At 35.6% G+C, this 1,153,433-nt stretch overlaps 4 protein-coding genes, 8 long non-coding RNA genes, 1 other non-coding gene and 3 pseudogenes across 27 annotated transcripts; 8 read left to right on the forward strand and 8 right to left on the reverse strand.

Moving 5' to 3' along the window:
* Nucleotides 1–7,631: 7,631 nt before the first annotated feature.
* LOC116278771 (uncharacterized) lies at nt 7,632–15,590 on the reverse strand. The gene is made up of 4 exons (XR_012074428.1): nt 15,439–15,590; nt 14,892–14,974; nt 12,705–13,756; nt 7,632–10,171 (listed from the first exon to the last, which is right to left on the reverse strand). It is a non-coding gene; the product is annotated as an uncharacterized lncRNA (long non-coding RNA).
* Nucleotides 15,591–19,203: 3,613 nt separating this feature from the next.
* TWIST1 (twist family bHLH transcription factor 1) lies at nt 19,204–21,402 on the forward strand. The gene is made up of 2 exons (XM_031674109.2): nt 19,204–20,212; nt 20,743–21,402. Exon 1 carries the CDS (start codon nt 19,568–19,570, stop codon nt 20,168–20,170), a length of 603 nt encoding a protein of 200 aa, XP_031529969.2. The 5' UTR covers nt 19,204–19,567; the 3' UTR covers nt 20,171–20,212; nt 20,743–21,402.
* A 2,018-nt stretch (nt 21,403–23,420) lies between these two features.
* LOC140697565 (uncharacterized) lies at nt 23,421–28,371 on the reverse strand. The gene is made up of 4 exons (XR_012074716.1): nt 28,210–28,371; nt 27,711–28,027; nt 25,887–25,976; nt 23,421–25,277 (listed from the first exon to the last, which is right to left on the reverse strand). It is a non-coding gene; the product is annotated as an uncharacterized lncRNA (long non-coding RNA).
* Nucleotides 28,372–55,246: 26,875 nt separating this feature from the next.
* Nucleotides 55,247–128,495, forward strand: LOC116278775 (uncharacterized). The gene is made up of 5 exons (XR_004188105.2): nt 55,247–55,325; nt 106,227–106,281; nt 108,308–108,383; nt 115,233–115,355; nt 127,940–128,495. It is a non-coding gene; the product is annotated as an uncharacterized lncRNA (long non-coding RNA).
* HDAC9 (histone deacetylase 9) lies at nt 106,955–745,586 on the reverse strand. 9 transcript variants are annotated; one of them, XM_072964900.1, is made up of 26 exons: nt 745,499–745,562; nt 566,346–566,408; nt 476,277–476,518; nt 472,376–472,526; nt 471,251–471,377; nt 468,906–469,027; nt 435,346–435,477; nt 430,071–430,186; nt 420,529–420,654; nt 417,553–417,763; nt 416,865–417,082; nt 400,366–400,629; nt 340,555–340,732; nt 330,556–330,689; nt 317,835–317,955; nt 313,300–313,349; nt 281,510–281,617; nt 260,573–260,628; nt 260,241–260,328; nt 254,556–254,675; nt 254,147–254,244; nt 214,592–214,710; nt 162,639–162,772; nt 144,703–144,787; nt 124,861–125,008; nt 106,955–107,259 (listed from the first exon to the last, which is right to left on the reverse strand). In XM_072964900.1, the coding sequence occupies exons 1-26, from the start codon at nt 745,512–745,514 to the stop codon at nt 107,220–107,222; spliced, it is 3,267 nt and encodes a 1,088-aa protein (XP_072821001.1). In that variant the 5' UTR covers nt 745,515–745,562; the 3' UTR covers nt 106,955–107,219. The 9 variants fall into 9 exon arrangements, with proteins under 9 accessions (XP_072821001.1, XP_015101116.3, XP_072821003.1 ...); XM_015245630.3 differs by lacking the exon at nt 745,499–745,562 and adding an exon at nt 566,814–566,918 and having other exon boundaries at nt 420,529–420,651; nt 472,376–472,517; XM_072964902.1 differs by lacking the exon at nt 435,346–435,477 and having other exon boundaries at nt 420,529–420,651; nt 745,499–745,586.
* On the reverse strand, nt 352,996–360,134 carry LOC140697492 (BTB/POZ domain-containing protein KCTD5-like; annotated as a pseudogene).
* LOC140697493 (casein kinase I pseudogene) lies at nt 481,693–522,647 on the reverse strand (annotated as a pseudogene).
* On the forward strand, nt 553,964–560,253 carry LOC140697416 (uncharacterized). 2 transcript variants are annotated; one of them, XR_012074435.1, is made up of 4 exons: nt 553,964–554,011; nt 554,474–554,543; nt 554,626–554,754; nt 560,097–560,253. It is a non-coding gene; the product is annotated as an uncharacterized lncRNA (long non-coding RNA). The 2 variants fall into 2 exon arrangements; XR_012074436.1 differs by having other exon boundaries at nt 553,989–554,278.
* A 30,968-nt stretch (nt 745,587–776,554) lies between the features above and the next one.
* On the reverse strand, nt 776,555–907,834 carry LOC140697417 (uncharacterized). Of its 3 annotated transcripts, none has more exons than XR_012074438.1 (4): nt 907,709–907,834; nt 848,363–848,482; nt 778,334–778,400; nt 776,555–776,674 (listed from the first exon to the last, which is right to left on the reverse strand). It is a non-coding gene; the product is annotated as an uncharacterized lncRNA (long non-coding RNA). The 3 variants fall into 3 exon arrangements; XR_012074437.1 differs by lacking the exon at nt 907,709–907,834 and adding an exon at nt 907,531–907,689; XR_012074439.1 differs by lacking the exon at nt 907,709–907,834 and adding an exon at nt 898,226–898,314.
* Nucleotides 824,064–824,189, forward strand: LOC116278841 (U6atac minor spliceosomal RNA). Its single transcript, XR_004188197.2, has one exon. It is a non-coding gene; the product is annotated as a U6atac minor spliceosomal RNA (small nuclear RNA).
* Nucleotides 907,835–907,994: 160 nt separating the features above from the next.
* Nucleotides 907,995–952,099, forward strand: LOC107034310 (uncharacterized). The gene is made up of 4 exons (XR_001459842.3): nt 907,995–908,362; nt 911,317–911,407; nt 944,011–944,087; nt 951,909–952,099. It is a non-coding gene; the product is annotated as an uncharacterized lncRNA (long non-coding RNA).
* A 2,743-nt stretch (nt 952,100–954,842) lies between these two features.
* Nucleotides 954,843–955,967, forward strand: PRPS1L1 (phosphoribosyl pyrophosphate synthetase 1 like 1). Its single transcript, XM_015245624.3, has one exon. The coding sequence runs from the start codon at nt 954,963–954,965 to the stop codon at nt 955,917–955,919; it is 957 nt and encodes a 318-aa protein (XP_015101110.1). The 5' UTR covers nt 954,843–954,962; the 3' UTR covers nt 955,920–955,967.
* A 26,505-nt stretch (nt 955,968–982,472) lies between these two features.
* Nucleotides 982,473–1,007,050, forward strand: LOC116278777 (uncharacterized). Its single transcript, XR_012074430.1, has 4 exons — nt 982,473–982,592; nt 996,630–996,885; nt 1,003,319–1,003,374; nt 1,006,844–1,007,050. It is a non-coding gene; the product is annotated as an uncharacterized lncRNA (long non-coding RNA).
* Nucleotides 1,007,051–1,007,913: 863 nt separating this feature from the next.
* Nucleotides 1,007,914–1,008,649, reverse strand: LOC116278776 (uncharacterized). Its single transcript, XR_012074429.1, has 2 exons — nt 1,008,209–1,008,649; nt 1,007,914–1,008,105 (listed from the first exon to the last, which is right to left on the reverse strand). It is a non-coding gene; the product is annotated as an uncharacterized lncRNA (long non-coding RNA).
* On the forward strand, nt 1,008,637–1,118,941 carry SNX13 (sorting nexin 13). 4 transcript variants are annotated; one of them, XM_072964895.1, is made up of 27 exons: nt 1,008,726–1,008,847; nt 1,028,806–1,028,934; nt 1,046,640–1,046,752; nt 1,050,596–1,050,698; nt 1,051,965–1,052,054; nt 1,053,077–1,053,198; nt 1,067,703–1,067,824; nt 1,067,916–1,068,017; nt 1,069,529–1,069,617; nt 1,073,995–1,074,078; nt 1,077,557–1,077,695; nt 1,078,096–1,078,184; nt 1,082,487–1,082,586; nt 1,083,432–1,083,625; nt 1,088,105–1,088,209; nt 1,088,699–1,088,831; nt 1,092,772–1,092,809; nt 1,096,693–1,096,762; nt 1,099,474–1,099,646; nt 1,101,118–1,101,225; nt 1,102,858–1,102,968; nt 1,106,738–1,106,899; nt 1,108,357–1,108,428; nt 1,110,823–1,110,968; nt 1,111,236–1,111,304; nt 1,112,822–1,112,934; nt 1,115,414–1,118,941. In XM_072964895.1, the coding sequence occupies exons 2-27, from the start codon at nt 1,028,911–1,028,913 to the stop codon at nt 1,115,659–1,115,661; spliced, it is 2,919 nt and encodes a 972-aa protein (XP_072820996.1). In that variant the 5' UTR covers nt 1,008,726–1,008,847; nt 1,028,806–1,028,910; the 3' UTR covers nt 1,115,662–1,118,941. The 4 variants fall into 4 exon arrangements, with proteins under 4 accessions (XP_015101119.1, XP_006211786.1, XP_072820996.1 ...); XM_072964896.1 differs by having other exon boundaries at nt 1,099,507–1,099,646; XM_015245633.3 differs by lacking the exon at nt 1,028,806–1,028,934 and having other exon boundaries at nt 1,008,637–1,008,847.
* On the reverse strand, nt 1,054,541–1,055,843 carry LOC102542812 (phosphoglycerate mutase 1 pseudogene; annotated as a pseudogene).
* Nucleotides 1,118,942–1,153,433: the final 34,492 nt, after the last annotated feature.

A 1,153,433-nucleotide genomic window follows, 5' to 3' on the forward strand; every position in this document is an offset into this window, starting at 1 on the left:
ATTTTAAAACAAGTGGGAATACTTAAAACTAAAAAGCTTCTGTACAGTGAAAGAAACAACAAAATGAAAAGGCAGTCATGGAAAGGGAGAAAATATTTGCAAATTGTCTGATAAAGGGTTAATCGAAGATATGTAAGGAACACATATGACTCAATAGCAGAAACACAAATAATCCAATTTAAAAATGGGCAAAAGATCTGAATAGACATTTTTCCAAAGAAGACACATACAGATGGCCAACATGTACATGAAAAGGCGCTTAATGTCACTAACCATCAGGGAAAGGCAAATCAAAACCACAATGAGATATCACCAGAATGGCAAGTGTTGGCAAGAATGGAAGAAAAGTTGATCCGTAAGGCACTGATGGTAGGAATGTAAATTGGTACAGCCACTATGGAAAACAGAATGAAAGTTCCTCCAAAAAATAAAAATAAAACTACATTATGATCCAGCAATCCCACTTCTGGGTATAGATCTGAAGGATGAAATCATTATCTGGAAGAGATATCTTCATCTCCTATGTTTGCTGAATCATTATTCATAATAGCCAAAACATGGAAACAAACTAATGTCCATTAATGGATGAATGGATGAAGAAAATGTGAAATATACATGCAATGGAATGTAATTGAACCAATAAAAAAAGAAGGAAATCCTCCCTTTTCAAACAAGATGGATGAACCTTGAGGGCATTATGCTAAGTGAAGTAAGTCAGACAGAGAAAGACAAAATGTGTGTTCTCACCTATATGTGGAATCTAAAAAAGCCAAACTCATAGAAATAGAATGGAATGGTGGTTGCAGGGGTTGTGGGCTGGAGGAAATGGGAAGATGTTGGTTGAAGGGTACCAACTTCCATTTATAAGAAGAGTGAGAAGTTCTGAGGGTTAAATATACAGCATGGTGACTATAGTTAATAATACTGTATTATATACTAGAAAGTTGCTGAGAGTAACTTTTAAATGCTATCACCACAAAAAAAAGTGAAAAAAGAGAAAAATTATTATTTTGAATTAAAAATAGCCACAACCATACAATTAGTGAGTTCTACTCTTCGTTGAAAGGCAGGATGCTGTTAACTCTTGCCTTCTTAACTTAAACCATTTAAACTAGGTATTTAACATGCTTAGAAATTATATTCTGTAATATTTTTCTTTGGCTACTAGCGAGCAAAACATTACCAGCATATTAGAGGTCCCTCTCATGATTCCTTCCAGTTTTTGCCCTCTCTTCCTGCAAGGATATCCAGTATCCTGATTTCAAATAGCCTCAGTTTGCTTCCCCATTTTTGTATTCTTTTATACAAATGAAATTATTGGGTTTTTATAAAAGACTGATTTTCATTTATAAATCTTTCTTCAATGAAACAAGTATTCTCACAGTCCCTCCAAAAAGAGAAGTTGAAATTAATTAGAAAGGTAAGGATGAGGGAGTATGTAGCTCAGTGATAGAGTGCTTGCTTAGCATGCACGAGGTCCTGGGTTCCATCCCCAGTACCTCCATTAAAAATAAATAAATACACTTAATCCTCCCCCAACACACACACAAAAAGGTAAGGATTAAGTTTACCATTAAACACAGAGTTACAGATTCAAAGGAAAAGTACTTAGCAAATATGCACTTTAATTTCATCGACTGAAGTGGAAAATTCAGTTAAAATGTTGAGGTGTTCCTTCTTAAACACAGCTAAGTTTACTTGTAGATTCACCCACACATAGAAACACACCCAATAAAAATAGCTACAGTAAATAATACTAATGCTAAGATGTTGATTGGTTAGGAATACCCTTCCAATATCTGAAGAAATTTCCGGCTATTAAACAGTTAGTACCACAGCTTTGCTCCCGTTTAGCCCATGGGACCATAATGTGTATGTGTTTGTGTGCATACATGTGCATGTGCCCCTGTGTGTGTGTGTGTATAAAGGTATGTGGAGACTGTATAACATTTAATATTTAATTTTTCAAAGGGTACATTAGAACCTGATAAACGTGATCCGCAAAAGTTTTACATTATCATATCCACATATTCGGGTGCATATTAATTTTCACTTACTTTTTATACTCATGGTTTGAAAACTCTGCCATACAGCAAAAGAAAAAATTACATTTATACCATAAATAATTGTAAAATATTTAAAACCTGCACTGCTTTTAATAACTTTTATTGTTTTTAACATGTGACATTTTTATCCCCATTAGCAATAACAGATGTCTAATGCATTAAAAAGGAAAATCCTGCACACGTGTTGAAATAGAGGACTTTACTGAAAGGAAAGCATGTGCTTTGATTTATATTAGTCAAAATTTAGATACTGTACTTGGTGCTATTTCAGGAAATGAAAAGGTGAGGAAACAGCTATATACCAGTAAACCAAAGAAAAAGTCTCCATGGAAACCAGAACAGTTTCAGTGGGAGCCACTTAAGCTAAATTAATACCTAGAATATGATCATATTAGCCCCTAGAGAGCTAATTCGAACAAAACCAAACCCTGTCTGTTGATTCATGCATGTTACATTGTATTTACAGTTCTTCTTTGTTCACATTTAATTGTCAAAAAATAATCAATCATCAAGACTATGAAAATCTGGGTGAACTCTAAAGAAAAAAGATCACTTAAAACAACAGTGTTTACTTACTCTTCCCCAACTCTATTGTCTTCACTACTAGTTAAAAGGAACACAGCAAATTGAAAAATAATGAGTGATAAATCCAATTTGATTTGTTTGTTTGGCTGGGTTTTTTGCCTCAGCTTTCATAGGCACCTTTCTGGGAGACCGTTCACCTGAATTATTGACCCCACCCTCCCACCCCACTGCAGCCAGTGCTAAGTGAGGAGCCCCAAGCCAGCTGGAACAAGAGTTAATTAATTGAACAACTACTGTGCACTAGCTGTTTATATAAGCTATGTCATCCAATCTTTACAGAATACTTTCTGTGTTGAATATTAATAGATCCACTTTACAAGTAAGGAAACAAGTCAAATTAGTTAAAATATCTTGTCCAACCTTAGGCAGTGGTGGAGCCAGATATTGACCAGGTTGCCTCCTTCTCTAGCGCTAACAGTGACAAATGTTGCAATAATGTAGCCCCATTCCCATATCAATTAGCTCCTTGCAAAGGTGGCCCAGCACTGTTCAGGTGTCTAGCTCGGTAAGGCACTTTTTATAAGCATAACCTGAAGGACTCGTTTAAGAGCTACTGTTACTTACTGTGGTTTCAATTTATACCATCCTTAAAAAAGTACATCTGTTGCTCCTGGGACGATTTCTATTTCATGGAATTTGTATTATGTTCCTATTCTCATTTTGTGTATTATTATTTATTATTGCTTTATATTCACAGACTGTGAAAGAAATAGTTCCTTGCATCTAAATTGGACTGTTTTCTTAAATTCTTCAGAAATACATGTCTATGTATGCCTGTGTGTATATCCAAAAGAGAGAGACACACATATATAGCATTCTACTGCCTGATGCTGTAATGAAAAGGCTGCAACCTCAAGACCACATAATCCTTGGTATTTCCTTCAGGTGATGCATTTCATTAGTCTCTGTTTCATAATTAATCATAATATATGCTGTTAGCTAAAGTAACCTATATGTGATGTTTATCATATTTATGATGCTTGGAACAGCAGAAAAAAAAAACTAGGAGGTGAGAAAAATATATGACCTTTAGATAAAGCTATCCTTTGTTTTAGCCAGGTCCATCCCATGAGTCAAATTGGGTATAACAACCCTTGTGCTACTGGTCAGTTACTTTCAGAGTTTTTTCTCTTTTTGTCCACTTTATTTTCCTGCTTTTTAACAAAATTAAAATTGAGATGAACTTCTAAATGTGAAACTTTAACATTAAAGCAGAGAAAATTTGTTTGTAAAGATGTTTATTTAATCATCTCAACAAAAGTAAAACACAACTTCTGGGTTGAAATCTAAGGTTGGTTCTTGTCTACATGCAATGCTAGTAAAATAAATAATTTGCTAAGTTATAACATCACAGCTAAGGCACCAAAACAGTGTCAGAAGCAGCACCGAGGTCACAAATACTGAGAGTCTTAGCTTCAAGGGGCAGGATAGACAAACTCCAAGGAAACATCTTTTTTAAGAGGAAAGGATACTACTCAAACTAGCTTTGACTATGAATCTGAGGGTGGCTGGCAACTTTTCATGGAGGCTTACCATAAATTTATTACTGAATGGATCAAGTGACAAAAGTGAATACAATTCTCAGATTTATGGCATTTAATTCAGAAATAGAGGCTCTCTTGAAATAAAATTCCAACCATTGGGAGAATTTCCAAGTCAGAAGATATGATTTATAACATTTTCTTCATCAGCCTAAAGTATAATGCCATTATTATGTCTCTGATTTTGTGGGTGTTCTTTAGAGGACTTCACACTTTCATAAATCTAATGTTTTTCCTTCATTCTCTGACTGATTTGCTACAATTTAGTTGTAGTTGCTTTTTAATGTTCCTATGTCATTAGTAATTGGCTTTCAATCTATTGTACTATATTCCAGTTGTACTAGTTTCGTTCATTTATCGTTCATGTCACAAGGATAAGTGGCTATGTATAACAAATAATAATAATAATACAATCACTATAGATCTCTCCTGCTTCCCTTCTTCCTTCTCTCTCTCCCCACAGACAGTCTTCCTTTCCTTTCATGCTGGTCACTGTCTGTTGGATTCACTGACTATATTTTATATGCTAGCACATAAGATTAAAAGTTTCTTTTCAAGATTCTTTCTTTCTGTAAAAATGCATGCAAATTATGTTTTCTACAGAAATTATAGAGACATAAAACATGAAGATATATTTTATTACAGTTTAGTGAAGTTATTGGGCCACATAAAAGCCTCCTTTGGGAAAGAGGGGTTGACAAAATGATCAAGAAGGTGAACAATTTCCTGACTCCCCTTTCCCAAGTCAAATATTCATGGTCATTCTTATGTGTCACCCTAAACTAAACAAGCACATAAATGTCACAGTGAGGAGAGAGTGAAAAGTAGCAATAATGTAGGCTCAGTTTACATTCAGATTGGGCTGGATCAGATTGAATTTTCTTTCTCTGATCAGCATCCATTTCTTGTGCTCACTTTCGTTACCAATTAGACCAAAATCTGTCAAGTATTTATTGGATGCTTACTATGGACTTGGCTCTCTTCTCAACACAATTTTCTAGTTTGGTTAAGATGTCTTTCCTACAAGGTGCTCACAGTAGAATGAGAGACATATACTTAACCAACTCATGCAGATATTGGATGGGTTATGTGGGAACATTAGAAATAGCTGCTATGGGGATGGAATAGAAATGTGGTTAATACATTGTAAGTTCTGTGCTATTTTATACTTATATGCTCTTAAGTTGATGCTGCTGGGGAAAAGCATTGGCAGGCTGGGTAAAATGGCCATATAGAATGCAGCCTATGAGTAGGTCTCAAGTAGGAAATTCTAAGCTCAGAGCCAAGTTGAAGCCAAGGATCATGACCGTTTGGTGCACTACTTGATAAAGAGCCTACCAGTTATCTAACAATATTCATTCTCCCCTTCTTCCTTTAACAGTAGAACCCATGTAAGGATAAACTACACAATCAGGAAGAAATTAGCCTTTGCAAAAATTACTTTTAGTAAATTGCTTTTGCCACCATAATGTCATAATCTTATATTAAATGACATTATTCAAAGAAAACAAAAAAGCTCTGTGAAATTTGTTGGGTATTTAAAATACAGATGTTGTCAAGGACACTGTCCTTTATAATACCCAATGCTTCCTTCTCCAGTGAACTTAAGTGAAAAAAAACTTCTTTCAGGTCACAGTACCAGGAATAGTGGACTTCTCCTGGACTGTGCATGTGTGTTTCCTCATGGACTCTGTGGATCTACAATTGTTTGTGATACCTGTTCACGTTGTATACTAGACTTCTTAGAGCCAAGTGTCTGATCCCCCATTAAAAAATACATAGGACAGAAAGATAACTAGCTTCCTAGAATCCCAGGCCTCTTAAATATAAGCTATAGATCACTCCCTCCACCAAAAAAAAAAAAAAACACATAGGACATAGGATATTCATTCTGGTGCTAACTTAGCTAAGTTTAACTTTATATACTGTTTTCTTCTGCTTTCTTTTTGACTCATTTACTTATTTTTAATATACATCTTCTTGCTGACTTTTTTCCATTTATGTCATCTACCTCAAATACTTTCCTGGAATTAATTTTTCTGAAAGTAATGTATAAATACATAACATTTTTATAATATGTTCCCTATTAAGAATTTTCTTAGTTTAGTTTTGCACTTATTCTTGGCACTTTCATAACAATCAATTAGGCTTAAGTTGCCGTGTTTCCTTTTATCATTGTTCACCACAGTTCTTGTGTCATTCTCAGTAAGCTGAGAATATGCTTGACCTTTTGTTCTTGTTAAGAGGACAGAACGGTATTTTCTGAGTGTTTCCATACTTGTTTTTATGTGTAAATGTGACTTTGGCTGGGTATATGAACTTTTTGGACTACAGCATTCTTCTGGCATGTGTTCTTTTGGAGAAGACCTAAGTAGCCCAATTTTCATTCCTTTATAAGTAATCCATGTTCGTATCTGGATGCTTTGTGGGATGGTTTCTTGGTCTATGATATTCAACTTTTTTCTGAGAATATTTATGAGTTTGGATCTGTTTTCATCCACTTTGCCTGGAATAGTTGGCCATTCCATTCTATGAACTCTGTTTATTTGTTTTCCTACTCTGGAGAACTATTTTCTTTTATTACAGATTATTGCTTCTTCTCAGTTTGTCCTAGTCTTCTTAGGAAAGTGAATTAGCTGTAATATCACAAATATTATATCCTCCCCATTAATCCCTATACCCCTTCTCTGATCTATTTTTTTTTCTCCACTGCAGTGATCACCATCTTTTTTTTTTTTTTTTGGTTTTAGCCCTCATGTCTTCCTCATGCACACTTACTCCTACAGTGATCTTCTCCAGTTACATACCTTAAAAGGCTATCCATATGCTGATATATTCCAAATTTTATCTCCAGCCCAGACCTCTCTCACAAACTCCAGACTCATGTCCCACTGCTTGCCCAACAGTTACGCTTGGATTTCTAACAGACATCTCAAACTCAACATGTCTGAAACTGAACTATCTCCACTGAAATGTGCTCCACCAAAGCCTTCTCCATTTTAGTGGGTACCAACTCCCCCTTTCTTTTACTCAAATAAGAAGCCTTAGAGTCATTTTTTACTTCTCTCCCACTTACCTCATATCTTTAGTGAATCCGGTTGGCTCTACCTTCAAAATATATCTAGAATCTAACCACCTTTTTCAAATTCTAACTCCACTGTCACCACCCCAGTTTAGGTTACAATCACCTTTCACTTTGGTTACTGTAATAGCCTCTTTTCTACTCTCTCTTCCCTCAAAGAAAAGCCCATAGATCTTGGCGCATTTACTGGGTCAGCATTATTCCTGCCCTAGAGATGGTATTAAGTGAACACTCTGAGTTCTGACACTTGTGGTAGAGTGATGTCTTTGTATCATAACCAGAAGGGGCTGTTCCTTAAGTGGTTGTGCCATCCTAAGGAATCAAGAAAAGCACAGGATTGACATTTCAGCAGTCAAAGAATTAACTACCTTCCTACTCTTTTTTTTAACATTTTTTATTGATTTATAATCATTTTACAATGTTGTGTCAAATTCCAGTGTTCAGCACAATTTTTCAGTCATTCATGGATATATACACACTCATTGTCACATTTTTTTCTCTGTGATTTATCATAACATTTTGTGTATATTTCCCTGTGCTATACAGTGTAATCTTGTTTATCTCCTTCCTACTCTTAATTGCCACAGCCTCAGGTTGGATACTTCCCTTAGCACACTCCTCCAACCATTATATTACACAAACCTCTGGCTCTTTGAAATGACACAGCTGAAAGGCCTTCCTTCTCTTTCAGCGCAGGGTCAATTGCTTCAGCATCTTCTTTGCAAAGAAGATAAAATGGAGAATTTATAGATAATTTTTGCTATATTATATATTTTTTTCCTTCTCACCAATATTTGTGCCATGTCCTTCTGGTGCTCCTATGCAAAATAAAAACATTGTTCTAATTATTAGCTATAGCATTTGGGTGAGCAACCAGATTTGACTATCAAATAATTTCAGAAAACAGCTAGTGGTAATATTTGATTGAATATTTGCAGGAGGAAATAGTCTCCAAATTAATATTTTTAAAGCAAGTATTTTTAACGTTTGATTTTTGAGTAATAGATAGTACTCCATTTCACTTTCCTTCGAGTATATTGGCTAAATGTAGGTTTAAGGTAACACTAAAGTAAACTGAGGAATATCTGACCCATGATAGTACCAGTGCTTTTTATACATTTCTTAAAAGAGTAGTCATCAATAAACAATTATTTATGGAGTACCCATTTTGTATATTATGGAGCCTATGAAGAATATGAAAAGAGTGGTTTCTTATGGCATTTAGGCTACTTGGGAAGAAAATACTAACACAAGTGAAACAGACTCCAATATGAACCACTCAACACCAAATTGTCCTACAGAGAGTCTCAATGGTATGGACTCTGGAGATGCCATCTCTGTTGAAGTTCTGAATGCACCACCACATCCAAACCTACTTCCTGCTATTGCCTGAATACCCACTCTGTCAGTGTTGCTGGGAGACTGTGCTCCTTGTGATCACTTGGATGGAGGAGAGGGTAGGCTGAGGAAAACAGAGGGATGAATGATGATTCCTAGGTTTTCAAACTAAACAATTAGATAAATAATTTACTGATTTGCACAGGTGGAAGGAACAAGTTATTTGAGAGTGACAGTAAGTCCAAAATGTCTGTGAGAAACCCACATTGTAGTACCAAGTGGATAGCTGAATATGAGAGTCTTTAGCTCAGACAAGACACCACCCAGTACAGAAACTGAAGAGGCCATATGTCTCCTCTTACCATTTCTTGGCAGCTAGGATATAAATAATACTTGAACCTCCTCCAATTAGTGTCCTCACCCTGAACTTTGGGTCTTCAGGGAGTAAGACAAAGGTATAAGAACAGGTGCTCTTCAGACAGATCTGGATCATGAGTTCATTTCTTCATTTACCCTTTAAACCATTCCTTTTGCACTTAGAATTGAGTTTAAATGCCTCATCTCAATCTACAGGGTACTGCATAACTTAGTCCTAATTTTAAATAATAATATCAAACATGTATCAAGTGCCAAGCACCATTTTAAAAGGTTAGCACTTATGACTTTATTTCACCATCACGACAAGGTAATGATGTGCATCTCCCTTTCACAGGAACCATGGAAGGGTAAATAACACATCTAGGGTATACAGGTAGTGAGAAGTTGAGCCATATTTGAGCCTAGGCTGACTGGCTCCAGAATCTGGGCTGTCATCCACTACACTGTTCTGTGTGGCCACTTGGCCTTGCCAACAAAGGAGGAAGGGCTCTGGACTTCTAAACCTTCTTCTAGCCCTAGTAGTCTATGATTTCATTGAAGTGATTTTTTTTATAAGCCATTCATCCAGTTCTGCAAGTGTAATGTTTTAAGAATTTTATAGTAAATCAAAGTAAAATGGTCAATGAATTTAATCTAGGGAAATTACCTAGATTCCTATTTTTATTCTGCTTTCATTCTATGGAATTACTCCATTAAGATGATCCTCTGCCATACCTATTATCTCTTGGAAATGACAAAAGCTAAAGCATCCTTGTGATTGCAGCTTCTGTTGTTGACGTATTCACATATAAAATCCACTAGTCATTCTGTCTTACCAAAGTTTCCCATGAAATTCTCTCTATCCCATTTTAAATGTGTTAAACAAGGTATGATAAAATATTTTAATGAATTTCTGTAAAATACCTGGGTGCACAATTTTCAAATAAGAACCAATATAATAAAAACAATAGTGAATAAATGTTACATAAATCTAGAAGTACAGTTTATTTTTTCTAATAACTATATCAGACTATAGTCTGTTTTGGAGAATGACCCAGTTAAAAAAGAAATGAAATACAATTCTTTGGCAGTGTCTGCTCTTCAGGTATTCTAAGTCTGTTGATGTGCTCCAGAATTAACGTGTTTCGCTTTCTCTTTAGCATATTTTCAAACAATTGTTTCTCCTCAGTCCAAATACCGGTCTGTGAAATTAAAATTGCCATTAATGTTGCTTATGAGCCTCGGTGGCTGTTTTTGTTTTCTCAGTCATTATATACACTTCGTTTTCCCTGGAAATAGTTGTGCCCTTGAACATAACTACAGCTAAACAGGCCCATTATATATAGTTAACAAAGAGATCATGGTCTATTGTTTGTTCTTAACACATATCTGATAGTGAAATAGAAGAGTTTAAGGCTCTAAGACCTTTGATAGACACATTTCAAGGTTCTACGACCTTGGCAAAAGAGATGATGAGTCAAGGCCTTTGGGGTCTGGTTTCCTTGCTCTCTCATTGTACTCTATCTAGAATTAAATCCAAACTACAGAACTGGATAGCTTCAGCCACACTGAATAGCAGGCATGGAAAGCTCAGACAAGCCCATGATATCAGACCAAAGCCCACACCTGGAAAATTCACAAAAGCCCTAGTACCACAGCTTTCCTTTCTTCACAATTTTCCTTGCCTTTCAGTCTGTCCTCTCCAGTATGTCCCAGTGTCCTTCTGCTAGCCTGAGCCCCTCCTTTCTTGAGAAAACATCATATAATCTAATTGACTCGAAGGTGTTAGTGACTTAATGTGTTACCTCACTTTGGAGACCTTGCCATCTAAAAGAAGAGCCTGGAGAGGACAATGCCAGGCCTCAAATTAATGAGTGACCAGTGACAGATTTAAAGCATGACTATGGGAAGCAGAAGGTGGTTTTTGGAGGGAGCTCCTTCTGCCCCCACTACAAACCATTTCACTGCCTATTTTACTCATTTTTGGCACAAAAGTTTAGACCCACAGTTGGCCGCAAGTGGTTTCCAGAAAGAGAAGGAAACTCATTCTCATCACTTAGGAAAATGCTTTCAGGCTCCAGATATTGCCAAATCTTAGAGTTGTAAGCAGTCATAGCAAAAACATTTTCATCCATAAAACTGACTAATCAGACTAGATAATTTCTAACATCTTTTACATACTTTTCAACTTTTTCAAATTACCTATCCAATTACTTCATTTTACAGATGAGGAAACTGATGCCTCCAAATCTCCCTAAATCCAGTCATTTTTTCCTCAACATTATATTATCCTGTGCACATCCCAAAGCTACTACAATGGTGTTAAGTTCTCTTAAGTAAAATAATATACCTACCTTAGGTACCTTGTAGGTTGATGCAAGAACTTCCTAAATTTAATCACATGACTGTCTAATCCATCCCATGCACTGTGTGTCTACAGGCAGATATTTCTAAAATATACATCTGATCATGTTCTTTCCCTGCTTGCCATTCTTCAGTTTTCCCAATTGCATTTAGAATAAAACCCTAATTTCTTAGCATGGCACATAAAGTTGCTGTGATCTCAATTTTGTATCATTTCTTGCTGCTTCCACACCCATTCCACCTCCAACCATACAAAACCCCTTACAGGTCCCTGAAAAGGCCCTGCATGCTCATGCCTCCGTGCTTTGCCCATGCCACTCCCAGTGTCTTTCTTTCCTCCCACCCTTTCTACTTCTCATCTGGTTCATCCCTCTTCATCCTTCAAGACTAAAGCTGAGATAAAGTGTTACAGGAAAACAGTGATATATGTTTGCTGTTTTACTTACAAATACCCAATTCTGCTAAAAAGTTGAAAAGTATGTAAAAGATGTTAGAAATTATCTAGTCTGATTAGTCAAGTTTTATGGGTGAAAATGTTTTCACTATGACTGCTTATAACTCTAAGATTTGGATGTATGGAACCTGAAAGCATTTTCCTAAGTGATGAGAATGAGTTTCCTTCTAGTTCTGGAAACCACTTGCGGCCAACTGTGGGTCTAAACTTTTGTGCCAAAAATGAGTAAAAGAAACAAGGAGAATTGATGATATTAAGTTTGGAAATAAGTAACCAGAGAGATTTCTTCTTCTTAAGGGACAGAAAGACTATGTAAGCATCAAAGTATCATGCAGCTCTCAGGGAACCCCATATTCATGAGGCACCCATATCTATGAGGTTTTAAATATGCTGCCTTTGGTCACATCCAATCTGGCGTGCCTGTTCTCTGGCCAAGACAGAGAAAATCCATAGCTGCTCAGCAGGTAAGTATCAAGCCTCAGCTATGAAAGAAAGTATCTGTCCTGTGCCTCTCTAATAGAGCAAATGTATTTAGCTCCAGTGACCTAGTCCCCTCCATCATTGCTCACCCTTAACTTTGGACCTTTAACCACACCATCAGCAAAGAAGGGTGCTGGGGAGGGAGAGAGATAGAGAAACAAAACATGTTAACACTGTATACCTGTGTACCTCAGGATCTGGGTAGCATGGTCCTTCCTGCCTGTTTGCAACCTATCATAGTATATTAACCTACTCCATCTATTTCTCTTTCTTACTTTATGTTTCAAATTGACTCAATAAGCCATGTGACATGTGCATCTTAATTTGGTCTGTGGACCTTTCTGTATGTTTCTCTCTGGGACAGGCTTCCTGGGAGTGTATTTGGAGGCTACCATTGCAGTGAGGCAATTTCCCAATGCACAAAGGCATTCTGTTACCTCAGATCAGGTCCAGTGTCCTTCTTTGGCACTCCTTGAAAATATCTATTACAGCATTTGCCTCTGTTAGCATTTTGTTACAAAATTGTTTTCCTGTTTTATTTCTCTTTAGTCTGTGATATCCTTGATGTCAGAGACAAAATCTTCTTATTCAGAGCACCTAAAATTGAGACTTTGATGCATTTTGGTTAAATTACAAAAGAATCAATAAATGTGTTGCAATTAATTAGGGCCAGGTGAAACCAAAATTCAGGTCTCCTGAATGGACCATAATTAGAGCAATAACCTTACAATTTCTCAAGGTCTTCAGTGAGAATGACTCATCACTTACAGCTATGTCTTTCCCTGAGGTATCTGAGGTGGGAGGCCAAAGGCATTGATACTGGCTAACCACAGGGAAAAACACCCAGTTTGATATTCATGGTAGAGGAAATGGAAGATAACTAATGAGCCTGGAGCCTTAGCAACCACAGATTTCTGAACACCCATCATGGTTCGCAATAACAGCATCTGTATTCCCCCAAACATCCTCCTGCCACCATCTGGAGATCCAGTGACCACAATATGTTACCATCTTCACTGTAATTCTAAATAGAGCATATCTATTAGATGAATGTCAACCTTAATTAAAAGTTTCATGGCTCTCCACCCTGTTCTTTATTTTTTGTTATACTTGGCTGAGAATGACAAGGATTTTTAAAACTGAATGCCTACACCAAGGGACAGACAACTACTTGAAACAATCTCTGAGCAGAAAATATGAGGCAAATAATCCTGGTGCTTTTCTATTTCCCACTAGGTGCATTAATATTTTTCTTTCTCTTGTCATTTAATCCTTTTATTCTCCCTACATACATACATTCTCTCTTTTTCTTGTTCACTTGTTCCAGCTACCTCTTTCACCCTCCCTCTTCACACTCTGCTCTCTCTTGATGTCCTTATTTTTACTCTGTTCCTTGTCTCTTACCTTTTTCTCTTCTTCATTTCCAGGTCTTTTGGTCCATTGCTCAGTCCCTCCAGCAGGGTCTCAGAGAATGTGATTAGGAATGTTTCTGCAAAAAGACACAAATGCAAAGCAAAAGCATTGAGTTTCCACTGAAATGGGGATTTCCCAGCCTGGTTGTTATGGCACTCCACCAGAACTATAAAATTCTTTCAGAAAAATATCAAAACATAGTTTGTTCTAATTTACCTTAATTTATAAAGTACTCAGATGCTCTGAAATCCTTTTTAGAGAAAAAGTAGTAGGAAAGAGTAAGGTGACCTTAAATTAAGTCAAAGATGTGTATAATAATTCTGGGGAAGTGTTGGGAGTCAACACTTTTAAAATATCCTATTTTTCCATATATTTTAAAAATAATTTTAGTTCTTAACCTACTATGAGCATTACAATATAATTGACAAACCATAAAACATAATTTCCATGTAATTTTTCATGTAAAGACATGCCAAGTGCCTAGACTGAAAATTCAAATGTTCAAAGGCATTTTGGAATAGTAATATATATATATTTTTAAATTGTTTTTCATTGCCAAACTTGGCTCTAAAATTTAAAAGGTAAAATTCTAGGTCACTGAGAGTTCTGTACAAAATTCTGCTAATGTAAAATGAATTTTTTCTGTTGAATTATTTGTTGAAAATGCTATTTTTTTAAAAAATGCTAATAGAAAGTAATTATTTTCCCTTAAAATGGTAGGATTTTAGTATATTTTCTTAAATGTACGCTTTTCTTTTACATTCTACAATAAAGAAAAAGACTAAATCTTCCCCCCAAAATCAAAAGCTTGAAAGCCAGTTCATTTTTAGGTTTTCAAAAAGTGATGTAAATCAGAAATTCCCTCAAATGACATTCATTGATTGTGTGGTGTTTTTGCTATTTTGTTAGCTTTCCTCTTCTATAAGCTTCTTTTTCAACAAAGTTCTCTGGGAAATTGTGTCCTCTTGTGGTCACTGGCAAAAACAACATGTTTTTCAAGGAAGAATCAATCCAAACAATGGAAATAGGAATTAAGGCTTCAGGAAGAGCCATTTGTGAAAAAAGGAAATCCCTTGAAGTGAAGAGAGATGAAAATTGTGAGTAATTGGAAAGGAAACTTTAGCTGGAAAAACACAGAACGTAAATCATTCCATTTATATTTAAATTACTTGATCATCAGATGATTAAAAAGAAGAGATAAAAATGCTTACTGTGTAAGAAGATTGTGGCCACAAGAACAGCCTTTATGAATAACTGTATTTCTTACATTATTTCTTCAGTTATTCCAGCAACTCTGAAATGAGTAAAGTGAGAGCATATTTCAACAAGGTTAAGAAGCTGGAACACAGACTTTCTTGCATGCATACCCAATAAGGTAATACAGGGTAGGGGGAAGACACTTCAAGACTATATACTCTTCCACACTCTGATTCTTCTTTCCGTACAAGTTTGATATATTATTTCTCCGTATCTCATCCTCATTTTGAGTGCAGAATATTAGCTATTTTAAAGGTTTTATTTATTTGAAAATATGGCTCATTTGAAGTGCCCTTGGCAACTCAGTGTCTTGGGCTTTATACTTTTTCATTTTATTTCTGGATTGGAAGCTTCAATTTTCATAATTTTAGTTCCTTATTCTTGGAGAAATTCAGACAGGGAAAAGTAGAATCAGTTAAATTCATGAATTAAACTATCATTAAAAGAGAAAGAGAATGACCTCTTATTTAGGGCAAGGTGTTCAAACATTCTTAAAGCTACCTGTTTCACTGAAGAAGAAACACTGAGTTATCCAAGTCACCTGTACTGACACAAACTTTATATTCCACTTGAACAAAACTTTCTTTTAAATATCAAACTAAGCAATCCCTGTGGAGTGTTCAAAATAAGATGAAATCGAACATGTAGTCTCATCTAAGATGCACTCAACTGCAGCGTTTTCCAATCTGCGCCCTCTTCTGTGTGAATGGTCCTGTGCTTCATTCATGCAATCCAGAGAAATTATTTCGCAGAACTCTAAGCCAGAAGACAGGTGGTATGTCATCCAAAAACTGAGGAGAAAGAATCAGAACAGATTTAAGTACTCACTTTCTGTGCAAGCCCCAACTCCAGTATGTACCAGCTTGCTAACAATTCTATAGTGTGTATGTGTTTCTTTTCCCGCTCTAAAAGTATTTATAAATGTTGCTAAGAGAATGCCAGTGCATATTCAAGCTCTAAAAAGAACCAGATACATACATACTTATTGCATATGCTGATTATGAGATTCCTAACTCTGTTACTTTTAACAGTATTCTTTTTTCAATTTTTAATACAGCACACATTCCTCAGGAAGGATACCAAGTTTGCAGTTTGAAAACAAAGCTCGTTTTGAATTATCTGAGTGTTTTCAGTTAATTTTTTAGGGGATTTATTTTAGAAGTAGATGAAATGATCTAATTCCAATTAATGCAGTATTCCCAAGGAAGGTAGTCTTCTAACATCCTTCAAGTCAGGCTAAGTCCAGTCCCAAAGGGAAATTTCTAAGACCCCTTTTAAGAACCTGAAATTAAGATTTTAAAACTAAGTAAGCTTTCAAATGTTAAACCAAGTATTGTGGAAGTTATCATTATTGTTGCATATATAAAATATTTAGTATTATTTGGCTCTTCAGCACGTAAGAAGACAGCTTACCTTATTCTTGCCCCAGCAAGTATGGATAAGAAATCTGGTAGATAAAATATTAAGCAGAATATAGATGGGACAATCAGGCCAGGAAATGATGCAGTTTGCAAAGTAAGGAGTGTCAAGCCTTAGATGTTTTGAAAGGCAATTCATTTGGCAAGCTACAACCTTCTGCTTAAAACGTAACATATAAATACTCAAAACCCCTCATTCTCATCCTCTACTTCTTCGAAAAGTTCAAGAGAAAATTATTCTCAGAACTGAAGGCATTCATCGTGGCTCTGTCAAGAAGACTCTGCACCCGGGACTTGTTCTTGTTAGCTCATTCATTTTAAACCTTCTTCTAAGCATTCCAGCATCCATAGCATCACCTCAGTCCTGGGGATCCCTGTACCCAGTGGCTGAATGCTCTTGATCACCTAGAAGTTGAGTGTCCGGAGAAGGGCTGGGCTCGCTTGTTTAAGAACTAGTCTTACAAGATTGATGACTTTGCAAGTCGGGCTAACTAATGATCCCTGGCTGCTGCGCTGTTGCGGACTCGATTTCTCCTCCAGCTTCCCCTGCCCCCATTCCCATCCCCGTCCCCTTCACCCCAATTCCCCTTGGTCAGGTAAGGTTTCCTTTACACTTTGCCCACACTTTCCTGCCTTGCTTACCCATAGCCACAAAGGAAAGAGTCCAATTATTTGATCTCTTTATTTTTGAGTATTCAGCTAAAGGGGAAACCAAAACAAAACAAAATTAAGATTTGACATTTTTGGTCTTTAGAAAAAAAGCAGAGATAGGTAAAGGTGGAAATTTTTCGAGATATCTGCAGCCACGTTCAAATAAGAATTGCGAGATATTCTGCAATTCAGATTTACAAAAGATAGCACAGCAGAGAGTAGGGCAGGATTTCTGCCTGTTCTCTAACTGCTTCCGAAAGATCAAATCCTCTAGGCAGAAGATACAATCACAGCAGCGACTTATCTTTTTGTTTTAAGAAGACCTGCCTGTGTACTATTAAGTGGAGGTCAAGTAGACTAATTTTCAGACAGGCTTTCATTTTAAAGTGTGGAACCGACTCGCGAAGCAGACATGTTGGCACGCTGTAGTTACTGTCTGAAAGTTTGTAAAAATAGTGACGGACAAACCCTGCAAGTTGCCCCTCCCAGGAAAGCTTCGACTTGTTCGCCCCCCGCGGAAGGGATTCTTCTTGCCCTCACTTCCCCCATAAGGCTGCGCCCTTCGGCCTGCCCCAGGCACTCCAGAACCCGGAGTTTCCGGGACCGAAGCTGCGAGCCTCAGCGGGGCACAGCCACGTGGCCTGCCCGCGCGTCGCCTGGGCTCCCGCCTCCTCCTCCAGACACCGTGGGCCGCGACCCTCGGTCCGGCCTAGAAAGGGCTGTTTCGCTGACTTAATTCGCGCCTGCGAGTCCAAACCGTGTAGAGTGTGAGCGGACCTCGGCCTGCGCAGGGTACCGGAGCGCAAGGTACACAACTTCCACACCCCAAAATCCGCCTGAAAACCCAACTACTGCTTTTGACCTCTAGTTTGCTTTGCAACGTAAGGAATGAACATGAAATGGTTATTCTAGCCTAACTGGTTCCAAAATAGGAAAAAAAAAAAAGTCTAACAGTGCAAAGATGGGCATCTCTTCTACAGCGGCTTCCCTTCCCTTCCCTTCCAGCTCACCAACTTTTGTTGCTTCCGACTTGCCAGAATCTGCATTAACACCCTCTTAGGGGCTTTTCGTTGTTACTTATTAGATAGAAACGCTTAAAATGGTAAAGTATCCAAATAACTGGGGTGCGTCTGGGGAACTCGAAACATAATTGCCCACAGGATTTCCTAGAAGTAGGGGGGAAGGGGGAAGGGGGAAGGGGCTCTCGCAGCCGTCGGCCCCGCGTGTCCAGGCAATGTTGAGCACCCATCTCACTCTCTTATAGCCGACCTTAAAAGTCACAATGCAGGGCCTTAACTGAAAGGGGGTGGGGATGAGATGGCCACAGGGTCCTCCAGCTTGGGCTAGCAGTTCAGGCAATCAGGGCCGCGGCGAAGACGCTGCGCTGCCCACCTTCGACCCTGCTGCCTTCTCCATGCACAGGACCGCCTTCCGCGGGAGAACGAACTTCTGCCTTTTTTTTTAGCACCTTCGGAAGTCTAGTCCTTTGGGTGTTGGGAAGTGATAGATTGGTTCATTGTGGAGGCAAAAGAAAGGCCCTGATGCTTTTTGGGAAGGGTGAGAGAACAGGCCGGACGCAGATCTGCAGTTCTCGACGTGGCCACGTCTTCATAAACGCCCACGAGCTTAGGGCCAGCCACGGTGGTTTGGCCCTTGGGACTCCAGGGGCCCGTCTACCTGACCATCGAGTGGGCTTCGCCGTTGTCAGTTTTCTGGCCATTCCCTCCGCCCCAGCAATCCCAAACCCGCCCCACGGACCCAGAGAGTACTGGGGCGAGATGAGACTTCACCCACTGCGTAGAAGCTGTTGCCTCCGCTGCTGTCACAGCCACTCCGGGAGGCACCCACACGGCGGTGGAGACGGTCCCCTCCGGCCGCTTCCCCCGGCTGCGCTCGGGTGCGGGGGCGCGGCCCGCGCGCTCCAGCGCGGAAGGAAATCACCCCGCGCCCGCGGGCGGAGGGCGGCGGGGAGGGAAGGGGGAGGGCAGCAAAGAGGCGGGCAGAGGGGCCGGCCGCCTGGTCCAGGTCGTTTTTGAATGGTTTGGGAAGACGAATTGTTAGACCCCGAGTAAGGGGGGTGGGGACGGAGAAGGGGGGCTGGAAAGCGGAAACTTTCCTATAAAACTTCGAAAAGTCCCTCCTCCCCACGTCAGGCCAATGACACTGCTGCCCCCAAACTTTCCGCCTGCACGGAGGTATAAGAGCCTCCAAGTCAGCAGCTTTCGCCCAACTCCCAGACACCTCGCAGGCTCGCCGGCACCGGCAGCGTTTCCAGGAGGCTGAGCGGGGTGTGCGTGCGGCCGTTGGGCGCCTTCTTTTTGGACCTCGGGGCCATCCACACCGTCCCCTCCCCCTCCCGCCTCCCTCCCCGCCTCCCCCGCGCGCCCTCCCCGCGGAGATCCTCCCTGTCCCTCCTCCCGCTCCCTCCTCCGCGGGCCGCACCGCCCGGGCCGGCGCCGCGCGCGGGGGAAGCTGGCGGGCTGAGGCGCCCCGCTCTCCTCCTCTTCCCCGGGCCGCCCCTCTGCCCCGGGCCTGCGAGGCCGCGCGTCGCCGCCCGAGAGATGATGCAGGACGTGTCCAGCTCGCCAGTCTCGCCGGCCGACGACAGCCTGAGCAACAGCGAGGAGGAGCCGGACCGGCAGCAGCCACCGAGCGGCAAGCGCGGGGGGCGCAAGCGGCGCAGCAGCCGGCGCAGCGCGGGGGGCGGCGCGGGGCCCGGCGGGGCCGCGGGCGGGGGCGTCGGAGGCGGCGAGGAGCCTGGCAGCCCGGCTCAAGGCAAGCGCGGCAAGAAGTCTGCGGGCTGCGGCGGCGGCGGCGCGGGCGGCGGCGGCAGCAGCAGCGGCGGCGGGAGTCCGCAGTCCTACGAGGAGCTGCAGACGCAGCGGGTCATGGCCAACGTGCGGGAGCGCCAACGCACGCAGTCGCTGAACGAGGCGTTCGCCGCGCTGCGGAAGATCATCCCCACGCTGCCCTCGGACAAGCTGAGCAAGATCCAGACCCTCAAGTTGGCGGCCAGGTACATCGACTTCCTCTACCAGGTCCTCCAGAGCGACGAGCTGGACTCCAAGATGGCAAGCTGCAGCTATGTGGCCCACGAGCGGCTCAGCTACGCCTTCTCGGTCTGGAGGATGGAGGGGGCCTGGTCCATGTCAGCGTCCCACTAGCAGGCGGAGCTCCCCACCCCCTCGGCAGGGCCGGAGACCTAGGTAAGGACCGGCGCCTCTGCGCCCCTTCGCCGCTCAGGTAGCGGAGCGACTGACGCCCAGGCCGCGGCTCCCAGTTCATCTTGCCTTCCTCCCTGTCTCCCACTCCCCTCTCAGCCTCCCCCCACCCCAACCTGGCACCGCCAGCTCATCCCCGAGCGTCCCTGGAAGGCAGCTCATTCCCCGCTAGGGAGAGAGGGATGCGCCCTTGTGAAAGGTGTGCGTGTGCGTGAGTATGCGTGACAGACAGGAGGGAAGACTGAGAAAGATTCGAGGGTTATGGGTAAGGACAGTCTTGCCAGCGCCTCCCTTTCTTTTGGCTTTAAGTTTTCGTTCTCCTTAAAACAAATGTTTCCAAATTCCACCTCCTCCTTCTTTCCGCCCACCCACTTCCTCTTGCCCTTGGGCTGAAATCCTTCCAGGTTGTTCAGCGTAATTTCTCCGTGGTGGTGATAAGAACAGTGCTCACTAGTCTTAGAAAACAGCCAGAGACCTAAACAATAACCGATTTTCCCCCCTCTGGGTTTTTGCAGATGTCATTGTTTCCAGAGAAGGAGAAAATGGACAGTCTAGAGACTCTGGAGCTGGATAACTAAAAATATATATATATGCCAAAGATTTTCTTGGAAATTAGAAGAGCAGAACCCAAATTCAAAGAAACAGGGCGTGGGGCGCACTTTTAAAAGAGAAAGCGAGACAGGCCCGTGGACAGTGATTCCCAGACGGGCAGCGGCACCATCCTCACACCTCTACATTCTGATAGAAGTCTGAACAGTTGTTTGTGTTCCTTTTTTTTTTTCTTGACGAAGAATGTTTTTATTTTAATTTTTATTTTTTCATGCATGCATTCTCAAGAGGTCGTGCCAATCAGCCACTGAAAGGAAAGGCATCATTATGGACTTTCTCCATTTTTAAATGGTAACAGTCAGAGGAATTTTAAGAACACCTTTAGAAATAAAGATACTGGGATTAAACTGACTTGCAAAATCATAGTCAGTTAATTCCTTTTTTCATTCTTCCTCTGAGGGAAAAAAAACTTAAAATACAAAAAAACAACATTCTATTTATTTATTGATGACCCATGGTAAAATGCAAATAGATCCGGTGTCTAAATGCATTCATATTTTTATGATTGTTTTGTAAATATCTTTGTATATTATTTTTCTGCAATAAATAAATATGATTGAAAATTTTAAGAACCTTAGAGTTTGGTCTATATTTTTAAAGCTCAGGATTAAGTTGGAGGTAAATACCTGCTTGTTTAACTCTGGAGACATGCAGGAGGGTGAGGAAGCACTTAATATAAATAAAGCAGTGAAAAACTCAAACTAGCTACTGATAGGTACAGGCATGTTATTTAGAAAGACAGCTTTATCATCATTATTCCTGTTTGGTGTTCAGTGGACTTAGCATCTCCCCTTCCTTCATCTCTTATCAAGTCCCCAGACAGCAAAAACTTTAATAGTTAATTCACCTCACTTGCTTATATTTTGAGAAGGCAGCTATAAAACAGTTAAATGCAAATAAACACTTAAGAACTCAGCACTGTTTTCTCTTGTTACTGTAGTTTTGTCATGACCTCTACTCTTTATAAGGATTTTTAAATAATAGGTTCATTTCAGTGAAAGGATGCATAAAGTATTATCAGAATTACCTATCTGTACACACATATAAATGAATACAAATGCATAGAAAATAAAGCTTAATTCAGCATGAAAGAGAATTCCATTTGTAAAGTAATTTGCTTTACTGTTCTTTCATGAATGAGGATGACATTTAATTGCTAAAAAGGAAAGCTGAAGTTAAGAATATTTCCCTATGTTGATGTTACCCATTTGGGAAGTATGCTCCCAAAATGTATGTAAAGAACATACAGCTATAAAGTGAAAAACAAACAAAGAACCTGAACTTACAGTGTCTTCAGTAATTACTGTAAGAGTTACAATTTTAAATGCTATAGCTGCTCATTTTCTAGTCAGTTCATTAGCAAATAGATTTTATACAAAATTACACAGAATTTTTCCCTGGTTACTTACATGTATACAAAATCTGATGAAGTTAAGTAAAACAATAACAAGGACAAATAGTGCTTGATTTTTACTTCATTCTCGTTATTTCTAGGCCAGAAAAATATTGGCTATTGTAATTAATACCATTAGAAATGGTGATTTAGTATCAGTTCTTAACTTTTATATCCAGTTTACTGCATTTAAGTATAACTAGGGATGCTTTCACACTGGAAAATAATTTTGCTGCCTAATTCAAGCAATGACTATGGCAAAAAAAAGTGTATGAATCCAAACAGATCGTATTTGTTTAGCACAGGTTGAGGTTATGTTATTGCCTGAAGGTTTTTCTCCCCCTCTCTACACATCATTATAGAATGCTGACAGAACAATATTGTACATTTATTATTGTGTGTATTTTAAGACTATGTTTAACAATAAGGAGCCTGTAGAATTTACTTAAATTAAAAGATTAGTGAAACTTTGGGGAAATAATTTTTTAGATTTTGATAGTCCTTTTCAAAATAATAAGATGGGAAACCGATTATGTGTGGATATATGTGTGGAGTGTGTGTGTGAGTGTGTAGAGCAGAAATGTAAAGAGGGTGCCCTAGAAGGATGAGAGAGTATCAAGATGGTAATTCTCTTTTGTGTGTGTCATCGAACCACCTCCATTTTCTAAATTGTTCATGGAGGAATCTCCTTGTTCATTAGCTTGGTCTGACTATTTGATATTTCAGATTTCTTGACATACATCAGAATGGAGCTGACCATCCTTGCTGATAAGGTAATTTCCATCTTATCTCTGATGATATAGAAACTAGAAGTTTCAAAAAAGGTAGCCTTCCATTTGCCTTTTCTTCTTTTTCTATTCTGTTTCTTTGGGGGGGTTCTCTACTTTTCTCATAAAAGACTTGAGAGAAAAGCAAATGCCACATTTATGTTGAGTAATACTAAATACTAAACTGAAAGTAATATTTTCCATGAGATTTTCATAGATAAACAAATGAATGAAAGAAAAGTGGTGAATAATTTTACTTTGAATGAGAAGAATCCACAGTGGAAAATATTAACTATTAGAATACAATTTTCAGCTTGCTGACTATTTCTGTGTTCCCAACCTCCCTCACCCCATACACACCACAGTGCTAATCCTGCCTTAAAGTAGAAATGAAGCCACCTGTGTTTCTTTTTCTATCGTTTCCTGTTTTCATTTTATTTCATTTTATTTTGCTACTTATTCTTATTTAAAGGACATTTAGAAAGAATTGCCTGTTTCAGAAGTGAGATTTTAATGGTGTCTGGACCCGGGAGCTTTAACTCTTTAGCCAGAATGTATTCCCTGGAAGGAATGTATTGTATTACATTATCTTGGGTGAATTCTAAACAATTGAATAAGAATGTTTGCTTTACTGTGCACAGAATTTTTTTAATCTTGCTTTTAATTTCGTTGGACTGATAGCCTTCAGTCATAAGAAAGCAGTGAATTTTTGTTCCCATCATACACATTTTCCCTCTTTATGCACACACTTGGTAACAAGCACATGCACAGATGATAATTCATGCACAGTTGCAGGTACCCTCCCCAAAGTGGAACATATTAATAAAACAACGTTAAATAGCGGAAACTCACACAACATGTGTACTTTTTTCCCACACTCAGCAACAACACAAGCTTCTTGCTCCTTCGGTCCTCAGGATCATATTCATAAGGGAACTTTTTAAGGGACACTTGGCCTCTTGCAAAAAAGTCGAGCATTTTGCACATTCCACGGTTTGGCAAACTCAGAACTGGTTATTTTCTCTAGACCGGTATCAAGTTCTTCTCAGGCATATGATTTCACTTGAAGTTCTGCCCAGGAATCCTTCAAAGTGAGCGTTTGTCCCGCTCTCATGATGTCAGGCGGTTTTCCCTGCATCTGTAATTTGAAGAAAAACAAACAAACCTGCGGGGAACAAACGCCACGGAAACCCAAACAGAACTCCGTGGGGAGCGGGAGTCTCACCTGCGGCGCGCGCGGGAGGGGGTGCGGGCCCCTACTCCCCTGCGTGGGTGGCAGGCGGCCCGCACGGTGGGTAGAGTGACAATGTCCGTGGCCTCCCGGGACGGCGTGGACGGCCCCGGCCCGCGTCGGGCTGCTGCGCGGAGGCGGCGGCTCCCAGTGTCAGCGGTAGCGAGGGGAGCAGCAGCAAGAGCTTCAGGCAGAGGCCCAACCTCAAATTTCCAGAGACAGGCCTGCATTAGCGACAAACTTGGGTCGGTAGGGGGTTCCCCGGGGGGCCACTTTTCCAGAATTTTCCACTGGAGTGTCATAAAGCGTGCTGCACACCCAGCACCGGCGAAAGTGGGAAGAAAGTGCACCGGCAAAGTGGAAGGAGAACTAGGTTTCCTCATAATTTCGAAAAGCCGGCCACCCCACCATTTCCCAGCCACCTGGAAACCAAGCCCTCGAAAAATACAAACAGGATTATTAATTGTCCTTATTTACTGAACAGCAAATGAGAGACCCGTTAAACAGGGCCTGAGATATATTTTCCGCTCGCTTTTGTCCCAAGGCTCCAGGACGTGTGAGCCCACTTTATGTTCTTAGCAAATCAAAGCACGTGTCCTTTGAAGAAGGTGTGTAATTGGAGTTTAAGGCATGTATGGAATTCCCAGATGTCTATAAAGTAAGAAGGAGCATGTGGCAGGTCACTGGAAGGTGGGGCAGGTTAAAATCACTGGCACAAAATTCCGCCCTTTATATTCTCCTGTATAAGGGCCACGGAGATAAGCCTTGGGCAAGGGATAGGACGGGATCTTCGTGAATATCCAGCTTTTCCTATCAGAGTCACAGTAACCATGGTAAAAAGCACATGGTCAAGAAACCTCAAAGAAAACACTCAATTATAGCCGGGATTTCGTGGGCTCCCTGCAAGGAGATCGTTTGGGGTTTGTTTCAGCCAGGGCCTCGAAGGGCTGCCATCCTTCTTGTTTACGTGGACAATTTTCTTTTCCTTCTATTTTTTCTGCCCTCTTCGAGATTGTAGATGTGTCTTCGTAATTATGCGTGAGATTTAGGCTGGGGACAGAGGAACAAAATTCCAGATTAGGAAAAGAAAAAAAATTCTAAAAACATTCATACCGAAAGGCAGCTTTCTTGGGGAGAGGAGATTGCGAGCGAGTGGAATTAGATTTCTGCAAAACATGCAGTTTAAACATCTACTAGAGAGAGTGAAGTCTCAATGTAAAGCAGTCATCAAAATCAGCTGCTCACTTTTTCTCAATTCACTTAAGTGTACATGGCTGTGTATGAGACTGTCTAATCTAAGCGCGAGTTTGATTTGCTTACTAGGCAGGTTTGTTTGTTTGTTTGTTTTGTTTGCTTTTGATCTGAAGCCAGAATCGAAGGAAATATGACTTTTCTCCTTGGGTTCAAGACGGTGTCCTCACTTACCTGCACAGTGGAGCCAGAGGCGGGAGACATAAGGATGGGGGTCTTCCAAAGAAATTGGCCCTGGCAAGGATGGCGCTGGGAGAGGGGTGATGTGGGGTCATCTGGGGCTGGGGGCCCCAGCGAAGAGGGCTGGAACAAAACCTGCCACAGACCCCATCACTGAGGCAGGCGGGAGGGGGAAAGGGACGCGCCCGGGGTGACGCGAGTGTGACAAGTGAAAAGTTGAGCAGGTACCTGAAGGAAGTTTATCTTGCCCAGATGTTAGGGCTTTTTTGAAATGTCACGTGAAGAGAACAGATGTACAACTTGCAAATGGGACCACGCCTGTAAATACAAGAAAGGCAAATGCTTGGAGGGGAAATCCAGGCATAAATCATCAACCTCCTTTTCTAGATATATATTTTCTCCTTTAAATAGTTGCTTCCGGAAAGGGAAGGTGCATCTTCCAGGAGAAGTCACAATCCAATCCCCTGGCCAGCACCCCCACCCCGACCCCATCCTCTGGTGCCTTGGGTGTGGATGGTTTGGATAGAAGGCAAATTTCTTCCCCGCTGGAGTTTTCTTTCTTCACATCCTCCCTCCCCCACGTTTCTCTCTTGGTTTCTCAAAGACGTTTGATCCTCAGAAACATATCGGATCTCGGTTTGGAAAAGCTGAAACTAATCAATTGCCTTTTTGAAGGGGTAGAGAGTGATAAGAAGGGCGAAGGAATGCCAGGCCTGACAGACCCTAAACTTCCAAGATGCTTGGATGGGCTGAAAGATGAGCGGGTGATTCCTCCCTCCTGGGGCGGGATCCAGGGCTCTGGGGAATCCCTGCTACCCATGGGGTAGGGATTTTACCAAGTTAAATCATCAGTTTGGTTGAAAAGGATTTTTTAATGACTTGTACAGATAGGACTTTTTTTCCCCTACATGCAAGAAGGAAGTTGGGTTTATAAATACATTAAAATGAATTAGCAGTTGCCCAGTTGTGGAACAGTATAATTCCTTTCTCTGTATTTCAGAGGGATGTTCATAGATGTTATTGTGAATATTATCACGTGGCACAGGCCTGGGTCTCTGAGCATATTAAGGTTTTAAATATTTGAAGAGAATAACTTTAAGGTTGTACAATAAATGAACTGTGCTGTGGCTCTTCGTTTAAATGCATTAGACTATTCCTAAGTCTGTTAAATTGACATTGCACCTGGCTTATAAGTTATATAGCTACCCATACACACAGCTTTCTTCTTCAAACAAAATTTAAAAGTTTGCATATTTTTTCCACAATATCAAATCTAACTTTACTGACCAAATTTATATTATTCCTTTTTGGACTTCCAAAGGTGTGGTCAGAACTAAATATATTCAAAGTGCTTATATTAGCTTTAAGGGTTGACATTTTAAAAAATGCATAAGACCAGATAAACAGACATATCTTTTCTCTCTATAGCATTTAATCTAAATAGCCATCTAGCCATCCCAGGAGGAACTTAACCTTGATTTATTACCTTTGGGTGCATAACATATCTGGTGATAGCCCCCAGAGTGCCCTGGACAAAAACATCAGATCCTGCCCCTCTGGATCTGCCCAGCCTAGATGAATTTTGGGTTGGACCCCAACTCCCTGACTCTGCTATGTAAAGCTTTCCTCTGAGGCTTCCAGACCTCCATTTCTGAACACAGTTATGGACAAAACAGTCCACAGTTCTTTTCCTCTTTTGTTCTTGAAACTTACACCAATCAAAAAATTGTTACTATTGTTGAAAGCCAACAAGCAACAAACTCCAACCATCTTGGCACTGCAAGTTTAGCAATGACAGTGAATCCTTCAGAGAGGTCGGCTGATAGCACTCCTAAATCAATGTTCCATTCCTGGGGCAGAATCCTGCCTTCCAGAGCAGCATTCTTTTAAAATGTTCTTATAAAACCCTTTTACATTATGAAAGAAGGAAATTTCTGCTAGCCTCTTGCTATGGTTGCCTCTCGCTGCCTCATTCCACCCTTGACTCCTCTTGCTACCCCCTATCAACACACACCTTTTAAAACTTCTAACTTTGTAACATATAAAAGAGACCTGGAGCAGAGAATCCTTCTTCTTCTTCCTTTTCTCCAGGCCCCGACTGAGTGAAACTTAAAACACATCTCATAGATCAGTTTTCCTTCTCTGAAGTTAGGCACAGTCCACGACCCGGATTTTCAAATGGCCCAGGCTGGAGTCTGCAATATTTAATCCAGTCAGCTATTAAGTGTCCTCCGGCTAAATCAAGAGTATAAGAATTCTTCGTGTCGGGATAATGATACCAAGAGCAGTTTGGTGAAGGGAAGGGGGGCTGGGAGGAGGCAGCCGACTCCAGGGATCCTTTGATTTGGAAAATCCTGTTTTTAGAACTCCTGTCAGAATAATAACAGAGCAAAGACACATGAAAGAACAACTCTTTGTTCCAGGATATGGTTTTAATGAAATACTACTAACACACACACACACACACACACACACACACACACACACACCCCACCCCACCCCCACAAATCTACTATTAATAACCGCTTCTGAGAGTCCGCTTTTCCTTTACCTATTAGGAACCAGGAGTCCCGTAACGTGATCCCCTCTCCCAGTCTCCTGCCGCCTCCTTCCCTCCCCAGTTAAGCCAAAGTGGTGGTTCTGATGAGGCTCCGCCGGCAGATAACCGCGGACTAACGCTGCCCTCTGCATGGCGGCTCCTGTCCCTTCTCTTAGCAAAGACAGGCCCCCGGGGACTTGACTGCAAGAGCTTTGCCTTCTCGCTTCCGAAGGCGGGCCCCCGCACTTTGGGAGCGTGTTCTTCTGCTCCGTGGCTGGAGGCCTTCTTAGGACCCCAACACTTGTGGCACCGAGGGCATAGCGCGCCCCAAATTTGCCTGCCTTGGCTCCCTACTGACCCTGCTCGGAGCTTTTTTTGTTGACTTAGAAATACCCGGAGTGACTGCAACTAATAGAGCAAACGGGGCTGGTGGGAGGGGACCGGAGCCAAGAGGCAGGGGGTGGGGATCACCAGAGAAAAAGCAACAGCATTTGGGAAGGGGGTGGGGGGCAACCTTTCAGGCAGCGGGGACCAGGCGTTTTAGCAGCCGCGTCTGTAATCTGTACTAGTGGATAGATAAAACCGAGCCTGATCAAAGAGGTTCGTTCATAAATTACCCGTAAGAAATGGATTGTGAGGAGTAAAAGACACGTGTCGAGTAATAACCCTGGAGTCCGCTCGCCGCCAGCAGGGTTCATAACGCCCCCTCTCGCGGTACCCGCGCGCCCAGCGCTTCTCCCAGCAGGAAATGTATGTGGGGGAGGTCTCTCCTGCCCGGTCCTCCCCACTCCCACCCCACGCCACCCGACCTGCCGCCTCTAGCTTCCGCGGTAGACGCCGGGCCGGGCCATCCGTGCTCCAACCTTGAGATTTCAATACAATCGGTTGACTCTGGATTGACCAAGGGAGTCGTGGGGAAAAAGTTGGGGTCTTTTCATTTCCAAGGCGAGAAAATTGCTCTCTCAGAATAGGTGACATCTCCCCTCCAGGTCCTCTTTTAGTGTTCTCGTCCCTTCTACGATCCCTCTTGAGAGATCTCGGAAATTAGGAGTCTTATAGTTCAAATGTAATGCCGCCCGGGGAGTTCAGCGAGAGCAGAAATTGCCCGGGCAGATGTCTTCTGCTCGGAGTTTAAGTTTCGGACAATGGTGCTTTGCACTGAGGTTTGCAGCGCTAGTGTAATATGTAAGGAGCGGTTGCTGCCCTCTAAACTAGCACCAAGTGAATTTTCTTTCTCCGCCTCCCACTTCCCAAGCCTCGGACTCCCTCGCACCTGCTTCTGCTGGTTGAAAAAAACAAACGAAATCTAATGTCCAGTCCCGCGTGCTAAACGCTCCCGCCAGTTGTTCGGAGGACTCCAGAAACGCGTATTGGGCGAGTTTAGAAGCACTGTGGTTGGCTGTCTCCAAGAAAACAGTTGACAATGTTAAGAAGATAGTTTGTGAATTTGTGCGGGGGATTTACAAGGACAAAAGCCCATTACTCCTTCTTTCCCCCTTAGTTTTAGCATCCTCCAGATAAGCAGGATTTTGCTTATAATAGGTGTTTATGGTTCCAGGAATTGCACTTTGATCTAGGGTTTTGAGGGTGGAGTGTCTAAGGGGTCTCTAGACGCTTGTCTGATTTGAATGCTTTTCAGGATGATTTATGGCAAAAGGCTCCTTTCTGACACTTCCAGATGCCAAAGCTCTTACCTTCCAGGCAGGAGTGAGGGAAAACTGCTTCCAATAGCCGGGCGGATGGGAGCCCGCACGCCTACCGCGCCCGCTTGCAGGTTACCCTAAGCTGACAGTGTGCACCAGCCTTCTTCTGAAGCAGCTGATAACTCTTCCCCCGCCTTCCAAACTAAGGAGGAGGGACGGACCTTCTTTTTATGAGGACGAAGCTGCGGAGGGAAACCAAGTCACCCGCCTGTAAAGTTAGTCTATTGCAGTTAACTCTATTTTATGCAATTAACCACCTGCTCCCGCCCTGTTGGTGGTTTGGTGTTAATGCGATTTGACCCCAAATGTGAAGCGGGCGGGAATAAGCCCTCCGTTGGGACCCCTGGTGGTTTCACCCTCCGGCCTCAGCCTCTCTCTGCGGCCGCGAGAATCGCAATTCTGGTTCCCGCGGGGCGGCGGCCCGGGCGGCGCTCAGAAGCTGCCAGGGCGTCGGAGGGTAGGAGGCGATGTCTTTTCGAAAGCTCCCCGCAGTCTCGGGACCGCGAGGCGAGGCCAGGAAAAATAACCCTCCCGACTCAATTACTGTGAGCTCCACCCGGAAGCCGAAAAGCTGAAATGTGCGCCGCTGCAGGGGGGCAGGTCAGACAGGGCGGACGCTAGTGCGATTTTAGGGGACCCCTAAGGCCCGCAGAACTGAGAACGCACTGAAGACATTTGTCAACCTAAAGCTAAAGGTGGGTCCGACCCACGGTAGCCTCCGGCGGACGCTTTTCCCAGAGGAAACGAGGGAGGTTTTCCAGCTATTTCTTCTCCTTCGAAATGTAATCGACTGGGGACTAGGGAGGAGGAACTTTGTTTTCCTTCTTCTTTCCCAAGGTGAGGGCGAATTAAGGAAGAAATTAGCCAAGCATGCTTGAAGACCCGCGGTGAGGAGGGTCGAGGCCAGGGCACTGCTAGCAAATGTCTGCTTACAGAGGAAGGTTTAGCCTTCAGTGATATTCTGGTTATTTGCTTAGAATCCCACAAGGCTGGGAATCTGTGTATTTGGGGAACAGCGTCTGACTATTTAAGTCTTTTGTGATGAGCCTTCACCCTCCCTCCTCCCAGGTTTCTTCTATGTTAGTAACTTGAAGGTTAGCAGTTTGTTTTCCCAATGGAAAATAAGACTGATTTCTTGGGTGAAAGAGAGTGGATTAACTTGAGAGCCTTAAAAAAAACTTTATTTTCCAATGTATAAACTTTTTTCATTTTTCATAACGTTACAAAACAAGGAACCAGATCAGTTTATTGGCTTATTTAGAAGTGATCCTGATTTGATGAGCTTAATCATGTGACGAAGACATACTGATAGTCCCTCCTCTCTCAAAGGGCAGCCTGAGAGGTGTTTTTGAAAGTCACTGCCTTTTTCCGAGAGTTTCCATCACTACATCAAAAGACTCGGGTCACCACTTGTCTTTTCTGTATGTATATATTCAAGAGCATAAAAATATTAAATAAAAAACTTGCCCAACTTCAAACCTATCAAATGTTTAACAGCTGAAGGATATTCATCTTAAGGAGGCAGGCCAAAATGTCAATAAAAATTTAATTATTTCTGAAACATATGGGAGCACTTACAAGACCCAAAATGTGATACTAAGTATTGATATTGAGAGGAAACCAAACAATATGCTTTCATATTTGCTGGTCAAGACCTTATACCCCCCCTAAAAGTTCCACAACTCACAGAAATTTTTATTCTTCCTGACAGGGTTTCTAAAACTAGCATGAAAGATAGGTCGGTGGTCAAAGGGGTCATCTGCATTCTGTGTAAGGAGAAATTAGTGTTGAACTCCTATGTGCTTGGCATTTATTTTCTGTAGAAGATTGTCTGTGATGTCTACAATAGCAAATGTTATTTTGGTGGGGGATGGGAGAAAGGTGTACATTGGTGTGGCCATTTTAATTTTCTAATAGTGAACATAAATTGCCTTCTGAAATGTTCCATCCACATTTTCTTTTTAACCTGTAATTCTGCCGTGTTGAGAGATGACCCTTTACACTGGAAGGTGACACAGGTGGTGCTATTTCTGTAGTTGGTAGTGATGAGCAAGACTGATGTGGATGTGGAGTAATCTCTTTTTCCACTTATGAGCGCAGCTTCCGTAGGACTTTGAGTTCTGAAAAATGACAAACTTTAACTGCTAAGTTGTGGGTAAGTCTAGTGATAGGCTGCTGCTTTTGACCAGTCCTCTGATAAATCCTGATACGTAATTGGTGTGACTTCATTGTCATTGTTCCCAATTTTCCCTGTGGTTCACCTCATGATGCCTTGAAGAGCTGCTTTGGGTACCTGGTTATTTGCTTCCCTAGACTAGAGGTTCCCAGCATCAATTTTAGCTTGATGGTGATTTACATGCCCTCCTTGATTGGTTATTGATAGGCTCTCTCCCATTGCAGTGAAGTCTCCATTTCTCTGAATGTTTAGATTCATTTACTTCAACCATTTAATTTATGTGGAGGACTCTGAGAGTCCAAAGCGTTTAGGATATTTGCCCCAGACAAATCGGGCCTAGACCAGTGCTTTTTTTTCTCTACTTAGGGGCATGGTTTTAAGATTTTGAGCAAACTCCAGAATTGGCTTGAGGACCAGAACTACCCAGTATCTTCCAGCTGAGCACCTTTTCCCCAAGACTCATTATCTTTCTCTTTTACTATAGAGTTTTGCATAAACAAAGTAGATAAGACCATGACTGTCTCTTAATGAGTGAGGCTGGACACTGCTCTGCATAGACATAACACCTGGTAATTATAAAGGCCAGGATCCTATTTAGCTGTTTTATCTTTTTACTTCCTAAGAATGAAAATGAGTATGTCTCTGTTTACACTAAAAATTCCGATAGTAATATTGTGAATATGTGTACCTTTCGGAGTACTTTTTATTTTATTTTGATTTTACAATTACTGATACAAAACATTGTGGAAAAAAATGCCTGAGACCATTATTTTTGCCTTTTCTTTTATAAGGATAATTACCACTAAGAATATTCTTATGAATTCAAGGCTGATGGAAAAAGAAAGATAATTTAACTAGCATGTTCAGAAACTGTTTGTTGGGTAGAAAAACCAGGAGTATAGTTTGCCCCATGGAGTGATTATAGAATGAGGCAGAACCAAAGGAGAGTGATCATAAGTGGTTTTCCTACTCTGTACAAATGATCCCAGAGGCCTTTTTCAATTTGTGATCTGTGATGCTATTCTTATGTCTGACATGCTTTCTTAGTGGGTTTTGTTTTCATGAGTGACTGATGCAGAGAACAGCTTGAAATCAGATTGTAGGTAGCAGAATTCAGAAAAATAACAACCTAGGTAAAGAGTGAGTGAACTTATTCAAATGTATGGCCCCAAGTGACTGCTGTTTACTTCTATAGAAGATCTACTCAGTTGTCTCATTGCACAGCTAGAGTTAAATATCCTGTAGATCTGCAGAAGCAATTTTGAAATGTTCACTCTTCCCCAAGCACTTTTCTCCAAGTGACAGGCTGTGTGAGTGGCTACTATGACACTGCCTTCAGTTAAACAGATGCATGATTATTCAGTCAACAGATATTTCTTGAGGGCATCTCTAAGATCTGAAGGTTATATGGAAGTCACTATGTCATGCCCATCACAACAAAGGAGTCTCTAATCACAGATGGCTGCTCTTACCTGTGGATATTTGCTGTGTGTACAGGGAGGCCCCTACAGTAGTTACTCCACTGAAGTTTTCTTTGCTATTCTGGGGTGGTATAGCAGAATTAGGACTGACTCCCCTGAGTGTTGGAAGGATAGGAGTGGAGAGGCAAAAGTGACTCCTCTGCATTGAGCATTCTAAGTGTGGAAACTTGAGGACAGAGAGTAAAGTGAGTCCAAGAACTTTTTTTTTTGCCGTTGCTACTTTTATTTCTTTTCAATGCACATTTGTCAATCTGTAGCAAAATCCTACAGATTAATAGTTGCCTATTAGACTTTAAGCTTTTTTGTAGACAGGTGCCTGTCCAGCTCACTACTCTAATCCCAGCACCTTGCTGAGCACCTGTCACAGGGCATGTCTGTTGATTTGAACTAACATCCTCATTATACTAATAGGGAAACTGAGGTAGAGAGGCAGAATCCACATCTAAAAGAACCAAAAAATGACAACATGATAGTCCCATACTGTTATAGTGAGGGAATTCATATACTTGTCTCTCAGTTTTATGTTTGGAATGAAAACCCAAGTAAGCACAAAATAAGACATTCATTAAAACATTGAGAGTCAAGCATTTATTTTAACTTGTTTTAGAGTGCCTTTCTGTATGGAGCCCATCACTGCCATTTATTTGCCTATATGATTTCTTTATATGAATAAGTAAGGGATCCTTTCTTTTTTTTTTTTTTTTTTCCTGGGCTCATGGCATGCCTGAAAAAAATAGAGCAGGGCTGATTTCAGGTCCCACTTCCCCATGGACCAAGTGCCTTTGTTCAGTGAACATCCCTTACAACCATATGTAGCAGTCTTGGCACCCCCAAAACAATAATTGCCAAATTTAATAAGAAATCTGGCTAGCTTATTATCAGTATATTTTTATGTTTGTGACATTGATTCCACTTGATTTCTCTGAAAGATCCAAAGTCAGACTCTCCACATGTACTTCTTAACCAAACCGGGACAGTCTACCCAGAAGGGTATCTTCTTCTGCTCCAGCCAGTTGAGGTTCCATTTCCTTATATTCCTGTGCTGTAAACAGCTCTACATTTGCCCTGTCACCTCCTAAAGCAGCATATCATTGATAACTAAACAGAACATGTCAATCAGTATCAATTGAAAAGCTGAAACTCCAAGTTACTTACTTATTGCATATATACACACATTGTTCCAAACCCAACAGTTGTGGTTTAGAGATTGAAATATAGTTGATTGTGAATTGAAAGATTGAAATATAATGGATTGTGAATTGAAAAGAGGCACTCTAGAAATATTTTAAATTTGGTATGATTAGTATGAATGGAGAAAGCTGCTTCTCCACCCCCTATTTTCCCCCCTGCCTTCCCTCCTTCCCTCCAGGGATGCGGTGAATTTGTGTAATTTAAGGCAGGTGGTCCACATAGTAGGCTGACCACAGAGGATGAGAGAGTGTGCATTTGATACCCTGACTGCTGCTCTTTAATAGACTTTAAATATACTATGACTATTATTTGGCTTTTGGCTATTACATTTCTTTTCACTTTCTTTCAAAGGCTTCTCTCTTTCATTTCGTCATTTTCCACATACTGAAATGTAACCCAGGTCCAATGGCACCAAATAGAGGATTTATCTATATTGTCATCAAACGAAATGCGAAGGAAATATCAAAGGGAGCAAAGGGCATCACTATATTTTGTCTCTTGAATGCTGACAGAAAAATGCGTGCATTTTTCTTTGCCTAGGTAATAACAATACTTTATTTTTTATATAAAGCCTTTCATATGGGAATCTCAAAGGCCTTTGAGATGCCGTTTGGGTCTGGCATTCTTCATTTGGCTGCTCTTTGTCTCTTTCAGTAAAGAAACATTCCTGTTGGCTGTAGTTTTGTAACTGAACTTGAACTTGGGTATGCACATTCAGAGGTCCAAGGGCATTGAGTGTTTCTTGAATAGATCAAACAAATGACCATTTATGACATTATCAAAACAATCCTGAGAGGAAGATGGGTGGCAAAGGTGATTATCCAATTTGCAGGTGGAGCAGTTGTGACACAGCAGTTTAAGCAGCTCACCTGAGGGCACACAGTAAGTCTTTGTTACTGCCAGAAACAGTAGTAACATTTACCAGACCATTAGCATGGTTGTGTTTCTTGGCGTCCCACCTATCTTCTCCTCCTCCTTTCAGAATGAACATCTCTAAGATATGGCATCCTGGTGCATGTGAGAAAAAGATTCCAGTGCAAGAGAGGAGAATAGAGTAGCAACTTCAGAAATGTTGTAGATAAAGAAAAGTGTGGGCTTTCTCCAGAAAAATCACACAGCTTCTAGTCAAATTAATGAGTCAAATAAACAAAACAAAACAAAAGGAATATCCTTTGCACATAGAAAGTAGAAATGTGATCTTTAAGTTCCATTCCTTTTAGGTAAGAAAGTATGTGTTGATCTCAGCCAGGAAGCAAAGGTATAATGTTTTATATATTATATATAAATATAAATATATATGAATGAATATATTTACATATATATTCTTTAACCCCTCTGTACATTTTAAAACTTAAAAGCATTTTTCATTTATGTCTTATTTATAACTGTCTTTTTTCTTTCCTGGAATTCTGTTTTGCCCTTTATCTCCAAACATAGTCATTTGTTTCAACCCTATGGTTATTATTCTGAAGACCCCTGAAGTCTGAATTATTCCTCTGTGGCATCACTATATGATTTACTACTAACTCAATGTTTGACAAGTCTGACTGTGATATTCTACTTAACATTAATGTTTTAATATTTTCTTGAGACATTATATCATAATTTACTTTTAGTTCAAAAACTCATCAAGTTCAGGGCAGGGACCCCAAGTCTGCTTTTGCAAGTAAAGTAACTTCTGTATTTTATTCTAGTAAGAAGAGCTAATAGAAGGAATTTGTATGTATTTTAATAAAGAGGACTTGATAATAAATGAGACTTTTCATCTGAGAATAATTATACATTTGAAAAGGAACAAGTTCTTCAACACAAACTATTTTTTTCTTTTCTTTATTTAATATTCATTTTGAGTTTCTAAAGTGGAACCTATATTTCATAGTAAAGGATTATTAAAAAAAGCCAGAAGAAGTTTCTAGAACAATTCTAATATCATATATCCTAAAGCTATCATTAGTTCATCCTACTGGTAGTTATATACAAAAAGAAAAAACACTTAGGTCTGTGTCTTCCTATTTTTGAAAGCTTAGAAATTCTCAGATCCAAGATATGTAATTTAGAAAGTTTAGAAAAAGCTGTCCCACATAAAACATTGGTTTTAACATATCAGGGGTAAAAATCTCTAAGAGATATGCCCATTTTCATTATCTGTGCATATCATCTAGGTTCTCAGCTTAGTTTTGAACTGCTCCAGAAGAAATATGCATAAACAAGCAGGAGCAATGTTGGGAAAAAGTGGAAAACTTGATTGTCTTACTTTGCCTGAGTTTGACAGTCTACAGTCTGAACTGCATTCTGTCATTAATGGTCTCTCTCTTCCACAAAACCTCTATTGCTTAGTGCTGTCTCTATGAATGAGGATAAAACTGACAAAGGAGATGAAGGTTTGACAACATGATACAATGGAAGATGCTTAAAGTTTTTGCTACTTTATCAGATAATAGAAGCATGGTTTTTGCTCTTCTCTTTATTGTATAGATTATTGAAACCCTTTAATGCTGTCCTTTTCATTGGCATATGTATCTTTGTTTTGAGATCTTAATGCATTATTAATTTTGCTCCAAATAAAAGTTTCACTTGTGATGTATATTTCAGTTCGTTTAGAATGTAATTGAAAAAAAGAACAAGCCTAGTCTAAGTTCCCCCACTTACTAGCTGTGCTACGTGCCAATTAACTGAATTTGATTTAACTGAGCATGTGGTTCTCTAATATTGGGGGCATGGTAAATTATATCACAAGTGTTATCATTCTGTCATTCTATGATCTAATATCTCTAGTGATGCTACAATAAAATACAATTTTAAATTGCCATTGTCAACTAGCTTTTCAAGAAATTTTCTCTGTCAGATGCCAAATTTTAAAGCTATAAAATCAATTAAAATATATTTTCTAAATTTATAACTTAAAAATTGTGAAATGAAGCATTATTTAAAAATCCCAAAACTCTTTCTGAACTTCAATTATTATAATTAAAAATAAAAACTTGAGATCTTGGAGCAAATACAAAAGCGGTGATAAATCAGTAACATCTCATTGCTTTAAAAAGTCATTTGCTACCAGTTTTACTTTGCTACTTTCTTATTAAAAAAAGCAGAATTTGTTATAAATCCTTTAAATTGGAAATTGAGTCTATCTTAAGTCCTTCATAAGATTTCTTTACTAGTCAGCATTAATCTTGTTCAGCAGCTCATAGCTATGCTCTATGCCTATGAGAGACAGTGAGTGTGTGTGTTTACCTAACAATTAGCATGCTTATTACTGATAATGAAAATGACAGATATAGGAATGTATATTGTCTTCAAGACTTCTTTAACACAATAGTTCACAATTCTTCATCAAAATTTCCTTTTTCATGTATGACATCAAAGTCAGAGTTTAAAACTTGAAACTTTTCTTAGGATTCATGTTCTGAAGTATTTCTGTTTCTTGTTGTGTTTTGTGGTCACTAGCCACAGAGAAATTTGTCTTTTTTACATACACTGGAAATAATTTACTGCTTTTAGAAATATTAAACCACACACACACAAAAAAACCCAATGTTAAAGAAACATTATGAGTCGGCTGAAGCCCTCAAAACGCCAGGAAATTGAGAGTTAATGTGGAAGCTCTGATCTAGCTCTACGTTCTGGGGACTCTAGGACCCCTGAAGAAGGACAGGTAGTGCCCACTTTACATACATGTAAGATCTTTTTTTAAAAAAGCACTGGCAGGATGATGTCATAGAGGGCACACATGTTTAGTACAATTCTGAGACACTAATATTCACATTTCCTTAATATAAAATAATACTCTTCATAAACATCAGTTCTTGTCTAAGTTTAATACACAGACAAAAGTCACAAATTCTAAAATTACAATGTATATTTTGACTGTGATATAGATGCATTCAATCATATGAACTTGGCAAAAATGATATTCTCAAATGAGTTTTTAGATAGAATATTCACTTGCACAATCTTTGCTTATGATGTATGAGAGAAGCAATACTTTCAAACCCATCTACCTTACTTATCTCCCTTCAGAGACCAAAGATTCAGGCTATTCACACAGGCTGGGTCATAGGAAAAAAGTCTCCTTTATGTACATAGCATAGAAGGCAAAAGTTCAGTTGTTGTAGTAGATATGTTTTTTAAGTTTTTTTCCAAACATTATCTTACATGTAGTCATCTAGAAACTGAAATTTATAAGTCAGTCAAGAGAACAAATTTTTTATTGATGAAAACATTTCTTCTGGTTTTTTATTATTATATTGTATTAAATTTATTTAAATTGTGTAACACTTTTCCTCAAGGAACCGTACTTGCTTGTTTCCATTTTAAAATTTAATTATTATTTAGTGCAGAAAACATATTTTGAATTTTTAATAAGAATATCAATATTGAAAATGGTTTCATTTTTAAAGAAATCTTTAAATACATAATTTATTATCACAATTAAGCTTAACATATAGAAAAATCTCTCACTGAATTAAGTAAAATGCTTTAAACTTTTAAAATCCACAAATATAGAAAGACTGCCAGTTCTTTAATTATAAATATACCCTTGATGGCATAATTTAAAGTTCATTATCAAATAATGGTAATAGTATACTTTTTAAAGTATTTCTGTTGGCTGGGGTTTTGTCAAAAGAATTAAACAATTATAATTAATTAGTGTATTGCTTCATATTCAGTCATATTATCTGCTTTCTTTGTAAATAAAAAAGGAAGATGGTTAAAACCAAATGTTATCAGTTATTTAAAGTAAGCATATTTGGAATCAGAAAAATAAAGTTGAATTTACATAAATTAGAAAGCATAGACTACCTACAATTTTAATTAAGAAAAATAATTTTTGGTTTTTGATATAAACATCACCTCCCCAAATACAGTTTTTTATTTTAGACCTATATCTGTTTTAAAAGCAGACTGACTGTAAGAAATTATGTTATGTGAGACATAACAAATGATATGTTTAAGAAATACTGATTTCTTTTTTTTTTTTTTACGAAATACTGATTTCTTAATATATAGTTCAATTTATTGCAGACTGGTAATTTGCCTTCCTATACTAGTGATTTCAGAAAATACTGGTAAAATAACAAACATTTATTGAGAAATATTTAACAACATGTTAATCTAGGAATTAAATTATTTTTATACTTTGGAAAGAATTAATTGTTGCATCCTAAAAATATTTTCCACATTGATTGAATCTTTATGTATTAGTTTAGATCTAAAATCTTATTTTCTACATTTGAATATAGAAATATTTAAATTACATTGTTGAATTAAGATTACACAATCACATACCTCCAGTTTTAGGAGCCTAATTGTAATTTTTCATATTACATAATCCAAATCATAGATTCTATTAGGTTGCAGTTCATGTGTAAATAAATGAAATTATTCAGTCTACTTTTTAACATAATTTCCCCCATAAACTCAGGAAGCACATTATCAGGGAGAAAAAGGAGTATATGAACAGAAGATGTCTTAATGCACTTCTCAAAATTAAACTTTGTCGGCTTAAAAATCACAGCTTTACAAATAAAAAAGCATTTTGCCTTTCTATTCTAGGATTAAAGGAGGACATTGGACACATTCAGATGGCAAATTTAGTCAATGTTTGGAAATGCTTTGTAGTGGCCAAAAGCTGTGCGTTTCCTTCTGTTGACCTGATTTTTTTTCTTCCAATAAAGTTAATTAATAGAAGATGCATCAAACAGGATTATTGCAGATGTGCACATACTGCCGTGCTAATTGCTCTTATTTTTTTTACAATCTGGTCCTGCACATGCTTTAATTTATATTTGCCTGACTTTGCTTTTTAGTGAATTAGCGGCACTCTGCCACACACTGAATAGTAATGTGCTTGCATCACTCGATTATCTCAGATGCATTATTGTCTAGAATCCATGCTCCTAATTTCCTTACCACCCACACCCATCTCTTTCCTCTGTTTGGAAGGCTGATTTGTGTTAAGAAGGGACCACCAAGCTATTAACTCTAGGACATAACTAGCATTGTTCATAGGAAGCGGGGCTTATGATCATATCACATTTTAACTCTTCCACCAGCATTATCCTTGTTTCCCCAATGCTTTCAAGAGGCAATAACTCGAAATGCCTCGCATGGAAATGATAAACTGCCTGTTGTGCCTTTTCTTTGAAGGAGTTCTCCTGCAGAGTATCATATTTAAATAAATTGCCATTGAGTTTAGCAAGCAGCACAATCATGCCCATTGAGGTGGAATCTTTTGATCATATTTTGTAATGCAATCAAGGATCACATGAGGATTCTGGAACAGGCCAGCCTTGCTGTGTGCTGAATAGGCGACAGGAGAAAAAAACATTAATTGCCCTGAATCCCACTGACATAACAAAGCACACCTGTGTCCCAGATACTACAGACCCCCTCCCAAGGCAATGGCTACATCTATGACCACAGTAACTCTTTTCACTTGATTGATCAGTAATTTTAATCAAACCACCAGATTTTTTTAAAAAAATTACTGGTATGTTCACATTGTCTAAAAAGGTCAAATGTGTGCATATCAGCATGGCTTTTACGTACTTTTATGTCATGAAATGTACTAGCCAGGGAGCAGGATACCTGGGTTCTAGGTACACTGATTTGTTCATTGAGTCAGCTGACATCTCTGCCACTGGTCTCCCCCTCTCTCATACCCTCTTAAAAATCAGTAAGACCCAGATAATAATTGTCTACTTAACCAAAACAGGTGTCTGAAGGATTACATGAGTGAATGGTTAAGAAGAACTTCAGATATATAAAGCACTTTACAAATGTACTAATCTGATAACTGTATGGATTTGTGTGGCACAGATTGTATACGAATAGTGTTCCAGTCTCATTACCCCTTTGCAAGAGTTTTTACAGTATTAATCTTTCTGGCAAAAAGGACTAGCGGTTCTTTCATCTACCAAAGATACAGGGTCACTAGCAGGGAATTGCTAACTGACAGATTAATTGAGGAAACTTGGGGATACTGTTGAACTTCAGTCAGTGTATTTCAAAAGAGGCAGCAGATGTGGAAGTGGGGGTTTGTAGGGGATTTCCTGCTCTGCTGGTCCAGCCTTTTCAACTTTTTGTTAAAACTCTGAGATATCAATGAGAAAAAAAATAGCTGATACCATCCTAAACCATTTCCTGCTGACAGGTATTGTTTAAGAACCTGTTACCCTCGCTGCCTGTTTCTGTTGGTTTTGGTGGATGGTACGGGAGAGGCAAATGAGAGATAGAAATGAAAAATCAAGGAATAACTATTAAGCATAGTTTTCTTTTTGATCTCCACTAGGATAGTTCTGCAGTTCAGATTTATCTCTTTCCCCTCAAAAATAGGATATAATTTTTATATTGCATTCCAGTAAGATCTCAATAATCAAAATAAAAATGTCATTTTTTTCTGTATGATTTTCCTCTTTTATAAAGAAGAAATATGGAGGTCTAGTCCTAGTCTATTACCAAAGCTTTCTGTCAAATGGGGACGAAAACCCCAAAGGAATTGGAGTAGGAAAGCGTGTTGTTGGTCCTAGAGGGTGAAGACTGAACATTCATAAATGTTAAACAATGCTTATAATTTTATATCTTTTTTGGGAGCTGAAGTCAAACAACCTGAAAAATAAATGACTGAGAAGGCAAGTGGGCTAAGTGGCTTTTATATTACTTCGAAGTTTGTATTAGTTAGCTAGGGCTTCCATAACAAGTATCACAGACTGGGATTAAACAACAAAAATGTATTTACTCACAACTCTGAAGGCTAGAAGTACAAGATCCAGATGTGGGAAGGTTGATTTCTTCTGAGGACCCTCTTCTTGCCCTGTGGATGTCCATCGTCTCCTTGTGCCATCACATGGTCTCTCTTCTGTGTGTTACTATGTCCTGATCGCCTCTTCCTATCTATCTATCTATCTATCTATCTATCTATCTATCTATCTATCTATCTATGTATCTATCTGTCATCTATTTATGTATTTATTTATAATTGAGGTATAATTGATATATAACATTATATTAGTTCCAAGGGTACAGCATAATGCTTTGATACTTGTATACATTGCAAAATGTTCACTACACCATGTCCAGTTAACATCTTTCAACTTACATAGTTATAAAACTTTTTTCTTTTGATGAGAACTTTTAAGATCTACTTGCAACAGTTTTCAAATATGTGATACAGCTTTATTAACAACAGTCACCGTACTGTACATTATATCCCAATGACACTCATTTTGTAACTGGAAGTTTATACCTTTTGACCCCCTTTACCCAATTCTCCCACCCTCCAGGCCCCACCTTTGGCAACCACCAATCTGTTTGTATCTAGGAGCTTGGTTTTTTGAGTTTGGTTTTTGTTTTGTTTTGTTTTTAGGATTCCACATATAAATAGAATACGTATTTGTCTTTCCATATTTGCCTTTCTCTGTCTAACTTATTTCACTTAGCATAATGGCTTTGAGGTTCATCCATGTTTTTGTAAATGGCAAGATTTCATTCTTTTTTATGACCAAATAATTTTCCATTATCTATCTATTTGCCTACCTACCTATCTACTCATCAATCTATACCTGCATGTATACCACATTTTCTTTATTCATTTATCCATCAAGGGACACTTAGGTTGTTTCTAATCTCCCCTGCTTATAAGGACACTAGTTATATTGGAATAAGTTCCATCCTAATGACCTTATTTAGTCTTACATCTTTAAAAACTCTGTCTCCAAATAGAGTCATATTCTGAGGTACTGGGGATTAGGACTTCAACATATGAATTTTGGAATCACAGCTCAGCCCATCACAAATCCCTTTTTTTTGCTGAAGGGTATTGAAAAATTCTGCTTCAAATACTCTTCCCTCGATTCTAGCTGACATTGCAGAAAACTTAAAATGTATTCCGTTTACAATCCTGACAATTACATTTGGGATTCCCAGGAGGTATGCTGACAAGACTTTTGGATTTAAAAAAACTAAGCAAAAACTGAAGTAAAATCAGAAATGGCCACCAAAGATATGATAAAATTTAATTAATCTAAGAACAATTTTTTTTCATTGTATAAGGGGGAGTGCTACTTCAAACCTCTGTTCTTTCCTAGATCAATCCACACAAATAATCCACAGCCTCATCTATAGTTTTGTGTTATATTTCCCCAAAGCCTCTGTTTTTGGCCCCTCCAACCTGGTAGCTCTGACCCTCTCCTCCCCACCAGTTCCTCAAATGAAAGTTTTATGTGGGTAGAGCACTGTCTGTTGGTTGCCCTTGTAATCCTAGTGTTAGCCATAGAATGAGAGCTAAGTAAATATTTCATGAATAAGTAGCAAGGTTGTTGCCAGACATTACGGGCTAGGAGTTTAGAGCTTTGAGTTATTCTCTGTTGCATCTTGTATTTTGTATATTGCAGGAGCAACAAAAAAGTCTCTGGGATCTCACATAAGTACAGTGTTTAGCTAAAGCAGTTCTTTATGAAAGACTTCGAAAACTCTGGTAGCAGTCTTAGTTCAAGGATCATCTTGATTAGCAGACATACCTGTGAGTGAGTCAGTTCATCAGATAAATGATCAGTTGTTTACAATATAAATTAACATATATACTAGGCATATATACACTAATTCTTAAAGTAACTCATAGTGTGATGTATATAATCCCCATTTTACAAATAAGGTAGTAAAGATCAGAGAGGTCAAGTAAATTACCCAGGATTTCACAGCCATTAACTGACAGAGCCAGGATTTCAATTTAGGTTTGATAGGTTCAAAGCCTCATGACCTCACCCCCACCCAATTTATCTCTAGTTAAAATGGCCATTCTAATGAGGGGTGGGGAACGCATAACTAATTACAATCCAATAATATTTTTAAATATCTTGCTTTTTTGAGAAGGATAAAAAAATTGTCAGAATTCTACTTTCCTTCTCAGTAAACTCAAATGAAATACTGGCTTGTTGTTATAAATACAGCATATGTAATTAAAAGCTGGGTGGTATTTTCTGAAGAGAAAGAAAAATCATTCATCTTTTCTCAACTGATTTTCCCATAATTTGACTTCAGCTAACATTATTAATCAGAACAATGAAAGAAAAATTCACAAGGCCCATGAGTCAGCCTATTTCAGATTCTCAGTGTCAGCATATGGCCTCAAAGCCCAAACGCAGTATTTTCACATGATGCATCTTTGTTTATTGCAGGGGAGGTACGAGAAGAGGGAAACAGTCTGTTTTGTTATCCATCCAGGATTTCAGTTAAGTGTCTTTATCCCCGAGGGCAACTTGGCAGTTTTGGGCTTGGTGCCCACATTGTTAAAGCTGCGTTTGTTCTCAAGTCTCTAGAAGGGTTTTTCTTTCTTTTTTTTTTTTTTAATATTCTGAATATTCCTGTTTCTTCATGTCCCCTTCCCATTCTCTAGAGGAATTGTTTAAATCGTATGATTGATCTAATTTGGGGCAGCAGCTCTGCTATGATGATTCTCCAGCAGAGACTTGTTTTCCTTTAACCCTATATAGGACCTAGAAGTCATTTTAATATAATTTCTATCAATCTGCAATTTCAGAGTCTCATCTGTTTTTTAAAATGCTTTATAAACTAAATATTATGAATATGGCTGAAAGCCTTTCTTTCCAGCCATAAGCATCATACGACCTAAAAATAAGTAAATTTTCTTTGCTCTCCGTATTTAATTCTAGTAATTGGATTTTAATATGGGAGTAGAAAAAAATATATTCAAGGTCCATGGATATAATTATTGTCTACAGGAGGCTTTCAGTAAATGATTGGTGAATTGAACTAATATGCAGCCATATGTCTTGTTCACTTGCCCCCGGTCCCTCTTTCACTGTCACATATTGGTGAGACCCTTGGCTCCAAAGTCTGTTCCGTCAATTCAGATCTCTCTTGTGGCTGCTCAGCAAGATGATGTTTTCACTCAATCTCTACAGTCAGCTTTCACGTTTATTTTGTGGGCAATAGTGGTACGTGTCTCCAGGGATGTGCAAGTTAAATAGGAATATCCATGTAAAGGATTTGGGCCAGTGTCTGTCACATTCTACTGCCGAATCATTATTCCAGCTTATTACTGTGGTTTTTATTATCATCACAGAAGAGACAAAAAAATACTCTTAGCTTTTAAGGAAAGGAAGAAAAGCCATGTCTCTGAACTTTGAGAATCTCTCAGCTTTCTAATGACACCAGGGCTGCAGCACAGTTACCAGTACAAACTTGCTGTCGTAAATCTGAGTTTGTTACTAGCCTTGCCACACTTTCAATCCTTTCCCAGTTACACTCACAAATACAAAAGTGTGTGCAAGTGTCTATATGTGTAGTGAGGGTGGGAGGATGGACCTCCACTTCCAAATAACGTTAATTCACTGGGATGAATGGCCCTCCCCTTTACCTGCTCCTCTTCCCTCAGTAAATCTGATTTATTTGCACTTACTCAGGAGCAGGTGACTTACGAATGGCTGATCCTCAGCAATGGGATGTGTTGTAAAACGGTTTCTGGGTTAATAATAGTGAGTTAGAGGAGGAGCTATGCTGGGTCATGTCGCTGACATCTAGGACCAAGCATTATCCTACAGGTATTTTATGTGATTGATTATTTTCAAATATTTAAAACAAAACAACCCCTCGCCCCCAAACCACCTTACTGAGTACTCAGGGTTTTAAAGCTAACAAAATAAAACACCCTATTTTCTTGGTTACTAACCACACTGTCACTAACAGGTTAGTTTCTGGTTTGATTTAAAAATGAAACACCTTGGCAAATTTTTTCAGAGTTTGGAAATTGTTACCATCGGGTGTAGACATAGGGGGAATAGAAAAATAGAAGGATATGACATATATCTTGCATACCACTCTTTGCAAGCCATACTACTTCTTTTGATATTACTCCTGCCTCTTCTAAGCATTCAAACAAGATCAACAACAAGAAAAACCTAGTTAGCCAGTGAACATTTTAGGTTGAGGGCAATTAGTGCATCAGTTTATGTCTTGAGGGTAATACCATCCTTGCTGCTCTAAGAAATGTCTGGAGGAGCATGCAACACATGCTCCATGAAGCAGCGGAGAGAAGTTATTCCATCGTACATGTTCAGTGCTGTTAGGGATCTGAGGCCCCTATAACTCCTGAATATACCCACTTCACTTTGTTTCTACAATTAAACGTCAGATTTATAACTTATCGCATTTTTTTCTGTTTCCCTCTGAGCACCAAAATCACTGTCTTTCCTCTGTAGTATATTTTGTTTTTATAATTCACCCACCGACATAACTCATATATGGGGGCTAGCAGAGAGTCACTGGGTGAAACTAAGCCAGCAAGAACACTCACTGTGACTGTCCCTCCTGCCTCTTCTAGGAAGTACCTGTGTGGCCGCCCTTCTCACCCCACAGCACTGCCCCAGCCACAGGAAAGAGAGCTAGTGCAAAGCATGTTTGGGTGCTATGTATTACTTCACATATGGCTAAAAACTCCAGGCATTTGAACTTGCTATCTTATTCATCAGTGTCACAGGCTATCTTGCTTCATCATTCAAATCAGAGGAAATAACATGTTCCGCATTTTTACAAAATGTAGGACTCCCTTACAATTCCTAAGATCTGAGTCTGGAACTGGAAGTGAACCTTTCCAGAACTAAGTTAAAACTAATGTTGTCAAGCACAACATCATGGTTCAGAGGGAAAAAAGAAAAGCATCCAACCAAGGTTCACCGAATAAAAGGTTTATTAGTCCCCTTAGTCATCAAATGCCTCCTGAAAAACCACGTTGATGAATTACATGTAAATGAATTAGAAAGAGAAGTATTAATTAACACAAGGCTTCAAAGGGGAAAATATTTGGCCATAGGTTCTTTCAAATTTTCTAAATATTGTTCAATTCTATAACCAATATGTTAAAAAGTAGATTTTCTTTACAGCTTTATTGAGCTATTGTTCACATACCATACAGTTCACCGGTTTCAAGTGTACACATCTGTAATTTTTAGTATATTCATAAATGTATGTAAGGACCATGACACTCACTTTTAAAATATTTTTATCATTTCGAAAAGAAGCCATTTATTGTTTAACTACTATCTCCCTAGGCTTCTCTACTTAGTTGCCCTAAGCAGCTAACAACTTATTTTATGCTTATTGATTTGTCTATTTTGGACACTTCCTATAAATGGAATCATGTAATATGTAGTCTTTTGTGACTGGCTTCTTTCATTTAACATAACGTTTTTGGGGTTTATCAGTGTTATAGCACATAATAATATTTCATTCATTTTATAGCCAAATAATATCCCATTGTATGGATATGCCACATTGTATGGATATCGCTGGTGGAAATTTGGATTCTTTCCACATTTTAGCTATAGTAAGTAATGCTGCTATACACATTTATGGACAAATCTTAGTTTGGATATATGTATTCATTTCTTTTGGGGGTATAATCAGGAGTAGGATTGCTGAGTCATATAATAACTCTATGTTTAATCATTTGAAGAACTGCCAGTGTTTTCCAAAGTGGTCTCACCATTTTACATTCCCATAGCAGTGCACGAAGGATCCAATTTTTCCACATTCTTGCCAAAACTTGTTATCTGACTTTTTGATTCTAGCCATTCTAGTGGGTATGAAGTGGAATCTTACTGTGACTTTGATTTGCATTTCCCAGATGGCTAACTATGTCAAGCATTTTTTTCATGTGCTTACTGGATATTTGTAGTATATCTTCTTTGGAAAGTTGTGTATTCAGATGCTTTGCCCATTTTTAAATTAGGTTATTTGTCCTTCTGTTATTGAGTTGTGTGGTTCTTTGTATGTTGTAGATACAAGTCCCTTACCTCACATATAATTTGCAGATATTTTCTCCCATTCTTCCTTTCTTGATAGTGTCCCTGAAGCACAAGAGTTTTGAATTTTGATGAAATCTAATTTATTTCTTTTTTCTTTTCTTGCTAAAGTTTTTTAGCATCACATAGAAGAATTCATGCCCAAATCCCAGGTCATGAAGATTTATCCCTGTGTTTTCTTCTAAGAGTTTTATAGTTTTAGCTCTTACATGTAGGTCTTTGATCTATTTTGAGTTACACTTTGTATATGTTGTGAGTTAAGGGTCCAACTTTATTCTTTTACATGTGGCTATCAAGTTGTCCTAGTGCCATTTGTCAAAACAACTATTTCCCCTCCAAATGGTCTTAGAACCCTTGCTGAAAATCATTTGACCATGGACACATGGGTTTATTTCTGGAATCTCAGTTCTATTTATTGGATCTGTATATCTGTCCTTGTGACAGCACCACACTGCCTTGATTAACATTACTTTGTAGTTTAGAAATTGATAAATGTGAATCTTCCTACTTTGATCTTTTTTTCAAGATTGTTTTATCTATTCTAAATCCCTTGAATTTCCATATTAATTTCAGAATCAGATTTTTTTAATTGAGGTATAGTTGGTATACATTAATATTATATAAGTTACAGGTATACAATATAGTGATGCATAATTTTTAAAGGTCATACTTCAGTTATAGTTATTATAAAATATTGGCTATATTCCCTTGTTGTACAGTATATCCTTGAAGCTTATTTTATACCTAATAGTTTGAACCTCTTAATCTCCTACCCCTATATTGTCCCTCCCCCTTCCCTCTCTCCACTGCTAAACACCAGTTTGTTCTCTATATCTGAGTCTACTTATTTTTTGTCTTATTCAGTTTTTAGGTTCCACATATAAGTAATTTCATACAGTATTTTTCCTTCTCACTGACTTATTTCACCTAGCATAATGCTCTCCAAGTCCATCCATGTTGCTGCAAATGGCAACGGTTTATCCTTTTTCATGACTGAGTAGTATTTCTCTCTCTCTCTCTCTCTCTCTCTCTCTCTCTCTCTCTCTCTCTGTGTGTGTGTGTAATGTCTTCTTTATTCATTCATCTGTTGATGGACACTTAGTTTGCTTACATATCTTGGTGACTGTAAATAATGCTGCTATAAACATTGGGGTGGATGTATCTTTTTGAATTAGTGTTTTTGGTTTTTTCGGATATATACCTTAACAGTTCTCCCTCAGTATCCACTAGGCACTGGTTCTAGAACCCCATGAGGATGTCAAAATCTGAGGATGCTCAAGTCCCTTCTATAAAATGGCATTGTATTTCCATATAACCTATGCATATCCTCCCATATACTTTAAGTCATCCCTAAATAATTTATAATACCTAATACAATGTGAGTGTTATGTAAATAGTTGCAAATACAATGTAAATATTATGCAAAGTTGTCAGTGCATGGCAAATTCAAGTTTTGCTTTCTGGAACTTTCTGATTATATCAAATTGAGGTCTCAAAATTTTCTTAGACAATACAGCTAAAGTTTCATCAATCTTGTTGATCTTTTCAGAGAATTTTTAAAAAATATTTTTGATCCACAGTTGGTTGAATCCACAATGCAGAGCCTGAGGATATGTAGGTCTGATGGTAATTGGCTTTGTTCAAGTCTTCTATTCTTTTTTCCTAGTTCGATCTGTTATTGAAAATGGGGTATTGAAGTCTCTAATTTCCTTGAGTTTTCTCTCTTCATTTCTGTCAAGTCTTATTTCATGTATTTTAGTACACTCTTATTAGGTGCATATATGTTTATAACTGTTTCATCTTCCTGGTGATTTCACCCTCTTGTACTTATAAATTTTCTCTCTTTATCTCTAGTAACATTTTTGTTTTAAAGTTTATTTTGCCTGATATTATAACCACTCCAGCTTTTTTTGTCATTGCTGTTTGCATGATATATCCTTTTCCATCCTTTTTCTTTCAGTTCACTTGCATCTTTGAACCCAATGTGTGTATCCTATAGATAGCGTATATTTGGATTGGGAATTAAAAAAAATCCATTCTGACAATTTCTGCCCTTTAGTTGGGTTGCTTAATCCATTCACATGTAATGTTATTAGTACAGTTGGATTTACATCTGCCAATTTACTTTTTGTTTCTATATGTTTTCTCTGCTATTACTAATAGTAGTTCTACTATTCTTCCATCACTGCTTTCTTTTGGATTGAATATTTTCTAATGTAAGATTTTAATTACTTTAATAATTTTTCTCATATATTTAAAAATTATTTTCTGAGTAGCTGCTTTTAAGGCTTACTTTATACATCTTAACTCCTCAAAAATCAGACTTACACAAACTTAATTTTGGTGAGATATAGAAACATTACTACTATAGAGCTCTATTCTCTTTTCCCCCTTTTTGTGATATTATTGTTATAGATATTACATCTCTAAGTGTTACATACTGAACAATTTACTGTTAAAGTGTTACTTTATATAATTTTATGACTTTAAAGAAGCTGAGAAAAGATAATTTGATGCTGTGGTAATAGGTGTTTTAAAGGCTCTTCAGAGTTGAGTCTTACTTTGATGATGAACTGATTTGTAGGGTATTATTTTATTCTTTGAGTAGCACTACTGTGGTTGCCTCAATGTTGTTACCATTTAATTGTTTCATATCTCATATTGTGTGGCCTCCAGTAGCAAAGACTTAGATGCCAAGAATGACTTAAACTATTTGAAAGCATCCTAATAATAAAGCATCCTAAGCATTTCAAATAATAATATTTGAAATATAAAGTGTACCTAATCATCAAGATATAAATCAATTCCTTGACCAGTTATCTTTTTGTGGATAAAAAAATACAATAGAAATTGAGATGTTAGTGGGAGCCTTGGATTTTTATTTATTTTTTACTTTGGAAGGAATGGGAACATTGTACAAATTATGAAATCTATCTTATACCTTTATGGAGTAGTGCAAGAAGGTTACAGTACATGTACATGTTCTGTTTTCTGATTTTATATTTTTCCCTCTTAACTACTTACACAATTAATGACACTTTCCAAATACTATTGTTTTAGTCCTTCCTCATCTTGAGGGATTACATCTTGTTTATTTCAGTTCCTCTAGGACCTAGAATAATCACTAGCACATAGTAGGTGCTCAGAAATTGGTGTTGAATATTATAATCACTTCAGATACTGATTCTTAAAGATGTGGACCTGTTTCTCCTTAAGAGGTTTTGTGCACTTCCTAATTTAATGCCAAGGATGACCTTATTTGGGAAAGTGCAAATATGATGCTTTTAGTAATCTCACTCATGTGATGATTATAATCATAAAGAAGCCAAGTGTGCCTCCACAAAATTGATTCTGTTTATATTTGGTGTCCACATATGATAAGAAGCATAAGTGTATAGAACTGTCTGCTCAGGCTTCACTTTAGGTGGAAACAAGATAATAAGTGAATTACTAGGTAGGTTGAATGGTCAAATTAGGAAAGTGTCCTGGGGCTCTGTAGTCAGGGCAGAGCATCAGACAGAGTGGCTAATAACTAAAGGTATGAAGAGTGAGGTGATAAGGGTGATGATGGGTGCAGAAAGCAAGTGGTAAAGTTCACAGCTGGGAGAACTGAGCACTTGTCTCGGTCTGTTCATAAAGCTTCCACCTCTTCAGAGAACAGAAAGAGATATGAGTTTAGGATACAGGTTTTAATCAGTACATAGCATGTGTTTTGAAGACATCAGTGGGAACATAAAGGAACATTTTATATTATGGATATCACAAAGTTTTGCTTTTTATATTTCAGATGTTTAATGAAATAGTCTTGTTTCATAGTTTTCTTGGAAGGAGAATGAAAAGCAACATTTAGATCTTTCTTCTACATATGTTTATTAACATATTTAACTCAAAAAGAAGAATGGACTAGTGGTTTAGATATTTTTATGTCCATTTTACAGATGAGGAAAAGGAAGTTCAACAAGTTTAAATAAAGTTGCCAAAGTCACCTAGGTAGGCAGTAGTGGAGTTGGTATTTACACCACTCTGTTACATTGCAGATGACAAAAAATAGGAAATCCAGGGACTTTAGCTTTTACCATGAAAAGGTAATCAGTCCCAGTTGTGCCTTACTGCTATAAACAATTAGAAAGCTGGACAAAATATATGAAATCATAATATTCAGGTGTTGGACAGCAGACAGTACAGGACTGTGACCTTTAAGAGAAGGGAAATAAGATGAACCTTAACTGTACCAGATTTCTGCCTGAAGAAATTTTCTGGACCATGGGGCAGAGAGGAGGAACCCAGGGAAAGACCAATAGTCTTGCTGAGTAGAGGAAAAAGAGATCAGAGTTCTGGGACACTGATGCAACGGAAAGTACAAAATACCAGAGAGGAGGGAGCTAAATAGAAAAGGAGTACAAATCTGCACCGAGGTGTCTGGCGTCTGTGACTGATTGCTAAGCCATGCATGTGTAGGATGCGACTTCACGAGGTCAGACTCAGAACTACTGGGGAGCTCTAGTCTGAACAGTTCCTAGAACTCACGTGGGAATAGGGGATATCTGCATTCCAACTAACCAGACACCTTGTTGAATACCTGGGGTGTTACTAAATATTCAAAGGCACTGCCTTAATAGTAAAGCTAAACTAGATGCAGAGTAAAGAATACTCTAGACCTGCCCCAATATAACTCAAAACTAAGCTTTGAAATAATCAAGCTGATCTGCTAGTAATTTAACTCCTAAACAAAACAAAGTTCAACACTTTTCGAAGGAAGACAACAAAATTCAATCAACAACATAATATTTACAATGGGAGGGGATTATAGAAGCATAAAGCTGCAAAGCTTTTACTTTTTTATGTCATGTGGTATAACATTACCTGATGATAGACCAAAATTTATTAAAGATGCGTACTGTAAACTCTTGAGCAACCATTAAATAAAATCAAAACAAAATAAAAACCTTGGCATCAAATTTACGAAAAAACAAACCAAAACAAAAAACAAAGGAAGTATAGCTATTGAGCCAAATGTATAGATTATTTTGAAAACTATACGATATCACTTAATTTAAAACTAGGTAAGAAAAGAGGAAAAAATGAAATGAAAGACAGGAAAAGTAGAAAAGATGATAGACTTTAACAAAATCATATTGGAAAATACATTAATTGAAAATAGTCTAACCATTCCAATTAGCTTTGCTTGTCTGTAAAGCTTTTGATCTTTCCATCAGATCTGAACGAGAGCCTTGCTAGGTAATCTTGGTTGTAGGCTTTGCCCTTTCATCAATTTAAATATATTGTGCCACTCCCTTCTGGCCTGCAGAGTTTCTGCTGAAAAATCAGCTGATAGCCTTATGGGAGTTCCCTTGTATGTTATTTGTTGCTTTTCCCTTGCTGCTTTTAATATTCTTTTTTTTTTGTTAATCTTTCATTTGTGTCTTGGTGTGTTCCTCTTTGGGTTCATCCTATATGGGACTCTTCTTTCTAACTCTGTTAAAAATTTCTAACTTCTTGCCCTGTGTATTCATTCTTCCCCTGAGTTTTTTTTAATCATCTTTACGATCATTATTCTGAGCTCTTTCTCTGGTAGATTGTCTATCTCCACTTCACTTAGATCTTCTTTTGGGGGTTTATCTTTTTCTTTTGTCTGCCTCCTCATTTTATCTAAATTGCTATTGGCATTTTTATGTATGTAGTAGGCCGGTTACATTTCTCAACCTTGGAGAAGCGGCCCTCTGTGGGAGGTGTCCTGTGTGTCCCTGCCGTACACGCCCCTCTTGTCACCTAAGCTATACGCTCCAGGGATTCCCCCTAAGTGGGCTGTGTAGGTCCTTCTGTTGTGGAGGGTTAGCTATGTGGGTGGTCCTGTGGGCTTGTTTGGCCCCTGGCTCAGTTGGTTGCCAGTCCCTGCCTTGTGCCCATGCAGCTGGTTGCTAGTTAGCAGGTCCTGGTCACAAGGTAGCCAACTACAAAACCCCCGGGGACCCCCCGGGCTGGTGCTGGCTGACTAGTAAGTGGAGTCAGGGTCCAGAAGACTCTGGGGCTGTTGACCCCCCACTGGTGGGTGAAGTTAGGTCCTGGGATTAATGCCTGACTCCTGGCAGGCAGAGCCGGGTCCTGGAGTCTGGCTGCAGGGCTTAGGGAATCCAGAGCTGGTGTTAAATCACTGGTTGCAGGGAAGCTGATTCCTGACACAATTGGGTATGGGGTCTGGGACGTCCTGAAGCTTGTGTTAGCCTGTTAGTAAGTAGTGTTGGAGCCCAGCTGGTCCCAGGGTAGGGTCTGGCCTGTTACAGGTTTTGGGATTGTGGTTTTCTTGCATCTGGTCTCTGCCCCCTGGTAGGTGAGGCTGGCCTAGAGGCTAGTGCAGGTTTCCTGGAAGGCAGGGCCAGTGCCTGCCCATTGGTGGATGGAGCTGGGTCTTGGGCCTCTGGTGGGCAGGGCACTGTTTAGGGGCATGTCTAGAGGAGGCTGGGAAGACTTTAGGCAGCCTGCCTGCTGGTGGGAGGGGCTTCGTCCTCACCTAGTTAGTTGCTTGGCCTGAGGCATCCCAGCCCTTGCGCCTACGGGCTGTTGAGTGGGGCCAGGTGTTGGCCCTAATGAGCTAGAGGGCGGGTCCCACGTGGCGCTGCCGGCACAGCTTCCGGCCTCCGGCTTCCGGCCACCATAGTAGAGCGAGCTCCCAAGTTTGCCGGCAGTCAGTGTAGTGTCTACGTCCCCCCGGTGAGCTGCGGCCCTGCCTCTCTGGGAGACTCTCCAAGACCAGCAGGTAGGACTGCCCCGGTCTCTTATCAAATTACTGCTTTTGCCCTCGGTCCAGGTTCGTATGAGCTTTTGCGTGCGACTTTTAAAAGTGAAGCTTCTGTTTCCTCCGGTCCTGTGGGCCTCCAGCAATTAAGCCCCACCGGCTTTCGAAGCCAAATGCTCTGGGGGCTCATCTTCCTGGTGCAGGACTCCCCAGGCTAGGGAGCCCGACATAGGGCTCAGACCTCTTACTCCTGTGGGAGACCCTCTGCACGATAATTATTCTCCAGTTTGTGGGTCGCCCACCTGGGAGTACGGGCTTGATTATATTGCGAGTTCGCTCCCTCTAGCCGTCTCATGGTTGCTGCTGTATGTCTGTAGTGGTCAACGAGCTTTTCTGGTAGGTTTTGGTCTTTTTCTTAGATGGTGGTTCTGCAGATGGTTGTGCAGGCCCCCCCCCCCCACGCTGGGGAGCCCGACGTGGGGCTTAGACCTATTAATCCTGTGGGAGACCCTCTGCGCGATAATTATTCTCCAGGCTGTGGATCGCCCGCCTGAGAGTACGGGCTTGATTATATTGCAAGTTTGCTCCTCCTAGCGGTCTCGTGGTTCCTCCTGTATGTCTTTAGTGGTCAGAGAGCTTTTCTGGTAGGTTTCGGTCTTTTCCGTAGATGGTTGTTCTGCAGATAGTTGTGATTCTTGTGTTCTTGTGAGAGGAGGTGATCTCAGGTTCTTGTTACTCCACAATCTGGGCCAATCTCCTAGCCATTCCAATTAGAAGGCGGAGATTGTAAAAATCACTAAATACATAAACCCAACTATAATGCAGTCTATAAGGTATCTTATAATACATGAAAATAAAATACGTTTTATTGTATGTACTGTATATGGATGTTAGTAAAAGGATGGGGAGAGAGACAATGCAAACACTTAAGAACTGTAGTGATTATATATATCAAGCAAAGTGCACTTAATAACAAGCAGCGTTATCAAGGATAAAGAGGGGCTACTTCTTAATCATAAAAGGGTTAATCCAAGAAGATAGAAAAATGCAAAATGTGTTTGCACCCAATATCATAGCTTCAAGTACTGACAGAATATAAAAGGGAAGTACACAAATCCACAATTAAAAATGCAAGTGTCTGTAATTAATAGAAAAGTCCACAGGAAATCAAGGCTATAGAAAACTTGAAAAATATTATTAACTAATTGATTATAAAACATAGTAACAACAGGAGAATACACATTCTTTTCAAGAGTGCAAGGAACATTCACCTAGATAGACTTTATTCCCATAAAACAAGTCTCAAAAATGTAAAAGAACTGAAATCATACTGAGTGTGTACTTATTTTCCTACCACACTGGAACTGGAAATGAATAACAGTGTTTCTTAGCTGTTCCCCTCTCCCTTAGGTAAGACAAGAAGTCTCGAGAGGGCTGGAGTGGAAGAAATGCCCTTTTGTCAAGTGAAATCAGAGTAGGGACAGTCGATCTTTCCTAAGGAGAACTCTGAGAGTGTATTTCACAATGATTATTCTTCACCTTCCCTGCCAGAGTCTCAAAGGGATCCTTCTCTGCTCTTCACCATGAGAACTTGGTGGGGTTCCTGGAAGTAAGCCCATAAAAGTGTGAGAGATCCTCTCAGGACTGCAGCTCCAAGGGTTTCTCACTCTTGCACTAGTCCACACTCAGCTTCTAACAATCCATCATAATTGTCAATCAAGAGTTACTACCAGTTTATGGCTGCACCTGCTTCTGCTTCAGTGAAGTGGATCTTAGGTGTAATGTTCTGGATTCACCTGTTTCTAACGAGATTGAAGGCGGTGATTTGCCCGTAGTACTCATTTCTCTAATGGGTCCAAGAAAAGTCATTGAGTTTCATTTGTTTAGTTTGTTTTTTTCTTGTTTTAAGGATGGGCGTGACAACTTCCAAACTCCTTACATTTTGGACATGAAACCAAATCCATCTATCGAGTTTTTTACTTTGGCTATTGTAATTTTTATTTCTAAAATTTCCATTTGGTAGTGCTTTATGTATTCTGTTTCTTTGGTGGTACTTCCTGTATTTCATTTGTTTAAAGTGTATTTGTAATTGCTCATGAAACATTTTAATGATGGCTGCTTGAAAATTCTTGTCAGATAACTCCAACATTTGTGTCATCTGCTTTTGGCATATGTTGATTGTCTTTGCTCATTCAGTTTGAGATGTTCCTGATTCTTTGCATGACATGAGGGTTTTGATTGAAATCTGGACATTAGGGGTACTATGTTATAAGACACTGGATCTTGTTTAAATCTTGTGTTTTGGCAAGGCTTCTCTGACACCCCTCCATTGAATGAAAAAGGGTGCCACATCATTACTGTTACATGGCAGTGGAAGTCCAGATTCTCCACTTGGCTTCCATTGACCCCAATGGATAGGGCAGGGGTAGGGATTACCCAGTAGGCTTCCACTTATACCACTCTGGCCATTTCTTGGGTCCTGATACCATGGTCTGACTTCTCTCCATCTTATTTTTGTTTGATATACAACATCCAGGCTTTTTAATTATATTTAGTGTGAGCAATTACATAGCTAAGGCTACAATTATTAAAGCAGTGTGATTTCAGTGCAAAAATAGATAAGCGAAATAGAAAATTATAAATTTTTTTAAATCTACTCATATTGGTCTAGATATGGATATAAGAATTTAATATAAAAAGGCAAAATTAAAAACTGATAATGGATATATTACTCATGTAATGTAATATTAAAATTAGATTAACATTAGTATCAGAAAACTGGATATTTGAAAAGATTATTTTTTCACTTCATACCATAGCCAAAAGAATTCCAAAGATTAAGAAAATGATAAAAATTAGAAAAGGAATATGAATATCTGATCTCTAAAGACTTTCTTAACTTACATGAATGGATGTAATTACAAAAGAAAATATTAATACCTATGTCTAAAATACAGAAACCAGAAGTGAGATTAGGAAAAAAATTTGGGAAATATCTTTAGCAAATATGACATATGCTTGAGGGTCTTACTATGTGTAATTTTTTGCCTTAAAAGTGATTCTTTTATAACTTTTCAGGCTGTCTTTATAACACTTTCTTCTTTATTAAACATTAGTAGATTTTGTAATTTTATAAGAACAAATAATTTAATGAACAATTACTAACAAGATTTAGCCTTAGAAACAAGGTGATTTGGGAGAGGTGAAGAAAATCTAAATATATACTTGACTTGAAAAGCAGAATTTTTAAGCAGAGCATCACACAAATGGATTGTTCTAAGTTTCTTACTCTGTGTATAGAAGTATTTTTAAATTGACATAACTCGAAAAGAAAAAGGAATCAAGGTCATAAGCAATGAATTGTTGATAAAATAAATATAACTGATATTGAAAAAATTGAACCCTACTTGTAATAAAACGAATGTAAATTTTAAGAAGTTCTAACTCTTATGTCTCAGATTAGCAAAGCTGTTTGTTAAATAGTATTGAAGGACGTGTCGATGTTCATTCATTTGCTCTTGGGCCAATAATGGTAGTGACTAGGCTTTTTTCAAAAAAAAAATGTGATAAGAATTTACACATAATAATATTTGGAATAGAATTAACTATAATATCAAGAATAGAATTATCTTTAATATTCTATATGAGGAAATGTTGAAATGTTATATAACAATTTTTAGAAATAATTTTAATGGTATTGAAAGTAGTTATAAGTAAAAAAGCAAGATGCAAAATGTTTATTATATAAACATAATATATGTAATCTTTGAGAAAATTATAAATATTCATAGAAAAAAGGCTAAATATATGGTTATGGTTATGGGTATTTTTTTTATAATTTTTTTGTTATTCCAACTATATTACCTGCATTGAAATAAAAGTTATTTTTATAGCAGTGCAGAATATGCTCTATATAAAATTATTTTGCTATGACCACCAAATCTTGAGTTGGTATATTATAAAAATATGTTAGGTGATTTGTATAAATTGCTCTGTTTGGTGCTTATAAAAGGATGGATTTCATGAATATATTAAACACCTTGTTAGTTGAAGAATTCCAATAATTTTTCATGCTACTTTTTAAGAACTTGGTTTGTATTTAGATTGCTAACCATTAAAAAACAAATTTCTGTTTGGATCTTTCCTCCTACACTGAAGAACACAAAGTCCTACAATGTGGAGGAGACAGGAAACTCTGGCATTATCTTCTCAAGATGACAGAATTTATTGTTTAAAAATGTTGTTCTTAAATAAAACATTTCATTGGGTGGATACTGCTTAAATGCTAACACCTTGCCAACTGTCAATTTTTGACACTGCTTTGTTTCTTGTCTTTTTTATTTGTTTGTTTTATCATTGTATAGCCAGTTTGGACAGCAGTTTCTGTTTAGTTTTCATGTCACAACATAGATTTGCAGCATATTGGGAGTGTTCTCTAAAATGTCCTTGGTATTATATTTTCTAACTGCTGAAAACATTCGGAATAACTGATAAAAAGAACTTGAAACATCAGCCTTGTAATATCATCTTTAGATTTTATTATAAAAGAAAGGCAAATAAAAATAAATTTTTAAAAAGTAGAGTTTGAAAGATATTATGCTAGAATTTCAGATCCTGTTTCCTTTGAGCCACTTCGGTGCCAAAGGCTCATAAATATTCTCATTCATATATAAAACACTTTTAAAACTAATTATTAATTTGCATATATTTAAATATTCGTTAGGTATAGTAGCTGTTTAAGATATGCATATCAGTTCACATACCTCTTAAATTATACTATAGGATCCCTATCACATTCCTCACTATTTTCTTCTATGTAGGTTTCTTCCCCATTTTATGATTAATTGGATTTTAGTTCCATGTATTTATCCAAATAGGAACTGCCCCTGATGAAAAACATTACCATAATCCTCTTCCTACGGAACAGGGCAGTTTCCAGTGAAAAAGTCAAAGATGCAAAACTAGAAATTGGTAAATAGAAAATCTAGAGCAGTAATAACTGAAAGAAAGCTGAAACCCTAGGAACTACCCAGTGCTTTGCTTTTCTTTCTGTCAGAGGTTGGGCCCATCACAAGCAGAATACTGGTTCAGTCCATAAGTATATTAGTATCATATCCTGACTGTAAACAGGATCCCAATAATGAGGTCTTAGAACACACCCACTTCCCATGTGGAAGAGGAAGTGTTCATCTTGTAGAAAACTGAAGTTAGTCTGTCTCACTGGCTGTTGAATAGTGGAATTAAATGTATTGATCACAAATAACAGCATTCAGCAAAATCACATTAAGGACCTGTAGATGCATACGGGTTGTATCAGTCAGTGTACTTGGTAGTATGAGATGGTAGAAAAATGAATGGCCTGTGAGGTATAAATCACGGTTGTTCTTTAAAACTCACATTGTGAATTTGGACAAGTTACTCTTAGCAACCCTTAATTTTTCATTGTAACATGGTGTCATAATGCCTGTTCGAAGAGTTATTATCAGGAATAGTGACACTAGTTTGAAACCACCCATCTAACACACAATACATTTTGGCTATTATTTTGTATTCTATGAGTAAAGGGAGTGATTTACAGAATGAAGAGGGCCTTCGTCTGCTCTGTGTGGAGTTCTAATATCAAGAAATGATGTTATGCGTTACATGAGGCAGAGGCACAAATGCAGATCTAAGGATAAAAAGTGAAGATATGTATCTTAAAATTAAAAGACAGTTTTCTCAGTATGGAAGGGTGCACTGATAATGTGTATATGAAAAATGACAGCATTCATTTTATCATTAATTCAACAGATAGTTACCCAGAACCTAATCTATTTTAGGTAGTAGATACAGATTCAGTCTCTTTATACATAGGACTTACATGTCAGAATGTCTGAGGAAAAGTAATGTGAGCATATACCCAAATCAGACTATTTGTCGTTGGCTTGTTCTGATTACAAATTGATAGCTGAGACCTGCTTGAGAAAAAATGAAAAGCTTACTTTAGAGTTTAAAAACAGTAAAGTAAAATGTGATATTCATGAATCAGAAAATGTTTAAAATTTAAACTTAATTTGTTAAACCCTGACTTAATTTTTTTGCAAATGAAATAATCATTAACAAAATAAAGCCCATTGATTTGTAAATTAGATTATTTCTGACTGAAAATCTTGACATTTAAACATACTATATTATGCAACCCAATAGTTAATGCTATACTAGTTGTTGTAATAGATAATCTACTCAATTTCAGTGATTTAACATAGTAGAAATTTATATTTTGCACACATGAAGTTCAGTATAAATGTTTTCGTGGGTTGTTTAAGGGATCTAGGCTTTTTGCCTAACTACATCATCTTCAACCACATGACTTCCAAGTCACTGCATAATGGAGAAGAGCATGACAAATTTATGTCTGCAGCTCTGGAAATGATGGACCTTTTTTCCAACCACATTCTGGTGGTTAGAACTTACTACAGGGGGAGACTATGGTATTCAATGGTATTCAATTTGTGGTCCATATACGGGCTGTCCATCTATAAACTATTTGTTACTAATCTTTGATAAGATAAGAAACTTGTTCTGGATGTAAATTAACTATGTATGTCACTGAAGACGCTGTTGAGTACAGTAACAACTTTCTTGATGAAGGAAGCAGTTTGTTGATTTACATTCTGGTACAGGCTTCTAGTAATGGACTAGCACTGGATTAGCTGTGTGCTCAGGAGAGAGAGGAAATAGACTGGACGACCAATTAGCCAGTCCTTGCTACATTCAACTGTATAGTTCAGAAAGCTATATATGTGGGAGTGGTAATTGAGCCTGGATTTTAAATATCTTTAAGGTCTTTTAATATAAAAATATATTACTTAAGTGAAAAATTATTTGAAAGAGATTAAACTCTATAATGCTATTTGAAAATGAGAAAGCATAGGTAAATTAAGAATGATTTAAGATAAATAATAATCTAGATTAACTGTAATAGTCATTACTGTAAATTTTTAGAATCAAATCTTGTTATTTTAACATGTAGCAGTTATGTTACACACACTCATATAACTCACGTTAACTGAGGTAACTCAGTTAACTCATATTAACTCTAAAGAAGTGACACTTTTTATGCTAAAAGATGCTACAAAATGCATTACAGATTTGGAACGAGGAGTTTTGCATTCTGGACTCAGTTGTGTAGCTAACCAGCTGTGTGTTATCAGATAAGGATTGAAAGTCATTGGGAAAAACACCATTGAGTAGATCTAGTAAAATAGATTTTAATTCTTCTGTTAGTCCAGCGCAGCTGTCTGGAAGTTGTGTGTTGAGAAGGATTCTGAAGCAGAATTTCGGGCCATTGGTCAAGAATACTATGATCAATAAGAAATATCTACTAAGGGTAAAGGATAAGAAAATAACTACATTTGAAGTAAATATTTACTTCATATGAGTTACATAGTTGTATCTCAACTATAATTTATCAAGTTCTTTGCATTTCTAAAATAAGGATTCTTTTGAAGATTTAGACATAACTATTATGAAGGATACCAAAGGGGAGGATATGAGATAGAGTATGGATAATTAACAGCAAAAATGAGGTAAATGGAGACATTTAGAGAGTGACTTCATTTGTTTGAAGAGAATTTTCAAAACATAATTATGTCCATGTTTAATGTTAGCACAAAGCACATTACAAATTTAAATGTCTTTTGGATTAGTCACCATTTTGAATTGTCCACACCCTGTTTCTTTCTTTTAATCTGGAGAATCAAGTGTTTTCTGGATTGCGTATTGCACCATTACTGTGACTTATTAACTGGGGCACGGAAATGGACTAGCACAGTAATACTTGAGAGATAGTACTGCCATATCATAAACACGGGTATATGCAATACATTTAAAGGGGGAAAAAAGTGATGTTCACTATATAGGAAAAAACAAAAGTGGCTGCAGATGAAATTAATGAAATAAGATTTAGGCTGCACATGTACATGATGTTTGACATTCCTCTTTAAAACATCTCATATGGAAAACCCAGTCTATTCTGGCTAATATAGCTCTGACATACTCAGTGAATTCAAATCTAGATTGCAGAACATTTACATTGGTCAAAGCTATTTCGACGATTTAGGATGAAATGAATCCCTTGGTCTCTTTAGGATAAAAATTTTAAGGTGTAATTTTCTTTATATTCATAAAAACTGCAGATTCAAGAGTAAGAAAACCCGGATTCTACTGCTAGCTCTGCTGTGATGTGGACAGATCATTTCACCACTCAAGATTTGGTTTCTTCCTCTGTTAAAAAAAAAAATTTACTCAAACAAATGCTTTTCAGTGTTTTAATCACAGAACACCAAAGACTTCTTAGTTTGTGATTTATAGGTAGAAATCTTGAGAATCACATAAAGGCAGAAGAAGCTAGAGCTGAGCTGTAATATTATAGAGTTTGGGGGGAGTCAATAATTCTTACATAATACATTTAGATATTTTTGTTAACATTTTTTATTGATTTATAATCATTTTACAATGTTGTGTCAAATTCTAGTATTCAGCACAATTTTTCAGTCATTCATGGACATATACACACTCATTGTCACATTTTTTTCTCTGTGATTTATCATAACATTTTGTGTATATTTCCCTGTGCTATACAGTGTAATCTTGTTTATCTATTCTACAATTTTGAAATCCCAGTCTATCCCTTCCCACCCTCTACCCCCCTGGTAACCACAAGTCTGTATTCTCTGTCCATGAGTCTATTTCTGTCCTGTATTTATGCTTTGTTTTTGTTTGTTTGTTTTTGTTTATGTTTTTTAGATTCCACATATGAGCGATGTCATATGGTATTTTTCTTTCTCTTTCTGGCTTACTTCACTTAGAATGACATTCTCTAGGAGCATCCATGTTGCTGCAAATGGCATTATGTTGTCGGTTTTTATGGCTGAGTAGTATTCCACTGTATAAATATACCACCTCTTCTTTATCCAGTCACCTGTTGATGGACATTTAGGCTGTTTCCATGTTTTGGCTATTGTAAATAGTGCTGCTATGAACATTGGAGTGCAGGTGTCATCCTGAAGTAGATTTCCTTCTGGATACAAGCCCAGGAGTGGGATTCCTGGGTCATATGGTAAGTCTATTCCTAGTTTCATAGCATTGTGGTCAGTAAAGATGCTTGAGATAATTTCTATCTTCTTAAAATTGTTGAGGTTTCTTTTGTGCCCAAGTACATGATCGATCCTGGAAAATGTTCCATGTGCACTTGAAAAGAATGTATATCCTATTTTTTGGGGTATAATGCTCTGAAAATATCCACCAAATCTAGTTTTTCTATTGTAGTGTTTAATTTCTCTGTTTATTTTCTGTCTGGAAGATCTGTCTAGTGATGTTAATGCAGTGTTAAAATCTCCAACTATGATTGTATTCCCATCAATATCCCCCTTTATCTCTGTTAGTAATTCTTGTATGTACTTAGGTGCTCCTATATTGGGTGCATATATATTAACGAGTGTAATATCTTCATCTTGTATCACTCCTTTAATCATTATAAAATGTCCTTTATGGCCTTTGTTTTAAAGTCTATTTTGTCTGAAATCAGTACTGCAACACCTGCTTTTTTGGCTTTTCCATTTGCATGGAATATCCTTTTCCATCCTTTCACTCTCAATCTATATATGTCCTTCTCCCTGAAGTGGGTCTCTTGTATGCATCATATTGAAGGTTCTTGCTTTATTATCCCGTCTGCCAGTCTGTGTCTTTTGACTGGAGCATTTAGTCCATTAACATTTACAGTAATTAATGATAGATGTGTGTTTATTGCCATTTTGAACTTATCTTTGCAGTTGAATTGGTGTATCCTCTTTGTTCCTTTCTTCTTCCTTTTGTGGTTTGGTAATTTTCCTTTGTATTATCATGGATTTTATTTAATTTTTGTGACTCCCTTGTAAATTTTTGACTTGTGGTTACCCTTTTTTGTAAATCTATTAACCCATTACTATAACTGTTTTTATTAAACTGATAGTAACATGATCTCAAACCCATCCTACTGTTAAAAAAAATTTAAAAAAGAAAAAAAGAAAAAAAATATTCTGTATTTCCCTGCCTCCTTCTCCCACTCTCAGTGATTTGTATGTTTTCTTTATTTGTAATTCATGAGTTTTCACCTTTCCAGTTGTGAGTTTCTCATTTCTGTAGCATCCTGCTGCTTTTCTATTTAGAATAGCCCTTTCAATATTTCTTTTAGCATGGGTTTAGTGTTGCTAAACTCCTGCAGCTTTTTTTTTTTTGTCTGTGAAACTCTATTTCTCCTTCTATCCTAAAGGATAGCCTTGCTGGATAAAGTATCCTAGGTTGCATCTTTTTCTCATTCAGGGCTTTGAATATATCTTTCCACTCCCTTCTGGCCTGTAGTGTTTGTGTAGAGAAATCAACTGAGAGCCTTATGGGGGTTCCCTTGTAATTTACTCTTTGCTTTTCTCTTGCTGCCTTTAGAATCATTTCTTTATCCTTGACTCTGGCCATCTTGATTATGATATGTCTTGGTGTGGGTCTATTTGGATTCTTCCTGTTTGGGACCCTCTGAGCTTCCTGTACTTGGATATCTGATTCCTTCTTTAAGTTTGGGAAGTTTTCAGTCGTGATTTCTTCAAAAACCTTTTCAATCCCCTTTGATCCTTCTTCCCCTTCTGGGACCCCTATTATGTGAAGATTGGGACGCTTTATATTATCCCATAAGTCCCTTATGCTATTTTCATTATTTTTTATTTGCTGATCTTGTAGTTCTTCTGAATGGGTGCTTTCTATTGCCCTGTCTTCTAGATCACTAATTCTTTCCTCTGCGTTATCTAGTGGGCTTTGCACAGCTATTAGATCATTCCTCATCTCTGTCAATGAGTTTTCCCATTTTGCTTGGCTCTTCTTTATAGCTTCAATTTCATTTTTGACATATTTCATTTCTCTAAGCACTATCTCTTTTAATTCCTTCAGCAATTTGATCACTTCTTTTTTGAAATCTTGATCTAGTAGGCTATCGTTGTCTATTTCATTGATCTTCCTTTCAGGGGATTCCTCTTGTTCTTTTAATTGGGAAAGGTTTCTCTGCTTCTTCATCTTGCTCATAACTCTCTGGCACTGTGGTTTATGGAGTATCAGTTGTCTATTTTGGATCTTAAGGATTTTATCTATCTAATGCCTATTTAGGAATAGAACTTAGGGGAAAAAAAATAAGAGAGAGAGAGACAGATTTTTAAAAGAAGGGAGAAAAGAGTTTGAAAACAGTGTATAATGAATAATAGAAGAGCGAGTTGAAGCAGAGTATTAATCGGGTTCAGACGTCCTTTTAAAACCTTTAAAAAAAAAGGGGGTGGGGAGATGAATAGATGTATTTGAAACCTGTGTCTAATCAACAACAGGACATCAAAACCCAAGAAAAATAGAAATGCATTAAGAAGTAAAAATTAAGAAGAGTAATAGAAAATAGAACAGGTAAAAACAGATTTAAAAAAAAAAGGGAGGGTTGTCGGTGTTCTCCTGGAGTCTGTGTGCTTTTAATGTGAAGTCTTTCTGTCTTCGTCCTGTTTTGGAAGCTCAGCTTGTTTTCAGAGGCCCTCCGTTGGCGCCCTCTTCTGTGCTGCTCCCAGCACCTGTTGGCAAGCTGATCGCGCCTCCTCCTAACACGGGGTCAGGTGCAGCTCTCCTCTGCTGTGAGCGGGCGGGTCACTGCCCCTCCCGATGCTGCAGTCAGATGTTGCAGACTGGCCAGGTAGGAGGGCGGGTCGTGCCCCCTCCCAGCACCTCGGTCAGGGGCTGTGTTCCTGCCAGACCGGCGGGGGGCCGCTCTCCCTCTGCCTGCGCTGCGGGTAGCTCCGCTGCTCTGTGCGGCTGCGCGCTCCGCCCTGGTCGGCGCTCCGCGGGTGGGCTCGGGGAAGACCGAGGGACAGCCTTGTCCCTGCTCTGAGCCAAGACTCAGCTCCTTGTTTGTCCCTGTGGAGCAAGTTCTCCGAGGGACCAGGATGGAAGGATCCTATCTGCCCTGGGCTGTAGGCCCGTCTCAGTCTGGCCTTTGAGGCTGCTAAGCCCTTCTGTGCGGATGCAGGTTTCGCCCCCACCCCGCCTGGGTGCTCAGCGCCGGAGGATATGGCGGCTGTGCCTGGGCCCCGCCTCTCTTCCCCTGAAAAGTTTCCGTGGGTTTTCAGAGATGGGGGTATGCACCCTTCCCCTGAGAGCACATCAACCTTGCTGTCTTATGGAGGGCCCAGGCTGTTCTGTCCCGTATCCCACAGCCACGGCGCCCAGCCCCTTGCAGTCCCCCGGGGCTGCCTCCGTGCAGCCGCCCCCGTCCTCTGTCCGGCTTGTGCAGCCTGGCCCTGCCCGCCGCTGCCGGCCTGCGTCTCAGGCTGGGTGTTGGGGGAACGCTCTGTGCCCGTTTAACTTAGTTCTGTCAGACAAGGGCTGCTCTGTACAGATCCGAGCCTTGGAGGCTCCCCCTCCGTCCCGCTGGCCTCTCAATTGGAGAGGGGAGACCCAGCGAGCAGGCGCCAGCCCTCCTTTGCCGCTCCCTCCCCGCGGGACCCGTCCCGCGCTGCTTTGCCTTTTGTTCTTTCTTTTTTCCTTTTCTCCTACCAGATTTTTGGCGTCTTTATCTTTTGAAGAGGGCGATGATCTGTTGGAGTTCCGCAGGTGCTCTGGTTGGCTGAGTGGGTCTGTAGATGTGGGTCTTGGTGTATTTGTGGGAGAGGGTGACTTATGAGCGTCCTTCTACTCTGCCATCTTCCGGAAGTCCCCTCCACTTACTGTTCAAACACACCTTATCTTCTTGAAAAGCTTCTTTCAAGCACCAGGCCTGAAGTTTGTCAGCATCTTGATCTGGGCTGGGCTGAGCCGAGCTGTGCACCGCAGCAGAAAAGGGAAGGAGAGGGAGAGTGTACATTTAGATATTGAGCCAGAAATCTCAGCCATCCTTTCTACTCCTTCAGGTGAAGTCTATTTCCTCCTTTTGAGTACACTCCACTCCTACCTTCAGCTTTATCATCAGTGTTTATCAAGGCTTCACCTGGAGCAATGGAAGACCTCTTAACTCCTATCCTTCCGGTCTCCCTCCTCTTTTCTACCTTCCACTGTTAGTGCTTCCTTTTACTCTGCTTTATCTCACCAACGCATAATGTAACTGCTTTTCTCCCTGAAACAACACAAAGGTAAAAGGTTCATCCTCAGCCATCTCTTTCCCTGAAACACTGGGCTTGAAAATAACTATGACAGAATTTTAACAGTTCTATAGGGGACTCTATTATGAATGGTCCTCATTGACTTCCATCCTTTCTTTTCTAGAATTCCTCAGTGGAAAGTTAAATTCCCTTTATGATCCTTCTTGAATAGTCAGGCTGTCTTGAAAACTAGGAGTTCTCAAACTCTTAGTCTCAGGCACCCTTCAGAGTCCTAAAAATTGTTGAGCTCCCCAAGGGGTTTTTGTTTATCTAGGTTATATATATTAATATTTACTTTATTAGAGATGGAAACTTAGAACACTTTCCTCAAGGCTAACTATATTTTCTAAGCATAAGAAATGTAGTGAAAAAAGTGACAGGGTGTTACAAGTTTTGCAAATCTCTTGATGTCTGATTTAAGAAAAGACAGCTAGAATCTGCTTCTACATTCAATCTGTTGCAGTGTGTTGTTTTGATTGGCATCTATGGTAAAAATCTGGCTTCACAGAAATGTGTAGTTGGGCAAAGGAGGAGTATTTTACTACTTTTTAGATAACTGGCAACCTTCTTTGGTACTACACCAAGGTAAACAATATTTGTATCTTAAAGATTAGTTTCAGTGTGGAATTTGAAGCCACATCATTGTGCTTTTCCTTCTCTGTTAAATTAAAATCCATTAGTCTATTCTATACTTGGAATAGATCTTTTACCAGTGTATGATCTTGTAACATTATGCATTGATCATTCGAAAAATATTGATTTCACCCAGTTTTGCAGGGGGGAGGGTATAGCTCAGTGGTAGAGTGCATGCCTAGCATGCATGAGGTTCGATCCCCAGTACCTCCAATAAATAAATAAATAAACCTAATTACCCCCCCCCGCAAAAAATCCCCAAACCCCAAAAAACAAGTTATGTTGAATTTCCAAATGTTGACATATTTTATTATACAAAATAAAAAACTCATATTCATTTATATTACCAATCTTATCCAGGAATCCCTATGTATCGGGACCTGTCAAACTCAGTGGTTAACGCAAGTTTTCTAAAATTCGAAGTTTTTATTTGAAAGATTCCATTTTATCATGAGCAACATACATTTTTCCGTTGTTTTGGACTGACAAGCCCATTTTGGTAATTTTGGAGAAAATGTCCGCTGAATATCCATGACTGAAGAACCAGTTTGTCTGGCAGCCATTATTTTAACTAAAAAAATGACTCCAACTTGCCTTTCCTATCTCTTCTCTTGCCCAAAACACTCATCAGCAAGAAAGAGTTTTCTTACACCTATTATCTTACACAGAGTTTGGCACAAAACACATGTTCAGTATATGTTTTTTAATAAATACTGCATAGTGTTGATAGTATTGATGTACCAGATCAAGTTAGTCATTTGTGCTTTTGCCTAGTGCTAAAGTATCCAATTCAGAAAGTCACCTACCCTCTATTTTAATTTACCTAAGTGGTTATATAGGTGCCTTTTGTTTTGTATATATATTATTGTTTTTAGGCAACACTCGAAATTAAAGGAGTTAAATTGTTCAGAAAAGTGCTTTGCCTATAAGAACTTGTATTTGCTTTAGTTCTAAATATATATCAAGTTTGCAAAGAGACTAAAACTTAATTATCACAACCACTAAAAAGAAAGATAATTACACAATAAGACAGAGTTGCAAAATATCATGACAGCAGCAATCATATTACAATATACAAATGTATCAAATTAACACATTGTACACCTAAATTTACACAATGTCAAATATAGTCAAAAAATAAAGGTAGGAAAGAACTAGGGGAAACTAATTAAAAATTCTAGTGCCTTCTATTTAAATGTTTCTAATTTTGGGTAAAGAGATTTAAAATTGTAATATCACTTTAATGATAATTTGTACTATATTAAAAGCTTTCCATTATAAAAAGAAATAGATAAATAAATAAACCTAAAGTATGACCCTGACGTAAATATTTATGTTCAGCATTACAGAAGTTTGCTTCCTATTAAGTCTCATAACTCCAGCAAAATTTTGGGGTTTATCTCATTTTTTAATCAGAAAAAAAAAATCAGAAGAAATGACCACTTGAATAATGAGAAACTAAAGTAGTCCATTACTTATAAATTGGGATAATTGATAAGTATAATAATTTGGAGCCAATTTGTACCATTTCTTTGATTTAAATTTATGGAAAACTATACTGATTTAGTTTAAAAAATCTTGTAGACATTATACTGAGTATTACTATTGGCTTTATTCTAGATATGTCTGTATAGGTAAAATGAAATACAGAAATAAGCACTTAGGGAGTTTTATCAATGCAGACAGGCAAACTGATTTTTGTTTTTCCTAAACAGAAGATTTGGAGGCCCAATTTGGAAAATTGCCTCCACTCTTTTGACTTAATTCTGATAGATAGACAAATCATGAATGTCTCATAACAGCTATTGCCTTGGGATAATGAAGTGGTACAGTGGTGTGTCTGTGTGTGTGTGCACGTGTGTGTGATTTCTCTGGAAGCCAACATAAAGGCCTCCATTACCCTGGAAGATTTGTAGATACAACTTAGGATATCATTTCTTATGTCCAGAAAGCTAGGGTGGGAGAAAGTTTGCTGGCCTCAGTAAAACCTAAAAATACCTTCTGGGTTGGAACTATGCCTTCATATCTTATTATCCTATCTTTCTTAGAAAATATACTTTCAATGGTGACAGCAGTGTAATTCTCCACCTAATTGTCATATTCATCTAATTCCACTTTTACCTACCAGAATTGAGTTGTGAGAAAATGTGAACTATTTATACAATAAATGGAGCATTAAATAGACTTTGAACTGATAAGTGAAGGAGTGTAGGAATAGCATACAAATTTGTTGTTCTTTATTCATCATGGGTGTTTAAAAATGTGAATCAATGCTGACACTGTACTAATACTTGTTAAAACCCAAAGAAATTATAGTTACAAAGAAAAATCAAAGCGATTAAGGCTTGTAATTCACTTTGACTCTTTTTTTTTTTTGGCTATGTGATCTCAAGCAAGTTACTTAACTTCTTTGAGCTTCAGGTTCTTCATTTTAAAATCATGAGTAATAATATCTTGTGTATATCAAAGGAGGTATCATATGTTTAAATACATAATATGGCCCCTGACACAGCATAGGCATTTGGTAATTTTCATCTTTTTCTCCTATATTTTCTGATAGTATTCCAAGTAAAAATTGTCTTAATTAAATAGATTGACCCTTATTAACTGGAATTTCAGAATAGCAATGGGGCTAAAATACTAGTAAGTACCCTCAATATCACGGGAATTGAGAGTTTAGAAAAGTAAAAATATAAATTCCTGAGCCTACAGGAAATTTATCTTTTTAATAGGAAAGCAACACCCTTCAATAGTTTAGTTACTTTCAGGTGGAGTGGAATTACTCTCCTAATTAAGTGGAAGTTACTGCCATTATACATCATTATGTTTAAATGGAGTATCTGGAAGATGTCTCAGTTAGACAGTTCTTCCAATTAAGTGTCCTGTAGGTTAATAGGAATCACATCCTTTTCCTTGGTTAGTGTGGTTGAGAAAAATTTACCTAAGGCTCAGTCTTTAAAAGATCAAATTATGTTTCTCAGTTAACACTGTAAAGTGGAACCGGGAAAATCTGCTGTGACTGTTCATGGTTTTTGTCAGTCTGGCTGCAAATCACTCAAGGTGGCTACATTCTGAGTTACAGTATGCTGTACACTTTGAGGCAAAATAATGCATAGAAGATCAACAATACTCTTTAAAAGAGCCCAAATCTGGCAGTTGTTAGAATACTTACCATGTTGTTGTTATTACTCAGGGTTTGATTCAGTTTATAAAATTTGTGATTTTTAGACGAGATGGAACACAAAGAGCAAATGCTGAGGTTATGAATTCTAGAGGCGAGAAAGAACACTTTGTAGAAGAATGGTGAGTTCACAAATAATCTCTCCATGTATAATAGAAAGTGTTTTGCATTGTGGCATTAAATATTGAGACACTTGAAGATGTATTTTGGCTGTGGTGTAGAAGATAGTGAACATTCTTTGACTGCTACCGTGCCACTAACTTATCGACATACTGGTGACTCTTAAGTCACTGGAATACTGGGATTTGGTTTACAAAATTTATAGATTACAAATGTTTAAGCTAAACATTTTGGATGAATCTAAGACCTGGTATTTCATTCTACTTATAGTACCTTGAGCTATTTATAGTCTAGGGAGAAGCCACAGAAGGCAAACATGTTTTGCTCTCCTGGGTGTGTGTGCGCGCGCACACACGAAAATATAAGGGGAGAGAGAACATTTCCCAAGAACATTATTAATGTAATCTTGCCAAATATAAATCATAGGATATTTATATCTTTTAAATATCAGCACATATCCAGGTTGGAAACTAGTGCAAAAGTTTTAGAAAATAGTCATTCATTATGTATTCATAAAACTAGGTTTTACATTATTAAAAGGAATGTATTCACATTTATGTGACAATGGCATTCTTAACAATCCTCCTTACGTACACCTCTCAAGATCTCAGTCTACCCCTTGGCCTTATTTATATGCATCCTTAAAATGCTGTGATAAAGCTTCAGATGTTCTATGTAATTTTCTTCTCTCAAAAAGCAGATGCCATTTTTCAGAGTTAAGGAATGTGAGAAAATCTTTGTTTCCTCGTTTGGCAAATTTAGCCTTTCATAATTGATTAAGTGATGGTGATTATTGGTATTTACCTTCTTTGGCAGAATATACATATACACACACTTGATAAGGAGAACCTAAATCATGAGTAACACTGCAAGACTTGTTAATAAGACAGGATCAATTTCACCCATTTCCCAGGGAATTGGGGATTTCAGTCTCTAGATCAGGCTGAATCTGGATAATCAATGTAAAGCACTGTGGTGGATGACTTAACAGGAAGTTTCAGGAATATTAAAAATTAAACCAAAACTTGTGTGCTCATTTTCTTTAAATGCCATTCTAAAAAGCATGCCCAGTAGTACCATCCACAGAGCCTAACATGGGGTCAGGAATAAAGATAGAGTGCTGTGGTGGACAAGGACATGTGCTGCCCAGACCTCATTTCATGGGGGATGTATAACCCTGTCTGTCAGCAGGCAACCTTCAGCTGTCAGTCCTTTGAGGGTTTTCCTCGGCTACAGAGGACGGTCTGGGCCATAGGCACTCTTCTAGAAGCAGCCCACATCCATGACTGCTCAAAGTGTGACATAAAAGCTTCACCATTTTGGCTCAATGCTGGATAACTCTAAAAGGCTATTCTAATTCCAGACCTCCTTGGGGGGTTGGCTGAGGTTTTGTGGGGCCTGCATCCACAGTCTGACTTCCCGTCTGGCCCTTTCTGTTTCTTCCCTCTTTCTTCTGCTGACATTAATTCCCCAAAACTTCATCTCAGCCTCTGCTCTCAGAGGCTAACTTGCAGTAAGCACAATACAGACTCCTTGCATTTCTGGGTTCCCATGTCTCTGCTCCTTTTCTTTGATTGTTTTATGTTTAATGGCTTCTGTTAGATAATACCTTAATTCTCAAGGACTGTTTTGCCTGAAGATATCTCTCTTTGTCTTTGAATCTTGTGGCAAATCCTGTGTTCTAAGACCAGGCATTCTTTGATTCTACAGTGCTGTTATCAAAACTGCACGCAGTAGGATCTGCACCTATTTGTACTGATGAAAAGATTATCCACAAAGTTATTTAACTCATTTCTTAAAGAGAGGGACTTAACTGCACTTGAAGGGGTAAATTTTTATGTACCAAAGCTTGTAGAATTCCAGTAAAGCACTACATTTTAAATAATATTTTGTTATTTCTAGAAAACAGAAAAAGAGAGCCCAAAATTGAATTAACCATCCAGCTAGATAACCTAGGGAAATAACAGAAAACTCCCATTTAGGTATAAATAATTAAAATAAATAAGAACAGAAATTAATGAAATGAAAGAGAGGTCAGCAAATTTATAGACCGTGGGCCAGTTGGCTGTTTTTGTAAATAAAGTTTTATTGGAACACAGCCACACCAATTCATTTAGAAATGACCACACTCTTTCACGCCACAATGTCAGGGTTGAGTAGCTGTTTTAGAGGCCATGTGGTCTTTATAAAACACAGTTGAAAATATTTACTATGCAGCCTTTACAGAAATGGAAAACAACTATGATTCAGAGAAATAAAAAACATAAAATTTTAACCTCTGAAAGACTTATAAATTGACAAACTTTTGGTGAGACTAAGAAAATGAAAGAAGGCATAAGTAAGCATTATTAGAAATAATAAAAGGGATATAGACAACATATAGATAGAGAAAATTATGAAGAAATGTGTTTTGTTAAATTTGAAAACTTTGCCTCAGTGGTCAAGTTTCTAGGAAGATGTAACTACTAGAACTGCTAAAATATAAGTCATATAAATGGTCTTGATTACCATTAAAAGAAACTGAATTAATAAACATTTTCCCAAATAGAAAACATTAGGTCCAAATGGTTTTCACAGGTAAGTTCTTACAACACTCAAGAAACAAAAAAGCTGATATACAAATTACTCCAGAGAAGAGAGAAATAGAAAACACTGCCTATTCATCTTAAGTGGCTTAAATAACTACTAAATGTAAATAATACATGTTTTCAAATGTGGACAAGGGTACAAGAAAGGAAATTATAGGTAATTCTCACTTAGATAAATGTAAAAATTCAATAAAATACTAGCAAAAAATCCCTCAAGTCATGTATATAAAAATAATTTATGAAGTAGAATTTATCATTAGGAAATCAGTTATTAGTCCTCATATTGACACATGACAAGAGAAAGTCATGAGATCATCTCAGTAGATGAATGTGACGGTTAATTTTACATGTTAATGTGACTGGACCATAGGATATCCAGATTTTTGGTCAAACATTATCCTGGGTGTTTCTGTAAAGGTGTTCTTTGATGAGATTAACATTTAAAGCAGTAGACTGAGTAAAGCAGATTGCCCTTCATGAGTTCAGTGGGCCTCATCCAATCTGTTGAAAACCTGAATAAAACAAAAGGCTGAGTAAGAGAAATTTTCTACCTATTTGCCTTCAAACTGAGGCATAGACTTGTCCTGGTTCTACAGCAGTCTGTCTGTCTTCAGACTCATACTTGAACTAGATTTTAGACTTGCCAGCACCCATAAGTGAGTGAGCCAGCCCTTATTCCTAACTATTTTAGTTTCCATTCAATTATAATCAAAAGTTCAACAAATCTTTTGTATATCGTGATAAGTTGATACTAAAATTTATACGAAAAGGCAGATGACCAAGAAATGCTAAGATACATCTGAAGGACAAATTGGTACAATTTGATTGAAAGTTATTATAAAGCTATAGTAATTAAGATAGTGTCATATTTGTGCAGGGCTATAAAGACCAATGGAGCAGACAAATACAGGAGAAATGTACAAAAATGTTCATAACAGTATTTTTCACACTAGCTGGAAACAATGCAAATGTCCATCAATTCAATAATGGATGAATGGAATAAACTGACAAAATGGAGTATTTTACAGCAGTCAAAATAAATAAATTACTCAAACATAAAACAATATGTATGAATCTCAGCAATATGCTGTGTCTCAAAATAGTACACACTTTATCCTTTTTATAAATTAAAAAGAACTAAAATAAGATATACTTTTAAAGGAAAACATGCACTAAACCTATAGAAAAGAAAAGCATGGGAAGGATGTTAAACACGAAATTCAAGAGGATGATTATCTTGGGGAGAAGAAGCCAAAAGAATGGAATGGTAGGCAAGCAATATTGTTAGACTAGGTAATTTTCAAGATCCTAACTTTTGGATGCTGGATTTTAGGGAGGGGCTTATGGTGATAAATATATAAACAGCAATAGAAATAAAAGCAGACCAGGCAATGCTAAAAGTATGTTACAAACTGATTATGATTAATTCAATTTTGCAGGCACCAAACATACGAAAAATAAAAGCAAAATTCTGGTTTAATAGAATCCCTAATAAAAGATCTCAGATTTATTTTGGAACAAAATGCAAATCAAATTAAAATTGCTAAAATAGATGCTATTTTTGATCATTGTTATGGTAAGTGGGTATTACCTCCAACTAAACATCATTTAATTAGAATATTCTATAGTTTTAAATCCTGGATGCCACATATTTAGGGGGGGAAACAGTCATTCTGGAAAAAAATGCACTTCAATAGGAAGAGATATTGAATCCATATTTGATACGTTTTCTTCAAATGGCTTTTAGGACACTACAATCCCTTAATTATTGTCCACTTTGTTACTCCTTTTCATTTTCCCTTTATGATCCCTTCCATTCTTTCCAACCTGAGAGAACTGGTTGAAATGCTCCAGGACTCATTCCTTGGTTCTCATCTGTCTATACTCCCTTGGTGTTTTCCACTAAATATATGGCTTTAAATAGCTTCCGTGTTTTGGTGACTTCAAATTGTATATATATCTAACCCAGACCCCTCTTGCAAAATCCAGATTTATGTTTTAAGATGTCTACCTGATATCTCTGCTTGCTTGTCCAACAGACCTCACAAAGGCAAGCTTAAAAAACTGAACTTCTGATCATTCTCCTGGAATCTCATCCACCTTTGGCCTTGTCCGTCTAATTCAGGGGCAACTCCATCTATCTAGTTCTCAGATACTGAACTTTGAAGTCATCCAGACTCTTCTCTTTCTCCAGCATCATACAGTAATCCATTAGTAAAGGTGGTTGGTTCTATCTTCAAAAGACAACATCACCATCTGGATTAATGGGTTAGCTGCCAAGCTAGTTGCCCTGCTTCCAAATTGTTCTCCTCAAATCTATTCTCAATAAAGCAGCCAAACTGATCCTTTGAAAAATGTGATCATGTCACTCTTCTACTCAACACTCTGCAATGAATTCCCATTTCACACAGGGTGAAAAATCAAAGTCCTTGGAAAGCTTTCAAGGTCCTGCAGAATCTGGTCCTTTCCCCTTGTCACTTCTTTCCTGTGCTCCATCACCCAGGCCTACTTGATGTTCCTCAAACCCTTTAGGTACTACCTTGCTCTAGCTGCTCCAAAGGCTCTTTCTCCAGACGGAACCTTGGCTAGCACCTTCATTTCTTCCAGTCTTTGCTCAAATTTTCTTCTAGAGCTAGCTTTGACCAGTTCATGACAGCCAATTATTAAATATCCAGGAATTTTACAAGCCAGTTTCCAAACTTTGGTAGCTTGAAATTGATGATAGTGGGAGTTTTTATACCACAGAAATAAGGCCTACCACAATCACCCTATTTATTATTATTATTATTAATTTATTATTAAGTAAAATGATTTCCCTAGCTACAAATGATAAAATAAATGACAGAGTAAATATATTAAATTCATGGACTATGTGTTGACACAATGCTGTCTTTTTCAAGGTCAGAAAAACAAATGACACTTGGAAAATATTAAGCATAATATTTATATATTTTGGGAAATAATTAGTTTATATAAATAAGAAGTTGTACACAAAAATGTAACATCAAACCAAGTGGGAAGAAACTTTTAAAAAGACAAATCTCTATAAATATACCTTACCCTTATTTCCAGGCACTTTGAAATTCAACTAAAAACTTAACATGCCTTTTAAGAAATTTTTCTGTATATAGAGAAGCACCCCAAATTGTTATTTCTTTGGCTTATTACAATGTTTGTGGGGAAGTATTACAGATTAATAAAGTAAAACCTGCTGTGAGAAGGGATTCATGCAAATCAGATTGCATAATCAGAAATAAAATTGAGAATGATTTTTGATGAAGACATTAAAGCTGTGAGCTCTCCCATAAATCAAACATTAACAATTTATAATCAGTGAGGGACTTCACTTTAGTAAGTCTCATGCTTACAGAATTCTACCACTAAGTTCTTTTTCAGATTATTCACAACCATTTCTGCCAACATTACTATGGACTCTTTTCAAAATTCTAGGTATTTATTGTTCTAAAGTGTATCATAAAATCTTAAATCAACCTGCTAGTGTAAAGTCTATGATATTTCATGACTGAAACAAATACCCCGGGGTTGTGGCAGGTCATTACCGTGGTCCTTCTTTCCTCTGAAGCCAAAAGCACTGAGTCTAGTTCAGGACTAAAACTGGATGAGAGAGGGCTTGCTGGTACCCAGGGGTAGGGTCAGCAGACGTTTGGGGGTTTGTGATTTTTAGTTTGATAAATATATCAACCAAAATTGTCTACCAGTTACCTATTGTGGGGGTCAGGTTTTGAGAGTGTTTTTTTATCAGTTTGGAATATATTCTCCTGATGCAGATACTCAACCATAAATGTCAGGGAGCTAGGCTCTTTCTGAGTCCTTTGTGCATTGCTGTGCTTAGCATGCTGTCTTCATTCTCTTGCTTGTCATCTCTTGGTCACAACATGACTAACATCCCAACAAGCATTATGTCCACAATCCAGGCAAGAAGAAAGGAAAAGGAGCAAGAATCTTTGCCAGCTGTGTGTGTGTGCCTCTTTTATTGAGGAAAAAAAAAAAGCCTTTCTAGAAGCTGAATCCAGCAGATCTCCTCTTATATCTTGTTGGCTGGAAGTTAAGTCACACGACTACTTCCAGACCAATAACTGACCAAAGAGAATCAGATAACTACAAGGATTTAGAACAGTGGAGATTTACTACTTCCTATAGTGAGAATCAAAAGTCTCTGAGATCAAGGTGCTGCAGGCACCATCTGAACAATCTGAGGGCTGTGTCAGAGGGGAAGCGTTACTGGATATTGTGGAGACAGTGGACAGATGCTTTCATATCCACAGTCTGCCTCATTCCTCTTCAAATTAAATCATTGGTATTAATAAATAGCATATAAAGCCAAAGTATAAAGTACAGCCGTGGTTGCCTGAGAACATGTTTTGGCCTCCACCTTGACTTGCTACCTAAGTTTTAGGTATGAAGGCTTCTAAATGACATTCGGACTTATTAATAACTTGATTCATAAGTATGCTTCAGTTCCATGGTATAAATGAAGCGTAATACTCAAGACTTTGGCTTAGATTCTAGATTCTGGTATTTTGCTAGCTATGGGACTCTCCTGAATCATGTTAACTAAACCTCAGTGTTCTCATTTGTAGAACAGGAATATTATCATTTACTTTGGGGACCTATGCCATAGTGTGGTTGTAAGGGCTAAATTCTTTCATTGCCCAGGACAGAGCATGGCATTTTGTAAGTGCCCTATAAAATATAAATATTTGCAATTGAGATTGCTCAGTTAATACTGTTCCTATGCCCAGGACTTAATGATTAAAGTGACCTCAATTTACTATTCACTGAGTAGTATGAAAGGTGAGAGGTGGGGGAGGAAGCCATACTATGTCCAGTTTAGAAATCCTGGCCTCATTTTAGTTAGTAACTAAACTTATTTTTTTAAACATTAACCTATTGCTTACAACCATTTAATTATAAAACTTAGAATTAAATAAACAACTTCTTCCCAATAAATTGGGGACCTCATAGGAATCAGGGCTGTTCCAGTTTTTGGAAGACTACAGAGAAGTGGGATTTTCTTGGATGCTCCATCAAGACAATTGCAGTGTAATTGCATTTTAAAATTTAATATAAAAACAAACTCGTATAACATACAAACATACATACATACAAACAAATTCTGAGCTATTGTCTATGAAGACAGATACTATTTTCTTAACTGAAGTATAATTGACTTACAATATTGTGTTAGTTTCAGGTGTACAGCAAAGTGGTTTAATTACACAGATACATACATACATATATATATATTTTTTCTTTTCCAGTTCTTTTCCACTATAGTTTATTACAAGATATTGTAATCGAATACAGTTTCCTGTGCTATTCAGTAAATCCTTGTTGTTTATTTTATGTAGTGGCTGTATCTGTTAATCCCATATTCCTTGTTTATCCCTCCCACTGCCATTCCCCCAACCCCTATAACCATAGGATTTCTATGTCTGTGAGTCTGTTTCTGTTTTGTAAGTTCATTTGTATTATTATTTAGATTCTACATATAAGTGATATCATATAATATTTGTCTTTCTCTGACTGACTTCACTCAGTATTATAATCTCTAGGTCCATCTATGTTGCTGCAAGTGGCATTATTTCATTCTTTTTAATGACTGAGTAATATTCTATTGTGTGTGTGTGTATGTATAGCACATTTTCTTTATCCATTCGTTTGTTGATGTGGGCATTTAGATTGCTTCCATGTCTTTGCTGTTGTACATAGTGCTGCTGTGAACACTGGGGTTCAAGTATCTTTTCAAATTAGAGTTTTCATCTTTTCCAGATATATGCCCAGGAGTGGGATTGCTGGATCACATGATTACTCTGTTTTAGACTTTTAAGGAACCTCTGTATTATTTTCCATAGTGGCTGCACCAAAGACGGATTCTATTTTTAGTGATATTTCAAAAGGCAGCCCTTTAAAACATAGCGCAGACCTCACCCTCACCCCATTAAAACAAGTCATCTGATAGCTTCATTTCTAGGTTTAGTACTGCAGAAATTGGGACTGTTCATCCTTCATCAAAGAAAATCACATGAACTGACCACAGGTATAAGATAAAAAGAAAAGTAAAATTCTTCAAAGAGTGAAAGGGCATAGGAAGCACAGAAATTCAGGGGGACTTGTAGTGACTTAAAGTGAGTGACCTGGGGTGGTACAAGCATCACCCACGGCTTTGTCAGTTTCTCTTTGCCAGGTTTTATGTTAAAATAACCCTCCCAGCTAAACATGTCATGCCTCAGGGATTTCATTCCATACCACTAAAAGGTCATTAAGAGAAGATCTTAAGACAACCAAGAGACCATTCATCCAACAATTTTTTTGAACACCCATTTTGTATAAGACACTATGCAAAGGTTGTGGAGGATAAGTTTTATTTTTAGTCATTTTTTAAAAAAATCAGTGCTGTAAACTGCTAAATAGTTACCTTCTCTTTTTCATGCGAAAATGTAAAATCTGTTATAGATTTTATAAAAATTTTCCAAGGGATTGAAATAGGAAAACATTTGAAGCCAAAGAAAATTCCAAAATGTGGAAGACAGCTTGCTGGGATTTTCTCTAGAACTTGAAATATCTTATTATTACATGTGGGAAAAGACATGTAGGAATAGGATCGCAAAGCTTCCATATGTTCATTACTATGACAAAGTTTCATAAAAAATTAGTTCTTTCATTGTTCTCTGTAAATGTTTATATACTTTCTACGTCCCTAGTCTAAAAATCTTTCACCTTGTCTCCATCATTCTGGATGAGAGTTCCCCAGTTCAGAATCCAGTTCTTTGTATAGTTTTACTAGTGTTTATTATGTCAAGGAAATGTATTACCACTTTAGTTTCTGTGATATCATCCATCTTCCAACTTGGCCTCTCTAAACACAGTTTGCGAATCTTTTTGGGGTCAAGAGTGCCAACGATTTGGGCTTACTCTAGTCAAAAATTGGTCTTCTAAACCATTCCATATCCAACAGTAATTGTCTTACCCACACAGCATGAGGAGTAACCAACCAATTCTGGCCACAGATTCCTGTTCACCATTGTGCTTTCTTACCTCCTCTTTCTACCATCATAGCACAGCATCAACTTTTTTTTCTGATCAATGTTAACAACCAATACTTCAAAAATCTTTTATGCTAATACCCAGGAGATCTGAGAACCTGGAGGTCTAATGGGAGTATGTTGGAGAAGGTTTCTCATAGCAGCGTGGGCTCTTTTCTCTAAGGTAACATAGAGGATATTTATAATGGTTTTAGAGAGACGGTGTCTCTGCCCTTGTCACCCAATCTGGGGAATAATCCCCTGTTAAGAAGTAGTTAAATCCCTATTAAGTAGTACATAATTTGCTGAATTCTTAGTGACCTATTCATAAACTGTATCTTATTTTCTTTCTTGTTTTCCGTATATGAGGTTTTATGTACTTTGTTTCATTTTCCTCTTATTGATTGGCCTTAACTTAAACATGAATCATCCATGTGCTGAATGCTTAGGAAAACATTCAGTTTTGAAATAGCAGTAGGATAAATGATCCCCTGGTGGCCCAAAGTTATAATCCCTCCTCCAAAACCTCTAGCAGAATAGTAATTCAATATTCAAGAAAGATGTGAATGATTTACCTGTTTTGTACTCGTAATTCTAATTATTTTCAGGTACTATTTTTACATTGACATGCACTTAATAATGATGTTGTATAACATTGATTTTCACACCTAGGGGTAGATATTGTGTCCTAGAATAATTATTGAGTGTCACTTCAAAATGACTTAAAATATTTCAATGCTTTACTCAGTTTAATATTTTATTTCATTCTGTGTTTTTATGTATATTTTAAAACATTAAGAGAGTTAGAGGTAAATCAATTTTCTGTTAATACATTTTATCTTCATATTAGGAATGTGTTACTTGGAGAGAATACAGCATACCATTTCAAATTGTTTGGGATTGATTTCATTTCACAAATTTTCCATTACTCATTATCATATAGCATCTGTCACTCATACTCACTAAAGATAAAGATATGTTTAAATTTTCTTTCCTACCATCTGCCCTACCTCCAGCCTCTGCATAGATAAGGTATTTCTGATTTTTCTTCTTTGGTTTTCTTTTATGATTTTCTGAAGTAAATATATTCTTTAGAGACAAATGAAACGGTTTCCATTTTTAAATGAAAATATAAATCACCTGTTTCTAGTAACCTGCCCTGAGGCTGCCAACTGCTGGGAACTTGACTTTGTTGGTCCTGGGAATTAAGACCTACAGTGGCACTGCATAACCTACACATATCTGTGGCAAAAATTTTCAGTAGAGACAGCCCAGTGAGGGTGATGAGTGTATGTTATTTCCACTCTGGGAGGCTATCTGTTTCAGGGAAATCAGGGCCAATTGACCTTTTGCCAGTTCTGTAAGAAGTCCCATGTGGAAATCTGCATTAGCTGGCATCATATTACTATTTTTTCCAGTGATAATTTAGTACATTTTCTAGTTGGCTTCCAAGGCCGCTGCCCAGTTAGACTACCCCTTGATATGATTTGACTCAACAACAATCATAGTTATTGAATTAACATTCTGGACAGTACTTCCTTCTAATGGCAGGAAAACCCCACTGTGTCAGCTGCCAAGGAGAGAAGCCCTTTGTAGAGAAATCCCCAGCTTATAGACAGTCGTGTTGTGTCTATCATATATTAATTCTTCATGAATTCTTACAGCCTTGGAAAGCAAGATTGCCTCTCTTTAGTGTGGTTGGCTTCAAATAAAATCAGTCAATAGACCATAGGTTTTTTGTTTTTGTTTTTTCTCTATATGAATAAATGGAAATAAGGAAATTTTTTTTCTACTGAAAATTCTTGATTCAGTGCATATGAACAGAAAGGAAAGAGATTCCATTTTTTAATAGAAGAAAGATTATTAATTATAGCAAAGGGTACTACGTAGCTCCTTCTTTTGAAGATTTTTTTACAGTGATGGTATAAAGCAGAAGTTCTTGGTTCTTTTAGCTTTCTTTTCTAAAGCATTTGCTGTTCTCCTTATGCTTTTCCTTCATATGTTTATAGATACTTCTACCATCTAAGATCTGCTTGCACATACTACCCTCTAGATAAATACGCTTAAGTTTATTGCATCCTAAAGATATTTGTATTGAACTTAATAACTTTTCTCATGTTAAATGCATGTCTACTGTATGATAGGCGAGCGGCTGATCATTTAGGGCAGAGAGCTGAATGGCTCTGATGATATAGTCTAGGAATTGCTTTGGCACGAAGTCCTATATACTAGTTGATCAGACTTGCTCAGTAGATTCTCACAGTAGCCTCTAAAGTGGAAATTGAGTCCAGGGAAATACTGACGCAAAGCAAAAAGTTTTAAAATGTGGTGATATATTTGAGAATAGAAAACAAATCTTAGTCTTTCCTAGCAGATATGCAAATGACTTTGATAAGGATCTTTGTGTAGGTCCCGGACTATTGATAGAGGTGCTTTCAGCTAAGAATTCCTGGGCCACTGCCTCTGGCCACTGTCACTTGTAGGGGGCCCCCATAGACATTTCCTCTAAAATGTGGCTGGACTGGCCTTTGTGGCTCTTAAATGACTACAGGATGCCCTTTAGCAAAAACTATCAGGTAGCTTGAGGTACGTACAAGATTTATTAATCACAAGTCCTGTAGGGTACACGATATGTCTGAGAGCACACAGCCAAGTCCTGGGTAGAGTATGCAGAGCTGGGGCTCTCCCTTTACTGGGGTCTGAGGTTGGGGTGTCTAGGGTTTTGTGAGTTCATTCTTTATTGGCTAATTTAAAGCACAGGAGGAGGAATTAGGGTGACGGAAGGGAGAAGTAGGGTCACACAGGTGATCTAGGTGATGCAGGGCTTTCTGAAAGGGGGAACTTTGTGGGTGGGGTGGTCAAAGTCCTTACGTGTTTGTTTTGTTAGTAGCTGTGTCATACAGCTGGCAGTATGTATGTTTAAGATGAATGTCTTTTGAAATGAATGCCTCAGCAATAAAAACTCAATGTCAGGCACTTGTTGCAATAAAAAATCTTAATATCACATACTTACACTATAAGGATATTTGTTGTATTATTACACATTATTTATAAAGGTCTTTGTAATGTTTATATATGTATTATGCAAAATAGTCCAATAAACAGTAATATTAAAAATATCTTGTGAATCCTATAATAAAATATTTGTAGTATCACCTTCAGAACCCATAGTCCAACATCTTTTATTTGGACATTATATTCACTTGGGGGAGTGAAATCGGAAGTTAAATGAGTATTATATTAATGAGCTCTTTGCTGTCAATGTTCTTTCTAATCTGCCCACCCACAATTTCTCATTCATCTTAATTAAGAGTTCACTAATTCCCAACATTTTCCAAAAGTTTTAGGAAAAATTCAGAATTTTCTTATTGTGGTAAAATATACACAGTATAAAATGAATCACTTTAACAATTTTTAAGTGTACAGTCTGTGGCATTAAGTATACTCACCTTGTTATGTAACAGTCACTACTGTCCATCTCCAGAACTTTTTTAATCTTCACCAACTGAAACTCTGTACCTGAAAACCAGTAACTTCCACCTCCTTCCAGCCCCTGGCAACTAACATTCTACTTTCTGTCTCTGTGAATTTGACTGCTCTAGTAACCTCACATGCATGGGATCGTACATTTGCCTTTTTGTGACTGCCTTATTTCACTTGGCATAATGTCTTCAAGTTTCATCCATATGGTAGCATGTGTCAAAATTTCACTTCAAAGGCTGCATTGTAGTTTATTGTAGATCTGGTCAACATTTTGTTTATCCATTCATCTGTCAATGAGTTTGTTAACCTTCTGGCTATTGTGAATAATGCTGCTGTGAACACGGGTGTACCAATATCTCTTTGAGACCCTTCTTTCAATCCTTTGGGTATATACCCAAAAGTGGAATTACTGGGTAATACGGTAATTCTATGTTTAATTTTTTGAGGAATCACTATAGTCTTTTCTACAGTGTCTTTATCGTTCTATATTCCCACCAGCAATGCACAAAATTCCAATTTCTCCTCATCCTTGCCAACACTTGTTATTTTCTGGTTTGTGTGTGTGTGTGTGTGTGTTTAATAATAGCCATCCTAATGGGTGTGAAGTGATACCTCATTTTAGTTTTGATTTGCATTTCTCTGATGACTAGTGATGTTAAATATCTTTCCGTGTGCTTATTGGCCATTTGTATATCTTTGAAGATATAGCTATTCAGGTCCTTTGGCCATTTTTAAATCAGGTTCTCTGTTTTTTGCAGGACTTCATGCATACTAAGCATGCACTCTACCACTTAGCTATACCCATCCACCTCTAGATATATTATTTACAGATATTTTCTCCCATTCCATTGTTTGCTTTTTCACTCTGTTGATAGAGTCCTTTGATGCACAAAAGGTTTTAATTTTGATGAAATCCAGCTTACCTATTTCTTTTGTTTCCTATGCTTAAAGTACCATATCTAAGAAATCATTGCCAAATTCAGTGTCATGCAGTTTTTCCCCTACTATTTTCTTTTTTTTAAATTTTATTTTGTTGAGTTTTAGTCTGTTTACAATGTTGTGTCAACTTCCAGTGCAGAGCACAATTTTTCAGTTACAAATGAACATACATATATTCATTGTCATATTCTTTTTCACTGTGAGCTACCACAAGATCTTGTATATATTTCCCTGTGCTATACAGTATAATCTTGTTTATCTATTCTGTATATACCTGTCAGTACCTACAAATTTCGAACTCCCAGTCTGTCCCTTCCAACCCCTCTCACCCCTGGCAACCACAAGTTTGTATTCTGTGTCTATGAGTCTGTTTCTGTTTTGTATTTATGTTCGTCTTTTTCTTTTCTTTTTCTTTTTCTTTTTTAGATTATACATATGAGCGATCTCATATGGTATTTTTCTTTCTCTTTCTGGCTTACTTCACTTAGAATGACATTCTCCAGGGACATCCATGTTGCTGCAAATGGTGTTATATTGTCATTTTTATGGCTGAATAGTATTCCTTGTATAAATATACCACATCATCCTTATCCAGTCATCTGTCGATGGACATCTACGCTGTTTTCATGTCTTGGCTATTGTAAATAGTGCTGCTATGAATATTGGGGTGCACGTGTCTTTTTGAATTGGGGTTCCTTCTGGATATATGCTCAGCCATGGGATTACTGGGTCATATGGTAAGTCTATTACTAGTCTTTTGAGGAATCTCCTTACTGTTTTCTATAATGGCTACACCAAACTGCATTCCCACCAGCAGTGTAGGAGGGTTCCCTTTTCTCCACAGCCTCTCCAGCATTTATCATTTACGGACTTTTGAATGATGGCCATTCTGACTGGTGTGAGGTGATACCTCATTGTCATTTTGATTTGTATTCCTCTGATAATTAGTGATATTGAGCAGTTTTTCATGTGCCTGTGGACAATTGCTTGTTTAGATCTTGTGCCCATTTTTGGATTGGGTTGTTTGTTTTTTTCTTATTAAGTCATATGAGCTGCTTCTATATTCTGGAGGTCAAGCCTTTGTCAGTTTCATTGTTTGCAAAAATTTTCTCCCATTCCGGGGGTTGTTTTGTTTTGCTTATGGTTTCCTTTACTGTGCAAAAGCTTGTAAGTTTAATTAGGTCCCATTTGTTTATTCTTGCTTTTATTTCTACTGTCTGGGTAGACTGCCCTAGAACATTTTTGAGATGTATGTAAGATAATGTTTTCTTCTAGAAGGTTTATTGTATCTTTGATCCATTTAGAGTTTTTTTTGTGTGTGGTGTAAGGGAGTGTTCTAGCTTTGTTGATTTACGTGCTGCTGTCATTTTCCCAACACCATTTGCTGAAGAGACTGTCTTTATTCTATTGTATGTTCTTGGCTCCTTTGTCGAAGATTAATTGACCAAAAGTTTGTGGGTTCATTTCTGGGCTCTCTATTTTGTTCCATTCGTCCATATGTCTGTTTTTATACCAATACCATGCTATTTTGATTACTGTAGCTCTGTAGTATTGTTTGAAGTCCGGGAGAGTTATTCGTCCAGCCTCTTTCTTTTTCTTCAGTAATGCTTTGGCAATTCTGGGTCTTTTGTGATTCCATATAAATTTTATTATGTTTTGTTCTAGTTCTGTGAAATATGTCCTGGGTAACTTGATAGGGATTGCATTAAATCTGTAGATTGCCTTGGGCAGTGTGACCATTTTAACAATATTGATTCTTCCAATCCAGGAGCATGGGGTATCTTTCCATTTTTTTAAAGTCTTCTATAATTTCCTTAATCAATGTTTTATAGTTCTCCTTGTATAAGTCTTTCATCTCCTTGGTTAGATTTATTCCTAGGTATTTTATTACTTTGAGTGCTATTTTAAAAGGGATTGTTTCTTTTCCTGTTTATTCATTGTTAGTGCAAAGAAATGCAACTGATTTTTGAACATTAATCTTATAACCAGCTACCTTGCTGAATTATTTGATTACTTCTAGTAGTTACTGTGTGGAACTTTTAGGGTTTTCTATATATATAGTGTCATGTCATCTGCATATAGTGACACTTTTACCTCTTCTTTTCCAATTTGGATCCCTTTTATTTCTCTCTCTTGCCTGATTGTTGTGGCTTCCAAGACTATGTTGAATAGGAGTGGTGAGAGTGGGCAGCCTCGTCTTGTCCCAGATTTTAGTGGGAAATTTTCGAGTTTTTCACCATTGAGTACTATGCTGGCTGTAAGTTTGTCATATATAGCTTTTATTATGTTGAGATATGTTCCCTCTATGCCCACTTTGGTGAGAGTTTTTATCACAAATGGGTGTTGAATTTTATCAAATGCTTTTTTTGCGTATGTTGAGATGATCATGTGTTTTTTGTCCTTTCTCTTGTTGATGTGATGTATTACATTGATTGATTTGCATATGTTGAACTATCCTTGTGTCCGTGGGATTAACCCAACTTGATCATGGTGTATTATCTTTTTTATGTGCTGTTGGATTCTATTTGCTAATATTTTGGTAAGGATTTTTGCATCTATGTTCATCAGTGATATTGGTCTGTAATTCTCTTTTTTAGTAGTGTCTTTGCCTGGTTTTGGTATCAGGGTGGTGGTGGCTTCATAGAATGAGTTTGGGAGTATTCCCTCCTTTTCAGTCTTCTGGAAGAGTTTGAGAAGGACCAGTATGAATTCTTCTTTGTATGTTGGGTAGAATTCCCCAGTGAAGCCATCTGGTCCTGAACTTCTATTTGTAGGGAGGTTTTTTTATTGCTAATATGATCAGTTAGTTCAAGTGGTCAATATCTTCTTGATTCAGTCTTGGTGGACTGTATGTTTCCAGACACTTGTCCATCTCTTCTAGGTTATCCATTTTGTTTCCATATAATTGTTCTCCCCTGTATTTTCTTGTTAAAACTTTGTTTTAGCTCTTATGTTTAGGTCTTTGTCCATTTTTAGTTCACTTTAATATATGGTGTAAGTTAAGGGTTCAATTTTTAATTTTTACTTTCTGCATGTAGATATCCAATTTTCCTAACACCATTTGTTGGAAATGTTGTCTGTTCCCCACTGCATGGCTTTATACCCTTGTAGAAAATCAACTGTCCAAATTTGTGAAGATTTATTTCTGGGCTGTCTGTTCTTTCCCATTGGTCTATAAGTCTGTTGTTATGCTATACCACACTATTTTTACTATCATAGTTTTGTAGTAAGTTTTAAAACCAGGAAGTGAGAGAAACCTCCAACTTTTCTTTTTCACAATTGTTTTTGGCAATTCAAGATAACTTGAAATTACATAAAATTTTAGGATAAATTTTCCTTCTCTGCAAAACAAAAAAAAATCACTAGAATTTTGATAGAAATTGCATTCAATCTGTAGATTGCTTTGGGTATTATTGAGTACTTAACAATATTAAGTCTTCTAGTCCAGAACACTGGATGTTTTTCCTTTTTTGTGTGTGTTCATTAATTTCTTTCAGAAATTGTAGTTTTCAGTGTACCAGTCTTTCATTTGGTTAAGTTTATTTCTAAATTTTTTTTCATAATTTCCTTTTGCATTGTTCATTGTTAGCATATAAAACACAACTAATTTTTGTATGTTAATTTTGTATCCTGCAGCTGTGAGGAATTTCATTCATTAGGTCTAACAGATTTTGTAGAATCTTTAGAGTTTTCTACATATAAGATTGTATAATCAGTGACCAGAGATACTTTTATGTCCTCCTTTCCAAGTTGGATGTCTTTTATTTCTTTTTCTTGCCTAATTTCTTTGGTGATACTTACAGTATTATGTTGAATAGAAGTGGTGAAAGTGGGCAACCTTTTTTCTGATTTTAGAGTGGAAGCTTTCAGTCTTTAACTATTGAGTATTGTGATGATTTAAGTGTCAACTTGACTGAGCTATGGGGTGCCATTTGGTTAATCATTCTGGGTGCACTTGTGGGTTGTTTCTGGAGAGATTAACACATGAACCAGCAGACTGAGAAAAGCAGGTTGCCCTCTCTAATGTGGGTGGATCTCATCAAATCAGTTGAAGGCCTGAATAGAACAAAAAGGCTGACCCACCCATGAGTAATGGGCGTTTCTTCTGCCTGACTGCCTTTGAGTGGAGATACCAATTTTTTTCCTGCCTTCAGACTCGAGCTGAAACACTGGCTTTTTCTGGGTCTAGAGCCTTGTCACACTTCAGGCTGGAACAATACAATCATCTCTCCTAGAACTCTACCTTGCCAACTACAGATCTTGGAACTTGTCACCATCCATAATGATGCCGGTTACCTAAGAAGAATAACATATATATATATATATATATATATATATATATATATAATCTTCTATTGGGTCTGTTTCTTGGAAGAACTCTGAATAAAACATATGATATTGGCTGTGGGTTTTCATATATGGCCTTTATTATGTTGAGGTAGTTTCCATCCGTTCCTAGTTTGTTAAAATTTTATCGTGAATGGTGTTGGATTTTGTAAACTGCTGTTTCTGTATTAATGGAGATGATTAAGTAAGTTTTTTCTTTTCATTCTGTTAATGTAGTATATTACATTGATTCAGTTTTGTATGTTGAGCCATCATTCTAGGAATAAATCTTATTTGGTCATGATGTATAATCTTTTTAATGTCCTTTTGAATTCTGTCTGCTAATAATTTGTTGAAGATTTTTATATCAATGTTCAGAGAGTATATTTGTAATTTTCTTTCCTTTAAGTGTCTTTGTCTGGCTTTGATTTCAAGGTATTGCTGGCCTTATAGAATGAATTAGGAAGTGCTCCCTCCTCTTCGGTTTTTCAGAAAAGATGAAGAAGGATAAGTGTTCTTTAAGTATTTGATAGAATTAATCAGTGTAACCATTTGTTCTTGGGTAAAAAAGCCTTTTTGTTAGAAGGGCTTTGATTATTAATTCATTCTCCTTACAAATGATAGGCCTCTTCAGATTTTCTATTTATTCATGATTCAATCTTGGTATATTATGTGTTTCTAAAGCCTCGAGCATTACATCTAGGTTATCCAATTTGCTGGAGTTCCATTGTGAACAATATTATAATCCTTTTTCTTTCTACAAAATCTGTGGTAATCTCCCCTCTTTCATTTCAGATTTTAGTTATTTGGGTCTTCTTTTTTTTTTCCCCTTAGCCAATCTCTTTAAAGATTTATCAATTTTGTTGAACTTTTCAAAGAACCAACTCTTAGTGATGTTGACTTTCTTTATTGTTTTTCTATTCTGTTTTATTTATCTCTGCTCTTATTTTTATTATTTCTTTCTTTCTGGTAGCCTTGGATTTAGTATGTTTTGTTTTGTTTCTCAAGATGTAGTTAGGTTGTTGATTTGAGATCTTCCTTTATAATGTATTTAAGTTGGGCATTTCCTTATTGGCACTGCTCTCACTGTATCACATAGTTTTCATATGTTATGTTGATTTATATATTTAGATGCTCTGATATCCCATGCATATATATTTATAATTGCTGTGTCTTCCAGGTGAATTAGCAATTTATAATTATATAATGTCCTTCTTAGTCCTGTGACAGTTTTTGACTTAAAATCTATTTCGTCTGATGTAAGTATAGCCATCTCTGCTTCCTTTAGGTTGCTATTTGCATGAAATACTTTTTCTATCATTGTACTCCCAACTTATGTGTGTCCTCAGATCTAAAATGTATTTCATAGACAGCTCATATTTGGACCCTGTTTTTTTGTTTTTTTTTTCTTTAGTCCATTTTGCCAACCTATATCTTTTGATTGGGGAGTATAATCCATTTACATTTAAAGTAATTACTAACATGGAAGTGCTTGCTTTTGCCATTTTGTTTCTTTTCTGAATGTCTTATAGCTTTTTTGTCACTTAATCCATTATTGCCTTTATATGTGCTTAGTTGATTTTTTTTTCAAATGACACCTTTTGATTCCTTTCTTATCTCCTTTCAGTATATTCAGTAGATATTTCCCTTGTTACCATGGGGATTATATATAATATCCTAACATCATGACAATCTATCATAAATTGATACCAACTTAACTTCAGATGCACACAAAATTCTACTCCTTATGTCATCCCCATTATGTTATGAAGGTTGAAAGTTTTGTGTGTGTGTGTGTGTGTGTGTGTGTGTGTGTGTTTAAATTTCAGCAATTAACATATATCATTCAACTGCCTTCTGCCCCACAAAGTTTCTGCTGAGAAATCCTCTAGGTCTTATTGGGAATCCCTTGTAGATAGTGGGTTGCTTATCACTTACTCCTTTCAAGAGTTTCTCTTTGTTTTATGCTTTTAGCAGCCTCATTATAATGTATTTTGCTATGAATTTATTCTACTTGGAGTTCATTGAGCTTCTTGGATTTGTGTATCTATGTGTTTCCTCAGATTTGGGACTTTTTAGCCATTATTTCTTCACATAATTTGCCTCCCCTTTTCTCTCTCTCTTTCCCTCTGGTATTCCCAAAATGCAACTATGGGTCCATATGATAATATTCTGTAAGTCCTTTAGGCTCTGTTCACTTTTCTTCATTCTTTTCACTTTTTATTCCTCAGACTTCAAGTTTGCTAATTCTTTTTCTGCCTGAGTCTGCTGTTGAATCCCTCTAATAAAATTTTCTATTCAATTTTTGTATTTTCCTGTTCCAGAATTTCTTTTTGAATCTTTGTTTAGTTTATATCTCTTTGTTTGTATTCTCATTTTCTTCTAATGTCATTTTCCTAGTTTCTTTTAGTTCTTTTTCCATTTTCCTTTAGCTCTTGGGGCATATTTAAGGCAATTGTTTTAAAGTTTTTGTCTGTTAACCCTGATGCACATGTTTCTTCAGAGACTGTTTCTGGAGACTTAATTTGTTCCTTTACATTAGCCGTATTTCCCTGTTTCTCTATATACCTTGTAATCAGTTTTAAAATTTGGGCATTTGGGAAAATAGCCATCGTTCTCAGTCTTTACATATTGATGTGAAATATATTTAATAATTAGCAAATTCCTGAATCTTGAGACCAGCATAGGGTGAAGGCTTAAGATTTTCTTAAATCTTTTCTGGACGTATTCTGTCTGTTCTTCTGTGTATACTTCCCTCACACCCCCTTTTTCCCTGGTTGCTCTTAAGTGGCTTTATTTGCCCAAGAGTCACACATCAGCTTCTTCTTGGGGCCTTAGGTATTCTGTATTTCTCTACCCATGATCAATCTCTTGTCCTCAGGAATCCACAAGTCTGCAGTCATCTGCAGTTTGCACACATCATAGTACCTATCTGCCTTCTACAGCTTCCAGTCTGAGATCCAAACTGTGCCACCATTTCCTGACTCAGGTCCAAGTCAGGCAAGGTAGATTCCAGTCCTTTGTGTAGCCCACAGATAGGCCAGAACTTTGCAAACAATTTCCACTCTTTTCTTGCCAGCCCAAGGGAAGGAACTGGGAAGCAGACCATGTCATGAGCTGAATGCTTGTGTGTGTCCCCCACCAACTCATGTTACTTCACGTGTTGAAACCCTAACCCTCTACTGTGATGCGTTAGGAGATAGAACCTTTGGGAGGTAATTAGGTGTAGATGACGTTGTAGGAGTGGAGCCCATAATAGGATTAGTACCGTTATAAGAAGGGAAAGAGATACCAGTGCTTCCTCTGTCCACCTGTGTGTTTGTGAGGATCCAGCAGCCATCTTCAAGTCAGAAAGAGGGCCCTCACCAAAACCCAAGCATGTTGGCAACCTGATATCAGACTTCCTGGCCTCCAGAACTTGGAGGAGTAAAGGTCTGTTTTTGAAGCCAACCAGTTCATGGTACTTTGTTATAGAAGCCTGAGCAGACTAAGACAGGCCACTCCTTCTGTTCTTGGTGCACGGATATGGAGGGGCAGGAGCAAAGGTGAATAAAAGAACAATGAAATTTCCTACCATTTTGAATATGGCTTTTTCTTGATTGGGCATTTTCTTGGTTGCTATAGATTTTTTGCCTAGTTTCCAAAGCTCCTGTGAAGTTATTTTGGTCAGTGTGTGGCTTACTTGATAGTTCTGAAGGGGAATGACGGTCTGGTGCTTCCTAGTCTACCATCTTGCTGATACCAGTCACCCTTCTCATCATTTAGAATGTTTATTTTGAAAAATAAGGGATAAGGAACAATGAATCCAAGGTTAACACATCAAAGTAGGTATATATTGCTTTACCTGGTTGTTTTGAAAGTTGATCATATTTAATATATTTAACTAATGTTTTAATATCATAATTTTATAAAAATGCTTTATTACTAGCAATTCATGAATGTGATTCCATAGTTGCCTATGTTCACTGTCAAATATCCTGAAGCATACCTGATAAATAGCCAAGTCTCATGGCTAAGTATATACACTGTATATATATTCAGAGACATTCCTGAGCAGTTACAAAATATGATTTTGTAACAAGGGCTGTGTTTTTTCATATATAACAAATGCATTATTTCCTTGTGCCCAAAAATGCAAATTTGCAAATTGTATCCAGAAACTCATCAAATCTGCTAGATGAATTATGTAATTCAATTTGGCAAAATTTTTGCTCACAGTACAAATAGTTTTCTTTGGTTTCCTTGGATTCTGTTCTAAGAAGGAGGTAGCTGGAAAAAAGTGAAAAATTACAGGATATGATTCATAAAAATCCCACATCTTTTTTGTGTGCTTGTACATTCTTTTTTGAGGGAAAATGTTTTTGTCTCACAGCAATGATTCCTCTTCCTTCTCAGTAAGGACTTTTTAGTTGGAAAGATACCCATGAATAGTATATCCAAGGTATTCAAAAAATAGTAGCCAAAAATGAGAGAAAGATGCATGTCATTTAGCATCTAAAAAAACATGTAGCATATTCATTAAATCCCTTTTTCACCAGAAAGGAATGTGAAGCCTGAACTTTAACATGGCCGCAGTGTGTACTAGAGAGCAAAGAAAGGAAACCTCAGCTGTGTATGTCCCTGCCAAGCGTTAGCCCAGATCTTTCACTCTCTGACATGTGATGGGTATCTATTTCCCTGTCATGTTTTGAGAGAGAAGAAAATACTGCCCATGTAACCCTATCCTCATTTCCAAGGTCCAGACAAGGGGAACTCACCACTATTTCTTCCTCTTTTCGTTTGCTGCCAACAGTGAGATTAAGTTTACACACCCAAAGAAAGCACACCAGCACTACATTGTCAGAGGTAGTTCTCAGAGGGTACAAGAAACACCAAATAACTGAGAGTAGTCAAATCTCTGCAGGTGGCCTGTGTGCTTCTAACTTTCTCTTGAAGCAGCCACAAACTCTTTCATCCTTTTGGGTTTGTGAAAAACTGTTATGGCAGTAGCCACCTATTACCCAGAGTGAAGAGTTCTTTTAAGCAATGGAATGACCAGCAGTTTCAGAAACTAAAGTGTCAATTTCATGCATATGAATAATGCACAGAATATCTGAGCTAATGGGAACCATACAGATTAGATATCCAATGTTCTTATTTCATAGAAAGAGCCAGAGACCACTTCTAGTGCTGTCAGTGTGAAGGACCAGTTAAGCTGCAACACTTCTGTCATAAAGATAAAGAAATGCTGGATGAAATTTTCTTTTAAATGTATAGATTTGTTCACCAAAGCTAAAAAAAAAAAAAGCCTCCAAGTACCAGGAGTGAAGGCAGAAATAAGAAATAAAGAAATAAGAGTGGCAGGTGGGAGAGCTGACGCTGCCATTGGCTTGGGGTGGGGTTGTGAGGAGTTGCCAGTACAAGTAATCCACGGGCTTGTGTTTTAATACTTACGTAGAGACGGGAATGGAATACTTGGGGCTTCCTGAGATAGAGAATTGAATTGAAACTGTGAAATCTGTCCTGTACACATATGTTCGCAATGAATCTAGCGTCCCTGAAAGGCTGCCCTCTAAGTGGTAGGGTAGACTTGAAAAAAAAAATCTGCTCACCAACAATAGAAAGACACGGAAACTGGTAGTTTCTTGTGGACACTGGGTGGGAAAAGAGTTTCTCCTGAGACCTGGTAAGCCTGCACATATATTTGTGATTTAAATTCGTGTTAGTCATATGGTCAAAGAACTTATAAGCAGCAAAATAAGCAGCAAAATGGTCCTCAGTGGTAAAATCCCTGGGATCCCTCCCAGAAGAAAATACAAAACTGCCCAAGAAGGATATGTCCTCAATCCAGATAACATGCAATTCCCACAGGTAAAAGCCTACTGAAAATGAATCCCCACTAAAAACTTTTAGAAGAGTAAAGAAACCAATATAAGCAATGCTTGAGTACTTGAGACCATAGAAAACTCTGATAGGCATTTTAAACTAAATGTGTAGAGTAAGATTAATATGTAAAATGAGAAGTATAAGCAAGAAGAAAAGGAGACACCAGAATAGTGGAATATTGAAAAAGAAGTGAATACATCTTTTAAAAATGAATAATGTGATCTTTGAAAGTTAAAATTCATAGAATAAAAATGCATAAAATTAGATCTTTTAGATTTGAGGAAATTATGCAGAGGGAAGCATAAAAAAGCAATGCAATGAAAAATATAAAAGGCAAGCTTATGGATAAAAAGTATAGAGTGAAGCTTATCAATATATGTCTAATAAGAGTTATATCAAATAAGAGAGAAGAAGGAACTAGGAGATAGGGGGAGCTATTATCAATCATAAATAACTTAGAATACCTGAAATAGAGGAAATAATTAAATTTTCAAATTTAGGAAACATATTGAGTCCCTTGCATGGATAAGCACAAAGATCATACTTGGTTACAGAAAGATCTTAAAAAATCTAGAGAAAAAAGAAAAGCAGATTACTTTCAAAGGAACAATAATTAGGCCATTGCAGATATCTTGATAGTGAAAGTAGAGTAGTAATACAATAAAATGATGCTATCACAGTGCTGAGAAAAAATAATTGGCAACCTAGAGTTCTGTATACCCAGTCAACATATCATTTAACAGTGAGACTCCCCCCCCCCCCCACTCCTTATTTTAGATAGGGAAAGAGAGAGTTAATCACTCCAAGCCTGAAAGAAGAATGAAAAGGGGTACAAGCAAAATTACTGTGCAAAGCAGTTGACAAACATGATGAAACAGTAATTACTGACTTACTATTATTGTTGTTGTTATAAATGGGAAAATGATCAGTGATAAATAGAAATAATTGTTTTAAATAGATTTAACATTTAAAACAAGGTAAAACTAAATACTAGACAATAATGAGACATTATATAAAATAGTGTATAGAGGAATCATTCTAATTTAAGACATACTCTGTAAGGGGAAAGTAGAGATGTGTGACTAAGATAACTGACTTTAAGTCTAGTAAATGATATGAGTAATCATGAAGATAGAAATATCATGTATAATTTTCCTAAAAGAACAGAAGTAGAATTGTTGAACTTTCAAAGCATTAAAGGGTGAAAAAAGTGAAGACATTAAGACCATGAGAAGACCATGAATTTACCCAGTGTCACAAGCTAGTTCTTCGGGGAAATGGTTCTGAAAACTCTTAAGTCTGAATTTCCAGTTCTGCATTATCTTCTCTGGGAAAACTCTGGAAATACATCAACCAGAATTGAATTTTCATAGAGGAAACAAGATTTATATATTTGCCTGCTTTTAAAGTTGTTTCTTAAAGCTCTAAACACTTGACTCAGCTCTAACTCAACAAAGAGGGCGATGATTTTTTTAACACGGATTATAGCGCAGGGCTCCATATACTTTTCCATTCGCTTTCCATTGAGCTTAAAAGGAGTAATGACAAGAAGGGGCTATTTCATTGCATCTTTTCACAGCAGTCCTTTTATAAATACTAACCAATTGCAAGGCAGTGCTTATGGCTGTGTGGGATTGTTGGATTGGATCCAGTCGTCTCTTGGAAGAGATGGACATATATGTAACGATGAAATAAAAGAAATTAGAATGCCTTTAGTTAAGTATGGGCCGAATTTTGAACTGGAGAAATTAAAACTTAAAAAGGGCAGGATAGGTTTAGTGGCACAGAGACCCATTATAAATACATTTAGTTTGATAAAGTAGGATGTTATAGTCTTATCAGGGTTTGGGGTCTGAGGAAGGAACTGAAAGTACTCCTTATCAAGACCACTGCTTTGAAAAATAAAAGAGGTTGGAATTTATGTTTCATTAGATGAGCAAATCAAATAAAGCAGAAATGGTTACTGAAAAACTTGATTATCTGGGACTTGCTGTACCACTAATTGTAACTGACTTGAAAAAAAAAAAAGAAATAATGAGATAAATGCAAATGACTGCAATTTAGAAAGCAGTTTCCAAGGGAATTTTTAGGATGCCTGCACATCGAATCTATCTTTCTAGTTCTCAACATTAAATACTTTTAATTGAATGTTGACATTAAGGATGGTAGACATTCAGGTTGAAAGGGACACTAACAAACACCCTAAACCACATCTACTCTCTTCATAGATCTTTGCCCGCATCTTCCTGTGAATATAGTTGTATGAAATTTAGACAGTGAGTATTTCTTGAATGTATTCTATGTCTGTCTCTATGTCATAACTCTATGGAGAAAAAGGACAGGTCACACTTTTTTTTTTTAAACTCACATCTGTGGTAAATTTTTTTCTAGAACTATGTAAGGGGGAACTTTGATGAATTTTTGTATTTCTTGTAAAGCTATATTGCCAATTTGCTTGCTATTCTCCATACTATTTTAAGAATAATGCTGAATACACATGACACATAGTGGGCATTCAGTGAATGTTGACTACATTGAATAAAATAGTTTGGATCAAAATGAAGTAAATGGGCTTTTTTTCTGGCATTTAAGTCTCAATTTCCTCCCCTGACAAGAGTTTTGAGATTTAAATGAGAACACAGGGTGTTTAATAACTATTAATATTTTTTATTTTTATAGTAAAACAACTAAAACAAATGTTTAGCAAAGGAGAAAAATTAAAAGTAATGCCCTAAAATACACATTCTTGAAACAACCACATTTAACATGGATATAAAGTCTTCACATCCAACTAAGAAATCTTCATAAATATATAATTTATTATTAAACATTTTATTACATCATTAAGTTGATTTACTTTATCACATTTTAAGTTTTTAAATCTTTTTTTGGGAAAAATTATTTTGTGGAGAAAGCAAAATATATATGTGGGACTATATCAAAATTTAAGTGAACTGCATAAGCGTTCAATACAGAATTACTAGTGGCTTTTCTAAATACATTAAGATGTTTAAATTTGACTTGACCTAAAGGTAAGTGCAATCTTTTATTTTACCTCCAGTTTTTTAAATATTTAAAAAGGGAATTCATTCATCTCTTGCCCTGAATCTTGTTTCCTTTTCTAAATGATATTTTAAAGAACAGCTATCAGTCTTTCCCAGAGTACTTATTAGGATATGTGGGGAATAATCCATTTATGGTCAACTGGGAGGACCACAGAAATTGACATTGATATTAATCTTGCAAATCTGAGGAGTAATTATAATACTTAGAAGTATTTGACTTTAAACGTGTTAGGTGGTGAAAGAAATTCTTCAGACTTGCTATTTTTATTTACAAATCACTTTAAAAATAACAGTACAATATTCATTCTTACTTTTTACTTATACTCCACTTTTTCAATTGCTATCATTTCACCACAAAAACTTAAAAGAAACAAAGAATCATGAAGTAACGTTTACAATTTGACAAATCTGATTAAACCAAAGGTGTTTACCATTGAAACTGATTCTACCCACCCATTGCATCTCAGGTTTACTTTCTGTTAGACAAAATATTACTGTCTTTTCCCAGAAGGAACCCAAACCATTGTCCACTGGAAACAGTCATGTTTTAGACTGTTAAACATTGCAGGGGGTTATAAGATAACAAAAACAAGTATCGGTCCTGGGATAGATTTCAAGAGTTTTTGGAATATGTATTCCAAATACATCTTAGGGTTCTCGGCTAGATTAAAGAAAGATGTTGAAACGGGGAAAAAAATGTCTTTTGTAACTTGTACTTACTGTACAGGCCTAGTCACAATTACCAGATCCATTTAAATGATAATTTAATAAAATCGTAAGGTTACCAGGGGATGAGCACATGGTCTGTTCTGAAGGTTAGTCATAGTTTTACAGTTAAGAAATGCTTTTCGTATGCCATCTTTGACACACCATTTGGAGAGAGGACAGACTTTAGAGCTAGACAGACAGAGATAAGGATTTAATCTTAACCTCTTACTATCTGTAACAATGGGTAAGTGAGTGAGTTGGCCTTTACCACGCTCCCTGCTCTCATCTGTAAATGCAAGTGGTAATACATGATGTAGGGGTCATGTGATGAATAAGATAATTTAGCTACAGTGCTCTGTAGAGTAACAGGCACATGGTTGGTGCTTAATCAGTGTTAGCTATTATTATTTATCTTCACCAGAAACACATTCAGTGAACAACTCTTTTTACTTTTTCTTTCGTGAATTCTCACATCACTATAAAGGGGATTTACCTGCAAGCAACCTTACCATTTTTTGAAAGTGGAACAGTATATAGCACAGCAATTTATAATTAGTAATATTTACTCAACAAATATTGACTAAATATCTGGTATTCAGAGTCTTTTGGTAGGCACAAAGGAGGTAGAAAAATAAGAACACTTTTATTTCAAATAGCTTTTATTCACACTAGGACTAGAGGAAAATCTTATTCAGTAGAAAACACAAGACAAGAGGAGATCTTTCATACTTTTTGAAGGAGAATCATGACATTAACAACATCAACAATAATTCGGAGCACACCATTGAATTTTCCATTCAGTATTTTCAAATACAATAAAAAAGGACTCAGAAAGAAGGCAAACAGTCCATCAACATGTTCAACAATGGTATTGTTATTAGGAATTGATCCTTTATTAGATAATATTTTTCACATCTGGGGAAACATCACTGGCAGCACAATTTCAAGAAAAAAAAGTTTGGCAACATGTATTTTTCTCAGCAGCTCTGGATGACAGATTTTGGTGAATGCTAGCCAAAAAAATTAAGGGCAAAACCACTGGTGCACAGAGGACAACAAACTGATCTTATTACAGAAACAGATTATCAGACCATAATAGAAAAGACATTTTGATTTTACACTAAACTAGAAACTCCAGATTATTGGCATACACATCAACAAACCCAGTCTAGAATGTTTAATCACTAGAGTGATAAATACTGGTTTCCTGCCTGCTCTGCCCACCTTATTTAAAAATATCAGGATATTTGCTTTCAAATGACACAAACTGCTGAGGCTATAATCGACAAAACGATCACTCACTTTTAACAGCATGCTTGTTATGCCGGCCACCACTGAAAGGATGATTTCATATAACCCGGACACTGTGGCGACAGACACTGACCATTGCTTATCCAGAAAGAGTGTGAGACTCTTACAATTCAGGAAGAGCATATAGAGATTTCTTTTAAATCTAAAAACAATCTCTGCATACCCAAGGAAGTGCCATTCCTCCTCAGATTTTAGAATTCTTGTTTCCTTAAATTATTCCACTTCTACTCAATTTTAAGTTAATAAAAGAAATAGTCAGGAATTGTTGCAAGATCTGTCAAATGTCATAAAATGCCAACTCCAAGAAAGGGCACCACAATGAAGCCTAGAGGACATGACCACAATGTCCCCAAAAACATTTGACCCTCCTTATTTTGATGTTGCAACCTTCGCCTCTAATGTGCCTAAGGCCCAAACAGAAAAATAAAAGGACTCCAGTTTTCTTTGACGAATCTGGAAATATCTTACTTCCAAATTATATTGATTTAAAATTTCTCTTTTGCAGTTTTGTTCTTCAGGTTGGAGTTTATGCTTGTGGGTTTGACTCATAAAACATATTCTAAGGGCAAGAAAAGAATGTGTACAATCTTCTTGCGTGATAACTAGCACAGCACAATTAGGTAGTAGCAAGAACAGAGGAAAACTGTATTTGAGACGAAAGGAAATATTCTGTACTAATAAAACAAATGCCAGGTCCAAAGTAGTAGACCCAAACACACAAACTTGATTTATATTTTAAGATAAGAATAGTAAAAAAAAAAAAAAAGTCAAGTGGTCTTGAAAAGGAAGTGATAACAAGGAAGATACAGAGTAGTGCTTACCAGAGTTTTTATATAAAATGGCAAGAAAGAAAGTGAACCCAATGGTGTCTCAGAAAATAAGTTGCCAACCTTGTTTCTAGTTAGGAAACATAGCGATTTAAGAAATTATTGTCATAGTTTAGATGTGGCAATTTGGTTTTGGCAGTTCGACAAGGGAAGTAGAGAAGGGTAGAGAAGAGATTGTTGGTTAGAAGGATTGGCACTACATGGTGAATTCACCACGTGATTGCTAAATGTTCCAATTTGAGAATTAAGATGGCTTGAGAAACTGTTACAATGCTATTACTTGGTCATTGAGGTCAAGTCAGAGCAGCCCCAGATCAATAGTCTAAAGTTCACTTATTTTTAGTATATTAATAACTGACTCAGTTGTTACATAAAAGCAGCCAGGTATGTCATAGAAAAAATGAACTGTAGTTGATTTGGAGAAGTCCAGTTCCATAGTCCTGTGTGAGTATACCATGTTCATCTAAAAAAATTATCCTCTGGTCCCATGACAATCATTCTGTGCTGCATGAAGCATTTGGTGGGGGGAGGGTATAGCTCAGTGGTAGAGTGTGCGCTTAGCATGCACAAGGTCCTGAGTTCAATCGGTTGAAATGAATAAACCTAATTACCTGCCCCCAAAAACTAAAAAAAGAAGCATTTGATGGGGTAAAGCAAGCTGTTAGGAGGCAAGGGCTATGATTTTCAATGTAAACATGACTAGGAAAAGAAGGCACACATAGGCACTTCCACATTTTAGTGAAGGTGTTGATGAAGATGATGTAATACTCACATAATACCTCATTCAAAAGGCAGTAAATACAAATTGCTGCTGGAGACCGAAATATACTGGTGTCCTTGGGGAACATAGGACATATTTGATGATGACTATGACCATGCTGAGATCAGTTTTGAAGACAGTACTAAAATGCCTTCATTTCTTAGCATAGATTATCTGATTTTCATTTCTTTTGAAGGTGAAAATGCCCTCTTTAAGGAATGGTTGAACAGGTGTGTGGTGGCCTTTTTTTTTAATTTAATTTTCTCAGTAAGTCAAGTGATTTCATTTCTCAAGCAGGAAAAGAATGTTTAGATGCTGCTAGAAATGACGATGCAAACTCTTGACAGAGTGATTATTTCAAGCTCAGAATGAATCACTTTTAAGACAGAAACCTTTGGTTTGTTTGTTTTGTCTATTAGGCATTTAATACTTTCATTGAGACAAATTGAGTAAACTTTCAAAAGATAAATAGTAAAAAATATTTAAATACATTGTCGTAAACAATGCTAAGTTTAAAAAATAAGTATAAAAGTGCTGACTGAAGAGAAATTTTCTCCCAAGAGAACTTCCACATGGTCATTCTATTTTACTTCCATATGGAGCCTGTAAAGAAACCCAGTAAATTAAAAAATCTTTAGGAATGACCTTTGGGAATAAAACAGTCCTGAATTGTTGAACCCTGCAGTTTCTGAGATCTTCCTGTGAGGAGATGTCCTGCTTTCAAATCCACCATGTTGTCAGTGAGAGGTGGGTGAGAGTTTGAAAAAGGTCACCGTCAAAACTGAAGGCATGATTTCAGTTCGTAGGATTTGTGATGAAAATGTGATTTATAGTAGTTTTTCATAAGTATCTCTGTTTTCTTCAAAAGCTGACTCTGTCTCCACTACTGATGTTGTAAGTTTGTTAAAATATTTAAAAATATTTCATCTCAAAATATTCTCATTTACTAAGCAGTGACTAAATAGCTTCTATTAACATTTGAGGTCCATTTTACTTATTTAATAAAACTGTCTGCTTTTCAATTTAATATACAATGCTAGATTATACTATATAAATAAGAAAATTTTCTTTTTGCACCTATTATCAAATCTTATTAAATTGAACTCCTAGCATTGTTTACTGATAGATTTCTTAAAAACCTTTATTTTTTATTCATAATTAATAAGTTATTAAGAGATTGTGAGAAAGCCAGTGTGATTATCCTTCAAAGCATGTATCAGGAAGAGATAAATTGTTGATAATGCTTACAGAGGAGTGTTTCTAATAGTCTCTTACTGCAAACTATTGTGAGCAATAAAAACTAAATGTATAAGTGAAGAAAACTATACCAAGTGAAACTACCCTTTCAAAAAGCACCGCTGTATCTCAGAAGTGCTGATATTCTCCAAAAGCCTCCATTCTGTCCCTGAGGGCTACCATACATCTTGTAACAGTATAATCAAAAAGCACTGGCATTCTGTTCTTAAAACTACATTCAGCTGTGATTAATCCTTTTCCATAGTTTATCTCCTTCTCTGTGTATCCTGAAAACTCTGTGACCAACTGGGTACTGTATCACATGGAAGGATGTGTGATTAACTCATTAATGCATCATGTTTTAAATCTAAATAACCATGGAGATGTCCTGGTGACTTGGCTTTATCAAACTGATAGCTGTGCATAAGTATGCAGCAAAATTACTGTAGGAAACCAGTAAATTAGTATCTTTGCATTATATTGTTTCATTTTCTTATTCAAAATCTAAAAAATATCTGGGAGGACTAAGAGTAATAATAGAGATTTGTAATTATGAAGTTGATTTTCAAAAGTCACAATTCTGTTTCCAATTACAATATGGTATAACTTTCCTTTTTAAGGGGGGTGTCTTTTTTTTTAAGCCTTTGGTTTTAAGTAAGTCTCAAGCAATTACAGTAAAAACAGCAAGAGTTAGCAAATATGATTGGCATGAATTTCTCTAAAAGTATCATGAAAAAAATTCATTACTATTGTGAATCTAGATTGACCTTACTCTTATGCAATGAAAGTAATTTTTAACTAATACTGAGTTACATTCCATTTTAGATTTGCTATTTCAAAGGGTGTCTCAGATTTCTAAGATGTTAAACCAAGTATTGAGCCATTTTTGTGTATGTAATAAAAGTCTTTAAAATTAAAATGGTAATCCTAAAAAAACCAAATGCATGAAAAATATGGTCTGACTGTATAACAAAAGGGAGTTATATAATTCTACTTGAGTGAAATCTTTCATCTTTGATTTACAGGTTAGAGTCCTCTTTAACTAAAACCATATTGTTCCGTATCTTTCATATCATGGCCTTCCCTAAAACCTTGTTTTAATTAAGGTTTCTTTCAGATTTCTGAATAAAAGCATGACAATCTTCTCTTATGGCTTTAATATATCCTTTGAGTTAGGAAAATATATGAAAAGAAACATCGACTCTTTGAAAGCATTGTCAGATATTAAATACTGCGAGGTATTCTGCACCAGTGTCTTTAGGTGTTTGAGTTATGCACTGAAATAGAATTTTGGGAGGTGGGGGGATAACCTACTTATATTTAGTAAGTTGCTTTTAATCTCAGAAATGTCCTTTATTTTTAGCCTTTGACCCTAAGGCAACATGTGTAGAGGTTAAATTCTTGTTGCTTTTTTCACATGAAGGCACAACTTCAAGGTTAACTCAATTCAGGATGACTTCAAATAGGCAATGCCTTCATTAACACATTTCAAAGATCTAAACATTCAGTGACATTGTGTAAGTCATATTCACCTCAATGGTTTCACAACTAAAAGAGCACATCAGACCAAGCAACTGTGTTAACCTGGAAAGTAAAGAAATACTCAAAGCTCCTGAGTAATTGGGGAGATTATGGATAATCCTTTTTTTTTTTTTCAAGTAGGAAGGAAGGATGAAAAGCAAGAAGAAAGGAAGTGATGGAAGGCAGAAAAATAGAAGTAAGAGAATAAGTTCTTGATAGATTTGGAGCAAATTAAGATCGCCTTTGAAAAGTTATGCACTTTTCAAAGACACTGAAAATCCTCTGTGGAACATACGCTCAGAGCTACTGTCATCAGAGCGAGGGCTGTGTGAGGGGGGGTGAATCCAGTGCACATCTTCTGGGTGTGAGAACACGGAGGGGTGCTAGGGAAACAGGGTAGCTTTCCTCAAAAAAATGTGACATAAAATACTGCACCATGGTATACAGTGTGTGAGGCTCCTCTGGCATTGGACTTTGAGATAGATACAGCATAGTTTATTACAAAGCCTCAGCCCGGTTCCTCCATTTTGAACTTTTACTAGCAGGAGTTGAACCCTGTGTTAAAACAAAGGCCAAAAAACGAAACAAAACAAAACAAAAAACCCCCTGTGATCTGTCGGGAATTGCTATCTGTTCATCGCTGAAAGCAAATCCTGTAAACAATTTAAGACTGTTTGACTAAAAATTATCCAATAAAAAAAACTGATCAGAATGTCAGGAATGAGTATTTCTCAGGTTTTGCCCCCAATTTTGCTGGCTGTCATAGCATCTGTAATTAACAATATCTAATGGCTGTATTGGGTGTTTTTAGTTCATACGTTGGGGCTGGGAGTGGGTCACCCAGCATATTAAAAGCACGCTGGAAGCAGTTTCTTCCAATCGTGGTTTACTGTAACTTTAGAATCACAGCGGTTACTTTTAAGGAATCTTTAATGCCCTTTCAAGTCCATCCAAAGAACAAGTGAAGCTGCTGTTCAGAATTTTGTGCCCAGTGTTTATGTTCCATTGAATCTGTGCCACCCAGGCAGCAGACAAGACATGTCTGAGGGTGCTGGGGGGGTAGGGTGGGGGATACACAATGATGTCACATACAGGAAATATCGGGGTTGGGGCGGCTGGAGGGGACTTGGCACTTCACAAGGCTGGCTCCTCTTCCATAGGCTCACCAGCAGTTCTGTAAAAATAAACAGGCAATCAGAATACGGCATAAGAGTACACAATGACATTGTAGATTTTCATGCATAATCAAAGCTGATTTTTCAGCCCTCTCTGATGTTTATTTGTGTTATTCAGTTATCCATAAATAGAGTTTCTTTCCTAGGAACTATAAACAAATGTCAAGTGGAAAAACATTTTCGATCCAAGCAATCATTGGAAATGTTCCTGTTTATATTAAAACATGTCAGAATATTTTATAACTCTAGATTCCAAAATGTACATGTTTTGTATCTAGTACAGTCCAATAATTTATTGAAAAAATTAACTATGATATTTTATTTTAGAAGCAATTGCAGTGATTTCCTATGGAACCAGTTTTCTAACGAGAGCAAAGGACCCAGCTAGCTTCTGGAGGAGATGTACCAGGGCTCTGGTTTTTGCTTCTGTTCTTTCATAACTGGATTGGCTGCCTGCCGGAGGCATTTCAAATCAAATTCTGAATTTGATTAGCAAATCACTGCTGCAGACCCAAGATTTTTACAAGAAATGCACTATATGGTAGTATGTAAATAGTTTTTATTCGGCATTATCTGTGGGGTGTTCTGCTTGGGCAAAACCAAAACTAATTGCTTGAAAAATTATACTGGAGATTAAGCCTTAATTTAGTAACACTCTGAGGTGTTTTAAGGCAAACTTTTAGAATGATTTTTAATTTAGTCAAAAGGACAAATTGTAGTAGGAATCCAAACACATGAGGTAGCTGGATTGTTGAGGGAAGAAGACTGGGATTTGAAATGCGGGGAGACTGGAGTATGAGTCTGAGCTCTGCAATTTGCTAATGTCGCAACTGCTAATGTCGCAACTATACTTTTGTGAAGCTGGGGTTTCAGGTTAAAAACCGTGAGAAAAAGGATGTTCCTTACAGAACTAGTGAAGGTTTAAAAAAAAAGAAAAGAAAGAAGGTAAAATTGACTTCCAAACAACACACACTGTAAGACATTAGTTATTTAATACTTTGGATTCGTCATCTAACGTACGCACAAATTGTGTCGAATGCTACACAGATACAGAGTTGTGCCTGTGCTACCATAAGGAATCACAATATTTGGATGATCGTTCTCTCTGGGTGTGGAATAATAGGTAGGTGGTTTTAATTTTCTTTTTCATATTGTTTATTTACTTGCCAGTATTCTATAATGAATTACTTTTATATTAGAACAAATTGCTATGTTTAGAACATTGTTGTTTATGAAGACAAATGAACAATTTAGCCATGTTATTTCATAGTTCTATAAGGAAAAAACCCTGATATTTCTATATATCTATAAATAAAGTAGTTGCCATTTTAATTTAGCATTTTATAATAAATTTAAAACACTGGAGGAAAGATTTTTAACCATGGAATAGTAATTAAAAAGATTTTTATGCATCTCTAAGGAATGGGAAATAGTAGATATTCACTATTTAATGTTAATAAAAAGTGAGAGTTCCAAATGAACCCATATGGAAATACTACAAAAATAAAAAATTCTTAGGAACTTATGCCTGTCCAAGAGTATACTGGATAAGGAGGTGGTGAGAAAGTGGTTAGAGTTGCTATTATAAGATAAAAGCTATTTAAATGAGTCGTATTCTATTAAAATCTTTCCAAACTAAAATTATCAGCATTTCCAAAAGATTTTAAATTAAGGAAAATATTTAAGTAACTAAACTAATTTATAAATAAATATGCAAACTTATTTACATTTTAGAATACATGGATTACACGGGTATAGAATCCTCAAACTAGATAACTCCAAAGAGAATGAATTTTCCTATTTTTTCCCAGCTTTATCAAGATATAATTGACAGAATATTGTGTAAGTAAGTTTGACATACAGTGTGATGATTTGATACATTATATATAGTGAAATGATTATCATAGTAAATTCTTCACCTCCCATAATTACCATTTTGTTATGATAACATTTAATACTTACTCTCATAGCAAATTTCTAGTATACAATAAAAATTATTAACTACAGTCACCATGCTGCATATTAGATCACAGAACTTATTCATCTTATAACTGGAAGCTTGTATCCTTTGACCAACATTGTTCCTTCTCCTCTGCCTCCGAGCCCCTGGTACCTACTGTTTCTATGAGTTCAACATTATTTTTTTCCAGTTTTATTGATAAGTAATTGATATACCTCACTGTATAAGTTTAAGATGTACAGCATGATAGCCTGATTTACATATATTGTGAAATGGTTACCACAGTAGGCTTACATCCATCATCTCATATAGATACAGGGTTCAGTGTTTTTAGATTTCACGTGTAAGTGAGATCATACAGTATTTGTCTTTCTCTGTCAGTCTTATAGCATAATGCCTTAAAGGTTCACCCATGTTGAACCTTCTTTTTTGTGACTAAATAATATTCTATTGTATGTGTATACCACATTTTCTTTATCTATTCATCCATCACTGGACACTTGGGTTGTTTCCTTGTCTTTACTGTTGTAAATAATGCTGCAGTGACCATGAGAGTGGAGATGATCTCTTCAAGATAGTGATCCTGTTTCCTTTGGATATATACCCAGAAGTGGGATTACTGGACCACATGGTATTCTACTTTTAATTTCTTAAGGAACCTCCATAGTATTTTCCATAGCAGCTGCACCAATTTACATTCCCATCAACAGTGCACAAGAGTTCTCTTTCTCCACATCCTCACTAATTTATTATCTTTCATCTTTTTTATGCTAGCCATTTTAACAGATGTAAAGTGATACCTCAATGTGGTTTTGCTTTGCATTTCCCTGATGATTAGTGACGTTAAGCATCTTCCTATGCACCTGCTGGCAATTTGTATATCTTCTTTAGAAATATCTATTCTGGTCCTTTTCCTATTTTTTAACCCAGTTATTTAATTTATTTACTTATGTATTGCTATTGAATTGTATGAGCTCCCTATACATTTTAGAGATTAACCCCTTATCAGAAATATGCTTTCAAATAGTTTCTCCTATTTCATAGGCTTGCTTTTCATTTCGTTGATTCTTTGGCTTTGCAAAAGTTTTTAGTTTGATGTCATTTTACCTGTTTATTTTTGCTTTTGTTGCTTTTTCTTTTGTTTTCGTATCCAAAAAACTCATTTTAGAGACCAAAGTCTAGATTTTTTTCCTGATGTTTTCTTCTAAGAGTTTTATAGTTTCAGGTCTTATATTTAAGTTCTTAATCCATTTCCAGTTAATTTTTGTGAATATAAGATAGGTCCAATTTCTTTCTTCTGCATGTGAATGAAAAGTCTAGTGTTCCCAACACAATTTATCAAAGAGATTACTGTTTTCCCATTGAGTATTATTGACTCCCTTGTCAAAAAATAGTTGACAATACATATAAAGGTATATTTCTGGGTTCTCAATTCTGTTCCATTGGTCTAGGTGTCTGATTTTCTGCCAGTGCCATATTCTTTTGATTGCTATATTTTTGTAATATAGTTTGAACTCGGGACGTGGGAAGCTCCAGCTTTGTTCTTTCTCAAGATTGCTATGGCTATTCAGGGTCTTTTGTAGTCCGATTGAATTTTAGGATTTTTTTCCTATTTCTCTGAAAAAATAACATTGGAATTTTGACGAGAATTGCAATGAATCTATTAATGACTTCATATAGTTTGGATGTTTTAGCAATATTAACTCTTCTGATGCATGAACATGGAATATCTTTGCATTTATTTGTGTCTTCAATTCCCTTCATCAGATCTTAATGTTTTTGGTGTATAGATCTTATTTTGTATCCTGAAACTTTATTGAATTGATTTATTAGTATTAACTTTATTTTTGTTCTGAGGGGAGTATTTTTAGTGGAGGTACCAGGGATTGAACTCATGAACTTGTACATGCTAGGCATGCACTTTACCACTGAGCTATACCCTCCCCACTCAGTATTAACTTTTTTTTTTTTTAGTGGAGTCTTTAGGATTTTTTAATATCCAAGATCATTTCATCAGCAGATAAGCCTTTGTCTTATTTCTTTTCTTAGAGGGCAGACTTTCAACTTTTTACTATTAAGCGTAATGTTAGCTGTGGGTTTGTTTTGTCATATATGGCCTCTATTTTATTGAAGTATTTTCCTTCTATACATAATTTGGTTAAGAGTTTTAATTATGAAAGAATGCTGAATTTTGTCAACTGCTTCTTATGTATCTTTTCAGAGGATAATATGATTTTTACCTTTCATTCCATTAATGTGGTATATCACATTCAGTTACTTGCATACATTGAACCATCTCTGTATCCCAGGGATAAACCCCCCGTGATCATGGTGTATGATCTTTTTAATGTGCTGTTGAAATTAGTTTGCAAGAATTTTGCTGAGGATTGTTGTATCTATGTTCAGCAGGGTTACTGACCTACAGTTTTCTTTTCTGGTAGTATCCTTATCTAGCTTTGGCATCAGAGTAATGGCTTCACAAAATGAGTTTAGGAGCCATGGATTTCCTAAATCAGATTCAGATGAAAATGATCAAAAGGGGAGATTGTCACCTACCCCAAGGCCACAGGCAGATTACTAGAATTCTGGGTCCCAAGCTAAGTCTGGGAGGTGGGACCCTGTGAAAAGCAGCTGTGACAGGTGATGCCTGACAGACACCATTTTCTGGGCTGGCCCTGCTCCCTTCTCAGGTTCTGGGTAGGAGGGAAGAGCAGGCTTTCAATTTTTTGGATGAGTTTGAGAACTAGTGTTAATGTTGTATAAATGTTTGTTAGAATGCACCAGTGAAACCATCTGGGACTGGGCGTTTCTTTTTTCAGAGGTTTTGGGTTACTGATCTAATCTCTTACTTGTTATTGGTCTGTTCAGATTTTCTATTTTTTTCATGATTCAGTCTTGGTAGGTTGTATGCTTCTAGGAACTTATCTATTTCTTATAGGTTCTCCAATTTGTTGACATATAATTGTTTATAGTAGTCTCTTATGATACTCTGTATTTGTGTGGAATCAGTTGTAATGTCTCCTCTTTCATCTATAATTTTTCTGAGTCCTTTTTTTCTTGGTAAGTCTGTTTAAAGGTTTGTCAACTTAAAAAATCTTTTCAAAAAACCATGCCTTAGTTTTGTTGATCTTCTGTTTTTCTATTCTCTTATTTATTTTTGCTGATTTTAAAGTATTTTTTCTTTTGTTAACTTTGGGGTTAGTTTGTTTTTCTTTTTCTAGTTTGTTAAGTTGTAAAGTTAGGTTGTTTGAGTTTTTTTTTTTTTAATGTAAGCATTTATTACTGTAAGTTTGCTCTTAGCTCTGCTTTTGCTGTGTCCCATAAGTTATGTTTCCATTTTTGTTTGTTTCAAAATAATTTTTTGATTTTCTTTGATCCACTAGTTGTACAGGAGTGTGTTGTTTAATTTCCACATATTTGTGAATTTTCCAGTTTTCCTCCTGTTATTGATTTCTAGTTTCATACCATGTAGTCATAAAAAGTACTTAGCAAATTTAAAACGACTGAAATCATAGTAAGGCTTGTTTTGTGACCTATCACATGACCTATCCTGGAGAATGTTCCGTGTGTATTTGAGAAGAATATGTATTTTCTTGCTGTTGAATGGAATGTTCTATATGTCTGTTAGGTCCGTTTGGCATAAACTACAGATCCAGTCCAATGTTCCCTTACTGATTTTCTGTCTGGATCATCTACCCAGAGAAAAGTGTAGAAAGTGTAGTATCTATTATTATTATATTATTGTCTATACTATTCCCTTCAAATCTATTAGTATTTGCTTAATGTATTTAGGTGCTCTGATGTTAGGTACATACATATTTAAAATTATTGTATCCTCTTGATGAATTGATGACTATAAGAATGACCTTCTTTGTCTCCTGTTACGCTTTTAGACTTAGCCTATTTTTTTCTGATATAAGTATAGCTACCAATGCTCTATTTTGGTTTCCATTTGCATGGAATCCCTTTTTTTATCCCTTCACGTTGAGCCTATGTGGGCCCTTAAAACTAAACTGAATCTTCTGTAAGCAGCATATAATTGGGCTTAGGGTTTTTGTTTTTAATCCATTCAGGCACTCTGCCTTTTGATTGGTGAATTGAATCCATTTACCGTTAGAATAATTAATACTTAATGACTTAATATTTATTGCCATCTTATTCATTGTTTTCTGGCTGTTTTGTACTTCTTTTGTTACTCTCAATGTTTTCCTTTTGAATTGATGATTTTCCATAGTGGTATACTTTAATTCCCCTTGCTTTATCTTGTGTGAATGTACTATAAGTTTTGCTTTGTGGTTACTCTGAGGCTTACTTGAACACCTATAACATTGTCATATAGGTATACACAGTCTAATTTTAATCTGATAACAACTGAACTTTGATTGCATATGAAACTCTACCCTTTTACTCCTCTTCTCTATATTTTATGTTCTTGATATTACAATTTACATCTTTTTGTATTGTGTATCCATGAACAAATTATTGTAGCTATAGATTTTTTTTTAATACTTTTGTCCTTTAACCAAGAGTTAAATGTTTAACATATTCTGGTTGGCAGGTTTGTTTTTTCCTTTCAGCACTTTGAATATATCATCCCACTGTCTCTTGCCTTGCAAGGTAGCTGCCGAGAAATCCACTGATAAGCTTATGAGGGTTCACTTGTATGAGAGAAAACTTTCGTTGCTTTTAAAATTGTCTGTTTGACTTCTGACAGTTTTATCATGAGTCCTGGAGATCATTTTGGCATGAAATTTTGGGCTGACCTATTAGCTTCATAAACTTGGATGTCCAAATCCTTCCTCAGGTTTGGGAAGTTCTCAGCCATTATTACTTTAAGCCTTCTTTCCCTTTTTCCTCTCTTCTCCTCCTGGGACTCTAATAATTCATAGGTTGTTTGTTGTCTTATTGGTGTCCCATAAGTCCCACAGGCTTTCTACATCCCCTCTTTATCCTTTTTTCTTTTTGCTCCATTGACTAGATACTTTCAAATGATCTGTCTTCAAGTTCATTGATTCTTCCTTCTGCTTGCTCCAGTTTGATGTTTAACTCTGTACTGAATTCTTAGTTACTGTATTCTGCAGCTCCTAACTTTCAACTTTCTGTTCAGTACTTGTTTATGTTTTCTCTTTCTTGAACTCATCATTTTATTTTGATATTGTTTATCTGTTCCCCTGTAACTCTCAGCATTTTTAGAACAACTATTTCTAATTCTTTTTCAGGCAGTTCATATATCTCCATTTCTCTGGGGTCAATCACTGGGAATTTACTGTGTTCCTTTGGTGGTATCAGGTTTCCCTGACTCTGTGCTCCCTGTGGCTCTGGGTCTGGGGCAGAGGGGCATGATGTCTTGTTGGCTTAGACCTCTCAGGTCCACAGCATTGATAACTGTGGTCCTTGGTGAGTACTCTGGGGGGATGGGGTGTCTTGAGTGACTTTAAGGGTTTTGGGGTTCAAATCTTCAGGTACATCTAGGGAACAGGGCAGGCCACTGTAGTGGCTGGAGCCAGTGGTTCACAAACACGGGTAGTGGCAAGGGCTGGGGCCAACCACAGGTGCAGTATCAGCTGTTGGGGCACTGGCTCTTGGCATGCACTCCTGTAATTGCAGGGTCTTTACGTGGCCTTATGGCATTGGAGGCTAAAGTTCGGACTCAGACTGGCAGAATGCAACCACATAGCTGGAGCAGCTAAATGACACTGAGCCCAGCATTGTAGGCCAGTGATAGAAGTCAGGGCCAGATGTGGAACCCAGAGGATTTGGCCTTGGCTCTAGAGGTGCATTCCCATGGCTAAAGCATCTCACCACAGGTGTGCTATAGAGGTTGTGATATGAGTAGAGCCAGGGGTGTGCAAGAAGAGGTAGCTAAAGTAGAGGTTCAGGCCAGGAACAGGTTATATGGCTGAATCCCAGCCCTCAGGCATTTTTGGGGGGCCTTGGCTGTCAGTATGGACTTCCATGTCTTGCCAAGAAATAATTACCAAATGTCTATTATGCACCCTGGCTCTGTTCTAGGTACCAGAAGTATAGAGGAGACATAAGAAAGTATAACCAAAGGACTTGATCCAATTTTTTGGATTGATGGTCAGTGAACATCCTCCAAGAAGAAGAAGTGATATTTGATCTGAGAGCTAAAAGGTAAGTGGAAGAGAACTGGGAGGCCAGTGTAGGGTCAGTGAGAGGAGGAAGACAAGCTAAATATTCCAAACAGAAAGAGGGTATGTGCCAAGAAAGCCTGATGTGGACATGAATATGCCTCTGGAGAAAACTTGAAAGCACAATGGGATATCATTACATACTCACTAGAAAGGCTCAAATTAAAAGACCAATTATAAAAAGTATAGGTGAGGATTCAAGCAATCAGGACTATCATTCACTGATGGTGGGAATGAAAAGTAGCATAGCCATTTTAGAAACCAGTTTGGAAAGTAAAACAGTGTCCCTATAACTCAGCAGTTCTACTCCTAGGTATATACTGAAGAAAACTGGATGCTTGTCTTCACAAAGTAAAATCTTGTATGAAAATTTAATAGAGACTTAGGTTCCTCAAAAAATTAAAAATAGAATTACCATGTGATCCAGAAATTAATTTCTGGGTATATATCCAAAAGAATTAAAAATAGAATCTTGAGGAGATAACCGAACACTTATATTCATTAAAGAATTATTCACAATAACCAAGAGGTAAAGGTAACCTCAGTGAATGGATAAAGAAAATGTAATATATACACACAATGAAATATTAGCCATATGAAAAAAAGATATTTTGCCATATGCTACAATATGGATGAAATTTGAGGATATTATACTAAGTGAATTAAGGCAATCACAAAAAGGCAAATACTGCATGATTTCACTTGCATGAGGTATCTACTATAAAGTAGTCACATTCTTAGAAAGTAGAATGGTGGTTGCCAGGAGCTGTGAGGAGGGGGAAAAGTAAGTTGTTTAATAGGTATGGAGTTTCACTGTTTCAAGATGAAAAAGTTCTAGGCTTATATTGAACAATGGGCATAGAATTAACACTAACTATTGTATTGTACACTTAAAGATGGTTCAGCTGGATGAAGTATCTTTTTCCATCCTCTCACTTTCGATCTATGTGTGTCCTTCTTCCTAAAGTGGGTCTCTTGAATGCAGCATATTGTAGGTTCTTGTTTTATTATCCAGTCAAATGATCTTAAGATTTATATGGAATCACGAAAGACCCAGACTTACCAAAGCAATATTGAAGAAAAAACGAAGCTGGAAGAATAACCCTCCCAGGCTTCAGACAATACTATACACCTACAGTAATCAAAACAGATATATGGATCAATGGAACAGGCCTCTGGTCAATTAATCTTCAACAAAGGAGGCAAGAATATACAATGGAGAAGAGACAGCCTCTTCAGCAAGTAGTGTTGGGAAAACTGGATAGCAGCATGTAAATCAGTGAAGTTAGAACATTCCCTCACCCGATACACAAGAATAAATTCAAAATGATGTAAACATAAGACAATACACCACAAACCTCGTAGAAGAGAAGAGGCAAAACATTCCCTGATATAAACCTTAGCAATGTTCTCCTAGGGCAATCTACCCAGGCAATGGAAATAAGAGCAAAAATAAATAAGCAAATGGGACCTCATAAGCTTTTGCACAGCAAAGGAAACCATAAGCAAAACAAAAAGACAACCTACGGAATGGGAGAAAATATTTGCAAATGATGAGACTGACCAAGGTTTAGTTTCCAGAATATATAAACAAACAGCTCATAAAACTTAACAAAAAACAAACAACCCAATCCAAAAATGAGTAGAGGACCTAAACATACCATTCTCCAATGAAGACATACAATGGTCAAGAGGCATATGAAAAAATGCTCAATATCGCTAATTATCAGAGAAATGCAAATCAAAATGACAATGAGGTATCACCTCACACCAGTCAGAATGGCCATCATTCAAAAGTCCACGAATGATAAATGCTGGAGAGGGTGTGGAGAAAAGGGAACCCTCCTACACTGCTGGTGGGAATGTAGTTTGGTGCAGCCATTACAGAAAGCAGTATGGGTATTCCTCAAAAAAACTAAAAATAGACTTACCATATGATCCAGCAATCTCATTTCTGGGTATATATTCAGAAGTAACTAATTAAAAAAGATACATGCACCCCAATGTTCACAGCAGCACTATTTACAATAGCTAAGACATGGAAGCAGCCTAAATGTCCATCGACAGGTGTCTGGATAAAGAAGTTGTGATATACACATATACAGTGGAATACTACAAAGCCATAAAAAAGAATAAAATAGTGCCATTTGCAGCTACATGGATAGACTTGGATATCATCATTCTAACTGAAGTAAGCCAGAAAGAGAAAAACCATATGTTATCACTCATATGTGGAATCTTTAAAAAAAAAAAAAGATACTATGAACTCAAATACAAAACAGACTTGCAGACATAGTAAACAATCTTATGGTTACCAGGGAAAGGGGGTGGGAAGGGATAAATTTGGGAGTTTGGGATTTACAAATTTTAGCCATTACATATAAAAATAGATTTAAAAGAGAAAGTTTCTTCTGTATAGCACAGGGAACTATGTTCAATATCTTGTAATAACCTTTAATGTAAAAATATGAAAATGTATATACACACACACACACACACACATGACTGGGACATTGTGCTGTGCACCGGAAATTGACACACTGTGACTGTACTTCAGTTTAAAAAAAAATGGTTTAGGTGGTAATTGTTTTTTCTATAATAAAAAATTATTTCTAGCAATTTTATTCATAATAGCCCCACATGGCAGAGAATCTGAATAGACATTTTTCCAAAGAAGACATACAGATGCCCAACAGGTACATGAAAAGATGTTCAACATCACTAATCAGCAGGGAAATGCAAAGCGAAACACAATGTGATATCACCTAACACTTATTTAAGTGGCTACTATCAAAACCACAAGAACTAACAAGTGACAGGCTGAGGAGAAAAGGGAACATTTGTGCACTATTGTTCAGAATGTAAGTTGGTGCAGCCACTATGGAAAACAGTATGAAGTTTTCTAAAAAATTAAAAACAGACTTACCATATGATCCAGCAAATTTGGCTTCTGGGTATTTATCCAAAGGAAATGGACATAACTAATTCAGAAAGATACATGCATCCCCATGTTCACTGAAGAATTATTTATAATAACCAAGACATGGAAGCAACTTGTGCCCATCAGTGGATGAATGGATAAAGGAAACATGGTACAAGGGAATATTATTCATCCATAAAAAAGAAAGAAACCTTGTTATTTGCAACAACATGGATGGAACTTGAGGCATTATGTTATGTTGACAGAAAGACAAATACCGTATGATGTCACTTATATGTGGAATCACAAATAAACCCTGACTTACAGATACAGAGAACAGATTGGTGGTTGCCAGAGGTAGAAGGGTGGGCGAAATGGGTGAAGGTGGTCAAAAGATACAAACTTGAGTTGTAAGATAAATAAATCCTGGGAAATTATAATGTACAGCATGGTGACTACAGTTAATAATACTGTATTGTATATTTAAAGTTGCTGCAAGAGTAAATCTTAAAAGTCCTCAAGAAAAAAATTATAACTGTATGGATGTTAACTAAACTTACTGTGGTGATCATATTACAGAATATACAAATATTAAATCATTATGTTGTATACCTGAAAGACATGTAATGTTACTTATATTTCAATAAAAATCATAAAAAACAATCAATAGCCCCAAATGATAAGCCCAATAGCCTTATACATTGGGAATAATGCACAGTAATAAAAATGAACAAACTACTGACTGGATGGATCTCAAAAATGTTAAGCTTAGAAAAGTAAAAGGAGCCAGATAGAAAGCATTATGTACTAGTAGGATCCCCTTTAAATGAAACTCAAATTCTGGCAAAACTAATGTCTTTCTTAGTGTTAAAACTAAGAAAGAGAAAAAGGTTGCCTATGGAAGGAATGGCAGTAAGAAGAGGCGCAAATAAACTTCCTGGGTGATGAAAATGTTCTCGATTATGTTCTGGTTGGTGTTTCTATGAGTGTGGAATAGGTGAAAAAGCTACTGTCTCTATCTTGGAAGCCTTTGCTCCTATTTACTAGGCGAAACCCTCCACTCTTCTACCCCGGCTCCGTGGCCCTGGTTCTGTGATCTGTTCCCCAGGCTTTGGTCTACGTTAGATCTTCTTTTATTCTGCAGCTCAGTCTATCCAATGACCCATCACTTATCGTAGTTGGTTGTTCATGTCTGATCCCATGATAGGAAGAGTAACAACCCCCAAAGCTGTCCCTGTCCCAATCCCTGGAAGCTGTGACTGTCACATTGCATGACAAAACTGATTGTAAATTTAATTAAGGTCAAGGACCTTGAGAAAGAGAAATTATCCTGGTGGATCTAGCCTAATCATATGAGTCCTTACAAGCAGGGAAACCTTTCTGGCTTTTCAGTCAGTCTTCCTAGCTTTTTTTCTTCAGTCAGAGAGAGATGCGATAACTGAAGAAAGGGAGAGAGCTGTAAAGTTGCTGGCTTTGCAGATCGTGGAAAGCAGTCATGAGCCAAGGAATGCAGGCAGCCTCGAGAAACTGGGAAAGGCAAAGAAACAGTTTCTCCCCTAGAGCCTCCGGGAAGGAACAAGGTCTTGCCAGCCTCTTGATTTTAGCCCAGAGACCTGTCAGCCTTTTCTGACCTTTCTGTCATCTTGAGCCACTAAGTTTGTAGTAATTTTTTAAGATAGCAATAGAAAATGAATACAGTCTCCAAGTATGGGAACATTTTGAAGACTCCAAGGAAGCTTTGACCCTGACTCCGAACACTTTGCTTTTTATGTGCCACAATCAGAAGATGTTTAAGGAATAAATGAACCAGATGTTCTCCCTCCTCATTCTGCAGGTCGCAGGATTACCTTGTAATCTGTTACTATCACTCCCACATCCCCTCCACCTCGCCCAAGACAATTCCTTTTTCTAGTCGGACAGACACTTGGCTTCCCCTTTCCTCCTTTATTATGTTCCCTCAATCAGCCTATCTTTATAATATGAGCACTATGGGAGTCTGGTTAGCCAGCATATCTGGAAGTGGACACTCTCAACTAGCACTATGAAAGAAAAACATAAAATACACATTTGGAAAGCTCATTTAAAAAGATAAAGACACCAATTCCCTCAGAAAACATAAATAGAGACAAAGAGCTCAGGTATCTTTATAAATTACTATGCTACCATTTTAACAATGTTTTGTCTCCTGTCTTTGGACTCATTCATTCAATAAATATTTGTTTACTATCTACAATGTATTGGGAATCGTTAAGTTCTTTTAAGTCAGCTAACCACAGATGAGTTAATTGAACAATTATTGCTTAGTGACTATTTGTCAGTCTCTTGTTTTTACTGACTGCACTACTGATTTAAGCTACGAACAGTTAAACATGTAGATGCCCAGGTACAGCTTCTATATTCTAATACTATAGATCACTGGATGATGAACAATGTATTAAGGGAGGGAAGAAATAAGAGCAATTGAGGAAGCAGGAAAATGACAGAAAAAAATAAAAACCAACCTTTGATTTCTATGTGTCAAGTGTTGTGTTCATAAGATGTATTGTTTCATTTCATCCCCAAAACACTATGAAATTTTCCCTTCATTTTAAAGACAAGGAAAAATTAAGCCTAGAGAAATAAGCAACTTGGTCCTGATCAGCAGTTATTACGCTGGAGATGGGATATGAATGAGGCAGGCTGATTCTAGAGTCACACTCGACTCTTCCTCTGTAGTGGCAAGAAGACAGGAGGGAAGGAGAGGAGATTGACTGAGATGACAGGAAGCTCAGGTTCTCAGGCCTCTCATTTTACTTGAGGTTCTATTCCACCATGTGTCTTTTTCTCAAATTAAACACTTGCTTATAAACAATTTAGAATGGAACCTTGAAATACATCAGGCACTGAATTTAATCTCTAACATACTAAGTCAGAGTTCACACGCACCCCAAGACCACATGTTAGGCACTGAACACAGAGGTAAAATGACAGTCCCAGGAAGAGAAGGAAAAGAAGATAAGAAGGGATGTACGTACTGTCCTTCCTTTTACTGGGAACTTCCAAATCTCAGCCCACTTTTCAACTAAGGCACTGTTGCCATTGGATGAAAATTAAAAATAAAATTTACACTAGAATGTTTGCCTGGTTAGATAAACAAGTGTTCAAAATAATAGTATCAGAGAGAAAAATTGGAAACCTGAATAATTCATACCATATTTAGCTTCCAGAAGCCTTGGAGATACAACCCTAAAGCACGGAAAACAAAGTTGTGTTTCTAAGCCTGTTAGAGATGAATGTATATTCAACAGCAGTCTGTACAAATCTTCAGATACAGGAAAACGGGATTATTGCTGTCCTTGGCACTACTGATAGGCCATTCAAAGCTAAGGCATGTGACATTTGAGGTTTTTCAGCTTATTGTTATACTTTTTTTTCCTTTAACATTCATGAATAAAATAGTTAAAAAATAAAATAGCCAGATTCAGAATCTTACTTTTCTCATGCTTCTCTATTATATAATGACTTGAAACCATCTCATTCCTGAGACAATGACTAAAGTTGAAGATGAAATGAAACAACCATATCCTGTTGTATTAAGAAAATCTCATATGATTCATACTATAGTCTATATACTGACATTTGAAAACCTTTCAGTTTTTGTTTCGATATAAAAAATGAGAGAGAGAAATTCTAGAGTGTAAACATGTTCCCAGTAACTTAAGAATTGATCATTCTGAAGTCTTGATTGCCAAAGAGAACTTTTTCTTGATTTTCAGCAGAGCCTGAACTGGTATCCAAGAATAAACCTCAATACTGAACTGACCTTTTCAAAGTAGAAGCATTTGAAACAGATATCCAACCAATGCAAACTAGAATCTTTTAAAGGTGCAGTCTTCTGACAAATAAGAAGAAAACTAAGATCACACTTCTTTCTTCTAAATGATATGCTATATGTGACAAGTCCTATCCACTTAATAGTCTTTGAATATATACCTTGGCCCCAGTTTTTTTTTTTTTTTGGTCTTTTGTTTTCTGCTGACCCACCAATCTTTTCTTTCCTGCTCAACTTCTTTGCTACCTGAAAATTATGTTTTGAAAATTATATTTCAGTCATCTCCAAAATGAATCCCTAGACTTTTTCTAATAATTTCTTCTTCATGGTCCATCAATGAGTTATAAAAATGAAATGACTATTTGCACTGTGTTGTCATCTCCCCCACCCCCCCAAGAAATGAACAAAAAATACTTACAATGGTTCTTAGCCAGGAGCATTTTATCCTTTATTCACTAGTGGTAAATGAGTCAGATATGAGTTGGCCAGGAAAAGAGCTGCTTTACCCAAAATCTTAGTACAAAATGAGTCATCTCACTCCAAACACCAATATATTCTCCAAAATAACTGGCAAGAATTTCCTATAAAAAGAATCTTGCCTTCACCCTTTTCCATCCATTTAGCTCTCTGATTTTTCTAATTTTTCCGTTTCCTGTGTACTTATAATATTGCATTCATAACAAAGGCCCAAGAACATTTCTACCTCTTTACCTCATTCTGAAAGTCATCCTTCCTATACTGAGTAGGGGGGCCATTCTGATAGCATTCCCCTGGAAAGAATAAATGCTCTGTGGCTTTCAAGGGCGCTCCCAGTCTGACTCTCTGTGATGAAACCCATGCATGGTTCAACAGAAATGCGAAAGCCAGTTCTAGAAGAATTTTTCTTTTCAGCCTCTGCTGAAAAAGTGAGTTCAAAACCACAGAAGATATTTCAAGCAAAACCATTTTTCTCCCCACAAGAGAAATTAATAAGAATAGATTCAATCTGTCTAAAACTGATAAACATGAATCCAGGCCACACACTTCAATTCTGCTTCCCTATACATCAGAACATTCCCATTCTTCCTCTCCCATCAGATGATGCCGAAAAATCACTGTGAACTGAAGCCAGGAGGCAAGCACACCATTTACCTGAGAATAAACAAGCATGCTTGTAGAGCCAAATCCCGCCAAAGTGCTGAGATTTTTCTATTCCATGGGGCTCATAATGTGACTTATTATTCTTAATTATTCTAAGTTCTGCAATTCAACGGGCAAAATAACTTACAAATCATTTCACTCAGGTTGGAATTTAGCTTCATGTCTCTATATTAAATGAATTCTAAAGAAGAGCTATGCTCCCTTCATATCCAACACTAACAGATGTTAGTTTCCTTAGTTTTACAGCCCTCCAATGACAGACAACTAACTGTATTTGGCTTTGGGAGTAACTGCAACACCTCTGGATTATGAAGTTGGTTTGGTTCTTAGCTGGGAACGGCAGGGGGTTAGTTCACGTTATCAAAGATGTAAAAAAAGTTTCCCCTTATGCTCCAGATGCCCAATATGAAGATGCCTTTTAATATAATGTTGTACAACTTTTTTTTTCTTTACTGGTAATCTTCTCTTCAAGTGGTTATGGTAAGAAAAAACAATTGTATAAAAATGAAATCTCTTATTCAGTGTATCTCCAGCTCTTGACCAAAACAAGATGTTAAATCCATTAAGCTCTGAATATCTAGTAAAAGCAAGAAAGCTAAAGCTGTTCAAATTTGTGCATTCTTGGGAAAATTGCCAACCTATACACTAGTAAGCAGGATCTGTGTAATTAATGGTGATGTTATTGACAGAGGGAATCCAGTTTCATTCTCAGAAGCAATTTAAAAGAGCAAGTTGGCAGAGCTTTGGTAAAGCCTCGCCTATTCTTTTTCTTTTTCCCCCCACCTATTCATTTTTAAATTGAGGAAATGTGACTTTGAAGTCATCCAGAGAGCACCAATGTTAATGTATGCACATTTGTGGTGATTTTGGTCACAGTAGACTTAAAAGAAATCCCGAGTGTAGTATTGTCTATTGAACAGCAAAATGCACAAACCAACAAACACTTCTTAAAAGGAGAAGCATCAAACCCGGTCTTAGGTTATCTTTTTCTGCCCTGAAAGCTATTCATATGAAGACTAATTAAAATCAACTCCTTATTATCATTAAGTAAAATAAAACCAGACTGAGTCCACATTCCTTTGCACACACTCCTGTCTCCTTGAGAGGCAACCTCCATCTTTACCCAGTGGTTGTATCTCACGGACAGTCATAGAAGAAGCCTGTATGTATTTAGGTTATCCAGCTGACTAGCCATACCTCCAGCTTCTGCTCTCCTTTCCCCTCTTTGTTATATCAGTGATTTCAGAATGATGAGAGAAAGAAAAACAGCTGGAAAAAGAGAGATAACTAAGGAAAGAAGTTAAGCCCACAAAAAGCTTTTTCCATAATGATCCACACTAAGTTATCCAACAAGGAGTGATTTTTCTCACCATCTATCTCATCCTTCTATTTCCCTGTGAACTGCAACCACATGCTCTAGCTCTGTGCTTCCCTTAAAAGAATGAAACAAATGAATTCTTGACAGCCGACAGCATGTGCTGTGGCACCTGTGGCTCTGGAGAAGACAGGTGGAAGTCGAGGAGACAGGTGAAGGACAGCCTGGAGAGAAGCTGACAGATGCTAATGATGAGCCTGGATGTGACTGACCTTAATGATTCCCCCGTGTTGGATTCATACCTGCCGTCTTCTCTAGCAAAGGGCTGTTCCACATCCACTGTCAGGGAGGCCAGGGCAGAAACGGTCTCTGTCTCCTCTTGCAGCTGAGCCCCGGCCAGAGCACAGCCCCTTGGCACAGCCACCGTCCTCACGGACTTCCAGTACTTGCCTATAAAAAACACATGTTATCATACTTTATAGGAATTTCAGTTAGAACAGTATTAATCAGAAGACTTGCATAGGTCCAACACAGAGTACTTAAAATTCACAATGTTATACACAGTTGTAATTTAATTTCTTAACTGTTACGATTAAGAGTTTTCCTCAGTCTAGAATGCCAAGTTGTGAAGTGCTCACATTCCCAAGCCCGAGTCTCTCCCTTGCTCAGAGGTAATAAAGTGAGGAATAATCCACGGTCTAACGAACTCACTCAGATTGACAGCTGTCTCTGCAGCTAAGCAGGCCGACTCCGGGCACGTGCCCTGTGGGTAACTCTCAGGAGACTGGGAGGTAGAAGTTTCATGGAGAAACTGAATGAAATAGTAACGTTAAAAATTGCTACTTAGCCATTAACTTAAAAAACAAAACAAAACAAAACTGAGGTTGGAATATCAGAGGAAAAGAAAAGCCCAGAAATGCCAGCATGAATCAAATGGCAACTTTGCCAGAACAATCAGGTTTGTTAGTCCTGGATGTCCTTACTTTCTCAGCCCCAGGGTGTGTACTAGAATAATAACTGATTTAAAACTTTAATATATGTATTGGCTGATGTTGGAACCCTTCCATATGTTATACGGATGTTTCTTTTTTTTGAGGCAGGGAAGGAGAATGAGAGGAAAATAGGAGGTCATTTCATGAGAATATGCCAGTGGGATAAACATGAAAGAGCAGAGCCAACAGTCTTCTTACAGCCCCTAAGCTATTTTTTTGTGAAGTATTCAGTAGCCTCAAATCAAAGCAGGAGCATCTCTCTAGCTGCTGACAAGACTCACCAGGTTAGAAGTATCTCAGCAGCCTGACCAATTAAGTGGGAAGTTGGCATGCAAAGTTAGCTTACTTACAAAAAAAAAAAAAAAAAAAAAAAATTCTGCCGGAGTGGAAAAGGCAAATGGGTGACTACCGAACTGCGAGTAACTGGGTGCTAGACCCAGCTCTGCAACTAACCATCCTGTCATGCTGGCGAGGCTCTTTGGTACTTTATTTATGCTTCTCAAAACAGCCGGGATGCCCTCCGATCCCTTCCAGTTCTAACATTTCATGATTGGCCTTTCCTTATCTCACTGTTTCAGAAAGGAATAAAAGTCGTGTCTTGTTAGGGGAGGAGACTCAGTATCCCCTCCACTCGCCATGTCAGTAGAACCTTCTGACACAGCTGTGCACTGCTCCTACTTTACATATTGAGATCACCTAGTCTGACCAAAGTCAGAATCATAAAGCTTTGAAGCTGGACCACATGACAGCAATTCTAACTGAATGAACCCACAAAGTAACATTTTTTGAAAGCCACGGCTGTGCCAGATGTTGAGGACACAAAGATGCTTCCCTGACACCAAGAAATTTATGGTCTAGTTGAGAAAGACTTTTCAGTTAACAAGCAATGACAATTCTGTGTAGAAAAGGCCCACCCACATGCTCCTGAGAGGAACTAAGTAGAACATAACGCTTTTGATGCCAGGAAGGCGAGAGAAGAATTGCCAGAAAAAATAACACTTGACCGAGTATTTGAAAGACCATCAGAAGTTAGGCTGAAACAGAAGGAGATGGCGGTGGTGAGGTATCCCTAGAAGAGGAAATTGTGCATACGAATGTGCAGAGACTCAAGTCTCTGTTGTTTACTGGGGTACAGAGTCCACTGCCAGGCACAACTAGAATGTAGGCAAAGCCTGGAGTGTAATGAATGAGATTACTATGGTAGGCATGGGCTAATTACCACACAATCTTGAATAACATGGCAATGATCTTGGCCTTCAACCTGTGGGTGATAAGGGGCCATTTTAAGAAGAGACAGAGAATCAGGTTTAAGTTTTTCAAAGATCCCTCTGGAGAGATCAATCATGGATGATGGATTGGAAGGTGATGAGAGTGGTGGGAGGAAAACCAGTTTTACATCTTGGCCAAAGTCCAGGCAGGAAATGATGATGTCTGAGCTAAAAGGAAGTGACAACAAAAATGAAGAGATGGACTATAGAGAGGCTTAGGAGGTGAGCAATGGAAATGTATCTTGGCTTTTTCTTTAGTAGCCCCCTACCTCTCTCAACTTTGAAAGATGACCCTAAATTGACAGTTGCATTCCAAGACCCTAATTTCTCTAGATCAGAATGTCATTATAATCTTACCCAAGTTGCAAATGTCATATTTCATCTATAAATGCATTCAGTTGTAATGAGTTTCATAAAATATTATTATTAATCATTATTTTAGCACATGATATTCACAAAACTGGCAATTCTGGATGTCATCATTTCCTTTCTCTCTAAGGTGACTCATATGGGGTCTCTGACAAACAACAGGTGGTTTATGGGTTAAATTGTTATAAACTACAGGAAAAGGACACTAGCATTACTGAGTTCCCAAAATGTGCCAGCGACTGTGCTAGGTATTTTCACATTTATCATTTATAATTTTATTTAATCCTCATGATAATTATGTAGGCAATGTTAGGTAATTTTTTCTATGGTCACATGGCTAACAAGTAGAGGCGCTAAAGCCTCACCCAGGACTGTCTGACTCCAGAATGTTTCCTTCTCTGAAATCTGGTGTCCTCCTCTACGTGGTCCTCCTCTAATATACTCCTACTACACCCAAAAATACGAAAATAGACTAAATACATGAAAATCTCAACTTAAAAGAATTACGCACATTGCTATATATATATACGCATGCGCGTGCACACACACACACACACACACACACACACACTTCACTTTACTGAAGAAATTAGTTTACCAAAGGAACAAGTTACTCTTGTTCCTTAGATATGTGACTCAGTTGCTTCACCTTTTATTGATTTTATGGCATCGGATGATTGTACTCGCTAAGACAACCATGTTGAGACTCGTTCTTTCTACTCTTCACCGCTCATTACCTTCATTTCTCACAGTCTACTGCAAGCACCTGATTATCAGGTGCATCCCTGATGAAGCTACCACAAAACTGGAGACAACTGCTCACTGGAGATTAAGGAAGGATAAGGAGTCCATAAGATGGAGCCCTGAGGTCAAAGTCAAGATTTATAGATTGGAAACCTCACACCAATCCCAGAGAAGTCATTTGGATCACTCTGGGGCACAATGTCCTCATTTATAAAATGATAGCGGTGGGACTGATGATAATGAAAGGTCTCTTCCTACCTAATTCTCAGTGATTCTTCTGATCTTACATTACATATCACTCTTGGATGTTAGAATAAATTTGTTATGGCAGAAAATTTTATTTTTCTTTGAGCCCACAAATCCTTGAAGAGGTCAGCAAACACTTGCTTTTAGATAATACGGCACAGCTAGAATAACCAAGGGCTTTAATTTTCAAGCACTGTAGTTTTTTCCTCAAGAAGAGAGCTCTTGGTCATAGACAAAACAAATCTCTTTACTCCCCAAACAGTCAGGACAGAAAGACAATCATTAATAACAATCTTTCAGGAGAATGACTAACAATGATCCTCCAAAGTTCAGCCTTTATGTATGTTAGTGAGAAAGATTTAAATAGCTGAGCCCTTTTGAATAAAGTTTAATGTGTATAAAATATCCTGCTAAATTAAGATTAAATGTTAAAAAGCTTGGCTTTTATCCAAATGTATGAGGTTCCTTACTCAGAAATAACTCATAACTTTAAATTCAATATGGCCTCTGGTAAAGCCTATAAAAACAAGGGGAACATTCTACATTGATAATGCATTTATAGACCACTATCTCTGTAAAGGAGAATAATTAAAATGGAAGTCGGTATAGCAGGACTGTGCAATATGCAGCCAATTCAAATCCCACAATTTATGGGTTATATTTTCACATGATGGGTAGGTTTTTTTCCCCCTACAGAAATACATGTGCAATAAAAATCGTATCTGTTGGCACGGGAATAATATCCCCATTAGCACATAAGAGAAATGAATCAAGGTTTACTGCTAGAGTTTTCAGGAGCTGCTATTTATAAAGTAAAATATTAGTAACCAGCCACCACTGTGTTGCTCTCCTAAGGCAATAAAACTGGCAAAAGAGGGGTTTTCTATTAAAACTGGACACATATACTCCCTCTTAGGTCATATCTTCTATCCTTATTCATTTTTCCCTCTCTGTAAATCTCACTTTTCGGCACTTTTTTGAGGGGGACTACTTGGCTTTCAGTATTCTTTTCTTTTCTTTTCTTTTCTTTTCTTTTCTTTTCTTTCTTTCTTTCTTTCTTTCTTTCTTTCTTTCTTTCTTTCTTTCTTTCTTTCTTTCTTTTCTCTCTTTCTCTCTCTCTTTCTCTCTTTCTTTCTTTCTCTCTTTCTTTCTTTCTCTTTCTTTCTCTCTCTCTTTCTTTCTTTCTTTCTTTCTTTCTTTCTTTCTCTCTCTCTCTCTTTCTTTCTTTCTTTCTTTCTTTCTTTCTTTCTTTCTTTCTTTCTTTCTTTCTTTCTTTCTTTCTTTCTTTCTTTCTTTCTCTCTCTCTCTTTCTCTCTCTCTCTCTCTCTTTCTTTCTTTCTTTCTTTCTTTCTTTTTCTCCTGTAAAGCAAAGAATGATTCTGAAATAAAGTTAAAAACTAGATAACAGAATGCAGACAGTCAAGAGTTAGAAGTGAGGAACATAGATGGAGTGTCACTGGGTCAGATAGGAGCCATGAGAAGATATCTTGAAGGTACTGTGTAATCAGACTTCAGCATAAACCAGATTTTTCTTGGTAATGAGCAATTTGGAAAAAAATAGGTGTGTGTTGACAAATGAAAGTCTGTGTTAGAAATAACCCATCTACCAGGAGTTTTCCCAACCAAAGCCCTTTGACACTCTGAAAACCTCCTGACCCCAGAAACCGCCCCCTTCCATCACCACTGAGAGCCTGAGAGTCACTTCTCAGATCTGTTCTTCCCATTTGAATGATGTCCCCTTTTGTCATTACATACCATGTTCCCACAGGAAAAGAAGGTGCTACTGGCCTAAACCTCTTCCTATATCCTTTCAACTTTAGAGATAACACCTTGGACTTGAAAGGGGCCTAGGTTCATGGATTCTCCAGAGCAGAGAGCTTATTAACACTTTAAGAAATTATTTTCTCCATTCTCCTTGTCTATTCTCATTCAATCTATCACCCATATTGCTAGAAGAGTGTCCTTCTAAAGCACAAGTCTAAGAATTTTGCTCCCCACTTTCAGAATAATGAAACCTCAGACAAGAGTAGACACTCCCACTGGCAGTCCAGAAGTTCCACAATGTGGTCTGTCTTTCAGGCTCATTAAGATACAATTTTTAGCTAAGTGGAGAACTTTTGGGGGATCCAAAGCAAAAATATAGACTTAGTATGTATGCAAAAATAAAGATGTACTAAATATTGGTGTATAAATACAGTGACCAGGTAATTTTTTATCCACATTGGGGCAACTCTGAGGTTAAAATAGGACTAAAAATAAAAATTATATTTAAAGAAATATTCATATATTGGTCAAAAATTATTTTTATGGGTAGGGTACAGCTCAAGTAGTAGAGTGCATGCTTAGCATGCACGGGGTCCTGGGTTCAATCCCCAGCACCTCCTCTAAAAATAAATAATAAAACCTAATTATCTCCCCCCTACCTCTCCCCAAAATTATTTTTATCAATGGGCCTATAAAATAGTACTATTCAGAAATCATTTTCAGAACTGAAATTCATTCTAAAAAAATAAAAATAGCATAATTCATGTATGCCAAAGCACAATAACCAAATTTTAAATTGATTATCTAAACATTAGAAAATAAGTAGAATTATGATTTTTGGTAAATGTTCATGAGTTTTGTGGTCATTTATCCCACTGTTAAGAGTATCACTGATATTTTATGAAGAATGTATTTTTCATTTCAATGTGATCTCAATATTTTAGACTTTCTACACTGTTGCCTGAAATCTTAAAAGCAGAATTTTAGATTTAATAAGCTTTAAATTGTGGTATCTTTAATTTGCTGCCAAATACTGTCTCTGTAAGTGTAGTGCTATCTGGTAAGCTCAGAGCAATATCTGCTAAATATGAATAATTTTACTTCCAATTTTTAAAATACTGAAATAAATATTTCATATCAAATATATTCATGACTATTGTCTTTTTTCTCCTTTCAGAGTACCTTTGGTAAATATTTTATATAAGCCATACTTATAAAAGTCTTCTCCATTTATAACTTCAAAATTTATTTACAAAATTTAGATGCTGCAAAACGGTATGACTTCTCAATTTCATTACATTCTAGAATAGAATATAAATTTATCCAGCTAAGGAGTTTTACCAATGATTCTACCAATAAATACACATCTTTGAAAGCCTAATTATAGATTTTCAAAATCAAATCCTGTACATGGTTTGAACACCTAATCAATTTTTTTCTTTAATTCTCTTGCTTTTTGTAAGGACAAATTTAAAAAAATTTTCTTGCAAGCACTGTTTCCTGTAATTGCGATTATTTAAAGTTCTAAAGGTTATATTTTTGCTTCATTTCATGACTATTCCTTATCAGCTTCACTGAGGTATAGTTTATAGTCAATAAAATTTACCAATTTTAAGGGCAGGTCATAATGCATGCTGATAAATGTATGCAGTCATATAACCACTACAATAATATGTAGTATTAATGATAGTATATATTAATATATATCAGTATATTACATACTAATATATTGGTATTATATTAATATATATTATATGTTACATATTAATAATTTTACACACACATATATAGTATTTTCTTCAACCCCAAAAGTTCCTTTTGGTTCTCTGGAGTTCATTTCTTTTTCTTTGTTTTGTTTTTTGGAGGGGAGGTAATTAGGTTCATTTATTTATTTATTTATTTAAACAGAGGAAGTGGGGGTTGAACCCAGGACCCTGTGCATGCTAGGCATCCACTCTACCACTGAGCTATACCCTCCCTTTGGAGTTCATTTCTTACCCTCTTTCTTGGCCCCTTGACAATCACTGAAATTCTGCCACTGTAGTTTTGCCTTTTCTAGAATTTCTTAGGATGGAACCATATTCTATATAGTCTCTAATATCTGGCTGCTTTCACTTACTACTTTGGAGATTCAAAAGATCTTTTTATCTTATTATATCTTTGTTTCTTTGTATATAATATGATTTTTCTTTTCTCTGTGCTTCTTTTAAGATTTCATTAGGATGTTCCTAAGTGTGATTTTATTCATATTTATTCTGCTTGAGACTGATTAAATTTCTTGGATCTGAGGATTTGTAGTTTTCATCAAATTTACAAAACATTTTTCTATTATTTCTTCAAATCCTCCCTCCAGTGCTGCCTTCTCTGGGACTCCAATTTTAGGCATGTTAGACTTACTGATGTTGTCCAATATATTACTGATACACTTTTTTTCAGTCTTTTTCTCTCACTTCAGGTAGTTTCTATTACTTCTTCAACTTCATTTTTTTTTTTTTGGTCTTCTATAGTGTATAATCTGCCATTAATGCTTCCAAGCTACAGAATTTTAAAATTTCAAATATTGTATTTTTCATCTCTAAAACTTGCATTTGCATGCTTTAAAGTTTTTTCATTTTTTTCTGCATTATGTTTGCACTTTCTTCTTCACATTGGAAGTAACATTCTCATCATTGTACCTTGCATTACTGAGTCAGTTTCTGTTAATTAATTTGTCTTGTGTTTCTAGGTCATATTTTCCTACTTCATTGTATGCATGGTGATTTTCAATTGGATGCCTGACATTGTTAATTAGAACATTTTTGGTTGTTGAATTTTGTTGTTTTCTCTGAAAGCTTTGGGCTTTGGGCATGCAGTTTAAGTTACTTGCAATCAGTATGATCCTTTTGAGGATACTTGTATTCTTTGTTAATGTAGTTCCACAGCAGGCTTTAGTATAAAGCTAATTTAGTCGTATAATTAAGATGAAACCATTCTGATGTCTCTACATGATGCCCTGTGTATTACATGGTCTTTCCACTATGGCTAGTGGGAATACAAACTATTCCCAGTTCCGTGTGAGCTGTTTTCCACTGGTTAGTTCCCCAGCCTTTTGGAGTTTCACATCATGTATGTAAAAATAAGTAAGACAACAATTTAAGGAAACCCCTGTACAAATACACAGAGCTCTTTTCTCTGTGCAGTAACTTCATCCCAGATATTCTGTCTCACAAATCCCAGTATCATTCTCCTCAAACTCTCATCACTTTGTCTTCAGAAAAATCACTAGACTCTGGATTGTCTCCCTATGCTGCAGCCGAGAAATTGCCTCTCATCAGTAAGCTCGAGCAATTGTAGTATGTATTTCATGTTTCTCTTTCCTTGTTTGTTTCCTGCTGGGATCACAGGCCCCTACTGCCTGCTGTCTAGTGTCTAAAACCAGTGTTCCATATGTATGTCTTTCCAGTTTCATTTCTGATCAACAAATTTGTACAACAGTTATTCCTCCATAGGTGGGGCCAGAGGTCCATTCACTGAATATTTTGATTAATGAATTCTAACTGATTAATAAAATATAATCAAAGTTTAGAAAACTCATTTACAAAATAGTTCAATATCCTTGTAGAATAATCATCTCAAAAATTTCTGAAGTATGATTGATCATGAGAAGCAAAGGGGGAAATTTTGTACTGCCATGCAGAAGTTATTTTTAATTTGTCATCATATCAGTTGTATTTGGAAAAGTTAGTATTTCATTTAACTGTACTTCACTCTATGTTTATATAAAGATATTTTAAAATTTGAGAACAATAGTGTAAACTTTCATTGGTAGAATATCAGGTCTGTTGAGTTTTTTAAAGGGATTTAAAATACTTTTTTATTCAATTAATATTTTATTAAGTTATTTATAAAAAATAAGGAATTTGGTACTCCATAATCAATGCCAAATGGATCCCTACTCTTTAAGATTAAGCTATGCTCCACCAAAATTTAAATTTGTGTATTAATATGAAAGCAAATGATTTTATTGTCAGTATTGGATTTTCACTGTAATTTACAACTGCATTCACAATAATGCCCTATGATTTATCTCTGGTAGATTTATTTCCACAAGCTTTAGTTTAATTCCATGAAATGAATGAAAAATACCAAACCATTATTAGAATTAACTGATCTTTCTGTTTGAAGCATCCTAAAGACACTGCATCTTTAACCAAGATATTCTTCTACTGGAGTCAACAAATAACAACTATTACCTCACTCTGGAGCTTGGAAAAAACAGTTGAAACTGAAAATTCATTAAAAACATTTAGAAGCGTAGTCTTTTTATATAAATAAAAAGTCATGCTTCAAGAGTAATACTTATATGCACCTTCTGCAACTGCACTTGTTAAATTGTTCCCTGTGGCCTGAGTTTTTATTTTTATTTTATTTTTAGTTATGATTACATTTTAATAGATTCTGCTACTGGTTTGGTAGCAATGTGTCTTCACTGTTCATGTCACTCATGATACCACCATGTCCCCATGATGAATCATGAATACTGATAATCATTTTGTGCAAGTTACATGTTCATAATCAGCTTTCTTGGGAAACAAAAACTGAGCACTAAATTCTGCTCCCTCTCTATTTCTTGAACATATTTTATCTACACCTAACCTCTGATTCCACATGTTCCTCCAAACCCCACCTTGTGACAGCTTGGTGGCTTCATGCATGTTATAAGCTGTGGCTACAGCACACCTGTTTGGTGTACCAGGTGGCAGCAATGTTGAATATTTCTCCCTCTACCTCCTAGGCCAGAAATTTAGGTGTCCCTTACTATTGGTATTTTGGTTGATGTCTATTATTTCAATGTCCAATCCAGATACCACTTGTTTCAGATTTTCCCCTTTTTAGAAATTAAATTGGTTCCACACCCTGTTTTGGTAAATATTGTTTCACTAAAACACAGCCATGCTCATTACACATTGGCTAAGGCTGCTTCCTTGCTACAACGGAAGAATCAAGCAGTTGAAACATAAAACCTTTTATATTTACTATCCAACATTGTACAGAGAAAATCTGTTGACCTCTGGCTTAAAGCAAGGAAGTACAGAGACAAATATGCCTTATTTTGTAAAAGATCACTCTGACAGAACTTCAGAGAAAAAAAAAGAAGTGGAGAAAACAAGATTGGATATGGGTAGACCACTTTGTTGGATATAGGAATAATCCAGGAGAAAGATGATGGAAGCCTGATTTGGGACAGTGGCGATGGGGCCAGAAGTAATTGGTTGGATAAATGAAATGTTTAAGAAATACAAGAAACAGCAGCATTAGAAATACCAGACCTCCCTTGGTTTAATGAAGAGGAAGGGGGTCAAAGATTTTGTGAGATTGGAATATTAGAGTGTATTTGTCTGGAGCCATGTTATAAAAGGATATAGGAGCCAGCCTGAAAGATCTCTGAATAACTAAAGCTGGAACAATTTAAACAACAAAATAATTACAATATTGGATTATAACTCCTAGAATAAATATCTGTGAGTCTACACTGATATAAATATACAATGAATAAATTAGTAAATGGAAGAGAAAGGACAGCTCCTCATTACATAGAATTTCTAAGAAATAAATGTAGACAGAATAAGGAAAACAGAAAATCAGCATTGGAATACCAGAGTAATAGTTTTTGCAGGCAAGAGCCACTGATGGCTGCTAAAATTTGTAGGTAAAAGTTTGAGAAGAAACAGCTTATTTACGTAGACTCAAAGAATCTTCCCAACATATTTATTGACTCCAAAGGGAAATATTGTAACTTTACACTGAAGAGCTCCTTAATCAAGTGATCCAGGTTAACCTCACCAATAAATGAGACATAGAAGACATGCACTGCGGAGTTTTATGGTGGAGTACAAGTAAAGGAGTATTTGTAATCTATTATCATCACTTGAAATAAGTGCCCCTCCCTCCACAAATAAGGTATATTTTCTCTTGTTTCTCTTTTCTGCTGACTTTCCCTAGTGGCTTGTGTCCTTGTGCATTTGATTTTATTCATTTGTTTAAATATGTATGTATTTATTTCCTTGAGCTCATGTTTTGTTGAATTTGATCTCTGCATAAACTGAGGGTCTAAATTAGGGATACTTTCCTGCAGAAAAGAATTGATTTTGCTTCCTCTGGAACCCAAGAGGATAAAACCTCTTTAGTATTCATCAGCTTCATATCCATAACTTTGATGCAGACCTTGGGCTTTTCTGTGCAGTTACAGTGCTGATATCATCATCTGGCCCAGGAATACTCTCCCCTTTTCTGTTACTTACTGCTTACTGCTCCCTATTAAGTTTCAGCTTATGTTTTCTTTTTCCCTCATATTCCCTTACATTCTAGCAAGTCCAGTAATGAATTAAAATAGTCTATTTTTTTTCAACCGTATGCAGAAGCTATTGCATTTTAGGAGAGGTCTATTCTAGAGTCTCTGCTGCTACTTGGGAATAGAAGTCTGGCAGAACTCTGTCCTCATCTGTGAAATGAGGTGGGAACAGGAGGGTCATGTGCTTTAACAGAAAGAAAGTGGGATTTGGTAGCACAGCCAGACCAGAGTTCAAATGTTAGTTTTACTGTTACTATATGAAAGACCTCCGACAAGTGACCTAAACTTGTTAAGCCTCAATTTATTCATGAACAAGATGAGGAAACTAATTATGCACTGCAGAGCTACATGAGACTAGAGATAATATATATGTATATGTATAGATTTAATGTATATATAAATACCTAGCAAATGACCTTCCCCCAAACTTGACCTTCTAGCACACCCTATCTCACTGAATGGTATCACACATGTGTGTGAAATGCGTCTGGGTGCTAACAGCTGAGTATATATTCATAAAGCATTTCTGTTCTTAAAGAGGTTTCAGTCCTAGAGAAATGTGTAGTTTTATTTATACTCTTGGTTTGATTAGTTCTGTCTTAGTAGAAACGTGAGTGAAAGAAAACTCATAATTACAGATGCAGTTGGAATTAAAAAAAAAATCCCAGACAAGTCTCTAAGCAGATGGCAGATCTACCTTTTAATTCTGGGACACTCTAGTATTAGTGCTCCACCAAACAATAATCAGAGCCTCAACATTTCAAGAGAACGGTTAATTAGAAGTTCACAATCAATTTTCAAAATGCCATGTGTACAAGTCTGACCTGGCTCTGATACAAGCAAGGGCTGGCGGGGTTAATAGTGGGAAAATGTCTAACGCTGCTTTTCTTCAATGAAGGTCGGCCTGGCCCAGGGCTGCAACATTAAGGCCTCTGTCTAAAGCCAAAAAATCTATGACAAATAGCAGCTCACACCTGACAACAGTCAGGGTTTTAAACTCAACAGGGCAGGGATTTGAAACTCTGCCAACCCTTGCATTTTTTTGTGATTAGACGTATTCTGCAAGTTTACAAGGGCTCCAAAAGTGGATTCATAGCTCTACAGCTCCTTGAAATTTGGCATTGCCCTTCTGGAACTGACTGTGGCTAAACCCTGATTAACCAGAACTTCCAAAACCCCAAATCTTCAGTTTAATTGATTTTTTCCCCTAAACCTGTCACTTTGGGATGAAACAGGAAAAAGTGCACCCCAAAACTGCAAAAGGAATGAATTTATTTGTGAGCTAGAATAGCATAATGATGAAGACCATAGACTTTGGGGCTAGACTGCTTGACTTATGAGCTTGCCTTTGTCCATTTATTAACTGTGACCTTGGAAAGTTATTTAACCTAAAAAAGAATGAAAATAGTACCTACCTCAGGGTTGTTGAGAAGGTTAAATGAGTTAATTTATATCAATAAGAGTGCTTAGAACAGTGCCTAGCACACTGGAAACATTCAGTAATGGTTATTCTATTATTTGCTAACAGCTTACAGGGCTTGCACTGTGTAAATAATTCCATCCAAAGTCCCCAGTGTCCCTCCGTAACTTCACTGAAGAGAAAAACTGGTATTTAAGATGGTCCCCCAAATTTCATGCCTTTCAATCAGCAGTTTCTTTTTCTGAAGTCTAATATTCATCTTTCCTTTCACACTTTTCTTCCTCTGCTACTCTCTATCACAGGAGGTGACACCACTACCTACTCAGTTGTCCAAGCCTGAAACTTAGGAATCATTAATCCTCTCCATGCCTGTTCATAACCATACCAAGTCGACTCTACTTCTGAATTAAACGGCTCACACTGGCAATAAGTCCTCCAAAATTGTCTGTCCTTACTGAAGGCAGAGTGACCTTTTGAAATACAGGTTTGATCATATTCCTTCCCTGCTTGAAATAAATCTTTAAATCATTATGAGTTAAAAGCTCCTTTTCAGCCTCTTGTTCTCCCCTGGGAAATGGAGGAGCGAGAGAAAGACAAAGATAAGAAACAAAAATAGAAAATCAAAATGAAATAAGAAGGAACAAAAAGAGAGAAGAAAAACGGAGTGTGGGTTAGCATTTGGGTGTGGAGTCAAGAAGCGAGAGCGAGAGTTTTCGTGAAATGATTTATGCAGTGCATGTTGCAATCTGGGCAAACCACCCTTTAATCTATGTGCGTAGTCCCATGAGCTCACAACTTTGGACAATTTCCTCACAAGATATTTTATACAAATTCTTTTTAGCTTAGAAACAATCTGATTTTCTCCTGGATTATCTAATGTAAATGACCTTTCTCCTTGGGAAGAGGGTAGGTAGAGGTTATTCAAGTAATGGGAGGAGATGGCTGAATGGTATTTCACATAAAAGAAGATGGTTGTCATCTTTAGAGCAAGTTTTATCTTACTTTAATAGCTTTTTTCATTAATTACTGTCCAGATCTCTTAATAGCCAAGAGAACTGGCTAGCACTTTCTCTGATTATCCACTAATACAGCATCAAGAGTGTATTTTACTTTCACCAGCAATTATCGCCACTGGAAATACAGTAGAAATGAATAAAGAAGATTAGCATTCCTTTGCCAACATCAATTGTTATTTCTAAGGGTAGTTTCTGGGACAGTGGATATAATGATATAATAACAAGAGGAGGATACTGAGGAAGAGGGGGAGAAGGAGAAGAAGGAAAGGATAACAAGAAGGAAAGAGGAGGAGACGTCATTCCCTCAGTAACACATACACCAAACATAAATGAAGCAGAGTTCTGACAGGGAGAAGGTATCAACTGTACTTGCCTCTGATCTCCCAGAGAAAATCTGATTTCATTTTTATTTCTTTAGAATGAGTGAAAGGGTGTGTTCTGCCCATTGCAGCTGCCTGAACCATGTGGACAGCTGACTGCCTTGTAGTCAGTTAGATAGTCACATGGGGTATTCTCCTGCAATGAGAAAGTCAGATCCCTTTTGATAGTGGCCTCAAAAGTTGGATAAATTCAGAGGACCATAAATTAAATTCTCACAGCCCTAAATATTGCTCTGTTTGTGTGTGTGTTTCTCCTCTGTGTGGGTAAGCTTTAAAAAAAAAAAAGAGAGAAATTTAGCCATACTGACAAGTTTTATATGCAGGAGACATGATGTTCCTCCATTTATATACAAGTTTGACAGAACACAGAGTGACACTGCAAATACTGTCCTTTCCTCATTCTGACTTATGTCACCAGTTTGCTGTGGTTGGCATAATAAGGAATTCTAAGGAGATCCCAATCCACTAAACAAAGAGAAAATTCCTAGAGTGGGAATAAAATGAAAACTGGGGGTAAAAGGAAAAACTTCCTACTGTTCTCTTATGATTCTGCTTCTGATTTGCCATTTTGTTGCCATAGCAGCCACCTTAGAAAAGCAGTGTGGTGATATGCCATGTCCCTCCTCTGGGCAAGTTAAGTGGCTTGCTCATTGTCACATGGCTGGTGAGTGGATGGGAGGATTATAGTTAAATTCGTATTATTCTAAAATCCTCTACCCTAGTGTTTTTCAACTTATGAGCTGCAAACTGTTGGAGGGTTGCAGAAAAATTTTAAAAGAATCCTCAACTCCTTTTGAACATATACAATTTCTGATCCACAAATCAAAAGATACTATGATTATCACTATTATCATGCAGGTCTATAAAATTGGTTGACACTTAAAAGGAGTACTCTTCTTAATAAAAAAAAAAACTTAAACGAATAAAAGGAAACCATGACTATATACTTGTGGTTTTCATATTTTGAGGTTTCACAGATCAATATCAATATCATTCATTATATGTTTTTAGAACTTAAAATTATAGTCTTTCAAACTAAATAAATTTAGTTTTATGGAAAACTCACTTCATGGTTCTTCCCTTCAAAATCAGTGAAAATGTTATCATTGCCAAGGACTGGTGTAAAAAATGATGTTCCCAAATGTTTGACGGTAAGAGTCTATGTAGAAGAAGGTAAGAGTTCAGTGGACTCTAAGTTGTTAGGATGGGTTTCAGGAAAGGATATACACATGCAAGGGTCCTTTATTCTACTCTGGGCTGACTTTACCTAACACTGCTTGTTGGTGATTACAGATGGCCAGCCAACCACCAGATTCAGCTCTTAGAACTGCCACCTCCAAGCTTAGTGATGGAAGTGGTAGCTCGCAAGCAATTCCTGTTCTTCCTGACTTAGAAATGACTCATCATTGTGGGTTGCGGACGAGAGAGAAGAAATGGGCTCTCATATATATTTTGCCTGAATTTCTTAATCTCTTGTTCTGCATAAGCTAGCAAAGGAGTATAATTTTTGGTTAATTAAAAAGTCAATCTGGGCTAAGAAAAAAAAAAGTGTGGCAAACATTGACCTACTGGCTGATTCATTCATTCAACAAATGTTTGCAGAGCACCTGCTACATGCCAAATAAAGTATACAGCAATTGAAAACAAAGAACATCAATAAAAACAATCTCTGCCATGAAAACACCCAGGAACTGCACCTAATCTAGCATAGGGATGGATGGAGTAGATGGCCTCCCAAAAGACATGCCATCTGAGCTGTCTTGAAAACTTAATAGGGATGAGGCAGAAGACTCTGCAGCAGAGTAAACAGCATGTGCAGGCATGAAGCTCCTTGACCGTACTTCCCTTTTGTCATTTCAGAGACAGTTGATCTTTGTATGCATCCACCATCTTAAGATGAAACCAGACCCTGACCTACTGGGGGGCAGCAGGGGGAGGTGGTTACCTGTTAGGAGAAATGGCTACTCTGCTGTTGCCTCATAAGGCCTTTTTTTTCTCAGCTAAATGAGTAACATAAACAAGGACAGGACAATAGGGATGATCCTGCTACAAAATACTCACATACATGTGGCCAGGCAAAGGGCCAATGCTAATCACAGCCTCCAGCACCTGCATACCCTCAGCTGGGGGGCTCGGTTCTCAAAGAAAAATTCACATAAGGCCTGTCAGCACCTTGCCGTCTGCCTTGGGACAAGGCTATCTAGGAACTTGCCTGAATGCTTCCCACATGCTACAAGGCCTGCTTCTCGACGTTTACATAGTTTTCTGATACTGTAGTCCCAAACCTTGGCAAAAAAGAATCCTTTAGAACCTGGGCTAGGAGGCAAGCTGAAATTCGAACACCTCCTAAAGTTAAAAGGGGGCACCTGTGAGATACTGAGGAGGTACTCCTGTTAAACAAAGGCTACCTTCAAGGCAGGCTTTATAAACAGGCAATCTGTGCAGTTGCAAAGGGCCATATTCAGAAGGGCCCTCATGCTTGGTTTAATGCTCTGGAGGCTTTTTTTTTTAACAAGGAAGCATCCATACATTTTCATCTTGTACTGAGATCCACAAATTTTTAGTGAGTCCTCGTGACGTTCCCCACAAAGGTGAAATGGGGAGCCCGATAAAGCCTATAGGAGCACTTGAAGTGGAAGTGTGTTATAAAACAGAGAAAAGTAAAATTAAGAGAACAATTTTATAGGCTTTAAGGAAATATAGCATTGTTTGCTAACTCAGGCACCCATAATTTTGATTTTCCAAGCCATTATGAAGTTTGTTACTCTGAAATAGCACTTTTTAAAAATTGCTTTATGGACTTTAGACAGCCTCTTTCTGTTCCTTTAGTCCAGAAGAGTAGCCCCAGAGACACACAATTCAAATAATCATATAAAAAATGTATTTCACAGTGGTCAAAGCCACAGTACTGAACCACATTCTCCGTACTAATTTTCACCCCATGTTCCAAATGGTGAGAGATCACTCTCATCATGTTTTTCTTTTTACAACCTCAACCCACCGTTCAGTTCCTTCTCAACCACAATTTGGGCTCTCTTTGTGGTGATGCTACTCTCAATCTTCCTTGGTAAATATTTATACCCATCACCAGCACCTTGCTTTTCATCAGGACTGGCTTCATAATTTGTAGGGTTCATTGCAAAATGAAATGTGGACTCCTTGTCCAAAAACTCAGTGAGAATTTCAAGGCACCAAGAGTAAGAGCATTAAATCATGCATAGGGCCCTTCAAAGTGTGGGGCCTATGTGATCTTCCTGGTTGAAAGTCCTTGAAGCCAGCCCTGATTCTCACTGGCCAGAATTGGGTCAGGTACTCATTCCTTAGCCAGTCACTGTTAAGTGAGTAGACATGCTCAGCCTTAGACTGAGACAGCTCCCTGGAGCTGGGTGTAAATTCATCTTCCCCTGAGTTGTATGGCACCTGGCGGCAAGGACACATGAGTAAAACCAGGCTCCTTTTCAGAAGTGAGGAAGGCATAGTTGCTGAGTAGCCAACAGCGGTACCCACCATACCACACCATGTCCTCATGACTCAGAAGGAGCAATTCTTCAGAAGCTCCCTTTTGTGCAAGTTTTGGTTCCCTAGGGCTTTGATGAGTTATTCAAATCATTCTTGCTCGAATCTGCCAACTCTCAATTCTCAGGCTCCCATGTACTTCAAACCTCATCCCCGCTGCCAACCCTTTCTGTTTGTACAAGTAGGAGTGAGAAGACAGGGTTCCATCCTCCTGAGGATTCTCATATAAATAAGGAACCAGGACTAACAAACCATAAAATACACAAAAACTCAAATAATAGAAAAATTTTAAATAAAAATACCACTAATTAAAATCTACATCTTAGTGCTGAGAGTTTATGGAAGTACTGGATTAACAAGCTCTGGGTGGAATCTTCAATAGGAGTTTAGGAGGAAATAGATTTTTGAATGCGAGAACTGGTCAGTGTTGAGTGTTTGAAATGCATTTTGGAGCAGAAGACAGAGATTCACAATCCACAGGGGCAGAATTCTTACACAGCAAATTTTGATAGTACAGTGAATCCTTTTCAAGAGTCAAACAGGTTTGTTTGGCTAAAGCAGACTACACAAGTCACTTGAAAAGTCAGTGGTGAAAGGAAAAAAATCATGCAGTGGAAAATCATTACTGGGAAATTAGATCCAACGCAAAAGACAATAGTAGTATGTTTTCTAAAGATATATACAAACCATGAATTTTTACACCTATGTGAAAATTGAGTCTTCTGCTTCTGTCATTTCCTTCAAAACATTCACTCTTCATCTGGCCAAAATCCTGTTCACTCCTTAAGACTAAGCTCAGGCCCTATTACTGCCAAGAAGCCTTCCTTAAGCCTTCCTTGAACCTTCCTCACTCTCCAGGACTTCTCATGCTGGCTCGAAGGGACTTAAGAAAAGGAATGTTCCTTGTGCATGATCTCAGGGCACCCCGTGACTTCTATCGAAATAATCTATTTCAGTGTTTCTCATTCACTGGACTGTAAACTCCTTGATGCTAGAGACTTTGCCTTATTCCTCTCCATAACCTCTGTGCCTTGCCTTGTAAGTGCTCAAGTTATGATCTATCAACATGTAATACATACTTAAGAATGCTTACTGAAAAGGATGTGATCAGAATATACATGGAACAATGATTTTTAATAGTGTGTATTATGGCAAGGGAATACTCAGAAAAAAAATCATATGTTTCAAAAGTAGATATTTTTATATTGATGACCTTAACGAGGTATTAGATTGGATAAATAAATACCAGATGAATAAATAATATAAAACCCCAACCACACCTGTATCTCCAAATTACTACTGAGCAAGCAAAGACAGGGACTCAGAGAGCTGGAAGGTGGCTTCTCCACTGGTGTTTAAAAATTGTTTCTACGGGAGATTAGCAAAGCTCAGGGTTTTCCTGAGCCTCCTTCACACTTAAGTTTTGCTGTCTGGTTTTCCTGTTCATGCTAACTGTCAGGTTAATTTGTGCTTGCTTTCAGAGTGTGTGTGTGTGTGTGTGCGCTCATGTGTGTGTGCGCTGATATGTGTTATCATCTAAAAAGAATAGTTCTTCATAAAGTAACAGCAGTGTGAAATGAAATGAATAGTAAAAAAAAAAGGTTCTAACTTTCCTTTTTTGTTAATCTTTTTAATAGACTTTCCTCATGAACTTTTCCCTCTCTTGACAAATTTAAAACCAGTAAATGATCGCTGAATTCCAGTATCGTGAGGAGATAACTTACCTCAGTTAAGACTGAACAATAAAACCATAACTTCTATGTTATTTTCATTGTTCTGAATAGATACTTAGTGGTAGTAATGGAAAAAAAAATCCAAACGCTTTTGAAAAATATGAGAAAAACAAGATTGTAAATCTGGAGCCTCTGAATTTTATCAGTGTAAAGTAAGATTACCATGTTAAGAGCAAGGCAAGAACACATTTAGGTATGAATACATAATATGTGCAAATTATAATTACTTCAAATATATTCCTCATATTTGAGAAAATCAAATATATTTCTTACGTGCTCTAATTCTCAATGTAAGTCTAATTCTATTTAATATAAGTTTAATTATATATCTTATTAGAAATTAAAAAAAAACTTTAAAGACATACTTTGAATTTCAATGATCTTCTGTAAGGAAATAACAGCATTCGTATTCGGAGTCTGGTGGAGAACATCGTCTGTGAGCGGCTCCAACTGCAAGAACAGTAGATAATAATATGAGCAGAATATTATCACTTTACAGGAAGCCGGACAAAAGCAAACCAAACTGAAACAACCTAAAAAGAAATGCTTGCTCCAAGAGCTAGTTAACATTGTGCCGATATCAGTTCCAAAAGTGTAGCCAGTTTTATTTTCTGTCTTGCAGCAAGGTAATTGAATTCCAAGGGGCTTTTCTATTGGTCACAAGACTAATCTACGAAGTCGCTGAAGCAGGTGCATGTCTGTGTATTATTCATTAAAAATCTGAGTTATTTGTGTAATTTTTGTAGGTTCCTTACAAACCAAATTCCATCATGTCTGTATATGCAGCTGGGCCCTGCAAACGAAACCTCAGGGAAGTTGCAGTAGAGGGGAGGTGGGCAGTCTATTATCCATACTTCTGCAGTGTTTTTACGTCTAATTACCTTATACTTTTGGACAGTTCACAGTAGAAAGCCATGAGACATAGCCGCCCTTATTCAACTGCTACTGAATAAGTAGTAGAGAAAATGTTCAAATAAAACGAAAAGTAAAATAACTATACATTTTCATTTAACTTCTACATCTGTAGTCACATCTATGGTGGAAGCACAGGACAAATTCCTGTCTTGCAAATCTACCATGATCTTCTGGAATTACACTGATTTTTCATGGGGAAGTCCAGCAAACATTACTTTGCAAGAAATGAAAGGAGCTTTAAATAATTCATGGAGTGTTTTGGCCAAACTAAGTCTGATGATGCATCCCTGGGAATACCTTGGTGATGTGGCTTGGTGTGTAGCTGCAGAAAATGCATATCCAGAGCGCTTGCAATCAAAATAGCTGCCCAGCTACTGTGATCCAGAAAGCAAGGCCAGTAATAGTAAAAAGGAATTAACAACAACAATGCTTTCTTAGAAAATTTAAAATGAGTAGTCTCAAATATTAACTGATAGCCAAACTATTATATGGCTAGAATGGGAACCTATGTCGCTAAATGTACTAAAGCATGAACTAATCTATGTCTCTTCATCTGTAGAAAAAAACAAAAAAACTCAGGGATTCCAAGTTTCCACAGCATATGCAAGTGAATCTTCCCCCCAGGGTCTCTCTGAATTGATTATCCCATACTTCAATCATGGAATCTAAAACAATAGCACCTTTCTTCCAGATGCCATAGGATAACAGACTAGCTCAGGGATATTTATACATGGGTAAATTCACTAAATATAACTTTCCAGAGTGTTTTTCTTAGCTGCCAAAGAAAAACCTTTAAAACATGAAAAGGTTTACTTGCAATAAAGTTTGGTGAGAGGGGAAAAAAAAAAGTGTCAGTGAAAGGTTCTGAAATCTTAAACTCTTAAAACTTGTCAAGAATCATTTTTTAAAAAAATCTAGTATTTCGGGTAGAATCTTCAATAATATGTTATCCTAGTAACACCCTCTTAACTCAGAGGAACTCCTGAATCATAAACGGAAGGTTACTTGGAAACCTCTTACTCAAGAATTAGACAGGGTTGAGCTACCTTGCTCATAAATAATCTTTCCTTTCACTTCTGTCTCCGAGTGCACAGAAAAATTTTAATAGAAGTCAGGTAGATTTTGCTAATAAAATGTTCTGAAAAATCACTCTGTGTTCGAATATTCAAAAACAAAGGCACACGGTAATAGCAGCATATTTAGTTCTTAAAAAAGCTTTCCTGCAACTTCAGGGTAAAAATGCTGACAAACTGAAAGGTGCTAGCTACTGGAAGGAAAGCTACAGGCAGATGATTAATGTAAAAACCTCCCTTCTGGAATGCTCTTGCAATAGGTCTGTGGGCTACTTTTAAGACCTGAGTTATGCAGAAAGTAAACTTGATTCAGGGTGTTGAGAGTAAAAATACAAACAACCCTAAATCTTCAATTTGGAATCGTCAGTGAGAAACGGTAAAGTTGTGTCTACTTATGAAAGCAACCTAGAGAATTAAGGCAATTACATTGATCATTTAAGCCTCCCAAGCCATTTCCCTGCCTGTTTTAGGTGAATGTCATTTAGAGGATTTAACCCTCAGTAAATTGCCCCAATTTGTTTCATTTTGAGGATATACACACAGACAGAGCTGGATTCAGAAAGTTCTCAATGTAGGTTCTTTAGTTTTTTCTCCAGTAGCTCTGCCGAGAAGGCAATGGCTAATACTCTCAGTTGGCAAGAAGGCAAACAGCATTTAGAGTCTGTTTTCATAAAATTAAAACCTTGTATAGAGGGACCACAGAATTGAGTTGTCTTCTAGAAGAGTTTGTTGATTTAATCATTCACAATTACAAGCACTAAAAACATCTGATTGAAGCATCTATTTAATAAATATTTATGAGTACTGGTCATTATCAGTAAAATCTAATAACTCAGTATAATAAAATATTAAACAAATAGTCATATTTTATAAATTTGGAGCAAAAAACAAGAATATATAGTAAAGCTGTGTTATATATTTCGTTTGGCCAGTAAGATACAACAAAAACGGCACTGAAGCTAATCAATGTTAGTAAGAGCTATTAAAAGATAAATAAGGAAGTAATTTATGCAAACCAGAGAACTTGTGCATGCAAAAGTTACAATAAGATAAAACAGATGCAGATGTAGGAAATATCACACACCTATCATGCCATCTTTGTTGAACAATTCCATCAAGTAATAATAGAACTGTAAGATACACTAGATTACTTTAACACAACCTCTTGACATATGAACTCTCATCCTGGTTTATTATATCTAAAGCTTAACTGCAACCATTACTTACAGAGATTCTTTATATACATTTTCGGACTCAGTGACAGTGATATTTATTTTTCTACATCTTTCACAGAAAGTTGCAATACCATGTTGATATGATTCAGATGTTTAAGTTGCACATAACATATGAATTCTAAGTATAATAGCTATTTTGAAAAACCATAAAAATTGTGTCCATTATCATGTTGTGAATAAACAATTTTCAGATTCTTTAGAATCAGATCACTTAAATAATCAAAAATCATTTTAGTTGGCTAAGATGCATTTATGGAAACAGGCAAGGGTTCCCTTGGAGAAGCCCGAGTAAGAGTTTTAAAACTCACTTTGTACTTATGAGACATGAAAATAAACTATTTTTCATGATTCAGAACAAAAAGAAAAAAGAGATTATGCAAAATATAACAGGTACATGGGGACAGATGTATCCATCAACCAAACAAAGGCTCTACTAACTACTCTTAGCTTTTATATTGCTTCCCAGATATGCCAAGTATTTTCAAACTCTTACACCTTTATTTATTCTGTTTCCTCTGACTTCTGTTTCCTCCATCCTTCTTTGAATTGGTAAATCCTAACAAAGTCATTCAAGGACCAACACAAACACTGCCTGCTCTGAACTCTTTTCTAAAATCCTCTGACAGAGCAAATTACTTCCACCTCTATGTCTCGTTTCCACACAAATACTCTTGTTCACTCTACACATTATCTTCTAGTAAGCCATGTGTGCTAGTCTTTATTTTGTTGTGAGCAATTTAAAGGTAATGACAGAGCCTGATATATGATAGGCATTTTTTTAAATGTTGGATATATCGAGGAAGGATTAATTGCAAGAAAATGTGGGGAAGTAGCTTTTATTCAGCTCTCCACAGCTAACAGACCTAAGTGGAATAGGTTCTTCCTCTTGGTTGCCTCCTGTAATCAGAGTATATTTTTAGACTAAAAGAGTAGGAAGAACATCAGAGACAGTTCATTTTTTAATCAAAATACTTGATTTTTAATTGATGTTTTCATTGATTTTCAAACTGACCATCAATTTTGCTAAACAAATTTATTAATTCTTAATTCTAATAATGTATAAACAAATAATTTTGTATAGACTTTCTACATATATAATCGTATCTTCTGTGAATAATGAGAGATTTATTTATTCTTCTCCAATCTTTATATTTTTAAATTTCTTTTTCTTACCCTGTTGCACTATCTAGGACCTCCACTGTAATGTTAAAAATGAAGCTATAAGAGTAAACATCTTTGTCATGTTTTTTATTTCAAAGAAGAATTCTCAGATTTCACCATTAAATCTGATGCCTACTATAGAATGCTTGTAGATATATTTTATCAAGTTAATAAAATTTCCTTTTATTCCCAGTTTCCCAAAAGTAGTTCATCATAATTGGATGTTTAATTTTAAAACATCTATTGAAATGGTTATATTTCTTCTTCATTCTCTTAATATGATGAATTATAATGACTTATTTTGTAATGTTAATATGTTACCTTCTTGGCCTAACCCCAATGAGTTTTTGAGATAATGATAAACTGCTAATATTTTTGTTTAGGGTTTTAACTGTTATGTTTGTGAGCAAGATTTTCCTGTAATATTCTTTTCTTATAATGATCTTTTGAGTTTGGGTGTCAATATTATATGGGTCTCAAAAATCAGCTGTGAAGTGTTTTCCTTCCCCCACTTCCCCCTTTACTGTAAAACAGTATAAATTATTAGTAGAATTCACTGGTGAAGCTACATGGGTCTAGTGTTTTCTGTTGGTATATGTGGTATTAAAGATTGAATTTTATTAACAATTATAATACCATTCAAATTTTCTGACTTTTGGATTCAGTTTTTGCAAGGGTATATATGTTATGTATATTTGTAATACTTCATTGAGTTGTACATTCATGTCTTATGCAGTTTTCTGTATGAATATTACATTTTATAATTGAAAGCAATTTAAAAAGAGAGTATATTTTCTGACATAAGAGAATAGAGAAACTAAGTCTGGTTCTTGAGCCCGTGTGTTTTTCTACTACATTATGGTGCAGCTAAGGGAAAAAATGAGATTATAGGTTTTGTGGCAAGAACAACAAATTACATTCTTAGATACAGGCCACGAATTCACTTGCACAGGGAACTGAAAGTCCCCTGAAACATGCAAAGCAACTCAGAAAAAAATGCAGAAAGGGTTCAGTTGTCAGGATCAAAGATATTGCGGGACTTTGGAAGAAAAGAGTATGATTATCAAGACCAAGAGGATAAGAGAACCACATTGCCACATAGACCTGACCCTCCGTGCTGATGAACTAGTATCAGTTCCCTGGTGAGGAGGGATTGGTGGTTAAAACTCAACTTTCATTTAAATAATTATCTTAGAGATGTCTGCAATTAGTTGTATATGTTTAATTTGATTACTTAAGTAAATCTGGATATAATTTTATCCATATTGTGATTCATGAGTCATCCTCAAAATAACCCCTTTTACTCATTTAGAGTCATTAAAATCCTCAACCAAACAGATTGGGAAAAGAAGTAAATCAGGGTAGATTCTATTGGCAATCAAGTTATTACACCAACAGACTATTGAGATTATTCAGACTGAGTCTGCCTGCATCCTGCCTACATGTAAATGATGGTGATATCACACAGCAATAAAGAAACATCTCTGGACAAGAGGGGTGACATAAACCTAACATGTCTTATGATAATCCTAGGAGACCAAGAGGCAAAGAGTACAGTCATGGCCATTCAGCTCACAGGAGATACTGAAGGAATTCCTTTAATAAAATAAGAAGGACAAGTGGGCTAGTCTCTGAGGTTATTTCAGAGGTTATTGTTCTATTAGTTGAGTTTTATCCAAAACTATCCTGGTTTAGAGATATGTAGGTTACACAATATATCAGCTAATGAATGAAAAAGGAGGAAGACTGTGAACAAGTGACTCTATTCACTATCATATCCAAATAGAAAACCAAACTTTCCATGACACTTATCTATGGAAAGTTCGGGCATGATGGCACATTTAAGCACCTATGGCAGTAACTAGCTAAATAATTTAAAATGAACTTAAAGGTAAAAATAAGGAGGCCATTGGTCTAATGGAAAGAGGATAATGAATGCAATTAGTTGGATAATTCAGACTATTAATAGTTTTGTTTAAGCACTGAGGTTAAGATTGTGGGTATGCAATATAAAGAAAACATTTCAAACCACACAGCTGAGTTAGGAAAATTATATATACGTATGTTAAACTGAAGTTCCAATTACATTTAAGGGATGTGTGCTCAGTGCTTTATATGTAGTTTCCTAACATAATGTCCATAGTTTAAACATCAATTGTTATCAAAAAGGCTCAGTTCATCTTATCAGTGAAAAATCTAGCTTCCTTGTCTTTGTTTGCAAGTAAGATAAAATCTGATAGCTATACTTCGTCCTCATGTTTCATTGTCTTTGATCCTTGTTTGTCTTATCCTCATTTGTTTTATTTTCTCTTCTTCAATTTGCTGATATGCATGTTTCTAAACTGTTTTCCTTAATTTTTTTAGTGAAGAGATTTTTTACTATACTGCTTTTGAAATGTTGATTTTTCTGCTAAGAACTGTTTCATATCATGCAGCAGTGGTACAGTGGTAAATGTTGAGCAGCTGACTGTACAGAAATAGCTGTAATTTGTAGCATTTGCTGATTTCCATGGTGTAAATACCCCCACCATGGCCTATTTCAGGCTACCAATGTGATGTCACTGAACTCAGATTTGAGTAGAGAGATGCACAATTAGCTCTCACAAGCCATTAAGAGCCTGCTGTAACATTTCACTGATAGAGACTACTACTTTGTTAATAACTTGGGAAACATTTTTCCTAATGATTATTTCCTTAATAAACTTTCATTTTCTCATATGAGATTCTGCCTTATTCAAAAATCATACAGTTTTGTTGTTATTTTACCCCAGAGTATGGGACTCATTTGTTTGTCTCCTCTATTTTCCATAGAAATTCTAAAATTCCTTAGTCTTCCATTCCACAGATCCAACCTCATTATTTACTTTTATTCTAGTCAAAGTAGCCTCTCCTCTGCCAAAAATAAAACAAACAAACCCAAAAAAGAGCCAGCCACAATTCCAAGAAGTTTTAATGTCTTTACGTATTTTCACTACATGAGATAAATCCTTCCTTTTGATTTTCGCTTGTCAAATTATCATTTTAATTCAAGACCAAAGTTCAATGTTCCTTCCTCTATTAAAATATTCCTCCATCCTTACAGTTAAAAATAAAGGGTCCTACATAAAATTCCCAAAGTACTTTGTTTATATTTCTTTTACTTTTACTTGTATTAGAACTTTCGGGTACAAAATGATGTCTAATAAAAGACTATCGAATGAATGAACAGATAAATGAATGTCATAACATGTTTAAGTCACCACAGAAAAGAAATGCTTTCTTTTTTTTATTGGTAACCAGAACCCTATGAAGTGTTCACTTTCCCAGTCCACATTCCTTCTAACACCTTCTGAAAAGCCTAAAGATAAACAGTACAGAAGATCTGCATGATGGAGTTTTAAATTATCCAGATAGCTTCTACTTTATTTGGCATTTGCTAAAACAGATAAACAGAAAACTCCACAATCACTTTGGCTCAGCTTCTCATAAGCTTTTAAGAAATGCAAAATCATAGGCCATATCTACTATAGAAAGTATCTTCAAATAATATTTTCCGAGACATTTTAACTTTTGAGGTTATCCATATATTCTCTTTCAGAGTGTGGATAGGTTTCAAAGTTTAAGAAAAGACCATGAAAAACATTATTGCGGATTATCACACATTTTGCCATATTCAGTTCTCCCTTCTCCTGCTCATGAATTGCAACTATTTAGGAGCTTGTAAACTTTCCCAGATTCACACCCGTCTCCCAATGGAGCCAGCCATACTAATCAAAAGGATGAAAAAGATGGCAAAACTACTTCCCCATTCAAAATCTAATACAAACAACCCCCTCGATGAGCAACTTGGACAACAACATCTCAAGAGTTCACCTCAGTGGTGGCTGTCAACATGGAAGTCAATTCAAGAGAACTTTTTCAACACCTTCAGAGCAAAAAGTCATCTTGGAAAGATTATCAACACACACAATCACTAAGTGTAGCCACTGTTGCTGAAATCCAAGTCAGATGAAAGCAGCTGAGCCTAGTCAACAGGAGATAGCAGAAAAAAAGGAGAAAGGAGAGAAAGGGGAAGGTAAGAAGGGGAAAAGAAAGACAGAAAAGAAAAGAAAGGAAAAAAAGAGGGAGGGAGGGAGGCAGGCAGGAGGAAAGGAAGGAAAGAGGGAAAGAGGGAAGGAGGGAAGGAGGGAAGGAGGGAAAGAAGGAAGGCCCAGCAGCCAAACCTTAATAAGAGGAAGGGAGATCAAGGAAGGGCGTGCTATCGACTCAAACATTAAGTGCGGAACCTTCAGTACCAGAAGCTACAGCATCATCTCAACAGCTTTCATGTCTATGGCAGTTTGGGTTTTCTTCTTCCCTTCTAACAAGCTGAAAACTGTCATTTATTCTGTTTTGACAGGTGGTCATTTAGTGGCCATGTTCTCCACCCACTACCCAAGGCTCTTATTGCTATATGTCTTCTTTCTTTTACCTATCTTAAGTTTTTCAATGTTTTCATTCTAGATTCCATTGGAATGCCAACTGCTTAAGCTTATCTCACCTCTTAAGAAAATTTCTTTCAGAGGAAGCAACCCAGGGGGCTGCTAATTGGCTTTGCATAACAGTAGGCAAATTTGGCCTTAAAGCTACTGTGACATTGTTTGCCAGCCAGCACAAAAGCAGATTACCAAAATTAGTTTTTCTGAGAACCTCACAGATGTTTCTATTACCAATACTAAAAATGATGTGATTATTCACATATGTAATTCTGATCCTATTTCAAACCTGATTCTTCTCATTAAGATAGTCGCTTCAATTTCTTGCGATTCTCAAGCTGGTGTTTCTACAGGCTTCATTAAAGAAGTCCAAAAATATTCATCATACAGTGATTGGACTGATAAATCAAAGCTCTAAGCTTTACCAAGAAAAAGAAACAAAGAGGACTTCTGATATGTCTTCAAAATCATTTGCCTCAAGGAATTTCCTGCACCATGCTCAAATTAGTTTTAATCCAATAGTGTACTATTTTGACTGACCTTGTGCATATTTCTTAAAGGACTAGTTAAGAGATGTTTGCTAACTAGATCACTTTCATGATAAAAAAATTTTTAAAAAGAAGAAATGTCTATTTTGGGTGGAACACTCAGATAACTTTTTTTTTCAACTCAAGTTTTTGGTACTCATCTATGTGTCTACAGTGAGATGCAGAGCCAAGAGTTCCTGCTGATTTTACAATTCCTTTGGGTTATGTAATACACATTATTCTGCTGATAACAAGCCATATGAAGCAGCATTTTGCTGTATTGACATGGCCTGGCCAAGAACAACAAGGAAAAGAAATAGCATTCAAAAAACTGGCAAAGTGTTTATGAATTCTAATCTTCTGCACATGAATAAATACATCTGACAAAGTGCAGAGTCCCTCAAAAAAGCCCTTCTTGACCTTCCTAATTTGAGTTCAATTGCATGTTCAGTGTTGAGGAGCCAGAGTAGGTTCTGCCAATGTTTTAAGCTCAAGCTTTACTACATTTTGTTGTTTGTAAAAATGAAATCCCAGATAATAAGTTATAATTGCCCTATTAATTACTGGAAAAGGGAGTTCAGAGGGAAATTGGGATTTGAAATTGCAATAATTGGTATCCTGAAAGACATCTTTTTAAATTTTCTTACCTAGAGCCAATCATGGAAAACTACTATGAAAACTACATATATGCACTTATTTCCAATGGTGAGGTGCATGCATATGCCTTATATATTAGCTTTTCTAAAGAAATGAAACTTAAAACTTCAATGTAGTCATGCTGTTAGTCACAATGACCTTTGAACTAGAAAAAAATACAGAAAACCAGGCCTTGGATTATAAATTATATTGTCAATGAAAGTGAGAAGAATTCTTTTTCTTAAGTTGTTTCAAGCATTACATTTTCATTTCCTTTTTTCAAATGAATTATACTGTACAACACATATGTATTTTTCTTCCATTTTTCATTAAAATTCTTTCTTTCTCTTAGCTTTGTTTCTTTGTACACTAATAGACCTGACATACCAAAATTTACTTTTCAAAGTTCAGTATACCAAGTCCATATGTTGCCCTTAAAGTATCTTGTATAAAATCTATATTCTTGTTTGTACCCCTAAGATACCTCAATTAACAATATACAGAAAGACATAGATTATTTATATCTCTCATTTAGTTTATGATGAACAAATTTTAGATCATGCTTACACAACTGAAGATAGCCAATGAATAGGACAGGTGGTATCTGGGGTATTATAATGACTAAATCAAATTTACTATAATACCTCAAGATAATGAAAGTTAATTAAGTAGTCAATATAGCCAAAAATAATCATTTCAATTATCACTTACTGGAATTTTTAGCACCTATACATCCACCTGGCAATATTTAAGATTGAACAATGATACTTTAATTCTCTCCTCTATTTAAGGCCTGGTCTTTCTAGAAAGACAGAGAATAGGCATAGGTCTCAAACTTTAAATTAGGTGACATCCTTCTAATGTCTCTGAGTGCTCGATGAAAACAGTCTTTTTGATCTCTTGGTATAGCTCATATAATAAAATGATCACGGAAATCCCAGTCAAATGAGCATTACAAGGGAAGGAAGGTACAAAACACATCCATTTTACTTTTTAGTAAGTTCAGAGAAATTATGAAAAACATGTAACTCCACACAACTGACTTGAATCTGCTCTGAACCACAATCATCTCTTAAAGAAAGAGACCACATGAAAAATTATTCTACCCTCACTGGAAATCCTCCCGTGGAAGAAAAGAGTGGGCCAAGTGCAGAGATTACAACAGCACAGAGAAAGAATCTCATTTGAATGACTATGCTCAAATAGAGCCAGTGAAATCCATAATTTCCTTTCACATAGTTGGAAAAGTAGTTGGCTTTTGCAACTGAGTAACATTTCTTTCTGGGCAGGTCAATCATCCATGGAGCCACAATCCACAACATACTGTGATTTTCTGCACATCTGGTGTAAGTCTTTCTAATGCAAATACTAAAACCAGTCTGCTTCCTTAAAATGTTTCTATATTTAAAATCAAATAAGTAATTTAAGAATATAGGTGAATATGCAAAATATGTTATCTGCTGGGAAAACAGAACAGCCTAACATTAACTGATAAGGTACAAGTAGCATTTATTTTTTACATTCCTTTATTACAACAAAAAAACAAAAAACAAAAAAACAAAAAACAAAAAAACAAAAAAACCCCAACATTCTGTTTGATATTATTTGCTTGTAAGAATCTCAGAAAGATTTTAATATTTAGAAAATCTTAGCTACTCTGAACTATGAGTGATATGAAATAGCAGTCCACTAATAACAGCACTAATCATCAAATAGTTACATCCTTTGGGTTACTGTGCTGTCTGAAATTACTCAACAAAGCAAAGATTTGAGCAGTGCTTATACTTTCTTTCACATAAAAAATACATATTTGCTGCAATAAATATAGCACAATAATCATGTTGAAGCAACACAGGTTTGTAAGAATGATGACCATCAAACTTATGTGTTCAGTGTGCAGAAGACAAGATACCTTTTCTCCTTCATAAATACTACAGGTGAAAACATGAGTTACTGTTAAAAAAACAGTATGAAAGATTTTAAAAGTGACTTTTTATACGTTTATTTTATAAGCAAAGTAGTATTTCAAGTTTATGAAAAAATGCAAAAGATATAAGGTAGTTTTAACACTGTACATTCACTATAAAAATAAATGAAATGGTAAGATAATATTAATGAATATATACACAAACTTAGAAATATTTGTTGAACTGCAATTAATTTGTTCAAAAGCTGTTCATGGTCTGAAGCTGAACCTAATAGTGATTTGATTTGAAGTCTACAGAGTAGTCAGAAAAATATGTTGCAATTTAGTTATGATGTGATGTAAATGAAAAAAGAATGATCTTTGGCAATGTAAATTCAAGTTCAAATCTTGAATCCAATGCATTCTGGCTGCATGACGTTGAATGGATTTCTCAAACCTCTTTGAGACTCATTATGACTATCTGTAAGATGGAAATATATATCCCTCAGCCTAGGGGATTTATAAAAGGTGACAGAAAAAAGGGTTTATAAATATTTTAAGACCCCAGACCAAGATGGTGACACAGGAGGCTCCTGAATTTTCCTCCTCCCATGGATGCACTGAATGTATAGCTACAAACAGAAATTCCTTGAAAGAAACTAGCTGAAGTGACTCCTTTACATTGAGCAAATGAGAAAATACCCACATCAAAGTGGATGGGAAATGCTGAGATACATTCTGGCATGAACCTTCAATTCCCAGCTTCTCCCTGAATAGTGAAGAGTTTGTACCACCCATCTAGCACCCCAACTTTTAAGTCTCCCACCAGAAGAATGGGCTCCCCAAACACCTAGCTCTGACAGCCAACAGGGCTTGGGTTCATGAATCCCACAGGACCACAGCAAAAATAGAAGCAGTTCTTAGGTGTGCAAACACTTACTAAGGCTATCCCTCCAGGATCAGAGTAGAGGGAACAGGCAAAAATGCTCACCTCCTAAGTCTTTTTCTGGAAGGGATTTGCCTACTCATGTTATAAGCTGCTGCCTGAGGGGTCTGGCTTCTAATCAGTACACATCAAGGTGCTGAGTCTCCTCAGAGCCTGAAAGAGCTGGCGGGCATTTCTCCTGCCTTCTTCTTCTGGTTCCTTCAAACAATAAAACCAAGTCACCAGTTCTCCCTGGAATGAGCTTGTTCATGAATCTAGTACCCCAAATTTTATGGCTACCACTTGAAAGATGGGACCCCAAAACTCACTGGTAATGTAAATATATGATTAAATTCAGAATACTCAAAATATTGTAATGGTGGTGGGTAAATCACTTATAACCCTAATGTAAAGGTTAAAAGACAGAAGTATTAAAAATAATAACTACAATATTTTTAAATGATTACACAATAGAAAAAGATGTAAATTGTGACATCAAAAGCATAAACTGTGGGAGGGAAATATAAAATATAGAGCTTCTGTATGCATTAGAAGTTAAGATGTTGTTGGCTTAAAATACACTATTATAACTGTAAGATGTTTTATGTAAGCCTCATGGTAACCACAAAGCACATACCTACAATAAATATAGAAAAGACAAAGAGAAGGGAATCAGAATATACCACTACACAAATCAACAGTTCACAAATGGAAGACAGCAACAGAGGAAGAACTGAACTACAAAACATCCAGGAAACAACAAGATCACAACAGTAAACCCATATATTCAATAACTTCTCTAAATTTAATCGACTAAATTCTCCAATCAAAATATATAGAGTTGCTGAATAATTCAATAAAACAGGACTTAACTATATCCTACCTATAAGAAAATCATTTCAGATTTAAGGACACATAAACTGAAAGTGAAGGGATGGAAACTATACACCATGCCAATGGAAAGCAGAAGAAAGCAGAGTAGATTTACTTATATCAGAAAAAATAAATTTTAAGCCAAAAAGTGTTAATAAGAGACAAAAAAGGTCATTATATAATGATAAAAGGGTCAATTCACCAAGAGGATATAACAATTATAAATATTTATGCATCTAATACATGAGTACCTAAATTTATAAAATAAATATTAACAGATCTGAAGAAAGGAACAGATAAAAACACAGTATTATGAGGGGGCTTTAATATCCTATTTTCAACAGATAGATCAGATAGAAAAATAATAAGGAAACACTGGACTGAAACTATTAGGTTGTATAGACCTAAAAGACATATATAGATCACACAATCTAACAGCAGCAGAATATGCATTCTTCTCAAGCACACATGGAACATTCTCCTGTATAGATCACATATTAGGCCACAAAACCAGTCTTAGCAAATTTTAAAGGACTGAAATCATCCCAATTATCTTCTCTGACCACAGTGGCATGAAACTAGAAGTCAATTTCAAGAAAAAAACTGGAAAATTCACAAATGTGTACTAATTTAATAACATGCTCCTGAATAATCAATATGTCAAGGAAGAAATCAAAAATATCTTGAGACAAATGAAAATGGAAACACAACATACCAAAACTTAAGGCATGCTGCAAAAGGAGTTCTAAGAGGAAAGTTTTAATGATAAATGCTTACATTAAGAAAAAAGAAGTATCTCAAATAAACAACCTAACTTTACACCTCAAGAAACTGAAAAAAGAAAGATAAACTAAGTCCAAGTTAGTAGAAAGAAGGAAATAACAAAGATCAGAGTGGAAATAAATATAATAGAGAATAAAAAGAAAATAGAAAAAAATCAATAAAACTAGAGCTGGTTTTATAAAAAGATAAACAAAATTGATAAAACTTAAACTAGGCTAAGAAAAACAGAGAAAAGCTCAATTGGTAAAATCAGAAATGAATGAGGAGATATTACAACTAATAACATAGAAATACAAAGCATCATAAGAAACTACTATGAACAATTATATACCAACAAGTTAAATAACTTAGAAGTAGATAAATTCCTAGAAACAAAAAAACCCATCAAGACTGAATCATGAAGAAACAGAAAATCCGAACAAACCAATTACTCATAAAGAGACTGAATCAGTAATCAAACACCTCCCAACAAAGAAAAATCCAGAATCAGATGGCTTCACTGGTCAATTCAATCAAATATTAAAGGAGTAATACCATCTTTCTCAAACTCATCTAGAAAACTGAAGAGGAAGGAACATGTTCAAACTCATTTTAGGAGGCCAGAATTTCCCTGATATCAAAACCAGTACAGAACACTACAAGAAAATAAATTACAGGCCAATATCCCTGATGACCATGGGTGCCAAAATCTTCAACACAATATTAGCAAACTGAATTCAACATTAAGTTAAAAAGATCATACACCATGATTAAGTGGGGTTTATTCCAGGGATACAAGGATAGTTCAACATTTGCAAATGAATAAATGCAATAAGCCATATCAACAAAATGAAGGATTAAAATTATACAATCATCTTAACAGATACAGGAAAAGCATTTGAAAAAAATCCAACATCCTTTGATGAAGAAAACTCAACAAATTTGATATAGAAGGAAGGTACCTCAACATAGTAAGTTCCATATATGAAAAACCCACAGCTAAAATCATATTCAATGTTGAAAAGCTAAAAACTTTTCCTCTAAGATCAGAAACAAGACAAAGATGCCCACTCTTGCCGCCATTATTCAACATAGGACTGTAAGCACTATCTAGAGCAATTAGGCAGAAAGAAAGAAAGGGCATCCAAATCAGAAAAGAAGTAAAATTATTACTATTCCCAGATAACATGATATATACAGAAGACCCTAAAGTTGCTACCAAAAAACTGTTAAAACTAATAAATGAATTCAGCAAAGTTGCAGGACACAAAATCAACACAAAAAAATCAATTGTCCTTCTACATACTAACAATTAACCAATTGTAAAAGGAATAAAGAAACACAATCCCATTTACAATGGCATCAAAAACAAAACACTTAAGAGTAAATTCATCCAAGGAAGTGAAAGATCGACACACCAAAATTTATAAGACACCGATAAAAGGAATTGAAGACACAAATAAATGGAAAAATATCCCAAATTCATTGCTCAGAAGGGTTAATATAATTAAAGTGTTTATACTACCCAAAGTGATCTACAGGTTCAATGTTATACCTATCAAAAGGCATTTTTCAACAGCAGTAGGAAAAAAATCCTAAAACTTGTATAAAACCATAAAAGAACCCCAAATAGCCAATGCAATCTTGAAAAAGAAGAATAATGCTAGAGTCATCACATTTCCTAATTTCAAACTCTATTATAAATAATCAACACAGTATGGTACTGGCATTAAAAACAGACACATAGATAAATACAGCAGAAGAAATATCCCCGAAATAAACCCATGCATATACAATCAATTAATCTTAAGCAAAGGAACCAGGAATATACAATGGGGAAAGAATAGTCTCTTTAATAAATAATGTTGGTAAAACAGGATAGCCACATGCAAAAAATTAAATTAGATCACTATCTTACATTATATACAAAAATCAACTCAAAATTTATTGAAGACTTAAATGTAAGACCGGAAACCACAAAACTCTTACAAAAAAACATAGTGGGTAAGCCCATTGACATTAGTCTTGGCAATGGTTTTTTTGGATTTGAGAACAAAAGAAAAGACAACAAAAGCAAAAATAAACAAGTGGAACTACATCAAACTAAAGAGCTCCTGCACAGCAAAGGCAATCATCAACAAAACGAAAAGTCAACTGATGGAAGAAGAAAAAATATTATAAACCACATATCCAATAAGGGCTTAATATCTAAAATATAAGAGGAATTCATACAACTCAATACCAAAGAAAAACCAACCAACCACAAAAACACAAAACAACAAACAAACAAAAACCCCTCAAAACAACAAAAAAAAACCCCAACAAACAAAGCCAAGTACAACAAATCAAAATGGGCAAAGGACCTGAATATGTATTTTTCCAAAGAAGACATACAAATGGCCAAAACATATATAAAAAGGTGTTCAACATCAATAATCACCAGGAAAATGTAAATCAAGCCATAATGAAATACCACCTCACATACTATTAGGATGTATTATCAAAAAGAGAAGAGATATATGCTGGTGAGGATGCTGGGAAAAGGGAACTGTTGTGCATTCTTGGTGGGAAGATAAACTAGTATAGTCACAATGGAAAACAGTAGGGGAGGTCTCTCCAGAAATTAAAAACAGAACTACCATACGCCCCAGCAATCTCACATCCAAAGGACATGAAATCACTATTTCTTATCTCAAAGAGATGTCTGGACTCCCATATTTACTGCAGCACTATACACAATAGTCAAGGTATGGAAACAACCTAAGTGTCCACCCGCAGATGAATGGATAAAGGAAATGTAACACATACACACACACACACACACACGAATATTATGCAATCACAAAAAAAGGAGGGAGCTATAGCTCAGTGGTAGAGCTTGTGCTCAGCACGCATGAGGTCCTCACTTCAATCCCCAGTACTTCCATTAACAAAATACGTACATAAAATTTTTTAAAAAAATAAAAAAGAAGGAAATTGTCTTTTGTGACAACATGGGATGAACCTGGAAGGTATTATGCCAAAGTGAAATAAGCCAGACAGAGAAAGAAAAAAATACTACATGGTATCACTTATATAGAACTAAAAACAAAAAGTTGAATCATAGAAACAAAGGGTGGAATGGTGGTTGCCAGGGGCTGCGGAGTGGCGGGAATAGGGAGAGGTTGGGAAAAGTTTTTAAACTTTCAGTTATAACACGAGAAAGGCTTGAGATTCTAATGTATAACATGGTGAATATAGTTACTAATACTGTATTATATAATTAAATTTTCTAAGAGAGTAGGACTTAAGTATTTTCATCAAAAAAAGATGAGGTGATGAATGTGTTAACTCCACAGAGGGAATCACAACATATATGCACATCAAATCATTACACTGTACACTTTAGATACATATAATTCTATTTGCCAATTATACCTTAATAAAGGTGAACATTTTTAAAAAGCATTTTTTCCCTCCTGAACTAACATAATCCTACAGAAAATATCAAGAGAAATTTCTTTTGAGTTACTTCTTTCTCAGTGTTTCAATGCTCATTAGCTGGGTCAATATACAAACCACCTCCTCCCAAGGGTTATCTTTACTTATTTATTGAGCTCTGCCAATAACCTGATTGAGGAGAGTGCTATATGGATTTTTTAACTGGGCAAAAAGTTGTAGCATGTAACATGAGAACACGTAAACTTTTCTTACCTAACGCTTTGCCTTCTTCCTTAAAGTTGTAAGAACAACACTGTGCTTTCTGAGTACGTGTGATTTTTAAAAAGACAAAAAATATGCATGCATACATTCCTGGTCCCTTACCCCTGCTCTTTTATACTTTTAGTTTTTTACCTCATTTCCTAGAAGGGCATTTACACAGGCTTCTGAGGCATCGCAGATGGCTGTGAGATCATGTCCTCCTTCTAGAGCCAACACCACATGTCCATCAGCCAGTGTCATCAACTGCTTCGTCAAATGACCAAAGCCTACCATAATGCAAACAGAACATTTCAAAGTATAAATCAAAAGTTAATTGACTACTAGAACCTAATATTGATTGAGCATTTATTCTGTGTATGTCCTTTCTCAGCACTTTCCATGTGGTAACTCATTTAATACTCACAATAATTTGATAAATTAGGTCCTATTAGTATCTTTACAAATGAGGAAACCAAAACCCAAGATTCCACAGCTAAGAAGTATCATGACTAAGATTTACATCAGTCAGTCGGGCTGTTCACTAGTAGACATTACTGCCTTTCACAACACATTCTATATGTACCTGGAGGAAAAACTTGAATAGTATTTGGCTAATGTAAACAAGGTAAACAATTCCATTTGCTTTATATTTGTTTCTTGTCTCCATTAGCTGCCTTTATTATAAAAGTAGTTTTATATGTATCACCTCAAATTACTTAACTATCACTATAAACTCACAGAAAATTTTTTAAATCACATGATCATCTCAATAGATTCAGAAAAAGCATTTGATAAAATTTAACACCCATTTATGATAAAAACTCTAACCAAGTAGGTATAGAGAGAACATATCTCAACATAGTAAAAGCCACTTATGACAAACGTACAGCCAGCATAATACTCAATGGTGAAAAGTTGAAAGCCTTCCCGCTAAAATCCAGAGCAAGACAAGATGCCCACTTTTACCACTTCTATTCAATATAGTACTGGACGCCCGAGCCATGGCAATTAGATAAGGAAAAGAAATAAAGGGGATCCCAAATTGGAAGAGAAGAGGTAAAATCGTCACTATATGTGGAGGATATGATAATATATATAGAAAATACTAAAGGCTCCATACAAAAACTACTAGAGCTGATAAAAGAATTCAGCAAGGTACAGGATACAAGATTAACATGCAGAAATCAGTGGCATTTCTTTACCCTAACAATGAATCAGCAGGTAAAGAAAGTAAAGAAACAATCCCTTTAAAAATTGCATCCAAAAATAATAAAATACTTAGAAATAAATCTGACACTAAGGAAGTGAAAGACACACATGGAGAACTACAAAACACTGACTAAGGAAATTAAAGATGACTTAAAGAAATGGAAAGATATCACATGTTCTTGGATTGTAAGAATTAATATTGTTAAAATGGCTATATTACCCAAAGCAATCTACAGACTTAATGTGATCCCTCCCTATCAAATTACCCAGGACATTTTTCACAGAACTAGAATGAAGAATCCTAAAATTTATATAGAATCACAAAAGACCCAGAAATGCCAAAGCAATACTGAAGAAAAAGAATGAAGTTGGAGGAATAACGCTCCCAGTCTTCAGACAATACTACAGAGCTACAGTAATCAAAACATCATGGTATTGACACAAAAACAGACATATGGATCAATGGAACAGAATAAAGAGCCCAGAAATAAACCCACAGACTTTTGGTCAATTAATCATTGACAAAGGAGGTAAGTAAGACTATACAATGGAGAAAACACAGTAGATTTTATAGACATTATTTTTCCTATGAGATAGTTGATAAATACAAAAAATAATATCCAATATGTTATAAAGTATAATGATACGACATTATCAATAAATCATTCACCTCCCTATTTAAGGAAAATACTTTTGAAGCGCCTTGTGTACTTATCTCTAACATACCTCTTCCTCACTGTGGGAAATTAGGACCCTGAGTTTGTATTTATAACTCCTTTGCTCTCCATTGTTTGTTTTAGAATTTTATACAAATTGTTTTATACTTTCACAACTTGTTCTTTTCACAGTTTGTTAGCTCGTCTCTGTTGATACATGTAGCTATAGCTCTTTGCTGTCTAGTAGGCCACTGAATGAATATAGAAGAATTTATTTACCCATCCTCCTGTTCAGATATTTGGGGGTTTTGTTATTAGAAAAAAATGCCTCTATGAACATTCTTCTAACAGTCTTCTGGTGCATATCTGCAACAGTAGAGTAAAATTGTTGTGGCTTAAAATCTGCTAAATAACACCAGATTATTTCCAAAGGACTATAATCAATCCTCACGCTGAGAAGCAGTATATATAAGAATCCCAATTTAGTCACATCTTTACCAACATTTGGTATAGGAAGGTTAAAAGACTGAGGGAGTAAAGTCATCTATACCCACAGTAAGTAGTTAAGGAATATACAAAACAGAAAGATGTACAAAGTAAATGTGGGAAGAGGAGTTACATTTTAAGTTAAAATGCATTTGAACTTAAGAGATCAGCAACTTAAAATAATCATATTTATATTTAGATTGCTATATATAAACCTCATGGTAACCACAAACCAAAAATCTATAATAGATACACATACAAAAAAGAGAAAGGAATTCAAACATAATTCTAAAGATAGTCTTTTGACTTTAAAAGACACATGAGATGCAATGAACTTAATGGATATAGATATAGCAAAAGATGACAGGTTTTTGATTATCAGAGGTGGGGCTTGAGGGGAGGGAGAATAGTATGAAGGCAGTCAGAAGGAACGTAACTCAGGTTATAAGATAAATAAGTACTTCGGATGTTATGCACAGCATAAAATATAATTAACAGTGCTGTACATTATATATAAAAGTTGTTAGGAGACTAAATCCTAAGAGTACTCATCATAAGGAAAATATTTTTTCTATCTCTTTAATTTTGTATCTGTATGAGATGATGGCTATTCACTAAACTTACTGTGATAATCAGTTCATGATTTATGTAAGTCAATTTATTATGCTGTACACTTCAATGTATACAGTGCTGTATGTCAGTTATATCTCAATAAAACCAGAAGAAAAAATAAAACATTAAAAAATTAATAGACTTTTTTTTTACAGCAGCTTTGGGTTTACAGAAGATTTGAGCAGAAAGCACAGAGTTCTAATTTACCACCCCACCCCTCACTGTGGTTTCCCCTATTAATAACATCCTGCATTAGTATGGTATATTTGTTATAGCTGATGAGCCAACATTGATACATTATGGTTAACAAAAGTCTATTATTAGGATCTACTCTGCATTGTATGGTTCCATTGTTTTGACAAACGCATAATGCCATGTATCCACCACTGTAGCATCACACAGAACAGTTTCAAGGCCCTAAAAGTTCCCTGTGCTCCACCTGTTCATCTCTCCTCTCCACTCCCCAGTCCCTGCAAATCAATGATCTTCTGTGTCTCTAGTTTTGTTACTTGATTTTTCAGTGTTTACACTGATTCAAATTTTTACCTTCCTGTATTAACCATTCTAAAGTACAAAAGACATTATTTCATTTCTCCCCATCTGTGTAATAATTACAGTATTTATAACATTCCTAGATCTATAAAAATTGGAAAGAAGTATCTTGAATAAAAATGCATGGTTGACAAGCCTACCTGGGGTGCTTTCAAGTCTGACCTTGTTCTTCTCTTGAGTATTGTGTTTTTTTGTTTGAAAAGAAAGTGAATTCTCAGAATAACATTGGTAGAACTAAATGAAACTCTATAAAACTGTCAAGCAATGAGACCCCAAAACCAAACGAAGTTGCTTCCATTTTGGAGCAATGAAATAATATTTTAATCCTTGGGATGCACTCATATCTACCTAATAAACCAGAACTATCCAGAATTTGAGTTGGTCTAGCACTTGAGGTTAACCATGAACAAGATGAGTTCATTTCCCCAGGGCCTTGAAGGACTTAAACTGATTCTATCCACTTAGCTATGATTTTTATGGAAGTCAGAATATTCACTTTATAATTATCCCATGTTTTTAAATCCTTGGGAAAAACTATTCTAAAAAAGATTTTAAAATTAGGTGAAAACTATTTTCAAGCATTGCAGTAGTTTTCACATCTATGGACCTCATGCTGATACCAACAAGAATCTCTTCCACAGTCCATTTAGGAATGAGGCTGACCACATTAAACTCCACCTTCTTACCTAACTACTATAAAAAGAATGGTAAGCTTACAGAAAATGTGTAATGCAAAGTTCTGATCTCTAATGCTCAAAAACATTCTTGGACTAAGTCAAGGTTAATAGCACATAGTAATTAAGTTACTCTAGAATATAAACGAATAAGAAATACTCATAATACTCATAGACAGATATTTCTGCTAATCATATTGTTAAATATTCTGGACAGCTTTTCCTATAACCTAAACCACAGCTACAGTGATAACTTTGATAACTTAAAAATATATAATAACTTAAAAAGATATAATAATAAATCAAACCAGTATGCCATATCTTTCATACTAAAGGCTCCAAGCAATTGAGAATTCAATTATCTAAAGTCACTACTGAGCAGATCAAATCACATGGATTAAAAAAGGGAGGTGAGGGGAGAGGGAGAAAGTCTCAAATCTGATTTACGTTCACTCTTTCCTCTGGGAATAAAAAAAAAAAAGTCCCGTAAAATGCCAAATTTAGATGGGACAGTAAAAAGTGGAAGGAAAGAATGGAATGAAGTTGATCTTTGATCTCTATCCAAATTCCTCTTTCTTTTACCTACAGGGTTTATTTCCATTCACATGTTACTCATGTGATCTCTGCAGCCACAGATTGAGGCAGCTGAACTGAGTTATCCTTGCACAAAACATTCAAGTGAAGTAAAAAAATAAAACTTCTTTGAGGCCTATGCTCTTTCTTCCAATCAAAGTAAACAATTTAAGAACAATGTTTTACTTCTAGTAACCTGAGTTCTACTGTGTCCATTATTGCTTTACATATATTTGAGGAATCAGAAAAGCTAAGTGTGGCTACCAATGTCAAGGTATTATTTTTCAGGACATGTGAAAAAGAAGATTCAGTGGTGTGTGTGTTTATTTGATTAGAGGTGTAACATAATTTTAATGGGCATAAATACGAGTTTCATTTAATAATTTTTACTTCTAGCTTCACAAAAGCTCTGCTACTTGTCACAACGAAGTGAAACTGCACAGCTGAAAAATTATAGCAGAGAGCATACCCAGCAACGTTTTCCTCAAGGTTTGAGTGTCCTGAGTGTGAGGGTTGATGGCAAAGAAGTGATCAAGTGAGAAATAAGTCTGCAGAACATGGTGCATCTTGAGCTCAAGCAATCCCAGATACGATATGGGAAAGGAACTGGGTTCTTAAGGTCCACACATACCTTTAGTTCCTGAAGTTTTTTAGAGGGTGGGGTACTTAGGAAGGAGTCCAGATGCCTAGGGTGTCAATGTGGGCAGGATCAGGTTAGCGACCGGAATTGATACATATTCACTGAAAATCAGCCTTGGAAGTCATCCCTACCACATGTGTTGAATTCTGACAGAAGGCTCTAAGAAATGTTTTCTTCAAAATTAAATTTAGCACCTTAAGCTCCTTTGAGGAAATCTTCTAGAATTAGGCATTAGCAAAGCACTGCCACTCTGACGACGCTGCTGCTACCACAGCAAAGAATCCTGTGTGTGCCCTGGTCATTTTAAGAAGCACTAAATTAATTTAATTAAATCAGCATTAAATTACACACATGAGAATGAAGCTACATTGTAATATATCATTTCTTCTGATGAGCAAACAAACACAGTTACACTGGTAACTACCAAGGCGCCATTGAAGAAGAGAAATGGAATGGCATTTTCAGTGAGAAATCCTCTGTTCAGTTCAACTGATTCACTAGAAGCAAATCTAATTTTGTTGCTTCTGAAAAGAATATTAAATAAGTTGTAAATGTGGTAGTGGTTAAAATGATCAGTTTCAATTTGATTTCCTGATATTCTATGGGGGTTTATTTCTGCCTAAGAAGTCATACCGTGTCAGCATTTTTACTAAGTTCAGAAGAAAAGTTGTTTGAAATGAAAAGTTGCTCTAAGAAGCCTCGAAGATCAAACTTTAGATATGTACTTAATACCCAACCCATAGGACACGAAAGGATTCATCCTTCAAAATGGCATGTCTCAACCGCTTCTCTCTAATGTTTCCCAAGTAGTTCGCAGAGTACTCATAGTGGAAGTAAACAACCCCAACCAGCTTTGTTTTAATTTCCATTTGAAAACAACTATTTTCAAAGTGAAAATTAACACATGTTCATTGTGGAAAATGTGGGAAATAAGAGAAAACTATAAATGCCAAATAAAATTGTGTAATTATGTAACGTATAATACATGATACATGTTCTTATGTATTATAAAACTATATTATCTATTTTAATAAGAAATAAAATAATAAATAATAAAATAATTATAATACATATAATAATAAGCCTATAGTCATATCAACCAGAGATGGCCAATTCCACTTTTTTGGTATTTCATGCTTGTAGTTTTTGTATATTTTTAAAATAAAACAGGATCATACCATACTTTTCAAACTTACACTTACAAATATCAATATACAGCAAACATGTTTCATGTCCTCCACAATATCATTTTAAATGTATTAATATACCAACTAACTCTCTGTTTTAGATATTTAAGTTGTAATTAGGTTTTTAGCTTTATATATAAGATTGCAAATAGGTATCCTCCTGTATGGTTGAAGTGGCCACTAGATACTAAAAGGACTGATCTGATTCCAGTGTTACTATGTATTATTACAGGATGGAAAGAAGTCTGTTCTTTTTAGTGCTGTTCTCTCTTTTTTTTTTAAACCAGACTATGAGATAAAACATACATAGTAAAGCACATAAAGGCAAAATGGGAATGAAGTTCCTAAACTTCATAAATTTCATTCTTTCAGAACCTATGTGTGCTCAGCAATGCCCGGTGGATAACTGAAACATTCTTAGAGACACTCAGAGAAATTAGATAGTCCCAGAAAGTCTGTTTTTATTATGAAATTGCAAATACGTAGTGAATCAGAACTCTCCACAGAGGCCAAGACTGAGAGAATTCTGCTGTCGGTTGAAAAGGGACTTCTCCATAAACTATCGTGTAGTTACTATTGCTATTTTGCCACCCTGTAAGAGACTCTAGAATCAGTAGCCAACTTTCAAGAAAGGTCTATGGGTAATGATTCATTTGAGTAATAATGAAACAGTGACTCAAAGTGATTGATTAGAAATCATTTTATTTCTTCTTGTAAATCTCCTAACTTTGCTGATGTCAGTCTCCCATTCAGCACAAGTATTTCTCCACTATTAATTCCAGTCTCTGTTGAGGAAAGCTTTAAGTGAAAAAAAAGCAAGAATGACAGAGGCAACCCCTGACCCCCATGCTGCCAGAGGTAGTAGACTGAAAGTCAGGAGCAGTGACAGTCTCTTCTGAAACACTGACTCCTAATATATTACTGGTTTTTGTAACTCTTTCTGATATGGTTAAAAAGCCTCAAGAACAATGTTATTCATTTTTTCAACAGGTTAGTTTCATTTGGCCCTTAAATGTTCGTGAAGACTTCATTGCAGATGAAATATAGTAGGGACCAACAGAGTTACACACTTTGGTCCTGCTTTAATTTGCAATTTAATTTTGCACACCCACTGGTATATTTTCTTTAGTTATGTCCAGGAAGAATCAACTGAAAAATGCACATACAGTAAAGTATAATTAAAAAATTGTAGCCACTTTCCTCCCTAAACCCCTTAGTCATTAAGTTACTGTGTTTTCTTTAGGAAAATGCAGTCAAACTCAAGTTGAGAGAGAAGTTTGGGTAGCATGTGGCCATCTCATGTATTGTGAAGCTCTCTAGCAGAACTTCAAAGCAGAAGCTGATTGCTGCAGATGGGAAGAGTGCTTTCCACAGAAATACCTTTTTAAGACTCACGATGCTGTAACTCATATGGTAGGCACTTGTGATTCGTTCCTGATGATGTTGGGATCATTTAACTCACAAAACCATTGTCGCTACCATAAAATCCTTTCATCTGTAGCCAAAAAAAGGTTTATTTCATGCAAATGAAAATTTTTCATTAAAGTATCACCTTAATAATGGAAAAGGTATATATTTTCTAGTCATGTTTAAAATGTAAATTTATGAACATATTTTAAAGATTCATTTCACATTAAGATCTTTATTTATTTGATGTCCTAGGACTCCTTCCAAGTTCATTGAAACCGGAAATCAATTTTAGAAGAAATACGGAGATTATTATCATTAAATCTTTCAGTTGGCTTATAGAAAGCAGCCCTATAAATATTACTTATGTTTCAAAGAAGGCACTTTCAAGTATAGTAAAAATCCTTATACTGCTCTAGTCAGTGACGCTCCAGGAGGTAAGTTTATATTCTAAGCACCTTTTGAAAACAAATGAATAGTTGGTTTGTATCCTAAACAAAGTCTGAGACAATAGAATACTCCAATGCCAGTATTTTGGAAAAATGAAATTGAAACACATTTATCTTCAGGAATTCCTGAAAATAAAATGGCAAGAAAGGTTGCCTAGCATTTTGACCATCCATCCAACTACAAATCAAGAATTTAGTCACTAAATGCCTACTATGTGTCACAGTTTTACATATAAATCTTATACTTCAAATATGTGAACCTCAGTTTTCTCACCTGTAAATACCTAAAGATTATTCATTCTACCACACAGGTTTTAAATTAATATCTAATCATAAAAAGCCACTTCAAAAAAATATATATATATATATTTACGAGCACAGTACATTGAACAGAACCTGGCACACAGCAGGTATTCAGTTTTTATATTTTTTAATAAAATATTTTAATCATAGAATTTCAGATCTAGAAATGAATTTTAAGATCATATATTCCTAATCCTTTCATTTTAAGGTTGAGGAAACTAAGATCCAGAAAGGTCAATTATCAAGGCAAACAATCAACTACAGAGTTGGGATGAGAACCCGAAGCATTTCCCACCATTCAGCCAACTCAACGAATATTAAGGCTGCCCATTTTTTCAGACATGATTTCCAGTTCAAAAGGAACTTTAAAGAGAGTTTCTAGACACCAAATGATTTTTTACAAATCATTGCTTTGGTGTGTTAAGTGTAAACAAGCCAGAAACATATGAATTAAATTTCCCTTAAAATACACAAATATAAAACCAGTGAGGAGAAAAAAAATCTCTAGAAAACGCTTTTGGACATCACAGAACCATTCCTTCCCACCCCTCAACAAAATTGTTTTGCCAAACCCCAACTGCAATTTGATTTGCCAATCACTAGTTTTTACTGCTGTTTTCAATAAAGCATTAAACACATGGGATCTCTTCTCTCATCGATGCTCAGGCATAACTGGCCAAGTGGGATGGAACAAGAGCAGGACAGACTCATGCTAAGCAATGATGATCCCATCACAGCACTTTGCACTACTCAAGTTCAACCAGTATTTACTAAGCACACATTCTAACAACAGCTAGGGAAATAGATGGATGATTAAGATACAGTTCCTGCTTCCAGGGAACTCAGTAACATAAAAGGGACACATACATAGATAAAAAATATTTAACACAGAGAAAGATAGCTATTATAAAATAAACACATTTTTATAAAACTTAATAGATGGAAGACATACATCTGCTTAGAGGAAACTCAGAAGATAACAGTGGGCATATTCACACATTTTCAGTGTTATGCATTTGTGTATCTTTGCCTCAGCTTCCCACTTCTGCTACAGAACAGTTATGTTGGTTAGTTTCAGTGAAATAAAATATGTAAAATGCCTCCACCCAACACTTGACACACAGGCAGCATCAATAACCATTACTTCTTCACCCCCGCACCTTAGCCTTCTTCATGATTTAAAAGCTCTCTTAGATAGACAGACAATATATTCTAAATGATATCATTCTTTATATTTATTTGGCTTTTCTATTAGTAAACTTAGTTCTAGAATTACTCATTAATGCTGACATAGGACCATATGTACTGTAGTTCCAGAGAGCAAAATGAGGAATGGGAAAATAAGTCTGGGGAACAGAAACCTGTATTTCCAGACAATTCCACTCTTTAAATTTTTTTTCAAAAAATAAATTGCCAAGAACTGATGAACTTTCAAATCTAGCATATAGCTTGGTACACAGTAGATGCTCAGTACATGCTATTGAAAGAATGAGTAAATTTGAAATGAATATGTTATATTCAAGTTTACTTGATTCCATTCCATTTCAGAATTCTCAGAATGACCCCAATAACTCTTCCTCTTGTGTAATACCTTCCCCTTTGAGTGTGCAAGGAACCTGTGAGTATTATACATACTCCTGCAGTTTGGCAAAAAGATGTTTCAGCTGACTTTGAGTAAATCAAAAGGAAGATTTTGAGCGATGTTGGAGGATGGTGGCTGAGATAATCTAACCACAGAAGTCCTTTAAAAGCAAAGAGTTTTCTCCAGTTGGTTATGAGAGGAAGTTAGAGAGATCTGAAGCCTAAGAAGAACCTGATGCACCACTGATGGTTTGAAAATGCAGGGGACTATGTGAGAAGGAACACTGGCAGGTTCTAGCCAGCAAGGAAAAGGGACCTTAGTCCTACAACTGCAAGCAACTAAATTTCAGTCAGCAACGTGAATGAGCTCAGAAGAGAGCTATTCTTCAGACCCTCCAGCATAAGGAGCCAGCCTGGATGGTATTTTGATACCAACCGTGTGAGACCTGTAGCAGAGAACCCAGCTGAGTCTGTGCAGACTTCTGACCTACAGAACCGTGAGGTAATAAATGGATGGTGTTTTAAGTTACTGAATTTTCACATATCCCTGAATACACTACAGGTCTAAGATAAATCAATAACCTAATAACAGTTCATGAGGTAAAACTGAGACCATAAGCAAAGTTGGAGTAGTAATGGTAACTACAACAATTAGCAATTCTGAAATATTTACCCTGTGCCAGGTCCTGGGGTTCATATACAGGTTTCATTCAATCCTCACGCAAACTTTATGAGGTAGCTACAGTGAGTATCCAACATTCTACAGAGGAGCAAATGAAGAGAAGTTGGGCAACTTTCCCAAGGCCACACAAGTAAAGTATAGTAACTTCAGCACCCAACTCCAGCTTCAGGCTCTGAAGCCTTAACCACTGACCCTACTGCCTGCCTAAAATAAATGAGAAGAGCCCCAAATAATTTTTCTTTAAAAATCCACACACGTAAAGCAGGTTTACTTTTCACTTAGAATAAGTTGAAGTAACCAATGCATGTCACCATATGCCTGAAGGTTTCTCCACCCACTTCCCCTACTGAGTGCCAAGTGCCAGTGTGCTGAGGAATAAGACAAGTCTTTTGACAAAGCCTGAACAAACTTCTGTTGGATCTGGAAGAGGTGGGTTGTTGGAAGAAAATAAGGTTGTGATGAGTTTTCAGTCGTGATAAGCAAAGAGTGTCAGCGCTCCTGGCTTCTCTGTTACCTCGAACCAAAGTCAAAATCTGTGGGTCACTTTGTTTAAGAGAATTGGAGAAGCCCTGTCCTGGATGAACCTGAGTTTATGTAAATTCGGTGACCTTCTCTAGGCAGAGAGATTTCTAGTACTGTGAACTCTTCTAAAGAACCAAGGGCTCTGTTAAAGAGGTATGACCACTGGCCACATCAGAATGGACACTGCAAGGCTTTTCTAACTAATACCCCTTGTGCTCAAGGAATCATGGGAGGTCTTACACGGCTGAGTGCATGAGTTAGGAGAGAACCCTGGGCCTGGAGATGAGCAACATGCTGGCAGAAAACTCTAGGCTCATGTGTAAAGAACACCAAGTTTATTATGCCAGCCACCCAACCACCTGTCATTGGCTTCTCACATTTTTCAGGATTAAATTCAGAGCCTTCAAGACATGATCTCTCTCTCCAGCCCCATCTGCTTCCATGCCCCTACATTTACTCTTCCCTTGACTTAAAAGGAACTACTTATACAATTTGATGAACACAGCAATCAAGTAGTACCTACAGTTCTGAACTTCCACTGATGAAATGTCCTATCCACATCCATCCAACTCCTTAGTCTTTTAAAGGTTAAGTGTTAAGCAACATCCTGAACCTCCTGTGCAATGCAGAATTATTCCCATGTGCCCTCTGCAAACTGATGTCTCTTTACAACTTATTTAATGCTTAACTGCAGCTAATAAATGCACCTGTGGAACAGCATTACCATTATTCTCAATTTAGAGATGGGAAAACAAACACAGAAAAGTTATGTACTTGTCCAAGGTGAAAGGCTAGAGGTAGAATTTAAACCCTCTGACTCTGGAGTCTACACTCTTAAGTTACAACATCCAACTTTTCGGATTCAGGGCCCACAGTGATATTGGAGGGCAATTTTTAGAGAAAAGGAAAGGAAAGCAAAGCCCTGAGAAATGTTATGCTCGTATGATATACCTACTATAGAATATCTATTTTTCTTCCTTAAGAATTTTTTTTCTTAAATACTGTGGCCAGTACAAGTGAAAAAATCTTTTTCTAAGATTAGCAAGGGGGAGTGTTTGGGGAAGAAGACAAAAAGAAAACTCAAGTCCTTGTCACAGACTGTTTCTTACACAATACTATAAAACTTATAAGGAATTTCATTAATTTACTTTTACAGAGTGAAACTAGAATACCATGTCTTCAAGAGGACTCAAAATAATTGTGGCTGATCCATTCACTGAAGAGAGATTTGTTGAGAAGCTACTACGTAACAGGAACTGTGCTGGCCAATGAGGACGGAGTTTTGAGCACAAAAAAGACAGTCCCTACTTTACATCACTTAGAAACTAATGTTCCTGAAAGCTAACAGCATCAGGTACCATGCTAAGTGTCTGAAACACAGTATCTCATTTAATTGTCACACAGCTGCCCATATGGGAGAATGAGTTATAAAGAAATTAAATTGTCCAAGCACCACAGCCGACAGCAAAGCTGTACTAAGAAAGTGGTTTGTTAATTCTAGCACTTGTCCTTCAAACCTCTCAGCTGTGTTTAAATTCAAGTCATAATGAAGCACTAGTTCAATGTATTAGCGCTACAGTCAAGCACGAATTGTGTCAGAATAATACTCATCAAATATAAATGATTGTTACCCATCTTCTTACTAAAGCTTTAACTTACATTCATAAAAACTGATGTTCAGAAAAAGGAAAATCTACTTTGATTTTCCTGATATTATCAGTTTGAAAAGAAATATATTACCACCACCACTGCCTCTGCAAATAAAAAACCCTAATTCCTTTTCAAAGTAACCCTTGCTTTTCAACGTCACTAGAGCATGAGTACTTGACAGCACCCCCCGCGGCCAGCTGACTCTGTGACGCTCACTGCCACACCTGCAGCGAGCACTGCCAAAAAGTGCATCTGCTCGTTTGCTCTACTTGTCTTTGTGGTTACTTCACAACTTTTTAAAATTGATATTTTCAAATAACATAGTACCTGATGCATAGTACCCAAAGTTATCTGGTCTCTTCCTAAAAAACAAACAACAATAAACACCCCATTACTGGGTCTTAATTTTTACATTCCTCACAAACAGATAGCTCTAAAGACAGATAATAGACAATTCATTGTCAAAGTGCCAAATGTGTGTCAGCAAAATTTTAAATGTTTGTTGAATGGTATAAAAACAAATTATTCTCTTCTAAGGAAAAGGAGGACATATGTCTCAGTGCCAAAAACATTCCTTGGAATTCTATTCCCCAAATGATCTAGGTTTTTAATTTCAAGACAAAAATATCTGATTTTAAAAGATAAGTATCTACCCTCTGGGCAAAACTGATGATTTCTTATTTTTCCTGTCATACAAGGAGGTTCAGGAACCCTCTAAATTATAGGTTTCAAGCAACCATTTAATTTAGATTAAATTAGACAGCAAGTGTATGTTAAATAAATATGAAATGACGCTGAATGTATTTGTTAAAGATTAAGCATTCTGTAATACTTGGCTTCTATTACACATTTGTTATTGCTGATTTTTAAAATAAATCACCATTTAATTGAAATACTTAAAGAACATTTACAAAGGAAAGTATAGCATTTAGCAAAACCCATGAGAATCCAATAAGCCCAACGTAGTAGCTCTTAAAAAAGTAGCTCATTCTCCAAATATCATGGCAGAAAATCTGTAGAGCAATCAGTGCCAGAATCCTCTACAGTCTTTACAAATGCCATCATTCAACTTGCCAATAGGAAACCAAAAAGGATCTCATTTTAAATATTTATTATCAAAGTAGTTTTGGTCTGTTATAGACTCTCGCCATCAATGATTAAAAAAAATCACTGAATGAGTTACAGGTGGATGAAAATAGGAACCACTTTGCATATTCATCAGACACTTGAGTATAACTATCACTTTGGAAGGAAGAAAACCAAATATTACTGAGTATATTGCAACGTGGTTTTTTGTTTTTCTACATGTTTTTTTCCCTGCTTTCTCAAGTTAGAGATGTGGACCATGAAAAAGGGGCCTTCCTTACATCATGCTAGAGGTCTTACAACCTAAGGCATAATTTCCTTGTGAATGAGGCCCAATATCCAACTTATATAAGATACTATAAAACCTTCAACATGGCAAAAACAGAGAATTTCATGGAGGGTGGTGGCGTTTTAGGTCAAACACCTCAAGGCACTTAAGGGATCTGAAAGATGACAAGACTGTGAAGTTGAATGTTGAGTGAACTAAGCAGAGGCCAGATTCAGGATGAGCAGGTCGAATATAAAGAGGAGTTTCCAGAACTTTTGGGACTAGCTGAGTATGTATCAGAATAAATGAAGGAGCATAATCTGCTGGTAATTCCAGAATCATTAGGACTGGAGGTAATGGGTATCTTTCAACACGAGTCTATAATGTTCTAATTTCAGCCTTTTACAGGTAACTGTCCAGTTTTCCCACCACCACCTACTGAAGAGACTGTCTTTTCTCCATTATATATTCTTGTCTCCCTTGTCACGGACTAATAGACCATAAGTGCGTGGGTTTATTTCTGGCTTTTCTATCCTGTTCCATTGATCTGTGTGTCTGGTTTGTGCCAGCACCATACTGTTTTGATTACTGTAGCTCTGTAGTATAGTCTGAACTCAGGGAACGAGATTCCCCAAGCTCTGTTCTTTTTCAAGATTGTTTTGGCTATTCAGGGTCTTTTGTGTTTCCATACAGATTTTATTATTTTTTTGTTTCAGCTCTGTGAAAAATATCATTGGTAATTTGATAGGGATTGAACTGAATTTGTGTATTGAAATTAGAACACTCTCTAACACCACATACAAAAACAAACTCAAAATGGATTAAAGACTTAAATATAAGACTAGATACTAGGTAAAATTCCTAGAGGAAAACATAGGCAGAACACTCCTGGACATAAATCACAGCAATATATTTTTTGAACCAGCTTCTGGAGCAGTGGAAATAAAAGGAAAAATAAACAAATGGGATCTAACTAAACTTATAAGCTTTTGCACAAAGGATACCACTAACAAAATGAAAAGACAACCTAAATAATGGGAGAAAATATTTTGCAAATGATGCAACTGATAAGGGACTAATTTCCAAAATATGCAAACAGCTCATAAACCATAATATCAAAAACATAAGAAAACCAGTAAAAAAAAAAAAAATGGGCAGAAGATCTAAACAGACATCTCTCCAAAGAAGACATCCAGATGGCCAACAAGGACACGAAAAGGTGCTCAACATCACTAATTGTTAGAGAAATGCAAATCAAAACTACAATGAGGTATCACCTCACACCAGTCAGAATGGCCACCATTAAAAACTCTACAAAAGATAAATGCTGGAGAGGGTGTGGAGAAAAAGGAACCCTCCTACACTGCTGGTGGGAATGTAAATTGTTGCAGCCACTATGTGGGACAGTACGAAGGCTCCTTAAAAAACTAAAAATAGGCTTATCATATGATCCAGCAATACCACTCCCGGGCATATATCTGGAGAAAAATATAATTCAAAAATACACATGCATCCCAATGTTCACAGCAGCACTATTTACAATAGCCAAGACATGGAAACAGCCCAAATGTCCAAACTGGATAAAGAAGATGTGATATAGGTAGGTAGGTAGATAGGGATATAGATACATACACACACACACACACACACACACACACACACACACACACACACACACACACACAGGAATATTACTCAGCCATAAAGAAGAATAAAATAATGCCATTTGCAGCAACAGGGATGGACCTGGAGACTGTTATTCTAAGTGAAGTAAGCCAAAAAGAGAAAGAAAAATGACATATGATATTGCTAATCTAAAAAAAAAAAAAGACAAATGAACTTATCTACAAAACCAAAACAGATTCACAGACATAGAAAACAAACTTATGGTTACTAGGGGGTAAAGGGGGTGGGAAGGGATAAACTGGGAGTTTGAAAATTTTGCACCTCTTGGGGAGTGATGGAAATGTTAGCTATCTTGATTGTGATGGTGGTTTCATTGGTGTATACATATATCAAAATTAATCAAATTGTATATCTGAAATTTGTGTAGTTTACTGTATAGGAACCATACCATAATAAAGGTGTTTTAGAAACAATAAAAGAAAAAAGAGTCTGTAATGAGATTAGGCAACCAATTTTCAAACTAAAGACAATTACAGATACACTAGGCTAGGAGTCAAGCTGGAATACACTTGGAATATGCAGCTGTTGAGTCTATTGCTGTCCCCTTAAAGTGTCAGTTCAGATTCACCAAAAATAGTTAAAATGCCAGAATCTAGAAATTAACAGATTCATAACTGAAAAAATGTGGGAATTTTATTAAGGTGTTACTACTGGCATTTTTCTTAGCCCAATTAAAACTGAGTGACAAAATTACCTAATTACTAATAGGTGACAAAATAAATTAAATGAATTTAAAATGACTGCTAAAGGAATGTGCCTTTTACCATAACCATTATGTCTCAAAAGAACCGTGTAATTTCATCATAGTAACTTTCAACCTCAAATTCATTAGAGAAATTACTTCTCTTAAGAGATACCCAGATGTTCTCTGCCAGCTCCTTAAATCTTTCCAAGGCATTTGTTGATTCTTATTGCTAAGAAATCTTAAGCTTCTAGAAAAGATTATCTAGTCTATTTTGTGAAGTATCAGTGACAGAGCCAGTGTGACACCAGGGACTCTGAGTTTGGGTAACATTAACCAACAATTACAATGGATCTTATCAACTAAATTCTAATGCAAGTTCCATGACCTGCTGGATAAAGCTAATTCCCATCTTTAGGTTTTTATTTCTCTGTGGGTCAAATAAAGGAGTTGGATTAAGTCAGTATTTCTTAAAGTGTCATGAACCTCTGGCTAATCAGAATCATAAGAGTGTTTATTAAAATGCAGATTCCCAAGCCTTATTCCCAACCAAGTTAAAATCCAAATCTCTGGAGTAAGACCCAGATTCTGCATTTAAAACAAGTCCCTCAACTTAGGTTTCAGAGCCATCTGGCTACAAAATACCGAAGGCGCCTTTCCAGCTCTGCCATTTAGGTTGATTCACTGATAACTCTGTAGTAGTCAACAATTTAACTCACCAAAAATCAAGCAAAATAGACGCAGTTTTGTTTTGTTTATCAACAAGACAAATAGGCAAAAAAATGAAGATAATAGAGTTCATTGTTACTCCAGGTTTGGGCTGCCACAAAATTGTATACGAAGTAGAATTTCAACCTGCCATTTCACTCTTTCCCTGTGCTGGGTTGCATCCCAATCTTCTTTGTAAGTGTTACCCTCCTCTTCCCTCTGGTCTCCATGAAATATACTTTCGAGAAGGGCTCTCCTCTTATTTATGTTTAATTCATCATTCAAGAGCCACCCCTGCTGCCCCCTGTCACTACCTTCAGAGAAATTTCCCTGATCACTACACATTTTCCCTGCAGAAGTCACTTAATCAGATACATCTTTTCTTGCATGTCTTTTCCATTTTCAATTTAATTGTGAGATTCTGAAAGAGTTATTCGATGTCCCAATTTTTGACATGTGAGCAAGTAAACCAGAACAGTCGTATACACTGAATAAAGAAAAAGCCAGCATTCCTCACTCTCATGTCCAGAGGGGCGTCTAGGCTGAGCAGAGCCCGTGCCTGAGTTCTTAGTCCTGACTGACGGCAAACACTGCGACATCTGAGCCAGGGCGACAGAGCTTGGGCATTCTCTTTGCTCTTTCCTAAGAAATGCAAGATATCATATTTGCAAACTTTGTAAGCATTTCAGCTCATGTTTACTGACTTTTCTCTCCACCAGGTGTGTTCACAGAACTTGTGATGTTATGTGAAAACTGAAGTGGGTCATCTCCTTCCTATAGGCACTACATACTCTGAAAACATAACTTAATGGGAACAAAATGCTGACTCTACCCGAGCGATGCTCAGGAAAGCCTCTCAGGGGCCGGAAATAAACATTCTGGGATACTCTGCAGGCCAGATGTGCGGACTATGAGATGGCACGTGGGAGAGGATAAAGAGAACCCAGGCCCGTAACTCTAGTATATTCCCGGGTGGCTTACTTTTCTTTGCAAAGATGTGGCCCAGGGAAGCCCTTTGCTCCTTCCTGGCTGTTTGCTAATAGCTATTTAAAGAGGAAGGCCGGGGTAGGTTTGAGAGTAATGGCTCTGATAGGTAGGCAGAAAGCACCACCTAAACCCACAATATTTATGTGCCCCCTTCTCTGTGAAGTCCAATAGCTTCTATACCCACCTCATTAGCTGTATGATACAATCTACCCAAGTTCTACATGACTGCACTTTGATACTTTGAGCAAATCGTGTTGCCGCTCTGAGATGCAGTGTCCTCACTTTCTCATTTGTAAAACTTAGTTCCTTTACATCTGTGATTCTTCCTAAGTGAAAGACTCATCTCTACCCCCACGTAACAGAACTCTCCAGGTCAAACTCTAATTACTCTCTTTGGCCCTCCAAGAAATGGCTGCCAAATTTCTGGCTGGTGACTGACGTTTCGTATCCACGCTAGCATACTTTCAAACACAAACCATCCCGAGCCTTGCTTTGTTCTTTGGAGATGTCTGTTTTCGTCATCCCAAGAAAATGCAGGAACAGTCAAATGCAGGTGTTTGGGCATGGCCTAACAACTATGGCTCTTTGTCTTTCTTCCCTTTTTTTTTTTTTCTTTTTCTGAGGAAGGAATCTGTTTTAATGTACAGAAGAAGTCACAAAGGCTGATCCCAAAGTCCTGACATCCCCTCTGGTTGTCTGAAAATTCCCTCTGAAGTCCATGGGAATGCTACACTCCACAGACCCAAGCCCATAGCTGGCAGATGAGGAAATATCTAGGGGAACAGAATTTCAAAGTTAGCAAAGGGGAAAAAACCCTTAATACAGAAAAAATGATTTTGTTGTTGTTGTTGTTGGAAAAAATGGGAGTTTAAACAGCACATTTATTTAGTTTTAATTTCTGGGCTGTCAGACATCAGCTCTGAAGCCCTGATTCGGAACACATGCAGAGTCCCTTTGAAGTTCTGGTTGCCTTTTTTTTTTTTTAAACAATGGCAGAAAGATATAAAGAAATTAAACTGCAGCATAATCATGAAACAGAACTTCGGGACTCCTGATTTACAAATTGTCATTCTTTCATTTTTTTCAGGGCTTCATTTTCAAAGCTTCATTGTGGCACAGACCTTTTCTGTAACTTTTTCCCTCTAAGCTCAATCTTCAGCTATTCTTTTCCCCTCTGAAATGAAGCATTCTACTTTTATTTTACTCAACTAAAAAATAGTTCATTGTGGTTTTCTGAAGACAAGAAAGGAACTGGAAAATCCAGAGTAATACATTAAGTGGAACCTTTTTGATAAAAGCCATAGCAATATAGGGTTTAGCTCTTAAAGTACCCAATTCTCTTGGCATAAAGACAAAAATGTACCTTAAATTTTCAAGCAGTCCAAAGAAAATGTCTACTCCATTTTCATGCTCTAATTACAAACGATCTTTACCAAAGATTGCAAAGATTCTGAACAAAAATTGCCTCTCAAATTTGGTCTGGCAGATGCCAAATTTGAAAACACACACACATACACACACACTGATTTAATGTTGTCCTTCAGTGGTCATGCATATTTATTTGAACAAGGTACATAGGGATTTTGTAATCCAACAGCCCCTTTTAAATCTACAGGCAAATATGAATAGGCTAAAAAATCCTTAGCTCCTAAAATCATTTTCCTCTATTATTTTTTTCTGTAATCTCATATTGGTTTTATCACATACAGTATCCTTACCTTTATACTCTTTCTAAATATTGCTATACTTTATTCTATCTCTTTTAATTTTCATAATGAAACTTCTAATGCAGGGTTTCTTCTCTGCTAAATTCTTAACGGTCAAAATTTCAAAAACACCAGGAACACATTTTTCATCCAAAGTATTGACCTTCAATGCACCTTCAGTGACTACTCTTTTATGTAAAGTTCCAACTCCATACAGCACAGTGAAGCGAGAAGTTGAAAGAACTATCCTTATCAGTGGTCAGCTCATACTCACTTGTGAGAACTGATGGCTACATTTTCAGAAATTTAATAAGCACAGCCATCATTAATAGCATATAAACTTATAACTTAAAATTATATTTAAAAAAGGTTTTAAATACCCAAAACTCATCATTTCCCAATTATTTTAGCACAGTTGCTGTTGGGTATGCTCCTGGCGTTATTTACATCTACTGTATTCATACGGTGGAAATGCTATAGAATAGTTTGCTATTGCATATCTCTTCCCAACCTGTGTTAGTGACTTTCCACTGGTAGCTGAAATTGGCCAGGTGGGAGTACTACGCCACAGGCCTGTCTGTTTTTGGAGAGCTAACTTTCAAACATTCATCTGCACATCACTAGTGGACCTCTGTACCTAAATCATTTGAAATATTTAATTTATAATTTAGAATGCTCACTTTATATTCCATCGTGGGTAAATTCAAGTAAGAACTGGAAGCTGACGTTTATTTTTGACAGTCTTCCTTTTCAGAGGAGGGTTGAAGGGGAGAATTAGAATATATGGAATTATTTCTCCTATCTCTATTTGCCTACATCCTGAAACTCCACATACTTCCTTCATTGCCTGCTACTCTTTAATCCCTTTACTGTTACTCATTGCATTGATTTTTCTTTTTACGTTCCCAGCTTCTAGGGTTTTAACTTCTGCCGAGAATACAATTGCATTTTCACATCTACTGAACCACTTCTTAAAGGTTTAATGAAAACTTACATACTCTGTGATGTCAATAGGAATTAGGAAGGTTGGTATAAGGTTCCTCTTATTTGCTGGCACAGGATCAGGCACATGTGTTCCAAATGAAACAGAAAGAAATTGTACGTGTATTTTTTAAAAGGAGAGGGGAGTAAAGTGTCTACTGCTATGTCATTACCTTAGAATCTCAGACTGTAAGTGTCTGGAAGGGAGGTACCAAGTATGTCAAGTAGCCTAATCCCTTAAGTATTAAATAATCATCAGATGGGTTGCCAAACTTCCTCCCATTCTACTTTGACAGCAGCTTCCATCTACAAATGAAAAACATCTCTATGTCAAGTAGTTTAAATTCTATTATTCTGATATGAATGACTGTCTTGAATACAAACAGATTTTAGACATAGAAAATTAAGATCTCTTTCTCCAAAAGGGATGTGGAAGAGATTTGGGTAAGAACTGGAGAAAGTTTGACCATGGAAATTAGCCATGTGTTGAAAAGATTGCATTATTTATATATACTTGTAGAGCCTTTGGTTTAGTTCTCCAGAATGCTAGATTCCCCTCAATACCCAAAAGACAAATAGAAATTTTTAAGCAGAGAAAATTTCATTTGTATGGGCTAAACAGAACGTTTTCACTGAAAATGCCTCTTTAGGTAGTTTTCAAATATTTAAGATTAGTAATATTTTTAATGCAGGGAAGAGAACATTAATCTAATCATACTACCTAAGCTCTGGTATAACATCGTTTTCAGAGAGGACTTGCATGTCCTTGGTATGAGTGAACTACCTGAATCTCAGGCCTCTCTAGGTTCAGCATAAATCTGTCTTATCCCAAATTCTAGAAGGAGATTACTCTAATATTTATTAGAATCATTATAATTAACAACACATACTAGTTTTTAAAATTTAAAGTTAGACCAGTATTTCTCAATTTCCACAGTATAGACATTCTGGATCAGATGCTGCTTTGTCACAGGGAACTGTCCTGTGCCTGTAGGATGTTTAGCAACATCCCTGGGCTCTACCCACCAGATGCCAGTAGCACCGTCCAGTTGTGACAACTGCAATGTCTCCAGACACTGCCAGATGTCTCTGGGAGTACAATTCACCTCCAGTTGAGAATCACTGAATTAAACTGATTTTTAGCAAGAGTGTTAATTGGACACATAACAGATTTTCAGAAGTTTTTTTTGCAATTTGACAAGAAAACCCCATAATAATAGTACTTTCTCCCACTTAATCACTTTTGTAGCTTTTAGAAAGCTTTAAAACTTTATCTCACTTAATTCTCATAACCACCTAAGAATAGGTCTTTATGACCTATTTTCATGGACGAGGAAACTGAAAATAGGGAGTATCTTCCCAAAGATCACTCAGCTATTGTGCTAGATGTAAATATATTGTAAAAGTTCATACCTACATATTCAATGAAAAATTATTAAGTACTATGTAAAAGCAGTGTAACTCGTGTGGCTTTTAGCTTTCATATTATGCTTACCTCTAAAATATTAATCTTTTTAAAGAATATACATCCATTTGTGGAGTACCAACATTTCCATGCAACATTTTAAAATGGGCTCCGTATAAGGATATTTTTCTATATGTTAAGAAGCAGTATAAGAAATTATGTCTTTTCCATGAAAAAAACTATTGTAAAAATACTCGGGAGAAGTATTGTAAAAATATCTAAAGTATTTTAGATACATGTACTATGCACACATAGTAAAATGCTCTGTGACTACTACATATATTATGGGTTTAAATTTGACCAGAACCAAGTCTACGGAAGTCACCTTTAACCTTCACTTTACAGGTTCTTCTGCATCTAGGTGATGCTGAAGATGACATTCTTATACCTACTCTCAGGATATCACTATTCTACCAATAGTCACTACACTACCAAGAGTAAAGAGAATTGTAAGAATGCCTTATACACCATGCATGTTGCCCTTTGGTGCATTTTGCTTTCTTTCTAGGATTATCTGATTTCACATCACTGGGTTGCATGACAGAGGATCACTGGCCTATTCTCCAAGGAATCACCTTTGGAGAGGGCTCCAAAGATCTGTGGCCCTTCTCATACGGATGGGCCACAATGACATTGCTGGATTTACTTCGTTTTTTGAGGTTGTGGTATAACCCACCCATAATAAATTTGGCTGTCAAATAATATGACACCACATGGTCTGTGGAGAATTCTTAACACTAGCAGCATGATTCAACTGGGAATAACATGAGTGACATAGTCTTGATACGTCTCATAGCATTTTATGATGTGCCCCTCTTTAAAAACCTTTTTGGACAAAACTTCATCACTTAAGAACTAAGTAATTTAAAATGCTTATTATGCCTCACGTAGTGACAAATGTTTCTAACAGGCAGTTATTCTGGACATTGTATATTTTACCTGGGAAACACTTTACAAATCAGAGTGTTCTAGTGATTTGTGTGAGAACCGTCTTCCCTCTCTATCCTTTCCATCTTCTGAATGGTACTATATCCTGCAGGATAGATCCCCCACCCTTGGGATCATTTGTTTTTATTGGAGCTTGTTTTCATAGCACTTTCTTGTAGTTTCTAAGCCCTTGGATGCACATGGAGTTGGTTTCTTCTTTCATGTGAGGATGCTATTGATATGAAGATGAAAGTTCTTCCTTCCATCACACATTCTCTTACACCCAGGCTGTCCCATCTCAAGGGCAAGAGTTCTGGTATTTGGTGATCCATATTAGAGCTTTCCAGAGCTTTAATATATTGGTGAAACTATAAATATCCCACTATCCTCACCAGCTCAAAGTCTACGGAAGGGAGCTTTGAATACATCTTATTTAGCTTGTTAGGGGCAAGGTAGCCTTAGTGTATATTCATCTACTCCAAGATCTTATTAAACTCCCAAGTGTCAGGCCAGCTAGTAAGAGACATAAGGCAAGGTCACAGATTACTACAGTACAGAGATAGAGGGATGAGCAAGAGAAGAGATGCCATCATGAGCAGTTAACAAAAGTGAGGAAATCAGGAGGCTCCTCAAGGAGCTGAGGACATTTCTACTGGAGCTCAAGGGTCAGACAACTTAGCTCAAGTGGTAGGAAGGGCAGAGAATACACAGAACAAGTTACAGAGAAGGAAAAGATGGCGAACTTGGGCTTCTTATGCTAAACATAAAAGAGAGCTTTATGTTTATGCAGAAGAGGGCAAATACCACAGTAAGGGGAGTCTGCAAACAGCACATGGAGCCACTTGAATGTCATTTCTTCATAAAACCTGCCCTCTCCCTGACCACCTTGACTTGAAGTGATCTTCTGAAAGCCTAGAGCACTTATTTTTGTCACTCACTTATCACACAAAAACCATAAATTCATTGAATTTTAGCACTGGAATCATCCAAATATTTATGATAAAATGAAAGTCAGTAAGGTTTAGTTATCCTTTCTACTACTGGTTTAAATTTTCCTGCATAAGTTTATAGAGAGACAGTCTACTGAGATGCTAATTATGCCTTTTCTTCCTTTTGGGAAAATGAAAAGATCTTCTAACACCTCCTTCTCCCAAGCCCATCCCCAAATGTACCCACACACATCCTCTTCTATTCACAGAGAAATCCTAGGCCATGGGGTTCTGAGTGCTAGGTTCTTTGGTTTTCAGAGGTTATTGAAGGCTTTTGTGGTTCAGAGGAAATGAGAAGCTGCCAGATACCAGAAGCCTGTCTCCACCAGATTTCTGTTTAGAAGTCCAGCCCTGTGAAGCTCATTTAATACAGATCATCACTGAGAGGGAGAGAAACTGGCCTAATCCCAGGTGTGGTTTTGTAGAGATGAAAGGGAGACCCCTAAACCTAAAGTAGCCATCATGTCACTCTGACATGTCACCTATTTTCAGCTTCCTTTAACACTTAATGCTACTAATATTATCCGTGTTGGTTTAATTTTTTGTTTGCTAACTGTGACTCCCACACCCTCATCACTCCCAGAGAGTAAGTTCCATGAGGACAGTGAATTTATCTTTCTCATTCTCACACTGCATCCCCAGCAACATCACTTGGGTTCCAGCAGGAAGCAGATGGCACGTCAGAGGGTGTGAGAAGAAAGTTTAATAAAGGGACCTTTTACTGAGGTGAGAGCAATACTTGCAAGAGTGAGAAGCCATTGCAACCTTTAGGCATGAGGGGCAAGGAGAGGGAGTGAGACCATCTGGAGCTGTGGGGAGAAGACCACCTGAGAGAAGCTGTGATCTTAGGTAGAAGAATGCTGCCCTTGCTCAAGGCCAGGAGGCAGGAGAAGGAGCCCTGGGGAAGAACCGCTCCAGCCTCTCTTCTCTGGCCCCCTGAGCTCCTGCCAGCACGCTCATTGGCCACACTCATCTAGAATCAAGGGAGCCAGGGCTGCAGACAGTACAGGCTGGTTTCCGAGGGTACAGAGCAGGTGGAGAGTGATGTGGGGGGAGCAAACAGAAAATAATGCACACATTTAAAATTCCCTAAATGAAGGACTAGATTCTCAAAATGACAGGGAGGTTTACTGTCCCATAATGTGTTTTCTGGGAAGTGGTAGGAGTGCTGATGGGCAGCACGTACATACTGAGAGAAACAGAACACCAAAAGCTTGTGAAATTAGGAGCCAAGGGAGAACAAAAAAATCCCTGTGCCCTTGCTTGGCACAGAGGGAGTGAAAACACATGCCTTCAGATGGATCACATGAGCTTGGACAGCGGACAACAGCAATTGCGATGGACTGAAGGCTACCTCCCCCTTCCAAACTTTTAAACTATGGGACCCTCCTTTAGCCCCTCAGTGGGGTCTCAACATGATTCTGGGGATGGTTAGAGGGATCCCCACTGATTTATGCTGAGGATCTATCAAGTGAGGAACTCAAAGCCAGATCAAATTTGAGTTAGAATAAACCAGTGCAATATTTTGTGAATTCAAGGGTTTTAGAGCAAATTCATTCCTGCTACACTGTTCTTATTCTTCTGAATAGACTTTAAGCTCCATGAGAATTCTTATGGGCTGAATTGTGTCCCCCATCAAATTCATATGCTCAAGTCCCAACTCTAGTACCTCAAAATGGAACTACATTTGGAGATGATATCTTTAAAAGGTGATTATGTTGAAATGACGCCATTAAATGGGGCCTTAATCTAATATGACTGGTGTCCTTCTAAGACAGGTAGACATCTCTGCAAGCCAAGGAGAGAGGTGTCAGGAGAAATCAAACGTGCTGAGATCTCGATCTTGGATTTCTAGCCTCCAGACCAGAAGAGAATCTATTTCTGCTGTTTAAGCCTGTGGTATTTTGTTGTGGCAGCCCCAGCATACCAATATGAGGCCTGAGACCACATGATGTCAGTTACACCTTATCATCACGTGGCAGCACGATGCCCTGACCACCAGAGCTATACTGCAAGTTCTGTAACTTGTTAGCTGTATTTACCCATTCTCCTTTTCTAACATATTGAGAGTATGAAGAACAATGTGTCTTCCATAATTATCTTCTACTTACACTGCATGAACATGTAAAGCAGAAAATAAACCTGACTGTTTCGATTTCTACTTTTAAAAAATAGGGAAAGTCATATTTTTATTCAAGGTATTTTATTTTATTTTTGTTTTCATTGGTAAGATTCTTTTTTTCTTCTTCCTTTTTATTGACGTATAGTTGATCTACAATTATGCACGGTATTTTAAAGCTTGTACTTGTTCCAACTGTTAGGTGTTTTTGGAGAGACAGAAATCGTGCCTGTTGTAATTATGAGTATTTCAGCCTCAAGACGTTCAGCAGAATCTCTGTTCCCAATCGTAGCCAGCATTATTCTGATTCTAGATCCTTTGCCAGTTGTGTAAAGGTCATGTGGAGGTGAGCAGAATATGAGGTATCTGGCTCCAATTCCACTTGAAACATTAAAGTGACTCCAGATTGATAAACTAGAGAGAGGGAACAGCGTGCTGGACTACAAAGATCCCAGACCAGAGTGAGCCAACTGGTACATTCTTGACTAATGGTGACTGACAATGAAAGGCGGGAGAAACCCTAGGAACGGAATAAAAGCCCCATTTTACTTTAAGATGTAAGTAGGACATACGAGAGTATTTGGCAGAAAGATGACTGAAGACGTGAGAGTAAATAACTGGCAAGGACAGTTTTCTGGAAGGATATGAAAACTCACTCTTTTCATGGTCAAATACTGTCTCTTAGATAACGGTAAAAAAGGAAATTAAGAAAGTTAAAAACGGAAACTCAATGGAGAGCCTCAGAAAGTGGAAGAGAGGAAATTCTGCCGGAGGTCTGTTTGGAAGAGTGGCAAGAGGAAGACTATGTAATAAAGAAGTTAAGAAAGATGAAAATGGATTACAGCTTGAGAGGATTGTTACTGATGAGCTAACTGCAATCTAACACCATCACTTAGGCCCCATGCAAGTCTTTCACATGAACTATGGAGTATAGTTGTTATTTCTGATTAGTAAGTGAGGAAACTGACGTTTAGAAAGGTTCACAACTCATCTAAAGTCAGGTAGCTTACAAAAGGCCAGGTCAGGATCCAAATCCAGGTTTGCCTAGTTCCACAGCCCTTGCTATAATTAGCCACCAGGTTGAAATTCCATCAATCCTCAGTGTTCCCTTTCTTCCACTGTAATCAATAAACTTATTCCCTGGCCTGAACACATAGATTATTTGCAAATAGCTCATGCAAGCAGATTGCTGAATGTATTTGTTCATTTCCCCCTGAATAACTCTGTATCATACTTTATTATATCAGACTGACAGGGAATATCTCAGCACAACTTGTTTTGCTCCCCTCTTGGCGTAACACCATGTGTAACTAAGTGCTACTATGGTAGATGATTATTCTCATTAGAAAACACTCCCAGGAACGAGATCAGTGAGTCAGTCCTCCATTCAGGGAGCACACACATTTGGGGTAGACAAATGTTTCACTTATAAACAGTGCGAAAATTCTTCCTCCCAACATTTCCTATTCCTCAGGTACTAAAATCAGACGTGTTCCTCTTTTGTTATGTGCTAATTTGATTATGTAGCGAAATTGTTATATTCTAGGAAATCCAACAAGATGTCTTCCTGTATATTCTAACTTTGATTTCAGTGAAGCAATTTATTCAGTTACTACTCTCCCCGGCCCTTGTCAATTGTTACAGTTGCTCACAGGCAATTCTATTAGGAATGAAATATTGTTGGGGGTGGGGGTTTCTCAGAAAGTGCTTTATCTTCATTATATTGAAAATTCTATTCCCAACGAATCTTTGGGGAAATCTTTTTTTACTGACATACTTTTCCTTCATAGTTTTGTTTCAAACACGGGGAGTTTTCCCTGCCAAAGCCTCATTTTTCTCTTTCTTTTTGGCTAAAAGCTGTTTTCTGGAGACTGTTCCTCTCCCCTGACCCCTTGGTGGCTCTCACCATGATGACTCTCCTAAGGACACATTAGAGGGCTTTGCCCTAATCCATATTTTACTAAATAGCCCCAGGAGTGAGAAGGACCCTCACTAGGATTTGATTAAACACATTCTTAAAGCCAGTAAAACGTTCTCAAGTTGTAAGAGCAAGCAGCAGAGCACTTGTGCCCAGGGAGAGCAGGCCCTTCGCTCTGCAGCCGCCCTTTAGGAATGTGGTTTGCAATGGAGAGTCCGTGTTCTCCTCCAGATCAGTTCCAGAGGCTTCGGCCTCAAGGGGCTGTTGCCCGCGAGGATACACGAGGGTAGCTTTACTGAACGGCATAACACAGTTGTGACATAGGCTATTCCTACACATGTCAGAGCAATTTTATGTGTAACCTTCCTCTGCCACTTTACAGAGTGATTGAAAAGGTAAAAGAAAATAAAGTAGGTAAGAACAGGCAAAGCCTGTGATTAAGCTGAATCTGAGGTAAACTAACATGACTTCCTCCTGGGAGAAATGAAGAAGAAAGCTACTTATTAAATACAGTAGATTAGAAATGTATATATGCAGGTCTGAGGATAAAAAACATTAGATTAAGCATATTAGACTGATACATGGAGTTTATTTTTATAATTAAATAGGCTTGGTTATGAAAACAATCCTATTAAATGTTCAGGAAATGTTTAAAATGAAACAAGTGGGTTGAAATACAGTTAGTTGATGGTCATATTTACATATGCTAAAATATCCATAATATGCAACGAGGAGAAGTCTGGCAACTAAGTGGTTAATTTGGTCACCATTTATAATCATAGAGATTCATTTATCTGAGAGGGAAAGAAAATCCTGTACAGGCACAGGATTCTCCCAGTTGACTGATAATAACGAACAGACTCACTGGAAACAAATGGTTGTAAAATCTCCACAATATTATGTGTTCAATAGACATAGTTTAAATATCAGGGCTAGCTTTTCTTTTTCCCAATGTCAGCAATGCAGACAAATAACAGGCCTTTGGAGAAGAATTTTTAAACTTTGTGATATTTTAATTCTGCCCCAGCAGAGAATCAAAGAACTAGAAGGGAAATATATTATTCACACGCACATACACACACGTACACACACATACATAATAATGAGCTTCTGATCTGTTGCAGCATGGGAGCCCTGGGAATAAGGCATCTTGTTGGGAATCTCTGTAGTATTTTATTAGACAATCATGATTAATGTCACAGAATTTAAGCAATCTTTGAAAAGAAGTAAAAATGTGCCACAAAAATTCACTTGATTGTGCCAGTGGGAATATTTCCTAACATAGCCTCAAACTTCAAAAATAGTACAAAGCATGCAAATGGAGTAAGGGGCAGGGTCCAACCATTCCTTCCCAAGTATATTTAATTTATTTAACAGAAAACGTTGGGAAAATTGTGACTCTCATTAGCATGAGAACAGAGGGTCCAGTGGTATCTATACACTGGGCTGTTCACATTTTGTTTTTCCCAGGGCAAGGGAGGTATGTGGATTTCTTTTTGCTTTATGTCACCGGTCTGTAACCCAGATTGTAACTTTAAGATGTTATCTCCTGGCTGCTCAGATAAACAGCCCATTATGTTTTTATGGTGGGCAGTTCTGAATCCTCAGGGGATTAGAAGATATTGGCTGGAGTTTGTGGTTGCCTGCTAGACTATCAAGGGGTTCATGAGATCTTGTTCAGACTATATCTTTAAGCAAACACCTCTCTCATAATGGTGTCTCACACTGCCTTCTTGGCCATGGACTTCAAAAGCTGATTACAGGGAGGGCCAAGAAGGCAATAACCCTTAATATAACAGAACCAGCCTAGAAGGGACAGACAGGGCAAAGGTAAGGCGTCTCTAGGGTTGGCATTTGTGTGTTTAGCCACATGGGGTGAATAGGGGCCATCTGTTCTTGAATCTGCTAACTCATCGTTTTCACACCATCCCAGGATCAAGTAAGTACATTTCATGCTTATTGGTGCCAGCACTGTAGAGCTTTCTCAATCCTAATGATACATATTTTAAGTTTATTTACCTTAATCCTCTAAATAGTGATAGTATGTATAGATGTAAGCCTGTGTGTATGTCAGTGTATGTGTGTTTAGGGGAACTGAATTGTTCTTTATAGACTTAAAAGTAAGATTATCACAAAACAAAACTCAAGTATGTATTCATAAAATACATCCTTTGGGCAGGGAAAAAACTCTGGAATGCTGTACTGATGGAATTCTTTGCTTTCTTTTGAGTGTATTGTGTGACTTTTTTTTAATTAGACAAACTCCCTGTTTGAGACCTATTGTACAGAGAAATCCGTTTTCCGTCAACTTTCAAATAGTTGTGTGTGCTATGAACATTTCAAAGAATACTTCATTTCAGAAAAAACATGAAATAGTCTAAATTTTAGAGATCTGGAAATAAGAAACAGAGACTTAAATTTTTGGTTAATATTTCAAACTCAATTTAAGTTGTTTTTATATGCCAGATGTAGCTTATTAAATATTAGACGTGATTAATGTGGATATCTGTCTTCATCCACACTACTTGGTAGATGACAAATTATATTGAATAATTCAAGGCTTATACATTGATTTTTAAATATTCTTAACCCATTGTATTCATATTAGTGATTCTGTAAGTTAAGTGAGACATTGAGTCTTCTAAAGAAAATATTAAAATACTATTAATTTTAATTTTGGACTAAAACAAATAGTGAAAATTTGTATCTTCTGGAGCGTATGACATTTTTAAAGTATCATTTATTTAATTAACACAAAGTTAGTTGCTACTAGTGGGTAACAGTCTCCCCTTACCAGTGTCTTTAATATAACTAGCCTAGGTTGTCAGACTCTTCATGACTCTCGGTAAAAATAATGAAAAAGAAATCAAGTTCATGTTCACGTACAGGTAGAGTGAGTTACTTGCAGAATAAGTGATGCCAGTGCCAACATCAGGGCACTGAATTAATCATACTGATTGCTGTTTACCATATGAGATCTAAACACAACAAAGAAAGTGCCCTCTATTGATGGGACACTGAATTAGCATTTTGATTCTGAGAGAGAACAGCCTACATAGCTCATCCAAAAGTTATGTTTTCAATCAGCAAAACCATAGCAAATATATCCTAAGATTAAAACATGATTTCTCATTAATAATAGTTTGCTTGGTGGGGATTCCAAAACCTAAGTCCATACTTTGGAAACTTTCCCTATGCAATAACTTTCTAACTCAGCAATCTTCATACATTTTTGGAAGCATAATCTTAACAGAATTTGAAAAACTTTATATTTTCTTGCATATTTTAAGAGGATGTCTAATATTTTTAAGAGCTAGTAATTTTTAAAACATGTATTTTAAAAACATTTCCTCAATATATTAGACCTCTTGGTCCAGCTTATTCAATTTATGGAAAACGTCCACCAAACAATGGAACTGGCAATACCTGTCCTCTTTGTCACACTAATCAACTAAATCAGAATTACCTTTTATTTTCCAGGAAAAAGTATTATTCCATTTTTCAACTGAAGTTAACTCCAACACAGGTAGAATGATAACTGACAGATGGCTGGATAAACAGATAAGACACGTAGGTAGATACATACATATGTACGTACCTGAATATGTACATAGAGACAGCGTCTTTTTGTGAGTTTGTAAGCTAAGTAAAATGAGATACTGCTTCCTGTAATATTGCTTACCAAAACTCACTTTGCTTTATGATCACAAAAAGCTGCCTTAGAGATAATGCGTTTTCTTAATCACTCTCATTCACATAGTCTAAACATTGTCTATATGAAACCATATTTTCATGAAAGTACAATGTACTATCAGAATTTTTTATATTTATGGGGCAGTTCCTTAGCTATTTGTTCCACTGGGCCAAGTACCACTCAACATTTCCCACCATACTTGAGTTACCTTGTCAGGAAGGTCTTTCCTCAAACAGGTAAACTGATTTTCTACCTCACCTGTTTCCCCATAGGCTATTATAAGTATTCTCCATCTATAGTGCCACAGTTGTATACATATCTCCATAAATAGATGGATACTCCCTGTATTTTAAAGACTTAATGTTTTTAAATGAAACAGAAGAATAAACACATAATTTAATAATTAAGAACTAGTTCCACCAAGAAATGTCTAAAATAGTGCTTTGTAAGGACAGTAGCTACATATAAGTTCATGCTCCAGAAGAGGTTACTTCTTTTTAAATGTATAAAGTATCTTTTTCTAATTTCTACACATACAAAATTTTATGTTATTATCATCCTTCCTTACTCCGCAAGAGATTAATTCATAGGAGACATTTTAAGAACAACAGTACAAAGCAGTAATCTAGAAAGACCACACATGGACCTGGTCTTTTAACAGCTTAGATCCATGCCACTGTTTCCTGGTGGCAAAGAATCTTATTAGCTGGAATGGGGGGACTATGATAAAAATTTTTTTAAAGGATATGTGGGTTGGGAAAAATAACATTTGTCTTATAATCACTTCTAAAATGGAATTACATCAGTTTAAAATATGTAACAAATGGCAAATAAAATTTTAAAATGGAAAATAATTCAAAAAATATTATATGGGGAATTAGAGCCCATGATTTATCCTTTTTGGTGCCAAGTCAAGCAGCTTAACCAGACCTTCTCCTCTAGTAGAGCATCGTCAAATTGAATGTGACCTACAGCTTTTTGATCATTTGATATTCTGCAGATGAAGGTAGTGGAAGGTAGCAGAAACCCCCACAGAGCATCCTTTAAACAACCTGTGGTAAATTGTAACGCTGGATATTAGAAGTCATGTGATATTATCTATTCTCTTAAAGATATATTTTAAGAAAACAAAGGGAAAATTTGTGAAGTTCTGGAGTTTTGATAAACCATGAATTCTTCCAAGTATTTGAACAGAGATGAAGTTTCAGAAATTACTCAATAAGTGACCATTTCAGAGACATTATTGATTTCTCCCCAAATAGCAGCCAAGTTTCAATACATGTCTAGTATACAGAACTTTTATTTTTATATTTATCACCCTCTGTTATAAATATATAGAAAATAGCACTAACGCCATTTCTGAAAAATTCAGTCAGACCAGATTTTGTTCAGCCAGCAGTTTTTTCATGATTTAAATTTTAAAAATAGGAAATGTTAATGAGAACAAGCTTTGAGATACTCCAGGAAGTTCCAAGTCATGATTGTGTACTAGAAAAAAATTAGCATCTGCATGTTCTGGATTGAATGAACATTATGTTGCTAAATCTTATTGAATGCAGAGGTAGTTTAAAACGCTTTACTTTGTTCACGTTTACGGTCTCAGGAACTGAGAATGAATTTTTCTCACTGGACAAGTTAGAGCTTAATTTATCTACCTTCATTTTTTCTCAATAGACATCCTGTGTACTAAGATTTTCAATAACAGAATTTGCACCCTGAATGCACTGGGTCAGAATTGGTAAACTCTGAAGCAATGTTCTTTCTTCTCTAACAACCCACAGGTCCTCAGGAGTGGTAAGTGACCCGTTTTCACCATCATTAACAAAATGACTTTTTGAACAAAAGGAAAAACCTTTATAACTAAAAATAAAATCTTGTGACACATTGTGAAAATTATTTGGTCTGACACTGGGTTTTATTATGCTTTGTGTTCGTGAGGAACAAAGATCATGCTCAAGATTGAAAAAGAAAACACTTGAGGAGGTCTGGGCAGTTTTAACAGCATGAGTGAAATACAACACCAAACAGGATGTCTCCATTCCCTTTGAACTTGAGGCATCCCATGGACCCTAAGCTACTGAATTCTTTGGTTAGTTATGTGGTGCCAGACATTCAGTGGCACTTAATGAAGATAAGTTTCTACCTTGTACTTTTAAAGGTAATGGTGGATGAATCCTGCCTGACCAAATTGAGTGTTTTATCAAAGTCTTTGTAAAGTTGGAAAAAATGTACACATTTTTCTTAAGTCTTAAAGCAATAGTCAGCTTTCTATTTTTTTTTCTCATTGACTGCCAACAAATCTCCAAATCAGTAGGCAGAAATGTTTCCACATTTATGTCTCAAGAATAAATGTAAATATTTGTTCATTTATTTTAGAAATATAAATAAGACTCTAGTGGAAAATAAAATTTAAATGCTAAGTATCAACTGTATCTCATTATGTTTTCCTTCTTTTATAAGTAACACTTAGAACTTCCTACATATTAGGAAAAGTGTCTTCTTGATTTTTCCTTTTTGCATTAATGAAATAGGTACCTGTTGTTTTCTGAAGTTTCCCTAATTATACACATAGATTTACAGTTTCTTTATGGTTGTATGCAAGTAGTACAGAACCTGCCATTCTTCTCTTTTGGAAATAAATTCATAGAGAAAGTGGCTAAGAATAATTAAGTCATGTGTACTGTTATTAGGCTTGTATTTGAAAACTCATGGAAATTGAAACAAGCAGCTTATTCTGATCGAATGCAAACCCCAACACTGCACTGTCTTGCTTCACAAAAGAACAGATCAGAGATCTGGTGCTATCTGAGGGGAACATACTACACTATTACTTTTGAATTTCAAATTTAATTGATTGTCTCTTACCAAAAATTTTCTTCTTTCATAAAGAGATAATACTGATTTCGACAAAGTGTGTACTGACCCAATAAAAATTTAAAGTAACTCTCTTCGTGAACTGATCTTTAGAATAGGATTTAGTGACTCACTCATGATCATGCCCAGGTCCCTTACTCAGCAATAATTCGAACCCTTCCATCATATCAATTCCAAGCATTCTCCTTGCTTACTATCTCCTGTCTTTTCAGATTACTCTCATTACTACAGCAGCTGCAGTAATTCTGAGGTCTGTGTTTATTGCTCCTATCAATTTTTCATTTCTCTTGCATACATTTCCCTACTTTAAGTGGTTTAAAATTCATAGTACGTCAGATAATTACTTCCTTGCCTCTTTCACTCTAATTCAGCCTTGGTTAAACTCTACTGCTCAACGTGGCTGGTGAAAATGGCACAGCTATGCTGAACTGTCTCACTTTGAAGTGATGTCCATGAAAATTATGTGGGCCCTTAAAGTTGCTCCATGCCATCTTCTCCAAAATGTCCTCCTAGTTTTTACTCTCAGTGATGACCTTGGTTCTTACTTCACTGAGGATGAAGTGAATTAGAAGCATACTTCATAAATCTCCTATCACTATGTTCAAGTACCTGCCAACATCTGGAACCACGTGCTCTGCTTCTCCTGCTGTTACAGTGGATACGCTGTTCATGTATCTAAGATCTCATTCCCTTCACAAATTCAAGGACATTTTCCCAGAAAATTAATTCTCTCCTCTCTCTACAACAGTATCGATTTTTCACCTTGTACTAGATTCTTCCCAGTATCATATAAATATGCTGTTATTTTGGCTAATATTATGTTCTTAAATACTCATTCATCTCCTCTCTTCACCTCCTGCTCTATTATTCTGATCCCTTTTAGAACAAAATTCCTCAAAAGATGAGGTGTCTATATATTTAGTCTTCAATTTCTTTCCTCCAATTCTATCCTCTAATCAGGCTTTTAACTCATCAAACCCCATAGTGACAAGGTCAGCAGTGTCCTCTGTGTTACTGAGTTTAACGACCAGTCCTTATCTAACTTGCTCCATCAACAATGTCTGACAGAGCTGATTACACTTTCCTCTTTGAACTGCGCGCTGCAGCTGGCTTCCAGGACCCAAGGCTCTGCTGGTGAAGATCAACCGATGCTCACCTGGCTCCTCCTCATGACTTTGGTGTCATAGTGCTGGAGTGTCCCAAGTCTCAGTCTTTAGATCTCCTCTCTACCTGTACTTGCCCCCTCCATGAAGCAGGGCTCTTGGCTTTAAATACCACCTACATGCTGTTAACAACTACATTTAACTCTGACTTCTATCCTGAACTCAAAACACATATATTCAATTGCCTTCTAGACAGCCCCACTCAGATGTCTAAGAAACACTTCAAATCTAACGTGTAAAGAGCTGAACATCTGGTCATCAGCTCAAACCTGCTTCTATAACCTTCCCCATTTCAGTTAACATCATTTCCTTTCTGTCTGCTGTCCACACCCAAGACCCTGGAGCCAGGCTGTACTCCCCAACACCCTTCTCTTACTCTAGATCCAGTCTGTCAGCAAATCCAATCCACTTACCTCTAAAATAATTCAGAATATAACCACTCCTCACCACTCCCCTCTTCCTTCTTCTTTGACCACTCCACCTCGGTCATACTTGCTCCCTTGCTCCTTGAGCACTCAATGAACCTCTGCCTCAGGGCCTTTGCCCAAGCTGTCCTCAGGCTGAGAATGCTCTCACAGCTTGCTCCCTCATTACCTTTGGGTTTTCATGTAAACAGTTATGAGTGAGGTCATGTCTGATCATCCTTTTTGAAACTAAATCTCCCTTCTCCCAGCATAACCTGATCCTTTCCCTACTTTAATTTTATTCATAGCATATAAACTCCTGATGTACCGTAAGTTTATTTTGTTTAGTCTTCAGTAAATGCTCTCCAAAAGAACTTTCTGCAATGGTGCAAAGGTTCTCTATCAGTGCTGTCCAATACGGCAGCTGCCCGCTGTGTGTGGCTACTGAGCAAATCTGTTGAATGAGTTAGACAATTTTTCTTTCTGGTTTCACTGGCCTGGCAAAAAAAAAAAAGAAAAAAAATGACCAAGGCCTGACTGATGAAGAGAGCACAGGTTACATGTTTTACCTTCTGTTCACCCTGCAGCCCTTTGTGCAAAGTAGAAACTGCAATGACTCAGGTGGTCATCCTGAGTGAGTGACTTAGTTTTGCAGATAACAACCAGTTGTTTAGAGCCGGTGGCTTTCTTTTTTCTGATACCACTATCACTGTCAGTGTGAAAAGGAGGGCAAGGACACAGTGAGAGAGCCCTAAATATGCCTGTCTCTGTCTATTGCCACAGCCAAAGGTACTCTGACAAAGGTACTTAGGGTTCTCTGTCCTTCAATACTTTTGCCCAATTGAAACCCTGTGTAGGTTCTCAACACTCAGTTGAGAGGGTCTCAACTCTCACTGAGTTGAGAAAGGCCAAATATGAGAGGCATCAAGTAACAGCTTGGGAGAAAAATAAAAGATCAGACATAAACTGAAGCTCCTTAAACTCAACAGTAATTTTCCTTAGAATATAAATTTCATCTCTCCACCAAAAAAGAAGTTTCATCAATCTTACATGGAGAAAATGTTAACATCTGTGTATGTCTGGGACAAAATCAAATATACTTTCCCTAGCCCTCTGAATTTGTTTCTGTGCAACAAATCTCCTTTCCCACTTTGTATTGCTCCTTTACTTATCTTTTAACAGAGCATCATGAGAGAGTAGGGACTGAGGTTTACCTCTCTGTCTTAGCATAGCAGGGTCCAAGTCATTCATTTTAGAGAGTTTTATGCTTTCAATACACAAAGTGACCTTCCAGGAGAGAAGGAAAAAGAGCAGAAATAGGAGGGGGGGGGGAGAGAGACGCAGCTCTTTCAGCCAAAAGGGTGAACTTGATAAACTTGGATCCCTATGGTGACCCAAGTCCTGAACATGCCCTGGCCTTGTCTCTCTTTGTTTTCGAGGTCAATTTCTGATACAAACACAGACAGAAAAATATATTTGACCAGTTGAAGCCAGACCACCGGTGAATTTCAACTGTAGCTCTTTTATAAGTCAAACATTTCTTATCTTCTTTATGCTTTAGCTTCCTCATCTGTAAAATGGAGATCATAGTAATATTGCCTATCTTACAGTGTTATTATAAAGGTTAAAAAAGAAAATGTAACGTGCTTATTGTAGATTATAAGTGCTTATTAAATGTTTGTAGCTCTTGTTATTCTAGATAGAGAATTTTAAACCATTCTATTAGTTGGTCCAAATACCTCATTTTACAGATGAGGACTGGAGACAGCAATTCTTTAAACAGAAATTTGGTGTCTGAATAAGGACTAGAACACAGGTCTCATAACTTCCTAGTGAATGTACTTTCCAATACACCATTCTAATACTCAGTACGTCTCCTCGTTCCTTTCCCTCTTTCTCTTGATTGTTATATGGATGTAGAAGAAGTAATCAGACCTAGGAAAACTGGAGGTGGAAATTGTGGCTTTGGTTGCAAGTGAAAAGTTACTTAACATTCTGTGCTTCAAGTTTTTTCTTCTCTGAAGTGGGAGTTATCAAAACAGATCAGCAGTTAGTTCTCTGTCCCCTACCCTTAGAGGGAACAGATCCATTCACTCAGGGACCTGTTAAGCTATTAGAACACCAATGTCCCTGTCCTGTGTGAAGGACGGCTCTCGGGCTACCTCTCGGTAGACAGATACGGCAAAGGGTAGGGTGTTTTAGCTCACAGATGGTGGAACTTCTAAACCTTTGGGTGGTTTATTCTGTTGGGACCAAGAGTCATTGCATTTGACTTTCCTCTTGCCAAATACCTGAACAGCACCTCTGGAGGCCGTCACAGGATGAACTTCAGCAGCAGGCACACTGGAAAGAGTAAGAAGCTGGACTCTTAAACAACCCTGGGCTATTCCTTTGGCCGGGCACTTATCACTTATTAAGTCTGGTACTCAGTGATCTACTCTCACAGAGCCTGCAGTGGTGTCTCTTCCTAATTGCTGAGACCTCATTTGCACCCTAGTGTCAAACAGCCCCCCTGAGACTACTGAGTGAAACAGCAGGAAAAGTCCCACTAACCATCACAATCCTTAACAAAATACAGCTCTTAAAGTAGACGACCCTCCTGGAACCATCCCAAGTAGCCCGACACTCCTTTGTTTCCTTTAGGCGCTTCATGAGCCTACTGGTTATTGAAATGAGCTACATTTAATAAATGTTTCCCTCTGCTAGCTACCTGAACAGTGATGTTAGGCACTCTTCCGTGTGCCTGATTTAGATGACTCCCCTAAAATAGGAAGGAAATATTATGCATAAGGACCATAAGGACAGTGCTGTGGGGAGAAGTCTTTGATAGAAATAATACCTGAGGAAACTGTTTATATCCAGAGAACTGCAAATAAATGAACAGAGCTGGCAGCACATTTTGAATTTGAGATAAATGATTCTAATGAGATGATTGGATTCTCTACAGTGTACAAATATGTGCAACCATATGAAACCCAGATGAGACTCGCCAGAATACCCTACACTGTTAGAGTTACGTAATGGCTGGCCAGACAAATTAATCCTAAATGCATTACTAACTAAATTAAATCTGGTCTCTCTGGGCTTAGCTTTGTCTTTTCATCACTAGCTCTGTCTATCCTTTATCTTTCTATTTTCTGTCTTACTGTAAGCTTTGTATCATAGTACTTGCAAAGATAAATTCCCATAGTATTGTTCAAAACTAAACATTTTTTCTTATGTTTTACTTACTTTATAAAGAAAATCTGCTTCTGAAAAGCTAATTAGTCACAATGGATGTGGTATAATCCTAGTCAGCACTAGAGATGTTCCCTTAGTTTTATTCCTTATTTCTACCTTAAGTAACATGAAGAGTCTTCTTTTTGCACCTAAAAATCTTTTAGATGTTTAAGAAAATTCTTACTAAATGAAGAATTTTGCTACTTGTCCCAAATATCATTAGCCTATGCTACCCATATGAGCTTGGCTAGACTAACTCTTCGTTATGTGGATGTCTGGGAGATTCATTCCACCAACACATGTGATCTCCCAAAATCTATGGACTCATGCATTTTGTTAACAACTACTAATTATTGCTCTTTTCATCTATAAATTAGTTTGAATCATTTAAAAGCCAGATAGTTACATTTTGTTATCAAGACACAGTTTCAGAACTGTTCATCTCCCATAACATTATGCTGTGCAGGCGTTAAACTTGTAATCCAAAACACTTTCAAGGGACATGAAAAATTTAAGTATGTCTAATATCAGGTAAGATTTGTTGAGGGCCTACTAAATATTAGTCTTTAGGTTGAAAAATGGGCTATCTTAATTAATCTTCACAAACCTCTGAAATAGTCCTATTTGCAGATGAGGAAATTGAGTCTCACTAAGGTAAAGCAAGTTGTCCAATGTCACACAATAAGAGAAGTGGCAGAACCAAGAGCTGGTTCTAGAATGTGATACTCCAGAGCTTTTTCTGAACCTCTATCTAATACTGTCTGGTAGGCTGGTTAATGTAGTTTGTTGTACAATGTGGATGCTTATGAAAATACCCTGAGTATACACTTATTCACCAAACTTTTCAAGTAAAAGAAAAAAAAATAGGTTGACTTTGCAGAATTAAAGACATTTTAAAATTAGGTCATTTGATTTTTTTTAAAGAGAATAATAATCCAATAAATGAAAATCAGTAAATATCTTTTGAGTCTGGACAATGATATTTTGGTGATATTTTAGGCCTGGGGATACACAGTAGTTAAGAACACAATAGCTTCAAATTGCACAATTTTAGCAAATAGTGATAGGGAAAGTGATACAGGCTGATGGGGCCAGGGGTGGACACAGTGGTCAGGGAAAAACTGAGAGGGTAATATCTGAGCTGAGAAAACAGCCAGGGGACACTGAAGGAGAGTGCTCCAGACAGGACTGTCCCACGCACAGACCTGACAGGAGTCTGGCCAGTTAGAGTGATGAGAAGATTTGCAAGTCTGGAGCATAATGAACAAAGAGGAGGACCAAGGAGAATAAGGGTGACCTAGAGAGTGGTAGGAAGTCACTTCCAGTAAGGAGTGCAAATTGTATTATAGTTACAGAAGAGAATATTTAGCATAGGGGTAATCTGCAATAAGCAGTCAATAATTTGGTAAGATAATTTCTGAAACAGACAGCGCCTCCAGCTTATAGACAAATTCTATCAAAACAGAGAAAAGAGAGAAAGAGCAGGGAGTGAAGACCTTTCTATACATCACATCGTTACATATGACTCCACCTAAGCCATTCCTGAATAAAGGTTGAACATTAGAGAAGCATGCAGCAATCAAAGCAGAGGTTTACAAACTGATGCTCATAACCCCAGGCATTTGTTTTGCTTCCACATTAAAAATAAACATCTACTTGTTTTGTACAGGTGACTCATTTAGATTGAAAAATTTCACACGTTAAAAATTGGAAGAAATGATAGAAGGAGATAAATATGAGCTTACAATCTGGTTAGATATGTACAATTCCTTATGGAACAAGCTGGTACTAAGATTTGGAGACCGGGTGAAGGTTAGGGAAGGGATGAAGAAACTTCTTTATAAGAAGTACTGCATTTTAAAAACAATTTGAAAGAACATTATGCTTCTCTGTCTCATCACGTTTCATATTGTTTGATTGAAAATACATCAGATTCTGAGATCAGGCGGAAGTGTATTTCTACAGTACTCTTTCTACAAGGGACCTGGTGGAGTTCACAGAACTCTACTGAGTGACAACAGGTTACTTAGGCGAAGAGATAAAGGGAAGTCCCTGGCAGTGACTCTTGGTCTGAAAATACCTGAAGAAGATATTGGGCAGAGGAATCACAAGAGCTTGTGTGAAGCTCATTTAAACCTCACGATAACCTCTGAAAGGCAGGGTTATTTCCAACTGGCAGATGGAAAACCGGAGGCTCAGAAAAGTTAAGTTGCTTCAAGTCACCCAGCCCATAGGGGCATGCTGGAACTGGAATCATAAGAGCTTGTGTGAAAAGAACTGCCACAATGTCTAGTGACTTATCTGTGACCATGAGCCCCAGTATCACCTGGGACAAACCTGGAGGTTCTACCGGAAAAAGGTCAGGGAAAGCAAGAGCTATGTGGGACTCCAGCCATCTCCTTGCCAAAAGCAACAAAAATAACTGCTTATTTCAGATGTTTTAAAATATCTTTAAAGATTTAAATATGTCAAACATTTAAAAATAACTAAATATTTAGAATTTATTTTCAAATAAGAATACAAATGTGTTTTGACATAAGAATTCTGAACCTGGCTTACTTGTAAGAAAACAGTAGTATCACCAAACTTAATGGGCACAATATCACTGGTATCTTGTCACACTTAGAGCACTACATATTGCAGAGCATCTTTTAGCTCATTACCTCATCCAATTCTCATAACAGTCCTATGCTTAGTCAAAACAAATACAATTGGTCCTACTTCTGTTTGAGACATAAGACGATCAAGTCACAGAAAAGTGAACTGGTTGCCAGTTAGACCCAAACTATAGATCAACCAGTTGCAAATCCTGTGTCCTTTATGTAACTAGTCCAGTGATTCTCAAAGTGCGATCCCTAGACCAGGAGTATCAGCATTCACCTGGGAACTTGTTAGAAATGCAAACTGCAGGCCCTACTCCAGACCAAAGGAATCAGAAATTCTAGGAGTGGGGCCAGCACACCTAACCAGTCCCCCAGGTGACACTGATACCTGCTAGCTCAGAAACCTTGATCCTAGACCATAGTGATTCTCTGGTCCATGAGAATAGTGTGAGGAAAACCTCCTGCAGGAGGAAGTACACATTCATTCCCTGTAATTTCCTTGATAACTTCCTCACATGTGCTAGCAGACAGCTATAAGTTACACAGCTGTGCCCACACACTTACACCATGGCACCCACCTATGGTATGACTTAATAAATCGTATGACTAACTGATCCTTCTCTGTATTGATTTGATTTGTAAAATGAGTTGGAAACCAATTATTTTACCTAGAATGAGCATCACAGTAAAGTGTCAGAGCCTATGGTCATATAGACTTCAGGCCATGAAAGAGCGATTTTTGGTCTGAGTTAAAAGCAAACACGTTAAAAGAATCCACTACATAAAATTTCTCCTTGATAATATTTTTGTTTGTTTTGTATTACATTGTTATTTTACTTTCTCAAGATTCTTCTCAATCACTGGAAGCCTGTATAGAAAACAGACAATGGAAATCTAAGCTGTAATTTTCACAAGGCCTTTGGCTAGGATTTTTAAAACAACATCTCAAAAAGTAAAATACTCTATTTCATTGAATCTAAGATGTTATCAATTATAGAACAAAATTATTGTGATGATTTTAAAAAAAACTATGTGAATTAAAAAAAAAAACATTGCCAACCCAACAATGAAACTTCATCAGATATAAAAGGAATTCTAATTCAGACATGTTAAAGTGTGAAAAAGTGTATCTTAGGATCAATGAAATATTGTGCACATCTTACTGTACAGTTACTGCTGGCATCCTTCTTCAGGATCTTACGTATTTTCTTTTCAAAAGCAATGTTGATCTGGCCCCACTTATAGTAATTTTGCTCTTCAAAGTTAAGCAGAAGTCATACTAGCCTAACGATTATTTCATGACATCAGTAACTAAGCACTGCAAATGGAAAATACTCTTCTACAATCTGGTATCTGAGTTGTCATGCGGTGTAAGGAAACAGGCAATTGAGAGAGAAAATTAAGGCAAGGTAATAGGAAAACAGAGCACTCACTGAATAAATCTTTTGCCTGTCATTGAAAAAAAAAATAATCCCCAAATCTAAGATCTGTAATTTTTTTACATGCTGACATTTTTCCTTCTTAATTAGCTATGTTGCTTCTTTATGTTGACATAAAAGGAAACTATGTTGCATAAGATGTCAGTGAATATAAATGTCCTGTAAACCCACTTCCCTCGTCTTTGCAGGGGGCAATGTATATTTGCTTAAGAGCACAACAAAGAGACCCACTGGCAGGCAGCTGAAGACTCGATAAGTCCTTGACAAGTTCTTGCCCAGAACGCTCCATGAAAAACAGTGTACATGGTCTGCAAACTGGTAAGCTCCCATATACTGGAAGAGCTCTGCTGACTTTTTCAACATGGACAATTTTATTTAAATAAGAAATTTTTTGTTGGGAAAATTTCGTTTTCTTTCCTGTATTTTCACAATTCAGAATAAGCTTCTACAGTAATTAAAAACTCTATTTATTTATCTGGGATATTTTTAATAACCCAATGAGCCAAGTGGAAAGTATGCTGAGCTGGAAGTTAAAAGACATGGGATCAAGTTGTGGTTTTGTTATTCCTCACCTCTGTGACTTTGAGCAAGTTGCTTGATTTTTCTGTCACTTATTTTAAATTTGGAAGTTTAAATGAGTGCTAAATCTTTAGTGATTTCAGGGTACCAAAAAAAAAGTGTTTTGTATATATTATCTCATTTCATCATAAAAATCAAATGAAATGATACAGGGAAGTACTGAGCAGTGCCCAGCAGAGTAAACACTCACTGATTTCCAGAAGGTATTATTATTCTATCATCAATAACAACAACAACGCTGCCAGAATGAAATCAATGCTCCCTTCCCAGTTAAGAAATCAATCAAGAGGTTGAAACGACATTCCTGTGGTCGTTCTAAGGGCCCAGGCCAGGATTACGACTTGTCTACTGGATGACCAGACTGCCTTCAACCTCAGAGCCATGGTGCCCTCCACACTCACTCACAGCACAGCCTGTCAGGTTGGCTTAGAGTAGAAAATCATCTTTCCAATTTAAATTGGATTCCAAAGTACTGCTTGAAAACATCTTAAAATAATAATATTTTTATCTCTGTCACCTGATTTTTAGCCCATCTTATCCTTAAAGTTTGGATTAGACTTAAAGAATTTTAGTACCCAATAACATCCTCTCTGCCAATTTTAACTTGAAAGGAATCTGTGTCTATACAAATGGCAAAGAGAAGAGGAAAGATTAGTTGTGTGGGTGTATGTGTTTGCGAGAAACAAGGGACATAGACTGTGGTCTGAGAAATAGTTATGGAAGGCATTCTTTTCTTTATTTAGCTGCCTTCCTCCATGTATTTAAGTTTTATATACTGAAAAACAGACAGACTCCCACACTGACGAAAAAAGTAATGTAACAACCATGCAAGAGGAGACTTGAGAAAGGATGTTCACTTCAACACTGTTCATAGTAGTGACAACCTGGACCTTAAAGTTCCACTAATAGGAAGACACACTACACTATGGTATATGTCCATAATGGCCCACCACAGGGAAATTAAAAGAATATTCATGAGCATATATCAAAATAAAGATATTAAAAGCAAAAAAAAGCAATTTCCATAATCAATATGTACTGAATAACAATGTATACTTAACTTTTGCTAGATATGGTAAATTAAAAACCAGATCCACTAAAATAAAACTGGTGTGTGTGGTGTGTGTGTGTGTGTGTGTGTGTGTACTGGAAAGTACACAAATTAGGACAGTGGTTAAGAGGGGAACAGGAATAAGACTTAGAGACAGTGATTCAGGGATTAAAGGGAGTCCATATTTATCTGCAGTTTTTATTTCTTTTATAAACAGAAGACTTGAAACAAATACAGTAAAAAACTTCTAATTCTAAATGGTGGAAGTAATAAAGTCTGTTATATAATTCTTTGTATTATACTGCATCTTTTAAATTATCCCAAATTAAAAAAAATTTTGACTGGGTATACTATTTTGAACAAAATTTCTATATTTCCAGATTATGATAGTTTATTCTCTCTAAATAATGACACATCAATGTACAAATCCTTGATATAAAGCTTAATAATTATTCATGTGTCAGTGTAACTTCCAGTTACAAGGCATGAAGATTAGCTTGCATTTAAAAGACATACCTGAAGTTTGTTTTATAGGTAAGAGATCTTTGGAAAAACTGAACACTCTTTTCTTTTTTTCTTCAGTGCTTGCTTCAAAGATAAACACTATATAACAATAACTATGCCAGGCATAACGTGAGAAACAAATTAGCAAACAGAAAGAGACAAACTATTCTCTGTCTCAAGGTAAAGATTGTGTGTGTGCGTGTGTATTCGAAGTGAAGCCTATGGACCCCTTCTCAGAATGTTTTAAAATGTATACAATAAATTACATAGATAACAAAAGAAACTACAATATTGAAAAGAGCTACCAAAATACGGACAACAGCCATAGTACAATACATCTAATTCTGTATTACTGCATCAAAGAACTAACTGCGCGGCCGTTCTGATACATACCATCACTTCTAAGTAATGACAAGAGTAACCGATCACTGGAAGCAACTCCACAACAGTATACTGATAATGAAAATAGTTATCATTTCTATTGGTGACAAGGTTACCTGTTTTACTGATAATGTTATGGTTTGTTGCCTACATTTACAATGGGAGGAAACACATTCCTAAATTCATACAGCTAATAAAGGGCAAGATTAGTAAAAGTACCAATGTAATTTTTTTTCCATCCAGGTTTATAAGCCCTATGAGTTCTATCCATGGACTTCTGGAAAGTCTGTGGGCTCAAATTAAAGAATCTCTGAGACAGGAAAATACCCACCATCCATTCACCTACCTTCACTTCTAAACTACTGCTTAAATGTGCTGCAGGTCAGAAAATTATCTAGACTAATCAAGTACTCTAGTTAATATCTGTAAAGAATTAAGCAGGATCTCACTAAGGGCACGATGGCAGGTCTCTGTAAGTGGATCTTCTCCATCTAGTTTTGCATTTTGGAAGTTCTTCTCTTTACTTTCTAATTCTTAACTGTGCTTCAGATAGTTTGGTTGCTAAAAAGAAGCATTGCTAGATAATTTATTCTGCATCAGCATATTAATGTCAAGATCCAAGCACACCTCAATATACCAAGACAAAGTGCACAGCTTTAAGACAGCCAGGGCCTGAGGTATCCTCATCACAAAATAATGATGCTTCATTTTTTAAAAAAGCATTGTACCTCCATTAAAAACAAGTAAACCTAATTATCCACCCCCCCAAAAAAAAACTATCACCGAGGAGGAAACCTACCTAAGGAGGCAAAAGATCTGTAATCTGAAAACTGTAAGACATTGATGAAAGAAATTGAAGAGCACACAAACAGATGGAAAGATATACCACGTTCTTGGACTGGAAGAATCAATATCATTAAAATGATCGTACTACCCAAGGCAGTCTACAGATTCATTGTAATCCCTATTAAATTACCAATGGCATTTTTCACAGAACTGGAATAAATAATTTTTAAATTTGTATGAAAACACAAAAGATTGTGAATATCCAAAACAACCTTGAGAAAGAAGATCAGAGCTGGAGGAATCACACTTCCTGACTTTAGACTGTACTACAAAGCTACAGTAAACAAAAGAGCATGGTACTGGCACAAACGCACACATACAGATAAATGGAACAGGATAGAAAGCACATAAATAAACCCATGCACTTATGATCAATTAATCTATCACAAAGGCAAGAATATACAATGGAGAAAAGATAATCTTTTCAATAAGTGGTTCTGGGAAAATGGGACAGTTACATGTAAAAGAATGAAATTAAAACATTCTGTAAGACTACATACTAAAATAAACTCAAAATGGCCTAAGAATCTAAATTTAAGACCAGATACTATGAAACTCCTAGAACTCATAGAGGAAAATATAGGCAGATCAGTCTTTTACATAAATTAAAGCAGTATTTTCTTAAAACTATCTCTTAAAGTAAAGCCATGGACATTCTAAGGTAGGAAAAGAATCACCAGTGAGGGAAAAACAAGAAAAAAAATGTACTTAGTTTTGGCTCAGTCTGCCTTCAACAATGGGGACAAATAAAATGTGTAGGCAGAGGACACTCAACCACATCCTTGAATACACATGAGGGATGCACATACATCAACCATTAGCAGATGAAGCAGATCAACATAGCCTCACATGTTTAAGGAAGTTGTTTTTTGGCACTTATTTGTTGACTGATTTGGTACTCAGTTTCTTAGATATTTCTGGAGGATTGACAATTCAAGGAATTTTTGTCCTTCCCTAAGAATAATTCACAACTGAGAACAAATTCATTTTTACATGTATGTGCTCCACAAGAGTGTTGCTCCCTGACAGACACATACTCACAGTGTGGGGAAGAGGGGGAAGGAATGAGAAGACCACTAAAAAGGATAAATCATTCTATCAAGAAAAAGATGGTAATTCAAAACCCTAAGATATGTTATTTGATTTTTTCCCAACTATTATCTATTCTTTATTTGTCAAAATAACACTTGTGCATTTGCTGAGGGAAATGGTTTCTATCTAGAGGACTATAAAACCACTCTATGTTTATTTTTTAAAAACATTTTTTTAATCACCCATGGCTACCATCTCACAAAAAAATCATCTTGCAATGATTTCTGCTTTTTTTCCAAAGAAAGGACAATTCTTCATCCACATGATAAAAGTAATTTGCATGTATGAGTTCACTACCTGAAGCCATAGAAAGTAGAAAATAAACAAATACATTAAAAAGGAAGAAAAAATATGTTTGTTGTAAAATGAATTTGAACTAAAGAATTTTTTTTTAATGGTGACAACACTGTTAAGCAACACTGTTAAGAGGGTCCTGCAATATGGTGAATCAGTTTTATTGTCTGGATATGGCACTTAGTTGTCATGCCAACCTTCTTAAACTGTAACCTGAAGACAGTAAGATCCAAATGAGAGTATTTAAAAAGGTAAACTGATAACTTCAAGGTAGTTTGATGTAAGGTTTAGAGTAGAACACAAAGATACTTACTCCTTTCAGCTTGGACCTTAATCCTGGTTGTTAACTGAAAGAACAGTATAGATTTCAAATAACTAATTCAGATAATTTATTTAAAAATTCAGCACAAGCAAATCTGAATATTCTTATTATAGTTTCACAGTAGAGAACACATAATATGTAAAGAAATGAGAGGAGAAAAGAGGAAAGAAGAGAAACAGTCTTAGCCAAGAATCAACTTTAATTTTAAATCACCTCCATATTCAAGCTGAGACTTTTGTCATAGTACCAATCAATTCTTAAAAAAGAGAGTTTAAAAGATGTTTAAAAACAAATGAAAACATTTGTTAGCTTGACTTAATTTATCTTCCCCTTTCAGAGTTATCAAACAAAAAATTTAAGAGGATTTATTCAATGTGCTAAGACAATAAAATTTTAGCATCTCTGACAAGATAGTATTCTCAAAACCACTCTCTAAATTCCTTAAACATTCTACTCGGGGCAGAGGTGAGTTTTGCAGAAACGGGAAAAACATTAGGAAAGGAATTTGTTTCTTTAATTTCTATCTACTTTTTACTTCAGGTTTTAGCCCATTTCTAGCAGCATTTTGGGACTCTCCTCAAATGGAGAATGACTTCTGGACCAATGTTAATTGCCTGTCCAGACCAAAGCAATATAAATGCATCTGCCAGGTGGTTAGAAAGACAAAAGAAAGAAAAAAAAAAAAAAGAGAGACCCAAGCATGAGCTATTTGGGGAATAACTATACAGTGTTTCAGTAATCCTAACTTCTGCCCAGTTATTGTGGAAGAATCTCTAGAAAATAAAGCTGGCAAACTCAGGCCTGCATGAGATGATATATACAAACAGTTGCTCAGATACGATGTTCTGTTGTTTTTCATTTAAGTATCATGGGACTATTCAGTATCTATCACAGATTGCTTGTGGAGTTAAAGGTCTTGGGCACCATAATGGGCTTGGTAGTGTGCATATAATTTCTCCATTCTCATGCATTTTATGAAACATTTTTCTTCTTGGAAAAAATCCAGTAAAAGCCTTACACAACTTCATCTAACTATAAATTCAGAGTAAGCACTTTGGTTTTAACCCCAGTTATTTCAGATGGTAAAATAAATTCATTTTCTCATCTATGAAATATGTGAACTGTTTTAGATAGCCTCTATTACAACCTCTTTGGGTTCAAACATTCCCTCTCTTCATTGTACATCTCTTCCCTAAACTGTAAATACTCAACGAACAGTCAATGATTAAATCATTTAAAATTCATGTCTGTCTGTTTTTTTAGGAAACAAGTCACCTAGTAAGGAAGCAAGGATCTGCTGAATAGAAAGACACAGAACTGAAGAAACTGATAAGGAGGAATAAGGGCCTGGAGGGATTATAGATAAACTTATCGTGGGATAGAAAAAAATGAAAAGCCTCCCCTCAAATGACAAAGAAACACAACACAACGGAGGTCTTGGTGTATATACTAAAGCCAACAAGAGGCTGAGACTTCCAAGATGATATTTGAGATATGAGTTTGAATTTGACTTGGCAAAAAATTGAACAAATAAACAAGCAAACAAAAAGATTAGTTCCTTCCAGCCAGTTCTGAGAAATGGACTTGTTACAACTTTTCCCCTTGGCAGGGAGAAAGACTCAAATACAGACATTCCTCTGTCCTGAGGGAGATTATTGGATTTAATGGCAAGGGACACCTTTTCTAGATTTCTGTCTTTGCTCCATGTGTTTTCTATTGTTTGGGTTTATCTCAATTTAGGGTACAAGTTTTTTTCCCCTTTATTTAGTCTAAACTAATTCTCCAGTCTTGACCCAAATGAGGTTTATCTGCAGTGCAAAGACTGACTTCCATTTGAGTGGAATTCCATGAAGAAAGAAAAAGGATAATAAAGACATTTGATTTGACCAAACATCTCTCTATACACTTTTACCAAAATTGCAAATTATGCTTTATTTATATTTGTGGAGTTGCCTCTTAATATATTTTCAACAGCCAACAAGGCACCAAGAACACTGGGTAAAAAACAGACGTTAAAAATAGCTACTACCTAATAATGTTACTGGAAGAATTAGAGTGCAGAACATTCTCTCACATGAGAAGCCAATTTTAAACAAAGGTTGGCATAATACTGATTCTTTGGTTCTTTTCAAATTAATAAAACACACTTGCTCCAAACTCATCTTACTTAAAACTATTTGGGTTGTTTTTGATTTGTTTCTTCTCAACCTCCATTAAAATACACAATAGTGTATCCTATTCTTAGTGTAATTTTACTTTTTTCCTTCTATTTTTATAGAAATCCAGAGTGCAGGAATACGTTTGCATGCGTGGGCTACATGTATGCCTTGTTTTCATACTTGGAGAGCACAGAAGTTCTTCTTAAAGAAAGCCTCTTTCTAATCATGTTCCATTAGGTCATGTTATTCAAATGCAATATACCACAAAATTCATTTGTTCATTTGATGTCTAGTTACTAAGGAACACAGTCAAAAAGTGAATCTTTGCAATATGACAGAAGACTAACAGTGTTGCCCAGAGGCATGTGCAGAGCGTCTGAGCAGGGGGACTATACTCTTGTGTTCAAACCCAGAAGAGCACAGTGCTATTGGGAGCAGCTACTTTTACCCCATGCCCAATGAAAGACAAGCAGTGACTTCCATTCTACGTTCAAAAGCCCAGTAGCTTTTCTAGACTCACAACCTCTTAAGTCATTTAACGTATTTTAAACAGAAGCTCAATCATTTCTGCCTTTAAGTAGCAAAACAAAACTCCTGAAAAACATAAAGGTTCTGAAATGTCCCTTCAAGTCCATCGAAGGTTCAACTTTGGTTTTCTTAAAGGTCAATTTTTACAGAGGGGTGAATCTGACAGAGCAATAAACACCATCTGAATCATTTTTCAAAGTCTCACCTAAGTTTACTATACACATAGAAAAAGTGCTGTCTATTACTTACATTTAGCTGTCACTTTGTACCCTCCCAGAGGAGGGGCGTGGCCTTCTAATGCGTCAAATCCAGCAGAAACCAGGACCATATCTGGATCAAACTCTTGGGCCACAGGTTTCACGACAGTCCTGCATAGTAAAAAAAGCAATCAGTTACACATGGGAATGGCAGATACCTTTAAAATACTGTGCACTGGAAACGACTTGGCACAACGTCAAGAACGTCCCAAGAATAAAGGAAAGGGGAAAAGAAAACACTATTTGAATGGATCAGAAACTTATCATTTCCTTAATACTGAATCACTGTTATTTTAGCATCCCAATTCAGTCTTTTTTCTTTCATCTTTTTTCCTCCAAATTAAAAAAAAAAAAGCTTTGCAGGTACATTCTAAAGCCCATCATATTACATGAACATCTGTGGCTGTTTTATCCCACTGCCTATAAAAAACTGCTTCTTCCAAGGGAGTGACTAATGTTTTACAGAGGAGAGTCGAAGCTTTACTGAAAACGGCTTGCTCCAGTTAGTGAGAACTTGGTGTAAATTTGAACTATAAATTTCTTTTGGGAAAAAGTTGCTTTTCCAACTTTTTTTAAGAAACATTTTAAAATATTTGTCATGGTAGGGGGTGACTCTTGCAAAGGGAAAACACAAAATTCCTTTAATAGAATCCAGACTAGAATGTTAAGTGAGTCCAAGGTCAGAGACACCAGGAATGCCGCAGCCTCACCCAGGACAGCAACCCCTGCTGGCCCCACTCACACACTTCAGCCTCCGCAGGCCCCTCAACACCTTTCTCCTCAGTGCTAGATTTGAGAGAGAATGACTAACAAATGCTATTGGACTTTATAAAAATCAAAATGGTCTTTTAATCCAAGCTTCAGTGTGCCTTCATTTAAATTCAAACTTTCAAAGACAATTTAATGAAATGGGGATAGTTCACACTATAGTGAATTTGAAAAGTAGTAAGCTCTCTATTGTGTGTTTGGGAGAAATAACTAAACCAAGTATTAAAATAGCTATCCTTGAAAAGTGGCGTAATTAAATTCTTTTGATTTTTTATATTTGCTAATTTCCCAGATTTTTTACAATGACCACGTATTAGTTTTACACTTAACTTTTACGCATGTAAACAAGAAGTTATTCAAGTTTCAAAATATAAAAAAAAATACTTATTTGAAATTTACCTACATGGAGATATAAATGAATTAAATGTTTTTTGTAACTCCACTGTCATGAAAGTGTAAGTTTAATCCTTCATATCATAAATGTACATGTAAGTGACTTCCATGTAGTCCTTCCAACAAATGGAAAGTCATTTATATCTGAATTGGCCCATCAGTGTAACTAAGTGAAAACCTAATTTTGTTAACCATGTACATTATCATTACTTTATTCTTCAGTAAGATTATCAGGAGAGGTATCTTCAATTCTTTTCCTCCTAATAATATCAACAATTTTCATGAAAGTATCACATGTTATGAATTCACTACATTTCATATGAGTGAAATAGTCATGTGACATACATTGTTGGAATAGTAGATGTTGGAACAAACTGCCTGAAGGAATCAAGAGTGTTTTATCAAGGTATTCCATCTATTCAGCTTGATTAAGCCTACGTACAACCTTAGAGAACAAACATTACTCTTAGGAAAATATGTAGGCAGATGATTGAACAATGTTGTCCATTCAATCATATGCATTATAGTAACCAATTTTCCATGTTCTTTTCCTCTCTTTGGAAGGTTTCTCCCCCTACTCTGCCTTCTCCCCTGACTGAAGAGTAAACATCCCTCAAGGTAGAGTTCACTTACTACCTTCTCCATGAAGGCTTCTCTCTACATATGGACATTAAATACATATATGCATATATTCTTGCAGAACAAAGATAGGACAGGAGACAAGGACTGCCAACATTATTTTAGAATATGGAAAACTTAGAGATGATCTAAAGAGGGGAAAGCTGAAACATACGTGTAAATCTACAGAGAGGAAGCCACAAAGAGCAAGGTGACATTTCTCTCTTCCTGGAGAAACAAAATAGCCAAAGAGAAAATACAGAGAGACTGACATCTGTGAGTCACTGAGACTAACAGTCAGGTTTTCCCTCTATCTTCCTGTAGTGAACTCACCAGTCAAAAAGCCCCACTCAGTCATACAGAGCTCCCACTTTTCTTTGCAGTGCCCCTTTCCTAAATATGATGGACAGTGTGATGACAGTTTCTAGCATGAAAGGCAACAAAAGTAACATGCAAATAAATAAACAAAGAGAACTCAGAAAACAAGAGAAAATGCAGGGAAGAGACTATGAGTACAGAAATTTGGATTATCTTCAAAGACATAAGCTAGTACATCTATGAAATGAAAAGAGAGTGCTATAAAAAAAAAAGGAGAAATAGCAAACAAAATATGTAGTAGATTGTTTAGAAGATAAAGTTGACTAAGTTCTCTCAGAATGCACACACAAAACAGACACATGAAAAACTGGCAGGAAACTGAAAAGAACCATTTAGGAAATCAACATATGAAGGAAAGTCTAAGGGAAAGTTTATAAACTTAGAATCTCTTATACACCCACACTGCAAAACTGAAGAGTAGAATAATAGAGTTTCAGACATTCAGAATCTCAACAACAAAAAGATACTATCTTATCAAAGGAAGGTACTGGGTGATACACTCCAGCAAAATGAAGGCATAAACTACAAAAGGGAAAGAGACACAAACCATTCCCTCCAACCAAACATTTCTATAAATGTCCACTTTTGTCAAAAGTTTTAAAAAGTTACTCTAGCCTTAGAATAAGATAGTAGGAATTTGGTCTGCACCTGGAAATTTGGTATGGACTGGAGTAGATTTTTATTCCAATGCAACTATTTTGTTAGTGAAGACTTTATCCACTTACAGAGGAAATATGTCTATTTAAGCCACATATCTCCAAATATACAGAATCCATTAGTACCTGTCTGAAGCAACTACTACAATTTGTTATGTATGTTATTCCTGAATTCACAAACATGGTTCTATAATTTCATATAGGCTTTCAAAATGCTCTATCTTACTGGACTAATCCTATACATTTGAATTCACTCCAGAAAATAAGGAAAAAATGGAAAACTTAGGCGAAAAAAATCACTTGATGAACTCCTTTGACTTTAAAATATACATGCTTAGAGCTGTTGTCAGAGTGGTAGTTGTTTGTTGAGTGAATTAGTGATGCATGATTCTAAGGGTTATATGATGCTATGCTACAATATATTCTGGATATTGAAGAACTGTATGACAACAGGTGCTTATTGGTGGTGATATTGATTAGGTTTGTTCATTCATTTTAGTACGTATGTATTGAGTGTCTAGTATGTTGCAAGCACTGTTTTGGATTAAAGATGTGTGACATTTTGAACTGAATCATTTATTTTCCTATTGTTGGCATTAGACTCTTTCATGCTCAGTTCTCTGATAAGCTGATGAAACTAAGATGTAACAGACCTCTTTACTGTGGCAAATATTTTAGCAATATACATGGAAGTGTCTACACTCTTCTATTTATGTCCATCTAGACTGATTTTTATTCAAAAGAACTATCATGTCTGAAAGATTGAAAAACTGTTGGGAGTAATTAATGAGTGTGAAAAATAGTATAATTTTTCTTAAACAGAACAAACCCTCAAAGGCATTCGTTTAACATTTTATCTGAATTGGGTTTTCTGGTAAAAGACAGCATAAAAGCATATGTGTTAGTCCCTCATTTTTTCCAATATCTCACTTAAAGAAAATTATAAGAATAGACATATGAATTCATCATGGTTTTAAATACGTATCAGGTAAACAGACACAGAAAAAAACTTCAGATCTATGTGTATGTATGGGTTACTTTGTATTTTCTAAAAGCAATGACAGCCCAGTTACAGAGTACAGTTAGTATCAATCTCCAGTGAAAGGATCCAGGGATCCTTGGAGAAGTGGCTGATGCCAGGACTGTGTCAGGGGACATACAAGGTATTTCTGGAGCATCCTTCTTCTGGTGACAGAAAACAATGAAATACTCAAAGAGATAGGGACATGTCAGTAGGGCACATAAGCCAAGGTGAAAGAGCTCCAATGGCCAAAGCTGGAACACTCTGAGGAACAAAATAAATGACAGTACCGGATTATGATCCACAGATTCAAGTTAAGTATCCAAGAGTCCTCACAGAGATAAGAAGGTAACAGAATAATCAGAGAAAAGAAGAAATAGATCAGCCTTACAGAAAACTTTTAAGTAATAAGTAAGTATAGAATTAAAGAAAACAGAAAATCACCATATGAACAAGACATTATTGCAATAAAGTGATCAAAGTTAACATCTCTAGTGGTAAGATGCTGACTGATCCTCCCTGAGACAGGCAGATCCGTTCTGTATTCTTCCTAAAAACACAGAACCTCATATCTAATGATCTAATGATGAAAAAACATCAGACAAACCCAAACTGAGGGACATTTGACAAAATAACCAGTACACTTTGACAGTCATGGCCAGGAGAGACTAAGGACTTCCTACAGACTAGAGGAGACTAAAGAGACATGACATCTAAGCACAATGTGAGGCTCTGACTTGGATCCTGGAAAAGAAAAAAGGCACTAGTGAGAAAACTGCAGACCGTGTACAATCTGTAGCTTAGCTAACAGTATCATACAAATATTAATTTCTTAACTTTGATAATTGTACTATGGTTATGTAAGTTTTTAAAATTAGGGGAAGCTGAGTGTTGGGCATACAACTCTCTGCTGTTCTTACAACTTTTCTATAAATCCAATAGTATTTCAAATTAAAATGTTACCAAGTAGCAGAATCCAAAAAAAAAAAAAATGGATGTATAACAGAACAAGAGGATAGGAGAGTTGTCAACAAAGATATTTTAAATAAATTTCCAGAAAAGGGAAATCAACTGGGTGTGTACCAAAAAAAGGAAACAAAAAAGAAGGCTACCACTGAAGAGATGGGAGACTTTATCCAATGGAACTCTGCTGAAGAAACAGGTATGGTGAAGGAAAAAAAAGGCAGGACTGAAAACAAGCAATTTTAAAATGCTAGTTGGTTAAGAAGACCAGGACTACATTCCAACAACTTAATTACCTTTCCTCTATGCCAGCAACCAGTGTTTAATCCCAGGCAGAACATTCAGATCATTCTTTCTTAAGAAAAGGATGCGTCTGGAGAAAGCCAAGTCTTCTACTGTGGACACTGTTGCCCCAAAATACAGTCAGTTAGGGAGATTCAGAGACCATGAGCCATCTTCTGGAATGCTAACCCTAAGTGGGATTGGCGGACCATACCCTCTCTCCCACACCAGCTGACATAGAGTTCCCAATTGACTCATTTACACAACCACATGGAAAAACGACAGCAGTTACTACTTTCATAAATCAATGCCAAAGTAGGAATTTCCTGGCATATAAGGAGACCAAGCAGCATGAAGAAAAAAGATTAAAATAAACATAAACAATTCTGGACAAAACAGAGAGAGTTCAGGAACAGAAAAAATAATCTCAAAGAAATTCAAGAAAACATTTTATCTTTAAAACACAGATATGCTGCTACGAAAAAGAACAATTAAAAAACAAATGGGGAACACTTAAATATGAAAACTACAACTGCATAAATAAGCAAGGGATCTGAAAAAGTGAAATCAAAGTAATCGCTTATAAAAGGAAGCAAATAGATAAAATGTATAATAAACGGGAAAATATGAGACACAAACCATCAATACAGAAGTCTTATATCTGAATAGTGTCCATAAGAATGCTGACAAAGAGAAGGGAGGAAATTTTCAACTAACAGAAGATAATTTTTAGGAACTGAAAAATGACTCAAGTCTACATATTTGATGAGCCCAACCAGTGCCAAGCTCTATGTATAACAACATACACACACTTAGAAATATTCTCATGAAACTTCAAATCCCTGGGGATCCTTATAAAAAAAAAACAGTCATCCTCAAAAGAGATGGGGAATGAGACTGACATCAAAGTCCTAGTCAGCAACACTGAATGTCCTTAACATTCTGAGAGAAAATTATTTTTAAACTATAATTCTACTTTCAGCCATTAAATACTAATATACAAGTATGTTACTTAAAAATACTTAAAGACATGTAACACGTAAGGATTCAACAATTTAATTCCAAAGCACTCTTTCTGAATAATTTACTTGAGAATGTTCTACTGTAAAGCAAGAAAGTTAAATAGAGAAGCAAAGGACCAAAGTGGTGTAAATATCACAGTATGATAAAGAGGGCCTACTGATGATTTGTACATGTATTTCCTTGCTTGAAAACAAATGATTGAAGCAATTTAATAATGGCATATATGCTTTTTCATCTTCACCTGAACACTGGAGATTCTGTCATGCTCTTCTTGAAGAGCAAGCCTCCTCCTCCAGCCCTGCATGTCCTCTCCCCACGTAAGATTCACGCTAGAGAGAGTACACCGAGCTTATAAAAATAAATGGAGACAAAAATCCTATTACTACTACTACTACTGCTACAAGGGAGACACAGATCATGGGATTAGACACTAAACACAGAAAGGAGAAAAGAACCCCATTCTGGATTTCTTTTCATGAAATGTGATTCTAATTCAAAACCTCCTCAGGGAGAATCCGATCTCAGGATTAGCTCATCTCTAAGCAATGGCCAAGGTACTGACTGCACTGACGCCGAGTCCTGTGCTGCACTTAGGCAGAGCCCGGCTAGTAACTTCCCGTGACTCACCTCAGTGTGTGCTGAGTGAACCATGCTACCTGCTCATTCGGCATGCTCCACACTGGGGATCGCTGCTCTTGCTTCAAGGAAAACACAAGGCTTGGTTCTACAGCCTTCAACTCAAATTTCAAAGCATTTCAAAGCATTTTAACCTACATTTTAATTTGACAATGTTTTTTGTATTCATTCAGAAGTCATTGATTGAGCCCCTATTGTGTGAGAGGCAATGGGATTATGCTTAGATTCAAAGACATGACTATGCTGTAGCTCTGCCCTCAAGGAGTTCGTAACTTAGAAGAAAATGCAGATGGAAACCATGTCTTTGCAATCCAGCCCCGGGGGAAATTCAGGCACAGACAATGTGCCAAGAGACAGAAGGGAGTGGCTGGTCAGTAGGGAGGGAGGAAGGCAGTATGAAGAAAATCTACCGGAAGAGGCGACATGAAAAGTGAATTGGGGCTTTGGCATAAGAGGCAGCCAGGAGAAAAAGCAAGGAGGACAGCTCAGACAGATGGACTAGCAAGGGCAAAGGCGTGCACATCTGAAAGGACACAGAGGCTTGTGACCAATGGTTTATGACTGGGGCGTATGGTGCGTATAAGGGAGAGAGAACACAGAAATCTGTAAAGGCAGCAGATCCCAGGCCCTACACGTCTGAAACAGAACCAGAAGAACCTGAGGCTGAGGAAACCAGGGGCTGAGGGACAGTGGTGTCAGGTGTTTCAAGAACCAAAGTGTACCACCATATAAAAGCATCACAAAGGTCATCCCCCTCACTTTCCTCACCCCACCAATCTTTACTAGCAGCCACCCGCAATGTGTCAGGCCCTGTTGTTTGGCCAAGGTTAAAAGCAAGCAGAGTTTCCGATCTCTCGCCTTCATGAGTTTACATTGTTATGGAGGAGAAAGTGTATAAATAGACAAGCAAGTGTATAGTAAGGACTAAGATGAAAAATAAAAGAGACAAAGTCGTGGGAGGTGGTGCACATTTAGATACGGATACAGAGAAGGCTGCTTGGAGGTGGTGACAGTGGAACAGAGAACAACACTGTATGAAGTGAGAAGAAAGGTCAAGCGGCTGATGGGGACAAGCACTGGCCTGTGGGAACAGTGAGTGCACAGGACCTGAAAAGGGACTGTCTTTAGCAGTGTCAGCTGAGGCAAGGTGAATAAAAGAAAAGATGGTTGGTAATGGGGCCAGAAGGGTGGCATAAAGCCAGTTTGTATAGGGCCTTACAGGCCATTGTAAGGACTTTGGATTTCATTCTGAACCAGAAGGGAAATGAAGGTTTTGAGTAGGGCAATGACATGATCTGATTTACATCATTTCTATCCTCTTCAATTAAGCAAAGTATTTTAAAGGGTGCTTTAACATTATGAGGTCTTTTTGAACTTCTGAGACAGCAGATTTGGATCCCCTGTATAAAATTAATAATGGCATATTATAATCATGCAAATACAAATTATAGGTGAAAATCCAAGCCTACATTTTTCTTTATAGTTTAAATGCAGGTCATCAAGTAAAAGCATCAGATTATAAAATTAAACATTTTCAAATGGACTTTTGCTCTTGTTGGATTTTTCTGACAAAACCAAAAATGCACATTAGTGCATGCATGCCTTTTCATCCACCTGTACACATTTGTGCACAAAGTGCAGGAGAAGGACGCTCCCTAATAAGGTGCTTCAGGACAGTTCACGCTTGGAGAAGTGGTGAAGGCAGCACATCAAAGAGCAGCTGCCAAACAGATTCCTGGCAGCGGCTGTGGCTGCTGGGCTTCAGGGTGGCCCCAGCACCTCACTCACCACTGGACCAGTGTCCTTCTAGGAAAGCACCAAAGGAAGGGATTACCATGGGCATTTGTGGAAGAGGGTCTGTGCTGGGAAGTCTAAGCACAGCAAGTGTAACTAGTGTCCTCCACCAGCTCCACCAGCACCAACTAGAGTAAGCCCTGCTCTTCTTCCTTAACCTTCACATCCATCTCCTGCAAACCCAACACAACACCTTGTTCCTTTCTCTCCTTCATCATCCTCCTTTTTCTTTATTGATTCCATTTTCCATCTCTGGCAGTTCCCTTTCTCTCTCACACTCATGTCCAATCCATGAGGATATCCTGTTTTCTACACCTTCAAACTACTGAGAAACTTACCATGTCTCAATGCCTCTCATGCCATTACCCTGGCCTGTGCCAACATTTCTCATTTCTGGATGAAAACTACAGCCTCCTAAGAGGTACCCCTATTACATCTTTTTATCCCCTCCCTCGATCCACTTTCCATTCTCTCAACATAGCAGCCAGGCTCATATTTCTCATCATATTTCTCAGGGTAAAAGTAAAGTTGTTTTTTTTTTTAACGACCCACATCGCTGCAGAATGAGGCTGCCCAGCATCGCTCTGATCCCATCTCTTAGCACTCCGCTGAACTCTATTCACAAATACGCCAGGCGCACTCTGGCCATGGAGGTTTTATAACAGCTATTCCCTCTGCCAGGGGTGCTCTTCCCCCTGATGACTAACTTCCACACCTCACTCAAATCTTTGTTCATATATTACTTTCCCACTAAGACATTTCCCTAACACCCTTTCCCACACCCATCCCCACCCCTGTCACTCCTAACTCTTTTATTCTGCTTCCCCCCCGTAACACTTATTATCTTCCAAAATGATACATGATTTACTTATTTATTATGTTCACTATTTTACTGTCTGATTCTCTCCACTAGATGCAAGCTCCCCAGGAGAAGTGCTTGCCTATTTGTTCACAGATGTATGCCAGGGACCTAGAACAGTGCTTTGCACATGGGGGATACTCAGTAAATGGTTGTCAGATGAAATGCTGAATATTTTCTGTGATTTTTCATGCTTTTGGCTCAGGTCTTATAGGTTTCTTATTCTTTTTCAAGCTTCTGCACATTTCACAAAGAGATTTTGAAATGAGGTTTCTTCAAAAGCCTTCAAAAAAGGGGACAGAACTCCACAATGTTTTCCACTGCCTGCCATCTTGAAATGCGTTCTTTGCCTTCAGTATAGCGGTGAAGAAAGACTCCAACTCAAGACATCCGGTTTCTGTTCTTGGCACCTGTTCTTAGTTGTGTGACCATAGTAAAGGTCATAAAACTTTGTCTTTCTTCAATGGAACTATTATTTTCCTCAGCTATAAAATGACAGGAGAAATGGTCGGGGAGAGGAGATTTACCTAGACGGTCTCTCAAGTCACGTGCAGCTCTCACAGGACTTTTTATGTCCCAGAGCCACTACATCAAAGGGATGCTTTTTCCCCTTCTTATTCTCTTTCTCTTGTATTTGATAAGAAAAACCACAGCCTGGGTTGGGGGAGGGGGGTGAGGTATTTGAGTGAAGGTATCAAAAGGCACAAACTTCCAGTTATAAGATAAATAAGTTCTGAGGATATAATGTATAGCATGGTGACTATACCGTGCTGTATATGTGAAAGCTGCTAAGAGAGTAGATCTCAAAAGTTCTCATTACAAGGGAAAAACTGTAACTATGTGAGGTGATGGATATGAACTAATCTCTCTGTGGTTATCATTTTGCAATACATACATATACCAAAACATTATGCTGTATACCTTAAACTTATACAATGCTATATGTCTCAATAAAACTGAAAGAAAAGAAAAGAAAAGAAAAGAAAAACCATTTCATGAAGCTCAACATCCTTTCTGATCAAAATCTTTGTTATATATCAACTGATTAGCCCTTACCGTATCAGGTCAATTTTGAGGTGTGTCTTTCCTTTGATGACTCAGGAGTCTAGAGTCGAGAGCAAACTATTTCACACCAAGAACAAAGTATTTATGAGATAAGTTCCTACAGCGGAATTTAAAATCTTTTTAAATTTTAATTTTCAAAAGTAGTACTTTTAGAGAGATTAAGAGTTCTAATTATGACATTTAATGAGTTTATATTAGTATTTTGCTACATTAAAATGTTAATTGTAGTGCTCTGTCTTTTTAAGACTGAATCCCTGATGAGAATAAGGAAGCTATGTACAAACAGCACATTTTAAAAGTTAGCATAATAATAGGTGTAAAATCTTATTACATCACTTCATTTAAGTGTGTGTCTATCATAATACCACAAAACATATTCTAACTAGGAATATATAGGTATATTCTAACTAAATAAATATGTGTGCATATATATACACACATACATGTATATATCTAATGTTATATATGTATTCTTAGTCCATACAGTTTATTCTTTTAATTAGAGCTTCAAATATGACTTTTAGTAAATTTATATTGCTTTAGTACATTAAAATGCCAATGCTAATTTTAGAATTCTGCTAATAAAAAGGAATATTTTAAGAGACTAAGGGACTTTCCTTGCTTAAGATGTGTCATATAGCCAGTAATAGTTCTGACTAATTCAGAAATATTACTCAATGTTTCTCTGAGCTGAGAGTTGGAGAAAAATCGTTCTCAACCATAGTTCTTCCTGGCTTTGTGACACTGTCAGTGAGTGTCGTATTATTATGCTTATATTATATTTGGCGTTCCTCTGATTGTGGAGTCATGCTAGCTTCCTAGACAAAATCACACACGTGTGTATAGCAAGCTGGGTAAAATTACAAGATTGTTAGTCTATCAAAATGGATAAAGTGATTCTTATCCAATTACCATATAAAAACACAGTGGTAACAGAATTAAGAGATTTGCTTTTGTTGAACTCTATACTGAAATTTGGCTTAGAAAAATTAACAAACCAGAATCAGGAAACTCTGAGACATGGTTAGTTTGGCGTCTCTAGAAGTCATTTAAGAGTTAATATTAAAATATTATTAAAATTAACATTCTTTTGCTTTGAAATATAGAATGAAATGCATATATGTTTATGTATGTCCTTTCCCAGTAGTTATTTTATGAAAGTATATAAAAACCATGTATTTTAATATGTCAAAATGTGGCTATAATTTTGCAACAGTGGTTCTCAAGAAACATTTTATTATGATCCCAAATGTGGCTCCAGTAATGTGGTCTTACATCTTTAGCGTCATAAGTACTGCTAAATCATCAGTTCTTCCCAATTTGTAAAAGCTAGGACTGGAAAGGAACAGTTGTTCTGCTGCTATCCAATTAACAAAGGACCCAGCTGCAGGTAACCAATGCTGAGCCCAAACAGAAAGGACCAGACTCTTCACCAGGGTAATGCACTGGAACCACTGATTCCTTCAGGACCTCCTTCAAAATTGCCTGTGGCTACCCAAGTAGAATGTGTTTTCCTTATGGTTACAGTGGGCACCTGCAGAGATGCTAGTTCCACAGCAGACTTTATGCTCCGACTCTCTTTTGCCTGTTTATCTATTACTCCTTTCTACCTCCCTTCCTTCCTTCCTCCCCTCCTCTCTTCTTCCCTTTCTTCCTTCTTTTCCTTTCTTTATTTTTTGGTAATGTTTTCTCTTTTTTAAAACCAATTTATTCTTAAAGGACATGAAAAGAATTTAAGAAAATTTTGAAAAAATTTTACACAAGTTGGAACACAAATTTTTCACCTTTGTTCCTTAGGGGAAGACCAACTGGATAACCGAGGAAGAAAGTCCATTCAGAGGAGAGCACGGCCCACATATTCAGGTAAGAGAGGCAGAACAAGCCCCTGTAACAAGTATCTTTCCAAAGCTTTGTTTATTTTCATTTCTATAGCAACCTGGTGGTTGTAAAATATTGCCATAATGAGTGGAAAACAGAACACAAATGACAGTAAAATGGTCTTATAACTCAAATAGCAGAGAACTGTTTAGAGAATTTGGAAAGGCTGACTTTCTTTAAATGGGCTCATAGCAGGAAAAATGTCTACCTAAGTCAATAATAAATTTCCCCTCTAGAGGGACAATAAGATGCTTGTGACACGTGCACTTTGGAAACTTAATTATGTGCCCATTTCTTGTTATTACTTTCTTTATCCAAAAAAATCCCTAAAGAGATTTTACTACCATCAAATCAGTCATAGGGATTTCTCTGCTTTCGGTGGGGTGCAATGTGGAGCTTAGTATACATATTGCATTTCCCATCACCCTATGAGCACAGAATATTCTTTCTGTAAAGTTTTAAATGGGCCTGTCTTTGGTCTTGTGCACAAGTGATTGCATTCCATAAAATATTATTGCATAAAGCCAAAGGACCCTGACTAGAAATTAAACTCAGTATTCTAATAAAATCCAATTGAGAAAATACACACATACACATTTTAAAGAGAATTTTAGCCTTTATATTTCTTCTCTAAAGAAGAGAAGATAGAGCTTTGTAGGCATAAAAAGAAGGAAAAAGAAAGGTCAAACTTTACTGTAAGTAAATGTTCTGTGGTTTATAGAATTCACAAAACAAATTACAGCATGACATCCTTTTCAAGGAACTGTTTGTGTCTTCGGAAAAAGTGTGTATTATTTTTGGTGAACTCTACCTTTTGATGTGGCCTTTCTGAAGGAGGCAGCATCATCAAGACTTTTTTCTTTTAATTGCGTAACAATATGAGATGAACAAGACAAAAGGCAAGCTCATTTAGTAATTTAACTCCCTGAGGCATAGTCAGAAAGAGGCAGAGAAAGAAGGAAGAACTTGGGAACTAAACCGAGCTCTGAAGTGTAAGTCATACCTCCTCAAACTAGGAGGCCAGTCCAAGATCAAGGAGTTTTAATTTTTATTCATATCTAAAATGCCAGGGCGGTAGGTTTCACCCCAAAGATAAAGAAATAGTTCATTTATGTTGGAGGCAAGCTAACTCTTTACTTCTAGCAACAATAAAATTATCAGCCACTTTGACAATGTGCCATATGCCAGGCATGGAGATAGTTTATACATTATATCTAATGTTGTAAGTATGTAACAACATACCTGAAATTATGCATTTTGTCTCCTCATCTCATAGATAATTGAGACTCAAAGAAGTTAAAAAAGTTTGTCAAGTTGATTCAGCAAGCAAAAGCATGAACTGGCATTCAAACTAAGATCTATCTGATTCCAAAGGCCATATTCTCAGAAACCTGACAATTTCACTTGCCTTTTAACTACTTAACTAGTATTGGATGAAAAATTAATGTTTCTAAATATGATTCTATGAGGAGTTGATGGTATATCACGTGTATCAAATTAACCACTTCAATGTTTCTGTGAGTTCGAAATAAAGCAGGTATCATATGCCCCACTTTACAGGAGATGGGAGAAACAAGGCTGGCTGTGAATATTAATCACCAGCAACTTATTTCCAGGCACATCCAACCACAATGTTCATTCCATCCATAAGCATGGACTTTCCATGGTGGTCTGAGAGAGAAATCAATATTTACTGTTTTATTAAAATGTAACACACCCCTGATGAGTTAAACTATGGACTATCAGTGGGATTAGTAGGAAAAACGTTAGTACGCTCAAACATTCCACGTAAGAAGTGTGAAAAAATACCTGATCATCCATTTTTTCCCAAATAACCAGATGTCTGGCTCCATATACACAAAAAGATGTCTAGCTATCTGACTTATTTTTAATTTTTTAAAAATTGGATGGTATAGCCCACAAGGATGCTGCTATAGTGATACGGTGACATGCTAAATGAGCTGCTGAATACCAATGGATAAAAAGCTTGAAGACTAATCTCTTGTGCATCCATATTTGTCTTACAACCAAGTAACCCTCTACACTCATCCATACAGCAGTTCTACATCCTCACAGCAAAAAGACTTAAACTGCTTTTAAAAACCTTTCCAAGTAGCAGATGTTCTGTAAGTATATTAAGTTAGTTTTAAATGTCACATTTCCATCTGAAAACACAGCTGAAGCTAACTTTGACAAGGTTGTCTTATTCATATATTTGTTCATTTGTTCATTCATTCATTTATCCACCAAGCATGCATTGAGGATCTACACTGAATCTCTTTACCAAGGGTTGTATTTCATACTATTAAGACAGGTTCTTATACTTAAGCTCACATGTCATGTGTGAAACAGATCTGTAAACAAATTTCCCCCAATTCAAAGTGACAAGTTCTTTAATACAGATAAAGATTTTCCCCTCACATTTCAAAATATGTACTCTAAAAAATATAGCTATGAATGTAGACACAGAAAAGGAAGTTATTAATTGTCTCTTGGGAATAGAGGAAAGGCTTTACAGATGAAATGATATTTCAGTTGGCTACTTAGACGATGGCTCAGTGAATTTCAAAATTCTCAAAAAAAAAACCAACAGCAAAAAAAATACATCTCACTTTCATGAACCAATACACACACACAACTAAAACAAGTTTCATAAAACAATACTTAGACATTTACATTTTCTACTCTATTCCATTCCATCCCATTCCCAAAATGCTAGTCTTGACCCACTAAATTGATTTCATAACCTTTTAATGAGCTGCAACTCACAGTATAAAAAATACTAGTCCAAAGGAAGAAAAGCAATTATCCCTCTGAAGAAAACAACTCCAAAAAGAACAGCATGTGCAAGTTATGGAATGACTGAAGTCATGACATGTAGAGAAAATGGTAAAAATGTCAATGGAGTCCAATCATTACTGGCATGGGGGTGAGAGCTAAAAACTGGATTGGGAGAATCAAAGACAAAAAGGAAAAGACAGGCTGAGAGGTAGGAGAAGAATGTAGGACCCGACTGTCAATAACCAGACCGTTACTTACTTTTAAGGAATATAGGCTTGATGGTGTGACAACGTGATCCAGCAGAGATCATTAAAGTGGAAAACAGCATGCTACCTCTGCTTTAGGGAAAGCTAGTAATATAGAGACAAGACCAGAATGTAATGAGACAGGTGACAGGGAAAATAATAAACACTTCAGCCGAGGTAGTGGCAGTGGGGATGGAGAGCAAGGAGCAATTTTAAGAGCTATTCCTAAGAAAGGATTCGAGTTAAAAAACAAACAAACTGGCATTACAACACACAATCCTAGTAGAATTGGAACAAAATACGATAGTTAAGATGAAATGTTCTCATTTCCAAAAGTTGATACAGTCATTTATAAGAATTCATGTATTCAACTAAATATTCTTAAAATTCTAACAGTTCTTTAAGATTACTATTAAGAATCGGCATGCAATAAATTAATATGAATGGTCATTAAACATTTGAAAAAAAATCCACCTTATTAGTAACCAGGGAAATGTAAATTAACAAAAATATGCCATTTTCCTGCTTACCAAATGGTAAAGTAGTTTTTAAAAAACACTAATTTTTTTTATTGGTAAAAGTGAGTTGAAATTGGTACTTGTATATGTTACTGGAGGGACTATGAACTTTTAGAATCTTTTTTGGAAATCAGTTGGGTAGTTTGTATCAAGAAATTCTGACAGTACTTCAATTTAAAAAAAAAGAAAAAAGGAATAAAACAATGATCACATCTGTTGACTAATAATTCAACTTCTGGAATTTTTTCTTTAAGGAAAGAACCAGATTTAAATGAAGACAAACTTAAGTCTGCTCAATATTTAAAATAATGAGAATTTAAAAACAAGGTAAATGCCTACCATTAGGGAGCTGGTTAAATAATATTATGCAGCTATTAGGAACTATGTTTTAATATGACCTAAATAATAGAAGGGTTATATTAATAATCTGAGTTTAAATACATTTTAATGAATAATTGATGATCTGAAGAAACACTTATAATGTTGGTGTTAAAATGCAAGTATGAAAATACGTGTGAAAGGTAATGAAAATATGGAAAATTATTAGAGATTACAACTATATTCTAGGATTCTAAGTAGTACTTTTTATTTTATTCTTTACACTTTTCTTTATTTTCTATAATAAGTTTTACTTTTATAATAATATAGTATAAAAATTTACCAGTATTATTAATTAAAAATTTAATTGATTTACACATTTATTAATAAGCAGAGTTTTTATTCTGTTCTTTCATTAAATGAGGATGAAAAAAATACTGTCTCCTATAGTTTGAGGGATTAAATGTATACAAGAGAAAATGTTATTTTAAAAGGCCTATACATTTCTATAGAAACATTATATATGCATTTTTCCACTATTACATTTTTTAGCTATGACATTCAATTAGTATTACAAAGATGACTTCTGGACAATAAAGAATTTCTCCAACTGGCATTTGCAACCAGAATCAACAGTCAAAATACTAGAAATCTTACAAGGATTCCAATCTAATTTCCTCAAAAGAAACATAATTTAAATTAAGATAAAATATTTACTCAAAATTGTAATTATATTGTTAATTAAATGCCAGAATTTTTAAATTCTCATATTCACCCTAAAATTATTACACTATCTTTTGTGAAGATGATTATGGGTAATGATCCTTTGTATCTCCATTTTCCAACTTTTCTCTAACATAACTATATTCTTGTTACCAGCCCAAATTACAAATATAAGCCCTTCTATTATTTAAGTCAGTTTGTAAGCACACAGGGAACTTTAAAGAAAAACTTGGGCACTCTACCTTTTGGGGAGCAGAAGGAAGAAGTCAAGTAAGAAAAAACAAAAGAGAACAACCCTTTAAAATTACAGGAAGAGATCCAGGAGACCACAGTGTTATAAAAGTCAGGAGGGATACAAACTTCAAGGAATAGAATATCAAGTTACTTTAAGCTTCAGAAAGATGGTTAACAGGTACTTTGGTTTTGATGAACAGGTGCTATCTATCCTAAAGAAAAGTTTTAATAAAGAATGAAAGCAATTTGAATGAATGATGATGATATTTGAATAACCAGATATAGGGAGCTATTTTCATCACAGACTTTAGCCTAAAACAATTCTACAACAGCATTCCTTTACAGCCCATGACACGAGAATATTCTGCATCTTCATGGATTCTAAAGAAGCCCTAGAAGCTTTTCTTTAGCCACTGTGAAGTATGGCTGTGAGCAGGGAGAAGATGTCCCAGAGAAGACAAATCTCTGGTTACAGCCCCTTTCAGGCAGTCTTTTCTGAGGCTTCAGGCCCTTATGGTATATTTTTCACCTCATTTTCAGGAAGATTTACACTGTGTGACTGAGAACTGTGATACCCTAATGTGATGTGTAACTATTAAAATACATTATGCTGCATAATATAATAGCCAGATACAGCTTTTAAAAATGTATTTGGAAAACTGGTGATTTCCATTAAAAGCTGGAGATCAAGTCCTTAGTCAATTAGCATATTCTTTCCTGAAGGAAAAAAAAAATCTCCTTAGAAACTTTTCTAAGAACAAAATAGCCTAAAAGACAGAAAAGATTTGGCTAGTGTCCTGCTAAAAATAAATCACCATTCTCACACACAGGCAAAGCACTTAGTTGATTAGATCCTTAAATATATGCTGACATTTGTTATTAAAAATTAGAAGCAAAAAAAAGGGGAAGAGTCTAAATTCTTCTCTAGGTATTTACTATAACGAGAGTTACCCTCGCACCTTAGGAAGCCTATTTCAAGAATAGCAAATGGCAGTTAGTTTGTGTCAGGCCCTATTCTGAGTGCTTCACTAAAATAAACTCATCTATTTCACACAGAATCCTACAAGGTATTTATATTAACTTTTCCATTTTGCAGATGTGAAAAACTGAGGCACAGATGACTTAACAAACTGGCCCAGGGCGGCACAGGCAATACAGAGAGGACCTGAGGTTTGAAACTAAGCAGTCTGGTTCTGAGCTCAGGATCTCACTAATTCAACTAATCAGGCAATCTGTTTTATAGTGCTGTGGCAAACTAGAAAATGGTTCCCCAAACAGAAATAGTTTGAACCTGAACTGACGTTTACACTCAATTATATTGTTTATGTTAACCAAGAAAAATGTTCATGGAAAAAAATCGCTATGATATTTCCAAAGGAAAAGGCACATGAAATTCTTTGTTTCCTACCATTTCTATTAGCAACTACAATGAAATTAAGGGAAGATGCTAATGCATTGGCAGAAAATAGACCTCTTTTTACTCAAAGTTCAGGAGGAAAAAAAAATAGCGGTTGTATCCAGCTTCTAAAATCAATCACACTGATACCCTGTGGAGGCTGCTTCTAGGTAGTGGCCATGAGTGGTGAGGAGACTGCCACGTGGTCAACTCTGTCTGCTCACCATAATGACCAAAACAACAAAATGCATTCTGATTTTGAGGGTTTGTTTAGAGAATGGATTCTGATTTCTAGGATTAGAAATCTAATCCAAAATCTAATCAGTTTATAGTTTCTTGGGAGCTGTAAGTCTTTAACCTGAACCTATGATGCAATTATCTCCCAAGACCAAAATATTATAAGAGCACCTTCTGTTCAAAACATGCATTTTTAAGAGAACAGCAGGATTCAGCTCCCCTAACCAATAGCCCCACTCCAAAGATACAACAGATGTTGGTTTGTGTGCAAAGCAAACATCACCCTTGCTAATGCGGTCTGTGCTGAATTCTTGGTAATTAGACATTTATCCCAGTGCAGAGTCAAGGTCATTAGAGTGAAAGGCTGTAATGCTTACAATTATTTTGCCCCTCACGTTTCTCTGCATGAAGTCAGGGAAGACAGCGGTGCACAGTAGGAAAAGAAGAAATGTTTCCATTACTGCAAAGGCCTCTTGGTACAACAGAGGCTGTGAAACAGACTGAGTCAGTAGTAGAGTCAGCTACCGTTTGGTTAGACAGCTTGACCTGGATTTGGCAAAGGGTTTCCCCCACCCCATTTTCTCCCCTCCCCCCATGCCTTCTGACCTATGCAAGGGAAACATTAACCGACAGAATGGCAAGCAAAAAAGCAAGGGGCTAGCAACCACAGCCTAATTAAATTTAACATATTAAGAAGTGGTGAAACCACAGGCAGCTGAAAAGGAGAGCTCAAGTGCGGCCGGCCATTTCCAAACACAGTGGACGCAGTGAACTACGACCAGTATCTGCAGAGGACAAGCAGGAAAGGAGTGCTTACGCTGAAGTCTTAAAGCACAGTGCTTTCTCCAAGTGATAGGAATAAGGAGACAGGGGCTGTTGACAAGGGTCAGGTAAAAAATAAAATTGCTGCAACTATTTTCTCTAAATGGAGAAAATGTGTGTTTATGTCAGGTTCAGAGAACAGCCACTAATCAGTCAAGCTTTCAAACTCCCTTCTCTACAATAACAATGCTGGAGCACGACATATCTTTTGGGGATGCATCTTCAGAAAAATGTGCTGTATGTAACCTGGTTTAAAGAGCCCTGGACTTGCAGTCAGGCAATCTGCGTTTGAAACTAGGCTCTACCAGTCACTGGCTGTGTGACAGAGACATGTACTTTTACTTCTCTGGTTTCAGACTCTGCCTCTGGAGAGTATAATGTGGTGGGATTAAAGGATCCTTTCTAGCTCATTCCATCCACCTTTAAAATCTTTCATCAAACACCCTAGTGACCAACTGCATCAGTTTTCACGTTACATTATAAAGGCATTAAACACTGGTGATATTAAAAATACTTAACAATCACAAGACCTGACTGGTGTGTACAGACACTGATCACATTGCCCTCTTCAGGGGTTTAAGTTCACTAACAAAATATACAGATCATAAAAATGGTAACATCAATGACCAGAATAAGCCTCATTTTTATAAATTATAGCTGTAGTAAATGAAAATAACTGCATTTTACTATTTTTGCTTTTTCATTCCTGGAGTGGGTCCTTACTCTCACTTATTTTTAAAAATTACCCCTGATTCGATTACTTACTCCGTTACTAGACTTTTTATATTTTCCTCCATTAGTTTGTTTTCCTTTTAGCATTTCATTCTCAAGTGTTTGTACTCTGTCCTCACCTCCATTTGCCTCTTTCCTTTCTTTGGTCTTCACTTAGCCATTTCTATACTTTGTTTTACCCATCTACTGACCCTTCTCCTGCTGTCCTTTTCTGTCTAATTGATAATGCTCTTGAAGTGTCACAGACTTATTTTCTATGTTGTAAGATACAGTAACAGTCCCAGTACTCATTAAAAGACCATCATCATCATCACAATCACCATCACTACCATCTGCCCCACAAGAATGTCATTCATTTAATATCTATATCTAAGAGACCAAAAATAAAAATATAATGTTTCAGCTGCAAAGGTATGGCAGTGTAATGATGTATCAACCAGCAGACAGAGCTAACTTAAGCACTGCTCAGAAATGTACTGTAAAAGTTCCTTGTCATTTTATTTTCTTATCCTGCATATTGGTAGGTAGTTGCTACCTTAGAAGCTTACCAAATTACCCATAGATACATCACACTAGAATTTCTGGTAAATATGTGGTGAAAATCTGCCCACAGCAATGGACAGAAAGGTATTAAAAATAAAAGATTTTATTCAGTTCTACTTTCTTATCTTTAGTTTAAAAAGTCTTCCAAAAATTGATTACTGTTTAGGTGTACCAGTAGAATTAAAACTATGTCAGTATGTTCCTAGCAAATAAACTTTTTCCTTGGCTAATTCTGGTTTTTCTAAATGTCACAATCAGCTGGATAAATTACAATTCAGTCAGCAGTTAAAATAACCAGACATGTGAATTATTCTTTATCTGGTGTTTTTTCAGTTAGGTAACTTCTGAGAAAAATTCCAATCAACTGATTTCTTAAATTCTATTCATTTGACTAATTTAATTTCCATGGAATTTAACTGCATAATAGTGTTATGCAGAAATAGGTAAATCGCACACTGTTGAAATCCAAGAGTTGAAGAGTCTTTCTGCTGCTTTGTAAGTTCTATAAAATGACTAGTTCAGTATTAGTTGTAACAATTAAACTCTAGAAACTAAACTTATATTTTAACAGTTGCAAAGATACTTTAAAGGTAAAACTGACATGTGCTAATTTTGACAATCTCCAAAGAGGTAGTTAAGGAGGACTAGTACCAGATTCATAAAGATGCTCTCAATATATTTTGTTAATCATGATTTGGGGATTATATTTTCAGAAACCAGACAAAATATTAAAAATCACAGAATAAATTACCTTAGAATTAATGCTCACTGTCTGATCTTAATGGCTGTTCAGAATTTTCAGAATTGGTAAGGAACCCCAAACTCATTTTTTTTCCTAATGGACTTAACCCTACCCAGGGTCACCTACAAATTTATTCTGGAGTGTACTGAAGTCTTCCATTTGTTTTAATAAATATAATTATACAAAAGTCTTGGACATATTTATTTAATATTTTTAAAAGGAGACTAGGATGTCAAGGGTATTTTCTCTGTTTCATTTCATTAACATAAATCACTCTGGTTAAGATGAAAACACCCTACACGTGAACTGCATTAAACCAACTCTACCCCTTAGGAGGAAAGTCGGAGCCGGGCCAGCTCAGGCACTCCCTCAGTCCAGATTTTGAACATGTTCACAAACAGGTGCAGACTCTTCACACCAAAACCAATAGAAAAGTGTGTGCTCCCCATGTAAACAGATTGCTCTCCCCACCCGCACTTTGGTTTGTTTGAATTGACTTCATTACTTTCTCTTGATGGGTCCTTTCTGTTTATTTAGGGGAAAAAAAATCTGCCTTAACATACACTGGAAACAGAGGAAAAAATCCTTTACTTTGATCTTCATGGCATCTGCCCTAGGATGAAAAATGTATCCCAGTTGAATTTTTCTGTCAAAACTGTCCTCTGTCAGTGCAATTTCTCTAAGAAATCTTCCACCCTCGTAGAATTTCTCTGCTTCCCATCCTGAGCTAGATAAGCCACTATTTTTATCTGAGGCTCATTACATGATACGTTGTGCACTGTTTCATTCCAAATACTGGTGATACAAAGCATTAGGGTTATACGAACCAAGGCATATTTACCATAAAGCCACAAAGTTTAATTTTCAGAGTCCCACATTCACACAGACACTTTCCAAGGCCAGGGCCTATTTTTAATTTTTTTCATTGGTATTCTTTCTCTGAAAGGGAGTACTCATAACTGTGTAAGACTGAGTGAGACCCGTAACTGGGGCTGACCCTGAACAGAAATGACAGTATGCTTGTGCCGTATGAAATCACTGGAAGCATAAGGCTTGGAGTAGCATCCCTTTCCCCTATCTGTGTCCACCCACTGCATGGTCAATATTTTATGCTTTGTTCATACTCTGTCTCATAGAAATTTTCATTCCTAACTGGGACTATAAACTTCTCCAAGGAGACTGCTGGATACTCTGCATTTTTCTCCACAGCAACGAGCCTAGAGCTGAGCCCACAGTAGGTCAGTTACTTTCTGCACACCCATACCCATGACAGATACCTTAAACACCAAAGGTTGAATTACAACATTGATCAGGTAGTCAGAATAGAGTTGTGCCATTTTTGTACCCCTCATCGGCCAAGTCAGGAGAATTTTATGTGGGAATAAGTTTCAAATAAACCTCAGTTTCTATGTATGGTATTCTCCCCACAGGCATGTACCTGCCTGCCAGAAGGGAAAAAGGCATTGCTGAGTGGCTGCTCCTCTATTATAAAAGAGGAAGAAAGTCTAATGAATCCGAGCATGCAGGAAACCAACTCTGAGCTGATGTTTTTGTTAAAAAAAAAAAAAGAAAATGAAAAATGGTTTGCTTTCATAAATGTATTTTTAAAGACAGAACTAATTACAGACACTTGATGCTAATGGAATTTTTAAAAGTTGATTAGATGATGTAATATAAATCAATACACCAATTAACATTTCAAAAAATTACATCATATAAATCTAGGTCTTAACCTTTCATGTGTACCCTTTGAAAATCAAAAATGAAGTTTCATGATAAGGCAAATAAAGGATGATAATTACTAAGAGATAATAATAAAGCAAAGCACTAGAGAAAGAGTGGGCAGACACTGTAGCCCAGATTCTCCTGGTGGAAATCTGGTGAGAGCAGAGGCGAGCCACTGCTGGGCAAACTGAAGCCCTTGCAACCACTAGAACTGGTTTCTTCTTAGTATATTTCTAAACACATTCACGCTTGTCATGGGAATGCACTCAGATTCCCATTTTCAATTAATGGTGAGGGAACATCCAAACTTTTATTCTAGCCCTGATACTAACTGCCTGTGTGATCTTCACAAGTACCTTGCCCAATTCATAAGGATGTTTGAGGACAGATAAAATGTCATAATAGATGAAGGGCTTTTGAGCTTTGGGACAAAAGACACTTTAATATTGGGTCCAGGAAATATCTATTGATGGTTCATGGAGGGAAGCATTCTCTAGGGAAGAATTCTTCTGCAACTATCATTTGGGGAGGAGAATTGTCACACCCCTGCCTCTCCCAGAACAAGAAGTACAAGAGTCCGTGTCACATGGAACACTGTGCCTTCCAGCCACACCCACAGTTTCCCAAGACCATCCCATACCTGGCATTTTGGAATCACGATCAACTTGGCCAAGGAAAGCTGCATTCTTTTGTTGTTCAATAAAAGTATTTTCTCCTTTTTTGGGGAAACTACTAAATGTCACAAAGGTTTGTATGTCATAATGCTATTTCATGACTTCTAAATGCTTTGATATAAATAATTTTTTGGCTTATTCTTGGGTTTTTGTTCAGGCTTTTTTTTTTTCCACTTACATAATTCAACCTACATGGCTATCTTAAAGATACTGGTTGAGTACTTGTACATGCAGCAAAACAAGAATATTTTAAGCAAATGACTAAGGATTCTGCTATTTTTTTTGCTCTGATAACTATAATTATCATCTGAATAAATATGTGATAACCATAGCTATGGTTTAATAAAGTTCAGGACATATGTACATCTAGAAATATAATGTTTAGAAACAAAATGACATTGCTAAGCCAGGATACCTTAAGATCCACTCCCAAAGGCAATTTCTTTTTTAGCCAGGAAAAGTAATAATTTAACTCTTACTGTCTTATTTCAGGGTGTGCTTTCTTATCATGAAGGGTATTTACTTAATTGAAACTCTCCCCTTGTTGACATAAAGACAAGCAAACTAATTTCCCCCTTTTTCCCTCAGCAAAATGTAATCATGAGTAACAATTGAGGTTTTAATACTTTGTAAGTCCAGAAATGAATTTACCCATAAAACCAATTACACGTTCACACTGCAATTAGTTGCTAAATATGAGTTAAAAAAATCCATGTTTTTAATGTGTCATACCTGATCTAAAATGAGTTTGGGAGATATGTGCACATATTTAAACTGAAACAAAATATACACAGTGACTGTAAAATATCACCAATTTGCTGTAATTTTGAATGGCAGTAACGTTACCCTAAGAAAATTCACTGGATGATTTAATAGTGATATCAAAGGAAACTGACCCTCTTTTCCCTTTTCCTTCTCCTGCTGATTCTCTGTTTCTTCTTCTTTCTTTCTTTGTCTTCATGACCATGTGTTACCTAGGAACCATCTAGATGCTACCAGTGAGAAATGGAGAAGACTGTAGAATACAGGTCACTGAAGTGCTCAGTTTATCTGACAATAAAATGTTATATTATATATTAAGCAATATATTGCATTTATTTTTATTAGATTGCTAGTATCTTAAGGGTAGATGTATGTTATTTACATTTATATTATCATGTTTAATTAATAATGAACTATCTAAAGTGCCAACCAAGTTTGCTCCCTATGTATCACGATTTCCCCAGTTATGTTTTATGAATGCTAGTTTCCATGGTATTTATAGTTATTTTGGGGGAAAGAAACTGGAGGAGTGGGAAGTTCCATGGTCAAGTAATTTGAAGAAATAATGGGTTAAATAATCTAACATTTCCATACTACTGGAATTCTAAGTCTTTAATATGCTTTTGCAAATCATGAAGGGGAGATTTTTCACCATAGGATATTTTTCATTGTTGAGACATACTTATCAATATCCCCTGTATCTAGTGTTTAGCAGAATGTAGTTTGGAAAATACTTTTATTGGTATCTCAATTTTATAGCCATTATTGGATTGTCTGCTCTCTCAGATCTTTGTGGTGCCTGTCTTCCTCTACTTAGGCCGCCATAACAAAATACCAGAGACTGAGTGGCTTAAACAACAAACTTATTTTCTCACCATTCTGGAGCCTAGAAGTCTGTGGTCAGCACCATCAATGAGTTATGGTGAGAGCTCTCTTTCTGGCTTGTAGATGGGCACTATCTCATCATGTGCTCAGAAGGCCTTTCCTGGTCTCTTGGTACAGGGAGCAAGAGAAAGATCTCTGGTGTCTCTTCTTATAAAGACGCTAATCCTGTCAGACCAGGGCCCTGCCCTCATGACCTCATTTAACCCTAATTACTTCCCACAGGCCCTATCTCTAAATACCATCACACTGGGGGTTAGAGCATGAACATGTGAATTTGGGTGGGATAAAAGCATTCAGTCAGTAACAGTGCCTAATAAAAAATATATTGGAATCAGGTGATTATTCTAAGACTCCTCTTTCTTTTGATCTGAGCTGACATCATGTTCATCACTGGCAAAAAATATCTGTCAAGGGCCCCCTTAATTTCTCTTAGGAGGTTAGGAAGCAGAAGCTCAGTTTTGTCTTCTCAGTATTGATTTCCCTGGGTTCTCTGTAGGGTTACTTAGCACAGACACATCATCCTCGTGGAGAGCTAGTCCCCAGTCCAGCCTGTGCATAAGAATACTCAGGAGTACTGAATGAATGGTTAGCAGGATCATCATGAGATTAGAACACACTAATGTCAAATTAACTTGAATAATGCAAAAATAGTTAGGTTTTTATTTCAAAAAGCAAGTCAGATGGTATCACTCATGACTTTCCTACCCAAGAGGTGATAAGGAGGGCAGGAAATAGGCCTGAACTCCATGTCCCTTGGCTTTCACAACATGACAAGGTCTCCTTTTCTGAGAGGGCTAAGGGTTGAATAACTATTAATTCGTTAAGATGCATAATCCATCTTTACCCAATGGACCAAAAGCAACAGAGCAGCAGCAAGCTTGGGGAAGACAGAAGCCTTGGTGACACTATAGTCAACCTCTAAGAGGGAGACTTCCTCATTTTTGCCTCTTGGCTTCGAACTGGATTGAGAGCACTTTTCTATAACCCCTTTGTGAGAGACTCTAGAAGCTGGGATTTAATTTTGTAGAGTCTCCTGAGGGGTCTTTACTCCTCAGGGTGTCAGGACAACTCTCACACCACAGGAGGGTTCCTCACTTATTTCCACTTCAAAGGGGCATTAATAATAATCCTCCTTATTACAGAATCCAAGCAGACCTTTCTGGTGTGATGATTAATTGGGGCGGGGGGTTGCTTTTTTTCTTTCCCAGTATATCAGGTGCAGTCATTTCGGCTCCTAAAAATAAATGTTCTTTCTGCAAAATATAGGCACAAACAAAAATATTTTGAAAAGTAATCACTTGTTTAAAAAATAGAAATTGGGCTTCTGTGCTGTAAGGAATGTATGTGCATAAGGGTGAAATTCAACACTGGTAAATGATCTGACTACCTCAAAGTGAAGTTTTTGCCTTCCTACAGTGGCCTTTAACCCTGCCCTTTCCTCCAATCTGAGAAGAGCTGATGTTGATGGAACATATAATGGCCCCTTTCCTGTGTAGTAAAGTCAGCAATAAAGCTTAGTAATTAAGGGTACCAGGGAGGCCCAGCCCAGCAGGCTAGTGGTGTGGCGAACACTTTTAGAACTTCAAACAATATCAAAGTCACTGAGAAACGGGCCTAGCTCAGTTCTGGTTTGAATTAAGCTTCACTTCCACACGCACTTTTCAAATCCAAGCTCAAACAAGAAAGCCAAGGCCTTCTGGATTTCATTAGAGCCAATTATCTTATCTGTTTCATCTCAGGCCTGACCCTAAGGCTGGCAAACAGCTATTCAGTGCATTTGTGTGGTTGTTTGAGAAAGCCTCCAGTCAGCCAATGGCCCGAGGACCTGCTAATTAAAACACCGTTGCCCCCCTGCCTCTAGTGATTAAATATTTTCAAGCTTTTGTAAATAATTTTTCCATTCTTTGCCCCAAGCCTCAAAGGTCCAATACATGCAGTAATTTATTTAGTTTGTCAGAGAATACTGTTGGAAATAGGGTCATAATGGAACCTTTGGAGACTTTTATATGTCTTGGTACTTCTGAAAGTGACAGTTTATAAACCAGCCAAATGTGTATACTGTTTCTGATGTAATTATGGCCTAATGGCCTTTCTCCTTTTGAAGTGATATAGAGTATAACAGGCTTACATTTTGTCAATAATCATATTTCCTCAAATGTCAACATGATATCTAGCATTGGAATTTAATGAGATCGTTTAATCCTAGAAATTGTATCAAGGTAACACTGCCTTCAAGTTTTCTGCCTGAGGGTGGGTCACAGTCGCTAAGACTAGCCTGGGAAGAAGGCTAATCAAATTCTTGCTTGCTCTTTGTGGCAAAGACCTGCTAGAGAACACTGTGAATTCTTTCCAGAACCAACTACTGAGAAATCAGTGAATGATATGATGATGCCACTTCAGACAAGAAAATATTCAGGGAGAACATTTAGAATTAAAATCACTAAATTAAAGCCTTTTCCCTGACCTTATTTATATTCGAAGGGATCTGAGAACTTCAGAATGATACTTATTCGGCAAGGAGATTGTGGGGAGGGAGAGGGCATTAAGAACTTTCTTTATAGATCTGGATCTACACTACAGTGTACATTTCTTTGGTAAACATCCCAGGAAGCCCACCAAGGCCCTCCTGATACATGAACTTCCCTGCCCCTCATGCTTCTCGGGCTTGACGTGGCCACGTGCATCAAAGTGTACTCAACCCCAGACTAGCTCCTCCGGGAGCAAAACACAGACAGAGCAGCGGGTGAACACACACAGCACAGACACCTCTCTTCCCTACTGCCCTGGGCACAGCCGTACAAATGCACGGATCTTCTAGCCAGTCCAGTCATGTTTTATTGGAGGAAAATAAAAATCTGGGGTTTTGTTTGTTGTTGTTGTTGCTCTTTTTGAAGTATTACAAGAAAAAATGTTGGCAGACTCATTAGCTGCATCCAGTGCTCACTAACACACCTATGAAAATGAACTATGGGACTGAACAGTTCTGCTTCTGCTGTTCTTAAAATGACACTTTGGTCTTATCCTAAATAATAGGCTTTTAATAAAAACATCCACCAAAGGCGGACAATTAAACAATACATAAAGCACCAGGGGGGCAACCTCATGGTTCAGTTACAGTCTGGAGCCATTCCAAAGGAGAGCATGTGGGTATTTTACAAGAAACAATACACTTTTCCAAAGTTATTATAAAACAACAAAATTTTAAATTGGGCCTCATAAGCCCTTCAAACTTGGTAGAGGATTTCATGCTCAGCTCTGACAATGGGTTCTAATTTCTTCAAAGCATGTTTAGAGAATCATGTCAAACATCGTTATCTATCTATACATATATATTTATCACTGCTATGTTTAAAGACATAGACAAAATATTCATTTGTTTACTTTTTAAAAAATTGACACTAGTAAACTAACAGGTGAGTGAGCCTTCTTTCATATTAATTAAATGTGCTTCATTTGGACGCTGCATTTGAATTTATCAATTGGCATATTCTCAAATAACTATATGGAATATACTACACTTCTGACAGACTTCAGTTCTCTGAATAATTTAGAATTTAATCAGATAACTTATAACTAAATCAATAAAATATGATACACCCCAGTTTTATTACTCCTATCCCTGCTTTTTTCACCTACTGAGTCATTAGGAATAATGTTTATTCAAAAGGCACCACTGAGTAATTTCTGCAATGGTATTTTCAATTTAGAAGCCCTGGAATATAAAAAGGAATTGACAGTAGCAGAAACTTGTACACAGGAGAGCACTTGGGTACAGAAAGCGGTCAGAAGCCCAATGTGGCAATTTTAATATTTAGGAGGCTTTTTCTGAAACTGAAAGCATAGAAAGTCAAGTCATCAAGCTTTCTTTGGGCTACAAAACTTCTTAATTATAAATCTGTGTCAGATCCATTCTTGCTCTGGATTGTAAATAAACGCCTCTTAATTTGTTTGCCTTTGACTATTGTTCTAGTAAAAATGCTCATTAGTTTCTAAAATTCAATCCATTTTCAGTAACTCCAATATTGCTTTAATTTCAAGAAGTTATGAACTCACACATCTTAGGTGAACCAGTATTTTGTTTTCAACTACAACAACATGTATCTTTCTTTAATACATAAGATAATACGTAGATGCTATTTTTCTTTATGGCCTTTTCTGCAATTATTTTAAGATGCAAAATATATCCCCCAGTTGAGATGTAGGCGGATTTTAAATTCCACTGAGACTGAAAGGTGACGCAATCATCCATCTCTCCCTTCTCCCACTCACTTTTTAAATTGTAAAATATGAACTACAATGGCAAGAACGTTACCTTGCTGAGCCTTTCCCACTAGAAGTTACGCAGTCCATAAGCCTGCTGCCCTCCCTATGGCTTCACAGCAGCAGAACTGCTCTTTGGAATAGAAGAGGGTTATAGCCAATACCCAGGACTGTGGTGCCCATAAGACAGATGGGCAGATTTATAAGAGACACGATGACAAGTCCTCACCCTTCTGTAAGAGTACCAGAGGAGTTTCAATGTCTACATAAATGGGAACAAATGTTGATTCACAAGTGTCATCTAAATAACATGAAGTTACTGGGCTGAATTATGGAAAACTGGGTCTGTTGTTCAGATATCTGATGTCACGCAAAGACCTGGACTACTATCTGAAAGTCCTGCCTGACAGAAATGGTATAAACTCCAGCCCTGCACCTCAGAAGTAATATCTGAACAGACTTCCTGTTGAAAAGAAGTTTCTCAAAGTGGATTCCTCTAGCTACAAAAGTTAATAAGTAAATTCCTATTAGCAAACATTAAATTTATCTAGTTCCCAAAAAAGGGACTGCAAATTTATATTTATGGTAGATTAAAACAAAAATTCTATCTCTTTTTTTCACATTACTTGTCATCTAAATATATTTACAGTAAATTCTAAGTGTGAAATCATGGAAATAGAGGGGAATTATTCTGTTTCAAGAAAACCTACCTAAGACCCAAAGGCACTGAAATGTGGTTAGTAAATAGCTGTTCAATGAATAGAAGACAAATGACTTTTATTCGGCCATATCTTAGCAGTAAATAGAGCATAAGCTTAAAATATTCACTAAAACTGTGAAAAAAAAGTGTGACTCCATAGTATATTAATTATATTTACCTCCTAGTATGGCTGTGTCTTATCATAATTAACTGCACACTAATTCCATTATTATTAGATGAGATGACTTAAGTTGATGAATTGATCTGAGCTGCTTGACAGCACAAAAGATCTCCTATTTTTGGCCTAAAAAGCTTCATAATAATATTTGGTGGAAAGCTTTCATTCCCTGATATCTCTGAGTATTACATATATGCTGGAGGATTCTGGGCAAGGCAGGGGTTTTAAAATCCACTGTTCCATTTGGAAAATAAAGACAAATTTCTAGAAACACAAATTGCTTTCTTTTTTAGAGAGTACTGCTAGGGAAAATTAATAGAACACAGCTACTCTTTTAATTAGTCCTTATTATTTGGAAAACTGTGTAACTTCTATACAAATTCCTGGAAATTTTTGGCTTTAAAACTGTTCTAAGTCAGAAGGGAAAAATGTTGACTTAAAATTTTTACAATTGATCTGACCTTTTAAAATAATAATAAAAACTATGTCGTAGCATTTGAACTATTTTAAATAGTTCTTCATAGCAGATAATATAATTTACCTTTCAAAACTTAAAGAACTTCAAGATACTTCCTGGACTTTTTACCTGAGCTCTACACTGTCTAATAATATCATATCTCTTTGATGCTCAGCTCAAAAATGAAGTTTGCAAGTTTCCCAAGGAAGACAGGTGTGCATAAGATCAATTTACTCCCAGGGTCAAAGAGCAAAATTCTAAGGGTATCTAGAGACACACACCTATAGAAATTGTAATTTTTTGATGAAAATTGGTACAATATGTTGCATAGATGAAAGAGAAAAAAATGTTCTTTAACTATACTTACTGCTGAAACTAAAGAGCAGATAGGGCTGACAGCTTTTGAAAATTTATTCCTATGGATCTTTTTCTTCTGACCTGTTCTGATAAAACTTCTTGAAACAACTCTACTTGCTGAATATAAAGAACAGAATCTGGACAATGAATAAAATTGTAGATCACACCAGCAGTAAATTCATATGTATCACTCTTCAATGAAATAAAATATCAATAGATGAAAATCATTCTTGCTTTGTTCCCAAGATTGATTGACAAGTTCAGATTTGAAGCCAAAATCTTCTTTATTAGCCAAGTCTTTCAGAAGGAGAAAATGTGGGCTTGATTTGTGAGCTATGATAAACGGTCTGGGAAGGATGGTAGTAGGGCCAATTTGATATGTACAGTATTTCATATTGGCAAATTGTTTCAAGAAATTCCACCCTCTTTCCCAAAATGTCTTCAACATCCTTGGGAAAATACATACTATCATGAGCATAATATATTTGGTTGTCACTAACAATTGAAAATCCATTTCAAGACTGGGAAGCATCAACCACAGCTCTTATAGACAAAATAAGGCCCCAAATCATCTTGCAGCATTGAGTATGACTTTTTAGATGATGATAAATCATTATTTATTTCAAAATTGGATCTAGAAGTTCACTTATCAATCTATCTTCTATTAAAATTTAATTTGGGTTTTCTCAAGTTCAATCACATACCCATTTCAAAAAATCTAAATGTGTAAATAATAAGAAAATATTTCCTTTAACTAAAAAGGAAAAAGTATATATGCATTTCCATTATAAATAGTCTGGCTATCAAAAGGAAGAAAAATTATAGGGTTTTCATTTGATAGGCTCAGTGTCAGACGATGGAAAGGCACAAAGAGAAGTGGCTTAGAATTACTATACAGTATAAGGGTAGTGAAAATCTAGGGGTTATTTGCAATTTTAAAACAGCATTACCAATTTAGATGTCCAAGCTAAATGCTGGATTGACTAAAATAAATTTGCAAAGAATTTCTCACTTTATTATTGCTTTGTTATCCCAACTCTTGACAGAAGAACTCTACTTTATTGTTTAGGGCCAAAGGAGTACTCTCTTTACACTCACATTTTTTGCCACCTAGTCTCTGATCACCATTAACTAGCTATGCTACATCAGGAGACCTACTGAAGCTCAACAGGGCTTGGTATACTCATCTGGAAACCTGGAGCACTTAGCTCAACAACTTGTAAAGATGAAAAGAAATGAGCCCTAGCAAATATTAAGTCCTCAAAGAATGTTCTGTTATTACTATGTTATCAGTATCAATTATGTTATTATTTTTATAATGGTTTTATTTTCCATTCTCTTCACATGAAATTACATTTAAATATGATTAAAGTAAGAATAACAACCACAAAAATATTTACTTAGTTGTCTTTACCAATTAGAACATAAATATGTACTATGGTCCCATCTCATTTCTCAGAATTAAACAATCTCTAAATTTCACTCTCTCCATGTGACAAGCATATTTATAAGTCAGTGCTCTAAAATTAATTGTAATAACAATGATATGTTTAATAAAACAACAGAGAAAATAAAATACTGGACTTATTCATGTGCTTTGCCTAAAGTTATCTACTATCATCCCATAGTAAATCCACCCACTCTAAGAAAACTGCAGGCTGACCATTTTGACTAGTTGCCTGAGAAATACTTGCTCTACAGATATGACAAAGATTCTATTCTCTGCTCTCAAGTTAAATGCGTATTTTTCTATTTTTGCTACAAGTAGAGGAGAAATCATAGGAAACTCTATTTTAAAGATGCTGCATATAAAATAGAATTGACAGTTTGATGAACTGAGAATAGATATGTTGTCTAGTCAAGTTTCCAGTCACAATTTTGTATTAATGGATTTTAAATTTGCTTATATCATTAAAGCAGACAGGCGTAAACCAAAGATGATAGAACGAGATACAGGCTGTTGGAATGTTTGTACGTGCTCAACTGATTCAACTGCTTTGACTAGAAACAAATATACTAATATTTAAACATTCCACTGGTTATATAGTTAAAGTATTTTAGCAAAGGTAACATTCACAAGCACAAAAACATTTTGATTAAATAGAGATACTTCATAAGTCAATGAAAAGAAAAAAACAAGTAGTTTACAATAAAAATAACAAAAATTTCTACTAAATATCTTTTTTCTGGATTAGACAACTCACTCAAATCCCATTTTTAGTTGGCCTACTGACAACCTCAGTGAAAGAATCACTCTGGGAAGGAGTTTTTCCCCAGAAGTGAACATGCCTAAAGCGCTAATATTTAGAGAGCCTTTGTCTTTTGGAAATTCCTACCATTAACAAATATTAATTACGGTAGTTACAGACTATAACATGCTGGCTTGGAGAGCTGTGATTTTTTAAAATCACAAGTAGTTTATACCTAAGGAACCCAGATCAAGAACTCCATGCCACTCTCTTAGCTAGTCCTCCGTGTATGCCAAATGAGTAATTTATAATTTCATCAATACCTTCTGAATGTAAAGGGCTTGTACCTATTTTTTGAAATAAAAAAATCCACACAGAGATTTTCATTCACTCACTCATTCATTCATTTATTTACTTATCCAATAAAACAGGTGTAATTTCAAAGAGTACTAATATCTTCTACACTGGAAATTACTAGTCTTTCCAAACATGTTTTCCTCATTAGAGTCAATCAGAAGCATGAGATACACATCATCTCTTGCCCACCATAAACAAACTATTAATACTGTTAAAATGGCCATACTATCCAAGGCGATCTGCAGATTCAGAGCAATTCCTATCAAAAATACCAATGGTATTTTTCACAGGATTAGATCAAATAATTCTAAAATTTTTATGGAAATACAAAAGACCCTGAATAGTCAAAACCATCTTGAGAAAGAACAACAGAGCTGGAGGAATCAGGAGCCCTGACTTCAGACTACACTACAAAGCTACAGTAATCAAAATATTATGGTACCAAAACCAGACTTATAGATCAGTGGAAGAGAATAGACAGCCCAGTAATAAATCCACACACTTAAGGTCAATTAATCTATGAAAAAGGAGGCAAGAAAATACAATGGAGGAAAAGACAGTCTCTTCAATAAATGGTGCTGAGAAAACTGAACAGCTACAAGTAAAAAAATGAAATTAGAATATTCTCTAACACCATATACAAAAATAAACTCAAATGGGGTAAAGCCTTAAATGTAATGTAAGACCAGATACTATAAAACTCCTAGAGGAAAACAAAGGCAGAGCACTCCTCGATATAAATACTAGCAATATTTTTTGGATCTAACCTCCTAAAGCACAGGAAATAAAAGCAAAAATAAACAAATGGGACCTAATTAAATTTAAAAGCTTTTCCACAGCAAAGGAAACCACTGACAAAATGAAATGACAACCTACTGAAAAGGAGAACATATTTGCAAGGGATTTGACTGATAAAGGGTTAATATCCAACATATATTAACAATTCATATAACACAACATAAAAAAAAAAAATAAAATGGGCAGAAGACCTGAATAGACATTTTTTCCAAAGAGAAAACTCAGATGGTCAACAGGTACATGAAAAGATGCTCAGTATCACTAAGCATTAGGGAAATGCAAATGAAAACCACCATGAGATATCACCTCACACCAGTCAGAATGGCTATCATCAACAAGAACACAAATAACAAATGTTGGCAAGATGTGGGAAAAAGGGAATTCTCATACACTGTTGATGGGAATGCAAACTGCTGCTTCACTGTGGAAAACAGTATGGAGGTTTCTCAGAAAACTAAGAAAAGAACTACCATATGACCCAGCAATTCCACCCCTGGGTATATACCCAAAAAAAAAAAAAAACTCACAAAAAACACTAATTCAAAGAGAATACATGTACCTTAATGCTCACAGCAGCATTATTTATAATTGCTAAGATATGGAAGCAAACTAAATGTTCACCAACTGATGAATGGACGAAGAAGATATGCTATATATACATACAATGAAATATTATTCAGCCATAAAAAGAAGGAAAATTTGCCATTTATAGCCAACGTGGATAGACTTGGAGGATACTATGTTAAGCGAAATAAGTCAGATAGAGAAAGACAAATACTGTATGATATCTAAAAAATACAACAAGCTGAAGAATGTAACAAAAACAGCAGACTCACAGGTAGACAACAAAGTAGTGGTTACCTGTAGGGAGAGGAAAGGGAGGAAGGGTAAAATAGAGGTAGGGAATTAAGAACTACAAACTACTAGATATAAAATAAGCTGTAAGAATGTTTTGTACAACATGGGGAACACAGCCATATTTTATAACTATAAATGGAGTATAACCTTTAAAATTGTTAATCACTATTTTGTACAGCTGTAATTTACAAAATATTGTACATCAACTATGCTTTAATAAAAATAAATAAATGGTCTTATACAAATAATCACTTTAACATTTGCAGAATTCTTAAAGAATTAATCTTTAGTAAAAATAATGCGTCCAGGGCTCATCTAGAGACCATGAGTAAGAAAGAACCACTGGAACAATCTTTTGAAGTGACAGGTACAGACGATCTTACATTTCGGTGTAAGTTCACTGTGCTTTATCACTCCTTAGTCTTTTAAGTCATGATCTACAGAAAAGCATAGCAGTGTGGTGGGACAGAAAGAACATAGATTTTACCCATGTCATGGCCCTTCCAATGAGTAGTTCTGTAGCTTTTACAAATCACTTAAGAAACAGCCAAAATGTCTGTAAGATTTTTAATCTACAATCTGGTATGTAAGACTCATAATTATCTTATAAACTGATAATCTTAGAAATATATTTAGTTGAACATAAACATTTGATATTATTGAATATTTTTAAAACTTTTGTGAAAAATCTGCAGTATATTCTTTAATTATTTCAGAACTGCATGTAAGAAATAACTAATTATCTGAACTAATTTAGACATTCTATTATACTTTTAAAACTATCTTTAAAATGTAAAGCAAACATGAAAATGTTCGGTTTCTTGTAATTTTCTTTTTGCCACAGAAGCAGCACATGATATAAGCCACATATGTGACAAATTTTGGCTGGTAAAATAAGCAGCCATCTTATATTCTACTCGGAGCTTCAGAGACTCAGGCTTTCCTTCAAAGACACTTACCACAGTCTAGAAACAATTAAAGATTAAGAAAAAAGAAAAGGAACTCTTTTTCATCCAACTCTGTATTCTGCACCCACACACAGATGCCAGAAAAATCTTCAGTTTCAACACTGAGAAAGAAGAATTATATTAAGAAAGATACACATATAAAATAACACTACATCAGAAATTATTTGGGAGTGCATCTCACTAGAACTCAGAATTAGAAAGGAACCTATATATCAAGATGGGCAATCCTTTGCCTGCAAAAGACGAGGAAGTTATGATCTGTATTCCGGCCACACAATCCGACCCTCATGCCCTTAAGCCCGCAGAACAAGATCATGTCATGACTCCATGCTTTTCACAGTCTACTTTCTCTGCCTAGTATGAATCCCCTTACTTCAATTCTTTTACCCCTTGAAAACTCCCACTTATCCTTGAAAGCACAGGTCAAAAAATACGTGGTGAAGTCCTTCCTGAGACCCTGCATCACGTTAACTTCTCACTGTCTAAGGACATCTATTCTCTAAAACAGGATCACTTTCGTTATGCTCCCTAAGAGCAAATCAGTTCTAAATTCCAAGTGCTCATCACTGTCCCTGGCATATACTATCTGTTCAATGAATTTTTTTTGAATGAAAGACTTACTTTCTTGATTCCTCCATAACAAATTTACAAGTAGTTCTAGTCACACACATTAAGTGGCAAACAGACATGGTATAGTTCAAAATGAACAGAATTACTATGGTTTAAATCTGGTCCTTAAATAACTGCGAACATTAGAAGCCAGTTTTACACTTAGCCTAGCTAAATAACACCGCTTCTCTAAGCTTGGATATGGTGACTGGACTGAGAAGTTTAGAAGAGTTTACTAATACAGATCATCTACAATCCAGGCAAAGAGAAGGTGCCACACTTGAGGATATTCACACACTTTGAGGAGCAGTTGATTCACTCACTATTTCAATCAAAAGACAATAATATACACTGAATTATCTGTTTTCACATTGTTTCATGAATCTGTTGTGTTCAAAGGGGTTTTAAAAAAAAAACAACTCATCCACCATTAACTTTGTCATGAGAGAACAAACAGGTGTAAAATATAAATTATCCTTCCCTGTTGTGAATGTGATTCATTCCTATGTAAAGCCACAGTACCACAAATAGTATTATAATAATAAAAAACTAACAATTTTATATGGCAGGCTAATGGATATGATTATATGCAACAGTAAAGTTGAGAACTTAATGTATTCTGTATGTTACTGGGTTCACTTGGTAAAAAGACTAATTCATATGTTAAATAATATAAAAATCTATTATTCCATTAGAGTTGCTTTAAAATATTAATAATGCTTGTTAAGTTGCAAATATAAGCAAAAAGATTTCATAATATTGAAATCCCTATAGTTTCTTAATATAAGTTTTTAGTTTTTCTAATTAACACAAAGTATCATCATAGACAACCCAAGTCAAATAAACTTGTCTGTTATTTTTTCTATAAATAGTATATATACATGAGCATATTTTTTCAAAGGAGAAATCTGAACTATGAGTAGAATTTTCCTTAGTATCCCAAATATTAAAGCAAATATATTTATTCTACTGTATATCCTTGAAAATAGCAATTTTCTATAATTTTTCTTGGACCTATTTTCAAATGAGAATGACTCTCAAATGAGAAATTAAAGTATGCATGATACACAGGACAACAGAAACCCACCAAACTTTCACCAAATAAAAAATTTCCCTATGTGTTTTGGACATATTATCAACAGGATTTTGCCCTTGGGAATTTATAAATGGTAAATTTTTTTAAAAAAAGAATGCTTCTAAAATTTCTTATCATGTACTTGTTTGCTTTTGCTTTCAAATACACAAAACATCCAAAAATCATGCATTACCAAGAGGTTAAAATCTAAAATTTTGCAAGTGAAGCACATATTGACATAATCTGATATTTCTCCTTAAAACAAAGACCTTTCCAAGGACTGAAAAAAAATTTAATTCCAGAGAACAAATGCATTTTAAAAGAGCTATATCTAAAAAGAAAACCTTTAATTTGTTGTATTTCTTATTTAAATTAATTTTTAAAGTTCTTAGGAAAAAAATGTAGCAGAATGAAATATTTACACAGTAATATATACTTCAATCACTGGCTACATGTTTTAAAGAAACTGAAAACAGCCAATTAGTCAGCTAGTGTTTTAATGTGAGAGGGAAAATACACGTATTATGAGAGAGAAAAGTCATTTACTCAGCCATGAAGTGAGACTGCCTAGGCCAATGTTCCAAATGTCAGTTAGCTCCTCAGAACTAAAGGAGAGCTACATGCAAAAGGAATTCTATAGTTCAATGAAGTCTGGGCAATGCTTGTTCAAAAAAGTTAAATAAGTAGTGAAGGACTTCCTTGAGCTTTTAATAAGCTAATATCCATTCCAAATCACATCATATGTTATAATAGGAAGAATTTTCCAGAACTACTGAACAAAAATATTTTTCCTTTTTTTTTTTTTTCACAGGAGGGGAGCATGCCTGGCTACTGGCCAACATACCTGCATACTAGGTCTTGATGCACCTCTTTTTCATACACGTACTCCTTATGTGACTTTGTACCAATATTCAGGTTCCCCCAAGGCAAATATTTCCTGGAGCTTTGATAGAATGGCTCCTTTAGCCACTGTACCTTAGCTAGAAGTTTGCATTTCTCTTTTACATATGCTGTTGTTTCAGTGGACCTTTATTTTCTAATTTGCCACTTTCAGAGAAAGAAGTACCAACCTGAATGCTTCAAGGTACTCAACATCTCCCATGGGGGGATCAAGGCCACCTGTCCAGGCAATATTTATATTGTATCCTTCTCCAAGGCCTGTTCCAACCTGGGAAGAGAAAAACCACACCACAGTGGGTAGACGAGAGCACAGGGAAGAAGCAAGAAGAGAGGAAAACAAACACATGTAAGCTCTTGAAATAAACATCAAACAACATGTCAAATCAGCCCAACATTGCTTGACAACCAGTGCTCTGGGTTATGCACTTGTTCTGCACTGGTTCTTGGTCCCATGGGATAATTCAGTAATCTCGTGTAATTTAAAACACCAGCAAAGGACAAGAAAATTAGGGGTAATCATGCAATGCAATTACCTGAAAGATACAAATAAAAGTGGGGCTCTAAAGAAATAAACCGAACCTCATTTGGGGCTCCACTGCCAGGGAAAAAGTTCCCTTCATCATAGCGATGGAGTGAAATATACAGGATGCTGGGGTCAGCATAAAAGGCCTGCTGTGTACCATTTCCATGGTGAACATCCTACAGGGAAAAGAAAACAGATGACAAATACAGTCACATTTAACTCTGTATGGAGACAACTTTCCTGATTTCTAGTTCCCTGTCTTTTCTACCCCACCCTCCTTCTCATTTTCTGTCTTCTATGTCCCTCTTTCTTTTTGCTGTTCAGCTTGCTTCCACACCACCCCCTTTACTTCCTGAACTTTCAGGCAAATTACCCTTTAATGCACTCATTTTTTAAACTGGCTTCTAAAAATCAGGAAACCACAGCGAACATGCCCTGGAGACTCCAGATGAGCAGTCATTGAGAAAGCCCAGTCCTTTGGTACAATTAGATATTTATACACCGGCCCTTTGTACTCTTTGCTTCAGTGATGGAATCTCGCATCCTGTTTTATGGAGGAATTTTATGACTTATTAACTGCCAACAGTTCATAACCCCTCAGGCTTAATTAACTAGCCTCATTGGCCTCTGAAGAAAGACTAATGTTTAAACTACAAACTAGCATTTTGCAGAAGGATCTATGGCTTACAGAGCATTTTCGCAATTCTTGACAGAACACTAAACATACGTGTACGCATTGATTTGCCAAGTCCCACCATTAAGGTCAAAGGCTTTGCAACCAGCTGAGTAAATTGGCTCTCTTGAAGCGTTCAGTTCAGTTAGCAGTCCCTCAGCAGTTAGAGTGACTTCAAAAGAGATGCCAGATGCAAAAAGGACTTCATATTTTATTTCGGTAAAATCGTAATGGCAAGAGTTGAAGACACAGGAGCATGAGCTCTTTAGCTATTAAATCATTTGGGCCAAAGCAGAAAGATGGCATGGGGCTTTATGTAATCTTGTCCAATCTGCCTAATTTTAATATTATATTATGGCTCTCTTCCCAGCCTCCTTCCTCCTCCTTTTTTGTTCCCCACACCACTCCCTCTTCCCACAAAAAAAAAAAAAAGGCCTGTTTCATTAAAATGAATGAAAAAATTCTTGATAATTTTGATAATGATTCCAAATTTCATAGTTCGTTTTTCTAATTGTTTTATGACATAAACATGCTGGAATTGATAAAAAGATAATGGGAAAAATAAAACTAATAGCATTTTTAAAAATGTCCTCACTAAAAGACCTGAAGTGTTAAGAATCTCAATTAATATGCTTCCTAAAAGGTTCTTAACAAAATAAAATAAATGACTCTTAAAAGTGAGTAACATATATTTGTATTTAATATAATATTATTGCTACATGTGTAACTTATATATGGTTTCAGGTTCTATTATAAAAAAGCTTTGGTCACTTGTGACTATACACTTATTGTACTTTATTTTATATCAGTAAGAATCAAACTATTTTCAATAATGAGTCCTACAATTTTTGAGTTGGGCACTGTATTAAATATCTTGCTTGGATTATTTAACCATTATATGATGTATATAATATTCTCCCTAATTGAAAAAGGTAAGTAAACTGAGACTTGGAGAGTTTCAGTAATTTTTGCAAGAGTAGGTGTTGAATCCACTTCTTACTCCAAAGATCAAACACATAACCATTATATTGTTAACTTACACTTACATTCATTATATCTTTGATTCTCTTAGCAAACCTATGAAGTGAGACTGGTGGCCAGTATTGCTACCTATTGAAGTTTATATAACTTGTCTCCACTTCAACCTCCAGCACAGAACTCCCTCACTAGACACCACCAAAATCTCCTTTTGGTGGGTTCCGAAAGCCTATTCTGAGTTTGCTAGTCACAGTGTAGACATACACCAATCCTCCCTCCCTTTAATATACTACATATATCCAAAATCAATTGAGGAATCATAAGATATTGGAGAAGATACCATCTTCCCAGAAACTCATTCTGTCTAAAGGCATACACATCAGGGAGAAAAATAACTTACTGAAAATACATTAATTCCTGGATTTCTGAATGTTCAGATGAAAGGAAGAGAGAGCAAAACTACTTTCCTTTATGAGGACAAAAATGAAACAGTTCAACCCACAATGTCTTTTGAGCTTGCTACTGGATACCCAGAGGATGGACAAACTAAATATTTTGAAAAACAACATCAATGGAATGTTTGCATTTCTACTAAATGACAGAATTTTTAGTCAGCATTGTAAGAAAAATTTTGCTGTGTGCCTAAATGCATTCACAGTTTGAAAACCAGAAAAATACTGCTTTAATGTTGCAAGGGTTTATTTAAGAAGGTAAAAAAAAAAAGATAATTTGCTTTAGGTATAAAAGCATTGTTCTTGAAAAATGTGCTGAGTACAAATTTTTTGCATACATTTCAGAATAAGAAATATAGTCCTACCCACAGTACCATAAGGTTTCAACAGGCGTCATTCATTAAAATTCACAAATTGATTCTAAAATACATGGATAATTCTTGATTCCATATTTATATTCACAAAGTATTTAGAGATAAAGATAAGTCCAAATGTGCCTTTTGTTTTGGGCAACAACTTAGAACCTTGAGAATATTTTTTTCAGCTTTCTCTGAAAATATTCATACAAAGTACTTACTGCTCAAAATGAGGATTTTTTTCCCCACCCCACAGCAACAAATATATACTAGGGCAATATAAGAAAATTATCTATTATATAGTAATGAAATGAACTGAATTATTAATGACCTTAAAATAGATCATATATCTAAGATTTGTTGGAAATGCTGAAAAATCATTTCAACATTTTACTGATTAAAGATATACTGTGAAAATGTATTCTATACCAGGATTTAGAGTCAATGTTTTCATTACAATGTTAAAATAGCTTTGAATAGATTATATGTTCTAGCAGTTAATGTTATCACTTACAATTATTTAGTATTGCCAATTGCGACAATTCTTGGTCAAGTCTGGTGCTTGGCCAAAAATGGAACTGCCTAAAATCTAAAGACCCTTGAAGTGTCTTCTAATGAAAATAGCCTAAAACATTATTTTCCACTGAAAGCCACATTACATTAAAGTTACTGGAGTCCTGCAGACAAATCCCACTTGTAGGACAGGTTCATGCCCTGAACACAACAGCCAATGTCTTGCAGGCTGAAAAGCAGGTGCACCTGCTCCCTTTCCTCACCAATCTGGATGTCTTTGGAATTTTCCACAGAAAGAGAACTGGAATGAATAACCTCCACAGACAGGTCAACTAGAATCATTGCTTCCTAAAAGAGTCAATGCTTCTGAATTTGGCTGTGGTCTCAAATAGGAGGTGAATTAAAGCTCTGGCTCTCTCCTCACTGGGCATAAAAAATGCTGAACCTAGCTGCTGGACAATGGAGTAGCTTCGCCGTCTGTTGGGCCAGGCATTGGCGGATCTAATTCATACCAATTAGCTAAAGTTAGCAACTTTGGATATACAGAAATAAAGTTCTTTTGCCACTGAAGAACCTCTACTTCTCTTCTGCTAACTTGCAGAATAGATCTGTCAGCCAGGGAGAACGGATATATCAGTGCCACGTGGCACTTTAAAACTTCCTTCTAGGCAGCTGGAAGAAACAGGGGAATTTCCTCAAAGTATCCCTGCAGCTGCAGAATTTGGAAGACTTTAAAGTAAGAATATGCGTGCTGGTGGTGATCTCAGAGGCAACCCTTTGGACAGAACTTTGTATGTTTGGAGAATATGAAACAAAAACTTCTCTTCTACTACAGCCTACTGGGAAATCAGTATCCTTTATGTTGGATAATGGAGCAAATTCATAATCAAAGGCCAGTAAGCTTACAGGACACTCCTCGGAGCTACCAAGCAACTTATTTTATAAATCATACCAATTATCTCCAGCAATCTTTTATTCTTATATTAATGTACAAAAACAAAATTTTACACATAAATCCTCTGGGTACAAAATATCCATCACAAGTCGGGCATTTTAGCTTTCAAGTCTATTCAATTAATCACATTAGACTTTGGATGTCACAAATGTGCTTTTAAAGAGACTCCTAACAGTATCTTCATAATACCATAAAATGGTAGCAGAGGCGATTCCTCAGAAAGTAATACTACAAAATTCTTAAGGACAGGATGACAGTTTACCAATTTCCTTCTTGCATAATTTTGACAAATTCAGAAAGTATAGAAAAATTTTCCCCCAATCCTCGGCCTTCATCTGGTATGCTTTCTTCAGATTTTAGCCTTATCTTTCTAGCAGAACTTAGAGTTCTAGAAGCAAATCATTTTTTAAAATTTACTATCTTATGAATCAGGCAAAACAATAATTATTAATTATTTAAAATGTCATTTTATATGTTCATGGGAAAATAGGTACTGATGTCCTCGTTTTTGTAAAATTTTAAGACCTTGCCGCTGTAGTATATCTAGGCCTTCAACACATCTCTTTAATGGTGAACTATGACCTACAATGAAACTTAAGCGTGTTTGGAAAATATGTGGAAAGCTGGGTTTCAATACTCTCAGCACCAAAGTACTTGCAGGAAGGCTATGATACAGTATGTGGAAAACAGCCATTCCTACCAAACACTAGAAGTGGCTATCAGTCTTTTTCATTCCTTTTATCTTCATTTTACCTTGACTAAGTACTTCTTCACATGGCTTTGTTTGTGCTCTCTCAACCCTTCGGTGTGTCTGCTTAACTGCATCAGAGGGCTGGACGGTGAGGCCACGACTTCCCAATAAGATTTAATTATGAGTGCAGATATGAACAAGATTTAGACTATTAAGCCTTGCACTTCAAAAAAACTTTTAACATATTTTGCCTTTAAATCTTTTATCACCTGCAAAAATTAATTAAGTACAGATGTAGCAGGTTCGCTTTGGATGCCAGGGTTCATTTCCTGTCTATGCTTTGTCAGACAACCTATTACACCTCCTCGTGAACTGGAGGCAAACTGAAAACGGGGCTCATAAATCACCAGTCAGCTCTCTTTCACCCTTTCCTGGGTTGGTCCTTTTGTATGGGGCAGATCTCCAGCTCATTATTCACGAATATACTATAGACAACATGCCAAGTGTCATCTGCATTTAAACAAACCATTTGTTAAGCAAATTATAAGTCTATTGTGTAAGAATGCATCATGTTAAAACGTAAGACTAATCTAATGCCTCTGACTTTTAATCATTCAGGGTCCTGCCGGGAGTCATCCCAAACTGGCATGCATGATCTGAGATCTTTTCAGAAAGAATGACATGCTGACTTGTTTTAATAATACCACTGTTGCACAACAAGCAACATGATTGCTAACTAGGGGAAGTGGCCAATTGGTTACCAAAGTAACAGCATTCTTTCCAGCACATCTGACTATTTAAAGTCTATATTCTGTAGGGAAAAGTAAATTCAGGTTCTGTTGGGTTATTTTAACTGTGGAAGTATCAATTCATTTAAGGATCATAAAAGTTGCCCTGATCTGCGCCTTCTTCTCATTAAATTGCAGTTAACACCATGAAAGTGAAACGTGAATGTTTATGGTTTCAGAACTGCAATCCTGAATTTAATGAGTTTCCACATTCAAAGGAAACACACCCTTTAGTTGTTTGCAAGTGCTAAAAGCAAGGCAACCTAACAGAAATACAAATTCACTCCCTTTTATCTAGAGTCACTGAAAATGCAGCTCTGGCCAGGAATACATACCAGATCTACAATCAATATCTTGCTTATATTTAGTTGGTCTCTCAAGTATTTGGCGGTAATTGCAACTGAATTAAAAAAGCAGAACCCCCTGCGGAATAGAGAAGAACAGAGAAATAAGAAAGCAAATCAGCCAGGAAAACCATTATAAATAACGTTCAGAGCATTTTTTAAAATGCTATATGATCTCTGAAGCCATAAATCTGCTTCTGGGAGTACCTCGCAAGATTTTTCAGTCCATCTGCTAACAATTAGAGGCTTCAGAGACATGCACGGGGCAGGTGACCGCCAGGAACCGTGGTACTTGGAGATGGGCAACAGTCCCTGGTACTTACATGGCTGTGGATTCTTCAGCGTGATGCCCTGGGGGCCTCACAACAGCAAACCCATTCTGTAAGAACAAGACAGATTTTCGGTGATCAGATATGAGAGGACTGCTTGGACCTCCATGTACTACAGAGCATTAGGCATACACAGAAAGACTGAAATCTGTAAGAGGCTTAGAGCTTGTTTTCTTGCCCCCATTACGATTTCACAGAATAAATAGATCACATTTTCTCAGAGTCTGTCTCAAAAAGAAGGTTCCCACAGAGCCAGGGAAAGAACAGGGATTTGGGAGTTGTACCTAGCTGGCAAACGTGCATATCAGCTGTTACATTAACATGATTCATTTTCAAGAACAACTTCGTATTTTTTGACACCAGTATCTTAGACAGGGAGAACAAATTCACTCTTGGTGAAGATTTGGGTCAAAGTACGAAAAGACCAGGGAAGATCCAAAGTGAAAATTCTTTAGCTGGATCCCCTCAATGATTATTTCCACTCCAGTGTCAGCAAATGATAAATTCACACTCACACACTCACATACACACAAAAGAAACCCCTGAAAGGTGAAAAAGAGAACAATGGAAAGCCCATATTCCTTCCAGTCTATAAATTTAGCTTGGATGACTGCCAAGACTTGCAACTTTATTGGATTCCCTAAGTCAATTTCTAGCCCACGTTCTGGAATTTTATAAAGAATTCCAGGGCTGAGTAGCAATCAGATCTATCCATGATCAAGGAATGCCTTAACCTCTAGATTAGTTGGAATGCATCACGGAAAGCTGAAGTAACTCCAGCATGAAGGCAGGGAACTATAAATCCTTGCAAAGCCAGCATACTCAAAGAGTTGGGTTGCTTGACATGAGAAAAGAAATCATTTATCAGATGGTTCACACCACCTTTCACTTAACTATGATTCAAGTAACATGCTCACGACAGGATGTTTCTTTAATATATAATCCTAAAACTTCAGAAATAATTTTAGTATACCCCAGGGATATTTTTTCCCCAAATCTTACTATAAGCATAAAGATATTATCAAGGAAAATAATCTATTCCCAAGGGCTTTAAATATACATAAAATATTCTAGAACATTATGGTAATTAACACACAGTGAGTTAATTTGCTATATATTTTGATGAGTACAAACATAATAATAATCTCAGAAGCAAAGTACAAGTCAGTCACGGTGGGGAGGGTATAGCTCAAGTGGTAGAGCACATGCTTAGCATGCATGAGGTCCTGGGTTCAATCCCCAGAACCTCCTCTAAAAATAAATAAATAAACATGATTACCTCTCCTTACCACCAAAAAAAAAAAAAGTTAGGCCAGATTGTTAAGGTCCTTGAATGGCAAACCAACTGGTTCAATAAAAAAATGTACTAAAAAAAAAAAAAAAAGTCAGTCACACAATACCAATTACAAATCTAAAAATGATGATAAACATACTCCTTATCCTTGTTCTTAAGCAACTTACTATCTCTCTGGCAACAAAAGATTAATAAAAAAGAAACTATTAATGAACACCACAAGATAGTAGTGTAACTTTAAGAGTGTAGAATGAGAATCTAGAGTGTTATAGGACTTCTGAGAATGAAGAATTCTGTAAAGATTAGACATGTGCAATGTATTTTACTGGGAAAACAGTAGTTAAGGTGAAGATAACAACAAATATAATACAAGGCAATATAATCAACACGTAACTAACTTTTACAATTTGATTAACAATACTAATGATCTTTTATAATTAAATTTAAAATACTATGTTTTCTATGTAAAGGGCATGATTAGACAATATAAAGAAGAAAACATCCAGTGACCAATAATTATAAGAAAAAATATTCAACTTAATTAGTAATTAAATAAAAGATGAAAATCCCAATGGGAAGACATTTTTCCATTTAGGAAATTAAAAACTTTAAAAATACTCCATGCTGACAATGGAGTGGTGCCTATATACTCATAAATGCTGCTTGCAAGAGGATACTTTATTATAGTCTTTCCAGAAAATAATCTGCCTCTGTACATTTAGAGGCTTTATAAAACATTTACCTTTTGAATTAGTAATCTACGTAAAGGATTCTTGACCAAAAGGTATTACTAACTGTGTAGACAACTATTTATGTAAAAGATAATGTTTTATTTACAATAGGAAAAATGGGAATTATCTAAGTTGACTATTAGGAGAACAGCTAAATGAAAGATGGTACATCTTTACCATAGAACATTAAATAGCCATTAAAATTTTGTTATAAATATTTAGTAGAAATAGATTAGACATTTTAGCAATAGTAGGAAAGACTTAGCAATTTTAGAAGTGTTAATGTTAAAAATAATACATACAGCATATCTGAGCGGGTTGTTTTAAATTTATAATTTCATGTATTTTCCAAATAATTCTACAACAAATATCAGTAATTTCAGAGTGAAAAAATATTATAAAACAAGGAGAAAGTTGAGAGGTAAGTTTTAAAGGTCTTACAGGGAGAGTTGTGTTCACAAAGATGAAAAAGGATTTAAATGGTATTCTGGATGGGGGAAAAACATGAACACTGGCTCAGGAAAAAGGATTTTAGAAAGTATTACATACAGAAAATCAATCTGAATTCAGTTCATGTTAAGAAACAAAATGGAAGTGAAACTGCACAGGTAACTAGCTAGGTTACAGAGAACAAAAAGCCAAACAGAATTTAATTCCATCTTCCTCTTTTCTCTTACAGCCAAATTCCTTGAACAAAGGGTCTGCCTTTCCCTTTATAGTTTTCTCCAGTAATATCCACCATTCTATTAAACTGCTTCTGAAGCTGTTTGAATTGGGCTTGAAAATTATCTTCTTGCCAATAACAAGTCTTTTCTTAGTCATAACGATCCACTCAAACTTTCCAGTGTGTTCTCAGAAGCGGTAAACTCTTTTCTGAGGACACCCCTTTCCTTAGTTGAAACCTGCTTCTCCCGCAGCCTGCTCAGGTGGCAGCTGTTCCCCTTCTCACACCTCACAAACCTGCCTGCAAGCAGCTAGAGCTAGTATCTTCCTCTCTCATGGCTGCTGTGAGAGCATGAAGCCTACTGCACCTGCCCCCAAAACACTCTCATATGAAAAATGGATTAGATCACCCTGAAAGAAAGAAGATAGAACACAGTAAGATGACTGAGGCTGAGTCCTGTGGCAGTCCCATTCCCTTTGCCTCCTGTTACACTAGAAAAGCTGTACTCCTTCCTAGAATCCATCTCACCACCTGCAGTTAGGATATCTCCTCCTACTTTTCCACTATCATTTGTTTTTCTTACTAACATATTAAATTCATATTAAAATTCCCAATTATATACATTTCATCGAGGTTTAAACAGGATCAACTTTCTACTGAACTGAAAATAAAATTATATGTATGTTAACTAAAATAATACAACTATATTCATATACATGCATATACATGTAAATGTTTATCTCCGTCTTAATTCCATTGATCCTTCCAACTGCCACACTTCTTTTCCTTCCCTTTTAACAGCTAAAAATCTTGAAAAGGTGGTCTATCATGCCTTCTCTTTTTTTCTTTTCCTCACCTCTGCCTCAGTCACCTATCTCTAATTTATTCTCCATCTCCATCAGTTCACTAAACAAGCTTTTGCTAAGGTTATCAATGGCCTCACATCACTAAATCCAATGAGATTTTTAAGCTCTCAACCTACTTGGCCCCTCATTAGCTTTCAGCATTACTGGCTACATCTTCCTTTTTAAAACACTCTCTTCCCTTGGCTTCTGTGATTTCATACTCTCCTGGTTTCCTTATTTTACTTTCCACTTCCTAATCATCTTCCTTAAGGCTCATCACCCTCAGTCTGCTCATTAAACATTGAGGTTATTCCAGGCCCAGTCTTAGACTTCTCTCTGCTTTCCATACTCACTTCTTACGCAATGCCACAACTCTCATGGAATTCAATTATCACCCATCATAACATACTTGGCAGATTTCTATTTCCAGAATGAAAAATGCTCTGAACACCAGACCAAAATACCAGCCCACTTACCTGATATTTTTACTTGGGTATCCCAAGGTTACTTCAAATTCAACATACCCAAGATCAAACTCCTAAGCTTCTCCCAGCCTTCTCTAACTTACCAATGATACCGTGATTCATCCAGTGGCTCAAGTAAGGGACTGATGAATTATCTTTAATGGCTCCCTCTCCTTATCATTCCTCCATCTCATTTTATTATTTAATTCATGACAAATTCCTGTTGATTTTGCTTTTAAATAGCACTCAAGTCTATGTGCTATCCATTTCTTGAATATTTTGCCTTTTGAATTTCTGTCTTTCTCTCCATCCATCACTCATCTGGTAATTTCTTAGCAATTTCAATAACCAAACAGACAAACCATTCAGTAGCCTGATTTCTCAGTTCTCTGACTCCTTGCCTTCAATAAATCTGTTTTCTGTTTACAGCCATACTCCTAAACCCTGCCATTACAAATAACTAAGGGAATCTCAATGTCAAATATCCTACTTTCTTATCCTCCTATTTTCCAGATGATGCTTCAACTGCACTGGTATGTCCAATCCTTTGACCTTAATTTTTGCTGTCCATCATTCATCCTTACCACCATGTTTACTTCTCTCCTAATCTGGGCTAGACTTCAGAGTCCATCATTATATTCACTTCCTTGCATATACTTTCAGACAATTTGTTCTTTATTTTATTCTTTATAAAAGCATAACTGCATACAGAGTACAGAAAATGTATGCGATATTTATAAACTGACAGGAAATGAGAAAATTGTGTTTGTTTGAAGTAGTTGATCAAACATTATATTTTTATTTAATATTTTAAATGTAACTCTATTTGGGGAAGCTATAAGAACAAAATCAAAGAAATCTGTCCTGCTGAGAAAAATGTTTTATGTATAACATAACTGGTTACTACCCAAAGACTAATTGAGCATGTCAGACCAGTTGATTGGGATTCTATTTTTAAAATTTCTCTTTTAGTGCATTATTAACTTAGAGCTCAGTAATTACCTCCCAATGTCTCCTAAGTATTACCACTAAAGTATTTCTAAATGTACTAAAGTATCAATCCTCAGTGAAATAATATGTATCAAAAATGAGAACTGCATGGAAAAACTCTACAGCATGTATTTCCAAATAAAGATGTGATGGTTGAATTATTACTTCCAATACATTTGCTGAATTGGAAATTCATATGCAATGACTTATGTGCTTGAATTATTTCACTGGAAGCCAGAATCCCAGTTACCCTAGATTCATATTAATGCACTATCAATTTTGAAAATGACTTTAATAAACACTTCTTAAAATCAATCTATACATAGGTTGATTTTTCTAAAGAAAACTTGGAGATATTTTAATCTACTTTGATACTCAATAACTATAATTATCAAATATACCAGTGCATAAGCTATTCGGCTCTAGTAAAAAGAAGTGCTGAAAGCAGTTAGAACCTGCAATTTATATGACTATACTAAGATAGCATAATTTATCTCCCAACAAATCAATCTGCTTATAAGTGCCCTTTCTAACATCTCAATAAATACATTTGCCAAGTGTACAAGTCTTTTACCTGATGCTAGACTGAAAGAGTAATAAAATTTAGTGTGCATTAGTTGGTTTCACATATTTACAAAAATTATGTATAGTAATAAACTTCTGGTTCTTTATACTAAGTTGCACAAAGATCAAGAAATCAGAAACATGGTATAGATACAATGCTTTTAAAAGATTTAACTGGAGAGAAGATCCTAATGTTCCCTTTTCATATCAAAATTTTGCTTCCGAAAATCATTATTTGAAGTTATTATGTTGTCTGTTGTATCTGTTTGGGTGTTTTGTTGTTGTTGCGGTTGTTCTTTTGTTTGTTTTAGTGGGCAGAGGTGGGTAATGGTAACCTGTTGTAACAGGATTTAAGATACAAACAATACTGCTCATCTTGCTATAGTAAGTACTTCATTTATAAGGACTTCCCCTGTCACCCTCAGTCAGAAAGAGTTGAATAAGGACAAAATGTCCGTCAGAATTCTCTGGCATCTTGTGGGCCACCTATGATGGTTCATTTGAACTTGACTAAACTCTGCTTCCCCATCCAAATGGTGCTGGTACACTCAATATTGTGTTAGGAGAGTCCATTCATTTGGCTAAAAAACCTGAAAACTGCTCGATGGAAACTGTTCACAGTGTCCTTGCTGACAGCACTGAATGTTAAAATTCTAGGTTAAGGTCATACATTAAAGTTGAATTAATACTACCTTCTTCTGTCACTCTCTGGTAATGGATTTAGATGATCAGAAACCAACTCAGGGGCAGAGAAAGAAAAAGTAGACAATCACTGTCCTGCTTTGGTTTTCCCACTTCTGTTTACCTTATCGGAGCTTACGCATCAACTGGCTCAGAGTCCACTTTTCAGGACCAGCTCAGGCACAGCTGTGTTATTAATGAACTGTTAACTCACCTGTAATCTGGAGCTGAATGATATGGATATGACACAGCTCACCATTTGTTTAACATGCCTTATACCAGTTTCCATTCAAAGCTGCTATTGAAAAGCAAATGCAGATCTTTGGTGTATTCTGAGGTCTTTTTCTTCAGCTACACTAATATCTGCAACAAAACAGTTCCACATGATTTACAGGATGGTAATAATAATTAAAGTGGAATATGCCTCTTTCCAGCTTTAAGTTCTTGAAGTAAAATCTTACGTAGAAGTAAAAAAAAAATGCATTATGCCTATTAAATGTCATAAATAATTGGTTTGCCCTACTCTGTCAGTCTTTATCAGAAAGAGAGAGGATCAAATTATATCATCTTAGGGATGTAGTACTAACAAATGCTAGACCTTATTCACTTGTGTCCAATTTCACAAGTCTCTAATAAGCACAGTGCAATCTCTTTATTGTTAATTCTATATATAAAAATAGAAAATCTAGTTTTGTGATTATTTTTGAAAAGAAGGAATTTACCAGGACTATGAAGATAAAATACTGTTTTGAAGAATATCTGAACACTCAGTCAATGGGTACCCCCTAAGAATATATGAGCGAATTGTAAAATCTGACATTCAAATTAGTTAATCATTTTGGGTTGCCTTTAACTGGACACATATCTTGAAATACACTAATACAGCCCTTAAAACCAGTTAACTTCAGCCTCAAAAAAGACTTTCTAAAAAGACAGCTTGCTTTAAAACCAATGCTATTAGTTCTACAGCCTCTGAGGGAAGGAAGTTTCACAAAGAAAGTTTGTCTCTCACATACTAGAATCTGGGAGGTTAAAGGAGGTAGGGAGATTTGCCAAGAAAACAATAAGGGACATATGGGAATACCATTTCATTTCTTTGAGTGAACTCAAGGGAGCCAGGAAAACAGGAGCCCAGCATTAGCAGTTTAACTGAATGGTGGACCCCAAAGCATATGCACAGCTGCCAGCCTTGTTCCCCGAAGAATCCAGAGGAAGAAGCTTGATGACAGCACTGGAAAACAGTTCTTAGGAAGCCTGGCATCTGTGGCCCATAATGCCTACAGCCTGAGCCTGGCAAGGATGTGGCCATAGATAGGAGTAAACACATTCATGAAAAACCAGTCTCCTGGTGGAAAGGAGACAGGGCATTTGATGGTGCTTATATTACACATAATTTAAGTTGAGCCCTGTATGAAAATAATAACAATGGATCCACTATGAAGAAGTTTTTTATGAGGGGTGGGAATCATCAGGATGTGGGTCTTGGTAAGGCAATAATAACCTATTGAAAGCAATTTGTTTCGTTTATCAATCAGTGGTTTGAGTTGATACAAGGCCCAACAATTCAATTCCTGAACTTTTTGAAACATGACTGGTTTTTGGACCACAGTGACTAAAAAAAAAAAAAAAAAAAAAAAATCAGGTATTTTTCATCATATAAAATAAAGCCTCAATATGAAAAATTTCTGGGGGAAAAAAAAGCATCAGGGCAAAAGAATTTTTGTTTTTGTTTTAAGAACCAGGAAAAAAAACACTAAGACAGATGATCACAGCATTCTAGGAAGATAAAAGTGCAAAATGACAGTATGACATTATAACAGCAACTCAAGTAGTATGATATTATAGTAAGATAATAGTAATGACCAAGACCTGAGTAAAGATAATACTGGAGGAAGAAGATTTTATCAACAAATGCCCCAAGATAGCATCACTTTTGTCATTATACTCACACCTTACTACAGGAGATTCACATTCAACCAACAGTGAATCCAATATTCTTGGTAGCTTTCAGTGTATACATACAATTATATAACAAGAAGTTTCAAAAATTTTACAGTAGCAATGTATATTTTATAACTATTATTAAAATGTCTGGGTTCTTTAGATAGATGATTTTTAACTTTGGCCACATTATTCTTCTAATTGTAACATTTCTTCTTGTATTAAACCCTAATTTTCCATGGCAAGGGGGGAAGGCATAGTTCAGTGGTAAAGTGCATGCCTAGCATGCATGAGGTCATGGGTTTAATCCCTAGTACCTTCACTAAAAAATAAGTAAGTAAATCCATGGCTATATACTAGAACAAGAAGAGCTTCCAACAATTAAACCAGATGACTCAGTCAAAACTAGGCAATCAAACCAAAATTTCTACCAAAGAAATTAACTTGTATAGCATTATGTACATAATAGCACCATGTAGAAACAACACCAATTCAATTGACTAGAAGTTTCATTCTGTAAGTTCGTGTGTGTGTGTGTGTGTGTATGAAATTTACTACCATATAACATTACAAAGGTGTAAAATACTCATGTTCTCCAAGTGTGTATGATATGTGTGATTTGGACAGTGGTATCAAAAAGTCAAACAGTCTTTTGCAGAGATTGAAACAAAAAAGCAAGGAAACATCTGCATTAGACATAAACCAGCAGGTATCAAATTTAATACTATCAGAGATATAAAACAAACATAAATTAGTTGGAACATTTTTTCCACTATACATTATTTGCTCTATATGTGAAATACTGAGGTGAAAATATAGCCGTAGAAAACCTTGCAAATAAATGCTAAATTTGAGACTGGAATTTATTTCAGGAAGCATTCTTTCCCATTCAAGTTATTTTAAAAATACTATCAGGACTTTGACTAAAAGTATAAAGTAGATGTCAGAGACTGAAAAGATTTCAACAAGTTTTAGAGTGGAGAGAGATCCAGACAGAGTCTGAAGGAATAGGTAGCAATTTTTAGTCAATATGAGCTAAATCACATACAAGCAATAAAATTTGGACAGTCCAAAGTCAAGAACCAGATAGAGACTGGAAATAGGCAGATCCAATTACCATGTAGCAGGCAATTGAAACTATAAAGTAAAAACTGAAATATTAGCCATAAGAAAAGCAGATGGGCAGAATAAAAGTCTAGAAAGCAGACTGTGCAGTGCGAACAGCACAGGCAGGCCACTAGGCAACAGGTCTTGGTTCATGAGTAAAGAATATGAGTAATAGGCTGTCTCACCTTTTACTTAATCCAAGAGCTTTTAAGTATTTGTGTTTTTTTTAAACATTTTTTATTGATTTATAATCATTTTACAATGTTGTGTCAAATTCCAGTGTTCAGCACAATTTTTCAGTCATTCATGGACATATACACACTCATTGTCACATTTTCTTCTCTGTGAGTTATCATAACATTTTGTGTATATTTCCCTGTGCTATACAGTGTAATCTTGTTTATCTATTCTACAATTTTGAAATCCCAGTCTTTCCCTTCCCACCCTCTACCCCTCTGGTAACCACAAGTCTGTATTCTCTTTTAAGTATTTTAAGCTTTTAAGTATTTGTATGTTAGTCATTATCTAGAGGTGTAAATAAGTCCATGAATTGGCTAATTTAAGACTTAATTTTCAGAAAAAGCTGGAGCATTCAGTAAAACAAGAGGTGAGGGGGTCAAGAACAAGGCAGATTTCCACAGGAATAAACATATAACTGTCAAGGTTTCTCCTTTTCTCTGATGTTTAGACATTCATTCACAGTAGATGTGCAGAGAGTATATTAGTAACATATTTGTCCTTTCCTTTATTAACGTTGAAAAATCAACATTGGAGAAATAAGTCAAGTGACCTCATCCTAATCATTGACATGTTCCTTATCAATGTGAGAGATAAAATTTAAAACAGGAGAGAACTTCAACTTTCTCTCAAAAACATATTTGTTTTGGAGATCCACATCTGATTAGAAAAAAGAGGGATGTGCAGAACTTCAGTCCTCCAAAAGTAAAATAAATCACTTAATAACCAAAAAAAAAAAGGCTTTTCTTTAAATCATTGAAGAGCTTTGAATACAAAGAAACTTTAATTACCAATCCAGAGAAACAAGCTCTTTGTTTTAACACTAGATTTGACTATGACTGGAGTTTAAACACAATGCCTAGCATATAATCAAATATTACAAGACATGCAAAGAAGCAAAATAACAAGACTCACAATCAAGTAAAAAAAAAAAAAGAGGTAACAGAAATATACTCACAAGTGACTCATATTAGAATTACCAGAAAAGGATTTTTAAATTAACTATGATAGACATGTTAAGAATTTACGGGAAAAGATAGTAAAGAGAGACATAAAGATGAAGAGGAGAATTTCAAAAGAGATCTGGAAGCTGTGAAAAAGAACTAAATGGGAAATGAAAAAGTATTTGGATGGGATTAATGGCAGCTTGGACAAAACAGAAGACAAGGACAATGAACTTAAAAACAGGTCAAGAGAAATTATCCAAATAGAAGTAGAGAGGAGAAAATAAGACAATGGAGAGAACTTTAATATCCAGTGGGATAGTGAGAAGTGATCAAGTAAACATATAATAGGGCTCTAAAAAATAGAAGATATAGAGAACGTAATAGAATATAGTATTTTAAGAAATAACAAAGTTCTTCAAATTTTATCAAAAACAGCAAGCCACTAATACAAGAAGATCAGTGAACTACACCCAGAATAAAAACAGGGGAAACTATATTTAATCACAAAACTACTAAAAAAAAAAAAAAAAGGTAAATAAAGACAGAGAGAAAAAAGATGCATTGCATCATTAAACAGAAGTTAAGTGATAAGAATGACAACTGATTTCTCACCATCAAAAAAAAAAAAAGGGGAAAAAATAATACAGGAAGGATATTTTTTTAAAGTGTGAAATAACTGTCAACAATGAATTTTATATGAAATGATAGTCATTCAAAGACTAAATGAAAAGAAAAACATTTTCTTATAAACAAAAGATGAGAGAATTTGTTGCCAGCAGAACTGCAATACAAGGAATGTTGAAGGAAATTCTTCAGCCTGAAAGGAAATGATACCAGATGGAAGTCTGGATTTGCCCAAATGAATACAGAACACCAGAAATATTAAAAGTGTGAGCAAATATAAAAGACATTTTATAAATTACATTATACATGTATACACATATTTTTCTGTCTCATACACACACATGCATAAACATAAACACTTTAAATTTGTTAAAAAATTTCAACTATTGAAGCAAAATTGATAATTTATTATGGAGATCTCTAAAATATGTAAAAGTAAAATATATGATAATAGAGAGGTTAGGAGATCATAAGAGAATTACACTGTTATAAGTCCCAATAAATGCAAAATGATTCAAGTCATACAAAGTGTATTTTCTGACTCCAGTAGAATAAAATTAGACACAGTTAGAGAAAGATAACTGGAAAAATCCCCAAATAGTCAGACACTAAGTAACACACTTCCAAATAACTCACGTGTGAAAGAAGTAGTCAAATGGGAAATTTTGAACATAATGAAAATGAAACACAACATGCCAAAATTTATAGAAGGCAGCTAAAGTAGTATTTAGAAAGAAATTTAAATAGCTAATAATACTATATAATAGTTTGAATATTAGAAAGCTGCTTAGAAAGTATACTTCAAGTGCTCTTGCCATAAAGAGAGATAAAAACCAAAAATGAGTATCTTAATTAGCTTTAACTGTATTGACTGTAATAATCATTTCAGTCTGTAAATGTATATCAAATTATCATGTTGTATACTTAAATATATACAATTTTTATTACAATAAAAATAATAAGAAAGACGTTTATAGCACTAAATGCCTATACTGGGAAAGAAGAAAAGTCTCAAGTCTGTGACCTCAGCTTCTACCTTAAAAAACTAGAAAAAGAAGAGCAAATGAAACCCCATGAAAGTAGAAAAAGGGAAATAATAAAGGTCAAATCAGTGAAACAAAATAGAAAAAAAAAGACTATGAATGAAATCAAAGGCTGGTTCTTTGAGAAACATCAATAAAATTGATAAATTTCTAGGAATGCTGATCAGAAAAAAAAAAAAAAGAAGATGCAGATTACCATGCTCAGGAATGAGGTGAAGAAGTAAAGATTCTATAGACAAAATGGTAATTACATTGGAGAATGGTTTGTCATTTTCTTATAACACTACACATACTCCTAACCTATAGCAATTACCTCTCTGCTAGGCATTTAACAATAAGAAGTAAAGATATATATCCAAAAACCAGCTTTGAAAAATATATTCATTGCAGCAGTGTTCATAATAATCCAAAACTAGAATGAATCAACAAACTGCATAATATTCATAAACAGAATACCACTCATTAATCATCAGAGAAATGCAAATTAAAACCGTAATGAGATATCACTTCACCTGTCAGAGTGGCTATCATCAAAAAGAACTCAAATTAAAAATATTGTGAAGGATGCAGGGAAAAGGCAACTCTCATACATGGGTGGTGGGAAAGTAAACTGATGCAGCTACTATAGAAAAAACATGGAGGTTTCTCAAAAACCTAAAAATAGAAACACTATATGATCCAGCAATTCCACTCCTGGGTATTTATCTGAAAAAATGAAAACACTGAATTGAAAAGATATAAGCACTCCAATATTTATAGCAGCATTATTTACAATTTCCAAGATATGGAAGCAAACTAAGTTGTCTATGAATAGACAAAGATGATGTGGTATACATATACAATGGAATATTACTCTGCCATAAAAAGAATGAAATTTTGCCATTTTCCACAACATGGATGGATGTGGAGGGTATTATGCTAAGCAAATTAAGTAAGACAGATATTGTTTGTTTTCACTCATATGTGAAATCTAAAAAATACAACCAGTAAATATAACAAAAAAGATGCAGACTCACAGATAGAGACAACAAACTAGTGGTTACCAGTGGGGAGAGAGAAAAGGAGATGGGCAAGATAGGAGTAGGGGATTAAGAGGTACAAGTTACTATGTATAAAATAAAGAAACTACAAGAATATATAGTACAACATGAGGAATACAATCAGTATTTTATAATAACTATAAATGGAATATAAACTTTAAAAATTGTGAATCACTATGTTGTACACCTGAAACTTAATATACATCAACTATACCTCAATAAAAATATTAATTTAAAATTTGGCATCATGAGTACCTTTTAATGAGATAAGGCATCAACTGACAAATTGTGAGTTAACAGCTCCTGCCATTTAAAATTATCATTTGTTTTTTTAAGAGTGTAGAAATTTTAATTTTCAAACTAAGGGGAAATAATAATATCTGTATTATAAAGAAAATAAACAAAAATTTTAAATAAAAAACAGAATGCTACTCAGCAAAAGTTAATAAGCTAAATGATACTTGCAATAGAATGGAGGTATCTCAAAACACATTATATGAACTGAAAGAAGTCACACAGAAATTCTGCATTCTATCTACCACTACATATATAAAGTTCCATAATAGGAAAAATTTCATGACTATCAGAAAAAACAGATCAGTGTTTGCCTGTGCTGGAGAGTGACCACCAACAGGCATGAGTGAACTTTCTGGGGTGATTTAAGTATCAGCTAACTCGTGGTAGTAGCCATGTACAGACATTTGTCAAAAGACATCATATCGTTGAAAATCTGTATGTTTTATTCAATGTATGCTATACCTTGATTAAAAAATTAATTACATTACCTATTTTTGAAAAAATCTCAAGTGATTACTAAATTTTTTACAGCCATACACAGTGAGGATATTAAAGGACTATATACTTTGAATTTTTAGTAACTGTTTGTGGTAGGCAGAAGTCCCCTCAAAGACATGTTGGGGTGCAAATGGCAAAATTTCACGCTCTTTATGGCTGAGAAATACTTCATTGTGTATATATACCACATCTCCTCTATACATTCATTAGTTGATGGACACTTAGGTTGCTTCCATATCTTGGCAACTGTAAATAATGCTACTATAAACACTGAGATGCAAGCATCTTTCTGAAATAGTGTTTTTGGGGTTTTTTGGATATATACCCAGGGGACAGAACTGCTGGATCCTATGGTAGTTCTGTTTATTTTTTGAGAAACCTCTATGCTGTTTTCCATGGTGGCAGCTCCAATTTACCAATTTACATTTCCACCAACAGTGTACAAGGGTTCTCTTTTTCTACATCTTCATGAACATTTATTATTTGTTGTCATTCTGACAGATACGAGGTGATATCTCTTTGTGGCTTTTTAAAAAAAATTTTTTTTAAAGTGACAAAGCAAGTAATTTAATATACATTTAAACTTTACCATACACATGTAAAGCAATCTAAAGTTTAACATACTTGGTTTTTTTTGTTTTTTTATTTTAAAATAATTTTTTAAACTTTTTTTTAATTGAGTTATAGTCATTTTACAATGTTGTGTCAAATTCCAGGGTACAGCACAATTTTTCAGTTATTCATGAACATACATATACTCATTTGTCACATTTATTTTGCTGTAAGCTTTAATTTGCATTTCCCTAATGATTTGTGATGTTGAGCATCTTTTCATGTAACATTTGCAAACATTTAAAAACATGAAAATGCCAAATAAAAACAAGAGTAGAGGGCATTGGAAATTCTTACGTGTTGCTGGTGAGGTATGAAATCAGAACAATGACTTAGGTATTTGTTCTCTATATGTTGTCTTTTTTTGTTCCCATTACACTGCCTTCTTTTGTTAAACAGATATTCTCTAATGTACCATTTAAATTTCCTTGTCATTTCTTTCAATACATTTTTGAGTTTTTTTTTTACCTTTGTCTAGTGGATTATGATTAGCATTTTAACTTTTAACAATCTAGTTCAGACATGAACCATATTTCAATCAATCCAAAAGATTTGTTTTGCTTTGTTTTGTTACACAGCTCCATTCCCACTGCCTTCCTTTGTGCTGTTATTGTCCTACAAATTGCTTCTTTCTACAGTGTGCCCATCCACACAGATTTATGATTATTGTTTCACACAGTTGTCTCTTAAATCTAAAAGGAGAAAAACAGTTACAAACAAAATATACAACTATACTATCATTCATATTTATATATGTAGTTACTTTTGCTGGTGCTCATTATTTTTTCATGTGAATTTATGAACTTCTTTGCATGTCTCATAGTTTTATGTTAGAAACTGACCATTATAAGCAATCTAATATGGCAATCCTGGAAATTAGATTTTTACCCCTCCCCAGGGTTTGTCATTCTTTTGTTTGCTTAATGACTTTTCTGAACTAATTCTATTAAGACCATATTCTACACTGAGTGCAGCACTGACGCCTTTGCTTGGTTGACTGAGTGGTCAGTTAATGGATGGACAGAGATTTCCTTAAATAACCTGAAACCAATAGTTCCAAGCCTTTTTTAAGGGGCCCTGAACATGTGTTTTGGACACTCTTTCAATACTCAGCCAGGGAGCTGACAACTCTACATTAGCTTTCACTTCCTGTTTGAGCAGAGCCTCCAAGTCAGCTTGAGAAGAGAGCTAAGGGCCTTCTAGGTCTTTTTTCCTGAGTGTGAACACTGCCCTGAGTATGCGCACAGTGCAATCATGCACGTGGCCTTCTAGAATCTTAGGAGTTTGATGGGGTTTTTCATAGCCCTTATGCATATCTCATTCCTCAGTTTTCCTTGAAACTTGTGGTTGTTTTCTTAATTGTTGTCATCAACTTTAGGCAGCCACGAAGTTAATCAATTACTTTTAATTTTTTCAAGAAATACTTCTGAGAAAAGGCTTTTCACATCAGGTATACTCCAAGTCAGGTCAAATAAAGACAGTTTTGCAAGTAGGGCCTTGTACTGAAGCACCAGACAGGCCAAATATTGGCAACTCTCTGGGAAGGAAGCTTTGAAGAAGCTCCAATCCCATTATGCCCTGTCTGGAGATTGCCAAGTTACTGGTTTTCACTGGGAATGCAGGCTGTTATTTGTTAAAGCTACTGTGGAACTGGAAAGGGTAAGATGAGAATAGGGTGAATTAAAACATCACAAAGCTCACTGTTTTTACCAAGACTTAGACAGTTTTGTTTTGAATATATGCTTCCCCTGAGTTGCTGCAAGCTTTTGGTTACTTTCCAGAGTTTTAAAAATCTTAATCCTGTACATTTTACCAGTTTTGTCACTGATTCTATGGAGAAAAGAATTTTCAGAGGTTTAAACTGCCATTTTTTGCTGATGTCATTGTGCCAAAACGACTTTGGAATTCTACCCTGTATTACTTACCAAAATGTACTATGTTTATATCCTAGGAGCTTACCATTTTACTCTTAGTTATGCCACAGTGAAAGAGCAGGCATGTTTTAAGAGTGTTCACAGCAGCATGGTTTAAAAGAGCAAAAACCTGGAAACAACTAAAATGCCCAACAGAAGACTGAATAAACAAATTATGATGTACAAGGGAATACTTGATAGTGATGAAAATGAATAAATCACAGTTAAGTAAATTCATGTGGATAAATCCTCATAACATGATTTTAAGTTGGGGGAGAGAAATCTGAGGAACAATACATTAAATAAGATTCCATTTTATAAAGGTCTAAAACATATGGTTAAAACTATTAAAGAAAGGAAAAGAAAGAATTTTAAAAATACAGCATATTAATGATTACCTGTAGGTCAAAGGACAGGAAAGATAAGTACTGAGAGAACTTTAATAGGGTTAGTAAAGTAATATCTCTTATGTCGGATAAAGGCCTCACAGGTGTTTATTATTATGCTTTATAAGTTATTAATGTAACTTCTTGTCTTTTGGTATGTATTAAATGTTTTACAGTAACAAAAAGGAGAGGATCTAGACTATTTGAAAGAAATCGCTTTAACCCCTTTTTACTTAAATATTTGTGCTACTTCCACAAGAAATTCTTCATAAAGAAGCTGAAAGAGAACAGAGGATTGTGATATATACAGGCTTTGCCATTTATTAAACTTTCTGAGGGATCTTAAAAAGTTATTTGATGTCTCTGAGCTGGTATCCTATTGGTGGTACTGACTTCAAAGACCATTATGGGAATAATGACAAATTATATGCAAACTGCCCAGCTTAGAGTAGATACTCAATGACTGGCAGGTATTGTCAGCAATAAGGCATCACAGTATCCATTCAAATGTTAAAGAAGTCCACCCATTGTTCAGATAATAAGGTGGAGGTTCTTTCTGACAAAAATTTCCAGAAAGCAACTTTTACTTTTTTATGATGAAATTATAGCACTACAAAAATAGCATCAAAGGGAGCCCTGACAGTAAAGCTTGATAAGTGTTCAGTCATTTTTTCAGCTATTATAAGGTATAATTGACAAATAAAATTCTGTGTATTTAAGGTGTACCTGATATTTCACACTATTTTTTAAGCCAAGTATTGAACCATTTATAATCTGAAAAAAATCATCTTTTAGAGATATTTCTATTTCTAGACATACTTTCTTAAATGTCCTTTAGAGTAATAAAACCATTCTAAGATATATATTCTTCCACTTATAGTTTCCAATACAACAAACATTTCCACATTTTCAGAATATTTATGTTCCTTAGTTCTAGAATCAGAGAAATAGCCAATTAGGGTATCTGCAGGTTTGAGAAATTTCCATTTGTGTGGGTTTTTAAATATCTTAATAAAAACCTGGAAAACTTAAAGTCCCTATAATTTCCACTGAACTCCACTGAGCATGTCCGTGGTGTGCCAAAAATACACCTATTTACTGCTGTAGTTCGCTGCACATGGTCAATTTAAGTATCAACATGAGACCCATTCCCTCTGCTTGGATCATTCTAATTCCTTCAGCCAATCAGTATCCTCAGGTGAAGAAAGGACAGAACCTGCCAAAAGTTGGGGGAGTGGTCATGATAAAGCTCAACATCACGCAAAAATTCCAGGTAATCAAATCTGTCTGTGGCATTTTCCTTTTTTGTGCACATTTCTTATCTCCTAGGTCCCCATCCCATATGAGTTCAGCGACCTCCTTCTAGCTATCTCTTACCTCTCAGTTCACCACTCCAACCAGGCCCACCCTATGTGAAATAGAGCTTTTAATTCTTCTGTTTTCCAAGCAAAATTAGTGCAATCTCTTTCAATATGGCAATGTTGTTTCCTTAATTTACAGATTTAGAGGGGGAGTGGGGTAGAACATGTAAGAATTGAATGTGGATGCAGAAAACGAAAAACACTAATGTTTTCTTTTTTCACATTTCTTATCAGAGGGTAACTTACCAGTGTCCTCAAATAAGCTTCTCTATTTTCTTCCTACATCTGAAGGAAGTGACTCCACAGCCATGAGTGTTAGTGCTCCTGGCCAGCAGGGTTCTTGCCCTGTCATATTAGAGTCTGGGACAGGTTGACACTCAGTAATATTTTGGCTAGAGGTGCTTAAACATGGCTATCTACTGTGGCATTCTGTAGGTCTCCCCAAATTATTAGCAACCAAGGGGTTCAGTCTTGGTTCATCAACCCTTGTGCCTTTGTTATGGTCCTGTCTTGGACTTTCACTTTGGGCTTAACAATGAGAAAGATAAACAATGATAAAGATTGCAAAATCTGGAATATTCACCAAAGTAAGTTGAATTAGTTTTGGGATATCTACTATTTGGTATGCCACAGTATGTACTGAGAATCAGGTCCACTTTTCATTCGCAAATAGCTCAGAATGTCAAAACCACGCACAACCTTCAACATTATCAATTCTACCTTGCTGATTTTGCAGAACAAGAAACTGAAGCCCAGAGAAGTTAAGTGATTTGTCACAAATGACACAGCATTTAAGTGGCAGAGCCTGGACTACGTTTCTCGATTCTTATGCTGGCTCTTTTTCCCTATCCTTCTTTTTTCTTTTTTAACCATACCTGCTGATTTCTCAACCAAGAGGAGAAAAAGCATTTATATGAATCCTTGTTCTTAACATAAATAGCCAATGTTAGTACAGCTGGTGGTCAGCAGCATGTCCATACCATACGCTGTTGACACTTTGTTTGTAATTGCTATTTTAAATGACTACCTCCTAAAAAATAGAATCAGGTTTTTGTTCAACACTCTTCATATATACATTTGGCAATGGCACACTCTGTGAGGCTAACAGCAATGATGGTCTTGAGTGTAATTTGTGGTCATTCTACTTGAGGAGGTTTCTGAATTACCGATTAAACTTCAACAAAATCAGAACAATTAGAAACTGTGAAATGCTATCATTCTGATCTGTTATCAAGTAGGTCTGTGCCAGAATAATCTTTTAAAAATTTTAAAAATTACAATATCGTGGCCTGGCTGTTGTTTGTCATTTGAACTTATTTGAAAATAAGACTCTCGAATATTTTTTTAAGTGTCAATTTATTCTACAAGTGACATACTCAAACAGGAAGAATTATTCTTGAAGTAAGAGCCAAAACCTCTCCTAGGGCTGATTCCTTTCTTCTTTTCAATAGCTCATTATCAAAGGTAAAGACTTAATATTAAGCAACACATCAATGGCCTCATAAATCTCCTGAGATGAGCAATTAATGTCCTGATGTTGATCATGTCATGTCAACTTTACATGAGGCATAAAAATATGATCCATCTATCCACCTACCTATCAACACATATATATTTTTAAATATAGCCCACCCTATCAAAATTATATTTCTGTAGGTTCTGACTTAAAAGAGTTAGAGCAAAGACTTCTGGGACAGACAATGCATTATGAAGTGCACACTCCTACCCTGCATTTTTAATCACAAGTGAAACAGTCAGGTGTAACTGAATAAAATTCATGAGACAGAAAGGAAAATAATCCTAATTAGATTTTATTTTAGATTAACAAAACCCACAGAGCCAATATTGTTCATTACAATATATTTCCCCTAAGCCCCACAATTGCTAAAAATACCAAAATAACCACTGCCTAGATTTCGTTATGAAGTGTGTTAACTAGTGCATTAAAAAGCCATGTTAGCACCAAAAAAGTTTATTGGGGCAACTGCATTCAATATGCACATGGTATACCTTTAAATAGCACTGTTAAAATACCAAATAAAATGTCAACGTCTGTCAGGTCTCTGGCTTTTATAAATTGTTTAGACTGGGAAACACTGGGGTTTGGACATTGTTCTTTTCACATGATGTAGAAAAGAAGAGACCATAAAAAGAAAAGAACAATAAAGCGTAGCTCATTTTTTAAGTTCTTTCATGGAAAAACATACTCTGGATCATTACCCTTCTAATCAACAATTTCCTTCTTCCTCCCAATCCTTCCCGTCTGATATTTACCTTTCTACCCCCCTCCCCGCCCTCTCTCTGGGTGGTATTCTGAGCTTATACTTCGTACTCAGTAATCATAATTTGTACATCGCTTCAAAGGAGAATCCCAGGAGGGCATGACAGATATGTATATACTGGGTGTTTTTAACCTGGACCATAGCTTTACTCACCATTCTGTGCTCTTAAAAATACACCACAGTGCCCTGACCACAGAGTTCCCCCAAGGAGAGGACGGCCCACGAGCAGGATCAGCTACTACCTACCTACAGACTACTTATGATCACACCTCAGCGGCCATCTCCTTGCCCCTCTCCTCCACCCTACTCCTTTTATTACCACACCACACTCCCCACAATTCCCAAACAACAACATCTCTGTTTCAGCTTCTTCTCTGGATTTCCCACACTTAATGCAACCCAGACCTCACCTTCAGCTCTCCTGAGGCCACTTTGGAAGCCAGCTCGATGACACAGCCAACAGCCATGCGTGCAGCACCGGACGAGTGCAGCTCATTCCAAATGGTGTCACTGTCCACCTGAGCAAACAGTCAGCAGCCCGCAGAAAGAGAGGCAGAGGAGGACAGGAGAAGGAGGAGATGAAAGAGGGAGGGAGGAGGAGGAGGGGAGTTGAGACGGGGAGAGAGAGAAAGCAAATTTGTGAGGAAGGGCTGGCAGGGTAACAGCCTATGTACAATAACATGAGTCTTCCGCCCTGGCCAGCTGAAAAGGCCTTCTGGACACAGCTTTGCTTATACTTTTTCTCTACACTGACTTCTCCAATGGAAACACATTCCTGCCATGCCTCACTGCCATTCCCTGTTTAGATTTCTCATTACAAACAGCATTACATAGGCCGAATCTGGCGTAGTTACAGGCTTGCAAGAAACCAGGCCCCAGTAGTAGATAGAGCAAAAGCTAAGAGCACTTAGCTATACATAAAAATCGGATTTGCAAGTGCTAGAGGGGGAAAATTCAAATACTTTCCTGGCTGCAGGTTTACAGGAAGCCAAAGACAATTATTAGCCAGGGAGCAGTCGCAGTCAGTGAGTAGGAAGTAGCAGTTCAGGTTGTCCGAATGAATGCAAGAGTGTGTGGTCCTCACACTTAAAACATGCCCAACACTCAACTGCAAGGAGTGATTCAATTTTCAAAGTAGAAGCTTAAAATTTCTAACATTTAATACAGTTTGGTGGCTAGTTTCAGGGCAAACTGATATTATTAAAATGAGATAGGCCACTAAAATACATAGTTGCTTCTATACTAGAGAACATTATCAAAACAAAGCATAAACCAATATTTTAAATTTACCTTTATAAAGGGCTGTTTACTTTTTTTGTGCATGCAGTAAGAAAACATATACAACAAGGACAAGAAAAGTGCAATAGTAGTGACTTATAATTGTCATATGTTACATATTTTTATGCATTAAATATTCCATTATATAAAAAATAACAGTATCAAATGGCAGATATCTCTAATTTTAGGACACATTCATTACTTGGAGTACTAGGAAATGCAATAAAAATTTTGTGACTGGGCAAATATCAAGACTTCTCAAAGAGTCAAAGAAGAGAAGTCCTACACACACAAAAAAATTTTTTTTAAAAAAAATAAGAATTAAAGAGGCCTAATGAGAGGGAACAAATACAATAAATAATAACACACCTTCACAATGCACTAAGCAGTTTCCCTAAGCATTTTCAAATGCTGTTTCTCATGAAAGCCTTAAAACTATAAATTCTGTCAAGAACAATAAAAAATACATAAATGTATAGAATATTAAGATCCTCTCAACAATAGCAAAGTATGAAGAGAGAAGGTTCTGGAATCGAACCATCCAGGTGAAATTATGGCTTCACCACTAAAAAGTGAGTGACATTGGGCAATCAATTAATTAGCAACCCTGTGCCTTGGTTCCCTTACCTATGAAATAGCAACTTTTAAAAGTACCATCTGCATATGATTTTGGTGAGGATTAAATGAGTAAGTGATAGGCAACTGTTAGCTACTACTGTTCTCGTTGCTGTTACACCCATTTTGTAATGCCTAGCACATAGCTGAGGCTGATTCCTGAATGAGCTTGCTACTGAGTGAGCACACTATAGCTTAGAGAGACCACTCAACTGGTCTGAGGACCCTCACACAGAACTCTGACCCTGACAACATGTCTTTCTTTCATATCCCTGAAATAACACTTGCTTTGTAAGAACATTCAGCCCATTTCATAGTCAACATCATCATGACCAACACTATCAGCTAACAAGTAAGGGAATCAACGAATGAACACTGGAACCTAATCATTTTCCCTCTGGATTGAAAGTGTTATTTTTTTACTGAATCATTATAAATAAGTAGTTATTTGAGCTTCAAGAGGATATATCCTTGAGGAAGATGGTTGCTTAAGTTGAAAAATAAAAATCAACATTTACATTGTGTTGAATACTTTTAAACCAATTTTCAACCATTATGGAGCTACAGGTGCCATGTAAAGTCCTCATTCATCAGATTTTAAATTATTGCAAAGGCAAGCAAACATAAAACAAATCAATAAATCCCAAAAGACTTCACAGGTGACTCAGAACAACGTATAATTCCAAACCCCTTTTTACTTGATTTTGGAAATCACTGTAAGTTTTCTTAAATGTATTAAAGTGTTTTTTCTTTAAACAACAGTAGATAATTTTCTTCCAAAAAATTATAAATACTATAACTTGATTAGAAAAATATTCCAACAGTTGAGAACAATGTTTCTTTAACCATAATATTACGGGGCATTAGATAGCCACAAAAAGCTTTCATATATACCTTCCTGTCTATATAGTTCTTTCTTCCTAGAAGCATTCTTTAGAGGCAATACTCTGTGTCTGTGCCATTAATTTTGATGTATAAACCTCTACTAATCAAGATTAATTTTTACATTCAGCTAACATTTATTAGGTATCTACTATGTACTGGGGGCTAAGAATTATAGTATGGGAATTACTTTTATTATATAATAAAGATAGGGTTATTGGTGGAAAGTGTGTTGGGCACATAGATGCTCAATGGATGCTTGAAGTTTTGACCACATCCAGTGTAGACTTCTCCTTAAACAGGTTCTATTTTGGAATCTATAGAATTTATCATTCATTTGCTTGTATTTAAACGTAAAAAAAATTTTCTCTAAATACTACTTCAACATATGTTTTATGTACATTTAACTTATAACTAAATGGTAATAGTAGTAAGTATTGCAGATATAAACCATTCATAAATGAGTAACTATATTTAATTCTGAATGTATGAACAGGTTTGTGTTAGCCTGACCTGCCACAACAAAATACGACAGACTGGGTGGCTTAAACAACAAGAATTTACTTCTGACAGTACTGGTGGCTAGAAATCCAAGGTCAAGGCACCAGCCAATTCAATTTCTGGTTCAGTTCTCCTCCCAGCTTTCAGATGATTGCCGTCTCACCATGCCCTGGCATGGCCTTTCCTCAGTGAATGCATGTGGAGAGAGACAGATCTCTCTTTTCCTCTTCTTATAAGGCCACCAACCCTTTTAAATTAGAACCCCACCCTTATGGCCTCTTTTAACCTTAATTACCTCCTAACTGCCCTACGAAAGTCAATCACATCAGGGGTTAGGGCTTCAACATACGAATTTTGGAGGAACACAATTCAGTCCATAGCAAGTTTATATTCCAGAAACTTGCTTATAAGTCAATTTATAAGCATATTTCCCCAAGCCATTGTGTTCCAAATGGTATTTCAGGGCCATTAGACCCCAAAATTAGCTACCAAAAGCTATCCACATGTATTCCGCATGTTACAATTTAATAAGAGTTCCAACGGAAAAAGAAAAAAAGGATTCAGGGCTCATGAACTCCCCCTCTTATAATCCCTGCCACTAGGAGAGACTCCCAAATCCACTTCCTGACATTCTTAATGGCAAAAAGTATTTGTTCTCCCACTATGTCCCTCTTATTGGATGGAGAGATTGCCAAAAATCTTTCCCTATATTAGTGACAGTGCCTAGAAGGTCACCTTCCTGTGAGAGCTCTGATTTCAACTGTGTAAGACTTCCTGAAAGTGGGAAAGAACTCTAGGTAATAAAATGTCTGACTCCATTAATTGACAGTGATTCCTGGCCTGAAACAGGATATTGAGTGGCTGGAAAGGAACGGAAAAGAGTGAGACAAATTCATCCCTGACAGATGTACATAACCAGGATTAAGAAGCTGAGATGGCATTACAATAATGGTGCAAGGAGAGACCAGAAGGGCTTAGAACTATAAGAAGACAGGTGCTCTAGCATTTGGAAGTTGAAGGTGGAGATATTAGGAGAGTGGAGCAGAGCTGGCTCTGGACATGTAAGATAATGTAAATTTTAACAGATTAGGCCAGGAAAGGGGAAAGAAATGGCAGAGGAGCAGAAAGCAATCCTGTTGACCTCACTAGCTGGCTGCTAAGATCTTGCTAAAGTTATTCAGGCATGTAAGGCAAATTCTTAAAACCAGAACTACTTTCATTTGAAAAAGACAATGTTTTCACCCTCCTTTTTTTTTCCACGTATTACATATACTTCCCCTTGGTCTGCCCATGAATTCATTCTTTTCTCTGATAAGTGTATGCACACATGTGTGTGTGTGCACGCATGCATCGTTATGGGGCAATGGTATATGAGCTGAAAGGGAGATTAGGACTGATATAGAAGAAATGTAAAGAAACTCATTCAAATTACAATTTTACATCAATACACATAAAAACCCAGATTTTGTGGTGAAAGAGGATTTTTTGCAAATTCCTTTACATATTAAGAACCAAGCATGGTGGTCTCAGATTATAGTCCTATGTTAGTGATAGCATCAAGACAACACTGTCACTGCCTCTCTGAATGACAGTTAAGAGAAGAGACTCTCTCAACCTATGACACCCAGGCACAGGGCTTGCTGACCTAGCCTATAAATAGGATGTGATGACAGGAAGAAAAAAACCAAAAGCTACCCTTTATGTTTATGAGGTATTGGAGAAAGGCAAACTGAACAGGTGTGACAGAAGCAGGAAAAGCAAAGAGTGAGTGAGCAAACCACAGAGAGAGGAAAATGTGGTAGGTAAATTGACAAAATAATAAGCAAGCCTTTGCTCTCATTTCCACTTAGGACTTTTGTAGTCCATGTCTACACTAAACTGTGGGCACCACTTTAAAAAGTCTATGGAGTTGTGTGAAAAGTAAATGAAAGTTCAGACTGAAGCATTCCTAAGATATTTTTATGTCCTGGGTGGTGCAAATGGAAGCTTCCAGTTCCCACATTCCTCCAAGGGTATGCTATGGGAGAGCCCCTACAACGGAGTAACTACGGTTGGGGTCAGGTGGGGCTCACAGCAAAAGCTCAGGAAGACCCTAGCCTAGGGAGAGCCGAGGTGAGGCTTTCAGAGCCTGCGAACCCCACCAAGCTCCATTTGCAATGAAATCAGAAACCAGGAGAAATTCAGCTGCTGACTTCCACTTATAAATGCTGGAAAATCAGGAACAATCAGGTGGACTAGGAAGGTTGCCATGGAAACCTGAATATCCAGAGGACCCAAATGCTATCTTGAGAGAGGAAGCTGAGAGACTGAGCAATTACCTAAAGAGATTGCATCTAATAATAAGTTGATCTTGAAGAAACAGAATTTTAAAACTGAAAGGACGCTTTTCAAACTCAAAGAAACTGATAATATTAGTTTTAGAGATCAGTGTAATTAGGAGAAAAAAGAGCAAGCCTATTTATCACATATAAGAGTGAGCATGGGTAGTTCTGTTTCCCATGTTCAAGGTCAGGAATTTACTCTGTTGGATGACAGGGAAGAGTCTAGCCAGGATGCTGAGCAGAAGTCCGCAGGGATATGCTACATACACAGGTAGTGGTATATAAGAGTACTGCAGAATTAACATGGCAATAGACAGCTTCCTGCCCGCCTCTGAATTTGTCTGGAATGTGCACCAAGCTTTTGCTTACGAACTGTTCTAAATAACAGCATGCTTTCAACTTCCAACTATTTCTTACCATATAACTAATGTACAAAACATGAAGGCAGTTGTAGTAGTCTGCTGAGCAACTGTCTTCAGAGGTCTTGCTTTTGTTGTCAGAATTAAAATCTATCAACTGGAAAAGGCCTGCAAAAGTTCAAATCTCTTTATAAGTATGTAGGAAGGTCTAGACCTAACATCTGTCCCAAGATGTGTCCAGAAATGTTAGGTGAACCTGTCCCGCAAAAAGTCTTTCTGTGTGAGGAATCAAGCGAATGTGGTGAGAGAGGATGGAAATATGTGTTAGGGTAGAGAATTATACAAGCTTGGTCCATAAGGAAGATTTAGTTAATAGAGGAGAAGGCACAATTCTGAAGACAGGAGAGAGTCTGCTACTGAGATCCTTCTCGCCCATACTCCCAGAGAGTCATGTCTGTTTAGTAGGGTAGAAAGGGGCGCAATGACAGAGAAAGCTGTAAGGAAAAACTAAAACAGGAAATACATTTTAAATTCTGGGGAAAAAAGAAACTGAAGTAAAACATTTTGGTATCAACTTGAAAAACTATAATGTTAGGGAAGACACATTCTCCACTTCATTATGGACCTCAAAGAATCCAGAGCAACCAGCAATGTGAAAATCCCAGAATAATCAGCGGAGGCCAGAAGAACTCACTGATTTAAAAAAAAAAAAAAAAAAGCAAAGCAAAGAACAGGAAATAAGTGGAAAAGACCAGCAATTCAGGAGTAGATAGCAATTATTCATATTAGTCATGATATGAAGCTCCTAAAATAATTAGGAAGGTGCTCTCTCAATGGAGACTTGGAAGAACTGTATAGGAGGGAGAGCAAGGGCCAGGAAAGCACTAGTTACCCATCTACTTGTAAAAATTCAGCAACCAGACAATACTATCCACATCTGAAAGAAGAACATCATGTTGCCATCTCTCTTATTAGTAGTGAAAAAGAATGACGGATAATAAGAAGGACTGATAAATCAAACATGACTTACAGAACATCAGTGGTAGAAATGCAATCGTGTTCATGTGAGGTCATAGAAGAGTGTAATTCAGGAAATATACAGCGAAAGTAATAGAAAACTAACATGGACACTTTAGATTTTCAGTTTTATTAGTATTATTTATTCCCCTACTCTAAAAAGCTCTGGTCTTTACTATTTCTAAATAATAATGACAATAATAGTTGTCATCTCATAATTAAAGAGTACTTTATTAAGATCCAGTCACTATGCAAAGCTCTTTGCCTATATTAACTCATACAATTCTTACAATAACCACTGACATAGATGCTATTATTAAGCAGTTTTGTATACGAAATTTAAAGAAGTTATTCAGCTAGTAATTAGTGGAGCTGGAATGAGAAGCCAGAAAAAAGATTATGAGCTCTTAACACATACTGACTTTTTTGCTAGTAAAATCAAAGTCTAAAAACTAAATAATTTTCTTAAAAGATAGCACATTTGTAGAATCAAAGATTTTCCTAATGAAATAAATCAGCTAAGACCTACATGAATGTTTTATCTTTAAAGGTACTGAACTTCTATCATGAAAAGTTGCTAAACTATGCATGAAATTCAAATACCCCAAGTTGTACCTAGAATAGCAGGGCTTTTTCCTGAGTGTTGTCATTTGCTTGCTATAATTCTAAAGCAGTAGCTTCCAATGGGGGTGGTTTTGTCCCCCACAGGCCGTTTGGTAATTTCTGGAGACATTTTTGGTTGTCAAGGCAGAGGAGGGGACAGGTGTGCTTCTGGTGTCTGTTGGGTAGAAGTCAGGAATTCTGCTAAACATTCTACAGTGCAACAGGACAGTATACAAAGAATTATCTGGCCAACATGTCAGTAATGCCAAGATTGAGACATTCAGCCCCAGAAACACCCAGAAGCTGATAAATAACAGTGCTGTTTTCCTTATACTAACCCGGAGAACTCTCAAAGCCAAATCTGGTCCATTTCTAGTAAAAGCATTAGATACTCTAGCACACACTTTCCACGATAATCTCATTCCTGGATCATTGTATTTTCACTTTTGAATGATTACAACATCTACTTTAAAAGACACACACACACATATAGTTCACGTTTGTCTGTTTTAAAAGCTGCTTCACCTCCTGGATGGAATATGGCAAGAATAAAAGGGAAATAAAGAAAGAAGGATAAGCAAAATGAGAAAGCAGAGAGAAAAGCTGAGGACAATGGAGGAGAGGTGAGAGAGGGAACAGCAAGGAAAACACTTTGTATTTTCATTGTTACTTTCATGTTGTGCTTTGTCTCTTGCTTTTTATTTGGAATATAACCAAGAATAATTTTTATCAATATTATTCTTTTCCCAAGTTTATCCAAATAATTCTGTCCACTGAACAGAATCGGCACTAATATAGACTTATTTTTAAGGTCTGTTCTGCTCTTTTCAGTTTCTTAAGTTTCATAGATGTTACAGACAGTGCCAGGAAAAACCTTTCACAGTTCTTCCCATTCTTTTGCTCCAATTTCAACTTATCTTTCCTTAAGATATCAAGGAAAGGGACTGCAATTTCTTTTAATCTCAAAAAATAAATAATTATACAGTATCAGTGGCAAAATAAAAGATCAAGGGATATCGTATGATCATTGGCATCTATACCAAAAAGAAAAAAAAAGAAAGAAACAGACAATTTCTACCTATTATAAACCAGATCCTTGAGGAGTGGTTGTCCAAGAGGATGCTGGGTTTGTCCCTGTACATATGGCAGGCGGGGAGTCCATGGATAGCCTGAGGTTTCTGAGAAGCCATGACTCATTGTGTTAAGCAGACATACGGAAGTGCTGTTTCTGAGTACATCCTCCCTTCCAAATGTTCACTTCCTTTAGAAGAGATTCTGAGCATCTGAGACCTGGGTATAACATTTCAAAAACTATTGTTTTCACAGTTTTTTTATTTCACTATTAATTAGGAGCATGAATTAAAATGACCCAAAATCCATGGTCAGGATTTTGCAAGAAATAAAGATGTTTCCTGAGTGTCCTGCATTAATCAGAAGTCTCTGGGCTTCTGCAAACCTTTTGGGTAAGCACCTAGTGGCCTTCAGTTTTTTTCTTTGTTTTTTTAAAATTGTTTACTCTAAGAATGGTCAAATAAAAATAGATATAAAAATAAAAGTGACAAACACTGCACAAAATAATGAGAATCCCAAGTAAGTGAACTGTCCATGGATAGACATGTTATTGGATAATACACATTGTTGTATAATTTATGATTTAAGAAATAGCAATAACAACAGCAATTTTCTCCATAAAATACTTCCTCAGATATATAGCAGGTATAATTTAAATGTTAACTAGACGTAAAGAATTTTCTTGGTTTTAAAGGGATTAATGACTGATACAGACAAGTAGAGTCCATGGACAGGGACAAAGTATCAAAAATGAGCCTGGAGAAACTTGCATACAGAAGTGACACAGAGTAGGACTAAAGCCACAACCATATATTCTAACGACTCCAGGGGCCAGACTGGTAATACAGACATAATGTAAGGTAAATGTGGAATGGCGGTACAGAGCTAGGTACAATTTTTCAATCTTAAATATTGACAAGAATTCACTTAAAAAAATTCACAGCTAGGCCAAAAGAAACCTGCTTATGTGCTATATTTGGCTCCTGGACTGCCAGTGCATAAGTCCTGCTGTCCAGAGTGACCTATGTTTTATACAGTTTGAAAATTCTAAGGCAAAAAAGGCAAAAATGTATCTTCAAGGAACCAGCTGGGTTGGTTCCTTAAGTGCAACAATCATGGCCTAAAAGGTTTTTTTAGGGTGGGGCACTTGGAAAGTGTGACTACACCAGGTATGCATAATTTATAAAGTATTCTCACCTCTTCCTGAAAATAAGACTAGAGCAAGGATGCTCAGGTTAACAGTTCAAGTAAATTTTTAAAATTTTCACAGCACTATACAGAGTTTTATTGTACTATTAAATTTTGTTATCAGAGTTAATGTATAGTGTTGAAAGTTATAAATAAGGTTTTAAATTAACTTGAGGCATACTAACTGCAGCAATACCTACATGCATTTGAAAATGTAGCCTAATATTTCTGACATGTAATAGATATATTCAGCCTATGGACAATGCTGGATGTGCACGTGAATTCATAGGCTTTTTGTAATAAATAACGCATGGCCCTTCAGCAGTTTTTGAACATAGACTAAGAACAATTTAATCTACTGTGTAGAATAAAGGAAGATGCAAAAAATCATGCACCTAACCTAACAAAAAGAAAAATACTGATAAATATTAATTTGGGGGGTATTTGGGAGCTCAGTTCACAAGACAATCAAGTAACCTGCATTGTCTAACAGGTATAACTAGATTCTTGGAAGGAGGAAAAGGAGAAAACGAGACAGAAGAAATATTGAAGAGATAATAACAGACTAAATATGAAGATGTAAAATAAAAAAGGACATCAAAATCATAAAAGGTGGGAGAGGGGAGCAAGAAAATAAAGATTTTTTTTCCCCTCTCTCTTCTTAATTTTTTTTTCTTTTTGTTTTCTTCTTTCTTTTTAGGATGTGTTTGAGCCTACAAGACTACCAGTCTAAAGCAAACAGATACAGTAATGGGTTAACATACTTGAATAACAGGGTAACAACACATAAAGGCATACAAGAGAGTCACAAAACCCAAAAAGAAACCAAGCTAATACAAAAGTAGATTATCAAACCACAAAAAGAAAAACAAAAAGGAACAAAGAATGGAAATTGAAGTTCAAAATGGCAAAAAAACACACATCTATCAATAATTACAGATAATAAATAAGGAAGTGATGCAGAGTAGGACAAAAGCCATAACCATATGTTCTAATGACTCCAGGGGCCAGACTGGTAATACAGACATAACATAATGTAAGGTAAATGGGGAATGGCAGTGAAGATTGTAAACGTCAATGGACTGAATGCTCCAATCAAAAGACACAGAGTGGTAGATTGGATAATAAAACAAAAATCTACAATATGCTGCCTACAAGAGACCCACTTTACAGTGAAGGACACACATAGATTGAAAGTGAGAGTATGGAAAAAGAAATTTCATGCAAATGGAAACAACAAGGAAGTGGGAGTAGCAATACTCATCTCAGACAAAACAGACTTTAAAACAAAAGCCATAAAGGAAGATAAAGAAGGACACTATATAATGATCACAGGAGCAATACAAGATGAGGATATTACAATTGTTAACATGTATGTGCCCAATATAGGAGCACCAAAATATATAAAATGAATTCTGACAGACATAAAGAGAGAAATCAGTGGGAATACCATAATATTATCAGACTTTGACAACCCACTAACATCACTGGACAGGTCTTCCGGATAGAAAATGAATAAGGCAACAGAGATACTAAATGGCACAATAGTAGAGTTGAACTTGGTTGATATTTTTAGGACATCACATCCCCAAAAAACAGAATATACATTCTTTTCAAATGTTCATGGAACATTCTCTAGAACAGACCACATACTCGGGCACAAAAGAAGCCTCAAATAATTTAAGTGGATAGAAATTATTTCAAGTATCTTCTCTTACCACAATGGCATAAAACTAGAAATCAATCACAGGAAAACATATAAGAAAAAAAAAAACCAGCTGCATGGAGACTGAACAACATGCTACTAAAAAGTCAATGGGTCAAAGATAAAATCCAAGGAGGAATTTAAAAAAATACCTTGAGACAAACGACAATGAAAATATAACCACCCAAAATCTATGGGATGCAGCAAAAGCAGTCCTAAGAGGGACATCTGTAGCGATACAGCCTTCCTCAAAAAACAAGGACAATCTCAAATAAGCAACCTACCCTACCACCTAAAAGAATTAGAAAAAGAACAAACAAAATAAAGTCAGCAGAAGGAAAGAAAGAAAAAAGATCAGGGAGGGAAAAAATAAACTAGAGATTTAAGAAACAATAGAAAAATTCAATCAAACCAAAAGCTGGTATTTTTAAAGAGTAAATAAAATTGGCAAACCTCTGGCCAAGCTCACCAAGAAGAAAAGAGAGAGGACACAAACAAAATAAGAAATGAAAATGGAGAAATTACAACCAATACCACAGTAATACAAAAAATCATAAGAGAATACCACAGACAACTTAGAAGAAATGGACACGTTTCTAGGAACACACAGTCCACCAAAACTGAATCAAGAAGAAATACATCATTTCAAGAGACAAATCACTAGAAATGAAATAGAATCAGAAATAAAAAACCTCCCAGCAAAGAAAAGTCCAGGACCAGATGGATTCACTGGGGAATTTTATCAAACATAGAAAGAAGAGTTCTTTCTGATCCTTTTCAGACTCTTTCAAAAAACTGAAGAGGGAATACTCCCAAATTCATTTTATGAAGCCACCATCATCCTGATACCAAAGCTAGACAAAGACACTACCAAAAAAGAAAACCATTGGCCAATAACATTGATGAACATAGATCCAAAAATTCTTGACAAAATATTAGCAAACAGAATCCAAGAACACATAAAAAAGATCATAAACCATGATCAAGTTGGGTCCATCCCAGGGACACGAGGATGGTTCAACATATGCAAATCAATCAACGTCATATACCACATCAACCAAAGAAAGGACAAAAATCACAGGATCATCTCAACAGATGCAGAGAAAGCACTTGATAAAATTCAACACCCATTTATGATAAAAACTCTAACCAAAAAGAGTATAGAGGGAACATATCTCAACATAATAAAAGCTATTTATGACAAACCCACAGCCAGCATAATATACAACAGTGAAAAGTTGAAAGCCCTCCCACTAAAATCTGTAACAAGTCAAGGATGTCCATTCTCACCACTTCTATTCAATATAGTATTGGAAGTCCTAGCCATAGCAATTAGTCAAGAAAAGAAATAAAAGGGATACAAATTGGAAGAGAAGAAGTAAAATTGTCATTATATGCAGTTGACATGATACTACATATAGAAAACCCTAAAGGCTCCACACAATACTGAAGCTGATAAAATAATTCAGCAAGGTAGCAGGATACAAGATTAACATACAGAAATCAGTGGCATTTCTTTATACTAACAATGAAATATCAGAAAAGGAAAGTGAAAAACAATCCCTTTTAAAATCACATCCAAAAAAATGAAAAACTTAGGAATAAATCTAACCAAGGAAGTGAAGAACTTGTATCTGGAGAACTATAAAACACTGACTAAGGAAATTAAAGATGACTTAAATAAATGGAAAGATATCCCATATTCTTGGATTGGAAGAATTAATATTGTTAAAATGGTCATACAACCCAAAGCAATCTACACATTTAATGTGATCCCTATCAAATTACCCAGGACATTTTTCACAGAACTAGAATAAATAATCCTAAAATTTATATGGAATCATAAAAGACCCAGAACTGCCAAGCAATACTGAAGAAAAAGAATAAAGCTGGAGGAATAATCCTCCCAGACTTGAGACAATACTACGGAACTACAGTAATAAAAACAGCAATGGTATTGGTACAAAAACAGAGATGAATCAGTGGAAGAGAACAGAGAGCCCAGAAATAAACCCACAGATTTTTGGACAATTAATACTTGCCAAAAGAGGCAAGAATATACAATGGAGTAAAGACGATCTCTTCAGCAAACGGTATTGTGAAAACTGGACAGCTGCATGTAATTCAATGAAGTAAGAATACGCCCTCACATCATACACAAAAATAAACTCAAAATGGCTTAAAGACTTAAATATAAGATAAGACACTGTAAACCTCTTAGAAGAAAACATAGGCAAGACATTCTCTGACATAAACCTTAGCAATGTTCTCCTAGGGCATTCTACCCAGGAAATAGAAATAAAAGCAAAAATAAACAAATGGGACCTAATTAAACTTATAAGCTTTTGCACAGCAAAGGAAACCATAAACAAAACAAAAAGACAACCTACAGAATGGGAGAAAATATTTGCAAAAGATGAGACTCCCAAGGGTTTAATTTCTAGAATATATAAACAGCTCATACAACTTAATAAGAAAAAAACAAACAACCCAATCCAAAAATGGGCAGAAGAACTAAACAAGCAATTCTCCAATGAAGACCTACAAATGGCCAATAGGCACATAAAAAGATGCTCAATATCTCTAGTTAACAAAGAAATGCAAATCAAAACTACAATGAGGTACCACCTCACACCAGTCAGGTATGAATGGCCATCATTCAAAAGTCCACAAACAATAAATTTTGGAGAGGGTATGGAGAAAAGGGAACCCTCCAACACTGCTGGTGGGAATGTAGTTTGGTGCAGCCATTATGGGAAACAGTGTGGAGATTCCTCAAAAGACTAAAAATAGACTTACCCTATGATCCAGCAATCCCACTCCTGGGAATATATCCAGAGAAAATTCTAATTCAAAAAGATACATGCACCCCAATGTTCATAGTAGCACTATTTACAATAGCCAAGACATAGAAGCAACCTACATGTCCATCGATAGATGACTGGATAAAGAAGTTGTGGTATATTTATACAATGGAATCCTACTCAGCCATAAAAATAATAAAATAATGCCATTTGCAGCAACATAGATGGCCTGGAAAATGTCATTCTAAGTAAAGTAATCCAGAAAAAGAAAGACAAATACCATATGGTATCACTCATACATGCAATTAAAAAAGGAAAAAAAAAAACAAACTTATTCACAAAATAGAAAGACTCACATACAGAAAAAACCCTTATGATTACCAGTAGGCAAGGGGGTGGGAAGGGATAAATTGGGAGTTTGAGATTTGCATATACTAACTAGTATATATAAACTAGAAAAACAACAAGTTCATACTGTATAGCAGAGGGAACTATATTCAATATCTTGTAGTAACATGGTGAAAAAGAATATGAAAATGAATATACATATGTTCATGTATGACTGAAGCATTATGCTGTACACCAGAAACTGACACAACACTGTAAACTGACTATACTTTAATACAAATATACATATACACAGACACAAAAAAGACAATGGAATGACATCAAAGATTTCGAAGGGAAAAAAGTCAACCCAGGATTCTATACTAGGAAAAGTATATTTAAAAGATAAAATAAAGCTTTTTCAGAAAAATAACAGCCAAGGTACTGTATTGCCATCAGACCTGAGTTATCAAAAATGGTAAAGGAATTCATTCAGGAAAAACAACCCAATACTAGATGGAAACTTGGAATGACACACTGACACAAAGAAATAAAGAGTTAAAAGTAATAATAATGAAGGTACTTATAAGAGACTTTTTCTTATTTTTTTCCCTTAAAAAAGATAATTGACTAAAGCAAAAATAATAAAAATCTGTCGTGGGGTTTATGGCACATGTAAAAGTCAAATGGATGACAACAAAAGCATGATGAATGGGAGGAGAGGGTTGCAAATAAACCGCTGTACGACTCTTGTATAATACATGAAGTAGTGTAATATTACCTCCAGGCAGACTGTGATAAGTATTTGTAAGTGTAAATGCTAGAGAAATAAATAAAAAATAAAGAGGTATAACTAACAAGCCAATAGTGGAAATAAAATGAAACAATTAAAAAAAAGTTCAATCCAAAGGAAAGAAGAAAAAGAAAGAGGAAAAAAGAAACCAAGACAGACAAACAAATAAAAACACCAAAAACTGAAATGGGACAAATATAATACTACTAACAAGATGGCAGATTAGAATTCAACCATATCAAGAACCACTGGTCTAGAACACTGCTACTGAAAGTGCAGCCTGTGGAACCATGGTGGTCCACACAGTGTTCCCAATCCACAAGGTAAACACAAGCAGGCATTTAGAAACTTTTATAGCAATCCGTTTAGAATTATTTTTTATCTGTTGAATCTAATAAAAAAAAATGAGTGTTTTATTTTGCACAAGTTTTGTAACTCTATTCTAGTAATTCTTTTCTAATGCATTTTATAAAAGTATAGCTTTATGACAGACAGGAAATAAAGCATAAGCAAACAGAATCTTTCTTCACCATACTGTAATTTGAGCAGCACAGATTTCATAGAGAAAGGACTTCTCCAAATTGTACAAAGAAAGAGCTCTACTTGGGTAAGAGAGGAGGAAAGAAAAGGTGAAGTTAGAGGTTAAATTAGGAATGTGTTACAAGTTTTATTAATAAATTATCCCTATCAAAATAAGTTGTCCCAAGACAGAATGACTACCACTAATTGCCTAAACATTACACCAATAGTTTGTACCTAGAGGCTTCTATAACCCTAGGATTTGGAGAAACTGCCTGACTTTCTAATAAGCTTTTAACAGAGATTTAAAGAACCAGTCGTTGGACAGATTCTCCTCTCACATATCCCATTCTTTTAGGTGGTAGCTTTGGCTTATGGTATCACCAAAGTTTAGTGCAGTAATACCTCATTTATTTTCATTGACTTCAGAGACCTTGAAAACCACCACTTTCACTTACAAGCTGTTCAGACTTGGACAAGTTCATTAACCACTCCAAACCTTAAAAAAATAGAGATAATACCACCTTCCTCAGAAGATTTTTATTAGCATCAAATTAGTCAATGCATGCAAAATGCTTATCATCTTACAACATAATGGTTAAAGTAGTAAGCTCTCAGAAAATGCTAAGAAAAAAACGAATCCCAGAGTTTTGTTCCAAAATTTCTTTCTGTTCTGCAGCACATCAAAAACAAAAATCATATGTGATAATGCTGGAAGCCAGAAAACTACCTCCAACCAGCAGGCTATTTTTTTTTTTTTTTTTTGCTACATATGGATCTAGTTCAACTAGAGTTTCCTGAATGAATGTGGGCCTTTTCCAAGCACATTCAGCATAGCTCAATCATTGGCACCCGAAACAAAGCTTATGCTCTGAAAAGCCGCACATGATAGAAATTAAGCTACCTGTACTGAAAGTGGATGTGAAAGTATTTAAAAGGGAAAGAGAATGACTTAGGCGAAAAGGAATTTAGGCACAGTCTCCTTTGTATAATCTAAATGCAGCTTGTTGATTCTTTTCGGAAATATTCCCAGAGTTAAATGCAATACTATTGTGCTCATATGCACCATGCATGGTTAATGTGGCACACGATTCTTCCTTGATTGCCTTGAATATTTCCTCTGGAAAGTTGGGAACCAAAACTCCTCAGCCAACAGTAAGCAGTTTAGTAAACTCTTGCTGCTGTTCTGTGCTGCTGCTAGGGCCATGGGGTATTTCTAAATAATTGAGGTTAAACTTAAATAATAATCAGATGCCCCTAGAAACCTCCTGACAGACACCAGATTCAATAAAGAAACAGATTTTCCATCACCGCACTCATTCTGTGCCATTTTAGGCACGTATAAAAATTTAACTGTAAAAGCAATTAAATCTCTCTTCAATTCTGCATCACATCAGGAAAAATGTATTTTTAAATGAATCATCTATTGTAGACCAGATACTTCTGCATACAGCATCTTAGTAACTTAGAAATTATCAAGTATTTTTAAAATCACTAAAACTGTCTTAAATTTCTAACACATTTTTGTTTCCATTTCTCTATAGAGCTTATTCAGTGTTAAACTCTACATGATGTATGATGGCATCTGCAAGCCAAATTTCTTTATTTGTTTGTTTTAGGAATAGAATAATTACCTTTATTCACTTAAGAGGTGTTAGAGAAGCTCTGCATTTTCCTATCATCAAGCTTTCATTCTTATAGCTAGAGGTGAAGATACCAGTAGGTTATTTTTCTTCTGGGAATATTGATAGTGGGGGTGAGAGTAGGAAAGATTCAGGGAGAGAAAAGCCTAATTTATTAGTAGATTCAGTGCAAGAGGTAGTAAAATCAAATTTATTACCCAAAGAAAGCAAAAAGCAAGCATCTAAAGAAGGAAATATGGGGCAGTGGGGGCACCTAGTAAGTGTTGGACACTGTGTTAAACATATTACACACATAACTCAGTTTATTCCCCATGATAGCTTAAAAATGTGTTATAGTCACTTTTACAAAAGAGGAAACTAAGTTTTAGAGGTTAAGTAACTTGAATAAAGTTACATAGTTGACAAGGCACAGAGTTGGGATTTCAATCAGTGTTAACCCAGACTTGGATATTGTTATGGACTGAATTGCGTTCCCTGAGAATTCAAATATTGAAGCTCAATGAGACTATATTTGTAGACAGGGCCTTTACAGAGGTACTTAAGGTTAAATGTGGTCACAGGGGTGGGGCCCTAATGCAATAGCACTGGTGTCCTTAGGGAAAGACGAAGAGACACCAGGGATGTGCACACACAGAGAAAAGGCCATGTGAGGACATAGTAAGAAGGCAGCCATCTGCAAGTGAAGGAGAGACGCCTCAGGAGAAACCAATCCTTCTAGCACCTGGACCTTGGACTCCAGAATTGTGAGAAAATAAATTTCAGTTGTTTGAGCCACCCAGTTTGCCACATTTTTTTTTATGGCCGCCTGAGCAGACTGATACAGATATGAACTTTAAAAAGAGTTTCTATATTACTTGTTCTGCAGATCTCTTAATGATATACCATAAAAGCCAGTGTTAAGTGCCATAAGTACAGGATGATGGGTATCAGTATCTTTGGGGTCTGACACATAATAGATGCTTAATGAATTTCTATAAAGGGAATGAATTAATAAATGAAAACAAATTCATTCTATGGTGATATATTTCTTGACAGTTTGTTTTTTTTACTGTGGTGAAAAAAAATGTAATATCTGATATAAAACTCCCTCTTTGGGTCCTGTAACACATACATAATAGAGTAAAGAACTCCTCTTTTCCTCAGTAAGTGCCTCATCTAGACTAGCAGCCCTCATTAGCTAGCACTAGGAACCTTCTCTCCCTGGCTTGGCATCCAGCAACATCTGGAGTTCACTTGGCACCCTGGACCTCTGCTGGCACAATTCACCCCTGCCCCTCATAGAAACCTGCCTACCCTGTAACTGTCTGCCCAAAAGGGAAAGACTGCTTGTCTAAGTTTTACTCTACCAGATCCCCAAGTATGTCATATTTGTCTCCAAGGAGAATGATAAAGCACATTTCATTAATCAATTCTACTTAACAGATGTAAAGAAACTGAGGTACAGAAAAATTAAATAATCTGTCCATTTATGATCACACAGGATCTTGTCACACCAACTGTGTTCCATAGATCAGCTGCACTGACATCAAAAAGGCAGACTCTCAGGCCCCATCCAGCTCTGTTGAATCAGAATCCATACTTCAGAGTCAGAGAAACACTTCTGAACTCATGACAGGATGGAAACTTGAATCCAAGTATTCTAATTTCTGAATCAAGGTTCTTTGGCCATGTGCTTCATCACAGGGCCTTCTAAAAACAATGGCCTCCCCCTCCCTGACTAGCCTCCCAAAGTGCCATGACTCTGATGGTAGAACATCAGTTGGGTAGGTGCATCACATGAGACTCAGGGTTTCAGAGCTTTGAAGAAGCTTTTGTATCATACATACACTTGAGACAGCCACATGTTTATTCTCAGCAAAACCAGAACTAATTAGGGCCACCTGTCAAAGTGGGGAAGTGACCATTCTTTACACACAGCTGTCATTTAACCTACATCATTATATTTGATCTCCACAATAATGCAACGAGGCCTCATTATCCCTATTCTACAGATGAAAAATCTGAGCCTCACACAAATGAAAAAATTACTAACAGAGACTTCGCATCGTTGGTTTCTCTGACTCTAGGGCTAGGCAGAAGGACACACCCCCTAAAATCACAAAACCACTCAGGGATTGTTCTGCAGTGACTTAGGTAGCAACTCTTAATAACCTCTTGAGAGCCCTGTATAACTCTGGGGGACCGTCACCTTTTCCCTCCTGTAGGATGATGAGAGACGTACTTCCGGACTGAGGACCTACGGTATTCTTTACTGTATTCACCTTCAGTTGGCTATGGAGCTGTAACAATGGATATTCTCCCTTCTTCCATGTGATACAACATGCCAGCTCTTTGAATGTATATATTCATTTCATGTTAGATGTTCTGCTGAAACTCTGAGACCTTTGAAATGGATTTATGATGACAATGGGTGGGTGAACCCACATGCTTTCTCTCTTTTGTTCAACACTGGGAGGAACACATGAATGACAGCCTATTCCCATGGGATCACTTGTAGGTTATAATGCCCACACCTTAGCTTCTTTAGTCATGGTGAGATGAAAAAGAAACAGAGCAGCTACAAGGAGGACCTTCAGATTCCAAGTAAAACCATGGATATGATGAATGAATACTGTGACCAATATTCCATATGGAAAGAAGGCGTGAACTATTAATGCAGCAGCTGGAGGAGACAAGGGGCAGGTCATGTATGTTAATGCTCTACTATAAACCCCCTCCCAGTATGATCAACTGCTTTCTGGCAGCTCTACTGACCTTACACATGTGCAATTTTTAGTCACTCTTCATCTTGAGAAAAATATCCCTTTGCTATTTACGTGCCAGTAACAAGAATAAGCAGAGGAACATGTTTGTTCCTCAAGTGCTAAATCTTGAGACTCAAAGGATCTTTACTTGAGATACTGGTGGACTTAAGGATTTGACAAATCATATATGGATTCCTGTGGGTTATGTGGTCAGTGAAGGAATTTCACAGTTCCCATTGTTGCTATTCAGTTTTACCGAACTGCTGGTCAGTCCTACCAAGATAGAGTTAGAGATAGAGCCAAATAATATCAGTTCATGATTTTCCTATTGGTTTTTATTTAACCTGATGTACATACTACGTAAAGGGTATTTCATTATATGCTCTTTTTTTATTCACTAAACAATGCACGTTACAGCTCTGTTGCTACCAAGAGCAGCTAAACAAAATTAACTGATTCAGTCGTGTGTGAAACAAGATTCTCTCTAACCCATTCCACAGGGGTTTGCTCCAATGGCAGAGATTTTTCAGTGTTCTAGTTAGGGTTGCAATGCTGTATACAGCTACATAATTTTTACCCCAAATTAATGATGTCTGACTTCATGGATTTCATACTTTATAGGACTTTCAATAAAAAAGAAAATGTTCTTGGCAAAAGAAACAATTGTGTTTTACTTATGGTGAGGGTTATTCTCATTTGGGAAAGGAGTGCTGACAATCATATGAGGTTGAAATTATGGTGAGTTGTGTGTGCACAGAACTGTGGTTAAGAGCTTGGGAATCAGGAGATTTCTACTCCACCACCTCCTAATTGTGTGACTTCAACAAGTTACTCTCCTCTCTGAGCCTCAGTTTCCTTTTCTGTAGAATATGAAACCCCAGTTACACAGTTATTAGTAAGACTCTTGCGATTGTTGTGAGGATTAAAAGAGGTGAGGGAGGTTATCGCTGAAAGCAACATGTAGAGAATGGCTATTCCCTGATGTGAGGCTGTGAATCAGCCCAGTTCTGTGAGTACCAACTGGGTATGTTTTAAAGGGTTCTCTATGGCCTTGTCTAGGCCATGGCATCTCACCTTTCCTCTACCTAACAGATAATCCCATCATTAAAGTCAACCCTCTGGATACCATCAGAGTCAAAGTTAAGGATTATTATTTTACTGATATGATTACAGTACAGTCCTAAATAATTTAGCCCATATTTTCTATTGATTCATCTCATTTAATAATGAAGATACTAAGGATCAGAAACTGAGAGCTAATGGTAAGAAGTAGCCCTGGAATTCAGACTCCACAGTTTGTGCTCCTTGCATCATATACATGCAACACACAACTGGCTGTAAAGAAACTGAGAAGCCATCATCTTTTGGTCTGTGCATGAATCTAATGGGATCAACAAATCAGTTACCCTGAATCTTGCAGCTCAGATATAAATCAGCCAGAGACAACTGATGCCACAATATAACAATGTCATTCAAAAAGTCAGTAAAATCACATGAAAAGGCACTAGGAAATGTCATGCAAATGTCAGTGCATTTTCATCATACTTGAATACGGACAGGTGTTACCCCAGGAACTGGCAAACCCAAAGCATGTAATTTTGCCAAGATCTGGAACCACCCAGATGTCTTATAGTCTCAGACTTGCTCTTGAGTCCCAGATCTTGAGTGCTTGGATAACTGTGCCTCCACTTTCAAGCTCCTTCAAGGTCAGATCTTAAGGAGATCTCAGGATCTCAGGCTGTGCCTGTAAACCCAGCTTGCCTGCCTTCCCATCACTACACCTCAATCCAGAAGTCAAAAAGGAGGCCAAGAGTTCTGTATGTTCTGGACAGAACAACCCTTTCCCCAGTGGTCCATATCTTCATGGGCAAGTGTGAAGATGGGGACTCAGAACTCTGAGTATTCTTAACAAGCCCCCTCCCAACTCCCTAAACTCTAATTGCTTAGACCATCACCTTGCCTTGTACACTTAGCATAGATCTCATTATTCCCTCTTGGTCACCTCAAGAGGCCAGTACTCCCAGGTCATCCCTCACCCATCAATTCTGATCTCCAAAAGGTAACACTTCTCATTCATCACCAGTTGTATGCCCTAGCCCCAACAGATTCTAAACCTCTGCCCTGATTCTTTTCCCCATAACATTCATCATTACACTCACGTATTTAAACTAATGTGTATTCGATTATCTGTCTCTGCCACCAGAATAAACATTTCATCAGGTCAGATTTTTTGTTACATTTTGCTTGGTGCTATACCTGCAGTTCCTGGCATAAAATAAGCACTCAATAAATACTGTTTGTATAAATGAATGAATGAATAAGTGAATGAATGAACTCTGCCACAAACTGTGGTAGCCACTAGAAGCTGTGAGTACAGTAAGTCCAAAGGCAAAAAGACTATGCCAGTTAGGATTGGGTGTTTGACTTCTTTCATATGTGCTATTACAAATGGAACAGTGGGCTGATGCTGGACACTGCACTCACTAGCTCTCAGAATGAAGATCTAACATCTCCTTCAAAATAAGCTGAGACAGGAAGTCTCTCTTGAATATTTCATAAGGACTTTGAATCTTGCTCAACCAAGAGTCCAGATACTCAGATAGCCTTGAGTCCATATCCCCATTCACTGCCAGTTCTTTCTCACTAAAGTTGCTGAATAGAAACAGAAGATTAACACTGGGTATAAGTGATAAGTGTAAGAGAGATAACTGGGAACAACAAGGACCTACTTATACAGCACAGGGAACTATATTCAACATCTTGTAGTAACCTATAATCAACAAGAATATACATATGTGTGTGTGTAAACTGAATCACTATGCTATATACCAGTTACTATCAAAAAATTGTAAATTGATAATACTTCAGATTTTAAGAAAAGGGAGAGAAAGAGAGATGAGTGGGAATTGCAAAGGAAAAAAAATCATCAAAATGTAAGAGAAAAACTTGAGGCTGGAGATTGCTCCATACGTAGCATAGGAGGCTCTCAATATATATATATATATATTTTTGGCTTTGTTCTTTACTGAAATCCAGTTGATTTACAATGTTGGAAATGTCTGTGAGCCTCTTTCTGTTTTGTAAATAAATTCTTTTGTGTCATTTTTTTTAGATTCCATACATAAGTAATATATAATATTTGTGTTTCTCTGTCTGACTTAATTTAGTATGATAATCTCTAGGTCCATCCACGTTGCTGCAAATGGCATTATTTTATTATTTTTTATGGCTGAGTAGTATTCTATTGTATATGTATATACCACAACTTCTTTTTCCAATCATGTATTAATGGACATTCAGGTTGCTTCCACATCTTGGCTATTATAAATAGTGCTGCTATGAACACAGGTGCATGTATCTTTTTTGAAACAGAGTTTTCTCTGGACATATTCCTGGGAGTGGGATTGTTGGATCATAGGGTAAGACTATTTTTAGTTTTTTGAGGAATCGCCATACTGTTTTCCATAGTGGCTGCACCAGATTACATTCCCATCAACAGTGCAGGAGGGTTCCCTCTTCTCCAGCCTCTCCAGCAGTTACTGTTTGTGGGCTTTTTAATGATGGCTGTTCTGACTGGTGTGAGGTGATACCTCATTGTAATTTGATTTGCATTTCTCTTATAATTAGCAATATTAAGCACCTTTTCATGTGCCTATTGGCCATCTGTATGTCTTCTCTGAAGAAATTCTTATTTAGGTCTTCTGCCCATTTTTGGATTGGGTTTCTTTTTTTGTTATTGAGTTGTATGAGCTGTTCATATATTCTGGAAATTAAGCCTTTGTCATTCACATCATTTGCAAATATTTTCTCCAATTCCATAGGTTGTCTTTTCCGTTTGTTTAGTTTCCTTTGCTGTGCAAAAGCTCCTAAGTTTATTTAGGTCCCATTTGTTTACTTTTGCTTTTATTTCTACTGCCATGGGAGACTGACCTTGGAAAATACTGCAGTGATTTATGTCAGAGAATGTTTTGCCTATGTTCTCTTTTAGGAGATTTATGGTGTCCTGTCTTATGTTTAGGTCTTTAAGCCATATTGAGTTTATTTTTGTGTATGGTGTCAGTGTTCTAACTTCACTGATTTACACGTGACTGGCCAGCTTTTCTAGCACCACTTGCAACAGATTTCTGTAGGCTAATCTTGTTCTGTTACCTTGCTGAATTCGTTTATTAGCTCTAGTAGTTTTTGTGTGGAGCCCTTAAGGTCTTCTACATATATTATCATGTCACTCTTATATAATGACAATTTTACCTCTTCTCTTCCAATTTGGATCCCTTTTCTTTCTTTTTCTTGTCTGATTGCTGTGGCTAGGACTTCCAATACTTTGTGGAATAGAAGTGGTAAGGATGGGCATCCTTGTCTTGTTCCAGATTTTAGCAGGAAGGCTTTCAATTTTTCACCACTGAATATTACACTGGCTGTGAGTTTGTTATAAATAGCTCTTATTACGTTGAGATATGTTCCTTCTATACTCACATTGGGAAGAATTTTTATCATGAATGGATGTTGAATTTTATCAAAAGCTTCTGCATCTATTGATGATCATGTGGTTTTCATCTTTTCTTTTGTTGATGTGGTGTATCACATTGATTGATTTGCCCATGTTGAACTCTCCTTGTGACCTTGGAATGAATCCAACTTGATCATGGTGTATGATCTTTTTTGTGTGTTGTTGGATTCTCAATACATGTGTATTTAATAAATGTATGAATAGATGTTGAAGTGTCTAATGGACAGGCAACAGATTAGGGGAAAAAAAGAGTGATCTCTAGGAGCAAAGAATTTCACTACTTGCAAGCCTTAGTTTCTTATTTCTTTGAGTGATCACATTTCAAAATGATATAGAATCATCCTGAGAAGTCTTTACAGATTATTGTAAGGGATAACAATATATCCACAGTAAATATTAGAGACCATATAAATCATATTATTCAGAATACAGTAACAGAATAAATTAACCAAATAATTTTGGATGCATATCATTCTCAAATGTATTAGTCTTAATAGTCTTACTAGTGTTTATAAAAACAATGAATCAATGCATCCTTCATTGTTAAGATGAGTCATCACTTAGTATTAAATCCTTTATTTTACTTATTACTTTACATTCAAAAATAAGACACGGCACAGTGACAGTGATGCAGCTGGCCTAGGAGTTGGGAGCTACGGATTGTGCTTGGGGTTTGGAATGACTTAAGTCCTAGGGACTTTGCTGTGAACTGCCTGCTATGGCTCAAGCATTCAGTAAACTACTTTATTTCAGTTTTGGATTTTGAAAGAAAAACTATGCATTACTTGAGAATTTTAGTAGTTATACTTCACTAAACTTTCTGTCAAAATACTTTACAAAGATAAATCAAATAATGATACGTCAATATTACGTATTGGATATTAGCTTGCTACAGGATGACTATCTGGATCTGGAACTACCCAGGGTAGCAATATGATACAAAGAGAAAATGTAAGTGCAGTTTTTTCATATCGAAATGAAAGGCTGACATGGGCATGAATTTATCTGCACTTCAGTCTAAACAACAGAGAAACTGTCCCAAAGATTCTTTTTTTCTTCTAGGCTATCCCATTTCCTCTGTCAACTTAAAATTTTGTTTGACCTAAGGTTTTATATGTTCTAGACAGTAAGAAGTGGCAATCAGTAGATAATTACATATTCAAACTTATTTATGATTGTATACTGTACTTATGTATTTGTTATTTCTGAACTTGTATTTCACAGAACCATAGATTTCCTGGGTTAGGTAGAAGCTTAAAGCTCATCACCCATATTCCTTCAGCAACTATAGAATCTAAGATGCAATTTTTCTTGTCTGAATGTTTATAATCAAGACATGTAGACAAGTGAAGAAAAAGAACAGAGAAAAATGATAGAACAAGAAATTCCAGAAATGGGTATGTTTTCTTCTTCTCTGCTATTGCTATTACTTTGGGTGACATAGTTGCATGTGTATTGTTTTAAATAGGTGTTGTAGTCCCAAGTATAAAAAACACATGTAAAGCTTTGATGACGGCATTTTTAAGTTATCTCATTTTGACAATGGAATAATTTTGATCGCTTTGTTATATTCATCTTTACTTTAAATAAGGAAACGAAAATGAAACTTCAAAATGCATCCTGTTATGTTTAGCCATAATGTCAAAGCAATCGAAAGAATTTTATCACAGATAGTATACAACAGTTAGGTGAATTAAGGAGGAAGTCAAGGTTTTCATTTCTAATTTTACTCTTCCCTGCAATGGACATCAGACACCTAAAGATTCTATAAAATTTTACAGTTTGTAGTAAATACAGAGTAATGTATATATGTCTATCTCTGTGGGGAGTGTTGTCTACTTCCCTGCAACTGTTACTGAGCATACACAATTAGCATAATCTACGCAATACTAGAAACTTCCTTTGTTATTTAGAAAGAATTCCCTGCCTTGCATAATATTTTGTACTAAATATTTTCCAAGTCTCAGGCAACATGATCTTCTTGTGGAATCCACCACATGAAACAAAATTCTCAAACAATTTCATTAAGGCAGCTTATCTGTTTTACTTTTTTCCAGGTGCCGTGGGGGTGTTCCTGCTGGTATCATTTGCATCAAGTTTGGAACTAATGAAAATCCAAATACAATTAGAAAGGGAGATGAGGAAAAAAGAGATTCCAATTCAGGGTGGATCCTCTTATTATGCTGGAGGGAAGAGGACTGTGATGCATCTTTGATAGCAGCAGTGGAGGAAATGAAACACTGATTGCAAGCCAGGTTTGAACTGAACATTAATATGAAGGAAATCAACATTATCCTGATTACTCCATGTGAGAAACAGATGCCATCCCCTCCTCTTTCTGCAGAGGTAACAAAAGGCACTGCGCCTGCTTGGGGATAATTAGGTAGGAATAACACATGATGCTTACTTATACTTACGATAAGAGGAAGGGGTTCCTGAATCATTATCAAAATTTCAGGAACATCCAAATTTTGGCATAAGCATTAGGTTCTGATTTTGGGGGTTTTTTGAGGGGAAAAAAATTCCCTTCTAATCGGCAACTGCTTAGTGCATTTGTCAAAAACATAGTGTGTTATTAGGGCCTAAACAGTTAATGCCTAGATGCCTCCCTCCAACCCCACATTCATAACCCACCCCCAACACACACACACACACACACACACACACACACACACTCTCTCTCTCTCTCACAAAAACACATTCATTCCTAATTGTTCTTGAAGATTTCAAAGACTGCTCTGACTTTCTCCATTGTTTTATAGTATCAGAGAATGATTTATTTACTCAAGCTTACAACTGCTTGAGTAACCCCCACACCCCTCTTCTTTCTTTTCTGTTCTGGAAGCTCCCTCCTCTGAGCTCCCACAGCACAACATTTATCCAAATTAGCCCAAGGAAAAGGCTATGAGCAATGAGAAAAGCAGTCTTGTTTCATTAGTCTTTGCATTCCTGCTCCTTGTCTAATCACTGGCAACAAGCTTTATTTTCTTCTTCCTGCCCTTTACTCCTCTTAAGATGGCACATGTTATACCTTCTAAAATACTGATTTTTGTTTCAAGGAAAATCACTGCAAATAGCAAGAGAAAAATGTATTAAACAAACCTTTCTGTTACATTGAATTTAACTATATGTCCATAGATTTGGTCATAACATTCCTTGATATTATAATATAATAGAGAACATCAGAGCAGTCTTTGAATGGCTTGCCACTGGAACTTTTAAAAAATGTTACTGAAGAGAATAAAAGTGGGGGATCAATGTGGTACAATAAATGGGAAAATAATATGATTGTATAAATGCAGTGTAAAATAACAGACAAAATTTTCTTCTGAATATACCTCTGCACATATGTAATATACATGTATATGTAAATTTCATATATCAGAGGGGAGAGCTTACATTTTAAATTTGACAGAATGAAAGAAAATTTGACACATTTCATCCAAATCTGCCTTCTTTATAAGGAATACAGTTAGCATATAACTCAAATGTCTGCTGAAAACCTCTGAGCACTTGAAATGAGTCTTAAATTACCTCCACACCATCACCTAATCCTTCTCCCCTTCTGCCCCTCCCCAAATCACAAAAAATGACATCCATAACCCTCACAGGGTGTCAGATCCAGGCATAACCAAATAGAATACGGACAGAGTAAAAGTCTGTAATAAAAAGTCAGCTCTGTGTTCACAGGCCGACCGAGTTGCTGCTGGAAAAGGTGCCTTGATTAAACCTACCAGAGCCTCATTTCTGGCACATCTTTGACCAGTTAGGCAGGCCCAGATTCTGCCCATGCTCTACAAACCCTCATTCCTCCCAGGGAATTGCTCTGCCTCTTCTACAGCTCCTCCTCCTCCAATCAAGGGTCTGACACTGCCCATTGACCAAGTTTATTTTTCTGCCTTTTGGCACCAGGAGCTTGTCTGTTGTAGGATAAAAGTGGAATTCTCTGCTGTCTGCAGGGCTTTCCCCAGGGAACAGAGCATGAAACCCAAACTTATATATAAAATCATATCCTGTTTGCAAACATCATATTCCCTTCGCTTCTCACTAATCTGGTCCTGTAAACCCCAGCACAGCTTGAGAGCCCATTCCTCATCTAAACAAATGCCATAAGCCCCTTTATACTTTTACAACCATGTCAAAAAATAATATTGCCTGCCAATAGTGATGTGATTGGAGTTGCCTCCTCCGAGCCATAAAAGAAGTGCAGAGTCTGTTATCAATTTCTCTAAGTGTATCAGGGGAATTATGGGTCGATTCAGTTCCAAGTTATAAATGACAACTCAAAAGCCGCAGAAGCGTTTGAAGCTGGGAGCTGATGACGACATTATCATAAAAGCCTGCTCGTCCTTGCTTTTGTGGGTTTTTTTGTGGCCTATCAAGTGCAGAGGAAAAAATAAGGCTGAGAAATGACTTCAAGATTTCTTCACACAGCAGCAGGTCAGATGGCTAGGAAAATGATCACTATTTTTAGTGATATACCCTGAGGAGTGAGAACTGCACTGGCTTTTGTTTCCAAAGTCCCTTAATTATCTGTTTCACTGTATGATGACCAAGTCCTGGGATTTGGTAAAATGTTCTTTTCAATTGGTGCATTTTCTTGTAGTGCAATCACACAGTAATCAGAAATGAGTCATGCCATAGTAACTAAAACAAAATGAGAACCAAACACAAAGGAATTTGGAAACCTTGAGGCTGTTACTCAAAACGCAATTTTGGAGAGCACACTTGAAAGGACCTTAAATACCATTCATCCATTGAACTACTTGACCAACACACTGTCGAATTATCGCATACAATTTTAGGGGGAAATTTAATGAGAAGTAGAGAGTTTTTAATTTCATGATGTCCCACGTACACCCCTCAAAAGCCAATTCATACATCAACATTCAGCAGGTATAAATTAAACCCATCTAGTAGAAAAGTATATATTCCAGGTAACTGGGGTTTATCTTAACAACTGGGGAGCCTTTTGGAATTTAAACCAATGGGTCCATCTTATATAATATTAGCCAGAAGAGTGCCTTAAGACAAAAGCAATTTCAGTGGTTTCTAAGCTTGCTGGAGTGTGCCCACGTTGCTTAGCTGGACCAATCCAAGTTCATATTGGGTATCTTTTGTATATTTGGGTTGTCCTGGAGGTAAAAATTTAGACTGATAGAAACCCAGAGGACCCATAGTTTTTCTTAGGACTTATGTCAAAATCAGAGATCTTAAGAGTCAAGATGGTTCCTAAATGTCTAAGAACATAATTTAGTTCCTATATAAAAAACACTGAATCAAGCTAGTTCTCTAGGGTATCAGCAAGTGTATGATATACACACACATACACACATTCATCTAGACCTACATAAACACTACCAGAAAACCTATAAGCCAATTTAACGAACAGAGGTACCTCTCTCCAGCCCTTCCCAGCAGTGATGGAGTCAAACTAAGCTGGTCTTACTCTTCCTGCCTCTGCTTCTCAAGCTACACTTACCCACTACCACTGCTGCCACCACCCAGATTAGGTCAGTTTTATTCTATGACACTCACTGTGCCAGAAGCAGTAGTCACTATTCATTTCTTGGGCACTTCTAAGAGTTTACTTGAGCAGTTCTGGCTAAAGAATAAGAAATTACCTTGGTATGGGCTTAGCACAGTTGAGTAAATGTACTTCGTGTTCAAGGGAGAGTGAATTATGGGCACAGCAGAGGTTAGACTTGGGAAGTGGGTCCTAGAGAGCTGTCCTCATTTCAACTCTGGGTCATGAATTAAATATACCTGTAAATGAGTGGGGGTTTGATGACCACCACTCTTTTAACAGCTTTGATTTCCTCCCTATCTCCATACCCACCGACTAGTCATTAGCTTTGTTTCATTCTTTGCCTCATTTGCAGGTAATCAGCCATTTTCTTAACGTGGCCACTTGGGGTGTTAGAAAGTAAGTGCAAAAGCCAATGAAACCCATTTTAAGAGTCAGTTTATCCTCTGCTTTCTAGAATGATTTTGTAAGCTCCTGGTTTCACAGGAAGTTTGCTAAAAATGAGCACAGATTAATGTGGGATGGTGACTGTCCTATGCTGGGAGCGAAAAAGCATAGCTCACTGGTGAGCTGCCACAAAGGGGACCACACTACACTAGCCACACAGCTGCAGTGCTCTGCTCCAGGGGCTGCAGCTGGTCTACTGAAGATGAAAGCCTTGGAAGGATCTAAAATACTCCTTTGGAACTCCTCCACATGGACATGCACATCAACCTCATACTTTCAGTCTTTCATCCTTTAATGTGTAGCTTCAGGAGAATAGCCTCATGTTTCTGAGCTTTCAGGTTCTCATCTACAAAGTGGTGTTAATGACTATTTTACAAAGTTGTTAAGAACCTCAGTTGTATGCTGATAAACTATAAAGTCCACATAGATACTGGTTGTAGTTGCCATTCCTATTTCTGGAGGGCAGAGTCATAGGTGAAAGAATAGAAAGATTATCCTTGCTAAATCCAGCATCACCAAAATTATAAAAATTATAGATGAAAATATATGGGATTCCCCTCTATAAAATTTAGTTATAGCAAACTATTGCCTAAAACATACACAAAACTAGCTATGTTATTCCCCTTCAACATCTGAGAAACCTAACCGATTTAAATTCCTTAGTCCTTGGAAATCTGATCTAGAATTATGTTGTCCTAACATGACTTAGCACTCAATTCTACAGGATGATGGTTTGTTACTGGTAAGGGTTAACTTTAAATAGATTGCAGGTTATAGGGTATTTTCTAATCATCCACAAAAATGGAGACATTTTTCTTCATATGTCATTGAATTTGAACAAATTTGTCCTTGAAATGTGGTATAAATATCCTGGATCAAAAAGGCTTTATTAATTATTGAAGACAAAAACGGCCCCGGGGGTTCACAAACAAAATGCCCCACAATGTCAAGTGCTTTGTGAAGTTTACGCCACTTTCACCAAAAACATAATGAATGTGTATACTCAGTATGATCCTACTGAAAACTGAACTCTGCTGTAAAACTGTGTTAAACCGTCCATTACGAACTTTTCTCCAGTTTTATAAAAGTCTAGCAAAGTGGCTTCACACAGGACCGTACAGTCAGAAGAACCCTACACTTGGTTCAATTCACTATTTTCACCATGTTGAAATTCTTAATAATTTTTGAACACAGAGGTCTGCACTTTCATTTGGCACTAAGCTCTACAAATAACATAGCCATCCTGAACTCCAGCATAACTTTTACTGAGAAACAGGTTTAAATATACATGAACAGATAAATCAAAGGAGATATTTTTAGAAGTTTATGTTACTTAAACTCATACTTACCCCAAGTCCACCACAAGGTAATGAAGAAAAAAACTTTTGAGAGGAGTCACCTATACAATATGAAGACACAAAAAAAGTGTAATTTAAGAATATAATTATAGCTTTTAAAAATTTTGGTATTTATTAACACATAATATGTCACATGGCATTATCCAGTTGACTCAGAAGAAAACTGATCAAATTTTAGTCAAGAACTCAAAGAAAATTAATACAAATAATATATGTAGAGTCTATTTCCTCATGAGGAAAAACATATACCTATGAAATTTGAGTCTCAAGATTTAACTGCCCTACACATTGTAAATATATTACAATACATTATTTATTAATAATTTGTTATAAATAACTCAGCTAGTCCCTCTAAAGTAGTGTTTGAGCCACAGGACTATGAAATACACTGTTATTTTTTTAAATGTTTCAAATATTAAAAACACTTATTCAAGTATACAGACTTATCTTTAAATTCTACTTCAGATAGCTAAGACCAAGTATACTATAAGCCTACCCAATATCCACAATTTTTTAAAAAAACAAGTCATATAACACTATAAAAATAACCTTTTGGGGGATCTATATGATATACATATAACTATATCTTCAAAATATATGTCAAAATCTTACTTGTGACTATCTTATAGAACTGAGATTTCATGAAACGTTTAATCATTTTTGTTTACCTGCATTTTCATTTTCTACATTATCTACTACACGAATAGAAAAAACAAAAATAACTACTCCTAAACCTCTAATACAAAAATCTATCTTGCAAAGTAATTAAAGGAAAGGCAGTGGGTATTTCTATATCATAGCCAAATATCTCTGAAGTGACTCAGCTGGGTCACTCAGGAGATTAGTGGTAGAATCAGGTACAAACTTCCATTTCACCTATCCTAATTCATCTGTTCTATCGGCAATCAGTGAAATAAAAAATAATGAAAATTGAAAACAGGTTTGTGATGGAAGTCACTAGTCATGTCAGTAAGTCTAAACAGATTTTACTGTCATAGAAGAAAGTTTATTTTGAAAACAATAAATCCTATAAGTCGATGTTTCAAATGCAATTGCTAACAGATGGAAAATGATAAAGAAAAATATAAGTGCAAATGAAAAAATAAATATCTCATATGTAAGGATCTTCATGAAAAAAGATAAAAAGTCAACATAAAAAATAAACAAATGGAAAAAAATTAAAACTGGAATACCGACATCAGTAAAAAATAGATTTAAAATTTTATGGATAGCTTGGGGAGGGGTAAAGTTTTCTTAGGTTGTTCCTCATAACAAAGATATTTCTGTATCCAGTGAATATTTAGAAGAATATATTCATGTCACATGTGAAATTAAAATGTATAATACTGTATGCTTTAATGTCTGAACTCTTCATTCTGTAGTCAGGGAAGAAGGTTAAAGATAACATCACAATGTAATAAAGTGATTTTTAAAGAATTTCTTAAAAATTATTAAATACTAAGAAAATATAAAAAAAATAATACAATGCCTCAGGAAAATCTACTTCAGTGCTGTTTAAATAATACCAAACAACCAAACTAATTGATACTTTAAATTTAGTAGTGTAAAAGAAATTTTTATTTCACTGAATTGATTTGACTTATTTTTTAATAATATGATATTCTCTTATCCATGGACTGAGATCTGGCTAACCACAAGATAATGAAAACTGGTAGTAAAAATGACAGGAATATTAATGCTAAGGAAAAACTCTCACCAGAAATCATTGGAGAGAATGTTTTAAAAGTGTCACCTTACAGGGTCTGGAGTATTTAAAGAGATAAATGGTGCCTATTTTCAAATATAATTATTTTATAAGGTATAGATGTCTTTCAAGGTACAAAGACTGATGGATTCTGTCATAATGAACTTTTATTTAAATCCTTCCAACTCCAAAACATAACTATCAAAAGTAGTGGTATCAATTTAACTCAGAGAATTCATACAATTGAATGATTTTCAATTCACTGTGTGCGCATACGGACAAACCTCACCCCCACCCCAACATCTGTGTTGGGAAGGACTAGAGGAAAAAGAGAATGTATAGGGGTAAAAGAAAAGGCTAGAGAGAGAGAAAATATCTTGATGGTTATGAACTTTTATACATTCATACATGGCAGCTTCAATCTGGTCTTTTAGGTATAAATAAAAAACAGGCCACAAGAATTCAAATTTCATAAAGATCAAAAAAATATAAAAAGTGAACTTTTAAAAGAATGGGATTATTCACTCAGAACCTGAATTAAAGAAAATCAGCCAATTTTCTGGATTCATGGGAGAAATTAATACAGTTCAGAAGCGTCATCAAAGTTGAATTTGGTGCTTGATATCAAGACCTAGCAATGCATCATCCCTGTTTACCTTTGCACATGTAACCTGCACACTGTGTTGACACTGTTGCCCTGATCCCTCAGAGGTGACTTTGAAAATCCACATGTGTATGTATCTAAAGTTAACTCTAAAATCATCAACTGCATGAATTTTATCCCACATTAAATATGCAAAACTAATGAGATAAATGGCCAATTTATCTGGATGAAAACTATGACAATTAAATTATTCGTACTTGGGTGTTTTCAAGCATACATACTTGAAAAGGACCTTTGTCCAAGTTCTAAATTATATATGAGAACGAGAATATATGAATATATATATTCTTTGCCAAATCATTACATTTTAAAATGATATATATACCGATTATTCTGAGAAAATTAGTTTTGTTCAAAAGTGTCAAATTTCATTAAAAAACAGTGGTATTGCCATGTTTCATAAGTAAAGCAGTTTGGAGTTGCCAAAGTTTAAACTTCATTTCTTTTACAAATATGTCTTTACTCTTAAAATGTGGAACAACTAGGTTTTTGGAACATCTCTCAAACACCTATGTGTAAATTTACCCTAACTAAATCCAAAGTACCTAGTACTATACCTAGGCTGATTTACAGTTTGAGATAACAGTTTAAAAAAAATGGGGTGGAGGGGAGTTCTACTTGTTTTCTCTTAATTAAACCAAAAAATCAAAATGGACATAGCTTCCTATCTTTAAAATGCATGAATATTTCATTTTCAGAAGACCATGGAAGTTACTGTCTGGTTTACTTCATCATTGTGATAAACTGAGTGAGATGATTAATTCATGTCAATGTAACGACACTTAATATACAGTATGCATAGCAAAATAAGTACTTTATTTAAAGATCTGCATGTGCAGAGATTGATACCTTTAACAGAAAGAATTAAAAAAATTGAGTATATATGTTTAGATTGACTCATTTACCTTTATATTAACAAATAACTTTAATCCGACTATAAATTGTTTTTTATCATCAAAGTTTCATAATACGTTTTCTAAAAGTTGAGTGATCTTTCTGTGCTCCCCTTTCTGTTGATGTCTTGCCACCTTCACGCGTGCACATGCACCCATTCAAACATATGCCTTTACTTTGTAAGTTTAGCGATGTCTGCCACTTGTTTTAAAAGGGAAGACTTTTAGTATTGTAACTGGTAACTGTTAATTTCCCCTTATAATTGCTTTCCAAGATGCCTGCCTACTACGTGTCATGCACTTGCTGTTGAATTGTTTAAGATTAGTTAACATAAAACCATTTCGAAGTAATACTGAATTGGGTGAAAGAGTCCAATAATATGAAACTCACACAGGTTTGTTTGAAAGAAAGGGCCAAGGAAACGTCCTAAAACGCCTTTTTAGTTAAAACACTTAAAATCTAATCCTTCTGGCATACATTGCCGTGTCACATATATTGTTATTTCGTCATAGAAGATCATTAATAAACTTGGTTAATATAATTGTCTTAGCTAAAATAAGGTTTTGTCATGAACTTTCTTCAAAATCTGTTGTTTCTATCACTTATATAAAATTTATATGAAGTTGTGAAGCATAAATTTTATTTTAAAATCTGATAGTAAAATTTTGAAAAAATCATACATTAACTAAAAATTATGCTTATTGGTTTTCTATGTCTCCCATCTATTTTACTATTTAATTTCATAGTTAAAATATGCATTAAATAGATTACATTAAGATTTTAAACTGCAATCTTACTATAAAATAGTGTTCTATGCATAGGAATATGGACTTTTCACCTAACATAAGTTGTATTATGCCTTTTGTTTGTTAGGGTCATAGAAAACAGAACCAAAAGGAACAAAAGAAATGTGAAAGATGAAGATAAATTTGCATAAAGAATGTAAAAACCTTTCTTTAAAGCTTAAAAATGTAAGCAAACGCAACATTTATTCCTGAAAGCTAAAACACTATGAAAAAACACTATTGAAATACAGAGTAATTTGAAAGCAAACATCATGAAACTTGCACTCTCATTTTTTCTAATGTAGAAATCTTAATCCATATTGGCTTCTATTGCAAACTACTCATTCCACAGAGCAATGATGTTGGAAAAGCTGATTTTCTGTCACACAGCTTGCCAAGTATTTTGAACTGACACCAGCACTGACTAATGATAGTGCTGGAATGTGCTGTTCTCAGTAGAATGGAGGCTCATACAGACCTAGAAGTGTCCTGGGGTCCAGCTTCTGTCCGTCCAGGGGGTTGGTGCCATATAATAGTGAGTGATGTTCAGAATGAACAAGCTGTATTTCCTCCAGGCTGGCTTTTCGACCTTGAATTCGCTGAAAGAAAACAGGAGAAGCCTACAGTATTCCACTGACAACATTTAGAAGAAAATAAGACCCCAAATCACATTTAAGATGATTAATAATGGGCTGAGTTTCATCCTGTAGGAATGTGACACTGATGTGCTTAGTGAAGTACCATAATAATATCTGAAAAATGAGTGTATGCAAGGTTCAGACCCAGTGGATTGCTCATGCCTGAACAGTCCACTTACATAAAGTATATTCTTCTTTGGCCTATAAAAGGTAACTAACAACAACAACAAAAAATAGTTAACTCCTTTGTGAAAGTATCAACTTAACTAACGGGAGCTACTGTTTACCTGAGAAGTAAATTGATCAAAATCTTACTTTACATTCACCAGAAGAAGTTGATGAAACAAATACCTTATTGTTTCTTAAAGGATATAAGTAAGTACCAACACATTTTAATGTATTTGATTATTACAAATATGCTGATCACTTCATGTTGGGTACCTCACAGTAATGTTCACCTAGACCAATGCTACTCAAAGTACATTCTACACGACAGATGACAGTTCAGGAACTGTTTGTGAGTGGTCTGTGATGAGGTCTGGACAGAAATTGAGAGAAAATATTTAGAAACTTCTATAGTAATTTGACAGAGTATTTTTGTGTCTGTTGAATCTAAATATAACCTTACATGTCTTCAATTTTTATTCCACTATTGCAGTATTTCATTTTTCATGCTTTTATAAAAGCATTGGTCTGTGGAAATTACACAAAAACAATAACTGTTGTTTAATCAGAGAGAGTTTGAGGCACACTAAACTCAGTCAATATTTTTACACCCATGCTAGGCAGAAACTTCCACTTCAACTAACCAAGAATGGTCCTTCAACACAGACAAAACTGTACATTAAGTTAAACCTCAGTCAGTCAGTCAAATGGACAAAGCTTTCTTCCTGGTCCCATTTCTTAGTTGGCACATCTTTGAGCCCAATAAACATCATGCTGGTGGACAAAGTTAATTAGCCTTGCTTTTTAAAATTACTATGCTTCCTAAAATTACCCAGATAGCATTATATATTTCATTTAAAATATGTTTCACAACAAGACACTTGTAAGTTAATATGTAAGCAGAGAATTTCAGTGAAATTCAAAGAACATCTATTCAGATAATGCTGTCCTCCCATGTTCCTGACCATGAATCACCAGCTGACATGGAAACATCAGGTGACAACAACACCTCTCTCAAAACCAAGACAATTCCATATTCAGCCTCCCTAGTTTAAGGTGATGTGGCTGTGGCTGTGTGGTTCACTGAGGGGGCGGGCAGGGAAAACCTCAATACACTGACGCTTCCTAGAGGTTTGCTAGGTAGAGGTATTTGTCATTGAAAATAAATCATCATGTCACAGTGAGAGAGGAATAGCTGGCGACCTGAGGGGTAACAGGAAGGCAACAGGAGTGATGTAAAACAGAAACTTCTCAACACTGTGCCACTATGTGCTGAATAAACAAACACTTAGAGAATTTGCTTTGTCACAGCATTGAAGTTCCCTGTTTTTGACACCCTATTTACATTTTTTAGAAAAATAAAAATATGTTTTTGAGAAATTACCCCAGGTAGGTGTTGAATGTTGAAATTAAACCAGGTAGGTAATGCTGAAGACAAAGGCAAATTTAATGACGGCTATCTGGACAGCCATTGCTCTGGTCAATAAACAAACCAGTTACTGACTTAGGTGGCTTGATGGTAAACACTGAATTTGGAAACATTTATGGAAGACCAGAACAACGAAAGAAGCAGAATGACAAGCAATGAGATAAAATGAGAAAGAGAAAGTTCAAAGTCACTATTAAAGGGAACCATTTTAATTGTGAGATTTCAGCTGGTGGAAAATCCCCCAAGGTAAATAGTGGTAACTCCATGGTCTGAGTCATCTAAAATTGGAATGAGCAACATCAGACTGGAAACCAGACTGTGGCAACCAGTCCCGGTCTGACAGAATAATGAACACCATGAAATAACAGGGCTTCCATCTCTCATTTCTGTGAGTCTATGAAATTCATAGCCACTAACATGTTATATGCTGATACAAACAGCTACGTCTCCGATGCAGCCAGCTCCATAGCTAACAATCGGACCCACATGTAGACTAGTGTCATAAAGCTTTATCAATTTTTTCCCTTTTCTCTAAAGATATTTTGCTCCTGATATCATATGAAATAACATTAATAATAAATATATCTTTATGTTTTCACAGACTAGCCATTTATTTTTACATACCATACATTCCAATGCTTGCCCCAACTCCTTTCTTATTCTCCCATAGCCCCACTAGTATTCAGGCTGAATGCTCAATGACACATTTGAAAAATAATCTGCTAACAAAATTCAATTATTGACAGTAGCTCAAGTGCTGATAAATCTTAAGAGGACATCTGCTGGGTCTCAGCGATCCCTTGTGTACCATCAGTTAACTGACGGTAAGAGGGGGAGCATCTGGTCCAGCCCACTTAGCTTTTACTTATTCTAAGAGTATCCCCTCCCAATTTTCTCCTCGTCACTATTAAAATGGAACAAAGTGCACGTTTTCCCCTTTCTCCTCCCCCTCCCAACTCCTAGCTCTACTTCTCTTTGACTCCCAGGAAGTAATTGACACTGGCTCTTTTTACTATTACAGAATATGTTTCTCACAAAATAATTAAATATAAGTACTAATTCTTCACACTTTCTGCTTCTATGGCTGCTGGGGAACAAGACCACAAGCAGGGTGTACATGTTTCTACAGAAGGACAGCAGTGAAAACCAATTCAACATGAAAAATGTTTCTAGCTGGAGAAAGGATCTGGAGAGAGCATGTTTCGAGGTTTATATCTCACAGGGGCACTGCTATGGGAACTCCGTGGATGACTAAGTTAAAACTTGTGAAACAGCAACAATTTTCCTTCCTTCTTAACACATAGGGTCTCCTGGAGTAGTTCGGCCTCACTCCTACTAGATGTCTCAAATTTGTCACATTAAACGTTTCCTCTCAAACTGAGGTCCCCAATAGCTTTCATTTTCCAGTATTATAATCAGTAATTCATTAAGTTACGTGCCTGTGCTTAAATATAGAGCTTTTTGTTTAATCCTGTCCTATTTTCTATTTCCTGTGTACCCCTTATTCCTTCAATTTTCTCATATGATGCTCTCGAGTCAAAGGTCAATAGCATAATGAGGCACAAAACAGGACAAAGTGCTCCGATAATCGTAGTTTAGGGTGATATTGAGTTCCGTTCTCAGAGATATTCAGTCTGCAGGATATCTATCTAAAGTCATCTGTGATTCTGACCAAAAGAATTTTTGAGAATTGTGAGTAAATTTGGACACTCAATGTACATAATGTAAGGCACAGTGTTCATCTGGGTACTTCCAACTTGAGATCCAAATAAAGGTCTTAAACACCTTGCCAATATTGGTCTAAAAAAGCAAGCTTATAGCTCTACTTTCATCTTCTTATTAAAGAAACCCTGTGATGGACGATGTATTCACTACTGTATTTTCATTCTCTGTGACTTGCACAGTTTCTTCTTCTGACAGTAGGAAAGGAACTAATGTGCCCCGAGTGCCCACTCAGTGCTATGCACCTGAGGATATGATCTTACTTAGATCAGAGCCCCAAACAGTCTGCATTCAGGTTTGAAGTTTGACTGAAGTTGTTTAAAATGACCATATCATTGAGTCCCACAATACACCATGGCTCTTTCCTAAAGAAATAGTCCTTCTGAATTAAAGCCTGTTAATGCAACCTGATTATAGAAGGAATGTTCTGAACATGATCTACAAAGTCATACTGTGACAGGATAAAATGCAGCCTACCCACACCCACCCACACACAGAGCACACACACGGTATAGATTCATTTTTTTTTTAATGCCAAGGAGCAGGGAAAAAAGGAAACAGTTCTATTCCTTCCCCTCTTGTGTTCAAAGCCTGGATTGAGGCCAGTGTCCTAATCAGTTCTCATTGGCCCTGGAGGAATCAGAACCTTTTGTAAAATATAATAAAGGGCATAAAATCATGATAAAATGCATGAAAAAGCAGTGCCTTTGGTTAGGGAACTAGAAATAATTTAGCAGAACAGATGGATTGCATTGGTTTGGTATTATTGAGGACATGAAAGGGCTCATTCTGTGGCAGTTCTGAACTAAGAGAAAATGTCCAACTTAAATTTGACAAGTCAAAGTACCTGCCTTTGCTGGGGGAGACCCCATTTTCTTTAATCATTTTCAAAGTGATGACATATTAGGCAAGAATTTCCACTGAAATATCTCATTTTCTGAAAATATTTCACCCAGTGTCCCTAAACATAGGGATGCATTTTTGTCCAAAATTCACAGGGCTGCAGACTTACAGAGTTAAAGAATCATAAATGACTTATGAGTGTCAAAGTTACCCTGTTACAAATTTCATACTTAATGAATCAGTTCACGCCTATTCATTATTCTTGATACACTTTTTCTCTCTTCAACAAAACAAAAATCAGGTCTCACTGCTCATGTCCAAGCTTACCAACTGAAGTATTCAAATGCTACAATCAACTGCTTCTTTAAATGTTACATAAAAGTTGGTTTCTATCGTCTCCCTCCACTGTATTCTCTCCTTCCATCATCTAATAATCCCAGATTTTTTCTTATAAAGAAAGGGGAGTGAAAGGAGGAATGAGCCTACTAAGCAGGCAGGCAGCCCAACAGGCCCTTGGTCCTTTCTGCTGGTTACGTGAGAAGAAAGTGAATTGCATGTCAGGAGCCCTGAGTTCTGGGTTCTGAATGTCGTGTGTCCTTAACATGCCTATATCCTGCTATGAGGAACCTTTCTGGATCTTTGCTTCTCCATGCATAAACATAAGGCGGTTTAACTGAACTACTCTGAAACCCCCTTTTAGTCCTAAAATGGTAAGTGAACATGGTAAGCCCTAAAATGGCTATGCGAAATTACCTTATACACAATAAAAACTCAATAAAATATCCTTTATTTTGATTTATAGATTTGCCTTAGGCAAGCAAATATAATAATTGAAGTGATAAAGTACCACGGTTGAGGAAGACAGATCTATGAGGGTTTTCAAAAGGACTCTGGCTATTCTTTTGAAGCCCATTTTTTAAATGCTTAATCATAATTGGAAAATAAAATAATTTTTTAGAACTCATACCTAGCCTATGGTAACTGCAATATGATGAACACTTCCCCAATTTTTAAAAAATGTGCATGGAGCTTCTGAGCTAACACCACCTTTGTTTCTCAGGTAAATGTTTGCCTCTGTTCCCCTCCCATCTCCAAATATTTGACTCCTGTTTGTCTCTACCTCGTTAAGTTCACATTAAGAAGCTGAGTTTGTTTCAATCATTTTTAACACTGGCTGTACCTTAGAATCAGCTGCAGAAGTTAAAAAGGTATTAATGCCTGGGTCATACTTCCAGAGCTTCTAGTTAACTTTGGTTACTACCTCAATATGCAGAAACTTAAAACCACCCAGTAGATTTAACAGGCAACCTAGGTCAAGAATCACATGCTAGAGGGAACTGTCCATTCTTCCCACTCATAAGTGAATTCAAGATACTGACGTTGCATTATTGATCAACACTTGGGACCATGGAGTAGTTAAAATAAATGGTTGACAAAGAGAAAATTGGGAAATAAAAAAAATCTGTTCAGCCTCCAAAAAGACAAATGCCTTCTACTTGTATGTAATACTGCTTGATTCAGTCATTACAATTTATTTTAAAATATTTCAGGATAGGACAATTTCAGAAGTACTTCAGAACACAGCAAATCCATTCAATTATAAAGTCTAGGTGACAAAAAGCATATGTACCGTGTATTTTTTTTCAATTTTATTTCCACCCATATCAAATTATTCTCATCAGAAAGTAAAAATGTTATCTCTTAGTGTAACTGCTCAATTTCCACAATTTTAATGCAGTTGAATCTCCTACATTGTAATTATTTTTTTAAACATTGTAAATAAACATTTTTATGATTTGGGTTAAAACACTGATTTTTTAATAATAATAATGTGTGAAATAGATTTGTCACAATAAACATTGTGTTAGTTTAGAATTATAATTTTTATAAGTTTTTCAGATGGTTGAAAATATATAACAATTCATTTTTGTTAATAAACTTTAATGCTGCTGTTTTTAAAAAAATTCTGTATCACTTTCCAAATGGACTCAGAAAGGTAGCCTTATTTCCTTTTATTGGTTGTTTTCCACATTAATTCTTACTTTTTTTTTGCAAACTGAAAACAAAAATTCCAAATCATCTAAGTTCTGATTACAGGCTGCACAAGTATTTTTAAAGTATTTATCTGCCAGCGTCCACTCTACTGTGACATACAAATCTCTTTCTGAATAATGACACCCTGGTTTACTCATCACATCTGGATTATTTGTACTGCTTTCCATAACTGCAATATTTTTTTAAGACAATTCACAAGACTCTCTATTTGAGTTTCTTACTGCTTTGTGGTTAGATTCTAAGACACACACACACAAAATTTTTTTTTTTTGCAAACTAAACAGTAAGCTGTTATGTGCTGCCATCTAGTTAGATTACTCTATAAAACAAATGTTTAATTGAATTTCCATTAACTTGCAGAATTCAGTACTTTGTGGCATTGGTGTCAGAAAACCTGCACATTCCAAAAGTGTTTCTCAAAAGAGTATTATATTTCTTTATTTAGATTCGCAAAAGATATTTTTAAATAATCTGTGTGTGCAGGAAAGCATGCTGGAAACCCTATCTTTGAGCTCCTTGGTATCTTTAAGGTTTTACACTAAACCTAACCTCCACTTTTCTCTTTGGAACTGCTGAGAAGTCCCAGAAGGGGCAACAGTAGCTTGGTTTTGTGTCCCAGAATTGTTTGGTAATTACTTTTATGTTGGCACTTGAATAAAGGAGTTAAACATTTCAGCACTGCATGTTGCTTATGGTTTTTACTTATGAATTAAGCAAAACAAAGTTACTCAATATTAGTCACAAAGAGGCAATGCAAATTCCATATAATGTGTAATCCAACAAAAGCATTATAAAATATTATTATTCTCAAAACAAATGGGAGAGCAAGCAAATGTCTGTGGGTGGCTTGGTGGGGCTGAGAGTCATGAGTGCTTCTGGAAAAACTGCAAGTGCATTTCTAACAGACGACGGGTCAATCTGCAATTTTTTTAAGCACAGAAGAGCACATTCTTTTCTTCAGGGGCACACACACTTTAGAAACCCCTGGCTATCTAATCAAAGAGCTTGTTCCTAAAGAGGACACCAAATGACCCCTCCAGATCCATTTCTTATGGTGACAAGAAAGCTGCTGGTTTTGCTTTTTGCTCCCAACAGAATCACTAAACTAAGTATGAATGATTCAGTTGGGGAAAAAAACTAAATGGTATTGGCATAAAGGACTACCAACCACCTCAATTTTTAAAAACAGTGTCATGTCATGCCAAAAGAAGTTAACCCATGTAACTGCTGTAACCTAATATAACGAGGACTAATGTTTTCTCTGGCTGCTAATCCGGACTATTACACACAGCCAATTTACACTATAGCTTGCAAACTAAAAGCAGTGTGTTTACTAAAACATCCTAAACATTTTGTCTACTCTTAACCAAAGAAAGTGTTATATTCCGAATTAATTTCTTAGCCACCTAATTTCATATGACATTAGAGCTGAAAGAGATCCTAGCAAATATCCTGCCTAACACCCTCACCTTACGTATGGGAAAACCGAAGATCGGTAAGGTTAAATGATTTGACAAAAGTACACAGATAATTAACGGCAGGACTGAGGTCATATCTAATGTTGAACAATAACTTTTGAGGAAACCCATTTTGACTATTTTCTAGATTGATAAAAGAAGTGAAATAAGTTTGATTTGTGGATCAGTCTATTGTTTTAAAACAAAGAAGCCCTTTTGATATTTTCAAATTGCCATCTTTTCTATCATAATTATTGTTTAATTGCAAAACTGACTACTTCATTCACTGAGGAAAGCAGACTTCTCTCTCTACGCCAGCAGAATTGAGGCTCCTTATCTTTTTCCCCAGTGAAATAGTAACCTGAATAGACAAAGGAGCCTGAACAAAAACGGAAGGAGGGCAAGCTCTTCAACTTCAGGTTTGAGATACTTTGTCCTTTGAACTCTAATTATAACATCTCCTCCTCTGTCTCTTGCTGAGAGAGCCTCTCTGATGTCATGATTTTGGAGGTAGCTGACCAGCCTTTCTTATTTTATTCGTTCCCCAAGCTGAATCAACGAGTCTTTAAAATCACAATATAAAACTAGTGACTTAAAACCCCCTAAGAGTCTGTAGTCACATATTTGTGTGTTCATTTGATGACATCTGATGATCTCCCAGATGGTAACTACCTTGAAGGCAGGGGTATAATCTCAGCATTTTATCTCTAGCTCCTAACACAGGAGTCTGGGAAACTCAAATTCTTGGTAAGGACTGTTGAATATGGCCATACCACTGTTCTCAAAGTATGGTGCCCAGATCAGCAACAGAATATCAGGATGATCCAGACACATCTCAGCAATACAAATTCTTACCCCCCACCCCCACCCTATAGGACCCCACTCCCACTGAATCTAAAACTCTTGAGTTAGAGCCCAGGAATCCATATTTTAACATTCCTATTCTTCACCCCACCAATGATTCTGATATATGCTAACATTTGGGCACCACTTGTAATCAATAAAATGAATACCGCTTATCTAGACACAGGTTTCTGCTTGCTGACCAGCAATATGTCCCCAGAGCTCTGTCGATCTGGAAGCAGAGGTTGATCACTAACTATGGGTGGCTACACAAACCTGGCAGGAAAATAGTGTCCAAAGATGGTAAATTGCTATCTGGACACTGGAAAACAATACATTGCTCCAGCTTGTATGTGTAATATTCCTATTCAGTTATATCCTTCCTATGAAATCTAATAAATCCTCTCTTTATTGAGAAAATTGAGATGAGTTCTTATCTCTTGCAACCAAGAGAGGAATTTGATCCACATCACTAAGGAGAAAATGATAACCCAGACACTAGGGCTGGTACTCAAATCCCTGGAATCCAGACACATAGCTTTTACCCTCTCAGGAATGCATGCTTTAGACATAACCAAGGAACAGAGCTGAATTTTAACTTCCTGACAGTCCTACCAAAACAATTTAGAAAGCAAGGCCTAATTCTCCTTAAGTCCTTGGGCCATAATGATAAACACTCATTCACACCCAAGCTTTTTCTTTTCTTGGAGTGAATAAGTCCAATTGCAAGACACTGTCATTGGCCTTGATCTCTTTAGCAGCCTCATAAACACTAACCAGGAAGTCTATTAGTATAGGAGACTTCCTGCCTTTTAATGCATCCTCCACGTATCTGACCACCTGCCACTTACAGTGGGCTTTTCTCCTGGTTTTTCAGAAACTGAGTGTAATAAGTTTTGGTAAATTTCTAAAAGTTTGTTGTATAGATCTGTTTTTCTTTTTTTTCCATAGCACTGATATTTTCAAAATAATTTAACTTGAGAAAGGTTAGCATCCTTGCAGGAGGGTTAATAATATATTAATAAATGTGCATATCAGAACTAACTTGTCAAATCAAAAAAAAGAAAAATTTACAACAAACAGATACCAATTGTTTCCGTTCCATTTACTAGAGAGACTACCGGCTAAGGAAACAGATTCTACTGTTTCTGCGTGAGCTAAGCTGGTTTGGTATAACCACTGTTATGTTCCCTTTTTAATTCTTCCTCTACTCTTGAAGAAGACAGTTTCAGGAAGAGAAAATGAGTTGTGTTTCCTTTGGTTGTATGTTTTATCCCTTTTGATATTATGACTTACACAGAATCTGAAAGTCTCTAGAGAAAGGTTATACTTGTTTAGCGAATAATCATTTCTAAAATTCCACTTTGAATATTTCTCAAATTATTCAGACAGGCAAAGGGACATTAAATTCCTAGGTGTCAAAGTTAATTGGTTTTTAACGGCTTTATAAATTCCACTTCATGTTTTGGATTAGTCATAAAGTCATAGATATTTTAATAACATAGGAGTAAATAAATACATTTGGGCAACAGTTTCATCACTTAGGAAAGCAAACACCTGGTGAACTACTCTTAAACTACGTTAAGAAAAAGTGTTTCATTCACATTATTAAAGTTTTGGATGAGACTTTTGTGCTTGGACTTCATAAAGAGCCAATGTGCTGATCTGGACTTTCAAGTGCATTATTTGTTAATTGGGTGACTGTGCGCTAGAGAGACTCCTACTTAGCTGACTGGATTGGAATAGACTTGCTCATTCTCGTCAACCCCACAATGCTTCTAGCATTTCATCCTGGGTCTGATATCACATTAGTCTGTGCTACAGTATAAACTGAATTTTATGATTTCAAATAATAGAGGGCTAAAATAAAGTGATGTCTGAGGAACTGAAAAAGAAGATCGATCAGAAAGGGATGATAATAAATTTTCAAATTTTAAGACCAGTGTGAACCATATTACATTCCATCTACTTCTGCACTTTGTTCCTTCTATAAACAATGTTCCTTCAGGTAACAGATTTAAGGAATAACACAAACTAGCATTAAGGCCATGATCAACCACTGCTAATTTAGAGTGATCAGGGTGGGGCTCCAGGATATAACAGAGACTCGAAAGTGAAAAAATGCAAAAGGCAATAATACCTCAGCTGGCAAAACCAGAGAAACTGCCAAGCTAGAAAATACCTATAGCAGGTGTAAAGGTGAGAGAGGAATGTTCTCGTGATAAACGTCAAGTAAGACCGGTCGACCACAAATAAGTCTGCTTGGTAGTTCACTGGTGCTCCCTGCAGGACTGTGCAGACAACAGAGTGGTGTGGCCCCCAAACCACATGACCTAAAACATGAAAACCTTGAAGATAAGTCTAAAATTTACTAAAGAGTATGAAAGCCTTCTGCCATATAATATGGACCATTCTGGCAAAAGATGGATAATAGACTTTCACTTAGGAAAGGACGAGAGAAATAAATCTAACTCAAATTCCTTCACTTTGGAGTCTCTAGGTAAAGGATACATTTAATCAAAAGTAGACTCTAAATATGAAAACCATTAAATAATTCTATTACTAGCATAAAATAAAACTTGTGAAACTAAACCTGCACACACTGCACTGGTGTATTCACTCACAATCTCAACTGCTGAATGACCAATAAACATTATCTATGTTTTGATGTAAAGAAAATAACCACTTAGTTCCCCTGTAAGACGAAATATATAACTTATCTTCAAAACAGAAAATCAATAAAGAAAATAATCTGTCCTTAGAAATGAAGGCACTGAATGAATGACTTTACATCTTCAAAAGTCAGTTATTTTTCTACTTCAGAGAAGATCAGACTGAACAAACTCCTGCTATCAAATACAGGCAAGTACACTTGATTCTAAGAAACATTCTGTCTGCTTTGGCATTTCTATTTCAACTGATATATTTTACAGGTTCACTTTAAACTAAATTGGGTTTGAATAAAGTGTTCTTTACTACATTTTGGGTTGTCAAAAATTAACTCAAAAGTAATAATAAAAGACTGTGTCTTTATTTTATCAAAGTATATGAGTTTAATAGGGTTTCAATCTATCAGTTTTTTCATAACTATAGTCAAAATATTATCTATTTACTTTCATCCCAAACTGGTGAGAACTACTTAATTTTCTCCATTGCTCTATAAAGGATAACAGAACCAAATAACATGTGAAATTATCAGTCTGTAAGGATAGGAACCATGTTTGTCTTGTAAAATGCCATAATTCTATCCCTAGAACACATCTGGAACATAATATAAACAAACCCAGGGAAAAATGCTTTTGATCAATAAATGTTAAAGTAATGTAAGAAAATACGTGGGGGATATTTTTCTTTTAAAAAGTTTCCAATACAGAATGTTACTGGATCTTAGACAACAAAAGACATTTACAGCAACTAAATCAAACACATTCTGGTTGTCATGTATTTTGCAAATTTGACAATGGGAGCTTTTTTGACCTGATGCCATGTTTACTTTTAACCTTTGAAAGCCTAAAGAAACAGATTTTTCTAAATAAAAAAATGAGACTCATCAAGAATCTACAGAAATGAGTCTAAACATCAATTAAAAAAAGTGACTTTTCTTGGTAAGAGGACAGTAAATCTTTTAAAAGCTATTCATTTCCATGAGGCAAAACTGGTATATACGTCAATTCAAAGTATCGCTTATAAAAAGAAATAACAACTACTTAGTACTTAACAGTATGCAAAGAGCTTCTCAGAAAATTAACTCAATAAATGATAGCTATTTGGAAAAAAAGAATGCTACTGTGTGCACAAAAAAAATGCTGCAGTAATAGCACACATACATCAGGCAGCTACTTAGTCCATCAACCCAGCCTGAGTACCTACTGCGTGCCCAGCCCAGTGTCAGGTTCTAAGTTCTATGCTACTGGCATCTAGGATGGTTCATCAATCATGGTGTCTGTGCTATAGGGTTAACATTTTTCTACAACTGCCCAAATGAATGCCAACCTCTTTACATGATTTATTTAAGTAAGTAAAAGAGTGTGGCCAATTCAGGATTACCTCACATTTATTCAGCAGCCCAGTTTCTTGCAGCCGTGACCAGATGCTCTGTATTCGTCCAGCATGCTCAGGGTGGGTGGTGGAATTGCCACAAATGCACTGGTGTTTAAGCATCAGAGGATCGTAGGCAATTCCTTCAGGACAAAGAAAATACAGCAAAAGATGAGTAATGATACAAAGCAGTGCTACAAGTTACATGACAATATGATTACTCTGAAACAAAAAAGCATTCTTTTAAAAATAAATTTACACATAGAGAAATAATACATATCCACAAATTTCCAGAAGCATATAAGGGCTATTTAGCTATCTGGATATATGTGCAAAAAAAGTCAACCCATGGATCAATCAGTACTCAGACCCTAGCTTATTTAGTAAATTTGTGAAGTGATAAAGATAGTGACACTTTAGAAACTTCAGGTTAAAAAAACACACTGTAATTTTACCAGTATCTTAAATCATTATGAAGCATTTTTAGACAGATAATTCAATCCAGTAGAGGTCAAAATTTTATCACTGAAGCCACAAAATGAGCTGACTTTAAGTTGTGAATTTAATTCACAGACTGGGATTTCAAAATTTGCAGATACTGACAGGCATATATAGAACAGATAAACAAGATTATACTGTATAGCACAGGGAAATATATATAAGATCTTGTGGTAGCTCACAGCAAAAAAAAATGTGACAATGAATATATGAATGTTCATGTATAACTGAAAAATTGTACTCTACACTGGAAATTGATACAACATTGTAAAATGACTATAATTCAGTAAAAAAATGTTTAAAAAAAGGTGAATTTATTCCGTGAATAATTCTAGCCTTCCTTTAGATCAGGGTTACATCTGCAATAAACTGCAAGAATTGCCAACTGCTTGCCTATTCTGCTTTAGCAATTCCTTCAAAGTTGTGCAGAAAGAGTTCCTTCTTTGCTTATTGTGTTTTTCTCATAATTTAAGCCAATCTGTAAACAATACAGATATCATAGATTTGATAATATTGTGGGGCATTTGAAGTGTTTCTTCTAAAAATTAAGTCAGCTCCAATACCTTCAGCAGAGTTTATATAGATACTTAATAAAATCTGCTTTTAAATTCTTATGAGTTAACACATTTCATACTTCAGTTACAAAACTTTGATGGGAAAGATTTCATAAACATTTGATGAAATGAGCTATTAGGGATACATAAAATAAAACTTTTTGAAGCAACAAATTAGATGATGATTATAACTCTGTTTAATTTTGAAAAGACTTCTACCTTAACCTGATTCCTTGGGGGAAAAGATGTTACTTACAAAACTGCCTGACATAAGAAATAATTTAACCAATCACAGATTCCAATACATTACCATCAAATGGATTCTATGGGGGCATGGAGGGAGGACAGAAGAATCTCTTACAAGAAATTAAAGGCAAAAATAAGTATCTATTCAATAACAGCTAAGTACCAGCAATTAGTGTTACAAAGTAAGTTCAATTAATGCATTTTATTCTCCTTTTAACTTATTGTTTTAGGGGAATGTTACTCAAGAGGGGAAAATATTTGTTCTTAAGTGTATTAAAACCAGGCAGTGTATTTTGAAATCATGTGGTAAAAATTATGTCTAAGAAAAAATATTTCGCTGGTCCAAATAACATCCATTCTTTTCTTTTTAATTGAGATATAGTTAATGTACAATATTATGTTAGTTTCAGGTGTACTACACAGTGATTTGACATTTGCATGCATTACAAAATGATCACCAAGATAAGTCTAGTAACCATCTGTCTCAATATAAAGTTATTACAATATTATTGACAATATTCCTTATGCTGTATATTACACTCCCAAGGTTTACTTATTTTATACCTAGAAGTTTGTACCTTTTAATCCTCTTCACCTATTTGGCCCAACTCTCCAAGCTCCTCCCCTCCAGCAACTACACATTTAAGTCTGCTATCATTTCATTTTGTTTGTTTCTTTAATTCCACATCTAAAGATAAAGATTTTACATTACACAGTATTTGTCTTTCTCTGCCTGATTTATTTCACAAAGCATGATACCCTCTAGATGAAGTAATATCCATTCTTAAGATGCAAATAGCTTCAAAATCCCACTCTGTGCCCCTGACTCTCACATTTTCATCCCTTCTGAGTGGTACACTTTCACACTTGTCTACTCAATTGCCCATCCAAAATCTCTACTTGGATGTCACATAGTTTTCATAAAGTGAGAGTATCTCAAATTTGAGCTCATGATCTTAAACGTCACAGTGTTCCTCATTTCAGCAAAGGACATCATGATCCACCATTGCTCACGTAAGAAATCTTACTGTCTTCTTGATACTCCCTTTCTAATGAACCATGTATTGCCTGTTTTCCCTGGAAAATATATCCTGGATCATTCCCTTCTTATCTCCAGTGCCAAAACCATACACAATCCAAGGTACAATTACCTTTAATCTCAACTCCTGAGATACCCTTATAACTGGCTACCTGACTTTCACTTAGTTTTATCTGCCATCTAACAGTAGCTGTCTTTGTTTAAATCTTTGGGTGCCTTCGTTGATGAGATTGCAACTTCTCAAAGCAGCACAGATGGGCCCTTCCCCACCTCTCCAGCTTCACCTCATACTCTTCCCTTCCTTGAGCCCTATTTCTCACATAAAGGCTTACCTTCCAGTCCTCAAAATACTCAAAATCATACCAGCCTTAGGACCTTCATACTGGTTTTCATCTTATGCCAACATTCTTCCCTCTCGCCCGTGCCCCCATAACTCCAGTCCTCATTTGGCTAATATCTAATTCTTCAAGGCTGTTTTAATGTCAATTCCTCAACAAAGAATTCCCTGTGACCTCTAAATTAGGTCTCCTCCTGTATGCTCTCATAGCATCTTCTAGGTCTTCTTCAGAACATTTATCACAATTCTGTAATTGTTGTATAATCTTGTTAACTGTACATTTTTTTCACTACCTGGTAAAATCTATGAAAACACAGACTAGAGTTGTGTTGTTCATCTCTGAACTCTTAGTGTCTGTAAGCATGCATGGAATATAGTAGATCCTCAAAAGTATTTTAAATGAATGAATGAAAAACATAAATAAATGAACTGATGCCAGAACTAAGTCATATATCTCCCCTGTAAAGCCTTTCTTGATGACCCTACATCGTGGAACGACTTGGACTACTGAAATTTTTGTCGCCTTATTTGTTTAGTATAAGCATCTTTTATTTTATATGCCTTATCTTCCTACTGGCAAGTGCCTCGAATACAGGCATTCATTTTCCTTAGCTTTTCTACATGGCATTTTGCACAAAAAGGAGATGAATAAATATTTTTAAATAAAGTCAAAAGGAAGACACGAAGGAAGGCAGAAAGAAAAGCAGGCAGGCATAAAAAGTAACATTCAAAATATAAAGATATGTAAGACATGTCTCCACAATTCAGATACGTCAAGTATATGAGTTACTATTATGTAACAAGAACTATTTAACATATTTTCAATCATACTTTCAACCTCAGTTTTCAATCATAGTTTCAACCATATACTGCATAGAAGACATAAATGATTATCATGGAAACAAAAAATATACTATTTCTCTCATTTTGAAAACACATTCTTTAAAAGTAGAGATTCTAATCATTAAGTTGCTCAATTCTTTTCACTATTTCATCTCTTGATATATTTAACTTCACCTACATAGAAATTATCCCTCTTTTAACAACATTTTCTCCATAAGTCACTGCCAACAGAAAAAAAAAAAATACATATATATATAAATATATATACAGGTTATGGTAGCTGAAAGTTACTGCCAAGTATCTGGAGATTATAATACAAAGTCCAGGAGCCCTTGGAAAGACATTTGAATTTAAGGGAAAATAAATAAATTCTAGAACCCCAAACCTCCACTTACTCATCTTAATGATGTAGCAATGAGGTGTTAATAGGTAGACTGCAAGATGAGATTTTAACCTCATCTTTCATCTCCATTTCTTTCCTCTCTTTTTCTTTTTTCCTTTTTTTCCAGAAACAAATACTTATAGGGTGAGAAACAAGCCTGCTCTTCTCTTTGGGATTCAAATGGAATTCTACTTTTCTTTGACCCTTTCTGCCCCACTGATTATCACAAGAAACATAACTCAATGCATCACTCTCCCTCTTAATCAATGGGACAGGAGTTAAAATCAGGTTTTGAGAAAATCCACAAAGGAGTTTTAACATAAAGTATTCACCTGCATTTTAAACACTACCAAAAAAAGAAAAAATCCCACCACAAAATTTTTGGGTACTTTTTTTAGATAAGCTTGGACGTTGTGTTTTCTCTTGGCTTTCAGTTTTATTAAATGAAATAAGTATTTGAAGCATTTAGTGTAATGTCTTTCCCTTTTCTTAACCATCACATGTAGTTAGGTCATTATTTAGTCACAGAATCCATTCATATCACCAGGTTTATGCTCAATCTTACGTGACACCATGAGGCTGAGTCCACCTTGGTCTACTAGGAAAGTTGAGTCTAGAGTCTTTAGACCTACAACTCCTGATCCCTAGTTCTTAACATTCAACTGCATATTTCTTTTCTGGTTAATGTCTGCGGTTTCACACCTTCTCAAGGATTTGCTCAACAGCCCTTATTAAACACCTTGCAGGGCCAAAAGACTGAACCAAAGACTAAAGTTTGATACAAATATATATACGATATGGTATCTCTTCTGAAAGATGCAGGTTCAGTAAGTAGTCACTGAAAGCTCATAATGATTCAGGTACTGACAACTTCATTTTATTACATTTAACTTATGATCTAGTAGTAAAGGTGAGGCACATACAAATACAGTTATATGACATGCTTTTTAAAAAACTCTGTATGGTTAAGGAAGAAACAAAAATATTGGACTGGGAGGTCAAAGACAATCTCTTCAAAAAATACATATATATATATATATATATATATACACACATACATATAAAAATTTTTTTAAATGGCCTGCAATTAGTAGAATTACTAAAATGGGTAGAAGGAGCTATTTCAAAGCAAGTGTCATTTTTAATAACCTCCACATCATACCCACAACCACTGTTAAACTTTCTATCCATAATTCTAATCTATCCATAAGGTTTATCTTGCTTAATTTTCTCCATTTCTACTAACCTCTTCATCTAACATCTATTATATTTGTTATAATATTTAACAGAAACACTTAAAGTACCAGATACTGCAATTTTTAATTATGTCTGAAACTTGATTTGTCCAGCAAGCAAATGAAGTATCTAAAAATAACTGTTTAAAACTTGCTAAATTGTGTCTCTGGGTAGATAAGAACCATTTTCTAAGACTTAACAGGTTTGTTTGTTTGTTTATGTAAATTATCTTATCAGAGTATCAGTCAGCTAAAAAGGAAATGGGTGGAAGCAAACCCACATCAGGCTTCCAACTAACAAAACATGCAAGTCTGTGAGTAACTGGGAATTGGACCAAGTGTCGCCATGCAACTATGCAGCCACTGAGGAGATTCAACTAGCACGTAAGTTGGCAAAAAGTGAAGTCAAACGCAACTCACTACACACCTACTGGCAAAAATTTGGAAAGTTTTCCCTACATTCAAGTATTGAAGAATGAATGAACAAATAAACAAACAGAAAAACCCACAGAGCCTATGAGAAGACGCTACAGAAACTGAAAAGGAAACATCATTCCTACTACTTAGCTCAGTGAATTTAATTTACTATAGTAACCAAAAGTAAGATTTTAGAAATTTTTTTACTTCCTCAAATATCAAAAGACATTGATCCTAGGAGCCAAAAGCTAAATTAATGAGCAAAACGAAAGGTGAATAAGGTAAATGAGGATGTCAAAAAAAAACAAACAAATAGTGGCAACATTAAAATCTATGTTGAGGGCAACAAAAAAGGAAGCCACATTTTAGAAAACCAAATCAGTGCTATTACAGAAACTTAGAGACCTACAGAAAGTATGGAGATCAGAAAATAGATAGCTGAACAAAAAGTTGTGATTGCTCTCAAGGAGGAAATCAGATTAACTGAATAACAGAAATAAATGAAGAATTTTTCTGTAAGTAGAAAGAGATAAGTGCTTGAGTATGTAACTGCAAATGCTCATCATAAAGATGATTTTTTTTTAAATTAACAGGATAAAGAAAATATACCATGAGGTACCAGAAAAGAATGAACAGGCTGCCCACAAAGGAGCACACTTCCAGACTTTTCAGACAGAACACTGTGCCCTAGTAAATCTGCGTCCAAGTATGTGCGAAGGTAAAAGGATGACTTTCTCAAGCATGAAAAAGCCAAAAAAATTTAAATATCTATACACACACCTATGTATACATAAAATTAAGGTATATAAATATACACTTCAAAACTTATGCTATGATATAGAACATGTTAATAAATATGTGATAATATATGATCTATGTGATCAAACTGAATTAATCTCCAAAATAAAAAAAAATAACTATTCTATCATCTCCAGTGAGAATTAGATAAGCAAATTTTGGAGGAATTTTTTGGGAGAAATTTCAAGTACATATATTTGAGGACAGTCACTTCAAAACTGATTAGCTACTCAAAGGAAAATTACCTTCTCCATTCTGATACAGATGGTGACAGAAGCTACTCTGGAAGGTCTTAAAACACACACACACATACACAAGTACAAACATATATACACAATTACACACAGACATAAACACTAACACACATACAGCTTTTCTTTAGTAAAGAGAGGCACAAAGAAAAAGGAAAAGATACTGGAAATAAATGCATGTTTTATTTATGGTTACCTCTGAGTGACAGAAAAATAGGTGATGTTCCCCTATAGTTTTCTAAATTTATCAAATTGCTCTCAATGAATATCTTTTTTTTTAGAATTAAAAAACAGATAAATGTTATCCTCAAATTCACTTAACATACCAATAATCTTTTTTTGGTATAATTTCACGTAATTCCTGTCTATTTGCTCTCATTTCCTTCAGATGTTCATTTGTCTTTTAGACAGTAAGTGTACACACTGAATCCTTCCACGTGCTAGCCTGGACCAAAGTGTCAGAAAACACTCTTCCCGCATGGAGAGCCCATTCAAACAAAACCCCCCAAATAACTAAGTAATTACAGTCTTTGAGGGAAAAAACCAGTTTGCTATGAGGTACCATAATTGACTGAATTTGGATTTTGCTGGCTGAGCAAGGCTTCCTGAAGGAAATAACATGTAAACTAAAACCTGACAGGAGTTTGCCTGACTTGGGAAAATATCATTCATTACAAAACAAAAGAAAACACAAAAAAAGTGGAAAAAAAAAAAAGGCCAGTTTTGCTATCCTCACACTGACATACTCAAGTCTATTTCATTTTCTGTCATGATGTGCCACCCACTAAACATCAATTTAAAAATTCTTTTAAGTAAATTATTTGTAATGGCTTTCACAAACATTGGGTTAGTTTGAGCACTATGATTCTACTTACATTAGACTCTGACTATAAAGATAATGTTACAAAGAAAAAATTTACCCACAGATTATGTAAAGGAACCTACTATTGGGAGAAAGAAGACCTTAAACAGTACTGGGTGATGGAGAAGATAAAGCCAATCAAACTTATTTGCCATTAAATTCTTGTGTCAAGCAGTCCCATTTGGTATAAACTAGCACAAATATGTCATCTACTCTGAAGGGCCTGTTGTGAGCCATGGACAGGCCAAGTCTCATGTCTGTTAGGAAGAGTTGAGTAGAAGGAAGACTATGGCAGAGAAAATGAAATGTACTGCCCTTTCCTCAGTCATCAGAACTCATACAAATACCATGCCTTGGCTTTACATAGAATGAAAACAGTACCTCTTAAATTGAGTATTATATAAAAATTTAATATTACTCATATCACAATATAACACAAAATTCAACTGAATATGTGGAAACCTGCCTCTACAACCATATATAATACAAATTAATATTTGTTGATTCAAATAAGATTTATTGAATGCCTACTAAATACAAAATCCTATGTTCTTTAAAATATAAGTTTATATAATCTCTCATTTAGGCAAGAAGTATACCTCATCAAGTACATTAAATATGAAAATAAACTCAAGTTCATTCCCCTATTTGTGTTTGGAATCTAAACTCTGGTAAATACTAGGATGTTGACATTATGAGAAAGAAACTAATCATCTGAAATGACCCAGTCTCCGCTTTGAAGGATTAGGTTATGTTTATGTCACGCTACGTTATTTGCTTTGCAGTCCACCCTTTAACCTGGGTTCCTTCAAGGCCCGCAAACCCTGTTCATCTGGCAACACGTTTTCTCAAACTAATAGGGTTGTTCTAATAATCAGAGGTCTTGCTTCATTCATATTGAAGGGACACATAAAAGGACAGGAAACCAAAGCATGTTTGGAAAGGGCCACCCTTCTTAACCAAGAAAAGAAACTATCAGTAGGATTACAATAGCAGACAGCAGCACATGTGGAAACAGCACATGAAACTTTATAATCGAGCTCACTTTTAAATTAAGGAAATGATTCTGAATGAATGGAACCGGCATTATAATAGGATGGTCGTTAGTGTGTCTCTGAAAGCTTCTGGCTGATTGAAAAACATTTTTAGTGAAAAAGAACTGAGAAGTAATTCTTAAAGGCTACTGCTCTGATTATCTACAAAAAGTATTTCTCTACATCATGTATCTGGCTTTGAGCAAAAATCCTCTGAAGACCAGGGATAGAACCAGGCATGGCTGATCCAAGCAGCTTCCGCTGATACTGGGCTACAATCCTGGGTCATCTAGGGTACCGGGGCAGGTCTGCTTTGCTCCAAGAAGCAGGGGGATCAGAGGAAGTGGCTAACGTGGTAAACGAAATATATAAAAATATACTCAGATTGTAGCTCCTAGTATGGAATGCTGGCTTGTGGTGTAACATGTTACAAAAAGTAGCTCCTATGCATACTTATTAAAGATGTCTATCAAAGTTAAATAACTTGGCCATTTCATTCATTGATTTTTAAATAAAAGATGACATCAAGGCTTGGGAATGTGATTTCAGAAAAAGTATTTTTACTTTTCCAAGCACAAGGTTACTTGAGGTCATAGAAGCCACAAAAACAAACTCTGAATTCTAAAAACTGATTCAAAAATAAATCAGATAACCTGTGAGAGACTCTGGGGGAAGGTACACATGAATTATCCCCTTGCTACTTTCAGGTTATGAGCTCCGTAGGGCTAGAAAATGTTTCACTGGATCAGCTACAGCCTGAGAGCATGGAACAAGAACAGGGTCCAGCATATATAAAAGAGTATTTATCCATATGGATATTTACAGCACAGCTTTTTTAATGAGGGAATAGCACCCCTTTTTTGTGTGTGTTCCAGACATGACCTTCCTTTGGCCTTGGAACTACCAGGTTTGTTTTCCTTTCTAGCCAGGTTCTGAAATATCAAACACAACTGTGGGCAAAGGAAGAGGGTGGTCAAATAGCCCACTCATCAGTGCTATAACCGATGGAAATGGAACTAACGTATGTAGAATTAAACAAGCTTTGCCTTGGTACCACTGTCTCCTATGAGTCATTTGTATGGGAAGTCAGAAGGAAACAGTGAAATAAACAAAACAACAACATAAACAAACTGAAGGAGAAGCACTCTCTGGAGTCAAATGAAGAGGGTGTTATAAATTTCCCAGTGGCCGGGACTACCAGAGGGAAGAGACTGAGGAACACTGCTAAAGAATGTGGTAGGGATTTGTGTTTCCAAAAGGGACTCATGCACCTGTTGATGTGTTTTCCAGGCCCATGAATGATAACAATTTATGAGGCTATTAATACTAAGACCAAGATTTATCAGATGTGCTATTTGTCTTGTGGCCAATATAACCTCATAAAATTTGGGTTGCAATGGGTTAAAATGGAGCGTTCTGCTATTGGAGTTATTCAGAGCATTTAAATCGCTTAATCCCACAAGACCAGTGCATTTAGCCTGCTTATTAGGGGAAGTCTTTAGGGATTCTCACCAGTTGCAGAGCCAGGCAGGAGGGGGCGGTCCATTGCTGGGTGAGGTACAATGGAGGCAGTGGGAGAGGAATGAGCCCTGGAGACAAGGCGATGTTTCTCTAATCCGTCCATGCCAATCGCAGCCAGCTGAGCTTGGCGCACCGAGAGTGCACGTGTGTGCTGGGGCTCCAGGAAGGGCTGTTGCCAAGAAAAGAGCACAGTAGAAAGAAACATGAGACAAGCACTAAGGGAGACACTGAGAGCGACATGTCAACAAATTAAGTTCATCAGGTCAGAGACATAATAAACGGTGTGAAGAAAAAAAAAATAGAGAAAGGGAGGAAAAAAAACAAGATCTAGTCAATAAATCCATTCAACAGATGTTTTCACACTGACGGCCAGGGCCAGTCTGCCTGGCTAAGGAGGAGGTGATGGCAGGAGGCCTGTCAGTTCAAACTGATTGAAAGAAGCAGAACTTTAACCTCAAGAGGAACATCGACTTAGACTTAATTCCTATCTTGATATCAACATTTTGAAGACAGCCCAGAACTAGTGGTGCCATGCAAAGTGGGAGAACAATTCAACTGCTTTCAAACTGCTAAGGTGGCTCAATTCTGTCAATTCTATCTTGAATTTATTTCAGTAATATTGTCAATGAAATATATAGGAGCCTAAAAATGGCCAATTGACTTATTTGACACCTTTCAGTCTTCATATGATGGTATAGAATGACGAATGTTTTGGGGGTTGCATGGTATAATCTCAACACTATAAAAAGTTTTAGTTTCTTTATAAAGTATTAAATATAATCTCAGTGACTTAACAACATTACTATTCTTCATACTTCTCAAGTTATCAAATCAAAGAGCCAGAATTCTGAAGCTCCCAGAAGACTCAACTTCGTCTATTCTTGTTTCCAAAAAAAAAAAAAACCTCTAAAACATAGATAGGCAATTAATTTAACATCAGTATTTCACAGTGAGTATTTCCTCTCTCTTCAACATCAGGGAATTCATTACCTTTGTGCTGATTTTTGTTTCTTTCCTTTTCCATGTTGTCAGCAAACATGGAAAACAGCTGAACAGTGATACAAAACATGATCAGCACATATCATGGATAAGGAAACTAATATCCAAAAGGTTAACAAAGTCTTTTAAATACAAGTCTAATTCCTATAATTTTTAAAAAATGTACCTGCTCTTCTGCTTTGATCTACCTGGCTAGTATTTACACTCTCAAGACCAGATGTAAACATCATGGCTCCTAAGGCTCTGCCTTAACCGCCTTGTTAGGCTCAGTGCTCCCCTAGCACAAGGCTTGGTACACCCTAAGTGTACAAATTATTCACTTAATGAGAATGCTAACAAATCCACGTACAACACAACTGTATTCAATGCATATTACCTGGTTTTATGTCATTGTGACTTTCTCTGTATATAAATATGCAAGCTATGATTATGAATATACACTTGGCTATAGACTTTAGGCAGAGATTTTCCAACTTAGAAAAAAGAATCATTTAAAATTAACTTTAAAGTAAGTTAGAATTAATGTATGTGTATATGTTGTTACCTCCATTTTCCTCTGCAGAATAACTGAGCCATCAATCAACTGGAAGGTATCTGTCACATAATCACACTCTGGACATTTGCTTTGATGACTAGAATGATTTGGTCACGATGTGGTTTTAGTTACAATAGTTGTAACACTTCTAGAAGACTCTAAATCTCTTGTTTCCTTCAGTGTCTCCATGTTCAGTTTCCTAAGGATACAGCAGTAGGTTTGACATGGGGACCATGTAGGAGAGGAGGGATCCTCTCACTACAGAGGGAATGCAAATGCATAATTATGGCTTTGGGAGTTTTCTATAGGGAAAATGAGCTTTTCTGCATATGATCTAAAATGCATGAGTAAATATATATCTTGATGATTGTAACACCCATCCTTTCTGTCTCTTTCTACTAAAAAATATTCTTTAAAACAGATCTAAAATAATCCAAGGCCCTCGATTATTTGTCCTACTTCTAAAACAAATGCATCCTATTTTTTCCTGCAATAATTCTCATCCTAAAGCCATCCTGCAAGCAAAAGCTGACAGAAAGTCTCTGAAGGTAAAGCAAAGTTGGAAGAACCTCCTCAGCCTGTCTTCTGGGCTTCCCTTGACCTGACACCAATCTGAATCCTCAATGTTAGAGCCTCTATTCCTTTTTCAGATTCTAGCCAAAATTCTATCTACTATGTAACAAATATGTCATTCCCAGGGCTGCATTCTGACTTTCATGGGCTCCTTCCTCCATAAAAAATATTCAAAATTATATTTTATGCTAGTATTGGTATATACTGAAATCATTATTATGATATTCTCTATTTTTTTTGCCTAAAAATCTTTTAACATTTAAAATATTTTGTGGGTCCATTCAAGTATCATGAGTTCTGGGCACAGTGTCTAATGGATATGCTATGCTGGCCCTGATTATTCATGCTTCCAACCTGTCTTTTCTGCATCACCCCCTCCAGGTGTGTCTATGAAGCTACTCATACACATCCTTTAAAGTCCACTTCAGATTTTACATGGAACCTTTTTAAGCTCGCATATTTAATGCTCTTTCTCTTTCCATTACATTCCCATCACACATTGTTTTTCTCTCCTTTTCCCTGCCATCATCTTTCATACATTAGAGTTACTGCATGCAATAACTACTCATTGAGCTCATACTCTGAGGCAGACACTTTGCTGGTGTGTTGAGACTTCATGTTTATAGTCTAGTGAGGAGACAGATACTAAATATTTCTAAATATAATGTAATTATAAATATAATGAGTGCTATATGAGAAAAATGCAGAGTATCATGAAAAACTGTAAAGAAGAAACTGATTTAGAGATTGAGGGAAATTCCATTTAACAAAGTGACATTTAATTTGAGACGTTAAGGATAAACCAAATTACCCAGATGAAGAGTCAGGGAAAGGCTCTAGATATGTTGTGTGTGTGTGTATGTGTGTGAGAAATCATCTTTCCACGTATACTGAAAGCTTTTGACACACAACTGGATCTAACTCGTCTGTGAACTTATTTTCTACTGCATTTTATATCTTTTCTTATGCTTGAAGCTAAATAATTATTTGCACATTAAGAATATGAAATAGACACTTGGTAGTTAAGGCCATGGTTTTTTTTGAACAATATAAGCATGTTTTAGATGACGGGTTAGTAAATGTTTTCTCTCTTGATGAATAGCTGAATATTGTAAGAGCTCCATGTAAATACCACCACTACCTTCTTTCTTTCTTAATAAAGCCTATTTCTTGCTTCACTTGGGCTTCAAAGGAAGCTTTGAGTAATGGAATAACAGTTTGCTAACTCTTGACCATGATACAAATGTTACATCTCAATACAGAATTTCACAACCAGTCAAGCACAATCCTACTTATCCAATCTCTCCTACCAGGAATTGACAATACAGGTCACAAATAAATATCTGTTCAATAGTAGTTAATTTATTCATCACATGTAAGTGTCCATCTATTATCTATTGTGCACGCAGATGGGAAACAGATCCCATGCTGGGTTGTATAGACAGGAAGGTGAATTAAGAATGGCTCCTGATATTATGGGTTGACGCCCAAAATTCAAGCACTTTATCCCTAGTTAGTAAGTTCTGTAAGGATATGAGCTTTGCTTACTGACTCTTATATTCCCATGCAATATTTCACATGTACAATAGGTGTTTGTAAATATATGTTGAATAAGTACATGAATAGAAAGGATACACAGCCATCCTTAAGATCTCACTATAAGGAAAAGACAAAACAAGAAAGCATGTTGTAAGCAATTATAACAGAAAGATCCAAGGAATGGCTAATGAAAAATATAAGAAAACAGAGAACAAACAGAACAATAATCATAATCAAAGTACGGTGCTCTGAAATTATTTAGTGATGGAGCCAAGAGCTGAGGGAAATGAGTGATTTGAGAATTGTTTTTCCTCTGTACTTTAATGTGGTTTCCAAACTTTCTGCATATCACCGATATTAAAACCTTAATTAAGAAAAATGGCAAATGTTATTTAAAATAAACAGTTGAAACTTTCAGACACTTCATTAGGACAGATTCATAATCACTGGCTCTAAGAGCAGACATGGGTCAAATACGTCTCAACCTGCTGCCAAAAAAAGGACTATAATAGAGAGAAAAGTTTATTCGCTTTCAAAAGAATTGACTGCAATTACATGCTTTTACAAATGTAATATGGCTTTTAATGTTTAGGGCAAATCTTGACAATCCAGTAAGGCACACATTATTATGGTACATATTAGTGACCAAAGCATCACAAAGCGGGAGGCCACTTTCAGATAGATATTACTCCTCACTAATAAAAAGCTTCCTTCATGAGGTTGAAAAGTAAGATAGTATTTTTCTGTTGTAGCTAAAATTGAAGTGTGTCACCAAACTTTTTTTTCTATTAGCAATTTTAATGAGATAATTTTTTCATGGTTATTTTCTATACTTCTAAGTATGTAAGTATGCGCATGTCTCTCCCTTGCATCATTAGAAAAATAAAATGTTGAACAGTTCAGAACCTAAAAGTTAGATGGATACCCAAATTAACCTCTCATTTGTTAAGCACCTTTGGAAAATGTGTCATTTCTTTAAGTGAATAATAAACATGCCCTCACCCCCGCAAACACATTTTTTATGAAAATGTCTTTTAAATACATGTATTATTTTGAGCCTGTTTCTTATGCATAGTCTTTTTTTTTTTCCCCAGGCGATTTTACCAGGGACCTTGTTTTGATTGGTTACTTTGCTAGACTGCCATTCAGGGACATTCTTTCAGGTCACTGAGATGGGTTAGACAACCTCATGGGAAGTGGCCTAAGGCCACTATGCCTGAACATCATGTCTCCTTCCACTGATAAAAGCTGCACATTACTTTCACAGAAGAGTTTTATGCAACTATTTTATAAATTCTTTAATGATGCCTAGTAAGACATCAATGTTATTGGGGCCTGGGCTTTTCTCACTTGTGAGGGATAGCCACTGCCAGCCACTTGGAAAGTGGGTAGGAATAGGTCTCTGTATGGCAAGCACAATATTCTTGCTTAGAGTTAAATATTTGGGAGTGGCTTGCTAATGGAGAGCACGGGGTGGTTAAGTCCTTGGACTGAGGAGACTTCAAGGCTCTATTTTTTCGTAGTAGCAGTGATTTTTAAATTTTGTTTCTGTTTAGTTTTCTTTTGCTTTCTTGTTGCCACTGCTCAGGGATCTATTTTATGGCTTCTGGGTTTTCACTTTGTTCTAGATGTTACATTTGCTTCCAGACATATTACTCATTGTGTGCTATAATCAATATCATCATGCAATTTCAGCAAAAGCAAACATAGTTATCATAAATCATAATCAGAATTATTTGAATTAGTTTAATAAAAGATATGACCTAAAAGTAAACAATATATATATCATGGGAAAATAATTAGAAAAAATATTAAAATTCTGCTTTTAAAGCTATTTCTTTAAAGAATATATGTTCCTCCATGCCTGGCATTATGAGCAAGTTGAATTTTCTTTTTTGGTTCACAATGTTTTAAATTTAAGAAGTCTTGCTTTTACAGAAAATTAGAATCATAAATATCCCTTAAGATTATCTTGTAACATGCCAAGGGCTAGTGGGAATTTACATGTTCTAAAGTCTCTGTATTATTCAGGATGGGTGTAGAAGTAGTGGTTAATTTTAGGCTTTTTAAAGCTAAACATGAATGTTAATAATTTTAAAATAGCTATTAAATAAATAGAAATAATGTGCCTAACTTTAAAATAGAGAAAAATGTTTGACAAAGAGAAAAAAACAAGAAGCAATTAGTCTAAAAATAAATGGAGAAAAAAATGCAGCACTGAGAAAGCTGTAAAAATATAATTTCCACAAAAATAAGATCCTAGAAACAAATACCCACATATCACTAAACACAGTTAATGGGAAGGTACTCAATTTACCAGTTAAAAGATGAAGACAAAGAGAATTTCAAAAATAGAAAGGATACACTCATCAAGTTGTATACATTGAATATGTATAGCTTTTTGTCTGTAAATCATACCTCAATAAAGTGGTTTCAAAGCAAATTAAAAAAAAATAGAAAGGATACAATCTCTGGCAGATCAAGTTAAATTAAAAGGTCTATGAAGACACAGAATAAAAATACAAACAACAACAACAAAAAGAAGTAAAAGCTTTGTGCAGCCATATTAAAATCAGATGAAACAGACTTTGGGGGGAAATATTAGGGATCACATAGGAGTATATATAAAATAAAAGCTCAATTAACCAAGGAAAAAAAACCCTAAAATAACAAAGGCTCAAAATGTAAAAAGCATAAATTGACAGAACTATAAAGAAAAACTATAAAGAAAAATCCACATCATGGAAGGTTATAACAAATATATAACAAAATGAGTAAGGTTACAGAAGATTTGAATAACACAACTCCTTGGTGATATAGTGAAATTTGCAGTCAAACATATATTCTTTCAAGCACACACGTAACAATTACAAAATTGACTAATACAAGAAAGCTAGTGTCAACAAACTTAAAAGAATTAGTATTTACAATGGAATATTATTCAGCCTTGAAAAGAAAGGAAATTCTGATATGTGCTACCACATGGAAAAACCTTCAAGACACCACGCTAAGTGAAAAAAGCTAGTCACAAACAACAAATACTGTTTGATTCCACTTACATGACACATCTAGAGTAATTAAACTCATACAGACAGAAAGTAGAATGGTGGTGGCCACGGACTGGGAAAAGGGGGAAACAGGAGACTTATTGTTCAAAGGTACAGAGTTTCAATTTGGGAAGATGAAAAGTTCTGGAGATGGACAGTGGTTGGTGATGGTTGTAAAACAATGAATATACTTGATGCCACTAAACTGTCCACTTAAAAATGGTTAAAATGGTAATTTTTTGTTATATACATTTTACTGAAAAAGAGGATTTAAAATCATTCAGATCATATATGCTGATCACAGTGTAGTCAGAGATGTAAACAAGTAGATGAATAGATACACTGTATTTTGTGATAAAATCAATATAAAGATAATAGTTCTTCCCAAATTAATCTGCCATTTCTGGAATGTTTCAGATGATTTTGAATTTAACATAGGAAAGCAAAGGCAGAGAACAGCCAAGTGAATTTTGAAAATAGTAAGTTGGGGAGATAGGCGCTGCCTGGTATTTACACATACTAAAAGCTGAATTATTTAAGACAGTAGAATATTAGCTCAAGAATAGACTGATGGAGTAGAGGAAAGAGCCTACAAACAGACCCATGAGTATATGGACACTAGACATATCACAGAGATGATCTACAGAGTAGCAGGTAAATAAGAAATACAACAAATGATTTTGGGAACACTGGTTATCCATAAGGGGAACAATGAATTTACATACTTACCTAATACTACATGCAAGAAACAATGAAAAATGTATTAAAAACTGAAATGTAAAATGCACAATTTTTAAAGTTTTATGAAAAAAGGTGGAGAATATCACTCTAAATTTGGGAAAGGAAAGAAATCCACATACTTCTGTTTATCATAAGCCAGAAAAACACAAGCCAGAAATTGGGTGTAAATACTTGCAAAGCACAGAATAAAGCAATGTTTAATGTCTACATTACATACGTAACTCCTAAAAATAAAAAGGAACAGAAAAATGAACAAAAAGTATAAATAGGAAATTCCCAGATAATGAAATATTTCAATAAGTCAACAAATACATGAATAGAAACAACCTTACTGGTAATCAGCAAAATGCAAATTAAAACCACCATGAGATACCATTTTATGCTCAACAGATTGATTAGAAATTTAAAAGCCTGATGATATCAAGCATTACTGAAAATAAAGAGCAAGAGTAATGCATAGACTGCTTGCAGGAGAATAGACTGTTACAATCACTTTAAAGAACAATGGACTAATATTTAGTAAAAGAGAAGATGGACAGTAAACCTACAGTAAGATGGTGAGTGAAAAATACAAGCAAAAAATGTATACGAAGTCAATATTTAAGTCTAAGATATGCAAATTATATTGCTTAAATATATGTGAATGTAATAAAAATATAAAGAAATGCATGGGAAAAATAAAAAGCAAATTCAGAAAAGAGGGGATGGGTGGGGAAAGAAACAGTAAAGAGATACAAAGTAAACTGTCTATATTACACTTTATTTCTCAAGCTGGATGTTATGGATGTTCATTAGTATAATCTATTATTTTCTCTGTATATGAATACATTAAAAATAAATTTTAAATGTTTTTTTTGTATATTGGCTCATATAAAACACCAATATTATTATTACATACAAGTGGTTTTATTGAAAAGACTAAGTTTAATTGGAAAATACAAAAAGAAAAAAGTGAGGGAGAGAAAAAAGAAAAAGTAAAAGTAGATGAGAAAAGAATCAAAATAAGCACGAAAAACTATTTTTTATCAAGTTTATGCTAAATTACTTTTAGTTCATATATTCCTAAGATATCAATTAATTTGCATCAAAATGCACTGATTGATAAATATAATAAAATGTACAATTAAATATATTTTTTCTTTAGAATTTCAACATATTGTCATTTAATTCATCTCCGTGAGAAAACAGTGATATAGAAAGGACTGAGAAATTAGTGCAGAAAAGTGGATACTGGAAACTTGATTTGTAACAGAAGAAAAAATAAATTTAAATATGCAAACTTTAAGAAACTAAAGAAACAAAGATATTTAAAGTCAGTTATTTCTAAATACTGATAATATGATTGATTTATAGTTATTTCCTTATTTTGGTTGACCTGTATTTTCCAAATTACCTAATAACCATACATTTTAATTTTATTTTAAATGTTACACTTTATTACAATCTCACTATTTTAAGAGGTTAAATATGTTACGGTGACAAAAATGGATACTGATTTGGACAGAGAGAGATCTCCAGATACAGGATACCTGTGAACAGAAACCCAACTGCACTGTCATATTTCCAGTCCCAAACCTAGAGCCCAGAATACAACAAAGGCTCACTAAATGTTGACAATGCACATACACTATATCAGAGAAATATAACTGCTTCTAGTCTAAGATTAGGGGAAAATATCCAACTCTAATTTATTTGACAGAGCTGATAAATGTACCTAATTTTTTTCCAAAGTAATTTAAATTTCTTTTTTCTTCTTCACATTGTGTCAGAAAACACTTCAGTAAATCCAAAATCATCAACTCTAGGTCACTAAGATATTCTCTAGTATTTTGTTTTTAATTCATCAGTGTACTGGAATAATCATTTTATCCTATTAGAACCATAGTTAGAACAGGGTGATTGAGATGAAGTTTCAGAGAAAGCCTACTATCCTGGAGATGTTACTGGGTGTGTACAAGCAATTCAGTAATATCTTGGGGCCGGAAGTAGGGATGAGTCACTGGTTGATGACTTTTGGCTAAAAACCGGTAGAGTGCATAACAGAACCTAAATATGGTACCTGAGAGCAGTGGTCTCCAAAGTGAGGAATACACATGAATCCAGTGAGTGCAGGAAAATAAAGCAAAGCTTCTATCATATTTAATTTTTAAATAAAAAAACAAGAAAGCAAATTAACTATTTTACTATTTGATGTATGGATACGCAGTAACATTTACACTCAGTCCCTGCATCAAGGGTCATAAAGTAAACTCTCTCTGAGATATCCTAAGGAGTCGAAGTTCAAACCTTAATACAAAATTACAGTAATCACAACAGTGTGCATAAGGATAGACATATAGATCAATGGAACTTAACTGAGAATCCAGAAATAAACCCTTATATTTACAGTCAACTGACTTTCACCAAGGGTGCCAAAACGATTCAGTGAGGAAAATGGTCTTTCAGCAAAAGAAGCTGGGACAACTGCAAACCCACATGCAAAAGAATGAAACTGAACCCCTTGTTCACACTGTACACAAAACTTAAGCCCAAATGTATCACAGAACTAAATATAAGAGCTAAAACTACAAATTACAAGAAATATAGAAGTAAATCTTCTTAGATATTAAGACCGAAAGAAAAGCTGCCCCTACCACATAAATTAGATATAATCAGAAATAAAAACTTCTGTGCTTCAAAGGACACCATCAGGTAAACAGATAACCCACAAACCAGAGAGAACATCTGCAAACTGTATCTGATAAGAGACTTAAACCCAGCATATATAAGGCATTCTTATGCCTCAATAATAAAAAAAAAATTTTTTTTAAATGAGTCAAGTTTCTGAATAAACATTTCTCTAAAACAGATATACAAATGGCCAATAAGCACAAGAAAAGGTGTCCAACATCATTAGCTGTCAGGAATTTGCAAATCAAAACCACAATGAAATGCAACTTCACACCAACTAGAATGGTATATAATTTTTAAAAAGATAGATAATAACAAGTGTTGGTAAGGATGTGGAAAAACTGGAACTGTCATACACTGCTGGTGAGGAGATACAATGATGAAGCCACTTTGAAAAAGTTTTGCAGTTTCTTAAATACTTAAACTTAAAGGTACCACACGACCCAGCAATTTCAATAATACATATATACCTATGAGAAATGAAAATATATGTACCACAAAAACTTACACATGAATGTTTGTATCGGCACTATTCATAACAGCCAGAAGTACAAACAACCCAAATGTCCACCAACTGATAAATGGATAAATAAAACATCTATGCAATGGAATGCTATCCAGTCATAACAAAGTTTTTGTTTTGTTTTGTTTTTTCCTCATTCACAAAATCACAATCATATTTTCTATTTTCAGGGGAAACCGTAAGTATTGAACATCAAGCTCATAAAATAGTCACTTTAAAAAAGTGTAAAAGTATAAATATTCCCTTAGAATAAACTTTACTGAAGTAAGTCTTAGCGTCTTTAAATTAATTAAAAACAAACAAACAAAAAACAAGTCTATTTATTTTGCCAAGGTCATAGACCAAACAAGAGCAAAGTGGCCGGTAGCTCCCCAAAAGGGACACCTGGAGGCCAACAACAGGCCGCCCTCCTCCCACCCCGACCCCGCTCCTCTGGAAAGAACTGGTTGGTGGATGGTTAAATGTGCCCCATAGAGAAGCTGGTTACAAAATGTTGAAGCCATACATTTAACATACAACACACCTTACGAAGGAAGAGGTAAGTCAGTCGGTTAATCAGGTTATTGGGAAAGGGAAAGCAAGGAGGGTATACGCAGAAGTCTCTAGAAGCATTTGAAACTAGCCGGGTCAAAACCTCTGACTTACCTGCAGGCAGCCCGGGCAACTAGCTTCTCTGGGAAGCCAGAGGTCAAAAAGCAAAAAGCCGCTCATTCGGGCAGGTCGCCCAGACTCGGACAGTCCGCACGACCAGTTGAGTGGTCTGTTCCCGAAGCACGCAAACAGAAGCTTTTCACCGAGTCCACGTAGCTCCAAGGTCCTATCAGGTGGGCAGAGCCCTTGCAAAGTTGTGTGAAGCTTCAAACATCCCAGAAATATTACAAATAAAATGAGAGAGCCGGCCGGGTGTCTCTGGTGTGCTGTAAATATCCAATTTTCAGTGTGACCTGTGGTTTCAGGTCTAGAAGCCGGGCGACAGGCCTCCCGCGCCGACATCCATCCCGGGCCAAAGGCACAGGCGGGCTCCAGCTCCCCCAGGAGCCTGTGGGAGGGACAGACGCTGCCCAAATTCTCCCTCCGTCTCCACGATTTAACAGAACATTCCAAACCGGAGCAACACTTGTAGGCATTTCTAAAAAGTAAAAACATTGGGTAGTCTAGCAACACCGGGAAAGGAGGAACGCAAACGTCTCCCGCCTGGAAAATACAAACTGAGAGTCCTTGACTGTGGGTCCAGGCCCAGTGCCGGTGGTGGAGCCTGGCTCTGAAGCAGGTCAAGCCAAAATGGAGACGGCCTCTCTGAGGAGCGGCCCGCAGAGGCGGAGAGAAACCACCGCCTGTTCCCACCTGGGAGGCAGAGCTACTTCCGGCCCGAGCCAGGGCCTGCTGCGCAAGCGCGTGACCGGGGGCACGCCGACCACGGGCCGGTGAAGCGCCACTATCAGGGAGGCTGCAGCTGCGTTACAGACGTGATGTGGCACCAAGACCATCAGCCTTTAATGACCTTCGGTGATTCAAGCGGTGAGGCAGTAGCTTCAGGCCCCCACGGCCCTGGAAAAACCAAGAGGAAGCCCCCACCGGGCTGCCCACCCCATCACGCCTCCTAGCGAGTCCGCACGCGGCCTCAGGTCACCTGATCTGTAGCTCACCACCCACTTTAGAGTCAAGAAAGTACTCACACCTGGACCCCAAAAGAAATTCAGACGCAGGTTTCTTCCCACGCCCAGGCTTCCTGACATACTGGTTCCTTCTATTTTGGAAAAAAGGAAAACATTTCTTCAGCTGGTAGCCCTGTGCTCCTCGCATCCTTAAACCCGGTTCTTTTCTTGCAAACTCCTGGCATCCTCACTAGGCTCACTGTAGCGCGTGGCAGTCATGCAGCTCCTCAGAAACTAGCAAGAGGAACTCGGCCTGGTCTTCACTCCCCTAGGGATAAGAAGAGTGAATGCTGATCAGCTGCTCAAACTTCTCGCCATCAGAGATGGTGAGTATCACCTGTGTGAAGCGCCTCTTCCTGATGCTGAACAGCGCAGTTTGCCTGCTTTACGGAACCTGGGATGTTTTGCTGTCTCCTTCTCTCTTTCCTCTACACGGTAAAATTCCTCTTCCTCCTACACTCCTTCCTCTGCGAAGTCTTTGTTAATCACAAGCTTCCCACGTCTCAGAGAATTCAACATAGACCCCCAAAAGTGGGCTCTCTGTTGATTAAATACCCACCCGTTGCAACCTTGTTGCGTTCAGCTCAGGGTTGGCCGGGCACAAACGGTACAGGAAATAGTGCAGGTACCCACACAGCGCCTAGGAGGTGGCGAAGGAGTTGGTGCCACCTGTGTTGGCGTGCTGGGCGGGACGAGGAGCCCTGAGCTGCTGCAACTGCGCATCTCCCCTCGCGAGCGCCCCCACTAGGCCTTCGAGGACCAGGGTAGCACGTGCAGTGATGCTTCATCAGGATCCCAGGAAGCCCGGCCAGGGAGCCACAGAGACAGGCTGACGGTTGGTGGGGAGGAGGCAAAGGTGGTCAAAAGGTACAAACTTACAGATATAAAATAAATAAATCTTGGGGATATAATTAATAGACAGCATGGTGACTAAAGCTAATAATAACTGTTATATATTTGAAAAAAATAATGAAGCACTGATGCATGCTGTAGCACAGATGCACCTTTGAAAATACGCTAAGTGAAAAAGGTAGTCACAGAAGACCTTGTATTGTACAATTCCATTTATATAAAATGTCCAGAATAGACAAACTTATGGAGACAGAAAAAAAGATTAGTGGTTCCCTGGAGTTGAGGCAGGGGCAGTGGGGAATTATTGCTAATGGGCACAGAGTTTTGGGGGAAGGGTGATGAAAATGTTCTAAAATTGACTATATTAATGGAGAAAACACAGTCTATTCAGCAAGTGTTGGGAAAACTAGACAGCCACGTATAAATCAATGAAGTTACAACACTCCCCCACACCATACATAATAAACCCAAAATGACTTAAAGACTTGAATATAAGACAAGATACTATAAACCTTCTGGAAGAAAACATTGGCAAAACATTTTCTGACATAAATCTTAGCAATGTTGTCCTAGAGCAGTCTACCCAGGCAATAGAAATAAAAGCAAAATAAACAAATGGGACCTTATTAAACTTACAAGCTTTTGCATAGCAAAAGAAACCATAAGCAAAATGACAAACTATGGAATGGGAGCAAATATTTGCAAAAGATGAGACTGCCAAGGGCTTAATTTCCAGAATATATAAACAGCTCACACAACTTAATAAGAAAAAAAACCCAAACAACCCAATCCAAAAATGGGCAGAACTAAACAAGCAATTCTCCAATGAAGACATATAAGTAGACAATAAGCACATGAAAAATGCTCAGTATCGCTAATTATCAGAGAAATGCAAATCAAAACTACAATGAGGTATCACCTCACACCAGTCAGAATGGCCATCATTCAAAAGTCCACAAATGATAAATGCTGGGGAGGGTGTGGATAAAAGGAAACCCTCCTACACTTCTGGTGGGAATGTAGTTTGGTGCAGCCATTATGGAAAACAGTTTGGAGATTTGTTAAAAAACTAAAAATAGACTTACCCTATGATCCAGCAATCCCACTCCTGGGCATAAATCCAGAGGGAACTCTAATTCAAAAAGATACATGCACCCCAATGTTCATAGCAGCACTATTTACAATAGTCATGACAAGGAAACAACCTAAATGTCCATCAACAGGGGAGTGGATAAAGAAACTGTGGTACTGTGGTATATTTATATAATGGAATACTACTCAGCCATAAAAAAGAATAAAATAATGCCATTTGCAGGAACTTGGATGGATCTGGAGATCATCATTCTAAGTGAAGTAAGCCAGAAAAAGAAAGAAAAATACCATATGATATCACTCATATGTGGAATCTAAACAAAAAAGAAAGAAAGAAGACACTAATGAACTTACCTATAAAACAGAAACCAGTTAACAGGCATAGTAAACAAACTTATGGTTACTGGGGGAAATGGGGGGGAAGGGATAAATTGGGAGTTTGAGAATTGCAAATATTAACTACTATATGTAAAACAGATAAAAAAATAAATTTCTTCTGTATAGCACAGGGAACTATATGCAATATCTTGCAGTAACCTATAATGAAAAAGAATATGAAAATGTATATATGTATGTATATGTATGACTGAAACATGCTGTACATCATACTGACACATTGTAGCTGACTATACTTCAATAAAAAATAAAGTTGACTGTCATTGATGGTTGCACAACTGTGTGCATATACTAAAAGCCATTGAATTGTATACTGAAATGAGTCAACTGTATGGTATGTGACTCCTATCTCAATAAAATTGTTAAAAATAACATTTTTTCATCATAATATAAAAGGTTAACTCATAACATTTATTTACAAATAATGTTTAAATAATTTTTATCACACCTTTCTTAATTTCTATTTCTGTGCATGTTTTGTAACATAATACACTGATGTAGGGGTAAACTTATATAATTTGTGAATGTATATTTTATATTTCTTTATATACCTATATAATGATTATATGTATAAGTGAATGCTAAAATATTTTTTATTGCTTGTGATAAAATGAATTGTAGACCAATGCATAAGAATTGGAAGGTGAAGGGCTCCTTTTTAATGTAAAAATTTGATTAAGATAGAGGGTGCCTTTAATAATTACATAAGACTTTTATTATGCTCCCCCCTCCCATAGCAATGAGTAGTATTTCTGAACCGTAGTAGCAAGAGTGGCACACAGTTCAGGAGAAGCCAGATAAACAGGTTTCTGCTTACCAACAACAGAAAGCACTCACTGTTTCTCTACCAACCTTCCTTCCAGTGCCAAGTGTGGCCCCTCGTAGCAGAGGTCAGACTCAAGGTACGTGAAGGCTCCCCTGTACTCACTGGTTACTCCCAGTGAGGTCAGATCAGTCCCACCCCCTTCTTCCCCAGTTCTTCTCATTGCAAATAAGAGTCTTTGTCTAGTATGTTTTTCATGCCAACAAGCAATTATACAGAAGAGCACAAAGGAAAGTTAAATTTTGTACATCAAATAATATCCTCATTTTCAAATCATGAGGAATCTATAAACAACAAGATGAATCATAAGGCAGGACTGTGGATAGCTAAATACTACAAAGCTTTCAGCTAAAGCAGCAGCAGCAGAACCACGGAATTGATTTCAAGTGTAACCAGTGTTTATATATATGCACAGTGGCAAGGTGTATGGCGTGTAGTTAACCTGTGATTCTGGATTGAGGCTTAAAGGTTTATTCTAATACTGCCACTGACCTGCTGTAAAGCAGAACCTATTTAACTTTGTTTCTCAGTGGGGTAGAATGTTGGTAAAAGTTACTACCTATGTACAGAATGTATAAATAGCTTCCGATGCACTTACAGATATCCTCAGATATAAGAGTTCCAGGGGAAAGTAAATTACTAAGTCGGCTGCACTATGCATTTATACCTGGGAAAGGGTGGTTGCTTTAGATATGTTTAAGATCCAGCCACTTTGGTGCACTCTTGGAAGATGACCATTTTAAACCAATGGGAATTTTATGCCACTACAGAATACATAAGAACCACATTTGAATCTTGAAATTAAATAAGTAGCTAGTCCATAATGAGTAATTTCTTTCACAATAAAAAAGAAAGAAAGAAAACAAGTTATATTTTTGTTCCTTTATTTGCTTTTCAGCTTCTATATTTTTACAATTGCCTGTAGAAAAAAATCTTCAAGAGAGTGGGTTGAAATTATTTTAATTACATAACAGCCCAGAGGAAGATGAAATTGTCCAATGGCCTAGACTAGTATCCTCTGTCTGGTTGGTAGCCAGTGAACAGTACAGCATGAACAATAGTGCTCTGGTCTAGAAATAATAGCCTGAAGATAAAGGGGGAAAAGAGGTTTCTTTTGACCATGATGAATTTCTTGAACATTTCCTTTATTCCTCCCCTTTGATAATTAGAGTCCAGATATAAAACAAATCATAAGGGAAAAGATGACTAGCAGTATAAATCATTGCTATTTAAGACACATGAATTAGATGAATTTATCTTGAGTATGTGTTCTCAGTCTAGGATCTCTGGAAGAATTCTAGTGAATAGAAACTCCTGAAATTGTACATATAGTTGTATGAATAAATGCATGTGTGAATTTTCTGGAGGCAAAGCCCATAGCTTTCATCAAAGAGGTCCTTAGTTTTTGTAAAAAATGTTGTGAATCAACAGCTCCAAGAAAAAATGCAGTAAGTGGCCAAAATAATCTCCCACTAATTACAACTTTTAGCTTTCTCTATTAATAAAGCAGTTTTAACAACAACAATATGTTGAGAAGGGATTTTTTCGAAACCCTGAGGTTCAAACATATCACAAGCTGGGTCAAGTGAGTGGGATTAGAATTCTTGCACAATCAGGCACTAAGTTTCATACCCTCACCTCTCAGCCCAGGAAAACATCTTATTGAACTCAACCATATTTCACCACCAGGCTCTAGATCCAATTGCTTGTGTGCAAACTACCAAACATGTCAAATTCCAGAAAATGTGTGAGTTTATGTCCACTTCACTCTTTCACCCAAAGCATCCATGAGCTAAGGCAAGATATTCTGAGTCTCAAGTCACTGAACTAGAAGCCAATTACTGATAGCTCCCTGCTAAAAAGTTTGGCTAACAAAAAGAGAAGGAGAAAGGATACTGTTTAACCTGTATTCCTTTTGGTATTTAATCATACGCAACCTCTTAAAAAAGAAAGTTTTCTGTTTAAAATAGTTAAGTGTTTGAGGAAGCACACAGCCCAATCTGTAGCATGTAAAGAAGCATCTTAAATAGAACAAACATTAGTCACCATAAGTCCGAGCTGAAAACTGCTCTTTCCTTCACAACCAGATCTTTAATAAATCTAGGGTAAATACGCTAAGATGAACATAACATAATACACCTCAAAATTCGATGTTGAATTTTTGAAAGGAATGCCTTTGTAAATATTTCCTCAAACCTAAAAATAAGTATCACAAAAAGGCACTGGAATTTAACAACTCTGTAATCATTTCTTGACTTGGTGGAATTGAATTAATTAATCATTTATTCATTCACTCACTATATTAATAGCCTACCAAGCTATTAATGATAGCCTGTATCAGAAGCTAGAACATACAATGATGAACAAAACAGAGTCACATCCCTGTGAAGTTTACAGTCTAGTAAGGGAGACAAATAGTCATCAAAGTTCTGCACAAAAAAATATTTAGAGCAACTGAGGTAAAGCCTTTGAAAGTGTGGTATAGGGTCCCAATTTAAAAGAGTCAAGAAAATCTTCTCCAAGGATGGGATATTTGAGCCAAAAGATGAAGGATGAGAAAGATTTAAGTTGATAAAGAGAGGAAGATGAAAGTTACATGTGGAGGGAACAGCACGTTCATAGTGGCCCTGATGGCAGAGTACCTGGCAAGTACCATGGAACAGGTGCAGATCATGCCTGGCATATGTTAAATACTGTGTAATGTTAGTTGTAGTTGTAATGGCTTGGTCAATTTCACCAGAGCATATCAGCAATATTGGACATCATTTGGAATTAATCATTTAACTGTGTAATGATTAATAAATATAATGAAATCAGTTCTAAATAGAATAAGCAGAGACCAAGTCAATTCACTAATATAAATTCCTGATTTATATGAATAAACTCTTTAATTTAAAAGTTATTTTATCTCTTTGAAAAATATAGAATAATACTATGATTATTCACATTTTTGCACATTATCTATTCAGAGTATCAAAATTTCTATTGAAAAATTGTTAGTAACATAAATCTGAAAATATGCAATAAATATGAATGAGATATTAAAAGTGGTTATATTCATTATCACCAAACTTATTATATTTGATTTATGTCAGTGAACTTGCAATACTCAGTGCTTACTGGCATTATTTTTCATCTGCTTGATTTTTCAGCAAAAAGATAAATAATAATAGTATTATTTATTTCCAAGACTAAAACAGTTCTCACCATTATGAGATAGTAAGTTTGTTATTAGTTATACTTGGAGATTTTAAATCATGCTTTTAGTAAATAGTAGCTATTTTTAAATTGACAAAGAAAGAAATTGTCAATTTGCAAAATAGGAAATATGGCATTGTACAGTTGCTCCCTGGACTGCTATTAGCCTGTCCTACAATGATTCCACATGCCATAACCCAGTCCATCTCTAGAATGTAGGGTTTGAAGTAAGGTTGATGGAGGAGGTTGCAACAGATGAGGGAGGAGAAGAAAACTAGAAGTGTCTGGTTAATGAAAAACCCTGTTAACCATTTTTAGGAGTCTTAACCTAATTCTGAAGGCAATGAGTACTTATTCATATGTTTTCAGCAGTGGCGTGTTTAAGGGGAGCTTAATGTTTTTGTCTAGTTGGATGGGGATTCAAAGACTGGCTGTGGGCAGAGCTGATGAGCCATGACCAGTGGGCCACTGGGTGAATCACATATCCTTCATCTGCCCAGTGTCCCCTGTATCTATTGGACATTTGTACTGTTAATATGAGTTTGCTTTGTGTTTGTTTGGTGAAGGGAAAAAAGAGGAATTCTGGTGAGATTGTGAGAAGCAATGGGACAAGATGAGGAATGTAAAGGAGCAAACCCGTTTTCTCTTGGGTTGGCCCCACCGAGTGGTTATTTGCGCTCCAGAAGGTCAGGCTTTCAGGGAAAAAGTGAATGACCTGTTTCCATATGAGACTTAGGGCACAAACCCTGTTCTTTGGGGCCACCTGTGTCAAAATGGGCTACAGAACTTGAAGGAGGGCATTCCCCTCATTTCTGGCAGAAGCTCTACTGAGGACTAAAGGCAATGAAGGGCCATTTCTCACTCTTGACTGCAAAGCGTTCACACCCTGGGAGGCAGCAACCATTGTGTGGGCGGTGGCAGTAGACATGGCAGATCATGGCAGGTGTTGATGGTTCTCAGTGAGCACAGATTTGTTCCTGAACATGTGCCAGACTCCATCAATACCCAGAAGTACTGAGAGGCAGTGAATCAGGCTCTTTTTCCAGAATTATGGTGTTAGGGACTATCATGACAGTAGAAGGTAGGTAATTGATGCTAATGTGACCTAATTTGTAGCCACTGGCCAGTCACATGGATTACGAATGAACCTAAGGAGTCAGACTACCAAAGATGGGCAGTAATCCTGCCCAGTGCGGTCAGAGCCAGGATTGCAGCACTGGGGTAAAGAGAGGAAGATGGACCTATAAGGACCTAGAAGACAGAATCAACATAGTTTGATGAATTGGGAAGATGTTCTTTGCTTGGGGGCAATGGGGAACAACGATGAAGAATGTTCATCAGTGAGGAAATCAGACTGCTTTGGGTTTATGGCTCACCAGCTGTGCCATGGTAGACAATTACTTAACTTTTTGAAACCTCAATTGTCTCATTTTTTTCCATTTGTCAATTTTGAATAATAATAATATATCCTGCATAGAGATTTTTGTCAAACTGAAAATGAGATGGTCCATTAAAAATATTTAGCATAGTGCTTGGCACATTTTAGGCACTCAAAGCATACTAACAATTATTACTATGCCTGTAGAGAGTAGTCAGATTACAAGTAAATCGAATTGTTAATTTTGGCAAGACTAATTTGTACATAAGTTTGAAATGTGTGTTGTTTACAAGTGTCAGTTTAAAATTCACATTTATACGACTAAATATACACATGTGGATATATATGTACAATCGGCTAACTTTACCACTGAATAGTTAGGCAATACAATGTGCTACTTGGACTTTTTTCTCTATTCTGTGTGCTCTTTGTTGTTAGTTAAACTTAGTGGCTTTCCTTGTTAGAGGCGTGCTGCATAATTTTTCACTTTACTTAGCTTGTCAGAGAGCACTTGAGGTACTTTCAACTCCTAGGTGTGAATGCTAGTCATCTGCTAGGTAAACAGATGTATCAACATAGACGCTATCTCTAATATGCTGCCTACTAATGGGCTAATATTCTGAATATTTAATCTCTCTTAGGTTTGGATTATGCATGAATTTTTTTCCTCCCAGAATACGTATACATTTGTGCATGTGTGCATGGGCATGTGAAAAATAGCAGTTTGGAAGTGAGATTATAAACTTGCTTTCAAGATTTCAAATAATCAAATAGGTATAAAAGTAACATAAGATGAAACATTAACAAATTATGATCACAAGTGTTCAACATGCTTTTTCTCTGACATTTCCCAGGAGACATACCTGTTTAGGAGGACCTTGTCAGAACCCTGACATAAGTCTTGGGATGTGGTAAGGAAGACAATCACAGGACATGGAAGGAGCCCCAATATTTGTATAATAATCCCTTAAACTCCCCCTACTTGCTTCTAAACCTGTGAAGGCCAAGAGTCTATTTGTTTTTTTCACTATCACATTCTCCAATCAGACAGAAGCATATGGTACGTGCTCAGTAAATATATATTGACTTATACTGTAATATTTGAAATTTCTAAAACTCTGAGATATATTTGAAAATTTTGATCTAGCTCTTTTTAAAAAATACTTGTTAAATAGATCTAATTTAACCCATTTTATCAATGATAAAATTGTTTTCCAGTGTGAAAATGAGTTGTTCACGATGGAGAATGGAAATGAAACAAGGTCCAGTGTTCTTTTTGCTTGGTGTGTAGTCTATTTAACATTTATGCTATTTTCTTAATAATATTTCAAATTATAGACGTGTGTGTGTGTGTGTGTATGTGTGTAGACAGACTGCAAGAGAGAGAGAGAGAAAGGAGAGAGAGTATTTTAATCTACATGAAATTTGTGTTTGAGTTTGTAAGAGTTTCTGTGTTTCACATATGACCAGAAGCTGTTTTTCACTGTGCCGTGACCGTAGTAGCTGGAAGAGTCCATGGAGACAGCGCGTGACCTGCACCCTCACCTCCGCGTAGTAATCTTTCATCCCTAGAATCTTACCTCCCAATACCTCATTCTCAGCCCAACCTCTCATTATTCAAATTCTCTCACTGCCTGTCTACCATCCCTTTGGTTTGTAGGCTTCGTGGTGACCTCCATTCCCTTCAGCTCTCCTCTGGCTTTATTTCTGTCTCTTTATTTCCAGCATAAATTCCATTGTTTATCACTCAAGCACTCAAAATAATGGTGTTTCTGCGGGTCCTCTCCACAAATTTGCAACCTTCTGATCAGTCTCACTATTTGCTTTCTTTATTTTTAAATTAATGTGGCTGACTGCTGCTAGAAAAAGCCACGTGGATACAGAAATAGGTGCCTTTCATTAAAAACTCAGCCTTCAGCCTCAGCTGGCCTTCTAAGTTTTCTGGACAATCTGTCTGTGTGTCCCAAGTCCCCTTCCTCCCACTTTCCCCTTAGCAGTCCTTCCAAATCCCCATCATTCTCCATAAACCCTTGACCCCACTCAGCAAATGACCTCACCTTCTACTTCACAAAGGAAATAGAGGCCAACAGACAGCAACTCCCTCAACTTCCTGCCCCCTCCCTTACATTCTTATCAGCACCCACATCCATCCTTACCTCTTTCCCTCATTTTTCAGTTGAAGCAATGTCTCTCCTCTTAGCCAAGACTAATCCCACCACCTGTGATCTGGATTCCATCCCTCCCGCTCCCTCAGGGACGTGCTTCATCAATCATCCGTGCTCCTGTATCTTCAGCCTCTGGAAGGGGACTGGTTCTCTCCCCTCAAAATGCAAAAATGCTTCCATTGCTTCCAACTCAAATACAGACACACACACACACACACACACACACACACACACACACACACACACACACACTCTTTTCCCTCCTTGGATTCTCTTCAAGCTACTGCCAAAGCTTTCTCTTTTCTTTCTCAGCCAAGCTTCTTGAAAAAAGTTTTCCTCTGATTTCAAAAGTCATATGTACTCATTTTAGAATATTTAGAGAATAAAGATTTTCAAAGAAAATAATAATTACCCATAATACACACCACCCAGGGATGACAACTATTAATATTGTGGTTTGGTCTTTAGTTTTCTTTTTCTCTACCTATAAAAAAATTGGGCATCACGCTGAAGAAAGTTCGTGTCTGTTTTTTTTTTCACTTCTGTGTCCATTTTTACGTAGTCTTAACTACTCCTCACAAACATGTCTGTTAGTAGTCATATATTACTGCATTATATTTGTAACAACTTAAATACCTTCTTTATTAGACTATTAGACTGTTCTCAATTTTTCTTTTCTGTAAATAATCATAAACATGCTCCTTGAAGACAAACCCATACCTTTTCTCACCTCCCGTTCACTTCTCTGCCTAAGACAAAACCTCGCTTTTGCCTCCTTCCTTTGAGATTTCTCTCATTAAAGTTACTCTGTTTCCCTTGGAGAAAAACCACCGTCCTGCTTTCCACCCGTCAGGCTCCTCTCTGTCATCCCCTTGGTGTGTTCTTCCCGGCCTTACCTTTGAAAGTCTGCTTCTTTGGAGCTCCTTCCCCACCTCTTAACTCTGTCTCTGCACTTTCCGCCTGGGGGTAACCTCGTCCTTCACTCTCTCCTACTGCTGGTTTCTAAACAGCACATCCAGCCTTGCTGATCCCCTCTGGGGAGCCTTTCCTACCTCCCAGCCATGCACTGAATTACTGCCCTTTTCTAAGTTCTTACGGCACCCAATACCTGACTCTATCATGGCATGTATCACTTTTAAAGTAAAGCCTTGGTGCCTTGCCCTTCTCTTGTTAGGGTTTCTCAACCTCAGCACTATTGACATTTTGGGCAACTAATTCTTTGTTGTGGGGGCCTATCCTGGGTATGGCAGGGTGTTTATAAACATCCTTCCCCTCTACCAGTTAGATGTCAGTAGCAACCCACCCCCTTGTGATAATCCAAAACGTCTGAAGACATTGTCAAATTGCCCTGGACACAGAATCCCCCCAGGCTGAGAACCACTATGCTAGACTGTCTTTTGCAAGGATAGGACCTGTGTATTCATCACTTTTTGCAGTCACTTTTTGCCCAGTGGTCAGCATATAAATTGTGCAATTTTCATTCACCCATCAAGCAGATATTAAATTACTAACAAGTTTCCTTAATTCATGGTAGGTATTAAAAATCAACAAAGTCCTTAACCTCAAGGAGCTTACAGTTTTGGAGGAAAATAATGAGTCTAACATGCAGTTAGCATGCATGTGGAAACTTAACTATACAAATGAAATGTTTGGTCTGCAGTGGCAATTTGGAATTTTTTATTACCACTCAGGGAGAGGGAAGCAACAAAGGAAGACTTTCAGAGGAGCTAGACCTTTTACAACATGGTAACAAAAGACCTGGTTGGCACTAAGGCAAGAGGAATGGGATGTTTCCTAATCATACGGGAAAGGCTGGGGAAAGGTTTCAAACAGCTGGCTCAGGATCCAGGTCTTCAAGGACATAAGTCTACCCAGACATCAGTGAGATTATTCCTTTCAACTGTAGGATTAATTTAGCTACTGAGTATAAGTTTGTGCTTTGCTCCAGTGAAATACATTATAATGCCTAGAGGTCTAAAATGTTTTACATTCATTCAATTCAGTTAATAAGCATGGATATACATGTTCAGTTAATCACTGGAACACAAGATGCAGACCTATTTAGATAGGCAGATGTAAGCAAATGAGAGGAATCATACCCCACACATACCCCAGTTGTTCTCAGTGGGATAAATTTTGTACCCTGAAGGGTGCTTAACAATATCTAGAGACGTTTTTGGTTGTCCTGGCGGGTGAGGGGGTAGGAAAGGGGTGCATTGACATCTAGTAGGAAGAAGTGAGAGATGCTGCTAAAATACTGAAATGCACAGTTCAGCCCCCACAACAAAGAATTACTGGGCTGACATTTTGGGTGTCAATAGTGCCGAGGCTGGGAAACCCTGTTCCAACCCATGTATAGGGACCCACAACACTAATTAGCATGTTAAAGGATCCCAACTCCTGCAGTAAAATAAATTAATAAATAGATAGATAAACATTGATTTAATGTCTTTAAACACAGGATCTCACCAGGTTATTTTATCATGAACCCCGACAATACATTAGACATATTGGGTAAAATATATTGAGTAAAATAAAAATATATTAGTAAAATAACTTTACCTATTTCTTTTTACTTTTTAATATAACTACTAGAAAATGTAAAATCACATATGTGGCTTGCATTGTATTTCTACTGGATAGCACTGAACTATCCATTTCTTTACGTTAATTAAAAAGCATTTTGTTACCTATAAAATGTTGAAATCCTTTTTAACCAATGGAAATTGATATTTCATTCCTCTCTATCCCTCTATCTTAATTCATTACACTGTAGTTTAGTTATTAACTGCTAGTCATAGGTAAGTTATATGGATTTTTAAAAAATTACTATGCAATTTGTATATGCAACAAAACACCTCTCCAACTGCTCAGATGGATAAAGTCAGATTTAGAATGTTTCATCAGCTACTGAAATCACTGATATATTTAGACCTCTGGAAAATCCTTGACTTTCTATTTGCTCCAAATTTTTGAAGTAACCAAAAAAATAGAATATCATGGTTGAAGCAGATGAGAACGTCATTTGAGAATGTTCACTTGTCACCCACGGATGTGGCTGTCATTGAGAATGTGTCAATCATTCAAGGAGAATCTAGACCTATAAATTCTTTGGTAGTTAGAATGGCCTCTTAAAATTTTGGAGGTAAAATGGATTTGCAATAGTGCTGTATGTTAGTACATGGAAGAATGCTGAACCTTCAAGTCACAAAAGGTAATGAAGACCCAGCATACTTCTAGTATTTTTAAAGAAGGGAAGTCCAAAATCTTCCAAAGTCAACAAGCCATGGAGGAAGAAGAGCATGAGCCAAAGTGGGGACAGTATGAGAGCTGTGTCTCTGTGCTTTGAAGACTCACTGTCCCTGTGTGCGGCAAGTTAAACCGAAGGCTGTGCTCGCAGGTGGGCTGGGGAGAGCTCACAGGGGGCCCTTGGGCCCTAATTACAGCAAAGACATGCCTGGGCTCTTGAGAGGATTTAACAGACGGCACTTCCATGGCAGCAGGGCGTGCTGCTTGTTTTAAAGGGCTGATTTTGATAGTGTTTCTGTCCCGGCCGCCCTCCTCCCCCTGCCCAGGAGTGGCATGGATGCCACATTAGTTAACGCAGGGTCTGGTTGTGGGAATACGTAAAAGGAAGTGGCTAAAATTAATAATGGACTGAATGTATGCCTATGCTGTGAAGAAAGGAGACAGCAGAGGAGCATCTCCGGACCACGCTTAGATTGCTCTGTCTGGAGGAAGCAGTAGGAATATAACTCTGCCGGAGGGGAGGGGAGGTGTTGGGGGCTGGACATCACAGTGTTTTCCCCCTTCTGTTTTCAGACCTGTCTGCTAATCTTATTGCATGGTTTTCTCTCCAACTACTCCACTTTGGAATACCTTGTAAATATGCTATGGTGTTTCATGCATTAACTCACTATGTCTTGAAAAAATGGATAATACTTTTTAAAAAGAGGGAGCTGGGAACATGCCAGCGTGCACCTCTATGTAGAAAAGTGGGAAAGATATTCAGACGAAGAAACGCTAACATAGGTTTGCTCTACCATATCTTTGTCTTAAAGATTTGCACAGTTGGGCATCCAACAATGGACTTTTATCCTTATTGTAACTTTTGATGTATTTTATTTAATTTCAGAAATTAATTGGGGAAACTATGCATCCTGATAGATGACTATCCGTAACAATGTAAAGGAAACAGGAAGTCAGGGATATAATTACACTACAACTTACAAAATATCAAGATTTCTTTAATTTTTCAGTTTCCTCTGAGCTTCTGTTCAGGAATAAAATATCTACAGTATTGTTTTATATTGAAGGAACATTAGAAATTCATTTTTTTTTAATTAAGGAAAATATAATGTAATATAGCCAGCATATCTGCTTTTCTTTGATTCAACTTAGAGAGTTTTAGGAAAAATCAAGTGAAACAGGTTTTGAAGAAGAGGTCATTGAAACAGATGTCATCTACCACGAAATGTTTAATATTTTCTTGAATTCGTATAGCACTGGTCATTCAAATGGAATAAGTGTGTAGGATTCATATACTATGTGTGGATTTCAAAATATGTAATTGTCATTCAAAATGGAATAAGTTTAGGATTCATATGGGATGTGAGGATCTCAAAAGATGTAACTTTCCCTTATCCTTGTAGCAGGAAGTGCATCGCTTACAAATGCGTGTTTAAAATTAGGCAACAGCTCACTAACTGCTAGGACAAGACTACAGTTTTTGTTGCAAGGAGTAAAACGTGGGCAGAGATTTTTGATAAATGTCAGAGTGAAATGTTAATTCTAATTGTTTCGTCGAGCTGTCCTTGATTTGTGACAGGTTTGTTACTACGCAGGTTTCCGAGCTGCCACTGCCCATGTGGGGATGTCACCTTGTGAAGTTACCCAGATACACCCTCTTCTCCATCTCACCTCTTTATTCCTAATTAGCTTGTCCCTGGGTTCTCTCAGGGTAGCATTATGGTTGTCCTGCAGTGTTTTCGATTCCGACCCACTGACAAATTAAGCCATCTAAGTTCAGCGAAAACACAAATTTAAGTCACAGAAAAGGCAAAGCCTTACAGGCGGCATCCCAGACAGTGGCCGACTTTCATCCTGTTCTCCCCGCCCGCTCTCTGGAGGTGCTGCAAGCCCCAGCGTCCCCGTAAACTCCCTTAAGGCTTTGGCTGCTGTGATTCAAGTTCTCCTTATGGCCCCAGAGCGCCTTGTTCTTGAAGTAGTAATAGCATGAGGGGCAGGCAGAGCAATCTGGTTATCAACATGCAACAACATTTTGCAGGTCTCTGAAAAAGCAGACACAGGAAAATTGGAACGAGGAGGAAACAACCATAGAAAGACGGGTCTGGCACGGGCGCCAACAGCCTGTCCCTTTACTCAGGCCGGGGACATTCAGACCAACCCAGAATCACACTCTCAGTCTCCTTCTTTGCTCCCAAACGTATCAGGAAAATTTAAATGGCTTTTAGTAGTTGAAGTTTTCGATAGTTAAAAAAAAAAAGGAGTGAAAAAAGGAGGAGGAAAGGCAACTAACACTGAGCATTTCTACAAACCCTTTGACTTGCCGCCTGTTTAAGTCCACATCATCCCTGTGGAAACACAGAAAATTGGAGGATTTTGCTCAAGGTTACAACAGTGATTAACAGAGCCAGAATTTCAGCGCAAGTCTGTCTCCAGTACACATGCTCCTTTCTCTACACTCTCTCCAGATGGAGTTATGGGGATCATATGGGCAGGACTCACAGATCTGTGGGAACCTAGAACATCTCCGGACATCTAACAGATCTATTTTATATAGGAACTAGGCATGTTATTGAGAAATGCCTTTATCTACAAATTACTCAGGGTTCTGTTTTCCCAAGAGGAGAAGCCTATTTGTAATTGATTCTGATTTTTTTAATTATGATTTTGAAATAACATTGCATTTCCTATTAGGCAAAACATGCCATATATATATATATATAAAATAATATTATAATATAATATTATTATATCGTATAATAATCATATCACGTGATATAATAATTATGATATATATAAGATCTAAGAGCTGCTAATACATTTATCTTTAAGAAACTGCCTTCATCTAAAACTATGTGTAAATAGTGGAGTTTTGTGCTAGTAGTAAATAGTTATTTTTTTAAACAGATGGCATAACAGGATAAACTTCTGTTTATTTAAGAGATTTTTAAAATGTCTTTTTGTTATGCCAGATCACAGTTGTGTTGAAACACATGTATTTTCTGTTCTCCTAAGTATCTCAAATAACTCGAATGATAGGGCAAAGTGAGGAGAAAGTCTAATTCTCTCACAGGGTTGAGTTTTTCATTTTGTTTTGTTTGCTCTGTTTTGTTTTTGCTTAAAGAGAAAAAAAACACTATGCTGTGTTTCCTTTCAAAAACAAGTTTTGATATATTCAGGTTGATTGATCCTAATATGAATTCTGCAGAAACATAAATGTTAACACTTACTCATACCTGCCGTGAAGTGGTCCCCTCCCAGGGTGACTCTGAGCTTGGCCACGAGATGTGTTTTGACTGATGAGATCCTAAGCAGCCAGTGTGATAGAATCAGACACTTGCAAAGTGCTTGCCCACCAGAGCTTTCTGCTTCTGGTTGCTGAGAACCCTTGTGCCATACCGTGTGAGTAGGCACGGCAGGCCTCCTAGAAGAGAAGGGACCATGTGGAGACAGGCCCCAGCAGCCCTAGCCACGCCAGCGCCAGCCTTCCCAGAGGGGAGGAGAGGGAGGCCATTCTAGACAATCCCGCCCCAGCTGAGCAGGCTTGGAACAGAAAACCCATCAGCTGGTCAGCAGATTCATGAGAAATAGTACACATTTATGGTTTTAAGCCACTGTGTTTTAAGCTGGTTTGTTACAGAACAAAAGGTAACCAACCCATACTGTTCCTCCAAAAATGTAACTATAAATCCAACTAAGGCTGAGAGGATGGAAAACTCACTAACTCGCAAAGCTCAGAGACAACCTCACTCTTCATCTTGACAAACCGATGAGCTATCTCAGTCAATTTCAGGAAACTAAATTCTAGAGAGACAATCCCACTGGCACCAAGCTTTACGCAAAAGGCTACAGGGGACACTGAGAGGTTTCAGGGAGTGTCAGACAGTAGAGACAAGGCAGCTCATTCATAGGACTCCTGTGTGCTTCACGTAAATCCAAAGACCTCAGAAATTCTCTCTCTCTGTCCCCTGTCTGTCATCTGGCTCTCACACACACACAGCTGTGCAAGTAAAGGAAACATTCACTTTCCTAATTGCTCTAAGACCTCAGAACTTTGAGAACTGTTACTTCTTCAGAAAGGGATATTTTTTTCTTCTTGCAACTTCCAATACTGTGCAAACTTGCCCATTACTCTGTCACTATCTATGAGGCCTATTTTCTTAAATAGGTATTCTGGCTAGTTCAGAAAAACATGGTTTCGAATAGTATTTAGTAACGTGAAACAATGCTAAAATGGATATAGGAAAAAATTTTTATAAGATTGTACATGTAATATGAATTTAATTTTGTAAGGATTCTACATATTTTATAAGAAAATGAGAAAAAATAAAGACTTTAAAAAAATGTAACCAAACAGTAAAGGACTTTATGGAATTACAGGAGACTTTTTCTAGTTTTGATCCTCAGTTACATTAAAATATACATAAAATATAAAATAGCATAAACTGAAAATCAATGGGGATGATCTATATATCTGACATAATATTCTAAAAACCATTTAGGGCAAAAAAAAAAATCAAGAAATTTCGATCAAATTATATATAGTGGACATTCCCAGAGGTGAGTTCATTACAGTAGTAAAAACAAGCACAGATTTTGTATAAATAAATAGACTGATAGATGAAATTGCCTGCCATATAAGTACGTCTAAATTTTGTAATCATGTTCTTCCACACTGATTTTTTTAAAATACAAATTTCTTACTTGCATTAAGAATCCCTCACTGAAAACGTATCAAATTGCTTCACAGTTCTTACTGGTATTTTATATTATTTCTGTCCCCCTCCCACTCCATTTCTCACTTTTAAGATTCTCACGCACAAAGAAGGTAAGAAATTATTTGAAAGCAACTCACTCAATTGTTGCAGTGTTTGGAAAGGTTATCCATTTCCTAGTCTTCCAGTCTAAGCCAGTACCCTAGAAATACATTCACGCAGTTCCCCACTACTGACAATGCAGAAGACTTAAAACATAAGGGCGTTGAGAAATGCAATTTTAAAATAAGGCATGAATCAGAAGTCCAAGGTCTTAACGGTTGCCCCAGTTGATGCAGTTACAAGACAGAATCTGCAGATTTGAGATTCCTCAGTTACTGCAGTACCATGCATTTGCGTGTGCTTTTTAGGTCCTGTAGAGTAACAGATTTTGAAGATGAATTCATGCGCACTGTCAAAAAGTAATCCTCCTCAAAAGTGCAAATGGGAAGTTTACTTTTTTACTTGCCAGATAGGGTGACTAGGAAATTTGTTGCTAACCTTTCCAGCCTTAGCACATGACAATGGATGCTTTCTTGCGGAAATATTCTGCAAATAAAATGTGACTTGGATTTTTAACAACTAATTGGATACAAGAATAATGAATATTGTAACACAAAAACTAGGAAAATCAGAGCTGCCTCCTCCCTGAATGCAATATCCACCTATTACTGACCACTGTGACCTTTCTGAGAAAAGTCACTTCCATTGGACAGGGCAGTGGCCGCAAGGCAGCCAAACACCACTCGAAGTAATTCTTTACAGATGCCAGGAACCGGAAGTTTCAAGGGGAAAAATGAAAGCCATTCACTCTTCCAATGACATAGGCCTTTGATACCACAAAGCCATTTGGGCTGAGAGCTCCAAGGTCAGGAAGGCACGTAAAGATTGGTGATTAGAGAAATACTATATCAGCAAAGTGTGGCAAGCTATTAAAAGAAACTATAGCTTTTATGATTGTGTCGCTGAAGTTCCCCAGGGCTATTTGTATTAGATATTGAGTTAAGCATAACTTATTTAGTCCCAGCATTCCAGAAAACATTTTGATGTCAGCTACTGCAGGAAAGTAAACACAAAGCAAAGGAGGAAACAGAGCTGATCTCGAACAGATAAAAATGGTGTAATTTAATTTTCTGAACCCGGGCGTTTTAGAGCATTAAGAATGAGGAATTTTAGAAGGTCCTTTCAACTTGAAAAATAAAGTTTATTTAGGCATTCGGAGAGGGGAAGAGAGGGGCACAGGGCTTACATCATTAACTCATTGAGCATATATTAACTTCTGATAAAAAAATATGTTTGATGTATGGAGTGAAATGTTCCAGAGCTATAATCTGTATTTATGATAATGGATAAGTTTCCCTCCTGCTTCTATGACTTAATAACTGCACAGTTTTTCTGGGTGCATTTTCTCCTAGTGGGTCTCATTTTAGCATTATTCATGATATCACTGGTTCACGAGGTGTTTAGGGTTCACCCCACATTTCCACGACTGCCATCAAAATTCTTTTTTTAAGACAAGGCTTTAACACTGACCACACTCACCATGTGATATCCAGCCATAAAATGAAAATGTTGGCAGTGATGAGCATACCAAAAAATCTGTTTACTTCCACTTGGAACCAGAGAAAGGAATGCTTGAACTCTGAACCTTGGCTCATGCTACGACCCCTGAGAGAAGCCTCCTCACAGGTCCTATGAAGACGGAGCAAAACTTGGCAACTCAGCGGACACATAATGGACATCTGAACACATTAGGAATATCAGTGTCCACTTAAACAGTTTCACTGTAGGTGGCATTGCAGCTGAAAGGAGTCAGAGGGGACAGTATTTTTACCTAAAATTTTAGATGTTACCAAAAGAAAGAAATATTTGCCATCTTTGCAAAACAACAGGTTAATTAGAGAGGGAGAAAAAAACAAGCAAAAATGTTAAGGGTGCTTGCCTCTGGGTGGTGGGATTATAGGCGATTTTTCACCTGCTTTTTATACTTGTCTGTTTTTGCCAATTGTTCTGCAAAGATTATGTGCTCCTTCCAATTGAAAAATAAAAGAGGAGGAAAATACACAGATGAATAGGAAACACATAGACCTTTTTAATATCAAAGATGTGCAGTGATCCCATCTCTCTTAGGCTGGGTCTGGCCATGATAAACCTCTGCCCTGACACGATCTCAGAGAAGCTGCTGCAGGATTTATTGGCCCCTGAAAGGAAACCACCAGACCATTTTGAGAAGAATATTTTTCCAAGTTCAGTATTTGGGACTTGAAATGAATGCATACCTCAGCCAGCCTTTTACTCTTAGTCCAAGTCTAAGAACTTGCATTCGTGCCCTCATTAGCCAAAGAACTCCCCTGGTTTCTTTTATTCCTCCTCAAAGAGTTGTTTTTGTTTGTTTGTGAGAAGAATGATAACTCCATCAAATATGCTGTAATCATACCTCTTGCCTAAGGCTGAGGATGTGCAATGAGCATGTGAGATTGTCACTGTGACTGCCTGTGCCAAATGGTTGTTAAATGCTGTGAATACTGCCTGCAGTTTCACAGCCCCGCAACTCCTCACTCAGGTAATAATAAGAATGACCTCAGGTTAATCATTATGGTGGTCATACAACTATTAGTCAACCACATACTATATAATATGTTCTGTTCTACCATGTGATAATTATAACATATAATTATAATACAGTTATACAAATATGCAACTATAATATAATTGTATATTTTGTGGTGACGTTTAAGATACTTTCATTGTAATTCCACAGCCAATCTATTTCAGTGATTAGTTTGAAATAAAAGTCTGCTGGGCTTAAAGAGGTTATCATTATGGAATACCATGTCAGCATATCCAGGGAATGATCACTACCTGATTGAAAATACTAAGGAAAAGACAAAAATGATATTAAAAGCAAAAGCATTCTATCACACCTTAACTATTTATTTCATAAAGCAGTGTAGTGTTAGGAGAAAAGAGATTAAAGATTCTAACTTTCAGAAATAAAATAGCAGTTTGAGTTCATGCAGCAAAATAGTCATCTGGGAAATATTCACAGAAACATTTTACCATCTAGGTGCCAAATACGAGAAATACCAGCAAGAAAATAAAGAAAACTGTGAGAGAAAACTGAGACATTATTCTTTAGGTAACTGATTTTTCTCAAGAAAAAGGAACAATTCTTAAGGTTGGGCTTTTTCTTTTTTTCTTTGTTTTTTGGTTGTTGTTAAAGTTCAGGTGAGGGTACACTCCTGTTGAACAGTCATAAACCACCCGTTCATTCCAAATTCAGAATCCAAAGGAACACTAGCCCGACAGCAAGGTAAAAATAAATCCTGTATCTCTAATGTTGCCAACAGTTTGAAAACACCAGCGAGATGGTCGAGCAAACCGTTCCTCCTTTCACCATGGCTCTCAGAGTCCCATTCTGGTTACTGAAAGTGTCACCAGGCTGTATAACGGGCTCCTTCTGTGTATTTCAAGGGAAGCACACCCTCCTTCAACATCAATCTGCTAAAATATCGAGTTAACACGGACTGTGTCATGTAAGCACAATCCTCGTCTATTGTCGAAATCTTTATGTTGATATTGTTTTATTATTTGATAAATGGCTTATGTATGGCAGAAAAGATAGGGAAACACCAAGTATTTCCTCCATGTACATTATCTTGTATTCCTTCCCCAAAGTCCAGACATACTATGATTCATCTCTAACCAGAGTGGTAGCCCAAGGTGCATCTGCAGATGTAATGGCTAATGGTGCCATGATTTTTGCCTTGTCACTCTAAGAACACCTGTTTAGTGGTGTAGCTGTATTTCCTCCAGTTAACTTGGTTCAAGAAACCCAGTCCCGAGTCACTAAAGTATGTGACCCCTTTTGTTTAGAATAACCCTTATGCCTCACTTGTGTCCTAATTCCACACAGCAATCTTTAAACTAAATACTATTTGACAATCTTAGATAAAACACCAAGAAAGCTTAGAGGTGTAATAAAAAATAAAAACAAAACTTCACCCCCATACCTATGTAAATTAGTGAAAACAAGGAGTAGAAGGGAGGAAATACTGAACGCATTTTCTTTTATTAATACCTTTAAATAGCAGAGAAACTCTCCCAAGGACATGGCCTCTTTGAAGATAAAGTTCCATTTGCATAAACTGGATGGGCCTCTTTAATGCAGTTTTCATTATCTCGACTCCAAAGTGAATGATGTCAAGATCAAGGGAGTCAATCAGGGCAGATACACTCCAGGACACCAGGGGGAAATAAATCAGCCCATCATCTCCACCCAGGAGAGTCCCTCTCCACCAGCGAGGTTTTCCAATCTCCCCTCCGAAGCAGGAGGCCAAGTTCCATTACTGTGAGGACTGACTCTCATGCCTCTGAAGTCCCTCATTCCTTACGTTAATTGGGGTCCCTTGCATCAGTTATCTAATAGGCTAATGAAGTTTGGAGATAAACCAGCTCTTGACCACTTTTTGCCCTCTGAACACTCCCAGGACACCAACCCCATTCAGCCTTTTATCTCATTATGTTAAAGAGAGAAAATGAAGTCTGGGGAAAAAGAGATAACAGCCCCTTGGGTGTTAGGTGAATGTGGTTTGGGTCATCTCCTGAGGAGGAGAAATCATCACATTCATTAGATCCTATGTGACAGTTAACCCTTTGCCCACCTCAGCCCACCTTCTTCCATCTACAACTGCATTTTGGACCCGGAGGGTCTGTCCCTGGGCCTTTTCTTTTCTTAGTCTCTGTTATTCAACGTATTACATGATGCCTCAGGTCTCCCCAGTGCCACCTTAGGTGCAGGCGAATTTAAAATGTCATCATTGGGTCTTTATTTCACTAGCCTGACTTAGTGCTGTTTTCACTTGCAAAATACAAACGTGAAAACTAGAATTTATTACGGTACTAGCAATTCAAGATGTTTTGCTTGGATCCGGGGGATGCAATCGGTTACCAACATTCCAGCCTGTTTTGCTTTAGTTGGCTACTAGTTTACTACCCTCCATTTCATTCTCTAAATCTGCGTTTAAAAACAACTTAACAACACTTTGATTCCTTTTGGGAATGCAGTCGTGAGTTCCCTCACAAATGCACAGTGTGGTTTGTGAAATGTCATTTCAAGGCAGATGCCAACAGGCAAATGATTTATCTTGTGATGCTTTAACTGGCACGTACTATTTTACTGGAACAGATAGCGGAGGCTGGGGCACCTCAGGAGTACGTGAAGAGGTTATTTCACCGACAGACATTGGGGTGGCCTTGAAGCCCCAGTCTCCTTGCAGTCGTGAAACATGCCGCTGGAAGGACCAGCCTGCCTGCTCTGTGAGCAGCCCCTGCTGGACAACCGATCAGTTTGTGCTGCTGCTGCCCTGGAAGCATCTGTTTTTTCTCCTTTTTTCCCTCTCGCCTTCCGCTGGGGGTGAGGGGGTGGTATTTTTTTGCTTTTCTCCCTAAAAGTAAATTACTTTCTTTTCTAATATTGAATATTTAGTTGAAACAATACACCACATAATCCTGTAAAGACTTACTGACCTTCTTGATATGAATAGTATTATGTTTACTCAATAATTCAATTAAAAGTCTTAATTTAATTTATTCTCCCATTCAAGAGTGTTTTTTGTTTACAATAATCAAAGGATGTCCTTAGTTTTTATAAATGTAGCTCGGAATTCTACTAACATTAGGCAAATGTTGCAACAGACTAAATAGAAAAACAGAAATAATGGTATTTTTATTTAATTTGGTTGTGTCTCCTTTTAACGAATCAGTCTCAGCTATGACCCTTATCACAATTTATTGTTTCTTATGGGTCCCAAGGCTTTAATAATATCAAAGCTGACCTAGTTTTCATTCTCAGCTATTATTTAAAAATAAATTAGTTCATACGTTTTGTAGATTTTGACACAATGAAAAATGAAAAAGCTAAAAACCCCATACAATACATCACACTGAAAGTGTATTTATCACCAGCTAGTGAATGTGACTGTTTTCTTCACTGCAAACATCTGAGTATAAAGCAGGATTTTTTTCCTCCAAAAACTGGTAGGATAAAAATAATTCATTATTTACTAGTACTCAAATGATGCACTTCCCTTTTTAAGATAAAATAAATAGGTACTTCTATAAATTGCTTGCAAAAGATACCAAACTGTCAGCTCAGGATGCTTTCAGTGCCCTTTTTATATATAAGACCAGCAGGCAATCAAACTTAGCCACACCATGCTGAGAATGTCTTATATACTAACCAGATCTCCACTTGTTTTTTGTGGCCCACAAAGTCTCTTTAAGGAGAGATTAACAAGGAATGCCAAAGGTGGTCTGAGATAAATGGACTTGGACCTAAATCTTCTTTTTCCCACATGCCACAAAAACGTTAAGAGAGGTGGTGTGTTATAGGTTACGCTTCACTTCAGTTATAGGTTTCCTAACAACTGGGATGGGAGAAGCTGAGTGTCCCAGGTCAGCATTTCAAAGAGCATGTACAGTGGAACAGTAACTTTGAAAAAAGTCATGATCATGTTTTTCAATGGCAGATTAAACAACATAAATAAGTTGCTTTGTTACAGGACTTATCAGAGCCATTTACTTCCTAAAGTACATTGGGTGTCTCCGAACCTCTTACATCAAATGCAGAGCTTCCAAAATTCTCTCTGGACTGTTGTTTTGAAAAACACAGCTTGGAAAATTATCTCTGAAGTCATCCAGCCTTTCTGCTTCCATGCGCTCTTAAGGAAAGCAATGCTTGACTCATTTCCAAACTGCACTTTCCACAATGAGCACCAGTGGTGAGTTCAGGTAAGTGTGGTAACATGAGTTCATTCTGTGAATGAACCTGAAATATGCTGTCTCTTCGAAAGCTCCCCATCAACCTCAGGAGATAGGTATTATCAGTTCTGTGTCATAGAGGAGGAACTTGAGACTCAGAGCTTAAGAGTTCTGAGGACAAGGGCGTGACAGAGCCAGGACTCATACCCAAGATGTGATCGCTGCAAAGGCCTCCCTCCTTCCCTTACACTGTGTTGCAAAAACTGGTCTCTTCTGGTGAAATTCTTTAGTGACTTCTCTGGTGCACCTAGGTCAGGTAATCTCATCAGGATCAAGGTGGTTTATCCTGCATGAGCAATCCTGATGGTCTGATCTTTTACCACTGCAGGCTATGTTAACCTGAATTCTCTCTAGCATGGAAAATTAAGCATATTTGATGATAATTTTATGTACAACGCTATCCATTCTAAAGGGCTGCCATTTATAATACACAGAATAAGATAGAGAATGCCTGCATGTTAAAACACTAACCAAGGATAAATTTGGAAACAACCAAAAGAAATTTATTGTTAAAGGGCAGTTGGAAATCAGCATTCATGTCAGAGATGGTCTCTGTTTTTCTCTCCTTTACCTAGAAGACAAATACTAACGGGCCAGAAATCACCAAGCAACTCCTTCCATCCCACAGTAACAAAGTATTAACATCCCATGGAAAAATCAACATAGAGTTTCTATCCACTCCAGTCCCTCTATGCTTTGGTTCCGAAATGAATATAAATTCAGAAAGAGTGATACAAAGTGAATAACGAACCCCTCAGAAGTTTTGTGAAAACATATTCCAACCTGGATCATCTTTCCTTAGCATTAACGGGGACATATTATATCCTTACATTGCTGATTTTTTTTTTCTATCATAAGACAAAGGACAACCCTCACATTCAGAAAATGAGTTTAAGTCCACAGATTGATCTGAACAGTTTGTTGTTTCTCAAATCCTATCTCAGTCACTTTTTCTCCACCATTAACTACTTAGGTCCCATTCACAGGTAAGAAAACACCTTCTATGCAGGTGTAAGTTTTGTAAACCAAATAAAATTAGCATTTTTTCCTCAAGATTCTCCAAGATAGGAGAATTCCACAAGAGTCATTCAGAAATATATATGCATTAAACAAACATCTAATAATATCAGTAATTAAAAAAAATTCCCTATAATTTCTTGGTGGAAAACTATTATCACATGGTACCAGAACATACAGAACTATGTCTTTTCATGAATGAGAACAGGCAAATTCCCTAAAGGACATTAAACAGCTTTATTATCAAAGCTGATATATCTTTTAACAGGAAAAAGAAAGGCACAATGCTGAAATATGCTAGTTATGTACTCTATCTCGTTTGCACAATTATTTACATCAGCCTATCTTTGTTCAACTTTAAAGATCAGTTTCTCTCCAAATAATTACAATTATGTTTTCTCTAGGAAAAAATTAACACATAATGTATCTGATAGCAACATTTTTTTGCATGAGCAGTACTTGAGCGATTTGAGTTTGGTGAAAACAAAAGAGGGCCCCTTGTCACTTCCTGAACAGCAGCAAGAATACAAACAGATCTCTAAGTGAGAAAGGGGACATGGATCTAGACTTCAAAACAAAAATAAAAAATCCCAACAGTCCTATCGTACAATCTGTGAACAGTTCCAGGATATGATTTGCAAATTATTTGAGCTTCACAAAATTGCAAACGATAGCCATTGCGTCTTGGCATATTAGTGTCTTCGACTACATACACTCGAAAGCGAAAATGCACTTCAGTTCACATGTAGCCTTCCTGGAAATGACGTGTGGAAAAAAAAGCCCTCTGTTACCATCAGATGAAGGGCTCTTGCAGGAAGAGATGAGAAGCAGGCAGCAGTATGCTAGAACTGAACTGGCTCATCAAGCAGCCATCATTCCAGTCTCTGCCTCTATGCTTTCTCAAGGATGTCCAGGCCTTTTGATGAAATACCACTGTTGGATGTCAATACATCCTGACTGAAAGTGATAAAATGACCCCTGGAAGAATGCCTTAAACACCTCATGATGGAATCTCTATCCTCCCTTATATAGCCCATGCAAGAATGTAGTTCCTTTTCTTAATAACATTTGGACAATCTGGATTATTTCCTCTCCCTCAATAGAGTTGGCAAATTCATTAAAAATGCTTACTTGAAGTCAACCATAGTCACAGAAAAATATACCACCAACCAAACCAACGATATCCTGTTTAAATCAAAAGGAAACTAGGCTGCTCAAGATCCTAACGGCCATAAACAAAACATTGATCATAAATCCATCAGGCTAAGCACTAGTCTTTATTGCTACCATGGCTGCACAAAATTGGCTAGTACCAACCTGGCTGTAAAACCAGACACCAACAAAAGCTTCACCCTTAGTGTGAAAATCTCTCCAAGAATATCAGGCACTGTCCTTTCGTTACAACACTTTCATACATTTCTAAAACATTTCTAATAGAAGCCTTTGTTTATAACTACTTTTCTGCCTCTCTGAATTTGAATCATTCTACTTGGACCATTTTGATTTTCTGCAGCAACTACCATTGGCCCTCATGACTTCGCTTCTCAGCCATATGCTGCTAGACCACAAGAAAATTCAAAATTTTTGAGGTCACAGTATTTGCAGTCTCTCTGCTGCCTCTCACATCTTACTTTCACTCACTATTACTCCACAGTCAAAGACAGAAATGTGTTACTTGGGAACTTGTTACAAGGTTTAGAAGAGAAAATTTCCCAAATGTAAATTAAGCATTCCTTTCTTGAGGTTTGGGCAGGCTCAAGCAACAATATTTTATGTATTAATGGTGTTTCTGTTTGTGATACATTATTTTCCAAAGTAAAGTACGGTTTGTAAACCCTATATTTAATTTAGCTGCTCCCACATATTAATTTTAATCTGTGTGAGAGAATGCAGGTTTAGAAGCAATAAAATGAAGTCACTTTTAGAGTAGACTATAATTGAGACTTCCATTAGGTTAGACTACCCTTCCCTTACTTTTTCTAAGTCAGTGATGTTTTAATTTATTTCAGTGGAAAATGCTGTGTGCCAGGTAGCTAACAACAGTCCAAGTGTTTCATGGAAAGATATTTACTCGTCTTAACCTTTCCTTGCAACTGTTTCAGTCCTTGTCATTTTGACTTCCTTTCAGCTAGTGACCTCTGCCCTGCTCCAATTTAAAGATAAACTAAAAGACATTTCCCCTGAGTGTGTGCTTCTTCTGGTTTTGTGGGGGAAGTGGTAGGATCTAGCTGTCTAACCAATTACCTCCTATTTGAAAGGACTTGTGGGGTATGCAACTTTGTATGGGAAGAAGGAAATTTAGAAAGAAGTAAACAAGCAAAAATGATGTGCCAACTTTAAGAAGCGAACCCAGAATTCCCTACCAAAACAAGAAAAGAAAAACTATGAAATTCACAAGAAGTGTTTTAGGAGTCAGTTTTTATCAGCAATATATGTAGGCATGTGAAAATATTTCTAAAACAATTGATTTAAAGATGACTGGAGTTGGCATTAAGCAGAACATCTTTTATACACTTACGTATTATTCATAACATTTGTCTATAAATACCCTAGAAATGAAGCATTTATTACTTACAAGGTTACAGGAAAGCATTTCTTGTGTCCCTGGTAGCCTTATAAGACAGTATTTTCCTTCTATCTTTTCTTGCTCTTGATAATATGATACTTCTTGGTGTTGCTTTTGAAATCCTATTGTTTATTCCCCTTTTTGGTAATGAACTTAAGGGAATTAGTAGTAGAATAATATCCAAATGACGATTAGAAAAAGAGAGTTGCTCTAAATAGTATCCACACATATATACACATAATGTGTGCGTCTGGATGTACACATACATAACATCACAGATATTGTCATTTTTATTCTATTTTCAAGTTATACAGGCTGTTTGTGGGGTTTCCATGTTTTTAGGCAGCTTAAAGGGAAATCTGATAGCCACCTCACTCCTTCACACATTACATTATGGAGAAACTCTATAAAGTAAAGAGTATCTAGCCAGATTTTATAGTAGATAATGGGGAGAATTTATTGGGTAAAGACTAAAACGATCTTTATTACAAGAGACCACACCTCAACATGCATTGGAGGAAAATGTCTCCCTTGTGAGAAAACACAATAAAATATGTCCATCTAACTAGCTGTGAAACCCTGCAGAAAGGCACAGCTTCCCCTCCTCTCCTTTTCTGAATTCCTTTTTATTTTGAGTCAGGATATCTCAGGCCATTAATTAACCTTCGAGCCCTTGAGGTCACGTCCTTGGATCTGTTCTCCACATACTGAGAAGTTTTATTTCTCAGTGAATATTAAAGATATCTGAATATTGATGAGGTTGCCAAAATAATGATGTCTTATATCCGGTAAAATGCCCTGAGTTGTAAAAAATGAAAGGATCCAAAATTTACTAAAGTAATTTTAAATAGCAAGGTGTTATTTACCCCAATATAGAAATTTCTTTCTCATCAACGGGAGTCCCATGATAGTATCACTTGTAAGTTAAAAATATTGTCATTGTTAAGTGTTACATCTTTGAATATCTGTTATTTCAAGAATCTTAAACTAGCCTGTGGCTCTGCGTGCAAATATATGTAAAGGGGACCAAGTGTGACCAGTGACTTGAGTGGGAGATTTATTTAAATTATATCTACGTAGAGCAACTGAGTTAAGACAACTTACTAGATCAAACAACAGCTTACTGCCTGTGCATGAAAATGTGGTGACCCAGGAAATGCATACATGTAGAAATAACATTGACAAAGCTAAATTAAGAATTTTGGCAGGATTGGAAAGTGTAAATGTTCATTAATTATCTCCATTAAATCAGAGGGCATTGGAAAATTCAGTTCCTAACAGTTATAGTATAAACAGGTGAATTCCAAAGTACTGCTATGTCTGTAACTCTTATATATACCCAACTTCTTTTATCTAATAATATTTGTATATGTGATTTATACTCCTCTTACCAGATAATAAGCTTATTAGAGCAGGCAGGATTGTACCCAACACTTCACACAATTATGGATGCATGAGAAGTTATTAACAAGCAAAGAAACAAAGATTTAAACTAGCTTAGTTAACTTTGTTGTAAGAGTATTTTTACATGTAAAGGAGAGAGGATTCCAATATTTCCTTTAAACCTAGTGTTTCATAATTATGAACAGGAGAGAGGGAATGATTTTATATAAATGTTTGGAGACAGAGTTAAGACTGCACAATCCCCTGGGCAGGTTAAGGAGAGAGATCTGAGCCAACTGCAAAGAAGTTATGCCAAGTTCAGTATTTAAACTGGTGGGGGCTTTTATATATAGTAAGAGGCAAAGAGAATGAACATATATTGCAAATCAAAAACAAATTTAGTAAATGAATCTCACATCAAGTAGGAAAAGTAAGCATTACAGAGTTGGGGGATCCCATAAGTGACATTTTACAATGCCTTCCAAGCCATGACCACTAAGTTTTATGAACTAGAGTTAAATAGAAGAATTAAATGATAAGGAACGTATTTAGTATGAAGAAGAAAAGCAGGGTGACAACTGGGAAGCCATTCATATAATGACATCCTGATTCTCATTAGTTTTCATTTTTCACTTTTGACTTTTCTTTCTACAAGTGCTAGCACATTCTCATCAAAATAATTGGGACGAGTTAGAAAGACTAGGTTGAAAATTTAACAAGTAGTAAATGGCTTTCTGATATGTAGATGAAGGAATTATAGTTTGAATTTACTCAGTGGTCTGTGAGTCAGATCTTAGCCTCAGTTACATTATCACAAACTGTCTATGAGACTCCAAACCACCTCTCAGCCCCTCTGGATTTCGACTGGGGTTGAAATCTGAGTTCTACCATTTTCTAGATGTAGGCACTGCTCTGAAGCCTACATTTTTTTCATCTGTAAATTTTTCATATGTAAATTGCTGGGCAAGATGACTGGCATTTAATTAATTTTCAGTACATACCACATTTATTGTCATTATTTTCATTATCTAACATCCTTGCCAGTAATATTTTGTTATTCTGTACTATTTTTAACATTGCTGTCTATAAAACTTTAAATACTGGCATGCACTATTTTTGCACATGTTTTATCATGAGTCATTTAGTTGGATAATTTTCACTCATGAAGAATATCAAAAACTCTGTCAGCATAGAATGTGTTTCTCCTGTCTCCCCTACTGTAGGTGAAAATCTATTTGTCAATTTTGGTTCAAAAAGAGTAAATCAGCATTCAGTTGCCTTTTTTGTTTTTTTAAACATTCAACAAGCCTTTTTTTTTTCCCCAAGAATTTTGAAGGAAACCGTATGAAAGTAAAAGAAAGAGAAATTTAAAAAATAAAATGGACATTCAACATGGGCTATCTGCTTGATAGCTGTCAATAAAATGTAAGTATTTTTCATGTTTTTCATTTTTACGTCAGGTTGGGTTACATATATACATATACATGTATATGCATATGTTACACACATATGTGCATATTTTAATATGTTTAAATATATACACTCATGTATCAGATTACTTTATGTGCCAACTGTCCTCTGGGGTAAAAAATAAGGTTCCCAAGCCCACTGAAGAATAACCAATTCATATCAGCTTTTAGGACTTTGATCTTATGTTTAAAAGTAAGAGATACGTTATTTAAAAATTGGATAACTTACTCTAAGGAAAAGCACAATTATTAGTACACAGCTTATTAAGACACCCTTAAATCATCCAAAAAGTATCAGCTGTTGTGTTAATCTAGGTACTTTCAGTAATTTATTATAGATTTGATAAAAATTCTTAGTTGACAGTAAAACTGATCAAAATTGTTTTTCGGATCTTCATGAGTTAGTTATTGCTACTCTCTTATTTTAGAGTAAATAAAATTTAAAAAAAATTTTAGAAGTTCCACAATCACAGGCAACAAATGTAAAAAATAGTCAAATTGTACTACATCAAGGCAAAAACTTCTATACAGCAAAGGAAATAATCACAGAGTGAAAAGGCAATCTACATACAAATGGGAGAAAATATTTGCAAATCATATACCCAACAAGGCATTAACATCCAAAATATATGAAGAACTCCTACAACTCAACAATGACAAAACAACCTGATTAAAAAATGGGAAAGGACTTGAATAGATAGTTTTCCAAAGAAATATACAAATGGCCAAGAAGCATATGAAAAGATGCTCAACATCACTAATCCTCAGGGAAACACAAGTCAGATGTGGCTTGCATGTGGCTTCACCTCATACCCCCAAAATACCCACTATCAAGAAAAACAAACAAACAAACAAAGTAACAAATTCTGGCAAGGATGTGAGAAATTGGAACCCTTGTGCACTGTAAGTAGGAGTGTAAAATGGTGCATCCACTATGGAAAACAATATAAAGTTTCCTCAAAAAAAAAAAAGAATTATTACATGATCCAGCAACTTCACTTCCTGGTATACTGGTATACATCCAAGAAAATTGGAAACCAGAACTCAAAGGGACAATCACACACCAATGTTCATTGCAGCTATTATTATTCATAATAGCCAAGAGCAGAAGCAAACTTAATGTTCATCAGTGAATGGATGGATAAAGAAAAAGCAATATGCAATGGAATATTCATTTAGCTCTAAAAAAAGATGGAAATACTATCATATGCTCCAACATAGATGAACCTTGAGGACATTATTTTAAGTGAAATAAGCCAGTCACAGAAGACAAATATTGCATGATTTCACATATATGAGTTATCTAAAATAGTCAAACTCATATAAACAAAGTAGAGTGTAGTTATCAGGGGCTGGAGAGAAGGGGGAAACAGGAAGTTCTTCAATAGGTATATAGTTTCAACTTTGCAAGATTAAAAAAAAAAAACCTCCAGATATTTGTTGAACAGCAATATGCATATCATTCACACTAAAGAAGGTTAAGAGGTTAAATTTTATTTTGTGGTTTTTTTTTTTTTTACCACAATAAGAAAAAAAAGCTCCATAAATGGAAGCACACTTACATATGCTTACACTTAATTACACTTAGAAAACTCAACCCCCACATCTTGGCTCAAATTTTGATCACTACAGCTTGGAACAAGTGTAGAGTAGAAATATAAAAACTAAAAGTGTGATTTCTGCCTGCACTATTCTCCCATTTTAGTGAAAAAGTGAAAAAATACAAAAGCCCCCTCAATCTTAAAAGAAATTGGCAATCTCTTCCATAAATCTTCTCCATTGTCATAAAACAAAAATATCAACTCTTGTAATTACCAGGGAGGCTGTTTTTCAGAATAACTCAGCACACAGCAGGAGCCTTGCAACCATGGTGTGGAAACCTCAAGATCCTCCCTATGTTCAGCCTTAAGGAGGTTCAGGGTCCAGATGCCAAACCCTCTGGTGCTCTAAGCTCTACTCATAGGGAAGTGTAGTTATTGAAAAGACCATGGACAGTTAATGTGGTTTTCATCATAGTTCAGCAACTTAGAGGTGTAAGATTTTAATCAAGACCTATACAAATTTTTATGCTTTATAACTATTTTTACCATGGTGGCACAAATGACACTGTATTTTCTTCATTTATTCACCTGTCCATTTTGCTAAGAGACTGTAAATTTGGAAGTCCTTCCAGGTACCACATTTAGCTTTGTATTCTATGGCATCTTCTCAGCACCTGGCACAAGTCCCAGGTACATGTAGTTGTTCCATATGCATTTATTGAATTGGTCTGAACTGTTGTTGTTTATTAGGCTGAACTGCAATTTATAAAAAGAATAAATGAGGGCCATTGGTCAATTTATACACATCCCACACTCATAAGTGTGCATGAAATGAAATTTTAGGCTGATGTGTAAAGAAAATTTGGATCAGTGTTTGCTGCAAGCCCAACTAATTCATAAATTTCATTAAAGCAATGACACAACTTGTTTTTGTTTCTAAACATCTATTTGAAGTTGCATAATTACCTTCACCATGGTTATTATAATGTCTTTTATAAAAAAAATAGAATTTTACAAGTGTTGCATTTTCTAGAAGAAACCAAGTTGTACTAGGTTGTGCCAACAGTCAAGAGCCATCATTTAAATTAATAATGAATAATCTTCCCTTAGAAAATTTTAAACAGATTCCTATTTCTGAGTTCACTGTCACCTCATTGCTAATTTCATTTCCAACCTCAGTCATGTTATACTTTATAACATTTTGAATAAAACAATGCTGAAATAAAGAAGTTTATGAAAAAGATTGTATTTTCTGTAGAGAATATGATTCTCAATATTAAAACTATATTCATTCTTAAAGAGCTACCAGCAAAGTGAATTCTTTTGCATGCTCACCACTTTACTCTAAAATCGGTGTGCGGTGGTGTGTGGGCATGCCCTCAGGAAAATCACACTCTGAGTGTGGATTTAAAAGAAAATGAAATGAAAAACTAGTCATATATAAAGAATAGTAGAATATGATGATGACTCTGAAATAGATACAATGATTGAACAATTAAGTACAATTACACTGAAGAACTGATGATGAAGAGCATTAGAAGATAAAAAGCACAGCTTTTACTTTGTTGTTGAAGTTTGCTTGCCCTTAAACAAAACACAAAATCCATTACTCTCTTAGGTCTCTAACAGGACTTGCACCTTGCATGGGTGGTGGGACACGCATTAACTAGGGGGTTATTATAAATGTCTGTAGTATGAATGTAAATTATGTTGTAAGAATTATGGTGGTTGAGAGGATTTACATATTTAGGTTTTCATTTCCTTTTCGTTTACCACTTAACTTTTTTTTAATTAAAAAATGACCACAGGTAAGGATCTTATTTGCAAATTCTATGAAAGTGAAATCTGCAATAAATTCTCTCAAAAATTTCTCATCTATTCAAAAGCAATGAATCTATTAGTTTTAGAACAAGGATATTTCCCTTGAGACATTGCCATGTGTTCAGTATAGGTCCTATGCTTTGCTCCAAAGGCCAAGCAATGTCAGAGAGTAGAGGCTATATCTTGGCACCTAAAATAGCAAGCAGTATGCCCTGGCTACATGCTTGGTGTGATTTAATTTAACTCTCAGTGCATTATTAAGTCCACATGCAATTTCTCTGAGTTCTAAACTGTGCATGTGGCTAAATTAATTAAGAATCTCAAATCTGGGACATCTAATTTTAAAATGTGGGTATTCAAATACGTTTATTACCTTGGACAAGTCACTTAGACTTGGAAGTTGCTGTTAATTCAGCTGGGAATTCAAGCAAAAGTCCTCATTGCAAATCAGATTCCTAAGTTGAAGAATATAATTTTCAATCTCCTGTTTCTTTTCAAATATTCTTCACTAATTTTAAAGCTTTGAAAATATTAGGAATATAATAGTAACCTAAATATGATTAAAGATAATTTTTTAAATTTGAACATATCAATTAAAAAAGAAAAAATTTTAAATATCTTTGAAATTGAAAGAAAGACTAAAATATTGGGAACGATTCTTGAAGTGACAAAATGTGTTAACCACTGTCTTTTCTGTGAAAACAAAACTATACTAAAATGTTCTTGTCCAAAATATCAAATGAAACATTTTCTTCAACAAAAAATTCACTGAATAATTTAGAGATTTGGCAGGATGAAGAAAATCACGTCAAATGTAATGATAAATCAAAAAAAAAGCTTGATTTAAAATGATAGTTTCTTAGCTAAGTTAGGGTTAAAATAATTCAATAATAATTGCCTTGAGTTTCTACTAACAAAGTAGTAACAAACTAAAACTTTCTGATTAGAAAATGATAACACTCTCAACCTAATATTAAACCACAAAGAGCAACAATTCTCCTTCAGATCCTCAATATTTCTTTTTCGCCTTTCCAAGGCCAAAATGTCTTTTTTTTTTTTGTAAAAGAAAATCAAAGCCAAATGGTAAAAATGCAAAGATTTGGTTAAACAAACAGTCAGAATTTCAGTGGTTTTATCTGCAGCATGCAGAGCAACCAAACAAAGCCAAGATATTGTCCATCTCTTTGACAGACAAAGAGTCTCAGAGGTCCAGAGTGACATGCCCGAAGGCTGGCACGTGATTTGGCTAATTAAATTAAATAGCAGGAAACAGCTTTTCCATATGCCACTGCCTGGCCACACACAAACTGTAACAGTAAATCTTTTATACTAGTCAAGGAAAAATGTAACCATTAAAAAATATACAGTATCAATCTACCATCCAAGAATCAAAAGTCACATATCCACATAAACTCCCCGGGCCTGGACTTTAATGCCAAATGTCTAAGAACTTCCTAATTCACTTTAGCAGCTACCGAAAAGCCCACGGTAATTAAAGAGGATGGAAACTGCCCCCCACCCCACTCCGCTTAAGGTTTACCAACACTTTAACTTAAGCCAATATTCTGATCGCTTTAAGGACACATTTCTACACAAAATGAAATCAAAACCTCAATACTTCTGAATCAGAGTTAAAATTGAATCTATTGCTCATTTTCCACCAATTTTATATCCTCCCTCCCCATTACCCAACTGAAAACTATGAGATAAATTGAAACAAGGAGTAAAGCCCTTGGGATCTCTTGAGAAAACTCTTCCTCCATGTTCCCCACAATTTCTCACCCAATAACATAATTTTCTCTAAATCTGCCATTGAGTTCAAGGCTTTTGTTCAAGACAAAATGATTTTAAACAAATCCATACTTTCATGTTTCTAGAAGAATTTTCCTGGACTGGTAGACGCTACTCATTTTTATCAGTCATGATTTTCATTAGCATTGATTCCTAATGCAAAGAAACAACAGCAGCTATGAAGCAGTGATTGTATCTTATGTAAGGGAGCATTGTGATGGAAAAACAAAGGCAAGGAAACTGCTTCACAGGAATCTTGAATTACAAGATTGCAAGGTAAGTTTAACTTACAGACACAGAAAATTCAGAATCAGTGCAGACCAGAGCTTATCTGTTTAAACAGTTACATTAAATGTGTAATATAATATACAAAACGTAAGTGGTACTCAATAATTTTTGGTGAAGATTACGTCTATGGTAGCCAGTATTCAGGTGTTATAGATATTTCATTATTCATGCTTTTCATACTTGAACTTGTGAATTTTCATTAATTTATTATTTCTTACTATATGAAAGAGTTGACTATATTAGTGAACAATGATCTAATAAGATTATAGTATAATCTTTCACTACAAAAAACACACCCAATTTATTGGGATTCAATATTACTCAGGAAAAAAAATTAGGGAGAGGGAGGGAGGGAGGGAGGTCAGGTGGGGACGAGGGAGGGAGGTGAGAAGGGTGAAATCTAACCCTTCAAACTGAGATTTGAAATTTTTAAAAATTAGTTAGTAATACTGTTTTTCACTTGGTTTATTCCAAGTAGGTAAGATGCCAAAAGGTCATCTAATATACATGGCTTAGCAATGCCCATCCAGTCTGTTTGAATCTATATGCCAGAAATCAATAAGAAATTGTTTGTTTCCCATGTCTGCCTTCATGATTAATAATTCAGTTTAAAGATAATCAAAATCCAAGAAATTCAAAGCTGAGGAGAAAACAGTCACACCACACAGAGGAACCAACTTGGTAGGAACCAGCAAGTGACCAGCTTCTTAAGAAGCCAGGTCTCAGAGTGAGCTGAAGCGGCCCTTCCCCCTCCCTCAAAGAGCTGTATTTATCTCTTCACACCTTTACCAAAGCCCATCCTCCCTTTTCCATCCTCCTCCCTGCCCCAGGGCCCTAGGCTGAGACTGATAACTCCCTGGGGTCATCCATCCCTGTAAACATCCAGGAGGTTCAGTAGAGGCCCAGGGAGCTCACCAATTAGTGGGAGAGAAAAACCAGAATTAGAGTCAAGGCTACTATGCTACTATGACCTGCTCCAACATAAACCTCAAAATATATCTTAAAAAGGTTCGAGTGGTCAATATTCTTTAAAGAAAGACAACAAATGTAAATTATCTGAAATCTAATGAAAATTTACTACAGGGCAAAAGGAGTAGGAAGACCAGAACAACGTTCAAGAGAAAAGTTAAGCAGTAGTAGCTGACACATGAAGGGCAGAGAATAGGATAAGCAGAAACAGACTTTAAAATCAATATAAATATGCTCAAAGATTTAAAGGAAAATGTGAATATAATGAGGAGGCAAGTGGAAAATATAAAAGAAGAAACAACTGAAACTTCTAGATCTGAAAAAATACAGTATCTTAAATGAACAACTTACTGGATGCGACTAAAAGAAGTTTATCCACTAGGAACAAAAGATGAGCCTGGCAACAGAAACACAAGCTGAAATACAGAGAGAGTAAAGGGTGAGAAAAACATGTACAGAGACTTACAGACTTGCGAGACAGTATCAAGCAGTCTGCCTGAGGTGTAGCTGGAGTCTCAAAAGAGAGGGAGAGAAAATAATAATAGAAAAAAACACTGCCTGACATTTTCCAAAATTTTAGAAAGTGCAACCCCACAGATACAGAAGCTCACTGAACAAAAGCAGGAAGCAAACAAAGGAAACTACATGGAGACAAATTAAAATCAAGTTGTGGAAAGCCAGTGATAACAAGAAAATCTTAAAAACAAGCAGACGAAAAATACACTATCTGATTTCAAGACTTGTTATAAAGCAACATTAATCCAGATTCTGTGATCCTGGTGTAAAGTTAGACATATAGATCAGTGGAATAAAGGAAAGAGTTCAGAAATTTGCTCACAGATATATGTTCAATTGATTTATAATAAAGGCACCAGAATAATTCAAAGGAACAAGGATAATCTTTACAAAAAATGGTGCTGAAAACTTTGGATACCTATGTTGACAATTAACCTCAACTTCCCTTCACATTGTACACAAAACTATATGGCTCCAAATGGTACTTTGCCTTAAATGTAAAAAATAAGCTAGAAGGAGAAAATATAAAAGCAGATCTTCCTTGGTTAGGACACTAAAGCACTAACTATGGAAGAAAAAATGGACAGAATAAGACGTATAAAAATTAAAACATTCTACTCTTCAAAATAAAAGACAAGCTATAGGCCAGGTGAAAATATTTGCTACATATATATCTAGAAATGGATTGTATCTTTAATATGTGTTACTCGTACACCCAATAATAGAAAGACAGATGCACCAATTAAAAATCTTGCAACATAGCTGAACTGACAATTTACAGAAGACATACAAATGGCCAATAAACACATGAAAAGATGCTCAACATTATAGCCATTAGGGAAACACAAATTAGAACCACAACGAGAATGCCCTATACCTCCACTAGAACATATAAAGTTAAAAAATATCTTACAATACCAAATGTCGGCAACAGGAACTCTCATACATAGCTGATGAGACTGTAAAATATCCAATCAAAAGTATTTCAACAGTTTTTAATAAAAGTCAACATACACTTAGCATACAAATCAGTAATTCTACTTCTGTGTATTTACTCAAAATAGAGGCAGGCAAATGTCTACCAAAACCTGAGTACAATATTCATAGCAGCTTTATTCATAATTGTCCATAGCTGGAAATGATTTAAATTTCCATCAGTGGATGAATGCCTAAACCAATTGTGGCATATCCACATAATGGAACACTATTCAGCAATTAAAAAAACGCCCCCTCCACCGCCGCCAAAGCCCTATTACTGATACACACAAGGATGTCGAAAGCATTTTCTGACTGAAAAACAAAACAGATTTAAAATATATCACAGACTCTTTTATAAGATTCATTTACATGAAATTCTAAAAAAAATCAAAATGAAAGCATAGTGACAGAAGACAGTGAAGGCTCTCCTGTGGCTGAGAGGAGAGAGAGGGTGGGGTTGATTAAAAAGGATCAAGAGGGAACCCCTAGAACGCTTTACAAATATTCTAAATCTAGACTGTGGTATATATATTTGTCAAAATTCATCAAACTGTACATTAAAAAAAGTGGATTTTTGTATGTAAATTATACTTCAAAAAAGTAAATTAAAAAAAATATGGTTTAGGCAGTTAAAGCAAACAAAGTAAAATCTCATTTCAAATTTTCACTTTAAATTATTATGGAAAAAATCTGGAGCATTAGAAATTGAACATTTGAAAAACATATCTGGAAAAAAAAACTTTTTAATCTGCTTCCCTATCTAAAGCAATATTATATTGAAGTACAACTAACCATTGTACATACATAAAGCTGTAAGATAAACAGAGACATGTAAAATGTGTATATAAAAAAAAGGAATCAAGTTGAATATTTTCATGGGTTTGTCAGGCAGTTCAAGCAACAAAATAAAAATCAAGTCATTTAAAATATGCACCAGAAAACTAAATGTTAAATTTACTTTAATTCATAAAGTATAAGTAAAGAAAAAAAAGGATTTGATAGTACCACTATCATGATCAAAGCATACCTAAGACACTAAAAATATAGCATAAAATAGGCTTATTCTTTATCATATTAAACGAAAGTAATAGAGAGAGGATTGATGACTGTTCAAAATCAGGAAGTCATTTACTTAAGATCAGGAAATCATTGCAGGACTTCTGTTCCAAGATGGAAAGAAGTTTAGCATTCATTAAACTGGAGGTAATAGAAACCCTTCCTTGCTCCCCATCCCAAAAGAAAAGGTTCTCAGAGTAATTTGCTAAAGAGCAAAGACAGAAATTTTAGTCCCTTTGTTCATTTCATACTGCCTCAAAAAAGGCAGAGCCCAGTGCAAATGTGACAGGAGAATCCCACCTGTAGGCTACTAGGTAAGGCCAGTTTTCAGAGTTTTGCCTCCTGGTGTTGATAATGGGGTGGGAGTTAACTTTAGAGGAGAGCTGGGCATAGACAAAGACCCTCCCCATACATAAGGCCCATACTTTTACTGCACACTTTATATTGTATAAACATAACTTCTGTTTGCACTGGGAAACCAAAAAAATCCATGTGACTCATTTTACTGAGATACTCACTTTATAGCAGTGGTCTGGAATTGAACCCACATTATCTCAGGTATGCCTATTATAAAGAGTGAAAATTGAGATTTTGTATTTTTATCTAAAAATGTGTGTCAGATATTATAATATAAGTAATAATGATTATATGGAATACAAATTATGAAAAATCAGTTTATAAGTTTTGAGTAATATCAAATAATAAATTCAAGAAAAAATTTTTATTATTTACCCCTAGCTGGAAGAGAAAATTAAACAGTGACTATTATTACTAGTGCCAGCTTAAAGAAAAAGTTACTAATGCAAACTTTTAGCACAAGAAATACTCCAACAGGTGAAAAATGAGTCTACATTTCACATTAGAAAACAAAAGTGATAATAAGGAAGAAAATGTTCTTTAGCCATTAAGAAATCTGAATAAAAGAAATGCAAAACAAAAATCATTCAAATAACATTTAATTGAGCACTTTGTAGGTTCCTTGTGTGGTACCAGGAACACTGTATAATATATTTTCCTTGGCTTCAAAAGGCAACGGGACATAATGACACAAAGGCAATAATTAAAGAATTACATGGTGAATTGTATGGAACTGATTCTAAGCTGGTTGAAGAGTTCAGGTGAGTTAGAGACATTGGAGCTGGCATGAAGGAGAAAGCAGAGAAAGATCTGAAAAAGGAAGTAAAGGGCTTTCCAGATGAAACAGCTTGATGAAACTCATGCATTGGAGCCCCAAGGTGGAAGTCTGCTTTGCACAGAAAGCAATTAAGAGGTAAGTGTCTGGTCAGAACCTAAAGGTTGAATTATGAGGACTGAAACTCCATCAGACCATTTAGATGAAGTGATTAGGATGGTATTAGTGTAGGTTCTGCCATAGAGAATAGGGAAGTGGTATGGATATTTTACAGTTAAGTTAACTGATTTAGGATAAAGAGAACACTGATGTCGAAGGAGGAACTTGCAATAATAAAAGAAGGAATTTGTTTTAGTATTAATGATGGTAGTGACTAGGGAAAGCAGAGCCAGAGTGAAGAGATACATGGCTTGAAGTCAGAAATAGGAGTACCAAGAGCTTATAAGAGATAAAGAAGAGATAAAGATAAGGAAGAGATAAAGATCAAAGGTGATTTCATGATAATCCATCCCCATGTCTTCCATGTGGTTCCAAAGACAGAAATGAAAGAACAAGAAAAAACATCACATTTTACAGAGAATGAACTTAAAAACTTTGAGATGAGAGTGGGCAATGAGTCACTTGTCCTTAAGGCCGACAGTATTAGTACAACACATGATAAACTCTGAGCTGTCTTTAAGGTAAAGGAGAAAGAAATCTTTAAATCCTTAAACCATTAAGATGTCACAGATCTCTTCGAACTGTAACATTTATGTCTTTATGTTCAATTAAATAACAGCAATAGATAGATACTAGCAAGAGTAAATATTCATTTGTTCAGATTTTATAGCCCACTTATTTCCAAAACGATGCAGCGAGACCTAGTTACTAACATTATATAAAATGAGAAAGACAGTCTAAAAGCAGCACAGTACAATATCAATATGTGAACCACAAATGAAAGCTACCTATAAAATCTTAAATTTTGTAATAGTCACATTAAACAGTTAAAAGAAAACAGGTAAGATTAATTTTAATAATGTCATATTTAAATACTATCTTTTAATAGGTAATCAATATATGTCATCATTACTTAGGTATTAATACTTTTTTTTTACTATGTCTTTGAAATCTGGTGTTTATTTTGCACTAAGTATATATCCATTCATGCAAGTCACATTTTAACTTCTCAAAAGCTGTATGTGACTACCAGTTTGAAAGTGCAAATACAGGGTTCTTTGCAGAAATTCTGTCAACAGAGGAACAAAAATTAAAGACCTGAACATAACTTCAACATAAAATTTAGGCATAAGTAAAAATGAGTAACCAAGGCAGAATTTTATAGCCATATAAGTGAAGCAAAATAACTTTGATTTAGTTTGTATAAAGATCATCAGGAAAAAAGGCATTTCTTAAAGGAAAAATAAACTCAGTATTATCCTCAGTTTATATTAGGTTTAATAAACATCAAGATTGTAGCATTTAAATGGTTCATTGAGAAGAGAAGAGAAAAAAAGCACCATCAAAAGCCAGGAAGCAACAAGAGACAACAACAGGAATGGTGGAAGACCAAGACCAAAATCAACTGGAAACAGGAAAACCGAGCTGATGCAGGAGAAAATGGAGTCCAACAATCATTAAGTTCTACCTTCTACTCAAATGCATGGAAGAATTTAAGAAACAATGTAAATAACTCAAAATGGACCAAAGACCTAAAAGTAAGGTCTGAAATTATGAAACTCTCAGAAGGAAACATATACATCTTTGTGACATTGGATTAGGTGACAAATTCTTAACAAAAGGAAAAAAAGATAAGTTAGGCTTCAACAAAATTAAAAATGTATGTGTATCAAAGGACACTATCAAGAAAATGAAAAGGCAACCCACCCACAGGATGGGAGAAAATACTTGCAACTCGTGTATCTGATAATGGTCTAGTATCCAGAATGTATTTAAAATCCCTTTCAACTCAAGAGCAAAAAGGCAAATAAACAAATTGAAAAAATGGGCAAAGGACTTAAGTAGACATTTCTCCAAAGAAGATATGCAGATTTCTAATAAGCAAATGAATATGTGTTTAACATCATTAGTCATAAGTGAAACAGAAATCAAAACAACCAGCCAGTACTTCAAATCCACTAGGATGCAATGGTTAAAAACAAGAAAAGGGAAATAACAAGTGTTGGGGGATGTGGAGAAACTGGAATCCCTCATCTATTGCTAGTGGGAATATAGTTTAGACACTGTGGAAAACAGCTTAGCAGTTCCTCTGATGTTAAACAGAGTTAACATATGACCCAGCAATGTCACTCCTAGGTATATACCCCAAATCACTGAAAACACATTAACACAAAAATGTGTACACAAATGTTCAGAGCAGAATTACGAACAATAGACAAAAAGTGAAAACGATTCAAGTGTCCATCAACTGATGAGTGGATAAACAAAACATAGGATATTCATCCAATGGAATATTATTAGTCATAAGAAAGAATGAAGTACTGAACATGCTTTAATGTAAATGAACATGAAATGCCAAGTGAAAGAAGCCAGACAGACATACTTTTGTTAGTGGAAAATCTCACAAATAAATGTCAAATTAAAAACAAATACTGTTGTTCACCTATATATCTGCTGAGTACTAGGTTTCAAAAAAATTTTTAGTGTCTGAATTCCTTTTTGACATACTTTAGGAAAAAGTATGAAACAACATAAACATTTCCTAAAAACTCTCTTTCTCAGAACTATGAAGAGTAGCAGTCTGAATTTCAGCAGCCGCCTTCACTAAGGAGAAGGTGGCCTTGTACGGCCCAAGGAGGAACCCTAACGGGTATTCGTTGCAAGTTCTGGCAGAAACTATTTTTTTGAAGAAAAAGTTCCTAACATGAAGATTGATACATACTGAACAAGCTGCTTTACACTTTGGAAATCAGATACACACTATAAGACCATTATCTAACCGATTCCTCGCATTTCTTTTTAACGATCTCTAATACCAACTTAATCTTGTAATTTTATAGTCCAAAGGCAATCTTGGAAATTATGGCAAGCATCAATAGTATTTCCACAGTCCTGACCAAGTCATCACATTTATGGCATTATGGAATGATAATCTGTTTCATAATAGTAAACAATATTAGTTCCAGAATTAGAGTAGCTTTAACCTATGGGATACTGTTCAAGTTTAGATTAAGAGAATCAAAGAATATAAAACAAGTATTTTTAACCCATTGAACCAAGTACACAGCAACGTATTATGAAGTATTGACTAATAAGACCAGAAGAGCAAGGCATGTCACGCCCTTGGGGTGTGTATGTTTCAGTTCCCTTTACCTGAATCAGGCACCTTGTTCTTCACACTACTAATGCAATAATTATTTCCATATAAGGGGAGGTCATTTAAGTACTCTTTTCTCTTTAAATTTATGTACTGTCACTTTATACTTGTAGGTCAGGCTCTCACTATTAGAGATACAACTATTATGTTACACGGAAAACTATTCACTTTATTATTTATTGAGTGCTTGTTATATTCAAGGGATTATGTTAACCTTTTTAAAGATAATTTTTTAAGTTGAGCAAAGTTAGGAACTGACATCTATTTATGTAAAATTTTATATTTAGAGGATGACATCAAAGATGATAACGTATCATGAAAAAGGCCACGCTGGGAAAATGAAACGGCAACATATTTTACATGTGTTTGCTATTTGATAATGGTTGATGTAAACAGTTTAAAGTCACTATTGCTGGATTTATTGTTTTTAATGGTATTGGAAGTAACTGGTCAAAATATCTTTATTTTCTTGTTTCAACAAAGAATGGCAATATATTTTGGAATATGAGACCTAGTGTATGAGCTTCGAATTCGATTAAATATATCAAGTTTACACAAAGCCATATGTATGAAAGGGGATCTTTTAAAAAAACTTTATTTGAGAAAGGAAGAGACTTATAACAGAAGGCAAGAAGAGAAACATACAAACAATATATTTACAACACAAAACAAGAGATCACCTTCAAGGGTGTAAATTATAATAAATACAATAGATTTTAAAAGAGACATTTATCAATTAGCTCTAAGATTAGTTAAGTCCAGCTTTCCTTTTCACTGGTTCCAGGTAGTTTCTTGATTAAATTCAAAGACTATCAAATTCAAACAATTAACGTCCACCAACTGTACTGATGAAACTCTCTCAAATGACATTATAAAAAATAGGGTTTTTTTTTTGTTTGTGATTACATATCTTTGAAGTAATATTATACAAAAGTCTGCTCAGCCACATGTTCCTCCCCAAATAAAATGTATTTTAAAAGATGCACTATCCCTTTTTTATGAGATTGAAAAAAGACTTTAAAGAAAATGTATATTTATGAGATGGAAAAAATATACAATTTTATCTTAGGAATGCCATGTTTTAATGCAAAACAACTGACAAAAAGTCATTTTAATCTGAAGGAATATACTAACCAAAATATATTGGTAATAGGAAGTGTTGTCTATTATAGCTATTTGTCAAATTATCAGAAGGACTTTCATTATATGGAAAAGTTTTAAACTTTCTAACATCTAGTTATGTTAATTTAATTTGAATGGAGACTTTTTAAAAAAGGATAATGTATCTTTAGCAGTAACCTTTTTTAAGAAATATTTTTAAATGTCACAGCAAAATGTAAACAACACGTGCCAATACATACAGTTGTACAATGTCTACATTTGGCAAAACTGCTGTATTGCCTTTGAAACAGGATACTACACCTTAAAATACCTCGGATTTAGAAATATAAATATTTTAATAGAAAAAAACCTCACAAAGATTCTAGGTCAATCTGGATTATCCATATTAAAGGGGTCTTAATACAACGCATCTTTAACTAGCTTAACAAAAGTAAACCTATAAAACAAGGTAAACATATCAGAAGGGAGTATGAAGGAAATGTTCCAGTGAAAAGCTTCCTTAACAATTTCCCCACTTGTGGTGTTATTTTCTTAGACAATAAATCAATTCATAGAGTGCCCTTTAAAAACAGAAAGAGTAAAACACTATCCTCCGTTTTTTTTTCTTTTCCCTACATTCCTCAGTACATGAATCACTTGGACTTCCTGTTTCCACAAGGCATTTCCTGCTCAGCCTCGTAGAATCAGTTTTTTTTTTTTTTGTAGGAGAACAGCAGGAACCTGACAAAGAACTGACTTAAATAAACAGTCTTCTGTTGCCTTCAAAGTTGTTTGCATTTCATAGCATCAAAGGACATAGTCCTTCTGAAGGTGCATTATATACAAGTAGATTCTTTTGTTAAACTTAACTTTCCTAATTTTTAAATTTGCCAAAATAGTATGGTATATGCCCTGTCATTATGGAATTATCCTTAAGAGGTCCTAATGATAATGATTATTCATCTTCTTCTTTTAAATGTGATTTTGACTTCATATCAGATAATAATCATATTGCTACTATGTTTTCCACAACTGTAGATACAATATTGTATCTGACTGGACCAAAATGCTGCACATTACTTCTTGCCAACATTTGCATCTGCTTCATTTGATCTGTTTCAATAAACAATGTGATCAAACAACACGAGATAAAAGTGAAATGAGCAGTACTAGGTGAGACATAATGTAATATTTTAAAATAGTGCTGTACTTTGCATCTATATGTTTAAAACCACCTCTATTCCTAAAATTTTCAATTGCAATCTATATAATAACCTAGGACTATTGGCATAGTAACCAGAACATTTCACTTAACAAAAAAGAGAGAGGAAGGAAAGGGCAGACTACCTTTAACAGTGTTCAAGACTGCAGTATATGATACATTATGTACAACAATGTGACAATTGAATTCTATATATCAAAAAAAATCAAGAACTAATAGAATGTTTCATTGATCAGACTGAGAAACTATATCCAGCAGTCACTGATCTCAACAGATAAACTAAAAACAACAGTGAGTTTGTTTTCCTTGGAAGTAATTGGTGAGGCAGGCTTTGGGATGAATTTAAAGCCTATTAATTACTTGGAATACTTAGGCAGTATAATTTTAGTGTAACAGGTTTTCCTTACCAGTGGAGTCTCAATGAAACCTTGATATCTATATAGAGATCAGTATATAGAAAGCTCTATATATAGATAAATCTGCATTAGTTAGAATCCTTAAACACTAAAATCACATCAGAGATATAAACGGATAGGAAATAATATCCATTTACCAAAACCTGCAATGCGTTTCACATTCAGATAATGACTTTAATTACAAATCCTGGAGCTAAATCTTTGCCTATTACCTGTTGCATAAAAGCAGCCTGCTCCCCAGATTCCATTTCCTGGATCTGAGCATCTTCATCACTGTCCACCGGTTCTTCCTTGACCTTCACAGCCCCAGCTTGTCCCAGTGTGTCATCCACACAAGCACTGCTGTCACTCCTAGTGCTGTTGCCACTAGAGGGCGCTCTGTCTTCCTGCATCGCCTGGTCCCCCTGAAGCTCTTCCTCCGCTTCCTCGAGATGACTGCCTGGTTGCTTCAGTTGTTCAATAGATTTCGAAAGCAGCTAGAAGAGAGTGTTCAGGGGTTCAAAATTCAGTAGTTCTTGGTGGTAACACAGAAGCAATATATACTTTGATTTCTTAAGACTTCAGTACACTCTGATTTCTAAACTCTGAACATCAGTTTCAGAATGAATTTGGATGCAACAAATTTCCTGAGTAGTACTAAATCTGAAGCAGCCCCATCATTTCCGTATTATATTAAGTGGTTTCTTTTGAACAGATCACTCTTCAACATATTTATAAAGTGGCAGGAAAAGAGGTAAATAATAAATTTTTTTTCTGTGGAAATCATGAAACTTTCACAAGGACAGGTTGTATTAAGTGTATTTAATTCAAATAAACCTGAGAATACTTTTTCCGAAAGGAGAAAATGTAACGGAAATAATAGAAAGATGATGAGAAACTTCCACAACCTCATTTTCAACAAATGGCAACCAGTTTAAAAGACAGAAGCACAAATGCTAAGAGTCCTTCTTGTCTATCTAATTTTACTATACTTAGTCAAATGATAAAATGCCTTCTTATATATACTTCTCAAACATGGAAATACTGATACTGAAATCCTGAACTTTAAAAAGATGTGGAATTAAAAAAAAATGACAGCACTAAAAAGTGCTTTATGAACATTACCAAATGGAAATTAAATAATAGGCAAGAAATGAGGAATTATTTTTTAATTTGAAAATTGTTATTTAGACCTTTTATTTTGTAAATTAAATCATACTTAATCCAGAAATGTATGATTATAACTTAAAAAGCTAACTGACAACACACCTAACTTAAACAATAGCAAAATGCCCTAGTATAAAAGCTTGATATACGGGGAAAAATTCTCAGGATGCTTCCGTCTTACATAGGCCTTTTGTTTTATTTGACAATGACTCTATTGGCTGATCACCTGCAGATCTTATACTGTGTTTTCATGAGTGGTTAGAATTCTCTGCTGAGTCGGTGCCCAGGTAAGCAACGCGTCAATTACTGTAATGAGAAGCCTAGTTAGAACACCACCACAAAAACAATTAACAGGCTTTTCTATGAAAAATTCAAGTGTACCTCCCACTTACACCTAACTATGTTTTCAAAACTAAACACACACTTTAGAGTTAAAATACGTAAGTACTCAAACTCCAAAGGGTGCTCTACCTTCTTTAGGGTAATAGACTTTCCTCCAGTCCTCACAACCTCACATGGCCCTGCATGTGCTGATAAAGCCCTTCAATTTCACTGTAGTAAAGTTATATTGGGAGTTTTCATTCATTTGTTCTGCAAGTTATTTGTTGAGTGCCAACTAAGTTCCAGATGCCATGCTAAACACTGGGAAAACGGCCATTGCTCTGCCCTCATGGAGCTTATAATATAGGGTGATAGAAAGGCACCAAAGAGACAAACTTATTCTTCTAAGTGTGGTAAACGAGAAAGAAACACAGGGTGTTATAAGAATACATACCAGCTGGCACAGGAGTGGAAGTGTGGATTGTTACAGGAGGTCTCACTGAGGAGGTGCTATGTTTAGGCTGAGCCGTGAAAGATGAAGGAAAGGAGTAGTTACATGTGTGTGAGGAGTGGAAATCAGGGGAGGGAGCATTTCTGGCAGAAGGCACAGTGTGTGGACTGGAAAAGGAGCTCAGTGCATTGGAACAACTGGGTGACCAGTGAGGTTTGAGCACAGGAATCTTGACAGGGAGAGAAAGCTGGAAGACGATTTTGGAGAGAGTGACACAGTGTGTAATATATTTGCAAATAAGATTCAAGAGAAATAAAAATATAACTTAAAATAAACCCTATAAAAGACCTAAGCATCACCAATCCTAAATTAGACATGATCAAGCCAAAGAGAATATGTACTATCACAATTCATAGCAAAATAAAGAAGATAAATCTAAATATTAATTTCCTTTGTGCCTACAGTCTAACGTCTATGCTACTGTGGAATCAGCATAAAGAAGAATATTCATCCCTCCAGGGTTTACATGTCTTTAAGTACTTTTTAGGAAGCTATTTGTAGGACTTTTGTACCAACTGTGAAAGCTAATCAGCCCTTCATCTTAAATACACAATACTCTGTTACGTATTTAAGACACTGTTGAGATTTTTGGAGAAAAGAGACAATGTGATATTCCTGAACTTTGATGACACAACTGTAGAATTCCATTTAAATGGCTGTTAGAAAAATAACCTGTAACACCACAGAAAACAAGCAGGGGTTTAATTGAAAAGCCCCAGATTTGGCTGGGACACCAGGGATAAGAACCTTGGGTGACAAACACCCAGTCATTCTTTAGAGAGAGAGAGAGAGAGAATCAGCCAGGCCTGCAACCCTTACCTCCATCACTCACCTAAGATGACATAACAGAGCAGGTTAGAAGATACTGTGGGCAAAAGAGGTTTACTTAGAAAAGGTGATTAGTCAGGTGGAGCAGGCTGCAAGAGGAGCCCCTCAGAGAGACTATCTGCAAGAGGATTGCTGACATTCATCTCCTGGATGGATGCTTGCCGAGCTGTAGAAAATCTCCCTCTCACTACCAAATCGTAGCTGGAAAAGTTCACAGGAGCTGGCTCATCAGGCCTGGTGGGCCAAGGATACTTGTGAGTCAAACAGACACCTCTGAGGTGAGGCGGTCAAAAGATCCTGCCCCTAAGAGCCTCTGTGAGGACAAGAGAAAAAAATGATATGGGATTGTGGCCACAGGACAGGAACTAAGAGCCATTCATGAAAGGTCAGAAGCCAGAGAGCACAAGACCAGTGTCCAGGAAATGCTGTGTCAAAAGTTCCTGCTTCCTGGGGGGTGACTCTGCATGTTTCTGGATGTTTGACTACAGGGACTATTAATAACCAAGAGGAAGCTACAGATACCACCTGCTGAGTAAAAAGACTTTTCTGTTGCTATTTCTCTCTTCAGTTTTAGCTCCAATGTGGCCTCGAAGTCCCATGACCTTCTAACTTCCAATGGTCTTGTCCTTCACTCTACCTCAGCTCCCAAGGTCATGATCATACCATAGACCCGGTCTTTATTGGTAACTGTACACTCTCCTAAATCTCAATTTCAAACATCATTTCTTTCGTCTGGCTCATTGTTAGAATATACTGACCCAACCATTCCTCAACTCCAGAGGGTGTCCCAAGCTATGGCACCTACCACATGCTCACTGCCCATCACCCCATCACCCTTGTTCCCCTGTTTCCCTCCTTGCTGGATGAGGTTCCATTCTCCATCATTAAAAATCACTCCCTTATTATTATCTTCAATTCCCCTGACCTTTCAACATGGGTTTTCCTGTACAAGTAAGACTTCTAACCTGGGTTCATACTATATCTCTGCCAAACCCAAGCAGCTGAATAAGCCAGGAAACAAATAAACAAATTACAATCATGCTGAGTGTTTCTCTTCACAATCATAACCCTCAAATGAGCCCTCAGTGCTGCCTGGAAATCCTACGACATTTCTCTAGTTAATTTACTCCCCATCTCTCAATGACCATTTCAAATTACCTCCTCTCCTCGAACCTCCCGTATCCAGACCTTTTCCTCACTCTTGCTACCTTTGCTTCTTGTTTCAGTAAGTGAATAGCAGCATCAGCAGAGAAACTTAGCATCCTGCCACCAAGATGCCCCACTCATCCTTCCTCCTTTACAGTGAAAGAAAGGTCTGCACCCCTATCTTAGTCAACCCTCGGCTTAATGCCCGGGATCCTGTCCACTCCTGTTGTCCACTCTGCCTCCATCACTCATGTTCCATCTCTGGTGTACAAGTTTCACTTGTATACATTCAGTCGTATCATTTGTCTTAAATAAAACCTCCCTTGAAGCCGCCCACGCCCCCCCTCAAAAAAAAAAAACATGATGTACCTTCCTTCACAGTAAAACTCCTTGAGTTACTCTCTTCATTGTCTTCGTTTTTCTTTTCTCATTCTCCTTAGAATTCATGCCAACTAGTCTTTCATCCACACTTCTGACTGAAGTCTCTCTTGTTAAAGTCAATAATGACTGCTTAAATAACAAGTCCACTGGCAATTGAAATAGGATATTAACAGTGCAGCTGGGATGAAGCATTTTAGAAGAGAAAACATGACAAAATCATAGCATCTTTGAAAGTGAGATTGATATTACTGGTGTTGGTGCAGCCGAAGACGAGACAAGATGTATGTTAATTCACTGAAATATAATTTCCCATAGATAGCAAATATGTCAAAGAGAATATTTAATACTGACAAAATACTGAGTGTTTACATAATCATAGGCACATTTTAACAGAAAAACTTTAACAGAAAATCTGACCTATGAAGTGTATTTCTGAGGTCACTGGAGTGCCCAGAAGTCACATTATTTAGTCCACGAATCAAATTTGGTCAGTGTTTGCAACTCCCTGACATAGATAGGCACAGGAAGGTGTGTATAACAATTTCCTGTGCGTAATTCAGAAGCAAGGCCGTCTGGTCCAGCTCCTCTGGCTTCCTCTACCCCTCTGCTGTACTACAGGGACATGAGGGGGGAAATGCCAGGGTGGAGAATGCTGTGATAACTGGATGAGAAGGCTAGATGGCAGAATGATCTTCTTCCAAGGGCAGAAGTCCTCAATGGTTTGTAGAAGAAATGTTTCTTGACACAAAACGCTAACTTATGAGTGGAGACCATACAGATATAAGTGTTAGAGTTGTAAACTTTCTAATAACATTCTTCAAACCCTTATTTTAGTAGAGAAGGAATTTCATGCCCAAGAAAAAGCCAAGTTATCCCCAGAAAAGACTAGGCACCTAGAATTTGTATTCTTGGCCACCTGGCACTCTCCTCTGAAACAGCTGAATTCTGATGGCAACTGAAGTCATACAAACAATTCCAGTTCACCACTTCTGGACTAAAATGTGCTCTCTGTAAAGTTTCAAAAAATACAAAAGAAATAAATGGGATCTCCTAGAGATGGTTTTGCAAATTATAAATGTAGAGAGGCAGTCAATCTACACTACTTATTTTATTTTTGGTATTTCTCTCAAGCTGTTTTTGCTTAACCAATCAAAATTTGCCAGAGTGGAAAAAAACAGCAATTAACATTAAGGAAATTTACAAACTGAAATCACAAAAAACCTGCCTGCCAGGTTTGACTTATTTCAGATTTTTAAAATGAAAAGTTACTTGGTGTTATTGGTAAGTTTCTATTTACTAGGCGATCCAGTGTTCAGACTATGTGGTGTTCTATGTGATTTTGAACTACAAGTATGACCACTGCAAGAAGCTAGGGTCTAAGCCTTTTCTAATGTGCACTGCTGCTGAGTGGCCCCAGCTGCAGGGAGCAGCTGTCTGCTTACTCTCAGTGGGGTGGCAGGGTCTCTCTTTGGTTGAACATCTGGAGGTGATGCCCCAGCAAAGTTGAGCTGTGGCCTTGCTGGCTAGAAAACACAAGAAGAAACATCTGTGTGACAGATAAGTGTGCGAGCCCGTGTGAATCTCAGCTGAGGCCCCATCTGTAAAACACACTGGGTGTCACTCATCAGACACCAGGTGAGTTACTCTGCTGGGGAACCCAGCTGAGATGAAGAAGACAATGGCTGAGCGGCTCTCCTGCCTCTTTTATCTGTGCTCCTCCTCGTCAGTCAGTGCGTCTCCACATGCTCCTTGCTACTATGGAGCAACTGTACTGAACACTACGAATGTCACCAGCAGTCCATGACCACACTGAGTTTGTAGCACACACACACTTATACACACTCCTACACATATTCCATAGGCTGGACAGCATAACAATTTATCCAAATTTTTAACATCTTCATATATCACAACTCGACCCTTCAATTCTCGTCAATCCCTGCTAGGGTCATAACCATAGCAAGTCTGTAATTTCAGTGTTTTATATTCCATGCTGAACACCATATATTCTATTGGCAAATGGTGTAAAATTCATTAAATAATATTTAAAGGCTGTACTGCTAATCTTTAGACATGAACCCATTATGTCCAACTCTGAGTAAGTTACACTGTTTGATAAAAGTCCAGAAGCCACGATAAGCATGGTGCTTTTGGATAAAATTTCTTTAAATTCTCTATTTTTAACTTTAGCCACAGAAATCCTTCATATCCTCACAAATATCTTCAGATATTGAATGTCAAACTATGAACAGGAGCCTGTAAGGGGCAAATCTGTTTCTGATAGATATCTGATTTTCTGAAATTGTCAACAAACCATTCAGCACAAGTGTTTGAATATAATTATTAAACTATGCAAAATGACCTTCAACCCAACTCATCACGTTTTTATTTTGTCTCAGATTTTAAGACACCTTTTACTTGGGGAATGGCAATAGTACAAGTTCTTTCTTTTTTTTCCCCCCTTTTCTTTTAAATAAATGTAAAATTCTTCTTTTGAAAAATAAAACCTTCCCCTTAAGCTCCAAGGAAACTAGATTTTAAAATAATGATAAAATTCTGTCTCAATTCACAAATAGATTAGGTATGTACCAACTGTTCTCAAAAACAACACGCAGAGCTTGGAGGGCTTTCAAACTGAGAGGTCTGCTTAGAGAAGAACTCTGACTCAAGCCAAAATACTACATGTCACTTTGCTTCTGTGCATTTTAGGGAAATAATCAGAAGAATGAAAACTGAATAACAAGAGAGAAAGATTTTGTAAGTATTGGTACAGTATTCACATAAATTAAAAGTCTAAACTGAAAAACAATCTTTCTTGCCAATATTGAAGAGATATAAAATTAATCTAGGGACTGAATGAATTCTTAATAACATGTTTATTTGTATAATTCTAAATGATTGTCCAAAACAATGCCTGCAATTAAAATATCCTTTCTCTGGCTCTCAAAACATCCTAATATTCCAGTAACTTAAAATTAAGTGTGCATTTATGGAAAGGAGACTGAAAATTTCCTCCCCCCAGCTAATTTTAGAAAGTTTCCTATTCTTTCACTCACGCAACAGATTTTTACTGAGCATGTACTCTATGCCAGGACCTGAGATGAGAGTGGTCAGTTAGGCAAGATCTAGTCTCTCAGTGCAAAAAACAGAAAATAAACAACTGAAGAGTGGAACTTAACCTGATGGGGGAAAATGGGGTAGGAGTGAATGACTGTGTGTAAGTTGGATGGGTGAGGAAGGCCGCTCTAAAGAGGTGAGGTTTGAGCCTGAGACATACTCCAATACCAAGATCGAGTCATGAGAAGACTCAGAGGTTGAACATTCCACAGAGAACCGTGACTAGCAGTTCATTCAAGGAGATAGAATGAGATTCCCCATAGACTGGAGAGAAGGCCAATGTGGTGGGAACTCAGCAGCTAAGGGAAGGGAGTAGGGAATAAGGTCAGTGAGGGGGACAAGGGCCTTGTGGGCCACGTAAAGATATTAGAAGATTTTATCCTACAAACAATAAGGTAAGGAGCAACTAGGGAGTTTCAAGCAAGCCCTTGACATGATTTGATTTGCATTTGCAAATAATGGCTCTGGCTTTGGATTTAGGTGGGCAAAAGTGGAAACAAGGAAGATTAACCTTTCAGAACATAAAATCCTCAGAAGAGAGTGTAACAAGAACTGTTAGGGGTTTTCCTTAACTAGAATTCAGATGAGCTATTTTTCCTGCTTTTATAGCACTATGTAATTTTATGTCCTTTTATATTACATAATAGGATTTCCCCCTGATAATCTCCTTTCCAATCTTCAGTTGACAGTACACTTTCTTTTAAAGTTTTTTTTTCTTCCCTCCTTAAGGGTAATGAATAGCAGCACAGAGAGGAAAGGCATGCTTATTTTCTTTGCTACCTCTTGGTGATTTTGGACTGTGTCTCAGAATAGACGATCTCAAAGCCAGCAGCTTCTGATCACTTGACTTGTAAACATCCCCCTTTCTCCCTATCGCTCAATCCCTTGCTCTGTAAACTGGACAGCAGTGCAAGCCCTACTTAAGATGGACAACCAAGAGGAAAGCCCAGACAGTAACTGACACATGAAAAGGAGGGCCCAGCGTAGCCAGGCTTTTCAATTGTTCAGATGGTGCCAGAAATCCAGGGTTGTATTTGAAATGTTTCTATTTTTAAAGGTTGACCAATAATTTGAATGCTTTTTAGGAGGCCAGGCAGGCCAAAGACATCAGTTCAATGGAATGGATCCTCCATAGACTGTTAGCTTGTGACCTCTGCAAATAATCCCTTACATCTCTTCTTACTTAAACATCCTATGGTTTAGATCATTTAGGGCCGATGTCTAGATGCTCTTAAAACACACCATCCTTCATATTTGTGATTTGTTTTTATGCTCCCTACATGGCCAAAAATTCAACTGCTTTGCCGGAGGCTGGAGGTAGGAGTATGGACTGAGGTACAAAGTAGAAACACAAGGGCATTTTGGAAGTTGAGGGAACTGTTCTATATTTTGATTGTGGTAATTATAAGACGATACGCATTTGACAAAACTCACTGAACTGCACAGCAAAAGGGATAAATTTTACAGTGTGTAAATTACATGTCAATAAAAAATTCAATAACAAACCATAATATTGTTCCAAAGAGAAAACAAGGTCGACTTCATGATGAATACAAAGATGCAAGGGAGAGCTTGAACAAAATTTAGTTAGTTTACAATGAAGTAGCCTGATGAGGCAAGTGAAAAATGTATGTCTTAGAAATACTGGCGCACTTCCAGACAACCATTTTCATTAGTAAAATAAGGAAAATAGAACCCTTAGTGCTATATAAGAATATAAGTACTGTGTTAAATTGCAAGATTTCTTATCTTATTTATAAAGCACTTTCAGTACACCTTCTCATGAAATTTTCACTATAAACCTCTAAAATTTGCAGATTAGAGTATTAATGTACAAAGAAGCTTGAGACTAACCAAAGTTGCAAAACAAATAAATAACTGGGCAGGACATCAGGATCTCCTCTTGGAAAGGCTACCCAGCATCCTAGATTTTGCAATCAAGATGAGTTATGCATTCTGTAGGACTGTCTTTGATTGGCATTATCTATTTGCAGGTCTCCGAGCCATTCAAGGCAAAAAAAAAAAAAAAAGCCTTCTTTATTTTCATTTCCAGGATACAACATAATAGTTGCTAGTGAATCTTTGTGGAATGTCATCAATTATTCTGTGCTGGGAAATGATTTTTCAGAAGTGAGTTTTTACTGCTGGTTGATGTAACTAAGTTGATAGCAAGAGAGTAACTGTGTATTTAGTGCATGGGAGCACAGACCTAGATGCAACTCTGCCTGGAGGAATGGGAAAACTCCAGACTATATGATATTTCAGGGTCACTATAATCCCTCAGATTTCATAAATATTTGGAGAAAGAGCAGAAAGATATAGAGGAAGAAAATCCTAATAATCAGGAACTTAAAAGCAACCAAAATCTGTGACAAAGAGACTGCTATACATTGGTGGCTTTCATATCTACAAATCACTTAGCTATATTAAAAATTCCTTAGCAAGACTTAATTATTTCATTCTGTCAAATGAAACTATTTGTCAAGGTTGGGAAACAACCAAATTATTTAGCTTCCCTCTCCCTTTGAACTCCTGGAATCGACATCAGTCAAACCACTCACATGGTCTAATTCCCCAGATATTTTTCTTTCCTCTATTTTCTTACCTCAGAGTCATGTCCAACTATTGTTTTTCTCATTCAATAAAAGCGTCTCTGACTAGATTAACAGTGCAGAGTGAAAAGGAAAGGTCGAGGTCCTTCCCTTGGTCTTCAAGTTATGAAAGCAGCACTGGGAACATTTATGAATGTTACACATTAATCCACTGAAATGGTCATTTAGTTTCTTTTCCAAACACAGGATTTCATCACATCTAATAATAAAGCAACAAGCCATTTTCTGTGTATTATAAACCATCGACTTGTAATTATATAGTGAAATGCTTCTATGTGAATTCTCTGTGATGATGTAAGCCAGTACTACAGCACAAGTGGGTTTTTTTTTGAAGCCCAGTACATACCTACAAGGATCTATTTACATTGGGCTAATCATGTCAAATAGCATCTATTTCAGGGTAGAGTCAAAGTTTCTTTTATAAACCTCTATAGATAGATAAATAATCTAGGAGGCTTTTTACTGTTATAAAATTAAGACTGCCTTTCAATGCCCGCTAAAGTTTTTGGACATACTATCCATCTAATGGGCAAAATGTAATCCTAAATTGGTGATTAAAGACTCTGCATGGAAACAAGCTGTCAAATGGATAGAGAGAAATTAAACCTGACAACAGTAATGCCTACTTTCCTAAATGAAAGCCCAGTTCAAGTTTCTACTCATCCATTTTTCAAAACTTAAAACAAGGTATTTTCCAACCACCCAGAGATGAGATGCCAACATTTGCATTTCAGTTGAGCTTGATGAAGTCAGTTGACTTTCAGCTTCAGGCTTGCTCAGAACTCCTGTGAGAAGATGTTTACCCTATCTAAAAAAATACGGCAGTGTTACAACACAGGAGAAAAGAACAAAGGGTGGCCTGGCTATAGCTAGCTCTGGCTTGCTGCACCCACACTGCACCGCTGGAAAGCCTTATAATCCAAAGGATATCTGAAAGTCCCACCACTGGGTCCACATAAAAAGATTTCCAAGGGAGTAACTGGATGGAGGGCAATGTGTGGAGAGGTGGGAAGCAAGGTCAGGAAATGGGATTTCCTCATCCTGGCAAATCCAAACCAATACTAAAAAGGTAGGATGATCCTTCTTCTTTTTTTGTTTGTCCTGTTTTAAATTGTAACTTTTCTACTTTTTGGCAAAAATAAAATTAGGAAAATCTTGTCTCCTGCTTGGTGATAAAAACAACACTGAAATCATAAGCATAAGTTTAGGTGAAGACAGACTTTTAGGTCACACAACCATCCTATGTTGGAATCCCAGCTCTGTCAGCTGCTAGCCCGGTCACTTTGGTCAACTTACTTACGCCCTTTAAAATTCACTTTCTTGAGAGCGAGCAACAAAAAAGTGAGTTGTTAAGTTTGAGGGGATGATACACATAAAAAAGCTAGCGTGATGTCTCAGCTCAGGATAGATTTTACATATAAAGGGGAGCTGGCATTATTTAAATGATCCTATCCCTAAGGTTCCCATGAAGAAAGTGCTGGAAAGATGAATGCTGCGAAAAAGATGTGGAGGGAAAGATACAACAGGAAAAACAGGTGCAGCAAAACCCCCAGAAATTTGTAACCAAAAAAAAATGGTCCTCATCTAATTATTCTTAAATTTTTAATCTTCTTACAAGTAAGCTGTGGGTAGAATTACCTTTATTAAAATAAACTAATATGAAGTGTGATTTTAAAAAGCGTAAACTTTTTAGACTGCACACATCTGTATAATTGTTGTTCTTTAAATTAATCTCCTTGGGAAAATATACACTTTGCTCAACAGTGCACAAAACAGTTGCATTTTAGAGCTGCCTTCAGGGATACTTTATAAAGAAAAAAATACACACATGCACTCACACACGCACACATGCACACATGCACACACGCATGCTATGTCTGTATTGACCACAGGCATGAAAGAATATTCTCCCCGGGTTGCTGTGGATGGATAACTGGGGACAAGGAGTAGGTATGAATCATGAGGGGTTATAGAGAAAAATGTAACATTTATGTTAGAAAATTATGTCAAGAATACAATAGATACTACTCAAAGGGTCAAATTCTCTTTCAAAAAGTGATGAAAGCTCTCCATTTGCTCCACGCCAGCATTTGAGCTTAATTATATTCATGCCTTGCTTGTCAGACATAATATTTACCTGTTTTACTAAGGGCAACGCAGGACATCTGCTCGGCCTCCCCTCTACTGGTCTTGTCTAAGATATATTTTTATTATGATAAAATAGCACTCACGTCAAAATGCCTAAGTACCATAGTCATAAATATATAATAAATACTTATATCCAGAGTGAACCTTGACATATATAAGATATCATCTCATGATTAATGTGGGTTTTTTAAAAACTGTTGGCTGATATTCAGTCATAGGAATGCATAAGATATTTATCACATAGCATTTTACAAAGAAAGAAAGAAAGTGGGGGTGTGCGGTGGGGGGAGAGAAGAAGGAGGGAGGGGCAAAGATATAAAAAGGACAAAATAACCCTGAGGGAAACTAAACAAGTCTCACGTTTAATTTCCTCAAAGAAAACAATTTCCTTCCTCATGCCCCTGTCTTTATACTTAACACAATAATGCTCTTTCCCGGAATATTTCAGTCCCCCTGCTCCCCATTCGGTAAGCTCCATGAGGATACTGAATGTTGTTTTCTTAGTGCCTAAAATAGTGTCCAGTATCAATTAAGATTCAGTAATGGTAATGATTTGCTCAACAGATACATACACAGATTGGTATTTCATTTAGATGAGTACTGAATGAATAAATAATTTTCTTAAAATTTCTTCTCTTCATGGAATGAATATGAGCAACATAAGTATTAGAAAAGTTTTTAAAATTCTAGTTAAAATAGAACCAACTAGGCATCCATCAATGCTATTCTATTAATACCACAACTGAGAAATAATTCAAAGAATAATGTCTGGGAAGAGAGCAGAGAGCTGTCAAATTATCTCACAACAAAAATGGCTGAAGATACTTTGGAAATTTTCTGTATATTACTCAGGAAGTAATGTGACTAGAGATTTGCCCTTCTATTAATTAGGCAGTGGTCAGAACACTACTTCAAAAATCATAAAAATGTCCAACTAACTGCGGTATTTTGTTTTCATCAACCATAGTTTTACTTTGCCAGAAATCTGTGGCAATAGTTAAACTTGAAAATGGCTCAGAAGAAAACTACCACTACCCTCCTATTTTTTTGTTTGCTATTTTTATTTATTAGGAAAATTCTATTTTAGAAACCATTTTGCTCTTTCAGTAAAAAAAAACAAAAGATACTGGCAAAAGCAACAGTCTCCTTTTGATGCTAGTATTAAAAACTCTTGTTTTTTGAAAAAGGCTCATAGGTCATCATTGCATGAATGTACCATATATTAGCAATATAAATTGTTTAAATGCATTTCTGAATTTTTTAAATGTCTCAAAAAAAAAAAAAACCAAAAGAACAAATGTTGTAAGCCACGATTTTCTTACGGTTAAGCTTCTCAAAATGCTTTCAGTGAAAATAAAATATACAAACTGATAAGCAGAGATAAATCCTTCTGTTTTCCAGTTTTCTAGCTCGCCCCATTATCTACTGGTAGATACAGCAATACAAATACTATATAAACCCATTCCAGGGATACTTCTGCTAAGCTATTAAGCACCTACAACATAATTATATGAGGCTTAAAATCTTATGATACACAAAATTTCCCACGTAAAGTCATTAAAGTATCAGGCAACAGGTAGGTAAATTGCTCAGTATGACTGATAACAAGCATGAATGACTACTTTCATAAATGCATTCAAATAATAGCAAGATATGAGAAAGTCTTTAAAATGTAATGTCAATCACTGTATAACCTGTGTTCTGAAAAGGATAGGTTTGCTTCCAATCTTCTAAAGATTATCAGCAATTCAAATAAATCATTAAAAATTTCATACCAGGAAGGCCAATCATATTTAATATGATGTAAATTTAGAGATAAACCTACTTTTTTTGTTCCCTACTCCATTTTTGCTCCCCTAAATTTCTCAAAAAATGAACCATTAAGAAATGTCAAGGAAAACATATTTTAAAATATGTCATTTGCACACCTATGTCTTCGTGCGTGCCTGTATTTCCTGCTATGATAAATAACTCGAAAGTAAGGACCATGTTTTTATGGAGCCAACTATTTGGCTCCAGTTTGAATGGATTCAATAAAAGTTCATCCATGATAATAGGGAAAAATGACAAATTAAAGTTTCTCTGGTTAATTCTCATTAATGGTTATTTTAAATGATTATAGTACATGTAAATATATTATCATACAGAAACTTGCTGTCTTTTGGCATCTAAGTTATGGCCCTCACCTAATGTGAAATACACATTTTCATTACTCATGGGGAAAGGTGAACAGCAGCAATTCATTTATTAAAGGTTCTATTGTGAATACCTTAAAATAGGACGGACTTCAATATTTATCTAATAAGATCCTTCTCTATTCCCTAAGACAATTGAGGGCAGGTGAAATATTTTCAATGTCTGGAGAATACCCAGTGTACATATGCCATCTTGATTAAACATATGGAATATATACTTGGAGAAAAGCCAACTGGAGACCTGCTTGAGTAATCTAAACACCCAAGTTGAGAGAGGTTAATACATAAAGATCAGCCTTGCACTTTGAAGTTTTCTGGGCTTCATTTTGCCTAATTAAGACAAGATTTAATAATCAAACCACTGTACAAACATGTACCTAAAAGTATAAGTTTGTTTCTAATTTTGGGAAGAATTCTTAACAGATTCCAAGGAATCAGCTCCACATGGGAGAAGGTCTCTGATAAGATTTGCTTTTCTCATTGCTAAAATGCAAATGCCTGCTTTCCATCTTAGTTTCTTCCACATGACTGAGGTTAGCATCTGCCTGTCAAAGTCTCGAGTGTGATACTAAAATACAAAGATTCTGCTATTAGCATACCACCTGAGTCTGAAGCAGTGGCAACTTGAGGTCATAAAAATGGGTTCCAAAATATTCTTAAAGTATTCATAGAAATCATCTGCAGATGATGATTTCAAAGGGATCAATTTACTTATAATAGAATATACACATCCCTATATTTCTAGGAAACAGAACTGAGTAGCAGAAAGTATACCTACAATCCAATACTATTTTTATAAATGAACCTAATTCCAAATCAAAATATTATGAGGTGAAAAGTAGAATTCCCAGTCATTCCTTTCACGCTGGACAATGTTCTAAGAATATCTGGTAGCTTTAAGCAGTGTTGAGATACCACAAAACAAACAAACCAACCTAACTCTACCATACCATAGCAAATAAATGCAGAGCGTCATTCAGGTCAAGGAGCAATATGTCATCATACAAGAAGAAAGGTGGGTGTTCTCTGGAAAGATTGCCTTCACACAAAATAATTTGATAAATTTAGAGAAATGCTGTAGCAATAAAATTCATCTGATATAGAGTCTGAAAAACAGTGAAATACGGTCTGCAGTATAGCAAACGATGACAGGAGAGGCAGTTGGCACTGCCGACCACCCCTTCTCATCCCCCCGTATCATCTTAGAAAGTTGCAAAGAGTTGGGCTAGAGAATTCCTGTTCAGTACTGCGGTCTTTGGCCCATGCTCCCTTCATGGCTCTGCCGTGTTAAGATGGAGGCCAAAGAGAGAAAATCTCTAACCCCACCTGCAATAAGGTGAGCACGTGATAAAGACCCCTTCTTTTGCTATTGTAAAGATGTTTAGACCATTGCCAATGAGGTTTTGTTCATATCAGTCAATAAGGCATTTAAATACTAAGCAAATTTTTAGCTATCCATTTATCAGTAAATGGGACATTGTTGCTCAATATAATGCCTCTAGAAGACATCTGTAGGTGATACAACAAAAGAGAATGGATAGAATTTTGAAATTCAGGACCTTAACATTTTCCAGGAATGAGAGGATTCTGCTTTGTAAGCCTCCCATAGCAGAAAGTAGTGGCAAAACTGTCCAGACCAGTTTTGCTTACAAATTGATTAAAAATGCTTTACTGGCCTGTCTGACACCATTATATGGCAATGACTGTTTCTTTGTGGTTGCCTCAGCAGGAGAGCTCCCAAGGATGTGGTGTGATACAGGCATTCGCTGTCCATTTCAGCCACAATAAGGCTGCCAGAAAGAAACTACCACCAGTTTCTGAGAAACTGCTTCAAACACTGTTTGGAATGAAGTAGGGCATATGAAAAATAAATATAACGTGAATACATACAAGTTGCTGAGAAATACCTAACCGGCTGACCCTGTCATATCTGCCAGCACCTGTGCAAACTTTTTGAAATGTCAATCCACCACATTCAACTCTGTCTCAAACCTTTATTGCAATAACAAAAAATGAGGCTCTGAACACATATGCCTGTATGTGCTTATATATTAAAATATGTACCCAATCATAGAAGGCTTTCTAATCTAGGGACTCAATTTTGCTACAAATGTCCTGTGCACGTAATGAGAGTGAAAACAGTGATAATGTGATGGTGTCCTTGAGCCGGGACAGCAAGCCAGGAGGGCAATCTCCTTTTGACTCTGATGCATACCAACATTCTCTCCTGCATGCCCACGTCAGTGACGAGAACCCTGGTTCCCATACCAGTGATTACGACACTGTGACTCGGCTTGGGGACTTACTTTGTTCATATGGATCTGCTGCTGGTATTGCTTCTGCTTCTCCAGGAATTGCTGGTGTTGCTGCTGAATGACCAGCTGAGCCAACGTGCTCTGAGGCAAAGGTGCAGACTGGGTTCGATTCAGGGGTCTGTGACGGGGTAATTTGTGGGTACCTCTAATGCCAGGTGAAATTCTCTCTTTTGTTGCCAACGGAGACTGAGGATGTAAGGGAACTCCACCTGAAAGAAAATATAAATATTATATGTATGTATGTTTGTATGTATGTTATACACACACACACACACACACACACACAGCTTAAGAAAAGACAAGAAGGCACAGAAAATATACCTGGGATAAGTTCTATGACAAGTGCTATACTACTGGGCAAGCATCAGAAGGCTGGGTTGGGTGGGGTGAAGGACTAAGTCCCAAAGCATGGGTCAGACAAGTGTCTGACTAATGACTCACCAGTAGTCCACTCTAGTATGTAGGAAGGTTAAATAAGGTGAGTTGATTTTTTTTTTCCCCTCACGGATCCAGAGAAATAAACAAGGATAACTGCCTTTCCCACAGTACTAGGTATCAGGGAGACCTTTGCATGACACTGTAAATCTTTACTAGGTCTTGAATTACAGAGACTCTACATTGGATTGCTTATAAAAGGAAAGCCCTAAAACCACTTGCAAATGGCACCATCATGACTTACCAGCCACAAGGAGCTTCTGCTGTCGCATTTGTTCCTTCAGTAATAAATGCTGCAGGAGAGCTTGGTGGCTGCTGTTGGGCTTTCCCTCCAAAGTGACATGAGGATGGCTGGAAGATGACGCGATGCTGCCCCCGTACTGCCCGGGCAGAGGGACGCCTGGCCTGAGTGTCTGCGTCTCACACTTCTGTTTTTCTTTGAGTGAATTTGAAGGCTGTGTTGAGAAATAATAAAGACGTTAATCCATTTTCATCCATAAAGGTCATTAGGTCTGTAAATCATTAGATTAGTTTCTTATTCCATAATTTGCCCCCCACTGAAAAAAAAAAAAGAAAAAAAAAAAAACACCTCATCTTACCCAACGGCTGACTAGGGAAAATGGGTAACAGCATGTCTTTTGAACTAAGTGAATTAACAAAGGAGAAACAAAAATAGACCTGAAGCACTGGAGACACGTTAGTACTGGGTATCACTATACTGCACCCCAAATGAAACTTTTTTTAATCTTAAAAATGATGTGCTTTCAGGCTTAATAACTGGGAAGTTTATTTCTAAAATATTTTAATATACTTCTCAAGTAAAAGGTATATTGGAAAAGTAAAATTTATTCCAATTGCTAAACTAATGACCACACAATAGGGATTAAGAAACTGGAGATAAAATGGTCTGTAATTTTAGAGTTTCAAGTAGAAGGAACAATTCACCCTTTCTCTCTATGTTGTCTAATATGTTTACAGAGCTGTGGGTTTTCAGTATTTAATTTTTAAAATAAAATTCTTCAGATAACTCAATGAAAGATCATAGAAAATATGCAGGGTTTGATTTAAACGTGTATTTTATATTAATTCATAACAGATCCCCAAATCTCTAAATATTAAAAATGACACTCCAGATACTTTTGTTTAATAAAATAAACTACAAGTGAAATTAGATATCAAATAAAAAGGCTATTAAGAACTTGAAATATATGATAACACAGTAATAAGGCAATAATAATTATATCAATAGTAATACTGAATGCTCCTATTCAAAGAATTTAATGAATGGTGGTCATTTTAGTATTACAAAAGCAGAAGTCTACTACCTCAAAATTATGTGGCATGTTTCTTTTCAAAACTCATGTTTCATCTTCCAAAATTGCTGTGCACTAGGGAAGCAAAGCAATTTTCAGTGATGGAGAAATTGAAGGACAAAGAGGTAAATGGTTTGTCTTAGTCACACAGCAAGTCAATGTAATGTTTAATCTAGAAGTGATTCCTTCTCCTGGCTTCTTTTCTTAAAATTTCCCACTACTCAGTGGGGAAATAGAATATTAGAGATTGCTTTGCCAAAGCAATGCTCAGCTTGAAAAATTAATTATGATGGCCTCATCCACACCAAAATGGAAGCAAAGAAAAATGAAACTTCAATCCAAACCACATTGGTTTATTCATCCAATGGTACCAAATTGTATTACCATTGAAACATTAAATGGTCTGGCTTTTAGTACTTGGTCCTTTGGGAAAAAAATTCTCCCTGACCACATTAAAAGTGGTGTATGTTTGTGTTAGCTGGTAGGAGTGACTTAAAACATGCAAAAAAGAGTGGAAAGAAAATGTCTATTCACATGTCATAAGTTTTGGTGTTAGTATTTGCTTATCATCAGAAGAGACAGGAAAAAAATAGGAATATAAGAAAATTTTTAATAAGTGAAGGTTCGAAAAATATCATCCATAAATATTTATGTTTTGTTTCATCCCTAAATCCTTTTTTCTTTTCACTAGAATCAATTGTTTACAAATGCTTCATGTGGAATTTCAAGGGCATAGCTGAATTTGGTGTTTTTTTAGCCTTTCTTCTTCAATCCCCAAATATAAAACAACGTCCAAGTTCTGCTTTCTCCTCACTGGTATAAGATTACTGTATCACATAATATAACATTCCACTCTATTAAAAATACCAAACATATCACAATCATAAAATTTATCATTGAAAAATGTCAGTATAGGTGTGCTTGTGCATAAATTAGCATACCATATACAGGTCTTATATTCTCAGAATAAATTAGTCACTGAATGGTCAACTCTTTATAATTTCCTGATGTGGGCATAAAAGATGTGACTTTGACAAGCTGGACTCAGTAGAATACTTGTATCTAAAAACTGGCAAAATTGGTGCCAAGGGTTGAAATAAATTTCTCTTTAAACCAAATGTATCATATGACCTCTGCATAAGTACAATTTAATTTACTAACCTTTCACGGATGAATTATTCTAAGTAAAGTTTACAAATCTCTTATAAGGACTTAAATTTACATTATTTTAGGGAATAGGTACAAAATAATTATTGCCGTCTTCAGCTAGTAGGACAATTACCTCCAAAAGATCCTATTTCAGTTGGCAGGACTTTTAAAGTAATTGATTCATTTTGAATCTCCAGGGAGGAGTTTAATATTGTTCTTAGAGAGGTTTTCCAGATACGTATTCTTCAGTACCACAGAGTCAGTAACCTAAATTCTCAAAATAAAGTCATTCACAAAATAAATCCTTTAAACATTTGCTGCTGTGCTTTAGCAGCTGCACCACTCAGCACTGGCCTGAGCTGAGTCCCAGGTCTGCTTCTTTCGGGGTCTGTTATCTTGGGCTTTTAAGCATTTCAACTCTCAGCTGCTGCTTCTGTAATTTTTGTGGCCTGTAATCTCTGTTTCACGGGATAGTTGTATGGAGCTACCAAAATACTATATCTGGGGAGTGCTTTCTCTTTTTTAAAGTTATAAAGCATTATACAAATGTTCGTTACTAATTTTATGTATTAGGTGACCCAGTATAATTCTTTAATGTGATATTAAATTGAACATCTTTGAACAACTCAGCAAACAGTGAAGGAGAAGTAGACTCTACCAAGTTTCTCTCAAGTCTAAGTATACAACAAATGAATGAGAGTTCCCCTATGGAAAACATCCTTTAGGCTGCTTTGGGCTGTTGCAGTGGAATAACTTACATTGAGCTGGGCTGGCACTGCTGGAAGTCCCAAGGTAATGTTGGGCAAAGAGGGAGAGGTATAAAGACTTAGCAGGTTCATGGAATCTTCGTGAATTAGAATGCGTTGTTGGGAAACCATTTTCTGCTAAAAAAAAAAAAAAGTAAAAGAGGAGTCTCAAACTATTACAATATCACAATTTTTACTGTAATATCTATATTTCAGAAAATAGGTTTATATTACTGTAATCTGTTAAAACATTTAAGAATTTTAATTAAAAATTTATAAGCATTTTATGACTTCTATATCTAAAAGTTATATGTAGCAATTTAAAATTAAAATTTTCTTTATCAGATATATTTATAATATCTGAAGAAAGAGCTTCTATGCTCATTTTGCAAAATTCATTTTTAAAATTCTATTTTTATGGAATATAATCAGTGTGTTTGTCATTAATTAGTAAAGTACAATAGTAAACTGGGTAATTCTTATGAGGATACATAGTTTTTTGCATTACTGAGTAATGAATATGTACATAATGTGCTATAGTCATTCTCTTCATATGGATTAAACATCATTTTGCTGATGGGAAAACTCACACAAGAAAATTTTAGATTAAATATCACCATATAGGACTTCAACAATAATTAATCCTGTCTTTTTTTTTTAACATACGATTTATTTATAGACATCTCTGTGTGGTGTTTTTTAGATCATTTGTATTCAGAAACCAAAGTAAATGTTAAAATGTTCTGAGTTCCCTGTGCCACAATAGCCTTCATTTACACTGAAATACCTTGAACATTTTGGCATTACAGTCCTTTTTACAACAAATACTTTTTTTTAAACCAATACTAAGAGTCATGTTTTCCCACATGTGGCCTAATATGGTTGCTTGAATTACATTTTCTGTTTAACTCTTGCTTCCCTCCCAGAACTCTTATACAATAAGAGTTACAAAGGTCTTATTAGACTAAGGAACTCTGGCCTGATATGGTCCCCAAGGGAACAACATCCCTGAAAAAGAATACTCCATGTAACAGTATGACACAGTGACTGCTTTCTTCCCAAACAAAAAGCATATGGGACTCCAATAATAGACCACCTCCAAGAGGGATATTGCACACACGGGCTTTGACTAAAGTAAATATAATAACTTGTCAAGTATGTTTGGGGGAGCTGTAGATTTTCCCCTGGACAAACCTGGGATATCAATTAACTGGGGAAAATATCATGTGCTAATACAATGCGACCTCAGAATGTCACTGAAGAGTGATGCGCCACCAAAACACAGGATGTTATTCCAAAACATCACCTCAGTCATACGTTTGTTTGGAGATGAGTCGTAGCCTTAACATAATAAGAGCAGAAGGCTAAAGGTGGACTTTTCTCACTGCAACTTGGAATTCCAAACTAACTCAGAGTTTGTTTTTTCTCAAAAGAAAAAGTCAGACAGTTGTGCTTGAAAAGCAAGAAGTACGTGGAAACTTTCAACATTACATTGAGTTTATCTGCAACCCTTTACCAAATAATTCAAGTTGTCTAAAACCCATGAAGATTTTTGAAAAAGAGTTTATCATCACCATGTGTAAGATTGCAATTTTACTTTAGGAGCTATCAACAACAGTTGCATACTTGCCCTAATTAAAAAAGACAAGCTATTTTACTTACAGTAATATGCTTTTATTATAAATTCTAAGTGTAGAATATATACCTGAACGAGAACAAAAAGAATGTATGAGTAAGTAAAAATATTTTAACTAGCTGACTGGCAGCAAGCAGTAATTTATAATCGAAGGGTATTCTATGTGTTTATCTGTATTCATGGAACAGAAATGAACGTGGAAAAATAAGCACTTTAAATTATGCACAATATGCATCCAAGGTTATATCTGCTTCTCACAGCACTGAGTCTTGACGTGCACTGGGGGAATGACACCAAAAGTCACCACAACCTCACAAAATAGATCATCTTTGTTTTCCAGACAGAACTAGTGCAATATCCTCCTACCTCATCATAGGAAGCAAACTTATCTCAAAGCGGGAAAAATGTTTCTTCTCAGGTGTGATCCTAGCAGCACAAACTTGCTGCTCACATGGGCTCTGACTGAAGTGAAGGGATGCGGGAACACTCTTACTATTGGATTTTCCCCTGTAGTTTCCTCTGAGCACTGAGTGGCTGCATTTCAGCACCTACCACGTGCCAAGCCCCATGCTGGAGAGGTTTTAGAGGTGTACCTTTCTCCACAGGCGCCCTCCAGCAACCACTGTGCTCATCCTGGGTGAAGAAACTGCACGACTTCCCCCATTCTGGTTCCCTGTGGGACCAGCAACAGAACTTTGAAATCAGCCGAGGCTGTATGGTTTGTTGTCAGGTACTGCTGCAGAAGCTACACACCACTCTGCAGCCACGGCTGAAGGACGAGGCGACCATAAAAAAGCATGGAGAAGGGGAAGCTCGAGAGAAGAAGAGGAAGCAAAGTCAGGCCCTGAGACTTATGGAAAAGAATAAAAGTGTACAGCCCAGAGCCAGCAGGCCTGGCACAAGAAAAAAGCAAATGCCCCAGTGATTCTATAGACATGAGGATCTTCAAGTCATGGAGATAATTTCTGAGGAAGGAAGGAAAGAGTGGAGTCCCCCAAGCTCACTAGGTATAGCTGGTTCTTCCCACAGAGACTGACTGATACATCTCATACCACAGAATGTCAGAGTCTTGGACGTTACTTAGTTTATTTCCTTCAATTTACAGATAAGGAAACAAGCACAGCATTGACATAAATTCCAATGGAGAAAATTGCCAGTGACTCAACAGACCTGAAAAAATGTTTTCCTCCAGTTATCTTCTTTAAGTATAACTTTCATCATACAATATTGTTCTTTTAATTTGACTTTTTGATAAGAGCAGTCTATCTGTTCCAGATTGATGTTTCTTAATAAGAAAGTGGAGCTGTATTGTACACTGCTAAGAGTGCAGACACACATGAAAGCCGGGTGAACAGTCGTGAGAGGGACCATTTCACTGAGACAATGCAGGATCGTGGCCAGTATTTTTCCAGGAAGTAGTTTTGAAATGGATCCAGCCCTTAAATCACTGCTGTGCTAAGATGCCAACATTTCACATCTTAGAACATGGAGAAGATGGTTCTAATCTAAAAGGTTTTCAGAACCAGAAACTACTGCTACGGTTAGATAAAACGGAAGTATGAAATGTACAAATGGCTATCACTTAGCATTCATGAAACAATTATATGAATAACAATTAAATTAGATTAGCGAGGCGGTATTGAGGTGCACAAAGATGCCCTATACCACAGAAGTTCACATGCTACTCAGGTGTACAGAAAAGCAGAGAACTAATGCTAATGACCTCGAATAATTACTATAATCAGAATAGGGTTAAAACACTTCAATGGCATAGAACAGGTTGTCAATTTTAAACTAGGCTTTGATGAGTAACTAGCATTTTCACCAGAAAAAGCACGATGTTGGGAAAAGAATATGACTGAGACGAGTGCTGGGGTAGGGGAGGCCTACCTATTTTTTAATCATGACCTTCAAGTTTTAATTAGTTTTCTTACCATCATGGCAATTGGAACTCTATCTTGTGGACACTATTTGAAATTAAGATGAATAAAATACACAAACTAAAAAATTATATGTCTCTCAACAGAGCTATTTATTTAGCCACTGAAATGGAGACATTAATTTCAATCAAAAAATTCAAAATCTCTTAACAAAATGGATACTGGCAAAAATGAGAACAAAAGACAATGTTAAATGTTATAGGAATTTAGAAAAGTAAAAATCATCACACATTATTGGTGGGACTATAGGCTACTACAGCAATTCTGGTGAACAATTCAGCACTATACATCCAGAGATTCTTCTGTGGGAATTGTATCTTCAAGAAATTTTCTCATTAAGCTCAAGGGTGATGAATGCGGATATATATGGAAGCGTTTTTTAGTGGTGGCTAAGAACTGGAGGCCACTGGGGTATCCAACTGGGGAATGGCCTGGAGAATGGGTAGGTAAAATGAAGCAGTGCCTGCCACGGATTACTGTGGGGATTAAAAGCATACTATTAGGTATATGCATCCATTACGGCATGACTAGTTCTAAAAACAATGCTTACTGATAAAAGTAAGAATAGAATGAGATTGATAACGTCACACCACTTATTACACCTATTAAAATTCATGAGCACAAAGCAAAAAATCTGTATGTGATGTTAAGAACCTATGCAAAGAAAACTACAGGAGAAAATGACTGCCTGTGGAGGGAAGGAAAAGGGAAGTGGGGACAAGAGATACCAAGGAAGGAAGAAAGGGAGGGAGGGAGCAGAATACCTTTCTTAATCTTAAGAAGACAAAGAAGTCAAGTCAGGTGACCCTTGACAGAATACTAATATGGAATCACTCACTTTTTAAGACACTCATAGAAAAAGAGAATTTAGAATATTCAAGTTACTGCATGTTCAAAACTACCTACAATATGCATGAGCATCAGAAAAAGAATGTGAGTATCCACAAGGCTTTGGTGAGCAGCAGTCTGGACTGGTGTAAAGGAGGGTGGTCCAAGCATCCTGCATTGAGCTCTACCACTACTCACAGCCCTGTGATTCTGGGCAGATGCCTCCCTTCCCTGGACGTCAGATCCTTCAGCCTAAGACTGGCGCACCTCTGACTAGATCTAGTAGGTAATACCTGCTCCATTATTAGGGTGGCATCTGAGCCTCAATCTACTTTGGCTTTAAAAGGTTCCAAATCCCCAAATCTAGGCTATTCAAATAAAAAGATGAACCATGTTAAAATCAAACAAACAAACAACCTCCCCCATCATTTAATGTTTGCCAATGGCTTTCTTAGTATTTTTCAAGTTAGTATTTATTTTCTACTCTTCTTTCAGACAGCTGATGGAAAATTAAAATCTCCATGTGCTGCGTAATTTTTGTAGGCAGTAAAAATCTCTAAGTTTTCATTTTTACTGGACACCAAAGAATGTATTACTATAAAATGGTCCGGAGACAAAAAAAAATTATTGTTTGAGGGGGCTTCCTTTGCATTTAGAAGTCACTGATGTTTTATTAAAGGTCTTGGTTTACAATATTGACTCATGTTATTCCTAGTAAAGGATTCTTTTGTCATAGCAACCTCCTTTCCCTTGGGGGTTGAGGGGAGGAATGTCTTATTTGCAGTCATCTAAAACCAGAGCTCTACACCCACTCAGAAAGGAGCATAACATTTACAGCAAATGTCACAACAACTATTATGAAACAATAGGCAGATGAGTCATGTGAGATCGGGGCAAAACAAGTGACATTTCAGATGATTTTAGAGTACTTAACCTTATTATTAGAATCCATTTTTAAAATCATTTGTATCTGCTGGAAAAAATTATTTTAAAAAAACAGCATAGCAGAGCCAGCCACTAATGTTCAACTAGGAATAAACCAGCTTCTTGGCAACTGTTAAAATAGCTATCAAATAAATCTGCCAAATCTAAAATAATGGTGTTGATATTCATGGAAACATATTTGAACCCACAGGCCCACAGTATTAACAATAAAGTAACTAGATAGGTAAAGACATCTCTGACTGGAGTTGGAAATAGAAACTCCTGAGGTTTCAGCTCCCCAACCAAGTTTACAAATGAGTAAAGCAAGTAGCTCCAGCAATCTGAGTTCAGGACTGAGCATATGTAAGAAATAGAAGAAATGGAACAGAAGTTGGTCAGAGCAGATGGAGACTCACTCTCATATGAGATTTGCTGGCTTAAAGACAAACATACTAATGAGTTTTCCCTACTAGAAGTCAGTATTGATAACAACAACAAAAAAATGAACTTCCTTCCCACTTCACAATTTACCACCTGCCTTCCGAACATTGATTCCCTACAACAAAGCTGTTGGGGTAGGTATTACTACCTTACTCTAGATAAGGAATCTGAGGTTCAGAGCAAGCTCAGAGACTTAACCAATGATGACAAAGCAGCTGGCTTTAGAGCCGTGTTTCTGGGGAGCCTTCTGAATGGAAGACCCATACATTGGAATTCACTGTGCTGTTTCCTCAGCCTGGACTTAAGAGCAAATTCTCCTCCTGTTCTATCTTAACCTTTATCTACACGATGCAGAACACATGAATTATATGAGAGAAAATTTTCTTTCTGCCTAAGCCTTAAGATCCACCTTACTTTCCTATTTCCTAAGCAGAAAAGGGAGTAGAATCCCATTCATTTACACAGGATCTGAAAGAATTAGGTGACATACTTTTCTACTTCCAGGTCACAGAATAGAGCTGGTTCAAATGCACACTGTTATACTATTATAAAAATGTCTATAAAAATCATACTAAACTTAAAATAATCATTAATCAAGAACTGGCTGAAAAAATTGTTTTTCCTCTTTTCTCTAGTTTAGGTGGAAGTATTTGGTGTTACAAAGCTAGGATATTAATTTGCTGACGGTTTCAGTCTGAATTCTGCTGTCTCCTCACCTCTCCAGGATGAATTATGCTGCAGACCTCTGTAAATGCAACGCAGCAAAAAACCACATGTTAGCCATCAGGGTGGAATTTTTTGTTCTGGGCCACGGAGGGGCTACCCATCAGTGCATAAAGGTCTGCCCACCTGGCCTTTTGGATCATAGTTCAGGCACACAATTAATTCATTATGAGGTAAGTCACAGCTTGCTTTTGAACTAGTCTTTCCAGCTTTGGAGGTGAATGTCCTGTCACTGACCTGAAGAAATACCTCTACTCTTTCAAACTCCATTAAATCACATTTCCTTCTGGTTTTTTTTTTTTTTTTCCCTACTAGTAGGGGTGGAGGGAAAGGTTTGTAGAGACAGAATATGTTCAACAATTAGCTGAAAAGCTGGGGCATCTAAACAGATATTTTTCAGAAAAGGTTTTAGGAGTAAAACAGATTAAATAATATAAGCAAATTCCTTTAATTTACATTCTCCACTGTGTATATTTTGAAATTTAAAGACAAGGTCACACAATCTGGGATGTGCAATTATTTAACAGGTGTTTTAAAAAACCTGAAGTAAGGAGAAAAATCTCACTTTTTTCTATTTATTTCCAGTCTCATATATATATTTATTTCTTGGTTGTTTCTTTATGTTGTACTAGGTACTGTATGAATAAATTTGTATTTATAATGAAGGGATATATAAATGTATCTTCCTCTCTAACAACAAACCATGTCCCCATCCCCTTCCTACCTCCTGAGAGGTAAACACCGTGCTAAATTTTGTGTTCATCACTCCCTTGCATTTTTAAAATATACTTTTACTACATATGTTTTTCTGAACAAAATATTACACTGATGTTTCTGAACTTAAAAAAATACTATCAAGCTGTAAGTGATCTTCTGCACCTTTTTGCACTAACAATGCACTTCTAAGAATCATAAATGCTGTTGAATAAATGTAGTTTAGTGTGTTGTTTTCATTTTCCAAGGGTTCAGAATTCATCCAGAACCTATTTAGAACCCAAATCCTTTAGCGTTTCTGCTACTGAATCACATTCTTCAAACTGAGAGGAAATGGAAATGCAAAGGTTTTAGAAGTATTTGTGACCAAGTAGTTCTTTTTTTTGGAAATTGATTAAAAGTTTGCAAATAACTGACTGATACTGAAATATAATTGCACTAACAGAAATACAATACCTATAACCAATTGTTCAAGAATTCCACTTACATCTATGGCCACAGATACATGTGAAGTATTTACTCCATTTGGTATCATGTTTCAGAAAGAAAAATGAAAAAGAGAAAGAGGGACACCAGGATGGTAAGAAACAGGAAAGAGATGGAGGACTGGAGATAATGTAGAGGCTTGAATTGTTATTCTTCAAATAGCTGAAAGATGATCATAAGCATCTATCTATTCTGCTCATTTTCCTTGGAAAATTGAGGGAAAAATTTTAAAGCCTGAATGAATATATATTCCTCTAGAAAGGATTTACATTTGCTTTTCCAGATATCCAGGACACTCCAAATCTGGGGCACTTTACCAAATTAAGAGTTTGAAGTTACATAAATCTGGGCTACAACTTTACACAAGAACTAGTTTTTGATCACTTCTCTGGGAGAGTCTGGCCCTGCCCTGGTCTGCATCAGGACACCTCTGCAGAATGAGGGACTCACCAGTGTAGCACAGATACTGGTCTTTGGCATCCTGGCTTATTGTCTGGATGCTCTCCTATTAGATTAGCCTCTTTGGTCAGTACAGGGCTTTGCCTCCTCTCTCCTGAGTTACGTGAGGCCCTGAAATCCAAAACTCAAGACTCAAGTACACAAACGTCCTCAGAGCAAAAGTGATTTCACTGGCTTTAGTCCTTTCCTTTATTGGGATAAGCTCTGAATTTCTGTTTTCAATTATATTTTGGCCTGATAATTTTATAATTTATAAATAATCTGTTATAAGCATATGTGTATGAAATCATAAACACAGATTTTGGCATAATGTACAGAAGACATTTCTATCAGTCAAGCTAACTGTCCAAAATGAACTAGGTTGTCTCAGGAGACAGTGAAGTGAGTCCCCTTTAATTAAGAGTGTTCCAGTGGAAGTTCACAACCATCTAACAGGAAAGTTATACAGATGAGTCAAGAATCAGAGATTTATTTGATCAGTCCCTTTCAGCCCTGAAGTATCATAACTATAAAATACAAGGGAATAAGCATGTCAGTTATCCATGAGAAGCTACTGCACCAGCGTTCCTTGCACAGAGCAGTGCATGGTAAGGTGGTGTTATAATGACAGAAAATAAACCTTAAGAATGTCTATCAGTTGATGGTGACTTCAAAACAGTGGATCCCATAAGAGTGGCTGTTTCCAGACTGCTGCCTTTGCTTAGCCTCATGCAGAAACTACTTCGACAAATTCTTACTGACGCCCAAGTTTACTTTCCTCTATCCCTCTATCACTGGTTTCAATAAATCACACGCTGAGAAACAAATGTTAGTAAAGTTGACTGCACACAATCAGAAAAAAAAATCGTGTGTTATTTCAGACCAATTTCCTTTAATATTTCATTTTCCAAGGATAGAGTTCATGTCTTACTTATCTTTATAGCCCCACTGTCAGGCAAAATGACTGGCGTATAGTAGGTCCTCAACAAATGTTTGCTTAGTGGAGCTCTGTGTTCCTTGAATATGATACTCCAACTATTTTTCATTTCTCTTCAAGTCAAATATATAAAACCTGCCTTTCTGGGCTGTTCTTCTGAGAGGTCTGCATGAAGGTTTTTTACTTACTGATGGGTCTCCTTCCATTAGAATAACAAGAACCAAGAACCAAGCAAGACTTCTGAGTTGCACAACTGCTGGGCTGTGTATATTCAGTATCTCTAAGAGTGTTTTTTTTTTTTTTTTGAGGATTACGTTTCAGAATTTCCAAACCATGATCAAGTTTACTCAATTCCACACATTACAATCCATAAGAAAAATAACTAAGAACAGGTGTCTTTCAACTTCAATTCTGAAATACCACTTCGTTTCAGGGGGCTCATCAAGGACTTAATTTTTTTAAAGAATCAAGATAATAAGAGCCTTACCTCAGCATGAGGAGTAGGTGGCAAAACGGGAGTCTCATTTTCAGTAACATTTCCAGTTGGCCCGTTGTTTGGTGAACTGGGACCAGACCCAGGCGAACTGCTACTGACTGAGGATTCTGAAAAAACATTGTGAAATACAAATACACTCATGAAAAACATACAAACTGTAGTTACATTCTAAGTAATTAATATACAGCAGCAGACATTGGTTTGTTTCCCCTACATGAATGACAAGCCCCATCTTACTAAAAAACAAAACAAAACAAAACAAAACACCCCCCCCCACAAAAAACAAAAACAAAACCAAGAAACCGGGAAAATTTTTGGAACATTCCTGAATTTTCATACTAATTTTCTCCCTTTGCTTTCACTGCTAAAACTATAACATACTAGTCAATAATTTCTAGAGAAGTAGAGATTTCCAGTTGGAGAGGATTGTGGAAGCTTTTGATTAGGAAAGAAAATAAAGAAGGTATTCCTCTCTTACTTGCTCTTGAGCTACCATAAAAAATAACAGAAATAGAGAAAATGGGCTTGCATAGTTCATAAAAACATGCCTTCACCATAGGAGGCCTGGAGTCACTCCTGTTGTGTGTGGGAAAATTGCTTACAGGCTGTGTTATAAACTGCTCTTTATTTAACCTACTTAGGCTATACTCTGTTAAAGCACATCTCAGTCAAAGTTGCATGAACAAAATACAATATAAAGTTTGAATGGTCTTGTATAGCATCATCTAATCTTAACTCTACTCAACTTATTTTCTAGAAGATGGGAAGTTGCCTAAATTTAGTATGTTAAATTTTAAACACTAATACAACAAGAAACTCATTTTAGCAAGTTAGATAACAGCAATATAGATCATCCCTGTCATCTTCAGACGTAACATTCACACATCTTTCAACTTACAAATTAATGCACTTACTAAAATACCTAATTAACAAAGTATAAGCTTTTAGTTCCCAGAAATACAGCTAAGAGAGGTCATGTTACAAGACTTGGCAAATTCCCTCTTGAGCTCTAATCGATTCCTTATCACCTTCTGTAGGTCATTCACTTCAACATTTTTCTAGGGGCATCCTTATACCTTGTCTACTCAGTTCTGCACAAATGTTCCTGTCTCATGCTTCTCAAAGACTGACAAGTTCTGGTATGTTTTCCATCAGTGATTTTTCTTGCTCCCTCATGATTTTGTTATCCACACTCTCCTTTCCCATTTCAAAGTTAAAGTATTTCTCTTCCATTCCCCTCTTCAATGCTAGCACATTTACTCTCAACCATGACACCAACTGCTTTAGGACGTTGCTCCATCAAGTAATTTGAATCTCCAGGCCCTCCTTCTCCACTGGCTTGTCTCTCTAGTCTGAAAGCAAGCTAATAACTTGCTTTTACAATGTCTATTCGTTCCTTCAGAACCTAGCAATCTAGCTTGCTCACTGTGGACTGCAACTGTTCTCTCACACTCCCCCAAATTTGAAGGCTTTTGACAAAACAGTTCTCATTCTCCTCATCCTTTCCAATAAAATTCTCCACCTCCATGTCTGTTTTTCCATCTCTCTGGCTTCTCCTCCTTCAACCAATTCTTAAATAGTAGATAATCACCTAAATTTGTGGCTTTATCCCTTTTTTAGTTCTGTTGTCAAAATCACTCAAAATTATGACATCAACTATCATTTTTAAGCAGAATACTTCCATGAAAGTTGTATTTCTTGTCTTTACTTCTCATAAGTTATTGCTTGAATCCCTTTGGAAGGCTGGACATACTCCAACTGTTTACATGTGTGTCAAATTCAATGTATTTTAATATTAAATGTGACCTGCTTATCTCTGTTTATCACTACCCTCTGAGTCATTCTCACTCCCTTTCTAACTCCAAATCTAATCGGTTACTAGGTCATTTTGTTTTCTTCTTTACTTTATTTTTCATCTACTTCAGACTACAATCATTTCAGTTTAATCCCTCAGCCCTCCTTATTCTCTTATGAACTATAGCAAAAGTCTCCTAATATTTCTGAATTGCTACAGTAGTCTTCCCAAACTTTCCTTAAACTTTTGCCAGATGGATCACAGTGGGACAACTTTCACCATGTCCCTCTGCTCCAAAATGGAGCCTAACATTATTTCCTACTATTGCCCTTTCTGAACTCTGCACTTGGTCCAATTTAAGTCACCCACTCTCCGTATGTGCCACTTTCCCACTTCATGCCTTGCTGTCCTCTTTTTCCTCCACCTACTTCATTGCATGCCCAATCCCACCTCTAGGCTCAAAGTCTGGCTCACACACCATCTGTCCCCATGCACGGGAGCTCCCAATTTGCAGGCTACTGTAGTTTACCCTTCCTTTTTTGATATTTCTCTACTCAGAAATGCAGTACCAATGGAAAGAATGTGAGACTGGCGACAGAATTCTAATCCTGCCACCTACTTACTGTGGAATTTCATCAAGTTACTGGTTGATCCAGTAACATTCTTAAACACATCTTGCTTACCTCCTTTTGGTCTATGTATCTTGCTTATGTTTTGATTAATCTACTTTTTATTTTTGCCTCTTTCTTGTTTATTTTTTTTTAACAAAGAAAATGCACATTAAAAAAATCCTTCAGGAATTTTTTCCCCCTGGACTCCTAACTCTTGTCTTTCATCTGTGACTGCACACTGATCTCTCATTAATGTCCCATTTCCATATCCTAGCTTAAAAAAATAAAAACAAAAACTATTTTTTAAACATTCTGTCTTATCAATTTAAAATTATGTTCTTTATATTATTTTATGTAATATTCATACAGAAGTATTTCCTTATATAGAAATCACTATGATAAGCACTGGAATTCAAGACAATAAATCCTTTAACAGGATTCTACATCACACTGGGTAGGGTCTGAGAGGGGAGGTAACAACTGATTTTCTGGGAACCCAGAGAAAACCTCAGAGAAGAAATAATATTGCCACTGGGGCTTGAAGAAAAGTAGTTCATGAAGTGGGGGCAGTGAAGCGAGAGTGGAGGAGAAGACACTGCAGGCACAGGGATGAGCCAAGACTTAGAATTTTAAAATAATGTGGCTTTTCTGGGGAGAGGGGCAGAAAACTCTTGCATTTGAAAAAGAGGAAGGTGACAAGTGGTTCCCATGTCAACTATTGGGAGGAGAGACGTTTGGAAAAAGCAAACACTGGAACCTCTGAAACAGGGAAGGTAGAGAGACCTAAGAAAAGAAGAGCAAGAGCAGTTGAACTGGACGATGCTATGGTGCTCTCTGACTGGACAGCAAAAGTAATCGGTGTTAAGATCCAAATAAAGCTCACCCTAATTACATGAAACTTGGTGGAGAAAAGGGAAGGATACAGGTGAAGAAAGCTGTCTGTCCACCAGTTCAGATCCTCCAGAGACATTTATATTAATTGCAACATACCAGTTAAAAATATCTACCAAAGCATCCACAAGTCCCAGCTCACTGAGTAGAAATGTGTGTCTAATAAATGCACAAGTCTTTTTGAATGCACATTATTTCCTTAGATAGAAGGGGAGTTATTACCTCACAAAATTAGAAAGAGAAAATTACGATATTTCACAAATAAAGAATCCAGAGTAGAACTCTAGCAAATCATAACCCTTATTAATGAGAATTAATAATTGCTTGGGTAAGTATCGAGCTAAATTTCCACTGAAGAAAGAAAAAGTGACTGTGGGAAAAAAGTTATGATTAAGGAAAAAACATTAATAGGAAAATAGAAAAGAACATTAGAATAAAGAAATATGACCTTAGGTAATAAGATTCCAAATAAAGAAACAAAAAAGTAATGCATGTTTTTCTACTTTCTTCAAGTTTTTCTGTTATGAGAGAACCTACTCTCTCCAATTGGAAAAGTCAACTATATCTGGTTAGTCAATTAGTATGTTCATTGTTTTTTACATTCATTAAAACAGATTCCCTCCCCAGCTCCCCACTCCCATCAAGGACCTCTATTATGAAAACTTACTTCATATTTTTACTTTCTGAAATACAAATAAGTTTCTTGAAAAGTCTGTAACTCTAAATTTAGAATTCAATTAGTCTTAATTAGTAATCATATTTGATATTGGAAAATAAACTCTAGTAAAATATTTATTTATTTGTGTATTTAATATTTCTTATCCCTCAAGAGAAAATTTTCCCACTAATATTTTCCCTCAGATAAACATATTACTCCATCAGGACTGAATAGGAGACTAAACATTTTTTCCCCTGAAGAGCCTGTCAAACTACCAAGTCTCATTAGTATTCTGTACTTTTTCACCTCTGCTTCCACAATCTTCTCCATACTGTCTCCCTAAACTAGACACTATTGTGATCAAAGAAGATAAAGAAAACAAATAATTTTTTAAAAACCTGCTAAGAATAAGATTTGAAGCTGGAGAAATAATACCAACTGACTACATTGGTGGAAGCAGAATTTTCCTCGGGAATGCGGAAAAATGGTTGTAGATTTCCATCTCTTTACTGATGCAACCAAAGGAAATGACCAGATACAATGCACAGCTCTAAGTAGGTACCCAATGAACAGTAGTCAGTGTTATTATTTTGGCTAGCTTTTTAGTTCTTGTATCCCCAGGTCTTCTCTAATTTCAGACCAGGTACAAATGGGACTAGAGGGCTTTGTAAGACATCAGGTTGAATTTCCTAACCTGTTCACCCTACCACTAACCAGGCAGCTAAAAAAATAAGAACTCTTCCATTTGAGACTAGTGAAAATGACAGTTTCTTTCCCTTCATAAAAGGCAATATATCCCCCTTCTGCCATAAGTCCCAGTTCACTAGTAAACACATAAAGTCATTTATGAGTTCTGTAAATTTGTTGAAAAGTCAAGGTTTTGCTGCTCCACGTGGTTTAATTTTCCCAGATGTATTTTGTACATTCATGTCTGAGTATGGGGGAAATGTTCTTTTTGGACCTCCCTCTGCTCATTTCTGATCAAATTTCATTAAAAGTTATATTCTCCTGGTTGGCATTCCCAAAATGGACTGCCTGTTTCTGAAAAGATGAAGGTGAGCTTTGGCATTCCCTAGTTCTGCCCGGGTTGACACACAGTCCTGTTTTTCACTCATTTCCTGTTTAACACAGTTGGTAAATGCATGGCAAGGTTGACCAAACTACTTGTGAGTTTCCAATATAATTCCCTTTCAAGAACTGTTTCTCCTTAAAGTAGCTTTTAATACACAACAGGTATATTTATTCTAAACTAATTTTTTTCATTCCTACCAGCAGCAGTTTTTAGTGTGTGTCTGCCCACTCCTCAATTACCTGTCACCTCAAACATTCGCTTCTTGAATGAAGTGACAACATTTCCATCCTTCCGCCTGAGTAAGGGGCTGCTTCTCCTCTCTGCCACTTTCTGTTTTAACCTGGACCGCACCTTCAAGTTGGGCTCAGAGGCTGGGGATTGAGACAAAGAAAATAGGTAAAAATTAAAAAATGGAGAGCCAGCTGCTTCTGTGTGTAAAAAAGGGCTCACACTTTTCTTGGTCCCTTCTCTTCTCAAATTAAAAACCCAAGCATGTAAATAAGGCATTGACTATAAATTAATTAAACAGACAAAGGTCATAATTACTCTTATGAAATGTGTGAAGTGCTTTTCTACTTCTCTAAGTGTAAAGAGAAAAGGGAGCAGAAATATGTTTTCTCCCTATTTTATCTAGCAGAATTGGGATTGTTAATGGGAAGTTAAATGACTAAGTATGTTTGGGTCTGAGTAAGATTTATTATACTTCATCGTCAGTCCTTTTAATTCTCTCCAGGGTGAAACTCAATAACCACAAAAACAGTACCCTAATGTGATTTTAGAGACTCTTGCCTGACTTCTGGTAATAAGAAGATACCTCTGCAGCACATAATTTATGTCTAATTCTGACTCCTGAAATATTTCTTTGTCAGTAGTTTTTAACCTGAAATCCTGGGAAAATGCACTTGGTAAAATAACACAAAATCAAGTAGAATTGCTATGAATAAAACTTTCTATACAATGAGTGTACAATTAATTAGAAAGGAAGGGTGGCCAAGTCTTAGAATTAAAGTTCTGGGTTACGTTATATGCTACAAAAATATAAATGTACATTATTAATACCTATGTTACTATTTGGTTAAATTATCCTAAATAGTGATGCTCTAGAATTGGTCATTATTTATTAGTTTTTTAAGTGATTATACTTCAGAAGAATGGGAACACTGGATTGAGTCTGTCTTGGAAATTGATGACAGTGATGGTGGTGGTGGTGATGATGATGATGATGATGAGAAGGATGTTTCTGATGACAACTAACATTTAAATAGTGATTATTATGTTCCACTATTGTCCTAAACATTTTGTCAGTTTAAGTTTTTCGGCCAGAAAAAAATCCATGTGGAATAGATTCTATTTATACCTTGATTATATCATTGAGGAAACCAAAATAAGAGAGGGGGTAAGTAACTTGCCCAAAGTCACAAAGATAAAAAGGGTTGAAGCCAGGATCTGTACCTAGGTAACCTAGTTCAACTTTAACCTTCCTAATACTGAAAATACTGCTCCATCTCTTTTCTTTATGTAAGAACACCAAAACAATGATGAAATTGCTTTTCCAAAGCATTGCTAATTATCTACATTGGATACAATGTTACAGTGTGGCTAGAATTTTGGATCAGTTAAAATACTTTCTTGGTGGAAGGAATTTTATAATTCTTCCAGAATACAGAGGGTATCAAAAGTAGAATTTATAATCGTATATTTGTTTGTTTTTGACTTTAAATACCTATACTTTAGTTTCTTCTTTGCTTTCTTTTTCCCTTCTCTTTAGCTCTACCTTGGACTAAGAACCCTAGATTTTCTTGGAACTGGCCAGGTGAAATAAAACAAGTTAATTTTTTGTGTGTTGTATACCTGATTTTATGCCTGAATAAACTGAAAACATTTTTTTAAATGGGGGCCTGAAAATTTCATAGAAGTGGAAAATGGGTAGGAGGGGTGGGCAGAGAACAGGACTGAGTACAAGAAGCTCAGTGACTAGAGGCCTGAAATGTCTCACTTCCTGGGCCTTCCACCTTGAGGCAAAGAAGGGAAACCTCTGTGGGAAGGATTAAAGTTCTTGTCAGACTTTTCAAGAGTGTCAACCCATTTTATCTTAGTAGAGAGGTCTGATTCTGAATTACTAGCATCCAACTCACCCATGATTAAAGGGAAAAAATGGAACTGTATTAATTTACCTAGATTCCTCCCCCATATATGTTTATTTTAAAATGCCTTTAAGAACACCAATTTTTGTCTTTGAAAAGGTTTAGCCTAATAAATATATTCCATCTATAACCCAGATAGGAAAAAATGAGGAATCCCTATATGCTAAATATACTGCTATCTGCTGTCGCCTTGCTTATCATCCTAAGACAAAAATCACAGATTCTCAGACTTTGATCTAGACAAGACTTTATGATGAAGCCTAGTGGATTCAATGCTACAGACAGGCTCTCTGGAGGGAGTAAATCAACGGATTGATCCCTCACTTGGAAAGGTGGAATGCCACAGGCACTGTGCTTTCAGCAGGAATATGTGGAGTTGGGTCCACAAGGCACCACTTCCCAGCTATGAAATTTCCAGTGAGACTTCAGTGCTTTCTGAGCCTGACTCTTCATTTGTGAAACATGAAAATCTAACTCCTCCCTCATTTCACTGAATTGTGGCCACTGGACTAGATACCTGAGAATAACTATGAAGATCCAGGTATATGCAAAAGGGAAGACAAGGTTTACAGAATTTTTACTATTGCTACTACTGCTGGGGGGTACACAGCTAGGAATGACAGAGCCAGGACTGGGCCCCAAATCTCCTATTCTCAGTCCAGTCCTCCTCCTTCTCCTAACACATTGCACCAGCTGGGGCCGAGTTTCTGCAATCAAGACAAAAATGTGCCAACAGCTTGCAAAAACAGCATATGCCATTTAAACATTCTATATGAAACCTAAAATTCCATAAGCTTGTCAGAAAAAAAAGACTTTTCAGGTTGGCAGATAGCTTTCATTCCTACGCATGTCTATTTGAGAATGGGCTGCATATATAGCTCTTAAATTTCTTTCCACGGTCAACATAAAAATAGTGAACATCAGAATAGGAATGAGAACTGGGTTCTGGTTTTGCATCTATCAGCTACTATCAGTCAGCTCATTCATGCAAATCAGCTAGGAAAATGCCTTTGTAGTGCATGGAGTGAAATAGATGTGCTTTAAATGCCTGCTTCCCTCATTAGGGATTTGGATTTGGATTAATTATTTTGTATCTTTAAATCTCAGTTTCTCATGTTAAAGTGGAGATGGGGTCCCCCCGTTTTTGTTTTGTTTTTCTCCTTGTGCCCCAACAGATTCCATTTTCCTTTTTTCTCTGAACTCATGGGACTGAATCCTGGGGTTGAAGCTCTCTAGGCTTTTGTGGGTTGGATTTCATTTGGGCTCAAATTACATGTAGAACTGGCTAGTGACCAAAGAATGAAGGAGTTAGAGACCTGGGATTCTATGCTCTCTCTGGTACAGTGCTGCATCACCAGGTAGAACCTTTTCTCCCCCTGACTGCATCTCCCTGTAAAGGTCTCTGCTCCACATTTCAGTCTTCCCAGCACTCCAGGGCATTATTTCCTCTCCTTGCTTCTTCAGCCCTAGGGGTGGGAACGGCTTCTTGCTGTTGCTATTTTCTGGGTGCCTCAATGTCCATAAGCAGCTGTAAGTAGTCTCTTCCTAAACAGTATATGACCCATACTATGTAGGCTCTGTTTCTACCAAGACTCTGATTAATACAGTCCTACATATTTTGCAAAATTATGGTAGACTCAAATGAAATAATACCTAGTAGAAGATAAATCAGTGGGTTCTCAAACAGGAAAGATTCTGACACCGAGGGAACATTTGACAATGTCTGGAGATATTCTAATTGTCAACATGGGGAGTTGTTACTGGAATCTAGGGGGTAGAGGCCAGGGATGCTGCTAAACATCCTACAATGCACAGGACAGCTCCTCACAACAGAGAGTTATCTGGACCCAAATGTCAATATTGCCAACTGCGAAAAACTTTGTGGTAAGCAATCAGTAGATGGCAGTTGTTAATAACTGTACTACATTGGAATGATCAAAGGAGATAACAATATCTGTTGGAGAGATTATCAGAGGATGTAGGAGAGTAAGGGAAGAAAGGAAAGACAGAAATCAGGGACTGCTACAGATAACTTAAATATTAAATATTTCAACATTTTATACTTAAGAAATTTATTTTAAAATATTCAAATCAAAGCTAGTCAACTTCTATTGTTTACGAAGATATGCAGAAAAATTTTCAATTTGGGGTAGGATAATATCTGAGGCACTGTGATATTTTCATCTTTATCAATTGAGGACAAAGCTTTGTAAAACTAGGAATGAATGATATTCTATAAAGTGGAGCATGTGTTTATTTCCTCAAAAGAAAAAATATACAACTTTTCTAAGTAAAGGTCCAAATCCATTGGTTTTAGCAAAAACTTTCATTTGTATTTCAACTCTGATTTTGAGTCACCAGAGATATTAGTATCTCAGTGGTGAAGGCGAAGATTGGAATGATAGATAACCATCATTTAGTCCTTGCAATGCTTTGTAAATTCACTCCTAACATTTCAGAAACCCACACACCAAAGCTCAGCATGATATATACCCAAGCAGTAGAACTAATGATCTATTGTGCTGACTCAGTTTGCAGTTAAGAGTTAATTCCATTTTTAATGCTATGGTCTCCCCAAAGGCTGAAGACTTCCATTCCAGTTACTTAACTAATGGGATTAAAACCCTCAAGAGCCCAGAAAGAGATCACTAACTAGGGAGACATTCTGCTTGTATTTGAATGTATTTCATGCCTAGTTGCACTAATTGCCTTTCTATTTTTACCCCACACCCATCACTCTCTACATCTCAATTAATCGCAAAAACAGAAGGCAAGCTTCTAGTGATGTGTGTCCATCTGAATGCATTTGTCTGCTGAGATGAAAACATTGCCTGGAAAACTGTTTATCATTATTTAAATGAAAATAATACTAAAGAGGACAGAACTAAACTCTTTCTCTCTTTCCATTTAAAAAAATGAACAAAGGAAACAGAACACATGTGAAGAATGCCTCATGAGCTAAATGTATTTGAAATCTTTCTTCTCATGCTGATCTATAGTGCAGAATGAACTGAGGTGTCAGAGGGTGTGAAAATAAAAAATGGGAAAGAAATGTGTAAACTTATGTAGCAGAAGCTCAGGTTTAAAAATTAGGATTCCAAGGCATAGTAAGTGACAAGGCCCAGACTTGTCATTTCACTAAGAGATTGGTGTGTTGGAAGTGTACGTGAGTGTGTCATTTTTGCACATGTACACACATATAAACACAAAAACTATCTTTTCTAGAAGCAAACAGGTCTCTGACACAGAGACCAGACTCATATTTCAATACTAACTTTTTCAGATACTAACACCTAGCAATCTTGGGTGGGTTTTGTGATCTCCATGAGTCATTTTGTCATCTATTATAGAGCAGTAGCAATGCCTCCCATATACCATGGTGGAAAACGAAAGGGGAAGAATCAAGTTCCAAGCTCAACTGGCTGGATATCATTAAAAAAGCTGTTGGATAGACTGAATAAATAAATGTTCAGTTCTGTCCACATATAAGACTAAGGAACTTATATTAAAATAAAACAAAACAAATAAAATTTAAAAAGTAGGGGGATAGAGGCTACAAGTGGTTTTGTGTAGAACAATGTTATCTACAACAACAAAAATAACTATAGTCCTTTCCAGTTCATTCACTCAGTATATTTAAAATAACTTTTGGTTAATAACTGACTTTCCATATTTTCCTCACTTTTTTTTACTTGACTGTGTATAATTTCTGCTCTATTTACTCTATGTCTTAAACACATCACCATTTACTAAGAATGATTACTTACTGTGTGCATTTTGCCTCTGTTCCCTTTTAATCTTAACTTGTGAATATTCTTTACACCAATAATTTAGACAAAAATTCAATAATCCCATATTGTGGTATAAAGAAGTTCTTCATTCTGTTAGAAATGATCTTAAGGGAAAAAAGGAAGATGCTTCCATTGAGTAATGGCTAATAAATAATATTACTAAGATCATTACTGATCTACCAAAATTAAGTATTAGATTAATAAGTGTGTCTTTATATTAATGAATATTTGGGATATTCCACAGTACCATCTGCAGTGCACGTTTACAACTATAATCAGAGGTGAAACTCAGGCCCCCATCACTAGCCTCAGACCCCTTCTCTGGCACTGTCTATTTTTCTCTGCTGTTATACACATGTGTCAGATTACCCACTCAGTCTTTCTCTCTCCTGGACTTCTCCTGCTATCTCCCACCCACAAGGCTACCTTGGAGCTGCCATATCCAAACACTCGGTGTTAGGTCACTTGGAACCAAGCATGTATAAGAAACGCATTCACTCTATACTGAATGTCCTTCCTGAAGATTAGGTTTCCTGGAATAGTTCCTCCGCAAGTCACTTCTCACTTTTGCACTAGTACTACAGTATTCCACGTCATTTGTGAGTTGTTCAATCAAATAATCATTACAATTAAAAGACACTTTGGGGACACACATAAATTCTCTAATCTGGTTGATCTAAAGATATAGGTTGCTCTAATTCAAAAATTTCATAATTAGAAAAAGGCTATGTATTTTCAAAATTACTGTATTCAGAATAATATGATTTTTGGGGGGCTTGGACAACATGAATCTTTAATGTTATGAGTAAAATTTTATACATTTTAATATTGAGGAGCAAAATTTCCAGTGTTTTTTGAATTACGACCATTTAATGATATGTAATTCATACATAAAACCTTTTAAAAAATCATTTATTGGGGAATTTTAGCTTCTAATAACTAGCCACATTTATGGTAATATATAAATGCAATTTCCTAGAGAAATTATAATACTATTCTTTTTGATTCAAAAATACTAATGTAGGCATCTATCCATCCTTTTATTGAGAACATACTAAATATGTCTATTTGTTCAAAGAGAATTACTCTTTTTCAAAAATCACATTGGTAAATGTTACTCAATTTACCGTGCGATCTTCTGAAAAGTGTTTACTTTATAGTAAAATTTATTGCTTTCTTCTGATTATACATGTTTGAAATTTTTAGAAATGTGACAAACTGAGTATACCCTGCTAAAACGCTTCTTTTGTTTTGTATTTACAAAAGTCTTTGAAAATGAGAATCATATATTTATGATTGCATCCTGTTTGTTCACTTAATAATGTATTACACATCTTTTCTCAGTAATTATGTATTCCTTAAAATGATCACATTTATGATTTTTCTTTTAAAAATCTATCATGAATCTTTTTCCAAGCAATTATATATTCTTTTAAAAATATGTTATGTGGATATACCATATATTATTTAGTCATGTTTACATGTGAATATACAGTATTTTATTTAAACATTTGCTAACATTGGGTGTTTACGAGATCTACAATGCGTTGCTTTCAAAAACAACACAGTGGCACACATCATTGTGAATCTATGTGTACAAGTATGAGTATTTCTGCCCCTCAGTGTAAACAGGAATTTAATTCTTAGGATCCTTACATATGCAAACAATAATGACAATAACTTTCTTTTGATCAGAAAAAAAAAACCAATGGACATATAGGGCAAAGTGTATTACAGAGTCCTGGGAAGCAGCTCAAAGCAGCACAAGGAAACAACAGGGAGGTCCTGGGTAACAGGAGCTTGGCCTATAATGGAAGGGTGGTTGTTCTGGGTGGGCATTTTCCCTCAGGATCCGTGGATGCTCCATCTTGTGAGCCAGAGCAGGCACTGAAAAGCTGCCCCTAGAGCTCTAAAGGCCAGAACAGGGCTCTGCGTTTCCTCAATCCGACAGTACGGCTCTGTGCTGAACCTTGCTCCTTTTTCCCTTTCCTCACAGGCTTTCTCCACAGTACCTTGTGCTCCGCTGGCTTAGTCAGCACTTAGAAAACGTTCACTGAGTGAGTACACAAACCGCTACTCAATGCTGGGTTTTTGGTTTTGTTTTTAATAGTAGGATAGAGGAAGAAATAACTACTTTTTAAAATTTTTAAATGACATTTAAAGTACAAATTACTTTTAACAGATAAGATACTTTAATCAAGCAATGTGATTCTGGACAGAAACAAATTATAAGCGATGAAATATTTCATCACTTTTTATAGTTAGAATTAAAACTTTCTATTCATTTGATTCCATTCTTTAATTAAATTTACTTAAGAGCTATTGAATAACAATATTGAGAACCAAGGCTGCAAGTTCCATGAGGACTGGGAACATGTCTAGTTGTATTTCCATTGTTTATTCAGCACTTATATGGCACCTACAACATAGATTAAACCCAGTTATTTATTGAATAAACGAAGCAATGAATGAGTGGGAAAAGGAGTGTGTTAATTGCTGGGGCAACTGTCTTGGAAATAAAAGAGAGCCTTTTTCTCCTAGGCATGATCTAGCAAGAATAAATGATAGACTGTGATCACTGCCACATGATAGGTGTAAGCAGAGTGCTGGGGCTGTGAGCAGAGATTCATTTGCCTTGAGGGGAAATCCTGGGGGCTGAGAGAGATTCTGACTTGCAGAGGTGGGAGGGAAGTGCAGTTCTAAGGAGAGGAAAGAAACTTGTCCAGGAGAAGATGCTGGCAAATTCAAGGGGTGGAGGTTAAATATGCTAGCATGGTGGGGAAAGGTTACTAAATGAAAGACAAGGCTTCAAAAATAAATATCAAGCAAAATTTCTAAATTATGAAATACTAGCAGTGGCTATTCTACCTGTATCTTCAAACTCCCTCTGTCTTCTGGCTTTCTTCTCAGCATGCAGACATGCTCAGATCTTTCCTATTCAAATAAAAATAAGCCCTCCTGAGATGTAGACACTATTAGCTACTCTCTGCATTTACACTTTAATTCACAGTCAAGGTTTTTTTTTTTCTTCAAAATAGTCTTACACTTGCCACCACCACATCCTAACCTCAAACCTCAATATGGCTCTAACTCTTCACTGAAATTACTCTACCACACATAACACTCAGAACAGTAAATGCATTCATTAATTTTGTGTCTGTCCTCAGTATTTAGTAACTACATAGACTCATGGTGGGTCTCAATAAACAACTGTTGTATGAATAAATGCATGCTTGCATGTATCCAAGCATGAAAAGAAACTTAGTTAAAAAGCTGGGTATCAAATGTTGTTGAGAAAGAGAACGAGTCGAACTTCTCTAATTTCTAAGAATTTCTTGATACTGAACTTTATGGCAAAAGGTCTTAGAGATCAGATGTGGAATGCAGAAGGAATTTCATTTTTCTGGCAAGCATCAAAAATACCATATTTTGGAATCAAGGAAATTCACATCCCATACAGCCTAGAATACCTTCATATGTTAGTTCTTTTACATGCTTTAATTTTTCAAATATAAACTACTTTATTTACCTAAGCAAAGATAAACTTGGAAAACCCATGTTTTGAAAATATTGCAAAATTTTGAATTGTTGCTTAAATAAAATAAACTAGATTGGAAGCATGTTTCAATCTGCTTCAATCCAGTTTCTAAATAATGTCTTTAACCTACAGCCTTAGGGTTTCTAAATAAAGTCTTATTTCTGAACTAGCATTTCACAACATGAATAACATACAACATTGGAGGGAGTCTGAATTTGTGGATATATTTATATCTCCTTTCTAAAAGTTCTCTTGAGTTCTAAAATTTCATACTTAAACTTTAAAATTAATTACTTACGTTAATCATCTTTCAGAGTTATGCGTATAAACATCAGTGTGAACTGATTTCATGACAGGGTGAGGACCATCTTAGTAGGTGAGATCTGTACAGGCAGGCACCCATGCTGGAACAGCATCCATTTCCTCTCAGAATACAACCTTCTAGTCAGTGTGGTGTGGTCTAGAAAACTAATACCTATCTCCTGATTAACTCCCTGGGTATCACCACGAAATCTAATCTTTATCATATGTATTTGTGCTCTCAGCATGAACTTAGCTGGTTATATTCGTAAGTCTGGAGTTGTTTTCTAGTCTTGACTGTACCACTAACTATGTGATTTGGGTAAAGTATTATTCAATGCCTCTGGCCTCAGTTTTCTTGCCTGAAAATGTGGACAATAATATCCATTCTTTTGACTTTAAAGAATTCAGGATTGATTAGAATGATAAAAAGTAAACCAAGTAAATCCTAATTTTAAAAGCCACGAAACTTACTTTCTTTAAATATATGACTTTCAACATTTTGTCTCTGATGTTTATCTGAAAATTTTCAGTTCATTCCCATTAAACTATAAAAATCATTCTCTAGCTGATTCCCTTTGTTTTCTTCTGACTTGCCCAGTCATGGACATTTAAAAGCAGTCACTCCTACAAAATATTACTGCAAATTAAATTCTCAAAAATTCGTTCATAAAGAATCTTCCTATGTTTTAAAATACCTAAAGAGATGTATACTAGCTCCTACTTTATTATATATATTCATTTATTCATATAAGACAAGTTTATTCAGTGCCTAATATGAGCGCTCAGAAGATACTGGGGCTACAATACCGAACGAGCTCTAGATATTACCCTTAAGAAACTTCTCAGCTAAGTAGAGAATTTCAATTTTCATATAGACATATATGCACAGAGATCTGTCCAGGTATATTTGGGCATATGTATTCGGCATAAAAAATGTAGTGAGTATTTAGGGTAGCCTGGTGGGTGACAAAAGGCACCAAGTAAAGCTTAACAAAGGGGAAGTATGTATCAGCTTAGCATTTAAAGATATGAATGAACTACTCAAGCATAGACTTTAGGAAGAGCAAGGACCTGTGGAAAACCAGGTGTGAGTGGCTTGTGTGAGTGTGAAACTGAAAGCCTTGTTCATGGAATTGCAAACTGTCAGCCACTGTTAGGACAAATGGGAATGAGGTGGTGGAGTGGGGAAAGGTAAGAGAGAAAGAAGGTGGGGGCGGGGGTAGGAGGAGAGAGTTCGTGTTTGTCACGGGAGGTCTTTAGCCTTGACATAATAGAAGAGGCATTAAGGGACACGTAAGTAGGAGGATAGGAATACTAGATTTAACTTTTTAGGACAGAGGGTTAGCTGGACAGGAGTATGCTGAAATCAGAGAATGGGCAATAGCTGGAATGGGGAGTTAACTGAATGGGTATTGAACTACAACAGAAGACATGATAAGAAAGAGGAGGTTTAAAAGCAAGCAGTGATAGAAGCTGATGAGATGAAGGAGAACCAGTGGCCCAGTGTGACTTCCAGATTTTTGAATTAGGTTTCCATGGAGAAGGTGGCCCCATTAGTCTCTTTAGAGAATCACATTGTTCAGCTTTGATTTAGTGACTTTCTGCTCAATCTTGTTATATACATATATTTTGATGTTTACTGCTATGTAGAACTGTTAGCTGCTTCAATACAATTTCAAATCTTTAGGGGCAACCAGTCTTTCTAATCCTTCAAAATCCCTTGAAATACAGCCAGTTGCCATGGATCAACAGCACCAATGACAAGGGGTTGGCAAAGACTTCTGGTCAACGTAAGTTTGTCCTCCCCCCACAGCTCAAATGCCACTTTGCTTCCTGTTCTTTTCCTGTTTCAAAACTTCCAAGTCATTTGGGCAGGTCTTGTTATGATTTATTTTCCTTTGCAAGTTTTGACTTCATAAACTCTATGGTTTTGGAATGTTTTTGGTAATTTACTTCTGCCTCAATGGAATTCAGCCTTATTATTTGTATCATAAATTTTCTTTATAATACATGTTTATAAGGAAACACTATACTTATCTATTTCAGAACGATGTAAAAGGCAATCTTTTGCCTTTGGATGTATCAAGATCACCCTAGGGCACTTCTCTAGACAGACCTTCAGTTAAACACCTATTATGCCAACTTTCTCTGGGTGATTGCATAAATAAACCTCAAGAAAACTTCAAATAAAATGGTACAGAAGTATGCTATAGAGGGTGGAGGGTATAGCTCAGTGGTACAGCATGTGCTTAGCATGCACAAGGCCCTGTTTTCAATCCCCAGTGCCTCCACTGAAATAAATAAACCTAATTATCTGCCCCTCCTCCCAAAAATAGCAAAAAAAAAAAGAAAAACAAACCCCAAAAAACAAAAAAACAAAGTATTCTATAGAAAAAACATCCTATAAAAACTCTTTAAGTCGTTATGGTGGGCAAAATAATGCTTCCAGGGTAAAGACGTCTACATCCTACTCCTCAAAACTTGTGATTGTCACTACATGGTAAAAAGAGAATGAAGGTTGCAAATGGATTTAAGGTTGCTAATCAGCTGATTTAAAGATAGGTAGAGTATCCTGGATTATCCAGGAGGGCTCAATATAATCACGAAGGTCCTTTAAAAATATAGAAGAAAGAGGCAGAAAAGTGAGTATCAGAACAATGCAGTGCTAGAAAGACTCAACTAGTGATTGCTGGCTTTGAAGATGGAAGGGGAACACAAGCCAGAGTGTAGCCCCCAGAAGCAAGGAGATGGAATTGCTCCATGGCTTCCAGAAAGGAACAAAGCCCTGCTGACACTTCAATTTTAGCCAGATGAGATTCATTTTGGACTTCTGACCTCCAGTATAATAAGATAATAAATATGTGTTGTTTTAAGTAACTAAATTTGTGCTAATTTATTACAGGAGCCATAGGAAGCCAATATAGCAATCTAATGAATTCCAACGTTGGCATTGCTTTGAAAGTCTGAATATTCTGAAATATTGGTTCCGACTAAATCAGATTTTGTTGAGCTATATTTTTTGTATTGTTTTTAGGTAAGGAAGTAACTTATTAAACTATTAATAAAATACGCCCATCCCTTCACAAAAATACCAAGACAATTTGCTTAAAATTAGTATTTACCACCTCATCAGACATAGTTTTCTATAAAAGGTAAAGGTTTTATTCATATATTTACTTATTTATAAAAAGATCCAAAGAAAGAAAAAAAAGACAAAAATTTAGCTTTTTTCTTTTAAATTTTTTGTTAAAGTTCCATAAGGGTGTGACTTAAGGATCATTTATTTTAACCCCAAAATGCTAAGAGTACTATGTCCATACTAAATAGACTCAATAAGTAAGCAATTTCCAAAACTCACTCAACTGGGGACTTTTTTTTTTTTTTAACAGATTCCATTTGTGATATTAGGTTAGTAAGCCAAATAACAACTGTGTGATAAGGCCCATTTTTGTGAATCATTTCCCAAAAGTGCAATGTAAGTAAACGGAGGGGGAAAACAATTTAAACCTCTCACTAGCTACTTTCAAAACATAATTAAAACATTTTAACCTTTATATATGATATTTAAGGTATGAGATACAATTTTAGTCTCCTACAACTTAATCAGCTAAATATAAAATGGAACCTTCCATCTGGTAAATCAATTTAATAGACATAATTGTGCCCCACCATAACTCAATAAGACACTAAGGAAAACCATTGAAATGCTATTTCCTTTTCTTTAGAAGAGAATTATGTACAATTTCAGCATGCTTTGCATTTCTAAAAGTTAAAGTCAACAGGGAGGTATCGCACTCCTTTACATGAGTTTCCCATGAGAAAATCAACAGCAAAATATAAAGCTTGTGCTGTTATTCATGAAACACTCCTTAATACTAACTTGGATTTAACAAGAACATATTATTTGGCAGCTAAAACCTTTAATTAGAGTTGTGGTTTGAACAGATTTTCACTGAATTCATGTTGTATAGGAGCTCAAAGAACAGCATTGTTTTTCTAACCAGTTGATTCTATTTCAGGTGGTTTAAATGTTGTACTGGAGATAGGGGTAGAAAAAGGGGAATGTTGCTCTGATTCTCGTTTTATTGGCTTTAATTATGATTCAACATTTCTGAACGAGTACTAACAGCAGTTAGACAAGAGAGAGAATGAGACACTCCTTTTAATGAATATTTACTGAGCACTTGCCCTGTGCTAGGTTGTACACTGGGTATTATGGAAGGAAAAAGTACATCAAAAAAGAAGAGAAAGAGCTGGTCATGAAAAGATCTTAACTCGGTAATGGACTAGACAAGAGGAGATAGAAGATGATGGAGCCAAAGTGGAATCCAATGGTCAACTCTGCATGATTCGAGGAGAGGTATTAGCAGAATTGAGGAAATCAGGAGGAGGAACAAATCTTGAGGTGGAAGATGGGAGAGTCAACTTTTAAATCTGGTAGATTAAAATAACTGCAGGACATTGTGGAAATGTCAGCCTAGAGTCTATGAAATGGTTGAGAATTAGAAATGTGGGTGTAGATCACAAATGAAAGAACTTAAAGGAAAAAAGTGAAGATGGACCTGATCAGTCAGTTGACTATATAAATGAGAAAGCTGCGTTAAGCCCTGCCATCAGAGATACCTACCTCTTAGAAAGAATAAGAATTACAATCAAAGCCTTTAAGATGGTGATGATAATCAAAATATAGGAAAATCAAAATAATGGAACATGCAGAGAAGAGACAATTGAACTTTAGAAATCCCATGTTTCATGGGCTGCAGATGTCAAGGATGCAGTAATAGAGGAAATAGTTCAATAGAAGTATAAAGTTAAAATTTAAAGGAGGAAGAGTTAGTCAATGGGTCAAAAGGCATAATGATAAAGGAAATCTGAGAAAAATCCATTGATCTGGCGATTTGTAAGTCACTGGTGTCCTTTGAGAATACTGATACAGAAGACACAGAAGAGCTGAATCAGATGATACATATCTGTAGAACATCATAACTTAGCAGAATAACTAATATAGAATAAACACTCAATACATGTTATTCTCATCTCATTCATACAAGTGATGATGAAATAAGTTCAAATTTTAACAACAAAAGGACGATGGAGAAAACAGAACAATTCCTTTAAACTTTTATTACTCTTCAATTCATTTTTTAAGGAGAGGGATTAATTTTGAGTTTTGAAACATTATAAAAGGAGCTTATTAATTGGAAGACTTAGAAGATGCCTGCATTAGGGGGATAACTGAGCAGAGTCTCTTAGAAACACTCTGAGCTCCTTGAAGGCAATCATGGTCTCTTAATCAGCACTATGTGCTCAGAGTGACCACAATTTGTGGCCGAGAGTAAGTGCTGAGTAAAAGTTTGCTCTCATTTCCCTCCTCTCCCATCTCATTCAGCAAAACTGAAAGGGGCAACTTTGAAAACTACCTCCTTCTTTGGAACAGATTAAACTAGAAGATTGCTAATGAAACACTGAGAAGAATGACACAGTCTAGGAACTGACCTTCCCAGTATTTATCATTCTCTGTCGTCTTCATTCTGTGACACAGCAGAAAAGCAGACTATGTTCAGTGTCAGAGGAAGATGTCTCCTTGATGACTTATCTCAATCTCTGAACTCCTATTCAACCCTACTCCCCTTTAATTTCCTTCTAATTATAAATAAAGCACATATAAATTTTTAGACAATACATTTTAACATAATTTCTACCAACACATTTCAAGAATACTTCCTTCTAATCAACCTAAAATTTCAACCTTTAACATACTGAGATTTTTTTTTTAATTAAGAAGTTCACTGTAACCTAAACTACCTGATTTTTCTCTTTTACATTCTCAGAATCTGCACCTTAAGTAAAAGAGGAGACCTTAGTAGTCATGGTCTTCCTCATGTGGCAGCATCTCCATTCTCTTCTCTGAGGGAACAGTTTCCTGTCTTCTCATGTCATTCATCTCTAGGATTAACCCAGTACAACCTCTAGGATATAAGATTTACTTATTTCTAAGCAAGTGTAAGGTATTATGATGTTTCGAATACCTATCCTTCAAATAGCCAACGTTTCATTTCTCTTCTTACCTTTTGTAGCACAGAGCTCTTCACCAATGAATTCTCCACTTCTGGACCTGCTTTCCCGGCTGCAGTTCTCTCCCTGACACCTCTCCCTGCTCTCATCCTCTAAACACTCACGTTCACATCTTCCCTCCCTCTGTCTGTGCTGCTGCTTCTCTGCTTCTTACACACACCACTCTCTTCTAAAGGGGTCAAACACTCCCCAACTCTTATTATATTTTCTATGTAAGTGACCTGAGAAAATTCCAATTCTGAATTTTCAGTCAGTTTGCTTTTAATTTTATTTTGCATGTCTGATTCTCACCTTTCATCAGTATAATCACAAAACAATTCATCAACTTTCTTCTCAAGCTGGAAGGAATTACTTCTTGCATCATCTTTACATCAATTGTTTTTATCACCCTTTCCCTCTCTAGTAAAATCTACAGTGCCATGCTGATACCTACACATTTGGGTGTCAGAAAGATTGGAATTAGAATGCCACCACTGTTGTTCGCTAGCTGTGGGAACGTAGATACTTTCCTAAGCTCTCTGAATGTTAATTTTTACAAAAGGTAGTTAGCTACATCCTCTGCTTTCCATCCTCTTCTTTTATTCAGATAGGTACACGATAACCAAAATAAATCTTCCAAAACTTTTTTATTGCCCATGTTAACCTCACACATGAAAACGTATTGCACTGACTTCTTTGCTCCTCCTCTTTTACCAGGCTTCAATAGAAAGTGAATTCCTGCACACTGGGTCTTGCATGGGCTTCTATGATCTGGCACTATCCTACCTAACAAAAGTTTCTCTCATTGCTATCCAAAACAGGTCCTCCACCTTAATATGCTCACTCCTCAGCGCTTTGCCTTTTTTGCTTCTCCCTAACTCTCCACCTAAGCAATGTTCAGGATATACCGAGAAACCATTTTCTCCACTAAGACTTAATAAATCAATACTTTAGCCTTGCTCTGCTTACAAAACTATAAAGAGCTTTAAACATTTTTATCATATAATATTCTATATCTATATGAAATCTTTTGGGAAATAAAACTAGTAATGATGAAAAAACAAATAAATACATAAACAGACATGTCTTTCATTTGTTTATTCTATACGTTTTCATAAATAGACTAGTTATCTTGAAGGCAGAAAATTTGCTTAATATAGCATCTGAATCAAAAATATAGCACCATACTAAGCTATAGAAGAAACAGAGAAAACATTACTGGAGTTTTTTAATTATAAATTTTATATGTTTAAAATTATAAAGTCTTTGAATTCCACAGTTTATTCTTAGGAATATTTCACTATTAATGTTTGAATACTCAAGAAATGTCATACATACTCATTATTTCAGATTTTTTTTTCTGTTTCTGTTAAAACTGCAATGGCAATTTTATAATTTAGTTATTTATGGTATGCCACCTTTAAAGGAATTTGAAGATGCTCTCAAGAAATGGCATACATTAAACCATTAAACTTGCAGTTTAAAAAAATAACATCATTCAGAATAGCTTAGGGTCCCGGATATAGACATTTTCATTTGCTATAGTTAGGGGTGGGACGTTAAATAATTTTTAGTGAGTAGATAGAGTTTGAATCAGAAAATATACTGCTAGAAATCTATCCTGTAGAAATAACCAGCAATTTGCCCAAAGAAGAACTTTTATAATGTTCACTGTAAAATTATTCTAAATAGCAGACTATAGAAATACTTTAAATGTTCAACATTTGCAGGACTGTAAATAAATTATAGTATAGCTGTATAATAAGTTATTATTTACCCATTAAATGACATTGGAGATTCATTTAGTTAAAAGAATCAGGAAGCGATTGTTACAATACCAGCATAGAAATTACAGGTGTTTCTAATTCATTGGTTTATAATTAATGTGGATTCCTTTTAAATAAAAAAGTAAAGTCTGTATTATAAAAAGTCAAAAGTACAAGTAAGGAAAATCTCTGTATAGGTTAAGGATAGCTAGTTCTGAACAAAATGAAAGCTTAATTTCTGACAGAGTAAGCAGGAAAAATACAAAGAATCGTATAGTTACAGTAAGTAGTATATTAATTCTTCAAGAAAGACAAATATTATCCTAGTAATAAATCCAAAGGGAAATTATTTTACATGTATGTCTATGTAACAGTAATGGAAAACATAATGAATGTGTCTTTAAGAAACATTTTTAAAAGCTGGAGAAATAGCCTTCATATGTTTTTTCTTATAACTATATTATGAATGAATAAATAATATAATAGATTTAAAAAGTAAAATAGCTTTTTTATGGAATATTTAAACACATATAAAGTATGTCTGTTTGTTCTTATGTATTCACCTGCTTATCTATTTCCCCCAAAGAAATCTAGCAGATTTGGAAAATAATATTTTCTGCTATAGTGAGTGACTGCAAAGTAGCATTTTGGGGACACTAATTTTATGTTTTCAGTTTCTCAGAATTCTATCACTGATCAATAAATGAGCTCTTATATTTGTGGCAAAAGTATTTGGAAGGTCCAACTTAAAATGATATTTAACTTCTGGAACAGTTTGTTTAAAAATGTTTAAATAGTTAGATGCAGAAAGAATGCATCAATTTGTGGTTTTAAATAATTTGTATTCAATGGAAATTGTCTGTAGTATAGTTGAAGTAAGGAAGAATAATCCAAACTCATATTCTTTCTAAAATGATGATGAGCTAAGATAAATCAGCATGGTGCTTTATATTAAGATGAATCAACATGGTGCTTTAACTTCAGCAAAGCAGACTTTTTCGGTGATACTAGGTGCCACTTCTTTATGCACAAAACATTGGTTAGAAAGACAAGGTTCTGAAATAAAACTCTGTCTTCAAACTTAGCACTGCACTTTCTACTCATATAAATAAAATGAAAACTGAAGAAAATTACTAATCTCTCTGAGACTATTTGTCTATGAAAGTGGTGAGAAATAATGAGACGTATTTCAAGGGTTATTATATGGAAATGATAAGATATATAGATAAAATGCTTGAAAGTGGTATTAGCCCATAGAACTCAATGGTACTATTACTACTGTATAAATTTAAATAGCTGTTATCATTAATGCTCTTCAAAATTATTTAATAAACATACATAAATTATATATTTACATATTACTCTTGCCAGCGGTAATCTCAAAGTCTCTAGAGGCTACTCGTTTATTCCTGACTAGCAATCACAACAAGGCAATTTACTGCTCTCCGGTTTATTAGTGTTTTACTGCTGGACAACACAACATCTTAAGGAGGTAAAAACCATCATCATGTAATGAATCATTAGGTTACCCTTGATATTACATTCTTTATTCTTTATACCTGTTTTATATCACAAAGTTTTACTGCACTCTCTGGCAAATATTCATTTTAAAAATCTTGCATGATCACTATAATGTTTTACAAAATGAGGGAAGTCACATGAACCTGTTATGTTGTAACCAGCATTTTTAAATAAAATACTTGGAATAAAATGGGAAATAAACTATTATACAACAAAGGTATTGTGAGTTTTTATTATTTCAATTGACTATACTCAGTTACGATGTGTCAATTTCTGGTGTATAGCATAATGTTTCAGTCATACATATACATACATATACTCTTTTTGTATTCTTTTTCATTATAAGTTTCTATAAGATATTGAATATAGTTCCTTTTGATTTGTTTTTCAGATGTGTGTTGAACATGTTTTATAATGGTTGGAAAGAGGTAAAACAAACAAACAAACAAAAAACCAGGAAAGACATTGATATATTACACAAAAGTACTGTGATGTCCATTGTTGAGGCCACAAAAATAAAACTCAAATCCTGCCAGGGGTAAATTTCACTATTGTAGAAGGGCAGAGTTTACATAAGAATAACATAGGTAAGAGGGCAAATTAAGGGAGCTGAATTGTAAAAGATTTCAACATCACTGCTTCAGGGCAGGGAAAGCAGAGGATTTGGAAACACTTCTATAAGCTTCAGTGTTTAAGATGGCTTTTGAAGAATGGTTAGGTATTTCAGATCTGAAGAGCCCACTGAGGAAAGGCCTAGGGCATGTGCGAAAATCCACATAAAATTCTGAACAAGAGGTTAACAGGATCAGAGCTGCTCTTTAGAAAGATCAATGCTGGTTAGTGTTTCATTCTCAGTCCAGGTCATTTGAGAGCTGCTGTAAACTCCATCCAAACTTCAAGGGTTGGCAAGAGGGGCAGGCACCCTGCCTGCTCTCCCAGTATAATTTCTCTCTGTAAGAGTGACTGATTCAGGATTGGTTCTTGATTCAAGCTGTTCAAGTGACTTAGTCCTGGGAATTTAACAAAATTACTGGGGGGAAGTGCTTGTTTTGGCTGTTCTTTCAAACAGGTAAGAGGTAAACCTAGGGTTGCACTAGGTCATCCTTGTCACCCTTAGGAAAGAGCAGTACTGTATGTCAAGTCCAGCAGAACCAGGATAGGAACTCATATATCTAACAGCAACATGTGAACATGCTGAACTAACATCATCTAAGCAGTGAGTCACTAGAAAGATTCAGTTAAATGAATCCTCCAAGTCCTCTTTTTTTTTTTTTTAACTAAGCTAATTTATACTAGTCTCTTCTTAAAAATTAAAAGAATCCTGAAAGTACAATTCTGCTCAGACATTATAACCTTTTTGGGTGATGTGATTTACAAGGTTTCTAAGTCTAGGTCCAAACTCCTAGGGAAGAGTTTACTGTTACTGGTTAGTGAAGTCTGCCTTGGGCACTGGAAGGATTTTGTAGTGACACTCAGGCCACATGTGTGCCTGCCTTGGTCTATACTTGTGTTGTCCTATATGATAGTCACTAGCTAGCTACATGTGAATATTGACATTTAAATTTAATATTTGTCAATGAAAATTTTAGCCACACTACCCATATTTTGTATTTATTTTCAAGTGGCTAAATTTGCCTAGTGGCTTCTGAACTGGACGGACAGTGCAGACATAGAACTTTTCCATCATTACAGAAAAATCTATGTAGAAGGACTAGTCTATACTATTTTCAAAGAAGCCTGCATGTACAACTATAGCAGGGTAACAAATTCTCTGACAATTTCTTTTGTGTTACCTACTTCAAAATGTATGTAATAAAATTAATATGGATAACTCTAATTAAATATGCTGAAAACATAACTAAAATTAATATATTAATTTTCTCTCATCTACATTCTTCAGGTGGTTTGGATCTTTGCTTTCACTCAAGAATGTTTATAATCCAGAAATGTGAAATAGCAGTTTCTCAAGAAGGTGGTTCAAAAGCTAAATTAACATTGGTCTTACTATGAGGACTGTGAGCTCCTTAATGGCAAAAATCCTTTTTTACTCATATTAATATTTTCAATATCTACCAAAAGGCACAGCACAAACTGTGGTTTGTCAGAGAAGGAATGAAGATGTGACAAACAGTCCCTTCAAGGTCATTTTTATCATCTGATTGGGAAGAACAAGATAAAAACAATAGGATGAAAAATGATACCTAATAATTGACATATGATTGCCAGCTTTAATAGGAAAAATTACAGTGAAAAGAGAATACAGATAAGGAGAATGTCAGAATGATGGTTTTTATGAAAAATGACTTTTGAATTTATCTTGTATATGGATAGGTGGTAAAGAATGGAGGAATCAGTATAAATATTAAAAGTAAAAATAAATATAAGTTCAAAAACAAATGGTTTTTCCAAAGAAGACATACAGATGGTCAAAAGGCACATGAAAAGATGCTCAATATCACCAATTATCAGACAAGTGCAAATCAAAACTACAACGAGGTATCACCTCACACCACTCAGAATGGCCATTATTAAAAAGTCTACAGCAGGGGAGGGTATAGCTTGATGATAAAGCGCAGACTTAGCATGCATGAGGTCCTAGGTTCAATCCACAGTACCTGTGTTAAAAAATGAATAAATAAACAAATGAACCTAATTGCCTCCCTCACCAAAAATAAATAAATAAAAAGTCTACAAACGATAAATGCTGGAATGGGTGTGGGGAAAAGGGAACCCTCTTACACTGTCGGTGGGAATGTAATTTGGTGCAGACACTTTGGAAAACAGTATGGAGATTCCTTAAAAAAACTGAAAATAGAGTTACCATATAATCTAGCAATCCTACTCCTGGGCAGAAAAGACAAAAATTTTAATTTGAAAAGACAAAAACTCCAATTTGAAAAGATACATGCACCCCAGTATTCATAGCAGTTCTACTTACAATAGCCAAGATGTGGAAGCAACCTAAATGTTCATCAATAGATGACTGATAAAGATATGGTATATATACACATACAGTGGAATACTACTCAGCCAAAAAAGAGTGAAATAATGCCATTTGCAGCAATATGGATGGACCTAGAATATCATACTAAGTGAAGTAAGTCAGACAAAGACAAATATCATATGATATCACTTATATGTGGAATCTAAAACAGTAACACAAATGAACTTATTTATAAACCCAAAGAAACTCACAAGCACAGAAAACACTTATTGTTACCAAAGGAGAAAGGAGGTAGGAAAGGATTAACTGAGAGTTTGGGATTAGCAGTTATAAACTACTATATACAGAATAGATAAATAACAAGGTCCTACTGTATAGCTCAGGGAATTATATTCAATAATTTGTAATAATCTATAATGAAAAAAAAAATATATATATGTGTGCCTATACATATATATATAACTGAATCACTATGCTGTACACCAGAAACTAACACAACATTCTAAATCAACTATATTTCAATAAAAAAGCAAGTAGTTTTATTGTAAAAAAAAAAAAGAGAGACTGGTAGACAAAAACGAGAACTCTGGGTAAATGAAGGTCACTTGATGAAAAATCTAGCATGCTAAGATAAACTGATTACAAAGAAGGTTTTTGAGCAAAAAGATCAAGGTTCCCATCAGATTTCTTTGCCACAGAGGACACTTTCATTTCAAAGTGACTCAGTGGGTGGTTGAAAATTTAAAGAAAATATAATCACAGATATTTCATCATTTATTTTGTCATCTTTTAATTTACCTCACTAGATGTGTCTAGAGATATATAAGTGCATATATTTGCATGGAATATTTTCCCAATGTTTCAAGTTATATAACTGTGACTATTACAAATTAGGAGTCATTTTTCAATCATTCTCATGATTATACAACAGATGGCTAAATGCTTTCAAAGGCTTAATTATTATTTTTTGCCAATTTCTCATTCCAATCTTATCTAAAACGTCCTGCCTGTTTCTAATTGAGCATTTTATGAGGAGTGAGAAATATGTCATTAGACTTAGCTATAGTCCATTATAATGAATTTGAGATCAAGTTCTGCAAAAGCACAAAGATTTATTTCTTATTTATATGTTCTTCAAATCATTAGTATTTTCTTATCTTACGCTTTGTGAAACATGGTATATTTCCTTTTTTGACTTCTGTACAATATTAGGAATCATTTGTTCCAAATCTTTCATTTAACCAAGAAATCTGAGATCCAAAATCATGAAGTCATATGTTTAAGGTCATATATTAGTGACAGGGTTAAGACCACAACTCCAGGTTCTTTTTGCCATTCCAGTAATTTTACAATTATACCATGTGGCTACTATTAATAATTCCTACCACTAATGCCACACTACCATTCTCAGTAACTGACACTGGCAGTATGTACAGAGACTGCTATACATCAGGCACTGTGCTGAGCACTTTCATGAAATATCTTTATTGCTTGTGATAATTCTGCAAGCCAACTATTTTCCATACTTCACACTTTAAAAATTGAGGCTTGAAGAAGTCCTGTAACTTGCCCACAGTTATACTGGTAGCATTATGCTGGAATTCTCAGTCAGATCTAACTCCAAACCATGAGATTATTTTCCATGCTTTGTCTTCCCTAGGCTGTATCAGTTTTTTCACACTAGTTTCCCCCACAAGCAAATAATTTGAGTTAGATTTTCAAAGTTCTTACAAGGTTGATTAATTATCAAACAATTCTCAACTGACACTTGCTCTTAGTTTCAACTAGTGATCGTACATATTGCATCTACAATCTGTGAGACCAGCTTCTCATTTACTGAATTGTGAAACTTAAACCATGTGTTCCTTGTTTCTAACCTAACCACACACCTACCTTTTGAATCAAAAATTCTTAGGAACATGAATTTCCATTACGCTTTTTATGATTTTTAAATGAAAAATTACGTTATAAATTCATATCCTTCCTCTATCACAAAGAATCTTACTATTCTGTATCATTTAATTCTTGGGTAAATACTACAGTAATTTATCAGTTGTAACAGCCACAATTATCTTGTATACCACTAAGAAAAAAATGCAAAAACAGAAAACATTGCTAGTTAAACTATAAAAATCTTATTGATTAGATCCATTCAGATATATTAGTTTAAAAAATGAGGAAATAAGTCAAATCATTCTGCTGTACACCTTAAACTTATATGATGTTGTATGTGAATTATATTTTAATAAAACTGGAAGAAAAAAATGAACATCTTATAATCAACGAAATACGGTAGTTGAAAATGTCTAACTTTTCATAATCTACATGGTTAAATCTGTCAAAAAGCTTTCTCTAAAAAGGTAAATTTTCTAAGTAAAAAATTAAATCCTATTTTTAAAAGGAGCTGAAGTTTTAAATTTTTGGAGGGCTAAAAATTGGTTTGGTTTTCCTATCAAATCTTTAGTGTTTGATACGAGGAGAAAAGTAAGAAAAACACAGAAAAAAAAAGTCCTTATAATTAACAAGTCTTGCTTACATAGTAGTTTATGCTCTGTAACAACCCAATATTTCATCAAACTTATTCTCAAAGAGCAAAACTCAATGGAGTATTTAATTCCTCTTCAGGAGAAGAGAAAGATGACATATACAAGAGGGCACAGAATAAAAGACCACAGAGTGAATCATTAGGCAAAGACTTAAGCACAAAATATTGCATTCCTTCCAAAATGTGATTTAAAATTATTTCAGTCTATTCTGTCTTAGTATTTTTAGCACATAGATTTGTTAGTCATGATCACGCTGAGCCAAAAGAGAGTAAATCATTGTTAATCTTTAAAAAAAAACTATTATAATTAATTGGTAGAGAATTATATTGCTTAAATATGAATCTGTCACCTCAAAAAGTCCAAAAGTTGTGCTTTTAAACTTTTTTGAAAAGATTTTACAGGTTTAAAAGTCAATGGCTGACTTTTGGTATCAGCCCCAACATATAAAAAGCTTGGAAATCTTCACTGTCATCTTCACCACAAGAAGAAAGCTGAGCACATTAAAAACCAAAGTGATTTTCTTAGCTCCACCAGAGATTTGAGGTCTCAAAGCAAACTGCCACTCCAAAATCTGGAGTGACAGGAAAATACAGAAAATCACAGCTGAGATCAACTTACTGAGAGCAGAAGCCACTGGAGCCAGTAACTGGTAGGAACACGTTAATCTTAATTTTTGATGAGCTGATGGAGGCACGGATGGCTGGAGGCTGAGCGTGGACTAGCTTGAGAGTTAAAAATTCCAGAGGCTCAATCTCAGGGGGGACTGTACACATTCGTGGATTTTATTTACAGGAACCCAACCAGGTTCTCTCAGTGAAGATCAGTGAAGTGTCCCCTTCTGTATAAGTGACGGTAGAGAGGAGAGGTGAAGGAGAGAAAAGGAGCCATTTTGAAATATGCCCAGGAGAAAGTACAATTTTGAAATATACCCAGAGCATCCTATGACAAAATCTGCCCTCCAAGGGACAGTATTTTACCAGAGCTTTACTGGACCTGGAGGGAAGGTCCATTAGCCAATCCTGGCCTCTTCTAGCCTTTCAGTATCACTTAAGTGGAAGAAAAGAGAGGCTAAGAAATAATTCTGGAGGTCACAGAACACAAACTCAGGTTCCACTAGAAACAAACAAACAAAAACAAAATCCCTAAGATTTAATCATAAGATTATAGAACAATATCTCTGCCCAGTATCTTACCACCACATCCACTGGGTTCCAGTACAGTAACAGTGGATTACAATAGAGAGAGCTGCAAGACACATTCTATTTACGAAGGAGTTCTTAGGGGAAACCCCAAGACAACAGTGGAAGAAATAAACAAAAACAGAAACAAAATAAAAGCAAGGAAATTAAAGCCTCTGCACCTACATCTACTGCAAACATTAAATACATCTCAGTTCCAGCCAGATTAACGTAAAAATGCACACCAAAAGTCTAACCACTCAGTTTCTGTTTTCTGATATGTCATGTCAAGCTTTTAACAAGTTGAAAAGCATGCTAAAAAGCAAGAGAAAACAGTCTAAAGAGACCAAGCAAGCATCAGATCAGACTCAGATATGACAAAAATTTTGGAATTATCAGTTAGAGAACTTAAAATAACCATGAGTAATATGTCAAGCACTCCAACAGAAAAAGTTGATAACATGCAAGAATATATGAGTAAACATAAGCAGAGAGATGGAAACTCTAAGAAAGTATCAAAAAGAAATGCCTGAAAAAAAAAAGCACAGGATGAAGAATGTCTTTGACAGGCTCATCAGTAGACTGGACACAGATGAGGAAAGAATCAATAACCTTGAAGATATGTCCATAAAAACTCTTGAAGCTGAAAGGCAAAGAAAAAAAGAACAAAATAACCCCAAATCTGTGCCAGTTACAAAAGATGTAACACAAGCATAATGGAAAACCCAGAATAACAAGAAAGAAAGGTGCAGAAGGCTATTTGAATACTGGGTGGAATCCACAGATACAGGAATCTCAGGGAACATGAAGTAGTACAAACACCAAAAACTAGACACCTAGGCATATCACGTACAAACAGCAGAAAACCAAAGGCAGTATCTTCAAAGAAACCAGAGGATATTAGAAAGCAGCTTGCCTACAGAGTAACAACAATAAGAACTACATCGAATTTCTTGCCAGAAACCATGCAAACGAAGTTTTTAAAGTGTTGCAAGGAAACACCCCAGCAACCTAGAATTCTCTAGTCAGTGAAATTATCCTTTAAACATAAAAGAGAAATTAAAACTTTCTCAGACGAACAAAAACTAAGGAAATTTGTTGCTGGTAAATCTGCCTTGCAAGAAATATTAAAAGAAGTTCTTTAGCAAGAAAGAAAAGGATATAAATTAGAAACTCAGAGCTATATAAAGGAATACATAAATGAAGGTACAATAAAATGTTTTATTTTTCTTATTTTTAATTGACCTAATTGATTATTCAAAATAATATCAACAAGGTATTGGGCAATTGTAGCTTATGGAAAAGTGAAATTAATGGCAGCAAAATTATAAAGGATGGGAGAGAGGAATTCAGAATACTCCGTTATAAGGTACCTATACCCACAAAGCAGTATAGTGTTATGTGAAAGTGGGTGTAGATTTGCTACCAATGCGTACTTCAAACTTTAAGGAAACCACACAGGCAATTTTTTAAAAGAGGCACAACTGATATGTTAAGAAAGTAGAGAATTTGGAATCATAAACAATGCTCAGCTAAAACCAGAAAAGGCAGGAAAAGAGGGGAAGATTAAAAAAGAACGCCAAAAAAAAAAAAAAAAAAGAACGACAACAAAGAGTAAGTATAATCATCAGCAAACAGTTACAAACATGGTAGATACTGATCTAACTATATCCATAACGAATTTAAAGGTGACTGGTCTAATATACTAGTTAAAAGAGACTGTCAGAGTGGATTAAGAAAAAAAAAGACCCAAGCATATGTTGTCTATAAGAAAACCATTTAAAACATAGAGATAGATGAAAAGTAAAGGGATGGAGAAAAATATATTATACTAACACAAGGAAATTACAAATTAAAACCACAATGAGAAACCACTGTATATTTATTAGAATGGTTAAAATCCAAAACATTAAACTGAAAATACCAAGTGTTGGCAAGTATGTGGAGCGAAAGGAACTCTAATCCACTGCTGGTGGGCTTGCAAAATAGTACAGCCACTTTGGAATACAATTTGGCAGTGTCTTACAAAACTAAACATAGTCTTACCATAAAATCCAGCTATTGCACTCCCTAGGCTTTTACCTAAATGAGTTGAAAATGTATATCCACACAAAAACCTACATATGAATGTTTAAAGTAGCTTTATTCATAACTGCTAAAATTTGGAAGACACAAGATGTCTTTCAATAGGTAAATGGATAAACAAACTGTGGCTCATCCATACAATGCAATATTATTCAGTGCTAAAAAGAAATGAGCTTTCAAGCCACAACAAGACATGGAGGAATCTTAAATGCATATTGCCACATGAAAGAAGCTAGTCCTGAAAAAGCTACATACCATATGACTCCAAATATGTGACACTCTGCAGAGGGCAAAACTATAGAGACAGTAAAAATACCAGTGGTTACAGAGATCTGTCGAGGAAGGGATGACTAGATGGAGCACAGGGGATTTTTAAGGCAGTGAAACTATTCTGCATTATATTGTAATGGTTGATACATGACACGACATTATGCATTTGTCAAAACCCATAGAACTTTACAACACAAAGAGTAAACCTGAATGTAAATTATGGGCTATATTGCTATATTAATAATAATAATATATTGATAGTGGTTCATTAACTGTACCAAATGTACCACATTAATGCAAGATGTTATTAAGAACAGACTGTGGGAAAGAGGTAAGAGTAATATGGGTGTCCTCTGTATTATCTATTCAATTTTTATGCAAATCTAAAACTGTTCCAAAAATTAAAGTCTATAGATTTAAAAATGAAGTCAATGGCAGAAATTAAAACTGTTTGGCCTTAGTTAGCAAAGAGCATCCACCAGATTTCCTTCAATGGTAAAGGAAGGAAAAAAATTTGCTGCTACTTTGGAACTCCATACTCAGCTCTGAAATGCCAGGGAATCGGCAAAATTAACAAAGAATTTTATTCACACCTTGACATTACCATTGCAAGCTGCCTATAGCTTAAAATGAAGAAGATTATCACTTTCTCGTTTGCTCATTTTATCAATAAAGATGGCAGAATACAAGACCTTAAAAAAACTTTCCACAACAATAAGCAATTTAGTTTTAACCTGATGCAAATAAACGAAACTCAATTCCTTACCAACTAGGAACATAGAGTTAAGATTTACTAAGCACTTCCTAAGTCCTAGATATGATCCTAAGTACATTAGATGCATTACTTCATTGAATCCTCAAAATAACTGTATGAACCAAATGCAATAATTTGTTGATTCCCACTTTACAGATGAGAATCATGACCCAAAGAGGTTAAATAAACTTCCCAAGATTGAGGATCCAGATTTCAAGCCAGTATGTGGATTCAAAGCCTGTGTTACTGTGCCACATTGCTTCTCAGTTCTGGGAAAACTGGTATAAAATTGATCACAAAGAATGTATTTCAATAATTACAAGCAAAAATAGCCATAGCAACAGAACTAAGATAGAGTACTAAGATCTAGAAAAATACTCCAGTTTTTGTCAATCTGGAATAAAATTATGAGTGATTATTTTTATATACATGCTACCTTAGTGCTAGTTCTGTGCAGAAATGTGTGTGCATGTCCCTGTGTGCACACGTGCCATGTGTTTGTGTATTACAAGAAAGACACAGAACTAAAGACAAAGAAAAAGAGAGATTTTAAAACATTGTTTAAAAATCTCCTTGTATTAATTCTGGATTATAATAACTTGAAAAGGTCACCAAGGTACCACAACATAACTTCTAACTGTTATATTAAGGGAGATTTATAAAACTATATATCTCATCTCCGCCTTCTTTCCAATTACTCCGGGTGGAAAATGACATTGGCCTTCCAAAACCTTAACTTATTTTGGACCTCTTCCATTTTTGAGTCTTATTCTAGTGTCGCTGACCATTAAAATGAATATTTCAGTGAGGTTGGAACAGTCCTATTAGACCAAGCCAAGCTTTAGCTTTATATGGCTTATGCTCTTTAAGAGGTTAATCTAGCCAGCCAGCTCACTTTGTTCAGAAGTATTAAATGGAAAGATTGTAACAATCAAAGAAAGGCAAAGTTCACCGGGTAAGACCCCCAATAATATAATGGAGCATAAAACCTCTAGAATTTTTTACCATAATATTTTATGAAACATATGCACACACTGGAAAAGAATCCAATTCAAATGGTTTTGAAGGTCAGTTCAAAGTCACCATGGATGTACTATCTTTGTGAGAAATATATACTATTTCAAAAGTGCCTGAACCCAGAAGCTTCCTTTCCCTATTTTATAGTTTATTATCAGTTCAATAGTGTAATATATTAAGGAAAAAAATTCACCTATTACAGCATGAAATAATTTGCAGCCAAAGCCTAAAGTTCAGTAAAGCATTCCAAATTTTGGTATCAACAAATTCTTGTGTTAGGGAACAAAAGAAATCACAGAGTGTATTCTAAAAGGAAGTGCTACCTAAAATGTGGGCAATAAATACAAAAGTTATAAATAATTATTTTATCCTCAACTTCACAATCAATTATGAAAGCCTTTGAAGTTCACTGTTGTGAAAAGAGCAAAAGAATCAATTCTTACATTTAAAAGAAAAGTGAATTAGGAATGAGCATGATTAAAGCTAACTATTCATATTATTCTGATGTTTCCAAAAAGCCCAAATGCTATGAGCAACTATGATTCTCCCAAGGGGAAGGAAGTAAAGGTCCACTTTGCATGACAAAGGTCAGATTTCTGCAGGCAAATGAGACTTGCATGGTTGACTGTTCCTTGGCTGTAACTGTCTGGCTGGGTCCTCAGAGGTCAAGAGAGGTTCCAAATTCTGCTCACTGCTTAAGGGACACCCCTGGGGCCACTTTAATCATTTTAAGGTCATTAGGACCTTTCTTACTCTGGTTGCAACTTTACTCCCTTAAATCTTGCTAGCACATTTTGGCAATTCAGTAGTGATGTACGGTAAAAAGAAATTGAAAGTATTTAGTATTGTATTCAGATCAAAAGATAGAATCCACTTAACAACTTCTTTTAAATCTAAAATTCAGTTCTATGAAATTCAAGCAGGCCACAGAGGATGATAATCAGGCCCCAGTAGAAAAGCCAGACTTTCTGATAGCTTGTCCTGGTATTTACACTGCATGACCAAGACCACTCTTCCAGATTTCATTTTATATGATGTAGCTTTATGTGATAATGATCTTAAATAGTTTCCCCAATCATCACATATGTTTAAATACGGTTATATTTTATTTTTTACTTTTTAGTAATAACTATTGAGTCACTGAAAGAGAACAAATGCTGAAGTCAGTATTACTATTTGACTGTATTTTAATGTTCTTCTATCTAGTGCAAATATATGCCTAAACTTTCTCACGGTGGATTGGAAATACACCAAATGGATTATATTTATAAAAGTTGGAAGATTTTGGTCTATTTGTACTTAATGAAGGCTATCTCTAAGTATCTTAGATAATGTGTAGAGAACATCTGTATTTAATTATATCAAACTTTTCTTAGACAATGGGAATTGAATTAAGGAATATTTTGAACCCCCTATAGAGATATAAAAGTATTAACGGCTGTTCAAGAACTTTAATGATACAATGCTTGAAAATGTTTGGTTTTACAGATCAACAGCCTGACACTTCATAAATATCAGACATTCAGTAAAAAGGGAAGAACCTTAAAATACTGGGCAAATACAGAAAATACACCACTAGAAAAGACAAGGGCTGTATCTTTTCACTATTATTGCATATCACGTACAAAGGATGCCTTTCATATTAGTACAGATACGAATAAAATTTTGTAACATGTAAAATGAGCAGGATTTCTCTTAGAATTTTGCTGTGGACTGAGAATTTCTACAAGAATAAATTAACAGCTTGCTATTCATTCTTCTCAGAGGAAAAACCCTAAGCTGTTCTCATGGAAACAGTGAGACACAAAATATGGGTTTTTAGTACTTGTCCTTAACTATTGAAAAAGATCAAATTTTCTTTCTGGATGCTTACTGGTTCCAAATGCCACTTCTTTTCAAAGTCAGTGTCAGTTCTGCCGTCAGTTTTCAATCTCCCAGTGGTAAGAATATATTCAAAGGCTGTGTGCACAGCAGGGTAGAAGTCTTTCTCCCTGAATGTAACTATATCACTCATCAGTAACCTCCTGCCATAAGGGAACTTGTGTTTTCTTTCCTTTTAGTGACTCCTTGGGCTCTTGAATGCCAGTCACTGCCCTGAGACCTGGGGCAATATTCACATAATCTCTGTCAATAGTTCCTACACATGCCATTGGTGCAACTAAACGTCAAGGCTGCAGATCAAAGTCCCCACATTCTAAAACTCACGTCCTTTACGGATCAATTTTCATAAACTATATTCTGTGTTTTAGAAATACATGGAGGCTCACTCTTTGCTTTGTTCCTTTTATCCCACAGAAGTTTATTTATATGAAAGGCAATCTGATTTGCAGATAATCGTGTGAAATTCTCATGCAATACATAAGGCTCATTCTTTCCTTTGCATAGTCTTCTATTGAAGTATTTTACCATATCTAGTATCAGAGTAGAAATGCAAAAATCTCTGGGCTATTAAAATGAAAAGATACAAGTTGCTTTGCAATACTTGACCATCCTTCCCTCGTGCCTGGTACAATACTGGCTAGATGGTGGGTAATAAATTCTTACTCATGATTGATTTTATTTTAAAATCTTCATTATGCTGGAGGTAAATTATATGACAGAAAATAGGTTCAGCATATGTTTTCACAATCTATATCCATTTTAATTATTCAAAGTTGCTTGGGAAAAATGAATGTAATTATTGGAAAACATTTTCACTCTGTGGATTTTATGTAGATTGCATAGATCCATTTTTCTTCAGGTAGATCTTAGTAAAATACAATGGACCAAACTATCAGCTCTGAATATCTTTTCAATTCAATTGTGGATATAAAAATGTTTCAACTTACAACTTTCTCTAAAGAACTTATCTGGAAAACACCATAAGATTTAGAACATAATGTACCCAAATGCTATTTATGCTTACATATCTAGCCATAGTTTAAATAGATTTATTATAGAGGTAAGAGTATAAAACATTAAATATGTACATATCAAAGGGCTAAAAAGAATATGAGAAACCAAATGCAGATCTTAAAGCCATAGAGCTGTTTACTAAATTCCAAATTTATTCCAGATTCATTGTCCCAGTTCCCCTAAACAAATTTTAATATAATTATGAGATTATTAGGTACAAAGCTTCACTGTGAGTTTTCCTATAATCTGTGAGACATTAGGCAAGTCACTTACTCAGAACCTAGCCTTGGCCTTACCTGTTTTAATAAACAATTAAAATGTAAGGCTTTTTAAAGTGTGAGGAAAAAGATGATTATTTCCATTTTTGTAGCAAATGGTTAAGGCTCCACAGAAAATCAGATAACTGGAGAAAATTACAGAGGTCCTCATTAATGGAGAAGATTTAAATTTTCTGAGAAATCAAATTTCTATTTTCTTTAATTCTACTCTTTATTGCTAATAAGATAATAATTTGTCTAAAATCCAAATGTGATTAACTTTTAAATTGAAAAAGTTACTTTGACAATACACCGAATCAGCCGATGTAGAAACAGGAGCGTAAAATGATTATAAATCAATAAAAAATGTAAAAAAAAAAAAAGTAAAAAAAAAAAATGTATCCAAATGGGATCTACAAAGCAAATTTTACTCTGCTTTTAATCTTCTCCTTATCAATATTTGTAGCCCCTTTATCATTATAATGTTGCATATTTTGTTTTCTATTTTTAATTAAACTTCCCAGACATTTGTCCATTAAAAAAAAAAAAAAAGAAACAGGAGCATGTGTGTGCATGTGCACATGCCTGCATGCACACACGTTTGTTTATGCTGAGAGCAGAGGTGGAGAGGGCATAATAGCTACGATTCAAATCCTTTAACTCTCCTCTAGAGGTATGGCAAAATGAAACTACAGGAATGAAGAGCAAGTGGAGTTTTCTTGGGAAGCTGACTTACCAGTTTTTCGAAGGGGGAAATCATCTTTTGCATCTTGTGCTCCTGGTAATGTGTATTTGTAAGATGGAGACGTTCCACTCAGGGGTGGAGAGCTTTGATCCAATGACGTGTGGTGGGCAGCCCTACAAAAGAAAAAGAAGTTTCACCATTTGCCCTGGAGTTTTTACTGCATGTTGGTCAGCAATAATCGGTGGCACATGCCGTAACACGGGTCTCAGCTGTGTTTACGTTCTTTCTTCTTAGTTTGTGCAAACCACAGCCTCATGTAACCAAATTCACTTTAGCAGTATGTTACAGAACGATGCGGGATGTCCGAGAATGCCCACAATGTGTTTGGTCACACAGTCACACAGAAAAGTTTGCTTCACTAATGGAGAAAATTGACCGAGAGTCTGAGTTTTGACATCTGAGATTATTGTGTGTGTTCTCTTAAGAGCCATATTAGTGGAAAAGCCACCATCCGAATCCTTTTTAGTCAATGATGTAGAACAACCAATAAAAGTAAACATACAGAAGACTTCATTCTAAGAAAGTGCTAGGTAGTACATGAAAGTACATGAAGGTGCTTTTCTACTAAATAGAAAATATTGTGCAAATAGCCTCAGGTCTCCTGACTACTATAGTAGTTCCAAGGTAAAGACCAGAGACACAGCATTGTTCAGTATGAAACGTATCTTTAAAATGTTTTGTCTTTTCTGCACTAATACAGTGAAAGAGATACAATTGTACTACTAGAGAATAGTTTAGAACTAAAAATAGACTATTCAATGGATATAAACAACTATAATCATTATAAAACAATGGATAAGGCATCGTACCACCCCTGAGATGATTACTCTACCAGTACTATTTATATGAATCAACATTCTCAAGAATTAAATGGTTTAAGGGCATTTCATCTAGCCATAACTGGCAAGAACAGTATTACATTTAGACTTCATAAATTAATGTCCAGGAGTTGGACCCTACTGAAGTTCAGTTCAGTGCAAATAAAAGGATTGTTAAGTAATATTAGAGAGCTATGTTTAATCTACCCGCGAGAACAGCTAAAGAATTTTCAGCTGACAAGTTGTTTGCATGTAGTTGTTTCCCACTTAAAAGAAAGATACTATCTTTTTTTCAACCAGGGCTTAACTTAGATGGAAATTAGTTATAAATTATCTATGTAATTTTAGGTAATATAACAGTATTTATTTTCCCATACTTTGTGATATTGACCGAACCTTTGAAAATTTTCTTCAGGGACTGGTTTCTCAAGTCAATTGACATGCATGATAGAAATTATGTAAACCATTAAAAAGTATTCATAAAGTATTTTGCCTTGTTTACCTTTTTTTCGGATGCAGAAAAGGGCAGATACTTATAAAATAGAATTATAAGGACAGTAATTCTTTAAATAGAACTCCTGGCATGCTTAAAATGTCAATAAACAGAGTAATCAAGTATTTACTCCCTTATCCTTATGATGTGAGATTAAAAAATTATGTAAGCGTAAAATCCTAAACATACGTTTTAATGAAAGATGAAATTATCATCTAGTAGTCTATTATCCAAGTATGCTTTGCTTATCAATTTTTCTCCTAATTTTTAATAATACCACAATGTTTATATTTTACAGAAGGAAGAATTGTGTGTTGCACAGCATCTCTCAACTGGATGTAGAGAAAGATGGTTCTATAAAAAACTGTAATACTACAGTCTATCATTTTGTCAGCTTGTGTGTCAGAAGCCAATGTACTCTCATTTTACAGGTGGGAAGACTTGAGGGGAGGTCACTGAAGACTTAGATATATCAGTTAGGTCCTTCTATTGTCTTCCTTACTTTTTTTTTTTAATTAAGTCAAACATCTTCTAGACTTTTAAAAAGAACTCAGAACTCCATCTTACATTAAGCCAAGTAAAATAAAATCTCAACCTGCCAAATCTTCAGAAATTATTGTAAAGATATCAGATGTATCATCTGAGAATAGAAAAATGCAAAATATGAATTAATTTCTCTGCCCCACCCCACATTTGTCAGTTATTCCTTCAGCAAAGAGCATACATAATAATTTCCTGCACTCAAGACGATACTTGCTAACATTTATTTAAGAGCTGCTCTCTATGTCATACTTTTAACACATTATTTCCTGCAACCTTCCCAGCAACCCTATAGGGCAGGTCCTATTCTCATCCTTTTTTTTTTTATTTAAACAAAGAAACTGAGGCTTAGAGAATTCGAGGAACTTGCCCACAGCCACACAGCTGAGAACTTGGCAGGCCAGGAATTTGTGCCCAGGTCGGCTGAATTCAGAACCTGTGATCTTTACCCCTGGGATTGAAAAAAAGCCAAACACTGAACATACGTGTACCAGAGCTTGGGATGGCGGCTCACGGAATGATTTTTTCCATTAGTTGGAGTGTCCTTTGTTGCTGATTTACTCAACAGGAATTCTTGAAGCTTCTGCTTTACTTCTGTACTTGCCACTGCCCCTGAAACACACACATACAGAAACAGATGGTGATTTGGGGTTCTGTCCTTTCATGCCTCAGGAATATTTAGCAAAAATTAAGAAGTAACACCACTGGTCACAGCATATGAAGTTTTCCTATTAGAAGAAGAAACCAGAGTCTAAATCGGCTTTAGAAAATGACATAGTAACATTTTTTAACTACTGCTTCAACTGCCAGTTTTCAAAAGAACTTCGATGATTTCTTTAATTGCTTTTGCAGAAAGGGGATTTCCAGAATTAATACTAATTTTTTCCTAAGCTTTGAAAAATACTGCTGAGGAACAAAACATTGCCTTTTAAAAATCAAGAATCTTGGGGACCATATAAGTGATTAAACACATTAAAATGAGCTCTTCTGAATTGCTAGTTTGAAAAACAAACTTTTTCAAAAAGCTCTTTTGAGCATTAAACAAATAAATATTGCTGACAATTGCAGTTCAAGTCATCACATTTTAAACCTTGCTACGACCTGATTTTGAACTGACCTCATAAAGGGGAATTATTTGGATCTGTCTCCCTCTTGTGGATAGTTTTTTTTTTTTTTTAAACAAACGTTCTACTTTCAATCTTCAAAGTCTGGGTACTGGCAAATTAAACGGAGATAGGCAGATTGATTTATAGAGCAATTATTACTGGAACAGGAGGAATGTATAATGGAGTAATGTGGAGGTAAGCTTATTATTAAACAGGATGGCTGAGAATGCCATAGAATGACATTATTTTTAAGGTTCAAAACAACAGAAATTAGCATCTTTGCTGAGCAATGCGATGTTTACTTCTGGAGGTGCCTGTGGACTTAATGCACAGAGAGCTGATATGTGAATGTCAAAGTTTTACATTAGGGTCCATAATCTATTCTTTTACTTAAACACAGACAGTTTTGACAAGTTTAATTCCACTCTGTATCAGGCTCCTTTCTGAATGACGATCAGCTAAGGATGAGGGAAGAGATCCATCTTTTACCCTGGTGCCTCTTACTTTCTCGTCCTCTATCTTTGCCTCTGAGAGGAGGAAGCTGCTGTTCTCTGCGATGCCTCTCTACTTCCTGTTCTTGCCTCTGTTGCTCCAGTTTCTGCTCCTTTTCTAGGAGTTCTTGCTGCTGTTTTATGGCTAGAAGTTCCTGTTGCAACTTGCGAGAAGAGAAAGACATGAGAGTGTGCAATTTCTTTAGGTTTCATAGTCATCAATGACCAAAATCGAAATGTTATGAGCTTTTGGAACTTATTGGTATCTACTTTACATTTTACCCACTTTTTTGTATATTACTGAAATCTAAAGATAAGCAACTAATGCCATCGATGGCCTTAATGTCATTAACAAGCAAGTGTTCATGCAGCCTCATCACCTGTGCTGCCCTACCAAAATATTACCAAATGCACTCAGTTCCCTGAGGTACTTTTCTTTGTTCATGTGAAATAGATGACACAGGCAAAGAAAGGCAGGAACTTCCCAGAAGTCTGTTTTACCATGTTTCTCACAATATAAATAAACAACTAAAATTTTCACTTCTTATCCTGAGAAATGGTATGAAAATAATTAAACTGAATACAATAGTAAGAGATGAGTTAATTTAAGGGAAATCTACCTGAAACAAAATGTTAAAAATTTCACAACCTTACAGAGAAGGTTTTCAATAGATGAATGCAATCCGCATACCCATGACAAACTGTTTTCTTAAAATAGCAAAAGTCTAAGTAGTTCACTCAGCAACAAAAACCTTCAGGTTAGAGAGACTAGTCAAGGAAAAAAATCACTTTCATAAGACTCTACTTTGATGCACTATTGTTTGGGTGTCTGAATCCCTTGAATTCACCTCCAAACAATGAACAACATAAATCTGAAGCATTCTTCATGACCATTTTGAGATGTCAATGTTGTCTCCGACTGAGAAACACACACCTATGAATAAAAGTAAACGTGCCCACTGAGGAATAACTAAAGATTTTGAGTTCTACTAGCCTATGACATTATAGATATAAGCCATTGGTTCCTCATTTGTAAGACAGAGAAATAATCTCCCTCATACATCATGTGCATAATGCATATGAAATTTAGGTTGCAAGTTTGAGCCATATTAACTTTGCTTATTATTACTATTTTAAACTCTCAATACTAATGAAGTTAGAGGAATTTGCTGGTTACATTAGATGGGTACCAAAAATTTACACTGAAAAGTAATAGGACAAAAATAAAGTTATGTGAAATGGTCTCAGAATTACTCTGGAGCAACAGGAAGCCAACTCTGCAGGTCAAACATGATAGCTTCACTCACCCCAGAAGGACATGGTTAGAAGCATTTCTGGTTACTTTTCATACTAAGATTTTGGCATTTTGTATACGGTCCACCAGTCTCTCAATGGATGTTTTCAGATACTGCTTTCTAAGCTAAGTGAAAATTTCATAATTCTGCTTAAACTTTGCCTTAAATGTTAGTTCTATACAGATATTGGGGTTGGTCAAATTGATTCAGTGCTTCACCCAAAGCCCCAGTGGAACTGAACATTAATCTCTCTTAGGAATCTAGAAAAGCACACAATTTAATTTCCATAGCTACTATTTGTTATAAAAAAATTTCAGGAATGAGGTTATTTTAAAAAGAAAGAAGAAGAAGAAACAAAAATTCACTCCTCCAATTTCAGGCCTCTGTCAGGCCAAGACAGAGGCAGGATGAAATAGTAGCTTTGGAGGCAGACAAGGCAAGACTACAAATCCTGGAGCACCACTTACTAGCTGTGTGGCTTTGTAACTTAGAGTATTTCTCTCTGCCTCAGATGGCTAGGTGAAAAATGAGATAACAGCATCTAATTCAACAGAAGTTGGTTACAAAAGTCAAAAATTCAAGTAAAGCATCATGCTGTGTTTTCCTCATAAAGACAAAAATCTAAATGAATGTTAAGCCCATCAACTTTTAGCCTTATCCATAAAAATGCAAAACAATAATTTTTTTTTAATTTTAAAGCAAAAAATCTTCCTAAACTTAAAAGGAAATCTTAACTATGTTTTTGGTTTCTAAGAAAGTAATGTAGTACTTTAGAAAATCATTCCAAAAGCTAAATTTTCCTTTTATCTATCTCAGAATATTTTTTCTCCCTCCTCTCTTATTTTCCAGATGTCAGGAAACCTACTATATTATTTTGTTCAGGGCAAAGTAAGAATTACCTACGTGCTATTAACTTTTGAGTAAAATAAAAAAAATCAGTTAAAAATTTTTATATTGATCTTTACAACTACAAAAGGTATCAAATATAATGAAAAGAAGTATCTTAAGCTGTAAGTTATCAGTATTGCCCTACATTCAGGGCAACACGACTTGGGTACCACAGCAAAATGAACCAGATAGTTACTTAAGTCTTAAAGTATGGTGAGGAATATAAATTGCCATTTTAGCATGCCTAGAAAGAACGAAGAAGGAAATCAATGTTACTAGTATTGTTTCAAAGGAAGGTCAAACTGAAATAATGCTTCAGAATCATTCAAACATAAAACTATAATCTAAGTGAAGTTTTCCTACACTGTAAAATACAGCCGTGATTCTCACTCTTATTTTTAAGATAGCTTACAGATCAATAAATAGTAAGAGTTCTCTTAGTTAAGTTCACCAGTTAAAGGAAAAAATCATTACATTTTATATTGGGTATCAAAGATACTTTTTTGAAAATAAGATAAAATAGGTCTCCCAGGCTGAAGAAATATAAAACAAGGAACATAGGGAAGAAATAGCATTTTTACCATCTCAGACACTGTAATGTCAATATGGTAAAATTATATAATATTAATATAGATTAGTTATCTACATTAACCTCATAGAAATGTGCTTGTAATTGTTATGCAAGTGAGTAAAAGAGGAAGTGCCTATAATGTAATAAAATATGATATAATATATAATAAATTACCATATAGTTCAGTCGTTTTCAAAGGAGTTAAGACATAAAAATGCATTTTTATTATAAATATTTGCTGCTTTATGTTATTGTCATAACTAATGGAAATTAAACATTTACTTAATCAGACCAAAATAACTGTTATTTAAAAGGTCTTTGTGAAGAAGTTGAAAGAAATTTTATAAATAAAGGTAAAGTAATATTTATCTTTGAAGATAACAGGAGAAGAAATAGATATACAAGACACACCTAAAATGAGCTGACAATGAAACAGTCCATCATGACAAGTTTTGAGATATGGATATATTTCTCCTAGAATAATTTAAACAACTCAGGTCTCAAATTGCCAGCTACTCCCAAATTCTTTCAATAAATTTGTATTCATAGCCTATCAGACTTATATAAAGAAACCAAAAATATCTGTACCAGTTTCTTCACATATAATTCTATTGAGCTTTCATTATGTTGTTATTTTGAATATACATTATGAGGTCTTTTCCATAAGGAAGATTGGGACATACTCAGATCATCTACTTATAGACCAAAGACAAAAAATAAAAATAAACAATAAAAAAGGCTCTCTCTTCACATAAACTAATTTATCCTTTCTGGTAAACAGTATATGCAGATTCATTAGAAATATGAATTGAGTCTTCCCAGGTTCATGTTTCTTCTTGGTGGAAAGTAGATGGAACAAATGAACAAAATCATCTAGAAGAGAATCTGAAAAAGGGTGGGAAGTTACTATTCCCTCCTATTGAGGCTGTAAACTAAAGGATAAAAGAATGGTAGAGACCCTCCTCCACGAAGCAAAGCACTTTTCTTTGCCAGAATTCCTATTACTTACCCAAGGTTTTCACTAGTGCAACCACAATTTCCTCCCAGCCACACATCCATGTGTTATCACAGTCAAACATCCCCCTGGTGCTCCCTCTTATGCCCATGTTATGGTGCAGGCTCCCTGAGTCAGAGGTCAGAAACAGAGAAATGTCTGCTACCTTGATGTGCTCCTGCAGCTGAGCCTGGTGCTGTCGTGTCAAGTTCTCATGCTGTTTCTGAAACTCTGCGATCAGGAGCTGCTTCTGGATTTGCTGCTGTTGCTGGATAAGGAGTAACTCCTGCTGCAGCTGCTTCTCACGGACAACAGGGTCCACCACTGGCATCATCATCCTGAGGTCTGTCCTTAGGTCTAAAGGTGAGATGGGCTCCAGGCCCACGGGAACCTCTGACTTCACATCCACTGGAGGAAACAGAAAAAAAAAAAGGAGGGGTGACAGAGGATAGAAAATTAGCACACTGATTTGGAAACAAACAAAAAATGAAAGGCATTAACCCATTCAATGAATTTTACATCAATCCATCTAGCCATTTTTTCACAATGATAATAAAAGGTCTTCTGTATATCAGCTTTGATAAGATGAGCCATATTCACCCAGCAATTTGTACTCTGCCACGAAATCTTCCACATTTCTCTTTTTCAAAAAGATGACTCCAAATATTCACTGGAATCAAAGTTGTTCAATAAAACTTTTTCTACTGGGCCACATAAAAAATTCAAGTCAACTTCGGATGAAAAAAAATGCAACTCTATTGAGGAAAAGATATCATATCATACTGGAAAATTTCTACACAACTAAATTTGTACACTTGCAGTCTTTTTTGTTTGTAATCAGTCAGAAGATATATTCTAAGATATATTCCTTAAGAAGTAAAGCTTTTAACATAATGGACTTGTAGGGCTATAGGATCTAGCACAGAAAAAGTACAAATCTGCACGCTAAAAAATGTGGGAAATGGTGCCAAGTCCAAATGTCAAGGAGTGAAAGTAGCCATGTTTCTACATGCTAGTTTTTAAATGGTGAGAATCTGTACCTTAGTTACCTTTCTAAAATAAACAAGGTAGGAAAACTATGAGGAAGCTTAAAACAAATGTTTAATCAAATCACTGGAAAAAGAAAGACCTGATGATCTGGGCATGATTACAAGGTATCTAAATTTATAAAAATCAAATTAAATAAAGTATATAAAATTCTAAGCACCATTTCTATTAGATAAATTCTATGAGTGATATAACCACAAAAGCTCAGAGGTGGACATGCAGATATACGTCCATGCTGTATAGTTAGTGTCTATGCCAATCTGGTTATTAGATATTGTGAATATGACCCTTGCCCACAGGAATCAAGAAAGTTCTGCAGGTGAACGGAACAGTTTAAAACAATAAGGATTCTGGAGGGAAAACTGTGGTGACCTGGATTGCATAGCTCTTCTGAAGTGGTCAGCAAATACTGAGATCCAACCATTTATTGTTGGGGGAAAAAAAAAAAGGAAACACAGACTTAGTGCAGACAGAAGCCACCGAATTTTCAATTTAAAATAATTTAAAAGATTTAAACATTATGGGAACCAAAACAAATGCTTCTGTAAGTCAATTCTGATATGCAGGCTGCCAATTTTCAACCTCTGCTCCAAATCTAAATGCCTATTCCCATAACTGTTTTAGAAAGTATGTGCTACCTTCAGAAAAACTACATTACCCCAAGTGTGTTATTTAAGTTCTCTGGGGCTCAGTTACTTTATATGTAAAATGGAGATAATTATTGGAACAGTAACAACATAGAGTTGTTTAAACGATTAAATGAGATAGCACATTCCTCAATAAATGCTTTTTTGAAAAAATTATGTAACAATGGAAATGTCCTGTATGTTCAACTAAATCAACAACATTGTGTGGCTAACCAAAAAAAAAAATGTTAGGAGCAAGTATGAAAATAAAATTGTATATAGTTTCAATTAAATATTAGAAAATAAAAACACTAGAGCTTCTAGACAATTTTTAAAATAAGAAAATAAAGAAATATAGCTAACCAACTAAAAATAAATCACCCTCATTAACAAAGAAATGCAAATTTTAATTCAAAATAAGGCATTATTTCTAAATATTAATTATCATATATACAATTCATGTATGTGCATATGTGTATGGACAATGTCCCCTTGTATAGGGTAAACATGTGACCAAGTAGTCAATTACATATTGCAAGTGGCATTGCCAATTATTTTAAAACTTCTGAAAAACAACTTGGTGATATGTATCAAAAGACATTAAATATTTATACCATTTGATTCAGGTTTGCCAACTCTAGGAATACACCTTAAAAAGACAATACTAACAGAGGAAGAAACAGTTCAATGTCATATTGTTTACTGATGTATTATTATTTTAATTGACTTCAACAACTACAAGAAAATGTCTAGTAAAATATGTCACATGCATTTGGTGGAAAAATAAGCAATCATTAAAAATAATGTTTATGGAAATGAAAAATGCTGATACAGCATGAAGTGAATAGTAATAAAAGTGACATATACTCTTATGATAACTCTTTAAACTAAATACAATTTAATTTAGCCTATATACATTGATTGAGAACCTTAAATTCCCAAGTTGACTCTAGATATTTGGGTTTAGTAGTAAAACAAAAAAGAAAAAGATTCCAGCCTTCCTAGAGCATATATTCTACTGAGGATTTAAGGTGTTAATCTCTGAATTCTGCTAGCAAAGACTCGTGAAATGGAAAAAAAAAAAAAAAAAAGAAGGTTGTATTTTGGGTGGAAATATGAATAACTTTCCCCCTTGTACTTTTCTATATTTTTACAAATTGCATCTAATGCTCTAACTACTACTCTGAGTAACTTAAATTGGCAGATTCCAGGTTGGGAACTATGAAGTGAATATCCCATGTGGATTTAAGAGCTACTTTCAGCAAGTCAAGAAAGCCTAACAGAAATCCTGTGTACAGATGTTAAGGCTTCTAATACGAAATAAAACATTCCTACCTTTGCTTACCACCTGAATTGTGTGTACGTACAGGCATGTGTGTGTGCCAGTGTTTAGGGGTGGGGTGGGGGAACTGGTATCAATCTCGTTTGTTATCATAGGTGATTATTCAATGTATGGGTCAGAAGAGACTGCACTGATGGTGTATATATATATATATATATATATATGTCACTTTAATGAAAATGGGAAAACATTTATTAATAAGCCATAGTTTGGTGGACAGTATCTTCTAAAAATGATGTTGGTGAAAGGAAAAATACTAAGTGTGACAAGGTTGGAACTAATAAGGATGATGATCTGTAAATTCTCTTGGTCACAGTGCCCAATGTAGAACTTTCAGTTAAGGCTCTGGTGTAACATGAGATTTTGAGCATTAATTTTTAGAGTTGGCATAATTCCAACAAAAAGCAATGGCTGTTAATGATATATTTCATTTTTAAATTAAAAAGGCCCCAACTACAGCCTCAGTTTCTGCATGGACATCACAATAAACGGATTTAACCCTATAAAGATAAAATGTAAAATTTCAAAAGACCCTGAGTTCTCTTCTTGTTGGCATTTTTATTATCCATAAATTGTAAATGCCAACCTCTGAAAAAAAAATCTCCCCAAAAAAGATAAGGAAAAAAGAGTTCCAGAACTCTCCAAAACAGCTATTGTAAACCTCAAAGGGTAATTTGACTTCTTAACCTGCTATCCCAACAGAAATGATTGTGTCTAACTGCTTGCCTTTGTTCAGAGACTAATCACTAAATTGTGAAAAATCACCCTCAACTTACAAAAACTGCTCTTGATTATAAATAATTGCCCAAGACTGAGAGAAAGCGGCAGGCAAGATCCCAGTCTTTCATCCAATTTATTCAGCAGCAATCCACATTCCATTTGTCTAGACTAAATATAGCAGCGTTTATACAAGAAATCAATAGTGCTTGCAGAGAGGAGAGCAAAGGCATGAATATTTCATCAGACTCAGAGAGAAATGGCAATCAGCAAACTGATGGTTCTGTGGAGGTCATCTCTGGCCTGCTGGATTAGTTCCTGTTACTTGGACAATAGCTCATCTCTGGCTAATCATAATCATATCATAGCCATTCTTTCTATTTTTAACATTAATTGCATTGTGGGTGACAAAGGCTCATCGTATTCCAAAAGGAATGATGGATTTTTCTTATATCTTTTGTGACAGGCTAATAAGCCTCTCCAGGAGCCGTAATAGTAACACAATACCAGGGCTGCATTTCAACAAGTTACAGTCACTTTCGCATCACAGAATGTGAAAGAAAGGGCATTGTCCCCAGCTGCTGCATTATCGTAATTAGAAATAATCAACTTACAAGAAAAATTAACTGGTTTTAACAGTGAGGAGATGGAATCATCACTGTTCACAACATTTCTTGTCCAGAAACATGCAAATTCCTTAGAACAGGTGGTCAATGATACATAAATTAGAAGGAAGTTGATGATAACAAACCATAGCATTAGCACCAGGTATAAAAAAATCATGTTTTCTTAACAGATATTTGGACTCACCCTATTTGTTTGAAATTTAAAATACATACATAACATATATATATTGTTATATTTATATTATTCTAATACCAAATGCCCAGTCAGAACATTTCCACACATATATTAACTAGTCTTAATTATCACTTTGTAAAGTTCTACTCATGCTTTCTTCAGTATCTTTCTTCATTATTCTTTGATTCTTAATTATCCTTTCTTCTGTTGAGCATTTATCAACTCATGCAATTTTTTAGGAACAGTTTTTAGTTTTTTTTAGAAACCTGATAACAAAAAAGCTCTCATTTCAAAATAAAAATCTCAGATCATATAGATGGTTATGACAATTACAGTTAATTTAAGCAACATACATACCCGTTCAGTTGTAACTAAAGTTCTTTGACAAATACGTTTTTAAAATACCAAGACCACTAAAGGGTTAAATCAGAGGCCCAAGGATACTCTATGTAGCCATGGTGTGTTTCTTAATTCTTCCACTTTAGATGTCATTATTTACAGCCCAGGTAAGCAGGAAGAATTTTCACACATTCAAAAACAGGAACTTTTGCTTGCTTCTTTATCAGCTGGCTTACAAACAAGAAGCCATCCATTTTAAGAATTTTTTAAGTGAACAACTTGCAAACCCCACGGATGGAAAAATTCTAAGAATGCAAATTTTGACCATTTACAACTATCACAACAATGGCTGAAGACTGTTCATGCTGTTCCTCTGAATGAGATGCCGAAGCAGTGTCGTGCAAAAACAGGCTTTCACACACACAAAAATGGCACAGGCACGATCTCACCACCAATTGGTATGTGTCAATTTAGTTAAAAGTTAAAACTTCTAAAAAATGTGACAAAAACTGGAACCATGTTTAACTATCTCAGTTAATACTCATAGTTACAGCAGCTACAACTCAGGATACAGCGTCACCAGTGCTGCCCAGAGCCAGTTTATATGGAAATTAAGTTCTTTATACCAAGAAATGGTTGTCCACAACCACCGGCAGGTGGACAGAGGAACAACAATTTCTAGATCTGGGGAGAAACAAATGTTGCTCTGATCATCTGCTCAGCTTCTTTTGTTCCTCCTTTCCTGAACAGAAGTCTGTGAGAGTTTGGGCCTGCTGACTCTGCCCATGGGGAAAGGCGGCCTGCTGCGCTGATTTCTGTTCAGCATCATCCAATCAAAAATGTGGGCCTATCAGTAGTTCAGGGTTCGAAAAAGAATGTGAAATAGCTGCCTTGGGTATGTGTAATCAGGGCTTTTTCAAAATATAGCCTATAATAATAGTTTAAGTACATGGGAAATTCTGCAGGAATTTTTATGAAATGTCATTGGGAATAGACGTCTTCTTTCACTAATCTTTTCATATTTGTTTCTCTTTGTGCAGGCTCTGCCAGGGCAGGCTGGTTCTATTAAAATACGTCTATGCGTATCCTAATGATACCATGTCATCTATGGACTCTGCTCGATACCGAGATGTTCACTGATGCTAGTTTGTCAGGCATTGCCAGAGAGATTATCATCTTCTCCGTATGGTGTATCCTGCCTTGTCTTGTCATTTCCGTAGTTTCTGATCAAACCAAAATCAGTAAGGAATAACAGTGACACCTACTACCAACAAGGAAGTTATCTGGTTCACTGCGTCTTAAGCAATTTGTATGCACCTATTCAAATCTACTCATCATCTTGTCAGCCTATGTAAGTATAGTTTTCATTGTGAGTCTTCTTGAACAGAAACTGAAGCGGTCTTGGAGAATGGGTGGAAGAAGCACATTACAGTCTTTGTCCTAATGATTCCATTTCATGCATGGGAAGTCAATCCCACCTTGAAGAATCTTAAAATTTGCTCTGGTACAGCAACGGGGTACACCTAGCTTTTGTGAGTCTAGCTTCACTGTGACTTCCTATCATTGGTCACCAGAGACAGTTTTTTAGATAGAATCTGTGGGTTTGGGGAAATAAATAGAAGAGCTTAAGCGATCTTCTGTCTTCAACTCCATGAAATTGATTTAAATTCACTTACACTATCTTGATATTTCCTTATATGAAATCCCGCTATCACCTCCCACCCCCTTTCTTTGTTAACAGTGATTTGGAACCAAACACAATTTTGTAATTTTATTTACACTTTTATTCTTTATTTCCTGTTGGTTACATCACAGCATAAAGCTAACTGAGGGCAGAGCCATGACTGATGCCTGGTTGTATCTTGTTCCTTTAGCTCTTTGTCTCAATAACTACACTGCAAAGCAAGTCTTAAGTCTAATAGTATCTAAAGTATCAGACTGTTTACGAATGTATGAATCTAAAATAACACCAAAATCATGTTTTTATAGTATCATCAAATTGACATATAGTTTTCATTTACACCTTTGTTCAGCAAACATTTGTAAAGCCATATTAAATGCCCAAATACTTTTTAGTAGACATGAGAAGTAAGGATCTGCCTTCAAGGACCTCATATTCTGATGCATATCAACCCATAAACCTATGTAGAAAACATGATGTATTAAGGGCAATGACGTTGGTGCTCCAGAATCCCACCTGTGCCCTCTTCAGTTTTCTCTCCAGGACAAACGGTGATATCTTCCATTCCCAGGACTTAATTTGCTTCCCATATGGTAACAATTCTGTCTCTAGCCTAAACATCCATTCTAAACTTGCCACACATAGGTATAACTACTATTGGTACTCTCCATTTAGCTGTCTTATATGGCTCCTTCTCTGTCTCCAATATTACAGCCAGAGGAAACATGGAGGTGATATCTGACTCCTCTCTCCCAGTTATTATCCATATCCAATTGACAGAAATGATCTTTTCTACTCCTAAACATTTTCTAATTCATCAAGATCTCTCCCCTATCACTTCTGTTTCACTTTCCTGGGTAAAACTCATCAAGAGAATCCCAGTTTTGAACATACTGGCCCGTCCCTCTATGATGTGCTCTCTGTCTGTGTTTCCAGCCTCAACACCACCTACCCACCTCCCTTCATTTGAGTCACACTGATTTTCTTTCAGTCCTTAAACACACCATACTCTTCTAAGTCTCAGGGCTTTGTCATATATATTCTCTTCCCAAATTCCAATCCCACTCCATTTTTCTATACTGATACGTATCCTTCATATCTTAGCTAAAAATGATTTGATATAGGATGCCTTTGTGAGCCTTACTGCATTTTCTTATTACATTTTGCAATTTATTTCATAACATTTAATTGTCTCCCTTTACCTTAATTCTAAGTCCCATGAGAAGAGGGACTATATTTTTAGTGTCTGGTACAGCATAAGAACATACTAATGCCTCAGTGCATACTTGAAATGAATGAAGGAATAAATGAATGAGTGATAGTCACATGACTCATACAGTAATAAAATTGGAAACACATATGCACATATGCATGCACACATATGCATATATCCAATTAAAATCCTAAAGCAATTACTTACTAGTTCTTTTTGACTGTCTGAATTCCAGATAAACATTACTTAACTGCTTAAATTATTGATAAGTGAGTGAGTTTCTGGCAAAAGTGAGTTAAGTATTTTAAAAAAGCAATCTCAAATTTTTTTTTGCCTAAGATGTCATGTCACATTTCTCAGACCCCAAAGTACCTCTTACAACTCAGTGTGCTGACAGGTGACAACCACCAAAGTGGGGTAGGGAAGCACTGAGTAAAATAAAACCCATCCATGCTGTTTGCCTCAGTAGAGATTGCCTAGAATAGGCCACAATCCTGAATTATCTAAACAGTAAGGCCTAATTCATGAATGGTTACCCGATGTTACAGTATTAGAAGATTCGACCAGAACCGATACACTGTAAGCTAGGGACTTTTTTTTTCAAATCTCCAATTTGAAATATAAAGAATTACTAAGTGTAAATAAAAAAGAATAAATTCTTTTAAGGTTACTTAATCAAAGTTCACCTACATTTTCTCTAAATTAGCCAATAATTGATTTTTTTTTAAATGCTGAAGTGCCTTTTATTGAAAGCTCTTAATTGAAACATATAGAATCATTTCAGTTTGGGAAGGTATATTTTCTTTGAAAAAATAAATGAATAAATTTGAACGTGCCTAACATCAAAAATGAGAAATGGGAAAACAAGTAATATAACCTCAGTTTGAAGACAATGTTGCCCAAATTTCACATTAGTAATACAAATATTCTTGGCTGATTTTCCATTATTAGTATTTATGACAGCATCATGAATTTAAAATAATTAGTAAATTAATCAAACTTGAAAAAATAATTTTTATAACAAGAATTATTAAAACTGATTAGTCCAGAAATATAATTCTCCCTCATTGTGATTCTGTTAAAGTTATTCATGTCTGTAGTTTCTTTAAGGTGCACTAATACGGGCATAAATGAAAAGAAAATAAATGCAAGAAGCAATCTGGACTTTGATTTACTATTCTCTTATTTCCCAGAGGTCTGAACAGGAAACAAAAATAACCACAAATGACTAAAATATCAGTAGGCCTTGAAATATCAACATTTAAGCTAAAAAAAGCTAACTTTTTAATCAAAGCCTTACTATTTTGATTTACTTAATTCAAATTCCCTCTCTGCAAATATGCTTTTGAATTAAGCAGTCATAACAAACCATAACACCAACATGAATTGCCAACTCATTTGTAATACCCACTTAGTTCTAAAGTATCACAGTGTTTGCTAGTTCTTCACTATTTGAGAACCAAGTAAAAGCTTCATTGAGCTTCTTGCAGTATGGAAACAAAATCAAGCCAATTTATGTGACTTCAAGGTAATACGAGTTAAGAAACTAATCCATATTACTTTGTAATTTGAGATAAAAATTTAATCTGATATAATAGTACCTGTAATGAAACCTGCAGTAGATGAGAAATTCTGGTGTTTTAAAATAGGGACTATAGATAGGTATGCTCTAAAAAGAGTTAACTTGTTTAGCCATATGTATCACTCATCATCTGGGATGTCGAACAAACCGACTTCTGTAAGAACTACAATAAAAGTGGGACAAACTGTCTCCTCCATATTTTTTCTATAACGTACATTTCCTTCCAGGTTACAGACTAGTACTGAATCATTACTATTTGCAAATGGCTAACACAACCTCCTTTTCATTAAGAATACTTAATATTTCAGGCAGGGGAATGATTCCCCCCTAACTCCAGACTTTAATTCATCATCTGACATGTAATATATGTTTAATAAATAAGTTTAAGTTTAGTAAATATTGGTTGAATAAATGATTCTTTCTGCAAATATGGCCTTCTAACAACACTCTTTTTTGAACAAATTACATTTGTTTATTCAGCAAATAAACGTTTTTCAAAGAATATGTTCCCACGCTTCTACCAGGGACCTTTGTTTGCAGAAGAATGTGATTGTGTTCTGTTTTAATAGAAAAAAAGAAGTTTTTATTGGTTTTTATGTCCTGCCAGCAAGGACCAATTGTGTTTGACCTAAAAAAAAAATTCCAGTATTTTCTGAAATCTTCAATGCTTAATGTATTCAGGACAATAGCATATGTGAAAAGGTACAAGAAAGGATGGGGAGAAACAGAGCAGAAATGCTATGAATGATGCTTCTCTCACTTCCCTCTTGGATTTAAACCATGTCTTTTCCTTTTCTTTGCTCTAACTTGCAATCTTGCATAACGGAAGCAGGACTTCAACCAGTGCACTCTTTTTTCCCCTTCTCCAGATCTCAGTTGTTTCCTAAGTTCCGAGGAAATCTTTATTACAAAACAAAAGTCCTCAAGTCCCACTAAAACCTTCTAATATAAGATTGCACTCGCTTTTAAAAAGCAAAAACGTTTCTTTAAACAGCTGGACACTTTCTTCAAATAAAATCTTACGAACAGAACAGTCTCAACGTATAAAACCAGCACGAGTGCAACTGTTAAGAAGGAACCAGTGTCCCAACCACTCACTTCCTCTCCAGCCCCTTCCCCTGGGAACCCAGACTCCATGGAATTCAGTTTGAAACACACTGTTCTAACTGCATTATTTCTTTATTTGCTAACTTCAAATCAGAGGCAAATTACACTAGTTTTTTCCAAAGAAAAATGCATTATAGTCTCATGGAACTATGAGAATTTGGAATTTATGATTTGGAAATAATAAAGCTTCATTTTGTAATACAATTTTGGGGTGAAAGTTAATGTTAAAAAAAAATCATCTACTATTGTGTTATTTCAAACAGCCAGATGAATGCATTGGCACCTGTCTTTATGTTACTACCACAAGGTGGCGCCACTTTTGGTTGTCAGCAGAAATACCCACTATCCTTTGTCAGGCAGTGCTTTGGATATGAATTTTAAGATAATTATGCAAGCTTAGAATTATGTAAAGTTTTCAGGGGTTGAACATTTTAAGAAAATGTGACTTCCCTAGGCTGATTCCAAATCTGGCTTTCTATACTCGGGTAAGAAGAAAGACTAATACCAAAATGTCGGTTGGTCGGGAGAGTTGTTTTCTTTTCATTTAAATCATGGAGCCAACACCAACACAACACTTACTATGTGCCACACACTGTTCTGAGAGTTTTATAAAAGAAGTGTTAACTCATTTATCCTTCTTTACAACACTATGAGGTTGTGCTACCCGGTAATCCGCAGGGTAGACACAATTATGAGCCTTTCTCTCAGATGAAGAAAAGGTAGGCCACAGAGGAAACTGGCCAAGGTCACATGGCTACTAAGCAATACAGCAGCAATTAGAACATACACCATCCAGCCCCAGAGTCTACGGTCATGGCCACTCCACTATTCCTCTTCTTGAGTTCTACAAAACAGGTATCCAATTTGATTTCTACAATTCACCCTGAAGTGTGCCTTGATGTAAAAGACTGAAAAGTTTTTTGTTAGAATAATATTACATATTTTTTAGAGGCAAAGGAAAGGATTTGCTTGTAATTGCCAATATATACCACAGAGAGATGTGTAACGGAACACATTTCTGCATGTTTTGACACATTTGTGAACTTTCAGGTGAGTTCAAAGCTTCTTTCTTAACATGTGTATTTCAGTGGTCTCTTCAGAAACAATTCTGTATTTAAGAATTGAAAATTGGGTGTTTCACCAAATTTTAGCTATAGAAATTTCTGTTGAGTCGAGACAATTTTTGAAAATTCACCTAACTCTCTAATCTAAATCTACTAACTCACAGGTAAAGACTGCCTAATAATGAAGTTATAGTTAGTAGTTGACTAACCAAATCCCATCGGATTGTATCAGAAAGAGATACTGAATCATAATTAACTGTAACTGTTAATGAGGCTTAAATGTATTGTTCATAAATTTTTAGATTACTTTTTTAACTGAAGAAAGAAAGTAGTAACAAAAAGGAAGAGGCAGCTGTTTTTTGACAGTATGAGAAAATATTTGACAGGATAGCCTGTGGTGGTTTTTTTTTTTCATATTTCAGAGCTTTTTGTTTTTAAATTCACAATTCCCTGTACATTATGAAAAGATGCACTAGCCATTAAGGCACAACTGATTAGGTAAGTGAAAAGGCCTACCTCGAAGAAGAGCCTAAAGCTGTCAGAAGAATCTAATTTATTTTAAAGTATAAAAATTTTTTTAAAATGCGACTTTATCTGTGCCTTAATTAAAGACATTCATAATTTGGCATAAGAAAATGTAATGATTTTTCTCTTCTATTTAATTAGACTGTCATCAAAATTTCTATTTCTGGTAGAACTCATAGTATCTGTTTATAGAAATAGCCTGTATTCAAAGAACATTCAGCATTACAGAATGCTTCTCTATATTTTAAGCACAGTTTTGAGATAATCAGTCTACAATTCGAAGTGGTACAATTTGTACAAACAAAAGTATAGGAAATAATTTAAAGCATTAAAAATGAATAGGACTCTGTGGAGCCAGGGTCAGCAAACTATGGCTCCCGGGCCAAATCCAGCCTGTCCCCTGTTTTTTCACTGTCTACAACGTATGAATGATTTTCATATTCTTAAAGGATTAAAATATTAAAAAAGGCAAACATTTTGTGATGTGAAAATACCATGAAATTAAAATTTCAGTGTTCATAAATAAAGTTTTATTGGAACAGTCACTCACATGTATTTACACACTGTCCATGGCTGCTTTCACACTGTGAAGTCAGAGTCAAGTGGGACAGACTGCAGACTGAAAAGCCTGTAATGGTTACTTACTGTCTGCCCAGACTGAAAAACTCTGCCAAACCTGTGGCAAAAAACTACAGCCACTTTTACACAGTGATACTTCCCAGTAATAATCAAATGCCCAAGCCACCTCTCCACTCTTCCTTACTGGTGCCATGCAAAAGGTTAAAAACTACCATAGTTCATTTCATCTAAAATAAATATAACAAGGAAGCAGATTATGCTGCCAAGGAAAGCACCATGTTAAAGTAGCTCGAAGTATTATATTAGACTAATACATTAGTTTTTTAGACTTTGTTGCTTGCTCTTTTCATTAAGCAGTTATCTAGAAAACAAAAATATGAATAAGAACAATATCATTTTTTAAACTAAGGAATACATGCTGAGCACTACCTACAATTTCTACATGGACTTTTTTTTTTTTGCATTTAAGACAGCCGACTTATTATTATTCCCATTTTACAAGCAAGGATAAGGAGCACCAGATAGGTTTTCCAAGGTCACATACACAACATTTTTTAAGTGCTACTTTATTTAAAATCGTGGTAAATATTAACTTAGAATGATGTTAAGTGAAAGTCACTGTATCACATTCCATATTAAAGATTCAGGTGGGTTCTCTTTCTAAAATCTCTTTTCCATGAGACAGAGATAATAAGCCCTGCATGTTAGAAGCTAAATCTAGAACAAATATTTGTTCAATTGATATTTCTTTCACTAAAATAAGAAAAGACATAGACTACTCCTTTCTGTGTAGCGGTTGCTATACAATTCCTCATATTACACACACACACACACACACAGCCAGTATATCTTATAAAAATCAACATCTGAAATTTGAATGAGTTTAGGAAAGGAATGTTTAGAAATTACAGGATATTGTGTTTATTTGACATTAAAATTTTTGTTAATAATGTGTGGGTTGATTTAGTTTATACTGAATATTTTAAAACCTTGAGGTTTTAAAGAAACCTCATATGTACCTCAAAGTTACAATAATACTACTGCAAGGTTGGCTATTATATCCTAGTGATAGATCTGTGGCCAAACCACTAAAGAAATTTGGTGCCTCAAACAAAACAGACCTAGTAGTTAGGCATTGTAAGAAAAAAAAATCTTATGGAAAAAAATAGTTACCTAAATGTTCTTCCAGATATTAATGTAATTTTAAATTAATGTAACCCAAGATTATAGGAAATACATGGCTAATCACAGAGTTTAGCAAAGCCATTCTGAATTCAATGGTTTCAATTTTATTTTCCACAGAATTCATAATATAACTTGGATCCGATGAGTTGAGATTCAGCAGCTCAAGAACTCATTTATTAAACAAAATGTTAAGTTCTAGTTTTTTTTTTAAAAAATGCTTTAAATGAATGGTTTGGTATTTGTAACCTTTCAAATTAAAAAAAAAAAGTAAATGTTACCTTGGTTAAACAAAAGAAACAAGAGAGAACAAAAAAAACAGATGAAATTTTTCCTTATCCCTGCTGGGGTAGTGGGAGAGATAAGGAGACAGAAGTCCCTGTGATTTCTTAGGTCAGGGAGGAAATTCAACTTGCCATGGTGGGCATGTCTCTCTAAGATTTATGTAGGCCATTCAGCTGGGTTTATTCCTCTCAAGGTAAATTTGGCAGGATGCAGGATTTTGTCAAAGCCAAGGTTCAGAAATTTTGGGGTATGTCTGTAGAGCAGGTGGGGCTGGCACAACAGACATCTATTTGCATAAATGACAAGGCACCTCCTAAGAAAAACTCATCTTCAGCAAAGAGGAAGCCAGGCCTGACACACTTAACCTGATAACCATGCCTGAGGGATTCTGATTTCCAACACACTGCACTCCTCCTCTGCCTACTCTCACCTCCAGGTCCCAGGGTACAAACTTAGTTTTCACCGTCTATTCTGCTCTGACAATGCTTTCACCCCACCCATCAGTGACATCATATTGTTAAAACCAAGCCTTTGTCTTACTTGAGTCTCTCAATCATGGGACACAGTTGTTTTAGAGAATAAATAGATGAATCAATTGATCTATCAGTCCATCTTCTTTCAATCACTAATACCCAATATCTTGCCAAAGGATAGAAGCAGAACATGTCAGAAAGAAAACTATCCTTGGTTCTATTCTTAATCACCGTACTTCCTTGGGCCTTGGGTTCCTCATGTATAAGACAGATAAAAACTAAGAGACTGAAGTAATGATTCTCAAAGATCATCCTAGTGCCAAGGCTATTCTCTCCCAAGCCCTCAAATATACAGAATAGATATCTATATATTCTAGATACAGATACGTACTGAAAGTCTCTATTCTCTATTAGAGAGTTTCTATTAGAAAGTCTGTCTCTTGAGAGAGGCATTACTGTTGCCTTCACTGACCTCTTTGGGTAAATCAATAACCAGCAGAGCAGGTTCTGGCCATAGAGAAAGCAATGGGTCCTAGGAGGAAAGAAAGGGGTTCCTGCCAAATAAAATGACAGAGAATGAAAAACAGGAACTCCTTTAGAAAAGCTTTATCTAATTAAAAATTATCCTAGGGCAGGCTTTGCCTGATATGCAAAACTCAATTATGGTCTAAATTGTTCTATTCCTTACTGTAGTGTTTGGAAACTTCCCCTCAAACCTTCCATTATAAACAGCAAAACATACTGTCCATTTTCTATTGCAAAGAACATATATATTTTTCTACAAGAGTTGTTTCTCAGTGGGGTATAGTGAAAAAAAGTATTTATACTTTATTATTAATTACTTATGAAAATAAGAATAAACATTTTCCTCACTTACCAAGTGCTATTACAGAGAAATACAATATTCATTTTGACACAAATCAGAAATATTCTGATCCCATGAAATGTGATGGACAGTCAAAGGCACCCACACTGATTAATTAAGTAACAGAAAATTGCCACTAATTAGGACGAAGAAAACCAACGAAAGTTGAAAAATAAAACTGAAAAAAAAATCAATTTATATATCTCAAAATTCCTTTTTTGGGTAACATATAAAGATAACATTAGTTGCAAAGAGTTAAACAAGCAAAATTATATCCATATCATCAATTTATTTATTTTTATTATTTCAGGACATTTAGATATGAGCTAAATCTTTTTTTTTTTTTTTGGCTGAAAGAAATGTTCTTTTTATTCTCTACAGAAGAATTGTAACTGCCCAAAGCATTTGGTCCTGTTCAATAGCTAAAAAACTCTTTTTTTTTTCCTCTTCCCTCTAATTTGGCTTCAAGTCAATGCTGTTTTTCTCATTCCAACTGTTTTGGACATATGCTGGCCCAACTAACAATGGTAAACACAGCAAGCTGTCTCTGATATGGTGCTGATTAAGTCATCTTGTGAGCAAGCAGAGTTTGGATGTTAAGATGCTAAGAAAAAAACTACTTTCAGAAATTCTCCTCCCTTTGAAAAATATTTGGATTCTCAATTTTAAATTATATGATAAACAAACCATGGGATACTTTGAAAATACATTCATTCAATGCTGGCCTAGGCAATTTGAGAAAAACAGAAAACTAAAACATGATTCTTATATTTATGGATTTTTCAGTTTAAAAGGATAAGGGAAAGCACAGGAACCATGGAGCCCAAAAATGAGCTTAAATATTACTTTCTAAAGAATGGCACTTGCATGTCTTATAGGAAAAAAATGTATAAAATTAAAATCATGAATTCTTTGAATTGCATTTTAATATTCTATGAGTAAAATATTAGTACAAAACTATTATCTGGGGTATATCTGCAGCTATAGCTCAGTGGTAGAATATGTGCTTAGCATGTGCAGGTCCTGGGTTCAATCCCCAGTACCTCCACTAAAAAAAAAAAAAAAAAAAAAAAAAAACACAATCTAATACCTTAAACCAAAAGATTTTTTGGAATAGAGACCCAAAGAACATCATAAGCATGTGGTACAAAATAACTGGAGGGAATATAAATATTGTAGTGCACATAATTGTTATTCAGAAGGAAAAATTATTTTTAAATACTGGCATCTCAGATTCTGTTTTTGTACATGAGAATCGAGCACTTACTTTTCACTTAGCTTAGATAGCTATGTGCCAGCTTCCCCTCATTATGCAAATAGAATAGATAAAACCAAATTGCAAAATAAAGCCAGAAATACAATTCTTTAAAAATACATACATGTATTTGGAACCCTAAAAGGAATAGGCAACTCAAAAAAAGGACCACCTCAAACTTAAGAAAACTGTAATATCTCATTTAGTTAAAGACAAAACTTTCACCGGTTAATACTATCCATTATTTTACAGACATGAAAGCAAGACAGATTAATTAATTTATGACCATGGACAATTTTTTTTTGTTTTACTCTTAAAAGTTAACTCAGTTTTCTTATCTCTAAACTGTGCAGGCCTTGAAAATAGAAAGGTGAGAAGGAATAACTAGTTGCTATTATCAAGAGACTTACAAGCTAACCAGGGTGGAAATCTGAGGGAAGAGATGGTGAAAAACATGCAAAAGGTATAGAATATGATAAAGGCTACACTTAACAATTTGAATAGATAATTAAGAATGTTGATAGGTACCAATTTTTGAGAGTTTTCACTATGAAAGCTACTGTGCTAAGCATCTTAAATACATTATGAAATCACAGAAATAGGAAATACTAATTCTTTCTATAGTGGTCATAAGAAACATTTCTGAGTACAAGATATTAAGAGGTTGGTGGATGGAGAAATAACTAAAAAGCTAACAGCAACAACAAAAGAAGACAAGAAGGAAACTATTGAATTAAGGTACCAAACAGAATAGAAAGGGATGAATTTAAGAGATGTCTTCCAGGTATAGTCAGCAAGATTTGAAGATCACTTGCACGAAACAAGCAGGAATTCTTTTCAAAAGAGTCACTGAAATATTTAGATTACGACAGCATTGTTAAGGCAACACTGAACATTGTTCTTAATTTTAAAATCAGAGGGAAAAAGAATATATAATTTTATTTTCTTAAAGAGGTGAAATATTTTGATGGCAAAAATGGAAGCACATAAATGGCAATAAACTTCTCTTAATCATCAGTTTTCTAACTGTAGGAAACCATATTACAATACATTTATAAATTCTTGGAACCTTTTGATCAGTACATATAATCAAACTAAATAAAAGCAATAAAAATCAAGAAAGAATAAAATTCTTAGGCATAAATTAAACAAAGTAACTGCAACACTTGTACACTGAAATTATAAATATTTTTGGAAAGAAATTAAGTGAGATCTAAATAAATGTATTTCAGAAGATTTAATATTACTGTAGATCAGAAGACTTAATATTACTAACATAGCAATACCCCTCAAATTGATCCACAGATTCAAAGCAATCCCTCTCAAATTCCTAGTTTTGCTTTGTTTGTTTGTTTGAAGAAACTGACAAGCTGATCTTAAAATTCACATAAAAATGGAAGGGACTCAGAATAGCCAAAACAATCTTGAAAAGGAAAAACAACATATCCAACACAAAAACTTGTACAGGTATGTTCATAGCAATATTGTTTATAATAACAAAAAGATTAAACAACCCAAATGTCTATGAACTGATGAACTGATAACTAGAATGTGGCATATCCATACAAGGGAATATTATTCAGTAATATATATATAGTAAAATAAGATATAGTAAAAATAAGTGGAGTACTGATACATGCCAACATCGATGAACCTTAACATTTTGCTGAACAAAGGGAGCCAGTCACAGAATGTGACATAAATATTGTATGATTCTATTTACACCACATGTCCAGAATAGGCAAATTTACACAGACGAAAAACTAGATTAGTGATTGTTTATGGCTGGGAGAAGGGAAAGTGTGAACAGGAAATGACTGCTAATGGGTATGAGGTTTTTTTTACAATAGACAAAAGTATTCAAAATTAGATCATGGTGATGGTTGCATGACCTTGTGAATATACTAAAAAGCATTGAATTGTACATGTTAAATGATCGGATTTTATGATATATCTCAATTATCCTATTAAAATAAACTAATATAATTGTTTAACTATATTGAGATCTAGGAATAACAAAAAGTTAATATAGGGAACAAAATATTTCTTCATTTCAGAATTATAAAAGACAATCACTTGGGAACTGCTACATTTCCTACAGAAATTTAAAGTACACAATGAAAATTGCCAGTGCCTTATTAATACCCTCCCTCTTACTATTAAGCTTATATTTTAAACTTAATATGTACTATTACCAGCTTCTTTTGGAGAAGGATGTGTGAAAACATGGACTTAAAATGTCACCACAGTATTGACTCCATCCTTTTAATCAAGGCATCAGACCTTTCAAGTGATTGAGAAAAATGATTCATGTTCCTGTTTCTTTTTTCCCCTGATACTTTAGGTTTTCTGGAGCTAAATGGTACAGAATGTAGGAACATATGTGGCCTGCTTCAAGGCTCCAGTTTCTTAACTGACAAGCTACTTTCTTTCTAATGCCTGGAGGAGAGGATAAATCAAGGTTAAGGTCCAAGCAAAACTTGTAAATGTACAGTCAGAATTCATGACCTCCCCCTTTGCCCCTTGCTTCTCCTTAACAACCTCTTTGTTCCCACTCACTTGATGCTCCCTCTGTGACTCCAGGTGAGCTAGGTCCCATGGTTCCCATAATAATCACATCATCAACATATTTCACCTTTGTCCATATTCCCACCAGCAAAACAGAACTGACCCTCAGCTTGAGGTTCTTAATTTATGCATCCACTCATCCCATAAATATTTGTTTATTATGTGCCAATCACTGCTTCAAGCAACCAAACGCTGAACAAAGCACTAAGCTGGGGAGAAAAGTAAACAGTATTCAATTACATTACAGTGGGGAAGTACGATGTCAGACATACACAGAGGGCACCATGGGCATGCTTTATAAAACAAAGTTTCATTCAGCACATGGTACTAGGAAAGCTGGACAGCCACATGTATATTAATGAAGTTAAACACTCCCTCACACCATACACAAAAATAAACTCAAAATGGTTTAAAAACATAAGACAAGACACCATAAATCTCCTAGAAGAAAACATAGGCAAAACCTTCTCAGACACAAATCACAGCAATGTTCTCCTAGGTGAGTCTACCAAGGCAACAGAAATAAAAGCAAAAATGAACAAATGGGACCTAATCAAACTTTTAAGCTTTTGCACAGCAAAGGAAACTATAAATAAAACAAAAAGACAAACTACAGAACGGGAGAAAATATTTGCAAAAGATGCGACTGACAAGGGCTTAATTTCCAGAATATAAAACAGCTCACACAACTCAATAACAAAAAAACAAACAACTCAATCCAAAAATGGGCAGAAGACCTAAACAGACATTTCTCCAGTGAAGACATACAGATGGCCAAGTGGCATATGAAAAGATGCTCATTATTGCTAATTATCAGAGAAATGCAAATCAAAACTACAATAAGGTGTCACCTCCCACTGGTCAGAATGGTCATCATTGAAGAGTCCACAAATGATAAATGCTGGAAAGGCTGTGGAGAAAAAGGAACCCTCCTACACTGTTGATGGAAATGTAATTCGGTGCAGTTACTATGGAAAACAGTATGGAGATTCCTTAAATAACTAAAAATAGACTAATCCTATGATCCAGCTATCCCACTCCTGGGCATACATCCGGGAGAGACTCTAATTTGAAAAGATACCTGCACTTAATGTTCATAGTAGCACTCTTTACAATAGCCAAAACATGGATGCAACCTAAATGTCCATCTACAGATGATTAGAGAAAGAAGACGTGGTATTCTCAGTCATAAAAAAAGAATGAAGTAATGCTATTCGCAGCAAAATGGTTGGACCTAGAAATTATCGTACTAAGTGAATTGAAGTAAGCCAGAAAAAGAAAGACAAATACCATATGATATCACTTACATGTGGAATCTTCAAAAAATGATACAAATGAACTTATTTACAAAACAGAAACAGACTCACAGACATAGAAAACAAACTTATGATTAACCAGTGGGGAAAGGAGAGTAGGGGGAGGGATAAATTGAGAGTTTAGGATTTGCAGATACAAACTATTATATATAAAATAGATAAACAACAAAGTCCTACTGTATAGCACAGGGAACTATACTTAATATCTTACAGTAACCTATAATGAAAAAGAATATAAAAAGTAATATATGTGTGTATAACTGAACCACTATGCTGTATACCAAAGATTAACACAATGTTGTATATTGACTATGCTTCAATTAAATAAATATATAAAAATTTAAAAAATAATTTATCTAGTGCTAAATAACTATCAAAGGCCAGAATTTCCAAATTGGGATTTTTTAATTTCTATTGTGAACTGTATGTATTTTTCAAGGATGTATTGTTGTTACCAGATGGGGCAATTTTTATTTCATTCAAGGCAAGTGGGCATGGGTAATGAAATAAAATAAAAACAGAGGAATAAAATCAACAAAAAACTTTTGGAGCTCAATATATGCAGGAAACTTCAAGAAATTACTGTTACAGAGGCACACAAGGGATGTGGATGACAGAGTGGCAAATGTTGAGGGGAGGAAGCAGAAGCTAATATTACATGACAGAAAGTTTGGGATGCAAAAATTTAGTATTTGTTGAGTGAATATTCTGTGACAAAAACTGTAGTAATACCTTTAAAACTATTTTGTTCAGTTAATTCTCACAGCTCTGTAAGGTCTTTAACATTACGATTTCCATTTTATACATGGAACACCAAGGTTTAGCAGTTATGTTCCATACTCAATGTTTCTCAGCTGAGAGGTAACATATATGGAAAGCTAAGTCACATCAGTCTGAGCACAATTAGGACATTAATTTCTTTAAATAAATTATCCACATGAACTTTAAGATTTCTGGAAATGTTAGGCAAATTAATTTTTAAGTAACTAATAAATAAAATAATTCCCTCTTGGTAAGGAACAGTAATTATGATACTTGAACACAAGGAAAACATACTTGTCATTACATATTCTGCATATTTTAGATTTCATATCATTTTATGTATTATCTATTCAAGTGAATGAATAATCAATCAAAATAAATATAGGAAAGTACAGTTTGGATTATCTTTGCCAATCTTTAGTATGCAAGCTGATATTTAAGTATGGCAGCCAGCATTACTGCCTCTAACAAGAAAATACAAAACAAACAGACTTCAGAATGTGATCATTTGAATGAAAAAGTATCTCATAGACTACTTAAATTTTTTGAAAAGTTATATTTCCAAAGCTGTTAATAAATAGTTGTCTCTCTTTTGGCTGAGACCCCAGGAAAATGGATGTCAACCACTCCCACATTCTAGATCACTCATGCAGGAAGGCAAAGGTATAAATTTAAATCCAATGTGAGGACCCTTGGCTCAACACTCAAAGCTACAAAAGAGCTGCAGTAAAAATGGCCAAGGAGTTGGAGAAAAGAGATGGAGATTTCTTGAGGGAGAATGTCAGTGTATGGATTCTCCATCCCATCCTCTCCTCAGTGATGTAGGGCTTGTCTGTCCCTCACCTTAAGATTAATGAGAAAGGCTTCAAAGAACACACTTAAGGAGCTTGCTATGTTTCCTGAAGTTCTGGAGACAAAGTGGACAGGTTTCTGACTCAAGTCTGAGAAATCTAATGGATGAAAGCCAAGGCTAAGAAGGTAACTGAACCCACTTGAGGAAAGATGGCACATCTGATGAGCAGGTCTAAGTGTGGGTATCTTTTGTAGACCAGATTTTGTCCAGGAGAAAAAGAGAGTGACAAGACTAGCTTGTGACCGTCTTAGAATCTGCACATGAGGGGCACCTAATTGGTCAAGGAGACTTCAGCAGGAATATTCCAGAGTATGAGGCAGCATGTAATTGGCCAACTGGAGAGTGCTTCACTTAGTTCAGGAAACTGAGTGAGTGAACCCTAATAAGCACCCACAAGGGAAAGAGCTAGCTTTAATCATCTGTTCAAAGCAGAGGTGTCAGCTCACAAGCAATTCCAACACAGAAGAACTTTCCTGTTGTTTCCTGTTTCTTCACCTCTCCTCACTGCTCCCCAACATCACAGTTTTATCAAACTGGCAGAAGACAGACAAAAGCCAAAAGCTGGGGAAGACAGGAAAGTGAAACATACCTTTTCTACAAGGTTATCTATGCAGCGGATTTAAGTTGAGTTGAGAAATTTTACTTTGAATAAAGTGTGATTATTACCATACACAGATAATTACTGAACTGAAGCAACCTAGGGCTAAAGTGCATTAAGTAAATTTAATTATCTGAGAATGACCAGGAAAGTCATGCGGCCTATAGCTCATTCCCAGTGTTGGGTCAGACTTCTCCTCCAGCACTCGTTTGAATGGCCAGAGGGGAAAGAAATTCAAGCTGGTTTTCTGCTGGCATCCTACAAATTCCAAGTGTTTAAAGTAAAAGTTACAATATTAGTGAGAAAAAAATTAGCCCAAAGAGGGATTGAATGGACACATGATCTTGGCATTATTAGACCCAAGTATTAGTATGTTAGGGAAGGCACAAACCTCAGTTTCCACATCTGTAGAGTATGGTGTATAAACTTAGGGGATTGTTCCTGAAATACAGTCTAAAATGAGCCCTGACATGTATAGCTTTTAGGTGACCTTGGCAAAACAAAATTTCAGGACATCATTTTTATCACCTTTTCCCCTATATCTCTCCAGTTTCTTTACTTAACATAGCCAGTGGAAAAAAAACAACAATAATTGGAAATACACTATATTTAGGAATAAATTGTTATGTTTATTTATTTTTAATAGTAGGAAACAGTGTTTTCTGAGGATTCAGAAAATGAGATACATAAAACAGGAGAAGAATAACTATTAATGACTAGGTCAGAAAAGATGACTGATTACTTGAAGTTTTATATGGCAAAGATTATATTCTGTAATTTTGGTGTATTATGAAAAGAAATACTTTCTGGATCTAAGGGCCAAAGTTCAACAAATATGAGAATATTCCTTAAGCAGCTTTTCAAAATGTCTAAAGTGTTTGTGCTTGTTTATTCAAAATCTCATATATTGTTAAAATTTTTTTAATGCTAGACCCTTTCAAGTTCAGCAGGTGGTAGGCACACTTGTAAAACTAAAAATAGACACAAGTAAATGCTGAAATTTAATTAAATATTTATTAAGCACATAATATTCCAAAAGCTAAATATAAACTTATAATTGGTGTATAAATAAATAAACTCCTGTCTTGTTTTAAACTATAAAAGTAAGAGCATATTCCTGGCAAAATATTTCAACAATACAAGAGATAAAGTAGAAGGTTCCAATCCCTCTCTCTCACGTCTTACCTCCTACCACAGCTCCTAGAAGAAATCCCTATTAACAATCTCTGAAAAATAATATGAAAAAGAATATGTGTGTGTGTATATATATATATATATATATATATATATATACACATTACTGGGACATTATGCTGTACAACAGAAACTGACACATTGTAACTGACTAAACTTCAATTAAAAAAAAACTCTGGTCATGAGGTCAACCTTTCATGAAATGTTGTATTTCTGTCTCTGTGTATTATGGACAAGACATACCACTGCTGAAATAAAGAACAAGCATAATAAATGTATTTTTATTTCCACTTGTAATAGAGAAAATTCAGAAAAAGGTGACTTTAAAATTTACCAGGAGTATTTAGATTAGATATTTTAAAAATTCACCATCTTACCATTGCTTTCAAGTTGTCAAAGCCCCAGGATAAAACACTGAAAAGTGTTTGCAGAATCTCCTTTGACCTACATCTGCTTTTTAAATTTTAAGTCAATATCACATGGAGAAAAGATCTAGAATGTTGAACTAACAAGGACTCCAAAACAGCTTCTTCTGGGTTTAAAAATAACCATAATCATACTATTCCGAAAGTAGCTGGAAATTTGAGCACAGAATATTGTCTCAACTTAAAATTCAAATGTTACTGAGATCCATTAAAACATTCCCCTTAAATCATCTGGATTCCCTAATTTTCTACTATTAAGAGGTAGATTTTTCTCATTAAAAGATATTCAGAAGCCCTCTGGACAAATAATATTAATAGCTTTCTGAATTTACCATATAGGAAGTAAATAAAGGTGGTTAAACCAATAAAAAATCAAATGGTAGTTAATGCATTTATTTAATTACTCCAAAGAATAATCTATCACATTATCCTGAAAACCATTCTAAATGAAGTAGAAACCATTTAGTTTCCTGCTGAATTATGTAGCATTACCAACAATTTAGCAGACACATGAAAATGTGTGAGAAACACTGAGAAACATAAGTTTTATTGAGTTAAATATTAAGATAAAGTGACAGTAAATTTTTAAAATATTCAATTTATTTCCAGAGGAATATTTTTTCCATATGTGGCATTTGGCTGCTGATTTCAACACTGGAATGAGACAGAAATCAGGGAACCTAATTAAAGAGCTAAGAGAACATCTGGAAATTCAGTAAATATTACTTAACTAGTAAAGATGCTTTGAACTTTTGATCACATATGATATTGCTGTCATTAGAAAATTTAACCTTCCAATTTTGTATGCTAAATGTATACAGATCTTTGTAAACATTTTTGCCTATAAGAAGTTTGTAGATTCTTAACCAATCCTTACAAAAAATTCCCTTCTAACATATATTTCTACCATGAAGTGTTATTTTTATTTAAATACAGTCATGATTTGCAACTTAAAATTTTTTTGAACTTCCTGGGACAATATACCAAAACTTTAAAAACACGTACTAGAACACTTCTAATAGAATTTTTGATATATATTTTCTGCAAGTAAAAATGTTACATATTCATTATAGATAAATTAAAACTACAAACCCCCCCCCAAACCCTCCATTTTTACCATCTAGAAACAATAACTGTGAGATCTACTTTTGGAGTATATACACAATGAGACCAAAGTATGTAAAAATTTTCTTGCCTTCCCTTTTCACTGACTATTATGATAGATACGTTTTATCATACTATTGAAACTTCTCATAAATTCTGTCTTTAAATGTAATGAAATAATCTAGAATGTAGAGCTGTAATAACTAATTTAATCATTATGTAGCTGTCTGCACTATTGTTTTCAGTTTCTTGTTTTTAAAAAATGTCCTTTTATTATTATACCTGTGTAATAGGTATTGTAGAAAAGTAGGAAATACAACTAAAAATCAGAAAATATAAACAATTCCCAACATCCGGAGATTACTAATGGTTAAGATCTTACTATATCCTGTTGGATCTTTTATGTGTATATGTATCGGTGTATGTGTATTTCTGTGTAAGTATACTATAATGAGATAATATACTCATATTATTTTGTAAATATATTATTTTTCTGGGTTAACAATCTCTACCTTTCTTTTTCAGGATAATTTCCTCTCATCTAAAAGCCAGATCATACTCACACATAATCCCACTAGATTGTTCACTAGAACTGGTTTACTGAAAATTAGCAAGGTCCCATTTTTATTACCCAGATTTGTTGAAGAATTCCCAGTTTTTTGCTATTAGTAACAGTGCTGAAATGGAGACTTTTGTGCATAAGACCTTTTCTATAATTAGAATTGTTTCCTTAGGAGAGTTTCCCAGAAGTGGAATTAATAAATCAAATGCCATGAACTTGTAAATCTCTTGATACCTACTGCCAACTGACTTTCCAAAAGCCTTGTACCAAATTACATTTCCAACAGCAGGGTATGAGAATGTTCTTAAAATGGGAATAAACACTAAGAAGACTTCAGAACACAATTTTACTTTGATGCCGAGAAACAATGAACTGACCCAACTTTATGTGCTTCTATCATTTACCTGTCAATTTCAAGTCAGTTTATTAAACATGTACTACATACACAGAATGTAACTAGGTAGGAAGGATGTACAGCACAGGTCTTGCCCACAATAAGCATACAACCTATTAAGCAGCTATAACCAATCGGTAACGGATGATGTCAACACGATGACAAACACAGTGATAAAGGTGTGCTCAAGGATTTGTAAGAACAAAGACAGGAATCACTCAATCCCATCTCAGAAAAGAGAAAGTTACTAAAATCTTCTTGGAAGCTCTAAAAATGCAGGAGAATAAAAAGTAAGGGCAAAAAAAAGGATAGCCCTAGCAAAGGGATCATCATGGGCTTTAATAGTAATCTGTAATATAACTTGGTATAAATAGGTGCAACAGCCCCAGCTTTTTTTCTCCTGTCATTTCTAAACTTTTATAGTATCTATCATTTCTTTAACATAGCTTGAACAAACGCAGTTTCAACAACAGAGTTTTATAATCACGTTCTACCCATGTAGATGGTGCTGAGAACCTCCAACAGTTCTCAGGAGGGATAGGTACAGCCTTTCTAGGGAGCATTTGATAAACACATGAATATTTTTCATTGTCACAATAAATAAGTACCACTGACATTCACTTGTCAGGGGTCAGGGAGGCTGAATTTTTGATGAACATTCCCACAGAGGAAAGAACTATTCCTCCTCAAATGCCGTCAGTGCCCCACCCTCCCTTCTTAAGACATACTGAGTGAGACTGGAAGTTCCCTGAGGACAAAAGTGGTATTTCACGCATGTTAACTTCATCACACCTAGAACACATGGATGCTAGATATGGAATAAATGTACAGTGAGTATCTCTTGATAGAGTAAAGTGAAAACTAGTAAAATTTCAAAAACAAGTAAAATATTCAAAGCATTTCACCAGCTGTCTAATTATTTACTTCACTACTTATCACGCATCACTGTGAGGGGCACTACCAGGAAGTGATGAGGCTGTAAGCTGCCAGTCTGTGAAATAAAATCAATGGCAGCCACCTAAATGTTTATACTGGCAGAGAAAGCAAATCAGCTGTAATTCCGTCTATCACTTGCCACGGGGGCGGTGGGAGGGGCTTCCTAGAGACATTCAAGATCTGGGAAAACTTACTTTTAAATAACTGTGGCTCTAATTCTCAACCAATGGTCACCTGGAATAATCTGAAGCTTAAGACTTAACACATTACGGAAAGTGCAGAATAAAATGATACACTCACACAAGTATAGTTTGTTCTTAATTGTTTTATTGGACTTCTTGAAGTCTGCAGCGTGTATGACCTTTAAAAGTTTCTTCTTAAAACAAAATTGCCATGATTTATTTTTTACTGAATCTTTACATACCATTAAAACACAGCCATTTATCCTTTAAGACAACCATATTGTTCTTGGGAAAAAAAAAACCCTAAAAACATAGGGTTCTTAAGATTTTTATTTTACAATAAAACAGGCCACAGGCAAATAAACACAGTTCTGAGTTAAAAGTGGCAAGAGCATTAGGTTTCAGAATTATCGTAAAACAGGAAGGTTGTGAGGGTGTAACATAGGATGAAAGCAGCCTCAACCCTGGAGCCTTCCTGCTGGCTTGGGCAATGCCAAAATATACACGGGTTTACACACAACACAAATATACACTAAGGTACATACACATACACACTCCTCGAAGAATAACTTATTTGGGATAGCTATTATCTTTCCAAAAATCTAGTTCAAAAGTAGAAGATAGTAAAATTAAAGGTTCAAACAGTTAACTCAACTACTTCTGAAAATAATATGCTGCCAGTACATTTGGATTAGAAATGGTAGCAGTTTCTGTTAAGGCAATGCCATCTGGGAGAACAATCTCTCCTTGATGATAATTCTACAAGCACACATACACACAGCTAAGCTCCCAGAAAATGTTTCTACCTCCAGTTCTAGTGTTCTCTCTGAACAACTGCTTCAAGACTACATCTCAGAGAAAAGTTAAATACCTTACACTGGTAAATATGGCTCAAAATATATATTGTGGTAAAGAAAATATACATAGCGGTAAAGAGTGCCATACCTACAGTTCTAGCCACATTCCAATAAAAGGAGTGGGAGATTCTGCCAACTCGAGGTAGCAGTTAAATTGCTCACCAGAAAAATAAAGAAAACCGGGTCATTATTTTTCCTTCCCTGAAAAAAAGCAGCAGCTTCTGCTTAGTTTGGAACCGTCACTGCAAAAAGGGAAGCTTGTGTTTATTCAGCCCTGTTCTTCTCAGCAGTCCGGTTCATTAGGTTTGTAGGTTTTATATATATATATATATATATATTTTTTAAACTTTGTTACAGTAATTTGTGGGGCGTGTATAGTCTATCCGGGAGGTGGCACAACTCTGAAGCCTGCACAGCAGAATACAAGCAAAAGGCAACATAAATACACACAAAATACATGCAAATTAATTTCAAAATATTCTACAGGCTCAAAAAATTTTTTTGAAACCTAAAAATCTAGCTGTTTTCCTAGACAGCAAAATTGCATTACTAATAATTTCTATTTTCACCTATAAGCCTTCATGTGCTCAGTGTATACTTGATATCCTTGAATAAAATTGTGATAAAGTCAGTAAGAAGAATGTAAACTTCCATTATTAGTCACTGCTGGAAATAAATTCCTATATAATTTTAAATCACAGTCATTACAAAGGATTATTTTGATAATTCTAAGTCAAATGCTTAATCCTTTTAACATGCACAGGCACAAAATGTAACACAAAAAATAGTGTTATTTATAAAAGATGCTAACAATAACAAATATGATCACTTTAAAGAAGTTTAATTTCTTTTTCCTCAAATAATTACACAAAAAGAACATTTCAATTGAGCCTCCTAAAATAAGTGTAATGGGCTTCTTGTTAAGACATCACATCACCATTTACTATAAATGTTGGGTCAAATAAACACAGAGTCACTGTAGAAAGACTATTAATAGCAAACCCAGTTTTTAAAGCAATTTAAACCAATGTTGATTCTTTTTGAAACTTAAGCAACAAAAGAACAAAATTTAGCATACTAAATTTTGCACAAAAATGATCTTGTTTCTCAGTATAAAAATAGAACTAAAAAAACCCCTAGAGGTACAGAAAGACTGAATCACATCACACCCACCTGCACTGATAGTAATAGATGTTAATGGTTAGAAGCCTTTTTTTTTTTATAGAAGTATAGTGAGTTTACAATGTTGTGTCAGTTTCTGGTGTACAGCATAATGTTTCAGTCATACGTAATGTTTCAGTCATACATACTTTCTTTTTCATTATATGTTACTACAAGATACTGAATATAGTTACCTGTGCTATACAGCATAAATTTGTTTAGTTATTTTATATATAGTTGTTAGTATCTGCAAATTTCAAACTTCCAATTTATTCCTTCCTACCTCCTTTACCCACTGATAATCATAAGTTTGTTCTCTATGTCTGTGAGTCTATTTTGTAAATGAATTCATTTGTGTTTTTTATTAAGATTCTGTTTGGAAGCCTTTTGAAACACATTTTTCACGTTCTTAGAGGACATTGTACTCTTAGTTTTCCTTCTACTGGATTGGCTGTGTCTTCTTTGTCCCATTCACTGATTTCTTTCCTCCCCCTTGGCCTCTTAATTCTGGAGTTTCCTAGGGTTTAGTCCTTGGCCCTTTGCTCTATCTATGGTGACTCCTCGGTAAACTAACTTAGTCTCAACGTAAAAATAACTATGTGTTGGCAACTCTAAAATGTACATCCTCACTCTTGAACTCTAGGCTCCCATACCCACTTGCTGACAAGCAATGTCTACTTGTATGTCTAAGAGATACCTCAAAGTTACCACATTTAAAAACAAACTCCTGATATTCCCTTCAAAACCACCCCATTTCTAATCTTCTCCATATTTGTTGGCAACTCTGTCTTTCTAGTTGAAGGAAGGATGGGTACCCTTCCTTGCATTCTCTCCCACCCTCTTCATCAGCTCATCAGGAAATCCTATTGTCTCTTTCTTTAAATAAACATTTTTGAGGGGAGGGGCATGTCAATAATTTGACCACTTCCATAACTCCACTGCTAACAGTATGATATAAACCAATGTCCTTCTCAATGAGATTACCATGGTCCTAAACTAATTCAGGTCATGTGATCCTCTGCTGAAAACCTTACACTGGATGGACATTTTGTTAAGACGAAGAGCCTCACAAACCCTATGTGATCAGACCTTTCTTTTCCTCTGTGACTCCACCTCCAATGTATCTCTTCTCACTGACTCTGCTCCAGCCACAATGGCCTCCCTGATGTTCCTTAAACATTCCAGGCACCTCCCATTCTAGTTCCCAGAAAATTCTTTCCAGTTCTCAGAAAACTCCTAGATCAATTTATGGCTAAACCCTTTACCTCCTCACAGTTTCTCACACCTTATTTTGTTTGAAAATTATAACTTTCCCTCCATTCCTACCCCATACCTCCCACCTGCTTAGTTTTTTTTTGTTTCTCCACAGCACCTACTAACTTACAATGTATTACAAAATTTATTTATATACTATGTATATTTTATTTCTTATTCCCCCTTTTTGGGATGTAAGCTTTAGGAGAGCAACATTTCTTGTCTGCTTTGTTCACTGGTACATGCCAAACCATCTAGAATAATACCTGGCACATGCCAGATACTGAATAAATACGTATAGAATAGAATGAATGGGATAGAATAGGTTGGCAAATCCTGGAATGGAATGGAATGGAATGGAATCAGAACAGAATAGGTTGATACGGCAACAGGCTGTTCTGCTTTGCTACCTACTCCACTTAATATCACTGACTCTGCTCATTTTTCTAACCTGTGAAAAAAACAAACAATACGAAACAAAACAAAACAAAACAAAATCCAGCTGAGTAGTGAAAAAGCAATGAGAAAGCTATGAAATGATCTGGACTTCTCAAAGGAGCCACATATCCAAATTAAAAATCAAAATAAAATTAATTAACTAATGCCAAAAAATACTGCCTTTCAAAAAACAAAGGCACGATTCAGAAAGCCAGAACCAGCGGGGGCATATTCCTAAATGAGAAAAGTAAGAACCCTCAAAATCCTACACAGAAAGAGACAAATGACTTTGGCCATAGTAAGTGAAATGCTTACACTCCCCCATTTAACCCTTTTCCAATGAACAATAATAGTGCATGTGCAAAGTACAGCTTAAAAAAAAACTTTTAATTTTGAAATAATTTTAGAGTCGCAGAGAATTGCAAAAATAGTACAGAGAAGACTCCTGTGTACCCTTCACTCAGTTTTTCCCAATGGTTATATTTTAGACATAGTTATAGTACAATATCAAATCCAGGAAGTTAACCCTAATACAATGTTACATAAATGGAATTATACAGAATATGTGTGACCTTTGGAGATTGCTTTTTTCACTCAGCATAATGCCCTTAAGATCAAACCAAGATGTTGCCTGTATCAACAGTTCATTCATCTTCATTGTAGTCTTCTGTGATATGGACACAACATACAGTTAATTGTTCACATGTTGAGGGGCACTGTGGATGTTTACTCTTTTGAGCTACAGATAAAGCTGTAATGATCAATTATGTAGTTTTTATGGTGTGAACATGAGCTTTAATTTCTCTAGGATAAATTCCCAGGAGCACAATTGCTGGGTTATACAGTAAAAATCATACATAATTTTTAGGAAAAAGCCAAGTTATTTTTTCAGAGTGGCAGTATCACTTTACATTCGTATCATCAATGTATGAGTGATCCAATTTCTCTGTATCCTTGTCAGCATTTGGTATCATTACTATTTTTAATTTTAGCTGTTCTAATAAGTGTATATTGGTATTTCATTGTGGTTTTAATTTCATTTTTCTAATGGCTAATGATGTTTAACACCTTTTCATGTGCTTAATTTGCTCCTTGTATATCTTCCTCAGAGAAATGCTTTTTCATGTCTTTCACCCATTTTCTAAATGGACTACTTAGGTTTTTTTTTTACTGTTGTATTTTGAGAATTATAAATTCTATCTAGAATTCTCTGTCATATGTGTAGTTGCAAAAGTGTTGTTTTTTTATATAGTCAGGGTTTCACCCATGTTCTCATATTACATACATTTATTAAAGCAATAAACCCAAGATCTCATCATCCAACAGATGCAACTATACTGAAATGACTAATAAAAATTCCTCTTTTTTGTTGTCATCCAAGATCTCATCATCCAATAGATGCAACTATACTGAAATGACTAATAAAAATTCCTCTTTTTTGTTGTCTTTGTCTTTTGTTTGTCATCTCTTTATGCTATCTCTTTAACCCTTCTTGGAGTCCTCAGTAGAAAAAAATTAAGTAAAAAAAGTAATTTTAAAATAAAAAGTATATGTAAATGTACATCCTACATTCATTCATGCACATTTATTCTATAGATGCATGTAGTACATATCATTATAAAATCATACCCACCTACCCCAACACACACACACACACACACCACTCACAGTCTTCTCAGCTTTTATATCGACAGGACAAAAGCCTCAGGAGCAAATCTTGTCCTTTTATTTTGTCATTTGGTAAAAACATGAACCAGTGGGTTCCCTGTCAATATATTTATATGGTTTAACAATAGTTTCTGTTTTACTGGAAATCAAACTTTCTGTATCAGAAAGTCAAATCCTGTCTATTTTAGCAAGATAAAGCTGTGTTTATGAATAAGGTTCCAGCCCCTCTGTTTTTCCTAAATTTCTTTTAAATGTTAGGTCTTATGATCTTTCAGTAATACTGCTCATTATTAGCAGTTGCAGAACTATCATCATCATCATTGTATTAGTTAGTGCCCATTCAAGAAAACAGATCCTGTGCAAGCCAATTCAATAGAGCAAAATTGATGTGGCAGAATTACTTGGAGAAGAGTTGGAATAGATGAAAAACAGAAGAAGATGATAATCTGAGATTTAACAAGTGCTACTGACTCAAAGGGTCAAAGAGAAGACATGTTATGGTAGAGCCCAGAAGTTGGGTTTGACAAGAGGGAACCAGAAACCTAGAAGGCCACTAAGGTGTCACCCTTATGGGGGACAAGGCCAGAGCTCTGAGATTCGACCTGGGACCATGGAGAAAATGCAGCCATTTGGACAGATTTGGAGCCATGGAGGGAGGAGCTTCCTGAGGAGAAGGGGGCACAGAGCGAGGCAAGGGGTGGGAGGTACATCAGAGCTTTTCCACCTGCCCTTCACTCTCCACCCAGTGCTTCTCACTGGCTAAACCTAAGAAGGAAACAAGTGGCAAACAAGCCTGGGAAGCGATGTTAGCCACTATCAGCCCAACACAAAATAGAGTGGAACAAGGGAAGGGAAGCAGGGTTGTGATCAGGCTAATACATGGTAAACTCTGCTGAGGAAGTTAAGTAAGCTAGAGTTCATAGTCAGGGTCAGGCTGCATTTGAGCAACTTTGTAAAAAGATCCAGCAGAAGTTAGAACTGCTATATAAATTGACCTTTACTGAGTATCTTGGAACATGATAATCTATGGAGCCTATGATCTCAAATTCTTCCAGACTAGCTATAACAAGTGAGCGAGACCAAGGAACACACAAATGGGCAGAAGCTTCACTGTGAACACTCTTGGGTGGGGAAAACTGGAATGGGCCCCTGGTGACACAGTGATTCTCCAGCTGTGTTCCTGCCCGGGCACTTTCTCTGGATGTGTTTATGTTTTCTAACGCACTCCTGCTTCACACTGTTAAGGGGAGAAATACCATCATACGATACCAAATACCAAGAAAACTAAAATCTTGTCTACTTTAAAATGGTAATATGTTGTAGCAGCTTCATCCTAGGTTGTTTAAGTCAAACAAAAGAAAGGAGAAGGGAGGTGCCAGGGTGGGTCAGGTTGAAAGACAAAGAGAAGCTATAGTCTATTCAAGATCTCCTCTGGCACTGGGCACAGTGCTGGTACTTGCCATAGGCTAACACTGTTTAATCCTTACAACAACTTTGAGAGGTAACAATTCTTATTCCAAGTTGACAGATGACAAAACTGTGAATCAAAGAGACTGAACATCTTTAAGATGTCCGTCAGTGCGGGTGAGATGCAGAGGGCTGTTTATATTCCTTTTGAAAAGCCAATTTCTTTCTGCTACACCAAGAATGTTTCTGTAAGTTTATATTCTTCTATCATTTTCTTACACTAAAAAGATTCTTTTTCACTTGAAACAAAATAAAATTACTGAGTCTAAGGAGAATATTTCTTTCCAGCATCTATGTAGTCACTAGGCAAGGGCATATAGTGCTTGGCAAAAAGGGACAGGAAGAAAAGCAGCCAAAAATTTAGGAGATATTCAAATTGTTCTCTTTTACATATTCCTGCAGAAGAAGATCACAGTTGTGTCAATATGCATAATATAAGTGAGAACAGAAATTTGTAGTAGTAAAAAAAAAAATTCAGTGTAATCTGAGGAAGTAAACTTGCAAGTACTAAAATCAAGAAATTATAATAATCTAGAGATTCACAGGCCAAAGAGTAAATAAGCCAAACTTTTTTTTTCTTCTATGTTTCTAACTACATATAAACAAAGGGGTAGTTAGGATATCTGTACCTTAGCACATAGTGAACCAGTAGGTAGAATCTCACTAACTACCATATCGTTACCTTGACATTACAGTGCATCCCTGCTTCCCTGATTCATGTATTCCATGCCCACCAACCTATGTTTATTAAATTCCCTGCAACATCCACACGGATGTCCACTTGGCATCTTACATGTCACACTTGGTCCATGACTGTGCAAGATGCTGGGCATAAAAGCTACTAACAGACAGTCTCTATTTCCAAGGAATGTTAAATACAGCCCAGCAGTTCCCAGTTCCCAACTTTCTCCTTCATGGTGCCCTTAACATCTCAGTATTCTTTTTTTTCACTGTTTCCCTAAGCCAAAAGAAATACCTATCGAATGAGTTTGCTGAGTTTTCAGGTCCAGACACTTTAAAAACTTTCTATGTCCTAACAGCCTAATACCTTTTGGACACTGCACAACTTTTCAAATCTTAGAATCAGATTTGAAACCACCATTGTCACTTCTTGTTCCAGACTGATTCTTACAAAGTTACTAGTTTTTTTTTTTTAATCACAGCAGTATCCAAAATCCAAGTTTTGAAAAAAAAGTTGTTAAAAATATGTTATTAAAAGGAATCATAAAGAGACCTAACATTCAACTGTGAGCTTCCTTCAACTGGTAGCTCACATGGTGTTTGAGAGGTATCTTTGTATACTCATCTAAAATCTGAAATATACCATAGAATCCTGTAGGTCCACCAGGAAACTGTAAGTTTGGGAATTATTAATTTAATACAGAATTTTTCAACTTTGGCACTACTGACATTTGGAGCTAAAGAATTTTTTGTTTCTGGGGCTGCCCCTGTGCATTGAAGAATGTTTAGCAGCATCTCTGGCCTCTATCTGATAGATGCCAGTAATACAACTGCCTTCCCCACCCTGAGTTGCGACAATCAAAAATGTCTCCAGACATTGCCAAATGTTCCTTGGAGTGCAAAACTGCCCCCATTTGAGATTCCCAGGTTTCATGGAAGGAAGAAGTTAATCAACATTTGCCAAGGGATAACGTATCTGCAATCACAGAGGTAGCCACTGGGCAATGACCTCTCCCTCTCCAGTGCAAATCCGGTGGTAAATTCTTAATGCACTTGACTTAGACAATCACCCTCTCTTTAGAACACTTTCTTTCCTTGGGCTTCTAAAATTCTACACTTTCTTGTTATTCTGTCATCTTACTAACCATCCCTTTTCAATTTTTCTTGTTAGATCCTCTTTCTGCTCTTTAAATGGTACAGAGACCAGACCTCAAACCTTGTCTTTTCACAGTCTATACTCACAGCCATATGGGTACCACCACTTTTAAGTACAATCTATATTCTTATGATGCCCAAATCTCTCTCAGCCCTTCTCCTAAATACCCTGGTCCAGCTGCTCCATCAACATCCTCAAGTTGATGTCTGGTTGGCATTTAATACCTAACAGCCAAAACCTAGTAACATGTTTATATTCCTAAATGTACCCTTCACCTAGTATTCACCATATCAGTAAATACCACCAAAATCCATCCAGTTACTCAGGCCCAACATCTCAAGAGTTATCCCTGAGATTTCTCTTTCTCTTCACCCCACACAAATTCTAACGAATCTTGTCAACTCTATCTTCAAAATATCTTTCAAGTCTGATCACTTCTACCCAGTTTCACTATTGCCATTTAGGTCCAAGCCATCATCATTCCTCATCTCAGCCACTATGACTGCCTCCAACTGATTATCCTGCTTCCACCTTTACTTCTACAAGCCCTTTGAGTCACAGCAGCATAATCAGTCTTTAAAACTTAACGTGTTACTCCTATGCTTAAAACCACACCTGGAATAAAATCTAAAGAGTATCCTTGAGGATGCTCTGGATCTGACATCTAGATGCCCCTCTGGTCTTACTTCTTCCTGATCTCTCTGCCCAAGTCTCATAAACCCATTTTCTGTTCCCGGAATATACTAAACAAGCTCAGGGCTTTTACATACAGTGTTCCCTGCTCCTAGAATGCCTTTCTTTCCGACAACTCTGTTGCTTGTGAAGGAAAACAGAATATATGAAAGAAATCTCCAAATATGCCTCTTTAATATAAAAATTATTTTGAACTGAAGGCAATTAAGAAGCAACAAATGAATGAAAATCTCTCTCCACCCTCCCCCTTTTTTGCATAAAGGCAGGATATAAATTTTCCTTTCACTGGAAATAGACCCTTATCAGCCCAGAGACAGCACAAGAGGAATCTGCAAACAAATTCTTTCTCCACTGGTTTCCTTCCATACATTTCCCACAGTTGGCCACCCTTGGAAGCCTAAATCTACTTTCCTTTGTCCTATCACTTCTCTACAATTTTTATTCTTCTTTGTTGGAGATATTACTTATGCTGGAGCTTTAGGTCACTGCTTTGAGTTAATCTTCATCAAGATTTCTCCTGCAGGATGTGCACTGCATGCATTAATAAACTGTTTTTCTCTTGCTGATTTTTTTGTCAAAGGGTCCCAGCTGAAGACTTAAGATTGATAGAGGTAAAGTCCTGCCCCTCCTACACTTACTCACTTGCTTGTTCCAGGTCCTGTTCAAAATCATCTCTTAAGATAATTTATCTTTCATGGTTTATTTGTTTATACTCCATCTTCCCCACTGGAGTTGTAGACCCCACAAGAGCAGGAAATTTTGACTATTTTTTTGCTCACCAAGACTGTAGCCAGTAATTAATATAGTATCTGGTATTTAGCAGTAGCAGCTCAATATATATTTGTTGAATAACAGATTAGCTGAATGTATGAATGAATAAACAGGTTTGCATGCTATGCCACAAGAGGACAGAAGGAACATAGAAGTCTAAATGTGGGGGGTGGTTAGGGAAAGCTTTCTAGAGCCGGCTATGCTTTATCAAAAGAAGAAAGGGAAGAAGAGCACTTCAAGTTGAGAAAATGGATTGGTGGTCAAAGCTCAGAAGAGTGAATGAAGCAACAAGGTTTGTTCTGGAAACTAAGCAGGTCAGCAGGGCTGGGGCACTGGGCAGCAGTCCTTAGTCCTTCTGTGTCTCCACTCATGCAAATTCACCATTCATATGTCCAACAGAACAATCTTCCCTGTGGTTCTCAAACACAGATTTATGCCCCTCTATTGATGGTGTACCAGAATCTCGTTACATGTGGGTGCTGGGAAACTGGGAAGAAAATCTAGGGAGAATAAATGGCTAGATATGGCTAAATGTCTTTTGGCGCGGGGGTAATTCGGTTTATTTATTTATTTAATTTTTTTAAAATGGAGGTACTGTGGATTGACCCAGGACCTCATGTATACTAAGCACACACTCTACCACAGAGCTATACCCTCTCCTCCAAAATGGCTTTTTTAAAAAATAGTATCTTGAAAGTGAGGAGGGGGCATTTTGAACCAAGGATTGCCACAGTCACAGCATTTTCCCAAGTTTATAAATGTTATTCAAAAATGGGATGTCAACATAATATATGACATAGATACACCATAAGTTATTTCATCTTTCCCCTGTTTCTGAGTTTTTAAAGTTGCTTCTAATTTTTGCCATCATAAATAATAGAGTAATCAACATATTTCTTTATTAATTTTTGAGCATATTACTCCCTTAGGATAAATTTCTGGAACTAGATTTACAGTGAAAGGCTATAAATATTTTAAAGCTTTAATACATACTGCCAAGTGATCTCCAGAAAGAATACAGCCCCATATTCTCCCAACAGTGTATCAGTGTCCTTTTTTCATACCATTATCAACACAGAATATTTTTTAAATCTTTCCAAATTTAGCAGATTTAAATAGTATATCACGATGCCTTAAAATTTTTTTTGATTATTAACGATGTTGAACATTATTTCATGTATTTACTACTTTGTATATCTCTTTTTTTAAACTGCCTGCACACATCATTGGGAAAGAAGAATCTTAAGAATTTCCTGTATTGTACAAATATTGCTAACATTTAACAGTGTTTGTTTATTATTGCAAATATTTATTAGACTTAAGCCTATTACGTGTTAGGATGTGTTCTAAATTTTTATACATATTAGTTTATTTAATCTTCACAATGAAGTCACATGAAGGGGGTTTGATTAATGTATTTATAGATGAAGAAACTGAGATGTGGAGAAGTTAGTAACTGGATGTTAACACAGGTATTAAGGGAGAAAGGTAAGATTTGCCTCACACAAGATAGTAACTTCTCTGGAGAAGAAGATTTGAGGGGAATAATGAGTTTAATTTTGTACATGTTGACTTTCATAAGCCTATAGTATACTTAAGTTACTGGTTTTCAACTGAGGGGTGATACTGTTCCCCAGGAGATATTTGGCAATTTCTGGAGACATTTTTGATGGTCACAATTGAGGGCTGGGTGCTACTTGCATCTAATGGACAGAAGCCCAGGACGCTGCCAAACACCCTATGATGCAGAGGACAACTCTCAACAACAAAAATTGGCTAGCCCAAATGGATATATTTAATATGAGGTCTGGAAATCAGGAAAGTGGTTTAGGTCAGAGAGAAAGATTCGGGATAAACACTACAGAAGAACACCATAAAAAAATTACATTTTCATAGATTACTGTGAACATACGCTGTTATCTACATCTCCACTCACTGACAGCTTGTATCTAATTTATTATTAAGCTTTCAGAATTAAATAGACTATAAAAACCGAACATTTAGCCACATATAATTCATTTATAGAGCATCCTTGTTTTTCAGTAATTGTACAGAGGAATTAGACTTCCTGTTTTTGTTCCAACAAAAATAATGAAAAACAAGATCCCATATAATTAATTGTTATGTTTGTCACCAAAATGCTTGCAAGCAAATGGGGTCATTGCTGAGTAACACAAAATGGAATTATTTTAGACTAATTAGGCAATGCCAACAATAAGAAACACAAAATTAAGGAAACAGCATATCAGAATTACAAGCACATCCGAAGCAAGCTGAAAGACAATTAAGTCACACAAGAACTGTTAGCTAATGAGCTATCTCGTCAAAAAACTATCGCCATGTCTTTCGACACGTCCAACGACATGGCAAGGCATACTTGGTGGTTCAAAGAGTTTCTTCAGGAACTTAGCTGCTACTTTTGCTATTAGGAATCTTGGCTGGCCTGCCAGGCTGCCAAGGTCACGTCCTGCTGGAAGGAGGCAAAGTAACAGGCTCTCATCCATGCACATTAGCAAGGGGCAGGGTGCCAACTGGAGGGCACAGCAAAGGCTATTTGCTTCCAGAAAAGAAAGAAGTGTGTTATAACCAGTTGTATCTTAAAGCAGTTTTTCAGAAAAATCAGAGTTTCTTGGATAGCTGAAACATTTTATGCTTTTCCAGGTTAAAAAAATGAAACAATCATGACTATCAATGCCATGCATGTGTTTTAGTAGGGTGGAGCATGTGCTCTGGAGTCAGACACCTGGGTTCAAAGCCTGGGTCTACCACTATGAGTTGTTTTGATCTTAGGCATATTGTTTCTCTGTTTGATAGCTGAGTTTCTTTCTATCTAAAATGAGGGAGGTAATAGTATTTATCTCCTAGGGTTCTTGTAAGGATCGTGTTGTTTAATACATGTAAAGTCCCTATTAGAGATTTACATATTCTAAATGCTCATTAATATTGGGTATTTTCATTTAACTTTTGTCTTAGTCTGCCTGGACTGCTGTAACAAAATATCAAAGACCAGGTGACTTAAACAATAAACATTTATTTCCTATGGTTCTGGAGGCTAAGTCCAAGATCAAGGTGCCAGTGTCTGGTGAGAGCTTTCTCTCTGCTCTGCAGATAGCTGCTTTCCTGTTTTATCTTCACATGCTGGAGAGAGAGAGAGCAAGCTCTCTGGGCTCTTTTTACAAGGGCACTAATCTCTTCACAAGGTCCCATCCTCATGACCTCATCTAAACCTAATTACCCTACAAGGTCTCATCTTCTAATAAAATCACCTTGGGGGTTTTTAGGCCTTCAACATATGAGTTTAGGGAGACATAAATATGTAGTATAAAATTTTAAAATAAAAAAAATTGTGGTGTTTAAATGTTATTTTCCTAAATACTGCAGTCTGAAATCACAGAAAGAAATGCCTTCTCAAGTTCTATGTACCTCCTTTGGCAAAATTCCCTATTCATCTAAGGATGTTTACATCTCCTCTGAACTTATGTCATGATAATTCACTTTGCTTAAAATAGTACTGACATTATGTTGAAATATTATGTAAATATTTCATACCATTTAACTCCTTATATGCCTATGCCCTGATTCCTCACAAGAATTTTTTTTATAGTAAATGCTGGCCCATCCTGGAATAAAGACTTGTTTTAATGTCTATAACATGTCAAATTCTTGTGTACCTCCAAGCCTTAGCACAGTGGCCAACACATCAGTGGGATTCAATGAATGTTTGTTAAATGAAAGAACAAAAATACTTAAGGTTTTGTCAATTTGATGATGATGGTATTATATAATAAGAAACAAAGCTCTAACTTTATTTTTTTTTGTACATTATATTACGTTCTTTCCATCCACTTTTCTTTCTTTCCTTTTGTTTTACTTTTTAAATAGACATGCAGTAAAATTGACTCTTGGTGTGTTGGTCTATGAATTTTAACACATGTATAGACTTACACAATCATAGTCACAATCAGGATACAAAATAGGTTCATTCCCAAAAAGCTCCCTTATGCTCCACTTACCCCGATCACTGGCAAGTGATCTGGTCTCTGTCATTGTAAGTTTTACTTTTTAATGTTAAACAAAGAAAGTTTTAACTTTTTATTATGGAATAATTTCAGATATGCAGAAAGGTGTCAAGATAATACAATGAGTTCCCATGAACACTTCACCCAGCTTCCCTTAAAGTTAACACCTTACATAAGCATGAAACATTTGGGACAAAATGAAGAAATTAACATTGATGCAATACTACAAACTAAACTACATATTTTATTTGGATTTTATCAATTTCCCAGTTGCATCCTTATTACTGTTCCAAGATCCAATTCAGGTCCCAAGTTACAGTAAATGGCTGGGTTTCCTTAATCTCTTCTGATGTGTGACAGTTTCCAGTCTTTCCTGGTTTTTTATGACCTTCATGCTTTTTAAAGATAACCGTTCAAGTATTTTGTAGAATGTCCCTCAATTTGAGTCTGATTTTTTGCATTATTAGACTTAGTGTATAAATTCTGGGAAAGAAGGCAAAGAGGTGAAATGCCCTCATCACATCCTACTAAGTACAGTAGATCCTCATCTTTATTACTGTTCACCTTGATCACTTGGTTAGGGAGGATTTTGGTGGTTTCTCCACTGCAACGTTTTTCTTTTCCCCTTTCTGTACTCCATTCACTGAGTCAGCCATTGAGTCACTAATTTAAAATTCTTATTTTGACTAACTATTGCAAGCCTAATTTACCCACAACCCTATTATGTGAAAGGTATTATGTGAAAGGTGCTTTCCATTATACCTCACCACATACAAGAGACAAGTATAATCATCCTAATTTTCTAAGGCAATTGAGGCTTACGGGAATTAAATAGTGCTTAATTAGTAAGAGTTAGAAGTAAAATTCAAGTCCGTGAACATCAGATTCCCAAACACATGCTCTGGTTCTGACCAGACTGCCCTTTCATCTACTCCAAAATCAGTGTCAATGAAAGTGAATACATTCCTTTCACTAAGTATGCAACTCACATATTTTACCTTTCTACCTCAACATACCAATGTACTTGAACTAGTGTGTTTATTCCACAAGGCTACAGCTGAGCTGTGTGATGATTAGCAAAAGGATAGATTGTACCTGTCATCAGTAGGGATACCAGACAAGATAGATAAACATCACCCAGTCTGGGAAGAGGAGGACTGTGGGGAAAGTGAGACACCATGGGAGAATGAAATTGAATGGGAGACCAGAAAAGAAATTCAGAGAGTGAATGCCAGAGAAGTACAGAAAATAATGGCAGAGAACTGTCAGGGGGACGAGATACTGCAGCTCTCCTCTCCTCCCTCCAAATCATCAAGGTATAGGGGATTGGCTGGCCTGCTGCCAAGTACCTCCGTGATAACTTGCAGAGCCCAGCACAGAGCAGAGATCATTCCAGGCACTGAAAACAGCACAGCTTGAGAGTTACAGAGGGACTGGAGGTATCGCCCATCAACTGAGGGCTTAGGAAAAATAATGGTTTACCTCTTCAACCAGAGGCTGAAACTGAAAGGCTCAATTTCAGGATTTGGGCATTTCAAGACTTTTAAAGTCTATGGACACTGGATGGTTAAACACTCAGCTATTAGCCACATCTCTCTAACCTTTAACTTTCCTCACCTAAAACTTTTACGTCAGATGGGACTGGACTTGTATTCCCCTCTATATGCAAAGTCCTATGACTTTCCTTATATTTGAGGGAATTGCCAGGGCCCTACAATATTATGGCTACTTCTGGCTTTAACTTCCTGTCTCCACTAAATTATTGGTTTCTGCTCTGCAGTTTTCACTTTCATCCATGCCCTGGCATTGATATTTTGTTAACATACATTCAAAAAAAACTATTTATCCTATTGATCCCTATAAAAATAAATCCACTTATTTATGGCCTTTTTGTGGGAATTTGACTTTATTGTAGAGGTGGGGGAAAAATGATGCATAAACACCATAAAATATGAATATGCAACAAGTCTATTTTAAGTTCTTTGGCTTTGCTCTCTTATTACTTTTCCATACCTTGTTTGCCTATTCCACTCTTTTTTTTTTTTCCAGTTCTATTCTTCTAGGAACAACAAATAAATTTCCTTCATTCTCCTAGCAGAGAGACTTGGCTGTCTCCTACACTTGTCCCAAAAGTCTATCCCTCAATCTCTTTTACTCTCTCCAGTTAGAAGATGTGACAGCAGGAAAAGGAAGCAGAGGCAAACTTATTCAGGTTACACTTAAAATGTTTGCTCTACAATTAGTACTGCTAATTAAAATTCTGTAGTTGACTGAAAGCATGTTTTGCCCCATATTTCAGATAACCTCACGAAGGTTAGGGGAATGTGGAAATATGTTTGCAACAATGATATTTTAGTAAACTAATTTCGAGGGGAAGCTGAGGAAGTGTGCACAGATATACTCACAGTATTTCATGCCAGCATTTATTTCATAATATGTGTATAACTTTAAAAAGTTTTTGAGGTTTCTGCAGAAAGTAGCAACTATATGATTAACTTCATTAATACCATCACTAGCACACTTCCATGAATTTATTGAGGCTTGGGTAGGCTTTTTTTTTTTTAAGATTTAAAAAAATTTTTTTGTAAGAACATTTATTTGTGTGTGTGTGTGTTGCGGGGGGAGGTAACTAGGTTTATTTGTTTATTTACTTTTTTTAAAGGAGGTACTGAAGATTGAACCCAGGACCTCATGAATGCTAAGCATATTCTCTACCACTTTCAGCTATACTCTCCCCCAGGTAGGGTTTTCTTGAACACTATTAAATTAATGATCCCCATTTTCTTAAATTATTTTTAAATGCACATATGCTTTACAGCACAATAACATGTTAGAAACCTAGAATTCTAATCAAATGAATCATTTGGGATGATTTAAACTTCTGTATAGATAAAAGTGAAACACTGGAACTGTAATATATTAGCTGTCTTAAATGGGAAATCTCTCTTAAATATATACACAATTCTCATGTTCTTAAACAAGATACATTGAGTATAACTGAATGTTTTCTCAATGACTGAGCATCATCTGAAAATTAAAAATTTTACTTTTTGTGTATATAACACTGTCCTATTGAGGCATGTATCATTGTTCTCCAAATCTAAATGGTCCTTTCTTAGTTCAGATTATCCTAAACTAAGGTAAAAATGTTAGGGCAAGTAGTTTATTTGGGAAATGATTCTACAAAACACCAAGAGGAAAGCAGGGAAACGAGGCAGTAAAGGCAGGCAGCCAAGAAACAAGTAAATCACCACCGTGGACAACTGGAGCTTCATCTCCCTGGGGACTTCGGGTTGCCAGTGCACAACACATTCCTTAGACTTACCCAAGGGGCAAGGAAGCTAGGATATTTACACGTCAACTCCTGCCAGTCATCAGTTATGAGCTAGTTCCTGGTGGCAATAATTCTCTGGCACTTTTGATCTGTCATGCACCTGTAACAGGCATCTGACGTAGGCCTGAGCTACCAGAGAAAGACCTCAGGCTGGGAGAGATCTATGCTGGTAAGAGCCACACCAGGGAATAGAAAAGTGATAGAGCCCCAGGAGATTAGGGTGGGGCACCGACAGCTTCAATTACAAACTAATAGGAATCTGAGTTCCTTTGTTTACCAGTTCTAGTTCTTCTGTCTATCTCTTTGTGGTTAAGCATTTCATAGATTATTTCTTGCCTTCTGGTAGGCTTTCCTCTTATTTTCCTATGCTTTGTTTTCTAACGTCTGTGTATTTGGAACGTACGTTTCAAAAGCATATAATATAATTGGCTATGAAATAGAGTAAATGCTTTTCTGCTTAAGGCCCTTACAGACTATCTCCAGAGAAACATTTGCAGACTCAAATGCAAACTTGTGTTGTTTCAAAGCCATTTCTGATACTTTCTTTGTTCTCGCATTTGTTACCAATAAAATGAGATTGCTGGAGAGCCAAGTTCTGGATGGATGAGCTTTTATAAAGAAATGAATGTATGCAGATACGAATACATCATTAATAGAGATCACAAATGCCTATCACAAATTTTAATCTTATTATGTGCTTGTTAAAATTACAGATGTTGATAAGGTCCATGGTCCATAACAAGCTTCCCCAGCAGTCTATTTTACAAGATTTCTTAGGGATGTTCCAATATTAGTCTCTTAAAATACCTCATGTTACACATAACAATAACAGAGCTGTAATACTGATGCTGTTAATTCTGAGTGATTTTAAACTATGTGACTCCTGAATAAAAGTGGCAGATTGACCAAATACATTTATTTCTGCTCCCTTTAGAAATGCCACAAAATAGCAGTAAAATAATTAAAATTCTATAAACCTCCAATGGAAAAGAAAATGGAAGAGATAACAAAAATGAGCAAGAGAGTTCAATGAGATGTCGAAGAGAGAAGTGAATTGAACGGAGATAAAGATCTGTGCTGAATGGAGACAGCACCAGGGAAGTAACTGCAGTGAAGGAGCAGCCAGCAGCCTCTGGCTGGAGAATCCCTCAGAGGCTCAGAACTTGCAGGCATAGGCACTGAGGAAGGGGAGTGGTCAGGTGCCGGGTCAAAAGCAGAGGGATTGGTTTAAGGTCTGATTACAGGGCACTTAAGCTGCCATGTCCTCTTTCCTGCAACCAAGAGATTTCACCTCCTCTCCACGTTCCTTTCCACCCTCCACATGCACCAGGCCCATTACCACTACCAGGCTAGAGAGTTATTTTCTGGAGGAATTGAACTGACCTGGGGCCCAAGCCGGGCAGAAAACATGGGACACATGGAGAGCTGCAAAGCTGCAGACTGACCACCAGTCCGCCTCATCTACTCACCAATCTTCTCCCTGAGCTCTGGCAGCAGGCAGAATGCCCTGAAGAAGAGGCCTGGGGGATTCTTTTCTGGGGACACTGAACAACTCATGAGGGAAAAAAACAAAAAACAAAAAAACAACTAAAGATACCTGCATGCAAGTATTCCCCCCTCATTACAGACACAAAACCACCCAATCAAAGGACTGCTAAATACTCAAGCCTGCTACACAGAAAAACTGTCTAGTCCACAACTGCCACACAAATAATGAGCTCCTAATGAACAAATGCTCACTTTTAAATATGAAAGCTCTCAACACGCAGGAGAGCTCAAAACAAACTTAAGGTCGGGTGACGGTGGGTAGGGGGCAAAGAAAAAGCACAAAGTACAGGTAGAAAAGTAAAAATTTGATTAACTCCAAACCTTCTATCTAATAAAGGAAGTTACTTAGTACATGAAAATAAGAACAGTACACTTTGATAAAGGATGATTCTCATAAAAATAAAGAACTCTTTGAAGAAAGTGAGCCTCCAAATTGAAAGTGTCCAAAGAATTATCCAGCAAAATAAATAAAATAAGACTAAGGCACATTGTTGTGAAATTTTAGAAAAGAGGTAAGGAGAAGATTCTAAAAGGTTTCCAAAGGGGATAGGAAAGCCATATACAAAGGAAAGAAAACCAAACTGGAACTGGAATTCACAATGATTTTCAACTAGTATTCTATGTCCAGCCACACCAATCTATCACTTATAAGGAGAGAAAAATGACATTTTCAGACAAGTAAGAACTCAGTAAATATAAGCTGTCATAAGATGCTCACCAAAGAGAACAACAAAGGAAAGGACCCAGGATAGGCATTATGCCTAGAAAACAAAAAATTCACGAGAGACAAAGGGTAGGAAACTCCAGGAGGAGATAAGAGTGGAAATGCTGCAGGTATGGAAAATATTTTTCATAAGCACATAGCTATGCAGGCATAGAAAACCATAGGGTAAAATTCATAATGAACTCCAGGAAAGAAGCAGACTTGAAGAAGAAAAGAGGCATAGTTGATTCAGCAATAAGCAATATTTGACTAGTCATATAAATACTAGTTAATTTTACTTAACATTTTGATACAACTACTGGGGAGGGTGGAGAAGAAGTGTACACGTATGTGTACGTGTGTGTGCATATGTGCATGTATACGTGGCATGGGGACACTCAGGGGTGTATACGTAAATGGATATTGGGAGGGCCGTCCTCATCTCCCTGGGCAAGAAAATACTACATAATGCTTAAAATTTATACACTAAGAATTTTCTGCATATGAGCTCAATAACTACCTCAAATTTTAAGGTAAAGTACCAGAAGAAGGAACAGCTGCTGAAGGTAACTAACTCTGTGGACTGGAAAAAGAAATTGCAGAGAGGCAGAGCAGAGGACAGCTATTTTCATTATGACTTTTTTGCTTTTTAAATTAAATATATGCCTTTTTTGATTTTTAAAAACTATATGAAATTAATATATTACATTAGAAATTATTTTACTCAATTCACAGGGAATGTGAAATTTAAGTTAGTATTTAAGGCCTGGACAGCTCTCATTATGGTTAACATCAGAGCTGAGAAAGAGGAGGAATGAAATGAATGTTTATGATATTCCATGGAAACTGTACTATTTAATTAAAAAGTACAAACTGATTTTGAGAACTGGTATATTTTAAATAAGTAATTAGGCCATTTCTCTTCCCATCCCTGTGTACTGAAATAGTCAAATATTTTAATCTAGCTTTAGAAATACGTATTTAGGAGAGCTCATGATCTCACTGTAGACAATGAAATTTCTGATATAGTAGCTGAAACACGATAATTCAGCATGGAAGTATTTTAATTTTTCAAATACAAAACAAAATAGCAAACCAATGCTTTGGACAAAATAAATCAATTTTACAATATTTTCTTTCAGAATCACCAAAACAAAGAGTTCATTCTTCATCATGAATCAACTTTTAAAACATTTCCTTTACTTGTTTGTACTGAAATTGAGTTCAATATAATTCAGAGAGCAGAAGTGCAGTTCTGGAGAGTTAAAGGCATTGAGTTTCACTTACACAAGCACATAAAGACAGACTTACACTATACTACTTGTATAGTTGACGAATCAGGAAGAAAAGTATGAAGGGAACAGAGGATTTTTTCTCCTTCCCATTTTCTTATTTATAAGAAATGTATCAATTTGTCTATTAGAGACTATCAAAAAGCAATGCATAGGCCATGCATTAAATTTAGGGGTGTTTGATTTTTTTTTTCAATCACGGAAAAAAAGGTGACCTTCTTTTAAGTTTTAAAGTTTATTTAAGAGTCCATTTCTTATTTGGTTCTTAATTACATGCACATCAGAGGAAAGAATTTGGAGAAATTAAGATAAATCATTTAACAATTTCCTCCAGTTTGTGTCAAGTGGTTTAAATTCTTACTTTCTTAACTAAAATAGTAATTTGAGTGAAACCACATTCCTTAAGAAAGCACATTTATGTGGTGTTTACAGTTTGCTAGTCCACTACACTGTAGTTCTCCTTACATTCCAAATTGTTCACATCTGCGTATACCTCAACCAACTGAGGACCAGTTAAGAACCTGTTGTTCCTGATTTTATATATATATATGTATATATATGTTGAACCTGTTATATATATATATATATATATATATATGTTATATATATATATATATATATATATATATATATATAAAATTAGGCACCCAATACTGTTATAGACATGAAGTACATTTTCAGAATTTTATGACGTTAGGGGAAATCCCTCAGAAAGTTGGGTGGACCCAGATGGTAAGTGTATAATGCATGACCAATAGCCTATTTATGAACTTTGAATAATATAAAAAGTTAATGAATGTTAAATAAGAAACTTCACACCCTTTCAGAGACTTCTCAACAAGAGTTTCTCTTTTTCTTTGCTTTTTTTTCCCTAGATTTTGCACTAGCTGAAACAATTACCTGCCGTCTCACTAAATCATTTGTTGGAGCCACATGACAGTAGAAGGGGCTTTTGGTAAGACTGTTACTTTTTGCTTAACACTACTAATACGTAAAACATTATTTATATTCGAAGCAGTCATGGGGTTGGCAAACTTCACATGAGCTGGTCCCATAATTCCAGGAGCATCTTCCAAGGATGTTAGGTTAACAATGTTGTTTTCAGGTAGAATATACATCATTTTATAATTGTGCTATTCTGAAAGCACTAAACTTTTATTTTTAAAGCAATTAGAATAGAAGTTACATTAAAATTTATGGATAAGTAATGTGATGGACAGAGCAAAATGCTGAATTTATAATTCATGACAAAAGGATGGATGTCAGGGCAAATCATGTACCACACCAGATCAATGGAATCCAGGTAAGGATTTTAAAAACTGGTGAATCCAACTAGTCCAAGTCTCTTTCCTCAACAATGTATGAAAGCACTTCTCTTCTAACTCTAAAAAGAGCTAAAGAAATAACTGAGAAAAAATAAGCCTGTTTATGAAATAAACTGCATAAGGGGTATAAGCATAAATACACAAATGTGCCATCATCAGTTTCTTTTCTGTTAAGTTAAAGGCATCACTGGAAGCTTCTCAAATTCCTTTAACAAATCCTAGGGACTGGTTCACTAACTTTCTCAATCTGCTTGGTTCCTCTGTTGGAAAATTAGAGGAACATTCACATGTTAACCACCAATTCCTCCCAGTTGTTTGATAGAAATCAAATTCAGAATCAAGTAAAGTAATCTCTCCGTCCTCATTCTGGTCTGGACCATCTCCCTCCTTCTTTATTGGCTGACCTCCTACCATCTTTTGATGTGCTTGTATGTCCTGTGCCAATGGAAGGCCTCAGGAGGCTGAAGAAGGCAAAGGAAGGGGAAGGAGATGAGAAGTCTCTTTCCCTGAAAGGTTACCTCACAGGCATTTTACCATCAAACATTTTGTTCTCCTCTCTGGTTATTTCTTGTCTCCTATTTCTCATTTTCTTCTTTGCTACAGACATTTTCCAGTCATTGTTATTTTGTTTAGCTGTTTAAAGCCCTCTTTTATTGAGGCATAAAAGGAAAAAGGCTTTCCAGCCAGACAAATATTTGGGATTCAAGAGATTCAGAGCATGGAAGGACAAAGATATCAAACAAGAAAATAGAGAAACAATACAAGTACCCTAGAAAAACTCTGATGACTGAAATAGCTATTTTACCTCAGCTTTTTAACTTTTGTGGTTCTTTTGGCATTATTTATCATTCTAAATATACCTGCTCTAGACTGGGCAGGAAGTTTCTGAAGTCAAAGGGAAGAGTAGAGGAGATGGAAAAGTATGACCTTCTAAAGCTTCACATACTGAAAGATGGTAAGTACATTCCATGTTAAATCTCCATTCTCACTGAGTCCTGTCTTCTTGTGTATCTATCACTACCATAAAATTTACTCTTATTATTAATATTATTAGTGCAAACTACTTATATATTAGAAACACTGTATCACTTTTAGAAGTGACTTCTTAGAATAAAACTTCTACCAAAGAGGATGCTCCTAGTATATAATTATCAGTTTGTTAAGTAATTTTTAATGCTCTATTAAAGACTTTTAAAAAGTAAGTAAAGGGCAAAGAAGAATAAACATTAATCTTACAGATTATATCTCAGAATTTTAAGTAAAAAGCCAGAATGTTCATGTGGTTTGAAGACCCAAAAGAGAATTTATTCCATTTCCTTCATTAGGCTGATGAATGCATTGTTTTACCTTAATCTTTTTTTGTTTCCACTATATATAAGATGCTACACTAATATGCCACACTATACTTTTTCTAATATGCTACAATGGTATTTATCATTTTTACCTATCCAGCACAAAAATCTACTTTCTGAAAAAAATTTTGACTTAAAATTATTTTAAATAAAAACTCATGAAAATTATAATCTGTATGGAAGACAGTTTCCATGAAATACAACTGGAATAACTTTTTAGTCAAAATTATTTTTTATCTTCTTCTACATAGAGACATATAAAGAATAAACATTCCAGTAAGTTCAGAACTCAAAAAAATCATACTGAATTTTTTTACCATTTAAATTCCACATGCATATATTAATGCAGGAAAATCATACATTGGCTCTCTAATGATTTTTATTTTAATTTGATGGAATATTTTCTGTAAAAATTATTTAGCAAAAATAATTACCAAATTCTGAGCAAAATATCAGACTTTTTAATGCTAGCTAGTTACAATTCTCAGAATGACTTTTGTATTGCCAACCTTAACTTAGAGAAAAACAAAAATAGATATTTTTCAGTATTATCACAAAACTAACAACTTCCTTATTGAGCCACAATATTTCTTTCAGTGATTTTCAAATCTAATTTTGTGATATTATCCAGAGATCCCCCCAAATTTTCTCAATGCTTAGATTTTTTTTCAAAATCATTAATTTACTTAATTAGTCATAGTCTATATACCAGAAGAGGAGGGAAGTAAAACGGGAAGAACAAAATTACAAAACTGAGATCATTTAACTTCAGCAAAAATTATGCAAAAGACATACAAGTCTCCAAATTTTTCTAAAAATTAGTATAAGCTATAGTTTCACAGAGTAAAAGAAAATAATTAGAACCACTCCTACACTCTTATCCTTTCTCTTAATGTTCCTCCTTCTTTTCTTTAAATTGTAGTCCTAGAAACAGGATCAGACTCAGGATCATAAGGAAATAATCTTTCACTATCAAATCCATGTAAATTTTTATAAATAACCTCAAAAATTCTTCTAAAAGTTTCTAAAAGTTCATCTTTTTCTCTACTAAATTACTATATATTGCTATTGGTGACTTTAATTGTTATAATCTGTAAAATGTAGAATGTTGCTCTCCATTGTGGCCTACCTTTTTTCAAAGAAATTTTCACTGAATTTCTTTTTTTTTTTTTTTTTTTGGCGGATGCAATGAATTTTATTATTTGAATTCGGAAACTATGACTTTTCAGATTATCTTTCCTGTAGGGCATGTGGATATTCTGCTGGTAAGATCCTCATGACCATATTTCAGTACGATCTCAAAGGGAAAAAATTGTTCACATATACATCAAAATTTTAGTAATGGCTGTGTAGAATTCCAAATATTTTTATAGTTTTTGTTTTCTGAACTCTCCAAACACCTTTCAATAGCATCCATTATACTCATAATAAGAATCACTGAATTTCTTATTGACTAGACAGAACATTTTTTAAAACTCCACCTAAGACCTCTTTGCCTTTGAATTAGTTACTATCCTCCCTGCTCTTGACTGACCCCTGATATCTTTTTCCTCTCAGGCTGTACTTCAGGATACTGTTAAGATCTAGTTGAGTTTTTTCTTTTTAAGTTATGTAGGCTATCCTAAGCCACAGATCCTCTGTACTACAAATAGAACTGATGCAGTTTATTGAAGGCTTCCTGCTGCTGTATGTAGTCAGCTACTGAGGTAGTTTGAAATTTCAGTCAGTTCTTACAACATGAAGCCAAAGGCTACTTTAATTCCTCTGATATCCTTATGAGATTAACTTTGATAATATGTTTGGTAACACATTGACAAGAACTGGCTTTTCCTCACCTTTTACACCTACTGTATTACAACTACAAGAGTCTGGGCCTTCAGCTGCAGATACAGAGTAGTAATAAAGAGTGTCAGTTGAAATATCTATGACAAAATTTTGCACTGCTCACAAAACACCATCTTTTTAATATTTTAGTGCCTTAATAAATGAATTCTAATAGTTTACTTTGCAGTGTTCACAACATGCTTCTTTTCACTGTTAGGAATGGTCAGTGGGAAGATTTATGCATCAGTCTAGGAAAAAGATGACTCGGGACACAATAATTCTCAAAGAGTAACTTTAAAATACTGCTATGTAATTTCAACAAAATTTTATGTATTAAAAAGTTCATATAAAAATTCATCATATACTTTGGAAATCTTTCCCATGAAGACTGCAGGCTTCCTGAGGGAAGTGATTCTTCATGTGCCCCTCAAGTAGTGCCTAAAACCACGAGTTTCATCTGGTACCAAACAATCTGGTGTGAGATGTAAAAAGACAAAATGGAACAACTACAGACATTATGTCTTAGGTGGAAAGAGAAAAGGGACTGCCAGAAAGTCAGGGCTGGCAGTTAGGACTGAGAGTCAAGTGAACCAGAAATCATATGCAGAAAGCAAAAGACATCTGTATAAAAACAGTTCAGCAGCTGTATGTTCTCAAAGTGAGATGGAACCAAGACCAAAAACTCCAAACCTTAGAGAACAGCCAACAGGCATCTTGCTCTGCTCGCCAATGCCAGACTTAGTTTACAGGAAAATGATAGTCCTATATGCAAAGAGCAATCTTATTTTCTTCATGCCATTAATATATTCTACAAAATAATTCAGTGTTCACAAAAACATGAATTGAGCAAAATGGTTTAGAATGAACCTTATTTAATATCCATAGGAATTATTTTATCAAAGACTGCAGATGAATTAGAGGATTCCAGTTTTGGGGGGCAGAATTAGATTTATTTTCTAAATACTCAAACTCAGTGATTTAAAGATTTATCTTCTGTGATAACCAAAGTGATTAAGAAATTTCAAGTAGGGAAAGGGCCAAAGAAACAAAGGATTTGGTATTGTTGTCATTTTAAAATATCTACCCAAATGACTTTTCTTTCATCAAGTTTTTTTTTTAAGTCCCAATTTTATTTTCCATAGTGTTACATCTGGTCTCTGTCCAAGTTACTACATGCACTTTCAGCTGTCAACACCTTTGCTATGAATTTAAATTTATCAAATAATTAGTAATTTCTGTCCTGTAAGAATAATTGAGGAAGCACACTATGGCATGCAAACCTGTCAGTATGAGGCTTTACTGATTCAGGCTGATTTATTAAACTTTTCTAGTTTGTAATGAATGACTTACTAAAAACTTACATGTGTCACTATCAGTAGAACTCAAAACAATTTTGGAGTCTCCTAAGATTTCTTGGGTAGTCTATTAAAAACATTACATTGTATTTACACAAACTCTCCATGTATACCTTAAGCCAGGTGCTGCGGTGGTAATATTCTATTAAGCAATGTTATACTTCATATCTACTCACTCCAATTCACTCTCTAAATCTCTCCCTCCATCTCTCAATTTTTAGAGAGATACACACAGAGAGTATATACACCTACTCTCTTCCTCCTCCTCCAAGCTTGAACTTCATTTTAAATAGTATTAATATTTTAAAATTTTTCATGCTATTAACTTGAGGCTGAAATATCTTAAAGCTACAGGCATAATATGCTGCTATCCTGAATCCAACCTTTGGACAAGCTGTGTACTTGCCTTAAGCCCCACTCAACTACAGCTCTGAGAGCAGACCTCATCACAGCGATGGCCTCCAGCCCCAGATGGCTGACACAATTTCAGTTCCCTTAAAAGACAAAAAAGCTAGTCTACATCTGAAATTTAGAACTAGTAATTCTGAGTTTAAAATCCTTATAATTCTTAAGTCTATAGTTAAGAGTTTTCTTCAAGTACAAAAAAATAGTTAACTTTCAGTTCTCAAAGAAATGCAGCAGAAACATATTATCCTTCTTACATTCACTATTAAATATGCATATACATGTAGATGTATGTGTTTGTGTATGCCAAGGCTCAGTTTCCACAATGCTTCATACTTGATTTCTCTGAGAACAGCTAACCCAGTCAGATGCTAAAGTTTCCACAGGGCTTCTTTCTCCTCCGTGCTTTCATTGCTAAAGGTTTTCCTGCTATCAACCTTCCCCAAAGCTCACTCAGTGAAAATTGGTCAGTGTTCCCCAGCAGCCTCCACTGTGCATCTGTCAGTCCAGATGGGTAGCAAGACAAGCAATGGGAAGAAAACACACACACACAGAGTAGATTATTTCACGTTCCATGGGGGCAAGTGTACAAGCACTTAGACAATGTCTGGCACATAAGAGGCACTCAAAAAATACTCACCAGGTAAATGGATAATGGTATCACATCTACCCAGTCACAAGTGCTAGAAATCTAAGAGTCTTCCTCTCTCTTTTGTATCAATTCCCAATTTCTCTATTTCTGTTCTCTCCAGTTCCCTCATTATTCTCTATTTCTGCCCAGACACTTACAATGGGTAGTTCACCGGCTACATAATGGTTACACAACCCACTTTAAAGGGTGTCCCATGCTTTACACTGCAGCCAAAGTCACCTTTCTAAGAAGGATTTCTGATCGTGCAGCTCTACTGCTTAAAATCCTTCAGAGGTTCACAGTCACCATCTTCAGACAGAATTAATGGTCCTTCAGCATCTCTCCTCTGCCTGTTTTACAGCTTCATCTCCTACCAGAGCAACAGTATAGATCAAGCCCTCCAGCCACCCTCAAACACACAGAACTTCCCTTCAATGTTCATCCTTGGAAGGCTTTCCAGTCTTTCTCAATCTCGCATATTTTGGTTTCGGCACCAATTTCATTCTTTACTTTGCCTTCTTTCTCCACTCTAGACAGTGTGCTCTGGAAGCAAGACACTGTGTCACTTGTTTTGTAATAAATTCAGTGGGCATCCATAAGTGCTTCTTTTTCCTTCTGCTTTTATTGAGAAATAATTGGCATACATCATTGTATAAGTTTAAGGTATACAGCATGATGGTCTGACCTACATGTGAAATGATAATCACAGTAGGTTTCGTTAACGTGAGTTATCTCATGCAGACACAATAAAAGAAAATGAAAAAAGAAAGTGAAAAAAGAAAAATTGTCTCCTTGTAATGAGAACTCCTAAGATCTACTCTCTCAGCAACTTTTCTATATATTATACAGAAGTGTTAACTATGGTCATCATGTTGTACATTATTATTTATCTTTTAAGTGGAAGTTTGTAGCTTTTAACCACCTTCCTCCAATTCCCCTTTCCCTACCCCATAAATACTTCTTAATTTAAGTTGTTCAGCCCCTATGAGCTCAGTTTCCTCATCTTTTTTAACCACCTACAAAGAGGATCCTAGGGAGAAAGTAATTAAACATCATGCATTTAAAGTTTATAGCACTTAAGTGATATTCATAGAACATTATTATTACTTCTTAAGATACATCCTTGGCCTCATTTCAATTGCCTCACCTAGAAGGTCTAAATAAAAATTAGACGGGCAAGAAATAAGACTGACCTGTTTTGTTTGTATAAAACCTGCTCATTTCTCCTTTCCATAATAGCAACTGAAATTTATGATTCATCTGAGTGAAAGCTAGCATACTGTCCTGTCCTGTTGTAGGCCTGGGAAGAATCTGACTGGGAATAAAGGATCAATCCTCAGGATCAAGAGGAGAAATGAAAATGTGGCCAGACAGCTGGGAGTGAGCCCTGAGTGTATTGTTAGAAGGTTCTGGCTCCTTAGAAGTTCTCAGCCTAGAGTTTTACCCCTGAAATTTTCCACATCCCTATCATTTCTTTGTTAAAATTTCCATCTCTATATCTAAAGACATACTTAATGATCAGATACTTTATGATTTAAAATCTGTAAGTGTGTGGCTGTTACTTCTGAATGGCCCTAAGTGTTTCTTTGTACTTGGAGGAGCCGACTTAGCCATTCACAGAGAAGCCCTCCCTCTATAAATGAACAGATTTCCGCACGTGGGCTGTAATATATGCATAACACATTTCTCTCAGTGTTAATTTTGGTCTAACATCCTCCTGATGGTCTTGATTACCTTGGAGACTTACATCCTGTCTTCTGTATATATGTCGTTGTTAGTCACTTCTACTAAGTTGTCGCACCACCATTTCTCAAAGATGATAACAGAAGACACAATATTTCAATAACTGATTTTTCCTTTCAACAAATGTTTATTCAACCTCCTGTTTCAAAAACTTTGCTAAAGCTTAGCTGAATCTAAATCTCATGTAAAATAGAAAAATTCTGTGACAGTCCAGCTAAGTTTGTAGTAAAAATAACTGGAACCATTTCAGCATATTAATAAAAAAGTTTTATTAATTCAATGTTTTCCTTTTAATTTATAAGTAAAAAGTAAATATCATAATATATGTTTTCTTTAACTTGTTTTCTTATCTTTTTTCTTAAAATTGGAACTCTTAGGCTATTTTTTATGATCATTCATATTATTGATATGGCTACAACTCAAACACTGTATGAATAAAAGGTATCCTGAGAGAACAATAGCATACAAATAAACATGGTGAGGCAGTGTGGCAATAAATGGCATTTGGGACAGCATATTGAGGGTGAAAAGTAATAGTAATAATTTTTTAAAAATTGGAATTGTTAGAGGCTTTATCCACTTTGCTTATTTTATTCATAGTATGCTAATCAAATAGATGGATGACTGGGCACTGAATCTATATAAACAATCTTATGTTGTGACAAATCCCAAGGCATCTGGTTAAGTCAGATATCTCCCCTTGAGAATTAAAATGAAACAAGAAGTGTTTTGCTCCCAAAATCTGTGCCCTAGTAGATAGGATCCAACACAGAACCAAACATCCCATCTAACTTTTCCAATGCCATGCTTCCAAAAGGAAATTACATTAAGTTCCTCCATTCAAAATGCAAAAAGCAAAACATCCAAGAATGCGATTTCTAGCAGAATGTAATTTTAAAGATATGATTCTTTTCCCCATTACTGGAGATATCAAACATTTTAAAAGCCTGTTCTTTCCTACTTGGATTCCAGATCATTATTTTTTTGGCCAAAAAGAAAGGTTTTCTGCATTCTTAAAATAATTAGGCAAGATTTCAAATCAAATTATCCAATTTCAAAGCTCTATTTTTCTCTCTAAAAATGCCTGTTAGAGAAGGACTGCTGATGACTAAGCTTTGTGTCATTCTCATGGCTTTATTAGGAGAATGTTCTAAGTCCTTCACTTTCTATGTAATCAGAACTATAATTTCTTCAGGTTATTTTAAGACCCAGCTATGGCTAAAGCAGGAAACTCAGTTTTATTCTGAGCTCTAGACATGTCAACACAGCAGAGCAGGGCTCCAGCTATCCAGGCTATCTTCTTTCATAAACCTCCTTGCTTGGTGTCCGACCAAGGCTCTGGGCTAGCTGTACTCCACTCTCTGGGTATCAGGTAACTTTCCAAGACATTGAGGGTAGTAGGACTGTTATTTTGGAAAATGTGTGTTGACATATTATCACTCTACAAATGAAGAGCTTACTTAACCAAAGAGTACTACTTTCTCTTCCTAGCATCAATTTGAAAACCATATTCAACAGAAGGGCAGTTGAGAAAACGCAGGTGCCAGAAACATTTGATAAAAAAGCAGAACAGAAAGCTCTAACTACATATGTCTACTTAGTTCATCATACTCCCTTAGAATTTTATAACTTAATTAACCAACTCTATTTAAGCAGGCTGGTTGCCTCTAATTATGCTAAAATTTTTTTCTGTGCTGCAAAGTGATATTAATAGTGAGTGGCATTTCTGCAAGTAACAGGTAACCCACTTCTATAATCGTGAGCTCTATCTAAAGTACAGAGGGGAGAATAAGACAGTATAATAAGCCATAGGTAAAAATCTGTGAGCGGTGGTCTTCAGAATGAAAAGTAAAATGTAGCATTATTACTTTAGTATTTTAATGTGTATCAAAAAGGCTCTCCTATATATGCATTAATCTTTTATTTAAGTATATTAATTAATATTTTCAATTTAAAGTTAACATACAGACATAAAAATATTTTCTTGCTTTAAACTTATATATAATGGATTTAACACATTTCTGTTTAACTCTTAGTTCTTATTCTAGCACTTTTTCTTTAGATTAAAATACTTATTTACTACTTAACTTACTGCTCCTATAACAACATAAATTAGTTGAGCTTACAATCTATATGTATATACTTAAACATTTTGAGGTTTTTTTCCCACTCAACAATATATGTAGCCCATTCACCCATATTAATATGTTCAGACATCACTTATTAATTTTAATTATTTGGATAGCACTTCAGAGTATGGATTATGGCCACTGTTGTTGTATTGTCCAATATTTAAGTCACCTTCAATTTTTCATTACCATAAATAATGCTGCAAGTAAATAACCTAGTGCACAAGTTCTTGAGCATCTGTGCAAGTATTTCAGTACAGTGTTTACATGAAATTACTGAACTGCAGAGTATAAACATTTTTCATACTGATAATACTGCAATTTATGCACTTCCAAATTTCACCAGTGTGCTCTTCCACTAATATATGAGGGTGCCCTTTTCCTCCAAATTCTAATCAACAGTGGAGTCTTTATTTTTACCAATATAATGGAAGCAAAATTGGCACCTCATTGATGTTTTAATCAAGACTGAGATTAATCATCTACTCATTTATTTACTGGCCATTTTTTATTCTTTTTCTGTGAATGTGTTCTCAATACATTCGACCATTTTTCTGCTGAGTTATTGATATTTTTATATTGATTTATAGTTTATATTTATACCTTACAGATTTTACTTCATGAGTACTAGACACAGAATAACTATTTTCCAGCTACCTGTCATGTAGTGAAAAATAGTGGCACTGTTTGTCGTATAATTTGTATCTGACTTTATGCCAAGTCGAAAGTCACTTTTTAAACTCTCTCTCTAGATAAACTGACAGAGGTATTTCCTAGAATGAGTTGTGATAACCTCACTCATAAGCTCATTAGTATAAATAGAAATATTTTTCCCGAGGCATAATATCTAAACTATAGTTTCTGCTAGCACCTCTTCATTTTGTTCTGTGAAGTAGGACCTTAAAACCAAGCTTTAGTTTCATTCTATGCGAAGTATTTCTCAATCACTCAACAGAGCCCACCAATGAGTACAAAACTAACAAACCAGGTACCAGGCTTCTGAACTTAAAGGTTCATTTTCCCTGCTTTAAGGGGCAGGTGACACCTTCCACAACCTCATATACCTGTTTCAATTCATATGAGAATAAACATTCCAGACGGCAGAAGCTTTTCTCTTAAAATATTTTTTAAAATCCCATTTTACTGTTTTAAGGGATTCTTTTCAAAACAAATTGGATGTACTCCTGCTTTTCAAGATGCCCACGATATGAAGGACACAGGGCCCTCTTTAGACCCGTCACTTACTGCACTATGACACAGTGGTTCCATTAGGACTTGTTATGCACAGTAATTAGCCCTCATGGAATTAGGTTTTCTTGTTTGTTTGTCTGTTTTGGTTTTATCTCTACTTTTTCAGTGTTTGTGGGAGGGGTCCCTTCTTGCTTGCCCTTGTGCATTGTGGCTGTGGGTAAGCCTAACTCTAGTTACCTTCTCCTGCCTTTAACCTGTGTCTGCTGATCTTGGGTTTGAAAACCCAGATAGCCAAATTTGCTTTCACCCTTTCTAAAACCGATTACTTAAATCTACTATTGTCAAAAATTTCTTTGAAAATTAGACACAGAATGGACAGTCTTCCAAGAAAAACTCACATGTACACAAATATATTAGTGTGGACACTTTCATAGGATTCAGGGACTACCTAAAGCCCATTCATGGACCCCTTGAGCTCTCCAGGTCCTTTTTTGATTCACTTCAAACCCTGATTTTGGTTTATATAGAAGAGTTTCCAAATAAATGAAATCAGTAATGGAAGTCAGTGCGGTTAGAGGAGACAGATCCCAATGAAATGAGACATTATGTGAAATCATAGTGAATAATGTCCTTTAAATTGTTCAACTGAAGCATACAAAATACATGAATATTTGTCTATGGTGAAATTTACTCGTGTTATTTCAAAAGGGAAATTATATGTATAACATAATTGAAAATACACCATATAATACTATAAATGTGAGCATGTGACTGTAAGGACTGAGAAAAGAAAATGAAGAGAACCATTTGTATTTTTTAAACAAAAAACTGTATTTCAGCCAGAAGAGCTGTCATTCCAGTGACTACTTCAGAAATACAGTCAGGAGTTCCTTAGCATGTGAAAGAAGATTCTTGTCCTTACTGCCCTGCTTCTTGTCAAACTGGCATTAAAAGCCCACTTTACACCCTGCTGTCATAATCCTGGCAGGAAACAGATGGGTGAGAATGGAAGGAAAATGGAGTAAAAGCCTCTTCTTTAATTAACTCCGGCTTTACTTGTACTCCTCCACCTGCAAGGTCTTGTCCCTAAAGGTTGACAAATGATCAAATTATCAGTAAGAAAAGCCTGGTTGAGAATAAGAGAATACTAAAGGCAGAATACGACAGCTAATGGATGATAGCTAATTCTTTAGAACAAATGTGCAGAAGAACTATGATAGTGGCTCTGCTAGATTCTGCGAGTGACCGAGAGGAGGAATGGAGGGGAGAAAATGACTCAAAGCAGTCTCTGAATCTACAGAGCTTACCCTGTCATTCATTCCCAAAGTTCCGGGTTCTTAACAAGTGCAAGAGATCATTCTTTACACGAATCTACAGGTAGACAGTAGCAAGGAAATAAAACATCCTCAGAACTCATTTTTGTAATGCATTGTTCTCTAATTTTCATCATTCACAGAAACAAAGGCAGGTGACTCACTTTTCAATCTCTAAAATACAGTATCTGTGAGGCTTCCAAATGGACAGTGAGTGTTATTAATACAGGTCTAAAGGTTAAGGAGTGAGAAGGAACCCAGCCGACAGCCAGGGGTCTCAGTCCTACACCCTAAAGGAAATTAATCCTACCAACAACCTGAATGAACTTGAAGAGGACTTTGAACTCCAGATGAGAATGCAGCCCCAGCCAACATGCCAATTTCAGCCTTGGGATTCCTGAGGGTGCAGCTGGCCTGTGCTTAGACTCGTAACTCATAGAAACTGAGAGATGGTGAATAGATGCTCTTGAAGGAAGGAGGGAAAGAGGGAGGGAAGGAGAGAGGGAAGGAAAAGAGGAGGGAAGGAAGGAAGGAAGGAAGGAAGGAAGGAAGGAAGGAAGGAAGGAAGGAAGGGAGGAATCCAAAAAGCAATGAAACGAGGCAGTCATGAAGGTGAAGCCTATTAAGAGACATCAATGCCCGTAAGCACTTGGTGTTCTTTACATCATATCCTTACCAACTATGATTGTCTTTAAACATCAGAAATTGAATTTTTGTAAGTGTGAACTCATCAGTTTTGAGCCAAGAAATTAGGAATCAGACTATATTCATGTTTAAAGAGAAATCAAAATTATAGAGAATGCTGGCTGATTTTTTTTTCAGAGAAAGAAGCCTAAAATCTGATGTTGGTCTTTTAAAATAATCTCTGTATATAATTTTTTACTATTATGCCAGATCAGATGCCCAGTTTACTATTATCCTAGTATTTGAACTTGACAGATAAAACACTCTCTAGGGCTCTTTTCTGAGGAGGCAGAGGACAGCTGAGTTGAGCTCTTCCTGTTAGTGTTTTCAGGTAACCAGGTTATGGTGTAAGATTGTGAGGTAACATTCTCTTTTCTGGAAAGATACTACTCTTGTAACTTTAGCTATCTAGAACATAAGAAAGACTCAAGCATTTGGCTCTCATGGGCCAAACTACATTCCCAATGGATATGAACTTAACTGACTATATTTTACATAAAAGAAATCCTCCCAAAGGATCTTTTAACACTTTAGAAGTTAAAGTGTTAAGCTTGACCATCTGATCTTTTATTCACTAACTATATTACACATAATAAACTAGGATAACATAATGTGATCCACTAAAAGGGGACCTGTGGGCGATGAAGATTTTAAAGCACAGCTGTAAATACCATGTTTGTCTGAAGGAAACAGCCCCCTCAAAAACCCTGTTTCATTGAAGGATCTCCACATTTGAAGTATGACACAGTTAATATTCACAAAAATAATAATGTACCCTTAATAAAAGTATTATAGGAAAGGAAGAGAAGCTCTTCCTTTCTTCATTTAAATTAAAGATTGGCTCTTAAAATATATTCTTTGTAGTATATCTTTGTGCTTAGATAACCCAGCATAATGGGCAGAGAAATATATAAAGTACAAAGGTGTGTGTGTAGTTTAAATATTAGTTGCTATAAATGGACAATTTTCAATTCATTCATTCATTTACTCACTTCACAAATATTCACTGAATAATTTTTACTTGTCAGGCATTCTTCTAAGTCTTAGGTTTTATTTGAATTTCCATGTTTTAATTAATTCAGGGATTTTATTTTTATTTTATAGATATTTTCCTTAAATGTTAATGAATGTATTCGGGGAAGGAACCGATTTTTATTCTTCCAAATGATAATGAATTTTTATCTCATCCACAAAACGGAAGACTGATCAGCATCACTCTATTAACTGGTTGCATATTTTGGTCTCGAATATCATATCCTGCAGGGTCCAATGTATCAGGAACTCTCCTTCATGTGCTGGGCGCTAATACTTAGTCCTAGATGTCACATAATGTATCTAACACTGTGGAGTTAGAAATCTTTGCAAACTGGCTTTCACCAACTACCCAAGTAGCTAAAAAAAATTTCATTCTCAGAGTACTGAATATTTGTGAATGACTGATGTGTTTTTGGCAAAAAAGTGAAAACTTCAGTGAGGCACACTATATTCAGCAATGAGATACACTTAACATATGAAAAAAATCCATGCATTACATTTCAAAAGATTGGAATGAGAAAGAAGGAAAAAATACTGTTGTTATCTTGAATGCAACATGTAGCTCTGGCATCATTTAAATATCACCCAGAGTAGGTGTAAAACTCAATAAAATATGATTTTAGAACCAATAACCAATATACTCTCTCTCTCTTTTTAAATTCTAACCATGTTAACTAAAAACTGGGGTTTAGAAAAAAAAAACATGAATAAAACAATTCCTAAGGACTCTGTGGTACGGATTCCAAAATACTGTTTTTTAATAAGAAAATTATTTTGCTTAAATAAATTGTGCAAAAAAAAAAAAAAAAAGAAAAAAAGATACCTGGAAACTATTCCTTATCTATTTAGCAACTGACCTGCAGCAAGTATTATATTAAGTAGTAATATTTAATGAGGAATTTGACAAACTTTCTGCTTACTCATAAGAATTTTTGTTACAGCGCTATTTAAACTGAAGATTCTGCTATACTTAATTAGTCCAAAATAAGACCTAACTTTAAAAGGTGAAATGAGACCTAGAAAGTTCAAATGTTGTTACTGGGTGGAGATAGAAAGAAGAAAACGAACACTGTTGATAAGACCTTATATTTCTGATTAATAGTAAAGTGATAATCTTCATTAATAAAATAGAAATAAACAACTGGTTACAGCTACCAAGAGTTTAGTACATGGTCAGATTTTTCCTTCTCTTCTATTTCTATTAGAAGAACTCCATGACTCTTGCTCCAGGGAGAGGAAAAATAATTTAAATACTTTTAAGTATCAAATTAAGTTAGATAAATCGTAACAATACTGAATAATCCTTTGTAAACAGGACCACAACACTTCTGTGGAAAAGTAAGGGATTCAAAACCTGTCAGACACAGCACAAGTTTCAAGATAAAGTTAAAATAAGCTAGAACAGAATGAGTTTCTTACTCTAAAATACGAAGTATTATAAACTGATAGTATCAGACCAACACAGTACTGTGGCAATTTGTCTGTTGAATCAAAATTACTTTTGGTATACAAGAAAGACATAGTGCTATGATCTGATCTGTTTCAGGTAATTACAAAAGAGAATCACTGACATTTTTCAAGTTAGTGGGGAACCTAACAGTAATCTAGGCAACTGCTTTATAGTTTATAGATGCCAAGAGAAGACAACTAAATTCCCTACCTCCACACAAACAGTGGCAAACCCTGACTGAGCTAAAACACCCATAAAGTATAAGCTCCCTGAGACCAGAGGATGGGATTTCTTCATCAATGTCATTATTCCTGAAATCTTTCAGTACCTTTACTAGGTTCATAAAAATATGAATGAACAAATAAACCAAAATGTCCTGATTTCATGTCTACTATACCATGCAATACTTAAATTGTTCCTGCATGCACTGGGATTGGAATTACATTCAGAACATTTCTAGTATGCATGGAAAAATAAAAAGATAAAGAATCTTCTGTTCCTTCAGCATACAAATGGTGCTTTTTAAAAGACAAACTATCAGATATTGGTGTATGGCACTGAAGAGCTTATGAAATTCTAAATTAAGAATATGAAAGATAAATCATTTACATCTACTGCAAAAGACACTTTGGATGCAGTATTCAAGTGGTCCCTGCCTAACCATTCACCTTTCCTCTCTGTTTTATTCAAAATGCAGTTACCATACTGGCTTTCATTCTGAAAATAGCCAAATATATATTCTAAACTTGGGACCTTTGCACTGGTTGTTTCTTCTGCCTGAAATTCCTTTTCTTAGATCTTTGTATAACTGGGCTCTTCTAGTTACTCAGACCTCAGCTAAAATTAGGTTGCTTCCTGTTGAGAGTGATGTTACCAAGATGGTGTCATAGGTCATTCCTGATTTCTTGCCCTCTTAAGAGAAGGATAACTAACATCTATTCAAGAATAAGACAACACTGAGAGAATCCTAGAGCACAGGGGTGAGGCTGAAACACCCTCTGCACTTCAGAAATCAAGACAGACTGCATTAGAAGGCAAGAGAAGCAGCTATACATTGACCCAATTGCCTCTCCCCCAGGCCAGCACAGCACCAAATGGAGAGGTCTCCCATCAGCCTCCTGACCCTCCAGTGGGAAAAGCGAACCCGGGCATGGGAGACAACAAGCCTCCCCTAGCATTGTGGGTCATTCTGTGGAAGTCTCTACTCTGATCTCATACCATGACTATTGCAGGGGACCCTATGGGGTTCAAACACTGGGAATCTGAATGAGATGGAGAATGGGGGAGGGGCTTTTTCCAACCAGCACCAGGAATTTGGCAGATAGAGTTCAAACCGCAGTGCCCAAGTAGTAATCTCAACCAACAGCTTTGCTCTTCTGCAGACCCAAGTCGGGGGAGCAGTCTGACCAGGGTATTTGGTGGTGTGCAGACCTGCCTGATTCAGGTCTTTAAACAAGGAGTTTTGCAGGCCCTAGAGCTTGGTTTTTCCAATTCCAGGCAAGATGCTGAGTCACAGCTCCATCCGCTGTGGGGAGTGCCTTCCAGCTCCATCTGACCAGAAGGGCTGGTGATAACTCATGGAAGTTGTGTAGCCCAGTGGTGCTCCAGCCAAGAAGTGGGCAAGCAGAGCTGATCATCCCTGGGCAAAGTCAGTTCTAGGTGTGGAGGGTTTCCATGTGCTAAGGACAGGCAGGGGGAATTAAGGCTGACTGTAGCTCCTGGCCCCTCCCACCCAGAGAGCCTGTTAGAAATTGAAAGTAGCCTGGAGAGTCCCCTTCCTCTCCCAGGGAGGCAAGAGGGCTAAGACAAAGCCCAATCTGCTGTGGAGTCAGTCTTCTGGCCCCACTTTACCAGAAGAGCTGGTGAAAACACCCAAAAGCTGTACAGTTCAACAGCACTTAAACCAAGAGAAGGATGGACAGAGCTGATAGTCTGCATAGCAAAAACAGTGGACCTGTTCAGCCAGGGACCTTGGGGTGCAGGTCAGCTTGAGCTAAAGCAACAAACAGCTTTGCTGGTTTTAAAGCTGCTTTTCCGACTGCACCCAGGCAAGAAATCTAATTCATAGCCCCCGGATTGATGGATACAGCCTTTAGTTTGTCCAACCAGAGAACTTAACCTAGGAATTTTCTAGCTCATTCAAAAGCTCTATATACAGTGGCACTTCAACAGAGAGCACAGCCTGTGGCAGAGCAATACCAGTGGTCTCACATGACCAGGGAATTCAGTATTTTTTCAGGCCTGATACAGCCCCAAAACAACAAGCCATACAGCCCCTAGACCCTGGCCTACTGCCCTGGGAAGCTAAATCAAAGTCCCATCTACCACTGAATATAGTACCCAATCCCAAATGTCTAGTAAGTTTGACCAGAGAATCCATGAGACCTCAGAACCCATCCTACAGACTCACTTAGGTATGAAGCCAAGCCAGCAGTCTATCCAACTGTTCTCAGCCCCCATTCCCATCCTCAGAGCTAGAACAGTTGCCTTGCCCCAGAATAGATGATAATAGCAGACCCCACCTGCCCAAAGACACTACCAGCAGGCACTCCCAGAATCCAAACTGAGCTGACTGATGAAGCACTGTCTCTGCCAAAATTAACATGTAAAGTCTGGGAAAGGAGCTCCATTACTCAGTTGTGTAAATACCAACATAAGGAATCAAGGATTATAAAAATTCAGGGAAATATGCCACCACCAAAAGAAATTAATAAAGCTCTGATAAAACTGACTCTAAAGAAATGGAGATCTATGAACTGTCAGACAAAGAATTCAAAATAATGCTCTGAAGGAAGTTTACTGAACTATTTAAAAACAGACAGACAACTAAATGAACTTAGGAAATATCACATGAACAAAATGAGCAGTTTGATTAAAACAGCAACAACAAAAACTCCAGAAATCCTAGAGTTGAAAAATATAGTAACTGAACTTAAGAATTCAATAGTTTCAAAAGTAGACTTGACCATTCAGAAGAATAAGCAATACAGAGAATTGGACACTGGAAATTACCCAGTTAGAGGGCCAAAAAGAAAAAACAATGAAGAAAGTCTATGAGAATTATGTGATACAATGAAAAGAAACAATATTCACATTATGGGAATTTCAGAAGGAGAAAAAAAGAGAAAGGGACAGAAGATAAATTTAAAGCAATAATAGCTGAAAATTTCCTGAACCTGGGAAGAGAATATGAATATCCAGATCCATCGAGTTCAAAGAACCCCAAATAGGCTGAACCTGAAAAGGGTTACAAGACACATTAGAACTAAATTTTTGAAAGTCTATGACAAAGAAATAATTTTAAGAGCAGCAAGAGAAAAGAGAGAAATTACATCCATGAAAACCCCCATTAAGACTATCAGTAGATTTCTCAACAGAATCTTTTCAGGCCAAGAGAGAATGGAATGATATATTCAAAACATTGAAAAGAAAAGAGCCGTCATAGGAATTGTATACCCAGCAAAGCTGTCCTTTAGAAATGAGTGAGGGATAAAGACTGTCCTGAACAAAAGCTGAGGGAGTTCATTACCGACAGACCTGCTTACAAGAAATGCTTGAAGAAGTTCTCTGAGTAGAAGTAAAAGAACACTAATTAACATGATACAAACAAAAAGGTAGAGTAAATCTTACTAGTAATGGTAATAGAGAGTCTGCAATATGCTAAGGATGGTGCAAAACTCACAACTCTAGTTAAAAAGTTAAAAAAAGAATGCTACAAAAATAACGATAAGCACAATAATCTGTTTTAGTTAGAGAATAAAAAACATGTAAATTGTAAGAGCAATAACCTAATAGGTGAGGCGGAGAAGAAGTAAAAGTATAAAGCATATGAATTCTACTGAAGTTAAGATGTTATCAGTTTAAAATAAGTTGTTATAAGTTTAAGATATTTAATGTAAGCCAGTTGGTAACCACAAGGGAAAATCTTGTAGTAATTACACAAAAGAACATGATAAAAAAGTCAAAGCATACAGATACCAAAAGACATCAAAACCCACAAAAAGATAGCAGGATAAGAAATAAGAAATGATGGATCTACATAACAACCAGAAAACAATAAAATGGCAATAGTAAGTCCTTACCTATTAATAATTACTTTAAATGTAATCATTAAATTCTCCAATCAAAAGACAGAGAGTGGCTGAATGGACAGAAACACAATACCCAACAATGTGCTCCCTAAAAGAGACTCAATTTAGCTTTAAAGGCACACATAGATTGAGTATGAAGAGATGCAAAAAGACATTTCAATCAAATGGTAATCAAAAAAGCCAACGATAACTATACTCATATCAGACAAAAAAGACTTAAAACTGAAAGTGATTAAAAAAAGAAAAAGGTCATTATATAATGATTAAGGGGTCAATACATCAATAGAAAAAACAATTGTAAATATTTATGCACCCAACATCTGAGCATCTAAAAATATAAAGCAAAAACTAACAGAGCTAAAAGCAGAAATAACCAGCAATACAATAATAGCTGGGGATTTTAATACCCAACTCTATACAATGGACAGATCATCCAGAGAATAAGGGAACAGTGGATTTGAACAGTGCCATAGACTAAATGAATTTAATAGACAAATGCAGAACATTCTATCCAACAACAGCAGAATATATATACTTCTCAAGTGCTCATGGAACATTTTCTAGGGTAGACCATGTGTTAGGCCACAAAATATGTCTTAGCAAATTCAAGAAGACTGAAATCATATGAAGTATCCTCTCTGACCACAACGGCATCAAACTAGAAAAAAAGAAGAAAATTGGAAAATTCATGAACACATGGAAATTAAACAACTCTCCTGTACAACCAATAGATCAAAGTAGAAACTAAAAACAAAATTTTAAAGTTTCTTAAGACACATAAAAGTGGAAATACAACACACATGGAATGCATTTCTAAGAAGAAAAGGACATAGCAATAAAAATCAACATTAAGAAGCAAGAAAGATCCCAAATAAACAACATAACTCTGCCTTAATGAACTAGGAAAAGAAGAATAAATATTGGGCCCAATATTAACAGAAGGAAAGAAATAATAAAGATTGGAGCAGACATAAATGAAATAGAAAACCAAAAACAATAGAAAAGATTAACCAAACTAAGAGTTGATTCTTTGAAAAGATAAACAAAATTGCAAACCCTCAACTAGACCAATCAAAAAAAAAAAAAGACCTAAAACAACAAAATTATAAATGGAAAAAAAAAACCCAACAACTGATACCACAGAACTTATCAAAGAATCTTAAGAGCCTGTTATGAACAACTATATTTCATCAAATTGTACAACCTAGAAGAAATGGAAATATTATTAGAAACACACAACTCATTTAGACTGAATCAGAAAGAAACAGAAAATCTGAATAGACCAATTCCTAGTATGGAGATTTAAAATCACTAATAAAAAGTCTCCCAACAAAGTAAATCCCAGGACCAGATGGCTTCACTGGTGAATTTCACCAAACATTTACAGCAGAATACCAATCCTTCTCAAACTCTTTTAAAAAAATCGAAGAGGAATTTTGGGGAGGAAACACACCCAAACTCATTTTAAGAGGCCAACATTATCCTGATAATAAACCCAGAAAACTACACTACTGAAAATAAAAACTATAGGCCAATATCTCTGATAACCACAGATGCAAATATTCTCAGTAAAATATAGCAAACTGAATCCAATAGCACATGAAGAGGATCATTCACCATGATCAAGTGGGATTTACACTTGGGACACAAGGATTGGTCAACATATGTATATCAATTAATGTGATATAACACACTAATTGAATAAAAAATCATAATCAATAGATGCAAAAAAATTATTTGATAAAATTCAACAACCATTTAAAAGGCACTTAACAAACTAAGCATAGAAGGAACATCTCTCAACACAATAAAGGCCATATATGACAAATCCACAGTTAACATTATGCTTAAATGATGAAAGGTTGAAAGCTTTTCCTTTAAGATCAGAAATAAGGCAAGGGTGCCCACTCTCACAATTCCTATTCAACATAGTACTGGAAGTCCTAGGTAGAGCAATCAGGCAAGAAAAAGAAATGAAAAGTATAAGAATTAGAGAGAAAGAAGTGAAATTGTCTCTATTTGCAGATAACATGATTTTATACATAGAAAATATTAAACACTCAATGAAAAGATTGTTAAATTATTGAATTCAGTACAGTTGCAGGATACTCAATTAATATACAAAAATAACTATCATTTCTTTATCCTAAGAAAAAAATTTCTGTAAGAGAATGGAGAAGTTGATCCCATTTCATCAAAAACAATATTTAGGAATAAACATAAGGAAGTAAAAGATGTTTATGCTGAATCTACAAGACACTGATGAAAGAAACTGAGACACAAATAAATGGAAAGGTATCCCATATTCATGGATTGAAGAATTAATATTGTAAAAACTGTCAATACTACCAAAAGCCACCTACAGTTTCAGTAAAATCCTTACCAAAATTCCAATGGCATTTTTACAGAAGTAGAAAAAACAATCCTAAAATTTATGCGGAACCACAAAAGACCACAACTAGCCAAAGAAATCCTGAGAAAGAATAAAGCAAGAGGTGGCACACTTCCTGATTTCAAGCTATACTCCAAAGCTATCATCTTGAAAATAGTATGGTACTAGCATAAAAAAGACAAATAGACCAATGGAACAAAACCCATAGCCCAGAAATAAACCCAAGTATACATAATCAACTATATTTGACAAGGGAGCCAAGAATACTTGATGAAGAATCAATAAATGGTGCTGGGATAATTGGTTATTCACATGTAAAAGAATGAAACTAAACCCACATCTTACATTACTCACAAAAATTAACTTGAAATAGATTAAAGACTTAAATGTAAGACCTGAATCCATGAAACTCCTAGATGAAAACACTGAAACAAAACTCCCTGACATGGGTTTTAGTAATGTTTTTTTTGGATATGATACCTAAACCATAAGCAACAAAATAAAAAATAAACAAGTTGGACCGTATCAAACTAAAAAGCTTCTGTGCAACAAAAGAAACCATCATCAAAGTAAAAAGATACCCTGTGAAATGGGAAAAAATATATATGCAAATTATATATCTGATAAGGGGTTAATATTGAAAACATCTAAAGAACACAAAAGACTCAATAGCAAAAAAACAAATAACAATTAAAAATGGGCAAAGGGCCTGAATAAACATTTCCCAAAAGTGATATATGAAAGGACAAAAAGTATATGAAAAGACATTCAACGTCACTAGTCATTAGGGAACTGCAAATTAAAACCACCATGAGATGGCACCTCACATCTGTTAGAATGGCTCTTGTCAAAAAGACAAGCGATAACAGATGTTGGCAAGGATGTGGAGAAAAGGAAACCCTCCTACACCGTTGATGGGATTGTATACTAGTATAGCTACTATGGAACACAATGCAAGGGATCCTCAAAAAATTAAAAATACAATCATATATCTAGCAATTCCACTTCCAAGAATATATCCAAAGGTAATGGAAACACAAACTTGAAAATGTATCAGCACCCCTGTGTTCAGAGAAGTATTATTTAATAGCCAAGACATGGAAACAATCTAAGTGTCCACAGATGCTGAATGGACAAAAAAGTTGCAAATACATATACAACAGAATATTATTCAGCCTTAAAAAATGAGGAAATCCTACCATTTGCAACAACACAGATGGACCTTGAAGGCATTACTAGGTGAAACAAGTCAGATAGAGAAAGACAAATATTGTATGATCTTACTTTTATGTGGAATTTTTAAAAACTCAGAAAGAGATCAGAACTCTGGTTACCAGAGATTGGGGTGGGGAGGGGGAATTGCAGGAAGGTGGTCAAAAAGTATAAATTTCAATTATAAGATAAGTAAGTACTTGGGATGATCAACATGATCCCTACAGCTACCACTGCTGTATGATACACAGGAAAACTGTTAAGAGAGTAAGTACTAAAGAGTTCTCATCACAAGGAGAAAAATTTTTTTTGTTTATTGTTCTCTTCTTTTATGTATCTATCTATCTACATGAGAAGACAGGATGTAATGCGAGACCTACTATGGTAATCATTTCACAATATATGCAAGTCAAACCATCATGCTATATGCCTTAAACTTATACAATGATATATACCAATTATTTCTCAATAAAATTGGGGGAAAAATCACTTCCTCTTGGTCTTTTTAGACACTACTCAGCAGCTTCTATTTGATGAGGCCTCAGAGCAATGTATCTACCTTTGTTCCTGGATTGAATTATCACCCTTTTATTTCACTCAATGGTATTCTTAAACCTGAATCTTTTAAGTTAATTTCAAATTATCTTTTGAAAATTGGTGAGCTATGTAAACACTGAGTTCTTCTCTCACCTAATTTAGTTAAATTAACTAAAATTCTTCCTATATCTTTATAAAATTCCTTCTCAACCCTCTATAAAATGCAAGACCCTACATGCATTATACCATAGCTCAGCTTTACAGACGTTATAACCTGTCCAACTGGATAACAATTGTATTACAAAAATAGATAATTTAATATAACTTCATTTGACTATAAGTTTACAAATTAAATATATTAATTACTCCCAAATAATTAATCTGAAACGCAAACTCTTCCAATATACAAAGTTACTAAAAGTAATTCTGTATTCTTGTCCTTTGATCTATTTGACTATGTCCCTGCCCAAACCAAACAAACATGATTAATACAACTTTGTATAACTTGGTATCTATCCTTCTTATCCCAATCTGTTGCTTTATGAAATTGCCACACTTCCTTTTACATTGGAATTTTAGAATCAGTATGCCACGTTCTCAGATAGATCCTGTTACAATTTTAACTGAGTTTGTACTAAAATACTAACATCGGTAAAGTACAGAAGAAATTGATGTCAGGCTATCTGAAGCAGTGAACTGAATAATTGCTGGAAATGGAGTATATACTCCATACTCACTATATACTAAAAATACATAGTTTACTTACTATATAATACCATTTAGTACATTTAACTTTTGTATTATGAATGAATTGCCTATTTTTAAAGAAAGCTAGTTCAAGGACAAAGAGATTTATAGATTAATTTTCAAATAACTGACATTTAAAAGTAGTCTTCCTATTCATGGTCACAGAATATCTCAAATTTTTTCAAGTTTCCTTATACGCCCTCAATAATTTTATCAATTTCTCCATAAATGTTTCAGTTGCTATTTGTAACTACTGTCATTCTTATTATATTTTGTGTTTGGTTATTTCTGGTATAAAGGAATATTTTCAGTTTTTTATGTTGCACTGACCTTGTACTGAGAAATCTAACTGAACTATTTATTAGTTCAATTAGTATCTTTTCCTTTCAAAATCTTATATGTCTTATTCATGTTTGTGTCTTGGAACACTGACTAGGACCTCTAAAGTTCCTGCAATTGAAGAGAATGTCTTTTAACTTTATTAATTATAATTAAATATAAAGTTTCAGAGAGGGTTTTGGTTGATAACATTTACTTTTTTCTTCTATTCTTAGTTTAATAGGCATTTCTATCCTGGAAAGGTATTAGATTTTATTGAATATTTGTCTGCATCTAATGAAATGATCATTTTTTTATTTTAGTTTGTTAACAGGTGACATTCACCAATAGACTTGTATTCTTTTTAAGCATTCTGGCATTCTTGAAATCATTTCTCCATAAAAGAAAACCCATATGACTCATAATATATGAAAACTATCAACTCCAACAGTAATCAATCAGTGAAATTCAATAAAAAAGTAATGTTGGATCATTTTTCATCTCTCAGTTTGGCAAAAAAAATCTAAAGTCTGACAATATTCAATGATGGTGCAGCTGCGGGAAAAATGGTTCTCATGTATATGACTAGTGAAGCATAAACATAATCTCTACCACATATTGGTTCAGTGCCCAAGGAACATGACTGGGTAGGAGATAATGAAATAAAAAGATGTTCTCTCCCTTGTGTACAAAGCAATTTAATAATACATTTTCTAGTTATCTAAAAGTGAACTCATATAAGGTTTTCTAGAGCTATAGCCCTAGTCAGGTTTAGGAATATATAATGGTAAAAAAAAAAGTTTGAAAAAAGGAATCATTGATCTTTCCAGGCTAATGATGTGGGGTAATTTCCATCTAATTATTGAGATAAGGCATAGTTAGAATTGATTCTTTTCTGTTTGTTTTATTGGAGGGGAAGTAATTAGATTTATTTATTTGTTTTAATGGAGGTACTGGGGATAGAACTCAGGACCTGATACATGCTAGGCATGCACTCTACCACTGAGTGATACCCTCCCCAAGAGTTGAATCTTGATTAAAATCTGAAGGAAGTAATTTTAGACTATGGGCCTTGTTTTTATTATGTTTAATCATCAGTTGCCTGAGATTGTTTATACTATGCTCCTTTTTACGATATGCAAGTTAGGTCAAGTTGATACCAAGGTAATTTTTTTCTAACGTTTTTTGTTCATCTTCAGAAAAGAAAGCAAATGAGTGTTTTCAATTAACTGTGCTTATAGCTTCAAAAATTATATTCTTTTCGAAATTTGCTTGAACTAATCCTTATTTCTTGGTAATGGTTAATATAAGAATGGGAAACTTCTAAATCCAAGGCTAACCAATCTTGATTTGTTCCATTTCGATATGATTATTAGAGCACTGAGAATCTGAACCTGGCTCCATAATAATGAGAAAAGATAACTGGCTGCATTTGCAAAGTCACTGAAAGAACACGGGCAAGCAGTCATTCCCTGTGCTCTACTAAGCTGAGTTCAAGAGCTATGTTGCAAAATTTTGTTTTATTATCCAACTCCTTTCTTGGCTCCTACTTGTTTACTAACTAACTCAATTTTCTGAACCTTAACGTACTTAATTTATCCTAGCGTGTGCTGACTTTTAAGTTTAAACCAGAGCAAAAAGACTACCATGAAAAAAGTATGTCTTCTCCCTACATATGTTATACCTATTCTCTTCACCAGTCCTTTCGCACTTAAGACATACATAAATTTCATTCTTCTCCTTGAATAACTCTGTATAGAGATTGATTCACTCCTTCCATCTGCTTTTCCTTAATATCTCACTCTGTAAATTTCCTGTTCTGACATTTTACTTTGGATAATTTTTTAAATTCTGAGTTTTTTTATTTTTTAGGTGAGGGAGGGAGATAATTAGGTTTATCTATTTATTTTTAGAAGAGGTACTGGGGATTGAACCCAGGACCTTGCGCATGCTAAGCATGCACTCTACCACTTGAGCTATACCCTCCCCCTCAGATAATTTTTAATTATTGATACCTTTGGCATTCCAATTTTGATTAATAAAGTGTTTATTTACCAAAAAAAATCTTTCATTGCCCTCATCTCAAAGAATATGGCCAATTAAATAATGCCTGAATAAATGAAGATACATTCTAAATAGCAATCTGAGGTGCAAAAACTCTTTCAAATACTGTTGTTAACCAAAAAAAAAAAAATTCACTCATTTTTGTCCTATATCTAAGAAAACTGTCTCTACATAAAAAGTATCACAAAGAGGAAAATAGGGTTAAATGTGAAGTGGTGTTTGAATAATATAAATGTATACCTGTAATCATTTGCACAACCAAATTTATTCTTCTTCTTGGATAAAAAAGTATGTATTTATATTCAGGCAGTCTTAAATTATCTATTTCACACTTGACATTTTGAATGTAGGCATGTATCTTATGAAATTTCTATTGGCATTATTCATTGAAAAATCAATTCAATAAGAATATTCAAAAATTGCCTTTGCTAAGAATAATTGAAACATTTAAAGGTTCATATACATATTGTCACAGTACTGAGCTTACATTCTATAATGAATAGTTTAACATTTTGAGTCAAAGGCTCTAACATCCTCAGAAGTCTATATTTTTCAAATTTACAAACAACTGAGGACTTATTTTCTACATAAAAGAATGAATCACTCCTAAAAATTTTTTTAAATGATTAAAACAGACTTTATACAATACCACTGTACACTTTAATCATTCATTCATTCATTTAAAAATAGTCTCAGGGATCAGTTATGTGGGAGGCACTGCAGGGGATAAAAATAGAAGTAAAACATGATCCTTTTCCTCTTGGAGTGTATAATATAAATAATTGGGGGGATGGGGCCATACATACATAAATAATCACAGTATAAGACAGAAACTGGGAATGTTCTGAGAAAGTACTAAAGGGCTATGGGCAGGGGGTGCAGGGAGAGAGAAGGAAGAGAGATTAATTAACACAACTGGGGACGTATTGCAGGGGACTGGGGAAAATTTAGAGATATAGAGACATTTGAACTGGGCTTTGCAAGAGTTAAATTTCTCCAGTGAAGACTAGTTGAAATAGAGTAGAGGGGTTATTTCAGAAAAAGGAAATAGCTGATTATTAGTGTGTATATACACACAATAATAATAGATAAACAAGAAATCTAGCTTAAAAATACAGCTGTCAAATACTCAAAAAATATTGATTGAATAAGACAATCCTTGGGGGGATAAAAGAAGGTAGCTAATAACTATTTTTCTCAAGCTACACTGGGAATCCAACAAAGCATGTTGGCCAGGAGTCTGGCTCAGTCCCAGTCTTCTTGAGGCTAGAGAAAAATTGTAGCTGACAGCCTTCCCTTGGCTCCTTCACCTACTCCCTAATAAAGGCTTCCCCATCCCTTCCACAAGGCAGAAGTCAGTGGAGTTTAAAATAGCCTCAGAACACTTCCTGCTCTATTCTAATTGTGCTTTCATTCCATTTGACTTAGACCAATTGGAATGTTGAGGGAAAACCCCATGAGGCATCAAGCATGTGAGATACTGTGTCAGTCCCTCAAAAATGTTTGTCCATTCTACTATGTGTATCCATCATTGTTCCCTATCCATGAGCACTCAGAACATGGGGGAAAACTAGCTCTCAGCACACTGCTGTTTCTTCTTTTTTAAAAATAGATCTGTCACCTCCATGAAATACTTCCTTACTCAACTATCGTAACAATTTGTCACAAATCTATCCACTGGCCAACACGATGAAGATTATGTATTCTGAACATTTTGTTTGGAAGTTATAGTTCTACAGCTATCTAGCAAGGTTGCTATCTGACCCATGATTTTTCTCAATTAATTGCCTGGCACACTGCAGGTGTTTAATAAATACCTATGTAATGAATATTGTATTTTATACTCCTTTAAAAAGTGCACAATATTGTGTTTATGAGAAAAAGTCCTCAGGCTTCTCTTCTTCAGCTGATGAGGACATACCGGTCCCTTTCTTTTTGGCCCCCAGGAAAGAAGAATTATTCACTTCACCAAACTACTAGGTTGGTTCATAATGAAGAAGTTTCAGCATAGTTGAGGTAAGAGTTGGAATAGGGACAAAGATGAATCTTTAGGAAGGAGCAATGGTAAGAGTTTCTACAACGTCCCTAATTTCTACAGCATTAATCCTAGGAAGAGGTCAGCTGATTCCAGTCTCTCTCTGGAAAAAAAGAGAAAATCACAGCCAACAGCCTGGCTTTCTCATCTACATGCTGATAAAAGTTCCCCCAGTCCTTGCATAAGGCAGAGGTAAGTGAGGACTGAAAAAGCACTGCAACATTTTCTGTTCTTTTTTAATGGTGCTTTCATTCTCTTTGATTAGCCCAAATGGAATGCTGATGGAAAACATACTTTCACAGGGAAGATGTTCTTTATATCTTAGCCTCCTTGAAAGCCTTTACTTGACTACCCAAGCTAACACGGCCCCTCCTACCATCAGTCACATTCTATCCCATTTTTTAATTTTATTTTCCCTTAGTACTCATTGCAATCTAAAGAAGCCTATCCATCCATCATTCAATTGAACCGTTAGTCTACCATGTGCCTCCTTGTCCTGTTTCATATTTGAATCCTCTGTGCCTAGAATAATACCTGGCATATAGATAGCTCTCAAATATTTTTCAGTGAAAAGATGAACAGATGAATGACTATTTCGCTCAGCTTTCAAAGCTTCAAACAATTACATCACCCTCCTCAAACCTTCAACCTGCTAATTAAGAGTGGTTGGGATGCAACTGGTTCCTATAATAGCTTCTACTTCCACCCTCTGGATTTATTTACATCTTGGCTTCTTTGAGAATACACTTGAATTGCTGTGTGTCCTGTTTTTGTCTGTCATTCTGCAAATTCCTAATGGTCAGTGGATTCTTCATATTGAGCACAAGCACAAAAATACTCTTTTTTAAAAAAGATAATATGCTTTTTAAGGAAATAATAACAAAATTATGAATAGTCCTACAGACCTCTAAGTTATCCATTCTAAAGCATTTTGATTAATGTGAAACATGAAATGTATTAGAATACCACTTTAACACTTTCATCATCTAACAATGAGTTAAAAATCAGGAAATATAAAATGTAAATTTAACAGATTAAAATCACAATTCTAATTTTAAAGCGAAGTATCACTTCCTAAGCATACAATTTAAGTAAGCTAAGAGAACAATTCTTAAACGTGAAATTGTACATTTTATTGTACCCGAAATTTGTTGGGTTCATCAAGAGTTAGTTATACCAGAACAACTAACAGAGGCTTATACCTACTTTTTAATATACTGAGAATTTTATCTCATCTATTTAAATCAGCAATTTACATTAATTCATCATAATCATAATCTTTTATAGCTATATTTTATATATTATATTTATATATCATATATTGCTGCAATAAAACCGAGAGCATAGATGATATCATTTTAGAGGCATTGTAATGTATCATTAACAGTCATTTATGATGCACATTGACTTTTTTCCCCACACTTTATAGCCAACCTGTATATTCATTATACTTATAATATTCAATTGTCTTTCATAAACCATTTCTTAATCCTAAACTTCATGGGATTTAAAAACACTTCATATTTATTAGAGGAATTTAATAGAATTTAGATTTCTTAGCTTAAAAAAACAGTTCTAATATTTTTCTTAATAATAGAATCATTCCTGCAAAGTGAAAAAAGAAAAAAAGAGCTGTGTGTGTGCATGTGCGTGTGTGTATAAAACATCATTTTCACCAGAAGGGTCAACAGCAAGGAACCCTGTTTATGAGCCATATTAACACCGAACAGAAAGCTTAGCAATGCCTGTTTCTAAAAATAAATTCTGTGTGTCGCTTGTTGTCATCATCAACCAGAGTCCTCTGTGCTTTGTGACAGAAAGCATCAAGGCTTCCTCTCTGCCTTTCCATAAGCATTATACATCACTATCCAAAGGCCTCCCCTTTCTGTCAAAGTGGCAGAGATAAAAAGAATTCTGCAATCACCCTAAGCACACATTTAAACATTATTGCCCCTTAAGCAGACAGTTATCATGTTGTTTTGGCAGCAGGAAGGAATCTGTGGTTTCACTTGAATGTTATTCTTCTTTATTTAAACTACTAGAAATAACCCAAAAATGACAGAATGCTCTTTCTATAAATAATCATTCCAGTGTAGAGTTATATTAGGAGGTAACTCAGATGGCATGATAACGCCTAACAAGCTAATCTTAGACCTGCAATGCCATAAGATAGAAATACGGAGGCTAAGAATAACTGACCCAAAGGAGTCAGCCTGCTAAAGAGAGCCACAGACATGCAGATTTTAATGCATTTAATGATCTTCTGAAAGCTTTTTTCCCCTAGGAAGGCAGTAAATTATGTTGGTCATTAACATGACAATCAATAATGCTTTTACAATGTATTGAATCATAAAGATGGCTCAAGATTCTCACAGCAAATAAGATTCAAAATTAGTTGAGGAAACCAAAGAGTTGGGTCTTGAATAACTAGATAAGCATCTAACTGGTGAATTTTATACATAAGCCACCTATAAAACATACAGTATTCATCCAATAAAATAAAACTTAACTCAAGATAAAGAAAACTGTGATATCATATTGGTGCATACAGATATTGCCATCCAGTTTTCACCCCAAATGTCCAAACTGGACCCAAATTGGACAAATATTCAAAATAGGCAGAATCTAAATTTTGTTAGCTAGATCATTCTTTGGGCTCAAAACTTTGATGTTGCATGTAGAAATCAGGACTTGAGTGGAGACACAAACTTTATAAACTTCTCCTTGTCCCCATTTCTAGGTGAAGACCAGGGTGGGTATAATTCAAACATTTTGGTTGAAAGAAACTGAAATCCATGGTGCTAACATTTGAAAAAAATACCTTCTTCAGCCACAACACATTAATAATGGTGCTCTTTTGAAGTGGTACAAACCTTACCTTTATGATCTGTGAGATGTTACTGTGAGCGTTAACAAACATAGGCCAAATGCACTGGGAATATTGGTTCTGTCCACAGCGTCTGTCATGGGATTTCGGAGGTTGCCTTAAGTTGGTCTCAGCCCTGTAAAGTGTTAACTTCCTCCAGTTTAACAATCAAGTTCTGGAACTCTGAAGTAAGGCTCTTCCAGCAAACCTTTCAACATAGTTGCTTATTTGTGCTGTAAACCTCTCGGGACTAAGAAGTGTGCCTAAATGTTTGCTTATAAATATAGGTGATTCTACATTTTTAGCACCAAACAAATATGATAAACATTATCCTATGCTAAATATTTTTCTCTTTGAGAAAAAGTGGTAGGGGCATGGTTAAGAAGAAATCCATTCCTGACCTAGCCATGATGATCATCAGTAAATTTCACTGAAACTATGTTCTTATCTGAAAAATATACTGCAACTACTGCATACCTCATCAAAATGTGGAGAGGATTAAATGATAAAACAATGCCTGGTACAGAAAAAGCTTTTGAAACATTAGCTTATTATATCAATAATAAGAATGACAGCGATAAAAAAAAAAAAAGAAAATATATGGGTCCAATCACTAAATTGAGACCAAACAACTAGATCAGAGTAGAATGTGGCAGGAAAACCAAGAAAATGATAACAGATGGTGATCATTTTTCTTTCTAATCTAAAATAAGTAGTTCCTGATATAAAATCACAGATTCAAATACATACCTGAATTCTGTTTGTAAGCAGATTTTAAAAACATCAATAAAACTTAATCAAGTTCCATTCTCCAGATATTTTTCTAGTTATCCTATGTGGGGTTCCCTGAAAACTTTCTGGGTAAACATGTTTCTACTAAAGCAAGAACTCTCGGTCCCAATGTAATTTAATAGAAAATCTTTGAAATTTTCCCAGTTTTATGGGTTTGTTTTTAATTTCAAATTTTGAAGAAAAAAAAAAACTCTATGACATTCTCATATTTTAACCAAATTTGAAAAGTTGTCATGCCTTAGCCACCCACCAAAACTTACCTCGAATAATTGAAAATAACATCCACACAGCTACAGTTGTGCCAATACTGAATATAAATTACGAATGTAACATATCAAATGCAAGTGGTAGACCATGAGGGGAAGAAGCAAGAAAGTGAAGTTCTGGGGTATTTCCAACCTTATCAACATGCAAAGAGTTTAATCATAAGTCAATGACTAGTTACGCTCTGTGGTTTGGTAAATTTCCTTCTTCCTTAAATGTAGTTTTCACTGGATTTAATTATTGGGTATTTTAAAAACACCAAATATAAAAGACCCATGACTTAACTTCACTATGGAAAATTTAACACGGAAATAATAAATGCAACAGACTTCTAAAACATAAGAATTACTTAGTTTTGTATTCATGAAGCATAGCATTATGGAGTAATCCTAAATAATGTTCTCTGATAACACTTGAAAGTACACATCATTTAGTATTATAAAAACTCGTGTTTAAATTAAATTTGCTTTATGCAACTGAGTTAATGGAAGAAGAATGGAACTAGTGGGCACAAGGCATTTTTTTGTTCTTTCATTTCCTGATTGACAATCTTCTAAGATTAGAAAAGGGATAACTACCTGCAATAAGGGCACTTCGAATCCCAAGCTACTAACTACTAGTACTTCAACTTCCTTTTAAGAAAAGGATAGACCTGATACACTGATTTGAAGCACATGCCAAAATATCTTTGGATTTCATCTAGAGAAAGCTTGTTTTAAAAGTCACTTTCATGGGCTTTTATTCCAATTAGATTGTTTCTAAAGTATTCCAATTCAGGAAAAAATTGTTAAAATGCAGTTTCCATTCCAGATTGTTAAAATTGTTCATTACTCTGGAAATGTAATAATTATAACAACATACTGGCAAAGAAATTGCATTCTGAATATTTTAAACACAATCCTCTTTTAATGTACTGAAAAGTTTACACATTAATAGATAAATTTATCTTAATATTTTCTGTATCCCTCAAAGCCAATAATAAACGAATATTTTACTCAAATTTATAATATATGCTTGTAATGCACCAGTCCACAATGTTGATTTTCCTCCTTTCTAAAAAAATGACTTGCAACCTAGAGATCCAGTCTTCTTCTACCATTACCTCAATCTCTTTATTAGGGGCTCCTTCTAGCAACAGATAGTACTAAGAAATGCTTTCTATTCAATACTAGTAAAAGAAAAATTATCAGTGTTTAAATGGACATATATCTTCATGAACATGAAGTAACACACACAATTCAATTGAAAGAGAAATTACTTAGCCCACTTCCCTCACTTGATTATTTATATTTTGAGAAATTACAAACTAAAGAAAATTATAAAGAAGAGAATTCTGACCACCAATGAACACTGTAGCAGATACTGTGCTGCCTAGCTAACATCCATTCTTCTCACCCTGTCTTCTTCCATATAGAAACTAGATTATTAGCTGCAGCCTCCACCCTCCCTGGCTCAGCCATAGTCCCAGGGAACTATCACAGTGGTCCTATCCTTCTTTTCAATGACCAAGGATGATTTACTACCTAAATTTTGGGTAAAAAACTTCCTTAAGAAAACAGCCAAGGAAGCAAAGTTTTCTCATCTGTAACTCTGGAATGTATCATTCTTGTAGACACAATGCCTGGAACTGCTACGATCAACCTGTCACTACTGGAGGAAACAGTCTTATGATGACACCAACTCTGAGGCCAGCGGAATAGAGCGGTATGAAGAACCTGACTGCTGCTGACATTATTCATCCCCTGGTGCTGCCTGGCTACCATGCTATGTTACTAAATGATAAATTCTCTTGTCATTTATTACTTTGAATAGACTCTTCTGTTACTTGCAGCGGAAGACAACCTAGCTTATATACCTACTACTTACAGTTAAATCACTGTTAGTATTTTGGCACTGTAGCTTCTTGTGGGGGTGTGTAAGAAAAATATATGTGCGTATTATAAAAATTCATACAAGGCAAAAAAGTATGACAATGAAAACAAAAGCCCCCTCTACCACCATCTCCAACACAACCACAAGACACACACAATTTCACCTGATTTCTTTCTATTTATACACAAATTCTCCTGGGAGACAGATAGATAAAATATACTTTTATAAAATGAGATCATACCACCAAAGTTTTATATTAAAAACGTTAAAATTAAATGTATTTAATAATGAAAAAGTGTTATTGAAGGGACTACATACTAAATGCTTCCTTCCTATAAAAGGTACTATTTCCAAAAAGATCTCTCTAAGGTTAAATGAAGAAACTATTTTAAAAAATCAGTGTTTAGAGTCTTTTTTCAAAACTATGTGTTTCTATTTTAAGCATCAGGGAGTCTGTCCCTGCTCAGAAAGGAGAAGATATTAGCACTTTCGCACATTCCTGCATCTCACCTCTCCCCAGTGCCTCATATGGATGAGCTTTATGAATATTTTTGCATTGCCCTACTTCATAAAATTTGCTTTCTATCCTATAACCACAATCTCATAGTGTCTAAAGGGATTCAATGTTTGCCCCATTAATCTTACTATGTATGCATTCTTTGCTTCTGAATTTCATTTTTTGCTTTTAATTAAGGTTCATTTCTTCACTGTGTAGGTTTCACTGTCAAGCAGTCTAGTTCACGTTTGAGAAATTCCAACCTGCCTACCTATTTTCTCTATATTTTAATAACATCTCGACTAGGTGGAACACTGGGTTGCACTTCTTTTACAACTTCAGAGATTTTTCTCCATTATCTTCTGGCACTGAATGTTGGATAAGCTTGAAAAGCCTTCCTGAGTTTCACACATTCCCTTCCTCCCCTCACCGCAGATTTTGCTTTACCTGCCTGCACCACTGAAGAATTATCTGAATTTCAATAGCCCAGTTAGGACAGATATGACTCTGTGCTGGGCATTTGCAGCAAATTTTCCTAAAGGATGGAAGCTCTCTCAATCTGCAGATTTTTTTTTTTTTCCTTTTCAGTGAAATAATCTTTCTTCACTTTTACAAAATGATCTTCTGTTTCAATGTTTTGGAATATCAACTTCAGGGACACAAATAAACTTTTTGTTACACTGTCTTTGTCTTTCTTACTGACTTCTTTCCAATTGCTTTAATCCATTTTCCTTTTTTAATCCCTGATTGTCTCCAGCCTTTCCTCTTTGTTAGTAAAGATTTTCACTGGTGTCTATTCTGTTTCCTGCTATTTCTAATGAATATTTTTGTTCTATAATTATCATGCTTTTTTTCATTCTAAATTTGTTTCCCTAGACCTAAAATATCCCTTTTCATCCCATTCTATTGTTTTATTGTCTCATCTTTGAGCTCTTGTTTTAGGGAATTTATGTTTTTATTAAGGTGCTTGCTCTATTTGTGGGGAGCAATTATTAGACAATTCCATGGATTCAGTGAGTTGGTGTCTTCTTCTTGGTAGAATCTCTAAGACTACTTGGGGAAGGGTATTTCACTGCAAAGACTTATAGATCATTTTTCCAAGTTAGTGGTGCTCTGAAGCCTTCATTTCTCGAGAGAGGCAGTGTTTGCTCACCTTCCTCCATTTCACAGATTCTTCCAGAATCCTTTCTACTATTCCTCAGTCACAAGAGAAAAACACCACCACCACCAAAAGCTGAGGATATCCACTCAGTTTGCTTCCCTCCAGATTTGGGAATATTAGTGAGAATTTTCAGGAAGTTGTCATCTTGTCAGAAAAATTCTAAGGAGGAGCAGGATTTAGGCCCTGTTAAGTCTCACTGTTCTGATCAAAGATCCTTGCTTCCATTTTTCCCTTGACTACCAGTTTCTGAGATACGTTGCATTAGGCTGTATCATTTTCTTTGCTCAGTCAATGCTGAATATTGTGCATGTGGGGTGCGGAGGTGCTGGCTTATTACTACTTTAGGATCATTTCATTATTGATCAGTAGTGAGAAATTATGTGGTACATTTTCAAATGTCTCATCTCTAAAATAAAAATCATGATTTTAAATTCAGAATTTGAGCTTATTTAAGTTTTTGGAGGGGATTTATTGAATTTTTTTCACTTAATGGACATAACAACAATTATGCCACCCGTGTCACCCCAGAAATGTCAAATACTCATTCTTGTCCCCATTCTCAATGGGCCTATTTATAACTAGCTTTCTGACTGCTACCGATCAAATATTCCAATTGATAACAGCCTTCTAAGTGGAGATAACCTGAGTTAGAGAACAGCAAAATAGTAATTATGGGGAATACCAGAAGTGATTCTTGACATGACAGGAGCATTTCACAGACTCACATTTTCATAATTAGATTCTGCTTTCCAAGTAGACATGAACGACTACTGAATCTAAAATGTTCCTTTTCCCTCAGAGATAAAAGGATTCTGACAGGGTGAAGACACATTTTCCTTAAAGGAAATTCAGAATTTAGGTTCAAATGTTTTTCTTTTATACTCTAAAATAAGAATGCATGGGGAAAATATGAGTTTTCCGTATTGCCAATGTATTTTACATTGATGCGTACAAACTCAAGGAAATTCTTTCATAATAATCATTCCAATATTGTCTGGATAGCTCTGCTGTCCAATGCATTAAGCAACAAGCCTGGCAGCGCGAGAACACCCCGAATTCTGCCAGCTACTGCTGAGTGACCTGGGTCAGTGCTTGTACGGGCTTCAGTTTCCGCCGCAGTTATCACTTATATTGGCCTCCACAAGCCACAAGAGTGGTGACTGACCTGACAAAATGCATCACTCATACTGAATTCCAAGATTCAATATAATAATGCTTTCTGTTAAAAAGACATTAGCAGAATACATTTTAGAACCTAATTCTACCTTAGATGTCTAGCCTGGCTAGATCAATATTAGGGGGGAAAAAATGGAACCATAGAAAACACCTGTAATTCAATAGTATATAAAGAACTTGAAAGAAAAAAACAACCATCATCCATCTATTAATGCATATTATCCAATATAACTAGAATAACAAATGGGAACTCTAAAGCGATGACTAACAACAAAACAGAGCTTTTTAAACAATTAATGTCAAGAAATCTGTTGTTGGGGTTGCACTGTCCAATTACATATTCTGCAACTTCTTTGCCTTTGATTATTATGTAATGAGACATTTCACAGAACACACACACACACACTAACCACTTTGATTTAAAGTCACAATTTGCCCAAGGAAAGAATTTAATTCTTATCAGATCAGGAAAACAAAAAAACAAAAAACAAAAAACAAACAAACAAAAAACCCAAAAAGCTCATTTATAAGATAACTAAAGAAAACCTATTATCAAAATTAAAAATCATTCCCCCATGTGACATACAATCTAGCTCATCTGGCTTATACGGTGAGATTGACCATGGTATTGGAGAGCCAGGAACCCAGGTTCTTTCACTAAAAGTAGTAATAATAATAGTGAGTACACACTTTAATGACATGTTACCTTTGAACCTCACAAGAATGCCAAAAGGTACGCATCATTATTCTTCATTATTCTCCAGTTTACAGATGAGTAAACCAGGTACACAATTGTCTAGCAGCAGAGCTCTTGCGTGAACACAGAGCTTTTGACTCCTAGAACAGTGCTCCCTCCACCACCCTGCACTGCTACCATTTATCCTTTTCTCTTTCAGAAAAGACTCCATCCATCTCTAAGCCTATCAATCACATCCATGCCACTGGTCCAAAAGGGAGTTGAACAACATTTGTAGCTAAATATAGACAAACATAGCCCTAATTTAGCAATTAACTTTAAGGACAAACCCTACTGACATGGGTCACCAGCGTCCCTTTCAATTCCCCCTATACCTACATACCCGAAATTTGCTGCATATTAGAACTGTTCAGGATTTTAAAAATCCCCATACCTAGGCAGTTTCTCATACCATTTATATCAGAAACACTAGGTGTGGACCCCAGGAATCAGTAGGTTGCAAAATACTTCTGATGAATCCACCTTTGAGAGCCACTGCCTCAAGTACATAAGACTAGGGGAATTAAACTTAACGGTGCATTACATTAAACAAAATAAAATGTTACAGGACATGGCAGGAAGAATGCAAATGTTTTTAAGTTTCAAATTTTAAAAATAAATAGAACTTGGAGTTTCCTTATTTTTATACCAGACAGGTTTGGGAGTTGATGTCAATTGACATCACTTTTCATTTAATAGCTGGTGCTTAAATGTTGCTTCCTGTAAAACTGACAACAACACAGACAGTCTCAAGTGCTTCCTTGCTTGAAAATATTGTTGATTTGTATAAAAATCATTAAATGTCAGAAAATGACTGTCAACTGAAATCGGGGTGAATTTACATGATTATCAAAGACACTGAAAAACAGTGAAGCTTGCAAACACCTGTAGCAAGATTCAGTGCCAGCACTGTCACTGCTTGAAAGGCACAGCTTTGTTTCCACCATGTGAAAGAAACATTAAACTTGTTAACAGAGATAAGGACTAAAAGTATAAAGTGCAGTACCAAAAAGATCTCTAAAATAGTAATTTCAATAGTTGATCGATATTTAAAAACTAAAATGCTAAATTAAATGACCAGTTCTATCAGAGACGCACCAGCTGACCCCTCCCCAAGCTTTTGTCAACTTTATAGACACAAAGATAACAAACTGTACTGAAATTCTGGTACTTTTGCTTTAGATAAGCAGACACTACTAAATAATATAATTTCTGTCACTTAAGTATAAACACACCAAATTGTACAAAATTGACATTTTATTCTGATTTTGTGAAAAAACTGGTTCAACAGAAGGATCTTAATCATCATAACCAAGGTTTAAAGAAAACTTGCTTCAAACATAGATGCAGAGATGAGAAGGTGTTCAATCCAAAACAGACATCTTGCCAACCTGTGGAATATTTCCTTCCCATCTAGCTCTACTAAGTAAATGCTGCTTTATGTTACAATCTTATCATGGAAATCTAGGTGATCTATACTTATGATTAAGCTCACAGAGGAACGCAGAAGATGTGAGGGAGAACTTGAAGCCAGTTTAGATCAAAACATGCAGGAGAACCAAAAGAAAAAGTCCCCCAAGCTTTATGAGCTAGCTGTAGGGAATAAATATGAAAAACAACAACTACAAGTAAGTGCTATTGCCTAGAGTCTGCTCTTGGAACAAACAGAAATTGATAAAGCTGACAAGCTTCATCTCCCATCAGCACAAGCACAGACACGGAGAAATTAGAAATGGGAATCTGTTTCTGTTATTCTTTAAAACATTGCACCTGCACATAACACCTTTATGTGTGTGTTACACCATCGCATCTGCCTGACAAAGCTAGACTCCCCAAATGTTTTGAAGAAAACGAAAATAACCGTCTGCTAATAATAATTTTATCTCATCCTAAGTAGTTTCATTTTGGGCTGATGAGAAAAAGCCACATAAAACTACCTTCACAACTCCTGCAGCAAACACATTTCAGAAGGTAGGTCTATAAATAGACGTGCTTCTGTATGCACACTGTAAATAAAAAATCATCAGGCTAGAGGAGGCTGCAATTTAAACTGGAGCCCCGATATGAACTTACCTGATTTTTAAAGTCCCATCAGAATACGCTTACAATCAGTAGAGATCTCCTTTTCCTAGCTGCAGAGTAAGGCAAAACACCCCCAACTACATTTTACTTATCTCAGTCCCAACCTTCATCAGAAGCTTTGCGATTTCATTCAGAAGCAGCCTGTCCCTGGGCAGACTGAATATGCAGAGACAGTAATGGAAGGGATCTAAGTTAAACCCTACAGACGCACCAAGAAAATAGCAACATCAACACCAAAAAGCAGCAAACCCTTCAGCGAGGTGCTTTTCTTAGCTCCATTTCCCAAGTCAGCTCCCTTTCACACGGAAAATGTTTCAGTTATGAAAAAGGATCTTACCTGAGCTGATCATACTGTGCATTCTCTGCTGAGCCAAGAGCTGCTCGCGTCCCGCCACCCCATCTGAAGAAAAACACGAGTCAGTCTCGTAAATTGTCTGCAGCATATTCCAATCACTTACTTCAGCTCCATGAAAGATTCATCACTGCTCCGTGCACGGGCCCCAGGAGCTACCCTGGCCGGTCCTCCCTCCTCCCCGAGGAAAAGCAGCAGAGGATCAACTTCGACAATGATTTCCTTTCTGTTAAGATGGACACACACTTTTCAAAAGACCTGGACCCTTGTCCTCTGTTACCAACCTGTGTACAAAGCAGAAAGGGGCAAGTGGATGCTATAGCTCTCTGGAGTTTAGGCTATCCCGGAAACTAAAAGCAGGTGGGCAATAGGAATGTGCTTCAGGGTTATGGCTTTGTCAGAATAAGTAGAAAAATATTAACTCTACCCACGAGAAAAAGAAACTAATTAAACCTGGCTTATAGTTCCTCAGGCTGCTAGAGTTTCGTTGCAAGAACCGTCAGTCCTGCAAGTGGCTTCAGCCGGTGCCCTTCTCCTATCTGTGTGTGTCTCTTCCCCCTCTCTGGTCTCTCTCAGCTCAAGTTGGCTAAAGCTAGTGATAATCCATTTGCATATGAATCAACAACAGCATGGCCCACAGGCACAGAAATAGAACAATGGTCGGCCTGAGCCAAAAATAGGTCAAGCATGGCCGAGTGATTGGAGCCTGCATTAATGCATTTAAAAATACCCCAGCAAACCCAGCTGTCCAGCCTCTATCTTTCAAACCATAATTCTCTATTGCAGGGCCTTAAAAGCAATTAACTCTTTCCTCCCTCCAAGCTTGCTTTACACACTGTTTCCAGACTGGCGATTTGCTTCCAAAGAAAGGAAGGGAAAAAAAAATTAAGAATCATAATTCTAAGAGGGCAAATGCACATACATTTAATTTCATTTTATTTTTGTACTATGTGTTTTTGGAAGAGCAAGGAGAGAAGTGCAGAGCTCTGTATTGGTTCTAAAATAATACTGGAAGCTTTTGCTCATAATGTGGTTTCTGCCTCACCCACGCACAGCAATCCTGGTGTTCTATTTTTGTTGCCTGTTTCTCTGGCTACACTGCAGTTGGCTGTAGCACTAGAAGCTTTTCTGCCTTCTAGTTTCAAGACTGACAGGAGATTTAGTAGAGGTAGTTTCGGAAAACAAGCACACCCTAGAATAAAATGTTTATGGAAGACTGGCTTGATTTTTCACTAGGTCTTTATGCAAGGCAATTGTCCATTTCACAAATGTTAATGCTAACTTAGTATCACCTATCAATTTTATTACATTCAGTCTCTATTATATCTAAATTAAATACACACACACACACACACACACATATACATATACACATACACATACAGCTTAATCCTAAAAATGTTCCCTCTGTTTCTACCTCTCAGGCTAAATTCAATTTTTCCTGCAAAAGGGAAAAAGAAAGTGTCGGTACTTTCTTATGGATGGATGCACAATTACTGAATACATGCACCTGTGGATCAATAAGTAAATATGGTCAGTCCCCAACTTGGAACACCCTGCATTCATCTCTGCATTGGTTGCTTGAAATACAAACCTCACTTTCCTATAGAAATCACATTTATAATAGTTGAGGAATTCCCAGAATAAGACACATTGTGGAATTCACCTATAAATGAGCTATAGTATATTGCACTAAAAATCCTGTAGCCTCTGGTGTACACTTAGAACATCATTTCTATATTAGAAATAAATTCTGCATCACAAATTGAGTTACTAGCATCTAGCCACTCCCAAGGGCAAACCCTAAAGTGAAAATCCACTGGTCATAGTAGCTCTTCTCCCTTTTTTAAAGTAGATCGGCAAGAAAAATGTAATTCCAAAGGCATTAGTAGAAAATGGCTCTGAATTTTCCTTCTTTCATAGATTAACTCCTACTTATTAAGCAATTATCTTTGGACCAAAAAAAATTACAAATTTTTTAAAGTTGTTACAAACTACATTTGACTTAAGCTAAACAAGAAAAACCTTATATTCCTTTCAGTGGAAAAACTGTTTTAATTCCATCTGATATTACAAGTAAACTTTCACTCAATTAAGAAACTGGTGTATAAAATTCAAGGGGTGGAAATCCTGTGGATCTGGCAATTCACTTCAGGGATTATGTAACCAACCGTAGCATTTTAGACCTAGGAAGAAATTTAGAGATTGCCTACAATGGTGTCCAAACTCTCTGTCCCCCAGGATGCCAAGGCACCTGCGAGGTTAACTCACAGTGTTCTCCGGAAGAGGTTCTTCCCCCAACCAGGACAGACTTACTTTTATCTGTTTACATTTGAGTATGTAAGATTTCTTTTGAACAATGACTACTCATATAATGCAAAAATCAAGAAAAAGTATGGTGGATGATTACAGTGATGCTAAGTCTAGTACTAGACTTGAAATAATTTTGTTATATATGGATAGCAAATCATGATGCTGTGCACCAGGAACTAACATAGTATTATAGGTTAATTATACCTCAAAAACAAACTCATTAAAAAAAAAAAGAACAGATTTGTCATTACCAGAGGTGAGGGGTAGGGAAAAGAAATGGATGAAGGTGGTCAAAGGTATGTTTCCAGTTATAATATATATATTATAACATATAAGATACTAGGGATGTAATGTACAACATAATACATATAATTAACAGTGCTCTATATTATATATGAAAGTTAAGAGAGTAAATCCTAAGAGTTCTCATCACAAGGAAAATTTTTTTTGCTTTTTCTTTTATTTTGTGTCTATATAAGATGATGAATGCTCACTAAACTTACTGTAATCATTTCATGATGTATGTAAGTCATTATACCATACCCCTTAAACTTAGGTAGTGCTGTATGTCAATTATATCTCAATAAAGCTGGAAAGAAAAAATAACTGAAATCCACTTACGTAGCACAAATGTTCTTTCTCTTTTACACATAAAGAAAGTAAAGAGAATTTCTGAGAGTTAAAAAGGATGCAAAAGTACTCTCTGATGGAGTTATGGCTAAAGAGATTTGTTTCGTCTCTAACAGGTAGTCTAACCAAGTAGGTCCAGCATTCATGTTCTCAAATCCACCATCTTCTCCCTTAGAATGCAAATAATTATCTGAGATATTCAGAATAAGCTTTAATATTACCTACTGATGAAAAATAGAAGCACTGTTTATTGTCTCAGAGTGGTTTGAAACAGAATATACAAAACTAGTGGTAAACACATGAGAGAGACAACAAAAATCCTAGTACAGATCTTCCTTGACCCAAGATGGGGGTGACTTCCTGATAAAGCCCAAAATGGCAATATCATTAAGTCAAAATGCATTTAATACACTTAACCTACCAAACATTGTAGCTTAGCCTAGCCTACTTTAAACATGCTCAGAACCCTTACATAAGCCTACAGTTAGACAAAAGCATCTAACACAAAGCCTATTTTATAATCAAATATTGAACATCTCATGTACTCGATTGAATCCTGTGCTGAAAGTGAAAAACAGAATGGTTGTGCAGGTACCGAATGGTTGTGTGATGACTGAGGTTGACTAGGAGCTATGCTCCTTACTGCTGCCCGGCGTCTTCAGGGAATATCAAAAGGCGTATCACTAGTATGGGAAAAGATCAAAATTCAAAGTAAGGTTTCTTCTGAATGCATTACCATTTTTGCACAACAGTAAAGTCAAAAACCGTAGATGGAACTGAAACTGTACATAATGGTCAGTCAAATCCATTTCACCTGCCTTCACTGATCAAGATTGTTTTAAGATTTGCATGTCCTCCAAGGGCTCACAGCCTAAACAATAAGATGTTTGCCTGAGTAGTTTTCTAGGAACTTGGAGTCAGCTGTGTGTGGTCAGAGTGAGCTGGTTAAAACTGGATAGGATCACGGACCCTTAAACAGGCATGCCGGGTGCCGGCTAGGCGACCTTTTGAACATGCAGAAACCTGTAGCTTAGTTACACCTGTGCGAATTGACAGTTACCACACCTTTTCCCAATCACCTTCCATGCTCCCCACTCTCCCCACGCTTCCCAAGCCTCAGACCACCCTGCTTCTTTATTCCTTACCCCATCAATATTCCTAGCCCTTTGCCTTCAGGGAGGTGGATCTGGGGTTTGTTCTCCCACCTCCTCATGAGGTCGGTCACCTTTTGAGTAAGCTATCTATTTGCTGCAAACCTCCGGTGTTTCAGCATTTTGGCTCATTGTGTGTACAGGGCAGGATGAACCTGGTTCAGCAACAGAACCATCAAACTTGGGGACCATCTGTATTGACATAATATATATCTTTTGTTGTTTTACATGTAAATTATACCCTCAAACTACAATTTATAAAAGTATTCTCCAAGCTTTTATAATTATGAAAAATAAAATAAAATAAAACTCCAATAGAGCGAGTTAGTAACAATCCATTTCTCAGAGGTTCCAGGACAGGGTATTCCATATAAAATAGTATAAATAATCTGTCTTCTTCATGTTGACCAAGTTATTTAACTTGAGGTTTATTTATATTTCATCCCTGCATTCTTCCAGCATTTTTATTGTCATTAGCGGTCTTGTCTTTCAACTTTTGATAATGAAAACTTAGTTTAGAGTAAAAAGACATTGGACACATAAAATAGATAACACTTGTTTCTGGGAGCTAAAAATAGCATCATTAAAACCTCCACCAAGTATACTGATCACCATAGTTCTGTTATCCAAGAACTTAAATATTAAGAATGTTGAGGTAATTCTTCTCACATCATTGCAACGATGTCGGTAAAAAAATGTGACTAGATTCTTTCTGGGTATTTATAAAACCAATTTTACTGACTAGGGAAAAATATATTAAATTTTATGTTACAAGAACTGTAACAAGCTAATATGAATGCCAGGCTAGAATAGATGGATAGTTTTTAAAATGTCAGTGTAATCAATTTTAATTCAATTTACTAAACATTTTGAAAATTGATCTGAATATTACATTTTACATTTATTTAAATAATAAGTGAAAAAGAATAGGAAAAAAAGCCAGGTTCCCAGTTTAATAGAAAATCAGCATGGGAACTGAATCCTAATGCAAAATGTCATTCAAAAGTAATTATGATAATTCCGATTCTTTTTATGGGCATATAGGCAAAACAAATTTTTTTTAATTAAACATTTAGATTCAATTTTAACTAAAAATTTAAATTATAGATTAAAAAAAATCTATATGGCATCAAAATATTTCCATAAATATCTTCAGTCATCTAGATGTCTGAAGACTCACCTGGAAAAAAGCAAAGAAGAAAGTATAACCTGATTTATTCAATGATAATAATTCATCCTCTGTTCATCTGTAATCAAGCACAGATCTTTCATGCAGTACCAAATACAATGGTTCTAGAATCTAGAGACAGAATAAGATTTAAAACTTGTTTGCCTGAAGTACTAAATTGTGCTTTACAGAAAAGCTACAGGTTACTCCCCAAGGGCTATAAGGCCTCCATTCACTCTCTTACTCATGTTGCTGCTTCTTCTGTCCTCACACTTCTCACACTATTGTCACAGCAATGAAGTTATATACATTGCCTGCAGGCAACAGACTTGACTCCCTAGACCACCCCCCCCACACCAGTAACAGGAAAGAGAGGGAAAGGACAGTGTACTAATTTTTATTTTGAACTAAGTAGCTTATTCATCTCAATTTTCTCTCTCTTGGAGAAATATCATCAATTCTTATTAAACAGTGGATACTCAATTTACGAGTGATTCTTCTGTCCTATAACAACTTAATTGGTTACCAAACAGTCTTCAGATGAGGAATCTTGACTGGACCCAAAAGGTATGAGAAAACACATCAGCAATGAAATTGCAGGGAAACTTTCATATGAAAACTAAACAACAACATCAACAAAAACTCTAGAATTATTGGCCTTGCTTTGATGGAAAATAATTTCTTCCCTAACTCTTCCCTTCAAATTGGATGTGTTGATCCAGGATTTATTCCACTTTTAGGGGATTACAGAGCATCAGGATCACCTGGGCACTTGTTAGAAATGCAATGTATTGGGCCAGAGCCACTAAATGAACTCTGGGGGGAATCTGTATTTTACAAGCCCTCCAAGTGATTCTGATGCACAATAAAGTTTGAGAACCAGTAGATAAGATTATCCTGTCCAAAGCAATGATTAGATGGCTAGAGATATAAATAGATTATTTTCGGGGGTCCAATTTCATATTAGGTATTATTATTAGAGAACAGTTTTTCAAAATGATAATTATTAAACTAGTAGTAACAGCCTGAAGAAGACCATTAACATTTGAGGTATGAAAGACTGAAGAGGATCATCCTGAAAAAGATTGTCTACTGTGCAGATGAGACCATCATTATACAATTAAGGCGTGCACTGCTTTTCTCCACTAAGCCGCATTGTTCTAGGTTCAGTTTTTCTGAGTATTTGCCAGTTGCACATGAGCTCCTTTATGCAGAACTCAGAACAGCCAGACCAGGAGAAGAAAGCAACATGATCATGCATAGCCCTGTAATTACAGGGACAAGTAAAACTTAACGGCCTTTTAATAGAATCAGGGGAAGATTGTTTTTTCTATGAAAGTTAGTCACTCATATATTGAACATTTACTATTTTACAACCACCATTGCAAGTCCTGAGGATAAATGCATGCAAGAATGACACAGCCTCTACTTTGATGGAATTTTTAGTTTTAAAGGAAAGACAGTTTAAGGCAATTACTATACAGTTTGATAAGAACCTATAACTCTAGATTTTATTTCAATAGTCCTTGAATTTTAATTTATAACCAAGGATTGAAAAATTAATAAACCTTTCAAGGTTATTATAAGGATTACAGAGAATCATACCATACCTGGCAAATAGGCATTCAATAAATGGTAGCTATTTTTATTAGAATGTCTAATAATAAACATATCCTATGGACTTCCAATTCATAATTATTAAAATACTTGAAAACTGTTACTCATCTATTTCTCTAAGGAACTATATAAATTCTAAAGAGAATCATGTATTTGATAAAACATTGAGTTCCTTTCCCATAATTATAGAAGCTTTATTCAGCCAATTAAAATAATTTTACTTCTTGTTATATCACCAGAGCTTAGTATAACGCCATAGTATGTCACTAGATAAACATTTGGCTATAAATAAGTGATTCCTTCTCCAGAGTATCCTATTAAGTGACTAATGATCTGGTCCAAGTCATTAACATAATGTTCAACATCTAATATTTCACTGTTACTCATTTTACCATTTACTTGTTAAAATCTCAACAGTTATTTTCAAATCAATATAAATCACATTTTTTAAAAGCTAAGTGCACATCTGAAAAAAGAATCTTTTGTCAGAATCAAGTGCAACTCAATTGCACTTTCTTTTTTTTTTTTTTCATTTCTTTTCCTTGCCTTGTTGCTGTTTCATAGGATAGAATAACCAGTGAAAAGGTCAGACATCGGACTGTAGCAGAAATAATCTTACATAGATTCCTTAATGTGATCATCATCTTGTAGGACAATCTGAGTGAACAAAGTATTCAAATACTTTTCTTGTGAAGTATCAAAGATATTGGCACTAAGAAATTAATATAAAAATGCAAGTGTAGCTCCATTTTATAATAATGGATCTAGTAACTACAGTGATGGCAGAGCTTCTAAAAGAGTGGTTATCAACTGCATTGGCTAGTATTCACATGCTCTAATTTTAATTGGCGAATTTCATTGATGATACAATTTTGACTCAAAATTTTGAAATATATTGTAGTGTCAGACTCAACTTTCCCTGCAAAAGTCACTTGAGAAACTTATAACACAATATTTTTGTGCTTTGTATATACAGTATATCTGGGACTCTAAAACTAATATTTCACAAATTTTGCATTAGTGTATATACTAATATGCCTGAATGTAAATATCAGTACACATCAACCAGAAATCTTTGTCTTTGCTTTAAATGGCATGTAATGTTTCACACTGATAATGAAGCACCATCTTCTCTTTTTAATAGCATCTACCTTAAAATACAAACCAACCTTGACTCACCAATACGGGGTTTGCCAAACTATGTACATACAGGGTATTTATAAGACCAGAAACTCTTAGCAAAAATCTTAGTTTAAAGTTAAAAATGCTATTTTTGGCTACAGGGCTATGAAAATAAAAATTCTGGGAGCATTCCAGTTAAGTAAAATTAGCATTCTGATCTTTGCTACTTAGTATGCCTCAAATTTTTAATTTTACATTATTCCACAGAGTATGTTTCCTTCTTGTGTAGCTGCACCTTTAATATTTATCATTTGGAAATAAATGGGATTCTGATCACCAAAAATTAATAGTCATATTTAGCATATGGATTGATACTACATTTGAGAGCTGTAATAAGAATAATTTCCACACGCCAATAAAAGTATAGCAGACATCAGAAATTCAACCAAGAAACATTTCTTGCTACAAAGGTCAAGTTGATACTTACAATACCAAACTATTACCTATCCCTAAGTTAAATCAAGAGAATGCCAGGATGCTTAACTTCTGAAAATAACAACAGCTTTTTTTTAATGTTGCAAATAAATTCAGACTTCATAATTTGACCTTGTTGGGTGTCAACTACCAAATTTAAGAAATAGCAAGCACCCAAAACATACTTATTTTTGACTGATCAAAAATGTTACAGCAATGGCATATAATTAAAGTACAAACATTTAAAATTGGTCATATCACTGAGTTCATCAGACATACCATGGGTATGGAATCTTCCCTATTTCAAGACTCTTATTTCAGTTTCAAGAACAGAGAACCATGGCCTTCAACGCCATTCATGTTCTGACCACAGTCTGACTTAGGAACTTAATCCTTTATTTTCCTTTTGAAATGTCAGGAACATACACAATTCCTTGGTACTACCCAATACAATTTCTTGGTTCTACCCACACAAATCATTCTTCCGTGCCTTTGCAAACTGTCCAGCCGAACAATAAGCACTTTATATGTGTTGATTACATGGATATATGTGGAATAAAATTTTGGAAACTTTAGCAATTCTTCCCATACTCTGAAGGCTCTCCTTGGCTGTGTCTAGCGGCCAGCCTGGCTCCTGCTGCAGTTACTCCACAGGATGCAGTGACATGACTCTTCTAAAAACATCAAAGCTCTAATCAAAAAACGTTCCACTTTACATTCTCATTGACTTGAAGAGTTCCTTTTCAGTTTTAAAGAGATCCTACATGGTCTAGGCCTTTTGAAGAAGGGGCTTTATGTGCCTGTATTTTCTAAATGAAACAGAGATACATTCTGAAAACTGTGGAAACTTCAGCTTCAGATAGAAATTTATATTTGATTCATGAGAACCATGGAATCTCTTTTATAGGAAGGGCAACTACGTAACATTCTAAATAACGTGACTTACTGGGTGGAGAAGCAGCTCTGGACTCAGACAGAATTAGGCTTGAATTCTGTCTCTTTCACTTATTAGCCAGTTATGAATTGTATAGCTTAGATAAGTCACTTGAAGTTTGTAAGTCACAATTCCCTCATCTTCAAAATGGGATTATTAACATCTGCTTTGCAATGTTGCTTTAATATTTAGAAATAGTGAATATAAAATTCCTACCATTATGGCAAGGACATAAAAGTTACTCAGTACACTGTAGTTATTATAATTATAGCACATTATTAATATATATCAAGAAGTGAATAGCTGAGGGCCTACTTAGATTTCTATATTCTGAAGTAAGATAATTCCTATATCTCAAGATCAACTGTAACTCTGTAAACAGAATATAAAGATCATTAGTTTCTGCTGTTTCCTAAAGGGAAAAAATGAGCATATATAAGTTAGATAAGAAAAATTAGAATGGAAATTCTCATCATGTTAATATCACTCTCCAGGCTGATAAATAAACCATGTGCTTTCAACGACTCACTGATTCCTAACTGCAAAATGCGAAATGGAAATAATGAACAAGAAGGTGACTAGTATACACTAAGCTATTTTCTATGTTTACTTTGTAAGGTCAAGTTGGATACTTCAGTATGAGGAACAGAGATTAATAACAGCACTCACATGACACACAGGACCTTCACTGGGTACACCTAATTACATCTGTGCTTGTCATTTAATTGAAACCTAGGGATATCTTCAATCCACAATGCATTCCCCTCAGCTAATGTTTTCATTCCAGATGGCAGGGACTGTCTATTTAAAAATCAATAAACTAACATTAGTAATTTCATCTGAAGCAATAACAACCTGTTTTTTTGTAATGAAGTTGGGACTGTTATCTTCTTATTTTGGCTGCATCTGAAGGGAATTTTCAAAAGTACTTCCTATAAGTAGAGGGAAACATTTGGAAGCCAAATTCACGTATTTTAAAGTCAAGACCTTATTTTGATTAAAATTAATTATTTTTTGACTATTTAAATTATGACTAAGTAGTGAGTTGATGGAACACAGCCTAGTTAAGAAAACTAAAGTCTAAGAGCAATTAATGTTTTCAGCACGAAATGGGAGAGAATTCTCAAACACAGTTTAGTGTCTCCTCTTTATAAAGCTAGGGAGAAAATATTAGTAGGAAATAACATTTAAAACCCTCAGGTATTACGTTTCAACTTAAAACAAGATCAACCATATAGAACACTGCATGAAAAAATAAAAACTTAAACCAATTTAGGGGATGAGAAATGAGGTCCCATAATTACTCTCAAGACCTAAGCCCCAGTTACCCAGGGCTGGTAATTAGCAAAACAGCTAAGGTGGCTACTTCTGTGTTTCATGGTATAACACCTAGAGCCATATTTTCAATATCAAGTCTAGGGCTGACCTAAAATAGTCTTTTTGCTATTTGCAAATGAATCATGGATTATCATGACATCTCAAGAATGTTTGAATCATTAAATAGTAGAGTATACTGGCTTTCAGACATCTAAATGTATATCAGATCAGCTCAGGAGAACAAGATTAAGGTGATACTAAAAAATTTGAATCTGTGTACTGGAGTATAATGTATAGGCAGTCATGATAACAGCTTTTTTATAATAAAATCTATTAACTTTGAACTTTTAACAGAATTGCCATTGTAGCAATTCATTAGACAATTTGACAGAAAAGACAGAAATAATTTGATTTGCACAAATTTTTAATTTTATCTCCAGAAAAAAAAATTCCCCTAGAAGCTGCTATGTGTATCCAGGAGCAATTCTGATTTTCTAGGATAAAGCTTCTTCACATGAGGGGGAATGGAATAAGAAGACACATTAGGTAACATGGCCACTCTTCCTTCCAAGTCCACTCTTCCCAGGATTTACCTATGATCTTGACAATGATGTCTGCTGACACATTTCATAAGTCAAAACACATTCACTATCAAACAGATCTCCATTTTTGGATTTATCTTCCTATTTTTTTTAAACTTGCCTCATTTTCCATTAGGTTCTTCAAAGCACCCTAACCCAATTGTATATCGATGGTTTTTAAAATGTCCTTTCTAGTTGCATAAAATGATCTCTCCCTCATTTCAGGAATCGTGGTCTGCTCATTGAGACATTCAGTCACACACCACCCTTTGATGCCTTTGTTTTCTTACCTAGAAATTAGAAGTCAGTTTTTTTCTTACCTCAAACCTAAGCACATATTTCCTACTCATTAGCATCTGCACTCTTTCCCCTTTCTTTCATCTTTCTTTGTAGAACATATCAAATACATAATTGAGTGCTTTTTTCTTTGACTAATTTTCTTACTGGGGAAACTGAAGCAGCAGCAAAAGCAAAACTTCTGATCAATACCTTAAAAAATACATTGGCCTTTATTTTGTTTCTAATTTTAAGACCTTCTTATATTTATACAACAAATATTGTTTCCTTTGGCAAATATCTGTGCTTTTGAAGGCTTCTGGGAAGAAGGGCCTGAGGTGTTCAAGTGAAGTGAGCCTGACCAAAAGTGAGCAGACAGAAAGTCCATGAGCTGTAGAACCAAGCAGACGTGGGTGTTAACGTTGGCTTCATAACACTTTATCTTGTGGCCCAGGAATAGAAATCATGACCTTTGAATCCTCATACTGTGACCTTTAAAATATGTCATGCAGCTCCAGAAATAAAATTAAAATAAAATTAAAATAAAATAAATAAAATAAGGCTCAAGATCATATTCCTTCATAATTCTGAAGGAAAACATTATGAAGGAAAAGTATTCCTTCACTGTGCATGTTTTTAATCCTCTAATACTATTTTATCCTTCTGTCACATTAACTTCTAATATTTGAATAGTAGAATAACATCTTAAGTATTTAGTGCTGGAAGAGAGCTGAGATCGAGATAGAAATACAAACAATATCCATATAGAGGGGAAATAGTTAAAAATATATCCCTGAAATGTGGCAGCCGGGGGGACCCTTTCAGTGTGATATGACAGAAGATCAGAGTCTGTGGCTCTGTCCCTGCTTTCAATACAGACCTTTCCTCTTGCCAGAAAGAACAGAATCTGACCTTTTTCATTACCATAACTTTACAGACAAAATGCAGAACACAGTCAGAACTAGAGAGGCCCCTGGCTGTGTGATCATGCCTCTGGAATACTCAACTTGCAAACAGGCATTTGATGAACATGTTGGAGAAAAACAAAACCCTTTTAGAAATGCTTGTGGTGAAGAGTTGGCACTTAAAGCGACCTCTAGGCAATTATAGACACAGAGACTAACCATTTTTCTGCAAATAATAGCAACGGGCCTGACGTGGTAAAGTAACAATCAGACCAAAATCCTCATGCCATAACGTGACCTACCCAGAAGAGAAACTCCAGCTTTCAGACCATGCTAGATAAAAAAATCTAGCCTGAACTTGTCTCCACATGGTAAAGGCGAGATATACACTGGAGATTCATATCAGGAATCATCATTTGTCCTATATACTTTTGCTTATTTTATGTAATGCACATGAAAGGATTTTATGATCTTTGTTTAGAATTAAAAAGAGATTTTCTAGGTTTTGTAATGGATGTTGGGGGCAAAACTTGACTACTGGAGACAAAAACTCTTGGACTCAGAGTAAACAGAACCAAGTATAACCCTTATAAAACTGTCCCATAGAGTCCAGTAATTCACAGTAGTGTTTGGTTAAGAAGATGAGTTTAATTACCCTGTAAGTAATACGTAAGTAAGTTCAGCCCACCTCTGAAAGACTCCTTCAGATCTAACCCCCAGGTACCTCTCTCTTTCCTACTCACCCAGCCTTCCTAGAAACCATCTAGAAAATCAGGAACTTCATGGCCACAGGACAGGGCAAGGTTCTGATCCTGTCTCAGGATCAGGCTGTCTGGCTTTAGAAATATTTCATCATAATGCCACTGATTAAACTTTAATTTCAACACTTTGCTATGTATTAGAGGCAGGATGGCACGGGGAGAAAAGCAAAGACAAAGATTCAATCCTGACCACAGGCCATTCTGGCTTTGAGACCTGGGGCAAATTGTTCTCAGTTTTATCTACATATTGGCTTTTATCATAAATCCCTAATAGATGTTTTGCTGTGATGACATATGAAATGTTTAACACAAACACTGGTGCATAAGTAGTTAATCAGTAAATAGTAGCTAATTAATTACTGTCTTAAACCCTTACTCAAAGTCAATTTACTTTTAGACAAAATGCTAACCAATTGGTTGGCAAGAGATCAAAAGAAAAAAACAGAAAGAAGAAAAGGGTAGAAACAGATAATTTCCAATTTAAAAAAAGTCAGAGTTGAATTCATAAAAGAAAAGAAATATCTTTATAAATATTAGGAATATTTATACTAATAAATTAGAAGACTTAAAATGTCTCCAAGAATTGCAATCTAGTATAATTGAGTGTTGGTACACAGGCCTACTTACCCAACTCAAGATTATGCAATATAGTAAACCATTAGCATATTACATAATAGTAAAATAATATTAATAATAATGTTAATAATGCCCTTAGTGATGGTTAAATTAGATAAAGTGCCCTCAATTTAATAAGTCATAGATGAAAGACAAGATAGAGAAAATTAATAGTGAGAGAGGTTGTGTCCAAGGATAGAAAAAAGTCAATATTTAATATTAATATCCTTCTCAACTTGACAAGCTAATTCTAAAATTGATATGAAATAGCAAAACTCCAAAGAAAAGTCATGCAAATTTTGAATGAGATCAAAATGAGGTGGCCTTATCAGCCTTCAAGACTTATCTGCTAAGTTATGATAAAGAGACTAAATTATTGCTTCAAATATAAGCAAATAAGTAAGGTAACAGAATAGACCAACAAAGATTAGGTGCGTATTTATAATAACTGCATATGTCAGCGCTAGCTAGCATCATAGACAAGTAAGTGGAGCTCTTCAATAAATGGTGCCTACATAACTGGTTCTTTATATTATTAAACTATTAGATCCTTTGAAATTAGAACCCTATATTAAGCTACACATGCATGCACACACACACACTCAAAAAAATCAACTCCAAGTTGATTAATAATCTGTGTGCAAAGAGCAAACCTTAAAAGTTCTAGGAGAAAAAAATATAAAAGGGTATGTTCAAAACCTCAGACTAGGAATACATTTGCTTAATAAGACATAGAAAAACACAAATCATGAAAGAAAAGATTGATAAATAAGACACAATACAATATAACTGTCATGCAAACACACAATTAAAATGGAAAAAAATAATGACACATTGAGAGAAAACATTGACAGCGCATTTACTCAACTAGTGATTAGTATTCAGAATATAATGATAATATTTACAAATCAGTTAGAAAACACACAACCCAATAATAAAGTAGGCAAAACATAAAAAGAGGAATCCACTGAAAAGGAACCTCTGATGTCCAATCTAAGTACGAAATGTGTTGTAGATTATGAATAATCAGAAAATTAAAAATTAAAATCCACAATGAGATACAATACAAATTCGGCAGGCAGGTAAAAAATGGAGTCTATAAATAGCAATTACTGGTAAGAATATTGAGTAATAAGGACGCTTACACGTTGATAGCTAAAGTTTATATTTGTTACAAACATTTCATTTAATAAAGGCTATATTCTGAAGAAATTTCCATTCTAAGTGGCAACACTTTGTATTTTCTAAGGCCACTAAATATTCTGGATAAAATACTAAACTGAATCTTGGCTAAGTTTACTTTTTTTCTCATTTCTTTTTTGCTTAACTTAAACTAAATGTGTTCATTTCAAGATTTTCTCATTGTAATTCTGCTATCAACAATGAGAAATTACTATGGCACCTGCAAAAAAAGTTGATTTCCAGATTAAGTAATGTAACATAAAAAGAAAGAGCTAATGTGCAGCCCATCATCTTGAGAGTGCAGCTCAGAATTCATAAATGTATAAATTACACTTAAAAGTACAATTTCTTTTCCAAAGATGGTAACTCCTTTAAGGAAAGCGTCACGTCTGTTGATAGCCCTCACGCAATTAAAGTATTGACTGATCTTTGTTTCTAGTGTCAAAAGCAAGAATTGTTAAATGCCAATACAGTTGTGATAGGCAAACGCATTTTAAGTTAATAAAACAAAAACTACTGGAAAATAGCTACTGTTATTTAAAATATCTGAATAAACATACTACTAGTAGAAAGGGCAGAAGGACATGATATTCTGTGACAGATTATTAATAGGTCAATGAAAATGTATAATTATTCTAAAGTCTTAATTTTCGTCTGTGTACACACAATGTGAGAATAATGGCAAATAGTAAAAACGAACACAACATTAAATTCTGGAAGTTTCACTTCTGTAATCTGTCAAGTGATAAGCCCCTCATCAGTTTAAGTTTCAAAGATTCACGACTGCTAGGAAGTGTAACCAGAAAGAAATTTTGAGATCATCTAAAAGCTCTTAAGTTATAAAAATGTATTTTACTAGTAAAAAATATATTTTCTCCACATGTATACAGTTTGACATTAATAAATACCCCATCTCAACTATATTTTGTAAATACAGTCTTCTGGTTCCTGAAATAAATATGTATGTGTATATGTGTTTTCTTGCTTATAAGTATATAAAACTAATTACCTCCTCTGCCAGTCTTGATTTAGAAATTTTAATATTGAATATTGGGCCTTCCTGGGCAGCTTTTAGCTGTCTATTGTCCATTGTTAACCTGTCAGCTCACGGGGGCCAAGTTAGCACTTGGAGAGTATTACTATTTCCCTTATATTCAAGTTCTTGGGGAGCTAACTCAAATAAGATAATATATTATATATTTCAGATTAGTAAGAGTTCACTGTAATATAATTAGTTACTTTAATCTGTTAAATGAAAGATCCATTAGAAGGGATGTTATGTTTTCTTTGGAGTCAGAGAAAAGGTGGAGCACAGGGGTGAACGTTGTCAGGGCCCACATAAGCTCAGCTCTGGGGAGGGGTTTTTAGTCCCAAATGCTGGTAAATTCTTATAGTTAAGACTAGGAAGTCCTATTTTTCTTAGCAGCAGAATGTTTTCCTAGGAATTATTAGATGACTACTTTGAAAAGTGATTTGGCAAGGAAGATGAGCTCTCCAGGCGGCAATGTTAAACAGCAAAACTTTGAAAACCAAAGAGTGGCTTAGCTAACTGTAGGCTTGCTTTTCAGGATGGGAATATAAAATTGAAGCCATAGCTTAACTGCTCAGGACAATACAATATATTCCAGACACTGTGTGAACAGAGAACAAAAAAAGAAAGATACTCACAAAAAGTGATGAGGTTATTGGCTGCTAATATTAGGGAGGAATATTAGGGGAAGAAACAAGATGTTTAATAAGAATTTTTAAATGAAGTTTCATTGTGTGGTATTCATTAGGTTCTTCTCTTATATTCTACAGGGGTGGAAAATATTCACTTAATGCTTTAAACCTTAAAGTGTGAGAAGTTAAATTTGCCTTTTGGGGGGAATGCAGGGCAGGTCAGAAACAGTCATACAGGGTTTAGGGCCAGATCTGAGGCTCTCTGTGGTGGTCTTACCACATCTGGGTTCCACAGAGGTATATCTATCCCGTCATTTTAGCCTCATGCTATTAAACATTCAAACCATATAACTAAGAGGCATCGGTTTCAGTCAAAATTCTTCCATCATCCTTCTAATTATAATCTGGTTTCCCAGAATTTGCTGGTCAGAGGTCATGAGGGTGCTGCTCCCTGGTGCAATACTTTATATAGGAATTATTCATTTGACATTCTGGTCGAATCCATTTGTCTTCGTGGGCATTGCTGATGTGAATTTGCCAAGGTAATGCTACCCTGTGGGGAGATGCTAACAGACACCAGACATTCATGGGATTACGTATGGCAGACAATCTTTAATCAATGTTTTCTAAAAACATTACCCCTCCAGAGTGACATAATTTAAAAACACCTGCTTCTATTTAAATAAAACAGCTTTCAAAATCAAAATTTTAAAGTTTAAGTTTGGGACTACAATAGAGAAAATTCTTGATTTCAAAGAATTGGCTTACCACCCATAATGGGCATGAAACAATCAGCAAGGGTTTGCCTTATAAATAAATACATGTTTGGGTTTCAAGAGGCGAGACCTAAACTGTGCTATAGAAAACACACATGTAAAGGGGCTCTATTCCATATTCTTGTGCCAGAGAACATTCCTAAGTGGGATATTTTCATTTTAAGATCACACAGAACTACATGTAAATATTTCTGGAATCACAATGGAGTGTGCTGGAATATTAGTGATCTTAGTGAATTCTGTCGATATTTTGCTGTTTATGACTGACATTCGCAGAACCTAGAGTCTAACACAGTCATTCCAGAAGAAAATTTCCCTGCAACGAACAAAGCGCTTTTGTGCTTCTGGTAAAACATGACTCCACTAAGGCAATTAGCTGTTTTAAAAATAAACTAATTCATTTTGGAGATCTGATGTATAATTATGCAGCTGCATGGACTGAGGAGCCATGGTGATTGGCTAGAGTGTTAGTAAGATTAGGAAAAAACTGCACCTCCATGCTGACAGCTAAGGCATTGATTTAATGTACAATTGCCACCTTTGCCTTATGTGGAGCTATAAAATGAAGCTCCTTCAAAAATAATCCCCCAAATTTCTGACAATGATAGTAGGATATCTCCAGGGACAAGAAGGGATGGTAACTAAAAATATTTAACCAGAGCCTTGCTTGTAAGAAGACTGGCACCTTCTATAAAATTAAGTCTTACATCTTCATAAAAATATGACTCAGAGAATTTAACTCACTCATTCCAAAACAGAACTGTTCACACTAGTTGCAAAAGCAGAACATTTGGTGACATGACACTTTGTGTGGGTTTAGGGGCACTTCCAGAAGAGGAAATGGCTCTTGGTCCATTTTCAGAGATTTATTACTAGGCAGCAGCTTCCTTGGGTGGGAAGATCGAGGCCTGGCCATTAACTGCAACAGGGTCCTTCCAAGCTTTGTCGAGCAAAGGGCTCTAACTGATCTGACACTGCCCTGGCTTTGCCAGAAGCCTGCAGGGCAAAATCACATCATATGATGAACATCATTTTAAAATTCTGTTAACATTTATTTGATTGCCTTTCAATTACATTATATACTTGCAGCTAAGGGAAGACAGCAATATTTGTACAATGTGTCTTTTTAAAAAAGATTTCTCTTTCTTTTGACCTTTACTTTCTTTCCTCTTTTTCCTCCCTCCTTCCCTCCCTCTCTCCTTCCTTCCTTGTTTTCCTCTTTCCTGCTCCCCTCCTATCTCCATCCCTCCTTCTCCTTTCTCTCTTCCTTCCAGTAGCATTTCATTTACTTTCTGCCTTTGGGTATTTCGGATTCTTATTATGGATCATTTCAAATCTCACTGTTTTTATGTTTTCTGACTTTTGGGTTTCTAGTATTGCCTTTATTAAGAAATAGTTCTCTAATACCCTGAAACTAGAAAATACGAATTTCAGCCCAAGATAAACGTATAAAATAATCATTACCTATTTCAAACTTGCCTTTAAATTATTCGACAATGTAAAGGTTTATTAAAATTTGGTAATGGATCTGACTTACTCTCCCAAAGAAAAAAAGGTAGTTCAAAGATAATAAAATGTATACAAATAGAGGATCATATTAAAATTCTATTGTTATAAAATGTTATTTGCTCTGAGTAATTTTGATGCATTCTGAAAATTAGATACAAGCTTTCTTTCTTCACATTTCATTTCCCTATTTCATCAGCTTAGCAGAAACTTCCCTAGAGATTATTGTGGCTGAAGTCTCCAAGGAAAAACAGATGCTGCAGGGGCAGCTACAGGTGGATACCTGACACAGGAAAGCTCAACCTTGACTGCCCTGAATATTGCTGATATTTTGTTCATTGTCTTATTTAGATCATTTAAAAGTAATAGCAAAGGTGCAAGAATAATGAAAAGAACTTCATACACCTTATATGCATATTAAACAATTTTTAACATTGTGCCTTATTATATTGCCATTTTTTATTTAATTTAATTTAGCTACCTGAGAATGTCTCCATACATGCACACACAAAAAAGGTGAGATATTACCAACCCTCATACCAGTGTTGAACAGAAAGACAGAAACAGCTTTCTCAGGACACATATTAGAACAGTATCCCCTTCATGTCTTCTTAGAAGGTCTAAAATAACACAGGATAAGAAGCCGAGAAGCACTAGGACCTGGCAAGTTAAGATCTAATTTTATTTTTGCATTCCAAGTGATGTGTGCAGAACAACATAAACTCATATAGGAGCCTTATTATTTACTGTACATTATTTATCGTGCAGCTAATACAGCAAAAGGTCCTTCTTAGACTATCCAAAGAGGCCAAAGAGTTTGATTTCTGAAGTATTTTATGACCATTTAAAACTATTTAAAATAAGTTCACCAACAGGTTGATCCATCAACATGAAGCTCTAAGGAAAACATAAAGCTCTAGTCAGTGAGAAGAAAATGAATTATACATTAAAATAGCTATGTATAATTGAGCATACTACCCAAGAATAGCTATTGGGGGAAGAAAATCAAGGCTGCTAAAGAAAACTCAGCTTATCTTTTGTCTTTGTCTTTAGCTCAGATTTTTCCAAAATAATGCCCCCTTGTAAGATTAGAGGTCATTTTAGTGGCTTAAGCCACACTTTTCAGAGATGCAGTTCTGGTCTATGTGCATGTGCACATGTGCATTTGTACAGATGAGTGGAAAAAACACTGTCCTATACAGACTTATGAGGCTGATGTGTATGTAGGTATTGTCAACTGAGCAGAGAACAGAAATGATGGGGTCTTATGAAAGGAAGAACCAAAAATAAGTGCTCTGAGTTAGAGGTATGCCTTGTGCCAAGTTTCCATCACACCTACCACATTTAACTTCTTCCCAGCCTGGTAAAATTCTCTGGTGAACTCTGCAAACACAGAGCTGGCACAGATGATGAGAAAGGTGACCTAAGAGCATAGGTATAAAAGCAGCTTCAAATGCCCAGCACCTTTTTTGATTGCGTGTTTGCTTCTGGGATCAGAGGTTCAGCAAGTCCAGTGATGTCAGCTCCCCGCAATGTAAAAGATACTGATTGCTTAACTTTGTTCTCTGTGGCTTTGATATATCCCAGATAGGGGAGCCCGTCTGGATTGCTGTGCATATGGACTGTTTTGCATCAAAGATTGTTTGGAAATTCCTAATTGGCCTTAATTTATTCATTTGTTCAATGAGCACTTACTATACCAGCCACCTGGTATAGTTCTAAACACCTAAGATAGGCTAGAGACAAAATCCATGCTCTTATATTCCTGTGGAGGAAAGCAAACAATAAACACATATACAAAGAAGAGGGATTCCAGATAGTGATCACTGCAACACTGAGATAAATAAGAGGGACTGAAGAGGCACACATCATTCAGAAAGGGTGATAGAGAAGGCCTCCCTCTCTGAGTAGGTTACGCTGAGCTGAGATCCAAAAATCAAGAGGGAGCCAGCCTTGTAAATATGTAGGAAAGGCACATTCCAGGCAGAAGGAATAGACCTTTGGGTGTCTCCAATAGCTTTCTAAAGCAGGCCAGTGAAACTTCAGTACAGAAAGGAGTGGGCAGAGGTAAGATGATGCTTTTGGAGAGGAGACACATCTGTCAATCCTTGCAGATTACAACAGAATAAAAGAGAGCTTGAGAGGCTGGGTATGGGGCAGACAGGGCTATTAAGTGGGAAAGAACGTCATTCTCTCTAAGAGCCCTCACACTGCAGAGCAGGACCAGTACCATGCCAGGGCAGTGCCTGCATGGGGCAGCTAATCAGGGATGAATAGATTGGATGGAGAGGTCTGAATATTATCTGTGCCATTTCTTACCATGAAATTTGATTTGAGACTTACCAGTAACAATTATTTCTTGTAAGCAGGCAGGGATAGATATTATAAATAAATGTAATCTAAAAGCAAAAACAGGACTGAAAATCAAATTTTCCAGCTAAAAGCAGCTAAAGAAAGTCTCCAAATCAAATCTTCAGGTCTAGAGAAAGTCCCCAGCAACTACAGAACAACACACCGTCCACAGCAGAACAGTAGTATACAGAGAAGTATGCTCATGGACCTCTTAGAGGTCTGCAGCCTGGTTTGTGTTATTAGCAGAACTTAAAACACGAGAACAGGTTTTAGAAAACCAGAATCCAAATAGTCACATGCAAGTTTTTTTTTTTTAAAGGCACAAAAATTAGCCTAAACTAGCTGATTTTCTCTCCAGAGAGGTGTTACATAACGGTACCCCTGATACAGCGGCCACATAAACTAAACAACAGGCACCTGACCTTAGCTGGGTCAATTCCAATCTCTCTCCAGGAATTTAAAACTGGTTTAGGGCACAGCATGTGCAAAGGCCCAGAGATGGGAAAAAGTTGGAAGATGATTTGTGTTGGATGACATCCCAGAAAGAAGGTCCACAAACCTCTCTGTTGCTGAGATCTTACCTAACTCATTTTCCTAATGGATACCTTTATTTTGAAGTTGACCATATTGATTTCTGTTGATTACAGTCAAAAGATCTTTAGCTAATATAATTATCAATGCTTACAAATGTCATCCTGCTTCAGAATCATGAATGTTGGAACAATAACATACTTGAGGGCAAGATTAATAACCCCCAAATTACTCAAAAGAGATGGAACGTTGGATAGAAACTAAAAGTATGATATAAAAAGCAGGAAAGGTGTGACTAGAACTTGACTGTATCTCAAATACAGGGACAGTCAAGCCACTAGGATGTAGGTCATCACTGTATGCTGAGAGTGCATTCGGTTCAATCTGCAAATATTTATCAAAACACCCACCCTACACTAGACACAGAGCATATAGCAGGAAACTGGGAAGAAAAGATCCTTATTCTCTTAGAGTTTCCATTTTTAAACTTTAACTCAACAGAAATTTTCCCTTCATATTTTCTCTGTCAATTATTGAAAATAGGTTCACCTGATAAACACATGCTTCACAAACTTTAAAGTATTCAAGCTATATGGAAGTCCCTAGGGGATGCTGAAGAAGATACACTGCTGCCTCAGGTATCCCAGAAGGTAAAGGAAATGAAAGTTCTCAAACTTAAGTGTAAATAATAAACAATAATAATACTGGCAACTGGGTAAACATGCAGATTCCAAGGGCGTATCCCTCTGGAATCTGATTCAGGGAGGCATGAGAACCAGGTCTTTGCATTTTTAACAAATGCCACAGGTCAGGGGGTAGACAAACTATAGCACATCTAGCCCTCTGCCTGTTTTTGTAAGTGTTACAGGAACACGGCCACACCCATTCGTTTACATACACCTATGGCTGTTTTCTGGCTAAAAAACAGAGCAGAACAGTTGTGACAGAGACTGTATGGACCGCAAGCCTGAAATACGCACTATTTGGCTCTTTATAAAGTTTGTCAACCTCTGTCTTAAAAGATCCTCATGCAGGGTATCTAATGTCTGTTGTGGAAGTTTCTTCTACCTCTGCATTTTAATGATTTTTTCCAAAAAATTACTTTTAATGTAATAAATACTAAGAAACAGAAAATCCCATAATTGGCTAAGCACAATGAAAGTAAATTCAAGGAAACATAAAGATATCCTTGCAAATTATAGTAGTTTAAGATAAGTGACCTCTTGTTTTATTTTTTATTTCTCTCATTTAAAGAAATATATACTTGTTTTAGAAACCATAGAACACCTATAAAATCACTACTAATTAGCAAGACACGAGATCAATGAGATCAACTCTATCAAATTTCTGACATGCCTTTTTCTAGTCCTCTTTTTAATTGATTTATTAAATGCAAGGAGACACATTGTATGGGTGACATGATTTTATTCTTAAAGTTGATCTTACCTACAATTCATTAGTTTTGAAATAAATAATATGAGTGATACATTTATAGGAGCTGAGTTCTCCCCATTAAGCTGAGCTACAGGCAGGGAAGAATTATAACATACTCATTTTTGTTTTCACAGCAACCAGGATCCTACCTGGCACTTAGCAGGGACTCATAAAATGTTGCTAAAATGAATGATAAAGAAAGCTACTAGACAGTTATATTCTTGCACTAGGTCCTATTTGTGGGAACTTCGTGAATTGCTCTCATTCATGAAACACAATGTGGTACCATTAGGTTGTTACTACCGAACACCTACACACTTTCTCTTGCTCCTTTAAGCTCGCTGTTAGATATGTCACTGTTTAAAATGTGTTTTTCCCCTTTGTTAATGTGAGTTTTGCAAGGTCAACCCACAGTTTCCCAAAATAACACTATATCTAGTGTTTCCCAGAAATAGCATATATAAATGACATTTAAAACTTCTCTTTGATTTGTGAGATCTGTATCTGATGGTGATTAATAGTGAGAAGTTCCCAAATTTGAACACGAAAATGTACTGCTCTTCTCTGAAGTGCAAGTGGCCGAATATTGTAAATAAGTGAAGACGATTCCTACGTCAACACACAGCCAACTATATATACACACATATGTATATATAGCCCCACAAACAAGTATCTTTTCCGCTTCTTCTCAAAGTCACTAGCCATTGAAGGGACCAATTTTGTCACACTGGCTAACAGAGTAAAACTAAAAGTTGCAAAACCATCTATGGAAAAACACCAAGGCCATTTATACTTGGGTCTAAATCAATACAGAATAGGTGATTATAAAACTTGAAGGAATGGCAAGATGACTAAAATCACAAATAAAAGTCTGGAATGAGACAGATATCCAGATAAAAATGATCTTATCTTTCTCAACGTGTATAATCTAACAAACAGAGCTTTACTTGTTTTTTAAATTTTGTATCATCTGATTTTCACCTATACTGGAAGCTCAGAGGAATGAAAAATAACCAACAACTTAGAAAATGAAGATAACTCAGGAATCACTGAACACCAAATAAGTTTAATAGTATTTTCTCATTTTTACAGATTCCATTCATTCATCCATCATGAATTGATTTTTGCAAGAGATACTGATTTCCACCAGGTGCCAGGCTTTTTGCTAACATTTTGGGATAAAATAGATATCATACCTATTCTTGATATTCTAACCAGGAAAACATATTTAAAAATTTATACCTCCCAATGGCTAAAGCTATAACAATCTGAATAAGAAAATAAGTAAAGTAGCACTGGGTTATAACACAAAGAATAAAATAGGAATAAAAAAGAAGACAGCTATATATTCAAACATACTGTGAAAAGATTTTCTGGTAAAAAAGAGAAAAGTGGAAAATTTAAATAAAATGGACAAATTACTAGAAAAGCAAAACATACAAAACTGACACATGAATAATGAAAAAAATCTGAAGTCATACCACTATTAAAAAAACTGAACCCATAATTTAAAATCTTTCCACAAAGAAAATTCCATGCTTCACCAATTAACTGTACCAAAATATTAAGGGAGAAATAACACTAAACTCTTCCAGAAATAGAAGATTTTGGAAACACTGACCACTCATTATGAAGATATATCCTGATACTAAATCTAACAAGAGGATTTCAAGACAAGAAAATTATAAACTAGCCTCATTTATGAACATTATAGCAAAATTCCTATACAAATGTAAGAAGTGAAATTTAGACATAAAAAAGGACTCAAGCAATTACAGATTTTGGTGTCGAGGGGGCGAGGTGGTCCTGGAACCAACGGATACCAAGGGACAACTATATACTATGTTTTTCCATTAGACAAATGGGGGTTAATGAATACAGACAGGGTGGATATGCTGGACAAAGAAGTTATTTATTTCTCAAGTGGGATGGATTGAGTAGGAGAGAGATTTCATCACGCACTCAGCAGGGCTTGCAAATTAAAACTTACAAATTGTTTATTTCTGGAATTTTCCATTTAATATTTTTGGACTGGGTCGACTACAGGTAAGGAAAGCGAAACGGCAGATAAGGGGAGACTACTGTATCAGGGTAATATTATTATGCAGTTATATATAGAATGGATGAGAACAAGGAAGTCTAGATACAGGAGAGAAGATAAGAGGCTGCAACAAATAATCCATTTATCAGAGATTAAATACTGGGGGATGATTATGAAGGGTAATTTCTATAACATCATTACTTGAAAGGTTAAATTTATCTCTATGATAAAGATTTAAAATTTCCAGCTCATTTTTTTTAAATGTTAAGATTAGAAGTTTTAAACTCTGAGGTTTCTGATTCAATAACAGGAGAGAGAGTTATTTCTGACAATAAGAAGTCCTTAGTCAAAAAGCATAACCACTTAGTGCCCACAAGCACACTACTCAATTTCTCCCAGCCTCAGTTTTCTGACCCCAGCATAAGACTTGGGAGGAAAAAATGAGACAATCTATGTAAGATGTTTAGCACAATGCCTGGCACAAAGTAAACATGACTTATTGTGAGCCACTATCATCACCATCATATAAAACTGACTAAAGTTATATTTGTTTAAACATATTTTTAGTATCATAAATAATCCTTCTAATCAAATGACTCAATTTATTCAAAATTTATTATTTTCCTTAAACAAACAAGTCACATACATCCAAAGCATAGTAGTATAAACCCTCTGCCCACTCCTCATTTGTACTTTAGAAGCAATAAATGGATAAGGAGAGCCAGTTTTTTCCCCTAAAATTCTGTTTCTTTCTAAAGTTGCTTAAGTTCTACTTAATTCTAGGGTTAGACAATACTGATTAGCTCATCAAGTAAAACAAAACAAAATGTAGAAGATTTGAGCTGGGCTTGACTGAAGAACAAAAATCAAACAAAAAAATATATTTCTTCTAAAAGTTTATGATAAAAAAATCTTCTAACAGTAATGCAGTGAAACTGATCTTAAAATAATTGGGAGATCTCTTCAGATGCTTCCTTGGAGATGTAAGTAGGTAATGTAACACTTAACAAAGTGACAATTTCATTACCAATTTGCCAGTAAAAAATAAGATTATAGAAAAATCAATAGCTTTGCCTAGTATCAATTTGTGTTATTTTTATAAAATAAAAAATAGGAATCCTATTATCAGACAGTAGGTAGCATAATACTGCTGAAAAAATGATGCACAAATGTTATACTACTAGGTTATAATTTTGCAAACATTTTAGGAAATATAGAATTTAACCTTTTTGAGCTTTTTTTAAAATTGTAAACAAAATATTTTTAATTCCTTCAACTTTATAAGAAACATTTTCATTAAAAGTCCTCTTTTTATCACTTAAACTTATCTAAAATTACCAATATCCGCTTCAGTATTCTATAACAAAATTTTATTTTTAAATTGCATGAATTTTATAATTTCATAATAGAATCAATCTGTGTCAAAAGAGTTAATTTGCATTATATAAATCCATTTAGTATCAGTTTTCAGCATTTAACCAAATACTTAGGACTCCAAATTCTTCTGACTGCAAAATTCACATATGTCTGTGATAAGTATGTGTATGTGGACGTATACAAGTACACACACACACACGACTTTTTGTTAGACTTTATTTGTCTGACTTTGTTATTCTTTTCCACAGTTAATAGGGTTCCCCACAGATAGAACACCACTAATTAAATTTTCTCTTTTTTGGCTTTTTCACTCTTTTCTAGAAAGCATTGTTTATTTTCCAGAGTCTATTAAAGGTTGAGCTGCAGATGTTAGTCACAGTAGAGCGTTAGGTTGTTTTTATAATTTTTTGCTTGATCTACCTTACAGGAAACCATAGTAGTCTTTCTCTCTAAATATCTTCCATTAGGGTTCACAAAAATCCACTTTTAATACCATAGAATAAAGTTGAAAACCATAATATAGAAACCTATGAATTTTGCCCTCCAAATGCAGTTGTTACATACCATAATTCCACCAAATTTTATGCAATTGAAGAAATAATTGTTTATTCTACCCTGAAACCAAGTCTGAAAAATGTCAAAGCTTTGTTTTCTTTTTATTATTCCTTAAAAGTTAAACCACAAGCACAAGTGTAAGTAATACAATGAAGTAACATCTACACGGTGATGGGCTAGACTTATACATTGTAGTCATGAACGACTGCAATGATCAGAAGCAACCATTTGAGTTTCTTAATCATTTTAAGCTAACTTTATCTATAGGCAGCATGCAAACTAAAGATCTGAAATATTTTGATACAGGAAAATCTATGAGATGTGAAGATGCTGTAGGTTAGTTGGATGCCTTTCTCAAAAATGAGGACTTGATACGCTATAAGAAAACTAAAAGGTAATTTCCTTTCACTTTAATAAGGAAGTTATATGATGTAGCCCAAGGGGGCACTTCGTCCTCAGAGAACTTTGTTAGGCTTCAGCACAATCCCTCAAATCTATACTTGCAAATGTTAATTTGTAATTCAAACACCATGAAAATTAAATCATCACCCTAGGCAGACTGATTCATTGGCAAGGGAGCAAAAATTGGAGGCCAAGGGCCATTTTCTATGGTTACCATTAGTCAATTATAGTCAGTAAAATGAAGCTTATCTTACCTGTTTGAAAAAAAAAATGCCTCTCCAGAAAACAGCCCCCGCAAAAAAACAGGGAGAATATTTGAGCTCAAACATTAGAGTGTATATAGCAACAAAAGGCAATTTTATTTATGTGTTCATCATTTCCTTAGAAACTTTATCTCACTCTAACTATTTTAATATATTTTTATGCTTTCCTACCCAATTCCTACCCCACTAGAGTATCTTTTTAAAGTTATCTAAGAGGAGAAGAGTTACTTCTCAGCATTTTAACCTCTGTGTGACTTATTTGCTAAAACTTAGTAGGAAGTAACAGATTTCAGGCACTTGGGACTAAGAGGAAGAAGAAATATAAAGGCCTGATGTAAGACGTATAGTAATTAATTAATAAAAGAGTAGGGAGAGGTGAAAAGACCTAAAAGTACACCTAACAAAGCTGAGAGTTTTGCCCCGCTGGCAACCCTGCTTCTCAGACTCACGCCAGCTTCTTGGTCATTTGCTCATTGCAGAACTGGGTCAGGCATGTCTTGGCCAAAGCTGGTACTGACCACAGCTTTGACCAATAGCCTGGAAAAGAAAATCACCCACTCATGCTCAGTTCAACTCCCAACAAATCAATGAAGAAACAGGGTGAGGTCTGGATTTACCAGGGAAGAAATTACAGCAGAGAGAATAGAACCCAAGGTAGGAGTTTTTAAAAATGTTAACTTTACATAGAACAGTATTTTAATGATTGATCAAAAGTGTTGTCAAATTGGCTTCACTATGTTGGAACTCATAGATTTTTCAGGTGATAAGAATTTTTAAGTTGATTTTTCTTTGCCACTAGATAGGTCTTACTCTAGGTAAGAATGAGATCTCTACTTCTTGGAATAACATGATGTTATTTCTTCCTTAAATTTTTGGTACAGGTTACTGGTAAAGCCTGGAATTTTCTTTGTGTGAAGATTTTAAATAATGGTTTCACTTTTTTAAATGAGCGAGGTCTGCTGGGGTAGGAGAGTCAGGTTTAATAAGGAAACACCCTCCATCTAATGGCAGACGAAAGCCACCATCTTTAGTTTTTTCTTTGTTACCGCTTTGGGTAGAGGTCAAGAGCTTAATATATATTAGTTTGAAGTACTGGCCAACTAAACAGCAAACACTTACTTATTTTTATGTCAAGATATTATTTTACTACCCACGATATAGACGACTGCAATAGGAAACCAAAATGCAGTCAGTAGCATTGGCTATTGACTTTAAATTAAATCCAGTCTTTGCAAATTGGTATCCAATCCTTAAAAGTACAATAAATCCTACTTGCTCTGGAAACAAATCTCAAGAATATTAACTAAACTGACTACACTTCAATAAAAAAATGGGAAAACAAATATTAGCAGATTAGTTCGTACTGGTTTTAGTGAAGAGTGATCTGAATTCTATATTTGTTGATATAGCTTGGAGATCACATAATTAGGGGGCTTTTCATAGTTTCCTAGTTACTATTTTCTTTCAGAAACATTAGCCATATTTCACATATGCTCATCTAAGTTACCAGGCCGGAAAGAGCTTTGCTCTTGCTCATTAGCGATGACTCTGCCTAGTTAAGGTTTTCATTTCAATATATTCTTTTGATCATTTTCTCCTGAAAATCATGGTCAAATGCCCACATTTTAATTACCAGCACACTGGCACTGACAGGGTGGCTGCTTTCTTTTGATAATGTAACACTTTCCTAGGGCAAAATGCCAACGAGTTGTCAGCACAACTGCACCTACTCTTTGAAGGCGAGGCAGCAAATGTCACAACAAAACAAATGTGATTCAGCCCTAACATTTTTATAAAACTCAACCCCATTTGAGGCATATATGCTTATAGACAACCTCGGAGTAAGAGCAAGAAAGAACACATGTACATATTCCTCACTCAGTGTCAGTATGTGCATTTGTGTCCTGTAAAGCTAAGGTCTCTTCTGATAGCAGTGATCTAGCTCCTATGTGGCCCATCCAGAGGCAAAGAAAACACAAGGTAAAGATTCTTATCACCTGAAAATTTGAGTTCCAATACAATGAAGCCAATTTAAAAGTACTCTTGACCTACCAACAAAATGGTGCTTTTTGTAAATTTAGTATTTTGAAAAACTCACTAATGTTGTAACAAGGGTGTCACATTCAGTTGGTATAAAAGAAAGTTCATTAGAGCAGACTTTTACACCTTGCAGTTATGAGACTATTAAGGCCTGTATGCAAAAGTCAACCAATTTGTAAATACGAAGGGTCACCCACCCAGAGGCAGGCAGCAACTAATCAGAAAGAAGCACTTAATTAAAAGCCAAAGAATAGTGAGATTATTCTTTTTAAAACCATACTACACAATTAATTTAAAAAGTTAAGTTAAAAATTCAAGTCCCCATGGAGTTCTTCCAGATAAAGTTTTGATTTATTGTCTGTTTTCCTATATGCTTGTTATTTGAGATAAATAGCTTTTCCAAGGAGATTACCATTTATCTGAAAATAAAAATCAGTGTTGTTTGTTAAAAAAAAAATTCAAAGCAGATACCTTCCTAATGTCTCATAAATGTTATTCCTTAACTCATACATTCTCTGAAATGCCCTTTCCCTTTCTTTTGACAACTCTTTCTACTTTTTCCTAATTTAAAAGAATAAGGCAATAGAAATTGATGAGATGAATGTTAAGTAGTTCAGTGAAAACACTGTAGGGAAAATGAAAGCAGAACTGCATACAGGTTATCTGGGATCTGAAAAAACTATTCTCTTCTTGCTCATTAGAAAAGGGTTAAGTTGAGAAACGGACATGTGAGTTAATCTGACCCTCTGAGACTCAAGGAGCATTTGCAAGGGATCCTGGAAAGGGGGGTCTTATTGTTCTCGCTAGTTTAAAATCTCAGAAAGTGTAGGCACTTGAGTTGTACTGACTCCTTACTATAACATAAAGCTTGAGTGTGAAGCCAGTACCATAGGCAGCAAAACTGAGGCTGGAGAAAACCATTTTCTGACTCCTAAATATAGCTATATCTGAAGTAGGTTCTAAGTCCAGGGCTTTCAGTCATGTGAGCCAATAAATACCCTTTTAACCTTAGCCAGTTTGAGTTGGACATTTTTCTTTCTTTTTTTCTTTTTTTATTGACTTAAATTATTATATTAGTTTCAAGTGTACAGCACAGTATTCTATATTTTACATTATAAAATGATCACCATGATAAGTCTAGTCACCATTAGTCATTATATAAAGTTATTACAATATTATTGACTATATTCCCTATGTTGTACATTACATATCCCTGTGACTTTTTATTTTATAACAGGAAGTTTGTACTTCACTCTCCCTGACCTATCTCACTCATCCTCCTGTCTCCCTTTCCTCTGGCAACCACCAGTTTGTTCTCTGTATCTATGAGTCTTTTTGTTTTACATTTTTTGTTTTAATTTTTAGATTCCATATATAAGTGAAATCACACAGTGTTTATCCTCCTTCTGATTTATTCCACTTAGGATAATATCCTGTAGTCCATCTATGTTGTCACAAATGGCAAAATTTCATTCCTGTTTATAGCTGAATAATATTTCATTGTGTATATATACATATACACACACACAAATATTTATATATTTATATACCTCATCTTCTTTATCTATTCATTTATAGATGGACACTTAGGTTGCATCCATATCTTGGCTATTGCAAATAATACTGCAGTGAACACAAGGGTGAATATATTGTTTCAATTACTGTTTTTGTTTTCTCTAGAAAAATACCAAGAAGTGGGATTTCTGGGCTGTATGGTAGTTCTTTTTTTAATTTTTGAGGAAAAACATAAATATACTCTCCATTGTTGATATTTTGTGAAATAAGCAAAGTTGAACAAGGAAAAGTTTTGCGCAGATAATTCATTCTATAACATATTTAACCTACTTGCATTATCAGTCCACATTTAGCTTTTGAGCTTATATATATTTACCGCTTTCATTAATAAGATTTATGAACCTGAAAAGGATTTGGTAGAAGATATTAGAAAATAAGGTTTATTATTATGGATTATTCCCTTGCATGAATAGATAGATCCAAAAAATATTGCTAAGACCAACATCAAAGACCATACTGCCTATGTTTTCTTCTCAGAGTTTTATGGATGGTTTCAGTCTCACATTTAAGTCTTTAATCTATTTTGAATATATTTTTGTATATAGTGTGAGAAAGTGGTCTAGTTTCACTCTCTTGCAAGTAGCTGTCCAGTTTTCTCAACACCACTTATTGAAGAAGCTGTCTTTTCCCCATTGTATAGTCTTGCCTCCTTTATAATAGATAATTGTATGAACATAGGTTTATTTCTAGGCTCTCTATGTTGTTCCATTGACCTATGTGTCTGTTTCTGTGTCAGTACCATATTGTTTTGATGACTGTAGCTTTGGGGAATACTTTGAAATCAGAAATTGTAATATCTCCAGTTTTGTTCTTCTTTCTCAAGATTGTTTTGGCTGTTCAGGATCTGTTGTGTTGCTGTATAAGTTTTAGAGTTATTTATTCTAATACTGTGAAAAAATGCCATTGGTATTTTGATAGGGAGGGCATTAATCTTCAGGTTGCCTTGAGTAGTATGGTCATTCTAACAATATTAGTTCTCCCAATCCATGAGCACAGTGTATCTTTGGACATTTTAAAACTCACAATCAAGGAGTCCTTAAATGGCACATGGCTCTATATTCAATTCAGAATCTGAGAACAATTTTGACTGATCTGTTTATTGACCATCCTATCTAAAGTAAGTGGAGAAGAGGGATTGTTACTCCCATCTCACAGACACAGAAAAACAGAGAGCATGGAGAAAATCATAAGCTAAGCAAAGTGGCCAAATCTCTTAAATTTAGTGTAGTGTCATCCATACCCTTTTTTCTACCCATTTTCTAATATCTCCTACCTACTCCATTTCAGGTTCATGAATCTTATTAATGAAAGCGGTAAATAATTATAAGCTCAAAAGCTTAATGTGGGTTGATAATGCAAGTTGGTTAATTTATGTTACAGAATGAATTATCTTCACAAAACTTTTTCTTGTTCAACTCTGCTTATTTTGCAAGGTATCAACATGGATATGAAATGTGGGGATTATATTTATGTAATATGTTATTACATTTCTATCCCAAGGAAATTTGGGATATAGAAACACACAAATATTTCATCAATAAGTTTAATCTCCCTAGCAGGTAAAAAAATCTCCTTCTGCTTCTTTTATGAGTAATTTTCTTGCTTTTTTATCTTTTGGTGTCATGGTTTCTGGTTATAGCTGATGTTTCAAAGTTGACACTAACTGATGACAAAGGAAAATTTTAAACAGCAAGGAAAACACTTTCTAAAGATGCTTTATAGCTCTTGGTAATCTAATTTGTGGGAAATGGAGAGTGGAGCACCACAGAGTGCTTTTCAATAATTTATGGTGGAGATTCATCTCCTAAGTTTAGAAACACGATTTGTGATCCAACTGTGCTGTGAACCTATTAGTGTAATTAGATGGCTGGCTACATCCCAACCTGGTCCTTTCTTCTTGCACTCTCTTCTGAGTCTACATAGATTCTATGCTTAGATCCATCCTTTGGAAAATGAGTAAATAAAAACATATATATAAATATATATATATATAATTTTTTTCTGATTATTACCAAAGCACAGACCTGGATGGCAAATCCTCACTGTCAGAATTTTTCCTTCTGATTTTAGAGAAGAGAGAAACACCAATCGAAAATTCTTTTGTTTGTTTTCATTTCATTTACATGCTTTAATAGACCAGCACTTTTTTGATTATGTAATGAAAGCAATAACTGGCTAAAATTTCACATTAAATGAGAAAAAGGACCAAGGATATCACAGCCATAAGTATTTCTAGTTCAAGTTTAACAGGATTTTTTGAGTTAGACTTAACACTTAAAACAATCTATTTAAAATATCAACTTGAACTTAAAGTGAAAAAGCAGGAGTTATTTTTTTCTTTATTTTATTTACATGACTGTACTTGAGCTACAGAATATTATTTCTTGCAACAAACAGGAAGAGTTCTGATTTTTTCATACACCCATTTTCATATCCCTGACTCCATTTTATTATCCAGATATTGGGTTTTGAATGAAGCAAGTAGACACTCAGATTTAAAAGAAGAAAAAGAAAAGGAAAGCTTCAGACAACAGAAGACCGTAAATTATATATGACTTGTGTGCTCAAGGACAATTAATTAGCAATCAGCTAAAAAGAAAGTAAATTCTGATGCCATCCTCCTCCATTTTTAGGTTTAAGAAAACTTTTATTTTGAATATTTGTTGTCAGGAAGGACCAAGATCCATAATGAAAATTAATCTCTAGCATTCTACCTTACACAGTTAAAGAAAAATGATTATATTTAACCTGGTAATGAGATCAACAGAATTGTAAGTAAAACTTGTATAATTAGTTAATTATCAAATGCCAATTTTTAGGATATATGCTGAAAATAACATTTGCATAAGAAGATGGAATACAATTCTGTTTAATTAGGAAATTAATAAAGCAAGTTTCCTGCTACCCACAGGTTCTCAACTGAGTAATAAGTGTATATTTTTAACTATTTTCAAGAATACATTATGTTGGACTTAATGTAACATGAAGAAATAATTTGAAAGAAAAGCCCCTATACTTGGGTCTGACTTCCAACTCTGTTGGCTTTATGAACTCGAGTAACTAATTTAAATTTTCTGAGCTACAGTTGCCTAAAATGGAAAGTGGAGGCAAAACTTACTTGACCTATTTATATTATCACGTAAAGTATCTGAAAACATAACACTCTGAAAATTGTAAAGCATTATTCAAATAGAAAATACTGCTATTTAATAAAATTTTCTAAAGCTTTAATCTCAAAATTATAGTGATCCACCTAAATTAGGTTAATTACATTGCCCAAGAAAACTGCAATTCATCAAATTATTAAATTTAAGGCTATTTTTCAGCTCAAAAAAATCTCTGATTTTGTAAATCTCTAGTATTTTCATAAGATTAATAAATATATCAGATAAGTTCTAAATCTTTTTTGCTATATCTAAACCTGTTTTTAATAATTTTATAACAATTTAGAAAATTTTAGTAATTCTATAATTATTAATTTAGGAATTACAGTTTCTGACTAATATATCTCTTTTCATATAAGATTATGAGGTTCTCAGAGCATAATTTAATTCTGAGTGTATATATATGTTTTAAATTATTTATTTATTTATTTTAATTGGGGGGTGATTAGGTTTATTTATTTATTCTTTTAATGGAGGTGCTGGGAATTAAATCCAAGACCTCATGCATGCTAGGCATGCACTCTACCACTGAGCTGCGCCCTCCCCTAGGAATTCTGGGAGTATCTTGGTACTTGCTAAAGTATTTCTGAAATTAAATTGAAAAGGAATATTTCCTTATGTAATCAAGGCTTATGAGACCCTTCCCTTTTGTTTGTAGGCAAGTCTAAATGAGACTCTGGTTTTCATCTACAGGTGTTTGGGCAATTGTATAGTTTGAACTAGATTTTATTTATCAATTTTGATAATTTATTCCCTGATAGCTACGCACAATGACTGACATTTACTTGAAATATCCGTAGAAAATTATGGAAAATAAAACATAAAATAGGTAGGTATTCTATGTAGTGATAGTGAAGGAGGTAAAATAATTAGTTAAGGAAAGCTTTTAGACCAGAATTGGCAAATGTGTGGCACACTTGTGCCTCCACATCCTCCCCCGAACTAGTTTAGAACTTCAAGATAAGCATGACCAACTCCTTTCCAGCAAGCCTCAGCGTCTTTCTCAACACTATACTTCAGGCAACTTGTACAAATTCTGTAGACTTAACAGCCAAAGGGAAAGACATTTACCTATTTATGTCTCAGACCATTATGTATTTGGAGCAGCCTATTAGGTATGCCCTTGATCTGTTTAACCAAATGAATTTTTACCTCCAGAATTAACACACATTCGTATTTGTAGCAAGACTGATGGTGACCTTAGTGCATTTATCATTGTTATTCCTAGAAATGGGTTAATAGCATTAGAAATAATCTAGTGTGAGAGTCCAAGTTTACATTATGCATGTTCAAATTTATATTACACATTGATGCAGCTTATAAGTCACCTGGCTATTCACACACTCTGCGTATGTAAAAGGCAAGCTTACCCCACGTGTGGTTTCATACAAAGTTCCCTTGACAAATCAGGCCCAAATTCTAGCTTATTATCTCCAACTATATTGCATGGGCCCCAGTCTCAGCCTCTGAGATCCATATTTCTGGTTGTTTTCTAAGAATACCATATTTTCTGCAGAGTTAACCTGGCCATAGTCCCTACTGCCACTTCTAATTTACACCCGGGCTATATTCTTGGTGCTCATTTCAGCCTGTTCTCACTCCTGAAAGATGGCTGTACGATGCCCAATGCTTGTGTTGCTCCCATGGCTCAACCCAGGACTCAGGTCGCTGCTTGATGCCCTGGCCACACCACCCCTCACTCTGCTGCTGGCCTCTGTCCTATAACTCAGCGAATGACCTGCTTCACAGTCACCCACACCACCCTACTCGTCATCTCAAGTCTGCTGATGATAGAACAGGTGCTGGCTCTGCACTTCAGGTGCATCCCACAGCAAAGCAATCTGGGACATAATACTTTTGTGCAACATCTCTTTTAGGTTCCACATAGACCTTATTACCTTGGGATATGTATCTACTGAAAGGATTGCTGCGCTGGGGCAGATTCAGTGAAACCACCATGCTGTTTCCAAATCCAAAATTCCCTCCAGTAACCCAGCTCCCCCCTGAGCCCAGGTCACTCAGCCAGACTTCTTTTTTTGGATGGATTCTTTCCCGGAGCCACAAAATCCTTCCTAAAATTTGTCTTATGTTCTCTAAGCCACTCTGTATCACACAGTTCACCAAACATGCCAACAGGCCTGAATGGCAAACATGTTTTTTCTAAGAAGTACCTCTATGTCCAGATAAATCAGTGGTTACAAATAACCATTGGAAAGAGGCAATGTTTTCTGTCTGGGAACTCCACATGTGGGATGTGTGCAATCTGTACTCCTGGTCAGCTGGGACTCCCCATTATTTCTGCATATCTACCTCCCTACCTGTCTGTAGGTATGTATTTACATTATCACAACATACATATATACACGTACATGTATACATAACTCATATATTAACATATGCACAGGGAAACACAATTTAACCTCTACTGCTTTCTTTCCCATTTTTGATACTTTCTCCTTCATTGTGTATGTCTCATTGCCTTGCACTCAAAGGGCAAGTGTTAAGAGACATAATTAAAACCCTCCTTTCCTTCTGATTAAGAAACAGTGTAATCTCTGGAGCTTTGTCTCTTCTTAAAAACATAAAGAAAAGAAACATAGAATAAAAAGTTCTGTATTGAATAATAACATTAGTTATGTTGTAAATATGAAGAAACAACAAAAGAAACTTCAGTGCTGGAACTCCATGTTCGGTAAAACAGAAGAGAAACACTCTTGAAGAAAGAAGACACTTACTTCTTAAAGTCTTAAATTTATTCACATGGCTAAGGGAAGACTGACAATAATGATGGAATCACAGGTTACTCTTACAAAATACCTAGGTCATACAAGGAGGGTTACTAAAAGTGCCTACTCACTTTTCTGTATGCATGTAGAATTAGAATTAAAAAGTTTATATTAAAAAAACTTCATGGCACTCCCCCAAAAAACCCCACAACATTTAAGTCACTTTTTGTTTATTATAAGAAGGAGCTCAGAGTTGTACGTAACTAAATTTTACTAAAGATATATTAAAATCAGCTTTTTTGTGTATTTGTTTAATTTTGAGAAAAAGGTCCTTATCCCTTAACCTTTCCAATCTTATGAAATTTGTGTTCACTAATGGCTTCCAGTATCTCAGATAATTAAAATCTCCAGTTTATACTGCCAATATATCATGTATCGTACTTTTTTATATATAAGTTTCACCTATCATTCTGTTGTTGCCATTTTCCATATTAAATACTTTCAATTGGAAATATTTTGTTGACTGGAAGTACCAATATGTATTTACCATTTCCTTATTTTGGGAAACAATAAGTTGTGGGGTTTTTTGGGGGAGTGCTGTGAAGTTTTTTTAATATAAACTTTTTAATTCTAATTCTACATGCATACAGAAAAGTGAGCAAACCATAGGTGTAAATCTCAGTGAATTAACCCAAAGTAAACACACTCAAGAAACCAGCCAAGATTAGGAAATGAAACAGTTTGAAAACCACAGTAGCCCTCCTGATGGCCCTCTCTGTCACTAACCCCCCCCCCCAAGTAACTACTAGCTGGACTTCTAACACCATAGATTAGGTTTGCCTGTTTTTTTTAACGCTATAAAAATTAAATCATATAATAGGTACTTTTGTGTCTTCTTTCTTTCAACATCATATTTGTTAGGTTCATCAAATCAAATATTATTGTGTGTGATAACATCTCATTCATTTTCATTACTGTAATGGTGTTCCATTACATGAATATATCATAATTTATACATCCTTATTTTGAGGAACATTGGTTTGTTTCTACTTCTTGGCTATTAGTAATAGGACGTCTATAAACATTCTGTACATATATTTTTGGTAAACACATCTTGGTGTACACATTTCTATTGGGTACATAGCTGAAGGTGTAATGCTGGGTCATAAGGTATGCATATATTCAAATTTAGTATAAACTGTATGGAGCTCAATTGTATCAGCAAAAAAGGTGAGTTCCATAACAAATCTTCAGCTTTGCCAAAATATTCTAGGGCTCTATTAATTTTCCCAAGAGTTTTCTTACTCCTCTGACATCAAATTACTCTCCCTATCCCTTACTTTTCTTTTTAAGCATCTACCATGCCACAAATATCGCAGGTTTCCTCTTATTGGACTATGAATAGGTTAAATTCTACCAGAATTTCAGAAAATTTGCTGTTCAGATTGTTCAACAACATCATTCTTGGCAAGTTAATGAAATGCTATATCCTTTCCAAAAAATGTAATTTGACTTTGCATTGTATTTGCCTTATGTTTTTGAAAAAAGTCCTTTCCAACTTGTATCCAAAAATCAACAGGATACTGACCAAGAAGGAAACTGACTGAATGGAGGAGTAGAAAGAAAGGGATGTTAAGTAGGAGTATTTGAGTGGAAATAAATGTTACAAATATTCAATTTGCTAACAAATAGTTATCTTACTTTTCTTCTGTATGCAGCCCAGTAACTGTTAGAAGTCTAATGATGAACATGTAATTTGAATACTACTGTGCATATACAAAATCTTGAAGGAAAGTATACCAAACTGTTTCTTCGCGGTGGGAGCAAAAGTGATACATTTTTACTTTACTACTTTCATTTTGTACAATAAATATGCATTATTTGTATAAGCAGAAAATATCCATGAGGATTAGACTAAAAGTGAAACTTGCTTCCCTTCCAACATCTACTCATTGGTCTTAGTTCTGCTTTATGTAGCTACACAGACTAAATTTAGCTTATTTTCCACATGAGCGTTCTTGAAATAGTTTATAACAGTTATAGTTGTTTCTTCTTCATAGTATAAATACCTCCAGATTACAGTTCTTTCTATGGCATAGTTTCAGGACCCTCTGCAATTAAACTCTTCTCCTTTGGACATGCTCTAGCTGTGTCCTTCCAATTACACATTGTAATAGAAATATGTACACGGTAGGAGCCAATGGAGACATTCAAACAATCAAACTTTAGGATTTCATAAAATTTCTGGTAATCTTTTTAGATGAATATGGTGATTAATTATAAAATCCTTGCTATAATATTCAGTCTGGATAATAAAATGCAGTTTATAAGCACTAATTATAAAATCCTTGCTATAATATTCAGTCTGGATAATAAAATGCAGTTTATAAGCACTGCAAATAAAACACTTCTCCTATTTATGAAAATAATCTCAACTTTATAATTTAAATTTGCAAGGCTAAAGTAATTACTCTGGTGTTTACTTTTATGTATTTGAAATTCTGCGCTACATATGAATGAAAGGATGCGTGGGCATAGTTGCATTTGTTTTTCCACCAAGTGGACTAATATCATAAATGGTTTTACAGTGTTTAAACTCAATTCATTTTAATCTCTTCTGTCTTATAAACAGCATAACCTTATCAGTATTTTTTACCTACAAAAAAAAATTCAGTGAAAAAAATAGGGTAATATTATAAACCATGATTTTGGCAAGGGGTGTGGAAATGTTTCTGTGAAATATAGGAATAATATTAAAATAAACAGCATGATAAATTATTTCTTCACATAGGGTTATTTTAGGTGTCAATATATTTCATCAAAAATCATTTTAAACTCTCCTATTTTTATTTTCATACCACTGACTCATATCTAGATTTGGATTTTTAAAAGGTTAACAATTCCATAGATACACTAAGGTCAATAAATATTTTTATTATTTTAAATTTATCAATAATCATATTATTTTAGGGTTGCAAGAAAGAATCTATTCATATGGCAATTAGACATTTTTCTGAACATTTAGAACTTTTTTAAAATGCAAAACTCACACTGCCACAAGCATTCACTGATTAATATTCACTAGGGCAATTTTTTAATAATAGAGAAAAATTGGAGACAGACTAAATACCCAGCACTAGGAAAAATGATAATCATGTGGATAATGTGCAACTGTTGAAATAAACTGAGAGTATTTAACAGGTAAGGTTGCCCTTGATATTTCACTGAGTTAAAAAAAAAAAGCATCTTGCAGGAAAATATACATATCATACACACATACACATAAGCACATTTGTATATTTGTAAGTGTGTAGCAAAAAGTCTGAAAGAACGATATTATTAACAGAGCTTTCCTCAAGGAAGTGGAAGTATAGGCAGAAAGAGAGTTCTGGTATAGTTTTGTTTTTTTACTCATAATATGACATATTTTAAACAATAAACATCTATTATTTTTGTAACTTAAATAACCAAAATATTAAAATATAGTTTACATGAAGAGCAGAGTTAAAACAGAAGATTCCTTTGACTCTCAAAAGTATCCCTAACATTTTTCTTTTTTCAAGGCTTGTCAAATCTATGCTAAACACATTCTTTTTTTTATTTATCTCTTTATTAATCCCCACCCCCATCTTGGCAGGTGAAGAAATAGTGACCGATGTTGATGAATGGCTGGCTTTAGAGCAGTGATGTTATACACACCAACCTAGAGAGCCATGAATAAAATCTGAATGTGACAATAAACTATTTTTGGCCATCTTCAGAATTCCAAATTAGATACAGTTCTCTAACTTTAGTGGAGGCTCTGTGTATGTGTCTGAGAGTGTGGGAGCCAACAAAGGGTAGTGTTTGTCCCACTGAATTTAAATGTCTCTGCATATTATCCTCTTGGCTGGCCCGATGACAAGCCCTTGCCAGCCCTACTCTCTTTAAATAGAGATCTACACTTTTTAAATAGAGCTTACTTTTACCAGAGAAAGGTTCTCTTTCCCTGTGCTCAAATTTTGTTCTTCAAGGAGCAAATGAGCCTTTATGCCATCAGTAGCTCATGCACAAATCTGAGATGTGTCTGACTTGTAAGCAGGTTTTTGTCCAAAAGGTTAAATAAAAGTCTTTTTATTCTCTCCTTTTGTTTCCAGTACCTAATGAAAAGGTCAAGTCACTTTCAGGATATTTTCATATATTGCTGTCAACTATCTTTCTAACCATTTAACTATCCATGCATAAAAGGAGTATTTGATTCAGGCAAGCTGAAGATTCAAAACAATGCCTTAATTTCTAACTCTCTGTAAACAGCTCTGCCTCCAGGCATCTGGGAAGAGATAGGCCTGATTATAACACACACACACACACACACACACACACACACAATTGCTGGCACTGATGAACAGTACTGAGTTTAAATTTTCATTAGAAAGACTCAGAAAGCTCTATGAACATCAACTTGTATTATCACAGGTACTTTTTTTTTAATAATATCATATGCAATCTTAAACAATTTGTAGGGACCACTCAGTGTTATATGTTTTAGCATTAATTAAACTCACAACAACAGAGTCAGGGAAGTCATTTAGTGAGCAGAAAATGTCAAATATGTAAAGTTGGCCAACACCACCATATATTATACAATGTAAATATATTAACAAGTCACACAACTCATTCAAAATAGCTTTCAGTGGAAAACAATGAAGTAATTACCAAAAAAAGTTAAAGTAACTCAATATAATTGTATTTATATTACTGCTTACAGAAAGTTGTGACTTGAACTAATAGATCTAATTTTACCTTCCATGATTAGTGAAAGCTGATTACAGTTTAAATACGTAATCTGTTGCCGCGATATGATTATTGTCTTCGAAAATGCATAATTCATTTTTCTGCAGCTGTGAATTCTTATATGGCTGATAACAGCAAATGCAACCTCCTGCTTTTCTATAATACAAATACAGCCCTCCTCACCCCCGCATCTGAAAGTGGAGCATTCCAATGAAACCTTCAGTAAGCCGTAATGGTGTAAAGGGAAAAAACAATCACCTCAGGACACACCGTGCTAACAGATACACAGCATAAACTGAGACCAAGCAGAGATGCTCACAGACAGTTCAAAGCTACGGCGGCCTGACAGATGCTGAGTATAGTTCCTGAGGAAGAAGCTTGGCTACGCCACCCTCACTGCTGGTGTGCCCATCTTAGGCTCACTGCAAAACAAATACTGAATGCTGGCTGTTTTCGCTTTTCTTCCTAAAAATGAAAATCTTCTTCGGGTTTCTTTTGGTTAGTGAAAATAGACACTGATGTAAGTTTTTTTTTTGCAAAATTGAAGTGGCCTGAAGTGAACTTTCAAAAAGTGGGATATACCTGTATTGGCAACGGGGCATAAACTTCTTAGGTCATAGATGATTAAGCTCTTACATAATTTGAGAAACTCACATGTAACTAATATTTCCAGCCCTGAATCTTACACTGATTTCATATTCTAGGGAAATTTAGTCATTAAGTGAAAGAGATGAAAAAGATAATGTTTTCTATTTTCAGTACATACAAATTAAGTGGATGAAAGTCATATTATAATAAAGATTATGAACAGTATTTGATGCTAATGAGTAAGAGCAGGGGTTAACAGAAACCCACTTTCTGAAAAATTACAATAGAACAGAGGTATAATCCACAACTTATATGTTCATACCAAACATTTATCTTAAAATCATAGTTGGCACTATTTTATTTATTCACTAATGCTTCCATTGGGTATGGCACAATATGAAGAACTACTAACATGGAAGGAAAAAAAGGAGTTCTGGCAAAGTCAAATAACCAGACTCTTTTGTATCTAGGATACCATCATCTCATCCCATATGCTTAAAAAAATAAATATACTTGGAAATAGCAAATTAAATACTAAAATAAGTATGGAATATTCAGTGTTTGAAGAATTAAAATACAGTGATCTAATTTTCTCCTTTTATTTACAAGATATGTCACTCAGTGTGTAGAAAATATATACTGAGATGTCTATTCAGGGACTAATTTCATTATCGCTGGGTTGACAGTAAATCACCATCTTCATTAGTAGCCACCAGCCAGAATGAAGCTTTTCTCCTCCTGCTAGACAGATGGATAGATACATACATACATACATATATATATTTGCATATATATGTGTGTGTGGAGATATATATATATATATCATAACATTTGTATGTGTGTGTATATGTGTGTGTACAAATTCAAACTGGGTTATATTGTGATACAAAATTTAATTTTAAGTTCTTATGTTCTATTTTCTATTTTATAAATGAAAGGTGGTGCTCCACTAGTTAACACAGGAACTAAGCATCTGGCTATTTTATATATATATATATTTACTTATTTATAAAACATATATATGTGCTATCTTGACAGCTTTGCTAATATACATCTCCAGGGATATTATTAAAGCATGTTTTTTAGAATGGACTATAACTAACACCTGCGAAGCCAAGGCTTAAATGCATGCTCAGTGGTATTACTAGTGCTTACTTCCTGTTTATTTAACTCTGTTTCCTTCAGTGAGGTGTATATGTGTGCTCCCTGTAATAAAACAATTTCCAGTCTGGTTTTATAAGAAAGGTGAGACTATTTACTCATTGGTCTTCTTCAGGTTAATTTTCTGTTAGAGAAAATACATTTATATTAAATTACTAAATCTTTTCCCTGATATCACAGTACATAAAACTAATGCTAAAATATAATTTATCCCTGTGGAAATTATAATCAAAAGTAACGAGAGGCGTTTCCTAAATCTCAAGTCAGTAAACCACTTTAAGTGACCTAGGGCCTTATCATCCCTGGCTACTCAGTGACTACTGAGATTTTATCTCAATTCTATGGAAGTGATTTTGTATCAGGGCAGGGACTATTGTGAATTCTATCTGTGGTAGTCTAGCAAATTAGGGGCTACCATTGAATGTATTGGTTCAGGAGAATAATTCAGCTACTAGGAGTCAATAAACCATTAGTCTGGGTGCCTGGGGCATACTCTGTACCTTAGTCCTCAAGTATGCCCCCTTGAGAACTATATCAGCCCCACATCAAAGTCACTTTCCCTGCTTTGAAGCTATACATTTGTGGCTTGGCTGGGACTGAATGAGCCTCTGGAGATGTGGACAAACCAGCTACTAATTAACCAGACACTGTCTTGACTATCCAACCACTGAAAACCCTAGAGAGAAGGAAAAAAATACAGATTTCCCATGATACTACAGCATAAAAAATTATAAATACATATTTCAAAGTAGTAGTATGCTGTAAACTTCCACTCAAAAAGATAAAACCTATTACAAAGTTTAGTTCTATTTCTGTGAGAACTGCAGTGTTTCAGATAATGCAAGCTCTTATGAATCCATTGAAAATCCAAGGTATCCAACCAATTGTGGGAACTCCCCTCATGAAGATAAAGGTGAATACAGGAATATATTAGACAAAGTAGGGGCTGGGAGGGCAAAGAGGAGGATGTACCATGATCACATTTGAACAAGTCTCAGCTTTGCAGGAAAGTGAGTCTAGTATTCGGAGAGGGGAGTGTGAGTTGGGGATGAGGGGGGGTTGGTGTATTTAGCCTTTTCTATTGTTTCAATTTTTTTATTTCTAAGCATCAATATGAATCTTAAGACTGCATGAAGTTACGTATCTTGTAAGTGAAATGAATGTGACAGAGAAAAAGAAAAAAAGTTCTTTCTGCCCAATCATGACAACTAATACAGGGGTGGAAAATGCTAAATGTTGATAGGAAAGAAATCTTGTGTATAATGTCAATGTACATAAACATCAATAGATAAGGTCATCTATTATCTTTAGTTAGCTCTCACTTTGAAGGGTCCTTGTGTTGAGAATTGAAAATTTATGTGAAAATTAACTTCTCCTTGGTAACTCTGTAGCCCTTCCAAACGTACATGCTCCCCTTCGGGTAGAAGGTAGATAGAAGATTTGGGGCTCTTATATAATTTGCTTCCTTTTGTTTTTGATTTTTAATATGTAAGGCTGCTGGGAGTCTCACCTCAAAACAAGTGAATATTGAAAAACGTCTTTGGAATGAGATAATTTGCAACCTATATTATGTACGTGTAAAAATAAAAGCTGAAATAAACCACAACACATTTTTACAAGCAAGTGTCTCACTGCTACATTAAAGAGATAATTGACTTTATATGTTCATTTATCTGTGCATTTGTATACTTTTAAATCCTTCTAATTATATTTATTTTAAAATTTTAATATTTTGCATTGACACAGAAGTGCTAAAAAAAAAAAAAAAAAAACTCACAAAAGATAATGGTAAACCCAAAATGAAGAGAAAGAAAAATGACAAATGTCCAAGTAAAATATTACAATAAGAGCTGACAGAGGATATGGGTGCAATGATCTAATATAAATTTTTTTAAATTGGCCAGATGTCTACATAGCACTAGATATGAAAGAGCTTCTGTTGCCATGAGCAACAGAATGATGTGATCTTAGATATATAAATGTTAGACCCAGAGAGGAATTTGAGTCATGATTTAGGTTATTCCTTCAGTTTTTATGAACATTATATATTACTATATCCATTTTATATGTGAAGGATAAGGTCCAGGGAAGTTCACTGAGTTGCCAGTCTCCAAGAGCAAAGACTAATAAAGTTGGAACTAGAAGCCAGATCTCCTCTCTCCTAAGGCACTGCCTGTATCATTAACTGTTATTATGGATGTTATTATGGAATTCACTTACAAAACATTAATAAGGAAGCCCGAAGGTCAAGCAGCTTTCAGAAAGATAGTATTTAAACATAACTATAAGAGCATCAGGGCTCATAAAGGATACATATGAGGCTGAAATAAGAAAAAGAAGTAGATTATAGCTTTACATGTTTTGTCACATCTTATTATGGCGAACATAGTTGTTTTGGCTTTTGAGAATCATCAGCATCAGAGAGAAGGAGAGAGAAAGAAAAATTAAAGTTTTAGAAATAATACCGTTCTTACTACGTGTTGTGTGAACTCTGACATTTTCGATTGGTCCTGTGTTTAAAAATGATGGTCTCAACCCACTAAACTGATTTCTTAGACTACTAATAGGTCTCTTCGTCAGTGAGAAGATAACAGTAATGAAGGCCAGGATCTCTCGGGTTGTTGGACCAAGAAATGCAGGGGTTCTTAGAGGACTGAAGAGAAAAGGCTGAAATGGGCCTATTAGCATCATCAGTGTATGGGCTCTTAGGAACCTAATAGAGTGAAATGAGATGGGCAAAAGATCTAGAGTCTTTATATAAGTGAGAAACTATAATAAGACCGAAAGCCAGTCAGGGTTTAATTTGTTGCCTTGATTTAACCAATTTTAAACATCTCAAAGTTTAACATTACTATTAGGAAGTCAAATTACAATTTACAAATTACAAAATACAAATTACAAAGTATTTATATAAAATTATTTTTAGAATTTAAGAGAATGAGAGAAGAGATGAAGAAAGAGGCAGAATAGAGGGAATAGAATACACAGAGACACACAAACAGTGAGACAAAGCGAGAATTAAAAAGACAGAAACATTGATTGAAAACTGCTATCTGTGGCAACCTTCCCATTTTAATTCTCTGGGATTACAAGAAGAGAAATACTTAGCATTATTCAAAACTAACAGATCCAATAAGTAATAAGCTTTGCAGTATAAATTAAGTGCTAGTCAAGTGAGATCTATTCAAATTCATCCAAAATTACATGATGCACATTCAACGTAAGTCCAGACACTAAAGATGAAGTCATACCATGACATGCACACACACTTTATATCTACTATTTGGTATTTGTAGTGTTCAAAAATAATTTTTACATTCACTGATTCCCTTACAGCTTAACAACACTGTGATATAGACAAAGATACTTTAGAACTTCTGTTGGTTTTTAAAATATTAATAAAAGTTTAGCCTTGTAAAATTAAAGCAATTTAGAAATTTAGGGAATTAAAAGGAGAAAGTACCTCCTCCCAGGAGTAACAATTGTTAAGTTTGCTGTGTATCCCTCCAGAAACCTTTTTCTACTAAGTATTTATGCACATATACACACACCATACATAAATAGATAGGTTATAATATACCTAGCATATAATTTCTGTTCATTTCTGCAATATGTCTTGGACCTTTCCATGTCTAGATACATGTCTCTATCCCATTCTATCATAGATACATCACAATTTAATCCTTCTGCAATCATCTTGTGATTGCAAATACAAAGCCTGTGTTCATGAGTTTGCACAAATGTAAAAATATTTCTATATGATAAATAAAATCTAAAAAGTCAAATTGCTTGCAAAATATTGTCTTTAAAATTTTTAAATGACAAATTGGCCCACAAAATGTTTCTCATAATATATAAGAGTGCCCAGTTCCCTATACCATTACCAACGCTGGGTAAGACCACAATTTGAAAAAGCTTTACCAATGCTCAGGGTGAAGAAATGTATCTCTTACTAATGTTTCTTCTTAAGTGTATATCATATGGCCATTTGCATTTCTTCCTCTATGAACTTTGTTTGCATATCCTTTGTCCACGTTTGCATTGAGTTTGTCTAGTGATCGTTGGAATATTTTTTACAACATTTATGTATTTATGGTATATATTTACACATTTACCTAGCATCTAACATGTATGTTACATATATTATCTATCAGTCTACAACATGTCAAATTTGTAATCTTTTTCTATATAGTTTCTACAGTATATATTTTGATGGTAGGAATTTTTTAAAAACCAGATTACAGATGAGCACATAGGGACTCAGGGTTTAAATGATTTGTCCATGGTTGCATAGGTACACACTGGTGATTCAAAGGGTCTGATTTTAATTGGCTGGAGTTCCTCTGGCTAGAGATCAAACAAACTACAGTAACAAAAAAGCTGTATGATATTTTTGGCAGGCTTTATCTTACTGTTCTTGAATATATTATACATATATAAACATGCGCACATACCACACACATACATACCCATATACTCTTTTAAAATTCTTCTTTTACCCTCATACATAAAAGACTACTTTCCACAGACCATTTTAGCTTCAGATGAAGTGAAATTGAGCCTAAAATCAACTTTAATTAAAATCAGCTCAGAAAACCTGATACTGAATTGCCAGTGCTAAGAAGAGATTTACAGAGTTTTAACTAGTAAATAAAACCTCCAGTCTCATTGGAAGAGAGTCTAAGAAATCCCTCTTGCTCACATTAACCATATCCTGAAAAGAATCATCAGTTAATACTATGCATGTAAGAGGTACTAGTACAGTTAGATTTATTTATCAGTAAATAAGTACCTAGTGTTTGAATTTCAGGACTAGCAATCCTATTACTTCCATCACATCAAATCCATTCCTTATCCAACTACTTCTTCCCTCAATAAATAAACAATGCTAAACTACCATCTACATTTCATTATCTGGCTACTGCTAACACATGGGTGATTTGGAACTCTAAACTGTATATAAAAATAAAGCCTCATTTAGCAGTGCAAATTTTCTAATGAAAACGTAACCTATTGAATTTACAATTTACAAGGTACAACCATTTGTAGCAGATGTTAAATGTTTTATACCTTTTTCCTTGCAAAGAAGTTAAATGAAATATTTATGGTATACATGGAACATCAAACAGTACCTCATGATAATTCCACAACTCAAAATTAAGACAGATGGATTCCTAAAGATCTGTTGACGTAATCTACATAGTCACAGATTTTGATCCTCTTGTGCAGAACCCTTCCTTCTAGATGTTTCAAGCACAAAAAATGAACATTCACATTTCTAACATAATCCTTAGTGTTCAGTGGGTGGAAAGTAGCACGATTCCTGATTCTAGGTAAAGATGCAAATAGAACTGAATCAGAAAGCTTTAAGAAACACCCCAAATCTGAGTGACTGGGATGGCTTGCATCACTGGGCTTGTGATGAGAAATCTATGTCACTTTTTACAAATGTTTTTCCATTCATTAACTCAGGATTTACTGGTTGTCTACCATGTGCAAGGCCTCTTACTAAGCACTGGAAATCCAAAAATAAATAAGCTAAAATATATGTCCTCAGAGAGTTCATACTCTTATCAAAAGAAACAAATAAGTATAATGGTTACAAAACAATACACTCAACACAGGAATGGAAAAGGGAGCTGGCAGTGGGTGCACAGAGCAAGGAGATGCTTCCCAAGGGCAGAAAATCTGCCTCGATCCCTGCTATAACATGACTGCCCAGCTCAGAACTGCAGTCTAGGAGGTGCTCAGTAAGCACTTGTTGAGTGGCTAAATAGATGGATGGAAGCGTGACTCTCCCTTGGAAAAAGAAAGCAAAAATTGATAGACACGGATTTTGAAAGATATAATTAGATTTGTCAGACAAATAGGGCTAAATAGTTGGGCTAAGGCACAGAGGCCTGTATGCATATTTTATTCAGAACCCTTCAAATAGCACTTGTCCAGAGAATGTGAAGAGAAACACACAGGAGATAAGATCGAAGAGGTAAAAAGGACACACTAAGGAATTCTGATTTTATGATGTAGGCAGTGGAGATGGTACTCAGCACAGTGGTCTTTTCATACATACCAAGTACTCAATAAATCCTTGTTGAATAAATAGGCTCGATGATTTTCTCACAATAGATAAAAGAAATTTATGATGACATATGGAGAAATTGATATGTAATTCACAGTCATACTCACCTTTGAAAGTGTCATACAGTATTGAAACCAGTATACAATTCCCTCATTCACCAATACAGCAAGCAGTTATTTAATGTTTACTTTTAAAGACTTCTTAGGGGTACAAGAGAATAATAATACTAGCAGCAATGCTTACACATCAGCAAGGATTCACTGCATGTATTTAGCCTTCTGTTTTCAAAGCCCCTTCACAGCTAATATCTTATTGGTCTTTCCTTGATTTGGAGTTCACAGTGTTATTGGGGATATAATACATATGTATTAAAATACCTACAAAATTAAAGCATAACAGCTTTTGATTAGGTATCAAAATCAGTGTCATAGACTAGAAAGAAAGAAATGGCAAAGTTGCACAGGCATGGTCTGACCCAATTCTCCTGGCTTTATTGGGCTGGGTCTCGTAAAAAATATGAGAAGAATCTAAGGAATCTGTTCCACTTTTCTACCCTCATAGAAGTAAAAATGTCAAAGGCCTTTGAAATTTAATGTATTATTTTGTATGATTACTATATGTAACCATTAATTTCCTTCCATCCCCTTATAGGTTCCTTATGGTCTAATTTTGTTGCATTTTGTATCCACAGTGCATACAGAAGGAGTTTCTAGAATAGTGTGTGCATCATAACACCAATATAATGGGTTATGGGACAGGATGAGATTATATGTATATTATATGTATGTGTGCAAATAATCATAATTTAAAATTCTTTTATTGTATGTTGTGGTCACAAGATTGAGAAACACTAGTTTAGGAGAATAAGCTCTAAATTCAGACTCGGGAAACTTCCAGCTTTTACATTCCTGGCTCTGTGGATTTTGACAAACTAATTGCTTGGAAGCATCAGTTTCCTAATGTGAAATAAGGATGATATTCTTTCCATTACAGAACTGTTATAAATTTTAAAATTTAAATGAACTAATGTGTGAAATGACTATAAGAGTTCCTAACACCCCAGAAATAGTCATAAATTATCTATATTATTTTATATTGTAATCTCTTAGGAAATTTTACTTGAATGCAACTGAAATGAGTTCTTTAAATATTTTAATTAAATACTGAAAAATAATTTAAAGAAGACTACAGTTTATTGAGAAGAATTTATATTTCATGTCAGCTCTCAGATTCAACTAGAAATATATCTAAATAGCATAGGAATTCCATGATTCAGTTCAAAGATATTTTGAATATCTGCCTCTCCAGGTTTAAACTTTATGCTTTGCATTCATTCGTTGTTTTTATCACAAACATTACAGTGTAAAGACAATTTTAAAACACACACAAAATCAAACTTCCACTGGTCATCTTTAATTGAGAACATGAAAAGAAGTACCAGCATCCAAAGGAAAGTAACTTCTTTACAGACATGGAAGGATGGGTAACATTTGTAACTAAGAAACAAAAGACAAAGGAAAGATAATGAGAAGAAAATAGGCAAATTAATTCTTATTAATTTATTATTCAAATTTTTCACAGCATACATTTTTATAGGCATAGGGGATATAGGGGTTCCAAAACAAACTCTCTACCTCCCTGAACTTTTGTTCTAATCAGGGGTGACAGACTACAAAAAACCAAATAAATATACACCTCACTGGTTGGCGATAAGCACTGTGGAGAAAGCAGGGTACGGAGAAAGGGAGTTGGGGGTAGGGTAGGGTGCGGTAGGGATAGCATTGCTATTTTATACAGAGTGGTCAGGAAAAGCCTCTCTGAGAAGGTGACAATTGAGCATAGCTCTGAAGATTCATGCAGAGAGCCACAAGGATATTTGGGACATGAGGTCTATCTGTCTAAGCAGTAGGTGTAGCACGTACCAAGGCACAAATTCGGGGTGTGCTTGGCATATTGACCATAGAATTAGGAAGACGGTGTGGTAGGAAAGTGGCAGGTGATGATTAGAAAGAGGGGAGGCACAGATTCGTATAGGCTCTGAGACACATTTCTGCTTTTACTCTGAGAGACATGACAGGGTTCTGAGCAGAGAACAGACATGGTATGCCTTCAAAAAGTTCACTTGAGCTCCCAGGTTTAGAATAAACCAGGGCCGATCATGAGGCCAAGGAATTTACAAGAGAAGCAAGGAGATCAATTCGAGTATTGCAATAATCCAAGAGACATGGTAGAGGCCAGGATCAGATTGGGATTATAGCAGAAGTGGAGAATAGGAATCAATGATGGATTGATTGTGGAATGAGTGAGAGGAGTCAAGAAATACTGTCCCAGGTAAGGCAGATATAGGGAAGTGAAGTTCTAAAATGAAGGAATGGATGGTTGAGTAAATTAAATGTAGATAAGGAAGGCAGGAAGGAGGAAGATTTAGCATGCAAATATTTACACTGAAAGAACTCAGACTAAACCTTACCCCTGCTAATGGCTAAGTATTCACCAGTGGTCATGGGTGGGTGGCAAGGCAAGGTGCTGCCTTGGAAAAAGATGAGGCTCTAGGCATGAACAAGCACCTGTATTTCTTTAAGGGCTTAACGTACTAAACAGTTATTTATGAATAGAATAGAACCTTCAATCTGAAAGAATCGGTCAGTTATTAGAGGGAAAGTGCATTAGGATGTTGTGGTGCCTGCAACAATTGGTTGTTACTCTCCAGCCAGTTAATACCAGCCAGGCAGTGAAGGTAATTGTACTAAAGGATCAAAGAGTTGGGCTCCTACAGAGAAGCAAGTGCATACGTTGCCAATATTTCATCATTCAGAGCTACTTTTCTTCTTTTCCTAATATGAAAGCTATAAAAGGGGAAAAAAGCTCCTGAAAGTGCTATTGTTAAGACCAAAAACTAATTAGTCATTGCTTCCCAAAGTGTTATGTGAAATGTCTCCAGAAATAATGGTCTGCTTTCTCAGATTTTATAGGTTTGCTGAGTCTAGTGTTCTCTGGAATTTCCTGTTTCCCTTGCTAGGGAAGATTGAGTAAACTTTACAAGTCATCTTGAATAACACAAAACTTTCAATAAAGGCAATCATTTGTGGATTCATAAAGTATACAACCAGACTTGAAATAAGGATGAGTGGTAAATAAAAGTAATTCCAAGACTGTGTATATGAGTGTGACTAAACTTTTTGGTTATTATTGGCCTGAGGTAGTCATTTTATACTCTTTGAAGACGCTGAATGAAAAATTCACATTTCCTTTCAGGGTATTCAAATGTCAAATAAATTATGGTCTAAATATGGTAACCCCGAAGCCCCTGATGTTTGTAAATAATTTACGCCAATTCAATTGTAAATCATACAGCTATCCCTGGATAAACGGTGCTGCCTGAAATTAAGTACCATCATCACTGCATTTTAGTAAAACATTCAGGTTCTCTGCTTCTTACAAAGATGAAAAAAACTATATTAAAATTTGGATATATGCTGTCACTGATACACGGAAACTCACTTGGCAAACCGGCACTTAAAGAGAGAGAAAGAATGACAACTGACTTTTGCATAGCAGCTGTCTTCAGAGGTTTCCATGAACGAAAGATAATAAATATAAACCACTGACAGTTCTTTTCTAAAGCTCTTGATGTATGCCAATCAATTCCCTGGAATCACCCTACCTGATTTAGTCACATATGGCTCTTAATTATGCCTGACTTATTCAGAAGAAATATTATACATGTGTTAATACCAAAATAAAATGCAAAAAAGTAAGTCTGCATATCTGCAATTGTGTATCCACACATCAGTGTGCTAAATACATAGGGTCTATTCCCACTGAGAGCCAGCAATTATTCAGTCATGTCCAAAGTGCAAAAGTATTTCTTAATACTTGCAGTTTATTCTAGAGAGAGCCCAAACCTTAGATGGAGCCTGCCAGGGAGAAACTTCCTCTCAATATTTTCTATAAATGTAATGTATAATGAGTATTTAAATGTTAACTCTCCAGAATCACAACCCACATGGCACTTTATTCTTCCTGCCAAAGTGCTGATAATTTAGTATTAACTGGAAAAGGAAGAGCCTCCTTGGGAACTGTGTGTAACACTTAGTTAAATGTTAAAATATGCTGAACAGGTCATCCACTCTGATATTTTCAAAATCCAAAATTCAATTTAGTTGACAAGCTTTATCAGAGGAAACTCAGAAAGCAGCTCTCTCTCTAACACGTGTCACCTGCCCACTCAGCTGTGAATGGGGAAATGTGTCATGCCACCTTCAGCTCAGCATTTTCCTCTTTCATTGTGAGATGAGTACTTCCTGGATAATCTTAGCTCCTATCCAATTTCAAAATAGAGTCCTTGTGATACATCTCGGATGTAAACTGTCATGTTACAACTATTTTTATATTTGCTTGAACAAAATTTTCTGTAAAAACAATTTTGTTAATAATTTTGCATGTTTCTGAATTTTATTAATCTACCTGGGTGCAGTCCTACAAGCTGTCTACAAATTCCTGTCCAATTAATTTTACTAAAAGCAAAAAGATTCAACGTCCTGAAGGCTAGTTTATGACAAGAAAAGAATGGGTCTACTACCCCTAGAGATCAAAATTCATAATAATATTCCCGTTAAGTCTTTCAGAAGTAACCCATGGATAACTTTATCACATAACATATGAATAATTTGAATATAAAATAAAACATTCTTAACTAGATAATCACAAAATATATTGTTATCATTGTTATTGTTTCATTTAACGATTAAAGGCTAATGGGGGGACATATACCATTAGCTTTTTTTGATGACCTTTTTGTGATAGTCATATAATCATGTAATGTCTATAAAAGCAAAATAGAAACAATGCAAAATGCCTTCCTCTTCAGAGGAATGTTGTTGTTATAAAGGGATAGAAAAAGAACTCTGAAAAATGAAACCTCCATAAAAACACTATATATCAGTCAACATAAAAAACTAAAACATCTAGAGTGTATATCAAACTTTACATTTTTTCCTACTTATTTTGTCCTCAAAATACTTAAAGCAAAACAGAAACAGACTCACAGATATAGAAAATAAACTAGTGGTTACCAGTGCAGAGAGGGAAGGGGAGGGGCAAGATAGTGGTATGGGATAAAGAGATACAAACTGTTGTGTATAAAATAGATAAGCAACAAGGATATATTGTGCAGCACAGGGAATTAAAGCCATTATTGTGTAATAACTTTTAATATAGTATAATCTATAAAAGTACTGAATCACTATATGGTACACCTGAAACTAATATAATATTATAAATCAGTTAAATGTCAATAAAAATTATAAATTTATAAATAAGAAAAAAGAAAAGAAATATTTAAAGTAAAAATACTGTTATTATTTGTGCTTTATAAAATGTGATTAGAAAAATCAAATCTAAAATGGAGGAAGGCCCTATTTCTCCAAAATATTCAAAAGCAATTTTTAGATAGGAAATTTAATTACTACATTGAAGGAAAGTAGGGAAAAGGAGAACCTATTATGTCCCAGTATAGTGTCCCAGAAACTGTAATATGTGAGAATGAAAAGAGTGGTTAATTAAGTTTGTTCTTTTAAGCTACTGCTTTAAGCACCCTGTAATATTTCATCAATAAAGCCCTCTCCTCATGGGACATCTAGTACTTAAAAACTAAACTCTCTCAATACTGTCAGAGAAGAAATAAATTAGAAATAAATAACTGATTTTCTAAAACCCTTTATATATAAATAGATAAATGTAAACAGATAGATGGAATATATACAAATATATAACACAGAGTATATCTAAATATGTAGAAAATATATAGAAATATATATAGAGAGAGAGAGAGACAAAGAGAGAGAGAGAGGAAAAGTGTATAGAATAGAAAACTTCTATGGTGCAAATGAAGCACAGCAAATACAAAGCCAAAAAAGAAAAAAAATCAAGAACTATTTTTTTGAAATTTTTGTTCAGCAAAACCATATAAAGCTATTAAGTTTTAACATTCATAAAAATAATCGTCTTTTTTGAAATAAAAGCAAAAATACCTGTTCTGAATAAACTGTAGTGTTCCAGGTAATTGCATTGTAAAAAACAAAAACAAGTGCTAATAAAATCCACTAGTTTAAACCTGTTATAATTTTAGTACAGAGTCTCTCAATTACTCAATAGTAGTCTGCTATAAAATAACTTTTGATAGAAAACTGATGTATCTGTAACTGTTAGCTCAGTAGAAATCTTTCCACATTACACTTCAGGGGCCTCTACAGCACTACTGCACTGGAAGCTTTAAGGCCTAGCCCCTCTCTCCTGAAACTCAGGACTGTAGAGAAGCAGTGACATTATTAACATAAACTCCAGATAGGAAATGAATCTAGAGAGGGGAAAAAATAAACTTCAACTCAATCCATTCTGAGGTTAGTGGCAGGTTTTTTGTTTTCTTCTTCTTTAGTTAATGACAGGTTGGGCTGTGGCCTGCTGCTACTTCTTTCTCCAAGTCCAAACCCCATGGTGATTCCTTCCTTTCCCATGACCTCTTGCCAGACTTGTGCTTTCTTTCCCCACAGGCTTGGTTTCCCCCGCCTTTGAAGATTCTCTTTTATAAAATCGATGACTCATTCTTGCCTATTAGAATGCTCTTTGGAGACCACCACTAGTCCACTGATGGGAACTGGGTAAAGTGGAGTTGATTCAAATTTTCCTCGTGTGTATCAGTACTTGTTTCTAATCTGTTTACAGTCTGCATAGGCGTTCTCCAACTAGGCTATCTTACCAGGCAATATTAAATCTCTTGTTGTGATTACCTGCCTGCCTGTCAGTTGCCAGTGGCTTCTCCTTTCTATCTTTTCTCCCCAACAATCACTCTTCCCTATTTCCTTTACTAAAATGGCATAGGATTGAAAAAAGCAACAAGAATGGGGGAAATTGAGGAGAATTGGGAGAGTTTACAGATTCTTCTCACCAGTTTATTGTCCATTAGAAGACCAGCACTAGGGAAGAAAAAGGCTCTAGCATACCTGGAGGGAGAATAAACTAGAAGTTAAAGCATGCACTTCAAGATGTGAGAATGTGTCCTCTTTCTATCATCTGGGAAAATAGGTGGAGTAAAAGTAGAGTGACAAGGTCTACATTTAGACACAGTGAGAAAGTGCAAGAATATGCAGTGGCTCCTAAAAATAGATTACAAAGAAGAATGACATTATGCCAGCCACAGAAAAACCAGGTCAAGGCATTAAAGATAATAGCCAGACCAGGAGTCACCACTACCATGATCCCTTCTGGGGTTGGTCCGGGGCTCAGCCTCCACAAACAATAACAAGCAGACTTTCAAGATTTAGTGCCGTCCTTACAAGAGACTGTTTTCACTCAGGGCCCTCATTAATCTTTTGCATTCACCCTGAGCCTAATCACGTGGCAAGCTAAGGTTAAGAGTCTGTTCTTGGAGAGCTAACTGCTTACTTGTGAGGTAAACTCACTCATCCGTGACACTGAGCTACCAAGAGGGCAGTGAAAGAAATAATTTAGGAAATTATGCCCTGGAAGTTTCATGTTATGAGTGTGTGAATCTGTCTCCCAAGCTCCAAAGTTATTTCATTTGGGAAAAAGTTCCCTGTATTTTTGCGATGTAAAAAACATTGTGTTTTTCCTTTCTTTCTTTGTGTTTTTCCTTTCTTTCTTTGTGTTTTTTAGAGACATTGCATTTGCTAATTTTAATACAAGTTTTGAGATAAAAGATGTTTGGGGAATTGTTTTCAAATGTACCTGTTTCTTATGTAACCACTTATAAATTAAATCGCTTTGGAAAATTTTTCTAAATGTGGAATAATTTCCTTAAAACGCTACAGAATTAATTATCTAAAACAGTATTTTTCTAGTTCCTTAATAGTATAGTTTTCATTAAGAATAGACAAATTTGAAGGGGAAGGGACAGAATGAAGAGCAAACATTTGAACAGTAAATATGAGAGCAAGTCAGGGTAAGAAGTCAAGGTGCCATGATGTGTGTCCAGCCACATCCACAGTAGAGCTGTATCTTTACATTCACTGTTACATCGGCCTGGAGATCTGTGTGTAGCAGCCTGTTTCTTACTCAGGCATCCACTTAAATGCCACCTCTTTGGAGGGGCCATCCTTGACTGCCTGATCTAAAGCAGGCTTGCAAGCACACTTGATTCTTTCACTTTGTTTTACTTTCTCCTGAGCAGTATTACTGCCTGATATTTTCTTGTTCATTTTATTCACCTCCATTCTACCCCTCAGTTAAAACGTGAGCTCGACAAAAGCAGGACTCTTACCTTTCTTTTTCACTACTGGGTCCCTATGATCCATGAGAATGTCTGGCAGAGATTAGATATTTTATAAAAATGTGTGCAGTCAATGAATAAACAAATAAATGAAGGAGTGCTTTCACAAGAGTTTACTTATCCTGCAGCATAAATTTGACAAGTTATTAGTATGAAAAATCTATGTCAAGAAGAAACTGAAGTATCACTGATAGAAGGCTGTAGATGAAACCATAAATGAAGCAGGAACTCTGTTCACTGTGGATTATTATGACTTAAACTTCAAATCCAGAGTGATTTAGTAAGATTTTACTATTACAGATGATGTGAGCACACTCAACTTTGATATGGTTAGCTCCAGCAATCACAGAAAGTAACACGAGAGAAGTCAGTGATTTCTGCAAACAAAACAAGTACAGGAAGTACACCTATTCCTGGGCCTGAATTCAGACTTCATGTCAACAGTCTAGAAAGATAAATAAATCATTCTGGGTAATCAGAGAGTATGCTTGTTCCAAGTGCGGCAAAACTACATTTAAGAAGAGAATGTTTGTTCTAAAGGCTTGGCCTTCTAAACAACAGGCAATTTATCTAATCTCAGTGGTTTATGGGTTTTGTTTACCTCACTGAGGTCCACTTCTCTGTCCTAAATGTTTCTGTAGAATAGCAGAGCTTTTCGTTTTTACAAAACGGGGCTGTTCTCACAGCCTGTGCCTGAGGCTGGAATCTGCAGGTGCAGGCCTCCAAGATTCATGGGCAGCCATTGCTGGAAAGCTGCACCCTTTCCCAAGTGCAGGAAACAGGCTGCAGGAACTTTTCACAGTAATGGTGAACACTTGTAATTTTTAATGAACCTACCCAGTGACATATCCTTATAGCTATTCTCACAAAGAAACCAGAATGCTTTTATAGAAATGGAAGTATTTTTAGGAGATCTTAGCAAAAGAAAAGATTTATTTGAAAAAAAAAAAACAAAACAGGTCGTGGTCATGCTTCTTTTGGAATGTCTGTTTCCTTTGCTTTGCAAGCCTCTTCAAAGGTCTAAAAGGCTTATTTCAACAACAGAGTATAATTTATCATTAGCAACATTCTCCTCTCTAAATCAAAAGCTCTGTATAATAGCAGGAGCAATAAATAGTGCACAGAATAGAGTCATTTGCTCCTCTTTGGAGATTCTAAATAGTGTCTGGAGAGGAACATATTGCCACAATTTGGAAAACACTAAAACTCATCTTCTCACTGGGAGGCAGCCAGGCACTGTCTATTCCCAACACAGACTGGAGTCTTATCTATAGCTTTACCTTAGCTGTGACATCTTGAGCAGTAACTTAACTTCCTTAAGACTTAATTTCTCAATTTGTAAGATAAGAATAATGATGGCCATCTCACAAAGTTGTCTTATTATTGCTATCATCATTGAAATGTTATTATCATTATTAATATCATCATTGAAAAGGCATTTTTCTCACTGGCTGTGATGGTTAATTTTATGTATTAACTTGAATTGGTGTGTCTATCAGGGTGTTTCTGAAAGAAATTAGCATTGGAATCAGTAGATTGAAAAAAGAATTACTAAAGGGCATCACCTAATCTGTTGAGAGCCCAAGTAGAGCAAAAAGGCAGAGAAAAGCTGAGTTTGTTCTTTTTAGTTTCAGCTGGGGCATCCAACCTTCTGCCTTCAGACATTCTGGTTCTCAGGCCTTCAGACTCTGACTCAGACTCAGGCTAATCCTACAACAAGGATATATTTGTATATATCCTATTGCCTGTTTTTCTGGAGAACAATATATCGGCCATATGTTCATGACAAAGAGGAAACAGACCAAGTCAAATCCTGGTTTATTGTCATATAATAAAGGGAAGCAATATTGGAAAACAATAAAAATCAATCATCAGCCTCCAAATACTACATATAAGTACTGGGGAAGAAATTGAGTTACATAGCTATTATGGAATAAAGAAAAAAAGGAAATATAAAGATGACCCAATTTGGCCATTCAAATACATCCTCTTGGCCACAAAGATTCTATGAGGTGTACATAGCAAAACATACTATCTTCAAGTAAAAGGATGCTCAAAAAAGGAAATTTCACCCAGCTTTACTGAATAAAGTTTTGTGGTAATTGCTATTTGTATACAAATGGGTAGAACTAAAGTATTTGAGCATAGCCAACACATGTTTCCAGACTACTGGACTACTACTTAAAGCAGTAAAATAAATATTTAATGGGGAATCAACATAGGATGGTCCACTTGTACATTTGCCAGGTAATTATTTTAAAAACAAAACAAAACACCTTACTATTCATCTGCTATCATAATAAATTCAGTACAGCATGGAATTTTATCACAAAAAAACATGTAGGAAGGACACAGTCAAAAATAATATCTTTTAAATGGGATACACTTGGTTTTATGAAACACTTCCTACATTTTTTTTTATTCTTCTATGATCTAGTGAAAACATCCCAAAGATAAGTACTCATCCATGGATATGACTTTGAGAACTACCTACATAATCTTTTAGGTTGCCCACAATCATTTTATTTCATTAATCTATTGAAGAAAACCAGATGTTTGTGTGGCTGTAGTTTTCTGGTTTGTATGTTTTTAATGAACAGATTTTTTACTTTCTGGAAAAAAATAATATAAAGATTTATCCAACAGCCAGAAGACTAGGATTTAGCCTCCTGAGTTTTCCTCTCAGAAGCTGAAATTTTAGTATCCAATCTCAAAGTCTTCCCACTTCAGCTCTGTACCAAGTGTCAAGGAACTTCTGCTTTCAACTTAGGTGGAGTAAAAAAAAAAACTGAATTTACTCTTATGCCTGAAAAAACTAAAACCCTGAAAACAAACAGAACCAAAAATGGAAACAATGGTTTCAAGACCCTGAACCCAAGGCAACAAAAAAATTGTAATCCTAAGAGATGGGAAACAAATGAGGTGAGCCCTACAATTGTCCAAGTTTGTTGCCTTGAAAGGGTTTCTAGGTGACGACACATGGAGGGAAAGCCCAAGAGGAGCCTGACGGACTACCAGGCTTGAGGAGACAGATCTGAAATTCCAAAGGGAATAAAACCGCTAGAGTTTTCAAGACAGAGTACCAGAGGGAGGAGGGCTCATAGATATCGAGCTCTGAAAATCTACAAAAGATTCTCACCAAATATTCCGCAAAGTACCAATCACCATATATGTGTGAAGAAAATGTTTGTGGCAGGGGGAATAACCACCTGAAAAACCTATAGGTAACAGTGATAAGCACATGCAAGCTAGGGATAGAGCCTGCTCCCACCATCCAGGCCAAAAAAAACCTTGTAATATAAAGAGCATTGGGAAGAGTATCCAGAATTGTGTTGTGCACATACTGGGAAATAATTTTCCAAAACTAAATGCTGATTTAGTCCTACCAAACAAATCTTAAAAGCAATACTTGAAAGGATAAAATTATTTACATGTAAGGGTTTATTGTATCCCAGAAAAAAGCAAGATTTATAGAAATACAAAAATACCCAGCACTCAACAAGTTAAAATCCACAATGATTGACTTCCAAAAAAAAAATTTGCAGACATTCAAAAAAAGCAGAAAAATATGACCCATAGTGAGGAGAAAAACCAATCAACTGAAACAGACCTAAACACTGAAACATATGTTAAAATTGGCAGACACATGATTAAGACAGTCATTAAAACTATAAGCTATGTGTTAAAAAAAAAAGTAAGTGGAAATATGGAAGACATAAAAAAGACAGAAATTGAACTTCTAGAGGTAAAAATTATAATGTGTGAGATGAAAAATACACTGGATGGAATAAATGGCAGAGTAGACAATGCAGAAGAAAAGATCAGTAACCTTGAAGTCACAGCAATTTAAATTATCCAAAAGGAAACACAGAGAACAAATAAATAAAATAATAACAGTAATAAAGCACCAATTAGCTAAGGAACAACATTAAACAGTCTAACATATGTGTAATTGGAATCCTCAAAGGAGGTGGAAAGGGCAACAGAAAAATATGTGGAGAAAATTATCCAAGTTTGATGAGATCTGTAAGCCCACAGATCCAAGATGCTCAGTGAATTCAAAGTTCAAGAAGCATGAAGAAACCTACACCTAAATACATCATAATCAATTGATTTAAAATCAATTATAATGAGAAACTATTTTATAAGCCCAGAGTAAAAAGACACATAATGTACAGTGTAACTAAGATAAGAATGAAAGCACACATCTCATTGGAAACAATATGAACAAAATAGTGGAACAAATTGTTTAAATTTGGAAAAAAGAAGACATTAAGGTGACATCATTACAAACTCTATAGCTATTACAAAGACAATAAGGCAATAGTCTGAACAACTTTTTTTTAAACTAAATTGAACACCTTAAAAGAAATGGACAAATTTCTTATAACACTAACAAAACTCACTCTAAAAGAAATAAGTAACTTATACCTATAAATAAATTGAATATTTAGTTTAAAACATATAGGCCTAAAGGGCTTCACTTTTGAATTTTATCAAACATTTAAAGAAAATATAATATCAATTCTATGCAACTGCTCCAGAAAATTGAACAGGAGGTAATATTTCCAACTTCTTCTATGAGGCCAGCATTACCTTGATACTAAAACTTCACAAGAATGTTACAAGAAAAGTATATATTAATGTTCCTTATGAACTTAGTGCAAACATACTAAATAAAATTTTAGCAAACTTAATTAAACAATGTATAAAAAGAATAATATATCATGACCAAGTAGAATTTATCCTAAAAATACAAGATTGGTTTAACATTTGAAAATCAATCCATATAATTCCCCATATTAACAAACTAAATAAAAACAAGACAAAACAAAAAACCCACAAATAACACATTAAAGATACAATAATATTTTGATACTGAGAATCCACTGTATATTATACACATACATACATACACACACATACACTTTGAGTTACTTCAGAATTAAAACATTTAAATGATCTTTGCAAATTTGCAAAACTTTAAGTAGATAAAGCTGCTAGAAAGATCTGATCCTGCATAAGAAGTCCCTAAACACTGCTTTCACATTTCCCACCAGAAAAAAGGAAGAAAAGTAAAAAAGAAGAAAGAGGAGAAGGAGGAATCAAAACAAGCAAAACCTGGATTCAACATTCTTTCAGGAGATTAAATTTTCCCTCTGAACATTATGAGAATGAAACAAACCTAAAAGACAAATATGCTAGAGAGTGTAGCTCTGTATACCTCAAGTGCCTCACTAGTCACTTTCTCTGTCAGCAGCTAAGTGCCTCACTTTGCTTGCTACTGGGCCAAAGTGTGAGGGCCCAGCAGACTGGGGGGTGGATCCTGAAGGATGTGCTGGGGCTGCTGAAGCAAAAGGAGGTATGACTGGGAGGCTCCCAGCAGCAGTTACCGATTAGCCAGTGTGGAAATATTTCACTATTTTAATAACTGGTACAACTGTGCCCATGTGAACTGGCTAAAATTAGCTCTACGGAATTCTAGTGTAGAGAGGAAAAGTCGACATTAAGCAATTGAGAAAACAGCACAATATATCAGCATCATCTTCTGACTGAAGAAATAACTCCATTAGAAAGTCAGGAAGAGCAGTGTACCAGAACACAGGAGATTAGAGTTCTTGCCCCACCAATTAGCAGCTGTGTAAACTTTGTCAAGCTACTTAACACTTGCAAGCATCAGTTTTCTCATCTGTAAAATTAGAGAAAAGAGATGGGAAAACAAAGAGAAGGATGGGAAACTACAAAGTATGGAGAAGAGAGAGGCACACAGGTCATAGAATGAAGAGGCAAGATAGGAAGGCAAGAAAAACATGGAATTAGGATTAAATATGAAGAGATTCAGGTAAGATTATTCTCTACTATCTCCAATCAGCCTCTACTTCTCCATTAAGTACAAATGCAACCAGGATGGTCTTCAGAAATAACAAAGAGCCTTTCTTCTTAAATTGTTATATTTTTTCTTGATTTCTTCTAAGAAATGTTTATATCCACTGTAGTAATAGTTTTCTGTATATAAGAGTAAATGTTGGTATTGTTAATATACTGCCCATTTAACTTATTTATTCATTAAAGACTAAACCTTTTAACTCAGAAAAAATGCAAAATTTGTGATATCTCAGAGATCATTTCTTTACTTACAATTCATTCCTTACACACATCTAGATCATATTTTAGGTAGCTTATACAATCAATTCTAGATAGTTTATACAACCCATTTTGGCTAAGACCAGAAAAATGGAGGGTGGGGATAGAGAAGACATATCTCCGATTATTTGATAAGAATAAATACAAAAGTTACTTCTTTCTTTCTTTGGGTGGGGGGGGTGTAGGGATTCCTTAATGGGACAAATCCCTTGATGCTAAATTTAAGAATTTATCCAACGACTGTTACAAAGGAGACATCATGCAATGTAACAGTCAACATCTTTGCTTCATCTTTACAAAAGTATAATGAAATGAAATTATTTTCTTTAACAAAGGAGGGAATACGAAAGTTCTACTTAGCTCAAATACTTTTCAAGTTTTCACTTCAATACATTTAAAAAATTAAATGTTAATAATCATGTTTTTTAAATGCCTGAGTATTTTAATATCTTGGCAGCATTCTAGTTATGGTACCTCAGTTACGAAATATCATTATTTTACTTCTAATTTCTTCCCTCTGGCCTTCTAATTTCCTTTGCGCTGAAATTTCTCACATGTGGTCTTAGTCTGAAGTGAGTTCATTAGCACTGTCACTTAAATCTCATCATAATTGGCTTATACAATATTAAAGAAAAAATACAGATATTAAAGTATGTTTAGCTTAACACTAAGAAACAGCATCTACCACATAGTTAATCATCATTAACCAAGAACCCAAATGCTAAATATCTTGAGTTTCATGTAGCATAAACACCAGCCTCAGTTTTACAGAGATCTGAGATGTTATTTTACTAATAAGAATGCCTAAGTATACAGAACAGTGATGCCCCAGCCTTTTCATTATTCCCTCTACTATTATCTATTCCTCTAAGTATACATTTATTTCAAAGATTTTGGCTAGCAGGCAAGTTTTGTAGAATAAGAATTAATATGATTTCATATGTTTTATAAACAAAAACACATGTAACAGCCAATCAGAGCTTCAGCTGTATGAAAGAGGTTATCATACTCTGTCAACGTAGCAATAAAGAGTAAAAAAGTTCAACTGGCTAAGTCATGTGTGGCCCTAACTGGAGTAAAAGAATTAATATTAGGACTTTTAAATGTCAATAAGAACACAAAAATCTTAAGTTGGTGGACCCTTAGGGATCCAGAGATGGACTCTAAGTGATAATCATTAGTTCCGGGAATTCTGCTCTTTTTTCTTATAGTTTTTAAATTAAACCTAGAGAACCAGTAGTATATTATAGTTATCATACACTTTTTCTTCATGTCAAGTTTGTTACGTTTAAACTTCCTCCTGCTCTACCTTCCTTTTGTGTTATCATTGCAAGAAATATCAATTCATAGTAGAAGTCTTTGTAGGAAATTACATATTATTTTGCATGTCTTTCAAATTATGGTGATACCTTCCCTATTTAGTTGATAGTTAAAACTAATGAATGCCTTTAAACAGATATAGTAGTAGACATATATTATTGGCTCAGAAGTTTTACAATTTGCTTCTTGAGCTAAATTATATTTGTAATTTGTTAATCTGAAGATGACCGTATTTTAAAACCTTGAAGTGACATTTATTATTGATCTGGTTTAAATTGTTTTGTATTATGCTAGTTTTTTAATTTTTTCAAGCCAATACTCTTAAATATAAAGAAAAAAATACCCATCTCATTCTATTGTTTTATTTTTTTTTTCAAATTTTCACTTGATGAAGAGTCTTCATTTGTCAGACTGTCATTTCTTCTAATTTGTATGTAATTTTTAATCTTACTTAATTGAACTATGAAAACACAAGATATGTGTCTACAGCACATTTGCTATACATTTTTTATTTTGCATGACATTAGCTTTGTTTTCCCCCATGTAATAAGGAACTCAGGCTTTGGAGAAGGTCAGTCATGGGTATGAGTTAGGGATGGAACGCCCAGCAAATTATTTCACTCATCTGAACTTCAGGGTCTCCATCCAACAGAACAAGCATTTCTCCATCATAGGTTTCCCATAAGACTAAGTAATGAAAATAAGCCTCTAGAAGGCACACAGCACAAAGCCTGACAACAAAGATGCAAGCAATCCCCATCACTGTCCTTTCCAGTCCTGGTGAAGCCCTCTTTTGCTGAAATTGTTGCTTCAGCCTCCTGCTCTGACCAGCGTATTTTATTTATATTTATTACAATTTTTTTTCACTGAGCTATTTTTTTGTTTTCCTGGCTAGGAAATAAAGGGTATATAATGTAAAATGAAGCATATCCCTATCACCTATTAATTCTTCTCCTAGACAGGCACCAAGTGAAAAACGTATATATAGAAAGTAGGCCCCCAGTTACTTGTGTGGACTGACTTGGGTCTTTCCCGAAGGTGAGGTACCCACCAGCCCTCCGTGGACACACCAAATACCCTGAGCTGGAACTCTTGGCTTATTAGCTTATTAGCACTTCCCAAACATTGACAGGCAAGCCTCTGCTGCAAACTGCTTCTTGCTGAGCAGCTTAACACCTTTTCACTTGGCAAGAAATGGATTTCCAAAACTAGGCTTTGATTCTCAAATACTTCCTTGACCAAATTCTAATTCTCTAAAGCTGCCTTTTTTTTAAAAACCCACTTCATACAAAATGGATTGCTTTCCATACTCTCATCAAAAACAAGGCACTTGGTGTAAAGCTTATATTTACCATTTTCCTAATACCATTTGCTTGATGAAAATATAATTTGGAGTACTTTTCCAGTTAAAAAAATCTTTAGATTGAAGTCCTGAAATACATCCCTATTCTCATCCTCTTACATTTCATCAAGTCGACAGAACCTGTAATTCTTCCTTCCTGAAGCAAATATCCTTAAACGGAAATAAAAGTAAGTGAAGAAAACAAGTATTTAAAAGTTACATTCCTTTCAACTTTATCATGTGCTCTATTGTCACAATTTGAAAATGAGACTTTAAAAACTAAACTAATTTTTAAAAAGCCATAGAAGTAACGCTTGAGTCCTTATAAAACCATAGTTATCTTAACAGTGTTAGGTATATGTGTGTGTGTGTGTGTGTGTGTGTGTGTGTGTGTGAGTAACAGGCTTGCTCAGAAAGCATTCTTTGTCAAAACAAACTACTCTAACTTTGGCACACAGAGTTTTGGAAACAAAGTTCTTATGACTGATACCAGAACTAAGAGCCCCAACAGGATAGTCCAGGCAGCACAATTTCCCCTTTTCATTAACATTGTCCAAAGCCCCACCGCAGTCCTGGTCCTCAGCTTCTCCATAGCATGCTCGCCCCATCTTACAACATCTCCACCTGCTGCCCAATCCGCCTGTCCTTGCTGCTCCCCTACTCTGACCACAGGTAAACCAACTTAGAAAATAATCATTTTTGAAGAGAATGAATTCAAAGAAAGATTCTATTTTTCTTTCTCAGCAACAAGTACAATAATGGATGCAGCACATTCAAGCTAAAACATGATAAAGTCACCAACAGACTGAAAAACTAAATCTTAATCTCATGTTCCAAAAGAACTATTTTTAGATTATGATTTAACCCTGAGAGAAACTAACAGAATCCACTCCCCCATCAAAATGGGTAAAGACAAATGTAGAATTAAAAATTAAAAACAAAACAAATATCTTCTATTGTTCATTTTCCTACTATTTTCTTAACTAAAGTTAACTCATTTCACTATTTCCCCATGCTAAAACAAGCTATAATTCTAATTAGAAAGAACTACTTCTAAGCTTTTGGGGGAAATGGTTAATTTAGCGAATATTTGAGGGCTTTTCCCCTAAAACCACATGTAAAACATAAGGCAGTATGACTTTCAAAAAAACTACAATCACATTACTTTTTCCAAAATTTAGTTTATTGTGTAGAATCATGCTGCTCACCACAGTTCCTGATGAAAAGGTGGAGTCAAAAAAGGAAGTATGCTAACATTTAAATATAACACAAGTGTAATTAAGCAAAGACTGTCTTCTGAGGGGGAAAAATCAAAACATGAGATTTACAGCACTTCATGTGGTAGAAGCAACTTTAGAAACAAGGGCAGTTTCCAAGGGTTGAGAGGTGAATGCAGAGGGTGTCACTAAGCTTTTAGTTAGTCTCAAAGAGGTACCACTGTGGCTAATTATTTTCTTCTATGCTTCTGTCTATAAGCATTACACTTTTCACTTTTCTATGAAAAAAGACCCACGGTTAATGAGAACCATAAAGATTCCTTAATCAGCTTATATTGTGAAGGAGTATTAAGTCTCCAGTTTCACAACAGGCACATGAAATGCACACTTTTATGATATATTACTAGCACAGGAACCTACCTCTCTCTCCCCTTAAACCACCTGCAAATTTTAATAGTCATGTATCGCCAGGGTACCAGAAACTCATAAAAGTTTAACCTGCTAATTAACAAGCAGGTAAAGTTCCAGCTCTGTACCATAATTCGTTTGCTTCCAAGGCATAGTCAGCAAAACCTAGAAAATATTCCTTTGAATTTTTTTTCCAAGGTAACTATGTTCCAGGCCTGATTCTTCACCCAGGTCATCAAGAAGTAAAAGCACACAAATACATATCAAAAAATCACGTCCTTATGGAGAGCAAGGAGTGAAAATGTGGAGGTCTAAAAATGGATCTGATTATCTCTAAAAAGCTGCTACCAGGAGGATTTTACTTGGAATAGGTCACTGTTGTTTCAGATTCAATTTGTACCTTTCCAAGTGTTGCTGCACTATGGGTCTGGGGCTTGTTTCATTCTCTTCATCTAGAGGCTGCGTTAGACATTGTTACATATTTATTAGGGATGTTTGTTCTTATGTAAATATACAAAACATGTTCCCAAATGTGGGGCCCACAAATCCCAGAAAGCGAAAGAAAGCACTGCATGAAAGAAAAAAAGCCTCCCAATTCTTGCCTGTAACAATGGTGATGGCTACTAACGACATTCCGATAAAGTGACTTAAGCCTATGCAAGTTTCACAAAAGGCCCATTAGTGTCAAGGCCCTTGGTCTCAGTCCCAGCTCAGCTAGTCATACTAGGAATTACTACCATATTGAGAAATTGGTTATTTTTCTGAACTTACAATACCAGGCAGAGCCATTTTCTTTTTCTAGTGTTTTATTTATGTGAACTAGCCTCCTAAGAGGGTAGTTAAAAGGTTTATGCCAGAAAGCTAGTGGAGGTATTATATGATGTCTGATTTTTCTATGGCTGAGAGAATATGTCCTTATGTGAACGCCAACAGACGGACACAAGTTAGGAAGTGGTTCATTCATTCCCTCTTCTTTACTGAATGTCTTCTGTAACTCAAGAACTACGTACTGTAGGTACAGTGATTAAAAAAAAGACAACACAACCCTGTCCTCATGTATCTGATAATCTAGTGAGGACAAATCATTAGCCTGGCTCTTCAGTATTTGCTGGTTTTAACATAATTCATTTCTTTCTAGCATCAAATTCACACACACACTAATAATAACTAGTATGTATTGAGTACCAACTTTGTGCCAGTATAATGCTATGCATTATATATATATGTACACACGTATATATATATATATAATCTCATTTAATCCTCCCAATAATTCCATGATGTAAGTAATAGGTGAATATGAAGTTAAGTAACTTGGCTATTGATGCACAATTAAATATGGCAAAACTCAAATTCACTTCTGTTAGACTTTAAAGCATTTGTTCTCGTGACCACTATATCTGAAAAAAAAATTAGCATCTAATCTTAGAGGGTATCGATCTAGCCAAATAAAGAAATTTTAGGCAGAATTTATGTATCTAGACAAAAGAAAACAATCAGGTTTAATTTAACAGCTGAGGATGGCAGTATCGTTTGCCTTGACCATCTCCATTTCTGCAAAGAAGCTTCCCTGACCTTGGATGGGTCAAGACTCTGCTAAGAACCCTCAGAGCAAGCTCTTCTTTTCTTTCATAACACTTATGGGATGACTTAATTACATATTTTCTTCTATAATTATTTGATTCACACATTTTGCTCTTGAAAGCAAGAACCTAAAGGTAAGAAGCACTGGCGTATCAGCTTAGAGCCTGTGGTATGGGAAGACAGAAAGAACTACGGGAACACACAGAAAGAAATAGTTTAAAAATGGTTGTCTGTTCTTCCTCCCACAAATAAATTATTACTGATCAAATCATAAGACCAAACATGCCATTCTACAGTAATGATGATTTAATCATAAGAGTGACTGAATTTCATTATTGTATCTCATATATCTTTCTATTTGAAATAAAATGGAAAATTAGCAACATTGTACCATGTAAGGATATACCTCATTGGATTTATATACTTAACTGGGAAACTTAAGTCTGTATGCACACAGAGTCAATATAATTCCCTACTCCAAATCTGTAAATAAAGAAATTTTGTATCCAACTCTCAAAACATGCAATCAGATGTACAATAAGAAATGAAATGTAAACATATTTCCATAAGCCACTAATTTGCTATCAGGAAAGGACTTTAAGGACCAAGCTGACTCTGACTCATAGCTATGCAATTCTATGATTGCGTTTGCTTAAGCCACAAGCCAGCGTTTTATATAATCACTCTGTTTAGAACATAAGATTTCCCGTGGATTTTATTTTAGACTTGCTATGCCACACAAAATTTTCTCCCTGAAGGTTAACATAATGCATATGGCGTTTTATTGAGTCTGTTCTTGAAAGAGGTGCCTAACCAATGAAGATGAGCATGAAAACAACTTTCCATTCAATTCTTTTAGGTACTGTTATACCTACAAAAACCATTCCAACCATGAGCAACGCCCAATATTAACCAGTACCCCATCTCCAGATTCACTATCTACATTGCTGGAAGAGTGAGTTCTCTAAACCAACAATGTTACCATGCCTCTCACATGTCTGAAACCTTCTGACGGTCCACTAACACACTCAGGATAAAATTCAAGTTCCCTGGCTTAGCAAACAAAAACCTGTATGAAGGATGCCCCGTCTTCCACTCAGGTTCACCCTCACCCCTCCATCTCACCTAATCTTGCATTTTATACTCTGCTGATATTGAAAAGTTATGGTTCCTCTAACACACCATAATGTCTCATGCCTTGGTGCCTTTGCTCATGCTCAGAGCATGAACTTGCTCCTTAGCCCAAAACTTTCTCCTGTGCTGACTGGTATTTCCATTTAACCTTTCAGATTTACTTAAGAATTCTTTCCCCCAGGAGGCCTTCTCTGCTCTGCACTCACCACCCCAGGTTACATGACTTACTCAGTCTCTCAGAACAATTTGAGATACCTTTATTGTTATACTTATTACATTATATTCATATGATCTGCTTACCTGTCATACTTTTAGACTACAAGATCCTTGGGAACTGAAGAACAAGAAAGCATGTCTTTTTTTGTATCTTCCAACTCAAGTCAACCATGATGTTTAATACAAAACCGGTGCTTAATAAATATTAGTTGTTTCCCTTCTCAAACAGATACTTAAGGAATTTACAAAATAGATTGGCAGGAGAGGAATTAGATAAGTACATAAACAATCATAAATTGGGTAATAAATATGAGAAGAGCCAAAAACAAGTGTATGAGGTATATAAAGACTGATGGGAGTTAAAAGAGGAAACTTATTGAGAAAATCAAGGAAGACTTCCTACACAAAAGTCCTATTTGAATTGGGTCTCTAAGAATGGGTAAAATCTTGATAGGATGGAAAATGGAAAGAGAGTCAGAGGAAACACCTGTATAAATAAGCCAGAAGCAGGTAATGACAGATTGTGAACTGTGGGCAGTAACTCTGACCAAGGGAAGTATAGGGAGCTGGACAGTGTGGAACAAAACAAAAAGAAGGATAGGATAGAGTTTAGAGCAGGGGGCTCTCTGAAGGCTCATGCATTTAATGAGTTTAATGTAAGGCAAAACCACTGCAGACTGCTGAGCATGGTTTTGATAAGAGGACAGAACATTGTTTATTGCCTGTGTAACACTGCCGAGGCATTCAAGCTATTTCCTGTCACCATCAGCACCATTCCAGCTCTATCACTATTTAAATATCCCTAAATGGGAGACATTAAGTATTATTATGCAAAGCACAAAGATACCTGGTTAAAGAAGGTCTAGAAGAGCTGGGTCTTTTATAGAACAAAGTCTTCCAAATCCCCAGCAATTCTCTCCCACCTCTTCTCCTTAGCTACACTTCCAATTGGTAAATGGCTATAGAATTCTGTAAAGCAACTATACAAAGGTGAAAAGGCATGCCCAGTAGATGTATAAAAATTAAGGAGGTGCTGTCCTTTCTTTGAGTACAAATTCCTTTCAGGGATTCAGCCCTAGAGGAGACTACTAGGTCATATTGTTTCCTATTAGCCTAGAAGTTCATAATTGTGTCACACTTTAAATGAATGTACAATACTTCATAAAATTCCAACTCCTAATAGTTTTCAAAGAGCAATTATCTCATATGACACAACTAGAAGGATTAAAAGTAACAAAAGCTGGGCAAAATATAGGAAAACTTATTTTCTCTAGATCAGTCACAAATAGCCTAAAAATGATTAAGTTTAGATTTAAGCATTTCCCATCATTTTCATACCACAACTAAGGTTTCTCAGCCTAGCTTATGCAAATTGGACTGCTGTGTTTATTTAACATCTGATTGTTTAAACTAAACACTCCTGCCCCACTCCATTAGGGGAAAAAACCTAAGGGGAAAGTTATTTTTGCAAAATGCAGCCCTGATTTACAGGACACAATCTCCAGCTCTTGAGGGAGATGATCAGTGAAGGCTGCCCTTCCTGCGCCAGGCCTAATTGTTTTCGTTACACATCTAAGTTCTTCTCCCTCTGCCTCACCTATCCAGCAGAGTCCTAATTCATCTCCATCCTGTCCTGCTTGACTCACATCATTCCAGGGAGAAATTGAAGCAGGGCTCTCACTTTTTCTGTCTCACTGTTCAGCATCCTCTCTCATTGCAGAAACTGTCCACTAAACTCAGCCGCTCACTTCAGGTTTACATTCACACCTCTTGGACACCCTCAGTGAATGTCCACATGCCCACTTCACAGTGAAATTAAGAGGTCATCTGATGGGAGGGAACACAGCCAACTTTGGGCTCCCACAACAGTACACTAGTCTGACTCCACACCATCCTTAACACTTGTCTCCAGTATCAGAAGTAGGGTGTGACCTTCTCCCTGACAATCACTCTCCCAATTGATCCCATGGCTGTTAGACAACAGTGTGTCAGAAATTTATGTTTTTAACATGATAATCCAAAAATCTCTTTCACAATTACATACCACATGCCTTTACTTTTTATGTTGTTAAGTTGAATTTTAAAAAGGGAAATGAGTTCTTTGGCTACATCCACGAAAGGCCTTGTTTTCATCTTTCACCTTCTTCGAATACATGGCTCCAATGTAGTATGTATGTTATGTTCTCTATCTAACGTTGTCATCTCCAAGTATCTATACAAGCCATTAAGATAAAAATGATCAGAGAAAGACTCACCCATAACCTCTCCAGATCCCTGCAGTTGCTGATTCTTCCTTTGGACTCTGAGGGGAATCAGCCTGTGTAAGGAAGTCATGGCTGCCTTCAAATAAGGATGGTAAAAAGGGCACCCATGACCCCCTAAGCAACATTGCTGTTGTGAATTCTTATGATCCCCCAGCCTGAAGAAGTAGAAAGAAATGTGACTTCAAACTCACTGAGTTCAGAGCTGCCTGCTCCCCAGGTGCCTGGGTGTGTCATGCAGCCCTGCTCCCAGCTTCTTCCCTGGAAAGGGGCCTGTGAATATCCTGGAGAGACAGAAGGGGTGTGAAGTTCCCCACTGTCATACTCTGCAAGACACACAGCAAACACTCTACTGAATCCCAAGGGAAGAGGAGCCTTGTGGAGGAGTGACTTGAATGACAACCACTCTGGGTTGCTATGATATTCGTTGCCTCACTCATGTTTACTACTGTGAGGTTCCCTTGCCAATAAAACAACAAATGAAAGCTGAGTTTTATTGTGTTTTAAACAGTGTCATTTGTGTCAGGTTTTATAATCTATATTTAGCTGAAATTTTTCATACACTTTAGTTTTTCCTTCTGTACTTTTTATATCTCAGAATTTTTTGATGTTGGAGTAGAAATCAGGAAGAACAAAGTGTCATTTTTTCCCCCTTTTTGTGACACTAGGAATAACTCTCACCCTTGTAAATTCAGTTCTGAAGGGTGGGTTTTTCAGTTTCCCCATATTGTTTTACTCAGTACCACCTGATAAAAAGCTTATAGAAATTAGCTTTGCCACACACCACTGACCTGTGGAGTCATTTTTCAGCTTCATGAACAAGTCCAAAGGAGAGGAAATTATTTTTTATTAACCAGGTACTAAAAACTAAAGCCTTTTATAAGGGCTGCTTGCTTCTTTCCACTGAGACCAGTAGGCAAAGGAAAAGAGATCCAACTGCAATAACTTTGCCCATAGGCGGCTTTATTAAAATCTATAAGGTGAAATTTTTTAATAGAATCAAATCATCATAAAATATGTTAGGTATTTATGGTAAATACAACTATTATTATACACCTTCCTCCTGTGACACCACCCTTGGGAGAAAAGGATTTTGTGTGTTTCAAAAATGTGCTGTTGTAAGGTGCACTTGGGCTCCTAGTTAAGGTCAAGTTGCATTTTCCATTATAAACCCGTTTCCAGCGGTTCATTACTTTGTCATAAAAAGCTGCTTGAGGCTGAAATGTGGCATATAGTCTTAGCTCAGCAGCACATTCTTTTAAAAAATGTATCAGAATTGGCTAAACTCAGTTTAGTCTCACTTAAATGATAAAATAATGACCAAAATATATCTTAAAAGAATCCAGTGGGCTAACACAGCTCAACCACTGAGGTGAGCAAAGGATCACTCCCACTATCTTATGTCCTTCCACTTGTCAAATCTAAAGATTGATAAAGTCCACTGCGATGCTTCTAAGCAAGGAAGCAGGCAAATATTTTAAGCTGTTAAAAGATAATTAAAAAAATAAGAATAATAAACTCAGCTCTTAAGGCAGTGTTTTATGTTCTGAAGTTTAAAAAGTTTTCCACGAATAAGATCTTCTTTTGTTTCATCAAAGTTCACATTGAAAATACCACCTTCTCTACAGGGAAAAGAGACAATTAAAATAAGTGAAAAATACCAAATTGATCAAAAGACTGAGTTCCTTATTAAATAATGCTTATCTGTGATATGCCTGTTTTGAATAGTGTTCTGAATAGTTTCTGCTTACTAATACTGTTGGTTGAAGAAGGGTGGTATTTTGCAGCAGTGGTGGAAAACAGTCATAAATTGAAACCACAAGGGATATCTTCTAGGATTAGGGTTTAAAACTACAAATTTACTTTGGAATAAAGTAAGGATTTAAGATTTTTTATTGTAATCACTTAACCTCAGTAGATTTCAGATTCTTCACCTGTAAGATGATGGAGTTAGTCATCATTACTGGAATCCCTTCCAGTTTCCTCATCCTAGGATAAAATATATACACAATACGTGGTTTGGAGGCTTGCTATTTTATGACATTGTGACAATGTAAGATTACAACCCAGGAAGCTTCCTCTCTATCCCTCCTGACTGATTTAGTACTACAAATTGAGTCAAGAATAGTTAGGCACATGCAATTTTTTGTCTTTGCATCTCTGATGTAAACCTCACAACAACTAACTTTTTGTTATCAACTAATAAAGGGAGCATGTCACAGAGAATGTATGTCCTTAGGGAAGAATGTTTAAAATCACTTACATTTAAATTTTTCCATATATTACATGCATTTTAAAAAGCATATTGCATTTCTGAATGACGTCTGGTTTAGGTTAACACTGAAAGAATCTTGCATTCTTCAAGACATTCATTAATATAGAGAGGAGTGAAATCTGGAAGTATTCGCAGGAGGTGATTGTGTTTAAATTTTCCTAAAACAGTAAATAAAATGACAGATGCAGCTGCCAAACCTCCACCTAGGGAACAATCTCTATGCTGATCATACTTAATGAAGAGCTTTATTGATTTCAGACTGCCACTTTCAGATTCTGTGACATGTTTTTCTTTCTATAATAAACAAGCATTTGTTTGCCTCTCAGTGCATTCTGAGCTGAAAATACCAACAAATTTCTTAATCAACTTAGTGCTAATTTGTCAATATCATTTTCCTTTACAGAGAAATAAAAAACTACATGAATACTAAAATACAATGACCACCTCCTTCTGTCCCTGTACTTTTTCACACACCTTCAACCATTCATAGCTGAATGCTTGTTTCCATTCATACCCATTATCTCCCTTAGCCACCTACTTTCATGCATCCCAAATTTGTTCCCTCTGTTCCCTTCTGAGTTCGCTCAAAATTAGGAAACAAAAACGATTTCTTCCTAATGTAACATAACATTGACTTCTCTCCTTAGAAAAGGGAGGGGGTCAATGAGAGATGGAAGGCATTACATCATAAGCCAATAAAAAGAAGAAGAAGGAGGAGGTGGAGGAGAAGAAGAAAAAGAAGGACAAGAAGAAGGAGAAGCAGCAGCAGCAAAAGGATCAAAAGGATTTGTTTTAGGATAAGATGACAGCCATCAGCCCAAGTTAATTCTACCATCAAAGTAAGCAGAAACGATTCAGGGGGACTTGTTATTTCCAAGTAGAATATGCTAACTGACATAATTTTCCCCAGTAAAATTCCAATATTTAGCAGTCTTTAATGTACCAGCTAAACACAATTATCATCACTAATCAAACTTCCAGAATTTTTAAGCCTGGTCTCCATAAAGGAGTTTGGAAGTTAAAGGTATCATCTCTTAATAGTACCAGTGAGGGGTAAAAATTAACACCTTGACCTCAATCCTTTAAAACCTAGGGACAGAATCAGGTTCAAATAAAAGGTAAAAGAAGCCTCAAAGGGTAAATAAAGTTACAGAGGAGAATATATGGAGAGGGTATGAGAGGAGGAAATATCAAATCCTTTGTTTCTAACCTGTTTGGGATATTGATAACCATTTGCACATCCTGTGTCTCATGCAGTCACATGAGCTCATCCACACTGCACCTGTTCCCTCTACAACAGCACCCTGCTGGTACCTCATAGTCCTTACCATTTCTGCAACCACCTTATATGTATTTGTAACCTACTTATTGTCTGTCTCCCTCATGAGAATGTAAGTTCTATATGAGCAGGAATTTTGTGTTTTTTATTTGTATCTACTCCCAGTGACTACAACATTGCCTGGCACCCAGTGCCCTTCAATAAACATTTGTGGAAGGAAGGGAGGGAGGGGAATGAGAGGGAGTTTCCGGGAGATGGGAAACAATTTGGCAGTCACTATCAGGACAATCTACTCAGGTAATAATAGTATTAAAAGATTGCCTTTTCCCTACAACCTTCCTAATAGAATAAAAAGTATAATTCAAAATGTTGTGATCCATCATGTGAGAAAACATAATCTAAGGTAGAATCAACTACTAGACCAAAATATCAATTTTCAAAAGAAGGTCTCTCTCAAGTTTTTCTCACCAAAAAATTTTTTTATTAAATATTATAGTGTCAACAACTCTAGAATTTTGAAGCAAAATTAAAAGCTTCAGGCTTCTTCTCTAAAATACTTGAGGAGTATTGGCCTTGGGGGTGCAATGGTTGCAAGCTTCATGTTAAAAAAAAAAGTCTTATATGCGTTGGCAATGTCAAGTTTCCAACACATAGAATATATCTTTTATGTCATCATAAGTAATATCAAAGAAATCCAGTCTCTGGGGAGAATATCTACACCTGAGAATGCTCTAACAAAGAATGTTCTCCTTCCCAAAAGAGTGCAGAGATATCTACAGTAATTCCCTTTTGGAAGGCTGAGGTTGCTAAAAATGTAAATGTGAAGATGTCTGGCATAATTCATTTCTTCTGCAATTCCATAATCTATATATACGAAATTACCACATGATTTACCCCCATACATAGGTACATCATTTTCCAGTATAGAAAATGTGCAAAATGAGTCTCAGTTCAAATAATTAGTGATACATCTTTATATCTATGTAGCATTTCATACATTATCTCTTTAAATCTTTAAAATAATTTCGTGAGGTTGATAAAATTAGTCCTATTTTATGGTTAAATTACTTGTCAGGCCACACAGCTAGAGGTAGGACCATGATTCAAAATCTGAACTTACCTCAACTACCATGTCTGTCCACTTTATTGTTAACTGCCTCTATGCACCACAGCATTTTAACAAAATTAACCCTCTCTTAGTAAGATGTCAAACATAGTGCAATTATCCACTTAGGTCCACATTGTAAAATTACTATCAATTTTATGGATATTTTTCTTGGAAATCATGTCAACTATCATGTTAATCAGAATATTATTAAATTTTGTAATGTTTATATATTTAACTCAGTAAATGTTTTGTTTTATTTTGTTTAATTATGGTAAATAAAAAGTTTTAAACGTAAAATACGTAATTATTTAAAAATACATAAATAATGGTGTTGATTGATTTGTTAAGTGTCCCTTATATAAGAAACAACACACTTAGCCATTCAACAGTTCTACTAAACTTTTCATTGCAATCTCATAAGTAGAAGTTCTATTACAACTTGGCCTACATGAAGTCTGCAGAGTATAGCTCTTAAACAATGAATTTCCACAGAGACAGAATTTAGGAATTGGTAAGCTTTCGATCCATGGATCTGCTTCAGAATAAGTTGTGGAACTTTCCACACACAGATAGATACACACACACACACACACACACACACAAGCATGCTCACCACCCAGGCCCTTCCCCTTGAACTACTGAATTAGAATTTCCAAAAAAGAGCCCCAACATACATATTTTTCAAGAACTTCATAGACGATTCCTATTAAGAATCAAGACTTAGAACCATTGCTATAAAGTCTAACATTCATTTTCTCTGACAAGTTTTTGAAATAATATTTTATGGCATTACAGAAAGATGATACAGAACAATACCTTTAAGGATTTCAGCCTTTGCTGTCTCTCAGCATTTCACAATCACACCACTCTTAATATGGATAACTTTCACAGCCTTCATCTTAATTTGTTAAAACCAACAAGATATCTACAGAATTTTAGTAATAAAATTAAGACAGCCCCCATTTCTAAGCGTCTCTTTAACAAACAAGGTAGGATTGTAAAGGATAGCCTCTTCCTAAATATTCAAGTCCCCTTGTAGGAAAGCTAAGTGGAGATTATTTAAAGACTTAAGTACACAGAAACCTGACACACTCATTTTTAATGGGGAGGTAGACTGTTGTTTATTTAGCTTTTGAAATCTATCCTAAATTTGGCTTTATGGAACCAAAAAAGTCTAGCTTTAAATTAACAGACTGCCTTCAACTGTCCAAGGGATAATTTGAACTTCACTGAGACATGTCTATGAATGGAAATAAAAATAACTCACATTAAATCCTAAGTACTTCCCCACACGCACTTCACTTGCCACCAGGCCCATTGTTCCATGCATGGCTTTGAAGCAGCCTGTAGGAAATTTTTACTGAAACAATTTCCCATAACCGAGAAAAGGAAGGCCAAACTGATTTCAGTTAAAAAAAAAAAAAAAAAGTACTTTGCAAGCTTTCAGCATCCAGGGTATTAAAAGCAGCTCTGTCAGAGTAACAGGAATGGGAAATGGGAGGCTCACACAATACTCTAAGCTTCAGTGGCTTTAATTTCACCTTTCCTCCTGTCCTTCTAAACAAAAATCGACCCCAGAGGAAGTGTTCTGCCCCACTTTCCCACCTCATCTCATTCATTCTTTTAAAAACTTAGCTTTAAACTTAGGAATGTTTCAAATATCCAGAAAAGTAACAGAAATAATATGAAAAGCACGCTCAATTTAAAACAGGTTCATATTTTGCCGTACTTGCCTCAAATCTCTTGTATCCTCCCTTCTCTTTTACTATCTGGGTTGAGTCCATCTTATCAGGTCAAAATGATCTGTTCTCATAAACTCTTTTTTGTCCTAATTTTCACCAGTTTTATGTTTTATCTTTTTTCCAGGATAGATTTTTAAGAACTTTACCAGTTTAATTCACCCCACACCTTGGCCTGAATTAATTTCTCTACTGTTTGCTGATTCTCAGGTCTTCTCTTTCATCTTGAGTCAATTTATGTTTTTCTTTTTAAAAGATCCATTTTATCTAAGTTTTAAAAATGATTGATACATAGCTTTTCATATTTCCTTATGATTTTAATATCCTTTAATACCAAAGTATTATTATGACCATTCTCTTTTCTAATGTGATTTATATGTATCTGCACACATTTTAAACAATAAATCAAGGCAGAATTTTGTCTATTTTATTAAATCTGTGCAATTATATTTTGTCCATCATGTTCAAACCTGCCTTAAACATTTAACATTTTTCATGCCTTTTGAGACTTCTAGTGGGCTGTTTACTCCAAACATCACAGTCCAGCAAATAAACAAGGTCGGCAGGAAAGTATATTCAGTTGTTTCCCTTGACCCTCTTCTTGTTCTTTTTCAGGCTAAACTATAGTCAGCTGAGCCCTCATATAAGTGAAATGTCATGTCCTCTATAAATAAAAACCATGAATGTAGAACCTTAACTTCAAAGCCTTCGCTGACATAAAGCATAGTATTAAAAATTCCAATAATAAAATAATGCAGTTGTGTGATACACAGAAGTCAAGCTCTTAAAGTTAGTTATGGGAAAAATTACATTACTTGTAGTAAGTGGTCAGGGAAAGTGACAACATGAGCCTAGGATTTAAGCAAATAATATTAAAATTTTAATAATAGCAACAATCCTCATTTACCAAATACCTATGTGTGCTGGCAACTGAAATAGCACCACTTACACAGAACACATATTGTGTAGTGTGTGTGTGTGTGTGTGTATAACAGAGTATTCACAGCAAACTTGTCAGTCATGATAGTAGTCCCAGTTTGCTGGGAATCTGCAGTCAGGGTAGACTGAGTAACTGGCTCTGGTGACAGTACTTGTAAATTGTGGTGCTGGGATGAGAACACATCCGACAACTGCTCTCTTTTCACTAAGTCTTGCTCACCTCATTCAAGAGGGTGGGGTGTCAGTTAAGTTATGAGGATGAGAAAGTCATTTAATGTATGGGAAAGTACATAAGTAAAGGTAAAAGTGTGGGAAAGGAAAGTTACATAGAGAAGATCATGACTAATGATAAATAGTAGGCAACATTTATGAAGGGCTTACTTCATGCCATTCTGAGCATTAAACTGGACAAACTCATGCAATCCTGAAAATAACCCCATAAGGTAAAAACTACTATTTCCCGTATTTTACCAAGTGGAGAAAATTTTGGAAGATCCTTAATGCCATCAAATCTAGTTCACCAGTGTGCCTTCTGGGGAATGTTATTTGCCTGGAGTATCAATAAGTGGTGGGTGAATACAAGGATTTGATGGTCAATCAGCAAGGAGTATGCAGGGGTTAAATCCAGGTAAACAGGTCACTTTGTGGCAGGACTTCTCAGAACCTTTAAAATATATTATGCAATTTTATATTAAGAAGAAAAAGATACAGCTCACAGTGTTTTCTAACCTTTGACCAAAGAAGTTATTGTTTTGCAGAGCACCTGGTGACACTTAGAGTCTCCTAAGTGACTTCTCCACAGTCATGTAGCTGACTGCAGTAAACTCAAAGCCAGAATCAAAGATCTCTGGCTGCCAGGCCAGGCCTTGTCTAGGCACAGATGATGAAAAATCTTGAAATGTATCCTATGGAAAATGTACAGCAATCTCAGTTTTTACAAGCAGGACAAAGCAAGGTACACCATGTGCTGAAGTGGAGACATTAACAGCCGTTACAAAAGTACTGCAGGAATTCAGATATGATATGCCAAGTAGCCTCGTCTAGGAAGTAGCAGAAAGAAAAAGCAGGAAGCAAGAATAAAGTCAAACATTCAAGAGAAGGAGTAAACCTCCAGAGTTACTATGAACTGGTGGCTCCTAGGAGAGACAGAACTTGCTGACCTATCAGAATCTTAGATAAAATTCTACAGACACCTAAAGGCTGGCACCAAAACCTCCTCTCCTGTTCTCTTCAGCCAGTAGCAAGCTGCCGAGAGCCATGTGAACATCATCTCAGCCTTATTTAAGAATTACCATTAACTGTAGCAATATTCTTTCCTAACAAAAGCCAAGAAAATCATGGTCAAACCTTTGAACACATTTTTCATTCTCATGCTTGCCTCATCTCCCAGTGCCTCCCTTCTCAGTCATTTGTGTGTATGTTGTCTTTCTCCAGGGGCAAGCGCTACTGAGATCTAAAAATATCTTATTTTTTCAAAACAACTACACTAATTGATATGTGCAGAGAACATGTTAGTCATATTCACAAAATGCCAAAATAAATAAAACACTGTACCCTCAGGAAGTCACACCATCTTTAAAGAATACAACCATAGAAACTAACTCTTGTGAACCACCCTTTTCTTTGCTAGATCAAGAAAAAAAAACCATAATAGTTATATTTCAGAATATCACATATGGTAATCATTCATTGACAGTTCCCTTTTTTTTTTTTTTTTTACCTTTTGGTCCTTTATCATCTAGTCATTAAGTACAATTGTCATTCAAGTAGTCATTTTTTTTTCTTACACATATCCTTGACACACTTAAATTCTTTCCTATCATCTACTGAAAGCTTCTCTCCTCCTACCATACACACCCCAGCCTCCCTTGCAGTTACGTGAAACAATGACACTTTCTCCAATGAATGTGAGCAGAAGTGACCTGTGCCACTCCAGATCTAGCCTCTACACAATGACTGTGAGTATTCCTCCATATGCTGTCTCTCTCCCAGTGCCTGGGCAAAACTCGAAGCCACATGTGGAAGATTTCAAAACTACTATCATGATGGCTCCACAGGGAGAGGAAAGATGTTGTGCTGATTCAATCTCCTATGACCCAAGGATTGTATGGAAATGAGAAATAAAATGTTATTGCAATAATTCATTGGCATTTTGTGGTCTCTCTGCTACCACACCTAGACTAGCTTAATAGAGAAATTAATTGACAACTTGAAACTGAATGGGATCTTAAAAAGGCTCAAAACTTTAATATTGACTTAGTGGTCAGAATCAGGTAGCAAGAAAACAGATATAACAACTGGAAAACTGGTGATTCATGCCACTGAAAAAATATTTAGTAAGACTGAAGCGTGTAATTACTCAAAAGACAATCCAAGTGCCTAATAAAATTGCAGTTCTAGGGGAAGAAGCTGCAAAAGGCCATGACATCGGTGTGTACTATTTGTTCCTTGCTGCTTAGTGTAAAGTATGACAAGAAAGGGGCAAAACTTAACTAGTTTGGAGACTAAAATGAAAGAGGGTAAGAGTTCAGAAATTTAGAATTTTATAGGACTTAAAAATCATACTGCTTCTGATCCTTGAATAGCAAAAATAAATATAAGATGTGAGAAGTTTTAAACAAAATATATTGATGAAAAATTCCCAATTAAACAAATACACTTAACTCAGACAAAAATAAGACTGTAGCTAATGCCATCCCTGCCACTTCCCCCAGCCTTGGTTTTAGGTGGATTCATGATGGCCACCACTGAATTGAGAGGAAGCACAGAAGATGGAAAGAAAAAAAGAAGAGTTAGTAACTGTGTTTAGAGACACGTTGAGTGTGGCCACCAACGAACTGACTGGAAGCAACATATCAGAAGCTTATTAAATTTCTGAGAACTCTTCAAGCAACTAGGGGCCTCTGGTAAAACAAGTATCTATCTGAATTTCCATAAGGCACTCTGAAGCTAGGCATCAAAAACTTTTCTTCCTCCATTCCTCTTCAATCTCAGAAGCTGTACCAAAAAATACTGGGACCCCAAACTTGTGCTAATGGGAAGTGGGCCGGGAAAGCTATGTAGCCCCGGCAATGGGCACGTTCCCCGCTGCCCACTTCAGATGTGTTCATGGAAGGTCATGATCAGGGAAGACTTTCCAGCAGATTGTGGCAGGGGCCATTGAGAACATAAGTAAAATATTTTGAGGACAATTTGGGGAGCAGTATCATTTGATTGTCTTAACCACACAGACAAAAACACCAGGGTGTTTTTGGTCAGAGTATTCATACTGTTTTCATGAAACAATCCCACATGGTTAAGTTGGCTAAGTGAAATAGATTCTTCCCTCCTGGATCAGATGAATCCCCACGTCTCCTATTTATAATTTAAAATATCATTACTAAAATTTAAAACTAAAATTTTAGGAACATTGTAACGTACAGGAAATCACTGAGTTACTGCAATCTAATGTGAATGGAAAGGTTTTTCTCTTGTTTTCTCGAATTTAATTTAAAACATACAAAAAATGTTAAGGTTTCTTTCAAATAATGAGCTGATATAATTTGTTGTTTTATTCACATACACACAATCCCTAACAAAGTATATAACGTCATACTATTGGAACTAATATCAAAAATGCCAAGACAGGAGATGCTTTGTTCAATAATTTATCCCTATACCAACTACCATTATTGTTTCATCATTTACTTTTGCCACTGATAGGAACGATTTTTTAAAATTCACACTGCCTTAATTATTTCTAAAATTCTAAAGAGAAGCCATGTTCCTACACCACTGGCTTGGCTAGAAGTACTATTTCAGTTGGAATTTCTCTCTGTTCAGCCTACCTCCTTCCTCATTTTCTATGAGTAGTCAAAATAGCAGAGTATCACTTTTGGAGTGACATGGCATTTCAGGAAAAGCCCACACGACAACTGTTTAAAATATTCTTTGCAAGCTTCTGACTGAAAAATACAACATAGGCAATTTGGAGAAAGATTTAATTGTACTCAGATTCTATAACAGCAGGAGCAAATAAGATGTGGGAATTTTAAAAAATGAACAGGATAATTAATCCAGCATTTAACTGAACACCTTTAATGCACAAGACTTCTCACTGGGCACCACCTGGCAATACAAACATGAATAGAACAAGAACAGTTAAGAACAGAAAAGATGAGACAGGGCAGGTTTCCCCCTTGACTCATTCCATGCTGAAACACAGAAAAGGTTAAAGTTATAAAAAGGGAGCTTTTTGACACAAAGGTAGAGACAGGCACTCTTCTGAATAGGAGATACTCTTCCTCTTTAGTCTCCTTCTACCCTCGGAAGCCAAAGGCCACCACTCCTTATCTATCAGCAGAAAGAGACAGATCAAAGACTAACAATCTCCATAAAAGGCCAGACACAAGAAGGGTACAAAGACATAAAAAGACTGACAACTGCTGGGTTGGGGGAAGGGAAGAAAACGGAGAGAGAGATAGACAGAGAGGACCCAGGAGGGCTGTCTCTGCCAAAAGTAGGGAGTGGATTTGGCCACATGGTATGTCTCAGGAGACTATGACTAAATTCCATGAGCAGAACTCAGTAAAAGAGCTGAAAAGGCTAAAGAAGGAAGTCTAGAATCTTCTTCACCCTGGGGACTGAATAGGAGTGGGAACAGATTGCTTGAAGCTGAAGAGACTGAACACTCTCCTTTCCAGCTATGACTTCATTAGAATCAGGCACTTCTGTTTTCCTAATTAGACTCCACGCAAGGGACTGGGGAACCACCTCAAACTCTACAATGTTCAATGGGAAATTCTTGTAGGTTTTTAATTCCCCTCCTTTGGTAGGTGGGGCCAAGTGCAGGGCAGGTTCAAGGTTAAGAATTATCTGGGTCTCCAGTTATGGTTTGGTTTGGTCCCAAGGTCCTTCTGACCTCAAAATGTGTAAATAATAGGCACAGGGCTAAAGACTTGTCCTGGAGAGGTCATTTCAAAACGAAAGTTAAAATTAGATTTCCAATGAAAAAGTAAGATGCCTTTCAAAGATGTAAAACTGGAGTAAATGGAAGATAGAAATCAAATGAGGGGAGGAATGAAGAATTAACCTAGGAAATAAAAAAGAGGAAGACATAGGAGAACTGCAGATACTCAATACAGGTGCCCAGGATGCATATTGTGGGGTTGTCACAGGCTGAGCTAGGCCAGAAAGAAAACTTATAAAGAATCGACACATGGCATATGATATCAGAGGTACAAGTAAGCAATGATTGGGAATTCAGAATTGAAGATAAGAGGAAGCTTCATCAATAAGTTCAACTGGGCCAGTAAGGCAGGTAGGATCTCACCTGAGAGAGATGAAGGAAGAAGATACACCAGGAAATCAAAATCATGATGACCAAAGGAAGCAGAAAATGAGTTCGTCTCACAGCTGAATATTGAATAGTACAATTTTGCTGGAACAAAGGGTATATTAAATAATAAAAGTGCCTTGAAAGGTAGCCTTAGGCTACACTGACTGTGAATTTTTTTTTTTTTTGACAAGCAATGGGGAAGCCACTAAAAATTTAGAGGGAAGAGAAAGAGCTTAGAGAAAGGAACTGTGGTGGGCAATGCTTTCCTCTAGCTCTTCGAGAATGCCAATAATGGCTGCAATGTTATAACTGGTACTTAAAAATAAAAGGATCAGAAACTTCAGTGCATTGGGTTTGTTTGTGCAGGTTGGGAGACTGTGAAACACAGTGGTCACAATTATGCTGTTTAGAAATATTTTCTAAAGCCAATTTAGAAGAAAACTGCCATCAGCAAATAGTTCTAGAAAAAAAAATCCTAAATATAACTATGGTCCTTATTTTAATCAATTTGAAATGTATAATATCTAGTTAGATGTTTTCAAATAATGTTTCCCCGTGAACAAAAGAAGCAGAGAAAAGGCCCCAAACTTAGGCCAGAGAACAATAAATGGTGATATACACAAAATACATTTCCAAAATATATGCACATTTATTGTAATAGATTTTAGTAGACTGGCATACCCTAAACTAAAACTGTAAACTGGTTAAAGTCACTAGCACACTATCACATAAACATATTCATTTTTATGGTGCTATTATTCCAAAAAAGGTGATGGGATTTGAGACATGTGCAAGCTGAGAGAAGAAAGACTTTGTGAACATACAAGTATCTGGTATAATTAACTAAATATAACACTTCTGCATCTGAGAGTGCTTATTTCTTACCTGGAGCTGTAATGCATGTATTTGTTTCCATCACTTTGCCGCTTTTTTGCAGAAAGGTGCCTAAAATACATAGGATTAAAAGCTCCAGAATGTCTCTAATAAGGAAATTATTTTTTTCTTTTTCAATATTAACACTCTTGCAACCATAAGAAGTCAAATACAAGTTGGTGGGCCAGAATACAAAGAATTGAAGGATCATCTTCAAACATGGACTCATATTTGCAAATGGTAAAAAAGAACAGAAAGAACTCACTTTTTACCCAACTGTGATATTTTGTCTCCAAAAGCTTAACATCATCTATAGGAGACAAGCATCTACTTTACACCCCACTGAAGGATCGAATGAAGGTATGTGTAGGGAATCAGGGACAGGCACAGAAAGTAGGATAAAAATAAGCCCCTTTCTGCTGTTGAAAGATCAGACCTGAATTTAAACTTAATCTTTTTTTCCTCCTTTCTATCTAATTGTGACACCAGGCAGAAGAGAGATCCATAACTAACACAGGGTAATGGCTTATGGGATCACATAACATTCGCTTCAGATCACAACTCTGCCTCTTCCTACCTGAGTTATCATGGGACATTTATTTAATCTCACTGAACCTCAGATCCCTAATGTTTAAAAGTGGAATATTATTACACACTTCAAGAGGTTGTTAAAGGAATTCAGAAATGATGTATGTAAATAATATTGAATATTAGATTTTTAAAACATTAGTTTCCTAAATTTCCCTTCACAAATTTGATACATACTCCTTTTTAGAATGACATATTTATTGTAGAAATGTTTTAAATAAAATTATCCATCATTTCTCTACCTTAAATGAATGAATGGCTGAAAATATTTTTGTATGTTTCAGTACTTCAGTACATATGTGTTTGAATATATATATTTTTTCAAACAATATTTTACAAAATGTGGTAAAGCATTCTCAGTATGTTTTGCAAATAGTACTTTTAAGACTTAGAGAAATGAAAAATTTTGGAGTAATTTCATCTATCCATCCTTTCTTTTATTGATTTCTTCCTTTGCTTTCATGCTAAAAAGACCTACTTTACTTTGATGTTAGATAGGTATCTATTTTATCATCAAGCTCTTTCCTGCTTTCTTTTTTTACATTCAACCCTTTGATCCATCTGGAATTCATTTTTATAATATGAAGTAAAGACCTAACTATTCTTCCCAAAGACTTAGCCAGGTTTTCCAGAATCATTTCCGAAATAACCCTTCCCTTCTTTACTAATTTAAATGCCACTTTTATCACACGCCTGAACAGGGTGCCAATGTGTTTTAAACCACATAACAACTTTAATAGTCTAACCATATTCTGAGAGTATTCTGCCTGGAGTACTCTGAGACCAAGACCAGAACCAGCAGGGACGGGTACCCAGGTATATTACAAACGAATGATTGCCATGGTGAGGAAGATGGGAGAAGATGGTAACTGGGTCACAAATGTGCAATCCTGCATAGTTAATTGGTTTCTGCCTTCTTCAGCTCAATTCCTTTGCAGCTTTATGTTATATTTTAACATTGTGTAGCCCAGATGCCCTTTTATATTCCTTCTTAATCAAGTTATTTATGGCTGGTCTTTAATGTTTATTATTCCAGATGAATGTTATATTCTCTTTATAAGTGTCCCAAAGAATTTTTTTAGGATAATAGTAGTGGTAAATTTATAAAAAATATGAAGATTACCTTTACAATAATGAGCCCTTCTAGTCAGAAACATAAGTTGCTCCATGTATTTAGTCATGTATTCTCTCAATTAAAAAATATGTGTGTATATGTGCATTTTCATACACAATGTACATATACACATTCATATCTAGAGTTTTTCATTGTATGTCCAGTACTTTTTTGTTAAGTTTGTTCCTATAAACTTTATATTATTTGCTGCTATTGTGAATGGAGATATTTTTCCATTACATTTTCTATATGATTACTTAAAACTATTTCTTTAATACATATGTTACATCTTCCTAACTTACTACTCCCTTGCATTCTTTCTAATAATTTTTTCTGCTGACATATTTTGACATAAGTAGTTTTAACTATCTCTACTCAAAGCTGGTTCTTTGAAAAGATAAACAACATCGATAAACATTTAGCCAGACTCCATTGATAAACATTTAGCCAGACTCATCAAGAGAAAAAGGGAGAGGGCCCAAATCAGAAAATGACAACTGAAAAAGGAGATGTTCACAACCGACATCACAGAAATACAAAGGATCATAAGAGACTACTCAAGTAACTATAGGCAAGAAAATGGACAACCTGGAAAAAGTGGACAAATTCTAAGAAAGGTACAATCTCCTAAGACTGAACCAGGAAGAAATAGAAAATATGAACAGACCAATTACTAGTACTGAAATTGAAATCAGTAATTAAAAACACCCAACAAACAAAAGTCTAGGACCAGATGGCTTTCACTACCAAGCACTTAGAGAAGAGTTAACACATATCCTTCTCAAACTATTCCAAAAAACTGCAGAGGAAGGAACTTTTCCAAACTCATTCTAATGAGGCCACCATCACTTTGATACCAACCAGACAAAGATATCACAAAAAAAGAAAATTACAGGACAGTATCATCGATGATCATGGATCCAAAAATTGTCAACAAAATACCAGCAAACCAAATCCAACAATGCATTAAAAGGATCATACACTGTGACCAGATGGGATTTATCCCAGGGAAGCAAGGATTTTTTGATATCTGCAAATCAATCGGTGTGATATACCACATTAACAAATGTGAAAAATAAAAAACGTACGTTTCCTTCTTTATTGTCATCCTCCACTTGCCCACTCTAAACTATCCACTCCATGGAAGGGGCCCTTGCCTGTCCTGTGTTCTCCAGTGCCTAGAACAGTGTTTGCCACGTAGTACAAGTTCAACAAATATTTGGTGAATGACTCTATTGCTTGAAATAAAATAATCTTCCAAAATAACAAAAATGTCATCTTCATGTTTCTAAGAGTTACATCTCAAAATTTTCATTCCTGACTTAGTACGGTAACTAGAACCTCATGAATAGCATGGTAGAGGTAGATATTTTTCTTGTTCTTTACTGAGAATGTCAATGGTAGTTCTCTATTACATATGACTGATGCTTAAATACTGGCTTGGGAATAATCTGTTACTGTTAAGAAAGCATCTTTTCATAGCTAACTGATTTGTTTCTTGTTCTTTTTTTTAAATATAGAATTAATATGGATTCCATTTTGGAGATTGCCTGAAAGGAGATTATGAAGTAGGTTTTCTCCTTTGATCTACCAAGGTGATTTACTATTTTAGTAAAAATAAATTGGAAGTGAGGGTGCGGTTTCTAGACCACCGTGAGATGTGACTATTGATTTTACCCAGAAAAATATCACTCACACACAAGTTTGTATGTAACCTCAGTGATCTACAAGTTTGCATAAAGCTTGTATAAAAACAAATGTAATGCTTTTTAATGAAAAGGCATTAAATATTTTCATGAACTATCCAAGAGTCCATATACCAGAAGCAAAAAAAATGAAACAAGCAACTAAAAAAACATGTAAAATATTAAAATATTTTCTAATATTAAATATACTTCCAAATCCAGAAATAAGACCCATAATATGAGAATATATTTTTCCCAAAATGTACTCTTCAACTTATTTTTCTTCTCTATTATATGTGTCTCTAATCAATATCTTATTCTGAAAATGATTTCCTTCATATTCTTTTGATGGTATTATTTATCTAAAGTTTAGCATTTAGTGTATAGTTTATCTTCAGTCTTTCTTTCTTAATAAGCATAGGTCTGAAATGTGACTATTAATTCTAGTTTTATCCTATCTCAGCATTTTGACACATGATCTTGTCACTGCAGTTATTATCTTAATTGTCAATAATTACAGTTTTGATTTCCATTTGGATCCAAAAATTCAGAAAAGAGGCTTTCTTTTTATGTCTCCAGTATTTTTTATTTAAGCCTTCATTTTAATTTCTACTTTGTTGCTTTATGTTAAGATAATGTAAACTGTGCTCTTTCTAGTTTGAAATATTTATTCAACCACATCATATATCCTCTGAGCTTTTTCCTAAACCATTTGTCAAAGACCCAGAATAATTGTGTTTCTGACACAATTAATCCTCTTTTTCAAAGAGGATTTGAATTGTATGTTTTACTGCATAAATATGAAGAGACAGCTTTCTAGAACTCCAGAGTGCTGGAAGTAAGGATATTTGGGGGACCCTAGGACACTAAGTGTTCCTTCCCTCCCAGATGAGGACGCAACTTTGCAAATAACGCACTTGTTTAAAGAACCAAAATCCCTTATAAGAGAAGCTTACAGATTGTTAGTGTGTATTCTTCTGGAATGGCAATGGTAGCCTGTATGTAAACAGAGTCCAACATAGCTAGACTTTAGCCTTCCTTTGGACTCTGTGAGGACCATGTCTATGCCAGGAGACTCAAGGGCGACAGTGTTAGGGGCAAAGGAAAAACTAGGCAGTAATTTGCCACATCCTTCCTCTCTGTTCTGCCAACTCTTTTCTGTTTAATCATGAACACTTAGAAATTTTATGGCAAACCTACATCGACTAACATTTTGGTCTCTTCCTTGCTAATCTGAATCACCTAACTGCAACAATGCAACTTAAGCAACGCAACTTAATTTGCTACTCTTCTCTTTGTATTTTTAGTATATAAAGTGCCATAATTGTGTTATCACTGTAGATATTTCTTGAAATTATGAAAGTCGATTTTTCTCATTTAATGCTTCTTCAACCTATATCCTATGAGCTGTTATATCAATTTCCCTACTTGCACTTAGCTGATACATTTTAACCTATTATTTGATTTTAAACTTACTGTGTCATTTTGGAAACAGGCTATTTTTAAGCCTAACCTGAAACAGGTTCTTTGTCTTTTAAGTGGAAATTTGATTTATTTGTATTAATTGGCATAATTATATGTCTCATTTTACCTAGGGTTCAAAGGCTTTATTTTAGGAATTCAGTTGGTTTTAGAGCAAGACTAAAATGAGTTATTTCATTCATTCTACTCTAGGTTTGGAAAATCATGAAAGTTATCACTCCTACTTTTTGGTGACTTTCTTGGATAAGAGTTAGTCACAGAGTACAAACTAAGGGTGTTCAGGCAGTTCAAACCAATACTCTCCATTCTGCAGAGTCTATGTGAAATAGAGAAACCTTAGATCTGTGCAAAAACCAGAGGTGAGAGTCAGGAAACAGAGACACTGTAATTATCTACCAATAATGTGCTGTGAGATCCAAAGAAACAACTGTACAATGAACAATCAATAATCCTCCCAGTAAAATACAAAAATAAATACTGACACAAAATTCAGGAACCTTGGGACAGATTCTGCAACTACAACAGAAAAGGGCTACTGAAGGTTAATCTCAAAACTTAAAAACTGATTGTGAAGTTAGATTTTTGTGTTGCATGTGTGAATTCAATAAAACATCATTGGTGGGGTACCCAATTCCCTACCTGATTCAGCTCGATTTCTAATATAGAATAGAAGGCCATTTAGAGCTAAAATGGTGCAGTACGTTCAAGGATCCATGAAAAACTAGCATTGATTTCCCTAAGACGTTCACAAAATAAACAGGTTTTTTTTTGTTGCAAGACTAAACAGTTATTTCTCTAGTATATATGAATGTGGGGCCTATTTGCTACGCTTGCAAATTTAATTGTTTGCTGTACTGAAAGAAGTGCTGGGGACCAAACAGCAACTACTAACAGAATATAATACAGTTACAATTTCAATTTATACTTACCTAAGAATCAATATAAATTGATCAATGACATACTAAAAACAATACAGCTGTTTTTTCATTCCCTTAAGTACATCTTCTATTATTCAGAGGACAAAATTTTTGAGTGGTGCTTTTCAAAAGTGTTACTAAAAAGAGAAGTCATTTATGAGTTATGAAGTTATAAATTTCAACAACTGCACCTCAAGTAAAAACGTGGCTCCCTGTATGTAGTAAGAATAATGATTTTTTAGATATAAATCTTTCAAAAAACAAGCTTTGGTTTTATTTTGGCATTTGAATAAAACTAATGTGCCCATAGCTCAAATAACCAGTTACAGCTTTAGATAAAATTAAATTAAGAGAAGGCTTTCCATATTTAGTTCTACTAAAAACAATACAGATGTCATTTAATAAAAATAAGCTCTTTGCTATCTGCTTTATCGCTCCAATTGCTCAGACATATTGAAGGGAAGGCATTTTGTTTTGTTTTGATATATGTTCTGCTTTTATAAAATTTATATGTTTACTCCAAAATAGAGACTATACATTGACATGAACATAGTTATATGCATATAAACATATGTGCTTAAATAAATATATATATGTTAGATATGGATATATATAAAATTCACTTTATTCTGGTAAACATCCACAGAAAAAATTAGTTTACTAAAATTTGACTAATGATGGTTAGGCTCCTGCCCTCCTTAATTATTCTTAATATGAATATAATCTACTTGTAGATATTTTAATCTGTCATTACTATAAAAACACTGTATTGTAATATGATCAGCAGTGAAATAAAATAAAATATATTTTCTAAACATATATAAAAATATATACACACATATATAATAAATATATATCCATACACACACCAAGTGATTTATTCTCTCAGAAATTTAGCTGTGGCATTTATTTAAACTAAAAAGAACATTTATATTTGCCTTGATATTCGTACAGTTGAAACTCCTTTGACTTGTCACCTACTAGTTACCTTAATAATCTCTTTTTTATTTTCCTAAGTCTGCACTAAATCAACCAGTCATATTTGCTAGTCCCTAGGTGCTAACAGTATGGGCTCACTAGACAAGGAGTGGCACCTAATTTAGCTATTATGCCCTTCTGTTTTTCTAGTCTCTAGATTTACTAGTTTTGTTCCACCTACTGAGGAATCTGAGACCTCCTTTAGGTTTTCTGGAATGAAAGTTTTCAATGTGCAGAACTGAACCACTTCCATGTTACCTGGTCTATTTAAAGGACCAAGTTTCTACTTTAAATCTGGAGAACAAAAGGAGAAATAATAAAAAACAAAATCCTATATTTATATGAATAACTGTAGATTTTAAAATGCTTAAATGTAATGACATCTTTAACAATGAATCATTATTGCATTATTATTATCCTTTGAGAATGAAGCATAAAAGATTGATCAGAATAGCTGCTCATGTATATCTGTAGCCTGCCTGATTTACTGAAAGAATAAAATATGCCTGAACTCTGGAGGCTGATAATTAAATTTCAAATCACACTAAACACCTTTGCCATATTCATTCTGACAAGAGGATTTAAGACTTGAAATTATTATCTTTACTATACTTAAGCTTCGACCAAACTAATTACCATGCACATGTGTTTACATTAAGTGCATTTTCCATTCTTAAAGAAAAAAAAAGAAGAAATTTTCCTAAGTAAATAAGAAGTTAATATAATTAATAAATATTACTGACTAGTAAAACACCAACAGCATTTTGTAGGTAAAACTAACACTCATTTTTAAAGGAAACCTCCAGAAAACCAAGATACCAATTTTTTAAAGAAGTAACATTATCGATGAATCAGAGTAACTGTAAATAGAAGTTCTAGGCTGGAGATGCACAAAGTGTTGGCCCATAATACGTTTCCAGGCTATTGATTGGATCTTAGCCTTGGCATCTCAGATAGCTCTTTCTAAATTCAAGCAAAGGGAAAGGAACATTACATTAGCATTACGGTTAATAGCCAGAAGCTATTGTCAATACAGTGCCAGAATTATTTCATGATTTCCAGGATCCCATAGCAATAGAAATATACAATAATTTGTTCAATAATTTAATGGTAAAGTGGGAATATGTGTCAATTTAGGGTGCCAGAGTTTGCAATATGGCAAAGATGATGAAGCAAAGCATTCTGTACGTGAAGCAAGAGGGAAAATCTGCATTCTATGAATCAAAATTATGGCATGAAAGCAAGTTTAATGTTATTTTTTATAACATTTATGTCACAGATACAAAATTATTGTGAATGTATACATTTCATATCAGATTTAGAAGAGAAGCTATAATTCTACTTCTAGACGGAATTTACTCTGATAAAATTTATAACTAATCAGAGTAGTTCCTTCTTCACAGAGTAGCTCTTCCTTCACTCCTTCATAGTGTCTTCTGGCCCAAGCAACATCAATGTCACACTCTAGTTGCTGCCTTTGAGGGTGACCTCTCATGTCTCTCACTCCCTCTAGATCACCTCCTCCTTAGGCTCATTTCCAGTCCTTTGTTGCTCTTCACACACAGCAGCTCTGACCCAGAACGAGTCACAAAGATCTCTTGGCCTCTTATTTAAAACGACCCTCTTAACCAAGCAATAATTCTCCATGTCAACAATCAAAACATTTTTATGATCTTGCTTATTCTGCATAAAAAATAATCTGTGTTACCTGGGAATGCATAACACACTACTTTTATAAAAATTTTTTTTCATAGACATAATGTTATTTCATCTTTAAAAAATGACATGAGGATGAGCATTAAGAGGACAGATACTAATGCCTTTTCTATCTATTGAAGGAATGGATACAAAGTTGTGAAGTGACATGACTAGGGTCATGTAGCTGGTTAGGGCCAAAGAGGATTCAGTCTTGGACTTCAGGTGACCCCCTCAGGGATCTAAGGGGTAGGGCTGCCGCCAGCCCAGGCTAGTGTCAACACCATTTCATACAGGATTTGAGGCTGACTGAAAGGAGGCCAGGTTGGATTTTAGCATCCACTCACTCCTTAGCCAGGAGCCAACGTGCAGGGTCCCATCAGCAACACTGTGCGGTGGCTCAACTAAGGAGAAAGGGAAAGGACCACTTCTTAAAGCCTGCTATGTACCAAGTCCCTTATATAAAGTATCTACTTTATTCTCACAACCTTACACAGTAGATAGATATTAACACACTTATTTTACAGAGGAGGACAATAAACCTCTATACAGTTAAGCTGATCCTGTTCAAGGCCACACAGCTAATAAACCATCAAAAAATAAAACTCAAAACCAGGTAAGTCAGGCTATTTAACCTCAAAGCCCATCCTCTTTTCTTGGAACACTGCTGCCTCCTACTACATAACGCTAGACTGGTGAGATATATATATATCTCAGAGTGTAGTTTAGTGAATAAACATTCATTCAAACTAAATGAAACATATCTAACAGAGAACTAATCATATTTTAATTCCATTTTATGATTTTAATAATTTTTATATTCTAATAACTTTTACAGCACCAGTAAATTAATATTTATTATTATTTTTAGAAGTACTCAGGTCAAATATCCAATTATAGAGTGCTTTTCATATTTCTAAAAATGTCAAGTATCAACCACAAAAAAGTAATTTAAAGGGTCACAAGTATAAGTCTACTATTTCCCTTTAAAAATTAGCATGTCCTAAATGCCAGAAAAAATACATTATAACTTTTTTCTAAAACAAACGAAATTTCAAGGCAAAGCTAAAAAATGTCAATGATTAGTAAAGAAGGGCTGCCTCAAGAGTTCAGGATTTGGTGTGTTCCTTTCAAAGCTCCTTTGGTTTCACCTAGATTTCAGGGGAAGTAGCATTGCAAATGTGGCACTTACACCTCATTTCCAGTATGGAACATTTAACCTACTATGAAATCCCATTAAAGTAGAAAAATGTCTTCAATATTCAAATAAAAGAAAGAGCATCAGAATTTCTAAATCACTCGGACACAAAACTCAACAGAATAGTTGTTAATATCAGCATTATGATCCTCCAAATGTATATATTCAGGTATCATAATAACCCATAAGGTACACTGTTATTTTTCCCATTTTAGATATAAGAATAATAAACTGAGAAAGAGAGACACACTTAAATGATCCTTTTATCTTTGTCATGTTAGAAAAAATTTACTTTCTGTCCTCATTAAAATTATCTGAAACAAAGTGGACTTTGCATAAATAACTTAAAATTAAAGTTAAATAAATAAACAAACACACCCACCTTTTCTCACTGTACTATAAAAGTAACATGCTCAGTAGAACCCAGATAGAAAGTACTACAACTCCAGATATAAAACTCAAGTCTTTTGGCTCCAATTCATTTGTTGTTTGAACCAAAATTAAACAAATGACTATATAGATATGAAATTTCTAGTTTTTTAAAATCCACTGCTTTGAACAGAAAAATAAGTTACATGGCTACCTGTACAAAATGCCTCTTCTTTCTTAGAATCCATAATGCCTAGTCACTATCATAGTCTTGCCAACATTGTCACCAATGCCATCCAACACAACCAGAAGCTGTTCAGCTGGTCAAGAAAGATTTTTCTACTAGCCCTTGTAGGTCATGGGCTAGACTAGGTCAATCTGAGCCCAGGTTGGTCTCATCCTTAAAATTTTACAGGAAATAATTATAGCTCTCTCCCTCTTACTCTTATATAAAAATGTTCTCAACTATTCAAGAATGGCCCTAAGAGTGGGAAACAGTGCCAATACTAAGCAAAACCTTTAAAGGGTCAAAACTTTCACTTAACTACTGAAGGGATCTTGAGCTAAGTGGAAATCCAGACCTGGCAAGCAGATCACTCTTGCTTCACAAGTTCTTGGCTGCACATTCAGCTGTTGCTCTGTCATGCCTGTCCTGGATTTCAGCATTGAAAAGCCCTCTGAAGATCAGCAGGGCAAGCTACCACTCTGTGAGGCTCACTGGTGTCTATGTAATTAATTCTGCCTGGACAGTCTGATATTCCCACAGTCACAACCACTGTGTTGAATCTCCCTAGGCCAGTGGTTCTCAAATCTGCCTTCACATTGGCATCACCAGGGAAGCTTTCAGTAACACTAATGCCTGGGCCTCACTGAAGACCAAATCCAAAATTGTTAGGTATGTACTACCTTATTGGGCTGGCTAAGTTCACTCATATTCCAAGAATGTCTCATCTGTAATGAGAAATAACTGATTCAAGGGGATAATCAGTGTCACTGGAGGGTACAATTCAATTTTAATTCAAAAGGTTCCCAAAGTTGGCATTAGATCTGCTCCCATTTCAAGACTCTCAGAACAACAATAGCACCAATATTTCAGTGTCCAAATTAAGCAAAGACATACGACCACTGTCAAAAGATCTCTGAATTATTTTTGCCCATTGCAAAGTAAGTTATTCTGGGAAATGGAACCAGTACAGACTTCCTTGACCATAGCATCATTGTCAACAGAAAACTGATTCAGTCTTTAAACCAATTGAGATAAAATAAGAAGGGAAAAAAAGTTTATTCCATAATTATTAAAAAGATATGAGAAAGGAGAGATAGGATAGCTGTGACAGGATGTAGCAATTACTAATTCACCCATCTTTTCTGCTTTTGTGCCTGTACAGTACTTTCAATGTAATTAGTTCTTAATTTTGCTTGTTTGTGGTTCTGTCATAGAATTCCTAGTATATTCTAACACATATAATAGACATAATAAATACTAAAATAGACTCACTATCTTATACTAGAATACTAGAGTCAATGAGATAAAATACACATTCAACAAGATCCTTCATCCCAAGACTTCATTTACTTAACTCCTTTCATCAGAATTTTAGGAAGAAAAATTTCATTAAAAAATTCATTAAACTTCCTTCTTAACATTAACTTTAGTTAATAAAGGTGCTACATGGATTCCACAGAATAAATAAATAAAACAAAATCTCCTGCACCTAAACATCCACATTAAAGTTATTTTTGAAGGGGAAAATAAATACCTACATATTGTTAAACTGAAACCCACACCTCGATTATGCTGCAGAGCAACTGGCAAGGTTTGTTTAGCAAATTTCATGCCAAGCTTCTGAAGTATGCACCCTACCCCTTTCCACACATAATTCAATATAAATACTTTTCTTCTGACAGACATTTTGAAAGATCAAAGTGCAGAACAAAGGCAAAGAATGACATGAAGCGCGAGTTCTGGACCATTGAGATGAATGGATGAATTAGCCAGAAAATTCATGATGACACCTCGGACCTGCAGAAGTGGTTCTGTTTATGTGATTACAGTTTCAATGCTTAGGAGACCCAAAGCTCTAAACAGCAATTTTCTTCTATGCCCCTACAGGAAACCCTGCAATATTTCAACAAGCTCATCCATCAATGCCAATCAGTGCAATTCACCTGACATCTCATTATAGGTTTTAAGCAACTGGATGTCATCTAGAAGAGGACAAACAGTTCATTACACCAACCATTATGGATCAAATAGAACCCTTATGCAAAATGCATCACACAAAATCCAGTATATCGCCAGCAAGGGCTAGATAAAAGTTAAATAAAATAAACTGACTATTGTGGAATATGCTTCTTACAGAGTACAATGATCCAACGGCCTTGCACTTATGATTTATAGATTTATAATATAAGAAGCAGTATTGAGCTTGCTAAACAAAAAAATATGGTTTATGCATATATACTTGAAATAGAGAATTAGATTAGGAGTGAAGTTTTAACTACATAGACTTCTCTGATCTAGGAGTAGAAAAAAAGGAGAACGTTTGGGTTCACTAGCTGGCGTTTAATATTTTCAGCAATTTCCAGCCACCCTCTAAATTAATGTTTTCAGCAGTGTCGTATACCATCATGTTGATTTCAGAATATGGCAAAACATCAAAATCCTGGCCAGTGTTACTCCTTTCACTGCTGGCTTGAAAGGATATGCAATTAATTATATTGCAGATTTATGGGATTCTAACTGGAACCACACTGACTGGCCTGCTAGTGAGTACAGGAAGAAGGTAACCCACTTGGGACTTGAAGAACCTATAGGACTACGTGCACAATGGTTTGCAGGAATAAATTACTTTCTTAATAGCTTGTGCTCCAGTCTATTAAAATTCATACTTTTTTTTCTTTTCAGTATCATTATCTCTATGAACAAGTTATATTGTAGTTACAAAAAAAAAAAAAGAACAGAACAAGCAAGTCTTAAAGATCTTAAAAAACAAACAACCCCCCCAAACCTCTTCTTGAATATGCTTTGAACCTACAATAAAAATTACTATATTGGCAGGTGGTGGGAAAGTTGACCTTATAATTCCTCTCTACTTTAGGATGATTTAAAGATTCGCTATAAACTTCTTTTCCCCTTAGAGCAGCAGTTACACTGATGCAAACAATTCCATTTCGGGATAATGAAGGGACAGACTCAGTGAGAGGCATACATCCTCAATCATCCCTCTGTGTCTCTCCTTGAATTGACCATGACTTGCTCTGCACCATTCTAAAAAAATTTTTAGAATAACAATACTAGCTACCTTGAGTTAATCAGCTTAGTGTACAACTTCCTTTAGTGCAAATCCCACAGCATTTAGGGGATATTTATTCCACATATAATTAGAAATTCCACTGCAGGAGTCATTAAATAGATAAAGACCAGACATGATGAAGCTCAAGATAAAGTATATTCAAGATTCCAAGGTAAGGATACTAACTCAAAGATATCTGGAAAAGAAACCAAGAAGGAAAGGAAAGAGAAAAGGGAAAGGAAAAAAGGTGAGACTCGATCCGTAATCTAACCCTCTTGGTTCATTTTCAGATAACATGATAAGTATATCATTACAGTAGTCCAAATATTACTATAGAATATAATGACAAAATTTGTTACTTACTTTCTTCTTGAATTTGAGCTTACTCAAAAAGAATTTTTTAAGTGTAAAAAATGGTTTATATAAGCATCTCAATATTCTGTTACATGAGTCAGAACAGACTTTCTTAATTCAGAAAAATAGAAGACGCACAGCATGACCCAGTCAATTTTTTTTATAGTCTGAGGTATGGAATACACAAGAGTACTTTTCACTTTAGGATACTGAAGTAGAACAAAGGAAAAAAAACATATAATTAGTGTGAAAGCACTGAGCCAGGTGGTAGATTTTCAGGAGCTGAAAAATGGGTCTAGTAGATTTTTAAGCTCATAGCAGATGGGGGATAAAGATAATTTATAATCACTGTGTCTAGATATTTATAAGGATTTGTGTCAGCAATACATTCAAGCATAAGGCTGTGCCTGCAGAGTGTGTCCAACAATTCTAAGCCCTGTTCCTGCTCCCAGGCACCACAGGGAAGTACATTCCTCTTTGGCATGGGCACTGGTTATATGAGGGCTTCCATATTCAGGTGTCCTGCCCTGAATACATATCTGAAACTTGGATGTGTTCTTTCTTCTTCAACAGAACTCAAGTGTATCATCATGAGGCTAAGACAGTGGAAAGAGTGAATCCTTAAAAGCAACACAAAGGGAAGAGAACGGGCATGAAGTTAAACCAATGGCCTTTTTTCACTGAAATTAATTAAAACTTTTTTTCAGACAACAAAGCACATTTTTAACAAAGCAATATGTTTTGCTTTATAAACAAAGAGTGTACATGAGAGGCAAAGTTCTCATCAACAGAACCAAATGGAGTCCAGAAACAGAACCATGTGTTTGATATGTGACAAATTTGATGTATGACAATGACAGCACTGCAGATCACTAATTAGTTTGGGACACTCAGTGAACTGCATGGAACACAAAAATAAAACTACCTCATATCAAACAAACAAACAAACAAAATCCCAGCTGGATTTAAAAATAAAATATGATAGGTAACTTTAATTTTAGAGTAAAATATGAGAAGACATCTTTATGATCTTTCATACAAAAGAATTTTCAAACAAGACATAAAAGAGTATCAACTGTTAACAAATAATAAATTTGAATCCATTAAAATTAAAACATTTTATTTATCAAAGAACACTATAAATAAAGAACAATCTATAATCTAGGAAGAGATATTAGCAGCATAAAATTAACAGAGGATTAGTATCATATTGTTCCAACAACTTCAATAAGTCAATAAGAGAGAAATAACCCAAAGGAAAAATAGATAAAAGAGGGATTTTTTTCATGAAAAGAAACACTATGTTGAATAAACACACCCAGAGATGCTCAATCTCATACTATTCAGGGATATGCAAATTAAGATGATATTAATATCCTCCAGATAACAAAAATTAAGAAATCTGAATATACAAGTGTTGGGAAAAATGTGGAGCAACAGGAACTCTCAGTCACTGATGATGAGTATATAAATTGGTTCCAATTATTTCTGTAAATAGTTTGGAATTACAAAATTGTATGTACCTGTCTTATGACTCAGCAATTGCATTTCCAGATATACCCTAAAGAAGTTACACATGTACCAGGAAACATGAAGAGGCAGCATGTTCAGAAAAGCATTGACTGTAATAGCAGAAACCTAAAACAACATAAATGCCTATTAAGAGGAAAATACATGAGCAAATGTGGTCTATTCAAGTAATAAAATATTACAGTACAGCAAAAAAAATGGATACATTACAGCTATACATAATACCCTTAAAATGAATTTTAAAGCATAATATTCAGTGAAAAAAATAAGTTATAGTAGACTGTATTAATTATCATGCTGTGTTTACAAAGCTACAAAACTAAACAAAAACTAAACTAAAGATTACTTTGGAAAATATTCAGATACAGATCTTTTTTACAAAAAAGCAAACAGGAATAAGAAATGAGAATGGCTGGTAGTTGTTAACATGGAATTGGATTTGTGTAAAACACAGGAATAGTGTATGTATTGACAGTATTAAGTGGGGTGTTGGTATTCATTTCATTATAAATTACATGTCGTATATTCTTTTGTATGTACAAAATTTTACACTAAAAAATTACAAACACAACTGCAATTTTGATGTTAGATTGTGTACATATAAAAGAAAGAATGAAAAACGTCTGTGTACCTGTTCTGTTTGTATATGGTCTTTACTAATTTTTACGTCATTTAAACTTCATATGAGAAATACTATAAAAAATCTGGTACTCCTCTTCACTCCTCTTCTCTTAACATATGGGTTAAGAGAAGAATGCTGACCTTAGGTCCACGTTCCTGCACAGCGCAAAAACAGTGGAGCTAAGTAAAAGCTGCTTCCTCTAGTCCCAGGATCCTTATTCAGTTTAATTAGCTCCTTTGTTATCACCCTGGTCCCTCTAAGTCTCTGAGTGTGCAGTCCCTTAGATGCACTGGAATTAACAATGGCACTCAGAATGGTGGGATTAAATATGATTTTATTTCTTGTCTTCGTTTATTTGTGCCTCTTATTTTTCTGAAGTGAATATCTATTACTTATGAAAAAGAAACATGCATTATTTTGATAGTATACAAAGAGAAAAACGAAGAAATCTCACACAGATGGGAAGAGAATGAGAAGCAAGTTATTGAGAAAAACAGTCAATGCTACACATTAAGAATTATAGATTAATAAAAATAGTTAAATTAATGACATTTTAAGAAACATTTTTTAATCCAAAACATTTTCTGTAGTTATTTTCTTATTAAACTAAGTGAAGTAAACAATATATAGAATATACGACTATTTAACTAAAGCATCACTTTTACATAAAAACAGGAGAGTCAATTCATCAGAATTTCAAACTGAGAACGGAATATGAGCTAGGTGAAAAGCTATGAACATTTCTTTTAGAAATCAAGTTATAACGTTGCAACTGCAAAACATGGAAAGCTGCCTGGTAGCAAGGTCCTAACAGCCCTGCCAAGAAATGTCATCATCTTCAGCGTCATATGTTCTTAAATTTTCTTGAAGAATAAAAAGAAAAAGGTGGTTGTGGAATTTATGCATCCTACCCTTTAGCTCTCAGCCCTGCTCCTTCGGAATGTATTCATATGAAAGGTCATCAACCAAGGAGGTTCTTGGCCAAATGTAAGCAAAAGACCAGAGCCCGTGGAAGAGTAAGCATAAGTCTGGACTGGCATTGTAGCAAGTTATTTTGTGGCAGGGATCTTCCATTGGAGCAAATTCTAGATCTTACATCTAAGTCAGTTGTCATGATCTAGAAATCTTTATTCCCAAGGTCCTAGACTATGTCAGTCACTATTTTCTTCTCAACACTTACAGGATAATTACTAATTACTGCCAGCTAATTACTGATACTGTGTTTTGTAATGGAAGCTCTACTCACTCACTTGATAAAGAATCTGTCAGTTTCTGAAGAAGCCTTGCTCACAACTACTCTACAAAGCCATGTCATCCATGATTGATCTTCCTCCAGCTTATCTCCATATAACACATGAAGTGAGGGAAGTTAAGGAGATAAAGAATTAAATTACAGTAGTGGGGAATGCCATTTTATTATTCATTTTATTATTCAAACCTAATCCATGATTCTCAGTTCCTTTGGGTGCTCATAGAAAATTAGAAGAAATGGAGGAGAAACTGACAGAAAAAAAAAAAAAAACCAAAACAGTTGAAAACAACACAAAAGGGGAAAAAAGAGAACTAACATGAATAATGCATCAGGTATTATGTTATATTCATTTGACTTATTTTGAACTCTATTTGGAAATTAATATTATTATTCCTATGTTAAAGTTGAAGAAACTGAGTTTTTCATTTTACCAATATGTTAACTACAATTTACCCAGAAACACAGCTAATAAGAAGTAGACATGGTGTTCAAATTCTATAGAATGTGTTTTTCCCATTTGGACACACTTTCTAGAGTGTGGAATTGTGCAAATTCAGGCTTTATTTGCCTCTGCATAAAATAGGCACTTCATAGTTAGGCATTTCAAAAATAAATTCATTATTGCTTTATTCCTTTGACTGTATTTCCTATTCCTGGGCTAAGTATTATTGGAGAAAGATCAAACAACACTGCACAAATGATTTACCATAAATTCATGTTAAAGTTATTTCCTTACCTCTACCTGATAGTTTTCATGCAGTGCCAGGAGATTCTCCACCAAAGCTGGCAAATGTGTGGAACATATACCACTACTTCTCCCTGATCAGCAATGCCAGGAACTTCTCATCAAGAATAGCTCTCTTAACTATTTATACTCTGTGGGCTTCAGAATCCTTCTCAACACAACTTTCATGCAGCCACTACCAATCAATTGGGGACAGTATTGAATCTAAAATTTATATAATACTCTAGTCCTATCTCACTCACCAGTGTTTCCAAACCTATCAATCGTATTCCTGTCCTACTTATTCCCAGCAAATAGCCCTGCAGCCTAGAAGACATCTAATAGAACACATAAGTCTTTCCTATTCTTGACCTTAAACTCCTTCCAACTTTGCACTTGCCTAAGGAGAGGTGTTTTTCTCAAATTTACTGATCAACCATGTTTTTCCTCCTTGTCCCATCTCTTAGTTGTCCTTGCCTTCATTTACTCATTATTTTTTCAATCTTTTGCCCACAACCTTCATGTGAAAACACATGCTCAACCTTTTCTTGCTCATAAAAATAAATTTTCAACCAACTCTGCTGCATTTTGAAAGTTTCATCTAACTTTTTTCCAACTGTGCTTAATTTTTAAGTTCCTTGCAAGAATTATCAATAGTTCTTTCTCTCTTTTATTTGCCACCTATCCATTCCTTCCCTGTTTCCACTTAAGGTCTAGCAGATAAATTCAATAGTCTGTTTAGCCTTAATCCCACTTAGTCCCAATCCATTGCTGGTCAAGTGAATTCTCTGGGGAATCTTGTCAAAATACAGATTTAGATTACTTGGGGCTTGCTGGGGCCTGAGATTCTGAATTCCTAGCAAGTTTCTAGGCAAAGTCGATGTTGATGATCCACCGACCATACTCTGAGTGGCAAGGCTGTATACAACTCTTATTTTTTAACCATTCATTTTTTTTTTACTTCTAAGACACCACCCGTGCTGGTCCTCTCCATTTTCTGATTGCTATTTTTCTGCCTCCTTACTGACTTCTTTATTCTTCCTCATGCCTAATTTTTAAAATCGCTAATATTAATAAAAATATTATTTTGAGCATTTATTATGTGCCAATCACTATGCTACAAACCTTATTCACTATCTTAATTAATCCTCAGAAGAATCCATGAGAATTTTTTTTTATTTAAAGATGGTAAATTGAGGTACCATCACAAACACTACACAGTCAGCTTGAGGCCAACATTCAGCCCCAAATAATTTAGGTTGAAAGCCTATGATTTTCAGATTGGCAATCCTGCCTCACACCAATGTTGTTGAAGAAGTCAAGAGTAAGCCAGTGATGCCATCCTTGCATCTTGAAAGTAACTGGCCAAACGGTGTGATAAGGAAGAGGAAAAGGATGCCAAATGAGGAATTATGAATTCCTGCAGGAAATTTGATAGAACAATATGAGAGGGTGAGCAGGTTACTATTGCAAAGTAATCTGATACAGCCCATCCACTCAGAATTAAATTCCTAAACCTGAAGAATCTTTAGGAAAAGTAACACTCTGAGAAAAATAGTCATGATAAGTTATTTCACCAGGAAAATCAAATGAACTCTGAGGCAATTCACATCCTTGCAATGCAAACTACTGAACTAACAAACACAATGTGACATCCTTTACATAAAAATGCAAAAGAAAGACTCTCAGAATTGAGATCAACCACTTAAAAAAGAGGAGACACCTGGTGATGTGGCCTTTGTCTATATTTATGCCTTCCCCAGTGCTCAGTCTATTGGCCATCTCTAATTAATCCTTATAACACTGCACTTCTGAGGGGACAAATTAGAAGCAGAAAACATCTCAATTCTGTAAATAGAAAGCAGATGCAGTGACTTAGTGGTACTTAGTGAATCAATAACAGAACTTCAAAATCAAGCCTAACTTAGATTCCATTGATTTATCTACATAGCATAGCACCATATGTAAACTTTAAAAAACAAAAACAAAAAATGATGTTTTCTTTCTTAAGAAACTGAACAACCAGGAGTCTCCAAAAATCCTTTTTTTTTTTTTTTTGGCTAATCTAGACCAAAACCTGCGAAATAGGCAAAAATGTACTAGTTCTTTCCCTACAATTAATATGTTTCTTCTAAAACACAAAATTACTAGACAAAAGTCTTGCCCATTAATCCTCACAATTAGCTTTAGAAGTATCTGAGATCAGACACCAGGAAGTTACAAAAGATACATATACCTCATTTGACATTAAGAAAAAGCAGCGAAGGAAATTATATGAAAATTCACTGTGGTTAAAATAAAAGTCATGGATTAAAGGCTTTATGAAAAACCACCTTATTAAATCCTATCCTTCCTTCAGAAAGATAAATAGAATTAGTATAATTAATGGTTGTAATTACCTTCATAATGTGCTTTCCTTGACATAAACATTCTTTAATCAATCCAAAATGCAAAAATGCTTATCAGTGAGCTTACTATTCTGATAAGTTTTATCAACACATATCTAAAACTGGCATTCTAGGTACCTTAATCAATCTAGGATAAATTTTTCCCCATAAATTTGACCCTTTTGATAACTGGCATAGATTTTTATTAGAAGATATAAACTAAACATAACAATGCACATTTTCTGACATTTAAAAGCACAAGTCAGAACTCTATTCAGGATTGCTCTACCTTCAAATTGGAGACTCACAAATAATTCTTACTGAGAAATAAATGCAGCATGACACCAGCACATGAAATTTAAAATCACCAGCATAAGTTAATGTATGATGTGAAGAAAGGTTGTGAACAAAAAAAAATTCACCATTCATTGATCACTTTTTACTCATTTTTTAAGGAAAAAAATCAGTTTTTACACTAAATACTTATAACAATTCCAAGCTGTTTATTTTTGTGTATTTTCATGTCTCTGTGAATCATAAATCTCCAAATTCCTTGACATTTAGAATCTATACCATGATTTTGATAACTGGACCATATTGTTTCTAGGTTACTTAAAGATTCATATTTTTAAAAACCAAGGTTCTTCTACATACATAGTGTAAACACAAATCACTTTCCTCTAACACAAACATATAGGGAAACTAGGGTTGTGACACATAAACATCACATGTTTCTATTGTGTGACAACGGAATCTAACTTCAGCAATTCTGTAGTGAAATTTGGAAAGGAGGACTGGAACATCATAAATACTGAAAGTCCACATGGCCAAGTATTAAAGGTTGGATCATTTGCAGCCTAACAGCTCATTCTATTCTCCCAGAAACAATTCATAATCAGTGAGGAGAGCTATGGCTCCTGAGAGAATTGGGGAATTCGCTGGTGCTCCATTTGCTCCCCTCAAAGCAACTCCTCAGGAGCAGCACAAGCTTCAAGTTAGCTCAAGACGGTGGCCCACGCTGAATCAGCACTTGTCCTTGAACCAAGAAATTCCAGAAGGGCGGGGGGCTGGCAAGGAGAGGAGAGAAGAAATAAGGAGGACTTGGTGGAAAAGAGCATATCGTGTACTGACAATGGGTCTCCCGAGTGTATCAGTAATAAATTGGCTTTCTGCCAAACTGTTTTTCTCTCTCTCTCTGCAGTAAAGGAAACAGTACATTAAAGTGTTTCGTAGACTATGCACAATTTGGAAAATTACACTTTTGCAGCAGTATTGCTCTATGAACTAAAGTGAAGTTCCTTTCCTTAAGCAGAAGTAGTATTAACTATATATTCAACAGAAATCTAATCCTCAGTAAAATTTTATGCCTATGGAGGCAGTTAAAGTGTTCCCCAAATAGAGAAATAAATGTTTCTTTTGGTTTCCCTGGTGTAATATAACTGAATGTAATTATTTACCAAATACACAGAATGAGAATGTTTAAATTGAAATTTAATTGAAAGGTTTCAGCTCTTCTTGGGGAAAAAAAAATGCTACCCAAACAAGAAATCAGCACACAATAGACTAGATGTTTTAAAGGGTTAGAAAGTCCTGGTCTGGATAACTTCAGGAGAGATGTGTGGGTGGGGTGAAGAAGATCAGCATCTGTCTACTCTTACTCGCCTGTGCATTGTTTGAGATTTCAAATAAGCACTTATAATTTTAGTAATTTATTATTTTAGGAGAAGAAAACCAGTTTCTCTCCTTGCTTCTCTTGACCAGAGAAAAGAACAAGCCCCTCCAGCTTTTAAAAATATTAGCATATTCCATAAATCACACTATTATTAATAGTTAGAAGGTACGGAGACCAAGTATCAGCTAGGGGGGAAAAGCAACTTTGCTAACTAAAACACCTTCTTATAATTCTCAGAAGAGGAGAAATACCATTCTACTCCTAGGAACCAGGTTATCTGAGAAAAAGCCTAATGAATTGAGAAATTGCTTGTAACTGTGACATGTTGCAAAACTGATACCAGACAAAGATAATTCTTGTGCCACATTTCAGGTATGAGAGTCAATCAATAAAGAAATATGTACAAAGATATACTCTAGAGACTATGGGAGTAATTAAGCAAATAGAAAGAAATCATCCTGACCCTTGGAAAGTATATGCTTTTACTGGTAAAGCAAGACAAATAAGTAAAAACTGTAGTTCGCAACAACTTTGAAATGAGTGGGACCAAGAGTGCTGTACTAACAAAAGAAAAGGACAAAATTATTCTTTGAGAGAAGAACATGGAGATCTTCAGGAAGGAGATGAGATTAAAGTGGCCCTTGGAAAAGGTGCAGAATCTATTAGATCCAAGTGAAGGAGAGAAGAAGGGAAGTAGAGAGAGGGCACGGAGCAGGGAAATGGCGATTCTGAAATTCCCTTTTTTAGCAAATGCGGAGGCTCTGGAAACTTCTGGCTAACAAGATATTTTGGGAATTGTAGGGAGAATGATTAAAGTAGGGATAACGATCAGGAGGTTACTAGTAATATAATCGTGTCCAGTCGGTGTTGGGTTCCTGGGTATAAGGACCATATCCAAGACAGGACTGCCTTCTGGATCTTTGTATCTATAGCTCTTATTTAACATGCACTCAATCTACAGCTGTCTCATCATCAAAGTTAAATGCCTGCAAGTGCCATTTAGGTAACACATGAGTTTAGGGAGCTGGAGAGTGCACTCCAACTGTAAGATAGGGTTTGAGAAGTAGTCACCACTCAGTACCAATCAACAGTGGCCATGTGGAAAGTGGGGTCCATGTTTACAGATCTTCAATTTTTCAAGAGTATGAAATGAAGGTTTTTATGCTGACAACTAATTCAGAGCATTCTAAAACAGGGTAAACAAAATACGAAAAGTCCTTCAGGCTGGGTCGTGACCTCAGCAAGGCCAGGCAGAGGTCCACTTTTACTCTAGTGGTCACTAACAGAGAAATGCTATTTATAACTTTTGTATTTCTGGCAAGGGAAAAAGATGCCCAGAAAATGGCATGTCCAAGGTTGGTACCTAAAACAGTAAATCATATGTTCCTTAAGAAATACCCTGTAGCACCTGATGACATATTTTGGATTATATTCAGCTTAACAAACAGCCTTGAATGACTAACTGATGCTACTGGGAATACGACTAACACATAGGGCTTCATATGTGCCAGATGCTCCAGATGCTGTACTAGGTGCTTTTAATACAACTCTTTTTTAGTCATACCAAAAAAATATCTGAGATCGGTGATTTGTTAATTCCCATTGTACAGAGAAGAAAACTGAGACACAGACAGGTTAAATAATTTGCTCAAAGCTAGTAAGCTTCAGAGGCAGGATTTGGACCCAAGTGGCCCACCTCCGCAATCTGAGCCCTTTAGCCCTGTTAGCACTCACCATTCCTGAGTCTGAATGGGAAACTAGGGGTTGATGACGCTGAATGATGCTAATGGCATCTGTCTGTCTTCTGGGTCCCTTAGAAGTGCTACAATGGAGATATGTGATACTTATATTTTTAGCATTACATGTCACATTAACCACCTCAGCAGAAACCAATCTTATGTGGTAAGTATAAAATATCCCAAATGCTATTTTCCATATCATTTCTATTCAAATCAAGACCATCCAATTTACACTTACACCACAGCTAAGCAGTATTCACAAATGTATAAGTTCATATTATTTTAACATGTCACTAAAATATTTTAGGCATTCATCAATGTAACTATATATGTATTTGTAGATGCACATGTATAAAGTCTTCCTGAAGATTTTAATATTATTCACAAGGTTGGTGTTGTTTCTATTTTTGGATTTTTGACATTTTAAGTCTCAGTAGCCTATTACTGTATACGATTAAAAGAGACATTCCTAACAAAATAATATGAAGGGATATGTAAACACACTTATCAAGTTCTTAGTGTTCTCATCCTTTCCCACATTTCATCAGCAATTTTTAAAAATTCGAGCCCTCAGAGAGGAAACACTCATTTGAAGATGTTTGGGTTGCCTCTGTTTTTTATAATCAGTCTGCATAAAATGAGAAAAACAAGATTTTAATGTTTCTAAGAGTACTTTTAAATATCCCACTAATCATGAACTACTCTCTCAGTGTAGCCATACTTAACAAGCTGAAAACAACTTACACCTTTAAAGAAACCAAACAGAGCTTTTTCCTCCACTCCCAACATGCAAGTGAAAGTCAATTACAAAATCATTTTTGTCTGGATTACTGTAACTGCCTACTAACTTCTCCCACATTCACTTGAGCCCCCCTCTAACCCTTTCTCCACAGAGCAGCCAGCAGGAGACTTTCAAAAGCTCGATCAGATGATGATGTCTCTGTTTCTCTTTTGCCCTTTAAAAACCATTCCTGCACCTAGAAACAATCCAGGCTCTTCACTGAGACCTTTCTGACCTGGCCCATCACCCCTCCAGCTGCATCTCAGCCTCCTTCCTTATTCACAGTGAGATGTGAACAAGCCAAGCTCTTTCCCTACTCAGGGCCTCTCATCCTCTGTTCCCCTTCCTGGTGTGCCCTTCTCCCAATCCTTTACGTTGCTGGGGCCACCTCATATCATCTCCTCAGAAGCAGCTCTCCTGACTACCTAGCATTAAGTTGATCCCAAAAGTTACTCTCGCTATTACTTTTCCTTCTTAGAAATGATTTGGATCCATAATGATGCATTTACCTTTTGTTTGTATGTTCTTTGTCTGCCTTTTCCACTAGCTATAGTTTCATAAAGGCAGAAACTATGCTTCTGTTTTCACCATTGTACAGGTGCAGCCTACCAGAATGCCTAGCACACACTTAGCATGCAAAGTTTACTGAGAAAAATGAAAAAAAGAGGAGAGAGAGGAGAAAAGGAAAGGAAAATAGGAGGAATGGAAGAAGAAAACAATTTTTAACTGCTAGTTTCACTCAAATCTAATTTTTTTTATCACTAGCCTGTGAGATCTATTCAGATGATATAAATGTCTCTTCAGACAATTCTTAAGTTACTTATTTTTTTTGGTATACTTTATTTCACATATAAATAGGGTTGGATATGTAGGAAGAATTTCAGAACAAAAGTAAAGACACAGTGAAAGGAGCCTAAAATTGTTTCAGATCCCTACACAAAATCAATGCTGATAAATCCTGTGTGCTGATGAGAACCTAGAATGGTGTCACTTTGTCACTATTTTTTAAATTAAATGACCACAGGGAAAACACCATCAACTGCGGCATAAGAGGAGCCTAGCCATTTCTTAAAATGATCTGATGTATATAACTCAATGCTAATTAATTTACCTTTTCAATCAGTATTTGTTGACTTCTACTGTATACAAGACTAATAATAGTTAATTGAAAAGAACAGGAAAAAAGCCAGAATGCTTATGTCTCATAATTCAAAAAATTCTCACAGATTTTTAAGTCCTGCATTCCTAACTGTTCATACGTTGATGAGAACATTTGCATTGCCTTTGCCTTTTGTCACAGCCTGATTCTTCCAATGTAACCTTAAAAATTTATGAGGTTCAGGGATTCATATCACAATTTCTTGAATCTTCCCCCTCCCTCCACTTGCAAATATTGATTTTGTTCTTTGACTGTTGTCTTTACCTAAAAACCAAGGCTTCTAAAGTAAAAATGTTGTGAAAATCTCAAATGAAATTACTCTTACATGTCCCCGTAGACTGGGCCAAGGAATGTTTCTAAGGCATAAATATCAAGTGGAAAGGATAGCTGACAAGGAGGAAGAAATGACTCATTTCAACAAATCACTTTAGGAAGATTCTCAACTGTAGAGATCCTCAGGATAAACTGAAATCAGAAGGTTCATCTAAAGCAATAGACTTTCCTATTGCTTGCACATTACTGCAGTTTGTTTGAGGAAGTTAAGACTTCTGAGAAGACTTTGTTCCTTCAAACAAAAACATGTGCTGCCCTCTAGAGGCTATGAGGAAAATGACTCAACTTGAAAATAAAATGGAAAAAATAAAAGGAAAAAGGGCAGGAGACATTGGCATTTATCCTTACTGTTTTTTTCTTTTTTCTTTCTTTTTCTATTTCTTTTCTTTACTATTATGTTACATTTAGTGTCAGACTTTAAATTCAAAAAATAAATTAATATTGTATGGAGGAAATTTTGAATCTGATACAAAAACAGTTCTCTCTGAAAACAGTGTTGGATCTTCTTTCTTATTTTCTTTTTTAATTTTTACCTGCATTTTAAAACAACTTTATAGAGATTATATACCATAAGTTTACCCACTTTAAGAGTACAGGTCAATGATTCTTTTTTAGTAAATTTAAACCAGGCTGTGCAAGTATCACCATAATCCAGTTTTAGAACATTCCCATGACCCCCAACAATATCCCTCCTGGCAATTTACAGCTAATACCCATTCCCTCCCCAGCACTTGGAAACCACTAATCAACTTTGTATCTCTATGAATTTGTCTCTTATTTCATTTTGAAATATGAAAGTCTGGAATTAAATACTCCTTAACATAAGTATCAACACAAGTCTTCCTTTTTGTAATGCTTCTCATTCAGAAAGTCCTGCTTTGATCAGTGTCATGAAATTGGGGTTAAATCCCTTACCAAAACAAACTTTTGAGAAGTAAATACCCACTTCTCAATGTCTCACATAGTGTATATTTAACCTTCCACAGTTTTGAGAGTGATGCTAAATCTGTCTCTAATATCTATGTGGAAACTGGAAATACTTTCAACATAAGGTTTTACAACTCAAGGTTTTAAGAATTAATGTTTTTTAGATTTGCATTCATTGGGCATGAGCAATCCATTTTCAACTGATTATTTTAAAAATCCTAAATTACTCCCTAATATTCTTTGCTAATGAGCTTTTTACAAAATCTGCATTTTTGTCTATTGAGAACATTTTAGTCCTACTCGTGCAACACAGACCCCCACACTGAAAATGAAGATTCTCTTAAGAATTCAGATTCTCTTAAGATTAAGACCTTGAGCGCCATCCTTTGGAGTAGGCACCCTACTCTGGAATTTACCAGGTTTCTCTGGGCAAGGCACGTCAAGTCTCTGTGCCTCAGTTTCCTCATCCATACAATGGCTATAATAAGAGTTTATTTCAGATATGAAAGTGCTGAGATGTGTGCTTGAAACACAGTCCGCAGTGACTGCTTGTGATCAGTACTTTCTGAAAGTTATTTCACCAAGGATAATTATCACCACTTCTATTTCAGAGTAAAGAATGCGTTTGTGATTGGTAATACGACTGAAAACAGGCAGACTAAGGATTTTTAATCATTAATTTACAATTATATCACATGCTTTGTGAGTCTTCAAGGCCAAGCTGTGGTTTCATTTCCAAGTCTGTGGACCAAACCAGGAGGAATTCAAAGGCTGTCTCAAAGAAGGTGACAGTTCACTTTGGGGCCCCCATGCCAAGAATGTGCTCACGTCCTCTAACGCTTTCTGTATTCTCTGCTTTTTTATTGCCTTCCCAAGAGCTTTTCCCTTGCCTTCTCCAAAGGATAAATTGCCTACTTTCACAAAGGTTAGATTGTGAGATCACAGCAAGGTGAAAGTGGAATAAATTTAGGTCTGGATAAGTAAAATAAAACAAATCAAACCAAACAAGAAAGCAAAGATGGGTATTAATAGTTTGATTTTTAGGTTCCTTTTTCTCTAAGTAATGCATACTTTAAAGCATTAAGTTAAGAACAGTATGTATCTTTGTGAATCAAGACCAGTGGAGAATCAAACCACTGTAATTAATGTAACAAGGCCTGCTGACTCATCTCCTCTGAACGTAGTTTCTAAAAGCCCAAATCTACACATTAACTGCAATTAATGCTTCTCTCCTCTTTTAAGCACCATACAGCAGAGTTTTATAAACAGCAAAGTGTGTTAATTTAAACAAAATATAAAAAAAACTATTCTCTCTAGGTGGTAAAGCTCGGTCTGCATATTTCTTTTATTGCATAATGGTTACCTTTAGCCCATAAACTACAAGGTCATAGTAAGGTCACAATGAAGTGACAAATGTAATAACTGAGAAGAAAAATAACTAGAGACCATATTTAAGATGAGTTTTCCCCAGCTAGGTAAACGAATGTTCTTTTAGGGCAGTGCTGATTTAAAATAGGTTTTCTATTTAAATCATCCATCTATATTCTGTATTATAATAAAATTTCTTAAAAATTTCTTTTTAGTGCTTCCCCCTGCCCCTTAAAACACAAAATCCAGAATTTGCTGTGGCCCAAATGGTGAGATTTAACTTAAAGCTTAAAGCCACCATTAGCTTAGAATGTGAACACACTAACATTCAATAAAATAATATGAAACTGGCCACTGTTCTGAGTGTGAAGAATACATTAATATAAACAAAGAGGAAGGAAATAAAAAGCATAAGTCCAGGCTCTTTCTATTTCTAAAAAACTTATCACCTTACACGGGGTGATGGTAAATTAAAACCAGGCATTAATAATTTTAAAAGCTGTGTACCTGCTACTTTACATAAAATGCAGAAGTACAGTCTTCTTAGGCAGGAAATAGCTCAAGATCTTTCTCTCCAAATGTGTTGGTCAGTGTGATCACTGTGTTTTTCATTTACATGCTGTTGATACCCAAGATACAGCAAATAATGTCATCAATTTCCTTCAATTACCTCTTAAAGGATTCATTTGCACTTAAGGAATAAAAAGGTTGTGACAGTAGCTTCAGGATCACTCAGCAGCAACAATCGGCATTAATAACTATCCTCAGAGGCACAGAGGGAGGGGAAAAAGTCATTTACTTAACATTTTTTAATTCTTTGTGGTATAACAAGACCATGTCATGATTTAGGGTTGAAAAGCACAGTTGTTGTGCTCATGAGGAAAGTCTTTCGTAATCTACACATTTTTGTGACACTTGGAGTTATGAGATCTTAGGCAACCTTTAAATGTGGTATCCCCTTGCTGAAAGCTCTCAAATAGCCTTCAGAGGAAAAAGAAAATCCCAATATTGCTGTACTCCTGAGACTTCAAATAGCCTGGGCCTTATTGTATAAAGACACTTTGTACAATAGTTAGATAGTGCTGAAGAAAATAACTTTTGTATGCCTATATTGTAACATAGGGTCATGTATATCTAATTAAGCATTCCTCCTTTGGTTTGATTACATAAAGAGTTGGTTTTGTAATATAATAGCACGTGAAGGTCAGTATGGTTATGAGAGAAACCTTAGCTGCTGTGACAAATCCAATAACTATCAGGGTATTTTGTTCATAAAAGTAAAGCATTTCTCAAAATATTTTGCTGATTTGTTAAGGTACTGGCAGATATTTTTCTGACTGTGGGGCTGACCTTCTCAAGGACACAATATAGTGTCAACAGATTTGACATCTATGCAGTATTATCTATTTAGGCTGTCAGTAGATTTCCTTAGCAGGTCCAGATTTGTCCTTTGAGTAAAGAAGAGATCAAAAAAGGATAATTAAGTTGAGGTACGCAGGTATGTGAATCAAGCGGAAAAAAAGACAGGTATCAGTACTCCTTATTTATACACCCAGCTTCACCAATTTGATGCAAACAATGCTGACACCTTTTTCATATGGAATTTTAAAGTCCTGTTTCAGGTAACTTCCCCCTCATTCTAACAGACTAATCATTTTAGCAGAAAAGTCTTGACGATAATGGTTATGTCTCCTTTGAGTATTTAAAACAGAAGGTGATTCCCATTTACAAGGCCAAGAATCTTTGAAATGAACTTCAGGAAAAGTTTCAAACTACCTGAAGCTCCTGCAACAAATGTAAGACTGCACTGCCCTCCAGAGGTGACTCTTTGGCAAAGATTTTTTAATCAGTTGATATGAGGACCAAAGAACTATGCTGCAGTAATCCTCATTGCAATTTTACTCCTGTGTCTCAAACAGTTTTATAAATGTACATCTAAAAATCAGTAGCAGCACAGGGAACTATATTTGATATCTTGTAGTAGCTTACGGTGAAAAAGAATATTAAAACGAATATATGTATATTCATTTTCTTGGCTCTTACTTCTTATCTCACTCAAATGAGGTCCAGTTCAAAAGTAGTATTTGCCTCAGCTTTTGTTAAATGTTAAATACTAACTTTTTATTGTTGTTTAAGAGAGCCCATTTATTTATGTGCATATTTTCAGAGAAATCAGACTAAACAGATAGACTAAGAAAACCTTAATAAAACTGCGACGCCTCAGAGATGACAAAGGAGCACTTGAAACTGAGTATTTTACAGCCTAATTATATTGTCATCACTTACCTGCCACATATACCACCTCAAATAAGTAACAATTTTGTGGATTGTTACTTTCCCTTTATTCTCTATCTGTTCAAAATTTTCAAGATATAGGGAAAAGCTAATAATTTCATTATACAGTTGTGATAAACAATGTGAGGACTGAAAACACATTAATGAAAAGTCTCAAATTGCAAACATTTAGTTGGGAAATTTGAACTTTATCTCTCTGTATAACAAATAATTATGTAGGGCTCAGCAAATATTAACTCATTTAACTATCATAACACCTACTATTATCACTTATCTTTTACAAATGAGACACAGAGGTTAACTGCTCAAGATCACAAGCTGGGCTGTGATAGGGCTGAGATTCAAAATCAAGTAGCTTCCCTCCAGAGTCCTGATTCTTAACTTCTTGAGTCTATCTTCGGTGGTAACTTACATATACGGATGTTTCCCTCACATCATAAAAAGCATTAATAAGATTTAAAATAAAGTCAATACTTTTCAGGTAGCTTAAAAAAAATCCATGGCACATAGAAAGCTTTAAAAAATTAAAACCCTGGTAGATGGAAATACTGAAAGGCAGAATGAAATTGTAAATCTTTTTTTGCAATAACTTGCAAATATTTACTGTCATTAATTTTTGGAGGAAGGTAAAAAAGAAGAAAATACTAAAATATTATGGAAGAATATTAACTATCTTCTTCTAATAGTAAAAATATGTAAGTAAATCAGCTATTGACTTATCCAAGTCAGCATCTAAGATACATTTTATCTTGTAACTATCAAGCAACTGGTTACTATTTTTTCAAAATAGATAATTGTGATTATTTTCTACATTATAAAAAGAAAGAAATGCAGGAAAAAACTTTATAAGCAAACACTAAAATCATTTTTTAAAAAGAGAGAGACTTAATATGAGACTTTAGACTCAACCATAGAGGCAACATCACAGACCAATAGTCATTCAATGCAGACAGGGGTTATAAAAATGTACGTCAGTTTGCACTTAAAAACAATGGTCTTGCACCGCGCATGAGCTGGCCAGCTAACCAGCAGCTGGGTTCAGAAACTTAAAGGCCTCTGGGAAAGCGGCTCGGTAACAACAAAGCAAATGTGGTCAATGCCCAGTGTCGTTATGGGGATTAGACCAGGGTCATGGCTTCACTGCAGCACCTGCACAGCTATGACATAAGCTTATATCCTACATAAATCATATCCCCTCTGTTTTGAAAGCAAATAATAAAAAAGTCGTTCCATGTCTCTTGACCTTTATTTCTGGGAAACTTGGATTTTTCCCTTATAGCTTATGGAATGCACTAACAATCCCCAGTAGGACAGAGTTAGAAACCCCTGTCACGGAATGAACACATGTATAAATTTACACCTTCTCACTTCCAAAGTGATCTGCATCTTAAGCGTCATTAAATTAATATTTTTAAAGTGGCTCAGAGTGAACAGAAAGGGGAGAATGAGAAGGAAGGAAACAGAAGATACCTGAAAGAAGAAATTAAAATAGCAGTACTGACGAAGATACATAATTGACCAGTTAGGGATAAAGGGAAGCCAGATGGATGTTGCTACTGACAGTTTCTAAACATCAATCTGCATAAAAGCCAATGAACCTGGTGCACAATTAGCTCCTGAGTTATCTTTTTTGTTTGTTTCACGGAATTCAAATAACTCAAAATTCCTGCCCACCCCCGCCAAATAAACTGCTTTTCAAAACTGCACATTAACACTACTTGAGATATTAAAAAAATTATGTTGCTAGAACTTGAGAAAAGCAAGGTGGCTAACTACCCTTAAATCACCAAGCTACACACATGAACAACCATTCTGGAGACCAACATATCCAGTTTGCCATAGGGCAAACTTCAGAGTAAAATCTGATAAAATAATGACAGGCTGAAAAAAAAAAAAAAAAAGAAAGAAAGAAAAGTAGAAACATATGGAGTCAGCGTTACCACCTGACATAAGATGATGACCAGAGCTGGCACATAAGAAGTTTCCCTCAGCAGGTAGAGTACCTCCTAAACCTAGGGTAATCTTAATCCTCACATGAATTTGAAGGCTCTAGCTTCTAAGGGTAAGAGTAAGGAAAATGTACTGAGTAGTAATACTGAAGAGCTAGTGAATAGGGAGTCCTTTTTAAAAACGCTTTCATTCTAGATATTCTATCTAGAAAAATATTTTTTATTTTCTTCATAGTGATATTTCTGTTGGTACAAAAAGTGAAATCTAAAAACACATTTTTGGTCAGGAACTCTGTTACAAAAAGTACAGCTAATACAGGTGATAATTAGGATAGTTACCAAGACATCATCTATGAGGTTGTAATGCTGTGAAAATGATAAAATTACTAATATAAAGAACATCAAATTGACCCCCAATTTTGTGTTTCATATTCAAATATTCCTCTGCTATGTGCTAGGCATTGGGCATGCAGCAGTGAATATAAATAAAGACACAATTCTTGAGTACTTACATTATACTGAGAAGGAATACAAAATACGTTTTAAACTGCATCGTACATGTTATGTATTGATTCCTGCTACAGAGGAAAAATCAGCCAGCAGGAAGGAGGAGCAGTAGCTGTGTGTGTGTCGTGGAAGCTCTCTCATGTAAGGGGATCTGGTAAGGAAGGCATCTCCACGAGAGGAGGCAGAGCTGTGCGATCTATCCAGGGGACGATCGTTCTGCACAGAGGGAACATGAAGTGCAGAAGTCCTTGAACAAACAGGCATACCATTCAGTGCTTTGTCAACTTTTAAGTGAGTGAGAAGAAAGTAATTGAGAAGCCAATGTGAGAACTGTATTGTCCAATCTTGGGGAAAAATAATTGCACTCAACTTCTATGGCATAGTAGTCAGAACTTGGCTCGAAGACAGATATACCTGCGTTAAAATAATTTCTGTTCCTCAATGTCCTAGCTGTAAGACCCTGCATTAATTACTGCATTTCTCAGCCTCCATTTAAATGGTCATAATACCTATACTGCAGTAATAAGATTAAAGATTAAATTACACATCTAGAAAAATTACACATCTAGTAAAGTGTGCTCAAACCCAGTCCACAGTAAGAGCTCAATGGATGTTTCTTAAATGAATATATGAATCTTTACCCCAAATCTCAGGTCCAAATTGCTGATATTGCCATTACAATTTATTAAACCAGATAAAACTTCCCTAAATTCTCCTGATTATAAGAATCATCTGGGGTGCTTGTGTTTTTTTCCTGTGCCCCACTGCAAGGCCCAGAATCTTTTGTGGAACAGCCTAGAAATAGATATTTTTAAAAGCAATCCAGAGGATTCATATGATTGGGGAATTCTGAGAACCACTGGATAGTTACCATACAATGCTCCTTTCAATTCATAACAGCTACCCAGATTGTCTCTCTTTCAAAAAGAGGCAATAAGAATACATGCCCCTTTCAACCATCTGTCCATTTCAAAACCCAATATTTATCTATTTTGCAAAGACACAGGACTCACACAGATTTTTTAAATGTTGCAGTATATCAGCTATGTCAAAGATCTCTTTGTTAGTTTTAACTGAAAGGAAACAAACACAATGTACATGGGAGTTGTTGTTTTTAGTTTTGTTTCCCCATTATAAGCTACAAATCCAAGCAAATGTCTAGGGAGGAATTTTCTAATATTGAAAGTTTTTACATAGACTTCATTATAAAAAGCATCCCCTCCTAACCCCCTGCAAGGGATTGTGATCAAAGTCTCACAGTAACTAGAAAGTTTTCTTCATGTTTTATTTCTTGGTAACATAATTAAGAGTGTTGCTGATGAAGTGCTCATTTTCCTTTCCACTTTCCGGTAAGAATGGGAAAACAGACTTTCATTTGGAAAGATTTTATTATGTTTTAAAAATACACATTGCTGTATATTCTGGCAACTGCTGAGTGGTATGTACTTTGCCGTGCTGGTAACTAGGATTGGATGGCGTTACATTAAGATGGTGAATTAGTGTATTTTTTTTCACAAAGTTCTGTGTTCTAAAAAAGAGTGCTATAAAATATTCATTCAACATGATGCAGAGAACAAACGAGATCAGTTTTTAAAACTCTCGTCCCATTGTATCATGTAAAAAAACTGACTGGTAAGTATCGTATTATCTTTGTGCCACCAGACCCTCCTATGAATGGCATGCTTATTAATTAGGAAAAACTTCAGGTATAGGAAACAAAGTAAAGTGGCAGATGGGCTATTCTGTTCTCCTTGGAGCACGAAAAATGATTTGAACTGTCATCCTCTGGCTCCCAAGCAAGCAGTAGTATAATTCCATCTTTTCTTATTTTGAGATTTCAGTGAATATTAATGATGACAGTCACTAATCAAACATACGGCTATCTATTATAAATGTACAAGATAAAAGTGTCATTCAATCCTACTGACCATCAGCCATCAAAAGCAGCAACATCCTACAGATTTCAAGATGGGAAGAAGATTCTGAGAATATTTTTACTATAACGTATGATTTCCTGGTCAGATGACTTTTTTCTCTTAATGACAATGAAAGAACAACATGAAAAGTGCAACTCTTCTCTTCAACCTAAAACAAATAGCTCTCAAGAAATATTTATATTCATTTTTTTAGTCCAACAAAAAGAAAAAGAAAAAAAGTAAGTTGTGTAAAGGAGGTTGAGGCATCCAACAAAAGCAAAACTACAGAAGCTAAAATAGCATGTAACAATGTTTGAGATTTAAATTATCCAAATTCTCTCATAAAGAAATAGTCATAAAGATTTAATGACAATAGGTGGTACTTGTTTCAAAGCATTTTCAAAGTAAATGTCCTCTGAAATCATCTAGTTCCATTTATTTGTGACATCAAGCTATATATTTCAAAGGTTTTATAAATCTTTTAGAATGCAAACAGTTTTCTTTTTTGTAGCACAATTGCTGCTATCTTAAAAGGGAGAAAGAAACTTTCTTCATTATTAACAAAAACATAACTTTTCTTTAGCAAATGATTTTTAATTAAATCAATTACATTTAGCATTCAGAAATTCAGAATGTCTTTTCTATATTTCCTAAATTAGCACCAATACTCCAGTCTCTATGAAAATTTTAAGAAAAATAGTGCCTTAAAAGTTTAAAAATCTATCCTCAAACTTATGTGGTTGCTGCTGTGTTTGGAACATAAATATTACTATACATAAGACTTGAAGAAAAACAGACAGGAATGATTGAACTAGATTCCTTGGAAAAGATTCAAAACTAATGCATGCCAGGGGCCAGCAGGGGGAGTAAAATCCCCAAAATATAGGTGAAATAAAAGAAAAATGCTGAATGAAGGTACAGCCAGAACTAACCTGGAAAGAATCAGTCACCCAATCAAACAAGGATGATAAACAGATTCTTTAGGGCCTTAGCCTAGAGATAAAATAAAGTTGAGTTATACCTCATCCATATATTCTGGGGAGCAAAGTAAGCTAACGGAAATTTCTTCATTATTCCACTAATATTTTTAAAAATGGCCTCTTTTTTCATCTTCTTTTGGCCAATAAAGATAACACTCTACTAGAGGACAACCATGTACTTTGAATATTAAGAGCATTTTTATAGCAATTTCTGTTCACTGATCATGTACTTTTATTAAACAAGAAACTTAAATTAACAATTTCTTGTATTCCACTGTGTGATCAGCTAGGAGGATCACGATTTCTGCTGTCAATGATCATTTAATCAGACACCTGTCTAGGACATGAGAGAAAATGATGCTTAACATGACCTGTATGAATTAACACCTCCAGAAGCACAGAGGAGTGAGAAATTCCTAAAAGCTATGAAGAAAAAATCCAGGAAAAAAATTTAGCAGTAGACTAAAGTACATTCCGTTGTTCAAAATGATTAATTTGAAGTCATTTTACATACACGGACACAGCATTATGTAGAAGATAGGAAATTCTGGCCTTTGGAAACACAGTAAGCCTTTTAGGTCACAGAATTATCAACACATCTGATTAAAATATTAACTGTCAAACATCTTAGGAACACCTACAACCATCTGACAGGTGTTTGCTGGCTGGTTATTTCACTCACTAGAGCAGTGAAAGGCGATGAACTCCATCCTCTCTTATTTCCATTAAGATGTAAGGCCATGCAGCTTTAGCAGAGATGCTATCATCCAAACTCTGATTATATAAACTCACTGTGGAATGACTTCACTGATTATCCTTTAATAGAAGACTCTGTTCATCAAACACCACGTCTCCTTGTGGATTTTACTTATCAACCCTCAAAAGTTGGTGAAAGAATTTTTTTAAGTTAAAAAGAGAAAGAGTTTTGCTAGAAAATCTTCAACTGTGCAGTTAACACTGAATTTGATAAACAGTACATTCCCAGTAACAGCCACCAAAATTCCAAGTTAAATCTGTGCCCTTGGAACAAAGCCAAAATGCCACAGCATATTTGCACTTTGAACAAGTTGCACATTTTTAACTCCTATTTTTTTCTGCCAAAACAAAAGCTCAGAATATGCAGATTCTATCTTCCTTGAAAACTTTACAATGGTAATTTTGGATGCAAAGAAAAATGCTTTTAAGACCAACAGAATGATAGATTAATTCGACTTGTTATTTTAGTACTAAAACTACCTGAACTATTTCTGGAGGTCGCATGTGAACACAGATACCCTAAAAATGTCATTATCATCATTTGGTTTGAAACTGGACAATTTATTAAAATTTTTTCTTTGCTTCTTGATCAATATCCTTAATCTCTCAGTCTCAATTTCTTTTAACTGTCAGATGGTTATTAATACTTTATAGGCTTGTTGGAAGTTGTCAGTAATATAATAAATGTAATGTGCCTAACTTAGCTCTTACCACGTAGTAGCTAATCAATAAATGATACTCCTACTATGATATCCTATTAGATATTTGTACCTACTGGATTCAAGGCACTAATCATGGATTTATAAAAGGAAAATAATTTTTAGAAAGCATTTGTAGTTTTCACTTATATTCTGCAATGCCTTTTTTGGACAGTATTAATGAAAGAATTCTAAAAAAACTGAATTGTTTTCTGTCAAATATACCACCCCTCCAAACAATTATTCTTTCAGATCCTGTCAAAGGATCTCCCTATTGAATTGCCCACTGCAAAGGAATTCTAATAAAGCAGATATAATCTTGTAGGACCCAACAGAGGTGAGTTACTGAAAAAATAAAATTTCCCCAAACTATTTTGAGATTATACTAGACTATTATTTTAGTGATAAATATTATCTGTGCCTACTTTTTGATAAAAGAATATTATAATTCTTTTGGTGGAAATAAATACATATATAAAGATAAATTTACTAAAATGGAAATACTTCTTTTGAGGAAACAGATTAGTATAGATAAAATCTACGCTAAAATCTACAGAATCCAGGAGAAGTAGAGAGAAAAAAGAGTCTTCTAGCTAGGGCCAAGATAGAAATTTATTTTTGTGTGTTTCATATTTTTCTGTCTTTTTAATTTTAACTATATTCTATTCAAAAACAAAAATATGAAAATATGAATTTGGACTTTCATTTTAATTTTCATGTAAGGAATAGCTCCTTCTCCTCATTGTCCATATTCTGCAAATAGACACAGCCAAGCTGCACACACCATACATAAAGGCAAATTTTTCTGTAGATGATCTGAATGCTAAGATGATATGAAATTTTCCTAAAATTGTATCCATTAAATTATGTCTAATATACTTAACTATTTATTAAGAATTTATATACCATAAATTCCCTTGGAGGTTTTAATAAGCAAGTTGCTAATTACCTCTATTGCCAAAAGTTCATGAGACATAAAGTATTTACTATTAAATATCTTCTATATTTCACCTTTGGGAATGCTGAAGTGTTCCCCAATGGGTAACTTTAGTGACCTAAGCATTAAAAGACTGATGAATAAGATACCACAGAGATATCTTAAAATCCATGATGCTGAGTTTGTTTTGGTTAAACTGTCCAGCTTTTATTGAGAAATATAGGATTAAGTGTACATCTTTACAGGAGGAGATTTTATGCAAGTAAGCTACAGAGATAATCCAAATTACAAATAAATGACTTGGTTAATTGTTACTGAGAATCTTTAGTCTAAATATTAAGCTTGTTTAACAGAAATAGAAAATTAATCAAGTTAAGTGGACATGCACTTGAAAATGAGAGATTGTTTCATGTGATTTATAACACAAAATAATGATATCAGTAAAGTAAATAATTTATTGGGGGCTTTCCTTGTTCTTGTCAAATGTTCTATAATGCTATCTCATTTAAATATCTCAGCAACCCTGAAAATAGGCACAACTATACTTCTAATTTTATAGATGAAGAAATTGAGGCATACAGAGGTTAAGAAACTAGCTTTCTTAGTAAAAAGGAGGAAAATAAGAATTTAAGGCATTATTCTTATGACATAAAAATGATCATGAATCAGAAACTTCCTTTTCCTGTCAAGATGAAATAATGGACTAGATTTACTTTCTCATCTGAAACAACCAAAAAAAAAAAAGGACAAAATATTTGAAGCAACTATTTTAAGACACCAGACAACAAAGTATAGTGATCCCTGAGAGATGTGAAATATATAAAGTAAGCCTAAAATTTTCTCTAGCTTATTGACTTGAAAGATTTTCTAGTGATAGTACAGTGAGTGAGAACTCAGGAAGAGCTCAGCCAACTCACAGATTTGAAGAAAGCTGAAAGTGTGGGGACACTAAAGTGTTCACAGGAGAGAGTACTAGAGAGAAGAGAAGAACCAAGCACCAAGTGATGGAGAGTACTCCAGACCTACACTGAAGGACTTCCTTCAAATAATCAGGAGAGTACTCATTAGTATGTGTGTGTAAGGAAACCACCATAAAGAATCAGAGGTAATAATGTGCAGTGGTTACAAAGTGCTAGAAACAGTGCTTATTTCTACCACAAGAGAGGGAAAGCTCTTGAATCTGGGGGTTTTGGGCACAGTAAACTGAAGGGGTTTCTCACAATAGTGAGAAATAATAAGCCCTAGACAGCACTATTCCAGTCATGCCTTACTGGAACCAAAAGAATAAAACTGTTTTCAGTAACTTTATCTGTATCCTTGAATGAAGCTCAAGAATATTTATAGGAAAACAAAAAATATTCAGCACTCTAGAATGTAAAATTTACATTGTTCTGCACATAATAAAAAATTATCAGCCATGCAAAGTAGGAAAATATTACCCCAACTAAGGAGAAAAAGCAATCAATCAAAACAGACCCCAAAATGATAAAGACTCTGCAATTAACAGGGAAAAAAGTTAAATGGTTATGAAACTGTATCCCATATGTTCAAAAAGTTAAGTAGTGACATGAAAGATATTATTAAAAGAACCAAATGAAAGTTTTAGACATAGAAATTACAATGTGTCAGATGAAAAATACATTGGATAAGACTAACAGCCGGTTAGACATTTCAAAAAACAAGATTAGTAGACTTGAAGACATAGCAACAGAAACTACAGAAATGAAACACATAGAGGAAAAAGAACTTAAAAAAAAAAAAACAGAGCATTGTCAAGATATGAGACCATTTCAAGTGGCCTAAAGTACATATATTTGAAGCCTTAAAAGGGTAGGAAATATTTGAAGAAATAATGGCTCCAAAATTTTCAAATTTAATGGAAAGTATATACTCACAGATCCACAAGCTCAATGAAACAGAAGTAAGAGGGAGTGGGAATCTTAAAAGCAGCCCCAGGGGTAGGAGTGGGGAAGACATACTTTAAGTACAGAGGAACAAAGAGAAAAGAATGACAGCATATTTTATGTCAGAAACAGATAGTGCAGCAATCAACTTTAAAGTACTGATAGAAAAAAAATATCAATATGAAATGCAATACCCAGTCAAAATATATTTCAATAATGAAAGTGAAATAAAGACTTCTTCAGACATAGAAAAGCTGGAAGAAGTCACCACAGGCAGATTTATACTTTAAAAAATATTAAAGAAAGCCTTTCACACAGAAGGAAAATAATATCAGATGGAAAACTCTGATGAATCTACACAAAGGAATGAAAAGCACATGAAATAACTATGTGGAAAACAAATTTTTGTTATTATTTAAATCTCTAAAAAATAATCGAGTTGTAAACAAGACTCATAACAGTGCAGGTAAAGTTTATAAACTAATGTAAAATATAAAATCTTTGACAATAATAGCCAATGGTCAGGAAGGAGAAAACATAAGTATACTTTCTCATACTTTCCATGGAGCAGTATTATATCACTTGAAGATAGACTGTGAATTAAAGATGTACACTAAAAACACTAACATAACAACTAAAATAACAAAACAAAAAGTTGTAGGTGGTAAGCTAACAAAATGAGATAAAGAAGAATCATTTTTTAGAAATCAATCAAAAAGAAGGTACAAAAGGAAAAAAGGAAACAAAGATCAGACAGCAAAAGTAGGAAATAAACAGCAAGGTGATAGATTTAATCCTAACCATATCAATAACCACAGTAAATATAAATGGTCAAACTTGCCAATTAAAAGGCACAGATAGCCAGATTCAATACCAAAGCAAGATTCAGCTATATGCTGCCTTCAATATACTCATCATAAATATAACACAAATTAGTTAAAAATAAAAGAACTGGAAATAATATACTAACATTGATAGAAATCTTGAGAAAAAGGTAGATTTCAGAGCAAAGAATATTACTAAAGAAAAAGATTGTCATTTCATAATGAAAAAGGGATCAATTTATCAATAGAATATATCAATCTTATGTATTTATATACTTAGTACAAAAGCTTCTAGATAAATGAAGCAAAAAGTGGTAAAGCTACAAGGAGAAATAGACAAATCCACAATTATTATAGGAGATTACAATATTTTCTCTCAATAACTGATAGAAAAAGTAGATAGAAAATCAGTAAGGATATACAATAAATGACAGAAAAAGTAGACAGAAAATAAGAAAGTTGAATAGCACAATCAACAAACTTGATCTCATTAACATTTATAGAAAACAACAGCAGAATACACATTTTTTTCAAGTGCACAAGGAGCATTTATCTACGGATGTGGCACCAAAGTCTGCATTATAAAACAACTCTCAGTAAATTCAAAAGGATTCAGTTCATACAAGTTAGGTTTTCTGACCCAAGTGGAATAACTTAGAAATCATTAACAGAAAATATCTAGGAAAATCCTCAAATATTTGAAAAATAAATATTTCTAAATGGTCCATGGATAAAAAGGGAAATTAGAAAGTATTCTATGACACCAAACCAAAGCCAACAAAAGCAAAAATAAATAAATGAGACTATATCAAATTAAAAAGTTTCTGCTCAGCAAAGAAAACCATCAAAAAAAAATGAAAGGCAACCTATCAAATGGGAGAAAATATTTGCAAACCATATATCTGATAAGGGGTTAATATTCAAAATATATAAGGGACTTATACAACTCAAAAGCAAAAAACAAAACAAAACAAAAATGAAAATAAAACTACCTAATTTAAAAATAAGCAAATAACCTGAATAGGCTTGAAAGAAGACATATAAATGGCCAACAGATACATAAAAATGTGCTCAACATCACTAATGATGGGGAACTTGAAATCAAAATGAAAATGACAACACAAACTTATGGAATGATCTACCATGTTTCTTCAATCGAAAGAATCAATATTGTTAAAATGACCATACTACCCAAGGCAATCTACAGATTCAATGCAATCCTTATCAAATTATAAACGGCATTTTTCACAGAACTAGAACAAAAAATTTAAAAAGTTGTATGGAAACACAAAAGACCCCAAATAGCTAAAACAATCTTAAGAAAGAAGAATGGAGCTGGATCATGCTGCCTGACTTCAGACTATAGCACAAAGCTACACTAATCAAAGGAGAATGGTACTGGCACAAAACACACACACAGATCAATGGAATGGAAAAGGAAGCCCAGAAATAAAACCACACACTTACGATCAATTAATCTATGACAAAGGTGGCAACCATATGCAATGGAGAAAAGACAGTCTCTTCAATAAGTGGTCCTGGGAAAACTGGACAGCTGCATGTGAAAGAATGAAATTAGAGCATTCTCTAACATCATGTACAAAAATAAACTCAAAATGGATTAAAGACCTAAATGTAAGACTGGATACTATAAAACTCTTAGAGGAAGGTATAGGTAGGACACTCTGACATAAATTGCAGCAATTTTTTTTTTCGGACCTGTCTCCTAAAGTAAGAGAAACAAAAGCAAATGTAAACAAATGGGACTTAATTAAACGTAAAAGCTTTTGCACAGTAACTGTAAACAAAATGAAAAGAAAGCCTATGAAATGGAAGGAAAAATTTGCAAATGATGTGACTGACAAGGGATTAATTTCCAAAATATACAAACAGCTCATACAGCTCAGTATCAAAAAAAACAATCAACCCAATAAAAGAAAAATGGGCAGAAGATTTAACAGACATTTTCTCCAAGGAAGACATACAGATGGCCAACAGGCACATGAAAAGATGCTCAACATCACTAATTATTAGAGAAATGCAAATCAAAACCACAATGAGGTATCACCTCACACTAGTCAGAATGGCCATCATCAAAAAGTCCAGAAATAATAAATTCTGGAGAGGGTATATAGAGAAGGGAACCCTTATATACTGTTGGTGGGAATGTAAATTGGTGAAGCCACTGTGAAGAACAGTATGGAGGCTCTTTAAAAAACTAAAAATAGAGTTATCATATGATCTAGCAATCCCACTACTGGGTATATGTCAGAAAAAGACACATACACCCCAATGTTCATAGCAGCACTATTTACAATAGCCAAGACATGAAAACAAGTAAATTTCCATCAACATATGACTGGATAAAGTAAATGTGGTATATATATATATATATATATACCTGAATATTACTAAGCCATAAAAAGAATGAAATAATGCCATTTGAAACAACATGGATGGACTTAGAGATTATCATACTAAGTGAAATAAGCCAGAAAGAGAAAGACAAATATCATATATCACTTACATGTCGAATCTAAAAAAATGATGCAAATGAACTTATTAACAAAAACAGAAATAGACTCACATAGAAAACAAACTTATGGCTACCAAAGGGGTAGGGACTGAGGGATGAATTTGGAATTTGGATTAACAGATATATACTACTATATATAAAATAGATAAATACCTACTATATAGCACAGGGAACTATATTCAATATCTTGTAATAACCTATAATGGAAAAGAATCTGAAAAAGAATACATACGTGTGTGTGTGTGTGTGTGTGTGTGTGTATAAAACCAAATCACTTTGCTGTACACCTGAAACATTATGAATCAACTATACTTCAATAAAAAATGAAAATGAATAACTACAATGAGGTATCATCTTACATCTGTTACGGTAGCTATTATCAAAAAGACAGACGAAAACAAATGCTGTCAAAAATGTGTAGAAAAGGCAACTATTGCACAGTGTTGGTGGGAACATAGACTGGTATAGCCACTATGAAAACCGGTACGGAGGCTCTTCAAAAAATTAAAAACAGGAAGTCCGCAGGATACTGAGATCTCACTTCTGGGTGTATATCCAAAGAAACCATTATCTTGAAGAGATATCTGTACTCCTATGTTTACTTCAGCACTATTCACAACAGTTAAGTATGGAAACAAATTAGTGCCTGCAAACTGATGAGTTAATCAAGAAAATGTGATCTATATCTACTGTGTATGTATTACTGAGCACTAAGAAAGAAGAAAGTCTGTCATTTGTGACAATATGGATGAACCTGAACCTGAGCCTGAAGAGCATGATTCTAAGTTAAAAAAAAGTCAGAGAAAGACAAATATGCCATGGTATCACTTATATGTGGAGTCTTTTTGAAAAAAAAAATGTTGAATTCATAGAAACAGAGAGTAGAAAAGTGGTCATCAGGAGCTGGAAGGAGGCTGGAAAAGAGAGGCTGGTAAAAGATACAAATTCTCAGTTATAAGATGAACAAGGTCTGAGGATCTAATGTATAACATAATGACCATGGGTGATAGCACTGTACTGTGTAGTTGAAATTTTCCTGGAGAGTAGAACTTAATTGTACACACACACACACGTACACACACACAGAGTACATATGTGAGGTGATAGATGTGTTAACTACCTTGACCAGGGGTGTAGGGGAGATTCTTTTTACACTGTATACATATCAGATCATGACACTGCATACTTTAAAATAAAAAGACTATTCTAAACTGAATGAAAATAAAAACAACATATCAAAATGTGTGAGATGTAGAAAAAGCAGCATCTAAGGAAATATATAAATATAAATATATACATGTATATTAGAAAAGAAGAGGGGTCTCAAATCAATTATCTCAGCTTCCATCTTAAGAAACTAGAAAAAGGGGAGTGAATGGAACCCAAGGCAAGTGGAAGAAAGGCAGTAATGAAGATCAGACTGGAAATCAATGAAATAGAAAACAGAAAGATACAGAAAAAATTAAATAATTATTTCAGAAGATTTATAATATTGGTAAACTTCTAGTCAGACTGATGATGAGAAAAAGAGAAAAGACAATAATTACCAATATCAGTAATCAAATTTGTAACATCATTACAGATTCTACAGATATTCAAAGAACAAGAGAATATTACCAAAAACTTTTTACCTGTACATATGAAAACTTAGATGAAATGGACAAATTCCTTCAAAAATACAAACTAACAAATCAAGAAGAAATGGGTAGTCTGAATAGTACTATACCTCTTAAGGAATTTGCATTTGCAATAAAAAAATCTCCCCACAAAGAAAGCTAAAGGCCCAGATGGAGTTCACTGTTAAATGCTATCAAATACATAAGAAAAAAAATAGTGCAAACTCTTTCAGAAAACTGGAGACAAGTGACTACTTCCCATTGCATTATATGAGACCAACATCACCTTGAAAGCAAAATCTGACAAACACATTTCAAGAAAAGAAAATTATAGACCAACACTCCTCAAACAGAACACATCAATGTATAAAATGTATTATACACCTCAACAAAGTGAGATTTATCCCAGCAATGCAAGATTGGTTTACCATCTGAAAATCAGTTATGAAAGACACATTAACAGAATACATGACAAAATATACATAATCATCTCAATAGAAGCAGAAAAATGCTAAAAAAAATTTCCTGATGAGCTACATGGAAACAGGTTCAAGTTTTAGGTGTGTTTAATATTTAACGCTATTCATTCAGTAATATCAAATGTTTACTAAGTACTTATTTGGTACCTGAGCCTAATTCTTGGCTCACAAAAATATACTAAAAAATAGATAAAACCTTTCCCTCAGTGAAGCTTATATCTTTGTTATTGTTGTCATTATCTCTGCAATATCATTGTCATTACTTTTACATTGTTCAGCTATTTCTTTGAATAGTAATGGCACTCTACCACCCACTTGGACTTGCTAACACAGTAAGCTGCATATTCAATTGATCATATATAACTTATCCTTGTCTCACTGCAGACCTGTGCACATTCTATTTCAATTTCTTAAACCTGAACTACATTAAATACAATTATTTTCTATTTCCCTTCTTGTTTAGCAGAATAAAATAAAGGCAATTTGTAGTTCTAGATAACAAAACAAAATGAAAACTCATAACCCCTTATACTTGCAAAGTGCTTTACACTTCTCAAAGCATTTCAAAAGCATCAATTTTATCATGATCTGATTTGTAAAACTCTGTAAGCTCACTAGAGAGGGTAATAATATCTACATATTAGAAAACTGAGATCCAGAGAGGTTAAGTGATTTATCTATCACTCATAACTGTATAATTTCTACACAAAAAAGATGGTATTTTTCCATCTCCTTCAAGTTTCAGAAGAGATGGTTTCATAATTATACAACATCTTTCTTAAATGTAGTTGCACATGCCCAATTATTTCCTAAATAGGCTCCTTCAAATACACCCTATAATGAAACACTTCCAATATGGTTACTAAGCGTTCTGCCCAACAGTAATGAAGTCCCTCAGAGAAGGTACACACTCCTAAAGTCTTACACTGTTATATGATCGGACCATCTAAACAGTGAGCAGGTGCCCATGTGAGGAAAACTTTAGGTCAGGGAACTGAGAATTCACAGCATTGTAACATTAGAATCCAAAACATAAATAATATTCATTGTACTTACACAAAATTAACCTATAAAAATAAATTTCCTTTACTGAAGGAATTTTTGAAATTTTATACAGCAGTGTTTTAAAAAATAAGCTGCTTTTTAGCTCCACATACACTTGAGAAATAACTATCCTAGTTTATTTACCAGAGACTAATTCAAAGTGCTAAAAAGTACTCTGGATATTCTTTTACCCAATTTCAGTAAAACTGCCTCTGCACAGCTGACAGGAAGAAATGAAGAAAGGTTTTCCTCTGCTATAAATAAAATACAGAAGTATGAGAAGAAGAGGGGCATCTGAAGTTGGTTGATTTGCTGTTCCTCTTTTAAAAGTCACTAAATTGAGTGTGAAAATAATGTAACATAGTAAATTGTGCATGAATTTCTCCAAATGATCTGCAATCTCTGGAAAACAACCTTACTCTGTCACTATTTCTGAAATAAATAATATATATATGTATCATAAAATAATGTCATTGGAAAAAAACTAACAAAAGCATTAAGAGATTATGTTTCTAGGCACATGTAGGGCTCATTTGACTTTAATTATACAGTTCTTTAATTTGGTAATTATAAAATATTCCCTGGCAAATTAGTTTTAGTTACAAACTTAGCCATGTAAATTTCATACAGCCACCACTTTTTCTGACACACTGTCAGAATGTCACAGTTTTTAAATAATGACAGTACGTGGTATGACACCACTACTACTTTTTAAAGAAATACATCCACAAGAACTTAGTGTTCAGTTGGCTTCCTCAAAAGAAAATAGATGAGGAATAAATAGTGGCAATAGTTTGCCAGCCTTTGAAACATGAAATTAACATGGCAAAATTTCAGATTTCACTCACCATCAGCCTTACCATCTACATCCAGACCACCTCAACTTGGAGAGTGACTTTTTAAAAATATTTAGCATGAGATTAAACTAGCAATAATAAGTAAATCTCTCCCAAACAGCTAGGATTGCAACCAAACTTCTACCAGTGTAATGTCTTAAAATATATAGAGAAGGATTTTACATATATTCATAGTGAAAATTGCCTAGGTCAAAATTAAGATATTATTATTTACAATGTATAGGACATTGTGTTAACAGGCCTCTGTTTAAAGAATTCATCTCATAGTGGCTTGTTTGCTGGTCTGCACTTATATACTTGGACTGCATTTGTGTCAATATTTGAATGTGATAACGTGAGCTGTAAAAAGAGAGATTAAGATATAACAAATGAATAATCAGAACTAGACAGCATCTCAAGGTGAAGATAAAATGATGTTAGAACAAAATGTTTAATAATAATAATAATTATAACAACAGTAATAATAATAATAAATATTTGATCCTAGCACCACATGTGCTATATGCTATTATTATTTCCATTTTATAGGAGAGGAAACAGAAACACAGGAGTTAAAATACTCATCTAAGGTCTAATAGTTAGCAAGTTGTTCAGTGAAAGTTTCATCCCAAGCAATTTGACTAGAGAAGGTGAATTCCCGTCCTCTGTAAGAAAAACTTTAAATTGTTGTTTTGATCTACATATTTTTAAAATTATATAATAAGCCATATAATTTATATCATTTGTATGACATCATGAATAATAAAATAAACAAGTGAAAAATTGCAAACCCAAAACGTTTGTGTGGCTTAAAAGCTTTTTGAATTACATTCATTCAGGATTAATTCAATAAATTATATTAATACACTTGCCCCTTCCATTTGGATTAGCTTCCCAAACATAACCCCTCCCACTCCAACATTTTATCTGCCACGGTCCCTTCCCCACTCATCACTTCTGCTGACAGATGGGGAATGTGGTGATTTGGTGTCATTTTGTACACAGCATGGCTCCTGATCCTGCCTTTTCCTTTTTTACCTCCTTCTCTGAGAAGGACGTTCTAAGCATTCTTAGAAAGATAAACTGCTCAGCATTTATCCCACTCCTAACCTGAGAATAAGTGTACTTTCCCCACTAATCTCTCCTATAAAGTTTTTTCTACATTTTTGAAATTAGAAATGTCTCATTTTCACCCTTTCCTTCTCCCAGTCTCCAGTAGTATCTTGGAGGCTAAGGCAATGTAAAGCAAGCCAACGACCCTCTGTGTTAGACTAGCATTTTCAGCAAATCCATCAAGACTATCTTGGACATGGTTTAATCTTAGAACACATCCTCGAGCAATCCGGGAGGACTCATGAGATCTCTCAGTCTCAATCCTCCCAGCTGAAGAAGCCACAAGACTGGAACCTAGTAATGTTGGTGGCAAAGACTGTCTAGGACTAGGAAATGGAAAGAGTCAAAATGAAAGAATCAAAGAAAGAAGACTGACTGAGTCTGAGACAGAAAAAAAGATCTATGGTAGAACAAAACAGCATCCTTTTCTTGTTTAATTAATGTATTCCTTATCTCTGTGAGGCTGTTATTAAATTGTTTTAAATTTCTTCTGTTCCCTGCATTGAATGTATTTCTTCTGAGGTGTTTTTTTTTTCCTTTCTTATTTTAGGGGTTTTATTTCTCCTTTAAATTTCAAAGTTCTTCTGAAAGATCAGACCCTTTAGCCAGCAGACGGGAAGTAGGTTGACAATTCTCACATTTAGTGTGGAGAATTTCACTTAATCCCCTACTTACCAAATCCATTCCTTGCCACCAGCTTCCCATATCCCTGCTATCACAAAGTCTCAAAATTCTATGCATTAATGTTTTTCAAATAATCAACTTCCAAAACTATGCTTGGCAAGAAGATGGATAGACTCCTAACTGCCTAGGGAGGTGAGGCAAACGAGAGAGGAGTAATCTGGTGACCTGCCTACTTAAACATTAACTTTCAATCAACCATCATACTTAATCCTTAGCCTCATCCCCAAACTCTTGTCTTTGGATCATTTAGAGTTTAGGAGAATAAAACAGCTTGCTTCTCAATGTCACTTACCCTGTAGACATGGAATTTGAGTTTCCTCCATGATTCTAAGTTAGTCACCACTCTATTACCCTCCTCCTATCTTTCAAAATCTGTAGGCATCCCTTCTCCACAATCACGCCTCTCCTATTGTCTCTCTCCTGTGAGTTTACACTTTTAGATTTTTATTGTTATTTTAATGGAACTTCTGGAAATAATGGAGACAGATGTTTTCATTAATACAATGGGAAAAAAAACTACTTGATATTTTGAAAAAGTAGCTATCAGCAGTAGCTTTAAAACATTATCAAATATGAAAATACCCTAATTTTAACAAGAATGCGCCTGGCATTTTCCTCTATGATACTGTCTGATATAGATAAATTTTCTTACATAATGAGGATTATTTTATTTCTATTTTAGTAATATTTTCCCCCAGGGGAAAGTGTTGGCTTTTTTCATTCTTTTTATCCATTTTGAGTTAGAATTTTTCCTTTTGATATATTTCTGTAATTAACTATTAATGAATTCCTGACACTAAGCCATCCTTGGTTGAGGTGAATTATTCTTTTAAGATGTTGCTAAATTTAATTTGCTGGAATTTACTTAGACTTTTGGCCTATATAGACATAAAAAGGAATTGGTCTATAGATATGTTTTTGTAATAATTTCTGGTAGGTTTTAGATTCAGGATTATGTAACTTTCAAAAACTTTAATTGTAATACTTTCTATCAGCTTCTAGCCACAAAAACAAGAATTTATTTCTTAAAAATTTGAAAGCTTACTGGTAAAAACATTTTGAGGAGTAATTATTAAATAAGACTTATTTTTAAATTTCTTTCATTTCAGCTATTGCCTTTTTACTCCAAAATTGTAAGTAGCCAGCTACTGAATTATTTCCTGCTCTCACGTTTCACAGAGAATCAGCATATAATTTCTATTTTTACTTAAATTTATATTTCATTTTAACTTCTTCATTTTTTAAATAACTATGCTTCACATTTTTAGTTGTATTTCTAAAAGTTTTAAAATGATTATTTTTAAGAACCAGCTGTTGGAGATATAAACTCAACCTTTCACAGTTTTTTAAATTTTATGTTTTTTTATCTCATCCAATTCCACTTAATATTGTATGCTATGTTAAATTTTATTTCAAAAATTTCCTAAAGTATTTTGTATTTTATTTTTGGAAGTTCAAAGTAAAATTATTGAACACTAAATATTTTCCTGTGAGGTAACTTTTTGTTAATAATTTCTGGTTTCATTACACTGTGGTCAGAGAATACTATGGTAGTATCTTTTGACACATAGCCTAATACCCAACAATATAAGCAACTAAATTTGACACAATAAATAGACTTCTCACTCTACAGTAAACACTCTGAGTCAGGATCTTCGAGTAAGTTTATCTTCTCACATTGGATGGTTTGTCAAAGGGTCCTCCACTTCTGAAATAAAGCCAGGTCTCTACTTTCTTAGTGTTATAAGCCTCATGTTGATTTCTCAGCCCATAAAAGTATTAGCTCACAGTCTAGTGTACATGAAAAGGGGTAACTTCCTTTAGCTTAGACATAAAAAGCAGGCCAAAATGAGAAGTGGTGTTTTCTAGCCACTTAAATAACCACCATCTTAAATTTTTTAAAAAATGATGTACCTGATAGGTGCAGTAATTGAAATCTACAGAGGTTCAATGATTTGCCTACTGTCTCACATTCAATACAGAACTCTTTCGGGTGGTGGGGGATTCTGCTGCCACAGTCCCCTTCCAATGTGCTCCCTAGTTACAGAATGTATTCACTACTCTAAGTATTTTTCATTAATTTGTTTAGAAAAATTATATGCCAGAAGAAAAGCAACAATCAAGTTTAAGTGACTATGGAGGGGGTTTTTAGAAAAGCCATACACGCTCACATGCGTGCGTGTGCGCGCGCACACACACACACACACACACACACACAGCTACAAACCACCGACTTCTGAAGAAATGAAACATTGTCTTTGAGCTGGGAAGAGGAAGCCCCTCAGGGGAACTCTGGTCACTCAGGCCACATTATCATATTTACTAGTTAGCCTTGTTTCCACCAGAATACTGTGGTTGTTAGTTTGAAAGTGTTTCTGAGAGGGAATAATCAGGAAAATTATTTAGTATCTGTATTAAGTCATCACTCCACTCCTAGAGAGAATTTTAATGAAAGCGTCAAAGAAAATAAATGGTGCTATTTTCAAACAAGCTTAAACTTTTGAATGCCTGGCAAATGTGGTCATGGAAGGTATACTCCGGTGTGTGTCCAGTTTAGTCGTATGACCTTAGTTAGCATCTTGCTCTAGACTTTCCTTTCTGAGGGAATTTGCAACGATGGTCCCCCCTCTATGCTGTTGAACTCAATTTCTGTGACCATCAATTTGCAAATGATATTATTCTTTGTTTTGGGTGGTATTTATTGAGTCTGTCAAGTGCCAGACAACAATGCTAGGTAATGGAATACAGCATTAAAAAAAGAGTAGTTATGGTCCCATCTCCAAAGAACTCATAGTAAGTAGTCCACTATTCCTTCACGTGAAAAGGATGATTAATTTATTATATTTAAAATAAACATTATTCTAATATTTTTTCTTATGCACACAACAGCCATTTTGTACTTCTTTGGGAGTTACTTAAAGGTGATAAAAACAAAAAGAAGAAAAGTTAAACATTTCCTTTATATCCTGTAGGCCATAATACAGGTCCAAAAAGTTACATCTTATCACACACCGAACAAAAGTCATATTCCTCAGCTCCACTCTTGTTTGTGATCATCAGAGCTAGTTTAAGTTTTAATTGAAAATGTGTATTTCCTAAAAATAGGTTAACTGAACATGCTGCCTTTTCTTTTTATTAAAGAACTCCAACTTTCCATTATGCCAATAGTATCAGAGATTAATAACAAAACTAAAAGATAATTAAGCAGGGACATTTGAAATAAATGGAATTCAAACTGTATCACATGCTTGATTGTTTGGCTAAAATTAAACAACCAGTCTTAATATGAGTGATGGGAGTGATGCTGCAGGAACAATTAAAACAAAGCAACTCTAACAACTTCAATCAAGTTAAATCTCTTTTTATTTTCCATTTGTCTTTTGTCATTTATGCATGTGATGCAAAACCTTATGATCAGTTTCTCATTTCTGTTTTCGGTTGTGGTAATAGAGAAATCAATTGTTAATTGGTCAGCTCAAACTGCACTCACTTATTTATTATGTCTGCATCTCTCCCTCCTTGCTCTTAAATTTCCCTATGAGTCTCCTCAGTGTAGTTTTCCCTTTGTCAGTTAAGCCAGTGCTAAAGTTACTGTTCTGCCATTTGTTTCAGATTATTCTTCCTACATGCTCAAATTTGCATAACTTTATTGTTTTGTGGATTCTAAGCTTGTGAATTTTATTACCAAGGCACCTGCCAGTGTTAGTGTATTTAAGGAACTGTCAGCAGTTTCTATTTTGGGGTTCTAAGTTGGCTACAAAAATTCACTCTGGGTTGAATTTTGGCATGTGTTATACGGTAAAAAACCAAAAGTGAATTATTTTTAGAAAGGGGGAAAGAGTGGAGGGGAAATAGTTTTTTGGTTGGCTTTTTTTTTTTTTTTGAGGTATAGAAATATAAAACAGAAAACAGAAGTTGGTGGTTTCAGAAAAATTCTGAAAGATTAATTCTCGTGGGTTTTTCTGAAGTTGATACATTTTTCAGCCCATTAGTCTACACTGCCGACTCATGCCTTAAGAGATAATGGGAAAATATTAAAATTATCTGTTCTATTTACAGGTCAGTATCTTGTACATGCATTTATTTTAATAATGGGATAGCAGTTGTAGGAGAAAAAAATCATCCTTTTAGTGAAGATTAGACCAGAATCAACAATAAGTTTCAAGTTCCTAAAACATGACTAAGAATCTGAAGTATGATTCAAAAGTAGATTCTCCTTACCCACCCACCCACAAACACACACACTCACTAACATCGCAAAGAGCTTCACTAAACTGGAAGAATTAGGGATACTCTAAGTTTCATTTAGTTTTGAAGCTTCGTCTCTGGAAAGAATCTTCACAATATACATCTTTACTTGGAAAGTAAAAAAAAAAAAGCATAAGCATATATAGAATTTTTGCAAAATAATTTAATCAGAAAATTGTAATTTTCCCAAAGCATCAAGGCATGGAAGGTATTCTCCACTTCTCATTAGATACACCTACACATACACACTTAGAATGAAGCAATAAACTACACTCAAAGTATCTCAGAAGTAAAGTATGTACTACTCCTAAAGCAAAAATAATAAGACTCTTGTAGATAGCTAAATGGTAGTATTAATTGATTAAACATTTCTTGAGCAACTTTTTGGGGCCAAGCATTAGGCTGAAGAGTGTGGTTAGTAAGCTTATATAAAATACTGAGGTAGGGAGGAAAGTGTAATGTGAAACTGAGAAAAGAAAGGGAAGTAATGGGCTCCATGCACTGTCTACAGGAAGCACAGAATGGTCCATAATCTTGAGCAATCTGGTCCCTCTGACAGGTTCAGCACTATTGTGGAATTGGAGGCATCAGAATATCAGAGACCAGTATCAAACACTGAACCATGTTGTTCATTCCATGCCTTCTTAAAACCTTACTACCAAGCAGCGTTCTGGTTATAATTTGATTTTTAACTTCCAATGAGACAGCACTGAGTAGGTTCACATGTACATCCTAAATCACTTGCAGCAAAGACAGTCTTATTGTAAACCAATATATTTGCATTTTGGTTTATACATTAATATCTTTTGAGTTTGATTAATGCAAGCCAGTCCCTGCATGAGCACTCCAGTCCAAATATGCTAACCAAATAAGTGTCTAGATCTTCACTGCTAAGACCCACATCCCAGAACCCATGAGTCCAGCCCTGACACATAACAGGCACTTAATAAATGAATGAGTAAAGGCAGTGACACATTGTGAAACCCCTGGAGGGTAGCTGACCTCTCCTAGTAGCAAGCATAAATTGCTATGTAGTTTTCTCTCCAATTTCAACAAGAACTAAAGTTCAAAGAGAAAAATAGTCATGGTTTAAGTTTTTACAATTTCATTTTATTTTAATGAACTCCAAAAAAAGCAAAACAGCTTCTAAACCATACCTCATTTCCACTCTGATGTTTTCCAGTCATAATTATTGCTTAAATAAATATTCCTTAAGCCATGTTAGATTTTTTTCCTATTTATATGACAGGCTATTGCTGAAAGGCACTTAGACTACTTCTAACACAACCTCCTCTTTTACAAAGGAGTTAACCATTGTTGTTATTTAATCTAATCCTGTAACAATAAAAAAAGGAAATAACTATCAAAAGTAGACTAAAATAACCAAGAAGTTGTTACTCACTAATTAAAATCAGGAAGTTTAGTTAGTTTGATATTAGTTAGGAGGCAAAAAAATTATTTGAGAGTAATTCATATGTACTTTTTGCTGTGTACCCAACTTTTGTTGGTATAGGCTTTTCAACTTTACCTTCAAATTTCTGGTTATTAATAGTTTTAATTAACTTTTTCACATTCATTTGATTATAATAAAAACAGCAATCTCCTCAGAAATATGTATTTTTCTTTTAGCTTTTGTTTTTTAAGAATAAAAATTTGCACCGCAAGAGTGAGGTGTTGCCCATTCCATGTTTTGTTTTGTTATTGTTTTAATGAGTTCAACATTCCAGAATTTTGGCTTTTAGTATTAGGTTGAACTAGATGCAACTACAGGTCAAAATGGCCAAATATCAGACATTTAATATGGCTCAAACTAATACTTACTGAAAAAAATGCAGTTTTTACTGAAAATTAGCTACACAATAACGTTATACTTTCTGACCAATTATGTCTAGATTCTCATACGTAAATCAAAATTAGTAACATTTAGTTACCAAATTAAATTTAGCTTATAGCAAATAACTCTGTTATGTGAAGAAATAACTTTATTTTCCTAAAAACAACTATTTGTAATCATATAAAACCTCCATGTACTAACCAAAAGTGAAAAAGAGATGTTTCCTTACTAAATAAAGTCAAATGTAAAATGAGCTCAAATAAAATAGATAACCTTGTCACAAATCTATATTAATCTATATTAATGGATCATCATGGGGGGAAAAAGTCCCTCAACTCTTAATTGCTTTCATAGATGACTTGAGGTACCCCAAATCATAAGAAAATGGTGAAATGATGGAAACTAGGACATTCAGGGGAAAGATCTACATTTACCTGAATAACCTGCCTGACTGAATCATTGAATTAACTCCAACATCAACTCTTCTCTGGATTTCAACTATGAAGGCCACAGATTTCCACAAAATGTTCATGCTGTGCAAAAGCCTAGAAAGAAATGGCTTGCAAAGATGAACCTGCATCAAAGAACAGAGTCCACACTTACACAACTTTTAACCAGCCCTTCTAAATAGAATTTTTAAAAATTTAAACAATTTATAAGTGCTGAAAAATCAAAAATATATATTCATTTTGATGACAGATGGACCACACGCATAGTGAAATGAACATGCGCCTCTTCCTAATCAGACTCTTTGTTCCAGGTATTGAAAGCATAACAAAATGTTTTATTGCGTGATACAAAATCAGAAATATATAATTGGTGAAGAGGAATTGAGAACTGGTAATTCCTGAGAAGAAAGTGATGCATACACTGAATTTCATCAAATAGCCAAGAAATTAACATAATACTTCTCAATATCTGTGACCAAACTGAACACTTCCCTCAAGCTTCCCTGGTCCAAAATAATTTGCAAAAACGCCTAAGAATGTTGTCATCTCTAAGACAAATATATTATTTTAGGTAATTATATATATATATATATATATAAAATGTGTATATATATATATATATATATATATTATTTGAAGAATGTAAATAGGAAATTTCAATTTGAAGTAAGTTCTGAAAAGTCAAAAATCAAAACCATTACCAGACAAAAATGCAATTTGAAATAAGACAGTAACAGGTCTTTATCTTTACGGTAGCAAAAATTAGATTAAATAAAATTAAACATGAAAAATTTCACTTCTGTTATATCAGAATTACACTGGTCCGATATGTCACCTGAAAATCTCTTTCACTATTTACATCTCTGTACTGAGAACAAAACCCAATTGAATTCATCTACCTTTGTTACATACATTAATTACAGCTGGCCCTTGAACATCGTGAGTTTGAACTGCACTGGCCCATTTCTACTCAGATTTTTCTCAATAGTAATACTAGAGCACTATACCATCTGTGGTTGGTTGAATCCATGGATGCAGGACTGAAGATACAGAGGAACCACCTATACAAAGGGCCAACTATAAATTATGCATACATTTTCCACTGGAGGGACAGCCAGTGCCTCCAAACTATCCCACGTTGTTCAAAGGCCAACTGTATAATCAGAGACAAAAAGTTAAAGAGTTATTTCAAATTATTCATTTTGCCTATATTATACTAAGCCATGTGGTTTTACCACAAACTGAAGTGAAATATTCCCAAACTTGAAAATTTTATGTGCTTCTTTAAAGAAGCAAAATATATGTGCTGTATATGCAATTAAATGCAACAATATATTTAATATTACTGAAACAGCCTTCAATTCAAAGATACCTGCTTCTGCATAAATTCAATTTTCATCTTATGAGGGGAAGGGACTGAATCATTTCAAGTGATAGAAATTATCTTTTCTATCTTAACTTTGTCTTTCCTTTAGATTTTGGTTTTTTTTTGTCTGTTTCTTTTTGGAGCTAGTGACAGTAGGATAGTGGATATAGTTTTTCTTAAATTCCACACCAACATCTCTCTCCCTCAGATTACTAAAAGAAGCCTATTTCCTTTCATATTTTAATGATCATTTTAATTCATTTTACTGCTAATACTTACAAAAATAATAAGTACATTGCAGTGATTATACAGAGTTTAATCACATTCTTTCACTAAATAGCTTTACTTCTGACTATTCTAGTAACTTGCAATAGTAAACTTGGCAAGATGAAATCAATATTATTAAAAGGAAAACAATAAATCAATATTTTGTTCATAATGTCAACAGGGGAAATTGTAAGCCAATTTTTGTTTTATTCATTGCTTTTGAATTTAAAAAGTAGGGCTTTATTTTCAAAATCACTGAGCATCAAAAATTAAGGTAGTTATACTATCCATTCACATGCTTTGTCTTAACCTTGACCTCTCTCTAGGGAGTCAATTTCATCTCATACATTTAACATTAGTAGGTCATTTTTATTACCTTTGGTACTTATTCGTTTCCTTTCAGGCAATGATTCGACTTGTACTTGTAGGTCAGCTGTCCCTAACAAGCATAAACAAATTTGGTTCTCCACTTACATATATGTTAAGCTTTGAGTTCACAGCATTTGGAAGATGACAGAAAAGGAAAAAGGCTCATTGTAACTTTAAGAACTTTCAGACTTTATCAGTCAGAAAAGGAACTTTATACTATTTTCATTTTGAGCTGCAACAATCTGTGGTATTTTAGCATTTGGCGTGGAAGCCTCATGTCACTTATCACATTATACCCTGCATTATAATTATTCCTGTAAATACTAAAGTTGTTTTAGGGATCTCCAAGCTCCATAAGGGCAAGAGCTATTTCTTATTCATCTTTTTATGCTTTGCAAAAATGCTCCTCAAGTTTAAGGTGCACACAAATCACCTGGGTTCTCACTAGAATGCAGACTCTGTTCAGTAGTCCTGGGATGAGTCCTGAAAACCACAATGCAAGTAGCTAGGGTATGCAGCACCCTACACCAGCCATGAATCACTTATAAGTATTTCTTTCAATTTTCTTTGAGAGAAATACCTAGTTAGCTTTGGTAGAAAGTTAGCATTATTGAGTACTTACAAGGTACCAAACACAGTTGGCAATTCTCACATCCTTATGAGGTGGGCACTACTCTTATCTCCATTTTACAGATAGAGAAATTGAGGCACTAAGAGACGGAGTAATTTTCCTAACAAATTGAAGCCGGTTTTACCTGATTCAAAGGTCTCAGCTTGTAATCACATGGAAACATTTCCTTTTAGCATCTCAAAGCCAGAATAAATGAGGTTGTCTTGGGTGCACTTTCTCCTCTTCTTTCTCAGGGAAAATCTTCCATCCTTCCAGGCCCAGCAGGATGCCACTCTTTGACCTCCTTCCAGTGTGTGTAATTTCCTGGCTTTCCCTGAACCTCCCCAGAAATTTGTTCATCCTGCTAGTGCAGCACTTGCCAGAGAGCATTACAGTTATCTGGGTGGGGTCCTCTAGTCTTCTTTGTCAGAAGTCAAAAGCTTGAGAGTTGGAACTTAGTCTTACTCATTGTTGATACCCCAAAACTTGAAGCATAGGAGCTTTTGAAAGATACAAGGCCCAGGCACCACTCCCAGGGATTCAAATCTGTCTGCTTTGGGTTAGAGCCTAGGCATCAGCTTTTTGGAAATTCTTGAAATAATTCAAAATTTTCCATTATTATTATATTTGTTACGGTGATCTGAGATCAATGATCTGTGATGTTACTGCTGTAACTGTTTTGGGGCACCACAAACCATGTCCACATAAGACAGCAAATTCACTAAAGGTGGTGTGTGTTCTGACTGCTTCACTGACCATCTGTTCCCCAGTCTTTCTCCTTCTCTCCTGGCCTCCCTATTCCCTGAGACACAGTGTTAAAACAAGGCCAATTATATCCTTACAATGGCTTCTAAGTGTTCAAGTGACAGGAAGAGTCACACATCTCTTCCTTTAAATCTAAAGCTAAAAACGATCAAGCTTAGTGAGGAAGGCATGTCAAAAGCCAAGACAGGCCTAAAGCTAGGCCTCTTGTACCAAACAGTTAACCAAGTTATGAATGTAAAGGAAAAGTTCTTGAAGGAAATTAGAAGTGTTGCTCCAGCAAACACACAAATGACAAGAAATTAAAACAGCCTTATCACTGATATAGAGAAAGTTTCAGTGGTCTGGATAATAGATTAAAGCAGCCACAACATTCCCTTAAACCAAAGCCCAATCCAGAGCAAGGACCTAATTCTTTTCTATTTTATGAAGGGTGAGAGAGGTGAGGAAGCTGCAGGAAAAAAAAAAATTCAAAGGTAGCAGAAGTTGGTTTATAAGATTTAAGGAAGGAAGCCATCTCTATAACATAAAAGTGCAAGGTAAAGCAGCAAGTGTTCATACAGAAGCTATAGCAAGTTATCAGAAGATCTAGCTAAGGTAGTGAAGGTGGCTTTGCTAAACAACAGATTTTTTCAATGTAGACAAAACAGCCTTATATTGGAAGAAAATGCCATCTAGGACTTCCATAGCTCAAGAGGAGAAGCCAATGCCTGGCTTCAAGCTTCAAAGGACAGGCTGACTTTCTTGTTAGGGATTAATGCAGCTGGTGTAGTTAAGTTGAAGTCAATGCTCATTTACCATTCCCAAAATCCCAGGGCCCTTAAGAATTATGCTAAATCTATTCTGCCTGTGTTCCATAAATGGAACAACAAACCCTGAATGACAGCACATATGTTTACAATGTGGTTTGCTAAATATTTAAGCCCACGGCTGAGACCTACTGCTCATAAAAAAAAAGATCCCTTTCAAAATATTACTGCTTATTGACAATGCACCTTATCATCCAAGAGCTCTGATGGAGATGGACAAAGATATCAATGTTGTTTTCATGCCTGCTAACAAAGCATCCATCCTGTAGTCCGTGGATCAAGAAATAATTTTGACTTCCAAGTCTTATTATTTAACAAATACATTTCATAAGGCTATAGTTGTCATAATAGGGATTCCTCTGATTAATCTGGGCAAAGTAAATGGAAAACCTTCTGGAAAGGATTCTCCATTCTAGATGCCATTAAGAATATTCATGATTCATGGGAAGAGGTCAAAATATCAACACTAACAGGAGTTTGGAAAAAGTTGATGCCAACCCTCATGAATCACTTTGAGGGGTTCAAGACTTCAGTGGAGGAAGTCACTGCAGACATGGTGAAAATAGTAAGAGAATTAGAAGTGGAGCCTGAAGATGTGCCTGAATTGCTGCAATCTCAGTATAAAACTTTCACAGATGCGTTGCTTCTCATGGATGAGCAAAGAAAGGGGTTTCTTGAGATGGAATCTACTCCTGGTGAGGATGCTATGAAGACTGCTGAAACAACAACAAAGAATTTAGAAAATCAGATAAACTTAGTTAATAAAGCAGCAGCAGTGTTTGGGAGGACTGACTCCAATTTTGAAAGAAGTTCTATTGTGGGTAAAGTGCTACTAAATAGCATTACAGGTTACATAAAAATTATTCATGAAAGGAAAAGTTCACCGATGTGGCCAAGTTCATCGCTATCTTATTTTAAGATACTGCCACAACCACCCCTTCAGCAACTACCACCCCCTGATCAGTCAGCAGATATCAACAATGAGGCAAGACCCTCTACCAGCAAAAAAGATAACAACTCGCTGAAGGCTCAGATACTTTTTAGCAATAAAATATTTTTTACTTAAGGTATGTTCATTGTTTTTTTAAGACATAATAGATTGCTACACTCTTAATAGACTACAGTATAGTGTAAACATAACTTCTGTGTGCACTGGGAAACCAAAAATAAATTGTGTAACTCACTTTCTTGCCATATTTGTTGTATTGTGGTGGTCTGGAACTGAGCCATCAATAGCTCCGAGGTATGCCTGTATCCCTATCTGTCTGTTTTCTCCTCCTGTGCCCCTAACCAGAAATACAGCTTTGCTCCTGTGGAATCAGCAATCAGTGGGCTCCACACCAGCAGATTTTCAAGTTCAAAACAAACAAAGAACACTCTGCCTCTGTCTACAGAACTATATCTTCTCAACATGAAAATATAATCTCTTTTTAAGTAGGACATGAGAGCTGCTGTGTATCAAAGGTGGTATGCTAGCATTAAGTAAACTCTGAAAATTATTTTCCCTGGACAACCACAGATGTATCTAACTACACTTCTGGAAAGAAATTGGACTCTGTGGTATCTAATGTGGTAATCCTCAAAAATTAGTTACTCTGTGACAGTTTATGTTTATGAAAATTACATTCAATGCCCCTTCCTCAATATCCAAAAACACCTTTTCCTACACCCAAAGTTTGTGCCTATGATAAAGAAACAAGCTAAGTAATAAAAATTATAATCTTTTATTCAAATCCTGAAGTATTGGGTTATGAAAAAATAATTTTTCTGATTATACCTCAGCTCTACAGATAAATAGTGTTTAATGCTGCTAAATCTACAGAAAAGAAGGGATGATTTTAGTGTTAACTTTACAAATAGATGAGTTCTTTCTATATGTCATTGTTAGAAGATGTTTCAAATAAAAGAAAAAGGACCTTGGGAGACTTAGTGATGTGGAAGCTATACATTTATTCCACTAGAAATCTCAAAGGTATTCTCAGCTAAAAGAAGAGTGAAATAAATTTAACTAGTTTGAATGCTAAGTATCTCTTTGAGATTGAGGCTAATACATAATGGAAAGCAGAAATACTTCAATTTCTGCCCTATTTTTATATAAATTCTAAATGAAATATTCAAAGCTACAAAGAGTTACAGCTCTCCAATTGAAAAAATGGATACCAACATCATTTATACAGTTCTACTGTGCATCAGGGTGCAACTGAGGCTCACTATACAATTTGAATGGAACTTGACTTAGTTCAGGAAAAAATGTTAATAAGGCAATTATTCATGTGCTACACAAAATCAGACAGGAATCTGAATCTTCAAAAAAGGCACAGTATATAAAGTTACTGTTAGAAGGACTCATCTTTCTAGAACTCACCAATACATACCATTTTAAGAGTGCTTTCTGAACCAAATCAAGCAAATGCTTTCTATTTAATTTTCTTATCCCTGTAATTCCACAACCACACACATACATATTGTTTAAAAGTGATTCTGTGATTAAACTGGAATTCTCTTCAGCATCATTAAGACAAACCACCTATTGAATACAGCCTGTATCTGAGTTTAGCATCAGTTCTGAGCTCTTCTTGTTGTATCTCACATAGTGCATAGAATATTACACATGTTGAAAACACATGTGAGATAGGTAAGGTGATGAATGAGGTAGATGGACTGATGACAAATGGATGGGATGGACAGGAAGATCATGAAGGTTCTGAAGGCCTGGATTTACCCTGAGAGGAAAGAGAATAATATGAAAGGGAAGAAACAGAAAAAAATAGTTGTAGGTGCTAAGAACAATTTCCATCTGCTTCACTATTTAGCCTCAAGTCAGACCTGACTGTGACAGTAGGAAAAAAATCACTAAGAAATCTCTAGAATGTGCTATATATATATATATATATATATACACACACACATATATGTATATGTGTGTGTGTATATATTTCCTTAGGATTTGAAGCGTGAATAGTAGAATCTATTACAGTTGACCCTTGAACAACAGAGGTCTGAACTGTGTGAGTCCATTTATATGTGGATTTTTTTTTTCAAAAAATACATCCTATAGTAATACATGACCCAAGCCTCGTTGAATCCTAGGATGTGGAACCGCAGATTCAAAGAGCCTACTATAAAGTAATAGGTGGATTTTCAAACTACAACCCTAACCTCAGCCTTGTTCAAGGGTCAACTGTAGTTTCAACAGTATGAAACTGCCTGACCTACAAAAATGGCCATTGCATATGGTTTGACATAAAATAATTATTTTTATAGTCAATGCTAATTACTTCTACTCTCTCTTCTTCCCAACCATTACTTAGATGAATATGTCAGAAATTGGGCAATTGGAAAGTTCCCCTAAACAGGCTGCAGGACTGCTTGAGATCACACTGCAAGCCACAGGTAGGGCAGGGACCAGCAATCGGGGTCTACCCCTAGCCGAGTGCTCCTTCCACAACACCACTTTTACAGTAAGAGGGTCAAGACAGAGAAGCAAAGTGGAAGGAAGAATGAATGTCAGACCTATCTACCACTCAGAATTTCACTGAGGGCCAAAATTATATCCACCAAAATAGAGCATCCTTCCTCCTCATGTACTAGAGAACAATGAGGGAATAAAAATGAATCAGCAGAAAGAATGACAGTTCCCTTAATTTCCATGAGTTAGTGGTATTTTTTAGAGTGAATTCTAAGTTTTCCAAATTCAAGAATTCTCAGCTAGTGATTAGTCAATGTGATTGACAACAAGGGATACTTTAAAGAGCTACTGTCCCGCCATGACACATCTTTCAAGATTGGACAAGAGAGTCAGTGCAAAGGATTTTATACCCTCAGTAATTATTACTGTCCTGAAAAACAAGAGTTCATACCATTCAGAGTAAAGCTCTTCCTTTAGCTGGAAGTTAAAGACAATTTCTAAGTTCCATGGAAGTGTCACTAGTGGATTTAATAAGAGATCAACCACGGAGCACATGGAAGAGAGAATATAAAGAATATTATCAAGTATCTGATCAACCCAAATTACTCCCATGAGCTGATAATATAGGCCAGGGGAGGCGCAGGGTTGTAGTGTTCAAAGCTGATTTGATCAGATCTCTTAATAGCCTCTACCTTGCTGATGAAATTTAATAGGCTGTTAATGTAAGCATGCTTGATGATCAGTGGGCAGCTCAATGTGGGTGAATGTCCTGAAGACTTTTCTCCCCCAGATTTGCTGATGAGCCTGTTAAAAGCCAGTTGAAAGCTGGGTTGCCTATGGTGAACAGCAGGTGCTGAAATAACTTGGGCTCTAGAGTGAGAGAAAATCTTTTGTTCCCACCGTCATGAGTTGTTAAGGTTATAAAATTTGGAGCTGAAAATCAGTCAACAACAACAAAAACCTGCTGCACAAACTAAAATAGATTCTATATGTGAAAAAGAAAATTACTTTTCTCACTTAGTTTGTGCTTCAAGAAAAAAATAATACTGGGTGAATGTTGCAACTGTCTGCTGTTAATGGCAATGCTAAATGGCAATGCCATCATTTTAAATAATTGAAAAGCCTTTTCAAAAGCCTTCAATAATGGTTTCAATAATTTTTAACATTAGCTCTAGATGGCAAATACTTCTTTCATTTTTTTTTCAAAGTTGAATGGCTAAAAACTTTTCTGAGGAGCACAATAGAGGAGCCTCTTAAATCTAGTTTTTCCTATATTTTTGCCAGAGCTAAATTATAAGCAATATATTAGTGAGTTGTAAAAGTCAAATAAAGAAATTAAATTTGGCACTGTTTACAATGGTGACTTCTCATTCCAGTAATATTGGGAACTCATAAAATTTAAGCTGTGCAAATATAGCAGATTTGTTAGACTTATTTTTAAATTTATGGGCATCAACAAACAGCATAGTTTGCAAATATTTTATTTGATCTGATTTTTTAAAATCTGGCTGGCAATTTGTTTAAAACATTCACAAGTTTCTGTTTTATTGGTTGCCAGATGAGCTTTTATTTGTAAATACGTTGTATCTATTTTTAAACTGTTTCTTTGGCTTTAGAGTTTATGTTCAAACACATAAACATAAAAAGGAGATAACTTAAAGCTATTTTAAGGTCTGAGTGGCAATGCTGAAAGTTTTGCTGAACCCCAAACTAATCTTCACCAGCAACAGAAACTACTCTTACTAGTAAAGAATAGTACAGAGAAAGTACCAAAAAATAAATATCATAAAATAATTTTGTTTCAACCATCAGGTATTTTTAAGGTTATCAGCCTAGAACAGTAAAGCACCCAACAATCATGACAACCACTGGTAACAAACGTTTAATACTCTCCTATTACGAGTGCTTGTCATATTGGAAAGAAGGAATCTCTCCCTCTTCTCCAATGCAGACTGAGAAGGTCTAGGAGGAGCCAGAGACTCTGCATTTCCAACATCTCCCTAATGCTATGCTGTTGCTGCTGATCCAAAGGCCAGACTTTGAGCATCAAAAGTCTATTATGTAGTAAACACTATTTTAGGCATATGTTTTTATACTGAACCTTCTCAACCACCCTATGATATACGAAGTATTATCCCCACCTATCAAATGAGGAGACTGAGTAAAGGAGAGATTTCTAACAACCAGAAAGTGACAGAAGCAAAATATGAACCCAGGTCTCTTTGGAACCAAAGCCCCTGGTCTATAATATTTCACTGCTTTCATTTCTCAAGAGAAGAATTTCCAATTATTAGTAGTTAATGCCATGTAATAACAAACTTCTAATCCAAGATGAATTGATTCAAACCAATGGTGAAACAGTTTAAAAAGCCAGATGCTTAGGCTCCACTGCAACATATTTCTTTTTCAATAAATGTAGTGGAAATTGAGAATTCTAAATATTTTTGCTATTCCCACAGGTGACTCTTGGAATCACTAAAGTCACTTATTTGTAATTCTGTCTGAATAAAAAAGTCACTGCAATAAATGCCGTCTACATTCCATTTGCTACTGAAAATGGCAAGTATAAGGTGTGGATGCTGAGCAAGTACGTGGGCTTGAGGGAAAACATTTCACATTTTAAAAAGGTTAGATGTTTATTTAGCATTTTCTGTTGAATGAAAACACACAAAATAGAATCATTCAGTTAATCCCTAGACCTGCACTATAGTCCTTTCGTAATTTATCCTTATTTTATGAAGCACTCTGATCCAAAAGATGCTGGCATATCCAGTGCTGTATGGAGAAAACCATACTGTTCTAAAAACTTCCTAGGAGGCCAGGACAGCAACATAAAAGTGTAGTGTAATGAAAAGAAATGAAACACAGAGTGGGGCCTTACACCATGGATTTTCCCCAAAGTAGGACGCTCCATCAGCCTTCACAACAACTCCACAGGATGCCAGAGGCTTTCCCCCGTCTCACTATTATTTTTATGCAGCAGTTGCTTCAGTACCAGGGAAGCATGTCACCAGTGATAAACTGGAACCAGTTAGTAAACCTATGCTTGGACAAGGCACATGTAAGTCAGAGATTCTACCATTTTTGTCAACATTAAATATTCATATATAGTATTTCTTCTTGTGTCTTCAAAAATCTGTTTTAACACTCAAGTTTCCCAGACAGAAGTACAGCATATTTACTTTCATCAGTTCCTTACTCAAAGTATATAAAGATCTAATGCTCTCAAGAAAAGATAATAATGCTTTTTTTCAGAATACTGAGAAATTCATGGCATATTATTGCTATCCTTAAGAGAATATGGCTGTCAGAAGTAAATACATGACATAAAGTTACCCAATCACATCTTTAATTCACTACTGCACACACAGAAATATTTTAATGCAGATAACTTTTAAGGGAATCTTTCTCCGAAGAGGACTCCATATTGATTTTTTTAGGAGTACAATGCAGGACAATACCAGAATGCAATACATTACCTCCCAAAGAGAAGATTCCAAATGCCATACTTCTCAGTATGTATATATTGTATGTGCATATTTTAGCAGATAACCCCAAACTGAGTGCAAAGTTATCAGTAAAAATATTCTGTTAATATGACACTTAAGAGCACTTATTAATAGAAACACCTCTTTCCTGCATATTTTTAGTAGCTTTCCATTCAAAGTGAGGTCCCTGGACCAGCAGCAGCAGCATCACCTGAGAGCTTGTTAGAAATGCAAAACCTCAGGCCTCACCTCAGACCTACTGAACCAGTGTTTGTGTTTTAACTAGCTCCCCAGGCACTTTAAAGTTTGAGAAACATTGGTGTAGCAGTTACCCAGCTAGGCATTTTATATTAGCTAGATTTTATTCTTTTCATTATTACCATTTTAAGGATGCGAAAACAAGATTCAACAATAACTTTCCAAAGGTCACATAAATAGGAAGGGATCAATGCAAACCCAGAATCACCAGCTACAAAAGTCCAACTTGTTTCTCTGCTCTGCTGTCTTTAAGGCTGAAATGTCTTAATATATACCCTACAGATAGATACTGAATAATGTGCAAAGTTTATTACACCATTCTCATGAGGTTCACAGTTTTCAATCGACCTTCAAAGGGGTCTATGTCACAAAAAAGTGTAACAGTCACTTCTTGAAATTCTTGTACATAGGCATAGGAGCAAACAAACAACAACTGAAAAGCAAACTGCAAAAATTTATTTTCTTAACATTAATAGTTTAACCTTTGAAATTTGAAGAGGGCCACTACAAATGAAAAAGTCATATTCCAAGCAGCAATTTGCTATCTCCTTTGAAAAATCTCTCGTCATGCAATATTTTCTTCCCCCTGCTGATTTAAGGATGCTTAAGAACTTAAATAAAAGGAGAAAAATGAACATGAAGGACACTGCGTGCTAAACCTTTAAGTCTAACTGAAATTCAGCTCATCACTGTAGGTTTTTAAAAACATGGTGGTCAAAAGCATAGCTTTTAGAATTCACTTACTATCTGGGTTTCAATTTTAGCTGTCTTCAAAAGATTGTTTTAAGACTCAAGTTTCCCTTATGTTGTATATGTAATCTTGAGAAAGTCAGGTGGTTTTCTAAGCCTTATTTTCCTAACACAAAATGAAGGTAAGACTAGTGCTGATCCTGATTTCTGTTGTTTTGTTAAGTAGGACAACATAGCCAGTAGGCCTAGTGAAGTGCCTGGCACAGCAGTCAGCACTCCATAAATGCAGTCAGTTACTATTAAAAGTGTCTTATCAATGATTATTACATTATTAAGACACTGGAATTTTTCCAGGGTCCAAGAAAGTTGTTTATTAAGTTGTCTAATCTTTGTAAACGAAAGGTTGGGCATTTAAGGAGGGAGCGCTGGCTCAAAAGCAAAGAGAAGGAAGGGGAAGGGGAACCAACACTCCACTCAGTTACATTTTTAGGAGGAATCAGTGGCTCTCAACAGTGTTGTCTCCAGGCCAGCATCTTCACTTTCACTGGGCACTTCCTAGAAAAGCCAATTCTTAAACCTACGAAATCAAAGCTCTGGAGATAGGACCAGTAATCTGTGTTATTTTACAAATCCTCCTGCTGATTCCGATGCATGCTGAAATTGGAGATTCGCTGGTAGAAAGGAAAAGGAGCACTGGGCAAGGACTCCCTGAAAACAAATATATCCCCCTCTCAGTCTCTAAAGGTCCCTCTTTAGTGTGTGGACACCCAAGGCTTAAATCTCTTGTGATCTGTGACACATGGAATCATAAGGATATTCCCAGGATAAGGCGAGACTGAGGAGGCAGAGGAAATAAATATTTGCATAAATATGCAGCTCTCAACTTCTTAAAGTTAGGGTGTTACTCTCCCAGAAATCTCTCCACCTCACCAAAGGGGATTAATTTAATCACTATATTATGTAGTGCTGTGAACATTTACATCAAAACAACATATCATCGTTTTCTACAGAAACATATTTCAAGTGCCTGATTCTAGCTTAAGGCCTATATTTTACTAGGGCAAACTGAACACCTATTTAGGTTTAAAGCAGACAGGTGTTAACTAATAAGAAGCAAAATGAGAGACAGCATAAAGCACAGAGTACTGATTGTGAAGTCCCGCTGCCTGTTTTCCTAACCCAGCTCCCTCAGTTATGAGCTTTGTGACCTTAAACAACCAACGAATCATCCTTTGCCCCAGTTCCTTTATCTACCCCAAAAGGATAATAATAGTAGTGCCCATTTCGTAAGATGCCAAGGATTAATGGATTTTATATATGAAGAACACATAGAACCGTGCCTGACATCTACTGAATGCTCAATAAATGTTCACTTTTAGGAGAGACATGAAACAGAACAAAAATGTTGGTTTCTTCTGTCTTTGTTAGTTTTGTAAAAAGGAATCCATTTCCTTTAACACAGGCTTTTAGACAAATGCGTAATGTTTTGCTACTCTACCTGACACCTGCAATAAGACCACAACCTTTATTTAGTTATTGTTACTTAATTATTTCATGTACTTTTACCAGTTTTTTCAGCCAGATTGCTGAGAACCATTGAGGACAAAGGACTTTTTTATGTTTCCTTGAATCTCCTCCTGTGCCTTCCCCTTTGGTGAGGTGGGGGGCAGTTCTAGGAGAGAAGAACCTCACACACATCAGTATATGCGCATATAGCATAGTAGCCACTTAACATGTATTTATCTGTGATGATACAACATGAACAGTGAAAATCTGAACTACAAAATGCAAATGTTAGAATTCATTCATTTTTAAAAAGACAGCCACAAAGTTAGAAATATATTAACTTAAATATTACTAAACTTATTTTAAATTTATTGCTAAAAATGCATCTGCCTACTGAGTAATTTCTATAATATCAACCATAACAACTCAATCCAGTTGTTTCATGGAGCTAAGTCAAATCACCTTCTTAAAGCACTGTAAACAACCTACTTCTCAATGACATAAAAATCTGTTTATAGCAGTGAAGACTGCTGAAGGTTATGCCATCCAGCCCTTCTAAAACTTCTTTAGGTTGTTTCAATGATGCTTCAAAAGAGATAAAAAAGAAAGTTATTACCTGAAATAAAACCTCAGTTCAATTTATTGCCACATTTCCAGGCATCCCTTATCAAATATAACTATAAATAGTATGATCTTCAAATTGCAAGTCCAGTCTAATTTATAATTTATTTCCCCACTACTCCTGTCTTTCTGTCCTGGAATGCATCAGCCTGAAAGAAACATCATCATGTTTTACAAGTTTAGTTTAGAAACAGTCACTGCAGATTCACTGAAAATGGGACACTGTTCTCTTGGCGGGGCTGTGATGTGGAGATAGAGCAGGCATATTACTGTCTCCAGAATACAATGGCTTCCTTGCCCACACTTCCTTTCCCTCTGCCTCATATTGCTAACAGTGCAGCTCTGAGTTTCTATAGCACCTGTCATCAGGGAACTGTCCAACATAATTTGGCAAAGGAATTATTTCACCCTGTAAGAAAAGAGGACAGGAAGATGCTAAAAAGAATAAACTCTTGCTTGGATGCTAGCCATCTAATTAAATTCAGGACGGTATTGATTCTGTCCACTTAGATTATCTTTAATTTTATATACAACCAAATTTTAGATTCAAATTAACCAATATAGATCCCTGAAACTCCTCCAAAAATATATCAAACATCTCTAAATGAAATTTTGCACGTGAAATATGACTGCAGTCCAACTTGGACTGTTGATTATTTTTCTATTTTAACTTAAAATTCCTAGCACAAAAAGGATAAACTGAGGCAGTGTGTTAAGTACAGTGGAGGCCACATGATTTAGCAAAGAAAGCAGAAACTTTCTAATGCTCATTAGGTGTACGTTATTATTCGAGAGATTTATAAAATATTCAGGAGTAGCATTTTAAATTAAATTGTTGGCATGTGTAATAATTTTTCACCTAACACATAGCACATTATAAAAGCATTTGCATATATTAAAATCCAAATATTTCAAAGTTCACACATGGTGACAAGGATATCAAACCTTGAATCCTAAGCTTGGCTAACCAATGTCTGGTTAATGTGTTTCACATCTTTACTAAATGCTGAGCAAGAGGAAATGAACTAAGTATTTGGATCTGAGCCTTAATTATTTTTAATGCCAGGTCATAAATCTCATGACAGGAAAATATGAAATTCTGAAATCATTTCTCAAAGAATCTGCAGCATTGTTTTCTACAGAATATGTGCTACATAGCATCAATTTTGTTACTTCTGAGTTAGTGTGAATAAAATTGAGTCAGCTAAACAGGATGGACCAAATCACTCATCCATACATTTCTACTAGCCTTCCATTTGATTGCCTTGCTGGTCTATTTCTCATATAATTATCCTTAATATTGAACATTTTTTCCTGAAATTGGCTAAAACATTCTGAAAATGCATACATGACAGAAAACTCAGATAGTTAATAAATGTCTTCTTTGTAAACCTGAACAGTTCCCAGAATTGTCTTCAAAGATAGGACAAAGAAATAAGTAACCATGCATTTAAGAAAATATGTATCTTCCATATAATTTTCCAAACCTCCATGAATAATAGGAAAATAAATCTGAAAAAGTTTTAATGGTTACAGAGAATAAAGCAGATAGAACTTTCAGTGTACAAACATTTTGTCCTTCTAGAAATAAACACTCAACCTCCCTAATTAACCCACTAAACTGTTAGTAATTGTGTCCTTGAATCATTTCAAGGGACCACTTTAATGTTCCAAGAGAAGACTGTCTATGGCAAGATATAAAGATTTCTTACTATGATTGCTGTTCTGAAGCTAAAAATAGATAGCCAAGAAAATTGAGATCAAGCAACTTCCTGATACAAACCTGACTTTATTCAACAGTCTGATCTTTATCAGTTCCTGCCAAAGATCTAGAGGGCTGTGTATCGTCTTCTCAGAATAAAAGACCACACAGAGGAGGCCGAGCCCTAAGGGCAATTTGCATGTAAAATAATCAGGCTTGCAAAAGATTAGAAATTACCTAATGTCTGTTAATAGAAAACCTGTTAAATAAATTTTAGAAAATCCATACAAGGAAATATCATGTAGCCATGAAAAAGGAGCAGGAAGGGTGGCACTTCTATATATTATATGGAAGAAACTTTCAGAAACACTATAAGGGGAATAAAAGCAAGACACAGAAAATGTGTTTTAATATATTTATTTTAACACATACATACACACAGAGCACAAGATTCTGAAGGACCATACAAACAACAGACAGCAGTGACTGAGTCTGAAGAGAGAAGAGGAACAACCAAGGGAAAGAGGGGAGAGATACAGACTTTTCACTCTATGGCTTTTCTGTCTTTGAATTTTGTACTTGTATATCTAATACATATTTTAAAATCATATCTAATAGCACTAGGGAAGGAACAATATCTGTGTCCAAAAACATTCAGCCAAGTTAGCAGTCTTTCACATCTAACTGCATGCCCCACAAGGAGTCAGAACAAAAAGTCCGACAATAATGCAAACAATTTCCATTTCATCTTCTCTTCACTCCTCACCAGGAAACTTCACATAACAAAGACTGTTTTAACTTTGAGTAAACATCTTTTCCACCAGCTGTTTTTTGGATTGTTTAAAGTAAATTTCCCCTGGTAGCACAAAGAAGATAGTTTGGTGGCAATAGCCATTTCCCTTCCAAATTAACCTTCATCAGACTCTCCTCAAAAGTTTCCCAAAACAAGCACATAGTCTAAGTTATATTAAAAAAAATTTTTTAATGGTGCTTTCAATGGAAAGGCAGCTCCAAAGCTGGTCCCTAGCCCACGGTCAATGTCTACCCTCCATATCTAAGTCCTTCGATTTAGGAATTCTGAAACCAACATCACACTGTTCCCGTACTTAGGGGAAAAAAATTCCCCAGTCAAGGAGGACTGTACCACAATTTGAAGGTTCTGAATAGGCAAGACAAATACAGTGTTATGAATGAGAGCTTTCATAAGAGAAAGACTGCCCAAGTTTGAACTCCGGATTTGCCACTTACTAATTAAACTTGGGCAACTTACATAAACTCTTTTTGCCTATTTCCTTATCTGTAAAATATGGGTAATAATACTACCTAATGTGATAGCACAACTTATCATTCTACAGATTGCAACCCATTAGTGTGCGTAGTAAAATCAATTTACTGCATCACAACTGGAATTTCTTTCATTGAATGAGATAGAATGAAATGGAATAGAATAGAAAAAAATGAGTTTTAAACATAGTAAGAGTTTATCATAAATTTTTCCATTCATATATAATATATACATAGAGGGAGATTATGTGTACTATGTCTCAATTTCTCATTAGAGGTCATGTTCAAAAATTTAAAAATCTCTGTTACAGATTAACTATGCGGGAAAAAATGTATTAATAAATAGCAAGTACTCAGTATATCACCTAGCACTTAACAAGCACTCTGTTTGTTACCTTCTGTGATCTTTGTTACAATAATGATAATCTATTTTGTCATCATCATCTGCAGAACTCAGAGAAGTAAATAAGTAAAATCAACATGTAATTGATGACAGCAAATATACATACAAAGTTTATTGAAGTTTAATAATATTAAAATATCTATAAAAACAATTGTCAGTTATCACTTGGAAAATTTTTAAAAACAGAAAATAGAAAGTAATAACACAGCATATTTATATAATGTGGTTTCTGATAAGAGAGATGATAAATTTAAGCGCCCTCAGCAATCTAGTAAATAACGTGTGTGTGTGTGTGTGTGTGTGTGTGTGTGTGTGTGTGAAGGGGATTCATACAGGTTCATTATGGCCTGGAGAAAATATTAACTTTTCTTGTCTTTGATTCTGCTTTTAAAGGAACAATCCATTATTAATTCTACATCACACCTGGAGCAAAATGCAGAAGGTAGGGGACTGAATCAGTTTTACCGGTGCCAATCACTGGACAAGGATATCCCCAACTCTAAATGTTAACTTGTGCACAGTAAGAAGCAGCTAGAGGAGCTAAACACGATATTGTATAAATTTTATTTTTATTCTCCTCATTGTAATTTGAAAAATAAAACTGGCATTCTGATTTGCACATATGTTCCTTAGGAGTCTGGTGAGCATGAAGCTATTGCTGAGACACAGAGCAATTCTTCCTTTACTGGCCAAGCCCAGTTTCAAGACCAAATGGCTAAAATAATATGAACACAGTCGGAGAAACTATCACCCTGAGAAGCCCTTCTGGGCCACTAAACATCAGCCTCCAAAGAAAGATGTATCCCAGTGGTTTTCAAGACTTTGTTCAGTGGCAGAACCCAATCTAAAACCTTTGATAGAAAATCATGTCTCCCATAGTTGACATAGGTGGGGGGTTGGGGGAGGGGGAACCTGGAAAGCCTTCTTCATCATTCCTCACCAATTCCTTCTCTTTCCATGTGGTAGACCTTCAAGAAGCTTTACGGGATACTTTGAAAGCCGCTATCTGTACAGTTCTCAAATTACAGCATGCATCAGAATCATCAGCAAGGCTTGTTAGAACCCAGATGACAGGACTCCACCAGCATCTGATTCAAAAGGCCTGGTGTGAAGCCTGAGAATGTGAATTTCTTACATGTTTTCTTGGTGATGCTGATGGTCCTGGTCCAGCAACTACATTTTGAGAACCACTGTCCTATGTTATCTCTTTAACACATTTGCTTAAAATAATGAAAACAAGGATCACCTGTACTTTATTCCTTTGCAACTGATTTGAAATTTTAAGTATTTTTATTATACTAGCATTCTAAAAATTCAAGACATAAAAGTAACTGGATTTAAGGATTTTTTTCAACCAGTTTTTACATCCTAGTGATTCAGTATCATTAATTGAGAGCACACTCATCAGAGCATGAGAAAGCTCTGATAAAGTGCTATAGCAACAAATGTTCCTTAAAGTTCTTTAGGTTCTGTTTGCTTACAGAACAATAAATGTTCCCTGTTTGGAAATAATCCCCAAATGTTCCTTCTTGTTTTAACTGCTTGAATTCTTAACATACGCGGTACACATATTGTAATCTAGGACTGAATGGAGCCCTTTCTTTTCTCAGGGAGAATTGGAAGGATGTTATTTTCGGGAACAGTGAGGCTACCTTTACCATTTTTTTCTAACTGGCAAAATACTGCAATAAAGTATTGCTCAACTCAGACTGAAACAATTTTCCCATCTGTCAAAATATTTTAAATAGTATCAAGCTGGTATTACTTTGTCAAAACATTTCATCAGAAACAGTATCTAAATTTAAATAAGCAGTTCCTCGAACTATGTAAGTAAGGTGAATAAACTGTCACTGACACAATCTATTTTTTGGAAAATCCACATAGTCTCATTAGAAAGACCTTGAAGGAAATGGGTGTTTAAACCAAGGATAGATGTCCAGTGGGTAGAGAAAAATGAATCCTGCATGAAGGGCTGAACATTTCATTGCGCTAGAAATGACACACTTCAATTCTTCCCAAAATTTCATAAAATAAGCCCAGCTTTACACATAATTCTGGTCAGTTTCAGTACACTTACAATTGTGCAATAAAATATAGCCAATAGATATTGATGTAGAGACATCAACAAGCATAAACAGGAGCATGGGATTTACGCTAATTCACCCCTTACCAGACATGTGACTTTCTACAAGCTTCCTGAGGTTTCTAGACCTCAGTTTTTATATCCCCACATGCAGGTAAAACCTGCCTTATAAAGTGGACTTAAAATACAGCACCAAGAAGGCATTTGATGTACTGTTTTTTTGTCTTCATATTCATCCATAAAAATTCACATTAATCCTCAGATTTGGAATCTAAATTGGGTGACAGTATGAATAAGAGGGAAAATAATGGCTAGCAACTTCTCATACAGACAATACATATAACATATTCTGGCTTTACATAGTTTCTACTTTTTGTTATAAATCTAGCAATGAGAAAAGGATTAACAGAACATCTCTCCATGTCAGACCTAACACTTTTCCCCACAAAGTAGTATATCTTCAGTCATCTACAGAGGCTACCAAAACTTTTACATCTTCAAAAAACATTTAAAACCACTATCACATACTAAATGCAAATCCAATATCACTTTAGTGGGGAGCAGGGTTTATTGATAGCCAATGATAAAGCTGTAAACTTTCTAAAGGTTAAATAATTACAGATCAGAGTTCAAGTTTAATTTTTTCCTTACAGGAAAAGCTTTCCTTCCTTGTACATGGTCAAATAAACCCACATGACTATGAAGGAAACAGCTAAAATAGTGACTTTTTTCCCCCTCTTTGATGTTTAAAATATTCTACGTGGGCTTGGTTTTGCCAATTTCACATTCTAAGTAATCTAGCTGGCCAAAACCAAGTTCACTAAATGAATTAAGAAGTCTTTAAAAATCAAAATGGGTTCACAACACTGTTAAAATATTACACTGCTCAGAAATATAAACATAAACTAAGACAATGCTCTGAAATCTTTATTTAAATTGAAGAAATTGAGCATACATAAAGAATTTTTTCATTACTTTTCAGAATCATAGGCTAACTTTTAACAAAAATCTAACTTATTTGTAACATTTCATATATACGTATTTTTGCTAGTCTCAGAAACATTTCTCTTCTACATCTAGCAGGACTTCAAGTATTTTCATTACCTAGAAGGTACATCTGGTCAGATGGAGACTCATAGATGCATAACCTTCATTTCCCACATGATCTTTGGTGTTTATCAATAATATATGTTGCTTCTATGTATATGACTACTGTTTTTAAAATATCACCATGATTTTGATTGCTATGATTTTATAATGTTAGAAAATATTTTTAGAAACTAAAGATGGTTAAGCACTTAATTTGAGATGACATAGCATAACAAGAAGGACTTTGGCTTTGTTTTTTCTTTGAATGGCCCTAAATAATAATCATTTTTTTCACAAAAGTCAATGTTCAAGAAGATTCTCATAATATAAGAGACTTTTCTAATATGTATTAGGCAGAAGTTTCACCCATGTGCATTCTTTTTATTGATCAGTATAAATGTCCATGCAGACATCAACTACTTGCCCATGGACACAAAACTCGTAAGTTTGTGTCAGGAAGTATGGCTTCAAAGCAGATCGTCTTGCCAAAACGCCCTACCCCAAAATGGACAGAACTGTCTTTCTCAAAGAGTATACAATCTAGCTGGGGAATCAAGACATACGCACACAACAAACTTAAAAATAACAGTGAGAAATAACAATTCAAGTTAGTAACAGAAGACACGTCACCATGTGAACTGTGCAGTGAGGACAGAAGTGAGGCCACTGCTGGCTCAGCGGGCCATGAGAGATGGCTATGTAAGAGGATTGCCAAAGTGGATACGGAGAATGGGAAGAATGTAAGTAAGTGGGAGGTTTTTCACATGTCCAGAATAATAGGAGGAATGGGAGTAAACAATCTGGTTGGAATGAAGAATTTATATTGAAAAGTATTGGTGAAGCTAGAAAAAATGTTGAAAAGATTGTAGAAGTCTTGAATTTAAGGCTAGAGTTAAGACAGAATCCTATCAGCATTGGTATCCACCCAAGGATTGTGAGCAGGAAAGTGCCTTGATCAAAAGGTGTTTGAGAAAAGCAGAGCAGTCGCATGAATACAACAGTATATGAAGAGAGACCAAAGCTGTGTGTGGAAGGACCGGAATCCACCAGTCAATTTCGAATTACTCCTAATTACTCAATGTTAGCTAAACTCATCTTACTATCAACTTTTATTTTCTTACAAATGAGAACCACATAAGCACACCCTTGGAACACGTCTAAAGCTGCTTCACTCAAATTTGCTTCTGAAAACGTGCTATAGGGGATGCTGTTAACTGCCCTTCCATGTCTTTCTGCCTTTACCACTGCAGTATAAACTGGCTAGACTTTGATCCCCTATTGCCCATACCTGTATTTCTCTTCCAGTGGCCAGAAATGCTAGGGACATAACACTCCCACAGCCACCTAAGTCCTGTCCTGTGGCCCTCAACCAACAACTAAGATTATGAGTTGGCATACAAACTCCTCAGCTCCCTCACCCCTGGGTGGAATATCTCTGGTGTGCATGTTATACACTGTTTCCCTCAGTCCCCCAGTAGAACTAAGCCTTAGTTATCCAGGGTAGCAACTTACTTGATAACATAGTATCTTGGGGACTGCCTTCCATTCTCTTGATGCTTCCCCCTATTAAGAGTTTCCTGGAATATCCTCTCAAATAAATGACTTAAAGTTGATTCCTTGCCTCAGGGCCTGCTTAGGGTTGAGGTGGACCTAAACTAAAATACATTGTTCTAATAGTCTCTCAAGACCCAGAAAGCATCTCCCTCCATGCCTACTCGAAGCTTTCCTTATCAGTCCAGCCCAGCCCATTGTGCCAGCTCCCTTTTCCTGAACCTTTAAACAGTTTCTGCCATTAGCTTTTATTTGTTCCACATCACATAGTGTGTTATGTATATGTCTTATCATCTCATCAACTAGACCCCCACCTAAAAATCAGAAACTTTGCTTCTCTGTAACCTCCACAGGGCAGAGCAGAGCTTTCTGTCATTCAAATGGCTACGGATAACTGCTTCTTCCTGTTGGCTTACAGACCATAAAACCAGCTGATAAAAGGGGAATTACACTTTCTTTACCTTAGAGTTTAGATATGGTTCTTTGGAAATGTATGGTTTGGAAAAGTAAGAGCACTCTATCAACATATGGTTGAAGGTGGATAAAAACCTCTTAGGTTCCAGCCAAAAGGAGAGGGAAAGAGCACGGAGAATAACAAACAAATGTCTTAAAGCACAGATCCAGAAGCAGCACACAACACTCACATTCTGTTCATAAGAACTTAATCACATGGCAACACCTACCTCAAATGGAGAATGAGAATTGTAGTGCCTAGCTCAGTTACAGTCGTGCGCTCAGTTACAGTTTTATTTTTCATGAAACAAGGGGGAATGGATTTTGGTAGAAAACTAATCGTCTACCACAAACTCCAGCACCTATGCTTTTCAACATTAAGAATCTAAGGTCTCATTCTACAGCTACTCCTTTGCCATCTCTGAAAACTTAACAGCTTATTATGCTAGTCACTTGACTTTGTTACAGTGGGAATGAATTTATCACACACTTAGTAATTACATTAACTCATGTTCTGCTCTTTCTATGAAAAACATCAATCTCTTAGTGGCTAATTTTTGCTACTGCATCCAGTGAAATCACATACTTTTAGGAAAAGCCATAAAAAGGCCAGTTGACAAAATCACACTTAATATTGTATATGTGGGAAATTAGGACCCCCTCAAAAAGTTATTTAACTGAAGTCTTTAACTATTGCTAGCTAGTAAATCAATGAACTATAGAACCTCCAAAACAGAAAAATATGGTACTAATACTTGTTAAACACCTACCATTCTAAGTGCTTTAATTAATTCAAATAAATAATTACTGAGTACTCATTATGTCCCAAACACTGCACTGCACAGAGACTAGATATTATCTATGCCTTCCAGAAGGTTAGTTTCCAGTTTCACATAATAATTTCATTTTACCTTTATTATCCCTTACTGAGTGGACACTGCAGATGAGGAAACTGAGACTCATAAAGATGCAGTCAATTTGTCTATGTCTTCTGGAAGGTTAGTCTCAAGCATTATATAAATTATTTCATGTTACCTTCACTACCACCTTACAAAGTAGACATTATAGTTGAGGAAATTGAGACTTGGAAAGGCAAAGTCAATTTGCAAATGTCACTGAGCTAGTCAATGATACTGTTTATGTTAAAATCAAGATCATCTTGGCTTCAAGACCAATGCCCTCTCCATGATATCTCAACCCCCAGCTCCAGCCACACTATACATTAGCAGTGACTAAGCCAAAAAAAAAAAAAAAAAAGAAAAGTCATACATTTAGTATCATCATCTGGATTTTTCTCATTTGCTGACTGAAATGATGCATAAAAATTACATATGCCAAGTGAGTCCCCATTGGAACCATTATTAGAGAGCTGTGCACAAGGGCATACGTCACAAGTGGCAATTAAGTGCATAAAATCAGCAGCACTGACCCAAGAGTGTAAACAAACAAGCAGTCTGGGGAGTATTATTAATCACATGCACATTGTCTACTTAATTGCAACTTGGGCTCTTAAAGTTAGAAGAGAAATTTCCACTTAAGGAAAATGACAGCTGATGGTGACACCTCTGTTTTTAATATCTCCATATTTTAGATTTGAGATACCCACACATATGACGTCAGATTCATCAAACATTTAAGTCAATCACTTAGTCAAATACATATGCACAAAAATACTACAGTAGAAGATTTATGCAAAACCCATTTTCTCAAGTATTGAACTCTGTGGCAGTTGAGAGGGAACAGGAAAACATACATGTGCTAAGACCTTTTCACCTGAGGACATCTAAATAACAAGGTAGACCTTTTCCTGTTGCATCATTCTTTTACCTTCAATATTAAATGTAAGTTCTGGGTGGAGAAATGGGAGAAGGGGATAGCACTCCTCACTTGAGGGGAGATTTATTTTGATTTCTTTATTTTGTATTTCATGAGTTACAAATAAAGATAATATGGTGATGCATTCTATACACATGCTTATTGTTGTACATTTATATATATATATATATTCATATATTCAAATGCAGTAAGTCAAAGTTTTGGTCTTTATTTCTATATTTAAATGCTTAGATAGTAATATGAAAGAAAGTATTAAGCTATTTACAATCTCAGTGGGATACTAAATGAAAACTAAAGTCTCTGGAATGAAATAGAGTATTAAGTCACTTCATGCAAAAAAAATAATCTATAATGTGCCTAGACTGTTTTTTCCTATAATTACATTCAGTGTAAAGTTAAAATAAAGACATTTTCATGTTCTATCATAAAACACAACTTCAACTAGCATACTGAAATTAACTTGCTCCATCTAAGAATATAGGCATTGTCTCTCCTATTCACTTAGAAAGAGCTCATAATATTATGACCTTAAAATATAATTCAGCTGCTTACGTTGAATTTTGAATACAAAATTCCAATTGAATATTTAACTTGAGAGAATATTTCTTTAAGCAATTTCACACAAAATGAGTATGATGTGGTCTTCAAATGCATATGCAACACATAGTTTATTTTTTAAAAACTGCATTGCAGGAAAAAGTATTGTTCACCTAAAGGACAAAAATGTTTGCATTTCTTAGCTTCAGTTTAAAAAAAAAGAAAACTAAACTCTTTAACTCTATTGAATTCTTTACTTGACAGTATTTTTCTCAGCATGGTCCATGAAGAATTGTGCAAGCATATTTTTATTATATTAACTATTATATTAGTTTAATTATTATTATTAACTTTTAAATAATTAAATAATTAACTATTATTTTATTATAGACTCCATGATTTCAGAGTTTTCAACTGTTATTTCATAACCATTAGTAAAATGATTATCTTTTTCTAAAAGCATTTTGTCAATTATGTATATGAAATCATATTTGTCTTCCAAAATATGCAGGAATTTTTTTTTCTGGCAAGTATAGACAAGATAAGGCTTTGCCTAGCTTTAATATAAGCTGCATGTTTACTTGGAATAGTTTGTGTTGTATATAGTTCAAGAACATTAAAATATATATTTATTAAGATATTTACTTATATTTATTTAAGATGATATTTGCAAAGAAGAACTGAATCAATCTGTGCTTGTGGTATGCCTGAATTTTGAAAAAGAAAACCTTCCATATATAATTAATATATAGCTTTATAATCTGCTTTATTCTACTTAGTTCAGGAAGTATTTTATATATTATTAAATATATTTTTGTAATGGCTTACGTAACCTCCTTTCAAAACGTCCTTCAGTCATTGGGTTTGTTCATTCAGGTATTGGTAAGTCAAAGCAAACCTGATATTTACGGAAAGATGTCTTCCACCTGTTGAAATCAGAGCCTATATTCTTGACGTTCCTTGGAAAAGTCAGTATGGTACCTAGAGAGAGACTGCACTAGGAGGAGGAAGATTCGAGTTTTAGGGTGATAATCATCTGAGATGCTGGGAAAGTTGCCTAATATTTCTTGGTACCTAAAGTATTTCATCTGTAAAAGTCTAGGTAGTAAACAATATCTTACTTGTCAAGAGAGTCTCTTGAAAAGCCTTCAAAATTTAACTTCAGTGACTAAAATATGCAGCTCACTGGAATCCAGTAGGGAAAAGTGTTTGCTAAGGTGAAGGTGAGTTGGGATCCTTTCCTCTGTGCAGCTTCCCTCTTCACTGCCAAGTCCCTGATCCTGGAGATTTTCCTTTACTACCAGACCAATCGTACTTTTAAACCAAGAAAGAATGTGTTCCTGGTTTCTCTAGTTGGCACCAATCCATTTTTCGAATTGTGTCAAACCATGCATTTTCTCAGTGACAACCTTTCTTTCTCTAGCCTCTCAAAATGAACAAACACTTTTTTCCTGACTGTAAAAAAAATCAAATTATGTCACCTCATTTCAAGGAAAAGATCTGCAATGGCAGCCAGACCAAAAACACCATTTGTATGCAAAGAGAGTTTAACTACTTGGAAAAGTACCCTTGCCAGTAGAGTGTGGTATCATTAAACACAGAACTAAATTTGAAGCAGAAGTAGAAGAAAAAAATATATCTTGAAATGTGATGGGGTCCATTACGCTCCCTGATGAGATTACTTGCCTCTCCAATACATTACCCAAAGGCGCTTACAAAACTGAGGGAATATATTACATTGGAATTATCAGAAGTTTTCTAAGTAGGTCAAATTTTGAAGTAAGAAACACTTCAAATTTTATGCAGTGTTACAAAAAAAAAATCTTAGGAGCTATACAGCCAAGGTGCTAATCACTTTTTAAAATAAAAAATTTTTTAAAAGTCTTACTCTTGCATAAACATTAAATGTACCACTTTAAAATGCAGGATCACACACCTGAGGCTGTTCTTTCACTGTCATCTTAATTCAGTTTTTAATAACAAACTGAATTTTAATTGTATAAACATCTTTATTCATTTGGAAACTTAAGAAAAGCTGGGCTCCAAAAAAAGTTTAAAATTTAACTCATCATTTTGAACCAAACAGATTCAATCCTAACTGTAAATATAAAATACTATTTTTTCTACCTACTGGGTTTTCATTCGTGGTGTTATTACAAAACTACAAAATTCTGGTATAATATTTGTAATAAAATTCTAGTTTTCTTACAGGTAAATCTAGAATAGCAGGTTTACTATTTGTTTGTATAACCTTTCATATGGGGAGAGTTAAAACACTGAGCAGCTGTAGTATACGTCTACGAGTGTCCTATGCAGGACCATGATAACATAAAAACTGACTTAAGAACCTAGTTAATTAATTCAAGTGCAAGCTGAATAAAAGAAAGCTAACCACTTTAAAAGTAAGCATTTCTTCTGAAAATCACGTGAAGTAAGAAAATTATAAAAATTTATGTCTTTCTTAAATTTCTTATGTTATGTTGATAAAGGTTAGATAACTATGGGCCAAAAAAAGTACTTGTAAAAATAAATAATACTAATACAGGCCTGTCTGGCTTACATCTGCCATTGTACCTGAATAGTTCTCCATTAAGCTCCACTTTAGGTGCAGGCATGAAGCCCCCAGTGAAGATGCCATCTGGGAGTGAATACATTAGGCCAATAATAGCATATTGTGGATTACTGTGAATAATACAGACTTGACACATTAGCATTAGTAAACTAGCAGGCCTCTGAGAAAAGGGAATGTAGAGCTGTAACATTTAAATTGGGTGTGAGAGAGTAAAGAGCAGAGTGAAATCCCTTAGGCTTAGGCTCTAACAGGTAGAAAGAAGGTTCATGAAAAGAGAAAAGCTCAAAAGGCAGAGAACATGTCTTTAAATAATTGTACATGTTATCTAGACTAACTTCTTATTTTGAAGAGTCAAAGAAGCCAATAAAAGGGGAACAGCAACACTATAAACAAACATCACTGATGTCACAGTTGTACCAGCACTGATGCCACTTCTGGTTCTTCTGATAATTACACTCCTTTCGATCGGGACTAAAAACTTGTTACAAGTCATATAAAAATTCCAGATCCAAACATCATATTTATTGTCACAAAAATCCAACCTAGTTTTGAATGTTAGCCTGCTACAATAAAATATATTGTAAAGAGAAAAAGACAAAGGAAGCATGTGAAGTAGAAATAAATTGATAAAGGATTTTAGAACAAAAATAAGCAAAAAACAATAGAAAAAGCTCATAATGGTTATGTTCAATCCCACCATCTATGGGCATTCCCCAACATAAGATCTCTTTTGTCCATATTTTTCTTCTTTTCATATGATTTCAACTTGCACCCCACACTGAAGACTCAGATATCTGACTCTAGTTCTGCTATCTCGACAATGACTACATCCCTTTCTGGAATTGCCCCGAGAGAGCAAACTCTTAGATGTCCTGTTGCCATGGCAAATACAGGTCCAGATAATGAATATGGTACTTCGATCTTCTTGAAGAAAGGCACAGGGTACAAAATCAATCTCACTCTGTCTGCTTCTTGTCCCCTGTCTCTTTCTGTGCTTCTGTTAATAAAACCTCCATTCTACTACCATTTTGATCTCAGGCTCAGCCTTTATCCATGGATACAGACAGTCACAAAGATATCTACTCCTTTCTACTGGTGCCACTGTCCTCACCCTTGGTGCGAGGCCTCACAGCCACATGCCGTCATTTCTCAAATAAACATTGAGCTTGTTTTATTCTTTCATTTTACCCCTTGTCAATCTATCCTTTAGGCATAGACATTTTTTTTTAATTGTGGAAAAAACACATAACATGGGATCTACTCTCAACAATTTTTAAGTGTAATAGTAAAGTACAGTATTGTTAACTATAAGCATAATGTTGTACATCAGACCTCTAAAACTTTTTCATCTTGCTTGAGTGAAACTCTATATTCATTATATAGCAACTTTCCATTTCCCCCTCCCCCAGCCCTGGCAAACACCATTCCTGGTTTCTTTTACTATGAGTTTGACTACTTCAGATAACTCTTATAAGTGGAATCATGCTGTATTTTTCCTTCTGTGATTGGTTTATTTCACTTAGCACAATGTGCTCAAAGTTAGTCCATGTTGTAGCATATGACAGGGTTTTCTTCTTTTCATGGCTAAATAACATTCCATTGCATCCATGCCACATTATCCATTCATCTGTTGATGGACACGTTGGATGTTTCTACCTTTTGGCTACTGTGAATTGAATATGGCAATAAATACAGGGTGCTAATATCTCTTTGAGATCCTGATTTCAGTTCTTCTGGATAAATACCCAGAAGTGGGACTGCTGAATCATATATTAGTTCTATTTTTAACTTTTAAGGAACCTCATTGTTTTCCATAGTTGCTGCACCATTTTACATTCCCAGCAACAGTGCATAAGGGTTCCAATTTCTCCATATCCTCTTTAACACTTGTTATTTTGGTTTTTTTATGTCCATATAACAGGTGGGAGGTGATACATCATTGTTCTGATATGTATTTTCCTGATAATTAGCAACAATGAGCATCTTTTCATATACCTGCTAGCCATTTGCATGTCTTCTCTGGAGAAACATCTGTTTAAGTCCTTAGCCCATTTTAATCAGGTTACTTGGTTTTCGTCCTATTGAGTTCTTGTATCTTTTGGCTACTAACTCCTTATCAGATACATGGCTTGTAGACAATTTCTCCCAATCCGTAAGCTGCCTTTACATTCTTTTGATGGTTTCCTTTGCTATGTAGAAGCTGTTTAGTTTGATGTAGTCCCACTTGTTGATTTTTGCTTTTGTTGTCTGTGCTTTTGGTGTCATATCCAAGAAGTCATTGTCAAGGCCAATAACATGAAGTTCACCCTCTATATTATTTCCTAGGAGCTTTAGAATTTCAGGTATTACGCTTAAGCCTTAATTCATTTTGAGTTGATTTGGCGTATGGTGTAAGATAAGGGTCTAATTTCAAAGACATAAACATTTTAAAAACTCTAATTCCCTACCTTCTTTATTTTTATATATATATAAACTTTAACACAAATTAAAGAAACAAACAAAAATTCAGAGTTGTATTCATCTTTGGGGGTGGGGAGTCACATAGGAGGCTTCATTGATAATCACTGTATTCAATTTCCTAAATTGGTTACATCTACCTAGTAGTTCATTATATTTATGCATACACATTTTAGATATATAAACTATTTTATAATAAACTGAAAGTAAACAAAAATTAATAGGGATGGGATCTTCTAGGTTTTTAAAAAAATGAATCTAGTAACTTCCAAAACTATTTTTTAACATTAAACTGTCTGTATATCTTTGTTTTTATGTCTTTAATATATACTTTAGCATAGGAGTTAATTCTCCTGAAAGGTTCCAACTCTGATGTAAAAAGTCTAACATCCATTGGGTGGAGTACTGCCTACTACTTCTAATACTATAGGTAAATTCTGTTAAAAATTAATTCTGCAGAGGCAGTCATACAAATGAAATTCAAAAATTACTTACTACACAAACTTACTGGTAGACCATGAGAAACACAATAAGAGATCCCCACTGTTTTGCAGAAAAACTCAAGTCAACAACTACTATTGCCAACACATCATGGTGGGCCCTGCAGAGGTCTGCATCATAGTCAGTGTCAGGGTTTCTCAACCTCTGCATTATTGACATTTTGGGTCAAATAATCATTTGTTGTGTGAGGATATCCTGTGATTATAGGATATTTAGCAGCATTCCTGGCATCTTCCCACTAGAAGCTAGTAGCATACTTTGCCCCAAATGTGACATTTAAAAATGTCTCCAGATATTGCCAAATATCCCCGGAGGATAAAACTGCCCCTGTCTATTGAATGGCACCCCAAGAGGTGCCCTTAGGGACAGTACCCAGCAGCTTTCACATTAGAAATATAAATATGAAGAAAGTGCTGAGTTCAAGCAATTCACACTTTAGGGGAAATAAATTCAGACTGGCATAAATAGTTTATTATTATTTCCCTGAATACTATACAGTTATGTGAAAATAAAATAGAAACTTATAAATATATTGTCACTTAGGGAAACAACATGACTTTTAAGTAGAATTAACCTTATCCATTTGTTGAATTAGTCAGTAGTAAAATTGATTACTCAATACATCAAAATGCAATAATATTTTAAAGAAATTAAATTTTCTGCCTATTTGTTGTCTGCCAATGAGCTCCACATTACCAAATCCCATGACATGTTTTGGTAATTTATTAGCTTTTGAATTAGCAGTGGATATGGGTAACCATTAATTTTTCCTGAATATTCTATGCTTTCTAGTTTTCCCTTTTCTTTAGCTACTACTTATTCATACCCTTTACTGTCTACTTCTCCTCTACCTGTCTTCTGAATGGTTGAGTATTGAGCCCTCAGCTTTTCTCACACCATACCATCTCACTAGGTGATCACATTTATTTCTATGGCTTCATACACCATCTATATGCCATCAATTACCTACTTAACATGTTTCCCTGAATGTTTCAAAAGCATTTCAACTGAGATGTCCAAGATTGCTCCTCCAACAATTTGTCCCATCTTCATAGATGACAACTCCTTTGACACAGCTGCTCATGCCACAGAATCAAAATTGACATTCTCATCATTCTTACTTTCACATCCAATCTTTACCAAATCCTATTGATTATACTGAATCTTTCAGCTCTGTCCACTGCCCTTACACCAACTGGGACTACTTATTCCAGGCTGCTGTCATTTCTGGACTAGGCTACTCTAAGTATCTTCTAACCTGTTTCCATGTGTCTTAATCTTGCTTCTTGAGAATCTGTTCTCCACTCTGCAGCTAATTTAAAACCAGTATTCAGATCATACAACTTCCTGTGCAAACTTTCAATCACTTCTGATTGCACTTAGAACAATATGTCACCTCCCTACCATGACCTACTAGGCCCTGCACAATCTGGACTCCTCTGTCTAAACCTGCAAGCAATTTTCCTCTCTTGACGTGTTTCAACCAAACTAGCCTTTACCCTCTTTCTCAGAGAGAGCAAACTCTTTACCACTTTGGCACATGCAGTTACTCTGTGACTAGAAGGATCTTTCTGTGTCATTCAGGTTCATCTTAAAGTGAGCTTCTTTTGAGAGAAACGTTCCCTGATCCCCCATATTATATATGACACACTGTGCAAATATTTAACATGTATTATAACATATGATTCATACAACACCCCTATGAGCTTGGTATCATTCTTCAGATAAGGAAATCAAGGCTTAAGAAGGTTAGTAAGATACACAAAAATCGCAGAGTAATGGGATCTGAACAATGGCTCTCTGATCTCAGAGCTTGGTCTCATCCACACACACACTGCCTTTCCCAATGTAGTTGGTCCAAGAAAGACAGGATATATTTTATGAACTACAGCTTCACTCATTTCATACAACTTTGTTTCACCACTAGTCTGTAAACTTTGTGAGGGTAGGAGCTATGATTATTGATCTCTGAATCTCCAGAGTAGGTAACAGTAAAAAGTTGTGACTAAATGGCTGATAGAACAAAAAAGAACTCCTCAAGGAAAAACAATGCTTTAGTCACTCAAGACTTCTAACAAAACATTTAATCTCCAAACAGAAGTGACATAAAAGAGGACAAATGTTAAATATTAGAACAGAAAAGGTGGATTTGGGAGCCTGAGAGGATCGCTATTCAGTCATCCAGGGAGGGTGACCAAGCCATCTGAAATTACATTAGTGCATAAAGAAGGGAACCCTAATAAGCTAAATGGCACTTCTGAACCTGTTTCTAACCAAAGACAGATACAGAAATTTCCACCCCTGAATCCTACTTTTCTAGTTGTGAATCATGCTCTTATGAGATAAAGACATTAGTAGGAAAATTAAAAACATAGTTATTGGATTAATTCTGGAAAAAAATGGCTTGCCAGTACTAAATTGCCTCCTTGCTTTCTCAAAGGTTTCAGAATCCAAGGATGCTTTACAACAATGATCCTTCCCATTTAAGTCCCTCCCCCACCAGCAGCCTCAATTCCATTTATCCCCCCACTTCTCTGCAAAAAGACAGCAGGATTTCAAATCTCTTCCAATGTTTCTGTAAGGAAAGCCTGGCTGATTCTATCATGATGACAAAAGTACTGTAGCCTGTAGCCAGTGAAGAAAAGATAAAAGTAAAGATGAAAGATTACTGAATGTATCCTATTGCCTGATAAGAAAAGTCAATCATTTTATATCTGATGTTTTCATTTTTTGCTGGAAATTTCAGACAGTGTCCTTTTTAGTGAAGGAAATATTTTTTAAACACCATTACTCCACTGAAGGGGAAAATAAAAATTCTCCCAAGTTGTGAAATTAACCTCTCCCTTCATTCACACGTTTGGTTCTATTTTTACAGTTGTACCAGTAAGTAATCTAAAAGAAAAAGCATTGCAAGTTAATTTCAGGTTTCTAAAATGTCTGACTGCGTATGTCCCAGTTCTCTTCAGCACCTCCCAGAAGATTCAGCCAATTTTTATTTCTGCAGCGCATCAGTGTTTATCATTTGTTTTACAACAGCACTGCATGTTCTCGAAAATTGACTTAGATGAATTTCAACCATCGTTTACAAAAACTCAAGAGAGACAAACGGCTTAAAAAACAAAATCCACCACTGAGGCATGGTTAATTTACTAAAAGAGCATTTCTTTTTTTATCCTCTCAGTTCAATATTTACCTCATTACACTGGTAACCCCACCCCCGCCCCCACCATCCTCTGTATTTTACAAGATTTCTGACAAAATTTCAGCTTATAATTAAGCATTATGAAAATTCACTGTGGGAAAACTATTGCTAGACAAAAGCTTTTCCATTCAACTTGCTTTAAAGGAATATCAATGACTTTCACCTTCAGGAAAGGCTACAGGCAAAATCGTGGATGCGTTTTGATTGCACATATACACATAAACTGATTTCTTATGGACAAATGCTCTAAGACATGGTTAAGTCAGACAGACTTGGAACAAAATCCTGACTGACTCTTATTAGCTGGGTAATCAAAGTAAATTGCTTAATCTCTCAGTGCCTCAGTTCCCTTATCTATATTATATAAATTACCTATGAGAACGTCACCTAGTGCAGTATCAGGCACATAGTAAATGCTCAATAAACAGCAGCCATTCATATTTTTATTAATACTGTGGAGAAGTAACAGAGCAGGGAAGGTCTTCACCTCCCTATTTGTTGCCACCGTCAGAATGTCTCCAACCTCATGACTAAGGAAAATGATCTGGGCAGCTGTGGCCCTGGAAAGCAGAGGCAAGCCTGGAGAGCTCTGACCCTGAGAGGAAAGGACATGAGCTCGGATATGAGGCGCCCTCCCAAGCCCAGCAGGGTTCCTAAGCCCAATTACAACACACCCCCTTGCAAGGATTAGAGAAGCCCATGACTCCTCTCTCAGTCCACTACTCCTTGCCTTGTGAGCTTAGACAAATTTCTCATCTCTCATCTTCAAAGCGAGAGGATGGACAAGACCAGCTCTGACACCATTTGCAAAAAGAACTAACTCAGAGTTGGTGGTGAAGAGTTTTCAGGAGCAAGAAAGAGATCTCAGGGGATTTCTCTTAGCCTCACATAATCAAATGATCAGGAGAAAAACAATGGTCAGAAGACAACCAAGTATACTCAAACACGTTTGCTTCCTGTTTGAACACATCTCAGTTCTACTATTGCTCTAATAATTTCAGCAAACAGTTGTAGGACTAACCTACAGTGAGTACCTGCTGTTCTCAACAATTTGTGAAATCTTTACAGGCACTGTCTCATCATCTCCTACCCTGCAAAGATCAGTACTATTATTATCTTCATTTTTCAGATTATAAACCAAGGCACAGAAACGTTGTGAAACTTCCACAAGGATGCTGAATTGCAATGGAACCAAAATTGGACCGCAAACAGTCTGGCTTCAGAGTTCACAATCTGAACTACTATCTTGTACTCCCACCCCCACAGGTAAAGCAACCACTGGAAACTTGGTCTTGCTTTCTCTGACTCATAATTGAATTTTCTATCATAACATTTCTCTAAAACTTACATTACTGAACTGGTATGAGCTTTTAGGAGATTCTCAGCCTCTTACATTTAATGTTCACAATGAGCACATTCAAATATTGCAATTCAGCTGAACTAAAGGTGGGGGAGTGTGCCACCAAGGTGTGGATGAAACAGCATGGGACCTGTCTTCATAACTCTTGAAGCTGTGTCATAGGTGCACAGGGAATCTATGTAGATTCCTGTATATACTGTTCACCCTACTCTTGTTTTTGTTTAAGATTTTCCTTAATAAAAAGTTGAAAGCAACAAACATTTCAACCACAGAGAAGATAACTGAAGATCTTAAGCTGTTTCAGGATCCAGAAGGACATCTGAGTTCAGTAAGTCAATGCCTCTGCTGATAATTCCAAAGTCTGGATTACAAGAACTGAGAGTGCAGGAACTTACTTATCAAAATTTTTACGAGTACAAGAATCCTCCCCTCAGAATATTTTAGTCTCGTCCATCCGGAACAATAAAGACATTCCCGGAGTTCAATCTTTAGCTCACTTGAATGTTTGTTGTTGTTGGAGCTACCGCTGCTGATTGGAAAAACTTTTGCTTCCCTCCTCGTTAACAGGTTTATCTTTCCACAACCTACAAATTACTTAAGACTACTTGTATGATCAAACTTTAAAATTTCCATCCCAATATCCTTCTCACAGTTCTCTTAAAAGATTAAAAGAAAGAAACTTACCCGCTCTGCTGTGCATTCCCTCTTTGCCAAAGTGTGCTGTGGTTTCGAAAACTAGCCCAGTCCTTCTGAACTTTTCTGTATCCGTTATAATATTAAAGAGCCACAAGGAAGGGAAGTGGTTAGTCAACTTGCTAATTTTATCAGTCCCTCCCACTGGTTAAATAGTACCTGATGCTGCAGACACAAAATCAGTTTTCCAGCTAACTTCCCTGCTACAGCACGACTTTATAAACACAGCATAACTTGAGGGGAAAGAGTGACAATATCTAGTTCATCGGCATGAGACAGTTAATGAATGAACATTTTATTATGCTTAATAAGAAGCCTAACAGACTACAGAAACCAGTAATTCAACAAAGTGAGGAGGAGGAGGAGAGAGAGTATCTGTCAGCTCTATACTCTGCATAAGCTCCTCAGTTGGGTGGGGAAAAGAGTGATTTTTAATGCAATCAGAGGATGTGTGGGAAGTAGCTGGTGTTTCATTTGTTGATAAATTATTCTGTCCTGGAAGGGAGCCAGTTTACAGGATATAGAAACTTCTACAACTTGAGGCCCTGGTCTGGAAGGTTCTCTTCCTCTGGAGTTTAGCAATTAAAACATTGGACAAAGTAGTAGATACGTGCCTCTGGATGACAGAAAATTAAATGTCCTCTGAGGAAGCTATGAACTGTTTTCTAGGTAATCTGCAATAAATGAGAAGAAAATACAGGACTTGAGATACATCTTAATGAAAATACTTTTTATATGTTGATCCAACTCCGAAAGATCGCAGCCTACAAAACGCTGTCACCCAAGAGCCATCAGCAGCCATAACTGGCAGATTTTGAGCACTGCAGAGCTTCTCATTTTTCAAGAGAAAATAAACAACTGGATTTTTAAGTGAAACCTCCTTTTTCAAAAGACTGGCAAGCAGTCCATAGTCTGACATGATCTCTGCCTTAGGTATTAGCTGCTCAATTAAAAAAATATTGTAATGACATTTACAAAATAGGTAATATAAAAGATATGATATTTAGTGTAGCATGCAAGTGACCAAGGCTTTGGTCTCATCTTATAAAAACATTTAGAGATGAATGCTATAGAACAGACTCTGGAGTAGCTGCCAATGTGTTAAACAGGAACTCTCTATGGATGGGTCTTTTTTTTTTCTCCTATTTACTTTTCAGTGTTTTCTAATTTTTCCAAAATGAACATGAGGTTTTATAATAAGAAATAAGCAATAGAAAGTATATTTAGTTTTTTAAAAAATCAAAGGACAATAACTATGAAAAGCCCTTTGAACATATTCAGAAAGGACCACAGTTGAAATGGACAAAAAAATGTAGTATCTCTCAAATACTCAATTCTGCTCCATCTCAAGCACTGGCTAAAGACCAGATGTAAATACTAAGCAATCTACAAATCAGAAGAGGGATGTACCCAAGTAACAGGATTCATTACCTTGTGTTCCAGATATATAGGTCATTATTTTATCTCCATTATCAGATAGCCAGAGCTCACACAGGCAGGATTTAAAAAACTGAATGTATAACACTGAAAACACTTAAATAATTGTGTGTCGATCTAGGGCCTTAAAAGAGGTAAAAAATAAATTTCCTATGAGCTAAATAATAATAATATTATTAATAATAAAGTTAACCTTTAAAATCAAGGTGCTTCAGTAATTTAATTACCTCTTTTCTATTTACAAAATTAATATTAGAAGCCAAGCATACTTGAATTCAATAAAATTATTTTATTTTCCTCTAAGGCTTAAGAAACACTTTACAAAACCTCTCCTCTTACAAGCCAGTCTTAGTCTTCAATCTGCTGAAGATTTGGATAACATTTTGCTCCTTTAAAAACTTATTTTCCCCCAAATTAGAAATATTTAATTAGAAATGTTTCAAAGCTGATCCTCTTAAGCACCAAGCATGACTTCCTGGGAAAATAAGCTGACATCTTTTAAAATATCATGTGTAATAAGACCATTTAAAATGTGCTCTATACACACTAAAAATTCTGCAATTACTACTGATTTTTTGCAAATTATGAAAATGTATCAGCAAACTGTATAGAAAGTAACTGTTAGAATCACAGTAATTGTTGTGGTAATGATGATATAATTTTTGGAGTTGTTACTTTTCTGTTTGTTTGTTTAGGGAGTACAGTCATGCTGGTGCTTACTCTGAAAGGAAATTCACCTTTTCTCAAGTCTTAAAGCTCTATGCTAACTGGAGCTTCAGTCCTTAAATATGTTTTCAAGTTTATTCATTTCAGTTCAGCAAAATCAGAAGATTATTCAGTTTATGAACTGAATCTTTCCTTTCAGTTATAGCTTTCAATTTTGATGACAAAAGCAGATGTTTGCAGGTTTGAAAGTTGCTAGCTTGACACTGTTGGGGAACCCAGGGCAAATACAACAAAATTATCAATTGCTCAGCATAAAAGGAGACATAGAAATCTATCTCATAAGCATAGTATCACACAACACATCTTTCTGAGGACAGCATCCCAGATGTAGTCTCTTTAAAATGCTTTAAGCATTTGATTAAACTTGCTGCTAAAGTGATTATTTTTAACTGAGAGCTTGCTTATTGACATATACTCAAATAAGTTTTTTATTTGCCATCAGAATACAACATATCTAATACACTTGCTGAAAAGAAAGGGAGACTACTCCTGGATTTGTGTATGTGTGTGTGTGTGTGTTCCTCAACAAACATAACACAAAGTATTCAACTTCACTAGTAATTGAATAAATGTATATTATGAAAGATTAACATTTTTACTTATCAATTGATGCTAATACATGATGAAGACAAGCATATGATGTGAAGAGGACTCTCTGTACTACTGATAAGTACACCTTTCTTGGAAAACAAAATTGTCACAATATATCAAGAATCTTGTTAAAAGTCCACCCTCTTTGAGAGTGTCTTCATTTCTAAGAATCATTTCTAAAGGAAAAAAATCAAAGATGTTGATGGTGATTTATGTAAGTGAATGTCTATCACACTGTTATTTTAAAATGTGAACAAAAGCAAAGTGTCTATATCCTCAGTCTAAGAGCAACAGTAAAGGAAATTATGGTATAACTATAGGATGGAATATAACACAGTTTCTGTAAATTATGACATTAAAAATAATGACACTAAAAACATTCATAATACAATGCTGAGTAAGGGAAAAAGATATTAAAACATGTATGTATTATTATCCATATCTTGGAACACAAACAAATTCTCTCCTCACACCCTCACACCTCACACGTAAAATGTATCCACAAAATTGACAGAAAACATATTTTTTAAAAAAGCTCAAAATATGGAGAGGGATTATCTCTGAATGGTGTGATTATAGATAAAATTTACATTCTTTTTACCTTTTTTAAAGTAAGTTTTCTATTTTGTACACCAGGGCAAAAAAAATTATGTCATAAATCTGAAGACATCAAAATTTTTGCAGCACTTTTCATGAGTGCTAGAATCTTCTCTTGTATCACAGTGACCTTTAATTTGATCTTTTGGACCAATTTTATTTTATCAGTACTTCAGCTTTGTGATTTTTTTTTTTAATTCCTTGATAAAGTAAAGCCTGCCTGGCAACCCAGAATATTTAGGCTGAAATCAGACTCATGTTAATGTAGAAAAGATTGTCAGCTGGTCACCTTTTTAGTTACTGCCAAGAAATTCAATTACTGTTAAAAACAGACTGCTAAAATTCACATCCAATTTATTGCAACATAAATAAGGAAATTTTCACCTGCGATAACAGCAATGCTGACTATTGGGTTTAAATCACGTGAAGGAGAAAGGAATTTATCTTTATCTAGTTTCCATAATACCAGACACTTGAAAATTTTAAGTCATTTAATTATCACAGCAATCCTGTGATTTAAGTTTTCTTACATTTATTTTACAGAAGAGGCTAATTTATCTCAAGACTAGGTAAATTGACCAAGTTCTCATATTTGGTAAATGGAGAACCAGAATTGACTACTGATAATTCTGACTCTAAAACCGAGGTCTGGCGCTATACAGAGAGTTTGTTTTTGTTTCTGTTTTGTAATCCAGATAGTTCACCTGTGGTAGTCTTAAAATTACTCACAACCTAAAGAACAAAATCCTTGAGGACCATGAAATTAAGAAGATTAAAAATGAGAAATACACATGCTTTTCTCCTCTATAGTGACTATGGTAGAAGATGAAATAAGAGATAACAAAGAATCGGAAAAAGTACGCAACTGAATACTCACTGAGGCCATGTTTTCCAAACCAAGAGTCAGGACAAAAGTTTTAAACATATGAAATAGAAGTAATATGTGTGTGTGTGTGTGTGTGTGTGTGTGTGTGTGTGTGTTTATACTGGCATCTTTCATATTATTTGTAAATACCAAATAAAAGTCATAATTTTTTACTGACTTTCAAGGGAACATTTTAATTATTCCACAAAATAACATAATCATAAAATCAAATAATACAAAAAATATGTGAGGACAGAAGTAAGAACTTCTCATAATCCTACAGTACAAAAATAGCCATTGCTAAGTGGCAGCTTCCCAGACTTCTTTCTATTCATGTACATAAGATCACAGTAGCGCTTAAGAAAACAAAGGTTGGGTGAATTGGCCAAGCTCTATAGTTAGTGACATGACGCAGGGTTTGAACAGGTATCTGTTTAACTCCCACAATAATGTTCTTTCTACCTCCTCATTTTGGCTGGAGTAGGGGAGGGATTGGGCGGAATACTCCAGAAACACAGAAATTGAGGGGAAGAGAGTTTTAATGTGTTTGTTTTTAAAACTTCTACAGAATTCAAAGTATTAGATGTCTGATCCTGCCATTTACTACTGTTTTCCTTTGAGCAAATAATTTAATTCCCCAGGCTGAATGCTTCCATCAATAAATAATGGCGATAAATCTCCAAAAGTTCTGAAAAAAGTCAATGACTCAGTGACTAAATGGAATTATATCTCAGTACTTAAGAATATCAGTTTTAAAGCAACACAACATACTCAATATAAAAGTTCAACGCTATCCTTTAGAGCTATAAATAAAGAATTAAGATACCATTCGGGCCATGTGTACTGATAACCTATTCTGCAAAGAGGAATGATATTCAGTTCACCAAATAATAGTTAGCTGTTATACTTTCTGCTACATAATCTTGGTATTCTACCAAGTTTAAAAATAAATCTCTAACTCACCTTTAATTTACTCTCTCTCCTTACATTATTACTATACCCTACTATGAAATGTCTCCCTATGCTCAATTAAAGTGTATTTTCAGCATTAGTACACCAAGGATCAGACAAAGGTCAAAGGGTTTCACATCTCATTATTCTTTTCTAAAAGCAGTGCCTAAAAATTACCCAGAATTTCCAACAATTCTTTCAGCCCTGATTCCAAGGGTGAGGATCTTTAATCATTCAAATAGCAATGGGTTCCAGTAGGTGCTGTTCATGAGGACACTGGGCTGTATTAAGTGAAGATATGCCCTCAACCAGGCAACAAAGAGGAGAGACTGCCCAGGCTTCATGTAGTGATAGGCCTACTGTGCAATGCAGTTATAACATCCTTTTGCCTTGTGGGATATAAAGGGATAAGTTTCTCATCAAGTCACATACAATCCAAGTGACCTGAATTCTTAAAGAAATTTTCACCAAGTGATAATCACTTTCCCTCAAGGTAAATATGTGACTTTCCTTTCTGGAAAGGGTCCTGGGACCTTGCAATGTCTTGTTTAAGAATAATAATCATCATATATCACTCTCATCTATTTCCCAAAGAAGTAAAATGTTCTGACTGCTCAGCCTTGGGCACCGTTTCAGGATTTTCCTGAGAAATACCCATAATATGCTATCACTCACTAATGATATAGTCTTAGGAATGTCATTAAACACTCTGGCCTTTATTTTCTCATTTACAAAATGCAGCTTATAATGCCTATTTCATAAAATTGCTGTGAATATTAAATAAGATCAATTATATAAAGGCCTTCATTTAGTGACTAGCACATTGTAAATGGCCAAAAATTGAAACCTACAATTTCTATTACTAGTCATAAACAATATTTAAATAGCTTTCTCCTCCCTCTTCTGAGAGGGCTATTACAATGTCTTTTCATTGTGTGTGCATGTGTGTTTTCTTGCAGTATTTTTTAAGGTGGCTGTAGGCTCATTTTGGCCCTTTTTCTAGAAGCTTTACAATACAGTTTTTAAAATCCTTTTAGGATCCATAATCCTGTTGAATCAGGAATAAAACATGTACTTAGGTTCAGGCAAACAATTGTTCAACAGAAGCCCCTTCAATTTTTAATTACTCCCTCTTCTCTCTCCAAATTCACTGTTATTCTCTGATTTTTTAATCTTGAAAGCCATTCAGGGTACATTATTTATGTTATATTCAATAGGGGGAAAAAGAAGAAAAGGAATTTTATTCAGGACACTACCTCTAACCTTGAAATGTTATTTTCTGAACATTTGTTCTGCTCACTGAACAAATTTTAGTCTTCAAGTCAGATGTCTAAATACAGTGCTCGAGCTCTGCTTAAAGGCTAAAAATATATACTTCTGCACAAGGTGATGGTTACAAAAGAAGGTGTTTAGAATATGATTCAATAGAAGCTAAGGTAATTGAACATTAGCTATATGGTTCAGCCAGAAGAAATTTTCATCTACACTGAAGCTTTGGAGTCAAATCTTAGGCTATTATCCTTTGAGATACATTTTACTTGAAAAGAGAGTTAACTAAGTCGTTTCTTGAAATCCTTCACTGGCTTCTCAGTTTTCATTATTTGAAGACTGGAAGTCATGGAAGCCTTTGTCAGCGTCTCTCTTTTAAATAGAGTACCAATAAAAGCATGCTCCACAATGCATATGTCTGAACAAGAAGAATGGCTACAAAGCCCATGGAATATTTTCCTCCACTTAAAGAAAAATCTATTAATAGAAGTCAAAGAATAGTTATGATGCTGACTAATAACACATACCACATGCCATCATCTAAAGAGTTTATTATCCTTCAGGAAATGTACATCATTGCCTGATCCTGTTTCAGACTCACAGACAACCTCTGTCCCATCTAGAAGTTCATACTTGGTCTTCCTCAGGCATATCGTCCTGAAAGTAAAGTATTGAGAAGGTCCAGATGGGAATAGCAAAATAAAACGAAGGCCTATAATTAATCCTGGCTCTGTTTTCAAATGAAAAGTGAAGTCCATTTAATTTTAAAATGTTTTTCCTTTTGAGAAGTTACAAAAGATACAGTTGGATAAAGAAAGGGAGATTAGGGTATATAACAAAAATTTTGATGTGCTCATGAGCAAATATTGCATGAATGAATGATTGAATGGAAAGTCATAACACTATTAGAAAATCTCAATAGATTTAGTATCCAAACCCCTTCTTTAAATATTTATTATTTATTATATGTAAGTTTCATGAAGCTACTCTTTGTCTTTTTCAATACTGTATCTCCAGTGCCTAGAAACAAACTTGACAGAGGTAGCTTCTTAACAAATTATTTGCTGAATGGATGAATACATTTTCATTTTATTTTTATTTCCTTTTTAATCTTTCAATCATTTTTAAGGATGATTCACAATTATTTTCCTGAACCTTTGAGAATTCCCCTTTCAACACTCAGAATTCCCCTTTCAACACTAGAGAGATGAGTTAAGAGAAGATGAAGTTGTGATTCCTTAATAAAATTTTCATGCAAGAAATAATATTTGGCTAATTTACACATAATACATGAATTAAGCCTTTGAGAAAACTAGTTTCTAGGTAACATCTTTCCTTATTAAATAGGCGAAATGCAAACATACACACATACTGGATATGCATTGACAATTTTTTTGCATCATCCTGATCACGAAATCATTGGGTAGAAAAGATAAGAGCGTGAAAACTTCCCTAACCATTTCATTTATAATTATAACACAACACAATAATCAGAATTGCCTACACATTTACTTTTTAGGAAGAACAAGGGTAAAACCATAGGTATGAAAGAAAGGTAGGCAGCAAGCAAATAACAAAGGAGAACAAAATGTCAAAATCCAAAGGAGGTCTCCATCTGGACTATGTTGTGTCAAATATATTTAATAAAAAAGTACTTTGTTACAGTGGAATTTCTTTTTCTTTTTGCAGAGGTTTAGTTGTGCTTTAGTGAATGGTGAATTAAATGTGATATGTGCCAGAGATTGGTGTTCAATACCTTTCAAATTTATTTCTAAAATGACATAATTTATTTTAAAACTCCCAAACCTCCACAACCACATTTCTGAGTTTCCAGACTTGGACTTTCAGAATAGAATACCTACTTCCATACCAGAGGCAGCTCTTGTTATGGTGGTTAAATGTTCAATAGCGAAAAATCGTTTTTCTTTCTTAAATTACCAAACACCTCTTTCATACCTTTCAAAGTGACCTTTTAAAGTAGAATGTGAAATGCATAAAAGAGTGTGTCTCTCCACAAGCACATATTCACAATGTCCTGGGGCATTATTTCAGGAAGGAAAATTCCTGATGTTTTAAAGTCAATTTTTAAAATGCTAAAGAAATAACTACATCATATAGCATTTAAGTACTTCTCTTTTACCATGTTAAATAAAAGGCACATCTAAATTTAGACATATGTAGATAAACATGCCAATCCCTGAAAAACCCTAGACCACAGAAGTTCTAGGGAAAAGTCTGTATTATATTAAACATGAGACTCCATTTCCTTGTTTTGAATTATTGGTGTTGCTGTGGCAACAGCACAATAGAGAACTTTGTTGCACTCTCAGCAGAGCTATTTATATTATTTAACCTCTTCCCTGGGAGTTCTTCCTCTACTAAGTTCTTCCATTATTTTAATAAAGCAGTCCATTCAGAGTTTTCAAAAAAAATTGTTGCTAAATGTGAACAAACAAAACTTAGCTTTGAACCAGTTAGGGCAAACATTTTGGACAAGAAACTCATATCTTGAAGTGTTTTAAGAAACTGAATACCCATTTCACAGATCACAGAATTCTGGAATAAAAGGATACTTTCAGAAACTGAATAAAGTGGCATATGATTTCTAAATGCTCTGAAAATTAACCAAAATATCCAGAAATGGAAAATAGCTGGTTAATAATTAAAATACTCCAAAGAGAACTTCTCAAAGAAAAGTTCAAGATGGTATTCTTTCCTGATTATAGGATGGAGCAAGTGCAGTGACACAGACGTGGCAAAGGACTAATGTCATCTAGTTGCATAAAGATATACATGACAAAATTTCCTTTAATATTTACCGCTGGAATGGTTAAATTAACCAAGCAAAGAGATGAATTAACCAATTGGATTGAAACAAGTAACATACTGAATTATATAAACCATTCACTTTAAATTAGTAAATTGGCTAACCATTTAGTTGGAGCATAAACAAGACATTTTGATAAAATCTTTTGTACACAGTAACCGAAATTAATTCCCATGTTTGGAAATTAACCAAGACAGTTGAAAGGAATTGATTAGGAAAGAGAAAATGAAGTAGGAAAATTAACTACCGATTAATCTGTTCAAATGACTGAGAAACATCCGGGGTCAGGGGTGGTATAAGACAAGTGCATAGAACCAGGCAGAAATGATCAAAATAAAAGAAAAAGACTATAAGTCCTATTTTTAAATGAAAAGCTCCTCTTCTCCAGTTTCATCTGTCATTTACCCCCGACACCCACTACTCCAGGTACAAGGAATTTCTCTTTCTTCTTTAAACAGCAAAGACCTTTTACTCTTCTACTCACCGCTCCACCTGTTGGCCCTTCTCCAACCCTTTTTTGCTGACAAGCTCACATTCACTTTTTTGGATCAGTTGTCTTCTCTGTCACCCCACCCAGTGTCCCCACTCAACCAGAGCTCATCACTGCTTCCTCAGCGCTACAGGCCATCATTGCTGCCTCTGCCTGAGTGCTAACATCTTGTTATTATAAAGGGCTTTTTGTGTCTAGTCTCACACTAAACTGGGGCCTCCTTTAGGGCAGAATCCACAGAAAACTTATTCACTCATCTTTGTACCTCCATTTATTTTAGAATTATGCTATAACTACTAAATGACTGGTAATAATAGTTTCAAAATGAACTGATAATTAGTAATATAAAACTATATGTTTGTAAAAATTACGTATTTCAAAATGTAAGTTTACTCATATAAACAAATGCAAGAAGAAATTTAGGATAAAGAAAACAAGTGGTAAGGATACTGAAAAAGAATTTAGAAGGCAAAGACAAAGAAGCCACTTTTCACTGTGTACTATGACTGCAAGCAAACTTATTTAGTAAATACTTTCCTATTAAAATTTATTTTGAAGTGAATATTATAAAGGCTAAAATAATAAGCATTATTTCTAGTTTTATATTTGGCTCCTGAAAAAAAAAGCAAATTGGATAAGCTGTCATTTCTACTATTCATTATTTCATTATAAAATGTAACACCACCCACTTTCTGTGGAAGAAAAAAAATCACACATTCTCTCTTATTAAAACCTATGCCCTCTAGAGGTGCTCTGTCAAGTTGAGAAATGGCATGTCAGTAGACATAATATGCTGCAGAGACAGATGTCCCTATTCAAAATGCATGTACAATGATCAATCACAACTCAGAACATTCCTGAAAACTCAAGTGCCACACTAAAAAAACAATTACAGAAAGACATGTTAAAATAATATCAAGAAGCAGATATGCACTGAATGCATTACCCAAGACATTCAAAAGAATATTCGTAGAACATGAGAGGACTTTTTTGTTTGCTAAGGTTCCATATAAGAGTTTAAAATGTATTGTTAGAGGAATTAATGTGCCAAGGTCCAAACTTGCTCTAGGGGAACTCCCCCTTGCCTTATCCTACTTTGCTCCGAGCTATCCATTCAATATGCACACGTGGCCTGTCATTAACTTCATTTCTAGTTTCATATAGAATTTAGTATTTATTACTCTTAAGCCTGTCATTGATTTTATTTCAAACCTAAACACATAGCAGTCTAAACATATTTTTGATATTCATCCATGATTATTTATACATATATGTATATATAATATGACTAATTTATTAATTTTTAAAATCACATAATATTCCATTGCATGAAAATACCTCAAATTATTTATCTGGATTCCTATTAATGGGTATTTAGTTTGAGTCCAGTTTTCCAGTACTATAAACAATGATGAAATAAACATTCCTGTGCAAGTTTCTTTGTGTACACTATGAGAGAGTATCTCCATGGGATTATACCTCTCAGTGGAATTGCTGGGTCTTTTAAGATACACAACTTGATGACAAATGTATGAAAAAATTACTCTTTTCAGTGGTACTAACTTACATCCCCAGTATTGTGAAGTTTTCTACTGCTCCATATCCTCACCAACACTTGGTATTGTTGAACTTTGTATTTTGTCCATCTGATGTGTCTGAAACTGAGTAACAGTGTAGTTTTAATTTGCATTTCCCTGATCACTATTTTGGCTTTTAGTGGCCATTTGGATTTCATTTTATCAGTATTGACTATTCTTATTTGTCCTGTTTTTCCCTTCGGTTATTTGTCTTTCTTTTTGATATCCTGAATGCTAATCTTTAATCATATTTTTGTCATACACATATTTCTCTGGTCTTTGACTCATTTCTTTTTCTCTTTCATTATACAAATTTGAAATTAATATTATATTTATTGCTCATATTATCAGTCATTTCCTTTTCTGTATTTTGCTTAGAAAATTATCCCATTCTCTATATCATAAAGATATTCTCCAATTTGCATTTCAAATTTAAATCCTTAATTCATCTGGGATTGCTTTTGAGCTTTTATGAGGTAGAGATGCAATTTCAACTTTTTTCCCAGTTCTATTTATTAAATAACTCATCCTTTTGATGATGAACAATGTCACCTCTATCATATATCTGGTTTTCATATATGTTTATATGCATATTGATTCTGAATAAATAAATGACAAACTATCACCTCCTTTATAAAATGTTGTAGCATGTAAATGAGAAGTAAAATTCTATAATGATGGTGATCTATAAGCATACTATTGGGTATCATTTTGTTTCAATTTCAATTGTGCTAAAATAAACATATAAAAAAAATTGAGACAAGAATTACCTAAAACTTTAGAGATGATTTCAAAACAAACTGTCTAAAAAGGGGAAGAAAATATTGCAGAAGGCTGCCTTTCAGACAATATCAAGAAGAGAAAGCTAAAACCAAGAGAGAAAAAAATTTTAATTAAAAAAATCTGTCATAATAAAGGCTCTAGAATTACTTATCGGAGAAAAAACTTATGCCTACATCTCACTGACTCCTTGAAGGTGTTTTACTACAACACACAAGCACACACAATGTATGTATATGTGTATATATGTGTGTATGTGCATGTATGTATTTATTTTCATCTTAACTATGCCCCTGTCAAGAAAGAATTAATAGCAGAATATTAAAGGTTCAAAATATAATCTGGATACCGAAAGGTGTGTATCTTTCCAGATTAGAAAGAGCACTCACCCAACACTGTTAAGACTTAAAAATAATATTTCTTTTTACAGAAAATGTTTGATCCAAAAGCGAAAACTAATATTCTTACTATAGCTAGCATTCATATTAGAAAAAAGTAATAAATAAACATTTGGAATATTGCTGTTCTATAACAATTTATTGTGTAACTAAAATTCACATTTCCAAAATTCCATATTATCAAATCAGAACTCTTGGCAGTAAAAGAAAAACTGAGCATTTGATGCCCTGTCATTGTTCAGCAAATGTTGTACTACTCTACATTATTTGAGAATTGCCTCTGAAATTCTCTGATGCATCTTACACTTTACTCTTCAAGAGGCTGAAATTATGATTTCTGCCTTCATTCAGGCATGCATTAATTCATCAAACACTTACTAAATTTTATCTATGTGTTGGGCACTTCGTTAGATGCTAGAGATATTGTGGTAAATGGAAAATACCTGATTCCTGCTTTCACAGAAGCTTACAGGCTCCTGGAGAAGACAGAAATTAAAAAAAGAGTTCACCACCCTGTATTAAAGTGCTGCGGGCAAGGGAAGCACAGGGTGCTATGAGCACAACTGGGGACCCAAGAGACAAGGCATCATGGAATGCCCATCTTGAGGAAGTTCTGTTCAAATTAAGGCTTGAAGTAAACTCAGGAATTGAGGACCAAAAACGTGTTCAGACTGAGGGGAAGGCATGAGGTGTACAAAATGTGAGATCACAGTATTTCTAGGATCCAAGCTAAGTCTATACAGTTGGATAAAGGAAAGCAAGAGGGAAATTAGTGCCAAGTGTTTGATCTTTGACTTCTTACTCAAACATATGACAGCCTGAAATACATGAACTTTCAGGTCCAACATGATGCTGACAAGGCAAAACTGGGAACTCCTGACATTCTAAGCTGTGGATCTTTCTAGAAAATATGTATGAACCTAAAATATACTTATGCAAGAGAGTTTGGATTAAATCACAAAGCTCCAATGCAATCTCACTTAAATGTCCACATCCATACGTAGAGTATACATGCAGCTATATAGCTACATATGCGAATCCCTCTGATGACTGAGAACATGTAATTCTTTTAAAATCACACATTGTATACTTGCAGCATCTACATTTCCTCCCCTAATTATAGTTTCTACAAGAAAATTTTATTGTAAAATAATGACAAGGAATAATGGTAAGAGGTGATCGATATTACACAAGGATGTTTGCAATTCAGACAAACTATGGAGAAATTGTTTCTTCTACATTTTAAGGAATTTCCATATAATAGTTATAACATACTTTGAATATTTTTCCTAGTCATGTTTAGTATACCAAATCAATGTTAATACTACATTTGTTCTTGCCAAATAACAATCTTAAAACAAAAATCAAATAATATAATTATAAGAAAATTTGGGTAACTTAATTTCAGAAACAGCAAGTAGAGCTTGTAACTTATTCTTATCTTTTCACTAAAAAATGAACAAAATGTCATTTTAAATGGCCACATAAAATTCACTCAGACTTAGCTGGCTTTCTATTCATTTTATTTGGATTTACTAGAGACCAAAGAAAAAGAAGGCATCTTGTCAATACAGAAGGTGCACATAAAATCTAATCGTAATGCCAGAAGCAACCAAGACTAATAATTTAGCACTTATCCTCCTGTTTTTGTTTTTTCACCTAAAAATAAGATATATATATATATTAAAAAACAAATTATTCTTTCAGTTTATATCCAACTTTTTACAAAAATAGTATTACTTAAAAGATCTGCTAGATAACTTATTTTATGAATGTTTAATATTCCACAGCAGAAATTCTCCATGTTAAGTTGGCTATTTTCTACATTAATAGGCATTCAGATATTTCTCTAATTTTTTTTTTTTTGGTTTGTGTAAATAATGCAGCATCAAGCCTTTTAATTCTATGCTTATTCTACTAATAATATGGGAAATCATGTGCAGAGAAGGAGATAGTAAAATAAATCACCTTTCTTCTCTAAGTCACATTTTAAAAAAATTTATGCAAACAATTATTGAGGTCCAATGCTATATCAGGCACCTTGACCTTGAGGATACAGAGATGAGAAAGAACCAGTATCACTTGGCAGGATCCCACTGCCCATCCCAGTGGTTCTCAACTGGGATGACTTTACTCCACTGGGGACCTCTGGCAATGCCTGGAGACATTTTTGGTTGTCACAACTTGTGAGGAGGGTGCTACTGGAATTTAGTGAGTAGAGGCCAGAGATGCTGCTAAATATCCTACAATGTACAGGACAGGCCCCCACAACAAAAAATTACCAGTCCAAAAGGTCAATAAAAAAGGTGCTGAGGTTGAGAAATCCTCAGTCAAGTCTTTTCCTGTAGTCTGCACACCTCTATCAAACTTAAGAGAGTTTCTCATTCCAACAATAACATTTAATAAGTTATAAAAGTCAGTGACAACACCAATAATCCCCATGAAACTACATATTTAGATGAACAGAATGGCCTAATTTTCATACTCATATTTCAAACACAATGACTCCATATACTGATTAATGAACTCTGGAGACTGGCAAGTGTGGGAGTCTTACATCTGCAGTATACACTTCAGGCTCAATTCAGTGGCGCTTCCTATATACTCTCTTTTAAACCTTTAGACTTCAGGATTTTCTCAGGCAAGGAAATGAAAACAAGGTATTTTTAACTACCTGCTCAATTGCTTGGAAAATTACCTCTTAAAACATTTAAACACCCACTTCTCACTTTTTCCAAAGCCCTAGAGTAGCCAAGTGATATTAATCACTGGAATTCCTCAATGAAGAAATGTAATTTTTCAAAATAGCTTAGACAGTTTGTTTTATTTTCCAAGCTGTTTATTTTGGAATATATATAGATGTAGATGTACATCTGCAAGACAAATAACCATGAATTTGCTGCAAACCCTGCAACAGCACCTTCTCCAAAATTCTACAAGACTCATTTTAATAGACCTACATGAGCCTTCAAAGGGCAGCAAACTCATTATAGCAATGGAAATCTAAGTAATTATAAGTTCTTCAACTACAAATGTAGTATTTATTAGGCAAAAGAATCCTGAATCTGTTAATGCTGTATATAATGAGATTGTACAATTCCTTTAGTCTTCCATTTGTTCAAATAACCATAGCACAGCTGGTGGCAATAAAAGCTACTCCATTGTTTTCTCACTGTCTGAACTTGGAATAAACGGTCCAGCTCTAGAAAAGAAGTTGTTCTTTTGTCTGATAAATTTCTTTCAAGTGGTTATCAATTTAAGGAAGAAGTCAAAGCTGCCCATGAGTAAATACCTCATCACATAAAACATCAAATACCAACCACCCTCCATTACTGAAAACATTGGTTTGGAAAATAAACAAGGACAAAATGGCTCACTGCTTTTAATCAGTGTAATGAATACCATTAACTCAAACTGCAAACTCCCTATTCACCAGAAGTGAATTATTTAGTTCCAATATCTTTCCAATGGTTTCTTTTTCTCTTTAAACTTTAATTAAAATCAACCACATTTGAAAATTGAGAAACCTAAGCCTAAGAAAGGATTTTCAGCAACAACAAAAAATTCTTTTTATCTTTGGTTCTGACAACCTCTCTAACATCTGAAAATTCTTCAACCCAGTTAGAAGCACAGTTCATATAATGCAAACATCCATAAAGCAAGATAAAAAATCCGATCTATTCAACAAACTTTCGTGGAGAAAACTCAATGTGTTGAATACTACAGGTACATGACAAATAAGATATAGTCATCAAAGAAAGTATCAGCTCAAGCAATTTGTGTATCACTTGTATGTTTGTTAATGAAACATGGAAATTGATAACAAGTTTTTAAAAAATTACTATGAAATATATAACATTCTTGATATTTTGTAAGAATATCAGCATTCTATCACGTTCTAAGCAGAATAGTAAAATTGGAAATACACTATGAGAATGGTTTCACAGGGTTTTTTTGTTGAGATTTTCATACTATTTATGTATCCACCTAATACTTATCATCTACCATGTACCTAGCTATGTAAGAGACAGAACCAGAAGCACAAAATATTTCCAGCTGAGGAAACAAATGACAAAAGAGCCTTTTGTAGGAGTATGCTGGATATCATGAGAGATACAAACCCCAGACTAAAGAAATATGCATATACTCTCCTTCTGACCCAACTCTAACTTCTTGGTATTTATCAGCTCCACACACAATAGTTTTGTCAAAAAATGAAACTATTTGTAAACTTATATAATATCCCTCTTCAGTTAGTATTTAGATTTTTTAAAAAATAGTGTCTGATCTCCAAACTTAAAATTTGTTGAAAGAAAATAGCATGAGCAGATAGCTCATAAGATATTGCTTCCAACAAAATTTTTGATCATATTGTGATTTTTGCTTTGATCTCCTGTTTCAACAATCACAGAGAATATTATAATTGAAAGTGAAACAGTACTCAATTGAAAACAACCAATATTGATTTCTCCTTTTTCTGAAGAAAGAGTAAGTTTTCTCTGAATAATTGCAGGATGTATTTTTTTCCACCATCTAACATAGACTGAAATTAAATCAAACCCACTACTTACAATAAAAGTTCCTGATGTTTTTCAGTAAGCATCAAGACATTTAAACACATGTGCTCTGAACTTAACAATGCATTATGATGGCCATACATAGATGCTCCTGGGCATAATGTTTGAGTATTTCTATAGTAACTAGTTTTCCCTTAATGGCGTTAATGTATACAGCAAAAAAAGTATATGAAAAATATGCGGCCTATCTAGTATCACTTAGATAGAGTCAACATTTTTAAGGAAATTTTTAGCAAGCTAAAATCGCTCATACTTAACTTTAACATAGCTATAAAATACTTCACTTGTACAATAGCACATGAAATTTTGTAAAAACCATGATATGTCTACAACTTCTTGAAATTTAATTTATTAGTATTTATGTATATATGTTTACCCATTTTGTTCTTCTTTGACCCATTGGTTATTTAGGAATATGTTAATTCCCACATATTTGTGAATTTACCAAATTTTCTTCTGTTTTTGATTTCTAATTTTACTCTATTGTGGTTGAAGAATATACTTTGTATTTCAACCCTTTAAAATTTGTTGGAACTTGTTCTATCGCCTAACATACATGGTCTACCATAGACAATAGTCCTTGTGCACTTGAGAAGAAAGTATACTCTGCTCCTGTTGGGTAGAATGCTTTATAGATGTTTGTTAGATCTAGTTGGTTTATAGTATTAAAGTCTTCTATTTTCTTGCAGATCATCTGTCTAGTTCTTCTACCCATTATTTAAAATGGAGTGGTGAAGTCTCCAACTATTATTGTTGAATTTTTCTATTTCTCCCTTCAATTCTGTCAGTTCTTGCTTCATGTATTTTGGGGATTATTATTCAGTACATAAATGTTTACAATGCTATGTATTTTTCATGGGTTGATTCTTTTGTCATTACAAAAAATCCTTTTTTGTCTCTACCAACAATTCCTGTCTATTGTGTCTGATATTAGTATTGCTACTTCAGCTCTCTTTTGGTTATTGCATGGATGGTATATCTTTCTCCATCCATTTACTTTCAACCTATGTCTTTGTATCTAACATATAGCTCTTATATACAGAATATATATATGATATTTTCTTATTCATTCTGCCAATATATATCTTTGATTGAATTATTTAATCCATGTCCCTTAAATAAATTACTGATAAAATAAGATTTATGTCTACCATTTTGTTATTTATTTTTTATGTCAGGTCTCTTTGTTCTTCTATTCTTCCATTTCTGACTTCTTTTATGTTTGACAGATATTTTATAGTGTATCATTTTACCATTGTTGTTTCCTTTAATATATTTTTTGTTTCCATAATCTCTGGGATTAAATTTAATTTATTGTACAATCTAATTCAGATTAACACTAATTTAATTTCCATAGTATAAAATTTTTACCTACTATATCACTTTTTAATTCCCCCTTTCTTTGTGTTCTCATTGTCATAGAAATTACTTCTTTATACACTATAAGCCCATTAATGTGGTTTTATAGTTTATGTAGTTGTCTTTCAAACCAGGAGAAAAAGACAGTTATAAACAAAAATAAATATATACTGCCTTTTATATTTACTTACATAGTTACCTTTATCAGTATTGTTTATTGCTTCATGTGGATTTGAATTGTTGTCTAGTATGCTTTCATTTCAGCCTAAAGGAATTTTTTTTTTTTTTGGTAGTATTTCTTATAGGGCAGATCTGCTAGTAACAAGTTTACTCAGTTTTTGTTTATCTTGGAATATCTTAATTTCTCCTTCCTTTTTGAAGTACAGTTTTGCTGAACATAAAATTTTTGGCTAATTTGCCCTTAAGCACTTTGAATATGTAATTCACTGCCTTCTGGACTCCATGATTTCTGAAGTGAAATCAGTTATCAGTCCTGTTGAGGATTCCTTGATTTGAGGAGTAACTTATCTTTCACTGCTTTCAAGATTCTCTCTGCTTTTTGCTTCATCAATTTGATCATGAGGTATGATTCTCTTCAAGTACGTACTATTGGTTTTGTTGAGCTTCTAGGATGTGTAGATTAATGTTAACTACCAAATTTGAGGACTTTTGAGCCATTAGTTCTTGAAATATTGTTTCTGCTCCTCTCTTTCTCTCTAGTCTTTTTGGGATTTCCATTATGCATATGTTGTTACACTTTATGGGGTTCCAAAGATCTCTGAGGCTCTGACCACTTTTCCTCATTCTTTTACTTCTCTGTTCAACAGGATGAATAATCTCAATGGACATGTCTTCAAGTTCACAATTTTTTCCTCCTGCCAGCTCAAATCTTCTGTTAAACTTACCCAGTAAAATTTTCATTTCCATTATTATACTTTTTAACTTCAGAATTTCTATGTTTCATAATGTCCAACTCTTAAATGAAATTGTCTATGTGGTGATACAGTTGTCATACTTTTCTTTATTTCTTTAAACATGGTTTCCTTTATTTTTTTAAATATACATATAATAATCTGATTTAATTTATTTTTCTAGTGAGTCCAATGTTTGGGCTACCTCAGAGGCAGTTTTTATTGACTTTTTTTCTGTGTATGGGCCATACTTTTCTGTTTTCTTTGCATATCTTGTAGTTTTTCTGTTGAAAACAAGACATGTTAAATAACACAACGTGATAACTCTGGAATCAGATTTCTCTCTCCCCTCCCTGGTGTTCGTTGCTTTGTTTCTTTGTTGTTTTGTTGCTGCTGCTGCTGCTGCTGCTTCTACTGCTGTTTGCTTAGCAACTTTTCTGAATTCTCTAAGGTTTGTGTTTTGTCATGTGTGGTCACTGAAGTCATTACTCAGATTTGTGATCAGCTAATAACTAGACAAAGATATCTTTAAATGACTTGAACCAATATGTTTCCCAGCCTTTGCCAAGGGGCACAAATGCTTTGCGCATTTGTCGGTCTTGGATTTCCCCTTCTGACAGGCAGTTTACAACTCTGCCTTAGCCTTCACTTCCAGCTTGTACAAATGCTCAAGGTCGGACAGGAGTGAGAGATTAAGTCCTTATCAGGCCTTTCCTGGGCATGTGTACATCTCTATGCATGCTCCCTAAAGTAGAACTTGACAAAAAGTCCATTTTTGTATAAAGCAAGACACTGAAGTATCCTCAATATGAATTCTTATTAAATGACACAGAACTGAATTTATTGTGGATCTGTCCTTTTTCCAGTAGCTAATATTTCTCTGGCTGGCTCTGAATGAATCATGGTCCCATGTTCATCAAAACAAATTTCTCTCTGCATATTTTATAGATGATTTAAAAAACACAGAACCCAGTCCAAGTATTAAAAGTCAGAATGTTACAAAGTTTGCATATTTCAACAAAACCTTGAAGATGACATTGTCCAGAAAACGCCAAAGTGCTTCTTTCTTCGAATTAAAATTCTAAATTGTTGTATGAAAAGCTCCCAACATCAGCATTTACTCCTACAGCCTGCCTCGCAACCAGAAGTTCTATGGTTTTCACACATGCTCCACACATACAGCTTATTTAGAAGAGGGCTTATATTGCTGCAGACTTCACAGGCTTGTTCAGGAACCTTCCTTTGAAATGATAATTGGCTCTTTCTAGAGCTGCTTTCTTATTCAGAGACCTTCTTATGAGTGCTCTCCATGAGGATGAGAAAGAGCACAGCGGTACATCTAACACACTCAATTCTTTCGCTAAAAGTCATCAGAGACTCTGTACTAGGATATTTCTGGGATCGATCAGTCATTTTTCCTTTTTGACCCTAGATATAGTTAGGTAAGAGGGGGTTAGCCAAATAAGAAAACTATTATGCCTGGAACTCGACGTATCAAAATCAATTCACACATTTTAAAAGTTCCACCTGACTAAATTCCTACAAGATGAGAATCTGCCTTTAGGATGAGTCATTTGATTTCATGTTATGCTGGTGAAAATCAATGTGTGAATACAATAGGTCTTTCTAAACTTTATTAAACATGGCAAAAGGTTTAATTTTCTGAAATAAGTAAGTTGACTCTTATCAAATGATACACAATTGCGGTAAGAGATTATTACAGTACTACTCTATTTTTAACTCTTTGGAAAGAAAAAAATTTCGTAAGTGGGAAAATCTAATGAAATGTAAATTGCAAATTTATACACAAAAGAGCCAAGAAAGGCAAAAGTTAAGGTGCTCAGGTTAACAACCATTCAGTTATGTTAAACTTAATACATGCTTAATTAGGCTATTAAATGTGTATTTTAATGTGCCACAGGTGAAATGCAGAGGAGTTAGAGTTCCTATGAGAACTTAACTTCCACACTTCCTTACTCCCCCGTGTTTAAAATGCAACGTTTTGGGTTAATATAGCCGTTTGAAGTTAACTGCTTTGTTTTATTTTTATTTTAAAAAGAAAAGAATAAAGCAACCCACAGTATTTAATATTATTCATGTTTAAATGGTCCTTGTTGGTTTTTAAAATATGTTTGTAAAAGGAATACATTAGAGTCTGTGTTTATATCTTTGCTGGGGCCAACCTGCCTGACTAGAGATCACTTTCGGTTTTTTGCTAGATTATATTAATAAGCAGCAAATCACGATGTTACAATGAATCAAAAGAAATAATCATTTAGTTGTATTATTTTATTTTTAGAATAAGTAGCCACAATGCACACGTGAAATCCTTAATGTCTCCACTCATTTACTTCAGCAAGAACAGAAAACTAAGAGAGTATACCTTTGACTTCACTAACTCCACTCCATAAAACTTCTAAACATCAGCAGAAAAAGACAACAAAATTTCCTTTCTTGGTGTTTAAGAAAAGATTATGCCCTAGGAAACCCATCTTAACAACAAGCTTGTTTTCTTTAGAAGCCACCAACCTTTTCGCTGGTGCTCTCTACTGTATCTTAAATGCAGAAGGTAAAACTTATTTTATAGTGGGAATGAAGATGAAAAGCCTTCCCATTAGTCCCATGGAGTTACAGCCTCATGGTTTCCGGACTTGTGCAATTACCCTGTGATATTCTGGCCCAGTGGACTGGACTGTGATGCATACACTGTGATCCTTTACAATGTATTCCTAAATGAATAGGAGAGAATGGTAGTGCTGACTTCAGAGAAGCAGAGTCGGGTTCCCATTAGAATATGTTTTGTTAGGTCAGAAATAGCTATAAAGTTGTCCTATATGCCCACTTATGTTTCATAGCCATAAAGTACCCATCTTAAGACTGGTTCTGTTGATTTAACAAACTGACTCTTACTTTCTCTGTACACAGCTATTGACCTAGCTCTGGATGGCTTCCCAAGCATGAGTCAAGCCAAAGCCAATTTCTAGGTAGAGAAGACTATAATGTCCAAAATCAGCCCTTTTTGTATATTTATGCTCTTTGACAATAAATGGACTGGTCTTTCATTACCTCCTAGTTACCCACTTACTCCTACTCCTGTGCAGTAAGTGAAGTTTAAAAGTAAATCTAAATCCCAGCTCTGCCACTTACTAGCTCCATTACTTGGCATAAGTTGTTAATTCATTATAAGCCTCCGTTTTCTTATCTTCAAAGTAGAGAAAACAAGAATTTCTCTTTAGACTGTTGTGCTGACTAAATGAGATATAATGTTTTTAAAACTCTAAAAATTGTCCCTGGCAAAGAATAAGCATCCAATAAATGCTAGCCTCCTCAACAGCAGTAAGGTAAATACTCAAAAACGTTGTCAAAGAATACCTTTGATCAACAAGGCTTTGACCATGTTTAAAAGACAGCCACTGGGAACTGATTAAAGGCATAGGTTGCTAGACTAGATCTGACTTATAATTATTGTAGTGATCATCATTCATTGTTTGATCAAATGTTTACTAAGCACCTCCTGAGTGCTAACTAAATTCTATGCAGGAAAGAAAAATACGACAATTTCTCCAAAAGGCTTACACTACTCCAGAAATACAAGACAGATAACACACATCAGTATAATATGGGGGAAATTGTAGCCCATGTCAACTGAAGTATAAAGTGCTTAGAGGTGGGGAGCTCATAACTGGTAAAAAGGATTAGAAATATGAAATATTTCTGAAGAAGGTAAGATTTTAAAAATTCTGAATACACCCTTTTTATTATATTTGCCAGGTAAAATTGGGCTCCAAACGAGGTCTTAAAGGTAAATATTAAATTCTTTCATTCAATATTTACTGAGAACCTACTATGTGCTAAATACGTCAATCCACTAAACCTCACACAATATTCAGAGATAAAAATCACTTATCTTCATATATCAATAAAATCTTGTGTTTATTTTAGGAAAAAAAACTGCAGTCATGATAACCCTATTTTGGCAAAATTCCTACATGAATATTTCCTGAGGGAAACTGTAGGATTCATTCAGTTTGCATTAACTAAAAATTGCCCTAAAAGATATGAATCAAAATTACTACTTTATCTAAACAGTGAAGTTGAATGGAGATGTCTACTCATTTATAAGACTATTTTTCTCACTTTTTAAATGGCTTTCCTTCTCTTTTTTTCTTTTCTTTATGAAACTGTATTTTAAAAGTGCAAACCGGATTTAGGATCACACAGATCTTAAGTTCAATTGTTAGCTAAGACAAGTTATTTCTCTGAGCCAAATTTCGTCATCTGTAAAAATCTGTAGAATAGGAATAACTATCACAGTACCTTGTGATTCTTACTTCATTCCGTCAACTTGTTTACAACTTAGAAACTCCTGCTAGCTTGCTTCTTAGAAACAGCAATCATATCTTGTTCATCTTTACAACCCCAAAGTACTTAAACATAATAATACTTAGCACATATTAGGCCATAACTAAAACCTTTCCCCTGGCTTGGATGCTGGCAAAAACATCACATCTACCCTTAACCAGTAAAATAAAATATTTTTATTTCACGTACTTTGTCAGAGAAACAATCTCCAAATCCACTGCTATGTAAGGTCAGCTAAAGAGATATATTTCTAAATTTTTTATTTCTTTATTTTTGACAAATAAAAATCACATATCCATTTAAGGTGTACAACATAATGGTTTGATATACATATATATTTTAAAATAACTGCTACAGTCAAATTAATTAACATATCTGTCACTTCCCATAGTTGCCACTTTGTGTGTGTGTGTGGTGAGAACACTTGAGATTTACACATTTGGCAAATTTCAAGTAGACACTGTATTATTACTAACTCTAGTCACCATTCTGTAAATTAGATCTTCAAAACTTATTCATCTTACAATTGAAAGTTTGAATCCCTTGATCTATAAAAGAATATCTAAATGTCCAGTAAGTCATCTTAGATACTTGAAATCTGTGTTCCTCAATAATCCCCTCAAGATTCTGATTCAGAGGGTCTAAGATGGGGTCTGAGAGTCTGCATATCTAACAAGCCCCCAGGTGATGCTGAAGCTGCTGGTCAGCAAACCACACACTTACTGCCCTAGCTCAAAATCACTCTTAGAAGTTTGTGCCTGGTGTTCACTTTTTGGCTTCTATAGACGTGTTTTCCTGGATGCTACTTAGGCATTAAACAATTCACCAAAAACATTATAAGAGTATACTTTTAAATGCCCTAAGACAAGCTTTGTCCTATTTACTTGTAAGGATGTTTTTGAGGACATCCATTATTTATTTCATTCCATAGGGCTTCTCTCAGAGGACCCATCACAGAGATTTCTCCCTGAACTTGATATTACGAAGAGTGCTGGTGCTCCTCCTGAGAAGCTGGCTTGTTCATATGCTGCAGAGAGTATCAATCTTATAACCTTATGGTCTTTCCCTTATGGCTGCTAGAAAACTGAGAGACAGCTGCCTTTATTTATATAAAATGGGTATCACCTTGGCACCTGGATTTTATGTACGACCTCATTTTAAATAATTCACCCGCCTTTTTCTTCCCTTATTTTTTACTGGCTCTTATTTCCCTCCATTTTTGGCGTTTGTGTTGTTAAATTTATATATTTTAAACAGACTTAAAATCCTGTTCACAATGAGAGAGGAATGGAAGTAGAAAGGAAAAAAAGGACCTATTATAAGCAGAAAACACTTGCACAATAGTTCTTAAACATTCCACTATTATCTACTATAAGAACTACAAGCAGCTAACTAAAATTTGTATTAACTGACTTAAAATTACTTTTAAGAAAGTCAGGGTTCCAGCAATCATCACTGTCATTCTTGTTTACTGATAGCAATGGATTATCTTAGAGTGATAAGACAGAAACACTGGCTGGAAAGGTAGCAATGTCTTGTCATTGGCTGCCTGATTTAGTGAAGCTCCCTGATGATATACCACCAATTTCATCACTCAGTCTGGAGGTGAAGGGTCCTTGCAATTCTACCACCTGTCTTCTCTGAAATCTAATCACAACTCTGAACTCCCAAGGGATTCTATTTTTGCTATCCCCCAAATGCTATGCTGTGTTGTTACTATAACATCATATTCTTATATTTGTCCCTCACTTCACCTAGCACCCTACTTTCCATGCAGTCAGAATCAATATTACTTTCTGTTTATTAAGTAACAGCATTGCTATTTTTATACAGGAACTCTACAATAGGAGACATTGTATAATAATCTTGGACATTCAACATTGTAATAAGAAATAAAAATCTAAAAATCTGGGGCAAAAAAGAAAAAAAAAGCTCTTCAAGTTATGGAGAAGAAAAGCCCTTGATCTGCTATGATGGCAAAGTTTCTGAAGAGCCAAGTATAATTATTAAGTCACCTAAAAACTAAGACTTTTTAAATAATAGTTTCAAAGATCTCTTAATTATTTCACCTGGTTGTAGAAATGCATCAATGTTTCATCAAAGCTGTCCATAAAGGTGACTGTTTTTTAAGGCTAGCGAGGGTATGGCCACAATCTCTTTCCAAGCTGAATTATTTCCCAAAATTCTTCTCTGTATCTAATTCTCCAGCCACATCAACCCTTTTACTCACTGCAAATGGCTCCTCTATCATCCCCTTGTCTTGCTCACTGAAGTGAGCTGTTCTGAAGTACTGTTTATGCATGTTACACAGCTAAATCCTATCCCACCTCCAAGAACCCATGAAAATGTTCCTCCCTCATGATGCTGTCTTTCCCTGTTCTCCAACCTGAAAGGAATCTCACTCTGCCACATTTATACCACTTATAACCTAACTCCTGACTCCTTACAAAATACTGCCTTTGACTACATTTTTCTTCGGTATATGATATCTGCAAACTGGTTAGCTCTCTGAAGAAAGTTATGGCTACTTTTTGCTAATACCCTGAAGACACTTAGCTTAATCCCTACAACCTAGTCTTCAAATGCCTGTTGAATGAATCCATTGACAAAATCCTGGTAGACATGCATCAGCAGGTCATCACAGCAAAGAGAAGGTTGCCTGTTTATTTGTTCAACTTATGAAACAAGGCTCTTTTAATCACATCTACCATTTCTCTGTGTGTATGTGTGCATAAGCATATATTCATAATTTTGCAAAACACATGTTCAATATATAAATTGCTTAGTCTGTGTATTTCCAGTTTTGATTATTCATGGTGCAGTCCTTCATAGAGGCTGATAAGAGCTACTCATAAAATGCAACTCTACATAATAGTACTCGCCTTGGTACTACTGCACTTAATAAAGCACTTCAAAATTCATACTGAAGTACAGAATGCGCTAAACTACAGGATTCAAATTATCTTAGATGTGTGATTAAATATGCTATAAAATTATTCTTCAGAACACTTATTTTATTTGTTAAAGAGCATATGTTCTTCCTCAAAATAACTTGCTATTTTTGAACTATTACTCAGCCACATACTTCCTACAAGCAGCAAAGGTTACCTCAGATAAACCTAGGTTTTACAATATTTGAAAGACTTTCCTCTGCTACTCTATGCCAAATGAAAATTCATGAGTCATGGGTGAATGACAGGAGCAGTCTTGGAGGTAATTTTTTCTTAATGCTAGTAGCTTGAAATAAAGTTTGTTTAGTAATAATATTTTATAAGCCCCCTCATACACTTGATTATGTTTGCTTCAAAGCAAGGATGAAAATAAATATCAGTATAATCTACATTTTTCAGAGGATGCAATCAAGTCTTAGAGCAATTACATGAATGGCTCAAGGATGCATGTGTAGTGAATGGCCATATCCATATATCTAACTGTTAACACTATCACCTTTAGTTTAAGATTTGAGGCAGGGAATTTGTCCCTTTCATTTCCATTTGAACTGACATTTGATAACCATTTTTTTTTAAATATAACTGCTTCCAAATTGGCCGGTTAATTTGATATATCTTTCTTCTTCTGCTTTTGGTCATTCCTTTTCATTTAATCCACTGACTTTATGTTACGGTGGAAACTTCCAAATGATCAGAAAATTTTAAATCAGCGCACCATGTTTAAACACTGTGGCAGAGACAGTGCTTTATGTTTCCGAACCCTGTTTCCTTTTCCTCTAGGACATAGGACTAGATTACATTTCCCAGGCTCCCTTAAGTTCAGTGGAACCATGTGCTTAAATTATGGCCATGGAAAGGCGGTTAGAAGTGATGGCCTGGTCAGAAGTAGCACTTCCAGGCCTGGGCTACAATAATTCCTTCAATGCAGGCCTCCACATTCTCTTCTCTTATTTACAGGCCAGATGCAGAGGATCCACTGGGGACTCCAAGGCCTTCACTGACATGAAAGCCACTCAATGAAAGAAGCCAGGATTCCTAAATGACTAAGGAGAACAACGGCTCCTAACACCTGCCCCATTACCACTAACTTGAATTGGATGATGACATGGTGAAAAACAATCCTTTATAATATTAAAGGATCCAATAAATAGGATAGGATAGGTTATTTTTATAGGATACATAATTAATTACTCTTTTATAGTTATAAAAATATTAAAAGTCTAATATTTATATATATAGCATTCACATTTTAATGACACAGAAAATACTATTTGTCATCCATGAAAGGGGAGAAGGTTGACACACTCCCCAGCTTTCAGCCAGCTATCTGTGGTTCTCTGTACCATTCCTGCAAGCAGTGACTGCAGTGACTCAAGGCAACCTTCTGGATTTGAGGATCACTGCAACTGGTTGTAGTTACACATTTCTCTTGTTGATGACCTCAGATATTTCATATATTTTTGGTCCAACTTCCTCATGAAACATTAACTTCATGAATGCATAAGACTCTATCTTTTACTTATTTATATTGCTCTGTGCTGGCACATGCTGAGTGTTCTCAAGACCAGCTTACTGAGGAGGGAGGGTCTAGCTCAGTGGTACAGCACTTGCTTAGTATGCATGGGATCCTGGGTTCAATCCCCAGTACCTCCATTAAAATAAATTAATTTAAAAAAAAACCCTAATTGTCTTCCCCTCAAAATTAATAAAAGTTTTTTTTTAATGGAAAAAAAAAAAAAAGACCAGCTTACTGGCATGTAAAACTATTTGTAGATATTTTCTTTTTTGTTGTTGGTGGGGGGGGTGGAGTAATTAGGTTATCTATTTATTTACTCAACGGAGATACTAAGGATTGAACCCAGGACCTTGTGCATGCTAGGCATGCACTCTACCCAGAGTTATACCCTTCCCCAACCTTGTAGATATTTTCTTATATGATAGGATAGGAGTGAAAAGTCTAGAGGAATATAAAAAAGCAATGTATCATTTTTGGAAAGCATACTCTCAAGGGACATACTTTCCTTATATCATACCTCAACTATTACAAAGTATGTTTCTGATGCTAACCTCATAGTAGTTTGCAGAACAGGTAAATACCTAAATCTGCAAGGCACACACACATACATACAAAGTCATTCACCTGTTATCACTCAGATTGTTAAAGATCATATATTAAATAGAAATTTTATGAATGAAGGTGGCAGTATTGACTTGATACAACACTAAAAGCTGCCCATTTTTTTTTAATTGCAGGTAAAGTCCTATCTGAAAAGGCTCAAAGGATCAACTGCTAATGTAGCTTTCATTTGTTTTTATTAATATCACAAAAATTTGCTCTTAGAACCCCCACCCCTCTACCTGCCCCAAATTCTGCCCTAGAGCTTACAATAGTAAAGGTTTTGATATTTGGGTGATAACTCATTCACTAAAAAATATTTATTGAGCATTGACTATATACCAGGCTCTAAGCTAAAGGCTAAAGGTATAGAGTAGTTTACTAATTTTGCCTTCCTGTTGGGAGTGAGAAAAATAAGATGATGGAAAGGCAAGTGTTAACCACCAACAACAACTGAAAGTTTCAGCAATGTAAAATTTGGGAAGTTGCTGAGTGAAAAGCATCCTATTTGCTTTTTTCTGAGGATTCAAACTATACTAGAAAAACATACAAGGTATGTTTTTAGTCATCTAGGAAATGTATTCTCTTTTATAAGACATTAGTTTCTGTTGGGAGCAAATAATTACTTCCTTCTAGATGTTGCCTCTAAACTCAATGCTGTTTTTCTCTTCTGATCCTTCTAATGTATCTTACATAGGTCCATCCCAACATCAGTAATATGATAATTCAGAGAGATAAAAGCATTTTCACAACTTCACACAAGTATCATATCTAAACTCCGTAAGAACTTTTCCTTCCTATTTCAACAGTCCACCACTACTCCCATTTAAAAAATCTTATTGGAGGGAGCTTTTTAATGCAATTCCATCTAAATAATGTGTGGTTCTCTCTGTGTTCCCACTTGAAGTAGACTGTTATCTACTTCAGAGCTGGAAAGAAATAGTTCTCTTTGGATTTCTTCAGCTGTTAGAGTAGAATCTTGGCTAAAATTAGCAGGCATATTTATAATTGAGTAAATCCTTATTTAAAAAATATTTACAACCTCTCATCTTTGTCTTCTACCTGCAGAGGGGGTATCACCTATTTATTAAAAGGAAGATTAACAGCTATTAAAAAGAAATTTTAAAGACACTCGTACCTAATTACTTAATTGGTATTTCCCCCCAGAAAAATAGAAATATTATTCATTGATAAGGAAGAGTTAATTTGGGGATGGGAGGGCAGACGGCTGTAAGCAGCAGCAAATACTGACAGGTATGCCCACTTGAAGGAAATTTAAGAAATAACCCCTCACTATAAAAATATCCACTTAAAAAATAGATTCTTTGGAAAGATTTCATGAAAATACCCTGTTTTCTATTTAAAATCCATAAAATCTTTGCCTATCTTAAAAAATATATCCTGAATAGGGAAATACAAAGAATATGAAATATTAAAAACAAATTAAGTTTTTCTTATAAGCTTTATGATAAAAGATGTAATAGCTTTTTCCCCAAATGTATCCTCCTAAGAGTCCAGCTGCAAGCAGTTTGAATCTGAGACTCAAAACTAGAAATGTAAGTGATGCTGGATAGCACAGTCCTTTATTTGATTAAGTTACAAAGCAAAAAATAAGTCATCTTTATTTTCAATTGCTGCAGAATGACTGTTTTAGATATTTGTTTGAATAATCCAAACAATGGTGGATAAATGTTGATTGAATGAAAAAATTAATTATTGAATGAATGAATCTAGCTCTCTTCTTTGCACATTTAACATTTAACACAATGCTTGGCACATAGTATGTACCCAATAAATGTTCAATGGACGCTCCCTCCCATAGCCTGGTGAGAAGACATTTGCAGAACCATTTCTCTCAGACTTCTCTCAAATGTCATAGTTTGACCTCTTTCATCTCATGTAGTGAATTAAAGAAACTGACCTTCATTTGGAATTATTCAGGTTACATAACAACTATCAAACGAAAGAGCAGAGTAGCATGCCTCAATCCAGTGAAATCCTCAGTTTTCAAGCATCCATAAAATTATCTGTTAGCATTTATTAACATTCATTTGGCACTTAAGTGGGTAAAGGAACAAGTTAGGCATGAAACAATGTACCAGAAAGTACTGTGAAAGGTGATGGCTCAGAAACTGCAAACAATCAACCAAGTTTGATGTCAAAACAGCAAGTCCAATGAATGCAAGGGTTCCCTCCTCTTTACTGTAGAGCTACTTTCCAGAAAACTCTAACAGTTTTTAATTTCATAAGAGCTTGAAACTAGTTAAAATAGCATGTTTATTTGTAATACTAGTATTGATGGTTTTCCAGTGTTCATCTGCTTTTCAGTTACCGGAACATGTAAGAAAAGTTAAATTCTTCTCACCTCAGCAAATTTAGAACCCTGTTGGTGATTTACAGAAATTAGAAACATCAAAAAAGCAAATTCAATTGGCAAACATGCAATTGCTTTCTTAACCTACCATATTTTAAAAATTTAATCAACCCAGACAAAACTTCATTAGCTAAGTTATACATAATGCATTTTCTGTATCTAAATAGATTAAGCTTTATAAGGCCTTAAAATAAGTATTGCATATAATTTCCTATTTTTCTAAGGGGCTAGGAGGAAAGACTATTCAGATTCTCTCTATGATTTCAAATTTTCCAAATATTCTTATTTTTTGTGGAAATAGTTATAAAATAATCTATAAGAAGTACACAGACAAAATTTTTACTGGATAGTTTTTAAAGGTATTTTATTTTGTAAAACACTAGGCTTATCATTAGTGATTCAGAAAGAGAATCGTCCCTCAGATCTGTTCCTTATCCCTCACTATCTTGCTCATAAACTCATCTGTCTTCTTAAAAGATAAGGGTTGCCCTGAGAATTTCTGGGGAAGAAAATAAAACAACACTTTGCAAAGAAAAGAATCACTCACATGAATTAACTATATAATTATGTTATAAAATAGGAGATGATAAAATTTCTAGTAAAAGTGAGGAGCTGAAGAAGGATGTACTGTCCCCATTTCTTTCAGGCCTTTTCCAAGAAAATCTTCCAAATATTTGTCTCTACTCACTATTTCAGTTCCTCTTTTCCCATTTTTCTTCAAACCCATTCCATTCTGACTTACAAGCTAATCACTCCACTGAAAGTGCCCCATAAACTGCTAGATCCAATAGTTAGTCAATTCAACAAGCACTTCAATCAGTTGACCGCTCTTTCCTCCTTGATTCGCTTTCTTTACTTGGCTTCCAAAACACTACATGCCCATGATTTTCCTCCTACTTTGGTTTCTCCTTTTCGGTTTCCTTCTGTAGCTCTCATCATTTAAGGAGGATATGCCCCAGTGCTCAGCACTTGGCCTCTTCTCATTATCTGTTCACATTCAATTCCTTGGTGACTTCCTCCACTCTCATGGTTTTAAATAACCATGTCTAGTGACTAATGGTATTTAATGACTCCCCGAGTCATTATCTCATTTTTATCTCCACTCCAGGCCACTTCCCAGAACTCCAAACACACATATCTAACCATCTACTTGGCATTTTCATTTGGATAAACATCTCAGATTCACTCTGCCCAAACTGTTTTCCTAATATTCCCCTCCCTGCCCCACAGAACCTGTTCCAGCTGCAACTTCCCCATCTCAGTTGATGGCAACTTCATCCTTCTAATCACTAAGGTCAGAATCATGGAGCAATCCTTGATGTCGCTTTTCTATCATATCCCAAATCCAGTTCATCAGCAAATCCTCTTGGCCCCAGCTTCAGAATATTTCTAGAATTCAACCCCTTATAAGCAATTCCACTACTGCCAACCTTGTCTGAGCCAGTATCTTCTCTTACCTCTTAGACAATCTTCTTCCTTCCACCCTTGTCTCTCTGTCTCTCTCTCACATACACACTCCCCTAAATTTACTCTCCCATAGAGCTTTTTAATCCCTCAGTTTAAAACTCTGCAGTGGTTCTCTATTTCACTCAGAGTAAAATCCATTGTCCTTAAAAGGGCTTAAAAGGAATTCAGCTCTCCATTACTTCCCTGACTCCCCCTACTAACCTGCCTTTCACTTACGATGCTCCAGCCCACAGAAACTTCTTGGTCTTCCTCAATATGTCAAGCACATCTATAGAAACAGAAAGCAGATCAGTGGTTGCCAGAGGCTGGGGAAGGGGAGAACGGAGGAGGTGACTGCTTAATGAGTATAGAGTCTCCTTTTGGGGAAACGAAAACATTCTAGAACCAGACAGTAGTGACAGTTGCACACTGTAAATGGACTAAGCGCCACTGAATTATACACTTAAAATGGTTAAAATGGTGAATTTTATGTTATGTGTTTTTTGCCACAATTTTTAAAAATACCACACTTCCAGCCTTTGCAGTAGTTGTTTTTCCTCTGCCCAGAGAATGTTCTCACTCCAAATCCTCACTCGACTAACTCCCTTCCACTGATAAGTGTTTGTTCAACACCACGTTCTCTATGAGGCCAACTCCGACCACTGTATTATGGAAAACTGCTCCTTACTCTGTATCTCCCTCACCCTTTTCAACCTTTTTATTTTTTTCCACAACACTTATTTTCTAACATACTTGATAACTTAGTTTTGAATTTATATATTGTTTATTGTCTCCTTTGCTCAAATGAAAGTTCCATGAGGGCAGGGGTCCTTGTCTATCGTGTTCAGTACTGGATTTCAAGGGACCAGACAGTGCCTGGTGCACATAAGCACTTTCGAAATATCTGTGAATAAATACTCTTGGTGTTCTGTTTTCCCAGAGATGGGCAATGACTGAAACAGTCACATTAACTGATGTCTGGTAACTATTTAATTGCCTAATTCATTCACTATCTATTAAATATACATATACAGACACACACACACACACACACACACTAGGCCTACCATAAGCCAGGCAATTTGCTAGATGTTAGAAATTCAATGGTGAACAAACAAACACAATACTGCCTTTTCTCAAATATAGCAAGGACTTTATGGGGAATTCAGTGTGTCAAAATAACCTCCTGGTAATTTAAGTTAGTCTGTTATTTCTCACATTTAGCTTCACCAAAGAGGAATAAAAAGCTTTTTTTTTAAATCTCTACATCCTCCATAAAATAACCTTAAAAGCAGCCTCAGTATCCTTGAAATTGGCCTTTTTGAATGATTAGTCTGAAAAGAAGGTCCAGATGGGTGGGCGCCCCCGAGACAAATCCTAACCGGGCCTCTGCACTGGAAGGCCAAAACTACTATGCTAGAGTTTTACATGAAAATGGAGGAGGTGATGAGGGCTCAGTGTTAGAAGTGTCCCCACCCCTTGAGGAGGTCTAATAGTATCCAGATACTTATGAAAGATAGGGATTGCAATTCTACAGGGCATAAGATGCATGAATCCATTTGATAGTGCATCTTTGAGGTGACAATACCGCAAGAGGATGCATGCTGGCAGCCTGTGAGGGGGAAAGAATTTGTCTTAAACACTAAAGCTTTGGGAGCTGAAGCAAAATTTCCCCAGCTGTTCCAGAGAGAAACCAGCTGCCTGTAGAGAAATCCAAATTGAACTGACACCACAGGCTTAAGTGACGAGCCCAGAAGAAGTGACCAGCATGGTCTGAGGATTGAACCCCATCTCTCCTCCATTTTCTTGAACCAAATAAACCAGGATATGCTTATATACATGTAGGAAGAAGGAGGAATCCCCAAAACTGAATGAGATCTGTTTTCTGGTCAATCTTGGTTACAAAAGAAAAACTGAAGACTGAGCTCTTTCGACATCTTATTAAGCAGTACTGATCTGTAAGCTCATAGAAACCAAGGACAATATGCCATCTGTCTGTAACTGCTGTTGTAAATAATGCAGCCCCTTCCACAGAGTAACATGTCAAGCAATGAATGAATAATGACTTAAAATGAGATGAATGGAAATCTGCATTTTGTAGTAGTCTAATACTTTTCCAGAAAACTACCACTTCATTTCAGCTGCAAATACATATGGTAGTGAGGTTTTGTTTTTGTTTTTGTTTTTGTTTTTGTTTTTGTTTTGGGTCCTGGAAATGTTGTCTCCTATTACTAGAACTCCAGTTTCTGCTGCATAAAAAGAATCCTGTCTCCACTCCCTTGGCCCCTCACCCGCCTGCACAATTCGCTTTTCTTTTACCGTTGCTCAGCTGTTCACTTACTCATATTTGGGAAGTTACTCATTTTATTTTAAAACTTACTTTTAAGCCCTTGCTTCAAAAAAGAAAAAGCCTTATTGTCATGCTGGGTTATTCAGCAACAATCTATTGCCCTACATGGGATAAACTCAGCCTTCACCCCCACAGTTTATCTGCTTTGGGAGCTGGATTACTGCCTCATAAAACAGCACAACAGTACTATTATCACATAATCATTATCATTACCTCACTTTCAGCCATATAGATCCTTCTAATCCTGAACATCTTGCCTCTCTAATCTTGCTATATCTATCCTCTCATGCTGTGAAATTGGTGTGTTCCATTTTCACGGAAGCTTAATGTAATCACAAATGGAAAAATAAAATACATATTTTAACTAGGCTGCATTTTATTGATACCATTGTGTTATACAGGAATTTAAAATAGCTCCATGTTTCATTCAAGTAAACAAATGTGTGGGTGGTCATGAGGGTTGATCTTAGCTAGCTCTATGTTTTCTTCCCCAATCTCATCTTTCTGGCTTTTGTCATATCATACAGGACAGATTCAATGTGACACTCCCTCACTCAGCAACAGAATTTTCCCCATCCTGAGTGGAGTTTGGAAAAAAAGCCGTGATTCTAGGGAGATTGACCCAGGGGCTGGAAGTCATCACTGTTTAATTGTGCCTTCTCCATGTCCAGGTAAAGTCACAATGGATATCCAAACTAAATTTCTCCCTTGGTCACTTTGACAAAAAAATGAGCCACTCTAACTTTATGAAGAAGATATAATCCATGCCCTCCAAAGCTTAAAAGAAGTAGGCACTGGATGTTTAGTCCTCACAACCAAAGAAAAGAAAGTTAAGAAAATTTTATAGCCTCATCGGTCAAATTAAATCACCAAAGACTTCATATTTATGTCCATAGAACTTTTCTTTTTTATGTATTTTTGGTGTTTGCATTTAACACTAATAATACATAAAATTTGAAAATAAAAATAAACACTTAAAAGAATGAATAAATGACAGTGAAAAAAAGAGAGAAGGAAAACTGCAATCACCAAAATTCCAACCACTCTCAAATAATCTCAGTTAATATTTTGGTATTTAACCTTCCACATCTTTTCATACATAAATGACTGAAACAAAATATTTATGTTCCAAAAAATTGAATCACCCAACATGTATTGTTTTGTGCTCTCTTATTCACTTTACAGTAGTGCATGAAGGTCTTCCCTGACAATAAATGTGATTACAGATAAATTTATTTTTTCTAATGAGACTCTTCCATTCTAAAGGCACATAATAGACCAGGAGATTCATAGAAACTGAACTGAATAGATGTAGGAGACAACAGAAACATTTAGGAAAATGTGAGAGAAGAATCCAAAGTGAGGATATAGGGAAAAGTAGGAGGCAAAAAAGAAAATCACAAAAAGCTCTGATTAGCATACAAATTAAGAAAAATTTTACTCTGATCTGAAACACAGATTAAAGAGAAAATAATTATTATTGGCCCTAATCTTTAACAATAGAGAATGATATAAACATATGCTATATATTCCTCTTTAAAGAAGAACAACAGAAAAACTGAGGAACTATTATAGATTGATGGTGATACATTATCGATTAGATCAACCCAAGGGTATAAATTCAACTTTACATCCCTAACTTTCCTATCCAGTAATCTTTTCTCAAAACAAGTCAATTAGATTCCTGCTTTTTCCTTTTAACTTAGGGATTATAAGATAAAATTCTCTCCACGCAAAAGTAGTACAAGGATTAATAAAAAGAAAATAATAACTGTAAATCACACAGTTTCAATTCTTCATCAAGATGTATCAAATGCTTTCATATATCAGAAGCTCTGCTATATGTTCAGAAATCCCCTCAAAGAACCACAAGCTAATGGAAGAAAACAGTAATAAGGAAACTCTAAGTCAGAGAACGTGGCAAAGCATTGTGTACTGAGGAATGACAAACAGATACCCCAATGGCTCCCTTATCATGGACCAGGGAAAAACACAAGATTCATAAGTGTCTGAAATAGGTAGAGCACCCCTGTGGTTGGAAGCTAGGCCTTTAAAGGCCATAAACTAAAACTCAATCCATGTTATTCCCAAAGGTTTGCTAAAGTCCCAGAACTGAGCTGGTGTTATATAACAGAAGTTAGTTATATAATTGAAGCACCCCAATCTCCAGATAGACTCATACTCTGCCTTACCCTCCTCCATATCATAGCACCTCCTTATGGCATATATTTAAAAGCTGTTTTATTTCATTTGCCCAAGAAGCAAGTCCCACTCTTCTATTAGCTACAGCGTGTTGAGACTTATACTGCAATCGGCAACAGCATCCAGTCAGAATATAACCACTATGATACTGGGGAAATTCAGTATCAGGAATACCAAAACTTGGCATGTAACCAAGAGTAAGCCAAGTGACCAGAAAACTCCTAGCTAAATTAGACTAAAGTGTTGTTGACCTGGGCTTTTAACTGAATGATGGCATTATAGCATTTAAAATCATTGACTAAGTACAATTTATTTACAATTTTTCTTTATTCTTTATTCGTAGTGTGACACTTTAGCATTATCTATAGTGGAAAACACAAGGAGGCGGTAAGTGAGAAGCCACAGTTTAATTCATAGAAACAGCTGTAAACAACTCCTGAAACAGCGAAGAGTCTAGGAGAGCAGGAACAGTGCAGAAAAAAAGAAAACACAGGAACGAAAAGATCTCCTTTCTCTGTTAAACACTAGGGAAGGCTATAAACCCATCTATGGTAATAATGGGGCATTTCCCAGAAGGAATTCCAAAGAGAACATTAGCAGATCACATTTTCATTTGAGAAGAGATGTGATCTCTGAATTTTTCATATACACTCAGTTTTGTTAAGTAGCGATTAACAAACTAAATAGCTAAAGAAACACAGCTGATAAACAGTATAGCTTGAACAGAAAGTATTTATACTTTAAACTTAATCACATTTTGGCCCCAGCTAAGGGCCTCCTTGGCCCTAGACAAGACTGTCTTTTCAATTCTAGGGCCTGGGAGGCCCTAAGTCTAGTAAGGATATCTATTAATTCCTAAAGTAAACCTTTCATAGTCTGGACCCTGAATCCACCTAGAATAGTAGTGCTATTGAATTTCAGATGGCCAAGGAAGGTCTCAATGATAAGATGACACATGAGTGGAGACCTGAAGGGAAAGAGGAGTAGCAAGTATTGCAGATATCTGGGGGAAGAGGGAAAGGGAAATGCAAAGGCAAGTCTGTGTTTGCTGTATGTAGGGACCAGCAAGGAGGCCAATGTGGAGGAAAACGAGCAAGGGAGAGGGTTTTGGAGATGAAATCAGAAAGGTATATGTGGAGCGCACATCACTTACAGTACTAGAGAGGAACATGGGAATTCTAGATTTTGCTCTGATGAGAAGCCACTGGACAGTTATGAGCAAAGGAGTAATGTGATATGACTTTCAGTAAGATCACTCTGGCTACTGTGTGAGAAACTAATCACACCAGAGGCAAGGCAGAAGCAGAAAGTTAAGTTAGGAGACTACTGGGAGAGGCCAGGCAATATTTTTTCTCAGAGAAATTCTAACAGCTGTTCAGAGAATAGAACACTCTTCATATTCTTATAGTAAAAATAGAAATTTGAATAACTGGTGGATTACAAATTACAAATAACTACAATCTCTTAGTAAGTTCCAATACAAGGAAGGCCCTTTTTCCGTAGGGGAAAGTGCAGTATAGAATAGAAAATCATCACACAAAGCAAGTCCAGCACAACAAAAGATAATACTCAAATCAGAACTGAAATCTTAAGAGTCTAACCTAGCCACTTTTGGTTAAGTTTTTCATCACTGCTCAAGTAGGAAGAATCCCGAGGAATAAGATAGAAGTTTCAATTGTGTAGTATTAGCAGGTATAAGTCTAGGAAATAGCTAGACATTATTAAAAATAATTTACTCCGAAGTGCTTGCATTTAGATTCCAAATAATATTTTCTATTACCTTTATAAATTTCCAAGTTAAAAGATGTCTTCTGACATTGCAAAGGAGATGAGACTGACCACGTGGACATAAGGAACATTGAAATTTGCTGCCTTGGAAAAAGTCCAAATTATCCAGAGAAAATATGCAGGACATCTCATAGAAAAGGGAAGCTGAATAAGGATTACATCCTTTTAAATATGTCGCCTCTTACATTTCATGCAATATGACTTTAAATGTTATTTGTCTTTATTTACCTTGGAACTTTTACCGTGTATTATGATAAAAGTAGATTAATATTCCGGGAACTATTAACTGTTCCCAAAAGGCACTCCTATTCTCCTGTGGCAACTTAATATATTTGAAGCTGAGCCCATTTCTGATTAAACTATAGGAAGACTCTGCCAGGTCTCTGCTAAAATTTATCACTCTATTTCTCTTTCCTATCATCTGAAACGTTTTTGAAGAAAATCAAAGGTACATCTAAAATAGAACTTTATTTTTAACTTCTTTTACCACTTGAAAAGAACAGGGTTGTCAATGACGCTGATCTATGGCTGAAGGAAAGAAACCAAAGTGGTCAGGAAGGCAGCTCAAAGTTTTCACAAAGTCCTTGGTCAGCTTTTATGTACATCAAAATGATACCTATGGCCCCTGGTGACTGAAAGCCTTCATCCGCTCACAGCCTCTCTCCAACCTCCCCTTCATGCTGTGTGGTTGCAGGGCCCCTTCCTTTCCAAGACAGAATTCATATTCCTCCTTTGTGAGAGTAAGGTCTGTTCAAAGCAACCCACATAAAATGGGGTTCCTTCTATTTCTCATGGCAGTTTAAACTATTTTAAAAGGATGTGTCCTTCTGTTTGCACATGATCCTAATTTTTCTCCAGTATGCTGAGGATATTCTGTCGCCTTTTATTTTGGGTATTGTCTTTCAGGGAGAAAAAAAAGTGCCAAATTTGACATTTGGAAGTATGGTGGTAAACTAGGCAATTTCCAACCGTGAGTGAAAAAACAGTGAAAAATCTTTTACACTTAAATACCCATTATTGGGAGAAGGATTGTACCCAGGGTTAAAAATTACAGGGAAAACAACTTGTAAGCATTACCATTACAAAGCTGAATGCCTAAGGCAATGTTCCTGACCACCACAAAAGCTGGTGATTTGCCTCTGGAGTCTGTTCCACACCTCCCTAATAGGCCTAGAAGTTACAGACAATTAATTATTAGATTATGTAACTCCCACTGCTTAAAGTTAGCAGAACATTCTATGGTTTTACTGCAACTGTGCTGCTTTTCAGCGAGGGGTGCAATTTCATCAGCTCACTCATCTGCATCTTTGTGCTACTTAATCCTGGCTTCCCAGGGTTTTTCTTTAATTGGCTCAGCCTTCTTCTGCCTTCAATCAGCCTGATTTTATTCATGGGTTCCTAGTGAAGATGACTGAATCTGAAAATTATGGTGCCAAAGTTTATAGCAGTGCTAGATACATGCATTCATCTAAAACTTCTAGATTTAGAGGGTCTTTCTTGGACTAATGAAGGCACATCTCTGTAAGCTTCTGAAATCTACAGTGGCTTCCACTTCCTACACTAGAGTTATGTAGTAATGAGAGGTAGTATGCATGTGTAACACTGTGGAAAGCACATTGGCCAAGGAATACAAGGCCTGCCTTGGCTGCAGTTTATTTCACCATATGTCTTTGCAGACAGTGCCACTGTTCTGAGCCTCAGACTACTCATCTATAAATTGGAGGTTAAACCACCAAGGGGTTTTGGCCAGAGATGAATAAAATAATAAAGGGTAAAATGTTTTGCAAATTATGAATGCTATTTAGATAAACAACAAGGACCTACTGTATAGCACAGAAACTAGATTCAATAATTGTAATAATCTATAATGGAAACATTTTATTATATATATATTATATATATATAACTGAATCACTTTACTGTACACTCAACTATACTGCAATTTAAAAAGAAAGAAGGGGAAATTTGAACATAAGATACACATAGAAGGAAGACAATGTGTGAAGATGCAGGGAAAAGACAGACATCTACAAGCCAGGGAGAGAGGCCTCAGAAGAAACCAACCCTGCTGACACTTTGCCTTTGAACTTCAAGACTCCAGAACTATAAGGCAATAAATGTCTGTTGTTTAAGCCCCCCCAAAATTATGAATACTATAGAAATTAAGGGATTAAACTATTATGAGCATCTGCAAACCCTAATTTCCTTATCATTGTGGCAATAAATAGCTCATGAGAACTTGATGATTTTTTTATTAAAAAGTTAATTAAGAAGACCTTCATTAGCATGTGCAATTAAGTTCACTGTTCTAATTGGTTCACTGAAATTTCTACTACTCAAATAACATGGAAGGAACCACAATAAAATCCTGAATAAATAAATGTTAATTACATAGCATTAAAATATATTGAGGAATGACCAAAAGATTTAAGGCCACTGATATAACTCAACTCAGCTGTCCGCTCTTTCTTGACACTATGATCCTGCCAAGGCATCACCCATCACCTATGATAAGAGGACACAAATGATCATATGCAGCCCACTCCTTTCTCCAAGGCCTGAACCCAAATCTCGAACTGTTTGGAATCATCTGAGTTCCTGACACTTATCAATACTAAAATTGAGTTCTTTTCAATTGTCTAAATTTGGACATCATCAATGTCTCAGTCACTCAGGTTAGTACTTCATTCTTCCTTCAAATATATTTCAATAATTACTTTCTTTTATTCTAACTATTCACTCCCTCATGTGGCTTTATCATCATAATCCTGAACTAACAGAAGTGTTTCCCTACGTGACTTTTCACCTCAGAACCCTTGTATTCTATTCCACAAGTGGCAGGATTAATTTTCTTAAAACCCACTTTCAGGTATCACCCAAATAATCAATAGCCCAGTGACAAGCCAAGCTTTTAAATGCCACTCTGAGTGATCTTCCTTAATTGAAGTCACTCAATAGCAAGACGTTTCCAAGCTTTAATATACTGCAGTTAGTAATCTGGCTGTGTCAGTAATGTGACTAGGTATTTCCAAATCAGTAAGCAATACTACACATGGTGCTAAACATAACTACTACTCATGCCTTCTACAGATATTAGTTGAGTACAGGAGGCAAGTGACTGTTTCATGGGAATTAGTAGACAGCTGCCCTGGAGCTCCCCAAGAGCAGCATACAGCCTGTCAGAGACATGGGACCAACCTGCACCAGTGAAAGAAGCAAAGGAAATGCCCAGTCATGGTCTTAAATTAAGTGGGTTAAGATTACGGTGACCAACTATCCCAGTTTGCCTAGGACTAGAAGGTTCCCAGAATATGAGACTTGCCATTTCAAAACTGGGAAAATTACAGGCACTCTGGGATGAGGTGGTCACCCTAGTTAAGATCATGGTGAGATACACCATACTGAAGGAAAAGCACAAAGCACAATCAGTCAGGTCAGGGAAGTCAAAGCCAGGGGTTTAGGGCCAGAGTCACAGTGCAAAGGCCAAGGAAAAGTCACACGGATCAGATTTCGCCACAGCTTATTATTTCATACGCTTCACCTCCCCACCCCACAGTTTATATAATGAGTCTTAATTCAGTCAAGTGCATGAACTGCCATCTGACACCATAGGAGGTACCAAGGTCTGTGTGTTCACTTCATGTTTGGTTCATTTCAGGACAAAATTCCAAGTGCATCCAAAGTGTACATAGAAAATTCAGTTTTATAAACCATAAATCCAGGTGTGTATGTAGTATAACTATCTTAATCTCCCTTAAACTGAACTTAATATCTACCTTAAATCCCCAGTTCCAACTAACAGTAGACAACTTAATTGAGTCACTTCAAGTAAATGCAATCAAATTAGTGATTACTCAGTTATTTCTGATTTAAACTCTGTCAGCTTGGAATGAGACACCCAGGTCTTCCCTTCTTTAAGATTCCTCAACCTCTCTAAGATTCCTGGGTCTGGGGACTGGGAAGACCTAAGGCACTTCTCAAATTTCAGCAAGCATCAGAATCACCAGAAGGGCTTGTTGACTGTGATTACAGATCTCTGACAACAGTGGCAGTTTCAGATTCATAGTTCTGAGGTGGGAGGCCCAAGAATTTGCATTTCTAACAAGTCTCCAGGTGATGCTGATGCTTTTGGTCTTGGGGACCACACTTTGAGAGCTACTGGCACACATTTAGAGCTCTTCGAAGTGACTTTAGTGCCTTAGTTTTCTTCTACTCTCTGAATTGTCTTCCTTGAGCTTTTGACCTCTCCATGTAGCTAGAAAACAATTGTGAGTGAGGATGGAATGAATGCTTTACATGTCTTATTTGGGGATGGGTCAAATAGTAACACAAGGAACACATGGGGCTGTAAAAGTACTGCAACTACTCAGTACTATCTCAGAACTATCTCTTTGCTGCAACCATAGTTATCACTCTCTCAGCATTGACACAGCTCCCCTTGGATGTGTCCTGTAGCTTCACAGAGTGAATGAAAATGACTTGAGCAGTAGTCCAGAAACTTCTAAGTCAAGCTTTGCCTCTTAATAGTCATGTAACCTTTAATAAGTTCTTTATATTCACTAGCTCTCAGTTTTCTCTTCTATAAAATAAAGCTAATATTATCATACCTGCCATGGCAATCTCACAGAATATTTGGAGGATTCAAAGGTAATGTTTGAGTACATGCTTTGAAAATAATTAATGGTTATATTTAAAGTAAAATCTCTGTTATCATGCACATAACTTCCCATCAGCCTATACAGTTAACTTTACAAAAACTGGATACAGTCGTTCCTCAGTATCTGTGGGAGACTGATTGGTTCCAGGACCCTCCTCCCCATACCAAAATCTGTGGATGCTCAAGTTCCTTACATAAAATGTTTTAGTCGGCCCTCCATTTCTGCAGGTTGCGCATCTATGCATTTAACCAATCAGGGATCAAAATTCTTGTTTCCACATTTAATGACATTAACTTGGTAACTTGAAACCAGTGAACACTACAGATCAGGACTTTTGTGTAGTTGGGTTGTTTATTTTCAGAGAGCTAGTTCTTCAACATTTATCTGCATCACTGCTTATAGAACATATTGGGCCTTTAAGAGGTATATTTCCAGTGTCAGTTTTTGATAAAGTGATAAACATATATTTTTCTTTTACCTTTTACAGCACACAAAAATTTTTATGATCTAAACAAAATATCCTAGAATATATACAAATATGATCTGTTATCAAATTCTCTTATCTGCAGCAGTGATATTCAACCTGAAGTAGGATAAGAATCACCTGGGGTCCTTGTTTAAAATGCAAATTTCAGAGTCCTACCCCTAAGAATATGAATAAGAGTCTGAGAATGGATCCTGAATGGGCATTTTTTACAAGCTCTGGGAGTATCCAAACAGGAGGTCCTAAAATGACATGTGGAGCAATAGGTGACACTCAAATCCCACATTCTGGCTTTCAAGTCCTGTACCACATGGTCACAAAATCCCTTCTCCCCAAAATCCCACCTCCATCTTTTCCCCAATGTATGCCTGCCCTGAATTGAAAAGATATCATCACTCTCCTGCAGCAGAAGCCTTGAAATTTTGTTTTACCTATTTGCCAAATTTCCTATAATGTGAACCGTGAGTTGAGAAGATAAAATAGATTTTATAGCCTTTTATACTAGCAAACTTATCTGTTTCAAGGGCACATGGTGGCAACAAGCCAAGACCAACTGAAATCTTGCAAAAAGTGTCAAGGAAAGGGGATCAAGAGAGAAGGATGAAAGTCTGTGTATGCGTCATTCCCCCACAAACTACAGAATAATGCTGAGCATTTTTTGTCATAGCAATTTTACTTTAATCACAAAAGTCTTACTATGTAAAAATTACTTGTTTTATAAATTAGCTGTCAAATCCTTAGAGAAGCCATCCATGAACAATTTGTTGTTGGTTATATTTCCATTATTGTCACTATTTAATCCACAGTTTAGTGATTAATGATTTTCTAAGAAAACTTGTTTGAAGTATAAAGAATGAAATTTGTTAAACCAAGTAAGACCCAACAAGATTCATTTGTCTTGGTGTCTCATCAGTACTGAAACCACCATGGCATAATTAATGGTTCAAGAGATGAAACGGGACTCCTGTTCTGTCAAGTCTCCTCTATTTAAGTCTTCAAAAATGAAAAATAATGAGTAAAGGTGTAAAACAAATTGCTTGATATGCCAAGAAGCAAAATAATCCCATTAAAACAATTATAATTTCATCTCAAATTATTAGACACTGGAGAAAATCCCAGTCTGGGGTGATCCCCTGATATATGTGGGCATAATTTATGACATTATCATTAGAAATGTTTGAAAAGATGTACTTTCTGAAGCCTTTAGACATGGTTCTCTCAGAATTAAAAGGTTGCTTTGGGGCAACAATCTCTTAAAAGTTTTATACTTATTGACAAAATTGTTTATTTAGTTTAATTAAGAGTCCCTTACATACCTGAAGAAGAGTACAGAATCAAATTGGAATCTATATTATAAGCCTATGCTCATAGATTCATAGAAACTATGTTTGCAAATTTACCAAACTAGAAAAGGCAACAGAAAATGTTAACAATAGTTTGTTCAGGAATAGGAGACTGGGCATTAAATTCTCCACTGAACAGTACATACAAATTAAAAATGCTAACAGTAACTCAACTTGACTGTACAGCATATGGGTCATCAATTTGTGTCCCTGAACAGTTCGTAGATAAAGCATTATTTTAATCCACTCTGATTTCATGCAATGAACTATTTTTGAGCACCAACTATGAGACAGGCTGACATCATGAGGAATAGAGAGTCAAGGATATTCATTTGAATCTATGACATCAGGAAATTTGAAATCTAGTGAGAAATAAAGACACGAATAGAATTAACTATAATAGAAAAGTAAAATATGAAGGGCCCTGGAAAACACCAGGGAGGAAGTGATTAGCTCCAAACAGGGAGATGGATGAAGATTTTAGAGGAAAGATAGCAATAGACAGAAGCCTATAATTTTCCTAATATGAAGATTATTTCAACAGTAGTTGAAAGGTGCATCTCTGAAAGTATTGGGGGCCACAAGGGGAGAAACAAGGAAGAGAGGTTCGAATCACACCATGCATTAATTACACCTTAACCCTGGGGGTTTTGGTTGTATGCAGCATGCTTGGCACACAGCAGGCACTCAACCTATTTGTGATAGCCAAGCAAGTGTTAAGGTTCTACCTAGAAAATAACCAGCATTTTAAATGTGTAAGTGCAGGCTAAGTCTCATTTCATATGTGCTTAAATGTCATGTCTCATGATTATGATGAGCAAGCAGCACAAATCACAAATGTGCTCATTATTTTATCTTCAACATAAATTAACTTGCTCTCATTTTGCTATCACAAAAATGTTATCTAATTTATCCATGTGTACCCTTCCATGTATACATATATGATTTTAATGTTTTTATTAATTTTAATAAGGGAATACAAATATAATTTATTTGATACCTAGAGGATAAGAAAAAACCCAAAGAATATTACTCCCAAGTCAAACAGTACTTCAATTAACACATACAAGTAATAGTTCAATTAACAAATAACCTTGGAAGATGGTACCTGAATCAAAGCCAGTGTGGTGAAAAACACTGTATCTATTTCCTTTAGCATCCATTTCTCCCATCCCTGGTCTCCAACTCACGTATAAAGGCTCTGGCTCTTCATACACCACAATCATACCAAAAAAATGAAGAATCGCTACTGTTACCCTTCTGTTTTAACCAGTACTCATTCACACTGAAATTAACTCAAAACACTTTGATTTTTAGAGCTCTCTAAGTGGAAATAATTTTTTATTCCAAACAAGAAATGGCATTTTTCTCACTTTAAAGGACTCCTCAACACTCAGTTTCTCTACTAAGCCTACTTAGCTGGTTCTTGGATTGTCCTAAACACCAGCCCATAGGGTGGCCCTTCTTGCAGGGGTAACAGCCCCATGTGAGGGAATACAGTTCGATCTTCATAAAGTGGGGAGGAATTCAGATGCTACTTGCCTATCACCCACTGGATCTGTGCAGTGAAAACCCTTGCACGACTGAACATAGCAGCGTTAACTGGAGGACAATCCAGTTTAACTCTCGTGGGATGACTTAGGGAGAGAGGTACAAAGCACAATCTCCATAAGCCAGACTGGCTCCTTATTCTTCTGGGATGCTGGCTAAGGTTGCAGGAAACTTTAGGGAACAGAAGATCATATGTTACATCTGAAGTGAACCTACATCACCCCAGTTAAGGGCTGTCTGTTGGTAGGTCCCTTCCCTCTAAGCTTGTCCTCAATGGATTTTCCTTCCACAAGTATAAATCAAGCCCCAATGTTTATCTCCTTTAACCTTAACTGCTTAAAGTTTTGCTTGACTAAGATATTTTTATTGCTATTTAAAATTTCTGACATGCACTCTTGCTTTTCTGAAATGCATCCTACTATTTCCTAGATTATTTCAGCCTGAGGTTATAAAGTCTCTAACAAATAATTATGTTGTTGGAAAACATAAATTTCATTAATAGCGCTATTATTGCACCCAGTAAATAATGCTGCTGATGATAGGCTTTTAAGATTAACTTCTAAAACCACTTTAAGAATTTTGTTTGTTTATGCTCTTTACCTACTTCCAAGAGAGAATTTAAGATGGCGTCAAACACAAAAGACCAAAACCCATTAACACTGTATACAAAGCCAAAGTCAAATAATAAAGAAGAAATTACATCAGAAAACCCAGACTGAGGAACCCCATTTGAGCACAACACTTGGCTCTGGTATTCAAAGGAACCTTACAGGTTATTTTGGGTAATAAATGCTATTCTGGTGCTGTGATCAAAAAGGAATTTATCATATGAACCTTTCTTCATAACTGACCAGGCAACATAGTAAGGTCTTTTACAGCAGCTTTCACAAACCACACAAACGCATCTTGCAGGGTCAGCTTCATGAGTGTGTGATCCACGCAGCTGCACAGGCCCCAAGCTTAGAAGAGCCCTATATTTGGTTTAACAGTCTGCTGTTGTTAATTCTTAATTCTTAATTTTTAAAATAAGAGTTCCCACATTTTCATTTTGCACCGGGCATGGCAAATTACATAGCTGGTCATGTCACCTTTCATACAGCTAGTTATTATATCAGCCTGTAAATTTCTTGTTTTAAGATGTTTCTCCTTTGGCAATATAAGCTACAGTATTTGCAGAATTTACCCTACGTTTTTCTGAGTATAAAGAATAATTCACCATGGATATATAACACTCCCTCACAAAACCCACTGATCTTAAATCTTGTAATTACTAAACATGAGCAATAGCATTCTTCTCTTCTGGGGAAAGCAGAAAAGCCATTATTTTTCTTCCTTCATATATTTAAGCTCAAGACACTTTCATCAGAAATAACATATTTATTATGATGTCTTAGATACAGTTAGATGTCTTAGCTATGAAGTCTGTAAATAGACTTTTGGTTTAAAATCAGTTACCCAGTTAGATGAAGTACAACTTCATCAAATTGAAACTTTAATCTCTGAATTATATCTTCCATGTTTCTTCCCTGGAACGTACTGTCTTAAGAAATAAAATTTTTAATGTGTTCAAAGAGAAGTAAAATACCATCAGAGGCCATTTTGTACCTTACTCTGCCTTCATATCTGTTATGATTACTCCTTCATACCGGAGGGATGGACTCCTAGCCTATTCTTTATGAACGACTGTGCATAGTTGAAAAACATCTTTCCCATGTATAACACACTAAGTAAAAGAGAACTTGGCAACTGCTGTTCACATGATTGATGAAAACTGCTTCTGCATGTAATAGCACTAGAGGCTTCTGTTAGCACATCAAGTACAATACCACAGCTGCTGTTGGAAGGTGTCTGAAGGTAACCTGATCCCAGCATCCCTCCAGTCTAGTTTCAACAACTACACTCTTCCAAACACAGTGCTAGGCACAAGAGATACATCACTGGGCAAGACATCTCCACCTGCCTGTAGCTTAGAATCTAGCAGGCAATACAGACAAATAAGTGTATAACTACTTCACTGTGTATATGTGACATAGTAGAATTACAAAGGAAGGAACCAGGGAAGGTTTCCCTAAGAAAGTAACATTCAAATTTATTTTTAAATATTTAGCTTTATTGTCAATTCAGAATTGAACTTAATAGGTGAAGCTTGATTATCAATTCAGAATTTAACAATATGCATGAGGCTAGAGGTAGATTTACCATGAATTAATAAAGCTTAAGTTTAGAGTCCTTTACTTGCATAGGTACCCTCCAAGACTTTTTCATTTTTTTTTTACTTGTAATTTTGTATCCCCTTTCTTAAAGAGGAAACCCAAATTATATAAGATCCACAACCCACAAAACCTGGGTCCTCCTCTGCATGGGTCATACTGACTTCTAATGTCCCCCCAGGCCCCCCTTCAGAATGACAGGTTCACACAGCTGTACTCTGTTAGCTAATGGAAGTTCCATTTTACTTTCTCATGGACTCATAAAGATAACAGGACTAGCTTAGAAGATTGCAAACATTATCCTGTTCAGCTGAATTTTCTCAGACTAAACTCTCTTTCTGAGCTCAAAGTTGTAGTGCTAATTTCAGCCTCTCTCCTACAGAGAGCATAAAGACAAGAGCAGGAGGGCATATGCACTTTCATGTTGATCCTAGAACCAGAGAAGGAAAGGGTCAAAGAAGAAAAAGGTGGGCAGGAAGGAAAAAAATCATTAGACTTTGGCTTCTTTCTTGAACTTCTCACTTTCTGGTCCTACCCCACAATCTGCTTGAGCTTTCTAGACTATCTCCTTGGAGGGAAGGAAATATAATTTGCCTATTTTTCTCTAGAAGTACTTCCTGCCAATGTCAGGTTTCCCTTATAACAATGACAGAGAACATCAAGATTGTGTGGGTGAAATTATGTTTTAGGGGATATGGTATTATAAAATGGTCTTTAATCAAAGGAGTATGTATCTGTCACAAAAATTGTTTTAAGCTTCATTTTCAGTAAGTTCATCCATTTTATTCAACAATGAAATTATCTATAAAGAACAATGGAGTTATTTATAAGGATAATTTTTCTTTATGAAAAAATGTTTGACAACAATAAAAATAATAAAATAAGAATAGGAATAATAAATTCTTGGAGCTTTAAGCAACCACCTTTATTTTATGAAAGTACATGTAACTAAAGGTGGGTTTAAAGGTTTCTGAAATTCTTCTGCCAGCAAACATTAACATTCCCACCAGATAAAGCACAGTGATTAGGAACTGCAAGCTAAAGAAATTGAATTCATGTAGTGTTATGTCCAGCAAATTTTATTTTTATTTATTCTGGATAGACATGCAAATAAATATTTTGAGCACATATAGACCAGAGGATTGCCATGGGAGTAAAATATAATTATTATAACACAAGGGAAGGTAATAAAAAAATGTATTAGCACAGTGGCTTAGAAAAAGTGATATTCAAAGCATAGAATTCATCTGGTAAGCACAAACAGGTCACACTGTTTCAAATCAAGAGTACAAACAAAAGTTCTCAAAATGTTGGGAAAAAAATTCTTTGGAAGCTATTATAACATGCCACAAAAGCTATAAAAATAATAATATGATAAAAATTTTAAAAGAAGAAAAATTATACCAGGCAGCAGGCTGCTTTGTTAGCTGATGCCAAGGGACCTTCAGCTAGGTAATGTAAGATTATCTTTGCAAAGGCCTTTCTTATATAAATTTGGAAGCTTTATCAGATACAGTTCCAGGCTCTTTATCTGCACCTAAGAAGGTAGATAACAAATTTTTATCTTCTGAAATTGTGCAACCTTTAAATAGTTGTATTTTTGTAGCATCTAAGAAAAACTGGTCGTACAAAGCATTGTGGGTATGATTATGCACTTTTAGCAAGTTGAGTTTCAATGGAAATGTGCCTTCCCTAAAATAAACTTGAACTTTCCTTTATTCTCCCCTAAACCAATACACTTACAAGACTTTAACAGCGCTCTGTAGTAGTAAACAGTGAATTTGTATATATTTCTTTGAAAATTTTCTTAAGAAATTTTATTCAAATTATTCAATTCACCAGAAGAGTAAAGAGAAAATTCAAGAATATTTGAAAGTTTCTATCAGAAAGTGAGAAGTCTAATTAAATTTACAGCTGCCTAGCTTAACATAAATTAGTGAGTTTGATCAATATTTCAAATACAAGGCATTAATAACAGACGTACGTGTATGCACTCAACTAACCTATCTCTACTTGAATGTTTGCCCTTCAAGGGCAAAATGTACAAAATTATACTACTCTCCTACACATCTCCTGCCATAAATCTCCTTTCCTTGCATATCACTAATAGGTCTCCCTCCCTCTAGCTTTACTTCCCTCCAAGCAATAGCCAAAACGACTTTCCCCTTAAACATAAATCTGATCATGTCATTGCTCTACTTGAAACTCCCCAAATGTTTCCAGTCATCCTTCATTCACCTGAATTTGGCTCAAGATGCGCTCTGAGAGTTGATCACAGCTCACAGACCTTGCTGCATCACTCTGCACTTTCTGGCTCTCAGTCTAGGCTGTTATCAGTCATGCTGAATAGCTCTGAATTCCACAGATGTATCTACATGTCTCTCATCTTGCCCAAAAAATCTTTCCCCAATACGATCTCCTACTCCTTCAGCTTAAATCCCACTTGCACTGAAGCCCTAGAATAGCTTAGGTTCCCAAAGTATTCCATACTTCCTTTTGTATAAACCCTAACTTATCAAATATACTGTTATTGTTTTATTGTTGGGAGAAGTGGGGAAATACTTCTCCCTTACTCTTGAAATTTCTCTGACGTGAGAGAAGCACTACTAGTGTGACACTCTTACTCTTCCCCCACAGAAAGAAGAAAGACTATCCTGGTAACTTGCAAAGGGGCAACAAAGAGCCTCTCTGCTTTTGCTTTCCTGGAGCCATCTTACCCACAGGGAACATGAGCTTCGTGTCTCAGCGCTGTATCTCTCACAGGGCCAGGTGCTTGTCTCTGTAGAGGAGTCTGCAGTTGTCCACCACTCCAGGAACACCATGAGTAAATCACTCAGACTATAGGAAAGCACCCCCTGATACAAACTACTCACTCTTAATACCAGCTATATCAGCATAAAGGTGATATTTTATTTCCCATCCACCATCTTCTCTTCTTTCTTTCTCACTTTGTTTAGAAATCAGGAAGGGACAATAAGTGAACACTGAAACCCCTAAATCATAATTAATTATATACTGTCTTTGGTGATAATCTATAAATTCTGAAAGACAGGGAATATATGCCTGGTTTACTATGATACTCCCTGTCACCTAGCAGGTGCCTGGCTAATAATAGGTGCTGCATAAGTTGTTATTTATGGAATAAATAAATAAATATTTCAATATTTCCACTATTCCAGCAATACTACCATCATCAGTTAAGTTGTAGCTACTCTTAATGTATTACTTCCAAACCCCATCCAACATTTTCTATCTAATAAATTTTAGACCTTTGACATAAATCTGATACACATTTAAAATTCCTTTTGCTAGCACTCTATTTAAATAAACCCTAGATTGGAAACTGATGAGCTAGCACATTAAGAATTCACTAATTTGCAGATCGTTTTCATCCATTAGTTCATTGCAGAAAAATCACACATTCAGAAAATAGTTCAAACAGCAATTTCACCAACATTTCAGCCTTAAACTTCCACGTATATTCTAAATTTGCCTTATCCAGGAATATACAATAAAATGTAGAAACGTTGAGATTAAGTATAGTTCACGATAGCAAAAAGAGGCAAGTTAGCATTTTGGAAAGTAAAATAATGGGTTAATGAATTATATTATGAATAAAGTTAGGAGAGATAAATTAATATTCTATGTTAAAAGCTTCTGGAACTCTCTCATCTTTAATTTAAAATTTTTTATTGAGCACAAGTACAACTGTTAATATTCTAAATATGTTTGCTAATAAATTTTACAAAATTACTATTTTATGTTTAAATATATTACTTTGAAAAGACTGGTACATTCTTGAAATATGACTTCTTATTTAAAGTCCAGGGACAAGTTTTCCCTTTGATAAAACAAATCTATAATTTTATGATGAAATTTAAGAGGCAAATATAAATCGTATAATAAAAATATCTGTCAGAGAACTTTTTCTTGTAAAGTATCTGATATTTTAAGTGAAGAATGCCTGCATAAACTAATTTGTGGCAACTTCATTTTTATTCATTCAATTATATTTAAAAGTCTATGTATATGCATGAATACATAATTAAACATTCTTGTAAGATTTGTCTCTATACTTGAAGAAAACATATATATACTCTCAAGATTTGAGAATTATGATGCTACTGCATAAAACATAGTGAAGGATTATATGTCAATATCTTCCTTTTGTATTTATGACAAAAGGAAAAATAGTCCACAAAGAATTGTAAATTGTAAATCTAACTCGTACAGGACAGGAACAAATGTGGAATAAGCAGAAGTCTTTTGGGATGTGTTTTTAAGCAGGAGGTTTTGAAAACTCCAAATTTAGCTTCATAAAAAGAGGTAGTGCAAGTGTGAACCATGTGGTCATTCTGGCATACTCTGTGTAAAACTTCTCTCTTTACCTAAATAAGGATATAATAAAGCTGCAGAAATGTGCAAAGCAGAAATCCTCCAGTTCTGTTTATTCACTTTCAGTCAGGTAGTAAAATATCCTAATGTTCCATGAAGAAATCTTCAAAATGCAATACTAAAATAGCCTGCTAAAGAGAAATCAACAACTTCTTTATTTAGATACTGAGCAGTTTAAAGGAAAAGATGGGTGGAGGTTTTGAGTTTTAGGGGTTTTTTTTAAGCCAACTCTATCTGTAAGGATCAGTTTTACTAAATTTTCATCATCCTTACTTTGTTGCATTTTTTTTCATACAGTCATGCCCCTTTCTTCCTCTTCTATGTCCCATATCCTCCAACTTCCTCTCAAACATTCTGTGGAAGTGGGACGGGGGAGCAGGGGGAGCAGTCTCAATGTCTTTCATCTTTTTCCATTTCATTTCTTCTTCATTATCCTTTCTCCTTTTTCTGGCTCCCTCTGGCCTTCTTTCACTGCTGTAATTACTTTTCAGTCCATAATTCTTTCAGAAATTCAATTTCTAAGACACTCTCCATTCACTTCTAATTCTACAGTCTTTGGTAACGCTTTGTAAAAAAAATGTAAACTAAGCCCTTCTTTCTCTTGGTTTTCTGAGACACAGCAGCAGTGGAAGGAATAACAAAGAGTATCTTCATGTGATGAGTGCGGTGTTACTGTGACCCTCAGTCTCAAGGGAATACTGAACTCTTCCTATAACATACATGTATGACAAAAACATCCACTACTTGGGAAAAAAAATCAAATCTGTTCACACAGAACTATTTGTGCTGACAATTTAAATGTGAAATTCTGACTATTTTAATGGACCTATGTGACTTTAAGTTTGATTTTGAAGAATTTTGGTCCCTAAAGACCACTGCGCTTTCAAATATAATTTTAAATGGATGTCCAGAATCTAAATCAACAAATTACTATAAGCATATGAACAAATCATACAATCTATAAGAAAACCAGATTTTTAGGTACTAATAGCTCATTAAGTAGTGTCTTTGGACATCAAGATACTGCAACCACTCCTCACTCTCTGACACTGAGTGCAAAAAGAGGACATGAACTAGTATAACAATCACAAAATTAATGATAAGTAACATACCCTCACTGTCAAAATGGCACACAGTTATAAATCTGAACGATAAAAAGCACAATAACTATCTAACCCAGGAGTATACTTAAAATAAAATGTCCAAAACCTAAATGAAGACAACTGAACAACTTTACTAAAAATGTTAATTAAAAGGCATACTATTTTCCTGAATAGAATGATCAATGTTGTAAAGATACTAAATGTTCTATTACGATTATTGCAATTACAAACTATTTTAAAGAGAGAATTTGCACACTGAACTTAACATATTGATTCTGGAAAAAAGTGTGTAAGAAGAGTTAAGAGGAGTTGTAAAGAGAAAAATGATGATAGAAACTTTCCCTTAGATATGCAAATTACTCTAAACTAGAGTAATTTAAACAGTATGATACTAGCAAAGAAATAATGTGATTATTACAGTATAAAAGTCTACAAATACCTGTGTATATATAAATTTAGTATAAGATGAAAATGAAATTAAACCAATCCTTACCTCACAGTGTTAAAAAAGATAAATTCCATACAAATTATTATGTTTTAAAATGTATAAAGAAAATGAAAAGTAGAAACAACAGAGGAAATTTTATTGTTTGTTTATTTTAGTAATCTTGGGGTTAAGGAGGTATCTGACTGCCTGTATTTGAATTGTGGCACTATCATTTAAATTGTGTAACCCTGAATAAGTTAATTACCCATCATCTATGAAAAGAGGATTAATAGTATCTTATTCATAGGGTTTTTGTGAGGATTCAATGACAATATGCACATAAAGTGCTTAAGGGCCCAACAAACATTAGTTGTAATTTTTATTCTTAGCATGGAAACAAAAGTCTGAAACCATAAGCAAAAAGAATGACATGTGAATATGTCAATTTTTCAAGTATTTTTTGTAATGAATATCACAATAGAAGTAAAAGAAAAAAGTACATAAATACAGTCGGCCCTCTGCATCCACAGGTGCAGAATTTGCAAACACAGGCTCACTATAATGGGCCAATTTACATAATGGACTTGAGCATCCGCAGATTTTGGTATCTGCAGGAGTCCTGGAATGAATGCCCCATGGATACCCAGGCAGAACTGTATAACATCTATCAAAGAATATTAAAAGTTCTTCAAATTAGTATGAAAAATAAATACTTTAAGAAAAATGTTTCAGATGTCATAAACAAGCTATTCCCAAGAGAAATATAAAAGCCCACAACATGACATTTTTCAACCTCACTAATAATGAAAGAAACACATTTTGTGTATGTGTGTGTGATTAGCAAAAATTGCTTACTCACACTATTGTAAAAGATTAAGTCAAAAAAACTTTCTCATGCAATTTTGATGAGAGAATAAATTGGTAAAACCTTTTAGACATCAGTTTATGAAGGCATATGGAAATTCAAGTATGCACTGCCTTTTCCTTAACAATTCTTTTGATATGAATTTAGCCTAAAGAAACAAAGTGTGCGAAAACATACAAAATAGGTATTTCTTCACACTGCTATTAAAATATCAAAACAAACATATCAATAACCTAAGAGGTAAACCTCTAATTATTGAAGCAGAAAATACATCAGTTGATCAATATTCAGTAAGAAAAAGCAAGTTAAAGAATAGTGTATGTAGTATATGTAATCTATCCTCTTTAAAACATAAGTAGGTAGCAATATAGGTTTACAATCGTAAAGAAAAAGTTCTGAAAGAATATATATTAAACTGTAATTAGTGGTCATCTCGATGGGATAAGATTATAGGAAGCTTTCACTTTTTAATTTACACCATTCAGTATTGTTCGAATACTTCCTAACATTTAAGAATTGCTTTTATAATAATAAAAAGGGACATCTCCATCTTGGAAAAAACAAAAGATTAAGAAACTCATATAATAATTACTTTCCAAGTTTCAGATTTTCACATAATTCTAAGAGCTACCTGCCCTTTTAAAAAGCCTTTTACTTAGGTTCAATGAGGTCCTTGTCAAGAATTAATATATACTTAAGTGTTAACTTCTTTTTTAAAAGAACTGCAATTAAAAGAGCCACTTATAAAGGAATTCACAAGCATGTTTCCCAGCTCAGAGTTTAACATGCAAGTAACATCTCTATTAGTACTTGAAACCAAGAATTATAACCCATAGCAGGCAGAGCATTTAAAGAAAGCTTAATAACAAGAATGGGCCCAATTTAATTCAACTTTCAAAATGTTTTTTACACTTCAGAAACTAAGAAGTTTTCTACAGCCTATAAAACTTGCACATTTCATCACTAGGTTTAGGAGAAAAAGTCATTTCTTACCATTAATGGTTAATTAATCCATTTATTTCAGACACTACAGTTATGTGAAAGACTCACGATTATTGCAGTAGAAACAAAACTTGATAGTCTTTTTCATCAGCAAAGAGTATCAGAATATTAAGATCAAATATTTTGCATTGTCCATGGTTTTTAACATTTTCACTAAAGCAAGCTTTTACTATATTTAAATATGGAAGGCCACCACCAAATTTAGTGAAGAATTTCACTTCCTCAGGAAGCAGAGGAACAGCTCTATGACCAGATATTATACCCCTCTGTAAGAATTAAGTTGGATTCCTCCAAGGGAGACTAACTTCCTTATCTCTATGGCATAAAAAGTTAACGATACCTTTCTTGGTTTAGGGTTCATCCCTCCTACCAAACGTTGTATATCCCCATAATCTCTTAGGAAGCATCATGTTACAAAGCAGAATATTCCACACCAACACTCACCAGATGTCTAATTTTGAGAAGGGTTAGCATACACATCTGTAAAATGGGAATAACATCACCTGCTTTATAAGGATGTGTGGAGACTAAATGGGATGCTAAGACTACTATGCATAAAACAACACAGAAGCTCAAAAATTGCTACTTCTTTTCCAGCTTGTCTACAGTCAGGATAACTCATAATGAACATAACAAAAAAAACTGTAAAATATTACATTAATTATAACTGTATAATTATATGATTTTCAAAGTATGTGTTTTCTTGAACTACTTAAAACATAAAGTGCTATAAAAAGTGCAATCAACCCAAGGAAAAGAACTATTAACCAACCACCTTACACTTTAATTTTTTTCCCCCATTTTAAATGATACATTCATAAGCAAACAACAAGAGATCACCACTGGAAGCTTCATGAGCAGGAGAGAAGTAATTCCAGTATTTGAAATCTGATCACCTCATCCCTGAGTTGCTGAGCTGGCTTTCAGCAAGCATCTTCATATCTGTATTATGACAGAGGCACTGCATCACTTCTCCTCAAGTCCCTCACACACTAGAATCATCACTTCTTCTCCTGTTCCAGAAGCTTCAAGTCATGGCCTATGTCTGTGTAACCTCTTCTGCCTGATAATCAAGGTTCTTAGTATTCTGATTACACCTTCCCTACCCATAGGAATCCCAAACACAGATTCTCGAGGCTAGGTCAGTTTACTCACAGCAGAACACCACACAGATGTTGGTTTCTGTGTAGGTGTTCATTCCATCCCCACACTTAGGACACTCCTCCTTTACTCTCCTGCCAGCCAATCCATTCTTTAAATCCAGTTCGAGACCTATCCCTCCCTCAATGAAATCATGAATGCAGATGTATTTATATACTTAAAGCCAGTGCCACAGAACTTATCACATCTATCTAGACTGAGCCATCTTAGTCTATGGCTTGCTTTGCCTGGCATCATCCTCAGTTCAGAATAGAGAGTCATGACTACTATGATTCTATTTTGAATCATTTAGAAAAGTTTTATAATAAGTATAACAGCAGCAAAATTCTTCACTAGTGCAAAAATAAGCATTTGCCTGTGCCATCTCCCATCACATAAATTCTTGGTCAGAATCATGGCATAAATTTAATATTTAAATACAAATCACTGAATTTTTCATTTTGTTTTGGTCTTATGAAGATATTGCTTTCTAAGAATAGCATAAATTTCTGTCATGTGTTGCTTCATACACATATCATGCACTTGTGTGTGCCAGGCACTCTGTGTATATTATATAATATAATTTTGAAGAAAATGTGGAAAAGTAGGAATTTTTACTCCTTTTTTAAAGGTGAGAAAACAGAGACTGAAAGGGCCAAGGCCACAAAGCAAGTAAGCAAGAGCTGACTGTCAACTAAGAACCTTCAGATTCCAAGGTCCCTCTGCTATGCTCTGCTCCTGCCTCACCAGCCGGTGTGTTCTCATATTACACCTCCTGCTCAATGGCTCAGCCTCTTAATAGCATAAGTTTAAAATCAATAATTATCAAAATACCAAAAAAAAATTTTTGAGATCCAGAAAACTGTTCAGCAGTTAATTATTTTCCATATCACTGGAAACACCAGTGATATGAAAATGCTGGGCAGGAAATGTTTCTTCAAGTATTAACAATCATTTTATCACATGAGAATACTGAGAATTTTTTTTTTCTTGACAAGACCACTTCAGTCATGCTTTAGCCCTGGACAAATGTTCTTCAGTACTCATCAAATTTTGGCAGATGGCTGGCAACAACAACAAAAAGCAGTTTTAACCCATTATTCTAGCAAATGTTCAAACAAGTTAGGGAAACCTTAGTAACTATCAAACTGATTGATAAGCACTTTAAAAGTGCTTCAGTTGTCCAATTATTTTCCAGTATTTCCAGGTTCAGTACAGAACACTCTCACTGTGTAGCCTGAATGGAAAAGTTCAGAGATATAAATTTCTGAAGAAAACAAAACATAACAATTTTCAAAGAGAATTATTTACACTCCTTTCAAAGTAATTATGAGAAAGATATACTTTTAAAAATCAAGAAGAAAAATATAATACAGATTCAGGAGTAAGACTTTAGAAATAATTCCCCTACCTTATTAGTAATACAAAAATAAAAATAAAAATAAAAATAAAAATTACAATTAGGCTTTTATTATTTTTCAAATATAGTACTTAGTATTGACAAGTATACAAGAAGTCAAGTAATCTTTATTATGGCAACGGGAGCATAAATTTGCTACAAATTTCCAGAGATTATTTGGCAGTATGTGTATAAAGTCTTAAAACATTTATGTGCCTTGACCAAGCAGTAACATTTTTAAGTATTTATTTTAGGTAAAGAGTAGAAGATGTTCTCAAGGATTAATGAGCAAAGACATTTAATAAACAATTCATAATAGTCAAATACTCAAAACAACCTAACTAATATAAAATAGCATTAGTAGATTGGTAAAAATAAATTATGAAATGCCCACACAATGGATGCTCAGCATTCATGTAAAAGTCCTACGTTAGAATAATATTTCATAACATAAAAATGTTTACTACCTGCTGTTTTGTGAGAAAAGATTATATGCTCTAATTTTTTTTTTTTTAATGTTCAAGGTCATATCTGCATTGGGAGGCAGAAGAAAATCCTCGAAGAGCTACTGTGTGGATGGTGGATTTAGGGTAATTTTTTAAATTATTATATAAGTTTTAAGTCACTGTAGTTTAACATCTATATACACAGCAGAGTGATCACCACCATAAGTCTAGTCACCATGTATCACCATATATTTGAACCCTTAAGTACTTTTGCTCACTCCCAACTCTTTTTCCCTCTGGTAACCACTAATTTGTTCTCAGTTTCTATATGTTTGCTTTTTATTATATTGTGCTTGTTCATTTTTTGTTTCTTTTGCTTTCTTTCTTAGATTTCACATATGAGTGAAATCATACAGTATTTGTCTTTCTCCTTCTGACTTATTTCATTTAGTATAATACCCTCAAGGTCCATCCATGTTGTCACAAATGACAGTATTTCATTCATTCTTTTTTATAACTGGATTGTATCTCTCTCTGTGAGTCTGTGTGTGTGTGTGTGTGTGTGTATCACATTTTTTTATCCCTATATCCATCAATGGACAGTTAGGCATGAGGTTGTTTTCATATCTTAGCTATTGTAAATAATGCTGCAGTGAACATAGGGGTGAATGTATCTTGTCTGATTAGTGTTTTGTGTTCTTTGGATAAACATCCAGAGGGGAATAGTTAGGTTATATGGCAGTTCTAGTCTTAATTTTTTGACAAATCTCCATACTATTTTCCATAGTGGCTGCATTAATTTATAGTCTCATCAATAGAGTACAAGAGTTCCTTCTTCCTCCATATTCTCTCCAGCATTTGCTATTCCTACCTTTCAATAACAAGCATTCTAACAGGTGTGAGGTGATATCTTACCATTATTTTAATTCACATTTCTTATTATTTAGTTAGATAAACACAAAAAGTAGGACTTAACTTTCGTAAATTATACAAACATTAGCTTCGTATGCTGTTTTATATCACACAAATGCTTATCAGTTTCTCCAAGCACTACATCTCAGTATAATTCTTACCTACTTACTGGAAAAGCACCAAAATGTGACTTTCCTCATTGATATGACTTTTACTTTTAAAGCACATCAGTTACAGCGTATCTAATGAAGTGGAGCAAGAGAGATTAGACCCTTTCACATGTTAATCTGAGCTTAAAGTAAATTTGAAGAAGCATCACTGTGATACAAAGATGGGCAGAGGCATGTGTTTATCTCTGAAAAAGACAGCTCTGGCTAAGTCAGATGCCACTTTTCATAGCTTAATGGGTGGAATTAAAGAGCATGAGTCAGACAGACCATTAAAACAACGGTAGCTTCAAATTCTGACTCTTGACACTTTCTGTATGATGCTGAATAATTATACTCCAGAGCTGTGCTTCTTTATCTCTAAAACAGGATAAAAATATGCACCCAGTAATGTTGTCATGTTGTTGTGAGGCCTAGATGCAGTAATGATAAAGTGATTAGCAGAGTTCCTGGTACTAAAGGAAAACTAAATAAAACTGTAGCTATTATTACAATGACGTTAATGTTCTAACATCACTAATTCTATACATGAAATATCCTCTCCTCTTCAAACTGAGTAAAGAAGAAATAAGACTGTTAAACTCACAATGCTGGAAGGCTTGGCACCATGGAAAATTTATGACACAAGGGATTTTTCAGAGGTACATAGTAATCTATTATTTGCTGCCTGGTAGATGTCTCAAGAAATAAAGTAGAGAATACTTCATCACATGCAATGGGAGACATGGGCTTCAAAGTGCTTTTCCAAGAAGTAGTGTCACCAGTGAAAACAGAACTGCTAGGTTCACAAGTCTTAAAAGCAGGCTGTATCTGAGCTTAGGTCTGAAGAGTGTGAATAGCCCCAAACACTGAACTTTGCTGTTTTATTGGAGCCAATTGAGAGCTAGGTGAAATTCAAAAGCTAGCATCAATGACTACGTATGCAGTCATCTTCAGTAGATGAAAATCGGTCACTGTTACATCAGGCTAATAAATAAAATTCCTTCTCAAAGAACATGGTAATAAAGGAAAAATCCCCATAAATATCACATTAATAATGGCCTGTAGACAAACAATAATTCAATAACTACTATCAGAGTTTATAGTAATTAGATCTGTGTAGAAGAAAGTTGAAAACTAGCCAAACCATCTTTTTACACGTAAAGCGAACATAATTATAAAACATGGAAAATCATGGCCCCTTATAAATACACTAGATTCTAAGAAGTAAAATGGATGGGGTAGATGATGAATCCTCATCACCACTGTCTAAATGCCAAAACTAAAAATTAACCACTGGTGTATAATAACTCTTAAACAGTACTATCTCCTGTGAACAGATATTTCTGTAACCTATTAAAAGTGTTCTTTGTCTCACCCTAGAGGGAAAAATTATTAAAATAAATTAACATTTTACTGGGTCTCTAATTGGAAGTGGTTGTTCTCAACAAATATGTTTATCAAACAGTGTGACTGGCAAAATGTATTACTGTAGCTGTAGTTATCCAAATTACATGCTGTCTAAAGCAAAAAGGGCAAAAGCCATCTGGCTCATATAACTTGCATTTTCTAGACAGCTTGCAGCTGGTTCTGATTAAGCAGCATCTCAGAACTCTGAAGAGATCTATTTATATCCCTGGAAGTATATTTTTAGGGTTCACACATCCAAGGCACAAGGCATTTGCATTAATAAGTGAACAATTACCTTCGTATTAGTTAAAGGTTTCTACGAAACTGTGGTTTGGTCTTCAGCTGTACAAGATGAACTGTATGTTGAACATGACAGTCTGAAACCAATTTTGAGAATCTGCCCCTCAACATGCCCACATGTTTCCGTGTTTCAAAGGAGGGACACAGAAAAGACGCCTCCTCCACCTTATAAAATAATCAAAAGAAGATAGCTCAGCAAGAAACTTGACTATATTATTTTATCCATCCTAGGAGGTCGGTACAATTATTACCCCCATTGTGCAGATAAGGTAATAACGGCTGAGAGCGGCTGAACAACATGTTCATTGTGGAAAAGGCAGTGAATGATGCAACCAGATTCACACCCTTACCCCCTGCTCTACAGCCTGAGCTATTAACCACAGAAATATAATTTCTCACCACTGACAGGGTTAATAACAAACTTGAATAATTCATTTTATCATAATAAAATTTAATAATAACATACAAAGAAGTAATCATAAATTTTGAGGGAAGAAACATATTAGAACACTCTAGATCTGAGTCTTATAATAATAAAGATGATGAATAAGAAAGACAGAAACTTTTTTCTTCCAATTTAAATCTCCACAGTGGTATTACTTATCATCCTATTCATCATCATCCTAATCATCAAATTAAGATGAAGCCAGACTTGGGAGCTAGATAGAAACATGCAGAAGACATTTAGGTTACCAAAAAAGACATGGCCATTCTGTTACGGATGTCTGTCCAAAGAAACACATTAGTGAATTACTGGTCCCAGTGAAGAGTTTGGTCGTTTAGTAACTAAAGAATTCTTTCCCAAGAGAATTTTGTCCCTCAGATACCCACTCTCCCCCTTCCCTCTATAATTCCTTACACCCTTCCGAGTCTCCTTCTTACCCTTCATTCCTCCTTCTCCTCAGCTCAATGAGCCCTCTCACTCTTTCCCCATTATATTCTCACACAACACTCTGTACTCATCATAATAGGAAAAAATCTGATGGCCATACTTCACATTAACAAATCTATGCCATATGTTACTTTAAACATTATTTATTTCTATCTTTCCAGCTAGACTGCAATGTCTATCATTACAGGGGCCGGGTCTTCACTGCACATTTTTAATCCTCAGAGCTTAGCACAATAACCAGCACTCAGAAGCACTTGCTGAATTCATGACCACAAAAATCATTCTTTCCAGAACAGGCTTAGAATACCATGTCTCCCCAGTTCTCTCCAGATGAAAGCTTTCTTCCTGTTCATCAACAATTTAGGAAATACTAGTGAACATCTACATAACTTTGTCATAAGGACCAGTCAAAAACAATCATAGAATACTAGGACTGTATCAGAAAAAAAAATCGAGACGATATCAGCACCTTCATAGAAGTTTATCATCGTTACATGCAATGGCAAAAATCAAATCATTTCTTTGATATTGGAATTCCCTCAATATACCACAGCTCTGTCAGGCTCAGAACATCAGAAACTCACTCACTTAGTGCCATATTTATATCTAAGATATTGCAGCAGGGCCTGAAATTCTAATTTTTCAAAGTTCTTAAACTTATAATGTTGGGACTGAGAGTTAATGGGCTTCTCCGCCCGATGAGTGGATTTCATACAAGCACAATGATGCTGAAACACAGCCCTACAAGCCCATTGTAAGCTGCTTTAAAAGGCAGATGAAATGCTGTTGTGAAGATGATCACTGATGGAATTTCCAAACGACGGCTCTAAGGCTGGCATTTTCTCCTTTTATTATTAGACATTCTCCTTCCGCAGCTATAATTACATGCTGTTGCATTTCCTGGGGGCTCCACGTGCATTTTAAGTAATTATGGTCATATTTACCTTCATGACTCCAAAGGAAAGGCTTCCCTGTATAAAAATGTCAGGGAGTATTTCATTCCTATCCTTGACGTCATTGCTGCATTCTCCTTACAAATAAATACCTTCTGATGGTAAAAAACAGATAATAATGAGTGGTTGCCAAGTTTCCTCTCCTCTGGACTGTCATAGAAGATTAAGGGTTAAAATGATGAACCTGGCTATAAATAAAAAGGATTATTTCATTATGAATAAATTAAAATTGTCAAATTATAACAAGAGAAACCACTTCACGCTCAAATTTAGAAGAGGAAAAAAGAAAATTTCAATTTAATTCACTACCATGAGCCAAACACCACTCATATTAACTTAGTTTTGGTTCCACATAATATAGCAACTCCCTAAAAACAAAAACAATACTTCCCTAATTCTGGAAGTCTACATGTCACAGGGTACAAAGAAAGAAAAGGAAGTAACTGGTTTAAAATAGGCTTGGTATGTGACTCAATTACATTATAATGAACTCTTTTCAACATGCTTTAGTTCTAAAGGTAAAATGTGGGTTATATTTGAAAGTTTTAAAGTCATCATACAAGCTGGTCTACCTTAGGTTATCTAAAATAAGGAACTCTCTTAACTGAAACTTACATACTTTCTTAGATAAGTGGTAAATGCCCAAAGCTGATGATTCTAGTTTGCAATTTAATGAATTATAAGTTTTTTAAAATTTAGCTATCTTCTTATAAATTCAAGGTTTCTCCACTAGACTGTAAGTTCCCTAAAAGTCAGATCTATCTGCTATTTAAGCAGAAAATCTGGGTTATTCTAGGTGCTCAATAAATTTCTGATGAACACAACTAAATTTGAAAAATATACATTATGTGTCTCAGTTTTACTAGTGCTCAAAAAGAGCACTAACATCAGTGTCAAAAAAATTACATACTTTTTGCCTCTAAAGAAATGTTCCACCTTTTCCTCAAGCTCCAACCACTCCGATTTCAATCAAGGGGAATTTGATCCCACTCTTCTGGTTGTCACTTGTACAGTCAACAACAATCAGAGCTGCATCTCAATGCTTCAGCTCCAGAATCGGACTCAGAGAACAACAGTAGCCTTAGACTCAGCTTACTTAATAGAAGATTATATTCAAAACAAACATAATAAACAGAGAGCAAAGTGTATCATAAGTAAAAGTCAGAATACTTAGCAAGAGACATAGCTGTGGAATTTCAAGGTCAAAGACTTGGGTTTGAACCAAAATTCAACACTTAGCAGTAATGTGACCTTGGGCTCATGTCTCCCTAAGATTAGCATTCTCCTATATTAAATGAGGATCATAAAGTACTTTCTTCATGGAGTTATTATAGGAAGTAATGTGTGATAAGATATGAAAAAGCTCCTAGCATTGTGCTATTATTACATAAACAGGTGATCAATAAAGTTTTGTTCAATCAGAAAGTAAATGGTCACAAAACCAGAAAAGTTACTAGCTCTTTCCATTAAATGGAAATGCAATGGTATATGGGTAGTAGCAGACCAAAAAGACTAAAGGAGCCTAGAAATCATGACATAATTAAAAAAAATAAGATTTAAGGAAAAGGAAAGCTACTAAATAAGGTATGTTGACAGTTACTTTTGTTTATTCAGTGGATTAGGACTTAACTACTGGGCAGTAAAGTGGTACATAATAAAAATCAAATGCAGAAAACACACATCTGTATAAGGCAGGGGTCCTTTTCTGACTCAGTATCATTTCAAGACTCTTACTCAGGATTTACACACCACATACTTTATATGGCATCTTCTAGTCGCTCACTGTTTTTCATTTCCTGCAAGTTTAATTTTTATTATTCAACTTTCTTTCCTTTCTCACTGACAGTTAGGATCAAAATCTTTCGTTAAATTTTCTTCCTGTTCTCTATGCTATCAATGATGGCTTGATTGCAATTAAAAATGGACACAGTAGGGCATTTTAGATACAAGTGACTAAGTCCAATCCACAAGTTAAAAATGGATTCAGATTGGAGGACTTTGTTTGCTGCAGGTGATGTTAAGGGAGAAGAGGGAGTCAGATGTTGAGGCAGAAAATATGAAATGTTGTGACCTGGGAAACTAACAGGAAACATTTGAAGTTGTCCCTCAACAGAAGATTCAGTAACTTTTCTACATCACGTTTGTCTTGCTTACTCTTCTCTCCCAAACATTTCTTTTCCCTCCACTTTTAAATTAGGTACCTAACAGATTGATGTGAAATCACCAACAGGTAAATCAGTTCTTCAAAGGGAATCATTTAAAAGTGCTACTAAGCACATCACTTGGTACATGCTTTATAAAGGTCCATATAAGAATTTCTTTTTAAGAAATTAGAGATTCATATAGCTGTGCTTCTCCCAAGAACCAGGAATACAATTTGCTTTTTTTTAAATAACACAAATATAAAGATTTAATATACATAAAACAAATAATTGTAATAAAGTAATGTGTGTATGTAGTAAGAGACATGATATGCGTAATATATTTTTTAAATATTTATTTTCTTTTTGTAGTTAAGACTTCCTACTTATTTATGTTTTCCTGATAATGAGTCTTTTCTTCTCTATACTTTCCCTCACTATTAAGTTGATTATGTTCTTATAAGATATCTCAAATCATTTTTTTAATGAGGCAGTGCATATATTAAATAAAGTACACATTTGGACTAAATTTATCATCAAATGCCTGCCACTGATCTACCTGCACTTGAAATTCCTTTGAAGTCACAGAACTTGGACCACTAAAACAATTTCACAATGCTCCCCAAAAGGAGAATTGTTTAAAGCCCATCGATTTTTTCAAGTCAATGGCCCTGTGTATACTCATATTGTTTTATATGATTCATATAGGAAATGAACTTCTCATTATTCTTTCATCTCCCATAGCCACAAGAATAATCATGTAATTGAAAGGCTGAAATTCAAGGAGTCTCTCTGGGAATATTTTTACCCCCACCTTTCTTTTCTTTTTTATAATGGGATCCTGGCCAGAGAAGTGTTCTTGTATATAAAAAGAATTACACAAAAGAGACAGTCCAAAGACAGGCTTCCTCTGGGACTTGTTTATTTACGTCACCGTGGTCCTGCTTATTCCTGACCTAATTTACAAATAAAAAAAATTTTAAATAAAGCACAGATTATAAAACTGAAATAACGAAATAAACTTTGTTCTGCATTTAAAAAGCAGGGTTTAAACAAACTGATATAAGCAGAATTCCAGAAATGACTACTACTTGATGTGTGTTTATGTTTTATTTTCCAAAACTCCTTAACATCTTTTATCCTCTCTTTGTTACCAATTAACAGCTGCAATGATAGAAACTGTAATTCACGTGCTAAAGATGATCAGTCTGAAGTTTCCACAGCTATAGAACTCAGATTGTTTCCATAATTTTAATCAGGTTTTCGTAAGAATATAGTTTTCTTGGCACAAGAATTTCTCATTGACCTACTGTTGATTTGAAAAATTAAGTATTAGTAAACATCAGTGACATTTCTATTTTTGTGTCTTATGTATATGTTAAATCCTGTCAAATCCCAGAAGTATTACCAGTGAATGTTTCAGTGCCTCCCAATAAAAAAAAGAAAGCTGAAGTATGTACTCCAACTATCTATGTGAGTGTCAAACTCAAAGGATTATTTCCCTCCAAAATAAATCAAATATAGAATTACCCAGAGACTGTCACAAACAATATTCATAACACACACTTAATTTTTTTCTAACAAATATTTCATATTAAAGAAAACTATAGAACTTACTTGGGAAATAAATAACACAGACAATAATCCTGAGTGAGAAGATTACAAAATAAAAAAAATCAAAAGTTATTTTGCAGATGTAATAAAATAGCAATTATAATTAAAGTAGAACTGTCATTAGAATTAGAAAATATAAATAAATGAAAATATACTATTTTCTTTGCTATCACAGTTCTGTATTCACCTTTCATGGGTTTTATCACATTATACTACAAATACCTTTTTACATGTCTGTTTTCCTAGCAAGATTTTCATTACCAGGGGTAGGGAAACAGGGTAATTTTAATTTTTATATCCACAGTTTTTCAGGAACATAGAAGCTCAATGATTTCTGAAAAGAAGGGCTAAACCTATCAGATTTTGAAACATATTACAAAGCAATAATTTAAATTAAGTAGTTCTGATCTAATTTGAAATAGTTCAATGAATAAGAATAGAAAATCCAGGAAAATATTTAATTATATGTAAAAATGCAATAATATGACAAAAAGGAAATTCAAAACAATGGGGGTAGGGAAAGAAAACCATTTAATAAATGATATAACTGTTAATAATCTGAAAAGAAAATAAGTCAAAATTTACACTATACACTATAATACTCTATAATACTAATCTCTCCTGTCTCTATATATATGTACATATATGTATATATGTGTTAATATATATAATAATATAATTTAGCTCATAAAATATTAGCATGAAATAGAACTGAGAATTTTTGAAAGCATGATCGCTTTCTAAACCTTGAATCAATAAAATAAACAGAAAGATGTAAATTCTGTGCAACAGTTTAATCTTTAATACTAAGAAAAATAATAGTCATGGTAAAAGGAAAACTATATATTGCAGAAATATGCTTAACAAATATGAGAGATAAAAGGTTGTTTTCTATGTTACAAAGAAGAGGTAAACAATCTGACAGAAAAACCCAAAATCCAGAAGGAAAATAAGTCAGTTACATGGACATGCACAAGGGGAAATCAAATTATTAAGCACACAGAAAAAAAAGAACATTCAAGCATTTTATTCATTAAGGAAATGCAAATTAAAACAACACAGAAGTGCTATTTTTCATTTAACTATTAAATACAAAAATTCTAAGAAACAATATCCAACACTGTCCAGGTTCTGGGAAAAGTAAAATTGATAAACCCGTACATTATTGTTGGCAATTTACATTAGAAAGCAATTTGACAAGGCACTTCAAAAGCCACTTTTTAAATGTCACATTCTTTGATCCATAAAAATATTCAAAATCTTAACCTAACATATCAGGCTAGAAAGTTTAAACTGAGTAAGTAACTCCAAAAATGAAGGAAGGAAGGAAAGAAGGAAGGAAGGAAGGAAGGAAGGAAGGAAGGAAGGAAGGAAGGAAGGAAGGAAGGAAGGAAGGAAGGGAGGGAGGGAGGAAGGAAGGAAGGGTATATCAAACAGATTTTTATGGTGATGTAATTTATAATAGCAAAAACATTATAACTCTAAATCTTTAAATCAGAGTAATGATTAAGTAAACTACATGTTCAGCTAATTGCTCTTGAAAATCACTCATTAAAGAGTATAATACATGTGAAGGGCAATATAAATTGAAACTGAATATGGTCTGAAACTGAAAGGAAAGAGTTAAATTGCACAAGTTAATATGCTGAGGCACAGTTTCTTTGTAATTGTAATATTGTTTATTCTATAATTAAAAACAGAGAAAAAACTATTAAATAAATTATTAGTAGATGTTCAAAATTAGAGACCCACAGAAGGATTACATATGAGGTCAAAGCTAAAAACAAAATTAATTCCTTTGAAAGAAATTACAGTTTCTGAGATGTAGTACTTACCCTGGCATTTAAATTGAGAAAAGGCTAAGAATAATGAGAAAATTAGTATAGTACCTAAATGAAAGACAAAATAAAAAATGCCTATGGAAAGTATTTTCTCCATGGAGATCAAGAACTAAAGCTGATTTCAAGCTAAAAAACCCAGCAAGTTAATTGTCTATTCAAAAAGGCTGGAAAGTAGACAAGGGAATATTATTTAGAAACCTTTCCCTATGACTAATTTTTTTTCACTTTTCCCCACCAATCATCCCTCTTCATTCCTATGCCTCAAAGGAAAGTAGCCCATTCTTGTTTAACTATGAAAAAACAGTAAGATTACAATCAGCTTTTGTTTGTGTACATTCACCATGTGGTCACAAAAAATTTTAGCTTCAAAAAAGAACACTGATGCAGAGGTTTAGAGAAAGGGTAAGCTACCCTTTATATCTGTGTAATAATATCTGCAATTAGTGCTCCTTCTACTTTTTAGTTTCATTAATGTAACCAAAATGAGAAAATTTGTTATGCCACAATCACGGGTGTTCACACAACTCTACCCGGATCAGCCACTGTGTTGAGACACATCTGGTGTGCCAGAAACAAACTAGGAAGTGGTGTGTGGGAGGAAAGAAAATTAAAAGTTGTCAAACATTTAGGCATTCAACATAATCTGTGATTCTAATTATTTATCTAGTATTTATGTAGTCAAGTTGATTATTATACAAACTAAAGGAAAACTTTTGGGTTCTCCCAAAACTTTTCTTTCAATACTCTTGAAATTGGCAATACCCACATAAGACCTCATACATACAAACACATATACATTATATTATGAAATCTTCTACTTGGAGTATCCTACATTCCTCTAAAATACCCAACTATTTTATATTTGTTGAGAACTGTCAATAATTGGAGAACTGCTTTCTCAATATTTCCCTTCTAATGTGAGCAATAATGAATACAACACAACTTTGGTGCCAAAATCAGTGCCAACAACGAAGACAATATGTATATACAGTTTGACAGTGGGGAATATATTGCCTTAAATCATCAAATAATTTCACACAACCAAAGAACCTAGGCTATTCATTAGTGTTAAACTATACAAAATTAAGGCTCACAATCTTCTGATGCACAATTCACTTTAAAAGTGATCTTTCTAGTCCAGAAAAGATCTTTCTAGCCCAGTTTTCCTAAATGATAGTGTACTGAGAAAAACATATGAAAATATAGACGAATCTGGATTCATTAACCCGATAAGAAATGGAAAGACTGTTTAACAGTTTAACACTTTTAAAGCAGATATGATATTTCAGATACTATTCTAAAGTGCCTTAAATGCATTAATTCACTTAATTCCTCACAACAACATTTAAGGTAGATACCATTAGTTGGTATGCCCATTGTACAGATGAGCAAACTGAGAAAGAGAGAATATAAACGTCAGTGTTAGAACTGAATTTCCACCCAGGTACACAGCTCTGGAGCCCAAGGTCTTCACCACTCTCTCTACTGCCTGGGCACCTGCTGCCATGTCCCATGCCTTTCTCTGTGCTATTTCCTGTGTGCCATCTCCCAGTTTCCACTGTAACAGGTACTTCATGTGCCCATGAAGCAAAAACACTATGACAATTTAAGACACATCAGCTGTTTATCTTAAAGATGATTCCTATTCCAAACAATTATCTTAAAGATGATTCCTATTCCAAAAATGATATTGGAATAGCTTAAATCTTAACATCTTAAAACATAAAATCTTAGATTTACACATCTCCAATTCAGCTACCTTTGTATGTAAATGGCCTTGAACTTCCTAAAAGGAAGTAAATGTTTAGTAAGCATAAGAATAACAGTTGAGGGAGAAGGCATGAGTATCCAGAACCTTCAAATTTTAAATTATATTTAATTTACCTCTGAATCAAGAACAAGTGTCTACACATCAGTACAACATACTTCACAAGGCAAGAAATCCTCAGGGAAAAAATCTCTTTTTAGGAAGGAAACTGTTAAATGTTCTCTGGGCTGTCACAGAGAACATTGCCTTAATGTAGAAGGCAAAGAAACAAGATAATCATTTTAAATTATCTTGGAAAAAATGAAGCAGTAAAACCTTGTAGAAACCTACCTACATAAAACTAAAAATCAACTAAAAATTCCAAGAGAGTTCTATGACTTAAAATTTTACTTACTTTCATACCCAGAGTAACACAAAAGCAAAACAAGGTCATTGGAATCTGCCTGTAGATAGCTGGAGTATATATATGAAAATGTAATGGTGAGTGCTGGCAGGGGTCTAGAACCTAAGCAGAGATGGAAAAGAGATAAATGTCTTCCCCAGCTTTCTCTTCTTCAGAATGTCAGAAGAGGGTCTGGTGATGAGAGAGTAGAGAAGTTGTTCATTTCTCATTACTGTGAAGTATTCTGAGTACATGTATAAGGTCTCACTGCTAGCTACTTAATTCTCATTTATTTTCTTCAGTTGTAGATAATCAGTTACCTAGAATGATTTCACCACCCCTGCTTTTTCAGCTCTAATCAGGAGAATACTGGGAAAGTAACTCATCTTTCAGGAGAAAAAAATGCAAATGACATTGGTGTCAGAAAGAACCTTGGTGGGAAAGCAAGAAAAAAAGAAGTGAAGACAAAGACACCTGAAGGTGAGCTACTTAAAAGGAGCTGCTTCCTCTGGGTGGGACAGGGATGCTCTGATTGGCCAAAGTCCTGGAAAGGATCTTGGCAGAAGCCCTTGGATCCTGGGGTCTCTCAGAGGCCCTTCAAGGGAGTTGGATGGGGACCTGCAGTTTCAACTTCTCCATCTATGACCCAGTGGCTAAGTTCAGCAGGGGTCTGGAGAAGGCATAGGAAGCCAGGTTCAGCCTTGAGTCCAAGATGTGTTCTAAACCCAACAATTTTTTTTGTAATAAAGCAGTTATTTTGAACCCTTTCTCTTCCCTATATTTATTTCTTTGTGGCTCAGAAGGCAAGAAGAAAGGAATAGTACATAATACCCTGGAATCCCAACCAAATATAAAACAAAAATTTTGGCTGACTTTCCAAATTAATATGAAGTATAGGGAAGTAAATATTAAAAACATTGAGGAAAACTACCAAAAGATACAAATTCTGAGACAGGGAATAGGGGCAGATCTTTAAGTAGTCCCTGGGGGCTTCCACGGGCTGGCTCTGTTGCAAGGAGGTCATAAGATCCAGTATAACAGTGCCATAACTTCCTGTGACAATTAAGAAACTGGGCATGGTCCCCTATGTTTAAAATGAGAGAACTGGACCAAACCATCTCTAGGGCATCTCCAGGCACCAACAATCCATGATGTTATAGCTAAAATTAGCTTTGGTAGCACCTTTAAAGGCAAAAATGAAAACCCCTATCATTCCCACATCACAAGACAGAAGTCAGCCAAGAGCCAGAGCAATCTCTTTTTAAGAAAGAAGAAAAAGCTATAAATCTGCAGTAGCTTTAGAAACTGCTGAGGAGGGAAAAAATTATAATAAGGAATCAAAATAGGACATTGACCTCTGTGAAAAGATCAGATACAAGAAGAATAAGCACTTGGCTAGAGAAAAAGTAGTCTCTCTGTGTATTATTTTTAAAGTAAATATGTCCTTGGAAATATTCTTAAGAATATTCAATCCTCAATCGCCCAATGGTGTTCGTCCACTACCAAAACTCAATAAAAATCCCAAATTAGCTTACAGATGAATTACAGCTTTTACAGCTGATCCTGAATCCAATATGATCCTATAGATGGGGTGGGCCAAACTCCTCAGAAGATGCCAAGAAACATTTGTGCCAGGCCAAAAAAGTGCTGAAACGTTCCACTGACATAGAACCCACAAGTCAACATGAAGCTTTCACTGAAAGATACAGCCTTTGAGTGCAGTTTTCCAGTGATCCAGCCAAAATTCAGAGATTATTGAAAAAAGTTCTCAAACCTAAAATGGTTCCAAATAGAGGTGTGTGTGAGATGGAAATTCTGCATGGAAACTTATTATTCACAACCAGTAAGTTCAATCACCGATCCCATTACACCAGAGGATTTTAATTCTTCCTGGAAGTTCCTTACAAATTATAGGTAACTGCAGTCTGAGCAGAACTAGGGCTTCTGTGTATTCTTAAACAAGTCAATTGTTTCAATGAGATAAGTACATTATTTCCACCAGACAGATAATTGTTTTCTTGTTCAATTGCATTACATTTGTGAATCCAGGTATAAAATGTTGCAAATGGAAAATTACTGAGAAGCAAAGCAGTCATTAGTGTGACTTATAAATGGAGCAAAGATGTCACAGAAGTTTTACTAATGCTCTTTTATGCTACTGAATATGTGGATTTTATTTTTTAATCTCTTATAAATCTGATTGCAGAGAAAACAATGTAAGTAGATCCTTGTGCCTTTACACAATACAAACTGATACACAACACAAACTGAACTAAGATGTCAGCTGGCCAAAATGAATGGCTAAATGACTTGGATATAATACACACAAAAATAAAAGTAAGTTAAGGATAAATTACTTGCCATCACAAAAAACCCAGAATATTGGGACCTGTGCAAAGTAAAAATAAGTAATTTTAAAGTATTGCTATTAGAAATAAATATTTTTAGATTTTGCTCTGTAGGTAGAGGAATTGTAACAGAAAAGTACATATTTGATTACTGTTGTGACACTATTTCCTCACAGAATTCTTAACTGTTAATTGTCCTCAATTAAGGAGCCTCAAAGCAGATAAGAGACATAAAATACATTTTAAAAATAATTAGCACTTTGTTAGTTTAAGGTAGATTATTTCCAGATGGAAGTTGCACATTGTAGATGGTTACTGAGCAAGAATGGCCACCGAAAGTGTCTCTGCATAACAGAAAGTAAGAAGGCAGACAATTTAGAATGATAAACAAAATCTAACACACAACACATATCCTGGGGGCTTGAGAAGTTCCATTAATGAAGAAAATGTTGGTTTTTAATGCCTTCGGATTAAAGTTTATGCTGTTTTTCCCCCTAACTATTCAATAGTTTCTGGGTCAAATATATCAATTTACACTGTATATTTTTTAAATAAAGAAGTAATACTTTTTCCAAACTACTTCTAGAAATTCACTGTATTTCAAATTGTAGAGTGAGGAAAAAATTACAGGATATAGAATACAATTTAAACATCACATATTAATCAAATATCCAAAACTGATATTGATTATGACTTAGAGGAATGTGGCATTCAGAACAGAAAGTATTCCAGACTAAATTAAAAACGGGTATTGTGAGATACTGATGTTAACACTGATCAAGAAACATATGAGGAGGTGTGACATAAATTTGAATAAAATATGGTAAACATATAGGATCATTTTAATCAGTGATTCCTCTCTTCTTTTCAATTACATAAAATGATTCTATAAGATTTTAAGAGTAAAAAGTCTTTGTAATAGAATAAAAATTCCATAAGAACTAAAATTTCTTTATAGTGTTAGAATACAAGGAAAAAATGCTGCTTGTATGGTTTTTTCTGAGTTTTTAAAAACAGCTTAATTAATTTTAACTCTATAGAGTAGTGTTAGGTCCCCAGTTAAAAAAAATTTTTTTTAATCACACCTTTAATTTAGGAAGAATTTTTTTGGTCCAAACTGCTTTTAGACAATGTTATATAAAAGTTGTAATTTATTTCATATATATTACAAAATTTTGATTGATATTAAATTAATAAAAACTTCAAAAAGAGAGGTGAGGAAGAAGATTAGCTGTAATATTTGATTTATTTTCTGAATTTACCTAATGCCACTTCTGCAACTTAGAACAATTTTTGACATACAGATATTTCCTCCAGTATTATTCAGCTGTAAAGATCCTAAAAATTCTTATATTAACCTTAGTATTTTTGGAAAAGGAAATTAAAGTTCTAGGAATTAAAGGTTGAAGAATGATTCTACACATCTACTTAAAAGCAAAGTCAAGATTAGAGCAAAGAATCCTACTTCCTGTTTCAGTCTTCACTTAAAGTGAAAAATAAAGGTAAAAGCAATGTCCAGAGATCTTGAGTATCTGAAGAACAGCATTTAAAGCTGAGGAAACAAGAGTAGGTAAATAGTTGCCCCTTTGGAACTCACACTCTAGTGTGGAAGACAAGCCAATGTCAAGAGTAAACCCTGTCAACAACCAGTTTTCTCTTCCTGGAGAGCCTCAGTCAAATCCTCAGTCAAATCAAAACCAGCCCCTCCCATCCTTTAGTTCAGATATCACTGGGCATGTTGTGGATATATTAGTTTTCAGAAATGTTTTTATCACATCATTCTTGTCCAATTCTTTAACGCACGATGGCATCTTACTCTAAATAGATCCAATTATTTTCCTTACTATATGTTACTGTGCATAATTTGCCCCCACTTGGCCTATTAACCAGTTTCTTCCATCACTCTTCTAAATCAAAACTTACATTATAAGTGTCCAATATCTAAAATATGTTCTTCACTCATCAACACCCTTTCTTTCCTCAGCATGCTTTTATACTCTCGAAAGCACTGTGCATTCTCCTCTGCCTATCCCAATCCCATCTACCTGCTAAGATGTCTCTAGCTTCAACACCCTTTTGAAGTTTTCCTAACTCTACAAACCATATAAATCTTTAAATTTTCTAATCCTCATGTGCATTTAAGTTAAACAAAACCATGTTACCCTAAACTACTCTTGTCTTGTTCTCTAATTTATTTCTACTTTACATTTCTCTTTCCCTAATCCCCAGTCTCACCCTATCACCTCCAAATACATACCTCCTATTTATCTTGGGCTGAAAATCTCTGAATCTGTGATGTGCCAAGCAGTGTGTAAAGCAACAGATACAAAAAGAGGCACTACTCTCAAGAACCTTACAGTTTCATAAGAGAGATAGAAAATTACTCAAAAAATTATGGGGCAATGTACTGTATCCTATAATAAAGATACAAAGCTCTAAGAGAATACAAGTAATATAACAGAGAGATAATCTAAATTGTCCTAGCAGAATGATGTGGTAGGGGATAAATTTAACAGGAGGAGGAGGAAAAGAAAAGACATTTCAAGTACTGAGAATAAACCAGCGCAAAAGGAATAGAGACAATGAAGAATGTGTGTATATATATATATATATATATATACACATACACACACACACACACACACACATATATATATATATGCACATGTATACATATATATGATGAGACATTTACTAAAATTGTACACACTCTGGGTATAAAGGATCAGAACCCAGACACTGAATGACTGAAAAATAAGGGATTAATTTCAGCAGAAGAATAATTGAGTAATAGGTAGAGCCTCAGAAGCAAAAATGTCTGTAATACTGAGAATACTAAGTCCACAACCTGAGTGGAGTCAAGGAGAACCAGGCATTGCTGGAGGATGGAGCCAAGCCACCTCTAGCCAAGAGAGTTAAAAGTCCCTAAAGTATAGGTGAAATTCTATGTTTCTTATCCATGATCCTAAGGGACAAACATTTTCCATAACTCATTTGGCAACAAATGTAAGCTCATCTGGCAACAAAAATTGGCCTAAACTGACATGAGGCTATTTGTTGTTTTTAACTCATTTAGTATTAATGTCTATGAATTTGACTGCAGAAATATTATGTTTTCATGAGGAGCTGTCTCTGGCCCCATTAAAGGTGACATGACATGTAACACTGAGTATGTGCTTCACACTACATTTTTTAAATCTGATAAATTCTCAATTCCAAAACACACTTGGCCCCCAGGGTCTTAGATAAGATTCTATGGACTGTAGATTTTGAGGTTCCACACAACCAGTCATATATACAAAGGGATCTATTGCTCAAAACAGGTTTCAAAGTCCATGGAAGATCCATTTAGAATGGTTTTGTCAAGTGGAGGATAAGTTTTCAGTGCCACACACAGTCTATTATTGATCACTTCTGTGATCAGTGGCCAAGTTTATTTTACTTAATATTTATTAAAAACAAAAATAAACTGCCAATCATGAACTCCTAAATCAACCTTTTTCCTCCTCTTATAAATGCCAAGAATACAAACAAACAAACAAAAAAAACTTGTAAAACAACATTCTCTTTGCCTCCTATAACCTTAATAGATAGTTTCCTGGAATTGTCTATTCAAATCGAAAATTAATTTCCATTCACAGCTGGAAATATCACATTGGCAAGCAAGAAAAACATCAAACATCAGTAGGTTAAATAAAAACTGAAAGAACTATGAAGACTCAACAAAACAGAACTTGTCTCAGTAAGATGGTCATATGAGAAAAGTTTTTAGCTGTTTATTTGATGTATGAATACATCTTTAAAAGTGAACTAGCAATAATCAAGGAAGCTTTGGATCCAGAAAAGCAACTAGGGAATTACATCATTCAAGAAGTTTCTCTAGTGTTGTATGAAAGGAGAAAAAGTTAGCAATCCTCACGCCAGGGATGAAGAGGTCCTCAGGCCTGCACAAAACACACATGCTTAAGGTATTGCCACCTACTTCATGGCATCTGACCTCGGGGTTTTGGTTTTGGTTTTGGTTTTTCACTTTGGGATGACAGAAAACTTCTAGAGATGGGTATTGGTGATAGCTGCACAATAATGTGAATGTACTTAATGCCACTAAGGTATACATTCTAAAAAGGTTAAATGAGAAATTTTATGACATGTATTTTTACCACAATAAATGAAATAATTTCAATAATATACAAAACGCTTTTATAAACCAATTACAAAATAGAACAATCTAAAAGAAAAATGGGCAAAGAGCAAAAACAGAAACTCAGAACAGGGGAAGAAATTCCAGCATTTATGTGGAAAAACTATTCAAAACCACTACAAATCAAGAATGCAAGTAAAAGTGACTACAATCATGCTTAATCTTTCAAGTGCCAGAGATACTAAAAACTGAGAATTAAAAAAAGAACAAAAGAAGTACTTTTCTCTACCTAACGCCAAGATCAGGGTCTGCTTATAGATCTCCTTCCATTGGCTTGGACCTAATGTGTCTCCCTCTTTGTACTGACAGCCATCAAAAAAGAGCAGACTCATGGTGCCATCTGTGGACTGCTCCCTGATGCTGTAACTGCCTCAGGAAATGACTTGTGTGGCCAATATTCAACTAATAACCAAACTAAACCAAATCATACACTTATCAGAAACATTTTGAAAACAAAAGAAGGAAAGACAGAAAACAGAACACCACCTTCAGGAACTGCCACACAGAAAGACAAACAAGAAGCAGCAACAATGTAGAAAGGGCAAAACTCCACAAGGCATCCAGACAGTGGGCCCCCTTGGTCCTGCTTCCTCGATTCTTAGGTTATTGGGGAAAAACAAAAAAAAAAACCTCTTTCAGCTCTTAAGTGCAGAACTGACGCTTTGTAAATAGCAACAGAGAGAAAGCACAATAAAAATCAATGTTATGAAAGCAAGATACAGAAAAACATTCTACATGAATTTTATCACTGCAGGACTTCCTAATGTATGAAAGGCCGAATTCAAGATACCAGAAACATTCCCAGATAAAGCATAACAAAGTTCCAAAGTGACATTCTGTGTTATAAAACACGGAGTTACATCTCCATGATCTTTGGCAAACATCTCATACTTCGGTAAATCCAAAGGTATATCCCACAAGCAGTGAGGGATCAATTTAATTATCTGAGTATTTATTCTCCACATAGGAGGAGATAAGTGGCTGGCAAAATATCTGGCACAAAGCAGGAGCTCAGTAAATATTTGTTGAATTGAACTGAAACAAGTGGTAGAAGGTAATAAAGATGACCTGTATCAACTGATTAAATTTTCAGACTACTGTCCCAACTTTCCACCTGACATAACCTATGAAAAATAACTGGCCTTACTGATAGAGGATCTTTTTCACTTGGTATCACAAGTACTAACTAATCCCCAGCAACATGCTCAGAGGCTCAGTGAAGACTCATCTCCCAAGAATCAGTATCTTTGACCCAATTCCTGCTGACAAAAATACAGAAATTTTAAAGTATTGGCTGGAGAGAGGATGCAGAAAATGCACAGGTGATCAAAACCAAATTCTAACAAGAGAGGCTTATTGATAGATAAGCTACCTCATGGAGATTCACTCAAATCAACTGGGAGTCAGCCTCTTTCAATTTCCTCATCTGAAAAATGGGAGAAGAACTCAATCAGTGGCTTTCAAGCTTCTTCAACTGCTGCTTACACTGAAAAATACATTTCATATTAAGTGCAGTATATTTATACATTTGTAGAAACATGCTCATCTATGTAAAATTCAAACATCAGTTCTGCAAAATAATACTTAAATCTTACAGTGTGTGTGCACTCTGGTATATTGTAGTGTGTTTTATTCTATTCCATTGTTAGACTGCAACTACTAAATTGATTTCATGGCACACTAATAGTTCATGGCATGCAATTTGGAAAGCACTGGACTAGATGATTTTTTTCCAATTCATTAAATAAAAAATGATTTTTACTCAGAAGCAATTTAAAAATATCTACCACTCCCAGATACTAGTTCCTCGATGACCTTTTCAAAGCTAATGCCTGAGTGAAATAATTCTTACAACATCTTTGTCTTCCCTTCTTCCTCACAGTGAATATCCATGATCCTTTCCACTCAAAAGACTTTAAATGTAATTTTCCCAGCGTGCGTGATTACTGACAAACCTGATAACAGAAGCAGGCACAAGGGACTCTGCAATAAAAAATTAAACATCTACCAAAAGAACTCCCTTTTACCCATAACGAAGTACATCTGAATCTTTGTAAATCATCAGGCAGTAGCTAAATCAGGCAAAAGTCAAAATGATACTCATGCAGCAGGAGCAAACCACATAAATCTTGATTTTAATTAAAGATATTTCAAAGTAGTTGCATTCGCCCTTCCAAACTACAGAATTTGTTCCTGAAATAAGAATATTCTGACTTTCTAGAATAGCATCTATTGTCACTTTTGTAGACTTTCTTAATCGGCTGCCTTCTGCTGCAACACCCCCACCTCATCCCACCTCATTTCCACCAACTTTAGTAATGCCCCAAACTGGTGGGTGTGCAGGAATCTCTGGTGAAAAATGAGCTTGCTTTGCATAAAACAATACTTCTCAATCACAATTGGGTTTGTTTGGGTTTTTTTCAGTATATAGCTGGGGAAAGACCTTGTTTACTTCTTCCTATTATAGCTGAAAAAAAACACCTAAAGTGTTGTCTTCTCAAAGGTTTTACAGTCTTGACATGGAATCCTAGCAGTATCATTTGTGCTTGTAAATGATTTCAAAATTCTCTACTCTAAACCTTCTCTTGGTTTCTAAGTCCACAGGGTAAAAAGGAAACAAACTCTTCTTTATTATTTATAAATTATATTTATATTCAAATTTATAATAAATCATAAAAATAAATAATTTGATCTTATAGTTTATAAAATAAAATGCAAAGCCTACAAGTTTTAAATTTAAAAAGCACTTCAATTTATAAATATCAAAGAAATACTAATGTCAAAAACTTAGGTCCATTGTAATCCTATAATCAAAGCATTCTGTGTATTTTCCAAAATTGGCAAGACATATTTTTATCTTTAAGTTTTGAACTACTAATTCTGGAGGAAAAACAAACACCATTAACTTCCTCTTCAGTCACTAGCTATCTGTGCCATGTGTTTTTATCGCTTCCTGCCACAAGGAAATACATTTGGAACAAAGAAAGATATTCAAAAGAAAGTTCTCCAGGTTAGCCTAAAATCATTCTTTCAGGAATTAAGAAAGAGTGTAAACATATTTAAATAATGGTACAGGATGATAAAACTATTCAGAAAACCTTCACATTTCTTTATTACATGATTTCATCTAAGGCTCAAAGAGATTTGCAAAGATTATCTGATAAACAAACTGAGTTGGTTAAGTAACTTCTTCACCCACACAGCTAATGAAAGGCAGAGGCAGAATTTAAATCCATTGTTTCATACTCAACCTCATGGTGGACAGTATATCACACCATTTTCCCTATAAGCCTTTTGGTCTAATCGTAGGTTTTTATTTTGGCCTATTTATCCAAACAGCATGGGTTTTTATGTGAGAATGGTGGGGAAAGTGATCAAGAGAAGTTGTAGATAGTGATAAAAATACAAGAACTGATTTATCATCTTACAGCCCAAGTTGTGTTCAACAATTATTTATTGAATCCTAGATACCTGGTGGTACACCAAATACTAGGGAATCCCAAACAAAGATACAAATTATAGCTCTTGCCCTAAGGAGTTAGTAAGAAATTTAGTAAAAACTTAGTCAGCTTTGGCTGCTATAACAAAATACCACAGACTGAGTGGTTTAAGCAACAGAAATTTATTTCTCACAGTACAAGACCAAGGTTTTGGCAGATCTGGTGTCTGGTGAGGGCTCTCTTCCTGGTTTGCAGATGGCTGTCTTCTAGCTGTGCTCCCATAGCCTTTCTTGGGTGCATGCCTATGGAGAGAGCTCTCTCACTCTCCCTCTTCCTCTTCTTATAAGGAACTAATCCCATCGTGAGGGTCTGTACTTATGACCTAATCTAGACCTATTAATCTCCCAAAGTCCCACCTCTAATATCATCACACTGAGGGCTAGGGCTTTAATATATGAATTTGCAATGTATGAATTTTAATATATGAATGGACTTCAACATACAAATGGACTTTAACATATGAATTTAAGCCCATAACAGGAACTTAACAGGTAAACAGATAATCACAATTAGTTTGATAGAGTTTAAAATTATTTCTTCACCTTCCAATTAAACATCTGTCCAAGTTTACTTCTAAGACTAATTTGTATGATAACCAAGGGGAGTCTAGATTTTTCCTTTTCATCAACAAAACAATTACATGCTACTATTTTACTTGCAATTTTTAAAATCTGAGGCCCATAAAAATACTATATTCAAAAGGAATTTGGGGAAAGCAGAAATTACTGAGAAGAAGAAAATATACATACATACACACACACACACATATATATAGTATAATAATATAAGAGATTTTAAAAGCTAGGTAATTTTATTAGTGGTGCAAATTAGAAAGAATAGAAGAAAAAGAGGAAAGCAATGATCTTAATTTCAGTGTATTATTTAACAGCCATTTCACCAAAAATGTAGGTTTGTATAGAACAATGACTCTATTACATCTTACTTTCTGGTCATTATTGTTCTCTTGTTTCATAATCTTATTTTTGTGAAACTTTTATCTTGCAATATTGAGGTCTTTTTATAATCCAGCTTATATCATTTTGGGGGAAGACAAGCCATATATGTATACGTGTGTCTGTCTGACTCTCTCTGTATATATATCATTATATATATTTTTATATGTATAAAATGATATATATAAAATTACATACATATAAAATTTAGAAATGGAACAATTCATGTGTTAGCTAAGCATTTATTTACAAGTTAAACTCTTTTATGTATTCCATATTGTGCTCACATAAAAATATCTCATGCTCATACAAATGTGAGAAAACCACCTCTTTGGAGAATTCACTTTAATTAATGTGTCTTTGAGTTTTTCAGCACTTGGTTTGCACCTTAGCGATGTGTGTGAACTCAAGTACGACTAAGTGTCATAATGTCAGGTGATACTGGCTGATTTCCTCAACACACAGGAGTAGCAAAAGTCCTTGGACGGTCACGGTTGTGTACCTGTCTTCTGAAGCCTCTCCAAGGACCACTAGGCTTTACCACACCCTACAAGGCCTAAGGATTTTGGCTCAGTAGGTTCAAGTGGAGCCTGGGAACTTGTGTAGTAATAAGCCCAAGGTGATTCTTACCAGACAAGCCTGAAAAACACTGGTATCATGTATGGGAAGGCTGAGAAGGCTGGAAATGTGGTTTGCCATATATTGTGGACACCAGGAATATTTCATGAATATTGGCAATTATTTTAGACCATGACAAGCCATGGAAGATTTTGAGAAAGGAAATAATCAGATTTGTGCTTGTAGGAGTCACAAGGTAACACTGCACAATTATGCTAAATGCAGGAGAGACTAAAGACAGACTAGTTGGAAGCCTACTACAATAGTTGCAGTAAGAACTAGTAAGTCCTAAAAGTTGGCAACAAAAACAGAAGACAGAGTCAATAAAGACTGAAGCCAACTTGACGTGGAGGGGAGCAGAGCAAAAATTGCAGAATGGCACCACTGTTTTAAGCCTAGGTAGCTAAGAAGTTATCTATGATGTTAATAGAAAGAAAGAAGGCTAAAAGGATTTAGACTAGGTGAAGTAGGAGCAAATGAATTAATAAATGAGTGGCCAAAAGAAAGACCATTTGCTGGGATAGGAAACAGGTTTTTATTCCAGTTCTACCATTTCCTTGCTAGGAGGTACTAGACACATCTCTTCGGCTCTCTGAACCTCAGCATTCTCATTTATAAATAATGCTAGTAAAACGTATTTTGCGGGATTGCTGAGAAGATTAGATGATATTATACATAACACTTGATCCACAGTAGGTGCTTAATAGACAATTCCATTTTTGCCTGCTTTTATTTTCACTACTTCAACTTTCAATGACTTAAAGCCATTCCAGACACACAGTAGGTACTCAATATACACTTGTTGAATGAATGAATTACTACTGCTATTAACTATTCTATTGAAAACTGAGAAAAGATCATGGGATTTGCCCATTAGACAGTAATTGGTACACTTAGGAGAGTGCTTAAATGCCTAGGGGTTTTGAACACTTGGGGGAGTCAGTCCAAGGGTTTTGGTGAGGGCATGCTAAATCAAGTAGTATTGTAGAGTAAAAGTCTTTCTGGGTTTAATTTGTTCTTTTATTCTGCATGTTAAAGAAATAAGAGCTTCCAGTTAGAAAATAAAAATCTGCTTTATTAATATTAACAGTTTAAAAAATATCTTATACTTTATTTAGAATTTTTACAGTATATTATCTCATTCTATATTCTGTTCCTTGAGTTAAGGTATTCAGTTACGACTAGCACCATTTCTATTTTAAAGATGTGCAAACTAAGATTCAGAGGAGCTGAGTGACCTTTAAGGCATGAGTGTCAGAGCCACAAATTTAACTGAGGTCTTTTGACCACAAATTTGTTGAGTTTTCCACTACCTACACTCATAAAGCCCATTCATATTATTCCAAATGATGTCTCTTCTATGCCTCCTCCCATCCCAAGTGTTCTCTCTTACAATTTGGAAGTGAAGGGTGGGGCAGAGTCTTGAGGGCTTTGGGAAGTCTTGCTCCTTCCTCAAAATCAAACCAGCAATCAGAGAGCACTCATCCTCCCACTAGCCCAGTGTCAGCAGCAGATGCTAATGCCAGCAATCTACCTATTCCCTGTTAGCTTCAACAGAAAAATCTGCCATTCCCTTGGGAAATATCAGGACAGTCTTTTTTGAAAACTTTCCTGTAAAGAAGGTACAAGCTTCAACTTCCGATCTTAACCAATTGGTTAAACAGAAAAAATTTGTCTTCATATGGTATCACTGTCACCCTGTACCACTGCTGATGGTGTCGGGCTGGTTGAGTTCACATCCTAGCCCTACCTCTAAGTAGGTGCACAACCGTGGGCATGTTATTTATGTCTCTGAGACAGGTTTCTCATCTTTAAAAAGGGGGTTTCAGAAAACAGCACCTACTCCATAGGGTTTTCACTATGACTGAATGAGATACCACATGTACAGCACTTGGCACACTCAGAACTTGAAATATAATGAACACTCACTCCATGGTCATTGCTATTCAGCAATGTGCGATAGTCCAGTCTTACACAGAAAGAATGATAAAGGCCTAGAATGATAGACACTTTGCACATAGTGACCAAACATTACTTTGTAACAGTAACCATGCTTTCATTATGCAAAAAAAAAGCCCAAGATAATCACTGAATTTTTCATTGACTACAAGTGTCACATTCACTCCACTGATTTTGAATTATTCATTTGTAAAGTAATGTACACTTAGAATTCATAAACTGGAATAATGGGGGAGGCGACTAGACTCACAGCTGAGATTCAACAAAGTCAAACACAGTTAAATGAGGGAGTTTAGAAGTACCCAGAAAAAAGGCTTTTTTAAAAACACATAAATATGTACTCTCATATATCTCTGTAACAATTAATAGCTAAATGAGATTAATTTGTCTCTTTTCAAAATAGAACTAAGATTTCAGTTTTTACAACTAATTAGACAATACTTCCTTTTTTAGAAAGTATATGTCATCTCCTAAAGGGTAAGAATTTTATATTTATTTACCTTCTCCTGCTCTTTTGTATTTCCATGATGTTTCCTTTAATAGCAGTTCTCAACACTGGTTGCATATTATAATCACTTTGGAGGTTTAATGAATACCCATGCCTAGGCCTCAGAGAAGTCCAATTAAGTCAGAATCTTTGAAGTTGGGGGTCCCACTTTAGGTTTTGTTTTTGTTTTTTAAGTTCTCCAGATGATGTTAATGCATAGTCCAAGTTGAGAATCACTAGCTTAGTCAATGTCTTTCAAACAACAGAGTGATGGACATTTTCTCTTAGACTGTTGTCTGTAAATAAAGTTGTTTTACTTAAAACTTTAAAACTGCTTACTCTGAAAGCCAATCTTGACCTTTAATGCAAGTTAGTTTGATTTCCCTTGATTCTAATCAAATACTTTTGTGAGATTCCCATTCCATTAATTTTCCTAATAAAGTTAGGTGGGATAAGTTATATTTAAAAGATCACATTATACCCAGCACTCAATTACAGTACTAAAAAAGAAATAGGACATACAGAATACAGATTAGAGCTCTGTAATACTTTTTTAAGAATTTAGGTATGATGCTAATTTTGCAAGAGTTGAAATTATAAATCAATCAGAAAAATGTGACTTCATGAAAACCAACACAAGAAATATAGAACTATAACATTAAAATATTTGATACAACCATAAATTCTTTTTATTCAGTATCTGACACCTTCAACTAAATATGCTGGATTCAGACTGTGGAATTATGGGAGGAAAAAGAACAAGACCAGCATAAGAAACTTGATCTGGTTATAAAAGAATGTAACATATATTTCAAAGGCAATAATTTTATTTTCCTGGGTTATTTAATAGGGCCCTTTTTGCATACTCTATGAGAACAGTGGAATGAAATAAAGCTTCAGGTATTCTGAGAGAAGGGGGAGGAGAAAGACATACTCAACAGCCAAGATGCTTCTCCATTTATGTGTTACCTATTCTTTCACTATCTTAGTTTTCAAACTGTTTAAGATGACAAAAATATTGAACTACCCTGCCAATCTTCTTACACTACCATAACCTCTCTACAGAGCAGTCCTCTTCTCCTAGGAAATACATGGAGTAAGGTAGGAAAATGGAATCCTACAAAAGCCCTAAGGATTTGAAACTAAATCAGCTTCAAAGATACAGGCAACAGAAGTTAAGAAAATATTTAGATTTGTCTCCTTCAACCCACTGAAGTTATTAAATGAACTCATACATAATGGAAAAAACTCAGGACTGAAAAATTGGTTCATTTGCCTATTTAAATATTCAGGGACTTTTTTTTTTTTTAATGACTCTTGTGTTAAGGGGCTGGCAGCCTTAAAGAGGGATAAGATATGGGACATTAAAGTTTCAATGAGACTTGATTCTCAGCCCTCTGCTCTTTTCTCTTTCTTCCATCTTTCAGTTGATAAGGTGATGCTTGCTAATTTGAAGCTACTCATATTTTCAACTGTGACCTCTCTTCGTGTGATTCTTAAACTCCTATCTTTGGGTCCAATTTCTCTTCATCAACTTTACCCTCAAGCTAGCTTCCTGATAACTAGTTTGTATACAAATTCTAGAATTCAGGTACCTAGATCCAAGTCCTACACGTTCCACTCTATTTACTGTGAGACCTTGATAGAGCAAGATATTTAACCTCTCAAATTTCAATCTCCCCATCTGTAAAACAGGGATAAGGATAATACTGACCTCAAGAGTTATGAAAAGAATTCCATGAGATAAAAAAAAAATGCAGTGGTAAGACCCTGATTTATGGAAAGAACTCAGCAAATATTAGCTCTCTTTTCTATCAATATCCCTCGTATCCACTAATTCCAGCCTCATTCTTGAACTTCCAAATTACCTTTGTTATTTTCTACTGAATTTTTCTGCCTTCTAGTCAGTCACCATATCCTGGATGCTCTTCTTTTTAAATATTTTTTAAAAAGACTTAGCTCTCCATTTTTATTTCTCTTACTGAAGCCTTCTCCCAATACTTACAAGACCTACAGCAAGGTCCAGCTATCACATTTCTTAATTTTTTAAAAGTACAAATCAAACTACCAGCTGTTAAATAGAGTATGTTCTACCCTCCTATACTGAAAATAATTTACCTTAGAAATGATCTAGAAGATCAGGTTTAAATTTAGATTTCTAAGGTCAATAAGTCTGAGCAAAAGGAACTGGTGCCTAGATTTGGCCCCTAGCGCCTGCCTCGAGCCATGACCCACCTCCTTTCCCCACCTCCTTCTGTGGATTCTCTTCCCATCACCCTCCCCTAATGCCTTTTGAAATCTTACCTATCTAACAAGGACACTTCAAACACTTCCTTCTCAAAATTTCCCTTGAGCCAGATATCATCTCATCCTCCTCTGAGTATCCAAATTATTTTGTTTCCATATATCCCAATGAAACTAATGGCATTTTGTCTTGCATTTTTATCACTACCTGTGTATATGTTTTCTGAATTATAGGTGGCTTCTATTCCACTGGAGATTCTCTGGGCTCAATGTCACTAGCATGTAAGAGCCTCCTGATAAGCCTAAAAAAACTCCTCTGGGCTCCACCCAGAACCAAGCACAATGTGGGGTGAAGAGGCAGGCATGGTTATTTTTTAAAGCTCTACTGTTGATGCTGACATGCAGCCAGGGTTGATAAGAATTATATAAGATTATATATTCTTCGGGGGGCAAGGTCAACACATTCTTTTGAATTGAATTTAAGATGATACATGCTTTTCCCACTGCAAAACACCTTCTGGCCCACAGGCTGCACATAACCCCTTGTGTTACTAAAATAATTTATGAGCACTGAGGTATGATGATTGTTCATGCTCTAAAATTATGCAAAAGGAGACATACACAGAGTTAATCTTATTGTCGAGATCAAATTGTCTCTCTTACCTTTATCTTTGCATTTATTTGGTATGGTACATCTTATTGACATAATGAGCTTCTTAAGGGCATGGTCAGCATGTTTCTCCTAGTTTCTAGCACAGAGTCTGGTATATAGTGGGCATGAAATAAAAGTTTAATGAATGGGTGAATGAATGAGCAAATGCATGAATAGAAATTATAGCCAGCAGAAATGATTTCAGTTGATTGGTAGGCTGAATAATGACCTCCCCAAAAGATATCCAAATCCTTATCCCTAAATGTTACCTCATATGGCAAAAAAGGACTTTGCAGATGTGATTAAAGATTCTGAGATGAAGAGATTATCCTGGATTATCCTGATGGGCCCTAAATGCAATCATATGTATCCTTATAACAGGGAGGCAAAGGGACATCTGATACACACAGAAGAGGAGAAGGCAATGTGATCTTAAAGACAGCAGAGATTGGAGTGACAAAGTAGCCACAAACTGAGGAATGCAGGCAGCCACTGGAAGCTGGAAGAGGCATGAACGGATTCTTCCCCAGAGCCTCTGGAGGGAGCACCACCCTGCTGACACCTTGATTTGGGCCAGTGAAACAGATTTTGAACTTCTGGCTTCCAGAACTGTAAGAGAATAAACTTCCGTTGTTTCAAGCCATCAAGTTTGTGGTAATTACAGCAGCCACAGGAAACTAACACAAGATGGAAAACTTATATCCAGAGAGGTAAAGTAACTTGTCCAAAGCCCCAGGTTAGGGCAGAACTGGGTTTCTAATAGAGATTTCCTGACCTCTTCACATATTCTTCTTTCCATTTTACTATTCAGCCTGCTACATATTATAAAGCCCACAGAGTCCTCTGACTCTTTGATCCAAATCCGAGTACCAAATACAGCCTCATCTATGGCCATGGAATGGAAACTGTGAAATGATAAATCTCTCATCCTTGATTTGACAAAAAAAAAAGTCATTTGACAGAAATGATAAGACAATGTTGCTAGTATAAGGTCCAAAAAGATACTCAGGTCACATATTTTTTATTAAACCATGTGCAATCAATGTACAATAACAAAAGTCAATAAGATGTGAAAGCAGGGGGAGGGGACACTCACAGGAAATGCTGGCATGACAAATGGTATAAAAACACAGCAAAAAGGTGAAGCAAGGCAACAAAGTCATTCATTGTTAGGGGTAGGATAGAGCAGGGAGCTGTCATATAATAAGAAAGAGGAAAGGAGTAATTCTATTTATTCAAAGGTGAGCAAACTTGAGACAGAGACAAAACTGGAAATTGTGATAGAACCTGGTCAGAGTCTTATCAGTGTGGAAAGACCTACAGACATCAGAGTTTACAGAGACATCCACAAAAGGATAGTCACACATCACAGTTGAGAAAAATTACAAATTTATGTGTAATAATGCTAAAAAACACTAGATCCTTTACTATCATTTTTTACAATTATACCTTTTATGTACCAATATAAAAAAATTCATGATATATTTTCCAAATAAGGAAACTGAGACAAAGGGAAATTTAATGAATAACAGATAACACTTGTTTCCAGAGCTTAAGTCCTTGAGCTTTTTACTAATAATTTCAAATACGCATTTGTATAATTTCTCATTAATAGACACATAAGGTAACACAGTATTCAAAGCCAGAAATACGGGTTTATTGAAACCTGATGAGTGTGAACCCTTTTTTTCATAGGAGTTGGGGAGTAGAGAATGCTAAGAAATATAAGGGAAGCAGAAGCAAAAAGATCAAACCTCTTCCACTCACGTATTGGTTAAGAATATATAACCACAACAGGATGGAAACATTTCCTTAATGATCCTACAGTTATAACAAGCAAAATAAACAATCCAATCTTCACATGTCCCTTATTCCCTAAGGATCTCAGGTTTACCTAGTAGTTTAAGAATTAGTCACTCATTTAGACTGGAGCAAATCTCTACGGATTCAGAGAGTTTGCAATCAACTAATGGGTTATGGCGTTATTGTCGGTAGATGTTACCCCATAAGAGGCTGGACCATTGCATCATTCAGGAGAAAGACGTACTTGTTATGTGTGTGACAAACAAAAACCTGCCCAAAGAGGTTCCCCAGAGATCTATGAGTGAAAGACATGCAGTGCTTTCCTGTTTCACATCTGTTCTTTCTGTAATCTTTAGAAAAATGAACATTCTTGGCAGAAACGAAAGGAACCCCATGTGACAGATATATACCAAAGTAAGCGACCACTTTATCCATCAAATATGCTGCAACAGTGTCAAGCAAAAACATCTGTCAAGCTAAAACATATCTTTAATGGAGACACAAAGTTTAAGATCCTAATTTAATCTTTATAAATATTTCATTATACTAAAATGCTTATAAGTTCATCATTTTAAATAAGAGAAATTAAAAACATACAGATTGAAAAGTCATAAGTTTTAAACCAGCTGTTTCCCATGTACATATTTTACTGATGGTCCTCAGACACCTAGTATATAAAAAAGTTACTGCTGATAATGCAGTATGCAAAGACTGCATTAATTTTTTAAAGCTTAAAGGATATTGGGCGAATGAATTCCAAACTAACTTAAAACAATTTCCTGCTTAATCATAATTCAAAGTATTTTTTTACTTTTCTTCTATTCTTAATGATAGTGTGTATTTTTTATAGGGAAGGAGGTAGCTCCTAAGTGTCGCAACAGGGAGAGCTCCGAGATACTAAAAGGAAAAAGGCTGTAGGTCTGCTTTTACCACTGTGCTAGCTAAAGCCATTCCAAATTTAGAGACTTTTCCACATTTAGGGAACTCAGCGTGCGGCTGCAAGTCTTGCAAACAATAACCACCCTACTGCAATGTTTATTGTTCAAGGGACAGACAAGCCACCCTACCAAGAGAAAAAACATTTCAATGGGTAGCACTAAATAGAGGCAAAAGAACATCTCAAAACTGTCCTTCAAAAGAAGTGAAAAGAACAGAAAGTCAACAAATGAGCACATACGAAGAAATAAAGGGAAAGGATATGATTTTCCACAGAGATCAAGCAGCTTGGTTTTGCTCAGATATTGTCAACAGCTACCCCACCCTCCAAGATAGCACCACTATCATCAGCCTCCTCTCAAATTCCTTTGTTCTTCACTTATTTGACTCCTTTTACATGCTAAGCAGTGTATTGGTTAACTAAGTGAACAACCAGGAGTAAAAGAGCCAATTGCTTTACTTTATATCAAAAGAAAAAACCTTAGAAAGATATCCTTTGTTCTCAAAGCTTAGTTTATCACTGAGCTATTACTAAAATAACCCCTAGCACCAATAGGTAAGTTCCATAATCAATAGAGGTAACAGATGTTGCAGAAGCCCAGGAAAGCTTCACAGAAGAATGGAATTAGAGTCATGTCTTGAAGGAAAAATATATTTCCCAAGATCTGGAGGGATGGTGGATATGGTGGGGAGGGCACTCCTAGCAATGAGAAAGGTGCATTTGAAGGTCCGCAAGCAGGAAAGCAGGACCTGGGGAAATCACGCAGTTCCATGTGGTGACCAGAACAGAATGCAGAGTTCATTAAGGAGAAAAAGGAAGACAAATCCAGAAAGGGTGCAGGAGTACCTCAGGTAAAGGTGATAGACAGTCACTGACATTTCCTAAAGAAAGCAGTGCCTTGATCAAATTCAGGCTAGAGGAAGAGTAATCTCACAGTTAAAAAGAGACTTGCTACCAGAAAGCTCAGAGCTAAATGCATTCCTTTTCTAGTAACTTTACAGAACATGAGTATACGTAATAAAGGTGTTTATCAAGTTTTCCTTCTTTTATTTCCTTTTCTCTTCATGCATTTTTTTAAACTTATTATGTAGACCTCAAATCCTTTTTGGAGTTAGGCAAGATAAAAGCAAAATAAAGAAAGAGAATTCTAAAAGGTAGGATGGCAGATGGATAAACGGATTATCAATTCTCCCAACAGAAGGGAAAATGAACTCTACTTTGACATGTTTTATTGAAATTCAAAGACTCAATAGCATACATTAACCTAACACAAGTTATGGTATATATTATTTTTCTTCTTTCTATAATTGGCTTCCTGACATTTTCTACTAATTTCTAGGTCTTTTCACTGAAATACTATTACTTTTAAAATCGGTTTTTCAAGTTATTGTTTCACTTCAAACATAAAACCGAAATAAGGTACATTCAATTCTCCATTAAAAAAATCAAGCACCGTATTCCAGGCACAAAAATACAGATCAAAAATAACATAAAAACAATGCAAAAAGAATTTTCTTAGCCACGTGTTCTTATTTTCTTAAAGCAGTTTTTAAAAAATCTCTAATTATAATACTTATTTTAATACAACATATAATTAGGAGAGATAGGACTTCAGGAAGAATTATTTCACAATCACTGGGTTATTTCAACAGACAATGCACCCTGAGTGATAGTAACCTTTCCAAAATGTCCACATTCATGAACGTATTGGGCAGACATTAGGGATCCCAGTGGCAAACCAAACAAGTAACTACAATGATTTGCCATATTTTTTCCTATCAGAGGTTTGAAAAAGAGGTTCAAGATAAAGTTCTGGCTTTGTCCATTTTTACAGCAGTTTGAGATCTCCATTAAAACACTCCAAATCTGAAGATCAGAGAAACATAAGTAAGGTAAACAGTAGGCTTTCCAGAAAGAACAACACCAGAAGGTATCACCAACTTTAATTAAACATGCTTACAATCTCAGAGAGTCCAAACCTTGTAACTAGTTTTTCTTATTAATGATTTTTCATATGTCATTTCAGCATTTCTTTCTGAAGAAAAATTTCCTCTGAGAGAGAAAGATAAAAGATGTGCCCACATAATGTGCAGCTATGATTATCTGTTCTCAGGACTCACAGAATTCCAAGGAGGGCAAAATTATTAGGGCAAATTTCAACTCCAAAGGAAATTCCCCAGCCCAGCCAGTTGCCAGTGGAGCTATAATATCAACAATGAACAGAAAGTTTTCTTGGAAGTTAAGAGTCTGGAAGAAAAGGTTAATTACGCAGTGCTGTCTAACAAGCAACCATCTATCATGAAAGAGCCTTGTATAATCAAATGCCAGAACGTTATCATGAAAAAAGGCTTCAAACAATTTCACAGAGCTTCCACAGACTACCTCAGAGTTTCTCCCTTTCCTGCAAATCAATACAAGATTAGAAGAAAAAAAAAAAACTCACCAATAATTTAGTCATGAGTCTTCCATTTTGTAAATTTAACTCTGAAGCAATACAAATAAACACATGGAATATGCATTGGTAAAACATATTGATCATAATTTGCAAGGACAAGCATGATAAAATCAAACCCATAACAATGTCTCACCTATCGGAAACTCAGAATTTTCTTGTTTTATATGGCAAGTTAGAAAGAACCAAGAAAATAAAAGGGTTAGGTAGACAGTTAAAATGTAATTACAACATGTAAGAAAAAATAAACATACATATTGTGCTCATAAAAGAGAACTTTGCATATTTCCTCAGAACTTATAGAACTCATTATCTTACTAAACAATCTTATTTAGCATTGGTCTTTACTTTCTAACTCTACAACAAATTAGAGGTAATAAATTATACATGGAGAAGACGGTTTATACATTGACATTTTCAAAACATGACAGATAAAAATTAAGAAATACATAGAGAACAGTAAAAAATTTGACTGTTATTAAATGGAGCTTATATGGCCCTATATACCTCTCTATTCCCTGAATGTTATTGCAGTATTGCAACACAATCACACATGGATATGCACGCACGCACACATGCACGCACACACACGCGCACACACACACACACACACACACACACAATTTTAGAACGCTTAAGAGCCAACTCCAAAGTATACAGAGAAAAAAAAATTCTATAAAGGTCCACACAGTGATGTAAACAGAAGGCTGTCCATGTGTATTTTGTAGAGGTACCAAAATTTTGCTTATGGATCCTCAGAAAGCCTGGCATTGTTTTACAATTGCATTCATGAAAAGATCAGTGTAAAACAAGTATCAATCATCCACTGCACATTTTGCCTAATTTTCATCATAATATTTAAAACTATGAAGGTGTTTAAAAGTATGACTTCAATATGCAATAAAAAGCAAAAGTAAGAATTGTAAGTATCAAGTTACTTCTTCCTCAGTATACACAAAACTATAATTTCGGATACACTAACATGATTTTTTTTTGCAGACAGTCTTCAACGTCACTGACATGACTTTTACACACTAATTAAGGACACACAATATTCTACACCATACGTATTATTACTACTTTCTGAAGAGTTCCCACTAACAATAAGAACTTGAATTTTCTAAAGCCACACTGCTTCAGTGTTTAATATGATTCTAAAGAAAGCTTCCTTAAGAAGCTCTTAGGAAATGTAGGTGAGCTGATTTCCCCTAATTTTAATGTGCTTCTATCTCTTTAAAGGAACCTTATCTAACTCTTTAATAACTGGTTTAATCAAGAGTACATTAGGAAATACTCCACCTCTTGTAAGCAATACCATATTTGTACTCCCAGGTGTAAAATGTTCAAGACAAATGCGGTAGGGTCTACCAGGTATTCACCAAAACTATTTCCTTCTCTTTCTGGACTCCTGCTAGACTATATTTCCCAGCCTCCTTCATAGTGGCCATGGGACTGAATTCTGCCCAATGAAATGTGGACAGAAGCACTGTGCCTATGGAAACTTTTCACCCACTTCTTCTATTTCTCTTCCTCAGCTTGGTGTAGAGATGCACACTGACCTTAGAATCCATGAGCTGAGGAAGTATGAGTCACATGCTAGAAGCTGTCTGGGGCCCTGAATAGCCACTAGAAAAAGAACAGCCTTTTTAGTCTTTATTTGAATGAGAAGTAACCTTCTTTTCTGTTTGAACTGGTGATACAATAATGAGCACAATCAGAGATATGTAAACTGAATTACCTACCAAAATTAATTGTGAAGAGCAAAGTTAAGAACAAATAAACATGCAAAGTAAATTTAAACTGAACATTTTGGGAAAAGGTTTGTACCTCACTTTAAAAGCTCTGCCCCTCAGAATTGGAAAATGAATAAAATGCTCTCTGTGGTTTATCTTTCAAACTTGAATATCATATTGAGAAGTTTAGATTTAGCAATAGCAAAAGAATCACTTAACTGTAAAGTTACAATAATTAAAAAAATACATCCAAAACAATATTTAGGAAATTTAACATTCAGCATTTCCCACCAATACCATCCTCTGTGATAAAATTCTGTTACAACAAAATTCCAAACTACAAGGGAGTAATTTATTTTATTATCTTAGAATATTTTTCCTGAACACTACTTGAAATAGATAATTAACTGGGAGCCTGAAAATATTTTAGCTACATAGAGCTTTTTGTAATAAGACTTGACCTGTATTTCATTAAAAAGCCAACTGATCACACTTATCTGGGGAAGCCATAATCTACTTGATTTGTCTTATGACTCTATTGCATTTACCATTCATTTTTTATGGTACCATATTGTGAACAAATTGAAGAAAAAATACCCAGTTGGGCATCATGATATTTGTTTGTAGCTTTGTCCTGGTTTTAGTTTCCTGCTTAATGACGAATTGGCACCACAGTGTGTAATGCACTGGAGTAAGAGTGGTGAATCATTAAAGAGTTCGTAAATTTTAAAAACAGGGGCAGGCCTTCTGGGCCCCATATGCTTCTAGAAAACCCAATGTTGTGCTGTATTAATTGAACCGTAAAGCTTTTATTAGTCCTTTTTAAAAACGCTTGCAGTGAAGCTTTTATTAATGCTTGCCCTCAAATTGTTTATTCTACTTAGCATTTCCATAACAATCTATATTTCAAAGAACTTTTTGATCATTAGTTAAATCTACTCTACATTTCTGTAAGAGAATTCAGCTGTTTAGCAAAACAGAGGCATGAAGGGAAAACTAATTTTGCCTAAGATTTGACTAAGAAAAAAATAAAAGGAATAGAATATAAGATCTTGCCACAAACCTTTAGCTTATATAAATAAACAGCCTGATCTTCTCACTCAATATGGGTGTAGTAGTTGTTATAAGTGTTCCCACAATGATACAGAAAAGAGAAATTAGCTACCTTTATGCAATGGGCTTTGAAAACCAGTATTATAGAACCCTGCAATATAGCTATAGTGACCCTATCAACCAAACTCACCTAGGAGCCCACAAGGCCACAGCATTACAGAATTCCAGGGACATCATACCCATTGGAATCTATGTTTAGAAAATTCCTTTGGGTGCACTTTCATCAAAATTACATTACATAAATTAGACCCATCAAAATTAAAAAAGAGTCATACTGGAATCATTCCAGGGTTGATGCAATCTAACCTATTTACTCTTAAAAAAATGTCCAGGCTCAAATCATGTTTTCTATAAACTTGGGATCATACTAAAAGTCTGATATGGGTTAAAATAGGTAGAAATTTGAATCTGAGGAATAGAATAGAAAAATAGAATCTGAGGAAGAAAAAAAATGTACTCTATAAGAATCTCTTCGGTTCACCTCCACATAGAAACAGGATGGCTCACATAGCAGAGAATACACATAAGCCCTAGAATTTCCCTATTAACCACTGCCTCCTTTAGTTTTCAATAGCACTAGCTTTTTACTTATCAGAAAACAAAATAACTGAGTTACAGCTTAGCTCACAGGAGAAACACCTATATTTAAATAGGATTTAATGATGTATTTTTTTATTTTTCTGGAGTCTCAATGAGAAACACCAGTGTTTATCAGACAGATTAAAGAACACTTCTGCACTTTGCCAAGTCACCGTGAAGAGCAGTATGAAATGTTATGTAATACCCTGTCCCAGTCTTTGTAAGTCTTTTTTGGAGGGGTGGTCTGAGAATCTGTATTTTTAACAAGAGCATCAAATGATTTTTAGACGTGTTTGGAAAACTCTAGATTACATGAACCCTGAAGTCTTTCCTTCTGAAATGTGGCGATCTTTTGACGAAAATTAAATTACTAGAAATCGCATCCATACTGCTATACAGAAGAAATCAACTTATTATTAAAATGCTTAACACAATGAATGGACCACAACTATTTACACTTCTGTCTTTCCTACTAAGGAGTCCTGTTCGTAAGGGTAGAAACCATGTTTTCGGTACTCTTTATGTCCCCACTGAATAACACACTATCAAGCACAACATACATGCTTAATAAGTTTTTAATGAATAACTACCTCAACTGCAGCAGCTGGCTGCCAATCTCATCCACGTAGTCTTCCTTCCATTCAGGCTCCTCAATGCCCAAAAGCACTAACTTAGAACATTATTGGGGCAGCAATATTAAAATAAAAACCAGTGAATTCTATATTGAAAAATCAGTATTTATTGTTTGACTGAATACATGATCAAGACAGTAATATTTAGTACTTGATATCAACTATATTTTGATATGGATAGAGAATTTTTATGAGAATAGTGTCAGTGCATGGGGAAAATAAGACTTCACACTATCCCAAAAACAATTTTCAAGACAAACATAAATACTCTATCTGAAACACTGACTATTAAAGAATTTCTGGAACAACTGGAGTGAGTCTATTTTTCTGGTGCACAATAACTCCTTAGAGCCTTTGGTGGAACAAAAGCAAAATAAGTGGATAGTGATTGCATAAGACCAATTTAATCCTCTTTTTAGATAGGGAAAAAAAGGAGTTGTAAGAAAAACACATTTTCTAAGTCAAACGATTAGGTTATTTCTCACCTGTAGAATATATATAGTACCATAAGACACAGGCTAATAGCAGAAGAATGTTTTTTTGTTTGTGGCAGAACGTTTTCCTTTATATATGCAAAGTGCATTTCATGTCTCTGATCATAGTTTGTACTTGCAATAAATAGAAAAGACTCCCACCCACCAGACCCATTTGCTATGACTTTCTTCAAATCAAATTTCATTCATAAAACCTTACCAAAACGCAAATGATTAAAACCTGTGTATAATGCTGTTCTCAACAGACCAGAGTGTTTATAGGAAAGAAAGTACACAAGGAAATTTTAATGACTCTAAAGTCAAAGGAGCTTCACTCAGTGGCTGTCTCATTTATCACTCACTCTTCTAACTGAACAATTTTCATGGCTGGCAAGAACGTCCTCATTGGAATAGCAGCTGCAAAGGATGTTTTCATATTATCAAATCAACCCTTAGGGGCAGAGTATGCTGATTTCATGTGTCAAATATTATCAGTTGTGAGCCAGTGTCAGGTAGGTATATGTGGAATTAATCAAAGCATTGGGTACTATTTTACTTTGGTTTTTTGAAAGAGAGTCCAATGTAGTTGATGATTTTATGTATTACATTTACATATGTTTTAAAATAATGCTACAATTTGTTATCATCATGAGCCTAAGAAGTTGAACTATACATATTACTCCCTCCTTTCCCATGTGAAATTTGAGGCATGGGTTCACATCCACTTTCTACATAACCAACAACCTATGCCGTGTGGAAATAAGATTTCTATGTAACCTCAAGTCCCTTTTAGCCAGATCTGTTTCTTCTCCCTCAAGTTAGAGGTATGCACTTATCTGTTTTCTTTTTCTCTATTACCTCAAAAAGTTCAGTAAATTTTACTTCTGACCATCTATTCTTTACATATATAAACTATTTCTATAGCTTTGTTGCACAATATACTTTAACTCTTAAGCAGTTACCTCAACAATAACAAAAAAAAATCACACATAAGATGAAAAAACTAAGAGTGGAATCACCCTTACACTGACTTCCCAAAAAGACATTACTTTTAGAATTAAGTTAGATGTAACACGGACCTACCTGAGAAATGATCTAAAGTGCCCATAGTTCACATTAAGTATCGCCATAAAATTCTGGCCATTAGGCCTACTTTTCTTTAAACATGTAAAATTTTAAAATATTTTTATTACATTGTATTGATTCTTTTTCAAATAAGGTCAAAATATTTCTGTATTCATTCGTTGCAAGGTAGTTACCTTTAAATAGGCTTTGATGGGCTAAACTGGGAGGCTAACTGCTTAGTGTTCTAATGGGATTAGGTGTTTCACATTAAAAATAAATGGGTCCAATGAAATTTTGTCATTTGCAACAACATGGATGAACTTGAGGGGTATTATGCTAGGTGAAGTAAGTCAGAAAGAAAAATACTGTGTGATAACACTTACGTGTGGAATCTAAAAAACACAACAAACTAGTGAACATAACAAAAAAGATACAGACCCACAGATATAGAGGACAAACTAGCAGTTACCAGTGGGGAGAGGGGTAGGAGAGGGGCAATACAGATTAGGGGATTAAACTATTCTGTATCAAATTAGCTACAAGTATATATTGTATAACACAGGGAATATAGCCAATATTTTATAACAGCTATAAATGGAGTATAACTTTTAAAAATTGTGAATCACTATACTGTATACCTATAATTTATGTATTATCATACATCAACTATATTTCAATAAAAAAGAAAAAAAAATTAAGTGGGTCCAAGTCCATACATGTTAGAAAGATGCTAAAGAAAGACCATATAGACACTGAAATTGTTATACTTTCACTATTTAAAAGTTAGTAAGTTTTATAGATTGAGTTTAATTCTAATTTGGATCCAAAATTTTCCTTTATATTCATCCTTCACTAGTCTTGATGGCATCTGCATTTTGTGTCCATTCAAAATCACATACCCAGGTAGAAATGCCATTTCAAGTGTTTTATCTGGATACAGTTGTTTTAACTGCCAAAAATTCTATTTTCCCATGGTTCAATCTGCCTGTCACTCTTGTGTGAAGTAAAAGTGGGAGGGAAACAAATGTGGGGAGGATATGGAGGAGAGGTGGGTAGAGAATAAAGGGACATGGACAATTTTATAAAAATATATAAGAAGTCTAGTCTCTGGTTTTGAGAATTGAAGACAGCGCCCTGTATAAATTCTACACAATAACTTGTAGAAATGGAGGAAGTTTTCTGCCACATCCATACTTAGCCAATTTGTTCCAATTGTTTTTAGTATGTTTTTTTAATGATTCTAACACGTTCTATCACTAGAGAAAAAATGTTTGACCATGGTAGTTCTAAATTAAGTGCCTCTTTTAAATTATGCAATTTTGAAATATTAAATTTATATATAAATCAATATAATATATATTTAAAATGTAATACACACATATATAATATGCAAACATCATTTTAAGTTCAACTCAATAGAAAGGATAGAAATACTACAGTATAACTGTGATAGGTAATGCAGGTCACACATAATAACTGCCTGTGAGGGTTGGGGACAGGAAGGGGAGCGGGGAGGAACAGGTATAGCAGAGCTTCCCACAGTGTAGTCCTCAGGCAGCAGCAGTAGCATCTGGGGGAACAGGTAAAAACTGCAATTCCTGGGACTCACCTAAGACAAACTAAATCAAAAACTATGGGTATGGGGCTTGTTAAAAGCCTGTGATGCTAAGGTTTGAGAACAACTGGGTTACAGGGACTCAGAAACAAGAGGCCTTGGTAACTCTTCATCTGCTTTTTCAGATGACAATGCCGAATATAAATCATGACTGTGACTAAAGACTGTGGGGTATCTTTACTACATCATTTAGAATCAACTATTACAGTTATATCCTCCAATAATTTCCAGTTCCAAATTCAACATACAAGCTGGCAGACTGTTGGAGACGTGGAGGAAGGTTAATGAGACACTGGAAGTCCAGAGCAGCTGATCAGGGTGTGGCAGTACACAGAGTGAAAATCTTGGGAAAAGATTTCCCTTTATAAATTCTGAATAAAATATTACACTAGCTTCAACCTCAGGAGTTGGATAACTCAAGAATATCAATATGCTGAAAGATGTTTTTAAAGAGTGTATAGAAGTAAATATTCCTATAATGATCCAAACAGATAATTCTTTTTAAATTTGTCTATGTTTAACATGTGATATCTGAACCTACTCTGTCATTCTCAAGACTTGTATTTGTTCCAAAAGTGACACCCTGTTCCTGGAGGAATGGGTGTTGGCTGTGCTGATCAAAACACTACATTAGCCACACATCACCCTGGACTCAGAGGAAGCAGGTGCTGAGATTATAATTAAATATGTATATAGGAAACAGAACTGGGAGCAAAGAAGGGTGGGGAGGAGAAATATCCTTCCTGTGTGTCAAAGAGATGGAGGAGGAGTGAATCCACAGGCTGACTTCCAAAGCCCACAACACAATTTTAAAAACATACAGACACATATTAGGTCAGAAAGACTATGGGTGTGAATTAGATGTCTACAACATATTTAATAAATATTTATAACTTCATAAAATGCAATCCAAATGTTACAGTGGCAGCAGAAGAACTAAAGCCCAGTACTCAGATAACAATGCAAATAATATTAATTGCCTGGAAAGCAAGTTGGTTACGTAATAGAAGATGAGCTATGGAATACAAAATTCAAAATGCATTAGACCAACCAACCTTCATCAGAAAAAAAAATTATCACAACTTAAATTTCTTGGTTTGAAGCAACAGAAAGCAAAATCTTTTATATTAGGTCTGTTAATGGTTAAAGAAACAACCAAACTGACCTGGCTGTACTGGTGAGCTCATCATGGGAATCCACAGAAGAATTGATGGGCTGAGATGCGGGTTCACAGCTTTCCTTCAGCTGGCAATGTCGGTCCACGAGGGGTTGGGAGAGGGGAAACCTAGAATGTAAGAAAAATCGATGTGTATTATATAGGTTATGTCAAGACACACAGGAAAAGAAACACAGAGATCCAGTTTTGAGTCTCAGCTCAGGCACAGCTCAACAGGCTGTCACACCAACCTCCCAGGAGTCTTAAAAGTCTTCATTTATAAAAGAGCAAATTTACCAGCCGTGCCTAAAGCACAGAAATATTGCAAACATCAAAATAAAATAATAGGCATGAAAGGAATCTGTGCAAAGCACTTCACATAATAATTCTTTCCAACTTAGTATTCTATACTAATTTGTTTACTGTTATCATTATTACAAAAATTTTTAACTTTTTTTTGGAATTTTTGGATATAAGCATCCCATTACATAGTAATTTTTAACTATCATTTTTAACTCTCACTATCATTAACAAAGATTTCCTTCTAGAGATAAGGACTCCTTGGCAAAAGAAAAAAAAATCAATGGACTAAAAAATAGGAACAAATACACTATAAATTATAAAGGTGACAGAAAATTCCCATTACAATTTTCATTTCTACTTGATGTCTTCTGCAATTTTGTTCCAGTCAAAAGTAATAACAACCATAGTCTTTCTAGGAGAGGCACTTACAGGATGGACTTCTTGAAAGGAATTTAAGGGACTTTCTGCTTTTAATTTGAATGTACTCTCACTTCTAGACACTTCAGCAAGGGAAGAGCAATTGGAAGGACATTTTCCTCACAGCTTACTGGAATGTCAAAGTTTTAAAAAAGAAGAGGAAGAAGAAGCTTTTAAATTCGCACTTAATGAGTTTCTTACTAAAATAGTATATCCAAATTGCACTATTTTTATAGACAGAATGCTGTAACTCTGAGAATTGTACATCTCTTTATCTTGAGAATCCAACGTATTTATTGTGACTCGTTTTCCCATCAGTATTTTGAAAGTGTTATTACTATTTTTGCCCAAATGTATAAAGCAGGATATAGAAACATATTTCCTTTAAAGAACTATATAACATCCCTAAGAATACCTATAATACTTCAAATCATCTCAAAATAGAAGTATGCTAGTTACTTAAAACAGTTAAGTAGAGTCACCAGTTCTAGCAGGCTACTTCTCACTACATCTTTCATGCTGGATATATATTAAGATTTAGGAACAATAAAATGCATATTTTTGTAAGTCTCCTTCAAAAATTATACTGATATGCTTGTTTTATCAGTATTATTTAAAGAATCTTAATTTCCAGGTTGATGAGAAAGCAATATTTCTACTGAAAAAAAGATGAAAAATGAAGAGCAGAAAATTCCTTTGATTTCTGTATCAGCAAACATACATTCTGACCTTAACTTCTAAATAATAAGATGTCAGTGTCATATTTTAAAGTAATAACATCATGTGCATAGTTCTCTATAGTTACAAATTCCTTTTGGATATACCATATTTTATATCATTTTCACATCAACCATGCTAATAGATACCTGTAACTCTCCCCCATAGGTGAGAAATTGAGATGTATATGCTTCATAATTAAAGGGTAAAGAAGCAAAATAAAAGCTAAAATTGAGTGAGATTTGAATTTATAGACTATCTAAAAATAATGAATGTGTGCTCTGAGTTTTGGGCATTTTAATTTTTTTTTTACATTGCAGCCTGAAACATTTATAAATGTTCTTGATAAATTCTTGATTCTCAATGTCATGGTTTTGATTTTAAATTAAAAATAAGAAAAAGGAAGGGACAGGAAATCTTAAGAGAATGTAAGTGAAGCAGCACTGAAAGGTATGTTCCATCAGGGGCATAGTTACTCTGCTGTTTAATAAAAAAACTTCTTTTTAATCTATTTTGTTGCTTTATACAATTGATATTTGTGTATTTACAAATAGAACTTAATGTAATCAATAATTTCCAACAGTTTTACAGTGGTAATACATATCAAAGCCAAAGTTTTGCTACTTGTCCCAAAATCTAAAATTGAAAAGATGTTTCTATTTCTGCATACTTCTGCCATTTATTTCCATAAACACATAATATAACTGTCTACGACATGGTGACTCATGGTTAGTTACATAATGTTTGGATTTTGCCTTTATAGCTCTAGACTTGAGCTGTAAAGTGAATCTCAGATGGAAATATGAATTTGGCTTCCAAAATATCATCACTAAATACCTTTTTAAAATGTAAACAACTCTCCTTGCCATTCAACCTTTTTAATAACTGCCTAATCATGACACATTTTTCTAACATTATGAAAGCCTTGTTATCTGAACACTGTTATAAAGAAAATTAATATGCATTTCTATGTTGACACATACTACTTTCCATTTATTACATCTGCATTTCCAATGAGCCACATTAAACCAAAGTTATCACAAATATAGCCGTATAACGAAATATAGTCATTTAAAGAGCTCTCCTAAAAAGTTTCAGTGGTATCAATTGTCTACATGTACATGCATATCATGTGTGTGTGTGTGTGTGTGTAAATCAGGCTACATAAGCTTCCTTCTACTCACAGACAACAAAATCAATGGATTAGCAGCCATATTCACACCTTTTAGGGACAAAATTGATACGAAATTTGATACAAATTAAGACCATTTTCAGCTGCTTGGAAAAGAGGAGTTAGTAGGGGAATATTTGTCAATGAGAAAGGGCAATTTATCCTTAAATCTTCCCACACTTCTTTATCTAAATGGACTGCAAACAAACAGACTATTTTCTTAGAATAGAGAAGTTTTCCCCTTGTTTATTAGTTATTCTTACTATAAGTCTGAACTAGAAATAATAGGAAACTGGCCTTGATGTAGGTACCTAAGTGAAAAAAGAAAAAAAAAGTTATGCTAATTGTGAGTATGGATTTTTAAAGTAGACACAGAAATATATCTGCCTTCAATAGTGTCAATTAGTTTGTACATTAATTTGTCCATTTGAGGAGGTAAATATAAGCACAGGGAAAGCAAAACTACCGCTATAAATATATTACTTATTGCTCTCAAAGAATGGTTATTTGGACTCAACTACATTCCTTGAGCTGCCTGGATCCACAATAAGAGGCTAAGAGTCTTTGCTTCAAAAAGGTCATCTCTGACTACAAGTTGGTCAGCTACCTATAAGTATATTATTGTTGCTCTGTGCTGGAATATAGCACACAGCAATAGCCCAAGGAGGTGATGTCTCGCAATGTCTTACCTTGCCTGTGGAGCCAGGGGAATAGAGGGCACTAACACATTACATTGCCTCAGCCCACACTGCTCTCATAAACATCACTGTGGAGGTACTTCCGTAGGTCCTTGAACCATTCTACCTACATGGCCTTTTCCGTAACAGTAATATGGCAAGTCAGCAGAGCTTTACAGATCGCAAAGAATCTGCACAAGGATTATCTCCTCTTATCTTCACAACAGCCCTCTAGAGTATACTGAGTAAGCCATTATTATTCCCATTTTACAGATGAGGGATTTGAGGCTTAGACAGTTTCAGGGATTTGTTCACAGACACGTAAGTGGAAAATGGGAGGTTTGGCCTTCAGCCTCTCACCCAGTGCTTTCTTTGTTGCATCACAAGGAATTACAGGCCATTCTAGAAGAGTGGCTGGAATACCAAGACTCTGTCTACTAGTCTTCACAATTTCAGTACTGACTCATTGAGTTACAGGCCCTTCCTAAAGAATTTACCTAGCCATTGAATAGACTGAACTCAGTCACAATAGATGGTAAATAAATTTAAAAGTTGCTATAAATGTCTAGGAGAATTCCCACAACATAAGCTTTCAAATATGACTTGGACTTCACCTTCCTACCACAATCTTTCTTCTGTTTTTTTTTTAAACTATAGCCTGAGCTTCTTACTAGTTTTCTTTTTTTTTCTTTTGGGCAATTGGTATTATTTGGACAGTGCCACTAAGAACGCAGAATGCTTTTGCAGTCTATGTAGCTACCAAAAATTATGTGTCTCTAATACACCTTTCTCAGACTTAGGGCAAGTTGTAATGCATAGTTCAGTCTGTTAAAGCCATTCACACTCATGGGCAGGTCCTTTTCTACTGATATGGAGCTATTAGCTCCAAATTCTCTACATAGTAGGCTTCAAGGGCTGACTCAATTCATAACATCCACTGTACAGTGCATTGAGTATCAGGAGGTTCATCATACCTACAGTCTCTCTCTTATGCCTCAGAACCTGAAATTCTGCCGTAATTTCATCTTTAGAGAAAAACACTAGAAAGTCACTCTTATCTTATTCAATTCAACAAACTCATTACTGAGTACCAGATACTTGTGATGGAAACCTCAGATTCCCATTTCCATGCTTTTGTGCCTCCTTCCCCAAAGGATACTATCACCTCTTTTTCTACCTCCCAGCTCAAATTCTTTAAGGTCATGTTCAAACAAGAATTTTTAACCAATCACTGCAAGTAAAAGGTCAGCTTCCCCACGTATGTTCCCACTGTGTCTTGTACATGTCTATAATAACAGTTCTTTTGTTAGATAATAATAGCGACTCTAATGTTAGTGAAGTACTTTTGTCCATCGTGAGACTATGTTCCTTGGTTCAGGGATTGCACTATCTCATCTCATCAATCCCCATACCTACCACAATGCGTGGTACATATAGGGACACAATAAATTCTTAAAGGGGAAGGGCTAAACCAATGAGTCTGTACTTGTCTGACTTTGGGGTAGAGCCATTTATCTAATTTGTTAATATAAACTTCTAAAGGACTAGAATACAGTCCTTTGACTTACGTCAAAGAAAGAAAGAAAATACTCTAGAGTTTGGACCACCATCTAGAAAGAATAGACCCAGACAAGGTGTGCGCCTTCATGATTCAGGGGAAGACACCAGACACTCAAAAGCAAATTTGCCCATGAATTGTTTTCCAGATAACATCATTACCAAGACGTTTCAGCTGAAGTGATTTCTCAGATCATTGGAAGGGTTCAGCTTCTCACCTTATTAGCTTCAGATTTTTTTTTCCTGCTCAGCGATATTTCTTTCTTTATTAGGCAAGCTCTACAAACTCGCAATTGCATCAGAATAATCAAACCACTATTCATCAAGACACAGGAGAATGGGATACAGAGATTTAAGGATACTTGTTCCCCTTCAATCTCAGTAGCAGAAGCAGGACTGTGAAAATGATGCTCATGACAATACTTAAGTTGTCTTAAACAATCGGACCCTGGGAACCCTGGGGACTCTGGGGACTAAAAAATTAGTTGACATGCACTTTCAGAGTGCAGCTAAGAAAAGAACATGTTACTGGAGGGCCACACATCTCACATACACTTTCTGTGTTGACATTTTAAAAGTAAATAATAAGTTCCATTCTAAGACTTTTAGGAGAATCATTTAATAAGCACAGGCTACAATGCAGAGTGTAACACAGAGCAGAGAATGCAGCTTGGAAGGTTAGTTATGCATATATTTTGCATATTTAAGATAGGATTCAGTAGCCTATACTATAAATACAACTCAATGGTAACATCTAAAAATATATATATAACACAATTAGAAATGGTCTGCTGGATATTCATTTTATAAGAAGAAATTCTGCCAACTTCAGGACCTGCACTAATAAAAACTTTTTCTTAGTAAACCTTGACTTTAAAAACACTGGGCTTAGTCCCAGGGTATCCAGTACCCAAGTCATATCCCAAAAAGCTTCTATAAAGACCATTTCATCACAAAGCCTTCCTGCACTGATTTTTATGAAATCATCTTTGAAGGTCTCTACTTGCAACTTCCCTCCTTGGACAATAGGGAACAGGGAGTCATAGTCATCATTATCATCAGTTTGAGTTTAAAACGAGAATCACAATACCTAGGAACTGCAGGACATACAAGGCTCCCCTTCAGTCATGGCAAAGGGGATATTGAAAAAAAAGCTTTGTCTACCTGTAAATACACATGAGACAGAAGTCCAAAATAGAATTGAGAAAAGGAAGTAATAGTCGAAGTGAAGGAACTTGCAACAGACAACCTCTGATACCTGTGCAGCAGGAGGGCTTTGTAATCCATACACTATAACCTTCCCTGCAGAAAACTTGCCTGATCAAGCATGCTTAAAAGAATCTGGCTCCCAGTCTACTGCCTTGCCAGTGTGGAAGCACGGGTTACGATCAGCTAGCCAGATACAAAAGACCTTTATCCATCATGGCAATTTAGATTGACATAGTTCTTTCTTTCAAACTTCAATGCTGAATACATTAAAATTTTTTTCTGTGATTTTTTTTTTTAACACTGCAACTTACCTCCTGAAGATCTAAAACTCCCCTCATGTGGCAAAGTGCCCATGTTAAACATCTCACTAGCTGTGTGATCTGGAAGTCAATTAACCTCTCTGCGCCTCAGTTGCTTAAAGATGAATTTTTAACTTACCAGGTCATTGTGAGGCTTGAAGAAAATAAATGTAATCGGTAAGGAGTAGGTGCTCAAAAATGTTGACTAGTATTATCATTATTAGCATAAAAATTGTATTTTACTTCAGGCCAAGTTACATCTCAGGAGAAAACAGTGACACACAGTGCCTCTCACCCTGGAACAGGGTTCTGCAGCACAGCTATTAATCTTTCACACTCTGCTAGGGTTACAACAGGGATCTAATTACTAAAGCTTTTTTCCTTTCTTTGCTTTTTTTCTTTTAGAAGGCAAATGTGTACTCTAAGGAAAAATACTGTCCTATCATTTGCTTATGAATATACCATATTTACCATAATCTTTCACTGCTATACACACACACATACATACACACCATTTGGGTATTGATGGAAAGAAAAACATTACAACATTAAAAATAGCAAATTAAGAAAAACTATCATTTTGTAGAAATTTGAAGAGAAACATCAAGTATATCCCCCAGGTACCATATAAATTCTTCTTTAAAGAACTTTTCTATTGTTTTAACAGATCACCATGTTAATTTCAATAGACTTATGGCCTCTCTCTATTCTGGGCAGAATTTCAATGATTATGTTAGTCACTGCTCTGTTGCTAGTGTTCAGTCCGACTTGGAGCCAGCCAAGACACATCTTCAGTCATGCACAAATAAGCACTTCAGGTGAAGAAATGACAACAGCAGAACACCCACAAGATAAAGAAGGAAAACAAGATGAGCCTTGAACCACCAGGGCCACGGCCAAGAAATGTGAGGTACATGGAACCCCTCCCCAACCAACACCTGTGTTGTCACTGATTCCTTTTATTCTGCATTGCCCTGCCTTTGATCCTCTTTTCCACTAGGCTTCTCCAAGATCTCTTCTAATTGAATAGGTCATTTACTTCTTTGACCCCTTTCCAAAGAACCCACTTTCACTAATGACTTGAACCAACTTCCCATCTCCCATCTGTATCTCCTTCCCATCCCCTCCCAAAGACCTCTATTTTATACCTAAGATTTATCTCAACTCCCATCCCTCTCTGGTTCTTTCCTCACTTATGCTTTTCCTTTTTCTACAGAGGCTTCCTTTAAACACACACCAATATCTTAGGACACACCTAAGTTTCCAGAATACACTGATATGGAAAAATCTGAATCATCATTATCAGATACCTTGTTCTTTAAACTTCACCCTACCAATTGGTATTGACTTTTCTAACTTGCACAAACTTTATATTCAAGTTAAGATCCACCCAGGTACATGCTATAAAACTTTGTGGGCTATATTTAGTACAGCAGTAACAGATTTAACAGTGCTTGAATTTAACATGTACTTATTGAGTGCTTACTATGAATGTTCAGTACAGAGCTAAGAGCGTAACTCAGATAATTCCTGCCTCACAGATTCCACACCAGGAATTTCTCAGAGTGTGGTCTGAGGACTCCCCTAAAAATACAGATTAAGACACTTGGGACTTATTTAGGACCTCTTGTATCAGAATCTTTGTGACAAGGGTCCAGAAACAGTATTTTTAATAAGCTTCCACAATGATTCTTAAGTGAGCTAAAGTGTGAGAACCACAGGAGAAACCACATATACACATGAACAATTAAGAAACTACAAAACATGTAACAGTTTATAACAGAATAACAGTTATAAAAAAAAGTGCACTGGCTGTGAAGTCTGACAGACTGTAATACAAATTTCACTTCTCTGATTTTCTTGCAGTATTTTTACAGGCAAATTACTCTACCACTCTGACCTTCCTCATCAGTAAGATGCTGGCTCTAATAACTACTTGTAGGATCACTACAGACAAATGACAATATATTTTAAATGCTTAGTATAGTGCTCAATAAATGTGAGGTATCATTATGACAGTCAGGGGACTCCATGTTGCAAACTGCCCCTGGAATTGTGAAACACTGCAGCCTTAACAGGTGTGATTTCTTTAAAGGAATCGGATAGCACAAGCACTGCAGGAATTTGGAAATGGAGTTTTCATTATAATTAGAGGCAGACAGGAAAGTTACCCTGGAAGAGCTGCATGCAGCTTTAGGATTTTGAATTTTATTCAAACATGCATGATGGGCAAAAATGTTCTTTTCTCAAGATTCCTCAAGCCCTAACTCAATGAATTGTAAATAGTTTCAAGAAACAGTTTTAAAATTACCTTGCTGTGTCTTTCAAGAATTTCATGTTTGAAATAATCTATTTTTGCATTTCCATATCAATAAAATATTTTAGTGTTAAAATTATCCTCCAAATTATCTCAAGTTCTGTGGTAGTAACAGGATGGTGGTAGTTGGTTTTATGTAGCATATTCCATTCCCAACAAGAGGGTAGAATTTTATACAGACTGTCTCTCAAGTATCCTATGTTCTTTATGTATAAAATTACAGTGCTGACCTCCTGCCAAGAGGGAGCACTCTTTGGGTTACTATACTATTATTACTGATGGGTTGCAGCTTTTCTATCATCTCTTGGAAGACCGTTATGAAAGATGTCCACTGAGGGTCAGGAAGGTCAGGAAGATGAAGAATCACCTGCTCCAGTAACTGGCTCATGATGGAATCAAGCCTCTTGAGCCCATGAGTAAAAAACTAATCAATTAGGCTGACTCACTACAGAGCCAAACCTACTGAACCTCATTATTACTGGGAAGAATAAAGAGCAACCACCAGTCCATTTCAAAAAATGGAGAGAAGTTTCAAATTACAAAACCTGCAAAAATAAGGTAACAATAATTACTGAGTATATAAATAAAGTCGCAGAACTCAAAACAAATACAGTGCTCAATCCACAGGACACTTACTCCGTCTGAGTAAGAAAGCCTCCTTTGAAACTGAGTATCTGAATAAAAACAAAGGGGCTAAAATAAATCATTTTATTGCAGGCAACTTCTATTAATGTCACATAGGGGAGGAGATACAGCCTTTGCTTTCATATTCCAGTTCTGCAGGAAAATACGTGCATATGTACATATATATATGCACATATTAAAACAGACTGAGACAAATCAACACACATAAATAGTTAAATGCAACATCTGTAGCAGTCCTTAAGATTGTATTAAAGTCTTTGCCATTTATCAGGCTGGTAAATCATATCAGCTCCTAGATATTTAAATTGCCAGTTGCTGGGCAACCACAGTTTTGTCAACTGTCACTCACTCTTAAGTTCCTCTGCAACACTTCTTTAAGGAAAAAAGTGAAAAATTCTTGAGATGTTTATTCGGGGCATAAGAAATGCACTAGTTTCATCTCTGAGTTTAAAGAGTCTAAGAATTGAGTGATATTAAGAAAATAAACATGTTTCTTAGTGAGTACCACAACTGCCCCTTCTCCAATTTACTAATATAAGTGAGGTGGCTGAGAATCTAGCCAGAAAAGTTGAGGGACTTTCCTAAAGTAAGTTTTCCTTTTGGAACCTGGTCCACAGTAGAGGCATGTTCATGATAGAAGCCTTCTAAAAAAAATACTCTGGGGGAAAGAGTTGATTCTCAATAAAACTGATGTCTAGTTATTTTTATACTCACATGGTCATCATTGAAGGATGAATAAGCATTACAGTCACAGTAATCAACTTTTCTTTGCTTCTGATGCTGACTTTTTTTCCCTGGATAGTTAGAAATGAAGTAATCTGCTACCGTCTCATGAAAATTTCTACCTTATAAATGTTGTTTTATTTTCTTGAATGTAAATCAGCATCCACTGTTTACTCAGTCCAAGAGTTAAGTTATCTACCAGTAGTATAAAACTCTACAAGGTAAGGCAGCTTCCTCAGTCATGAAGATAATATAATGCAGTATCTATGCAGTTCACTCTGTCAGTGCAAGTAGTTCTAAAATTGCTGTTCCCTGCCTCTCTGAGCCTCAGGTTTGGACCAGATCACCTCTAAAGTTCTTCCTACCAATAACATTTTATAAACTCATCAATCTTTTAATTATATAGTTCTGAGTTACCACCTATAAAACTAAGCCAAGCCAATAATGCAGACTTGCTTGTGTTGCTTCATCTCACAAATATAGATAGAAGCACACACAACTACAAAGAAAATTACTAAAACATATAATTGGCTCTGTTGCAGAAACATTTCAAAAATAAAGAGGGATATCTTTATGACTTCAAGTAGGAAGGATACTCTTTGTAAAACAAGACAGTTTGTCTACTTCAAAATCAAAAACTTTGTGCAATAAAACAAACTCTTAAAAAGTGTAAAAATAAATCACACTGAGGGAAAAATATTGCAATGCAAATAACTAACAAAGAATTAGTAATGAGCATATTTAAAGAATACCCATAAAGCAGCAAGAAAACAAACCAAAAGAAATAAAAAAGAAATGGACAATAAACTGAAAGTAAAATTTTAGCAGCCAGCCAGTAATTACATGAAGAGATGCTTAGTGAAATATCAGTCACCTCCAACAGACTGGACATCATCTTAAAATCTTAAATCCTAGTGTTGGCAAGGATATGAAACAACTAAAATTCTCATACACTTTCAGAGACAGTGTAAATGCATGCATCACCTAGAACTATCCAGTCAAGTAGAAGATTTGTAATACCCTATGACCTTTGGTAGGCAGAATAATGGCCTCCCAAAGATATTCATGAACTAATCCCCAGAACCTGTGAATATGTTACCTTACATGGCAAGGGAATTAAGGTTGCAGATGGAATGAAGTTTGTTAATAAAATGACTTTAAAATAGGGAGACTATCCTAGCTTATTCAGGTGGGCCCAATGTATTCACAAGGGCTCTTAAAAGTGGAGGACAGGCAGAAGAGAGTCTGATGGATATGTGACATGGAATAATAGAAGGATACAGCACTGCTGGCTTCGAAGACAGGGGAATGAGTCCACAATCTAAAGCATTTGAGCACTCTCTGGAAGATGTAAAAAGCAAGAGATGAATTCTCCCCTAGAGGTTCCATAAGAAACAGTTCTGCCAAAACCTGGAATTTAGCCCACTGAGACCCATGTCAGACTTCTAACCTCCATAACTGTAAGATAATAAATTTGTATTGTTTTAAGCCAGCAGGTTGTTATAAGCCAGCAGGTTTGGGGTAATCTGTTTCAACAGCAATAGGAAACTAAAAAATGACCTAGCAATTCTACTTCTGGGAAATTCTCTCACGTGCCTTTTTGGGCAAAATCACAAGAATGTTCATAGCAAGATTACTTAGAACAGAAACTTTGGAAACAATCTAAATGTTCATCAAAAGGAGAATGGATATATAAGTACTGTGATGATTCATATTATAGAATACTATACAGTAATTAATATAAAGGACCTACAGCTACATATATCAACATAGATATATCTTAAAATTTACAGTAAATTAATGAAATAATAAGCTAAAGCATGGTTTGTATAAAATACCATTTGTATAAGGTTCAAAAATGTACAAAATGATATGATGATATTTGTGGCTAAATATACTGTAGCTGAATAAATAAATGGATGGGAATGATAAACACCATACTCAGGATAGTATCTACCTCTGTGGAGTGAGTGAATTGTACAGACTGCTTCAAGTATGTCTTGAACGCTTTATTTTGTAAAACAAAAACAAAAAGTCCTAACGTAAATAAGACAAAGCATAAAGTTCTGACAATCACATAGTGAATAGGTGGCTATTAAATGTGTTATTCATATTTTCTGTATAACTGAAATTTTTTATAATAAAAAATAAACATATGTTCCAATGATGTATTTTCCATGTGTCCACTGGCAAACTGATTCTTCCCAAACTCACAGAAAATGATCTCACCCAAGGAAGTATCCCTATTAACTCGCCAATTAAAAGACAAAAATACCAAAAAAGCAAATATCAATATTTGACCCAATTTTTGTAACCTTCCAATGTACACTGAAGCAAGCAGATTTTTATTTTTCCTTTTATTTTAAGCAATTTCATCTTAACGTCTGAAAGCCAAGAAGTAATTCATACTGGGAGGATTTCTTCTGTGTGTCTCCAAATAGGCTCACCCAGGTGTGAAGAAGTCTATTTGTAAGTGGGTGTTTATGAAATGGACAATAATAAGTATGCTGTCACCTTTCAGATAAAAAAAGTGAAATGGTTCATTTAGAAATACAGTGTTGAAATAAGTTGTTAAATAAACAAAATAACATTCTACCTATCATTGTCAAAACCAACCATCAATAAGGATAAACAAGCTAAAGACACAAACATTGAGGAAAAAAATTAAATCTACTTCTGTGGTTTAATTTTCTCCTTTATTATCTATACTTCCAGCAAACATATTTCAATTCCTATTTTTCTCCTTTCTAAGTGGCAATGTCTGTCTAATGCCTCAAAGGCATTATGAGAAGATTAGGAAATGACTATTATTCTCCTTCAGAAAATGTAAAAAGTGAGGCAGGTTTCCACTTTGCCTGCTTTTTCTCCTGAACTAACTCTTTCTCTACGAAGCATTCATAACTTAAAATACTGACAATGAATTGTTTTGCTAGAAGAAAAAAATGAGGACAATAATAATCTAAGAATGATGTATAACTTAAATAACAAATATGTGACAGGTAAAAATGGAAGTAGTGTATTGCAGTATATTGTTATTCAAATAAAGCTTCCTTAATTTTTATTAAGCCAAGGTCCCTTTCTTTAAAGCCTGAGAAAACTAAGTTAATTATATTTAGTTCTGAGTGGCACACAGTTTAATGCCTGTGCCTGCCAAAATGCCAACCACAACATAAAAGGCAATAACAGCTCTAAAGAAAAACAGCTGTTTTCCTGACCTAGCCAAGCCTAAGTCCAAGTAAATTTATGCTTTAATCAATAATTCTGAATATCAAAAATGAACACTTACCATATTATTATGCCTAAAATAAAAGATAAACATACTGTTCCAGTTAATTCACATGATCCTTTTTCCTTACTGTTCCTTTTTCTCCAACCATTTAGCATGAAGACCCTTGGTTGGTGAATCACATTCTTACATATTTTTCTACATACCCTTTCTCCAGAGAAATGTCAGCTCTACTTCCATCCACTTCTGAGTGGTCATCCTTCTCTGGCTAGGATCATTTTCTCTTTGAGCACCTAATTCTCTGAAACCGTCTTAGCTGCTTTTCTCTCCTTTAGAAGAAATTGCCCACTGGCCTCTGACAGATCACCTCTACCTGAACACAACCCCTGTCGAGGACTCACCAAATACATTCTATTGATGATAAGTGATAAATGATGAGAAGCATTTAAAAGGTGTTCTCTACATTAAGTTGAGATAAACCTCTCTGTAAGTTCTATTTATTGGTTTACTTCATTCAGTCTTCTGTGGTTGTCCAGAATCTCTTGTTATGTTATGTAGTCATTCAATTATTTGAATGTTATTAGTTTCCCTCAAATCTTAAATGCCCTCTGTTTACTCAAAAAAGCCTTTAACCTTAATACCTTTAGACTCATAAATATGCACAGCTCTCACTCCCAGTCGGTGTCAACCTAAGATACGACTGGCATATGCCTGCATAACAAATTGGCATATATGAAAAGCTCAGCCTTTCCCAGCTCATACCACACCCAAGCCCATCGTATTATCTTGGTTTATTACTTAAAATTATTTTTCTCCCTGTGAAATTATCTTACTTATTTGTTGCTTTCTGTTGAGTGTATGTTCTCCTATTGCCTCCATGATTACAAACTCCATGAAAGTAAAGATGAGGTCTAATTCACAGGAACCACAGAACAGTGCCTGGCATATGATAGACAGTCCACATATACTGTTGACTGTTCAAATAAAATCCACCTAAAATATTGCTTCTCAACTATTTTCACCTGACATATATATTTAGGATCACTTTATGTCCTAAATCTTACGATGCCTAAGTGCTAGTTGTAAATAGTGGAAACACAAAAGGAGTGAAACATTGCAAATAGGGAGAGTTCCCAGAGTTGGTGAGGACAAGCTAAGTTCTGGAGGAGGTACAGGAAGATGTTGTTCAAAATACTAATTTATAATAAATACACAGTACGGAATGTCTTTCTGCTTCATTTATTTAGACTTCAGGAATTTGAGACGTCAAAGAAGTGGGAGAAAGGCATTATAGGTACAAGGAACAGAATGTGTGAACATTGTGGAAGGAAAGTATAGGCTAGGAACTGCCAGTCGACTGGCATGACAGCTGAGGAGAAGACGGGGAGGGGAAGGGCAAAAGTGAGGCTGGAGAGTTATCAGGGTAGATCATGAAAAGGGGGGCAGTGGGAGCCTGTGAAAGGATTTCAGCAAGAGTAGGACCCAATCAGGTTAACGTTTAGAAAAAAAGAATATGCTAGTCTGAGAATGGTGCATACTGCAGAGGAGGGTATGACCAGGGTCAGGAAGACCGGGTAAGAAGCTGCTGCAGGATTCCAAGTAACTGATGAAAGGAGCCTGGGTTCATGGGAGTGCGGCTGGACCAGGAAATGGGGCACAGGAATACTCCCAGAGGTAGGACCAAGAAGGCTAAAAATGATGAAGTGGTAAGTGAAAGGGAAGTCAAAGATGACCCTCAAGCTTTCTGATCTGGTGAACCAAAAGGAGGTCTCCATCACAGAAATCAGAAATAAAGAATGAGGAGAAGTGACTCAGATGCTTTTACTTTCCCTGAACTGAGGAAAGGAAATACATCAATATGTCAGTAGTTCCCTCTGAAAACTAGTATTTAAGGTGATTTTATCTCCTTCAGCCTTTTTCTTAATTTCCAAATATTCTAAAATAAAACATGTATTATTCATAATCAGATAAGGTCTTTATTTCCAGATTTTTTTTCAATACAACTGTATTATTTTGTTTATTTACTTTCCACTGAAGAGTCCGAAAATCATTGAACTCAAAACTAGGTGTGACACCTAGATAAATTTAGGGGATTGGAGAGGGTTTTTTTGTTTGTTTGTTTGTTGCATAAATATAGCCAGCAATAGAAGACTCTGACAATCCCAGGTGATCCATGTCAATTGGGCTTTTTTATTCTTCTAACAAGGTTAACAGCCTCGTGCCACAGAATTTTTGTGTAATGCCTACTTTTAAAATATGTCACGCACAATCATGCTCTGCACCAAATTAATAGGTAAAATAAAAGGGGCATTCACTTCCTATAAAGTAAGTCGCTTTCGATTTTTACTCAATTATAGCAGCAACTGAGCTTACTTATATATTTAACATCTTGACATGGTAATTCAAAAGGATTCTTCTTCCCCTATCAAAAAACAGAACTTCTTATATAACATGCCATCTTCATGAACAGACTGACCACAAGCATCATATACACAGTTTTCTCAAAAGTATCTTAATGTAGTCAGTTGTGTGGTAAGGGTTAACAAGTAGTATAACTCCATCTCCTGATTTCTTCAAGGAATATTTTTTTTCTCCAGGTTTTAGAAAAAATTATTACTATTTGCTCCCAAAACGCAAATATGTTACCGCAGAGATTTATTCATTAAACAGTAAGTCTAGGTGCATAGAGTACATCAGTTTACAAAAGATGAGGGGAATAAAACGTCCTGCCTTCCTGGAGCTTACATTTAGATGAGAAAGAAGCAGTGGGCAGAGTTTTGGAAGTATCTCCACTAGGTTACTATAAATCTAAAGTGGTTTAAAATCTGTGGGATCCAAAGAGTGGAACTGGAGGATCCTGTAGGACTGAATGTACCTAACAACTCAATCCAGTGCTTCTGTGCATGCTACTGATATAACGGAAGATTTTAAGGGAAAAAGCCCTCACAAGCTTGGTGTAATGTTTGCTGCTATGGGACTACTCCACAAACTTGGGAACAGGAAGAGCTGGAATCACGAAATGTGTACACATTATACATAAAACTGTATATTGTTCACCTGCCAAACCCTCTGGGAGAGGGGCTGACTGATTTCCACTCCAAGGGAAGTAGAGGTCTGTAGCCCTGTGTGGTTGAGAAGAGTGGCCTAGGAGAAGGCAAGCTGGGAGGCTATTACATTGACCTGAGATGAGCTGGTCCCAGAAAGGACAAACCTACATGGCTAGTTGTCCCTTCTGCTCAAGGCAGAGAAACAGCTAGGGAATTAACAGAACTCTGACTAATTCCCTTGCATGATGAAGACAAGAAAACAAAATTCTATGTGATGATGTTGACTCATCCCAGTAACAACAGAATACATGTTTCTGTGGCAAGTTGGGGCAGTGCATAAGACTCCAGGGCACTTCAAACATGTATTTTTTTCGGGACGGAGAAGAACGTCAGGGATTAAGAATGAGAACTGCCAGAGTGGGTAGGAAGGATAAGTAGGAGAAGTGAGGGGTCCCCCCAGGGGATTATTCTGCTCTGATTATTTTGGAAGCAACTTATATTTTAAGAGTAGAGTTTCACTGGGTCAAAATTAAGTTACTTCTTTAGACCAAATGGAGACAATTCTAATCCTTCCATATCCCCTAAAATATGCTTACAGGGGGGTGGGGAAATTAGAGGTATGGGTTCTTCATTGTCCTGAGACAATAAAGGACTAGGATCAATTCATTAAATTAAGAACCCAAGGACTTTTCAAGGGAAATAAGGAATCAACGAACTGATAGGGTGTTGTAGGCCCTATCCAGTATTTGCCCCCTGTATTCCAAACTTTACTTACACTAAAATATTTAAAGTTTATATGGCAAATTTTTTTTTAAATAATATATTAGAACAGGACCAAGACCATGGTTATTTTAACTTGGTAATAATGAAATGACACAAGTAACTAAGAAGAAAGGGTGTTTGAAAATGCAAAGAGGTAAAAGATGAGCTCTAGTTCCACACTATGCCCACCCCACCAGCCTCACGCTACTCTGAGAGCCCTATAATAGACAGTCCATCAGAAAATACAAATGAGTTCAATGTCCCAGCAGTTTAACATTTTATATGATGTACGAGGCTGTCTCAATATCTATACCACAAGTAACTTGGCGTGTTGAAAATTTGCTCTATTTATTCAGAGCTGTTAGTCCTGCCCTGGATTTATTATTCCTTTCTGAATACCAAAGTTTTAAAGCATATACTATGCAAAATTTCCTGCCCAACCAAACCAGCAGCTCAGGAAGCAGAGCCCTGCCTGTGGGCTCTGAAGGGTTTTTAGACTCTGCGCACCTGGGATCAAAGGCAGGATTTTCAGATAATTTTAAAGCCTTTGCTAGGGCATTCAGGAAATGTTCTAGGTTTTTAAATTTATCACCAGACGTAGCGGGAAAAAAAATCTTTCTTCAAGTAGATAATTTTTCTGCAGTCCTCAAAGTGCTTTTTAACAAACCATAATCACCTCACTCAGAAGTACTGAAACTAGCAAGGGAACAATACAGTTTACTTTTGAAAGGACGCTGCAAAATACTCATTACCAAACAATAGAAGCTATGCTTCAGCAGGGCCCTTGGTTCAATTTTAAAATGCTTGAAGTCTAGTGTGGCTTGCTTGCTAATCAGGGCACACAACTTCTTACCAGCTGAAGAAGCTTGTTTTCATAGTGGCTGATTTATTCTAAAGAAAAATGCTGCTCATTGATAATTTTAGTTTTTTGAAGGAAGAGGAAGTCAAATTCTATTGTAGCCGCTTAACTTTAAAAAAAAACCTCACAATTTGATTTCCCATTCAAAATGTAAGTGACCTCCAAATTAAATGCTGTATCAACAGAACTGCTTTGTTTTAAATTTGGTATTACCAGAGACATTTAAAGAAAGAAGAACAGGATATATATATATATCTGATACATAGGCATATAGATTAAAATCTTTGATATTGGAAAGAAAAATATTAATTTTAATTTTTTGAAGTATTACATGCGAAGCAGTAACATGAAAGAAGTCTAAGTTATTATAATTAGATGTGTGTAGTTATTTGCACAACTAAATGGTAAAAAGGATCTTGAATAATCAATTGTCTAACCATAATTACTAACAATTTTTCCTACACAATACAAATTATTGATGCAGTTTCCTAAATTTGTTTACTTGAATTAAAACAACAATAAGAGATGGTATGAAATCAAGATATAGTCAGAATGACACATAATTATTCTAAGTTTTGGGGAAGATGATATATTTTATTATTTTTCTTATGTTGGTGTGCTTAAAAAGAAAATAACCTGTTTGCTGGCATTCCAATCTTTAAAAATACAACAAAATTCATAACATTTAATCTCTTCTTTAGACCAGTTCTCTCTTTGAAGAGACAGAGGTCATTTCCCTGATGCCCAGAATCCCTAAGCAGGGGATTATCTTGCCACTACTGGTTTCTCATCAGAGGCTCCTTTCCATAGCTCTGGCTTTGAGGGGAAAAAGCATGCATACTGCCCTTGATTTCTTCATGGACTGAGCTTAGTTGAGGGCTTGGACGTCTCTGTGGTGTGGCATTCGTTTCCTAGGGTTGCCATCACAAATCATCACAGACTTGGTGCCTTAAAACAACAGAATTTTTTCTCCCACAGAAGTTCTAGAGGCCAGAAGTTCAACATCAGTTTCACTGGATGAAATCAGGGTGTCTGCAGGGCCACAGTCCCACCAGAGGCTCTAGGAGAGACTCTGTTCCTGGCCATTTCCAGCCTCTGGTAGCTGCTGGGACTCCTTGGCCTGTGGCAGCATCACTCCAGTCCCCTGTGGTCACATTGCCTTCTCTTCTGCATGGATCAAATGTCCCTCTGCCTCCCTCTTGTAAGGACACATGTGATTGCATGTAGGGCCCACCTGGGTAATACAGAATAATCAAAACAATCTCGAACTTCTTAATATAATCATTTCTGCCAAGATCCTTTTGGGCCATATAAGGTAACATGCACAAATTCCCAGGATTAGGAAGTTATTTAACGGGATGCCATTATTCAGCCTACTACAAGTCTCTTGTACAATCTGGTATATTACAAAACAGTTTGTAAAACCTGTCAATTTACTTCTCTGTAACTCTCCAAAAACAAAAGAATAGCAAAACACTGTATGTGTGGATTATAAATAAAGCATTGTATGTTGCATAATTTCTTGGTGCCAGGGAATGAAATAAAATGTCATTAAAAGTCCAGATTATAATGATATGATGATGATATCTGATAAATTTAAATATTTAATACTCTTAGGCATACTTTTCACTCTCTAAAATACATTTTTTAAAAAATTTGAACACATCTGATTACCAAGTTCAGATTACTATAACTGCTAGTAAACAAAGATATGATCATAACATTTCTTTGCTGGGACTCTACCAGGTCTCCTGCTGGAAATCATTATTCTAAAGTTCCAGAATGAAGAGAACCAAGCACTCTGAATTAAGAGAGACCCAGATTTACATCCCAGCCTTGCCCGTGACAAGGTGAGTGACTTCACGCAAGCACTTACGCTCAGTTTCCTAATCTGTGATATGAGAGATGTCCGTGGGCATTTCCCTGCCAATCAAGATTCATAATGAAATAGACTTAAGCCCCTAATTCTTTAGCTGAGGCAAGTCCAAAGGAATCTGATCCCTTTTGCTACCAGTTCCTGGAAAGGCTGCAGCCTGTCACCCTCTCTGCTCCTTGGGCTTTCTCCAACACTGTGTTTACTTGGGCTGAGACTCCAAGTTTGTATGCACATGTACACAAACACACACAAACAGCAATAATAATAACTAAAAAACAACTCTATCGAAAGCTTCCCATCATCTTGTTCTTTGGCTCCTTCTTTTTTCTCCCCCTCTCATCTCTATTTCGTACTCCTTCGATCTCAGATAAACACACGAACTCCAAACCCTTCTCACGCTTCTCTGCCATGCAATCTCACTCTGAAGTCCTGGCATCAGTGACAAGAAGAGAGCCCTTGAGAGAAGGAAAGGAAGGCATCAGGTAGGTGAGAGGTCACTGTCTCCTCAGAACCCTTATCAAGATTGCAGATTAACACATTTCTCTTTCTAGGAGGAATTTTTATTTTTGTCAAACTGATAAGACATTTTCTCCACCTTCTTACATATTAAGTGGGGCTAATACTACCCACTTGGAAAGGTAGGGGTGAGAATTAAAAGAGAAAACAGATGTAAAGTAATTTGGACCTGAAAGGCACGGATTATGAACTCAATAAATCTTGTTGCTATTATTATTAATATTATCATTATTTTTATTATTATTACTACTACTACCCTACTATTCTGCTATGGGGATTTAAATAGACCTGCTTAGATATAAACCATGTGAGAAAATCTATAGTCAATATTCTTAAACCGACTATAAAAATCATTGTAGTCACAATCATACTTTGATTCAATGTTATACTCCAAAGGATTGTCATGCATAAAAACAAATGCCAATGAATTCCATTCTGAAAACAATTTTGCATAGCTGTATTTTTAGTTTCTCAGAACTGGCCTGATTTTCTTTTCCCTGGGTGAACAGAATTCCCTCTGAAATCCCTAATGTAGCAAATAGTGATTTTATTCCTGGTTTTAGTCAAATATTATTTGTGTTGAGGGTGGGGATGGGCATGGAGAAGAGACAGAGAACTAGAAACATAAATCTGATTCAGAATAACTCTCAGTGTTAAAGAACGAAAAATAAGGTTGCTCACTAATGTCGACAACTTACAACTGAGCCTCTGCCTCTTCTTTTTCTTTTTATGCAGTCCTTGTAACAAATTTCTGCGTTTAAACAGTCATATCCAATTTCTACTGCCTCAGATAGGGGCGTGCATGAGCTATATCCAATCCATGAATTTTGATAATGACAGCTAATGATGAAAATTAACCACTAGCTTCATTGGTCTTGATCCATCAGAGTTATAAAGGAATTTATATGGTCACCCAAAGGCTCATTTCTTTCCCTAGCAGTCCTTTAATAACACTTCTTAATTAATATATACTATGACATTAGTGAAAAATAATATGCTATCCAGCAGAATTAGGAACAAAGCAGGTCAATTTTGCATTGCTCAGCCACACGGGAATTTAGTCTCTGAAATACCAAACCTCTTGGTAAGGAGACTTGAACTTTAAAACAGTCCCTCGGCATGAACACAGAAAACACTATGGTGCCAAGGAGCCGCGGTTACAGGAAACTTCCACAAGGTTATTCACACAATGGTTGTAATGGACCAATTCCAGGAGGGTGAACATTATAATCAAAGCTAGATTTTACTCTGTTGGCCCTGCCTGAAACGAAGTACCCAGCCATTTTTCTTAATTGTGTATACACATAAATATATAGATATACAGAAATATGTAGACATAGAATTTTTAAAAGAATAACTTCAAGCTAGCAATAAGAAAATAAAATGCAATGCCACAGAAATGTTGTGTGCTTCCCATAGCAACTTCCAATAGCCAAATGGTTTTCTCTGAATAAGCGAGATGAAAGCATTTAAAGAAACATGCCGTTTTCCCTTTTCTCTACAATAATCATTTTTTCCACTTGATGCCCCAGGTTATCTGACTCAAGTGCCATTTTAAGAACAAAACAATCAACAAAAACTGAGCCCATTAACTCATTAAAAAGGTGTTCACGCATACAGAATATACTAAGTGAAAATGTTCATATCTGCTGAATAACGTGTATATCCTACAACTGCAAAATTAAGCCCAGAGATAATAACCAGAAAAAACAGACATCACATGCCGCTAAAAATAAGCTGATGCCAAAGCTACCAGACTTAGCTCCTAAGTCTCCCTAAAATGACAAGAAGTCATGCTGTTTCTGGTTTCAAGTCATGGATATTTGACAAGTCTTCTCATATGTCATCTAGAATATCACCACTGCTTAACTAAAAGCCCAGTGTATTTTTTCCTTAAAAGGCTGATATGCGGTCTAAATATGAGGTTTTGACATGTCCAAAGACTACAATTATTTTCTGTGATTAATCCTGTTTTTACTGACATGCCATGGGTAATTTGGGGGAAATCTGTTCTGCTTTGAACCAGAGTTCACATCTCTGTGGGGGTTTTTTGTTGTTGTTACTAAATTTCCAATTCAATTTATGACAGAAGCTTAAGGATGATGAGCTGGGGGTGGGAGCGGAAGTTTGAATCAAGATTTGCTTTCCTTAACAAACAGACCTCTGGTACTGACTGTTTCCATGGTGAGCAGTTTCATCTATATTTGAGGCCAAAGGATTCAGGCCAGGGCCCAAAGTTCACAGCCAACTGATTTAATTCTGAGAAAAAACTGTTAACCCTAGGATGCTTTACAAAATAAATCAAATTAAAAATAAAGCCATCTTTCAGGGGAGGAGGAACAGGACATACATTAGGATTCTGATATAAAGAAAAAATATCATTCGAAAAAGCTGTTCTCATTGTCAGCCTTACACGACCCACCTCGTTAAAGGCCAATTCAGGCTAAACTCTTCATTTTACGGACAGTAAAACTAGGCCTCACAGTCCAAAGAACTCAGCCAAGGTCATTTAATGATCCTATGCCATTTTCTGAATAATCTTATTTAAAAAGTTATAATGTCTCTTTTGGAAATTATTAATTTCTTCTGCTTAATTCAGAAGGTGATATTTTTTGACCCCCACAAAGAATTGGCTAAAAACTTCAATCACAACTTTTGAGCATACTCAGATATGACAAAATATTTTGCCTATTATTCCTCATATCACTATGATCTTATGAGAGTTTCTAAACACTTTGAATAAAGTTATATTTTGCTTCTGTAGTTAGCAATTTGGAGACCGCTGTGGATTTTGGAAGCTACTAATTGTCTGAAGAAAAGAGAGATAACGTCACTGGGACACATTGGCACACTGAAGGCAAGAAAAAGCCCTTAATTGCTGTGACTTGGGAGCAAAGAAAGGGAAGAAAATGAACAAGCAATAAAGAACTTTTCAAAAGAGGCGTGTGAAGGTGTTAGAGAATGGAATACATTCAACTCTTATTTTTTGTCTCTAATTACCACCTGGCCCAAAGAACAAGCAGTGATTCTCCATAATCTATCTGTTACCATTAGCTGAAATAGCTCTTAAATACTTGACGTCAGCCTCTTCTTTGTCTAAAACAAATTGGGAAAGGATTTGTCTTAAATTTTGACTCCAATTAACTATCGGTGCATCAACATTTAAAAATTTTGTACTGCTCAGATTGAAAGACCAAAAACGAATGAGAACAATAGCCCTCTTGGATCTGCTTTCTTTGAGGAGAGAGAGTCTAAAGTCCTTTGGTAGGATTAAGGCCTTCACTGCCTTACAGTGGCCGTGTTTGATTTCACTCTCCTCCTTCCTCATACATCAGAGTTCTTTCCTTCTCTAGGGTGACAAAGCTTTGGCCCAGGAGAGACATTCACTAGTCTTTTTCTGTCTTCAAAAGATGTTTTCTATAACTGACTTCAGAAAGTGGTCCAATAGTGTACACTGTATCTCCCACTCCATCCCATGAGTGGTCTGGTGAAAAATAAATGAAGATTATTACTTCTTAATTTTTTTCCTAGGTAGGGAAGAAGCAACTTCCTAATTTCCAAGAAGCCAAGGAATTCTGATTAATGCTACTAAACTAGTTTTTCAACCATAACATTCTGATTCTCAGCAGACTTTGGATCTCTAACCAGCAACCAAATAGTGCTATTAGTTATCAATCAATCAAACTCATACTAACAAGTATTAAATACTGCATTATCTCTGTTCTATTTTTAAAGGAAAGTTCACTTTTAAAAAATAACTGAAATAGATTTTAACTGTTTTTCCTTAGACATGCCACCTAAAACTCCAAGATGCATACTCCCAAGTTTTGTTTTATTTATAAACTAACATGCAGGTCTTCCTCGACATGAGATGGGACTACATCCGGATAAACCCATTGTAAGTTTAAAACATTGAAGTTGAAAATGCATTTAATATACCTAGCCTACACAGCTTAGCCCAGCCTACCTTTAATGTGCTCAGAACACTTAGATTTGTGTTTCGAACACTACAGTTGGGAAAAATCATGTCACACAGACTATTCTATAATAAAGTATTGAATATCTCATATAACTTACTGTACTGAAAGTGAAAACCAGAATAGCTGTGTGGATGCAGAATGGTTGTCAGTGTATTGGTCGTTTACCCTCATGATCCTGTGGCTGACTGGGAGCTGTGCCTCACTGCCACTGTCCAGCATCACGAGAGAGCATTGTGCTGCATGCTGCTGGCCCAAAAGATCAAAATGCAAAATCCAAAGTATGGCTTCTACTGGATACATATGTCTTTCTCACCATTGTTTAGCCAAAAAAAACACAAGTCAAACCACTGTAAGTCAGGGACTCTCTCCATTTGAAAGGCTTAGGTGTTTGTTTGTCTTCTCTTCGGTTAGAAAGTACATAGACAGAAATGAGCTCTGGATATCCAGATACAGCAATAAGTACAACTGTATGATTTCTGGAAGACTATCCTCTAAAACTCCTATCTGCCATCATGTTAGAATGGCAAGAAAAGAAGGGAAGGAAGCAAAGACTGGAGGGAAAGAAGAAGTGAGGGAGAGAGAAAAGGAAAACGGAAAATAATCAAGATTCAGATGCATTAATTATAAGAGAGGTATGGCACAGTTAAAGGCCCATTAAGAAGATATTTTTCTTAACTCCCATTATTTAGATGAAACATGCCATTCAACCCCATGAATAGTCCTTCCCTGCCTGTAGTTCAATTTAAGTGCATTACTACCTACAGAGACTTGGAGAACAGTCTTTCCAGATCCACTACCTCTATTCCAATAGATCTGCACACAGTTGAGATGGTTCTTGTAATCACCTAGCTACCCTAAGGTATACTGAGAAGTAATTCTGGAGAAGCTTCACCTGATTTAGGGCTTCCCAAGTCTATGGGAGCCAGAAAGTAATAAAGACCTCAGAGATCACGTCATCCCATCTCCACTTCATTTCACAGATGAAAAAGCCACTGTCTAGGGAGATAAAAAGGACTTGTTCCACAGCATAGTCAACAACACACCTTTTCTGCTTAGTGGGCTGAGAAGAATTTGGAGCATCTATTAAATGCTTCACGGTAATTCGATAATAAAACCATCCCCTAATGTAACCAGTGGTTTTCCAGCCCATCCTCTGAGATTTGGAGGGTAAAGATTTGAGTTTCTAGAGTTCTGACAGAGTATGTAAGGCCCTGGCTTGGATTACTGCACTGTGGAGCTCCTTATCTTGTATATGGTTAAGCGGTCAGATGCTAAGAACTAACTCTTCCCACTGTATTCTGACTGCTCAAGAAAGAAAACATTTACTGTACAACATTACCTTTTACTGAAAGTGAAAAATACAGTTTCAGAATTGTTAGCAATCTCAGTCATCCACTGAGTTTTTAAAAAGTATTTTACAACAGTTTGTTCTGAAAAATGCACCAAAATTTTCCTTAAAATGTCCTTAAAATACATGGGAAAGCAATAAAATGAAGAACTACAATAACCAAATTTTAGATGAAATAAAAAGTATAGTTAAAATCATAAACTGAAGTTCTGTGAGGAAAAATAACACAGCCAGAATATCTAAAAGAATGGTTTCAAAACACTTCTCCATTTTCTTTGCATGGAGTCTGAAGTTCTGGCCTCTGCAGTTACTATGTGTTAAAGCATTAGCTACAGCAAATCGTGTTAAATAAATATGTAACCTGGAAGAAATAACATGAGAAGCCATTAGCTCTGATAAACAGGTTAACCCAAATTATGTTATCAGATTAGTCACTGGACACTGAAAATCAGCAAGAATAAGGTTCTCATTTACTGGTCTTGAGCAGGTAAACTTCAAACTAAAAACATAAATAATGGGGTTTGCTATGGTCTAAACGTTTGTATTCTGACAAAATTCACACATTATGTTGAAATCTTAACCCCCTAGATGATGGTATTAGGAGGTGGGACCCTTTAGAAGTGAAGGGGTCATGAAGGCAGAGCCTTTACAACTGGGATTAGTGCCCTTATAAAAGACACCCCAGAGAGATCCGAGCCCCTTCTACCACGTGATGTTACAGCAGGCCCTCCCCAGACTCTGAATCTGCCAGCTCCTTGATCTTGGATTTCCCAGCCTCCAGAGCTGTAAGAAATAAGTGTGCTGTTTATAAGCCACCTTGTCTATGGTGTCTGTTACAGCAGCCTGAATGGACTAAGACAGGGTTAATAATCCAAAGCCAGCAGCACAGTGGGGTACTCTGGACAGCTTGAATACCTAGGGAAGTAGGAGGTGAGGAAGACACAACTAAAGTTACTAGATTTAGCAAATAATAATAATGATAGTAGGGGATACCCACATAAATCTAAATTTCAGAAAACAATAAATATTTGCAGTATAAGTACGTCCCATGCAATATTGGGCACATACCTGTACTCAAAAAAAATTATTTGTTGATATGATAAAATTCCAATTTAACTGAGAATCCTTAATTTTATCTGGCAACCTAGACACTAGTGAAGACGATCATAAATTCACACATCATATGACTTTGGTTCATACCCCAGCTCCACCACTGACCTTAGTCAAGCTCTTTAAATTCTCTGAAAATCTCTTGGAACCTGAAAGTGTTGTTGCAACACCAAAATTAAATAATATTAAAGTGCCGATCCATCGATAACTGTTCATTTATTCTCTTGCCCTCATGTACTTAATAATTCAGTCTGGGATTAACTTGGACTCAGAAGACATTTTTATGCAGGTTACTAATTTTATTCCCTGTTGCTCCTCCTTGAAACTAGACAGTACATAAGGTGCTTAAAACCTGGCTTACAATTGAACTACTAATATCTTTAATCCAAACCGAAACACAGTATGACTTGGGGAAATGTTTATAGCAAATTGATAGCCAGCATTAATAAATCTCTCACCCTCAGAAATTGGTAGTTTCCACAGAAGGATTGGACTTTCTATGGCCAATAAACTAAATTGAAAAATCTCCAGCCAACTGTAATAAACACAGAATTGAAAGCTAATAAAACACCACAGGGCATTTCAAGGTAACTCAGCAGGAGAGAGCTCACCAATATAGATGTGTTTACAGATGGTGACTAAAGATATAATAATTAATCTGCTTTTGAACTAATGAACAAATCACATGCTTCCTTAAAATACAAAGCACAAAGCTCTTAGCTGCTAATTAAGTTCAGGAGTGGAATAAACACTTGATTTGCAGTAAAGGATAAGGCTCATAAACAGTAATATACAGCCATCCAAGTCTTGCCTGTCTGCCTCAGAAAACACAAGTGCCCTGTTGAGGATGTAAAAATTGACATGACACTATCATTCACCTATGGTTCTCAGGTCTTAACAAGACTCAAGATCATTTATTATTAGACAAAATGTACTTCCTTAAGGATCTTTCACAAAGGAATTACTCTAAACTGGTTATAAGAATGCTAAATATAGAATTTTTACAATAATAGTGATAATATTGAAAGCTCGTGTAAGTTCAGCCACAGAAAACAAAAGTGAATCAGTACTAGAGATCCAATAAATCAGTTATTCTCTATCTCCTTATAAGTGTTTAGAGGAAGTGACTACATGCAAAAGAATTCCTTGTATAGAATTTAATGGAATCAGATTCTTGCTCACAGACAAAAGAGGGAAGAAGAAAGATAGACAGGTAGACAGACAGATAAACAGATAAGAGTCAGACCAAGGGTGGACAAATTACAGCCCGAGAGAAAACTCTGACTCTTGACTCCTCTTAGGCCAAAAGGTGAGAGCGACTTTTACATTTTTAAATGGTTGAAAATAGCAAAAGTGAAAAAGTATTTCATGACATGAAAATTATATGAAATTGAAGGAAACAGAAGGAAGTTGTCCATAAATAAAGTTTCATTGAAACATAGCCACGCCCATTTGTCTACCAAAACAGTATTTTTGTAGTACAGCAGCAGAACTGAATACTTAGAACACAGGCCAATATGGCCCACAAAGCGTAAAATATTTACTTTCTTGTCCTATGCAGAAAAAGTATGCTGACTCCTGAGGCAAACAGATAAATAGGTAGATAACATAAACTGTAATCCTCTACTATCTACACTGTCCCAAAAGGTTTCACTAGAATTCCAAAGCACAGTAATTAAAATCACCAGAGCACTTTGCAATATATTTTATCACTTAAAAAAACAAAACATATTTATCCTGAGCCAGTATTATTGCTACCTTTGATTATATGTATCCTTTCCCATTGAAAATGGACTTTCCCGAAAATCTCAGAAACTCTGGTTGCAGCAGGATTCCTGCTATTCTCTCTCAGCAAAGGATTTCTCTGCCTTCTCTGTCTCATACTCATCACCCACAATCTGATGTTGCCTACACAGCCCCTTCCCTTCTCTCGATCCTCCCTAACACCTCGGCCAGGCCGGGGCAGTGGAATGGATACAACACCTAGGGTGGAAGATGGGAGGGAAATCTCACTCCTCACTAACCTGCATCTGTTCTCAGACACCCATCTCCTCCAACACACTTTTCTCTTTCCTCCTCACCAAACCTAGACACTTTTCTGAAATATAGGTAGATTCTACTTCAGTACTTTAGATTCAAGGAAGCACTATTATTCTCTTCATGTACTTTTTCTATACAAGTGTAAGAGAAAATAATAGGATAAGGTGAAGAAGGCCCCTCTGCACCACCACTACCACCACCTATTTTCTCTACTGCTGACAGTATTTAAAAAAAAAAATCTTAGAAAACATCAATCAAGTTATCTGTACATAAAATACTGCTTGTAACAAAGAAGATACCCAATAAACACTTGCTGAGTGAAACTGAGGAGTAAATGAATCTATCCTACCTGCTTCTTTTATAGAAACTGGAGTCAGGGGAGGATCACATGACTTTTCAGCTGGTTGGAGAGAGCTAAAACAAAAATTTGAATTTTATGACCTCCCCCTTGCCCCAGGCCATTGTTCCCTAGAGGCAAACAATGTGGAAGACAATAGATAGCATTCATCCAAAAGACATTTCATCTTCTTCCTAGTAAGCAGATCTCCAAATGACCTTGCAAGGTGTTCAGAGAAGGTGGGCATCTGCCCCATGCCCTACAAGATGAATGAACTGCAATCCATCCTGAGGCTTAGACTCTAAGCCAGTTCTAACAATCTGACTTTCGGTGGCCAGTAATAGGTTTAGGAGCCAACTTCTGACTCAGAGTTCTGGCCAATAGTAAGTCCAGGGAAATATATGGAGGCAAGAGCCTTCTGGGAGACATTTTCCTACCTAATAAGATTAAGAGACCACTCCTCATTCTTTCACCTTTCAGACTTTGTTACTCAAGGACAAGATTCTTGTGCCTCAGTGGATATATTATAACTGTGAGGTTATAGAGATTTCCAAGAAACTCACCTAATCTAAAGTCTTGACTTCACTGAGCTGTTGAATTAACCAGTGCTGAAACTGCCTGTTCCAGACTTCCTATGTGACAGAATAAACCTTACATTCAAATTGAATAGTCTCTTGCTTGGTGCCAAAAGCATCTAGAATCATGTATCCACACTTGAAAGATGACCTGTTTCCTGCCTTAGCCCCCATCCTGCCATGGTCTTCACCACAGGTCATGGAAACTCTAGAGAGCATCATAAGAAAAAAATGCTGATTCTCACTGCCAAGATGGCAGAAAGATTTCAAGTGCCTAGCTCTCTCCCAGTGAAGCTCTAGTCTATTCCAAGCCAAACTCCAAATGCATTGATAATAATAGAAATATTATTATATATGTTGTGTGGGCCCCATGATGATTTTAGAGCAGAAACTGTACAATATGGTTTAAATAGGCTTTTGTGGGTTGGCCTGGAAACCTAACATTGTTTCTATGGAAAAATGTTTCAAACTCCAAACAACTCTATTCAAAATGAACTTTTGTATGCAACCTATTTTAAATTGGGGGGGGGGGTTGCATATCTATTTATAATTAAAATACACAGGGATGAAAGTGTGTTATCAGTGTAAAAATCACATTTGGACTGTGGCTTTAAATTGATCAATGTCCTTTTGCCATTTTGGATGAAATAGCTCAAATAAAAAGGATTTTTGTCTTCTTGCAGTACCAAATAACAATGCAAAATCAGAACTAAGATAACCTACAGATTCCATTTTAAAGTAATTTTCTGTTGGAGGGGAAGGTTACCTTACAAGTTAAATAGTGCCCACCGTACCAAAATCTGTCATTGTAATCAATATGTCTTTAGGGCCACTGGAAAATATTTCAATGTGTCTTTAGGGGCAGCAGTAATTTGAATAAGTCTATGAAAATCTTCCCCCGAAACAAAGGAGGAAAAAAAATTAAAAAGCAGAGATCTTTGTATTTAAGGATGAATCTAAATCTTCAGAGTTTTGTGTTCAAGTCAACCAGCAACTGTAATTTAATCCCCCCGACAAATATTTCCATTTCTTGGTCCACATACTAGAGATGGATCAGGGTATATAGAAAAAGTACTTCCTAGTTATTGTAGCTTTTTGTCTCTATTTTCTCGAATGTAAAATGAAAATAATACCATCTAGGTCCCCAAGCTGTTGTGATGTTTACATGATGTAGCATCCCCTAGAGCAAGGCCTGAAACCCAGCAAGCTCTCCGTGTCAGTTCCATTACTTTCCATTCTCTACTCTCCCTACAAGAATACTGCCCTCATATAACATATCCAAATTCTCTCCAACCTACACACATAACTGACAACCAGGGTTTATTCTACTGGTAAATATGCATATGGTGTCTAAAGAAAATCAAGTCCAGAAAAATCTTTCAACTCTATGTTAAAATGAATTAACATTTCTCTCTGCATTATATAAAATATTATGATTGAATACCATGGGGACTTTTCAGTATTGCAATTACTGTAACTTATATTTAAATTCTGCAGAAACCATGGATCTTGATGTTGGCTTTTTGGGAAATAAGCATGTAAAAGAAACACAGGGGTAGCTTTATTTCATAAAAGGGTGAAAAGGAAACAAATTAGCAATTTCAATTCAAATCAGTGTTTGATATGATTCAGAGAATCTCATCTTTTCCTCAAATCTCCTCATTTTTTCCTTGTGAATTGTTAAGTTTCAGAGTGTCCAAAACTATTTTCATTAGCACAGTAACCTTTTTTTACTTAAAAATAAATTGCAATGATCAGTGAATGCCTGTGAAAATAATGATGGCTGTAGTTAATACAAGGCAGTAAAAATTAGACCTCAGTGTTCTTAATGCTTTCAAATTAACGTTGAAAAGCTAGAATTCATTCTTTCCATTAGCTTGACTGCCACACTGAGCATATCTCAGTGTATTGCTCCCTTAAAATGTTCAATTTTTCGAATGCTGATTAGAAGCCGTCTACTTTCAACTCTACAGATAATTTCGAAGTGTTATTTGCATGTTGTTATGATGCTCACCTTACCTTTGCTGTGTTTATTTCTCTGTTTATTAAATCTACCAACTTGCAGTATGAACACTAGGTAAATCAAAAAGGCATCTTTGTTCTGTGTGATTATAACGCAAAACAGCTGAAGCGGCTGCCACAGTCTCCAGAATAAAACCTGACTCTCTGTGCAAGTATAAAAGTCTATGGGCAAGTATCACCCTACCAAGGGCAGCTATCTATATTTTTCAATATACAAGTTCCAAAATACAGTATTCAAAAGGCAATTTAATATTCTGGCAATAAATTTACATTATAGAAGGATGACTCTTGTCAATTTTCCTAAGCCACACTTCCCACTCATAAAATGTAAGTTTTCAAATAAAATAATTTACATTAACTTTCCCCACCTCTTACACTCCAGTAACCTTATTTATCTGTCAGGCTTTATCCCAAAACTGAGATTTACCAGTGACCAGAGAAGTAAATAAAACAAGTTTCCCCGTGGGGCTCTCCACATTTCTTTCCCCAAAGTGCAATTTGGTGTTTCTCACATCTCTGTATCCTCTGCTATGCTCTAAGTCCCAACACCAAAATTTACCTTACTGCCTGCATGGAAGTAAACTCTCATCCTTAAGTACCCATAAAGAGTCTTCAATTCCTTAACAACCAGCAAGCTCTACAAATCACCACCACGTCCAAGAGAAGAGCAAATCAAATTGCTTTTGAAAGATACAAAGAGAAGCAAAAACTAAAAGCTCTCATTCTTAATCTAAAAACAATGCATATGTATGAGCAACACTAAATTCTAAATATACATTTTGTATTTCACCCACACTGCTTATGACTACAGATTTTTGCCAAAAATATTACATTTAAGTATAATACCTCAACTTTTTTGAAAATCTCTAAACCCCCTATCTTTCCTCCCTACTACCTACCTCCAACCCAAATATATTACTACAGACTTCTAGGTAAAGGACAGAAAATCTTCTCATATTAAAGATGAAGAGATTGAAGTGAAGGACACTTCCTACTGTAGTGAAGGAAAAAAAAAGGTTTGTGTTTGGGTGCCATCTCTTAGTTTAAAAGGAATGAGCATTAGAGACTGAGATGGAATGCTGGCTAATGAACATTAAAAAACGGACTTAACCCTTTTGAACTTCAGCTGGAAGACAGACTTAAATCTTCTATGATCACATGAATATAAATTAAATAAGATACTGGCTATAAAGCAAGGTTTCTCAGCCTTGGCACTATTGGCAATCGGGGCCAGATAGTTCTTTGTTGTGGGGACCTGCCCTGTGCCTCGTAGGATGTTTAGCAGTATCCTGGCCTCTACCCACTGGATGCCAGCAGCACTCCTCTATTCTGTGGTGATAACCCATAATGTCTCCGGACATTGCCAAATGTCCTGGGGGCAAGGCCTACCCCTGTGGAGTATCAGTGAATTTTTCGACCCATGATAAATTCTTACTGACTTAATGTTAGTAATCAATGTTACCATTATCATTAGATTTTTGTTTCCACATAAAAATTATTGTGTCATTCACATTTCAAACTTCCTCTATATTATCTGTGAAGATGTTCTTCAGTGGCAAAGGTGGCAAGTATAGCAAGGTCATGGCAAACATCCAGTGGGGTGATCGACACTTGACAAAATGCATTCTCAATATGACCTCTGTGGTCTTACATAGGTTGAAAGGGAATTTGGGGGAAGTTAAAGGGAATGTAAAAACACACAGCTTTGACACACGAAGAAAGTTCTTGCCACAAAGCACCACTTCCCAGTCCTAAGGTTAATTTGTACAGAGGTGTGACCAAAATACACACAAGGTGTGACACACTTATTCCTAGTCCAACAGATATTTCACTTCACCATGACAGCTATATGGAGAAATCCAAATTAGACAGTCAGACTTTCCAGTGTCTATTTACTGTCCAAGTACATTTACCCAGTAAATGCTTCTGGTAAACTGGCTAAACTCTTCAAACTCTCTTCCTGTTTCCAACACTATATTGCCCAGTTCTTCAGGAGACTGACAGTTCTCTAGGGTCTAGAAGACAGAAGACAAATTTAACCAAGGCAAGTTTGGGTAGCAAGAAACCGGTAGCTTCAGTCTCTCTACTGTGCCATAACAAACATTTTTGATGGCAAACATCCTCAGCTGAGATAGAACAGACAGTCTTTCATATTTCACTTAACCAACATACATTGCTTGGTCAGATCAGTTTTGCCTCTAAAACCTACTCAAACACTACGGCTTGCTGTATTTTCTAAGAATTTTTAATATTAGAGGCATGTGACACAGTGTCTATGCCTTCCAAGGAAAGGGCAAGGGATGGACTTATTATGCACTCTGATTTCAACTATAACATCTTTTCTGTTATCGGGTTATAACCTACCATTTACTAAAAGGTCCACGTTAGGGACAGAGCATACAGTTGGTTACCATATTCTTGAATAGGAGAATAAAAGCAACCAAAAAGCTAAGCAGGAAAACACTGAATTTTTGCTTGGCCCTGATTATGGTAACTAAGGACAAATTAGTTTTATTCTAGAATAGCTTTAGATTAAATATTCTGAAAGAAGTCAAGTTCATCTTTGATATCCCCATGCTGATGTACCCGCCATCCTGGTGTTGTGCCCCATCCCCAATCCTAACCTACTCCATTCAGCATACTAGTTTTCAAATGTTTCTAGATTTCCCATACTTATCTATTTTGGCCAGTACCTACTAGAGCCCAGATGCCTAGATTCCAAGTTGATCATTAATCTATAAATTAGTCCCTGTCACCTTGTTAATGGCCTTCTTTAATAGAAATGTACAAAAATAGATTCTAAAGGCAAAATTAGAGAAGAATTTGAAGACTAGTAATTTTGGCCAAGTTACTTTTCTATGCTTCAGTCTGTAAGTTTTGGAATAATATTATCTATCTCATAAGTTGCTGTACTTAATGCAGTGCCTAGGATATAGTGAATATCACTGGTAGTTATAACATTAAATTCTCCTATTAAATTCCCCTATAATGAGATTTTTCAAGCAAGCTAGAAATACGGTAACTATATTAAGATTTGTTCACAATAAAAAAAAAAGAGTCAAGTATAACAAACAGAATTTTAGAAGATGAAATATACACCCTCTCTTCTGCTCATGAAGAAACTGCGAAATGGCCAAAGTGAGAGTACCATGTTCATCTAACATCCCTTTCCAATGGCTTTCACCCCCTTTTTGCTCAGATTAAGGCAAGTTTGGTATCTTCTGTTACCTGTACTATCAAGGAAATACAAGTATTAACGCTATTCAGCTCTGACTCCCATGTTCAAGTCTCTGAAGGGACAAGAAGAGAAAAAGTGAGAAGTCACAGAGAAATGTCATTATATGGTTCATTTGTAAAGTAGGGATGATAATAATACAGTCCTCAAAGAATTCTTATGAGAAGTAAATAAAATAACGCATGTTAAGCACTGAGCCCTGGGTCTGGATGGGCAGTATTTCCATAAGTGTTCACCATTATTATTACTCGGAAGGGTACGAGATCCTCTCTTCACCAATGAAGCAAATGAGACCCAGAGAGATGAAGTAATGTTGCAAAGGTATGTGATGGAGGAAGAAAGAGAACCCAGTTTTCTGATGTTTATGATAATAACACAGGGAGAAGATGGAAGATGTGGAACCACAGAAGGAGTGACCCTTCCCATCACTGCTCCACTGTTACCTCTCATATCAGTTTCCTAAGCTGCCATCACGACTAAGTGGCTTTAAACAACAGATCTTTCTTCTCTCAGAGTTCTAGGCACTAGAATCTGAAATCAAGGCATCAGCAAGGCCATGGTCCCTCTGAGAGTCTTGGTTTACTCCTTCCTTGCCCCTCCCTAGCTTCCACTGGTGGTTGGCAATCCTTAGCATTCCTTGGCTCACTGCTGCATCACTACATTTCTACCTCTGTTGTCACAGATATTCTCCCCGTGTGTGTGTGTCTCTCTCTTTTCCTCTTATTAGGACACCAATTCATATTGGATTAATGGCCCACCCTACTCCAGTACGACCTCATCTTAACTTGATTCTATCTACCATGACATTTTTTATAAGCAGGGTCATTTTCACAGGTACCAAGGGTTAGGATTTGAACATATCTTCTGAAAGAACACAATCCAACCCATAATAGCTCTCTCATCTGTAGACAGTTTATTTTGTTTTTGTTTGGTTTGGGGGTTTTTTGGTCAGTCCTAAAGCTACAATTGTGAAGTTCACTGAAATGATATTCATGCTAATGGGCCAATTCAGAATTACTGTTAACAAAAAGGCAACTATGTCCACTTAACCATGTTTACTTCCCAAGTTCATTAGTGGTTCCATGTGGTGAGAAAATTTTCCCACTCACTGTATCAAATTTAGCACATTTATTTAGTCTGAGTCAATGCCTGAAATACCCTTTCATACATTTAAGCCAATTTTCCCCAAGGTCATGCAGCAAGATAGAAGGCACAGATCTCTCTCCTGTGAGTCAAACACTATAAAATACAGCACTGAATTTGGGTAAAAGGGAGCTAGGTGATGAAATGTGCCTGGAATAATAGAGTTGACTTTGTCTCATGTACCAATTTTTTATGATATTTTATTTTACATATATTTGAATCAGAATCAAGCACTACTGGTCTAGAATGAACTATAATTTAGTATGAATGCCTCTGTAATGAAGTAGATTATTTTTTGAGACTGAATAGCAATCACATTTTCTTTTCAATCACAATTCACAGTATAAAGAGGTACATATTACTTTCTACTAATATCCTTTAAGCAAAATTGTATTTGAAGAATAAAAATGATCACTTTTCCCTTATCATAAAACATCAGCAAGTAACATAAAACATAGCTTTTCCAGTCAGATGTAGTCTTTCAACATTGCTGAATTTTCGGGTCAAATTTTCTCAGCCTAGAATTTTCCTAATATAAATTTAGTTAATTTTGATTTTAAAAAATGTATTCCATCAACTAAAAATGAGCTAATCTAAGCTCTGGTCATATTGCAAGACACAAAGCAACCCATATCAAATTTTTGTTCACGTAGACCAGAAAAATAGCTACCAAATTCGATCTGGCAGAATAAAGTTGTCCCTCAGCATGAAATCGTTAAGAAATATGAGGAGGTTTTTCTAGAATTTTACAATGAGGATGAAATCTTCTCTTTAGAAATAAACATTAAATTGTAAAGAAAACTATAGAGATACAAGTCAAACGTGTGACTAACTACACACAAGCTGTGTAGTGAGGATTCTGCTTAGGGTTCATGTGGAGGCAGGTCCGACTGCATGGGTTGGAAGCCATTGCCTTGGAAGCTGTGAAACAGCTACTGAATCTCTCAGAGTTCTCAGCTGTAAGACAGGAATGATGATAATAGTACCAACGTCCAGGATTTTAATGAATAATAGATGAAATGACTATAAAATCTTTGGCATAGCGCCTAATTGTTATTATTATTAAGAACACAGATCCACACCTGGCAGGTATGGCAAACTGCCTGGTTTCAAATCACAGCTGCTTTGAATTACTGGCACTGAAACCTGGGGCAAGTAACCTAACCTCTATGAGCATCTGATTCTTCAAAAGGGGAAAATAATAGTAAATACGTACTACAAGGATATAAAATAATATACATGAATCACTTATTCCAATGCTGAAATACAATAAGATTTCAGGAAAAATGCATAACTCATATCTTCATGGTGGAATTTAACTTTGCAAATAATAGTTGGCTTTTCATTTATGTGCATTGCAATTTTTGTCATTTAAAAATTATCCTTATTGACACAACATTGTAAACTGACTATACCTCAATAAGAAAAAAAGAAAAAAAATTATCCTTGCAAATATAAAATACAGAATCATTCTATGGCTAGAGGGTCAGAAATGTTTTATTTTTGCAGGTGTGCATAATGCAAGATTGATCTAGACATGGATTTTAGAAGTATATTCACTTCAGAACCATTCTCAGCGCTCCCAAGTAGCCCACAAATAGTTTATTTAAATTTCATTCTTTCCTAATATTTTTAGCTTCAAGGAAAGAAAGTAACATTTCAAATAAGAAGTCTCGACATATAGTCCCACACCAACCAGAAAACAACCCAGTAACATATGCAGCTATACTTAAGTCATTCAATACAAAAAGTATTATCAGGCAGATTCTCAGATTACTTTCTTCCTTGCTGATCATTTTTACAGGAGCCTTCCCAACAGCCACACTTGGTACTGAGATGCTGTTAACATTGGTACCCTTTCAATTTCAGGGTTGTGTCTTATTTCCTAGACTGCTCTATCTAGACTGGCAATAAAGAATGGATCCTCTCCTCCAGGAGGGACTGTCTCATAGCTTTCTTACCAACTAAAAGTAAAGTCTAGATGGGTGCCAACAAAATTCTCCCTGGCCTTCAGGGAAGGAGACTAAAAAGGCTGCTTTCCAAGGGAAACAGCCTGAAATTGATAAGTAATAGAAATGCAAAGGCTGGTGCCTAGACAGGACTTGAGATTCTCCCTTTTGGCAAACACTACTAATGGGTCAACCAAAGCCATTTTCTACCAAATTCTTTGCTGTCTCCCGCTATAGATGTTGTAAAGCTAAATGAATATTCATTCACTTTCCAGATTCTCCAGTACCTAGGGGTGGCCAATAAGGTCTAAGCAGAACTCTGCTAAGGAAGCGTCTCTGAAGCTTTTGCTTTCATGATTACACAAGACACGCACATGCCTGGTATTGCCCCTCCCCTGTCTCCCACCCTTTTTTCTACCTTGAACATGAACATATTTAGCTCAGCAGTAGCATCCTGCAACCATGAATCAATCAACAAACAGGGACCACTGTCTGAGCAGGGATACAACAGTACTCTAATTCTGCAACACTAATACAGAATCAGGCATTTTTCTTCCAAAAGTCAAGGCTAAGGCCTTGAGATCTTCAGCTAGATGAATGAGGTGCTATTAAACTACAAAGGCGGTAACCACAGTGCTAGGCTCAAAAATGATAGCTATAATGGCAACTGAGAGCCAGATGCATGTAATATTCAAAACTAATACCCATATTTATCATAATCAGTCAGAATCAGTACTTCAGAATATTTAGGATAATTATTTGATATATTTTGAGAAAACAGATCTGAAAAGACTTGAGATGTTAAAGTGCTATGAAAATACAAAATAGTTCTTTATTTTACTATATTTCAATTGAGAGAAAAATAAAGACTGTAAATTTTAATAGTAGAAAACTAATAGAACTGAGACAGTGTAAGCAAAATGTTATGCATTTCTTTGATTGAAGCATATATATAAATACAAGTGTGTTAAAAGCAAGAATCCAAGTGAAAAAGTCATAAATTATAATGCTGAAAAAAGTCATGTTCCAAAATAAGTCTTGTTTTCTTAAGCAGTCTGGATAACATTTTACCTTGTGTTCAAACTATCCATGCATGCAATAAATGCAGTTTAGTCAACCTCAAATTATACCCCATTTCTGATCATCTTGTAGAAACTGAACCTGTGTCCATGGAAATGTAGCATTACATTGCAGGGCTCAGTAAAACAAACACTTGGCATTTAAATACATAAGGTACTTTTACATTGTCTCTCACTTTTATTTAAATATTTCCACCTGGAAAAACAGAGGAAAAATACAATACAATATTTCAGAGATTAAATCAGCATAAAAACTTGCCCTGGTCAATCACAGTATTCACCTCTTATTCTATAATTTATTCATAAATTAACAGATACCTTTCGGAGGTTCTTTTCTTGAGCTTGTCCTGCCCACTCCTTAAATTATAATTCACTGATGTAAATGATTTTAATGTTCATGTACTTGAATTTATCACATCTTACGTTATCGTTCCCCATCCTTACAGAAATAGGGATCCTCCTTGTGTTCAAGGCTAATTTTCCCACAATGATCTGCATCTTATTTCCTATCATTTCTTTGTCCCCTTCTTCCAACATTTATTTTTACCTTGTTCTGCACCATCAATCTCTCCCTCTCTACTGGCTCCTCTCTTTAGGGCTATAAATCCATTCAAGTAAAGACGAAACAAAACAAAACAAAACAAAAAACAGGCCACAAACCTGCAAATGTCGTCTGGCTCCCTATAATCTGGTACTTAGGGAACATCCCTTCTCTGCCATGCTCTCCCAAAGAGTGGATTCCACACATCCCATATATACAGCCATTGTGTGCTGGTAACTGTTTAGCAATCAGCTCTCATAAAATAAATAGGTGTGTACGTATATATGTAGGTACATATATGTTTACTATAAATTTTACTGATATAAAGGAGATTTAGCACACAACTTATACATAACAAAATACACAATATTCTTTACTGTAAAAATTCAATATAGCTGTTTCTTATGAAATGCTTTCACTGATATTTACCAAATCTGGTATGTTCTGACATGAATGTTGGTTGATATTTTCTTTTGCTTTAATAAACAAGACAAAAGTGAAGCAACAAATATGTATGTCAAAACTTCTATTGCTCATCAGTAATGGGAGCAACCACTTTATTGGAAGACTATTTCTCAATTTTTTGTGTCATTCACAATGTAATTGCTACTTTCAAGTTTAATCTACATTATTAACAATATCTCTATTACTTGAAGTCTAGAAAAATCAACAAAACAAAATCTCTCATTTGTAACATTTGCCAATTTCTTTGGTGTAAATACTCTGACTAGGGCTAATTTCAAGATACTAAAGCAGAGTCAACAAACAGACTTCAGAATGAAGTGCACTGGCACACCATTATATAGTATATCCACTACTCAGAGACAGACATAAATAAACTTAGGAGCATAAATATTAGCAAAATGTAGTAAATAAGAAGTATGAGTTTTGAATATTTATTATATTTGTTTTTAATATACTTTAATAAATTGTAAGTGCGCAGAATTTAATTTTCAATAATGGCTATGTTCAACAACCAGCTTGCACAATTTCTGAAAATTTAACAATCTGGCTCTCACAAACCAGTGTAAGCCTGCTCCAGTGCACCGCTGCATAAGAAAATATGGCTTATCCACCTGCCTCTCTACTGTACCTGCTCTTGCTACAGCCAACATGGACTTGCAAAGCCATGGAACTTTTGTATACTTATCTTATTTGACTTCTCTGCCACATTCCCAACCCTTTCCATACATCTATCAACTGTTCTGCCATTCTTTTCCAGATATACCTTAGGGCTTTATTCATTCACTCTTCTCCTTCAATGGTCATGCTAGTCTAATCTCAGTCCCCTTTCCTGCTCATTTTGAATACCTAGTCTAGGCAATCTAACGGTTTCAGTTAGCAGCTATTCACCGATGACCCCCAAATCTCTATCACAGACCAGACTGTTCTTCTAAGCTCCAGAATGGGTTGCACACTGCCTTATGAGCTAGGACCCCTTCTTATTTACTTACTGATTAAGTAATCAATGGGTAATTATTTCTTTATGTCTGTCTCTCCCATTAAGCTGTGAGCTTTTGTGACTTTTTTTTCTTGTCCTACCCTCAGAGTCTACCATATTTATCTAGCTCAGAGTAGTTACACAGGTACACAGTTTAGGACTCAATAAAGGCACAAATGAATAACCAATAAGCATTTCAAATTCAACAAGTATAAAACAGAACTCAGTAAATGTACTCCAAAATGTGTTTCTCTCCTGAATCTCGAATGATGCCAATATCCAACCTTGCCCCACTGAGAGAATTCCAGATTTTCCCTTCCCCTTATTCTTCTTATACAGTCTTGCATGACAGTCTACCTCCTCATCTCCTAAGTATCTTTCAAAGCTGTTCCCTTTTCCCCCATCATCACTCCTGCTACCTTAGTTTAGACTCACTCTTGCCTGGACCACTCCAGTAGGCTCCAGGATTCCTTGCTCATGTCTCTCCTACCCGAACTCAACTGCATACAGTGCTACCAAAACAATCTTTTCAAAATTATGATTATGGCAATCTCTGTCTGATAATCTATCCATGGTGTTCTACCACCTAGAGAATAAACTCCAAATGCCATCAGCCAGCACTGAAAAGGCACTTTATGGTCAGGACTCCCTCTGGCTTCCCAGCCTCATCACCTTTCACTTCCCCATGAGAAGCCTACACTCCACTTGCACTCATGTGGCTGCAGCTCCCCACCCTCTTTCCCAACTCTGGGCCTGTGTACATTTACTACTCTCAGTCTGGAATATCCTTTCTCTGTTGTTTACATGGTGGTCAAAGCTCATTGTAAGTATCCTTAATGTTGTGAAGCTATTTTTGACCCCCAAGGCAAACCCCTCCTCCATACTTTCATAACACTCAGATCCTTCTGTGACTATATCCCCTTCCATAATGGTTCTTTTTGAACATTTATTTTCCCCTACTCAACTATGAACCTCTGCCCAAAATCAACTATAATTATCACAGGGACAAGCACATAGTAGGAACTCAGCATTCCTTGAATGACTATAAAATGACAAACCTTTTATTCTGCAGAGAAAACAGACATCCAAGTAGCTGCTGTCCCTTTTAAAACCATTCACCTTGAAACTTATCTCCTTAGTTTAATGACGGTGGCATTACTCCAAGTATTTTTGGAAGGCGACTCTCAGAATTGTCTGGGGAATGTTCTTTAAATTATCTCAAGTCAGGCCAAAAAAACATCATTCTGAACATATCTGAGGCCTAGGAGGAATCATTAGGCAAGTAATACAGTTCTGTTTAGAAAATGAGGAATGAAATATGTAAAAGATCATGTAATGATTGATGTGAGGGGACTGACTAATAAACTGGCTCAGAGGCATACAGAATCTCAAAAAATATTTTGTTATTTATCCTTTATTATAGATTCACAATATTAATGTGGATCCCTAAGTACCAGTAATTTCCTTGATCTACCTTACAAAGCTCTTCAAATTAGCATTTGCCAAAGAATAAACAACGTGAATATGGGGGAGGGCAGTGATTAAAGAAATTTAATACACAGTATTAAACCAAGTCGAAAAGGTTTGCTTACTCCCAGACATTTCAGAGCTATTAATACCTTAATGTGACTCTCCATGGAGTCCATCTATGATCCACAGGGTTTCTTAAATTCTTTTAACTTTATAATATCTTTTTCTTGCAGATGTTGTACAATTAATGTTCAATGTACTTTGGGAAACCTGGTATTGCATGGGACTGGATGTATCTTTCTAGAAATAAGACTTGTAATCTGAAACTACACTGATACCAAAAGCTACAGATGAGGTTACTGAGAATTTATTCTAACTGCTTTATATAATGCACCTCATTTACCTTTACAAAATGTTCTTACAACAATCTTATACTATAGTACTGGGATCCCCAACTTATAGTTAAGGAAAGAAAGGTTAAGAAAACTTAAGTAACCCATCAGACACTACTCAGCTAGTTAGCAAGAGAGATGGAATGTCACCCTGTCCTGGTCAACCTATGTGCCCAAAAGTTTAACCCGGGCACTGAGTGGGTTCTCACCTGCACTGTCTCTTGAACTTAACTCAGTCTCTCCTGGAATGCACTATTCCTTTTTAAATTCCCCATTTCCACATGGCTAGTTCCTACCTATTACTTTAAGGTTCATATTATCCACTTCCCCTGGGATGCCTTCACTACCAACTGGCTAAAAATAACCATTCCCATGGTACCTCATTCCTTTCATGGAACTTATAAATTTACTATCTTATACAAAGTGCACAGAGAGGCCAGTTTCACACAGCTTAAAGAAATAAAGCTTTTGACTGGCTAACAGTTCCCTGATAAGAGCTAAGTTTTTGGCCTAACCGCATTTCTACTGCTTTCTCGGGGTAAATTTGGGTAAATACCGCAATCATAAATATAAACTACTGCTCTAAACATTTCAAAGCATTTTCAGGAATATCATCTCATTTATGTCTCGACTTTGAAAAGAAGAAAATAAGTTATTTTTATAAATGAAGAACCTGAGCTTTAAAAAGCTAAGCACCTCAACAAGTAAATCAGCATATCCCATCACCTTGCACAGTACTCAGCACAGAATCTAATGACTGAGTAAACACCTGAGTTAGGCTAACTTAAAATCTGATACTTTCCACACTTCAGCACTCCTCTCACAGTGGTGCACCATCTCCATATACAGCGGATTCTGCTGATGCCCACCACGTCCCATGGCCATTACTACTCAAATGTATGACCACAGACTTCCAACTGCCAACACTTCTATTTTTTGCCTCAGGGTTTTCACTGGACCTGCACAGCAGGCTGGAAGTAGCCCTCCACTAAGGAGTTCTATAGTTTAATACCCAGCTCCCTCGCCTCTTGGATAGAGAATTCTATGAGTTGCTTTCTACAATTTCCCCAGAAGAATTAAGCGTCAGTCGCCCAAAACTGTACCTGGCTGAACACATACCCTGTGCTAACTGCCTTCCCTACTCCTGCTGATGAGTTCCCTGCCTCCTAAATAAGCTATCTGCTGCCAAACCTTTGTCTCGGGGTATAAGAAATGAGACACTATGGGATAGGGAAGAATTTCTAGTTTTAGAAAACAAAAGTAAAAAAGTAAGGGATCATTTATAAATAATTAAGTATAATCACATTTTTCAAAGAGGAAACATTAACCAGCCACTATTTTCCACTGCATAGCGAAAAAAATCCAAAGTGGGAGTAATGTTAGTACACAAATTTTAACTTATGAATTTTCTGATATGAAAAGGAAAAGTACAGAAAACACTTTAAAAATCTGTTGGGGAAAGTGCCATTTTAATACCCCCTTTAGGCCTTAAATCTAACACCTTCCTCAGGTACAAAGGTTAAAAAAAAGTGAAAATTCTCACATTTTAAAAATTCTACTCTTTTTGAAATAGCTCTTTAAAGAGTGTGCATGTGTGCTTGTGGGGGAGTTGTGGGGAGACAAAATATTTGGGAAGAGGGGAAAGAGAATATTTGGGAAGGGGAGAGAGAGAGAAGAGGAGATCTGGTTGTGTTTTAATGACAGAATCTTTAAATGGTCCTCAAATACAAGCTATCTCTCCCATATGCCTACATTTGATGTCACTGAGGCTGTCCACTAATTTATTCAAATTTTGCCAAATACTTTCTATGAAGAATGACTAGGATTTACTTGTTTAGGTAGAAAAATGAGAGAGACAGAGCAATGTCCAAGGAGTCGTCGTGAAGATGGGGAGACAGAAAAATAAAGAGTTATCATTCAGGGTGACAATAGTGCCCAGTGTATCTGGGGATCACGAAAGAGATGCTCCTAGTCTACACTGGATGGGTTCAGAGTGGGCAGCAAAGCTGGATTAGACCCTGACATGATGTTTGCTTTAAAATATGGTTCCCCATACCCAGCCCATCATATTTTATTTAATTAAAATTAAAAACTATAAAACATGAACACTTACATGCACACTGAAATTGAAGGACTTTCTTTCTAGATTTTCTGATTGCAACATTTGGAAAAACTCATCCAAGTTAATCTGTTTTCATTTTATAGGGTGCTCCTGCTTGGCTCTGGAGAATCTACCTAATCCTCCTCTTAAGTAATCCAGCACTGGTATTTAAGAAGAAATTCGAGAGGTGGAGAGATCTACACTAAAACTTGAAGGAAAATTAGGAATTCTTTAGAGGGCAGAGGGAGGGAAGAGTAGGTAGGATTCTCTGGTGGAAACATGTCAATGGACAACACTGAGCGGTAGCATGGAACCCTTAGAGCAGTTAGGAGATTAGTACACTAGGAGAGAGGCACAGGTAAGCCATGTGGGAAAACTAAAGTACCAGGAAATGAGACTGGAGAGACTAGCAGAAGTCAGATCTCTTAGGTTCTTTAGGTTTTTTTTTGTTTTTTTTATTTTGAGATATAATTCACATAACATAAAATCCACAATTTACACTTTACAACTCATTGATTTTTTAGTATATTCACAAAATTTGTAACCATCAGCCCTATCTAACCCCACAACATTTTCATCACCCCAAAAAAGAAACCCATATACATTTGCAGTCACATCCCATTTTCCTTCCTGTCAGCCCCTGGCAATCACTACTCTGTTTTTGTCACTGGATATTTCACATAAATTAAATTACACAATATATAACCTTATAAAGAGCCTTACAAGTCTGGCTTCTTTCACTTGGCATAATGTTTCCAAGGTTCATCCATGTAGTAGCAAGAAACAGTACTTCATTCTTTTTCTTATGGCCCATTGTGTGAATATTCCACATTTATCTATTCATTGGTTGGTGGATAATTGGGTTGTTTCCACTCTTCTGGCTATTATAAGTAGTCATGAACATTCATGTACAAATTTTTGTCTAGAAATATGTCCTTTGGACATATAACTTGGAGTGGAATTGCTGAGTAATATGGTGACTTTATGTTTAACTTTTTGAGGAAGTGCTAGTCTGTTTCCCAAAGTGGCAGTGCCATTTTACATTCACATCAATGCTAAGGAATCTAAAGTCATTTAGAAGTCAGGTGAGCTACTCAAAGTCTTAAGGCTGGATAGTCACACTAACATTTTAATTTTAGAAAGGTCACTCTAGCATCAGTGTGGAAGATGAGTCAAGGATTTGGATAAGAAAGGGGCATAGAAGCCTGTTACGATTCTACTGCAAGTAAGCCAGTGAGACAACAAGATAGTCTATTTAGGATAGCAGTAGTAGGGATGAAAAGGAGGAACTGGAATTTAAAAGGAAGGGAAAGAAAAGTGAAATCACTTTCAGAAAAGATTAATTTAAAACTTAAATTACCCAGTAAGATAAGTATCATAAACTTAAATGCCTAAAAGATCAGATAAGTAATGAAAATAAATGAAACATACAAGATGTAAGCAATAGGGAGTGGTGGGGGCTATAACAAAGAAGAAAGAATACATTCAATCTAAAGGAAGCAACCACCTCCAACCACCTAACACTACAGGAAATGTAGGTTCAGTGTTGTCAGAAATTCTCCTTGGTCAAAAGAAGCCAAAATCTGGATTTCATGTTAAATAACCTGATTTTTAAATACTGCCAATTAATACAATATTTCTTTAAATTCTGTGCAATATCAATAAAACACACCTACAAGCTGCCAATCTGTGATCTCCCTAACACAGAGTAAAAGGAACAGTGAGCCAAGAATCAGAATATGCCCACAAGAAAGGGGTGGATTAAAGAAGAAACCATGAAGGTGACCAAGGAAAGAGCAGAAGCAGAGAAGGAAACTGTGATGGGGTGACATCCCAGAGGATCAGGGATCATAGATTCCAAGAAAGAGAGTAGTAAAAAGACACAGGGAGCCATTTCACACCGGGGACTGAAAAGCAGACTCTGGGATTCAACAACTATGAAATACAGAATACGGGAAAATGGAAAAAATATTTAGTGACTTTGAGCAAAGTACAATGCTGAATAATTTAGCTTTCTCTCTCTTCCCAAACCTTGTTTTCTTCAAAAGTCAGCACAAGGATTACATCCCTTAGATCTTTATTTAAGGTTCTCAGAGAAGAGCCAGATGGGTTTAATTGTATTGTCCTCTTCAGTTGACAAATATTGAACTATTCCACTTTTTTTTAATGAGCTCCTTTGAAGAAGTTTAGATCTCTATGATGCCTGACCACGTGAGCCTTTCAAGCTTACAGCTTCAACTATTAACATGTCTTATAAACAAACAGAAAAAAAAATCGTAGGGTCAATGTATACGGCTTGCCTGTGTGTGACAGAGACATAAGATAACAGCGGCTTAAACAACCTAGAAGTTTCTTTCTCACTCACATGAAACTCAAGCTGTTACAGCAGTTCTGCTTCAAGAAGTCATCATCACTGTCCCAGGTCTTTTTATAAAAAACCTTGTTACTCTACAATCCTTAGAGTGCTGGCCTCTTTATCAAGGTCTAAAAGAGTAAACAACGACCTCCACATTCCAGCAAGTGAGAAGGGAAAGGAGAGAGCACCCTCACCCTTTAATGGGAACCAGGAAGTTACACAAATCACTTCTGCTTATGTCATATGACCAGAACTATATGCCACATGGCATAATTCCTAGCTGCAGAGGATGCTGAGAAATGTTATCTTTATTCTTTCTGTAGGGGGTCTGTCCCCAGTGAAAATTCAGTCACTCCATGTCTGAGGATGATGGAGAAAGGGGATACTGTGAGACAGCTAGTGGTTTCCACCACAGTGGTATTCAATTTTTTAAGATTCTGTTCTTAAAATTCTATAAATAATTTATATTTTGGTTCAGTTTTACAAGAGAATATAAATCTGTCCTAACCTTTATGCTTAAATATTGGAAACATAGCAATGTAACATTGCCACAATTTTGGCTTCATCGTGCTGGTATTTATGACAGTGCTGAAGAAGTTAAAGTTAATTTTAATCTGTTCTTACAAAATTATTTTCCTAAGAATTCTAAAGCAACTCTAGTCTTCTTGCCATGCTTAACAACTAGCTTTCAAAAGACTACATTAAAAACTCAAATTAAAAAAAAAATCATTGACATATTCCTACAGCATATGGAACTATACTACCTCAAAGATTTCTTTTAAATTAACACAGTCAATTGTGCCCTTACTGCCAGAAAACTCTTGAAGTAACAAGTATGCACTATAGCAAGATGTGCTCCTGAATTTTGACACCTTATTCTCATATTAGTTCACAGTACTATATTTTATCAAATACTAGAGAAAAATAAAAATAAAATGGTTCACCCATACATAGTTCACTACTGCTTGATATGTGACCATTCTAAAGGTCTACCCATGAACTACAGAATCTCCTAAATAAATAAAAAGAGGAACTCCAGAAAAAGTGATATAATTTAAAAGACAGTAATTTACTGGCTGTTTTATGATGATTCAGATCTACAAATTCAGGAGTATATTATTTAAAAGCCATTTGGCTTTAATCCTTCTTAAGAAAACAACCAATAAAAACATGAAGTTTCCCTATGGTAGCATCTTTTATCCATTTAAAAGTATGTAAATTATTATGTTTAACAAAATTAACATCTTAATTTATGACTGCAATACTGAAACAGTTGATCTGATAACCAAGAGAGCTACAAAGTGGCAAAGACCAGTAACACTACTGTACAGCATGGATACACTGGACAAAGGGATGATTCACGTCCCAGGCAAGACAGAGCAGGACAGAGAGAGATTTCATCACACTGTTCACAATGGCATGCAGTTTAAAACTTGTAAATTGTTCATTTCTGGAATTTCCCACTTAATAATTTTGAAGCATGGCTGACCATGGTAACTAAAATCACAGAAAGTGAAACTGTGGATTAGGAGGTATTATTGTATTTTATAATTAAAATTAAATAAAAGTAAATTCAGGCTCTCGGCCTCACTACCTACATTTCAAGTGCTCAAAAGTCACATGTGCCTAGTGGCTATGATACTAAAAAACACACAGAATATTTCCATCATAACAGAAAATTCTATTGAGCAGCGCTGTTCTATACAGCTATTAGAGATGCCTTGTATGTGAAAGATGAAATCTAAAAGACACAGGCGTGCACACACACATACACACACAAAGCCAACAACTCTCACTCATTCTTTCTTTAAGAATGTTTATGGAACACTTCTCATGTGAGAGTCACTGCGTTAGGAATTTACAGTCCGCAGATTAAAACAAAACAATTTTAATCTCTGCCCTCAAGGAGCTCACAAATGCAGCAGGAAATAACAACATATGAATACTCGGTCAATCAGCAAACATTTTTAGGTGCCAACTGTCAGAAATGCACTTAGTGCTGTGGAAGAAAAGGAGTAATCAAGTTCTGTCGGCCTTCAAGGAGCTTACAATCTAGTTAATGACACAAAATACAGAGTAAGATGTAAAATGTTTTAAGTGCCAATTAACATTTGAGACTATGTACTTGAAACTAAAATCCATGAGTTTGATGTGGAATTATATTTTTTCCATTTTGGGTTTTCACTGGAATGATAATCTAAAAAAAAACAAGATACTTATATTCAAATAAATTTCTGAACAAGCGTCTTAAAACTAAATACCATCAACAAATTTTTATTCCGGCGTTTGCTGCTGGTGTTCTCAATCATGCATGTACTAGGTGAAGACCAACTAACATACAGTTTGCTAAATAAATAAAGTGTGATTAGAAAAAAGGGTGAGGATTAACTGAGTCATTATAAACACATGGTAGCAGAGGCATCCAAAAGTACCTGCACTAGAGTGGTTAAAATCATCATCGTGTTGAGAGTAAAGGCAACGCATAAATCCTGTCTCTGTGTAGTTACTACACAATCTGTTCTCCAGTCCTGCAGTCTTTGGGTATGGCTTACACATTTGATTTAGAATTCAATTACTTCACAATGCTAATCACATCTTTAAGAGAACAAAAAGACATTATCGAGTTCTCAGGGGATACCTCGTTAAAACTTACATTTGGAGACTATTTACTGGTAGAGTTTTCATCATGCATGAAGTCCGATTACCCTGAACCAAAAAAGCCTTGAAGTTAATTTTAATCTAGTTTTTAAAAGAATACTTTCTGCATTTATATTAATATAAAATACAGAAACAGATTAAATAAGAACAGAATACGAGACTACATCTTCATACTCAAACCCAATGCTGGCAATGTAATTTCAATAATACAGTATCATTTGTAACATAATTCAGTGTTGTCCTTTTTAATTTTGATTCTGTTGTTCACATTTAATATTTTCTCATTGGTTTTGGATTTATAATTTATGAAATCTACAAGTAAAAGTGTTTGTATTTTATGTTCCTACTTACTTCAGTGAAATGTTTAATAAGGATAACAGGTTCACACTGTGCAGACCAGTAGTCTTAGCTAAAATCAGACCATTCTTCCTACAGCATTTTATTTAAGGAGAGTGCTCATTAGAAAGTCAAACTTTCTCTTCCCTCCTTTCTATCTAGACATGTCTAGTGGACCACAGAGGAACTGAAAAGAAACCACAAATACATATGGAAATCAGGCCATATATTAAGTATACTACATTTCAAAAGTATTCAGGAACCCTCCTACACGGTTGGTGGGAATGCAGTTTGGTGCAGCCATTGTGGAAAACAGCATGGAGATTCCTCAAAAGACAGGAATACACTTACCATATGACCCAGGAATCCCACTCCTGGGCATATATCCAGAAGGAACCCTAATTCAAAAAGACACCTGCACCCCAATGTTCATAGCAGCACTGTTTACGATAGCCAAGACATGGAAACAGCCTAAATGTCCATCAACGGATGACTGGATAAAGAAGATGTGGTATATTTATACAATGGAATAGTATTCAGTCATAAAAATCACAATATAATGCCATTTGCAGCAACATGGATGTCCCTGGAGAATGTCATTCTAAGTGAAGTTAGCCAGAAAGAGAAAGAAAAATACCATATGATATCACTCACATGTGGAATAAAAAAAAAAAGACAAATGAACTTAAATATAAAACAGAAACAGACTGACAGACAGAGTACAAACTTGTGGTTGCCGAGGGGAGGGGGGTAGGAAGGGACAGACTGGGAGTTTGAGATTTATAGATACTGACAAGTATATACAGAATAGATAAACAAGTTTATACTGTATAGCACAGGGAAATATATTCAAGATCTTGTAGTAGCTCATGGTGGAAAAGAATATGAAAACGAATATATGTATATTCATGTATAATTGGAAAACTGTGCTGTACATCAGAATTTGACACAACATTGTAAACTGACTATAACTCAGTTTTAAAAAAGTGAAAAGACACAGTTCTGGGTAATAAAAGACAAATTCCTTAAAGAGTTTACTCATACAGTAGCCTTTTTATTATGGACTTTTTTCAATCAATTAATTCTAAAATTCAACTGATAAGCCTGTGTGAACCACTGCCATAGTCCTACATTACTTCAGGAATTCAGAGAACAAGATCATGGTGAGCTGCCAAAATCTGAGGAAGCATCACAAAAGAGGAGGGATATAAGGTGGGTCTAGAGGAAAAAGAAAGCAGAGAAGGTGCAGTTTCTTAAGCAAAACCCCAGAGAAGGAAAGTCTAATTTTGGCTAGAAGATGGACATGATAGTTCTGGAAGTAGTAGGTTGAAAAAATATAGTGTGAATGCTAGGCTGACAGTAACCTTTGCTATTGAGTACTCTTTCAATTGCAAGGGGCAGAAATTCAACTTATGGATAATTTATTGCTCACATAAGATAATCTCAGAAAAATCAGTGGCAGAATGGCCTCAAAAATGACAGGATACAGGAAATCAAAAACTCTCTTAATGTCTGTTTCCTCCACACCATGCGCATGAGTGCGCGCGCGCGCACACACACACACACACACACACACACATACGCATGTGTTTTCTTTACATATCAGGCTGGCTGTTCTGTTCCCATCATCTAAGATCTAAAACACTTGCTGGCTCCAAGCTTAGGGCCTAAAACCTTAAAACCATAAGGCAGGGAGTGGCAAGAGTTAAAAATATAAAGGTAATAAAGATAGGCTAGGTCCAGTCTATCAGAGACTCTAGGTGCCATGCTAAGGAGTTTTGGCCTTTAGAGTCAAACCTAGCCTACCCTAAGTCAGAAAATCTAAAACCTGTATGAAGAACTAAGTATATTTCAAGAATTCCTGAGCTGTACCTATAGCCTGCTCTGGATGAGGTTACTGTGGTTGACCATAATCAGGTTGACAGTGGCTCACAATTCCCCTCTTTGAGAACAGTCCTATTTTAGAAGGGCAGGCACCTGAGCTAGGATGGGACCATCCCAATACTTTGTCTAACTGGCCACAGATGAGCGGTTCATAGGTATACACTCAACCTAACACAATCCAATCAGAGTGCTGCTTTGGGGTGTTCAGTTTTAAATGTTTACATTTTGACTCAAATACCCAAGGAAATCTTACCGTCTTCCTCATACCGTGCTGGAACATAGGGTACAACTCAAAATTCACAGAAAACAGATGAGTCCCACGCTGAGCTTGTATTTTTCAGGAGAACAGCAAGGGGATCTGGGCCAATGATTCCGATCAATGGAACTAGATCCATTTAAAGAAGAGATTTAAGTACATAAAACAGAAGAAAAAAAGGTAGAATATCTATGAATAGAATTCAGAAGCACCACAGAGTAGAAAGGGGAACTGAGTAATAGAAGAACAAAGGAGGAGTGTCTCAATAGACTTTTCAAGTAGATCAAAACAGTCGCATCGACTGAAAAAGCTATAGAAAGAACCCTATGGCCAAAAAGGCAATGAGAATTCATAATGTTTCCTGATTGAATTTAATAGTAGAAATCTACATATAAGGGAGAAAAGAGATACAGAGCTTTTGATTTCTGCCAAAATGATAAGTAGAAATAAAAATACACAGCCTGCACTCCACATTCTTACTTTCATATTGAAGCAAGACCTATAATCTGTGCTTCCTGCTGGGAAAAGAAAAGAAGGCATGATACAGCACACTCTCTCACTCCTCTCTTTAACCCTCATCTTCCAGTATCCAGTTCTCTCAAGATGAATGAAGGAATCCAAGAGCAATTGTAGAGTTTGACATTCACTTCAATGGAAAAAACAAGCTTTCCCCCAGGAAACCTCACTTACATGTGAGTATGGAATGTGTATTACAAGACTGAGTTTTGAAATCATATCTAGATTAAAATCCTGGTGCCATTCTTACCTGAATGACCCTTAGCAATTTAGCTTTTCAAAGTCTCCATTTACTTGTGGGGAGAGGGGAGATGGAACTAGGGAAACTTGAACTCATTTGCCAGATGTGAGATGTAGGTTAGATAAAATCATTCCTACAAAGTGTTGGAGTATGCACTATGCTCAAAAGACCCCCACTCCCCTATATAACACCCCATAGTCACTGGGCCACAGACATACAGTGGATCTGAGATGGTCTCTGACTCGGTTCCATCCTGTAAAATAAGAAGAGCCCACACTGTGGGCCTCCAAATCACAGGGCTGGTTCCCTACAAGGATTGGTGGGCCAACTCTCCTAAAAATCATTCATACATGGAATTTTTTAGAGACCAATTAAGTCAATTCCTAGGCTAACATACATGCTAATGATTCATCTTTTTAAAGGCTTCTACTCCTTTCTTATCACCACCATTCCCAAATGTGGCCTTATCACTATCATTCTTCTAAATCACAGAAGGGTTTTCTTTCTAAGGAGCTGCAGAACCGTAGCTACTTTCCAATTCAATGACATCTCCAGATGGTCATCATCTCTATCCTGGTCAAAAACATCAACATTTCATTAAGCAATTATTCACTCATATTTTTCTCTTTCTTTCTTTAGCAGTGAACACATTATTTTTGGCCATGAACAACTGAACCCCACTATTATACATGGAGAATCCTCTCTCTTATGAAAGAGCACACTTTCTATTATAGAAGCTGATGTGCCAACAGTGACAACAATGCTATCTCACAGAATCAGTTCTGCAGAGTGATTCTGAGCATTGTTCTGATTGAGTGGCTTTTAAGCCAGGTTGACTGTCTATTCCAGTGATTCTACGAACTAGTCTATAAGGCAGACACGTGCTGAGATGACCTCTAATGAGTCAAGTTCTTGCACAGTCCTCTCCCCGTAAGTTTGGGTAGAAGATGTGACTTGCTTCTAACCAAAAGAATATGGCAAAGGTGATGGATGTCACTCCCTTGATTTTATTATGTTACCTGGAAAAGGTGATGTCCAGTCATTCCCACATGTTATGTCATACTAGAGCAAGATATTCTTCTTTGTTGGCTTTGAAAAGTAAGCTGCCATGTCCTATGTCATGACAGGGTCACTCATGTCTGTGAGAGGGTCCCATGGGAAAAAGCCAGCAGGCAGCCTCTAAGAGCTATGAATGGACTCTGACTAATAGCCAGCAAGAAATGGAGACCTCAGTCCTATAACCACAAGGAGATAAATTCTGCAACCAACATAGGAAAGTTTGGAAGCAGATCTTTTCCCAGTGAGCCTGTGATAACACTGCAGCACTGACCAACACCTGGTGGGATCTCTGAACAGAGGATCCAGCTGAGCCATGTGTACACTCCTGAGCAATGAAACTGAGATCATAAATGTTTTTCAAGCTGCTAAATTTGTGGTAATGTGTTACAAAGCAATAGAACACAAATCAAGTCAATATCCTCTAACAAATTTATTTAATGCTTAAATTAACTAAAGTTAGTTTAAATAACTTGCTACCAAATATCTTCAATGATATCTGAGTGATCCAAATCTCATTCTTCCTCTAGTGGCCACTGCAAATTCGACTCATCACCATTTCATTCAACTAGACTAATCCACATCCATCTCCTTATCACAGGTTCTGTAGAAATGGAAAGAAAGTACCATTTCCAGCAACCTCAATTCTTCTCAATCTCATTAGCAGCATTCTGCACTCTCTCTGGTGCAGCAAAGAGTATAAAGAATGGGAGTTTTCCTCTCTTTGGGGCTCTAAACAGAATTTGTTATAGCAAGCAGCAAACTACACTTGAACAGTCAGCTTTTTTGTAAATATTTCACATTTTTAAATAATATGAATGAGCTCTTATAAACCATACATTTCAGGAAAAGAACAGCTTTATATATATATAAACCTTAGAGTCGAGAGTTCCTGGTACTGTCTGCTTATTCAAAAATGCTGAAAGTACTTTCACTAGACACATGTGAGTTTGCATAAGATTACATATCACTATTTTCTATGAAATTGCAGTGGTTTTTTTCTGCATCCTGAATAATGTACTCCACTTTTGAATCTAATAATACCGAAAATCTTTCACTTTGGCTCTTACATATGGGCAACAACTCTGAAAAATTCTGGCAAAATTTAAAGGAGAAGGGCTTGGGGAGAATGAAGAAAAAGTCATAAGAATACTTTCTCTACAGAAGAACAAGTTGCTATTCTCTTTGTTTAAGTCTGATTTATCAGGATGAGAGGTCTACATGGATAGAAATGACTAGATAATTGCATAAACTCTCTGTTCACTTTGACTTCTATAAATTCATATAAAGTAACAGAGCTAACAAGAAAAAGTAGATGTCCCATCACTCAAAACAATATGATCCCTACTTGATACCGGCTGCCTCTAGAGTGGAAAGTCCACTATTGTCCGCTGTCAATACTCTCTTCAAAAATCACGTTCTGAGTTCTTTCGCCAGGAGCCTGATGATTCTCAAGCTTGACAATCGTGCTGATAAACTTCAAAGCAGCTCTAACCAGTATGCAGTTTGATAAGGTGGGGCCAGTGGGGGCAAAGAAATGTGTGGAATAGGAACTGATTGCAAGAATGGATACCCCTCAGAGGTGGTATGATTAACACCAGCTATTAGAATTACGGTTCTCCCCCACCAGCAGGCAAGAGTAAGGGCCCATTCCTTTAAGACTATATTGACTACATAAATCTGACCTGTGTATCTACAAAGTAAAGCATTTTAAAAAATCTAGGAATGCATAAATTTATGCAAATGTCATACCATGGACATGGGAGCAGCTTACTATTGTGAATAGGATACAGGACATATAGATGTTATCCTCGGCTTCACAGTGATTCACTAGTGTGTGACCTTGGGTCTCTCAGTGTATCTGCTGCATCCTTTCAAAAGTGAGAACAGTATGTCTTCTTACCTATCTCTTAAATGTTTTGAAGAATCACCAAGAAAGGTAGGATTTATAATAATAAGCTAGAAAACAATGCTACATATCTTTGGACATGTGTAATAAAAATTAAGTATGATGTCTTTGTTGAAGGGAAAGGGCTTCAAAGTATAAAAGCCCCACCAACTTAAACATTCATATAAATTACATTAAAAAAATTAAAAAATACTGAAGCAAAAATAAAAAGCCATATTTGGATGTAATAACAAAAAATGTCCATAACTACAATATTTCACTAATGAGAAAGTACAGATGCTATATACAGAAGGATTTTAAGATGTCCATATGCTTCTCAAATGACTCTCCTTGTTAGCTATTTCTCTATATCTCTATTTAAGAATAACCTACACCTTCCCCACTGAGCGGGTGTAAATTACCATGTAATATGTTGTAATATTCAAACAAATTAAAAATAGAAGTAACTCTAACAAAAAGAAATGAAAGCTATATAGCCCTAAAACATTCTTTGATACAGATATTAATATAAATCTCAACTATATGTAACACTAAAATTAGTTAATTAAAAAGGATATCTCATCTGTTGGCTTTATGATTTAAAACTCCTTAAAACCCAAATATATTCCAACTATACCCCAACTATACGCAATAAGTATTTATATATGATGGCAGTAACTTCATAAAGGAACTCTGTCTACAATAATAATGGGCATAAAACACTCAATCATAACAGTCTGTGACAATGTATAAAATTACACTTTTAATTTCAGAAAGGCCATTATTATTTTTACAGAAGATAGCAGCTTAAAATGCCAAACACTCTCTAGCCAAACACTCTTTGGTCAGCCCAATAGGCAGAAACAACTGCAGAAGGAGAGAAATTGGAAGACTGAGGAAAAAAACAAAAAACAAAAACAAAAAAGCCTCATCTCCCTCCTAGCCATAAACTGGTACTTAATTTAAAACTCTTAACTTCCTTCTGCACAACCTTATATGCATCTAGCCATGTCCATTATGTAGCGAAGATGACCAATTCAGGAGGAGAACCAGGAAAGCATCTCTCCCTCTAGCTGGCAGGCTGATATCAAAGGTCAGATTCAAGATCCCTACTCTACACGCACCTGTTTGTGACTGAAGCATATAGGGAAAACATTCACTTTTCCCCACACAGAGAATGGCAAAGCTCAAGAAAATGCTTCTCTTCTTGAGACTTGCCTCATTCAAACAAAATGAATGAAAATAAACTACAAGGAAGTTTCACAACTGATGGGATTATCTGTCCTTTTAAAAATATAATATTCTTATTAAGCACTTTAAATAAAAATGCTTTCCAGAAGGTCTGTCAGTGATTTGGTGTTTGAGTAATTAAATTGGTCCAAACTGGAACAGTGGTTTAAAAGGAAAAGGAGGATTAATTATCTGTGGTAAAAAGTAAATATATTAAACAACAAATTTTCAGTCACTATAATTTCCATAATAAACATCCAAAGTACCAAAGAGTAGTTCAAAACATATCCTTTCCAAACATGATATTTTAATTGTCCTCATTTACCAACTGCAACTTATTCTGTGCTGTTATTAATTACAGGATTAAAAAGATTTCTAGAGCATCAGAAAATAACATCTAGACCTTTTCAAATGTCAAAAACATTTTCTTTCCAAATAATTTAAATTATTTTTCTCTAATATAGTTTCTCTATGAACTTATCGCCTTTTCCTAGATTTCAATAATGCCTGCAAGATTTGAAAACATGACTGTACTCCAAATACCTGTCATTCCTAAATCTTACCCTTCATGAGAAATCTCAGCACACCACGAGTATTTAGTTGTATAAGCCTTGTTATAGCATTTGAGGGGGGAAAAATAACTCTTCACTTTCTTTTCCGGTTGAAGTTAAACTTTTTAAACCCTTCTTACCCCACTCCCACATTTTACATACACACACGCCCAATCTACAAGTATAATGGGATCTGTGTGAACAGATCCATTCCTCACAGATTTCAAAATGTTATCATTATTTAAACTAAAAGTTTCTTTTAGGATATTACACACACCTCCCGGGCAGGGAAACAAACGCGACAGATCCTCCTGAAATTAGAGCACAGGAGACTGACTGGAGAATTTCCAACTCCACATCCCTGGAACCGCGTCCCCAGCTCCCCGCCGCAGCCGCCTTTCCTCCGAACCTCCGTCCCCTCCAAGCACACGGCGGACGCTCAGGCCTCTGACCCCAGCACCTCTCCCTGCGGTCCAGTGGGCGACGGCTTCAAAGCCAAACAAACGCCCCCCGCCAGGCACTGAGGGAACGCCCCCGTCCCCCGCTCCCGCTAGTCCCCACTGTGACACCCTCGGGGGCGTTTAATTAACCAGTTTACCTCCAGAAGTTTACGGTTCAGCACTCTCCTTCCACTAGCCAAGGAACTGCTTTATCTCCCATCCCCCAGGCCCGGGAACTTTTCTCAAAACCTAGGATTCTGAGGTATGGACTTGGAACTGAAGTCCCCAACGAAACATGAAAGGTACCCCCACCAAGTATCGCTCCCCTCAAGCAACACGTTAGCACTACAAACTTTTCATTCATAACTCAACTCCAACATAAACTGTGGGGGGAGGGGGTGCGGTGTCAACCACGCCTCGCCTCAGCGAGCCTAGCACACACAGGTCAGGGTCTGCACCAAAAGGATCACCTGGCACCGAACTTAGGACAAAGGCGCCCTTAAACCCACCAACCTCTGGGTTGCGAGATGCCAAGCAAGCTGTGCCGGGGTCCGGACTGGGATGCTGTTAACCTGGGAGCCCGAGTGGGGAATACAGCGGCGCACCCAGAGGACGCTTGGTCCCCCATTCCCAGGGCTTTCCCCGGGAACCAGCCGGCGACCGGGCTGCGGTGCCACTCACCTCCGCCCGCTCCCGCTGAGGCTGTTGCGCCCTCCTTCGCCCCACGCCGGCGACCCCCTAACTTCTCCCCCTTCTCCAAACAGCCATCTTTCGCAGAGAAGAGAACGGCGAGGCCGAAGCAAAGGGGGGACTGAAAGTTGACTCGGGGACCGCCGCGGCTCCGCTAGCAGGGACTTACCGGCCGCGGCAGGCGCCTGAGGAGACGGCGGCGGCGAGGGCAGCGGGCGCGGCGGGGCCGGCTGGGTGCGCGCTACGCGTTGTGCGGGACGCGCCACCACAGCGGCCGCCGCGCGGGAGGGGGGAGCTCGGGAGGGCGGCCGCGCGGCTGCGAGCTGCAAGCTGAGCGGGTGGCGGCGCGCGGAGGATTTGCTAAAAATAGCAACTCTTTGGGAGGGGGGTATGGGGAGGAGGTGGGAGGGAGACGGAGAGGCCGGGCCGGGAGCCCCGGAGCGGCGGAGGCTGGGCGGGGCCGGGTGTGAAGGGAGGCAGGACCCGCGACGAGAGCACGGACCGGGCGCTGGAGACCCGCAGGCCCGGGGGTAGCGGGGAGTGCGGGGACACCTGGACAGGCGGCCGAGGCACGGGGAAGGACGTGCCGGGGGCAGGAGGACCCAGAGAGCCGCCTGGGGTGGAGCGAAGGGGAGCTCGGGGCTGGACCAGCGATTGTTCCCCCGGGAAGGACCGGGATCCTGAGAGGACTTGGGATTTCTGAAGCGGAACACGCCCACGCGAGGAGCAAGGTGCGGGCCGGGCGGCCACGGTTCACGCTCCTCCTGCCCGGCCCCTCGGCAGCCCGGGGCCGAGGACCGTGAGGAGAAGCCCCGCCGCTCAGGTGCGCGCCACGCAGCGCCCGAGGCTCCGCGGCGTCTTTTTTCTGAGAAAGGAGAGGGGGTGGGGGGAGGGGGGCCTGTACCTGGAGCGTCCCCACAGACGATAGGAGTTTAAAGGACCACTCAAGGGAATTTTAAAAAGAAAATGCTACATTGGAGTTTTTTAAGGACCAAATAGGAAACGCGAGGAAATATGGTAACTGCTATTGGGAATATAAATGAGGTTTGTCGCGTTTTAAGCCTGAACAGAGAGCACCATCCGCTCTGAAACCAATCCTGACAGAAAGGATGTGGAGTTGGTAGGTCCCAGAACTGACCAGGTGATCCCCTTCGGCCGTTAGTATTTTCACACTGTAGACTTTTTTTTAACGTCTGTAACTTATTCCGTACTAATGTGACTAATACCTATAGCATCCTTTATAAAGCATAGACTGAAAAATGAAAAAAAAATTTCTAAACATACTTGTCCCGTGTTAACATTGCTCACTGGAAAAGGCTAATATTTTTGGTGTACACTGTATATAATTTGACCCTCAAACGAGTTAAAACTAGTGTTTCTATATGTACATTTATGTTTTCCTCTACCTCATCTAAGACACATCTGGTGCGTGGATTAAACAGACCTAAAGAACAAGAGAGACCCAACCTACTGCCCTTATTTTCAGAGGAAACTTGGATCTAGAAGAGTGTGATTTGACCAAGGCCTGCCTCACAGTCGCAGGATTCAGTTTAAACCCTAGGATTAAAGCCTAACTACCAATGCCATAAGACCAGGGTAACTCTGAGAAATTTAGTGGTGCGATGCCTGTAATTGGGTTTATTTATTTATTTATATTTGGAGGAGGTACTGGGGATAGAACCCAGGACCTTGTGCATGCTAAGTATGCACTCTACCACTATGAGCTATACCCTCCCCTCATAGTTCAACATTCATAGTGGAATGAAGGCATATTGTGGTTTAAATTTAACCCTCACTTTGCTCCAGTCACACTGCAAGCGTGGTCAGCTACCTTTAAATAAAAAAGTCGTAGTCCTAAGGCCTTAGCTGCTAGAGCTTCTCTGGCTTAACCTTCTGTCTACACTATTTAGCGTGGTGAATCTTAGTAATAGGCTCTTAGTGGTGAAATCTGTTGTGTTCACTAAAATATTTTAGAGAAACTCCTCATTTTCATGTGAACTAGGTGTAAGCAGGTATAAAATCTAGTGTTCTTTCACCTTTTACCTTCCAAAATGGAGTCCTTTCTGAAATGGTCGCCTCCAACCTTTTTTGGTGTGGGAAGGGAGGGATGATAGTTCTTGTTTGCCTACTACTGACTCAAAGGGAAACAATTATCTTTTGTCTCTATTGTCTCAAGAAAACCTTTCATGTGAAGTGGGTTTCTTGAACAACAAAGAAAACACCTTTTTTGAAGGACAAAAAAAGACATATTGCTGGGATTTCACTAGATATTTTTGTAATAAAGATGTATCTCGTGGAACTGACCTTGTTTTCACCTTTTAGGGAGGTGGTACAGGGTGTAGTTAATCTTCACTTATCTCTATTTATGTCTACCATATCTACGTCATTTTACATCAGGGAGCTGAATTCCTTATCATTGTCTTTGATATTTGAATGATGACTTTGAGCAAGACACATGCTGGGTGCTACTGGAGATTCAAATATTTTAAGAGATGGTTTAGTAGAAAAGATTATAGTTTTTCTTTTAAGTCCTAATGGCTCTCCTGTTCCAGCCTAAATTACAGCATTTATGACACTATATTGTAATTTTTTTCTGGTTTTTACTCTCTCCTCAACTGAGCAGTGGGAAAACATAGATAAGCCATTCATATTTTTTGTTGTTTTTTCTAATGAACTATTTTAGAACAGTTTTAGATTTTCAGAAAAATTGAGAAGATAGTGTAGAGTTTCCCCATATATGCACTTAATTTCCTGTTATTAACACATATTTGTACTTATTACAATTAGTGACCTAATGTTGATACATTATTATTAACTGAAGCCCATAGTTTATTCATATTTCCTTAGTTTTAACTTAATGCCCTATTTCTGTTTCAGGATCCTTTCTAGGGATCCCACATTCTATTTAGTGATCATGTCTCTTAAGGTTCCTCTTGTCTGTGACAGTGTCTCAAGCTTTCCTTGTTTTTCATGACCACAACAGTTTTTCAGGAATAATGATCAGGTATATTGTAGGATGCCCCTCTTTTGGAATTTGTCTGACATTTTTTTCTCATGATGAGGTTGAGTTCAAGGATTTGGGAGGAAGACTGTAGAGGTAAAGTGCCTTTCCAGCACGTCATATAAAGGGTACATACTAGTACCATGCTTTATCACTGTTGATGTTGACATGGCTGAAACAGTGTTCACCAGACTTCTCCACTGTAAATTTTCTCTTCCTCCCCCTTTCCATATTACTGTTGGAAGGAAGTAACTATGCACGACGCACAGGTAAGGAGTGGAGAGGTAATACTGCCTCTTTTAGGGTAAATATCTACATAATTTGAGGGGAATTCTTGTGCACTTATTTATACTTCTTTCTCCAGGGATTAGCATAGTGCCCTCATCATCATAGGCTGTTATGGATTGCAAGACTAGGTTTGAATGAAAATTTCTCCTCTAAGAAAATGGATAATATTCTCTGCATTTTAGCAGGAATAAAATGCTGTATGCTAAATTTCCATTTGTTTTTTAATATTTGTTACAGAAGGGAAGATAAATGAGGTATTTGTGGTGGTGGTGATGGTAGGTGTTTTGTAGTTTTCTTTACAAGAAATGGTATTGCTTAAATTTTATTATTGTTTTAAATGTTTGTGGCACCCCTTAGGAGACCTCCCACTCCACTTATTAACCATATTACTTATTTTGGCCAATGAAATGTTAACAGAAATGATGTGTGCCACTTTCAAATGGAGTCTTTAACTTTCCTGTGGTTCCTCTATTTCTCTTTGCCCTCAGCCATTAGATCAGCATTTTTCCGGATGAGGATGGCCCCTTCCAGAAATGAAGGCCACAAGGAGCCCTCCATCAAATCACAGAGGACATAAACGTAAGTGAGAAATAAACCACTGAGATTTGGGGTTTTGTTGCTACCACACCTTTACCTAACCTATCCAGTCTGATTGCTAAGTCCTTCCTGAGTTCCTTAAATTGGACCACCAAGTGCCGTACTGTGTTAATTCTCACAGGTGGTCACCTTTGGGGTACAGCTAATCAGACCCATTTGTGTTTGGTTACGACACAAATATGTTTAAAAATGGTTATCCATTATGTTTAAAAATAAACATTTTTTAATGAATGAAAAAATCCCATCCTTTAGTTATGACACTACCAACAAAATTAACCAAACACCCACTACGTGCAGAACCCTGGAGCAGATGCTGTAAGATTTTTTCTGAATGCTAATTTTAGGATGATGCCATTTAAAAAGTAAAGATGTAATGTTCAGAAGTAATAGATAAAGACATTCAGCTAGAATAATACACAGAGGTGGCTCTTACTATGAAGTGAATGACGCTTAAGGGGCCCTCATTTGCGCAGATGCCTTCTAAGGCCCTATATTCATGATTTAGTATTATTTTATTTTCAAGGGCCCCAGATATGTATATGCATCAGACCCCACCAATCCTGGCTCGTTCCTTGTATACTACCAAACATGAAAGGATGAAAAATAGAGCTGTAAGAATTACAAGAATGACAGGCAACATTCTCACAATCTGTGCATCTGACCTCCCAGAAAGGACTCTGTGCAAGGTGGCCCTCGAGTTGGGTTCTCCAGTCATATTTCACTCTGAGTCAGCATGTGCATCTATAACAGGAGAAGAGGATATAATCCGCATTAGGCAGAGCCTCTCGAAATCAGAAACTACCCAACCTGCAAGGCCAATTCTGTTCCATGTCATTTTCCCTTCACGTGGCTTTCATTTTATTTGAAACCCAAAAAGTCTTTGAGCACATTATTAGTCCTCTTCATGGAAGTTCCAGTTTCCATTGAGATCATTTTTTTTCCTAGAAGTAATTTCATTTTGAAAATAATTTTTCTCGTATTTGCTGATAATACTTCCTTGGGAGGTTTAAGTGACTATTTTTTTCTGAGTTAATTTTGTCGGTTTCTAGTCCTGCAACAATGAATATTGTATTGCTCATCATCTGTTCAGGAATTCCCACTGAAGGCAGAGGTGTGTGCAGTAATGGAGGTTGTAATGTGACCCGTTAAGAAATTCTTTCCGTTGCTAAATTTTGAATAGAAACTAGATGAATATGCTGCCTCTATTTTTATAATAATTCCTTTCTTATGCAAAAACGTGTGGGTCATAATAAGGCTTAATCACAACCCATTGCTCATTTATGAAGTACTCTGAACTGCAATTAGTCACATACAAATGTGAAGTGCTGTTATCATGAGCACGTTAGCAGGCTGTCAAACCAAGTTTTTGAATTATGAAACAATCAGAGAAAAGCCTTTGGTTTTTATACTTTCACAGTGAGTGTCTTTTAAAAAAAATAGTTTTCATATCTGCATAAAGGTGAACTATGTGCCTTAAATCTATAGCTAACCAGTTTACATTGAAAGAAAAGATTTCAAAATCTAGATATATATTTAACAATATGTGCCTATATTTATGCACAATATTGGTGGGTAAATTAGAATCCTTAATATAAAATAATTCTCAAATAAATTTTATGCCAATAAAGTTAAAGTAAGAACATGAACATATTAATAGTATTTGTAGGTTGTTTTTCACTATACTTGAACTAATCAAGTTTTATTTCAGCTCTTATAAAATGTTAACTTATGATGTGAAAGTATAAATTTAACGTTACCTTTTGAACTTGGGGTATTCAACCAGCTGCATAATGTTGTTTGCCGTATGAATAAATATATACAAATTTTAGGATGCCTTTTTGAAGGAATCTATTCTCAATCCTCTAAGAGTTAAGGTTTGCTTCCAGCTGTGGAAAATCTAAATAAACAATGCCTTGAGCAAAGTAAAAGTTTTATTTATTTTTTTTTAACACAATAAGAAGTCTGGAGATAGGAAACTGCTGGTATTGGTTTGGTAGCTAAAGGATAGAAAGGCAAGGTTTTGTGATTTTTCAAGGCCTTTTCTTATTGTCAAAAATGGCTGTTGCAGCTCCAGCCATCCAATATACTTTCTAGAGGATAAGAAAAGGCAAAGGTGCGGGGAAATATTAAAAGGGTAACACTGTATCAAGGAAACAGAGACTTTCTCAGAATTCCCAGACTACTACCTAGTTCTCACTGACCACAGCTACGTCACCACATCAACCCAGAGAGAGGCTGGGATACTAAATTTTTTTTCATATGTATTTATTTACTCTTTATTTTTCCAGCCTCTATAACTAGACAATGACAAGGGAAAAAACATTTGAATGGGTGAGTGAACCAACCTATAATATCTGCCAGAACTCCAAAGCTAAGTTAAAAAAAAATGATATTGACTCTACCAGAAAAATTTTGTTACTCAATATTTTTAAAAAGACTATGCTTTATTACAAAATTTCATGGAGTTTCGGAAATTTGTGACCCTGATTTTAGTAATCACATCTAATCCACACAATTTTACAAATGAGGAAACAGTTCCAGAAGTTTTAAGTAAGTAACCCAAGACTGCAATTGGGTCTTATTTATTCCTCAAACCTCGCTCTGATCTAACACACACCTTATATGTCAGCATCTTCCTCCAAGTGTAACCCCAGGCCACTCTGCCTTTTCTTTTTAGAAGAAAGAAAGGAAGGAAGGAAAGGAAGAGAGGGAGGGAGGAACAGGAAGGAAGGGAGGAAGAGAGAAAGGAAGAAAGACAATTATGCCTACCATTTTCCTCTAACTTATTCCCTTCTTCTGAGCCAAAATTCCATATGTGGTAAAAGTTTTCCAATACATTTAATCTCATTGGGATTAGTATATAAAGACAGTTTAACATCACAACCCTCCTTTTCTGCTGTCCCATTCTAAATCTGCTGTTATCTTTGCAGTTACTACTTCTGAACCTTCAGAATATTGGAATGTTCCTTCCTTCTCTAGAGATAATTGTAATTGCCTAAGGAGTACATTCTCTTCTGTAATTCCTTGTGGCTGCCTAAAAAGATAAGATACAGCTATAAAATAGTCTTAAGAAAATTCAAGTTAGAAAAAAATATTAATTTGGGGACTGATTATTTTAAAAAATTGTTTTGTAACAGTTTTGATCATTGAAATCTATAATCATGTAGTGTTAAATATAATTGAAAACTCTGGGAATTTTTCATAAAATTTATGAAGTGTTTAAAAATTTTAATCTCTGGATTTTATTGCATAATGAGCTCTTCTAGCGACTTCAAAATTCCCAGTTTTCATTTTCATGCAATCAAGAACACACAGAAAACATTAAGTAAATTAATTCCCATTATACCATTGTCTTTTTTCTTTTAATAATTCATGGTAATGTGGATTTCAAATATTTAAGCATTATTTCTTCCAGACAAAAGAATAGCAGTAAACAGCTTTTGAATTATCTGAGTGTCATTGGCAGAAACACCAAGATTTTATAACTGAATTTTCATAAATTGTCATGTTACTCTGAACAGAGTATCAAGTATAAGACAATGATGGAGCAGAGTAGACGGTAACATGAACTTGTCCTAGGGTGACACCCCTCAGATGTCAAGTCTTCTATTGGACAAATGAGCAACTTCACTATGAAGCCGTAGAACTTATATTTTACTCTATAAAAAGGAAACAAAGCCCTACAGATATAAAGACAGTGAACAAGCAACAATCTGACAGTGAATTCTGATGGCATATTTGCTTTCTCTAAGTTATGCATGATTACAAACAACTCCCATCAATCTCAAAGTTTTATTTCATGCTCATGAAATTGGTCCTAGGCAGGTCAGCTGCCAGTCTCCTCCATGATGTGTCTGTTCCAGGGCCTAGACACATGGTGCACGCCTATCTCAAAAGTACATTCTTGGCAGAGGGAGCAATGCTATGGTGAATACTGGTTTTAAAAATTTCTGCTTTAAAGTTGCATACATCAATTCTCCTCATATTTCATTAGTGAAGGCAAGTCACTTAGCCAAGTCTAACTTCAGCATAGTAGAAAGTATAATCCTCTCACAGGGAAGAGCCTCAAGTAGTATTGATAACACTATAATAATAGTATGTAATGAGGATTTCCAATACACCAGGTACCAGGCTAGGTGACTAGAACAGAGATTGTCCCATGTAATTATTATAACAACCCTAAAATTTGGCTACTAATAATTGTTACCATTTAAGAGGAAATTAAGACAGAGTAAATTAATACTAAAATCCCACAGCTAACGAATGAATATTGGCACCTAAATTCAAACACAGGCAGTCTGACTCCAGAGCCTAGCTCCTAACCAGCATGCTTAAGTAGCACACAAAGTCCTGTTCCACAGTTTACTGATTATGGAATTCAGGAGGTGAAAGATGCAATATTGGAAGTATGAGATAAACAAAGGAAGCTCATTAAGACTTTAGCACTAAGTCAGCAAGTCCTGGTAATATAACTATTCAATAAACTTGGTTACTTACTATGCATCCCTTGCAATATCCTTAACGGTATAGAAAGAGACATTCCTGGGGATTGAGGCTAAGAAGACCAAGAAGGATTAAGTGAGACAGGTTATATTTATAGAAGAAAACAAAGATCAAGACCAAAGGGACTGAAACTAAGTAAGATCTGGATGTCTGGCCTTTCAGGCTACTGAACTACCTGTTCCTAGTTATGAGGAATTTGTGGTCAAAACTAAATTTACACAGGATGTTCCTTTATTTGTAGGTGTCTATACTAAAGCATTTTCTTAAATCTTAAGATGGTAATAGTTTTGTTTACAATATGTACTTGTGACTCATCCTCAACTGATGCCACTTTATCACATCTGAAATTAAGTAGATATTGCTTCTGGCAATAATAACCATCAGAAAGAACCATTCTGACATTGCTGTTGTGATGACATTGGTGTTATCATCTTCATCACAGCAGCTAGCATTCAATGAGATTTAGTAAGTATCAGGCATTTTGCTATACATGCATCATTTCAGTCAATCCAAATAATAACTCTATGAGAAATGTCTCAGTGTTATCCATCTTCTGCAAATAAGGGAACTGAGTCTTTAGGGGTTAAGTAACTTGCCTAAGGTCACAGATCTGGTAAGTGGTAGGCCAGGATTAGATGCCAGCTCCGTCTGACACTATAGCCAGCTTTTATATAAGTGCCTGGGCAGTTACTTCCTTTGTCCTACTTGTAGCACTCCAGATGAGTTAAGAGGCGGCATGAATGTATAAAATTAAAGCCTACATTTACACAATTACATGAAAGGTATTTAGAATCAATTGATAAGTTTTTTTCCCCCAAAGTGACAGCTTTACTTTTTTACCCTTTTCACCCCATTGTTTCTTTCACTAAGTCCCATACCTATCAGAATAAGAAAGAATCTGATACTGATTATATTCCAGAGCAAATTGATTTCCATTTTACTCATCATGGGGAAGATAAGCTTGCTGCTATTCCTATTGAATTGTTTCTAGGAGCTGAGTGTGGACCAGTGATTATGTTTGCTATGCTGCTACCCAGTTTTCCAGGTTGTTGGTTCCCCTCTTTCCCTACCAACCTAAATTGGCCCAGTCCTCTCTATCTTGCCCCAATGGACCCAGTTGCTTCTCCATCTTTCTCTAGCTCTTCAGCAAAAAAGTGTCCAGGTGTATCTGCATATGCACTCAAAACCTAATTATCATGTAAACTTATCACTCAAGATGTTGTATACAGTTGATCCTTGAACAATGCAGCAGTTTGGGTGCCAGCCCCGCACAGTGAAAAATCCACATGTAACTTTATGATTGGATCCCTGACAACTGATCCAATATCTGCAAATTCAACCAACTGCAGATTGTGTAGCACTGTAGTATGTAGTTACTGAAAAAAATCTGCATATAAGTGGACCTGCACAGTTCAAACCCATGTTGTTCAGGAGTCAACTATATTTGTTATATTCCTATTATTCCTGAGTTCTAATTCTGGCCCTGTGCTACACTAGAAATGGGAATGTTTTTGTTTTTAACTAAAAATTAAGTTAGACTTGGACTAGAAATCACATTCTGTAGCAAACCACTCATCTTGTATAGACGAATAGATGACTGAATGGATAAATAAATGAACACAATATTAACTGAGCACGTTATTAAATTTTTCAGTTCATTTTGGGTTCCAACCTTAATTGCTCATTTATACCCTGCTCTTTATCATTTGGGCTTTTGTGTAATTGGTAATCAGTAGGTGAGCTTTAGAGTCACATTTTCACTGTAATTTCAGTTTCATAGTAATTGGAGCACATTTTCAGTTTAAAGGGAATATTTCATCCATTCCCTCCAGAACTACTCTCTTCTTAGTCTGGCTCTGTGCCCAGAAGGCTGCCCTCTGCAGACTGCATCATCTGGGCTCCCTTGCCTTTGGGCTCCTGGTTAGGTTTTGCCTGTGGGAGGCTCAGAGAGAGAAGTCATACCGTAGTTAGTGCAACCACTCCAGCGCTGTCTGCTGGGCGATAATTTGGCAGTGACTGCATTCTTCTTCTTCAGCCTGTAGTTCCCACAGATGCAGCTCTCACAGATTCTGCTCAACTACTTTCACCCCTCAGCACCTCAGGCTGAGGGACATTAAGGACTTGCTGCTGTTGCTGGACTGTAGGTCCTTCTCTGACTTGTTGACTCCTCTCACACTGCCCATGTCTCTATAAGCAGTCACTCAAAACCTTCTTTACCACTTTGATTGTGCCACCTGTTTTCCTGTTTAGACTGTAATGTAGGCTAGAAACCACCTGTACTAAAAATAAGGTTTTAAATCACTCAACCTCACAATGCTCTGATTACAGCTACCCTATAGCACTGTCATCACCACAAGAGTAAGACTGGATAACTGTTTTAAGGCGAATCAGGGAGCTCACCAGAGGCAAAATTCTAAGGTAACTCAAGAACACTGGATTTTCCCATCCAACATTATTTAAGGTACGTAGGATATGTGTATTCCTCCAAGTTTTAGCCTCACCAGAAAGGAAAAGACCACTATTTCTGTAGGTGTGTATGTATGTGTTTCAGCTTAAGCTGTGCATGTGTATCTTCAATGGGTAAATCTAACACAATGGTAATAACATTGACATGACAAGTGGCAGGTTGCATGGAAATGGAAATCCTTCATATAAAATGTGTGAATTATGGACCAAAATAAAAAGGTCTGTTTTTGAAGTACTCATCACAGAAAAACATTCTTTACAATATAGTGTGTTCTCTGGGCCATGATTGAAGAAAGTAATATTCCTGTCAGTCTTCAAAAGAGGGTGTTCAATACTCTCAACTCCAAAGGCAAATTTAGAGTGGATGGTTTACACCATAATGAGGTGTTAAGAGAATTGGAAGAATAGAAAACTTTACCATGTATGAAGAAAAGGACAAAATGTGGTTCCTGTCCCATTTGGTTATTTCATTATCTCATATCAAAACTACCAAACAACTGAGAAAAAAAAAAGCCAGTCTGTTGGGAAAATACCAAAGTAATAAATAAAAGTCTTTAATGAATGCAAAATAATCAGCAAAATGTAGGTGACCCAAGGAATGAGAATTAGTTCCCTAGTAAAGTAAAAAAAAAAATTTAAACTTCTGTTGGTTTGGAACTGTATGCTTTCCTATTATCCCTCCAGTCTTGGTATTTACTTCTGTTTTTTAAAAGGCAACGTCAGCAATATGTCTCTTATGGATGCTTTTGTTTTTATAACTTAAAGACATTGACTTTCCCAGAATGAATTCAGGATATGGTAAATTCCCCAGGGCCATCAATAACATCTTCCTACTCTTCAAAAAGAGACTTTGAAGGAAGCTGTTCCAGATGGTGGTATAGGAAGAGCTTGAACTTACCTCCTCCCATAAATACAATAAATATACACCTACATATGGATTAATTCCCTCTGAAAAAAAACCCCTGAGAACTAACTGAACACTGTTTCTCCACAAGAAAGAATTAAAAGGATAACAGTAAGTTGGGTAGGAAAGGCAGTGAAATGCTCTCATCCAAAAACCCCACCCCTGCATGGTGACTTGCAATAGGGAGGGATCTCATACAGATAGGTACTTCTGAAGAAGCAAGGGGTTAGCACCCCACATCAGGCACTCCAGTCCCTGAAATCTATACCAGAGAGAGGAGCACCCAAGATGCTGGCTTAGAAAACTAGTAGAGCTGACATCCAAGTGTCCCAAAGTGCTATAGGAAACTGGGACTCTCCTCTTAATCTTAAAGGGCTCCCATGCAATCTCAGTCACCCTGAGACTCAGAGAAACAACAGCAGTTTGAAAAGTGCCAAAACTATATGTGAAGGAGAGTCACTTGTGAATATAAAAACATAATATAGAGGATAGGAATGGTGGAAACACTCACTGGAGACTAACACACTAACAGATACCACTGTACTTCCACCAACCTGCCAGCACAGGCAGATAAACTAGGACATCGGGGCAAGAAATCGTGGGCACTATCCTGCCACAGTGCTGAGGTCAGAGAGCTCCAGTGGCTGTAGCACTCCTCCACTCCCAGGCTGGGGTAGGTGGGCTTGAACAGTTGTGTCTTTCTCTTGCTCCAGAGCTAGAGTCTGCCCAACACAACACTCCTCTGCCCACTGGCTGAGGCAGTGGTATTCTCCCAGTCCTGGCCTAAAGCCAACACATGTGCACAGACAAAGCACTTTGATACTGCGACACTGAAGGCAGTGGGCACACACAGTTGTCATTTTCCTGCTGCCTTACTAAAGCCAGAGAATAAACCTCACCTCCTACACTCTCCAGCTACCTAGCTAAAGCCGTCAGGTGCATGTGATTCACACAGAGGACACATCTTGATCTTTTGGCCCTGGTGGTCAAGGGGGCTGGCATTCCTGAGCTCCACAGGACTATAATAATCAGAATAATCTTGGCAGGTTACCACCCCCAGGGCACTGCACCAACAATTGAAACACAACCCCAACTTTCCAGTGGAAAAAAACCAGTTTACTTAGTCTGAACCTTCACCCTACAAGACAGGCTTCAGTTTACTTTCACACAGAAGGCTAAGCAGATGCTTTCAGGACACATAGCAGGGAGACACCAACCTTGCACATCCCCTTAGCCTCACTACAGTTTGGCAAGGCTTCCCAGAAAGGAACTTATGCACACATCAGGAACCCCAATTTTTGCATCTGTTCCCAAAGGACACTTTTAGATCTCCTGGTCTGGAGGACAGCAGGGATTAAGATTGCAGCCCTCAGGACTGAATATATATGCATACTTTAAAAGCTGCTGCCTGAGAATCTAGCATCCAATGAGCCTGAAACTCAGTGCTAAATGAGATTTCTCCCATTGGAACACTGATAGGTCTTGGCAAACCCTTAACAATAAGAGCATATAGGAAATAAATTAGGCAACACCTCTTGCAGAGCCAGGACAGATAAATGCCCTGAAACCCGCCATCCCCACATAATGGATAGGCCACAACTGGGCTAGTGAGCACCCAAGATCCCCACTCCTTGCAGCAGTCAAACCTTAATCTGCCTGGGTGGGTGCCCTGAGCATGCTCTCATTGCATAGTAGTCACAGCCCTATCACAGCCAGTGAGTTCACACAGCCCACACAGGAAATGCCCATAGAGTACCTGACTCTGGCGATCAGGAGAGATTGTGCTTCTCAGTTACATGGAAAATTTCCTACACAAGACTACTCCTTCAAGACTTAGGGAGGTAGGTGTTTTACCTAATACATATAGACAAACACAGAGAGATATGTAAAATGAGGAAACAGAGGAATATGTTCTAAACCAAAGAACAAGGCAAATATCCAGAAGAAGACCTAAATTAAATGGAGATGAGCAACCTACCTGACAAAGAGTTCAAGGTAATAATTGTAAAGATGCTTGCTGATCTTGGGAGAAGAATGAATGTACACAGAGAACTTCAACAAAGAGAGATAATATAAGAAAGTACCAAACAGAAGTAATAACTGAACTTAAAAACACACTAAACAGCAGTTCAACAGTAGAATGGATGAAATAAAGACATGAATCATTGAGCTGGTAGACAAAGCAAAGAAAAACATTCAGACAGAGCAGCAAAGTGAAAAAGAGAATAAAAAGAAGGGAGGCTACCTTAAGGCACCTGTGAGGCAACATCAAGAGGATTAACATTGACATAATAGACGTCTCAGAGGAGAAGAGAGAACTAGCTGGAAATGTTATTTGAAGAAATAATGGCTGAAAACTTCCCTATGCTTGGGAAAGAAGCAGATCCACGTTAAGAATGCCCAGAGAGTTCTAAATAAGATGAACCCAAAGAAAATCACACTGAGACAAACAATAATTAAAATGGTAAAATGACAAAGAGAGAATCTTAAAAATCTCAAATAATTTAACTTTACATTTACAGGAACTAGGGGAAAAAAAGCCCAAAATTAGTAGAAGGAGGGATGCAATAAAGATCAGATATTAAAAAATGAAATAGAGACTAAATAAACAATAGAAAAGATCAATAAAACCAAGAACTGTTTTTTTGAAAAGATAAGCAAAATTGGAAAACCTTTTGCCAGACTCATCAAGGGAAAAAAAAACCCAGAGAGACAAAAGTAAATAAAATCAGAAATGAAAAATAAGAAATTACAATCAATACTATAGAAATACTAAGGATCAGAAGAGAATACTGTGAATAATTAGACAATATATTAGACAATCTAGAAGAAATAGATGTTTCTCAAAACGTAAAATCTTCTGATACTGAATCATGAAGAAATAGAAAATCTGAATAATCTCATTACTAGTAAAGAAATTGAATCAGTAATCAGAAAATACTCAAGAAACAAAAGTCTAGACCCAGATGGCTTCACAGGTAAATTTTACCCAACATTTAAACAGTTAATACCTAGCCTTCTCAAATTTATTTTCAAAAATTGAAGAGGGGGAGACACTTCTAAACTTATTTTATGAGGCCAGCATTACACTGATACCAAAGCCATATATAGACACTACAAGAAAAGAAAATTGCAGGCCAATATCCACAATAAACATAGATGCAAAAACCCTCAACAAAATATTAGCAAACCAAATTCAACAGCACATTAAAAGGATCACACACCACGATCAAGTGGAATTCATTCTAGGGATGCAAGGATGGTTTAATATCCTCAAATCAATAGTGTGATACACCAAATTAACAAAACAAAAGATAAAAATCATATAATTATCTCACTGGGTGCAGAAAAAACATTTGACTAAATTCAGTGTCCATTAATGATAAAAACTCTCAACAATGTAGATATTGAGGGAATAATAAAGGCCATATATGACAAACCCACAGCTAACATCGTACTCAACAGTGAAAAACTGAAAGCTTTTCCTTTAAGATTAGGAACAAGACAAGTATTCCCATTCTCACCATTTGTATTCAGCATAGTATTGAAAATCTTAGCCACAGTAATTAGGCAAGAACAAGAAATATAGGTATCCAAATTGGAAAGGAAGAAATAAAATTGCCACTATTTGCAGAAGACATGTTACTGTAACTAGAAACCCAAAAGATGCCATCAAAAAACTATTAGAACTAATAAAAGAATTCAGTAAAAGTTTTAGGGTATAAAATTAATATACAGAAATTTGTTGCATTTCTATGCATTAATGACAAACTATTAGAGAAATTAAGAAAACAATCCCACTTACAAATGAATCAAAAAGAATAAAATACCTAGGAATAAATTTAACTAAGAGTATGGAAGACCTGTACTTAGAAAACTATTAGACATTGATGAAAGAAGTTGAAGACGACACAAATAAATGGAAAGATATACTGTGCTCAGGGATTGAAAGAATCAATATCGTTTAAGTATCTGTACTACCCAGAACAATCTACAGATTCAATGCAATCCTTATCAAAATATCAATGACATTTTCCCATAGAACTAGAACAGATAATCCTAAAAGTTGTATGGAACCACAAATGATACTGAATAGCCAAAACAATCTTGAGAAAGAAGAACAAAACAGGAGGTATCATGCTACTTGATTCCAAATCATGCTACAAAGCTACTATAATCAAACACAATAGAGAACCCAGAAACAAATCCATGCTTATATGACCAATTAATTTATGTCAAAAGAGACAAGAATATACAATGGGGAAAAGATAGTCTTTTCAATAAATGGTGTTGGGAAAGCTAGACAACTACATACAAAAAAATGAAACTGGACCACTTTCATACAACATATACAAAAATAAAATAGATAACAGACTTAAATATAAGACCTGAGACCATAAAGTTCCCATGAGCAAACTTAGGTAGTACACACTTTGACATCAGTCTTGGCAGTATTTTTTGTATATGTCTCCTCAGGCAGGGACACCAAAATCAAAAATAAACAAATGAGACTACAACAAACTGAAAAGTTTTTGCATAGTGAAAAGCCATCAATAAAACAAAAGGGCAACCAACTGAATGGGAGAAGATATTTGTAAATGATATATCTAATAAGGGATTAATATTGAAAATATATAAAGAACTTATACAAATCAATATCAAAAAAATAAACAACCCAATTAAAAAATGGGCAGAGGATCTGAGTAGGCATTTTCCCAAAGAAGACATATGGAGGGCCAACAGTCGCATAAAAAGACTCAACATCACTAATCATCATAGAAATGCAAATCAAAACTGCAATGAGGTAGTATCTCACACCTATCAGAATAGCTATTATCACGAAAAACATGTGTTGGCAAGGATGTGGAGAAAAGGGAACACTTGTGCACTAAGGGGGATGTAAATTGGTGCAGCCAGTATGGAAAACAGTGTGGAGGTTTCTCAAAAAACTAAAAATAGAACTATCATACAGTCCAGCAATTCCACTTCTGGGTGTTTTTATCCAAAGAATACAAAAACTCCAATTTGAAAAGGTATATCTATCCCTAGGTTCATTGCAGCATTATTTACAATAGCCAAGATATGAAAGCAACTAAAGGATCCATCATAAATGAATGGATAAGGAAGATGTGTTATACATATACAATGGAATATTGATTATCCAGAAAATAATGAAATCTTGTCATTTGTGACAACATGGATGGACCTAGAGGGCAGACAAATATCATATGATTTCACTTACATGTGGAATCTAAACAAAACACATGAACAAACAAAACAAAATGAAAAGTCTCATAGATACAGAGAATAATCTTGTAGTTGCCAAAGGGAAGTGGGGTGGGGAGATGAGCAAAATAGGTGAAGGGGATTAAGAGATATAAACTTCCAGCTATAAAATAAACAAGTCATGGTGATGTAATGTATAGAATAGGGAATATAGTCAATAATATTGTAATAACTCTATATGATGACAGAGGGTAGCTAGAGTTATCATGGTGATCATTTTGTAATGTTCGGAAATATCGAATCACTTTGTTGATAATCTGAAACTAATATGTTAAGTATAATTCTTGTAAAAAGAGACTTTGATTTTTTTTTTTTGCTCTGAAATAGAAACCTTTTAGTGTCTCTTAAAAACCCTTGAAAATAGAAATCAGCAACTATATTTTATGGAGTATTGCTCACTCATAGCAGTTACATATTTCAGTGCTTTGAGAAGTCATTTTAGACCTGTAATATATTTTTTAAATATGTGTCTTTTCCCCCACTGCGTTGTGCATTGCTCAGACTTGTTCATTTAATACTCTAGAACAAAGTGCTATTTTTCCTAACTCTTTGGCTTACTCTGGTAATAAAGGCATATTTTGTCATCTTTAAATATGAAATGTATCCATAACTTTGAAAATATGCCACTTTATAGCCTGACAAAGACTGAAGTAAAAAATAGGACACAAGAGACATAAATTAATGTGAAGAAAAAGCTTACTGGGGAAAATACTCTTTCCTGATTGCTTTTCTTATTTACAAGTTTAAAAAGATGAAGAAGCCTTCCCCAGAAAGGACTGGAGAATTTTAGAACTGACAGGCTATAGTCACAAAGCCTTATATTGAAATGCTGTTTTAACATATTTCATATGGAATTATAGAAAATCCCCTTTCCTCCTATTTCAATATGATTTAAACTCAATGGTAGCCAAAATATTTATCCTACAACAAATTTGTTTGGAGACTAATTCCTATATTTCATAATAATGGCTTTTCTACAATTTTATTATAAACCCAGGGTCTATGAAGACAAAATTTAACTCTGAGAATATTCTGTTTGGACTTTTGGGTTAAACATAGTGGATTGAACATATATTTGTCTCAGGTTCTCCTAAAACTCTATTAAAATGACAATAAAAACTTTTAAAGCATAAATCCATGGGAACAAAAAGAATGGAAAAGGAGATAATAACAGCACAATTTTTGAGGCTGGAAAACAAGATGCATGAATTACAACCAATTTAGAGGCCAATAGAAAATGAAAACCAGAGATAAGTCAACTCACAGCTCAAGAACTGGAAGTAACAGTTACCTCTATAAGTGGAACTGGCTGCTGGGTACAGTATTGCAGAGTGCAGAGTTAAACAATGGTAGCTCTGAAACTTTTCATTTGGAGTTGATGAACAGTGAACCACTGGATGAATGGGGAAACTGAAGAGACAGAGTTGTACCTTACATTGATAACTAGACTGCATGGTAGGCTGACTTCAAGTGCCGGTGCCCATATGGGACTGTCTAGTTGATGCTTAGGCTTTAGAATTGGATTAGTACTCCCTGGAATGGATGGAGGGAGACGATCCTAGAAATCTTGAAGGTTGAGATTGGGATTTCCCTAAAAGAGAAGGAAGAGGTACACTATGGATGTTTTTAAAAGGAGATGCTTATTGTAGAGTATGTGTGTGTTGAGGGGGAGGATATAGACAAGAATTTGAAAATAAAGAATAGTAAAGACATGCTGTGTGTCCATGAGGGTCCCCCAATAATGGCGTTAACATTTTTGTGCTTCTCTTCTTGGCACTATGGAGTCAGTCATATTTACTTGTAATAGCTTTCTGTTGCCTGCAATGCTTCAATAATTCTGATATATTATTGTAGCCCAGTATGGATGATATTGGGCAGAATGAAAACATAGGACAGTAAAGAGAATGGTCCCTCTCCACATAGGAACCCCTCTTGAGGAACACCCTCTGGGAAAGAACGGCATTGCAATTCAGGAAGTGGCCAGCAGCAAAGTGAATAATGACAGAGAAGAACGGGTGACAAGGAGAAGCAGATGAGGGCAGGCAGCTTAGGAACAGGTGTGAGAAAAATTCTCTCAACCTCAAATATTCTGGAAGGAGGTGACAATGAGGGAGCGTTGCAGTTGGCTTCCCTAGAAAGCACACACTGAGATGGAGATAAGTGTGCAGAAAGCTTCTGAAGCACAGCTCTCAGAACCAGTTCCCTTGTGGGCAAGGGAATGCAGCAGGATGAGGTAGAGGGTGAAGTTGGGCTGTGACACAGCCACAACACACCCTTGGCTGACCACAGTGAGCCCTGGAGCTGGAGTGACCCTTCCGAGATATCCTGGGTTGGGACAAGGACGCTGAGCAATTTTTATCCTTAGTTCAAAGGCATGAATTTGAGTAAGGAGGCTCTCTTTACAGAAGACAATTCTTCCCATCAGCTGAGGAAGTAAGTCCCTCTGTTCTGATGGCACAGTACAGTATCCACAGTGGTAAAGAAGTAGTAGAGAAGAATAGTATAAGGAAAAATGTTAAAATAGAACATATACTGGTTTATAGCCAATTATCCAATGATGCATATTTATATGGCAGAGGAAGAGAGTTTGAAAATAATTATATTAACATGAATAAGTAATAGGATGGTAAAGATTAGTAAAAAGATTGTGAAGATATGATCAAATTTTTCTTGGCATTTTATATTGTTCCTTATTCAAATTATGACCAAATAAAAATAATACATTTTAAGCCTACATTGTAGTTCTTATCCAAACTTGGAAACAAATGTGCATTGATTTGGAGAGTTATGTCTTCAACACCCAGTTTCTTTCTTTCTCTTTCTCTGTTTTCTGTGTGTTTCTCTCTCTCTGCCTCCCTCACACACATACGCGCGCGCGCGCGCGCACACACACACACACACACACACACACACACACACACACACTCACACACGATGAACTTAAGTTACAGCAGAAGGTTGCTAAACTGCTTTGTGGGGAAAATAGATTGGGTACATGTAGGTAGTGGTTTTGTTTTGTGGAGGGTGAAGAGTAAGCAAGCCTAAAACCAGAAATAAATTGTTTGGGTAGTCAGCAGGGTTCTGAGAAGCAGTGGAGGGGATGGAGGAAGAGAATGAAGATGTGACAGCTGGTAGCCTAAGAAAAACTGGGAGGGGTGGGTAGATCAAAGAAGGTTTTTACTACATTTTTTCTACGTAGTGTGCAGTGTCAACTTTCTTCTTTGTCAAATCACAAAATTTGCTGTAAAGTTTTCATTATTTGCCAATACATTGTGGAGTTTTGTTTTGTTTTGAACTACAACAAAGTGTAGTATTGTCTCCCAGTGGGGCCTTGAGGTTAGAAGGCTTACTAGTGCCCACTAGTGGCCAGCCTCATTTAGCAACACATGTTTTCACAGTGAAGATGACAATGGTAAAGTTGAAAGCCAAAAATAGAAAAAACATTTGTGTCCAACATTGTCATCAGACTAACTTCAAGTATGTCAGAGCCCCTGAAATTAACTTGCTTGCACCATCACCATCAGAAAAAAACAACAGCATTGGAGCTGGCAATTTGATCTCATGGGCAAATCCATTCTTGTCTCTTTTAATACCACCTATACGGGGATGATTTCCAAATTGTATAGCCTAGTTCAGATCTATTCTCTTATTGCAAGCTTGGCACCTGCCACTCAGCAAGTTCACCTAGCTGTCCAGAACCAGGCATCTGATCCTCTGTCTGCAAGCCAGCACCACTTAGGTTTTTTTACCCGCATCTCAGTTAGTAACTCCAAAACTTCCAACTACTCAAGCCAAAGCCTTGGATTCCTGTTTAATCATACTCTTTATCTCATAAAATCCATCAATTCATTAGTAAATCCTGGTACTTGTACCTTCAAAATACATTTAAAATCTGACCCCATCTCACCACCTACACCATTCCTTCAAGCTGTCATTTCCTCTCACCTGAGTCACAATTCAGCCTCTTAACTAGTGTCTCTGCTTGCCCTCTTGTCACACTATAGCTTAGTTTCAAGATAGAAGCCAACAGAAAAGCCAAGGTCTTAACAGTGGCCTGCAAGATCCCTAGATGATCTACTTCCCAGTGACTTCTTCTGGTTGTAGGTCTTATAGCTCTATACTCCTCTTGAACATGCCAAGCACATCACTGCTCAGACCCTTGCACTTGCTGTTTTCTTGCTGTACCAATGCTCTTCTCCCGAATATATGTGCAACACATCCGCTCTTGTGTGTTACTATTTATTGACAAGTCAGTTGCCTAAAATTGAACCCCTCCTCACACATCCATCATTCCTTATCCTCCTTTTCTTCTTATTTCTAGGGTACCTATCTCCATTTGATGTACTGTATTTTTTACTAATTTATTTGAGCTCTGTATGCCTTCCCCCACTTCCACTTGATGCAAACCCCACAAGGTGAGAGATTTTTGTCCTATTCAGTGTTGTGGCCCTAACCGTCTAGAATAGTACTTGGTACACACTAAGCATGTGATAAAATTAATTGAGGGAATTTAATAAGTAATTTTACAGTCTGAGTATTTGAGAATGTTAGTATCTTGACCTTTATTTTGAGGATTTTATCAAGTCTCGATACCATATTAATCTTGCAACTGATCCTTCTAATTGATCCTCTGGAAATAGGAGAGTTTCATTTGGCTATTTCACCTTCTAGTGTTTTTTATTCCAAGTTGCTCAGGTTTGCTGTTAAGGCAGGTTACCGCCTAAACATAATCTTACTATGAGTGTATGGAGGAGGCAATATGAGATGCTTGTGAGCCAAACCCCAAATCCCAACCCGTCTCTGGCAATTCACTCCTTGTGTAAACACCGAATTACATATAACATTTCTAACAGAATGGAATCATTTGAGGGATGTAGAATGGATAGCTTAGAGTGGATAGCTTGAGAGAAAAATACTGGAAGTTGTAATTTGCCTTTCATAAATTCACACAAGTGAGAAATTCATCTAAAAATGGAAATTCTAAAACAACCAGAAAAAATTACGACACAAATCTTTTTTTCTTTTTCTTCTTTTGTAAAAGTGGCTTCTATTTCCTGTGATTTTATCACTCAAAAGGCACCATCCACACTGGTAAAGGCACTCCTGGGGTACATCTGTCCTTTCATCCTGATCAATCAGCAACACTTGGTGAGTGCCCACTGTCAGTGTCATATACTGTGATGTGTTTAAAAAGAATTAGACAACACTTTCCTTACTCTCCTTCATTTTTCCATTTGGAATGAGGAGCATTGAAAAAACAACAGTACCTCTTGAATTCACAGTCCACTAAAGCTGAATTTGTAATTATTCTGATGAAGGCCAGGCTAATGTACTATCTGTAAAGAAACTCCTTTTTAAGTAAATGAATTTCTCACAAAATTTTATGAAAACTGTTTAAACTATATCCAAATACCTTTAAGCATTTAAAAATACACATTTACACATGACTCATTATTATGCTATTTAGAAATAATTTTGATCTATTTACTAAGAATCAATCAGCAAAGGACATCTAACCCAACTTCTCTCTCAGACCTAGTTAGGGTACCTTCCTTAAAGGAGTGAAGAAACTGTAACTATTTGTAAATATTTTCTCCAGACTTCATAAATTTAGCTAAGGATTTTTCAGATTAAATACGAACATTCCTTCTGTACTTATAATAAGTTTTCAAACGTCCTTATAACTAACTGAAGTTACAAAGAAATACACACAAATGCTATATAGGTGAGGAAAAAAGAAAGGAAGGAAGGATGGATGGATGGAAGAGAAAAGAAAGGAAGGGAGAAAGAAAGAAAAAAGAATGAGAGAGTGTCAGGTTTAAACTCAATGACCACATACATTAACATTATATCTGATGTAACTGAAACCAAGTATGTTATGACTACAGATTACTTAGCTGGACAATCAAAGCTTTCTATGAACTGGTCCTATCTTCTTAAATACACCCTCCAAATAAAGATACTTTATGCATTTACTGCTGGTCTGGAAGTTTTCCCAAAGATGAGGATCATGCAATTTACATATTTTGTATCATAGTTAGTATATAGATTTTGACATGGCACATAGTTAGGGCTTATTATCTGAGAAAAGCAGTGAACTAGGAGCCAGAAGTTTTAGTCCTAATCTTTCCATTTATCATTTTCAAATGGCAACAGAACATCAGTGGTTAAGAACTCTAGAGCCAGGTATCCTGGGTTCATTGCTGACTTCACCCCTTAGTAGCTCAGTAAGCATGTCACAACCTCTCTGTGCCTCAGTCTCCTCATCTGAAAAGTGAAGGCATAATAGTTGCATATCGGTCATAGATTGTTGCTGTCAAGATTGAATGAATTATTGCCTGTAAAGTGCATATAGTACAGTGCTTGGCACAAAGTAAGTGCCCTGGAAATGTTAGCACTAATCATTAATGCTATTGTTTTTACAACTGTAACTCATTTGTCATCTTTATGTTTAGTTTCTTCATGTACTTAGTGATGATAATTTTCCTGTCACACTCCTGCCTTTCAAGCCAAGCCAGCAATGTGGCCAAGGCTCATGGAGGCAGGATGGGCCCAGTCTGTTAAATGGAGGATGAATAATCAACACTGAGTAAGTAAATCAGGAGAAAAAAATCAGAATAATACAACTAAATATTCATTGCTTGACTAGGACAAGCCAATGTTTGATGATTCCCCGAATAAGACTAATATTCTGTAATCTTGAAAAGGTTTTAATATAGGCTCCTACCTAGCGATGCCTACATTCATCTTAAAGACTGTCCTTTCAGAGTGTTGGGATACAAGAAAATAATTATACCTTCATAAATAGAGCCATATCCTTAGACATGTATTCCCTGAAATAAAAACAGACTCATAGGCGCTTTAGCAGCCTTACACTTTCAGGTAAGAACTAAGTTCTTACCTTTATTCTAAGCAAGGAAAATGGTCCAGATGACTTTATCTTCTGCCAAAAGAATGTTAAAAGGGCTCTGAAGCCACTTACAAAGGAAGGAATTTGTGATATTTACTGATCAGCAGCTATTTCCTTTAGAACAGAAGTGGTTTATCAGTAGTTAAATTAGAACAGTATATCACTCTCTTTTGAAGTAAATCCTTACATTTAAAAAGCGTCTCTGCAATTTACAGTAAGCATTTACATATGTTATTTCAATCAAATAAGGGATAAATATTATCACAAAGAGTAAAGAAGATACTAATATTTTTTAAACTATGTCTTAGAGTACCTAAGGGACTAAGCCAAGGTGAAACAGCTAGTAAATAGGGGAACCAGATTCAGATTCTAAGTCAAAATATTCAGCATTCAGTAATTTTTTAGTCAAGCATACATTATGTGCTAAATACTATACTAAGTTCTAAGGCTCTAATTGCTATTTGCTCTTTAATGGTTTTGAGTCTTGAGGAGATAATAGAAAAGCAACAGAGTCATAGCAATACAAAGATAATGGGAGTTTCATTCATTCGTTCAACAGTTATTGAGTGTTTGCTCTATCAGTCAGGGTTATAGCTAGAAAAAAATGGCATATTCAAAGTTTTTAATTGAGAAGAGTTCAGTGAAGGCCTTTCTATAGAGTTATAGATATGGTTAAGGAACCACCAACAGATGGTGAAGCACCCAGAACTAAAAGCAGGGAGACGTCATTACCAAAAACCCTGGAAAGAGGCTTTCTTAGAAGAGCTGTGGCCAGAGAAAATCACAGCCACTACCAACCATACTAATTTAGTTAAGGTCCCAACAGCAAACATGTGGTACACGCAAACCAGGATAATTTAAGTGAGATTTAATAAAGGCATGATCTATAAAGGTAGAACAGTGCAGTTCCCCAAGTCTAGCAACAGTGGGACTATTACCATCATGAGGTATAAAGAATCAAGGTAAGGATGAAATCCAGGAGAAGAGTCCAGTCGAAAGGGCCACGTTGAGGAGCGTATCTTTTGATTGAAACTTCATCACCAGGATGATGCTCCAGGGAGGGGACCAGGGAAATAAACACACCAAACTCACTTGCCTCTGACTCCTGGTGGGATTCCCCTCGCTGAACCCAACTGGAGGGAAATGGGAATCCCATAAATGTAGCTCATACAGAGCAGCCTCGACAGGCATAGAAGAGGATGGAGAATGTGGACTGTGGATATGGATGGGCCAACAATTCTGAAGGGGGAAAGGCTGAAATCAGCTTCACAGGGCTGAAAGGAATGTGTTGGCAGGGTTACTTTCCCTCCAGAGATTCTAGGAGAGAATCTGTTCTATGCTTCTTGGCTGCCAACGTTTCTTGGATTGGGTCACATCAGTTCAATCTGTATCTTCCTGGTCACAGTGCCTCCACTTCTGTGCATGTAACCCCCTCTGCCTCCATCTATAAGGACACTTGTGATAGCATTTAGGGCCACCTGAATAATCTGAGATAATCTTCTCATAATAAATTCCTTAACTTAATCACTTACTCAAAGATGTTTCTTCAAAATAAGGTAACACTTGTGGGAATTCAAGCTTTTATTTTCCACTGTGAGAGAACAATGTATATTACCTAAACAACATAAGCATACTCTTTTTAGTGTCATGCAGATAAATACCAAAATAAGCAGCTAAAAAGAGTGAAAGTGTCTATCTCTGTAAAGAGGGAAATAGATAGTGGGGAAGCCATTCTCAACCAGGTTTCCACTAAATTAGAGATTTAAGCCTTAATGCCTTAAAGTGTCCATTTTATTTTATGAATTAACCTCTCTCCTATGCATTGTGAAGGGTACTGTCGCTCTCCTATCCACGGGAGATTTGAAAAGATAGTTACTCAAATCATATGCTGTAGAGCTTAGTTCTCTTATGTAATCCTGATTGAGAAAGGCATGTCTTGTTGGACAGGAAAGTAAAAGTAAATTTTTTAAAAAATTAAATAAAAGGAGAAGGTGGGGAAACAGCATCTTTCAAAGGCTTTTGGAAGTTTGGCTGTTCAGGGTAGATGAGAAAGATGGAAGCACTAAATTCCTTGAGGAGGTGGGAGAGTTTAGTTTTAGATAGGAGAAGAGGCACCTCCTCCTTCACAGCTGATGCAGAAAGAAGGCAATGGGATAGATACTTGTAAATTTTAGGTGCATAGCAGGAAGTTGAAGAAACTTACACATGATAACTCTTATTTTCTCTGTGCAAGATAAGAAATTTCACATAATTCTCCTGAATTCCCCACTCTATTATGGCTGTCACCTATAAAATGAAGCCATTAGAATACAGCCTCAAAAGATGACTTTTCCTTTTTTTAAATGAGTAATCCAACTTCAACTTGGTATTTAAGTTAATAATCATTTTCTGAGTGTTCTATTCAATTTACATCTCTCCTAGAAGGGAGAATGTTAGTGGTAAGGAAAGCTGTCAAGTCTCTGATTACTGCCTACAAATGTTATCACTTGCTACTGTTCAACAATGTTCTGATGAAAATATTACTACTAATGGAACAGCATGCATATGTTCTTAGGACAAAAATAGGATTGCTACATTCTGTTTGCTTACAAGTGAAGTAAATTAACATTGAACTGAGGTGAAAATTCTTTGAGCAAAGTTCTCATGAAATTTTACCTCTGAATGCACACATAGATATTGCAGGAGACTTTGGGCTCTTAATAATATCTCAGTAGATATTATTACAGAATGAAAGTAGTTGATAGCATTCCTGTAGACCAAATTCATATTCTAGGGTATGCTACATTGTGTTTAGTGTCGTAAACTTTCCCAAAGGACCTGACAAAGGACAAAAGATAGGGCCAGAAACCACCATCAAATCAATCCACAAGCAGAATTCACACACATGAGCTATCTATCCAGTTGTCTTTCTTGAATTCAAACTATGAAATTCTTATAAAAGCATTTTAAGAGTGTTTCCAATATCTTCAATCATGATGACAGAACTACAATTTTAAATGTAAAAGATTTTGAGGATACAATGAGTTTAAAAAGTAATGGGTAGGTAGATGCAAGAATTTTACATGAAATAAGGGTAGCGAAGAAATTTTAAAATTAAAACTATGGAAAATATGTAATATTTATCAAGAATCTTAAGCTTGTCACCTACTTGAATCAATAATTTCAACAGTGGGGATCTATTAAGGAAATAGTTTTATATGGACACTGTGGGTAAAGATGCTCATCACAGCATTATTTTTAATTTAAAATTACTCTTAATTTTAAAAATTAAGAAAACAAACTAAGTCTCCATCAATGGAAGAGTGGGAGTCATCAGTGAGGAGAGGTTAAGTACATTATACACATCTTTTCAATGGAATTTTATAAAATCATTGAAGTTTTTCTTATGGTGTAATAGCATGCAGCTATTTAATAAACATATAGATGATAGTAAAATATTAAAGATGTATTAAATGACAAACGTAGGTTGCCAGACTGTATACAAAGTATGATGCCAAGGTTGTACATTTGTGTACATACGTTTTACCTGTATGTATGCATACAAGTTTGTGTTTAAATGCATGGGCAAAATCTGGAAGGATATACACCAAATTTCTCTGCATTTGTTTCTGTGTGGTGGGATTACTGTTGCTATATACACTTATGCATTATTTGAAATTTCTGTAACTGGCATGAATTATTCATATAATGAGAATAGGAAACAAAGAAATATCCATTTTTGCCTTAAAATTATTTTGCTAGGTATTTTAAAGGACTAAAGTGAAAGCTTATTTATAATATTAAATGCAAAAGCAGGATATGAAATTGTATGTCAAGTCTCAAATACGTTTTTAAAAATGCAGGAAATATGTCAAAATAAGTACTGAGATTTTAAGTAACTTTTTTCCTACTCATTTATACTTTTTAATAATTTTCAAAATTTCAGCGATGAACATTTTTTTAATTTAAAAATAAGAAATAGACAAACATAAAGCTTTACGTATTTATGTGGGATTCCATGTGAAAACACTAGGAACTAGTTCACCATTGAAAAATTCCCTCTGGAATGTTCTTTGATATGTGTGATGTTTGTGACAGGCATTTCCTGCCAAGTGTTCATTCATTACTTTTGAAAAATTATCTTGAAATTTTTGTAGACTAGAGCTCCCAAATTTCTGGCTCCTGGAGCTACAGTATGGCTAATCCAATCAAGCATAAACAAATCAGTGGCTAAAGTAAGTTTTTAATGCAAGACAAACTAGTAACATAATGTGCCTTTGAGTCATTGTCAAATGAATAGATTCAAAATATAAATGAGTGCTTTAAATTCAGAGGTTAAAGAAGAGAGTGCTATTATGGCTTAAGAAAATTTAATAAACTGGGAGGTGAGAGTGTTGGGATGGCAAACAGGTGCAGAACTTAATTTGGGTTTTAAAGGACGGGCAACATTTGACTGAAATAAAGGGAAGAATTTCATATACAGTAGTCATCATTTACATATAACCCAGCTGAAAATTAACAACTTATTACCCAGATGTACAAAGGAAATAGTTTCTTTGTGTTTTATAATGCTCGTAAATGTTTATCTTGAGCCCAATACAGCAAGGAGTTGGTAGGGAGAGTGAGTACTGCAGTTAAGGCATTGCAAACTTACCAAAAGTCAGTTTCTCAGTCTCTTAAACTCTTATTAATTACTCTGTATTTTTAAGATTAATGCTCGACCTTTCCAGATTTCTTTCTGGAGTAAATAGAGGAGTAAGTTATCCTGTGTAAAAGGAATAATTGGTGTAACCTTACACCTAAAGCAATTTAAGAAAGAAACCAAACAAAACACAAAGTTAGTAGAAGGAAAGATATAAGAAAGATAAGAGCAGAAATAAATGAAATGGAGACTAAAAATCAATAGAAAAGATCAATGAAACTAAAAGCTGATCCTTTGAAAAGATAAAATTGATAAACCTTTAACCAGCCTCATCAAGAAAAAAAGGGAGAGGGCCCAAATTAATAAAATCAGAAACAAAAAAGAAGTTACAACTGACACCACAGAAATACAAGTGATCATAAGAGGCTGCTATGAGCAACTATACGTCAAAAAGAGGGCAACCTAGAAGAAATAGACAATTTATTATAAAGATACAATTTGCGAAGACTGAACCAGGAAGAAATAGAAAATATGAATAGACCAATTACCAGTACTGAAATCAAATCAGTAATTTAAAAACTCCCAACAAACAAAAGTTCAGGACCAGATGGCTTCACAGGCAAATCCCACCAAACATTTATGGAGTTAACACCTATCCTTCTGAAACTATTCCAGAAAATTGGAGAGGAAGGAACACTTCCGAACGCATTCTGTGAGACCACATCACCCTGATACCAAAAACAGACAAAGATATCACACACACAAAAAAAGAAAACTACAGGCCAATGTCACTTATGAATATAGATGCAAAAATTCTCAACAAAATACTAGCAAAATGACTCCAATAGTTCATTAAAATGATCATACACCATGATCAAGTGGGACTTACTCCCAGGGATGCAAGGATTTTTCAATATCCATAAATAAATCAATGTGCTACATCACATTAACGAACTGAAGAATAAAAACCATATGATTGTCACAATAGGTGCAGAAAAAGCTTTTGGTAAAATTTAACATCCATTTATGATTAAAAGTCTCCAGAAAGTGGGCATAGAAGGAACATATCTCAACATAATAAAGGCTATATGTGACAAACCCACAGCTAACATCACACTCAATGTTGGAAAGCTGAAAGCATTTCCTCTAAGATCAGGAACAAGACAAGGATGCCCACTCTCACCACTTTTATTCAGCATAGCTTTGGAAGTCCTAGCCACAGTAATCAGAGAAGAAAAAGAAATAAAGGAAATCCAAATTGGAAAAGAAGTAAAACTGTCACTGTTTGCAGATGACATCATTCTATACATAGAAAATCCTAAAGACACTACCACAGAACTACTAGAGCTCATCAATGAATTCAGTAAAGTTGCAGTATACAAAAATCAATATACAGAAATCTGCTGCATTTCTATACACTAACAGTGAAGTATCTGAAAAAGAAATTAAGGAAACAATCCCATTTACCATCACATCAAAAAGAATAAAGTACCTAGGAATAAACCTATTTAAGGAGGCAAAGAACCTGTCATCTAAAGACTATAAGACTCTGATGAAAGAAACTGAAAATCACATGAATGGATGGAAAGATGTACTGTGTTCCTGGATTGGAAGAATCAATATTGTTAATCAGTGTTTTGTATATATAACTGAATCACTTTGCTGTACATCTGAAACTGACATTGTAAATCAACTACACTTCAAAAAAAAAGAATTAAAAAAAAGAATAGTTGGTGTAATCATGAGTTTGTGAACATTCCCAATCATATTTCCAACTCCATAAACCCACCAAGGTAAAATGGAGACATGCCTTATCCTTTAAATAATGGATGGGTTGAATTTAGCCATGCTATCTTTACCAAGAACAGATGTTAGCTGGGGGATAGTATAGTCTAAGTCTCAGTCTAAAGACTGTGAATAGAAATGTTTTCTCAATTAGCAAGATGCCTCCCCCTTCCCATATTGTGAAATGTCACATTTGGTTTCTTCCATCTGAGAGACCCTATGGAGAAATAATCTCTTCTAAAGAGTTACAAAGCACTTTAAATGCTGTTACCATGTTTCTCTAAGAATGAGCCCAGATTCTAGAAATTTCTTTAGGCTTAGTAGTTGGGAAGTATGAGGAACCAGGGATGCCAATAATTTTTTTAAGCATCCTATTCCCATTCAGCTTTCCAGCTGTGCTGCCCTCCTGTATTGCCAACTAAAGGAACTAACTGCCCACCACTCACTTGGTGGCTCTCCGTTGTGTGTCTTCTCACTTAGGAGACGTTTCCCTAGGGCTCTGCCACAAATCCTGAGGAAAGCAGGAGCTGGGGAGAGAAGATCTAAGCTGAAGGATTAGCTGTATGTTACACTTTGTGATTCATTCAAAGTTGCCTTTCCTCTGTGACCCTTATCCACTGTCTCTGAGCCACATCTAGGAGCCTCAGCTCCTCTGCCATCATTCATTCTCCATCAAGCATGCTGTCAGGGAAGTTTAGCATAGCTTTTATTACCAGCCTGGGGAGGCCGGCCATCAGCTCCAATGATTCTGGTTACTGGCTTTCCCATGAAGGACTGGATGTGTTCGATTTCTCCATAGCCCAGCTTAGGCCTCTCTGAGTCACCCACCACTAAAAAAATGTGTCTCCAGCACTCACCACCTGCCAGACCCTGAGCTTTAGCTCAAGTTGGAATAAAAAGATGGAAAAAGCATGTCTCTATACTAAAATACATCAGAGGCTAAGGAGAAATTAAAGGCAGACACGGAAAAAAAAATCCATCTTAAGACTGGACTGTAGAGAGTCTGGGAAGGGGGTGGGTGGGGGAGGTGTCTGGAAGGTAAACTGGGGCTAGATTGTAGAGGTCCTTTAATTCTGAGTGAAAATGATGAAATGCGACAAATCTTATTTCTTAAGCAGTGGTATTTCTGTGATTTATGTCAACAGTTTATTTTTGAATCTTAAAAAAAGTTATTTTGGTCACTTTAAATATACCACAAGCACATTTTTAAACTCTTAGATTTTGTTAACACCTGCAGCTTTGTCATTGTACAAAATAAGTCACATTAAATGCTAAGTGGAAAAGCTTAAATTAAGTCTTTCAAGAATAGCCTCATCTGGAAACCAGTGCTTATGGTGAGGTTTTGGAGCACTGCTGCTCTAATACCATGCTAATCATTCTTAAATTTGAGTCTGTGATAGAACTTTAAGGAGATGTGAAGAAAGGAAGCAAATTTACTTGTTGGTCATTCATCAAAATAATTAGTGAGTGTCTATTAACACATGATGTTATACTAGGTGCTTTTTAGGAGGCAGTTAAAAACATGGTTCTCCCCTTTTCATATTTATAACCCTAAAATAAATTTAATTCTAAAAAGATTGAATTCCTTAAATCAAAATTCGAATTGATTTTTAACCTATCATCATAAATCTGGTACATGATCTTCACTTTTTCAAGAATCCCCCAGTAATGCCATATACATTTTTGTTATTGAGTGCCTACTCTATTATTTATTGAGTGATCATCAATTATGTTCTTGACCTTTACATATATTTAATTTAATCTTCACATCTTATGAGATAGATAGACTTTACTATCCTCATTTCAAAACAAGTAACCTGGATCTCAGCAAGATTAAGTAACAAGGCTTAGTTACACAGCTTATAAGGACCCAACCTGTTTTGCCTGATTGCAAAACCTGTGCTTTTTCTCCATCACAGGTTATGTGAGCATTAAGTTAAGAAAATACAAAGTATAGAGTTACAGTGAGGATATAAACCAGGCATGGAGGGGTCATAAATGTTAGCATGTCTGGTTCTACCTAATGTAGTCAGCAAAGAAATCTCACGAAGAGGCAGAGACCTAGGTCCAGATTTAAAGGATAAGTACCTTACTAGCTAGGGGGATCAGCATGCTCAAGGACAAATGAGTGAAAAAGCATTCTGGTTTCAGAGACCTTCCCTTGATAGGTAATTTGATAATGTTAGAATACAAGAGCAAGCATGGAGGAATTATACGAAGTGAATTAGGCAGGGAAGAAATCACAAAAAGCTTCCTAGAGTTTTGCTAGATGGAAAAGGTCTTGTTTCATTTAAGGGAATTAGATAATTACAACTGAGGTTCCTTTGTTCAAGTTGCCAGAGAAAAATATGGCACCTAGCAAAGATGATCTGTTCATTCATCAACCATATGTTGAGCTTGTAATACATGAGAAAATGTACTAGGCACTGGGGGTATAAAGATGGTAAGGTACTTTCCTACTTTGGCTACTCTACTGTAATTCATATTGAGGTTGACTCCCCATTATCCATCCCAGCACTCCTCCTTGGTGTAATAGCAAGGTAACTTTGTAGATTGGCTCCAGTCACTAGGCTGTAATGATTTTCCAAGTCAAAGGTAGTAATTCCATTGCCCTTAAAAGTGATCGGTTTAAGAAACCAGATTTAAGCCAATCCAAATTTTTAAATGTTCTTGAGATTATTCTTGTCCATAGGTGAATTCATAATCCAATTTTTAAAAGACTGATAGATATTCCACTTTATTCTATAAAGGATTTGTGGTAACCTGTGGATATGCATGCAAAATAGCAAGATAAAGATTAAATTGATACATAATTGAGAATAGGGGAATAAAAGAATAGTGAACAGCTTCTAGAAGAAACAGCTTTGATCCTTAACGTTCCTAGGAGAAAAAGCAAAAAAGAAAACATTAATAGTTATAACCATCTATAATTCCATGAAAAAAATAGCAACAGCAATAATAATAACTAATACTTGTTAAGTACTTAGGTTCCAAGCTCTGTTATATTAAAGTAATATATTCATTTAATCTACAGAACAGCTCTATAAGGTGGGTAAAATTTTTATCACCACCTTTGAAATGAGAGAAAGTGAGGACCATAAAGGTTAAATATATTATCAAAATCTTAAATCTGATAAGTGACAGAGCTAAGAAAAAGGATAAAAACAAATGAGTAACTCGGGGGAAGCACAGTATTTTTGATACATTGTCTGAGAGAAATCTCTCTCATGGAGTCCTTATAAAGCATTGTAATAGTTAACTTGGTTGTGAAATAACACAGAGAATTCCATGGCAGATAAATAAGATTCTGTAAAAGTGATTAGGGAAAAGTCTTTGAAGATTAAGATTTAGAAGTAAAATCTGGATGCTCTGAAAGATCTTTGTATTTCCGCTCAGTGGTTATGATCCTTTTCTCTGCCAGATGAGTAGAGTTTCAAGTTTCAAAAATACAGGCTTAAGCTGATTGTGAAATGAATCTTTCATTGGGGACTGGAAAATCTACTCGCCTAGCAACTATCTTTCAAAATGTATGTATATACATATATATATAATTCTAATTTGCTATTTGAAGTTTCCAGTAGAATTACTATTTTGAGCAATAGTAATTTCTGTAGTCTTTCTTACAATAAAGCAAAAGGGAACAACACCTTAAAAGCCTCAAATATTTTCACAACACAATCATCTTACATGTATTTCCTTTATCATTAATGTTTTGGATTGTTTTCCACTTGGACAATGATTCTGATGTTAAAATCATGAATACATCTCTGGTGATCTATTAACAGGTATGGGGCCCAGACAGACATGGCCTGTTTGGGTAGTATCCCCCCTGCAGGATTCTCCTCACACCTCAGTCACTCAGTTCCCCCCAGGCTTGCCTTTTCTCCTTTTCATGAAAAGCCATTATCAAGAAAGGATCTGAACAACTTGCTCCCAGTAAGGTTAAGCACAGGTGAGGCTTCATACTGTCTACTTACGTTTTAACCAAGCAAAGAACCTGAAGAATCCAGTCACTGTAGATGCTGTCTGAAGCTGACCAGGTCTAGCCTTTTGAAGAAGTCTTAAAAGTTGAGAGAGGGCAATAAGGAAACTCCCTTATTTTTGCTAAGGAACTTCAAACTTACAAAAGAGATAAAGTCAAATTTGCTTTTCAAGACCAGTGCAACTCAATGTCTTATCTGCAGATCAGTACAGCTCTATGCACTCTTTGCTTTTGGTTTCTGACAAGTATAGGCATTGAGAATAAAATGTGAGAGAACTAATATTAGAGCAGCTTGGCAGAAAAATTTTATGTCTGTGGCAACAAATAATTTTAAAAATTGGATTTGTATTTTTATTTCTTAAAAAAATCCTTTTGCTAGTAATTCAAATTTGTATTGTACTTTACAAAAGGAGTGGTCTGCAATAGATTGGATGCTAAAAAAAGAACCGTCCCTTCATCACAGTTAATTTGAGAATCACTATACTATTACATAAATAACTTTGTATTAAATGGCATATTCTGTCATATTTTGTTCTAATACAAACAAATGGTACTTGGTGTCAGAAGCTTAAAAATATTTTATGGGAGAAGTCTTCTATCCTTTAATTCAATTTTATGTGTATAAATTAGGGAAAGATTTCCACTATTTATGTAATCAAATGTATATCCAGAAATCAATATTTGAGAAACACTATAAAATACTAAATGATAGAAGATAAAGCAATTTTCCAGGAGCTACTGGAGAGTAACCACGGAAGAGATCTCTAGGTATAATGGCTGTTACATTTTGGCAAATGGCTGATAATGGAGGAAAGATTAATAGATTCATAAAAACGTTAGAAATCATAGAATCCTATTTCTTATTTTTGACAGATGAGCTCAGAATAAGGAAGAGATTGTTGGAATTAAAAAGTTGAACTGGTGGGTGAGAACTGCAGTTCCCATTATATACACAGTTTATGTAGATAAATATAACCTTGTGGCTATTTTATACTATCCAGACTCACATAATATCAGAGCAAGAAGAAGCCATCACTATCATGTAACACAGCTTCAAAATCTACACATAGACAACCAAAGACTTAAGATGTTAAATTAACATGCCTGATATTGCCAAGTACTTAACGAAGGAAGACAGGAAAGAATAGAACCCAAGTATTCTGACTCTCATTTCAGGAATTTTATGTGGCACCATGTTGGGAGAGGCTTTTAAGTGAGCTACCATGTTGATTCCTTAGGAAAAGTCTTCTACTTGGTACTTAAAGTAGTATATTTCACAAGAAAGAAGCTTTGCTTTTCTTATGTAAATCAATGAGAAAATAAGATTTACTCAACAAATTAAATGATTAACCATAATGAAAAATTTTGCCAAGTAGAGATAAGGTCTCTGGGTGAATAATACAATTTGTGAAAATTAGAGAGTTTCAGGGTTAGAATAAACCTTAACTAATCTATGTACACTCACCGGAACAATCAAGCATACCCCCAAGAAGAACAGCAATGAATCCAAACCCCAAATTTCTATGTTTTGGGGCTTTGTAAACTGCGTTGACTTATAAAAAACAGACATTATTTCCTTAGTGCTTCTATAATCCAAGCATTAAGCTACTGTTTATTTAAAAGCCTCATAACAAAACTGTGAAGAAAGTATTATTATTAACCCCATTTTACTGATAGCATCATTGAAGAGAAGTCAAAGTTGTACATGTTAACATTGCTTGTATGAGATTGGATTTCAATATGCTTAAATATCCTTCATTCTTATCTATCATACCATATTGTTGTCTAGCAAGTCAGTCAAGGTGACGTCACAGGCAGCCATAAGGGCACTGGAGTCAGGCTGCCTGGGGTCAAATTCAGTCTTTACTACATACTAACTGTGTGACTCTGGGTAAGTTACTTAACCTTCCTGTGCTTACCATTTTCTTTCCTATAATGGCAGTGGGGCTATGGTGGGGCTATGGTGAGGAATTCTTAAGTATTTGGCTTGTACTAAGTACTCAGTAAATGCTAGCTACTATTACCAAGGGTCAAGGAATCAACTCAAGCAGAAGCAGTCCTCTTGGTTGTCCTGGGCACAGCAAAATCAGTTTATTAACTTTACCCTCCCTAATCTCCTTGTCTGTAGGCTCTCCATCTGGTGGGAGGAAGACAATCCAGCTTCTCTAGTGTTTCTCAAAGAAGTCATATATTTCTCCTGTTAAGGTAAACATCTCCCCATGCCAGAACTTCCTTGGAGGTATCAGCCTCTCCTTCTCCCAGGGGTTTTCAGTATAACTTTATAAATGAAAAAGGGAAATATTTGAAGATGGTAACAAAACTGTAAAATTGTAAACCAAATCAAAGTCACTGTAAGAAACTCTGAATACCATACTTCTAATTAAGAAATGTGTTGTTTAAAGCAGTGGTTCTCAAAAGTTGATGAACATTAACCCAGAAAGCTCTGAGGGTTTGGGTTAAAGTTGGGATGACCTGGAACAAATTACATCAGGATCTCTGGGGTTGGAACTGAGGCATCAAGTTTTGGGTGTTTTTTAAATCTCCCTAGAAGATTCTAATGTACAGCCAAGGTTGAGAATCTCTGATTTAATACTACCAAGTTAAAAAAAATGTCCAAAAATGTCTGGAAATCTGTATTTTCAGAAAACAACCCAGGTAATACTGATGATTGGCCATATTGGGAGTCACTGGTTTAGAACATGTAACACCTCAATAAAATAGCTTAGGGCCTATATTTACAGTTTTGAAGTATAAGGAAACATTGCCAATAGAGCTTTCAGACAAAAAATAGTTGGAAATAGTTTGGATTCCAGATCATGAACCTGGAAATAATTTCTTAAGATCTCGCTATTTACTCACCTCTAAACAATATACAGGAATTGAAGGTTTAAGGTGAAGTTTGTGTTTTTGCTACCATTATACTTAAACCATAACCCTTAACACTGAACCAATGTAATTTGTTTTTCACCTACCAGGAATTATTTCCATAGGCAAATTGTATGAAACTCAGCCTTTATAATACAGAAGCGACAGCACAAAGAATCACAGCTATGTAGCAACCAAGCAAAAACAGTGCTGATTTATGAAACTTCACAGACTTAGAAATAGAAACAAAGCACTAAATATTCATGAAACCTCATACAGTGCTTGCACATAAGCTACATCTCAGTGATTTGTAACTTAGTTATAGGCAAAAAATAATAACCTGAGCACATCCAAACATATGGAGCCTTTCAAGTGTTAGGTTTCACTAATTTTTGGTCTTATTTTGAGTCATAAATAAATTATGAACATGCTGTAAATGGTTGGCCATAATGTAAACCTCCCAAAGAAAAGTAAACAAAGATTTCATCAGCAAAGCAAGAGAGTAACTATGAAAAGAAGGATTAATGAAAATCTTCTTGGATTTTAATGTTTTAGAAAGTGGTAAAAGCTCTTTAAAGACACAGACACAAGTGAAAGAAGCAAGTAAAATTCTGTTATTCAACAAAGCGACATCATAAACCCACCATGCAAAGAGTTAAAGAAAACAATCTGTGCCATGTACTGTTCAGATTAGTCATAAATTCAAGATACAATCTGATAGCTAATACAATAATCGAGGGAATCTTAAATTTCAATGAGTTACCTTGCCAGTTTTGGTTCCAGTTTCATAATATAATTATCCCAATTTTATTTAACAATACAAATGACAGATGCAGACTTCAAACACAAATGCTATGCCTATAATCCACTTTGAAAGTGGAAAGATTAAAAACATGCCACTGGTAAAATCAAATAATTCAACCCAAAGTCTGATTTTTCATTTCAGACACAATTCTATTTAAAAGAAATATAATTCGATTAATTGCTAAAAATTCATGCTTCTTATACTTTTTGCATCCATTTTTTTTCCTTCAATATGTGATAAACCATAATTAGCCCCAAGTAGCTCTGAAACACAGGGCAGTTCTGTAACAACTGTTAAAAAAAACTTGCTTGAATGGAAAAAAAATTACAATCAAGGTATACTCTTTTGTATGTGTTTGTGAAGGAAGAGTGTTTGTTTTTAAATGACCTTAGTTCACCTGTGAAACAAATAAGTGCTCAGAGATAATGTATCACCTCCACTGAAATGCTTTCGTTCTTAAAAAAGCAAATGTGATATTGGAGTGCCTAAATAGTTAAGCATTAGGAATGTGAGGTAATACATCCAGAATAATACTACACTGGTCAGACCCACGTGAGCACAAATTGTTTAGGTTCAGAGATTTAAGAGATGTGGAGAGCAGTAAAAATGATCAAAGGACTTAAAATTAGAACCTATAATGAAGGCCTTGACAAAATGAGATTTTTCAGCAAAGGAATTTTGTGATAATGGTTCTCAGGTATGTGAAGAGGATGATATCACCTGCTCTCCATCTTTACTGAGGAGTGAATAAGCAAGAATAAGATTAACCTTCAGAGGAGTAGACTTAAGTGAGATAGAATAGAATGTCTCAAATGAGTTATATTTTTGAAAGGAGCACATCATCAAAAGGATCTGCAGAATTTCCTTCCCTGGAGATATGTATAAGTAAGATACATATTCTTGTTCAAAATGTCTCAGTGATGTCTTGCTGGGAAGAAGAGTCTTCTATCATGGAATCTCAGGATAGGAAGATCATGTTTCCCAATCACCATTTATGATCTCAAATTTACTAAGAATGGAGACTTACTATAAGAATTAAACATTGAAATAGTCAAAAGATTTTATGACCTGTAGTTAAAATATGCTTAATCCCTGTTAGATAAACTAAGGAAAATGGGAAACTATCTTCATTTAGCTAACTAGTAATTTTCTACATGGCTTTATGACAACTTTTTTTTTAAGGGACCTTACTCTATCCTTACATGTGGAGAAAATCTGCTATCTTAATGATGCATTAAGATGTCAGTGCCTTCCCAACTCTCACCTAATATAGCAATACTTGGGTGAAGACTCAATCTAGTTAAAGAAGTCAGATAGAACCATGCTGTCTTTGGAACAGGCATACTTTCAGCATGTGACCCTGTCATTACAGCTCACCCTCGATCCAGGGGAGAGATATGGATACAGCAATAATTTGCTGGTTTTATTACACTGCTGTTGTCCCTCCAGGAGGAAGATAAATGGTAGTAAAAGAAGAATCTGGAGCAGGTCTCCATATAGACCAACTCTGCTTTCACTTTTCAAAATTTGCAATGCCTCTCTGTATTCTGCACACATAAATAGCTAACATTTATAAAGTACATATTGTGATATACATATAACATATAAAGTATTGTTACTGATGGCTCATATTTGTTCTGCTTATTCAATCTTCACAATTCTAAGAGGCTGGTGCTGTTATTGTCATCCCTTTTACAGATGAGGAAACTTTGGCAAAAACATGCTGAGTAATTTGCCCAAAGTCACTCAGATATTAAGCTATTGCCAGGATTCAAATCCTAGCAGTCTGGCACCAGAGTCTATGGGCAAATTCGTAACTGTCCCTCTGCAATTGGATTAAACATAGAAAAAATTAAAAAATCAACTATTTTCACTCTACTTCGTATACTTGGAAACGCCATTAATCACTATTTTTCTAGACATCAGACACAGAGCAGAACTCTCCAAAGTTAGTGAAAATAAAATATTGCTTTAAGTATATATATATATATATATATATATATATATATATATATATATATAATTTTCAAGAAATAAAATAGCTCATTGTCAGAAATTCATTTATCCACTGGCAAAACATCTTTTTTTATGTCTACAAAAGGAGGAAAACAGATTGACACTAATAAGCTGTTTCTTGCTTTTCACTGTAGTTTATTTGAAATGAGAGCTCATGAATTGAATTGATAAGAAGCAAATTAACATATAAGGATATGAAGCAGAATGTATTTACACAAAAAGTGACTGTTGGTGAAGTAAACTGCTAAAGTCAACAGCAATCACAAGTAATATTTTTAAAGACAAATTACTAGAAAGTAGTGTATAGAATATACATTAATTATATATATTTAGTCTCTCTTATCACTGACCTCAAGTTTATCATAAATATAAGAATAACTTTGATTTCAAAGGTCCTAGCAGACATAGGAAAATCATGTTGGAACTGTAAATGATAGTTATTATCATGGCACAAGCGTACTCTAGCTAATTCAAAAAATGTGTCCCATTTAAGGTGTCCCACAGTGAGCTATTTCTGACAATTTCTCAGACTACAGTTTCTGTTACCTATAAGTAGCCTGCAGACTCGTCCATTCCAGTCTCTTTATCAGCCTCCAGGATGCAGCCTCTGTTACCACTAACCTTCCTGAGATGACTGTCCCTGGGGAGCCAGGGACAGGTGTTCTCTGCCTGTGGCAATTGCTGCTTGCTTCCTCCACCATTCTGCCCTCAGGGAGGGAATATGAGCACAGGCTCACCAGAAATTCTTCATACAAGAGCTAAAACTAGCTATAATTATCTTAGGTTTCACTTTTGTAGACTTCGTGGGTCAAGGGTGATGGAAGTTAAGGCCCAGGGCCTGCCCAAGGCGAGAAGTCTCATAGGAGACTTTCTACTCATTAAATTGGGACCCCAAAGCTCTCCATCTTCAGAATAATGGTGAACCAGATGTAACCTGCCTCCACAGTCTGTAGGAGGGAGGGATGCTCTGAGCATAGCAGACAGCAGAGAAAAATCACATGAAAAATGATTGGGAGTTGTGGATCCCTGAGAAGTTGTGACCTTAGGATATCCTCATGTAGTTTTGTAGTCTGGGGTTATATCACCTTGACAGTTCAGAGAAACTTAAGGTTGTCCCCAGATTAACAGCAACTCTATACAGGAGTCAGAAGCAAATTCTCTCTGGAAGAAGAAACTTTCATTCTAAATTTCAAAGAATTTCCTCAAATAAAATTTTATATGCCATAATGGTACATAGTTGAACATAAAAAAGCGCAGAAGAAAAAAGCCAGCATGAGCAAGAAAAATAGACAGCAGATAGAGATTCCAAAAACTTCAGACATTGGAGTTACCAGATGCATCTTATGAAACAGCTATTATTTTATGTTTTAAAAAATAGTTTGAAATAAGAACAAGTTTGAATATATTGAGTTCAGAGAACAATTAACTCTAAAAACTTCCCCAGTAGAACTTTAAAAGGACTAAACAAAAAGTCTTCAAATGAAAAATGTAATAACTAAAATTAAAAACTCAATAGTTACACACACCTATTAGAATGACCAAAATTCAGAATAGTGACACTACCAAAAGCTAGTGAGAATGTGGAGCTACAGGAATTTTATATATTGCTGGTGGGAATACAAAATCGTCCAGCCACTTTTTGAAGACAGTTTGGCAATTTTCTTTAAAAAAACTAAATATACTCTTACTATACGATCCAAAAATAACAATCCTTGATATTTACCCAAAGGAGTTGAAAATTTATGTCCATACAAAAACCTCCACACAGATGTTTATAGCAGTCTTATTCATAATTGCCAAAGCTTGGAAGCAACCAAGATGTCCTTCAGTAAGTGAATGGATACATAACTATGACATATTCAGACAATGGAATACTATTCAGTGCCAGAAATAAGTGAGCTATCAAGTCATGAAAAAAACCTTAATTACATATTACTAAGTGAAAGAAGTCAATCTGAAAAAGCTATACTGTATAATTGCAATGGTGTGACATTCTGGAAAGGGCAAATGATGGAAACAACTGAAAAGATCAGTGGTTGCTAGGGGTGAGAAGAGGAGGGGAGATAAGTAGGCAGAACACAGAGATTTTTAGGGGAGTGAAAATACCCTGTATGATACTATAATGATGGATACATATCATTATACATTTGTCTAAACCTATGGGATGTACAACAATAAGAATGAAACCTAAGGTAATCTATGGACTTTGGGTGATTATGATGTGTCGATGTGGGTTCATCACTGGTTAAAAAAATGTATCATTTTGGTGAGTGATGCTGATAATAAGGGAGGCTATATGTGGGGGGGGGGCAGGGGTACACGGGAAATCTCTATAACTCTGTCTAAATTTTCCCTCATAACGTGAGCCCAGGGAAAGATCAAAATTTGAAGTTCGGTTTCTAATGAGTGTGCATTGCTTTCACACACAGTAAAGTTGAAAAACTGTTAGTTGAACCATTGTAAGTTGGAGACACTGTACAATGGTTTCCTCCCAAAGGGCAACATCGTATCAAATTAAGAAAATATTTACTCTGTACAATACTTAGTATCATCATGGATAGTCAAATGGTTTTCAGAGTTTGACAAAAAGAACTTTCTCAGTGATAAATACTGTAAGAGATTCAAGAAGGGAGAAAGGGATAAATAAATAAATAGGAGAGACTTTTAGTTTTATTCAATTCTTAGTGGGCTAATAGGTAGAAATTCATTTTTAGATGTTCAAATGTCTAACGGATTTTTTTAACTCCCCAAATAACGAGAATTCCCATCTTATCTGTATTTGTCAAAGTATTTTAAAATACATGTATTTTAAGTTGAAGTGGGTGCAAATACAGTTCTTAAAGAGTCATATGATATTTGAAAGCAATATTCATATGTAGAAAAGAAGAACATGAAAAAATCTAGGAGCAAAATAAAATATGCCACATTACAAGGGCTAATGAAATGAGTAAAGCAAAATAAGTCAACTATATCTTTTATTTTCCCAAATGGCTAATATAATGTTGATGATATATATAAACCAGCAGTTCTCAAAAGTCCGGTCACCAGAACAGTAACATTAGCATTACCTGGTGTCGTAAGAAACATGAAATCTGGGACTCCCCTCCAGACCTGCTAATCAACAGCTCTGGGGATGGGGCTCAGGAATCTGCATCTAACACTCCCTACTGGTGGTCCTGATGCCCTTAAAGTTAGAGAACCACTGAACCATTTCAAACCACACTGTACTCAATTTTTATTTACATGAACGGACAACTGGTTTTCTTGTTTATTATGAAGCTAAAGTTACATAAAGTTTATTATGTAACTAAATGGTCACAATGGAACAGAAAAAATAAAATATGTCTAAAGTATGTTTGAATAGCATAAATGGAGCTTGCCTTTTATCAAAATATAATTAACATGAGTATCTTTTTACTAATTTCATGAAACCAATATTCTCTATTAAAAAGGAAAGATCCATTATCAATAACAGCTTTTAAAAGTTTAAAATATTTCACATTAGGGAGATATTTTCTTATTTGCAGTTTACTAGTTATGGAATCTCTCCATATATTGTCTCATCTGTCATTATAATTATATATTATTCAGCACACCTAAACTCATTGTTATTCCAAGACTGTTATTTCATACTAAGATTTTTAAGTTCACTACAATTTTTTTCCTTAAATCCAGAAGTATGTTTCAGAAATACCCTCATGAGTCTAGCATAATACTCAGAACTAAAGTCCCATTTCTAAGTCACAATATATTCTCCTATTTGTTTCACTCAGCTTTATTTACCTAATCATCATCTTCACATCTATCGTATAAAATGACAGATTTCCAACTAAAAGCTCAGTAAACACACACAGTAGTCAACTTTAATTGCAAACAATCACAAAACAAACTTTAAAGCATTTCTACCCATGTAAAGCTCTGTGGGAAATTGTTTTCTCAAAGTATTGTGGATGATTATGAACAAAATAAATGAGGTAAGGTAATGTTACAATAATGATCTGGAACTGTGAGTCAAATGAGTAAGATTAAAGTACAAAGAGACTCTTCCTAATAAACAAGCAGATAACTGCTGGAAAGGAAAATATGTTCCTTTTTGAGATTAACTGCCAAATATTCTCAACCTACACAAAGCTGTCAGAAAGGACATCTAAATCTGTCCTTTTTGTAACATGTGTTGTGACAAGATTTGACAGTTTATCAAAGAACTGTAATTGCCACCTAAACATCTAGCATTTTGTCATCCCCAAGTGTGTTTAGTGAAAGCATTTATTTTCCTTAAAATGCAACAACCATTTTTCTCCACTTTCTGAAAGAACTGACTGAGTTTCTTTTCTCCTTAGGTGATCAAGCTGCATCATGGCTCTCTTTGAATTATTTATGTTGGAATTGTGAAGGGTGAAAAAAAAATAATCAGTAAAGCAAGAAACTATTACCAAGGTAATATATATCTATATTCTGAATATTGACTCAAAAGACCTTCAGGACACAGCAATTCTCACAGATCCATAGAGATGACGTTTTAAATATGCTTTCCTTGGGAAAGAGAAAGATAAGGCATTTTCTCTGTATCACAATTTCTGTTTCCAGAGTAATTTATTAAGAAATGATGTCTTAAATAGACAGAATGTGTTGTTCGATAGGCATCATTCCTACCTCAAGCTTTTATCAGAAACAGTGATAAGATAGATGTCTTCAACCTTCAGAGACTAGAATAAACAGGAGCTAATTCCCCTTGCAATAGATTCATGCAATGGAAATATCAGAGGAATGAAGATATTTCCATAACACTACTAATTGTTCATTTTTTTCTGGAAATAATTTTTAAAAGTAAGAGAATTTTTCAGTCTCAGCTTTGAGGTTTTGTTCTTTGTTGTTGTTTGATGAAAGAGTAAAACTTTTGTGCAAAAATTTCTGCACAACTTTTCGACTTTTTCTTCATTCTGATAAACCTCAAAGGAAAGGGCTGGAAGTGGTATAGTGAGAAAAGCCCTATTTGGAAATTCAAGGATCCCACATTCTAGTTCACACCCAGCGTGCAATAAGCTGTTAGATCCCAGGCAACTTGCTTCATTTCTCTGGGCCTTCGTTCGTTGTCTGTGAACTGGAATGTTAGACTGGGTGGTTTCTAAGGCCATTTCCATCTTTAATATTTTATGATTCTAGACAAAGCCCTGAAACTGTGAGGTGTTGCAACAGCCAGAGTGTGGAACAAAAATAGCAGCAACACAAAAATTTCTTTTTAACACCTCAAGGAAAATGTAACCGACTATGGGTTTTTAATGTTTATATTAGCATTCAATCCTATTTAGGTAATAATAAGTCTATTTAAAAATCTGTTCTGTTTTTCTTTAAAAACTGAAAAATGTTTGACATATTGAGAACACCAAGGGAAAAATCATTTTAATCAAAGCTGCAAGTACTTTTTAATGCTCCTAAATTAAGCCACAGAATTTTCTTTAGAACTCACAGTATATAGTCTGGCTGAGGATGAGAATTATAAAGTATAGGTGAGGCTGTTGATTTTATGAAGGAAAGAACATGAATGAAGCGTGGACTGAAATAAGCCCCCACAAGCCAAAGAGTTTCAACTGAGGAGAAAAGCAGTTGACGTCAGGGAGAGGTGTGATTGGATCAGCAGCAGCACATTTTGATTTAGCCTATTTGACTTAGCTGTTTAAATGGCTTTATAATAGTACATTCAATATATAAAAACACTCTTTTGTAGCAGTGTGTTTTACAGACTTAGCCAAGTCTTACCTATTTCTGTTGCCTCTCCCGTTCCATACCTTATTCCTGAGCTTATCCTATCCATGAACTCAACCCTGGGGGGAAGCTCAAAAGTGGGGTGAGAAAGTATATTCAACAAATTATTTAGTAATTTCAAAATATTTTAAAATGATTATTTAGTTTTAGAGTGAATCAAAATATCCCAGAACCAAATGTCAGACATACAATTAGCAGGATAAAACTTTATGATCTGTCTGATGCCTCCATTTTTTTATGACAGTCTGTTATTGAAATTCCTGTTATCTATGGTCCCTTCCATTCTTATCCCATTACTCCAACTCCCAATGCACTTTGGAAGCTGTGTGCTTAAAATTTGCTAATAAACATTTATTCATCATAGACATTTTTGTTGGTATTTTTAATTATAAAAGTAATGGAAGCTCAAATACTGCATTAAGAGGTCAAAAAAAGTGATAGTCCTATATCCCAACTCCCACCAGCCTACTCCCCTGTGCAAAGATAATCATAATAATAAGGACTTCCATAATGATTTGATCTTTGACTATTACTTAATTTTAAATACATAAATACCATACTATGCATATTTTTATGAATGGGTTTTTTACATTTAAAAATATCTCAGAGATACTTTCATATGGCTACACATGAATCAGTTTTTTATATGGCTACCTGTGTTTATGCAATACTTTATCTCATAATTTATCTACTGACAGACATTTGCTAGTTTCTAGGTTTTGCTTTTATAAGCAGTTCTAGAGAAGTTACTGTCATTCACCGTCTTATACCCTGTAAGTGGTGCGACACCTGACACACAGAACATCTCAGGAAATACTGACTGAATGGATTAATACAGCAAGAAATACTGTTATCAATGTATTTTGGGGGTGCTTGTGAATACTTTTATTAAGTAGATTCCTAGAGGTGGACACACGGAAAGGTTATGTGTGAAACTTCCCTTGCAAAATCTACACACACACATTTCATTAGAATAGAAAGGATTACCTGTCATATAATTTTGGTCTACATGGTGTGTGAAAATAATTGGCATCTTCTTGATTACTAGCATTTTTTCATGTTTTTTTTCTGGTTTTTTTTTCCCTGTAAATTGATTATTTATACCACTTTCAAACTCTTTTTTGATTATCTTTTTCTTACCCAGTTGGAAGAACTCTGACTAAAACACGTTTCAGATACTTTCTCCAGTCCATATGTTTCCTTTCAAACTTAGATGTCTTTTGCTTTGCAGAAATTTTTTATTTATATTTATTTTTAATGTGTTTTATGTTGATTTTATTATATTTATATTTTCACATATTTAAATTTAAGCATCCTTTGGAAATTAATACAGGCAATAATAGAAGAAAAGAAAAAAAAGACCCATGAACTAAAGAAAGGTTTGATTCTTTAGTTCAAAAGTGTAAAGTGGGGGTCAGGGAGGAATTATTTTAAAGACCCAGGGACAATTTAGAGCAGCACAGGACGGGCCGGAACCCTAAAGGCCGAGTAACAGCCGAAAGCCATCAGTTACAGTCTGCGGTCTCCAGCTCCCAACCGAGCGCCCAGAGGAGTCTCTGGTCTGATTTCCATTCCTATCTCAGCAGTAGGGGTGATCACTAGCCATAGAGAGCCTAGGGTCATTGCCCAAAATGCCAAATTTCAAAATCTTCAGCGGCAGCTCCCACCAGGACTTATCCCAGAAAATTGCCAACTGCCTGGGCCTGGAGCCAGGCAAGGTAGTGACCAAGAAATTCAGCAGCCAGGAGACCTGCGTGGAAATTGGAGAGAGCGTGCGAGGAGAGGATGTCTACATAGTGCAGAGTGGTTGCGGTGAAATCAACGACAACCTGATGGAGCTTTTGATCATGATTAATGCCTGCAAGATTGCTTCAGCCAGCCGGGTTACCACGGTCATCCCGTGCTTCCCATATGTCCAACAGGATAAGAAGGATAAGAGCCAGGCCCCCATCTCCGCCAAGCTTGTTGCAAATATGCTGTCCATAGCGGGCGTGGATCACATCATCACCATGGATCTACATGCTTCTCAAATTCAGGGCTTTTTTGATATCCCAGTAGATAATTTGTATGCAGAGCCAGCTGTCCTGAAGTGGATAAAGGAGAGTATCTCTCAGTGGAGGAACTGCACGATTGTCTCCCCAGATGCTGATGGAGCTAAGAGAGTGACCTCCATTGCAGACAAATTGAATGTGGACTTTGCCTTGATTCACAAAGAACGGAAGAAAGCCAATGAAGTGGACCAAATGGTACTAGTGGGAGATGTGAAGGGTCGTGTGACTGTCCTTGTGGATGACATGGCTGACACTTGTGGTACAATTTGTCATGCAGCTGACAAACTTCTCTCAGCTGGAGCCACCAGAGTTTATGCGATTTTGACTCATGGAATCTTTTCTAGCCCAGCCATTACTCACATTAACAGTGCATGCCTTGAAGCAGTAGTAGTCACCAATACCATACCTCAGGAGGATAAGATGAAGCATTGCTCCAAAATACAGGTGATCGACATCTCCATGATCCTTGCAGAAGACATCAGAAGAACTCACAATGGGGAATCTGTTTCCTACCTATTCAGCCATGTCCCATTATGATAGGATAACACTGGAGTTATTGTATTTTAAATAAAATAAATACAAATATACTCTGACCATTGTTTTTCCTCAATATTTAATGAAAAGTTCCACAGAAGACCCACCTTGCTCCATTGTGGCTTTCTACATCCCACATCATGTATCTTAGATGTTTATTTTAAACTGGGGAAAAACAGATTGAGAATAATTGCTGGGAATTCCTATCTGGGTTGTTTCATTCTGGCTTTTTTTGACAATTTTGTGAGCCTTGCAGTTTCAACTACAGTTGAGCTGCTGATTTCAGGCTTTGAACATGCTGTGTGGGAGTGTTTGAAGGTAATTGGGGAAACAGACTACTTTACATGTGAATACTTCAGGGTTTACTTTGTTCAGAATAGCTAGCAATGCAGCCAACTCAATCCACCACCCCTACAACCCACTTCTATTCCCCATATCCTGGACCCCACTTCCCCATTTGTGACAGGTTTTCCAAGAGCTATGCTAAATTCCATCCAGAGTCCTGGGCAACTCAAATCTAGTTCACTTGGTTGCTGACCCACCTAAAGGCAAGAGCAGTAGTTTTCAGCTTGAAGAGTCATTGGGTAAGATCATGAGAAAAGGTTGCAAAGTGCAGTAAATGCATCTTGAGAGGGAGAAGACAAATCCATGACCACCTGTTCAGAGACGGTGGATCTTGGATTCTCCATTGTAACTATTTTTGATTTAGCTTTACTTCCAACCATCTTGACGTTTTCCTGGCCAAACATCCTGCTGGGTCCAAATGATCAGTGTACCAGTCTTCTGGAAAGTAAATCCACTCTCTAAAATTTACACTTGATGTTTTTGCTGTAGCTTAATCTTAGCCTACCAACCACAATGGTAGTAGATTTTAAGTGGTGTCCTACAGTCGCAATGGTGGTAGATTTTAGGTGGTGTTGTAGCACCTTTTAATTAAGCATTTACTTTTAATCTTTCTTCCTTGACTTTGGTTGGTCTCCCAGATGACCTCAGATTTACATTTAAAAATTTATGTTATTGTCTTTTGTAGGGGAAACCAATAAAATGCCTGCATGTATGTGAGAAAAAGAATGTTCATGTTTGGTTATACCATGAAATTTATGATCTTCAAGAAAATTCAGACAGGTCCTGAAAGTTTCTAAAAGGTAAAACATAAACAAGATAGTTTTAAAGAAACTATATTCAAATTGCTGTCAGACTTTTCATTTGACCTCTCAGGTAACAAGCAAAAGAGGACAATATTTTTGCAGTTCTAAAGGAATATTCTTTTTAACCTAGCTTTCTGTACTCAGCCAGAGTATCATTTAAATTTGAAGGCAAAATTAAGACATTTTTATACAGTAAAGGACTCAAAAACTTTACTATCATAAATGCTTCCTGAAAGTATCCACTTGAGGATGCCAAAAAAAAAAAAAGTACAACTAAGAGGAATAGATGGAATAAAAGAGATAATGTTGAGTAAAGAAAGAAGTGAAACTGATAGAAAAATAGTTTTTCATGAAATTATTTTGAAGGTTATCACAATTATTAAGATAAAACTAACATAAAAATAGAGCCACAATGTAAAGCAAATTATTTAAAAATCTGTAAAGAAAATTCCAAATAATATCCACAAAACATGGGAGACTAGGAGAGTTTAGGGTTAATCAAAGTACGTTAATGATCTTATCTAGTTTGGGAAGGAGGTTACTGACACCAATGATTGACATGATAGAAAAAAAGTATGTTTTCTAAATTCAAGGACAAGCAAGAGAAGAAATTAATGGGGTAAGTTACTTCCAAACTCCTAGACAGGAAAAAAAATGGCAATGGACATTGTAAAGGTGGACAATGAACAAAGTAAACACATCTAGCTGAAGATAGGAAATAAATGAGGAAGAAAACAGATCAAATAAAAAATACCAAATAAATGTTATCACAACTAAAGTCAATATGTTAAAGTTAATTTTATAAGAGCTAAATTCTCAGAATGAGGAGCAAAAATATCTAATGATATGCTGTTTATGGAAGACTTATCTAAACCAAAATTTGGGTATAAAGGATGATGAAAAATACCAACTAAATGCTGACAAAGAGAAGTTAGAAATGATTCTTTCAAAGTAAAAACAGAATGTGTTTCACTGATTAACCCTCCTGCCAATAAGTTACAACCATTATGAATCTTGGTGCACTTAAAAATTCAACACTGGAATACAAGAAGAAAAATAAAACAGTAAGAATATAAGGAGAAATGCATAATCTATGTTAAGAGAGGGAAATTTTAACAGAACTCTCAAATAATTTTAAAAGATAGGATTTAAATAATTCTATACCACAATTTAACAACTATACATGGAAAGAAAATAATTTACATTTTCCAGCATGAATGAAAACATAATATTAAAAATATAACAGGTCACAAAAGATCTTCATAAAATTTTAAAAAGAAATTTATAAAGATCATATATAGTAAAGTAAAGTGGATTTACTAAATTATCTTGACAATATTGTGAAAAAATTAAACTTTCAGTAAAATAGTAATAGAATGAAGCTTGCTTGATCTGATAAAGAAAATTAACTAGAGACCTACAAAGACACAATTATGAAGCATTGAAAATGTTCCCATTAGAATTAGGCAAATTTCCAAGCAAGTGGAATAAGGCAAGAAAAAGAAAAGAGCTAGCAATACTGAAAGAAAAAATGAGACAAAACTGTCATTATTTGCAAATGTCATGACTGTCAACAAAAAATCCAGCAATCAAAAGAGAAGCTATTCCTACAAGAGGTCAATAAAGAGACTATATATCAGATAAGTTAAAAAATGGTCTTTTCTAAATAGCAACAAAACAGTTGAAAAATATAATTGAAAAAAAAGTTTCCACAACCTAGAGCAATATAACCAGTAATAAACTCAAAAACTACAGGACTAGTATTAAAAAAATTAGCCAAAATACATAGAAAATACTGAAATAAATATATTACAAACCTGGAGTTGAAGAACAATATGAATGTTTCCTCAAATCATCTAGTCAGTATAAACCAAGCAAAAATGCAAATAGGATTTTTAAAAAGACAACTTGGTAAGCCTTTCTTAAAGCTTATCTAGAAAAATAAGAGATCAAACATATTTAAGATCTTTTTGAAGATGTTTGTGTACTACAATATATTAAAACATTATAAAGCTAGGGTAATAAAATTGTTGTACAGATGCAGGAATGCACATGCGAATTAAAAAATATTGTGGAATTTAGATTCCTGAAACAGACCCATGTATACTTACAGGAATTTAGTACACACATACCCTATTTAATGGAGAGAGTGTGTTACTGGAAAAAGAAGCATAACTGAATCAATTCTATAGTAGAATCACTATCACAAAGTCCCTGTGGAGACGCTTTCCTGATATCCTGCCTTGGCAACCACTCTTATAATCTACTCACATTCTCTGAAATGGGAGATGAGACTCCTGCCATAGTTTATTTGTTTTGTTTTTTTTTTCCCCTAAGTATCTTCATAGAATTGTTGATCAATCAGATCATAGTGATGCTTATAATGGGCTTATTAGTTAGTTATCATTTATCAATATCTAGCTCCTTGATGATCTTTACTTTCTGCTTCCTTGATTATATCATGGAAAGCACCTTTAACCTATTTAAAACTTCCACTGTAAGTACCATTGTAACACTGTTACCTTGTTTATATGAAACATAACCAATATTATTTTTACAACATAAGCAGTCATTTTGGACAGACTGTTCTCAGGATACAAAATATATGACAAAGGTCATAGCATAGTAAATAACACAGCTGCAGCTCCTGGTTAGCAAAGTAGCAGGTTCCCTAGCTGAAAGCTATAGTGTGCTTATGCTTATTGGCTGAAAACTGCTTTATACAGTCAATCATACTACATACCAGCTCATACCTCTGGCAAAACTGATATATCTTGTCATTAGGTAAATAATGCACTGATCAATCAATGATGCTGGATAACTGACTATTAATTGGAACACTAGTTTTTTCTCATCTTTAAATGATGAACAAAAATAAACTCCAGAAGGAATGATTGCCAAGAACAAAACTGTAAAATGCTGGAAGAAAATGTAGAATAACTTTTATACTCTTGTAATGGAGAATTTGTAAAGCATTATAAAAGATAAAATTGAGACATGACTTCTGGGATTCTACAGGCAGAAAATGGGCTGATAGAGCTACTCAGTTACAAACACGTGCTACCCATTGAGAAGAAGAATGAATAACGCCAAGGGCAGAGCTGCCAAAAGTGGTGCAGAGGTGGGCGGGGCCATTGAGAGTGGCCTAGAGGCTGACTGAGCTGCTGCTGCCAGCCCTGAGGTTGAGGGAGCCACTGCCAAAGGCCAGTAGGCTGGAACGCGGACCCTGTGAGTCGAACATCAAGCCACAGAGGATTATTTTCAGGCCTTAAAACCTAGTGAAATTTGCTCTTCCGAATTTCAAACTTGCTTGGGATGGGCAACTCTTTTATTCTTTAACAATTTCTCTTTCCTAGAATGAGAATGTTATCCTGTGCCTGTCCCACCATTGTATTTTGGAAGCAGACAAATTATTTTCTGCATTCACAGGTCCACAGATGGAGAAGAGTTTTCCTCCAGGATGGTCCATACCCAGAATTTCACTTGTACCTGATTCAGATGATTTAATGATGAGATTTGGGACTTTCGAGCTGATGACATTTAAATGAGATTTTTGAACTAGAGGTGATGTTGTAATGGGCTGAGAATTAGGGGGATGTTAAGGGTGAGGTGAGTGTGTTTTGTATGTGGAACAGATGTGAATTTGCCAGGGGCTAGAGAGCAGATTGTAGTGAGTTGAGTAGAGGCCTCCCCCGCAAAAAGATATATCCATGTCTTAACCCCAGGAGCCTTTTTTTGATAAGATGTCCTTATTTAGATAAAGGGTTCTTATAGATGTAATAAAATTCAGGATTTCTAGGTGAGATCATCCTGGATTTAAAGTGGGACTTTAAAACAATGACAAGCATCCTTATAAGTGAAAAGCAGAGAAAGATCTGAAAGACACAGAGAAGGCAGTATAAAGATGGAGGCCGATAATGGAGGGACGAATCTACAAGCCAAGAAATGTCAAGGACTGTGGCAATCACCAGAAGCTAGGTAGAGGCATGGAGCAGATTCTCCCACAGAACCTCCAGTAAGCACCAAGTTTACGGACACCTTGGTTTCAGACTTTTGTCCTACAAAACTGAGAGAATAGATTTCTGTTGTTTTAAGCCACCTAGTTTGTGGCAACTTGTCACTGGTGTCATGGGAAATGAATACAGATTTCATATCCAGAAGAGGGAAGCTGCTGTAACGAATGCCTTAAAATGTGGGAGTGGCTTTGGAATTAGTTATTGGGAAGAGGCTTGGAAGAATTTTGAAGTGCATGGATAATAAAGGCCTAGATCCCTTTGAAGAGAGTGTTGGTAGAAATAGAAACATGAAAGGAGACTCTAGTGAGAGCTCAGAAGGGAGTGAAGTAGATGATGTGACTCATGGATTCAATCTAATCTCAGCAGAAGACAAGAGTAGAGATAGTTATCCAGGAAGGATCGGTGAGGAACACTCTTATCTAATGGTGGAGACCCCATGCCAGGCACAAAATCAAAAGGAATAGAGACAGGATAAAATGAATAAGTGTTATCATATCTTTTGGGGGCCATTATTCAACCCACTACACTGCATCTTTTCCCTTCTCTATTTTCCTTTAGATTCCCTATTAGATGAGTATTTTATCTTCTGGATATATCTTCCCTATCTTAGAAGTTTACTGATATTTTTCATCATTTTATTCTTTGTCACTGGATTCATGGAGAAGTCTTTAATTTGAACCTGCAGTTTAATTCTGTCTCCAGTTAATTCTATTATTAATTATTATTATTATTATTAATTAGATTATTAATCCTATCTCTGAATTTCCTTTCAGTATCAGCAAACATGCTTTTAATTTTCAGATACTCTATTTCTTTTCCTTAGCAGCCTCTCTTTTTTATGGTTGATACCATTGATATTATTTTTCATTTTATGGAATGTAATATCTGAATTCTCTTGGTAGATATTAACTATTCTTATGTATTAGCTGTTTTATTGAGAATGTACATAATGGAGAGAAGGAAGTATAGCAGGCAACCTTTCCTTTGTGGTGGATATTTTGACTTCTGGCTGAAAAATTTCCTAGCTATTGGGGTGACCATAACTTACTTTAGATACTGCACAGCTTTTCAATCCTAAAAGCCTACCCTGAAATTCTCACTCACTTCCAAGAACTGTACTCATAAATTGTCCTTTGTGGAAACATTCTGAATTCCACTGGTCTGGAAGTTGGAGACAGTCACAACCGTTCCATTGCTTTTTAATATATACATTCAATTCAATAAATTGCTCATAGACCCTTCCCTCTCTCAAATCCAATACCCTTTTTGAGAACTTTTCTAGAAATTTGCTACAAAATTTCCTTATTTGGGGATCATGTCTTTAATCTCTATGAACTTCCAGTTCTTTAGTTCTATTGGGATATGTTGGCAGTTGGTTTCAATATACTTGATATCAACTGGGAAATGTTTGTTTTTCTGATCTTTTGATCGTTTCCCTTCTGGCTAAATAAATATTTATTTGTTTGTTTCTATTGCCCTTCCTCATTCTCCTTGATCTTTCTAAAAACCATTACAAAATTGATAACTATTTTCTTATCAAAGTACCTTCTTCATTTGACTTTTTATAACACTATAATATAGGGGCTTTTCTCTCAATTCTTGGCTCCTCTCAAACTTCTTTGCCTCCATCCCACTGACACAGCTCATACTCAGCCACTGTGGGCAAATATGGAGGGCTGAGCCCTCTTCATATCACTAATGTCTAAGGTAGGCACTTGCTTACCCTAATGTCCTCCAGATTCCCTCTGCAATTCTACCAAATTTATTCCTAAAATGTTATTTTCATTATCTTAATCCCATAATCAAAAAATACATTTTTTCATTGTTTATAGGAAAATCTAGCCTTCATTTCAACACATAACCATCTGGTCCACTATTCCCAATATAAACTTTCCACTCCATTCTTATTTGTCTATTCATTACCCTAGAAAACACGTGCAGCTCTCCACTGTAATTCCTCTGTGCCATTCACCGAACCTCCAATAACCTCTCTGTTATCCTCCACTTGACTAAATCTTACTTTTCTTCAAGGCCCACTTCTTTTACAAACATCTCAATATCTGACCTCTTTCTCTCTCCCATAAACTCATATTGTTTGCATCATTCTCTACAATGTTGCCTTCTCTCAGGAGATTAATTTGGGTAGTCATTAAGGATTGGGAATATTTCATATATCCTTTGTGTCTTCAAGATGCTTCATATGGAGGGGGGTATAGCTCAGTGGTAGAGTGCATGCCTATCATGTACAAGGTCCTAGGTTCAATCCCCCATACCTCCATTTTAAAAAAATGTCATTAAGATGCTTCATATAATGTTTAATACTAAGCGGTCAGGTATTATGCTTTGGTTGATTTTTGTTAATGATATAAACCTTATCTTAATGATAAAGTAAACTTAGAAATATTGAAGTAAGTGTCTTAAATACCAACCTAAAGATTTTTATTTATTTAAAAAGCAACAGGGAACTATTGTAGGTTTTTCAATATGTTTTCAGTTGATGACTGTTGCAACAAAAATAGTACTTTCTGAAGAAAATGTGGCAGCATTGTGCAAAGTGAGCTAGACTACAAAGCCTGTGCAACTGAGAGACCAAATGTGTCCAGGTGGGTTCCATTTGGAGAAATTAGGGCTACATAATATTTTTTTAGATTTATAGTAAACAAAGAAGCCCTCATTTTCCTAATCCCTAATGCACACAGGGTTGTTTACAGGAATTCAGTCTGAGTATAAATTTCTAAATGTAATGCTGACAGTATCTCTTATCAGATGACATGATTAATGATGTTTTCTTCAGAGTGGCTTCAGTTAGATGCTTCCCAAATCCTAATGCTATTTCAAAGATACAGTCAGATGATTACACTTATGAGCACCTTGCAAGAATTAGAAAAGATAAGGCAGTGATTGAATGGTTTTAAATAATACATTTTGCTCAGATTTAATTATTATGCAACTAGTGACTTTCTTCACTGTTTTTATACTCGTCATTGTTCTTTCTCTTCTAGGAAAACCATTACTTTCTTTACCCTGATTTCAGCACAGATGCTATGCACTGACTGGCATAACTCATTGCTTAGAGCTAGGAAAGACCCAGGAGCCTCCCTTTTACAACATTAAAGAGTCTGGTTGTCAGATAGGTAACGAGTTTGCTTCACAGACTTAAAATTGTGCTTTCCTTCCTCCTCCTTACTTACCATTTGGCTTTTTCACTTAATAGCCCTACCTTTTAAAAGGAGATTAGGGGTATCAGTCCTGTGAAGGTCTTCAGGAATGACAGAGCATGCAGGGGAACAGAAAGGCAAGGACTTTGAGGCGGGAACATACACATGTTAGAGCAACAGAAAGAAGACCAGTCTGGCTGGAGTAGAATGAGCAGGAGGAAAAGCAGAGTGAGGGTAAGTCTGTAAGTTGGGTGGAGCCAGATAAGATAGGTAAGCTATCACATACTCTGAATTTCTTAGATCACCAGTCACCATCAAATTATCTGTTGTTTGCCCCTGGCCTGTAAGTGCTCAAATCTCTACTAGGAAGATTGTGTCTTAAATTATTACTGCTTAATAAGTTAATATTTGTCCTTTACAGTCACTTTGTGACTACAAAAGCAATTCAAATCTCCCCAAACTTGCCAGATCATAAAATTCCTGACCTCCCACCCTTAACCTCCTGAATCTCCAGAGAGGAGGCCTGGGAAACAATATTTTTAAACAATTAACCTAGATGATTCTTATGATGAGGCAAGCTTAGGAAACATTAAGCCCTGCAAGTGAGATGAATAGAGAGAATTTTGAGTGTGGAAGGCAATTTTGAGCAATAGCATCCCAATTACCTACTACTTCATTACTATGTGTGGCACTTCTAGCCAATACACGGCACATGAATTGCCATTTTCCTCTCCCATGACCATGGTCTTCACCTCTGCTGGATCCCAAGTCTCCTTCCTGCTGACACGAGATAGAACCTAAGATTTCTCCTCCTTGCAGGGATCCCGGCAGCCACTTCCTATTGAGAAGACCTGACATAGGAGATGAAACTTACATGACATCCCTCTTGTAGGAGTATCTCTAGATCAGGGGGATTTCTCAGCTGATTTTTATTCTGAGTGATACTGAATTATTACATAGAAAAATGTACTTGTGTTTGGGGATTGATCTATAGACATGATTTTGTTTTATTGCCTCAGAAATATATATTGATGTAGATTTTGTAGCTGTAGTATCTACGAAAAATGGATTTTGAAATTTCTTTTATAGAAGATTATGTATATAGACATATTTCTGAAGTATAGGGAAGTGAAGATAAAAATGAGCTTTAGAATTATTTAGATCTTAATTTGAATTCTGGATGTGCTACTTACCAGCTATATTACTACCCAGTTAATATATGGCTTTGAATCTCTGATTCCTCATCTCCATAATGGAGACAAAATATCTCACACAATTGCTGTGATTCAGGATGAACATGTGTGAAACAGCTAGAACAGTTTTGGTCACATGGTGTGCACATGAGATAAAGCCTGGATTTCCTCCTTTCCTTTGCTTGAAACAGAAATCTCCCTCTATTAATAGACTTGCTTTTAAGACTGTTTCCTGTGTTCCTCTATTTGGTAACAGAATTTGGATAGTATAATGTGGAAATTTTAAGAAATACTCTAAAATGTTATTTATTCAAAGTTTGATAACTTAGATGTAGTCAAACAAGCTAAATCCTCAATTAACCCTTTTTGATGTGTATAGGTGTATGCCCTAGACTTGTAAGGAAACCCTGGTAGAATTAAATGGGGCCCTTAGGATCTTTAGTACAACATACTGAATTCCTGCAGACAAATGATGAAAAAATAAGCTCAAATAGGGGCCTCATTTACAAAAAAAAAAAAGTATGTCCTGGAGTTAATAAAGAATGATCCAATACTATACTTTCTGCTTCTTCAGGAAAGAGCAATGACTGTGAGTTGTGTGTAAGCTTCAATTATTGAAGTAATGGTAAGTTGGGTGCAGTACACTACCATGGTAAGTCAGGAAAGTTAAGTTAACTTAAGAAAAATGAATGTGAGAGGAGTGTTATGCCCCTAAAAGTTTCCCACAAAGCTTAAATAATCAGAAATGTAAATGAAGCAGAACAATCCAATTTCTGGACATAATGGTTATTCAACATTTGACTTAAGTTTTTCCCACCTCTCTGCTTCCTCTGCCCCTCAGGCATGCATACTTCTTCAAAACATTGATCATTAGGCTAAAATATCAAAAAGTTAAATTATTGGCTCTTGCTATCTGTATTATTGCATCAGTTCCAAGGGTCAACCCTAATTTTACATCTCCCACCTCTCCTTCCTGGGCTACTCTCACGGCGATTTGCTAGTTTCTGAACTTATCTTGACAAAATCAGGATCAAAAGCTTTATATCTGCAACCTGGTGTCGGCGTAGAATTAATCACAGTGATGCAGCAGCCACCACAGTGGTTGGGCTCCCACGTGGCCTCTATGTCTTCTTTCCCATCTACGTAGCCTAGCCCAAGGTCTGCTGTGTGAGGACCAAGCCTCAGGTCTTGGCATTTCTTGCATTAGCACACTCTGACAAGCATCTGGCATTAGCCATTAGACCAGGAGTTTCCTTTGTTACATCTCTTCTCCATATTCTGTCATCTCTGTGCTCTGGTTCCTGTTTGGACAAGGGCCCTACACTGCGCTCCAGGTGATATCAAGGCTCTAGAAGCATGCTGACGCTAGTGTCTGCATCCTTTCCTGAGGATAAGCTTGGAATGGTTTCTCTCACACCTGCTGCATCTTCACATCTGTTCAGCTCTCTTGCACCACCACCTAGATTTCCTGTCACTGTGTTCTGCCCATCACATCTGATTCTGGCAGTTGCCAGTATCATGCCCAAGCATGCCTCTTGGATGCTGTGCTTTTGGTGCCCCATCTGGGCTGCTCTGTCACTTCCCATACCTTTACCTCTGCCACAGTGAATAAGTAGCTTGCCAGCCAGTCTTGGCCTTGACCTGCTCCTCGATGAAATCTGCATGTGCTTTCTAACAAGGCAAACCTAAGCTGCATCTACTTCTTCCCCTGCCACTAATTATTTTTACCTCCATAAAGCTGACAGATTAATCTTCAAAGACATCTTTTTAATATCATTATTCTGATGCTGAAAGTCCCTATAATAGTTTCCTATTTTCTATTGCATTTAGCAAATTCTTCTTTTGGCTGTCAGGAGCCTCCCAGGATCCATCCAAATTTTCCAGTAATTCCTAAAATTCAGATATAACCTGCTCACTAGCCATGTCCTTTGCTTATACCATTGGTCCCCCATAGACTGCCCTCCTTTCTGCATGCCTCGGCCCTAGTCATTGCTCAAAGACAAGCTCGAGAAGAAATCCCAATGTAAAGCCTTTCATGATTCCTCCAGCTATTTATACTGACCCAGTTTTTAACAATTTAGTATTATTTCTTTCCTAGTCACTTCATATGTTTCATTAGTCCTGACTTTCCTAAGAAGTATGGAAGGATTCTATAAGAAATGATCATTTTCTCTACTCATATATCCCTTACAGTGCTTGGGATGGTAATAGGAGGTGTGAAATAGACTGAGGAAACAAATTCTTTTGGTTTAAAAAGTGCCCTGTTGGCAAATCTTTTATTTCCATTGAAAACACACTGGTCACTAAGCTGAGGAGTGATTCAGTTATGTATGATATAATGATTTGATTATGTGATACTTTCCTCTGTCAAAGCTATCTACACATTGGAGAAATCATAATGCGACTCTGCGTGTATTAATCAGAAACAGGTGTTACAGCTGTGGAAACCTCTCTGGAATGGGCATTGGGATGGTACCTGCCTCATCTGAGTTAGAGGCCTGGGAATAACTGTTCCCTGATTGTTTTACTCGGAGAGGATTTCTAAGATACTTATTTCAAACAGGACAGAGGACTGAGGAAAGGTGGAGGAGGAACTATGCTCCAGGGAAGAAAGAGAAAGATAGAGAGAGGAGGGTTGGTTGAGAAGAATGTCTATAAATGTTAAGATTCTTCTTCTCTGAACCAGTTAAGACTTTAATCAAAAGAGACAGGATAAGAGAGCCATGCCTAGCAACATTTATTTTGCTTATAGGCAGTGAAGTGCTGGCAAAGTTTTAACAACCAGCTCTCTGGAAAACCAAAGTCCTGATTCGTATTGCTTGCATATTCTCATGGAATAAATGCTCCTATTGCCAAATTCAAGCTTCCATTATGCCCTCACTGAATTTGAATTGGGAAGAATATGCACAGCCATTCCCAGTGAGCCAGAAGGAGCTGGCTCCAGGACACCCTTGCATATAAGCCTCAGACCGTCACTATGAGAACTTTCCCAAGTTAACTTGAGGGCTCGTAAATTCTCTCATATTATTCAGTCTCTTGAGGTGGCAGGTAGTGAACCCGTTATTGAAAAGGGCCTAATTGCTTTTATTAAAATAAGACCAGTGAAATAGTGTTCTAAAAAGACTAAGTCCTAATCCTCAAATAGTCTTTGGAGGCAAGCAACCCAATGTTGCAGAACATAGAGAAGCATTTCCCATCAGTTCTTCTATTATTAAAATGATCTGTTTTATAACTAATAATATTCTTTCATATAGCAATCTTGAGCAGACTTTTAAAGTTTACTGTGAGCCTGCTTGGTCCTGTTGTTCTAGGTGAAGGCAGAAAAAGATCAGTGGCTTGGTCCCTGCCTCAGTATCTTAAAAAGTCTTTTCTTCTGGTAGAGGCCCTAGAAGATTCTCATAAGAAGGATTTGCTTTTTTCCCAATAGCAACCTGTCTTAGTTTGAGCTGCTGTAACAACATACCATAGGCTGGGAGGCTTAAACAACAACTGTTTGTTTTTCACCGTTCTAGAGGCCAGCAGGTCCCAGATCAATATGCTGGCAGATTTGATGTCTCATGAGAGCCTATTTCCAAGTTTTCAGCCTTCTTGCTGCATCCTCACAACATGGAGAGAGGTTTGGTGTCTCCTCCTCTTTTTGTAAGGACATTATCCCATCATGAGGGTCCCACCCTAATCTAAGCCTAGTTATATCCCAAAGGCCCCACCTCCTAATACCATCACTCTGGGGATTAGGACTTCAACAGATAAGTTTGGAGCAGACAAAAACATTCAACCCATAGCACAACCATTTTCATATAACCAATAGAAACAGAGGATGTGGCAGCTGTGGCCAGGACTAGGGGCAAGCAGAAAGCTTGGTGGAGAGCTCCACTTAATTGAAAAAAAAAAACAATTCTTCCAATTGAGCCAACAGGAACAATAATCTAGCTAGTAGTTTTAGAAAAGTGAAGGTAAAAAACCATTTAAGAATTACTTGACCAAAAAGTCAGTAACCTGATCCAGCTAAAAGGTTACAAAAATAAATTGGTATTAGAGTGATCGGTACAAAATAAGTTTGGACAACTTTGATTTATTTAAATGAATAAAAACAAAATGTTAATTTATGGACATCATTCTGTAGGCTAATTAGTCATGCAGTACAGCATTGCCCTTCGACAGTTTATTTCCATCAGCAGAATTAATCACAGCAGAGCAGATGTAGTAGGGACAATCCAAGGTTAAAACAAATGATACAAAATAATGAACTAGAGTACAAGATGATAACCTGGAGAAAGTAATGATTTATTATTCTGCCAGAGCCTTCTGTGGATTGTGCAGCCACTTTATGCAAGCCTGTCTCCCTTTTAACCAGATATCTCTGATTGTAGTGATCTTTTACTTTGAATTAATTTTATCTGCCTTTGAAGGTAATGTAACTGTGATAAGAGCCAATTAGTTTTGCACCATCGAGAAGCACAATGAAATGTGACTTAAGAAAACAAAGATAAAATTAACTGTCTAAATGAGACTACAAGGCAATCTCCTCTTCGCTATTTTCTTATAGGGCTAGAGCATCATACGTTCAGCATCATAAACTGAAGGACAACTATGAGGATATTTGAGTTGGTTCAAAGACATGCTGTACTGAACACGATTCTTCCAGAGTTACATTAACCAGTAATTTAATGCTAACTTTCCACAGGACTTGAGATCTATGCCTATGGATTGCATTACAAACACAAATGTCAGGGTAGCACTATGGGGAACCAAATCCCTTTTAAACTCTTTTTGGGATTTTGATTATGAAATAAAGTGAGCAAGAGAGTCTTCAGTTGAACATCATCTGGCTTTATTATGCCATCATCATTGTGTCCCTGTTGCTTCAGTACACCCAGGAAATTTTCAGTTCAATTGCAGAGATGTTGCCAAAAGAAAAAACTTACAGAGTTTTAAACTTTTGCAAGTCTTTTGTGTTTATTAGTTTCTGCTCCTGGTGAGAAATGGATGCAAATAATGGTTAAATAATACAAGCCCATTACATTGTTCAAATCTCATTCATTTATCATAAAATAACAATTTTAGTCTTGACAAAGGTTATTTTTTGAGGGTTAGAAAAATTAATAATCAAAGAGTGTATTTTTTTAAGTCAAGAAATTGGGCACACATAGATCAATGGAACAGAAAAAAAAATTTTATTACTTTTTTTTGCCAGCTTTCTTTATCCAGGATTCTCAGATCAGTTATTCTGAACAAGGAGTGCAGACTCAGGCCCTCTAATAGCAACAGTACTACATCACTAAAAATATGCTGCATAAGTCTTTGTAAAAAGGCCAATCAGCAGAAAACATATTCCATAAAGGCACCTCCTGTGTGGTCCTGAATTATAACTTACTTTAACTGAAAAATATAGAAACCAAAGAACACAGAAATAGTAGTCAACTTATATTCTATGAATTATTATTCTTCTAGGAGTTCTGAAGCTGTTCAGTGTGTATTAAATCGCGAACAACTTACAGGTTTTTGGAACTGAACAGTAATTGGTTGTAAAACTGGTTTAAGCATTTCCATCTGCACACATAAAATTTTGATTAATTTTCTTTCTAGCTATGTGGTAAGGCATAGCAATGTATTTTGACATTGTGCTCTTATCCACATTTAAAGGACTGAAAGGTCATTATACTTTCACTCTCTGTGAAGACATTTCTTGATAATAATAGACTGTACAAAAATAGTACCAGGTGATACTTGGCTCGCAGTCAAATGGAGCTCTGCTTTGTCTATAACTACAGTTTCCAAAGGACTGAATTCTCCAAACACTTGACTGAACACCTTGGCTGTGTTAGTTTCATCTTGCATATTTTGGAAATGTCCTGACCAGAGGCTGTGCTGATAACCCTATGCAAATACATGTCTCTTTCCTCAACTCCACAATTCCCCCTTAACTTAAAACATAGAAATCAAAGTTTTACAAAGTAGATAATTCTTATAAGCAATATTCTAATAAAATGAAACATTCTAATAAAAACATTCTAATAAGGAAAGATGGAAATTGTACTTACTCTAGCTCTGTGGATTAATGAAATACAATTTTGAATGCCAAATGGGAGTATTAAGGCAAAACCATCATGTCTTGAAGCTACACTTATTTCAGAGGTACAGATATGACAGTTTATGGGTTATATCTAAACACTCAGGGAAGAGAGCACTTGAGTTTCATGTAGAGATAGGAGATATTATTACTCCCCTAGAAGTGGTACTTTGATTGAAGTAGAAGCAGCTTAAAATAAACAGTGATGAACAGTTCCAAATGCCCTTTGATTTGAAATGAGGGCTCATGGAGAGAAGAAACTACACTAAGTTTGAACTGCCCACCAAACCATTCCTCACCAACAAAAAAAAAAGTTTTTCATTTTAATATGTGATTTATTTATCTAAGTTATTATCATTACTTATTAATATACAAAGCTCTTCATAAAAGCAGATTTTTGTGTTAGATTTTGCTATCTCTTCTCTGCTTCTCCATCATGCTCTCACACTAAACTTGTTGACACAGGCCCCCCCAAAGTTTTCTAGTTTATTTAGAAATCGACAGTGACTGCCATATTCCATAATTATTACTGATGAGGTGTTAGGAGCAATAGACTTGAACACCAGAATTTGAACCCCCATGCTAATACTGACTGGGTGTTTGACATTTGATAAGTTACTTAAACACCCAAAACATTTGTTTCATCATGATTTCAGTAGAAATAGCAATATCCATCTCATACTGGTGCAAGGAATAAATGAGGTAATATAGGAAAAGGCTGACCGTTGTTTCTAATACATAATAGATCTTTGAGAAGTGTTCTGTTGTACTGCATCCTACTGTACCACCTATTAGGTTATATTTATTAAAAATTAGCTGTGGGAGAATCTCTGTATCACTCACTAAGCTGCCAGTAACTATGTGTGAAAACAATATTCTTCTCATCAAAAGTCCATTAGATTAGGTTAGATATAAATCTATATTAAGCCAAATTTCAAACCACAATTGGTTTGATCATGCTCTGTATTAACCATCACATGCCCCAATGTACTTACCTTATTGGTGCATTTGTTTAGTGAATGTTCTTAATAATTCTGTCAATGTTAATGCTATTTATTCTAAACTTTTTAATTGCCTTTGGACTTCAGTTAGCACAGAGTTGTTACATTAAAGTTGGAATATAAAGCTTAAGAACTTGAGTGTTAAACAAATGTAGTTTAATTTGGCTAGATGTCCAAAGGCAAATGGTGAAAAAAGAATCTGCTAGAATGAATAGATTTGCTTTTAGTGAAGCTCAAATTATTGAAGGTTTATTGCAAGGGAAATGTATTCATAAAAATCTTCCTGCACATGTAGGCTTAACCACAAAGCAATTAATGAAAAGCAGTGTCACTCATTCACATGTATGTGAAGAAAATATTAAGTAGTCATTTCAAAGCTGTTATGACCTTTGTTTCCCCAGGCAATGACAACTTTGCAAGCAATCAAAGCTTAGGCAATAATCACATTAGTAATTGGGTCCAGTTGCCATATAGAATTTTTCCTGGGACTCCAAATTCTCTTTCCGTCATGGGACTATTAAAAATATATTGAGTGCTAATCAATTATCCTATGTAGTGCTACTCTGGAAACTTCCATGGATATGTTAAAAAAAGGGGGGGGGCAAATTAATTAGAATAAAAAAGAAACATCTACTGATTTTCTTCATCAACTTCCATCTGTGTCTAGAAATCATAATGACAACATATTTTCACTGATAAAAAGCACAGACACATTACAGGAAACAGAAGGGAGATTTACAATCCCTTTTCCTACTGGAAAGGTTCTAGCTCAATTCCCCTCTAACTGGGACACTGAGTAGATAAAAGCTCAGTGTAGTAAAATCTCTACTTATGCAATTCAGCATCACCATGGAAACATCTCCCCCTCAGTGAAATAATGAGATGGTAATGAAAACAGCTGCCACATAATGAACCTAGGCACAAGCAGAGGCCGAGTTACTCATGCCAAAAAGTGAGTGACAGGAGGGTCAAATAGATGGGGGTGGATGAAGGATAAGGAAGAAGAGCCCTCAGTGGGTATTGTATGAAAGGGCAAAAACAAACTGCATAATTCTAGTATTGAAACTCTCCGATTTTTTAAAATATATTTTTATTGAAGTATAGTTTACAATGTTGTGTACAACACAAAGCTTCAGTCACATGGGAACATACATACTTTCATTCTCATATTCTTCTTCACCATAGGTTGCTACAAGATATTAAATATGGTTCCCTGTGCTATACAGTGTAAACTTGTTCGAAACTCTCAGATTTTGATTATTGCAAGTTTAGTACTGAGTTTTGGCATTCCCATTGTAGAGACGATGGAGCGTGTAATTTGAGTTTTGATTATCTGAGTTCAACCTAATGTTTTACACATTTAACACTTCAAACTCATATTATATATAGCTTGATTGTTGAGGGTTCTGTTTTCTTCTGGGTCCTAAGGGACATATGTAAAATGAGAATAAAATCAGGATGTCAAGAGGACAGTTACATTTTGGGGCCATGAAAGAATATGGTGCCTGCCCTTAGAGTGCTCCCAGGTGAATAGAAACTGCACCCTCCTCTTCCAAGGTGATCTGAGCCCACCAATTTCAGGGTTATGAGCAAGAAGGAAGTTGGAGCTAATTAACAGACTTGGATGCATAGGGCAAAGAGATACAAACGAGAAACTGTGTTGTGGAAAAATTCACATTAAAAGGCATGAATCCAAAATGTCTGGGCCAAGATTGAAGAACCAGCACTATAACAATATGGAATATACACCTGTATATAATTTCTATATAATTTTCATATAATTAATACTTAATTTAAATATCATGTTTATCATATATCATATTTATGTATGATATATATGACACATTTATATTAGCAATTGGTCTGAAATTCCCCTTTAAAGAGAAAGCCACTTTTGTTGAATAAATTTGTCTAAACAGCTTCTGGGAGACTGGGTCTTTGGGGCTATGATATAGCTGGTCATTGAAAGTGATCAGAAAATCATGGACCTTTCCCTGGATTTTATCCAGATGACAGATGGTTGATGAGAGACACTCGCCGTTAGATAATGTATCACTTCGGCAGCTGAGTTTAGTAGGTTTAAAATGTGCACTCATTACAGGAATGTGCAGGAATGATGGTGAAAATCTCATACTTTTGCCATTTCAATATCTTAAATTCTTCTTTTGAAATTCAACATCTTTCAGGCAGGAAGTGAAAAAAAAAAGTTTCTTTCTCCTATTCCTCTTCCTCTTCAGTCTTCCCTTCTCTCCCCTAAGTAAACTAAATTCCCTGGGGACTTTGTATCACTCTGGTGTATCTCTGTGTTGAGGGTGAGGATTGGGAATAGCTGTTTCAAAAGCTGTAGTCTGATTAGCTGTCTCTTGTCCCACGTGGTCTTCAGGCATCAAGACCTGACACTTGCTGTGGTTTGGCTTTTGGGTCTCAGGGGCTGGCATCTGCTGCTGATATTCAGGATACAGTGTTGATATGGTGCCTGGTCACAAGATTTCGTGCATTTGGAGTTTTTCTCATCCCAATTTCAGGTCTTTCCCAGTCCCCCAGGTCTCTCAGCTCTTCTACATACCTCTTGAGAGTTCCGGGACACCCAGCTGTTTCCCTTTCCTGAGCTGGAATGTGTGTGGGCCTCTGTGAGTGCACCTTCACTCTCTGCTGTCCAGACCCCTCCTCCAGCCACGGACATCAAAGTCCTACAGCACCCAGGTTCCTGCAAAGCTTCTCTAAGTGGCCTGTGTTCTTCTTCACTATTTTCCTTGAATTCCTTCTAAACCTATGTGGGTTTTCTAGCTAAGGTGGGATGTAAATCTTTGTCATGTCTCTCTCCTCTTCTTGACAGCTAGCTGAAATTTAATCACCATTCACATTGGTGAGAAAGATACCCTGACATTAATAGTAAATTCTTCCCATTTTAGGATTTGTAGTGTAAATCATGGGTTTTCAAACCATAAATTGTGACTCATTAATAGGTTATAAAATAAATTAATTTTTCTTAAAATTAACTAGAATCAAACCAAATAGAAAATACTACTTTATCACATAAGGGTAAGTATTGTTTTGTAAAACTTTTGTATTACTTGTGCATATATGTGATGTATGTTGGATCAAGATGTAATACATGTTTATTTCTGTGAGTTACTATCAAAAAAATTTGAAAAAAAAGTTTGAAAGACTCTGGTAAAAGCTACACTCAGTTCCCCAAACACTGACTTTTTGGGACCTAAAATAGTTTACCCCTTCAAATTGTTTGGCTCTAGCAAATCATAGTGCTTTGCCCTATTTTTGGTCTTTGCCATAAATTTTCAGAAATAAGGATTAGCTCTTTATTCCTGATTCCTCACATCTTCCTCAGAGGCAATGAGTAGCACTGGACGATTAGATAAAGATGCTTGTGACAAGAAGAAAAGGAAGAAAATAGAAACCTGGGTCTGAAATCTTCATAAATTTTGTATTAAATGGTCTCAGAATGCATATCAACAATGAACTCCCCAAGCAGATGGAAATAAAAGGATTCACACAGTTCCATAAAATGAAGCCAAGATACTTGTATGCAATAACTATATCTAACATTTATTGAATATCTAACATGTGCTAGTGATGAGAAGATGGAGATAAGAAATTTTTGCTCTCATCCTAACTGGGTAGACAAACAAAAATAATTAATAATTCAGTAAATGCTAGTAATGTAATTGAGTGCAAAATGCTAAAGATCTATAAAGGAAGAATGTCAAATTTCAGAATTTTAGAATGGCTACTCCATTTAAACTCTGAAGATAAATAAATGTTTCCCAGGTGAAGAATGGGAGGAAGGGTACTCCAGGCAGAAGGAAGAGCAAACATGAGGCAAGTACACGAATGCACAGTGCACATTCAGGGGGACTAGACAGCAGGTGCAAGGCAGAAATATAACAAGATGAGGCTGAACACACAGACTGAGGACAGACTGAAAGGAGGGAGGTTCTTAACACAGTCTATTGTATACATTATTAATTCTATTGTGATGCACCATACTTTGGAATTTGTACTTACTTCTGTAGGCTGATGGGAGTCAGGGTGTTTTAAATAAGTATGTGATATTTCCATGTATTTTAGAAAGATAAAAGCAGTGGAGAAATATTGCAATGTGAAGGAAATGGGTAGAATCAAAAAGAGCACAGTGACCAACTGGACATAGGGAGTAGGGAGCAAAGAACATTCCAGATTCCCCCAGTTTAGGTAAATATGCTGATGGTGATAGCGGTGCTTGATATGCGGACCATAAGAGAAAGAGCCCACTTGAGAAGCACCGGATCGTAAGGGTTGTCTGGCATAGAAGCAGAACTAGGGGGAGAAACTATAATCATCAAATATAAGGGAATTTACTCTAGTGTGGGCTACAGGGAGGAGGACTAACAAGATAAGTGTGTCACTCATAAAGACATTCCTTCTTAGTGGTTTGATGAGATTTTTTGGCTGCATCAGAATGAGGCTGAGTGGGAGAATACATAACCTGGATACAGTACTGGGGTGGGGCATGTGCTGAAGTGACAAACCCAGTGGGAGGCTGAGGAAGTCTGTGGCACCTGGAGTGGATAGAAATAGGGAGACAGGCAGTAGGTGGTAGCAAAGGCAAACCCCTGGTAATGGGAAAATCTATGGTGATCTAAGGAGAGTGTCCAATGAGCAACCAAGCATAATGGTATAACATTTGGGGAAGGGTAATATTTGGGAATCCCAGCAGGCAGACAACTATTATGGAGGATGTCTGTCAGCAAGTGACACTTTCACTGGGTGGGGTCTTGGGAGAGGACTCTAGGGCCTAAAGAGGAAACTAACAAGGCAAGGGACTACAGATCTATGGGAAATGGAATACTATGTGGGAATTAAGTAGGGACCTAGGTAGGGAAATCAAAACAAGGATCCAGTTATAAGGGTCTGAGTACATTTTGGGAAGCATATCTTGGATACAAGATAGAAGCCTATTACCAGCTGATCAGGAAGCTCATACAGAAAGTTGCTGATAGAAAACTGAATTCAAATATGTCCGCCAATGTTTCTCCACGTGACTTGTACATTATAATCACTTGGGGAAGATTTAAATAAATATCTGCCTAGTAGCCAATCTAAGTAACTTAAAATCAGAATCTCTGGTGGATAGAGATTGGGCATTGCTATTTAAAACAAAAACTGTACCAATGTTCTAAGCTAACACTGAGAAACACTAGTCTACAGTGTTCTCAGCCTTAGCTGCCCATGGTAAACACCTGGGTATCTTAAAAAAAATCCTGAGCCCAGGTTCTACTCAAAGTAGATTCCAATTTAATGACTTTGGGTTTTGGCTTGGACATCAGGGCTTTTAAAAAGTCTCTAGATGAATCTAATGCACAAGATTCATGGTCTACAACCACACTGTCCAATATGGTAGCCTCTGGCCACAGGTGTCAGTTAAAGCACATGTCACTAGTATGAATTGAGATACGCTTTAAGAATAAAATACACACTGGATTTCAAAAGCTTATTATAAAAATAATACTGTAAAATATTCATTAATAGTTTTAAATTGGTTACATGTTGAAATGCTAATATTTTAGGTATTTTGGATTAAATTAACTTTTTTTTAAACCTTTTCAATATGGCTACTAGAACCTTCAAAATTATTGTGTGATTCATTATATTCCTTTTGGACAGAGGTTATTACACGTTTCCAGCCTAAAGTTCCAGTTGGTCCTAAGAACTACAGTGAGCTGACCCTGGGGTAAACCTGGGAGCAACTCCTGAGGAAGGAAAATGGCCTGTGGCCAGAAATCTTCATCCCTTATACAACCCCTCTTTTGTCATAAAATTAACAAACATCAGGGCTAAAGGGAGCATTAAAAGTCATCCAGTTTAACTCCTTCATCTTGTAGGAACTATATATTTTACTGTGTTGTCCTGAATGAAATTTTCCCAATTAGCTATTCTTACTTGGTAACAAGTTTTCTCCTTTAATAATGTAAATAACTTGAGACTAAAGAAACTATTATTCAATGAAACAAGAAATCAAACAAATTCAATCAGGTGGCTTTCCTCATAACACCTAAGGGAAGGCTGTGGGGTGGGGAGGTGGGATAACTGGGAAAATGCCCTGGAGAACAGGATGACCTCAGAGAGGTCTTACAAAAGGCACCATGAATCTGAGTGGACCTGGAGGAGATAGTGAAATAAAAAGGACACTAAAAGGGAATCGAGAAGTTTTTTACTTCAAAATTTTGCCTGTTTCCAAGGAAACAAGGGAAAGAAAACTAGACTTCCTTTCTTGCAGTTCCCTGACTAATTCTAAGGTATTATAAGTCCAGTGATATCAAAAGTTAAATAGGCTTTTAAAAATTAAGAATTGCCCATGTAAAACACTAACTGCTAAATGGAAAATTCCTCACAAAACTTACCTATAAACAGCACCTGGATTTTATAAATGGTAACACATGGGATATACATGGATAAAACTAAGTATATAATATACTCAGGGGGTGGTAGCTTTCCAGCTCGGAGTTTTTGTAGTTTTGAGGGCTAACATCCTTGAGTTGGATTCTTTGGGCAAAAAGGTAAGTGTTCATTTCCCCCTCCTGTACCAGAGTCTGCCTGGATGGATGGTTTAACAGTCAGGAACAGTAAGATGGCCCCAGGAGTCAACCTGATTGGTAAGTTTTTGACAGCCAAAAATTATGTAAATAAATTATATTTCATGTACCTTAAGGAAGGTTTATGTTTTTCCTTTCACTTCCTCATAAGAGATTGCTGATCATTTAAAACCAGATTTTTATGTGCAACAGTAGCAAATGCAAGATTCTTCATTAAGGTTAGGCATTCTGCTTTGGGGTACAAAAATAGAACTTCAGGAAGGTGGAAAAAAGAAGGTCTGGCTAAGGAAAGAGGGCTATATGAAGAAATGATTTCAAATTGGTATTTTATTCTAAATGAATTATTGGCTCACAAACAAACAAAAAAATACCCAAAAAAATACCCCACGTAATCTTTGTGAGAAGACCCAAATCAGACTGCAAATTTTAACAATAAGAGAAAATTCTAAAATTGCGAGAGCTATATGTTCTGTCAACAGGTTTATAAATGCTTAGATCCTCACTTGTATCTTGGGGGCTTTATTTTTCCCAGTTTATAAACCAAGATCCACTGCCCGGAACTCTAAGCATCAAGTTGTTTTCTGACTAAGTTTCAGAAATGTCTCTTTGTCCAGTGCAGTTCATTTAAAACCCTCAGACATTGTTTATCTGTCTTTCTCCATAGCAAATGGTTTGGATTTGACTGAGTATATAGTCAATTACCTCTTTACTGAAAAAAACACTTTATTGCCCCCAAATGAGAGGCCTGTGAGCTTAACAGATTTTTCGTCTTGAATGTAAACTGATTTCCTTCTTGCTTAAAAAACAGGTCTGTGGTTCTCAGATTTCATTAGGAACTAGAATTAAGGCACAGAGAAGCAACTGCAAGAGAACCCGGAGAGGCTCTTATAAACTAGCGTCACTAAACCTCACAAACACCTGAGGAAAGTGTGGCAACAACGGAATTCCTAGCAGGGCTTTTACTATAAGGTTCCTGCTTTATAAGAAGTTATTACTTTAAAAATTACTTATAATGCATACAAGTCTAACTTATTAGAATAACATTGGCCCAAATAAACAAGTATATTTATCTATGACACTGCTGTATAATTTTTATTAAAATGATATCACTTTTCCTTGTAATTATTAATGGAACTCCTGGTTTTTGATGGAGTACATGGTCAACCAGAATAGACTACATTTCTCAGCTGCCCATATACCTAGGTATGGATACTAAATAAGTTCTATCCAATGAGATAAAAGTGGAAGTGATGAAAACAACTTTTAGGAAGCATTATTAAAGCGAGAGGGGAGAGTGAGTTAAATCATAACTCCCTGAAAGATATGTTTACCTGAAAACTAAAAATGTGAGCTTATTTGGTCAAAGGGTCTTTGTAGATGTAATTAAGCAAAGGATCCTGAGACAAGATTGTCCTGGATTTAGGGTGGGCCCTGAATCCCATGACAAAGGTCCTTATAAGAGAAAGGCAGAGGGACAGTTGAGACCCAGAGACAAGCAGAAGAGATGACACTGTGAAGACAGAGCAGAGCTTGAAGTTATGCAGCCCCAAGCCAAGGACACCCAGAGCCTTGGTGTTCCTTGAAGTGAAAAGAGGTAAGGATTTTTCTCCAGCAGGAACTTTGGAGGGAGGATGGCCCTGTCCCACCTTGATTTCAAATTTCTGGCCTCCAAAACTGTAAGAAAATTAATTTCTTTTGTTTTAAACCACCAATTTCCTAGCAATTTGTTTCAGCAGCCCTAGGGAACTAATACAGAGGGCATACCTTCTTCTTTGCCTTCCCCTTTCCCACTGACTGATAATAAAGGCTGCACCTCCAAAAGCAACATGGCCCCATGAAAGAGCCTTGGAAATGCCAGGAGGGCACCCTGCCCCCAGATTCACTATTGGAACCAATTACCTCTGGAGTTCTTAAAATAGATAAGAAATATCTTCATTAAACCATTACTGTTACTCACATCTATACCTAATGCTGACCAATACCTCTTATATGATGCTTACCTTGTGAGGTTAGCTTGTCATCTTCCTGAGAGCCAACCTGATTTGGGATTCATCTCTGTATTCCTTTTATGTGTTGATGTTTGTACCTTACACAGCATGGCCACTCAAGTATTTGTTGAATGAATGGGTGGGTTTAATTTTAAATCTTCCTGTTAGTTTATAGAAGATTAAGTTTCTGAACTTAATCAAAACCAATCAAATTAATTAATAAATCAAATGCTGAAGTTTAACAATAAAGTCTACTCTGTGGTGATAGGCACATAAAAGGAATTCAAAGGAAATTAGGAGATTGTAGCCACTTTTAAGAAAATGTAAGAGACAGAGGTACAACTTGTTTTTAAGTTCTCACAGTTTTTTAGTTTCTACTCCCCTCTTCTTCCTATTCTTGCCCAAATGAAAGGTCTTTTTCTCACAGTAATGTGTCTGTAGAACATGACAGAAAATTCTCGAGGCCTAAATAATGACCCATAGAAAGAGAACTAGAAAGTGAAATTCAACAGTCTTCTACCAAAATCATAATCTCAGAATAGAGCTAGGGACATCAAATTATAACTTACAGTGTATGGCGGGGGTACGGGTGAGGGCTTTTATAGGAATATGTCTTAACTTCTCCAAAGCTAACATCTTCCATTGGTGAAGGTGGGGAGTTGACAGGTAAATTTGAGAAAACTTCAAATCCAAGCAGCTATTAGCGACAAAGTGACACAACTTGTCACTGGCCTTAGAGAGAAGGAACAAGGAGAGTGATTCACATTTCTTCTTCTTTTAATTTATAATTGACAATGCCAATGTTTCAATAATCAGGAAAGGGTGAGATTTGTAAACTTACTTGTGCATGTGGCAGTAGCTGGAGTAGAGCAATGACAACAGGCTTGCCAATAATAACATGCAAATTTGGTGTTAACACAAGTCTAATGCGCATGATTTCCAGATTCCTATTGTCCAAATGTTCAGAGTGATTTCTTTTCATTTCACTTCCCTACATTTAAATATCACTTTGGTTCTCAATGTCCTATAGTCAGGTGTGCCTATTAAAATAAGATCGACTCCAAATATATTCAAACTCAACATTCAAAGTCACTTGAAGTAACAGAGTAAATAAAAGAATAGATGATTAGCATCGTCACAGCTAACTCTTAACACGTACATGTATTTGTTCAATATTAATATATATAAAGCACTCTTCCCAATTCCAGGATTACAAAATTTAATCAAACTTGGATCTGTTTTTCAAAAAGTTTATTTTTCATAGATGAATGAAGCAGAGATTAATAGCTGTCCCTTAGATCATCCTCTTTCCCCTCTGGTAATGTAATCTCTCTCTCTCTCTCTCTCTCTCTCTCTTTTTTTTTAATTAGGCATGTGGCCCTGTGGAATAAAGCCTGCCTTTTCAACCGACCTGATTGCTAGATATGGACATGTGATTCAATCCTGGCTAATGGAATAGAGGTAGAAGTGGTGCATACAACTTGCAGAAAGCATCCTTAAAGTGCAAAGGTAAGGTTCTTCTTCTGTCTTCAGCTGCTTAGATTGCTGATATAATGGCCCCAACTTGAGCAACCATCTTGGACCATGAGGTTGGAGCCATATGCCAAGTAAGGCAGAGCAACAACACAGAAGGATGTAGGTTAGTGACACTATGGAAGACAGAGACAACTCTTAGCTGCCTCCTTCTGGACTTTATTTATATGAATGAGAAATCAAAATTATATGTTTAAGTTCTTATTTTGGGTAATTAGGTAATTTTTAGCTACATGGAGTTGAGATCAATAGTTAACACTTGGATACAAAATGCTTATAAAACATGGAAACGGCCATTTAGAGAGCAAAATAAAATGTTGAGGTTACATAGAAAATCAAGGATTAGTTCCAGATGGAGGAATCAAGAACGGCATATAGAAACAGTTGCTTTTGAATCACACAGGTTTTGGGTATGTGGAAATGAGGTAAAGAAAGTGCATTCCAGTGAGAGGTATGGGATATTGGTGGGAAATAGATGTGAAAGGGTAGCCCAGAGTCAAACAGTGTATAGGCTTGAATACCATCATAAGACGTTTGGGCTTTGCTCAATAGGCAATGGGGAGTCATCAAAAGCTTTTGTATTTGACCAGTAAGTATTCTTTTGGGGGAAGATGATTGAGAAGTCATATAATTATGGAGCATATTCAGTCCTTGGTAGTGGGTGGGAACACCTAGTGATCCTAAGATAGTTTTTTCCAACCTTTTTCATATAAAAGTATGCATAGAAGTAGTATTTGTATAGCATCTGGGTTAAATGAATGAGGCTGGGTACACCGAGGGCAACTGGCCCATGCAGAACTGCTCCAGGCCCCACCTAGGAATCCTGACAACTTTGAGGATCAATATAACAGCATACATGTTATCTATTCCCTTTGTGGTATTGCAGTTAGGAAGCTCTGCCACAGGGATGTTTTATTTAGACATATTTATGTGAATGATTTAGAAATGGAACTGGAGTGAAGTAAAATATTACATTCCATGATAAGGGTTGGTACCTTTGCTTTCTATATAAACCCTGAAGAGTATCATTCAATAAAATGAGAGTGCAGATGATGATGACATTACAATGCATATATCTCTCTCCATCCACACATATTATATATATGTATATATATGTAGATATACATATATAGAGACATATACATATATCAAGGAGAAATGCAGAAACCATTCCAACTTTACCAAATATAGTTTTATATTCATTTTTATAAACAATTAGACACATTTTGGAAATTGTTCATTTTCTCACTTCAGTGACTAATATTCTCACCCCCTACACCCATGCCATATGGCTTTTTCCTATGTTCCTTTTACATGTAGGAGAGGTTGGAGACAGGGCTAGGCTCAGGGGAGCCAAAAGCATGCAACTCAACTCCATAACTAAAAACTCTTTTGAGTTTGTCACAATGACCAGTCTCTTTGAGATTCTAGTTGATCCCCATTATTAATAAAGAAAAAAAGGATTAGTAAGAATAAGAATAACTAATAGGTACTAATTGTCTGGTGCCAGTCACTATATACAAATATCCTATTTCAAGTTCACAACAGCACAAAGAGGTACTGTTATTATCCCCATTCTAAAGGAAATCTAATTTAAGGACAATTTAAGTCCTTCTCCATTTTTCTCTTGCTAGTACTGAAAAAAATCAAACTATGAACTGTAGTAAGTTATTTGGGTGATAAATGCTTGGAGTTATTTTGCATATTCCATTGTTAGAGTCCTTATGAATGTGAAATAAAACAAAACACCTCATGCTAAGTGGGTTAGGTGAAGTATAGATTTTCTTTTTTAATAACTAAATTTTTATTGACAAAGTCATGCCTGTTTGTTTACATATTGTCCAGGGCTGCTTTTGTGTTCTGATGGCAGAGTTTAGTTCCAACAGAGGCCATATGATTGACAAAGTCTATAATATTTATCCACTGGCTCTCTGGAAGTATAGTTTTTAATCGGGCAGTCTGAGTATTTTGGTCCTTGGTGACCCAAATAAAGTGTAGCATTTGCTATTTCCATCAGTGAGATGCAGACAAACAGATACGAGTCATCTTCGTTTTTAATAGGATTTTTTTTTTGTCTAGTAAATTAATATCCTTAAACAATCTGAGAAAATTCAGTCTTGGCCATCCTTGGTATTTCTGAAAATTAGTGTATTCATGAAATAATTATTCATACTAAATTCTATTCTGTATGATAGAAACACAATCTTGACACAGAATGGTTGCCATGATTTGAGGATTACATTCCTCAAAAAAAATTAGTTAAAATGTTCATCCTTATTCTTTCTTGCTTCATCCCATCAACTTAATGAAACCAAGAATGACAAGATACACAGAAAACCTGCATCTCAAGCCATGATTTTATTCCTAAAATCAAGTCTATTTTTAACAGCTACTGAGAGCCAGGACTAATTTTTACACAAAATTATGCATTCATGGAAAAACTGTGAATGAATCTACTGCTTGTTAAATGAACATAAGTAAATGATGGAGTAAACTGCCACCTAGAGTTGAGATTTTAATTCAGATCAAAATATAACATAAAAATGATTCTATCAATTTGAGATTTTTTTTTTTAATGTCTCAATACTTAACATGTACACAGAAGTCCTTTACTTTGCACTCTTTTAAGTTAATGTCTCTATATACTTGGAATGTCTTCCTCCAAAAAAGTAATGTTTCTATGAGGAAAATACAAGGCTACTAGAAATAAAATATGTTGATATTTATTGGCTATAGTTAGAAAAGTTGAATCTTTGGGAAAATATAGTTAATATATTAACATATATATGTGCTCCAAAAAAGAAGTCAATTTATTTAGAATGCCTTATGTTATAAATTCCTAGAACAAAATTACATTCAATCCAACTCTTCCATTCATAACCTATTTGAAGTCCTGCTTCACTTACAGTCACACTGTGGGATGTTGGGGGGTGGCAGAAGCTTCTACTGCACACCAGGATCACTGTCAAAATCTGGGTGAACTATTCAGATTTAAATATGACAGTTATTTGTTCTAAGGTCTGAAGAGCCGATATTTTCACTTCCTTAACTAGGTTGTTCTAAAATTGTACCCTTGTCAGAAACCTTGAAATTAATGCAGTCGCCATCACAGAACCCAGCCAACTTAATAAATGGTGAACAGCTCATTCTTATTCTAAATTTGCACCTACCCACAAGTGGAAAAGGATTTCTACATCTTAACCACCCAAATGCAGCATGGATCAAGCTGTACTTCTGTGTGTGTGCTGTACTGGGAGTACACATTTTCTGGGTCAAGCTGAGAATCTCTGTGAGATGAGGGTTTAGAAATAAGCCGTAGAACTCTGCACCTGCACAGTTCTGTGACTATATGTTTATAACCTGACTTCCCTCACTTCTCAACCCTGGCGTCATACCTGATTTATCTTTAAGTCTCTTGGTGCATGGAAAATAGGTTGTTGACTCCTTTCTGCCTCATATAACGTACTACTTCTTTCTCTTATTCCAGAACTTCCTCATTCTTATTTTCCCCACCCACTTCCCCAGCCCAAATTTATTAGCCTCTTTTTTTCTCTCCTAAAATTCTCTTTCAACAATCCTTTCCCCCTCATTTCCATTATTCTCTTTGGGACCTCCATAACCCAATCTCTTGAGTACATATTTGTACTTAATCCTGACTATTTTTCACAGCTTTCCTCCACCTCCTCTGAGTTCTCCATAGGTGTCTCTGCATCTCTTCCAGCTTCCCTTAGGAAATGCTTGCCTGTGCTGCTTCTGCAGTCAGCCAGAAAGGGTTTCTCCTCACTCTCTAGCAATTTCTGTGTTGTTAAATTATATATCACTTCCCAGGATTTGATATTTGCACCTTATTCTTTCAGTTCAACTTGCCTAGAAGCCCCCCTACACGTTTTTTCTTTTTCTTCTCCCCCTTCCACTAAGCCATTTTTGTCTGTTTTAGAGGATTTCAATGCTCAATCTTCATTGCCCTTTTGGTTTCTACCCCTACATCCAACCATAACTCAGTGTCTTGCCATTTATATTGAAACATCTTACAGCATGAATTGAATTCTACCCATGTGAAAGGCATTATTCTCTGTGCTTTGCAATATTTATTTCATGTTTTTAAAAAGCTCCATGAACCAGGTATTACTATGTCCCCAGTTTGCAGATAAGAAAACTTATGCATGAAAAGTTTTAAGTAATTGATCCAAGGGGACATAAGTAGTAAATAATGAAGCTGGAATTTGAACATCAAAAGGTTAGGCTCCAAGAGCCCATAGACTAGTCACTAGGCTCTGCTGCTTCTCTGCCTCAGCCCTTCTCTTAACTTTTCTTCCTGGCTAGTTCTACTGCACACTAGCCATGAACCTCAAAAGACAAGGGACCACTTAGATTTACGTTGTTTTGAGAAGAGACTGGGAAAGTCATCTTACCTCAGACTACTGCAACAGAAGCACCACAGGCGGCACTACTGTGAACAGAAAAATGGTAGGAAGGATTTGGAATCTGACAGGCTGGGATTTGATTCCAGGATTCACCACCTGTGTGAATACAAGGTAATTCTCTTTCTATTTTCTTCTCCTTTCTACTCCCAATCATGTCTCTTCCTATCTATTACTTACTTTTGAGTGGCTGCTATCTGAACTGATAAAGGTCTGGAGCCCCAGACCCTAACCTTTCTCCCTTAATCTCTCCTAATTGTTCACCCTTGTAATTTTTGACTCGTGTCAACATCTGCTAAATGGCAGGCCATTTTTTAAAACAAAACTTTCTAGAAGTAATAAGTAAACCCCTAGAGAGCAAAGGATATTTTCTACAGGAAATAAGTGATAAATGGGAAAACTGTGAGTCGGTGCAGGGTGATTGGAGGAGCTGTGGGCGAGGCTGCTTTATAGGGATCTCATCAGAGGGAAAGCGAGGGGGCGGAGTTCTCACCCATCCTGTGCAGCTGTGCTGCTCAGTGCACCAGATCAGGGCGCTTCTGCCTGTGGCCGGGCTTCTGCAGTGCCGGGCGCAGCATCTCTGCACAAGGCCCGCTGCCACCGCCATCTTGAATCAAGGTATCAGGTGCAGCTGTTCTGCGCTGGGAACTCTAATCCCACCTGTTAATCCCACAGGCAAGTGAAACCGGACTACGCACAAAAGAAGAGGGTAGACCTTAACTCATCATATAGATTCCATCTCATTTTTCCAGGCGACCCCAGTGGGCTTTGCCAGTGACAAAATGCCAGGTATATTGTAAGTGCTCAATAAATATTAGCTATTGTTTTCATTACTCTCCTGTGGGTCTATCACTTGACAATTAGAAGCCTGACTAATATTCTATGCAAATAAAAACAATAGGACATGCCAGCTGGAGAAGTGGACACGACTCTGCTTTCATAATTGTATTTTTCATATTAACGTAATAGATCATACTACTCACACACCAATTGTATTACTTGAATTTTGACCTATATTAGCATTTTTTTTATGCCATAGTCTGAATAGGGTTCTCAGAGTATATCCTATAAGGGGAAACTTTACCCAATACCAATATTTCTTAATAAATATGTAGCTCAGACCATTTGCATATATTAATATATTTTCAAATAATGAAAATACAATATAGTCAGGTGCATGTTCTTGGTGCTTAGAAAACAAAGAAATAATTTTCTAGGGGATTATTTTGGGGTGTATTATTGCCTAATGTCATATCCTAGCCCAGGCAAAGAAGAAACCTGTGGATGGGTCTGGTCAGTAAAATGGGCCCATGGCAGAGTTTCTGGTTCTGTCTGACCTAGGAAGTAGCATCAAATATGGGCAGAAAATTCAAGAGCAATTGTGCACCAAAAAAAAAAATGCATACTCACAATTGTTCCTGAGGAAAAAAATCAGAAATCCTTCATGATCTTGGCAGCAGTTGATCTTGAAAATAGATGGGGCCACTAAATACAATCAACAAAAGTGATCAGGGAAAAGATGAATTTGAATTAATTTTTTCCACATGGTTTTCTTTCTAAAATAATTATTTTTATTAGTCTAGCCACACATACCAAAGTTTTACCCTGAGTATGATAATACCTTAAAGGCATTATTCTACCCATGAGACGCATCAGAAAACTGTGGGTGGTGTGAAAAGATACAAAGAAACAAGAGTTCAGAGCCACGTGAGTACTTGGGAATGCTGCTAGACCCATGAGCCACCAAGGTTACTGAGTCAGTACTGAGTACTGACTCTCTGTGCCTGCATTTCCTTATCTGTAAGACAGGGACAGTAATAAACCTATGGCAAAAGGTTGTCTAGAGAATTAGGACAGATAATACATGGAAAAACTCTTCAAACAGTTTCAGAACATAGTATTTTCTTATTAAATATTAGTTATCATCATCATCATCATCATCATTTGCATTTAAATTTCAAAATGGACCATCTGAGTACTTGTTCCCTGGAGGCATCTTCCAGCGATGGTCACTTTGAAAATGTTCCCATCTTAAAATTTTTCACATCTACTGTGAAGTGTTAACCTTGTCATGGAATGACCATACCTTTTCTATTTTTTTTTTTTAGCCTGAGATTATTAAAGACACAGCAGTAGAAATTCCCTTAGTATTAGTGAAAGGGAACTGATAATTATTTTCTTCTTTACATTTATTCCAGTCTAAAGATTTGAAAGCCTTTTGTCAACACAGCTCCCAAGGAAGTTGTGCTAGTTCTTCACCTTTGAGAAGGGCTTGGTATTTTCAAAGCAACCTCAAATATTAATTAAACAACATCCTTATGAAGCAGGGCAGTACCTTTATCTTTCAGAATATGTAAACAGGACACAGTGAGGTAAAATAGTAATTTGCCTTAGGTCATGAACTAGCTCATTTGAAATGGCTTCCTGTCAGTTAACTGGTCTGTGCCTCAACCTGATAGGCCAAACTGCAACAAACAAAGTATCAAAATACTACTTTGTGTATTGTTATATTTGGTGAGTCATTGGTGTATCCTGTCCTGTGCCTCCTGAATCTGAGCTTTGCCTCTCATGTTCTCACTGCCTGAGGTAACCTTTTTTCCCTAGCCCTTTATGTTTCTAGCTAATTTCCACTCATGTTTTATAACTTAACTCATATGTACCCTCCTCTAAGAAGCCTTGCCTAAACTGCTGGCTGATTCAGAGCCTCTTATTCATTGTTCAGAAAGCACTCTGGATCCCACAGTGTAGCTCTATTGTGACAATGGCCTTTTTGAGAGAAAAATATTATTCTCTGTCTTTATGTTCTTGAGCATGATACTGAGCACATAGTATTTGTTGAACAAATATTTTTGAATAGAGAATGTATAAATGATAAATGTGTTCGTCAGGTTAGGAAAGGAGATACCATAATAACAAACCCAGATTAAGTTGATTTCTCACTTAAAAGAAATGTGCAGCACAGAGCAGAAGGAGGCTCTGCCCCAGTAACTCAAGGTACAGGCTGACAAGACTCCACCATCTTGTGGTGCTGGATTGTTGGAAGCAGGTAGACTTCTAGGTTGCCAAGACAAGAGAATTAAATGCTGGAGGATTGCATACTGGACATTAAATTCACCTGTGATAGTAATTTCCATCCAAAAATCACCAGCCAGAACTACTCACATAGGTCCTAACGTAGACAGACAACGTCCCTCCTTGTCCTAGCTCCTTAAATCCCTAGCGTGAGTGAATTTAATGGCTGGCACCGTGGCTCTTCTTTGGCAGCCTGCCTTTGAGCTGCTGGAACTGCTCTGCACAGAGAGCCAGAAGTGCTTGGCATTCACATGCCAGTGACTTTTGGTTCATTAATGACCGTTTTGAGCTCAACTCTCTTTCCTCAGCTTAGGACAACTCAGAAGTATCACTCACCATCCAAAATTCTCCTGTGGGATCATGTTAAAGCCTGTCCTATGTGGGACTTGTGCCTTAGCTTATACTCTTGCTCGACTTTATTTCATTTCTTGCTTTGCTTCCATCACTTCCTTATTAGTCTCTGTGGAGAACATTTTCTTAATACCTCACTTTCACACATATTCTTGTCTTAAGACTACATCTGGGGAGCTCAACCTATGGCAGTGCCACCTAACTAAAAAGTGGGCAGAGAAGCATAATGCACATTGTTTCTAGAAAGAGAACTGATAGAGGTGAGCTTTGTGATGCCTACCTACCACAGCATAATGAAGAGCAAGTAGGTGATTAAACTAATGGTCAAATGACATGGGTTTAGCCAGCTAACTTGATTAATGAGGACTGGATGCGGAGAAGGAGGACAGGATTGCATGGGCAAAGGGTCACTGAGAAGACTGACTTCTCTCTTGGGGAAGATGCTGAGGAAGCCAGGCCAGTAGTCCAAATTGCAAAGTTGAAAGAAGCCCTGGTCTCCTGGGCTTGGTTCTAACAGGTAATAATAGAGATCAGAGATCAGAGGCAATACAAGGAGTCCATGTCACATCAGGGTAATAAACTGTATTTACAGGGAAATGTAAATACTGGAAGAAGTTGATTTGATGATTCTGGGTTATTATTTAGGGAAAGGCTTTAGTCAATGACTAATGGTATGGGGACTTGAGGAAGAAGACATGATTTTTTTTTTAGTGGGAAGACAGTAGTAAATTCTATGCAGGGACCCTGAGTATTAGAGAAGCAGGCTAGAGGTCCCAGTCTTCATGAAATGCCAGGTAGGAAAGCAAAGACAGAATATGAAGTATTAGAAGTGAGCAACACTGTGAGGGGTAGAGGAAGTCTGCACTTAGAGACACATCTGCCCAGGGTGCACAAACACTCTAGGATACTGATCCTATAGTCCCAGAATTCAGGCCAGATATCTCTGACTGATTTTCCCTGCTCTGGTGAGGATAGCCTCAACCTCCCATGGAACAGAAATTCTTTCAGCAATAAGGGCTGGGAAGTCACATATTTCCTTTTAATGCTTCTGAATATTGAGTCATAGTTAGACAAGTTTTCCATACACACATGTGTTAAATAAATTCTCCCATGTTTTTCTCTAGTACTTACATGATTTAATATTTTACATTTAGATAATTGATGTATTAAGAGTTTTCTCTTATGTTTGGGTGAGGTATGTGTCTAATTTTGTCTTTTTCCAAAATTCTATCTAATATTCTTGTACATTTTTTATAAGTTCATCATTTATCTCAGTGATTTAAACTGCCATCTTTATCATGTACTTAATTCCACATGCAGTTGGAGGTATTTCTGGACTCGGTATTCTATTCCATTGGTCTCTCTATTCATGCATCTACTCCCTGCTATTTTAATTATAGAGGCTTTATAGCCTGTTTATATCACATAGGGCTAGTCCTCACTCACTTAGAGTTTCTTTGTTTAGCTACTCTTGCATGTTTATTTTTCCGTTTTACTCAGAGTCACCTATCTTCACCAAACAAACAAGTAAATTTCAGAGTATTTTTACTAGGACAACATTAAATGTACATATTAACTTGGAGTGAATTTACATCTTTATAATTTTGAGTTGTCCTATTAAAAAATAAGGGGAGTCTTTCCATTTCTTCAGGTCTACTTTCTGAGTTTTAGAGTATTTTAGTTTTCCTTACATAGGTTAAACACTTTTTAGTTAAGACTATTTCTAAGTATTTATATTTTGGTTGTTATTATGAATATTTTTTCTTCAATTATATATTTTAAGTGGTTATTTTTTATCTGTGAAAGCTATTGATTTTATGTTAATTTAATATCTGCTACCTTATTAAAAGTTATTTCCTTCTTTTTGTTAGTCTTAGCATTGATTCTCCTCTGTTCTAAGTATACCAACATATCATACGTTATTAGATATGGTTTTGCTCTTTCATTTTTGATTCTTACACTTCTGCTTATTCTCTCTTGTAAGACTGAATTGGCTAACACCTCCAATTGAAGTTTAACAGTAGTAGAGCCAATAGGCATCTTTGCCTTTTTCTTGACTTTGATGGGGATGCCTCCAGTGATTCTTTACATATTTATCATGTTATGGAAAGATGTATCAATTTATAGAGCTTTTAAAGCATATCTAGGCATGTGTCTGGATTGAGGACTGAGCATCTCTCTTATAAAAATCTTCAAAACTGATTCTAATACAGTATAAACTTTCATTTGAGTTTATGTTCCATAACAATATAAGTAAGTACATTAATCAACTGCACAGACATTTGAATCACATCTTGTGTAGGACCTGTGGATACAAAGATAGGCTTCTTTCCTTCAATGAGCTCAATTTTATAGAAAAAGGCCTACAAACTAATGACTAACTACAATATAATTATTACATTGCAGGAAGTGTCTCATTACTAGTATCTTTGCAGAATGCTGTCTTTATCTAGAGAGTTTATAAAATATGAACTCTTAAGTTTTACTAAATTGCATCCTATAATACTGTTAATCTCTGCTTTTAAATATAATTTAAAATTGACCTTCATTAATAGTCACTGAGTAAAAAAGTTACAATGTCCCACAGAAATTCTAAATTTCCTGCCTTACTTCCCCCTCACCCCACATGTTATTTTCAAATTGTAGAAGTATTAATTATGGCGAACAGTCTAACTTCATTTGTTGATTCCTGGTACTTTAATAATTATTTTATCACCAAAGACCAATCAGTTGTCTATTAAACAAAGTTATGCAAACCGTTCTCTTATTTTTTTAAAGGGTTTACACTAACATTTTAAATATTGTGTTCTGACCCCAAATCAACTCTGAGACCCATGTTTTTCCTCACAATGCCTGTTGCCTTCATTCTTTTAAAATTTCCCACTTTCAAATTTGAGGAGAGTAGAAAAGATGGTCTTAATGCTCCAGGGTAGGGGATAGAAGTGGAATTTTTGGAAAAAGAAGAGACGAAATTTTAAACTTAAAATGGACTGTAGAGTTCTTAAAGTTAGACATATTGAAGTAAACTTTTGGCCTCCTATGTACTTGAACTTGAACTGTTGCAACATTTGGTTGTCTTTCTCCCCCACCCTTACAGGTTTGCTTTCTGTCTATTGGGTCTGAGTTACCATCTGTTTGTGAGTTACTTGTGAATCAGAAAACAGAGAGGTCAGGATATGGTATGAGAAGAGAAAGTACAAAGGTGATTGCTTAGGACTAATTCTAGATGCTGTATTTCAGGAGAGACTGGTAAAGAGGAGCTTAAGATTTTTTTTTTTTAGCTTACTGATCCCAGTTTATTAAAATGAAATAGTAGCAAGGGCAGGGGTTCTTTCCAGAAACAAAGGTTATTAATTTGGCTAGGATGTTAATCTTGCAAGAACAAGCTTGCAAATGAGAAATAGGTAGAAGAAGAAACCCAGTAGAGGACAGTGTACCAGGCCTCTAGTAGGAATCTTGTCAGCTATGAAAGATGTCACATTATTTGCCCTTCTTCTGGAAATGTCAATTGATTGTTTTTTTGCCATTTAGTATTATCACCTTTTTATATGTAGGAGAAAAACTTATGCACCTATTTAAGTAACTTGTATGAAATAAAAAATGGTATTCAATCATTACCCTTCTGAAATATAACATTAACTTCCTAAATGTTTGGAACACTGTTCATATGAATTTCTTTTTTGATAGTTTCTCTACACTTCATGGGGTAAGTGTATTAAGCATATCAATGAACTGTACATATCATCTGCTTGTAATTTTCTCCCTGATAGTAGAAAAGTAAAAAATTCCAACTCTTAGTCAGTGCTGTGTATATGAGAGCGTGTGGTGTTTTATATACTCCTCAGTATCTATGTAGTCTTTAGTGTGAAGAGTTGCCACATGGATCTGTTGATTATTTATTTTGCCTTTTTGAATTCTCTTTGCATGTTACCTTGAATAGTGACTTTAATATATATCAAGCTCAGTTTATACAGTATTTTTAGTTTGGGATACATTTCTACTTTTGATGTCAGTGTAGAGCATCTTATAGGAGAAATGAATGATATCAATAAGTAGATAATGAAGAATAAGAATAAGAATATTTCTCATCCCAAACCAGATTTCTTTGCCTCTAACTTTATCTTCTTAGAGCTGAACATCTAGGGCCATATTAACTTGTACTTCTGTTATAATGAACTATCCTGAAAATCTGAGTTCTGTTGTCAGAAACATCCAGGGGTCAATCCCTTACTCTGATTGTACCAAGCCTTTCTTTTAAGCTATATGTTAGAGGATGGGAAAATATTGTTTGTTTGGTGATAAGGGCCTTCACAACTTCCTGTGTCATGCTTATCTATCAAGCTATTTGTATATGTTTGGATTAACATTATAGCCAATAGCATAAGAAGTTTCCATGAAGACACTTATAGACTCCAAGAATGTTAGCTATCCTTATCAACTGCCCATTAAATAAGTGTAATCTACCACAGCCTTAGAATTAAGGATAGAATTTTTTCTCTGTGCATTGATTAATCATTCTCAACTTAATGGTTTATATGATTTAGAGAAGCAACACTAAATTTCAACTAAGAGTAAAGTTTAAGTGTAGTCATTTCTTTCTTAAAAAGATCCAGTTAATTTGATAGCTTTAGTTCTTAAGCTCTCATTGCTAGACTTTACCAACTAACCTGATATCTTAGTCTAGTTGTATTCAGTGTAAGCCTTAAACATTATTTATTGACTTCTGCCTTAACAGGATATTTGTAATGTTGCCTATTGGCTCTGATGACAAAGTGTTTCCATTTTTTAGAAACTTAAATGTATCACATTTTAATTTTCAAACCAAATTTATTTTCAAAGAAAATTTGACTATATTTTAAATGAGATTTAAATAATTTCTTTTTAGTGCAATAGGTACAATCAACCAAAACTCTTAGAAAGGCTAACAAAATATTGCTTCAGTTAGGTGAGTGGGACCTGCACAGCCTCCTATGTCATGCTTATCCAAGCAATAAATTACTTTCTTTGGACAAAAATCATCCTCTGAAATTGCTTTACCTTTTTCTGAAGTAAAGGTATTGAATGCATCATATTGGGAGCACTTTATTTTGCTTTTTATCAAATACAGTTATTTTCCACTTGAGAGCTAACATCACAGGAGAACAAGGTGGGTTTCTTAAATTTCACTGTTTTCTCATTCATATTGAGCCCAGTTTTAATTTACCCCAGTAAAGATTCTTACTGCCCTATAGCTTAATTTAATTAGCCTCTTAACCCAGAAGTCTTTTTGAAAGTAATTTTAAAACAACTGAGCTATATTTATCAGATTTGGATTTAATGCCTGATATTATTGATTATTTCTAAAGATAGATAAGAGTAATTTTTAAAATACTTTAAAATGAGAATATTTTTAGAATATAGATACTGACTTCTTATTAGATGCTCAACTTCCTTGAAGTTTCATAAGTCAAGTGAATAACAAGTGCCTCCCATTTTAGTCTCTCTTGAGAAATATGCTAGCAATATCACACGTGTAGAAATAGGCTAGTATGTGAAGAAGGTAACAATAAGGAAAGTATTAAATGAAAATTAAGTGCCTTTGGGGTTTAACACTCTTAGGAAGCCTTAAAATCTAGGTTGAAAACATCAGGTAAAGACAAATTCATACTCAGGTGAATGTAATCACCTCTAGGTTGGTGTCATATATATGCTGAGCGAATTCTGATACAGAAAGCTATTGGTTTAGTTTATTTTGACTCACAGTTAACTTCAGTCAGCTTTTGTGGGGTTTATAGGTCTTCTCGTGTATCTGAGGGAAGCTATGAACCCTGTTCTCAGTGTGGGGGCAGCAGGGGTGAGGGGAATGCACTTAATACACAAATAAAAAAAAATCTTGCATACAATGTCAGGCAGTTTAGACTCACTGAAGTCTGTCCATTAAGTGAATAGGAATTTGCCTTAGTCAATAATCTAATATTGCAAGTAAGAGAAAACCAGCTCACGTTATCTTACTGCAAAGATAAAATGTGTTGGTCCATGTAGCTGGAAAGATATTGAAATAACTCATAAATGGCTATAGGAAGCAAAGCTTATAGGAAGAACTGATCTGAGAACTCAACATACTCTATCTGCTACTCATTTCTGTTTATTTCTCTAGGCATATTAATTCCATTTTGTCTCATCATTGCAGAGATGCTGTCTTTATGTGGCTGAAAACATGCCTGCCAGCAGATCCTGCTTAGCAACCCCAGGAGAAACAGCATTCTTGAGCATCTAGGTATCAAACCTAGAGAAGGACTTTATCTCTGCTTAGGTCACTTGTAAATCCACTAATCACTGCTAGTTCAAAGTAAACAAGTTCAAGTTCCATGGCCACCTCTGCAGCAAGGGAGGCAAAGTCTGTAACTAAAGAAAGAGTCCTGCATCAAGAGTACAAGACAACAGAGGTAAAGACCAAGGAATTACCTTTTTTCAATCTTTATCTGAGAACTATTTCAAGTCATAACCAACCAAATGTGACACTGGAGGAGAGGGGAATAAGCTGACAACCAATTAATAAACTGAGGCTGTGTGAAGGCTGTCAGAGCATCATTGCTAGGTAGGAATGAGCAGGTAAACTGGCTCTCTGGAAAAAAAATGCATGCATTTATTTATAGATGCACAAAAGTTTATTATATATTTTATTAATATAAATAATGAGTGGCACATAATTTATTTAAAATGATACAATGTTAAAAGATTGTTATTACTTGAATAATTGAGTCTCTTCTAATGCTTTTGTTGATTTTTGCTCTTCTTGTATCCTGGCTAAACTATGCTTGCAATTGACAAGTGTTTGATGAACATGAATGTTGGTTGATATTTTCTTTTTTGTTGACAAGTAAAGTGCCAAAACTTCCTTCATCAGTGGTGTGAACAACTTCTTTGCTGAACTGAGTAATAGTTTTTGAATACTGGAAGGATAGTTCCTCAATTTTTTTGTGTGTTACTTACAATGTAACTGCTAAGCATTAACACTTTCTAAGTTTAATATGCATTAATAACATGTTCTTGATCACTTCCTCAATTCTAGAAAATCAACAAAACAATAACTCAAGCCTTGATTTGTAGTATTTGCCTATTTCCATGGTGTAAATACTCCCACCACAGCCAATTTTAAGCTACCAATGGGACATCAATAAACGAAGAATTGGGAAGAAATGTGAACTAGCACACAATTCTATCGTATTTTCACCATACTATAGGTGTAAATAACCTTAAAAATATAGATAATAATAAAAAGTAGTAAAATATTAGGAAGTGATGATTTTTGAGTATTTATTACTTTGTTTTATATAATGTATTTAATTATAAGTTTATATACTTTAATTTTTAATAATTACTATATCTAAAAAATGACTAATAAAATTCCAAGAATTTTAACCATTCCTCTAGTTCATGAGTCAGTCTGAACCAGCTCCAGCACACCATTACTGATGGTTTTCATGATTTCTATGAAATGGGTAGTGAAATAATAACTTGAAGTTATTGTAAAATAGAGAGCTGACATGTGAAATCAAGGTTCTACCATGGTATCTCTATGATTTATCTAAAACAATATGCTCAATAAATATAACTAGGTGGATTTCCAGTATTAGATACACTCAAATTTCAGTAGTTTTACTGTATAGATTGACAAGTTTTAAATTATTCACTATTCTGGATTTTTCAAATCCATTTTCTCTTTTGTTAGTGCAAGTGACTGAGAGGTTATTTTATTACATTTACAAAAAAGTATAATTTCTGTAAGCTTTATATTTTAGTTAGAAAAGGAAGCAAAAGCAGAATCTCTGAAAGCGTCTTCTGCTCCTTCATTGATGTATGTGATTGAAATTGACTTCCATTTCTTCACATTACAAACTCCATCAGAATCTCTTTCACACTCTAATAATCTTCTAAAAAACTATACTAGACAAAGTGGGACAATGAATACTAAGAATATGCTGTTTATCTCAGATATACTGCTCTCTTTTAGTGAATATGTTTTGGCCAAGAAATAGGAATAAAGGAAAATAACAGTGAGAAACACTCTCAGTATATTACTTTACTTTTATGTATTTAGCATTGAATACAGAAGTGTCTGCTTGTTGGCTTTCTGGCAACTCAAACCCTCATGTGCTTTAAGCAATAAAAGACATGGGTAAATGAGAGTAACTGCAGAATAAATTAAGTTGAAAACTGGATAGTAATTGTGTCATTTGGTAATTATTTTATTTTTGATATTGAGTACAGACTTGATGCTTTGAAACATTGCACAGTTGTAAAAACTTATTGGTTTCCTCTGTATACATTTTACATTTAGTCTTTATTTCTTAAAATGAGCAAAGCAAAGAAAAGCATACAATTGTGTGAGGTATAGTATACCAAACATGTTTCTAAGGAATTGGTTAAAAAGAAAAGAGATAATGAATGAGACTAATAAATATGGGAGAGATAATTTGGAGCTTAGGAGAAAAATCATCAGAAATGACTGATAATAAACTTATAATGGTAGATTTTGGTATCAAAAATGAAAGACTTTGCAAATCAGCTGGACTTAACTTCTTGTAAATGTCCATCGCTGCAGCAAAATAGGCCCACTCGACTTTGTGGTTTGTTCTTTCTGGTGGTCACAGATCACAGAGTCATCCCTTTCGGCTTGAATGGGGCTTAGAGGCAGCTTATGACCACGGTCATGAGGGATACTTTAGGGACTAGGGATTAGCCTACAGAGAGAGAGGAGGAGTTGATTATGATGGGTTTGTCAATGTCAGAAGTAGATGAAGAGAGAGAGGGATGTAATAAGTCTGGAAAAATCACAAAAGTATAAGTCTCCGGGGGAGAAAAGTGAAGGAGAACAGAACTGACACAGCTCTGTCTCGCTTAGAAAGGGAGGCAGAAGGAAGGAAACAGACCAGTTACTCTTAGCTTACAGTACAGGTTTGGCATGAGACCGAGCCCAATAGGCCTGAGGCAGACACATGAAAATCACATTGCTGTCAATGATAAAGAGGCTAAGAGTGGGTTCTGTGAGATTAGCTGAATATAATGCATGATAATAAGAAAAATCCAATAAATATGTGAGATTAGCCTTTTACAGTCAAGAGAGTTAAGAAGTGTTTCCATTAGAGTAGAACTATGGTTAGATTTTGATAAATAACACAAGAAATAAGATAAAACCCTATTGGGCTCATAGCCTTGTCTCTTCTTGTATGAGAAGGGGGAAAAGTGGGTAAACTGAAATAAGAAGTCATCATTAGATAAATGATAGTTTATTTCAAGAGATCCTCAAGAGATCTGGGCTGTAAAAAGCAGGAAACGCTTGGGGAAAAGAGAGATTTTTGTTGGCCATTCAAAAGGTATATCACCTCCCAAATCTGAGGCTGAGGTTGTGGAAGGTACAGTTAAAAAAAAAAAAAAAAGAGTTGAGTTTCAAGTTGGAAAGTTGACATCAACTTGCTATTTATTAGCAGAGAACTCAGACAAATTAAATAACCTTCTGAGCCTTAACTTCCTCATTTTAAAAATGGGGCTAACACTACTTACCAGGTGGTTTAAAGATAACAAGAAACATAATGCACCTGGCCCAGAGGAGGTGTTTAATAAACATTAGTTCCCTTGTTCCTGAGTGAACTGTTCAGTGTGGGAGACTCTGTCAGAGGTGAAGAGTATCTGTAAGACATCCCCAGGGCAAAACCTTCCAGGTGACCAGGAAGTCATTCTTTGATGGAATTCCTGAGCCAAACACACCTGTCTGTACTCCCTCCTTAGTTCCTAATTGGGCCACATACTTGGTTTGTGGCTACTAGAACTCTCTGGGAAGGTGCTCAAGATTTTCAGACCAACTGGTCCTGATTCTGGTTCATGCCTGTCCCTGACTGTCTTTTCTATCCCATTATCTTCTTTGGTTTGCTTTTCTGAGAAGACAGCATGGAACAAGGTCTTTAGCCCATTCCTCTCCCCCAGAAATTTTTAGCAGCTCCATGTGTGTGTCTATCTCTGTCTGTCTAAACTGTAACACCCAGGCCACGACTTATTAAAGTGGTTTTCCTTAAAAAACGTGTAATGATTGAGGATCTCCTTAAGAAATATCACGTAAAACAGTCCCCTCATTTTGAAGGTGTAGGGGGAAAGTGAGGATTCCTCAGGTTAGACACTTTCTACTGTCATTAAGTAGAATTAAAGAGAGTTTTAACATTGTAACAACAACCCATGGTAATAAAAGAACTTGTCACTTATGCAAAGTCCAAAGTTGGGCTTTTTTTTTTTGGTTTTGGTTTTGGGTTTTTTTTTTTTTTTTTGATCTGGTGGACAGGTTCTCCTGTATGGTTCCTTCCACGTCAAGTCTCTGTTATCTCAGGTAGCATCCAAGGTCACCCTGGAAGGTGCCGAGAGTGGAGGATTGCTACATTCCATTAATTTGAGTTAGTTGCCTGACCCCACATACATAGATAGGGAGGATTTGTAATCTCCCTCAATGCCCAGGAGGAAAATGAAATGACTCCGCCAATACAGCATCCTTGTGCCACAGAATGATTTAGAAAGATATTATGAAATATTCCCTCTTTCCCAAAAAGCCAATGGCTCACAGATTAACAGTTTACTTCTAAAGACACAAAATGAAATTTGGAAGATGAAAACTCAATTACAATTTCACAGCATAGAGTTTCAGTGTAACCAAAGTTTCTGGCATAACTGTAAACTATAAACTTGATAAATTACCCAAAGACACAGCTTCAAACAAAATAAAAGCTGTTATTTAAAAAAATCAACAGTCTTTCACAGAGTACTACAATACAATTAAGGTAGTGATAATATAGAATTTAATTGTAGGTTAAGAAAACTACATATAAAAAAAATTCTGTAATTCTTACCTCAACCTTAGGATAGCCAGAATGGCCTTTTTCTTTTTAAATACAGTTTTAAGCAGCGTACACCATAGTATTTTGTTCAAATTTGTTTGCCTGTGATATTCCCCCTTCAGTTTCCTGCTCTAAACAGTACAAACAGTAATATATACAGATGAAAAGCAAGATGGTTTGTACTTTAATTATATGATCATAAGATTTGAAGGAAAAGCCAAATCTCATCTATTTCTAATCCCTCCTCCTTTTGAGGCTAAATTATATCAGGCAAAAATGCAAAGATGATAACCTCTTTGTACATTCTAACCATTAGAGATTGAATGGTAATAGATGTTTCAATATGAATTCTATAACCCTGTGATCTTAGAAACTAAATAGCTAGCCCATTTAAGTCTTAGTGAATAAAATAATGTGTAAACAAATGAGCAAATTCTGTGATTCTATTAAAGGATACTCTGGTAAATAGCCAATTGTATGCCTTTACCCAGAAAGCATACATCTCATTTATAGAAACACAAACTTAAAAAAAGGGATTCCTTCATTCATCCTTCTGCCTCTCCTGATAAAAACAAACATGTCCCATTCAAAGCAGAACATTTAGCTCTCTGTTAGCAACAGAAAGAACACTTCCCCAGCAACAGGAAAACCCAAAAAGGATATCTATTTTTAAAAATAAAATGTGAAGCCCTCAGCATTTTGCTGATTTAGTGAACCAAGATGAAATCTTATCCATCCAAATCAGGTGAATGTTCTATAGATTTCAAAAGTAGTGTGATTTTAAATACTTTTTATTTGATTATTTGCTTTGTTTTTTATACGCTAGATCTTATCTTGACTTTTTTGATTTCTCTGTTCATGGATAATGATACACATGACCATTATAAGGTAGGAGGTGTCTCATTTTAAGTGGAAAGGTGGCAATTCAAGGAGTTCGTTACTACACGGAAAGCAGTTCAGGGCAGCCTTTGCTCGGTAGCATGGTTTTTGAAAAAGGTGATGATGAATATGCTTGTTGAAGGAAAGTGATAGGAAAATGAACTGCAGCTTACTTCCTATCATAATTACCAGTTTTAAAATTGAAAGAAATCTGAAAGAAAAGAGCATTTGATCTTGAACCACAGTGCATTGCCCAGCGCTTCAAATAACAACTGACTGTATGAATGTACACAGTAATATACACATAATTTAATTATGTATTTCAACCTCCTAACTTTGCAGAAAAAGACACTGAATTATGAATTTTCCCTTCCAAGGTTTAATCCTATTTAATAGTAAAGACAGAACCACAATGCAAATCTTCTCAGGCTTCTATTCTTCTCATTCCACAGCCAGTATTATGCGGCATATGTCTAATATCTCTTCCATTCAATTGTGTGTACATCTATTACAGTTATTTTTAAATTTAAAATTTTTATTGAAAATAGAAAGATCTCCACATATTCAAGGGTAAAGATAGGTTTCATTAACCTCATGCCAATTTGTGTAATATGTTACCATTTAAAAACACTAGTAGTTCTGAGAACAATCTTTTTTTTTTTAACCTTGGTTGTTAAGCTATTAAAGTAGGAAGCAATGTAATAGCAGTCTTTGATTTCACCCTTACTCTGTAAAAATGGAACTAGCTGATGTAAGCCTGAAATATGTGGACGTATTAGGTCCTATCTATGAGTACTGATTCCTCTTCTCATTTCCTCCTTTGGCTGAAGGCAGAAACAGGAGGTCAAAGACCAGTCAGTATTCTTATGACTCGCACAAGAAATTGGGGACAAGGCCATAGAAATAATTAAGTTTTTAAAGTTACCTGATTTAATATAATTGAAGACACAGTATATACATACATATAATTCTGCATTATATAACTATACAGGGTACACACATATGTATGTATATTTTTTATTTTTTTCATTAAATATTGTCTCCACTACTGAGATTTAACTCTCTGAGTCCCAGTTTCCTCATCTGTAAAATGGAAATAATAACAGTTCTTATCTTCTAGGGTGGCTGTGAAGCACTTAGACTGGAGCCTGGCACATGGCAAGAAGTTAGTATCAGGTATTATGTACCCAATATATCTTATATAGATGTATATAATATAGATACATATGTATATTTATTGATATCTCTATCTACATCCAAGTGACGTTTCTTTGATAAAATCACTAGTTGTTTGGGTCTATAGGTAAAAATTTAAAAATAATTTCATCATGCATTTCTCATTTCCTTTATGTTTTAGGGCTGTGAAACTATTCTGTATGATATGACATAGTGCATTTGTCAAAAGACAGTACAAAGAGTGAAACTTAGTCTATACAAATTAAAAAAATTCAAATTATTTAGGCTGTTGGGGGGAATGTCAAGAAAGAAAGTAGACTGCAACAAGAGAGTCTAACTGTATTACAAATATAAGAAATGACCTCACTGAAAGGAGTCGGGGAAAAGGTGCTGAACTAAGCAACTTTGGAAATGACTGACATTTGTTAAGACTCAGGATAAAATAAACTACATCTAGACACTATACTCTAGTTAATAAAATTATTCCACAAGGGGTTATGGGCTAACAATTCTGATACTGCTATACATGCATATTGAAATTGAACAAGTAAATAAATGGGTGGCAGATAGTAGGAACCAGGTTTCTCATTGTTGGGGTGAAAATTTACAGATAAGCCACAAAAAAAAAAGAAAGAAAGAAAGAAAGAAAAAAGAAAGAAAGAAAAAAGATAGAAAGAAAAGAGAAAGGCTAGAATGATCCGTCTGGTAATGGGTTAGAGTGGAGCCATCAGGATGAATTTATGTTTAGTTTCATATAGGTATAGGTGGTTCCAAACAGAACTATACATAGATAGGTGTGTATATATGGATTAGTGCACATGCGTACATTTCCTTGCTTTCTCAATTGCAAGGGCTGAAAAGAAAGGACACCATGAGTAGCAAAGAACACAACCAGTGCCTAGATCTTGGTTTCCAATACCATTCTCCAATAAAGGAATGAAAGTTCCTTAGAGAAATGGCTGATTATAGGACTAGTGTATAATGAGGCTGGAGTATCTTATAGTATGAGAAAGTGAGGAAGTGCTCAACAAACAAAAGCAAACAAAAAACCATTCCACTGATGGGAATATTTTAAAAGAATATACGACAACTGAAGGAGCTCCCAACAGCCAAAGATGAGACAATTTGAGTAACAAAATACAATAGCATTGGATTTAATCCAAAGTATAAAATAAGTATCTGAGTCCATACTCATATAAACAAATGATTGAATCAATGAAAAATGGAGTAGACACATGTCCTATGCGAAATAATTTGAAATAATTTATATAGATCTGTATTCAAAGAGGAGCATGTTACTGTTCCTTAAGTGTGAGCTGTGCGTATTGACTTTTTTCCAAAGAGTATAGTACAGAAAAGGGAAAAAGTAACTTTGCAGTGAAGAAACCTGATAAATACTACCTCAACCAGGTGATCAAAGTCAACATTAAAATCATGTTGATAATATGTATCTTTGATAGGTGACCTGGGGAAAGGTACTAAACCTCTCATGGCCTGAACAGTAATCAGATCTATTTTTGTGATGGTCTTTTTTCAGTCGTTAAATGTATGTGAAATGCCTGCCACAGCACCTGGCCCAGATACTGAAAACAGTATTCATAGTTGAGAATTAACTGTTTGAAAAGTGCTCAAGTTCTAATTTTTTCGATGTGAAAATATTTTTAGAACTATTGACTGGGGTTGTCAATGGTCTATCTATCTGAAATACACTATAGACCTCTATGCATTTATAATATGATCCTTTCTACTGAGGTCTTGGTACCATTATGGAACTATTATTGAAGAGACTTCTGAACATTATTATTTTATGGCTGCATCTGTGATTAGGAAAGCTTCATATTATTTCTGCCTCTTTTACTCTTGAGTTGCCTCAGTATTTCCTCAAAAAAAACCACGTAGAAAAAGGCACATGCTAAGCTATTTGAAGCACAGATCACTCTTAAATGCCCTGAAATTTCTAACTGTTGTGCTAAAGTTGTAAGAATCAGGGTATCTGCTATTTGTTCCTGGAATGTGTCTCCTCTGTTGACAATGCATTATTTCAATATTGGTTCACTGGCTTTGATATTGGACCTTGCTAAGGAACATACTTAACGTTTAGTAGAGGTGGTAGGTGACACTGATGATATTGCATTATGAAGAAACTAGAGTTAATAAAATGGCTTAAGAAGTCAAAAGATTAAATGTGACAACTGTTTGATAGACATAATTTGCTTGAGAGGCTGATGCTATACTTTTCCAGTTTTTTGAATTATAGTCATTATATGACAACCTGACTATGTAGAATTTCTTCTTTGCTTTAAAATTAAAAAAATAGGCAAACTGGATATTCTGAATTGTTTGGAGGTTTAGAAATCACTGGCAGTGCCTGTTCAAACGCATCACACACTTGATTTTTGCCTCTGACCTCTTTTTGTCATCCTTTCCTATGTTAATTGGATAGACGGGACACTGCTGTTGAGGAGTTAGACCTTTTGCAATAACAGCCACAGATGTATCCTTATCATGTGTTCCTTAAGATGGATTGTTTAGTTTAGTTTTAAATTTCTGATTGATAGCCAAAGAATGTGGCATCTCAGGTCAGCCTCCCCCAGGTTTCCTCTGCAACAACTGATAGGATGTTTTTAAGATCACATGGAATGAAACTGCAATCTGTGCCAGATTAGGTGCTTATTTTATTTTTTTAAAGTTAGCTGCTTCTGTATGCATTCTCTTTCCCAACTTTGTAACTCAACTTCCACAACTCTCTGAAAATGGTGTACTTTATTTACTTTGCTTCCCTTGCTAGCAAATTAACTTTGACTCATGCCCAAGATATCAGAAGAAAGTTAGTTTTTAACATATTTTATCTTCATCACCCACCCCCCCAAACACACACCTGCAGCGGGCTCATAACCGTCATTGAAAATATTAGCAAGTGATATAAGGTGAAGGGAAAAGTTGAGTTTACAATTCTGTCATAAACTTCTCTCCGGTATTCTAGTGACAGTAAAAGTAATTCCTCCATTAATTGCAAGATAGGAACACACAATGATCAATTAGAAAAAAAAACAAGATTCTTTCAACACCAAGGATTTTGTTTTTAATCATTTTTAATTAGGGCTTTTCCTTTTGGAGTCTTTTATGAGGATGCTGGGGGAGGGGCAACATTTTAAATGGATGGTCAGAGTAGACTTCCTTGAAAAAGTGACATCTGAGCAAAGATGGAACATAAGTGAGAGATCTAGCCATGCACGTATCTGGTGGAAAGATCCTTCCAGATAGAGAAAAGTCAGTGCAAAGGCCCCAGGGCTAGAACATGCCATGCTGTTATAGGAGAAGGGTAATGGTAACAGTGCTTAGTAGAAATGAGGTCAGAGAGGTGGATGTGCGGTAGGACTTTGGAGACTAGCTAGCATTAGGTTTTTTAGGTCACAGAAAGAACTCTGGCTGAGAAAACTTGGAGCTAATGATTTTGTCTTGCTCCTAGGTCTACAGACAAACTTCTCAATGTTAAATGCATATCCATGTCGTATTACAGGTTGGTACAAACCTCAAGTTGTGTCTATACTTAATTTACCACCTTTAAAATAAGTGAAAATGCCTTGCTTCTGGAATGGGAAAAATATGTGAAAGAAAACTACTCAAACCAGACACCTAAATTACAGTTTCAATTTACTAGTATCTTAAATATTAATGAGCCTCCACTGTTTTCTTATTTACAGGTTGGAATAGTTATCTTTTTCCAGGTTCCTTGTTGTCTCTAGTATGTCTTAGTTTCCCTTAATATCTCAGACTGGATAGTTATTTTCCAATCTTATTTCCTATTCATGGCTTATTTTGTCAATTTCTGTAACACATTTCATTGTGCTGCAGAGAACAGAATTTTGCTGGTTCAGTAATATGTAAATTATGTATCAAATGTAGATTAAAACAACAGCAAAACTACTTTGTCTCAGTTAGCTGAATTGAGTAAAATCAGGATTTATCCTGAATTTCTGCCTGATTACCTAAATGAACCATTCTGTTTCCACAAAGTTTGTAATGCCTTTACTTAATGTTTTGAGACTTTAATGTATGAAGTAAATTTCATCTTACACAATAGTACTATTGTTAAGGTAGAGGAACAGGTTGGGGGGGAACTCTGGTAAAGGGGAAGGAATTTCTACTTCAGCTGGTCTTACTTTTCTTAAATGCCTTTGTGCCTTCTTAAAAGAGATGGAAGGATTCTGCATGTCAAATCCGAAAATTTACTGGTCAACTTCCTTGGAAACTGGTTTCTAATACACAATAGAGTACACACCTTGACAGTAGGTTCAGGTAAATTACATTATAAATCAGGTAGAAGTGACTACCTTCAGTTTCACATATTGTTAACTCATCTAGTTGCAGGTTCAGAAAGGTGTCAGTCTCAGGGGCTTCTATGCACACTGCGTTCTAGAGTTCAGTCCCATTTATTTTGGGACTGTTTACAATGACACTTGGTGAAATTTGCTCACCATGATATGCCCCCACCCTCAACACTGTATCAACAAGTCAGTAAACGTGCAGAGACCAAAGTTAACACACAAAATTTGCTTTAATTTTTTTTAGCGGTCTCTTGCAAAGAGCAAAACAAAGCCCTCACGGTAATGCAGGTGCTGGCCAATCACCGAATCAGCGACAGTCTAACTGCTACGATGAGGGTAAAGCTGATATGCCTGTATCACGTCTACAACCTGTCGCGCATCCCAGTAGAGAACTCGCCGAGGACTGGAAAGGACAAAGGAAAGTTTCTGTCAAAGTTTAGGAGAGAGGCTGAGCGGGGAGCAGTTTCAGATCATATTTAAACCCCAGACTGTGGAGGAAGCCGAACCTCCCTCGCTTGCTCCTCGGTCGCCACCGGGCCAGGGAAATGCGAGAGGGAATTTTTTCTACAGGACAACTGCCGCCTTGTCCCCGAGACGCGCGAGGTCCGCAGCGCCATCAGTCCAAGGTTCGGCTTCTGCCTGTCTCGCTTTACCCCAGGGCTGGCCGACCCCGGCGTGAGGCGGAAGATGGGCGGCCGCCCCGGGCGCGCGCGCCGGCTCCCGCGTAGGCCCTGCACTGGGGCCTCTCTTTACTCCCAGCAGCCCCAAGTCGGCCTGGGAGCCCAGCACAAGGGCCCTTAACACTGGCGCCGAGCGGGTCTCCGGCCGCCCGCCTCCGCTTCCCCGCGCGCCGGCGCCATGGCGACGGTCACGAGACGCCGGCGGCCCTTACGCCCGCCAATGGGAGCGCACGTCGCGGGGAGACGCGGACGTCGCTCTTCCAAGATGGCGGCGCGTCCGTCGCGAGCTGCCGGGCCGGGGGGAAGCCAGCGAAGCCGAGTAAAGCCGCCGCCCGGGAGAGGACTGGAGGAGCTGCTGCCGCCTTTGGCGGCGGCTCAGGCAGTTTTCGCTGCTGCTAAGGCTGTTGCCATGCGGCGAGGCTAGGGAGGAGCTCACTTCCCCGGGGTGTAATAATGTTAACAGAGGTAAGCGCGACGGTGGCCAGTGATTACCTGTGAAATGGGGAAAGGGCCGGTGCTGGCGGGTCAATAACATCCTTTCTGCAGCTTCCCGGCCCGATCTTCCGCTACGGGCCCCGGGGCGCGAGGAGCAGCTGGGATCCTACAAGTGCCCCCTGAGTAGAAACTGTGCTGACTCAACAGAGTCCTACCACCTCCGGCTGCCTGTGCCTCTTCGCAGTTGCCACTTGCGTGTCGCCCCTGGCACTAGTCTCCCTCCTGCTGTCGCTGCCTCCTCGCTCGCCGCTCCCTTCGTGGTGTCTCCTTACACACTGCTCTGTGGCAGCCTTGGTCTTTCTGCGTTGCTGCTTGTTCTTGTTCCCCTAGGGTTTGCCCGAGGTCTCTCCTTTCTCGGCTCTCTGGCCTCCAGGGCCCTCCACTTCCAAGCTCGGTTAGCATCCTGGATTTGTCACTCGGCCACACCGGTTTGTTTCCCATCCTCTACTTTGACTACTTCCTGAGGAGGACCTTCTTTTTTTCAGACGACACTTGGATAGCCTAGTTATATCACCCCACCCCACCCCCAACCCGTCACCTTTCGTTTAAATCGCGAGAATCGGAAAAGTTCAGTTTAGCATCTACCCTCCTGATTTGCTTGAGGCTCTCTTGGTACTCTCTGTGGAACAGTTTTTTCCTTTGGTCCTGAAATGGAAGTAGGGCAACTGTGACTAGCCAATCAGTTTCCCTGATGTCCGTTGCATAAAAGCAGACTTGAAGCAGTAGAGTTTGCCTTTGCTAGCAGTTCTTTAAGGGAAAGAACTAAATTGATGTAACTAGGTATTAACCCAAGTTAACACAGTTACGTGTTGTGGTATATACTGGTGTAGATGTCATTAAAGATAAATTCTGAAGCTTGTGGATTTGAGGAAGTATCCTAGAAGCTATTCACTTGAAGCCCTGTGAAGATTCCAGCGTCAGCTGTCAGGGACTAGTTTGGGCATCTTTGTGAACTGAACTAAGGGTAGGAAACAATTTTAATGGGCAGTGGGAAGTATTCCTACTTGGGCTAACAAGGAAATGAAAATATTTGTAAATGAGTGGCTTTTGTTGTGTGAAAATATGGTAATAAAGGACTTGCCTTTCCAACTTTATAAACTCTGAGGAATACGAACTGTATTTAATAATCTGCACAGAGCCTGGCATGTGCTGTACCTGGTAAATACTTATTGGTTGCTTTTAACTCATGAACTACTTATTTCTAGTAGTTTGTAGTTCACTTTGTATTTCCAAATTTCACAGAGTTTTCATTCCTGTAGTTAATTTTATTCCCATGGTTAATTTCATCCCCAGAGATTACAGTATATCATAAGCTTCTGCTGTCATTAGCAGTATTAGGTTTAAAAAAGAAGACTTATAAGTAGTGGAAGTTCTATTTTACCTTTTGGTGGGAATAATTAGCCTTATAATAAGTTTTCAGTGGTGTTGCTAATGTACAATATTCTTTGAGATGATCTTTTGATTAAAGTTGATTTAAGTTAGCATATTTTGAAGAGCTGTAATGGTTTCACATGAACTCGGTGCCTGCTGAGTTAAATGAGAGTCTTGATTTGGAAAGATTGAACTTTTCTAAGCTTCTGTATTTTAAAATAATTATATGTGTCAGTGAAATATTTTAAACAATAAGTCAATGATAGTAGTTAGATGTGCTTTAGTGTTTTGTGTGTGTGTGTGCTGTGCATAGCTTTAAGTGGCAGAGCCAGGGTTCCAACCTTGGCAGTCCCTGCCCAATGTATCATTAACCATTGCACTGTATTGCCTCTCCAAAGTTAGACCCAGATTAAATGGTGCTTGGATCTTATCTATGGTTGTTAGTAGTCATTTTATAGATTACGAAACTGAAGCTCAAAGACTTGTTCAAGGTCAAACAGTTGTTATTGGCAAAGGCAAAACTAGAATCCTATCTCCTGACTCTCAGTACAGAACTCTGACCATTCTGCTCTCAATGAGCAGTTTTCAGCTCTCATGATTTTAAAACATACTACTTCCTTGTCTGAATATTGTAGTAGATAAACTAGGAATTATCGTTACTTGAGAATGACTTTTTGCTTTACCTTGCCTTTTCTTTTTTTTTGGATCAGGCTCAGAAATAGTCTGATTTTGAAATATTTTAGATATAAAATTCTACTTAATATTGATTACGAAAAAATTTGTGGTGTGGGATTCCTTTTTTCTGCTTCTCTTAGTGCTAACTTAGATCAGCGGTTTGGGGGATGTGATTTGATTTATTTTGTTAGATCTCAAAATGTATAATGGTGAGCTAGGTTCTGAGAGATTCTCATGTTAACCAGGCATATCGTGTGCTCAAAAAGTGAAGTATACAATCTGCTTGGTTCTTTTACATCTCAACATTAAGGTGGGTGATATTATCCCCATTATCCACGCACGAAGACTGAGATTGAGAGCTAAAATAGCTTGCTTAATCAAGAATGATTTATTAAAAGCTCAAGTTTAGCTGTAGCTCAGCTAAGGTTCAAAGTGGAATCAAGTTTGAGGACGCAACTCCAGTTTGAGGACGCAACTCCAGAGCCTGGATTAGATGTGAACACTGGATACGTATGATCTGTTTTTGAAATACTTATTTTTCTTGGTCAGGAGGTACCCTGAGAAGATGACCCTGTGTAGGTTCATCTTTAGAATTCAGAAAGGCTTAAAATCTAGGAATACGATTGTTTTTTATTTCTATTGTTACTGTTTGATTTCTGTTGTTTCAGACTGCCTATTTATGGAACAGATTCATAATACTAGGGATATAGCATGCTAAAGAAATCATACTGATTCTAAGCTATCGAAATTTTAGTGTTGTGGATAGAGGCAAATTAAAATCATTTTTTGAAGGAAAATCCTGCTGTAAAATTGCTGAGTGCTAAGGTTCCAAGTTTAAAGATGCCAATCTTATGAAGTTTCTGTTAATGATCTTCAAGGAAGCTTATAGTCAGTGAGAAAAGCATTACTTGGATTCCTGAATCTTTGAAAAAGGGCATCCCAGAAATTCACCCTGCAGATGGCTATAAATTCCAGTTTATGTTTTATGCAGTGTATAGGAGGGAGAAGGGGGATAGGGTGTTGACTGAATAGAAAAGTAAAACAGTCTTTGAATAAAAAGTCTTCTAAGTTAAATTCCACAATAAAAATAAATAAATAAAATAGCTTGCTTAAAAATCATACAACTGATTGTCAGTAGTCCCACCTAGGATCTCTTATTCCAAATAGTGTGCCGTTTCTGTCACTCAATATGGAATGCATCATTTTTTTGTAGCTGATAATCATCGATTTACTATTTTTAATTTGTTTTTTTAAACTGAGGTGGGGATATCAAATATAGAGATACATAACATTCATATGAAATGACAATGGTAAATATTCATATGAAACTTTTTGGTTTTACATTTTGCCAAAACCAAAACCTTTTCAGAGGTGAGATACTACACAGGTGATCAATTAAGGCTACATTAAGTTAAGCTAAAAGGCAAAATTACTCAACTGAGCAAATTAATTTGTACATTGAACTCTGAAACCTGCAAGGTATGATAGATTAATGTGAATTGAAAGTACAGCCCAGTAGGTTGTCTTGCCCTTTTTTTTTTTTTTCCTTAAAGAGGAGTTAACATAGTTCTCAGTTTAAAGCTTTTGGATTCTATTTGTATTATTTTCATTCCAAATACAGTTGAAATATTTAGAAGGCTTGCTGGCTATCACTATGTAGTTGTGTTTTGCATTTCCATATAGGAATGAGACTTTTTTTCCTTAATGTCCAGTTAAATTTTTTTCAGGACTTCTTACTCTTAATGTTCCTCCTACAATATTTGTTGAAATATTTGTCGTCGTATACTTGAAAATTATTTGTTTAATAACTCAGCCTCCACCCACTCATTTTTAAATAGGCGTAAACTTCATGTACGAGACTTAGTTAGGATATGCAATATTTCCATAAGAGTTTGCTTCAGTTAATCTGAGTTTTCACATTTGAATGTAATGAAATATTTATTAGTGAATTTTCATTAAGCACACTTTTAAACTTTTTTTTTGGCATTTCAACAGCTATTATTTCTGAGCATCAGTTATTATAGAGAACTAAAGGTATAGAAGATGGGGGAAAATATTCTGAATTTGTACCAGTGCTATGGCGTGTTCTGGAGGTTGTTTTTGCGTTTATTACCAGCCTGTTGACACTTGTGCTTTTAAAAATAGTGAAGAAAAATTGTAGTTATTTACACTTAGTAGTTTGGGTTATATGCAAATATGGGGCATTTGTAGATGTTACATAAAAAGTGCTTCTAGTCATGCTATGTTACTTCCACTTAGATTTATTGATTTTTATATATATTAACACTGATTCTCAATTTTGTGGTTAACAAATACGATACAGATGGGTAAGGCATAAACTGCTGCACTATTAGAAATCTCAGATTAATAGTTATTAAGGAAGTAAAATTTTGTGGTTTAAACAAATTGAAAGATTTGCCTAAAGGACGTTAAGCAGGACTTCTCATTGCTTTTGAAAGGTGATTTACTCTCAAAGAAGCTGGCAGAATTTGCATCATATTGCAAAGCTGTTTAACCATAGAGACTGTGGTGGTTAATTTTACGCATCAACTTGACTGGCCACAGGGTTCCACATTAAACATTATTTCTGGATAGTCAGTGAGGGTATAGCTAGATGAGGATAAGATTAACATTTGAATTGGCAGGCTCCTTAAAATTTGGGTGGGCGCTATCCAATCTGTTGAGGGGCCTAAACACAACAACAGGAAAAAGGAATTTGCCCCCAGCCATTTTTCTACCTTACTGTTTGAGCTAGGACATCAGATTTCATCTTCTCCTGTCCTTGGGCTGGGATTTATACCATCAGCTCTCCTGGTTCTCAGGCCTTGGACTGAATTTCACAACTGGCTTTCCTGGCTTGTATTCAGCAGATGGTGGGATTTCTCAGCTTCCACAATCTTGTGAGCCAATCCCTCACAGTAAGTTTCCTTAAAAAAAAAAAAAAATCTCCTATTGGTTCTGTTTCTCTGGAGAACCCTGACTAATACAGAGACTTACAGAGTTTCTTGTATTTCACTTTGAGAAATCCTGAGATGTGATGAGTTATGCATCAAGGGAGAGTCTGTGAACTTTCAGAGCTCTTTTTAAAGACACACACACACACACACACTCTGTTGCCCATAGTAAGTGCTTAGTAAAAAATTATGTCTGTTGATTAATATATTTGTTAAGAGAAATGCTCTTGAGATGAGTTGATACTTAAACTACATGAGCTATTTCCTTAATTATTAATTAATGACATCTTATAAAGGCTACTAACCAGAACAAGAACCATGGATCCATTGACACTCAAAAGATGTTAAGAGATGGGGAAGAGATTTTATAAGGGAAGTGTGAGGACATCACTATCTAGAATGAGACTGGCTTGCCACTCTATATACAACATTGTTTAGCATCTTTTGACAAGGCAAATTGAGTATTGCCAACCATTTCAAGAATTCTAAAGGGCCTTTGTTTTATGTTTTTCCCATTGATTTCACATTTTCAGAGAGCTTATAAATAAGTTATATTTAGTAATTATTTTCATTGTATTTTATTATTCTAGCACATATACACCCATTTTTCATCACTTCTGATTAGCAGCTAGCTAGCTAATTGATAGAATTGCAAACAAAAGCAAGTATGTGTGACTTTTTTGTTAAACCCTACAACTTCATATTAGATAAATGTAAGTCTTCCATTAGGCATTTCAGAATATTAAAATAGAGCTTTGAGATTTCCATAACCATCTTTGGGAGTCCTAGGTAGGGAGATGCTAGTGTTCAGATAGATTGTTCCAGAGTTTGTTAACCAGTTTTTCATAGAAATTGATAAAAGATAATTTCTTAGCTGGTCCACTGTGCTTTAAAAGTTTTGTATTGTTACAAGTTTATAAAATTACTTTAAATTTAAGTAATTAAATAATTTAATTTTAGGAAACATGGAATTATATTTGGGTAAAGAACTGAGAAATAAGTACAAATGTAATTATAAAGATTTAAGGTGTTGGTTTGTGAATCATAAGGCCACTACAAAATGGATGGCTTTTCATTTCTGTATGTAGTTACTACCAGTGCATATACAGACTTTCGCAGATTATAAAGAGTGCTTTGTCTCTTAATTTAATCATATTGTTAGATGAGTTCATGCTTACTTACATGTTTAGTGCCATTTCTAGTTTAATTGTGGAATAAAGAGTATTCTCTTAGGGGGAAAAAAAGGGTATGAAAGGACGTTTGAAATAGATTGTTTTAGCTGGGACAAATTAAGTTGTGTTAGCTAAGTAATAATGGAAAGGAAGGGAGCATGAGCTTCTGGATGAGGAAGAAAATAGGTTCTATCATGGGAAAGAATTTTCAATGCTGGCTACTCACTAGCCATTTGGTGGCAAAACTAGGTGACTTTATGGCATTCCTGACTGAGGTTCTCAGGGTATCGCTTTTTAAATTGTGCTTTGAAATTCTGTGGTTTCACAGACCATCAGCTGCCCTCTCAACTGATGATCATCTAAAATTGACTTTCTGAGTGAAGTTTAACTTTGATATTACAATGCTTTATGTATTTGTGAGGAGAGAGGACTTTGAATTAAAGCAAGCGGACAGCTCTTAAAACTGTTTTACCATGTTAAAAAATGGTTAAAATTTGAATAATAGGCTGGAGTCATGGTGATGCGTATTTATGTCTATCAACTACCACAGTAGTGAGGCTACACAAATATGACTTATATGTTAAGCATTATAAGGATGAGTCTTCACTGCTTATTTTGTGGTGTGACATTGGGGAAGTTGTTTCTGAGCTCAGAACTTTTCTGAGCCTCAGTTTCCTTCTGTGTAAAATTGGGATAATAATAGCACCTTCCTAGCTGCTCTCTCACATTGTTGTGAAGATCAAATAAAATGCTGGAGGGTAAAACCCTTTGTAAACTGTCAGTCATTGTACAAACATTTGTGATTAATACATCAGTTTTTTTCTTTATATGCTTTTTCTTTACATGAGTGCATTAATATGAATTCAAGCCCTAGGCTCCATCTAGCTTTAAGGCTCACTAGCTTCTCAGTGGGTGGATCCTAGGAGAAAGACCTGGTCTCCTGGCCACTGGTTTAGTTACAGGGGAGGCAGGAAATAGACTAAAAGAAGGCAAAGGAAAAAAATTAGACTGAGATCATGTCTTGCCAGCTGGTAATAAGGGTAGTTTCTTGTGCAGTTGGTAAGCTGATTCCAAAGAATTTCTGAAAGGGAAGTTCCGAAAAATATTTTGCAAAAGGTTACTTATTTGAGGGTTAGTAGTCTTTGTGTGTATGTATTATCTATTTGTGGGAAATCTTTTATTTTTAATCAACCTTGGTAAATTCTTAAATCCTGGAAAATTCTTAAAAAGAAAAGCTGCTGTTTAGTATAAATTTTTTAAGGCATTGGTTGTAACTTATTGGAGATTAATTTTTGTGGTTCACTTTTTTCACCTCCTGTTTGGTAGGCACATGCTAAGTTCTGGTGCTAAAGTGGTGTCAGACCTGAAACCTGCCCTCAGAAAATTCACTCTCAGAACTGAATTGTGCCAGGTTGGCCATCATTCAGCTGAAGCCTTGAGATCTTTTATCAGAATAAAACAAATAACATAATTAAAGAGTGAAAAATTAAGAGGAAGAGAAGGTTGGAGAATGTAATTAAAATAAAAGATAATTACTTGGATTTGCTTTATAACTCCAGGTAAAACTACCAATTTGGATGAGGTGGCCTCTCTAAAATGAGCTTCTTGCAACTGAAGAGTCAACCTATTTCTACTGTCTCTATTTGCTCTAAGCTGATTCACAGTGAGAAGTTAAAAAAGAGAGAGGGAACAGAGAAGCAAAAAAAAAAATCAATCTATGAATTTGTCTTTTTTGTTAGTTTTGTTTTTCTGAAAAAACTTTACGTCAACTTAAGAGGTCTACCAAATTTTACTGAAAGACCCAGCTGAATTCCACTACCCCGGTAAAAGAAATATTTGGTCCCTACCCCCATATATTACATATTATGTAAACTCCTGAATATGCAGCTTAGTTGTATTCCCAGTGCATGGAATGGAGCTTACCACATAGTCCTCACTAAGTACCTGCCAATGAAAGAATGTTGAATATTCCCTCCAGCAAAATGAAATAAAAGTGAAAAATTACTAAGACAAAAGTTGTCTTTGATAAAATTAAACTGTCACATCAGTTACCCCTCAAGGATTGGTTACTATCTATGTTCAGTAGGCATTTTTAAATAGTACACTGTGGTTGAATACTATGTTTGAAGTAACAAAACACACAAAAGTTAGACCAAAAAAAAGGTTGAACACCAGACATTTAGTTAGAATGTAATTGTTTTAATTTTTAATTAAAAAATGTTTTAATTTTTTCTACAGGGAAAAGTCTGATTAGATGTTGTTTTCATGTAACAAATTACAAATGCAAAAGCAGTTTGGATTTTATATCTGTTACTACCTAATTTTTATTATGATTTTATGTGTATTCATGAACTAGATAAAGTGTTATTTATCATAGTACAATAATGCAGATTTTTTTAGTGCTTTGTTGAGTGTTTCACATTTGTATGACCTTTAATGCTATCTTGAAAGTTTGCAAGTGTGAGTAAAAAGTTGGTGATGAGTTTCAACAAGTTGGAAATTTGGGGGGTACATTTTCTAGGAAGGCAGCTGCTACCACAATCTCTTAACTAAAGTACCTCTCAATGTCACTGTTAGAGCACTGTTAGATCATTTCACCCATCTATAATTCCATTGTATACTCAGAAATAATACATACCAGAAAAGGTCAATAAAATAATTCTGTTGTGTTCAGTGGTGGAAATAAACTGGTTTAATGATCTTTCAGTTAGTACTGGTTCATATACAATCAACTAGAATAATTCACCATTGTTAGATTATTGTACTGTTTTTCCAATTTCCTGAGGAACCTTTTAATCCTGATGCATCTGTGCAACTTCTAAGGCGAATCCTGCTTTGCTTTTGACCTTAGCCCTGCATTATTGGAGAGTCCTTGGGAGTTACTCCATTTAAACTTGAGTTGGTTTTGCTCCTGGAACCCTGGAGCTATTTTTAGCCTGGCTGTGGTTTGGCACAGGAGAGAGTATGTGATTTCTTTGTATTGTGACATCTTTTGTTTTCAGGCTAGTTATGTGACAACATGCATGTGTGGAGAATGGCTCATAGATTCGCTATCATTTGAGACTTAGATGTTATAAAACTGAAGTTTTACAGTTTTAATGGAAGAGTTAAGTCTGAAATAAAATTTCACCTCAGTTTAGTCGTCACATAGATTTTTGGGAAATAATGGTCTGATTTTAAGACATTATGATATTGTGTGTTATCCAGTGTTTCTCCAAGTCATAATACTGTACTTTAGAATTTGTTCTTACTTTCTCTTCCTGGAATTATTTGAGGTGGCATTTTTTTCTCAGAATTTTTCTCAGGGTGTTTAATCAGATTGCAGCAATTAATATAATCAACTACTTTAACATCCGGTGTTAATTACTAACATCTGATGCTTTTTCTTGAGTAGTACCTAAGTGCTCAACACTTAAACTGTTACAGTTGTGGAATCCTGGTAAGAGCAGAATAAGAGGAAATGGGCTAGAGGGAGATTGGAAACAATTTAAAAGGTGGAGCACAAGGAAGATACAGAAAAAGGAACTGAAATAATGGACTTTACCAATATGAGTGTGTTGATTATATAAACATTTTAGAAAAATTAATTAGGCTTAAGAGTATTTTATAATTTAAAAAATGTCTATTTTGAACCAGAATGCTCTATAAGTTAATGTCTGATAACTCAGACTATTCATCCAAATAATAGGCACTAATGCAAAATTTATAGGGTTACTGAAGTTAGTGAGATTGTCTTTGTACTGGGGCTCAGAGTGTTAATCATCTCTATCTCTTTACTTTGTATCTCTATATATTTCTCTACGTACACACATATCTTCTGATCAGAAATTAAACATTCCTAATTTCTGAAGAAGAGTGTATGCTTTTGGTTAAGAGTGAAGGCTGGTGTCAAATTATTTGAATTTGAATCTTTAAGTTTTGTCACTTCAGAGTATTTCGACCTTAGAAAGTTACTAACCTTTTGAATCTCAGTTTTCTCATCTGTGTAACTTTTAAATTAATGATACTTACCCCATAGGGTTGTTATAAGTATTAAGTGAAATAATGTATGTTAAATACTACACACAGTATTTCTCACAGTTACACTTAAGAAATAACTAGACTTTATTATTATTCCTCAGATGTAAATAACAAGTGGTTTATTTTTATAGCTTAGAATTTAATGTTTGAAATTTTTTGTGTGTGTTCTGTCTTTGTTTCTTTGAGGAAGATTTAAAATGTCAAATGAAAGTAAGACTGACCTAAATAATTTAATTCTTCTCTTTCTGTCTCAGTTTTTACTTTCTATTTTATGTATTTCTTTAAGAGCTAGATTTAGACTATCAGGAGAAAATAAAGAGTGGTGACGCTTGTATAATATGAATTGTTCATAAGTAGAACTTTTGATTAACCAATAACTTCTGGCTGTTGAAGCTTTTTACTGTAGATGAAATGAAAGGGGAGAATTGTGGTATACTCTCATATTATGCTTTAAAAATGCCAGTGTTAAATAGTTTTCTCCTATGGGAAGTACTATAATTCTTGTCAATTTAATAAAACTTTATGTAAAGTAGTTCACAATTTATATAAGCTTTTCTATTGTTCCTTTTATAGGGAATAGAAAAATGAGGAATGTTAAAATTCTTTGTTTAAAAAAATATGTAGTTGGCTTGATTGGTATTAGTAGTACTGTGTAGTAGGTTAAGAAAAGAACTAAGGGCTAAGTTACCTCAAATAAAATTTGTACTTATAAATCTAAATGTGGGTATTAAGAATATAAATAATTTCAATTCCTTTATTCAGCAGTTGCTTATCTGCATTCATGTAATAGTGCAATAAATTGTTATATTCACGGAGTAGAGTGTTCATGTGATAATAATGTTTTACTTAGCTGAAGATTATGCCATCAGGATCCTTTGTGGGTGAATCTATGTTTGTCTCTATTTTCCTTACTGTATTTATTTTTCTTCTTACCGCTGTTGCTTTGTGAATGTGTTGATTTTTTTCCTCACCTGTATCTTTTATTATTCTGTGTCTGTAGGCCTGCAGCTTGCTCTCTGTTTTTTTTTTCCCCAGTACCTTCATCCTTTCCTCCCACTCTTCAGTAAACTAAGCAGGCCACAATAGAGAATTAAACTTTATTTTTAAGTTATATTCTACTTGCAAGTTAAAAAATATTTTCCATTGCTAATTTAAAAAGTGAACGTGTAGAACAGTTTATATATATATTTAAATAATACAGCTCAGTATAATTTTCTCTTATGATTATATCCTTTTGATTGAATTTGCCTTGATTAAAAAGACTATCTCTGAGTTGATGAACACTGTTGAGCTTTATTTTTATTGTGAAATAAGAGAATCTTGTAGTACTTTCAGGGTCGTTGTTTTGATATTGAGTTGTTACTGTACAGTCTTCAGGAATGTGAAGGAAATTTGACCTGCACCAACTCTGGAATATACTCTGAAAGTTATCTGAATACTAATACTTAGAAAATCTACATCAGATTCTTAAGGAGTACCGAGGGCTTTGAGGTATTAGTGTCAGTTTAAACACCTCAGTTTTTTCTGATACATTGAATTTTTAAATCTTAATAAATCACTTTTATTTGATTATTTAAGTATGTGTGCAGAATTTTGCCCATTCCCTCCCTGCCCTTTTATAAAAGATTTTGAGAGTCTGTGTAAAATAATGGTTCAGGACACGCTTGAATTTTAAACCAAGCTCATTTCTTGGTCCAGTTCTATTAGTTAGCTCTTTCCTCATCTGTAGAATAGAGTTAGTAATATAACTTATGTCACAGAGTTGTGAGAATTAGAAATATATGTAAGGTGGTTAGCAAAGCACTGAACAGTTAATACTAAGTGCTTAATACGTCATGGCTCCTGTTGTTTCAGAGGATGTTCCTTTTCATAAGAAGAAAGGAGAGGTAGGAGATTGGTGACAGTTGTGTTGAAAGGCTGTGCTTTGAAGATCTGTCTCCTGTCATTTCCTTTTTGGTTGTATATTTTGGGGAAAAGCAGAAGCTGAATTGTGAATATTGGGACTTTTATTCTCGTATTGTTGTAGTCTTATATGAATGAGGCGAGGGAGGGGCCGCTTAGGAATATGGCCTGTTTTATCTTGTATTGCACCAGTTAACTGCTGTGGTAAAAATCTTATGTGCTTTAGTAGAGGAACACTTCTGTCAGTGGAAATCTTCATTCTTTTTAATTCACTTTTGTTAAAGGAGCTTAAGGTGAATTTCTCTGTAACTGAGTTTGTTTTTCTGTATGAGATATATTATTACAACTTATAACTTTATTAAATTGGTCAGTGGAGGAAAAATTCCTGAATATTATAGGAAATGCCCAGAAGGCATTTGATAAAATTCAGCTTCTATCCCTGATTAAATATATTTAATAAAATAGATGAATACTACATTAAAAATTGTATTTAAAACAAATGTCAGAAGCATACTTTATACTTTTTAGTCTCATGTTTAGCTTTTTTTTAATCATGAACAAATTTGACTCAATGATTTTTCACCTTTGCCTTGCTTTAAAAGTTTGGATATCTTTGTTGGTCGGGTTGATCATTTTTCATATGCTTATTGGCCATTTGTATTTTCAGTTTTAGGGTAGCCTGTTCCTACCCTATTTTTCCTTTTGGAGTATTGGTCTATTTCTTAATGATTTATAGCATCCCTTTACTCATGGATTTTAAGCTTTTATTGTATAGGATGCATATATTTTCACAAATGTGTATATGTTTAACTTTATGGATTTTTTGCTATTTATAAAAATTTTATACTGTCAAATATGTCAGGCCTTTCCTACAGATTTTGCCATTTAAAAAAAGACCTTTCCTGACCCTAGATTATACAGTGATTTATCATTTTTTAGTCAGAATTTCCACATATTTTTAGCTGTTGCCTACATATTTTTAGTAAATTTGTGAGGTATTTTATAGGGGAAAATACTCATAATTTTTATCAATTTTTTATAATGTCCATTTCAGACATACAGAAACTGAAAAATATTGCCATTAGCACCCATGTACCAATTATCCCAGATTTGTTAACATTAATTATTTGTTTTATCTCTGACTATGTCATTTTTCTTATTGTAGCTGAACCATTTTAAAGTAAATTGCAGATATTACATAATATATCCTCAAAATACTCTCATGAATCTCCCAAAAATAAGGGTTTTTTTTTGGATATAACCACAGCATTATTGTCACACCTAATAAAATTACCACTGATACCCTATTATCATCTAATAGCATATTCAGATTTCCCTAGTTTGAACCAGGATCTAATCCAGCAGTATCATTGTTGTGTCTTTTTAATCCAGAATAGGTAATCTCCCCATCTTTTGTCCTCCTCTTCCTCCTCTTCTTTCTCCTCTTCATTGTTCTTGGTGGTTGTCCTGTACATTAGGATGGTGTGTAGGATGCGCACAGCGACGTCCTTGCCTCTGATACCCACCTCCCCCTTTCTGATAACCAAAAATGTCTCCATACATTGCTGAATGTTTCCTGGGAGGCATAATTCCCCTTGGTTGAGAATCACTGCAGTGAAAGCGGTACCTTTTCTGCATTTTATTTTTTTAGATACTTATTTCCAGAATTGTTTTTATTCCATTGATCTGTGTGTCTGCCCTTTAGCCTGTTTGGTTATTTATTTTACTTCTCTTTGTTGTTTAACTAGTAAGTAGTAATTTAAAAAACAGCGTTCTTGAGACGTAATTTATATACCATACAATTCACACAAATAAAGAGTACAATTCAGTGGCTTTTAGTACTTTCACAGAGTTGTGCATCCATTGCCAGTAAGTTGTAGAACTCATTACCCTCAAACAAAAAACCCTCGTCCTTTAGCTATTACTCCTAAATCTTCCCTCCTTTGAGCCACAGGCTATCACAAATCTGTCTCTATAGACTTGCCTATTCTGGACTCTTTATATGAATGGAATCATACAGAATGTGGTCTTTATGACTGGCTTCTTTCTCTTAGCATGTTTTCAGGTTTCATCCATGTTGTAACGTATCAATATTTCAGTTTTCTTTTTATTGCCTAATAATATTCCTTTGTATAGAAAGACCACATTTTGTGTATGATTTCATCTATTGATGGATGTTAGGTTACTTTCACTTTAGGACTGTTATTAGTGATGTTGCTATGAGCGCTGTGTTCACGTTTTTGAATGGACATATGTTTTCAATTCTCTAGGGTATATACTGGGAATGGAATTGCTGGATCATATGGTAACCCTGTTCTTAACCTTTTGAGAAACTGCAAATTGTTTTCAAGAGTACTGCCTCATTTTTATTCCCACCAGCAGTATAGGAGGGTTCTAATTTCTCTACATACTCAGGAATATTTATTATCTGCTTTTTTTTTTATCATAGTCATCTGGTAGGTGAGAAGTGGTATCTCATAGTGGTTTTGATTTGCATTTCCCTTAAGTCTAATGATGTTAAACATTTTTTCATGTGCTTTTCATGATCACACTTCTGTTATCTTCTTTGGAGAAATGTGTATTCAAATCTTGTGCTTATTTTAAAATTGTGTTATTCGTCTGTTTCTTGTTCAGTTTTAACAGTTCTTTGTATATTCCAGATAGAAATTCATTATTAGATACATGATTTACAAATATTTTCTCATTCTGTGGGTTGGCTGTTCATTTTCTTGATGGTATCATTTGCAGCACATTTTAAAATTTTAAAGTTCAGTTTATTTTTCTTTCATTGATTGTGCTTTTGGTATCAAAAGATATTTAAATTTTGCAATCAATGTTCTTTCATTAGCTTCAGGAGATAGTATAAAGTATCACATAAGCAAGACAAACTAGATAGATAAAAAATAGAGCTGAAATTAAGCCATTATAGTTTTCCTAACTTGAATTTTGAAAACACAGTTTTTTTTCTTGAACTTTATTATCATATTTAGATGGGTGTGTGTGTGTGTGCGCGCGCGCGTGCTTATAGAAGACTTTACTGAGAATTTGAGAGTGATTAGGGGTTGGGTTTACATTGTAGCAGTGTTAGATAATTTAAACACATTGTGCTCTCTAGTGGATTAGCTAACTACAGTAAGCTACAATTCTGCAGTGTTCCAGTCTTCAGTTGCCCTGCTGTGAATGTTTTCATACTTAACCACACCCCCTAGAGGAGGTGGAATCCTCGAAAAGCAGAGACCATATATTTCCAATCCTGCCCTCTGTCTGTAATAATCTGCTTATTCCTCCTTGCTGAATTCCTGGCTCTGGTATTTCATGATTATTGTGTGCTTACCCATTATTTTTTCCTTCCAGCACATTCTGAGTCTCTGGGTCTTCACTATGCAGATCCATTACTAGGCTGGCTTATTATTTTAGCAATAAAACTCCAGGCCCAGGAATCTTGGCTCAGATCGTGATATTCTTGAGGATCATCTCTGTTTATGGTCCAGCTGCCTCTTCACAGTCACCTTCAGCAGTGTTTGCCCTCATCACCACCACCTTCTTAGCGTTGTACTTACTAAAAGTCTTAAAATTTTTATTTACTGCTTAATGAAACCTTGACAATATACAAACATATATCTATTTTTTTAAGATTTTACATATGCAAATCCGTTTTTAAGGTTGTGTGTGTTAAGTTATTCCTTTGTTATATCATAATTTGACTAGCTGTTTTGTCTTGTTTTCTCAAACAGGATGTTAGTTTCATGTTTTTCACATGGTAGAGTACAAGTTTTATGACAGTCTTTATGATGATTGCTTGATAGAAATAAACATCCATAATAATGTATTCATTTAATTTAAATGACTAATGGAATGTAAATAAAATGAGTTAACGATATGGTATGTCTTTTTTAGGAAAAGTGGTATGTGTAATCCAAAAATAATAAAGTATCATTTGTTATACATTTATTTTAAAAAGTTGCTGCTTGAAAAGTAAACCAGTGCAGAAATATATTTAGTAAAAAGTCAAAGTATTATTTGCCTTTTCTGTTTTAAAACAGTCTGAGTACTTCCATACCTTTCTCTTTGTTTTATTATACATTAGAGAGAATTTTCATTAAATTAAAAAAGTTACTCTTAAAGGTGGTGATGTAAATTATCTTTTCCCACTTTGATAAGTTTCTCAAGTGTTCATCTAATTTTTTCAGTAGCTTTTGTTTATTGTTACACTTTATACTCTTCTCCCCTTCCCTCTGCCCTGTAGGTAGTAGTTATTCACTGAATTGATTTGACACAGAAACCAACGGCAAATGAAATCCAAGTATTAAGATGCCAGTTAATGATCAGAAAGGAAGATAATCTGGTTAAGATTACCACTAAGAAAAAGAATCCTAATGTATAGATAACATTGATTTAGATGATTAATGAGAAGATCTGTTGTGTATTCCCTATATACTTAGGGTATACTGGATGTTCCAAATGTTACATTTGGTATCAGAGATGCATCAATGAACAAAACATACACAATTTATGTCCTTATGAGATTTAGAGCATATGGTGTATACAAGAAAATAAAACAGGCAATTCCAATGTAATGTGATAAAAATAATGGCAAGACAATGGTTGAAATGGTGTACTATGGAGTCCAATCTAGGTGGGGAAGTGAATACAGAAGTGGGCTAAGTAAGAAGAAAGTAAAAGAATCAAGTATCTGCAACTCTGATAATGAAAAATAGATGCAGTAGGTATAACTAATTTAAAACTGGAAGATTGTGGTCAGAGAGTAAGGTAACTTTCACATTTCCCATTCAGAGAAGACAGGGTGATGAAGTTTAGAGTGTGGTCTTACAGTGGCTAAAGTAGAGTTGCAGTAAAGTTGGTGGAGGTGAAATGCTCATGATGTTAAAAGTAGAGTGTTGGATGGATTATCCATATAAGTATTGAAATAATTCAAGGTTATGTAGTACTTAGGATAGAGAAGAATGCTGTGTGCTGTGTCAGGAGTTTTGAGTGAATGATTAGGAGTGCCTTGGGGATAGTGGTTCACACTTGTGACTGCGTTTTGGCATCAGCTGGAGAATTTTACAACTACTAATGCTCCTGCCCTAACTTTGCTGCACATTGAAAATTCTAATGTCTAGCTCCCATGCTCAGCTGTTCTGATTTAATTTGTGTGGCATGCAACCTGGGCAGTGGGACTTTAAAATGCCGTTAGGTAGTTCTTATGTGCAGCACTTGTACAGTGACAGGGTTTTGTTTTTGTTTTTGTTTTTGTTTTTGTTTTTTTAAACAGGAAACTGGCTGGGAGTTATGGTGGGGCCATGACCCTGCATCATGAGTTGGGGTACATGATAAATGGGAGAATAAGCAGCCTTTGAGAGTGCTTCTGGAGAAGCAGCTTTTACTTAAAGCAGGCAGTGAAATTGCTGAGGATATAGATGCATTTATTTTTACCATGAAACAGAGTAAACCTCAAGGGAGGTTTCGGGAGGAAGGGAAGCAGTGGGAAGTTGGATAAAAGAGAAAAAACGAGGGCAGTATAGTGGTTAGAGTATAGGAGAAGACTGATAACTGTATAAATTTACCTTTGGTGGTGATCAAAGGTAACAGGGCATAGTGCATTCAGAATTAGTCTGGAAAATACATTCAGCAGTCCTGTGGTGGATGACAGTTAGGAATTGGGTGAATGGTTCTCAGGAACAGTTTAAAACCTAGATGGATTGAACTTTGTAGGAAATCCTAGTCTTGAATCCTTCTCTTTGTTAAGGGGTTTGGATTGATTGTGTAAGATCCATGGAGAGGCCCAGAGTTTCACACTGTTGTTCTGCAGGCTCCCAGAGGAGTGGTTATGAGGCCTGGTCTTTGTGTTCTGACACTAGCAGGAGGAGGCTCTGGAGTGTCACAGCTTGGTTAGTTCTGCACAACATAGCTCTGCTCACTCCAGTGTGCTTGCTTGCATGAGTGACACTCTGCTGTACCTAACAGTGGCAAAGCCTTTGCTGTTTTACTTTTACACTTGATGCTTTTCAGAAACAATTTTAATTGCCCAATTCCAGATTTTTTTTCAACATACAAGAAATAGTATAGACTTAGAAACAGTGAAAAGGGACTTGGTATATTAGGCAGACTTGGCTTATTTATACATCAGAATTTTATGTGTAGAGAATTGAAGTGAGTTTCACAAAGAAACCATTCAGCCTAGATTAACTACAGTATAAATTATATATGGGACTATAAATTTATAATTGTTACACTGATTCAAATTTATTGTCAGAATAAATTGGTTAACTGTAACTCATTTGATTTATTTGACATGTAGCTTGATTTTTTGCATTGTTAAACCTTGAAAATGAAACCATCAGATGTCACTGTCAACAGAGTGCCGTAAATTTATTTTTCTTTCAAATTAAAGAAAGCTTTTTAAAGTATAATACTTGTAGGCTTTCAAGAGCTATCCTGGTTATGCAGATCATCTGTGAAATTACTTTTGAATGAAGAATTCATTCAAAACATTATAAAAAATTTTTAATATTTGTTGGTCAGAATAGGGTAAGTATTGAAGTAGTAAATTTGGTAACAACTTGGTATAGAAATAGGAAAACTGTATGCCAAGTGGAAAACATACTTTTGCATAATTACGATATATCATGTTAACTAGTAATTAAAACCCATATGCTCTTACTAAGCAAAATATATGTCCATGACTAAAGCTTTTACATTTTTTAAAATAAGACGATTTTGCGTACAGTGACCTTATTTCACATGTATTTGAATTATGAAACTAAAAATAACTTTTTAAGGTTATGACAAGAAGCAGATGATGCCTTGATAGGTCATAGAGATTTAGGTTACATCATTGAAAGGATGTGTTTTACAGCTGAGTGTGACATGCATTTTTGTATGTGTCTTTTGTGTTCATAATTTTCAGATGTGCTTATCAAGATGAAAACTGAAGAGCTGTTATACTAAACGGTGCTTATTTTCCTTTTCTCCTTTTGGATTATATTTATTGATTTCCCTGACGTTTAGGTGGATATGAATGGTACCCATTTTTCTAAAACTCAGTTGGTATTTATTAAAAAACTCTGCACAGCTAGTCAGTTGTCTCAGTCATCTGTGGAAACATTTCATAATTAAGTTTTGCCAACACAGATTCAGACTATTCATAGGAATGTTATTAAGATTTTTCTCTGGCTGTGGCAGCTGACATCATTTGGCTTAAATTTTCTGAGCCAAAATTATTTCTGCTATACTGTATGGAGGGAAATTCTAATAACTTCACGTCAACATTTGTTTTATTGGAATATATCCAAAGCTGCTTCCTGAGGAAAATTTTGGCTTTGTTTATGTGGCTTTAGTCTGCCACCTTGTAGAAGGAGGGTTGTAAGAACGTTAGTTAGGTTCTTTAGTTTTTATGGTTTACCTTGTTTTTAGGTGTATGCTGATTAGCTCTAAATTGAAAATACAGACTACCAACACTCAGTGACTGCAGGCTATATGATACTCAGCACCTCTCAAGGCCTGAAAGAATTGGTAATCAGGGGAAAATGCCTGAGATTTATTTAATCTAATCTTTCTTCTAGATTTTCAAATTTCATCATTTTATTTGTTATAATGGTGGTTAGATTCTCTAATTTCTATCCTTGGATATAGTTTGACTGCTTGAAAATTATAGTCCTGGAACACATTAATTTTACTCCTTGCAGAATTGTCTTTATTGACTTGCCTTTTAATGTTTATGTCCACTTTATTTAAAGTTATTATGAGAAGCAATTTTGTTTAACTTTGTAATGACGTTCCTGTAAAACTGTTGCTGAGAACATTAACCAGTATTTCTTGCTTTGTTTTTCAGATAAATTTCTATTGATACAATTCTTTAAAAATTCAGAGCTGCAGATTTAGAGCACCAGTTAATGAGAGGAACGTTGGATATCATCTGTTCTCAGCTGGTTTACAGATGAAGAAATTGAGGCTCAGAGAGGTCAGCTATAAGTGGCTGGCCTAGAACTTGGGTCTAAAAATTGTGTCTTCTAACAACTGACCCAGTTTTTTTTTAAGTTTTCAAAAAATTGAGGTGAAATTGACATATCTCAAAGTTACCGTTTTAAAGTGAACAGTTCATTGGCATTTAGTACAATCACAATGTGTGCAACTATCCCAACTGTCTAGTTCTGAAACATTTTCATTACCCCAAAAGGGAGATTGTATCCATTACATTTGCTCCCCATTTTCTTCTCCCCTCAGCAGTTGGCAACCACCATTCTACATTCTGTCCCTATGGAGTTATCTGTTCTGGGTGTTACATGTAAATGAAATCATACAATTTTTGACCATTTGTGCCTTGCTTCTTTCACTTAGCATAACGTACTGTCCACATTGTAGCATGTATCAGTACTGCTTCATCCCTTTTTATGGTTAAATAATTCTCTGTTGAAAGTATAGACCGCAATTTGTTTATCCACCCATTCGTTAGTGGACATTTGAACTATTTCCACCTTTTGGCTCTTGTGAATAGTGCTGCTGTGACCGTGTATATACATGTGTTTATTTGATTCTTCAGTCCTTTTGAGTATATACCTAGGAGTGAAGTTTCTCCACCATATGGTAATTTTATGTTTAAATTTTTGAGTAACTGCCAAACCGTTTTACAAGTAGCTACACCGTTTTACATATCCTCAGTTTTGTTTATTTCCCTTCTACTCCACTATTCAAGATTATGATGACTTGAAAAAGAATGAGCCAAAGATCAGTTTTTTTTTAAGATATCAACTCTTATTTGATACATCTTATTCAAGAGAGTTTTCAGACAGGTTTATCTGTCTTTTTCCAGTAGTTTACTAGTTTATTGAATAAGGTTTTGCTTTGTTCCTTTCATTCAAATTGAGATGAAGTTGTGCTCCTTCATTTCTTTTTTTCTCACTGTATTTATGTTTTTGGAACCTATGAGAATGGTTTTAGAGGTCTAAGTAAATGTAAATTTATTTACTGTACAAAATGAAAATGATGAAGGAGGAAAAATAGCAACACAGATAGTCTTGGGTACCTTCAAGGAGTTATTTATAGGTTTTAATTGACTTTAGTGCAGAGCAAATTTCTTTGTCTTCTACTATTGCTATAGGAGTCAGTTGGCAGGGCTTGGCAGTTGTTTTTTGAGTCTGTGCGTTTGGGGCCATCCTATCACTATAACATCTTTGTTAAAACAATACCTTGTATTACACTTGATAGATACTGTAGAAATCTAAAATAAATGGTTTAAGATAGGTTGAATAGTCATCAGGTCTCTTAAGTTTTTTTGTTTGTCATTATCCAGTTAATATTTTAGATTTTTTTTTTAAGATCTCTTAAGTTTTTGAGGTAAGGTTGATTTTGATTTAGTTTGGACTAAATAAATGACCTGACATTATTGAAGTCTGCCTGTTTTCTTTCAGTATTTCATTTTTTAATTTGGTTTTTATCTTAATATGGTCTTCACTAAATTATCTGTTTGCCAAAAAAGGAAAAAAAGTTAAGAAGCTAATGACAACTCTGAAAGACCTAATTGAGTTTTTCTGTTAACAGAGAAAACAAGAGTATAAACTTACATTTATAGGACTGAGGAAAGACTCTGAAGGTCTTTTTTTCTTCTTTAGTTTTAGAAGATAGAGACCTATTAAAAGGTACGTAGAATACATTTAGCTTTATGAAAAATATTAGGTATATTAGACTTATTTTTTTAAGGATGTAAGGCACAGAGGGAATTTACATTAGGTGACAAAAACTTTCTGACAAGGTATGTGGTGAAATCAGTGAAAGAAGAGCCTTATTAGATAGCTGAACTTCACAGTACAGCAGAAATGGCTGCACTGCCTAGTTTCAGATAGACTGAGATTTAGATTGGAGTTATGGATCCAACGCATATCTGGCAACCAGAAGTTCATGTGTATGTAATACAGATCGAGCTACGTGGTTACCCTGTGACTCTGCTAGCATTAGGCTTTTGTCAGTCTCTGTGCTGGTGCTGTGCCATTATGATCGACTTTGTTACTGTCTCACTGCTGTTTTTATTCTTATCACTACCAACTGACAGTTCCGAGAGATTTTATTGGTTTGATCACAGTCATCATTTACTCTATATTATTTGATAGAGCTCTTCTGTCAGGCTGTCTCACAGACCGAAAACCAGCCATAGAAATCCACCCTTGTAACTGTGGTCCAGTGTGGTGGGGTAATTCTTAAAATTCAGAGCATGGTGATCTGTACTTAAGGAATCCCCTGGAAGATGGTTTAAGCTGTAGTAGGTAGGCATTTTTGAGAAGTTTAAGAAGAGAGGCAGTTTATCGAATGTCCTGAATGGCAGTTTCATTTTTTGCCACAGATCCTACATTTGCTTCAGGTACTGCTTTTTGGATTTCTAGCCTTAGTGATGATCCCAACAGCAAAATAATTTATTAAATATAACCCAGTTAAGAATTTTAGGAAAGAGCCTTTTTATACTCCAAGTTTACGTTCTTCTTACAGTTACAGAAATTCACAAGAGACTTCCAAAGAGTTGCTTTGAGTGTATCTTTGAATTTGTTGTGTACACACACCACCCTCACACTATCATCTCAAGTTAATTTTTAAGCCAGTTAAGTATAAGAAGTCTGTGATCCAGTTCCTTCTTTTGGAAGTGAGTAAACAAAGGTTGAGAGACATTCTGATTACCTGGGTTCACATGATGTCTTTGAGCAGAGCTAGGATTAGAAATGAGAATTCTTAACTACTTCTGTTTTACAGTGTGTAGTATCTATTTAGTGACTTAAAAAACAAAAATGACTTCCATATTCTTGGCATTTATCTAATCTTGCTTAAGAATTTATCCTGTTGAGACTCTCGATAGTAAGGAAAAGAAGTATACCCCAGTTACTTCATATAAAAAAGAGAATCCAGGGAAGTAAAATGGAATGCAGCTGGTCCTGTGGGGACTAAAAATCTGCCTAAGGTCTCAACTCTTCTTTCAGAGAACCACAAAGTCTCTCATCTTGGCTTTTCAGAGGGTATCTGCCTCATTTCAGTTTTTCTTTCTGTGGCTTCCTTACTTACTGATTGTCCTGTATGTCCCCTTATAATGGCAATTCCAGCCCCAGAATATACATATCCTTTTTCAGATTCAGGGTCCTCCATTGGCTGGCAACAATTTTTAACTTCTCCCCAACTTTCTAAGAGAGAGTCTAGCTCATATCATTGATGGAGTCCGATCTCTCAACGTATATGTTGTTTGCCAAACAATAAATTGGCTGTCTTTGTGTCAGGTGTACATTCCTGGTGTTAACACAGTTGGGGATTGGGGAGGAAAAAGTAGATAGGATAATGTGTTTCAGTTTCATATTCAGTTGTTTATTTAGTAAACTCCTAAATAGATCTTATATTTGAATGGCAAAGACTGAGCAGACATTAACATGGTACATCACTCTATATCTCATGCATTTATGCATTTTAAGTTCATTAAATGTAAATAAATTTCTAAAGTAGTAACTCTCAAGAGTGGAGCTACAATGTTCTAGGGAATACTTCTTTTTAGTGCCCCTTCCCCCACTTTGGTTAGTTTGCTTATTTTAATGCTTGTTTTTTATATTTTATGGTCCATTGTTTTGTGAATGAGTGTTTAGTGTATTAGAAAAGGAGACTCCTGCATTCATTCATGTATTCATGCGTATCATAGAATCTATGAGTTTGTAGTATGTTCCAGGAATTTTGTTATCTTTGGGCAGATGAAAGTTGAATATGGTATGCTCTTTGCCCTTAAAGAACTCTGTGCTTTGGAAGCTGAGCTGTCAGATTCTCTTCGTACCTTTGACTCCTTCACCTACTGCTCCATAAGTCATACCTTATCTAACCTGTACTCTTTTTTTACTGGATCCTTCCTTAGAGCCTGACGTATATACAGATCTGTTCCCACTCATACCTAAACCTACTGCAGTATGGTTTTATGCTCACTACTCTATAGATGTCACTCTCAGTAAGATCAGCAGTTACCTTCTACACATCCCCTAGATATTTACTGGTTTTGATCTTACCATCTGTTCTCCTGCTTTTCGACACTGTTGATCATTTGTAGCTTCTGGAACTTCATCCATCTTGCACATAGTTGATAGAATGGTTTAAACATAAACATCATATATTTCTTACAATCCCCCTTTTAAAAACAACCTTCAGTGTCTTCTCTATGGAACACTGTTTTTTGTTTCAGTACCTACTCCTGCTGTCTTCTCTTTATCAGTTGACCTCTTCTTTGCTTGGCTATGTCCTGTTATCCTCATAGACGAATCTGAGATGTCACCTTTTTCAGGATGCTACCTCTGATTTGCCACCACTCCTCCTCTTCAAGCTGGATCAGATTACCTACTCCTTCTCATTAGTGCCTTGTAATAGCTGATGCATGTCCATCATTTTTCTTACTGTATTGTTTTATAATTATGTATGTAATTCTCTGTCTTCTGAAGACTGAGCTTCTTGAGGCTGGGAATAGTCCTTTACTTATCTTTGAAATTGCAGAGCCTGGCTGTAGGGGTCACATACTAGACTTTAATAAATGATCAGTGAATGAAAGAAGTTTCTAGTCTAGAAAAGGCAGATATACATAAATAATTACTGAAGAACTTTAAATAGTGCAGTGGAGTCAGAGAATGCAAGGACTGAACATTCTATCTGGGAAGAGGGGAAAGTGCTTATGAGAGAAGACTCATTGAAGATATAAGTTTGAGCTGGTTCCTGAAGGGAACTTGATAGAAGTGTTGTTAGAGAGCAGAGGTAATCCATCCTAGAGAACAGAAGTAGGAGAACAGATCCTACTCATGAAAAAGCCAGGTATTTCAGAATCTTTTTTCAAAGGTCATTTTGGCAGTAAGGAGGATGGAATAGAGGAGAGGCAAGAGTTGTAGTCTTGCAGGCTATAATGAAGGTCTTGTCTAAGGCTTTGGTGGTGAGGAGGGGGAGGGCCCTAAGAGATATTTAAGATGTAAAATATAACTTATTAGTTGGATTAAGAGTGTTTAAGAGGCAGTCCAAGATAACTTTTAAGATTTCTCTTTTCAATGATTGGTTAGGCACTGACGCCTCCTTTTAATTTAAATAAAGGAACATAGGAAATATTTGCGGTATTAAATGAATTTAACTTTAGACATGAAGAGTTTGAGGTACCCATTAGAAATTCAGGCAGAAGGATTCAGTATGCTGTTGAATTTAAGTGTTAGAAACTCAGGAGGTATATGTGGGCTGGAAGTATGCTTTGAAAGTCACAGTACATATTGAGGTAGTTAAAAGCAGTGGATTAGGAAACAAGATTACTTAGGGATTGCATATATTGGATGACTGTAGAAGAGTGAAAAACAGAATTCTGAAATTGCAGGTTTTCTTCTGCTTAAAGGTAATTAAGGGTATACATGCAAAGCAGTATTAATTTTCGTTGATCTCTTTCATTTCCTTTTATTCTTTCCCACCTAAACAGATTTTCCCACTTCAACAGATTTGCAGCCCTTATTTGTTCCTTTCATTGTTCACTGTACTGAATCTTGAGGCTGTTAGTTTCTTCCTCTCTGTAAGTATCTGTGAGACTAAACTAGGAATAAGGAAGTGCGTAAATTAGATATGTGAATTCAAATCCCTTTATGAAATGGGCATATATATTTATAACTTACTCTAAGAAATAGGTTGCCATTTTTTAAACATATTAATCTCTTGGTTTATCTTTTGATTTTTCTCTTTTGATAGTGATATAGGTACAGATAAATATTTTGCTTTCATTATAGCAAGTATAAAGTTATGATGATAAATCACATCGTGGACTTAGATCAGGTAAACCTCACAGCAAGTGTTGAGACTGTGGTAGTACTGAAGAGTTCATGGTTCGTTTTCACTGGGATTGTTGCTACTCGGCTTTATTTCATTGTAGCCTTGTAGGGAGGTGATTCCAGTGATTCCAGATTTTTCTGATTTTCAGAAAAAGCCAGAAACCCTGACTTTTATGTGATTTTTAGAAAAATGTTTATTCAGAATTTTAAAAAATACTGTGTTGGCCAAATAAAACATACCAGTTTTTGATCCCTTTCTCAAACCTTAAATTCTTTGTAACAGAGACCAACCAGCATCTCCTAATGAAATACTTTAGATGTGTTTGGTTCTGTTGCATATTAGAGTAAGAGAGGAAACTTGACCATGGAAGCCTTAGAAGAATAGTGGAAAAGGAGACAGGCTCAATCTCTTGATTTGGAGGATTGAATAATAATAGGGTCATGAAATCAGATGGGCTGAGACCTATCCGATCTGCAGAAAATATTCTGGTAGTAATTGTTGCCACCTTCAGTTCCTTATTTGTTGAGGTTTTGATCCTGGGCACCAAGATCAGTGGCTTGAAACTGGAATGTTTAGTTAGGGAGGATGTTTTTCTACCATTTTATTATGCATATTTAAGTACAAAGTTAAAACACACACACACACACACACACACCCAACTTTGGTGTTTTGCCACCAGAACGTAACCCACATGAATAGTAATGTTTCTGTCACTCAGTGGGTTTCAAGTTCTGAAAACCTGATTTACTAAATGTACTCAAAATATAATTGTTGCGGCTTACTGTTTTATCTTTATTCATTTACTTTTGTTGAGTCAAAGAATTTTTCTAGGAAATCTATTCAATCCATAGGAAGATCAGAGAGATATGTTGGAACTGACCTTTGACTTGTCTGTTTATTCTTCATGAGAAGGAAAAGTAATGATTCCTGCAAGTGGAACTTTCATACAGTTTGGATTGTGCATGTTCCCTTTCAGCAACAGCTTTCCCTTGTAAATAAATTCCATTTGTATAAAAATTAGATCTTACATAAAAATTGTATTTAAAAAATGTGCCACAAAATGTTAGAATTTGATTGTTGGTTCTTGATCTAACTGACTTGACCACATCAGATTAGATTATGATAGGAATTTATACAGTAGGTATCCTGAATAAAAAAAGTATGGTTTTATTTTGGAGGAGGGGAGTCAGGGTGGAGCTAGTTGAAATATGTGCTAATATATTATGTCAACTAAAATTCTGATCTAACAGTTTTCCTTAATTACATGATACATATTTTATATGTTTATAGTTTCTCTTAAGGTTTTCTGTGTTAGATGTTAATCTCTTGTTTCCTGTACTAAGATGTGAGATTATAATATATGGGAAATGAATTGAAATAGTTAACTTTAATAGCTTATAAAAATAAATTCCTTTGTATTTTATTAAAAGTTGAATGAATATGGAACACTTTGACTTTCAGGTTTTTTACTTTTGGGCATTGATAAGGCTGACTGTGACTATCAGTTTATTATAATTCGTGACTGGTACCATCTTACCATTCTCTCTCTTTGTAAAATCCTCTTGTGCTTGTGATTATTTATATGTAACTTTTTGAAGAAGACTTTTTTAAAGATCAGTTTTTAGATTTATAACAAAATTAAAAAGAAGATACAGAGATTTCCCATATACTCCCTACTTCTACACATGCATAGTCTCCTGCATTATCAGCCTCACTCACCAGAATGGTACATATCTTACCAAGGATGAACCTGTATAGATACATGATAATCACCCAAAGTCCATAGTTTACCTTGGGGTTCACTCTTGGTATTGTACATTCTGTGGGTTTGGACAAAAATATAGTTCTTTAATATCTATCCATCATTATAGTATCATTCAGTTCCACTCCCCTAAAACTTCTCTGTGCTCTGCCTACTCATCTACCCATCTTGCTCCTCCCATTACCTGCTGATCATTTTATTGTCTCCATAGTTTTGCCTTTTTCAGAACATCTTATGGTTGGAATCATGAAGTATGTAGCCTTTACACATTAGCTTCTTTCACTTTGTAATAAATCTTTAAGTTTCTCAGTGTCTTCCGATGGTTGGATAGCTCATTTCTTTTGAGTAATATTCCATTGTCTTGATGTACCACAGTTTATGTATCCATTCACCTACTTTAGGACATCTTGGTTGCTTCCAAGTTTCGGTGATTATGAATAAGTTGCTATAAACATCTGTGTGCAAGTTTTTGTGTGGTCATAAGTTTTCAACTCCTTTGGGTAAATACCAAGGAGTGTGATTGCTAGATTTTATGGTAAGCGTATATTTAGTTTTGTAAGAAATTGCCAAACTGTCTTCCAAAGTGGCTATATGGTTTTGCCTTCCTGCCAGTGAGTTCCTGTTGCGCCAAAGCCTTACGAGAATTTGGTGGTGTTATTGTTCTGGATTTTAGCCATTCTAGTAGATGTGTAGTGGTATCTCATTGTAGTTTTAATTTGCATTTCCCTGATGACATAAGATGCCAAGCATCTTTTTGTGTGCTTATTTGTCATCTGTATGTGTTCTTTGGTGAGGAGTCTGTTAAAATCTTTAGCCCATTTTTAAATCAGGGTTGTTTTCTTATTGTTGAGTTTTAAGAGTTATTTGTAATTTTGGATAAAAGTCCTTTGTCAGACGTGTCTTTTGCAGATATTTCCTCCTAGCCTGTGGCTTATCTTTTGATGATCATAATCCTATCTTTTGCAGAAGAGGAGTTTTTAAATTTAATGTAGTCCAGTTAATCAGTTATTTTTTTCATGGATTATGTCTGGTGCTATATCTAAAAAGGAATCACCATACCCAGGGTTGCCTTAGGTTTTCTCCTAAGTTATCTTCTAGAGTATTATAGTTTTGTGTTTTACATTTAGGTCTATGATCCATTTTGAATTAATATTTGTAAAAAGTATAAGAGCCATGTCTCAGTTTAAATTTTTTTTTGCATGTGGATGTCTGGTTTTGACAGCACCATTCATTGAAAAGACTATCTTTGGTTATATGTAGTTTTTGGAAACCCTTGAATAGTGCATTTACCCTTCACAGCTTACTTTGTTGCCACTTATAAATGGAATCTTTAAATATATTTAGACATAAAAGTATAAATCGCCTTTAGCATTGGGCTTAAGTTCAGTAAACAAATCTTTTTCTCTGTCCTACTTTTGAATCAAAGAGTACTTCCCCTGTGGCACACACGTATGTAGCCTTAGCATTTGTGAATCTTTGTTCACTTAGAATTTTTATTTTTGGAAATTACCAAAACTTTAGTAAATAAAGTTAATAATTAGTTTTGGGTAATACTATTTTGATGGAAAGAAGTGGATAATTGGAAAAAAAAAAAAGAGAGAGGTTGATTTTTCTTGTTTAACTGAAAAGCTGCCTTTTGAAGACAATTTAAAACTAGTGTCAATTCTGTTTAAGCTCTGAAGGCTTTATCTTTTTTGTATTCCCAAACACTTTGCACATCTTTCTATATGGTACTTGCCAATTTATGTTATCATTATATGTATATTTTACTTTTTTAATTTGTGAGCATGTTGAGAGCAGAAACTGTTGGATTCATCTTTGTATAATTAAGACCCAATACATAACTACCTAATTATTATAGAATCAGTATAACTTCCCCTTAAGTAATTATTTCAAAGGACAGTAGTTCTTGCATAAAATGAATACATAACCCACACACAAAGTAGGATATTTAAACTCATTACTTAAAGTAGTTCCATACTTAAAAGAATCTTTTTCTTAATTGAATAGCCAAGTTTATATTGCTCTAGTATCAGCTAATCGTAGGAGACTCTTAATCCCAGGTTAATTCTCTGGATTGTGAACATGTAGCATGTTTGAGGGCTTTTCATTTCTTGCATTGGTTACTTAAGAAATGCAAGTGCATTTATTGTGTGAGTGAATTTTGTGATTATTATGTGTGTTTAAATTTTTTTTTTTAGTGAAAGATTTCAAACGATGAAAGTGGAAAGATTAGTATAATGACATTCCTGTCCTTATACCCAGCTTAGACATTTATGAACCCATGGTTAATTATATTTTATCTGTGTTCTTTTTTACTTTTCTTCCTCTGTCTGTTTTCAGAATTGTTTTGAAACATATTCCAGATACATGATTTCATCTTTAAATATTTCATCATGCTTCTTTAAAACATAAGGGTTGTTTTTGTTAAAACTTAATAGGTGGTGCCATTCATTATATAAGGTGAAAAATAAACAGTAACTTGTTAATGTCATTAAATATTCAAAAAATGTTTAAAATTACCCAGTTTTTCTTCTTTTCCTCTTTTCCCTCCTCATCCTCCTTCTTCTCCTTTTTCCACTGTATTTTTTGTTAAAATCAAGTTGGGTAAGCTCCACATATTGCAGTTTTAACCCGCAGATTCTCCCAAACCTTCATCTTCTCTTTCTCCCTCCTTCTCTTTATTTTTTTCCCCTTTACCCTTTATTTGTTGAAGAAATTGGGTCTTTTGCTCTTTAGTGTTTTCCATAGTCTGAATATTGCTAAGTTCATCTCCATGGTGTATTGTAACATTTTCTTAGCCTTCTACATTTCCTAAATCAGATTCAGGTTTGAGTTGTCTCCTGAGTTGTTTTGACATACTCTCAGTAGTCTCTGGTAGCTTTCTGGTATGGTCATCCAGGCCCATCTTAAACTCATTTCCTGCTCCAGACTTGGAATCATCCATTCCTCCAATAGCTCTGGTTTGTTTTAGTGGAACTACCAACACTATTTTTTATTGAAGCAATGATTCACAGTCAAATTACTATATTGTAAAATTATTTGAAATAGTTTCTCTGTGTAATTTCCACATTGTTAGTATGTACAGTTAGATTTTTAAATTTTACTTTATTTTTGAATTTTAAAGATTGCTTTTGAATTCTTTTAAATGTAGAATACTTATACCATTATAAAATCAGATCTGCAGAATGAGATATTTTCATAGTTGTCTAGTCTCCTTTACCCCATTTTCCTCCATTTCTCATAGATCTTCATTTAAAAAAGTTTCTGTGTATCCTTACATTAAAGAATAAACAAATGTGTATATGTTTATAACTTTCACCCTCCCTTTCTTAGATGCTTGATAGCTGTACATACTTTTCTTCACTAGTATGTTACTGATTTAAAAAATAATCAGGGTAGATATGCTTATACAAAAAAATTTATTCAAAATACACAGAATTCATACTTTCTTTTCTGATATCTTGATGGATTCTATTAACTCACATAATTAGAAATTTAACTGTTATTTGGTAGCTTTAAAATTTTTGCTTTAGTGGGGAGGGTATAGCTTTGTGATAGAGTGCATGCTTAGCATGCATGAGGTCCTGGGTTCAATCCCCAGTACCTCCATTAAATAAATAAACCTAATTATCCCTCCCCCCCACCTTTTTTTCTTGCTTCCATAAATTATTTTTAAAGGACTACTTTTAATTTTTGTATGTCATCTGTCTATACATATATATACACACACATTTGTTTAGGAATGAGACTGATACATATATCAATTTAAATTAGACACACACTTACCTGTGAAAAGGAAACATTATAAGGAAAATAATCTAATTTATTTCTTTTTGATAAAGATTAAAAGTTCATTTTAAAAGATCTATACCATTATTTTTGAAGTTATAAAGTTGTAAAAACAATATGTATAACTAGAAAAATATAGTTTCTAAAAAATTGCCTTTGATTAATTCATTTCAGCTTTGTGTATCTATTAGACCTTTTATCAGAAATTCAGGAAACCTTGGTAAAGTGGTTTTACAATTGGAGGCTTTGAGTCTTCTGGAAGCCTGTTAGGACTGTTCTTTGCTGTACTGCCCCATCTACATTTAAATACTTTTATTATTCTTTCTGTATAAGGAAAAGCATTCAGTAAATATGGTCTTTTGTTTTTTCAATACTGTGGTTTCTTCTAGATTCTAATTCAGTGATTCCCAATGTTTGAGCTGTGGGGTGGGAAAGGGTTGTGTAGCCTAACTTAGTTTGTATCCTGATTAAACAAATAATATGAGTGTACCTGCTGTTATTTCAAACTGTGTATAGTTATTTTGTAATTGATAGAATCTAGTTTAAAAAACACAGAGTTAATTGTAGCTTTTTTTGTTTTCTTATATTTTCTTTGTCATTGGATGCTAGGAGTCCTAATTATGTAGCAGTCTATGACCTTTATAACTACTGCTGTAATAAAAAAAAATGAAGCCTTATGAAATCTTCATATATGTATATAATTATTCTTCAAGATGTTTAAAAGTTGAACAATAGACTTCTGTTATAAGGAAGAGCGTTCTGTTACCAAAGAACTAAAAATACATAGGGACTGGTATATATGTGTGTGTATAATCTAATTATTGTGGGCACCCCTAGTTGGGAGAGGGCAGAGAAACTCCACAGGTATATCTTGTGGCCATTATCTTTGCCAGTTGGGCAGTTAGCCATCTTGGAGACAAAGTCATCTATCCCTCCTGGCTCAACAGCTGCATTGAAAACGTGCACCAAATCGTACTAATCTTGAGTCATCTTCCCAAGGATATACTGGGTATCTTAAATTGGTGTGAGTGGAAGAGGATCTTTATTTCCTTCTCCCAGGGGCATAAAAAGAGGGATTTGGGACCAATTTAGCCAACAAATGTACTGATGATTCCTGTGTGACTGCCTCTCTGTGGCTGCCTCCTCAAAAAGGAAGTAGTGACGTGGGCTGGTGTAGGGCATGTTGAGACAGCTGAAAGAACACTGTTACTGTACATCAGTCCTATGGGAGAAAAAGGACCAACCTCTTGGGAGATTTTTTTTTTTTAGGTGGGGGTTTGGTGTAGGTTGTGCTGTTAGGAATGTACAGCTCTGCCTAAAATCATAATAAGGTGGAGGTGAGGGGGAGGACTTCAGTTTAGAGTCCTTTTCTTTTTCCCTTACCCTTTCCCTTTTCCTTTTTGTGCCCTTACTCCTTTCCTCCTTTTTTTCTCTCCTTCATTCTCTTTCCATTCCCTCCCGCATTTCACTTCTCTAGTTAGTAAATTGATTAATTAGTTCCATATTTAGTGGGCAGCTTCTTTGTAGCAGGCCCTGGCTAAATTATTATATAATGTTGAATGAGCCAAAGTTGAGTGTCAGGAGCACATTCTATTGAAATTGCTTGGAGAAGAACTTCCAGTTTATTATAGATGGAATGAGGTGAAAGGAAAACAGTTTATAGTTGCAATAAGGTGACTCATCTTATGAGTACTTACTTTTCTTGTTGAACTCATTTATATAATTTCTGTGACCCAAGTTGGCACTGAAGTAGTGCCAGCTTTAAGATTCTCAGCCCAGTCTGGCTGCCCTGTGCCGTATAATGTGTTGAGACATACCAGGTGAATATACCTGAGTGGTGGACTCACTCTAGTGAGACTCCTATGGGAGCCCAAGGTCCATTCTCTTGGGGCCCTGACATTCTATTCTTCATGTGATTTAAAAATAGTTGTTTCCACCTAGCCCTGCTCTCCACATGCAGCCCGAACAGTCTGAGCCTGGCTCTGCACCGTATTAACTGTGTCAGACCAAAGTTAATCAGTCTGCTTTAGATAGATTTGACTTGAGAGATGATCTCACAACTCAGCTCCTTCACTATGGTAGTGTGAATTCTGGATCCATAGAGGTTTAGTGATTTTGCAGAGGTTATACATAACATTAGTGGCAAGCTGGAACCTGTAATTTCTGATTCTTTGTTCTTGGTGCTATATTACGTTACCTTTCCTATCTTAAAAGTCTGTGATAAGGATCAAATGAGATAAATGTCAGTATGACTTGATAGGCATAAACATCACAATATAAATTATTTCCACTTGCTTTCTACTATCAGGAGGCATGTAAAATTCTTTCCATTATCATTTCTTCATTCTTGGCAGTAGGGGTCATTTTTGTGTCTTTGTATGTCCCTGTGCAAATTATTACAAATAGGTATCAGGGCATGCTAATAAATTGATATCCTTTGAAACAAAAATTGTTTCCATTATTTATGTAGAGTATGTATGGATAAACTGATTGTCTAATAAAAATTATTCTTTATATTATGTACTTCATATTCAAACCAGGGGCTTATTACATTCATTACAACTAGTTTTCTAATTGTTTGGGAGGCATGTTAAGCCGATTAATAGTTAGATAAAAGAAAGCACTCATTTATGATTTTAACATTTTTTTCTTGTTGTGACCTTTAGCTTCAGACAGTCGTCAGCTGACAAATTTAAGGTTCATTAAGGAGACTGGATTTGAATGGGATCAAATCCCACTCTTATAAGCTGTGTGACTTTGGACCACTTTAAAAAAACTTCTCTGTACCTTATTTTCTCTGTTGCTAAACTAGAAATAATAATAGTGATTAAGCTAAAATTGACCACTAGACCATGGACTCATTTACTTCCCACAAAAACCACATAAGGTAGGTGAGGAAATGAAGGCATGGAGTGGTTACACAGCTAATATTAGTAAAGGTGAGATTTCCACTTAGTCTGACTCCAGTGTTTATACTTGGAGCACTATGCTATACTACCTTCTTGATTACTTCATAAGTTGTTCTGAGAAGTAAATGAGGTATGTATGTATAATGCTTGCTACAGCTTTGGTTTTCAGAGGTTTGGGGGTTCTGGAACTGTGAGTAAGATTTGAGGACCTAGAGATTAATTTAGGGAGAATTTTAAGTATAGAATTGTCCTTAGTTCTGCACAGTTCTGGTCACTTACTAGAAATGAAAGTATCACAGACCCCACTCTAGACATAATGGATCAGAATCTGCATTTTAAGAATCTGCGTTTAATAAGATTCTTAAAGTTTAAGAAGTACTGCAGTTGATGATCCTGAAAGCTTCTTCCATCTCACAGTTGGTGTGTAGGTGGTTTTAGGAAACCAAATACATGGCTGTTTCAGTGTTGATTATTGTATTTGGATAAGAAAATAGTAATATATTAAGTATTATTTTAATGTAAATGACTAATGTAGATTTCTATTTTCTTTTTTCTTTTTTTTTTTTGGCTTCCATTTTAGGTCAAGTCTTGGGGGTAATACCTGTTTGAATTTGTAAAAAGTCTCTGTTGTAGTATAAAATTATCTTAAGTTTTATCATTCTTTATCATGGAAATAATTAGAATCCAAAAATTTTAAATGGTTTTAAATCAAATGTTTTTCTTAATCTTATCAGATAATAAAATTATAGTATTAGCCAGATTTTATATGGAAACACTAAATATATCATAAAACTTTAATTTTGGACAATAACCTATTCTGATATTTTGTTGAATAGTTTAACATTTGAAGTTAAATATTGTAAGAGATTAACTGCAAAGCAAATGAGTATCTGATTTGCTTGATTGGAAATGTTTAACTTTACTAGTCTTTGGAATATAGAAATTTCTCTCAAACTTATTTAAGGAAAGGGTCTTCTCTCGTAGATTTTTTTTTAATATGGCAGTAATGTCTGTTTTGTTCACTGTTAAATTGCTAGCACTTGGCGTATTGTATGTATTCACAAATATTTGTTGAATGAAGAGTTTGTGTTTTGATGATTCTGCTACTGTTTTCAAATGAGAAAGGGACTTGTAGGATTCTGAAAACTTGAGTTTTTAGACAATTGAGCATCTTCTCATTAAGTAATTGAGTTAAATAATCTCTCCCATATTATATAATTGTGATTTTCTTTTGAAAATTTCTTTAATTGTGAAAGATATGATTTAAACAGATGAGAAATAACACATTTATATAGCTTCAAGCAGACACTTGTTTAAGAGAGAACATTTGAGTACTGAGCGTTTGAGAAGCGCCCTGTGTACTGTCCTCTTGCATGCTCCTTTTCTTCCTTTATCTCCAGAGAGAGCCATTTTGTTTAGTTTCATTTTAAAAACCTCTGAATAGATCCTTAAACAATAAGTTGTTTAGCTTTGAAAACTGACTAGCAAGCATAAATAAAACTTTATTAAGGAAGAGTGATGTTATTAATATTAGATCAAATCTCATTGAAGAAGGTAGGTTGAATAAAGTGAGTCATAGTCTGGTTTCAGCTTTCATGAGAATTTATAAGAACTCTTTTCAGGAAAGTCAGTGGAAAAGGTTTTGAGTGAATCTTGGGAAATAACATCTGTTTCTATAGTTGGTCATCTGACAGTGCTGCTGTGTAGACCAGGTACTTACTGGATGCTCAGCAGTATTTTCAGAGGGCCTGGGCTACTCTGTACTTTATTCTGAATCACCATGGCCTACTTTCAACTCTTGGAAAGAAGTCAGGGGAGACCACTTCTGTAGGTGAAATAGTATCTTCAACTGATTCAAGAAGGAGATCATGATGGCAGAGTAATAACTTCATTGGCAGGCAGTCTGTCCTCTGGTTAAAAAGATGAGTACCCAGGATGAGGAAAAAAGAAATAAAAATACGAACTACAAGAGTTGTGTGGCCTTTTATAGAAGAAGAAACAAAAAAAAACCTCTCACTGTGGGACATAAAAAAAAAGATATGTATAAATGGAAGAATATTATTTGAGAGTTAGGAAGACTCACTATTATAAATTCTCCTTAAAAGACTCTTAGCCCAGATTTCTCTTCATGGGTCAGTCATTGAAAGCTCCTTAGACCAATCACGTATATTTGCTTTATTCTTCTGCATAGCACTATTCCCATCTTACATAACTAAGTATTTACTTGTTTGTCTTTTTCCCTCTTCTGGAATGTAAACATACGAAGGTGTGTAAATTTATGAGGGTGTGCTTGTTGTTCTTCCCTTACTAGACTGTAGACTGTGAGGGAATGTTTTATGCCTTGTGATATCCCCAGCACCTTAAACTTACAGCACATAGGAAGCAGTCAATGACTGATGAGTGAATGAATGAATAAATAAAACTGTCCTTTTTCTCATAATCCACAGCGCTTACTGTCTATTCCATAGTTTTTGGTCATTAATTTTGTTCATTTTAACATCTTATAATACTTTCTATTATTTTCATTTGGTTCAGTGTCTAATTGTTTCATTCCTGTAAGACATTCTTCTCTGTGCTCCTTGATGGCAGGAGTGGGACAAATGCTTCCTTTGTATACCTCAACAGTACAAGGCAAATGGATGGAGGAACTTGTTGAATTGAATAAATTTATTCATAGTGACTTAAATTGCTAAAATCCAGTTTGTCCTCAACAAAAGGAGTATTTTTAATAGATAATACAGTATAATTTCTAAATGAAATAGGGTTTTTTGTTTATTTTTAAGGATGGAGAATTCTTGGAAATGTTTTTGAGCTCAGTAAATTTTGATAACTGGAAGTTGGAACTTGTGCAGTTATAATTTTACAAATTCATGCAATTTGAATAAAAGAAAAATACAACAGTTTTCAATGAGATACGGATTTCTTACCTGGAAATTTTAATTTTTAAAACGTCTCATTATGCTGTAGTTGTATTGGGACTAGTTTTAAAATGAAATATTCTAAGTAAGTACAACTTTGTAGTCTTAACCTTTTATACATGCTTTTGCATATATAAATTATAAATGTTTTTATAAATACTTTGTTATCACTTCTCATGACAGCTTATCATTTAACGATTTGTGTAACTTTTTCTTGCTGTACATATACATGCCACTAGATTTTTTAAAAAATCATTGCTGATATGCTATAAATTTGTCACTACATACAGATTTTGTATATTGTTTCTTGTAGATAAATTTCCAAGAGTGCACTTAACACTTTTCAGAAGAGATATTTTTAACAGTTACTGAAATAATATCATAAATACTTAAGAGAAATATAAACTGTGTAAAAGTCTTGCTCATTCTTTTCTAATTCATATGGAAAATTATTTATTTGTTTATTAAAACTTTTTTTTCCCCTGCTTTATTTCAGACCAGTCTATCCATATGGGGATGGGGAAGCCTTGGCATTGTCCTTTCTCTAATAACATTTGGACCCTTTGTAATATTTTATTTGGCATTTTATATCCTCTGCTTTGTGGGTGGGTAAGTATTCTCAATGATAATTTTACAATTCATGTGATGTTCAGTTGTTCAGAATTGAAACAAATGACCATGAGACCTCAAGAAAAAAGAAATTACCATGAAAAATGGCAGTATGATTTATTTGTGAATTCTGTCTTTGCAAATGGTTTTTACCAAAGTTAAAAATAGTAAAACTAAGATACCTATAGAAATAGAAGTGATGGTGATTATTTGTACCAGGAATATGGGTATTCATCTTCAAAAATAAATTTCAGTTTCCGAAGACAACCTTTTTTGTGTAATTTGAAAAGTTAAAAAAATTTTTTATGCCTTCTGGTGTTATTCCCCCTTTAAGGTTAAAATTCTCTTCTCTTTGATAATAAGATCTAAGTTAAATTCAGATGATGCATCAAGTTTTACATAGTAGAAGATAGACTTTGAACAATAATGTTAATTATTTACCTTAGTGAGTGCTGTCATTTTGTTCTAGAAAATTCAAACAGACAGATTTTGCAGCTCTCTCTTCATGGTTTTTGATTTACAATGTTTATGCTTTACTTTGAGTTGATAAACCATTTAGGAGAGGTTTCAGTTATGATTTACTACAGCATCCTATGTAGAACATTTAGTATCAGATATGAACTGTATGTAGGAAAATGTATAGATAAGGGAGATGCTTAGATATTCTAACCAAGGTAGTTTAGCTGAAGTGAGTACTTTGTTGTTTATATAAATGTATATATGTGTGTGTATGTATATATATCTGTATGATACTTTCATGTAATTATTTGTGCAGTGAATACTCATCAGTTCTTATGAAGAAATCTTTGAGACCCCAAACATTTGGAGGAGTTGTTTGAGTCTACAGATTTAGAGGACTTAGCTGAATTGAACAGGATGTATATAAACTGTGGCCTGAGAGATTGTCTAAATAGACCCTAGGAATATGGCTTCTGAATATATCTACCACCTATCACCTCTTTCAGGATATGGGTTTGAAAGTCAAGTGTAGCCATTTTATAGGGCGGTCACCCACTGATTGTTGAACAAGTGAGAATTAATTAAACTGAGAAGCTACCTCAAGAACTATTCATAAAACTGCATTTTATTTTAGACTTAGTATTTTCATTATAATTGCTTGTCTGTGGTACTATGTAGTGAAAAAATTAAGAAATAAGCCATAGTAATCTGGTAAGTGGAGTTTTGAATATCTTTATGGATTATAAACATGATTGAAGACTTTGTAGATCTGCAGCCATTAGGGCTTCCTAAATTACACTCCTCAGTCACAAATTAAGGCCAGAGCTGCATGGTTGCATAGCTGCATGGTTGTACCACTCCCCCCAAGGTTACGGCTGCTTTTACTGATTGGAAAGGAAATTGCCTTGAGGAGATGTTTCTCTGAAAAGGAAAGATTTCTTTTATTTCAGTAATTGACTAAGCCTTTGGCAAAAGTGAAGAAGGATTTCAGAATATTTTCCAATACTTCAGAAAGGGAGGAAATTGCAGCTTTATAAACAAAGGCAGCTTTATAGATCTTGGAAGGTAAAGGGTCGGAGAAGTGTTTTTCTCTTAGACTAAACTGCTCCATATAAAATTTGGGACACGTGATGAATCCGTTCTTTTCTTTTCTTTTATTAATAGACTTTATTTTTTAGAGCAGTTTCAGGTTCACAGCAGAATTGAGCAGAAAATACAGAGAGTTTGCACATAGCCCTCCCAACCTACACATATATACTCCCCTACCCTCAATATACCTCATCAGTGTGGCATATTAGTACATCCATTCATTTCAAAGTCACAGGAATCGTTGTTGTTCCCCTTCTGAGTCTGCTAATTTATCAAGAAATAATTTCAAAAAAATTTTTGGATACTTGTAAAGTTCTGTAAATTTTTTAGATAGGATGGGATATTGGTAAGTGGGTGATGGCCACTAAAAACTCTAGATAATATTAAGTCACATGGTAGAGTCTGAAATTCCAAGTTCATGTTATCTTATGAATTGATCTGATATACTGTTCCAGACTGTTGACCTCAGTGAAGCTCACTGTCAAAATAAGGGGACTTAATTTATATACTAGCAAGCATCCCAAAATCATCTCAGGGGATTAGTTAATTAAGCATTCCCAGGTTACTCAGTTACAGTCAATGAGTATCATAATTCCTGAGTAAAAATCTTTCTAATTTTGGCTCTACTGAAGAACAATTGTCCTTTCTTTAATGTAACTTAGTATAGTTATGAATTTTATGAGCCTTATGAATTTTAAGAGCAAAAATAGTCTTTTAAATATCAGTCTTAAGTACAATAATTACATTTTATATAATTAAAAATCATTTCTTAGTTTTAGTGGTTTGTTTGGTTGTTGTGTAAGTTTTTAAAGATGTGTTCTTTTTCCTACTTAACATGCAAGTCAGAGAAGAATTTATACTTTTTTTTTTTTAACAGAAACTACCCTCCTTTTTTTTTGGCTAGTAAAATTTAAGTTTTTGAGTTCTGCAGTTTTACCTATATAAATGTAAATAAAAGCCTTGAAAAGAAAACCACTCAGGAATTTTGGGGGGGGTTGTTTGTTTTGGTTTTCCTTCTTCCTTTTTTGGGGGATTGTTATTTTGGGATACCATCAATAAAGATAGAGGTTAATGGCATTCATTATATTTGTTTGGTTATGCAATTATTTGTAGCACCTGTTTTTACTAAACCTCAAGGCCGAAGCTATTAATTAGGTTCTTTCTGAGATCGCACTGTTCCTTAGTTTACTTTTCTACTGTCATACTGCGGACAAAGGTTAATGTTTTATCAGTCTGTTTCATGATAATATTTTTAGAAATACATTGTTAACTTAATACAAGCATTTTATTGTGTCTGTAAATATGATCAGATTTTTTCTTAGTAATAATATCAGATACAGCACCGATATGTGAAATTTACTGATAATTCTGAGTCTAGCCTTTTAAAAAAGAAACAAACAGAATTGATGACAAGCTGATTTGACTTTACTGCTGTTCTCCACCCTTCTCCCTACTTTTGTGGTACTTGTACTGAAGAGCAGTGAAGTGGCAGGTAGCCACAAAAAGCGGAAGACCTTGAGAATCTTCCCTTCAGGCTGACCATATTCAATTTTTCACTGTTCCCTTTTTGTCACTACATTCTTTCAGTCATTGTAAGGTTACTATAAATTATTATAAAATTAAATTTTAATTTTCTTTTATGGATTTCCTGTCTACTTAGTAGTGCTTAGATTTATATGGTAAATTTTAAAGTAGGACATACTGATTGCATTTGTCAATACTTAAAATATTTCCAAACCAGTATTTACCTTTACTCCATAATTGTTTTAAAAGTAATTAATGCTTTATGATATATTTGTATTTCTTTTTTTAATTCCAGGCTTATTTTAAACAAGTTATAAGTTGGCTCTTTGTTTTTTTTTTCCCGTATAGCCTTTATTTGTTTATTCTATTTTCCTAGTGGTAAGTTATATCTTTAATTAGTTAACAGAACTATAGAAATGTGTGATTCAGCTATAGATGTACAGTATCATTTGTCTTTATCCTTGGTTATTAGCTTGCCTACTTATTTAGTGAAGGCTTATTTTCCTGAAGTTTGAAAGTGTTGCCTGGGATTCTTTATGAAATATATTGGATGAAAACTTGGAAAGGAATTATTGTATAAATTCACAAAATGTTTATAGTTGTTTTAAACTTCAGCATATAACAAAATCTGTCAGTTCCTTGCCTTGCCAAGGTCACAAACTGACTTTTTAGTGAAGGATAAGCCATGTATTAAATCTGAAAAAATATATTTGGTAATGTGTTAAATTATAGTAAAATTTTGTTTTTGTACCTATAATTAAATATTTTCAGAGGTTTTGTGGTTACTCTCCTGTTTGGAAAAACAAACTCAGAGAAGTACCTAGAGCAGTGTGAACATTCATTTCTTCCTCCAACATCAACGGGGATTCCTAAGGTAAGTAGGGGAAAGGAGTATGAAACCTTGAAGTCCTTTTTGTATGCAATGATGATAATGTGACCATCTTTATATGGCTTTTCCTATAATTTCCGTATGTTCACTAATGCTCACTATAAATTTATGAGTGAGTATCTGATCAGGCTTCAGTTATTATTGTGGGATTGGAATGGTTTTTCTTGTATGAAGAGAGGCAGACAGTCTGGAGTTGATGTCAGTAATTTAATTTTACAATTATTAACTTGTGCATTATGTGCTAATAAGACTTTCATATTGATAAATAAATACATTTTTCTAAAACTTACTTAACTTTAAAAGTAACCTCTGAGACTTATTTCTGTCTTCCTTTAAAACACCCATTAATGTATATTCTTTGGGTTTGCTCACAGATCTTTCTGAAGAAATGAACCTTTTCTTTTTTTGAATCATTTTTAAGCCATCCATGGTTTCCATTCATTTAAGTTGTACATAGAGAGGATGCAAAATGTTTTAAGAGTTAAGATCCTAAACAGTAATAAATCAGTCAAGACTGTTTAAGTCTTTATAATCTATTTTTTAATACATGGTATAAAAATAATTATTTTGATTTGCTGTTCCTAAAATGACTTGTAAATATGTTTTATGAAAAAAATCTTAGAGGTTGCATTCTATAACTTGAAACATTTTTTTTTCACATGTATGTGTGCTTTGGTTTGTATTTTTTTTTTTTTTTTGGTTTGTATTTTTAATTGAAGAGTATGCCACTACTTTTCACCCTATTTCCAGGTCACGGATCTTTCTAAAGACTACAGAAAAAATTTCTTTTCTTTTCTTTTCTTTAGTTGTTAAAAATCATCCCTAGATAAAATCAATTAAAAATATATTCATTTAGCAGCTGGTGTACTGTTTTGGGCTGGGAGGGAGAAAGAGGAAACAGGGCAGTATTTAATAAAGACATTTGACTCACCTGAAACACTAACTTATGAATATAAAATGTCATTGAAATATAGCAACAGTATGTGTGTATATTTTCAGTTTCTCACATTCTGAATAATATTTGCTGATTATTAAGTTTTTTGAGGATAATGAGATTTTTTTTTTTCCTGGATGTCTAGTTTTGTTACTTTGGAAAATAGTGTTTGCTTTATACTCAAGTCTCAAGAAATAAGGTTATTTATTGTCTTGAAGATAATGACGGGGAAGTTACAATGAATGTTCAGTTAGAAGTAAACTACAGAGATTTTAAGTCAAGAAACTATCCAATAAAATGTTATGGTTTCCTTTCAGTGCTTAGAAGAAATGAAACGGGAAGCCAGGACTATAAAGATTGATAGAAGATTGACAGGTGCCAATATAATTGATGAACCTCTCCAGCAAGTGAGTTTCAGTATGTGGTATTTGAATTCCATATGTTGTGTGCTAGGTGTATTTCTTTTGAAAATACTAAGAAATAATTTTATTATTTATGTAATATGCTGGAGATTCATTATAATGGTATCCTTGGATTCTATACTTAAGATGCTGCCTTATTTATGGACTTATTTATAATAAGTGTAGTTGAATTCATGTCCTAAAAAAGGTTTTTACTGACATTTAACAATGTTTCTAATTATTTTATGGTTAAAATGTTACGCTTTAGCTGATGAACAAGCATAGTGGTTTGATAAATCAGACATTTTTCCTGCTAGATTTATTACTTTTTAGAATAGGTATTCCTGATTTGTTCCAAAAATATTTTTAAAATTAGAATTAAAATTATTCTCTTCCAGAATATTTTTCATTGATGCTTGATGGTATATTATTAAAAATAATGTGTATGTTACAATTCTAATATTATTTTATAGATGAACTATTTAGCTTATCTGATTTGTAAAAACATTATACATTAAGTTATATTATTTGCTGTTTATTGGCTAACTTAATACTGTTGGCAGTATCAAAGGTATTAGAATTTAGTAAACTATGTCATTTTTGTAATTTGACTGCAGTGAATCTGATGATATAATCTTGGAAAAATGTTTTCTTTTGAGAATTAGGGTGTCGACATTATTTTGCATCTCATTTTATCAAACTGATTAAAACTCTTCATTATACTATAGCATTGGAAATTTATTTTTTTCTGCAAACTTCATCCTTACCTGAATTTTGGTAGGACTTGGATACAGATAATTCTTTAATTTAAAAAAAAAAATTGGGCAGTGTATGAATTGGGCTACCAAGTTAATTTAAAAGTTTTGGAAGTGGTTTTTAGTGTATTGATACCTTTGTAATGAAGGCAATTATTTACCACCACAATTTAGTATGTAGAGAATAAATAGAATTTGCAAATAATAGTTTTAGATTGAAGTTTGCCACTAAATCCTAAAAATTTCTTTTTTTCTGCAATACTTTTGTTTTAGGTTATCCAGTTTTCTTTGAGGGATTATGTCCAGTATTGGTATTATACACTAAGTGATGATGAATCTTTTCTTCTTGAAATTAGGCAGACGCTTCAAAATGCACTCATTCAGTTTGCTACTAGGTAAGGTCACTGCATTGTATTTATGCAGAAAAATTTAAACATATTGTTTGTATTAATAGAGAAAATAACTTTTAAATATGAGGAGAAAATTGATTTTTACAAGGTAAGTAGAACAGGAGATTATTATTGTGGGATAACTCTTAGATTATAGAACTAGAACCCTAAAAACCTTTACTCCTTCAAATTTAACCTTTGCATTTACAGAATGTTTATCTTGATTAAAAACCCTATTCTCTTAGTCAGTTTCTTCCTCAGGGTCCAATTATCCAATCATGTGATTATTCAAAGTCTTTTCTTTTTAATATATGTTTGTTACTCGCCGCACCTTCTGAAGTATAAGTGCCCCCCCCAATCCTTTTTAAATGGAGATACTGGGATTTTAACCCAAGACCTCATGATTACTAAAGATGTGCTCTATCACTGAGCTATATCCTCTCCCCTACTCCACTTACTGATAATACTTTTTTCCCCTCTTCCCCAGATATTGTTTTGTTTTGAATTGCACATCACTCCTTTATTGTACTGTTCTGGAAATAGGATTTAGTACAGTTATGCTCAAAATGAGCCAAATGGCAGGGACAAACAACTAGAACATGATTCAGAAATCAAACACAGTGAAAGACACACTTGAACGTGATTAAGAGGCATTTCACTGCCATAAAACAATAAGGCAGGGGAGAGATTCTAAAATACACAGCAGGTTGAATTCCTGTATCTTAGAAGTCAAGGAGCTTATCTCATGTTGGTGTAAGGAATGGCTTATTTTCTGATGTCAACCACCACTAGAAACCCCAAGTTTTTTTGTTGTTCATATTTTAAAATATTTATATATATAAATAATATATGAAATGTTTAATATATACAACTATATACTATAGGTAGGTGGATACTTTTTTTTTTTTTTTTTGGTAAAAGTAAATGTAACACATAAACATCCAGGATTGATCCCAATCTTCTGAAGACAGTTCCTCTGGAGTAAGGAAGGAAATGGTTGTTTGCATCACCATGCAGGTTGCATTCTTCTACTGGAATCACTGGAGCCTCCCAGATAGTCATCTGACTACAGACTAGTACAGGACTACCTCCTGGAAACACAAATAAGCTCTCTTGCTCCACCTCATTGGTCACACTTAACATGGTTCCTCCATGTCCCCTTTCCACCCTCTTCGATAAATCTTCCCTTGGCATGGACTGAGGATCCAGGCCCCAGAGGTGCTGCTCTGACTAGATTGTATGAAGGAAGTGGAAACGAGACAAAATGGCTAAAACGAAATTGAGAGCCACTGATTTCCATCTGAAGCTGCAACTTAAGATGCCTACAGATGTGGTCAGTGTGACATGTTCAGGGGAGAGGTGCAGAGGAATGGGTTGGGCAGGGAGGGTGTTCTTGGGAAAGTAGTCGGCCTGCTTGCCTGCACTTTTTGGCCTTGCCCTGGGCAGCCACAGCCTCCATGACTTTCCTTATGGGCTCTTCATTTCCCAGGAACTCCAAGGGCTTGATGAGCTTCAGGTTCTTGTCCAGTTCATAGACAGTGGGAATGTCAGTGGGCAGGAGCAGCTCCGTGGTAGCCTCTTCAGAGAGACCCTCCAGATGGGTGACAGTGCTCTGAAGACTGTTGCCATGGACTGTCTGCAGAACCCCTTCCTCTCCTCCATCTGGGGAACAATTTTTTCATTCCAGAAGGTCAGAGCTCTGGCAGTAGTTTCCTTCAGACTTTCACAGGAGGGTAGCTGGTCTTCAGTGAGATCTGCATACCTGCAGTTCTTACTGATGTTGCTATAAACGGTTGAGCTTCATTGGAGGTGGTGGGACATCATAGTGCCTCCAGACCTTTACCTGGGCTTCGCCATGCTTAACAGCAGTTTCTGCTTTATTGAGGCCAAAGTCCTCACTACTGGCGGCCACACTTGTTCAGTGGCATCCAGCACTGCACAGAGGGTCCAGATTGTTTTCTTCTGCATGGTGGTGAAACAGATGTCAGACTCGTAGCCAGCATCTAGTAGCACCTGTGCGTGGCGCTTCACCTCCTACTGGGCTCAGGTTGGCTTCACACCAGCCACAAATGCTTTTCTCCAGATTCCAGGTGTTTCCTCTGTGCGGGGTCAGCACCAGCTTGTAGGTGGCTGTGGCTTCAGGTGCAGCGTAGACTGGGGTTCACTGAGATTCAGAAGTCACCCCAGATACTCTTTTATTCAAGTGCTATGGAAATAGTTCAGTATAACTGCTCACTTACCTTTGGCACATACCTAATTGAAGTCCTCTTAGAGGGAGAAGAAGCCAAAGTTAGTGGAGCATATTCTGTTTATTTACTTTTAGAAGAGAAGTGTATTTTGATGAGTTTCCTTTAAGAAACTTTTCTTTTGTGAGATATACTAAAATTCTCACTTTACAAAATCCACTTATATATTGTCTCCCATATGACAAAATATTTTGGTCTATATCTTTGTACATAAACTACTTAATTTGGCGGGGGGGGCATTTCATATCTAGAAATTATTTAATTTTGAAAGAAAGGAATTTATGTTTGGCTGAGTTTGCAGTCTTTTTTTCCTTTAATAAAAGAATTTGCTACCCATTACACAGAGATTTTCCTACTAGCCTGTCGCCTCAAGGCAGTAGGCTGCATGCTCTGCCAGGAGTACATTCTCAAATCTGAAGGTGTTATTTTCCAGCCAACCCCTCTTCTCCTTCACTTAGGTTCTTGAAATAGTTTTGTACTTCTGAGAGTCTTGGAGGCTAGAGCTTTGCCTTAGGGCTCTTACTGTGTTTTCATCTCTGTCCGAATAGACATTTCTAGCTCATGCTGCTCTGTCGAGACTTTCCTTTTGTAATTCCGTTGATCTTAAGCTTTTGAGTGGGAGGTGAGTTCCTCAGGTCACTGAAGAGGCCTATGGTAAGGTTTATGGTTTGAATTATAACCTTGCTTAGATAGATTTGAGCTCCTCCCTTATGATTAACAGCAAACATTTATAAAGTGGTCAGCCATAATTGTGAACGTAGACTCACTGGAACACGAATTATTATAAAGTATAATGAAAGAAGTCAGAAGTTGAATTTTATCTCCTTTATTTTATATATGTAACATTATTGAGCATTAGGTATTTTTTTAGAGAACTCTTCTGAATCACTCATTCATTGCTTTTTATAGTAACACCATCCTAATGATTTTTACTCCCTTTGTAAGGGTGGGAATAAGAAGAATTCATTATTCTTGTGTCAGACTGCTGAAGACTATATTAAAATAAAACAAAATTTAGACCTGGAAAGAACTTTTGACTAGTAATTGGAACTCCTGAGTTCATATCCTGCTCTACCATTTAGCTGTGGGACTGTAAGCAGGTATTTTAAATTTTTTGGACTTTAGGTTTTCTCATATGTGAAATAAGCATATGAGAAATAGTAGTACCTGTCCTGCTCTGCATTCCTCACAGGGTTATTGTCAGGATCAAATTCATCTATTCACTCAACTAGTATTTTGTGCCTACTTTGTACCAGCCAGATGCTGCAGATACAGCAGTGATTTAAGCAAAATCCTTGCTCAGTGGAATGTAATGAAAATAATATTTGTGAAAATGTTTAAAAAATTGTGAAGGAATTTAGAAATTTAAGTTTTTATGCCATCCAACATGTATAATTTCACTGATGAGGAAGGTAGGATCCAGAAAGGTTAAGCAGTTAGTGCAAGATTATCCAATGAGTTGGGGGCAGAGTAAGAATTAGAATCAGATTGTTCTTAACAGTCACTGTTCTCTCCTCCATTCCCTACCAGATTTATTTTGATCTTGATTATTCGTCTTAGTTTCTCCCTCCTTTCTTTCCTCTCATGGCAGTGCTTTCCCTGTTGTTGATCCTCTAACCATCCTTAGACTTCCTGTCACAAGTTTTTTTTTTTCCTTTCTGTAAAATTCTTGTGCTATCAAATAGCTAAATATTTGGATGATAATAGGAAGAGCCAGGTTTCTCCCATCCTAGACTGATCTGAATTCATAGCTTTGGTTTGTCTTTGGCCTTAAGTTTTGGCAAATTCATCAGCCTCTCTTGAGCTTTAGTTTCCTTATTTGTAAAAAGCTGATAATAATTAAGGTACTTTTGAGGCTGCTTTCAGGCTAAAAATCATGTGACATAAAGCCTGTAGCATACAGTAAGGTTCAGTTTGTGCCTTCTCTGTGAATGACTTAATTTTTGTCCTTCATTGGCTTTTTCTATTACTACTAAAATGCATGTCTTCACCGAGGCTCTGTGACTATTTCCAATGCCAGTATCAAGAAAATTAGGTCTGGTTCTAATCGCTTGAATACTTTAAAAATTCTTGTTCTGTGCTGTCTGCTGTGCACTGTGAGGCGTCAATTATCACTTTTATCCTTCAAATTACAATCTTGTATAGGGTTCTTAACCAGAGGCCCATGAAACCCTGAAAATGTATGCAAAATTGTCTGTGCTTTTTTTCCTGTTGAGTGGACTCCACGGATTTCATTTTTAGAAAGGGCCTTTGAACCCAGAAATGATTTAGAATCACCACATTCTACTGTTTATATTTATTCATCACTTTGGGGGAAACAGTCACGGAATATCAGCATAAAACAAAATGCTGATTTTGCAGTGTAACAGGAAGAAAAGGATGTACTTAGAATCCAAAGTTCTGGTTTTGAGCTTTAGCTCTAGTATTTATTAGGCCCAATGGCCTTGAATGCACAAAAAGCAAATTCTTTAAATCTAGTGATAACCCATCTCTTCTTATCAGGTTGTTGCTTGGATTAAATGATACCATATGTGAGAGAGTCCTTTGTAATGATAACACTCCATAGTAACATTAGTTCCTGTTATTCTAGCATTTTGGGGAAGGAAACCTTCCTAGAGCACTCTTGAGTTCTTTGTGGAACCTGGGCATCAGTTGGACTGGAGCTTTAGGGGATGAATCTGTGATAACTCACGAATTTTTATTCTATCTTCGAAGAAAATAATGTGACAAAGGACAGGAAACCTAATTCTGGTACCATTAAATTACAGTGTACTTAAAAGAAAATTTCTTAGCATCTTTGTAAAACAGTGATACTAGTACTTGTAGCAAACTTAAGAGTTGTGAGGGACAAACAAGATGATGTCCACGAAATATTTGATAAAGTATTTGTCACCCAATAAGTGACTTTTTGAGCAAGTTATTTGACATTCTGTTACTCAGTCTCTGCATCAGTAAAATGGGGTGATTGTTTTATTTTGGGCTATCGTAATGATTATATGGGGAAAAGGTGCAAAATGGGGTGATTGTTTTATTTTGGGCTATCGTAATGATTATATGGGGAAAAGGTGCATGTAAAACATTGTAGGATCTGGCACAAAGTAAGTGTTCAGTGAATGTTAACTTTGTTGTTATTGTTGTATTTATTATTTATTATGTTCCTAGGATATATACACAGATTCTTTGACCTCATCTTCTTAGCTTTATTTATTTATTTATATTTCAAGGGTGAGGGAAAGGGGGACAAAATTAAAGCACATGAAATGGAGAGAAATAAAGTAGTCATTTATATGGTACTTAGGGCATTTCATCTAGAGATAGAGTAGACCAGGGTAACTGATGAAGACCTTATGTGGACTGAGGCCCAAACTGGACTTCAGGAATGGATGTTTTGAGAGCACCGAATCCTAACCACTAGACCACCAGGGAGCATTAGGAATGGATGTTTTGAGATAGAACGAGGGAAATGAAAGACATCTTAGGAAAGAGAAATAGTATGAGCACAGTTCTAAGAAGGGGAATGAGGTTAGTGTGTAAGAAGGTACAAGTGAGCAAGGTAACTTTTTGCTTTCAAAAGTGAAATGTAATTACTAACCCTGTATACGTTTGTTCCTTTGAGCCGTAAGATTAGCAGGAAGGAGATTCATTCTAATGCTACTGTGTTCCTTCTTGAAGGGTATTCCTAGGGGAAGGACATAGGGATGTGTAGCTTCTAAGATTCAGTGTTTCTGATAGTGATGGTATCACTGTTTCTGGAATGACAGGAGGTTCGTTCTGAACGTTTTCCGTTTTTCTCACTGCCTTTTGCCATAGAAATGTAAATTGAATGTTTCTAGACTTGTTCATAAGGCAAGTACAGCTCAAATAATGGACATTTGCAGCAGTGAAGTTTTACACTCTTTCCATTTTATATTCTTTGCCATTTGAAAACTTAGCTGAAGAGAGGTTAATCAGGAAGATGCAAAAACAATGGAGAACCATATAAATATTTAAAAGAGAGTGAAATAAGTTAATGTTTTTATATATATAGAAGAGACCAGGGTGGTTAATTGTTTATTTATATAATTCACATACCATACAATTCACCCACTTAAAGTTAGTGACTTTTACTATATTCATAGTGTTGTGCAGCCTTCATCACAGTCAATTTAAGAACATTTTAATGACCCCACAAAGGAACCTGATATCCACTGTCAGACACTTCTCATACCCCCCCCCCATAGCTTCTAGCTCTAGATGGTCAGTTATATGCTTCTTCTCGCTATGGATTTGGACAGTTTATATGAATGAAATAATACAGTACATGGTCTTTTGTGAGTGGCTTCTTTCACTTAGCATAATACTTTCAATGTTCATCTGCGTTGTAACATGTGCTATTACTTATTCCTTCTTATTGCTGAATGATATTCCATTGTGTGGATATACCACATTTTGTTTATCCATTCAGCAGTTGGTAGATATTGGGGTTGCTTCCACCTTTTGGATATTATAAAGAATGCTCCTATGAATATCCCTGTACATGTTTTTGTGTGTACAGTTTTACTGGACAGTCACACTCATTTGTTTGCATTTTGTCTGTGGCTGCTTTTGTGCTACAATGGCAGAGTTGACTAATTGCTACTGAGATGATATGGCCTGCACAGCCTAAAATAGTTGCTGTTTGGCTTTTTAAAGAAAAAATTTGCTGACCCTTGGAATACAAAGTTCTGCATCCATTAAAATATTAGAAAATGTTATTAAACAAATAGGAAATATGTTAGACTAAAAATCATACAAAATAGTGTATACTCTGATTTTAGCTGTGCAAAAAATTGTAAATATGTGAGTATAGCAAAGAGACTAAAAAGAAATACACTAAAATAATAACAGTGATCTTTGGATTGTGGATTTATGGCTGATTTATAGCTGATACAGAGAATCTAAAGAAAGAAGTTACATTTTACAAAAAGGGCATGTATTATTCTTACAGCCCAAGATAAATAGAAACATTTGGTGGTCAGCAATAAAGATATTTAGGATGTTTTTTTTCAACTAAATTCATTTTTCTGTTTCTCTGTTTTTTGTATTCTTATGAACACATACGTATAAGAATCCCTTTTTTCAACTATAAATGGCATGCTATGTATAGGCAGCCACTGTATTTTTATTTCCTTGGGAAGTGATCTTAAAAGTGATGTTTAATACAGTGTCTTATATGTGATGGGACAGTGAATACTCAGTAAGTTGTTGTTAATCGAGTTTCCATTTATGACTTCCTAGTTAATTTTTTTCCACAAAATTTAATATATTACACTGTTGGGTCTAGGAGTATTTTATTTATTAGGTAAATTTTACTGAAAATCTTGTTTATTAACATAGTTAATAGCATGAATTTAATTTTTAATACGTATTTAACATTATACTTAAGAGGATGCACACTTAGTCCCAAGTTAATTTTTTTCTTTTCCTATAGCTTGATTAAGGCTTCCAGCTCTGTGTTCTTTATACTCAACCCCTAAAATAGGTGAGTGTGTCTCCTGTGTGTCCCTCTATGTAAGTTATTCTTTGTATTTGGAGATAAGATTTTTTTTAGAACATTTGCATTGTTGACCTCTTTGAAGCATTGGGACACAGGATGTAGAACTCGATGGACTTCATATGTGGGGTTGTAGTTGACTAAATATCATTTCCTTTACTATGGCTATATAAAACTGCATGCCTAAATTTTTCTTCATTTCCACCAATTTGTTTATAACTTTCACAAGTCAGAAGGTTTCGTGTTGTTGTTAAGGTGTAGCAGAGAAAACACTGAATTGAAGATTAGGAACCCTAATTTTTTTTGTTAACAAAGCCTTGGTCTCACTAACTATATAATCTAGAATATGTAATTTACATTCTGGCTCTGTAATTATAGGGGCTGGTGGTAATTATTTCAGATCTCTTCCAGTTCTAAATTACTAAGAGTCCCTGGTCAGGTTGGTACTAATCTTGATTTGTTTTCAGTCATACCTCCTCTTCAAAACACTCACTCACATCCTCTGTCACACCTCACATTTTGAATACCATTTGAGGAGTTATTTTTATAGTGTGTGAGGTTGCTAATTAGATTTAATTTACTTTGGAATTAAAGTACTCCTCTCGTCTGTTGTTTTACTAGTAGGGAATCTTAGAGTTGGATGATGATAACTTTATTTAAACTTACATTTTTACGTGGTCAGAAAGGATGCATGACTTCAAACGTGAAAGACATTTACTAGATTAATCTTTCTCTATAGTTAAAAAGTCTTATATCAATGAAACTGTAACATTTTTATCTAATTATCCAAACTATTGCTATTCTCTGTGGATTATTGAAAACAATAAGTCTGTGGTTTTATAAGTCTACTACTTAAGGTTTTGTGAAATGTAAGTATGTCCACCATGTATGATTTCAAGCTATGAGCATGAAGGCACTGAACGTGAGCCTAGGAAGGAGATGTGCGCGTTGGCCCTCCCACTTCTGCACCCAACGGGGGGATGTCCATCCAAGGGAATGGAGCATACAGATTAGTGACCATGAAGTAATGAAACTTGTTTCCTCATATGGTTGCTAATATTGCTCCTGTGAAAGAGGAGTTCTCCATATATTTTTGAGGATTAATTTAAATTTAATGTAAGTTCAGGAATGTTGTGAATCAAGCAGTTTTGTTATTTTATACTCGATCCTTATAACTAAATCCTTAAGGTAGATTTTAAAAGGGAAACAGGTACTTTGGGGAGAGAGTTACGGTAATATGAAGTATTTATGAGCAAACTGAGACTAGAAGAAGGGGAAATCTTGTAATGGGTTTAGGAGCAAGTTTATAATTCTGTGCCTATAAAATATTGCTCAAATTCAATTTTAGGCTGAATCTTTTGACACCAGCAAAGTACTCCATCAAGAACTCTTGAAGGATGGAAACATATAAAGATTTTTGTATTTTAAAGAGTATATTACTTATAATAGTGAATTCTGAGGAGGAAGTTACTGTCTGATTTAGTGACTCAAGGAAGAAATTTTTTTTCACAGACAGGCCGCCCGCTTTCAACAAAAGATTTCTGTGGGTCAGTTGATCAAAAACCTTTTACTGGAATAAAACTTTCCTCAAAATTCCTTCAAAGATGGTTGTCAAAATCTACTCAGAAAAACTAGAGCTTATACTATAAGGATTAAAAAAAAAAGTCTGATTTTTCTATGTAGGAAATAAAAGACCATCTATAGGAGATTTATACATACAATTTTATACAATTGGTTATTATATTGCCCTTACTGATTAGTATACATTTAAAAAGCTTTTATATATGTGTATTTGTGTGTATGTACACACATATATGCACATATATACTATGCAGTATACCGTATACTGTGTCATTCTTAACTGTTTTTAAATAAGATCTTAGTAGTCATTTTTGTGAAAAAATAATACGGCATCAGTAATACAACATTTAACGTAGAATTGTTTCAGTGGGAAGATCAGTTTTTACTTTTATTATTTTGACATAAAGGACCTTTTCCAGGAAAGTACTGTGCTGAGTGTGTGAAGATTGCCTCTACCAAGGGGGCACCCGCTTCTCTAGTTAGGCAAGTCTATGTGACGACTCTTGCGCGTACCATGCTCTTTCCCCTCTTTGGCTTGTTCCTGTGTCCTTCCTTTCCCCCTTTAAATACTGCTTACTCATCAAGATTTTTTTTGAAGTGTGGCCTCTTTAATTAATATTTTTTGACTTATGACATAGCACTTGAATGAACCTCTACTTATTTATGGGTGTGATTATTGTCAACAAGACTTTAAGCTATTTTGGGGATGGTACCAATTCTGTACTACTGTAGTAGAAATTCTCTTAATTTAGCTTTAGTTAGCCAGCATTTTCCATTCCCTTTGTAAGACACACTGACTCATACCCCTAGCATTAAAGCTAGGCTGATAGACTACTTTCTGGTACTTCTGTCCACTTCTGTCCCCACCTTTTGAGTTTTAAGCTTATTAAAGTCAATTGTAGATTCTTGGGCCCAGAAAAATCTGATACAGTTGGTCTGTAGTGTGAGCTGAACATGAGTGATTTAGAGGAGGAAGATAATCAAATATGTTAAAAAAAAAACCAACAAATGGCAGTTGTATTTGTTTCTGAAACTGTGGACTCCAGTTAAACTTTTTATGATAATCACATAATTTAATTTACTCCTACATAGTTTGAAGAAATATGAGAATGGCAGGGTAATTCCTATGAAAATTCGGTCACTTGCTTTGGAATTTACTTAAAGCTAGCTAATAAATAGGTTGCAATTGAATTAGGCGTGTAGAAGACAACTATAAAATATTGGTGAAAAGCCTTGAAGGCTCTGCTTTTGGATTTATTCACAAATGTCTTTAGTTGTTGCACCATTTAAAAGAAACTGGAAACCATAACTTCCTAATTGTGAGAAAGGTTTTTTTTCAAGACAAAAGCCACATTAATATCACTTAGCAAAACCTTAATCAAAGGTCTTATCTTAGTCTTGCACATTGAAAGGTTTATATAAGTTAAAATGAAATACATTTGTTTCCCTCTTTTGATCAAATATTTTGATTTACTTACCAATTACCACTTTTCCAATGGACTCTGTTCCTGTGTGTATGTGTGTTGGGATGGGTATTTGGTTAATCATAGATTCTTAAAGCTGTAAGTGTCCCTAGAGGAAAATCTGGGAGGTAACTTGACTTGCTGAATTTCACAACTAATGAAATGGTGTATCTTTTACTTGAATCAAAGACATATATGCCAGTGCTTTTTATTGCAGTACTTAATTGATTCTGATGTGTTTTTTCTGTTACTGATGATGAGCTGTATACTGCTTAGAATAGATGGAACCAGTGAAGCAATTTATGTAATCTCAGTCTCAGCCCGTGTATTTGGGACGTTCATTCCCTTTGTTAGGCATTAACATTTAGTAGCTTTGTGGTTTAGGGAGGCAAAAAGAGCTTCTTGTTATATGTCCTATTTCAGAACTTTAAAGAGCAAAGAAGCAACGGTTGTATGTGCTTCACATGGCCATTCTCTAAGCACCTGTTAACAGTGCTCTGACCCTGAAAGAAGAATCAATAAATCAGTATGTATTGAGCGCCTCCAGTGTTTAACGTGTTATTTAACCATTGGGGATACCACTGTGAATAAAATGAACACAGTGGAATAAAACAGACAAAATCCCTGACTTCCTGAGATTTTTATCTCAGCAATTGAATTATTTAACTGTAGGCTCTAAGTGCTATAAAAAGTGAAAAATTTGCTATTGTAAGAATATGTAACCAGAGATCCCAACCTAGTCTGAAGGAATAATGCGGAGGGTGAGGGTCAGCGAAGGCTGCTGTGTGGAATTGACATTTTAGATGAACTCTGAAGTATAAATGGGAATTGTCAAGGGAATGTGGGGGAGAGAAGATAAATTTGTGGAGACTGGATGGGGTGAGCAGATTTGGCAGAGGAATTAGTCTGTCCTGAGGCACTGAGATAAGAACAGAATGAAAAGGAAAGGAGTGGAGCACGTGATGAAGAGGAAACAAGCAAGGTCCCACATGTGCAAGATCTTGGAGAAAGTATTCACATTTAGCCCTAAGCTCCATGGGAAGTCATTAAAGGGTTTTTAAAGCTATTGTTTTGTATTATATTTCTATTTTTAAAAAGATCACTCTGACTGTTCTATGGAAAATAAAATGGAGGGAAGACAGGGTGGATGTGGGAGACCAATTAAAAGCCAGGAATAAGATGCTGGTATTAAGAGATGAAGATAAAGCATGGTAAATATATGTTCAGTGAAGTACACTTTATAGTTTGACTTTTGCTTTTGTGCTTTAATTAAGACTTCATTGCATGTTTGCATTCCTAGTTAACCACCGTAATTCTTGCAACCATCCTATCCAGATATATAAGCTTCTGGCGCCTACTGTAAATTTTATGTTTTCAGGGTAGGGTTGAAAAATCATTTACTTTCTTGGTCATGTAGGAAGTGTGCTCTCATTTTTAAATATAAGAAATGAAAGCTTCTAAGTAGTAATAAAATGAAATGTAGGTAGTAGGATGCATTGTGTAATAATCCAGGTGTTTTTATTAGAATAGGAATCATGTAGGGGAATATTTTAAACCAAGTGAAAAAGAGCCTTGACTGTAGGCATAATTTAAGAGTGATATTTAGAGCTCTAGTAGAAAGCTACGTGTGGATCAGTAGAACAAAGTGTGGCTGTTAACATAAATTGAATGATTTTTGAATTTGTATTTAAATTCCATTTTACATATTAATCATACACCATAATTTTAGAGTACTTCATGGCCATGAAAATGTTTTCAAATTTTATTAAGACAAATACTGCTAGAAATTGTTAGTAGGTATTTTTTTAATTTATAAATGAGAAGCCATACTACTGTTGCTCTTACCTTCCTAACCTAGAAAATTTCTTTTGAGTTCAGATTTATGTTAGATTTGCATGTATTCAGTGGAAATGAGTCAAGCAGAGGGAAAATAATGACCTTGGACAGAGATAGAGAATACTGTGTTCTCTGTTTTCTCTACCTTCAATATATTTATATATTAAAAATAAAACTCTATATTTAAAACTTAATTTTTATGTATTTGCATTGCTTGTTAACTTTCACTTATTTTAAATGTCCTTGCATCCTCTGTAATGAATTGACATAGGTTTTAAAAGACCTTCAAAGTTAATGCATTTTATTTTGTTTGAAAATTTTAATAAATTCTATAAATATTACTGTGCCATGAAACAGAATACATGCAACTTGAAAGAGTACATATTCTGCTTTCTTCTAAATTTGTTAGAATGAATCCTTTATGGGTTAAATGAGCTAATGGCCTATACTAAGTAAATTTTGTTTTTATAAAATTTTCAAGTTTGGATGATTTTGCACAAATAATCCAGGTAAAGATTTTTGAAAGATACACAGATTCTGATTTTCTTTTTAAAATAGAAAAAGAGGCTCTAGAGACTTCTAGGTTTAAGTCTTATTTCATGTTTTATGTTGAGGCTGAGTATTGTTACTAAGTTTAGTGTGTGGTATAAAACTTTGCTCTTATATTCTAAATAATGGTAACCTTTCCTCAGATACTTGAGTTCAGGTTACCTTTATTTTTGTTAAATTGATTAGTGTTCATGTACTTAAAATTTACTCTTTCTTTCCTTGTATATAGCAAAATCATAATTGAGCATTAAAAATTATATGAATGTTAATACTTTGTTTTTATTTTAAAACAGCCATCTGTTATATTTCTCAATGCCATCATCGCCTTTAAAAGTTTTATCTCATAAGACAATACTCAGGTTAACTTATTCACTAGCTTCTTTATTGTACCTGTATGGGTAATTAGCATAGTGAATTATGGTGTACTTTCTTTTGCTCCCCCATTGCCCAGCATGTTCATGAATAGATTCTGTCTTCTGTCTATTTGGTCTGTTCCTAAAGGGGTGAATTAATTTTAGTGCTGGTTTACGGAAAACAGCATTGAAAAAAGTGTTTGTTTAAAAGTGTCACTTAATCCAAAGAGAAGTATAAAGTGTTTTTGATTTATCTGTTGTATTTGTTTTCTGTTTCACTAATGTACTGAATTAGCAATGTTTTTTGAGGTCTGTTGCTTTTGAGATACAGTAGTAGGTAACTTAATAAAATTAGTAACCGCCATTTTCATGCGTAAGTGTGGTGTTTTACATCATTCTTTAAATCATTTCCATGTGACTATATTTATTTCGAATAGTCAGGTTTTTAAGTGCTTATATATGCAAACAGAAACCAGTCAGGTTCATACCAAAGGTGTTTAATTCAGAACTTGGGCTGTATAACTTAAAAAACAGTGTGGAAAATTCAGAAAGAGTTCAGAGGGAATGAAGAAATGTCTCAAACATTCTTTTAAAAGCAAGCAAAAACATTTTGAATTGCTAATGTATTACTATGTCTGAGATGAGAAGTTGCATGATATACCTGTTGTCAGACCCATTTCACATTTAACTGGATTCTTTTTCCTATTTATTTTAAGCACTTAGATAGTACTTTCAACCTTCAGCACATAAAATACTTCAGATAATACTGTTCGAGGGTTGAGGTAGATTTGATGTACCTTGGGTCTTGTGAAAGGGAATGTTAAGATGTAATAGTAAGTAAATGAACAAATATCAGTATGAATAAATTCAGCCTTTGATAATCATGTTGTCTTTCAGTAGTCATTAAGTAAATTTATATTTTTGATTAAAAACATTTATATATGCTTTTATTTACTGTGTTTTCTATAAGGTCAAAAGAAATAGACTGGCAACCTTATTTTACTACACGTATTGTAGATGATTTTGGCACACACCTACGAGTATTCAGAAAGGCTCAACAGAAGATAACAGAGAAGGATGATCAAGTGAAAGGTAAGATCTTTATTCCATTTGAAAATTAAGATTTTAAAATCTGTTTTTCTTTATCATTCTGTATATCTTGAATTGTTCCTTCTTTGTCTAGGTACAGCAGAAGATCTAATAGATACCTTCTTTGAAGTCGAAGTTGAAATGGAGAAGGATGTTTGCCGTGATCTAGTGTGCACTTCTCCCAAAGATGAAGAAGGTTTTCTTTTTAATTTAACTCTTTGGACAACAGTAACTATTCATATTGGTTGGAGACAAGTTAGCAGTGAACAAATATAAGGGTGAAATTGTTCTTACAGGATAGGCAGTATAGTAGAGACACGGTTCCTATTCATTTTATTTTATTTTTTTAACTCTTAAAAGTAGTTCCCAGATTCTTTTCTCATTTTTAAAGGTCATCTTCCCCAGATTCTTTTCTCATTTTTAAAGGTCATCTTTAAATTTAAACATGGCAATTAAAGATTACTTCTCTTGTCTTCTTTTAAAGTATAGTAAGCACAAACATCTTATAATTGTAAATTTTAGTTTTTTGATCTATGGTAATTTATCTTTCCCTTGAATTTATTATTTATATTTCAAGAGTACACCTGTAAAATATTTTCTACTGGAATGATTATAATAATTTCAAATAAAATTCATACAGTTGAATGAACTTGTCTTTTTTTAATTGAAATATAGTCAGTTATAGTCTGTCCATTTCTGGTATACAGCATAATGTTTCAGTCATACACATACATACATATATTTGTTTTCATATTCTTTTCCTTTATAGATTACTACAAGATATTGAATATAGTTCCCTATGCTATACTGAAGAAATTTGTTTTTTAATCTATTTTTTAAATAGTAGTTAATATTTGCAAATCTTAAACTCCCAGTTTACTCCTTCCCCCAACTTTTCCCCTGGGACTTGTCTTTTCTTTGTGAGAGGTTTTACCAGATAAACTTTAGCTGAGGATATTGTCTTTTCTTAATTTTACAATGGCTAAAAGTTTGTGCTACTTGGCACATTTTTTTGATTAACAGGATCAGCTATAGAATTATATTCCCAAAAGTGTCAGCATATGAACAACTACAGAAAAGCATTCCTAGTTGTGGAAATTGTTTTCTTAGAGTTTTTAAAAATTGTGCCCAACTTTTTAATTTCTTTGCCTTCTTTTTCAGTTTTTTCTTTCCTTTTTATATTTATTGTGCACTTCAGTTTTTAATTTCTACTTCATTAGCACTGATATGAAAAAACTAAATGTAAGAAATAGATACAGTGTGCAGTCCTTTTATGAAAATCACGGCCTCCTCAGTCAGTAAAATAGAAGAGCATACTCTTTTCATTATTACCTGCCAAGATAGTGGACATTCTTTCTTGAAGGAAGAATTAAAAGTATATTTTAAAATGTGCAAAGATAATGTGTGGTAAAAGTATAAAATACACTGTACAACTAAAACTTTTAGGGGAAATACTTTTGTAAAGAAGTTTCTTAGCAATTCAAAATGTGGGGTAAACTGAGCAAAATAAAATAATATATTAGTTTGATTAATGAATAGTTGCTATTTGGAGAAAAATGGAAGAACTTTTAATGAATATTGATTAATTACTAAGATAATCTGTTGTAATTAGAAACTGCTTATTTCTACCTTTGTGTTCTACATCAAGAGTAAGTGGAGACTTCCTATTTTCTAATGTTATTATAGCTACTTTTTTTTAATTTCTAGGATTCCTAAGGGATTTGTGTGAGGTCTTACTATATTTATTGCTACCTCCTGGAGATTTCCAGAACAAGATCATGCGATACTTTGTCAGGGTAAGCTTAAATTTATACCAAATAAATGGCTGTAAAGAACCTTAGAGTGGTAATTCTCAAAATTTTTGATCTTAGGACCCTGTTAACAGTCCTAAAAATTATTGAGGACTCCAAAGAGCTTCTGTTTATGTGGGTTTTATCTGTGAATATTTATTTACCATGTTATAGACTAAAACTAAGAAATTTTGGAACACAAGTATGCATTCCATTAGTGATATCACACCATCATGTTCCTTTTTGAAAACATCACTGTATGCTTGTCTCCCCCTACCCTCTAGAGGTTCCTTGAGAACTACCTGAGTTAGGTCCTTGGATTTTTGGTAAAGATATGATTTAAATTTTCTTTAATATAGCTATACCTATAAATTTACCTAAATTAGGCTAATTAAAATAACAGTTCAGAGTAGACATTTTTTAAAAATCTGGGTAGCTGAGATTGTATTTCTTGTCATTGGAAAATAAATAAGTTAGATGAGAACAGCATTCTTGGACTTATTTGTTCCCAGGTATTAACCTTTAAAATTCTATGTACAGGTATAAAGGAATAGCATTTTGGTTTTGGCTGCTGATTATAATTGAGAAATGCTACCTTCATTGGCCCTTATCCTGGTTGAATGGGTAAAATGAAAGTTTGTAATTTTTCTCAGAATGAAAGCTTGTGATCTCTTTAGTCTACCATTCTGCAAAACATATATACCAATTTCTAAGATGTGCTTTTGTGCTTGTTATTATTTAAGCAGTATCACACGATTTCCTAATACTTCTTGAGTTCAGGGTAATGGTATTGTGAATCGAGTAGAAAATGCTTAATTTTGTTGGGAAGAGTCTGATACATTATTATGAAGACCAATTATTTGCACTGGTCATTATCAAGGGAGGTAAATACCTGGCATGTCTATCACTAGATTCACATCTGCCACTAGAGGAGGATACTGCTAATCAGTCATCACACTCATTCATGGTGATTGCTATTTGTCTGCCTAGTACCACGCATAGCCACTGTTAGTATCTCAGCAGCATGGCGCACGGCTGACCCTGCTTTCCTTCTTGAAACTGTCTTTTCTTGGGTTCCATGTTGTGGCTGTCTTCTTTTTGTCCTCCTTTGGTCTCTTTTTTAGTCACTTTTATATGCTTTAATTCCTCTTCTGCTTAACTTTTAAATATCTAGGTTGTTCAGTTCTGGGCCCTCTTCTTGCTCATCCATCCCTATGGCTTTAAACACCATCCAAATGTGAATAACTTCCAAATTTATATCTTTAGTCTAGACTTCTATTGTGATTGATTCATAGCCCTTTTAAACTAAATAAATGCCCAAAATGGAAATCTTATTCTTGCCTCCATATCCTGTCTGCCTTTTATAAGTCTTTTCTCCATCCCAGTAAATGGAATGACCATCCAGCAGATTTTTCAAATCTCAGATCCTTTCAGAGGCTAACAATAAGACTTCATGATGTGGCGTTGTTTACCTATCTGACCTCCATCCCATGTAGTCACTGTATTCAGCCATACTGGCTTTCTTCTCCACAAGTGCCATTTTCTCCCCACCTTAGAGTTATCTCATACTCTTTTTTCTTTCTCTGCTCAGAATGATTCCACTTCTTCTCTTGGCTAAATTGTATTCATCCCTCCTATCTCACTTCCTCAAAAATGCTAACACTCTAAAAGCCCCCTCATAATTCCCTGTTACTATAGATAGGTAAGTACTGTTTTCCTTCATGACATTTACCATATTTTAAAATGATAATTTGGTTGTTGCGTTTACTTTCTTGATGCCTCTTTCTCCAGTAGAACTGTAAGTCTCATAAGTTCAGGAGCCATATCTATATTTATCATTATTGTGTACATAGTGGTTATCGTAGTGCCTGGCACATAGCAGATACCCAGTCAGAGAATCAGTTCTAATGCAAAAAGAAACCTATTTGTTCTTCTTACTGGCTGTGTTACACATGCTACTGCAACTCCTTAAAAGATTAAACTGACTCTTGGGAGACATGAATGAAGGTCTGTCCTGTTACGTGAGATTATAGTTTAAAATAAGTAGGATTGTTTAAAGAGCAAATATGTTTTGCCTTAGACTGCTCTTTTAGACCAATATTGCATTTCTTTTTGGATGAATCTAATTGAGTGAGTGTAATTGTAGAGCACTACATTCAGCAAATCAGGTTTTTTTTCACTTTAACTTGATAGTTCTTTATCATTTTTCTTTTGTTGATAATTAAAGTCCCCAGAAGACATTTTGTTGAGATTAAATAACAGATTAGAGAGCTCTTAGTTCTTTCTTTTATATGACTTCTTTGCACAGAGTGTACAGATCATAGTATTTGACTGACATAGTTGCTATTTTTTGCCTCTGCTTTCTTCCATTACCATCCATGTTTCATTGATTTAAAGATTCATGGCCTCAATGACTTTGTATCTTTCAATCCTTCATATTTGGCAGCTGGTGCTTGTCTTGAAGTGTATGAAAATTATATGGAAATTGCTACATATTTTGAAATATTTAGAGCTCTCACTAAGACTCATATAGGAATTGTTGAGTCATATGATTACATCTTGACTAACCAGACTTACTTTATGAGACAAATTAGGAGATCAAAGTAGTTTTCTGAAACAGATCGACTATTTGCATTTACTAATAAGCACTAAAGTTTTCAAAAAATTTTCCCCACATTTTTCTCACTTTGAAAAGAAACTTTCATGAAACACTTTTTTGTTTGCAAATTTTCTCCTTACAAAGTGTATTTTAAAATTTAAGCATGTGTGGCCAGCTGTGTAATTTGAAGGAAGAAATTATGTAAATAAATGTAATTTTTAAGAAGTTAGAGACGAAAGCTAATCTTGAGAGAATAAGTAATTACATGTAATTTGGGACTATAAGAGATCTCAAAAGATGTTTCAGAAAGTTACTGGGGCTTCCATTAGTGCCTTTTGAAAGTACTAATTCATCATGAGGTAATAGTTGTCAAAGACTTGTACAACTTACAAAAGTAGAATTTATATAAAATATTTCTCTAAAGGAAAATAAAATGAAGGCTGCCTTCTGTGAATTTACACCAGAAAATGGCACAGGTAAATTAGAGGTCTGAAAAAGAATAAATAAATTGTACCTTTACTTAGAAAAGGGAAACATCCTGTTAAGCTTGCAGCTATTTAGCCTCTCCAGTATTCTTAAGAAATGGTATTTCATAAATTTGGAAATCACAGGCATAAAGGGATGAAGATTAGTAAGAGGTGAAAATACTGTCTTAGTAAAATCATCACTAAATTCTTAGTTTCTCTATTTCCATTCATATAATATTTATCAAATGCCTACCATGTTTACTTCAATGACCTTGAGAAAACGGGAATAAATATTTTTGAAGATAGATAAATCAGTAGATTGGCTAATCTCACTCATACACAAAAGGTTCCTAGACAGTTGTGGAGTATTAGAGGAGTAAAAGATAGAAAATTACATAGAGATTGGTATGTGATAAATGCCATAAATACAAGGCATGAGTATATTTTAAACATATGAGTGAGAAGTGTTTAGAATGAACAGGATTTATTTAACTGGAGAATTAATTCTGTAGTCAGTTCTTGAAGGAGGGGCGGAGTCTTAATAGGAGCATAAACAGCTGCAAAGAATGGGAAGGTATATTCTAAAGAATATTGAGTAATTGTATTAACATGTGTTGTTATTTTTATTGTTTTCTATTAGGAAAAATTTCAAATGCAGACAGGTATAGAGAATAATACAATAGATATTTATGCACCAACAACCTTGATTAACCAATGTTAATATTTTATTGTAGTTGCTCTTTTCCTCCCTTGAAGGCAATCACTATTCTAAGATTGGTATCTTTTCCTTTTCTTTTTTGTTTTCATATTTTTAATACAGAATATATTTATATATTTAATTTATAATATATATTTATTTTATAATATGTATTTCTTTTCAAAGTGAGAAAAATGGGGACATTTTTAAAAGCTTTAGTTATATTATAAATATTTAATTTATAATATATAAATATAATATATATATTTAATATATATTTAATAGGAATCCATAAACACATACAGTGCCATGTTTTTTGCCTTTTAAAAATGGACATAAATGCTAACATACTAGAGGAATCCGTTTGCTTTTTTCACTCAACTCTGGTTATCATTTGGCCATTTATCCATGTTGATATAGGTGGCTTCATCTCATTTATTTTAACTGAGGTATATTAGCTCATCTTTTTATAGGATCCTATCAGTTATCAAGTTTTACTCCTACCTTTCACATGTACCTTACCTTTCTTAAGTAACAGCATTGTGTTAGGAAATTTACATTATGTTATTGATATGAGAAATAGATTACATTTATTTTTCTGTTTTAAAATTTTTGTCCAGGAAATCCTTGCACGAGGAGTTCTTCTTCCATTAATAAATCAACTCAGTGATCCTGATTATATTAATCAATATATCATATGGATGGTAGGTATTTTCTAAAATTACAACTCTTGTTTTTAAAACAGCTCTTTAAAATGTACAAATATGATTCAGAGATCAGAATGATTAAGCAATAATTTATTAAATAAATTAAGTAAAAATATATCTAAAGATAATCTTTATATTTTCAATATTTCAACTTGCTAATATGTTGAATGTACTAGCCGAATTGCCTTTAAGAAAATTCATTGATAAGATAATCTTCCTTACAGTTTTGATGCTGTTATTATCTTTTTAATTAAAAAAAGGATATTTTACTGTCCTGTGTATAGATGATGAATATTTTTAAAAACTGCTATTTGGTTTTAAATATAATTTGTGACCTGAACTACTTAAACAGTATGTACTTTACATTTTATACTAGGCAGTGGAGGAAAACACAGAGAAAGAACACTAGATTAATTGTGTTCTAGGTCTGTTTCTGTAAGTTGCTTAGTATGTCTGTAAGTTAGATTACTCAGTTTTCTCATCTGTCAGACATGTTGAAGGGTTAGTGGTTATTGACTTACTAGCTCTAATTTTTTTTCTTTCTGTTTATATATCTTTTCTGATTTTATATGCTTTTCCTAAATAAATCCATGGTTGAGGAAAAATTGTAAATGGACTATTGCTGGAAATAACTTTGATAGATACTTCTAGATCTTTGATTCATTTTCTTGAATCTGGAATTTCTTCAGCACAGTGCCTTCTGTTAACTCATTCTAGCTTTCCTAGAAAGTAGCTACTTGATTGTTCTTTGTTTTACCATATCCATTATCAGACTTGCCACTTTTTATTATTGTCATTGCTGCTGCAGTATTTGTCTCTTCCACCAGACTGTGGGTTACCTGCAGGCAGAAGTTGTCTTACTAGCTTTGTGTTCCTAGAGCCTTTCAAGGAGGTCACAAAACTTGATTTTTCATTTCCTTTGTCAGCTTCTTTAGATTTCTGCTAGGCTACCAAGAGCTTTTAAAATATGCATATCTGCTTAATTAAAATTAAAAACAATATCCTTTGGCTAGGAATTTTACTCCTGAAATTTATTCTAAAGTGATAATAAGCAAGTTTGCAACAATCTGTATTTAAGGATAAAAATTGAAATCAATTTGAATGTCTGACATAGAAGAATAATTGTGATTATGGCATATTGATACAGTGAAATGCTGTGCACCCATTAAAGATGATGGTAGTGTGTCTTTGTAGATATGAAAAAGTGTTTATATTTTTATGTGAAAAGGATAACTAAAATGATGTGTGTAGGTATCTAATCCTTTAAAAATAAACATGTAAATAATTATATATATGTATGAATGCCTATAATTCTGATGTAATATATATTGGCTGCATAGCATTCCACTATTCCACTATTATAGGCTATTATAATAGCATTCCATTATGTATTACATAGGTAGGATCATGAAAGTTTTAATTCTTCTCTTTTGTTTATATATTTCACTTTACTTACAAGATGTATTGGTTATGTAACAAAAAGTAATTTTTTAAGAAGTAGAAAAACAGGTAAATTTAAAAACATTTAAGTAATAAAGTAAGAGTAAATGACAATAAAAATTTTTTTGTAACACAAAAATGAATATCATATACTAACCTTAAACAATCAGGGTACAATACTGTATAATCTTATCTGTAGAATAGAAAAGGATGCATGTTCACCACAATGTTATGGTTATCTTTCAGTCATGGGATTAGAAATTACTTTTATTCCTATTCACATTTTTCTTTAGTTTTCAGTTTTTCTTTTGCTGAGCTTATATTAACTATATAATTAATTATATGGTAAAAACATTTTGAGAGGACTTAACACATACTCAAAAACAATTCAAACCACCAAATTTTTACTTGTTATCGCCATAGTTGGACTCGTACTATTATTGTGTATGATGGTTGAGTTTTTTTGTTATTTAATGAACAGGAATTGATCACTGTTGTGCTTTGCTATAAAATATCAGGAAATATATTGAAAAGAGGAAAATTTATCAGTAAAGGATCTTTAGCCTACTTTGTTGTGTGCTTTATACTCTTGACATCATTTGTGTGGAAAACTCTTTATGTGTAAAGGTGTTATAAAGATTAAAATTGGCTCAGTTCCTACTCTTTCACTTAGTTAAATTTCATATTAATGATATCTCATTGTATAGTTTCTTTCTCTTTGAAAGGAAAAATTTAGAGCAATGTAACAGTAATATGTATCCTCTGTATATATTGTTTGGTTACCCAACAATAGTTTTAAATTTTTAAGTCATTTCTAAATATAGTATGGATGGATTTGCATTATTTGTAATAACTTACTTCTTTTTCTTTTATTATTATTTTTTTAAATTGAAGTATACTTGATTTACAGTGTTGTGTTGGTTTCTGGTATACAGCATAGTGATTCAATTGTATACATATATATATGTACACACACATATGTATTCTTTTTTATTATAGGCTATTACAAGGCATTGAATATAGTTCCCTGTGCTATACAGTAGGACCTTGTTATTTATCTGTTTTATATGTAGGAGTTTGTATCTGGTAATCGCAGTCTCCTAATTTATCCTTCCCATTTTTTTCTTCTATTATTGAAGTAAAAGTTATGTAAAGTTAGAGAAACTGCCAAATGGTCCTCTAAAGTTGTTATAATTTTATACTTCCACTTTGCACTATTTGAGAGTTTGCTCTCTCCACATTCTGATTAACATTTGGCATTGTCATTTTGTTGTGGTTAACTTGCATATCCCTGATGACTAATGATTTTGATCATATTTTCATAGTTCTGGGCTTTTACAATACCCAGTCCTTTGACTCCTTGTTCAGAATGGACAGTATTCAAATTTGGCTATCTTTTCATAGCTCCCTTTACTGTTTTACTTAGCTTAAATTTTATTAGTAGTCATAGTGACTAGTTCCTTCACAGCGTCATCAACTACTTTTTTCCTCTCTCTCACTCTATTATTTTCTTGGTGAAACCACACTTGGGTTAAATCCAACTTAACCTTCTACTCCATTCCAATACTTAAACGAGTGGCTGGAGAAAAAACAGAAAGTAATAGTTATTAATGTCATTACAGTGATTCTTTTAAATTTAGGTCAGAGACTGTCACTTTTCTGCTTAAAACTCTCCATTAGCTTTTCATTCCATTCAGAGTGAAAGCCAGGATATTTACACTCCCCTACCAGCTTTTCCCTTCATTACCAGTGATCTCCATTACTCTTCTGTGTCAGCTCCAGCCATCATGGCTTTCTTGTTGTCATCAGACATTCTGAGCAGGCTCTGTAATTTCTAGTGTGTTACTTATTTTACTTTGTTAATAGTTTGTGACCCACGAGAATTTTAAGTACCACAAGTATAGAGATTTTTATTTTGTTTTGTTACAAACAGTGGGGGTATAGAAAGTTGTGCCTGGCTCAAGGTCGGCACTCAAGATTCTGTTTTCCCTTAAGTGAGTCCCCTTTCCATCTGTTTTTTAAATTTTACTTGCAGATCCGTGATTCTAATTGCAACTATGAGGCCTTTATGAACATTATTAAGTTGAGTGACAATATTGGAGAGCTAGAAGCAGTCAGAGATAAAGCAGCAGAAGAATTACAGTATCTTCGATCTCTAGATACAGCTGGTGATGGTAAGTGGTTTATTTAACCATAAGAATGTTTTACTTCTTTGATGATTACTGTATCTTCAAGTGAAACTTTAATTTACCTAAATGTTATTTTATGCTATTAGTTGTTTTCACCTTAACTAAATCTAACTCTTACTATGCTAATATGTGCTGAGAATAAAGCATAATAATTTTCTGAATATGAAACTGTTATTATTGTAATTATCTCTAAAGTTAAGATAACTGGCTTGGTTTAATTTTAATTACATAATTTCACTGTAAAATTTCAGATTGTTTCTTTTATTAAATAAAATAATTGCTCTATTCATTGGTTATTATGTTAAACTACAGTAAGTACATGTTTAAAGTATTTCACAAGTAACATTGCCACTTTCTACCTCATAATCAATTTGTTTGTTTTTAGATATCAACACTATAAAAAATCAAATAAATAGCTTGTTATTTGTAAAGAAAGTATGTGACTCAAGAATACAACGGTTGCAGTCAGGCAAAGTAAGTAAAGTACTTTTGAATTAATGTTTAGTTATAAATAGTTCATATTGATTAAAATGTCTAGTAAAATGACAAAAAGTAGAATATTAACAAGTGTAGTATTCTACAAAAGAACTTTTAGAAAAAAACTTCTCTTACACAATGTAGTATAAGTATTTGTTAAAGATTAAAACACTGAATAAAAAATTCAGAATTAAATATTTTCTTTATTTACTCATATATTATTTATTCAAAATTCAACATTTGTTGAATGTTGTACATTAGGCACCATTTTAGATGGACCTAACGGATGAAAATCTCTCTCACAGAGCTTACATTTTAGCTGCAAAATCAGAAAATAAGCTAATAAATAAATTGATTGATATATAATGTAAAAAATTAAGTAAAATACAACAAAAAGCAAAGAGTCTGAAAGTGTTTTAGATAGGTACTGAAATATGTGGTGACATTTAAGCATAGAGAGATGTGACTAGCATGAGAGAGTTCTGTGAATTTTTTTTTTTAATTTTTATTAAAGAATCTGTCAGGCAAAGATGAGAGCAAATGCAAAGGCCCTGAAATAGGAAAATGCCTGGTGAGTTAGAGGAGGTCATTGTGGCTGATATGGAGTGCATGGGAGGGATCGTGTAGGAATGAAATTGGAGAGGAACCTTGGAAGTAAGATGGTAAATGGTTTACCTGCCATGGTAGAGTATTTTAAAATTCTAATTGTGATAGGAATCCATTGTAGATTTACCCTGGCAAGTGACATGATCTGACATGTGAGTTAAAATGATTACTTTGGATCTTTGTGTTGAACAGATTGTGGTGGAGTGAGGGGGCAAGAATGGAAACGGACAGATCATTTATAAGATTGTTGCTTTAGTTCAGTAAGAGATGTCTGTGCAGAGTTTGTGAGAAGTAACTAGAGACTAGATATAGTGGTAACAGGATTTGCTAATAGATTAAATATGGGGTGAGAAAGAAAATAGGACTCAAGGATGATTCCAAAGTGTTTTGGCCTGAGCAACTGCATGACTAGTATTTCTGTTTACTGAAATGGATAAAACTGAGGGAGGAGGAGGTTTGGAAGAGAGGATCAAGTTTTGGATTTTAGTTTGAGATCCCTGTTTAACTTTCAAGTAGACATGCTAATTGGTAAACTTGAGTTCAAGGGAAAGTTTAGCGATGGAACTAAACTTTGAGAATCCTCAGGATTCTCAAGTATTTATTTAAAGTTAGGAGACTTGATGAGGTTACGTAAAAGAGTGAGTTTAAGTAGGGAGATACCAAGGAGTTAGTCCTGAGGCACTTTAGTTGCTGGAGTTTAAGACAAAGTGGAAGATCTAGCCCAGGAAACAGAGTGAGTGGTAAGATTGAAGAAAAACCTGAGAGTGTGATATCCTAGAAGCCAGTTGTAGACAGTGTTTAAAGATTTTTGGGGAATCCCATGTTTTCCATAATGGCAGCACCAAACTACATTCTACTCCTGGGTATGTATCTGGAGGAAGCTCCAATTCAAAAGATGCATGCACCCCAATGTTTATAGCACTATTTACTATAGCCAAGACATAGAAAAAACCTAAATGTTAATTGATAAGTGACTGAATAAAGAAGCTGTGGTATATTTATACAATGGAGTACTATTCCACCATAAAAAGAATAAAATCACGCCATTTGCAGCAACATGGATGGGCCTGGAGATCATCATTCATAGTGAAGTAACCCAGAAAGAGAAAGAATACCGTATATCACTCAAATGTGAAGTCTAAAAAAACCCAAAACAAACAACAACAAAAAGCAAGACACAAATGAACTTATTTACAATATAGAAACAGACTCAGTCATAGAAAACAAATTTATGGTTACTGGGAGCAGTGGGGAAAGTGGGTGGTTAAGGGATAAGTTGGGAGTTCAAGATTTATAAATACTAACTAATATATAGAAAATAGATAAACAACAAGTGTCTTCTGTAAAGCACAAGGAACTACATTCAATATCTTGTAGTAACCTCTAATGGAGAAGAATATGAAAAGGAATATATATGACTAAAACATTATGCTGTACACCAGAAATTGACACATAGTAAACTGGCTACAATTCAATTTAAAAAAATTGAAAAAAATTAAGAAAAACCTTAAAAAAAAAAAAGTGTTTAAAGAAGAAGTGGGAGATCAGGTATGCCAAAGACTACTACTAAAGTTTAGTAAGATGAAGATTTAGAACTATTAGGTTTGCCACCAGGGGGATTATTGGTGATTTGATGATAGCATTTTGGTAGAGCTGTAAAGAGAAACCCTGATTAGAGTCAGTCCAGGAGAAAAATGGGAAGAGATGACTTAGAAATAGTGATTTTAGGTAGCTGTTTGCAAGAGTTTCATTGTAAAAGAAAGCAGAGATTTGGAGCTTTAAAGCAGAAAAAACATTTATTACTACCTTTAGTTTTTAGTGTAGTCACCTTTTTTCATGCTAGTTTTCTATTGGAAATTTGTGACTTTCTGGTCTTGTAATTTTGCAGTGTACTTAATTCCTTAAGGAATGAAAGACATTTAAAAATCTTGAATTTAGTTTGCTAGTTTAATTATGACTCACATTACTTGAGGCCCTCATTTGTCACATGTATGTTTGTGCAGGTGTATATATGTGTGTCTTTTTTTTTTTAGGTAACTATTTTAAAATGATTTTATATATGCATGTAAATTCAGAATAAAAGAGTAATACGGTTTCACTTGTGCTTACTGTTTCTTTATCTGGTTACCTTATCTATATCTTAGAGTTAGTGATCCTTAGGCATTATTATTTAAAGTCTATTTGCCTAAACATTGTTTTATATTGAGTCCTTTTAAAATTTAGATCTTGGAGCGGTTGGAAGTTGGCAGGTGGAGAGGCAGGTTGAGAGGGGAAGTTGGGGGAGGAGGCCGAAGAGTAGCTGTCAGAGGGTAGAAGGGATGGAGGGGAAAAAAATTTAGATACTTTGTTTGGAAGCCTGTTGATTCCATTTTAAATATCAAGCTTTAGCTTTTTAATGGCTCAAGTCATACAGTGTTTTCCTTTGGAAGAATACTCAGAACTTTCACAGAGATGTAATTTTTTAACCATACTACTCATCTTAAAATCTTAGGAGACCTTTTATCCTTTTCATTACAAATTAAGTTGTGGTGAATATTCTTCCCCATCCCTTATCTATAGAGGTGCTGCTGGACAAGAGAAAAGAGTGGTTAAATTTGAGGAAGGAAGACTTACGAGAAATCATGTGCTAGTGCTAGATTGCTTTAGGCCAGATATTTTAAGTTGGTAATCTGTTATTATTAAGTACTTATATGAAGGGAAGATACTAACTACAGAGGAAGTTTTCCTTCTTTTTTCAAATCATCTTTCTTTTCCTTTATATACCACCTATGCCTAATTTAGTATCTGCCCCTGAATAAGGCAGCCTATCTAACTTTCAGAAAACCTGTGTATCTTTTTTTTTTTTTAAATAGAGGGTTGTGAGATACGGATTTGAAAATACAGAGGAGCTAGTGAAAATCGTTCCCCAAAACTTCGTGGGTTTCCATGGAAAGGGCAGCAGGCTTTGAAGACACTGACTCATTCTTACCAGCTTTGTGATCACAGGCAACCTTTCTGATCTTCAGCTTTCTTATCTATTGAGTGGGATTGATGATATTTATCCAGTAGGTTTGCAGTGGAGATTAATGAAGTAATGTGTATAATATATCTGGCACAGTGCTCAGCATGTAGATTCTCTAAATTTTGAACTTGTTTAAAAAAATATTTTTCATATATAATTAGTTACTTTGCTCTCTTGCTTTGAAGTATATATAGTTTACTATTCAGGTAGATGAAAAGAAATACGTTTTCTATAAAAATTATAGAATTTTTACTGCATTAGGAGCAAAATTGCTCTTCGGAAATATTTTCTGTTTTCTCAGTAGATGACTTCAGTTTATATTTGAATATGTTGGGATTTGTTTATTCTTGAATATATTGAACATTCCAGTCATCTGCTTGAGCCCCTAAAATGTTCATTTTAACTTGGATATGCAGAGATAGAGAAACATGAAAATTGAGACATTTAGAATTTTTTTTTATTAAAAGAAATGAATGCTTATCATACTTTAAATTTATATTTACTAAGCAACCCTTAAAACAACTCTGGGAAGTCCAGTGAGCTGATACTATTTTATTGGGAACTCACATGTACAAAAGAGAAAAACTTTATTTTTATTTCACTTTAATTTAATTTTTTTACATCTATATCAAGATCTTTCATTTAGTGAGTGACTAGATGAAGTGTTAACCTGTATTCACTTTTATTTGTAGGAAATAAATACTGTGAAACTGGCAGCAAACTTTGGGAAACTTTGCATAGTCCCATTGGACAGCATTCTTGTAGACAATGTTGCACTACAATTTTTTATGGGTAGGTAAACCCATTTATAAAAGTAATATAACCTTTGAAATTTTTAATAATTGTAAATATTATTAAATTTTGAATACTTGATATTAGACATGCCATATATATCTCTCCTCCACTCCTCATTCTCCAATATGTTTCTTTTTCTTTGGAAACTATAGAGATGGACACTTTATTTGAAATAAATACTTATTGTAACTCTAATGTGCATTTGCTAATCTGCTTTTAAATAATTTCCAGGAGACTCTACTATGAACTTAAATTTAAATTATTTGAGAAAGATTACTTTATCAGGAATACATGTTATATATAACCTGTTTATATCATTTTTGTGCATGAATAGTGGAGAATCTGTTTTTATGCCACTTTAATATATAGATATTTATTGATTTTATTACTGTTACACCAAAATTGCCTTTTTCTGACATTTTCAGCAAAACCTGATTCTTCATTTTCTGCATGGCTAATGGAAGAACCCAATCCTTATTTTTAGTATTTATGGTAATAGTGGTATTATGATTAACAGTCTTTATTGAGAATGGAAGTAGTTTGTGAAGTAGTTTATTTCTGATGAAGCCTTCTCTGGCACTTTTATCCCCTAGAGATTTTATCATGAAAAATCAGATTTTTTTTTTAAATATGTTTTTCCATTTGCTTTTTTCTACATAACTGGTCTTTTTAGCTTAACCAGTTTATGATATAGCTTTTTTTATTTTTTACCTCAAGCATTTGTTCAAAATGTAGAATTTTAAGTATTTGAAACTTTAATCCTTCTTAACCTGTCATATAGCTGTATGCATCCAAAAATGTGTGACATTAATATCTGTATTGTTATGGATTTTGTTTGGTAGATTACATGCAGCAAACTGGAGGTCAAGCACATCTCTTCTTCTGGATGACAGTGGAAGGATACCGGGTTACAGCCCAGCAGCAGCTAGAGGTTTTATCAAGTCGTCAGAAAGATGGAAAACATCAAACCAACCAAACCAAAGGTCTTTTAAGAGCAGCTGCTGTTGGAATTTATGAACAGTATTTATCAGAAAAGGTGAGGATATATTTTGATGCCTGTTTTCTTATCTTCTGTGGCAATATCATTAATAATGATTTTTGTACTACTTGTAAATATCCATTATTCATGCTACTATGCACAATTGCCTTATACTGCCTCATTTAATCCTGATAATAGTGTTACTGTGTATTATTATCCTCATTTTATAGGTGAAGAAACTGATTCAATTAGGTAATTGAATTAACTTGGCCAAGGTCATGCAGGTACAAAATGATGGAGTTTAAGATTCAGAACACTTTAGATTCAGAGACGATAGAGAGTAAAAGGATGGGAAAATAAACCATGAAAGATAAATCATGAAAACAGTAACCAAAACAGATCTGGAGTGGATATACTAATATTAGACAATAGATTTTAAGACAAAAAATTGTTACTAAAGAACAAAGAACATTTTTTAATTATAATAGGATCAATTAATTGATCAGGGTGATAAAACAACAAAGCCTCCACATACATGAAACAAAAACTGACAGAATTAAGGGAGAAATAGATAATTCAGCAAGAATAGTTGGAGACTTCAATACCCACTCTCAATAACCAATAAAGCAATTATATAGAAAATAACCAGGGATATACAAGAATTAAAGAACACTGTAAACCAGTTAGGCGTAGTACATCTATAGAATACTTCCCCTCAAAACAGTAGAATTCACATTATTTTCAGGCACACATGAAGCATTCTCCAGGATATGCTGGGTCGTAAAACAGTGCTTGAAAGTATTGAAATCATATATAACTATGTCCCTTTTTCATGGTGGAATTAATTAGAAATTAACAATGAAGGAATTTTGAGAAATCTATAAATATTTGAAAAGTAAACATTTCTAAATAGTGTCTACATAAAAAACAAATAAGAAGGAAATTAGAAAGTATTTTCAATTGAATAAAAATGGAAACATGGTATATCAAAATTTATGGGTTGCAATTAAAGAAGTGCTTTAGAGGGAACTATATAGCTTTAAATGCCTAATTAGAAAAAAGAAGGGCCTCAAATCAACAAGCTGTGCTTTCACTTTAAACTAGGAAAAGGAAAGCAAAATAAACCCAAGTAAATAGAAGGAAGGAAATAGTAAAGACCAGAATGAAAATCAGTGAAGCAGAAAACAGAAAAACAGTGGTGAAAATCAATAAAACCAAAAGTTGGTTCTTTGAAAGGAGAAACAAAATTGACAAACCTTTAGCTAAATTGGCCAAGAAAAATAGTTACAGGCCACCAAAATCATGAATGAAAGAGGGCATCATCACCAACCCTATGGAAATTAAAAGGACTATAAGGAAATACTATAAACAACTTTATGACAACAAATTAGACAACGTAGATGAGATGGACAGATTCCTAGAAGGCACTAATTGCAAAACTGACTAAAAAAAAAGTATAGTAAATAAATTTAATACCTAAAAATCATCTTTCTAAGAAAAGCCCAGGTCTAAATGATTTCACTAGTGAATTCTATCAGACATTTTAAGAAGAAATAAACCAGTATTTCACATACTCTTCCAGAATCTAGAGAAAAAAAAGAAATACTTTCCAACTCATTTTATGAGTTTAGTGTCATTCTCATATCAAAAAGCAAAAATAAATGAAAAGGTCCTAGTTAAACTTAAAAGCTTTCACACAACAAAGAAAACCATAAACTAAATGAAAAGACAACCTGCGGAATGGGAGAAAAAATTTGCAAATGATGCAACTGACAAGGGATTAATTTCCAAAATATACAAACAACTCATACAGCCAGACATCAAAAAACAAACAGCCCAATCAACAAATGGACAGAAGACCTTAATAGACATTTTCTTTGAGAAAGACATACAGATGGTTAACAAACACATTAAAAGGTGCTTAACATCGCTAATTACTAGAGAAATATACAAATCAAAACCACAATGAGGTACCACCTCACACAGGTCAGAATGGTCATCATCAAAAATCTGGAAATAATGGATACCGGAAAGGGAAAGCTCCAACACTGTTGGTAGGAATATAAACTGGTGCAGCCACTGTGGAGAATGTGTGACAGTTTCTTAAAAAACTAAAAATAGAGTTACCTTACAATCCAGCAATACATCTCCTGGACATTTATCTGGAAAAGGTGAAAACTCTAATTTGAAAAGATATGTGCAACCCAGTGTTCATATCAATGCTATTTACAATAGCCAAGACATGGAAGCAACCTAAATGTCCATTGACAGATGACTGGAAAAAGAAGATGTGGTGTGGAATAATGCACAGCTGGAAAAAAGAATGAAATAGTTCCATTTGCAGCAACATGGATGGACCTAGAGATTATAATATTAAGTGAAATAAGTCAGACAAAGACAAATATGTCACTTATATGTATAATCTATTTTTAAAAAGACACTAATGAACTTATTTACAAGACAGAAATAGACTAACAGACATAGAAAACAGTATGTTGGTTACCAAAGGGGAAAGGGAAAAGGAAGAATAAATTAGGAATTTGTGATTAATGGATATAGACTACTGTATATTAAACAGATAAACAGCAAGGACCTACTGTATAGCACAGGGAACAGTATCTTATAATAACTTATAATGGAAAGTAATCTGAAAAAGAATACAGAATCAGTTTGCTGTACACCTGAAACATTGTAAATCGACTAATTAAAATAAAAGACAACACAAAATGCGATACAGTATCATGGAATAAAAAGAAAAGTAATTTTTAAAATTAAATATATCTATTAAATATGTGTAATCTTTCAAAAAGTTTTACTCTTATGTATTTTAAGAATACACGATAATATAACCTATAATATTTAAATATTTAGTAAAAAGTTTAAAATATGTCACAATAAGTTACTATATGAGAGGACAAACATTATTAAGTATATTGTTATAGTTTTTTCAAACATTGTTTATTAGTGCTATTAATTACTAATTGCCATGGTTAACTACTCCTGTTATTTTCTTTAAATAATGACATTTGTGTAGTAGAAAAATTAAGAATACAGATTATTGGGTAACTTTGAGAAAACACCCATTTTTGTATTTTTATGTTAAAGTAGTAACAAATATGTATAAATATTTCTTCTGCATTACTGTTTTTGAAAGGGTTAGTTGTGTCTCATTATAGCTTTCCAAAAGTGTTGGTCACCCTATACCAAGGATGAGGCTTAATCCAATTCTATGTTCCTGAAATTATAGAAAAAATTAAACTAGATAAATATAAAATATTATTTTCAAATTTGTCTCTTCTTATTTCCTGGAAACTAAATATAGTGAGCTTAGAGGGCAAATGAAAGGACAAAGCCAACTTAAATTGTGTTCCTGTCTGATCTTTGTCACATAGTTTGAAGTTGTTTAGTTCTCCTGTGCTTATTTCAGGGGAAAACACACACATACCATGCCACACTTATACACAAACAGATAACGGGTAAGTATACGTCTCCTCCTCCTCCAAGAAAAAAAATCACAAAAAATAAAAAACACCTACCACACAACCTACTTTGATTTAGGGACAAGAGTGTTGAATTAACAGGGGAACGTTGGAAGTTGTGTGGCCCTTTGCTACACATTTATACCCTGCTTTTTACTTATTTAATTTTACTTTGTCTTCTTTTCTTGATTTATCTATTCTGTTCTTTAGATATTCTATTAAATAGCATAGAGGAATTATTTTAAAAATACATTCTTTTGGCACTTTATCTTAAAGTTATATCCTTATTGCTCATTTACTCTCCAGAACCTTCAGAACTAAATATTCAGAAGTTGACATGCCAAAGATGACCGTATTTCTAGTTCCCAGCATTTTTTCTTTCAGTTAAGTAATTTTTCAGATCGAACACTGTATTTCATTTTTCTATGTATTATCTTTCACATTACACACGTTGAGGTGGAAATTGTTGGAGCAAATTAACTTTGCTGATTTTTTCCATCCCATATCACTTTGGAACTTTGCTGCAGTATTGTAAAACCAAATTTAGGATAAGGATTGTCTCTTTTAAGTGCCATTCAAAAGGATTATTTTTAATGTTAATGATAATGTTAAACTGCTCGTTCTTTTAGCAATTATATTAAATACACATCCAGGACTACTGAGTGCTCAACACTAACCTCTGATGACGGTGTTTTCTATGTGCTAGACACTGCTCCTGTGCCTTACATAAATCTTTTCATCTTCATAATAACCATATGTAGTATTGCCTCCATTTTGCAGATTGAGTAAATGAAGTCTAATGAGAGTGAGAGGTAACTTTCTTGGCAAAAGGCAAAAGTTAATTCACGTTTGTCTCGCCATCTGCTATGTAGTATCTGATCAAGAAGATTCTAGTTCTTATTTCAGCCTTTTTAAACATCAAAGTGTCATTTACAAGCCAAGGATTTTCTGCCAATTACTTTCAATTATATGATTCCATTATTTAATTCTCCTACTATCAAGGGTTAATTTGTATTTAGAAGTGCCAAAGATCAATGCTACTGTTTTTCTCTGTCAGGCATCTCCAAGAGTTACTGTTGATGATTATTTGGTAGCAAAATTAGCAGATACATTGAATCATGAAGATCCAACCCCTGAAATCTTTGACGACATTCAAAGGAAGGTATTATATATAACACTTATCATTATATCTTTCTTGGAAAAAGATAGATATCTATATGCATGTAATTCATTTATAAAGAGTTATTGAAACAAAAGTACAGTGGTACTAAAAAGATGAGTTATGATAATAGTACTTCATAGATCATAGAATTTTATGAATTGATGATGTATAGACAACATGACTTTATTTTAATATGTGCCTTGAGCCTTTATATGGACTTGTTTCTTAGAGAACACTACTTTCTAGAACATTATATATAACCTGCTGTCATGTGACTTGTGTTGCAGTTGGACTGTTTTCAGTACAATTTAGGTACTGGAGGGCCCAGAAAAAAATCGTTAGTTGTGACTTTCTTATTGCTGACATCTTGTAAATATGTAGCCTGTAATTCATTACAATAAGACCTCTGACTGTTTGTTGAAATCTTATTAATGGAAATTAGTACATTATCTGTATTAATGATTGAATGTCTTGAATTGTTTCAATAAGGTATATGAATTGATGCTACGAGATGAAAGATTTTATCCTGCCTTCAGACAGAATGCACTTTATGTGCGCATGTTAGCTGAACTGGATATGTTAAAAGATCCTAGTTTCAGAGGATCAGATGATGGTGATGGAGGTAAGGTGGCACACATTGTACATTTACATGTATGTGTGTGTGTATATTCTTACATACTTTCTGCTTACCAAAAAAAGTCCTTTCAAACAAGATAAAAAAATTTCTTAAAGCCCAAATATGAACTGTAATATATTTAAAAATCTGTAAGTAAATGACAAAGTTTAGTTGCTATACTAAGTTAAAGTGTTGAAAATTAATAACAAATTAGGATGTAACTATAGAGGCCTTGAATTCTGAAAAACATGTTTTCTGGAGTTGTATCACCCAAATATTTTTATAGTAGTTTCCCTTTTGTTAATAAGTAATAATATTCATGACTAACAATAGAATTATTGAGAAGAGTAAATGAGAAAACAAGATTCTGAGAGTGTAACATTATAAAAAATATAATTTTTTCATGCTTTTGTTGTACCCGTTTCCAAATCCTGCATGGTAGAATAAGCCGGAAGAAACTACAAAAGTTACTTATTCTAATCTTTCAGGTTTTTTTTAGTGAAAAAAGCAGATTTTAGCAGTCATAATATTTAAATTTTACTCCTGTTCTACTACTTATTACCTGTGTGATGTTGGCCAAACATTTAATTAATTTCTTTGAGCCTCATTTTCTCAGTGGTAAATCATAATAATATCTTACCTCAGAGTCATCAGGTTTTAATGGAATTATGTATATGAAAATGATGTATAAACTAAAACAGAAATATCAGTTTTTATTAGTAGTAAGTAATCAATTTTTTAAGACTAGTAGGAGAGGCAGCCAGTAAAGCACAGTTTGCAGATTTTAAGCCCAGTGACCATTTTACTTGTGATCCAATTCAGAAGTACTTACTAAAATGTAATTAAATATCTAGGATTTGGTAAACTTTCTAGCAAATAAGCAATGTAAATGCAAAGTAGATTGGAAAGATTTGACTACATAATTATTTTAAGACAGTACTTTAACTATGATCATTTACTTATGAATAGGTTTTTTGGACAGAACCACTTGCAGTTGGAGACACAACTGATGCATTAGATAGCATACACTGCTTTAAAAAATACTTCTGTTGTAGAAGCTTCCTAACCATCCCTCCTCTCTACCCACCCTCCCCACTCCCTAATCTCCCTAGTGAGATTTTACTTTTTAAATGATCTAAGAAATCTCGTCACCAAAATTTGCATTTGAGTTTTAATAACTTTTATATTGATTGTTGATCTCATAAAATTGGTTATTTGTAAAATGGGAATAATAGTCTAATAACTGGATTTGGTTTTATAATTGAGGACTTTTTTAGAGCACTTCTGTGGGAGGTGAATAGTAAAATTCAGTGTTCCTCGAGTTTATTATAGAGAATATCTGTATTTACTGTCTCTGTTGAAAATCTTTTACAGAACGGCTATGAAATTTGCAGTAGAAACTCTACTTCCAGAAAGAACAATTGTAAATGTTTTTGTTTAATTTTGTCTGCTTAGAAATTTTTTTATTATTGTGAAATGGACTTGCTATGTGATCCAGAATGAGAGAAGATAAACTGAATCATAATCAGATAATTTATGAGCTTATCTGTATTATACATTTTAAAATGATGATAGAAGCAATATATTCTTTGGGGGTAGTTTTTGATCCAATAGTGTAAGAACTCTTCCATAGTCTTCCAAATTGGCTTTTAGCTTCCATTCATTTCTTGCTTGTATGTGACTAGTGGAAGCAAATTATTTATGTCAACTTAAACTTCCCAAAATTACCTCATACTTACTTAAACATAAGATAGAGTAAAAGTTTTTTTTCTTTTTTTCCTGCAGCTGGTTTTGATCTGAAGTTAAATGTATTTCTCTTATGTATCAGTCATTGAGTAACCGCTCACATTGGAATCATTGATCGTAGTTTGGAATTAGTACATGCATGTATATCTTTTGTCTTTCTAGGACATTGCTTTTTAACAGTCTATGTCCTAATTGATGAGCTTTTATACATTTGATAACAAAGAAATTGCCTAACCCTTTTTGAAACCACTTGGAAAAAGTATGTGGAATGATGGGTATAATATGAAGCACTATTATTAAAAATGGCTGTTAGGTTTATTGTCTTTGTCAGTGTTTAAGTTTTACAGAATTGCTACACTTTTTTCAAATAGTAATGCTTTTGAGTTTTTTTGTCTTTATAAGATTGTTTAATCAAAAATAGGCCTTCTCCACATTTTTTTTTGTTGTAAACTTATTTTCTGACTTTTAAAATTAAGCTTCCTGGCACTTTGAATAATTTTTTCAGTCCTGAAATTTTTACTACTTTTTAGACATTTTGAAATAATTATCTAATCAAGTGTTTAATGTGTAGCTGATTTTTAAAAAAATGCAGGCTTCAATTGAGCCCAAAATTAATGGGCCAAGTCTTACCATGTGTAATAGTATCCTATGGTAGTTTTTCTTTGCTGGGGAAAATTTTCATTCCTATTAAACTTCTATCAGTTGGAAGGTAGGTGAGTGGATGGCTTCCTTACCCTTGCTCTTCCCCCCCTCTCTCCTCCTTTCCTCCCCTTTCTTCCTTTGTTTTCTCATTATTCATGATTGCTTTCTTTAGTTAGGGCAGCTTTAAATTATTGTAAGAGTAGGTGTTTTCTTTATTAAAATGTACTCTCACAGTCTTTAAAAAATATTTGAATTATACTTTCTGTTTTAAATTTTAATTTCAGTCACATTATTTTTCTCACCATGTCAAGCAGTAGTTTTTTTTTTGTTTTCTAACATTTACAGGCAGTTACTAAATTCTTGATTAAACGTGGACCCAGAGTGGCTTTAGACTCTATTTCTGGATCTTACTTTTGATCAAGAAAATAGACTGTGCCTGATTTCTCTTTTAACTTACATGTCTTTGGGGGGAAGACTTAAGAAGTGACCACAGAAGGAGGTAGGAGGCATATAATTGAGTAAGGAGGATGGAGAACTGTTTGTTTACTTATTTTAATGATCACCTTGCTATTAACCAAGGGGTAATCCTAGGTGAAATTTCGTATTTTTGTGGCCAAAGGTTTGAGGAACCAAGAAATGTTCTTGGGCATTTAGATTTGTTGAAGTTGGAAAGCAACACCAACTGCCTCTTTAGAAAATAGTAGAAATTTGTTTTGAAGACCCAGTTAGAGATCCAAATTCAGAAGTAATCTCTTAAGTGTTAGAAGCAATATGTTAACTTTAAACTGTTTATGAATATTGCTTGACCAAAAACACATGTATTCATTTGTGTTTTTAACAGACGGGCATTTTAATTGGTAATTCAATTTGCTCAGATATAGACTAAAACCTTGAGGGAAAAGATAGTAATTTCAATCATATATAATTGAGTTAATCTCTAACATTAATTTTTAAAAATCATTTTTAGTTGCTTTTCAGTTAAATAACATTACACATTATTTATCTTTTATTCTATTAATTATATATTGATTTAAGAATCTAGACTTCCAGTATTTTTGAGCCAGATCTATTAAGAATAAGTGGGCTTAATAGATATATTAAAAATTGATCTGTTTATCCTTCACATTAAAGAATAATTCTATTTATAGTATTTCTTTATTCTTAATGTAGTATTTCTTAATTCAGTGAAATAGAATTAGTAGAATACTCTGATATTTCCTAGTGGACTTCACCCTGCATTGTTTGAGTCACGTTTACATTGTATTAGACAACTTAATATGATACCTTAAGGAGAAAATATATAATAATTGCTTTCCTGTACACAAATACCTTTTATGGGGGTGGAGCAACTTAGGTACGTATATTTTTTCACTGAAATATCTGGCTTGAAAAACTATGAGAACAGATGGTTGGGTAGTGTACCACAGTTTTCTTTACTGTTTCTTTACTTTATGTCTTGGCTTGTGTGACTTTCATTCTGGTATTTAAACCTTAGATAGGTAAAGCACTGTTTCAAAAGGTTTTGACTGCATATTAAGTTGAGTTTCCCTTCCCACAGAATCTTTTAATGGGTCTCCTACAGGAAGCATAAATTTGGTAAGTACTGTTATGAGTACTTTAATTATTAAAGTGGCCTGAAAATAATATGAAAAACTGAGCCTTAACATATGTAAATAAGTGATATATTAGAAGCCCCCAAAACAAACTTTGTAAGAGGTTATTATGCTTTTAAAGAAATATTAAATTTATATACAAGGGATCTGTGGATTAGAACTTAAACATGAAATGAAACTTATTTTCATTTGAAAAGAATGGGCTAGGTCACATATGTATAATTCAGTTCCATGTGATAAAAAATGATTTCAGTATCCCAATATTTCATATTTGAAAACAACTCTGATAAGTGCTATGATGGACAATAAATTTGTGACATATAAATGTTTACATCGGAACTAGTTTCTTCTCTTATTTAGAAAAGAAATATAAAACTAGTTGGGATATCTGAAAACTTACAGGTTATTTCTTAAAGTCTACACTGTAACAAATTCAAGTTATTGTAAAAAAATTTTTTTAAGCTTAGAGGGTTTTACAAGAATTAAGCAACTGTATCCTATGATTACAGATTTAAGAACGATATGCTTTTAACATATAAACTGTCAACGGCATTTCACATATTCAAGGGGAAATGTGAAATAATGAATATTTCAGTTCTTTTGTATACCTATCCTTGCCATTGAGTAACTTATTTCATAAATTGCCGCTAGAAACAAATACTGGTGTTCTATGAAAATTTCAGTCTGGAGTTCATTGGGGGAGATTGCTTTGTTTTTCCTTTTACTACCTACATTACTTTTTCTTTCAAACTTTTTGTTAAAACTGAATAGTTTTGAGGTCTGTTATCTTTAGCCATAGAGTTATGTCACATATTTTGTAATGTTTTAAATGGTTTCCTAAATTATTTGGTATCATTACCATTTATGTATAATATTCCATTGTGCTATAACAGAAAGAGATAGCTCCTAGAGAGTGAAGAGAGTTAGCAATATAATGTTCATTATATAGAAAAAGTTTCCAAATATGATGAAACTTTTCCTTGTGTTAAAGTTTTTTAGTATTCACACTTTCAGTGCTTGTACAAGTGTTTGAACACTAGTAAAAGTTTTTTTTTCCCTTTATTCCCTATCTGGAATAAATGCTTTTTCACACAAAATAGATCCTTTTTGTCACATAATGATAAAAACCAGAACAGTGTCTAGGTCGAAAAAGGTCACACTTTTGAGGTCAGTAACTTACAGTATTTAGTTATTCACATAAATCAGTTAAATCCAAACTTTTATAAAGCTAGTCTTTTGGATTCTTTTTTTAATACATAGATAAATTTTAATAAATAGCTACATTTAAAAAATAGTTTATTCTAAAATTTTGTTTTAAAGATCAAAATTTTTTCATATTTAATGAAAATAATATTTATTAATTTTATTAAGATTATAAACTAGATCATGTTAATTTATTCCAGTATACTAAGCAAAGAAAATATTTAATATGGTGTTCATTTTGTGATTGAGATTGGCAGGTAAATTATAACCATTTCTGGTAGTGCTGTTGTAGTGTTTGCTGAGTTGATTATCATAGTAAATTTGAATTTTTGTTTTTTAGCTTAGCGTAATGTTAAAAAGAAAAAAACTTTGCAAGGAGTTCAAGAATCTTAACTGAAGGATTACTCTACAAACTGTGTTTTATTTCAGGACAGCTTTAACGCACTTGTTTTGAAATTAAGAACTTATAGTTCTTAATCAGAATGTAGTTCTGTAGTTAATATTATTTCACCAGTTACAACATTATATAGTCTACTTGATATTTACATGTGCATTATAATGAGACATTACATTGTATTTTTTCACCATATTCAGTGAAAATTGTATTTATTAACTGCATATTTTAAATGTGCTGTAAAGATATTTATACACAAAGTTGTTTTTTTAACAACTTCTGAGTTGTATAGTATCAGATGCTAATATGCTTAAAGTAATAAGTAAGTAGCATTTAGCTTTTTAAATGTTATTTACAAGTGAAAGTTACCAATAATAATAATGCTGTTTTGAGAAAGGTCATTGTTTTTCTATTTCCTGAGCTAGCTTGTAGTTAGAATATTAGGGTAGATAATAATCTAAATTTTGTAGAATATTTTATTTCCTTTGATATTTCTGTCTTTCATATAAAAATAATATTAGAACAAAGGTTGTGCTGTTTCTGTCAAAATGTTATTGTAGGTCAGATGAGCACTTAAGAAATAAGTGCATTCTATTTTTTTTTCCAAAGTATTTTCATTCATATTATATCCTGATAGAGCTATAGAACAGCTCTTACACTGTTATACCATTAGGAAAACTGATACTCAAGAAAGACTGATTGATATGGCTAAAGTTTCTTAAGATATCAGTGGTAAAGCCTTAACTAGACCTAATTTAATTGAATGATTCTGCACTTGGCTTGAGATCATCAGTATGCAGTTATCACATTTTGCTTCTCCTGATGATCGGTCTAGTAGATAGACTTGGCTTTCTTAGAATGTAATTGCCTTAAATTAGAAAGCTTTATGTCACATGCATGGCTGCACTTAAGTCGTTTAGATGACTCTTTTAGTAATAACTGGGAATATCACATTAGGACTCCAAAGTTCTTTCAGATCCTGTGGTTTTTAAAGTGTAAAATATGCCTGAATCATATAATGTCTGTGTGTTATAGGTCCCCAAGACTACTCCTGTGTTCACTGATTTACTAAGAGGACTTACAGGCCTCAGCATAGTCATACTCATGGCTAGAATTTATTACAGTGGAAGGATATAAAGCAGAGTCAGCAAAGGGAAAAGATGCATAGGGCAAAGTCCAGAGAAAACCAGGCACAAGTTCCCAAAAATTTTCTCCCATGGAAGTCATAGGACAGACTTAATTCCCCTAGCAGTGAATGTGACAACATGTGTGAAGTGTTGCCACCAGGAAAGCTCGTCCAAGATTAAGTGCCCAGGGTTTTATTGGAAGTAGGTCACCAGGCACCTTCTGCCTAGCAAATACTAAAGTTCTAGACTCCCAGAAGGAAAACAGATGTTCAGCCTTTCCTCAGTCACAGTTCCCCAACACCATCCAAGGGCCAACCTTGCAAGCAGCCCTAGATTTCTAATGAGAGCAATTTAAGTCTCCTGGGTTAATTTTTTTCCATATAGTCTGCCTTCATTATATGATTATATTCCCTTCTATGTGTGTGTGGACATGTAGCAGAAAAGATTTAAATAAACCTAAAGTTCATAGTTATGAAATATTTATTCTGAATCAGTCAGTAATATTTTTTATTTATGAAATTATTTTTGAAAATTATTTAAAATATCTTCAACTGGATTCACTTCATTTAATAAGTAATCATAATAGCTAACATTTTTTGTGTTTTCTAAATGTTTTATATGTCTTTTCAGTTAGTCCTCACATAACCCTTTGATGTAGATATTATTATTCTTGTTTTATAGACAAGTCTAAATTAAAATTATTTCTAAGTTAACAAAAAGTGTTAAGTTAAAGAATACAAAGTTGGCTCTAGTATATTTCAGCATTAAAAATTTGAAATGTTAATTTAAGAATATGTCTTATTTTTATCCATATTTTTTTCTTGCCATGTATTAAATGTAACTGAGAATAACCACATTATAGTATATGGACAGGTAGTAAAGAAAGAAATAATCTGAGGTATTAAGTTGATTTCTAAATTACTTTGTTTTATATTTTCTTAATCTTGGCTTTTCTCTCTCCTATTGGTATAAATAAAGAGGATTATTGTTTCGAGGAAAGATACAAATTATATAAAGCTTACATAGGGCAAAGATGAGTAATGTATATATGATGTAGAATCCTTAACACTTTTTCCCAATAAAATTTTAAAATTTTGAAAAAAATTTAAGAACTTTGTTTTCTGATTTTTTTTCCCCCTCAGTCTTTGGACGACCTTTCAAATGTATCTTCTGATGACTCAGTACAACTTCATGCTTACATTTCAGACACTGGTAAGAGGTTTTATGGTGTAATTATTACTTAAAATTATTGATTATTATTACCACTACATCATTTTCCACACTTATTTTTACAAACCATTTTTCTGTTCCATAGTCGTATTTTTATGGTACTTTTTTTCCTGAAGCACGTTCTTCATTAAATTCTATAATCTTCATTATTATATGGGTGTTTCTTTTCTTTAAGGTTGTCACTGTATTCATTTGAGAAAGCTTAAGTTCTGACATTTTGTCATTGCCAGTAAACTTTGAAACCAGTCTTTTCTAACTTTGAGTCTAGCTGATAATTGCATAATTCTTACTAAATCATTTTGGGGCAGATTTTAGTTTACTATTTGTTTTTATACGTGCAAAGTCAGACTAGATATCTGGATAAATGAAGCTTTTTGGTATAGGAGTTTACAGAAGCTCAAGAAATGCTTGGATGAGATGAGATTTGTGACTGAATCAGCATTAGTGCAAAATAGTAAACTGAGGGGAAAAATCAATTTTCATCATTGCTACTGGGTTATCAGATAACATCAATGAGTAGTAGATATCGATGGTTTTCTTGTCTGACCTCTCTGTTCCTATACCATAGGAATGTGTTTGTCAGATTACATACTGAAGTATAAATAGTTTGTACTTCCATAAATTACCTCAGTTCAATTTTATACTTATATTTTAGACACTTTTAGAAGAGATTTTATAGTATAAGTGTAGTTTTTAAAAAGATCCTTTGAATCTTTTTTTTTAAAGATCTTTGTTTTCTCACTTCTCACTGTAGCTGGAGTCTGATTATGTATTGTTTTCTCTATTAGTTTGTCTCACTCTATTCATGAAATATTTTAATGGGATTACCATGGTGCCAACTTTGTTTTTCACTATCCTACCTGAAAAATATATTTCCTAATTACTAAAATGGTAAAATGTCATTTCAGAGCTTTAGACCACTCCATCAGATGTCACCATTCATTATATTTTTATTAATTTAATGATAATTGTATATTTAAAAACATGGAATGAAATAAAAGAATCTTTAAAAGATTCTCAAGACATAAAATAAATTTCATAGATCATCTATTTCAATTTATCCAGTGATAATTTATTTTATTCTGAGTTAAAAAAATTTAATAAAAAATAAAACAGAAAAACTGTTTACATTTTTATGTTTAAGAATCTTCTTACTTCTGTGAAACAAGAGGGTTAAATTTGGTGAGAATTAAAAACACTATTTGGTTAATGTTGAATTTAATTTAGTTTGTGGTTCTTCATATAACTTAATGGATTGAGAATTTAACTTTTAACACTGTTCGAAAAGGATGCTGTTTAAAATAATCATAGCTTTAAATTATATTGCCGAAAACAAAACCACGAAACATCTTACAGTGATTCCCCACTCCTACTTTAAACCAAGCACAGATACCTCTGCAGAACACAACACATGCACACATTCTTAAAATCAGAGATATACATTTAATTAATTTGCAAGGTATAACAGTGATAGTACTAGTAGACTACTGTCTTGATTTTGATAGCATTTTCATCCCCTCAAATTTAGAAGAGGCAGGATGGGCTAAGGCCAGGGGAACTGGAACATAGTCCTTTGCATAAAGCCCAGAGTCACAAAGGGTGACTTGATGTAAAAGGGAAACTAGAAAAATTTTGCTTACTGTCAGAAGAAAGAACAAAGAATGTCACAGTCATGGCTGGAAATGGTATCTATCACCCGTATGAAGTTAAAAGCCTGTCTTGTATCCTCACATGGGTGTGTCTAGATTCAGCCATCCTCAAGTGACTGTATACCACAGGGTCTCCTAGCCTGAGTGTATGTTAAAAATATTCATAGAGATAAAATCTAAGGCAGTAATATGCACTATAAAAAAGAACCATATAAAATTATAGAAGTCAGAAAGTATTATTATTGAAATTAAGGTGAGTGGATGAATTGAGAAATAGACCAGATACAGATGAAAGGAGACACTAAACTTTTGGAGATGGGAAGGGATGAGCTACAATAGAAGACAACACCTAGAGAGAAAAAAATGGGAAATCAGGAGGATAAGTTAAAGAAAATGAGTCAAAGTGCATCTCTTAACTTAAGATTAGTGCAGAATAGGAGTAGGTTTTGATTTTAGAGACTCTCTGACTTGGATGGTTTGTGGCAGTTCAGGAGGAAAATAGCTTTTTTAAAAAGTCTTTAGGATAAACTACACTTGTAAATTGTTGAATAATTTAAACAAGAAAGAGACTTGCCAAAAGAACAGATAAATCTTATCCTATGACTTTTGCATTCTGTTTAGTTGAAGAGATACTAATTGAAATACAACTGAATAGTGAAGGATAGTACAGAAGGTTGTTATTTTTCTGTTGTTTTTCCTCTATTAAATTTAAGAGATTCTAATACTATAATATGAGGTGGTACTGTGTAATCGTTAACTAATAATAAAGCTCCTTGGGAAGAGAGTCTAAAATAGACATCACTGTGTGGTTGATAGTATCATCATAAACTTAGTTTATTCTGTAATGTAGCCATCATTATAACACCATATGGATATTCATACACAGAGGATAGGGATCTGTTTTATCCCTTGGTGACATCCTTTTGTCTCAGTCTGTCATTTCAAACTCTTCTTCATTTCATGTGTCCTTTTTGTTTGTTTTTGTTCTTCATCTTCCTCCTTTTTGTGTCTTTTGTTTCTCTTCATTTTGTTTTAAATGATTAGTATATGCTGACTATGACCCATATGCTGTGGCAGGCGTTTGTAATGATCATGGCAAGACATACGCATTGTATGCCATCACTGTGCACCGACGCAGTCTGAACAGTGAGGAGATGTGGAAAACCTATCGTCGCTATAGTGACTTCCATGACTTCCACATGAGAATCACTGAACAGGTAATGAGGTTTTTAAAGTCTGTGTACTTTACATTGTTTCCTGATTTGATGTTTGATTCGAAATAGTTCTGAGTGATGCTAAGGTATTGACTAAAGCTAAGAAAATAAGGTAAGAATTTTTTTGTAATCAATGTAAAAGTTAGAATTAGTTTAAAAACTCAAGTCTCATATAAAATAGTGAAAGAAAATGCAGTGAGCTGTAATTCACCAGTTGGCAACAGTACAATCTGTGGACACAAAGAAATTTTAACTCCATAGACCTCTTTAAGTATTAAAATTATTTTAAAACATTTCATTTTGTTTCTTTAACTTTGTGCTATAAACTTTTTTTCCACCTTAAGTATATGAACTATCATGTATTTTCTTTAAGGTTTTTTTATAGTCTAATTTGATATTTTGTGGTTAGAAGTTTATAAAAGTAAAATGATTTAAAATGTTAAATGTCATATTATTTTAGAAATGGCCTGAACTCTACTCATATGTTCTTTAACAAATATTTATTGAGCTTTTCCTGTGTGTCTGGCACTATGCTCTGTCCTGGGTTTATAACCATGAATAAGATCAAGTCCTTGCCTCTAGGAGCTTAAATTCCATTGGATTACTGTGCCTTTATGTTTTGTTGAGCAAACTGTTCATAAATACACAGTTTGTTTATAAATAAAATACTAGTGATTTTAAAAATATTAAGTATGTGTTAAGATAACTGAGAAAATATTTATGCACCTGGACATAAATGAATTTTGAATGCTTCTAATAAGAAATTTCAAGTGTGCTTTTCAAATTTTCTAGTAGGTTAGGATTCTTAGCCTGATATATTCAATGTGGGAAGATAAAATCTTTGATTTTGGAATGTCTATGATTTATATATATTATTTGAGTTCTTTTGTGAACATTGAAATACTTTTTAATTTATGCAAGTTCTTTAGGTAAATTTCTAAATTTTCCTTGTAAATTGCCTCTCCCCTTTTTTGTTTTTCTTGCCTTGGCTGGGGCAAAAGAACTGCTTTTAACTTTCATTTATAACATATATTGAACTTGTTCACTTTGTAGTTTCAAGCAACCATGTGATTTGCCATTCCATTTAATAATTTATCAGTCTTCCAGTTTGGGGATGAAAATTATCCCACACATTTTCGTTTCCTCTTCTGTTTAATTTCTGCACCAGGAATGAGTTTTCTTTGCAGAATCATTGTTGTTTTTAAACAAAGAATGATTTAGAAAGTTTGTTGCAGTTCTGGTTATGTATCACACAGGAAAAGCAATGAGGCTGCTCATTGAGGTTTCAGATACTAGGTGTTGTGGGCCGAGCACAGCCTCTAGCTGCATAACTTTGCTCTGTCACTGTGTTAGCAGCTAGTATGGTTAAAATCTGTGCTTTGGTAAGGCACAGTAGCTTACTATGTATCTGGACTTTTAGTACTTTTCTCTTTTTGTAAAAAACTAAGATGATTGAATGTATTTGGTTTTCCAGTTTGAAAATCTGTCAAGCATATTAAAGCTTCCTGGTAAAAAGACTTTTAATAATATGGATAGAGATTTTTTAGAAAAGAGAAAAAAGGATCTAAATGCATATTTGCAGGTAAGTTCATGTTTATTATTACCTATAGATTTTCATTTTAATACAGCACACGAATATAGCTGATTTCTTTATTAAAGAATGCTTTTACTGTAATAGTAGGATAGCAGTAACTTTTGAGTAGCTGAGATGTGACGTGCAGTATGCTCAGTAATTTATAAATATTATTTCTCTGCCTGTTGATTAACTTGGAAGTTTTCTGGACACTCAGCGCTAGAAATTTTGCATATTCAGGTTTGGATGAATACATATGTGCACTGTCAGGCACACATCCATTCTACATTACTGTAAAGTCTAGGTATTCTATGGTAGATAGTTAAATGTTTCCAATTCAGTAGGTAGTAGTCCTTCATGATGTATCCAAACTAGTAGATTTTTATGCTCAGATGAAGTGAATTAGCTGCCTTTCAAGATCCAGAGTCTGAGGCTTCTAAAATTACAGGATAACTCAAGAGAGGAATAGATCCGAGAGACTCTTCTAAAATGTAGCATCCTAAGCATGTAGATTTCTCTTGAGGCGTAATAAAACATGTCTCTTAAGTTAGTTATCACATAAGCTTTTAGGGCAGCCAGAAATAACTTTAATACCTGGGTATCCAAAAGCCAGATTTTAATAATATCATTTTATGTTTTTTTATACTAATGAATGGTTTATAAAGTTTTCTCATCTATTAGCTTTCCACTTCCCTCTCTAGAACAGGGGTCATAAATTGCAGGCTGCAGGCCACATCTAGCCCACCGCTGTGTCAAGAGTTTATTATAGTGTTAGAGCACAGCCACCCGCTTTCTTTACTGTTGTCTGTGACTGTGTTGCACTAGTACAGGAGAGTTTAGTTGCAGCAGAGACTCTCTGGACCACAAAACCTAAAATAATTACTATTTGAATCTTTACAGAAAAAAATTGCCAACTGTGTATTAATATTTAGTGAAAGTTAGCTAATGTTATACTTGGTATTTTATTTGGAGGGTTTCTCTCTCTCTTGTAAATATAAGTTTGATTGGGTTTGTTTATAACCATAATTGTAATTCCTTGGTGTTACTATTTACTGAAAGGATGGGAAAAACATGAATCTCTGCTGTTACTCACCTTTGTCTTCTGGCTTAAGGCTAAATGTCTGATACCATTTATATGACTTGTCCAACATTCTGATTTTTTTAAATGTATTAACTTCAGTTGCACTGAAATCTATATCAATTATTTATAAGATTTAGAAAATAAGCACCTTTTCCAAATCCAATTCCATCAATGTATCTTCTAATTGTGGCTGTACTGGTACACTTCTTAGCTAATGATCTCAGTATGCCAAAGCATGTTTCATTGAAGGAGTTAAGCTAGAAGGTTAGGTTATATCATTAACAGTGTGAAAGCAACATTTTGTTTTGGGCCTTCTTTATAACACTTAAGAGTTCTTGTATTATTTTATGTACTTTCTGTTAATGTTAACTGTAGAACTAGAATGTGAATAACATAAAAGTTTACTCATGTGGATCTTAGTATAAACTATAAAACCTGAAAATGGAATAGTAAGTAACTCTTTTTACTGTACATTCTTAACTTTCTAGCAGATGGAATTATAAATAATAGTTAATTTCCAGTACCCTGTCAATGTAAGATTCCCCTTTTTTTCCTGTTAGTTACTGTTAACTCCTGAAATGATGAAAGCATCCCCAGCTTTGGCTCACTACGTGTATGATTTCCTTGAGAACAAAGCCTACAGTAAAGGGAAAGGGGATTTTGCTCGCAAGGTAAGCAGACCATTGCATTGGTTTTCCTCGTGGGCCTGTTTCATACTTTGTCTTTAATAAAAGAAAATAAATGTATATTTGTGTATATGTTTTAAAACTAGAAAATTTTTTAAATGCTCCTTGTCATGTTTATCTTCTATGCTTTTTTAAAAATATATTTTTATTGAAGTATAGTCAGTTTACAATGCTGTGTCAATTTCTGGTGTACAGCACAATACTGCAGTCATGGGAACATACACATACTCACTTTCATATTCTTTTTAACCATGTTACTACAAGATACTGAATATAGTTCCCTGTGCTATACAGTATAAACTTGTTTATTTTATATATAGTAGTTAGTATCTGCAAATTTTGAACTTCTGTGCTGTATTAAGCCTACATTGATAAGTATATGAAGTAAATATAAACCCCTGTCTTTATATGTAGACTAAAATCCAGCAGAAGCTTGAATGAAAAAAAAAAACTTGATGCAGTAAGGAAGGCTTGTCTAAGACAGGTCACAAGCTTTCATTAGCTTGAGAAGGAGCTATTTCTTATTAGGAGGAAATGTCTTTTACTTGGAGTAAGGGTAAGAAAAATATTAAATAGGATATATTCCTAAAAGTATTTATGCCTTTTGAGTGAAGTATTTATAATTTAAAATTCTTTTGGGGATACAAGACCTATACTTGGAATAAGAGCTAGTTTAAGACAATAAATGATTAAATGTTCAAATTGGGCAAGATTATTCAGTGGGTAAGAACACAAACATTTGGAATCAGGCAGCCTTTCTTTGGTTCAAATCCCTGTTCTGCCGTTTATTAGCTGTGACCTGCAAAATATAACTTAACGTTCTGGTCCTTTAGTTTACCCAAGACTGAACGTATTAATCCTCAATAGAGAGCATGTGTGAATCAAATGAGATTATGTATTACAGTGCTTGTCTGTATAAATATTGGCTCTTAAAAGTAGTACCAGTAGTAACAGGAGTAGTAGCAGCAGCTGGGAAAGCTGGGTGAAGGCTATTAGGAATTCTGTGTATTAATTGTTGCAACTTTAAAAAATCTGAAGTTATTTCAAAGTGAAAATATAAAAAAAATTTCCTTCTCACCACTCCTCCCCCTCTAAAAAGACTAACTTATTTTTAAAAGATTAAGGAATTGGTACAAAGTAACAACTGTAAGTTTAAGAACTTCCTATAATTACTCAAGGATGTTGAAGTTTAAATTCAAGTGAATGTTAACGTTTCTAAGTGGAATGCTTTGCTTTAATAAGAGATTCCAGGTTATATACCTTATAATGGTGGAAAAAAGAGATGGTGGCCTTATCTTTGTATTTCATGTTTGAAGTGATTGAGTTTAAGTTCCAACTCTAAATGGCTTTTATGTCAGCAGAGATGCATTTCAGTATTCCATCTCTTTTACATTTATTTTCTCTCTTAAGATTGCATCAATCTTAAGATAAACTAATAAATTAGTAACAGCTTTTTGAGATAAAAGAATTATATTAAATATACAGTTTCTTTTTTACCAGCCAACAGTGACATATATAAACGTGTGTGTGTGTGTGTGTGTATCCAAACAGTTATATATCACTTTTTTAAAAAAAATTACATCTGGAGTCTAGAGATCCTTCTGAATAATTTCTGGAAATCCACAGTAACATACATTTTTCATAAATCATATTGGTAATTACCAAGGTCATTTTGACCTCTTTTAGATTGTCAGAGTAATCTTCATGCATATCGAGAATTAGGGGTTTTCAGCTACATTTCTTTTTTTCACTAAAATGTAGTTGAATATTTTTCCTTAATTATATTTCACTGGAAATTAAATAGCTATTATCATCTGCATTTTATCAGTGACTATTCAGAGCTTGAGAAATAATACTTTATAACACATTAACTTGGTCACACAGTTTGTCTAACTTTGCAAAATCTGTGGTCCAGTTCCTAGGAGTAACTGACAAGCAGTCTTCCTCTGTGCACATGGTATCTTTCTGTCCAGTTTAATATCATGGTGTGATGGCATTTTAAGCTATAGTTGGGGACCTAAGTTTAAGTTAAAATGCCTTTGTGTTATTACCAATACAAATAACTGAGGTGACAGTTGAATGAATAGACAACATCTACATAAGTCAGGCTGTGTACACTTGTGCTGGCAATCCGTAATTTACTCCTCTGCTTGGTAATTTGTAAGTTTCTTTCTTTCTTTGTTTGTTTTCTTTTCTTTTCTTTTTTTTTTTTTTTTTTGCTTGCAACATCTGTTTTAAGACAAATCCTGTTTCTAGAAATGTTATCATATAGTGATGGGCTGCTTTTATGCTTCTAAAATTCTACTTCTTTCAGGGTTGAGCATCATAATTACCTGTGAAGATTTTTCCACCCTCCCCCAGCAGAGACTCCCCCATTCTCCACCCCCAGTACAGACGCTTAAGCTTTACTGTCAGAAATTGGAAGGAAAAAAAAAAAAAAAACCCAGGAAAGAAAAAAAAATGAATTCTTTAGGTCTGGGATTGGTGCACAAGAAATTGTTTTTAATTTTTATCTAGTTCAAGATACAGATTTTAGATTATCTTATTTTGGAAGAGTATCAGTGATAGCCCCATGCCTCGATAGAATTTGAGGTTGTTTTCATTTAACCAACTTTTAAGGTTATATTAGCTGAATTCACTACTGTGAAGTGAAATTCTAAAATGTTTTTGAGGATGTTCAAACAATGTTTAATGTTAAGTTATGGAATAAAGTGAAATTTTATGTTTCTGAAATTCTGCCTCATCTATGAACATTATAACTTAGTAAAGAGGTGGCAGTTTTCCCTCGAGTTGTACATTTTAAATGTGGTATTCTCATGTTTATCTCTCTTTAGAGTTCTATTTCTGTTCTCATGACTTAGATCATTTATAAAGTTACTACAGTTAAAAAAAAATAGCAATAATGTCAGTGTTGGAAATCATGTCCTGATTGATTTGAACACATTTCTCTGGTTAACTGAAAACTACTGTACGTTGAATTAGAATTACACACAAACACCCACATATGTACAATTTTACACACAAGTGTATGGGCACACACAAGACTTAACATCTTTTTACCCTTTTAATCTCCACATCTCTCTTCACCAGTGGTGGTGTTTTTTCAAGCCCTTCTTTGTCCTCATTTCTGTCCTTTGGTTCTACTCTGAATTGTACTGTGACAGTGTCCCTCCTAAAGATTGTATATTCCAACAAACCTATCTATAGCACTGTTGGCTCAGCTTAAGCCAAGAAATTACTAAAACTTTTACAGGTTATCTTGACATTCACTTTTTGTTGTTATTGTTTATTACAGTTGTTATTTATTGTTACAGCCTGTTTCATCTTTTCTAGTTTTTCTTGTTGGAAGCTATGAAACCATATTAAAGTGAAGGAATTTTTATCTCCTTGATATCATCTTTTAACATTGTGCTGTGTTTCTTAAGCAGTGGGATTCAATTTTTTGCTTTTTTTTTTCTTTTGGCATGGAAAATGATTTGTTTCTGTGGTAGTTTTTATGAGATTCAATACTTTCTGGAAAATACTCTTGTAGTTCTGTAGTTCTGTTGGGCATTTGTTTTGTGTCCCTCTTTTTTTTTTCTCCTTTCTCTTTTTCCCTTTCTCCATTTCTTTCTATATTTTTAAAATGCAGTAAGATATTATAGACTGGAAAATTGTTACATCTTTCATGTATTGCACTCTGTATTTTCCTACACTTCTCAGTTGAATAACAAATCTGATACAATGAAGTCATGGTATATCTTTTGCCCTTTAGATGGACACTTTTGTAAATCCGCTTCGAAATTCTATGAGGAATGTTTCAAATGCAGTTAAATCCCTTCCTGATAGCTTGGCGGAGGGAATGACTAAGATGTCAGACAACATGGGCAAAATGTCAGAAAGATTAGGTCAAGACATAAGGCAATCATTTTTCAAGGTAAGAAGATGTATTCAGTAATGTCTAAAGCAAGCTATTTTTAGGTCTATTAAGATTTATTGAGCTCCTGCTTAAATTTACCTTACTTCCCTTCAGAAGTCCAAAGCCCTCTACAAACATAGTCTCATAAAGAATAAAAAAGCTAAAGAGAATTAATTCTTATCAGAAATGGATACTGTAAAATCCACTTACTTTTCAGTCTTCTCTGTGGTAGGGTTTTAAAATCCATTTAAAACAAATATTTAAAGTTAGGAAGGTTAACATTTGTTGTACAGTTTCGTTCCACTATGCCATGTTTATTCTGTAATGTTATTAAAATTTATAACAAAACAAATAAGTGCTATTGTGCAAATTAGTTATACTGGTATTTATCAGGAAGCATAAAGTCTCATTTCTCCTGATTCACGTGATCAAGATTCACAAGATCAAAGAGAGAAAGAGTCTTCTAGCATCATCAGACTCTGTGGCCGTGTCTTACTGGCTACATGTGTATATACCCACAAGAGGCACAGAAGAGTTTCCTAGGAAGCTTTTTCACTATGTGAGCGGATATAGGTAGTGGACCAAGTAGTTTGTTACTTCCTAATTTACACTTTTTCTAATTTTGACCTAGGTATTTAAAGTTGTAAACAAGACTGTTTAAAAAAAATGTAACCATTAGAGCTTTCTATTTGTTAGATTATGTTTCAATGGAGAGGAAATATATATAAACACTGTGACAGACAACTCCTAAAAAAATACAGTATGTGTAAAATCATACTTTTCGGCCAATTCTCATACCTCCTCTGATGCTTCCATCTTTATTTCTAATCATGGGGAAGTACACTAACACTGAAGTGAGGGTTGTCCAGTGCCACATCTGCTGATAACTACCCGTGTGACTTCATTCAAAAGTCCAGGCTTCTTTTTCCTCACCAATAGTGTGAAGGGTTATAGAAGGTGATCTTGATGTCCTTCCTTTGCTGCCAAATGATTATCAACTAGCACTGGTCTTTCTATCCTTTCTTTCTTCATAACTTACGTAACAATCAGTTAATTAGTTCCTTTAAAAGCTTATTAACATACTGTCAAGACCTTTATGGTAAAAGAAGAATTACTGGAGCTCTATTCCCTGACTGTTCTATTAACTTTTGGTCTTTAAATCATTTAACTTTTCTTAGCTTTAAATTCTAAAAAGTATGAGAGTTTGACTAATCTTTTCCCTTCCAACTCAAAATGAATCCTTTTTTAAAGAAAAAAAAGTCTCTTGATAATTAATTACCCTTTTGTATTTGTGTTCTACTTTTAGATTGTTAATATTTTGTTAATATTCATATAAATATTGTTTATATATTATCCCCAAAATTAAATTAAATGCTATTCATTATATTTGATACTCATTTCGGTTTATTGTATTGTGTTCTTTCATTTTCTGCATTGTATTTACTTTGTTCTTTTTTTTTTTTTTTTACTATCAGGTGCCTCCTTTAATTCCGAAGACTGATTCAGATCCTGAGCATTATCGAGTTTCAGCTCAACTTGATGATACTGTGAGTTAATTTTATTTTGGTAGCATCCAGTTGAAATTCAAATCATGCTTGGTAGATCTTTTTAACTTTTTAATAAAATAGAATATGTATATCTGTCATTAATTACATATACTGTAAATGTCAAGTTTGATGAATTCTTACAAACTGAACAAACCCATGTAGTCAGCACTCTAAACAAAAAAACAGAACGTTACCAGTACCCCAGAAAGCCCCTAATGCTCTCTTCCTGTCACTATCCTCTCCCCTGCCAAGGATAATCACTATCCTGACTTCTACCCTGCTTTTATACTTTATATAAATGAAACTAAGGTATGTACTCCTTTAAGTCTGGCTTTTTTTGCTCAGCATTGTGGTGGTCTTTCATGTTGTTTTGTTTGATTGTGGTTTTCTTCATTCTTGTGGCTTTATGGTACTGCGTTTTGTAAATATAATTTATTAGCTTTATTTTGAATAGTACTCCTTTGAACATTCTGGTGCCTCTCTTTTGATAAAAAAAAAAAAAGTACACATTTCTATCTATATCCAGGAACAGAATTGCTTGGTCAGAGGTTTTGCATAAGCTCAATTTTAATAGATAGTTTTTCAGAGTGTTTGTACCACTTACACTGCCATCAGCAATGCATGAGGAATTTCAGTGGTTCACAGCCTGCCAACACTCAATATGTTATGCCTTTTTTGTTTTAGCCATTCTGGTTGTTGTATCTCATGTGGATTTCCATTTCTCTGATGACTGTTCAAATGTTGAACTCATTTTCAAATGTTTTTTGGCCATTTGGATGTCCTGTCTTGTGTGTCTAGCTTTTTCTCTTTTCTGTTGGCTTGGCTGTCTTTGTCTTTTTGATTAGTAAGAGTGCATTGTATAATCTGAATATTGGTCCTTTGTCAGATATAAGTATTTGTGTATTGTGAATATCTTCTACTTTGTGTGCTTTTATGGATTGTATATAATCTGTGCCTACTACAAGGTCACAAAGATGTTCTCCTATGATTTTCTTTAAGAATCTTTTTTTTTACCATGCCAAAATTTAGATTTGTCATTCATCTAGGATTGATTGTTGTGTATGGAATGAGGTAGGGGCCCAGTTGACCTAAGCACCATTTGACTGAAAAGGCCCTCTTTTCCCCAGTGTATGTTTCTTCCTTGTCACAAATCAGATTATTTTATACATTTGGGTCTGGGCTCTATATTCTATTCTATTAGTCAGATTTATTTTAAAGTTACAATTATCTCCCTCCAGTTTCTCATTGAATTTCTTCATAATAAATTGTCTTAAACAAAGATAATATTTTAGTTATTTTTTTCAAGAATATTATAAAATGTTTATTATGCATTGTACTGGTATAATATCCATAATATCATACCTTTTGTTAAAAGGTTTTACAATTTAGCTGTTTGTTAGAATTGTCTTATGGCACGAACCTCATGAATATACTTGGTCAGAGGATAGAGCAGCATTGATTTTAAAATGTCTGCCCCCAACTCCCCAGTTTGGTTAATCTGTGAGCTGTTGATATGTGAAAGGGAAGGTACACTAGGAAATGTTTACAGCACGACAGTGAAAAATGTATGACTCATGCTGTTTTCTCAATATTTAAGTTACAACACTGATGAGGAAATAACTGAAAAGAGTTACTTAGTGATGAAAGAATTATAAAATTGCTGGTATAAAATTACTAGCAATTATGTAGTTTTTTTTGTTGTTCTAAATCTGCACCTGTTTTTTGCTTTATATATATTTTTTCACATCAAAGCATTCTGGTTGTCTGTCTTTACTTTTTATATCAATAACCAAATATTCCCATGACAAAAGTGTACAAAGTGATACTTGTTGAAAATTAAAATTCTAGTAATCTGGTCGCCTTTTGTAATGTTAGCTGTCTACTGGATTTTATTTCAGCTTCTTTTTGCTAAAAATACCAAAATACGTGCAACTCACTAACCAAGCAAAACAAATTATTCTGTGTAGATTGTATTTTGTTCTACTAAAGAGAAATGATGAGAATATTTTGTTCTTTTGAAAAAGATGCCCCAGAGAACAGGCAGAGGGGCTATCATTTGCCTTATAAACAAACATAGACTCTACTAAAAGTAAAAGAGCCAAAATTATCTTTTCCTAAGACCATCATGAATCTACTTTGAAAAGTTTTTTTCACTATAGCCTTGGAATTTACTCATTATCATAGAGTTGTAAAATCTTGCATTCTGTCAAAATGACTGTTAAAAATATTTTTCCTATGTTAGAATGAAATGTCAGGCTGTAAAGGCCATAGTGTAACTTGTGCTCCAGCCTGTGGAATAGTAGCAGTCATTCTTTAGAAGCAGCAGAAGTAGCCATTCATAGCAGTTAGGTAACTCAAATAAATATATCCTTATTTCTTCCCGTATTTTGTCAGGTGGATGACAATATTCCACTTAGAGTAATGCTGCTTCTCATGGATGAAGTATTCGACTTAAAAGAGAGAAATCAGTGGTTGCGAAGGAATATCAAAAACCTGCTTCAGCAGCTTATTAGAGCCACATATGGTGATACTATTAATAGGTACTACTTTTTTCTTTTTCTTTTCTTCCTTCTTTTCTTACTTAGAGCTGATCTTACTTAGCTTTTAAAGTTTTACTTCTGGAAGTAGATTATTCAGCCTTTTGAAGGGAATTTTCTTCTCTGGACCTTTTAAGAAGGATCAGTAAAGCAGTCTTTTGCTCTCAGATAATGTACATACGAATTAAGTTCCTTACTCTGTGAAAGCAACCTTTTCATTTCACCGTCTAAAATCTTGAACCTTACTCATTTAAATTTCTTTACTTTCAGAAAAATCGTTGACCATGTTGACTGGATGACCTCACCTGAGCAAGTAGCTGACTTAGTGAAACGTTTCAGGTATATCTTAAGACACAGTCACTTCTTTCAGGTAGTACAGAGTTGAGCATTGTTACCACTAATTAACTTCATTGCATTTCTTTTTTTTCTGGCCTTAAAGTTGGTTTTAGTCATCACTGATAAGCAGAAAGACTTGTAAGAATTAATAATAAACGTTTGTCCCATGGATCTGTTGATTTTTGTTTCTTTAAAACCAGAGTAAAAAAAAGTGTAAATGAAAAATCTTTAAGATGTTAGGCTACCTTTTATCATAGTAGTGTGGCTTTAAAATAATTGAAATATTAGTGTAGACTTGGTATGGTCATATAATCAAATTACCTAGTTTGAGAGGTTAATTTTTCTCAGTTGTATTTGCTATCCTTGATTTTAAATGAAAAATGTTAGAAATACGTATGTCTCTGGCCATGGTCTAATTTTTTATTAACTGTTCAACCCTCTGAAAAGAATATCAATTAAGAGCAGTGATACTCCAGTTCATGTGTTCATTCTGCAGAAATATTCTGAGCCTTTCCTCTGTGTCTACCCCTTTCACTGGGGACTGAGAGATAAGATTCAGTCCCTTCAAGGAAGCCTGGTGTGGCCGAGAAATAAAACTCTCTTTTGAAAGTTAGAGATAAGGGAACTATCAACATCGAACACTATTTACTTGGCACTGTCCACCTGCTTATGTACACTGTCTGATTTTTATCCTGTTTTACAAGGCAGGGATTTTTGTCTCCATTTTGTTATGAGGAAAATGAGAGTTAGAGAAGTTAAGCAGCTTGCCCAAAGGCTCATGTTCAGTAAAGTGAGGAACAGGTTTCTCCATCTGAAGCTAAGTTTCTCCGTACGATACCATACTGTTTCTAAGAGCCGGACCACCTGCCCTGGCACGTTCATTCTGTTTCATGGTGGGTAAATGTTGTTCCTCTGGAGCAGTGATTCTCAACCTTGCCTGTGCACTGGAATCACTTGGAGAGCTTTAAAATAAGTGCTGATGCTTGGGTACCATTTGCAAGGACTTTGATTTAATTAATCTGGTGGATGGCCTGGACATTAAGAACTTTTAAAGCTCCCAGGTGTTTCTAATAGGCAGAGTTAAGAACGACTACTCTGGGGAGCCTCTCTCTCAGATCAAACTCCCAGATCAAAGCTTAGTTGTTGTGCTCAATTCCTATCTTTGGCCTGAGAACTAGGGAACAGGAATCAAGCACGCTGTGAAAGTAAAGGACAATGGGTTATATATGTAAAAGGAACATTATGATCAGTACAGCTATAGGATGTGGGTGCAGAAGATGTTTTATATTGGCTTTGTTATAAGTTACTTGAAGGCAGACCTTTTCTGTTATTTTTCCCTTGTGTATATAATTTTACACCTAAAACTGAACCCTGCACTTACTGTTTGTTGAAAAAATTTCAGAACTGTTTCCCCTTTTTGTTTACATTTGTATTTTCTGTAGAAAATTGGAATAATTTTACCAACTTGTATCCTTAGAAAATGAAAATGTTCACAAAATTTATTTAATCTTCTTAAATAGAGATGCCTTTTGGCCAAATGGCATTTTAGCAGAGACTGTTCCATGCAGAGATAAAGCTATTCGAATGAGAACAAGAGTTGCAGGAAAAACTAAATTACTTTCAATTATGCCAGGTAAGTGAACATTTTTGGTATAAATCTCATTAATTTGTAGTTCTTCTGAATTTATGGCATTGAGCTTGCTGAGTTTGGCTGCCTTTGATTATAAAAACTATCATTTGATGGCTAATCACATACTAGACACTGTGCTAGGCCTTTCTCATTTATCTTTAATCCTCATAACAATATTATGAAGCCTAGGCACTGTTAACATCACAGCTTTATATGTGGAAATAGAAGCTCAAAGAGGTCAAGTGAGTCACCCAAGGTTTATAGCTAGTAAGTGATTGTTGGGACTCTGACTCAGCTCTGAGTTAATGCTTGAAAGCCACTGCTTTCAACCACTTGAAGAAAAGTGATGCTTTTAACCACTTCACTTTGCTGTCTTGAACTGTTTTGAGGGTAAAGTTGATGTTAAATAAAATCTGTGACAGATGAAAAGGCTAATAAAAGTATACGAAGTCTAAAGTTTTCAGGAAGAATATTTGTTCTATTTAAGAGAACAGACAAATTTTTTCAAAGAAGCCCCTTTCATAGAAACACTGATTGGTCCATTCTTAATCTTTATCAAAGCATGATCCTAAAGAATGTATACATTGTGGCATTCTGTTGATCTAGTTGGAATTACTTTAGAACACCGCCATCTCACTAACTTATGATTCACTTTGTCTCTTTTGTCTTCTCTCTATAGAAGTTTTGTGTGGCTGAGTGGTTGTTTGATTTCTTCTTTGTTTGTAAATATCCTTGAAAATACCTAGATATCTCTTTTCCACATTTTAATTATGGATGTAGAGAATAGGGAAGAAATATTTAAGTTCTTTAGTAATCATATAATACCTGTTTTCCTGTAATTCTGTTTTCCTTTAATTTAAAACTATATTTTCATTATAAATTTTAATCAGCCTTGTCTTCTGTCAGTTAATTGGACATTTGTCACATGGCTATTAATCCTGCCCAAAGACTATACTGTTGAACTTGGAGATAAAAACCAAGTTACAGAAATAACATTTTAGAAAAATAAAAAGAAACAGTCACCTAGGATGTTATTTAATATACTATTAAAATAAACCAGATGGTGCTATAGACTGACTCAGTTTTCCAGCTGAAAGAAATCTTAATGCATTATACAGTAAATATTTAATGAGAGTGTTTCATGGGCCAGATACTATTCTTCGCACTTACCTTTGCCTTCTTGGAGTTTATATTCTACTAGGGGATACACAGAAAACAGACAAAAGAAATAGATAAAGCACGGTGTGTTGGATAGTGGTAAGTGCTAAGGAACAAATAGTGCTGGAAAAGGGAAATATCAGGTGAGTTGCAGTTGTAGATAGGGTGGCCAGGGAAGGCCTTCCTGAGAAGATGACACTTAAGACTTAAAGGAGGTGTGGATAGATAGAAAAGTGTAAATTTTATATATACATAGTCCCTCACCTGTTTTTTAGTAAATTTAAAAACTGTTTGCTTTAAATTATATTGTACCCTAGTTAGAAACATAGTTTTTGGAAGTTGCGTGTTTCTTTTGAAAGCAGTAAAGTAATATTCACTGCTACTGGAGCCCTGATTATGAATAATTAAGAACAATCATATGTGATGTTCCAAATGCACGTATCTGTAGTACCTTCATGTTTCCTGTGAGTAAACTCCAAACTTGCTCACTCTGACAGTCAGAGAGGGCACTGTCAGTTTTCCATTCTTTTCACCGCTTTCTCTTACAGGAATCCTAAAGTTCAACCATACTATACTATCCTGTTGCTTGAGCTTGTCTTGTTTTTTGTTCCCACTTAGTGCTCATTTGCCCCTTCTAGTCCTTAAATCTTTCATCTGTTTGCACCTATCAAAATCCTGCCCAGGAAGTAAGGTCTACTTGAGTTGTCACTTCCTTGAAGGGAACCTCTCCTTATTAGCTCATGTGGAATTCTGCCCCCCCCCCATAAAAATCTTTGTGCTTTTAGTGTTTTAATTGCCCTGTGTTGCAAGTTTTTTGAGATCATAGATTAGCCTTAACACATTTCCTTATAGTATTTCTCACTATGCATTAGGCAAAGTAAGAATAGTTGTATAGTTTTCCAGTTTACAGATCACTTTTCACATTATCTCGTCAAAGCTTTATACATCCTTACAGTTATATAGATAGTGGTTATTATAAATCCCCATTTTACAGATGAGGAAACAAATTCAGGGTAGGTAAGTTATCATATAAGTGTTAAGGAACATGATTGTAACTCTAATTTGGGGTTCCTGAGTCTGGATCCTACTTTCTCCTGTGCTGTATTGTTTTCCAGTATCTATTGCATAGGTAGATTCATGCATGCTTAAAATATATAAATTTCAAGTCAGTTAAAATACATAGCCAAAACTCATTAACTGAATACTTGCTATTTATCAGTTACTCTGCTGTGTACTTTGCATACTTTGACTTAGCATAGTTTGGACCTTGTATTTCCTTTGAGTAATGAATTATGTTTATTTTTCCCTTCCCCTCTTCATTTAGATGAACTGAAGCACATTATTGGGGCTGAGACAACACGGAAAGGTATTCTTCGTGTTTTTGAAATGTTTCAGCACAACCAGTTAAATAGGAGAATGGTTTATGTCTTTCTGGAAGGCTTTTTGGAAACCTTATTTCCACAGTATAAATTCCGTGAACTTTTCAACAAACTGCATTCACGATCAAAGCAGATGCAGAAATATAAACAGAAACTTCAAACTACTCAAGCGCCTTCTTTACAGAAAAGGTGACACTCCAATCTATGAAGCTGGTGTTCATTTTGTCCAGGACTAATGCTATGGACATATCTTCTGGGGCTTAACTCATATACTGTTGTGTCTGCACCAGTCTTTTAGTGTCTCAAAGTAGATTATTAATACATCCATAAGACTGTGGTTCTTCTCATCCTTGTCTATAATCCAGCCACTATCAAGAGAGATTTCCGTGTCTTAAATGATTTGGTGCATATTTTTGCAACACTGAGAGGATACTGCCCCCATCTCAAGCGAGAATGACGTTGGTCTCTTCCGTTGCAAACTAATCAGCATTCTCCAGCAATGACAAGGTGCCAGAGTGTATATAAGAGAGCTAAGGAAAGCACAAAACAATGGTTCACAGAGAAATTGGCTAATTTGTTTAACAGTGGGAAACTGTGCAATGTACCATTTGGAGGGATTTGTTTTGCATAATGATTTTATAGCTCTTTGTCGAAATTTTGATATAGTGTAGGTGAATGATCTTTAGAACATCTGTTTAAGGTCTGGGGAAAGTGACAGAATGCCCTTAAAGTATGAAGTAACATTATATCTGAATTACAGGTTTGTGACATAAAAATAAAAACCTAGTATAAAATAAAACCAATCAAAACCAAAATTTGATTGGCTTGTTATTCATTGGTAGAAAACAAATTTTAATTGATTCTTATGTGTCTTAAGGGCTCTGTTTTGCTCTTATGGTACTCAGTCATAAGTTTTATTTTGGCATTCTGTGTGCAAAAAGAAGCATATGGTAGCTTTATTTAGGTTTGAAATTATTACAGTTTTCTTTATCTTCAAGAGATTACTGATTATATAATAGGGGGTATAATTTGTTGAAAGAACTGCCAAATACTTCTAAAAATACGGGAATTAAAAACAGTACTCTATCAAAAGTTACTATATGATAATTTTAAATTGTGTGATCTAGACATACGTTAGGTGATTGCAAAAATATCAGATCAAAGGATTAAATGGGCTTATTAGTCATATGTAAACATACAAGTTCCTAACTATTATAGTGTACATATATGAAAATAAATAATGAAAACAGAACTATAATATTTTTTAAAATATGCTTTTATTTATATTTTGCATAATGTAAAATTCTACTAAATAAAGCAAGTTGGCAAAACCCCTTGGTGTATACATTTAAGTCCCCAAAATAATTTTATACCGACAACAACAAAATATCTTTTGCAGTTTCGGAGCTTCTGCATTTCCTGTAGTTTTCTCATTCTCCATTTGCCCATCTTGGAAGTCTTCTTATCCCTTGAGTGCAGAATTTCTGCATAGTTTTAATTACTTCCACTGACTAAGGGTTTCGGTGTGTCAGCATTTTTGTTTTAAAAATATTTAACACTAAAACCTTAAAATAGTGAAGCTGTTTATCAGACCACTGAGCCAAGATCCTGGTATTTAAAGAACGTCCGGGTGCTTAAGATAAAGGGACAGAGTATTGGTATCCCAGTTGTTTGGGAGCTTTAAGATTAGAACAAGATATTATTGTCTTGTTTTCACTGAGATTCTACTTACAAAGTGAAGCCTAATAGAATAAAGCCTTCCTTTAAAGCTTTGTGATAATAATCATATTTATCAATAATGCTGTTGTGCATACTTATAGTATGCGTATATTCAGCCTGTGTTGCATGTCTTCAGAATTACATAAATGAAACTCCTTTCATTTAACCTTGCAAATGAAGAAAGACCCTTATTGACACTCGTGGAAGGAATAATATTTCTTCTTCTCATTGTGTCTTCCTGCCCTGGTCCCTCCCCATGCCCCAGGCTTTAGAAGAAAAGATACGTGAAATACGTCTGTAGGAGGCATCAGCATGGCCATAAGTGCAATGATTTTCAAATGTACCCCTACCCATGTCAGGTCTATTTTTGACATAAATAAATCTAAGAGTAAACACAGGAATTCATGTAAGAACCTAGTGTGTACATGTGAAAAAGCATTTCTAGGTAACGTGGGGGATGCTGGCCATCAACCAGGGAAAGAAAGGTCATACAGGATTGCAAATTTTCATAAAGCCCTGCAAGATAACTGCAGTCATACCAAAAACTATTTGAGTAAATGGGTTTTTAAAATAATTTTTGTTTAAAAGAGTTTATATTTCAAAAGCAGAAACATCAAATGATAGTCTGTGTAAATAGTGTGCATCTTCTCATTGCACACCTGTGTTTTACGTCAGAGAGAGCAGTGGTCATGCTAAAATTAGAGATACTTTTTGAATGACTTGGTTGAGCTGTGTGTAAAATAGTTAACCCATAAGTCAAGTACAGTGTACTACGTTTTAATAAAGTTATTCCATTTAATGCATTTACTGCATATATGAATATATACGTGAAGAAAATTTATGTCTTCTATTTGATTTTTGAATGTGTTTTTAAGTCAGTGGTGCCTTTAGGCAAGAACCTTCAAAATTAATCATTCTGTTTGGCTTTTCCGACTTTTCCAGTAACAAACTATTTAGAAACCATCAATACTAACTTACATTCACCTAGAAAATTGATTGTATGATTTTTAAAACAGTGCTTAGATGGGTATTTCCTATGATTAGGGTGTTCTGAATAGTTGCTGAAAACAGTTGTGCCATTGACCAATGGTTGCACTTGGTTAGCCTTAATTTTTTTAATTTAAAACTTTCTTGAATATTTTAGTTCCCTCATTTTAAGTTTGTGCTACTGGTGTTTGGGAAAAATCAAATAGTTAAGTGCTACCGGAAAGTGTACCAATTTTTTTAAAATTAAGAAAAATATAAAATTTCGCAATCTAAAATTTTAATTTGTGCAATATTTTCATTTAATGCATGTGTATTTGAGTAATTGTAAAATAAATGAATTTTTTAATGTTTTGAGATCTAGTTTAAACTGTCTTCTTAACCCAACAACTTACATTCCGTTGTTGCTGCATCCTTTTATTTAAGGACTTGTTTTAAAAGTCTTTTTGTCACTCCTTGTAAAATTCTTTTGTTATTAGTAAATTTGCTTATAGGAGCACGGCTCCTGTATTACAAGGGAAAAATATAAAGAGCACATTTTAGGATTATAATTGTTAAAAGATAACTTGTGCATATCATTGTACAGTAAGTGTCAACTGTGTGCCTAACTATTCTATCAGTACTTCTTTAACAAAGAAGAAACAACATTCAGAATGTCAGTTATTTTTATTGAACTAAAAAAGAAGGTTAAAAATTTTCTTTGGTTTGTGTTATGTTCTGTCCATTAGAAAATACTAATAAAGTATTAACAGACATTTTTGTTGAATTTATTTAGTAGTGATGTATTTTTATTACTTTAAAAAAATGCTTGCTCAGTTGTCTTATTTTCAATATCTGTGTGTATTTTCCTTTCTTTTTATTTTAGAAATCAAGCAAATGGAATTTAATTTTTCCATTTATGGGGCAAGAAATTTATTTCCACAATGTTAAAGAAACTTCATACTTCCCTATTATACAAAAGCATAATTTTCACATAGAAAAAAAGATTTATAAGTAATCTATTAACAATTTTTATTTGATCTTATTTTTAATTCACAATCTTCCTAATAGTTTAGAGGTTTCTATTCTAAAGGCAATAGATTCAGCACTCAGCAATGTTGCTGTGCCTCGTTGGTCATAATATTTGCAACCTTCTTGGATCTGTATCCACAGTCTTCTCAGACATCAATGTAATTACTACTACCCTACTAGGGGCAGATATAGTATTTCTTAAAATGTGTACTGTAAAATATTGGTCCCTTTAAGATGTTCCTGGAGGAATAAGTTTATACTTTTGTATAACTTGTGCCAAATTCTTTTATTAGTTCTAGAAGTTTTTGTGTGGAGCTTTTAGGGTTTTCTATATATAGTATCATGTCATCTGCATATATGGACGATTTTACCTCTTCTTTTCCAATTTGGATCCTTTTTATTTCTTTTTCTTGCCTGATTGCTGTGGCTAGGACTTCCAAAACTATGTTGACTAGAAGTGGTGAGAGTGGAAAACCTTGTCTTGTCCCAGATTTTAGTGGGACGGTTTTCAGTTTTTCACTGTTGAGTACTATGCTGGCTGTAGGTTTGTCAGAAATAGCTTTTATTATGTTGAGATATGTTCCCTCTGTACCCAGTTTGGTAAGGGTTTTTATCATTAAATGGGTGTTGAATTTTATCAAATGCTTTTTCTGCATCTATCCTTGTGTTCCAGCGATGAACCCAACTTGATCATGGTGTATGCCCTTTTTAATGTGCTGTTGGATTCTGTTTGCTAATATTTTGTTGAGGATTTTTGCATCTATGTTCATCAGTGATGTTGGTCTGTAATTTTCTTTTTTTGGTAGTGTCTTTGTCTGGTTTTGGTATCGGGATGATGGTGGCTTCATAGAATGAGTTTGGGAATACTCCCTCCTTTTCAATCTTCTGGAAGAGTTTGAGAAATACCAGTATGAGTTCTTCTTTGTATGATTGGTGTAATCCCCCAGTGAAGTCATCTGGTCCTGGACTTTTGTTTGTAGGGGGATTTTTTCATTGCTAATTCAGTTTCATTTCTAATGATTGGTTTGTTTCATTTCTAGTGATTTTCTGGTCAGTTTCTTCTTGACTCAGTCTTGGTGGACTATATGTTTCCAGAAACCTGTCCATTTCTTCTAGGTTATCTGTTTTGTTTTCATATAGTAGTTCATAGTATTCTCATATGATATTCTGTACTTCTGTGATATTGGTTGTTATTTCCCCATTTTCCTTTCTTATTTTGTTTATTTGCACTCTCTGTTTTCTCTTCTTGGTGAGCTTGACCAAAGGTTTGTCTTTTTTTTTTTTTTTTTTAACTATTTCAAAAAACCAGCCCTTGGTTTGATTGATTTTTCCTATTGATTTTTAATCTCTATTTTATTTATTTTCTCCTTCATCTTTATTATTTCCTTCCTTCTGCTGACTTTTGGTTTTGTTTGCTCTTTTTCTTATTCTTTTAGCTAGTAGGTTAGATTGAGGTTTTTTTTTTTTTTTTGAGGAAGGCCTGTATCGCTATGAACTTCCCTCTTAGGACTGCTTCTGCTGCATCCCATAGATTCTGTGTGGTTGTGTTTTCATTGTCGTTCGTCTCAAAGTATTTTTTAATTTCTTCTTGGATTTCATCATTGACACATTGGTTTTTTAGTAGCATGTTGTTTAATCACCATGCTGTCATTTTTTTTCTCCTTTGTTTTTCTGTAGTTGATTACTAGTTTCATGGCATTGTGGTCAGAAAAGATGCTTGAAATAATTTCTATCTTCTTAAATTTGTTGAGGCTTCTTTTGTGCCTGAGTACATGATCTATCCTAGAAAATGTTCCATGTGCACTTGAAAAGAATGTATATTCTATTTTGGGGGGATTAAATGTTCTGAAAATATCAACCAAATCTAATTATTCTGTTGTATCATTTAGTTTCTCTGTTGCCTTATTAATATTCTGTCTGGAAGATCTATCCAGTGATGTTAATGGAGTATTAAAGTCTCCTACTATGATTGTGTTCCCATCAGTTTCTCCCTTTATATCTGTTAGTATTTGCTTTGTGTATTTAGCTGCTCCTATATTGGATGCATGTATGTTAACAAGTATAATATCCTCATCTTGTTTGCTCCTTTAATCATTATGTCCTTCTTTATCTTTCTTTATGGCCTTTGTTTTAAAGTTTATTTTGTCTGAAATCAGTATTGGTACTTCTGCTTTCTTGTCATTTCCATTTGCATGGAATATTTTTTCATTCTCATTCTCTATGTGTATCCTTCTCCCCAAAATGGGTCTCTTGTATGCAGCATATTGTATGTTCTTGTTTTATTATCCAGTCTGCCACTCTGTGTCTTTTGATTGGAGCATTTAGTCCACTGACATTTACAGAAATTATTGATAGATATATGTTTATTGCCATTTTGAACTTAGTTTTTTGCAGTTGATATGGTATTTCTTCTTTGTATCTTTCTTTTTCTTTTTGTGGTTTGATAACTTTCTTTTGTATTATCTTGGTTTGTTTTTAGTTTTTGTGACTGTTGTAAGCTTTTGGCTTGTGGTTACTCTGTGTTGTATATATATATTAAGCCATTACTATATCTGTTTGTTTTAAACTGATGGTAATATAAGCTTAAACCCATCCTACTGAGAACAAAAAAAAAAGAAAGAAAAAAAAAAAGCTGTGTTTTCTTGTTCCCCTCTCCCACCCTTAATGATTTAGGTGTCCTCTTTTACAATTTCATGTTTATTCTGTTGTAATTCATTGTAGTTACCACCTTTCCAATTATGGTTTTCTCCTTTCTGTAGCATCCTGCTTTTTTCTATTTAGAGTAAACCTTTCAATATTTATTTTAACATAGGTTTAATGTTGCTAAATTCTTTCAGTTTTTGCTAGGCTGTGAAATTCTTTATCTCTCCTTCTATTCTAAAGGATAGACTTGCTGGATGAAGTATCCTAGGTTGCATCTTTTTCTCATTCAGGACTTTGAATGTATCTTGCCACTCCCGCTGACCTGTAGTGTTTGTGGAGAGAAATCAGCTGAAAGCCTTATGGGGGTTCCCTTGTAACTAACTCTTTGTTTTTCTCTTGCTTCCTTTAGAATCATTTCTTTATCCTTAACGCTGGCCATCCTGATTATAATATGTCTTGGTGTGGGTCTGTTTGGATTCTTCTTGTTCAGGACCCTCTGTGCTTCCTGTACTTAGATATCTGATTCCTCCTTTAGGTTTGGGAAGTTTTCAGTCATGATTTCTTCAAATACCTTTTCATCCCCCTTGCTCTTTCTTCTCCTTCTGGGACTCCTATAATGCATCAGTTGGCACGCTTTATATTTTCCCATAGGTCCTTTATATTGTTTTCATTGGTTTTTATTTGTTTTTCTCTCAGGATGATTTCTGTTGTCCTGTCTTCTAAATCACTTATTTGTTCCTCTGCGTTATCTAGCTGGCTTTTTACAGCCTTTAGCTCAGCTCTCATCTCAGCAAATGAGTTTTCCAATTTTAATTGGCTCCTCTATAGTTTCAGTTTCCTTTTTGACATATTCTGTGTCTCTATTCACAATCTCTTTTTAGTTTCTTCAGTACTTTGATCACTCTTATTTTGAAATCATGCTGTAGTAGACTATCAAGGTCTATTTCATTGATCGTTCTTTCAGGGGATTTCTCTTATTTTAATTGGTAGTGGTTCCTCTGCTTCATCATTTTACTCATATCTATCTGGCACTATGGATTATGGAGTATCAGTTATCTACTGTGGTCCTAAAGGGGTTTATTTTCTTATTTATTTATCTAAAGCGGATGTGGAAATAAAACTAAAAAAAGAAGAAATTTAAAAGAGAAAAAAGATTTGAAAACAGTATGATCAATAACAGAAAAACAAAATGAAGAGAAAAAGTTGAGACAAATTTTTTAAAACTTGAAGAAAAAATGATTTGAAAACAGTATAATAACAAGAACAAAAAAATCAAGTTGAGAAATTTAGAAGAAGAAAAAAGATTTGATAACAGTATAATTGATAACAAAACAAATACAGGTCACACTGAGGCAAATTTTAAAAATTAGTAAATATTTTAAAAGGGTTTAAAACATAGGAACATAAAAATTTTTTTTAATTAAAAATTAGAAAAAGAAAAAAAAGTGGATGTGTTCCCATGAAGACTGAAGTCTTAATAATTTTGTCCAGAGGTCCTTCTTAAATATGGGTGGTTGCCAAGTCTTCCTTCTGAACCTTTTGTCTTACCCTTTGGTTGGGGGTGTGGCTGGTGTTCTGGTGGCCAGAGCCTGCCCTGGCTATTGAATGGGGCCTCCATTTTGTTCTGTGGTTGTTGCGGCTCCTGCCCTAGCCCTGCTACGCAAACTCTTCTCACTGTTTCCAGAAGCCCTCTGGCCACGCCCCCATCTGTGCTGCTCCCAGTGCCAGTAGCAGGCAGGTGGTGCTTCCTCCCAACACCGTGTCTCGTGTCTCGTGTCTCGTCCCTGCGCCTGTGCACGGTAAGTGGGCGGGTCGCTCCCCGGTTCAGTGCCACTCCCTGGGCCGCACTCCATAGCTGGAGTTGGAGAAAACTGCCGCACGGCCCTCGCCCCTGCTCTGTGCGAGAACTCCGCTCCTTGTTCGTTTGTGTTAGAGGAGCGAGTTCACAGAGGCACTGGGGCAGAATGTTCCTCTCTGCCTGGGGCTGTAAACAAATTTCAGTCCCACCAATGAGGTTGCGGAGCTCCTGAATATAGATTCAGGTTTTGACCCCACTGCCGCCTGGAAGCCTCCTGCAGAACATGGTGGCTGTGGCTCCGCCCCACCTCTCTTCTCCCGAACGAGCCAGTAATGCTGTTGAGGGTCTGAGGAGACAAAGACAATGGAGCCCCTCCCCCAGGGCACAGCAGCAGTGTTGCTTTGCTCTTTTCTGTGCGTATTTAGTTAGGGAACGAGTTTGTTCTGCTCTGCATACCCTCCCAGCAACGGCGCATAGCACCCTGCAGTCCCCCGGGATTGCCTCTGTACGGTGGCCCGAGTCCTCCGCCTGGCTGAGGAAGCGGGTCCCATCCCACACCTGCTGGTTTGCCTCTAGGGCTAGGGGTCTCGAGGACCCTCTGTGCCCGTTTTGCTTAGTTCTGTCAGTCAAGGGCTATTGCGTACAGATCCGTCCGAGCCTCGGAGGCTCCCCCGCCGTCCCGCTGACCTCTCCACTGGAGAGGGGGAGCCCCAGCGAACGAGCGCTGGTCCTCCTTTGCCGCTCCCTCCCGGCGGGACTGGTCCCGCACTGTTCTGCTTTTTCTTCCTTCTTTTTTCCTTTTCTCCTACTGGATTTGTGGCTTATTTTGTCTTTTGAAGAAGCGATGTTCTGTCAGCGTTCAGCAGGTGCTCTGATTGGCTGGGTGGGTCCGTGGACGTCAGTCTTGACGTATTTATGGGAGAAGGTGAGCTACACGCAACCTTCTAATCCGCCATCTTGGCCCTTCTCTTTTTGTTGTTTGCCTGTCGTGAGGATTCTTAAATATCTTACTGGCATATCAGACATTGGTCTAGTCAGACTAATAGCTGGTCTCATCTGTGGAATTAAGAGGTTGTTCACGTTGCAGCTTACACCGTAATGGTGTTTCTGCTGCCAGAGGTAGAATCAGCCATGTTGTCTGTCTTCTTTACAGTAAAATAAGCTAAACAAAGTTCAAGAAAAAAAGTTTTTGTGCCTGCTTGAAAGACAGTGGCTCCCTGGAATCCTCTGCGTTTCTGACCTCTTTCCTTCCAAAGCTGCTACAACAAATTGGTGAGTTTTGTTCTGTATTTTTGATTCATGGTTGGAATTCAAAAAGTGAGCCTGCTACTTCTGTGTGTGTGTGTGTGTGTGTGTGTGTGTAAATGGGGGGAAAGCCTTTCTCTCTTAGTAAAAAAGAAGTAATTAGCCTTTTACAAATAGTCTCTTTATAATTGTAAAATTGTATTTGCAGCTGGCATTCACCCACTTAACTGTCTCTCAACTTCTGGAAATTAATGGGGCATAAAAATCGATCATTTATAAGCACCACTGAGGATATCTAATTCTGAAATACAGATTAACCATCAAATAGAGAATTCACAGAAAAATTTAAGAAAAATTGAAATTTGTTTCACATGGTTTTAGAGTAAGAATAGTTGAAATTAAGAATTTGTGTTTTTTTGGTAACAGTTTTATCAATGAGTCTGTACAATGGAATAGGACTGTAGATGGAATGGAAAAGATTACTTCTGGCTTGTCAGGAACTTCATAACTTCCTTTGTAACTGGAAGGGTGCTGAGTAGCCAGATTTTTCTTTCTCACTTATTTAAAAGCAAATAAAACCCCATGACAAACCAGGTTAAGATATGAAAAAGAGCTTTGTGTTAAAAACAAATAAAATACACACACATATATACTGAAGTAGCAAGAAATCCAGCACTCAGCTCCTCCAGAATTCCCTTAGCTTACTCAAGAGTTGAATAAAATTCTTTCATGACTTATGAAATATTTTCTATATGCATTTGTTGAGACTTTCTTTATCTCCATAAATAATAAATTAGATTTAAAGTCTCTTGAATTTAATGGAGCTCTTACTTTGATCGTGTAAATAGACTAAGTAGGATTTATATAAATTTAAAACAAGGGAAGAACAATATCTTCAGAGAGAAAGTAAAAAAAAGTCCAGTGGGTAAGTTTGTTAGCTCTTAACAAAACTCAAACTCACCTGAAGGAGGTGGGTGAAAAAAAAATTAGTCCTTCTTTAAATTAATGGTCTTGATTGCTAGGATACAACATAAGAAATAGAGGTGTACATACATTATATGTGTATAACAAGAAGAAATAAGAAAAACGCTAGGCCCCATTTTAATAATTAGGAATGCAAATACAGGAAAAATTTAGATAATACTAGACAAAGGGAATATTTGGACAAATCAGACAGTTTTAATAATTTTGGTTTAAAATGATTATATATCCGCCCTAGAGTGAACAGTAGTTCTCTAAGGTTTCTAACTTACCAAAACTTGGATGAAGTTTTCCTATGAAAAGCATAATTTGAATGCTGTGAATTTCCTACACTGATTTATGGATCAAGTAAGTTATGTTTGTCTTTGCAAAATATTTAAATTATGAAAACTGTAAAAATTGTATTTGACTGAATTAGCAGTTTTAAACTAGGGGTAAATTATCCCTCATGGAACATTTGGGGATGTCTGGACGTTTTTGACTGTCAGGGCTGGGGAAGTTGCTGTTAGCATCTTAATGAGTAGGGGCAGGGATATTGCTACACGTCCTGCAGCACCCCACAGCAAAGCACTATCTGGTCCAAGATATCAACAGCACTGAGGCTGTAAAACCCTGAACTAAGTGTAATGATTATGGCTTATACAAAAGGAACTATTCCTCTGATGCTACAGGTCATAAGACAATGCTATGTAGATAGTTATTCCGTTTACAATGCCTAGGTTAAAAAAAAAAACAACCTGTCATACTGTTCTTGAAATTCATCAATGTTGTTAGATATAGCAATTTTATTGTTAATATTCCTTTTTTGTTAATATTCCTTTTTACTATTAATATTCCATGGTATGGATATACCTCATTTGTTTTATCCACTCACCAGTTGAAGGACATTTGGGTTCTTTCAAGATTTTGGTAATAATGAGTAAAGCTGCTGTAAGTATTGTTGTATAATAAAGAATTTGACTGGCTCCCGGGAGGTATACTCCAGCTCCATGGAATTTTGTGAGCATTAGGGTTGTCTTTGCTACTCACGAGCCCCTTGAATCTTCTGAGTTTATGCTAAGGAAGTGGTCTGGCTTAGGATAGGGCTTGTCACCAGAAAGATCAACCATGTGATTAGAGGTTTGGGAACTTCTAGGGCAGGAAGGAGGACTGGCGATTGAATTCAATCACATGGCCAATGATTTCGATCATACCTCTCTGTGATGAAACCTCGGTCAGAATTCTGGACATCAAAGCTCAGTAGAGCATCCTGGTTGGAGAGCACACTGCTGTGCCAATAGTGTGACCACCCACCCTGATTCCATGGGAGCGGGGCATGGAACCTCCACATTGTGGGACCTCCCAGACCTCACCCTTTGTGTCTCTTCACTTGACTGGTCATCATTTTTTTCCTTTAAAGTAAAACTATAATCATAATATTAATGCTTTTCTGAATTCTGTGGATAATTCTAGTGAATTATCAAACCTGAGGAGGTTGTGGGCACCCCTGGGTTTGTAGCCAGTTAATCAAAAGTACAGGTGACCTGAGCACCCCTCAGTGCAGCCGGCATCAGGGGTAAGGGCAGTCTTGTGCAGATTGTGCCTTTAAACCTGTGGAATGTGGTGTTAACTCCCAGCGGCTAGCATCAGAATTGTATTGCAGTGCACCAGTTGGTGTCAGAATAAGCACTCACGTACAAGTCTATGTGTGGACATAAGCTTTTATTCTCTTGAGTAAATTCCTAGGAGAGGGATTTTTAGGTTATATGATATATATATTTAATTTTATTAGAAACTGCCAAACTATTTTCTGAAGTGGTTCTAGCATTTTGGATTCCCACTAGCATTTTGTAAGAGTTTCAGTTTCTCGCATCCTTGTCAGCATTTGGTATCATAAGGCTTTTATTTTCAGTGTAGCCATTCTAATGGGTGGATGGTTGTCTTTTATTGTGACTTTAATATGTATTTTTCTGATGACTGATATTTTGTGTATCTTTTCATATGCTTATTTGCCATCCTTTCTCCTCTTTGGTAAAGTGCGTGTTCAAATCTTTTGCTCATTTCTTTGTAATTGTGTTGTTTAGTTTCTTATTAATGAGCCCTGAGAATTCTTTTTATATTCTGGAAACAAGTCATTTAACAGACGTGTGTTTTGCAAAGATTTCCTCTCACTCTATGGCTTATCTTTTAATTTCCTTAACAGTGTCTTTTCAACTAACAGGATTTTGAAATTTTGATGAATTTATCAAATTTCTTTTTTTAAAACATTTTTATTGATTTATAATCATTTTACAATGTTGTGTCAAATTCCAGTGTAGAGCACAATTTTTCAGTTATACATGAATATATATATATTCATTGTCACATTTTTTTCTCTGTGAGCTACCATAAGATCTTGTATGTATTTCCCTGTGCTATACAGTATAATCTTGTTTATCTATTCCCTTTTTGTTTCTTCTGTCTTGTCTAAGAAAACTTTGCTTAAATCAATACTACAAAGCTATATTCTTGTGTTTTCTTTCAGAAGTTTTATAGTTTTAGATTTCACATTTAAATCTTCAGTCCATCTCAAATTAAGTTTTATGTATGATGTAAAGTATGAATTGTAGTTCCTTTTTTTTTGCACATCAGTGACCAATTATCCCTTCATCATTATTGCAAGGACTATCCTGTCCCCCTTTGAATTACATTGGCACCTTTGTTGAATATCAATGGACCATACATATGTGGTTTTATTTCTAGATTTCTGTTCCATGGATCTGTATATCTGTCCTTTGTCAATACTGTATAGCTTTATAATGAGTCTTGATATTAAGTTGTATGAGTCCTTTAACTTGGTTGTAGTTTTCAAAATAGTTGTTTGGGATCCTTTGCTTCTCTATACAAATTTTAGAATCAGCTTGTCTATAAAACAAAAAAACTCTGCTAGGGTTTTGATTGGGATAGCATTTAATCAATAGCTCAGTTTGAATTGACATCTTAATATTGGATCTTTCAATCCATGAATTAGTATGACTTCTTGGTGTTTTCTAGTTTCATTGAACAAATTTTTTTACATTTTTGCTGAATAGTGTTTCATGTCTTTTTTGATGTTACCACAAATGGTACTATAATTTAACTTCCAGTTGTTTGTTGCTAGTATTTGGAAATATGATGTTTTATATTAACTTTATATTCTGTGACCTTGCTAAACTCACTTCAAGATTCTTTGAGGTTTTCTCTATAGACAGTCATACCATCTGTGAATAAAGGCAGTTTTAAATCGTCAGTTCCAATGTGTATGCTGACCCCTCTCTCACCCCTCTCTCCTGCTTTACTTCACTGAGACCTGTGGTATATTGCTGAATAGGAATGATGATGTCCCTGCCTTATTCTTTCACTATTAAGTTTGGAGGTAAGCTATGTAGGTTTTTTGTAGATGCCCTAATCAGACCAAAGGAGTCCCTTTTATTCCCATTTGCTGACAGGCTTGATCACAAGTAGAGGTTGAGGTGGGGAGGGTATAGCTCAAGTGGCAGAGTGCATGCTTAGCATACACGAGGTCCTGGGCTCAATCCCCAGAACCTCCTCTAAATGTAAATAAATCAGTCTAATTACCCCACCCCCAAAAACCGAAACAAAACAAAAACAAATGGAGGTTGAAGGATTTCAAATGCTTCGTCTGCATCATTTTCAGTGATCGTAAGATTATTATTTTTTGGTCTATTGGTGTGGTGAATTGATGATTTTCTAATGTGGAACACACCTTGCATTCCTGAGATTAATCCCAGTTGCTCATGATTTATTATCCTTTTTATCAACTGTTTCATTTGAACTATTATTAAAATATTTTTATGGCTATGGTCATGAAGGATATTTAGTTATTGGTTTTCTTGTAATGTCTGGTTTTGGTAACAGGGTAATGATTTCATAAAAAGAGTTGAGAGATGTTCTTTCTTTTTCTATATTCTAGAAGAATGTATATAAAATTGATGTTATTTCTTCCTCATTGTTTGAATTCACTTGTGAGGCCACAGGGCCTGGAGTTTTCTTTTGTGGAAAATTTAGAACTATGAGGTAAGTGTGCTTCATAGATACACAATTATTGAAGTTATTTAATTCTTCTTGGGAAAACTTTGGTAGCTCATGTTTTTCAAGGAATTTATCATTTTGTTTAAGTCAGGGTTTCTCAATCAAAGTGAAGTTTGGGTGGTGTAATTGTTGTGAGAGGGTGTCCTGTGCATGAGAAATGCTTAGCAGCGTCCCAGGTCTCTACTCCCTGCATGCCAGGGGCAAGCCCCCAAGTTGTGACAACCAGAAATGTCTTCAGACATTCTTGCCAAGTGTCTCCTTCTTGAGAACCACTGTAATTTAAGTTTTCAGATTCATTGGTGTAAAGTTTCTCATAGTTTCCCCCCGCCCCCATTGATTAATGTTTATAAGATCTGTAGGATCTATTTCTTTTTTTAATTTCTGACATTGGTAACTTGTGTCTTCTCCTGCTCTGCCTCCTCCTCTCTCTCTCATCAGATTGGCTGGAGTTTAATTAATTTTATTAATCTTTGCGAAGAACTGCTTTTGGTTTCATCGATTTTCTGCTTTTAGTTTTATTTATTTCTGCTCTTATCTTTACTAGTTCTTTTCTGCTTGATTTAGGTTTAATTTGCTGTTCTTTTTCTCCTTTAAGATAGAAGCTTGGATTATTAACTTGAAAACTTTGTTTCCTAATATATTCATTTACTACTATAAATTTCCCTCTCTGATTTAGTCATATGTCATAAATTTGGAATTTTTAAAATTCATTTTGATTCAATTCAGAAGATATTTCTGTTTGACTCCTTCTTTGTCCTATGGGTTATTTTAAAGTGTGTGTAATTTCTAAACACTTTGGGATTTTTTCGTGTTATCTACTATTGACTTCAAGTTTATTTCCATTTTGATTTAAAGAACATACTGTATATGCTTTCCATTCTTTTAACTTTCTTGAGGTTCATTTTGTGGCTCAGAATATGATCTGTCTTGCTGAATCTTTCCTGTGCACTTGAAAAGAAGGTGTATTCTGTTATAATTGGGGTGGAGTCTTCAATGATTGTTGGTTAGGTCAATTTGGTCGTAGTGGTCAGGACTACGTCTTTACCTTTTTTCCTCTGCTTTGTCTTTCAGTTACTGAAAGAGGAGTGTTAGTATTGAAGTCTCTGCAGTTGTGATTCTGTGTTTCCTTGTACTTCTGTCAGGTTTTGCTTCATGTTTTTGAAGCTTTGTTCCTATATATTTAGATCCTTATGTCTCTATAATGAATTGAGCCACTTATCATTGCCTAATATTCATCTTTATCCCTGCTAATACTCTTTGTTCTGATGTCTGCTTTGTCTGATGTTAATAAAGGCCTTAAAAAAGATACAGGCTAGATTTAGCCCTTGAGCTGTAGTGTGTTGACCCCTGTGTTAAGAGGTTTCTTGTTGACAAGACATAGTTGATTGTTTTCTGTTGGTGGTAGTGGTTTGTTTTGCACTTTTATCTCTGACTTTTAATATACATGTTTAAACCATTCATATTTACTCTATTACATGGTTGAATTTAAATGTATTTTCTTGCTAGTTTTTATTTTTCTCATTTGTTCTTTATTCCCTTTTCCTCTTCTTTTGGATTGAGTAAATTTTATGAATCCATTTTATTTTCACTTGTAGCTTTTAGCTTTATCTCTTTAAAAAAATTAATGGTTACTCTAAGGTTTAAAATGTATAATTCTGACTTATCACAGCTGCCTTAAAATAATATTGTACCACTTTTATGTATAGTGTAAGAATCGTACAACAACATATTTTCAATTCCTCCCACCTTTATTGTCTTATTTTTGTACGTTTTATTTTTACATATAAGCCCTACAGCAAACTGTTAATTATTTTATTTAGTCAGATATCTTTTAAAGTGATTAAAAGCAAGAAAAATATATTTATATTTATGTTCACTTTTACCATGTACAGTGCTTTTTATTTCTTTGTGCAAATCCAAGTTTCCATTTGATAATAATATTCTTGCCTGAAAAATTTTAATTAACATCCCTTTGGTACACAGCTGCTGTCACTGAGTTGTCTACATGTCTTCATTTCACCTTCATTTTAAACAGTATTTTCACTATGCATAGAATTCTGGGTTGAACTATGCTTCCCCTCTCCCTTATTTTAAATATGTTGTGCCATGGCTGTTGAAAGATCAGTGGTTGCCAGTGGGAAGGGAGGGATGTACAGGTGGAGTAAGGGGGGTTTAGGGTGGGGAAACTATTTTTTATAAATCAAATGTTGATATATGTCATTAGGCATGTCTCAAAACCCCAGAACTACAGTTAAGAGTAAACCTAAATATAAACTATAAACTATAGTTAATGTAGTCCATAGTTTACATTATTATAATTTAACAATAATTTTTACATTACATAATTATTCCAACTACATTAATTAATCATTATATTACAATAAACAGTTGTAACAAATGCAAAACACACAGGATGCTAATAATAGAAAAACTGCAGAGTTGGAGCGTAAGGCTGGGAAAAGGGGGGGATACATGGAACTCTGTGTACTGTCTCCCACTTCTGTAAATCTAAAACTACTAACAAAAATAAATGGTTTTTTTTAATATGTCACTTTATGGTTGGTCTTACATGGTTTGGGATGAAAAGTCTGATGTAATTATTTTTGTTTGTTTTTTAATATACGTGCATTCCTTTTTTAAAAATGCTTGCTGCCTTCAAGATTATTTTATCTTTGCTTTACAGCAGTGTGACTATGAGGTGTCTAGATTTGTGTGTGTGCGTGTACATGTGTCTGTGTGCACACGTTATTTTCATCTTGCTTGGAATGGTTATCTGAGCTTCTTGTGATTTATATATTTCATTATTTGGGGGAAATTATCTTCATTTATTTCTTATTTCTTGTTCTCTCACTTTTTCTGGGATTCCACATGCCTGTATATTACTTTTGTTGTTGACATCCTGGGATTTGCTTCCATTCTTTTGTCTCTTTGAGTTCAGTCTTGGAGAGAGGACTGATGCATTCAGTCGTGGACCATTCTTTGTCCAGTTGTCTAGGGCAGTGGTTTGCAGCGTGGAGCACGGATGCCTACGGCTGATTCTCCCGGCGGGGATCATAGGCAAGGAGATTTCTGATGGGGAGATGTCGTAGGCATGGCCAGCATCCCAAGGAGGGAAGACTCCTGTCCAATACAGTTTACAAGGGAGGGCAAAGTAGGAAAAGCAAAGTCATTTTGGGGAGAGGGAAGTCAGCATCGTTTTTATATGTCTGTCCTAATCTCCAGAAATATCGTAGAGAAGCTCATCCTTCCTCTGGGTGTCCAGATCTGCACAGGAGAGACTTACTTACATGTTACCTAACATTTATATGAGGTAGAATTAGGATGGAGTTACCTCTGAGAAAGCAGAGGAAAGTTTTAATGATACATGAAGTCATGTAGGTAAGGATTTCCTGAAGATTAGATACCAGGTCTGGGTTCCTGTTAACAGCAGTGTCACACATCCCACCAAAGCTACACTTGCCGTAAGTTAATACATAGAAAACAGCTTTTAAGGAAGTCACTAATAATCCCCTCTGCTGAAGGGTAATTGAGGGGAAAGAGCACCCTTTATTAGCTGTAGTGAGACCTTGTCCCCTCCTCACCACTGCTCCTGCTTGTACTTGACTTGTGCTGTTTCACAGCGAGGCCGTATGCAGTGAGGGAAAACAGAAAAGGGGCAATGGAATCAGACTCAGTGGTAGTTCTGTAACCCACTGGCCCTGTAACCCTGCTCACTGACACAGTCATTCTGGGGCTGGGGCCAGTTTGAGCCTCAGATGTGCTGATTCTTCAGTTCATATGCTTTCAGACATATGCAACTGGCGCAAGGAGAGGCCCTAAGAACCTCCCTCCTGGAAGAGAATATGTCCCAAGGGAAGAGGGAGGCTGGATTAGCAGCTTGGTAAATCAGCGTTGCCCCAGTGATCAGAAAGGCCTAACAATACGGAGGGCAGCATCTCAGAGAGACGGCTTTACATACTTTGCCTCATGTAATCCTTCAGAAATCTCCATGAGGTCAGTATTATTATTGTTAGTAGTATTAACCCCATTCTGTAGCCACAGAGGCTCACTTATAGGGGCAAGACACATAACCTGTGCAAGGTCACACAGCTAAGACTTGGTTGAGCCAAGAATTCCATGTTGCTCTTAATTACTATGCTATTTTACCTCTGAATAGTGAGGAGAATGCCACTGGGTGGAAAGCCAAGCTTGAAAGCAACAAGACTGACTGGATCATGAATCATAGTGGGGTCAAGTGGCCAGGACAGCAGTACCCAGGCCCACGAGGTATGAGCTTATGAGGCTGACTGGCTCATGGATCTGGGAGGCCAAGTGAGCATCTAACACTTGAAGAGAATGGCTCCTAGAAACCTGGGCTGCGCACGGGAAACCTAAGACATCATTAATGTTGTGTATCAATGAGTGGGCCTGTTTCTGTGAAGTGACAATCATGGGCGCAGCCCATTTCCTTTCATTTATCAGTTCTTGCTTTCCTCCAGTGATATGGAAGGAAAAATAAAACTATTGTTCTCCATCCATAGGGTTATATATTCAGAACGCCAGTTTCATGAAGAAGTAGCATTTATTTTCAAGGTTGTTTTATGTCAGTTGTTTTATGCCTTTAATCTCATGGCAGAAGGCCTGCATATGTTTGTCCTGGGACTTAGACATGTCTAAAGGACTGGGAGCAGGCTGGCCAGGGCTCCCTTGGCATAAAGGACTGAGAAGCCTTTTGAGCTGGAAGAGCATTCTTAGAACCTCTTCTAAGGGCAGAATGGTAGGCTTCAAGGAAAGAGTAGGATGTCTGTCACTCATTTAAATGGTCCTCCAGTCCTATTTCCACTTTGAGTCTGAAGGTGAAGGCTGTAATGAAAGATCAGGTCAAAAATGAATTAAGCCAGGACCCTGAGGGCACCAAGAGGCAGCCCCTTGGTATGGAGCTCAGTGGTTTGTGATCTGGACACAGATGTGACGACGAGGGCCTCGGCAGCCGCGGTGGTGCCTTCTACAGCCATGAATCAGCACAGCACAGTGAGCTGGAGTGGGCAAGGAAGAAAAGGCTGAAAGCTAAAGGGTAACCAAGAAGACCAGGCCAAGGAGCACAGGAGATGCTCCCTAGGACAATTCGGGGGAACTTGAGGCACATGCAAGTCCCTCAGCAAGGATGAGTAGAGCCATAGAGCCATTCACTAGAGACTTGCTGCAGCCCAGCGTTTACTTGCAGGCTGTACTGGCATAGGTCCTTGTGAATGGGACTGTGTGGCTATTCTCTAGAACTCTTGCCCTTTGGGTCTCCTACTTAGAATTCATGAATTGTCAGGGTCGCTGTGAGAAATGCTTGTGATGCAAGCTTGCAACTTTGTAAAACAGTCTTTCTAATGAAAAGGTCAGGCTTAAGACTAGATAATCTTCAGATAATATTAGAAAATTACAGTAAAGGGACAGCTGTACTGTTCAGCTAGTGCTTGAGTAGGTGGGTTTCTACAAGACACATCTTGGAATTCATATGCAGGATAGAATAGTGGAGCACTTGAGATCGCTGGGGAACCTGCTCTCTTGGAAAATCTTCTGGCAACAGGTGTTATTTCATTTTCTCTTCAGGACATCAAAAGGTCAAAGAAGCATGAAATTTTCCTTAAGGCAGCTTAGCTGCTAATCATACACAAAGAAATGAAATTGTGATGGAATTGTGAACAAACGCCCTTTGGCACCTGTTTTTGCCATCTCGGTTTGTTTTTCTTCCCACAACTTTTTACACCTCCTCATTTAATTTGTGACTGCCCCCTTCCTCCCAGCTGTTCAGGCCTAAAGAGCACACACATTCAAACTGGGGTTATTGGAGCTTAACACGGGGCAGAGATTGAGCCAAGAGCATTGGCCCAGTCACACGCAGGCCTTGTGGCCCAGCATTCCCACTGCCTTATCCCACTATTCGTGGGTAATTTGAGACTTTGGGGTCTGACATGGAATCTGCAAAGTTCAAAAACTGTCAGGAATTTGATCCCATTCAAACAGGCTTTCTAGGGGATTAAAGGGACTGTGAGTCATGGAGTGGCCCATTCAGGGCTTTGTGATATGAAAAGTGACTTTAGTTTCAGTAGCCCCTGTGGCATACTCACCATACTCCTTTTTTTTTTTTTTTTTGGCATGATGTCTTTTTTTTTTAATTGAAATATAGTTAGTTACAATGTGTCGATTTCTGGTATACAGCATAACGTTTCAATCATACATATACATAACATATATTTGTTTTTGTATTTTTTCATTATGTGTTACTGCAAGACATTGAATATAGTTCCCTTGCTATATAGAAGAAATCTGGGGTTTTTTAAAATCTATTTTATATATAATAGTTAATATTTGTGAATATTGAACTGCCAATTAATCCTTTCCCACTCACTTTCCCCCAGGTAACCATAAGTTTGTTTACAATGTGAGTCTGTTTCTGTTTTGTAGATAACTTCATAAGTTCATTAGTGGCTTTTTTTTCTTTTCTTTCTTTTTTTTTTTTTAGGTTCCATATTGAGTGTATTATATGGTATTTTTCTTTCTCTTTCTGGCTTGCTTCACTTAGAATGATGATCTCCAGATCCATCCATGTTACAGCAAATGGCATTATTTTATTCTTTTTTATGGATGAGTAGTATTCCATTGTATAAATATACCACAGCTTCTTTATCCAGTCATCTGTCAGTGGACGTTTAGGTTGCTTTCATTTCTTGGCTATTGTATATAGTGCTGCTATGAACATTGGGGTGCATGTATCTTTTCAAAATAGCATTTCCTCTGGCTATATGCCCAGGAGTGGGATTGCTGGATCATAGGGTAAGTCTGTTTTTGATTTTTTAAAGAATCTCCAAACTGCTTTCCATAATGGCTGCACCAAACTACATCCTCACCAGCAGTGTAGGAGGGTTCTCTTTTCTCCACACCCTCTCCAGCTTTTAATGTTTGTGGGCTTTTAAATGATGACCATTCTGACTGCTCACCATAATCTTGAGTCAAGCTGCCATTTTGTTGTGGTTTTGGGGATAAATGGGCAGATTCTAGAAGCCGACAGCAGATACACATTAAGAGTCTGGAAAATGGAAATGTTTGATTTTGATCCTGTGCTTTCACACAATGCCAAAGATACGTGAATGGTAGTACGCTTTCTCTTTTGGGCCACAAACAATGTGAATTTAATTCCAATCCTCATGGCTGCTCTTTTCCAAAGGTACCTGTAGAGTTGAGTGGATGGAATGATACGAATTAGGAAATTTTATCAGGGGAGTGGCACAATATCTTTATCAACAGGAACAGCGTTTCCCTAGATTTTTTTGCCTCTGAAGACTTCATGGTAAAACCACTGTCCATTACTTCTGAAACTTCCCCAGAACCTTGAGGGATATTGGCAATAACATGGTACATTAAATAGGCCATAAATTTATCTCCAGCTCTGAAATAATATTTGAGTACAAAGGAATAGGCCTCTGGCTACCTTGTAAATCAAAAACCTTGTCCCCAAAGGGACAAAATAAATCCACAAATAATCCAACATACATAAGAGAACTTACTTTATGATAAACAGAGCATCTCACACATCAGTAGGGGCAAAGAAGGCAGTTTAATAATGGGTGTCGTGAAAATTGTCAGCTTGTTCCTACCTCACCCGTATATCATGATAAACTTGAAATGCATTAAAAATCCCATACTTAAAAAGAAACCTTAAAAGCATCAGAAGGAAATCTTGGGAAAACTTGTTTGAATCCTTGAAGTGGGGATGGTTTTTCTAATGATGACTCAAAATTCAAAAGCCGTACAATGAAAGGTTAATTCAAGTACATCCCATAAAGAAATAACTTTCTGTGGGAAGTTATACCATAAGCCTACCAGAAATCAAATGATAAGCCGGAGAAAAAATTGTAACAGCCAAAGGCCAAACTCCCAACACAGAACAATCTCTCAAAAACCAATTTGAAAAAAGGAGTGCATTCTACACAAAAAGGCAGCACATGATAGACATCCTGCGCATTGCCTTTCAGCTCAGTGGTAGCTTCTTCGCACTTTTTCACTGCTGTGTATCATTGGGGAATATGTAATTTCTTTACTCAGTCCCCTACTGATGGACTTACGGGTTTGTTGTTTTCCAGTCTTTTACTTTAAATCATTTTTTAAGAAAAAAGAATTGTAATGTTCAAGAGCTTAGACTGTGAAGTCAGTTTGCTGGTGGGTGCCAATTTCAGCTCTTGTCCATTTCAATCTACATGACCTTGACCTTGGGTCTCTCTGTTTCCTCATCTGTGTAATGGGTTTGAAGTGAATGGTTTCAGCATGAGATTTGTGAGGATTCAGTGTGTTAATACATAAGGAAGGACTTAGCACCTGGCCCACGGTAATTGCTATGGAAGTCTTAGTTTTGATTACTGTCACTATGTGCCTAACTATACATTCTACTAGCTTTAAATCAACATCTCTTTTTATAGTGTTCAGGACTCGTAGTAAAAGCAAACTTAAGGGGGAGATGCTGTTTTCTAAAGGCAAAAAGTGGAATCTGATGATGAGGAAATAGTTCTCTTGTTTGCTAATGCTTGCTTTTTAGTGAAGAGCTGCTTAGAAACGCAGAATGATAGCCAGAAGGCCAGCATGTCAGTAAATGTGGGGAGCTGCTCTGGAACCTGCTCTTTAACAAGCGTCCCAGGGGACTGTGCCGCAGGTGTCCCAGCTGAGAATGTGAGAAAGTCCTGCTAACTGTCCCCTGGGTGGGTATTTGAATTGTAAGCATAGTGACTTAGAGAAATTGGTCAGGTTCAAGCTTCTTAAAAGTTAAGTCAGCGTTTAAACCAGCCCAGAAGTGAAAATGTTGACATCATTGAGTCATTATTACTTTATAATTGGCTTCAAGGTAGGCTGCTTGTTTGTGTTTTGCGTTCTAATTTATAAATCCTTGAGCTCAGTACATTTGATTTCCAGTTTCTCCAGTGTCCTCCAAGTCCAGTACATATTCTCTTAGCCATTCTTGTTAGTATTTTAATGCTGTTTCAAGCTACTCAAGAAAGAAGGAAGTTCTAACACTGCTTCAGGATTCTTTGTTACCCTGTAAGAGTGAGACTTGGTGGCACACAAGAAGGACCATGGGCTTCATACTCAGTCAAATCTCAGCTCATCAATTGCTAAGCTGAGAAATCTTGCAAAAGTTACTAAGCTTCCCTGAAAGTCAGTTGGCTCATTTATAATATTGGGATGGCACTACGTAATGCCTATGGCTATTCTAATGAGATAATATTCATAAAGAATATGCCACACAGCAGGTGCTCAGGGAAGAGTGGCTATTATTTGATTAAAGCTAATTTTTCCAGGGGATTCTCTTCTGGTTGTCTGATGCCCCCTCCTGGACAGTTCAGAAACTGGATTAAACAACTGTCAGCTCACTTGCTTCAAATTAAGTCATGTGGTTTCCAGAGGCAGTGTTTCAGGAAGAGCCTGAATTCAAAGATAGTCCAACCAACCAGAAGAAAGTCACTAGGGTAGAAACCACAGAAACCAGATAAGGGTTGGAAGGCAGAACCCAGAATTTTTTTGAATGTTGTTAAATATGATAATTACTTTCTGCTGATAATTACATGTCTAGAATTCACATACACGATCTCAGTTAATCATTACCCAAATCCTGTAGGACATAGGGGTAAATAAATCTTCATGACCTTGAATTAGGCAGCAGTACCAAAACACAAGAAACCAAAGAAGTATTAGATAAATTGAGCTTCATCCAAAGTTAGTGTTTTGCTTTAAAGAGCACCATCAAGGAAGTGAAAAGACCTTGTAATGGCCTATAATGAAAAAAAAACATGAAAAGGGATATATATATATATAATATATGTATAAATGAATCACTCCTCTGTACACCAGAAATTAACACAACATTGTAAACCAACTATACTACAATAAAAAAAGAGGAAAAGTGAAAAGGCAATCCATAGGGAGAAGGTATTTGCAAATTATATATCTGACAAGAGGCTTGTATCCAGAATGTATAAAGAACTCCTACAGCTCACTGATAAAACGACAAATTATCCAATAATTATCCAATTAAAAATGGGCAAAGGGTCTGAATAGACATTGTTCTGAAGAAGATATACAAATAGCCAATAGCATGCGGAAAGACACTCAGCACCATTAGTCATGAGGGAAATGCAAGTCAGATCCTCAAGGGAATACCACTTCTTACTCACTTTTAAAATGGCTTTAATCAAAAATACAACAACAAGGATGGGAGATATTAGAACCCTCACCCAGTGCTGGTGAGAGTATAAAATCGTGGAGCCACTTTGGAAAACAGTTTGTCAGTTCCCCAAAATGTTGAACATGGAGTTACCATAGGACCCAGCAATTCCACTCCTAGGTGTATACTCAAGAGAAATGAAAATACACGTCCCCACAAAAACTTGTATGTGAATGTTCATAGCAGCATTAGGCATAATAACCCAAAGTAGGAAACAACACAAATGCCCATCAACTGGTGAAGGAATAAACAAAATGTGGCATATTCATACTATGGGATATTATCCAGCAATCACAAGGAATAAATATTGGTATGTGCTACACCATGGATAAACCTTGAAAACATGCTAAATGAAAGAAAGCAGTCAAAAAGCCACATAAAGCATGGTTCCATTGATAGGGAAATCTGTAGAGACAGATGTAGATTCGTAGTTAGCAGGGACTTGGGGGAGGAAAAGGAGGTGTGGAGTGACTGCTAATGGGTACAGAGTTCCTTTCTGGGGCGACAAAAATGTTCTGGAATTAGACAGTGGTGATGGTTGCCCAACTCCATGAATATACTAAAAAAAAATCATATACTGTGTTCTTTAAGAATTCTTTAATTCTTTAAGAATTCTTTAAATTCTTTAAACATGTGAATTATATGGTAAGCAAATTATATCACAGTACAGCTATTCACAAATGAAAATTCAAAAAATCTTATGAAGTAGGTATTATTTCTATTTAATAGATAAGGTAACTGATCCTTCCTGAAGGCCAGATAGACTAGTGATGGAGCCAGAATTCAAAAACAATCTGGCAAGTCCAAAGCCTGGATTCTTGGCCATAATGTTTTAATGCTATAAGGCCTTCCTGGGCTAGAGAGAGAAGCTGAGGTAGCTTTTACAAGGGACCTGTGGTCTTAGACCTGCCTTTGAGGGAGTCGCTTCTTAATGGTCAGGCCTGGCTTCTAAGACAGGTTGCTCTGACGCGGTCCTGGTTCACCACTGCACGGAGCAGTCATCTCAGGATGTTGACGTTAGTCATTGGTTGCTAACACAGACTGATGTGTGGGGCACAGAAAGCTCCGTTCCCTGGCAGAGAACCTTCACTGGGATATACTGTGTCCAGATGCTCTGAAATTTTGGTGGGTTTCAGCATCACCTGATATTCCTGTCGCAAATTGCAAATATCCAGGTCTCACCCCAGACACCCTGAGTTAAAAACTGATCATCGTTGCCTGGTGAGTGTCGTCAGCTTGGTGAGATCAGGACAGAGAATCTGGTGATAACCCATAGGCCCCCACAGATAGGCATTGCTAACTAAAAGCTCCGTGGGAAGTTACTCCAGTTCCTGCCCCAGAGGTGCCCTTAGAGAGCAGTGGGCTGCTGTGTGCTGTCCCTAGCTGTTGTCTGAGGAGCTCCGGAGGCCTGGCTTTAAACTGGGAGCCATGATACTGGCCCAAGGAGCAGAACTTCCATTTGGGGGCATCCGAACACATCACTGAACTGTATTGACAAAAATAACTTGTCTTCCTTTGAAAGCTAGCCAGATAATCAAGAAAAAATAGGAAATTTTAAATAGACTCCATCTCAAATCTTCCCACCAGAGGCAACAAATGTTTTATACTTTGATGAACATAGTCCCAGATCTGTTAGGACTCTGAGCCTCTGTACATGTGGAGAGAATCTTACACAAGTCACATAAATGGGATAACAAAATTCATACACAATACCTTGTAAACTTGCCATCAATATCTTTGAGAGTCCCTTGTTTTAGGAAGAAAATCCTCCATTGTTAAATGAAAGAAAAGCAGCTGAGGTTAGATTTTCTACAGTTTCATAACAGTCACCATTTTACATGAAGCATAAAAACAGATCTAGTCATAAAGTACATATCCCTCATCAACAGATCACAAAATCTACATTGACAGTTATGCCATTTCTCCTTTTCCCTTTCTGTATTGCAAAGCTAATAAAAAATAAATTAAGATAAACAGTTCATTTCTATCATAAATTGTTAGCAGTGCAGGAAATACTATGGTTGTCAAAAATTTTATGAGTGCTTTCTAGATGCATGAATTGTGTACCAGTTCTTAGAAATAAAGATCGTGGTACTTAAGAGTTTATGAATTTTAAGTTAAATTTTTATATGGAAGACAGAATATCAGTTTTTGGTTTTTTGTTTTGTTTTGTTTTGTTTTGTTTTTTGTCATTCTGAGTTTCTCTGCAATGCTAAATTTCTACTGGGGCAAGAACCAATTTACAAGCTATTCTATAGACCTCATTGTACTTTGTAATGCACACTAAAAATGTCCCCATAAACATTCACTGACAGAAATCCTAGAATTTTTCAAAACCAAACTATGTCCCAGTAATCGTTCTTCTTATCTTCAGCTAATTCAACAGAATATTTTCTGCTTTCACACTGGAGGAGGTACATGAGATGGGAATTCTTGATTCTAATTGGGAGAAAGAGGTAAATTAATTTATAAAAGAAATTATGTGAAAGGTATTTTGTTTTGAAACTTGGTGTTTTTAACTTCCCATGACATGAGAGCTGGTCCTAAACACATTAGCTGTTTCTCAAGAGAAATGCTCAACTTGATTTGTAGGAATAATGAGAAAGAGCAAATCTTTTTTACTCATGGATAAATGAACCATTAGTAACGTTTAAGGAAACATCTGGAACAAGCTGACTGAAATCGTTTATGCTAAACAATAGCATATTTAAATATAAAGATGTGTATTTGATACTTTTTCTCCACGTATAACTGCCTTTTCCCACTGTTGGTATGAATCTATTTTCTTTTTTTAGAGGTGTATTCCTCCCTCTAAAAATATTAAAATTCTCTGGGGATATCCATAAATAAGCAAAAGAATTTTTTTTAATATCAAGGGATTTTTGTACATGTATAACTTTTCTGCTTGTTACCACCTCTATCCTTGTAATTGAACAGTTTGATTAAAGTGAAAATTAAACTTTCTCAAAAAAGCATAGAAATACCAATCACTTACTAATTGTTTTCCCTTTTATGTGTCCTAAGGGACCACGTTGGTTCACAAAGTCTGCTAATGCACAGCATACACGATCCCTTTTTTTTTCCCCCAATCTGAATCTGATGGCAGTGCCTGGGGTGAGTGGCCGGGGGTAAAAAGAGTTCCTAGTTTCTGAAGAGTTAATGTTAGAGTTCAACTCTGTATTTGATCATTTGCTTTTGGCAATTTTAATCACTAACTAACCAGTTATTACACGGTGGTAGTGACAGTGCAAAGAAACCAAAGAGAAAACACTGGAAAATAAAAGTGCCAACGGACGTGACCAGTACTGGGCATGTCTTACTTTCCTTCCAAAGAACAGTATCAGAACGACCTTACAAGTCCCTTTACATAATGACACACACAGGACACTCCAAATGGACAGGAACTCCTGCTTAGGCAGAAGGGATTCTTGAGGTTTTCCTTTGAGTTGCACCTCTGTGCTGCCAAACACCCAAGCTTAGGGAGAGAACTCACAGCTTGATCACTCTTCGCCAGATGTGAATGTTGATAAGTTAATTGGAAGCTTAAAGAGGGTATTCAGTCTCTATGAATGCCCACTTAGTTAGAGAGAGATTCTTATTTTCCAGGAAAATGCCAGGCTCAGTTTATATGGTCCTCAAAGGAGGCCAAGGCATCTGCATGGGCCACTGAACTGTATTCAGAAGGAGTCGGGAGCACGGAGACTGGGTCACATTGCCTCGCTGGGATTTCACTTCCTTTCTGAGACTATGGCCAAAGGTGGTGAAATCGCTTATGGGAGTGTGGGGCACTACTGAGGGGATCAGAAAATGCTGGAGAGAGCACGGGGGAACGGAAGCTCCATGAATGGGATTCTCCACTTTCCACTGGTATGTGCTGGAGTGTCAATCACATCAGAGCTGCAGGAGCCTAACTGGGAGCCGTGGAAGGAATGACAAAGGAAACAGAGGCTGAAGTTTGGGAAGCTCTAGGCCACTTTGCAGATGACTACTCCTGAAGTGACTACCACTAGGCGGTAACCACTGCAGGCCTGTCAATTAGATTCATGGAAATGGAAGCAGAGACATCCTAATACACTACATTTTCAGTTCAAAAAATAGAGTGCAGTTGACTATGGAAAAAATAGCCTATATATTAAAACACATAGACTGCAGTCTTAGTTCCCATGAACTAGCCCTGTGATCAGAAAATTTAATCTCTTTGTGTCTCATTTACCCTACAAGAAATTAATGTGGAAATAGACAGGAATGTAATTTTTAAGTACAAATACATTATCATTAAAGTTGTGACTGCTTTGTGAACCAGAGAGAGGAGACTCTTTGATATCCTTTAGCCTGTTCACCAGTATAATTTATGATTCAATCTTCATATCTGACGGCAAGATGGGATCTTGAATTAGGCCCTGAATGGAAACACCTTTATGTCATGACCATTAAAGCTTGATTGAACCCCAGTCCAAAAGATGAGAGTCAAAAAGATGCTTTAAGTACTGAGAAGAGCAAGCAGAGCTGGGGAACTACCCTGTGATGAAGCCTCTCTGGAGGGTCCTGGTACACGTTATTGTTTGGTACAGTAGAGAAAGCATGACTTTATCCTGAAAGTTTCTCAGCAAAACAGTAGGATCTAAAACAGCAGGACTGATCTTTGGCTTCTGGCAGTAATAGAGTAGTTAATTGAAGACGAACTCTCCCACTGAGCACATCTAGAAATGCTAGACAAAGGAAGCAAACATTGGTTTCAAGACATTAGATCACTACTGAGGCAATCAGAAATTGAAGCACCAAGATCCTGGGAGAAGGGAGGCACACTGAGCTGTGTTGCTTCCTCTTCAAAACATTAGTGCGTTTGTAAGTGACACCAAACCAAGAGGCTTAGGAGTCAAACAGCTGCTGCTAAGAGGCTAGAAAAGAAGTAGAGCTCTGAGCTATCTCATAAGGCTGGAGAGAAAAAAGTGAGGATTTCAGGGTCCACCGAAGAGTGGGAGCACTGGAAACACCACTCTTCCAGCAAGGATGTCAGAAGGGACTAATCCCAGGAGAAAGGGTATTTGGAAAAATACCAGCCTTTATAAAGACTGAAACCCAGCTCTGATGTAGTTAAAGTCTAGACTGAATTAAGATGATATGCTTAATACTATATCAGTCTCCTCTCCCTCCCCTCCAAAAAATAAAATAAATCCATTCTGAAGACATATAACATCAATCAGAGATTCAAATTATCTCTAGAATCCATCATTCCATTCATTCATTTTATTATGCAAGAAAATACAAACAAGTGACAAAAACAAAAGGAAACAATATATTAGACATCAATAGGTGATTCAGTTTTTGGAATTTTCCAACACAGACTTTAAAATGACTATAAGGATTATTTCAATAAAATAGGTAAGATTGAGCATTTTATCAAAAACTGAAATTTACACAAAATAAAACAAATTCAGATACTGAAAAACAACTGTAGCTGAGTTTAACAGATTAGACATCTCAGAGTTAGTGAACAGAAAGATAAATCAGGAGAAAACATACAGATAAAGAGGAAAAACATAGAAGATACATAACACTGAAAAGGTCTACCATACATACACTTAATAGTAGTCTCCAAAATAGAGAATAGAATGGGACAAAAGCAATATTTGAAAAGACACTGGCTGAGAATTCTCTGAAACAGAGAAATGGTATCAAGCCACACGTTGAAAATGCTCTATTAACCTCGAGTAGGATAAACAAAAAGAAATCACACCTCAGCACATCCTAGTAAGACTGTTATATACCAAAGATGAAGAGAAAATATTAAGAGAAGCCAAAAGAACAAATACATCACCTTCGTGGAAGAAACAATAAGCAGAATTCTTCACTGAAATGGTAGAAGCCAGGAGACAATATAATAACACTGTGAAAGTCCTTAAAGAAGTAAGTAGAAGTAACCTAGAATTATATATTTAGTGAATAATTCTTTCAAAAATGAAGGCAAAATAAAGATATTTGCAAGTAAAAACAAAGAGAATTTGCCTCTGCCACTAGACTCACACTAAAATAAAAATCTAAAATAAGTTTTCAGAAAGGAGGAAAATGTTCCCATGTGAAAGAAAGGAAGTACAAAAAGGATTTAAGAGTAATGGAAAGGGCAAATCCATGAGCAAATCTAAATAATTAGTTACAGCATTAAAGAATAATGTTTTAGGGACTTGAAGTAGGAAGAATAAAAATACGTAATAATTTTTGGCAGGAAAAGCAGGAAAGTGAAAAATAGAGTCAATGCTGTAAGATTTCTGAACTCTCTGGGAACTGAGGAAAGTAATGTCAATGGTGTTATAATCTTTAATAGCCAATAAGAGCAGAGTAAAATAATATATAACTAAGAAGCTAACAGAGGGGGAAATGAAATGATAAAAAATAGTTGGCTAATAAGAAGGAAGGCAAAAAAGGGAAGAAAAGGTAACATAAAACAAATGAACTAAAAAGAAAAAAAAGAGGTAAAGATGTTAGACTCAAACCCAAATACATTTATCATATTAAATATAAATGGAGTTCAATAAAAAGACAAGGATTATCAGACTAGCTTAAAAAATAAAATGCTACATTGAAGAATTACACCTTATGTATGACGAAAAAGAATGAATGAAAATAAATATGAAAAGGTATGCCAGGCAAACTTTGAGGAAAAAAAAAGCTGGTGTGGCTATGTTTATATCAGATCAGCTTCTTTTACTTTTACTTCTAGTGAAAGTGTTTCTTGAGACAGATAGGGACATTTCCTAAAGAAAAAAGGATCAATACATCAGGAAGCTGTATAATTATTTGTATGCATCTAATAATACAGCCTTAGCTTCAAAATATATAAAACCAACTTGACAAGATAAATGACAAAAATGGGCACATCCACAGTTCTGGTGGGAGACTGTAATACGTCTCTCTCAGTAGTTAATAGAACAAGTGTATAAAATAAACCCATAGTGCCACAGGATATTTGAATACCAAAATTATCAAATTTGACCAAATAACATATAGTCATAGTTTTAGATGTCATGATGGAGTATTGACTGTATTTTAAAAATGTATTTATTAGTTAGGCATATTGAAATATTTAAAAGTGAAAAAAGAAAAAGGTTCTTGAGGACCATAACCTTTGATAAGTAATAGGGAGCAGAGGGTGGATTAGAAAAGGAAATGGAGAAACAAATATAAAATTTATCTGGTGTGAACATCTGTCTACAGGATCAGGGTAACACTGAAAAAGCACTAGACAACACAAAGAAATAATTTCAAAATATAATTTTCGCAACTTAGGATGCTTATCATTATGCTTCAGAAAGTTAAAGAGTATATGAGAGTCATGTGAAATATAAAAAAAAATCTTATTCAATAAAACTCAGTGATATCCGAGCATTTCAAGTATGTCTGATAATTTTACAGTATTTTGTTGTATATCTGTGAAAAAGGAGTTTCTTATCTCTTCTGCTACAATGCACTCTTGCTCTGATATTTGGCAACAATCTCACTTTTTTGGTGAAAACTTTTTTTAACCAAATGCATAATTAGAAATCCTGTAAACAAGTAATTTAGATACTTTCCAAAGAAATAAGTTTAAAATCCTCAATGGATCCAATTCTTTCGTAGTTACCCTAGTTAATCATGCTTTACTCCCAAAGTCAACTTTTAGCTTAGTTAATTCTTCCTGAAAACACTGGCTAATATGTTCCGTATCCTTTTTTAAAAGAAAGAAAATGATGTTTTAAAGGACATGAAGATCTTTTAATGTCATCAAATCTTTTAAACAGATTTTAATTGGGAGCACATTTTTAAATCAGTAGTAAGCCAATCATTTTCTAATTGCTGCAAAAACAGAAGACCTGGAAATTCTGTGGGCAAGCTTACTTTAAAATTATGTAAAACTATTAACTCTTGTTAAGCTTTCTTTTACTTTAATAATCTCATTTCCTTCCAAGTTAAGAAGGGTTTCATTTAAGCTTTTAAATGTATTTAGAGGAGTTCATGTAATTTCACAGTATTTTAATTTTTCCCTTAAATTTTTATTTTTCCCTTAAATTTTTATTTGTTAGAATAAAAAATCAAAAATAGTATCAAACATTAAACCAAAAAACTCAAATAATTTCCTTTGGAGGGTCAGCTTATTTCCTTTTGTAGAATAAAGATATACCCAACTCGTCTTCATATCACTGAGCATTTTACAAGATAATCTATCATTTATGGAATTACTTTTTTTTTTTAAATACAGTTCCGTGCTATCAAGTAGGTCCTTGTTGATCAGTTTTATATACAGTGATGTGTATCTGTTCATCTGTGGGGTTGCTCTTAAGTTTATGAATAGAACTAGTAGCATCTATCGATCTGTGAAGTCTGTCGCTACAATGCTTTAATTAATTGTCAAGACATAGCGTAATGAATTGCTAAAAAACTTGGTGCTGTTTTTTTTAAAGCGTCTATAAACCTACGTGACTAAGTAATCATAGTTGCAACTTTACCTTTTGCATAAGTAACAACACTGGGAAAGGTAATACTTTCCCTGTTAATTAATTAGTTAATATAAAGGTTTCATACACTGACAGCTCTTTTATATACATTTTTAGAAATTAAAAAATTATTTCTTACATTTTTCTCCCTTAAACTGTTACACAAGTCCTCATTATCGTGCAGATGACTTGCTCAGTTTTGACTGCTATTAATTACACAGCTGATTTGCCATCTTTCAGCATCTTATTGGTTGGTCTTAAAAGAGCATCATTCTTTAATGGAAGGCAATACATTATCTGGTTTGGATTTGTTTTCCGCCATCTCACTGAAAGACCCGTCATATACCCAGTAGGGTCACCTTTTCTACATTTGGTGCTTTCCTCCATCTGTGATCTTTTGTGCTACCTGATGAACCTTCTGATTAGAAGATGTTTTAATACTTCCAGTGTCAATATTTGTAGTTTTCAAACTCCTCTTTCTACTCATACAAGATTTGATAACTCTTTTTTTGACAACTCGATTAATGTGTTTCTTGCAAAGTGTTCAGTTAATCTTGATGGGTTCATTTCTTTAATTGAAAAAAAAAAGCAATTCTACAGGCACATTGGGAGGGCTGATAGTTGGTTTATCCCAATACGGCATGGCAGTGGTTAAATAATGAAATATTCCCATTTCAGTTGGTAAATAACCTCTGTTCCAAGTCTCAGAGTTTTGAAAGCAGTATATACTTTATGATTATATGTAAAACAGCAATAGTTTCTAAGCTGAGATGTTTGTGAGCAGGTATAATGTATTTTTTTTTCTTATCCACATGAACGTCTAAGAAATATTTGAACATTTTGAGGAATGGGGAACAATTTTTTGTAGCGCTCAACTGTCTAGCATCCTTGGTCCAACATTAGATACCAATAATGTTTGTCAGGCATTGGGACAATTAAAGATGTGCCTGCAAGTTGCCAAAATTTTCCCTGTAGGGCAACTGTCCCTGTTGAGAAACATTTGTTTGGCATACATTATTAAGTACTGCTTCAGCCCTTCAAGGAGATTGGAGTGAAAACATTTAGCTTTAGTTGTTCTCATTGAAAAACCAGAATAAAATAATCTGTTTTATTTCCACATAAATAGAGAATGTGAGGCAAATGAGACCAAAACTGCAGGGTAGAGGGCAGGGAAGAGGCTTTAGCATTAAGGATATTATATGAAATATAAATCATTGTGAGCACATGTAATTTTTCCATAATGATAATAAAATATAATTTATTGAAGAATTTGTGCTGGACTCTGTGATTACTATTTCATGTTTGTTTGTTTTTTTACTTTCATTTGATCCTCTCAGCCTGATCAGGAACAGGGATTGCTATCTGCTTTAGGGGAAAAGTATATTCTTAGAATCTGCCTGCTGCGTCCCCTTAGCTTGACGGCTGGTTTCCCGGCAGGCAGGCTCTCTGAGGATGAGGTTTGGGGCTGGCTGTTTGCTCCTTCTCAGGAAGTATACAGTGTGAGTGGTTGAGAGCACAGCCAACATCATCTATGAAGTTTTTCTGCTCCACTGTACCTTAGGATCTTGATTTTTCAAACATTTTATGTGCAGTTTCTATGTTATAAGAGTCTCTTCCTCTCGATTTTTGAAATTCAGCTATAAACTTGAGTCAGCCATGTATTTTTTTTTTTTAGCATTTTGTCATGCTGCTCCTTGAATTCTTGGACTGATTACCAGAGGTTTGTTTTCATATTAAACTTTCTGTATCTGATTATTTCTTTAAATAGACAGAAATTGCTATTTGTAGATAAATGATTTCTAGCAGAAACTTGGAGCATCAATATATTGGATAGAATGAAGCCATTTAGTCCAAATATTTGTTGGAGAAAACAACGTCTTTGTTAATTCCTATCATTTGGAATCCCTATCATTCCCCGAGATTCAGATCTGTTGATATGTTGTTGATGGTGATATAGGACTCAGAAATATGTAAAATGAGGCAAAAAGAGCATGTTATTTGGACTTCAGTCAAATGTATTCTAATTGTGTGATGGCATTAGAAAATAACTACAGAAGTAGTGTTAGTGTCTCAATAAAGGAAGTTTTGGTGAGAACAGCCATGCCCACATTAAATGACATGCTTCAGGTATAGAAATCTTCAGCAGTTTTTACCTGCACCCTAACCTTACCACTCCTATGACAGGGAGTGTTTATATTAAAAAACAAACAACAAAGTTTAGTCACTGTATTATTTCTTATCAATATTCTTGGGAAACTAGAAGTTAATGAGGAGAGGAAGTGGTGGCTGACACACGTACTCACAGATTTGTTCTCTGAACTGTTAAAAAAGATTGAGAAGCTCTGACACCATAATGTCTTCTGGTGATAAAATCTCTATCAGCCCAGTTCAGACTAATATTAATGAAGAAAGTCAAGGTTGTCAGGATGTGGGTTCCAAAGGCTAGTGTAATTTCAAAAGGCAGTCTCTCTCCCTGGTTGGGGGTGGGGAGCCAGTAGGAACCCTGAGAGAAATTAGTCAAAATACATGTGTGTGCAAGACTGGAAAAGAAGTGCTGTGGATAGTAAAGAGCATTCCAAGAATTGGGAACATATGGACAAAAGCTTTGTGTTGAGTGTGTAGCACAACCTGACCATGGGGAGATGCTCACCAAGAGTGTGGGTGCGTAGTGTTGGCACCATCTTGTGGCCTCTTTGGTGTCTGATCTCAAACAAACACCACTCTGGTTCCCAGACTGACCCCTAAATTATTCGATATATATAAACGCTCAATATAAAGCTATCTTTATATTGAGGATGAAATTTGGGGCTGGTTGGATCTGACAGATCCAACTTGATTTTAGAACAGTTTAAATTCAGGGGACAAATCAGAGGCCACGGCTGAAATTTCAGACGATGATTGGAAATATGTGACCTGTTTTTAAATATTGGGGGTATTTTAGCCAAGATTTGTTAGAAAACAGAGTTAGCAAAAGCTTTTAAGTTCAAATACAAGTTCTCCCTCAGCATCCATGGGGATTGGTTCCAGGACTCCTGTGGGTACCCAAATCCGTGGATGCTGTAAAATGGCCCAGCACAGTCAGCCCTTGACAGCCTCCGCGTGTCCCACACGTGCAGTTACATGGGACGACTGCATCCTTAGGGCGCGATCCCTGGGAAGCAGGAGTTAAGAGAAGCAGAAGATGAGGCAGAGGAGAGAGTCAAGGAGAAAGTCAAGTACAAGAAGTGCATTGCAGAGCTGGCCACGTCTGATGTCAAGAGCAACTGATAGCTCTACCTCACAGGCTGAGAGGCCATATGAATTCCTGCATTTTAGAAAGGAGAATTTATCAGATAAGCCCCATTTCCCACTGGTCAAAGATTTACCCCATGGGGTGTTAACTCTTCGCAGGATATTAATTCCACACGATGGCGTACGCACTTGATCTTGAAGAGGGTGTCTGGCTTCTCCGCGTCAGCAGCAGTGGAGAAGCTGGGGAGGAGGGGCGGCATGTGCTGTGGGCACATGGGCTTTTGCCCTGGACTCTCATTCAAAACAAGGGGCTGAGGGTCCTGGAAGGCGGTCCTATCCTGAAGCAGTGATGAGTCCTGATACAGAGGGTGACATGTGCTGGGCATGAGTCAAGATTAAACTCAGTTAAGACTCTGGCTAGAGAGAGACTCACAAGAAGAGAGGCTCTCTTTAGGTTCCCTTTAGGCAAAAGGACCCAGAGCAGCTGGTCCTTGTTCTTCTCCTGAGCAGATGAGGACTCAGTTTTCTTCCTGTACCTTTAGGATAGATTTGACGGGAAGTAAAACTCAAGCTGGTGTAACATTAAGGAGGTGTATGAAGTCAGGTAAGAGGAAGTGCAGAAGTTGGTGGATTCAGTAGTTGAATCATGTTCAAACTCTCTGCTTGCAAATAGCTACCATCTGCCCAGATTTCTTCCTTCCTTCTTTCCTTTCCTTTTTTTTTTTTTTTGGAGAAATAGTCTTATGTCATATATTCCAACATCATAAATTTTTCCTATTTCACTTTATACAGCAGCCTCGTCGCCTCGAGATACAAAATTCAGCTGTTTGGTCAGCTGTTTCACAACTTCATAAGGAAAGTGGCCAATTTCTCAGGTGGAAAAATTACTTGGGTTCTCATTTATTTCTTCCCTATATTTTCCATTCACACAAATCCATGTCTTAAACTTCCTTATTTGCCATACCTCCTCTTCCTGTATCACATTTTGTACTTCTAAAATTCTTTGTTGCAAACAATGGCAAAATGTGGCTAACTTAGGCAAAAACTGGATCTATTAAAACTGTATCGGCTGACAGAATCTCTGAAAAAGCTGGAAAAATAACTGGGGCAAAAACCATGAACGTGAATCACAGCCAAAATTCTGCCACAGGATGGCCTGCTTTGGATATCATTTTAATAGGTGTTGTCACCCTGCACATAGTAGCATTGTCACCCTGCTCCTGCCCCATATAGCTGGGCCCACTGTCCCTGTCAGGCCTTTCTCCATATTGAACTGCCTCACCCATTCATTAGGTAAGGATTTCTCATCATTATTCTTTGCTGAAAATCATAAAAAGTTCATACTACTTGCATTTCAGAAGTAGAGACCTTTATAATCGAATTGATTTTTTTCAGTCCCTCTTGTCTCTATAAACATCTGGTTTTTTGAATAATGAAACTTAAACATTATCCAATAGCAAACTTAATTATTATGTGAGCTGCTTCCCTGTTGGGGTTTCACTACAAACGACTGATGTTTTTTCCCCATTGGTTTTGCTTCAGTTTTAATCAAATATAATCAGACAAGTTGAATTTTCTGTCAGAGTATTTGGCGT

This window comes from Vicugna pacos, chromosome 7, assembly GCF_048564905.1.
Source record: "Vicugna pacos chromosome 7, VicPac4, whole genome shotgun sequence".
Taxonomy (NCBI): Eukaryota; Metazoa; Chordata; class Mammalia; order Artiodactyla; family Camelidae; genus Vicugna; species Vicugna pacos.

What these genes read in the sequence shown, in the direction of transcription:
- TWIST1 (XM_031674109.2), top strand. Translation starts at nt 19,568, where the DNA reads ATGATGCAGGACGTGTCCAGCTCGCCAGTCTCGCCGGCCGACGACAGC.
- HDAC9 (XM_072964900.1), bottom strand. An exon ending in CAAAGATAGAGGACGAGAAA is followed by an intron (nt 471,378 to 472,375) that starts GTAAGAGGCACC and finishes TGTGTGTTTCAG; the next exon opens with GGGCAGTGGCAAGTACAGAA. An exon ending in TTTGCTAGAGAAGACGGCAG is followed by an intron (nt 107,260 to 124,860) that starts GTATGAATCCAA and finishes TTATTTTTACAG; the next exon opens with AACTGCTGGTGAGCCTATGG.
- PRPS1L1 (XM_015245624.3), top strand. Translation starts at nt 954,963, where the DNA reads ATGCCAAATTTCAAAATCTTCAGCGGCAGCTCCCACCAGGACTTATCC.
- SNX13 (XM_072964895.1), top strand. Translation starts at nt 1,028,911, where the DNA reads ATGAAGAAATTGAGGCTCAGAGAG. An exon ending in ATCAATATATCATATGGATG is followed by an intron (nt 1,074,079 to 1,077,556) that starts GTAGGTATTTTC and finishes TTTTACTTGCAG; the next exon opens with ATCCGTGATTCTAATTGCAA. An exon ending in AACGGTTGCAGTCAGGCAAA is followed by an intron (nt 1,078,185 to 1,082,486) that starts GTAAGTAAAGTA and finishes TTTTATTTGTAG; the next exon opens with GAAATAAATACTGTGAAACT.